The sequence below is a fragment of the Hemitrygon akajei genome, chromosome 7, assembly GCF_048418815.1.
Source record: "Hemitrygon akajei chromosome 7, sHemAka1.3, whole genome shotgun sequence".
Lineage (NCBI taxonomy): Eukaryota > Metazoa > Chordata > Chondrichthyes > Myliobatiformes > Dasyatidae > Hemitrygon > Hemitrygon akajei.
Genome location: NC_133130.1, coordinates 34,449,883 through 35,544,766, shown reverse-complemented (window position 1 = coordinate 35,544,766; position 1,094,884 = coordinate 34,449,883). Strand labels below are relative to the sequence as shown.

The 1,094,884-nt window shown below is 40.7% G+C and overlaps 7 protein-coding genes and 1 long non-coding RNA gene across 22 annotated transcripts; 5 read left to right on the top strand and 3 right to left on the bottom strand.

Moving 5' to 3' along the window:
- The first annotated feature begins 15,806 nt into the window (after positions 1-15,806).
- On the top strand, positions 15,807-32,554 carry msh6 (mutS homolog 6 (E. coli)). The gene is made up of 10 exons (XM_073050629.1): positions 15,807-16,125; positions 17,158-17,360; positions 21,446-21,639; positions 23,571-26,100; positions 28,294-28,574; positions 29,197-29,314; positions 29,937-30,026; positions 31,386-31,540; positions 32,128-32,327; positions 32,413-32,554. The coding sequence occupies exons 1-10, from the start codon at positions 15,857-15,859 to the stop codon at positions 32,492-32,494; spliced, it is 4,122 nt and encodes a 1,373-aa protein (XP_072906730.1). The 5' UTR covers positions 15,807-15,856; the 3' UTR covers positions 32,495-32,554.
- An 11-nt stretch (positions 32,555-32,565) lies between these two features.
- Positions 32,566-161,977, bottom strand: fbxo11b (F-box protein 11b). 5 transcript variants are annotated; one of them, XM_073050630.1, is made up of 23 exons: positions 161,449-161,977; positions 115,552-115,676; positions 98,751-98,832; positions 90,415-90,559; positions 85,213-85,342; positions 81,441-81,524; positions 81,228-81,360; positions 79,582-79,688; positions 79,375-79,486; positions 74,433-74,539; positions 74,208-74,345; positions 64,566-64,783; positions 64,393-64,478; positions 64,206-64,300; positions 63,323-63,445; positions 63,150-63,235; positions 60,831-60,907; positions 60,579-60,722; positions 39,389-39,499; positions 38,530-38,637; positions 36,316-36,424; positions 36,122-36,244; positions 32,566-33,751 (listed from the first exon to the last, which is right to left on the bottom strand). In XM_073050630.1, the coding sequence occupies exons 1-23, from the start codon at positions 161,528-161,530 to the stop codon at positions 33,622-33,624; spliced, it is 2,655 nt and encodes an 884-aa protein (XP_072906731.1). In that variant the 5' UTR covers positions 161,531-161,977; the 3' UTR covers positions 32,566-33,621. The 5 variants fall into 5 exon arrangements, with proteins under 5 accessions (XP_072906731.1, XP_072906732.1, XP_072906733.1 ...); XM_073050631.1 differs by having other exon boundaries at positions 36,122-36,220; XM_073050632.1 differs by lacking the exon at positions 161,449-161,977 and adding an exon at positions 123,874-123,969.
- A 76,079-nt stretch (positions 161,978-238,056) lies between these two features.
- LOC140730341 (uncharacterized) lies at positions 238,057-375,598 on the bottom strand. 4 transcript variants are annotated; one of them, XR_012099564.1, is made up of 7 exons: positions 375,477-375,598; positions 331,650-331,817; positions 294,389-294,552; positions 279,524-279,723; positions 242,596-242,691; positions 239,091-239,193; positions 238,057-238,638 (listed from the first exon to the last, which is right to left on the bottom strand). It is a non-coding gene; the product is annotated as an uncharacterized lncRNA (long non-coding RNA). The 4 variants fall into 4 exon arrangements; XR_012099561.1 differs by lacking the exons at positions 331,650-331,817; positions 375,477-375,598 and adding an exon at positions 295,458-295,698; XR_012099562.1 differs by lacking the exons at positions 239,091-239,193; positions 331,650-331,817; positions 375,477-375,598 and adding an exon at positions 295,458-295,698.
- On the top strand, positions 296,024-359,207 carry LOC140730340 (forkhead box protein N2-like). 6 transcript variants are annotated; one of them, XM_073050622.1, is made up of 9 exons: positions 296,024-296,180; positions 297,370-297,514; positions 299,459-299,500; positions 313,064-313,616; positions 328,087-328,214; positions 333,976-334,040; positions 353,420-353,485; positions 354,653-354,767; positions 356,204-359,207. In XM_073050622.1, exons 4-9 carry the CDS (start codon positions 313,077-313,079, stop codon positions 356,610-356,612), a joined length of 1,323 nt encoding a protein of 440 aa, XP_072906723.1. In that variant the 5' UTR covers positions 296,024-296,180; positions 297,370-297,514; positions 299,459-299,500; positions 313,064-313,076; the 3' UTR covers positions 356,613-359,207. The 6 variants fall into 6 exon arrangements, with proteins under 6 accessions (XP_072906723.1, XP_072906725.1, XP_072906726.1 ...); XM_073050624.1 differs by having other exon boundaries at positions 299,459-299,534; XM_073050625.1 differs by having other exon boundaries at positions 297,370-297,519; positions 299,459-299,534.
- Positions 375,599-375,751: 153 nt separating the features above from the next.
- Positions 375,752-476,909, top strand: ppp1r21 (protein phosphatase 1, regulatory subunit 21). 3 transcript variants are annotated; one of them, XM_073050620.1, is made up of 22 exons: positions 375,752-376,322; positions 378,302-378,370; positions 382,321-382,467; positions 390,614-390,715; positions 416,038-416,202; positions 418,967-419,025; positions 419,126-419,220; positions 419,713-419,765; positions 428,563-428,712; positions 430,382-430,483; positions 430,593-430,681; positions 437,377-437,513; positions 441,847-441,939; positions 450,868-450,995; positions 457,856-458,008; positions 459,421-459,513; positions 459,935-460,189; positions 460,867-460,902; positions 461,212-461,328; positions 465,771-465,869; positions 469,191-469,319; positions 476,232-476,909. In XM_073050620.1, exons 1-22 carry the CDS (start codon positions 376,269-376,271, stop codon positions 476,259-476,261), a joined length of 2,355 nt encoding a protein of 784 aa, XP_072906721.1. In that variant the 5' UTR covers positions 375,752-376,268; the 3' UTR covers positions 476,262-476,909. The 3 variants fall into 3 exon arrangements, with proteins under 3 accessions (XP_072906721.1, XP_072906720.1, XP_072906722.1); XM_073050619.1 differs by having other exon boundaries at positions 390,611-390,715; XM_073050621.1 differs by lacking the exons at positions 375,752-376,322; positions 378,302-378,370; positions 382,321-382,467; positions 390,614-390,715 and adding an exon at positions 399,937-400,029.
- A 21,717-nt stretch (positions 476,910-498,626) lies between these two features.
- LOC140730121 (stonin-1-like) lies at positions 498,627-648,389 on the top strand. Its single transcript, XM_073050257.1, has 11 exons — positions 498,627-499,249; positions 519,627-521,457; positions 523,552-523,754; positions 606,850-606,955; positions 614,363-614,482; positions 623,754-623,800; positions 627,752-627,845; positions 632,697-633,322; positions 634,901-635,173; positions 638,558-638,647; positions 648,282-648,389. Exons 2-11 carry the CDS (start codon positions 519,702-519,704, stop codon positions 648,387-648,389), a joined length of 3,423 nt encoding a protein of 1,140 aa, XP_072906358.1. The 5' UTR covers positions 498,627-499,249; positions 519,627-519,701.
- A 15,020-nt stretch (positions 648,390-663,409) lies between these two features.
- LOC140730338 (lutropin-choriogonadotropic hormone receptor-like) lies at positions 663,410-790,130 on the bottom strand. Its single transcript, XM_073050617.1, has 10 exons — positions 789,893-790,130; positions 742,856-742,927; positions 722,749-722,823; positions 701,247-701,321; positions 696,792-696,866; positions 689,929-690,006; positions 678,306-678,374; positions 675,194-675,268; positions 670,747-670,935; positions 663,410-664,682 (listed from the first exon to the last, which is right to left on the bottom strand). Exons 1-10 carry the CDS (start codon positions 790,066-790,068, stop codon positions 663,410-663,412), a joined length of 2,157 nt encoding a protein of 718 aa, XP_072906718.1. The 5' UTR covers positions 790,069-790,130.
- A 141,669-nt stretch (positions 790,131-931,799) lies between these two features.
- On the top strand, positions 931,800-1,049,763 carry LOC140730120 (calpain-2 catalytic subunit-like). The gene is made up of 14 exons (XM_073050256.1): positions 931,800-932,021; positions 970,393-970,526; positions 978,340-978,420; positions 987,935-988,197; positions 993,414-993,488; positions 1,001,329-1,001,498; positions 1,007,513-1,007,524; positions 1,008,639-1,008,850; positions 1,010,697-1,010,739; positions 1,011,820-1,011,879; positions 1,020,654-1,020,732; positions 1,023,060-1,023,176; positions 1,033,245-1,033,303; positions 1,049,443-1,049,763. Exons 1-14 carry the CDS (start codon positions 931,800-931,802, stop codon positions 1,049,761-1,049,763), a joined length of 1,848 nt encoding a protein of 615 aa, XP_072906357.1.
- Positions 1,049,764-1,094,884: the final 45,121 nt, after the last annotated feature.

The following is a 1,094,884-nucleotide window of genomic DNA, read 5'->3' as shown; positions in this document are numbered from 1 at the left end:
AATGAAGAGGTTTCACCTCCCGTTCTATGGGATACTCTGAAGGCTGTCTTAAGAGGGGAAATTATAGTGATATCTTCAAATCAGAAAAAAATAAGGAATAAAACATTAGAGGAATTACAAAATAAGCTGAAGGAACTAGAAAAAAATACAAATTGAGTTTGGCACAGGATATACTAGAGGAAATTTTAAAAAATTGGGAATGAAATTAATAGTTTGGCTACACAGGAAATTAGAAAAAATGTAATGTTTCTGAAACAGAGACACTATGAAAGTGGATCTAAATCTATGAAAATACTAGCGTGGAAACTGAAAAAAAAGATAGCAGAAAATACAATTCATAGAATTAGGGATCCAAGAACAAAAGTGATAAAAAAAATAAGCTAAGTGAAATTCAAGAAGCATTTGAAATGTTTTACAAAACTCTATATTCCAAAGTTCCAGGGGGAAGCATAACCCAGACTGACACCTTCCTGAATTCTTTAGAGTTACCCACTTTAAGCAAAGAACAAAATAGAATGATGACTGCTGACATAACTGAAGCTGAACTAAAAACTGCAATTAGTAGGCTTAAATTAAGCAAGTCACCAGGATCAGATGGATATATGGCAGAGTGGTATAAATAATTTAGAAATGAGTTAATTCCTGTTCTACTCCCCACACTGAACTGGGCTCTAAAAAAGGCGCAAATGCCACCCAGCTGGAAGGAGGCGATAATCTCAGCTATTACTGAAAGAAGGCAAAGATAAAATGGAATGTGGGTTATTTAGACCGATATCTGTTCTTAATGTGGATTATAGAATATTTACCTCCATCGTGGCTAAACGATTAGAAGAGTTTCTACCCACACTGATACATAATGATCAGACAGGTTTTATACAACAACACCAAACACAAGACAACATACGAAGGACACCACATTATGGATCATATAAAAAAATGAAATTGAAGCAATAGTGATAAGCGTGGATGCTGAAAAGGCATTTGATTCGGTTAATTGGAATTTTCTTTACAGAGTTTTACATAGATTTGGTCTACATGACACAATTATTAAAACTGTACTGGCACTATATGACAATCCTTCTGCTAGGATTAAAATCAATGGATATTTATCTAATAGTTTTACCCTAGAAAGGGGCACGAGACAGGGTTGTGCATGGTCACCACTACTCTTTGCATTATATCTGGAACCATTAGCTCAATACATCAGACAAAATGAAGATATCAGGGGGATTACTATTAAAGGGACAGAGTATAAATTGGCCTGTTATGCGGATGACATTTTGATCTATCTAGGGCAACCAACATACTCTTTACCTAAATTGATGCAATCCTTTGAACAATATGGCCAATTATCAGGATACAAGATCAACATAGATAAAACCCAATTACTTTCATATAACTATAGCCCACCAAGAGAAATTGGAAGTAGATACCCTTAGGCATGGCAAACAGAGTCTGTCAAATATTTGGGCAACATTATGCCAAAACATTTGGCAAAATGATCAGAATGCAATTATCAGCCTATATATAAAAAAATTAAGGAAGATATAACAAGATGGAACCTAATTCCTTTTCTTTGTCTCAGTTCAAGGTTTGAATCTATTAAAATGAATATACTGCCCAGACTACTGTATCTCTTTCAGACCCTACCAATAGAGATTAACCAAAATCAATTTAATGAATGGAACAAGATGCTATCAAGCTATATACGGGCAAGGTAAAAGGCGTAGAGTTCGGCTCAAAACTTTGCAATTAGCCAAGTAAAAGGGGGGATGGGGCCTACCTTCTCTTAGAGATTATTATTTTGCAGTACAGTTGAGAGCTGTGATATGCTGGTATCACCCATCATATGACGCTCAATGGAAAAACATTGAGGAGAGGATACTTTCCATCCCCATACAGGCAATTTTGGCTGATAACAACCTACAAAGTTACATAAATACTATTGATAACCCATGGGTGAAATGGACTCTTAAAATATGAAAAACTATTATAAAAGAATATAAACTAGAGAGAGACATTGCAATTCTTAAATGATGTGCATATGACTCAGATTTTACGCCAAATAAACTGGATGCTAGACTTAAGGACTGGACAGCTAAAGGAATAACAGCTATTTGCAATATAATGAAAGAAGGAACACTGTTCAGTTTTGAAATGCTCAAAGAGAAACACTTGTTAGAAAAACAAGACTTTTATCGGTACAGGTATTTACAAATACGACAGTATGTTAATAGGACGGTTAAAAATGTAATCGAGGCAAGTATATGTCTGATAGAGCTATTTAGAAAAGCATATAATTCAGATAATGGTAGTAGAATAATTTCAAGCGTGTATAAGGGTTTGTCAAATCTTAAAACACATTCAACTTCATACATTAAAACAAAATGGGAGAAGGAAGGAGGGATAATTATATCTGAGGAAGAATGGACAATAATATGGAGGTATCAATGGAAGTGTACCAGTTCACAGAAATGGAGGGAGTTTGGGTGGAAGAACTTGATAAGATATTTTATTACACCCTCTCAGAAATCCTGTTATGATAGTAACATCCCTGTTTGCTGGAGAAGTTGTAGAAATCAAAATGCGAACTATTATCATATTTTCTGGGAATGCCACGTTATCAAAGACTGTTGGAGTGGGATACACAATGCCCTACAAGACATCTTTAAATGTGAAATACCCTTAGAGAGTAAGACCATATATTTTGGGTATATACCTCAAGAATGGTTGAAAAGAGATAAATATTTAATGAATATACTGTTGGTGGCTGGTAAGAAGGCCCTTACCAGGAAATGGTTATCACAGGAGAGCCCAACTTTAAATGCATAGATGGAAATTACAATGGACATTTACAAAATGGAGAAGATAACAGCATCTGTTAATCATAAGTTGGAACAATTTGATTCATTCTAGGAAAAATGGTTTAACTACAGAACACCCCATAGGCCTGATTTTATTCTCACAAGTCAATGAATATGTTGTAAAAAAAAAGATCACTCCCTACTTTGTACATAGTTTTCTTATTTTGCTTGTTCTTTCTCTCCGCTCCTTTCTATGAGTGTATACCTCAGATAATTATTATGTGGAGATTTGTGACAAATATGATTATATGATCTATATGTACAGTATCTGAAATACATCTTATGGAAATGTTTGTTTGATGACGAACTTCAATAAAAAATAAATTACAAAAAAAAAATCAGCAAAATTGGCCCTCGCTTCTTGTCAGCTATTCCATTTGCTTTAAGATACTCTTTAATTCACTCAATATGTATGAGCCAGTTAATCTGTTGTGCAATCAAACACAACAACCTTTTCAATATAGTCTGCCATTTCTGCTTTTTTTTAATGATTATTATCACCCGGTACTTATTTATGAACCCACAAATTCTTCTGTTTTCTGCACTAATTTTTAAAAAAACTTGATCGTGTCTTCCCTTCCAAAGAAGATGTGCTGTGTTGCTTCCTTTTTAAACGCAAACATCATGCTGTGCTTACATTGTTTGGTAGTTGTCTCGGGTTCATTTCAAAAATACCTCATCACCACCATTATGTTTTGAAATTTCAAAACATTAAGCTAATTGCAAAAAAAAATTGAGCTGGGAATGCAAGTCTAACTTTGAGTGTTACTTTACAACATATCACATGGTAGCATCATGAAGTATGCCATTCACTGTTTTTACATATAGCCTGTAATTCTAAGTTCAAAGTAAATTTATTATCAAAGTACATATATGTCACCATGTACAACCCTGAGATATATTTTCTTGCGGGCATACTCAATAAATCCTTAAGACCATAAGATATAGGAGCAGAAGTAGGCCATTTGGCCCATCGAGTCTGCTCCGCCATCCAGTCATGGGCTGATCCAATTCTTCCAGTCATCCCCACTCCTCTGCCTTCTCCCCATACCCTTTGATGCCCTGGCTAATCAAGAACTTATCTATCTCTGACTTAAATACACACAATGACTTGGCAGGCCGACAGGATTTTCCTTTCAGGAAACCATGCTGGCTTTGGCCTATCTTGTCATATGCCTCCAGGTACTCCATAATTCAGTGGTTAAAACTTGCAGCCTGAATGGGACAATATAAATTTATTATGCTGTGGATGTGTATATTGCAGTTGTATAATATAGTATACTGTGTATGTAGTTGAGATGCATTCTATATTGAGATTGAGTTTATAGCTATGCAGGGAAGTGTGCTAAGATTTCAGTAATATTTAAGTAAAATTGTAAATGTATCATTTGATTAAGCATTCTTGTTCATTTAAATAATTCATTACGGATTATTTGTTAGAATGTGTGAATTGCCCCATACGTCATCATGTTATCATTTGATATGTATGTGTCTTGCTTAAAGGAAAAGCAAAGGACACAACTTATTTCCCAACTCTTTTGTTTTCATTGCAATTAGTTTTTATGTTTTGGAATTACAAAACATAACAGATGTGACTATCTAAGAATCCCTTAAATGTCCCTGATGTATCTGCCCCCTGGTAGGGTGTTCCATGCACCCACCACTCTCTGTGTATAAAAAAAACCCTACTTCTGACATCTCAACCCTACTTCTGACATCTCAATCACTTTTAAAAATATCACACACAAAATGCTGGAGGAACTCAGGAAGTCAGGCAGCATCCATGGAAATGAACAAACAGTCAACAATTCAGGACTAGGAGAGGTGCCTAAATAAATAGGTGAGGGCAGCCCTCTTGTATTAGCCACTTCTGCCCTGGGGAAAAAGACACCGGTTGTCCTCTCTGTCTATACCTCTTATCATTTTCTACACCTCTCTCAAGTCACCTCTCATCCTTCTTCATTACAAAGAGAAAAGCCTAAGCTTGCTCAACCTCTCCTCATAGACATGCTGTCCAATCCTGGTAAATCTCCTCTGCACCTTCTCTAAGTGTAGGGTGAATGTTCCCCACTATAAACTCCAGAAACATTACCACATCATCTTCTGTAGCTGAGAGTGAGTTCAACAATTTCAGGTATGTGGTCTTCCTGATGAAGGGTCTCGGCCCGAAACATTGGCTACTCTTTTCTCACGGATGCTGCCTGACCTGCTGAGTTCTTCCAGCGTTGTGTACATATTCTTTGATCCACAGCACCTGCAGTTGTATTTTTGTGTTTTGGTCTTCTAGTCAAGTGGACAGTTTTGTACTGAATGTGTATCAAGCTTCTTCAGAGTTGATGGAGCTGTACTCATCCATGCAAATGGAGAGTACCCCATGATGTGCAAATCTGGATGGCATAGTGGACAGCTGTAGAATTGAAGATGTCTAGATTGTTGCTAGGATACCAATCTCTGAACTGGAGCTGTTGTTGCTGGAGTGAAACTTGATTTAGTTGTGGAGCAGAACTGATGTTTTGTGCCTGGAAAGCACACCTAGCGATAGACTGCTGCTTGAAGGGGTCCTCACTCTCCCTGCTGCTCTTTGAGAATGCAGTCAGCTGGCTGTGATTAGAAAGCTTCAGTGATCTCCCTTATGCAAAAGTAGGCAGTACTCTGCAGCAACACACACAAATCGCTGGAAGAATGCTGCAATTTAGGCAGCATCTATGCAGGGAAATAAACCATTGATGTACCAGGCCAAGATGTTTCATCAAGACACTGGTCTTCTTGCCTCACTCTGAGGTTGCTATGAGACAGACTTCAGGTGAGGTCACCGTGACTGAGGTTCACATAGTCCACGCTGTTCCTCACTGAACTCCCTGCAAGGATAAGATTTCCTACAAGAGAGCCCTCCCACCCCACCCCACCCCACACCTTCTCCCAGCAACTTGCCTTAATGAATGTGCCCTTTTGCTCTTTCTCCCTCTTGTGCTGTTTACCGTGCAGTCTGTCATTCAAACTGGTGAGGGTTCTGTATTTAAGAAACAGTTTGCAGAAGCAGCCTGCGTACCTTAAAACTCATTCGTCCACGCAGATGTCTTCTGCAGCTTCTTCCACTAGAACACCGTTGCAGTGTGGAGTTAATCACAGGTTGCAACACTTAAAGGGATGACTGACTGAAAGCGAGAGCTATTGCTCACAACCAATATTACGTATGTGCAGCGTACATGTCAACAACAAAACATGTTACTGCTACTTACTACAGACGTTTTATAGCATGAAAACTTTTCAAACTTAGTAAATGTTAGGATAAATCAATTAACCAGAGAATTGCTGATGAATAGTCTAAGCAGAAAATGCTGGAAACACCAAGCAGACCAGGTAGTGGAAAGAGACACGGAGTTAACATTTGACGTCTGAGGCCTGTCCTCAGATTGCTGTGATGGAGGGCAGTGATTTTCGGCCATACAAGGTTAAGATGGGGGCTAGCTGAAGGGCTGCGCTCAGCGTTGCAGGCTGACACTGTATGTTTTGATGTACATGTGACAATTAAAGCTCATCTTTAATTGTGACTCTGCGTTCTCTCAATTCTTTTGGATGCTTTAATGCCTCCACCAGTAAGGCTTCTGGCACCGTTTGTAAGATCCACTATTTTGGAATCTTCGTCTGCCTGTATTGCCAAAAATTGCAAGCTGTCAAACCAAATATGCTGCTTTTGATTCTGCCATCTTCAAACAGAGCTTGTAACTTTCCTCAGTGATTTTGATGTCAGCGAACTATAATAATCTTAAATACAGTGATTTATAGGAAATACTGTTTCAAAACAGATTAAATTTTCACAAAATCTCGCAAAACAGAAAAAAAATTGCTTTGACTCCCTTGATAAAAACATAGTTTCATGGAAGCACTGTTCAACTGGAAAAATTATTAGTATTTGATAGAGTCTAATAAGGTACTTGTGAAGTCTGTATTAACCTGTTTCAGGAAGATGTCACAGACTACGCAGCATGACTCCAATCTTAAAAACAGCAGAGATAGAAGCAAGGTGTTTTAAGTATCTTTGAACCAAGGTTTAAACTAATTAGATGAATAAAGCAGTCGGCATTGAGAAAGGTCCTTGTCGGAATTATGTGCAAAGCATCATAACATGTTTCTAGTGAAATTAGTTACTTGGAATTATTAAATAGACAGTGGCAGTCATTTTATTTTCAGAAATTTCCTGCATAATTAAAGATACATAACAAAATAAGGAACATTTTGTGATCATTTATCATTGGTTAATGGAAATGAAGTGATATTGATCAGAAGAATTTTGAAAGATCCATTAATTCTGGTTACAGTCTACTTAGGTCTCCATCCAGTTACCTGATCAGATTAACCAAAGAAGTGTAACACTAATGTAATGGTCTTTCTGTAGCAGCAGTGCTTGGTTTATGGTTAGAGATTTGGAATGTGAGCCGTCCCATGAGGGGAGTGTTTTTTCTGGCTGTGAGCCTGTCACCGAGGTGATCTGGGACTTTTGTTCGGTGGAAGATGGAGAGAGAAGATGCCAGGAAGGAGAGGTGGTAGACATCAGAAAGGAGTGGACTTGGAGTGGGGCTGGGAGTCGACGAAGCTCGAGGAAATTGATGGAGGACCAGGAGAAGGGAAACCGTGAGCTTCAACTTGTGCACATTAGACTGTTCCATTAAAATGGACCCTTTTCCTTTTGTTTTACTTTACTAACCCTTTAGTCAAATTATAAATTTAAATCGTTTAATTGCATATGATGTACTGTCTGTTATTTGGCGGTACTGATTTGTAAATATCAGGCAGCATCCACACAAATAGGAGGCTTTGCACTTCAATCTCATATGTTTGGTGGGGCCAGAGATTGCCTTCCCTAGACTCACACAGCCGACAGAATCGGAGGGTTACAGAACTAAGGCCAATGAGAAAGAGGCCTCAGTTGGTGTCATTTATGGATTGGCAACGATATCACACTGAAGGCATTGACGTGCTCACAATGAATTTGCACTGGACAGGAACATTGGCATATCAGTCATAAGAAGCAGATGTAGGGGTGGGCCTTTTGCCTCATCGTCCCCGAAGCACCATCAATAACTCTCTCTCTGAGACGTAAAGGTGAGATATCGGCTTTTATTGACTGGAAGAAGGAACAAGCAGTGGTTGACCACCATACTACATCCTGGAGACAGAGAGGCCAGGCTCAGGCCTCAATCGCCTTTATACAGGGGTCTGTGGGAGGAGCCACAGGAGCAGCCAGCAGGGGGCGTGTCCAGACAGGTATGTGTAGTTCACCACAGTCCCTGCTCTGCCATTCATCCTTTTAGCTCGGCCATTTTCTGGCACTAATCCCACTTCTCACAGGCCCCTTAATATCTAAAAATCTTATCAGTTTTTCTTCTGAATATATTCAGCCTTCTTAGCCTCCTTAGGTTAAAAATTCAAAAGATTCATTGCTCTCTAACAGAAGAAATCTCATCTCTGTCCAAATGCTTGCCCTTTATTTTGAAATTGTACTAGACAACTCGTGCCAAGGAGATACAATTCCACCCTGAACCCGTAGGAATATTGTGCATGTTTCAGTATGATTAACATGCAGTAAGTGTGTGGGTCTAATTTAACACTAGCACTTCAGTTTGCTTCTCAGCTCTCTCTCTCTCTCTCTCTGCTGCTCTCTCCTATCAGAATTACGCATATAGGATGAAGACATTCACCATTAGTGCGAGAGAGAGAGAGAGAGAGAGAGAGAGAGAGAGGGAGGATCCATTAATTGCTGGTTTGTTCCTTCTGGCTGACAAGTGTGTGGTGCTCCCCCATGACATTTGAGAACCTACGGTGACACAGGAGGTGCTGATCAACTTTCTGATGACTTTATTCTCAGTCACTGGTGTTTGAGTCAGCATTCCCCTTGCGTCTGGCAAAATCAGTGGAGACAGAGAGAGAGAGGTGGACAGACACAGACAGTGAGACAGAGAGAGAGGGATTTCACCAGGCAGCCATATAAGGTAATTCAGTCCTTCGAGTCTGCTCTGCCATTTGATCAAGTCTGAACTTTCTTACCCCATTTTCCTGCCTTCCTCCAATAACTCTTAACCCCCTTACCAATCAATCTCTGCCATTAATACACTCAATGACGTGGTTTCCAGAGCTCCCCGTGGCAATGAAATCCACAGATTTGCTAGCCTATGGTTGAAGAAATTCCTCCTCCTCTCAACTTTAAAGGAACAATTCTTTATTATGAGGCTAAGCCCGTGGATCCTAGACTCTCCTGCTAATGGAAATATCCTCCCCACATCCACTCTGAGTAAGCCTTTCAGTATCTGGTAGGTTTCAATGAGTTCCTGCCTCATCTTCTAAACTTCATTAAGCACACTTCCAGAGACATCGTATGTTCTTCATACGTTAAGCCCTGCCCTAGATGTACAGGCAGCAATTCCCCTAAAACCTTAACGCAGTGTTCACTGTTGTGGAAGAGACTTCAATGAGGCTCTCAGTTCACAGGTTCAAGTTCAAGTTACAATGTAAAAACCAAAAGCTACCACTAACTAAGCATACCTAATGAACAAGACATGCTGTAAAAGATAGGTCCAGGAGGTCCACCTCTAGCATTCCTCTGGACACCTCATCGTAGTGTAGGCAGCCCAACTTGGGCTGGCTCAACAGAGGGAGTGAAAGGATGAATTGCTGAGAGATGACATGGTCCACAGCTGTGCTCCTGGCTTGCTGCCTCACCAATCCCAGTAAAACGATGGCAGCTAGATTGCTGGGTACTGTGACAATCTGCAGGTTCTTTGCCACACTGTATTTCATAGCTGTACGAGCGTGACTCAGATATAGACTGGCTACTTCTGTGTGTGTTGTAATGGATGCCACAGCTCTGGTGCCACATCATGCCGGGCACTGCAGATGCACCAAACAGGCTGACCATCTCTTCTATGCTGGAAAGTTGTGTTAAAATAGATATATAAATATGGTAATGTGGGCATTAGATACCACTGCCGCTGCTCACTGGGGTCTGCCAATGTACCTAGAATGCAGTCTTCTGTGGCCTTCTCTGACTGTGTCTTCAACAGAGCAGAACTCTGACCTCTTGGAGTCTGATCTTTCCATGTTCCATCTCTGCTGGAAGATTGCTCATACCAATGCCCCACCAGATGTGGAATTCGCCTCTTAAGTTACATCCCGGCTGGTGGCTGCGTGTGCAAAAAGGAGTGATGGGTTGCCTTCATCTCCTCAATGAGCCTCCATCCCTTGGTCATGTGTACCCGAAAGACAAGAATCAATGGTGTTAGATTGTGGCGAGGAAAGACTTGGAGGTGCATGGTTGTTTGTTAATCAAAGAAGATTGTAGGTTGATGGTATTTGGGATTTGAAGGAGAGTTTCTTATCCGAGGATGTCCTAAAATTGTGCCACACCACAGTTGTCCACATCATCAGCAATGGATGGTTTCCACCTTACAGTTGGGCATGCAAGATCGCATGTACCTACTGCTTAACTCTTGCCTCCTCCGGTGACAGATACTATGGTGCGTTGGGTGAAATGTGGCACCTGAAAATGCATTCACTGGCCTTGACCCTTCTTGGGAGTTGTTGGGTGGGTAAGAAGAATGAAAGGTAATCTCACTGAAGCATTCCAGACAGAATTCCTGGGATTTCTAGAATCGGTGGTCACGGTCTCAAAATGAGTGGTCAGCCACTCATCACCGAGGAGGGAAATAATTTCTTCACCCACAGGGCAGTAAATCTATGGAATTATTTATCCAAGAAGATTGTGTGGATTCAATTCCTGAATACATACAAGAATTATTGACTGAATGCTGTATGATATAGGAATCTAGGGATATGGGGTCAGTGAAGATTTGGTGGAGAAATGTGGGGGCTGAATCACCTACTTCTGCTCCTTTTTTGATGTAATAAAGCACTGCATCCAGGCACTCAAGAATTTGACCTCTGGGACTATTCCCCTCCTCCAGTGGACAAACCTCCTGGTTCCATGTCAATGCTTCTACTTCAATGGTTGTACTCTCCCACAGGTTCCGAGGTTCAGCATTCTGGAACATCTGAGTTCGCCCATTCCTATGTTATGTCATTATTCAAAGGTTCGTTTATTATCAAAGTATACAACTCTGAAATATTTCTTCTCCAGATAGGCACAACCACAAGAAAGAAAAGAATGGCAGCGCTATCCCCCTCCCCCCGCACAGAAAAAAGAAACGAGAAAGAGCAGGCGAAAAACACAGAATACAAAAAAAACATAAGACTGAGAAAAGGTCCACAGTCCAATTCCACATCCAAAATGTAGAGAACCTGGGCAATGTACTCCCTCTCCATAGCAGAGCAATCTCACCAGCGGGAAAAAAAAGCAGTCTCCCCTCTGGCAGCAGAGCGATCCCCGGTGATAAAAAGGCAGGCAGCTGGCATTTTAATTTTTTTTGTCATTTTAATTGTGAACAATGGAAGTTGTAATTTGTGAAATAGAGTCAAACATCAGTTTGCAGCCTGCTCACCGCGAAGTTCCCACTCCCTGCCTCTGCCTCCCGAAACCCTCTCAGTGTCTGCAAAGCACTGAAACATCCAAACGATCTCCAACCTGCAAATCCCAGGCTCCAACAGTTCCAGAATCACATTCCAGATGGAAAACAAATGTAAAAGACATTAAAGAGGTGAAATATATATTTCATGATCTATCCAGAAGATGTCGACTGAAGGAGAATTGTAAGCAGGTGCCACCTTGACCAGAAGTCCAGATTCACTTGCAGAATGGCTGCCAACGTCCACTGCAGCCACAATGCACCTCCTGTTTAAGAGGTACAAAATGACTTTCACCAAATTAGTTTTAACTGGAGCTAGCCACTCATGATATTGGTAGTGAGCATTGGCTGGATTTGATCTCCTCAAAATCAGCAGGCAATGTGCAAATCTTGGGGGCTGTTAAACTTCACTCCCTATTTTCTTGGATAAAATCTACAATGCCCTGAATTCATTTTCTATACATGCAGACTACTAACGACTCTCCCTGAATCAGAATCTCCAAGCAGTTAGGTACTCCTAGAAAATTGGCATTGCTTTAAAATGCATCACTGGGAAATTTGATTTCTTGTAATTAAATCTCCTTCATTCAACTCATGCAGTTCAAGGAGAGCACTCAATGGGATTTGCAGCCCCTCAAAGTTATTGACCTTCAACTTATGCCCAGCATCAGTATTAAGCAAGACTTTAGGAAGCTGATTTTGAGTAAACTGCATTCAGAAACATGGAGGAAGGTCCAGATGGTTAGTAAACAGATCACAAAATATTCAGAGCCAAAGCACTATAATCACTACCCAGGAGAAAGCACCCCACATGACTGGCATCTTAACCACACGAAACGTTCATTCCCTCCACAAGTGTGTTTGCAGCAGGTATCATTGACAAAAATGGTGGTTACTCCATTGAGTTAGTTCAGCTTCAACTCCCAACAACAAGACCTGAACTAAGATATTTGCTTTAAGCATTACAGAACATTCAACCCTGTGGAGCAATTGTGTGTCCGTTTTATTTTTAAGAACTGTAACCCATTGGATTCTCATCACAGAACTGAGATTCAAGACTATTAGTCTTCTAAATTTAACATCTAATATGTAATTCAGAGGCTGGGCAGGGCTGGGCTGGGCTAGCCACCAGATGGAGGATGATGGCAATGGTGTTGTCTGTTGAGCGGTTGGGACAGTAAGCAAACTGCAGGGGGTCCAGTGAGGGGGCAGCAGGGTCTTGATATGCCTCATGACGAGCTTCTCGTTGTGTAGGTCTGTAGTCTAGTGTACTTTTCTCTGTGTTGTTTTTTACGTAGTTCAGTCTAGTTTTTGTACTGTGTCATGTAACACCATGGTCCTGAAAAACGTTGTCTCATTTTTACTATGTACTGTACCAGCAGTTATGGTTGAAATGACAATAAAAGTGACTTGACTTGACTTGTTCAGACTAGCGTAGTTAGACCAGAGGTCTTTCTTCCGGTCAGTTACAGGATCACTGGGAAAAGTGTGGAAGCTGGTCTTACTCCACCATTTTTCTAGGGAATCCACATTTGTGATATCTAGCAAGTCCTCATGGTGGCAAAAAGATCTTAAAAATAGATCAGAAAAAAAACAAGTTTGTTTTCTTTTCCTGCCAAGATCTCCCCAGGTATATTTGAGTTGGGCATTCATGCATCTTCTGAAGGCCAATAATCACATTGATCTGAAAGAAGATTGCCTGCTTTTGGTGAAAATGTGAACCCATGCTGAAGAGCGGCTCAAGAAATTAACTGTATGAATTTCACATTTTACAGTAGGCAATGCACCGGCAGATAGTGCCAGGCAATTTCCTGAGTCACAGCACCCTCTACAGAGAACTGACATCAAAATCTATTGATATTGAAGAATGGTTTTTCAAGAAGAACTATTCAACTTCTGTTGACATTTCAATTACAATTAAAATGCTAGATGCAAGCAATTTTTTATTTCATAGCACTTCAATTCAAGAAGTGAAATCACAGCTAACTAGCCCGTCACAGTACCGGATTCCTACAGAAATATCGCCAACTGTGCTTCAAAGCCAAGCAATTTGGGTTGTCCCAAGGTCACAAAAAGCACCATAAAGTCAATTAACTAGTAGAACTGTTGATAACTTCGCTAATTCCATTGAACACAATTTTTTTTTTTGTCTTTAAATGCAAGTATGACTTTTAATAGAACAAGAAGTGTGAAGATAATGAACTGTTTCCATGGAAACAAATAATTGTATATTTCTAAGCAAGATCCTGAGCACATTAGCACAGACCTGGGTGGAGAAATTGAATATTATATACCACATTGACCAAGTTTTCTATCATTTACAATTAGATATGTAACTATAAATACTCCATAGGCTTAATGCATCATTCTGCATTAATAATATAGAAAACTCACTAGTATGCTTTTTAATGCCATCACTGTACTTCATCGTGCCCCCCCCCCCCATCAAGTTTGACCGGACAAAGTCAAACTCTGCCAGGATGTGTTCACTAGCAACCACATGCTAGAAGCATCATGGACAACAAGATAACCCAGGGCTTTTTTTTCCGTCCCATCACTCTCCCCTGCCCTTTTGACTGCTGCCACCCTGTTCTTCAGCAAATTCAGGAAGCTCATGGATAGCTGTAGAAGATGTTGTTCAATGTAAGGAGAGCTGTGGGGGCAGAGAATGGGTAAGATCTGAAATGGTCCACAGACCATCCTAGTTCGAGATAGAGCTTACAGAGATTACAAGTCCATGATGTAGATTTGCTGGTAGAAGCCAGATTAAGTGGAAACAGTTGAAGTGGTGGAGAGGATTAGAAGTGCCATGGATGTAAATGGGAAAGGGTTGCACAGGAGGGAAAAAAGTGAAGTTAAGGTCAGAAAAGGTTAAGGTCCTGCTGAAAGGTTTCGGCCCGATACGTCGACTGTACTCTTTTCCATAGATGCTGCCTGGCCTGCTGAGTTCCTCCAGCATCTTGTGTGTGTTGCTTGGATTTTCAGCGTCTGCAGATTTTCTCCTGTTTGTCAAGAAGATTATGTTCTGTGGGATTTGACTTTTAGAGTTCCTTGAGCATGTTGCTTCTACCGCAGATGGGGGAGAAGCAGTAGTGGTGGTACTTTTAGATTTTCCGAAGTAGAAGGTTGGTGAACAAGAGCCCCCGGGGTTGGGGTGGGGTAACGTACCAGCATTGACTGAAACTTGGTTAATGGATGGAAAGGAAACAATAGGTTGGCAGGCTGGACTACCTGTAGTGGGGCTCCACCAGCTGGCAGTCCATTCCACCCTGTATGATCCAGTCTTTGATGAGGCCACAAAGTACATGTTGGTCACCCTGTTATAGGAAAGGCGTGGTTAAAAGTGCAAAAAAAATTATAAGGATGCTGCCAGGACTAGACCTGAGTTTTAGGGAGAGGTTGGCCAGGCCTGATCTTTATTCCTTGGAACATAGCAGAATGGGGGCAACCTAATAGAAATGTTTAAGTTATCAGGAGCATAGAGAAGAAACCAGAACTAGAGGGCATTAATTTTGGGTAAGAGGGGAAAAATTTAAAAGGAACACTGGGGGCAACTTTTCCACACAGAGGGTGGTGAGTATGTGGTACAAACTGCCAGAAGCATGCTTGAGGCAGGTAGGTGGTATTATTTAGGAAGCGCTTGAATAGATAGGAGGAGTGGAGCTTAGAGGAATATGGGCTGAATGCCGGAAATTGGGCCTAGCTGGGTGGGCACCGTGGTCGACATGGACCTCTCAGGTTGAAGGGCCCCTCTGCAGATGTCTCAATGAAATAGTCGATGCAGATGATAAATTATTTGTAAAAGGTTAACATAGGATATGAGAATTCTTTGGCATCCAAAAGGTGGCAAAATCCTTCATCAGATATACAAAAAGAAACCAAGGCACAGCTAGTGGAGTCGCCGTCTCGCAGCGCCTAAAACAGCGGGTTCAATCCTGATCCTGGGTGCTATCCGCACGGAAGTTGCAGCTACCGATGACCACCTCTCTCCCCAACTACTAAGATATACAGATTGGTAATTAAAACTGCTACTGTAAATTGTAGTAGTGTAAAATCTGGTGGAAAACAATTGGAAGGTGGCAGAATAAAAATAAGAAATGAAGGGTTAAAATGAAGCAGGCTGTTTCCGTGCGCAGTATATTTCTCTATGGTTAGTGTGAGAAGGTGGGATTAGGCTGAGCGCCTCTTTTTCGATTGGCACATGATTAATAGTTTCCTTCCCTTCATAACTCTGATGTGATTCTATGATATTAAAGCATTTCAAAATGAAATATAAACGAACGTCTTCCGTTCTTAAACCTCTTCAGTGGGGCATTGGTTAGTCAGGTTGCGCGGGAACATAGGGCAGCCCGACCCACCGGTCCCAAGAAAAGGGGGCGGTGCTAATCGCTGATTGGCTGGGGCAACATTCGGCGTTCCTTCCTCTGATGCTACGTTCCTTTTTCCCGCCAGCACTGGGGACCGGACCGGGTGGCCATGGCCAAGCAGCGGACCTTGTTCAGCTTCTTTACCAAGTCTCCGCCACTCAGCACCCGGAGCGGGTCGGGACCCGACATCATCACAGCGCCCACAAAGAAGGCCGGTAATGACCGGGAAGTGGTCAAGCACAGTGACAGCGAAGCGGGCAAGACCCGCCGGAGCCCGCCCAAGAAGCTCCGGACTACTGCCTCCTCCAGCCCTTTCTTCACTAGGGAAGCGAAAGCAGCCCACAAACAGGCGGCGAGTCCCCGGACGACCACCCTGAGGTAAGGCCTGGAGTTCCGGTTTGGGCAGTAGGCATAGAGCTTTCTATGGGAATTTGGGAGGGAGGGAGGTGGTTGGTCTGTGACCGGCTCAGTAGCAGGGAACAGACGGAGGCCTAGGAGGCCGCTGGCAGCCTTGAGCGGCTTGGCGAGCTTTGCAAAACATGGGCTGGTTGTGATTTTATTTTCCATGCGTGCGTTTATTATTGGTCCAGGAAACGGCTACAAACTTCATGTCACCCAGTGGTATTGTAGGCTACCTGGTATGGTAATAAGCCTTTGGAGAAGGGGATAACTGGGAGAGCCATCTCATTTTGTTTGTAAAGCCATGTGGATGGCAGTATTGACACGTTTTGGAAGATAGCAGAAATAGAAAGTCCTTGTATTTTTGCGTTTACCTCGTGGCTCGTGATGTTTATGATGTGCTCTGTACGGTCACCGTCTTGTGCAAAGTACGTGAATGCAATGAAAAGATTATTTACAGCAACAGCGAAAGCGCGTTCCACTAAACAGCATCCTCAAGAATAACATAAATCGTAGACTTTTTTTTTACAATAACGGACACTATTAGAGCAAAACCAACAAAGTCTAATTTTCCAGTGTAAAATAACCGAAGTGGTCAGTGTTGTTAATCTGCCGTGATGAAGGTTTGGCCGTTTAGTTCAAGAACCAGTAGCTGAAATGAAGTACCTGTTCTTGAACCTGGTGTTGTGGGACTAATGTACCTCCAATTGTGAGCGGATAAGGTGACCTGCATTTGGGGGGGGGGGGGGGGATCTTTGGATGTTGCCTTCTTGAGGTTTTGGTGCCCGGAGACCTGAAACCTATTGGTGTAGTAACTGGGGTATTGAGATTGTGAGTCTCGTGTTGTATAAAATGTAATCTGGGGTAGTGTTTTGGTGCAGCAACTTTGACTAGAGTTCGGCAATGTGGACAAATTTACAGCCCGCAGCTGCGGTTTGAAAATATTGGCAAAAGAAAAGCCAGTTGTACAAAGGGTAATTAATGTCTGTCTATCGTCCTGTTAACTTGCAGTCAAACATGTGATTTTACACCTGGCGATCTAGTGTGGGCCAAGATGGAAGGCTATCCATGGTGGCCAAGTCTAGTTTATAATCATCCCACTACCAAGGAGCACCTCAGAGGAAAAGGGAAGTCTCTTCGTATTCATGTCCAGTTCTTCGATCAACCTCCAACAAGAGGCTGGGTCAGTGTGAAGTACGTAAAGATGTACACAGGTAAGAGCCAGGACACACAATGCCTACTTCTCTGGAGGTTTCATTGCTGGGACATGACGTCAGACACAGCCCAAACTGCAAGGTAGAACTGTCCTTTGATAAATGAGTTTGAGGTATTTCAGTTTGGATGTTGATGCACCATCAATAACTCTCAGAGACGGGAGGCGAACGATAGGCTTTTATTAGCAGCAAAACGGAGCACAGCATCTCGGAGACTGAGGGGGGAGCAGTGCCTCCAATTGCCTTTATACAGGGGTCTGTGGGAGGAGCCACAGGAGCAGTCAGCAGAGGGGCGTGTCCAGACAGGTATACATAGTTTACCACAGATGTTAATAAGGGTTTATATGCGCTGGGTTCTTTGAAAGTATCAGCTTGCTGTTTTGTGATATTTTCTTCTATTCTCGACTTTAAATAGTCAATTGCTGAGAACTTCCCAGGGTATGGATTACCTGCCAATTCGTGTAGAGTAATGTAGGATCTTTGCTACGCTGCAAGATCTGAAGTTCACATTTCCACTGGCATTTGTTTATCATGTTTGAGCGCCTTCTGGTAATGTGTCCGTGTGTAGGATTGTTGAGTTACTTGTTCAAGCTTGTGTACACATACTGTGTGATCATGTTCAAAGTAAGATTTATTGTCAGAGCGCATATCTACGACCCGGAGATTCTTTATGAGCATTCAACTGTTTGGATTTTGTAGACTGTTTAAATCTATAGTCTTTGTCTTAACCCAGAATCTTCCTTTGAACTGACTGATAGTAGCATCCATATTGTTTTGAAAAATTGGTGCTAGTTTCTGGTTGCATTAACCCCTTGGTAGTTTAGCCATGACAGAACTACTTTTTAATTGGAGTAGTTTGCAGTTGAAAATTTCCTAAACAGTGAGTTCAGAGGTTCCTCAACCCTTAATGCATGCTTTGATCTGACTGCTCATTTAGTACCCTTTGATAGAAATGAGTTACCAGTATGCAGTTATGAATATTATGCCAACAGTGCCCTGTTTGCACATTGTTTCCCTCCTGCATGTTCTCAGGATGTGGGTAATGTAGGCAAAATTGCCTTAATTGTTTATCCTAGTTGATGGTTTTTTTTTGAAAATAGCTTTTACAAGAGATTGGTGCAAATCATTTTGCTAACTTGATTCGACAGCTGTTCCTGCACCATGGTTCAACTGCTGATGATGTAGAACTGCCAGCTTAGCATCAGACCTCTGATCCCATTCTCCAGTGTCCAGACAGTGCAGTCTGTGCTGTGCTTTGAATTCCAAATATCCAATGCTGTCCAACTGGTGTAAAGCTGCACGACGGTCAAAGCAGGCTTGGTGATCTTGTGCTGAAATGGATTTGAGGTTAATGAAGTGCTGACTTGTGTCTAGGGGAGTGGAAGTGTGGTAAAAGATCCAGTTGGATCACACCTGTGCATTTCTTGGCATTATCTAAAGGGTGTATTGGCCTTGGAGAGAGTGCTGAGTAGGTAATTTTGTTAATATCACTACGAATTTGTAGAATTTAATACCAAAGGCAGATGTTGAGTCTATTTAATGCAGAGATTGACAGGTTCTTGATTGGCCAAGGCATCAAAGCCAATGGGGAGAAGGCCAAGGAGGGGAAAGAAAAGATCAGCCATGATGAATGGCTGATCAGACTCAATGGACCAGATTCTGCTGCTGTGTCTCATGGTCTAAAAGGAGGCCATTTGCTTCATTGGGCTCATGTAATTCCCCCTTATTTCCCTGTAAAGATACTCTCCATGCCCAAAAACATGCCCTGGTGTTTTTGTTGCCCCACACAGTACCGTGCAAAAGTCTTCGACGCATAGGGTGCTTAAGACTTTTCTTCAGTACTGTATTTGTTAACGTTGAGCGGAGAGCATGTTTGTAAATCTGGCAGGAGCAAAAATGTTGGGGATAGTGAGAGTGGAGGGGTGTGGGACAGGTGGCAGAGGAGGAGTGCCGGGTGGGTTTGGCACTGGTTCAGACACACCCAGCCCTGAGACGCCAGGCAAGGTCATTTGATTCCAAGCAATTGATCATTGCAGAATATCTCTCTGGTGCTCCACACTTCCTCCCCTCTCCTTTCCCCTTTTCCCAACCACGATTCCCCTCTCCCGGTCCCCTTCCTACTCTCAGTCCACAATTCAGGATCAGGCTTATCATCACTCACATATGTGAGCGATGAGATTTGTTTTTGTGGGAGCAGTACAGTAAGATTACTGCAGTACTCTGCTGAAGTCTTGAGTACCCTGGCTATGTATACGTGACTGAGACTTCTGCTCAGATCTCTACCTCGTCCAAAGCTTGGGATATGGGAGGAACTGGAAAAGCCACACAGTCACGGGGTGAACGTGCAGACTCCACAGGGAGAGCGCCAGAGTGTGCATCAAACCTGAGCTGTGAGCTGAAGTTCAAGTGCACCCTGAGCTGTGCTGTTGGTAACTTCGGAGGTGAAGCTTGTGATTCTGTGATTAACAGCTGATGTTGTGTTAATTAATCTAGAACATAGAAAGTACAGCACAGGAATAGGCTATTTGGCTGACGAGGTTGTGTAAAACCAGCTAAAAAGCGAATCAAAAACACCCAAACACTTATCCTTCCTACCTACACCATGTCCATATCTCTCTTCTTCCTTGCATCCATATCCCTATCCACTTCTACCACCATACCAGGCAGCGCATTCCAGGCATCCATGATTCTCAGTTTTAAAAAAGAACTTGCCCCTCTTAATCCCCTTTGAACCTACCCCCTCTCTCGTTCAGTGCAAGCCCTCTGGTATTAGACATCTAAGTTGGATAACTAGGGGTGTTAAGGGATATATATTGGCTATGAGAGGTGGTGGGGGATTAGGGTCATGAGTCAATTAAAATTTTATCAAGAAGCCCCATGGCCTTGTCTTGTTTGTGGCCAATTAACAACACTATCCACTTTCACCTGTTTTTCCACACTGCTGTTCTTGAACTCCTCCCCACAACATTGCCATAACTGACTGATTCAGAAATCCACACATTGCACCTTGCCTCACCTGCCTCTTTCTCTGGCGTTTCTGGTCTTTGCTTCTCCTCCTGTAGTACAGGTGGCCCCCGCTTTTCAAATGTTCGCTTTATGACAACTCGCTGTTACGAAAGACTTGCATTAGTACCTGTTTTCACGAACCAAAGAGGAGTTTCACTTTCACGAAAAAAGACGCCCGCTTCATATGTGTGTTTACCCCAAGAAAGACTACAATGACCATGAAACCTTGTGCGGGCAGTTGTTTGCGTATGCGTGTATGTGCTGATTTTTTTCTTCTCCAAATCGATTCTGGCTCGCTGCCTTCCCAAGTTTGATAAGTGAAACTATAACGTACCTACAATATTTCTACTTTATATAGGGTGTAAAGTTATCATATCATTCCTGCTTTGACTATATGTTAGTGTAATTTTAGGTTTTATGTGTTATTTGATATGATTTGGTAGGTTTTTTTTGGATCTGGGAATGCTCTAAAAATTTTTCCCATATAAATTAATAGTAATTGCTTCTTCACTTTACGACATTTTGGATTACAAACAGTTTCATAGGAATGCTCTACCTTCGGATAGTGGGGGAAACCTGTATGTTGCTTTCAAAACATTTGTCTGCAAGATCTATCGTGGTACGGTTAACCCTGCTTACTTTGAAAACTTGTTGAATTATCAAGCACAGCGACCTTGTTCCTGTGTGACATTTTCCCTGACTAGTAATGCCACACCCCGCCCTTAATCCCTCCAATCTATCACATCTAAAACAGTGGAACGCTGGAACATTGAGCTGCCAGTCCATTTAGAATGAAGATGAGGAATTTCTTTAGCTGGAGGGTGGTTTATCTGGAATTCACTGCCACAGGTGGCTGTGGAGGCCAAGTCATTTGGTACATTTGAAGCAGAGGTTGATAGGTTCTTGATTAGTCAAGGCATGGAAGGAAGGTTGGAGAATGGGGTTGGGAGAGAATGTAGATCAGCCTTGATGAAATGACGGAGAAGACTCGATGGGCCAAGTGGCCTAATTCTGCTCCCATCTCTCATGGCCGACAAGTTGCTGGACGGTTTACTGTGAAAGATCTTTTGAACTTGCAGGTTCTGATTGTAAAGAGGCTCAGAGAGGTGGTGTCTACTTTAGTGGAAAGCCTGAAATCCGCAGGGCAATTGTTGATGCAGATAACGCCCTTCGGAAACCGAGAGAGAAGCGTTTAGAATTGGCAGTGTGCACTGAACCTTCTGAGCCAGAAGATGAAGACAGTGATGATGACGATGAAGGTGAAAAAATGGAGGTAGGTGAATGAGCCATTCACAAGTGTGTGAACAATGGTTCCTATGGGGGCTGCGTTTGTTTTAATGCAGGGAGTCATTCAGGTAAGAGCGATCTCGGAGCATTAGTCAGCAGGTGGGTTTGCAATACTGTGCAAGCACGGAAGTTGCTGCGGGAAACTCGGTGCTCCTGGGTGATGGGACTTTTGGGTGGGGGTGTGAAGGAGTGTTGCACCACTGAAAAAGAGCATAAGAGTGGAATTGGGGTTGGGTGGAGAGGGTCTGCTGGAGGACCATCGAAGTTTACAGTAAAAGGAAGAGTATGATCACTCTGGGATTAGATAGCCTTCTAAATAGTCGGTAGGATTTGGAAGAGCAGGTATGTAGGCAAATAACAATAGGGTGTAAAAGTAATAAAATTATAATACTGTCAGGTTTTCCAGTATTAATGAGAAGGGTCCAGGTGGGGTTTCTTTTTGGTTATTTAGTGATACACAGTGGAGTGGGCCCCTCCAGTTCTTCAAGCCATGCCACCCTGGCAATCCCCCGATAAACATGATGACCCCTAGACTAATCGTGGGTAAATTTCCAATGACCTATTAACTGGTACACCTTTGGACCGAGGGGGGAGATTCCAGGGAAAACCCACGCATTCCGCAGGGAAACGCGCAGACTGGCTGCAGAATGGCACCGGAATTGAGCTCTGAATTCCAGAATCCCTGGCTCCGTTGTCGTCGTGCTAACTGCTACACTACCGTGGTGCCCTGCTGTATTTATTAAATGTACCTAGGAAGTGTTTTTAAACCTAGAGCCCTGCGAGAGTGGGAACCTTGGTGATGGGCAGCTACTGAATGGCTGGAAATATCTGTGGAGGAACCCTTGCAAACTGGAGGGGTGAACCATGTGGTATAAGACCATGAGGCATAGGTGCAGGATCAGGCCATTCAGCCCATCGAGTCTGCTCCATCATGGCTGATCCCAGATCCCATTCAACCCCATACACTTGCCTTCTCGCCATATCCTCTGTTACCCTGACCAATCAGGAAACAACCAACTTCCACCTTAAATATACCCACAGACTTGGCCACTGCCTCAGTCTGTGGCACAGCATTGCACAGATTCACTACTCTCTGGATTAAAAAAAATCCTCTTACCTCTGTTCTAAAGGGTCGCCCCTCAATTTTGAGGCTGCCCTTTGGTTCTGGATACCCCCACCACAGGAAAATTCCACCCTATCTAGTCCTTTCTACATTTGGTAGGTTTCAATGAGATCCCCACACTCTTCTAAATTCCAGTGATTACAGGCACAAAGCTGCCAAACGCTCCTCATATGTTAACCCCTTCATTCCCAGAATCATCCTTGTGACCCTCCTGTGGACTCTCTCCAATGACAACACATACTTTCTAAAATATGGGGCCTGACTAGTCTTATAAGGGCTCAGTATTATCTCCTTGCTTTTATATTCTGTTCCCCTTGAACTCATGCCAACATTGCATTTGCCTTCTGTACCACAGACTCAGCCTGTAAATTAACCTTCTGGGAGTCTTGCACGAGGACTCCTCTTTGGCAAGGGTTTTGATGTACCCACTTGTCCAGACAGTGGAGCGCATGGGATTCCAGGGAGGGGAATCTAAAACCAGGGAACGTAGGTTTAAGGTGAGAGGGGAACTATTTAAAGGACAGCAAATTTTTTTTCCCTCCACAGAGTGGGTATATGAAATAAGCTACCAGAGAAGGTGGTAGACTTGGGTATAATCACAGTGCTTTTCAAAATTAAAATATTTAGATGCGGATAGGAAAAGAGTGGAAGGCTATGGGATTCATACAGATGGGCGTCTCAGTTGACACAGCTGATCGAGCCTAAGGGACTTTTGGCAGCAGTAGACAAATCCCAGCTTTTTGTCTGTTTGGGATAGTCAGAAGATCAAGTAAATTTGTAGTCTTGCTTTCTAGGTCGATGGTCCGTCCATAGCAAGCGAGGAGGACAAAGAGAATAACAGCGAAGATGAGAATAAAGCAAATAAACGGCCGTCACGGGCGACACGTTTGGCCTGTGTCAAGGCCAAAAGGAGGCGGATTGTGGTTGAGTCGGACAGTGATGTTGAAAGCTCAGAGGAAGAGTTTAAACCGGACCAGCAGGAGGGGAGCAGCGATGAGTGCAGCAGTGGCGTCGATGAGAACGACATCAGTGAGCCCGAAACGGACACCGATCCTGAGAGTCCAGTAAAGACTCCCTTCAAGCGCAAATGCAGCACGACTTCAGCCGCCGTGAAGACTCCGTCTCGTTCTCCCCCGGAAGCTCCAAAGAGACCGGCCGCGGTGTCCTCGGGCACCAAGTCCAAGCTGTCGGCGTTCTCTGCTCCAGAGACCTTCGAGTGCCAGTCCAGTGGAGGTGGCCTGGGCGGTGCCTCTACCGCGACCGTGTGGGACCACGAGAAGCTCGAGTGGCTGAAAGCGGGCAAGAGGAAGGACGCGGCGAGGCGAAGGGAAGACCACCCTGATTACGACCCCTCCTCGCTGTACGTGCCAGACGACTTCGTGAGCAAGTGCACGCCCGGCATGCGGAGGTGGTGGGAGCTCAAGTCCCAGATGCTGGACACTGTGATCTTCTACAAGGTCGGCAAGTTTTACGAGCTCTACCATATGGATGCCGTCACAGCCGTCAACGAGCTGGGCCTGATGTACATGAAGGGCACTTGGGCTCACTCCGGTTTCCCCGAAATCGCTTTTGGCCGCTTCTCCGACGCGATGGTCCAGAAGGGGTACAAGGTGGCGCGGGTGGAGCAGACGGAGACGCCCGAGATGATGGAGGCGCGTTGCAGGTCGATGGCGCACCCCACCAAGTTCGACCGTGTGGTGCGGCGGGAGGTGTGCCGGGTTATCACGCAGGGGACGCAGACGTACAGTGTCCTGGACGGCAGCCCCTCGGAGGGCAGCAGCAAGTACCTCCTGTGCCTGCGGGAGGCGGCGAACGCCGACTCACCGGGCCACCCCCGCTCCTACGGCGTCTGCTTCGTCGACACCTCTGTCGGCAGGTTCCGGCTGGGTCAGTTCCAGGACGACCGCCATTGCTCCAGGCTGCGGATGCTGGTGGCCCACCACGCCCCGGTGCAGGTGCTGACCGAGAGGGGCAACCCCTCGATGGAGACCAGGAGGGTGCTGAAAGGCTGCCTCCTCTCTGCCGCGCAGGAGACGCTGCAGGCCGGCTCCCAGTTCTGGGATGCCGCCAAGACCCTGAAGGTGCTGGCGGAGGAGGGCTACTTCAGCGAGGAGCCGGGCGCCACCTTGCCGTCGGCCATCCGGGGGATGGTGGCGGAGTCAGACGCACTGGGCCTGACCCCGGCAGAAGGGCGGGAGCTGGCCTTGTCGGCTCTCGGCGCCTGCGTGTTCTACCTGAAGAAGTGCTTGGTCGACCAGGAGCTCCTGTCCATGGGCAACTTCGAGGAGTACGTGCCAGTGGACGTGGGGGCCCAGGGGCCGCCGGGGCAGGCCTGGAGCGGACGGCGGCTGGTCCTGGACGGGGTCACCCTCACCAACCTGGAGGTCCTGCGCAACAGCACCACAGGCACGAGGGAGGGCACCCTGCTCGAGCAGCTGGACGGCTGCTGCACCTACTTTGGCAAGCGCCTCCTGAAGCAGTGGCTCTGTGCCCCCCTCTGCCACCCCCCGGCCATTGATGACCGCCTGAACGCCATCGAGGACCTGATGGCAGTGCCAGACAAGGTGACTGAGGTGCTGGAGCTGCTGAGAAAGGTGCCCGACCTGGAACGGCTCCTGAGCCGGATTCACAGCATCGGCTCGCCTCTGAAGAGCAAGGACCATCCCGACAGCCGGGCGGTGTTGTATGAGGAGACTACGTACAGCAAGAAGAAGATTACTGACTTCCTCTCTGCCTTGGAGGGTTTCAAAATCTTCCAGGAGGTGCTGCAGGTCATGGAATCGTCCGTGGACGGCTTCAAATCCAAGCTATTGAGGCAGGTGCTGAGCCTGAAGGGTAGTGGCTCCGAAGGCCTCTTCCCGGACTTGTCGGCCGAGCTGAAGAGGTGGGACACGGCCTTTGATCACCAGAAGGCGAAAAACACTGGAGTGATTACGCCCAAGTCTGGCTTTGATCCGGACTACGATCAGGCACTGGCTGATATCAAGGAGACTGACGCTAGCCTCCGGGAGTACCTGGAAAAGCAGCGCAAGAGGCTGGGGTGCCGCGCCGTGGTGTACTGGGGCACGGGCAGGAACCGCTACCAGCTGGAGGTTCCAGAAGCCGTGGCCGACCGCCACGTGCCCGAGGAGTACGAGCTGAAATCCACCAAGAAGGGCTTCAAGCGTTACTGGACCAAAGCCATCGAGAAGCTGTTGGACACAATGAGCAATGCCGAGGACAGGCGGGATGCTGCCCTCCAGGACTGCATGAGGAGGCTCTTCTACAACTTTGACAGAAACTACAAAGACTGGCAGGCAGCCGTGGACTGCGTCGCCGTTCTTGGTGAGTCGAGTGTTGGCTGGGGCGTTTGAATATTGCCTTTACAAACTCTCCTTGGGATGAGCGTGGGAGGCCTAAGGTGTGAGAGCTGTAGGAGGAAACATCTTTTGTCCTCTCCCATCTGAAGTGGGGGTGCGGGGTGCGTCACCAGTTGTTGTTATTGGGTACCACTCTCTCTTGCTTCTGATTAAACCGGCTGGCAGACTGCCTCAGCAGCAGCTTCTTACCCCTCATTGTGGGCTGTTCCACCAGCTGAGGCAGATCTGTTGGAACGGCTCTTTAATACAAGCTCTTTTTAAAATTTATAAATCCGTGAGTGCCAGTTGGCTCATTAGGAGAGGAGAATTGTCTTTGAAGGTCCAAGCCTCATAGATTTAACATTTCTGGAACCATTCATCAGAACTGTAGAGAGTTGGAGATGGAGCAGGTTTTAAGCCAGTTCAGGGGGCAGCGGGAAGGGAGGAGGACAGTATTGTTGTTTGTTATATCTACCAAGATTCAGTAAAAAGTTTGTCTTGCATACTGTTCATGCAAATCAAACATTACACGAACATTGAGATAGAACAAGGTAACACAGTAACAATGCAGAATAAAGATAACAGCTACAGAGAGTAAACCTGAAAGGCAAGATCACGACAAGATGGATTGTGAGGTCAAGAATCCATTTTATTTTACTCGAGGACCATCCGTTGGCTGGATAACAACAGGATAGAAGCTATCCTTGTACGTGCCTCCATGCTTTTGAATCTTCCTCCTGGTGGGAGAGTGGAGAAGGAAGAATGTCTGGGACGGGTGAGGTCTTTGATTATGGTTAATACCAAAGATTGGTAAGGTGCTAGAAGATAGAAGAGATTAAATGACAAAGGATTACACAGGAGGTGGTGTAAATAACATCATTTTATTGCTAACACCTGCCATCCAAAAATGTAGAAGCCTTGGAGATTCCAGTGCTGAGCCCTAGACTACATATTGGCTAACCAGGGAAGTAGTTATCATGCCTCGATTTTCATCACTTGAATTAAGATACAAAAGTAACTACAGTTGGTTATTTGTCTTTCGTATTATATTAATTGAAAATCTTTGTTTTGAAACAGGAAGTTATTCTATTACAGTTTGATTGATTTACAATCTCCCATCAGTGCAGTGGTACCCTGTCTATCAGTCACATTTTTAGGGTAACTGTGATAATGTTTTCCGATGCTCTGCCATCCTGTCTGCACCGAGTATTTCATTAGCCAAACTTCTCCAAACCCAATTTGTTTCAGCTCCTTGAATGGTTTGAAGAGTTTTCAAATTGCTTGGGAACAGGAAGCTGTGGGTTGGATAGGCAAGGTAAAGGCTCATCAAAATATGGGGGCGTCTCTTTGTAAGATGAGTGACAGCTCCACCAGATGACTTGCCGTGATTCTGTTGGTGTACGGTCCAGTTATTGTTGATATCTGGCTGTGAATCAGTGAAGTTAATCCAAATTGCCGAACCATAGTTGTTCTGGGTCAAGATATATTCTCTAATGATGGCCACCGCAAATAACCACCCTGCTTGTTTTCAGACCACAACAGTGCCCGAGCTTTTGCAAGGGACCTGGCTGCAGAGCCTTCAGAACATTTTTTTTTGTACTTGTCCCAACCTTTGCATGTCAACCTACCAGCTGGTGATAATACAATGGCCGGGAATGTGTTGCATGCACCACATAGTCCTGAACTTGCAAAGAGATGCCCATATTATGGTGAGTCTTTTTGTTACCTATCCAAGCTACAGCTTCCTGCTCAAAACCTCAAACCGCCTCTGCTGTAAACTCTTTTGGTGAGACCACCTTGTTGCTTCCTCTGCCCAGGGTATTTGCCCCAGAGCTCAAGTAATGGGCCTCTTGCAAACCGCTTGTGAGAATCATCAGTTTTGAGGTTGGCTCACATTTGCATTACTCTAAGGTGGGACTTATGATGTGAGTTACTACCCTCACTGAACTTGAGGTGGGTGAGGGAGGAGTTCAAAGAATTGCTCAGTCATTTGAATGGTATCGCAATCCATTTTCTCCTGTCTGATGCAACTTAAGTCGCATATTCAAAATTTCTACCAACCCTTGACTAAAATACTTCTCAAAAATGATTTGCCAAATACTGGAAGATTCAAACCTCTTCTGCAGCTGGTGCATTTCATAGACCTTTGAACTGCTAACTCTCCTCATTCCTCTTGCAGATGTCTTGCTCAGTCTAACACACTACAGTCAGAGTGGCGAGGGGCCCATGTGCAGACCCGTCGTAACGTTCGTCAGCAGCGAAGCCCGGCCATTCCTGGAGCTTAGAGGCTCGCGACATCCATGCATCTTAAAAACCTTCCTGGGCGATTTCATCCCGAACGATGTGGTGATTGGCTGTGAGGATGTTGAAGGTTTAGAAAATGGTCGCAGTAACCAACAGGCTTCCTGCTTGCTTGTGACAGGGCCAAATATGGGTGGTAAATCCACACTCATGAGACAGGTAAGAGGGAGATTTGGCAGCAGAATACTACGCTGAATGCTGGAGAAACTCAGCCAGTCAGGCAGCATCTATGGAGAGAAATAATCAGTTGATGTTTCAGACTGGGACCCTTCAGAATGTGGTGCTATTTACATAGTTTGTGTAGCACCATTCACATCCCTTTTGCACAGTATCTTCTCAAAGTATGCCGCTACCATGCAGGAAATCTAAAGTGCACAATAAACAGCAAGATATATGCCTGGGCATTCCCAAAGCAAATCACTGCAGAGGCTGCTTAATCTAACTTGCTGAAAATACTTGCGAGGGCAGACAGCTACTTTGTAGAGCCAAGCAGTGTTAATGTTTTGGGTTGATAATCTTTGCGTGGATTTGGTTAAGGAAGCAAATACTGACAATGGGACTGCTTCCGCACTCTCTGTAATCATGGGATGTCACACATCCATAAACAGCACCTCCCGTAATCCGGTACTGCACTGCACTATCCAGGGAATACCAGGATTGCAGTGAGCATGGAAGGATGCAGTAGGAGGGTGTTGGGTTGAATGATTGAATGCAACATGAACTGGAGGTATGAGTGGAGCCTGTGAAACTACACATAGAAACCTGTGGTTGGTTTTGTCAGGTTGGCTTATTGGTGATCATGGCTCAACTGGGGTGCTACGTACCTGCTGAAAGCTGCAAATTTAACCCAGTGGACAGAGTCTTCACTCGCCTTGGAGCCTCAGATAGAATTATGTCGGGTAAGAAAAGAATATTATTAACAAAGCATGGATGTTTCTTCCCACTTAATGACATTTATTATTTTTTTAAAATGCAGAGCTTTTCCAGTCAGAGTTTCCATCAGGTTCAGTGGAATTCTGCACCATCAAACATTTATTGCAATGCTCCTGGTTTGTGGAGCTCTGTGTACAAGCAGCAGTGGATAAGGAAGATTGGAGCTGCTGCTTTGGCCAATAAACTATTTAAGCAACTTAAACACATGAGCTCTTATTCATAGAGCTTAAGTGGTGAGAGCTTTGGTGGCAAGTTCCTCTCTGGGTGTCAAAGACGTTGAGGTCTATGAACCTCAGGTCCAGAATATTCAGTTAGTGACAAGAATGTATTGCTAGCTCACAATGATTTTCTTGTAGAGGCAACATGGTTGTGACTCATATTTAGAGAAAATATATAAGGATTACTTCAATTTGAGTTTGAGTAGTTTGTGCATTTGCTGGGATGGAGTTCTTGTATCTTTTGCCAGCTGATGTGGGTCTATTTAACTATCCCCATCACAATTTACTAAGGAATGAAGGGAAATGCATTGATCTACAACAGATGCCTTGAGGTTGGGTGTTGAAATGTTTTGAACTGTCTCTTTTGCAGGTGAAAGCACCTTCTTTGTGGAGCTCAGTGAAACGTCCAGCATCCTCCAACATGCAACTCGGCATTCCCTCGTGCTTTTGGACGAATTGGGTAATGCCTAGATTGGCTGCTGTGTGTGTCTTACTGGGGCTTTGTGCGTGTTTGTCAGTAGTTGATGTACGTTGTGAGCAATGTATGTACTTTGAGCTGGATGGTGTTGAGCTCCTGCGGGCAAGTGTGTGCATTTCAGAGACTGTTCCATGGCACTGCTGACTCACTGGCCACAGGATACCCAACCTTTGACCTAGTGTTGCAGCCACATTACTTGCATGGCTGCTCCAGTTTAGTTCCCGGTCATGGTGACACCCAGGATTTTGATACTGGGATGAATTTGGTGTCAGTGATTCCATTGACTGCTCAGGTCCCCCCTCAGCAGTCTCTGCTCCATGGATCATAGATTCACTGCTCTGATGTAGATAACGTGCTCATGAATCTCCTTTTGTGGGATTTTCTTGTATAATTTGGCTGCCATTTATTCAGTATTAGTTGGGATTTGCTTTTAGAACATGTTGAATTTGTCAAAGGTGTTGGATATTCATTCCATTCCTCATTCTACACAGAAGGGTATGCAAATTTCAGAAATCATTGATGGGCAGTTTTTGTCATGGAGCTGTTTGCATATCTGTGAGATGCACTTCAAATGTGTAATTTCACTATTTTCCCTTGACCTTTCTAAAGTACTCTCTAAAACTGATCCTGTGTTTGTAGGTGAAAAGGTCAAAGTAACAAGTTGCTTTTGAACTGTCTTTAGTTATGAGTGTACGATCCTGAGTAATTCAATTTGTGGATGTACCTCTTCCTGCACTCCCTGTAAAATTGTACCATTTAAAGTTAATTGGTGGTTGTGTGTCCATACATTTCACCAAACTGTCCTCTTGAAGTCAGATTTACTTCCAAGTTTTGTAAGATCTGATAGAGCTGTGTTATTGGGGAATGTCATGATTTTTTTTAAAAATCCAGCCTGAGGACACTTCGTTTTCTGTGCCTAAGTTAAATTCATATCTCTTGACATTGTTCATTTCATCATGTGAACCTTTATTATACATGTCAGCTGTATTTTCTTTGGTAAGCCTCTATCTTACAAAAGATGTGCAGAAGTTATCTTGATTTGTAGTTTTTCTTAAGTTGTCCAAGATTTTTACGGGTTTATTTGTAGATTGCTTACATTAGGGTTTAAAGTATCTGAAATAGATACCTTCAGCCCACCCTTGCAAAATCCTTGCCTCACTAGAAACACATTTTTCTAAGACAAGATTGTATTGCTGTACAGGCACCTTACTTCATCTTATATTAACTTGGCAAATTAAAATTGCCTAAACTTTGTTGATTTATACACGCTGGTTTGGCTGTAAAACTTGAAGTCTTATTTTCCTTTCATTTTTGTTTGAGTTGTCTTTTTTTCCTTCCCAGGCCGTGGTACAGCAACATATGATGGCACTGCAATAGCTAGTGCAGTGGTAAAAGAGCTTGCTGAAAATACCAAGTGCCGCACTCTATTCTCAACACACTACCATTCCCTTGTGGAAGATTTCTCTCATTCCTCCGCAGTCAGTTTAGGACATATGGTAAGTGTATCACTCTGCAAAGATGGCAGAAGCTTTGATCTTGTAAATTTCATGTACACAAAATAGGATGCCATCTAGTCTAAATCGTGGCTCTGATAAATCTTATTTGCCTGTAACATAATTTCTCAAGCTTTCATCACTTGCACAAACAATTCTGAAAGACTACAAGTATTTTCAATTTTGCTGCCCAAATAGCACAAGTGTTGCAAACCTATTGGTGTGTCTCATAACTGCCTTGTTTCATAAGGATTAGATTATAGAAATGATGTTATTGCATCTTTGTTCACTTGGGAGATGTGGATCTCACTAGCAAGGCCAATTTTTATTGCTTGCTTCAAATTGACCTGTTTGGGTGTAGGGGACTCAACCATTGTGCTTGCTTTGAATTTGGAATTACATACACAGTAGTTCAGACCATGGATGACAGATTTCCTTTCCTCAAGGAGATTAATGATGTGGCAGGTCCTAAAAATCTGGGTAGCCCACCGAGCAAGTTGAGTGGAATCTTATGTAACAAGGTGTGTTGTGTATCAAATGTTTTATAAATGTGAAAGGATCTAATGTACCCTATTGTGAACTCTTTGTAGGCTTGTATGGTTGAGAATGAGTGTGAAGATCCAAGCCAGGAAACTATCACATTCCTCTACAAGTTTATTGAAGGAGCCTGTCCAAAAAGTTATGGATTTAATGCAGCAAGACTAGCAGATATTCCTGAGGAAATAATTCAGAAAGGACACAAGAAAGCTGAAGAATTTGAGAAGACTACTATTTCCTTGCGACTCTTCAAGTAAGTATATGGGTGATAACAGGTTATGGAAGCTGGTTTTAAAAACTTCGTACTTTTCAATGTTAATCTTTCTTTGCTTCTACAGGGAAATATGCTTTTTGGTGGAAGACCCAAATGTTAATCATCTCAAGCTACAGAGAGTATTGAAGATGATTGCTGAACTCTGAACCCAGATAAATTCAGGCATGATTTAAAATTGTTCTAATAAAAGCTTATTTTAAAAATAAGACTCTGCTCCTAGGAAATTAAACCCTTTTATTGTTGCCTAGCATCTACATAATGGTTATTGAATACTCCACAATATATTAAGTCTAGGATGTTATGGTACATGCATACACTTTCAAGCTGTTGATTTTACCCACTGTCACCAATACGCATTAATGAATAGCTATTGAGGAGAGACTGAGTATATGTACATATATACTTAAATGCTTCATTACAGGGAGAAGCATTGCCAAAATGGCACTGGAAGTTACATTTTGTAACAGTATTTACATGGTAATGAAACATTTAATTTCTTTAACTGGGGTGAAAATACTGATACTATTTCAGATGTTTTATTTTTTATGCTGAGCCCCATCAGTCTCCAAAGTATAAGTTTGACATGGAAATAACTTTAAAAAGAACATATCCATGTTCTGTAATTAATCAATAGCTCAGGGATACAATTGATTAGTGTTTCTTCTCTTTCATAGAAAGAACTTAAGATACTGGGACATGAGTATAGTTACAGCAAGTCTAGTTCTGCTAACAAAACAGGACACATTCAAGTACAATGTTTTGCTTGAACTTACAAAAAAAGCTACATGAGAAAAGCATTAAAATCAGTTGTCTCAGTTGAATATTTTTTAAAAATCAAAACATAGAAGTGCTAGATCACAATTTCATACATACACCAACCCAATCGGTACCCCTTTGCCATAGGTGCTGTAGCATATTCCTGTAGTTCTGTATACGGTCAGCAGTCATTTTCCTGCATATTGTAATGCAGTTGCACAAGATGGCAATTAGGGTACAAAAACCAGTGTTAGCCTTTTGTCCCTTGGATAGTACACTGCTGTTTAGTCCATAGTAATGCTATTTATACCCAGCCTTCTCTTAATCCTGAGTTAGCAGATTGCTCCTTTTCTTCACTGCCCGAACACCAGACTGGGCTCCCGTGTCATCCACATGTACATGACTGCTGTACAAATGACATTCTTCCTGAAGATCTGAGCAAATGATATTTCTTCCCCCAGAGTTTTTTTTTGTACAATTGGAGTTACTTTTGATTAGAATGGCAGGATGAACAAACTCAATTGTGTTGCAATGTATTGGATTCTATTGGTGGGGCAGAATCATACAAAGTGTCTGTATCATGCGTAGGTTCTCCAGCTAATGTGCAAGGGTTTGAAAGTGTTCCAGCACCACAATCACAGAAAAATCTGTAAGGAGAGGGAAAACAAAAATAAGTATTTCTTTATATTGCAGTGTTCTATTTAAATACATTGCCAATAGAGCTAATATTGTATTGTTTTTGCTGCTCTATTTTATAGATATTCATTGTCCAAATGAGGGATAGGGACAGGAAGTTGGTTTTTCAAGACCTAACTCAAAGGAAAAGGCCCTGAATTTGTTTTCCATTATGATAGCCTTAACTACATTTTTAAATGCACCTACACACCATTGAAATCTGGCCTCTACAATATTTCATGCCTACCCCATTAAGCACTCAGGAAATTGACTTAATACTTGCCTGAGTGTAAATTTTAATAACAGGCCTGAACTTTATTTGTATATAATATTTAAAATTAGATTTATGATTACAGATGGGAATGTCAGTGGTCAATTTAAAATTGCCAAAGAAAGAATGTAGGCAAAAGGTGGGTAACTGGGGTCAGGAAAATGCTTGAAGCATAAAGGAAGAATGATTCTACTATACTCTAAAAATTAACAAGACATAATAGAAATGGTTCCATTAAGCAGACTCAGTGAGGATTCAGGAAGGGCAGGTCCTGTTTGACAAACTTACTGAATGGTGCTGGGCCTGCAACTGTTTATTAATGATTTGGAAGAAGGGACTTAGTCTAGCATAAAGTTTGTTAATAACACCAAATTGAGCAGAGGGTACCGTATCTGCAGAGAGATAGTTACGTGAGTGGGTGAGGGTCTAGCAGATGAAAGATTGCAGCAGGTGTTATGAAAAGGGTCTTGGGAAGAATTGCAAAAGGTTAATTTGCAGATTAAGGAAAATGGTATGTTGATTTTCATTGCTAGGGGATTGGAGTTAAGAACAGGGAGGTTACAAGGTAGTGGTGAGACAGGCTGCTGGAATGGGTTTTTGCTTTGCATCAACTAGCATCTGCCAAGTATTTTTGGTAGAAAGGGTCAAGAAAGTCTTAAAAATTGAGAAAAGGAGTAGAAGAAGAGGGTAATTCACTGAAAATAGCAAGGTAGTTTGAAAAAGTGGTTAACAAAAATGGTACTTGTATTCTGGAATTTCTAATTTTCAGAGTACAAAAGTATTTCATGAATCAACTTTATTAAGTGGAGCATAGCTGGAGTATGAATCTGTAAAGACCTTAAAGGAAGATCGGTAGATTTGGAGGAGGGCTCAGAAGGGACAGAGGGAGAATAACCAAGCAGAAGTTTGCCCTGTAACAAAACTTCCATGAATATTTTCTATTTATAAAACAATAGGATTTACTTGTATATTGGATATTTACTAGAGCACTTAAATGGACAGTAGATTACTGTCACTTAATTGGGACGGGAGACTCGCTGAACACTTTCTAATTAGTGCCTGTCACTTGCATGTTTGTGGTTGAGGAGCTGTGATTTTTGTCATTGGTAGTTGGCAAGTAACAAACAGGCAAGTTAGAATTGTTTTCCTCTTGGTGGTGTCAAGAATTCAGGCTTGGAGATGCCAAAAATGGCTGGGAGAAAATGAAAGGATTTCACTACTTCAACAGATTAGGAACTCCAAACAATTGGAAGGTATTGACAATCATCTTCAATGTTACAATTAAAATGAAGATTTGGAGGATGCAATTGTGAAACGCACTGCTTGAAGGCAGTTCTCTATCAGCACTAGGAGTCTGCACTGATTGTGTTCTTTTACAGTAAATTAAAATAACAGTGTAGGCTGAATGAATTCCTCTTTCAATAACTATGAAGAACTAATATACGGTTTTATAGTACTGCAGTAGTTGCTGTGGTTCCTTAACATTGATATAGCTGGAGGAGGTAGAGGACTACCCTGGGCCTCAGAAATTTTGGTAGTGTTCTAATTTATTCTATACTTCATTGAAATACACAATTTGTTACTTAGGTACACAGTAGTTTGCCTTATTTTATACCTTTTTAAACTATTTCTGCAAAACTGTGGCTAATTGGGCCAGAATGTACTGGTTTTAGTGTCACCAGAACATTTCCAAAAACAAAAGTCTCCCCTCCTCACTTATTCAAGCAACCGTTTCTTAATACTACCTGAGCTTTTGCAGAACACCACAGGAATGATGGAATCAAGCTACTGAGAAAGAATTATGAACAAATTTGTGGCTATTGTATCAAGTTTCATTCCTAACAAAAGCAAGAAATTTCAGGCATTGGATTATTACTATACTAATTCTGTAAAACAGCACAATACCACACAAGCTTTTATTTTTGTTGCATTTAGAACAAAGGAACAATAGCTGAATGTAGTAAACAGAACATTAGACAAATAACCTGGCTGTCTTAGAAATCCCAAACAAAGTCATTGCTCCAAACATTTATGATAAGTAAATAGTGAATGTTTTCTATACAATACTGACCTATCATGTCTAATAAATTCCACATCATGTCCTTGATGGCACTTTTTAATGCAGTTTACACAGATTGCATTTCGGTCCGTTGTATTGCAGGTGTGACACCTGATACAATTAAAAAAGAGAGAACTGGCATTAAATGTTAAATTCAAAACAGGATATTTAACCCAAAGACAAATTTGAGATACCATGAAATTTACCTGTAAAAATCGTGCATGGGGTAGCTGGTGTAACTGGATATCTTATACAAACATTGGCCTCTGTTAACAGCCTTCTCAATGGCATCTTGATTATTCATAATTTTGTTGTCTTAAGAGAGGAAAGAGCCATCATGTTACAGATAATAACTTCTAATTTAGTTCCTTTATCTGCTAAGTCAATTTATTACTTCAACCCCTTTCTCAGCTTGGTGTACTTCTCTCTTCGAAGTATTCTATCATTAAATTCACAGAATTTTATTTCAAAGCTAAAATTGAACTCGCTATGCTTGCACAATTGTAAATATAACAGTTTTAATGAGTAATCTGATTTAGAATTCCAGCCTACCTCAAAATCATCCATGGCTTAATAAACCTTCCACTGACCAGCGGAAATAGTTTCAGCTTCTGCCAACACAATCCACCTCTCTCCACTATCCTATCTCACCATGACACAGCTCAACACTGAAACCAAAAATCAATGCTGGTGTTCAGGCATATATAAAGCACTAGTACTGAAAGCTGACAAATGCTGTTGACTAGAACAACTATCTACAGATAGGTATAGTTAGGATATTAGGTCTTGCATAAAACCCAACCAAAATAACCTTGCTGAGGCAAGAATGTGAAGCATTCATGAAATATGCATTTAGCCACCAACTTAATAGGTTCAAAGTTTAGGGGATTTAGGCCAGAATTGCTTCCACTGTGAGCACTCCCAGATGGGGCAATTTATTTTATGGATTGCAATGTCAAACAATCTCTGTTCAATGAATAATTAGATGAATTATTTTTCCAATGTTGGCAAGCCAGGAGGCTAAGAGAATATCCAGTTTATTTTAAATTATCAATGACAATCGTGTATACTGCACACTTGAATACATTCCAATGTTTGATGTCATTAAACATATTGCAGGTGTTGTTTGAGGAATACAATTCAAAAAGTAGAATTTATACACACTTTCTTCATATTTCTTATCAGAATTGGCACCCAAGGAACTAGGTGCAACTTAATGAAAATTTCAATGCAGGACAGCAGGCAAATGGGATCTGCTGCTTGCAGTTTAGGCACTGGAACTTCACATGTTATTACAGGGTTAACTAATGTGTCTATTTGTTCTAAATACTAAAAATGAAGGGAACAAAGATAGAGGAAAAACATGTTTTCAAAAATAGACTTTCAAATAATTATTAAGATAAAATGTAGACAGGTTGATAATTCTGATCTGGATAGTAAATATTTGGCTATATCATCAAATATGTTCTGTCATTGAATAAAATCACAGCATTATTTTTCCACAACCCTGGGTTCCCCCAATGTTTGGACAAAAATTGATCTTACTCTTGAATATACATAACAACCAATTATACTGAAAGCCTTTCAGTCCATCGAATCCTTAATGATTCTCAAAACTACCCTTCCACCTTATCCCAGTCCTCTAACTCAGCTGTTAATATCCCCTCAACCCCTATCTGAACAGGCCATTAAATATTACCTAGTTATTCCTTTCTGCATTATTTATTTTCTTTGCACTGTACTGCTGCTGCAAAACTACCAATTTCACAGCACACATCAGTGATAATTAAGCTGATTAAGTAATAATTTAAAATGGCCAATCAACTTAACAAGCAGTATGCATTAGGAATGTGAGAGGAAAGACACAGACACAAAGTGAATGTGCAAACTTAATACAAATAGTGCCAGAGATCACAATCAAGACTGGACTGCTGTATCTATGAGGCAGTTGCATTAACTGAAGCAACATTAAATGTAAAAAGTTCACAAACTTCTGAATGACATCTCATTCCTGAACAACTTAACTCTAAATCAATGTCCCCTGGTCAGTCCTAGTTTCCTCAGTCAAGAGAAATGTTCATCCTGCATTAACATAAAATCTCCACAAGAATGTTTTAAGTTTTAATGAGATCTCTCATTCTTTTAAATTGAAGAATCTAGTCTATTTGACTTTTTTCCAAACAAAAAAATCCACCATCCTTGGAACTAATCCAGTGAATCTTGGCTACATTCCTTCTATTCCACCCTTTCATTAGAATGAAACTGTACATAATAATTTGTGTATATTCTCACCAAGGCCATGTACAATTGCCATAAGAATTACATACATCCGTATAGGACATACTTCCTTATTCCTATATCCAACATATCTCACTTTTATCAGTAAGGAAAAGATATCATTTAGTGTAAAAGTTTTATACCTTTCATTGAAACATTTACACCAGATGCCAGAAACAACCCTCCAAACCGGTTATTAAAAATCTGATTGTTTTCTAAAGTAGCTGTAGCATGATTTGTTATTTCAATACCTGCAAAACAAGATGAATGATTATCTATAACTGGAATTGTAATTTACAATGAACAGTGGACTTTCTGGTTACCTCATTATTTACTAATTCAGTTGATTAGCACAAGATAATTCAACCACAAGTCAGAGCTCAAAAAATTGATAAAGGTAACATGTGGAAGGAAATCAATTACATTTAAAATTAGCCCTATTTGAATTTCCCTAGTAATATAGAAATTCAAGGTACTAAAGTAACATATAAGCTTCCTTCAAAATCACAAACACTTCACACAGAACAACTTTCCAGCAAATTTCTACAAAGAAGATCACAAAAGGCATGGGATTATGAATCTATTCCATAAATTCCATTAGACAGCGGTAAGTCACAATTTTATTAAAATCTAGTCTTTGTACCAGGTGTCCCCTCCTTTACAAAGGTAGAGTGTTCCTATGAAACCTTTCTTTAGCCGAAATGGCGTAAAGCAAAGAACCATTAATTTATATGGGAAAAATTTTCTTAAAAGCAAAAATCCTCTGTCATGTGAAAACAGGTTACTAATGTAGGTCTTTTGTAAAAGCGAAGTGGCGTAAAGCGAACATTCATAAAGCGGGGGACACCTGTACCAGAAAGCACATATATGGCGATAGTATTGCTATTTCCTATCCAAGGCCAACTGATACTTTGTAATTCAATACATTTGCTCACGTTAAACAATGTCACTCAGCAATCAAGAGAACTTGACCCCAAAGTCTACAAATTAAAAGTTACAAACCTGCTGCAAATCCATCGAATATCCTGTTCTTTCGCAACACAGGATGACTATTTGTGCTAATAAGAACACCAGCTTGAGCATTTCTGAAGATATCATTTTCTTCAAGTAGTCCTACAAATGGAAGTAGTACAGCATAGTAGTGTAATATAAATCATAGCATCTTAACAACCCTCAACTATCTAGCAAACACAATCCTTGACTTTTTGAGCCATAGAGTACAACAGCACATAAACAGGCCCTTTGACCCATTTAGACCTGCCAAGCCAATTCTGCCTAATGCCAATGATCCACACTTAATATTCATAGCTCTCCAGACCTACCCCTCTCATTCATGCACCTATCCAAACTTCTCTTAAATATCGCAATTGAACCTGCATCCACCACTTCTGCTGGCAGTTCGTTCCACACTTGCACTGCCTTCTGAGTGAAGAAGCTCCCACTCAGGTTCCCCTTAAATATTTAACCTTTCACTCTCAACATACGACCTTTAGTTTTGGTCTCACTCAACCTAGTGGAGATAGCCTGGTTGCATTTATTCTGTCTATAACTCAATTTGTATACCTCCATCAAATCTCTCTTTATTCACCTGTGCTCCACAGAATAAAGTCCTAACCAATTCAACCTTTGCCTATAACTCAGGCCCTATAGTCCTGGCAACATGCATGTAAGTTTCCTCTGTACCTTTCATTATTGATATCTTTCCTACAGGTAGGTGACCAGAACTGCAAATTTGGCTTCACCAATGTCTTAAGATAAATATCCCAACTCCTGTACTCAATCAAGCAGCATCTATGGAAAGGGAAAAAGAGTCAGCATTTTGGGCCAGGACCTTCATCAGAACTGGAAAGGGGGAGAAACCAGAATAAGGTGGTGGGGGGAGAGGAAGGAGTCAGAAAGTGTTAAGTGAAGCCAGGTGGATGACTTGAATTGACTATTTCTTACATCCTTCACATACATGAGGAGTAAAAATCTTTATGTAATCAGTTTGATGGCCTGGTGGAAGAATCTGTCCCGGAGGCTTTTATGCTGTGGTACAGTTTCCTGTATGGTAGCAGCTGGAACAGTTTGTGGTTGGGGTGACTTGGGCCCTTTTTACACACCCGTCTCTGTAAATGTCCTGAATAGTGGGAAGTTCACATCTACAGATGCACTGGACTGTCTGCACCACAAAGTCCTGCAATTTGGGAAAATACAGTTCCCATACCAGGCAGTGATGCAGCCAGTCCGGTATGCTCTCAATTGTGCCCCTGTAGAAACTCCTTAAGATTTGGGGATTGATGCCAAACTACTTCCGCCATCTGAGGTGAAAGAGGTGTCGCTGGGCTTTTTTCACCACTAAGCCAGCCAGTATGTACAAACGTGTGAGGCCTTCGGTGATGTGGATGCCGAGGAACTTAAAGCTGTTCACCCTCAAACCCAGGTCCACTGATGTCAATAGGGGTTAGTCTGTCTCCATTTCTCCTGTAGTCCACAACCAGCTCCTTTGTTCTTCTGACATTGAGGGAGAGGTTTTTCTCATGACACCACTGTGTCAGGGTGATGACTTCTCCGTAGCCTGCCTCATTATTATTTGAGATAATGTAGTTATGTAAGCAAATTTAAATTGCAGATTGGAGCTATGGGTGGTGACACAGTCATGAGTATACAGTGAGTAAAGGAGGGGGATTAGGACACAGCCCTGAGGAGTTCCTGTGCTGAGGGTCAGAAGTGAGGGAGCCCACTCTTACTACCTGCCGGTGATCTAACAGGAAGTCCAGGATCCAGCAGCACAAGCCAGGGTGAAGGCTGAGGTCTCTAAGCTTCTCGTCAAGCCTGGAGGAAATTATGGTGTTAAATACTGAACTGTAGCCCAAGAACATTCTCACATAAGCATTCTTCTCCAGATGTGTAAGGATGGTGTGTAGAGCTGTGGCTATTGCGTCATCTGTCGATTGGTTAAGGGGGGAATGAAGTAAGAAGCTGGGATGTGATAGGTGGAAAGGTAAAGGGCTGAAGAAGGAATTTGATAGTAGAGGAGAGTGGACCATGGGAGAAAAGGAAGGGGGAAGGGGCACCAGATGGATGTGACAGGCATGTGAGAAGTAGTAAGAGGACAGCCAGACTGGGGAATGGAAGAAGATAGAAGTGGAAGGGGCAAAAATTACCATAAGTTAGAGAAATCAATTATCATACCAACACCTTATATTCCTTCTCAGTATAGGAGGCAATGGACCAACAATTGAATAGGAATGGGGTTTGGAACTGGAATAAAAATGGTCTTTCACTAGGAAATCCTGCTTGCTGTGGATGGAGTTAAGGTGCTCGACAAAGCTGTCCCCAGTCTTCGTTGGGTCTCACTGATGTAGAGGATGCCATATCAGGAGTACCAATGTAAAAGACAAGTAGAAAAAAATAGCTTGCATATAATTTGTGCACTTATGTACATGCTTTCTAAACCTGTGACCATTAGACTATAATTTTACCGTGCGTAACACACTAGAAATCCATGATTATTATAAGCGCGCCAAGTCAATGGGACGTTTGCATCTTTATTCAACTGTGAGACTAATCATGTAATACCATAAACAAGGGTGATAAAAGAAACAGGAAAAAAGTAAAATAATTAACTAAAGACAAATTGGGTATAAAGAAATAAAATGAAGGAATGAGGAAAAAAAGTAACAGGAGGAAAGAATTAGAAAGTAACTCTTAATAACTTCTGTGTTTATGATTTGAATGAAAATGTACGTGGGATGATTAGCAAGTTTACAGACAACACAAAAATTGGCAAAGTTATGGATAGTGAGAAAAGGTCAAAGGATACAACAGGATCTAGAACTTGGTTCTGCGAAGATGGTGAGACACAGCAACACTTTGCAGGCAGCAAAAAAAACTAACGATTCTAAATATATATTTTCAGGACTATGATTACTGCAATCTACAGCCTGTAATTTCCCACTGGGTGATGTGCTTTTAAACCAAAGCACACTTTTGACCTGCTGTTTTTTGTGGTATGCTGAAATATTCAGCAAACTGGACTTTTGAGAATACAGGTACGGTTGTGGTGGCCATTGCTGGAATGGACTGAACTGAACTCAGGCTGGACTGAAGTGGTGGGGCCTGAGAGCAGATAATGAACTGATGCTTAGCTGAATTGAGCCATAAACCAGATTAAAAGATTAAGATGTCGAGGCCTTGGGTGGAGGACAAACCAGTGTTCAGCTCACTACTCCAGGAGGCTTTACGCACCTCAGTGCCAAACTAACTCTGCAGTTGCAGCCATCGGCACTCGCCTCAGCGCTGAACCTAGCTCCACTGTTGTGGCCATCTGTAGTGCTGAACTGGCTGCATGGCTGCGGAATGACTTTTGGGGACTCTGCGGTTCACGTTCTGTGGACTGTTTTCACATTTTGGGTTATTTTTTGTGAAGTCTGATGTGTTTCTTTGTTTTGTGGCTGCCTGCAAGATGAAGAATCCCAAGGTTGTACTTGGTATACATACTATGATAATAATGTACTTTGAACTAGATCAGTTGAAAATATGGGCAGGAAAAAGGCAGATGGAGTTTTAAGCAGATACATATGAGGTACAGCATTTTGGGATATCAAATGCAAGAGGAAAATAAATGGCAGGACTTTTGGGAACATTGTTGTACAGAGAGATAGATCTTGGGTTGCGAGTCCATTCCTCCCTGAAAGTGACACACAATTGGATGGGGTGCTAAAGGATGTGTCTGGCATGCTTGCCTTCATTAGGCATTGAGAACAAATCTGCACAGAATAAGAATTTCAGGTTGTAAACTGTATACATTCTCTGATAATAAACTGAACCATGTAAAAAGAAGTCATGTTGCAAGCTATATAAAACTTTGGTTAGGCCACATTTGGAGTTTTTAGGTTCACAAGGTTGTTGCCTGGATTTGAAAAAGGAAACGTTGGGCAAACTTGGGATTGTTTTCTCTGGAACAGGGCTCACCAGCCTTTTTTGCACCGCAGACCAGTTTAATATTGACAATATTCTTGCGGACCGGCCAACCAGATGGGGGTGTTAATCACGACCAGAATATAGGTGTGAGTCACTTATAAGTGGCTAATACACTCAATTTTGTTTCTAAAAGGGTTTATCTGACAAATTTAATATTAAACACACAGCACATATTTTCCTCGCATGAATATAGTGATGTCAATTATAACTCACTTAAAAGTCAAAAGCATCATAACATTTTAAGTAACGTTTGGATATTAAACACACAGCGCATATTATCCTCGTAGGAACATATAAAATAATTGCACCAGTGAGAGGACAAGGTAAGGGCCGGAGGTCCCCATACCGGGGCCGCGGCTGTCGCAGTCCGGAGAGAGCAGCCGACAAAAGTTTGGCTCGAGGGATGACTTTTAGTAGATTGCAGCGAGGTAGCCGCTCTGCTACTTACAAAACCCTGAGCCCGAATTAGGTCGTCTGCAAATACTTTAGCACTGGGTTCCCCACGAACATTCAGTGTGCTAAACAGGCTTAGAGGCGGCACCCATCTGTCCATGCTCCAGGCCAGTATCAACGGCACTTCTCACTGACCGCTCAAGGCAGCTGGTTACCCGAGGTCAACCAGTGATCCCTGGCGCGAGGGTATCACTGCGATTAGGCAACTGATGACCTCGCGTGCGTAATGACCTCCCGTGCATTCAAGTTCAACAGTGGGCATGACGGAATGAGGAAAGGTGCAGCTGAATCGTATCATTTCATATCGCCAAGCCGGTGGTTGGGGACCACTGCTCTGGAACATCGGAGGCCAAGGAGCAACCAGATCACTAAGTTTTAAGAAGCACAAATAGGGTATATAGTCAATCATTTTCCAATACCAGAGAGCTTTAAAGTGAGATGGGGAAAGCTTAAAAGGAGATTTACAAGGTAAACATTATTTTAAAACACAGTGTAGGAACTTGTAACACACTACTGGTGAGGTGGTAGAAGCAGATAAGATAGTATATGTTTAAGAGGCATTTTGGATGGGCACATGAATAGGCAGGAAATGGAGGGATGTAGACCATTAGTTTTAATTTGGCAATGTGATCAGAATAGATATTGTGGGCAGAAGGGCATATTCCCGTCCTTACTGTTCAATGTTCTATAGGAAGAAAAAGAGTCTACCAGTGATTTTGAGATGCAATGTGTTTTCCACAAGATCTAGATTCTTTTGCCACTGCTGGAGCAGTACCATTATTGGTTCTACTAAATCATCCAGATCAACGGTATTAGCAAATCAATTAAATGCTCTTTCCTAGGGTAACACCATCAAAAATGAGGCACTCAACCAGTTCCAGTGGTTTTGGATCAGCATGTCCAAAATAAACTCAAGCTACATCACAGCAAGAGACTTCCAGAAGGACAATGAAGAACATTCAAAAATGTTCAAAAGCTTCTGTGTGTGTGTGTGTGTGTGTGGGGGGGGGGGGGGGGGGGAGGGAATGTAATATCCTCACCAACTCATGATCACCCTGATCCATCACCACTTAAAAAAGAGAGGCATTCAAGGAAGGCACAGCAGCAAGTTCCTACAAGAGCCCACAGAAGCAAGAAACATCCCAAATAATTCACCCACTTATGGTAGACTCTGAATCATGAACAGAACTCCACAGCAATCTCCCATACAGAAAAGTGGAATGGAGTGGAGTAAGTCATCATCAACACAAAGGACTATAGAAAATTTGCAATGTGAAGTATTTCAGAATAAAATCCACCTAAATAGATTTTAAAAATATACACTTCCTATGGTCTTTTTACATTAAAAAGGCCACAGAAAATGTTGAAATATGTACAAAATTATGTTTTTCATTTTCACCGGACTTCAATCCATTAGTTTTTTTAACGAAATGAAATGGATGGATAACAATAAATTGTGCAAAGTAAACAGTAAATGACATAGAAAAGGAGGCAAGGCCCAAGGCAGGATTAGCCAGGATCACACTGAGTGGTGAGGTAGGCTTGAGGGCCGAAGGAGTCTACAGCTCCAATCTTCTCATGATTTTATGAAAGGCTAGGCTTGATGGGTTAAATTGTCTTTCACACTTACATTTTCATTTGAGTTTTTAAGTTCCAACCAATATTTATATGGATCAAATATATTCATATTTGAAATACTATACATTTCTACCAGCTCCATGGTACATAATGAAAACATATTTGAAGTTTATACCTGTTTCAAAGAGTAGATGGGAAGAACAGTTTCAACAGTTAAACTATGTCGCATGCCTAACAATCTAAGTTGGAAAAGCAGTTTTTGTCAATAACATTTACCTCACATTTCCTACAACATAGAAGACTGCTAGCACAGGAAGCCATGCTCCAGAGCATAACCCATCAGTCCTAAACCCTGCCCACATTTCCTGTAACCTATTCCCCTCTTATGTGCCACACAGAACTTAGTGATCAAAAGTTAATTTATTGCAAAGTATTCTTCAAATGATAACTTCACCACTTTTTCTACAGACCAGCAACTTCCATCACACAATAATGCAATTAAATGTGAAAATCTAGTCAGCTCCATCTTGGGTACTAACCTACAAAGTACCCAGGACATCTTCAAGGAGTGGTGTCTCAGAAAGGCCGTGTCCATTATTAAGGACCTCAGGCACCCAGGGCATGCCTTTTTCTCACTGTTAGCATCAGGTAGGAGGTATAGAAGCCTGAAGGCACACACTCAGTGATTCAGGAACAGTTTCTTCCCCTCTGCTATCAAATTCCTAAGTGGACATTGAACCCTTGGACACTACCTCACTTTTAAAAAAAATATAGTATTTCTGTTTTTTTGCACAATTTTCAATCTACATATACTGTATAAAGTATACTGAATAAGATTTATTTATTTATTTATTATTTTTCCTCTATATAATGTATTGCATTAAACTGCTGCAGCTAAGTTAACAGATTTCACATCACATGCTGGTGATAATAAACCTGATTCTGATTCTGAGATGTACCACTCATTTGCAGAATGAATGACATCTTGATCAAACATACAAACAGAAAAACCATGTATATTCATAACCCAGAATTAGGAAATGCTCAGCATGTCAGAATTAAGTACGGACTGCTATGTTTAAATTCAAAAATCAAGTAATCCTTATTCTACTTAAATGAAGTATGGAATCTAATCCCAACTGATTTTTTCCAACCTTTTAATCATCTCCCTTGATCTAACTTTCTCACAATGTTGACGTACCTGCATAGGCTTGACAAACCCCCCCGATACCCAATTTGGGTCTTACCATCAGGCTCTAGATGACATCATGGCAGTGGCATAAAACAAGGGTAAAAAAATAGCTGAATTCTACATACAAGGCACGATGAGGGTGAGTGGCTCAAACATCGACACATTTTAACCACACACAGCAAAGAACCTTGAAAACCCAGTCTCCAGAAAAGACGGGTACCGTGTAGCAGTCTGAGTCAGGGTGGTAAGGCTTTAGCTCAACAGGGCTTTGGTGAGAACAGATAGATGCAAGGTAAGTAGGTAAGTTCATTCCTTATTTCTTCTTTCTTATTTAACTCTTGAGAGAATAGGGGGTATGTCTACAGGGACAGTGTTCTGGGTTTCAATTGTGGGGTTCCCAGACTACCAGACTCCCCGATGACCACATCTGCACCAGATGCATCAAGATGCAGCTTCTTAGAAACCATTTAAAGAACTTGAGCTGTGGCTCGATGATCTTCGGCTTGTTAGGGAAAGTGAAGAGGTGATAGAAGCTACAGGCAAGTTATCACCCCAAAGTTACAGGGGACAGATAAATGAGTGACTGTCAGGAGAAGGAAAAATATCAGATACTGAAGAGCACCCCTGTGGTCGTCCCCCTCAACAATAATAGGGGCAGCAGTAATAGGAGACCCTATAGTTAGGGGGACAGATAAGCGATTCTGTGGATGCGAAATAGAAACACAGATGGTACTTTGCGTCCCAGATGCCAGGCTCCATGCTGTTTCTGAACACGTCCACAAAATCCTGGGAAGGAGGGTGAACAGCCAGAAGTTGTGGTACATTTTGGAACCAACAACATAGGAAGAAAAAGGGAGGAGGTCCCGAAAAAAGAATGCAGTGAGTTAGGAAGAAAGCTGAGCAGCAGGACTTCAAGGTAGTTATCTTCAGATTGCTGCATGTGCCATGTGACAGTGAGGACAGAAATAGAAAGAGGTGGCAGATATATGCACAGCAGAAGCAGGTGTGACCTGCACAAAAAGGACTGGTTACATTTGAATCTCAGGGGGGCCAATAGTCTTGCGGGCAGGTTTACTAGAGCTGTTGAGAATGGTTTAAACTAGTGGTCACCAACCCGTCAATCGCGATCGACTGGTCAATCTTTGAGACTTTCCCAGTAGATCCCCCCAAAAAAATAAAAATAAATACACAAATACCGTTGAGAGACGGTTTCCGGGTTGTGGGGTTTTAGTTCCGTTCTTTCTGCCCAGCATGCATGCGTATAGCTCCCCCGCACTACACAGTGTACTTCAGTGGTCCCCAACCACTGGGCCGCAAGGAAACAATATGAGTCAGTTAACACACACAAAATGCTGGTGGAACACAGCAGGCCAGGCAGCATCTATAAGGAGAAGCACTGTCGACGTTTCGGGCCGAGACCCTTCGTCAGGAGTAACTGAAAGGAAAGATAGTAAGAGATTTGAAAGTAGTGGGGGGAGGAGAAAATGCGAAATGATAGGAGAAGACCGGAGGGGGTGGGATGAAGCTAAGAGCTGGAAAGGCGATTGGCGAAAGTGATACAGAGCTGGAGAAGGGAAAGGATCATGGGACAGGAGGCCTCGGGAGAAAGAAAGGGGGAGGGGGGAGGGGGGGAAGCACCAGAGGGAGATGGAGAACAGGCAAACAACAAAATATGTCAGGGATGGGGTAAGAAGGGGAGGAGGAGCATTAACAGAAGTTAGAGAAGTCAATGTTCATGCCATCAGGTTGGAGGCTACCTAGCCGGTATAGAAGGTGTTGTTCCTCCAACCTGAGTGTGGCTTCATCTTGACAGTAGAGGCCATGGACAGACATATCAGAATGGGAATGGGACATGGAATTAAAATGTGTGGCCACTGGGAGATCCTGCTTTCTCTGGCGGACTGAGCATAGGTGTTCAGCGAAACGGTCTCCCAGTCTGCGTTGGGCCTCACCAATATATAAAAGGTCACATCGGGAGCACCGGACGCAGTATACCACACCAGCCGATTCACAGGTGAAGTGTCGCCTCACCTGGAAGGACTGTCTGGGGCCCTGAATGGTGGTGAGGGAGGAAGTGTAAGGACAGGTGTAGCACTTGTTCCGCTTACAAGGATAAGTGCCAGGAGGGAGATGGTGGGAAGGGATGGGGGGGAACGAATGGACAAGGGAGTCGCGTAGGGAGCGATCCCTGTGGAAAGCAGAAAGAGTGGGGGAGGGAAAGATGTGCTTGGTAGTGGGATCCCGTTGGAGGTGGCGGAAGTTACGGAGAATTATACGTTGGACCTGGAGGCTGGTGGGGTGGTAGGTGAGGACAAGGGGAACCCTATCCCGAGTGGGGTAGCGGGCGGATGGGGTGAGGGCAGATGTGCGGGAAATGGGAGAGATGCGTTTGAGAGCAGAGTTGATGGTGGAAGAAGGGAAGCCCCTTTGTTTAAAAAAGGAAGACATCTCCTTCGTCCTGGAATGAAAAGCCTTATCCTGAGAGCAGATACGGCGGAGACATAGGAATTGTGAGAAGGGGTTAGCATTTTTGCAAGAGACAAGGTGGGAAGAGGAATAGTCCAGGTAGCTGTGAGAGTCTGTAGGCTTATAGTAGGTATCAGTAAATAAGCCGTCTCCAGAGATGGAGACAGAAAGATCAAGAAAGGGGAGGGAGGTGTCGGAAATGGACCAGGTAAATTTGACGGCAGGGTGAAAGTTGGAGGCAAAGTTAATGAAGTCGACGAGCTCAGCATGCGTGCAGGGGGCAGCGCCAATGCCGTCGTCGATGTAGCGAAGGAAAAGAGGGAGGCGGATACCCGTATAGACTTGGAACATAGACTGTTCCACAAAGCCAACAAAAAGGCAGGCATAACTGGGACCCATACGGGTGCCCATGGCTACACCCTTGGTTTGGAGGAAGTGGGAGGAGCCAAAGGAGAAATTATTGAGAGTAAGAACTAATTCCGCTAGGGGGAGGAGAGTGGTAGTAGAGGGGGATTGGTTAGGTCTGTAATCCGAAAAGAAGCGAAGAGCTTTGAAACCGTCCGGGTGAGAGATGGAGGTATATAGGGACTGGACGTCCATGGTGAAAATAAGGCAGTGGGGGCCAGGGAACTTAAAATCATTGAAAAAATTCAAAGCGTGAGAAGTGTCACGAACATAGGTGGGAAGAGATTGAACAAAGGGGGATAAGACAGTGTCAAGGTATGCAGAAATTAGTTCGGTGGGGCAGGAGCAAGCTGAGACAATAGGTCTACCTGGACAGGCAGGTTTGTGGATCTTGGGTAGGAGGTAGAAACGGGAAGTGCGGGGTGTGGGAACTACGAGGTTGGTGGCAGTGGATGGGTGATCCCCAGAGCTGATAAGGTTGGTGATGGTATAGGAGACAATGGCTTGGTGCTCCTTAGTGGGGTCATGATCAAGGGGTAAATACGAGGGGTATCAGAGAGTTGTCGCTGTGCCTCGGCCAGGTAGAGGTCAATACGCCAGACAACAGCTCCCCCTTATCAGCAGGTTTTATAGTGAGGTTGGGATTGGTGCGGAGGGAGCGGAGAGCAGAGCGTTCGGAAGGAGTGAGGTTGGAATTGGAACAGGGTGTGGTGAAGTCGAGACGGTTGATGTCCCGTCGGCAATTAGCAATAAAGAGATCCAGAGCAGGCACCTTTATGAGTCAGTTACACCTTTCCTCATTCTCTGTCTCGGCCACTGTTGAACTTGAACACACGTGAGGTCAAGAGTCACGTAAACGCAGTGATACTCTCGCGCGGCCAGCAGGAAATGCCGTTGCTACTGGCCTGGAGCGCAGTCAGATGGGCACCGCCTCGGAACCTGTTTAGCACACCGAATGTTCATGGGGAACCTGGTGCTAAAATATTCGCAGACAACCTAATCCAGGCTCAGGGTTTCATAAGCAGCAGAACAGCTACCTCGCTGCAATCTACTGAAACAAACTTTTGTCGGCCAATAGATCCTGCAAGGGGGGCAGGCGCAGGCCTGTCGCTCTCGTCTTTCACTAAGGCTGAGGTAGGAGATCTTGGGCTTAAAAAGGTTGGTGACCACTAGTTTAAACTAATATGGCAAGGGGTTCGGAACCAGTATAACAGAGCTGAGGATGAGCCAGCAGGTTTACAAGTAGATGATGGATGTAATATGAATGCAAGGATGGACAAGCTAATGAAGGTGCCACATTTAAATGCGGGTAGCATTCGGATTAAGGTGGACAAACTCAGTGCAATTAGAGATTGGTCTATATGACGTTGTGGGCGTCATTGAATCGTGGCTGAAAGGCGGCCATAATTGGGAGCCTAACATCAAAAGATATACCTTGTATTGAAAGAACAAGCAGGAAGTCATAGGCGATTGTGTGGCTCTGTTGATAAGAGATGGAATTACATCTTTAGAAAGAGGTGACACAGAGTCAGAGAATGTTGAAACTTTGTGGGTGTAGTTAAGAAACTGCAAGGGTAAAAAACCATTATAGGAATCGTATACAGGCCTCCAGATAGTAGCCAGGTTGTGCGACTGAGATTCAAAGGGAGTTGGAAAAGATATGTAATAAGGATAATATCACAATTGTAATCGGGGACTCCAATATGCAAAGGGACTAGGAAAATCAAGTTGGAGTCAGATCGCAAGAGAGGGAATTTGTTGAATGCCTACGATATGGCTTTTTAGAGCAGCTTGTGCTTGAGCCTATTCGGGGAAAGGCTATCTTAGATTGGGTGTTGTGTAATAACCCAGATCTTATTAGTCTGCCTAATGCAAAGTGACCCCTAGGAGGCAATGATCATAATAGCATTGAATTTATGTTGCAATTTGAAAAGGAGAAGCTCAAGTCAGATGTACCAGCATCACAATGGAATAAAAGAAATTAAGAGGCATGAGAGAGGAGCCTGCTCAGGTGGACTGGAGGAGGATACTGATGGGAATGATGGCAGAGCAGAGGTGGCTGAGGTTTCTGGGAATAGAAGGCGAAAGTAAATATGCCCCACAGAGGAAGAAATTCTTAAATGGCATAGCTAGGCAACTGTGGCTGACAAAGGAAGTTAAGGACTGCATAAAAACCAAGGAAAGAGCATATAAAGTAGCAAAAGTGAGTGGGAAGTTGGATGATTGGGAAGCTTTTAAATTCCAACAAAAGGCAATTTAAAAAAAGTGGTAAGAAATGAAAAGATGAAATATGAGGACAAACTAGCCAATAATATAAAGCAGGGTACTAAAAGTTTTTCCAGTTATATAAAGAGTAAAAGCGAGGTGAGTATTGATATTTGACCACTGGAAAATGATGCTGGTGTGGTAGTAATGGGGGGATAAGGAAATGGCAGATGAACTTAATGGGTACTTTGCATCAGTCTTCACAGGGGCACACTAGCAGTGTGCCAGTGATCTGTGAGTGGCAAGGAGCAGGAGTGAGTGCCATTGTTGTTACAAAGGAAAAAGTGCTAGGCAAACTCAACAGTCTTAAGGTGGATAAGTCATCTGGGCCAGGTGGACCATATCCCAGAGTCCTGAAAGAGGTTGCTGAAGAGATAATGTATGCATTGGTCATGATCTTTCAAGAATCACTTGATTTTGGCATGGTCCCAGAGGGTAGGAAGATTTCAAAAGTCACTCCACTATTTAAGAAGGGAGGAAGGTAAAAGAAAGGAAATTATAGGCTAGCTAGTCTAACTTCAGTGTTGGGGAAGTGTTTGGGTCTATTATTAAGGATGAAGTTTTGGGGTAATGATAAAATAAGTCAAAATCAGCATGGCTTCTGTAAAGAGAAATCTTGCCTGAAACTCATTAGAGTTCTTCAAGGAAGTAACAAGCAGGGAGGAGAACGGATGCCATTTACTTGGATTTTCAGAAGGCATTTGTTAAGATGCCACACATGAGGCTGTTTAACAAAAGTCCTATGGTGTTACAGGAAAGATACTGGCACGGATAGAGGAATGGCTGACAGGCAGGAGGCAGTGAGTGGGAACAAAGGGGACCATTTCTGGTTGGCTGCCAGTGACTAGTGGTGTTCCTCAGGAGTCAGTACTGGGAATGCTACTTTTCATATTGTTTGTCAATAATTTGGAAAATGGAATTGATAGCCTTGTGGCAAAGTTTGTAGATGATACAAAGATAGGTGGGGGGGGTAGGTAGTGCTGAGGAAGCAATGTGATTGCAGCATAGACAAATTGGAAGAATGGGCAAAGAAGTGGCAGATGGAAGATGTATCATAATGCATTTTGGTAAAAGGAACAATAGTGCAGACTATTATCTAAATGGGCAGAAAGTTTCAAACATCAGAGGTGCAAAAGGACTTAGACGTCCTTGTGCAAGACTCCCAGAAGGTTAATTTACAGGTTGAGTCTTTGGTAAAGATGGCAAATGCAATGTTGGCATTTATTTTCAAGGAGAATTTATTTTCAAGAGATAATGCTGAGCCTTCAGTTTGCACTCGAAGTACTGTCAACAGTTTTGGGCCCCGTATCTCAGAAAGGATGTGTTGTCATTGCAGAGTTCAAAGGAGGTTCACTAGGATGTTTCTGGAATGAAGGGGTTAACATACGAGGAGCGTTTGGCAGCTTTGGGGTTGTAATCACTGGAATTTAGAAGAATGCAGGGGCATCTCATTGAAATCTACCAAATGTTGAAAGGACTAGATAGGGTGGATGTGGAGAGAATGTTCTCTACAGTGAGGGGGGTATCCAGAACCAGAGGACACAGCCTCAAAATTGAGGGGGGGCCTTTTAGAACAGAGTTAAAGAGGAATTTTTTCTCCCCCAGAGAGTAGTGAACCTGTGGAATGCTCTGCCACAGTCTGCAGTGGAGGCCAAGTCCATGGGTATATTTAAGGCGGAAGTTAATCGATTCCTGATGAGTCAGGGAATCAAAGGATATGGTGAGAAAGCAGGTGTAGGAGGTTGAGTGGGATCCGGGACCAGCCATGATGGACTGTAGAGCAGACTCGATGGGCTGAATGGACCAATTCTGCTCCTACGTCTTATGTCCTTAACCCTTTCAAAACTGATGAGGTGGATGGAAAGCAAGGGGAAAAATCTTTCACTAGATAAAATTATCTTATCAAACAGTATCATTTGTTGTTCAGCCACCTCAGCCCTCAGCCCCACCACACTACCTTGAGAGCCTAGTCAGTAACCCTAAGCCTAACCATTCATTCTTTCCACCACTCACACAATCTGGGAAATGAAGTGCAATTCCTTGCCAAAGGCAAGCTGGCAATACCTCCCAGTCTGTCAACCTCTATCACCTGTAAGATAATGACTGCAAGCACATGGGAGCACATGAGAGAATGGGGTTAAGAGGGATAACAAATCAGCCATAATGCAATGACAGAACGGGCTCAATGGGCTGAATGGCCTAAATCTCCTCCTACATCTTATGGTTTAATACTAATACACAAGTGCTTGGAAATTCTAATACATCAATGAGTATGCTCATAGGCAGGCTTAAAGTAAGGAAAAACGCAGGTACGGTATAAGGCTATGTAAACCCAGAATCACAGTATGATGAGTATATTCTGTTTAACAAGATCAAAGTTCTTTCTCTGTGCTCAAAAAGGAGTATTGGGAAATTGTGTTACTCTGTGTGACAAAGCAGAAATCAGATTCTGAATACAGGGCTGATTTGTGAAAAACAAACCTGGTCATTTGCCAAATTATGAGAATCAATTAGGAAATAGCAGCATTGTCCTTCATGAGAAGTGAGTGCATGCTATTAAAAAAACAGTATTCTGTGCAAATAAACTTCTTGGCAACTGAATTCAAAAATGATTGGAAAAAGCTCAGTTTATCAGTATCAACATTGCTGCTCTCAATTTATAAAATGAATGAGAGTAGATTGATTATTAGTTGCATCTGACATTTGTGACATGCAATGCAAGATGCAAACAAATGAGCAAGCACAACTTGTTCTGTCTGAAACAATTTAAGATGTTATAGCTGACAACTTTGAAATTCATGAAGGGAAACCATTTTTTGGCTAGGGAATGGGAATTGTTTCTTCAAACCAGCTTTTATATCTAAAACGTATACAATGTATAACAATGTACATTTTTAGAGTTTTTGTATTTCTTGCTCTATGTGTGATTGTTTAAATGCAGTCATGTATTTTAGTGGTCATGCTTGTTAGAGGCAGAGTCTTACAAAAGGTAAATAAATGAACACACAAGTATTGCCCAGATTTTGTGCCTACAAATACGGCAAATTTAACCGTTTGTTATTACATCTTGAATCTCAAAGTCATTTTGGAATTTCCACTCAGAGGGTTATTTCACATGGAAATCCCACAGATGATGTCAATGATGGAGCACTCCTGCACAGGCTGTGTTGTTTTATTCCCTCCTTTAACACTCTACTAGAAAACCAATGAGATGCCAGAAATTCCTGATATTTAAAAATTATTTTCATGTGACCTACCCAAAAAATAATGCACCTTGCATTAAACTATACACATTTTAAATGACAATTATTGTTTAGAAATCTCTCTGGACCTTAAAAGCGAAATGAAATACAGGTGTCCCGTTTTTCGAATGTTCGCTTTACGACACCTCACTGTTACGAAATATCTACATTAGTTACCTGTTTTCGTTAACAGAAGGTGTTTTCATTGTTATGAAAAAAGGCAGTGTGTGCCGCAAGCAGCCAAGCTCCTCCCCCGGAACTGCATTCTAGCCACCATTGTTTAAACACGTGCTTGTGAGCATCTGTGCTTTATGTTGATTTATTTTGTGCATCCGTTAGCAAGATGGGTTCTAAGATATCGGAAAAGCCTAAGAGAGCTCGTAAGGGTGTTATTCTTAGTATAAACTAGAGATAATTCAACATTTCGATTGTGGTGAACGAAGTAAGGGCATTGTCCACGCTATTTATACGCTGAGAAAGAAGACTCTTGAAAGCTGCCGATGTTACTGTTGGTTCTGCTCATAGCAAAGTGGTCTCTCCTAGTCGCCATCCAATAGTGGATAAAATGGGAAGTCTATTCCTTGAGTGGATTGATGGGTGTACAAAGTGTGGTGTTCCATTAAGTTATATCAGTCAGTCTTTTTAATAAGCTGAAACAGAAAGCGCTGGATGATGGTGATGAAAGTGTTGTGAAAATGGAATTTAAAGGTAGCCATGGGCGGTTTGATCGGTTTCTGGGGCGAGGGTAGCTTCGTAGTTTAACGGTTACTGGAGAGAGGGCTTCAGTTGATGCTGAAGCTGCCGAAAAGTTCCGAGCTAAAATTGCCGAGCAAGACATTTATTTCAATAGGAGAAAAGCAGGCTAAGGGACACAAGGCATCGAAGGCCCCATTTACCCTAATGCCTATGATTAACGCCACTGGTGATGCTGTCCTTAAGCCTCTACTAGCGTACCATTCAGAAAATCCGAGGCCACTTAAAGGCATTGATAAGAAAACACTTCCCATTGTGTTCCGTGCACCCCAACCTCCGATGAGCCAGTCTAACACACCATCATCAGTGTGTTTGCTGTCTTCCTGATTCCGGTAAGTGAAACTACACGGTACAGTACATACATTATTTCTACTTTATATTGGCTATGTATTTTTATGCGGTATTTGGTATGATTTGTTATTTGGTATGAGAGTGCTTCCGCTAACACTGCTTCCACTATGCTAGTAGCGCTAAGTAGTGAGATTATCGCTACGCTAGACAGTGCTGCAATGATTGCAGGGAAGTATTTCTACTTTATAGAGGCTGTGTATTTATCATATCATTCCTGCTTTTACTATATGTTACTGTTATTTTAGGTTTTATCTGTTATTTGGCACAACTTTGTAGGTTATTTTTTGGGTCTGGGAACGCTCACAAATTTTAATGTGACAGGATCTTCAACACCGACTTGACTATGAATTAACATTTCATGTAACAAACCTCTTGCACTATGGCAGAACACCCACTATTTGGAGTAGAACTAAATAAAATAAATAGACCCAGGACAGACAGACATTTTAAAATGAGAAAATCAACTAGACTTGGAGGGAATGATCTCAAAAATGAAACAAAGATGAGATTTAGACAGGAAACTTTCAGACAGGAAAGCTTTCAGTGTAGCAGTATTTCAGTGGAGTAAAGGAGATTACAGTGGTATGAGAGAGGAGATGGCTAAAGTAAATTGGAAGGAGCTGCTGGCAGGGATGTCAGCAGAGCAGCAATAGTGCGCGTTTCTGGGAAAAATGAGGAAGGTGCAGGACCTGTATATTCCAAAAATGAAGAAATACTCAAATGTAAATTAGTACAACTGTGGCGCGTGGCCTAGTGGGCAAGGCATCAGACTATTAACCTGAAGGTCACTGGTTCGAACCTCAGCTGAGGCAGCGTGTTTGTGTCCTTGAGCAAGGCACTTAACAACACATTGCTCTGTGATGTCACTGGTGCCAAGCTGCATGGGTCCTAGTGCCCTTCCATTGGACAACATGGACAGGGGAAGGCCTGCAGCTTGGGCAACTGCCGGTCTCCCATACAACCCTGCCCAGGCCTGCGCAGGCACAGGCACAGATCCATGGTCTCTCGAGATCGACGGATGCCACCACCACAACTGTGGCTGACAAGGGAAGTCAAAGCTATTGTAAAAGCAAAAGAAAGGGCAAACAAAGCAAAAATTAGTGGATAGAGGATTGGGAAGTTTTTAAAAACCTAAAGAGAGCAACTAAAACAATTAGAGGGGAAAAAATGAAATATGAAAACAAGCTAGCAAATAATATCAAAGTGGATAGAGTTTTTTTTCCCCCAAGTATGTTAGGAATAAAAGAGAAATGAGAGTGGACATAGGACCACTAGAAAATGAGGCAGAAGAAATAATAATGGGGGACAAGAAGATGGCTGATGAACTAAATGAGTATTTTGCATCAGTCCTCACTGTGGAAGACCCTAGCAGTATGCCTGATGTTGTAGTGTGTGAAGGAAGAGAAGTGGGTGAAGTTACTGTTACGAGGGAGAAGGTACTCAAAAAGCTGAAAGACCTAAAGGTATACAAGTCACCCAGACCAGAGAAACTGCACACCCTAGGGTTCTGAAAGAGGTAGCGTTAGAGATTGTGGTGGCATTAGAAATGATTATTCAAAAAAATCACTGGACTCCAGCATGGTGAAAGAGGACTGAAAAATTGCAATAGCTACTCTACTATTTTAAGAAAGGAGGAAGGCAGCAGAAAGGAAATTATAGACCAGTCAGCCTGACCTCAGTGGTTGGGAAGATGTTAGAGTCAATTGTTAAGGATGAGGCGATGGAGTACTTGCTGACACAGGGCAAGATAGGACAAAGTCAGTATGGTTTCCTTCAGGGAAAATCCTGCCTGATGAACCTGTTGGAGTTCTTTGGGAGATTAAAAGTAGGATAGATAAAGGGGGTGCATGGATGTTGTATATTTGGACTTTCAGAAGGCCTTTGACAAGGTGCCACACATGAGGCTGCTTACTAAGTTAAGAGCCCATGGTATTACAGGAAAGTTACTAAGATGGTTAGAGCATTGGCTGATTGGTTGGAGGCAGCGAGTGGGGTAAAAAGGATCCTTTTCTGGTTGGCTAGTGGTGTTCCACAGGGGTCAGTGTTGGGACCACTTCTTTTTATGCTATATATAAATGATTTAGATGATGGAATAGATGGCTTTTTTGCTAAGTTTGCAGATGATATGAAGATTGATGGAGGGGCAGGTAGTGTTGAGGAAACAGGTAGGATGCAGAAGGACTTAGATTAGGAGAATGGGCAAGAAAGTGGCAAATGAAATACAATGGTGGAAAATGCACAGTCATGCACTTTGGTAGTAGAAATAAATGTGTGGACTATTTTCTAAATGGGGAGAAAATACAGGAATCTGAGATGCAGAGGGACTTGGGAGTCCTTGTGCAGGACACCCTGAAGGTTAACTTGCAGGTTGAGACGGGGGTGAGGAAGGCAAATGCCATGTTAGCATTCATTTCAAGGCGGCCAGAATACAAGAGCATATGTGATGCTAAGACTTTACAAGGCACTGGTGAGGCCTGACTTTGAGTATAGTGAACTGTTTTGGGCTCCTCTTCTTAGAAAAGATGTGCTGGCGTTGGAGAGGGTTCAGAGGGGGTTCACAAGGATGATTCCAGGAATGAATGGGTTTTCATATGAGGAACGTTTGATGGTTCTGGGCCTGTACTTGCTGGAATTCAGAAGGATTGGTGGGGGGGGGGGGGGGGGGAGTATCTCATTGAAACCTTTCGAAGGTTGAAAGGCCTAGACAGAGTAGATGTGGAAAGGATGTTTCCCATGGTGGGAGAGTCTAGGACAAAAGGGCACAGCCTCAGGATAGAGGGTGCCTTTTCAAAACAGAGATGTGGAGAAATTTATTTAGCCAAAGGGTGGTGAATTTGTGGAATTTGCTGCCACAGGCAGTTGTGGAGACCAGGTTATTGGGTGTATTTAAGGCAAAGATTGATAGGTTCTTGATTGGACATGACATCAAAGGTTACAGGGAGAAGGCCAGGAACTGGGGTTGAAGAGATCGAAAAAAATTATCGGACACCATCTAATTCTGCTCCTATGGTCTTATGGTCTAATAAATATCTACTTCTGAAATCCTGATCACAAAAACCAACTCATATTTCAGACTACAATTATAACAGCCCCACATGAAACAAAGCTGGATTATGTCAACTGGAGGAACAAAGTGCAGATGTCTTACTTTACTGAGCATACATTGTTAGCCCAAGCTATCAAAATCAGCAATCAAATTGACGACTTTTCCAAGAAAAAACTGGAAAAATCACTTTCCTTGACTCAGAATACTTCATTCAGTTTTAAGCTCAGTACAAAATAGTTCTATTCATTAGTGCCAAAATCCGACCTTTCAGTGATACCTCAATAAAATGTTGTCAGAGAATTGCATTAAATTCTGATCTTAACAGTTTTCAGTTAAGATTTATTCTGTTACAACAATAAAATGTGCAAGCTACTTGCTCTTGGAATTTTCTCTCAAAAGGTGCTGACTAACTGATTCGATTTGAGGTGTTCTTATTTCTGTACTTCTGTAAATAACACAAAGTTTCAGGTGAACTACATTGTTGTTGAATGCCTTTGAGTCGTTGTCGACTCATGGCAACCCTATGAATAGTGCGGTTGTCCATAGGGTTTTCATGGCAAGATATGAAAGTAGATTGCCAGGCCTTTCTTCCACCCAGATACTGCTGCTGCCCAGGTTGGGACCCGGCCGGATTCGAACTCAGGACCATCTGCCTCAAAGTCCAAAGCTGATGCCACTACACCACCAGCTGGCACAACACTGTATTACTATGGAATAGATGATTATTAATATAGACACAAAACTATAGCTAAATAGATATAACATTTTAAAATGCAACAATCTGTCAATGGTAAGAAACTATTTATCTTGCTCTCAAATAACCAATGACTGCAATAATTCTGCTGACTTCTAATTTGTAAACTTACTGCACTGGCAGTTAATAGGTTATTCCTATGTTGACCTGGTGTATTCTGCACTCTTCTTCATTATCAAATACAACACTTACAATCCTTCAAACCAGTATTTCTCAATTTATACAACTGACAACTGGAGATTTGCCAAACTTCATACAAAAAAAGTGTTTTACAACAGCAAGGACCCCAAGACATAACCATGTACCTTTCAGAATGCAACTAAAATAGCTTTACTTCAAATATGCAAATATGAAAAGATACAATTCAGAAATATAATAATAGTGGTAGAAGGCTCTCTGTATGAAATAATCCTCAGGCTTCAAGAGAATTAAGCATACCAAATAGGAAGTAAGGAACTCAGCTGTTAAGGACACGAGAGCTCATTCTTGTTCTAATCTGTTTTTTTTTAAACGGATGGTGACCAGCAGGACTCCTAAGTGATTTCCCCCTTCCGCTCCAAGAAAACTGAAGTAACTTTTAGAAACGTTCTATTTGCCTCACTGACTGAAGTTAACACACCACAAGCCATGGATCATGACAGAACCACAGGCTTGGTAGCAGACAGTCCTATGGGAAGCTAAACTGTGCAATTTTATTTTAAATCTTAAGCTATAAATCTTACCCCTGCCTCCGTTAAATATGCAGATACCCCCGTCTCGGCCATCATGGATTTTGTTCCGTCTGAGTGTGGGATTACTGTCTGTTTTAATCCAAACACCGGCCATTGCATTGTCAAATATTTCATTATCTTCTATAAACCCAAGACCTGTATTAATTGACATCAAGAAATATTTTCACTTGGATCTGAAATTAAGGTGGAATATAAAACAACAGAAAAGCAATGAAACAACCTGTAACTACATTGGACTCTTACCAGAATTATACACAAGAATGCCGCCATTCTGTCCTCCCCATATTTTGTTGCGCCGAATCTTAGGGTTGCTTCCAGTTCTGTGAATCACAAGTTTTAAACCATGCTAAGACTGATATCTTATTACTGCGCTCTAAAGAAATATTTCCAAATCATAATCTTTAAAACTGTGGCCATTTTCCAATAAAAGTGCAATATAAAACTTCAAGTATAATATAAAAATAAGGAAAAAATGTACTACAGTACAATACATTTTAATTATTTACAGTGCATTTAGTAAAACTGGCATACTATTTATAAAGAACTAGAAGGTAAAATTATTTATAGTAAATCTTCAATAACCTACAAATCTGCCAACCTGAGAAGCTTATTTTCTTATACAGAATTAATTCAATACAAAGCCTTTTGCCACTCCAGGTATACCACTTGAATTGACCTACCATGATGCAGAATGAAGGGGAAAATCCTCTGGAAGATAAAGTACACAAACCACTATAACCGCTAATACAATTAATGTACTACTAATAAAAAATAATAAATTAAAATTCTGTATTTTTCTGCAATACAATTAGCATTTTAATACGTATAAGACAAATTAAGGCGTCCACAAGCGCAAAGGGAAAAAGCATAGATATGCGTTGATCTGCTCTGTAAAATAAGATGTACAGATTTGGCTTTAAGAACATCTTGTGCTCACCACAATTATAAGTTGGCAAATCCTAGACCTTCCAGAAAAAGCAGAAAGCAGCAACGTTTGATCAAAAGCAGCACAAAATAAATACATGTTTTAGGGATGTACAAAAGAAGTATTGTTATTTTATGGTAGTGGCATTCTAAGAACAGAATTGTTGGTTTTCAAATACCAAACAAAATCATGTTCCAATGAACAGAAAGAAAATTTCACAGCAAAGTGAAATCCCCCACAAAAGTCCTCCTCAAGATCCCGTATGCCTTCGAGAGCGCGAATCAAGAATAAACAGGGGAATGTTCCTAATAATTCTGATTAACATCAGCAACTGTTCTTCATTCATGATTTCTAAACTGCCTCTTGATTGCTCTGCTTGGTTTTTTTATAAAAATGTTTCCATTTATAAAACTTGTGGATTGTAATTGGGCATAAGAGTCACCCAACCACCAAACCATGGGGCACCTCACAGTAGGTGTTCGCAACCACAATAGCATTTGCCCAAAACAGATCCACATTGTGTAATCAAACTGCAAGGACAGCAGTTCAAAAATTGCACAAGAAGCAAGTATAATGAGAAGGTGTCTTTGCTGTTCCAAATTACATTTCTCAATGGAATCACTACTGAAGTACTTCATTAGAAATAAAGGGACTAGATTAGTGTTATATAAAAGTGCAAAAGTAGCCAGGGATTCTCGTTATCATCACATATCTACTTATCATTATGCTCCTTTCAATAAACAACAGAATTACCATGATCTGACTAAACATTTTGTTTCAGAGCTTTACCATGAGCCCAGCAACACAAGTTTAAAAAAATACTGACATTAGAAAACATTTCCACAGCATGTAATCGAAAAGGTGTTTCACATCTCTAACCTGGAACTTCTCACTTTTTAAAAAAAATTTCCATACAGTTTGCACATTACCACCTTACCTTCCAGTTTGTATAGCAGATGCTTTCACAGATTTTTCTAACAAACAGCTTTGCCACTTTTAGCACAATATCATGGCTGCTGTATGTGGAATCTTCTTGATCTGGTCTGATGCTTACCATTACAGATAAGCCACAAATTTATGTCGTAGTTACAATATAAAAATACAAATTGCCTTCCAAGTTTATACATCCAGTGGATGGCCAAACATTCCTGGTTTGCAAATACACTATAAAATGTGACAGATTTAAATTTTTATCCAAATCATTTTCAGCTATTTAATATTACACATTTACACATGTAGGAAGAAAACCCTGTCTTTGCACTGTCACATTACAAAAATTCCTTCAAACATTAAAATACTAAATGGAGTAGCATTACGGCTAGGTTGAAGGAAAATTGTGGTCACACCAGTAAAACTTAGCAAACCAAAAAAAGTCATAACATAAGTGATGTGCAATACTCTTCAATGTTTTCGCCGTTTGTATAAAATCAGTCAACAGCATACTTAATGGCAAACAGGCAATCTGACTGTGCCATTCACTTTTTGTCTCCTCAAAAAAAAACTCTACTGATTTAATATCTACATGATAAACTACTGCCTTATTGTACAGTTTCTTCCTATCTGTGCTAAAAGCTGAAGGGACAAGATAATTGGAAGTTAAAAATTAGAACAGTGACTAATATGAACATGCATCTTACCTGATCTGAACCCCTGAGTACATATGGTTGTAGATATCATTATCTTCAAGCACTCCATGGCCATTGTCATAGAAGTAAACACCCACCTTACAAAACAAACACTCTTGTCATGGATACTGTAGCACTGGTGACCCACAAGATTTATGAAAGTATCTAATTGAAGTGGACTGTACCTGTTTGCCGCTATGTATTCTGTTCCGCCGTAGCACCGGTGTACTTCCTGTTGTTACCCACACACCTGCCAGGGTATTACTGTACACTTCATTTTCTTCAATTACACCTTGCCCTTTCTCGTGCTTAAGAAACAAAAGTCAATAAACTGAAATTTAGTGCAGACTGACAAGCTACATTACCCACCAATTGTAATATTGCATATTATGAATGCAATTCATGCTGAAAATGTTAAAATCGTATCAATTTGTATAGTTTTTACAATCATCCCCTATAGTCCACCTCCCTTAAACAGATTAGTTTGGTGTGCACTTTGCTTTTGTTGATTCTGATTATTAATTCTTAATTTTGATTTCCTTACAAGAATTAAGGAATTACGGCAAAAAGAATCAATCACTTTACTGAAATAGCGATTGTAATTATCTAAATTAAAAAGACAGGTACTAAGGGGAAAATAAACATTGTTTATATGTAGGTAATCCAAACGTTATGGATCGCATTCATAGACAAAGTCCAAACAGGAAATTCTGAAAATATAGATATCTGTTAGAACAGACAGAGAGCCAAAAAAGCTGAAATTCCAATTAACAATTTCACAATCATTATTTTTATTATTTCTGCTTCCCCGATTATATTTTTGTCAGTCTATTTAACAATTAATTCAGCAACAATTATAAGAGTAGCAAAAGAAATACAGTAGTCTGAAATTTTCATATTTTAAAATGTTAAGTAGCTATTACAAATTTAACTTCCAATTTAAATTTTAAGTTGTCTCTTAAAGCAAGGTTATGACAATTTCATTTTCTTTTCCTGTTCATTTTAGTCTTTCCCATCCCCATGCCTATACAAGCATAAACACAAACATGTCCCTTTTTACAGACTTACCACATAAATACCTCCATGCTGGCCATCATGAATTTTATTTTGACGGACAATTGGACAACTATTTGTTCGAATCTGAATTCCGGCTAATGCATTTCCTAGTATAAAAATATCACATTTTTTAGCAATATAGACTTAAAAACTAAAGATCTAAAAACTTGAATTAAGGTAATTATATTCCACAACTTACCATAAATGTCATTCGCCTCTATAAGGCCCCTACCATCTCCAAAGATGTAAACCCCGCCCTGATTTCCATTAAAAATAGCATTTCCCCTAGGGAGTGAAAAACAAGGGCAAAAAACATTAATCTATCCAGAAAAATATTTATTTCACTGAGTATAGTGATAGTAAAAGCCTTACCTAATTGTTGGATCACTGTTTGATGTAATCCACACACCAGCAAAATTGTTTGCATAGATTTTGTTTTCTAAGAACTGGCCTCGACCTTTCTCATGTACATAAATTCCACCCGTTTGGCCATGATGAATTTCACATTTAACCACTGTGGGGTTGGCATAGGCTTTCACCTCAAAACCAGCTATTCGATTACGATGAATATTACAGCTTTCAAAGTAACCCTGAAACAAATAAAATAAGTATTTTTTTTATCATTTATTGTGAATATATAAAAATGAAGTACACTGATTGGAAATCTGAGCATTTTGTAATTGACAAAAGACATTAAGAACATAAGAAATAGGAGCAGGAGTAGGCCATCTGGCCTGGCAAGCCTGCTCCACCATTCAAAAAGTCCATGGCAGAACTGGCCATGGACTCATCTTCACCAACCTGCCTTTTCCCCATAACCCTCAATTTTCCCTACTTTGCAAAAAAATCTATCCAACCTTGTCTTAAATACACTTACTGATGTAGCCTCCACTGCTTCATTGGGCAGACAATTCCACAGATACACCACTCTCTGGGAAAAGCAGTTCCTCCTCATCTCCGTCCTAATTCTACTCCCCCAAGTCTTGAGGCTATGTCAGACTAATAGATTCTAACTAAAAATATTCCCTCTCTGCATTTGTTAGGTCTAGATTTAAAGGAAACACAAAGAAAAGATTAAAGATTTTAATTATTAGCTTTTAAGAAAGGTACTCTCATGGAGTCATAGAAGACTACAGCATAGAAAATATTCCTTCGGCCCATCTAGTCTGCGCCAAACCATTAATCTGCCTTGTTCCTTCAACCTGCGCCTAGAACATACCCTCCATACCTTCATCCCTTACCTATCCAAATTTCTCTTAAATGTTGAGATGCATGCTGCATCCTCCAGTTGTGCTGCATGAATTACCCCTATTTAATTTTACATAACTCTATCAGATTTCCCCTCAGCCTTCTTGGTTCCAAGGAATAAAGACCTAACCTATTCAACTTTTCCTAATAACTCCCGTCATCCCAGCAATATCCTTCTATATTTTCTCTGCACTCTTTCAATCTTATTTGCATCGTTCCTGCAGGTAGGTGACCAAACTGCACACAATGCTCCAAATTAGGCCTCACCAACACCTCGTATCGCAGAGTCTGTGCAGCACTTGATGGATGAATGGCCAAATTCTGCTCCTACATCTTACAGTCTTATACAATTTCAACACAACATTCCAACTCCTGTACTCAAAACATTTGATTTATAAAGCTTTCTTTATAATACGATCTATTTGTGGAGCCACTTTCAAGAAATTTTGGATTTGTACTCCCAGACCCCTGCTCTACCACACACCTCATTGTGTAAAACCTATCCTGGTTGGCCCTTCTAAAGTACAACACCTTACAGTTGTTGCATTAAATTCCATCTGCCATTTTTCAGCCAACTCAGATCCCTCTGCAAGCTGTGACAGTTTTTCTCACTATCCACTACACCCCCAATCTTGGTGTTACAACAAATTTGCTAATCCAGTTCATTACATTATTATCCAGATTTTGTTTTATATAGAGCACTATGCAAAAGTCTTAGGCACCATAGATTTTTATTACAAGTTTTGTTTTAGATGTTTATTTTTTGCCTTGAGCATTAGTTGTGTCAATAGTAAAGAACAAATTTAAGATTTCCAAAGATTAATTTTCCAAAAAATTAAATGTTATAGGATTTTTTTAAGACTATTCCAAGATGGCGGTGTGACGCAGCTTGCAGCAGCCTCTCTGGAGTTGATATCTGTTATTTGTTAAGCGGGGGTGCCGTGCACAATCCTAATCTGATGAAAAACAGACATGGGAGCACGAAGGAACATCTGGAAATCTCCAGGAAGGCCTTCTTCATTGCTACTGCTTTTGTGAGGTCCGAGTCTCTACTGGGAAGAACAGGCCCCCAGTCCTCGGGATTGCGTTGCCAGTGGTGTCTTAATGCGCTTGGCAGAGGATGGTGCTCGGAGAGGCTATGCTGGAGGGGATGGTCGGAGGTTCGACGGACTCAGAGTCCACTGCGGTCGGGGAGCTTTTCATTGTGTGCTGCGTCTGCGAGCTGAGTCCGGCGGCACCTTGGAAATCCACAGCGAGGTATTCCCTTCTGTCGCCTGCATGGGATGACGAGTCTATCAGGACCCTGAGGACTTGTGGAAACTGTGTGGTGGTTTCTTTCAAACTTATAGTCTTTTAACGTCCTTGGACTATTTTTTTACTCTGCCCATGGTCTTTTTTTTAATCAATTATGGTACTGTTTGCACTGTTGTAACTATATGTTAACTATAACTATATGTAACTATGTGGTTTTGTGTAGGTCTTGTAGCTTTAGTTTTTGGTTTGTTGGGTGGTAGAGTTGGTCTCCTGACTTGGTGTGTCTGGGTAGTCTTGTTTAGTCTGGTGGGTTTGGAGCTCCTTTCCGGGAACGTGCTAAGATGGTAGCGCGGTATTAATACGCAGCAGCCTCTCCCGACTCTGGATTGGGGATTGCCAAACGTTATGTGGATTTTCTGGTGTAGTCTGTTTTGTCATGTGCTTTTGTGATATCATTCTGGAGGTATGTTGTCTCATTTTTTAACTGCATTGCATTTGTGGTTTCTAAATGACAATAAACTGAAATCCAATTCAATTCAATTCATTAGAGAAAGTAACATATTAAGATCACTTTTCAAATGAATCCTTGATTACTTCGTAGGTACAAAGCCCAGTGCATGATTAAACAAAGATAACAATCAGATGTTATGATCAATGACATATTGAGTTGAATGAATTTCAAATGATGAACTGAAACTGAAACGGGTATACAAAGAAATCAACTGAGTGAAGGACAGCCAAACTAAAGCTGTCAAGAGAGTGTGGCATCTGCTAAGTCTCCCAAGCACAAATTACACAGTAAACAAAAGTTTCAAGATGTGCTATCAAAGCTCTTCTGAAGAAGCACAATGAAACAGGCAAAGCCAAGAACCAGAAATGCAGTGGTCAGTCACAGAAACTGAGTGCAGCAAAAGAAAGACACATCAAACTGACATTTTTTTTCCAAATCGGAAGAAGTTCACCACTGTCATCAGCTCTGAACTCACAGGAACCACTGGAACCCAAGTACACCCCTCTACAGTCCAGAGAAGTTTTGTCAGAAGTGGTCTTCATAGCAGAGTTGCTGCCAAAAAGCCATTCCTCTGAAGTGGAAGCAAAGCCAAAAGACTAACCTATGCACAAAAACACAGGAACTGGAGTGCTGAACAATGGCAGCAAGTGCTCTGGAATGAAGAGTCAAAATTTGAAATTTCTGGCTCAAAAGGAGGCAGTTTGTCCATAGAAGAGCAGGAGAAAGCTACATGGATGAATGTCTGCAAAATTAATGGAACCTCAATGCTGAGAAGTACAAGCAGATTCTCATCCATCAAGCAATACCACCAGGGGGTATCTGATCGGTTCCAACTTCATTCTGCAGCAGGACAATGACCACAAACACATGTCCAAGCTGATAAACAACTATCTTCAGCAAAAAGAACAAGGAGTTCTGCAACAGATAGTATGGCCTTCACAGAGCCTTGATCTCAACAATATCAATGCTGTCTGGGATTACCCGGAGAGGCAAAAATAAGGAGAAAGCCGAAGTCTACAGAAGAACTGTGGCAAGTTCTCCAAGATGCTTAGAACAACCTACCTGTTGCTTTCAAATTGCACGCCAGTGTAACCAAGAGAACTGATGCAGTTTTAAAGACAAAGGGTGAACACACCAAATATTGATTTTGTGTTTTTTTTTTACTGATTATTGCTCTTTATAGTACATTTTTTGGTACTTGGAAATTTTTCATTATTTTTGGAAGGAACTTTGCTTTACAGAACCTTTTTTTTACGTGCCTAAGACTTTCAGGCAGTACTGTTGGTGACAAACAACAATGGACCCAACACCAATCCCAGTGACACACCACCAGTCACAGCCTCCAGTCAAAGAGGAAACCATCTACAACCACTCTCTGGCTTCTTCCACAAAGCCAATGTCTAACTCAATTTATTACCTCATCTTGATTGCCAACCAACTAAACCTTCCTGACCAACACCCCCCCACCCCACCATGTGGGATCTTGTCAAAGGGCTTCTAAAGTCCATGTAGACAACATCCACTGCCTTGCCTTCATCCTTCTTTAGCTAAATCAGTAAATTAGTTTACATCTTATGGAAATGTTTGCTTGATGATGAACTTCAATAACCTATTAGGTTAGTACTGACTGCCAACTTTACCTATCATTACTCTTATTGTTATAACCACAACAAAACCAGCAATCACCAGCTCAGTTTTTTCCCACCTGAATAATAAGAATTTTACCCATAATTACTTCTGTATCATCTCACCTGCAACAGTTAAGTTAACATGTAATTTGAATTTTTTTGTTCCACCCAGAACCAAATCCTGTATGGCTACTATTCCCAGGAGTGTCTAACTCCAAATTCACACCCAGAAATGCTTTATTACTTTAAATTTTGATTTCTCCGATGCCATCTTCAAATACATAATACGCGTAAATACAGCAAAAGTGCTTTTGGAACATGCCAGCCCTCTACAAGCCTTCTTCGATTTACTTCAAATGTCAACCTCATCTAGAATTTCATATTAGCCTACAGCATACAATATTTCCATTCCACTATTCAGGGTCTTAAAATTCCTAGTTCTCAGTCCTCTTCTAATAATATTAGTGACTTAATTGCTACTAATCATCAATAAATCATGATTGCATGGCCAGATTCTGCTCCAATTCCATCTACAAGGTTTGCTGATCGGAAATAAAGACCAACATGACAACCTTCCCTCAATGTCAGAAAAAACAAGAGCTGGTCATCGAGATGAGGACGTTGACAGCTTCAGTTCCAAAGAGTGAACATCGGCAATAACCTGCGCTGGTCCAACAGAGAACACCACAACAAAGAAAGCTCACCAATACCTCTACATCCTCAACGGGCTGCAGACATTTGGCATCATAAAACGCATCCCATCTGAATGCATCGTGGCTTGGTAAGGCAATGCTTTGCATGTGAATGCAAAAATCTGCAGAGCCGTGGAAACAGTTCAGCACATCACCAAAACCAGCCTCCCCACTGTAGATTCTGTTTAAACTTAGTCCTTCCGAGAAGCAGCCTGCATAATCAAAGGCTCCACGACCCGTAACATTCTCTTTGCCTCTCTCCACTGAGCAGAAAATACAAAAGCACATACCACACAAACTCAAGGACACCTTTTGCCCTGCTGTTACAGCACTATTGAATAGTTCCCTAGAACAGTAGCTCTCAAACAACTTCTGCTCATGGCCTACTTGTAACTTTTAATTACCTCTGTGGACCCCACACTCCATAGTCTCTGTCAGCTGTAAATTTTTTTGGACCACTCTATTAAGTATTCTAATATACAGTTAATATTTATGCTTCATTTGCTTCATCTAGCATTATTTTCCCATTCATTTCATTCAGGGTTCCAATTAAATTATATATATTAATTTATTTTTTATTTATTTTTAAAAAATATTTCATTAAAACAATAAACTTATCATGGTCCATTCAGAAAGTCATATGTTCCCCAGTTTCTTGCTATTTACGTGCGGTCCCTACAAAATCCAGCCATGTCCCCCTGGAAAAGATGGACTCTTAATGTCACATTCTACCTTATTGTGATCTTGCACCTTGTTGTCTACCCTCCTGTATTTTTGCTGTAGCTATTATACTTTATTCTGCATTTTGTTATTTTTACCTTGTATTACTACCTCAATGCACTGTGTAATGATTTGATTTGTATGAACAATATGCAAGCAAGGATTTCCATTATATATTGTGAAAATATTGAACCAATATAACAATTCTTCCAAACTTACAACCATGTCATCTCAAATTACTACTTTTTTATATAACTAAATTCCACTGACTTGTTCAACCCTATTGAACTTGATTGAACAAAAATCCTTTAAATGCATTCTGAGCCCAAGTCACTTTTACTAATTATTCCCGGACGTTTGACTTGCCCTTCTGGTACAGAATCATGTTCTGTGTCAAGCACATTCAAAGAGAAAGCTCCATGATGCCAGGCAGCACAGGAATCCTCAACCTATCCATATTTCTTCCAGATGCAAACTAAATTAGTCTTTAAGTCCTCTTACCTGCACTGCAGTTGCTGTACCAGCCTGTTTAAATCTGGGGGAATAAAAAGTACAAAAAAGTTTTAAAAAAAGGTGCATGCACAGTTTTTTTAAAAACTTTTTTTCATACTTTTCATTTACCCCCAGGAACTATGGTGCCCATAAACCTGTTACAATTTTGGCAGAGAGAGAAAAAGCCTGAATTGACAAAAAGACTGATATCTATTGTTTCTTATCTCTTGCTTGGGGAATGGAAATAAACAGTAACTAACTGTTTTCAAAAGCAACCAAGTGCACCACACATTCACTCAGCAAGAACAACATAGAACAGAATTTTATAAAGCTGCTTCATGGATAAAACCATTGGGCAAAGCCTTTAAGTCAATGAAGCAGACAAGGCTTCTAGTCTAACAATACCATCAACTAACGCTAGTTCAGTTTCCAAAACTCTGAAAAATAACAAGCAAACCAACTTTACTTTATTGTAATAATATGGTATGATGACAATACTAATTTCTTTTAAAAATATACACTACATATGTTCACTGGAGTAAAAATCTCATACAAGCAAAAAATGGCATTTACAGAGCGCCTCCACTGGAATGCTATTGCAAATCAATATTATCTCAAGGTTGTATATGGTTTACCTATTTTACTAAAAAAATTTACTTTGAAACTTTGAAATTTATAAGGGTAAGGATGCTGTCAAAATATGCTTTTAGCAGGAAGGAACAGTTGAATAAAATTAATTTAATGACATTAATTTTGTTAGATTAGTGCACCTTTTGTATAAAATTTCCAAAAAATAAATGCAGGCAAAAATTGATATTTTTCTTCAAGTTACTTAATTTCTACAAAATCTTCATAGCGCTCTCCTAATTTGGCTTAGCAAAGTTTAAAACGAAAGGAGAGATAAAAAGAAATACAAATTTAGACAGTCACTGGGTTCTGAAACTATGTAACTGGACGTTTTAAAAAAAGATAAACATTGGCAAAATAAGCAGAGTATGTTACAATTGGTCTCCGTATATGCTTTTCCTTTCAATGTTCAGATCACAAATATCAACTGTGAAATGTACTTCATGAATGCTGATTCAATATAGTCTTATGCAAATCTTAATAGCAAAGGAAGATGTATCTTGAGAATTTGAACCACAAGAGTCAAAGTCTATGAAAATGCATTCAGAAAATAAAATTTGGATTATTGACAAATTAATAATTACATCATAAAACCATAAGATATAGGAGTAAAATTAGGCCATTCGACCTATTATGTCTGCTTGCCATTCAATCAAGGCTTATTTTTTTCCCTCAATCCCAATTTCCTGCCTTCTGCTGATAAACTTCAAACCCCTTACCAGTCAAGTACCTGTCCCTTAAATATAACAGAGAACGTTGCCTCCACAGTTCTCCATGGAAATGAATTCCACAGATTCACTTCGCACCTGCTGAAAAAAATTCTGCCTCATCTCAGTTTTAAAGGAACATCTATCCCTTTATTCTAAGGCTATGCCCTCGAATCATCGAACACGGCAGCAAAAACAGCACAAAAAGTGCACTTTTCTACATTGCTTCCATTTTCTGCACAAAACAATGCAGAAAAGTGGCTGTGGCTGAGAAATCTACTTAGTAAGTCAGTCAATGACTTGTTTCAAAACTGTCAAAAATTTGACAGTCACATAACACAGATGTCTTCTGATTTATGAAAACTCAAAATTGGAAAACTATGAGAAATATGATAAAAAATATCAGTGCAACAATATACCTTAGGAAATGCATTTTAAAATAAACTTTGCAAATGAAAAAAAGTTTCAAGTAAAACTATCTTCATGTTACAACTTTTCATTCATTCAAAACGCAAGCACAGAACAGTAGTTAGCACAATCATTGATCATAATTTAGTTTAGTTCAGGAACATGCTACCTTCAAGAACTGTAGTTTATCAAGTATTTTGTTAATAACAAATATGTTCATTGTGAATCAAGAGACCAGTGAAATTGAACAAGGTAGTTATAATATGTTCAAGGTAAAACTGTAACAGAAAGATGTTTTTTTCTCGGGTAGGTAACATGCCAATCTACCAGCAGCTTAAAAATTGGTCACGATTGTACGAGTAGGAAAATTTATGGGAAATGTTGGAAGACTATACATCTTAAAGGCATAATTGGAGATCTTGAAGAGCTATAAAAGCTTTTTTTAAAAAATATATATAGGTCAGGCTCTGCACTACTCCAGAAATAACTAAACAGTAATACCCCAAGCATCATGCTCAATCACACTTAGTTCTGGAAAATTATTTTACACATCCAAAATAAAGTGTGAATCATTCCAATGAAATAAAAACAGCATTAATATCACTAATTAAACAAACTTATGATCACCTCAGGGGATTCTGAAGGAATTGATGTTCTTCTAGTGAGTATATATGAAATAACTAATCAATACTAGTAAAGCTTAAAAGAAATTGTAAACTGACAGAATAAAGAGCAGAGTTATTTGAAATCATATCTAGCTTTTGACAACCATAGAGCTACACAGCAAAGAAACTGGCAAAATCATGTACACTACTTCTGATTTTATCCCCCTCCCCCCCACCATTACCCCTGATACACTACCTATTCACCTATACACCAATGACAACATGTAGTGGCCAATTAACCAACATTTCCACGTCTTCAGGGTGTGGGAGAAAACCCAAGAAAACACAGGGAAAAGATACAAATTCTACACTAACAGCACTTGAAGTCAGGATTGAACAAGGGTCACTGGAGCTGTTAAAGATCAAAGTTCAAGTAAATTTACTATCAAAGTGCATACATGTCATCATATACTACCCTGAGATACATTAGGCAGTTTCTCTACCATTTCCACCATTGTACAGCTCCTCAAAGACAGCACAATGAAATACAAGCCCTGACACTACTTGCTGTAAAAAAAAAGTTTTCAGGACATTGCAGTACTGAAAAATGCCAAAATCATTTTGTTGAGCAAGCACAAGAATAAAAGCAATCTAGACAAGACTTTATTCACTATCGACAGAGCTTACTTAGTTTTAACAAGATGTCAGTAACAGCCTCATTTTTCTCAAGATAAATAATTAGCTTCTAATATCTTGACCTCTATCCCAATAACAAAGTACAATAACTTTTTTTCAAGTAACAAAATCACAACTCCTAAAAGTAATGTGCCAGGAATTCATCTACGAGCTGAAACATTTTGGCTGCAGTAGCATAAGAATTTGCAAGTTTGTGAAGTTTCAGTATACAATTTCAAGTTAGATTGCACGAAATTGAATTTCTAACAAAAGGCATATTACCATGAGGAAACCTAATTGACCGTGGTCAACATCAACAGTAACAAATGAGAGCAAATTCTTCTAGTACAAATTGTGATGAATTGCTACATTCCAGCCCAGACACTCACTCTGTTGACTAATTCAGTAATCAGCTATCAAATTCTTATTGAAAGTATTAAGAGTTACCATGCCATGATCAAATGTGAAGACCCCAACATCACGCCCATGGTGAATTTGATTTCTCCTGATGATAGGATTTCCATGGTTTTTTACCCAGATTCCAGCAAGAGCATTGTTTGAAATTTCATTGTCCTCATAAATTCCCTATGAAATTAAAAAAAATTATACTGAGCTATGGACAGGAAACAAAACAGTTTAATAAAAAGTTACCTTCATTATGTACCAACATACCTGTGCATGATCTGTTATATACAACCCAACATTTTCACAGTCACTAATATTGCAGTGCTTGATTGTTGGAGATGCTCCCTGGCCACTGACACACACAGCAGAGCCAACTGTAACAATAATAAATCTTTTTTTAAAATCATTTCATTAACAATGTATGTCTGGGAGTGAAAACTAACTTTAGTCACATGATAAAATTCAAAATTAGGTTAATGTACATCATTTGATTCTGTCTTTTCAAAAGTCCAGAAATATTTTTATAAAAGACAACTTGCATTTATATTTCTTTGACATCAAAAAAAACATCCAAATAGATTTTAAAGAAGCTTGATACAGAAGCAGATATTAAACAAGAAGCTATGAGATGGCATTAAAAGCTAGATCACAGAAGTGGATTGAAATGATCAATAGGGAGTGGAACATAAACCTAGGATAGGCTTTACCTTGCCTTGAGCAACTGGATTCTGGACTTCCTGTCAGATCGCCAGCAGCTGGTAAGAGTGGGATCCCTCACCTCTGCCCCTCCGACCCTCAACACCGGTGCCCCTCAGGGCTGTGTCCTAAGCTGCCTCCTTTACTCTCTGTATACCCATGACTATGTCGCCACCCACAGCTCCAATCTGCTAATTAAATTTGTTGACAATACTACACTGATTGGCCTAATCTCAAATAATAATGAGGCAACCTACAAAGAAGTCATCACCCTGACACAGTGGTGCCAATAGAACAACCTCTCCTTCAATGTCGCAAAAACAAAGGAGCTGGTTGTGGATTACAGGAGGAACGGAGACAGGCTAACCCCCATTGACATCAAAGGATCTGAGGTTGAGAGGGTGAACAGCTTTAAGTTCCTTGGCATAAACATCACCGAGGATCTCACATGGTCTGTACATAGCAGCTGTGTGGTGAAATAAGCACAATAGTACCTCTTTCACCTCAGACAGTTGAAGTTTGGTAAAGGCCCCCAAATCCTAAGGACTTTCTACAGGGGCACAACTGAGAGCATCCTGACTGGCTGCATCATTGCCTGATATGGGAACTGTACTTCCCCAAATTGCATGGCTCTGCAGAGAGTGGTTCAGACAACCCAGCGCATCTGTAGATGTGAACTTCCCACTATTCAGGACATTTACAAAGACAGGTGTGTAAAAAGGGCCCGAAGGATCAATGGGGATCCGAATCACCCAACCACAAACTGTTGCAACTGCTACCTTCTGGGAAATGGTACCACAGCATAAAAGCCAGGACCAAAAGGCTCCAGGACAGTTTCTTCCACAGGCCATCAGACTGATTAATTTGTGCTGATATAACTGTATTTCTATGTTGCATTGATTATCCTGTTGTATATACTATTTATTATAAGTTACTATAAATTGCATATTGCACATTTAGACAGAGATGCAATGTAAAGATTTTTACTCCTCATGTATATGAAGGTTGTAAGTAAAGTGAATTCAATTCAATTACGTGTGGCTCTAAGTGAGCACGGGTGAAAGAAAATTTAAGTTGGGAGAATTAATCTCCTTGAGAGGTGGAGATAAGGCTATTGGATGGGCATGAATGAAGGAAGAGCAAACTCATAAAGGAATTTAAAATGCAGAACAAGAGTTTTTTAAAAATGAGGCTTGGGGGTACCCAAAACCAAAATGAGTTAGTATTGAAAGAGTCAATAAGCAAGTTGAATGAATAGAGCATGTTTAAATTCATGAAAGGAGTGGGATAACGACCAGGATCTTTTATTAAAACGATCATTTATCATTTGATAAATGTTCAAGTTTAATTGTCATTCAACCATATATAAAGACCCATGAATACAGCCAAATTAAACAGTGTTACTCCAAGGTCAAGGTGCAAAACATAGTACTAAAAGTCATAAACAGCACAAGGCATATATAGCACATACTGTATAAGACAGCAGTAAAAAAAAGTCATACAAAAAAAAATCCAAGACCCTGAGTCCATGAATTTTGCAGCAGTCTGCAGTAGAACACAATACATCTTGTCTTCTACTGAGCAAACACTAGAGGACAACATCAACTCAAGCACGAACGCCACACTACACGGCCTCCTGCAAGTCCAGTGGAGCACACCGACTCCGCCACTTTTCTCCTGGGTGGCTGTAAACCACACCACAGCTTGAGGCATAGTTGCCACTACAACTGAGGCCACTCAGCTTCCCCGCCACTCATCAATAAATCAGTGAATCGGATGTGAAGCATTCCACGTTAACAATGTCCAAAGGGGTCTTGTGATCGTAAGAAAAAATGACTAAAACTATCATTCGCTGTTAAGAATGCACACCTCCTTTGCTCACCAACTCTGACTCTCCGATACAGGCAACAGCATCATCTGCACTGTCCAGCTCCTTCAGTTTCTCCACCTACGAGAAATTTGCTGATGGGGTAGACCTGCAATACTTCAAGTTCTTAAATGTCCAGCAGGGTCTTGATATCATAAAAAATACATTTAAAAAGACACCACCACCTTTGTTGGCCCTGTAGAAGCCAATGCATCTGAATACTACACCATCTTACTGGAAATATACTCAATGACTCAAATGTGTGCAGATGACAGTTTCAGTGGCAGATGGGGTAAGCTGAGGAAGGGATAAGTGATGTTACAGGAATGGAAGTGGCCTTTATGATGGAACATAACCTATTTAAATAATTTCATTGCTACAAATGATCCAGTTATCAATTTTAAAGATCTGTGAGGAACCAGAAGTATGTTTCTGAAAGCAAATGAAGCAAACAAATTTTGAAGTTAATCTTATTGAGATGATACACTTTTCTTATCGAATGGCGGACGGAGCGGGCTCGATGGGCCAGATAGCCTACTCCTATTTCTTATGCTCTAATTCCACATATTTAAAGTACACCAAAGCTACAATTATACCCATAAAAAGGTAGCAAAAACATAGACACTGATAACAAGACCTAGAACTCCAATTTGCTTTCTTGGCCTACTGACACCACCTCTTGCCCCCCACATCCGCAACACACACGATCACAAGTGTAATGGGGGTTGGAGGTTGGGTATAGGAGAGAAAATGAGTAAGAGGGAAAAACGCATACAAATGCTACATCCTGGTAACAGTTTTACTGCTAATGTTGTCAGATATTTCATGTGATGGTCTTTCTGTAAAAGTAATGTGTTCTGCTGGGAGTGTCTGAGTTACTGTTAATAGTAAGGGATGTTAGGAATGTGTGCCATCCAATCAGGAGAGTAGAACTAGGAGAAGGTTCTAGAGAATGCTGGGGGAGGAGTTGTTGTGATGAACACTGAGGTGGGTTGAGTTCTTTTTCAGCGGGAGATGGAGAGAAAAGGAGTTCGAGAAAACAGGCAGTTGGATTCAATCCAGCGGAGACATGCAATCCAATGGAGTCCAAGAGGGGAACATTTACCAGCAAGTGATGAATAGGAGTTGGTACATTGTGTACAGCGAAAACCACAGCTTCTGGAAGATTTGAGATCCACCGCGCACTGTTTGTATAATAGGCTTTTCTTTAAACTTTCTTTCCTTTTATAACCATTGACATTCTTAAACATACTTCAGTACACTGCATACAATTGTAAAATCTGTTACTTCTTGCTGATGGGCGATTGCTCAGGGCAGTAAATCACACAGCATTCACACAAACCAGGGTTTGGGTGGGCGAGACATCCCAACCTCATGGCTAATGAGCCACATTTCCAGAGACACACAGTAAAAAGGGATTCATAAACAATATGCTGGACTGAATTGTCATGAATAGATCACTTTCACTATTTTTTTCAGCTCATGTTTTAATGGACCTTGTGGAAAATGGATCACAGCCAAAAGAAAATGAAAACAAGGGAGAACTAAAGTAGGTCGGGTGAGTGGTGGTGGAGAAGAAACAGGCTGGGGAAATGTACAACATATTTAGCTTCATTACTGCTTCATTTTTTGCCAAGATATTTTGTGTAATAACAAACAAGTTTCATAAACTTTCAGTTTTGCCAGTGCACAGTCACAAATACAAGAATCAAAAATTGAGAAAGAATCTTTTGCCCATTTCCATTCTTCTACAATGTACAGGAAAAGGACAAGACAGAAGAGAATAGTGGAATACTATGGGAATGATAAAGCAGCTTAGATTTTTCTCCATACTTACCCCAAGAACACGAAACTAGCAAGACATGCTATTTAAAATTTAAATAATGGCAGTACTGGTAACACAAAATGCTGGAGGAACTCAGCAGGCCAGGAAGCATCCATGGAAAAGAGTAGTGTTGACGTTTCAGGCCGAGACCCTTCATCAGGAAGCTGTCTGGCCTGCTGAGTTCCTGCAGCATTTTGTGTGTTGCTTGGATTTCCAGCATCTGCAGATTTGTGACAATACAGGAAACACTCAGCAGATTAGGCCGCAGCTGTGTAAGGAGAAATGGTTAATGTTTCAGGTCCTTTATAGGAACTGGGAAAGAGTGTAAACATTTTATTAAGAGGAGGGAAGGGGAAGGAGAGAATGTACCTGAGTGGAATGAAAAAGCAGACAAAACAGCACATGGTGTTGGCGAATGGAATCGGGAACAAAGGGAAAAGACAAAACCAGAGGATGACAAAAATAAGAAAAAAAGTTATAAATGGGCAAACAGACATATTCATCATTTTGACCTGGAACCTCGCTGTCTCTCTTTCTACAAACGTTGTTTGATCAGCTGAGTGTTTTCATTTCAGATTTGATTTCAGTTTTATTAATTTATTCATAATTTATTGACATATTAATATTCACTGACTTATCTAATGTTAACAACACACATGGCGAAAATAAAATTAAATCTGTTTTGACTTAGTTTATGCTACATCAAAACTGTATAATACACGTCATTGTGTAAATCCCAAGTCCAATGTTGGCTTCTTAAAAATACTAACCATTCAGCATGTTTTCAAATAAATTAAGACAGGGAAAAAAGTGATACTGACCTGTACAAGTACTGCGAATTATGCAGTGATCTATTATTGGACTACAATTCACTGTTATCTCCAAACAGTGGTGTGCATTATGGTGCTGTGCTGATTTATCATCAGGATTAAACTAGAATGAAGAAGTGCATATTTTAAAAATTTGTCCATAGTCAGTTAGGTCTGATTATCAAATTATTTCAAGCCCACTGATTTCATAGAACTTACCCGAATTGTCATATATCCAACATAGGCATCCTCGGAACCTTCCATAAATACAAAGGTAGAATCCCTCGTGTTTTCAATGATGACTTTATCAGCAACTTTGCCCGGTGCTGAAAGTGTATTGAAACAAACCATATGAGCACAACCATACTGTTCACATAAGTCACTATCTTTTATGTAGTGTGTACCCCCGTATTTCAGAAGGACTGTATGCCTAGCAAACTGTCCATAATGTGATTTTCCATAGCACAAACCCTTTCTTCCTCCCCCACCACCTTTGAATGCCATCTTATAGTGGAGATGGGTTCTGATGGGAATTTGTTTCTCAACAGTAATGCTCCTGAAGCTCCGAAGATAAAATAATTGGTTATTTGGGGAAATAAATAAATATATATACTAAAGTTATTACGAACTCCGTGGAGCATGTGGGGATCTTCCGATATCCAGGCACTCTTTCTTTCTTTTTCTTTTTTTCTATAGGGATGTTAGGGGGGAGGGGCTAAGGGGAGGGGGGAAGGGTAAATATTTTTTTCTTTCTGTAATCATTTGAAAACTCAATAAAAAAAGTTTTTTAAAAAAAGTAATGCTCCTGAAGATGCATGGTCTATAAAAAACAAAATTCAGATTGTATTGTAGGCAGAAGGAAAAAGGGTGCTGCTTTAAATAATAGGAAATGTAAGTTACACTGTTTGATAGGGTATTCTTATACAAATATCAATAGAAGAGCTTGCCTTGTTTGTTTCAAAGCAAATCTCTGAAGTGACCTCCTACTGTGAGCCTGCAATCATTGTCTTTGATAAACTAATTCAGTTCTCTGTGTATATTTTATTTTCCCACATAAATTCACAGTAAAGCAAATTTTTATCCCACATCTCGAATTTTTTTTTGCCAGAGGTTTATGAATTCTTGAGAAGCAAATTTCTGTTACGACAATTCAGATAACACAGGGAGGAGGCAAGACCTTAAGATGTAGGTGCAGAAGTAGGTCATTCAGCCCACTGAGTCTGCCCCACCATTCAATCATGGGCTGATCCAATTCTTCCAGTCATCCCCACTTTTGTCTTCTCCCCATACCCTTTGATGCCCTGGCTATTCAAGAACCTATCTCTGCCTTAAATACACCCAATGACTTGGCCTCCACAGCCGCTCGTGGCAACAAATTCCACAGATTTACCACTCTCTGACTAAAGTAATTTCTCTGCATCTCTCTTCACATCCTTCAGTCCTGAAGTCCTAGAGTCCCCTACCATGGGAAAAAACTTTAATCTGTTCAGGCCTTTTAACATTTGGAATGTACAGACTGTACAGACCATTTAGATTTACTTATTCTAAATATGTTCAAATAAAACTGCTTCTAAATTTATTTGAAATTGTCATTATTTCACAATGACTGAACATTTCAGTCTTGAAATCTTCTCACAAAATTGCACAAGTCTTTCGTTTTCCTCTGCTCTAGTCTTCCATCTTTTTTCTCCTTTACCTTGGTTAAAACTGATTAGGAACTCAGCAGTATTTCACTTTAAACATAAAACTGTATAACATGAAGAAGAAACTCAACCTAACTTGCAAATTAGATTGAGTTTCCCCTCCATGTTGCCAATAACACAACTACTATATTTGATGCTATTTTTCTGTTTTGCCATATTTACCTGCACCAATCATAGTTATAGGGGATTCGATATAGATCCACTCATCAGTGTATGTACCAGAGTGTACAAAGATAAGGCCGTCAAAGTGTGCTTCCTGAACACCTCCCAAGGCATCTTCAATTGTATCATAATACTATAAAGAAAAAAATATTACTTAGCTCAAATATTACATTTTTTTAATGGTGAAAATTCCTAGAAAGAGACAATTCTTACCAACATATTTTCTCTTCCTTTATATCTTGCAGGGCTACTGTAAAAGTGTTCTGCAAATCCAGGCTTTACATGAGCGCCTTTGTACTAAAATGCAAAGTGAAATTACAGCAAAATGTGGAAGTATGACATTATTTAAGTATTAAATGAAATAGAAATTCAGTTAAAAGTCAGAACTCTGCTCAAAACAAATACTTCCTATGATGGTATCTATTATACTGCTAAATATCTACAAAGAAAGCAAACCAATAAACAACTGAAGGTGTTCAATACTTTAGCAAAAACTTCTAAGTAAGTGTTAGCAGTATGTGCAGGAATTTGCTACAAATTTACATCTGTGCTCATTATGATGAATATATTAGAACAGTTTTGCTGCTATCCCCATATCTTAATGCATACCAGAGCTCTCCAGCAGACTAAAAATCTAGGGCATCAAATGACATTCAAAGAGCAGGATGAATAAAGCAAATGACATAATAAATGACAATTAGTAAAATATGGTATCAAAAGTGGCATAGAAATATCTTCATCAAACCCACATAGCAACAACCCACACAGCTGTGACCAGAGACCAATCCAGACATCAGAAGGAGGAAATTTCACGCAGGTCCACTGCCCGAGTAGAAAAGCCAGCAGCGGGTCACTACAGTGAAAAAGAACTTTGAGCAGCAACCAATCTGGACATCGGAAGTTTTAGGAGGAGGGGATTTCACTCAGGTCCATTGACTGAGTAAAAATGGCAGTAGTAGGTCACTATAGCAAAAAAGAGTTTTGACCAGTGCCCAATTAGCATTTGGGATTGATTAACAGGAAAACATTAAAGGAAGGCGGGGCAAGCACAGCGGCCATCATCTAAGTGGACAGAGTCAGAGTGGTGATCTTGAGGCTTTAGCTCTTTGAGGCTTCTGGGAAGAGAGGCTTCAGTCAGAGAAAGCAAACCAAAGAAAAGCTCTAAGTTGTTTTTTTTCCCCCTTCCTTCTTTATTTCTGCTCAGCTGGGACAGTAGAGATGCCAGGCAAGATTGTGGAATGCGGAAAGGCAAGGAGACCTCCAGTATCCCTGACAAATACAAATGCCAAAAGTGCATCCAGCTGCAGCTTCTAACAAACCACTTTTAGCAGTTAGAGCTAGAACTGGATGAACTCCAGATCATTCAGGAGGCTGAAGAAGTGAAAGACAGAGAAAAGTAGTTACACCCAAGATGCAGGACATAGACGACTGTGTGACAGTCAAGAAGGGGAAAGGGGTTAAGGAACCAGTGCAGAGTACCCCTGTGGCCATCAACATTTATATCACTTTGGATACTGCTGGAAGGGAGTTGACCTAATAGTCACGGTGGTCGGGTTTCTGGCATTGAGCCTGGTTCCACAACTCAGAAGGGAAGAAGAGGTGCGCTGTGGTAACTGGGGGTTCATTCGTTAGGGGAATAGACAGTAGATTCAATGGAAGAGAACAAGATTCCTGTAAAAGATTGAGTCCTCAGCATTCTTAAGTGGGAGGGTGAACAGCCAGAAGTCATGGTCCACATAGGTACCAATCACATGGGTAGGACAAGTGACGAGGTTCTGCACAGGGAGTTCAGGGTGTTAGGAGCCAAGTTAAAGGACAAGGCCTCCAGGGTTGTGATCTCAGGATTGCTACCTGTGCCATATGCTAGTGAGGACAGAACTAGGAAGATTGTGCAGTTTAATACAATGGCCAAGGAATTAGTGTAGGAGGGAGGGCTTAAGATCTTTGGATCATTGGCCTCTCTTTCCAGGGAAGATGCAATCTGTACAGGCGGGATGATTTGCACCTGAACTGGGTGGGGTGGGGGAGGAACTAATACCCTAGCATGAACAACATTTGTTAAACTAGAGTTGCAGGGGTTGGGAAACAGAGTGCCAGAACAGTCAGCAGAGAGGTTATGGAGGCAGATGTCGGTAAGACATCAAAGTTAGAAATCAAAAGGTTGAGCATTGTGCGACTCATGTCCTAAGTTGCATATATTTCAATGTAAGAAATATTGCAGGAAAGGTAGATAGTGGTGCTGAAGATGAAGTAGCTTGCTTACAAAACAGAGGCAATGTGTAGTGAGGAGAGGCTGTTGATGCAAGCAAAATTGCAGTCAAGATGAAGAGTTGCAACATAAAAGGCAGACAAAATTGAAAGGGGTAAATACAGGACAAAGTATTACTGAATGCGCACAGTATATGGAATAAGGTAGATGACATTGTAGAAGAGTTACAGATTGGCATGTATGATGTTGTAGGCATCATTGAACCATGACCGAAAGAAGATTATAGCTGGGAGCTGAAAGTTCAAGGATACAAATTGTATCTAAAGGACAGACAGAAAGGCAGAGAGCTTTCTCTGCTGGTAAAAAATGAAATTAGAAAGAGGTGACATAGGGTTCAACCACTGTAGATAGAACTAGGGAACTGCAAAGGTAAAAACACCCTGATGGGAGTTGTATACAGACCCCCAAACAGTAGTAAGGACGTGGGCTACAAATTATAACAAGAGATAGAAAACGCATGCCAAAAGGGCAATGTTACAATAGTCATTAGTAGATTGGGAAAATCAAGTTGGAACTGGACTCCAAGAGGGGGATTTTCTAGAACGCCTACAGGATGGGTTTTTAGAGCAGCTTGTGGTTGAGCCCACTAGGGAATCAGCTATTGTGGATTGGGTGTTGTGCAATAAATCAGAATTGATTAGAGAGCTTAAGGTAAAAATACTCTTAGGGGCAGGAGATCATAATATGATCAAATTCCCCCTGAAATTTGAGAAGGAGAAGTTAAAGTCAGATGCACCAGATCCTTTTTCCCTTACTTTGAGTATTGTGAGCAGTTTTGGGCCCCTTATCTTAGGGAGGATGTGTTGAAACTGAAAAGGGTTCAAAGGGGGTTCACAAAAATTATTCTAGGATCGAATGGTTTGTCACGTGAAGAATGTTTGATGGCTCTGGGCCTGTATTCACTGGAATTAAAAAGAATGAGCGGTGACACCATTGAAACATATTGAATGGTGAAAGGCCTTGATTGTGGATGTGGAGATAATATTTCCAATGGTGGGAGAGTAAGACCAGAGGACATGGCCTCACAATGGAGGGGCATCCTTTTATAATGGAGATGAGGAGGAATTTCTTTAGCCAGAGAGTTGTGAATCTGTGGAATTCTTTGCCACAGGCAGCTGTGGAGGTCAAGTCTTATGTATATTTAAGGCAGAGGGTGATATATTCTTGATTGGTCAAGCCATGAAGGGATACAGAGAGAAGGCATGAGATTGGGGCTGAGAGGAAAATTGGATCAGCCATGATGAAATGGTGGAGCAAACTCGATAAGCCAAATGGCCCAATTCTCCTCCTACATCTTATGGTCTGATGCCAAGCTACTTTAGTGAAGATTGAATAAAAACAGTAATTCTTGAATTACTCAGCTAGTCAAAGTATAGATAATATTTCAAGACATAGTCAACAATTAAGAAAGTGAACTTATTTTCTTGTGTCCTTACTCTTTCACTTTACTGTAGTAGACTCACAATTATGTGGGAGATGGAAGTTGATCCCTGTTTACCTAGTAAATATTTTTCATTAACTTAAGGAAAAATTAAGGCACGTCTCCCCTCGCAAAATCACTCACAGCATAAACTGAATAATTATAAATGCTGAGATGTCAACTTGGAGCCCACACAGTCCAACTCTTTAGCCCGCAGAAAGTAAATTTCAACTATCATTTAAAAATAGCTCTCATTTCAAAATAAAGATTCAGAAAAGAATTAATAATTATTTTACCAATTGCTGAAAGCTCTCCTTCCATGGATTTGGGTGTTCACATTCTTCAGGATTAATTTGATAAAATTTGCCTGGCTCTGGATGCATCATTGGTCGGCTGTATTCAAACACCTCCATATATAACCGTTTCCTGGAAACAGAATTATGCTATAATTTAAGCTTTATGTATGACATCATTGAAAATGTGAAATATACCCCAAAACAAAGCCAAGGAATAAAAGAAACATGGAATTTCCTGCAAACTGGATGATTTTCCAATTACTTTCAGACCCAAAGTCAATAAAAAAGGATGTACAACATATATTGAAGTATTTCTGCAGTAATGCAAGATAAGCCTAGCTACATTTTCTTCTGATATGCACACTTTTTCCACATTTTTTAAAATGCAGAATTATTCAACTTAAGATGGTACAATTACACTTCAGAGTAAAATGTAAAAGACCAGATACTGGTCTCTTAAATGATACCCCAAGCAAAACAAAATGTGCCCAGATACTAAAACGTCATCACTGACCTAAGGTTTTGACCATAAGAGATTTAAAAAAGACCAATCAGCAAAGAAAAACTGACAGCATGGAAACCAAAACACTTGGCAGTCGAAATTTCTCCCACTACAGAGATAAATGAAATGCCTTCGCCAAGAAGGGAGGAAGACAAAAGAGAGGAAATTACAGGCCAGTTAGCCCAACCTCAGTGGTTGGGAAAGTGTTGCCCGAGTCCATTATTAAGGATACAGTTTAGAGATACTTGAAGACTTAAAAGAAGTCACAGTTGGCACTGTAAAGGGAAATTTTGCCTGACAAATCTGTTAGAATTCTTCAAGGAAGCAACAAGCAGGGTGGACAAAGGAGAGGTAGTGAAAGTCATTTACTTGGATTTTCAGAAGGCATTTAATCAGGTGCCTCACATGAGTCTGCTTAACAAGATAAAAACCTATGGTGTTACAGGAAATATAGGGAAACGGCAGGAGGCAGCAAGTGGGAATAAAGGAGGCCTTTTTCTGGTTGACTGCCTATGACTAGTGATGTTCCTTGGGGATCAGTATTGGGGCCACTACTTTGCCAAACAATGTGAAATGATTTAGATAGTGGAATTGATGGCTTTGTGGCAAAGTTTGCAAATGATATGAAGTTAGGTGGAAGCATAGGGAATGCTGAGGAAGCAATACAACTGCAGCAGGACTTTGACAAATTGGAAGCGTGGTGTTAAGTATACGCAACCCTGTAAAAGTATCAGCAGCAATAGAACACACCTGGAGTCTGGTTTTGATGTTAACAAAACACTATTTTATTAGTAACTACATCATATAGTAACTTAAACCAGGTAAATCAAGAGTTAACAGTGTTATGCATATATAGGTGTAAATATATATGAATCCCCAAACTTCTTCAAACTTAGGTGGTAAATGATACAGTCTTACGATGGTATATAAGAAAAGTTCAGTTAAAATGCACAGGTTAATTAATGTGAGGTAGTTGTAATCCAAAGGCAAATGTTGTGAGAAGGCAATTACGTCGACATTCCACAGATTCTACGACAGCAATACAAAATAACAATAGCAGTAGGCTTTATCTCTGAAGTTGTTCCACTCCACACACTAAGTATAACCGACAGTGATCTTCAATGAATATCTTTTCAACACAAATGGTACCACACCCCAATTCAGTTACAGGACATCCCAAAGTGATGGTCACAGGATACTCAAAAAAGAATCCACATATGGATAATCACCAACAGTAGCTTATCACAAAGGGGACCCTCTTTCAGGGAAAACTATCACCCAGTCAAGAGTCGACACATCAGTACATTCCACAAGGTTACCCCAATCACACACAATGTGATAGCCATTTATCCAGTTCCATGACATACAAAATAACTCCAACAGTGATTTGCCACAGGGGTGCCTTTCTTCAGTGAACTACCACACCCAGACAAAAAGGGTAAACACACACGTGGTATTCACAAAGGTTTCCCCTCACCAGAGAACCCACTCCTGCGGATTAACTAAGTGACAATCACACTTTTGTAGCCGAATGGAACCAAACTCACCCTCGCAGGCTACTCAGAGAGAGAGTCCAAACAGTGATCTCTTTGTCACTAGGTTTCTTCTGTTTTAAACCTTCCTCTCCTCTCTTTTCTCTGCAAACTTTTTCTAGTTGCAGCACTTGTGAGAGTCATTTATCAATACTCTGGATCGATCTCAACTCACCCCTTTGGGCTACTGAAAGTTTAAACCAGAGACCGACTCACTGGTGTCTTCCATTGACTGAATCCATCTTGACTCTAACTGTGTGTGTCTGTGTGTCCTTGTATATTCAAAACAAGCCGTGAGAAACCATAAACATTCATTGTCTGTCAAATAACTCCACCTCTCTCACCATAGGAACCAAGCAACTCTGCAGTCATCAGAAATCCAAGTGTCCAAAAGTCAGTCTCATTCTCAGCATTTTAAAGTGACAGTCCACAGAAAAAATTATCCCTGGGGTATATAACAATTGGCAAAAAAAATGACAGATGGAATAGAGTGTTGGGAAATGCAGGATAACCCATTTTGGTAAAAGGGACAATAGTGCAAGCTATTATCTAAATTAGGAGAAAATTCAAACATCAGAGGACTTGGGAGTCCTCATGCAAGATTCCCAGAAGGTTAATTCACAGATTGAGTCTGTGGTAAAGGAGGCAAATCCACTGTTGGCATTTGTTTCAAAGGGAATAAAGGAGATAATGCTGAGGTTTTACAAGTCAGGCTGCACTTGGAGTATTGTCAGCAATTCTGGGCCCCTTATCTCAGAAAGGATGGCTAGTCATTGGTGAGAATCCAGAAGAGGTTCACAAGGATGATTCCAGGAATGAAGGGGTTAACATATGAGAAGTGTCTGGCAGCTTTGGCCCTGTAGTCACTGGATATTAGAAGAATGTGTGGGGATCTAATTGAAACCTACCGAATGTTGAAAGGACTAGATAAAGTGGATGTGGAGAGGATATTTCCTCTGGTGAGGGTATGCAGAATTAGAGGGTATGCAGAATTAGGGGGCACAGCCTCAAAATTGAGGGACAACCTTTTAGAACAGAAACAAGGGGAATTTTTTTTAAGCCAAAGAGTAGTGAATCTGCGGAATGCTCTCCCAGAGACTTCGGTGGAGGCCAAGTCCGTGGGTTTATTTAAAACAAAAGTTGATAAGATTCCTGATTGGTCAGGGCATCAAGGACATGGTGAGAGAGCAGGTGTATGGGAATGAAAAGGGTCTGGGATCAACCATGGTGAAATGGCAGAATGGACTCAAATGGGCTGAATGGCCTAATTATGCTCCCATGTCTTATGGCCAAAATCTACATCTTCAAAATTCAGCATTCCCTACTACATATGTATCCCCACTTCCCAACTGTTTTTAAGAGTAATCTAAACACCCATAGGCCATTCACAAGTAGAAATCTTCAATCCCCTAATATGCTGAAAACCCTTTGGATCATCCCCACCTTCCATTTGCAAGACAAAGCTCTATCAGTATTAACCACTAAATGCTAAGTATTGGAGTTAGATTACTAAAAAAAAAACACCAAGGTTAGTGAGAGAAATGGCAGATGGAGTTTAACCTGGACAGTGTGAAGTAAAATCAAATGTAAAAAGACAGTACACTGTTAATTACAGTGAGGAACTGAGTTCAAGAGTCAGTAAGTTCTGTTACATCTTTATAAAACTTGAGTTCAGCTGCATCTGGAGGACTGTATTCAATATTGGTTATCACATTATAGGAAGGAAGTTGAGCCTTTGAAGAGGGTGCAGAGGAGGTTTATCAGGATGCTGTGTCGATTAGAGGGCATCTGTTACAAGGACAGGTTGGACAAACTTGAGTTGCTTTCACTGGAGTAGTGGAGGCTGAGGAGAGATCTGATAGCAGTTTAAAAGATTATGAGAGGCATAAATACAGTAGATAGCTGGTACCTTTTACCTGGTTGAACTGTATACCACTAGAGGGCATACATTTAAGGTGAGAGGGCATAAATTCAAAGGAGCAGCGACGGTCAAGCTTTTTTAAAGTATGGTGAGCAGTGGGTGCCTGGAGTGCACTGCTGAGGTGGTGGTGCAGACAAACATGATAGCGGCATTCAAGAGACTCTGACAGGCACATGAACGTATAGGGAATGGAAGGATATGGACATTGTCTAAGCAGAATGGAATAGTTTAATTGGGCATGTTGATTACTAACTTAATTACCTCAGTACAACATTGTGGGCAAAAAAGTCTGTTCCTGTGCAGTACTCTATGTTCGGAGTCCAAATCCTACCATAGCAACTAGGAAATTTAAATCTGTTATTTAAACAATCTAGTATCATAACTTATCAGTTACAATCTACAAATTTAAACCCACATTTTGGTTTACATAGTTCTTTTGTCCCCTTCTGTATAGAAAACAAACCAATTTCATAAAACTCTTATTTTGCACTAATGCTTCAAATCACCAAATCTTTAAAAAAAACTTGAGTTACTCTAACTTTGAAAAGAATCTAACAAAGTAAAAAATTTCAATAAACACTGACCAAATTATGCAAACATTAATAACATTATAATAATAAATTTAGCTTGTGAAGGTGACTTCTCCAAGTGATAAAGCTAGGACCCAAATCCAAATTAGTGAAATAGCAGAAATTGAAAGTGACCGTTTATGTCGCAAATATATTTTACTGTGGATAAAATCAACACTGAAAATTTTTGCTCTGTCAACTGCAATGAATAGAAGTAGAGTTCAAAGGCAGTGGAGAATAAAATGGATTTTAAAAGGCTGAACCAAAACAAAATATTTGGACAATTTTCATTAAACAAAGTTCTGAATTCTATTGTTGCTAAAAACAAATGAAAATCTACTTTCACTTTGTAGATTAATACACAATTTTAGGTAAGCACTGTAAAACTTGCCTATAAGCAATTTAAAGTAAACTTTACAAAGATTGCAAAATCCACTCATTTCAAACTTCACTAGCTGTGGTCTACGTACAGTAGTTTTCTTGGAAACCATTAACAATAGACTTGCTGCTCACGTAACATGACATATTGTCTAAGAAAATTTACAACATTATCTGCCAGATATGCAATAACAAAAATGTCTCTGTCAATAATTAAGACTTATTCTTTAAAATTTACAGAAAGGACTGAATTTTTTTTTTTAAAAGAGTTCAGCAGATATATCATCAAGACTTACTCACCACAAAATTGGATCGTTAGCAAGTTCACTAAAGCGTTTACACACACAAGCTGCTCTACAAAGGTCCTGTTCAAGAAGGTATGAGAAGATCTTCATTACCACTTCATCTGGTAATTTTACTTGAAGGTATTGTTCTGCTGGCGATGCTATTAAAAGATGAAGTTTAGAACAGAAAACATAATTAGACACAATATTCACTTCAAAACTGGCTGACTTATATATTCAGATGAACCATATTTCTATTTTTAAACAACTTTTTAATCTTCATTTTCTATTTACCTTCAAGGATAAGCCCATAAGTTTTACTTACAAGATTTACTCAAGTTTATAGCAGGTACATGAGACATTATCTTTAAAAAATCTGAGAAAAAACACATACAGCTTTGTATTAGAGATTACTGATTTCTGAGAAATATTTGATGAAAACACCAAAGCTGGCTTAAACACATACACCATCCTATTTCTCTAACATTTTCTGAATACTTTTTAAAATCTATGGTGAGTTAGTGAGTGAATATTTTTTTAAAATATATTTATAGCACTTTCTAATGACTGGTTGACAGTGGTGTTTCTACAGGGAAAATACTACTTTCTGTATGACTAAAGTACAATCTAATGAAAGGATAAATATCTCTCCAGCAGTTTCTTTCAAAGTTAGCCAGTAGTATAATGAACCGAAGGACAGAGAAAAATCAGCATCTCCATTGTCTACCCATAAGAACAAGTGTTTTTATTCAACTAATCCAAAATCAAAAATCCCAATTCATTTTTATTGATGTCAAGCCAGAGAATTAGTACTTGAATTTTCATATTTCCATCTGGGAGCACTTAGAGCCTTAATTTGACATTTCATAAAGAGTAAGGCAAAATAAGCTTTGGATTCATTTTTGACGGCTATTCTAGAGGTCTAGAACAGCATTTTTCAAAAATGCAAAAAAACAGAACTGCCTAAAAATAATGGGAAAATGAAATTCAGGTAACAGTAACATTTTCAAATTCAATTTTTGTAAAATTCTGTACTTTACAAATTGCTAAGACAGTTACTCGCCCTCAACTCAAAAAGGGAATCTGATAGTGTGCGAGAGAAAATAAATTGCAGGGAAGGGAAAATAAAAAGCAGGAGAATGCAGGATTGCACTCTTGGAAGACTGCATGAGCTAATAGGCTGAACGGTGAGCTCCCGTGTTATCAGAAGGACTCTTACAAATAAATCAATTGCTCTATCAAAAACAAGTGTAAACATGCATAACCTTACAAGTCCAGAATAAAAGGCATGCTTCAGGATGCTAGTTAAAGAAAAACCCAAAATTGGCAAAAGTTAAAGAGACATCATTCAGTCCCTTCACTCAGTAACAAGGTAAAGTACCGTAAATTCCTGTGTATAAGCCGAGAATTTGGCCCTAAATTTTGGTCCTAAAATTAGGGGGTCAGCTTATACAGAGGGTGCTAACTTTGGAAAAACGAATACACAGAAGACAGGTTGTATTTATTGGCTGTTTTTGAGTCAAATTCGTTCCACTCTTGACACATGAATTCTTTGAATGATTTGTTTAAACACACATCAAGTGGCTGGAGCACGGAGATCAAACCACCGGGGATGACTGCAATGTCCGTATTTTCAGCGTTCAACAGTGCTTTTGTCTCACCTGACAAGTGCGCTTTGAACACATCCCAGACAAGTAGCGACTTTTCCTTCCCGAAATCTTCGGGACGTCGACACCACACCTCTTCAACCCACTTCAAGCAACCTGCTTTGTCCATCCAGCAGCGTTCTTGAACGTAACCAACACCCCGCAGGAATTTTCTGAGCAATCTCTGTTTTTTGTCTCAACACAAGATCAAATCGGGTGCACCAACTTCACGTAGCTTTGAAATTTTCGCTGACCTCATGGTGTTTTTCGGTCCATTTCAATGCTTGAACTCGAATCATTTCACTGGTAACAATGTATCCGGATGATCGCTGGTGATTCACCTAGTCTAAAACTTTTTCTTCCAGTTCTGGCCACTGGCATGTTTTCCTGCAGTTTGCGCATTTCGTCTTTGGCATTTCCCTCAGCGTGTCCTCTGCCTTTCTCCACTCTCTCACTTGTTTCTCATTTACACTAAACTTCTTAGCAGCTGCAGAATTATTCGTTCCTTTAGCAAAAGCAACAACCTTCAGCTTGAAGCCAGCATTATATCGCATTCGTTTTAATCTTTTGTATATGACGGTCGCAAACTCAACACTGAGTACACGTACTGATCTCGCCAACCCGTGTCATGTTTTAACGAGATTACGATGGTTTCACGAGGGTTACATTTCAAAGGATTCTTTACTATTGGAGACCTAATCCAAAATTTCCCTCCCTGATTTATTTATTAAGAATTCGCCTATCAATGCGTAGGCCTGTTTTCTTAGCAGGTACTGGTTCACAAAATTTCCTGGTTCCGCATCTGGCAAAGCTGAGTACCGACGTGTGAGATCTTGTGATCTTTTCTGGTTAAATCAAAAACCTCTACAAAAGAGGTCGGCTTATACAAAGGTAACATGAAAAAGTCACTTTTTTAACCTTGAAAATGGGGGTTTGTCTTATATTCCGGGTCAGCTTATACTCCGGAATATACGGTATGACATAGCAACGTCAGGGGGTGTGGCGGGAAATATTTTTCCGTGCCCACGGGTTTCGTTCACTGTAAGTGTCACTTTAAGAGACGCCTGGATGAGGCAGGACTATGATATCAGTATAACAAGCTGCAACGGACTGCTGGGATTTTCAGTAGTGTGTGGGAGGAGAGGGGGGTGAGTGGGGGGAGGGGGGAAGAGAGAGAGAGAAAAACCTGGATTCGGGTGTGTTATGTGCTAACCACTTGGAAGAAAGGATATTTCGTGACTGTCAGTCACCTGGCAGCATTTCGATGTGGATTTCGGAACAACACGACGGATAACGTCTTTGGCAACTGTTATTTTGTTTGCCCAGCGTGGAATCTGTGGAATTCTTCATAATTGCCTTCTCTCTACATTTTAACGTGGATTTACAAATCTCTCCCATCATTTATTCTGTGTATTACTGGACCTTTCTACTTTGCCATCTGAATCTTAAGGCTTAAACAATTGTTCCTAAGCTTGACTGTTTGGGAGCCACATACACATATATACGCATAACACTGTTAACTTCTGTTTATTTCGTTTAATTCTCTATATTTTGAGTAGATACTAATAGATACTAATAAATATAGTGGTTTTTAACATTGAAACCTGAGTCAATGTGTGATCTATTGCTGCTGGTATGTAACATTGTTTAATTTTTAAAAGCCTCCAAAGAACAAAAAAATTCCAAGAAAAAAGTAAGCACCACAAGAAAAATATATGGATCAGTTACTTCTATTACTTTTCTGGAGAAACATCAATGGATTTAAAAACTTAACCTCAGTGTCCTGTGGAAAAATTATCATTGTGAAATAGGTTGCAAAAAAAAGTTAATAACAATTGATATAAAAAAAAGTACAGTACAAACTTAAAAAGACATGAAGTAGCACCTGGGATTGAGAAACTTGAAATCAGATCATTCCAATTGAATAAGAAAAACAAAATCTGAGATGAAGAGGAGAATTTGCTCTGAGATGCTCAGAAATTAACATCAAGAGCCAACAAAAAGTGATGCGAAATTCAGCCACTAAATAAAAGATTTAATGAAATATTTGTAGTTTTAGAAACTAAGGTAGATATTATAAATGTTGTAGATTATCACTAGTTAAGATAAATATGGCCATGTAGCATCAGATGTCCAGGGTAAACAATGAACAGAAAGAAAGAAACCAGTGATAAATAGGACCAATGTCACCGTAACAATTGCCAGAAGAGCTTGTTTCAGACAGATTATGCTTAACAAAAGATAATTTAGCAAAATACTTGAGAATAATGTACAAATAAATAGATGACATCAGGCCAACAAATAATAGAGGCATTAAAATTGAGATGGGAGAATTGGCTTAGATACAAAGACAGAAGAGTGAAATAATTTAGTTTAACATTCATGTTAACCAAAGGGAAAAGGGAAGTGGTAGACTCAGGCTCAGTTTGATAGTTAAGAGATGTTTCGATAGGTACATGGATGGCTATGGTCCGGGTGCAAGTAGACAGGACTAGGCAGAAGACCAGGTCAGCATAGACAAATTGGGCCAAAGGGTTTGCTCCTGTGCTGTAGTACTTGACAACTGCTAAAACATAGTTCTTATTCCTTGGAAGATATGAAATGAAGCAATATAGAAGAGCCAAGGTTAGAGATAAAACTAGAGAAATAACTAGACAAGTTCATATGGACATAAAAAGGCCTTCATCAATCGTGGAATTGAATTTAGGAGCAGCTATGTAGTAATGTTACAATATAGTAATGTTGCAGCTATATAGGACCCTGGTCAGACCCCACTTGGAGTACTGTGCTTAGTTCTGGTCACCTCACTACAGGAAGGATGTGGAGCCATAGAAAGGGTGCAGAGGAGATTTACAAGGATGTTGCCTGGATTGGGGAGCATGACTTATGAGAATAGGTTGAGTGAACTTGGCCTTTTATCCTTGGAGCGAAGGAGGATGAGAGGTGACCTGATAGAGGTGTACAAGAAGATAAGAGGCATTGATCGTGTGGATACTCAGAGGCTTTTTCCCAGGGCTGAAATGGTTGCCACAAGAGGACGAAGGTTTAAAGTGCTGGGGAGTAGGTACAGCGGAGATGTCAGGGGTAAGTTTTTTACTCAGAGAGTGATGAGTACATGGAATGGGCTGCCAGCAATGGTGGCGGAGGCGGATATGATAGGGTCTTTTAAGAAGCTTTTAGATAAGTACATGGAGCTTAGTAAAATAGAGGGCTATAGGTAAGTCTAGTAATTTCTGTGGTGGGGACATGTTCGGCATAACTTTGTGGGCCGAAGGGCCTGTATTGTGCTGTAGGTTTTCTATCTTTCTAAATACCACGAACTTGATAATGTGATGCATTTCCAAAGCAAATAAATGGAAAATTTGTAAGGCTGAGTTAATACATAGAACCTTGGTTAAACCAAGACAACTGTATAATTCTAGCAGCCAAAAGATATTGAAGAAACATAGGGAATGAACATTTACAAGGACATAAGTGTATTCAAACACAAATATCAATATTTATCTACCATCAATGGGGGGAGGGTCAGAAACCTGAAGAAACACACTCAGCATTTTAGGAGCAGCTTCTTCCCCTCTGCCATCAGATTTCTGAACAGTCCATTAATCCATGAACACTACCTTGCTATTCCTCTTGTGCACTTTTTATTTATATTTTAAGTGTCTTTTTTTTTAAAAAACAGTTTTACACTGTACTATTGCACAAAACGGCAAATTTATCAATAAATGTCAAAACCAGATAAAGACTAAAGTTATGGAGTAATGATACTTTCATTGTTAATGGATCCAGACAGCATGGATATACTGTACATTAAACACCTTGTCGGTGTGGTGGTAGAGGCAGATACATTAGGAGGATTTAAGAAACTTTTAAGAAGTGGATGATAGAAAAATGGAAGGCTATGTAGGACAAAAGCATTAGATTGATCTTTGAGTAGGTAACACACAGTTGAAAGAAAATGTCTGTGTACCCTTTGCAATTACCTAACTTTCTGCACTAATTACTCATAAAATGTGTTCTGATCTTCATCTAAGTCACAATAATAGACAAGCATAATGTGCCTAAACTAGTAACACACAATTGTACTTTACATGTCTTTACTGAACACATTGTTTAATCATTCACAGACCAAGCTGGAAAAAGTATGTGAACCCTTGTATTTAATAACTGGTAGAACTTCCTTTAGCAGCAATAACCTCCACCAAACGTTTCCTGTAGCTGCTGATCAGACTTGCACAACGGGGAGAAGGAATTTTAGACCATTCCTCCAACAAAACTGTCCCAGTTCAACAGTATTTCTGGGATACCTTGCATGAACATGGCAAGCTGTTTTGGCCCTAAGCACCAAGGCAGCCCCAACCATGATGCCCCTTCCACCAGGCTTCACAGTTGTGATGAAGTTTTGGTGCTGGTGTGCAATGCCCTTTTTCCTTCAAACATAGTGGTGTGCATTTCTGCCAAAAAGTTCAACATTTGCCTCATCTGTCCACAGACCATTGCCCCAGAAGTGTTGTGGAACATCCAGGTGGTCTTTTGCAAACTTCATTATGTGCAGCATGGTTTTTTTTTTTCAGAGCAGTGGAGTCCTCGGTGATGACCTTCCATGAACACTATTCTTGTTTTATAATGGACACAAACAGATGTTAGTAAGTTCCAGAGAATTCTACAGGTCTTTTTCACCTCTTTAAGCATAGCATGTTGTGCTCTTGATGTGATCTTTGCAGAATGCCCACTCCTAGGGAAAGTAGTAACAGTACTGAATTTCCTCCATTTGTAGACAATTTATCTTACTGTGGACTGATGAACACTCAGGTCTTTAGAAATGCTTTGTAGCCTTTTCCAGCTTCATGCATCTCTACAATTCTCTTCTAATGTCCTCTAAAAGTTGTTTTGATCGAGGCATGGTGCACATAAACAGATCTTTCTTGAGAAGAGCAGGCTCTGTCGTAGTTTGATTTTGTGTCTTTTTTTTTGGGGGGGGGGAAGCACCTCTAATCTCATCTCATTGATTGGAAGACCTGACTCCAAATAGCTTTTGTAGAAGGCATTACCCCAGAGGTTCATATACTTTTTTGAACCTAGATTGTGATTGTTTAAATGGTGTACTGAATATTGATGAGAATACTTACAATTGCTTGTGTTATTAGTTTATGCAGATTGTATTTGTACTGTGTATGTTAATCAAAATGGCTTCTTTGTTTGTTAAAAGTAAAACTGCTTCTTTGTTATGCTAACTGGTGAGAGAATGCTGTCTTGCAGAGCATTCTCCAAGCTTCTCGCAGCCTGTTTGGGTTCAGAGTTGCTGATAACGGGAATTGTATTCATTTGTTAACCAATGGGGTTGGATGTTATTTTTTTCTTGTGGGTCTGGGAGCTGGAATTTCGCGGTCTTTTCGAGAGTCAGGAAGAAGACGCCTAAAGAAGGTGGACGTGTGCCGCACTGCTCAGTTGACCACTTCCGGTGGTCCCAGGTGCGAGGTTGTGGAGGTCGGAGGAGAGTGAAGAGGGGTCGAACGGTTCAATGGTTGAGCTCCAACGATGCGCACTAAATTGACTGAACTCTGATCAGTTTTGGCACCTTTTCCTTTATTTTCTTTTCCTTCATATATACTGTATCATTAGTAATCACTTAGTTCTAGTAAAATCCTTAAAGTATATTCTATAACTGTATCTGGTGTGAGCTTGATATCGTGTGTGCGACGCTGCGTTAACTTGTTTTCCACAGCATCTGCATATACGGGAGGCGGGGTTGGTGAGTGGCTGGAATTTTCCCCCCTAGACATATACTAGTCTGTTGTGTAAGCGTTACATATTAGTCTATTGTGACTTAGATGAAGATCAGACCACATTTTGAGTAATTAATGTAGAAAACTAGGTAATTGAAAAGGGCTCACAAACTTTTTCTTGCAACTGTGTATATATAAATAAATCACCACAGATATGGTACAGTTCATTTAAAATCTGCTTTTGAAATTCAACCTAAAGATAAAAATAATGAGGTCTGAAATAACTTGGCTACTAAGAAATGCAACTCAAAATTAGAAAATTGTAGAGGCCAGTCCATTTACTCTTCCTCCATGCAGTATTTGGAAATAATAAAAGAACTGTTGGATACCAAACATAAGCTTACTTTTAAGCCATGTTTTATATGTGCAACATAAAATACAAGAGCATTTTACAGCGTTGACTGATGCAAATTAAATATCCATTTTTCTAACAGTCTTTAGTCATGGACTACAAGATGCTAATCTGACCTGCCGAGTTTCTCCATACCTTTTTATCCTCCAGATTACTGCATCTGCAGTCTCTAGTGTCTCCAAGAATCAATGGCACTGAGCTAATTAATTAACTTTCAGAAAGCTTGATAACTGCAGCTGTTTTTGATAAATTCACCATTAATCCTTCCTTATTCAGCCAGCTTTAGAAGACCAATTCGCCAAGCGGCACTTCAAAATTTATGCTCCAAATTCTGGATTTCACGACACGTTAGTGATAATAAACCCAATTCTGATGATGCATCAAATGATGATTCTTCAGTATTTTCCCCACCAATTAGGTTCAATGTCAATCAAATCATTCAACAGGATTGAGTTCAGAATTCATACAACTTGACATTATACATGTCTACCTTCTGATGCTTAGAAGACAAAATAGCTATATCAAAATGTAGACACTTATGCAATTTTCAGGTTTTGCATTTACTTACCTGGAAGATCCTGCAACTTTCCCGAGACTCTTGCACGTTTTGCTCTATGACCAAAATTGTCTGAGGTTGATGTGGAAGCACCCTACAAGACAAAAAATACACACAAAATAATTTTCCTAATTCAAAAGAAATTGCCACTGCAATCATACAAGGAAATTATTTTTAAGATACAGTAGATTCAAGAAATTGGGACACATTGGGACCAGTACATTTTGGCCCAATTAAGCAGTTGCCCCAATTAGCTGAGGTTTCATGGAAATAGCTATAAAAAAGACAAATTACCATTTAACTGAATAATAAATTTTGTATTTAAGTGCAATACAAAACAAATTAGAACACTACCAAAATTATTACAGTATTACAAAACTGGATTAGTTCCTAATCCAGTGTATACTGCTGTTTTGATTGACTGAAAATGAACAAAATTAAAGCAGAAATCTAGTGCACATGATGGACTGCCTTCAAACAATGCTCTCAACGACTGCATCCTCCAAATCTTCATTTTCATTGTAACATTCAAGATAATTGTCAATACCTTACCCTAAAATTCTTCACAGTTCTTAACTTGTTGAGTAGTGAAATCATTTCATTTTCACTCCCAGCCATTTCTGGGATCTCCAATCCTGAATGCTTAAAACTACACTGAGCAAAACAGTTCTGAAATGTCTTACTACTTATTACTCGCCAACTATCAGTGACAAAAATCACTGTTTTTTTTTGGAACACTCACACCTGAGTTTAAAACAAAGCCGTTTGCAGATGAAAATGAAGTAGTGTATATAGTACAATCAAACCTGATTTTTAAAAATTCTTTAACTGAACAAAGAGAAGGCAAAACAATTTCAATGTGTGACAGCTGTATTCTTAGTTACATTTCTTACCTGTTAATTTTTTTAGAAAATATATTTTAAGTAAAATGTTTTGATTTTATTTCCACCTTACAACACCAACTAACAGCATCCTATTGCAGCCTTACAAGTCTTGTCTCAGGCTTCCCCTGGGGGATGCATATTGATTATTTCTATATTGAATTTTCTTTTCCATAAAATATAAAATTCCATAAATGTATTTTAGCTACATTTGTAAATAAATAACAGTGCATTTAAAGTCAAGGTTATAACTCTTCATAACCATATATTATCTTCTGGCTTCTGTTGGGAACAATGGTCCCTCGGGGATGTGCAGATAGAGACAGGGAGAAGGCACCACTAGAAGGAAAGAAGAATGACGACAGGGAATTCAATTATCATTGAGACATGGAGGATTGTCTTTTGCCATATATGCAATTACAGGGTAACAATAGTTTCTCCCTGGAATCAAAGTCAAACATGTCACCAAACGACTGAAAACCAATCTAACAGAGCAGGATAAAGCTGTGTGCAACGTCAATACTAATAATGTTGGTACAAAAAGGGATAGAATATTGTTCACATATTTTAGGGAGCTAGGAACAAGATTAAAAAGCAGGAATTTAAATGTGGCTATCTCTTTGAGATAAAAAGGGCAAAGGAGCAAATGAACAGGGAAGATGCTACACAGTGAAGGACTTCAGATTTTTCTGAAGCGAGTGGGAGCTGTACCAATCTGTCAGGTTACTTCTCAGCTAGATAGGGACTAATATCCTCACAAGAGATGTCACAGGTATAGAGGATGAAGAGTGACATGAAGAAAAAGCATTAATTTTCACATAGCTTCTAGTAGGAATCTGAAATGCACTCCTGCAGATATGGTGAAGGCAGGGCCCATTTTGGCTTCTAAGAACGAACTGTATAAACAGATGGTAAAGAAATTATTTGCAAGATCACAGAACGGGTAGAGGTATGCAGCTTGGGTGACTCACTCTGGCCTTCTACTGAACTGAAAAGCTCAAAGATATTTCAAGTTTAGCAAGGACAGAAAAAGGGAAAAGGAGGCAGTTAAGGCTATAAATAAAGGACGAGGTCAGTAGTCAGAAACAAACTTGATGAGCAGATGACATGTATATTTGGAAACCATAAAAGGGCAGAAAATGTTTGTGATAATTAGAGACGACCAATTATAACAGAGCATAAAAAAACTAGAGCAGCACATAATGGAAAATTTGGCAATTATGAGAGGCTTTAATTCACATCCCCTTCAACAACGGGTATACCACTTTAGATACTGTTGGGGGAGTGGTGACCTTAGGGGAAAGTCTCAGTGGTCAGGTCTCTGCACTGAGTCTGGTTCTGTGACTCAGAAGGGAAGGGGGGAAGAAGAAGCAATCTGTGGTGACTGAGCTTGGAGAACAGACAGAAGGTTTTGTGGACAAGGATGACATTTCCTGATGGTATGTTTTTTCCAGGGTGCCAAGATCCGAAACATCTCATATCGCATCCTCAGCATTCTTAACTGGTAGGATGAGCAGCCAGAAGATGTTGGTACCTATGACATAGGTAGGAAGAGTGACGAGATTCTACAAAGTGAGTTCAGAGGTGCTAAATTAATGAGCAGTACCTCCAGCGTTGTTATCTTAGGATTACTGTCTGTGTCACGTGCTAGTGAGCTAGTGTAGGAGGGAGGGAGGACATCAGATTTTTCAATCATTGGTCCCTTTTCCAGGGAAGGTGGGACCTGTACAGAAGAGATGGAGACTGTTTGCATCTGAACTGGAGGGAGACTAATATCCCAGTGGGAAGGTTTGCTAGTGCTGCATGAGGTGGGGTGGGGTGAGGTAGGACATTTAAACTAGAGATGCAAGCAGATGGCGACCAGAACAGATAGTGGAGATGTTGTAGAAACAGATGTTATTAAGACCACAAAGTCATAATCAAAAGCTTCAACATGTTGCGACTAATGTCCTGAGCTCCATATACTTCAATGCAAGTAGTAATGCAGGAAAGACAGATGAGCTCAGGGTATGGATCAACACATGGAATTATGATATTGTAGCCATTAGTGAGACTTGGTTGCAGGATGGGCAGGACCGGCAGCTCAATATTCCAGGATTCCATTGTTTTAAATGCGTCAGAGCAGGATAGGCGTTACTAGACAGGGAAACTGTCATGCCAGTACTCGGCTGACTGGAGAACTCGTCTAGTGAGGCATTATGGGTGAAACTGAGCAATAAGCAAAGTATGACCACATTAATTGGGTTATATTACATACCACCCAACAGTCTGTGAAATTTAGAGTCAGGATATAGTCATAGAAAAGTACAGAACAGAAACAGGCCCATTGAAACTGCCTACTTCCATTGACCTGCACCAGGACCATAGCCTCCACATCCCTATGATCAATGTAGCTATCTGAACTTCTCTTACATGTTGAAATTGAGCTCGCATGCCCCACTTGTGCTGGCAGCTTGTTCTACATTCTCACAACCTTCTAAGTGAAAAAGTTTCCCCTCATGTTCTGCTTAAACTTTTCACCCTTAACCTATGACCTCCAGTTGTCCTACCCACCATTCCCCACTTTGACATTTTACCTTTTCTCAACTGCCTACAACTTTTCCCTAAATCCCCTTCTCCTTTCCTTTCTCCTATTGTCCACTCTCCTCTCCAATCAGATTCTTTCTTCTCCAGCCCTTCATCTTTCCCACCCATGTGTCTTCACCTATTACCTTCCAGCTAGCCTCTTTCCCCTCCCCCCCATATCAACTTTTAATTCGGGCATCTTGCCCTTCCTTCTCAGTCCTAAAGAAAGGTCTCGGCATAAAACATCAACTATTTACTCTTATCCATTGATGCTGCCTTACCTTCTGAGTTCCACCAGCATTTTGTGCGTGTTGCTTTGGATTTCCCAGCATCTGCTGATCTTTTTGCCCCAAAAGAAAATACCTGCTTGTATTTATCCTATCTATACCCCTCATCCATCTTTCCTAACAACTCAGGTCTTCCAGTCCTGACAACATCCTTGTAAATTTTCTCTGTACTCTTTCAACCTTCTTGCATCTTTTCTGTAGGTGGGCAACCAAAATTACACACAGCACTCCAAATTCAGCCTCACCAATGCCTTATACAACTTCAACATAACAGCCCATCTTCTGGACTCAGTATTTTTATTTATAAAGGCCAAGGTGCCAAAAGCTTTTTTTATGGTTCCACCTTTCCTAAACACATCTGACAAAATCTATCCCATCTGGTCCTTTTTGTAGTATGGAATTCCCGGTCAGTATGTGGAAAACCAAAATCACCTACTAAATCAACATTATGTTGATTATTATGTAATTATGTAACAAGATCTCAAGATAAAGGAGTAGAAGTAGGCCATTCGGCCCATCTAGTCTGCTCCACCACTCCACCATGAGCTAAACTATTCTCCCATCTAGTTCCAATTTCCGGCTTTTTTCCCATATCCCTTGATACCCTAACTTATCAGATACCTGTCAATCTCCTCCTTAAAACCTTCAATGATTGGGCCTCCACAGCTGTATGTGACAACAAATTCCATAAATCCACAACCCTTTGGCTAAAAAAAATTCTCCTCATCTCTGTTTTAAATGGGTACCCTCTAATTCTAAGACTGTGACCTTTTGTCCTGGACTCACCCACCAAGGGAAACAGCTTTTCCACATCTACTAAGTCCAACCCTTTCAACATTTGAAATGTTTCTGAGATTCCCTCTCATTCTTCTATACTCTAATGAATACAATCCAAGAGCCGATAAACGCTCCTCATATGTTAGTCCCTGCATTCCAGGAATCATCCTAGTGAATCTTCTCTGAACTCTCTCCAACATCAGCACACCCTGTCTAAGATATGAGGCCCAAAACTGCACACAGTATTCCAAATGGGGTCTCACCAGTGCCCCATAGAGCCTCATCAACACCTCCTTACTCTTGTACACTATTCCTCTTGAAATGAATGCCAACATAGCATTCGCTTTCCTTACTGCCGATCCAACCTGGTGGTTAACCTTTAGGGTATCCTGCACTAGGACCCCCAAGTCCCTTTGCACTTCCGATTTTTGAATTTTCTCCCCATCTAAATAATAATCTGCCCAATTGGTTCTTCTTCCAAAATGTACAGCCGTACATTTCTCAACATTGTATCTCATCTGCCATTTCTGTGCCCACTCTCCTAAACTGACCAAGTCTCTCTGCACCCTTTCCGTTTCTTCAACACTTCCTGCTCCTCCACCTTGGTGTCATCCGCAAACTTAGCCACAAAACCATTTAATCCATAATCTAAATTATCGATATAGTGTAAAAAGAAGAGGCCCCAACACTGACCCCTGCGGAACAGCACTAGTAACCAGCAACCAACCAGAATAGGGTCCCTGTATTCCCACTCTTTGCTTTCTGCCTATCAGCCAATGCTCCACCCATTCCAATATCCTTTCCGTAATTCCTTGGGCCCTCATCTTATTAAGCAGCTTTTTATGTGGCATCTTATCAAAGGCCTTTTGAAAATCCAAATACACAACATCCACAGCCTCTCCCTTGTCAATCTTATTTGAGATTACCTCAAAAAATTCCAATAGGTTAGTGAGGCAGGATCTTCCCTTCATGAAACCATGCTGGCTTGGGCCTATTTTGTCATGCACCTCAAGGTAATTCATAACCTAATTCTTAATTGTCTGCTTTAACTCTACAAATTGTCAGGGAAGGGAAGGAAACAGCTCATATAGTGGAGAGCACCCCTGTGGCCATCCCCCTCAGTAACCGTTATCTCATTTTGGATGCTGTTGAGGGGGGTGACCTGACAGAGGATGACCACGAAGATTGGGTCTCTGGCACTGAGCCTGGTTCCACAGTGCAGAAGGAAAAGAGGAAGATGAGGAATGCAGTAGTCACAGGGGATTCTATAATGAGGGGAACAGACAGAAGGTTCTGTCAGCCAGATAGAGATAACAGCATGGTGTGCTGTCTCCCAGGTGCTAGGGTACAAGATGTCTCGGATTGTGTGCAGAGTATTCTGAAGGGAGAGGCTGAACAGCCAGAAGTCTTGGTATACATTGGTACCAATGACATAGGTAGAAAAAGGGAGGAGGTCCTGAAGAGAGAATTCAGGGAGCTGGGTAGGAAGCTGAAAAGCAGAACCTCCAGGGTAGTAATATCAGGATTGCTGCCTATGCCACGTGCTAACGAGTACAAGAATAGCATGATCAGGCATATTAATGCGTGGCTGAGAGACTGGTGTAGGGGATAGGGCTTCGGATTCTTGGATCATTGGGGCCTTTTCTGGGGGAGGTATGACCTGTACAAAAAGGTCAGGCTACACCTGGAGGTGTAGGGGTCTGATATCCTAGCAGGCAGCTTTAATAAAGCTGTTAGGGAGCGGTTAAGCTAATTTGGCAGGGGGATGGGAACTGGAGTGAGAAAGGGGAAAATAGAAATAAATCAAAGGTAGCGTGCAACAGAGATGATAGAAAGGACAGGGAGGAGATGAGGCTTAATCACAGCCAGTGGGATGAGTTGCAGGGCAATAGAGGTGTGGTGAAGTTAAAAAAGAAAGCAACAAATACTGGACTGAAAGTGTAATATTTGAATGCACGCAGCACAAGAAATAAAATGGACGATCTTGAAATTCAGCTAGAGTGGCAAGTATGATATGGTCATCTCTGAAATTTGGCTAAAGGATGACTGCCATTGGGAACTGTACATCCAAGAATATTCAGTGTATCGGAAAGATAGGTTAGTAGGCAGAGGGGTTGGTGTGACCCTGTGTATAAGAAATAATATTAAATCATTAGAAAGGGAGGACATAGGATTGGAAGGTGCAGTCTCTAAGGGTTGAGTTAAGAAATGGCAATGGTAAAAGGACTCTAATAGCAGTTGTATACAGGCCTCCATATATCAGCTGGGATGTGGATTACAAATTACAACAGGAGACAGAAAAGGCATGTCAGAAGGGCAATATCATGATAATAACTGGGGATTTTAACATGAAAGTGGATTGGGAAAACCAGGCCAATACTGGACCTCAAGAGAGAATTAGAAGAATGTCTAAGGGATGGCTTTTTAGAACAGCTTGTTGTTGAGCCCACTAGGGGATCAGCTATACTGGACTGGGTGTTGTGCAATGATCCAGAGGTGATAAGAGGACTTAAGGTTAAGGAACTCTGAGGGATTACAATAAGATCAAATTCACTTTGAAATTTGAGGAGAAACTAAATTCCACTACGTCAGTATTTCAGTGGAATAAAGGAAATTACAGTGGCATGAGAGGGGAACTGGCCAAAGTTAACTGGAAAGGGACACTAGCAGGATGGCAAAGCAAGAATGGCTGGAGTTTCTGCGAAAAATGAGGGAAGTGCAAGACAGATATATATTCAAAATAAGAAGAAATTTTCGAATGAAAGAAGGACACTACCGTGGCTGACAAGTGCAGTCAGAGCCAAAGTAAAAGCAAAAGCAAAAGAGAGGGTACAAGGAAGCCAAAGCTAATGGAAAGGTAGAGGACTGGGAAGAATCAATAGATTCTGGCATTGTACCGGATGACTGGAAAATTTAAGAAGGATGGGAAGCAGCAGAAAGGAAACTACAGTTGGCCTTCTTTATCCGCAAGGGATTGGTTCCCGGACCTCTCACGGATACCAAAAAACACGGATGTTCAATTCCCTTATTGAATCTGTCTCAATGCACTGGACCTTAGGACCCAGTGGAACCCCAGACCTTATTTAACCTGTCTCAGTGCGGTGGACATTAGGACCCAGTGGTGGAGCTCTGAATCCGCAGTGTTTCAGTTCACGAAAATAACCACCATCACGATTGAAAATAAAGTGGAAATAATAAAGCGATCGGAAAGATGTGAAATGCCATCGGTCATTGTAAAAGAGTTAGGCTACGTCGGTCAACGATCGGAACAATTTTAAAGGATAAAGTGAGAAAGGCCCTGCCCCGATGAAAGTTACAATTATTACTAAGCAACGCAGTGGTTTAATTATTGGGTTTTGGGGTTTTGAGTTTTTGATCCTCCACATCAACCCAGCACAAATGGAGAGCGCACTCGATATCAGTCTGTCGCTGGATCGAACTCGGGAACTTCCGTTCCCGAGCCTGGCGCTGAAACATATGTTCTTAAGTGTTTTATATGCATAGAAAGGTAAAATATAATCTATATACTAACACAAATGTTTGACTAACTGATGCTAAATAATACCGGATGTACCTGTTCCGACTTAGTAAGAGAACTTCAGATTTTTTTTGATCCTGGTCCACAATAATCCATGCACATTCTCCCGTATACTTTAAATCATCTCTAGATTACTTATAATACCTAATACAATGTAAATGCTATGTAAAATAGTTGTTATACTGCATTGTTCAGAAAGGATCTGGCAAGTATGAATTGAGACAGGCTTTGTGAAGGGAAGATCGTGCCTCATGAGCCTGATTGAGTTTTTTCAAGAGGTAACAAAAGAAATTGATGAGGATAGGGCAGTGGATGTGGTCTACATGGACTTTAGCAAATCATCTGACAAGGTCCCTCATGAGAGACTCATCCAGAAAGTCATGAGGCATGGGATCAGTGGAACCTTGGCTGTTTGGATAAAAAATTGGCTTAAATGAAGAAAGCAGAGGGTAGTTGTGGAAGGAAAGTATTCTGCCTGGAGGTCGGTGACTAGTGGAGTGCCGCAGGGATCTGTCCTGGGACCCCTGCTATTTGTGATTTTTATAAATGACCTGGATGCAGAGGCAGAAGGATGGGTAAGTTTGCGGATGACACTAAGATTGGAGGAGTTGTGCACGGAGCTGCAGGTTGTCGAAGGTTACAAGAGGATATAGACAGGCTGCAGAGTTGGGCAGAAAAATGGCAGATGAAGTTCAATCCAGATTAAGTGTGAGGTGATGCATTTTGGAAGGACAAACCAGAAGACTGAGTAAGGATTAATTGCCAGTTACTTAAGAGTGTGGATGAACAAAGGGACCTTGGGGTTCAAATCCATACATCCCTCAAGGTCACTGTGCAGGTTGATAGGGCAGTTAAGAAGGCCTTTGGGATGCAAGGCTTCATTAACAGGGGGATTGAGTTCAAGAGTAGAGAGGTCATGTTGCAACTTTACAAATCTCTGGTGAGACCGCACTTAAGGGTATTGTGTTCAATTCTGGTCACCTCATTATAGGAAGGATGTGGAAACTATGGAGAGGGTGCAGAGGAGGTATACCAGGATGTTGCCTGGTTTGGAGAACAAGTCATATGAAGCAAAGTTAGCAGAACTGGGACTTCTCTTTGGAGTGTAGAAGAATGAGGGGGGACTTGATAGAGGTCTACAAGATTATGAGAGGCATAGATATAGGGTGGATAGTCAGTATCTGTTTCCCAGGGCACCAATAGCAAACACCAGAGGGCATATGTACAAAATAAGTTTAGGGGAGACATCAGGGGTAAGTGTTGTTGTTTTTTTTTTACAGAGGGTTGTGAGTGCCTAGAATGACTTGCCAGTGATGGTGGTGGAGGCTAAAACATTAGGGGTATTTAAGAGCCTCTTGGACAGGCACCTGGATGAAAGAAAAATGGAGGGTTAAGGGGTAGTGTGGGTTTAGTACTTTTTTTTAAAGGATTATACGGGTCGGCACAACATAGCGGGCTGCAGGGCCTGTACTGTGCTGTATTGTTCTATGGTTTTCTGGCAAAGATGTACTTAGTAAGTGGAAGGACTTCAAAAGTGAAATTTTGAAACAGAAAGCTTGTATGTGCCTGTCAGAATAAAAGATAAAGCTAACAGGCTTAGGGAACCTTGGTTTTCAAGAGATATTCAGACCCTGGTTAAGAAAAAAAAGGGAGTTGCCTAGTAGGTATAGACAGGTAGGAACAAATGAGGTACTTAATCAAGTATATGAAATGCAAGAGAACACAAAGAAATCAGGTAAGTGTTCCGCATACACATACTCACCCTGTGTCATTTTCCAGTAGCAGATCAAGCATCACATACTCTCTCATTGGGAATTCTACATACTGATTAAGGAAATTTTCCTGAACATAAGACCATAGGATATGTGTTAATAAACTTGCCACAGTTCTTCTGCAGACTGTCTCGCTTGCTTGTCTTTCCCAGACAGCCTCAGTGAAGTTGAGATCAGGGCTCCGTGAAGGCCAAACCATTTGTTCCAGAACTCCTTGTTCTTCTTTTTTGCTGAAGATAGTTCTTAATGTTTGGGGTCATTGTCCTGAATGAAGTTGGGACTGAGCAGATGCCTCCCTGATGGATGAGAATCTGCTTCTACTTCTCAGCATTGATGATTTCATTAATTCCGATCAGATCACCAAATCCATTTGCAGAAATGCAGACCCAAATCTGCACATCCACTGTGGTTCACTATTGGCTGCAGACACAGATCCATGGAGCATTCTCCAGTTCTTCTAAAGACAAATTGCCTCCTGTTTGAGGCAAAAATTTCACATTTTGACTCGTCAGCCCAGAGCATTTGCCGCCATTGTGTAGCACCCCAATCCTTGTGTTTTTGTGCGTAGTTGAGCCTCTTGGTCTTGTTTCCACTTCAAAGGAATGGCTTTTTGGCAGCAACTCTTCCACGAGGACCACTTCTGACAAGAATTCTCCGGACTGTAGAGGGGTGTATTTGGGTTCCAGTGGTTTTTGAGTGTTCAGAGCTGATAGCAGTGGTAGACTTCTTCAAATTTAGAAGGGACGTCAATCTGATGTATCTCTCCTCTGCTGTACTCAGTTTCACTGTAATCACTGCTCCATTATTACACCCAGCATTCCTGTACATTCTTTGCTACCCAAATTTAGTTTGATTTCTATTCTCAGTTCGGTGAAGGGGTAGGGTATAATCTGCTGTGTGGGTCATGTAGACATTCTATTTTATTATAAATCTTTATAGAGTTTTTGTATATAATTAGAAAAGCCTATGATATTTTTCAATTAAATATTTAGCATAGCCAAGTCACTACCACTTATATTATCAATCCTAACAAAGATATCTTTGACCAACAACATTTTACTGTTAAAATTTTTATCCTTCTGTTTCATTCTCTCAGTACCATTACCATTTTTCATCTTTGTAACTACCTCAAGTCTTGCATAGATTTAAAAAAAATACAAATTTTGGATACAAAATGATTTGTGGAAAAGGCACAAAGAAGCCAAAGTTGGCATTAATACAACTTAATTAACTTTTAAAATCCATGTTACCACTAAATTTAATCTGGTTTCACAAAATTTTCATGTTAAAGTCTGGGTCTTACTGCAGTGCCCATTACAACTTACAAGGCACTCAAACTTCAAACATTTTTCTTTTCACAAACACTGTCTAAACAGTATTTCCAGCATTTGTAGTTTTAAAATTTAAAATAGCAATGTTTAACAATAAAATTTTTAAAAGAAAAAAAAGACCTAGGATTAGTTTTACTTTAAACAGTTTAGAAGTGCAAAATCGAGTATTTGTGCCAAACTCATTTCTGGGCTGAGTACAGTTCTGGTCACTGCCATTATAGAAGTACGGAGGCAATTCAGTGGATGCAAAATGAACTGTCAAGGAAAACAAAACAAATGCATCAGGATATGATTAAAAGGCTGAAAAATATGTAGATGGATAACTTCAGATGTCTTCCAAATCTTGAAAGGCTTTGATAGCATAGAATGTCTATTTATTTTAGGAAGAAAAAAATTAGATGCCTTCAAAATCATATAGTTAACAAAAGGAAAGTAAAATATGTAAAGCAGAACAAATAATATCACTACATAGAAAAGTTACAAGGACATGAGAGAAGGCAAAGACAGTTAGCCTCTAAGTTTAGAATAGAAGCTCAGCATAATCAGAGAATGATTGGGTTAAATGGCCTGTTTCTCTGCAAACTATCATAATATCAGAAAGATTAGTTACCCATAAGCAGAAAATTTGTGCTGTTAACAAACTCCTACCACTCAAGCAAAACATCATATTGCTCCCATAGCAAATATCCTGAAATACATTAACCTGCCAATTTTGTGCATTGAAGTGATAGACTTTATAATAAAACTCCTACAAAGATATTAGATTGCGTTAGAATCCTTGTGTATATTAGAATTCCATTGAGAAATTTAATATTAGTGCTTTTTAATCTGCTTTTAAGATTCACTAACCATCTCAGACAGGCTACACAAATGTGTACACTGACCATGAACTCTTGACAGAACATGTGAAGAACAAACTGCAGAGATGCATCACTTTATCAAGAATATCTGAGTTTAAAAGACCAGAGGTCAGGTACAAAACTTTAGAAACTATGGAACTACTTTAAAGCCAAGATTCAGAAACAAAAACAGTAACAATATCCATATTATTATTCCTATTTTTTCTTTCCCATGATCTTATTGGAGTACATATACTTATCATGTTTTATAGTCGCTATCACCACTATACATGTGAGAGAAAAAATTGGGAGAAGTATTTCAACGGCTAAAGTATTTGACACAAGTTTCGAAAAGACTATTTTGTCTTCAACCTTTTGATTCTTAAGAATTAAACAACTATGTAAGAAAAAAATTAGAACACCTAAAACAGATGGTTTCAGAACACCCCATTTCAAAATAAATGCTCAGGAAACCCAAGTATTAAACTACATTTAAAATTGCACATTTAAAACCCTCTGCCATCTGATTCCTAAATGGACATTGAAGCTTTGGACACTACCTCACTTTTTAAAAAATACACAGCATTTCTGTTTGTTGCCCATTTTTAGAAATTTATTCAATACATGTAAATGATTTACTTGTTTATTTATTAGATAGATAGATAGATACTTTATTCATCCCCATGGGGGATCTCTGATAGATTGTGTATTGGATTGAATTACTGCTGCTAAATTAACAAATTTCTTATCACATGCCAGGGATAATAAACCTAATTCTGAAATTGTTCGAAGGTTAGAAACACCCAAGATATGGCTCAAAACAATTAACATATCATCTGATGGTAAGCCTTTCTACCATTCACTGCAGTCTACAAAATTCATCAGATAAAAATTGAATTTCAGTTACCTCAATCAGTTACCACAGTTCTTGTTGAGCTATTCTATTAAAATATAACCTCCAAAATGGATAGATGGTGCCTTTTCACATTTTGCTCTTTCTAAATATACTGACACCACAAATTGTAAGTTATAATTAACATATTTAAAAATCACATCTTAATTATTTCCTTGGCAATAAAATTGTGACTGGAACAAAATCTACCTCACTTAATCTATGAAATGGGTTATCACGCCTTATTTTTAAATGTTTTCTTTATAGCTGTTGGTAAAGATGCAGGATGTTTCATTATACTACTTCCTCTCTGATCTATAGATTAACAATTGTCAACCAAAGAAGCAAGTCCTTAAGCCCACCAAATTTGGCTTAGCAATTCCAGTACTCGTCTAGGTGTTTCTTAGATAGTCTAAGCATATTCACCTCCAATATCAATTCAGGCTGCATAATCTAGACCATTCAGCTTCTATATTAAAGAATGCCATCGTGGACACTCCCCTATTCAACTCGAAATTTGTAGACTCTCATATAAAATGCACTCCCTCATCATAAACAGTGGGAAAAAAATTATCTACTATATTTATCCCCCTCAAATGTATACACCTCTGCCAGGTCATTCCTCATCTCGTGCTCTAGGGAAAATAAAACCAGTCTTTGCAGTCATTCCATACAGGCATAATTTCCTTTGCACCTTCTCTAGTGCAATCACATCCATCCTATAATGTGGCAACAAGAGCAGCACATAAATCTCCAGACATAATATGATACCCTGGTATGTTCTATCCCATGGTCAGCAAAGGATGGATCAGTCTTCTTCACCAACTTATCCGTCCATGCTAACATTTCTGGGATATATGAACTTGGTCCCTTTGTTCATATATCTCCAGAACTTGGTCCCTTTGAGTACTACTATTTATTGGATACATCCTACTTTGTTTATCTTCCCAAAAATCATTTTGCATTTGACAAGATTAAATTGCACTTACCATTAGTCTATCAAATTTTCCAGCTGACTAGCATCACACTATAGCCTTTATATCTACACCACTAGCAATTTTTGTGGTACTTACAAATTTATTTATCTTACGTCATATATTCATTCCCAAGTTGTTAATGTACATCACAAACATACCAACTGCTGAGGTACATCACTGGTAACAGACTTCTAATTGAGAAAACAACCCTCTAGCACAGCCCTGACTATTACCAATCTGTCCTGGATCCCATGGGCTCCAACTTCTGGACCAGTTTACCAAGCAAATTAAAGATTTTATTAAAGACCTTGCACACAGCATCGACCACACTCTCCTGAAAATGTTTAGTTACTTCTTCAAATATCAAATTTCCCAGAAACAAACCCATGCTGAATATCCCTAACAAATCCTAACTTTCCTAATAAAATAAAATCCTCTCCTAAAAAACAATTACCAATAAATTCCCTGTCACTGCTGCAGGATCCACTATCCTTCAGTAATCCAGTAAATCCATGCTTGTCATCTTAAGTACTACAGCAACAGTCATTAGCTAATAAGGATACAAAAATATCTGCAAAGGCCCCCACAAACTAGTTGCCTCGCATAGCAGCTGGGATTTCTTCACATCGGGCTCTGGATATTTACCCACCTTCATGCTTCCCAAGACATCCTGTCTTCCCAAATGTCAATTATGCACAAAATATCAGCCTACCTCACCCTGAACTCTCCCTTCATCTTCTTGCGGTGAATACAAACAAGAAATACTCATTTAAATCTTCACCCACATCTCTACGCTCCAAGCATAATTTATCCCATTATCTAGAGGTTACCATCTTCCTCTTAGTATACTTTGATTGCTAGGAGATTCATCTTAAATTTTGTTTGCCACTGATGGCCCCCTTTACCCCTCCCAATTTCCTTTATATGTACACTCTCACATCTTCCATACCTCTTAAGGGATTCCACCATTTTGCCTATTCCTTTTGTTTTCTTCAACTCAACATAATTTTTGATTCATATTTCATAAACCTTGCCATCCTTACCTTTCACACTCCATACAATCTTCTTTTTAAAAGGCTCCCATTTGTGCTACCACAGCATGCCTGCTTTTATTTTCCAAGTCCAGTAGAACCCCGTTTTATGTATAATTATCAAAGTATTGGCTCAAAAAAGAACTTCCCTGACACATTTTGCTCCCAGGATGAGTCTTACCTCCAAGACACTCCCAGATATTATTGGAAAAGTTGAAATCTGTTCCCCTGTACTCCCACCATAGAACCATAGAACATTACAGCACAGAAACAGGCCTTTTGGCCCTTCTTGGCTGTGCCGAACCATTTTACTGCCTCGTCCCACTGACCTGCACCTGGCCCATATCCCTCCATACACCTCTCATCCATGTACCTCTCCAAGTTTTTCTTAAATGTTAAAAGTGAGCCACATTTACCACTTCATCTGGCAGCTCATTCCACACTCCCACCACTCTGTGTGAAGAAGACCCCCCTAATGTTCCCTTTAAACTTTTCCCCCTTCACCCTTAACCCATGTCCTCTGGTTTTTTTCTCCCCTAGCCTCAGTGGAAAAAGCCTGCTTGCATTCACTCTATCTATACCCATCATAATTTTATATATCTCTATCAAATCTCCCCTCATTCTTCTACGCTCCAGGGAATAAAGTCCTAACCTATTCAACCTTTCTCAGTAACTCAGTTTCTCAAGTCCCGGCATCATCCTCGTAAACATTCTCTGCACTCTTTCAACCTTATTAATAACCTTCCTGTAATTCGGTGACCAAAACTGCACATAATACTCCAAATTCGGCCTCACCAATGCCTTATATAACTTCACCATAACATTCCAACTCTTATATTTAATACCTTGATTTATAAAGGCCAGTGTGCCAAAAGCTGTCTTTATCTACCTGTGATGCCACTTTTAGGGAATTTTGTATCTGTATTCCTAGATTCCCCTGTTCTACCGCACTCCTCAGTACCCTACCATTTACCTTGTATGTTCTACTTTGGTTTTTCCTTCCAAAGTGCAATACCTCACACTTGGCTGTATTAAACTCCATCTGCCATTTTTCAGCCCATTTTGCCAGCTGGTCCAGATCCCTCTGCAAGCTTTGAAAACCTTCCTCAGTGTCCACTACACCTCCAATCTTTGTATCATCAGCAAATATGCTGATCCAATTTACCACATTATCATCCAGATCATTGAAATAGATGACAAATAATAATGGACCACTATGGTGCCTTTGCCCTAGCATCCTTCTGTCAATTGTCTACACAACTGCTTATCTTTTTCTTGCTAACTGCTAGCAAACCTGCAATATATAATACCAAAGTGATTGTCCCTGTTTCTTCTAACACGTCATCATTGGAAGAGCCTTTCAAAATATCTTCCTTGAATACTGATATGATGCTCTTCCTAATAAACACTGAAGCAACTCTCTTCTTTTACCTATCTGCTATGACTGAGTGCACTGAGCTGTCAGTCTTGTTCTTTTGTTTCCCCCAACTTCATTTTTGATATACAATATCACATTTCCATTTGCTTATGAACCAAAGCCTAATCCATCAGGTTCAATGCATTAAAATAAAAACTAGTTAATTTAAATCTGCTTTATCATGCCCTATCTACTCTTCCAAATTAAGATGCTTAGTTTATACTCTAAATATGACTTCAATTCCCCACCTGCCATGCCACCATTGAGTCCTATTTTCTCTGAAAATTAAAGCCTCTGCATATCAGCATCCAACATTCAAACCCAGCTTCATTGTGCAAAACTAAAGTAAATGGGCTCATGGTTGACAACAAGATAACAATAGTTTATACAATCGTTGTCTCAGCCACGTTTTCATAAATTAAATCTGCACCTGGGCAAAGATGAATTTTGGATGGTGGGGTTAACACCAAAAAATACAGTGTTCTGCATTTAGCAGTGCAACTCACCTCCATATTATTTTTTGTAGGATATTGTCTTTTAGACAATAGAGACTTCCTCCGTAGCTGGTATGGGCTGTTTTGTGGACCAGGTCCTGATTCTTCCACAATCATGTCTGCAGGGACATCCTCATCTACAACAAAAGAGAGAAATATATAAATAAATATATATATTAATATATTAATCCGATATCTCATTCCTGTACACCTTCTCCTCACCATCTTCAATGGTTATAGCATCACCAATTTTACAGGGGGCATTTGAGCTGTGCCCAACAACACAGCCATGAGAGTACAGAGAGTAGAGCAGTGGGCTAAGCACACATCCTTGAGGTGCACCAGTGTTGATTATCAGTGAGGTGGAGATATTATTTCAGATCCACACACACTGTGGTCTTCTGGTGAGAAAGTCGAAGATCCAGTTTGCAGAGGGAGGTACAAAAGTACTATCCTAAACTTAATCTATTATTTGGATAACATTTTCAGATTCAAAGTATGCACAACAATAGAAAGGGGTTAAACTGGCATGGTCAGTTAAAAGAGTTGTGCCTCAGTCATAAAACAACATGCAGACAGAAAATACTAGAAAATGCTAAAACCTAATTGCAAGGAACTAAAATTGGATGGTGTCAATATGAAGAGTGATAATTCTATGAGTATTTAAGAGCAAATCCCCAATTTTGCAGCTCTGAGATTGGAATGGTTCCAGGAGACATTCAAAGGTGTGAAAGTTCATTTGGCCAAAATACGATAAATCATAAGGAGATATGGAGTTGTTCAATATGCCTGTTGTTGGAATTTCACTGTCCTGTAAGCATCAAGAGTACTTGAAGTCCCTTGAGTCTTTCTTCCACAAGTAGTCACTGAATAATATCATACCTTACTATTTTATTCATGCTGAAATCTGAACCAGTTTATCACAAAATGCAGAACGTTTAATAGAAATTTCTAAGTATATTAAACCTTAAGTATAATAAAACTCCCTAGACACAGTATTAAAAACAAAAGCATATTAGCATTAGTGCTTTGACCAGCAGCCCATCCAGACATCGGAAGTTTGGAGAACTTCAATCAGGGGACAGATGATGATTTAACAGAGGAAAGTCTCTGGCACTGAGTCTGGCTCTGTGACTCAAAAGGGAAGAGGCACACTGTAGTGATAGGGGATTTGTTAGGGGAACAGACAGGAGGTTCTGCGGGCAAGAATGAGATTCCCAGAAGTTAGGTTGCCTCCCAGGTGCCAGGGTTTGGGATATCTGGGATCGAGTCCTCACCATTCTTAAGTGGGAGGGTGAGCAGCCAGAAGACATGGTCCACATTGGTACCAATGACATGGGTAGGACGAGTGATGAGGTTCCGCATTGGGGTGGGGAACCATAGTGCTTGAACAGTTAGTGGAGAGTTTGTGGAGGAAGACGCTGGTAAAACCCCAGACAAAATTAAAATCAAAAGTTTGAGCTTGGTGCGACTAGTGTCCTATATTTCAATGCAGGAAGCATCGTAGGAAAAGGTGGATAACAGTGCTGAAGATAAGTAGCTGGTTTACAGATAGAGGCAATTTGTAGTAAGGAGAGGCTGCTGGTAGCACAAAACTGCAGTCAAAAGGATGAGTAGCAACTTAAAAGGAGGACAAAATCAAAAAGGGTGAATACAGGACTGAAGGTGTTGTATCCGAATGCATGTTGCATCTCAATATATGGAATAAGGTAGATGAACTTGCAGATTGGCAGGTATGATCACTGAATCATGACTGGAAGACTAGAGCCAAGAGCTTAACATCCAAGGATACACAGTGTATCGAAAGGATAGACAGGAAGGCAGAGGGGCAGTGTTGCAATGTTGGTAAAAAAAAATGAAATCAAAATCATTAGAAAGAGGTAACATAGGGTCAGAAGGTGGATAAAGCAAGGGTAAAAAGACCCTAATGGGGGTTGTATACAGACCCTCAAAAAGTAGTAAGGACGTTGCCTACAAATTACAATGGGAGATAAAAAATGCATGCCAAAAGGAGAATATTACAACAGTCATGGGCAGATTGCAAAAATCTGGTTGTTGCTGGATTCCAAGAGGGAATTTGTAGAATGCCTATGAGATGGCTTTTTCCCTAGCGGTTGAGCCCACAAGAGAATCAGCTATTCTGGATTGGGTGTTATGAAATAAACAAGAATTGATTTGAGAGCTTAAGGTAAGAGAACCTTTAGGGACAAGTGATCACTGTATGATCGAATTCACCCTGCAATTTGAGAAAGAGAAGCCAAAGTCAGGTGTATCAGTATTACAGTGAAGTAAAGGGAATTACAGAGGCACAAGAGTGGAGTTGGCCAGAAATGATTGGAAAAGAACACTGGCAGTGATGATGGCAGAGCAGCAATGGCTGGAATTTCTGGAAGCATTTCAGACTGCACAGGATAGATACATCACAAATAGGAAGAAGTATTCTAAAGGAAAGATGACATAACCATGGCTAACAAGAAAAGTCAAAGCCAAAGAGAGGGCTTAAAATAGAGCAAAAATTAGCAGTTGTTAGAGGGTTAGAAAGCTTTTAAAAACCAACACAAAGCAACTAAAAAGTCATCCATAAGGTAAAGATAGAATACAAAAGTAAGCAAGCCAATAATATTAAAGAGGATACCAAAAGTTTCCTCAGATTCATAAAATGTAAAAGAGAGATGAAAATAGATATTGGACTACTGGAAAAAGGACACTGGAGAGGTAATAATGGGGCTCAACAAAACAATGGACAAATTGAATCAGTATTTTGCATCAGTCTTCAATCTGGAAGTTCTTGGTGTCAGGGGGCATTAAGTGTGTCAAGTTACCATAACTAGAGAGAAGGTTATGAGACTACTGTGGGAGGCGATGGAGAAGTGGCAGATGGAGTTCAACCCAGATAAGTGTGAGGTGGTTCATTTTGGTAGGTCAAATATGATGACAGAATATAGTATTAATGGTAAGACTCTTGGCAGTGTGGAGGATCAGAGGGATCTTGGGGTCCAAGTCCATAGAACACTCAAGGCTGCTACACAGGTTGACTGCGGTTAAGAAAGCATACGGTGCATTGGCCTTCATCAATCATGGGATTGAGTTTAACAGCCAAGAGGTAATGTTGCAGCTACACAGGACCCTGGTCAGACCCCACGGAGTATTGTGCTCAGTTCTGTTCACCTCACTACAGGAAGGACGTGGAAGCCATAGAAAGGATGCAGAGGAGATTTACAAGGATGTTGTCTGTATTGGGGAGCATGCCTTATGAGAATAGGTTGAGTGAACTTGGCCTCTTTTCCTTGGAGCTAAGGAGGATGAGAGGTGACCTGATGAGAGGCATTGATCGTGTGGATAGTCAGAGGCTTTTTCTCAGGGCTGAAATGGCTAGCACAAGAGAGCACCGTTTTAAGGTGCTTGGAAGTAAGTACAGAGGAGATACCAGGGCTAAGTTGTCTCATTGTTGTTGTTGTTGTTGTTTTTAAAACGCAGAGAGCGGTGAGTGCGTGGAATGGGCTGCCAGCGACGGTGGTGGAGAATACAATAGGGTCTTTTAAGAGACTCCTGGACAGGTATATGGAGCTCAGAAGAATGGAGGGCTATGGGTAACCCTGGGTAATTTCTCAGGTAAGGACATGTTCGGCACAGCTTTGTGGGCTGAAGGATCTGTATTGTGCTGTAGGTTTCCTATGTTTCTAAGGTTCTTGGGAAATGGAAAGATCTGAAAGTGGGCAAGTCACTTGGACCAGATGTTATACACACCAGAGTTCAGAAAGAGGTGGCAGAAGAGATTGTGGAGGCATTAGCAATCTTTCAAGAACCACTGGATTCTAGAATGGTTCCAGAAGGCTGGAAAATTGCAACTATCACTCCACTCTTCAAGAAGGGAGAGAGGCAGAAGAAAGGAAACTATAGGCCAGTTAGTCTGACCTCAGTGGTTGGGAAGATGTTGGAGTTGATTATTAAGATTGAGGTCTCAGGGCACCTGGAGACACATGATAAAATAGGAGTAGTCAACATGGTTTCCTCAAGAGAAAACCTTGCCTGACAAATCCGTTGGAATTCTTTGAAGAAATAACAAGCAGGATAGACAAAGGAGAATCAGTTGATGTTGTACACTTGGATTTTCAGAAAGCCTCTGATAAGGTACCACACGAGGCTTTTTAACAAGCTACAAGGCCATGGCACTACAGGAAAGATACTAGCATGGATAAAGCTGTGGCTGATTGACAGGAGGCAAAGAGTGGAAATAATGGGAGCCTTTTCTTGCTGGCTGCCAGTGACTAGTGGTGTTCCAGAGGGGTCTGTTTTGGGATCGTTTATTTTTAGGTTGTCAGTGGATGATGGAATTGATGGTTTGTAGATGATATGAAGATAGGTGGAAAGGCAGGTAAGTTTAGAAGAAGCAGAGAGGCTACAGAAGGTCTCAAGACAGATTAGGAAAATGGGCAAAGAAATGGCAGATGGAATACAGTGTTGGGAAGTATATGGTCAGGTATCTTGGTAGAAGAATTGAAAGGGTACAAAACACTGAGATGTAAAGGGACTTGGGTGTCCTTGTGCAGGATTTCCCAAAGGTTAATTTGTTGGTTGAGTCTATGGTGAGAAGGGCACATACAATATTAGCATTCATTTCAAGAGGACTAGAATACGAAAGCAAGGATGTAATGTTGACACTTTATAAAGCACGTGGGTATTGTAAGCAGGTTTGGGCCCCTTATTTTAGAAATGATATGCTGAAACTGGAGAGGGTTCAAAGGAAATTCACAAGAATGATTCCAGGATTGAATGGCTTGTTATATGAAGAGCGTTTAATGGCTCTGGGCCTGTATTCACTGGAATGAAGAAAGAGGGGTGACTTCAAAAAAACCTATCGAATGGTGTAAAGCCTTGATAGAGTGGATGTGGAGAGAATGTCTCCTAAGGTGGCAGAGACTAAGACCAGAGGACACAGCCTTAGAATAGATGGGACGTCATTTTAGAATGGAGATGAGGAAGAATTTCTTTAGCCAGAGAGTGGTGAATGTGGTGGAAATCTTTGCCATAGGCAACTGTGGTGGACAAGTCTTTAGGTATATTTAAGACAGAGCTTGATAGATTCTTGATTGGTCAGGGCATGAAGAGATACAGGGAGAAGGCAGGAGATTGCGGCTGAGAGGAAAATTAGATCAGCCATGATGAAATGGTAGAGCAGACTTGATGTGCCAAATGGACTAAATTCTGCCCCTATATCTTATGGTCTCACATGACGTTCATATTAAAAAACCAAAAGTTTGGACAAAAATATATTTTACAAGTTTCTTAAAATAGAAGAACAGTTTAGTAGGAAAATTTCTTATGATTAATGCACAATTAACTGTTAGAATAAAAATGGGAATACAAGATACCAGAATTATTGGAACTCAGAAAACAGGATTTTAGAGTTACAGGCAAAGCAGGGATGGAGCTATTAGAAACAAGGATTAGAATTAAGGAGTAATTCTAGGGGCAATACAAATCATTAAGCATATGGATGAGGAGCAAACAGGTCTTATTCAATTTATTGAAAGGATCAGAATTAACATGCAAACAGCCAGATGGTGAAATGGCATCAGGTGGAAAAATATACAAATGATCATAGCAATTAAAACATCAAAAGTATCATGAATAAACAGAGTTATGAGCTAGAAGTTATAAAAATAAATATCAGCTCTTTAACGATGACAAATTTTTTACCCTCCCCACAAAAAATAAAACAATGATTTGGGGCAAATTATCTTTCACTGAAGGAATGATGACAGCTTTAGAATAGTGGGAGTAGTCAAAGAGAGAAGACTTAACATAATTAACAGAAGGTATATGTATGCAGGGTTGCACATTTAGTTAGGCAGGAATCAAGCAGCAGGTGATGAAACAGAAATCTAAGATACAATAATAAGATTAAAATGAAATGAGTATTTAAAAATTGAACACATGGCAAAGAAAGGAAGTGTAGAGACAACAAAGATGAGGGCTGTACTGAAAAGAGTGAATCATGGTTTTAGTAGTGAGTATGACATCAAATATCAAATGTGTGAAGAAAAATAAATCACCCTACAATCAGACTGACCAGTGTCTGTAAGATAACCTGCTTGTTTCCAAATCATTCAACGTATCCTCACCAACAAAACTCTGGTATACTGCACATTAATTACAAAATCCTTGCTTCACTACTTCTCTCCCATTCCCTCTCTTAAAACCACCTGTTAATTTGTCAGATTCTTCAGCAACTTCACTCTTCCATAAGAATTCACTTCCCAGGATCTGTCACATTTCAATGTCTGCCCCCCACTTTCTAAAGCCTATTAAAATTTATCATTTTATAAACACTTCTGCAATCTTCTTAATAATCTTATCCATCTTTTATGAAACAGCTTAAAACTGCAGGATGAGTTTTTGTTTTCGTAAATTGTTTGATTTTAACCAGTACTCTAATTAAAATTCCTCCATTGTGGATGTAAGTGCACCTAACAAAGCAATACCACCAAAATCAATTAAAATCAATACTTAAAATCAATGATCAGGGTTGTTAATTTTCTGATTTAATTGAATAATTTAAAAATTATTTTGTAACAAAATTCTCCTAAAATAGTTACATGAATAAAGGTGTTCCCCGCTTTATGAATGTTCCCTTTACGCCACTTCGCTTTTACAAAAGACCTACATTAATAACCTGTTTTTGCATTACAAAGAGGATTTTTGCTTTTACGAAAAATTTTCCCATATAAATTAATGGTTCTTCGCTTTATGCCATTTCAGCTTAAAGGTTTCATAGCAATGCTCTACCTTTGTAAAGGGGAGGGGGGACATCTGTAGTTTTCATTTTGGTGAGTTTAAAAAAAATATTGATCCAGAACCTCAGAATGTAATTTAGCAACCAAATTATTTTGGGTGTACCATACAACTGTGGTAAAGAACTTCACTACAACTAATCAGTCAACAAAATTCAGTATGGAGTGCAGCTATGGTGATACTGACTACATTTTAAGCAAATTATCAAAATTGAGGACACCTTTCCAAACTAATTGTGTGGATTTTGAGATGGCTTCTGAAGCCAATGTAGGACCCTCAACTTTATGGGGCAGGATATGATTGATGGGGCAAGCTGCAGGGTTGTAAAATATAGACAGATGGTATGTTCTTTCTGATGTTTTTAGAATAGTGATCCAGTTCCAACAAAGAGATTCAAAGGACCTATCCAAAGGTCTATCCACTCTAAATGGCCATGGGGCAGCAATCCCAATGAGTCTGTTAAGATGTCACATTTTGCCATGAAGACTTTGAAAACATCTTTGAGTTGGCTTTCAAGTGAGGCGACCCACTGATTGGAGCTGGGTGAGTGTAATTGGAGCTTCATATTCAGCCTTAGTAGTCCCCAACCTGACAGCATCAATATTGATTTAAAAGTTCAAAGTAAAATTTATTATCAAAGTGTACATCACCATATAAAACCTTAAAGACCACACCTAACAGGAATGACAAACAACCTATGTGCAAGAGGAGTGTGCATGGCATGTACAAAAAGAAAAAAATGAAATAATAATAAATAAGCAATAAATATTGAGAACATGAACAACTTCCCTCTGTTCCCCATCCCCTTTGATCTCCCTCATTCCTCCAGCCCCTTTACCCCTTCTATGTCCACACTTGTGACTTGCTCATCATCCACACCTTCCTCCCTTGGGTTCCCCCATCTGCTTCCCTTTATTACATGGTCTACTGTCCTTTCCCATCAGATTCCTTCTTCTACCTATCACTTCCCAGCTTCTCACATTATTCCCACTTCTTATTCTTGCCCACCAACCAACCTACTCATCTCATCTGAATTCACCTATCACCCACTTGTTTGTGATCCCCACAACCTCTTCATTCTGATTGCTGCTCTTCCCCCCCACCCCCCCAACCCTGATAAAGTGCCTCTGCCTGAGACATCAACTATTCATTTCCTTCTACAGACCTATGAGTGTTGCTGCTGATTTCCAACATTTGCAGTCCCTGGTGTCACCATCAACTAATTTTCCTTTTTGGCATTTTGCTTGTAAGCATTGAGTTTGTTTATTGAGCAGATGGATGTGCACTAGAATTTGATGCAGAGTAAATGTGACATTTAGAGAACAAGACCAAAGAGAGGAAATAAATGCATGGTAAAACGTTAAATGGAACACAAAAAATAGACTAAGGCGAAAATCAGATTCAGATAGCCAGCAAATTCTCGAAGTGTCAAAAGCCTTGAATGCTCATATATAAAATTTGTATTTTCCAGACTGCATCCAGGACAAATTAATTCAAAGATATAGAATAAAACAATGTAGATCCTCCCTCTAAACTCACCTTGGCAAATTTTATGACATTTTCACCCACAGAACTGCTGCTTACTGGATTCTTTTCAGTTTTTCCACACCATTCTCAGGAAACTCTAGAGACTGTTGTGCGTGAAAATTCCAAATCAGCAATTTCTGAAATATCAAACAACCCCATCTGGCACCAATAATCATTCCACAGTCAAAGTAATTTAGATCACAGTTCTGCTCCATTTTGATGTTTGGTCTGAACAACAATTGAACCTTTTGACCATGTCTGCATGCTTTTATGCACTGAGTTGCTGCCACATGATTGGCTGATTAGATATTTGCTTTAATGAGGTGCACACGTCTAATGAAGTGGCCACTAAGTGTACATGGTGATAAGTGGATTTGAATGCAGTGAACAGAATCATAATGTGAATGAGTAAGGCAAACAGTGAACAAGATTTTTGAAAGATAAACTAACAGAATGGACAAAGACAGAAGATGCCAAATCAACAATATTATTTTTTCCAAGTACTGCAGAAAAGGGAAAATATGAAAAGTAGACGATGGAAATAGCCAGCAGATCATGCAGGATCTCTGATCGGAATGAAAAGATTGAGGTTGATCACCATCAGATCATTAAAAAAAATAATTTATGAGAACTGGGCATAACTGGCAAAGTCAATACTGATTACCCATCTTAAAATGTCCTCAAGAAAGTCCTCATAATGCCAATGGATTTGGGATTTCAAGAGCTAGTGCCCAAAGTAAGACATTATACAACATCTGATGGTGGCACTGAATTTGTACTTGTTTTCTTTACAGACCAAAAAAAATGAGTAGCAAGGGCGGTGCAGAGCTCAAGAATGGCAATAAACAAAAAGAGCAAAGCCCCAGAGAAGAAAGCAAGCCACTCATATTTATCTCTCCATTGAAATTGTGTTTGCTCTCATTTTGCAGCAACTTGTGTCAGTTGCTGACATAAAAGTGGGTCTGGAAATTTCATTTTAGTTAATGAAATCAACATCCATATTAAAGCAGACAGAATTTCAGCTCAAGTGGTTTCTAGGCTATGCTAACATAACAAACATTCAATTCATCTCCTTTTAAATGAACTTTCTAAATAATTACTTGTATTATTAAAGCCTCTATATATACACACACACAGACATATATACACACACTCGTGTACACATATATACATCTGTGACCAAAAATTATCTGCACAAGCTATTGCCTTAGAATTCAACCACAATTAACAAACAGCCTTGCACATATTTCCTTTTCTGTAAGAAATTGTATATATAAATAATGGTGAAATCTTGAGGGCCCTCCATGTCATTAAAACTTGAACTGTTTTTGAAAGGCACTGATACTGCGAAAGTTACAATCAAACATGAGTATGTAAAAAATCATTTCTTAAAACTACTGAGATTTTATTTCTTGACTGCATTTGAAAAATACAATCACTGAATAATTATATGCTTAATGGCAGATAAATTTTTGAATTGTTTTAAAATTCTGGAAATAAGCAGCATCAGTAGTAATAATGATTTTGAACTATTAGGATTCAGTTATGGACCATAATTCAGCTTTACACCTAATGAGTCCACACCAAACACCCATTTACACTAATACCATTTCATTCTCCCTACATTCCAACCCCCAAGATTATACAGCTCCCCTCCATACATGGTATGATTTACTGTGACAATTTATCTATTCACCCAATGTCTTCAGAACCTGGAAGAATCCAGGGCACCCGGGGGAAGTCACAAGGAAATTCTAGCCAGATAGCACCAGAAGTCAGGAGTAAGCTTGGTCAGTGGAGCTGTGAGACAGCACACTTACTAGCTGTGCCACACGTAAAAAGTCACTAAAAGCCAATCTTGTAAAGTAATAAAGCATATATGAGATCTCAATGCCATGACTGTTATATGTTAAAAAATGCTTTGTCAAGCACCTCTGCTGCATCCACCAAAAGCAGAATTTCCGGTTGCTAACCATTTTAATTCCTATTCCCATTCCAACACAACAATCCACTGCCTCCTCTTCTGCCATGATGAGGCTGCTCTCAGGGTGAAGGAGCAACACCTCATTCTGTCTAGGCTGCCTCCAACCTGATGGTTTGAACATCTGGTTTTTCCTTCTACCATTTTTTTCCCCTCGCTCTTTTTCTATTCCCCACTCTGACATCCCAGTTCTTCCACCTATCACCTTCCCCCAGTATCCTCCTTCTCCCTTTCTCCCATGGTCCACTCTTCTCTCCTATCGGATTCCTTCTTCTCCAGCCCTTTACTTTTCCCACCCATTAGGCTTCATCTATCACCTTATAGCTAGTCCCCCCAAAAATGACAACTGTTTATTCATTTCCATAGATGTTGCCTGACCTGCTAAGTTCCTCCAGCATTTTGTGTGTGTGCACTGTTAAACCTTGACTGCCCTCTAAAGCAGCCCAAACTACAGAGGTTTCCCAGGTTACAGATGACCTGAATTGGGAAATGTGACTTTATAAAATTCTCCCACACGTTTTAAAAATACTTTTCAAGTTGGTTATTAACGCTTCATTGTTTCCTTAATTGCTGGATACAATGGTTTCAATAGTGTAGTTATAGGTAGTATTAAAATTATTCAATGAAATGATAATTACAGCAAGTGTATACATGGTAATACAACATGGTAGCGATAGGAAACAGATGTTTCTGACTAAAAGAAATTGGTTCATGGATAGTTCTCTGGAACTGAATCCTTCTGTACCTTGGGACTGACTGCCTATATTCAGCTGTATCAAATTGTTTAAAAGGTAAGCCAGAGCAGAGTAACAATGGATGACAGGCAATAATTGTGGCTTTGCTAATAACATATATTTTATATTGTAAGTACACAGTACATGCACACACATATTTTTACTTTAAACAACTTCTTCTGATTTTAGTCAGATTCCTTTGTGATTCCTTTTCACAAAGTAACTTCCCAGACTTATTTTGCTTAAATCATGACGTTATAGGATACCAATATTTAAAAAAGACTATTCCAAGCACTTGATAGTGTAGTTTAGGTTGGCCAGCATGAGGGCTCCAAAGGGGAAAATTATGAAGCTATAAATTAGAAGCCTCCACATTCACAAAGAAAGACAATTCAAATGAGATTCAAGCACAATTTGTCTTACAAAATCCACACAGTTTTTACATCATTCCAATGCTACAATACAATGCCTGCTCTGAGAAAGGACTACTGAATCTTGAAGCTTCTCTTTTTGGGGGCCCCAAAGGGTGCTGGCCTGTCCAATTCCCCTCCCCCTGCTTTCAATTTGCATACTCAGCCTGTAGTCTGGCAGCCCAAACAGCTTGAATGAAGTGAAAATACATGTGTGAACTTTGACTCAGCCTGGCATCCACCCCTATGAACACCAAAAGCAAGAGGCCTGTCAGTCAGTGAGAGGTTATTGCATCTGGAATTTTAAATTTGAAGAAACATCTGCAGAGCCTCTTGAATGCCATCTGATTGAAGAGGCCAAGTTTACAATTTGGCTAATCCCTTAATACACATCATGACTAAAATATTATCATCCAGAAAATGGGAATCTGCTTTGTGCACTATGTTGATGATTTATTCTTTACCTCTTATTAATGTTATATTTAAACTTAGCACTGTAGTGCAAGATCTGACAGAATATTTACATTCATGAAACTGCACAATCCCTTGAAGCCCAAACACAGTAAATATAAAGGAATCACAAATAACATCTACAGATTCAAAGTTATTAGGAAGCTGCTTCAGCAAATTAATTTCTTGTGCCTACTGTCCTTGACAAAGCAATCTGGTCATTTTCTACAATGTGCTATGCTTTAACGAGTGGGCAGTTGCAAGGCTGCAGGGCGGCAACCCAGGGCGGGTACTAAGGATGAGCGCTTCACAACTGGCAGGTGTGTTTACATTTTTAATCTCTCCCTCTCCCTATGTAGAGTGCCCTGCTGCTTCAAAACATCTACCATTATTCCTGTACCTAAACAGACCAAGGTAACATGTCTGAATGACTGTTGTCCTGTCCCACTCACCTCAATAATAAGCAAATACTTTGAGAGGCTGGTCAAGGACTACAACTGCAGCATGCTACCACCCACACTGGATCCCCTACAATTCGCCTACTGACATAACCAACTGACAGACACAATAGCCACAGCTCTACACACCATCCTTGCACATCTGGAGAAGAGAGATTCTTATGTGAGAATGCTGTTCTTGGACTACAATTCAGCATTCAACACAATAATTCCCTCAAGGCTTGACAAGAAACTCAGAGACCTTGGCCTTCTCCCTGCCTTGTGCAGCTGGATCCTGGACTTCCTGTCAGATCACCGGCAGGTGGTAAGAGTGGGCCCCCTCACCTCTGTCTCTTGACCCTCAAACAGGAGCCCCCAGGGCTATGTCCTTCTTTACTCTGTGTATACACAACTATGTCACCCACCCACAGCTCCAATTTGTTAATTAAATTTGCTGACAACACTATACTGATTGGCCTAATCTCAAATAATAATGAGGCAGCCTGCAGAGAAGTCATCAGCCTGATACAGTGGTGTCAAGAAAACAATCTCTCCCTCAATGTCCCAAAAACAAAGGAGCTGGTTGTGGACTACAGGAGGAATGGAGACAGGCTAGCCCCTATTGACATCAATGCATCTGGGGTTGAGAGGGTGAACAGCTTTAAGTTCCTCGGCATAAACATCACCGAGGATCTCACGTGGTCTGTACATACCAGTTGTGTGGTGAAATAGGCACAACAGTGCCTCTTTCACCTCAGATGGTTGAAGTTTGGTATGGGCCCCCAAATCCCAAGAACTTTCTAAAAGGGCACGAATGAGAGCATCCTGACTGGCTGCATCACTGGTTGGTATGGGAACTGTACTTCCCTCAATTGCAGGACTCTGCAGAGTGGTATGGACAGCCCAGTGCATCCCTAGATATGAACTTCCTACTATTCAGGACATCTACAAAGACAGATGTGTAAAAAGGGCCTGAAGGATCATTGGGGACTCAAGTCACCCCAACTGCAAACTGTTCCAGCTGTTACCATCCGGGAAACGGTACCACAGCATAAAAGCCAGGACCAACAGGCTCTAGGACAACTTCTTCCACCAGGCCATCAGACTGCTTAACTCATGTTGACAGAATTGTATTTGGGTTATAGTGACTACCTTGTACATACTATTTACTATAAATTGCATATTTAGATGGAGGTGTAATGTAAAGATTTTTACTCCTCATGTATATGAAGGTTGTAAGTAATAAAGTCAATTCAAATTTAATGGTTTTTGACAGATCGTGCAAAAATAAGTGTATTGCAGTTCAACAGATTTTCCCACATGAAATACACAAATGAGAGGCTTCAAAGCTATACATTTCAAAGCCATTCACTCTAAATTTTATAAAAAGCAGGTTTATGAAGCAAATATCAAAGTTACTAACACTATGCAAATGCTTGTCCTAAAATGAACTGAATCCATTTCTCCATATTATCAGAATACTCGAAATTGGTCTTACAACCAACCAGGTAGCCTCCAATCTGACGGCATCATTTCTCGAACTTCCGGTAATTGCCCCCCCCCCCCAACATTCCTGTTTCCCCCTCTCACCTAACCATCCCATCACCTCTCTGGTGCCCCTTTCTTCCATGGTCTTCTACCCCCTTCTCCAGCCTTTTATCCTTTTCACCCAACAACCTCCAAATCTTTCACCTATCACGTACCACTTTGTACTTCTTCCCCTCCCCCCCACCTTCTGGCTCTGACTGCTCATCCTTTTTACCAGTCCTGATAAAAGGTCTCGTCCCGAAACATCAACTCGATCCACTTGTCTATAAATGTTGCCTGGCCCGTTGAGTTCCTCCAACATTTTGTGTGTTAATTGGATTTCCAGCATCTACAGTCTTTCTCGTGCTTATAACCAACGAGTTCATTTATGAAATCTAGTCACTTGCATTGGCTAACATGGCAAATGAATCCGGTGCATTTTAAGAAAATTAAAGATTCCTCTGAAATTTCCACTAGTGAATTTCAAACAACCTTATAATTCAAGGGCGAACAACAGAACATGAAAATTCTAGAGACTGTGCTATAAATCAAACTGATTCACCAACAACCTTTTGGGAAAGAAATTCTTGACACCCCACACAATGAATTTAAACAACTCTAATTTTACATTTTAATGACTGACTAAACACTTTCAAGGGACATAAAAATAAACAGAATCCTCCTAAACACAGTAAGATTAACTACAGAAAATCAACACCAAAAAAGCATAAGAAAATCAAAAATAGTACGCCATTAGACCACAATGCTATTTGCAGCCTTCTTTTTGTTTTGCCATCAGTAAATTTGTTCTTCTTGACTCATCCAAATTTATGTTATACTGATAAGCATAAATATTAGACACATTTGCTGGCAAAAAAAAATTATATGAAGGAATAAGCAATGTTCACATTCAGCCAATGTTGTACAAAGCAGCCATTTAATAGAACACTTCCTGTGAGAAAAAGTCAGGCATCGACAGATTATAATGAAGGTTCTCCATCTGTCTGCCCTTGGCCATTTTCTGGTGGTGTTCTGGGCTTCCTTCATTGTGCCAGTAGCTTCCTCTTGGTTTTTACTATTGTCAGCCATGCAAGTCCTGAGTGAAAACTCAGGAATACCATTACACACAAATGTAGGATTCCTCATTGCTGTTTCTGTAACAGTTTTGTTTGACTAGTCAGGAATGTTTGCCCTGACTAAAGTCCTGAACCTGGAGGACCAGTGGACCATTCTTAGTCTGGCCTCTACCCTTTGACCTGTTTACCAAGAGCCAAAGCACAAGGTCTTTACTCCAGCCCACACACCTCTCCAGATCACTGAGGCACACAGGCCTCCAGACCACAAATGGTTGTGGTCTTATTGACAGCTCAAATGGAGAGGATCAATTCCCAACTGGCCAGAACTGATTTTCCCTCCAGTTTTTAAGGAATTGTCATTTACTCAATGCACTTTGTTGATGAAATCTCTCTTACTTCATCAGGAGATGAGTGAGGTATTTTGCTTGTAGTAATTCATAGATTCCTACAACAGGCTTTCGGAATTATTTAGTCAGCAAGATGTTTAAACAGACAGAGTACCTATACTTGGAAAAGTGTTATCAACACGCACCCTGACTACAGCCACCACTGGGAGCTCACTTTGTAGTGAATGATAATGATAGATCTATATTTCATCATTTAAAAATGAACCATACTGCAATATTACCAAGAAATGTGCTTGAAAGAGGCATCATGCTTCTTAACAAAATACTAATAAAGTTGCTTTAGAGAGAATCATTATTTGAAGGAAACCTTGAAATTAGCACAGCAAACAGATGGATTTTGTTGAAATATGTGGTACAACAGTGCATCGTACTATTCTATTCTTGGTAAGTGCTGCAATTTTGAGTTTTAACTTAATAAATTCTCCAAAGCAATGGCCCAGATTTAGCTGACAGAAAAACATTTCAATTTTTATTCATCATCCTTCATTTGTTCCCTGCTTTTGGGTGCACAAGCTGACAGCTGCATAGCAAGGAAAACTGGGCATCTAAAACCTTGGTGAATGGGAGGAGTAATGTATTCCTTCATAAATATTATTTAAGAATGGAAAAAGAAAAATAAGTGAAGACAGAGATAAAATGAATTATAGATTGGGCAATGGATGGAGTGTATGAGTAATCCCCACGTCAATGCCTAGCATTGGTAATGACAAGATCACAGACCTTTGATTTAATCATTTGAGGTAGAATTGACTATCTGGCTTCTTGTATCTGCTCTGCTATTCAATATGATCTTGACTGATCTATTGCCTCCATGTCAACCTTCTGGTACTAATCCCAAATCCCTTGATTACCATTATATCTCAAAATCCATTTGTCTTGTCCATCACCTGCTTGGGGAAAGACTGTGACTAGTTTCTAGATATCCCAAGCAGAGAAAACATCAGCGCTTCATTTAAGCTGTCAAGCCCCATTAAAAAATTTGCATGTTTCAATGTGATCACCTCTTATTCTTATAAACTTGATTACAAAGACCAGATTGCTCAATCTTTCCTCAAAGGTCAAGACACCATCTTAGCAATCTCCTTTGCTACAAAATTTTTCCATAAGCAGGAAGTTCAAACATGGTTATCATATTCCAGATGCACTTTGTTTTCACTGCAACCCTCTAACTGCAGTAGATCACTCACCTCTGTAACAGGATATTGCTTTTGCTGTTCAGCATAATTGTAGGTTTGTGTCTTGCATCATCCTGATTCTGGCATGTTAAACCAGAGTCAACCACCATGCTTGATGATGATGGCAAAAATGAGGACTATGCCATGGCATGTGATTATTGAATGTGAAAAAGTAGAAATCTTGCTGCAATATTATCTCATAAAAACCCCAGTATAGTAACCTGATACAGTAGAACCGCAATGTAAAGGGTCCTTAGTGTGAATATGAGAATGATCACAAATAATAAAATATACCATTACAAATAGATCATAATGGTAGGTCCAGGTAGACTGGAAGGGAGAAGTCACACAGAATTTTCCTTAATGGTGATTCTTGGCTCAATCTAGTAACCATGTCCTTGAAGATGTTAGAGCCATATTTGTTGAAAATTAAAGTTCCAGATCTGTGTAAACAGCGCTAATGTTGTTTAACATTCATCAGGTGTGGGAGCCTTATACATGGCAACCAACAAAATCCTTGATTATAATTCAATGCCGAGGACCTGAGAAGTATTGAGTATAAACAGTATTGCTGTTCATTTTATATGCAGCTCATTTTGTACACTCACTTCCTGTTTGTAAGCCTCTTCCTTTTAAAGATCATTTCCTGCACAGATTAATTTGAATTTCGACTTGAACCACACACGATGGAAAGACATCCACTTCCATCCACTCTTTATTTGCCCTTGAAACAGCAATATCTGTGAGACTTGAGCTTCTTAGTATTGGTAAACATTTAGTAGATGCACCTTGAAGGAAGTATTATGTTTATTTTCATCACTACTAAGCAATCGGTGCACCACAAGCTCACTCTAGTCCATGGCTTAGCTACAAAATGTTGCATGTGTGTATCACCTTGTTTAACTCCGATTGTAAAAATAATCAATATTGTTAGCATATTCAGAAACGATGACTCTACTGAATCTAATATAAGCTTTACTTAAAGCTTCTGCAGTTTCACAAAGTTTTCTCATTTAAAAACCCTGAAGAAAGTTTCTGGTTTGGGGGATTTTTGAGGTGTTTAACTCCCTGCCTAGCTTTGTATTCAACGTACCGCAAGGACAGTAGAATCGCCATCTGCTGACTGTGTACCACTGTGCCTTTGGAGGGATGATTACTATATCAGCTATCATAATGCAGAAGTCCGGAGCATTTACTGAAAATTATAACTGTGAGACGGTCTAGTTGAGTGAGAGCTTCATGAGGAACAACAAATCCACATACTTTCATTAAAATTTACAATCATGACTGGACAAAATGCATAACATATGTCAAGTTCAAGTCTCAGCTTGTTAGGTCCCCAATTTTATTTTTAAAGTTTTATGGCAATTTGCAATGAGTGGCTTCTTCAGGCACTTTAGGGCAGCTAAGAGCCAACCACTTAGATGTCTAGAGTCACATGAAAATCAATTTAATGACAATTCAACAGTTCCATCAACACCAATAGTTAATTATATTTTTTATTCAGTGTAATTAATCAAACTTAAATTGTCCCTTGTCAAGGGATTTGAACTTGCTACTCTCTCTCCTCTTCCCATGGAACTAAAAATTTAATCAGAATATAAATTATTATTAGGGATACTCCAGGTATCTTGGTTCTAACATATTTTGACTATTAATGACTTCAAATAATGCTTGATAGCTACAATCTACCTTCAGCAGACAGGTTTTGCTATCTGGGAAGCATGATATCTCAGAGCAAGCTGCTGAAGATATAAATGCATACTTTGCCAAACCTCACGAGAGACTGAAGCAGGTGTCATGTTAAATTGATGCTGGGTTAAGAAATTCCAAACATTCTAATACACCTTCAACCACAGCCAGCAAAAACATTTAAATGAAAGCACAAAGTGTTTGGAATTAGTCTAGCAACATTGACAGTGGAACATGAGGAGAAACTGGTAAGGATGAAGACATGTGATGTACAACACCAGTAAGATTATAGTCAGTCTACAAGGAGCCTTCTGAACATTGACAATGCCGAATCAGTTAATAATTGGAGTTTCTGAAAAAATTTTTTTAATCTTTTAAAAAAATACAAACAATTAATTGATATTGCCATGTAGGAACAAACTCAAATAACTCCCATATAACTATTAAGTATAGCTGCTTTAAAAAATGTATTAATTCTCATAACCCAAGTACCATTAACTTGCATATGATAAAGCTGCTGTTGTTCTTAGGGTGGGGGTTTCTTTGTACATTATCACAATCTATAATCTCATACCCTTTATTCCATCATTACAATCAACTAAAGGGATCAAAGGTAGTCCATTGAGAGCTAAAGGGCATACCAAGAAATGAATTATAGGACATGGTTTTCAGGTGTATGAGACTGTCACCATCTGTAAATTTCTCTTTAAGGATTCCAAGATGGCAGCGTGACGCAGCTTGCAGCGGCCACTCCAGAGCTGATTATCTGTTATTTGTGAAGTGGGGTGCCGTGCGCAATCATAATCGATTGAAAACGGACGTGGGAGCATGGAAGAACATTGGGAAATCTCCAGGAAGACCTTCTTCATTGCTGCTGCTGCTGTGAGGTCCGGGACTCTGCTAGGAAGAATAGGCCCCCAGTCCTCGGGGTCGCGCTGCCGATGGCCGTTGGCAGGGCCGTCTTAATACGCTCGGCAGAGGATGGTGCTCGGAGAAGCTGTGCCGGAGGGGATGGTCGGAGGCTCGGAGGTTCGACGGACTCGGAGTCTGCTGCGGTCAGGTCGCTTTTGGTGTGTGCTGCGTCTGCGAGGCTGGGTTTGATGGAGCTTTCATTGTGTGCTGCGTCTGCAAGGCTGAGTCGGGCGGCACCGTGGAAGTCCATAGCAGGGGTATTCCCTTCTGCCGCCGGTGTGGGATGGCGAGTCTGTCGGGACCCTGGGGACTTGTGGAAATTGTGTGGTGATTTCTTTTGAACTTATAGTCCTTTAACATCTTTGGATTATTTTTACTGTGCCCATGGTCTCTTATCAATTATGCTATTGTTTGCACTGTTGTAACTATGTGGTTTTTTGCAGGCCTTGTAGCTTTAGTTTTTGGTCTTGTTTTGTCTGGTGGATTTGGAGCTCCTTTCCGGGGAACACGCTAAGACGGTAGCGCGATATTAATACGCAGCAGCCTCTCCAGACTCTGGACTGGGGATTGCCAAACGTTATGTGGATTTTCTGGTGTAGTCTGTTTTGTCATATGCTTTTGTGATATCATTCTGGAGGAACATTGCCTCATTTTTTAACTGCATTGCATTTGTGGTTTCTAAATGACAATAAACTGAATCTGAATCCGAAGTTGTCGTTCCTTCATTACAACAAAGCCTAAATCCTGGAATTCTCTCCTCAACAGCACTGTGGGGGTACTTTCACTAGAACTGCAATAGTTTATGGCAGCAGCTTTCCACTCCCTTTGTAGAAATATTTATAAATGGACAATAAATACCAGTCATGCCAGCAAAGACCAGCCTCTCAAAGACGTATTTAAAATTGTGCCCAACTCTCTTCTCTCAGTTCAGTTCATTCAATAATTATCCATTTACTTTGGAAAATTGTACAGATAGGACAATTAAGAAAAAAAAGGAAATATATCAGAAAATTATAGAACTGCTAAATTACAGGTTATCAGTAAATTCGTACAAGTAACCTGGTACACATCCATCAATACTTAAAAGCTGATCAAAGAAATTCATAATGCATTTTAAAGACTTAGATATTTTTAAAGACATTTCAAAAGCAGTGTAGAGAAAAATAACTAAGGATATCATTTATTTAACAAAAATTCTCATATGTGACTGACAAATTAAGTTTGGAGAGCTGGAGATAAATTATTGACCTGGTAAGGTAATTTGCGAAGTGACAGGAGACATGCAGTTACTTAGTCTGGCAAGACATGAAAGACTGCTCAGTACTAATACGTTTTAGTACTTTAACCTTTTACTCAATAAATGACTCAGATGGTAGGAGAGAAAACCACATTTCCATGTTTGTCAAATACAATGATGGGAGCCGTGTTTCATTTATACTGCTGTCAATGAATTTTTAAAAATATTAATAAGTTAACAGTAAAGTGGTTATAATGTTTGCAAATGAGAGAAGAATTGAGTACAGGTAATTTCTAAATAAAGCCAGAAGCAATTAAGTTCATGTGCATACATTAGCATATAATAGACTATAAATAAAGAAAATAATCAGAAAATCCAACAGAATGCTAGCACTAAACGTAGTGAATCAGAATACAAGGTGAAGGAGGGAGAAATAAACCAGTTATACAAAGAACTGAAAACTAATGTACTCTGGCTGATCTAGGCTACAAACCTTAGCAAGGGTTTCAAGAATCTTGAAATCAGTTCATCAGAATATTACAGGATTGATAACAAATTCAAGTGTAAAATTACAAAGCAGATAACACAAAGATAGGTGACATTGTGGATCGTGTGGAAGATCACCAGGGTAGAGAACATTGTAGATATAGGTCGAGAAGCATCAGAGTTTCCCTCTGATCAGAAAATATCAGCAATTGTAAGGTATCGTACATTGGGAAATTAAATATAAAGGGAAGGTATACACAGTTAATGGCAGAACACTTAACTATCTTGATGCACAGAGGGATCTTGGGGTCCAAGTCCATAGCTCCCAGAAAGAGGATGCACAAGAATGGTACAGGAAGAGTATGACAAGCTTGCCTTTATTAGTTGAGGAACTGAGTTCAAGAGTCAAGTTATACTATAACTTTATAAAACTCTGGTTAGTACACACCTGGAGGATTGCATTCAATTTTGATCACCCATTATAGGAAGGATTGGAGGCTTTGCTGAGAATGCAAAAATTTACCAAGATCCTGTTTGGATTAGGTACTTTAAGGAGAAGTTGGATAAACAAGGGTTGTCTTCCTTGGCATGGTGAGACTAAGGAGAGACCCGATAGAAGTTACTAAAATTATGAGAGGCAAAGATGGACAACTGCTATCTTTCACCCAGGGTTAAGATGTCTCATACTAGAGACAATGCCATTAAGGTGAGAGGGAGCAAGTTTAAAGGAGATGTGCAGGGTATGTTTTTTTTCACATGGAAAGTCATATGCACTGCCAGGGGTGCTAGTGGAGTCAGATAAAATAAAGGTATTTATAAGGTTCATAAATAGGCATTTGAATATGCAGAGAATGGAGGAAACATGCAAAAGAAAGTGATTAGTTCAATTATCTTAATTAGTTCACAATACCGTGGGTCAAAGTGCCTTTTCCTATGCTGTACCATTCCACGTTCCATGGAATTATTAAAAACTAGCTTTGTATTCCCCAAATTATAGGTTTGGGTGATTTGTTTGAAATGTTTTAATATATTCCGCGAAAGTAATGGGATAAACACAAAAGCTATTTCTACTGGGTGTAGAGACAACTACAGGGTCACAATCTCAAATCAGGTCTTAGAGGTCATCCCTACGAAATCGAGAAATACTTGTACGTTCATTTATAGAGTATGAGCAATATTCATAAATTTACTTAGTACAACTAATCTAAACAAATAATTAAGATAAAAATTGGAATTGACAGTAGAAATGTCATGGCATTGTTATGTAAGAAATTTTAAAAAGTGAGTTTTAGAAATTTGTACCAAGTTATATAACCATTCATATGTATTTCAAAGTGCATTAACTGCTAGGTTCATCAAGGTTATTTTTGCTGGTTTTTTGGGGAGGGGTATTGTGGAGATAAGCTCTTACTACTTATTAAATGATCCCAATGATGTGTGTCTGAAATAATCTCTAACAACCAAGTCCAGTTTCTGGCTTCTGGCTTAGCTTTTGAGCCAGGAGGAACCGTTTCTGGCTGTAAGAGAGGGGGCAAAGGCAGGTTACTGGCGCCTTAAAACTGGCCACTTTGAGCAGATGGGAGCTCATCAAAGCAAAGAAAAAATAAAATTTCAAACTGGCCACTCCCGCGATGCCACTGGTGCGAAGCTGCATCAGACTCTGACATTCCTTTGTAATCATCAGCTGCGTGGGGAGGAGCAGCCTGCTGCACAGGCACCAGCTTGCTCTCTATATCATACCGCCCTGGCACCTACATCACAAAGACAGCTAGGATGCAACGTCCATGGCCTCATAACTGCTAAACTCCAATATTGGTAAAACTTGAGTCTGAGTAAACTAATGAATTACTGACAAGATATTCTAAGTTCCCTTTAGGTACCTGGACTAAATGTCAAATCAAAAGTTTGATGTAATTAGTCTAAGTCAGAAGGACGGAACTTGGGACGATGGTGCCTAACAGCAACTCCTTTGCTTGCATCTTCAGAAACAGCTCTATTTCTCTTTGATATCCCTTTCAAGGTGCTTTCGAAGACCCTGTCCTGGAGTTACACACTGACTTCAGTTCTTTGCGGAAATTGGACCTGCTCTCAGGGCCTCACGACCAGCTACTTTTCAATATGCCGAGGATGTGACCTAGAAGACTAGGGTGCCTTCAGGGTGCCGGATTTTCATTGCTCTAGAGGCGGGCAGATTCAAGGCTGGTGCCACCGTCGCTGACTAATGTGTCGTAGGAGATGGAAGGTTGGAAGCAGCAAGCTTGCTGCTGGCTATGTGCCCAGAGACTTGAGTTATTTGGGCACAGGGCTCAGAAAAAGCGATGCAACAGACTTATCATAAATCAGTGAGTTGTTTTGTTATGTCTACCCTCTCGCTGTGAAACGGGACGATTTTTTTCCCGGGGAAGGAGGAGGGAAAGTGCTCTTCCCCCTTTTCTTTCTTCATGGTCTTCTGTCCTTTCTTACTAGATTCCCCTTCTCCAGTCAAGTATCTCTTTCACCAATCAACTTCCCAGCCCTTTACTTCACCATTTCCCTCCTCCAGGTTTCACCTTGTGTTTCTTCCTCCCCTCCCCCAGCCTTCTAACTCTGATTCCTCATCTTTTTTTCTCCAGTCCGGAGAACTGAGTAACTCTGAGTGTTTTGAATAAATGGTTCCAAACATTACTCCTTTATCTCAATCTGGATATAGCACTATTCTGGATTCACCAAATCCAAATGCTTTGTCAGCAAATACAATGGAACCAAATCCAAAAGAAAGCCCACTCAACTCAAGATTCCAATGATGCAACCAAGCCAAACTGACCTTTAAATAGAGAAGATTGGAAACCAAATTTAACTTATGAGGGTCACAGCAGAGCCAGAAGGTAACTAGAGATGGGAAATACCATTTAGCCCTTTTGTTCAGAAAGGCCATACAATTTCCAATGCACCATCTAACTATAAAATGATGCAGACTTTAAGTTACTAAGAATCTACTCCAATGGATTTCACATTTTGATATTAGTTGGCTTTTTTGCTATTGTGTACGGCATGTAACTCAATAATTAATAGGACTAAGGAATTTTGAATTAAAAAGTCACATCTGTCAAATGAGATACCTTCCTTCCCATGTTCTATAGACCATTCCTCAAGCCCTATATTCCTCAGAATAATCAAAATGTGCCTTGAAAGAAAGCAAAATATAAATATTGAGGGCCAATTACCTCAATTCCAGGATTACCTCAACTTCTGAACTGTGGAGCCTGAGCTCCACTGGGCAATTTAAGAAACCCAATAACTTATAGCTGTTTCTCTAGATCAAAAGGTCAGAAAGTAAAGCTATTTGCTGAATACTGCCTGAAAGACTGATGCATTTGTTATTCTTTAAACATCCCATGCCGCTGTGCATCAATACTTAAATTGTGGCAGTCAGTCACAAGTAGCATTCAAAGGAAACACACATCAAAGAATGCAGTATTCCCAACAATTTGTTGCAATGTCCTGGAGATAAGGATTTTCATCAGTGTCACAAAGTAGGGCGTGCGTTCGTTATTACGAACCATTGTATTTAACTCTAATTTTTAATATATTAGGCTTTATGGCAGTCCGTTCCCAAGTACGAGTTGTCCGTAAGTTGGATGTTCGTAACTCTGGGACTGCCTGTACAGTCGACATTTCAGGCTGAAACCCTTCGGCAAAACTGGAGAAAAAAAAGCTGAGTAGTAGATTTGAAAGGTGGGGGTAGAGAAGAGAGAAACACCAGGCGATAGGTGAAACTTGGACGGGGAGGGAGCTAGGAAGTTGATTGCTTAAAGAGACATAATGCTATGTAGAAAGGGGGGGTGGGGAGGAGCACCAGAGGAAGGTGATGGGCAGGCAAGGAGATAACATAGAGGGACAAGGGGATGGGAAATAGTTGGGGTGGGGGAAGTGGAGATACTGGAAGTTGGAAAAATCAATCTTCATCCCACCATTGGTTGGAGGCTACCCAAACAGAATATAAGGTGTTGTTCCTCCAACCTAAGTGTGGCATTATCCTGGCAGTGGAGGAGGCCATGAATGGACATATCGGAATGGGAAGTAGAATTAAAATGGGTGGCCACTGGGAGATCCCACTTGTTCTGGTGGACAGAGCATAGATGCTCAGTGAAGCAATCTCCCAATCTACGTTTGGTCTCACCGATATACAAGATGCCACACCAGGAGCACCAAACACAGTATATGATCCCCAACAGTGAAGTGTCGCCTCACCTGGAAGGGCTATTTAGGGCCTTGAATGGTAGTGGGGAATGTGGCATAGGGGCAGGAGAAGTACTTGCTCCGCTTGCAAGGATAAGTGCCAGGAGGGAGATCAGTGAGGATGGACAAATCAACATTTGTGGGGTGATAGGTGAGGACAAGAGGAACCCTATCCCTGGTAGTGTGACAGGAGGATGGGGTAACAGCAGACATGTGTGAAATGGAAGAGATGTGGTTGAGGGCTGCGTTGATACCTGTGCTGGTACCTGATGGTGAGAATGCCAGAGGCTGGAAGAATGTTGTTGCAGGAATACCAACCGTTCTATAGTTGGACCCTATTTCAGAAATCTGATCATCTGGCTGATCTCCTCCTACCTACAAACATGCAGAGGCTAAAGAGCAAGGCTCCAGAAGTAAGGACAACAAAGAGGTGGTCACGGGAGACAGAGGAGTGGCCACAAAATTGCTTTGAGGCAGTGGACTGGTCCATGTTCAAGGACACAGAGGATCTTAAATGAGTACTCCACAGTTGTCACGGACTTTATAAAGTCAGTGATGGACAAGTGTGCCCCACAAAATCATTCAGTCTTCCCAAATCAAAAGCTCAAGATGAATCAAGAGATCCACAATCTGCTCAGGACTAGATTATGGCATTCAGGTCTGACAACCATGCAAGATACAAGAGGTCCAGGTACGACCTCTAGAAAACCATCTCATATGTGAATTAGCAATTCCAGACCAAACTTGAATCACAGAAGAATGCTCAACAACTGTGGCAGAGTTTGAATGCTGTCACCTCTTACAAAGTAAAACCATGAGACATATGACACAAGGTTTCCCTCCCAAATGAGCTCAATGCCCTTTTATGCATGCTTTGATGGACAAAACATGGAGTCACCTTCACAATATCCCACGGGTCCTGATGACCCTGAGATTTCAGTCTCTGAGACTGACATGCAAGCATGCCCTGGAGGATGAACGACAGAAAGCATCTGGCCCAGAAGGGGTTTCTGGCTAAGTAATAAAGACTCATGCTAATCAACTAGCTGGAATATTCAATTATATATATCAGTGAAACCTCTCGCTCTGGCCATCTGCTTCAAGTAGGCTTCAATTGTACTGGTGCCTAATAAGTATGTGGTAACCTACCTCAAAGACTATCATTCAAGTAGCACATACATCCACGTCGATGAAGTGCTTACAGAAGTTGGTCAAATTCTACCTAAGGAGTGACTTAGATCCACTCCAATTTGCCTGTCACAGCAGGTCAACAGCAGATGACATTTCTTTGGCTCTTCATTCAACCCTGAGACATCTGCACAGTGAAGATGCATACATCAGGATGCTCTTCTTTCAACGCTATCATCCCCTCAAAACTAATCAATAAGCTCCAAGACCTAGGACTCAATACCTCCCTGTCTCCCTGTTGAACTGGATCCTCTATTTACTCACTACAAACCCCAGTCAGTTTGGATTGGTAACAACATCTCCTTAATCACCATCAGCACAAATGCACCAGGGGCTGTGTGCTTCGCCCTCTGCTCTACTCACTTAATACTCATGATTTTGTCGCTAAATACTGCTCCAATGCCATTGATAATTCAAAGGCATATGATTGGAGACTGAAAATTTGGTTGGATGGTTACACAACAACCTTTCACTCAACATCAGCAAAACCAAAGAGCTGATTAGCAACAGGAGGAGGAAGTCAGAGGTCCAAAAGCCAGTCCCCATTAGGGGATCAGAGGTTGGGGGTGTCAGTAACTTTAAATTTGTCAGCGTTATCATTTCAGAGGATCTGCCCCAGGTCCAGCACATATCTGGCACGAGAAAGCCATGGCAGCACCTCTACTTTCTTAGAAGTTTGCAAAGATTCAGCATGTCATCTAAAACTCCTGATAAATTTCTATAGATGCTCAGTGGAGGGTATAATGACTGGTTGCATCAATGCTCTTGAATGGAAAAGCCCACAAAAAGATCCCAGTCCATCACGGGTATAGCCCTCTCCACCATTGAGCAATCTACAAGACGCACTATCGCAGGAAAGCAGCATATAAGGACCCTCATCATCAAGGGCATGCTCTCTTCTCACTGCTACCATCAGGAAGGAGATACAAGAGCCTCAGGTAACACATCACTAGGTTTATGAACAGTTATTACCCCTCAATCATCAGGCTCTTCAATCTGAGGGGATAACTTCACTTAGATTCACTAACCCCAATGCAGAACTGATTCCACAACTTATAGACTTACTTTCAAGGATACTTCATCTAATGTTCCTAATACTTCTTGCTTATTTATTATTCTTTTTCCTTTTGTATTTGCATAGTTCGTTGCCTCTTGCACATCGTTTCTCTTTCTTTGTTGTATGCAGTTTTACATTGACTCTACTGTGTTTCTTTATAGTTACAGCAAATACCCTAAAGAAAGTGAATCTCTGAAGAATATGGTGACATATCAAAGCTCAAAATGAACTTATTATCAAAGTACATATATGTCACCATATCCAAATCTGAGGTTCATTTTCTTGTGAGCATACTCAATAAATCCAATAACCATATAATGCCATTGGATCTATAAGTACCGTAGATGCCGGATTATAAGCCGCTACTTTTTTCCCACGCTTTGAACAGCTTTGAACACTGCGGCCTTTACTACGGTGCGGCTAATGCATGGTTTTTTTTCATGCCGCCAAAAACATTTTGCCTCGTAACAGTAGACCAATAAAATTGATGAGTAGTTCACAGAGGTCCAATGAAATTGTACGATAAATCAAGCGCACTTTCACAATTAAATTATTGTAAATCAGTCATTTGTACTCACCCTCATCAACATGGAAAACACTCGAAGAAAAGCATTGTGCTGCCTTTATGGCAGTTATTTAGTTTATAATATTTTCGCTTAGTAATTCATTTGTTAGTATTTTCTAGTTAAAGTTAGAAGTGTTTTAACTATATTTGTTTTCTGTACTACAACCCGGGATGCTATGACGTCACATCCGGTTTCGCCGTGTCTTGTGGGGAATACCGGTTTGCGATAAATGGAAAGGAGGGGGCAAGCGCATTAGACCCGCGCGAGAACGCTGCAAACATATGATGCAGCTTTTAAGTTAAAGGCGATCAATAACTTTTCCTGGTAGGCTGCAGTATATATTTTTTTACCAGTCGTTAGGAGATATTGGAATGTTGTTCGTGCACTGTTCAGTAAAAAAGTATACGCAACGTAATTTGTGTGTTACCGATACGTATGTATATTTAAAAGTAGCCGTGTTACAGGCACGGTTCGAAAAAAAGCATTTGCAATATGTATTTGTTTATGTTACCATACGGATTTAATTAAAAGTTAAAAAATCCTCACGTGTAATATCTTTCTGTGTAAGTATCTCATATTACAACGTGGGACACCTGCGGCTTAAAATCCGGTGCGGCTTGTACAAGTACAAAATTGATTTTCTTTCTAAAATTAGAGTCTGCGGCTTTTAATCAGGTGCGCTCTGTAGTACGGAATCTACGGTATTTTGATAATAAATTTACTTTGAACAATTTAAGATGCTGAAGACTAATTAAATGTTTATATGGAATTCCTACAGTATTATAAGCAACAAGTAGCTGTTAGTGTTAGCTCCAGGTTAGTCGGATGCACTCTTGCCTTAGACTAAAGATTACAACTTCAGATCCCACTCTTTAGCAAAACATTAGATTGATACTTCAGTGCAGTACTGAGGGAACATTAAACTATTGGGAATTCTGACGTTTGAAATGAGACACAAAACAAGGAACAGCTGCCCTGTAATATAAACTTAAAATGTAAACCCGACCATAAATGCCCTGACCAATGAATATTCTAAAACAAATGCCCAAAAAGAGGTTACCTGGCCATTATCACAATGCAGTTTGAGAGTGTTTATTGAGCACAAATTTGCTCCTGTATATCCCATAAGTATGTCAGTGACCTGACTTCAGAATTAATCACCTGTTAATGCACTTTGGGATGCTCCATCTTGTGAAGGATAATAATAATCCAATTCTACTTTTAGAATATATTTAAAAAATCAGAAAAATATTTAAGTTAAGATAAATCTGATTTGGCTGAGACACAAGTTTAGAGCTACAAAGCAACTAAAATTCAAGTAAACTGAAGTCTAGAATTAAAAGTGTAATTACCATGAAGATACATCATTCTAAAACTTAACTGATGTCCTTCAGGACTAAAACGTGAATTTTTCTCTTTGCAAATGTCTCTGGCTACAAATTACTTCATGTGATTCTGTCCCTTGGCCAACATTAGCTTTTTTCTTTGTTATCAGTCTTTTTTTCTTTTCTCCAAATCTGCTATGTAAAATGTTTAATCTCTAACCTTCTCCATTTCTGGATGAATGTTCACAGTTCCAAAACAATTTTTTTTCCTCCAGAACTGCTGAGAATCTTTAGAATTTTCTGATTTTACTTCAGGTTTCAAGTACATATTTGTTTTTTTTGCTTTTTAATACTTCATATCTAATATAAGATAGCATGGTTCTTGTTGGTCAATCATACCCAACCCATGATCACATTGAACAAGTTCCTCGGGACAATGTTCTGACCAAACTATCATCACCTGCTTCATCAATACTCATCTTTCCTTCTTCATAGCATCAAATATTTTGATGTCCACCAACGATTGCACATGGTTCAATTCCATTCACAATAAAGAGTAGTCCATGCCTCTGTGGTTTGCAGATTCTTTCAGTCCAGAAGAGAGCAGTTGCCAGACAGGGCTGAGATACAACCTTTCTGGTTAACTTCTGTGGCACATATGTAGAAATCAAGATAATCCTCGTGGATATGGCGAATCTTCTCAGATGCCAAAGAAGATAAACATACCGATATGTTCTATTGATCACCACGTCAATGAGAAGGGATCAGGTGAGGTTACTGTTGATATGGATGCCAAAAACTTAACTGTCAACGATCTCCACAGCAGCTCTGATGATGAGCATAAGGTTGTGTTCACCACCCTCTACTGACTTCCTTAGGTCAACAGCCAGATCCTTTATCTTGCTAACATTATGGACAAGGTTTTGTTCTGATAGCATAGCATTACCTTTCCTGTACTCCACCGAATCACTGTCAATTATCCAATCAGTAACAGTGTCATCATCAGCAAACTTAAAAGATCAAGTTGGTACACTGTCTCACCACAGAGTCATGATAATACAGGGAGTGGAGAAGTGAACAATGCACCCAACACAAATAACGACCACGAAATTTCATCAATTTTAACCACTTGAGGTCTGCCAGTCAAGAAAACAGTTGCAGATGCCCCTCTCCTCCCCCTCCCAAAGGGCAAGGTCAAGGTCCAGGAGCCTAGAGACGAGCTTATTTGGAAATATGCCAATTAAGGCTGAGCCTCAGTCTATGAATAACATTCTATATTATTATTGTCAAGGTGATCCACAGCTGAATGTAGTGCAAATGGGCAAGGAAGAAAAATAGGCCTATTTTCCTGTTTGCAAATTATAAGGGGCCTAAACTGTTTATGAGGCTAGGCCACTAAAATCTTTCAAAGCAATTTATCATCATTGATGTTACAACCACCAGTTGGTAGTAATTGAGAAAGGACTCATTTGGTGGAGGTTTCCTTGAAGCAGACCGTTGACTAGGGCACAGATTCAGAATCCTTAATTTATTAAATGACCATTGTTACTAGATTACAAAAGTAAAGCCTTTCATATTTAAGTTTATATACCTGCTTTGTTTAGTACCAATTCATGCTATTGTAAGCTTTCTACCATAGGTTTCCTATAGCAATTCAGTCCAGTTAATTGAGACCAAATCAGTTTTCACTCCTTTAAAGTTTGCCCTCAACTTGAAATATGGCTCAAAACTGAGTTACGAACATCCATCTTACGGACAACTCGTACTTACGAACGGAGGGAGGAGAACGCCGTCTGCCATTTTAGGTCGGATTATGACGCTGTCTGCCATTTTAAGTCGTTGCCGTTAACACTGTGTTGAGTGTGTACTTTGTATTTGGCTTAAATATTTCTTAGCAAGATTCACCCTGACCCTCCCCCCCTTTTCCAATCAGCACTGCCCCCACCTGTCCCATTTAACCTTTCTCAGTGTGGGTGGAGTTTAGGAGCCAGAGCAGCACAAGACCCGCTGCCTGCGGCTGCTGCTGTATTTTTTTCATTAAGTGCGATCGTGAACAATAGCCAGATCAGAAATGCTGATCAAGGCAACTAGTTCCTAAAGAGAACTCTGATAGGCCAATCAGATGGTTCACTGCTGCTCAGCGATAGAACATAAAATCAGCAGTTTTCTGTTCCGTTGACGGAAAATGATCGCAATTGAAAATAAAGTGGAAATAATAAAGCCATTGGAAAGAGGTGAAATGCCATCGGTCATTGGAAAAGCTTCAGGCTGTAGTTGGTCAACGATCGGAACAACTTTAAAGGATACAGGTAAAGGATAAAGTAAGAATAATGGAGCATGTGAAAGGCCCCGCCCCGATGAAAGCTAAGATTATTACTAAGCAACGGTGGTTTAATTATTGCAATATATACATTTCTTAAGTGTTTTAAATGCATAGAAAGGTAAAATATATACTATATGCTAAAACAAACGTTTGACTAACTGACGCTAAATAATACCGGATGTACTTATTCCGACTTACGTACAAATCCGACTTAAAGATGGACTTGGGAAAATAACCTGGGGACTGCCTGTATGCAATTCACCAATTACAAGATAGTCTGTTTTCAAATTAGATAGATAGATAGATAGATAGATACTTTATTCATCCCCATGGGGAAATTCAACATTTTTTCCAATGTCCCATACACTTGTTGTAGCAAAAACTCATTACATACAATACTTAACTCAGTAATAATATGATATGCATCTAAATCACTAACTCAAAAAGCATTAATAATAGCTTTAAAAAAAAAGTTCTTAAGTCCTGGCAGTTGAATTGTAAAGCCTAATGGCATTGGGGAGTATTGACCTCTTCATCCTGTCTGAGGAGCATTGCATCGACAGTAACCTGTCGCTGAAACTGCTTCTCTGTCTCTGGATGGTGCTATGTAGAGGATGTTCAGGGTTTTCCATAATTGACCGTAGCCTACTCAGCGCCCTTCGCTCAGCTACCGATGTTAAACTCTCCAGTACTTTGCCCACGACAGAGCACGACAGAGTTAGACAAATTATTGACTAACTGAAGGAGTTACATGACTTACTGCATAATGTGGCTTTTTGATCAATTCTAAAACCCTGTCCTGGAAACCACCTCAAATACATTGCTGAAATTTATCTGCATTGGTCAAGCTATCTAATTCTCAATCTGTAAATTAAAAACCTTTGATTTTTAACAATTTTCCCAATCTCCCCCTTATTAAAAACCTCTCTCTCACCTAGTGCCCAGTAATCAAGAGACTTTAGAGAATTTCTATCATACAATTGCATCTCCTGCTATTTCAAAATTCTAATCATGAATTTCTGAGAGATCATCCAGAACAAACAATGGATTAACACAAGCTCATGTCATGTATATTGCAATACAATATTTAACAAGGTATCATTATCAACCTCCTAAAGTATCAGATTTAAAAGCAGCTGATAAGCTTACACAATAGAATGTGCACCAATATCTTAGATAATCACATTTAGTCTATCCTATTTTTGTTTTTAAAAAAGTTACAGAATAAACATCTAATGAAGTTCTCACTTGTACAAACACCCAAAATAGATATCAAAATCAATGTTGCTGGCAGTAGTGACATCCCACGGCATTTATGCACTCTACACTTACAAGCATATTGTTTACTTAATCTGAAACTAGAAAACACAAGTCAAAAACCTCAGATGACAACTTGTGTGTTCAAGTTCTATGTGTCATTATACTTGTTAACTATCTACTGGAATTTTCCTGGAACATCACATATCAACTACAGTCTTTTCAATGTTCAGGAATTTCTAATATACAAGTGTAAATGGATTCTTTAGAATATCGTACAGTTTACTTCTTAGACTGATTTGAGGATAACTTGCTTCCACTCTGCTTTTGTGGCTAATGAAGATGCTAAATAAGTCAATGTTGAAACTGCAAACTCTTCCATAGAAATTGCAGTTGGTGGGTGAAGGTACAGGCTATTTGTATAGTGGTCCACTCCTTTTGCCACGACTTGGTGTCTGTGCTTCTGAAATGCACCCTCATGATTTTCAGTGCTGTACTGAAGGCTATTTCTCCACTTTAAGCAATCATAAGCCAGGCATTTCCAGCAGTGAAAATGAGCTTTTCAACACACATTTGAACGTTTTCCTCTGATTGTATGATATTTTTTCCCTAGAATGTATAAGCGTTAATTTGTCAAATGTTTTACAGCAATATACACGAAACCAGTATATCCTGAAGCATCCTCTGATCAAGCATAGAAGCTTACCAATGTTCAATTTTCCAAGGTCTTCTTCAAAGTGTACTCAGTTTGGTTTTCATCCTGTTTTCAGGCAATCTGAGAGAATGCTCCTATTCTGAGCTTTGTACTGCTCCCCTGCTCTTCAATCACGTTATCTGCCAGCTGCTGCTCACCATCCTCTTGCCCTCTTTATACTGGCAGTCTCCCCTCTATTCTTTCTTATTGAATGTCCATTTCCCTTTACAGGTGCTGCTTGAACAGCTGAGTTTCTCCAGCAGCTGGTTTAGATCATGACAATAAACACAGTGCAGGCCTACCTATACCTACTCTAAGATTAATCTAACCGTTCCATCCCACTTAGCCCTCCACATTTTTTTATCCATGTGCTTACTGAAGAGCCTCTTAAAATGTCCTTAGTGTATCTGCCTCTACCACCGCACCATTCTGTGTAAAACAACTAGCTCTAACATCCCTTTATACTTTTTGCCAATCACCTTAAAATTATGCCCTTTTGTATGTCATTTCAGCCTTGCAGAAAAGTCTCTAGTTATGCACCCTGTGCCTCTTATCATCTTCACTCCGAAGACCTAACTCACTCGACCTATCCTCACAAAGAATGTTCATTAAATCCATTCATTCTGCACCCTCTTTAAAGCTTCCACATCCTTCGTTTAATGAAGCCATCTGATTTTCCAGCATTGGCAATATCTTGTATCATTAACAAACATTACTTTCTAAATATAATTATATCAGATAAGTAGCACAAAGCCAGAATGTTTGACCCAACTAGCCCACGTCTACACTTATGCTCTGTTCAAGTCTCCTCCAATCTCTCTTAATTTATCATTATAACCCATTCTTCCCCTTCACCATCATGTGAACAGATTGCCTTAAATTACAGTTGTGCCATTCTCTTGATCATCTCAAGTTATGTAAAAATAATTACTTGATTTTTTATTATTTCAAGTTATTTCAGGTTAACTCTCTTCAGTTCTTTTATTGAAAACTAGCACAATTCTGAGGGATGCAAACACGAGGAAATCTGCAGATGCTGGAAATTCAAGCAACACTCAAAAAAAAAATGCTTGTGGAATGCAGCAGGCCAGGCAGCATCTATAGGAAGAAGTACAGTCGACGTTTTGGGCCGAGACTCTTCGTCAGGACTAACTGAAAGAAGAGATAGTAAGAGATTTGAAAGTTGGGGGGGGGGGGGGAAAGAGGGGAGATCCAAAATGATAGAAGACAGGAGGGGAAGGGATGAAGCAAAGAGCTCGAAAGGTGATTGGTAAAAGGGATACATAGCTGGAGAAGGGAAAGGATCATGGGATGGGAGGCCTAGGGAGAAAGAAAGGGGGACGGGAGCACCAGAGGGAGATGGAGAGCAGGCAAGGAGTGATTGTGAGAGGGGCAGAGTGGAAAAAAAAGAGAAAAGAAAAAGGGAAGGGATGGGGTAAGAAGGGGATGAGGGGCATTAACAGAAGTCAGAGAAATCAATGTTCATGCCATCAGGTTGGAGACTACCCAGACGGAATATAGGGTGCTGTTCCTCTAACCTGAGCGTGGCTTCACCTTGACAGTAGAGGCGGCCATGGATAGACACATCAGAATGGGAATGGGACGTGGAATTAAAATGTGTGACCACTGGGAGATCCTGCTTTCTCTGGCGGACGGAGTGTAGGTGTTCATCAAAACCGTCTCCCAGTCTGCGTCGGGTCTCACCGGGAGCACCGGACGCAGTATTTCTGAGGGCCTTTATTAGGTGGGGGATTTTGTTAACTACTTCAAGGCCCATTTCCATCTTACATGTATACTTAAACGTAGACTTCAAGCACTTTACCCTCAAAGCTAATGGTACATGCTTGCATATTAACAGTAACTGGGCTCAGCATTTTATGAAAAAGTACATCACTCAGTAATTTCATATTGTTAAGCCAATCTTGTTAATTTGACAATTTATTAAATATTTGAACACAGGATTTACCTGGACTCAATACTTCAATGCAATTACAAAGAAGGCAAGCCAGCAGCTATACTTCATTAGTAGTTTGAGGAAATTTAGTACATCACCAAAGACTAGAAAATTTCTCCAGCCATACTGCAGAGAACATTATAACTGGATGCATCACCGCTTGGTATGGAAATAGGCTGCAGATGGTTGTCAACTCAGCCAGCTCCATGACGAGCACATCTCTCCATAGCATTGAGGACATCTTCAAAGGGCAATGACTCAAGGAAGCAGCATCCATTATTAACAATCCTCACCATCCTGGATATGCCCTAGTTTCAATACTGCCATCAAGGAGGTGGTACATGAACCTGAAGACCCACACTCAACATTTTAAGAACAGCATTTTCCCCCATCATCAGATTTCTGAACAGTCCATGAATCCATGAACACTACCCCACTATTCTTCTTTTTCTCTATTTACTTTTTATTGTAACTTATAGCAATTTTGTTTTGTTTTGCGCTGTACTGCTGCCACACAAATTTCACGTCAGTAATAATAAACCTGAATCTGATTCACTGATGTGAGGAATAATCAAAAAATAGATTTTTCTTTAAAGTACATTCACCTAGATTAACAACAGACAAATTGATATGAAGACACAAGAGACTGCAGATGCTAGAATTCAAAGCAATACACAAAGTACTGGAGGAGCTCAGCAGATCAGGCAGCATCAATGCAGGAAAATGGACTGTCAATGTTTTGAGTCAAGATCCTTCATGCAGACTGAAAGAAAGAGAGGAGCTAAGCGAGTCTAAAAAGTTGGAGCAAGAACTCACAGATGTGAAAGAGGTGGAGATATCAGAGGGGGAAAGAGTGGGATTAATGTCAAAAGCTGGAAGTGACAAAGGCCTGAAAATAATGGAATCTGCTGAAATTATGGATTGTTGATATACATCTTTTTTGTTTTTATAGAAGTGCACACTTCATGCCTGTTTTGTTATTTAATCAGTTGCCCTGTGACTTTTCATCATACCCCTAGCAAGACTGGATTTAAAGTTAACAACAGATTTAACATTAATTGCAAATGTAATTTCAAGTTTTTAACACACGTACACAATGTTATACAGACGCACAATGTTAAAAAAGCACTGCAATAACTGTACCCGAGTTCAGAGATGAATTCAGCATTATGGCTTTAAATACCAAAACAAGAGAAAAGATGAAAGAGAAATGAACATTTTATGCCATAAAAATCCCACAAATCATTAACACTCTATGAATATTCCACACCTAAATATCCAGGAAAAGTGCTTATTTCTAAACAACTTGCACAACTCAATCACAGTTATGCTGAAATAAATCATTGTTAATTGAATGTAAATCCTACAGAATTACATTTTATAAAGTTCAATTGATTTTACCTGATCAGTATTAATTTCCTGTATATACTACCTCTAGTTTAACATTACTTTCCTCATCCAATTCACCATTTCCATCCATTCTGTTCCCACCTATCCTATCAGCATTCAAAATTCCATTAGATTATAAATTCTATACATCTCTTTCTTCTCATAGTAAGATTTTCTTACAAAAGTTACTTTTAAAGCAGATTTCAAAGTGCAAAGTTCAAAGTAATCTTATTATCAAAACATATTTATGTTGTTATATACCACTTTAAAATTCATTTGCTTGCAGGCATATACAGGGAAGTTAGTTCCTACAAGGTAGAAGCCGAAGTATCAGGACTGATTTCTTCCACTTATTAAAAATTGGAAGAAACTATGGGCAAGGAAGCAAATTACCAACTGTCATTGAAGAAATAACAGCAAACAACAAAAATTATAGAGTATAAATTTGTCCAAATCATTAAGATAATAAGTGGGACAGTAAGTTTTCACAAATAAAATGGTGAGAGGCATTTTTTGTTTAAGAAAACCATAACAACACACTTATTGTAATCCAAGCACTGAACACAGTGCGTAACAGTAATTAACATAATTACATAATCACGTCAGACCAGCTTCTTAAAGTGAACCCCAACTCAAAGCAGGTGGTTGTGAATTTTGTACATTTCCAATTACACTACCCTACAGGGCCACTTTTAACTTTCACAAATAAATGCAAAACTTTACTTATATCTAATCTGTAAACTGCAGTTTTAGGTAATTTTCACTTATTATGTTATTAATTTATCTTTGACTTGATTTACTTGCCTCTTTTGAGATCAACTTTCGAATGCACACATTATAATAACATCTGTATTACAATCATGATTCTCTAGGGTAAGACGGGAGCGCCAATTTTCATGATTTAGAAGATAATGCAAAACACATTAAAACATGTTGAAAGGCATCCAACATGTGACAGTGTACTTAGTTCTTTATAAAACTACCCAGTCACATTTAGTTGAGAGCTGTTTTACACCAGTTCCTTATTCTAGCTTTTAGTTCAGCTTTATGTTACACTGCAATGGTCAAAATCAGTTGTGTAGGAGTTTGTAGACCATGCACAATCAGTACTACTGTCTAAATGAGTTTCAATAAAGTTTAAAGGCTTAATCAATATTCAAATATTCTTACAGCATTCTTAATGTAGTTGATGTGTTTAATGGTGAACCTATTCATTATCGTATTTAATGTATCATGATCCTATTCCTACTATATTGGTTGGAGTTTGCCTTTTGAAACAGGTAGTGCATACCCTTCAGCCAATAGTACTCCTCTTCGAGGAATTATGTAATTAGTCTTAGCACTTTGCTCTTTTCCTCGTACTACCAATTCTCTTTAAAGTACAGTCGGCCTTCCTTATCTATGGGGGATTGGTTCCGGGACCCCCCGCGGATACCAAAAAACGTGGCTGCTCAAGTCCCTTATTTAACCTGTCACAATGCAGTGGTCTTTAGGACCCAGCGGTACCCCCGACCTTATTTAACCTGTCTTAGTGCGGTGGACTTTAGAACCCAGCACAGCTCTAAATCCGCAGTGTTACAGTTCACGAAAATAATCATGATCACGATTGAAAATAAAGTGGAAGTAATAAAGTGATCGGAAAGAGGTGAAATGCCATCGGTCTTTGGAAAAGCGTTAGACTACAGTCGGTCAACGATAGGAACAATTTTAATGGAGCATTTGAAAGGCCCTGCCCCGATGAAAACTACAATTATTACTAAGCAAGGCAGTGGTTTAATTATTGAAATACGTATGTTTCAAGTGTTTATATGCATAGAAAGGTAAAATATATACTAAGACAAACGTTTTACTGAGGCTACATATTACCGGATGTACCTGTTCCGACTTCAAATCCGACTTAAAGATGGACTCAGGAACGGAACTCGTTCATAACCCAGGGACTGCCTGTACTTTTAAATCATCTCTAGATTACTTACAATACCTAATACAAAGTAAATGCTATGTAAATAGTTGTTATACTGTATTGTTTAGGGAAAAATGACAAGAAAAAAAAGTGTGTACATGCTCAAACAACGAGTGCTAGAGAGAGAACTTCCAGGTTTTCCCGATCCGCAGTTTGTTGAATCCGCGCATGCGGAACCCGCGGATAAGGAGGGCCGACTGTAAATACCCAATAGATTTTTGAAAATCACTTGACTCTACTTCATCTCTGTATCCAAAGAATTCTTGGTACTTCAGTTAATTTTCAGTTGCATCTAATCTGCATCTTCTGGAAACCAAACCCTCAAATCACTCTCGGTATTTTTCCCAATTTGCCACATCTTCCAATACCTTTTGTGTATATATTTGACCAGACCACACATGAAATTGGATTTTCAATTACCTGCTTTGATAGGCAGAGATTAAATGGCAATGGGCCTCAGTCTCTTCTGTCACAACCACTGTTCCTTCAACATCAGCATTATGCAAGGACATTATTACTTTCCTACTGGAATCTACTTTAGATCTCTCCTTTTATCAAATGCGGAGAGCTCTAAGACAACATTGCTTTTGAAACCAAGGACATCCAATCAGTTGCTTTAATCTACTTCCCATTATCAGCAAGACAAACATTTTCTTATTTTGGGTAGGTTGGACTTCGCTGCAAGGATATCAAACAGCTTCAGCCACCTCCATGTGTATTAACACACACAGAATGCTGGAGGAACTCAGCAGGACAGGCAGCATCTATGGAAATGAAGAGATAATTGACATTTTGGGCCAAGACTCTTCTTTAGGATTTCTGATTTCCAGCATCTGCAGACTTCTTGCATCTCTGTATATTAATATATTTCAAGTATATTAATATATACCTGTATTCACCTCCCTGCATCCATAAAAGTCTACTGAATTTACTCCACTTTCACAGATGTCAACAAGGAAACAATATAGAACATCAACTTCATCCCACAAATTTTGATGCTAATTTCTTGTTTCTTTTTCATGCCCATACTTTACTCCAACACTTCTCTCTTGAAATCATTACCCAAGTCAATGTTTATTACTCAATCTCTCCACTCTCCTCTCAATCTCAACACCAAGGAAATCCTCATTCCTGATGACTTCAACAGTAACCCAGCTCCTCTCCATAATTCTCTTAATTGTTGTTAAATATCTCCTTCCATTAGAATTCGTCTATTCACATTCAAAACTATCCTCTCTAAACGCCATCTCTTTCATTAATCACAAACACATTCCAACCCTTATACCCCTCACAATTAGCATTTATTTATCCTCAGCCCATGAGGTAAATCAGCATATACCCACCCTCCTACATCTGTGTATCCGTTTTAGACTCCCGTACCTAGGAAAAGGGCTATTCACCTTTTCTATGCCTTTAGTGGTATTATATACATCCATAAGGTCACCAGTAAACCTGCCAAGCTCTAAAGAAAAAAGTCAAAGCTATCAGTTTCTCCTTACAATAACTCAAGCCCTCTAACTACTGCTACATCCTTAGGGATTTTTTCTGAAACCTTTTGTGCTTCATAGCCTCTCACAGCTAGGAAACCAAACCTGAACATAATATTCCAAATACGGTCCCACCAATGTCTTGTAACAGCATCACAACTCCTGCACTCCGTTCCTTAACCTATTTATGCCTTCTTCACCAGCCTGTCTACCTGTATTGCCACTTTCAGTGAATTATATGCCTGTCTTCCTAGGTCTCCATGTTCTACAACATTCCCCATAGCCCTGACATTTAACCTGCAAGGCCTGCCCTGATTTTAATTGACCAAATTACAACACTTCACACTTGTCCAAGTTAAATTCCAGCTGCCTTGGATCTAAATTTCTCAATTTCCCAGTGGATCTAAATCCTGTTGTAATCTTAGGTTACCCTCTTCACTGTTCACTAAACCGTCAATTTAGATGTCATCCACAAACTTGTTAACCATTGCTAACTATACTCAGTAGCCACTTTATGAGATACAGGAGTGGTACCGTGTGATCTTCAGCTGGTGTTTCCCATCCACTCTAAGGTTCAACATGTACATTCAGAGACACTCTTCTGCACACTACTGTTGTAACACATAGTTATCTGAGTAACTGTCACCTTCCGGTCAGCTTGAACCAGTCAATCCATTCTCCTCTGACCTCTCTCATTAAGAAGGCATTTTCACCAACAGACCTGCCACTCACCAGATTTTTTTGTTTTTTGCACCACTCTCTGTAAACTTTAGAGACTGTTGTACATGAAGTTTCTGAGATACTCAAACCACCCTATCTGGCACCATCAATCATTCCACAGTCCAAATCATTTTGATCACATTTCTTCCCCATTCTAATGTTTGGTCTGAACAACAACTGAACCACTTGAGCATGTCTGCATGTTTTTATTCACGGAGTTGCTGATTAGATATTTGCATTAATGAACTATACAAGTGTAACTAAAAGTGGACATTGAATGCATATTCTCATCCAAATCATTAGTGCAGATGACAGACAACAGTGGACACAGCAGCACACCACTAGCCACGTGTCTCCAATAAGGAAACCAGCCTCCACCACCACCAAGCTAATTTTGTATCCAATTGTCTAGCTCACTCTGAACCCACATAATCTAATCTTCCAGACCAGTCTACCATGCAGAATCTTGAAGTCCACACAGACAATAACTATTGTCCTGCCCTTTATCACTTCTTCAAAAAACTCAGATGGAATTCATAGTACACGATTTCTCCTGTGCAAAGCCATGCTGAAAATCCCCAAACAGTTCTTGTCGTTCCAAATGCAGGGAAATATCTCTTAGAATCTCTTCCTGCAACATTTCCACCAAGATGTTAGGTTCACTGGCCTGTAATTCCCTGGCTTGTCTTTGTAGTCCTTGATTAAAGGCATAATATTAACCAACCCCTCCCCACAACTCTTCCAGTACTTTAATAATGGTACAACTACCTCTGCCAAGGCCCCAGCATTTCTCCCTTGGTTTTTCCAATGGGATAGCTCTCCAGGAATTAATCTAGTAAACTTTTGTTGCACTGTTTCCAAGGCCTGCAGGTTTTTAAGGCAAGGTTAACTTTCAAAACAACACTCCAGATATGTTCTGAACTTGGTCTATGCCGTATATAACTGCACAAGACTCCTGCTATATTCCAATCCCTTCACAATAAAGACAAAGTTGCCCTTTGCTATCCTATCTTCATGCTAACAATGTGATGCACATACAAGAACACTCGAATCTCTTATGAATACCAACACTTAGTGGCTACATCACATTTAAAAATATATTTTTATTGTTCCCACTAAAGTGAAAACCTTATATTACAGCCCATTACTCATTCTTCAAAGTAACATTAATTATTAAAATTCATATACAATACCATGTACAGTGGAGAGTATTCTAAATGGTTGCATCACCATCTGGTATGGAGGGGCCTCTCCACAAAATAAGAAAAAGCTGTAAACTCTGCCAGCTAAATAATGGGCACTAGCCTCTCCATCATCCAGGACACCTTCAAAAGGCTGCATCCATTATTAAGGATCTGCATCACCCAGGACATGCCCTCTTCTTACTGCTACCATCAAGCCTGAGCACAAACTCAACATTTCAGGAATAACTTCTTCCCTTCCGCCATCAGAGTTCTGCACAGACAATGAATCCATGAATACCACCTCAGTACTTTTTCCTCTATTTTAGCTCCACTTAACTTTCTTTTTTATATGTTTATTGTAATCTATAGCTTTCACTATGTATTGCAATGTACTGCGAAACTACAAATTTCACGACATACACTAGTAATATTAAACCTAATTCTGATCAATCATGTTGTTTTTTTCCCCTGTAAATCCCTGCAAGAAAGTTAACCTCAAAGTAGGATACAGTGGCATATATCTACGTTGATAGTAAATTTACTTGGCACTTTGAACCACTTTCCGATGGTTTAGCTTTTTCTTAAATAAAAGCACTCCAAAATTGTTCACAACAGTCTACTTGAAGTTTAACTTATGTCTTGTAGAACAAGGTTTCCCTAAGTTATACTCCAAAATGACTGAGATAAGTACCAATATTCCATTCTCCTTGACTGCTGAACATGTGCAAGCCTTCCCTTTTTAATGCGCAAGGATCCCCAAATCTCTGCATTGCACTTTTCGGCAATTTTTCTTCATTCAAGTTCTTTCATCTAAAATGTACTTTACATTTTCCCATCTCACATGCACTTTGCTAAGTTTATGCCTGCTCACATCAGCTACCAATATCTCTCTGTAAACTTGTATCCACCTCACAACTTGCTTCTGCACCTTTGTGTCATTCATTAATCTGGCCATTATTGATTTGCTTCCTTCCAAATCAGTCATGAAACACTTAATGGCCACTTTGGCACACCTGCTCATTAATGTAAATATCTAATCAGCAAATCCTACAGCAGCAACATAAAGCATGTAGAGATAGACAAGAAGTTCAGTTGTTGTTCAGACCAAACATGAGAATGGAGAAAATATGTGATCTAAGTGACTTTGACCGTGGAGCAATTGCCAGTGCCTAACGGGGTGATTTCATAACTCAGAAACTGCTGATCTCCTGGGTTTTTCATGCACAACAGTCACTATAGTTTACAAAGAATGGGGTGAAAAACAAAAAAAAATCCAATGAATGGCAGTTCTGTAGGCCTCATTAACGAGAGAACCCAAAGGAGATTGGCCAGACTGATTCAAATAACTACATGTTACAATAGTAACTCAATTAACTAGGTGTGCTGAAGAGCATCTCTGAACGCACATGTCAAACCTTAAAGTGCACGGACTACAGCAGAAGACAGCACCAAGTTCCACCCCTGTAACTAAAAGTGGTCACTGAATATATGTTATTAATAGTTGGTCCTACCGTGGATATCAGCTGGACCATACCAGTTACAGTGCTACAATAAAAATGACCAATCCCTGGTCACCAATTATCTATTCATGGTAATGTACTACCTCCAACACCATGACCTTTTGTGACTTAACCTTTTGGTAGGCACCTTCTCAAAGGCCCTCTGGAAACACCTCCACTGGTTCCATTCTGTTTTCTGTCAAGGCTTCTTCCAAAAACAAATATGATGTACACTTTTAATAAATTTTTCAGATGTTGCTTCAAATTTGTCAGCTATATGATGAAGACTACCTTTATAAATTTCAAATGTCTGCATGTGTTCCACTGTATGTTAAATACTTAATTTGAACATACCATATTACAATATTATTAATGGAACAATCTGTCAATTAACTACACCAGTAGAAATAAATGTGGGAAAGTGTTAACGATATTAAGGATGCTCGTGAAATTCCCTCCAAAGTTATCACCTTCTAATTTCCCCCCCCCCCCCTTTGCTGAGATACTGTCCACTATTGGTGCTTCCAACTACTGTAACTCATTATCCAACAAGAATCTTTATTCAAAGTCAGTAGGCTACTGATCCAGAGAAAGCATTACAGCCAAGACCAAACTTATCACTGAGTTCTGCAGTGCAATCGTTATTTAGTGAAGTAGAAAAGCCAGTAAAAATTCCCACAAAAAAAAAATCACACAAATCCCATTTCAGCTCCAGTTGAGGTCAAATAACTCAGAGCAAGTCCAGGTCAACTTGTGCTGCTGAGATCTCAGTACAGCTCACTGAATAAATCTCCTGAGCCCAGCATTCAGCATCATTCCCATCTTTTACCTCCGACATACCAGGTAAATCTCACACAGTTACCTGTAGATATAAACAAGCTTTCTTTGTCACAGTGCCTTTACATAATTCATTAATATACCATCTGTACACATATTAATTGCTCGACAGCAGAGGAATGCAAACCCTGAACAATGTCTGCCCAACTAACTCGCTCGTGTGGTAAACAAAATACCAGTTTTCCAATAATAGTCAGATTTTGAAAACAAAATCAAGTCCGTTACTTATGTTTGAAAAAATATTTTAAAAAAGCATGACATTTGTACATACTAAAATGCAGATACACTGCTCATACTAATCTTTTGAAATATTAAATCAGACAACAAATTGTAAAAATTAAAACAGAATTTGCTTAATTAAATATTTAACCAATTTGCATATTTTAGCATTTTGCACATAGATGAAGTGACATCATTTGGTATAATTAATATTATGCATACATGTTGCAACTTCTAATCTGACACCATTTTGAGATCTGATGAGTAACACCATATGAACAGCCTTTAGTGGCCATTACAGCAGTTACTCAATGGACAGACCTAGTTAAGGTGCCTACATTCCTCCCACACTATGACACAAGCATATTCCTAATCTGACAAAACAATCCTTATCATATTAACCACAACAAAATAACAACCTTTTTTGATAGATGTGAATGCTAACAAACACAAAGTGATTTTTCTCTAAACACAAGCACATCTGTGAAAAATAACACGCATATAATAGCCCTAGGGTTAATATCGAAACACCACAATTCTTGTTTTTGGTCTGCAAATAAGGCCTGTCAAAATGCAAAACTTTATATAAAAAAACAAACTTCAAGCCACTTGCTTTGGAGAAATAAAAAACACAAGATCAGATTAAAGAAAGCCTCTTCAAATACAGACAGACTTTGAGTAGCACAGGGTAGATAGAATGATCCCGTGGACTCGACATGAGGATACGATCACTTTAAGGCAACTACGCAGCAAACATTCAGACACCATTTAAAGAGAAAGGGGGACGGCAGAAAAGAGTGCAGACAAAGTAAACCTATAATATACGGGAAGTGTGATTTCATGCGTAATTTTTAGCAGTATATATATTTTAAATAGTTAATGGGTATCTTAAATACCAACGTTGCATTCTCCTTGAAAAAGGTGTCTCTCCAATGGGCTCCATTTTATGTGAAATTTACACACCAGAGGGAAGGTGATGAGGGGTGTTCAAACATGCTGCCACCACAGGATTGTGCCAAGGCACAAACAAAGCGCGGCCTAAACTGTGGGAGGACAGCCTCGGTCTCTCCAGTCCGTCTATAACCTGTAGGCGCAGGGACAGCCGGCGGAAGGTTGTTCCAGTGCGCTCACTTAGGATCTAGCCTCTCTTGCACACCCCTTCTCCCGGCGCCCGTTCTCTTACCCGCTGCGTTGTTTCTCTCCTGTACGGGGCGCGGCCTCGATATTCGCCTCGGTCGCCTGCTGGCTGCCCTGACCGAGTTCATCCTGAGGAAGGCAGTACGGGGATCCTGGGCCTTTGCTGTTGCAGCTCCTGGGGCTACGGTTATTTTTTCACAGCTCCCTGCCTCCTCCCTCTGTTGGTGCCAGTCCGTGGAGTAATATCTATTGGATCACTTGTTTGAAGCGCCCGCCGGCGCCGCTTCCCTCTGCCTCCCTCACTGCGCCAATACCGAGCCACCACTCAGGCCCGGAGGCCAGCGGAGAACCTCCACTCAACAGTCACTCTCCTTCTGCTTCCAGTGATCTCAGGCGCCGTTCCCGTCCTGTCCTTCCCCGCCTCGCCTCGTCCGCGCGCTTGCTCTCGATTTCTCCAGCTCCGCGGCCTTCCTCGCCTCCTTCCGCCGACAGATTTCACACACGCCCCACACAGTCGCCCTCACGTCGGCCCGCTGCCATCTCCGTCTCTCGCTTCCCCCCATCCCCCCTCCCCTCTCGAGAGTTGAGTCAGCCACCAGGCGAGTAGCTTAGGAACGAGGCTCGGGCATCACCCCGGCAGCCAATCGCAACCCGCTATAAAAAACCTTCTCTCGCAGCCGTCCAATAGAGCGGCGTCTCTCATCCGGACTGCGGACGGTAGGGACCGTAGTGAGGGGGATGCGCCAGGCTTCTGGGTGAAAGAGGAGCTTCTCTCTGTCAAAAGACATTCTCTGCCCCGGATTACTGGGTTGCCATCGGTATGTTGAAGTGATCTTCGGAGTGCTTATGACCACGTTCCCAAGAACTCGCTTTAATAACGTCTTTATTTAACGATATTAAAATTGTCACAATGGGACGATTGCTGTTTGAAATCTCATTTAGAATAGTAACTCATCGAAAATTGAGAGTGAGGCAACATTTGCACATTACTTTGAAGAGAAAATACGAGTTTTTGATGACAAGGTAACAGAAGTTTATAAAGTTTTTTTTATTGATTTCAAGCACTTCATTCGGAAGAGTATGGAGGATGTTCTTACACATCATACATACTGCAATTGTGAAAAATACATACAAGCTACCATGCCCAATTTAACAGAAGTTCTGAAGGGTTCTGCAACTTTTCGACATCGGGTCAAACATAAAATGAGTTAAACTGATTATTATTTTCGATTATAATTGAGTATGGGAACTAGTTTTCCCTTGTTTGTTTAGATTATAGTTAGTTTTAATATGCGAGTCGAGTCGCCTTCATCTGCTTTGTAATTAATGGTTGATTCCTCGATGACTTTGTTGGTCCTTGGATAAATAATGGATTGTGCAGCTAATATTAAATGATTGGACTTTAGATTTATAACTGCCCATTATAAGCACAGTTTTGTGACTTTTGCCAAAATCAGCTTAGGCATTGAAAAAATTGCAGTCCTAATGACAAAGCAGTTCTATCTGTAATGGATAGTTATTTGTGAACCATTACAGTCAATGAGTGTAAGAAATACTCTGTTCTTCGTGATTTAAAAGAAATGATGATTTCCCGAAGTTCCCATGTTGCCGAACTTGTATGTGACTATATAAAACAAAAATAATATGCACGAATTTAAAGAGATTATCAAGAGGCAGGGAAGCTGAAAAAAATAATCAGAGTGCAGATAATGGGTCTCCACTGTAGTTCTGCAGGTTACGAGGTTACTTTTAAAAAGTGAACCAAGTTCATTTGTAAAGGGATAAAATTGACAAACAGAGATGTCATGTTAAACCCTGGCTAGATCATGCTTAGAATCATGAACATAGTTCTGATCTTTTGTTATTTAAGTGATATAAAGCAATGGAGAAAGTTAAAAGAAGGATGCATAACTATTATAGTAAAACTAAAACGTTGTACCTTAGGACAAACTGAGTGTAAACCTCATGAAGTATTTAAATAATGAGAGGGTATATTGGGATAGACATTGAGGAAATATTTCTACTACTGGAGGAGACTGTAACTAAGGAAAAATGTCACATAATCAGTAAGTCCAGTATGGCACATAATCAGTAAGTCCAGTATGGAATTCAGAAAAAAAACTTTTTCACACAATATGTAAAACATGTGACTATGGAAATAGCAAATTAAATTGATGAAAGAGAAGATAATGAATAAACAGATTAGGATGAAAAGAACTGAATGGTATGCTAATAGGTTAGCATAAAGAGTGACAGAAAGAGATCTGTTTGATCTACAAACACCAACATGCGTCATCTTGCTTGTTTCTGTTCAATATAAAACTTTACAGATGTAAAGGATTTCAACAACAAAAGGACAGAGATCCTGGGTGTGACTGGTGGGAGCTTTTTGTTTCCCTTTTCCATCACCTTCCCTCATTACCTCATCACCCTCCTCCATCTAGTTCCATCTGTCCAACATCCACGCACCTATCTACTTGCATTTCTTCTCACTTGCTTCACCTTTTCTATGCCCTTCATCTGCCAATTGTCCCCCCTCATCTGGTTCCTCCTATCTTCACTATCCTCTGTATCACATAAGAAATAGGAGCAGGAGTAGGCCATCTTGCCTGTCGAGCCTGCCCCACCATTCAATGAGATCATGTCTGATCTGGCCATGGACTCTTCTCCAGCTACCTGCCTTTTCCCAATAACCCTTAATTCCCCTACTATGCAAAAATCTATCCAAACTTGTCTTAAATATATTTACTGAGGTAGCCTCCACTGCTTCATTGGGCAGAGAATTCCACAGATTCACCACTCTCTGAGAAAAGCAGTTCCTCCTCATCTTCATCCTAAATCTACTCCCCCAAATCTTGAGGCTATGTCCCCTAGTTCTAGTCTCACCTACCAGTGGAAACAACTTTCCTGCCTCTTATCTATCCCTTTCTATAAGATCTCCTCTCATTCTTCTGAATTCCAGTGAGTACAGTCCCAGGCAACTCAATCTCTCCTCATGGTCTAACTCCCTCATCTCTGGAATCAACTTGGTGAGCCTCCTCTACACCGCCTTCCAAGCCAATATATCCTTCCTCAAGTAAGTAGACAAGAAGTGCATGCTGTACTCCAGGTGCAGCCTCACCAGTACCCTGTATTGTTGCAGCATAACCTCCCTGCTCTTAAATTCAATCCTTCTAGCAATGAAGGCCAACATTCCATTTGTCTTGATAGCCTGCTGTGTTGTAAACCAACTTTTGTGATGCATGCACAAGCACTCCCAAGTCCCTCTGCACAGCGGCATGCTGCAATTTTTTTTACCACTTAAGTAATAATCTGCTCTTTCATTTTTCCTTCCAAAGTGGATGACCTTGCATTTACCAACATTGCACTCCATCTGCTAGACCCTTGCCCACTTATTTAACCTATCTATGTCTCTCTATAGACTCTCTGTGTCTTCTGCACAGTTTGCTTTTCCACTCAATTTAGTATCATCCACGCAACGTAGATATACTACACTCAGCCACCCCCCCCCCTTCCAGATTGCTAATGTATATCGTGAACAATTGTGAGCCCAGCACCAACCCCTGCGGCACTCCGCTCACAACGGATTGCCAACCAGAGTAACACCCATGTATCCCAACTCTCTGCCATCTAATAGTTAACCAGTCCTCTATCAATGCTAATACATCACCCCTAACTCTATGCATCCTTATCTTATGGATAAGTCTTTTATGCAGTACCTCATCGACTGCCTTCTGGAAATCCAAGTGAGTAACACCCATCTGTTCCTCAAAGAACTCCAGTAAGTCTGTCAAACAAGACCTACCTTTGCCGAATCCATGCTGCACCTGTCTGATGGATGCATTTCTTTCCTGATGCCTTGCTATTTCTTCTTTAATGATAGCTTCAAGCATTTCCCAACAACAGACGTCAAACCAACTGGCCAATAGTTACCTGTCTTTACCTACATCCTTTTTTGAACAGTGGCGTGATATTCACTGTCTTCCAGTCTGCCAGGATCTGCATAGAGTCCAGAGCATTTTGATAAGTTATCACCAAAGCCTCTACTGTAACTTCTGCCATTTCTTTCAGTACCCTGGGATACATTCCATCAGGACCAGGGGACTTATCTATCTGCAGGCCCATAAGTTTGCTCAGCACTACTTCTTTAGTGATAGCTACTGTATCGAGTCCTCACCTCCCATCACATCCATAACATCTCTCTTTGGCATGTTAGATATGTCCCCCAGCATGAAGACCAACACAAAATAATAATTCAAACCCTCGGCCATTTCCTCATTGCCCAATATTACTTCCTTACTGTTCACTTTAGTTACTCTTTTCCGTTTTATATAATTATAAAAACTTTTACTATCTGTTTTTATATTTTGTGCTAGTTTACTTTCATAACCTATCTTCCCTTTCTTTATTGCTCATTCAGTGGTTCTTTGTTGCTTTTTACAGTTGTCTGAATCTTCCAGTTTCCCACCACTCTTGGCAACTCTATATGCATGAACTTTTAGTTTGATGTCTTCTTTTATTTCCTTAGTTATCTAAGCTGGCTCTCTCCACCTTACTGTCCTTGTTTTTAACTGGAATATACTTTTGTTGAGCACTGTGAAAAATCTCTTTGAAAGTCTTCCACTGTTCTTCAGCCATATAGCTTGTGCTCCCAGTCTACACTAGCCAAATCTTCCCTCAACCCATTGTAGTCTCCATTCTTTAGGCATAATAGACAATAGACGCAGAAGTAGACCATTCGGCCCTTCGAGCCTGCACCGCCATTCTGAGATCATGGCTGATCATCTACTATCAATACCCGGTTCCTGCCTTGTCCCCATATCTGTTGATTCCCCTATCCATAAGATACCTATCTAGCTCCTATAATACAGTGGTTTTAGATCAAACTATTGCACCTCCATGTGTATGAGAAATTCAATCATACTGTGATCACTCATTTTACCTGTCTCATTGCACAGGACCAAATCTAAGATGGCATGTTCCCTTGTAAGCTCAGTAACATGCTTGTCAAGAAAGCCATCACGGATGCGTTCTATGAAGTTCTTCTCAAGACTGCCTCATCCAACTTGATTCACCCAATCTATGCGCAAGTTAAAGTCCATAATAATTGCTGTTCCATTCTTACATGCCTCAGATATTTCTGTTTTTTTGCCTGTGCCACTGTAATGTTATTATTTGGGGGCTAAAAGACAATTCCCACCAGTGATTTTTTTTTCTTTTCCGTTTACTATACCTAATCTCTATCCTGATGGATTCAACATTCTGCTCCATAGATTTTATATGGTCTCTCACGATTGCCCTGATCTCATCTTTAATTAAGAGTGCTACCTCACCTCTCTTACCTTCCTGCCTATCCTTCCATATTACCTGATATCTTTGAATACTCAATTCCCAATCCTGTCCACTCTGCAATCACGTCTCTGTCACGGTCTCTAAATCATACCTCTTTGTACTGATTTGTGCCACAAGTTCATTGTTTTGAATGCTACGGGTATTCGCCCTTACCATCATGGTGCTTTTAAAATCTGGTAAACCTTTACTGTTTTGCTCTTGACTTTTCTTCACTCCACTCTTACTTTTCTCTTTTTTATCTTTTGCTTTTACTTTGTCTTTATTCATACTTTGCTTTTTCACTTCATCCATACTTCTCCAATCTGTTGAATCCACCCCATACTATTTAGTTTAAAGTCCTAATCATAGCCCTAGTTATGCAATTTGCTAGGATCCAGGTCCCATCACAGTTCGGGTGGAACCCATCCTATTGGTACAGCTCCCTCCTTCCCCAATACTGGTGCCGATTTCCCATGAATTCAAACCCATTTCTCCCACACCAATCCTTGAGCCATGCATTTAACTCTAATTTTCTTGACCCTATGCCAATTTGCATGTGGCTCAGGTAGTACTCCAGAGATTACTACCTTTTTGGTTCTCTTTAATTTAGTCCCTAGCTGCTCAAATTCCCTCAGCAGAATCTCTTTACTCATTCTATCTATGTCATTGGTACCCACATGGATCACAACAACTGGATCTTTTTCCTCCCCTGCAAAATCTTCTGCAGGTCAGGTAAGATGTCCCGAACCCAGGGCACGAGACAGGCAACACAGCCTTCGGGACACTCTATTCTTGCGACAGAGAACTCTGTCTATTCCCGACTATACTATCACTATAATTACCACTACATTTCTCTTCTTTCCCCCCTCTTGAACGGCTCCCTGAACTACAGTGGCACAGTTAGGTTGCTCACCCTTCTGACAGCCCCCACTCTCATCCACACAGGGAGCAAGAATCTCAGACCTGTTGGACAAGCTCAAGGTCTGAGGCTCCTCCAGCACTGTCTCTTGGATCCCACTATCTGCCTCAGTCACAGTCACACCCTCTTCTCCCTGACCACAGACCAAATTTGAGGCAGCTAATGTAATGAGTGTGACTACCTCCTGAAACAGAGAATTCAAGTAACTCTCACACTCCTAATGTGCCCCCTGGGTTTAAGCTCAGATTCCAGGTCATCATCTTTGAGCCTGGAATGAATGAATGAGTGAGTGAGTAAGTAAGTAAGAAAGATACAAATAATATTAAGATTGGGTTAGTTCTCCAACCCAATCTTATTCTGGTCCCTGTGTCATTGGCTTCTTCCAATAAGGCCAAATGTAAGCTTGCAGAACAACATCTCATCTTCTATCTAAACACATTAAAGCTCTTGAGACTCAACACTGAACAACAAAGTCAGGTAACTGAAGGATCTTCAGAACCTTGGAATCTGTAAGTATATCTGGTGACTTGAACGAAGTACCGACTTGTTGCCGCTACACATTGAACGATTGTTTGGATCCTTAGGTGATGGGAAGAGAAAAAATAAAAGGGCAGATATTACATCTCCTCTTGAGGAGTGGAGTGAGTGTTGATGAAGTTTAAGAGTGAACTAGGTGTTCTACCAGGAGTTTGTCTTTTTAGTATTCCAATATCTGCAGTTCCTTGTATTTCCAAGAATAAAATTAACATCAGCAGTTTTGACTTAAAAAATTAATGTGCTAACATCACTAGGACAGCAAACTGTTTACCTGTGCTGCATGCATTTTTGAATTATATTTTGTTTTGTTTTATGTGCTGTGGGTGATATAAGTTTAGGGAGTGCACCATGGCACATTAGAGGCATTATCAGTCCAAATCTGACTCAATACCACAAAGGATATTAGGGCAAATGACCAGAAACTTAATTGAAGAGATTGATTTTAAGGAGTAAATTAAAGAAGCTAATAGAAGCAGAGAGGCAGAGAAGTTGAGGGAGGGATTTTCAGAGCCTTGGGCATTGGCATCTGAAAACATATCCACCAAATTGGAAGAAGTTTATTGCTGCTTAAGATAACACTGGTGAATCTCAGCGCATTCTGGCTGGTGGCAAATGAAATGAGGAAAACAACTAAATACTTTGTTAATCACTCTTTTTCTGGTAAATGATCATCCCAAGCAATAATCTGTTACTTCCCTCTGGACTTGGGGATAATTCGATGTGGCAGAACTGAGGCGAGGAAGACACAAGGTTCGATTGATTTATATGCCAGGCCAAATCAGAAAGTTTGGGTACAGACCGAAACAAGGCAGCAGGATCCAGGCCCCAGAGTGTACTGAAGTGACTGAACCCGATATTTGGACGATGATTTAGATGCCGGTTGAGATTGAAAAGGTCAGAGTGCCGGGGCCCGAGGCGAGGGACAGGCCTGTTCAGCTCACTGCTCTGCAATGTTTACTTGGCTCCATGCTGGACTATGGTCTCAGACTCTCTGTGGATTTCTGTTCAGATGCTATTTCCTTGTGGTTATTTGCGTGATTTGTTTTCCTTTTACGGATTCTTTTTGGTTTCCTTGTGTTGTGGTTGCCTGTTAGGAGGTGAATCTCAAGCTTTTATAATGTATACATACTATGATAATAAATGTACTTTGAACTTTTGAGCTTGGAATGGTTGTTTGGATCCCCAGATAGTGGGAAGGGAAAGCATAAAAGGGCAGATTTTGCAACTCCTCATGAGGAGGGTAGTGAGTTTTGATGAAGTGGAAGAGTGAATCAGGTGGTTGTGGAGGGAATGGTTCCTGAAAGGGGAGAGAAATATGTGTCTGTTTGCAGCACCTTATTGAAAATGGCAGAAATTAGGAATGTGATCCATTGACTGTAGAGGCTGAAAGAATGGAATGTAAAGCAAGGGAAGTCCTATCCTTGCTTTCGATGGACGGTAAAAGAGGTCCACTTGCATTTCTTCTAGATAAGTGTGTTGTATTCAATGCTCACAATGTTGTAGTGTCGACAGTGGAGAATCTAAATGTAGGTTAGAACCATAGAACCACAGAACACTACAGCACAGTACAGGCCCTTCAGCCCTCCATGTTGTGCCGACCCATATAATCCTTTTAAAAAAAGTACTAAACCCACACTACCCCATAACTCTCTATTTTTCTTTCATCCATGTGCCTGTCCAAGAGGCTCTTAAATACCCCTAATGTTTTAGCCTCCACTACCATCCCTGGCAAGCCATTCCAGGCACTCACAACCCTCTGTGTAAAAACTTACCCCTGATGTCTCCCCTAAACTTCCCTCGCTTAATTTTGTACATATGCTCTCTGGTGTTTGCTATTGGTGCCCTGGAAACAGGTACTGACTATCCACCCTATCTATGCCTCTCATAATCTCATAGACCTCTATCAAGTCCCCTCTCATTCTTCTATGCTCCAAAAAGAAAAGTCCCAGCTCTGCTAACCTTGTTTGTTCTCCAAACCAGGCAACATCCTGGTAAATCTCCTCTGCACCCTCTCCATAGCTTCCACATCCTTCCTATAATGAGGTGACCAGAATTGAACACAATACTCTAAGTGCAGTCTCACCAGAGATTTGTAGAGTTGTAACATGACCTCTCTACTCTTGAACTCAGTCCCCCTGTTAATGAAGCCTAGCATCCTATAAGCCTTCTTAAGTACCCTACCAACCTGCACAGCGGCCTTGAGGGATGTATGGATTTGAACCCCAAGGTCCCTTTGTTCATCCACACTCTTAAGTAACTGACCATTAATCCTGTACTCAGTCTTCTGGTTTGTCCTTCCAAAATGCATCACCTCACACTTATCTGGATTGAACTTCATCTGCCATTTTTCTGCCCAACTCTGCAGCCTGTCTATATCCTCTTGTAACCTTCGACTACCTGCAGCTCCATCCACAACTCCTCCAATCTTTGTGTCATCTGCAAACTTACTCACCCATCCTTCTGCCTCTATATCCAGGTCATTTATAAAAATCACAAATAGCAGGGGTCCCAGGACAGATCCCTGCCCCACTAGTCACCGACCTTCAGGCAGAATACTTTCCTTCCACAACTACCCTCTGCTTTCTTCCTTTAAGCCAATTTTTTTATCCAAACAGCCAAGGTTCCACTTATCCCATGCCTCATGACTTTCTGGATGAGTCTCTTGTGAGGGACCTTGTCAAATGCCTTGCTAAGGTCCACGTAGACCACATCCACTGCCCTACCCTCATCAATTTCTTTTGTTACCTCTTGAAAAAACTCAATCAGGCTCATGAGGCACAATCTTTCCTTCACAAAGCCATGTTGACTGTCCATGAGTAGACTGTACTTCTCCAAATGCTCGTAGATCCTATCCTTAAGAATCCTTTCCAGTAGTTTGCAGACCACCGACGTAAGACTCACCGGTCTATAGTTCCCAGATTTCTCCCTATTACCTTTTTTAAACAAGGGAACTACAAATGAACAATTTGCCATTCTCCAGTCCTCCGGCACTTCCCCTGTAGCCAAAGAGGATTCAAAGATCATAGCTAATGCTCCTGCGATCTCTTCTCTCACTTCCCACAGTAACCTGGGGTGTATCATATCCGGCCCTGGGGATTTATCAATCTTGATGTTTTTAAGAAGATCCAGCACTTCTTCCGTAATCTCCACATTGTCCAGCACACAGGCCTGTTCTATTTCAACCTCACCCTGATCAAGATCCTTTTCACTTATGAATACTGAAACAAAGTATTCAGTTAGGACCTCCCCAACCTCCGCCTCCAGGCAGATGTTGCCCTCTTTATCCTTTAGCAGTCCCGCCTTCATTCTCGTCATCCTTCTGTTCTTCACATACACATAGAACACCTTGGGGTTCTCCTTAATCCTACATGCCAAGGCCTTCTCATGCCCCCTTCGAGCTCTCCTAAGTCCTTTCTTTAGCTCCTTCCTGGCTACCTTATATTTCTCCTGAGCCCCTCCTGCTTCCTGCTTCTTATATCTAACATATGCTTCCTTTTCTTCTTGACGAGTTGCCTCACATGTTTCGTCAGCCACGATTCCCTTTTCCTACCATTTTTTCCTTGCTTCAGTGAGACAAACCTATCCTGAACCCAGCTCAAGTGGTCCCTAAACTTCTCCCACATTACTTCTGTGCTTTCCCTTTTGAACATCTGTTTCCAATTTACTCTCGCTAGTTCCTGCCTCATCCCTTCAAAGTTAGCCCTTCCACAGTTAAGCACTTTACCATTTTGTCTGATTTTATCCCTTTCCATCACTATGCTGAAGCTAAGGGAGTTGTGGTCACTCTCACCAAAATGCTCCCACACCAAGAGGTCTGTCACCTGACCAGGTTCATTACCCAGAACTAGATCCAGTATAGCCTTTCCTCTCATCGGCCGGTCCACATACTGTGTCAGGAATCCTTCTTGAACACACCTGACAAATTCAGCCCCATCTATCCCCCTTGCACTCAGGAGGTGCCAGTCAATATGAGGGAAGTTGAAATAACTCATAACTACTACACTTTATTTTGTGCACCATTCTAAAATCTTCCTGCTTATCTGCTCTTCGGTGTCCCGAGGGCTATTTGGGGGCCTGTAGACTACTCCCAGCACAGTGATTGATCCCTTCCTATTTCTGACTTCCACCCAGACTGACTCAGTGGACACTCCCTCTGCAGTGTCCTCCCTTTCTATAGCCGTAATATTATCCCTGACCAGCAATGCCACTTCCCCCTCCCTTTTCTACCTCCCATCCTATTCCTTTTAAAACACCTGAACCCCGGGGCTTGTATCATCCAATCCTGTCCTTCCTCCAACCAAGTTTCAGTAATGGCCACAACATCGTAGTTCCAAGTACTAATCCATGCTCTAAATTCATCCTCCTTGTTCATAATACTCCTAGCATTGAAATAGACACATTTCAACCCCTTTAACTGGTTACAGTTATGTTTTGTCTCCTGCCTGTCCTTCCTCATCAACTCAGAACTCTTAGCATCATGCCCTTGTCCTTCTACCTTAATCCCTGCACTCACATTCTGATTCCCACCCCCCCTGCCAAACTAGTTTAAACCCTCCCCAACAGCTCTATCAAACCTGCCCGCCAGGATATTGGTCCCCCGGGATTCAAGTGCAACCTGTCCTTTTTGTACAGGTCACACCCACCCCAAAAGAGGTCCCAATGATCCAGAAATCTGAATCCCTGCCCCCTACTCCATTTCCTCAGCCACACATTTATCCTCCACCTCATTCTATTCCTATTCTCACTGTTGCGTGGCACAGGCAGTAATCCCGAGATTACTAACTTTGAGGTCCTGCTTTTCAGCTTCGTTCCTGTAGTCTTCTTTCAGGACCTCTTCCCTTTTCCTACCTATGTTATTGGTACCAACATGTACCACGACCCCTGGCTGTTCTAATATGTACCATGACCTCTCGCTGTTCTAATATGTACCTCGACCTCTGGCTGTTCTAATATGTACCTCGACCTCTGGCTGTTCTAATATGTACCTCGACCTCTGGCTGTTCTAATATGTACCACGACCTCTCGCTGTTCTAATATGTACCACGACCTCTCGCTGTTCTAATATGTACCACGACCCCTGGCTGTTCTGGTTACAGGATAATACAACATAATTACATATCTGTGTACAGTCTACAAGGATAACACAGAATTTCCAAATCCCTGTCACTTTAGTTCTCTAACCCACTCCTATTCTGGTCTCTGTGTCATTGATTGCTTCCAATAAAGCCAAATGTAAACATGAGAAACAACATCTCACCTTCTATCTAAACACATTGAAGCTCTTGAAACCCAACACTGAATTGAACAATTTCAGACAACTGACATTTCCAGTTTGTTTCAGAATTCACTGCCCATTCTGGTTGAGAATATTAGGGATGGTATGCAAGTCAGGAGGAAGGTGATTTGGCGTATCAGGTTGATGACTTTGCATGTTATCAGACTTCAACTCAGTATTAATTGCAAATTAGTCAAAATGGTCTCCTCATCCGAAGGAGATGGTCACCTTGTAATAAACATCTTGCCTGAGGTAGCATATATCAAGAAAATATGATTACCTCAACACAGTTTTTTTTCTAAATGGTTAAAGTTGAATGCAGTTGAGGAAGATGCCTCTAATCCATATAAGGTTGATAAAAAGATCATTTGTACTTTGCGTTTTACTCCATCATAGTAGAATAATTTATTAAACATAGTAAAATAGAAACATAGGAAATCTACAGCACAGTACAGGCCCTTCAGCCCACAATACTGTGCCGAACATGTATTTACTTTAGAAATGACCCAAGGTTACCCATAGCCCTCTATTTTTCTAAGCTCCATGTACCAACCTTGTCAGCTGCTAATTAGTGAATGCTTGTGTTCATTTTTTTTCTTTTCACCGTGCCACGTTACTAAAATATTGGGATGAATGTGTTGGCTAATAATGAGAAACTGCATCATTTGTAATACTAATGGAAGATTCCTTTCAGCTCCCCATTCACACATTCATTCAAGGTGACTTGTGTTCTTGGCACTGGTGAATTAGTCTGATGCCAACCCTTCTTCTGATGTACTGTATTTCTCTTTAGTATACAAGACCAAGATAAATGTGCTTCCAAAAGAATAACTCCAGGTGCTTTCTGAAGCACAGCCATGTGCATAAAAAATAAGATAGGAATTTGGCAAAGGAATTTCAAAACACTTTCTCAAGTGCATGATAAGTGACTCATTCATGTATTTTCAATAGGGTAGCTGGTCATATTTGTTCTGTATGATATGAACCGTCAACCTCTGCTTGGTAATCCAATATCATGGTCCCTCAATATTTGTACCCTTGGGTTACAATCTTGTGGGAAGCCTTTATTCAAAGCTTCTGCAGTCTCAAAGCCAACCTGTCTGATGTCATCAGAAGGAATCAGTGCAGGTGTTGGAAAGATCTCTTAAGGCTTATCCTAGGATCTAATCTAAGATGTCATCCAAACCTTCCTGCCCTCCACTTAAATAGCAATTCTAGAGTGCATGCAGCCATTTCATCAGAGATGTAACAGACTGCAGGTGCTTGAATTGGAATCAACTGAGCAGAGGCATCACAGATTTATGACAGGGAAATTATTCTGAGGATAAGTCTAGTGAAATAGCTGAGGGGAAAACCAGTGGATGTGGTTGTTTGGATTTTCAGAAGACATGCTTCCTTTGTTCCCCAGTATTTCTGGGAGTTTTATTGAATCTTATTCATAAAGAAAGTCATCACATATTGTTTAAATTCTCTGCCAATGTGTTACTCTATCAGAAATTCCCCTGCTTGAGGTTTCTTTTTACATGCCTCTTGCAATTTTTTTTTTAATTTCCTGGTAATTTACTCTCAGATTTTATTTCCCTTCCTTATTCAATCTGTTGGTCATCCTTTGCTGAATTCTAAAACACTTCTAATACTCAAGCTTTTTTGGTAACCAGAAGTCCATGAGTCAGTCCTCATCCAAGGATCAGAGGCGGAGAAGGTCAGCAACTTTAAATTCCTCGGTGGTATTATTATAGAGGACCTGTCCTGGGCCCAGCTCTTAAGAGCAATTATGAAGAAAGAATGGTAGAGCCTGTACTTCCTTAGAAGTTTGCAAATATTCAGCATGACATCTAAAACATTAACAAGCTTCTATAGATGCATAGTGGAGTGTACATTGACTTCTGGTAAGATGGCGGCACTTTCGGTCACAGCAGCTTCTACAGGGTCAACAAAATGTGCTGCTGTACTATTTAAGCATATTTTTAATGATTACAAGATACTGCTATACACTAAGAACTTAAAACACTGCAGGTCTATACCATCAGCGAGTCGCTCGATGCTGGAGAAAATGAAGGAGCTGCTGCTGAGTCAAAGAAGGCATATGAGTGACCATCTTGGTCACTTTTCTTCTGATTGCTGACATTATTAATGTGATATACCACAAGTTCAATTCACTGATTTATTGAAAGAGAGCAGGGGCAGATGGAGGTGGAGCTGCGTAGTCTCAGACATAGCGAGGACTGTGTCTCAAGCCACAGTGTCACCTGTTTACAGCCACCAGAAGAGAGGTGACGGAGTTAGTGCGAGGTGTGGCATGGCATCTAGGCTGGAGACGGTGCTCCCCCCTCCCCGTGTTCCCTCAGCAGAAGACAAGTGCTGTTGTGGTTGTCTACAGATTCCTGTGGCGATGGATGGCTCAAATTTGTACTCTTATTACGTGGCTGTATCTTACTATCTTATATGTGTTATGTGTGCTTTGTGCTGTGAATGACAGTGGGTATTGTATTTTGAACCTTGACTCTGGAGTAACACTGTCTCATTTGGCTGTGTTCATGAGTATTCATGTACAGTTGAATGACAATTAAACTTGACTTGAATTGAATTGTATCACTCCTGATATAGGAACATCAACACCCTTGAACAGACAACCCTACAGAAAGAAGTAGATATGGCCAGTCCAACGTGGGTAAAGCCCTTCCCACCATTGAGCAAATCTACACAACATGCTGTCAAAGGAAAGCAGTATCCATCATCAGGGCCCTCTAGCACACAGAGCATGCTCCCTTGCTGCTGTCATCAGAAAGAAGGTAAAGGAGCCTCAGAACTTACACAACCAGGTTCAGGAACAGTTATTACCCCTCAACCATTACTCTCCTGAACCAAAGGAGATAGCTTCACTCAACTTCACTTGCCCCGTCATTGAAATGTTCTCGCGACCTATGGACTCACTTTCAAGGACTCTTCATCTCATGTTGTTGATATTTATTGCTTATTTATTTATTATAATTACTTATTTCTTTTTGTATTTGCACAGTTTATTGACTTTTGCACACTGGTTGAACACCCGATTTGTGCTGCCTTTCATTGATTCTGCTATGGTTATTAATCAATGGATTTATTGAGTATGCCCGCAAGATAATTAATCTCAAGGTTGTATATGGGGACATATATGTACTTTGATAATAACTTTACTTTGAATTTTGAACTTCTACAGTCTTTTTCTCAGTTTTAATATTATCTTTAATTTCTCCTATTATCCATGTTTGGATTATTTTCCTTTGTTTTTTTTTGTGCCTGCAAATCATGTATTATTTCTTGGGACGTTAGTTATTGCCTATCCACTTTCATACCCTTCCCAGTCTCCAACAGCTAACATTCCCTCTCAATGGTATTGCAGCCATTTTACCATTAACCACTGTACCTTTGCTTGGAGTCTTATCTGCAGAATCAGTGTCTGGGTCAGCTCCCCTTAAAGGCGTGCAAATAATGAAATAAAGCCAGGAAATTCTGGAAATTCTTAGTAGATCAGGCAGCAACTTTGGAGATTTGGGTGAGATAGAGTGAGTTAACATTTTAGATCAATGCCCTTTCATTAGGGATTTCATCACACTGATGAAAGATCATTGATAAAGAGGTTTAATTCTGTTTCTCTCTGATGGATGCCAACTGACCTCTTGAGTATTTTTAATGTTCCCTGATTTTATTTCCTATTTCTAACTGCTGATATTTTTTCTTTAAGACAATGCACAGTACAACTGGCAGCTGTGTTTACAGACATTTTTAATCTCTCCCTCTCCTGGTGTAGGCTGCCCTCCTGTTTCAAAACATTCACCATTGTCCCTGTACCTAAAAAGACCAAAGTAACATGGCCGAACGATTTGCATCCTGTCACACTCACCTCAATAATAAGCAAATGCTTTGAGAGGCTGGTCAAGGACTAGATCTGCAGCATGCTACCATCCAAACTGGACCCCCTACAATTCACCTACCGACACAATCGATCGACAGATGACACAATAGCCACTGCTCTGCATACTCTCTTTGCACGTCTGGAGAAGAAGGATGCTTATGTGAGAATGTTGTTCTTGGACTATACAATTCAGCATTCAACACCATAATTCCCTCCAGGCTTGACAAGAAGCTCAAGAGATTTTGGCTTTCTCCCTGCCTTGTGCAGCTGGATCCTGGACTTCCTGTCAGATTGCCAGCAGGTGGTAAGAGTGGGCTCCCTCACCTCTGTCCCTCTGACCCTCAACACAGGAGCTTCTCAGGGCTGTGTACTAAGCCCCCTCCTTATTTCTCAGTATACCCATGACTGTGTCGCCACCCACAGTTTCAATCTGCTAATTAAATTTGCTGATGATAATCCATTGATTGGCCTAATCTGAAATAATAATGAGGCAACCTGATTTTCCCAATCTACCTGCATATTGAAAGTGCCCATGACTATCATAAAGTTCTCTATTTCCTTCTCTATTTCTCTTTGTAATTTATATCTCACATCCTGGCTACAGCTCAGAGGCCTGCATATAACTCCCATCAGTTTTTTTTAACTTTTGCAGTTTCTTAACTCTACCCACAAGAACTCTACATCTTCTGATCCTGTGTCAGCTCTTTCTAAGGATTTTATTTAATTTTTTTTTTCACCAAGGTAGCCACCCTACCGCCTCTGCCTACCTCCTTGTCCTTTCAATACAATGTGTATCCTTGGATGTTAAGCTCCTATGATTTTCTTTCAGCCATGACTTAGTGATGCCCACAATGTCATACCTACCAATCTCTGACTGCACTACAAAATCATCTACCTTATTCCGTATGCTACATGCATTCAAATATAACACCTTCAGATTTTATTCATCATCCTTTTTAACTTTGCCACTGTGTTACACTTTAACTCCTCCCACTAACTACAAATTTGCCCTATCATCTGCCCGTCCTTCCAAACAGTCTCATTGCACACTGTGTCTACATGTTTATAAGCCACCCAATCCTCAGCCCTATCATGCTTTTCCCAAGGATCTGTCCTTGCAAATGTTGGTCCTAGGATCCTCAACAACCCCTAGCTCTTTTGCTATTCTAGGATTTGGTGAGGAGCCAAATCCTATTTCCGAAACCCATCTCCCTTCGATTTCTACTTTTCTCCTCAAATGAGACAGATCTCATCTATAGTCTAGTCCAAGTCTGATCCATTTTGTCCATCTTCATTCTCCAGTAGCTGAACTATTGTTTTCTAGGGCATCCCCTCCATTTTTAACCTCACCAACTGTACAGTATCCTGGTTATTAGTCCTGAGCCAGTCAGTTGCAGAGAAGCAGAAAATTAATTGCTCTTTACATTTTGTACAGAGATCTCACTTTCCATGTAGATCTTATGGCCAAGCCTCTTATTTGCTTAGAAACATTCCTGTTTTAACCTTAGCCTGTAGTTATCCCTTATTACCATTGTAATGACTAGTTTTCTGCCAGGCATAAAGGATCTGGATATCTTTGAAAATGTCTTAGAGTGGTCCCATTGATTGTTATCTCAATACAACCGGACTTCCAGTCTGCTAAACTTTTGAGATGATGCTTCTCTTTTCACTAAGGCAAGCTAACTTCACAATTTATGGCTACTACTCAGTGAAGCTGAGAAAATGTCGTTGTAGGGATTGTCAAGCAGGTTTTGTTCATTTTTGTAATCAATCCTTCTCGGAAATGCACTCCTTTGTTATCAATCTCCTTGCTGAATTTTCCTGAAAGCGTAATTATTTTAATTTGGCATCATGGGCTGCTCAGAGAGAGCGGGCTGAATTGCCTGTTCCTGTGCTGTAATGTTCTATGTTCTTATCATTCTCAAAGTCATTCTTGCATGTAGAAATCTCCAAATGTTTGATAATACTGTACATACTGTTCATTGTTCTGTAACAGCTGCTTTAACCCTTGGACTATTGCAGTGCAGTAGAGGAGAAATGGTTCCAAGGGTACAGATTTGTCAATCACTAAAAGTCAGAAAGCAGTTTGATAGGTCCAATATATAATTTTTAAAAACAGGTTTTTTTCTAAGACAATATAGAACATAGAACTGTACAGCACAGGAACAGGTCCTTCTGCCTATATTTTGTTGTGCCAAACTAATTACGAGTCCACTAAACTAATCCCTTCTGCCTAAACAATGTTGATACCCTTACATTTCATGCACATTTATGTGCATAAGAGCATCTTAAACAGTTTGCTTCCCGCACCATTCCTGGCGGTGCTTTCCAGGCACCCACCGCTCTGTGGAAACAAAAAAACTTGCTCGCACATCTCCTTTGAACTTGCTCCTTCTCAACTTAAATGCATGCCCTCTGGTACTAGAATTGCAACCCAGGGGAAAAGATACTGGCTGTCTACTCTATCTTGACCTCTCTTGATCTTATAAACTTCTAACCGATCTCCCCTCAACTTCTGTTGCTCCAGCAAAAACAACCCAGGCTTGTCCAACTTCTGCTTATCACAAGTGCCTTCTAATCCAGACAGCATCCTGATATATCTCTTCTGCACCCTCTCTAAAGCTGACACATCCTTCCTATAATTGGGAGATCAGAACTGAAGACAATGCTCCAGATGCAGCCTAACTAGAATTTTATAAACACTTATAAAGCTGTGGTGGGGTGGAAATACAAAAGAAGGTACAAGGTGTTCCTTCCTCTACTAACTTGTAGGTCATCTTTGGAAAGGCCCCCCCCCCCAAATGAATCAGGGTCACATGAAGCCATGGGATCAGGTGATGGATGGTCTTATGAGTAGCCGGTGCATATCACAAGTCCTGGTTATGTGAAAACTGATGCCAGACAGACAGCCTCTGAAGATTATTGATAATAGCTGGGGTCACCTGGCTTATAAATTCATGGCTCAGAAAAATGCAATGGCACACTACTTCTGGAGAAAAATTTGCCAAGAACTGTCATGGTCATGAAAAGACCATGATCGCCCACATCATAGACGTGGCACATAACAGACAAAATAAAGTTTATGGTTGTCATAGCTGGGAGTGGGTGGGACAGTGAGGATTAGCTCCCACTACCTAATAAATGTTCCCAGGCTCTGACAACCAAGCCCAGCCCCTGACCTTCACTGTGGCTTAACTACTAAGCCTGCTGGAACCATTTCTACTGACAGGAGAAGGGGAAAAGGTGGGTTGCTGGATCCTTAAAACCAGTTACTTTGGGCAGATAGGGCTTGTCAGCAATGGTTGGTAGCTCATCTAGGAGAAGGTAAACTCTGATGTCAAACCTATGCTGCCTTGGAGGCTATACCTACTTATAGGGAAGGCTTCAGGAGTAAACCCCAAGGAAAAATCAAGAGCTGGAGTCCCTAAGGCAGTCCCACGTTGAGTTCAACGCTGATTGGCAGCTCCTACGATGCTGTTGGTGCCAAACTATCAGTCTCTGGCATTCCTTTGGATTCATCAGCTGCATGGAAAGGAGAGCCTGCTCCTTGCGCAACAGCTTGCTCTCTATGTTCCACTGCCCTGGCTTCCATGCTGGCTTGTGTATCGATTTCGAAAGCTAGGGTGCAACGTCCATGATTGACCTCGACCAAAAGAGGCCTACATCATATAAAGCTGAAACTTAACTCAGTCTTGAACACATTTCCTTGATCAATAGCCTCCTTCTGAATGAACAAGGTGTGAATTTTACTTTTAGAACTAATCTTAATTGATCTGGAAATCAAGTGCAACAAAAAAAGTTATTGGTTTTATATCCTGCTTGGTGATTTTTTTTTACCAAGCTCACCACAGTCTTTCTTTACCGCCCTATTAATATGTGGAGCTATTTTTAGGGAGCTGTGAATTTGGATCCTAAGATCCCTCTGTTCATCAGTACTGTTAACTGTCCTGCCATTAACATTGTACTGTCTCTTTAAAGCTCAACCAGTACGGATCCCTACAGAGCACCACTAGTCATTGACTCCAGACAGAATAAGTCTCATCGACCACTATCCTCTGACTTCCAAGGACAACAGTGAATTCAAATGGCCAATTCACTATGGATTCCATGCATCTTAAACTTCTGGATAAACCTCCCATGAGGGCCTTGGCAAACACCTACTAAAATCCACACCGCCAACATCATCAGCTCGACCTTCATCAATCACGTTCATCACCCGCTTGATAAGCTCAACCAAGTTTTAAGACACTACTTGCCGCACACAGAGCCACATCTACTGTCCATAATTAGGTCATTGTTTTCCAATAGTCAAGTCAATTTTATTGTCATTTAACTATATACGTTTACACTGTCAACCAAGACAACATTTTTCTGAACCAGGGAGTACACATAACACATGGCAACTTGTGAAAGTAAGGATGAAATCTACAGATGGATTACACATAAATAAACTGGTGCACAAATTAAATATTGTAAGGTATAGAACAGATTAACCAGTGACACTTTGAATGTGATGTGGCAGGGAGTTTAGAAGCCTAATGGTCTGAGGGAAGAAACTGTTTCCCATCCTGACTGATCTTGTTTTCATGCATTGAAGTCTCCTGCCTGATGGTAGAAAGTCAAAGAAGATGCTGAATGGATGGATGGGATCCTTAATAATACTAAGAGCTCTGTGTACACAGTGCTCCTGATAAATGTCTCTGATATATGGTAGGGAGACCCATATAATCCTCACAGTCCTTTGCAGGGACTTCCAGTCCAATGCTTGGCTGCTCCCATATCAGATGGAGCAGCAGGACATTTTCAATGGTGCTCCTATAAATGGCAATTAAGATGGATGGAGGAGCCTGGCTTGCCTCAGTCTCCTTAGGAAGTGGAGGTGCTGCTGTGCCTCTTGTTCTGGGAGGTGATTTTAAGGGACTAGGTGAGGTCATCAGTGATGTGAACTCCCAGGAATTTGGTGCACTTAACTATGTCTACGGAGGAGCCATGCATTCACAGAGAGGGGTGGTTCATCTACACCTTCCTGGTCCACAATGATTTCCTTGCTTCCCAGAAATCCTATCCTTAAGAATCCTCTCCAACAACTTCCCAACTACTGATGCAAGGCTCAAGTCTATAGTTTCCAGGGTTATCCCTGTTTCCCTTCTTGAATAATGAAACAACATGAACTCCTTGCCATTTCTCTGGGATCTCGTCTGTGGCTAGAGAGGACACAAAGATATTGGACATGGTCCTAGCAAACTCATCCCAATCTCAAAATATTGACGAACATATCTTAGATTTGAATATAATTATTTTAAGACATACTTAAAGGGGTACAAGAGTGAGATAGATCAGCTAGATAGATCACTAAATTGCAGTAAGACCAAGGAATTGCTGTGGACTTCAAGAAAGATAAATCAAATGAACACACTCCAGTCCTCATCAAGGGATCAGAAGTGGAAAAGAGGAGCAGTTTCAAGTTCCTGGCAGTTAACCTCTCTGAGAATCCATCCTGGGCCCAACATATTGATGTGATTACAAAGAAGGTATGACAGTGGCTATATTTCATTAGGAGATTGAGAAGAATTGGTATGTCACCAAAGACACCACAAATTTCTATAGATGTACCATGGAGAGCTTTCTAACTGGTTGTATCTGTCTGGTATCTGTTGGTGAAAGCTGCAGAAAGTTTTGACATCCATCATGGGCACTAACCTCCCCAGTATCCAGGACACCTTCAAACATTTATGTCTCAAAAAGATAGCTTCCTTCATTAAAGACACCCTTTGCCCAGACCATGCCATCTTCTCATTGCTACCATCAAGGAGGAGGTACAGGGGCCTTAAGACACATACTCAACATTTCTGGAAGAGCTTTTTCCCCTCCACCATCAGATTTCTGAATGGACAATGAACTCATGAACACTACCTCACTACTTTCCCCCTTTCTTTTTACACTACTTAATTAATTTTCTATTTTATATATACTTATAATTTATAGTTATTATGTACTGCTGCTGCAAACAGCAAAGTTCATAACGTATGCAAGTGTTATTAAATCTGATTCTGAGTATTATGAACAGTTTATTGTTCCTTTTATAGAGGAATTAAAGACACAGGCGAAGCTTACAAAAACATTTATAAGAATGATAGCATGCAGTAACTGAAAGAGTTCTGTAGAAAGCTTTTGAACTGATCGTGGTTTTAACAAGTGTTGGCAAGGTGGATGAAGGGAAAATGTTTCCACTTGTGAGGAGATCAGAATTAGACTATAAATACAAGAGAATCCAATAGTGAATTAAAAAAAAAACATTGTTACCCTGATATCAGAGCTTACTGCAATATAAAGAGATGATCTGCGTTAATGTACTTGATAGGAAACTAGAGAAACAGATGAAGAACAAAGAAACAAGACTTGGCAAATAGTCAGATAAAGGTAGCTGTAAGAAGCTTGTACAGAGGATAATTATTGGTATTGTTTAGTTTGGTTCAAATTATCTTAATCATTACAGTACATATTGAACAATGGATTTAAAAGGAAGTTGCTCTGTTATAATATGCTGAAATCATAACACATTTTAAATAATTAAATACCTACCAATTAATGGACATATGCTGTGAATTCCAATTTATAGCTCTCAATTATCCTTCCCAAAGCTGATAAAAGACCGAGTCACCATAAGCCTCATTAAACCTAATGACAATTGTAATATTTTTGAATTTATGATCATGCAAAGTATTTCTGCTGCAGCCATTTAAGGCCAGTAACCTATATTAGTGGTGACCCTGTTAATGTCGTGATGTATGGTCTTGTCATCAAGTCAAGTCAAGTCACTTTTTATTGTCATTTCGACCATAACTGCTAGGTACAGTACACAGTAAAAACGAGACAACGTTTTTCAGGACCATGGTGTTACATGACACAGTACAAAAACTAGACTGAACTACGTAAAAAAAAACACAGATAAAAAAACTATACTAGACTACAGACCTACCCAGGACTGCGTAAAGTGCACAAAACAGTGCAGGCATTACAATAAATAATAAACAAGACAATAGGGTGGTAAGGTGTTAGTCCAGGCTCTGGGTATTGAGGAGTCTGATAGCTTGGGGGAAGAAACTGTTACACAGTCTGGTTGTGAGAGCCCGAATGCTTTGGTGCCTTTTCCCAGATGGCAGGAGGGAGAAGAGTTTGTATGAGGGGTGTGTGGGGTCCTTCATAATGCTGTTTGCTTTGCGGATACAGTGTGTAGTTGAGACGTAATCTTGGAGCTCTTGAAAAGATTGAAAAAGCTGTGAAGTCTCACTTCATCAGGTAGTAAGCTATTGTTTGCAATTTATGTACTTCTTATCGGACAAAATTACTAACCGAAGTTAGTGCTGAAGGCCATGATTTTGAAAGTACAAAACTCTTTTGCTAGAAATAAAATTAAAATAGAATTCTTCAAGAATATTATATTTTGTGATTTGTGTTTGAGCAATTTGTCACATAATTAGGTGGGGGAGAAAAGTCTTAGGATCTAAGGAGTTTTTTAGTTGACCTTCCTTCATTAGATTGATGAAAACCCCTGAACAACTGTGATAGAGCTTTATCTCTATCACAACAATATGCTATTCAGATCAATGAAAACACAAGTAGTAAGACTAGGCATCATTGTCCAGTAATATTGATATATGACATCAATTTTATTTTGATTTTCCCATTCATTGAGTTATTTCTCCTTGTTTAGATCACATCTGTTTTTGGTTGGTCTTCATCCTTGGATGGTTACAAGTTGTAGTGATATGTCCAAGAGTGACACCATTGACAAGTTGGAGAACTGCAACAAAGTGCCTTGTTTAAAAATGGGCTGCCTGGAAATTTGATTGAATATTGTAGGCAGGGGCTCAGCAGTTACAGATGCTGGAATCTGGAGAAACAAACACTATTATGGAGAAATTCAGCAGTTCAAGCTGCATCTGTGGGGTGGGGGAGTAGAGGAACTGATGATGTTTTGGGCTTTCCTTTGGCATATTAAAAGAAGTTATATATATAAAAGAAGTATGAGACTCAGGACCTGAATGTCAGGACTTCAAGCACGGGCCAGTAATGACAGACATGAACATCACTCTGTTGTCACAGCTTATTGCTTTAACATTGATATTCCCAACCTGAGTGAGACGAGAGATGGCCAGTTCAAAGAAAAAGGTGGGAGGGTAAACTGGAAGAGAAACACAAAATTCTTGAGTGAACGTTTCATCAAGACCAAGGTAATCTTGTGTCTTTGTGACCCCACCCCTTGTGGGATAGGTGAATGCCTCATGACCCCTGCCTCACTTTAATGTGGAACTGCTCAGTTCTAGATTTCACAGTATGCTATGATTGGTGTACGTACCCTGTCCTTGGAAACTATGTGTGAGGTCAAGGAGAACCTTGAAAAATCCCTGGCCCATATCCCAGAAAGAGACAAATTGATCACCTTAGGTGATTTCAAGGCCAGATTTGGAAAATACATAATTCTGTAGAAAGATGGGATTCGCAAAGAAGATGTAGAGAAAGCTACTCCATGGAATTCTACACCTACAAGATGTTTTGAGCCTACTCTTCTCATAACCATCATCCTATTTGATCAAATAAATGACCACAAAACCTCACTTCCCAGCCAATGACACATGTTAGATTAACTCTTTAAGCAATGTATTGTAAGGAAGTCCATATCACTGACACCATGACAGGTACTGATGCCTTTTGGACTGACCACTGCTGAATCTACTATTATTTCCAATAGCCTAGCCCCCAAGCAATCACTGAAAAAGTAATATTGCTATTAGAAACTCAATGTGTCAAGGTCTCAAGGTCCAATATTGGGTTTTACCAGAACTGCTCAGCTCCTGACCTTTTCACAGCCATGGTCTAAAGATGAACTAAAGAACTGAATTCCAGTGATGAGGTTAAGTGTAACAGGTGGACAGTATCTGATTGTCATTCATCAAGGTGTCATGGAAAACTGATGTCAATGGGCATTGAGGGGAAAGCACATCAATGTTTAGAGTCATACCTGCATAAAGAAAAGCTGTTATGATTGTTGAAAGTCAAGTAACAAGCTCCAAAACATCATTGTTGCAGTTCCTCAGGGGAATTTTCTAGGCATAACCATCTTCAGCTGCTTCATTAATGATCTACCTTCCATCATAAGGTCAGAACTGAGAGTGTTTGTTTATGATTGCACAATGTTTAATTCCTTTTGTAAGTCCTCAGCAAAAGAATCAAGCTGTGTCTGCATGCAGTAAGATCGAAACAGCATTCAGGATGGGCTGGCAAGAGGCAAGTAACAAGGCAATAATCGTCGCCAACAAGAGGACCCATCATTGACCAGAAACTCAACTAGGGGTGTGTGCTTAGCCCACTACTCTACTCTCTCTATACCCATGACTGTGTGGCTAGGCATAGCTCAAATACCATCTATAAATTTGCTAATGATAGAATCTCAGATGGTGACAAGCGGGCATACAGGAGCGAGATATGCCAACTAGTAGAATGGTGTTGCAGCAACAACCTGGCAATCAACATCAGTAAGACGAAAGAGCTGATTGTGGACTTCAGGAAGGGTAAGACGAAGGAACACATACCAATCCTCGTAGATGGATCAGAAGTGGAGAGAGCAAACAGTTTCAAGTACCTGGGTGTCAAGATCTCAGAGGATCTACCGTGGTCCCAACATATTGGTGCAGCTATAAAGAAGGCAGGTCTGCAACTATATTTCATTAGAAGTTTGAAGAGATTTGGTATGTCAACAAATACACTCAAAAACTTATACAGATATACCGTGGAGAGCATTCTGACAGGCTGCATCACTCTCTGGTATGGGGAGGATACTGCAAAGGACTGAAAGGATCTACAGAGGGTTGTAAATTTAGTTGGCTCTATCTTGGGTACTAGCCTGCAAAGTATCCAGGACATCTTCAAGGAGTAGTGACTCAGAAAGGCAGCTTCCAGTATTAAGGACTTCCAGCACCCAGGGCATGCCCTTTTCTCACTGCTAGCATCAGATAGGAGGTACAGAAGCCTGAAGGCACACACTCAGCGATTCAGAAACAGCTTCTTCCCCTCTGCCATCTGATTCCTAAATGGACATTAAACCCTTGAACACTACCTCACTTTTAATATGTATTATTTTTGTTTTTTGCACATTCTTAAATTTATCCAATATACGTATACTGTAATTGATTTCTTATTTATTTATTATTATTTTTCTTATTGTGTATTGCATTGAAGCGCTGCTGCTAAGTTAACAAATTTCACAACACATGCCAGTAATAATAAACCTGATTCTGTTTCTGATCTAGATCAAGCATATACAGTATATATTATGGCTACACAGACATACAAAAATCTTGGTACCATGCAATCTGTGATTCACTTCCTTAACATCTCTATAACTCTTGTCAGAAGCTACAATGGATGAGAACAACTACAACACTTTCTAAGAAATGGTAGCTGTTTGAATTATACTTCACCAGCCATCAAAATGAGTACCATCTGCAAAATGCACTGCAGTAATTTCTCTACGCTACCTTTGCCAGCTGGAATTGTGTCTCTACCAAAGGAGGTGTAAGGCACTCTTCCCTCCTTCCCTCCTTTACCCTGCAGCCCACCCTTGGGCAATGTGTAACACCTGCTTTAGCCTGCACCACCCCCCCCCCCCACCAGATCCAGGTTACACGAAACCATGGGAGCAGGTGGTGGATGATCATATAAGCAGCTGGTGCATATCACAAGTTGTGGTTATGCAACCACTGACACCAGACAGGCAAATCTCTTAAGAGTATTAATAATGGCTAGGGTCACCTGTCAGAGACCATGATTGCCCACGTCATTATAACATGGCACATGATGATGATGACCTTTACCAGTAAGCATATGGGAAGATGACCACCAGCACATTACCTTCTGAGTCCCTTACCATCCTGTCTTGGAAATGTATATATCTGATTCTCTGCAGTCATTCTCAAAAATCCTAGAGCTCCCTAATGAACAGCAATAAATTAAGGATCCCCCTCTTGCATCTCAATCTACCACTCTTCTATCAAGATCATCAAATTTGTACTCTGGTGTCTAGCAATTGTTCAGGGAGGAATGAGTACTTCACTTTAAAGACCTGCAAACACTGACAGTTGGATCCAGAGATTCTGGTGATTCTTAAAATTATACCCACCAAGCATGTACAAAACTTCTACAATCAGATAGTACTACCATGTTAATGAAGTGTGTGCAAGAATTTCAAAGATGGACTGCACCAAATATAGCATGGCTTCCTTGTATAGCATTCCAGAATATTTAAATTGTTAGGTTTAACTGTAAACTCATTTATGGCAGGGTGATGTCATACTCTGCATTAAGCCCCTTCTGCATCCCAAATGATTGAAAAGAGATATGTGTATTTAAGCCTGATATTTAAAATTATGTTATGTTTCATACTGCTAGAGCATTAATAACAGCAATTCAAATCATCAACAAGATACCAGCCACTAGCAGGCAGGCACCTACAAAAGAGTCATGATCCAGTCATCGACAGTGTATAATCTAATTTTATCAGATGGCAGTATTGTACAACAGAGGATCATAAGTGCCCAAAAGAAGCCAATATAAGTCTTAAACTTTGACACATAAGTTTATTATTTCCTCCATCCCCTTGTCAAAATCCACTTGTTTCCTCCATCACGGCGAGTTGATTTCAAGATTTGTGTTTGTTTCCAGATCCTACCAAGGATTTTTATTTTGAACAATTCCTCAACAAATTCCTGCAGCCGTTCAGTGCCTCCACATGTGGTCTAGCATCTAGCCCATTCCTCATTCCCTGTCTCAACACTGGAAGCAAAGCCTTCAGACACTATGGTCCAGTATTTTATCTAAATGTTTTTTTTACACTAATGTTTTGTTTCCAGCTGTGATTTTGCACTAATGCCATTTTTTTGCATTCTGTATCTTCACTGTTGTATAATTTATGCTCTGTTTGTTGTCTAAATCTACCTGCCTGTGATTCAGCTGCAGGCAAGTTTTACATTGTATGATAATATTGCATATGGCAATAAACTCTTTTGGAACATCCTTCCATAACATTTTTTGTCATGTCATTTTCCTCAAGTTTTAAAAGTCAGCTAAATAGCTTACTTTTTTCAGCAAATATTTATTGCCCCTTTCCATTTCTGTTTACAGAATTAGCTCTCTGATTATTGCTCATGAATATATTTCATGACAAGTGCCAGTGATATTAAACCTGATTCTGATTCTGAATTTCTTTGAATATGTGAAGTCAAGTTCAATGTCAATCTACTGTCAAAGTAAGTACGTGTATGCTACCATGAACTACCTTAAGTTCAAAGTAAATTTATTATCAAAGTACATGTACGGTATGTCACCATATACTACCCTGAGATTCATTTTCTTGTGGGCATTCATAATAAATGCAAAGAAACACAATAGAATCAATACGAAACTACACACATAGATGGACAAACAACCAATGTATGGAAGACAACTAATTGTGCAAATATATATTTCAAAAAAACTAAATAATAATTAATAAATAAATATTGAGAAATAAGTAATAAACAATTTTGAGAACATAATATGAAGAGTCCTTGAAAGTAAGTCCACGGGTTGCAGGATCAGTTCTGTGTTGGGGTGTTCAGTTTCTTGCATTTATAGGAAAAAAGAAAAAGAAATAGAATAGAATTTTACAAAAAGCTACACGTGGACAAGGCCTGACAAACATCAATGTGGAAAAGATACCAAACTGCAAATAAAATAATACTGAGAACATGAATATAAAAAATTCATTGAAAGTGAGTCTTTAAGTCATAGAATTGGTTTGAACTAGTGGTGAATGAAGTTATTCACGCCAGTTCAGGAGCCTGATGGTTGTAGGGTAATGACTATCCCTGAACCTGGTGGTGTGGGACCTAAGGCTTCTGTACCTTCTGCCCGATGGTAGTAGCAAGAAAAGGGCAAGGCCTGACTGGTATAGGTACTTTCGTATGGCAGCACTCCATAAAAATGTGCTCAATGGTGGGAGGGCTTTGCCTGTGATTGACTGGGCTGCATCCACCATTTTTTGTAGCTTTTCCGTTCCAGGGTATTGGTGTTTCTACAACATCAATATGTAAACTCTTCTCTCAGACAAAGCTTGGAAATACTTGTTGTGTTAGTGGGATACAAGAATCAATCACACTCTATTCATCAGCATTTCCCAGCCAGGTGTTCATAGGCCCCTTGCTTAATGGCATTGGTTCATGGCATAAAAAAGTTTTGGAACCCTTGAATTAGATGAACTTTTTAACTTGATAGCACTTAACCATGGCTTAACCTCTCTATTGATTAAATTTCCAGGATATCCTTAGCACCTAGGCTAGTTCACGTCTTTGATTGATATGTTGTGGGATGAAACCCAAAAATTCTGTGCAGAACCTAAGATAGGTCTGCAGCTTATTCTAATACATAGTAGGTTCAAAGAGAATCATGGCTTTCAAACTACCTGACTACTAATCAGCCCTTGAATCCTTCCTCTACATATCATTCTCTAACTAATTCTTGATAAATGGGAGACAAGCGATTGCAGATGCTAGAATCATGGTTTGTCCATTTCCCTCTACAAATACTGTTTGACACGCTGCATTCCTCCAGCAGTTTGTTTTTTGTTCTTGATAACTGGGGCATTGTAGATGGCCAACATTTATTGCCTTAATGGTATCATAAAGTATTTTCCCATTATTTTCTACAATCACAGTGGATGTTAATAATGCTCACCTGATTGCTAAAATAAAAGGATAAAGTTGATCTTAAAGCTGCAACAGTATCTTACAAATTATTCACTCTAGACCATTAGTTCTTTTTATTTTACCAGGAAGCTTCCACTCCCACGTCTTTTAATTAAAAATAGCTCAATTAGCTTTTAGCTGCAAAGTTCAAAATAAAATTGATGTTATATTAAGGTAGAAGTGATAGAGCAACAGAGAATAGAAAGCGTTTGCAAGAAATGGCAGCAGGAAATCCAGACCAGAGTTAAATGCAGGTAGTATGGTTAGCTTAAGGACTAATTACTGCAGAGGCAATTTTTCTTAAAGAAAGACATCTTTAACAACCTCTAAGTTGACCTAAACTATGCTTTCACCAGTGGCACCACATTGCCAAGTGATGTAAAGTGACAAGCATCTTTAATATTTATTGCCCATTCCCACGCCCTTAAAAAGGGTCAGTGGGTACAATTCTTTGACCTTCTGTTGATCAGGTGATGGAGTAACACCTATAATGTTGACAGGGAACCAAATTCCAAAGGCATTAATCCAACCCCTTCAGGATGATCTATTACTTTATCAAAGGCAGTTAAGCCTCACTGGTTTGATGGCAGTGTAGGATGTTTGAAATGAGTATAACAGGCCTTTTCCTGGTTGTTACCTTTGCATCAGTCCATACATATATTCCCTAATGGAACTCTTGGGCTGTCAAGTCCTTTGTTTTGTGGCAAGCAAGGCCAGAGAGATCTTCAGGAGAATGCAACTCTTAATCTGCTCTACTGGAACTTTATTTCACTGAAGATTTGCTGACTGTAAGTAGCAGTGTATTCTTCGAATATTTGACTAACTTTTGCCTTCTCAGTTGAGATTTGTTATTTACCAATTAATACTACTGAATCTCCATGTAGTTGCAACTTTGTACGAGGGGTGATTGATAAGTTTGTGGCCTAAGAGATGAGTTATACAGCTCTCGTTACATGCACATGCAGGTCAACTCTTTGAGTGATTATACAGAAAGTTTGAAGTTAATAACTCATCGGGGTGATTGATAAGTTCGTGGCCTAAGGTAGAAGGAGATGAGTTATACAGCTCTCGTTACATGCACATGCAGGTCAACTCTTTGAGTGATTATGCAGAAAGTTTGAAGTTAATAACTCATCGGGGTGATTGATAAGTTTGTGGCCTAAGGTAGAAGGAGATGAATTATTAACTTCAAACTTTTTGCATAATCACTCAAAGAGTTGACCTGCATGTGCATGTAACAAGAGCTGTATAACTCGTCTCCTTCTACCTTTGGCCACGAAGTTATCAATCACCCATCTGCGGACACTTTCTGGAGGTCCAAGATCCTCCATGACCTCTGGACTAAGTGTGTAAATGTAGGAGCGGACTATGTTGAAAAATAAATGTGGTAGGTTTTCTTAAATTGACCCCTACCTTAGGCCACAAACTTTTCAATCAACCCCCATACTTATGCCTGAACCTGAGCCCGTGTCAGCTTTACAAAGCAACCACAAATAGAACCTTTATTTTCTACTTTACTTAATACAGCCACATTCTCCAGAACAAGGAGTAATCTGCTCTACACAGATCGACCTGACACTTTCCATAGAACTAAATAAGTAACTTGACAAATCTATTGGAATTCTTTGAGGAAATAACAAGCAGGACTGACAAAGGATAATTGATGGATGTTGTGAACTTGGGTTTTCTGAGGGCCTTTGACAAAGTGCCTCATATGAGACTGTTTAACACCATGAGACCATAATATAGAAAAGCAGAATTAGGCTATTTGGCCCATCGAGTCTGGTCCACCATTTCATTATGGCTGATCCAATTTTCCTCTCAGGCCCAGTCGCCTGCCTTCTCCCTGTATCCCTTCATGCCCCAACCAATCTAGAATCTATCAACCTCTGTCTTAAATGTACATAAAGAATTGGCCTCTGCAGCTCAAAAGAATTCCACAGATTCACCACTCTCTGGCTAAAGAAATCCCTTCCCATCTCTGTTCTAAAATGATGCTCATCTATTCTGAGGCTGTGTCATCTGGTCTTAAACTCTCCCACCATAGGAAACATCCTCTCCACATCCACACTATCAAGGCCTTTCACCATTCGATAGATCTCCCTTCAGTCTTCTGAATTTTATTGCATACAGGCCCTGAGCCATTAAATGCTCTTCATATGACAAGCCATTCAACCCTGGAATCATTTTCATGGACCTCCTTTGAACCATCTCCAGTTTCAGCACATCCTTTCTAAGATAAGGGGCCCAAAACTGCTCACAATGCTCCAAGGGAGGCCTCACCAGTGCTCAAAGACTCTGAAGTCCTTTTGTGCCTCAGTTTTTTGTATTTTCTCTCCAGTTAGAAAATAGTCAATCCTTCATTTCTTCTACCAAAGTGCATGACAATACATTGTATTCCATCTGCCATTTCTTTGTCCATTCTCCTAATCTGTCTAAGTTCCTCTGTACCTTCTCTAATTCCTCAAAACTACTTGACCCTCCACCTATCTTCGTATTATCTGCAAACTTTGGGAAAAAAAGCCATCAGTTCCATCATCCAAATCTTTGACATAAAATGTAAAAAGAATCAGACCCAATACAGACCCCTGTGGAACACCATTAGTCACTGGCAGCCAACCAGAAAAGTCTCCCTTTATTCCCACTCTTTGCGTCCTGCCAATCAGCCACTGCTTTATCATGCTAGAATCTTTCCTGTAATACGATGGGCGTGTAGCTTGTTAAGCAGCCTCATGTGAGGCACCTTGTCAAAGACTTATGAAAATCCAAGTTCACAACAACAACCAATTCTCTTTTGTCTATCCCACTTGTTATTTCTTCAGAGAATTCCAACAAATTTGTCAGGTAAGATTTTCCCTTGAGGAAGCCATACTATGTTCTATTTTATCATGTGCCTCCAAATGCCCTGAGACCTCATCCTTAATAATTGACTTCAACATCTTCCCAACCACTGAGGTCAGACTAATTGGGCTATAGTTTCCTTTTTTCTGCCTCCCTACCTTCTTGAAGAGTGGAGTGACATTTGTAATTTTCCAGTCTTATGGAACCATTCCAGAATCTAGTGATTCTTGAAAGATCATTACTAATGCCTCCAGAATCTCTTCAGCCACCTCTTTCAGAACCCTGGCATTTACACCATTTGCTCCAGGTGACTTATCTACCTTCAGACCTTTCAGTTTCCCAAGAACCTTCTCTCTAGTAATTGTAATGTCACAGACTTTGACCCCTGGAACTTACACCATACAGCTAGTGTCTTCCACAGTGAAGGCTGATGCCAAATACTTACTTCAGTTCATCCGCCATTTCCTTGATCCCTTTATTACCTCTTCAGCATCATTTTCCAGGAGTCTGATATCCACTCTCACCTCTCTTTACACTTTCTGTATCTGAAGGAACTTTTGGTATCCTCTTTAATATTATTGAGTAACTTACTTTCATATTCCATCTTTACCTTCTTCATTTCTTTTTCAGTTGCCTTTTGTTTGTTTTTAAAATCTTCCCAATCCCCTAACTTCCCACTAATTTTGCTCTATTATATGCCTTCTCTTTTGCTTTTATGGTGGATTTGACTTCCCTTCTTAGACATGGTATATCATCCAGCCTTTGGAATACTTCTTCCTCTTTGGGATGTATATATCCTGTGCTTTCTGAATTGCTTCCAGAAATTCCAGCCATTGCTGCTCTGCCGTCATCCCCGCCAGTGTTCTTTACCAATCAATTCTGGCCAACTCCTCTCTCATGCCTCTGTAATTCACTGTAATACTGATACATTTGACCTTAGCTTCTCCTTTTCAAATTTCAGGGTGAATTTGATCATAGTATGATCACTTGCTCTGAAAGGTTCTTTTTATCTTAAATGCTCTAAGTAATTCTGGTCCATTGCACAACAACCAATCCAGAATAGCTCATCCCCTACTGTGCTCAATCATGATCTGTTCTAAAAAGCAATCTTGTATGCATTCTAGAAGTTCCCCTTCTTGGAATCCAGCACCAACTTGATTTTCCCAATTTTCCTGCATATTGAAATCCCCCTTGACTATGGTAACATTGCCCTTTTGGCATGCATTTTCTATCTCCTTGGCCTCACTTGGAGTATTATGAGCAGTTTTGGGCACATCATCTAGGAAAGGATGTACTGACATTGGAAAGGGTTCAAAGGAGGTTCATGAAAATGATTCTGGGAATAAATGTTTATCATATGAGGAGCATTTGATCATTCTGGGCCTTAATTTGCTAGAATTTAGAAGAATGAGAGGGGAATCCCATTGAAACCTATTGAATGTTGAAAGGCCGAGATAGAATGGATGTGAAGGTGATGTTTCCTATTCCTATTATTCCACAACCTCAGAATAGAGGGATGTCCATTCAGAATGGAGATGAGGATGGTGCATCTGTGGAATTCGTTGCCACATGCGGCTGTGGAGGCCAGGTCTTTGGGTGTATTTAGGGTGGAGATTGATAGGTTCTTGATTAGTCAGGGTGTGAATGGTTACAGGGAGAAGGCAGGAGAATAAAGTTGAGAGGGAAATGGATCAGCCATTATCAAGTGGTGGAGAAGACTTGGTAGGCCAAATGGTCTAATTTTGCTCCTGTATCTTATTGTCTTATGGCCTATACAGCTGGGATTGAAAATCCTTAGCTTCAACAAAAAATGACATTTGTTCATGATGCTCCAAGCACACATTTCTGGGAATGCAAGCAAAATGAATTTGATACCAAGGCAATATTAAGGTAGATGATTAGACCTGTAAATTTAATGGTTTCATCTTGGAATTCTGTAAATTCAAGCAAACTATTGGAAGTTCACCCATTTGTGGACAAACTCCAGGTCCTAAAATCTGACTTTGGTGTCCTGCCAAAGGGTCTTGGCCTGGAACATTGACTGTACTTTTTGCCATAGATGCTGCCAGGCCTGTTGAGTTCCTCCAGCATTTTGTGTGTGTTACCTGATCTCTTTTTCTCTTTTGATATCTCTTTTTCACTCACAGAAAACCTAAAGGCAGTACATAAACTATCATCATTTTGTGAGGACCCTTGGAAAGGCTGGGAAACTAAAGGAAAGAAAATCTTACACTTATTGTTTCGAAGTATTCGGCAAGGCTGAAAAGATCATTTTGTTTAATATTTGCCTTTTGAGTCAATTGTACTTAACGTTCAACAGTTACATTTAAAATACGGTATAATTATACTCAAAAATATATTGATTGTGTTAGTTTTTGGACTAAAGTACATTATTAAGTTTTGCTTAAAAGATAACAAAATAGAATACTGGTTCAGCAGAATGCTGACAGCCAATGTTCTCACACAGGTGACTGAAGTCAAATTTATCCTCCATTCGCTCTTGGCTCTCAAGTTCCCATTGCATTGTAGGATTTAACATGAGGTTGTGGAAGCTGCGGGAAGACGAAGATACCCTGGGGCAGATGTAGTCGAGAGATGTCTTTGAAGTGAGGTCACTGGGGACTCCTTTGGTTACTATAGATGAGGTGGGCAGGGAAGACTGCAGCACTGTGTACTCAAGCCAAACCAGGGAGGCCTCTGTAGTGAGTCTTTTCCAAAAAGGTATCCCTGAAACATAGCACCCCTTTACAAAATAGGAGATGCCGGAGACAGATGAGCTGTAAGTTTTCTGTTCAGGGTTCAGAACAATGAAGGTGACAGGGGCCCATGCCATCCTCCAAGTGAAAATAAAAAGAATGCTTGGGTCGTAAGAGTGTGTGTGTCCTGGACCCAGTTATTTTAGTTCTTTTATTATCAGCAAGGGCAGTTACTTCGGCAAGGGTGTACGTGGTTCACCAGCTTCATCGTGCAGCTGAATGGCTCCCTGGGCCGTGCGGCTGTCACACAGTTCCAATGATCCGAGTTTGCTCCTGACCTCCAGAACTCTCTGTGTAAATTTGCATGTTCTCCCTCTGACTACAGAATCAGAATCAGATTTGTTATCACTGACATAAAATTTGTGTTTTTGCAGCAGCAGTACATTACAATTAATTTTCTTATCAAACCCTGCTGTATCAGTGCACCATCTTATACAATGCATCAATTCATTTAGCTCCTTTTCAGGTTATAAAATTAACTTTACTAAATCAGAGGCTATGCCTCTGGGGAATCTGCAGCAGGTACCTGACACCCAGGGTGTTTTCCCCTTTAAATGGTCGCAGACAGGTTTTGATTACTTAGGCATATTTATCACACCTACGTTTGATCAATTGTTCAAAGCTAACTTTACACAGTTATTTGACAAAATCACACAGGATCTTGAGCAATGGAGCACTCTTCCCATTTTTTGGCTTGGCCGAATATCCTTGCTCAAAATGAACATTCGTCCTCGTCTGCTCTACCCAATACAAATGATTCCAGTCATTTTTACCCAACAAATACTTTAAAAAATAAATGGCTGGTTTGTTTCTTTCATCAGGAACAAAAAAAGACCCTATATTAAAATGTCTAAGTTACAGCTTCCCAGTAGTCCAGGGGGTCTGCATTTTCCAGACATCAGTTGACTGGGTTTGCAGGGACCCCTCCTCAATTTGGCTAGACATTGAAGCTTCACAAGCAAAATGCCCTCTTATTAATTTGGTTTTCCTCAATAAGATGAAACTAGTTAAGGAAAATTGTCGCAATCCAATAACAATTAATACAGTCAGGGCTTGGAGGGCGGTGCAACAAATTGAGGGCAACGCAGCGAAAATATCACTCTTCACTCCAATAACTGGCAGTCCAGATTTTCAGCATGGCATAATAGATTCTGGATTTAAACTTTGGGTTTCTAAGGAGTATTTTTCATCTCGGAGATTAATTTGATGAAGGAACGATGATGTCTTTTAGTCAAATAGTACAGAAATTTAACATACCCAGCAAGGATCTTTTTCGTTTCTTTCAGGTAAGAGATTATATACAGAAAAAAAACATAATTGTTAGTTGATTTCTATAGGTCTGACATAGAAAAGAGGGTGTTTTGTTCCAAGGGTGAAGTCTCCATTACTTTTTACAGCATCCTAAGGGAATGTTCTTGTGGAAAGGCTGAGCAGCTGGGAAGGGTCTGGGATGAAGAGCTGTGAGTAGAAATTACAGCTGAAACATGGGAAGACATCTGTGATAATGCAAAGAAATTTTCAGTTTATAATAGAACTAAAGCATTTCAACTCAAAATTCTACATAGAGCCCATCTGACTCCAGATCATCTCTCGAAATTTAAGATGGGGGTTTCTCCAATTTAAATGTAAAGTAAATTTTGCAACTTTCACCCACTGTTTTTGGACTTGTCTCAAACTTCAGGCATACTGGAGTGATATTTCGGGTGAAATGGAAAAGATTCTGAACATGGAGCTTGAACTGGACCCAGTGGTCCTCTTAGGCTTACTCAGCAGTTGTATTATTAATGCACATCAGAAAAAAACTTTTTAACATCCTGACTTTTTGTGCGAGGAAGAACATTTTACTTTGTTAGATATCCGATAAGGCCCCTGGACTTTTTGGTTGGTGTAAATTATTCATGGAATACATTCCTTTGGACTTTTTGACATGCATGGTACACTCAAAAACAAATAGTTTTCATAAAACATGGCAACCTTTTCGGCAGTATATAGATGTAAACCTATCTGCTATACTAATAAGGGCTTTTGTATGGGATGTTGTGATGATGAAAAAATTATAAGCTATAAACATAAATAAATGGTGCTTTTTAAAAAAAGGAGTAATGAGGTAGTGTTCATGGGTTCATGGACCATTCAGAAATCCAATGATGGAGGGGAAAAGCTGTTCCTAATTTGCTGAGTGGAGACTTAAGGCTCCTGTACTTCCTCCCTAATGGTAGTAACCAGATGGTAAAGGTTCTTAATGATGGATGCGTCTTCTTGAGGCTCTGTCTCTTGAAGATGTCCTCAGTCCTGTTATGGAACTGGCTGAGTATAAAAACCTCTGCAGCTTCTTGCGATCTTATGCATTAGATCCTCCATAGCAGGTTGCGATGCAACAATTCTGAATACATCCAGATTCATAAAGATCTGCAAGAATCTTTGGTGACGTACCTAATCTCCTCAAACTCCTAACAAAGTAAAACCATTGGTGTTGCCTTCTTCATGAATGCATCAGTGCTTTGGCTAGGATCTTCTGAGGTCTTGACAGTCCAGCCAGGAACTTAAAACTGTTCACCCTTTCCACCACAGACCCATCAGTGAGAACACATTGCATGTTTCACCTTTCTGAAGTTCACAATTACTTCCTTGTTCTTGCTGATGTTGAGTGTAATGGTGTTGTTGGACAGCACTTAATCATCCAATCTATCTCACTTCAGTATGTCTCTTCAGCACCATCTGAGATCTTACCAACAACAGTGGTGACATCTGCAAATTTAGTGTTTAGGCTGTGCTTAGCAACATGGCCACGTGTAGAGAGTAGGGCACTGGGCTAGGCACACGTCCTTGAGGTGCACTTGTGTTGATTGTCAGCAAGGAGATCTTGTCACTGTTCCATTCTGACTGTGAGCTCCCATTGAGGAAGTCTAGTATCCACTTGCAGAACGAGTTGACTGATGAGACAGTGTACAGATAAGAGGTAGAGCAGCTGGTGGAATGGTATGAGCACAACAATTTGAGTCTGAACGTGGACGAGACCAAAGAGATGATTGTGAATTTTGGGAACATGCAGGTTGACCACTCCTCACTGCACATACACAACTCCTCCTTGGACAGAGTTAGGAGCACCAAGTTTCTGCGAGTGCACATTACGGACGATCTCACCTGGTCCCTCAACACCACTTCTTTGGTCAAAAAAGCACAGCAGCATCTCCACTTCCTGAGGAGATTGAGGCAACTGACGCTCCCCCCTCCACCCCATTTTAATCATTTTTTACAGGAGCACCATTGAGAGTGTCCTGAGCAGCTGCATCACCATTTGGTGTGGGAATTGCAAGGCATCTGACCACAAGTCCCTTCGAAGGATTGTGAGGACTGCTGAGAGGATCATCCTCTTTTCCACCCAACAAGTGCAGAGAGACAGAGGGATGTAAAATGAGGGTAGAAGCAAAAAGTAAGGTGAAAAGTAAAAATGGCAGGCAGGCAAATCCAGGGCAAAAAGCAAAAAGAGCCACTTTTCAACATAATTGTATAAGGGCTAAGAGTGTTGTAAAAACAAGCCTGAAGGCTTTGTGTATCAATGCGAGGAGCATTCATAACAAGGTGGATGAATTGAATGTGCAGATAGTTATTAATGAATATGATATAGTTGGGATCACAGAGACATGGCTCCAGGGTGACCAAGGATGGGAGCTCAACATCCAGGGATATTCAATATTCAGGAGGGATAGACAGGAAAGAAAAGGAGGTGGGGTAGCATTGCTGGTTAGAGAGGAGATTAACGCAATAGAAAGGAAGGACATTAGCCTGGAGGATGTGGAATCGATATGGGTAGAGCTGCATAACACTAAGGGGCAGAAAACGCTGGTGGGAATTGTGTACAGGCCACCTAACAGTAATAGTGAGGTTGGGGATGGCATTAAACAGGAAATTAGAAATGCGTGCAATAAAGGAACAGTAGTTATAATGGGTGACTTCAATCTACATATAGATTGGGTGAACAAAATTGGTAAGGGTGCTGAGGAAGAGGATTTCTTGGAATGTATGCGGGATGGTTTTCTGAACCAACATGTCGAGGAACCAACTAGAGAGCAGGCCATTCTAGATTGGGTATTGAGCATTGAGGAAGGGTTAGTTAGCATTCTTGTCGTGCGAGGCCCCTTGGGTAAGAGTGACCATAATATGGTGGAATTCTTCATTACGATGGAGAGTGACATGGTTAATTCAGAAACAAAGGTTCTGAACTTAAAGAAGGGTAACTTTGAAGGTATGAGACGTGAATTAGCTAAGATAGACTGGCAAATGATAATTAAAGGGTTGACGGTGGATATGCATTGGCAAGCATTTAAAGATCGCATGGATGAACTACAACAATTGTTCATCCCAGTTTAGCAAAAGAATAAACCAGGGAAGGTAGTGCACCCGTGGCTGACAAGGGAAATTAGGGATAGTATCAAGTCCAAAGAAGAAACATATAAATTAGCAAAAAAAAGCAGCACACCTGAGGACTGGGAGAAATTCAGAGACCAGCAGAGGAAGACAAAGGGCTTAATTAGGAAAGGGAAAAAAAGATTATGAGAGAAAGCTGGCAGGGAACATAAAAACTGACTGTAAAAGCTTTTATAGATATGTGTAAAGAAAAAGATTGGTCAAGACAAATGTAGGTCCTTTACAGTCAGAAACAGGTGAATTGATCATAGGGAACAAAGACGTGGCAGACCAATTGAATAACTACTTTGGTTCTGTCTTCACTAAGGAGGACATAAATAATCTTCCGGAAATAGTAAGGGACCGAGGGTCTAGTGAGATGGAGGAACTGAGGGAAATACATGTTAGTAGGGAAGTGGTGTTAGGTAAATTGAAGGGATTAAAGGCAGATAAATCCCCAAGGCCAGATGGTCTGCATCCCAGAGTGCTTAAGGAAGTAGCCCAAGAAATAGTGGATGCATTAGTGATCATTTTTCAAAACTCCTTAGATTCTGGATTAGTTCCTGAGGATTGGAGGGTGGCTAATGTAACCCCACTTTTTAAAAAAGGAGGGAGAGAGAAATCAGGGAATTATAGACCGGTTAGTCTGACATCGGTAGTGGGGAAAATGCTAGAGTCGGTTATCAAAGATGTGATAACAGCAGATTTGGAAAGAGGTGAAATCATTGGACAAAGTCAGCATGGATTTGTGAAAGGAAAATCATGTCTGATGAATCTTATAGAAATTTTTGAAGATGTATCTAGTAGAGTGGATGGGGAAAGCCAGTGGATGTGGTATATTTAGATTTTCAAAAGGCTTTTGACAAGGTCCCACACAGGAGATTAGTGTGCAAACTTAAAGCAGATGGTATTGGGGGTATGGTATTGATGTGGATAGAGAATTGGTTGGCAGACAGGAAGCAAAGAGTGGGAGTAAACGGGACCTTTTCAGAATGGCAGGCAGTGACTAGTGGGGTACCGCAAGGCTCGGTGCTGGGACCCCAGTTGTTTACAATATATATTAATGATTTAGACAAGGGAATTAAATGCAGCATCTCCAAGTTTGCGGATGACACGAAGCTGGGCGGTGGTGTTAGCTGTGAGGAGGATGCTAAGAGGATGCAGGGTGACTTGGATAGGTTAGGTGAGTGGGCAAATTCATGGCAGATGCAATTTAATGTGGATAAATGTGAGGTTATCCACTTTGGTTGCAAGAACAGGAAAGCAGATTATTATCTGAACGGTGGCCGATTAGGAAAAGAGGAGATGCAACGAGACCTGGGTGTCATTGTACACCAGTCATTGAAGGTGGGCATGCAGGTACAGCAGGCGGTGAAAAAGGCAAATGGTATGTTGGCATTCATAGCAAAAGGATTTGAGTACAGGAGCAGGGAGGTTCTACTGCAGTTGTACAAGGCCTTGGTGAGACCGCACCTAGAATATTGTGTGCAGTTTTGGTCCCCTAATCTGAGGAAAGACATTCTTGCCATAGAGGGAGTACAGAGAAGGTTCACCAGATTGATTCCTGGGATGGCAGGACTTTCATATGAAGAAAGACTGGATCGACTAGGCTTATACTCACTGGAATTTAGAAGGTTGAGGGGGATCTTATTGAAACGTATAAAATTCTAAAGGGATTGGACAGGCTAGATGCAGGAAGATTGTTTCCGATGTTGGGGAAGTCCAGAACGAGGGGTCACAGTTTAAGGATAAAGGGGATGCCTTTTAGGACCGAGATGAGGAAAAACTTCTTCACACAGAGAGTGGTGAATCTGTGGAATTCTCTGCCACAGGAAACAGTTGAGGCTGGTTCATTGGCTATATTTAAGAGGAAGTTAGATATGGTCCTTGTGGCTAAAGGGATCGGGGGTATGGAGAGAAAGCAGGTACAGGGTTCTGAGTTGGATGATCAGCCATGATCATACTGAATGGTGGTGCAGGCTTGAAGGGCCGAATGGCCTACTCCTGCACCTATTTTCTATGTTTCTATGTTTCTACTTATCAGGAGCACTGCATATGCAGGGCCCTTAGCATTGTCAATGATCCCTCCCTTCCATCCAACAATCTCTTTGACCTCTACCATCAGGCAGTAGATACCATAGCATTAGGACAAAAGCTGTTAGGATGGGAAGCAGCTTCTCCCCTCAGGCTGTAAGACAACTGAATTCCCTGCCACCACCCATGTCTCATCACACATGAAGTGCTGGTAACATTACACTGTTTACTTTTTAACTTGCATGTGCACCTTTTTACTTGTAAATTTATTAGTTGTAATATTACCTTCATGTGGTCTATGTACTTTGTGGTGCCCCTTGGTCCAGAGGAACACTGTCTCATTTGGCAGCATACGTGTGTAAGATTGAATGACAATAAACTTGAAGTTGAAATTGGAATTGAGTTACAGAGGCCCAGATTGAGAAGCTTGGTGATTAATGCTTGGGGGAGGAGGGGGTTGATGGTATTGAATGCTAAGCTGTAATCGATAAACAGCATTATGATGTATGTTTTGCTGTTACCTTAGTGCTCTAAAGCACTTAGTGCTCTGAGAGCCAGTGAGATTGTGTCTGCTATAGACCTGTTGCAGCAATAGGTGAATTGCAGCAGTCCAGGTCTTTGCACAGGCAGGAGTTAGTTCTAGCCATGGCCAACCTCTCAAAGCACTCATTATGGTAGATGTGAATGCTATTGGTCAATAATCATTGAGATACTACTACTGTTATTGTCATTTTGGTATTAAATTTACATATAAATCAACAGTTCAAGCATAAAAGTTGTTTGGAATAGGCTGAGATTTGATATGTACTGCTTTGTTGCCTATGCTTTTTGTTTGCCAGATTTGTTTCAGTCTGTAGAATCCCTTAAAGAGTGAAGATGACAAGATATCTTTACTGTAAAGTGGTAAAAAAACAAGATGTTAAGTGTTCAAACACACCATTGTATAAAAATCATCTTGAAAAGAAAATGTTGGGAATACTCAGCTGCTCAGGAACTGGGTTTACATTTTGGACCAGTAACCTCTTATCAGGACTGAGGGAATTCAGCATCAAGTATGTTTTGAACTTCAGAGAAGAGGGGAGAGGTCTGAGAGAACAAAATAAATGTTGCTGACAAGGTGGATGGTGAGAGGCTGAATGACACAGCTGGTGGTGGTGATGCCAGCTGAGAAGGGGTGGTGAAGGCTTGTCAATCACAGGTGATCCTGCAGGAGGAAATGTAAACATGAAATAATGTGAACAATCACTACAGTCCTTCACGTGATAATCAGACTGAAGGCATGAACCCTGTTGTGCAGATCCAACTGAAGCGAATATTGCACATCTGTGAAGATCTCTGTGGCTGTAAAAACATTAAGTGAATATCACCTTGATATATTTTGTGACTTTATGACATTACTTTCAGCAATGTATAACACAGGACCTTTCTCCTGACATGTAACCTGTAAACCTGTTATGCATATCCCTTTGCATAAATGTGACAGATGTTTCCTCTCATCTGCATTCTCTGTCTTTTCTTTGGCAGCCAAGGTCTGTGCCATTTCTGCATGGCTGCCATGCAAGTTATGTCCTTCAAGATGTGTAAAAGTGGGTGAGGTTCTGGTTGCAAACCACGGGAGAGTTCAAGTTCAAGATTCAAAGTACATTTATTATCAAAATACATTTACATCACTTCATACAACCCTGAGATTCATTTCTAGCAGGCATACTCAACAAATCCATAAAATAATAACATTAACAGAATCAATGAAAGACCACACCAACTTGGCCGTTCAACCAGTGTGCAAAAGACAACAAACTGTGCAAATACAAAAAAAAGAAATATTAATAATAAATATCAAGAATATGAGATGAGGAGTGTTTGAAAGTGAGTCCATTGGTTCTGGGAACATTTCAGTGATTGGTCAACTGTAGTTGAGTGAAGTTATCCCCTTTGGTTCAAGAGCCTGTTGGTTGAGGGGCAGTAACTGTTCCTGAACATGGTGGGTTGAGTCCTGAGGCTCCTGTACCTTCTTCCTGATGGCAGCAGTGAGAAGAGAGCATGTCCTAGGTTGTGGGGATCCCTGATGATGGATACTGCATCTTTTCATGCAAATGTGCTCAGTGGTGGTGTATGATTGACTGGATCGTATCCACTACTTGTTGTATGATTTTCTGTTCAAGGGCATTGGTGTTTCAATACCAGGTTACGATGCACTACACATCTATAGAAGCTTGAAAGTTTTGGATGTCATGCTGAATCTTCACAAACTCCTATTGAAGTAGATGCACTGCTGTGCTTTCTTCATAATTGCTCTTTCCAGACAGGTCCTCTGAAATAATTACACTGAGAAATTTAAATTTCAAGTCAAGTCGCTTTTTATTGTCATTTCAACCATAACTGCTGGTACAGTACACAGTAAAAACAAACCAACGTTCCTCTAGGACCATAGTGCTATGTGAAACAAAACTACACTAGACTACCTGAAACAACACTAAACTACATTAGACTTCAGAACTACAAGGGACTACATGAAGTGCACAGAACAGTGCAAGACAGTACAATAATTAATAAACAAGACAGTAGGCACAGTAAAGGGCAAATTACAATATAATAATAAATTATGTAAATGTAAACAATGTTTTAGCAGGAATTGAGAAAGAATAGATTCTGGGAATTGAGGAATCGAATGCCTTGGGGGAAGAAACTGGAAGAAACTGTTACATAGTCTGATCGTGAGAGCCCGAATGCTTCGGTACCTTTTGCCAGATGGCAGGAGGGAGAAGAGTTTGTGTGAGGGGTGCGTGGAGTCCTTCACAATGCTGTTAGCTTTGCAGATGCAGCTTGTGGTGTAAACGTCTGCAGTAGCGGGAAGAGAGACCCCGATGATCCCTTCAGCTGACCTCACTATCTGCTGCAGGGTCTTACGATCCGAGACGGTGCAGTTTCCAAACCAGGCAGTGATGCAGCTGCTCCGGATGCTTTCAATACAACCCCTGTAGAATGTGATGAGGATGGGGGTGGTGGGAGATGGACTTCCCTCAGCCTTAGCAGAAAGTAGAGACGCTTCTGAGCTCTCTTTGCTATGGAGCTGGTGTTGACGGACCAGGTGAGATTCTCCGCCAGGTGAACACCAAGAAATTTGGTGTTCTTAATGATCTCTACGGAGAAGCCGTCGATGTTCAGCGGAGAGTGGTCACTCCGTGCTCTCCTGAAGTTGCTGACTCTCTCCAGCATTGATCCACCTCTTGTTTCAGAGTGAATTTTCCAGGCTCAAACATAGCTTCTAGCCCACTGTTATAAGACTATTAAGTAGTTCCCTAATATGAGAAATTGGACTCTTGACTTCACAATCTACCTCATTATGATCTTGCACTTTATTTTTCTCTGCACTGCACCTTCTCTGTAGCTGTTATGCTTTGTTCTGCGATGTTACTGTTTTATCTTGTTCTACCTCAATGCTCTGATCTGGTCTTTATGAGCAGTTTGAAAAGAAAGATTTTCACTGTACCTTGGTACATGTGACAATAATAAATCAATTACATTTTGGTCAGTTTTGCAATTTTTTATTTCTCTTATGTGTAACTCAATTTGCCATCAACACTGTAAACAGCAAAAATGAATTCAATTCAATGTCAAGGCAGGAATGGTCATCTTGTGATTTTATAAGATGAAATGTTAGCTTTCCATCTTAGTTTGAAAACTAGAAGGACAAGATATTACGGAAATTGCATCAGCTCGGATGGCAAGACCCTGCAGCGGATAGTGAGATCAGCTGAGAAGATCATCGGGGTCTCTGTTCCCGCCATTACAGACACTTACACTACACGCTGCATCCACAAAGCAAACAGCATTATGAAGGACCCCACGCACCCCTCATACAAACTCTTCTCCCTCCTGCCATCTGGGAAAAGGCACCAGAGCATTCGGGCTCTCATGACCAGACTATGTAACGGTTTCTTCCCCCAAGCTATCAGACTCCTCAATACCCAGAGCCTGGACTGACACCAATGTACTACCCTCTACTGTGCCTATTGTCTTGTTATTTATTGTAATGCCTGCACTGATCTGTGCACTTCATGCAGTCCTGGGTAGGTCTGTAGTCTGGTGCAGTTTTTTTTTTCTGTGTTGTTTTCACGTAGTTCAGTGTAGTTTTTGTACTGTTTCATGTAGCACCATAGTCCTGAAAAACGTTGTCTTGTTTTTACTGTACCAGCAGTTATGGTCGAAATGACAATAAAAAGTGATTTGACTTGACTTGACTTGAATGATCATAGATTGTGAAATATTGATCTGGGTATCCTGAGGACACGAGTCAATGAAAGCAAATACTGTACATAGGTGCAGCAAGCATCTGAGAAGGCAAATGGTATTTTAGGTTTCATTGCAGCAGCTATAAAAGGAGTGTTGTGTACAGTTTTGATAACTTATCGTTATTAATGATCTATTTGAAAAATATTCCCCTGACCTTCCTTTGATGCAACAATTGATAACCTCTTGGCTCGCTGTTAGTGCACTCACAAGTCCATTGTCAAAAGCCATTTAGATCAGGTTATTAATACATTTTTGTATGATTACCAGTTATGCTGATTTTTGACACCAGTCTATGGAATTTGGAATGATTCTGTTGTATACCTCAGTCAATTCACTGTTTAATTTCTATGTACTGAGAAAGGATTTTCATTTTATTGTACATTAATACTGAAGGAAACTTACTATCCAATAAACCCTCTATCTCACAGTGTGGTCCGCTATAATCAAAACTTTAACTTAGTTTATTCAACTCTTCTCAAACCTCCTTAAAATTTAATATGTGCCTGATGCTACAGCTCCATTCAGTCACGTTCATATTTGTGAGTGTGGAGCTAGTGTTTTGTAATGATAGATCGAGGGTCCTCTGCAGGGACTGACTGGCTGCTATATTCTTCTATTACCTTTGCAACTGGAAATATCTCTGATTGGCATTGCTGAGTTGGGAACATCTGAATGTATGAACAACAGAGATAGGAAAGTGTACAATTGATTTTGTAGGTAATAGCAGTGTTCCCCCTCTGAAACAAGAGAGAAGTCACAAAATGGAACTGGTTTATTATTACCTCATGTACTGAGATACAGTGAAGAGCTTGTCTTGCATACTGTTCATACAGATCAAATCATTACACAGTGCATTGAGGTAGTGCGAGGTAAAAAAACAATAACAATGCGTAATGATGTGTAACAACTACAGAAAAAGTACAGCGCAAGTAGACAATAAGCTGCAAGGTCACTGTGAGGTCAAGAGTCCATCTTATTGTTGTTGGGAACCATTTACTAATCTTATAACAGCAGGGTAAAAGCATGTATCTGACATCTCAGGCTGAAAGGGTGTCCTATTAAGAGAGAATAACCTTGGAGTTTAGAAGAACGAACCTTATTTAAACACATAAGATTCTAAAATGACTTGACAGGATAGATTTTGAGACATTTTCACCAATAAGAGAATCTCAAACAAGTTGACAAGACAAGAGGCCAATCATTTAAAATTAAGGTACATAGAAATTTCTTCTCTCAGAGTGTGGTGAATTCTCAGCCCTGGAGTGTAGTGGAAGCCAGACCATCGGGTATAATTAAGGTAGAGAGAGATAAGGGTGATTCTTCGATTAGGGGCACTTTTTGACCAGTTGAAATTCTGAAAAATGAAATTTCTTGAAATGCTGTTTTGTTTATGAAAATGAAATGACAAAGATTTCAAAGTCAATCCTGCAAATAAAAAACATGCCCTTTAATAAATATGTTTTAACTCATTTTTAAGTACGTTCAGAATATATTTTTGAGAGATATTTTCTTAAGCACGTCAATATTTTCCTTGGCTAAGCAACAAAACATTTGTTCACTATTGGAATTGTAACCCTTTTTGACAGAATGCTGATTTTAGCATCAAAGCACTTAACTCCAGCAAGAGTTCAGACCAATATTACTGAACAAAATTTTATTTCCCATGATGGTAATGACTAAATACTTCAGACATTGACAAATACTGGTTTTAGTTCAACATTAACTCTGACAAAACATCTGTCCAACTAGAAGAAGCAATGCTTACAATTTAAAACCTATCCTTACAGTCTGTACTATTTATCAAAATTCAATAAGAGATCACAGTTTTTAAGGCAGGCGGCCAGTGAACCTTGTTAGAAGTATCCACGTGAAACATGAACATAAACAGCCCAGCTAAACTAGACATTGTCTAGTCTTGTTAAAAAATACAATGATGCTTACAATCTGCCTAACCCTCCTCAACTCTGGAATAAGCAGCAATTCAAATTTCAAACAGATTATAGAGATCATTATTTTTCAACGATTCATAAGAAAGAACACTTATTAATATTGACAACACATTTACTCAACTCTCTACACAGTTTTTTTTATCAGTAAGACTTTTGAAACATTCACAGAAATCTCAACAACTCTGGAAAAAAACAACACATGAAATTTAAAACACCTTCTTGTAGTCTCCATTAGTGCACAGCTGAAGCCTAAGGAGGATGAATAGACAATAGACAGTAGATGCAGGAGTAGGCCATTCGGCCCTTCTAGCCAGCACCGCCTTTCACTGTGATCATGGCCGATCATACACTATCAGTACCCCGTTCCTGCCCTCTCCCCATATTCCTTGACCCCGCTATCTATAAGAGCTCTAATTCTCTCTTGAATGCATCCAGAGACTTGGCCTCCACTGCCTTCTGGGGCAGAGCATTCCACATATCTACCACTCTCTGGGTGAAAAAGTTTTTCTGCATCTCTGTTCTAAATGGCCTACCCCTTATTCTTAAACTGTGGCCTCTAGTTCTGGACTCACCCATCAGTGGGAACATGCTTCCTGCCTCCAATGTGTCCAATCCCTTAATAATCTTATATGTTTCAATCAGATCCCCTCGCATCCTTCCAAATTCCAGTGTATACAAGCCCAGTTGCTCCAATCTTTCAATATATGACAGTCCCACCATTCCAGGAATTAACCTTGTGAACCTACGCTGCACTCCCTCAATAGCAAGAATGTCCTTCCTCAAATTTGGAGACCAAAACTGCACACAATACTCCAGGTGGGGTCTCACCAGGGCCCTGTACAGCTGCAGAAGGACCTCTTTACTCCTATACTCAATTCCTCTTGTTATAAAAGCCAGCATGCCATTAGCTTTCTTCACTGCCTGCTGTACCTGCATGCTTGCTTTCATTGACTGATGTACAAGAACACCTAGATCTCGTTGTACTTCCCCTTTTCCTAACTTGACTCCATTTAGATAGTAATCTGCCTTCCTGTTCTTGCCACCAAAGTGGATAACCTCACATTTATCCACATTAAACTGCATCTGCCATACATTTGCCCACTCACCCAACCTGTCCAAGTTACCCTGCATACTCATAACATCCTCTTCACATTTCACAGTACCACCCAGCTTTGTGTCATCAGCAAATTTGCTAATGTTACTTTTAATCCCTTCATCTAAATCATTAATGTATATTGTAAATAGCTGCGGTCCCAGCACCGAACCTTGTGGTACCCCACTGGTCACAGCCTGCCATTCCAAAAGGGACCCGTTAATCACTACTCTTTGTTTCCTGTCAGCCAGCCAATTTTCAATCCATGTCAGTACTCTGCCCCCAATACCATGTGCCCTAATTTTGCCCACTAATCTCCTATGTGGGACTTTATCAAAAGCTTTCTGGAAGTCCAGGTACACTACATCCACTGGCTCTCCCTTGTCCATTTTCATAGTTACATCCTCAAAAAACTCCAGAAGATTAGTCAAGCATGATTTTCCCTTCATAAATCCATGCTGACTCGGACTGATCCTTCTACTGCTATCCAAATGTGTCGTAATTTCCTCTTTTATAATTGACTCCAGCATCTTTCCCACCACTGACGTCAGGCTAACCGGTCTATAATTCCCTGTTTTCTTTCTCCCTCCTTTCTTGAAAAGTGGGACAACATTAGCCACCCTCCAATCAGCAGGAACTGTTCCTGAATCTATAGAACATTGGAAAATGATTACCAATGCGTCCACGATTTCTAGAGCCACCTCTTTAAGTACCCTGGGATGCAGACCATCAGGTCCCCGGGATTTATAAGCCTTCAGACTCAACAGTCTATCCAGCACCATTTCTTGTCTAATATAAATTTCCTTCAGTTCATCCTTTACCCTAGTTCCTTTGGTCACTATTACATCTGGGAGATTGTTTGTGTCTTCCCTAGTGAAGACAGATCCAAAGTACCTGTTCAACTCATCTGCCATTTCCTTGTTCCCCATAATAAATTCACCCGTTTCTGTCTTCAAAGGCCCAATTTTGGTCTTAACTATTTTTTTGTTATTCACATACCTAAAGAAGCTTTTACTATCCTCCTTTATATTCTTGGCTAGTTTACCTTCGTACCTCATTTTTTCTTGGTGTATTGCCTTTTTTGTTATCTTCTGTTGCTCTTTAAAAGCTTCCCAGTCCTCCAGTTTCCCGCTCATCTTTGCTATGTTATACTTCTCTTTTATTTTTATACTGCCCTTTACTTCCCTCGTCAGCCACGGCCGCCCCTTACTCCCCTTAGGATCTTTCTTCCTCTTTGGAATGAACCGATCCTGCACCTTCTGCATTATTCCCAGAAATACCTGCCATTTTTGTTCCACTGTCTTCCCTGCTAGGGTATTGTTCCATTGAACTTTGGCCAGCTCCTCCCTCATAGCTCCATAGTTCCCTTTGTTCAACTGTAATACTGACACATCCGATTTTCCCTTCTCCTTCTCAAATTGTAGGTTAAAACATATCATATTATGGTCACTACCTCCTAATGGTTCCTTTACCTCGAGGTCCCTGATCAAATCCAGTTCATTGCACAACACTAAATCTAGAATTGCCTTCTCCCTGGTAGGCTCCAGTACAAGCTGTTCTAAGAATCCATCTCGGAGACACTCCACAAACTCCGTTTCTTGGGGTCCAGTACCATTCTGATTCTCCCAGTCTGCCTGCATGTTGAAATCCCCCGTGACAACTGTATCATTACCTTTGCGACATGCCAATTTTAACTCTTCATTCCACTTACACCCTACCTCCAGACTGCTGTTTGGGGGCCTGTAGATAACTCCCATTAGGGTCTTTCTACCCTTAGAATTTCTCAGTTCTATCCATACTGACTCTACATCCCCAGATTCTATGTCCCCCCTCACAAGGGACTGAATATCATTCCTCACCAACAGAGCCACCCCACCCCCTCTTCCAGTCAGTCTGTCCTTTCGATAAGATGAAAATCCTTGAATATTCATTTCCCAGGCCCTGTCCTCTTGAAGCCATGTCTCAGTTATTCCCACAACATCGTATTTACCAATTTCCAACTGAGCCTCAAGCTCATCTACTTTATTCCTTATACTTCATGCATTCATATATAATACTTTTAATTCGGTACTCCCCTCTCCTTTCATATCAATTCCTATTTCACTTGGCCATACTGTATGATCTCTTCTTGAGCTTTCTACTCCATTGATTCTGTTGTCCTTTTTAACTTTTCTTATTTTCACTTTCCCTTTAACTCCATCCTTATATTTCCAGTTCATCCCCTCCCCCCCACTACTTAGTTTAAACACATCCGTGTTGCAGTGGCAAACCTGTCTGCCAGAATGCTGGTCCCCCGCCTATTAAGGTGCAACCCGTCCCTTTTGTACAATTCATCCCTACCCCAAAACAGTTCCCAGTGGCCCAAGAATGTAAATCCTTGCTTCCTGCACCAGTTCCTCAGCCACACATTCAGATCCATTATCTCCCTGTTCCTGCCCTCTCCAGCATGAGGAACTGGAAGCAAACCAGAGATAACCACCCTGGAAGTCCTGTTTTTCAGTCTTCTTCCGAGTTCTCTGAAGTCCCGCTGCAGAATGTCCTTCCTCTTCTTCCCGATGTCATTTGTGCCGACATGCACTACCACTTCCGGCTGTTCACCTTCACCCTTGAGGATTCCCTGCAATCGGTCCGTGATGTCCTGGACCCTAGCACCAGGGAGGCAACACACCACCCTTAAATCTCGCCTGTTGCCACAGAAACCCCTTTCCGTACCTCTTACTATGGAGTCCCCTACTACCACGGCTCTTCCTGATGTCTGACTCCTCGGCTCTGTTTCTGCCCAATTTTCGGCTCGCAGACCTGTCCGCCTCTCAGACTGGCAGTATCTTCTGTCCCGACAGCTTCCAAGAAGGTGAATCTGTTTACGAGAGGTACATCCCCTGGGGTCTCCTGTACTTCAAGCATCCTTTTCTTCCTCATCGTCACCCCCTTTCTCTCTTCCGGTATCCTCGGTGTAACGACCTCACTGTAGGTCCTGTCCAGAAAACCCTCGTTTTCGCAGATAAACCTGAGGTCATCCAGTTTTTTCTTCAGTGCTGCAACATGCTTCTTCAGAAGCAGAATCTGGACTCACTTTCCACAGCTGTAGCAGCCAGGGGCACCATCAGTGTCCCTGACCTCCCACATCATGCACGTAGCACACTGAATCAGCTTAGCAGTCATGTCTTCAGCCTCTCCAACTGTGCCTGGCATAGTCTCCTCCCTCAGTCTCCTCGCCAAAGACTCTCGAGCCAAAGACTGGCGCTTCTCACACCAGGCACTTCCCTCGACCAGGCCTTTCTGTTCTTGTTGCTGGTCTACTGGAGATCCTTGCAGGGTATTCTCGGCTATCAAACTTTGTACTGCCTTTCCCTTTCTCATCAGCAGTCCACTTGGTTCTTTGATTAACTCTTCACTGTCGCCTCTTCAGAATCTGTTTTGCACTTTGGTACTTGTGAGATGATCTTAACTTTTCCTGTCACCCTTCTTTCTTTGTGTCTCTTCCTCTTTCAAAGTACTGCTGATATTTCACTGGATCTTCTTTAATTGTGTTTCTCTATTTTTTTGATCGGTCTGCTGACATTTTCGGGGACGTCTTGACAACTTTACTGCCAGTTGTGTAATTTTAAAGATGCGTGATGGTAATGACATTTCTCAGTTTTTAATGAAAAAATTGGCTAAGTTTCACACTTGCTAACTCGACCGGATAGCTAGCTTGTAAATGTAATTTAAATATACAGAAATAAAGTCGAGTTATTTATTTCTCAGTTAAAACACTTAAATAGTAACTCATTTGGTAGTGATACGTAATAAACATACTCCCACATCAGGAGTATAAATCTTTAAATTACTCACATTTCTGGGCATCAGAATGCCAGTCTTCTGCCATAACAACCACATGCTGCCCTGTTACTTCTCAATTCCATGGCAACCACATAAGCAGGTGTTTGAAAAAACTTGATTGGTCTCTAAAATGTGTTGCATGTTGGTAATGACAAAAGTGTTGGGGACAGCAGTTCTTTGACGTAAAAAATGTACAAATTGAATTTAAAAAAAACCCACATGAATTTGACATCTGTTTTAAAAGTTCCTGAGAGAAAATACTAACTAATCATTTCATTAATTTAATACTTATTATTACTTTATTTTGAAGACAAAGTTACAGAGTCTGGGTAGGGGGGAAAAGCCCAAAATAATGAAATTCTGGCACATTCAGGTTTTTAATACATTGAAAAATTAAGAAAACATTATTTATGAAGCATACTGAAAGAAAAGTTACTATTACCTAACTTATAAAACTACAGTACTTGTTTTTGTAAAACCTACTTTTTTCTTGAAAGTCTACCCCAGGGACAGAAAAGTTACCCTAATTTAAGAACCACCCATAAATATTTGAAAATAGAGTAACTGAAGACTATGGAGGACTGGTAGAGGAAAGGGATTGAGGACAGTATAGGTCAGCCATGAGTAGTAGGGCATGCTTGAAGGGCCTGGTGACTCACTTCTCATGGAGATGGAGAGACCTTTATGAATATTTGACAAAGAGAGGTACAAGGCCAATCTTGTAGTAACAGATGAAATGTATGAGATAGTGTGCAGAAGAAGCATAGTAGAAGTGTAAGTTTTAAAAGGTCGACCACATTGAAAATGGATAAATCATCAGGCAAGGGTGGAATATATACCAACTTGTAAGGGAAGCAAAGAAGGAAATTGGCAAGACTCTGATCATCCTTTTTCAGTTATCCCTGACCAAGGAAGTGGTGCTGGAGGAGTTGGGGTCTGTGGTGCTGTAGTTTAAAGAGCGAGAAAGAAACAAGTTAGGCCAGTTAGTTTAATTTGAGCAGCGAAAAAATTATTATAATCAATTCTGAGGGGCAAAGTAACCTTCATTTAGAGTGACATAGATTAATTGAGAAAATCAGCATGGCTTCATTAAGAGAAGGACAGAGCTGACAAACAGGATAGATTTTTTTGAAGCGATAACAAGGAGAATCAATGAGGATGGAACATACAATGGAATTCTGCCAGGCTTTTGACATATTTCCAGTGCGCCAGCTGGTCAAAAATGTAAACGTGCTTGAGATTCAAGAGTGATGAATTATATCCAAAACTGAGTTGTTCGCAAGAAATAAAGAGTAATGATTGACATTTGTTTTAATGCTTGAAACACTACTATTGGTTTGGTTGCAAGAGGCTCAGTACTAGGTCCTGTGGTTTCCCTGTTTTTTCTGACTTCGGGTGAATATTGAAAATCAATTGGCAAGCTAAATTTAATCCAGAAAAGTGTGAGATGATGCATTTGGGCAGATACAAAAAAGGAACTTAGATAGATGGGAGAATTTTGAAAATGATGACAGATGGAGCTACTTTGGACTGTATGACCATAGATCCCAACAAACAGCAGGATGGAAGAAGACATGCTTGAAGGTATAATAGCCACTTGGAGGTACAGTGGAAATGAATTTTAACCACGCAACAACTGCACGAGAAAGGCAGGGGGCAGCAAGAACCACAATAACATCAACTTCTTCAATCCCACTAAAGGCTTTGTCTCCACTACGTTTCTCAATTTTAACTGCCACACACGTTTGTCTCCATATTTGATTCAAATGGGGCTGTGTCTAATAAAGCTGCATCATTGCTTTATCCTTGATTCCTTCTTTCTCATCTCATGCTGCACCTCACTTCAAGTAACCTTTTTTCAGAAGTGCAGCTAATTCAGAACTAAGGAGGAATTATTCAGCCTGTGGTGGCTGCACTCTCAAATCCAGTTCAAAAAAACTTCAGTGGTCAAGCTGATGAGGCAATATGTGTATGACTTATACACGAGTCCTCGTTGAGGGGTCGGCAATGGAAAGAGTGAGTAGCTTCAAGTTCCTGGACCTCAACATCTCAGATGATCTATCATAAGCCCAACATACTGATGCAATCACAAAGAAAGCAAGCCAACAGCTATATTTCATTAACAGTTTGAGGAGATTTGGTATGTCAACAAAGATTCTTCCAAATTTCTACAGATGAGAGATGGAGAGCATTCTGAATGGTTAGTAAACACAAAGTACACTGCAGATGCTGTGGTCAAATCAACACGTACAAACAAGCTGGAGGAAATCAGCAGGTTGGGCAGCATCCGTGGAAACGAGCAGTCAACGTTTCGGGCCGAGACCCTTCTTCAGTCCTGCCCGACATGCTGAGTTCCTCCAGCTTGTTTGTACGTGTTGATTCTGACTGGTTGTAGCCTGGTTTGGAGCCTCCAATGACAAGGATTCTAAAGGCTGCAGAGGATTCTAAGCTCAGTTAGCTCCATCACTTGCATAAGCCTCCTCACGATCGGGGACATCGTCAAAAGGCGGTGAGTCCTCACCAGCCAGGACATGCCCTCTTCTCATTACTACCATCAGGGAGGAGTGCATGAGCATGAAGACCAACACTCAACATTTTGGGAATATCTTCTCCTCCGCCATGAGATTTCTGAATGGTCCATGGATGTTACCTCTTGGGCTATCTGTTTATTTTTGTAATCTGTAGTCATTTTTATGTCTTTGCATTGTATCTATACCACAAAACAACACACTTCACATCATACGTCAGTAGTAATAAACCTGATTCTGTCTCAGTAAAGTTGTAGTATGGAGAAGAGTTACAGCACACTCAGAGGTCACAACTGAAACCATCAATGACTCATTTAATAAATCATTTGAGAGGATTGGTCTTTCACTCATCAAGGGCAAGACCAAGGTCCTCGAGCAAACTGCCCCACTGCACCATACACCATTGCCTTTACTTCACCCAGCACAGCCTTTGGTCAATTGAGGACAAGGGTGGTTGAAAATGATCATCTCAAATTTGGTGCAAAACACACCATCCACTTGAGGTGAACTATACCTTCCTGTATGTGACAGGACTACAGCAGCATCTCAATGCAGTTGAATGACATTACCAAAGCTGTCTGCACAAAATCTTCCCTATCCAAGTAAACAGAATAGGTTTCTTGTCTACGGTCAACACTCCAGACATTGAGATTCTAGTTACGCTATTGGGCAGGCCACATTGTTGGCATACCCAACACCCAAGTTCCCAACATGGACTGTCAAGGTAAGTTACCAGACAGGTGGAAATGGTTGAAGGACATGCTCACAAAGCCCTTGAAGTAATGCACCATCCCCTCACTACTGGAAACTTCTGACCGTGGCACTGAAAGTGGAGAAGAAATTTAGGGGCAGCACAGTGGTGTAGCAGTGAGCGTAATGCTATTACTGTGCCAGTGACCTGAGTTCAGTTCCATCTTTGTAAGAAGTTTGAATGTTCTCCCCATGACCACATAATTTTTCTCTGGGTGCCTCAGTTTCCACCCACATTCCAAAGGTGTAAGGGTTAACTGGTTCACAAACTCTGCAGATGCTGGAAATCCAGGCAACACACACAAAATGCTGGAGGAACTCAGCAGGCCAGTCAGCATGTATGGAAAACATTTTGAGCTGAGACCCTTCGGCAGGACTGGAGAGAAAAAAAGATGAGAAGTAGATTTAAAAGGTGGGAGGAGGGGAAAGAGAAAGACAAGGTGATAGGTGAAACCTGAAGGGGGAGGGATGAAGTAAAGAGCTGGGAAGTTGATTGGTGAAACAGACACAGGGCTGGAGAAGGGGGAATCTGATAGAAGAGGACAGAAGGCCATGGAAGAAAGAAAAGAAGAAAGGAGCATCAGAGGGAAGTGATGGGCAGGCAAGGAGATAAGGGAGAGAGGGAAAAGGCGATAGGGAATGGTGAAGGTGGGGGGACATTACCAGAAGGTTGAGAAATCGATGTTCATGCCATCAGGTTGGAGGCTACCCAGACGGAATATAAGGTGTCGTTCCTCCAAACCTGAGTGTGGCCTCATTGTGACAGTGAAGGAAGCCATGGATAGACATATCAGAATGGAAATGGCAAGTGGAATTAAAATGGGTGGCCACTGGGAGATCCCGCTTTCTCTGGTGGATGGAGTGTAGATGCTCAGTGAAGCGGACTCCCAATCTATGTCAGGTCTCACCGATTTACAGGAGGCCACACCGGGAGCACCGGACACAGTATATGACTCCAACAAACTCTCAGGTGAAGTGTTGCCTCACCTGGAAGGACTGTTTAGGGCCCTGAATGGTAGTGAGGGAGGAGGTGTAGGTGTAGGTGTAGCACTTGCTCCGCTTACAAGGTTAAGTGTATGGAGGGAGATCAGTGGGAGGGACGAGTGGACAAGGGAGTGGCATAGAGAGCGATCTCTATGGAAAGCAGAAACTGAGGGGGGGAGTGAAAGATGAGCTTGGTGCTAGGATCCCATTGGAGATCACCTCCCTCTGATGCTCCTCAATCCTTTTCTTTTCTTTCTTCCATGGCCTTCTGTCCTCTTCTATCAGATTCCCCCTTCTCCAGCCCTGTATCTCTTTCACCAATCATTTTCCCAGCTCTTTACTTCACCCCTCCCCTTTCAGGTTTCACCTATCACCTTGTGTTTCTCTCTCCCTCCCCCCACCTTTTAAATCTACTCCTTAGTTTTTTCTCTCCAGTCCTGCCGGACACGTCGACTGTACATTTTCCATACATGCTGCCTGGCCTGCTGAGTTCCTCCAGCATTTTGTGTGGATTAGTTGGTCACATGGGTGTGATTTGGCCGAGTGCTATCGCTGGGTTGGAAGAGCCTGTTACCATTCTGTATCTCTAACTCAGTGGTTCCCAACCTTTTTTGGCCATGCCCCACCTAATCACCTCTAAAATCCTGATGCCCCCTGTGGTGATATATAATTCTTATTATTCAAAAAGTGAACTCCTATTCACCTGGAGGAAGCCTAAAAGACCATTAGCTTGGTTTAAACAAGCTTCCAAAGAACATGGCATTCATAAAAGAGAAAAATAAAAGAACCAAAGGACTGTTAAAGTTCTGAGGAAGAAATTACTAAGAAACTGTAAAAAAAAAAGAACATTAAGTGATATTAAAATAATAATAATAATAATAATAAATAAATAAAACAATGCCGATTCGTTTCTACAGCATACAAAGACAGATACACCGTTTAAAAGAGATGACGCGATGTACACACCTTCACACCACCAAGAACCGAAAGCTACTGCAAAAAGCAGCATTGGCGCGACCTCGTACGAGTTTCTTACGCGTTTGGACTTGTTCATTCGTTCCTTCCTACATCAGTCAATTCATTAATTTAATTATGAAAGCCATTTGATGGTTGTAATGATGGTGATACACTATATATACAGTACATACGCAATTACACATGTACATACACACAAGTATTTTTATGTATGCATATTGTATATACACATATGTATTAACTCGCACACACACTCATACTCACACAGACTTACTAGAAAAAATTCACTGTTAATAACTCATTCTCGAATTGCCCCCCTTAAAAATCAAATTACCCCCCTGTGGGGCGTACGCCCCACGTTGGGAACCACTGCTCTAACTAAACAAAATATCACAAGTGGTATTGAGAACCTAAAGGCCAGGCGTTGACAGCTCTTCTTAAGGAGCAAATCACCATAGAAAAAATATTCACTTTCCTGACCTTTCAAATAACTTCTGCTTCGTCTGTGCAAGAATCTGTGGTTCCCACATTGGTCTCATCAGTCACTTCGAAATCTGGCCAGCCAAAGTGGAAGCAACGTGATTGGTATAGATTGTTCTGTGGCTGCAATTGTTCTCAATCCCCTGGGGCTGCCTAAGAAAAAGGAATGTTCACAAAATCAAAAAACCGCAGTTGCTAGAAATCTGAAATAAAAACAAAAAATCCTGGAAACACTCTGCAGGCCAGGACGAGAAATACTGCAGTTAATGTTTCCAGTCAGGGAACCTTCATCAGAACTGGGTAAGAGAAAATCAGTTTTAGGTAGCAGTGGGAGGGGGAGGGATAAATAATAATGTTTCAAATCTTTTGTTCGCTTTAATGTTATTTTTCATTGTAAACATCAGATCGCAAGTCAGAGTCAGAATCACGTTTAATATCGGTGTCATATCATGAGAGTGGTGATCATGTGGTAGAAGTCATTGCAATGTGTAATAATAAAAACTAAATTACAGTAAGTGTATATATATATATATATTTAAAAATTAAATTAATTAAGTAGTGCAAAAAGAGGGGAATGAAAGCAGTGAAGTCGTGTTCATGGGTTCAGAAATCTGATAGCAGAAGGGAAGAAGCTGTTCCTGAATCATTGAGTGTGCCTTTAGGCTCCAGTACCTCCTTCCCGATGGTAGCAATGAGAAGAGGGCATGTCCTGGGTGAAGGGAGTCCTTAATGATGGATGCGGCCTTGTTGAGGCATTGCTTCTTGAAGCTGTCCTGGATGTTAGACAGGCTAGTGCCGCTGACGGAGTTTTCTGAGTTCACCACTTCCTGCAGCTTATTTATATCCTGTGCAGTGCCCTCTCCTCCATACCAACGGTGATGCAGCCAGTTAGAATAAGGGGCAGAATTAGGCCATTTGGGCTATCAAGTCTGCTCTGCCATTTCATCATGGCTCATCCAATTTCCCTCTCAAACCCAATTTTCTTCCTTCTCCCCGTATCCCTTCATGCCCTGACCAATCCTGAATCTAGCAACCTCTGTCTTAAATGTACATAAAGACTTGGCCTCCACAGCTCAAAAGAATTCCACAGATTCACCACTCTCTGGCTAAAGAAATTCTTCCCCATCTCTGTTCTAAAATGATGCCCCTCTATTCTGCGGCAGTGTCCTCTAGTCTTAGAATCTCCCACCAAAGGAAACATCCTGTCTACATCCACCCTATCAAGGCCTTTCACCAGTCGATACGTTTCAATGAGGTCACCCCTCATCCTTCTAAATTCCAGTAAATACAGGCCCAGAGCCACCGGACACGCTTTGTATAGCAAGCCATTCAATCCTGGAATCATTTTAGTGAACTTCCTTTGAAACCTCTCCAGTTTCAGCACATCCTTTCTAAGGGGCCCAAACCTGCTTACAATAGTGAGGCCTCACCTTAGAATGCTCTCCATGGTACATCTGTGAAAATTACGAGTGTCCTTGGTGACATGCCAGATCGCCTCAAACTCCTAATGAAGTATATCCTCTGTTGTGCCTCCTTTGTAACTGCATTGATATGTTGGGCCCAGGATAGATTCTCAGAGAAGCTGACACCCAGGAACTTGAAATTACTCTCCATTTCCACTTCTGATGTCTCTATGAAAGCTATTCTGTGTCCCCTCATCTTACCCTTTCTGAAGTCGACAACCAATTCTCAGTCTTACTGATGTTGAGTGGAAGGTTGTTACTGTGAGACCACTCAACTAGCTGATATATCTTGCTCCTGTACATTTTCTCGTCATCCTCTGAGCTTATGCTAACAATAGTTGTATCGTTATCAAAGTTGTAGACGGCATTTGAGCTGTGCCGAATCACAAAGTCAGGGGTATATAGAGAGTAGAGCAGTGGGCTAAGCACACATCCTTATGCTGCACCAGTGTTGATTATCAGTGAGGCAGAGATGTTATTTCCAACCTCGCAGACTGTGGTCTTCCAGTGAGGAAGTTGAGGATCCAGTTACAGATGGAGGTACAGAGACCCAGGTTTTGGAGCATTTTGATCAGACCTGTAGGAACGATTGAGTTAATTGCTGTGCTGTAGACAATAAACAGCAGCCTGACATAAGTATTAGTATTGTCCAGGTGAACCAAAGCCACACGAAGAGCCAATGAGATCACATCCACTGTAGACCTATTGTGGTGATAGGCAATTTGCAGTGGGTCAAAGTTCTAGCTGAGGCAGGAATTGATTCTAGCTATAACCAACCTCTCAAAGCACTTCATCACCGTAGATGTGAATGCCACTAGACGATATCCATTAAGGCAGCTCACCCTGCTCTTCTTGGACACTGGTACACTGTTGCCTTTTTGAAGCAGGTGGGAACTTTTGACTGTAGCCATCAGAGATTGAAAATGTGTTTGAACACACCTGCCAATTGGTTGGTACAGGTTCTCAGAGCCCCAGTAGATACCCCATGGGGTCCTGCCACCTTGCAAGGTTTCACCGTCTTGAAAGACAATCTGACGTCGGCCTCTGAGACAGAGATAACAGGGTCACTGAGTACTGCAGGAATCCTCATAGGTGTAGTTTTATTCTCCGTTTCAAAATGTGCATAAAAGGCATTGAGCTCAAGAATAGTTTAATTTAGATGAAGAATAATTTCTATATTGTTAAGTTTTGTAACTCCATAAACTAGTCAAAAGTAAAACACCGAGCCGGGATGGTGTCTACTTAGTTTTACTTTCCTTCTCTTCAGAGGTGTTCGCAAGTGATGTGGTGGTGTAATGATATATGCCATTTACGTACTTCTTACAAATAACCCACAAGGAATTATATAAGCAGACAAAGAATGCTCAATCAAACAACATATTTACAATATTACATAAATATGACTTAAATATTAAATACACAACATATATCTGTTGATCTGGTCGGAGTGGTGCCTTGCAAACCAATGCAGTTTGTTCCCCTGCCACTGGATGGCGCCATTGTACAATCATAAATCTAAAATCTGGTGGCAGGGTTGTTTTGAGGAAAAAGTAGATTGCTAGTGACTGAGGAATGGAAGAGGGATCTTGCTGCACAGTTCATGAAACATGACAGAATAAATGGAGATACAGCTATCAAATAGGAAGGCGTTTGGCAATTTGGCTGTTGATGTGGGACTCTTCCTCCAATTGTGGAGGGCTTTGGAGAAAGTTGCTTTAGAACTGTTTCGTCTTCATACCTGAAGAATACACTTGAGAAAAAAAACTGCAGATGGTGCATCTCCTTAAGGGAAAGTGCTCATTACCAGAAGCCTTTGTTCACTGTAGGCAGTTCTGTGTAGAAGGATGGAGCACACCCAACTCCTCTCAGGTACTGATGTTCTTGCACAAGAGGAACCCTGAACCACCTCCCACATCTGTGCTGCCAATGCACTGGTGAGTGTTTCCTTGGCTACGTTGCTTTCAGAGTGGTAAATTGGTTTCTTATTGTCACATGTACCAAGCTGCAGTGTACAACTTTGTTTTACATGCCACCCATCCAGATCATTTCATTACAACAGTTCAAGGGAAAACAATTACAGAGTGCAAAACAAAAAAGTGCAGAAAAGATGCAGTGCAGGCAGGCAAGGACATAGTGAGTTAGATTGTGAGGTCAAGATTCCATTTTATTGTACCATTCTATAATAATAAGCCTTGCATGGGGTACCTTATCAAATGCCTTGCTGAAATCCATATACACTACATCTACTGCTCTACCATCATCAATGTGTTCAGTCACATCAGGCTCAGAAGGCATGACCTGCCTTATATAAAGCCATGCTGACTATTCCGAGTCATATTATGCCTCTCCAAATGTTCATAAATCCTGCTACTCAGGATCTTCTCCATCAACTTACCAACCACTGAAGACTCACTGGTCTATAGTTTCCTGGGCTAACTCTACTCCCTTTTTTGAATAATGGAACAACATCCACAACCCTCCAATCCTCCGGAACCTCTCCCATCCCCATTGATGATGCAAAGATCATTGCCAGAGGCTCAGCAATCTCCTCCCTCACCTCCCACAGTAGCATGGGGTACATCTTGTCTGGTCCCGGTGACTTATCCAACTTGATGCTTTCCAAAAGCTCCTGCACATTCTCTTTCTTAATATCTACATGCTCAAGCTTTTTAGTCTGCAGCAAGACATCCCTACAATTGCCAGGATCCTTTTCTGTAGTGAATATTGAAGCAGAGTACTCATTAAGTACCTCTGCTATCTCCTCCGATTCCATTAAAAATTTTTCCACTGTCACACGTGATTGGTCCTATTCTCTCACATCTTATCCTCTTGCTCTGAACATACTTGTAGAATGCCTTGGGGTTTTCCCTAATCCTGTCCACCAAGCCTTCTCATGGCCCCTCCTGGCTCTCTTAATTTCTTTCTTGAGCTCCTTCCTGCTAGCCTTATAATCTTCAAGCTCTCCATCATTACCTAGCTTTTTGAACCTTTCATAAGCTCTTCTTTTCTTCTTGACTAGATTTACAACAGCCTTTGTACACCATGGTTCCTATACCCTACCATCCTTTCCCTGTCTCATTGGAACGTACCTATGTAGATCTCCACACAAATATCCCCAGAACATTTGCCAGATTTCTGCCGTACATTTCCCTGAGAACATCTGTTTCCAATTTATGCTTCCAAGTTCCTGCCTGATAGCCTCATATTTCCCCTTACTCCAATTAAACACTTTTCTAACTTGTCTGTTCCTAACCCTCTCCAATGCTATGGTAAAGGAAGTAGAATTGTGATCACTATCTCCAAAATGCTCTCCCACTGAGAGATCTGACACCTGACCAGTTTCATTTCCCAATACCAGATCAAGTACAGCTTCTCCTCTTGTAGGCTTATCTATATATTGTGTCAAGAAACATTCTTGAACACACCTAACAAACTCCACCCCATCTAAACACCCCGCTCTAGGGACATGCCAATCGATATTAGGGAAATTAAAATCTCCCACCACCACAACCCTGTTATTATACCTTTCCAGAATCTGTCTCCCTATCTGATCCTTGATGTCCCTGTTACTATTGGGTGGTCTATAAAAAACACCCAGTAGAGTTATTGACCCCCTTCCTGTTCTTAACTTCCACCCACAGAGACTACGTAGACAATCACTCCTTTTCTGCAGCCGTGACAATATATCTGATCAACAGTACCATGCCCCCACCTCTTCTGCCTCCCTCCCTGTCCTTTCTGAAACATCTAAAGCCTGGCACTCTAAGTAACCATTCCTACCCCTGAGCTATCCAAGTCTCTCTAAGTCTCAGAGATATCAAGGATACGTTTTTTACGCAAAGAGTGGTGAGTGCGTGGAATGGGCTGCCAGTGATGGTGATGGAGGCGGATACGATAGGGTCTTTTAAGAGACTCCTGGACAGGTATATGGAGCTCAGAAAAATAGAGGGCTATGGGTAACCCTAGGTAATTTCTCAGGTAAGAACAAGTTCGGCCCGAAGTGCCCGTCGGTTCTCTATGTTTCTCTATAATCTCTAAACAATAATTTAGCACAGGCGTCTTTTCTGTCCAGATGCTCCAGGAATGTGTGTAGGGCCAGGGAATTGGAGTCCACCATGAACCTTTCTCATAGTTAGGCAAATTGCAGCCAGTCGAGGTTGTCATTGGGTGTATTTAAAGTGGAGATTGCTAGGTTATTGATTAATAAAGGCACAAAGGTTATAGTGAGAAGGCAGGAGATGGAGCTCAAAGGAAAAATAAATCAACCTTGATTGAATGGCAGAGCAAAGTCACTGGGCTGAATTGGCGACTTCTGCTCCTTTCTCTTATGGTCTGGGAAGCTGGAGTTGATGTGTGCCATAACCAGCCCCTTGAGCCACTTCATTGATGGTGTATGTCAGGGCCACTCAGCGTAGCCATAAAAGTGCATTATCTTGTTTTTCTTAGCGACCAGGATGATATTTCTTAAAGCAAGTTGGAACCTCACATTGAAGTGGAGGAGGTTAAAAATGTCTTCATTTAACTCCGCCAGCTGATCAGCACAGGAGCTAAGGACGTGGACGAGACTCTATCTGGCCTGATGCTTTCTGCAGTTCACTCTCTGGAAGACTGTTCTTACATCTGCAACAGTAGATTCCATTGCACTGTTGAGGTGGGAGGTAACTTTCCAATCCCCTCTTGTTTAAAATGTGCATTGAATGCATGACACACATCAAGAAGGCATGCACTGTTGTTGGCAATGCTGCCTGAATTTGTTTTGTACTCAGTTACAGTATGCAAGCCCTGCCACATCTGAAGATTGGTCTGGAATTTGATTTTGCCCTTATATTGCATCTTGGTATCTCTGATAGCTTAATAGATGATGTATCTCAATCGCTCATATAGGTCAGTCTTACCTGGTTTGAACATCACAATTCTTATATTTCAGGTGTTGGTGGGACGACCTGAATGGACCCCTTCGGTACACACATGCTTGTCCATATGACGGTAGTAGCATTCTCATCCACTTTGGCTGCTGAGTCTTTGAACTGTGGTAGGATGTAGATTCAGTGATCTCCTGTTTCAGAGTACGGGGATGATACTTCAGCTGGCATGCAAGACTCAGGAAGTGATTTATGGTGAAATGAAGTAAACATGCCAATTGGCACTTCCTCAGCAAACAAGTCCTTTCACCTGATGACACAAAGCAGCATTGGGACAATTTGATCCACTTTCTGCCCACTGTCAATTTTGAACATCTTTTAATGGGCAAATGAAATTCAGGAGCTGAATCTAATCACCACTGACCCAACTATAAAAGAAAGTTATATTGAACCTCATGTAAGTATTGATTGAACCAGAGCTAGAATTTTATTTGCAAGTTTGAGCATTCATTTAAGGAAGGATGTGAAGACCTTAGAGATGGCATAGAGTAGGAGCACAGAGAGAAGGGTTTCACTTATTTGGGGAGATTGGAGAAGTTGGGGTTCTCCTTGAAAGATTTTAGATTAGATAGACTACCTGTCAGACCCACTGTCTGTAAGGAGCTTGTATGTTCTCCCTTTAACTGCATGGGTTTCCTCTGGGTGCTCCACTTTCCTCTCACATTCCAAAATTGTTAATAATGGACATGTTATATTGGCGTTGGAAGCATGGTGACACTTACCATCTGCCTCCCAGACCAAGCACATCCTTGGACAATAGACAATAGACAGTAGGTGCAGGAGTAGGCCATTTGGCCCTTCTAGCCAGCACCGCCATTCACTGTGATCATGGCTGATCATACACAATCAGTACCCCATTCTTGCCCTCTCCCCATATCCCTCGACCCCGCTATCTATAAGAGCTCTATCTAACTCTCTCTTGAATGCATCCAGAGACTTGGCCTCCACTGCCTTCTGGGGCAGAGCATTCCACATATCCACCACTCCCTGGGTGAAAAAGTTTTTCCACATCTCTGTTCTAAATGGCCTACCCCTTATTCTTAAACTGTGGCCTCTAGTTCTGGACTCACCCATCAGCGGGAACATGCTTCCTGCCTCCAGCGTGTCCAATCCCTTAATAATCTTATATGTTTCAATCAGATCCCCTCGTATCCTTCTAAATTCCAGTGTATACAAGCCCAGTCGCTCCAATCTTTCAACATATGACAGTCCCACCATTCCGGGAATTAACCTTGTGAACCTACGCTGCACTCCCTCAATAGCAAGAATGTCCTTCCTCAAATTTGGAGACCAAAACTGCACACAATACTCCAGGTGGGGTCTCACCAGGGCCCTGTACAGCTGCAGAAGGACCTCTTTACTCCTATACTCAATTCCTCTTGTTATAAAAGCCAGCATGCCATTAGCTTTCTTCACTGCCTGCTGTGCCTGCATGCTTGCTTTCATTGACTGATGTACAAGAACACCTAGATCTCGTTGTACTTCCCCTTTTCCTAACTTGACTCCATTTAGATAGTAATCTGCCTTCCTGTTCTTGCCACCAAAGTGGATAACCTCACATTTATCCACATTAAACTGCATCTGCCATACATTTGCCCACTCACCCAACCTGTCCAAGTCACCCTGCATTCTCATAACATCCTCCTGACACTTCACACTGCCACCCAGCTTTGTGTCATCGGCAAATTTGCTAATGTTACTTTTAATTTTTACTTTTGGACTGTGCTAGTTGCTGCCACAAACAATTCATTTCACTGTATGTCTCAATATTTCCATGTACATGTGACAAATAAGCTAGTCTAATCTAAAATCTAAAATTTAAAGTGCATAAACAGGATAATTTTGATTTTATTTAATCTCTAACTCATTACTAACTTCATTACGGAAACCTTCACTGATTACATTACAAAGGAATACCCTAACAGAAACTGATTATATCAGCCACAGTAATGATGTTCCCCCAGCAGCTTCCTGGTTTAGATAATTATCACGTGTCAGGAGTCTTGCTCCTATCCAGAAATTCCTGTTGGAAAATTAACAGGTTGAATAAAGTAACCATGATGTGTTCCATTAAGCACATTGCACAGATTCCCTCTGTGTTCTGTCAGGATTCGGGCAGCTGCAGTTACCTCTTTGTCAGCAGAGTGAGCTTCTCGGAGGAGACCAGAGAAAGAATTATCTGTTTTAGAGTATTGCTTTGGTGCTCAAAGCAGTCCTAAACAATGAAAACATCCAAAATACTAACTTTCCTTTTTAAATTAATTGTATTGAGGCATGATTAGCATTTTATTTAACCTACTTCCTGGTTACAGTGCAAAACACAACCGTATTTCTGTAGGTGCTGCTTATAGTGGCTCAGTGTAAACATTATGGGACAGAACATGTGTCAACTTTTCCTTGAGTCTATTTTCTAAATATATAAAGACACATGAATAGATTTGAACTGTCCAGCAGATAAGGAAGCATCTGTGGAGAGAGAAATAGAATTAATGTTTGCATTGCAAGAAACATATACCTTATCATCTTTGTCTACCTCCTCACCTCAATGTATTATAATAATGTCAGGAATCTCTCATGCTTATTATTCAATATTTTAATGTATTTTTTATAATGTATGTTATTCTAGGTATTATTTCCTCTTTTTATGACTATTAAACATTGGCAACTTTATTAAGTACATCTGTACACCTGCTCGTTAATGCAAATATCTAATCAACCAAACATGTGGCAGCAACTCAATGCACAAAAGCGTGCAGATATGTCAAGAGGTTCAGTTGTTGTTCAGGCCAAACATCAGAATGGGGAAGAAATGTGATCTAAGTGGCTTTGACCATTGAGTGATTGTTGGTACCAGACAGGGTGGTTTGAGTATCTTAAAAACTGCTAATTTCCTTGATTTTCATGCAGAACAGTCTCCATAGTTTACAGAAAATGATGCAAAAAAAAATCCAAAAAGTGGCAGTTCTGAGGGCTAAAGCCCTTGTGAATGAGAAAGGTCAGAGGAGAATGGCCAGACTGGCTCGAGCTGACAGTACTTAAGTAACCATGCACTACAACAGGAGTGTGCAGAACAGCATCTGTGAATGCACAGATCATTGAACCTTGAAGTGGATGGGCTACAGCAGCAGAAGACCACGGACATTTATTCAGTAGCCACTTTATTAGCTCCACAAGGTACCTATTAAAGTGGCCACTGAGAGTATACTAGTGTGATTGATCATCAGTTGTCATTATCCTTATGCATTCTATTTTACTGTTTTCAATTCCCTAAAACCTCCGCGACCTGGATCAACATGTTGACATTGCATGGAGGCTTGCGTGCTTCAAGGATTCCATCAGGCGATGCCAGCTCAGGGCCACCCATGTTGGAACGGCTGTGGGCGAGATGCCAAACGAAGATTGGTCCAAACCCGGGCCCCCAAACAGACAGACTCGCACCTGCTCCTCCCGGGCCACACTTCATCGTGAATCAAGCCAACCAATTAGAAGTGTGAAGAGGAAACAGCTACCATACCAAACAGCAACATTCCTGAAAAAACAGACTGTTCAGCAATTGTTCACAATTCTTTCTTCCATGGTACTAAAAGCAAACAGCAGAGTCTTTCAGTAATGAAAATGTTTAAATCCATAAAGCATCCATGCTTAGAGGGAAAGGCAAATCATACTCAGAAAGAAACCTGAGAGACATAACTCCGACAGATGTGTCCTAAACCTAGGCCAGCTGCAACTAAAGGTCCCCTGGGGAAGTGCTGGCGCTATAGTGGGAAGGTCCCCAGTGAGGTCCTGGGACAAGATGATTCAAAGTTAATTCTGGCAATGAATTGATAACCAAACAGAGGCATGTTGCTAGGTAACTGGAAGAACTGTTTTAATTAATGCAAGGAAAGTTATAAATGTACACAATTTCTAATGTTCAGTACAGAATCAGGTCATCAGACTGGTGCTTGTGCTGCATATGAGCCTCTTCTCATAATTCCTTCATCTAACCCCAGTAACATTTCCTTTCTTTCTCCTTCATGTGTTTAATGAGCTTCTCCTTAAGGACATCTGTTCTCTTCACCTCAGCTCCGCCTTGTGACAAGTGCCTCATTTTGAGCATCTTGTCTATTGAGAAGTTTTAACAACTACAGAAAGCTCTAGTGAAGTAGAAACAGCCTTGTTATACCCGTTCTATCAAACCTTTCAGTAATGTTAAAGGCCTCTGACAGGTCACCTCACAGTCTTATGTTTTCCAGGAAAATTAGCCCAGTTCCAGCAACACACAAAAATGTGGAAGGAACTCAGAGGGTGGGACAGCATTAACGGAAGGGAATAAACAGTCTTTGTTTCAGGCAGAAACCCCTTATCAGTCTGGAAGATCCTCAAGATTTCCAGCATCTTCACAATCTCTTGTTCCGATTTCCAGCAGCCACTATGAGTGGGAATCTATCAGCTCCTAGAAATGGGTCAAAATCCTGGGACTCCCTACGCATTCATATAATGGGAGTACTTTCATTATATGGACTGCAGCAGCTAATTAAGTTGGCCCACTTTTGCTTTCTCAAGGGCAATTAGACACAAGAGAAAAGATGCCAGCTTTGCGAACACTGCCCAAATCATGTCAACAGAGGGGAAAAATGCTCTTTTTTAGTTTACTGAAGCTAGCTTGAGCTGGTAACCAGAGGAGAAGGGACCAGAATCCATTGCTATTTGTCACTTAACCTTACTAATGAGTTCCCCTTTACTGGTATCATTTTATTACTTGGACATAGATCTGAATCGTATCGTATTGATTGAAGGGATATGGCAAGTGCGCATGTGGCCAGCCAATTGATTGTTGCTTGAACCAACAGGGCCTCTCTTTTTACACAGGCTTTCGAGTGTGCATGTTTCAGCTTTGTGGTCTGGTTCATGACTTTTGCACTGTAAGCAGCCCAGCGTGTGCAGTGATTAGTATGACTCATTTAAAAAGTTTAATCCAACTGTCCTGTCGTCGTTCTTGCTCTGCGTATACGTAACTACGAGATGGCTTTCCAAAGTAATTTGTCATTGAGCCTACTAGTGGATCAGCTATACTGGATTGGGTGTTATGTAATGAACTGGAGGTGACTGGGGAGCTTAAGGTAAAAGAACCCTTAGGAGACAGTGATCACAATATGATTGAGTTCAACTTAAAACTTGATAGGGAAAAAGTAAAGTCTGACATAGTAGTATTTCAGTGGAGTAAAGGAAGTTACTCCATGAGAGAGGAGTTGGCCTAAGTAAATTGGAAGGAGATGCTGGCAGGGATGACAGCAGAGCAGCAATGGTGTGAGTTTCTGGGAAAAATGAGGAAGGTACAGGACAGATGCATTCCATAAACAAAGAAATACTCAAATGGCAAAATAGTACCACTGAGGGAAAATAAAGCTGATGTAAAAGCAAAAGAGAGGGCATACAACAAAGCAAAAACCAGTGGGAAGATGGAGGATTAGGAAGCTTTTAAAAACTTACAAAGAATCTTTAGGATAGAAAAGATGACATATGAAAGCAAGCTAACAAACAATATCAAAGTGGGTAGTAAAACTTTTTTCAAGTATGTAAAAAATAAAAGTGAGATGAGAGTGGATATAGGATTGCTAGAAAATGAAGCCAGAGAAATAATAATGGGGACAAGGAGATGGCAGCTGAACTAAGTACCGGTAAGTATTTTGCAACTGTGATACTGTGGTGGACACTAGCAGTGTGCCAGATATTGAAGGGTGTGATGGAAGAAAAGTGCAGTTACTATCACAAAGGAGAAGGTGCTCAAGAAGATGAAAGACCTAAGGGTACATAAGTCACCTGGACCAGCCACAAACCCATGGTATTAAAGTAAAGATTCTAGCATGGTTAGAGCATTGAATGATTGGTAGAGGGCACAGAGTGGGAATAAAAAGATCCTTTTCTGGTTGGCTGCCAGTGACTAGTGGTTTTCTGCAGGGGTCGGTGTTGGGACTGCTTCTTTTCATGTTGTATATCAAGGATTTAGATTATGGAATAGATGGCTTTGTAGCCAAATTTGCAGATGATAACGAAGATTGGCAGGGGGGCAGGTAGTGTTGAGGAAACAGGTAGGCTACAAGAAGGACTTAAGACAGATTAGGAGAATGGGCAAGAAAGTAGCAAGTGAAATACAATGTTGGAAAAAAAATTGTCATGCACTTTGGTAGTAGAAATAAATATGCAGACTATTTTCTAAACGGAGAAAATCCAAAAGTCTGAGATGCAAGGGGACTTGGGAGTCCTTGTGCAGAACACCCTAAAGGTTAACTTGCAGGTTAAGTCAGTAGTGAGGAAGGCAAATGCAATGTTAGCATTCATTTCAAGAGGTCTAGAATACAAGAGCAGGGAGGTGATGCTGAGGCTTTATAAGGCACTGGTGAGGACTCACCTTCAATATTGTGAACAGTTTTGAGCTCCTCGTCTAAGAAAAGATGTGCTGGCATTGGAGAGAGTTCAGAGGAGGTTCAGAAGGATGATTCTGGGAATAAAAGGGTTATTGAACAAGGGAAGTTTGATGGCTCTGAGTCTGCACTCACTGGAATTTAGAAGGATGAGGGGGAATCTCATTGAAACCTTTCCAAATGTTGAAAGGCCGAGATAGAGCAGATGTGTAAAGGATGTTTCCCATGGTGGGGGAGTCTAAAACAAGAGGGCACAGCCTCAGGATAGAGAGAAATCCATTTAAAACAGAGATAAAGAGAAATTTATTTAGCCAGAAGGTGGTGAATTTGTGGAATTTATTACCACAGGGTGCTGTGGAGGTCAGGTCTCTGGATGCACACAGCATCAAAGGTTATGGGAGAAGGCCAGGGAGTAGGCTGAGGAGGGGAGGAAGGATCAGTCGTGATTGAATGGGGGAGTATACTGCTGGGCCAAATGGCCTAATTCTGCTCCTATATCTTATGGTCTCATGATAACAAGATCCATTTCCATTTTATTGGACATCTGCACTCAACAGGTTAGCTCTGATCAATTTCTATAAACGACCAAAATTTTGGCGTTTAGTACAGCCATTTAGTACATTATCATCTGAAGCTCCTTTTGGCCTTTACCAAGGAGTAATATTGGACTTCAGGAAATAGACTATGTTGTCAGTTCTTAGTTTCAAGGTCAATCTGTTTTTTTTTTGGCTTCGAACAGTATCAGAGTATCTGCAGTGAACAGAGAGGAAGTGGAGCAGCTGGTAGGTTGGTGTGAGAAGAACAATCTAAGTCTGAATGAGGATCCCACCCATCCATCCAGCATCCTCTTTGATTTTCTGTCATCAGGCAGGAGACTCTAATGCATAAAAACAGTTTCTCCCTCAGGCCATTGGGCTTCTGAACTCCCTGCCACATCGTATTTGAAGTGTCACTGGTTAATCTGTTACGTACTTTACAGGATTTAATTTATGCACTTTAGTTTGTTACTTATGCATGATTCATCTGTAGATATTATCCCTACCTTCATAAGTTATTGCATGTAATGTGTATTACTGTACTTTACACCCTGGTTCAGAGAAACATTGTCACATTTCTATATGCATTATAGAACCATAACCATATAACAATCACAGCACGGAAACAGGCCATCTCGGCCCTCCTAATCCGTGCTGAACTCTTAATCTCACCTAGTCCCACCTACCCGCACTCAGCCCATAACCCTCCACTCCTTTCCTGTCCATATACCTATCCAATTTTACCTTAAATGACACAACTGAACTGGCCTTTACTACTTCTACAGGAAGCTCATTCCACACAGCTATAACTCTCTGAGTAAAGAAATACCCCCTCGTGTTTCCCTTAAACTTTTGCCCCCTAACTCTCAAATCATGTCCTCTCGTTTGAATCTCCCCTACTCTCAATGGAAACAGCCTATTCACGTCAACTCTATCTATCCCTCTCAAAATTTTAAATACCTCGATCAAATCCCCCCTCAACCTTCTACGCTCCAATGAATAGAGACCTAACTTGTTCAACCTTTCTCTGTAACTTAAGTGCTGAAACCCAGGTAACATCCTAGTAAATCGTCTCTGCACTCTCTCTAATTTATTGATATCTTTCCTATAATTCGGTGACCAGAACTGTACACAATATTCCAAATTTGGCCTTGTACAATTTTAACATTACATGATTACATGATTATGTACATTCAATAAATGTATATAGTTAAATGACAATAAACTTGACTTGTATGGAGTATATTGATTTGCTTATCTTGGTCACCTTCAGCCTTCAAAATGATTCCCAAATGGTGTGGATGGTATTTACATACCACTCACACCATTAGTTTAAGATTGAGGGGCTGGGCTCAGGTGCAGTATTTTAGTCCAGTTTACAGCTCTGTATCAAGCGCAGTTGTCAAAAGTTGCTGAAATAGATTGTTGTAAATCACCATCAAGGCTCACACGTGACGAATGACTGTACAGCTAGGCTACCTACATTTCAGAGCAGGAGTCATATTTCCTTACCTTTGATGATGCCCATGCCCATTTGTCTTAAGAGTGTAAGAAACTAGAGAGGAGAGTTGAAATAAGAGAGAACTGTGATCCCAAAAGCAGCAATGAAGATACTACTATTAATTGCCTAATATCTTATTTTGCAACATTCGTTTAAAAATCTGTACTCAGCAACCGAGCTCTCCGTATGATATAGCAGCAATACAGACATATTTTGGGTTCAAACTGCAGCTGATCTAACAATTGGCATGAAGTATTCATTACCTGTCCAGTGCTCTTAAGGTGAAAAGAGTACAGAATTAAAAATTATCACAAACCTTGCACAGTACACAAAACTGGTAAAGCTACAGCTCATGTTTATAGTTTTGATTTGTGTCATTTGTCCTGAGACCTACCAAGTCAGTGCTCTGTGTTGCCATTGTCCCTTGTGGATGCACTAAATTATTTGATGTTGAAAGACTAATGTGCCTTTCAGAGGGCAGGAATATATGCTTGGTTACAGATGCAATTTGCTTAGTTACATTTCTGTCTACACACAGTCAACTTTATATAGTCCAGGGTAATTAACCACCTGCCACTGATTTGTCTTGTAGAGTCAAGCCAAACTCACTGGCCAAATTCGTAAGTCCTTAGTAATTAGGAGTGACTACTTGTGATGTTTTTGGAATTGTAATATAGATCTTGTGCTGCATCATTTCACCTTGAATTTCATAATCATACGGCATAGAAACAGGCCATTCAGCCCAACTCATTCTCAGAGACCATCATTTTTAATTATCCATGCCCCATCTTGTTTACAATTAAATTTTAGAATCAAATTTAAGCAAGAACTGGAAATCGATTGTAAACAAGGTGGGACAGCGAAAATCTGATTGGATGAGGATTAACCAATCAGGCAGGATGGATGACGGGTGTATAAATACCACCGGACTAGACATGCCCAGCATCATCCCTGATGAAGATGGTAGAGTTTGTCATCAAAATGTTGGTTAAGAATGAAACCTGTACCCAGCTGGAATCCCAAGAAGAGTTTATTCATGATCTCGTTGCTCTTTAGCAACTTGCCATTGATCAGTTGCTTCTGTATTTCCCAATCTTACAAAACATACTATCATACATTACAGAAGGAGATCCTTTGACTCAACCAATCCATGCCAGCCAAGGTATCTACCAAAGCTAGACCCATTTGCCACATTGGGACTGTAACCCTCTAAGCCTTTCCTATCTACCAACCAAGCCAATTGCCTTTTAAATGTTTTTAACATTCCTGCTTCAGTTCATTCCATAGATCGACCACCTTCAGCGTGAAAAACTTGCTCCTCAGATTGCTATTAACTCTTTTCCTTCTCACAGTAAACCTACATCTTCTAGTTGTTGATTTCCCAACCTTAGGGAAAAGACTTTGTGCATTGATGCTATTTATGGCCCTTGTGATCCTGACTCTCCAGGTGACACAAATTCTGGGAATGAACCCACGATTCTTAAGCCTAGTCGACAGACATAGTTCATTGGAGAGGAGTTTAAGATTAATTTAACGGACTAATATCTAAAACTTTGAATCACTGATCTTGGGAGATGTATTCAATCCGCACATTGGTTAATAAAATTAAATTTGGGTAAATAAATAAATCATAAATTTAAAAAAATCTTATATCAGTAATGATAATTATGTTAATAAATGTACTTAATTCACATACCTAAATCTATTATCCTTGCTGGGATTGGACAAAATGTTACACCAGACCCCCACCAATGTGGTTGATTCTTAATTTACTTACCGCCCATTTCCACTGGCATGCAGGGACACAATGAAGGGCCTCCATTTCTAGTGCTGTTCACGGCTTCCTTCATCATGTCAGTAGCTTCTTCTCGATTTTCACTACTGTCAGTCATACAAGTCCTGGGTGAAGACTTGGGAATACCGTCGCACTCATTGCTGTTACTGTCACAATGTTGTTTTATCAGTCAGGGTTGTTAGCCCTGGGCTGAACCCCACAACCTGGAGGACTGGCGGACATCCTAAGCCTGTTCTCTACCCTTTGATCTGCTTGACATAATTTTAAGATGATAGGAGGAAAGTACGTGTGAGGGAGTGGGGAATATCAGAGGTAAGTTTTATTTTGCACAGAGAGTGGTGGGTGTGTACCACTCTGTCAGAGATGGTGGTAGAGACAAATACATTAGGGGCTGATAAGAAATTCTTACATAGCCACATAGATGGTAGAAAAATGGAGTGCTATGCAGGAGGGAAGGGTTAGTGTGATCTTATAATGTCAATGCAACATCATGGGCCAAAGGGCTTATTCTCAGCTGTGGTGTTCAATTTTCAAAAATGTTGCATACATCACATTAGTGACCTCTAACTCTAGATGTTCATCTTTTAAACTTCAAAGTTCAAAGTAAGTTTACTATCAAGGTAGGCGTGTCACCACATGCTACCCTGAGATTCATTTTTCTTGCAGACTTTCATAGTAGAATAAAGCAATACTATGGAATACATGAAAAATTACACAAACAACCAATGTGCAAAGATAAATTGTGCAAATCCAAAAAAAAACAAATAACAACAATAAATAAATACATAATACCCAAAACAGTAGTTGTAGAGTTCTTGAAAGTGAGTCCATACGTTGTGGAATCTGTTCAGTGTGGGATTGAGTGAAGTTATTCGAGTTCAGAAGCCAGATTGTTGAAAGATAGTGGCTGTTACTGAACCTGGTGGTGTAGAACCTAAGGCTCCAGTACCACCTTCCTGAGAGTAGTAGTGAGAACATGGCCTGAATGGTGGGGGTCCTTAATGATGGATGCTGCTTTCTTGTGGCAGTGTTCTTTATCATCCTGTTTCTCCAACATAGCTCATTGATGCACTCAAGCTTCCAAACCCAATGATAAGATTGTAGTCCTCTTGGAGCATTGATTCTTAAATGCTCTCTTGTGGCCTAGCAACCCTAAATTCACAGGCAGGCAGGGATAGATGATCAATTGCCAGTTTCAGCAACAACTTTCCCTCCTCCAGAATGAGTGAATGTAAAAAAATCAGAAATCTTCTATTAAATGTATTAGTTTGCTTAATTAGACGTGAGGTGTGAAAGGTACATTGTAACAAAGTAAGTCCCCTTTCTTCATCCATTACATAGAACATTTATCCTTAAATTATTGATAATGAAGTGAATGCTTTATTGTTTATTTCTCCTTGTTCAGGCAGCCAGAAAGTACAGAACATATATTGTGTTTCAGCTCTCTGCTGATTACAATATGAGGCAGGAGCCAACCAGCTTCAGTGGGATACAACATGTTGACTGTCTTTAAACAAAAGTGCATTGACGACAAAATAGCTGGCGCATGGGGTGAGAAACAAAAATGAAATATAAATGGTACAAAACACTTCCTATTTGTACCAGTTGCTCAAAAGGAGTTGTATTTATAGCTTCACAGCCAAAGGTTTTTCAACAGCCATGCCTGCATTTCTTTAATTACTAGTCCACAAGACTTCTGCTCCTCCTGCAGTTATAACACGGATCTCCAGGAAGGTTTCAGTGTGTCCTCTCTTTCAAGTGTATTAACTTTAAACATTTATTTTAAAACTTTGAGCTCTGCAGTAAACCTCTCTCCTTGCCTTAGATAGAAAGGAGAATATAATTATCATGGTTTACTGCTTAAAACAACACTTGGTACCCTTTGTTAAGATAAGATTTTATCAAAGGTAAAAGGGTTTACTTCTCAGGAGTCTTTAAAGTATTTCTTTGTTTTCCTGTAAATGCCTGCAAGAAAATGAAACACAAGGTCATTTATAGGGACATATACTGTATGGACTTTGATGATGTATTTTAATTTACTTTGAATTTTGAACTTTGAAGAACACCATTCTTCTGTAACAATATGGTGTATTATAGTTCATTTTACGTATTTCAGTACAAGGTAAAATTTGCTTAATTTATTATGATAAGGCCTTAACATATATCATATTTACAGCAAACACTTATAGTCCACCACAATAATTTATTCTACAAACACACAAATGCAGATAATCTACACATCTAATGCAGCTAATTCTACAAAAAGTAGTGGACTTGGCCCATTACACTACAGGTAAATCTTACAAAAGGTAGTGGATTCCACTCAGTATATCACGGGTAAAACCCTCCCAACCATTGAGCACATCTACATGAAACACTGCCGCAGAAAAGCAGCATCCATCATCAAAGATCCTCACCACCCAGGCCACGCTCTTTTCTTGCTGCTGTCTTCAGGTACAGGTGCCTCAGGACTCACACTATCAGGTTCAAGAACAGTTACCACCCTTCAGCCAACGGTCTCTTGAATAAAAGGGGATAACTACATTAATTTAAGGACTTTGTTATATTGTTATTTTATGCTCGTTATTTATTGCTATTTATTTATATCTGCACTTGCAGTTTGTTTACAGTTAACATTTACTGTTCTACAGATTTGCTAAGTATGCCCACAGAAAGAGAATCTCAGGGTTGTATGTGGTGACGTGTATGTGCACTAATAAAAATTTTACTCTGAACATCTGAGGAATATGTATGTGATTGTGAATTGGCATACAACATGTCCATTCAAACATCAGGTTGGTGGCCTGGATACCTGGTTTGAATCTCTGCCAAGTTTAGTCCCGTGCTAGGATTTTGGCAGTCTTCATTCATTGGTGGCCTCGGCAAAGATTTGGATCAGTATGCTTCTGGCCTAATGAAGAAAACAATACCGCTAGGCTTGGATTTGAAAAAAACAGCCAGACCACATTGAACAAGAATCAGTAGGGGATGTCTAGGAAATGCCAATCATAAAATCTTAAAGAACAGGATATAGAAAATACCCAAATAAAAGTAGTTAATTGGGCCAATTTCAAAACGATGAGAACATGTCTGGATTTGGTATAAACTGTAATTGAACTGTGGTGGTCTTTAAAATGCAAATGTTTCAGCTACAGTCTAGGTACATTCCAATATGGAAAAAAGAAGTTAGAAATTTAAAAAAGGAAGACAATGCAACCAGCTCCTCAGCAAAGGAATATGCACAAGAGATTCTGCAGATGCTGGAAATCTGGAGTAACACATACACAAAGCTGGAGGAACTCAGCAATTCAGGCAGCATCTGGGAAACGAATATGCAGTCAACATGTTTGGTCGAGACCTGCTGAGTTCCTCCAGCATTTTGTATGTGTTTCAAAGGAATATGCAACTGAGATTCTGCAATAGAAATGGTGATTTCTCATTTGAACAGAAATCACCAAGTCTGCTTGGGATGCTGAGGGAAGTAATCAGTATCTGAAGTGATCTGTATCTATAGATGTGACTGGGACCTCGCCTGTATGTGATGTATAAAGAAATATACATAGAAAACATGCAGCCTTCTGCCGACAAAGTGGTGCCGAACGTATCCCTACCTTAGAACTACCCAGGATTTACCCACAGCCCTCTATTTTTCTAAGCTCTATGTACCTATCCAGCAGTCCCATGAGAGACCCTATCGTTTCCGCCTCCACCACCACCACCGGAAATTTCAGAGGGCCTGACCTTCGTCCTTCATTGGTTCTAGATGGTGCTTAGGACCTGGAAAACTGTATGTGTTACACTTTTCTTCAAACAAAAGGTGAGGAGATCTCAGGAACAACAGACCAGGCAGTTTAACCACAATAGTGGGGGAATTTTTAGAAATACTAATCAGGGGCAAAATTTTTGGATTGTAGATTGAACAGAGAAAACCAGCTCGGATTTACTAAGTGCAAGTCGTATCTATCTAAAATTGGTAGTTTTCTGATGATGTAACAGAGAGTTGACCTAGACTGCCAGCTGACTCTTGATATAGCACCAAATCAAGTACTTATCATTTACACTGAAGGTAGTGGAATAAAAAGTTTTAAAGCTGCATGGATAGAAAATGAGCCCAAGAGATCAATGCTTTTATATATATAAATAATTGGACCATCGAATATCTGGGCACAATTGCTACAATTGTTTGGTGAAGTGAAAGAGCATAGATTTCATGAAGAAAGTATATTGACAAGGGAAGTGTGAATGATGTAGCCTATTTTGACTTCTGTAAAATCGACATAGGAGACTTGTACAAAAGGTCAGAAGCCACGTGACTCATGCAAACAGGCAATCGGACTAAAATTGGCATATTAATAGGAAGCAAAGACTGATGATGGAGGGTTGATTTTGTGATTGGAACCCTATGACTAACAGTGTATCAAAGGAATTCTGTCAGAACAAAAAGGTAACCAGGGAGAGAATAGGTCCCCTTTAAAGTTCAGTATGGCTGTCAATGTGTGGAACCCCAGGAGATGTGAAAGGCCTTAAATGAACGCTTCTGATCAGTATTTACTGTGATCAAGGATTGGAATTCAAGGATGAAAACAGTAATGTCCTGAAATATAATGACATTAGGAAAGGAGAGGTAGAGCTGGTCAACTGGGAAAGTGGGTAAAGGAACTGGCAGATGAATTTAACTCAGACAAGAGCAAAATGATGCATTTTGGGAAGTTAAACCAGGTCACACTGACATAATAAATGACAGGACCATGGGGAGTGTTGCATAACAGAGAGATCTAGAAGTAGATAATTCCCTGATAGTTGCGAAACTATCAGGCTGTCAGGATGTACAACCGCTCCTCCCTCTGCATCATCCTCAACACTGGTGACCCCCAGAGCTATGTACTGAGCCCTCTGCTGTACACTCTGCTCACACATGACTGCAAGGTCAAACACCCATAATCACATTGTCAAGTTTGCCAATGACACGACAGTGGTCGGTTTGATCACCAACGATGAGACAGCCTACAGAGAGGAGGTGGAACAGCTCGAGCCCTGGTGCCAGGCAAATAAACTCTTCTGCAATATCAAGAAGACAAAGGAGATGGTTATCAACTTCAGGAGAATGTGCACCACTCACACCCCTATTTATATCATAGGACAGCAGTGGAAACTGCGAGCAGTTTCAAACTCCTGAGAGTGCACATCTCGCACAACCTCACATGGTCCAAGAACAGAGTTCTATACAATGAGGGAAGCTCTATTTTATGAGGAGGCTGAGGAGAGCTAGACTATGCACATTTACATTCACATCATTTTGTAGATGGGCATCCTAACAAGCTGTATCACTACATGGTATGGAAACTGCACTGCAGTGAACAGGGAGGCTCTACATTAGGTAGTCAAAACTGCCATCATCACTGGCACCAGACTACCCGTCTGGTATATATATCAAGGATATATATACAGAAAGGTGCCAGAGAAGGGCCAGTAACATCATAAAGGATCCTACCTACCCTGCTCATGGGTAGTTTGTTCCACTTCCATCAGAAAGGAGGCTACACAGCATGAACACCAGTACCAACAGACTCAAAAACAGGTACTTTCCCCAAGCAGTGTCTAATCAACACCTTCACCTGCTAACCCACCCTTCCACGCCCCCAACCACCAGAACTTTGTAATTTTCTGTCAGCCACTTTATATACAGACACTCCTGTGCCAAGTGTTACTTTAAGGACATACAATCAGTCTATGTATATAAATAATCTTATGTGTTTTTATTGTGTTTTTTAAAATTATTATTGTGTTCGTTATCTTATTGTGTTTTTTTTTGTGCTTCATCAGATCCAGAATAACAATTATTTTGTTCTCTTTTACACTTGTGTACTGGAAATGACATTAAACAATCTTGAATTTTGCTAATATATATATATGAACTCCTACCTCAGCAAAGACCTGGACCCATTGCAATTTGCCTATCATCACAATAGGTCAACGGCAGATGCAATCTCAATGGCTCTTCATGCGGCTTTAGACCACCTAGACAACACAAGTGCTTATGTTAGGATGCTGTTCGACTATAGCTCAGCATTCTCCCAATCCTGATTGAGAAGTTGCAGAACCTGGGCCTCTGTACCTCCCTCTTCAATTGGATCCTCAACTTCATAACCAAGAGACCACAGTCTGTGCGGATTGGTGATAATATATCCTCCTTGTTGATGATCAACACTGGTGCACCTCAGGGGTGTGTGCTTAGCCCACTGCTCTACTCTCTGTATACACATGACTGTGTGGCGAGGCATAGCTCAAATACCATCTACAAATTTGTTGACGATACAACCATTGTTGGTAGAATCTCAGCTGGTGACAAGAGGGCGTACAGGAGTGAGATATGCCAACTAGTTGAATGGTGCCACAGCAACAACCTGGCACTCAATGTCAGTAAGTCAAAAGAGCTGATTGTGGGCTTCAGGAAGGGTAAGACGAAGGAGCACATACCAATCCTCATCAAGGGACCAGAAGTGGAGAGAGTGAGCAGCTTCAAGTTCCTTGGTGTCAAGATCTCTGAGGATTTAACCTGGTCCCAACATATCAATGTAGATATAAAGAAAGCAAGCCAGCAGCTATAGTTTATTACAAGTTTGAAGAGATTTGGCATGTCAACAAATACACTCAAAACCTTCTATAGTTGTACCATGGACAGCATTCTGACAGGCTGCATCACTGTCTGGTATGGAGGGGCTACTGCACAGGACCGAAAGAAGCTGCAGAAGGTTGTAAATCTAGTCGGCTCCATCTTGGGCACTAGCCTACCCAGAACATCTTCAAGGAGCGGTGTCTCAGAAAGGCAGCGTCCATTATTAAGGACCTCCAGCACCCAGGGCATGCCCTTTTCTCACTGTTACCATCAGGTAGGAGGTACAGAAGCCTGAAGGCACATGCACAGCGACTCGGGAACCGATTCCTAAATGGACATTGAAGCTTTGGACACTACCTCACTTTTTTTAATATACAGTATTTCAGTTTTTTGCACATTTTAAAAAATCTATTCAATATACATAATTGATTGACTTGTTTATTTATTATTATATTTTTATTTTATTTATTTTTCTCTCTCTCTGCTACATTATGTATTGCATTGAACTGTTGCTGCTAAGTTAACAAATTTCATGTCACATGCTGGTGATGATAAACCTGATTCTGATCTAGTATTTCGTCTGTGTCCACCAAAGATTTTAAAATCTCAGCCAGAGCCCGAGCAACCTCTTCCTTTACTACTCAAGCAGCATGCAATGAATCCCATCTGGTCCTGGGGGAATTTATAACACCATAAGATATAAGAGCAGAATTAGGCCATTCAGCCCTTCAAGTCTGCTCCAAATATGAACATGGCTGATCTATTCTCCCTCTCAACCCCATTCTCTTGCCTTCTTTCTGTAACCTTTGATGCCTAATCAACAACTTCTGCTTCAAATATACCCAATGACTTGGTATTCACAGCTGTCTGTGGCAATGAATTTCATGGATTCACTACCTTCTGGCAAAATAAATTCCTCCTCCAGAGAAGGTTCTCAAGGATGATTCAAGGAATGAAAGGGTTATCATATGAGGAACGTTTGATAGCTTTGGGTCTGTATTTGCTGGAATTCAGAAGGATGAGAGGGAATCTCACTGAAACCTTTTGAATGTTGAAAGGCCTAGACAGAGTAAATATGAAAAGTATGTTTCCCATGGTGGGAGAGTCTAGGACAAGAGGGCACAGCCTCAGGATAGAGGGGTGCCCTTTCAAAACAGAGATGCGGATAAATTTCTTTAGCCAAAGGGTGGTGAGTTTGTGGAATTTGTTGCCACATGCAGCTGTGGAGGCCAGGTTGCTGGGTGTATTTAAGGCAGAGATTGATAGGTTCTTGATTGGACACAGCATCAAAGGTTACAGGGAGAAGGCCAGGAACTGGGGTTGATGAGGAGAGAAAAAAAGGATCAGCCATGATTGAATGGCAGAGCAGACTTGATGGGCTAGATGGCCTAATTCTGCTCCTATGTCTTATGGTCTTATATGGAGGAACTTAAAACAGTTTCCCCCTCTCAACCCCAGATCCACTGATGTCAATAAGGATGAGCCTGTCTCTGTTCCTCCTATAGTCCACGACCAGCTCCTTTGTTGTTGCGGTCTTTTATTGATTGTATTATGTTTCTTGGATTTTCTGTCTATGCTCATAAGAAAATGAATGTCAGGGCTGCATATGGTGACATATATGTAATTTGATAATAAACTTACCTTGCACTTTGAAAATGATTCATTTAAGATCTTACTTGTACCTTCTGGTATTGTCCTGGTTGTTGCTAATGGGCCATATTATTTCCCTGGTTATTCTTTTGCCTTTACTATGCTATGCCTTCAGATTTACCTTAATTTTGTCTGCCAGTGACTTGTCATGACCCCTCTTTCTTAGCCTTCCTAATTTCATTTTGCAGGGACATTATAGTACAACTTTTACGAAAAATTGGTTAGACCACAACTGGAGTAAGTACTCAGAATCAGAATCAGGTTTAATATCACTGGCATATGTCATGAAATTTGTTAATTTTGCTGCAGCAGTACAATGTAATACATGATAATAGAAAGAAAAACCTGTGAATTACAGTAAGTATATATAATAGTTAAATTAAACAAGTAGTACAAAACAATAGAAATAATTCTTTTTCAACTCTCTTTGTACAATTTTCTTTCAACAGATTATAAAGTGGAATTGATTGCATCAGGGAGGATGCAGAGGAGATTATACAGCACAATAACAGGCCTTTCCGGCCAAATGAGCCCCCACAACACAATTGCACCAATTAATCAACTAACCTATTGTGTCTTTGGAATGTGTGAGGAAACTGGAGTACCTAGAATAAAACCATGCTGTCATGGGAGAACGTACAAACTTCTTACAGACTGTGCAGGAATTGAACCCTGGTCAATTGTTCAAGTGCTGTAAACATGCCCTGAATGGAATGAGGGAGAGAGGATAGGCTGAACTTGGTTCAACTCAGTTGATGAAGCTGAGGGGGAACTTAATGGAGGAATACAAAATTATGAGGAGCACATATAGGGAAGATAATAGGAAACCTTTCCCACAGCAGAAGTAGGTCAGCATGGTAACACAGTGGATAGCACAATGCTTTATCATACCAGCAACCCAGGTTCAATTCCCACCACCTTAAGGATTTGTACATTCTCCCCGTGACCACGTGGGTTTCCTCTGGGTGTTCTGCTTTCCTTCCACAGTCAAAAGACCTATTGGTTGGTAAGTTAATTAGTTATTGTAAATGGTCCCGTGATTAAGCTAGGATTAATTTGGGGGATTGCTGGACAGCATAGTTCCAAAGGCCAGAAAGGCTGGTTCCATGCTGTATCTCAATAAATAGATAAATAAAAGTAAGTATGTTAAACTGGAAAGCATTGGTTTAGGGTAAAGGGCAAGAGGTTTAAAAGGGATCTAACAAAGAACTATTTCACTCAGTGGCTGGTTGGAATCTCCTTGAATAAATGTGGATGCAAGTACTCTCAGAACATTTTGATAATGATTTGAATCACCAGTGTACTGAAGGCTACAGACCAAGTGGTGGTAAACAGGATTAATGTGGAGAAGCAGTTAATGGTAGACATGGACGTGGTGGACTACAGCACCCTTATGATTCTGCGACTTTAAGAGGATCCTTGTTTATTATAACTCAGCAATGATTTAAAGAACCAGAAGAACAAACCATAATGGAAAACATGATAATTACTACTCCAGATGAGTCAGCATGTTTCATCTGTGAGTAACTGCACCTTAAAATACGTTAGATCAACAGAACAAATACCTTTGTATCATGGAATTCCATTCCATGTTGCTAAGATAATTTTTCCTTTGATATTGCACATGAACCTTGACTGAGTGTGTAGGATAAACAGCCAAAAATCAATTTGTTTAGACTAAACAAACAGGACACTAACTGGATTAACAAACAAATTACAGTAGGATAAAGGGAAAATGACCTCTCTGAACTCTGCAGGGAAAATGGAGGAGTTCGGTGGAATGAATACAAGAGAGTGAGACAAATGTTAGAAGGCTACATACTCCACTATTAGCATGTGCAACTGTAAAGAAAAAAACAAAGAGGAAGGGATACTGAACTCACAGCAGTCTGATCACTAAGGGCCAATCTCAACATTGTTACCAAGCCTGTTCAGGCAGCTCCTGTGGAGACTGAACAGAGGTGATTTTACAGGTCAATGGTCTTTAATTAGAACTAAGAACAAAATAGAAAATAGACATGAGCAAATCCGGGGTCAGTCCCATTTCTGAAGAATCATGTCTGCTCTATATCCTTTAGTCGTGGAATTCAGACTCAGGCTTTTCGGGGCCAGACATGAGCAGACTTGCAGAAAACTGAAAGGGAGGCTGAGAACAAGGGATATGCTGTGATCGGGTGGGGACAAAGAGATCAGGTTGTAAAGGCATGGTAATGTCACTAGAGGAAGTGTATCCACAGCTTCTGCCCTTCAGGGTTTTTTTGGAGGCATGTATCAGCCAAAACCCTTTCCCCTTCCCTCCAGCACCTTGAGCATTTTAAGCTTATTTAGACAACCTGCCCCTGCACACTACCCTCCCAGCCCTGGAAAGCAAGGGACATAGGATTTAGAAAGAAACTCTAGTGGCTTCAATCCCGGCATGGTGTAATCTGTGTTAAGCGCAATACTGGACTGGATGAAAATCACTTAGTGTCTTCAGAAGCCACAGTTTGAATCCCACCAGTCAGAGCTCTCCTGTTATGGGTGTGCAGTCTGAACAAACAAATGTTATTCAGTGCTCAGCAATCACCTTGGGTTATGGGTTGTTTGGACTCAAGATCAAAAAGTGCACATGTCCTTAACCAAATAATTGCCTACTTTAATGCCATATACACAATTACACTGGTTACCTGTTGCAAATCGATAAGGTGGAGATAGATTTTTTCTTTTTATTTCAGACCCACATTAAAAAGGCAGTAACCACACTTAGAATAATACTCACACTGTTTTGACAACAAGCACCCAAACTAAAAGCATGTTTTTCAGTTTCGTAACTGGTGGTGCTTACTTACGAAAGAAAGGTGTTAAAGTCCAAAGCAGCCAAATTCCCCTTATCTGCACATTGTGCACAAACATTGTCTGTGGACATGCAAAGGACATTTTATGCCAGAGTGTAAAGTTCCTTGTGATAAGTTGTTGCTTGCCACTCCTGTTTCCAACTTCAGCTTGCACTTTTGACCAAGACCATCACCCTAATTTTTAACATGTACACAGTTACTTTAAAAAAATCAAATGCCAAAACAAACGTACAAAAGATACAATGAGAATGTGATTGCAATTTGGATATTTAAGGAGGAGTTGAGAGCTACTAATAGAGAAATTAAGCAACTTCTCTTCTTTCCACACGTTTCACACAGTCATACTTTACCAGCATTCTGCCTTCAGCTTTCTCAGTTACATTCCCGTGATTTATTGGACATTGGCTTGAAACAATATATACTGATGTCATGGAGCAAGTCAGCCATTTATATTTCCTAGAACAGGTGAGAGTTGTTCTTTACCAAAAATTTTCTTCAACCCAAATTGTAATGCATGAATACTGAACAGTTTTTCTAAAACTCAGTATCAAATGTAGTTAGTTTCGAGGTCAGGGCTTTTTTCCTATGCAGAGGAGTCTAGATCTAAAGGACACAGATTTAACAATAGGGAAGAAATTTAAAGAAGATTTGAGGTGCAAGTTTTTCCACATGGAGGATGGTGGTTACCTGGAACAAGATGCCATAGTTAGTGTTGGGACAGATATAATTACCTGGTTGAAAAGACATTTGGACAGGTACTTGAAACAGAAAATGTTAGTATCTAAGTAGGCTGGTGGGATGAGTGTAGATAAGCATCACAATGGGCATGGATTTCTGTGTTCTATGATTCTAATTATTAATCCATCTGTGTAAATATGGATAGGGGTGAATGATTTTACCATAGAAAGCCTGACCAAAACAGGATCCTATCTTTCTCATTTATTTTAAGGAGATCCCAACAGATTAAACCTACCAGTCCCATGCCCACTATAGTACTTATTTCCCTGTAGCCCAGCAACGTGTTCTTCTCTCACATGCTCAGCAACACTTCTTCAATCCTGTTGTCATTAGGGTTCATTTATGATAACCATTCAGCTTATCGGTGCATGTTTGGGATATGGGTGCAAAAAAACCATGGGTCTCCTGAAAAAGTTGCTATCTTTTTTTTAAAAAACAAATAAACTTTATTCATAATAAAAAATATACAAGAATAAACTGTGTTATTTTTTACATTCAAAGTCAGTGCTTTCAGTACTGTTCCATTACGTTCCTACATATCAATCAATAGCACTGCTGCCACTCATGTGGACCCTGGGGTGGTATCCTATTACAATCATTGATGGACTTCCTCCTCCAACCTGACCCCTCTGTTTCCAATAGGAGAAACAACCTACATTGTGGTCCTCTCCACCGAGCCCTTGAGGAGGCATTCTACCAATCTAGACTCCCCACTGTGTCTATCAAATCCTTCTCCTGCAGTGTCTGCAGGACATTCTGTGCTGAATACTGCCTGATGGACCTGTGGTCAAAGGCGATAGTCAGGAAGAACTATTTCACAAAGGGCAGGTAATGCGACAACATCCAGCTGACTGACACATTGCATGGCAACAGCGCCAGAACCATCCTTGGCAACACTCGGGACAGATACAACCTCAGCATGAAATGGTACCTGGTGCCCACATAAGTAACCTGTTGCAGCCACACACAAAGGTGGTCACCAGGGTGAGGATGACATTGGGCTATGTTTTAACCCATTGTACATTGTGACTTTCTGACACATTTCATCTTGGATCCCCAGATGAACCTGAAGATAGCTCGAGTGACTCCCAAGCTGAAAGAGCAGAGAATGGGCCACATTTGAAGTACGTACAGAAGCCCTGAGAGCACCTCACACCTGATAACCAGGTTCTTCCTCATAGTCCCAGTTTCTATTTTGCGTTCCCAATCCATTCCAACCACTTGTTGGTACACGCCTTGGCCCCTTCAAACCAGTTCCCTAAAGGTTTCATGTAATCAAACCTGATGATCAAGGGAACACTGGATTGGTTGGGCCAGTTGGCGAAAAACATGGCCTCATCTTGGTGTAGTTAACTCTGTCCCAGGATGCTAACTCAAACTGTTTGCAGATGCTGATAAATCTTCAAACTGACCTCAGATTCAAACAGAAGAGAATGATGTTGTCTATGTACAGGGAGGTTTTCACTTGAGTCCCTCTAGTGTCACTGGTCTTATGTTCTCATGCTTCCTGATGGCTTTGGCAATGGGCTCTATACAGCGCACAAACAAGACTGAAGAGTGGGCAATCTATTCCAGCCACTTCTTGGTGCACACCTTGGCTCCTCCGAACCTTACTCCAGACCTGGTGGGTAAGCTATCTGTTTCCCACCCATTGGTTTGGACTGCACTACAGTTGTTTGTGCAGAGCAGTTGGATCCAATTCCTGATTCCCTCCTCAAAGCCCATTTTGGAAAGTATGTTCATCACAATTGTGCGTTATATCCTTGTCCAAGCTGATCCAGCAGGCATCCACCCCCTTGTTTTGCACATAGGCAATGGTGTCTCTGAGCAGCATAAGGCTGTCAAAGATCTTCCTGTCAGATACAGCTCAGGTTTGGCCAGGGCAGATCACCTATCCTAGAACAGACATGCCCCGTTGGCAAAGGCCTTGGGCAGGACCTTATAGTGTACATTCAACAGCAGAATGGGGCACCAGTTCTCAATGTCATCTCTCTCCCCTTTCTGCTTTTAGAAGGGGGAAATGACACCCATCCTCATGGAGTCTAACATGTCAGCAGAAGCATACACTTCCAGCAGGTCTAGGCCATCCAGTCCCACAGAGCCAAGTACAACTCAGTCAGTAAGCTGCCATTCTGGGAGCTTTATTCAATTCAAAGGAATGGATGGAGCAAGCCAGTTCTTCCAGGGTCAGTGGCTGGCCCAGATACTCATGCATCTTTTTCTTAATACATCTCTGCAATCAGCACCCGAGATTACGATCAATCCCAGGTCCTAGAAGTTGTCTTCAGAAATCTCCACTGTTGTGTATTTAATATTTCAGTAATATTGTAAATACATTGTTTGATTAGGCATTCTTGTTCACCTAAATAATGCATTGCGGGTTATATGTAAAAGTACGTAAATGACATGCGTCATCATGTCACCACGTGATATGTGCACACCTCACTTAAGATATAAAATGAAGTTAGGACTTTCTGTGTTTTCCCTTTAAACTAATTTTATGTTTTGGACTCTACAAAACAGAACAGTGGTGATGAGAAAGTTTTAAGTGAACCTGAGACAACTACCTATCTGATGAAGCACAGTAAGACAGTTGAATTTTAAAAAAGTGCAGCATATGTCTCTTCAGAGGAGGAAGAGAGAAATGGTCAAGTTAAAAAAAAGGCAGAAAATGGACAAATTTACAAGTTCATAAACAGTAGGTACTGGTGATAATAATCACAAATAAATTTTAAAAAGCAGAAACAGCTGGCTACATTGGAAGGATTGACACATTTGATTACACAAAAGATAACAGGCTGCTGTACATGGAATGATCTGAGCAGTAGTTTAAAACAAATGGAATAGCCAATAAAAAGCAAGTTCCAATTTTGCAGAAGGGTCTCGACCTGAAACGTCAACTATACTCTTTTCCATAGATGCTGCCTGGCCTGCTGGGTTCCTCCAGCATTTTGTGTGAGTTGTTTGGATTTCCAGCATCTGCAGATTTTGTCATTTTCAATTTTGCTGAGTGCATTAGATTTAAAGGCATGCAGTTTGCTTAGCTGACTGCTCTAACTAAACCAGCCGAAATTAGCTTTGCTGATATCGTGAAAGTAATGCAGGGATGTGGAAAGGGTTCACAAGGATGATTCCAGGAATGAAAGGGTTATTATACAAGGAACTTTTGATAGCTCTGGGTCTGTACTCACTAGAATTTTTAAGGATGACGGGGATCTCGTTGAAACCTTTCAAATGTTGAAAGGCCTAGACAGAGTAGATGTGGAAAGGATGTTTCCCATGGTGGGAGAGTCTAGGACAAGAGGACACAGCCTCAGGATAGAGGGGTACCCATTTAAAACAGAGATGTGGAAAAATTTCTTTAGCCAGGGGGTGGTAAATTTTTGGAATTTGTTACCATGGTCTTCTGTGGAGGCCAGATTGTTGGGTGTATTTAAGACATAGATTGATCAGTTCTTGTTTGGATACGGCATCAAAGGTTATACGGAGAAGGCCAGGAATGCGGCTGAGGAGGAGAAAAAAGGATTCAGTGTGATTGAATGGCGGATCAGACTCGATAGGCCAAATAGCTTAATTCTGTTCCTATATCTTAAGGTCTTATGGTCTTAATGGAACAGAAACCATTGTTGATGATAGAACGATTTAGGTTCCAAAAAGCAGTTGGAAACACTATGAATGGAAACAGCAGAAAGAGAAGCAATTGAGTTGCTGTCAGGAATGAAAGTGAGCAAGAACAAATTTGCAACATTCTGAAACCAGCCTCTCTGAACAAATTGCATTACTGTTGAGGCAGGGGCTCATATACACCAAAGAAATGCAGATTTAAAGCTGAAATTTGCAGAAAATATAACAAAGTAGGACATATATTAAGAGCAAGTAGGGCAAAAATAAATAGAGAAAAATCTAAGAAGTCAAGTTGCAGAGATTTCTAATGTGAAACTAACAACAGACAAGCATTATGGCTTACACCAGAACTGAACGGCAAATTAATTAAAAGGAAATTGGACACTGGGTCAGCTGTTTCAGTCATTCCACAAAATGAGTTTGAACTGCATTTCAAAGATATTGAACTGAAGCCTGCAAATATCCAACTAAGAACATACACCAGAAAAAGGAAAATTCCTTTGGGAATGACATTTGTAACAGTGGAATACACCAACAAGCCACACTGGGCTTGCTTGTGGTAAAAACAGGAGGGCCAGCATTGCTGGGGCCATAATTGCCTGAGACAACTACAACTTGATTGGAGATCCATCCACCATTTGCATGCCACATCTCCCTACAACAGAGTCAACTGAAAATGAATTAAGAAAGGTACAGGATGATACTACAGCAGTGTTCAAGGATGGCATTGGATAACTCAAACATATCAAGGGTAAAATTCTGTTAAATGAAAATGCCACACACAAGTTTTGCAAAGTCTCTCTAGTTCCTTATACCATCCGTGATAAAGTAGCTAGTGAGCTAAATCACATGGAGGCAGAAGGAATTCTTTCCAAGGTTGAATGGAACACATGGGCAACACCAGTGGTCCCAGTAGCCAAGAAGAATGGGTTGGTCAGGCTTTGTGGTGATTTTAAGGTAACCATCAACCCAATACTGAGAGTAGATCCAAGATAAAGGATATCTTTGCAAACCTTTCTGGAAGAAAACCCTTCAGCAAAAGTGGACTTAGCTGAGGCCTACTTACAAATGGAGATGGATGAAGAGTCCAAAGTGTTTCTCACTTGAACACTCATTGCTCTACAAGGCTTATTTCTGGAGTAGCATCTGCACCTGCACTCTGGCAGAAAACGATGGACTAGGTGCTGAAAGGCTCCCCAGGCACTCAGTGTTACCTGGATGACATCATTGTTGCCGGTAATGATGACAAGGACCATCTCCAAAAACTCAAAGTGTTAAAAAGATGAGAAGATTGTGGGCTTAGAGCACAATGCAACAAGTGTAAATTCTTTAAACCAAGCATTACTTATTATGGTCACACCATCAATGCACAAGGATCACACAAGTGTGCTGAGAAAATTTAAGCATTGATGAATGCCACAAAGCCAAAGGACATGTTGCAGTTGTGGTCCTTTTTAGGATTTGTCAATTAGTACAACAGGTTCCTGCCAAACCCGGCTACTGTGCTCCACCCTTTGAACTCAATACTGCCGACCGGGAGGAAATGGCAGTGGCAGTGGACCAAGCAATGTGAGGTGGCTTTCAAAAAATGTAAAGGAAGTACTGTCATCATACACTGTACACACTATGATCCTCATTGTCCAGTGAAGCTTGCCATGCATTATAGTAGAGGTGCAGTCATGCCACATATTATGAGTGATGGAAGTGAATGCCCCATAGACTTCACATCATGTTCCCTTACCTCTGCAGAGAAAAATTACACATAGATGGACAGAGAGGCCTTGAGTCTGGTTTAGGAAGTAAAACATTTCAACTTGTATGGGAGAGACTTAACTATCATTACTGTTCATCAACCACTAGCGTCCATTTTCAATCTACAGAAAGGTGTTCAACTAACAGCAGCAATATGAATGCAGAGATGGGTTCTGTTTCTTGGTGAATGCATTACAAGACTGAATTCAAGAGGATGACTAATCATGGAAATGCTGATGGAGTACCCTGTTTAACCTTGCAACAGGAAATACCAGAAAAATTTACAAAAAAGGACACTCTTGACATATTCTCTTGAATGCAAATCAAAAGTCTCCCTAATATGGCAGAGATGATCCAAAAGGAAACCAGAGAAGTCCCCACTCTGTCTCAGGTCTACATGGCCACCCAAAATGGCTGGAATGTGCAGCAGAAACTCCAGTACTCCTATTTTTACCAGTGCAGGGATGAACTTGCCTTTGATGGAGGTTGCCTTATGGGGGATTTGATCCAAGCTGAGAGCTAAAGTGTTGGAAGAACAGCATGCTGGTTATTTGGGTGTGGTTAAAACTAAAGCATTGACTCAAAACTTTGTCTGGTGGCCTGGGATAAATCAGCAGATCGAGCAGCTTGCCATGCACTGTTCGGGACGACAACATGTCCAGGAGATGCCAGAAGAAGTGCCTCTCCATCCCTGGGAATGGCCTGCTTTGCCCTGGCAGAGGATTCACCAAGATTTTTCCAGACCACTCATGGGCACAAATTTCTTGGTAGTAGTGGATGTAACTACAAAATAGCCAGAAGCCTCCACTACAGCCTTGATGCGTTGAGAAGCCTCTTCAAAAAGATGATTGCTACAGATCACTTAGTCAGTAACAATGGACCACAGTTTGTTGCGGAACAATTTCAGTCATTCTTAAAAATGAATGTAATAAGACATATTACATCTGCACCTTACCACCCAGCTGCATACGGCTTGGGGAAAAGGTTTATCAAGAGTCTATGGAACACACTGTAAGTAATGTCAGCAGAACATAATACACTAACACTGAATCAGATGCTCACCAATTTCCAACTTAGCGCACTCCACAACTAACAACTCACCAGCTAAACTGTTCCTGGGTTGTTGCTTTGTTCATGCTTGTATTTCCTCAAACCCAATCTCAGAAGAAATATGCAGGACAAACAGTCCTGGCGAGGGACTACAGAGGTGATCAAAAGTGGGCATTTCGAAAGAGTAAGGCCAGAATTGGACCACTCTCCTACACAGCAGAGATTGCACTAATATCATTTGGGCAATATTCCCTTTAATTTGTAAAGACCAGTGCAGTGTGTGCAAAAATCTTCGGCTGTGCAAATTTCCACCCAGTGACAACAACATGCATGCACTGAATAATCTCTTCAATGAAAACAGTATAAATAATCCAGTTCTAAAATCTGCAGGCAAATCATCACAAACTCCATGTTGTCAACTCTGTCCGGATCAGGAACTGGAAAAGGAAAAGTGATAGTGTATGATTGTGAAATATACTTAACATGCCAATGAGATAGAGGGTGACAACCTTTTTGTGTGCAGTTTAAATTCCTTTGTGCTAGTGGCAAAAGATGCATGCATGTGTGCACACATGCACACACCTTAGAGGGAACATTGATCTTGAGATGACACATTGAGTAGTTGGGGACAGCAGGGGCAATTGTTAGAGAAGAACGTTGTCAGAGCCACTTCCTGCAATCCCAGAGTCAAATCCTACAGCCACCACAGCACAGGCCTCAGAACCTGAGATTGTTTCACAGCCACAAGTCTCACCTGTCAAGTAGAGTGATCACCTTGGTCAGGAAAGACATCATCCCACAAGGGTAAGAAATCCTCTACAGCGATTAAATTATGAAATCTTTAAGCCTGAATGGACAATTTAAAATTTACCGTTGAAATACATACATCCATTTGTAATGCCCTGGTTCACGTCTTTACTGTTATGCTGCAGGTATTTCATTTAGCAGCTCTGTAAGAGCCGCTGTTCTGCTTTCAGCCTCTTTGGGTTATTGTTGAAGATAAGGGATGATGTGGAATGCGTGCCATCCAATTAGCGGGAGGTTTTCTTGATGAGGGACAATAAGGTTGGGCTTGAGGTTTTCTTTTGTTCGAGCGGAGGTGAAGAGAGAAGATGCTGGGGAGAACCTGTCGTAGCATATGATCCGGTGGGAGACCCATTTGATCAAGATGGATTGCGAGCGATGTTCGGAAGGTGGTGTGTGCTTTCACGTGGACCAAGGGCCCAGCGTGTGAGTGACAGAGAAGTTCAAGAACTTCAAGAACAATGTTAAAACACAGCGGATTTAATTCTTTTTTTTTGACACTGATCAAGAGAAAAAGACTCTCGTGTCAAAATGAAAACAGATCTCTCTATAAAGTGATCTAAATTAATTACTCATATAAAACACAAAATAATTGATTGCATGTATTCACACCCTTTAATATGACACACCAAATCATCACTGGTGCAGCCAATTGGTTTTAGAAGTCACATAATTAGTTAAATGGAGATCACTGTGTGTAGTCAAGGTGTTTCAATTGATTGTAGTAAAAATACACCTGTATCTAGTAGGTCCAACTGTTGGTGAGTCCGAGTCCTGGTAAAAACAACACCACGAAGACAAAAGAACATTCCAAGCAGCTCTGTAAAAAGGTTATTGAAAAGCACAAGTCAGAAGGTGGATTCAAGAAAATTTCCAAGTCACTGAATATCCCTTGAAGTACAGTTAAATCAACCATCAAATGGAAAGATTATGGCACAGCTGTAAATCTGCCTAGAGCGGGCTGTCGTCAAAAACTGAGTGACCATGCAAGAAGGGGACTAGTGAGGGAGGCCACCAAGAGGCCTATGGCAACTCTGGAAGAGTTACAAGCTTCGGTGGCAAAGAGAAAGCCACTGTTGAAAAAAAACGCAAATTAAATCTTCACTAGAGCTTGCCAGAAGACATGTGGGAGACTCTGAAGTCAACTGGAAGAAGATTCTTTGGTCTAATGAAACCGAAATTCTGCTTCTTGGCCATCAGTCTAAATGCTATGTTTGGCATAAGCTTCACTGCAGCAGGCCCTGGAAGGCTTGTGAAGGTAGAAGGTAAAATGAATGCAGCAAAATGCAGGGAAATCCTGTAAGAAAACTTGATGTAGTCTGCAGGAGAACTGCGACTTGAGAGAAGATTTGTTTTCCAGCAAGACAATGACCCCAAGCATAAAGCCAAAGCTACAAAGGAATAGCTTAAAAGCAACAAAGTTAATGTCCTGAAGTGGGCCAGTCAGAGTCCAGACCTCAATCCAATTGAGAATTTGTGACTGGAATTGAAAAGGGCTGTTTACTCACAATCCCCATGCGATCTGACAGAACTTGAGCAGTTTTGTAAATAATAATGGGGGAAAAATTGCTGTGTCCAGATGTGCAAAGCTGATAAAGACCTATCCACACAGACTCAAAGCTGTAATTGCAGCCAAAGGTGCATCTACTAAATACTGACTTAAAGGGGGAGAATACTTATGCAATCAATTATTTTGTGTTTTATATTTGTAATTTACATCACTTTGTAGAGATCTGTTTCCACTTTGACATGAAAGAGTCTTTTTCTGTTGATCAGTGTCAAAAAATTCAAATTAAATCCATTGTGATTCAATGTTTCAAAACATGAAAAGTTTCAAGGGGGAAGAATACTTTATATAGGCACTGTATAAAATAAAAGTTGAGATGTAGTTTATAGCTAAGCAGGGAGGAGTGTTGTGTATTTAATACTTCAGTGATATTTGACTAATATAGTACATATATAATTTGATTAAGCAGTTCTTGTTTGTTTATATAATGCATTGCAAGTTATATGTAAAAGTACATAAATGATACATGTCATTGTGCCACCACATGACTCACGGGCATAAAAACGGTTAGACTTGTATTCTGGGTTCTTTTTGTTTTTTTAAAATTAGTTTTGTGTTTTGGAGTTTATAAAACATAACATCCACACCTATGCTATTTGCATCATATGTCAATCTTTTTATTGCATACAACCTTTCCAGGTTATATTTAGTGTTCCAGAAATTCAAGTAAGCATTTCGGGTGACAAATCAACCCTGCATGAGACCCACTGAATGAGATCATTCCCTGTGCATGTTTTGGAGTTTTACAGTGGAAATTAATGGGCATTAATCAGAGGAGTGACCATCATTGTTTTTAATAATGCATACTGTATCTCCACTGTGACTCCATGTAGGGAAAAGTCATTACTTCCTTTTGGGCCACCCCCAGTGTTGTATCAATCCACACCCAACGCTCACTGATCTGTCTCCAATGGCCCAGGCTTCGACCCTGAACTTGTGCACTTTACTCATTTGCTACCAGAACCACCTTGCATGGCCCACCTGGAAACAGCCAGCATCCCAGACTTCATGTATTAAGTGTATAGCAGAGGACTGCTGGTGCCTGACGTGTTCAGCCTTGAGCAGTAGCAAAGTTTTCTTCTGTGGAATCATGATGGAAACTCCCACGGCACAAAGTAGAACGATTCTGTCATGCACTTTTCATTGTGCATATAAATGTCTTTGCCGTGCACCATACTGATCAGAAACAGGAATTGACATTCTCCCATCGACTAGTGAACTGGGTTGGAGTATAGCTGTTAGGAGGAAAAGGGAATGCATTTGTGGAATATGATGATGGGATACTGGGAGGGATAGGGTGGTGTTAAGTGAAAAATAGTGGTAGAGAAATATTTATTACCGTAATCAATTTCCTGTCTCCACTTCCAAACTTATTGGCCCCTCCAAAGTTCCACAAGTATTTGCTATGTTAACCATCAAGTTTGTTGAATTACATTTCTGAAATTCACCTTGGAACATTATGTGTTCTATTTATTTATAATATGTAATTAATTCGTGGTTACAGGATGTATGATGTCATCATGAAAATGACATAAGCATCACATGTTGTTGCAAAAGAAAGCCTGAATAAAATACATAATCTTTTGTGCCCTGTGGATAATATTTTTGTTAGAATTTCTTACCAACTTTCTTAATACAAGTCTTCCCAAAGCATATTTTATATTTTTCTATTTTTAAAAAAGACTGAGTAAATACAAGTCATTAAGTGCACATAGGTAAAGTTTGTACATTGTACATTTGACATTACCTGTTCAACCATCATATATTAGGCTGACATCCAAGGATGTACATTAATTGCAGCAGATAACAATAAGCAGCAGGAACCTTAGCCACTTACAAGTCTGTAATCATGGGTTCCTAAGGCCAATTGCTGCATTCCAACCACCACCCAAACCGAGATCAATGAACAGTGCAGAAAATGCCTCAAACCTTTAATGTTCCTGGCGTGTACAGCTCAATCATTCATAAATGCCATCAAAGGAGCTGAATCATTTCAATTCCAGGTCCACCTTAGTAACATATAACCATATAACAATCACAGCACGGAAACAGGCCATTCTGGCCCTCCTAGTCCGTGCCGAACTCTTAATCTCACCTAGTCCCACCTACCCGCACTCAGCCCATAATCCTCCACTCCTTTCCTGTCCATATACCTATCCAATTTTACCTTAAATGACACAACTGAACTGGCCTCTACTACTTCTACAGGAAGCTCATTCCACACAGCTAGCACTCTCTGAGTAAAGAAATACCCCCTTGTGTTTCCCTTAAACTTTTGCCCCCTAACTCTCAAATCATGTCCTCTCGTTTGAATCTCCCCTACTCTCAATGGAAACAGCCTATTCACGTCAACTCTATCTATCCCTCTCAACATTTTAAATACCTCGATCAAATCCCCCCTCAACCTTCTACGCTCCAATGAATAGAGACCTAACTTGTTCAACCTTTCTCTGTAACTTAAGTGCTGAAACCCAGGTAACATCCTAGTAAATCGTCTCTGCACTCTCTCTAATTTATTGATATCTTTCCTATAATTCGGTGACCAGAACTGTACACAATATTCCAAATTTGGCCTTACCAATGCCTTGTACAATTTTAACATTACATTCCAACTTCTGTACTCAATGCTCTGATTTATAAAGGCCAGTGTTCCAAAAGCCTTCTTCACCACCCTATCTACATGAGACTCCACCTTCAGGGAACTATGCACTGTTATTCCTAGATCTCTCTGTTCCACTGCATTCCTCAATGCCCTACCATTTACCCTGTATGTTCTATTTGGATTATTCCTGCCAAAATGTAGAACCTCACACTTCTCAGCATTAAACTCCATCTGCCAATGTTCAGCCCATTCTTCTAACCGGCATAAATCTCCCTGCAAGCTTTGAAAACCCACCTCATTATCCACAACACCTCCTACCTTAGTATCATCAGCATACTTACTAATCCAATTTACCACCCCATCATCCAGATCATTTATGTATATTACAAACAACATTGGGCCCAAAACAGATCCCTGAGGCACCCCGCTAGTCACCGGCCTCCATCCCGATAAACAATTATCCACCACTACTCTCTGGCATCTCCCATCTAGCCACTGTTGAATCCATTTTATTACTCCAGCATTAATACCTAACGACTGAACCTTCTTAACTAACCTTCCATGTGGAACTTTGTCAAAGGCCTTGCTGAAGTCCATATAGACTACATCCACTGCCTTACCCTCGTCAACATTCCTCGTAACTACTTCAAAAAATTCAATAAGGTTTGTCAAACATGACCTTCCACGCACAAATCCATGCTGGCTACTCCTAATCAGATCCTGTCTATCCAGATAATTATAAATACTATCTCTAAGAATACTTTCCATTAATTTACCCACCACTGATGTCAAACTGACAGGTCTATAATTGCCAGGCTTACTTCTAGAACCCTTTTTAAACAATGGAACCACATGAGCAATACGCCAATCCTCCGGCACAATCCCCGTTTCTAATGACATCTAAAAGATCTCCGTCAGAGCTCCTGCTATCTCTACACAAACTTCCCTCAAGGTCCTGGGGAATATCCGGTCAGGACCCGGAGATTTATCCACTTTTAAATTTCTTAAAAGCGCCAGTACTTCCACCTCTTTAATTGTCATAGGTTCCATAACTTCCTTACTTGTTTCCCACACCTTACACCATTCAATATCCTTCTCCTTAGTGAATACCGAAGAGAAGAAATCGTTCAAAATCTCTCCCATCTCCCTCGGCTCCACACATAGCTGACCACCCTGATTCTCTAAGGGACCAATTTTATCCCTCACTATCCTCTTGCTTTTAATATAACTGTAGAAGCCTTTCGGATTTACTTCCACCTTATTTGCCAAACCAAACTCGTAACTTCTTTTAGCTTTTCTAATCTCTTTCTTAAGTTTCCTTTTACATTCTTTATATTCCTCGAGCAATTCCTTTACTCCATGCTGCCTATATCTATTGTAGACATCCCTCTTTTTTCGAACCAAGTTTCTAATATCCCTTGAAAACCATGGCGCTTTCAAACCTTTAACCTTTCCTTTCAACCGAACAGGAACATAAAGATTCTGTACCCTCATAATTTCACCCTTAAATGACCTCCATTTCTCTATTACATCCTTCCCATAAAACAACTTGACCCAATCCACTCTCTCTAAATCCCTGCGCATCTCCTCAAAGTTAGCCTTTCTCCAATCAAAAATCTCAACTCTAGGTCCAGTCCTGTCCTTCTCCATAATTATATTGAAGCTAATGCTATTGTGATCACTGGACCCGAAGTGCTCCCCAACACATACATCTGTCAGCTGACCTATCGCATTCCCTAACAGGAGATCCAACACTGCCCCATCTCTAGTCGGTACTTCTATGTATTGTTGCAAAAAGCTATCCTGCACACATTTCACAAACTCTAAACCATCCAGCCCTTTTACAGAATGAGCTTCCCAATCTATGTGTGGAAAATTAAAATCTCCCACAATCACCACCTTGTGTTTACTACAAATATCTGCTATCTCCTTACACATTTGCTCTTCCAACTCACGCTCCCCATTAGGTGGCCTATAATACACTCCTATCAGTGTTACTACACCTTTCCCATTCCTCAATTCCACCCAAATAGCCTCCCTAGAGGAGCTCTGTAATCTATCCTTCCAAAGCACCGCCATAAGATTTTCTCGGACAAGCAATGCAACACCTCCTCCTCTGGCCCCTCCTACTCTATCACACCTGAAGCAACTAAATCCAGGAATATTTAGTTGCCAATCACACCCTTCCTGCAACCATGTTTCACTAATAGCTACAACATCATAATTCCAGGTATCAATCCACACTTTAAGCTCATCCACATTTCTTACAATGCTCGTAGCATTAAAATAGATACATTTAAGATACTCTCCACCTCCTCCTCTCTTTTCATCAAATCATAAGTTTCATAAGTAAACAATAGTTTTAATTTGAAACAAAGCACCTATATATTTGAGATGTGTATAACAGAGGAAAGAGTTCATTTACTGTGACACACTTGGTTCAGATGCTAAGATTTACATCCAAGTATTTGGTATTGGGTGTTGAAGGGAGTTTGAATATCTTTATGAATGACAATCAGTGATTTTTAGCATGAATATAATTGCTTAAATTAGTGTAGGAATATAAATATGAAAGTGTAGAAAGTGTAAGTCTACAATTTAATATTACTTTTGATGAAATATACTCATATATTTAATAACTTAGAGGATTAATATGAAAATAAATCAGAATAAATGCCTCCACAGCCATATAACAATGACTTATCAACATGTAAGATCCCAGTGTTTAGGGGAGACTTGATGAGACTCTTCAAGTTTGGACAGAGATATCTTGAAAGGGAACTTTGAGATTAACTTAACTAGGTTAAAGAAGTAGTTCTAGAAGACTCTCAGTTCAAGTAAGAGGTCACATGGTCATGCCATTAAGGACAGTTTTGCCATAGATATTAGAAAGATTTCATCTACTCAGCGGGAGATCAGCAGAAAGAGCTGATGCTTTGAAGGGACAATGTTCCAAACTAATGCCAAGTTCCCAGTCACAACTATAATTATCCAGAACGATCTTGGAAACAAGATGAATAATTATATAAAATTTGTTTTATGACATTTTTCATCTGTTTTACATGATGATTTGTGATTTCATATGGTCAATGAAGTACTTTTTGAAGTGTAGTACCAATGTTATAATGAAAGGAATGTGAGGACCATTCTAAGCACAGCAAACTGCAACATCAGCTAATCATAATCATAAAAAGTCTGGTTTTGAAATACCTGTCTAGAAAAACATACAAGGTTCAATTCCACTGTTTTTGATACTACAGTGCTTTTTACATTGATGAGAGAAAAGGCTTGGTCAATCAAGTGTCAGTAGCTGTAAACCACAATCTTCACTTTGTAATATGTAGACTATTAGCCTAGGATTTGTCATAATGTAGGACTTGAATACACAACTTTCTGACTCAGAGGCCAAGAGTACTACCAACTGAGTCGTAGCTGACATCGGCCAAAAGAAAAGCTCACCTTTTGAATTCTGATTGGTTAATTGATTCAGGGTGTTTCATTCAAATGCAATAGATCAAAGATCTAAGAATCCCCCCCCCCCCCCGCCGCCCCCAAGACTTCATTTACATTTCAGTGCAGAGTATAAGAAATTCCTGACACCATCAAAGGACCTGTTTAGTCCTGTGTCCTGTTGGTGGTATCCTGGTTTAAATTAGGACAGATTTAATGTCTGGGTTAAAAGAAAGCAATTATAATACCCCTGAGGGCAGCAGCACAGGTAGACCTGGTTGAGAAGTTACAAGAACTAGTTAGGCTACATTGCTAGTGTTGTCTGCAGTTGCAATGGGTTGCATCACCACCTGGTATGTAGGTTCTACTGCACAGGATCAACAAAGGCTGCAGAGAGTTGTAGATTTAGCCAGCTCCAGCATGGGTACTAGCCTCCCTACCATCTAGTACATCTTTAAAAGGCAGTGCCTCAAGAAGGTGGTATCCATTATTAAGGGCCTTCACCACCCGACGTGCTCTCTTCTCATTACTACCTTCAGTGGGGAGGTACAGGAACCTTCAGGAACAGCTTCTTCCCTTCCTCCATCAGATTTCTGAATAGTTCATGATCATATGAACACTACTTCACTATATTGCTCTCTTTTTGCACTACTGTATTTATTGTTTATATTTCTTATTTTAACAGTAATTTTATGTCTTGCACTACTGCACAGCTGCTGCTGCAAAAAAATAATTTCACAACATGTGTGACAATAAACCTGATTGCCACATTTCATAAAATATTTCATTGGAGAGGATGCAGAGGAGATTCAGCACGATGTTGCCAAGTCACTTATAAGGACAAACTGCTAAACCTGGTGGGAGAGGTGGAGGGGAGAAACTTTTGCACTTAGCAGAGATGTCTACACCAAAGGAAATGGTTTTAAAGTTGAAGTTTAAAGTTGGGGATTTGAGAAATAATTTTTTTCACCCAGAGGGTCATTGAAATCTGTAAAGCACCAGCTGAGTAGGTGGCAAAGAAAGGTAGTCTCACAACATTGAAAGAGCATTTGAAACACCTAAGACAGTACTGCAAATGAGTACACCAAAGTGAGTACTTCCACTGCCTCCATCTCTGAGCCTATTTCTTTGGCAATGACCCCTTCCCCAGTCTTCAACCCTCCTCCTCTTCTGCTTGCTCTAGACCTTTTCATGCTAACTGCTGATGGGACATCTACCACCTTCACTTCAACACTCCTCTCTTCAATTCCAACCTCACTCCTTCTGAAAGCTCCACTCTCCACACCAATCCAAACCTCATGACCTCTATCTTGCTGAAGCCCAACAACAGCTCTCAGACACCTCCTCTTACTTATCGCTTGGACAGGATCCCACTAAGGAGCACCAGGCCATTATCTCCCACACCATCACTGACGTTATTAGTTCTTGGAATCTCCCATCGGCTGCTACTAACCTCATAGTTCCTGCACTCCCATTTATACCTCCTACCCAAGATCCATAAACCCACTTATCCAGGTAGACCCCTTGTTTCAGCTTGTTCCTGCCTAACTGAACTTATGTCTGCATACCTTGACTCTGTCTTATTCCCCACCCCCCCAGTTCAGTCCCTTCCTACCTACATCCGTGACACTTCACACACTCTGGATCTTTTCAATGATTTCAAGTCCTCTGCCCTCCATCAACTTATGGAAGTCCAGTCCCTATACACCTCTACCCCCCACCAGGAAGGCCTCAAAGCTCACTGTTTCTTCTGAACACTAGACCCAACCAGTTCTCCTCCAACACCACTCTCCTCCATCTACCAGAACTCATCCTCACTCTAAATAATTTCTCCTTTGGCTCCTCCCACTTCCTTCAAACAAAAGGTGTAGCCACGGCTACTCACATGGGTCCCAGCTATGCCTGCCTTTTTGTCAGCTATGTGGAAGCCTACACTGGTGTCCATCCCCCATTCTCCCTGTGCTACATCGATGACTGCATTGGTGCTGGTTCCTGCATGCATGACGAGCTTGTCAACTTCATCCAACTTCCACCCTGCCTTCAAACTTACATGGTCCATTTCTGACACCTCTCTCCCCTTTCTCGATCTCACTGCCTTTCTTTCTGGAGACTGATGTCTATTACAAACCCAGGGACTCTCACAGCTACCTGGACTATACCTCTTCCCACCTTGCTACTTGTAATACGCCATCCCCTTCTCTCAATTCCTCTGTCTCCACCACATCTGCTCTCAGGATGAGGCTTTTCATTCTAGAATGAAGGACATGTCCTCCTTTTTCAAAGAAAGGGGCTTCCTTTCCTGCACCATTAATGCTGCCCTCAACCACATCTCTTCCATTTCATGCACTTCTGCTCTTACCCCATCCTCCCACCATCCTACCAGGGTTAGGGTTCCTCTTGCCCTTACCTACCACCCCCACTAGACTTTGTGTCCAGCACATAATTCTCTGGGACTTCTGCAAACTCCAACGGAATCCCACCACCAAGCACCTCTTTCCCTCCCCCCCCCCACTTTCTGATTTCCACAGGGATCACTCTCTATGCGACTCCCTTGTCCATTCATCCCTCCCCTGATCTCCCTCCTGGCATTTATCCTTGCAAGCAGAACAATTGCTTCACTGCCCTTACACCTCCTCCTTCACTACCATTCAGGGTCCCAGACAGTCCTTCCAGGTGAGGTGTCACTTCATCTGTGAGTCTGTTAAGGTCATATACTGTGTTCAGTGCTCTTGGTGTGGCCTGCTGTATATCGGTGAGACCCGACGTAGATTGGGAGTCCGCTTCACTGAGAACCTATGCTCTGGCCACCAGAAAAAGTGGGATCACCCAGTGGGCACCCATTTTAATTCCACTTCCCATTCCCATTCTGATATGTCTATCCATGGCCTCCTCCACTGTTGTGATGAGGCCACACTCAGGTTGGAGGAAAAGCACCTTATATTCCATCTGGGTAGATTTCTCGATTTCAATTTCAACATCAATTTCTCAAACTTCCGGTAATGCCACCCCCCACCCTCCTTCGCCATTCCCCACAAACAAGAGAAAATCTGAGCAACACACACAAAATGCTGGAGGAACTCGGCAGGCCAGAGAGCATCTAGGAAGAGTAGAGTCAACGTTTCAGGCCAAAACCCTTTGGCAGGACTGGATAAAAAATGCTGAGTAGAGTTAAAAAGTGGGCAGTAGGGAGAAAGAAACAAGGTAATAGGTGCAACCTAAAGATAGGTGATGCCTGACCTGCTGAATTGCTCCAGCATTTTGTGTGTGTTGGGTACCGCAAAATGGAATCAGAGTGAGGTTTAATATCACTAGCATATATCATGAAATTTGTTGTTTTGCAGCAGCAGTACATTGCAGAACATAATAATAAAATCTATAAATTAGAATAAGTACTGTGGATTTTGGTTAACTGGAACACATCAAGACCAGTATATTTTGGCCCAATTAAGTGGTTGCCCCAATTAGCCAAAGTTTCATAGAAATAGTTAAAAAGGTATAAAAACCAACAAACCACCACTTAACTGAGGAACAGTTTATGTATTTAAATGAAATACAGAACAAATGAGAACACCACAAGTACCACTGGTGGTTGTCCATCATATCTGATGATGATAGGAAACTTGTGTAGGACAGTTTTTAAAGTGGAAAATACTTTCCACTGGGGAAGTTCCACTTTCTTGACCTTTGTTTAAAGTAAAAAACAAACACAATGCTTCTTCATAAACCTGCAAGAAACAATAATGCCTTCTAACAAAGATATTTACATTAACTTCAATTGTAATGAGCAAATACGGTCCCTTATTCACTCAGCAACTCTCAATAAATCTTTTTGGTCTGCTGTTTGTTTCCACAGATGTATTGCTTTCACTTCCTGTCTTAGTGTCTTTCTGAAAACTCTGAAGAACAGGCTTATTTTTCACATCTGCTGACCCCTTTGGTGTACTGACAGGTGACATGTCACAACTATGGAGCTTGTTGTTGTAAATTCACATGGTTCTTTCCCAATGTCTGAATCTGGTAGGAATGTGGAACAACTTCCTCTTACACTTCTCCTTGCAGGTATCATGTGCCAGAATCTTGATCTTGGATCGCACTTGATCTCCAGGCTTCAGGACTGGTAGGCTTTTCACAGTCGTGACACTGTTTCTGTTTTTTTTCCCCTTTCTCCTTAGCTCTTTTCGTGCATTGGAAGATTGGTGCATATGCGTCAACCTGCCAGCATTTGGGCTGGTGAAAGGCTATTCTACAGTGGTGCACTTCTGTAAATAATCAGACTTTTGCGGAAGTCCTCTCAGCCATCTTGTGCCTTCTTCATGAAGCCCATCACCACCTTGACTGAACTCTCTGCTAGGCCATTAGATTTTGAGTGATGTGGGCTTGAAGTTAAATGTCGAAACCCCCAATCATTGGCAAAGGACTCAAATTCACTGCTAAAAATTGTGGACTATTGAAAAAGGATTTAATGCTTTCCTGGCGTATATGAGGAATAAACTCTTCTCAGGCTTCCAGCCGGGTACAAATTTTGATTTTAACCTATGTTTCGATGACAAACTCTACTACCTTCATCAGGGATGATGCCTCATCCGGTGGTATGCGTACTCCATTGTCTGTCCCTCCTGATTGGATGAGGACTAACCAATCAGGAGGGATGGACGATGGGAGTATAAGTAACACTGGACTAGTAATGTCCAGGCATCATTCCTAATAAAGATCACAGTTTGTCATCAAAACTTCAGTTAAATTGATAACTATACCCAGCTGGAAGCCTGATAAGAGCTTATTCATTATGGACCATTGTCTGATACCACTTCACATGGAACTCCTTTGCCTCGCAAACATAGCTTTCAGGAAAGTGATGACCACTTGGTTGGATGTTGATTGTAGTGTTGCAACCTCTGAGTAATTGGAAAAGTAGTCTATAACAACAATATGACTCTGCCTATTACATTCAAATAGAATCCACTCCAACTTTGAAGTACAGCCAGTCTGGTACACAGTGTGGTGTAAATGGTTCTGCTTGCTGCTTTGGTCTGTAAGGAAGACATATTTCACATGAAGCAGAGGGAGGTCTGGCTGATGTTCTGGTACACTTTTGGCAGAGTATGCGGGCAGTGGGCGAATCATCTCTCTTGTGCATCTTGATCTCATCACTCAAGATTCAGAGTCACACAACTCTGCCACTTTGATCTGGCCCATGCCTTCATTAATCAGGTCCAACATTTGCCTTTATTGGATCATGCTCCTCCTTACACAAGTCATCGAGTTTGTGGTGGTGTGGCCAGGGTTAGTCGGGGTGTGCCTTGGGTTAGTGGGGGTGTGTGCCCTTTGGACCTTAGGTTTAGGTTTGAGGGTAGGACTGGTGGATGTACATGTATATGTGCAGTTGTTAACGACTTCATTAAAACCTTTGTTGATGAGTGTGTGCCAACAAAGACTTACTGTAAATTCCCAAACCAAAAGCTGTGGATGAACCAGGAGGTATGTCGTCTGCTGAAGGCTAGATCTGTGACATTCAAGTCTGGCAACCCAGGCCTATACCAGAAAACCAGGTATGATTTGCGGAGGGCTATTTCAAGGCCGAAGAGACAATTTCGAACGAGGTTAGAGGCGACATCGGATGCACAGCAACTCTGGCAGGGTCTACAAGAGATTAGTTCCTAACAAAGCGGAACCCAATAGCATGAATGGCAGCGATGCCTCACTATCAGATGAACCCAATGCCTTCTACATCTGCTTTGAAAAGGGAGAATATAAGTACAGCTGTGCAGATCCCTAGTGCACCTAATGACCCTGATATCGCTGTCTCAGAGGATGGTGTTCGGCTGTCTTTAAAGAGAGTGAACCCTCGCAAGGCGGAAGGTCCCAATGGAGTATCTGGTAAGGCTCTGCAAACCTGTGCCAACCAACTTGCGGGAGTATTCAAGGATGTTCCCATTTGCTTTAAAAAGGCAACAATTATACCAGTGCCTAAGAAGAATAATGTGGGCTGCCTTAATGACTATTGCTCAGTAGCACTCACATCTACAGTGAAGAAATGTTTTGAGAGTTTGGTCATGACTAGATTGAACTCCTGCCTCAGCAAGGACCTGGACCCATTGCAATTTGCCTATCGCCACAATAGGTCAACGGCAGATGCAATCTCAATGGCTCTCCACACAGCTTTAGACCACCTGGACAACACAAAGACCTATGTCAGGATGCTGTTCATTGACTATAGCTCAGCATTTAATACCAACATTCCCACAATACTGATCGACAAGTTGCAGAACCTGAGGCTCTGTACCTCCCTCTGCAATTGGATCCTCATCTTCCTAACCGGAAGACCACAAGCTGTGCAGATCGGTGATAACATATCCTCCTCCCTGACGATCAACACTGGTGCACCTCAGTGGTGTGTGCTTAGCCCACTGCTCTACTCTCTATATATCCATGACTGTGCGGCTAGGCATAGCTAAAATACCACCTATAAATTTGTTGACGATACAACCATTGTTGGTAGAATCTCAGGTGGTGACGAGAGGGCCTACAGGAGTGAGATATGCCAACTAATGAAGTGGTGCCGCAGCAACAACCTGGCACTCAACGTCAGTAAGATGAAAGAGCTGATTGTGGAATTCAGGAAGGGTAAGATGAAGGAACACATACCAATCCTCATAGAGGGATCAGAAGTGGAGAGAGTAAGCAGTTTCAAGTTCCTGGGTGTCAAGATCTCTGAGGATCTAACCTGGGCCCAACATATCGATGTAATTATAAAGAAGGCAAGACAGCTGTTATACTTCATTAGGAGTTTGAAGAGATTAGGCATGTCAACGAATACACTCAAAAACTTCTATAGTTGTATCATAGAGAGCATTCTGACAGTCTGCATCACTGTCTGGTATGGAGGGGCTACTATACAGGACTGAAAGTTATAAATCTAGTCAGCTCCATCTTGGGTACTAGCCTACAAAGTACCCAGAACATCTTCAGGGAGTGGTATCTTAGAAAGGCAGCATCCATTATTAAGGACCTCCAGCACCAAGGTATGCCCTTTTCTCACTGTTACCATCAGGTAGGAGATACAGAAGCCTGAAGGCACACACTCAAGTGTTTCAGAAACAGCTTCTGCCCCTCTGCCGTCTGATTCCTAAATGGACATTGAATCTTTCGACACTACCTCACTTTTTAAAAAATATACAGTATTTCTGTTTTTGCATGTTTTTATAAGTATATTCAATATATGTATACTGTAATTGATTTACTTGTTTTTTTTAAATTATTTATTATTATTTTTTTCTCTGTTAGATTATGTATTGTATTGAACTGCTGTTGTTAAGTTAACTTTCATGTCACATGCTGGTGATAATAAACCTGATTCTGATATATCACTTCATGAGCTCTTCACTTACAATTTCCTCAGCGAGATGCCCTTCATGTATTTTTGGAGCATTTCCTTGTATATCAACAGTGGAATCATAAATCTGTTCTCTTTTAAGACTATATCTTCCACTATTAATAGTCCAGCTCTGCATGCCCAGTAATCACAACTACACATGGGACAGTCATTCTTAGTTACCGGCCATCCTTACTGTATTGTCTTTTTGAATACTTTCATTGTTTCATCTGTCCCTTCTGCTGCCCTAATCTTCCATGTTCTATTGGGAGATACTGGAATGATGGTGACAATCATTTCAACATAGGCCTCTGTATCAGCATTACTCTCTTGGTCACTCTTTTCTTTCCTGTTTACTGCTCAAGACAGTGTATCAGCAGCAAACATATATTTCTCTGGTGTGTAGATCATCTTCACATCATATTTCTGCAGCCTTATCAACATACACAGTATCCTCATGGGACAGTCATTCAGTGGTTTGGACATAATTGAGATCAGTGGCTTATGGTCTGTCTTCACTTCAAAAGCTTGTCCATAGATGTACTGATGGAACCTTTCACATGCATATGTGCTGGTAAGAAGCTCCTTCTCTATCTGTGCATAGAGGTTGCCACGTGTCATCATGCTGCTGCAGTAGTACTGCTCCAAGGCTGTACTGGGACGCATCATCTGAGATTCTCGTACACCTTTCTGGATCATAAAACTTCAGCACTGGCTCTTCAGTTAGGATTCTTTTCAGCCTCTGGAAACACTCTTCTTGCTCGTGAGACCAAATCCACTCATTTCACTGCTCAAGGAGTGAACTATGTGCTGATACTGTAGACAGTCAAGAGATGAACTTAGCCAAGAAAGTCACTATCCCCAGGAAACATCTCACCTCCTCATGTTCTCAATGGCTGAATCTTTCCTGGGTCAGGCTTCACTTCCTCTTCCGCTATGACATTTCCTATGAAAGCAATGTTTTAACATCAAACTCACATTTCTCTTTATTTAATTTCAAATTGACACTTCGTGTCACATCTAGCTACTCAGTCATGCACCATGTTCAACCTTGGTGGACCCCCAAATGATAATGTCATCCATCATGGTCTTGACACCAGGTATACCCTCAAAGATCACGTGGATGGTTTTATGATAGACTTCTGCTACGGACAGGATCCCATATGGTAACCGAAGAAAGCCATATCTTCCCTCTGGTGTGTTAAAAGTACCCAGTCTCGAACTTGGCTCATCCAGATTTACCTGCCAAAACCCAGACAACATGTGGAGTTTGCTAAACACTTGGCACCTGCAAACTGGGACATGATCTCCTTCTGTGTTGGCAATTTAAAATACTCTCTCATAATGGCTTTATTGAGATCACTTGGTCTAGACGTATCCACAATGCTCCATTTTTTTTGCACAATGACCTGTGAACTCACCCAATCTGTTGGTTCTTCAATTTTCTGCATGACATTTTCCAATTCCAATCATGCTAGTTCTTATTTGAGTTTGTCTCAAAGTGCTAACAGCGACTTTTGTGCATGCATGGACCACAGGAGCCAGTGTCTAATGTATATGAATTTTGTGTACACCAGGGAAGCATCCAAGCTCATCAAAGACATCTGTATATTCTTCCATAAGTCAAGCGTAGTCATCTTTGGACTGTGAAGCCACTACCTCTCCGGCCTATCCCCTCCCCGCTTCCCCTCCCCCACCCCTTGATCTTTCCTCTGATTGGTTTTTCACCTGTACCTTCCCCCCCCCCCACCTTCTTTATAGGGCCCCTGCCCCCTCCTTCTTCAGTCCTGAAGAAAGGTCTCGGCCCGAAACGTTGACTGCTCATTTCAATGGATGCTGTCTGACCTGCTGAGTTCATCCAGCTTGCTTGTACAAAAATCTTTTCACCAGTTTGAGCTTTTCCCATGCACTCAGACCTAATATTGGCTGTACTTTTTTTTTACAATCAGTAGCTTTGACTTTAGCTGCTGTCCCTCATGCTTGAAGGTCCTTTTACTGTAACGTTCTTTCCAGTACAGCTTGCCACTTTTTAACTTTACTGAGTAAATCTTACTCTTTATTGGGAGGGTCTTGTCATCATCCATGGAAAACAGATTCGCCTGGGCTCCGGTCTTAAGCTTGAATGGAATTTACATTCACATCTGTCCCTGCTGCTGCCCTAGTCTTCCATTCTCATTCACATTCACTGGAACGATCTATTCTGTTTTATCAGCACACAGTCTGTAGAAAATCTACAAAGACTTCCTCCACTTCCTCAGCAACAGTGTGCACCTTTCTCTTGGTCGTACCTCCCCAACTTTGCAGCACTTTACAAAATGGTTCTTCTTCCCACAATTATTGCAGAACTTTCCATAAGCAGGACACATCTTTGGAATGTGCCTACTTCCACATTTGCTGTTTAATCCTAACTTTTTGCTTTGTTGTTGCTTTGGGAAACACCATGTGCTCTGCCCATTTTCACAGTTTGCACTGGTGCTTCTGCCCTGTGCAGCTCCTTAGCTTGATGGTCTCTGCTGTCCAACACACAACACTTTCTCAGCATTATATCTTTTACAAGGGATATTCTTTCTCTGAGCCCATTATTTGAAGTTCCACAAACTATTTTGTCTCTAATTAGTGAATCTCTCAAATCTCCAAACTCACAACACTTACTCAGTCTGTGAAGCTCAGTTAAGTACTGGTCAAAGCTAACACCTTGTTTCTGGTCACAGGAAAAGAACTTGTACCTCTCAGATGTGAGGTTTTTACTTGGGACTAAAATACTTTCCAAATTTTGTCATCAGTGTCCAATGAACAGGCTGTCTCATCAATTTGAAAGCTGTTGTAGTTACCCAAAGCACCTTCGCCAATTACATGTAGAGAGATTCTTTCAGATGTTCATCAGTTCCTCCTGCTCTACTCACTGCTGAATCACTGTTTGAAGCGTTTCCAGCTCTCAGCTCGATTGCTGGTAAACTATATAGGTGTGAGCAGGCTTAGGTTATCCATTTTGAGTTCTTACCTGAATCCCTATCGGTTAATTCGGGAACAACGTGGTCTGTCACCTTGCTGGCCAACTTCTCCATCACTACTGTCTCTTTCTTAGTCACTTGCAGTATTCATTTATGCTCCGTATTTAGACTTCGTGCTGACTTTCGTCACCATGTTATGTTTGTTTTAATAAGTACAAATAGCGTGGGTAAAAACTAAAACATTTATTAACAGTAATGGCTCCAGCTCGACCTCTGCTCATGTGACTAGCTCACCAATGTCCTTACAGTTCTGGCTGAACTGCCCACACTGCACACTGGGGACTGAATTTCTTTATTATGCACGCACCTAACAACACAGTGCCTTCTTTGTAATTGCATCAATATGTTGGGTACAGGATAGATCCTCAGAGATGTTGACACCCAGCAACCTGAAACTGCTCGCCCTTTCCACTTCTGATAATATAAGTATTTGATGGCTGGCAGGGATGTGGTGGACTTGTTTCCCATGCTCAATAACACAAACACGGTCACCAGTGCACCAAGAAGTTCAATTGTAAGAAAATTACTTCTGAAAATGAAGAAAACTGGAGATGAAGATGGGCTGCAAGTTGCAATAAAGGAATGAGATCTGAGACAACAAAATCAAAATAAACTGTGAAGTTTCTCACTTGAGTGTCTACATCTCCCTAATTTGCATAAAGCACCTCTTTTTCAGTTTGCTGTTAGCAAGAACCAGATCATTAGCCTGGTCTGGAATGTAAAATATCACTCGCTGAATTGTTTCCTGTACCACTCCTGCTGACTTCCCTTGTTTGCACTCCAGCTGTGGTCCACTAAATCATTTGAGTAGATGTTTGTTCTCTTGCTCTTTATTCCTTTGTTTCCTGATCTGGCAGATGGTCTATTAAACTCTCTAACTCATTCACATTTAAAGATCTTGATCTGAAGAAGGAAAAGTATTTGAATGCTCCATCAATAACTCAATGTAAACACAGCCCCTAGGACATTGTGAAACATTCCAACTTTTTTTCTCCTTGTTTTTCTTCCTTATACGGAGATGTAACCTATAATACACCTTACTTTGCAAGACCACTAAGGGTTCAGTGTTCTTGAATCAATGGATTAAGGTAGAAGCTGTTCCCAATACAACTTATATTGTAAAAAAAAATGAATAATCAAGAAAGGGAAACAGTGGATCTCTCATCCTCTCCTTGAATCAGTGTTGGCCAAGGAGAAAAAAATCAAATGAACTAGGTATTCATTCAATCCTAACCCCAATGAACAGGACTGTGATTGGTTGAGGACCACAGTACAGGGTGCTTCTGTTACTGGACAAGGAGGGTTTGGATTGAGTGAGGAAGCCCCTCAATTGTTCTAGTAGTGTATGAGCCCAGGGGGCCACAGGAGTAATGCAATGGAACACTACTTATTCATAATCAGTGTGTTGTTAGAATGAAAAGGCATTACACTGTTTATTCCTATAAATAATTATATTATGAATAAAGACTATTTTGATATAAAAAATATTGGGATCGGTTGTGTGAAAGTTCCAGTAAGGCAAATGTTAAAGACAACAACTAGGTGAGAATGACTGTGGCAGTATCTAGTCAAACCCACAAAAGGCAGACCTTTGAAGTGAGTTAACTTTGCTCTTGTAAGATGTGTTATTCGTTTACAGCTGTCCAGGAGAGGCTGTAGAGTTGGTGTGCTCTACTGGAATGCTGAGGGCAGTGTGGCCTGGTGTCCAAGCTGGAACTGGTGCTGCCCCCCAGCCATATTGTGTTCAACTGCAGACTGCTGCAACATAACATGGACTCAAGCATCTCGGACTATATTTTTAGTGTGACAGTATGTGACTGATTTTTATAACAAAATGTACTTTATTCATAATAAAATTATTTACAATAAACCATTCAATAACTCTGAATACTTTACAGACATTACCATTACGTTCCATATAATTTACCAATTTCAGCCACTCACATGGCACTCTGCTGGTTCATATTGTACCACCATTGTTGAAGGGTATACACCCCGCCACCCAGCCCCTCCCACTCCCACGGGTGAAGAACCCTATATCATGGTCCTTCCCCTCCAAGCCCTTGCGATGGCCGCACCAACTTTCAGTGCATCCCTTAGAACGTGCTTCTGCAGCTGAGAATGTGCCAGTCAGCAGCATTCTGCCACGGACATCTCAATGTGCTGGTAGACCATCAAGTTTCAGGCTGCCCAAAGAGCATCTTTCTCTGAGTTGATGATCTGCCAGTAGCACCGGATGTTTGCCTCTATGTGCGCCCCCCAGGAACAGCCCATAGATCAGAGAATCCTCTGTTATGCAGCTGCTGGGGATTCATCGTGACACCAGCCCTTTCATCTGGCTCCACACCTTCTCCGTGAACCCACAGTGTGAAAAGAGTTAGGTTACTGATTCCTCTCCACTGCAGTCCTTCCATGGGCAATGGGATGTGAAGACGATGTTCCGGGCATACAGGAGGGATCTGACTGGGAGGCCCCTCTCACAGCCAGCTCGGCGAGGTCTTGGTGCCTGTTGGTGAGGTCTGGCGATGAGGCATTTTCCCAGATGACCTGGACAGTCTGCTCAGGGAACCACCCCACTGTGTCCATCACATCCTTCTCCTGCAGTGTCTGCAGGACATTCCGTGTTGACCAGTGCCTGATGGCCCTGTGGTCAAGGGCGTTGTTCTGGAAGAACTTCACCTCGAAGGACAGGTGGTGCGGCAACGTCCAGCTGACTGGTGTATTGCGCAGAAATGGGGCCAGACCCATCCTTCGTAACCAGGGAGACAGGGGCACATAGTGGTAACTTGGTGCCCACATATTTGGGTTCCACACACAACCTGATGCAGCCACAGACGAAGCTGGACATCAGATTGAGGGCAATGTTTTTGCCCCCATTGTCCAGGGACTTGTGCATGGTGACCTGTCTGATCCGCTCCATCTTTGATCCTCAGATGAACCTGAAGACAGCTCAGGTGATTTCTGAACTGCAGGAGCAGGGGATGGGCCACACTTGCGCCAAGTACAGCAGCACTGAAAGCACCTCACACCTGATGACCAGGTTCTTGTCTGTTATCGATAGGGAGCCCAGTTTCTGCTTTACCTTGGCAGTCTGCTCCAGCCAGTTCTCATTGCTTGCCAGAACCAGATCCCCAACACCTTCACGTAATCAGACCTGATGGTAAAGGGGACACTGGATCGGTCAGGCCAGTAGCCGAAGAGCATGGCTTCGCTCTTCGTGCAGTTGACCCTGGCCCCTGATGCCAGTTCAAACAGGTCGCAGATGCTAATCAAACTGTGAACTGACCTTGGATCAGAGCAGAAGATGGTGACGTCGTCCATGTACAGGGAGGTTTTCACTTGGGACCCTCCAGTGCTTGGCAGCGTCACCCTCTTATGCCCTCATCCTTCTTGATGGCTTCAGCAAAGGGTTCTATGCAACATACAAACAAGACAAGGGAGAGAAGGCAGCCTGACTCCAGACTTGATAGGGAAGCTATCTGTTTCCCACCCATTGACCTGGACTGCACTACACATGTCTGTGTAGAGCAGTTTGATCCAATTCCTGATTCCCTCTCCAAATCCCATCCTTCATTCTAGCAAGCAAGCAGCATTATTGTAGACTCATCACACCCTGGATATCACCTGTTCCAATTCCTTCCTTCTGGTAGGCGCTTTAGATCACTGTATGCCAGGACAAATAGGTACAAGAACAGTTTCTTTCCGTATGCCATCAGTCTTACGAACACTTGAATTTTAGTCCATTATAAATCAAGTCCACCTGTACATTCAATGAGGTGGACCTCATTGTATATAGTTTATGATTATTTGCACTATTGTTTTTGTTTGCTTTTAATTCTGTACAGAGAGAGCTCAGGGAAACCGGCATCAAATTCCCTGTATGTGTCCTCATACTTGGCTATTATAAAGGATTCTGATTCTGATTCTTCATGTATGTGTGTGATAACCTGTTGAAGGCTTTCTCCTGATCCAATCTGACCAGGCAGGCGTCCACCCCTGTCCTGCACGTAGGTGATAGTGTCCCTCAGCAGCGCAAGGCTGTCCGAGATCTTCCGGCCCAGTACAGCACAGGTTTGGTCCTGGTGGATCAGCTGTCCTAGAGCAGACTTGATCCTGTTGGCGATAGCCTTGGACATGATCTTGTAGTCCACATTCAGGAGTAATATGGGCCTCCAATTTTTAATGTCATCCCTTTCGCCCTTCTGCTTGTAGATGAGGGTGATGATGCCCTTCCTCATGGATTCCGACATGCTGCCGGCTAGAAGCATAGTGTTGTACATTTCCAGCAGGTCTGGACCCATCTAGTTCCACAGAGCCGAATTCAACTCAACCAGTAAGCCGTCACTTCCGGGAGTCTTACTCAATTGAAAGGAACAGATGGAGCCTGTCAGCTCGTCCAGGGTCAGTGGCTGGTCCAGACTCTCCTGCTTGATGTCGTCTAAGTCCTGCGTGATAGACGACAGAAAGTTGTGGGAGGCTGTGGTGCCTGTGGCCTTTGTCATACTGACTGGCATAGAAGGACCTACAGATCCTCAATATGTCTGTCTGCGAGGACATGACTGAGCCGTTCTCTTCCTTAACCTTGTGGATCACAGAGCTCCCTCTGTGGACCTTTTGGAAGAAGCAGCGTGAGCTCGTCTCGTCCTGTTCCACTGTTTGGACCCTTGATCGGAAGATGATCTTGGAGGATTCGGTGGCAAAGTGCTGGGCTTGCCGGCTCTTCACCTCTCGTAATTCCTCCCTGACATCCACCCCCTTCAACTGCAGAAGCAGAAATCGCTGCAACTCTGTCTGGAGTTTACACAGTTCCCTCTGCCCCTGCTTTGGTTTCAGAATCCCCTTGAAGATGAGGAACCTCTTTATGTTACTGATATCTTATATGGGCTATATGGGCTACTGTATATGACTGTTGGTAGAGTGTTTTGCACCTTGGCCCCAGAGTAACACTGTTCGTTTGTGGCAGCACTTCATCAACCTAGAAACTTTCCTTTACACAGTAGTGGGTGCTAGAGACAAATGAAATAGAAATAACAGGAAGATGTGAAACACACCCAACAACTAAGAGTCAAAGCCCCATCCTCTTCACCTTTGATCATCCAGTAAGTGAGGGGTGGGGCAGGAAGAGAGGAGGATATCCTAGTTAACCTGCTTCTGGGGCTGGCTAAGGTTGCCAACCTAGGGTCCAGGAGACTGGCAGCAAACGGTCCTGACTGCCTAGCAATGTTAAGGAGGTATGTTATGTGCCCAGTTAGCTGTCAAAAAAGAACAAGCGACATCCTCGGCTAACACGGAAGTGTTGTGGGACCATTGGACACCATGGGAGTTGAATACCATGAGGAGGATGGGAATGTGTTAGTTTAGTATATATTAGTTATAATTTGCCTGGTCTTTTGATTTGTAAAATGATTGTACATTAGTATAGTGATTGGAATTTCATAAAAAAAACTAAGAGACAATTGCTATACTAACTTCAAAGTATCATTAGTCGTCAGCTTGTAGTTTTAATTGACATTTAACACCTCTATTGTAAATGCGATTGATCTTGAAAGTAAGGAATTCAAACATACAATTTACCAAATTGTCAATATCCGTAACTGACAACCAAATTCTGTACAAAAATATCAGGCTATGCTGACAGGGACCATGCTGTTCTCCTTGTGCATATGTAAATGATATGTATTTGAGTAGTAAGAATGCATATGCTCCTTGCCCAGTTATTTTATTATCAGTGACAACAGTTGTGATGCTCTACACAAATGCATGTGAGAAATGGCACTTACAGAAACTTGTAGTGGAGTTCACTTTCTTTGTACAAACCGGTGATTCATTAGTGCAGAAGAAGCAAGAATTATATAGATCCATAAAATTCACTGCCGCATCACACTGAGATAAACAGCACCCACAGCTTTCAGCACTTATTTTGCACTTTCTGTGAAATATAGTCATTGGGCAAATTTTCAGCTCTCATCCAAAATTGTACCTGCAGAAAAGAAAAGCACCTATCATTAGAACATAGAACAGTACAACTGTCCACTTTATCTGTGCCACATTTCATCTTGTACGCCACTACCAAGTCACCTCTCAACCTCCATCCCTCCAAAGAGAGAAGTCCTAGCTTATTCACCCTATCCTTACAAGACATGCTTTCTAATTCAGGCATCAGCCTGGTGAATATCCTCTGCACCCTCTTAGATCCTTTCTGTAATGAGGTGGCCAGAACTGAAATTCATCTAAGGTAGCAACTGTATGCTTATGACAATTGAATAACTATGATACAAATTCAATGCTTTTAAAACCTCCAACCACAAAATAAACAGAATTGATACCCTCATTCTTGTTTGGATGACTTTCTATTTCTACTTCCCTTGGTTTCTGCTGCATATTGCCTGTGCCCGAGATGCATGTTCATGTTCCAATGATGCTGCAGTACTGGCCATCACAAGGCTTCTGGCAGCAGCAGAGTGCAAGTCTTCTCAATTTCTCCAAAGGGCTCTTCTCGATTGCATAGCTAAGATTCAGAACACTGCACTGCAAACACAGTCATGGAGCTTACAGCTCAGAAACAGGAGAAGCAGGGCACTAAGGAATGTTATGGAACTGAGGAACCTGGGAGTACAAATGCACAGTTTGATGTAAGTGACCAGGCAAGTAGACAGGGTGGTGAAGAAGGCATTTAACATGCTGGTCTTCTTTGGTCAGGTCACCGAGATTGGGAGTAGGGACATTATGTTGCAGTTATACAAATTGTTGCAGTGTTGATTATCCTGTTAGAAAAAAGACATTGTCAAACTGAAGAGGGTGTAGAAAAGATTTACGAGGGTGCTGCCTGGACAAGAGGGACTAAGTTATAGGAAGGTGTCAGTCATGCTGGATTTTTATTCCTTGGAGCACAGGACAATGAGGGGTGATCTCATAGAAGTTATAAAATCATTAGTGCTATGGATATGGTGGATGGTCATAGCCTTTCCCCCAAGGTTGGGGAGTCCAAAAACTAGAGGGCACAGATACAAGATATGAAGGGAGAGATTTAAGAGACCTGATAAGTAACTTCTTTAGACAGAGAGTAATGAGTATTTGGAATGAGCTGCCTGCCAGAGGAATTAGTTAAGGCAGGTATAATCGAAACATTCAAGAAGTTTTTGGATAGGTACAGTACTTAAGATTCAAAAGCTTTGGAGGGTTATGGGCTGAGTGCAGGCAACTGGGACTTTCAGGGAGGATGTCATGACCAGCATGGGTCGGTTGGGTTAAAGGAACTTTTTCTCTACTGTGCAGCTTTATGACCATAGCAGCACACATAACTCAGTAAGAGTTACTCAGCAGGCCACACGACATCTATGTAAAAGAGTAAACAGTTGACATTTTGGGCTGAGAGCCTTCATCAGGACTGGAAAGAAAGCTGAGAAATCAGTGTAACAAGGTGGGGTAGGTTAGGAAGAAGTACAAGGTGGTAGGTGATAAGTGAAACAGGGAGAAGGGGAGGGGATGAAGTAAAGAGCTGGGAAGTTGATTGGTAAAAAAGATAAAGAGATGGAGGAGGGGGAATCTGATAGGAGAGGATCTGACAAGCTCAATGACCATGGTGCCCATCTATACTAAACCCACTTGCTTACATTAATTCCATCCTCCTTTGTACCTTGCTTATTCATGACCTGTCCAGATTGCTCTTAACTGTTCCTACCATCTCCTCTGACAGCTCAATCCAGTTATCTACAGTATATCCATATAATGGGAACCAGACACCAGCTATCTATGCCCCTCATTATTTTATGTCTTCTCAGCCTCCTTTGTTTCAGCAAAAACAGTCCCAGCCTATCCAATCTCTCCTTCTAATTCAAGCCTGCAGCATCCTTGTGGATCTTTGCTACACCCTCTCCAGCTTAATCACATCTTTCCTACAGTACAGTGACCAGAACTGTACACAACACTCCAAAGTGTGGCTTAACAACAACATAAGGTTCAAATCTTGCACTAAATGAATTGATCAATGAAAGCAGGTCAATCATATGCCTTCCTCACCATTTCCAGGGAACCAAACCTCCCTGCTCAACAACTTTCCTCAGGACCCTGCTATTTATCGTGTATATTCTGCCATTGATTTAACTTTCCAAATCCATATGAAAGGTCTGACTCGAAACATCAATGGTATGTTTCCCTCCAGGGATAATCAGATCCACTGAGTTCCTCCAGCTTCTTGTTTGTTGCTTCAGATTCTTGCATCTGCAGACTCTTATTTCTCCATTTCTACATTGAGAATGAATTAATTGTTTTCTTCAGAAAGATGGTTGCTTCCAATTTACAAAGAAGGATTTACATTACAAAGAAGAGATTGAGTTGTTTGGGACTGTACTAGCTGGAATTCAGAAGAATGAGAGGAGATCTTATAGAATCATATGTAATTATGAAAAGGTTAGATACGATAGAAAGTTGTTTCCACTGGTAGGTGAGACTAGAACTAGGGGACATAGCCTCAAGATTCGTTGGAGTAGATTTAGGATGGAGGTGAGGAGGAACTGCTTTTCCCCAGAGAATGATGAATCTGTGGAATTCTCTGCCCAATGAAGCAGTGGAGGCTACCTCAGTAAATATATTTAGAACAGGATTGGATAGATTTTTGCATAGTAGGAGAATTAAGGTTTATGGGGAAAAGGCAGGTAGGTGGAGATGAGTCCATGGTCAGATCAGCCATGATTTTGTTGAATGGTGGAGCAGGCTCGATGGGCCAGATGGTCTACTCCTCCTCCTATTTCTTATGTAAAATTAAAAAAGGGATTTTAAAAGATCTGTACAACTCGTGTACAGAATTTAATGTTCATAATAAGAAAGTAAGTGAGTTGAATGTTACAATGTTCCATAAACAACTGCAGATTTTTATGCTACCAGTTCGCTTGTCATGTCCTCAGTCATCAAGACTGATAAAATCCAGGCGATATACTGTACTTGCAGCTTGTATATCAACTGGGCAGTATTTCTAACACATTATGAAATTATTGGACTGCAGTGGTTTATGGGTAAATACATAACCTATGGAACAATAGAGGTAGTTTAGTACTTGGTTTAGTCCAAGACCTGTGCTGAACTAACTGAGAACAAGAGTGATTTGATGTGGAATTCAAGCCTTTAAAGGTGGTGGATGAAACAAAATCAGTGCCTCATAAAAGTAGTGGAAATAGGGAATGACCAGGATAACAAATCAGAAATCCTTGCTCTACTGACAGCGGATATGCCTCATAACAGACTTTTGCATTTTAAAAACTAACATTTTTTCCAATCCTTACTTAAAAAAATAATTTTATACCTTAATTTTGTACTGGTTAAATCTCAAAAATTTAGATTGGAAGTCAGAACCCAACTTTCCCAGTTTGTGTGGCTCACACAGGTAGAGATAAAGTCAGAATCAGTATTAGAATCAGGTTTATTATCACTGGCATGTGACGTGAAATTTGTTAACTTAGCAGCAGCAGTTCAATGCAATACATAATATAGAAGAAAAAAACAAAATAAAATAATAAATAAATTACAGTATACGTATATTGAATAGATTAAAAATCATGCAAAAAACATAAATTATATTTAAAAAAAACTGAGGTAGTGTTCAAGGGTTCAATGTCCATTTATCTGATGGCAGAGGGGAAGAAGCCTTTCCTGATTCACTGAGTGTGTGCCTTCAGGCTTCTGTACCTCCTACCTGATGATAACAGTGAGAAAAGGGCATGCCCTGGGTACTGGAGGTCCTTAATAACGGATGCTGCCTTTAGTCATAAAACATTACAGCATAGAAACAAGCCCTTCAGCCCATCTATTCAGTGCCAAACCATTAATCAGCCTCAACCCATTGACCTGCACCTGTGCCATAGCCCTCCATACCCCTACCATCTGTGTACCTATCTAAGTTTTTCTTAAATGGCAAAATTTACCCTGCATCCACCACTTCCACTGGCAGCTCATTCCATACACTCACTACCCTCAGAACAAAGAAGTTTCCCCTCATGTTTCCCTTTAAACATTTCACCTTTCATCCTTAACCCATTACCTCTAGTTGTAGTCACACCCAACCTCAGTTGGAAAGGCCTGCATGCATTTACCCTATCTATACCCCTTATAATTGTGTATACAGTACCTCTATTAAATCTTCCCTTAATCTTCTACGTTCTAAGGAATAAAGATCCAAGCTATTCAACCTCTCCCTATAACTCAGGTCCTCAAATCCCAGCAACATCATTATAAGTTTTCTCTGCACTCTCTCAATCTTATTTATATCTTTTCTGTAGGGAGGTGACCAAAACTACACACAATACTTCAAATTAGGCCTCACCAACATCTTATACAATTTCAACACAGCATCCCAACTCCAAAACTCAATACATTGATTTATGAAGGCCAATATGCCAAATATACCCTACCCTGGTCAGTCCTCCTAAAGTGCAACAAGTTTGCATTAAATTCCATCTGCCATTTTTCAGCCCATTTTCCAACTAATAAAACATTATGATCACTAGATCCAAAGTGTTACCCCACACAAACTTCTGTCACCTGCCCTGCCTCACTCCCTAATAGGAGATCTGGTATCACACTTTTACCATCCAACCCTTTTATTGCACGGGAGTCCCAGGCAATATGTGGAACACATATGTGGAATATGTAACACTGAGCGTCATAGGAAGTCATTCCTACCTGTGGCCATCAAACTTTACAACTCCTCCCTCAGAGTGTCAGACACCCTGAGCCAATAGGCTGGCCCTGGACTTATTTTCACTTGGCAAGATTAACTTATTATTATTTAATTATTTATGGTTTTATATTGCTATATTTCTTCACTATTCTTGGTTGGTGCGGCTGTAACGAAACCCAATTTCCCCCGGGATCAATAAAGTATGTCTGTCTGTCTGTCTGTCTGAAAGTTAAAATCACCTACTTGTAACGGAATGTGATCTCGCTACAAATTTCCTCCTCTAAATCTCGCAGACTTCTGGGTGGTCTATAATATCCCATTAACATGGTCGTACCTTTCTTATTCCTCATTTCTACCCAGACAGCCTCACCAGACGAGCTCTCCAGTCTGTCCTGACTGAGCACTGCCTTGACATATTCCCTGCCTAGTAATGCCATTCCTCCCCCTTTAGCCCCTCCCACTCTATCACATTTAAACAATTAAACCCCGGAACACTGAGTTGCCAATCCTGCCTCTTCTACAACCAAATCTCAGTAAAGACTACAATATCATAATTCCATGAGCTGATCCATGCCCTAACCTCATACACCTTTCCACAATACTCCTTGAATTGAAATATATGCAGTTCAGAACATTAGTCGCACCATGCTCAACCATTTGATTGCAGACCTTGTATGTAAGGCTTAAGAACACCTTTCTCCACAACCACTCCATTACCTGTTCTGACACTCTGGTTTCCATCTCCCTGCCACTCTAGTTTACCCCTCTCCCCACCCCTGCAGTGCAGCACAGCAAACCTTCCTGCTGGGATATTAGTCCCACTCTTGTTCAGGTGCAAACTATCTCTTGTGTACAGGTTCCATCTTCCCTGATTCAATGATCCAAAAATCTGATGCATCTCCCCCTCCCCTTCCAGTACCAACTCCTTAGCCATGTTTTGACTGCATGATCTTCATATTTCTGGCCTCACTAGCACGTGGCATGGGTCCCAATCCTGAGATCACAGCCCTGGACATCATGGCCTTTAACTTAGCACCCAATTCCCTGAATTCATTTTACAGGAACTTGTTATTCATCCTATCCATGTCATTGGTACTGACATGGAACACGATCTCTGCATGCTCAATCTCCAATTTAAGAATACCATGGACGTGATCCAAGATGTCCTTGACCCTGGCACCCAGGAGACAACAAGCCATCTGGGAATCTCACTGTCATCAACAGAATCTCCTTTCTGTCCTCCAAAGCAACAAATCCCCTATCACTACAGTTCATGTTTTTCTCCCCCTCCCTGCTAAGCTGCAGATCCAGACTCAGTGCCAGAGACCTACTTACTGCTGTTGCTCCTTGGTAGGTCGTTCCTTGCCAGAGGAATACAAAGTGATTGAGGGGAACAGCCACAGGAGTATTGTGTACTGGCTGTCTATTCCCTTTCCCTCTCCTGACAGTCACCCAGGCACCTGCCTCCTAAAATGTAGGGGTGACTAGCTCCCTGAAAGCTCCTATCTGTTATCTCTTCATTCTCCCGTATGAGTTATCAGAGAGACTGGAGGTCTCCCAAAGTTCCCACATCTCACACAAGGAACATACCAGTAACTCTGGACCTATTCTCAGAATACTAGCTATGTATTAACATGTTTTTTTTAAAAACTTACTGGAATCTTACCTGGAGCTTGCCCAAGCCTGTTCTCACTTAAGCCTGCTGAGCCAAAATGTCAGACCACTCTAACACTGCCCCACTCACACAATGGCTGCTCCACTTATACCTCCTTTCTTTTTATTGGCTTGAATAATGACTCACTCCTGACCAGACATGCAGTTTTCAAATGGCTCCCACCCTGCAAGATGTTGCTCTATCACTTGCTACTTCAAACAGTGACTCAATTCCGATGAGACTTGCAGTTTTCAAATGGCTCCCACCCTGCAAGGTGTTGCTCTCACTCGCCCCTAGTTATTATTTATTTATCAACACAGTGCGGAGTAGGCTCTTCAGGCCATGCTGCCCCAGCAACCCAACGAGCACGATTAACCCGAACCTAATCATGGGACAATTTTCAATAACCAATTAACCCCCCGGTACGTCTTTGGACTGTGGGAGGAAACCAGAGAGCTCAGAGAAAATCCATGCAGAGACTCCTTACAGAACAGTGTCAGAATTGAACTCTTGAACGCCCTGAGCTGTAATAGCACCACAATAACCGCTATGCTACTGTGGCACTCATGATTAGCTGAGAGCCAAAACACACAGTTTATTTACTAGCTATTTATCATTCTTTATGATGCACTACAGGCTGCAGTTGCTCAAGTTGCCAAGGCTGCAAGGGCTTTCAGGTTAATGGTCGGTCTGAAGAAAACAATGATCCTCCATCAGAAGCCGCCTTGTGGCTAACCCACCTCGGATCGCCATTGACAACCACCCTCTCACCACGGTGGAGCAATTCACAAACCTGGACAGCGTCATCTCCAACACTAAGATAGTAAGGGACTTTGACAATCGAATTGCCAGAGTCAGCAGTGCCTCCAGAAATGTGTGCGGAAGAACCACCAGCAGCATCTGTCCACAAAAAGCCAGATGTACAGGGCTGTCGTCATCACAACACGGGTCCAAAGTGAAACTGGGTCTTGTAGCGAAAGCAAATCCGGTTGTTTGAGCGTTTCCATCAGCTCTCCCTCTGCTCCACATTGGTATCGGCTGGCAGGTGTCTTGTGTTCATGTCGACAACAACAAAGCCCTGGAGAAGCTCAAGCAGCTCTGCAGGTCAGGCCATGTGTCTCACACGGACAACTCCAGGTTACTGAAAGCCCTATTCTACAGAGAACTCTTGCAGGGCAAGAGAGATCATGGTGCCCCGTGCAAGAGGTACAAAGACCAACCTAAGCAGCAGCTCTCTCGGACAAATATCAACAAGTGGCAGCAGTTGGCTTGTCACAGAGACTGCTGGAGAATGCTGATCCATAGAGCAGCTAAGAATTTTGGGGAATCCAGAAGAGCAAATGCTGAAGAGAGGAGGAGGTGCAGGAAGGATCCAAGCACCTGCATCCCAGCTGTTCCCGTGCCCCTACTGCTCCAGAGTCTGCAGATCCAGAATTGGCCTCTGCAGTTACCAATGATCGTGCCATCGCTTCTGAGGACTCTTCTTCCCTCCTGATGTTCACAAGCGAAGAACCAGTCACCATGATACGATTAATTACCTCCAACAACTGTAAGCACTACCCAAAGCTATTCATCATTTTGCCAAGAGATTTCCAAATTGCTACGTAATTAAAACTTACTGCAATGTCTACGCAGTTATGTTTTTGCTTTTGTAAATTAATTCACCCCTTAAGTGTTTTTATTTTTGTTGCTGGTAAATATGAAAAAAAGTGAACCTGACAATGAAGCTTACCCTCATGAAGTAAGCCACATATGTTGTGAGGAAAAAGTTTTAACAAGACAAATTTATCAGATGGTAATGTGTTTTTCACTAGCTTCTAGGCAACTTGATATTGTTAACTTTTTGTCTAATGGATATTTTGTATGTGTAGGTTTATCTCAAAGATGGAGCACCTCTGCCTAGAAGATAGGAAAATGATTGCATGAAAAACACGATTATTAATATCCCATTTAACTGCAAAGACATCTGATTAAAGTTGCATAATTTAGTTGTTGCTACATTGGGCACCTGAAGACACTAGTGTAGTGATTACATAAATTCAGCCACACAAATGCTTTGAGTATTATCACCTATTTTAGAACAAAGAACAGTACAGAATGGGAACAGGCCCTCAGGCCTATCACACCACTGCTGATCAAAATGCTAACCCATCTAATCCCACCTGTCTGTACATGGTCTTTATCACTCTGTTATCTGTTGTTGCATTCCAGGCATTAACATGGTTAAAAAAAAACTTCCCTTGTAAATCTCTTTCAAACGTTCTCCCTCTCAAAACTGTTTTACATTTCTATTCTTGAAGAAGGACTCTTATCTACTCTCTCTTCTTCTCATGCTTCTATTATATCCCCACTCAATCACTGACACTCCAGCAAAAATGTCCAAGTTTGTTCCATCTCCCCTTATACACTTCAATCCAGGCACCATCCCGGTGAACATGCTCTGCATCCTTTCCAAAGCCTCAGTGTCCTTCCTGTATTGCAGATGATACACCAAATCAGCCAAACCAAAGTTTAATTAAACTACAACATGACTTCAAATTTTATACTCAATGATCCAACCAATGAAGTAAAGCAGACCATACACCTTCTTAACTAACCTATCCGTTTATGTTACCAATTTCAGGGGGTTATGTATTTGCACCCAAAATCCCTCTTTACATCAAAGCTTCTCAAGGGTCCTGCCATTTACTGTATTCTTGCCTTTTCCACTAAACCCCCAAAATGCAATATCTTACATTTGTTTGGATTAAACTCCATCTGCCATTTCTTCACCTAAATTTCAAATTAATTTATATTCTGCTGTATCCTTTGACAACATTCTTTGCTGTATTCAACTTCACCAATTTTTGTGCCATTCTAAACTTACTAATCAGACGACTTACATTTTCACCCAGAACCAGAAATCACGAATAGTAGAAGTCTGCGCATTGATCCCTGCAGAATACCATAGGTCACAGACCTCCAATCAGAGAAAAAACCCTCCCCGTCTTCTATAACCAGGCTTATTTTGTATCCAATTTACTAACTTGCCACGTGACTTCATCTTCTGGACCAATCTATTGTCCAATGCTTTACCATGTTGTCCACATAGACAATATCCATAACCCTACCATCAATGATATTTGTGACCTTCTCAAAAAAATCAGTCTCAGTTGTGAAACAGAACCTGCCCCATACAAAGCTGATTTTCACTGAGAAATTCACGCTTTTCCAAATGCGACTACTGTAAACCCTGTCCCTAAGAAACTACACCAATTTCTGTATCACTGACGTTAAGTTTAATTTCCTAGGTTTGTCCCTGTTGTCCGTAAGCAAGGGAACAACATTTGCTATTCTCCAGTCTTCAAACAAATCAAAATCTAACTAGATTACTACTTTCAAATGTATTCAAATAGTAAATAGTCAAAAATCTCATCAACCTACTGATAAATAACAAAGCAGTTAGATCTGTGCTGTTATTTGTGTGCCTGGCTGGCTAATCTGTGGGTTTAAGGCCATCAAAAAGCAGATTCCACTAGCTTTTGTGGTGCTTGGACAATGTGTGTCTCACAAAGCTGCTTTCACTGATCTTACCATGAACTTGTCAGATAATCTTCAAAAGAAGATACTGAAAATTAAAATTACAGGTTGCACTTCATTTTGGTAATTGATTTAAAATTTGTCTAACCTATGTATTTATAACAAACAGGTGAGTGATAACTGGACCTTCAGCTCAAGGGTATCATTTTCAGGTCAGTTCATAATTTTGCTCAAGTAACAAGCAAAATAAATCTCATCCTTGCTACAAAGAGCTGTTTAATAACAGTTGTCTTGTCAATAAATACTAAATTTGGAAACATCAAAACACATAAATTATGTTGAATAAGTACTCAAACCCAGTTGCTCTGGATTAATCCCATTTCTGTGGTAGGGAGCATTTAAATTAAACAAATATGTGCATTACAATACGTTTCCACTCGATTAAAAATTATATCATTAGCTATAGTGTAAATTGTTAACATAAGGAGGTTCAGCATTTCTTGTAGAATTGGTAAACACACTACCCTTCCACCTTTGCTAAATGGTTCGGCTTAATGGAAGAAATGCTCTTCTTCTCTGTCATTAAAAAATGTGACTTCATACAAATTTGAATTTAGAAAGTGCCCACTACAAGATACTGTAGCAACATCATGCACAGGGAATTTAAAAACCATTTTCTGGAGATTACAGTTAAATCATAGTATATGTGAACTGATTCCACAACCTACAGACCACTTTCAAAGACTCTTTACAATACATGCTCTGGGCAATTTTTTTTGTTTGCAGTTAGTCTTGTATAGTACCTTGTAAAATTTAATTTATTTATTTTTTCCCCATAAACATCTGCTAGAAAGTAAATCTCAAGTTGATATATGGTAACATATACATACTTTGATAATACATATAATTTGAATTTTGATGCGTAGAATTCTTTTGCATCAGGCTAATTCACACTGATCCTGACAATGGCGAAAATAAATAAAAGCAAGAAATGCAAAGCAGGTCAAGTGGCATTGATGAAAAGAGAAACAGTTAAAGTTGTAGGTCCAGGATCCTTTTCTCAGACCAGTTTAAGACTGAAAACAAGTTGGCTTTAGATAGCAGAAATGATGGGGTAGAGATGGGTAAGACCAGATAGCCCAGTATTAAATAGCAGTTAAAATCAGATTAAACTTCCTTGTCCGTGTAATGTATTGGAAATGGTTAAGGCTGTGGGACTTGCCCAGCAAGCACACTATACTAAAAAAAAGACCCAATATAATGAATGGCAAAAACATCCACTTCCAATATAGACAAAGAAGCAAGTTACCTGAAGTTAGAGAATTTGATTAAAGCCTTCCTGAACTATGACTTGCCCTTTACCTGTTGGATTAGATCCCTTGATCGCATCCCATCTATTTCCATACCTCCACTCTCAAGTCTCTGCTGTACCAAGCACAACTTCCGGTCCTTTCCTTTCATCCCACCTGCCTCCACATTCAATACATCATCCTTTGCAATTTCTACCAACTTCTGTAAGGTTCCACCACAAGACATGGTGGAGGGATCATTCCCTTCACAATTTCCTGATTGCCATTCTATCAGTCTCCTACTCCCTGTAGAGTGGTGACTAGAGTTGTACATAATACTCCAAGTGTGGCTTGGAACCAATATTTCATATAACTACAACACAATGTCCCAATTCTCACACTGAGTGCCTCAGCCTATGAGGGCAAGCATCAAAATGCCTTCTTCATCGCCCTATCCACTTGTGTTGCCACTTTCAGGGAAGAATGAACTAGCATCATAACGTCTCTCTGTATATCAACACTCCTAAGGTCTCTGCATTTATTGTCTACTTCCTGCTAGAATTTGACACCCTAAAATGCATTTCCTCACAATTGAATGGATTTACTTTCATCTGCCACCACTGCCCAACTTTACCGCTGAAATTGTACTGTACCCTTAGATCACCTTCTTTTCTGTTTATGACTTCATCACTATGACAAACCATCTTCCCCTTCCACCCAAGTAAAAGTCCTAACATCTATCCCTGTGCTGCAGTCAGAAAGACAATCCTCACCGACTGCCCTCAGTTTCCTATCACCAAGCAAAATATTATGCAAAGAAATTTAATCTGATTTTAACTGCAGCTTAACTGTCACATTGTCAAGTCTCAGCCTATCAGAAACATTCACCGTGTTCTAAGCATTCCTCCTCATTCTTCTCTACTCCCTAATACTAATTTTTCTCTCCCTCTTCCACAGTTTTGTTAACAACATGTTAACAATTTCCATTTGCACAGATGCTGCTAGACTTGAAGAGTTTCCAGTATAATCTGTTTTTATTTCAGATTTTCAAAATCTGTAACTTTCCTTTAGTGATAAAAGATGTTTTTGTTAACATTTCCCCTGATGTTTTCCCTTAGGATATCCATAAGAAACTGTGCAAATACCTAAAAATAAAATTACTAATTAAATACCAGTATCACTAATTAAATTTGTTTTAAATTGACAATTGTTAGGAAGGGGGGGGTTAATAATAGTGGTCATGACTCTAAAACCAGCCATTGAAATAATATCAAATTTATAGAGCCACAGAGCCAGAGCATGGAAATGTGGTTCTTTGGCCCACAGAGCATAACCTGACCATCAAACACCTACTTACATTAATCCCATTTTTATTTTCCCTCATTCCCATTCACTCACCTAAACACTTGACACACTTATAATGGCCAGTTAACCACCCACATCTTTTGGATGTGGAAGAAAATGGGACCATCTGGGGAAACCTATGCAGTCACAGTAAGGATATGGTGTATAAGTTCTTCGTAGATAGCACCAAAGATTAATTGGACCCAGGTGGCTGGAGCTGTGGAGGTGCAGTGCTACAAGGTGTGCCACCCCTAAATTATTTGTCTGTGCCTATATGCTTGTCTGTAGAACCCCGCAGCATAAGAGGAGTTTAAAAAATTAGTGTGGATTCCAGGCAGCTTTTCAATGGAACCTAGGGAGGAAAATGCTAATATGCTTTGGCATGATTGAAAGATTTCACCAGTTAGTTAGATTCTTGAAATGGCATAGTACCCACAGACCCTGGTTCATCTGCAAGTCTCCACATTTAAAGTCAAAAGAAATTTATTTTATATTTTGCTGAAATTATGTTCAATGGTACAAAGAACAATGTGAAAATGACTCTAGAACTCAGAATAAAAAAGAAAAAACACAACTCTGGCAGCACTGGAGCCCTTTTTTCAAAGGCATGGAATATAACCTATTAAATCATTTTCTCAAGTTCTTTTTAACGATGATGAGATTATCTACCTATAACATCCTTTCAGATAATGAATACCATCTCTCTCCCAAAGACGTTAATTCCTTCCACTTTATTTAAGTCTGTCACAATTTTACACACCTCAGCCTCCTCTGTTCCAGTTACAACAGACCAAGCTGATACAAATTTAAATGTCTGAAAGTTATTTATATTCCGGTGAGATCCTTAAGAACCTCCTTTCCAGTATTATTACATTTCTCCTACAATGTTTCATCAGGCATAGTGAATTTCATTTGCTATACCATGGAATTCAACAAATCACTTAAAATCATATAAATATAATTGCAAAGGAAGCACGACAGTGCCTCTACATCTTCAGTAGTCTGCCGAGATTCAACATGTCATCAAAAACCTTGGGAAACTTCTATAGATGCGTGGCCGAATGTGTGCTGACCGGCTGCGTTACGGCCAGGTATTTGAACACCAATTCCTTTGAGTGGAAAATCCTATAGGAGGTAATGGATTTGGTCCAGTACATAATGGGTAAAACCTTCCTATCTATTGAGCACATCCACATGAAATGTTGTCGTAGAAAAGCAGCATCCATTATCAAAGATCTTCACCACCCAGGCCATGCTCTTTTCTCTCAGGTGCCATCAGGTAGAAGGTACAGGTGCCTCATGATTCATGCCACCAGGTTCAAGAACCTCAACCATCAGGCTCTTGAACAAAAAGGGATAACTACACTTTCTCCTTCTGATGTTACCATAACCGATGGTCTCATTTTAAGGACTCTTTATCTTGTTATTTCATGCTCCTTTTTATTGGTATTTATTTATGTTTGCATTTGCACAGATTGTTGTCTATTAATCCTGCTTACAGTTACTGTTATATAGTATGCCCACAGATAAAGAATCTCAGGGTTGTATGTGATGACACGTATGCACTCTGATAATAAATTGAACTTTGAAATCTGAACAGAAAAATGGAAGTGAAATTAACTACAAGAGTGAAAAAGTAAAGTGGTTTCATTTTTGGAGCACCATTTTATTAACAAGCTGACTCTTAAATGAACTAGACTATATATACTACTAGTGTCTGACTTCAGCCTGACTGCAAACATTGTAAAATAAAGCTCATTCTATTTCTGTTTAGAGATGTGCATTGTATCAGGCTGTCAGTGAAATGAGAATGAAGCAGATTTATAAGCAATTAAAGCTACAGGCCTTCTGCACTCCTTGTAAAATACAGAATCCCACACACTAAGCAGCTCAATAGATCATGATCAGAATTTGAAATAACTGACCACAGAATGTGCATTCATTCAGCATTGTATAGGACATAAAAATAAATCAATACAATTTTATTAAAACACTTAAGCAAATTCTAAACCTCATGTGGAATGAGATTATGAGAGTAATTGCAGCATTTTTCACTTATAGTGCTCTTTGGGAAGACTTGAGGTTCACACGCTGGTGGGGCAAATCTCAATTCCTGATGGCCATCTTATGAATACATAGTTCAGCAGTTTGACCGTCTGAGGCTCACCTCCAATGTTACCATAAAATGATGGCAGAGATGGAAACTGCTCATCCTGCATCTGTGCAATCTGAAAGCACTTTCCAATTAGTCCCATTCTCCTCCTTTCTCCAGAACATTGTCATTTTCTTGTCTGTGGTTAGCTCCTGGGATTCAGCTATGAAAAATGATACCTGCATGACAGAACAGAGAGCTATCAATATATCAGTATAACTCTGTTAATTTCAAACAAAGATGAAATATACAACAAAAAGCAGGAAAAATTAAAGCGAGTTTGCATTTATAAATGCTATTATTTTGAAATTTGAATACTTTAGTACTATTTGAAAACTTGCAATCATGATCATAAACTAAATTATAAATTCAATGTAAGGTGTGTTTAAACCATGGGGGTATAAAGCAGATGGCAGCATAAATACCACCTGTTATACATCCAAGCCTATTTTTTCTTTTAATCAACACAGATATAACAGGACAAGGATAAATTGCGGCCCAGTCTGTTATCTTAAGTTATCAAAAATTGAGCTGTGGTAAAAGTTATCAAAATTAATGCATTATTTAATCATTATCATTTTGCTAGCAATGTGCAGAAATTGGTTGCCATTTTTCCTGGATTACAAAGTTCAAATTGAAAAACACTACGGAACATCCATAAATCTAAACATTGATGCATAAGTGCAAGACTTCTCCTTCCTGTTGGAAAATAAGCTGCAAATGTTTGAAATCTGAAATAAACTCAGAAAATGTTGGGGATACCAAGATCTTTCTACATTTACATTGTGATTTTATTAATAATGATGGAAAGGGAACTGTCAATTTGTGCCACTTCATAATTCACATTTATACGATGTAATTATAAATACACATATGCGTTTGTAGTATTTCGTTCTGATCAATTTTGCTGTTTCACAGGTCCTCCAACTCTGATCTTTCACACTTTCAAATATTAATCACTGGACATGTTAACAGGAATTGGTTCCCTACCCCTCCAAAATGACTCGGAGATTTATTATGTCTATTAGCAAGACCAGTTAACTTAGCTACATGGTACTTGCTGTCTCTATAAACACGTACTCACATGGCAATATCCCCAGGGAGCAATCTTCCCGTGTGCCTTAAACCGTTGAGATGCATGAAAATACACCCTGATAGATTTTAAGTGATATTAATCGATAGGAACTCCCATTACACTCGATGCCTGTCGTAAAATGTAAAATTGAATATGCCACCCTATCCCAAATTACACAAGTCTCTTTAAAAGCCCTTAAGCGCATTACAGTTTCTGAATAACCAATTCGTCATCATCATTTCCACACAAAAAAAACCTTCAGGCTTTACCGCCAAAATGACGCGGAGGAACCCCGAGGCTACGTTATCATTGGTTGGCCTATCCTGCCAACTGCATTTCGGCTGATTACATTACCCTATTTCCACCAGTCGCTTTTTACATAGAAAAAAAAACTAAAAGATAATTGATGTTGAAAATGTTATTATTTATTGGTCAATACAAAATCGCACGCCTGCATCCCGCACGCCCCGTGCCTGAGGAGAAGGAACTGCCTTATTGGGATACAAAGCGACGGGTGCGGGGCCATCTGCCGCTGTCAGGGGAGGGGTTCCAGGCGGCGGCACGTTACCATGGCAACACCAGGGGATTTCGTGGCGTTCTTTGGAGTTTCTCTCGCTTTTTGGTTCGGATGAGAGGCAGCTGTTAGCGGAACACTCGGAAAACAAATAAAAATAAATTACTGGAAATACAAGTAGCAGTTCCCCGGGCTGCAGTGTTACATGCCGGAAGATCGTGAGTATACTTGTTGTTTTTTTCAGAATGTGGTTTTAAGTCTGTAATGAGCGAATGGAAGAGCAGTTAGCTTGTGAATATAATGAGAGCTGTGTCAGTCACCGGGGTTCCCTCGTGCTTCGAATGGTTTCTTTTTCTTTCGTTCGAAGAGAACGTTTCCCGGGAATCATGGATCGTAAGTTTTGCGACCGGGGCGCCTGCGTTCACACGTTTCACGTCGCGAGGCTGAGCTTGCACTTTGTATTCACATCGAAAATCTTCCTTATTTTTATGTAAATTATTATTAAAACGTGTGTGGTGGGTGGATTTTTGACTTCTTTCACCAGTCCCCATTTTACATTGCTTTCGTGTTTTTTTTAAAATTCGGGAATTATTTGCGTGTGAAGTTATTTGTAACGTAGCAAGCCTTTATAAAGAAAAACAATACAAACTTTAATATTTTTGTTTATATGAGAACGTCGTAAGCGTGCAAAAATTCGTTGCGTTTAGAAGCACGTAGCATTTTCCACTTTAGGGTTTCTGAGGTTTCAACTTTTAATCAGAAATCATTTTGTGCATATATTTAGAATATATGTTTTATGAATTAATTTGGTAGGGCAAGCGTTTTCATTAGTTGGAAACAAAAAGTAGATTTCACCATTTTAAAAATTGAGTTCAATAACGGGGGCCCAGAATTGTAGGCCTTGCCGAGAACGATAAGCCAACAACTGAGTTCTCGATCGTGTCAGTTTCCTGAATGAGATGTTGCAGCTTGTCGAGAGAGAGTGCTGAAAACTGACAGGTCCACGTGGTCGGATTGAGGAGACAGGAAGCGCCACCGCCCGGTCTCTCTGAGATGGCCCTCTTTTTCTCCCCTAAAAATACCCTAGGCTGGATCTTCGTCATTTCCGCGTATCTCGCCATCCAAAATCTATTGTGCCCAATCACAAACAGCTTGGCCAAACATCTACCGTGTGATCAATTCCTTTGCGGAGATTGTTTTGAACACTCTTGTTCTTTAGTACTTAGTAAATCTGTGAAACGTTCTCGTTCTGTGAAACACCGAATCATAAATAAGAAACAGAACAAAAAGAGGCACACAGCTCACCATGTCCTCACCATCAATTACCCATTTACATTAATCCCATTTTATTCTCCATATGTCCCCATCAATTTCCAATATTTACAAGATTTTCTGTTTTTATTTTAGATTTCCAGCACCTACAGATTTTTTTTGTTTTGATTTTCATTATCTACCAACCTGCACGTCTTTGGGATGTGGGAAGAAAGGAGAGCACCTGGAGGAAACCCAGTTACATGGAGAACATGCAAACTCCACACAGACAACACCCGAGGTCAGGTCTGAACCCGGGTCTTTTAGCGCTGCGAGGCAGCGATTTTACTAGCAGAGTCACAGTGCTGTCCCAAATATTAAAACTGTTATCACCCTGCCATCAATTTAATAAAATGATTGGTAAAATTGCATACACGCACAGGATTGACAACATAAAGTTTACATGCTAAAGTCAGTGTTATGATCATTAGGATTTTTCCACACTTTATTACTCCCAATTACAATAAATTAGGTCCTTGAGCAATGACTGCACTTCATTGTTTTTCAAATGATCTTTATGATAGGTGCTGGGAATCTGAAATATAAACAGTAACTGATGTTACACCTAACAAGTCAAAAACATATGAAACAAATAGAATTGGCATTTTCAGTCAATAGTTCACTTTCTTCTTTCCCTGACACTGGTTGAACTGCTGATAGTTTGTAGTACTTCCTGTTTTTATTTCTAGTGCTCACAATTAGTGTAAGATTTTATGGTAGTTAACAGTAGTACAAAGTTGGTTCTAAAAGTGCATCAGTGCCATGCTAGATCTAAGTATTTGCAGACATTTCAAAGTTCAAAATAAAATTGATTACCAGAGTACAAACATGTCACCACATTCCGTCCTGAAATTCTTTTTCTTGCGGGTATACTAAGCAAATCCATAGAACAGTAATTGTAAACAGGATTAATGACCAACAAACTATGCAAATATAAATACCAATAAATAAAAACGTGGAATAACAAGATAGAGTCCTTAACATGAGACCATTGATAATGGGAATGAGTGTAGTTCCAGTCATTTGGAATGGCTGGTCAGAGAGGCCAGTTGGATGTCCCTCAGCAGCCTGTTTAAGCACACATCAACACATGTAAAACACTGTATGCTAAGTCAGTAAATATGAGCACATGTTGCTGAGCCTTGACACTGGGGAAAGTGTGACAATATGCTGATTCCCAAATCCTGTTGCAAGAGATGTCATATAATCCCTTATATTCAATGGGAGAGATGGTATGGTAGTTCTGTGTTTCTGGGCTTTACAATTTGTATGAGTAAAATACTATAACGAATTTGCTTGAAGTTAATTTAGTGTCATTCAACACAAAAAGAACTCCATTTGGCTCACCATGCTTATGCTAAACATTTATTCCCCCCCATCTGCACTGGACCCATATGCTGTATTATTTAATGATTTGTCTAAATGCTTCTTAAAAACAGTACTTGTATCTAATTCCACCATCTCCTGTGGCAGTGCATTCAAGATGGTCAATGACCACTTTTTTTTTTAAGGAAAGACCCTCAACTCTTTAAAACTCCTTCCTGTCACATTAAACTGATACCTCTACCCTAGGGAGAAGGAGCTTGACTATCTACTCTATCTATGTATTGAATGATCTTATTTATTTCTATTAAATCTTACCTTGGCCTCCTTTGCCCAGCATTTCCAATCTCCCTAAAGTCCTCTTCCAAACAATATCTTGGCACATTTCTTACATGTTTTTAGAGGATGGAACCAAATTTCTTGGTGCAGGACATTCAGTAGTCTGAGAACAACTTCCCACATACTACACGTTTTTTTTAAACACCATGTCAAAAAAGCAATACAATCAGAAGAGTTCCAGGTTTTATTGTTCTCCCAAGTAATGTTGTTTAAGTTGCAATTTTGGTCACAATTAGCCCCTAACAAGGGAGGAGAAACACTATGTTCACAATGATAATCACTATTGAGAGGCTCCAGGAAACTACAGATAAGTGTTAGGTATAGCTGTTATGTTCCTTAGTCAGGTAGTCCTGGCTTATATTTCGTGCAAGGTGCTTGAAAGCAACCAGGCAAGAGAGATAATTACTTTAGAACAGAGAAAATTTATAACTATTCCAATGTTACATTGTAGACATGAAGCATTACACTTTAAAAAAAAATAAAACCACAATGTCTGATTTTTTTTTTCTTATTTTCATTATAGGTCCTGGATTGAAATGACTACCTTGTGCTGACATTGATCAAGTTAAGTTATATTGAATCAATTAGAATACATTTAGGTGAGTTTCAGAGGAATGCTGTTCTCGGCAGCTGTTTTGCTGCTCTGCCACTGTACCAACCTTGCAGCTGTTGTCACCATTGCTGGCTCCTCTGTGGTCAATGGTGTATGCTAGTTCATTGTTAGATTCCCGATACTCTAATAAAGTTCTTTACAGTAGTATGGATGTTTAACCAATTTCTCCTTAAAGGCAAAATGCGCATGGTGAGTAGTAGCAGCAAGATTGAAATTTGTGATGCCCAGTGGCTTATTGGTCACTAAATTGTACAGCTGTGGACTGCTGACCGATTCAGAGATCTGTGAAATTACAGTGCAGTTCTGTTTCATCAGGAAAAACAGATTTCTTAATATTCCTCGCAGGTGCATGTAAAACATCCCATGACACTTTTCAGTGAGAGGAATGGTTTTAATATTCTGACCAATACTTTGATATCAACTAACAAGGCAAAAAACCCCCAGCTATTTATCTTGCTGTGTTCAAAATGGCTGCTGCTTTTCCCATGTATCATAATGACTATGTTTTACAAGTACTGCTCGGCTATGAAGTGATTTTACAACAGCTGAGGTTGTGAAATGCTTTAAAGAATTTGTTTACTCCTTTGAATCACTTCTGTTACAGACAGAAAAAAATCAAGTAGTCTGTTGGCCTACGAAAGGATACAATGGTTGATCTGTTTGTCCTGACTGTGAACTTGGAGTATTTGGTAGAGATGACATTGGTGATATCTTTTCAGTGCCTTGAAATGCTTACTGTAAGTTGATTGGAACACAGAAATGCAGGGATTACTTCTACCTGGTGGACCACAACCTTAGTGCCCGGTCTGAGTTTGATCTTTTACTCAATGGATAATATCTGTGCTAATACTTTGAAGGCAATAGTGAATTTCAACTTGCGAATATGAGGTGTTTTTCCACCTTTTCAGGATCTAATGGTGAATTTTTATTGTTGAACAGCGATGTTGTTTTATTGGAATCAAAATCAGAATCGGGTTTAATATCACTGGTGGGTGTCATGGATTTATTATTTTGCACCCAGCAGTACATTTCAATATGTAATAATTAAAGTACTACAAATTATAATTTTTAAAAATAACGTAAATAAGTAGTCTGTTTACTGAAGTACCCATGGCAGTGACTGGATTTCAGCTGTAGTAGTCCCAAATTTTTGGTGATTTCCCATTGCAGCTGCAGGCAAAAGGGTCACCGCCTAGCGGCACCATTTTAGTCAAATTGGTTTGCGACCATTGTGTTGTAGATGTTGAGGGCAAGGCCCATCCAATCATATTCTTTGATGGCATGAAACTACAGTATGCACCTGTTTGGAATGCACATGGAAATAGGAAAACCCAGAGGAAACTTACGCAGTCACAGGGAAAGTGCGAAAACTCTACATGGCACCTGAGGTTGCAATTGATTGATATTTGTCCAATGGGAATTTTGTAGGGTTTGTGGATTTTGTGTTTTTGTGGTTCATACTATTAGTAGAAAATGTTTACAATTAAGTTCCCCACTTTTTCCAACTACCAGTAAGCAGACAGGTAAAAAGTGTATTTTATGTTCATAATAATTGGAATTTGTTTATTGTTGACATGAGGTACTGTGAAAAGGTCATCTTGCAAACTTTTCAAATTATTACACAGTGCACTGAGGTAGTACAAGGTAAATCAATAGAATGCAGAAAAAGTGTAGCAGATGCAGAGAAAGTATAGTACAGGCCAACAATGTAGTGCTATTTCATATAACAAGCTAGATGGTGACATCAAGAGTTCGTCTTTCAATTAAGAAGCCATCTATAATTTTTTATTGAATTACCCCTGTATAGAATACAGTTGATCTATTATTTGCCTTGTTCAAAAAGTGATCTGTTTTAAATTGAGTATCTCCTATGCAAAAAGTCATTCATACCTTCCTTCCAGGACCATTTTTGACGTGTTATTTAAGCATTATGGTTGGTGCTTAAATAATACCTGTTCTATCAGAGAAGGACGTCTTCCACTGTGCATTCTGTAATGTAAAACAGATTGCACTTTCTTAGACTTTAATATCATAGATCTTTTGAGTTTTTTTTAAACAGTTCTTCATTTTAAGATGAGAGAATTGATTTTAGTAAGTTTGCCATCTAGGGCAAAATGTGGTTGATTAGTCATAGGGATATATGGACCCCAAGACTGGGAATGTTTGGGGCCTATCTTGCACCACAGTGAACAATAATTGAAGGAATTATTCCCAGAAACTGCCCAGCTAACTCCTGGGATCACAAATCTTGAAATGAATCCAGGATTCTGGGGCCTAGTTGAGCGACCAGGGAACACAGATCCTGAGATTATTTCCAGCTTTTGGGCCAGACTAACCCAAACCAAAACTGAAGCGAAGTAAAGGAAATGGCTAAGAACCAAATTTTTTTTTTTAAAAAAGCTTATTAGCATTATGGAATTGCTAGCAGCTTTTATTTTTCCCTTGTTCATGTCAAGATACAAAATATGTGATAAAGAGAAGAACCAGAGGCTCTTTCCCATCAATTCCTACACTTGTTAATCAATTTTGCTGTCTTTCTCCCAACTCTGGCCAATTTCTAGGGAAGGATCATCAGCACTACCATTTTAGCAGCACACCATTCTACCCCAACATGCCTTGCCCATTTAAATGAGCGGTCACAGGTGAGGCCCATTTAAGTGAGCTGAAAGACTGTGGGGAAAATTGGAAAACCTTCTCTAATTCTACCACAGTGGCTGCAGAAACAATCATTGGCTCCTTAAGGGGAAAATCAAAAATGGGATGAGGTATGGCATTTACTGTTTTACTACAGGACAGCTAATTTTTCATTTACATATGGACATGAGGAATTTTTGAATTATGGCCTTGTTTAGGATTATTTCAGTGACAAAGATAAAGCCCTGATTGGCGAGATTTAAAATTAAATTTTTGTGCAGATTTGGAAGGTGACAATCTGCCCATGAATGTAGCACAAATGGGAATTTGGAACCAGAGCTGGTAATTAAGACAGGCAATACTAAAGGAGAAGAATGCTGTTACAGTGTCAGCTGATTTGGCGTCAGAGGGGTAGTCAGTACTTATTTGGGAGTGGGAGAATTGGGGAGCATGTAAATACCATATAGAAGAATAGGACGGTAACTAAGAGGGGACAAGAATTGGTGCTCAGACAGAGTGGATCCAAGGAGGGCACTTGTTTCCATGGGTTTGGCACAACAAAATAACAATAGAAAGGATGTTGATACAACTTGTGACCATAATACAAACAGGAAGTGGGTAGCTAGGCAGATGGATCTGCAGGGAAAATTGTAAGTGGAGAAGACAAACACATGAAGCATTTAAACTCCAGGTTGATGTTGGAACAATAAGTCATTTTTGTCATGAGAAAGTAAAGCCATTTGATAATGAATGGTTAAACTGATAATGGACCAGACATGCTTAAGTGTCTCCCATTTGGATGAAAGTGTAAGATAAAGATCCCACTGAAGGCATAACCAGCAAGTATTAAAATGTGCTGAAAGAAATTGATTTGAAATTGGATGGAGGGATCAATATAGTGAGTATAATAATGAAAATAAAATCAACGTAGCTCTATCTATGATCTTGAAAATGGGATGCCATAGCTGCAGTTATAAATTTTGAGAGTTTATATGGAAAGAGTTCATATGAATAATGAAGCAAAATCCAAGGAGGAAACAGATTTGGATAGATTCAGCTTGCCCATAGAAGGCAGAGGGTGGTAGGGTGGTAGTTGGTGGAGATTATTCTGTCTGGATGTTGGTGACCAGGGGTGTTCTACAGGTATCTGTACAGGTTCTACAGGTGGGTTAGTAAGTTTGTAGATAACATGAAGGTTGGAGTTGTGGTTAGGGGTTGTTGTAGGTTATAACGAGACATTGACAGGATGTACAGCTGTGCGGAGAAGTGGCAGATGTTCAACCCAGAAAAGTGTGAAATAATTCAATTTCAAAGTTTGAATTTGAAGGCAGAATACAGGGTTAATGGCAGGATTCTTGGCAGTGGAGAAAGAGAGAGATCTTGGCTCCACATCCATAGATCCTGAAAGCACCTACGCAAGTTCATAAGGTTGTTAAGGCATGTGCTGTGTTGGCCTTCTTTAGGAAGGGAATTGAGGTCAAGAACTTCAAGGTAATGTCTCCAAAACCCTGGTTACGCTACATGGAATATTGTGTTCAGTTCTTCGTTATCGGGAGTTCTTTGTTATAGGGTGGATGTGGAAGCTTTAGAGAGGGTGCAAAGGAGATTTACCAGGATGCTGCCTGGACTAAAGGGTATATTTTATGAAGATAGGTTGGGCAAGCTAGGACTTTTCTCTTTGGAGCAGGGGAAATATGATAGAGGAGTACAAGATGATAAGAGGCATAGATAGAGTGGATAGCCAGAGACTTTTTCCCAGGGCAGAAATGGCTAATACAAAGGGGCATAATTTTAAGGTGATTAGAGGAAAGTATGTGGAGGATGTTGGAAGTAGGTTCTTTACACAGAGTGGCCAGGGGTGGAGATAGAAGCAGATACATTAAGGGCATTTAAGAAACTACTAGGTAGGGTATGGATGTTAGAAAAAATGTAGGGGTGATCTAGGAGGGATTGGTTAGATTGATCTTAGAGTAGGTTAAAAGGTTGGCACATAGTGGATCAAAGGGCATGTACTGTGCAAGAGTGTTTTATGTTCTCTCCCTCTCTCTCTCCCATCTTGTTTTACAGCGGTTGGCACCCAGCTTATTGGTGCATTACTGCCACCTTCTGCTCCAGAGTGTGCGATAGACTCACATTCTAAACCCTTCACCCAATCGCACACACACACATACCCTAACCTACACTTTATCCTCCTATCTTTGGCCATCCTAGTACCCTATTCCTGTTTAACCATCATATCCTATAAAAAAAAACCCTGTACCCCTTAAGAAAGCTAAAAATACCCTAACTTGTGCTCTCTCACCCATGCCCAGAAACCCTTTTAATGTGAATTCCTGCACCCCCCAGTTTTATGTTCTGTGAAAGGGGTGTTGAGATGGAAATTCAATTTTCTGAAGTTGAGTGTGTGTGTGTGTGAGAAAAATTTTTATATATAAAAAAATCAGTGGGGAGGAGTATTGAATAGGAGTAATCTTTCTGGCCTTTTCAGCTTGGTCTATTCATTTCTATATAAGATTTTTGGATATAGGAATCATGGGATATTGAGATGGTACAGGAAAATCTAGCAGAGGTGGTAGATCAGTTACTATATATGATCACTGCTAGGTTTTGCTGGACTGTCTCCATATCCCATGATTCCTGTAACATCTAAAAATCTTATCTAGAATCTTAACTGAAAATATCTTGTAATTCATAAGATTATCGAATGGACTCTTGACCTTACAATTGACCTCATTGTGGCCTTGCACCTCATTGCCTGTCTGCATTCCACCTTTTCTGTGAAGTAGAAACATAGAAAACCTGCAGCACAATACAGGCCCTTCGGCCCACAATGCTGTGCTGAACATGTACTTACTTTAGAATTACCTATAGGGTTAACCATAGCCCTCTATTTTTCTAAGCTCCATGTACCTATCCAGGAATCTCTTAAAAGATCCTATTGTATCCGCCTCCACTATGGTCACTGGCAGCACATTCCACACTCACCACTCTGCGTAAAAAAAAAACAAAAAAACACAACAACAACAATAATAATAACTTATCCCTCTGTACCTACTTCCAAGCATCTTAAAACTGTGCCCTCTCGTGTTAGCCTTTTCAGCCCTGGGAAAAAGCCTCTGACTATCCACACGGTCAATGTCTCTGATCATTATACACCTCTATCAGGTCATCTCTCATCCTCCGTCGCTCCAAGGAGAAAAAGCCAAGTTCACTCAAACTATTCTTGTAAGGCATGCTCCCCAATCCAGGTAACATCCTTGTAAATCTCCTCTGCACTCTTTCTATAGTTTCCCCATTCTTCCTGTAGTGAAGTGACCAGAACTGAGCACAGTACTCCAAGTGGGGTCAGACCAGGGTTCTAAACAGCTGTAACAGAAGTGTTTTAGAATATTTCACTCCATAAATGCAAATTGTTATCATCCATCTCAAATGGCTCCACCTTTTCCACATTTGTGTCTGGCTTTCCCCTGGAGGTTGTGTCTGCTGCTGTTATGCTCCAGGCCTTTTGCAACCAGTGGGCACTACAGGGACTCAAATCGTACTACAGAACACACGCATATAAAGGAAATGAAAAACAGTGGGAGAATAAGAATAAATGTTAGAACAGTCTAATAGATAGACATCAAAATCAAGTTCCATGTCCAAGTGATGAAGGTGTGGAAAAATGATGTTTAGGCTTTGGATTTGTTTTTGTATGTTCTTATTTGAAATGAAATGGGTGGGGCATAACTTAATGGTTGGCTGTTGAATTGCAGAAGCAGGTGAGCATTGTGTTGCTAATTAGGTATTTAACTAAATAGCCACTCAACAGCATGGCTGATGTCTTTAATAGAAAAGCTCTTGGGTAAAGGACAGAGCAGTAAATAAGACGCTTTTACATATGGTGTTGTCTTGATTAAATATATTGTTCAGTTGTGCATCATATAAAAGATTGAATATTTTTCAACTGCTCAGTTATCAGTTTCATAGAAAACAAAAGAAAGTTACGCTATTTACTCTATGGTTTAAGAGACTATTTTTGAATTGGTGTCAAGTATGCATTTAACTTAAGTGATGGGAGCTTTTGGCTCCAAATAAGACTATTTAAATGAGGTAGTTCTTTGTTTTTTTCCCCTTCCCCCAGTTTAAATTGCCATTGGTTTCTGGTGCTTAATAAACAGTTGAATTAAGTTAATTTTATTCACGATAGTGAGCTGACTAGGTTAAATATAAACTGAGTCCAGTCTGTACACTGAATTAATTCACTATTTCTGGAAAATTTCAATGTGCATTTATATGTACAGGATAAATAGGTAAGAGACTACTGAATTTAAGAATTCTGGAGCACTGTAAATGATATTAAAACCTCAAAGAAGACTGAAACTTCAACTCACTAATTATTAAGAAAAAATAAATGTGCACAAAGCACTATATTTTCTGTGTGTGTATCTATATATTTTTTTGTCAGTCTTGACAAAACCCAGGACACCTAAATATTTAAGTTTTTTTTATCTTCTTTCAATTTTTATTTCTAAAGATTATGTTAACAATGGAAACACGAGTGAAGCTGCGGATGCTGGAAATTAAAAAAAAAATACAAAATGCTGGCAGAACTCAGCAGGCCAGACAGCATCTATGGGAGGAGGTAGTGATGACGTTTCGGGCCGAAACCCTTCCATCAGGAGTGAAGTAACATGGGATGGTCAAGGGGGTATAAGAAGTGGGGGGAGGGATAAAGTAGAGACCTAGGAAGTGAGAGGCTGGAGGGAAATGGGCTAGGGGGAAGGTGGAGAATTATGGGAACTAAAAGAGAAAGAAAGGTAGGGCTGGGGGGAGATTATAGTGAGGGGGGAAAAAAGAGAGAAAGAGAACCAGACTGAAATAATAGATAGGGATGGGGGTAAGGGGGGGGGGGGCAGGGGTATCAACGGAGGTCTGTGAGTTGGATGTTCCCCTCACATCTTCCCCTCCCCCCACTCTCGGCTTTCCGCAGGGATCGCTCCCTACGCGACTCCCTTGTCCATTCACCCCCCCCCCCCCATCCCTCCCCACCGACCTCCCTCTGGGCACTCGTCCCTGCAAACGGAAGAAGTGCTACACCTGCCCCCACACTTCTTCCCTCACCACCATCCCAGGCCCCCGACAGTCCTTTCAGGTGAGGCACCACTTCACCTGCGAGTCAACTGGGGTGATATACTGTATCCGGTGCTCCCGATGTGGCCATTTATACATTGGGGAGACCCGCCGCAGACTGCGAGACCGTTTCGCTGAACACCGGCGCTCAGTCCTCCAGCAGTGGCGACACACTTCAATTCCACAGACCACTCCCACTCCGACATGTCTGTCCATGGCCTCCTCTACCGTCAAGATGAGGCCACACGCAGGTCGATGGAGCAATACCTTATCTTCCGCCTGGGTAGCCTCCTACCTGCCGGCATGAAAATCCAACTCACAGACCTCCGTTGATACCCCTGCCCCCCCTACCCCCATCCTTCACTGGATACATCATTGTGCAACCTGCTGCATGACACAAATTCTATCATGCTTTAAAGAACAGTAAATCTCATCTGATGTCCCCCCGTGCCCTCACTAATTATTTTCTCAATCAGGTTTGCATTCGTGGTAATACCATTCAGTGTCCTCATCCAATTGGGTTTTGAAATGAATTTTGCAGGAAATAGTGTAAAAAGGCAACATAATGGCAAGGATAAAAGATTGGCTGGCTAATAGGAAATGAGAGGCTAAAAGCTTTTTCTTGTTGGCACACAGATTGATGCTGGGGCCTAACCCTTTTACAATTTATATTAACAAAAGGATCAAATGTTTAGCTGCTGAATTTGCTAAATGACTGTGGCTAAGCACCATCTATAAACTGTTGTTGATGATACCTCAGGTGGTGGTGAGGTATATAGGGATGAGATGGAACAGTTGTTTGAATAAGTGTCACAACAACAAGCTCTCACTCAGCATCAGCAAAACAAATTGTGGACTTCAGGAAGGGGAAGTCAGGAAAACACACGAGTTCTCATTGAGGGGTGTCACTATCTTGGACATGCCCTCTTCTGGTTATGAGGTGGTGATACAAGAGCCAGAAGACCCACATTCAACAATCCAGGAATAATTTCTTCCCCTCTGCATCACATTTCTGAATAATCCACAAACATTACCCACTACCTCATTATTTTAGTTTTGCACTATTTTTGTAATTTATAGATTTTTATGTCTTTGCATTGTACTACTACCACAAACAAAAGATTTTACAACATTAGTCAATGATAATAAATCTGATTCTGATTAAGAAACTCAGATAAGAATGTAAGTTATGAAAAAGGCATAACAAGGTCTTGTAAAGTGCTATAGATGGGTTCCATGAGAGAACAAAGATTGACCAAATGGACTAGGGAGGGAAATGTGAAACTATATTGCTTTCCACATAAATTAAGAACATATCTAAACAATGAGAGATTTCTGAGCTCTCAAATACAGGATCTAATTGTCAGCACACATTCACAAAGGCTGGTTATACACATACTGCATGCAATGAAGTTAACACAGTATTATTTAGTTTGAATGGAATGAAATATTAGAGAGATTATACATCAGTTATGTAGGGCATTAGTAAGACCACATCTGGAGTACTGTGTGAAGTATTAGTCTTCTCTTACAAGGAATGATGTAGGATTGTGGGAAGCAGATCAGAGAAAGCTTATTAGACTATTACCTAGAAAAGGTGGGTTGCCATTGGGAGGAAGGCTTGAGCAAGCTATGCTGGAGTTTTAAAGAACAGGCAGAGACTTCAATGATCATGCAAGCTCTGGGGATGCCTTATTAGGGAGAATACAAAGAAGAGGTTTCCTTTTGTGGGATGAAATATAGCAATACTTTAGTGGTGTCCATTTAAATCACAGTGATGGTGAATATTTTTCGCTCATGAATAGAGAGTCTTGAGAACTCTCTTCCTTAAAGGATGTTGAAGGTAGAACCTTTGAATGTTTTAAGGGGAAAATGAATAGATTCTTGTTGAGTTACAGGGTGAAAGGTTACCAGGAATAGGTAGGAATACACAGATGAACAATGAGCTTATTAGTTGGCAGAGCATGCTCAAAGGTCTGCTTCTAATTTTTGTTCACACCTCTGCCATTTCATTATACCCTGTACCATTCTGCCCACCAGCAAATCTCCCAATCTCCTTCTTTTCACAACTGTATAAGCACAAACCATCTGTTTTTATTTTAAGTATACACAAATTTAGCAGAAGAAATAAGAGCCAAAAAAAGTCTTTAAAGATGCTGAGAACCTGGATGCAAACTGGAAACGGTTAGCAGATCAGGCAGTGTATATTAAGAGGAACAAAGTTAATATTCCAGATTAAAGTTTGAAGTACAAAATACATATATGTAACCATATACAACCCTGATTACAGGCATACCCAATAAGTCCAATAACGATAATAGAATTAATGAAAGACTGTACTAACTGGGCCTAAAACCAGTTTGCAAAAGACAATAAACTGTGCAAATATAAACAGAATAAATAAATAAACAAACAAACAATCAAGCAAGCAATAAATATCTAGAACATGAGATGAGGAGTCCTTGAAAGTGAGTCCATAGGTTGTGGGAATATTTCAGTGATGGGGCAAGTGAAGTTATCCTCTTTAGGTTCAAGAGTCTGATGGCAGCAGTGAGAAGAGAGCACGTCTTGGGTGGTAGGGTCCTGAATGATAGATGCTGCTTTCCTGTGACAACACTCTGTGTAGGTGTGTTAAAAGGGGGGGGGGGGTCTTTACCCATGATGGAACTTGGGCTTGTATTAATAATTAAAATAATGAATAGACACAAGGCATAGTCAACCTCAGTGTCTAAATTTCAGAAGTAATTAATAGTATAAAGGTACCCTGCACATTCAGATGTCATGCAGAGTATTGTGTAAATGTGCAGTTTTCTTCTCACAACCTCACCATTGTGTTTTTGTTTGAGACACAAATTTAAAATGAGGGGTATGAAAATTAAAACTGGGGTTCTCCAGAGCATGGTGCTGGAACCACTCATTAGTCTAATTTATGTCAATAATATCAAAAGCGCCAAATTTATGCATAATGATAAAATCAGTAGGATCAGTGGAAATGAGATTTGACTCAGAAATTCTGGAATAAATAGGACAGAATAAGTACCCAAGTCCAACAGTGTCAGATAAAATTACTCCATAGGTACTTGTTAAGAAAGAAAGCTTATTCCAAGATCCAAAGAGTCCATGGAGTCTTGGTGGTTCAAACGTACAGAGCACAAACTAAGTACTAGTCGTAGGCAGTAGACCCAAACTCTAGGAGTGAGGAAAATATAGTTACTAGTCTGATATCAATATCAATACTTTAATTACTGAGAACAGGTATTTTTCAGCCTGAGGAAAACAGGAGTCTGTGAAGTGATTTCATGGAAATGAGTGCAGTAGTTAAGTAAATGAAATATTTCATTCTGGAATATTAATAATGAAAATCAGAAAAGAGAATGAACCCTTTAAGTAGATAAATTTAATGGGAACCAAAACAAAACTGCAGATGCTAGATATCTAATACAAATACGGAATTTAGAACCCACTTTAACTACACAACTTCCAAGAGGACCACAAGCTTGCCATTGGTTTTGGAGGCTTGCGTGCCTCAATAAGCCAGAGAGCCATGTTGGCTGGAGTCAGGGCTTTATGCTTTGGCTCTAGGTAGGGTCACCTATGCCAATCAGGTCAATGAGTAGAGGCCAGACTAAGAATGGTCCACCAGTCCTCCAGTTCAAGGTACAACTCAGGACTAACAACCCTGCTTGGTCAAAGAAAATTGTTATGGAAACAGCAATGAAGAATTCTTCTACATCTGAGTGCAATGGTACTCCTGTGTCTCAACTGGGACTTGCATGGCTGACAGTAGTGAAAACAAAAAGGAAGCTATTGACACAATGAAGGAAGCCCTGAAAACCAGCACAGATGGAGGACCTTCATTGCTGCCCTGAACACCAGTGGCATAATAGGCAGTAGTTAACTACACAAAAATAATCAGTGTACAGAGCAGATAAAAACTTTAAAATTATGAAATGTTATCTCAGAGATGGGGGGATGTTCAGAATCTCACTGGAATTCTGAACCAACACCTTCCTCATCAGTACCTTCCAGTCCATGTGGCAAGAGAGCAAAACTGGGAGAACTCCATGCAATTCCTGCTGAGTTGACAATCCTGGAAACTCGGTACGCACAGAGGATTCCAGTTACTTGGGATACATCAGGACCAGTACACATTGGCCCATTCAGCCAAAGTAGTTAAAATTGAAATAGTTAAAAAAGTATTAAAAAAATGAACTACTGTTTAACTGAGTAACAAATTATGTATTTAAATGAAATACAGAACAAATTAGAATACTACAACTAAAACTGTGTGTGGTTCCTAATAGTTATTGATGAAGAAATTCATTCAGCATATGCCGCATTTTTCTTTTGAGTCCTGTGTTCTGTGGAATTTGTTGCTACAGACAGCCGTGAAGGCCAAGGCAATGAGTATATTTAAAGTGGTGTTTGTTAGTTTCTTGATTAGTCAGGGGATCAAAGGTTACAGTGAAAAGGTAGGAGAATGGGGATGAGGGATAATAAATCAGCCTTGATGGTGTGGCAGAGCAGATTCAAATGGGCCAAGTAGCCTAATGTGGCTCCTTTGTCTTATGGTCTTAAATGAACAAAATTAGTGCAGACAATGGACTGCCTTCATACAATGCTTTCGAAGATTGCAACTTCCAAATCTTCATTTTCATTGTAACATTCCAGGTGATTGTCAATACCTTCAAATTCTTCATAGTTCCTAACGCTGAAGTGGTGAAATCATATCATTTTCATTCCCAGGCATTTCTGGCATTTCCAGAATGTTTGAACCCTCAGTGAGCAAAATAGCTCTGAATTGTCTTTTTGCTCATTTCTTGCCAACTATCAGTGATTTAAAAAAATACTGCTTTATGAACACAAACACATGCAGTTAATGATATACAAAAACTATTTCCTCTAAGCACAGTGTAGGGTCTAACAGCCACACAAGTGCAGGTGGCCGATGCTAGTTAGAAACTGTTCAGCAACAGTCACTTGTCCAATTAAGTAGCATAGTGTCCCAAATAAACAAAGGGAATCCTGCCTATTTTCTCAATTAATTTTTCTTTAAAAGGCATCCCATATAATTGGCCGCCTCAATAAATTGATGACCAAGTTAATCAGAATCCACTATACATGTTAAAACAAAGTGACAAAAATAGACATTCATTGTTTGTTCTTTTATTGTAAACCATATCCATTGTTAACATAAAAAAAATAAAAACAGAAAATGCTGGCAGAACTCAGCAGGCCAGTCAGCATCTATGGGAGGAGGTAGTCACGATGTTTCAGCCTGAAACCCTTCATCAGGAGTGAAGTAACATGGGATGGTCAAGGGGGGATAAGTGATATTGATAAGCTATTGATATCCAATGAAATACAGTTTGAGAGATTTTCTTACTTTATAGTATGTATTTGTGTGGTTTGAGTTTGAGTGAAAACACACTCCTGAGTTGTGAGTGTCAATTAATCACTAATCTCTCACATAGACATTCACAGGTGACTTGGAAGATTAAGCTTGGTAACCCTTGTTCATTAGGGAAAATAGTAGTAATGGTTTTCTACAAACACAATTCCTCCACAACGCAAAGATGGACATATTGTCCAGTCTAAACAGTTTAATATGGAAAATTTGCCCTGGGAGAAGTTATGGCTACCACAACAGGTCCAGTTGTTCCACATGAACTCTTAGATTGGTGTTGTCACAGGTTTCTTGATGTCCTGCTTCTACATGAGAACAACAGGCACCATCTTTGACTATATTTATTTTTCTTTGCCTTACAGATGTGAAAGTTAAATGGGTCCAATTAACAGCATGTCTCCAATGAAGAAAGCAGAGATCTCAGGCACAGGGGAGCCTTGCATCTCGAATTCAAATTGTTCCGTAGAAGTTCTTTCAGAGGTAACAGCTGGTTCCAAGCCAGGGGTGATTTTTGGAGAAAAGGAAATGACAGATGATGAGGAACTTACTAATCTGAACTGGCTTCATGAGAATAAAAACCTGTTGAAAAACTTCAGCCTTGGCAGTGAGATGCTACGTAGTGTTAGTCCTACACGTGATGTCATTGAAGAAGACACTCCAACTTTGCCACTTTCTGATTCGCTGAATAATGACAAGCGTGGATTGAATTCTAAACCTCCCTATTCATTTAGCTGCCTTATATTTATGGCGATTGATCATTCAGCCAGAAAATGTCTGCCAGTCAAGGATATCTACAATTGGATATTGGAGCGTTTTCCATATTTTACCAATGCGCCCACTGGCTGGAAGAACTCTGTAAGGCATAATCTTTCCTTGAACAAATGTTTCCGGAAAGTGGAGAAGGGTCATGGCAAGGTTAGTGCATACTATTCAATGTCTCAATTGGACCATTAGGACAGACTGTTAGTTGCTCAGCTGGTAAATCAAGTGAGTCATAAACATCAAGGTTTTATTCCTGGTCTGTGTAAACTAGTTGATCTGAACTGGTACTGAAGGGCATTTCAACAAACAAAAACAAAGACTTGTGAAAATGAAGTTGATGACAAAAGAGTTTTCTTATGGTACATTTTCTGAATCCTTGCCCAAGTGCAAAATTTCGTAATGGAGGAATTGAAGGAGTGGGCTGGAGGAATTTCCCATTTGTTGAACTGAATTCCAGCTGAAGTGTCAGGAGATCTCTTACAATTTTATCTCAAGTGTTCCTTTAAATGTGACCTCTGAAGTATTAAATATGTGTAATTAAGTGAATCATTTCCCCATATTTTAATTTAGTATTTTAGAATTACAAGTATCAGATTTTTTTTTGCAACAGTCAAATTACACATTTCAAAATATTTCTCTTATCATCCTTATTGTGTTTACAAAATATTTACAGTAGTAAAGACAGGATTGATAAAACTGGTTAGACCCCACTTAGATTTCTGATGTGACAGACTGCAAGAAGAATGTGATTGTGCTGGATGGAATGCAAAGGAGATTCCTCAAGATGGTGCCCTGGGTTGGAGGACTTAAGCAATGTAAGGAAATTGGATAGGCTAGACTTGTGTTCCTGGAGTGACTGAGGTTGAGAGGTAACCTAGTAGAAATATGAAAGATTATGAGGGGCATAGAATAGGTTAGATAATCAAATCTATTTTCTATAGTAGAGGAAGCAAAAGCAGGAGAGCAGAGATTTAAGGTGAGAATGAGGAGAGCTCATTTCAATGGCATATAACTGAATCTGAAACTAGAAGTGGTGGAATCAGATACAATTTCTATATTTAAAAGGCATTTAGATGATTAATAAGCATGGCAGAAGGATACAGTCTTAATGTAACATGAAATTAACATGCATGAAGAAAAAGGTTGGCATGGATGTGATGAACTAAAGTGTCTTTCTGCGCTATACGATACTTCAGGATCGGTTCACCTTTGGAGAAAACGTATGCAGATGATGGAATACATCAATAAGATGGGTAATTCTGTCCAGCTTCTATAAATGGAAGTAGATGTACTTTCTATCCACAGACAGAACCCTAATGAGACTTACAATACTGCAAATTGATTTAGTACAAGTACTAAATGTTTATGGAAAATCAAAAAGCAACAGGATAGATCATCTTCTTGCAATAAACATGTCAAGTAGAGAAAATGAAGCTGAGACTTGAGAGGGACAGGATAAAACATATATACTTCATCTTGCAGAAAGCTTTTGACTCATGTGTTACATGTGAAGAGGCTTTTAAGTTATGGGAGAAGTAGACTATTATTGTTAGAGACATGAGACTACAGATGCCATCAGGCAATCTGCTGATTACAGAGCAACAAACTGAAAAAACTTGGTGGGTTGATCAGTATCTGTGGTGGGGGGAGGGAAGGGGAAGAATTGTCAGTGTTTCAGCTTAAGATATTAAATTGGGACTGACAGTGGAGCCAGAGGATGATGATTGGTAGATTGAGGAGGGATGAAGGATGCCTGGCAGATTGAGTCAGGTGGGGAGGAGGAGGGTTGGAGTTCAGAGACAGAGACAAGTGACTGATAGGTGGAGACAGATAAGATCTTAAAAAAAATAGTTGAAACCAGGACTGATTCTATTTTGTGGGAGAAAGTCTGTGTGTGCGTGGTTGAGTGGGAAATGATCTTTCAGTTTATGTATAACAAGAGTAATTTTCATTGACTCAAGGACAAATATCTGTCTTCAACTCCCTATGTGAGAATTGGATGATATCACATTAAGTCCCAAGACCAAATGGAAAGAATGCCTTGGCTAAACAATCAAGCTGCTCTGTGGAAATGTACCTAAATATTTGGGATTTGTTATGAGGATCTGACCCTATGGTTGGGGAGGATGGTGAGGTGGTTAGAAGAGAGGAGAGAAAATACATGATGATTCATGTAAAACCAAAAGCTGAGATTGCAATTCTCAGTAAATTTGTAGGATGAACAGAAACAGATTTCCATTATATGCTGGATAATGCTGGAAAATGATGCAAAGAGTTAGCAATGGGGGGACAAAGAAATGGTGGATGAACTTAAGTATTTTGCATCAGACTTCACTGTAGAAGACATTGGCAGTATGCCAGAAATTTGAGAGTGTCGAGGCAGAAGTGAATATGGGCTTCTGAAAGATGGCTAAAGTGTTGTGGAGGCAAGTGAGGAAGCAGGGAGTCTGCAAAAAGATTAGACAGATCAGGAGAATGGGCAAAGGAGTGTCAGATAGAACATTGTCTAGGGATGTGCATGTAGGTCATGCACGCTGGCAGAAGGAGTAAAGGCGTAGTCTATTTTCTAAACGGGAAGAAAATTCAAAAATCCAAGGTGCAAAGGGACTTGGGAGTCATCATGCAGGAGTACTTAAAGGTTAACTTGCAGGTTGAGGTGGTGGTAAAGAAGGTAAATGCAATGTTAGCATGATTTTCAAGAGGACTAGAATATAAAAGGAAAGATGTAATGCTGAGACTTTATGGGGCATTGGTCAGATTGCACTTGGAATGCTGTGAGCCGGTTTGGGTCCCTTGTTTACGAAAAGATGTGCTGCCAGCACATTGGAGAAGGTACAGAGGAGTTTCATGCAAATTATTCTGGTAATGGAAAGGTTAACGTATCAGGGGCATTTTATGGCTTTGGGCCTGTACTCACTGGAGTTTAGAAAAATGAGGGGTAACCTCTGAAACCTATTAAATATTGAAAGGCCGAGATATATAGTGGATGTGAAGAGAATGTTTCCTATAGTGGAGGAGTCTAGGGCCAGAGGGTGCAGCATCAGAATAGAGTGATGTTCATTTAGAACAGAGATGAGGATGTATTTCTTTAGGCAGAGGGTGGTAAATCTGTTGGCATTTATTGCCACAGATGGCTGTGGAGACCAAGTCATTGGATATACTTATAGTGGAGGTTAATGTGTTCTTGGTTTGACATGGTGTCAAATGTTACAGAGGGAAGGCAGGAGAATGAGGAATGATTGAATGGTAGAGCAGACTTGATGTACCAAATGGCCGAATTCTACTGCCATACCATGCTGCCATTATGTTCAAATATTATTTTCTGCAATGTTCCCTTTGACAGTCAGTCCAAACACAATATTCCTTGATCCTTCTACTTGTCCATCATCATTTACTTGCTTCTGGCCCTGCTGTCTATTTATTTAGCTATATTCTATAAAACACCTTGATGTTTTTCAACATTAAATACCATTATTTATTGACATGCTTTCATTTTACCATTCAGTACGGATAATATGGTCAGCTGATTAACATCATTATCTTGATCTGGCATGCATCTTTTTATTTTGTTTCTGAGGTAGTGTAAAGAAAGGGGAAAAATACTCAAATCTCAAATATTAACTCACTGTAATAGGGTTCAGTGGACAGAAGCAATAATTCTGGATGATTTAAGTTAATAATGAAACCTCGATTATCTGCTGGAGTTTAATGTTTGTAAGCTTGTGGTACATCCAATTCCACTGCTTAGTTTGCTGGCAGTAACAAATACAGTTAAGCTGACTTAACCTCGTTACGATGGTTATTGGGCAGGTAGACTGGAAAGCTTCTGTAGGTCTTTGATAGATCTGAGGAATTGGGTACATACACAGCAGAAGGCTACTCTGTACTACTATGGAAATTGTAGAATTGTTTAAATTAGTAAGAATTTTGTGTTTCTGTTGATAAATATTTCCTGACTTTAATTGCTAGAATCTCAGCGTTATTTCATTTTATTTGTAAATGAAAACTTTTAAGATTGGATTCATTTGCAGTCAGGAAGTTGCTTACAGGGTGTGGGTTTCATTTTGTGGCCTGGTTTTGTGTTGCTATGGCAACATTTCCTTCAGCTCTATCAGTTTGTGACCTGTCAGTAACATAATACACAACTGATCTGGCTTAACTGGATAAGAGTATTAACGCTCTTACCCAAACCATGTGCTTCCTGTTTGTTAAAATTTGTTCCTTAAGGCCATTTAACGAACGGTTCCATGTAAATGTAGTGATAAGTAATGCAAATTTACATGCTGCTATACACAGTTTTTGATTACCTCTTCTCCAGCTAAGCTAAACGACTTCATCCCTCATTTCCGAATTGTGTAGATTTCTCTCCTGGTTCACAAATACAGTATACCTGATATTTATTTCAGTTCTTTTGACAAGAATGCAGCCCTTTGCAGTGTGACTTCATGTCGAGTACATATTTTGTAGTGCTAGTCAATGGCTAAATTTGCACAAAATAAGGATATTGCTGTGAAACACACTCATTCGCTGTATGCCAGTCAATAATTAGGTCAATGGTCAAAGTTCTTCTGTGCAACTTGTTTATAATTCTGCCTACCAATTTATTAGCTGAAATTAAAATGGAGATAAATCCACTGCCTAAAACATGATAGTGATTAGTTTAAAATAGTGGGAACTATTACCAGTAGCAACATTTTAACTTGCTAATTAAAAAAAAAACAGAAACTGTTACATCAGGTCTCATCCATCAAGAAAGAACAGAATTAATGTGTGGGAACTGGAAAAACTCAATAAAATTTCTGTTAGATGCATGAAAAGGAGGAAGAGCAAACAATCTTAATTTGGCACTGTATCACAATATGAATTTGTTTCCTGATTAATCCCAATACTGTACAATTTAAGAGGTTGTGTGAATTGTTTTGGGACTGTTTACTGTTTTGAATACTGTGGAACATATTTTTTATGCAAGCTGCAGTGAAGTGTGGTGTTTCCACAAAGCATAAGTGCCTGCTTCCACACTTTAAAAGAAATATCTGTTTACAGAATTCCATGTTAAAAGAGACTAGATTACTGGACTAGGAAAGAATGCAAAACTATTCCAGTCCTAGCACCAACACTTTCAATACTGTACCCTGATCCAAGTCTTTAATCTGATGCTGCCTGACTGGCTGAGTTGTTCTCAGATTTTCTGTTTTCGTTCCAGATTCCAGCATCTGCAGTTTCATTTGCTTTCCAGAGGGCTAGATTTTAAATCTGACCAAGGAGGCTGGGCAATTTAAATTTTGTTACAGAATTAAATCTGGACATCAAAGCAAACGTAATTAAAGAAGACCATGAACATAGTGTATTCTAGTAAAATCTCAACTGGTTCAATAACGTATTTCTGGGAAGGAATCTGCTGTTCTTAGTGTGACTTAAATGTGATTTCACATTCACCAGAGTAATAGATCTGTCTGAAATGGCTGATGGAGCAACAACTATATAGAAGAGCATTTTGGGATAGACAGTAGATGCTGACCTTGTTGTGACCTTCCTTTTTCTCCCCCTCCAACTATTTTCAGTAAATTAAAATTTTAAAACTCTTCTTCCCTATGTAAATTAAAAAAATAGTTTGGTGGTTTAAAACTAGAATGTGTAAGAACTGAGGTAATACTACTTTCAGGGATTTTTCTGTATCAGTAGGGTATGATAATTTCAGTTCTCAGGCTGTCACCAGGAGCTGGAAATCAAGGAAATAACTAAGGTATGAAGAGTACCTTACCTTTGTTATGTTTTCCCTGACAGGCTTTTATGTGCCATATGCCCTAGATGAGACAGCTGAGGGCAAGTATATTAAATTACACCCAACAAACGTGCTACATTATAGTTGTGAGAAAAGCTGAATTTAGAAATTGATGAGCTAAAACTGGTTACCACAAGTCAAATCATGGATATTTTTTATTCCTCCAGTTATGTGATGGAATCATTGATTTGAAACATAAAAATTGTTTTACTCCCCACAGAAGTTGCCTGACGTGCTGAGTATTTCTAGTACTTCCTCTTTTCATTTCTGACAATAGAAGTGTGTTCTCTTTATTTTTGAACAACTTCTATAAAATTTACCAAGAAACAAAGATTATAGTGGTTCCAAGAGAAGAAAAATGTAACTGGAGATTGAAAAATAAATGGGAAACTGTTGGGCAACCATGAAAGTCTGGGTAGGCTGTGAAATGACTTGTGATGGATGGGAGAAAGATGGTGAAGGAATGAGGAAATCTCAATTAGCTGAAGCTCTGCAGACAATAATAGAGCAAAGGGGTTACAACAGGAAGTGGAAAGTAATGCAGAAGAAACTGGATTTGTTGATGAATATAGGAATTAAAGAATAATTTTTGACACACCAAGGAGTCAGTAAAGTGGTTATTTTCAGAGCCAATAAGGATTTTTAAAAATGTGAACTTTTGAGATAGCTTTCTTTGGCACAATGAGAACTTTTTAAAAACTGTTTTACAATGTAGGGACTATCCCAATTCCTACTGAATGAGTTAATTCCAGCTGGTGCTTCCTATTTGGCTCAATGCCCACTTGTGAATTCCAATCTTGGAGGCAGCTCCTACCTTCTACTTTACTGGGAAGCACATATTTATGACCCTTGGATTGAAACGAGCTTGGTCTTGACTATAAATGTGAAATTAAAAACACTTGGATTTTTACAGTATCTTTTATATCCCCTTATACAGTACCTATAAAAAGTAATCATCCTCCTTGGGATTTTTCAAGTTTTATTGTTTTACAACATTGAATCACAGTGGATTTAATTTGGCTTTTTTAGACACCGATCAACAGGAAAAGACTCTTTCATGTCAAAGTGAAAAAGATCTCTACAAAGTGAACTAAATTAATTACAAATATAAAATATATAATCAAGAGAAAATATGCAGATGCTGGAAATCTGAGCAACACTCATAAAATGCTGGAGGAACTCAGTAAGCCAGGCAGCATCTATGGGGGAGAAAAAGTAGTTGACATTTTGGGCTGAAATGTCGTCTACTGTTTTTCCATAGATGCTGCTTGGTCTGCTGAGTTCCTCCAGCATTTTGTGTGTATAATTGATTTCACAAGTATTTACCCCCTTCAAGTCAGTATTAAGTAGGTACGTGATCCAATAATATACAGCAGGACACCAGAAGTTTTTTCAGTTATATAAAGCATAAAAGGGAGGTGAGAGTTGATATTGGACCACTGGAAAATGATGCTGGTGAGGTAATAATAGGGGACAAAGAAATGGCAGATGACCTTACTGGATACTTTTGCATCTGTCTTCACTGTGGAAGACACTAGCAGTGTGCCAGCGGTCCGTGAGTGTCAGGGAGCAGGAGTGAGTGCCATTGTTATTACAAAGGAAGAAGTGCGAGGCAAACTCAAGGTGGATAAGCCTTCTGGACCAGATGGACTACATCCTAGAGTCCTGAGAGAAGTTGCTGAAGAGATAACAGATGCATTGGTCATGATCTTTCAAGAATCACTTGATTCTGGCATGGTCCCGGAGGACTGGGAGATTGCAACTGTCTCTCCACTCTTTAAGAAGGGAGGAAGGCAAAAGAAAGGGTTATAGGCCAGTTAGCCTAACCTCAGTGGTTGGGAAGGTGTTGGAGTCTATTATTAAGGATGAGGTTTCGAGGTACTTGAAGACTAATGATAAAATAAGTCAAAGTCAGCATGGTTTCTGTAAAGGGAAATCTCGCCTGACAAATCTGTTAGTTCTCTGAAGAAGTAACAAGCAGGGTGGACAAAGGAGATGCAGTGCATGTCATTTGCTTGGATTTTCAGAAGGTGTCTGATAAGGTGCTACACATGAGGCTGCTTAACAAGAAAATCTTATGGTGTTACAGGAAAGATATTGGCATGGATAAAGGAATGGCTGACAGGCAGGAAGCAATGTGTGGGAATAAAGGGAGCCTTTTCTGTTTGGCTGTCAGTGACTAGTGGAGTTCCTCAGGAGCCAGTTTTGAGACTGCTACTTTTCACATTGTTTGCCAGTGATTTAGATAATGGAATTGATGGCTTTGTGGCAGAGTTTGCAGATTATACAAAGGTAGGTGGGGGGGGGGGGGTAGGTAGTGCTGAGGAAGCATTGCAGCAGGACTTGGACAAATTGGAAGAATGGACAAAAAAGTGGCAGATGGAATACAGTGTTGGGAAATGTATGATAATGTATTTTGGTAAAAGGAACTATAGTGTGGTCTATTATCAACCATCAGAGGTACAGAGTGACTTGGGAGTCCACGTGCAAGACTCCCAGAAGATTAATTTGCGGATTGAGTCTGTGGTAAAGAAGGGAAATGCAATGTTGGCATTTATTTCAAAGGGAATAGAATATAAAAGCAAGAAGATAATGGTGAAGCTTTATCAGACACTAGTCAAGCTGCACTTGGAGTACTGTCAACAGTTTTGAGCCCCATATCTCAGAAAGGATGTGTTGTCATTAGAGAGAGGCCAGAGGAGGTTCACAAGTATGATTCCAGGAATGAAAGGGTTAAAATATAAGGAGCGTTTGGCTGCTTTGGGCCTGGACTCACTGGAGTTTAGAAGAATGCAGGGGGAATCTCATTGAAAAGCACTGAATGTTGAAAGGACTAGATGGTGGATGTGGAGAGGATGTTTCCCATGGTGGGTGTATCCAGAACTAGAGGGCACAGCCTCAAAATTGAGGGATGACCTTTTAGAACAGGGTAAGGAGGAATTTTTTTAGCTGGAGAGTAGCAATCTGTGGAATACTCTGTCACAGACTGCTGTGGAGGCCAAGTCTGTGGGTATATTTAAGGCAGAAGTTAATTGTTACCTGATCGGTCAGGGCATCAAAGGATATGGTGAGAAGGCAGGTGTATGTGGTTGAGTGGGATCCAGATTAGCCGTGATGGAATGGCAGAGCAAACTTTGATAGGTCAAATGGCCTAATTCCGCTCCTATGTATTATGGTCTTTTGCACCTTTGCCAGCAATTTCAGCTCTTTTATTGGCTTTGCATATCTGGACAGACACTACTTTTTCCCCCATTCTTCTTTACAAAACTGCTCAAGCTCTGTCAGATTGCATGGGAATCGTGTGTGAACAGCCCTTTTCAAGTCTAGCCACAAATTATCAGTAGGATTGAGGTCTGGACTCTGACTTGGCCACTCCGGGACATTAACTTTATTGTTTTTAAGCCATTCTTGTGTAGCTTTGGCTTTTGTTTGAGGTCATTGTCTTGCTAGAAAACAAATGTTCTCCCTAGTTGCAGTTTTCTTTCAGACTGCATCAAGTTTTCCTCCAGGATTTCCCTGTATTTTACTGCATTCACTTTACCCTCTGTCTTCACAAGCCTTCCAGGGCCTGCTGCAGTGAAGAATTCACACAGCATGATGCAGCCACCACCATGCTTCACAGTAGGGATGGTGTATTTTTGATGATGTGCGGTGTTTGGCATTTAGTCTGATGGCCAAAAAGGCCAATTTTGATTTCATCAGCCCAGAGAACCTTCTAACAACTGATTTCAGTGTCTCCCACGTGCCTTCAGACAAACTCCAGCTGAGAATTCATGAGGTTTTTCTCAACAGTGTCTTTCTCTTTGCCACTCTTATAGCTGCGACAGGTGAAGCACCTGTTCAACAGTTGTTGCATGCATAGTCTTTCCCATCTTGGCCACAGAAGCTTGTAAGTCTTCCAGTTGTCATAGGCCTCTTGGTGGCCTCCTTCACTGGTCCCCTTGCATGGTTAATCAGGTTTTGAGGATGGCCTTCTCTAAGCAGATTTACAGCTGTGCCATATTCTTTCTATTTCTTGATCATTTACTTAACCAAAGGATATTCAGTGACTTGGAAATTTTCTTGTATCCATCTCCTAACTTGTGCTTTTCAATAACCCTTTTGCGGAGTTGCTTGGAGTGTTCTTTTGTCTTTGTGGTGTAGTTTTTGCCAGGATACTGACTTATCAGCAGTTGGACCGTCCAGGTACAGGTGTATTTTTACTACCATCCATTGAAACAGCTTGACTGTACACAGGTCTCAGGTCTCAAAAAACAGATCTCCATTTAACTAATTATGTGACTAATAAGACCAATTGATTGCTCCAGTGATGATTTGCTGTGTCATATTAAAGGAGGTGAATACTTGTTCGATCAATTATTTTGTGTTTTTATATTTGTAATTAATTTAGATCACTTTGTAGTAGAGATCACTTTGACATAAAAGAGTCATTTTCTATTGATCAGTGACAACAAAAATCAAATTAAACTGTGATTCAGTGTTGTAAAACATGAAAACTTCCAAGGTGGGTGAATACTTCTTATAGGTACTGTAGACCAAAGTATTCTATGACCTATTAAGTATCTTTAAAGCATATGTACACTACAGGTAGTCCCCGAGTTACGAACGTCCGACTTATGGACAACTCGTACTTATGAACCAAGGAAGGAGAATGCCATTCGCCATTTTAAGTCAGATCGCGATGCCGTCCGAAATTTCAAATCGTTGCCATTGACACTGTGTTGAGTGTGTAACTTTGTATTTGGCTTAAAATTTTCCTAGCAAGATTCACCCTGACTCTGTGCCCCCCCCCCCCCCCCCCTCGGTTCCGGTTGGCTGGTGGCACAGTGAGATCAGCACCGGGCTCGAGAATGGAGGTTCCCGAGTTCGATCCAGTGACAGACTGCTCCCGAGCATGCGGGGTTGATATTGATCCAGTGATTCCCGTATCATCTGTGCTGGGTTGATATCGAGCTCACAACTCGACCTCGGTTAAAAAAAAAACACTGCCACCTCCAGTTTAAATTCCCACGCAAAGTATTGTGGAGGATCAAATACCCAAACCCAGCACAGCCCCACTTGTCCCATTTAGCCTGTCTCAGTGCGTTGGTCCTTAGGACCCAGCAGAACTCAGCAGCCGGCGGAGGTCAGGACCCACCGCCTGCCATGTTTCTGTTCCATTGACGGGAAGCGATTGCAATTGAAAATAAAGTGGAAATAATAAAGCGTTTGGAAAGAGGTGAAACGCCATCGGTCATTGGAAAAGCGTTAGGCTACAGTCGGTCAACGATCAGAACAATTTTAAAGGATAAAAGATAAAGTGAGAATAATGGAGCATGTGAAAGGCCTGCCCTGATGACAGCTACAATTATTACTAAGCAACGCAGTGGTTTAATTGGAATACATACGTTTCTTAAGTGCTTTATATGCATAAAAAGGTAAAATATATACTATATACCAAGACAAATGTTTGACTAACTGACGCTAAATAATACCGGATGTACTTGTTCTGACTTACGTACAAATCCGACTTAAAGACGGACTCAGGAACAGAACTGAGTCCCGTTCCCGGGGACTGCCTGTATTTCAGTATTAAGGCAGCTCAAGCATGAGAATAACATTATTTTCCAGTTCTGCTCCAAGTCACAGGTTTGATATACAGCAACTCCCTACCCAATGACAATGTGGGCATACTGTACTTACACCAGAAAAACTACAATTATTTTGGATAATTAGACAATTTCATTTTATGGCATCATTTAAGAGACAGATTGTCCAGGATACTGAGGATGATCATCTTCGCCCCCCCCCCCCCCCCCCCAACCTACCTCTATATCCTCTTCAAAATAATGCTATTAGATATTCAACACCCACCTGAGAGGGCAAGCAAGACTTGAATTTAATGTCTCATCTGAAAGATGATACTTCAAACCTGCAACAGTTTAATAGCCGGTTTTAACATCTGTAAGCAATATTAATCATGGTGATTGTGACATCTTCAGGAGTATGCTAGAGCAAGTCGTGTCTGAAATTGCCCATGTCTTAAATACTTTGCAATAAAGCTACTCTTGAAACAGTAGTCTTTAATACTAAACTGGAATCTGGCTAAATTTGAAGTCCTATTTTAGGGATCAGAACTTGAACTATTATTTCTTTATTTAGACATAAAAGAATTATAACTGATGCAAAGCTGAAAATGAAATTTCACTTGTTTATAGGCGTGTAGAAGTTATGAACATTCTCTATCTTGGTTACACTTGAGGAATAGACATTTGCGTAAATATTTTTATTATTTACAGCACGGAGCAGGCCCTTCTGGCCCTTTGACCCCACAACCCTGATTCACCGTAACCTAATTACTGGACAATTTACATTGACCAATAAAGCTTTGGACTGTTTGAAGAAAACAGAGCACCTGGGGAAAATTCATGCAATCCATGAGGAGGATGTACAGAGACTATTTATAGAATGGAGCAGAATTGAACTCTGAATTCTCTGCACAGTAATAGCGTTGAGCTAACCGCTACACTACCATGACACCCAAAGTACCAGAAAATATCAAGCCATTGCATGCTTCAGATATCAAAATGACAAACAAGTAGAATTTTACTTCACCAAAATGTTTACTATATTTTTATTTCAATAATCTTGGGGGAGAAAAGCTATTCATCAGAAGAGTACTCCATTTAGACTAAATTCCAGTTATTTCCCTTTTACGGTACTGTGCTGTTTCCTAAAGTGGTTCACACATGCCTTTCACATTTTGCGTAAATTCTGTTATTTCTGAATCATTGGATTTGCTTGAATCATCATGAGCAGTTTGTCACAATTCTGACTTCACACCTAATTTGAGGATCATGCCTGCCAATGATCAGATCACAAAGTACATCTGTGTAATTAACGTATTATTTATATTTTCCAGAGTGATAGCTTGGGAATAAAACAGAAAATATTCGAAGCACTCAGAAGGTCAGGCTGTGAAGAGTTAGATGTTTTAGGTCTTCAATTTAGTTCCAACGAAGAGTCTTTACCTTGAAAGAGTTTTTAAATTTTCGGGCACTATATTCTATCTATCATTGGAGCATTTCTGGAATTAGTTTCATTTAAAAAATTTTTAATAACTGGAACCACTATTAAACTAAGATAAATTTTCTCTTACACAGTATGTGAGAATCTCAAGAAGAGGAAGTGTTGCCTACATGTGGGAAGTAAGTATGAGGTAACAGATCTTACTTCCCACATCTAAGAGATCATAACACAGCTTGAAATATCAATTGGGAAACATGCCAGTAAGAGAACAACTAAACTAATAGATGGAAATTAAGTTAATTTGATGGGGATGAGAATGGAATTAAAAAGGCAAGGTGGAAAACTTTTGTTTTAACTGGTGAAGAGTGATGATAATAGAATATCCAAAATGATAAAACTTGGGTGTAAGATACCTGCCTTTCTCTTTATAACGGCACCATTTGGCTAATAAAGATAACTCCTGAATAATGAGCCAAAAGTAAATCTAACTCTACGTAAAATGAATCAGAATAAATGTAGATGGACTAACTATGGATGTAAGACATTTGGATTTCCAAACACCTTTTGATATGACCATAGAGCACTTGGAGTCAAGGGAATGGGCAGCTCTCTATAAAGCAGAAAAGTGATTAACAATTAGGGCAGCCCATTAGATTGGCATAAGGTGGGAAGCAGTGTTGCTCAGGGATGGTTGCTAAAGCCACTGTTATTCAAATTTTAAATTGAATAATCTGGATTTGAAAATCAGAAATTTTCAGATGACACCAGATAGTTCAATGAGAATTTGAAAAATCCGAGACATTAAAACTTAGAAAACGGGAATATAACTCACAAATAATACAGGTGACCCTTGCATTTGGGGAAAGGGGTGAAGACGTTATCTCTTAGAAAATGGTCCATATCATGATTTCCCACAATGCAAAGCCCTGTCATTTGCATGTATGAAGAAATGCAAGATGAAAAGAAAAGTTGTTTATTTGCTCTTTTTTTCCTCATTAATTTCCTCAGCAATTTTTATTTAGCATTCCATATTTTTGGTCGTAAGCTCTGAATTCTATAAGAGCAGTTTTCCATTACACGAACTGCAGAAGTTGCCTGTATGGGTAAGGGACTTGTGGGGCATTTAGCTAGGAAGAATAAAGAGGCCACATAGTATTTGGACTGCAGGAATATGGAAGAGGGAGTGCAGCAAAAAAAGTGTATGCTCACAAATCATAAAGAAAATGGCTTATTTGAAACCTCTGAATGACTAGAAAGTAGAACATGGAGTAGCATAACATGAACATATTTAAGGGACAATGAAATGATGCTGGTGAGAAAGAGATGCATGATTAAATAAGCAGAGCTGGGAGAAGCTCTTTGAGCATAAGTGCTATTTGAGCCAAATGGCGTGGTCCAGAGTGTTTGTAACTTGATTTATGAGTATATAAGGCAATTACTTTTTAATATTTCAGACTATATTTCTTTTTTAAACTATCTCTAACACCAAGTTTGTTGAGGGGAAAATATCCTACTTCTTTACTCAAAGGTTTATTGTTACTTATTGAAGCTAGTTTGGGACTTTTTGAATATATGGGAATATCATATGTTTATCTGGATTGTCTTCCACTTTTTTTTTTCTTTGGAGAAGTCCATAACTTCAATAGATGAATATAGATAATACAGGTATTATTGGCAAGGAAATAAACTGGCTTAATGACTGAAATAATATCCAATAGGCAATGTTGAAATTTGTTCTATTAACTTATCAACTTGTTCTCAACCACTAACAGGCATGTGACTGATGTATACTCAATGAAATAATCTGCTCTTTGGCATTGATCTCTTTTCCAGACTGTTGGAAAAGGTTCACTGTGGTGTGTCGACCCACAGTACAGGCCCAACCTCATACAGGCTCTCATGAAGACTCCATATTATTCAACAATGCAAATCTTCTATACACCACCAGCCTCTCCTCCAAGGTAGGAATAATCTCCCACAACCTACTGAAGGAGGTTTTATAATCTACACAGCAACAAGAATAATTATTTTAAAACAATCATTGCAATTTCTCTTTGAAGAGGAGTAAGTTAACTGAGGTGTCCCCCCCGCGTTATGAATGTTCGCTTTACGCCACTTTGCTTTTACAAAAGACCTGCATTGGTAACCTGTTTTCTCATTACAAAGAGGATTTCTGTGTTTATGAAAATTTTTCCCATATAAATTAATGGTTTTTCGCTTTACGCCATTTTGGCTTAAGAAAGGTTTCATAGGAATGCTCTACCTTTGTAATGGGGGGGGGAGCACCTGTACACCCATGGATAGAACTGAATTATATACCCCATGAGTCTATACAGACATGTCCAACTTCTGGATTCTCCAGAATTTGATACCTGGTTTGTACCATCAGATGATTGTTATTTTTATAGTAGTCTCGTACTAATTCAAAGCCTATTGTTGGGTATTTAAAATCATTTTGCCAGGTGGGGAAGAGGACACATATCCATATAACAGCAATATGGGAAGGGTGGCATTTATTTGTCTATTTCTTCAATGTAATATTCTACAAGGTGGGCTTAATCATGCAATTTAAATTTGCTATGAAATGACTTGCTGCACAACTTCAATGTAAACCCTGTATTACTACTGATACTGTGTATGTGGGCATCATTTAACCATTGTGAAAAGGACCTGGAGAAAGGAGTACAGCGATCCATCATGGTTCATCAAGACACAGAAATGATAATAAATGAGCCAGTTGTAATGTTACTATGGCAACACATTTTGGGGAAATAAGTATATCAATATAAATGTGTTTTGCTGCTTGGTAACTAGCATAATTGCATTTTTACATTTCTCATCTGAAAGATGAGATTTATGTGATTGCAATTAACAAATTTGGAAATTGTACAGGATTTTCTTTTCAACTAAGAAGCTTGGGTCATTTCCTTTAAAATAGTGTTAACAACATTACCAATCTCTTGTGCCTGCTGTTGGATGTGTACAGTACTAAGAATGTGGTATTTAGGTGTGGTGATGTTGCTGCATGAGGATGACATTACACCACTGACAGATTCACTCACAAATGCTGTGACTGAATTCATGCATACTTTCTCACCTTGCCCATGAAATCTAGGATTGTAGATAACTAGAGGTAATCTAAAGCCTACTTCAATTATACATCGGTTCAGGAGGAATCATATTCATCTTAAGATATTCTGATCTATTTAGATGCTCCAGTGCACTGCTGAACCCTGTCAAACTGGGAACTGTGCTGAGTTGGCCAGTGACAGCTTCCACTGTCATTGAAGTGCAATATTAGATCTCAGTATTGGCTTGATTTTAGAGCATAGAACATTGACCATACATTACAAAAACAAGCACTGTGATCCACAATGTCTGTGCTAAACTTGATGTCAAATTAAGCTAAGCTCTTCTGTCTGCACGTGATCGATCTCACTCCATTCTGTGCACTTACTAAGAGCTGCTTATGTGCCAATATCCTATCTGCTTCCACCACTGCTTCTAGGCAGTTACAGTGATGTTTAAAAAAAAAGTGTCCTGCACATCACTTTGCACTTTTTCTTCTCTCATCTTAAAACTATGCTTGCTAGCATTTGACATTTCCACCCTGAAGAAAAAAAAGTTTGACTATCTATGCCTCTCAATTTTATAAACTTCGATCAGGTCTTCCCTCAGCCTTTGAAGTTCCGGAGAAAACAATCCAAGTTTGTCCAACCTCTCCTTTAACTAACACTCTCTAATCGAGGTAGCATTTTGTACTGTTTCTAAAGCTTACACATCCTTCCTATCATACAGAACTACCAGAACTGCATACATTACTCCAAATGAAGCTTTATAGAGCTGCAATGTGACTTCCTTACACTTATATTCATTGCCCTGACCAGAGAAGGCCAGCATGCTATGTGCTGCCTTTACCTCATTTTATATATCCCATTACACCTCTCTAATTCCTTAAGAAGTAAGAGCAGGAGTAGGCTATCTGGCCTGTCATGACTGCTCAGCCATTCAATGAGATCACGGCTGACCTGGCCATGGACTCATCTCCACCTACCTGCCTTTTCCCGATAAACTCTTAATTACGCTACTATGCAAAAATCTATCCAACTTTGTCTTTAAATATATTTACTGAGGTAGCCTCCACTGCTTTATTTCATGACACTTTCAAGGAGCTAAGGACTTGGATTCCAAGTCTCATCTTTATACTTAAACTACTTTTGAGCAGCATCTAGATATCTCTCAAAGGTCTAAATGATGGATTTGAGGAAGATAGCTGTGACAACAGTGAAGTAGGGGACCAAAAATTAGGATTAATAAAAATACAAGTGTTTAAAATCACCAGGGATAAATCTTTGAGCACTCACTTGTGTTTAAACGTCCTTACGTTAAGGACATGAGGCCAAGTTATGACCAAACTAAATAAGACCATAAGACATAGGAGCAGAATAAGGCCACTCAGCCCATTGAGTCTTATCTGCTATTCCATAATGGCTAATTTATTTCCCCCCACCCCATTCACCTGCCTTCCCCATAACCTTTGACCCCCTCATGAACCAGGAACCTGTCAAACTTTGCTTTAAATATATTCAATGATTTGGTTCCTATAGCAGTCCTTGGCAATGAATTCTACAGATACACCCCATCTGGCTACAGAAATTCCTGTCATCTCTGTTGTAAATGGACAACCCACAACTCTTGAGACTATGCCCACTGGTCCTAGACGCACCACTCATTATATCTCCACATTCACTCTATCTTGGCCTTTCAATATTTGATGGGTTTTAATGAGATCCTTCAACCACCCCCACAACTGAACTCCAGGGAGTACAGGCCTTAAGCCATCAAATGTTCCTCATATGTTAACCCATTCATCCCTGGAGTTATTCTCGTGAACCTTCTCAGGACCCTCTTGAATTCCAGCACATCTTTTCTTAGGGGGCCCCAAACTGTTTACAGTATTTCAAGTGTGGTCTGATCAATGCCTTATAAAGTCTTGGCATCACATTCTTGCTCTTATATTCTAGCCCTCTTGAAATGCGTGCTAACATTGTACTTGCCTTCCTTACCACCGACTCAACCTGCAAGTTAACCTTTAGGACATTCTGCACAAGGACCCCCAAATCCCTTTGTACCTCTGATTTTGGAATTTTCTCCCTTTTAAGGAAAATAGTCTACTCCTTTATTCCTTCCAACAAATTGCATGGCGATATACTTCCCTACACTATATTCCATCTGCCACTTCTTTGCCCATTCCCTCAATATGTCCAAGTCTTCCCGCAGATTCTCTGCTTCCTCAACATGACCTGCCCCTCCACTTATCTTTGTATTTGCAAACTTAGTCACAAAGCCATCAATTGCTGACATATAACGTGAAAAGAGGTGGTCCCAATACTCACCATTGCAAAACACCACTAGTCACTGGCAGCCAACCAGAGTAGAGCCCCTTTGTTTCGATTGTTTGCCTCCTGCCAGTCAGCCAACCTTCTATCCATGCAAGTATCGTTCCTTTAATACCTTGGGCTCTTGTTAAGCAGGCTCATGTGTGGCACCTTGTCAAAGGCCTTCTGAAAATCCAAGTACATAACATCCACTTACTCTCCTTTGTTTATCCATTTCCTCAAAGAATTCCAACAGATTTGTCAGACAAGATTTCCCCTTATGAAAACCATCCTGACATTTGGCCTGCTTTATCATATGCCTCAAAGTACCCGTAAACCTCATCCTTAATGATGGACTAACATCTTGCCAACTAATGTAGGACAGGCCAAATGGCCTATAATTTCCTTTCTTCTGTCTCCATCAAGAGTAGAGTGATGTTTTCAATTCTCTGGTCCTCCAGAACCATTCACGAATCTATTGGTTCTTGAAAGATCATTACTGATGCCTCCACACTCTACTCAGCTACATCTTTCAGAACCCTGGGATGTAGTCCATCTGGTCCAGGTGATTTATCGACCTTTAGACATCTCAGCTTCCTAAACGGCTTCTCCTTAGTAATATCAACTACACTTACTTCTGACCCCTGACACTCTCAAAATATGGCATAGAGCTAGTGTTTTCCACAATGAAGACTGTTCCAAAGTACTTATTCAGTTCATCCACCATTTCCTTGCCCCCCATTATTATCTCTCCAGTGTCATTTTCCAGCGGTCCATTATCAACTCTCGCCTCTCTTTTACTCTTTATATATCTGAAAAAACTTTTGATATCCTTTTTGATTATATTGGCTAGCTTATCTCCATATTTCATTTTTTCTTTTATGTTTTTTAAGTAGCCTTCTGTTTGTTTTTAAAAACTTCTCCACTCTTTAACTTCTCACTAATTTTTGCTATATTGTATACTCTCTCTTTTGCTTTTATACTGTTTCTGTCAGCCATGGTTGCCTCATCCTCCCTTTAGAATACTTCTTCATCTTTGGATTGAATCTATCCTGTGGCTTCCAAATTGCCCCCAGAAACTCCAGCTATTACTGTTCTGCCAAAATGCCTGCTCCTGTCCCCTTCCAATCAACTCTGGCCAGCTCCCCTGTCATGCTTCTGTAATTCACTTTACTGTACTACTGATACATCTGACTTCATTTTCTCCCTCTCTAACTGCAGAGTGAATTCTATCATGTTGTGATCATTGCCTAACTGCTCTTTTACCTTAAGCTTCCTAATCAAATCTGGTTTATTACATAACACCAGAATTGCTTTTCCCCTAGTGGGCTCAACCACAAGCTACTCTAAAAAGCCATATCGTAGACATTCTACAAATTCCCTCTCTTGGGATCCAGTACCAACCTGATTTTCCCAATCTACCTGCATTTCAAAATCCCCCATACCAATCTATAAAAAGGCCCTTATTATATGCCTTTTCTATTTCCATTAGAATTTATATCCCATATCCTGGCTACCGTTTGGGGCCTATGTATAATTCCCATCAGGGTTTTTTACCCTTATAGAATCCTTATTGATAGGAACTACATCTTCCATTCCCATGTCACATCTTCCTAGGTATTTGATTTCATTTGTTACCAACAGTGTGACCCCCCCCCCCCCCCAAACCCCTCTTCCTCTGTCCATTTGAACCAGTGTGTATCCTTGGATGTTAAGCTCCCAACCATGATCTTTCTTTCAGCCACAACATAGTGATGCCCACAACATCATAACTGCCAATCTATAAGTGCATTACAAGATCTAACTTATTCTTTATAGTGTGCATGCAAATATAATACCTTCAGTCCAGTATTTATCACCGTTTTTGAGTTTGCCCCCATGTTATATCTGAGCTCATATCACTGACTGCAATTTTGCCTTATCATCTGCTTATCCTTCCTCACAGTCTCACTACACACTGCGTCGACTTAAATACTACCCCATTCTCAGCTCTATCACTCTGGTTCCCATTCCATTTAAAGGCACAAGTGACATGACCCTGTACTTTTTTTTCCCCCCCAGACAAGCATTTAGACAAGTTTGATTTTTTTTTTGTCACTGCTCGCTCCATTTATCCTGTATGCATAGTTCCATGGGTATGTTGTTTCTTGTAAGCATGGTGGTCTTTGGCTATTAATGGATGTCAGATGAGCAATGATTGAACTTGAGATTTTCTTCTAAGTAGCCTGACAATTTATAGTCTTGATTTGTACATAGAAAGTATCACTTTTGGAAGGGTATCAATGTGAACCAGCATCTTTAGCACTTGGTGATTATTTTAAATGTATGATTATGTTTCTTTTAGTGCATCACCACCTCCTCACCACCTCACATCAACATCACCACAGCTCCAAGATAGCCTACAGAAAAGTGAGTTAAGTTTTCCTTTTTAAGTGTTACTTTTAGAAAATGTGCATATTTGGATAAACTGATAACACATAAATTCAAGAACTAATGTATTCATTTCTTGGCAATAACATTTTGACCATTTTTAAAGAAGTCATACTAAAATATGAATGACATTACTGTTTTCAAAATAAAACCAATTTGCACCTATTCTGACACATGCTGTACTGTTAACTAAATTAATTCTAATCAGAATGTAACAATTAGGAGCCACTCCAGCCAGCTCAATGTAAAAGTGACTGATATTTATCTTCACATTGTTTAAATATTCCAGGATTCTTGTTTCAATGTGTAAGAAACCCAGCTGTCAGTTTACTGCTTCATGGTTTAAGGCAACTTGAGTGCTTATTTTCAAGGGTGTAGAAGCTTTAAAACTCTGTAATTCAGTGTATTTCAGATCTCCCCCCCCCCCCCCTTTCTCCCCATCGCTCTTCCGGTGAAAATACAGTGGATTCCAATTAATTGGAACACATCAGGACCAGTACATTTTGGTCCAATAAGTGACTTACCCATTTAGCCAAATGTTTCATGGAAATAGTTAAAAACGTAGAAAAAAGACAAATTACTGTTTAACTGAGTAAAGAATTATGTATTTAAATTAAATATAGAACAAATTAGAACACTATTGCAATACTTAAAACTGTGGGTTTGTTCCTGATAGTTACCGATGAAGAATTCGTCCAGTGTGCACTGCCATGTTCTTTTGATTGACAGTAAATGAACAAAATCAATGCAGACACCTAGTGCACATAATGGACTGTGCTCAAGCAATGCTGTCAATGATCCAAATCTTCATGTTTATTGTAACATTCAAGATGACTGTTGATACCTACTACTCATTTGTGATTCCTAACTTGAAATGGTGAAATCATTTTATTTTCACTCTGGGCCATTTCTCACTTCTCCAAGCCTGAATGCTTAAAACCACAGTGAGCAAAACTGTTCTGAATTGTCTTGCTGCTTATTTTTCATTAACTATCAGTGAAAAATCACTGCTTTTTGAACACTGTTAAGGTTGCACACTGCCAAGTGTGTTTTTAAATGTTGCTCCTGTAAAAGAATTTCCCACTCAGGATCAATAAAGTTCTTCTTCTTCATCTTCATAATTATTGTAATTTGTTTCAGAGAATTGTCTTTTTCATTAAAAATAATATTTTCACCCAAAGAATGATTGGGCTGGGGGTCGGAAAAGCATTGACTGAAAGAGTGATGAAGGCTACACATTTGAAGTGAAGTATTTGTTAACAGAAAGTAATGGTCAAATGTTGTTCATGCATCCTTGGAAGAAACACTGTCAGTGCAGCTAAGTTTAAAGTAATTTCCGATCTTCTCTACCCACTGCTTCACATTATTGGTTATATTCACTGCACTCAAAGTTCTGTGGGGATAGGCTATACACTAAGGATTTTCTAAATCTAACAACTCCACATTATTAATGCTTAAAGGATTGTTAAAGCTTTGTTTTTTAAACGGAGAAGACTACTATTATCATATTCTGTGCTTTGTCATCAACTCTTGCAGAGTATACTAAGATTTCATTACACTTATCCAGGTTATAAGTGCCATAATAGTGCCGTGGTTAGAGTGACGCTATTACAGCTTGAGGGAGTTCAGATCTGGCGCCATCTGTAAGGAGTTTTTATGTTCTCCCTGTGACGAGGTGTGTTTCCTCCGGGTGCTCCAGTTTCTTCTCTCAGTCCAAAGACGGATCAGTTTGTAGGTTAATTGGCCATTGTAAATTGTCCTGTGATTAGGTTAGGGTTTAACATTCTCATCCCTTTTCCTTCACTCACCTTATCTCCTTAAGACATACAGACAAGCTGGATGAACTCAGCAGGTCGGGCAGCATCCGTTGAAACGAGCAGTCAGCGTTTCAATGGATGCTGCCCAACCTGCTGAGTTCATCCAGCTTGTTTGTACGCCTTGATTTGAACACAGCATCTGCAGTATACTATACTTTGTGTTTACCTTATCTCCTTACCTGCCCATCACTTCCCTCTGGTGCTCCTCCCACTTCCCTTTCTTCCATGGTCTTCTACTCTCTCCTATCAGATTCCCCCTTCTCCCCTTCCCCCCTTACCTCTTTCACCTATCAGCTTCCCAGCTCTTTACTTCATCACTCCTCCTCTCCCAATTTCACCTATCACCTACCACCTCATACAGTAGTGCTAGAAAGTTTGTGAACCCTGTAGAATTTTCTCTACTTCTGCATATGACCCAAAATGTGATCAGATCTTCATGTAAGTCCTAAAACTAGATAAAGAGAACTCAGTTAAATAAATAACACAAAAAACATTATACTTGTTAATATATTTATTGAGAAAAATGATCCATTACAATATGTATTTGTTGGGAAAGTATGTGAACCTGTGGGTAACGTCTTATACACAAGCGATTTGGAGTCAAGTCACTTTTATTTTCATTTCGACCATAACTGCTGTGTACAGTACAAATGAGACAATGTTTTTCAGGACCATGATGTTACCTGACATAGTACAAAAACTAGACTGAACTACATAAAAAACAACACAGAGAAAAAAAACCACACACAAAAACTACACTAGATTACAGACCTACCCAGGACTGCATAAAGTGCATAAAACAGTGCAGGCATTACAATAGATAATAAACACAACAATAGGGCAGTAAGGTGTCAGTCCAGACTCTGGGTTTTGAGGAGTCTGATAGCTTGGGGGAAGAAACTGTTACGTTGTCTGCTTGTGAGAGCCCGAATGCTTTGGTGCCTTTTCCCAGACGGCAAGAGGGAGAAGAGATTGTATGAGGGGTGCGTGGGGTCCTTCATAATGCAGTTTGCTTTGTGGATGCAGCATGTAGTGTGAATGTCCGTGATGGTGGGAAGAGAGACCTTGATGATCTTCTCAGCTGACCTCACTATCCAAGTGTTCCAATCAGTGAGATGAGATTGGAGGTGTGGGTTGTAGAGTTGCTCTGACACATAAAAAAGACACACAAAATCAGCTTACTGACAGAGCCTGCTCTTATCAAGAAGGAAGATGTACACCATGCCTTAATCAAAAGAACTTTCAGAGGTTCTTAGATGAATTGTAGAGATGTATAAAGCTGGAAAAGGCTACAAAAGCATTTCTAAAGACCTGATTGTTCCTCAGTCCACAGTATGAGAAATTGTTTACAAATGGAGGAAACTCAGTACTGTTGCTACTCTCCCTAGGAGTGGGCATCCTGCAAAGATCAAACCAAGAGCACAAGATGCAATGTCGAAGGAGGTGAAGAAGAACCCAAGGGTAACAGTAAAAGACCTGCAGAAATCTCTAGAATTTGCTATAGTCTCTGTTCAAATGTCCACTATAAGAAAAACACTAAACAAGAATCAAGTCTTGACGAAGGGTCTCAGCCCAAAACATCGACAGTGCTTCTCCCTATAGATGCTGCCTGGCCTGCTGTGTTCCACCAGCATTTTGTGTGTGTTGTTTGAATTTCCAGCATCTGCAGGTTTCCTCGTGTTTGAACAAGAATCATGTTCGTGGAAGGACATCAAAGAGGAAACCACAACTCTCCAAAAAAAAAAATTACTGCACATCTCAAGTTTGCAAAAGACCACCTGGATGTTCTACAATTCTTCTGAGACAATGTTCTGTGGACAGATGAGACAAAAGTTGACCTTAATCCTATAGAACTGTTGTGAAAGGATCTGAAGCAAGCAGTTCATACAAGGAAACCTCACCAACATCCCAAAGTCGAAGCAATTTTGGAAGGATGAATGGTCTAAAATTCCTCAGTTGATGTGCAGGACTGAGCAACAGTTACCGAAAATGTTTGGTTGAAGTTATTGCTGTACAAGGGGGTCACACCAGTTACTGAAAGCAAAGGTTCACATACTTTTTCAATAGATACATAGAGAAAATTCTTCAAGGTTCACAAACGTTCTAGCATCACTGTATTCTTCCTCCCCTCCCCCAGCTTCTTGCTCTAACGGCTCATCTTTTTTTCCCAGACTTAATGAAGGGCCTCGGCCTGAAACATCGATTGTTTACTCGCTTCCATAGATGCTGCCTGGCCTGCTAAGTTCCTACAGCATTTTGTGTGAGCTCTTTAGAAAGTTGTCTTTCAGCCCAGATGGAACTTTACCATTCAGCTTAATCCATGTCAAGATTTATTTTAACAACCATTGAATCACAAAATGTCCCCTTCACAGTTTGGAAGCATTATCAGAGATGATGCAAGGACAATGATTTTTCTGACTCTGCTCCCTTTATAATTTATTTATGAGAATCAATCAGATTATTATCAGTCTTTTGATGGAAGATTCCATTCCACAGAAGGAAACAGAAGTGAGTTATGTCCATAATTAAAAATTTGCAGTCTGTGATCAATGAAGATTACTTAAGTTCACCAATAACAAAAGAGGGACATCCTTAGTAAATGAAGCAATCCAAGAAAATATGCCGTATGATTACTGGATTGCACAGGCATGGGCTGGAAAGTGCCTGGCAATGATCATCTTCAAGATATGTGTCTAACAAACTAGCACATATTTAACATTAATGTCATTGAAATAGAACTTAAGACAGCTGTATATACAGTGGCATGCAAAAGTTTGGGCACCCCTGGTCAAAATTTCTGTTACTGTGAATAGTTAAGTGAGTAGAAGATGAACTGATCTCCAAAAGTCATAAAGTTAAAGATGTAACATTCTCTTCACCAGTTTAAGCAAGATTAGTATATTATTTATGTTTTGTAAAATTTCAGAGTGAAAAACAAGGAAAGGGGCACCATGCAAAAGTTTGGCCACCCCAAGAGATTTGAGCTCTCAGATAATTTTACCAAAGTCTCAGACCTTAATTAGCTTGTTAGGGCTATGGGTTGTTCATAGCCATTGTTAGGAAAGGCCAGGTGATGCAAATTTCAAAGCTCTATAAATACCCTGACTCCTCAAACCTTGTCCTAACAATCAGCAGCCATGGGCTCCTCTAAGCAGCTGCCTAGCACTCTGAAAATTAAAATAAACGATGCCCACAAAGCAGGAGAACAGACAGACAGACATACTTTATTGATCCCAAGAGAAATTGGGTTTTGTTACAGTCGCACCAACCAAGAATAGTGTAGAAATATAGCAATATAAAACCATAAATAATTAAATAATAAGTAAATTATGCCAAGTGGAAATAAGTCTTTCTTTCTTTTTCTTTCTTTCTTTTTAAATCTTTTTATTGATTTTAAGAACATAACATAAGTAAAATATAAGTACAAAAAACATTTGAGAGTACACAATAGATTCATTAATAATCAATTATATATTATCAATGTAAAAAGTCTCCCAAACTTATAATATTAATATGAAGGATTTAAGACAAAAAGCACAAAAAACCCCAAAAAAAAGAAGAAAAAAAAACAATATATAAAAAAAAACTAACATGGGCAATTGTATAATGTTAAGTACACACAGTAGTGCCAATGACTCCGAACCTCCATTTATACAATTCAGGATGGTAACTATAAGGTTCAGGATCAGACCATTTAACTCACATGAAAATGTTGAATAAATGGTCTCCAAGTTTCCTCAAATTTAACTGAGGAGTTAAAGACCACACTTCTAATTTTTTCTAAACTCAAACAGGAAATGGTTTGAGAGAGCCACTGAAATACAGTTGGAGGATTAATTTCTTTCCAGTTCAATAAAATAGATCTTCTAGCCAATAGTGTAGCAAATGCAATCATTCGTTGAGAAGAAGCAGATAAACACATATTATCTATCATAGGTAGACCAAAAATTGCAGTAAAAGGATGTGGTTGAAGATTAATATTTAAAACTCTTGAAATGATATTAAAAATATCCTTCCAATAGCTTTGTAAACAAGGACAAGACCAAAACATATGAGTCAATGTAGCAATATCAGAATGACATCTATCACAGGTTGGATTAACATAAGAATAAAATCGAGCAATTTTATTTTTAGACATATGGGCTCTGTGTACAACCTTGAATTGTATTAGAGCATGTTTAGCACAAATAGAGGATGAGTTTACCAATAATAAAATTTTTTCCCATTGCTCAGTAGATATAGGGCAATGCAATTCTTCCTGCCATTCCTTCTTAATTTTTTCTGATATATCCGGCTGTATCTTCATAATCATATTGTAAATGATAGCTACTAAACCCTTTTGATAAGGATTAAGAGTTAGAATTCTCTCTGTAATGTCCAGTGGACATTCTTTCGAAAAAGACTTTAATTCATTATATAAAAAATTTCTAATTTGTAAGTATCTAAAAAAATGGGTTTTAGGTAAATTGTATTTGTTAGATAACTGTTCAAAGGACATAATGTTATCATCCAAATACAGGTCACGAAAACATTTTATACCTTTTGTTTTCCATAGGAAAAAAGCCTGATCTATAGATGATGGCCGAAAGAAGTAATTAGATATTATAGGACTTGACAGTATAAACTTATTCAAGCCAAAAGATTTACGAAATTGAAACCAGATTCGTAATGTATACTTAACTATGGGATTAGTTATCTGTTTATTAATTTTGAGTAACGAAAAAGGAAGTGAAGATCCTAAAATTGAGATCAATGAGAAATCTTGCACAGATTTACATTCTAAATTTACCCATTGTGGGCCAGCTACTGTAGTCAATTCTTGTGTCCAAAATATCAAATACCGTATATTAACTGCCCAGTAGTAAAATCTTAGGTTTGGTAAAGCCAAGCCGCCTTCTTTCTTTGACTTCTGTAAATATTTTTTACCTAATCTAGGATTTTTGTTCTGCCACAAATAGGAAGATATTTTAGAGTCAACCATATCAAAAAAAGATTTAGGAATAAAAATTGGTAATGCTTGAAATAAATATAGAAATTTAGGTAATATCATCATCTTAATGGCATTAATTCTGCCTACCAAAGACAAAGAAAGTGGGGACCATCTATTAGCAAGTTGCTTAATTTGATCTATTAAGGGGAAAAAATTAGTTTTAAACAAATCTTTATGTTTTTTAGTAATTTTAATACCTAAATAGGTAAAATAATCTGTAACGATTCTATATGGTACATGATTATAAATTGGAATATACATATTTAATGGAAAAAGTTCACTCTTATTAAAATTCAATTTATAACCAGAAAAATTACTAAATTGAGCAAGTAAAGAAGAAATAGCAGGAATAGATTTTTCAGGATCAGATATATATAATAATAAATCGTCCGCATATAATGATACCTTATACATCGTCTCTCCACGGGTAATGCCTAAAATATTGGGTGATTCACGAATAGCTATAGCCAAAGGTTCTAAAGCAATATCAAATAATAAAGGGCTCAAAGGACAACCTTGTCTTGTACCGCGAAATAATTGAAAGAAAGGAGATTTTTGATTATTGGTAAAAACCGAAGCTAAAGGTTTATGATATATTAACTTAATCCATGATATAAATTTTGATCCAAAATTAAAATGTTGCAATGTATTGAATAAATATGACCATTCGACTCTATCAAATGCTTTTTCGGCATCCAAAGAGATAATACATTCAGGGATTTTAGATGTAGAGGTATAAGCAATGTTAATTAATTTTCTAATGTTAAAAGATGAATAGCGATTTTTAATAAATCCGGTCTGATCCTCAGAAATAATCCGAGGTAATATATTTTCTAATCTAATAGCTAAAATTTTACTAAAAATCTTAAAATCCGTATTCAGCAAAGATATAGGACGATAGGATGCACATTCAGTCGGGTCTTTATCTTTTTTAAGAATTAAAGAAATAGAAGCTTCATAAAAAGATTGTGGTAGTTTACCTATACTTAATGCATCTTTAAAAATTTTACAAAGCCAAGAAGAAAGTATAGAAGAAAAGGATTTAAAAAATTCTACGGAAAAACCATCTGGACCTGAAGCTTTACCCGAGTTCATTGAAAAAATAGCCTTTTCTATTTCAGACTCGGTAATAGGTGTATCCAAAAATACGTTATCTTCAACAGTTACTTTTGGAATATTCAATTTCCCTAAAAATTCATTCATAATAGAAGAGTCCTTAGTACATTCTGATTGATATAAGGAATTATAAAAATCTTGGAAGGCTTTATTTATCTCTTTATGGTCAATCGTCAAAGTACCATCTTGTTTACGAATCCTAGTAATTTGTCGCTTATCTGAAGCAATTTTCAATTGATTAGCTAGTAGTTTACCTGACTTATCTCCATATGTATAAAATTGAGCCTTCGATTTAATTAACTGACTTTCAATCGAGGAGGTTAATAGTAAACTATGTTCCATTTGGAGTTCCACTCTTTCTTTATAAAGTTCTTTACTAGGAGTTGATGAGTAGATCTTATCAATTGCCTTAATTTTATCAACTAATGTTAATATTTTGGAATTAGTTCGTTTCCTAACTCCAGCAGAATATGAAATAATCTGTCCACGAATATATGCCTTAAAAGTATCCCATAAAATTCCACTAGAGATCTCTGCTGTAGAATTTATTGAGAAAAACAAATCAATTTGCTGTTTAATAAAGCTAATAAAGTCAGAGTCCTGCAAAAGAACAGGATTAAGCCTCCAACTTTTCGTACTAGTATATGAATCCGTCACCTTAATAGATAACTTCAAAGGTGCATGATCAGATATGGTAATTGAGTCATATTTACAATCCATGACATCTGTGAGTAAATGCTGATCAATGAAAAAGTAATCAATTCTTGAATAACTATGATAGACATGGGAAAAGTATGAGAACTCTTTGTCATTAGGGTGTAAAAAACGCCAAATCTCACAAATAGCTGAATCAACCATAAAGGAATTAATAAGAGAAGCCGATTTGTTCGGCAAAATTTGAATGGGCTTGGACCTATCCATCACAGGGTTTAAGCAACAATTAAAATCTCCGCCCATTATCAATCTATATTGATTCAGATTGGGAAAGGATGTAAATAGACATTTAAAAAACTCAGGACAATCAGTATTTGGAGCATAAACATTAACTAGAAGAACTTTTTGATTACAAAGTAAACCAGTAATAAGCAAAAATCTACCGTGCGGATCTGAAATTGTTTCATGATGTATAAAAGCAGTAGATGAGTCTATAAAAATAGACACACCTCTCACTTTAGCTTGCACATTTGAGTGGTACTGTTGGCCCTTCCAGAACCTAAACAAGCGCTGACTATCCATCTTCCTTACATGAGTCTCTTGTATAAAGATAACATTAGCATTCATTCTATGGAATACATTGAATACTTTTTTCCGTTTGATCGGATGATTTAAACCATTAGTATTCCAAGAAACGAAATTAATAGTCTTAACCATCATGACAGTATATATTATAGTTAATACATAAGTTCGAAAGAAAAGTGAACTCATGAACCCGGAAGAAGGAAGTAAGTTCAAAAGGAAACCGGAAGTCATAGCACTGCAGCCATTTTTGTAGTTTCATATACGCCCAAAAAATAAAACTAAGCAAAAAGCAAGCAAAAAACAAAAAAAGAAAGAAAAATCCCCCTCCCACCACCCTTGAAACCCCAAGAAAAAAGCCAAAAAAGGCAAGCGAGCAAGCTAATACTAAAACTACCCCCATGTCTCAAGACGGCAACTCGAACGTAATAGAGTTAAGAAAATACACACAACCCACATTATAAAAAGGGTAATACTACAAAAGTTAAGATATAAAATTAGTGTTATAAATGTATATAAACAAAAAAGTTAAAAGAAAAGAATTAAAACAATAAATAAAAGTTTCAAACTTTCAAATACATCAAAACAGTTATGACGCTCCAAACACTGGAGTCAGTCGGGAAGAAGAAACGCCATTTTTTTTTCCCAGTTTTAATATTCAGATGTTAAAAGTATAAAGGAAAGCGTATATCGTTTTTTATTTTAAAAAAAAGAAAAACAAAAGAGAAACCCTAATCGGTCATTTTCAACGCAAATAGATTAATAATATGAAAAACTATAAAATCGGCATAAACCTAGCAGGGAAAAAAAGCTTTAATCGTATATAAAAAGTATATGCAAGCCATATAAAAAAAAAGGACCCATATATCAAACCATAATAGATCCAAATTTATAGGCTAAATTACATTGATCAGCCCAATAGTATGTCATTGATCCAGGAAACCTTGAGCATCCGCAGGCGATTTAAACAGCCGAACAGTTCCATCATCCAGGGCGACTCTCAGATGTGCTGGGAATAACAGCGCTTGCTTGTAGCCTTTCTGGTGAAAATTCGACATAACCGATCTGAAAGCCAGCCTAGCCCGTAATACTTCTGGGCTATAGTCTTCCAAGATACGAAACTTGAAATTTTGATGGATAATCATACCTTTTTTACGAGCCAGACGGATCAAGCGATCTTTGATATGAGGATAGTGAATCCTCAAAATTATGTGCCGCGGTTTCGAACTTGAACTTGCATAAAATCTTGTTACCCGATGTGCTCGATCGATTATTGGGGGGGGATCCAGGACCTCTTTGCCCAGGACATCCACTAGAAATTTAGAGAAGAAAACGGTAAGATCACCGCTTTCAAATCCTTCCGGGATCCCAATTAACCGGAGATTTTGCCTTCGAGAGCGATTTTCCAAATCCGTAATTTTAACTTTATAACGATCCATCTGTTGAGAAGTCGAGGTTTGCTCTTCTTGTATCTTTTCAATCATACGATCTTTCTTACGAGCGGCTTCTTCAAGAGCCAAAATGCTTGCCTGTTGTTTTTGTGATTCCAGTGAAAGTTCCAAAAACTTTTCTTCGAGTGATTTCAAACGATCGTCATACTTCGAAAGCCTTAGGAATAATTTTTCCTGCATCTCTTCAAATTTAGTTTCCACAATCTTCGCAACTGCTTCTAAAGGTACCAAATCTTTCGACTGTTTCGGTTCTTTTACTTTAGACATTTCAGCAAGTTGAGAATAATTCAAATAGTTTAAAAAGAAGAATTCAGTATATTTAAACCCCTTTAGAATAAGTTTAAGGGGTGTTTATAGGCTAAAAAACGTAAAAGTTTTGGAGCAAAGCCTAAGTGCGGTTTACTCCATGAGCGCCATCTTGAGACCTCTGGCCAAGTGGAAATAAGTCCAGGACCAGCCTATTGGCTCAGGGTGTCTGACACTCCGAGGGAGGAGTTGTAAAGTTTGATGGCCACAGGCAAGAATGACTTCCTATGACGCTCAATGGAATGAGTCTCTGGCTGAATGAACTCCTGTGCCTAACCATTTAATTATGGAGTGGATGGGAGACATTGTCCAAGATGGCATGCAACTTGGACAGCATCCTCTTTTCAGACACCACCATCAGAGAGTCCAGTTCCACCCCCACAACATCACTGGCGTTACGAATGAGTTTGTTTATTCTGTTGGTGTCTGCTACCCTCAGCCTGCTGCCCCAGCACACAACAGCAAACATGATAACACTGGCCACTACAGACTCGTAGAAGGCTATAAGAAGATAGCAAAGCGTTTTCAGGTAGCTGTTTCCTCAGTTCGTAATATACTTAAGAAATGGCAGTTAACAGGAATGGTGGAGGTCAAGTTGAGGTCTGGAAGACCAAGAAAACTTTCCAAGAAGACTGCTTGTAGGATTGCTAGAAAGGCAAATCAAAACCCTGTTTGACTGCAAAAGACCTTCAGGAAGATTTAGCAGACTCCGTGCACTGGTGGTGCACTGTTCTACTGTGCAGTAACACCTGCACAAATATGACCTTGATGGAAGAGTCATCAGAAGAAAACCTTTCCTGGGGACGTCACGTGATGACATAGGATCGAGACGTAGAAATCCAGCTCTCCCGTTAAAAAACCAGTAAAATAATGTTTAAGTGAAGAAAAGTTAGTAAATACCTTTTAAAAACTACTTATAAACTACTCAGGATTGTCTTAAGATATGCCTCCTAAACAGAAGCAGAAGAAAACTACTACTTTGAAGATAACACAAGTTGGAAAAGAATCAAGGCCGGCCGCCATGAAAGAGCCTCGGGCTCAAGTGCAATTTACCTCCGGCGATACAGAACAGGAAACTGTGGCAACATCAACCGTTTCCAAAAAAAAAAGAGCAACAGGAATTGCGTATGCGTGAAGGAAGGGGCATGCGCAAACACGAGCAACCCAAACTACAAATCCCAGCTATGATCGGAACTGAAAGTGAAAGTGAATATGAGGTGGAATCAGATTCTCTGGATAAATCAGACAAAGATGAAGAGACAAAGAAGAGCAACAGGAAGAGATTGGAGGTGATATTGGAGACATAAAAAAAACTTTGGTGCAAATAATGCATAAATTAAAAGCATTAAAAGTAATAAAAAAAGATATTAACAATATGAAGATTATGTTTGATAAAATGATGAAAAGACAGGACAAAATGGACAAGAAAATTAAAAACTTGGAAGAAACAACCGGAGACACCATTGATAGAGTGAATAAAATGGAAGATAATATTTCTGCCTGGACATCAGAAAGAAAATGGTTGTTGGAAAAAGTGGATGTACTTGAAAATTTTAGCAGACGAAATAATATTAAGATTGTTGGACTTGAAGATATAGAGGGAGAGGATCCAATAAATTTTTTTCAAAAATGGATTCCGGAAATTTTGGAAATGGAAGAAGGAACCCAGTTAATTGAAATTGAAAGGGCTCACAGAGCCTTAAGACCAAGACCTCAAGTTGATCAAAACCCACGATCAATCTTGATAAAATGCTTAAGATATCAAGATAAAGAAAAGATCCTGAAGACGGCTGCCCAATGTGCCAAAAAGAGAAACGGGCCATTGATGATAGAAGGGAAAGCAGTTCTTTTCTATCCTGATATAAGTTATGACCTTTTGAAGAGAAAGAAGGAATTTAACCCAGCGAAAAAAGTTTTATGGGAAAAAGGTTATAAATTTATGTTGCGCCACCCGGCAACCCTGATAATTTTTTTAGATGACGGAAAAAGAAGATTTTTTTTACTGATTATCGGGATGCGGAAGAATTTGCACAAGAACTCCCAAATATTCGCTAACCACAGCCAAAGATTTAAAAGTGAAACGGATTAAAGATGAAGACAGGGACAGTGAATGGAGTTGATGGATGTTTAAGGACAGAAGAATATTTAAATATATTCTTAATTATATGATACAGGGGGAGAAAGGTAAAAATTTGCGAAATATTAATCGAGAGTAGTGATATTTTTTCCTTTCTTATATATACTTTTTTATGTTACGGGGAGCTGGGGGAACTTCGGATCGATTGCTGCGGGACTCACGTGTGTAATCATGGCGATTGCGATGACCCACACAACGGAGGGGGGGGGGTAATGTGTTTTTTTTATTCACAACATTAGTAGGGTGGTATTTTGTTATTTTTTTCTTTATAATCTATTTTTCTTTTATCTTTCTTTGGAGAATCGGGGGGGGGGGTGAGACACATAGCAACATGGAGAATTTTAAAAAGATTCCCCAAGGTACTACAAAAATTGAAAGGTTAGGTATTACTATAGATTGGAGTAACCCTGTTAAAAATAATGACTAATTTACTGAATTTTTAAAGTTTTAATGTTAATAGGCTTAATGGACCGGTAAAAAGAAAAAGAATTTTAACATACATTAAGAAAATGAAAATAGATATAGCTTTTTTTTTACAAGAAACACACTTAACAGATATAGAACATCAGAAATTAAAAAGAGATTGGGTCGGAAATGTTATTGCAGTTTCATTTAATTCAAAGGTGAGGGGAGTTGCAATTTTGATTAATAAAACTTTACCAATTAAAATACAAAATGTATTAATTGCTTCTGCGGGGAGATATGTAATTATACATTGTCAAATTTTTTCAGAACTATGGACTCTTATAAATATTTATGCACCAAATGAAAATGATGTAAAATTTATACAAGAGGCCTTTTTGAATTTGGCTGACGCACATGACAAAATATTAATAGGTGGATACTTTAATTTTTGTCTAGACCCAGTTTTAGATAGATCAACAAAGGTTGTTACAAAATCAAAAGTAGCAAAATTAACTTTATCATTGATGAAAGATTTAAATTTGATTGATATATGGAGAAGAATTAATCCAAAAGAAAGAGATTACTCATTTTATTCAAATAGACATAAAACTTATTCAAGAATAGATTTTTTCCTATTATCAATGAATATTCAAGACAGAGTGGAAAATATGGAATATAAAGCAAGAATATTGTCAGATCATTCCCCCTTGACAATGACAATGATAATGATGGATAAAGAGGAATTGATTTACAGATGGAGATTTAATTCAATATTATTAAAACGTCAAGATTTTTGTGATTTCATGAAAAAGCAGATTCAGTTTTTTTTAGATACAAACTCGCATTCAGTTGATGATAAATTTATATTATGGGAAGCGATAAAGACATATTTGAGAGGCCAGATAATAAGTTATACTTCTAAAATTAAGAAGGAATATATGGTAGAAATAGATCAATTGGAAAAAGAGATTACAAAATTAGAAAAAGAATCTCAAAGATATATGACAGAAGAAAAACAAAGACAACTTGTTAACAAGAAGTTACAATATAATACACTTCAGACATATCGAACAGAAAAAGCAATTATGAGAACTAAACAGAGATATTATGAACTAGGTGAAAGATCACACAAGATTCTTGCTTGGCAGTTAAAAACAGACCAGATTTCCAAAACAATAAATGCAATTAGAACAAGTGAAAATAAAATTACTTATAAACCTTTAGAAATTAATGAAACTTTTAAGAATTTTTATTCTGAACTGTATCAATCAGAATCACAGAATGATAATGTCGAGATAGAAAGGTTTTTATCACAAATAACTCTTCCAAAATTGAATTCGGAAGAACAGAAGGGATTAGATATGCCTTTTACATTAAAAGAGGTCGAAGAAGCTCTAGGATCACTTCAGAGTAATAAATCCCCAGCAGAAGATGGTTTTCCGCCTGAATTTTATAAAAAGTTTAAAGATTTACTAATTCCTCCTTTTATGGAGTTAATATACCAAGCGGAAAGAACGCATAAACTTCCAGAATCTTTTTCGACAGCTATTTTAATAGTATTGCCAAAAAAAGATAGAGATCTTTTAAAACCAACGTCATATAGACCTATTTCGTTGTTGAATACTGACTATAAAATAGCAAAAATTTTATCTAATAGATTATCTAAATACTTACCAAAATTAATACATATGGATCAAACAGGATTTATCAAAAATGGACAATCGGCAGATAATGTAATTCAGTTACTTAGCGTAATTCCTTTGGCACAAAAGAGGGAGGAAATGAGTGTGGCAGTTGCCTTAGATGCAGAAAAAGCATTTGATAGATTGGAATGGGATTTTTTATTTAAGGTATTGGAAAAATATGGATTCGGAGTATCTTTTATAAAATGGATTAAAACTTTAAATACTAATCCCAAAGCTAAAGTAGTGACAAATGGTCAAATTTCAACATCATTTCAGTTAACAGGGTCAACTAGACAAGGTTGTCCATTATCACCTGCTTTATTTGCGTTGGCGATAGAACCATTAGCTGAATTAATTAGAACGGATCCAGATACTATGGGTTTCAGAGTTAACCAGGAAGAATAAGATTAATTTATTTGCTGACGATGTTTTGCTTTATTTAACAAACCCATTGTATTCGCTGCATAAATTATCTTCTACATTGGAAGAATATGGGAAAATATCAGGCTACAAAATAAATTGGGATAAAAGTGAAATTCTACCCCTTACTAAAGGAGATTATAGTCAATGTCGACTAATAACTCCATTTAGATGGCTGATAAATGGTATAAAATATTTAGGTATAAGAGTTGATAATTATATAAGTTAAATTATTTACCATTATTGAAAAAAATTCAAGATGATCTTGATAAATGGATGACGTTACCAATAACATTAGTAGGCAGAGTAAATGCTGTAAAAATGAATATATTCCCTAGATTACAACATTTATTCCAAACACTACCAATACAATTACTGCAGAAGTTTTTTCAAGCGTTAAATAAATGTGTGAGGAAGTTCCTTTGGAAAGGTAAGATGTCAAGAATATCGTTGGAAAAATTGACATGGAAATTTGACCTAGGAGGGTTACAACTTCCAAACTTTAAGAATTATTATAAAGCAGATCAACTTAGATTTATTGCATCTTTTTTTGATGAAGTTAAACCGGCATGGATTAGAATAGAATTAGATAAATTAGGAGAAAATATACCAGAAGATTTTGTTGATTTATGGGATAAGATAAATGTTGATGATGAGATAAAGAAATCTTTATTAGCAAAGAGACCTTTAATTCAAAATAAACTTATTCCTTTAACAATGGATAACCAACTTTTATACAATTGGTTTCAAAAAGGGATTAGATATATAGGAGATTGTTTTGAAGGAGGTATATTAATGTCATTTGATCAATTAAAGAATGAATACAAAATATCAAACAACACTCTTTTTTGTTATTTCCAATTAAGGGCTTATTTAAGAGATAAATTGGGTCAAACAATGTTACTGCCGAAACCTAATGAAATAGAAACTTTAATTCAAAAAGGAAAAATTAAAAAAATTATTTCTTGTATGTATAGTTTGATTCAAAAACAGGCAATTAAACAAGGAATTCTTAAGTCAAGACAAAAATGGGAAACTGATTTGAATATTAAAATTGAAGAAACAAGTTGGTCAAGACTATGTCTTGACGGTATGACAAATACAACAAATGTCCGGTTAAGATTAGTGCAATATAATTTTTTACATCAATTATATATTACACCACAAAAAAATAAATAAATTAAACCCAAATTTATCTGATCAATGTTTCCGATGTAATCAAGAAATTGGTACTTTTTTACACTCTACTTGGTCTTGTTTTAAAATTCAACCTTTTTGGACAAATTTAAGAATTTTATTGGAACAAATTATTGGAACACAACTTCCACATATCCAACATTATTTTTACTAGGCGATATTGAAGGGATAAAACCGAAATCCTAACTGAATAAATATCAGAAAGAATTCATAAAAATTGCATTGGCAGTAGCCAAAAAGGCTATTGCAGTTACTTGGAAATCGGATTCATACTTAAGTATAGATCGTTGGAAGAATGAAATTTTTAGCTGCATTCCACTTGAAAAAATTACTTATAATTTAAGAGAGAAATATGAAATATTTCTGAAAATTTGGTGCCCTTATTTACAAAAGACAGGATTAAATATATAGGTGCTCCGAAGGTAAAATTATTGGTTATCTGGGGAAAGAAATAAATATATATACTAAAGCTATTATGAACTCCATGGAGCGTGTGGGGATCTTCCGACATCCAGGCATTCTTCCTTTCTTTCTTTTTTCTTCTTTTTTTTCTCTTTCTACAGGGATATGTTAGGGGGGAGGGGGGAAGGGTTGATAATTTTTTTAACTATTTTTTTTCCCTTCTGTAACCTATTTGAAAATTCAATAAGAAAAATTTAAAAAAAAAAGAAAACCTTTCCTGCGTCCTCACCACAAAATTCAGCATCAGAAGTTTGTAAAAGAGCATCTAAACAAGCCTGATGCATTTTGGAAACAAGTCCTGTGGACTGATGAAGTTAAAATAGAACTGTTTGGCCACAATGAGCAAAGGTATGTTTGGAGAAAAAAGGGTGCAGAATTTCATGAAAAGAACACCTCTCCAACTGTTAAGCGTGGGGGTGGATTGATCATGCTTTGGGCTTGTGTTGCAGCCAGTGGCACAGGGAACATTTCACTGGTAGAGGGAAGAATGAATTCAATTAAATACCAGGAAATTCTGGAAGCAAACATCACACCGTCTGTATAAAAAAAAAAGCTGAAGATGAAAAGTGGATGGTTTCTACAACAGGATAATGATCCTAAACACACCTCAAAATCCACAATGGACAACCTCAAGAGGCGCAAGCTGAAGGTTTTGCCGTGGCCCTTACAGTCCCCCGACCTAAATATCATCGAAAATCTGTGGATAGACCTTAGAAGAGCAGTGCATGCAAGATGGCCAAGAATCTCACAGAACTAGCTTTTTGCAAGGAAGAATGGGCGAAAATCCCCCAAACAAGAATTGAAAGACTCTTAGCTGGCTACAGAAAGCACTTACAAGCTGTGATACTTGCCAAAGTGGGTGTTACTAAATACTGACCATGCGGGGTGCCCAAACTTTTGCTTTGGGCCCTTTTCCTTTTTTGTTATTTTGAAATTGTAAAAGATGGAAATAAAAAAGTAATCTTGCTTAAAATATTAAAGAAATGTGTCAATTTTAACTTTATGCCTTTCGGAAATCAGGTCATCTTTTACTCGCTTAGCTATTCACAGTAACAGAAATTTTGACCAGGGGTGCCCAAACTTTTGCATGCCACTGTATCTTGCAGAGAAAAATGTCTAATTCACAGCAGCCCATTTCAAATTTCCTTCCCTAAGTCAATCAGACAATGTTTACTGTTACTACTTCCTGATTTAGAAGTTCTGTTTGGGTACACTTGTAAGCATTCAGTTGCTCTTCAATTATTCATGTGACTTTTAATGTTGTGTTAGTAGGCTTATCAACAATAGTGCCATGACCAAATCACTTATAAAACAGACTGTCCAAGAATAAAAGGGACTCCAACAATAAGATGGATTCTTGAACTCTCAATCCACCTCATTATGATCTTGCACGTTATTGCTTACCTGCACCACACTTTCTCTGTTACCCTCTATTCTGCATTCTGTTATTGTTTTATCTTGTTCTGCTTCAGTGCACTGTGTAATGATTTGATCTGTATGAACGACATACAACGCAAGCTTTTGTGGAATGGGAATTTCACTTTGGAAATTCAACTTTGAAGAACAGTTTTAAGCTGCTTTCACCAATTAATCCAATGAAGAAAATTACTTAAGCCTTTTAATAAGCAAAGTAAATTGATAATCCCATATGTTTGAGGAATGAATTTTCATTTCCATAGCTGAAAACCATTGCAGTTAATTGATCATGAGATTCGCCAAAGCAAACATCATCATGTGCACAGATATGCACATGTGTAAAAGATAGAAAGTTCCTATTCTGAAGTCTCAGGTTAGATTCTGTACTTCATGAAGAAGTTTGAATTTGGATTTTTTTCTAATTGTTGGCAGTACAGCTACTGTTGTGTCTAGAATTTCTATGCCTATACTTGTAACCGTAACTACTAAAACCTAACACTACAATTGGCTGTTGGTAGCTGACTGAAAATTTGGCTAGTTACAGTAGGTTGTTCATAATTTACATCATTGCTGTCAGGCGAATAGAACTTATAAGTGTTTGACTTAACATTGAAGAGGCAAGATACTGTCTCAGTCAGTTTTGTATGCTTCTGCCAAAATAGAGTGGCTGTGTAACTGATGACTAATCTCAATTTATTTGTTCACAATTACATTTTTTAGGTTCTGATATTGATGCTGCCACTGCTATGATGTTGCTGAATTCTCCAGAACAAAGATTTCCTCAGTGTAAGCCACCTTTTATTTCTCTTTCCTTCATGGCTAGATTAGGTTAATATTGCCTGTCACATTTATTCCTACAGTCAGATTGAGGACATTTATTTGAAAATGTATAAAATTGAGTTGCTATCACTACAAAATAAATGAAGGCATCTAGGCATCTATTTCAAAATGTGTTCTTTTTCCTTCTACCAAAATAATCAGAAACTCCAACTCTCGGGTAATTGACTCCAAAGAAGTTTAAAATATCTAGCTTTGTCCACTAGGTATTGCTGATTAGCCATAGATTTGGTTACCCCAAGAGAATGCCATTATCAGAACCAAGCAAAAGAAAATTTGCACGGACATTGACAGCATGGGCAAATGAATTTCATGTAAATATTCAGTTAAAGAAATAGCACCATTTAGTAAATAAAGCACCCACAAAGATTGCAATAAAATATTCTACGTTTGGTTTCATTTTTACTAAGAAATGCACATTAATTCAGGTATTTTGAGAAATAACAAACCCACTATCTTGTTTCTGCCCTTGTATATCTTTAGATTGAATCCTAGTTAATGAGTTATCAGTGAAGGTCTACAAATGTTTTTGGTAACTGTGATTTCAAAAGAACCAGCAGCCCAAGTGCGAGATGTTCAGGTGAAAGCCTGGGCAGTGATTATAGTCCTTATTAATCTTAAATAACTGGCAGAAGGATTAGAGAGCAGTTGAGAATATTTTTGTGCTGAGGGTTGGGTGGTTTGCCAGGTATTTCTGTACATCCCTAATTTTGTGGCAAAACATGCATTTCTTTTCTCCTGGATGATCACAGAGTACATCTAGTCACCATTCCAACCTCATGCATGATGATTCCAGTTTATAGAGATTGAAGATTACCTTTGGAAATTTGGCAAACTAAGGACCAACTAAGAAATGATGCATCAATGGTTTATTTTCTGGTATTGCAGCTACAATGATTGGAAGATTTTAGATAATACAATAATGTAATTTTTCTTATGTGAACTTGTGATCTAGTTTTCCATCAATAAATCCAGTGTTCCTCATTACTCTTAAAATAATTTCTTTAAGTTAAAGGAAAAGGCATTATTCAAATAATTCAATGTATAAAACTAAATTGTTCCCTTCTTATCAGCTTCACTAGTTGGAATCAAAATTTTCATTATTTATTTTGACAGGTAATTCATCTCAGCAACACAATCCAGTGCTAAGCAGAAAACGTAGTCACAAACGTGCATTTTCAAAGCATGCCCCTATTACAGTCAAAATGACTGAAACCACACACAAGACAAGGTAAGACAAAATGTACTGTTACACAGTGGCTGATTTCAATAATTGGGTGTGAACATTCTGGGTTTTTATCTTGCTTGGAAAAATTATGAAAGTAAAATTCATCTACAAGAATCAGTCATAACAAGCAAGAAGTTCTTTGATCTCATTGTTAGGCTGGGTATATTTAGATGAGCTCAGCCAGTCCCTATGCAACTACATATGACATGGGTATTTATAGGGAGGAGTACAATTAGTTAGGTTGACTGCAGATTATATCCTATTTAACAGAGTGAATTGCTTCATAGAGTAATTTAGAAATTAGGTTATTGAGCATTTTTGGTTTTATTTGAGTTAATTTGTGGTAATATTATTAAGATGTTTTTTAACTTTCTGGTTTACAAGTTTCCATCAAAAATACTGGGAAATCATTGGGCAAAATAATTTATGCATTTCCATGCATCTTCCTCTCTCTGTCATGAAGATCACTTCCATCACTTGGCATTAAGGATGAAGTAGTAAATTAGATTCAACATTGGCTTCATGGGAGGAGCTAGAGAACGGTAGTAGATGGTTGCCCCTTTGACTGAAAGCCTGTGATTAGTGCTATGAAACATAGAAAAGTAGAAATCTGCAGCATATTACAGGCCCTTCCGCCTACAATGCTGTGCCGACCATGTAACCTACTCTAGAAATTGCCTAGAATTTCCCTACTGCATAGCCCTCTATTTTTCTATGCTCCATGTACTCAATGGTATATACCATGTATGCTGCAAGGTCCATTGTTGTTTGTCATCTACTGTATATTAATGATGTGGTAAACTGGGTCAGCAAATATGTGGATGACACAAAGATTTGGGATATAGTGGACAGTGAGGAAGGCTATGAAAGCTGGAGCAGGATCTGAACCAGCTGGAAAAATGGGCTGAAAAACAGCAGATGGAATTTAATGCAGACAAGTGTGAGGTGTTGCAGTTTGGGAGGACAACCCTCCCAACCATAACAAATGGTCTGTGCTGTAGTGCTGTGTGGCTCTATAAGATTAAAAAGTGTCAGAAATTTAAATAAGAGCAAAGTGGGTTATTTTATCTATCAACTTCTCAAAGATTAAATCTATATCCTTGAAAAAACACAATACTTAGAACATGAGGAATAAAAAGTAGGAGTAGGCCATGTGGCCCCTTGTTGTTTCTCTATCATTTAATCAGATCATGGATGATTCAGCTGATGTACCATTTTCTTACCTATCCCTGTCTAACTTGATTCCTATATTATCAGTCATTCATGTAAGATGCTAATTATTTAAAAACTATATAATATTTTTACCTCTGAAATGGCATTGATTGTTGTGCAGATAACCCTCACATTTACTCTTAATGGATTCTAGGAAGAGTTTTGGGTTATTTGTGCTGTGCTGAAGATGAATCACTTCATTGATATTTTATATTTGTGCATTTTAGAGAGAATGTGGAAACTTCTCCGTTACAGAAAGATGGCAAGAGTCTATCTGGCTTACCAATTATCAACAATGATCCAAAGGAAGATCACAATTACAGTGCAAATGGAACCGTCTCTCTTCGCAGTGAATCGAGGTCTAGTGTCTCATCTTTCTCCTCGGTGGATGAAGTCTATGAATTTATTCCAAAAACTAGCCGGCAGGGAAGTGATGGAAGTGAAGGTTTCCATAGTGATGAAGAGTCTGAAGCAGATGATTGTGAGAATGAGTCAAATAACTTGCTAGGTGCCAGTGCCTCTAATGTGTTACATTCAGCTGGAAATAGCTGCAGAACAATGCAGCATGAAGTTGATGAAGAACTGAAGGAAGCTGCTGGTTCACTTCTGCATCTTGCTGGGCTCTTCAGTCAGTAAACCAGTAAAAAGTGGACATGAAAGATGTTGAGCAAAATAGCTGGTCTCCTTACTTGTCTCCCATTGTGTGTCAATGTGGCAATATTCTTCAATGGAATCCTCGAATGGAAGATAAAAGCCATACAAAGACAGAGGTGTTTGTTCTTCTGCAAAAACTGCCATATGTTTGCACCTTTTCTGAAAACAAGCCGCTTTCTTTAGTTGTATCAATTCTTTAAATGTGGACTTTTAAAGCACCCACTGATTGCTGCAAGTCCACAGCACATGCGATGAATCAATCTGCATGTCACAGTAAGAGGTCAAACTTTTATTGGTTAAAACTGCATCTGGGTGCAAACTAAGAAGATTTTTAATGAAAAATTGAATAGGGTTGTAAAGGGGTGATGGGGCTTTGCAATATTTTAGACATCTTGGAGATTGTAAACAGTATTTTCTAAAACTAGCATGTTGGTAAAGATACTTAAAGTTAACCATCTCTCACTCTATTTTTTCCTTTTTTCCCCCAAATGTGCTTATCTTGGTTCTTAGTGAACAAAATTGTTGCCAGTGGCACAGCACAATTAAATAACCCTTGACTTCAATGAGAAATTATACTAACCCTTCTAAGGTGCTGACTTCACTGACATGAGCAGCCATCATTAAATACAGTTCTTCATACATAGATGAACTCAGCTAACCATACGACTGTGGAATATCACAGCAATTCAGTTCTCATAAATATATAAAATACTTAACATTTTACAACATGCAGCGCTATATGTGTTGGAAAGTGGTTTAATTTTCCTCCATATGCAGCAATTTATGATATCTCTTAACTGCTGTCCAGGCCATTTGAATAAATTCATGAAGATTGTGATGTTGCTGCACTTTACAATGGAACAAAGTTGAGAATGCTATGCAGTTTCTTATTTTTTAAATATGTCATCACTTAGTCACGCTTCCATGATTCTGTTAGACTGTGTTGGATATTTGCAAAAAAATATTGGTGGGAGAAGATTGGTTGTATATTTTAAATTGTTCAAACAAAAATCTCAGTTGGCTATATTAAACTGAAAATGCACACATCGGAGTTGTATGATAGCACAGCCCTGTGGTGACTGTATTGAAAGACATTACTATATCGATCATAACAAAGGGTAGATTATCTTCACATATTAAGCAAGCTAAACCTCTCAACATGGTATGTAATTTAGGATTTAAATCAGTATGCAAAACAAAAGCATCTTACTACCACTTTTTTTATATTAAAAAGTTACTAAAAATGTTGAGATACATCCTACTGAATCGTAAAATTCTAACGCTTATGGCAATGATTTATGACCTCCTAAATCCACTGACCAGAATTGAGACTTGTAATTCATTCAAATGTGTTTATTAATTTTGTTTTTTAATTATGATGCTCCTTAAAAATGTTTTTTTTTGTTCTGCACCACACCGTAACAGATGCAGAGTTGGTCAGCTGTATATTAACCTTTACCAATAACTGAAATGAATATTGTTTTTCATCTTCACCACAATAAGAAACCACTAATGAAAGATCAATTTGCTGCAAAGCATTTATACTATGTTAGGACTGTACTATTTTGTGCATATTTTAACATCCTTTATTTGGATTGTTGATTATGCCTCAAGTTATGCAACCCTGTTCAGATATGGTCTGCTGTTTATCTTGTCTAAATATTTCTCAATATTCAGTCCTACTTACAGTTGCAGAACTTTTTTTGTGGTTGATTGTTATTGGGAGATAACTAGGAACTGCTGACACTTTCTCTGGAAGCTCACTTGGCAATGTACATTGGGATAATTTTATAGTATTCCATTCTTGTTTTTAAAAAAAAATTGCACTGTTATGCATTGTTAATGTGCTATTGCTGAAGCAGGACCTTTAGAAAAATATAATAATGTAAATCCATACTTTCTGATATGCTTAATTGGGCAGTACTAAATCCAAGGGTTAGGATTTAAATTTAGTTACTGGCTTTTGTGGAACAAATGGGTGAAAGGAAAGGGGAAAGAGGAGAATCATATTATAGCCTGTTTCAACATACTGTTCACTTAGAATCCTACTTACTTGCATTTCCACTGTGCACTGCAACTTAATGTGTGCTCATTGAGGATCACATAAATCTGTGCTTATCTACACAAACTTGGGTATGATTAAAGAATGTACTTCTTAACCTTGAGATTCAGATCAACAGTTGTCAGGTGGAACAGGAGACCTTTCAAGATCAGTCAGAGTCCGTGTGACAAAGAGCAGCAGTAGTTATTGTATGGAATATGTTGATATTTGTTGCCCTGTATTCCATTCCCAAACTTTGCCAGAGCTCGTTTCCTTGATTTGCCCTTTGACAACAAACCTACCTTTGCTGCCCACACTGGCGTTGTTGAATGAAGCTCTACTGTATCTGCCAAATAACTTTTAACGTTTGCCCATGTCAGATGAGCAACCAAGAAGTACCAAGCAGATGAGGCACAAGAGATTTTACACAGATCTGAAATTTGAGCCAGTGAGTGTATTCTGTAACCTCTTTTACCTTGAAGTTGGATGGAAATTAAAAATCCATTTTAAAGTGACATTAAATTCACATTATAGAATCTCTTTGTGGATATGGAAGTTAATATTTTTAAAAGAGGACATAAAATGAGAGAGAACATAAGCATGCAGCAAATCAGATAGCATTTGCGGGCAGTCACTAGAAGTAAATAGTTAATTTTGTTTTATCCCGGATTAAAATTCCATTATGTGCCTCTTTTAATGAGTTAACAATTCAAACCTTTGATTTTCCAATCAGCATATGAAAGATCATCGACCAGAGACATTAACTCAGTGAGTTTCTGTACAATACAAGAAATGCTGAGCATTCCCAGCATTTTTTGTTATTTGAGATTTCAGTCACAGAATTTTCTCTCTCCACACTCAGGAGTTCACTGTCATTGTTTTACCTTTTTATTATCAATTAATGTGTTTGGGCTATCACATCAGGCCCTCTTAGGAGGAATTGAGTTGAAAATGATAAACATGGATATTTTTTGAAATTGCAGCATTTAATCCTGGAAATAAATGCTTATTTAATAGTGTGCTATTTTATGTAAATATCCTTTGTCGGAACATTTTCTAATCCCGTGCATTTTGGAGATTTGAAGAGAAATTCTTTTTGGGGAGGTGTCAATGGAGGTTGTATAAATATAATCCAAAAGGTTCCTTCACTTAAAAGAGCAAAAGGCAACTGCCACAAAATTTAATCTGCAGTTGGTCTTACAGCAATATGTAATATATAGTACAGAGAACTATTTGTTAATACTGAAGAACAGTTGCCTTTCTATTATTTTTATTTTTTAAAAATTCTCTTATCACTATCCAATCTGGAAGATCTTCAGTAGTTTCTGTAAGGTTCTGAGATCCTGTAAGACTAGCAAAAATACATGTCCTTTGCAAAGAAGGTGATAGATAGCTGCATGTTGCATTGTATGGATGATGACCATGTATTCGGGGTGCTCAGCAATAGGCAATTCCTGTTGGTAAACTGGCATATCATAATTAGTCTCTAGTTTTCACAAAGAAATCAAATTGTACGTGTGAAAAATTCATTCTTGGTTAGTAGAGCTAAGCCTGGGCAAGAGTAGCAGCCTCCAGTTATGCACTCCCCTGCATACTCAGTTCCTTGTATGGAATACAGTTAAGTACTATGACCAATGACTTTCCTTCTACAGATAATACAGTAGGGTACGTCCATTATACTACTACAAATGCTATTAAGGTGTACTGGAGTTTAATTTGCTTGGTTTTAATTTCCATATTTTCTCCTGAAGCAAGTTGAGGTCTCTCAGCAACTTTTGCTACAGAACAGAGATTAAGTGCCCTGATAGTTAGTTCATTCAATTATTTTCTCCTAAGTAAGAAAATTGTAACACATACAGAGAAAATGTGGCATTATATCATTTACTATGTTAACATTAATTAAATAATTTGCTAAATGCTCCATTTCCACAGTGTCGAAAAATGCAATTTATTATCAAGAAACTAAATTTGAACGACTATTGTTTTCACATTTTCCTCTTTTTTTCCTCAATCCATTTTTAATTTGGAATTAAATACTTATCAACTGTAATTATTACCTGGGCAAGGAAGCATTTCTATTATGCTTCTCAAATATATATTTTTTAAATGTTGGAATACCTAGGATAGGCAGCTGCAAAACAAAATGAGCTATAGTTTCAAGACGATGACCTTTCAATAGAACTCAGTAAAGTTAGAAATGAAATAAATGAAATGGTTTCCTTTCTAACTTTTCAAAAATGTAAATGTGGCAGTGCTAATTGTACCAGCACAACTCCCCTGCGGTCTTCCCCCTTTTCTGATGTGTTGGCAGTAGTTTAGTGTCAATACAAATAGCACCTACTTAATCAGCTGGTTTATTAATGCAGCATTTTCCTGTGAGTGCCTCCTTGCCAAAGGTTGAAAAATTATTATCTTTATTTTCTTTTGGTTGCTTATAGAATGCACATGGAGTAGACTATCTTACTAAGAACCTTGTAAGTATTTTGTTGCCAAGATTTGGGCTACATTGAAATTTAATCAGATAACTGAATACAATTCTTCACATGTTTATTAGGTGTGGAACCTATTTATAGCTTATCTGGCAATACACAACTATGTATATAATGACTATTGCACACCATAATGTGGCCTCCTGCATGAATTTTCTTATATCATCCTACCCTTCCCAGCACCCCACCATTGCATTCTTTAATGTACAATGGTTATACAGAGCTACAAAATAAATACTGTTCATAAACAAAACATCAGATCAATAATTATTGATTAAAATGGCTGCCATAGCAGGTAAAATGGCTGTCAGTACAACAAGAGTAAAGATGATGTTTGTTTACATGTGCCTTTGTTACCCGCTGAACAATTTGAAATCTTCTAAACTAGTTATTTATCAATTAAAAAGAACTATTATTTGATTTGTTGTCTCAATGTTTACTTTCTGTATATGTTTATTGGCACGAATGTTTTGGTGCTGGGCAAATGCACGTTTCCCTCATCAGAATGGATTTTTTACATCGTATGACATTGGCTGGCCATGCCAAGTACTTTGTCTAGGCATACATTCGTATCTGAAGAGATACTTTGACAATTGAAACTAAGGCCATAATTTCTGGATGGTTACAATGAACAGTGACTACATTAATGGCTTCAGAGGAAATGGTAGGAGCAGAAATTTTGTTTTGACAATTTTCTCCCTAGCACTCTCCAAAGCTGTTAATACAGTTTCACAGGTATTATCAAATTGATGCTGACAGCACCTAACATGTACATTGCTGTAGCATAATACTTCTTAGAACTAGGAAAGTGAATTATAGCCGATTTCTTTTTCTTCAATAGACCAGTCATGCTGAGCCTAGCGCAGCACTCCTTCAGTGATTTCCCCCCCCCCCACTGAAATCAGTTCATTTAGCACTGACTAGCTGCATTCTAGCCATCTGAGCAACAACTAAAGAATGTCTTCACAAAAACTGGCAACATTTACACCTAATCTCAAGAACAATACAAAAGATTTTAAACTTGATTCTTCCACAGTGTAGGAGTGCATAATCAGCATGTCTACATTGCATCACTGGACTGGGACAGCATGCAGTTCAGAATGCAATCTGGTAGGGAATTTACAGACATGCTTGCATATGCAGGGTAGAGCTAGTTTGCTCCCAAACCAGCACTGTGATTACCGTTGGCCTTCAATTTGCTGTAGCAAATAGATCTCTGTTCAGATGCCTGCAATGGCCAAAAACAAAAATCATCCACAGTGAATATAGCAGCTGTCATGTAAAACAGAGGACTGCCAAAAATTCTTTCCTGATCCTAAATGTGTTTATTTTAATTGGCAGTGAAGCCAAAGGTGATTCTCTCACTTGAGTGAATCTCTTTTTCATTATTTGTGCTTTTGATTGCTATATACTTCTGTGGGAATTAACAGCAAATGCCATTTCTCTTTAAGGAGATGGTATCAAGTTTGAGACTGTTAGAAATAACACAACAGGTCACTAATAGGGTAGGATCATGAATAGCTATCATGATGTCTCTTTTCAGTCCAACCATTCTAGCTTGAGTTGCGGTGTATGGTATTAAATATGGAGCCCTTTTTCTCCCCTTTGAAATGATTCAGAGTTTTAAATTTTCCATCCAAGGTTTTCAAAATTTAAAACTCGTTGCCCATTAAAGTGAGAAGCCATGTCTGGGATGTGTCTCTAAGAATTAATTGCTTGAATGTGCATGTTTTTATGATCTGAGATTTGTTCCAACACCTCTATTGATGTTTTGTAATGGTGAAAACCCTTCTCAACATATTGCCAACGGAACAAATGCAATGGGACAAAGTTAGTATATTTTGCATTCTGTGATTTCAGTGAACAAAATTGGCAAAGCTGATGTTTACCACGGTTTCTTACTGCCAGAACTGTAAATCTGAAAACAGTTGGCTTTGTTAAACATTGATATTTTATTCATCAAACTAGCATTGGCTTGACCTGACATTATGTGAGTTATATCTTTCTTCTATTTTGTTGAATGTTACATGCAGTAAACCTGAATGGTGCTCGGGTTGGTATAGGAAAATAAAACACTTTTAAGCTAAACTAGTAGTTAAATGGATTGAGAACTTGAAACTCAAGAGATAAAGCAATTGTAAGGATGTAAAATGTTTTTTCAATACTTCCTGTAATTATACTTTCTAACCAAAAATACCTGCTGAAAATTTAATATGCCAACATAACTGGTTTGTTTCTTTGATTAATCAGCAAATAATTGCTTTTAGCATAATGGGGGAAGGGAAAGAAATGTGCGACTTCCTGTGTTAGAAAATGTGCTGATTGCCTTGTGCCTACAGTGTAATTTTTTTCAACAAAACCTTTTGCCAATTTGATTCTTTCCAACAAAGGTTGTTGGATTTTATGTTTTAAAAGTTTAATTTTACCACACAAAACATGTATGTTACCCTTTGTTATTAAAAATGCTTATTTTCACCAAAGATGCACAACTTGCATTCATATGGAATTACTGAATAAACCTTTTTAGTTTGCAAGTTTCTGGCTATGTTCCTGTATTCCTAAATTTATTCATGAGTTGTATACTTTGGTAAATATATTAAATTGGTTTATTGCTATCACATGTACCGATGTACAGTGGGAAAAACTTGTATTGCACACTATTCATACAGATCAGTTTATTACAACAGTGTATTGAGGGAGTAGAAAATAAAACAATAACAGAATGAAGTGTTATAGTTACAGAGAAAGTGCACTGCAGGTAGACAATAAGGAACAAGGTCATAACAAGATAGATTGTGAAGTCAAGAACCCATCTTATACAAGAGAACTATTCAGTTAGTCTAGAAGCTGTCCTTGAGCCTGGTGGTGCATGCTTTTAGGCTTCTGTATTCTGCTTGATGGTAAGGGGTAGAATAGAGAATATCAGGTGGGAGAGGTCTTTGATTATAGTGGTGGTTTTCCTGAGGCAGCAAAAAAGTTTAGATGGAATCTGTGGAGGGGAGGGTGATTTCCATGATGGGCTGAGCTGTTTCCATTAGTCTCTGTAGCTTCTTGCAGTCATGGGCATAACAAGCTGTGATACATCTAAATAGGATGCTTTCAATGTGCATTGATTAAAAATTGGTCAGGGACATGTCAAATTTATTCAGCCTGAGGAATGAGGAAATAGAGGCACTGGTGAGCTTTCTTGGCTGTGGTTTCTATGAGGTTGAATCAGGTCATGCTGTTGTTGATGTTCACTCCAAGGAACTTGAAGCTCTGAATCCTATTCACCTCAGCATTGTTAATGCAAACAGGAAAATGAGGACTGACCCCTTTTCTGAAGCCAATAACCAACTCTCTTGTTTTGATGACATTGAGGGAAAGGTTGTTATGACACCATGTTGCTAGATTGCCTATCTCCTTCCCGTACTCTGACACCATTATTTGCGATATAGCCCACCGCAGTGATAACATCTGCAAACATGAATCTGTTTTGCAGTCATAAGTATATAGGGAGTATGGGGCTGAGGATGCAGCATTATGAAGCACCAGTGTTGAGAATAATCATGGTAGAATTGTTACCTGTCCTTACTGACTTTTTTGTTAGGAAGTCAAGGATCCACTTTCAAAGTGAGGTGTTCAATCCCAGTTTCTTTGAAATTATAGTAGTGAAGTATAGTAGTCAATGAACAGTAGTCTAATGCTGGTTTCTTTACTATCCAGATTGTCAGAAACGCACATCTTAATTTTGAATTCTGAAGGGGCCCAGCTCTGCAGAACTGTTAATAAACTTTGTTTCCTTGAATTTGTCTTGAAGCCATTATTCGGGAGCATGGCTCGTTTCTGACAACTTGGGGCGCTCGTCCGGGATCCACACTCCAGCCGTGAGGGGGGCAAGGAAGGACATCGGAGAAGGTGCACCCTGCCGAGTTCGGCAGTCCCTGATTCCTTGCTCGTCGCCCCGCGCGGCTTGAGCGAGTGATATCCGGCGGACTCAAGGAAACAAAGAGGGGTTGTCGAGGCAGTTGAGACAGTGAGCGATCGAGTAATTTCTGTGCACAGGACCCAGGTAAGAAATTGAATTCCTGTAGAGACGTAGTACACAAGAATCGTGGAACTGCGGGGTTCCTGCAGGTGATTTCTCCTGTAGAGACGTAGTACACGAGAATTGTGGAACTGCGGGGTTCCTGCAGGTGATTTCTGCTGTAGAGACGTAGTACACGAGAATTGTGGAACTGCGGGGTGCCTGCAGGTGATTCTTCCTGTAGAGACGTAGTACACGAGAATTGTGGAACTGCGGGGTGCCTGCAGGTGAATTCCTGGGCGATCGCGGGAATACAGGTTCCGGAATTGGACAGGAGTGACCGAGCTAGGTGGGTCACATTCAAATTAAATTCCTGCAGAGACGTAGTGCACGAGAATTGTGGAATTACGGGTTGCCTGCGGGTGGATTGGAACCGAGCAAGTCCTCGAGAAGGGGAATAAGGGGTCTAAGAGAGACAATGGTAAAGGAAATCCAGGCGCCAATGATGAAAAATACCCCGGGGTACCCCCTGATAGTCCGTTGGGACGGATGTTAGAAAATTGGGATTATGGGAGGCGAAAAGGGAAGTCAAAGAAAAAATGATACAGTACTGTGAATTCTGGTCCCGCCAGCCGATCCAAGGGTCGGCTGTGTGATGGCCTAAGTTCGGGTCTAGCGAGGATTGGGTACAACAAGCCCTTAATCTGTACGTAAATTCAAAACCTAACGTTAAACCCGAAGAAAGTGATTATGCCCTATGCTGGTTACCAACGACAAATAGTTATAAATTGAAAATGATAAATGAAGGGGGACAGAAAAAGAATACATGGGAGGTGCTCGACCACCTGCCGCCCCATATGTGCCCCCTACCGCTCCGCAAATCGAAGACCCTGAGACAGAGGTTGGCCAACAGCTGATTCGTGTTGAATTTGTATCGAAAGCATGGCCAGATATAAGAAAAAACTGGAAAAACTAGAAGATTGGAATACTAAACCCTTAAGTGAACTACTTAGGGAGGCACAGAAAGTGTTTGTAAGAAGGGATGAAGAGAAGCAGAAGACTGCAAGGATAATGGTCCAGACAGTGCGACAAGTAACCGCAGATAGTAGAGAGAGAGACGGGGACCATGGTTGGATCGAGGTAGTAGCCAGGAGCAAGGAGGAGGGCTAAGGAAGGCTTTAAGATGTTTTCACTGCAACGAAGAAGGACACTTCAGGCGCGAGTGCCCCAGATACCGACGGGAAGTGCGCTCGTACGCTATGATGGAAGATGAAGACTAGGGAGGTCGGGGGTTCCACCCCTTGGGGATGAATTATCGGCAGGAACTCCTGGTAAATTTAAAAGTAGGTCCCCAAGGGTCAGATACAACCTTTATGGTAGATTCGGGTGCCGAAAGATCTAGCGTAATCCAGATACCTCCCGGCGCCCGAACCGGAACAAAGGTAATGGGAGTATCCGGTATTGGAGGCAAAATAATACAAGTACCTGTTATAGAAAACGTGAAAATTGAACATGAGGATAGGGTAACGGGACAGGACCTACTTTTGTTACCCTCTGCGAGATTCAACCTGCTCGGGTGGGATCTGCAAGTCAGGCTAGGCATCGGGACTGTGCCCAGGAACGGGAAGATAATGGTGCAGCTGTTTGCCCTCAGGGAAGAAGACAATAGGAAAATAAGCCCGGAGGTATGGTACCAGGAAGGGAACTGGGGGGGTTTGAACGTCCCCCCTTGCAAATCTCACTATTACCTAACAGTTCGCCAGTACGGAGAAAACAGTACCCTATTTCAATGGAAGGAAGAAAAGGGCTGCAGCCGGTGATTGAAGGACTGATCGCTGACGGACTACTGGAGGAATGTATGTCACCGTATAATACCCCAATACTCCCGGTGCGAAAGCCAGATGGGACTTATCGGATGGTACAAGACCAGCGGGCCCTAAATGCAGTAGTCCAAACCCGATACCCGGTAGTGCCCAACCCTTACACACTGATGAGTAAGATCTCCCCTGACCATGAATGGTTCAGTGTAATAGATCTAAAAGACGCCTTCTGGAGTTGCCCGCTAGAAGAGAGCAGTCGTGACATGTTTGCGTTCGAATGGGAAAATCCTACGACGGGGCGGAAAAGACAACTCCGGTGGACGGTCCTGCCACAGGGGTTCACCAAATCACCTAACCTATTTGGGCAGGTGCTAGCAGAATTCCAATGTGCTCCAGAGAGCCAACTGCTACAGTATGTGGACGATCTATTACTATCCGGGCCAACATAGGAAGGGGTGCAGGAAGACACCATCAGACTACTGAACTTCCTGGGGAAGCAGGGGCTACGGGTCTCAAAGAAAAAGTTACAATTTGTAGAAAAGGAAGTAAGGTATCTGGGACACCGGGTCAGTAAAGGACAGCGATGCATTACCCCAGAAAGGATAGCTGGAATAACGGGAATGTCACTACCACGTACCAAGAAGGAGATACGCACCAGTTAATTTGCGATGCACTTGATATCGAATGGAAGTACCATACCCCGTGGCATCCCCAGAGTTCGGGAAGAGTAGAACGAATGAACAGCACCCTAAAGGCACAACTGACCAAGTTGATGTTAGAAACCAAACTACCATGGACTAAGTGTCTCCCTATTGCCCTTTTAAGAATACGAACAGCGCCCCGCGAGGATATAGGAATATCTCCTTGTGAGATGCTCTTTGGACTGCCATATTGGAATAAAATAGAGGGGTATCCCACACTACAGGGGGGTGATTTATTTGTAAAGAACAATTTACTGGCCTTGTCCCGTTCCTTTGCAGAACTACGGAAAAAGGGTCTCTTGGCCCAGACTCCGCCGCTCGACTTTGCTTTACATCAGATCGTGCCTGGAGATTGGGTTCTGGTAAGGACCTGGAAGCCGGAGAAGTTACAGCCACAGTGGGAAGGCCCTTTCCAGGTCCTGCTAACAACAGAGGCGGCTGTACGGACAAAAGAAAAAGGGTGGACACACGCATCCAGGGTAAAAGGACCGGTGAAGCCCGAAAGCCACACTGAGTGGACCTGTGTTCCCGGTGAAGAACCGTTGGTGGTGAGGCTGAAAAGGCAGCAAAAATGAACTCTATGTGGACTGTAACATTATTGACTGTAATATATTTGATTCTATATGTCGGGGAAATTGAAGGGAAATGTGACAAGTGCAGAACCGTGGTACGAGTGGGGCAGAGGGTGTTCCCAGGATCATTTGTGTCCCACTCGCATGTGAATGATCAATGCTATGATCTAAGCAAGAGAGAAACATGTTGGGAGAATAGTAAACCTTATTACCAAGTCTATAATAAAGGATACATGGGACAGGGGGGGACCATGAGAAGTCTCAGCTGTCCCAGGAAAGACCGGAGTTCTTCCTCCTGCATCAGGAGGGTGACCGGAAGCTGGGAATTAAGCTGTTTGATTCATTAAGGAGAGAAACACGGGAGATAAAGGTGGGCGAGTGGGGTGATGAGTGGCCACCGGCTCGCATCATTGAATACTATGGGCCAGCGACCTGGGCCCAGGATGGGTCGTGGGGGTATCGCACTCCTGTCTACATGTTAAACCGAATTATTAGACTGCAGGCGGTGGTGGAAGTGATAACCAATCAAACGGCACTGGCATTGGAGCTGTTGGCAAAACAGCAGAGTCAGATGTGAACAGCAATATACCAGAACAGGCTGGCTGTGGATTACCTATTGGCCTCTGAAGGCGGGGTATGTGGGAAGTTCAATCTTACAAACTGTTGCCTTAAGATAGATGACAGTGGAAAGGCCGTGTTAAAAATATCCGACAAAATTCGGAAACTGGCCCACATGCCAGTACAAACCTGGAGATCCCTGGGGAACATGAGTTGGCTAGACGGGCTACTGGGAGGTAGTTGGTGGCGCACCGCTCTCCTAGTAGCAGGCGGGGGTCTAATGATTCTCTTACTTTTGCCGTGTTTGATTCCTTGTATACGAACACTGATCAGGCGCAGTATATTCCAGCTCCAGGCAGTAGCGATATCCCATCATGGGACAAACGAGCTAAAACTTGTGCTATTAAAGAAGAAGGTGGGCCCCCTGGGAGTGAGAGAAATGCTAGCTGAAACGCACATCTTAAAAAGAAAAAGGGTGGTATTTATTGTAAGATTCAAAATTAAGATGTGCGTTTCTGACAGGTCCGGGTTAAAGTCAAAGGACAAATGTGATTTAATTATGTCTGGGTTAAAGTCTGTAAACAAGTGTGATCTAATTATGAATGCAGAAGCCTTGACAAAATTAACTGTTTGTGGAATCATTGAAGTCCTGAGATATGGACTATTGTTTTACAGAAACGTGTAAAAAAACAACTCCAAATATGGAATGGGAAAACAATGTGTACCTCCCGAGTCAGGGAGGAGGGGTGGTAAGGAAGAAGGATAAAACCTGCCACCCTGTAAGGTTCAGGGTTCCCTTCTCTGAAGGGGCCCAGCTCTGCAGAACTGTTAATAAACTTTGTTTCCTTGAATTTGTCTTGAAGCCATTATTCGGGAGCGTGGCACGTTTCTGACACAGATGTTCCAGAGATGAGTGTAGGGCCAGCGAAATAGCGAATGGTGTGAACATTTTTTCAGCAGCAGGCAAATTGTACGATTGTCAGGTAATGTGTTTAATTGTGTTCTGTGTTTACTTAAACTTCTGCCAGCACATTAGCATTGGATCAGTTTCAGGACCTGCTGTTGCACCACTATGACCAATTGATGTGATCTTGTATTAGTGACTTCCTCCAATTATGGTCCGATATTCTTGTGTAGCAGGATCACGACTGATGTTTTTTTGCAATTTTCACACCCAGAAATGGAGATTTTCATTTCTCCTGATCTTGAAAGCCTTTTGAATCAGACATTCATCATGCATAATTGAGAAAAGGCCAGAGAGCCACCCCTACATCTCACTCCAGCAACACTTAATCTGAAGAGTGTGTGTGTGAAAATTATGAATTCTGTTATGTTAAATTTTAGATGTTTTTCCATCATTGAAGCATATGATATACTCTATGTCAAGAGCTCACGATATTTTCACTGGTGAAACTAACTGAGCAACAATTTAGTTTTTGAATTACCCCAACTAAAATCGAGGAATCTCTTAACTTCCTGACAAAATGTAAACAAATTACACCTTCTGGGACCCCGGGAGGGGAGGGGAAATATGGTCAGATTATTAATCATAAATATTGATGATTTTTCTTTATCCGTTAATAATTTGATATTTATTGATATGTTTGGCTGTTTTCAGTAAAGTGGTAAACCAGCTTAAAAATGACTTTGTTTCTTGACTTTTGTTAAGCTTTTAAGTGTTGATTAATCCTCAATTTTGCACACCAATTTACAGATTGGCAACACATTTAAACACAATTAGTTCTAATGAAAGATGCACAAAATGTTGATTTTTTTAAAAACCAAAATTCTGGTCAATCTGCTGATTTTCAGCAATTCCTAATTTTTTTAAAAAATTCTGATTTTGAGCAATTGCAGTATTTTGCTTCTGAGTATAAACATGGGGGACCTCCTAAACTATGTTACTCTGGAATAGATAACTAGCCTGTCAATCTGGCTGACTGATGCAAAATCTACAGTGGGAAAGAATAAACATGAGGTTAATTTCTACAAGATATTCAGTAAACTTATGTGTAAATATCAAGATTGTTTAATGTCATTTCCAGTATACAAGTGTAAAGGAGAATACAATAATAAATGGTAAAGGAATTCTGTTTACTAATCCACCCCCATAATTTTTCACTCTACTGGGCATGAGTGAATTTTAGCAACAATTAGTTTAATCCTTATGATTGCTGGGACTTCAAATTACATGCATCATTAAACCTGCACCTTCCTACTCCACTCCACCACATGGAAGTCACTGTTGCAATTAGGATGCCATCTAGTGGTTTATCTTTTATAATACAGTACTGTATACTGGTAGATCATTAAGAAAGAATGAACCCCCAATTAAATAGCACCTTTCAGCACATCAAGATAACTCAAGGCAATGAAATAATTTTCTTTTTCAAGTATACTTGCAGATTAGTTGATGATCTACCAGATTATGGGTATGCACAGTATGATGTCAATAACAATCAGATAAATGATTGTGTAAATTGTATTTATTCAAGACAATTTGGTATGGAGTCCCCTACTCTTTTTGCAGTGGTGCTAAGGATCCATTGGGGTCAGATGGAGCTTCAGTTTAATGTCTCAAACGTAAAATAACACTTTATATACTTTTTCATTACAGTACGGTGTTAACTGTCACCTTTAAATTTGCACTCAAGGATCTGAAATGATGCTCAGAATCACCACTAGCTGATTCCAAAGTGTGGGTTCTAATATTGAACCAAACCTAATGTGCAATTAACTCAGCAGTTAAGCTGAAAACCATATTAAGTTGCCAAAAATAATGACAGATCATCTAATGTATTGCACATTATTCGCCTAAGCTAAATATGCCAATACCAATTTTAAAACAAGAATTTGTCATCTGTATAACATACAATTTACCCTGTTCACCCTCAGGAATTAAGGGTATATTTATCACCACACCATGTATTGTTTGAGTTTGCTCAATTTATGAGCCAATCTTCCTAGTCATATTGGTTCCATGCCACAGAGAAAATTTATCATTAAAGCACAAATGTGTCTCAGGAAGATGATGACAAAAACCAACCTAGGATGGCCAATTGACAATTATGGCACATCTAAACCCAAAAGAACATACTATGAGATTACTGGTACTTTTTGAGATGTGAAATGGCCTTAATTTCAAGTTTTTAAACTTTATAAAGCTGCTCTGTGGATTGCAATGTTCCACTGTAAAATGCACTAAAAACTCATATGTAAGGCTCCATCAACGGTAGAATGTTTAAAAGTGCTAACATTTATCTGCATCATGTCTAACCAGATTTTTTACAGCACATGACATGTAGGACGTGTGCCATAATAGTGAATAAATATGAAAATGATAGTCTAAATACAGTTACAGGTTATGACCAGTGAGTGTCATTATGCAGCAAAGTACATTTTGACCCTCTACTTTTCAACCTGCAGCCATATTGGTACAATTAAGTAAAGGAGTCCCCATTGCTACTTTTTCAACCTGCAACCAAATTGATACAGGTAAGTAGAGAAATCCCCCTTAACTACAGGTAAGTAAAGAACCATAAGACCAAGGAGCAGAAGTCGGCCATTCGGCCCATCGAGTCTGCTCCGCCATTTTATCATGAGCTGATCCATTCTCCCATTCAATCCCGCTCCTCCACTGTCTCACCATAACCTTTGATGCCCTGGCTACTCAGATACCTATCAATCTCTGCCCTAAATACACCCTACGACCTGACCTCCACTGCAACCTGTGGCAACAGATTCATCACCCTCTGGCTAAAAAAATTTCCTCGCATCTCTGTTCTGAATGGGTGCCCTTCAATCCTTAAGTCATGCCCTCTCATACTGGACTCCCCCACCATGGGAAACAACTTTGCCACATCCACTCTGTCCATGCCTTTCAACATTCGAAATGTTTCTATGATGTCCCCTCCTCATTCTTCTAAACTCCAAAGAGTACAGCGGTCAAACGTTCCTCATATGTTAACCCTCTCATTCCCAGAATCATCCCCATTATTACTCTCTAAGATGTTATTTGAAAATAACAAAGTTTGGAACAAAATGTTGTATGTATTGCCATATAACTCGCACCAATAATGCAGCTGTGCATCAGCCATTTAAGCTGCCAACCCAACCCCCTGTTAATATTATTAAAGCAAAAAATAATGGAAACACTCAAGCAGGTCAAACAGCAGCTGTGGAAATGAGAAGTAATGTTTCAGTCTTCAACTTGAAACTTTAACCCTGCTTATATATCCACAGATGGTGTGTAACCTGCTGAGTATTTCCAACATTTTCTGTTTTTAATCTGAGATGATCAGTACCTGCAGTGTTTTTTTTCACTAGCTCATGACAACTCCTTTTGCCTTCTGCATAAATAATCTAAGATTCATCACCATCTCACCAGGCTAGTCACAATTCCAGTTAATTAGCATATTCCTCCCTCCGACTGAAACAATCTTCAATAAGGAACGGCAATCCCTCCTTAAGAGGAATATTTTCCCTAGTATAATGATTCCAATTCATTTTCTATCCCAATAAAAAACAATATTTTACTTAAAAATACTGTACTAAACCAGTTCTTTTCATGAAGGAGCTGAATTTTTCTATTGGCTGTCTCCCCATTAATCAGGCCAGATTCATAAACATGAAAGTCTGTAGATGCTAGAAATCCAAAGCAACATGCACAAAATGCTGAAGGAACTCAGCAAGTGAGGCAGCATCTATGGAAATGAATAAACAGTTGACAGTTCAGACGTGACCTTTTGTCAGATTCATGTTCCTTTTATTTCTCAGTCACAGGAAAAATATTAACGGACTTCTGCTCCTTACTTCAATGAACACCAAAAATGACTCTGAGAAACTGTTCATAATGCAAATAACCTCCTTGTCCCATTTTATTCCCGTTTCCCATCCAACTCCCTCCTACAAAATCATAGAATTTCTTCAATATAATAAAATGTACTAATGTTGATTCTCACGAGGAAATCTGCAGATGCTGGAAATTCAAGCAACACACACAAAATGCTGGTGGAACGCAGCAGGCCAGGCAGCATCTATAGGGAGAAGCGCTGTCAACGTTTCGGGCTGAGACCCGTCGTCAGGACCCTCGTCCAATGTGTTCCACCAGCATTTTGTGTGTATTGCTTAATGTTGATTCTATTATTTTTCTCCAGAAAATCCATTGCACTCAGCTTATCTTCTGTACATCATTAATGTATCCTTTTCCAAAACATCTTTCTTTCACCCACCCTTCTCTCCATCTCCTCCAATTTATAATCATTCTACTGTACACCAGATGAAATCATTTAGATGATAAATAATTTATTAAGGCAAAAAGTATGAATAATGCATCATTACTTGGGGTTTCCATCCATTAGTCTAAAACTCCAGTTATCAATCGTACAATGCAGAGTACTCAGTCAAGTTAATAGTCAGAATGATGCTTTAGCATCCTGACTGACTGTGTCATCACCTGGTATGGGAACTGCAGAGAGAGGTGTGGACAGCCCTGTGCATCTGTGGATGTGAACTTTTCTCTATTCAGGACATTAGTAGTGTAAAAAGAGCCCAGAAGATCATCAGGGACACAAGCCACTCCAACTACAAACTGTTTCAGCTGCTACCATCTGGGAAATGGTACTGGCCAGGACCAACAAGGCTCTGGGACAGCATCTTTCACCAGACCATCAGATTTATCAATACACATTGATCTGACTGCATATTGATCTGTATACTGTACATATGTATACAAAATAATTATGTATGCAATCTAATGCATTTTCCCTTTTTATTGCTTGTAGATTGCAATGGAGACACAACATAAGGATTTTCTACTTCCATGACTACAATAATTAAATGCAAATACAAGTACAATTCTTCTGCCGCTTTCCGCTCATCTTTTTTATTGATTCATGGTTTGAGATGTGGGTATATCCAGCAATTTTTGCCCAAAACCATTTTCCTTTAAAGCGATGGTGGTAAGACACCTTCCTGAATCACTGCCACCATTGTGATCACAATATTCCTACAATTCTTTTGGTTGGTGAGAATCAGGATTTAATCCAGTGTTGATACAGTGGTTATACATTTCCTAATCAGGATATTGTATGACATACAATGGATCCCACAGATAGTGGTATTTACATTCACTTGCTTCCCTTATCCACTTCGGTGGTAGAGCTTATGGGTTTTGGAAGTTGTCAGATTAATTGCAAAGCATTTTGTTGATTCCTTCCACCACCAACACTCCCCAGCTCTCACATCAAGTTTTATTTTTTTGTTAGGTAACTTTTTATTTAGGTAACTATTTAGATAACTTAGACAATATAAAAACAACCCAATTACTTTCAAAACTATAAGGAGGCCCTTGTCAACGATTTGAATTTAGCGTTATTAAAAAGTTCATCAGGGATGTATATTTCGAGGCCTTGTATATTAAAATGTCACTGACTCCCTGATGCAACGCCAGGCAAAGTAATAAACAACATAAACTGCAAAGAAGTTGTGATTTAAGTATATCAATATTCATTATAACGAGCTAGCAATAAATGTTGAGTTATTTTTTTAAATTATAGAACGAAGCAACAGATACATGCAATCCAAATGGTCACAATAAAACACAACTCTTATAATCCTGAATAGTACTGTATTTCTTTTTTTTTCACAATTTAACCTACCTGATTTTTATTTCGAGCTCCTCTCAGACTTGCACTATTGGCGATCTTTACAACCGTTCTGCGATTAATACTTTATCTGGAGTTTCGCTGTGTTTATCCTGAAGCAATCTACCGAATACAAGCTCGTTGCCATGACAATGTGGAGCTCCAGCGTCCTAGTCACGTGGGGTGCAGTGCAATGCCGCGACACACGTGACCGAATTCCGGGCACGCGGACTCGTTGCTGTGGCGACGCCGTCCGACGAATCGCGTGGTTACGTCAACGTGTTTTGCGCCTTGCCGTTCGAACCAGCTCGCGGAGCCGGAAATTGTTAATCCTGTGGTGCGTGCATTGAGCTGGGCCCTGGCACTACCTGAGGAAACCTGTCGGATCTGAGTTACACCTGACGGCGAATCAAAGGAAACAAAACCAGTTGAAGTATTGGTTGGTTGGGGCGGGGGGTAAAAGGCCTCAACGTCAAAAGAAATCAAGAATTGTTCTGAGAGTGCGATTGAGTCGAGGGCGCAGTTCTATCAAAAAGTGGAGTGGACGGGCCAGAGGGATAGTGGCCACGAACAGAGTGAACGGGCCGAAGGGGCAGTGGAAGCGAACAAGTGGAGGAAGCTGAGAAACATCATTTTGTTGAATCTCTGTTGGTCGGCTACCACTATCTCGTCCTCTCTCAAAAGATGCTTTGATGCCATTCACGCTATCTGAGTGAGTGGGGAGAGAGCCTCCCCGGTACTCCCGACCCAGCTCTGCTGGGTGATGAGCCAGGTTGTGACCGCCCGTTTTACAATAATCCTTCAACCATGGCCGCAGATTTGCAAGCCAAGTATCAGAAACTGGCTCAGGAGTATTCCAAGGTTGGTGGATTGGCTTCATTGTTCTTTCCTGTGTTGATTTTCATGATGCTCATTTTTTTTTCTGATCCACTTTGGAGTAAATTAACCACTGTTATCCATTTAAAGAATTATGGGCTTGCATTTTAGTTGGATTGATTTGTTAATCGTCAATAAAATTTTGAAAAATAATTGGGAATTAAGACATTTTCTTAATGAAGTTGAATTGCATTTTAGCTGTGACTTAACCTTGGATATATTGAGAAGTACGTATGTGAAAATATACACATTACAAAAGTTAGAAGCGTAAAATTTCTAAAAGTGAACGATTCCTTTTCGTGAACAATTTTTGTTAGAATTAAGATTTTGATCGGCATGGTGTTTTAGTGTGTTTTTTTTGCAGTATGTGGTGGTGGTGGTGGGGGGGGGAGATATATAGTAAGGCAACCTTGCATTCTAACTTAATGAAGTAAAGCAGATGGAAGACTTTATGTTCCACAATGTTAATAGAATAATTGGAAGTAGAGTAAAAAACCTAAAAATTGTCCCCAAATTTAGAATGTTTTAAGAAAGTTCACTGATACTAACTACAGTCTATAGGCAGTGTGTATTGATTTGACTGCTGTTTAGATTCTTAAAATGAATTTATAATTAATTGTATTGATTTGGTTAATTCAGATACATCTGATTTATAATTTGGGTATTTAGAAATGTATTTGACATCATTAATTAAAAGTTAAAGATTGTGTGGGTATAGATAAGTAATGTAATTTTAGTCACAACTGTCGAAGCATCTGTAAGCGTAAATGCTGCTTGGGGGAGTATGGGAGGAGAGCATTACATCCTTCTGACTGTTTCAGACAGTTATTAAATGACCAGTTGAAGATTAAACAAAAAGAAAATTCTAGAATGTCATTGAGAAAGTGGTGTAATATATTGAAAGAAAGAAGGAAATCTAAACAATACATATTTTGAATATCTGAGATAAAAGTGAATACTCAGCAAGTCAGATGTGGAGGGAAATAGTAAATGCTTTCGATCATTAATTTTTATTGTAAAGTACTGAAATTATTGTAAAATAATGTTTTGTTTGCTTTTTGATAAAATTTGTAACTCTAGAATCACTTGCACTCAATTGGTACCCACATCCCATCGGCAGTGGTTCCCACATGTAAACTGATGATACCCAGCTCTACATCACCAGCATCTCTCTTGACTTTGTTTCTAAAGTGCCTGAATCAAATACTAGATGATAGTTGAATAATTTAAGTATTAGGAATAATAAAGCCGAGGCATTTGGTGCTTCTTAAAAACTCAGTTTCCTTAATGTTTCTTGTTAGTTAGAACAATGGTATCTTATTTAATTTTAGCAAGTGCTTCAGAACACATGTCACTCATTCATCTGCTGTAAGAATTTGTGACTTCCCCAGCAATGACTGAATCTTTGGAATTCTACCCAAGAGAGCAAAAGAGGCTCAAATCACTCAGTGTGTTCAAGATCTTAAGAGAATCCAGGTTTGTGGAATAATTGAATAGCAGGTCAGATGTTTTTGCAACTCAAATCTTAGTGAAGATAATTGCTTATTCTTGTCTTTGTTGTCCCTACAGTTGACTATTGTAGTAAACTCTTTCCTTTATTCTACTAAAACTCAAGATTGCTGAAAACTTGCTCTTGTGTTGATTTCAACCAGGTCCTGTTCACCTATTTCTTCCACTAGCACAAATTTGGTTCCTGAATAAACAACTCCACACTGAAGATTCATATCTTTGTTTTTTTTTTCATTAAACCTTCCACAACCTCCCTAGTATTTACAGATTTGTTTCTCTTCCTCAGTTCCAAAGAAGGGTTTTGAACTCAAAGCTTGACTGCCTCTCTTTCCACATTTGTTGCCTGGCATGTTGAATGTTTCCTACACAATTTGTTGTTTTAAAATTATGGCTGTTCAGTATTTAGTGATATTTTTGCTAATATTCAGATTATTTCACTGTTGGAAATGTTTCAGCTTCGGGCTCAGAACCAAGTTCTGAAGAAAGCAGTTGTGGACGAACAGGGTCATTGCACTTCTTTAAAGGTACAGTCCAGAAATTGCGTATGAGTGATAAAAATGTAGTTGGCTAGATCTTGCTGCCTTATGCCACAGATTCCCAATTGAATGTCTAGATTTTAACTTTTTTATGGGGCAGCAAGTGTGGAAGTTCCACAAATGTGCTGTCAGGTATTTGTCTCAAACCTTTGATGGTTTGGAGCCCTCTTAGATTCTGAAAATTTGCTTTTCAATGCCTATATCACATTAGCTCAGATGGTGACCTGAGACCTATTGATTTTATTGTGCAGATTTGGTGGCAATGAGGAAGGAAAATTCTTTTTCTAATTATTTTTCTTTAATTTAAAATTTTTTAATTACATATTTTTACTTGTAAGAAGTTTGTATTGAAATATTTTCAACTGTCTCTGGTGGAGGTATTTAAAAGTTATTAATTATTACCCATAACCTTTATAGCTGCAAAAGCTCAGGAAATGACTTCACCAGTATCAGAACTTTCAGGAAGCTGACAGAAAACTATATCCACTGTTCAGTCCAAGTCACTGGAGTTCAGGATGATTTAGGCAGGAGAGTGAGCCTTCTCATCTTGACCTTGTAGTTGTAATATGAAGAGACAACTAATTGTAATTCTGGATAGCACAATCTGACTTTTTATTTCATTTTCTTGTGTTTTTGTCTTTATTTTCTACTAATCATATATTTAAGATTGAGAATTTGCATTTAGAGCATCATGGATGCACAATTCACTTCCTGAGCATAGTCACTGATATTGAAAACAGCAGTTAAATTGCTTTAGTTCCTTCTCTTCTCACAACTCAGCGAGCCAAATGTTTTCTAAGATTGTTCTCTTGTCCGTTAGTTTTCCTCTTATCTCTCCTTATTTTTGTGTAAGCTCACCTGTCCTAGAGACCAGCTTCCTGCTTCTGACACTTATTCTCATGCAATTATTGACACCCAGCTTTTCATCCCTTAACATAACTGCATTGTTACTTGTATTGGGTCTCCTTTAGAAATTCTGTCCTTTCAATCAAGTATCCAATTAAATCTCCCTCAAAACCTGCTGTCACTAAACACCCTCCATCTTTTTTATTGTGATAGAACGAAGGTGATGGGGCATTCTTATTCTTGCCATCACTTGCATGGTCTCTTTCATATCTTAACCAGATGTGACTACAGAATCACTTGTAACAGTACAGCTCCTCCATCCCTAAGTTCTCTGCTTATTGCGTATCACTCAGCTGCCCTTGGACAGTGTAAGCTTCTTCATAAACACTAAGTCACTTGTACCCCTTCCACTAAATTCTTTTATCAGCTTGGCTAAAATGTAGTACTAGACATTCAACTGGAAGCTGTTGATTTCCTTCCCTAAATGCAAACTCTACCTTGCTACCATCCCCTTCCCAAGCAACTGTCTAAAACTGTTTCCAACCGAGAGTTCTTCATGATCCTAAGAGCAGCTTCCATTATTTATCTGTGCAATCGTTCAAGCGATTATTTTCACTCTGCTGTATTGGGATACTTGCTATCATCTGTTATTTGTTACTGAATACGACTTGTTATTGAATATTACCTCTTGACCCGTGTATTCTAACAACTTCCTGGCTGTTCACTTGTTTCTGAATTGAGTTAGGCAACAGAATTTGATATGATTTTAAAGCAATCCTTAGTCATATAAAATCTTTTTATCTATTACCCTATTGCTTGCTGACTAATATTAGCACAGGATTGAAAATTGCTTCAGTTTTCTCATCCACATTGTTTTCTTCATTATTATTTCATGTAATGCCATTGCTTTGAGATTTGTGAAGATTTAGCATGTCATCTAAACCTTTGAAAATTTTTATAGATGTGCAGTGGAGAGTATACAGATTGGTTGCATCACTGCCTGGTATGGAGCCACCAATGCCCTTGAACAGAAAAGCCAACAAAAAGTAGTAGGTACAGCCCAGCCCATCATGGATAAAGCCCTCCCTGCCGTTGAGCACATCTACAAGGAGTACTGTCAGAGAACAGCAAAATTCACTATCTAGGTCAAACTTCCTTCTCGCTGCTGCCATCGGGAAGTAGTTAGAGGAGCCTCAAGACCCACACAACCAGGTTCAGGAACAGTTATTACCACTCAGTTATCAGACTCATAAATGAAAAGTTCAAAGTTTAAAGCAAACTTATTACCAAAGTATATATACATCATCATACACAATCCTGGCATTTGTTTCCTTGTGGCCATACTCAGTAAATCCAAGAACCTTGATAAAGTCAGTGGAAGACTGCACCCAGCAAATAAGCAACCAGTGTGCAAAAGATAAACTGAGTAAATACAAAAGGGGAAAAATAAATAATAATACATAAGCAATAAATATCAAGAACATGAGAAGAAGAGTCTTTGAAGGTGAGTCCATAAGTTCTGGGAACAAATCAGTGATGGGGCACATGAAGTTGTCCTACTGGTTCAATAGCCTGATGGTTGAGGGGTAATAACTGTTCCTGCACATGGTGGTATAAATCCTGAGGCTCTTGTACCACCTTTGTGATGGCAGCAGTGAGAAGAGAGCATGACCTGGATGGTGGGTGTCCCTGATGATGAATGCTGCTTTCCTGTGACAGCACTCAATTTAGATGTGCTCAATGGTAGGGAGTACTTTACCCTAGATGGACCGGACCATATCAACTACTTTTTGTAGGTTTTTCCATTCAAGGGAATTGGTATTCCATGCCAGGCCATGATGCAGTCAGGTAATATACTCTCATCACACATCTACATAAGTTAGATGTCATGCCGAATCTTCACAAACTAAGGAAGTGCTGGATGTGGAAGGGATAACTTCACTCATTACAGCACTGAACTATTCACAGCCTATGGACTCACTTTCAAGGACTTCTCTCATATTCTTGATATTTAATGCTTATTATTGATTATTAATTTGTTTTTGTATTTGTACAGTTGTCTTTTGCACATTGGTTGTTTGCCTCCTTTGTATTCAGTTTTTCATTGATTCTAATGTGTTTCTTTGTATTTACTACAAGAAAATGAATCTCAGTATATGGTGACATATATCTTTGAAATTTTGAATTATGAACATCCCACAGTCTCTTCAAGCACTTCAGTTCTCTTTAATAGGTTTCTGTAGCCAAAGTAGTTGATGTTAAAGTCTGTCCCGGTGAAGAGACTGAGAATATGAGGCTCCCCCACCTCCCACCACCCCGGATTGGACTCCAATCTATCATGAGGTTAACCCCCACCATTTTGCCGGTACCCATTTTCAGCTGGGTGGACTGGAGCAATGTGTGGTTAAGTACCTTGCTCACAACACGCTGCCTTGGCTGGGGCTTGAACTCACGACCGTCAGATTGCTAGTCCAGCGCCTTAACCACTTGGCCACATGCCACAAGTTAGTTAATGTCCCTGGTATTAATACACCAAGCACTGGAATCAACATCTATCTTATTACAACTTGCATTACCGTTTGTGGAAGACTGTTTTGCGCAAATTTTCCCTGACACATTTTTAGCTGGGCAACAGTGACAGCATCATTGGTTGTAAAGCATTTTGATAACCATGTTTTCAGAGGTGGTATATGGAATGCAAGCCTCTTTATGCTTTCTCTCTTTGAAGATTTTTTTTAAAGAAAAGCTAATTTTCTACAAGTTTTTGGTTAACTTCCTAAATACTCCTCTTGTTCAACCTCAGTTTTTACTAATGTTCCTGTAAAGTGTCTGGTGATGTTTTTACAGTGGTAAAGCTGCTCAATAAATGTTAAGTTATCGCCACCGTTGTTAGGGTGACTTTCTTAGTTTGAGCTAATTTAGAAAAGCCTTCTGCTGAAAATGCCCTCTCTAGGCATTATTTAATTAAATCTTTATTTCAATAATTCTAAGTTTCGTCTAGGAGTAGCTGGATGAGAACAAAATGTTTTTTTTTCCTCCAATGTTTTTGTGTTATAGAAATTAATTTAAAATGAAGATTTTCCCTGTAACAGGAGGAGCTGAAAATGAAGGATCAAAGTGTTAGGAAGTTGCAGCAGGAAATGGACAGTCTGACATTCCGAAATCAGCAGCTGGCAAAGCGTGTTGAGCTACTTCAAGAGGAACTGGTGACCTCTGAGGCCAAAGGGAAGAAGAGCAAGGTAAAAACTATGAAATATGCAAAGATCCTGTCTTTAAAGATGATTGATTTTTTGAACCCAGAAGGTAAATGCATAAGCATATTGTTATCTTTTGTTCCCACATTTATTTTCCGTACATTAGTTGAGATTTTTATCTTGCTGTATACTTTTGGAAAGTTTTTCAAGTTTGTGAATAAAATGTGGTTAGTCAAAGCAGTTGAATTGAGCAGACAGTTGAATTGAATTGACATGAGGATTAATGGAAATGAGACTAACTATAAACCATGAATCCATAGAATTTAACAGCTTGAAAATAAAGATAGTTTTCTCAAACGTGTAATATTGAATGTATTGCCCTACCCTCTTCACATCATGTATCTCTGATTTTAAAATAATTTGAATCTTCCCTTGAAAGAATCTTCTCCTAAGTTTATCTACTCTTTCTGCTGAAATATTCCATGTTCCACAATCCTCCTACATAAAAAAACATTTTTCCCATCTCTTCTTGCCTACTTGTATTGCAAGAACTCTTTATTGCTCAACTATATTAAATCTCGGCATTCTTATGCCCCGTGAAACTAATCGCAGTATCTGAAGAGTCATTATTTTAGTTTCCTAAAACTGGAATTATCTTGGTGAATATGTGTAGAATATATCTGCTTTTGTTAAGTGATTTCATGTTAACGTGCAAGCATCACACTAAGATGATCTATGAGATCTGCCTTGTTCTGTGTGATATTTTGTTCTTCAACCAAAAACTATAATCTTTGCAGGATAATATTGTAAGTCTGAAATTATAGACAAGTACTGGAAATGCTCAACAGTTCAAATTGTGCCTGTAGAGAAAGAAATGTTAAATGTTTCCAGTCAGTGGCTTTCTGAATCAAGATCATTTCCTGAAATACAGGTTTGCCCCACTGTCCGAAGGTAGAACGTACAGCAATTACCATTAATTTATATGGGAAAAATTTTTGAGCGTTCCCAGACCCAAAAGATAACCTACCAAATAACACGTAAAACCTGAAGTAACAGTAGCATATAGTAAAAGCAAGAATGATATGATAAATATACAGCCTATATAAAGTAGAAATATTGTATAATCCTCTTTGGTTAGCGAAAAAAGGTACAAATGTAGGTCTTTCGTAACAGTGAGCTGTCATAAAATGAACATTCGAAAAACGGGGGCCACCTGTATTGTGTGTGTGTGTGTGTCTCTCTCTCTCTCTCTCCCTCTCTCCTCCCTCCTCCCTCTCTCCCTCCCTCAATCTGTTGAGTATACCCAGCATTTGATGATATTCTTTGTACCAAATTATCTGTTTGCTGTGTGTAATCTTGCTGTTGGCAAAATTGTTGTATTACTTTGTTTCAATGTGGTTCGGTGTTTTGGGGTTGTGAATGAAACTATAGATGGGGTTCTAGCTCATTAGGTTAGTTGTCTCAATCCCTTTAATTAGCAGGTCCTAACTCGGGTCATAGCATAGAGATTTTCAGAGTGCTTGGTGGGTAGCAGATGCTTCCCAGGGGCCATCAGGTGGGAACCCCTCTTAGATGTTCCATCAATTCCATCACTACATCTCCATAGGGCTCAACAGTGAGATCCAGCATCCCAGGTTCACCCCCCTTCATATCTGGCCACAATGGGACATTTCAGGGCCCAGCTGCCGTCACTCCTCTTCATCCATAACCAGTGGTTGCTTTCCTTGGCTACTTCTGAGAATTCTTTTATAGCTTGCTGCTGTCCTGGCCTCAGACACCCAAGCCCTTCAGCATTCCGACCATGGAAGTAGCCACAGATATTTCCACCCTCTACTGGGAATATCTTTCATCTCTGCAGCTTAGCCCCTGTGGGCAGCTCAGCATATCTTGCATGTTTCCACTCATACACCTTGCAGACTGCATCTTCTCAGGGTACTATGAGCTCTGAACTTACTACAGCCTTCAGACTGCTGGACCACAAAACCAAATCTGGTTTCAGGGCAGTAGTAGCTATCTCTGGGAGAAATATTAACCTTTTGTCAAGGTCAACAGCCATGTTCCCAGTCATGAGCAGGCTCCAGTATTCCTGACACCAACCACGTTGCTGAGGGTGGAACTGTTTGTCCTTGCCGGAGAAAGGGGATGGTGGTTGTTCCAGTCGTATGAGGCTTAGCATTGTTATTCAGCCTTTGCTTCTCCACAATGGATGCCAAATGTCTGAGGACCCGTTTGTGCTTCCATGTGCATCGTCCTTGAGTGAGGCTTACTTTGCAAGATGAGCGGATGTGCTGATCTTCCACAGAGTGGACAAGCTGGTTCTTCACTGAACCACTGGTTCAGATTTTTGGGAGTTGGGAGAACATCATTAACAGCTCTTGTAAACTAATCTTTCTTCCTTTCTCTTCCCACAAATCTTTCCAGCTGAATTTTTTCCTCAATGTTTTTCCACCTTGTCCACTGTCTGTTTTGCCTGAGACACTGTTCTGATTTACCTGAGATTCCTCATCTGCTGCTCCTGTTGCTGTACTTTTTCCACCACCATAGCTCGCCTTTGCTTTTGTGTTGTTGGCTTTTGCCAAATGCGCCTATTTGAGCCTGTGCCAAGGCTCCCTCTTCCAGATTGCACTTGGCCCACCATGTCTGAAAACCTGAGTGCTCTTTTTACATGCATTACTGACTTTGCTGGACACTGCTTTCTCCCTGTTAAGGTCCCGGGTGCAGTGTCCTGGACAACACTGTCACAAGATTCCAAGAGAGTCATCTCAAGCCTCATCTTGACACATTTGAACTCTTCAGTCAGCCCTGTGACAGGCAACTCGAGGGCTCCTTTGCCATACAGTTAGATGTTCTTTAGCAATCTTCGTAGGCCCATCCACTTCTTAATAAAGGAACTAACTGTCCTCTCTAGCTTTCCAACATGAGTGACGGGGACTTCATATAGAATCAGTGGCTACAACACCCGAGGAGCAATCCAAACTGAAGGCACCAGAGCTTAATGTTTCCTGGCAGCAAGGTCTTATCGATGTCTTTAAGCCCTTTGATTTCTTCTGTTAGCAATTTCACTTGTTTTGTATCACTGAGTTTTACATTGTATCAATGTCCCAAGCTTTTAACTGGCATTTCTGACACACTAAGAGTTACTTTCCTATCCACATGGAACTTGTAGTTGACCAGCCTTCCCTTGACTACAGAAATGCTCCGAGACTACTTTGTTTTAATTGTCATTTGGGCCTATTTGATGTTTGAATGGAGCTTCTCAAGCAACCATTTGGTGCATGAGATGGCAGTTGTCAGGATGGTTAAATCCTCCATAAATGCCTGGATTGATGGTAGGCGTAGTCCTGACTTTTACTTGCAAATTTTGAGACTATTTTATCTAAATATATAACAAATAAAATTGGCTCAAGCGGTGACCTTCAAATTATTTTGAAATGTCACCTGCAAATAAGTTCCCTCTATCATGCTCAAGTGTAGCCCCCTGGCACACCTCAGGCTCGCTCAGCTCGCTTCCGTCTAGGGGGGGAGCAGCCTTCGGCCCCGCCAAACTGGGTAATCAGCTTGTGTGGATGCTGTGTGATGTCCCCCACACTGCCAACTAACAGACAGTACACCATATGTGATTAAATGATTACACTTTATAGCGAGTACTAGAACTAAGTGATTAATAACGATACAGTATATATGAAGGAAAAGAAAATAAAGAAAAGGCGCCAAAACTTAGCGAAGTCCAAACCACTTCGTGCAGAGCTGTTGGAGCTCAATTAATGAAGTCTTCCGGCCATCATTCGATCCCCTCAGACCTCTACTCGCAGCTCAGGACCACCTGAAGTGATCAACCAAGCACCCCCGGCACGTCTGTCTTCGTCTCCTCTCCTCACCGAAAATCCTGGCCTCGGACCCCCGCTTGCGGTCCGTTCCGTCGCCAGTTTACAGCATTGCATCCTCTCTCTCTCACCCCCTCGCGCCAAGAGAGAGAATAACATTAATCCCCATTGGTTAACAAACGAATACAATTCTCGTTATCAGTAATTCTAAACCCAAACAAACTGCGAGAGAAGGCATATATCACAACAAAGGATCTTTCCTACTTTTAACAAAACAAAGAAGCCATTTTGATTAACATAAGCAGTGATAAAGAAAAAAACCCTTACACCAATAAGAAACCCCCTTACACAAGTATCAGCTTTTTTGTGTTGAAGTTGAATATTAACCCATTCTGCTTAATCTTTCCTAACCAAATTAATTCCCTGTTTATTCTTCTCCTCCCCTCCCCCCCCACCTTCCTGCATGGGCTTTTGGTTTCCAGTCGTCTTGAGATCTGACTTGGTTATCATTGCATTGGCTTATTTGTGAGGTTCTACCTTGTCATTTTGTATTGTGGCAAAAACTATTCCCCAGAGGACAGTTTTTTCAAACTTCAATAAATTATGCTTGGAAATAAAATCTATATAATCTTCAGGTGCCTCAAAATGTTGTTTCTGTTCTTATGGCTTTCTGTACTGAAACAAGGAAATGAAATGGGTCACAAACAGGAGAAAATCTGCAGATGCTGGAAATCTTAAGCAACACACACAAAATGCTGGAGGAACTCAGCAGGCCAGATAGCATCTATGGGGAAAAGAAAAGTACATTGAACGTTTCGGGCTGAGACCCTTAGGCAGGACTAGGTCAATCAGAAATGTATGCTGGAGATAAATGATATATAAAGTTTCAGCTACCAAGGCTGCCCTGGAACATTGGACTCCTTTTGGTACTTTTTTTATGGATAGAACCATAGAACACTACAGCACAGTACAGGCCCTTCAGCCCTCCATGTTGTGCCGACCCATCTAATCCTTAAAAAAAGTACTGAACCCACACTACTGTGTAACCCTCCATTTTTCTTTCATTCATGTGCCTGTCCAAGAGGTTCTTAAATACCCTTAATATTTTAGCCTCCACCACCATCCCTGGCAAGTCATTCCAAGCACTTACAATTCTTTGTGTAAAAAAACTTACCCCTGATGTCTCCCCTAAACTTCCCTCCCTTAATTTTGTACATATGCCCTCTTGTGCTTGCTCTTGGTGCCCTGGGAAACAGTACTGACTATCCACCCTATCTATGCCTCTCATAATCTTGTAGACCTCTATCAAGTCCCCTCTCATTCTTCTACGCTTCAAAGAGAAAAGTCCCAGCTCTGATAACTTTGCTTCATATGACTTGTTCTCCAAACCTGGCAACATCCTGGTAAATCTCCTCTGCACCCTCTCCATAACTTCCACATCCTTCCTATAATGAAACGACCAGAATTGAACACAATTCTGCGCACAATGGTGCGGTCTCACCAGAGAGTTGTAGAATCAACATTACTCAACAAACATAGAAAAATATTTTCAGATGTATGCTTGCAATTGATTTTGAATAAGGTAACTGAAGTCATAAAGTCATGTTTGAACGTTCAAATATTATGCATTGAATTGGGGATCATAATTCCAAGACATTTCAAGTAAATCCAATGCTTACTGCATCCTTTTCTCAATGCCAGAGTGCTTTTATTTCTTGGTGGCGACATGATAAAGTGAAAAGCGAAATAAAAGGAATTGACAGAATTCAATGTGGGTTGCTGAACCATTATCTAAATTTTTAATTTGTTGAGAGCTTGATCTAGGTCCTGGAATTGTACCACAGTGCTCAAATAATGCTAAAACATGTAATGTGTTTCCAATCTGCAGGCATGTGGCAAAAGCTGCTTACAATAGACAGTAGGTGCAGGAGTAGGCCATTTGGCCCTTCTAGTCAGCACCACCATTCACTGTGATCATGGCTGATCATACACAATCAGTACTCTGTTCCTGCCCTCTCCCCATATCCCTTGACCCCGCTATCTATAAGAGCTCTATCTAACTCTCTCTTGAATGCATCCAGAGACTTGGCCTCCACTGCCTTCTGGGGCACAGCATTCCACATATCCACCACTCTCTGGGTGAAAAAGTTTTTCCGCATCTCTGTTCGAAATGGCCTACTCCTTATTCTTAAACTGTGGCCTCCAGTTCTGGACTCACCCATCAGCAGGAACATGCTTCCTGCCTCCAGCGTGTCCAATCCCTTAATAATCTTAAATGTTTCAATCAGATCCCCTCACATCCTTCTAAATTCCAGTGTATACAAGCCCAGTCACTCCAATCTTTCAACATATGACAATCCCGCCATTCCGGGAATTAACCTTGTGAACCTACGCTGCACTCCCTCAATAGCAAGGATGTCCTTCCTCAAATTTGGAGACCAAAACTGCACACAATACTCCAGATGGGGTCTCACCAGGGCCCTGTACAGCTGCAGGAGGACATCTTTACTCCTATACTCAATTCCTCTTGTTATAAAGGCCAGCATGCCATTAGCTTTCTTCACTGCCTGCTGTGCCTACATGCTTGCTTTCATTGATTGATGTACAAGAACACCTAGATCTCGTTGTACTTCCCCTTTTCCTAACTTGACTCCATTTAGATAGTAATCTACCTTCCTGTTCTTGCCACCAAAGTGGATAACCTCACATTTATCCGCATTAAACTGCATCTGCCATACATTTGCCCACTCACCCAACCTGTCCAAGTCACCCTGCATTCTCATAACATTCTCCTGACATTTCACACTGCCACCCAGCTTTGTGTCATCAGCAAATTTGCTAATGTTACTTTTAATCCCTTCATCTAAATCATTAATGTATATTATAAACAGCTGCGGTCCCAGTACCGAACCTTGCGGTACCCCACTGGTCACAGCCTGCCATTCCGAAAGGGACCCGTTAATCGCTACTCTTTGTTTCCTGTCAGCCAGCCAATTTTCAATCCATGTCAGTACTCTGCCCCCAATATCATGTGCCCTAATTTTGCCCACTAATCTCCTATGTGGGACTTTATCAAAAGCTTTCTGGAAGTCCAGGTACACTACATCCACTGGCTCTCCCTTGTCCATTTTCATAGTTACATCCTCAAAAAACTCCAGAAGATTAATCAAGCATGATTTTCCCTTCATAAATCCATGCTGACTTGGACTGATCCTTCTACTGCTCTCCAAATGTGTCGTAATTTCCTCTTTTATAATTGACTCCATCATCTTTCCCACCACTGACGTCAGGCTAACCGGTCTATAATTCCCTGTTTTCTCTCTCCCTCCTTTCTTGAAAAGTGGGACAACATTAGCCACCCTTCAATTAGCAGGAACTGTTCCTGAATCTATAGAACATTGGAAAATGATTACCTACTAGTGGAGCAGAATTGATCGGCTAAATGGCCTAATTGTGGTTTTCTGTCTTACGGTCCATTGTACAGTATCGTTGCTTCTGAACTTGTTTTTATTCATTTAACTTTACAGTTTAAAAAAATCACCGCTATCAAATTCAGTTTGTCTTTGATCAATTATTGGATTAACCAGGCTATTATCGTAGAATGATGCAACATAGAGGCAATTTGGACTGTTTATTATACATGTTAATGTACTAAAATTTTATTATCAGCATATATTTGCTGGGTTAGGTAAGTTTAGATTGTATTCGGATGTTGGACACGTTATTGCTAGGAGTCTAAGGGGAGTAGGGTTGCATTCAATATCCAGAGATATTGGAGATGGAAGATCCAGAGTTTGTCTGAATTGAGTTTGGAAGAAGTATTCCCAGCAGTTTTACACAGACTAATTGGGCAAAGTTTGTATTTGTTGGTACAGTTTGCCAGTTGATGTTCTTTTGGTAAGGTCAAGGTGCACTTGGTCTGTGTTTCTATCACATATGGCCATGATTTGTCTAGATTGACAGCATTAAGTTGGAGTATGTTAACTATTTTGTGAGAGGAATGAACAGCATGACTGGGAGAAAGTTTAGATAACATGAATTTTCCTAGCTGTTCTTAAAATCCAACTCCCTGTCAACCCTTTTTGGCTATATTTCCATAGAATTATTTATGGATAGAATTTTTTTTTTGATTGGTCATGATTAGAGTTAGTTTTACTCTGTTAAAAGTGATGTAAATGCGAATTCTGTTCAGTTCAGCATGGTTTCAGCATCACCCAGTGGTGAATAATAATAATTGCATTGATGTTCATGTATGCAGATGCTTGTCACTTATACTTTTATATTATTTCTGCCTTATAGAATATACAAGTGTGTAGTGATGTAATACCTTCTGTTGTAAATAGGATCTGACTGTTTTTTTACAGCAGAAGAGTGCTGATTCTCCATCTCAGCTAAACCAGCAACGACAGAGTGTTTTTGATGAAGATCTGCAGAACAAGATAGAAGAAAATGAACGATTGCACAAGCAAGTGAGTTAATTCCATAGTATCCAAGTTTTCTATTGGCAACTACATGAAGAGCTAGTAGAATAATAAACACTGTATGAGAAATTGAAAACATTGATAACTGCAATAGTAAGCAGTATTCTCAGGATCCTCATTTTTGAATGAGTTCTTGGCCCAGAACTCTAACTATGAAAATGGACAAGGGAGAGCTAGTGGATGTAGTGTACCTGGACTTCCAGAAAGCTTTTGATAAAGTCCCAATTAGGAGATTATTGGGCAAAATTAGGGCACATGGTATTGGGGGCAGAGTACTGACATGGATTGAAAATTGGCTGGCTAACAGGAAACAAAGAGTAGCGATTAATGGGTCCCTTTCGGAATGGCAGGCTGTGACCAGTGGGGTACCGCAAGGTTCGGTGTTGGGACCGCAGCTGTTTACAATATACATTAATGATTTAGATGAAGGGATTAAAAGTAACATTAGCAAATTTGCTGATGACACAAAGCTGGGTGGCAGTGTGAAATGTCAGGAGAATGTTATGAGAATGCAGGGTGACTTGGACAGGTTGGGTGAGTGGGCAAATGTATGGCAGATGCAGTTTAATGTGGATAAATGAGAGGGGTGTCACGTGATGAAGTAGGCTCGAGACGTTGGGAATCCAGCTCCCTCGTAAAAAGTAATGAAATAGGGTTTAAGTGAAGAAGAGTTAACAAATACCTACTAGAAACTATTTATAAGCAACTCAGGATTATTTTTAGATATGGCTCCTAAACTGAAACAGAAGAAAGCTACTACTTTGAAGACTGCGCAAGTCGGCGGGGAAAAAGGCCTAACCATTTCGGCGAAGCCTCGTACTCAAGTTGGATCTCCTCCCGGCGAAGTGCATGGCACTTCTGATGGTGTGGGACAGGAAGTTGCGGCATTGTCTGTGGTCTCTAAGAAGAAACGGCAAGAACAACGCATGCGCGAAGAAACAAGTATGCATGATGTTACGGATTCAAGCAACAATAAATATATGAGTTAGGCAGCGGTTTTTATAACAAATAACACGTTTATTAAACACTGAAAACAAACCCCCCAAAAGTAAACAAATCACTAACGTAACCGGAAATCAGCTGCGGTGCGGCAGCTTAAACAGTTCTTAAAGCGATGTTGCAAAAACAGTTCTTCAAAGTAGTATTGCAAAAGTTCAAAATGCTCACAGTCCATTTAAGGGAGAGACTTTTTAAGACGATTTAAATTCTCTTTCACGTCGCGTTGTTGCAGTTCCCAGTCGAACTACTTTTCCCACGAAGAATTTTACGAAGATGAAATGTAACGGCTTAAAGGCACTGACCTTTCCTTTACAAAACTGTTCCCAATCCTTTCTGCTATTTCACAGGGTTTAACACGAGAACAGTCAACGAATTCCTTCCGAATAAGGATCAAACAAGGTCGAACCTGTTTCACCGTCGAAATCGATTCTCCTCGATCTTTTAACTCTCGAACTCCGATCTTCACTCTCCACTGATTCTCAACTAGCAGTATTATAAAGAAACTGCTGGCAATGACCGTTTAAACTTTGGGCATTAGATAAAACTTCATCTTTCAACTAAACTGCGTCATAACATTAAATCATGCAGTGGCATGAAGTCAGCATGGCAAATCCAGCCACGAACTGCCCCTCCTCACAGGGAGGGGTCCTCCTTTTATACCCTGTTTAAAAAAAAACCTGTCACATGACCTCTACTGGCGGGAAAATGACGTCACTCCACCATCACAAGACCATTACCTCAAGTCCAGTACAGCTTCAACACCTGTTACGTGACAAGTACACCACTGTCACGTATCACGGGTACGTAACACCTCCCTCCAAAAAACATCTTTGGTCTGACAAGAACAAAAATTTTAACAATTATTTACAAGAAAAACAAATGTATAAATTTTATAACATACATAATATACAATACAGTATCATCATATAACATCTTACAACTCACAATACAGTAGGAGTGTTACAATTGTAAAAAAAACCACTCCATAAAAAAAATTACATTGTACATTCAACATCGAGATAGACAATCAGCAACCACATTATCTTTACCTTTAATATGAGTTATCACAATATTGTACTCTTGTAACATCAAACTCCAATTTAATAATCTTCTGTTTTTGTTTTTCATCTTACTCAGAAAAACTAACGGATTATGATCAGTGTAAACAATAAGTGGTTTTTGAGTTGTACCAACATATACCTCAAAATATTCTAAAGCTAAAACAAGAGATAACAATTCCTTCTCTATTGTCGAATAGTTTCTTTGATGCTTATTAAATTTCTTAGAAAAGTAAGCTACTGGATGATCAACCTCATCACCCTCATTCCTTTGCATTAATACTGCTCCTGCAGCCTCATCACTAGCATCTACAGCTAATGAAAAAGGTTTTTCAAAGTCAGGTGCCTTAAGCACAGGATGTTGACATATCATTGTTTTCAACTTTTCAAATGCTTCTTGACAAGGCACTGTCCACACAAACTTCACATTCTTCTGCAAAAGGTTAGTTAATGGAAGGGCAACATTAGCAAAATTCTTACAAAATTTTCGATAATATCCTACCATTCCCAAGAATCTTCTGAGAGGTTTTTTCCCCGTTGAGTGGGAATCTCTAAAATTGCCTGAACTTTTGCCTGAACAGGAGCTACCTCACCTTGATCCACAACATAACCAAGGTAAGTCACAGTGGCATGTCCAAATTCACTCTTAGCTAAATTAATAGTTAAGTTAGCTTTTGAAAGCCTTTCAAGCAATTTCTCCACCGCAATAATGTGTGCTTCCCAAGTATCATTTCCTGTCACTAAATCATCAATATAAGCATCAGTATCTTTCAATCCCTGAATCACAGAGTTAATCATCCTCTGAAAAGTACCTGGGGCATTCTTCATCCCAAATGGAAGAACATTATATTCATATAGCCCAGATGGAGTTACAAATGCAGAAATCTCTCTACCTCTGTCCGTTAATGGAACACACCAATACCCTTTCAATAAATCAATCTTTTTAAGGAACTTTGCTTTTCCAACTTTATCTACACAATCATCTACTCTAGGAATTGGATATGCATCTGATTTCGTTACAGCATTCACCTTCCTATAGTCCATACAAAACCTAATACTACCATCTGGTTTTGGCACCATAACACAGGGTGAACTCCAATTCGAGTTAGAATGTCTAATAATATTATTCTCTAACATATATTTAATTTCTTTCTCAGCAAGTTCACATTTTTCTACGTTCATCCTATATGGGTGTTGTTTAATAGGTTTGGCATCTCCAACATCTACATCATGTGAAGCTATAGTAGTCCTTCTCGGAACATCTGGAAACAAATCCTTATATTTAAAAATTAATTCCTTCATCTGCTGTTTCTGCTCTAGCTGTAAATGTGCTAATTTCTCATCAATATTTTCCAGAATGGTTGAATTTGGTAACCTGACAGAAACAATGTTGGATTTAGAATGAAATTCAGATGAATCATCTATCATGTTCCTAGTTAAATCAAACTCATTATCATTAACCACAACAGTCAGAGTATCAGATTGTTTCCCAAAATATGGTTTAATCATATTTATATGGCAAAGTTGTGTTGACCTTCTACGATCTGGAGTTTTTATCACGTAATCCACATCATTGATTTTTGACACAATTTAATAAGGACCATGAAATCTAGCTTGTAAAGGATTCGTTTGCACTGGGAAAAGAACCAACACCTTATCTCCAGGCTTAAACATCCTCATCCTAACTTCTTTATCATACCAAGGTTTCATTTTCTCCTGAGCCAATTTTAAATTTTCCTTGGCTAAGCTACAAGCTTTATGGAACCTGTCCTTAAATTTCAAAACATAGTCCCACAAGTTAGTGTGTATTTCCTTACTAATCCACTGTTCTTTTAATAAAACTAAAGGTCCTCTAACTCTATGCCCAAATACAAGTTCAAATGGACTAAAACCTAAAGATTCTTGTACCAATTCCCTTACTGCAAATAAAAGTAAGTTTATACCCTCATCCCAATCACTTTCATTTTCCACACAATATGTCCTAATCATATTCTTGAGGGTAGAATGAAACCTCTCCAAGGCACCTTGCGACTCTGGATGGTATACAGACAAAGTGATTTGCTTAGCTCCCAATTTATAAACTATCTGTTGAAACAATCCAGACATAAAATTACTGCCTTGATGTCCACCTAAAGGCACACTATGAGCTAAAGTCAAAATCTCATTTCGATAAACTTTAGGGACAACTAACTGGTAAACAATATTCCATTCCTCACTTGCAGGAATTGTAAGTGAGCTCCACTTCCTCATCAACACCCCTTTTTCCAAGTAATATCCTACTGGCACCTTCTCAATTTCATTATCTAGTAGAGCTTGTTCCCTTAATTTTATAATCTCAGGGTCTCTATTCTGCTCTGCTATCATCTCCTTCCGAAACAGAGATAAATCTTCATAGTCAGACTTACTCCAAGAATCTTGTTCAAACAACGAAGGTATGAAAGTCTCTGACACATCCTCAAAACTCAAATCCTGAGTTGAACAGTCATGAGTAACAACCTCATTCTGCGCATCAATCTTTTTAGCCATAGCTCTAGTCACAACACAGGAAGAATCTGTGTTAGAATTCATCTCTGGGTCCTCTGACTCCATTGTCAAATGTACTTCAGGAAAAACTTGTCCACCTGCCAAGTCATTACCTAACAATAAAGAAATACCCTTCACAGGTAAGCTAGGTTGTAATCCTACTTTAACAAATCCTGTAACTAACCCTGACTTTAAATTTATGCAAATGTACAGGCATAAAATCACTCCCAACACCTCTTATGTAATTTACCTCACCAGAATCAGACTCTTCATTAAACTTCAATACACTGTCTAACATCAGTGATTGAGAAGCTCCAGTATCCCTAAGGATTTTTATTGGCACCAGAGTAGATCCTTCTTTCAAGGATACAAACCCTTCAGTTACAAAATAATCATATCCCTTTTTAACTTGGTCAGACTCTAACAAAACCTCATTTGTGTTTATCGAACCCTGTAATTTTACAGGTGCTTCAGTGTGTTGCACACAAGCATCTGGAACTGCTTCCTTCTCTTTCTTTTTCAATCTGAAACAGTTAGCTATTACATGGCCAGGCTTCCTACAATAGTTACAAATAAGACCAAACTGTCTTTCCTTCACAGGTTTTCCTTCGTTCTTACCTTTCTCATTAACTTCTGATTTAATTTCTGATTTACCTGGAGTCTCCGTGTTATTTTTCCTCTTAAAAATTCTGCCCTGAGGAAATTTATTCTTATGGATTAAAACATACTCATCAGCTAATCTTGCACAGTCCTGCAATGTATCAGTATCCCTCTCATTTAAGTAGGTCCTTACTTCAACAGGAATGCTTCTTTTAAATTCCTCCATTAAAATCAGCTCTTTCAATGTATCATAGTCCTCATTTACATTTTTAGAAGAAACCCATCTCTCAAAACACACAGCTTTATCATAGGCAAATTCCACAAGTTTTTTCCACAGACTTCTTCAAACTTCTGAATCTTTCTCTATACGCTTCTGGGACTAATTCATATGCTTTTTCACAATATCATAATCAAGTGCTTGCGTAGCAGTTAAAGCTGTATAAACTTGTTGTGCTTTGTCTTTAATTACACTTTGTAACAACACTGACCATTTATCTTTCGGCCACTCTGAAATCTGAGCAATCGTTTCAAAATGTTAGAAATATCTTTCCACTTCTGTTTCACTAAATGGAGGGACCAATTTAATTTCTTGACTAGCAACAAACGGTTTTCTAGAACCAGAAGACTGATTCCCAGACCTTAATTCCGTCATTGCATATTCAAAATCCCTTTGTTTCTGATCAGCTTCTAACCTACAATGCTCCAACTTCATTTGTTCGATTTGCAACTGCATCTCCAGATTACTTATTGGAAACTACCGTAGATTCCGTACTACAGAGCGCACCTGATTAAAAGCCGCAGGCTCTAATTTTAGAAAGAAAATCAATTTTGTACTTGTACAAGCCGCACCGGATTTTAAGCCGCAGGTGTCTCACGTTGTAATATGAGATATTTACACAGAAAGATATTACACGTGAGGATTTTTTAAACTTTTAATTAAATCCGTATGGTAACATAAACAAATACATATTGCAAATGCTTTTTTTCGAACCGTGCCTGTAACACGGCTACTTTTAAATATACATACGTATCGGTAACACACAAATTACGTTGCGTATACTTTTTTACTGAACAGTGCACGAACAACATTCCAATATCTCCTAACGACTGGTAAAAAAATATATACTGCAGCCTACCAGGAAAAGTTATTGATCGCCTTTAACTTAAAAGCAGCGTTTTCGCTCGGGTCTAATATGCTCGCCCCCTCCTTCCCGTTTATCGCAAGCCGGTATTTCCCCACAAGACGCGGCGAAACCGGATGTGACGTCATAGCATCCCGGGATGTAGTACAGAAAACAAATATAGTTAAAACACTTCTAACTTTAACTAGAAAATACTAACAAATGAATTACTAAGCGAAAATATTATAAACTAAATAACTGCCATAAAGGCAGCACAATGCTTTTCTTCGAGTGTTTTCCATGTTGATGAGGGTGAGTACAAATGACTGATTTACAATAATTTAATTGTGAAAGTGCGCTTGATTTATCGTACAATTTCATTGGACCTCTGTGAACTACTCATCAATTTTATTGGTCTACTGTTACGAGGCAAAATGTTTTTGGCGGCATGAAAAAAAACCATGCATTAGCCGCACCGTAGTAAAGGCCGCAGTGTTCAAAGCTGTTCAAAGCGTGGGAAAAAAGTAGCGGCTTATAATCCGGTATCTACGGTACTCTAAAGTTGATTCATCAAAATCACCCGAATCCACATAGTGCGACGCGATTTTTCTCAGTATTACAGCCTTTATGTAGTCTTCAAAATACCTTTAAGTTGCAATCTACTAGCTATCTCAGACACCTCAGTTTTTTCGCCTTTGCTAACAACTCCGCGTCTGGCGAAGCCTGAAACTCATCAATATTCATTGTTGCCGAATACCACTCACAAACCAATCAAACAAAAGAATCAAGTATTCCTCTTGTCCAAAATACCGATTCAAAATTTAACAAGCATTTAAACGCAAATGATCCAATCCGGACGCAGCCCCCATATTTATGTTACGGATTCAAGCCACAATAAATATATGAGTTAGGCAGGGGTTTTTATAACAAATAACACGTTTATTAAACACTGAAAACAAACCCCCCCAAAAGTAAACAAATCACTAACGTAACCGGAAATCAGCTGCGGTGCGGCAGCTTAAACAGTTCTTAAAGCGATGTTGCAAAAACAGTTCTTCAAAGTAGTATTGCAAAAGTTCAAAATGCTCACAGGCCATTTAAGGGAGAGACTTTTTAAGACGATTTAAATTCTCTTTCACGTCGCGTTGTTGCAGTTCCCAGTCGAACTATTTTTCCCACGAAGAATTTTACGAAGATGAAATGTAACGGCTTAAAGGCACTGACCTTTCCTTTACAAAACTGTTCCCAATCCTTTCTGCTATTTCACAGGGATTAACACGAGAACAGTCAACAAATTCCTTCCGAATAAGGATCAAACAAGGTCGAACCTGTTTCACCGTCGAAATCGATTCTCCTCGATCTTTTAACTCCCGAACTCCGACCTTCACTCTCCACTGATTCTCAACTAGCAGTATTATAAAGAAACTGCTGGCAATGACCTTTTAAACTTTAGGCATTAGATAAAACTTCATCTTTCAACTAAACTGCGTCATAACATTAAATCATGCAGTGGCATGAAGTCAGCATGGCAAATCCAGCCACGAAGTGCCCCTCCTCACAGGGAGGGGTCCTCCTTTTATACCCTGTAAAAAAAAAACCTGTCACCTGACCTCTACTGGTGGGAAAATGACGTCACTCCACCATCACAAGACCATTACCTCAAGTCCAGTACAGCTTCAACACCTGTCACGTGACAAGTACACCAATGTCACGTGTCACGGGGACGTAACAATGAACAGATACTAACAAAACTACAAATCCCAACTACGGCTGGAAGTGAATCGGAAGTGGAATCAGATTCTTTGGGAAACAGATGAAGAGGAAAAGTAAGAGATTAAAGGAGACATAAGAGATATCCTGATATATATGATGAATGAATTAAAAGCTATAAGAACAGATATAAGAAGGATGCAGATTACACTCGATAATGTGATGGAAAATCAAAAGAAGATGGATAATAAAGTTAAAGAGATGGAAGTAAAAATGGAAGAAAACACTGAAAGAATAGATAAGATAGAAGACAATAATCTTGCCTGGACAACAGAAAGAAAACGGATGTTGGAAAAGATAGATGTGCTTGAAAACTCTAGTAGATGAAATAATATTAAAATTGTTGGTCTTATAGAAGGTACAGAGGGAGAAAATCCAATAAAATTCTTCCAAGAATGGATTCTGAAAATTTTGGAAATGAAAGAAGGAAGTCAAGTAATTGAAATTGAAAGAGCACACAGAGCTTTAAGACCAAAACCTCAACAAGATCAAAATCCAAGATCAATTTTGATAAAATGCTTAAGGTACCAAGATAAAGAAATGATCTTGAAGGCAGCTACTCAAGGTGCTAAAAAGAGAAATGGGCCATTGATGATAGAAGGGAAAAGAGTTTTTTTTAATCCAGACATAAGTTACGATCTTCTGAAGAGGCGGAAGGAATTTAATCCAGTGAAAAAATCTTTATGGGAAAAGGGCTATAAATTTTTATTGAGCTACCCAGCAAAATTGATAATTTTCCTGGATAACGAAGAAAGAAGATTTTTCGTTGACTACCGGAAAGCGGAGAAATTTGTACAAGAACTACCTGATATCCATGAGGGGGAGTAAAGAATTATAGAAATGAAGTGGACTAATGATGAAGACTGAAATAAGGTTGGACTTGACGGACATTTATAAGGAATAAGAAGAAAAAAAATAGTTGAGTATTAACTGGGAGTAGAGACATTATTTTCTTTTTTGTTTCTTCACTAATATATTTTCTTTTTTTTTGCGGGGGAGCTGGAGGAGCTCCTGATCGATGGCTGCGAGTTTCACGTGTACAATCATGGCGATTGCCATGACCCGTAAAATGGGGGGGGGGTTAATGTTGTGTTCTTTTTATTCGCAACATTAGTGGGGGGGTATTTTGTTTTTTTTAAATTTATTATCTTTCTTCTATTTTTCTTCTTTTTTGCCTGGATGGTTGGGGAGAGACTCATAGCAACATGGAGAATTTTAAAGAGTTCCCAAGGTATTATGAATGATTAATTTACTTAATTTTTAAAAAGTTGTAATGTTAATGGACTTAATGGACCTGTGAAAAGAAAAAGAGTTTTAACATATATTAAGAAAATGAAGGGAGATATAGCTTTTCTACAAGAAACACATTTAACAGAAACAGAACATAAGAAATTAAAGAGAGATTGGGTTGGAAATGTCATTGCAGCTTCATTTAATTCAAAATTGAGAGGAGTTGCAATTTTGGTTAATAAAACTTTATCAATTAATATACAAAATGTAGTAATTGATTCTGTGGGGAGATATGTGATTATACATTGTCAAATTTTTTCAGAATTATGGACTCCTATGAACATTTATGCACCAAATGAAAATGATGCAAAATTCATACAAGAAGTTTTTTTGAACTTGGCTGATGCACATGATAAAATATTAATAGGTGGAGACTTTAATTTTTGTTTAGATCCAGTTTTGGATAGGTCAACTAAAGTTGTTATAAAATCAAAAGTAATAAAACTAACTTTATCATTAATGAAAGAGTTAAACCTGATTGATATATGGAGAAAAATTAATCCAAGAGGAAGAGACTATTCATTTTATTCAAATAGACATAAAACTTATTCAAGGATTGATTTTTTTATTATCAAAAAATATTCAGGATAGAGTGAAAAGTGTGGAATATAAAGCAAGAATACTGTCAGATCATTCCCCCTTGATAATGACAATGATAATGATGGATAAGGAGGAATCGATCTATAGATGGAGATTTAATTCAATTTTATTAAAATGTCAAGATTTTTGTGATTTTATGAAAAAACAGATTCAATTTTTTTGGATACGAATTTACATTCAGTTGAGGATAAAATTGTATTATGGGAAGTGATGAAAGCATATTTAAGGGGTCAGATTATAAGTTATACATCTAAAATTAAGAAGGAATACATGGCAGAAATAGATCAATTGGAAAAAGATATCATAAAGTTAGAAAAAGAATCTCAAAGATATATGACAGAAGAAAAACAAAGACAACTTGTTAATAAAAAATTACAATATAATACACTCCAGACATATCATACAGAAAAAGTAATTATGAGAACTAAACAGAAATATTATGAATTAGGTGAAAGATCACATAAGATTCTTGCTTGGCAGCTGAAAACAGAACAGGCTTCTAAAACAATAAATGCAATTAGAACAAGTGCAAATAAGGTTACTTATAAACCTTTGGAAATTAATGAAACTTTAAAAAATTTTTATACTGAACTATATCAATCAGAATTACAAAATAAGATTGATGAGATAGATAAATTTTTATCACAGATAACCCTTCCAAAATTAAATTTGGAAGAACAGAAAGGATTAGATATGCCCTTTCCATTAAGAGGTTGAAGAAGCTTTAGGATCACTTCAGAGTAATAAATCCCCAGGAGAAGATGGTTTTCCTCCTGAATTTTATAAAAAAAAATTAAAGATTTATTAATTCCTCCTTTTATGGAATTAATAAAGAATGCATAAACTCCCACAATCTTTTTTAACAGCAATCATAACTGTGTTGCCAAAAAAAGATAGAGATCCTTTAAAACCAACATCATATAGGCCTATTTCTTTGTTGAATGCAGATTATAAAATAATAGCAAAAGTTTTATCTAATAGAATATCTAAATATTTACCAAAGTTAATACATATGGATCAAACAGGTTTTATTAAAAACAGACAATCAATGGATAATATAACTCGGTTACTTAGTATAATTCATTTGGCACAAAAAAAAGAGAGGAAATGAGTGTGGCAGTTGCTTTGGATGCAGAGAAAGCATTTGATAGATTGGAATGGGATTTTTTATTTAAGATATTGGAAAAATATAAGTTAGGAAAATCTTTTATACAATGGATTAAAACCTTAAATACTAATCCTCAAGCTAAAGTAGTTACAAATGATCAGATTTCAACACCATTTTGCTTAACGAGGTTAACTAGACAAGGCTGCCCATTATCACCTGCTTTATTTGTATTGGCAATAGAACCATTAGCTGAATTAATTAGAACAGATTCAGACATTGGGGGCTTTAGAGTTAATTAAGAAGAATATAAGATTAATTTATTTGCTGATGTTTTGATTTATTTAACAAACCCATTGCAATCTTTGCAAAGACTATCTTTTAGATTGGAAGAATATAGGAAAGTATCAGGGTATAAAGTAAATTGGGATAAAAGTGAAATTTTACCCCTTACCAAAGGAAATTATAGTCAATGTCGATTAGTAACTCAATTTCGATGGTCAATAAATGGGATAAAATATTTAGGTATTAGAGTTGATAATGATGTAAAAAATTTATATAAACAAAATTATTTGCCATTATTAAAAAAATAAGAGGATTTTGATAAATGGATGACGTTACCAATAACATTAATAGGTAGAGTTAATGCTGTAAAAATGAATATATTTCCTAGATTGCAATATTTATTCCAAACTTTACCAATACAATTGCCTCAGAAGTTTTTTCAAGAACTGAATAAATATGTAAGGAAATTTCTTTGGAAAGGAAAGATGTCAAGAATATCATTGGAAAAATTGACATATAAATTTGATTTAGGAGGGTTACAACTTTCAAATTTTAAGAATTATTATAAAGCAAGTCAACTTAGATTTATTGCGTCTTTTTTTGATAAAGAAAAACCGGCATGGATTAGAATAGAATTAGATAAGATAAGAGAAAACATACCAGAAGATTTTATATATAAATGGGAATCCAAATGGATACGGGAAAAAAAAGAATCTCCTATATTAAGACACTTGATTGATTTATGGAATAAGGTAAATATGGACGATGAGATAAATCTTTATTAGCTAAAAGAACTTTAATTCAAAATAGGCTTATTCCTTTTACAATGGATAATAAACTTTTACATAATTGGTTCCAAAAGGGGATTAAATATATAGGTGATTGTTTTGAAGGAGGTATATTGATGTTGTTTGATCAATTAAAAAATAAATATAAAATATCAAACAACACTCTTTTCTGTTATTTTCAGTTAAAGGCTTATTTACGAGAAAAGCTGGGTCAAACAATGTTGATGCCAAAACCTAGTGAAATAGAAATATTAATTCAAAAAGGAAAAATTAAAAAATTTACATCCTGTATGTACAATTTGATTCAAAATCAGACAATTAAATCAGGAATTCATAAATCAAGACAAAAATGGGAATCTGATTTGAATATTAAATTTGATGGAAAAAGCTGGTCAAGTTTATGTTCTGATAGTATGATAAATACAATAAATGTTCGACTTAGATTAGTACAATATAATTTTTTACATCAATTATATATAACGCCACAGAAAATAAATAGATTAAATTCAAATATGTCTGACCAATGTTTTCGATGTAATCAAGAAATTGGTACTTTTTTACATTCTACTTGGTCTTGTTTTAAAATTCAATCATTTTGGATAAATCTAAGACTTTTATTGGAACAAATTACTGGAGTACAACTCCCACATAGTCCAATTATTTTTATTAGGAGACATTGAAGGGACAATACCGAAACTTAAATTGAATAAGTATCGGAAAAAATTTATAAAAATTGCATTGGCAGTAGCCAAAAAAGTTATCGCAGTTACTTGGAAATCTGATTTATATTTAACTATGGATCGTTGGAATAATGAAATATATAGTTGTATTCCACTTGAAAAAATTACATACAATCTAAGAATTGAATATGATATATTTTTGAAAATGTGGCTCCCATACCTACAAAAGATAGGATTAAATACATAGGTCCTTTGAAGATAAAATTATGAAGTAATTGGGGAAAATTAAAAATAAAAATTAAAATTATTTTGAACTCCATGGAGCATGTGGGGATCCTCCAATATCCAGGCAATCTTTCTCTTCTTTCTTTTTTTTTTCTTTCTTAGATAAGGGTTAAGGGGAGGGGGGAGGGTTAATATTATTTTTTCTCTTTCATACTATTTTATCATTACATTTATTCTTTGTAATTTTCTAAAAATTTAATAAATAATTTTTTTAAAAAAATCTGGATAAATGTGAGGTTATCCACTTTGGTGGCAAGAACAGGAAGGCAGATTACTATCTAAATGGAGTCAAGTTAGGAAAAGGGGAAGTACAACGAGATCTAGGTGTTCTTCTACATCAGTCAATGAAAGCAAGCATACAGGTACAGCAGGCAGTGAAGAAAGCTAATGGCATGCTGGCCTTTATAACAAGAGGAATTGAGTATAGGAGTAAAGAGGTCCTTCTGCAGCTGTACAGGGCTCTGGTGAGACCCCACCTGGAGTATTGTGTGCAGTTTTGGTCTCCAAATTTGAGGAAGGACATTCTTGCTATTGAGGGAGTGCAGCATAGGTTCACAAGTTAATTCCTGGAATGGCGGGACTGTCATATGTTGAAAGATTGGAGTGACTGGGCTTGTATACACTGGAATTTAGAAGGATGAGAGGGGATCTGATTGATACATATAAGATTATTAAGGGATTGGACACACTGGAGGCAGGAAGCATGTTCCTGCTGATGGGTGAGTCCAGAACTAGAGGCCACAGTTTAAAAATAAGGGTTAGGCCATTTAGAACAGAGATGCGGAAAAACTTTTTCACCCAGAGAGTGGTGGATATGTGGAATGCTCTGCCCCAGAAGGCAGTGGAGGCCAAGTCTCTGGATGCATTCAAGAGAGAGTTAGATAGGGCTCTTATAGATAGCGGGGTCAAGGGATAAGGGGAGAGGGCAGGAACGGGGTACTGACTGTGTATGATCAGCCATGACCACAGTGAATGGCAGTGCTGGCTAGAAGGGCGGAATGGCCTACTCCTGCACCTACTGTCTATTGTCTTGTTTAAGTCTATTTAACAAAGCAAGTAGGAATCAATCAGCACAGTGGCACAGACAGCAGAGCTGTTGTTGGAGATCTGGGGAGAATAAAATAAATGTAATTGGGAGTTTCTGTGTTGATCAGCTGAAGAATCTATTTTCATTCAGCAAGTATAATATAATTTTTCAAGAAAAGGGGGGACAAAAAAGACATGAGAAAACTGACTGTATTGTGTAGATCAGTCATTCCACACAGGAAACAGGCTCTTCAGTTGAGTTTAAGCTGACAATCAGGTACCCATTCCATATCCCATAACTTGAAGATAGTACCACTCACTCAGTGCTCAGGACATTCCACGCACCAACCACTCTCTGAGTGAAAAACCTTCCTCTAATATCCCCCTTGAACTTCCCTCTCCTTAACTTAAAGCCATGTCCTCTTGTACTGAGCAGTGGTGCCCTGGGGAAGAGGCGCTGGCTGTCCACTGTGTCTATTCCTCTTAATATCTTGTACACCTCTATCATGTCTCTTCTCATCATCCTCCTCTCCAAAGTGAAAGCCCTAGCTCCCTTAATCTCTGATCATAATCCATACTCTCTAAACCAGGCAGCATCCTGGTAAACGTCCTCTGTACCCTTTCCAATGCTTCCACATCCTTCCTATAGTGAGGTGACCAGAACTGGACACAGTACTCCGTGTGGCCTAACTAGAGTTTTATAGAGCTGCATCATTACATCGCGTCTCTTAAACTCTATCCCTCGACTTATGAAAGCTAACACCCCATAAGCTTCCTTAACTACCCTATCTACCTGTGAGGCAACTTTCAGGGATCCGTGGACATGTACCCCCAGATCCCTCTGCTCCTCCACACTACCAAGTATCCTGCCATTTACTTTGTACTCTGCCTTGGAGTTTGTCCTTCCAAAGTGTACCACCTCACACTTCTCCGGGTTGAACTCCATCTGCCACTGCTCAGCCCACTTCTGCATCCTATCAATGTCTCTGCAATCTTTGACAATCCTCTACACTATCTACAACACCACCAATCTTTATGTTGTTTGCAAACTTGCCAACCGACCCTTCTACCCCCACATCCAGGTCGTTAATAAAAATCACAAAAAGTAGAGGTCCCAGAACAGATCCTTGTGGGACACCACTAGTCACAACCCTCCAATCTGAATGTACTCCCTCCACCACAACCCTCTGCCTTCTGCAGGCAAGCCAATTCTGAATCCACCTGGTCAAACTTCCCTGGATCCCATGCCTTCTGACTTTCTGAATTAAGCCTACCATGTGGAATCTTGTCAAATGCCTTACTAAAATCCACGTAGATCACATCCACTGCACTACCCTCATCTATATGCCTGGTCACCTCCTCAAAGAACTATCAGGCTTGTTAGGCATGATCTGCCCTTCACAAAGCCATGCTGACTGTCCCTGATCAGACCATGATATTCTAAATGCCCATAGATCCTATCTCTAAGAATCTTTTCCAACAGCTTTCCCACCACAGACGTAAGGCTCACTGGTCTATAATTACCCAGACAATCCCTACTACCTTTTTTGAACAAGGGGACAACATTTGCCTCCCTCCAATCCTCCGGTACCATTCCCGTGGACAACGAGGACATAAAGATCCTAGCCAGAGGCTCAGCAATCTCTTCCCTTGCCTCGTGGAGCAGCCTGGGGAATATTCCGTCAGGCCCCGGGGACTTATCCATCCTAATGTATTTTAACAATTCCAACACCTCCTCTCCCTTAATATCAACATGCTCCAGAAGATCAACCTCACTCATATTGTCCTCACCATCATCAAGTTCCCTCTCATTGCTGAATACTGAAGAGAAGTATTCATTGAGGACCTCGCTCACTTCCACAGCCTCCAGGCACATCTTCCCACTTTTATCTCTAATCGGTCCTACCTTTACTCCTGTCATCATTTTGTTCTTCACATAATTGAAGAATGCCTTGGGGTTTTCCTTTACCCTACTCGCCATGGCCTTCTCATGACCCCTTCTTGCTCTTCTCAGCCCCTTCTTAAGCTCCTTTCTTGCTACCCTATATTTCTCAATAGACCCATCTGATCCTTGCTTCCTAAACCTCATGTATGCTGCCTTCTTCCACCTGACTAGATTTTCCACTTCACTTGTCACTGGTTCCTTCACCCTACCATTCTTTATCTTCCTCACCGGGACAAATTTATCCCTAACATCCTGCAAGATAACCCTAAACATCGACCACATGTCCATAGTACATTTCCCTGCAAAAACATCATCCCAATTCACACCCGCAAGTTCTAGCCTTATAGCCTCATAATTTGCCCTTCCCCAATTAAAAATTTTTCTGTCCTCTCTGATTCTATCCTTTTCCATGATAATGCTAAAGGTCAGGGAGCGGTGATCATTGTCCCCCAGATGCTCACCCACAGACACATCTGTGACCTGACCCCGGTTCATTACCTAATTCTAGATCTAGTATGGCATTCCCCCTTGTCGGCCTGTCAACATACTGTGATAGGAATCCATCCTGGACACACTTAACAAATTCTGCCCCATCTAAACCCTTGGAACTAATCAAGTGCCAATCAATATTAGGGAAATTAAAGTCACCCATGATAACAACCCTGTTATTTTTATACCTTTCCAAGATCTGCCTCCCAATTTGCTCCTTGGTATCTCTGCTGCTACCAGGGGGCCTATAGAATATTCCCAGTAGAGTAACTGCTCCTTTCCTGTTCCTGACTTCCACCCATACTGACTCAAAAGAGGATCCTGCTACATTACCCACTGTTTCTGCAGCTGTAATAGTATCCCTGACCAGTAATGCCACACCTCCTCCCCTCCCCCCCCCCCCATCCCTTTTAAAGCACTGAAATCCAGGAATATTGAGAATCCATTCCTGCCCTGGTGCCAGCCAAGTCTCCGTAATGGCCACTACATCATAATTCCATGTATGTATCCAAGCTCTCAGTTCATCACCTTTGTTCCTGATGCTTCTTGCATTGAAGTACACACACTTTAGCCCTTCTACCTTACTATCTTTATACCCTTTATTCTGCTGCTCTTTCCTCAAAGCCTCTCTATATGTTAGATCTGGCTTTACTCCATGCACTTCTTTCACTGCTCTATCGCTCCGGGTCCCATCCCCCTTGCAAATTAGTTTAAACCCTCCCGAACCATGCTAGCAAACCTACCAGCAAGGATATTGCTCCCCCTCGAGTTCAGGTGCAACCCATCCAATCTGTACAGGTCCCACCTTGCCCAGAAGAGATCACAATGGTCCAAAAATCTAAAACCCTGCCCCCTGCACCAACTCCTCAGCCACGCATTCAACTGCCATCTCCTCCAATTCTTACCATCACTATCATGTAGTACTGGCAGCATTCCTGAGAACGCCACCCTTGAGGCACCCGTACACCTGCCTTCTCACCATATCCTCTGAGGTCCTGACCGATCAGGAAATGATCAACTTAAATATGCCCACGGACCTAGCCTCTACCACTGTCTGTGACAGAGCATTCCATAGATTTACTACTCTCTGGCTAAAAAAGAAAATCCTCCTTGCCTCTGTTCTAAAGGGTTGCCCCTCAATTTTGAGGTTGTGCCCTCGGACTCCAGATAACCCCACCATAGGAAACATCCTCTCTGCATCTACCCTTTCCAGTTCTTTCAGCCTTCGGCAGGTTTCAATGTGATTTCCCCCTGCGTTCTTCTAAATTCCAGTGAGTACAAGCCCAAAGCTCCCTAATGCTCCTCATATGTTAACCCCTTTATTCCCAGAATCATCCTCATGAACCTCCCCTGGACTCTCTCCAATGACAACACATCCTTTCTGAGACATGGGGCTCAAAATTGTTGACAATACTCCAAGTGCAGCCTGACTTGTCTTACAAAGGCTCAGCATTATCTCCTTGCTTTTATATTCTGTTCCCCTTGAAATAAATGTCTTCTTTACCACAGACTTACCCTCTAAATTCTTCTGAGAGTCTTGCATGAGGACTTCTAATTCCTCTAATGTTTGAATTTTTTCCCCATTTAGATAATAGTCTGCAGTATTGTTCCTTTTACCAAAATGAATTTTGGTAACATTAATTATAACATTTCCCAACACTGTTTTCCATCTGCCACTTTTTTGCCCATTTTTACCCAGTCCTTCTGCAATCACATTGCTTCCTCAGCACAACCTACCCATCCACCTCTCTTTGTATCATCTGCACACTTTGCCACAAAACCGTCAATTCCATTATCTAAATCATTGACAAACAATGTGAAAAGTAGCAGTCCAAATACTGACCCCTGAGGGACACTACTAGTCACTGACAGCCAACCAGAAAAGACCCCTTTGATTCCCACTCACTACCTCCAGCCTGTCAGCCATTCCTCTATTCATACCAGTATCTTTCCTGTAATGCCACAGAATTTTATCTTGTTAAGCAGCCTCATGTGTGGCACCTTATCAAATGCCTTCTGAAAATCCAAGTAAGTGACATCCGCTGCCTCTCCTTTGTCAACCCTGCTTGTTACTTCCTTGAAGAACTCTTAACAAGTTTGTCAGGCAAGATTTCCCTTCATAGAAAGGAAATATATCTTCAAATAAAGGAAATACCCCTTCATTTTTATTATTTATTTAGTAATGTTGGGTGGAGTTGGCCCTTCTGACCCTTCGAACCATGCTGCCCCAGCAACCCGCAACAACTCCAGTTTAACCCTGGACTATGGGAGGAATCCAGAGGACCCAGAAAAAGCCCATGCATTCCACGGGGAGGACATACCGAGACTCTTTACAGAATGGTGCCAGAATTGAATTCCAAACTCTGGAGCACCTCGAGCTGTAATAGCGTTGTGCTAGTTGCTACTCTACTACAGAAAAGCTGTGTTTGGTCATTATGATTCTTCTGTGTGTCCTCCAGGTCATTGATATAGTTCACTCTTTTTAGGTGAGAAATTGATTTTTATCCTGCTGGGCTGGGGAAAACAGCATTATGTAATTTTGTTTCCGTAGTCTCTACCACCAGTCGGGCAGCAGATGTTTAATGAGGTGAGTAAGTTGAAAGGTGTTATGCACGCTGCAGTTTTTCTGAGATTGTGTGCTGTCCATTTTGACTGGTCGTGGGCCTTGGATTTACAGCAGTGGGGTTGTGGCAATTTTTATAAGAAAATACTGAGCAAATCCTAATTGTTCCCTGTTTTAATCAATGTCTTGTGGGATTCTGTTGAAGGTATTTTAATAATATGGCTGCCCACCAAAGCCAGATGAATGGAGCAGAGGAAAAAGGAATGTAGTGATGTTGTTATCCTATTAGTAGAGGATAACAAAGTTTTTGAGGTGGTGGAAGAGGAAGGAGGGGACAATCGAAAGCAAAAAAAAATTCTTATCTATATCATTTGATTTATGTTGCCAGATATTGTAGTTTTTTCACTGTGTTACCGAAATTCCCAGTTCAAAATAGAAACATCTGGCTAATATTTTGCAGCAATAGTAAATGAAAATCAAAGAATTGACTGCAGTTGTTCAGTTAGCTGAGTGAATACAGTGGAGTTCTTTCTTGCCCATTTGTTCTCTCTCTAGCAGCACTAACTGGAAAATTCTCATGCTGGTGCACAAGATATTTTTGTGCTTTAATGTATTTTAGTTTGGGATAGTCACTTAATTCTAAATTACTCATCCATACATAATATACCTACTGAACTAAAATTCTGAGGAGCATGAAAAATAAATGAGAAACTAGGTTGGTATATGGTAAAGAAATGTTTAAATTGAAAATGGAAATGAGTAAAATAAATTTTATATAAACCATTGGTTTTAAATAAGATATCTGAACTTTGTTAGAGGAAGCAGGTTGAGAATTTCAAGGCAAGGAGCAAAGATAGTAGGATGAAAAAAAAGTTAAAAGCGGTTAACTATAGGTTATCTACTATAACACGTGGTTCCTTGAGACCAATTGGCTGTAATGCAATGGATGAATTTGGGAACACTGTTACACAGATGAATTGGCTTTAAGGTGATTTCAATCAGGAATGAGGGAACTAAGAGTCAATTTCCGAAGCAGCAAGCAAGAGAAGAATGCTGTCTTACTGGGTGAGGGAGATGCTGTAGTTTTGGGGAGTTGAGGTTGAAGAAGAACAGTTTACATGTAACCTCCCTCAGTAATTAGGCACCATTTGGCTCTGAAGTACATAGGCTGCCAGTTTTACCATAGGAGGCCATTAAAAATTGACTAGCAATTGTGTCTATTAACACTTGTGCTGCCATACTCTTATTAAACATTGTATTATGCAACCTTTAGTATTTTTAGCAGTAACAAAATAAACTTACCGATATTTAGATCTTCATTTTCATGCATGGCTTTTACTTAAGTTGTTTGCAATGAAAGTTTGTTTTAGGCTGTACCATTGAGCGATTTGCTGATGCTTGCATTTGGCAAGGTGTCAGGAATTGAAAACCAGATGTTTTTTCTGAGCTGTTGGAGGTTTTCAGTTTGAATATTTAAAAAAAACATTGTGTGCAAATGTAGTGTTAGAACATGTTATCTGAGAAGTTAGCATAAAATAGTTTGAGCCATACTTCAATCTTAGCAGCTTTTTAACTCATCAGTTGCTTGCCTTTGAGTCTGCCTTTCAGAAAACAATTGATCAGACTGTGTTGATAATTGCATTTTGTATTAATTTGTCAGTGTTTTAGGGAAGATAGTTTCAGATTTCCAAAAACTTTTGTTTGGAAAAAGTGCCTTTTGTTTTCTTCATGATTTAATTAACTGCAAGGTTAAGCTTTCTTCCAGATTACATCATCAGAGGAAATTGCATTCACCCAAAATAACTTTAACACTTCAAATTTATTAAACATTTGTAGATTAGTTTTGTCACATCTACATCAAAACATACGGTGAAATGTTAATGTTGTTTACTTCAATCGTCAACATGATCTGAGGATGTGATGAAGCCAGTACATAAGTGTTGCCATGCCTCCAGCACCAACATAGTATGCCCACAACTTACTAACCGTAAACCCATGTGGCTTTGGAATATCTAAGATCATAGAAGCTAAAAAGAAAGAGCAGAGGCCAAATTTATACCTATATTAAACCCATTGTGTACTCCTACCATTCAAAGGCAACCATCCCTTCCTGAAGCTGAATCTCAGACTTAAATGTTACCTTCTCAATGTAGTCTTGCCGTTCTTCCTTGGACCTAGTATGTACTACTTGGGTAAAAACACCAAGCCATGGCACAATACTCCCAAGTGTGGTCTTGCAAAAATGCTATATAAATACTGGAAGCCAACTTTATCCTGTGCTTTCCCTTTTGTAATAGAGGTTATTGTATCATTTATCACCAACTACTCGTAGCACTCGATTGCTTAATTTTATGACTCAAGTAAGAGGACACCCATGTCCCTTTGACTATTAACATTACCCTTTTAATTGCTCACCTTTTAAACATTTTACATAATAAAACAGATTATTTTGAGAAATAGTCTATGCTTCTGTGCTAATTTACTTTATTTGCTTCAAATTGTGGAATAGTGTTTGGCAGCCATTATGTATATGAACAAATTTTTTCACTTGCCATATTTTTGGCTCTATATTTAGATTACTTAACTCTAGTTCCACACTGAATCAAGAAATTGATTTCTTAAATAAAGATCTTGGCTTAAATTAAATTGATGCAGATCTTTTGGGCCAAGAGTCATTACATATAAGCATCCTGTTTATGTACACTTGCCAGCATTCCATGACCAACTCCAGAAACTGCTTTTTATTTTGATGATTGTTAGGAGCAAATTTAGATGTTTTGGCACTCAATACAATTTGTTCAGAGCCAGGTAACAAGTAATACATGAGCAGTTTATGCGTGATATGGTGAGGATGTAAACCAAGATCCCTTTCCATTTCAGGACCCCATTCACTGTTTGACAAGTATTTATGGTTTGCAGAATATAGTGGTTATCCATAAACAAAGTTTTTCTAGGTATTCTTCCCAAATAGGTCTCTTGAGAGCTATTAGATTGATATTTTGTTTGACTGCGATGTTTTCCACAGCCCTGGTTGAAGGGGAGAAGTTGATGAATGTTCTGGTGGTTATTTTTCATTCAGTTTAAAAAAAAAACGTTTTTTCGGTCAACCTCAAATGTATTTAACATTTAATTTACTTGTTAAGAAAGTACTAAACTGACTGCTTTTCTCTATTAGGAATGTGATAAAAGGTCTGTTTCTGTGCTGTAAATTCTATGTATGCTACTTCCTTGAGTTAATGTTAATTGTAGCACAGGCTTTTCAAAGGATGCTGTTGTTTGGAAACAATGTCATCCTTGCTATTTATTTGTGTATTCTAATATCTGTTGCATACAGATGTTGTAAACTCCTGGCTAATACAATATTGATTTATTGGAATATGCTGTGGCCGAACTGGTCCTCTCATTTCCTACAAAATAAATTTGGGTTTGTGGGGAATTTTAAGCAATCTCTACTTCAGGTTGTGAAAGACATCATTTTAATAAAATTTCTTCCCTCACCGAGGGATTCCTAGTCATATGCTTCTTTCTCTTTGGATCAGACTTTTTCCTTTCTTCATTTTTTTACTACATTGTGTTACGAACCCCGTAACTGGGTCACTTACCAGCAAAGATAGAGAGGTCCGTTGAAGTCTGATGGTACTATTTTTAACGGTATTGATAAAAATACACAAAAATAATATCAATGCAAACATACATATAATACACGTCGTCAATACTAAATCTAAAAGCGCGGGTATAATAATAATAATCAATAAGAAATAGCTCTATCGTTGTCTAGGGGATAATGTATTGTCCGATGGAAATATAAAAGTCACTCAAGTTCATTCAAGCTGCAGCTTTTTTGGTTGGAGAGAGAGAGACGGAGGTTTAACTTGCCCGTTCCTTTTATGATGTCAATCTTTCGAGTCGTTGGGGGCTGATTTCCCCTTTTGTGGTTAGCTAAAGCCGGACTTCCGTGGTAAAGACCCCAACAATTCCGAGGCAAATGGAAAAGTACGCACGTGGGCTTTTTCCACCGGCTTTCGCTAGTACGCTGTTACAGGAGTTCTAGCATTTCTTCTGGTGCGTCTGAGGGGCTGTGCCCACAGACCCTCTTTTATCCTGACTCACAGGGTCTCAGATGTCAATCAGGGTGGGATGATGCAATCCCTCCACCAACCCCCCCCCTCGGTTCATTGCCTGGGGGGGGGGGGCTTCGATGAATCGTACAGCATTCAATACACAATTCCGTCTCCAAAAGACAATGACCTGTTCCGTGGCTTTGTATCTCGGAGGCCCAGGAAACATTCCAACCATTGAGGAATCTGTGTGTCTCTCTCTCATTTCCTGGGTCACCTGACTCAAAGCAATAGCAATCCTACGATTCTCAAAAAGGAGGGGGCCACAGGCGTAACAATTGGATCTTCCTTCCTTTAGAATTGTTTGGCTTTTTATTCTATCCTGTTAACTCATTGATTTAAATGAGCAGTTAACTTGAAATCATAAGTTGCTTATCTTTTGACTGTGTAGCATGACTGAAAAATATTGACACACAGTATTACTTCTCTGAGGCTTTCATAATCAACTTCAAATATACTGCCGTAGTAATTGGGAAGCTTGTATGTAGCCAAAGGCTGTGGTCCATGTTGGTACTAGCAGATTGTGCAGAAGAAGGGTTGTAGCCCAAATTTCATATGTATGTCAAAGGATAGGCGAAAGATTTGGAAGCTGTTTTTCAAGCAACTTTATAAGAGCCAGTAACATTTGATAGTCTTTATGAGAATGTTAATAGGAGTTGTCTGTTGGATAAACACTTCAAAATGGCAGGAGAAAATCTGTAAGCATCCGAGCAGTTCTGTCCGCCAACAAAAGTGATTGAATGAGCTGTGTTTCAGCTTGTCAAAAGAAACACTGTTTGCTTTGATTTACTGTATCCTTACAGGAAAGCAATTGACTAGTTTATGCCATTTTTCCATGATAGCAACTATGAAAGTTGAGTTTTCTGGACCTGTCACAATATGGACTTTTGCACAATGAAGAGCCTTCTGAACCAAGCTCCTTCATTAACTGGACAGTACAGAATTAAGTGGTTGCATTGATTGTCATTTTATAAAATTCTTTACATATGCAACAGTTCATGCAGATTGGAGGTTGGAGAGACAACTGGGAACTTGAGACCAGTTAATCCAACATCAATAGTAGAGAAATCGCAGAATCTATTATGTGATAAAGACTTCTGAAAGAAGTATGTATGTATGTATGTATCTATCTATCTTTATTTATTAGGTTTAGGCAAAGTTAAGTGTATTAACTAAGGGGACTCATATTTGACAATTCAATTACATTTTTATTTGAACATCTAACTGATAGAATATACGATGGAGGATCAATGGATATAATATATTTATATTTTAAGGCTTTTAAATTTAAAAATGAAGAGGTTTTTAGCAAATCTATATCACATGAATTTGGAATAATATACTAGCATAGACTAAAAGTTAGTTTACAGTTGGAATAAATGGGTCTTGACATCTGGTGACTAAAACAGAGATCATAGCTTGGGACCCAAGGTATTAGCAATATTTATCCATGACTGACATGAGGAAACCAAACTTAATATTTATAAATTTGCTGAAGACAGAAAGCTTTACAAAATTATATGTTGTTATGAGAGGGATGCAAAGAGTTTTCAAGGTGATTCACATAATTTAAGTGAGTGCACAAAAACTTGACGGATACAGGATCATCAGGATAAATATTACTCATTTTGGTACAAATAAACAAAATGCCAATATTTAATTATAGATTGAAAAATGTTGATTTATATTAAAGGGATCTATAGGTCCTGTTTAGTTAGTGAAAGTAAATGGTTAATAATGCCAAGTGTATGAGGAATATGCAAGAGGTTTTGAATACAAGAACAAGGATATCATGCTACCATTATACAAGGCCTTTGTGAGAACACACCTGGATCATTGTATTATTCTATAGTTCAATCCCTAGGTAATAGTATTTTCATTTATTACTACAATGTGTTTGTTTTAATAATTAATCTTTACTTTTAAACGATGCCTTTGGTTGTTTTTATTTCCCCTCAGTTTTGAGGCCAACTATGTTTATTATATTAATAAACTGGTTTATATTAAACTAATCCACAAGTCTAACAGTAGTGATTCTCCATTTTGTATTTCCTTGAATATATAGGTTCAAGAAGCTCAAGAAAGACATAAGCAAATTGAAACTGAGCTCAGGGAACGATTAATGGTGCTGGAGAGAGATGCCATGCAACATCATGATGTGGTTGATGGCTTAAAGCAAAAATACATGGACACCATAGCAAAGCTTCAAAATGACAAAGCAAATTTAGAGGTTAGACCTTTCATTTTTTTTTTGCACATAAGGTTTTGTCCTAAATTATCTTTCCTTTATTTTAAACTCTGCAATATTCTGACAGGGAGGGAATTTGTTAAAGAAATCAAAGACAACAAGTTGAGGATTTTTGTTCTCGAGAGAAATACAGAATCTTCTGTATTGTTGCAAAGATAGACTCTCGAGACCTGTACTTCATAGTGGCCTCCTGCATTTTTCAGTTAATGATCTTCTGTTCTCAGCATTGCATTGCTTTGCAGTAAATGAGAAAGGAAATATATAATTTGCAGGATGTTCTGGTGATATGGGCCAAGAGATATAGTAAGAATTATTTTAATATGCAAAGGAGACAAATAATGAAGGATCTCGGCCCAAAATGTTGACTGTTAATTCATTTCCATAGTACTAAGTTCCTACAGCATTTTGTGTGTGTTGCTGCAAATAATTCACTTTTGTGTATTGCTTGGCAGTTATAAAAAAGTTATAAATGTGATCCAAAAGTTATACATGGTAAATGGTAGGGCATTGAGGAATGCCGTAGAACAGAGTGATCTAGGAATAATGGTGCATAGTTCCCTGAAGGTGGAATCTCATGTGAATAGGGTGGTGAAGAAAGCTTTTGGTATGCTGGCCTTTATAAATCAGAGCATAGAATATAGGAGTTGGGATGTAATGTTAAAATTGTACATGGCATTGGTGAGGCCAGATTTGGAGTATTGTGTACAGTTCTGATTACCGAATTATAGGAAAGATGTCAACAAATTAGAGAGAGTATGGAGGAGATTTACTAGAATGTTACCTGGGTTTCAGCACCTAAGTTACAGGGAAAGGTTGAACAAGTTAGGTCTTTATTCTTTGGAGTGTAGAAGGTTGAGTGGGGACTTGATAGAGGTATTTAAAATTATGAGGGGGATAGATAGAGTTGACGTGGATAGGCTTTTTCCATTGAGAGTAGTGGAGATTCAAACAAGAGGACATGAGTTGAGAGTTAAGGGGCAAAAGTTTAGGGATAACACGAGGGGGAACTTCTTCACTCAGAGAGTGGTAGCTGTGTGGAACGAGCTTCCGGTAGAAGTGGTAGAGGCAGGTTCGATATTGTCATTTAAAAAAAATTGGATAGGTATATGGACAGGAAAGGAATGCAGGGTTATGGGCTGAGTGCAGGTTGGTGGGACTAGGTGAGAATAAGTGCTCGGCATGGACTAGAAGGACCGAGATGGCCTGTTTCCATGCTATAATTGTTAGATGGTTTTATCAGACAAACCATTAACATTACAGGTTGAATCACTCCAGTGTATTACACTTTCAATAACACTTGCAAAATTATTTGGCTTGGTTTTTTTTAAGTAAAGTTTTTGCAAATGATCCATGAAATTTCAATGATGTGCTAAATACTAATCTGAAGTTTGAAAATTGTAAACAAATTAGATATTAAAATATTTGCAAGACCATGAATACTTTTGTTTATAAAAGGCTAAGGAAAGGACAAGTCCAATGATTGAAGACATTTAAAAATTCTTCCTGACACCAAGCCATCACCTTGTTTGTGAATTTTGTATGAATAACTTTCTAGTTCTACCATCTCCATCCTTCTCTGACAAACCCCAAATTAGTCAAATTCTTACCCTACCCTTTTTAAAGAGCTTGTACTTTAAGAACAAGTTTGTTCTCTGAGAGTTACTAATGCTGGAAACTACCAATAAATTGGAGAATTGTCTCTTTCACAAAAACAGGACATATTCAAATCAGCTAATTATTACCGAACAATCTGCAGTCACATTGTCAGCAAAATGAAGAAAGGTGTCAAGTAGACTTGCTTGTCCACTAAAACCCATGATCCAGTCATCATAATCTTCTGATGATTATTAATTTCAGATTTACTTAATTAATGGAGTTTAATTTGCCCAGCTGCAGTACAACTAAAACTTGTCTCCAGGTATGTAATTAGAAAAATCATCAGGATTACTAGTCCACAAACATAACTGGAGTGTAAGCAGTAGATAAAAGTGAAGGGTTTTTGTAGTGAAGTTAGCTGTTGAATGTGGAGCTGAATAAGTTGCATAGATGCAGAAAAACTGGAGATAATGGTTATGAAAATGTTTCAATAAGATGAAAAACGTTTCGTGCAGTTGAATACAGAGGTTGTTGTCTTCCTGTTGCTTGACTGGAGGAGATTTCAACTCATCCAAGTCTAGTTGTTTGCCAGCAATTTTTCAGCATCCGTGTTGTGGAGGGCTTGGGTGATGTGCTAGAAAGAGATTTTGGTACTATTGGGGTCAAATCTGATGGTTTTGTTCTTCCACACCCCCAACCACAAATGAGCTGCACATAGATGAAAAGAAAACATTTTGAGGGAAGGAAAGGAAGTAGTCACTGGAAATTTTAGCTAAGATTAGAACTTGCTTGAATTGTCACCAGTGGAGTTTTCAAAACAGGTTGAAAAAATGGTTATAGTCCATAGAGGAGAGACAATTAGATAAAAATCACCAGTCTGGGAAGGTTGTAAATGTGACCTGTGATATTCAAATATGGAGTTCCAGGAAAGAATTTTTTTGCCAATGTGATAACACTTTCAAGGATATGGGGGTAACAAAGTCAGGTTAAAGATGTGAAAATTTATAGCACTAAGATGAGACTCTGTGAAAACACTAAGCCGTTTGCTTGACAAAAGTAAATTTACAGTGGCATTGAGTAAGGAATTTGGATGACCGTTGGTATGTGCATGTATAGAATTCAAAAGATTTGTCTTGGAATAATTTGTCAGGTCAAGTCGCACTCATTGGAAAGAGAAGCTAAAGACTGTAGACTCCGAGCAGAAGAATGGTAAGACAAGTGATTATTTGTTTTTGTTTTGTTAATGCTTAAATCTTTGTGGTAGAGCACATCAGTTGAACCATGTTAATTTCTTTGTTTTTAAATGTAGCCAACAACAACTAAAAAATGTGCATGCTGACCTAAGCAGGCGATTAGACCGGTCAACAAACATCATTCAAGAGAAGTTACCTTTCAATGATACAAGTATGTCTCTATCCTGTGATTGCAGTCTTAATGCACATTATTTCAGCAATGAAATTTCATTTGTACACTTGGGTCTCAATCACACACAAATAACAGTGAATATTACATCTATTCTGCTAAGTTGTTTTATTGGGACCAGAAGGTGGGGTGGAGGGGGGAAATAAATGGAATCATTCTAACTTATAAGATTCTACCAGTTTTTAAGCACCAAGTGATTTTGCATAATCTATTAAGAGCACATGAATATACTAAAACTATATTCTGGGAGCACCAGAAATGTATTGGACATTTTGTGAAGATTTGCATGAGGGCAATGGGTTTTGCTTCATTATCTCTCATAATGGATGAATTCAGTTTTGTTAGCTGTTCTAACTTCAAATTGCTCATTTAGATTACAAGGCATGAAGACAGAAATTGGTATTGCATGCACATTTTTTTCAAAGCATTTCTAATTGCTTGAAATGTATTCATTTTAATATAATTCTTAAATAGGGCTTGCAGAGTACTACACATTGGATGTACCCATTCATGACAGGAGGCATCAGGTATGTTATCAAGAAGTTGATATTGGGAAATAATTCATAGACCTTAACCTTTTGAATATAGGAACAATCTTTTGGTGTGGACATTACAACTGTTCTTTAGTACTGTTCAATTTTAGAACCTAGAACAGAACAGTACAGCTCGGAAACAGGCCCTTTGGCCCAAGTTGTGCTAAAGTAATTAAGCTAATAATACGTAATTACATTAATCTTTGTCTGCACATGGACAATATCCTATCCATTCTCTGCATATTCATGTGCCTGTTGTTAAGAGCATGTTAAGCACCTTTGTCATATCTTTCTCCACCATTGCCCTCTGACAGTGCATTCTAGGCACCTACTACTCTCTTTTTTTAATTAACCTGCACGTCTCTTTGAATACCCTATAGTTTTAAACATTTTGACCTTGGGAGAAAGTTACTGACTGTCTACTCTATTTAAGCCTCTGATAATTTCTGAAACTTCTCAGAGGTCTCTCCTCGGCTTCCACTATTCCAGAAAAACAACTCTAGTTTGGCCTTATAGAATCTGCCGTCTAATCCAGGCAGGATTTTGAAAAACCTCCTCAGCAACTTCTCAGAGCTTCCATACCCTTCCTGCAGTGGGGCAACCAGAATGTTAGTCTTGAACTCAATTCCTTGATTATCAGCTTATCAACTCTTTTGCAGTCACTTTCAGGAAGCTTTAGACTTTTATCCCTCAGTGTCAGTGCTGTTAAAGGATCCTGCCTGTAGATCTGTACTTTCCCTTTACATTTGATCTTATAAAGTGCAACACTACACACTTGCCTGGAAGTAAACCTCACCTGCTATTTCTCTGCCCGTGACAGCATCTGATCTAAATCTCACGGTATCCTTGGCAAGTTTCTACATTATTCACAATACTACCAGTCTTTGTGTCATCTGTAAACTTACTAACCAACCAGCCATATGTTTCACCCAAGTCACTTATATCACAAATGGTACAGATCCCAATATAGAATCCTGCCAAATGGCACTCATCATGGACTTCCAACCAGTGAAAGCTAGTAATTACATTCAGTTCTGTAAATAAATATAATACAGCCGTCTCAAATTCATTTCTGATACAATCTGATTAATTGCGATCAAAGTTTTGAAGTTATCCTAGTTTTAAGTTCAGTGCATGAATATGCTGTTCTGCTCTTTTGGTTGTTCCAAATTTAATTAGGAGGTTGATGTTACAAACATGTAATTACTTTTCATTCTTGAATAATGGTATAGTTCATGTGGTTGCACACTCAAGTTTAAATGAGAAATCAGAAGTACTTTGCTTACCTCTCAGGATGCATTTTGTGGATTAAGAATGCTAAGAAATTCAGCACTAAAAGGGGTCATAATAAGATAGGAATCTATTTCTATTAGGACTGTTGTGTATTTCTTCTGGCCCCACTGCTGAGCTGGAAACTTTGTGTGAGCCCCTGTCCTTGCATTGCTATGAGCTAATGTACTGGGAATCTGGTGTGAGTCAAGCAGTAAATCATTCCATAGCTCTGTGGCGAGGCTGCCTCTGAGGTGTTGTACTATGGCCAGTAAGATGAGTGAAGCCATTGTTATGAATTACCGCACCTGTTAGATGTGTTAATCAGTCTTGTTCATCGCCATATGTTCCATACTGTGGAAGCGGCTCTTTCTCTCACATCAGCTGTGTCATATGGGTGATCTACTTACACGTGGAGCAGATGGTGCTAGTGCTTAGCAATGAGCTGCCTGTACCAAGTAGCCACACTGTTTGCCATGGCCTGTAACATCAGTGAGTTGTGGGACACTCATTGCTGGCAGCACATCAACAGAAGACAGGCAGTTGTGCATAAAGGGAAGGAACTAACACAAAATTCACATCATAACAGCACACAGCTTCAGATGTTCATTTAAAATATCAACAGAGTTGTAATAAATTGGCACTCTGAGTATACTGCAAAGCAAGGTAATAGTATAATTATTCATCCCTTAGCTTTGAGGCGAGGTAGGAAGTATGTGTGTGAGGCCAGTTTTCTGTGCTCGGTGTCAGATGTGGGGGGTCCTGGAGTCTCCCAGCCTCCCGGACGGCCATATCTGCACCAGGTGTGTCGAGCTGCAGCTCCTGAGGGACCGAGATAGGGAACTGGAAATGCAGCTCGATGACCTTCGCCTAGTCAGGGAGAGCGAGGAGGTGATAGAGAGGAGTCACAGGCAGGTGGTCACACTGGGGCCACGAGACAGACGAGTGGGTCACAGTCAGGAGGGGGAAGGGGAAGAGTCAGGTACTAAAGAGTATACCTGTGGCTGTACCCCTTGACAATAAGTACTCCTGTTTGAGTACTGTTTGGGGAGGGGGGCAGCTTATCTAGCGGAAGTGGCAGCGGCCGTGCCTCTGGCATAGAGTCTGGCCCTGTGGCTCAGAAGGGAAGGGAAGAGGAAGGCAGTAGTGATAGGGGACTCGATCGTTAAGGGTTAGACAGGCGATTATGTGGACACAGGAAAGAAACTTGGATGATAGTTGCCTCCGGGTCCGGGATGTTTCAGATTGTGTCCAAGATATCCTGTGGTGAGAGGGAGAACAGCCAGAGGTCATGGTACATATTGATACCAATGACATAGGTAGAAAAAGGGAAGAGGTCCTAAAAAAGACTACAGGGAGTTAGGAAGGAAGTTGAGAAGCAGTACCGCAAAGGTAGTAATCTCGGGATTACTGCCTGTGCCACGCGACAGTGAGAATAGGAATAGGATGAGGTGGAGGATAGATGCATGGCTGAGGGATTGGAGCAGGGGGCAGGGATTCAGATTTCTGGATCATTGGGACCTCTTTTGGGGCAGGTGTGACCTGTACAAAAAGGACGGGTTGCACTTGAATCCCAGGGGGACCAATATCCTGGCGGGGAGGTTTGCTAAGGCTACTGGGGAGAGCTTAAACTAGAATTGTTGCGGGGTGGGAACTGAACTGAAGAGACTGTGGAAGAGGAGGTTGGCTCACAAATAGAGAAAGTTTGTAGACAGTGCGAGAGGGAGGATAGGCAGGTGATAGAGAAGGGATGCGCTCAGACTGAAGGCTTGACATGTGTCTTATTTTAATGCAAGGAGTGTTGTGAACAAAGCGGATGAGCTTAGAGCGTGGATCAGTACTTGGAGATATGATGTGGAGGCCATTACTGAGACTTGGATGGCTCAGGGACAAGATTGGTTACTTCAAGTGCTAGGTTTTAGATATTTCTGAAAGGACAGGGAGGGAGGCAAAAGAGGTGAGGGTGTGGCACTGTTGATCAGAGGTAGTGTCACAGCTGCAGAAAAGGTGAACATCATGGAGGGATTGTCCATGGAATCTCTGTGGGTGGAGGTTAGGAACAGGAAGGGGTCAATAACTTTACTGGGTGTTTTTTATAGGTCACCTAAATAGTAACAGGGATATCGAGGAGCAGATAGGGAAATAGATCCTGGAAAGGTGTAATAATAACGGAGTTGTTGTGATGGGAGATTTTAATTTCCCAAATATCGATTGGCATCTCCCTAGAGCAAGGGGTTTAGATGGGGTGGCATTTGTTAGGTGTGTTCAGGAAGGTTTCTTGACACAGTATGTAGATAAGCCTATAAGAGGAGAGGCTGTACTTGATTTGGTATTGGGAAATGAACCTGATCAGATGTCAGATCTCTCAGTGGGAGAGCATTTTGGAGATAGAATTATGATCACTATTTCCTTTACAATAGCATTGGAGAGAGATAGGAATAGACAAGTTAGAAAAGCATTTAATTGGAGTAAGGGGAATTATGAAGCTACCAGGCAGGAAATTGGAGGCTTAAATTGGAAACAGATGTTCTCAGGGAAAAGTACAGAAGAAATGTGGCAAATATTCAGGGGATATTTGTGTGGAGTTCTGTATAGGTACGTTCCAATGAGATAAGGAAGTTATAGTAAGGTACAGGAACCGTGATGTACGAAGGCTGTAATAAATCTAGTCAAGAAGTAAATAAAAGCTTACAAAAGGTTCATAGAGCTTAGGTAATGTTAGAGATCTAGAAGATTTATAAGGCTACTAGGAAGGAGCTTAAGAAGGAAATTAGGAGAGCCAGAAGGGGCCATGAGAAGGCCTTGGTGGGCAGAATTAAGGAAAATCCCAAGGCATTCTACAAGTATGTGAAGAGCAGGAGGATAAGACGTGAAAGAATAGGACCTCTCAAGTGTAACAGTGGGAAAGTGTGTATGGAATTGGAGGAAATAGCAGAGGTACCTAATGAATACTTCAGTATTCACTATGGAAAAGGATCTTGGTGATTGTAGTGATGACTTGCAGCAGACTGATGAGCTTGAACAAGTAGGTATTAAGGAAGAGGATGTGCTGGAGCTTTTGGAAAGCATCAAGTTGGGTAAGTCCCTGGGACCGGACAAAATGTACCCCAGGCTACTGTGGGAGGTGAGGGAGGAGATTGCTGAGCCTCTGGCGATGATCTTTGCATCATCAATGGTGATGGGAAAGGTTCTGGAGGATTGGAGGGTTGCGGATGTTGTTCCTTTATTCAAGAAAGGGAGTAGAGATAGCCCAGAAAATTATCGACCAGTGAGTCTTACCTCAGTGGTTGGTAAGCTGATGGAGAAGATCCTGAGAGGCAGGATTTCTGAACATTTGGAGAGGTATAATATGATTAGGAGTAGTCAGCCTGGCTTTGTAAAGGGCAGGTCATGCCTTACGAGCCTGATTGAATTTTTTGAGGATGTGACTAAACACATTGATGAAGGAAGAGTAGTAGATGTAGTGTATATGAATTTCAGCAAGGCATTTGATAAGGTACCCCATGCAAGGCTTACTGAGAAAGTGAGGAGGCATGGGATCCAAGAGGACATTGTTTTGTGGATCCAGAACTGGCTTGCCCACAGAAGGCAAAGAGCGGTTGTAGTCGGGTCATGTTCTGCGTGGAGGTTGGTCACCAATGGAATGCCTCAAGGATCTGTTGGACCCTTACTCTTTGTGATTTTTATAAATGACCTGGATGAGGAAGTGGAAGGATGGGTTAGTAAGTTTGCTGATGATACAAAGGTTGGAGGTGTTGTGGATAGTGTGCAGGGCTGTCAGAGGTTACAGTGGGACATTGATAGGACGCAAAACTGGGCTGAGAAGTGGCAGATGGAGTTCAACCCAGATAAGTGTGAAGTGGTTCATTTTGGTAGGTCAAATATGATGGCAGAATATAGTATTAATGGTAAGACTCTTCACAGTGTGGAGGATCAGAGGGATCTTTGGGTCTGAGTCCATAGGACGCTCAAAGCAGCTGCGCAGGTTGACTCTGTGGTTAAGAAGGCGTATGGTGTATTGAGCTTCATCAATCGTGGAATTGAATTTAGGACCTGAGAGCTAATGTTGCAGCTATTTTGGACCCTGGTCGAACCCCACTTGGAGTACTGTGCTCAGTTCTGGTCACCTCACTACAGGAAGGATGTGGAAGCCATAGAAAGGGTGCAGAGGAGATTAGCAAGGATGTTGCCTGGATTGGGGAGCATGCCTTATGAGAATAGGTTGAGTGAACTTGGCCTTTTCTCCTTGGAGCAAAGGAGGATGAGAGGTGATCTGATAGAGGTGTACAAGATGATGAGAGGTATTGATCATGTGGATAGTCAGAGGCTTTTTCCCAGGGCTGAAATGGTTGCCACAAGAGGACATAGGTTTAAGGTGCTGGGGAATAGGTAGAGAGGAGATGTCGGGGGCAAGTTTTTTACTCAGAGAGTGGTGAGTAGGTCGAATGGGCTGCTGATAACGGTGGTGGAGGCAGATACGATAGGGTCTTTTAAGAGGCTTTTGGATAGGTACATGGAGCTTAGTAAAATAGAGGGCTATAGGTAAACCTAGTAATTTCTAAGGTAGGGACATGTTCAGCACAATTTTGTGGGCTGAAGGGCCTGTATTATGCTGTAGGTTTTCTGTGTTTCTATGTTAAACTATGAAATAGAACTCTAAAGCATGTTTCTTGACCAGTATTTGAATTGGTATGTTATATTTAACCATTGCTGTTCAGAAAGTTCCCATTTTAGTGTTAAAATAAATGTATTATTTCATGACTGTCAATGTTATGCACTGATAACATAAAACTTACATTTCAGTCCAGTGGGCTAGAGCTAAATTGGTAATCCCAGTCAATGTGGTTTTAAACATCTGTTTCCTTTTGCTTAGCCAAAAAAATATGCTTCATTGAAATCAGATGTGCAGAATAAAACCAATGAGTGTTTTGCACGTACTTGGAAATAACTGTATTAATTTCATAAGTGATGTGTAAAGGAAGTTTATAAAGGTAAACCATAATACGTTTCCCCCCGCTATTCAAAGGTAGTGCGTTCCTATGAAACGGTTCGTAAGCCGGAATGTCGTAAAGTGAAGAAGCAATTGCCATCTATTCATATGGGAAAAATTTGAGCTTTCGCAGACCCAAAAGTAACCTACCAAATCATGCCAAATAACACATAAAACCTAAAATAACAGTAACATATAGTAAAAGCAGGAATAATCTGATAAATACACAGCCTATATAATGTAGGAATACTTCTCTGCAATTATTGCAGCACTGTCCACTGCAGCGAAAATCTCACACAAGTGCTCTCGGCAGCACTCACGGCAGAAACACACAACGCAAAGCGTTCCCAGCAGAAATACACGGCGCAAACACTCTCGGCAAAAACACTCTTTCCAGTAACCTTTAAGCTATGAAGCTACCAAATAACACATAAAAATACACAGCCTATATAAAGTAGAAATAATGTAAGCCCAGTGTAGTATCACTTAACGGAATTGGGAAGACAGTGAGCACACTGATGATGGTGTGTTAGGCTGAGTCGTCGAAGGTTGAGGTGGTGGGAGGTAGAGGAGACTGGGGTATCATCTCATTGTTGTTTGTTTCCATTAGGGCAGACAGGTCACCTTCTTCTATGCCTGCCTGCCTCATTGTCGAAGGTCGAGTTTCGTTGGCTGATGTGGAAAGCTTGAAAAACGACAGTATGCTTGACTGCTTAGCCTCACGCATCTTTCTATCATACAGTTCTTTGTAAGCACTCAAACCATCCTGCAAATATGCCCTAAACCTACGTACCCTTTCAAATTAAAGTCATACTTTTCTGCAATCATTGCAGTGTTGTCAATTGCAGCAAAAATCTCACGCAATTGCTTCACGTTCAGTTCCTGGACATCTTCACTAGCAACTGCGTTCGGCTTCCATTGTTATCCTTTCCTCTTCAATAGCTCTTCATCTCTGTTTTTGGTCATGGGATGCCTAAACCTCTTCAACATAATCTTTGTCAACTTCCACAAACCCTTAGCCTAACTCACTATATCCTTACTTTGTTCACCACGTTCTAAATGCTTTATTATGTCTAGTTTTACACTAAGTGTAACACCCTTACGCACTCTTTTAGGCTTTTCCGATACCTTAGAACTCATCTTGCTAATGGATGCACAAAATAAATCGACATAAAGCACAGATGCTCACAGGCACGTGTTTAAGCAATGCAGGCTAGTATGCAGTTCCGGGGGAGGAACGTGGCTACTCGGTGCGCGTGCTGCCTTTTTTCGTAACAGTGAAGACACCTTCTGTTAGCGAAAACAGGTAATTAATGTAGGTCTTTCGTAACAGCGAGTTGACGTAAAGTGAACATTCGAAAAATGGGGGACACCTGTATTCAGGTTATTCTTCAGAGATTTTAAAAACAAAACACAAGCTTTCAGAATTGTGACACATTCACAAATTGTTATAACTTGATTGTTTGGGTGTAGCAATATCCTTGAGTTCATGAGCTCTCGTTTCCCAGAGGTATGAAAGGTTGGTAGGGTGATTGGTCAGTGTGGATTGTCCCTTGATTAAGCTTGGGTTAGGTAGGGGGTTTGTGGGCGGCATGGCTTGAGGGGCTGGAAGGACCTACTCTGCTGTATGCCAATAAATAAATAAATAAATTAGTTAAATATCACATTGCTTGGTGTTTGAACTTGCCTTTTTTCATATTTGTGCTTTGCGCAAGTTGGTTGTTGCATTTCTGTGAATCTGAAATACAGTGTATAAAGTGCTATACTGAGTATTAAGTGTTTTAGTTAACTCAAGGCTGTGATATTTCTCATTTCAGATTGATATTAATTTGTTGGTTCTGGAATCATTGTTAAGATGTGAAAATAAATCTTTTCGTGACTTCTGTTGTTATGGGTGTGAAGTTTAAAATTTAAACTTGAGGTTTACCTAATGCTTGTACAGCAACACATATTGTAACATAGCAACCAGAAATATTTTGTCTACATTTTTACATGGATGATGCATGTGAAGGAAGCTATCATATTACTGAAGACTAGGCCTCCATGTTCAGGAGAAACATATTTGTCTAGCTTTTCTTTTACTTGAGAAAATGAACTTGTTTAGTTCCTAAGTATGGAGAAATTAAAGATGTATTCAACAGTATTTGCATATGTGCCTGTTTTTTTTGGTTGATGTTATCATTATGTTGTTACATTTTGAAGTTTCATTTTGACTTGATCCCAAATTAATGTAGTAGTTCTAATAGTTTTAAATGTTTTTTGTCAAGTTTCTCAAAGTATCTCACATCAAATTACTTAATTATTAGTGCGGAGTTTAACTATGCACAAACCAGATGCATATTGAAACATCATGTGTCTCCAACCAGATGGAATTGATAACTCTAAATTTCAATACATCTTTGTATTCATATCAGTTCTGTGATGAGTTAACTTGTGAAATGTGGTTAGATTGGATAATGGTGGAAGCAGTAAAATAGAAAAATCTGCTGAAATATAAAACTATTTGGCATGTAAAACTGACTTGTATTTCAGTTAAAAGCTCGTGACGTGAGTGGGCAAGCACTAGCTTATTGTCAAGATTTGGTGGGAGCACTGCTGAACTTTCATACCTATACAGAACAAAGAATTCAGATCTACCCCATAGATTCTGCAATGGATACCATTTCGCCTTTGAACCAAAAGGTACACTTCTTGTGTGGCAACAGAGGGTAATTGCAAATGCTTTTTTAAAATGTAATATAACATTTGATAGAAACAAAATGAAATGGAAATTGCCACTGATCTAAATAAGGAGGAGACATCAGAGATTTTCAGAAGAGGAAAATAAAGGCATGGAGGGAGCCTTAAGGCCTTTTGAATTTATGACACAGCCACCAACGACACAGCAGTTAAAACTGCAGATACTTAAGTGGCTGAAAGTGAACACAGACACATGTAAAGTTACATAGAAATGGAGAGACAAGACCATAGGATGATTTCTAAACCAAGTAAATAATTTTAAAATTGATGGTTTATGTGTTGGTTATCCATAGTTTCTGACGATGATAGGAAACCTGTGTGGGAGAGTTATTGAAATGGAAAAGCTATTGCTTTGGGGCAGTTCTACTCCCTTTACCTTGGAAGTATAGGCCCAATGGTATGAACAAGTGTCGCACACTGGGATCTTCCTTGGTTGCAGTGGATGATCATGATGTCTTCTATGCCTTGTCATGCCCTTTGCTCTCCGGTGTGTTGCAATGCCACGTTCCTGGCCATTGGATCTCACTGTAGATCTCATCCACCCAGTCTGCCAGAGCTGACTTTGTATGCTGAGGCAGGCATATCCCTATCTCACTGGGGTATGAAGCCATCGGTCAGCCTCTCCTGGTTTAGCTCACCTGTCAAAGTGGTGCCTGGGATGAGGCTACCATCACATACAGACAGCTACTTGGAGCCACAGGTGAAAGCTGAGTGTCCATTGGGGACCAAAGTTGAGTCAGTTTTCCTGGGTTGGACATGACAAACCCCTTCACCAGAGATCCCATCCCTTCCTGGACACCCCATACACCCTGAAACTGTTTTAAATCCCATGTTTGTGGGCCAGCCCTGAGGATAAATAGGAGAGAACCTAAAGAAGTCTGTAAGTTGCCAAATAAATCAAATAAATTCACCCTGGCAATTTAGAGAAAAGGAGGGAAGCTGTCTATCCTTCTCTATTACCTTTGGCTTTTTGCAAAAGTTCTAAACTTCTAGATGGTCATGATTGTGGAGGGGGAGAGGTGAGCTGAATAAAAATTTGTATCTTGTATCTCTTGAAATCTTAGCTCCACAAATAAAATTCAAGTATAAATAAATAGATTTAACTGGATATGCTGTGACTATTACTTTCCCTAGCAAATTTATGAAAATAGAATCTGAATTTGTTTGCAGTTATATTGACATGAATACCATTAATAATGAGATCTACAGGTAGTTTTACTTATGCTGTCATGATAATGCAAAAGTGGAGCCGTTGATGAACTAAACCAGTCATGCTCTACTAACTGCTCTTTAATGAGCCAGGCCTACGACACAAACCCCCGTGAAGGAAAATGTTTTTTCTAGGGACCAAGGATCCAAATTTACTTAATCTCTGTATTCCTAAATTCTTCAAGAAAATCAAGAATGAGCAGAATGGTCCATTTAACCCGAATGTTCAATTAGTACTGCAGTTAGCAAACTAGTAAGTCCTGGTATTTGGATTTCTGTTTCAGTAATCTGATAATAAAAACTGTATCTGCTTTTTCTATGGAGCTTTAGAATGTTTTGAAGCATTCCAAATAAAATGGTACCTTTTTTAAAAGAATCATTTACAAACTATTATTTTTTTTAGTTTTCTGAATACCTGCATGAAAATGCCTCATATGTTCGTCCGCTAGAGGAAGGAATGTTGCACTTATTTGAAAGTATTACTGAAGAAAGTGTTACTACACTGGTAAGTTTATTAAAGTTGGCTTTTATATAGATATTAATCCTTAAAATTCATTACTGTGCATTGTATATACCACTGCGAATACTCCTTTTCCCTAATTTTTTTATTGTAGGAAACTGCTGTGAAACTTAAACCATTTTCAGACATCTTTACTACTTATGTTTGTTTTCTAAAGAAAATTCTACCGTATCAATTAAAAAGGTGAGCTCAGTTGGTTCTTGTAGTTTGTAACTAACAGAATGAAAGGCTTTCTGTGCAAGCTAATACAGTTTTTCTGATGTGCAAGTTATACTGACTTTTTCTTCAGTTACCCATGGACGTGATTGTAGGACAGCCAGACAGCCAAATTGATTTTTTTTTTGGTTTAGGACTGTTCTATGTGAATACCTACTTCTATTTATTTATTAAATGACATGCTTGGCTAATGAATTCCAGTGAGTTTCTGGTGGATGATCGTCTCCAGCCAAGTGTGTGTATGTGTATTAGATACTATTATTTTTTCCCTTTTCTGAATCAAATTTCACAAAAAGTTGTACTGTTCATGATTTACTTTTGAAATTTATATGTCCAAATTATCTATTCATATTTGATTTATACATTTCACATGGACAGTTAATAACTTTCTGTAAAAACTTACACCTTTTTTCTCCACAAGCTTGATAGTCTCCGATTTATTTGAATGGGGAAGATAATTGAACTTGGTATTGACTGACAATGTCATTGTTAGTTGTCCATCTTCAGTTGTTCTTAAACTTTGGAGCCAGTTGTGTATCAATCATATAAGTAAGTGGCTTTGGAGTCACTTGGGGATAAAATGTAAGAAGTTACGAACTTAATCGGGTCTTTTTGAGGAGGTAATAAAGGAGCTTGATGAGGGTAAGGCACTGGATATTATCTACATGGACTTTACTAAGATGTTTTAAAAGACCCCTCATGGCAGGTTGACTCAGAAGATAAATATGCATGGGATTCAGGGTGAACTGTAAGTTTGGATTCAGATTTGGCTTGTCCACAGAAAATCAAGTAAGAATGGAAAGTTGTTATTCTGGTTAGAAGTCTTTAACCAGTTGTGTTCCACAGGATTGGTAAGATTTGGATAAAAATAGGTGTGTTAGCAGATGACATCAAGAATGATGGAGTTGTGGATGGTGTAAGGAGCCATCAAAGTGTACATTAGAATTTAGATCAGTTCAGACATGAGTAGAGAATTGGCAGACGGCGTTTAATCTGGGCAATTGAAGTGTTTTATTTTGGCAGGTCAAATGAAAGGAAAAAGTATACAATTAATGGTAGACATCTTAGTGGCATTGAGATGCAGTTGAATCTTGGAGTCCAGGTTTATAGTTTACTGCATGTGGCTGTACAAGTAGATAATGTGGCAAAGAGGAACGCGCCACTCACTAGCATACTCCTGGCTAATGTTCAGTCCCTGGACAACAAGCTGTGTGAACTAAGCCAGAATCTCCCACTAGCGGGAAACAAAGGAACTTTTTGTGGAGACCTGGTTGATGAAGGAGATACTGGATCACACCATCAAGCCCTCAGGGTTCTCCCTGTTCTGGGCAGACATGTCTTAAAAACCTCTCTGGGAGGAGTAAAGGAGGTGAGGTATTCTTTATGGTCAATAATGCTTGGTGCATCAAGAATGTGCATGTCCTCAAATCCTTTTGTCCCCCAGATCTGGTGTACCTTGTGCTACTGTGTAGACCTTTCTGGCTGCCTAGAGATTTTGCAGCTGTTATTATTATAGCTGTATATATTTGGCCACAGGCTGAAACTGATCTGGCTCTCAAGGAACTGTACAAGACCATGAGCACCCTGGAGACTGTACACCCGGAGGCTGTTTTCATCATTGTCGGAGACTTTAATCAAGTGTCTCACATCCAAGTGAGTACACAGGAAAATGGCATTCTCTACTACTGCTACTCTCCCTTCTGCAAGGCTTGCAAAGCGCTGCTCTGTCCACTGTTTGAGAAGTCCATCCTGCTTCTGCCTGTGTACAAGCAGAAGGTGAAACAAGAGGCGGCCATTGTTAAAATTGTCCACTGTTGGTCTGACCAATCAGTCTTCATCTACAGGACTGCTCTGATGATGTCAACTAGAATGTCTTTCGTGATGAGGATGTCTCAGAGTTCATGGAAGGGGTCACGAGCTTCATCTGGAAATGCATCAAGAACGTTGTCCCCCAAAAATTGGTCAGGGTCTATCCAAACCAGAAACACTAGATCAACAGTTCCATTCACACTGCACTCGGCGCGCGAGACAGAGCTTTTGCCACGAGTAACCACCAGGAACTCAAGAAATGGAACTATGATCTACACAAAGTCATCAAGGCAGTGAAACAACAATATAGGGACAAAATCCAGACACAACTCTCCACCAACAGCACACGCAGCTTATGGCAAGGTCTGCACACTATTGCAGCCTTCATAGCTAAATGCAGTGGTAATGCCAACACCACTGCCTCTCTCCCAGATGAGCTAAATCTCTTTTTATGCTTGGTTCGATGTCGCCAACACTGAGCCCACAAGGAGAGCCGCTGATGCGACCTGCATCTTGGTCATCTCTGAGGCTGAAGTACGCAGGTGTTTCCAACAAGTGAACAGCCGCAAGGCGGCGGGGCTGGACAGCGTCCCAGGGTGGGTACTTAGAGTGTGCACGGCACAACTGACTGGTGTGTTTACAGACATTTTTAATCTCTCCCTCTCCCAGTGCTTCAAAATATCCACCATTGACCCTGTACCTTAAAAGACCAAGGTAACATGCCTGAAAGACTAGCATTGTGTCACACTCACCTCAATAATAAGCAAATGCTTTGAGAGGCTGGTCAAGGACTAGATCTGCAGCATGCTGCCACCCACACTGGACCCTCTACAATTCACCTACCAACAGAACCGATCAACAGATGACGCAATAACTGCAAATCTACACACCATCTACACACCTGGAGAAGAGGGATGCTTATGTGAGAATGTTGTTCTTGGATTACAGTTAAGCATTCAACATCATAATTCCGTCCAGGCTTGACAAGACGCTCAGAGACCTTTGCTTCACCCTGCCTTGTGCAGCTGGATCCTGGACGTTCTGTGAGATTGTCAGCAGGTGGTAAGAGTGGGCTCCCTCACCTCTGCCCCTCTGACCCTCAACACAGGAGCATGTTGAGTAAGAGAGTAGGGCTGTGTCATAAGTCCTCTCCTTTACTCTCTGTATAATTAAATTTGCAGATTATACTACATTGGTTGGCCTTTTCTCAAATAATAACGAGGCAGCTTACAGAGAAGTCATCACCCTGAAACAGTGGTGTCAAGTAAGCAACCTCTTCCTCAATGTTGCAAAAACAAAGGAGCTGGTTGTGGACTGCAGGAGGAATGGAGACAGGCTAGCCCCTATTGACATCAATGGATCTGTTGTTGAGAGGGTGAACATCTTCAAGCTCCTCAGTATATACATCACTGAGGACCTCACTTGGTCTGTGCATACTGTCTATGTGGTGAAAAAAGCACAACAGTGCCTCTTTCACATTAGACCAGGGGTGTCAAACTCATTTTAGGTCACGGACCAGATTGAGCAAAATGCAGCTTCATGTGGGCCGGATCAGTCGGACGCGTGCGAACGCAGCTTTCGTTGCCTCCGTTTTTTCAGCCTGCTCTCATGTGTCTCAGCCTCTGCTATAACTACAAAGTGTTTCACTTTACAAATTCCGTTTCTTATGAAGAAGACTGCCGAATAAACACTAAAAACCCTGAAAACCTGCTACCTGAATAAACTCAGCATTAGCCATATCATATGCCATAGGCACTTCGATTACTGGGGCCAGCTTTAATAATAATTAGATATTATCTCGCGGGCCTTGAGTTTGACATATATGCATTAGACGGTTGAAAAAGTTTGGCATGAGTCGCCAAATCCAAAGGACTTTAGAGAGCACAATTGAGAGCATCCTGACTGGCTTAATTATCACTGCCTGGTATGGGAACTGTCCTTCCCTCATTTGCAGGGCTCTGCAGAGAGTGGTGCAGATAGCCCAGCGCATCTGTGGATGTGAACTTCCCAATATTCAGGACATTTACAGCCACAGATGCATAAAAAAGGCCCGAAAGATCATTGGGGACCAGAGACACCCCAGCCACAAACTGTTCCAGCCGCTACCATCTGGGAAACAGTATCGCAGCATTAAAGCCAGGACCAACAGGATTTAGGACAACTTCTTCCATCCCAGGCCATCAGACTGATTAATTCACGCCGACACACTTGTATTTCTAAGCTATATTGACTGTGCTATTGTATATCTTACTGTACATACTATTTATTGCAAATTACTATAATTTGCACATCGCACATTCAGACAGAGACGTAATGTAAAAATTTTTACTCCTCACGTATGTGAAGGATGTAAGGAATAAAGTCAATTCAATTCATGTTGAGTATGAGAGTAGGAAATCATAATCAGAATCAGGTTTATTATCACTGGTATATGTCATGAGATTTGTTGTTTTGCCACAGCAGTATATCACAATACATAGTAATAAAAACGATAAATTGCAAAATGTATACATAAAAATAAATAAATTGTACAAATAAGAATAAAATAAAGAGGGTGTGTTCGTGGGTTCATTGTCCATTTGGAAATCTGATGGCAGGGGGAAGTAGCTGTTCCTGAAATGTGAGTGTGTGTCTTGAGGCTCCTTTACCATGTCCTTGATGGCAGCAATGAGAAGAGGGCATGTTTTGGGTGATGGAGGTCCTTAATGATGAATGCTGTTACTTTGAGGTATCGCCTTTTGTAGGGGTTCTGGATGCTGGGGATGCTAGTGCTCATGACAGAGCTAACTGAGTTTACAACTTTCTGCAGCTTATTCCAATCTTGTGCAGTGGTCCCTCCATACCGGATGGTGATACAACCAGTTGGAAGCTCTCCATGGTACATCTGTAGAAATTTGCTAGTGTCTTTGGTGACGTACCAATTCTCCTCAAACTCCTTATGAAATATAGCTGCTATCAAGTTATATAAAACTTTAGTCAGATCATATTGCATGGAGCATTGCATGCAGTTCTGTTTGCCCCCTTATAGGAAGGATGTCGAGACAGCAGAGGAGGCAGAAAGGTTTACCAGGATACTGTGTAGATTAGAAGGCAGGTGCTTTAAGGAGAGGTTTGACCAACTTGGGTTGTTCTCCCTAGAGCACTGGAGGCTGAGCAGAGACCTGAAAGAGGCTTTGAAAATTGAGAGGCATGGATAAGGTAGACGTCAGAATCTTTTCCTCAGGGTAGAAATATCAAACACTAAAGGATGTGATTTGAAGGTTAGATGGAGAAATTTAAAGACAATGTGAAAAGCTTTTTTTTAACACCGGTAAGTGTCAGGCATAGTATTGAAACAGGAAGATTGGTCTTGAGGTTTTTAGATAGGCGGACGCATGAATATGAATGAAATGAAGGGATATGGATGATACATAAGAGAAAGACATTTAGTATAAATTAGCATCAAGGCTGGCACAATATTGTGGGCGCAATGGCCTGTCCAGTGTTAAACTGTTCTATACTGCTGTTTTCATGATACTCTTGTAGTTTTATTTCTCAGTTTCTGACATTAGTTTATTGCGGTTTCGAAAACTTAGAGTTGCTTAGTTACTCAGGGTTTAGAACTTGTGCTTGATGAATGGTCCAGTAGCACCATCCAGCAGCCCCCCCCCCCCCCCCACCATTGAACTTGAAAGGTGACTTGTTATTGAAAGAGGTTCACTGGAGACCAGAGCTATATATAGGTTTAAAATAGGCAGGTGACTTTGATTAACAGATAGTAACTTTGTCAGAAAGATTTTTAATCAGAATCATTTGTACACCTGTAGAAGCTGAAATGTTTTAATTCTGATCCTATCTTTATTCATCAAATGAAAATTTGGATGCTGCAGATATATACCCAGAATTTAGGATAAGTACAGCACGATCAAGCTAATTAAAATTTATAATTTGCAATAGATTTTTCTGAGTGAATTCCTTCTGAGTTATTTTTAGAATCCCCATTCTACCTTTCACCATGGGATTTGTGAACCTTGTTCACTTCAATTTACAAATACCATATGTTCTATTGCTAAAGCACTTTAATTGTACTTGATTTTTCATCTGCATACACATACTCCTTCCATTGTGTCAGTGAAATTATCTAAAGAGAAAATCTTAGTTTTATAGAAATATATCAAATGAAGTCTATTCAGAAATGTTTTATGAAATAGATGTAATAGATGTAAATCTGAGAACAGTAACTTGTCACATTCATTCTGGTCATGTTGTAAGCTTTATGCATACTGGAAAAGTATTTTTCACTGTTTCTCTGAGGCTTTTGGGAAGCGGTGGGAACCGGACCCGCTCATAGCCATCCTTGGAGCAACAAGCTCCTTGTCTTCAGCCAATAAGTGTGAAAAATGGCTGTATTGTTTGGAATGGTGAGTGCTAAGAAGTTAATCCTGCAAATGTGGAAAATGGACTCTGTGCCTACGTACGATCTGTGGTTGAGAGAACTGGCAAGCACTTTACATTTGGAGAGACTGAGACTATGTAATGAGGGCAGAGGGGACATCTTTGAAAGGATATGGGGCCCTGTATTGGACTTTCTTATGGGGTGAGGACTGAGGTTTTTTGGTGCGGTGCACCTCTGCTGTGTATGTTTACTTTTTGCCTTTATATTTTTTTCTCTTTTGCTGCTCAATATTTAATCTGATATTTTCTATGGTTGTGGTTTTTGTGGATGTGCTGTATTTTTTTCATTTTTTTTGTTAGTCTTTTCCAAGTCTGTTCACATAAAACAATAAAATATATTATAAAAAATGTTTTATGAAATAAGTAATTTGACTTGGATGCTGATAAACATTAATTATTTTGCTTTTCTGAACTGGTAGTTTGGAAGAGGAATGTGAGTACTCGCTCTGCACTACTAGTTTACAAGAACGGAACACTGAACTGCGGTGTGACATGCAAAAGATTACTGCTATCTTTGAAAAGCTGCAAATTTACATAAGCCTTCTTGCCTTGCCGAGTAAGTTCACAAAACAGCATCCTTGTTTTGTCGTTTAAGCTCAACACAAAAGTTGCCATGTATATTTCTGAAAAGATCTATCCTACAATTTGCTTTAATGGCTGGTTAGGTGTACCTCTATGTATTTATTTATTTATTTTGGTACAGCAAGCCAAGAGGTTTGACAGAGTATGTACATGTGGAATGCAAGGGAGTAATAAGAGCAATGAGTTAATTATCTAATCTCTGGCCTGAGTCATTAGAAGGGAAATTTAGCTGTAAATAGAATATTTAATAGTGTAGAAATTAAACACAGAAAATGATTTGAAATATATTGTGTGGCAAAGCAGTAATTCATAGTCTAATGATGATAGAATTCTTGATTTTGTTCCACCATTCAATAAAACCCTTCGCTCATCTGATCTTTGGTTGGACTTTACTTTCCTGTTGGATCTGTAATCTCTTAATAGCCAAAAATCTCTTGCTTTTGAATATATTACTTGATTCAGCATCCATGCTCTCTCTGGTAGAGAATTCTAAAGATTTTCAAATTAAAAGGAATCCTCTCTTCAATCTTCTTTGACAGATTCCCTTGGTCTCTGAGCCTGTCTAATTCTAGATTCCAATAAAAATTTCCACATCTACCTAGTCAAACCCCTTTTGAATAAATAACCTTTCATTTCTAAACACCAGAGAACATAGGCTCACTCTGCTCATACTTCCTTGGGATAGCTTTTTTATCTGAGTAACTGACAGTGAACTTACATTCTATCACTGCTGAGGTCAGATAAACATTTTTTTAAATGAGACCCGAATTGTATTTTTACCACAGGTTTTCCCATTTCTACCCTGTTTAGTTGATGTGCTGGAAAATTACATTTTGGGGATGGAGTCTATTTACCTACTATTGATATAAAGTGGCATTATCATCGGCAAGTTGCGAAATGTTAACTGATATAAGGATATTGAGGCAACTTTATAAACATTAGTTTGCCTATTTTCAGAGTAATCTGTGTAGTTCTCATCACCAAATTAATGGAAGGATGTAATTGAATTGCCGAAGGTGTAGAACAGGAGTTCCCAACCTGGGATGCATGTACTCCTTGCATAATAGTGTTGGTCCATGGCATAAAGAACTGCTGGTGTGTTATGGACATTGACCATTATATTCTGTTATAAGGAAGTATTCCCTTAATAATAATGATCAGAGAGGCATGGAGAGAATCTGTATTTACCAACAAGTAACCTTTGTTGTCGTAAATAAAAAGCTTGTGTGTTCACAAACTAGCTACCTGTGTACACACCTATGAAGTTTTCCTGACCCTCCGTGAACAGTCAAAGAATAGAAAATGTAAATATTGGGAAAGGAGTTTATGCTGGCCATGTTTTCTTCATAGTCCCGGTCCGATGACCAAGTATCTGTGGGGCACACCACATCTGGGATGGTTGGTCTCTGGAGAGTTGTCATTCTTTTGCATTTGAAGATCCGAACTCTTGTTGTGTGCCTTAATGATTCAAATGATGCATCACTATCCCACTGGCTCAGGGTCACCTGACTGACGGGTCACCTTATCGGCTCTGGTCTAGAGCTACAAACAGGATTGTTCTAGATAGATAGATAGATAGATAGATACTTTATTCATCCCCATGGGGAAATTCAACATTTTTTCCAATGTCCCATACACTTGTTGTAGCAAAAACTCATTACATACAATACTTAACTCAGTAATAATATGATATGCAAAAACTCATTAATAACGCAGGTTCAAACTAGGTTACCCACACACTGCCACTTTACATGATACATAGTTACTTGTCTGAGAATAGTCTCAGGTTTAGTAGGTTATTAGCTGAAACTTCTTGTGTCCACATTCACTTGCTCCGATCAAGTTATCCCAGAGCAAAAATCAGTTCATCAGAGTTCACAAAATGAGGGGCTGTGAGGATAATCTCACAAAATCCAACTCCTTTAAGCACATGGCGAGAACAAGGACAATTGGTTTGTCTACTTTGACTATCCTTGATTAATTCAAATTCACTGATTTGTAGACTGTAGTTCTCTCTAGCCAACAGCTGCCTGCAAGCACTTTAGTTATTGACAAATGTTTTTCTTCTGTGGTGGCTAAAGGGGAATTTGATATAGATGTACAAAATTGAGGGAAGCAGATAGTGAAAGCTTCACAGTTGCAGCTAAGTCTAAAACTAAAGACCGTGAACAGGAGCAGGAATTCTAGAGGGAAACTTTTCACTCTCTCCCATGGAGAATGGTTCATATCTGGAATGCATTGCCTGTGTGGTTGGGTGGAGTCAGAGATATTACAGCATTTGAGTAATATCTTGAATATTTATTTATTAAGGCACAGTGGGATTAGTATTGCTGGGATCTTGATGGCCAAATTTATATGGTAGACTGAAGGGCTTGATGCAGTGCTTATGACTATGAACCAAAGAGCTGATTGTAGACCAGGAAGGGAAAGTTGGGAGTATATGCCAGTTCTTCACTGAGGGGTCATTGTTGGAAATGGTGAGCAGCTTCAAGTTCAAGGGCATCACATCTCAGAGGATCTATGCTGGACCCAAACATTTTATGCAATCACAAAGAAGGCATGCCAGGAGCAATACTTCATCAGGAGTTTGAGAAGATTTGGTATGTTACCAAAGCCTCCAGATTTTCATAAATGTATGGTGGAGATCTATCTGATCAGTTGCATCACAGCCTGGTATGGAGGCTTAAATGCACAGGATCAAAAAAAAGTTGCAGAGGGTTGTTGACTCAGCTAGCTTTATCATGGACATAATCCTGCCTACCATCGAAAATGTCTTCAAGAGGTATTGAAGAAAAGCTCTTTTCTGAACGTCAGTTTTGTAGCCTTGCAATATTAAATAATTTTCTGTTGTTCTCAGCAAAGCAAATATGCTCAAACTCAAAGTTTTTCCCACAGTATACTATCTGCCACCTTCACCCAACGAATTTATATTTGTTAGCAGACTTAATGTGCCATGAATCTATTGTTTTGCGACAGCAGGACAGTGCAAGACAGATTACTGTAAGTTACAGAAATAAGTAAATATTACAAAAGACAAATAACAAGAATGATGTTCATGGGTTCATGAATCATTTAGTAATCTGGTGGCAGAGCAGAAGAATCCGTTCCTAAAACGTTGAGTGAGGCTTTTCAGGATCTTCCCCAATGGTAGTAACATGAAGAGGATATGTCTTTAATGATGGATGCCACCTTTTTGAGGCATCGCCTCTTGAAGATGTCCTCGATGGTTGTATCCATGATGGAACTGGTTGATCCTACAATCCTCAACTGTCTTTTGTGATGAAGCATGGTGAGCATTCTATGTTGATGCTGGAATGTGTGGTGCCACTCATGTGATGTCCCCAGCACATCCTTGGGTGTATTAGTTAAGACCAACATTTTGGTGTACACCTGATAAATAAATCTGAATCATATCCGATGCTTTGGCACCTCCAAAGCTTGCTGAGTTGCAACCAGTACATCTGCAAAAATTGCAAGTGTCTTTAACATATCAAATCTTATCAAACTGCTAATGAGGTAGAGCCACTGGCGTGTTTTCTTCATGATTGCATCAATGGGTTAGGCTCAGGATGGATCCTCTGAGATGTTGACAGCCAGGAACTTGAAGCTGCAGACTCCTCAATGAGGATTGGTGTGTGTTCACCTGACTTCCACTTCAATTCCTTGAAATCCAGAACCAATTCCTTGCTCTTGCAGATGTTGATTGTGTGGTTGTTGATGGGATACTACTCAACCAGCCAAACTATCTCACTCCTGTATGCTTCCTTATTGCCATCTGAGATTCTGTCAACAACAGTGATACCATGAGCAAACTTAAGTTTGTGTTATGCCTAGCTGCATACACACACTCTGCTCTTTATTTTCTTTACCACCTTTTTGATTTACCATCACACACTTGGATAAATCGTTTTTGACTAGCCCCTGCACTAATTCCTGAGATGCTTAGGTTGGGGAATTTTATGCCCACATAGTGGATGGAAAATCAGGAAGAGAAATCATAAGAATGGTCTCACTAATGAATTGCCTGTTTATTGTAGTGTGAGTCAGAGCAGCTGTCATCTAAATCCATCTACCCATATTGAATTATTTCATACCTGAAGTTGGGAAGCGTGAAATAATTCAGTGTATGTCACGTAGATGGTGAAGTGAGATTATTGTTTCCCTATAGCCCACGTGATAGCTATATAAATAACAAGCTAATACTGATCAAGTTTTATACTTTTGGCTGTAGGAAGATTACCATTTAACATAAAAGGAAGTTACGAAAATTAATGGTATTAAACACAGCATCTTTTCTTTCCTTTCAGGTACCAATCCTGAAATGCTGCTTCAGACAAACTACAATGTAGTTTTCACACAGCTTGCTGCTTGTCTTCATTCCTTGCATGATGTTATGAAAGGCAAGTCTAAAAGTGATGGAATGAAAGCTTTATGGTGACCTTGTTTGGCCTAGACAACTTGTAAAGAACATTTGTGCTGAATTTCTTTTACCTCTGCTTATGTAGAGGTTTTGCTATGGGAATAGAATATTGAACTAAATGACCATAATACTAGATTAGAAACTGGAGTACTAAAGTTATGATATTTCTGTTCAGTCAAGCACAATTACAATGTACCCTGCATTACTACAGTTGGGATAAGGCTAATTCGTCATTATAGATTTCACAAATTATTATTGAAACATTTGAGATGTGTAATAAAAATTTGCATGTATGGAACTTGTGGGAGGTGGAAAATGGGAAATGACAAATGTGTTTACCAAGGTCATGATTGCAAGCTAGCAGTTCCCAGCAGGAAGCCACCCAAGGGATTTGCTTAGGAAACTGACAAGGCAATCGGTTCTATTTATAGTTGTACAATATTACTTTTTTCAAACAATGTAACATCTATTTAACATCCATAATTAAAACAACCTTTTCTCATGCCTACAATGCAGTCAGAATTTCAATGCATATAGACTGTATCCCTGCATCAACGTCACTGCTAAGAGGAAAACTGCAAGTTGGGACACATCTCCAATTATAATATGAGGGTCAGTTGGGGAAGAATAATTTGTGTTTTGGGAAATTGTAGTAAGGACAGCTTTCTAAGAACACAATCCCTACATGGTGATAGTATTTTGAGTTCATCATGATAAAATTGAAAACAACACACTGATGAATTGAGCTTTAGTGTTACAAACACTTAGGGAAAATATCTGTAGAATTAAGAGCTAAGGAAGGGAAATCATGTTTAACAACCTTCTGGAGACTTTTGAAGGTGAAACTATAGGTTGAACATCCCATGTCCGAAATGCTTGGGACCAGAAGTGTTTCTGTTTTGATTTTGGAATATTTGCATTAACAGTGCCTCTAAAAAGTATTTATCTCCCCTTGGAAGTTTTCATGTTTTACTGTTTAACAACATTGAATCACAGTGGATTTAATTTAGCTTTTTTAACACTGATCAACAGAAAAGACACTTTCGTATCAAAGTGAAAACAAGTTTCTACAAATTGGTTTAAATTTATTTCAGTTATCAAACAAAATAATTGATTGCATTGTTACGCCTGTGCCCAACTCTGAGGGGTCGAAGGGTCCCAAAGTAGCCCCCTCCTTTTTGAGAATCGCAAGATCGCTATTAATTCAGGTCAGGAGACCCAGGAAATGAGAGAGAGACGTTTGGAATGTCTTGGCCCCTCGGCGATACAAAGCTACAGGAAACGGCCATTGTCTTTTGGAGACGGAATTGTGTATTGAGTACTGTGCTTCGTGGAAGCCCTCAGGCAACGTGGGCTGGTTGGGGGATGGCATCATTCCACCCTGATTGACATCTGAGACCCCGTGAGTGGGGATAAAAGAGGGTCTGTGGGAACAGCCCCTCAGACGCACCAGAAGAAACGCTAGAAATCCTGTAACAGCGTAATAGCAAAAGCCGGTGAAAAGCCCACGTGCGTCCTTTTCCATTTGCCTCGGAATTGGTGGGCCCTGCCACGGAAGAACGGCTTTAGCTAAACAAAGGAGAAATCAGCCCCCAACGACTCTCGAAGGATTGACATCATAAAAAGAACGGGCAAGTTTAAACTCTCTCTCTTGACCCCAACCAAAGGCTGTAGCCTGCAGCTTGAATGAACTTGAGTGACTTTTATATTTCCATCGGACAATACATTATCCCCTAGACAACGACAGAGTTATTTCTGATTGATTATTATTATACCCGCGCTTTTAGATTTAGTATTGACGACGTATATTATCTGTATGATTGCATTGATATTTTTGTGTATTTTTATCAATAAATACTGTTAAAAATAGGACCATCAGACTTCAATGGACCTCTCTATCTTTGCTGGTAAGTGACCCAGTTACGGGGTACGTAACAGCATAATTATTCACCCCCTTCATGTCAGTATTTAGTAGATGCACCTTTGGCAGCAATTACAGCCTTCGGTCTGTGTGGATGGGTCTCTGTCAGCTTTGCACATCTGGACACTAATTTTTCCCCATTCTTCTGTACAAAGCTGCTCAAGCTCTGTCAGATTGCACGGAGATTGTGAATGGACAGCCCTTTTCAAGTCCAGCCACAAATTCTCAGTTGGATTGAGGTCTGGTCTCTGACTTGGCCACTCCAGGACATTAATTTTGTTTTTAAGCCACTCTGGTATAGCTTTGGCTTTATACTTTGGGTCATTGTCTTACTGGAAAACAAATCTCTTCCCAAGTTGCAGTTCTCATGCGGACTGAATCAGGTTTTCCTCTAGGATTTCCCTGTATTTTGCTTCAATTTACCCTCTACCTTGACAAGCCTTCCAGGGCCTGCTGCAGTGAAGCATCCTCACAGCATGATGCAGCCACCACCATGCTTCACAGTAGGAATGGTGTGTTTTTGATGTACAGTGTTTGCTTACACCAAAATAGCATTTAGTCTGATGGCCAAAAATCTCAGTTTTGGTTTCATCAGACCATAGAACCTTTTCAGCTGTCTTCAGTGTCTCCCACATGCCTTCTGGCAAGCTCCAGCCAAGATTTCATGTGAGTTTATCTTCAACAGTAGCTTTCTCTTTGCCAATCTCCATTAAAGCTGTGACTGGTGATTTAACACACACACAATGCTGGTGGAACACAGCAGGCCAGGCAGCATCTATAGGAAGAAGCACTGTAGATGTTTCAGGCCAAGACTCTTCGTACCCGGGCAGCAGTTGTTGTATGGCAGTCTTCCTTATCTCAGCCACTAAAGCTTGTAACTCCTCTGGAGTTGCCATAGGTCTTTTGGTGGCTGCCCTTACTAGTTCCCTTCTTGCGGAGTCACTCAGTTTTTGAGGACAATCTGCTCTTGGCAGATTTACGGCTGTGCCATATCCTTTCCATTTCTTGATGATTGACTTCATGTACTCCAAGGGATATTCAGTGACTTGGAAATTTTCTTGTATCCATCTCCTGACCGGTGCTCTTCAATAACCTTTTTGAATAGTTACTTAGAGTGTTCTTTTGTGTTTATGGTGTTGTTTTTGCCAGGATACTGACTCGCCTGCAGTTGGACCTTCCAGTACAGATGTATTTTTACTACAATCAATTGAAACACCTTGACTACACACAGTGATCTCCGTTTAACTAATTATGTGACTTGTAAAACAAATTGGCTGCACCAGTAATGATTTGGCTTGCCATATTAAAAGAGGTGAATACTTAGGCAATTAATTATTTTGTGCTTTATATTTGTAATTAATTTAATCACTTTGTAGAGATCAGTTTTCACTTTGATACAAAAGAATCTTTTTCTGTCGATCAGTGTCAAAAAAAAGCAAATCAAATCCATTGTGATTCAATGTTGTAAATCCATAAAACATGAAAACTTCCAAGGAGGGTGATTTACTTTTGATAGGCATTGTATATAATGAGATACCTTGGGGATGAATGGGACTCAAGTCTAACACAATCCATTTACATGATTTGTACAACTTGTGTATAACTGGTGGAAGCTCATGGTGAGTAGTCTACGGTTGGAACACAGTCTGATGTGATTGAGTTGGGTCCGCCACAAACTGTCGGAGTTGAATAACAGTATCTATTACAGTCGGCCCTCCTTATCCGTGAATTCCGCATGTGCGAATTCAACCAACCGCGAATCGAGAAAACCCGGAAGTGCTCTTCCTGCACTTGTTGTTCGAGCATGTACAGACTTTTTTTCTTGTCATTATTCCCTAAACAATGCAGTATAACAAATATTTTACATAACATTTACATTGTATTAGGTATTATAAGCAATCTAGAGATGATTTAAAGTATACGGGAGGATGTGCGTGGGTTATCGTGGATCGGGATCAAAAAAAATCTTGAGTTCTCTTACTAAGTAAGTTGGAACAGGTACATCCAGTATTATTTAGTGTCAGTCAAACATTTGCATTCGTATATAGTATATATTTTACCTTTCTATGCATATAAAACACTTAAGAATGTATGTTTCAGCGCCAGGCTCGGGAATGGAAGTTTCCGAGTTCGATCTAGTGACAGATCGCTATCGAGTATGCTCTCCACCGTGCCGGGTTGATGTGGAGGATCAAAAACCCAATAATTAAACCACTGCGTTGCTTAGTAATAATTGTAGCTTTCATCGGGGTACAGCCTTTCTCACTTTATCCTTTAAAATTGTTCTGATCGTTGACCAACGTGGCCTAGCGCTTTTCCAATGACCGATGGCGTTTCATCTCTTTCTGATCACTTTATTATTTCCACTTTATTTTCAATCGTTATCGTGATTATTTTCGTGAACAGAAACACTGCGGATTCAGATCTCTGCCGCTGGGTCCTAATGTCCACTGCACTGAGACAGGTTGAATAAGGGACTTGAGAATCCGCGAATTTTGGTATCCGCGAGGGGTCCCGGAACCAATCCCTTACGGATAAGGAGGGCCAACTGTACTGGGTTCCAGAGCTGCAATTAGCTTTCAAACAGCTGCCTGTTCCACAAGAACTACAATGGGAGGAGGGGTATTTTTATATAAAATTTTTAATAATTTTGTGCATGAAACAATTACCTTCAGTATTTTAGTTTGTAGTAATAGATGTTTGCTTGTTTCATGATCAGCGTACTGTTAAGCAACATGTGTTCACTACAACACTGATAAATCCATTCTTTCAGTACATAATTGAGATCTTCATTCTTCAATTGATGCAATGTTTTTCTATTTGTCCATTAACTTCTGTTCATTACATATGTGAGGTCACTTCTCAGATCTGTCTGGTGCGCAGAGACCTGTGCATTGCCTGGTAACTTCCCAGCGCCTTATGGAATTTTCCATTTTGATGTTATGTCAGTTTTGGATTTCTGAGTTTTTCAGATCTTGGAATTTCAAAGGGGTACTCAACCTGTAGTAGAGAAGATGGGGGAAAGGTAATGGATGAGGTGTTCTTGAATTTTCAGAAAGCTTTTGCAGTCCACATAAGAGGTCAGTATATAAAATTTAGCTGTATGATATGGAAGGAATGCTTTGGCATGGGTTCAAAACTCCTTTTCCAAAAGACGAAAGGAATAAGTGGGTCTTTGTAAAGTGGCAGGAGGTAATTAGTTGGGTATCACAGGGATCAGGGATCAGTGATCAGCGCCCTAGCAATTGAAAATGCATTTTAATGCTTTGCCCAAGGGAAGAAAATATAATTGGGTAGCTTTTTAATAGTGTCAAAGGCCCAGGAGGCCCCAAGCAGTCTGAATGAATGGACACAAATTTGGCAGATGCAATATAATATGTATAAATGTGGTTATCCATTTTTATAGGAAATACAGAAATGAGGCATATTATTCAATTAATAGTAGATTGAAAGGCATTGAAGTATTAAGAGCCTTGGTTGTTCTTGTATACTTCCCAGATATACAAGTACAGAGAGCATTTAAGAAGGCAAATAACACGTGGACCTAATAGTAAGAGGATTTGAGTACAGGAGCTGGGCCATCTTGCTTTAATTAGTTAGGGCCATTGTGAGACCACACCAGGAGTATTGCCTACTTTTGGTCTCCCTATCCAAATTCCTCTTCTACTTGGGGAAGATTGGTGTGACAGAGTGGATCTGCCACAGGTGATTTCTTCTCCCCTTGCTTAACCCCCACTCCACCCCCCATCCAGTAGCTCCGTAATTCTTGTTATCCCTGTATGGCAGTGTTGATGTTATGCTTATTGGGTGCACACACTAGGCTGGCATGCAGCATGGACACTTTTGTTTGTACTTGCACACTCCAGGACAGGACCATTCTTTGCATCCTGTTTGTTGTTGCTTCCAGTTTCAGAGAGGGGACCCAATTGATGAGTGTTTTTATTTTAAAAAAGTGCCTGTTTGTGGTGGCACATGCTCTGTGCTAACTCAGTGAAAGTGCTCATTTTGAAGGATGAAGAGAGTGCGGCTCCTGGAAAATGTTTTATTGTTGATTGATTTTGTTGCACAGTGCCACTGTGATCTTATTGTGACGAATGTATTTGTGGACATTTGTGATTGTGAAGAAGGATGTGAATTCCTGGGTTTGGTTTTGTGTAACTGTTCTGGCTCACGGTAACAACTCCCTGAATTCCAAAGTATAGACTATCCTTTTTCTCCTCAAGTAAGTAGATCCCTACTTAAAGGTTCATTTTGGTGTAAGTGAGGGGAGAGAGGGTGTGGTAAGGTGAGGTGTATATTACTTCTGATGGATGTTTTGGAGCTGTAGTCCTAATCTGTGTGATCTGGCATATACCTGCATTTTCTCTTTTTGTCACGTTTGTTATTTTCCCATTTTATGCACTATAAATATTTTTTAGCACTTTCTCTAAAAGTTTTTCACCTCTAGCACTAAATGTGCCATTGTGGCCCGCCGTCTGATTTTTCAAGTCCACACCTTCATGAGTACATGCAACCCTCACATGGTGTGACAGTGGTCAGGGTGTTATTGAAGTAATCAAGTTTTGGGTAAAATGTAATCTTGCTCATAGTTTTAAATAATGTGTATGCATGTTTAGATATCTGATCTTTTAGAGTCTGTTTTCTTTTTTCTTGTTGGGGAATTTTTTTTTAGTTTTCAGTTCTAATCACATATCTCTTGATATCATTTGTATTCAAAAACTGATTGTTCTCACCACTCTGGGAGAAATTCCAAAGATTCACTTTTTTCTGTGTGGAAATTTTTCTTCTCAACTTCGGCCTAAATGGCTGCTTTCTTATTTTCAGACTGTGGCTCCCAGAGCTAAGTGTTCTAAGCAATAATCTCTAATTAAAATTGATTTTGAAATGGAGAGTGTTCCCTTTAAAACTTGAATTTTATCCAGGTTGTTTTAGATTACAGTGCTGTTGTTTGGGCCCTTAGATTTTTCCTATCACTATGTATTTTAACAGCAAATGATACCACCACTAGCAGATTCCAGTGAACTGCAGCAATGTATAAACAGTTTGTTATGAACATTTCAGTCATTTAAAATTGAGCCAGATCTTTTGAAAACAAAACTGCACTCTTGCGATATATCATTTAAATTGCATTCTTAGCCACTTTTTAATTTAATTTTGGGATCTGGGTGCTGCAGGCAAGAGTAGCAGCCCTAATCGCCCTTGAAAGATTAGTAAAGGTTAGCCAAGCAGCTTAACTGAAAGGACTTTTCATGATTATAAGCCACTGGAGGTATGTGTGAGAATCATCAATTTATTAAGTTGCATTTAGTACAAAAAAGCAATATTTGACAAAGGCAGCAGTCATTGTCCATTTGTCAAATCCTCAGAGGCTTTCCCTCTGAGCAACTGTGTTGCAAATCTTTTCTCTTTATACATTGTTCTGTTGACTATAGATTCCCTTCTTTCTATTTATATTTGCATGCTCTCAGAACTCATATTTTTTGTTTTTTCTTTGATCTTATTTGCTATCTACCAATTCCCAAAATAATCTTAACCCTCCTTTCAAAAATATACTTTGTTTCATGTATTACTTCCCTGCATGCTGAGCTATTTGTTGCCATCATTTGAGGATGGAATAGGACTCTGACATAAATTCCATGACTGACTCTTTTAAATATTTTATCCCTCCTTTGTTCTGTGTCCTGGCTCCATTTGGACTATACTTCGTTAGCATGTTCCTGGTTGATTTTCTGTCCGAAATATTGTCAAACTTGAAAACGTTGTCCCACAGTCCAAATTTGTTCTGTTGCAAATTGGTTAATTGTCAAATATTGTTTTTTTTGTACTAAATACAACTGAATAAATTGGTGATTCTCACACATACCTCCAGTGGCTTGTAATCATGAAAACTCCCTTCAGTTAAGCGGCTTGGCTAACTTTACACTACTAATTGATACTTTGCCTCTCTATTTTCACAGTATTAATGCAGGATTATAACATCTGATTTTGTTTTGGTAGTCTTTGTTCCATTGCAGTAACAATATTGAATCACTCAGAAATCCATGTCAGGAATATTTCAGAATTTGCTTAAGCACTTAATATTTTGCTATTTGATTAATTTGCTTCCTGGTGGTGAGCATATACCTTGCAGTCATTTCATTAAAGTTTCCCACAGTGCTGTTGGCTCACAAGCTCTAGGGTTTAAGTCCAATGACAAGGAACAGTGTTACACATTTTGATGCCAGGAAGGTGTTGGAGTTGGTGGGGAATCCGCAGGTGATGGTACTTCCATGCACTGCTGCCTTTGTCCTTGCTTGTTTGGTGATGGTGGTTATAGATTTGGGAAGTACAGCTGGAGTCTCTTGGGTGTGTAACTGCAGTGCTTTTTGTAGATTATGTACATTGATGTAAGATGATGTAGAATAAATGAATGTTTTGGGTCGGTAATGAGGTGTTGGATAAGCTGTCTTTGTTCTGGATGCTGTTGAGCTTCTGAGTTGTTGGCTGTGCAGATATCCAGAAAAGTGGTGAGTATCTCATCATACCCTTGAGAAATCTTGCTCAAGGTTCACATTAATGGATCATAATTTCAATTTGAGGAGCTAGAACCAACATGAAGAAATTTTAACATCTGGACAGTCATGAATCTTTTGGAATTCCCCATGTAGAGTGTTCAAGAAATGAACTACTTTAGTATATTCAAGGATAAGGTCACTGCATCTTTGGCTACCAAGAGTGACTCTAACTCTGCAAAAAGATGGGAGCATTTTTAGTGGACATAAGATCTGATTTCCAAAGGGGTGCCTATTGGATAGAATGACCCTCCTTTTTCCTTGTTGAAGTGATAATACTATCAGTATGATACTCATCATGGAATGCATATATCATAAATTTTAATGTTAATCATTGAAGCCTACATAATATTTTGTTTTAAAATGCAAAAAAAATTGGTTACTGTCTTTTGATAAATGTATTTCTAGAGTTGATCTGTTTTTTCTTAATCCTTAGATATTTCCAAACATTACAATCAGAAGGTTTCATTGGAACAAGAACTACCCACCATTACACAGAAGCTTAAAACTACCAATGACTGCATTTTATCTTCTATTGTAGCATTGTCAAATGTCACAGGAAAGGTAACTATTCATGACCACAAAATGCTGCAAAATTGGGCAAATGCTATACATTTTTCTCTGCAAACATGTTATTATTTGAATTATAACTTGCAAGACCAACTTAAAGCCAGTTGAAGTGTGTAATCTGCTCAAATAGCTTCCCAGCCGTATGGGTTCAGAACAGAATATGGTTGTTTAGTTTATTGTCTGTGTACACCTTCATACAATTAGAGTAGAAAAAAAGCAGTACAGAATTCAAAACTGAAAATACCTTTTTGAAATGTTAATGCGCCTTTCATTTTTCTTATCTTTATTTGTGAAAATGTTCCTAACAATTTTCTGTGTGTGTGCTTGGCTAACCACTTGCAACAGAGACATGTAGGAAAACTATGAAAATGCAACTTGAGAGTGTGAAGGTCACTTTTCTCTTTGAATCTGTTCCCTCGTTGAATAAGATCATAGGACAGATGCTGGTAATTTGAACTCCACATTCTTTTTTCCTTATTGAAACTGTCCCCATTTGCTTACACGTCTATCTATTCCAGCCTTAAATATTGAAAAACTGGACATTCACTGACACTTTGAAGAGAAAAATTCCAAAAATACCTAAGAGCCGGAAAAAAATTGCCTCAGTTGTCTTAAATAGGCAACTCCATGTTTTCAACAGTGATCCCTTGTTTTAGAGTTTTCCAGAAGGGAAAACATCCTCTCAGCAGCCACCAAATCAGGACCACTTAGGCTTTTGTACCTTTCAGTCAGGCTTCCTATAACTTGTCTTTTCTCCACGGCATACAGACTTGCTCTGTTCAACCTTCTGTCATATGCCAAAACTGCCAGTTCCAGATAGCAGTCTGAACCTACCTGAACTGCTCACTATGCATTTAATGTATTTGCATAATTTTTTAAGGAAACTGCTTTACTTGAGATTTGCTCACGTTAAACCCTATTTATTTGAAGCTTACTAAAGCCCTCCCCCTAATGTCCTATTAATTTTATGTAGCAGTAATTGGTAATAACCATGGAACAATTACAGCATGGAAACAGCCATCTCGACCATTCTAGTCCATGCCGAATGCTTACTCTCACCTAGTCCCACTGGCCTGCACTCAACCCATAACCCTACATTCCTTTCCTGTCCATATATCTATCCAATTTTGCTTTAAATGACAGTACCAAACCTGCTTCTACCACTTCTACTGGAAGCTCATTCCACACAGCTACCTCTCTCGGAGTAAAGAAATTCCCCCTCATGTTACCCTTAAACTTTTGCCCCCTAAGTCTCAACTCATGTCCTCTTGTTTGAATCTCCCCTACTCTCAATGGAAAAAGCCTATCCACGTCAACTCTGTCTATCCCCCTCATAATTTTAAATACCCCCCTCAAACTTCTACGCTCCAAAGAATAAAGACCTAACTTGTTCAACCATTCCCTGTAACTTAGGTGCTGAAACCCAGGTAACATTCTAGTAAATCTTCTCTGTACTCTCTCTATTTTGTTGACATCTTTCCTATAACTCGGTGACCAGAACTGTACACAATACTCCAAAGTTTGCCTTACCAATGCCTTGTACAATTTTAACATTACATCCCAACTCCTATACTCAATGCTCTGATTTATAAAGGCCAACATACTAAAAGCTTTCTTCACCACCCTATCCACATGAGATTCCACCTTCAGGGAACTATGCACCATTATTCCTAGATCACTCTGTTCTACTGCATTCTTCAATGCCCTACTATTTACCATGTATGTCCTATTTGGATTATTCCTACCAAAATGTAGCACCTCACACTTATCAGCATTAAACTCCAGCTGCCATCGCTCAGCCCACTCTTCTAACTGGCCTAAATCTCTCTGCAAACTTTGAAAACCTACTTCATTATCCACAATGCCACCTACCTTAGTATCATCTGCATACTTACTAATCCAATTTACCACCCCATCATCCAGATCATTAATGTATATGACAAACAACATTGGACCCAGTACAGATCCCTGAGGCACACCACTAGTCACTGGCCTCCAACCTGACAAACAGTTACCCACCACTACTTTCTGGCATCTCCCATCCAGCCACTGTTGAATCCATTTTACTACTTCAATATTAATACCTAACGATTGAACCTTCCTAACTAACGTTCCGTACGGAACCTTATCAAAGGCCTTACTGAAGTCCATATAGACAACATCCACTGCTTTACCCTCGTCAACTTTCCTAGTAACCTCTTCAAAAAATTCAATAAGATTTGTCAAACATGACCTTCCACGCACAAATCCATGTTGACTATTCCTAATCAGACCCTGTCTATCTAGATAATTACATATACCATCTCTAAGAATACTTTCCATTAATTTACCCACCACTGACTTCAAACTGACAGGCCTATAATTGCTAGGTTTACTCTTAGAACCCTTTTTAAACAATGGAACCACATGAGCAATACGTCAATCCTCCAGCACCATCCCTGTTTCTAATGACATTTGAAATATTTCTGTCAGAGCCCCTGATATTTCTACACTAACTTCCCTCAAGGTCCTAGGGAATATTCTATCAGGACCCAGAGATTTATCCACTTTTATATTCCTTAAAAGCGCCAGTATTTCCTCCTCTTTAATCGTCATAGTTTCCATAACTTCCCTACTTGTTTCCCTTACCTTACACAATTCAATATCCTTCTCCTTAGTGAATACCGAAGAAAAGAAATTGTTCAAAATCTCCCCCATCTCTTTCGGCTCCAGACATAGCTGTCCACTCTGATTCTCTAAGGGACCAATTTTATCCCTCCCTATCCTTTTGCTGTTAATATAACTGTAGAAACCCTTTGGATTTATTTTCACCTTACTTGCCAAAGCAACCTCGTATCTTCTTTTAGCTTTTCTAATTTCTTTCTTCAGATTCTTCTTACATTCTTTATATTCCTCAAACACCTCATTTACTCCATGCTGCCTATATTTATTGTAGATATCTCTCTTTTTCCTAAGCAAGTTTCCAATATCCCTTGAAAACCATGGCTCTCTCAAACTTTTAACCTTTCCTTTCAACCTACAGGAACATAAAAGATTCTGTACCCTCAAAATTTCACCTTTATATGACCACCATTTCTCTGTTACATCCTTCCCATAAAAGAAATTGTCCCAATCCACTCTTTCTAAATCCTTTCGCATCGCCTCAAAGTTAGCCTTTCTCCAATCAAAAATCTCAACCCTGGGTCCAGTTCTATCCTTCTCCATAATTATATTGAAACTAATGGCATTGTGATCACTGGACCTGAAGTGCTCCCCAACACATACCTCCGTCATCTGACCTACTTCATTCCCTAACAGAAGATCCAGCACTGCCCCTTCTCTAGTTGGTACCTCTATGTATTTGCTGCAAAAAACTATCCTGCACACATTTTATAAACTCCAAACCATCCATCCCTTTTATTGTATGGGCTTCCCAGTGTATGTGTGGAAAATTAAGATCTCCCACAATCACAACCCTGTGCTTACTACAAATATCTGCTATCTCCTTGCAAATTTGCTCCTCCAATTCTCGCTCCCCATTAGGTGGTCTATAATACACCCCTATAAGTGTTACTACACCTTTCCCATTCCTCAATTCCACCCAAATAGTCTCCCTAGACGAGCCCTTTAATCTATCCTGCCAGAGCACCACTGTAATATTTTCTCTGACAAGCAACACAACACCTCCCCCTTGTCCCTCTGATTCTATCACACCTGAACCAATGAAAACCAGGAATATTTAGTTGCCAATCACACCCCTCCTGCAACCATGTTTCACTAATAGCTACAACATCATATTTTCAGGTATCAATCCATGCTCTAAGCTCATCCACCTTTCTTACAATGCTCCTAGCATTAAAATAAATGCATTTAAGAAATTCTCCACCTCTTCCTCTCTGTTTATCTCTAACAGTACAAGGAACTTTACTGTCTTCTTTTTCCTCCTTCTCCCATACATCTGTTCCTACACTCTGGTTTCCCTCCCCCTTCATATCTAGTTTAAATCCACTGGAGCCTCTCTAGCAAACCCATCTGCAAGAATACTTGTTCCCCTCTAGTTCAGATGCAAACCGTCCCACCGGAACAGGTCCCACCTTCCCTGGAAAACTGCCCAATTATCTATAAATCTGAAGCCCTCCCTCCTGCACCATGTCTTCAGCCACGTGTTGATCTGCACTATCTTACTATTTCTAAACCCACCTGCACGTGGCACTGGTAGCAATCCTGAGATTGCTATCCTGGAGGTCCTGTCCTTTAACTTGGCACCTAGCTCCCTAAATAATGTTCTATTAGCTTTCCTAATTGCTTGCACTTCTTATACTGGCTTTTTGTGCATTACCCAGCTATATCTCAGCTCTGCGTTTTAGATATTATTTTCCCTACCAAAATATACAGTTTCAAATTTATCCACATTGTACTCCATTTGCCAGATCTTTACCTACTCACATAACCTATCAATAGTCTTTTGTAGCATTCCTATCTTCTTTGCAACTTGCTTTTTTATGTAAGTTTGTGCCATCAGAAAATGTTATCATACTTTCAATACCTTCATCCAAATCACTCAAGTTGGTTGTAAAAAATAAGTTCAAGACAATAATTCCTGTGGTAAATACATCTTGCCAACCAAAAAGACCCATTCATATCTCTTCTTTCCTGTTAGGCAGCCAGTCTTCTGTTCATACTAGTTGGCTAATTGTAGCTAGAGAATTTCCAATGCAGTATGTTCATTTTTATTATGAGTAGTTGAATACTGTCACTATAATTACGTTTATATATAAAGTAACACTAGCTATCAGTGAGCTACTTAAATCTGCTTTGGGCATCATTCTGTTCATGACATAAGTAAAATTGTATTAGGATGAAGGGTCACTTTCAAACAAAATCAGATCTATTCAGTTGCAAAGAGGAAGTAAGGGTCATTAAACCAGCCAGTTAGTTAGAGTTTGCAATTTACTGATCATAAATCAGTTTACTTGCAAGCCGCATTTTATAAATGTGATCATTCTATTCCACTTCCATCCACTGTCTCACGCATACTTTTATTAATAGTTAAGTATATGGAATTAATTGGAAGTATGTGAGTATAAGCAGCTATTCAGCACAATACTGCAGTGTCATTTTTTTTCAACACTGCAAAATTCAGTCCCATTGAGAAATGATGTCTACAGTGTTTGCACCCTTTGGGTAAATGAATTGATTAAATGACTTGCTGTTCATTTGTATTTATGATTTGAATTTAATTATACAGTGCTAATTAAACACATGTTGCTGATAACAAACATAAAGAACCGTGAAACCTGAAGAAACAGTTCTTTGCCTTGTGGACAGAATTACACAGATCAATTATACAATAATTTGTAGGCAAATGAAACATAATACAGACAAAATCTAAGTCTTCTGTAGTGAAAGTAAACAATGTGTGTATTCCACAAATGGCATTATTGATGAAATTGGTAAGACCTCTGACTGTTAAACTAAGAATGACCAACTGTTGCAGAGAATCAATCAGTAAAACTAATAGAATATTGAACTTCAATGTCAAAAAAGTAGATTCTAAGATGGAAGATGCACCAGTACTGGCAGATTATGCTTCAAGTGCTACATCCATTTCAGAATGACGTGTTGAAGCTGCTGATGAAAAGAATATCAAAACTTGACTCTTCACATTAGAGATGTGAGTTATGGGGAGAGCCTGAATTTTGATCTGTTAGAAATTGGCTAAATCTTTGAAAGAATTCAACTTGGCTTCTACTAAGCAAACAGCTAGCCTGTTCCAGAGGCCTCTTGTTCACTTGAGAGAGAGGCTTTCAGCTTAGCTGGTATTCATCAATTTTGTAAATTCCTTTTGAGAATGACTAACACTAACTAATCTGCTTTGTAACTGTAATTTTGCATTGTGGAGATTGCCAAAAATTCCCAAGCAATGGTAACCTTTTGAAGTTTTCTTAGAAAAGGAAGAGTTTCTCAATACGCAGAAATTTTTGATTGCATTTTACCATTCAAAAAAATCAAATTGCCCTTCAATAAAATGATGGCTACTTTGGCACTGTTTTCTGAGAGTAACCTTTCTTTCATTTATTCTCTTGTATCTAAACATCTGTGATCTTTGACTTGAACATATTTGGCAACTAAGTCCACACAGACCCATTGAGTAGGCACTTCTTTAAAAACTCACTACTTCCCGTGGACCCTGATTTTGTATTTTCTGCAATGGGAATCATCAACTCTGTGTTGACTTCCCTTGCTCATTTTAAAACTTTGTATGGTACAGTCTCTATTCGCAGTCAGTCTTGCTTCTCAGGAATCAATAAGGTGAACCTTTGGCTGTGCTTCTTTAGTTGAAAACACATGCTGCCACAGTTAAGATATCTGTACACAATATTCCAGGGCCCTTTATAATTGAAGTAAGGCATCTCTTCTTACATTAGCATTTATATTGCAACAAAATATTGTTTGCCTTGATGGTTGAAATATTAATTGAAGGGAAAAATCTATATTTTCAAATCAGATGTATTATCAGATGATTGGAAAAACTAAACAGGGTTGTATAAACTTTTATGACATTGGAGTAAACTGTTTTCACTGTGTATTTTGGTCAAGAAGATTATATATCAATGAATTTATTAATTGGATGACTGGTTAAAGAATGGTGGGTAGATGACTCTGTCTATTTCATTATGATTTTCTGTGTCAGTACTGTTAAATTTGGACGGGTGTTCATTCTAAAGAGCTTGGGCAGGTCATTCCAATAGACACTGGCAATACAGCACTGATTAGAGCATGTTTTACTATTACAGAAAATTATTGTGCTTGATGAATCTCAGTAGTATTTCTTTGCATTAATTTATAGTTTTGGTCCATATTTTTATCTCCAGATTTGTACATTCTTCAGCAACAACTTAGACTTCTTTACGGCTCCTTCAGTGTATGGCTCAAAGAGAGGAATGGGTGTAATAGATCCTCTTTCAGCAGAGTGTATGTTGGAGAATAAGAAGAAAGCAGCTGCATACATTAAGTCTCTAAAGAAGGTTCTTAAATATATAAATGTTAAACTTATTCATGTAATTTTATGATACACTTATCGGTGGGTATGGGGAAGGAAACAGCACAGAATAGAGCAAGTGTTTTCTGTTGCTCTTGTTATGAGAATTCTGTTTAATAGTTAGATATTTTGAAATATAAGTGAAAAGATAAAGTTGCAGAAATACCCAGCAGGGTGGGCAACATATGCAGAGAAGATAACTGTTTCCCTGCAGGTGCTACCTGTCTTGAATATTTCCAGCACTTTTCTGTTCTTTCAAATTTGCAGCAACTGTAATTTTTTCTAATCTGTAACAGGTTCATTTATGTATGTCAGTATAGATTTGATGTTTTGTATTTAGGAGCTACAGATTAGCTGATACTTAACACCACGTAGTGATCAACTGGATTATGAAGGCCTTGACATACATTATCCTCTATTTCTCTGTCACCTCTGTTAATAAATTGCTAAAATTTTCTAATGGCTGATGCATATAATTTAGTGAATTTTAAAAGCGATGCATGAATAACGCACTTAATACGTGAACTGTTTTGTATGTACCCCTTCTTCACCCCCCCCCCATTCCTGATGAAAGGTCTTGGCCTAAAACATATATGTCAAACTCAAGGCCCGCGGGCCAAATCCGGCCTGCGGTGGAATTATCTTTGGCCCGTGGGATAATATCTAATTACTATTAAAGCTGACCCCAGTAATCGAAGCGCCTATGGCGTATGATATGGCTAATGCTGAGTTTATTCAGGTAGCAGGTTTTTTAGTGTTTATTCGGCAGTCTTCTTCATAAGAAACGGAATTTGTAAAGTGAAACACTTTGTAGTTATAGCAGAGGCTGAGACACATGAGAGCAGGCTGAAAAAACGGAGGCAACGAAAGCTGCGTTCGCACGCGTCCGACTGATCCGGCCCGCATGAAGCTGCATTTTGCTCAATCCGGCCCGTGACCTAAAATGAGTTTGACACCCCTGGCCTAAAACATCGACTGTTTATCAATTTCTGTAAATGCTGCCTGACCTGCTGAGTTCTTGCAGCATTTTGGGTGTTGTATGTACAAATGCTGACATTAGTTTTGCTGGGGTAACAGGCAAACAATGATAGTTGCATTATATTCATTAGTAAGTTCTTGATGTGGAGTAAATTTGGAGGCACAATGGGAATTGTAGAAATTGATCAAATAATTTTTGGGTAACATCAGTGGGTGAAGCCATGGTCAGCTTGAATATTCAGAACTTTTTTATTAGAAGAGCTTTAAGTGACAAAGGGCATGACCAATGAGTTTCTTATAGGATACAGTTGGTAGAAGTTATGTTTTGAAGAGTTTGGAATGTTCATTAAATACTATTTGCTTTGTATTGTAGAGTTGTTAAATTATTGGAAGTAATACAATTGGATTTTCTTGTTACAGTCTTGTCCAGAATCAGTACCATACGCTGAAGCTCTAGCAAATCGCAAGATCATTTTAAGTTCCACTGAGAGTCGGGAGGGACTTTCACAACAGGTAGAGATGCATCAATTGATCCTGTTGAAATCATAAAATAACCTTTGATAAAATTGTGTAGTTAAAGACAATGTGACATCAGTTAAACTGAAATATCAAGACAGTATTTTTAGTTTCTTCATATTTTGCTTTTTGATTATAAATGAACTAATCACAGAGTGATTTCTTGTGTCAGAATTAATGCATAGAAAAGTTTTATTTAAAGGGAGTGACTTAATAGATGCTCCCATATGGTGCTTCTTAAATGTAGTGGGGCAATGAATAAAAGCAGAGAAGCTTTCTGTATGTCCCAGATAGTAGATCGTACTAAATAGTAGCACATGAACAGTTCAGCCTCGTTCCATTAGCTTTGGTCTGAAGGATGGCATGGTTACCTTAAGAAGAAACTTATAACCATGCATTTTTTTTCCAATTTCTGCAGGTGCTACAAAGCCAAGAGAAGATAACAAAACTGGAGCAGGAGAAAGAGCATTGGATGTTGGAGGCTCAGTTAGCCAAAATAAAACTGGAGAAGGAGAGTCAGCGTATAAATGACTTAGAAAATCAATACAGATTAACACTTTCTGGACAGTTGCCTTCAGTTGATTCTCTACAAACAAATGGCGCTATCTCCAAAATTGAAGATTTGGAGCATGTTGAAAAGGACTGTAAAGAACCAATCCAAAGTACTAGTCAAGTGAGTGATTTTTTTTTCCCATTTAAATTCAGTGGGACTTTGAATTGAGTTTTATTTTAAAAGAAGAGATATTTCAGACTCTTCCTGAAAATGACCTTAGATATGCAGTTTCATAGGAATTTGTTACACTCCAAAAGCTTACCCCATGGATATTCTTGATAAATATGCCAACCCAAGATTCATTGATTTATTTATTTTTTACTGACGTGATATAACAATCAAACCAAATGTCTATATTTGATCTCATAATGGAGAGGGAACTACCGGTAGTTGGTTTTTACCATCCCATCTATCATTACCACATCAATCCCCTGCAATCTATACAAATTGTCCAAAGGCTGAAATCACTTCTAGCTCATTGTGTATATTGGGTGAGAGTATTGAATCCTATGGCATAGTTTTATATTGAGCAATAATTTATTAGCAAGTTATTAAGGAATCACATCTGAATGTCTTAAATGCTGACAGTTTAGAAATTTGTGAGATTACAATCTAAGTTGTGTTTCATGATGTATTTAATTGCTCATGGACAAAAAGGATTATTTTAAAGATGATCCCTTCCAAAACAACTACATATTCAAGCTAGATATTTCATTTGCCATGTAATAATCTATTTAACATTTTTTGTAGCTTCAATTTGAGCTTTGTTGTGAATTGAATGTGTTTTTTGTTGTTAGGTTGGAATGTTGACCACTTACACAAGTAACAATGAGGTACAGTGATGCCATTCAAACTCTTAGAAGTTAATTGAATTAAATGTACCAGGAATGCTTGTAGTTTCTTATGTGAATGCACTAATAAGGAACTTTAAAAGAATTTGTGTGTGTGTGTGTGGGGGGGGGGGGGGGTCAAATTTAAGATTTATGTGTCAAATCAAGAGGTTTATGTATAAAAGGGCATGAAATTTTAGTTTTGACATTGTATGGACTAATGATCAATACATAAAGTATTTTTAATGTTGAAATGAAACAACAGGTCTTAAAGTTTCTCTAAGAAAGAATATTCCACGCTTGTACTCTTAGATTCCAGATGAGGACTCACGAGAACACTTGATCAAAAATCACTACATGATGAGAGTGGCAGAGCTGACATCACAGCTTCAGATAGCAGATAGCAAGTCGGTGCATTTTCATGCAGAGGTAAAATTAATGTAATAGGTTCTTGGTGTTGAACATTTAATCAATTTTGTTCGAAGTGAAAGATTTTATTTCAGCTAGTGGAAAAAAATGTGAACATGTTGCACAAGAATTCAGATTCAATGAGTTTGCATTTTGTACTTTTACAATAAAGAAAGAACCTATATTTGTATAAAGCAATTCAAGACTTCATTTTTTCCACTCTTTATCTTATTGCTATAGTTTGTTCTCCCACTCATTCTATTATCTCCTTTTATTATCACATCCAAGATGTAAGCCTTGAGCTTACACACTTGTTTGTTGTTTTCTCTAGTTTGTCTCCTTCTCATGCCCACTCCAGTACCAAAGCATGCGCTGAACAATCTTGTTTTCTGACCTTGCTTCCACAACTAGCCAGCTGGTGGTGGTGTGGCATCAGCGCTGGACTTCGGAGCAAAGTTCGAATCCAGCCAGCTCCCATGCACGCTTTCTATCCGTGCTGGGTTGAGCGTCGAACTAGCAACTCGGCCTCGTAAAAATAAGAAAGCCTGCTAAAAAAAATGCTGTCATGACGGCGTCCCGATGGCTCTACTTGGAGTTAAGGGCTTTCTTCTCCCACAACTATCATTTCTTTTCCTGCCTTCTCCCTGCATCCTTTCTTGCCCTGATTAATCAAAAATATATCATCCTCTGCCTTAAATATACCCAATGACTTGGCCTCCACAGCTGCCTATGGAAATGAATTCAACAGATTCAGCACTATCTGGCTAAAGAAATTACTCTTCAATTCCATTCTGAAAGGACACGCCTCTACTCTGAGGCAGTGTTCTCTGGTCTGAAACTCTCCCACCATAGGGAACACCCTCTCCACATTCACTCTTTTGAGGCCTTTCAACATTTGATAAGCTTCAAAGAGACAATTAATTCTGTCTCATTGCTTCTCTAGTTTTTGTTCATTGGGAATTATTTCATTTGGTTTTCTTAGCTAGTTAACCATACTCACTATCTTTGCATTCCCCAAAAATATATTCTGATCTCCTTTCTATTCTCTTCAACAAAATCATACAAAAATACTCTGTCATTCCACTAATTACAGCCACACCTGCTCATATCCAACTTGTTTCCTCAATCATCGAATACACTAATGACACCCACTTTGCCTCACACCCGATATCCTTAACTGTTCCATTGCCTTGGAAATATTAAAATTGCTTATCTGTCATTCAGCACTGGATAAGTAAAGATTGTCTACAACAAATAGTTTAAAAGATCAAAGTTGATGTCTTAATTACCTGTTGCAATCTATTCCCTAACTCCTGACTTCATTCTTGTTAGAAATAATTCAAAACAGATCCACAAACTTTGAAGCCTTGATATCATGTTCATCCCTGAGATGTTCAATAACACCCACCACACTCTCATTTTCAATACCTTAATGCCACCCTTGGCCAGCTCCACCTTCATCTGAAGTGCTCTTCCCTGCCTTTGTTAGATCATGCCTCACTATTCCAATAAGCTACCAGTTATCTTGTCCAATTCTGCCCTCTGTAGACTGGGTAATTCAAAATTGTGTTCCAACATGCACAAGGTCCCATGTAACTGTTCTTGCTGACCTACATTCTATCCCAGTTACACAACCACTTGATATAAAGATTCTTACCTTGTTTTCAACAATATTCATGGCTTTACCCCCCTTCTCTCACCTCTTCCAGCATTAGTTTTCTGTTCTTCCAGCTTTGGTGTCTTGATCTTCCAAATCTAATAGTTCCGTCATTTGAGATCGTGCTTTAAGTTGCCAGTTGCTTGAGTGCTGTTGTTCTATTTCCATTTTTCAGCTTTTGATTACATGGCTTGATATTTCCTTATTTATCAGTGTCAAGTTTTGTCTCAGCAGTGGCTTAATTGGTAGCAATGCCATTTGAAACTAAAGAGCTTGGGTTTGAGTCAAATCAGAGAAAACTATTACACCAACATGAGACACTCACCTGCAAGGCTGAACATATACTTGAATCCTTTCCTCTGTTTTCCTGATAATCTCTTCCCATGATAAAGTCTCTTTGATCATCTCCGCTGACACCTCTTGAGAAACTCTGGTTCCTGACCACTGTAAGTGGGTGAGTAGTATTTTGGTTCATGATGAGGCCCTGTATCAGTAGCACACTGTAGTGAAAGGAGTGCATAACCTAATAATAATAATAATCTACCCCGCTCTACTTGCCACAATCTGTCCTATCTGTGGAAGACTCTGAATTTTGTTCATTGGCTTCATTATACACTTTCGTGGCATAGAAATTCCAGAAATTGACCATATACAACAATAGGTTTAACCATCTACTCCTTGTATTTAATGGCATTACTATTGCCAATTTTCCAGTATCAAAATCCTAGGTTCAGCAGTGACCAGATTCAGCATGACCAGAAGTTCAACTGGGCCGCTGCATAAGTACACTGGATTTGAAGACATTTCTGTGATTTGCCTAGTAGCACTCCAGACCTCTTTCATCATTTGTAAAATGCAAGTCCAGAGTGATAAAATACTTGTTCTTTGCCTGTATAAGTCCAGCTCTGACAATTCTCGTAAAGCTCATAAAATCTCATCCAGGACCAAACAGCTCCCTTGAATGGAACTACAGTGTGTATCCACTATAAGGTGCAGTGACCTTACTCACTATGGCAACATTTGCCAAACCCATGACTTCTACCACCAAGAAGGACAAGGGTTTAAACTCATTTATTTTCCACCATGTATATTCCAACATGAAGTCACACACTATCCTGACTTGGAAATACCTCTTTATTTTTTCAATGCTATATGCTCTAAATTATGGAACTCTATCAAATAACCCTTTACCAGCAGTCCAACTCTCAACAACAATTTGAGAGTAATTAACAGTGTTTAATAAATGCTGTTATTGACAGCGACACCCAGTATCTGAAAAATGAATGAAATAGTTCCGTTTTTTGGGCATGATGTTAAACTGGAGTGTCACCTGAAGATCTAGTAAGTTTCAAAGAAGCTGCTAATTTAAGAGAGCAAGTGTGTTGTTCTGCGTGTTCTAAATAATGTTTATCTCTTCGTTTACATCATAAACAGAATACCAATTTATAATTCTATGATTGCTGTGATTTGTACATCATAATGGAGTGACTTCAGAGCTCTGAAAGATACTCCAGGTTGTGTACCCCTTATCCCAAATTCCAAAATCCAAAAGCCTCCAAAATCTTTTTTTGAGCACTGGCATGATGTTACAATTTGAATATTCCACAAGGCGTTGGGAAGGCTCCAGGCAATTTGTAGGTCTCTGCATCACAAGCATTTTGGAGAAGTTACCTCATATGTAATGAAAATAAATTAATAAAAAATAGAAAAACATAGCATAAAGCGAAAGATAAAGGTTTTGTTGATGTATTGAAAGAAAGGATTCGCTAGCGTCCGAATGAACATATACCGCTTAATGGCATGTTGATTATGAAATAAGCAAAGATCTATCACGATGAACTGAAAATTGAAAGTGATTGTGAATATTCAGCAGGCTGGTTGCAAAAATTTAAGACACGGCACTCAATTTTTAAAGATTTAAAAATTTTAAAGATTGTCACTGATGAAAATCTAGCACCAGAACAAGTCTACAATGCTGATTGTTTTTATTCCTTACCAAAAAATATAAAGTAAAATACAAATACAGTGCACTGTAACCGTTTAATCAAAACACAACATTATAGGCGGAGTCTGAAAGCCTGCTGTTGGTTGCTGTTGTTCATTGGCAGATTCAAGTATTCTCCCAGTGCTTATGTGCTGCTTTTGTTACCCTGCACACATCACATTTTTGTTATATTAATGGGTTGTAATAGTTCTTACTGTTCAGTACATATGTGTGATGAACAAGTATAAGACAAAGACTGCTGACTGGTAGCTCATAAATTCTGAGTTGCAAATGATGGCAATCACAGACTGTCTCATTATATATTCCAAAATCTGAAAAAGTCTGAAATCTGAAACACTTCCAGCTACAAGCATTTTGGGTAAGGGATACTCAACCTGTACGTAAATTTTTATATAATACTTTCCAGATGTGTTATGAGATACCTTAACTCCATTGTGCTCTAGCAAATGCGACAGTTTGCAAAGTATACATGCTTTCTGGTTACACAGGTACCATGGTGATGCTAATTCCCTGGAATGAGAGCACCAATGGAATCAGCAACTGAAGCAAAAAATTATGTCGACATTTTACCGTAGATGCTGCTGTACTGGACACTTATCACAAACCTCTGCTTTCTATGCTGTTGCACTGGGAACCTGGTTGAGAACAGAGTCCTCTGCCATCACTCTTGCAGCTGTAAGATGGTGTTGCAGACTTCCTTTTGGACTTCTCAACACAGAATCCTACCTATAACAGATCCACAGATTTACTGTGTGAGATTGGAAGCACTGATACAGAATTATTGTTGTCTTAAATTTGTAGTGCCGAGCCCTTGCTAAACGCTTAGCACTTGCAGAGAAGTCCAGAGAAGCCCTCTCAGAAGAAGTAAAAGTTGCCAATCAGAACATTGTGCGATTGCAGGTAAGAAAGAAATAGAAGCCTCTGTAAATTTTATGGCTAACTACAACAGCAAGTGATCTTTGTGTGCGTTTTGTTACCTGGATGTGTGTATTTGTGGATTAAACTGTGGAGTATTATTTCTAATAGTCCTGACGAAGGGTCTCGGCCCGAAACGTCAACAGCACTTCTCCCTATAGATGCTGCCTGGCCTTCTGTGTTCTACCAGCATTTTGTGTGTGTTGTTGTTTGAATTTCCAGCATCTGCAGATTTTCTTGTGTTTGCTGGAGTATTATTTCTAAATAGTATTATTTCTAAATAGTTACAGTGGAGGAGGTGGTTTGTCACATCATTGAATCTGTGCCAAATCCTTGCTGTGCAATCCAACAGCCACATTTCCCTACTCATCATACTAATTGCCAGTAAAAAGAAACCACTCTGCCCATCATCTTTGCTCCCCCATAAATGAGAGTGTAGCTGATTTGATTATAAACTCATTCTGTATTCCTGTCTAGTCTTGGACCTATCCTCCCCCAACCTCTCCACTCCCCCCACCCCCCATCAAGGATCTATCTAATTCTGCTTTTAAAATTTTCAAAGGCTCTGCTTCTACTGCCCTTTAAGGAAAATTATTCCCTTGATTTTGGTATCCTCTGACAGGAAACTAACATCTCAACTCTTTAAGTGGAAGATCCTTGTATTAAAATGACCCCTTTCCCCAGATTCTCCCACAAGTGAAAACATCTTTGTATTCACCCTGTCAGGGCCACACAGAAATTTGTTTCAATTCGAGTTGTTGTTCACTGCTCTAAACTGCAGCAGATATAAACTGTAGCAAATACATAAGATGTTATAATCTGGAGTAAAAAAAATACAAACTGCCAGAGGAACTCATCAGGTCAGTTTGTATCTGTGGAGGCAGAGGGATGGTTGACATTTTGGGTTGAGATCCTGAAACAAATTGTTCTACATCTTTCTGTCAAAGTATCTCTTTTACCAGTCTGGAACTATATATGAGGCACGCATTAACAATAATAAGGTTATTTTCCAGTCTTGTTTTAACTTCATTCTGAAAAAATTGCATGTTTATTTATTCCCAACCTTCTATTTTATCACAATATTTATATTTACAAATTTGCTAAATAAACTCTGTGTATCTAATCTTGAATAAAATATTTACACACTACTGGGGCACTGCTCCAAGGACTGGAACTCACTGGAAATTATCATCTGTCCATACTTGCGTAATGGTCTTGCTTAATTTACATTCTCTCTCACCATTGGGCAAATTTCATATATTGTCCCTTTTTATCTTGGTATCAAAAAAAGGATATGGAGTTCTAAACAAACCTTGTTTAACCTGCAGTTTCATATAATATACTATTTTTAGATCTAGTCCATGTGCATGCTCATATATGCACACATTTGCATAACTAACTTATTTTTAAGATGAGGTGAAACATCTCCAGTAACTTAAATTGTCTGGATGCATGTGCTCTTAAGCATTCAAATTTCCATCCAGCTTTTACAGTCAGCTGCATTTTTAAAATAAAAAAAATGACAGCTTCCATTTGAAATGCTAACCTAATTGAGTTCAACATTCAAAAACTAACTCATTGTGTTAGTGCAACTAACACAACTTTATATGGAATGGTGAAAGAAACAGGATTATTCCCCAATGTTTTGTAAGGAATCTCACACTTAAGTCCATGATTATATTGAAAAATTGTAGGTGTGGGAAGTACTCAGCAGGCCCGGCAGTATTTCTGAGTGAAAAGAACAAATACCCTCGACTTACGATGTTTTTGTCTTTGGTCTGGGGTGTTGAATCTGTTTCCCTCTCTGACTGGGTGCTGCCTAGTTTGCTGAGTGTTTTCATCATCTTCTGTTTTTGTTTCATTCTGTTTTAGATATTGAAAGCTTGATTGGAAACATCCATAGATGAATAGAGAATTTGTGATAATTAACAATGAAACTCTGCAAAAACAGAAATTGTCATTAAATAGAAATAAATCACAGAAACTAAAGCATTGGTGCATTAAGTTAGAATGATATTGATCATTTCATTCTTTTATGATGTATACAGTGTTGATTGATATCTAGTATTTTGGATGGGGCATTAGTTAAGTACGAAGTAGAACCTTCCAACCTATCAAAAATTTGATATTTTTAAAATGATATTAACAGCAATTATTAAGATTTTTTCCAATTATGGACGAATAAATGTAGTTTTTAGTTATGTCAGGGTATTTTTCAAATATCAATGGTGGCACCTTTGAGAAAATATTTTGAAGCTAAAATAGCCGATAAATTAGAGTTTACATAAATGCTAGCATACATTCTTATATACCAAAGCTGCCAACATAAACTTGAGTTGTGCCAGATATGTACTCGTTCTTAAATCTCAGTTTATTTTATCCACATTCTGATCAGTTCTCCACATAGATTGGAGTTTAAAGATCAGAGTACCCATTGGGAAAATGTCCAGGTAGAAAGTGGGGATGACTTCAGGGTGAAGGCAGAATGCCATTTGAAATGGGGTTGGGGAGTAGTGGACCTTGTTGGGTAGTATTGAAAATGTGGTGAGTGGAGGGATGCAAAGGATGAAAAGTTTTTATTAATGATGTTTCTGATAAAGGGTCCGTGTGATAGCCAGTTTCTCAGAAGTACCTAACAACAGTTACTTTAGGAACAACTTAGTCTCCTGTGTGCTCCAGAAGATATTTTTATATGGAGTGACATCATCCCATGTGTTCCTGAGTTGGAAATCACAGAAGTAGAAGGATGCCTGGTTGAATTTCTAGATTAGAAAATTGCCTGAGAATGGTCATTATTGCATTTCCTCCAGGAAGAAAATCAAACTATTTCTATTTTATGATTCAAATTTATGTGATTTGTAGTTGTAAATATCTGCTGAGCCTCCTTATTAACAAAGTAGGTGTCTACAACTGAATAGGGCCACAAGTTTCAGTCCTATTAGTATTTGTTATAGTAGTGCAACTTTCTGCATTTATGCACAGACCCAGAACAAAGACACAATGAAGGAAGACAGAAGTATACACAAAAATCAGAGTGCAAAATTCACTCCTCATGGCAGTTTATGCAATTCACCCAGCCACAGTTTTTGTTGTGTTAATTTTCTGGAAATGTATCGAGTGTTTATAAACAATTAATTAATGTTTTTGAACAATATATTTTCAAGGAATACTTTCTGAATGTTCTGATATAATCTCTATGCAACATAGAATGAATTTAATAGGATCCATTTGTTACATGTGACTTTGGCTTCAGGAGAGGTGATTTTGAGGCAGGACAATATTTAATATGTCTGCCTTTTGATGTAGGATGAGCTGACTACAACAAAAAGAAGTTATGAAGATCAATTGAGTATGATGAGTGATCACCTCTGCAGCATAAATGAGACTTTATCAAAACAAAAGGAAGAAATTGACTCTCTTCGAATGGGCAGCAAGGTAAACCAGTGCATGATGGCTTGTTGGTTTCCTTTATTGTGTCTTTTGATCATAGAAGTTATTTTTCAGTTAGCTTGCTCAATGAACTGATAAACCACTACAAAATTGCAAATTTGATCCCAATATTAATGAATATAATACAGGTTGGCTTTAAGCCCTCATTGGGTAAACCTTGAATGTAATTCTGTACAAGGGTTTTACTGGGTTCTATTCTAGGGACTTCACTTCCCTTTGCTCTTTTTAAATTGCATAAACAATTAGATAACCCAATAGTTAAATATACTTTACGAATATGGTTTCAATTTCAGAATTTTTTTGGCTTAAATCAATGAATTCTAGCAAGTCCTATTATATCTAACTATTTTTTATCCCTCTATTATGTATCGAGCCTATTTGATTTGGAAAACTAAAGGTATTTCACGATTTTGTGATTTATTTTTGGATAATTGTTTCATGTCATTTGAGCAATTATCTAACAAATATAATTTACCTGGATCGTCATTTTTTTTTTAGATATTTACAGGTTAGAAACTTTTTAAATACCCTCCTTCTTACTTCCCCGAACTTATACTCTACAGATAGTTTGGAAAAATTTTTAGATTTAAATCCCTTTCAGAAAGGTGCAATAGCATCTATCTACAACAAAATTATGAAAATTCATTCAGACGCATCTAATAAAATTAAAAACAATTGGGAAAGGGAACTTAAGCTTACCTTACCTATCAAAAAATTTCTTTTTCAATTACGTAGTTAACTCATCCTCTATATGTGCTAAACATTTGTTGATACAGTTCAAAGTATGAATCAGCTCGCTATTATTCTCATATAAGTCCAGTATGTGACAGATGTCATTCTGAGACTGCTTCTTTAACTCATATGTTCTGGTCATGTTCCACTCTGAAAAAATATTGGGAAGATATTTTTGATATTTTCTCAACTGTTTTGAATATTGATTTACAACCTCATCTTATTACGGCAATTTTTGGTTTACCAGTGATGGAACCACACCATTTAACCTCTTCAGCGTGTCGGATGATTGCATTTCTCACATTAATGGCTAAGAGATTGATTTTGCTGAATTGGAAGGAGATTAATCCTCCCACAACATTTCATTGGTTTTCTCAAACTATGTTATGTTTAAACTTAGGAGAAATCAGAAGTGTTAAATACGACCCTTCTATTAAATTTGATCAGACTTGGAGGCCTTTTATTCAACACTTTTATATGATGTGATTTGACCTCTTTCCAAACCTATTCTTGTGTAAATATATGTAGGGAAGTTCGGAGCTGGTGACACTAATGGTCCTGTTTTTTTTTGATGCTATAAACAGCCCATGTTCTGTTCTTTTCTTAGATTTTTCTGTATTGGTTAGTTTAGTTTTTTTGGGGGTATATATTTTTTTCTTTTTTCTCTTTTTGGATATGTTAATCCTTTTTTGTGAACTCTATATTTGTATTTGAACATTTTTGGGAGGTTTATTATCTTTGTATTAACTGAATGTATAATTATATACATTATCTATTAACAATGTAATCTCAATAATTGTGTAGCAATACTATGTATATCCACTATTTTGATATTAATAAAAAGATGGAAAAAGAAAGGTTAGATACTGAATTCGGCAACATCGGAGTGAACGTGTGTCACTTAACGGCACGCTGATCATGAAACAAGCAAAGATCTATCATGATGAACTGAAAATTGATGTTAGAAACTTTATTGATCTCAAAGGGAATTACAGTGTCACAGTAGCATTACAAGTGCACAGATATACAAGTATTAGAAGAGAAGTAAGAAAGAATTTTTAAAAAATCAGTCACCTCAAACAGTCTGACAAGAGGGTCATCACTTCTCCCGGCTATAGGTCGACTCATTATAGAGCCTAATGGTAGAGACCAAGAATGATCTCATATAGTGCTCTTTGGAGCATCGTAGTTGTCTTAGTTTATTACTAAAAGTGCTCCTCTGTTGAGCCAAGGTGGCAGGCAGAGGGTGAGAAACATTGTCCAGATTTTCTGTAGGGTCCTTTGTTCTACCACAGTCTCCAGTGTAATCACTTTGACTCCTATAACAGAGCCAGCTTTTCTAATCAGTTTATTGAGCCTGTTGGCATCATCTGTGTTGATGCCATTGCCCCAGCACACCACCACATAGAAGATTGTACTGGCAACAATAGACTGGTAGAACATGTGAAGGAGAGACCTGCATACTCCAAAGAACCTCTGTCTCCTCAGGAAGTAGCCCTTCTTATACACAGCCTCTGTGTTGGTGCTCCACTCAAGTCTGTCATACAGGTGCACCCCCAGCTACTTGTAGCTCCTCACCATCCATAGTTACAGGGAGCAGTGCAGGCTTAGTCTTCCTAAAGTCCACCACCATCTCCTTTGTCTTACTAATGCTGAGCTGCAGATGATTCAGCTTGCATCATTTGACAAAGCCCTCCAACAGGGCCCTGTAGTCATCCTCCCATCCTCTCTTTATACTATTGCTGGGTCATCGGAGAATTTCTACAGATGACCTGACTCGGTATTGTATCTAGAGTCTGAGGAATACATGGTAAGCGAGAAGGGAGCCAATACAGTCCCCTGTTGGGGCCCCAGTCCTGCTTATAGCTAAATCTGACACACTTCTCTGAAACTGCACTAACTGGTCTGCCAGTCAGGTAGTCCATTATCCAGCATAAATACCAACCTGCATTGAACGGAGCGTTCCCCAGCAATGAGGGCTCTACCGTATTGAAGACACATGAGAAATCAAAAAACATGGTCTTCTCAGTGCTGCTCTGCTTATCTAAATAAAAGTAGGCTCTGTTCAGCAGCTAGATGACAGCACCATCGACTCCAATGTGCTCCTGGTAGGCAAACTGCAGGGGATCGAGGGCTGATCTGACCGGAGGTTGGATGTGAGCCAGGACCAGTTTCTCTAGGGTCTTCATGATGCGTGAGGTCAGGAGTACTGAACGGTAGTTATTGAAGACTTTTGATTGGCCCTTCTTGTGTACCTGAAGCACAAAGGATATTTTCCACACAGGCAGGACCCTTTCTAGGCTGAGACACAGATTGGAGAACTCCACACAGTTGCTGAACACACTCCTTCAGGGCCTTCAGGTTCACACCATTTGGTCCCAATGCTTTGCCATGTCTTGGTTTCCCCAGAGCCTTTCTCACCTGCTCAGTAGTGAACTTTCTACAAGGGCATGATTGAGAGCATCCTGATTGGCTGCATCACTGCTTGGTATGGGAACTGTACTTCCTTCAATTTCAGGACTCTGCAGAGAGTGGTGTGGAAACCCAGCGCATCTGTAGATGTGAACTTCATACTATTCAGGATATTTACAAAGACAGGTGTGTAAAAGGGGGCCTGAAGGATCATGGGGGACCCAAGTCACCCCAACCACAAACTGTTCCAGCTGCTACCATCCAGGAAACGGTAGTGCAACACTAAAGCCAGGACTAACAGGCTCCAGGACAACTTCTTCCACCAGGCCATCAGACTGATTAATTCATACTGATACAATTGTATTTCTGTGTTATATTGACTGTCCTGTTATACATACTATTCAGTATAAATCACTATAAATTGCACATTTAGATGGAGATGTAATGTAGATTTTTACTCATGTATATGAAGGACGCAAGTAATGAAGTCAATTCAATATTCAGCAGGCTGGTTGCAGAAATTTAAGAAAAAATATGGCATTAGATTTTTAAAGATTTAAAAAATTTTAAAGGTAAAGTTGGCCCTCCTTATCCGCGGGGGGATTGGTTCCAGGACCCCCTGCGGATACCAAAAAACGCGGATGCTCAAGTCCCCTATTTAACCTGTGTCAGTGCAGTGGTCTTTAGGGCCCAGCAGAACCCTGGACCTTATTTAACCTGTCTCAGTGCGGTGACTTTAGGACCCAGTGCAGCTCTGAATCCAGTGTTTCTGTTCACAAAAATAATAACAATCACGATTGAAAATAAAGTGGAAGTAATAAAGCGATTGGAAGGAGGTGAAACGCCATCGGTCATTGGAAAAGCGTTAGGTTACAGTCGGTCAACGATCGGAACAATTTTAATGGAGCATGTGAAAGGCCCTGCCCCAATGAAAGCTACAATTATTACTAAGCAACGCAGTGGTTAAATTATTGAAATACATATGTTTCTTAAGTGTTTTATATGCGTAGAAAGGTAAAATATATACTATATATTAAGACAAACGTTTGACTAACTGACGCTAAATAATACCGTATGTACCTGTTCCGACTTCAAATCCAATTTAAAGACGGACTCAGGAACAGAATTCATTCATTACCCGGGGACTGCCTGTACTTTTAAATTATCTCTAGATGATTTATAATACCTAATACAATGTAAATGCTATGTAAATAGTTGTTATACTGTATTGTTTAGGGAATAATGACAAGAAAAAATAGTCTGTACATGCTCAAACAATGAGTGCTGGACGGAGATCTTACAGGTTTTCCTGATCCGCAGTTGGTTGAATCAGCGCATGTGGAACCCACGGATAAAGAGGGCTGACTGTAAAGCATTTGCTGATCACAAAGCAGCAGAGAAATTAATTGAAGTTTGCGAAGATCGCCACTGATGAAAATCTAACACCAGAATAAGTTTACAATGCTGATTGCTTTATATTTTACCTAAAACTCAAAAAAAAGTAAAATACAAATAATGTACTGTAACCTTTTAATCAAATCACGGCATTGATGGTGGAGACTGAAAGCTTGCTGTTGTTTGTTGTTATTCAGCAGCTGATTCGGGTATTCTTCTAATACTGCTCTGCTGGTTTTGTTACCCTGCACACATTATATTTTCATTATATTAATGGTATGTAATAATTTTTATTGTTAAGTACATATGTGTGATGAACAAGTTGAAGACAAAGACTGCTTACCAGTTGCACCTAAATTGAGTCGGAAATGATGCTGATCCCAAGCTGTCTCATTCTATATTTAAAAATCTGAAACACTTCCGGCCCCAAGCGTTTCAGATAAGGGGTCCTCAGTCTGTACTTGCAAATTTAATACAACATTCTGCAGTAATGCATAGAGGTTTGTACTTGATCAAATAAGATGAGACTTTTTGCAGACTGATTTGGCCATATTATTATGGTCCCATTCCTTTTGAGTTTCTTAGAAATTCTTCTACCAGCACCAGTCTAATTATGCATTTTCTGTTTCAAATCTGATCTTATTTCTCATCTACAAATTGCTTGGCATTCTTCATTCTTGAGGAATAATGACAATGATAGAGTGGTGCTTAACATTTGAAAAGCTTACATGCTGGGAGAGTTTCTGGTCTAAGAGCCGATAAGAATCTGTTTTGATTTAGTGCAGTTTTTAACATGGTAAATCCACAGAAAATATTAGTGCACGGGTAGAGGAGAATGGCTTCTGCCATGCATATGAGTAGACTAGGAAAAAGCTGGAAAAGTAGATAAATAGGAACCTTGACAGTTTCTTGGAGCAGCATCAACTTCATACAAACCAGTGACAAATTGCTGAGGGACTGGAGATAAATTTGTAGAGCAGTATCTGGGTTGCACAAGTCACCCTGTTTCTATAGTTCTATAGTTTTCAAAAATTATTGTAGCACAGAAGGGGGTCCAAATATGCCATTGGGTCTCTGGCTTTTTGCATATTGGATCCAGTTAGACTTTTAAAAAATGGTGCAGGTTCTGGAGATACAACCATCAACTGGGCTCTTTTTTTTGTAATCTGATTAAGAAAATGTGTGCAAGGGATATTAAATATTTTTAGCTTGAATGTTGAAAATTTACAGATAAAGCAGCTAAACAATGAATAAACTCTTCTTGGGCTTCCAGCTGAGTGTGGGTATTGATTTTAATTGTCATTTCAATGACAAACTCTGCCATCTTCATCAGCTATGATGCCTGCATTTTGCATCATGCGGCATCATCCCTGACAAAGATGGCAGAGTTTGTTATCGAAACGTTGGTTATAATTGCTATCTGTACCTGGCTGGAAGCCTGAGAAGAGTTTATTTGTCATATACACCTGGAAAGTACTGGATAATTTTTCAGCTAAACAATGTTTATACAAACTGATGTTAATCAGAAGCAACTTTTGATTTCATTCATTTGGCTTTTAGCTTGTATTTTTTCTTCCAGTTGGCTAAAATGTCTTTTTTTTTGAGTGGCTTTGCATTAATTTTTACCTGGCATTGCACCTTTCAACTTAATTGCAGGTTGTGAAATCTTGACAAAAGCACTAGAAACTAGAGCATGCGTAGGCCAAGAGGCTCCTCAAGCCTACTCTGCCATTCAGTATGATCATGGCGAATCCATGCTGGCCTCAAACCATCTTCTGTGCCATTTCCCATAACCTCCAGTTCCTTGACCCTTAATGTTCATCTATCCCTACTTTAAAAATATTAAATGATTTGACTTCCACCAACCTCGGCAGAGAATTGAATAAATTCATTACCCTCTGATGACAGAAATTTCTGCACAGCTCAGTTGTAAATAACCAGCTTCTTATTTTGTTGCTGTTACTCTCCCGCAAGTGAAAGCATTTCAATGACTGCCTGGTCAAACAGAATTGTGTATATTTAAGTAAGGTTGCCCATCATTAACCCTCAGGGAATCTAGACCCATTCTGTCTATCCTGTTTTGATAAGGTATAAACATGTAAATTGTAGCTTACTGTACCTTCTGTAGCGAGTCAGCACCTGTCTGATATTTCCACTTGAATTGGGAATTGTTGGATGTGACATATTTCTGTAAAAAGGAAGTAAAGAAAATGCACAATTAATGTGCATAGCTTTGTTCTCAGCATTGAGCAGATTGACATGTTCTAAAATTCTCAACTGACATTTGAAAAATATTTACTTTGTTATTACTAACACTCTTCATTGATCAACCATTTGTATTTTTGTTCTGTCCTTCAGGGTAATGCTAAGAAAAACAGAAATCGATAATGTCTGAAGCATCATTCAACTGGAAGATTTATGCACAAAAGATGCAACCATTGTTTTCCACAGGAAAGTTTGATGCCAAGTGAAGAATTGTAATGATTTCATTCTGGGAGTAAAGGTGTGTAATGATAGTGGAATTGTAGAGCTGAGAAATCAAAAAATTCTATCCACAGGATTTTTTTTAATATACCATTCCCTAAAATTTTAGGAACATATTCTGGCACTTAAGACCTATCCAAAAATGTACCTGTGAAATTTCCACCTACTATGTAATTTGTAATGGTAGCTTTTAAGTCATTTTATTTGTGTAAATCCATAAAGATGGTTTTGTACATTGAATTACGTGACAAACTGTGCGGTAATTATGTAACTATTTCTGAAATGAAAAGTATCCAGCATATTGTGCCTGGCAGATGTTTTGTTTTCTTGAAATGTGGAGCACAACTATAACCTTTGCGGTTTACCTTGCTTTTCTTCTTGAGTGTCTATAGACTGCTCATCCTGCAATTTTGTCCAATGACCCACAATGTTCTCCTGCTGTTTCCTCCCATTAACCCCCCCCCCCCCCCCCAAGAACATCTGACTGCAAAAATCTATTCACGGAATAATGTTAATGGGAACGTAGTCAATAAAAAAGAACACTGTACTGCACATTTAGAGTTTTGCATTATTATACAACTGAAACACCAGCTTGTTCTGCATTTCTCAGCACTATTTAGATGAAAAGTGCATCCATGCAGCACCTTTTCACAACCTCTGACTAAAAAGCACTTTGGGACCTTTAATGAAATACCTTTTTGAAGTATAATTACTTACAGAATCTCAACCAATCTGAACACATTCCAAGAATGAGATATAGTGACTAGATATTTTTATTGTCGAATGATACAATATTTGACCAAAACAATATCTTAATATTTATGCAGACTTTCACAGACAATATTTATTATCATAAAGTCATGTAGCATGTAAAAACACCCTTTGGTACATCCATATGCACCAGTCCTGCACAAATCCCATTTTATTCTTCCTGTCAGCTTCCTTTGATAGTTTGGATTTTCATTTTCTACAACAGAAATTTATTCAAACAGAAGTATTGTTCCCTAGTCATTCATTAAGTACACATGCTGTGTAAAATAATTCACCCTGGAGTTATTTTAAAATTGCTTTTGTGTTTTAAATTGGTTAGTAATATATTTTCATTAAGTTAAATGTTTCTAATGATACATTTTAAAACCTAAATTAATTACTCTAGCAGTTTTATCTGCCTTGCTCCTCAATCTATTCCACTTTCTTCCTTCACGTAGCTAATTTGCTCATTCACTGAGTTACCTTGGATATGTCTAGTATGTCTAATATGTCACTGATTATAATTGGAAAAATTAATGTGATTTGGTCATCAGTGTATTTTCATTATTTCATATTGAATGAACACTGAATAGTAAGAATATTCAGTATGTTGTTGCATGCAGTAAAGACCTTTCAGGACCTAGGATAAGATCTTTTGAAACTAAACTGAAAAGGCCTAAAAGCATTAAGTTCATATAAAACTTTGTGCGATGAATCCAGAAAGAACTCTTTTTATAGAACAGAACAGCACAGTGCAGTACAGGCCCTTTGGCCCACAATGTTGTGCTGACCTTTTAACTTAGTCCAAGATCAATCTAACCCTTTTCTCCTATATATCCTTCCATTTTCTTTATTCATCCATACTATGGATATTCCTTGCTAGTATGATAAGTTTTATAATTGCAATGTATTTCCATTTCTGCTTGGGTACAGCATTATGAGAGGTGAAAAAACAAAATGCAAGATGATTGCAAATATTAAAATTTCCCATTTATCATTTCTGATTGCTATAGGGTAGAGATGTTTCAATTGGCTAATTAAGGAAAGAGAAGAAAGGATAAATCACAATATTAAGTACAGGAGTTGGGATGCTATGATATAGTTGTATAAGAAGTTGGTGAGACCAAAGTTGGCATTTTGCAAGCTGTTCTGGTCACCAGCCTACCAGAAAGACATCAATAAGTTTCACTGAGTACAGTAAAAAATTACAAGGATTTTGCCAGGACCTGAGTTATAAGTAAACATTCAATAGGTTAGACTTCGTTCCCTGGAACATAGGAGAATGAAGGGAGATTTGATAGACGTATACAAAATGATGGATTTTAGGATTAATGCAAGGAAGCTTTTTCCACTGAAGGTGGGTTAAACATGAACTAGAGGTTATTGGTTTAAGGATGAAAGGTGAAATATTTAAATGGAGGGATTGCTCTGGGTATGACTTTAAACTGCAACCGGTGATGAGGCTCTGACTGGGGGCTTTCAGAGCTTTGGGGAAAGTGGAGTTAACCCTTAGTCATTCATTGCTCCCGCTGCCGCTCTGACCTAGAACAGTAGCACCTCCAAGGGTTCCTGCTCAGGATACGAGTGAAAGCCAATGGCAGATCCAGCAGGTTCAGTAACTGAACTTATGATGGAGAATGCGGATGAGCTAGGACCTCAAATGACAACGGCTATAATACAGGCGGATGAACATTTGGGAAGAGAAATGGTGATTTCTTCATTTCGCCCAACAGAAGGCAACAGCAAACCACTGTTGCTAGATACTAGGTTTCCTAGAATCTATTTGCTAAGAAAACCATGGTCAAACTCAAAAACTGTATCGCACAATAACAGCGTCAAGAGGATTTTCAAGACAATTTTGAAGATGCTTCACTTGGTAGGGTTGATTCTGGGCAGCAGGGGATCCCCAACCGTCATCAAGCTATTGCTCATAAAATTCAAGTAACACAAAAGAAAATTATTACCACTTGGAATGTAAGAACGCTATATCAAGCAGGAAGATTGGGCAATGTGATAAATGAAATGGATAGACTAATGATTAATATCATGGGAATTAGCAAAGTTCATTGGACAGGTGCTGGAACATGTCAGAATAGAAATAAAACACTCATTTATTCTCGTGGAACATCCTATACTAATGGAGTAGGAATTCTTATGGATGAAAACATGGCAAAAAGTGTTTTAGGACATTGGGCAATATCAGAAAGAGTGCTCCTTGTTAGATTCAGAGGACAACCATTTGATTTAGTAATTATACAGGTATATGCACCAGCAACAGTTGGAACAAATGAGGATATAGATAAATTCTATGAAGAGCTTGAACAAGCAAAGAATGGATGCAAATCTGAAGATGTTGCTATTGTCATGGGAGATCTGAATGCTAAAGTAGGACAAGGTGCTGATGGAAATACCATAGGAAAATTTGGACTGGGGAAAGAAATGAAAGAAGTGAGAAAGAGGTAGAATGGTGCAAGATGAATAATCAGGTAATTATGAATACCTACTTTTAAAAACCATCCAAGATGTTTGTGGACCTGGAAAAGTCCAAGTGATAACACCAGAAATCAAATTGACTTTATTACTGTAAACCAAAGATTTAGAAACTCAGTGACTCAATGCAAAACATATCCAGGTGCAGACTCTAATAGTGACCATAACCCAGTAATATGTCATGTAAAAGTAAAACCTAAAAAACTAAAGAAGCAAAAACCTGAACAATGCCTTGACTACTTGCAATTAATTAAAGAAAACTTAAGACAAAAATTTACAATTGAAGTAAGTAATAGATTTCAAAGTCTAAAAATAGAATCTGTTGAAGATGATAGCAATCATGTGGAAATGAAGTTTAACTCTCTAAAGGATGCCTTGGTAGAATCAGCAAAGTCAGTGATTCCTAAAAAAGAAAAAAAGTACAAAGAATAAATGGATGACAGATGAAATCAAAAATCTAATGGAAGAAAGGAGACAGAAGAAAGCAAATCCTATAGAATATAAGTTCTTAGATAAAAAAAGATAAAAAAGCTTATGTCAAAAGGCCAAAGAAGAAAGGTTAAACCAGGAATGTGAGCAACTAGAAAGAATCCATATTACTGATCCAAAAAGGTTGCATCAACAAATCAAGAATATCACTGGTAAAAAGCTCCTCTGTTCTTCAGGTGGATGTTTGAAAGCAAAGGACGGTACCATTATCATGGAAAAAGATAAAATTATGAACAGATGGACTGAGTATATTCAGGAATTGTTTGAAGACGATCAAAGCGAAAAACCAGAAATTAAGAACATGGAAGGTCCAAGTATTTTAAAATCTGAAGTTCGTAATACAATAAAAAATGAAGAAAGGAAAAGCAGCAGGTCCTGATGAATTAGTAATGGAATAAATTATCGCCCTTGAAGATTAAGGAATTGAAAACCTTACTGATTTAATCAATGACATTTATGAGACTGGAATAATACCAGAAGAGATGAAAAAATCAGTATTTATCACTCTTCCTAAGAAACCTGGAGCAATAGAATGTGAATTACATAGGACCATAAGTTTAATGAGTCATATCACCAAGATACTTCAAAGAATTTTGATGACAAGAGCTAAAAGTAAGATACAAGCTGAGATAGGTAAAGAACAATGTGGTTTTGTGAAAGGTAAAGGTACAAGAAACGTGATACTGATGTTAAGGATACTATCAGAACGAGCTACTCAAGTGCAAAAAGATTTTTGTTTTATCAACTATACAAAAACATTTGATAAAATGAAGCACAATAAGTTATTTGAATTATTACAGGAAACTCTAGATCAAGTTTCTAAAGACCTCCGCCTAATCAGAAATCTGTACTGGGAACAAACTGCCACTGTAAGAATAGATGGAAAAGTGAGTCAGTTTACGAAAATCAAGAGAGATGTTAAACAAGGGTGTGTTTCCTCCCCTGATTTGTTTAATGTGTACAGTGAAATAATATTACAAAAAACACGAGAAATCTTGGGAATCAAAGTTAGCGGTGAAAACATCAATTATTTCAGATATGCAGATGACACTGTGTTAATTGCAAGTACGGAGGAAGAACTACAAAACTTAATTGGTTACAGTTGTTGAAGAAAGTGCAAAAATGGGTCTATCTATCAGTTGCAAAAAGACAACGTATAGTGATATCCAGAAAGTAGGAGAATCCTATCTGCAGGCTGAGAATAAACGGGGAAGACATAAAACAAGTACAGAACTTTTGCTACTTAGGAAGCTGGGTGACATCAGATGGCAGGTGCGACATGGACATCAAAAGAAGAATAGGGATGACAAAAGACACCTTTACGAGAATGAAGAGTATACTGACCAACACTAAACTAGGCATGACAACCTGTCTCAAAAGACTGAAATGTTACGTTTATCCAATTATGTTATATGGCTCAGAATGTTGGACAATATCTAGTAACATGAGGAAATGAATTGAAGCAGCAGAGATGTGATTTTTGAGGAGGATGCAAAGAATATCATGGACGAAACGAATATCTAACGAGGATGTCATGAACAGAGCAAGCACAAAAAGAGAAATAATGTATGAAATCATGAAAAGGCAACGTAACTTCATTGGACATGTGATTAGGAAGAGGAGTTAGAATGCACGGTAATTATGGGAAAGATTGAAGGGAAGAAAGCAAGAGGAAGGCAAAGACAAATGATGATGGAGACAGCAGCCAGTGAACTGGAAATGAATACCAATGAATTGATCCACTTGACCCGAAACAGGAGTGTGTGGGCCATGGCAGTCAAAGCTCAAACTGGGCGTGGCACCTGATGATGATGATGATGATGGAGGGACTTGGTCCATCTGCAAGTCAATGCAAGTCCATCTGCAAGTCAATGAACTAGATGGTCTGAATGGCCTTTTTCTGTGCTGTAGAGCTCTGTGAATCTATGAAGCTTTCTCATAAAAATTGAGGGGTTTGCACCATCTACAGACCGTTGGAGCAGAAGGTTTTTTTTAACATAATTAACATAATTTTTAAATGTAATTTTATTGAATAAAATTTTGTATTCTCTAGCATCTAATCACTTGCGGCAGAATTATCAAAACCAAATTAAACCCCTCTGTAACTGGATGAATGGCAGAGTTGCAAGTAGACTGATGTTAACAAACCAGAATGGATGTAGCTGATTAAGATTAAAGAATGAAACTTCTTTACCCAGAAAATTCGGGTAAAATAGCATCCAAAAGTCTCTATGCCCCCCCCCCCCCCCCCAAAGAGTAAGTATATCACTATTTGCATTATATTAGTTTTACAATAGTATGTCAACACAAATAGAAATGTAGTCAACTGTACTCATGAAAAGCAGGTTACAAAAGCTTTGTTAATCATTTGATATTTTGATAATAACTAATTGTCAGTTATCTAAGAAGTTACTTGAATAATTTTACCAATGTGACCACTATAATGTATACTCAGTTCATTAATGCTGGCTTATGGTATTAAGTTGCTTATAAGCTTGCTTCAATAAATTGCTGGATCACAATTATAACATCTATTATTTGTGCCTAATTCTAATATTGTATTTTTATATTTTGGTTTATAACTTAATGACTTTCTTAGAAATCATGTAATTTTTTTACCTAACAGCCTTTAACCATTCCAATAATGAATTTTAAACTCAATCCCATATTTAATGAAAGTAGGGGTTACTATAAATTTGTTTCAATAAGCAGACTCTGTCATCAGTCATATTTTTAACTTGTTGATCCATTAACTCCAGAAAATTCTATCAATAGAAAGGACAGGATTCAGCTGTGGTTTTTTTTACTTGCATGCCCTAGAAAATGTTACAATACATTCTGGCAAAAATATGATATATTTAGGATTCTATACAATAAATCCATTAGAATTAATGAGATTTAAACTCTGGAGTGACTCAGTAATGTATCTGCTGGGTTCAATGCTGGCATTGAAGTTTCCTTAAAGAAGATATCTTTCCTGCTATGTTCTGATGTGCTTATTTTAATATGTTGAGGGAAAAACAATGGAGGCCAGTTGTGTGCCCCCCCCCCCCCCCCCCACAAAGAGAACAAGCATTTCTTTTGGCTGCTGTATAAAATTGCCAAGCAGCACCCGGTAAAGCTGAACAAAAAGTAATGGGCATTCCATCTGGTTCTTTCTGCAGCAGTAAATAAATCAGCAGATGTGAAGTATGGAGCAGTAGAAAGGAAAGGGCGTCTTCAGATTCTGGGATCTGGAGCAAAACACAAGCTGCTAAAAGAGCTCAGCAGATCTGTGGAGACAAAGTGGTATTTTTATTTCAAAGATCAACTTAAAAGTGAAATAAACTGCGGTGCAATATCTTTATACTGTACATTCTTAGTGTAGCAGGGTTTAGGATGGTGCTGATGTTGGGGCCAGAGGCTAGCGCAGGTACTGCTCGCTGCTTCGAGATGCTTTCTTAGCTCTGCACTGAACTGAATTGATGCCTGGCTTCGTGTTTGCGGTCTTGCAACATTTACTCAGGTTTGTTATGAACTGTGGCTGTCGCAGTGATGTCTGACTTTGTGTTTTTCATAAAACGCTAGTTCTGAATGCTATTTGTTTACTTTTATTGTTTGCATGATATTTTTCTCTCAGCGTATTGTCTTTGACAGTCTTTTTTTATAAATGTGTTATTTTGAGGTTTCTTTGTTTTGTGGCTGCCTGTAAGGAGACCAATCTCAAGGTTGTATATAGTATACATACTTTGATAATGTACTTGGTACTTTCAAGTCTGGTCAATACATTTAGTGTTAACTTTTTTAAACCATTGCCGCCCAAGTGACTCCTGAAGATAATATACCCTTTCAATGTTTGAGGGGCTTCCCCTCCCAACTGACCCTTCCTGTATCTGGTAGCAGAAGGACTCAAGACTATGGTTCTTTATTTTGGGTTGAGATCCAGCATCAGGACTAGATGAAAGTGAAGAAGGATGCTGGCCAATGTCAAAGGGAGGGGGAAGGGGTGTGAGATGGGAGCTGGCTAATAATAGATAAGTCCAGGTAAAGAGGGGTTGATGGGCAGGTGGAGAGGCTGACAGGTGGTTAATGGAGACAACAAATGACTGCACATTGTGAATATAAGAACAGACAATGAATTAAACTAGATGAAGCAGGAATGCTGGGCAGATGGAAACAACAAGGAAAAGAGAACAGTTGGACTGAGTGAAAACTAACCTATGTCATAGTGCCTTTGTAATTCTATGTTTGTATGTTATTCATAGAATATTTTTCTTCAAACTGCACCAATACATATCCTTAATGACTGCTTAGGATCTGAAATTTGATTAGGTAACCCAAATTTGCTCCCTGAGAGCAAACACGAGGAAATCTGCAGATGCTGGAAATTCAAGCAACAACACACACAAAATGCTGGTAGAACACAGCAGGCTAGGCAGCATCTATAGGGAGAAGAACTGTCGACGTTTCGGGCCGAGACCCTTCGTCAGGACTTGCTCCCTGAGACTGTTTTGGTATTGGTTTATTATTGTCACATGTACCAAGATATACTGAAAAATGGAGTTTTGCAAACTGTGCATATAGATATTTAAAAAATAAGTACTTTGAGGTTGTACAAGAGAAACTCAATAACAGAATGCTGAATGTAGTTTTCCCATAGAGTGCAGTGTAGTAAGGTACACGGGAGTGATGAGGTAGACTGAGGTCAAGAGTTCTTTATACCATACAAGAAGTTCCGTAAAGAGTCTTATAACAGCGGAATAGAAGCTGTATTGAATCTATGGTGTGCTTTTAAGCCTTTGTATCTTCTGTCTGGTGGCAGGGGAGAGGAGAAAGAATAACTGGGGTGAGAGAGGCCACTGGCTTGTTTTCTGAGGCACTGGAATCATTGAATTATGTACATCAATACATTATGTATACGACATTTCTATTTTATCTTCCATATTTTAAATACTTTTATGACAATTTTAAATATGCAAATCGTCTCAAGAATAAGTCCAGAAGAGTCAGTTAGACCGACTAATTAGTTTATTTCCACCAAAGTATTTAATCATAGACGAAAGTATCATGATTTTACTTGTTATATCCTGGGTGAAAGGTTTCAAATGTTATCAGCTGTCTTCAGTACAATAATTCGGACCAATTCATTGTTGTACCCATTGGAATCTTTCAATGCTATTTGTCAAATAAACAACTTGTGAGTTTTAGATTCCCTGTGTCACCATATTAGATATCATACCTTGATTTACAAGGTACTATGAGGAGAGAAAAACAGAAATTGTAAATGATGTCTCCCAATTAAAAACAAAAGGGTGGAATGTACATCTTGTGAATCAGCAACTGATGAGAATGCGGGCTGACAAGATTTGTGGAGTAATATTTCATTAGTTTAAATTGCAGTTTTGCACCACAAGCCTTTATTAATGCAATTGTAACTAGTTGGAATTGTACTTGATTTGTTGCTGCGCTGTTATTTCAGCTAAATTATTGGGAAATATTGCATAGCGGAAAAAAAAGAGTGCCAATTCTTTTGATTTCCAGGTCCACTCTGCCATCACATGTATTGATCTGTATGGTCACATACTACAGGACTGTCCAAGAGTCTTGAGCCTGTAAAAATTATTCAACTCCTCCCCAGAAGTTTTCATGTTTTATTGTGAGTGGACAGCCTTTTCAAGTCCAGCCACGAATTCTCAGTTGGTTTGAGGTCTGGACTCTGACTTGACCAGTCCAGGACATTAACTTGCAACACGAGGAAATATACAGATGCTGGAAATTCAAGCAACACATACAAAATGCTGGTGGAACGCAGCAGGCCAGGCAGCATCTATAGGAAGAAGCACTGTCGACGTTTCGGGCCGAGACGTCGACAGTGCTTCTTCCTATAGATGCTGCCTGGCCTGCTGTGTTCCACCAGCATTTTGTGTGTGTGTCAGGACATTAACTTTGTTTTTTTTCTTTAAGCCATTCCTGTGTAGCTTTGGCTTGTTGCTTGGGGTGATTGTCTTGCTCGAAAACAAATTTCACAAGTCGTAGTGCCCTTGCAGATGGCATCAGGTTTTCCTCCAGGATTTCCCTGTATTTTGCTGCATTAATTTTGTCCTCTACCTTCACAAGCCTTCCAGGGCCTGCTGGAGTGAAGCATTCACACGGCATGATGCAGCCACCAACATGGTTCACAGTAGGGATGGTGTGTTTTTGATGATGTGCACTGTTCTGCTTATACCAAATATAGCATTTAGTCTGTCCAAAAAGGTCATTTTTGGTTTAATCAGACCATAAGAACCTTCTTCCAGCTGATTTCAGAGTAACCCATATGCCTTCTGGCAAGCTTTAGCCAAGATTTCATTTGAGTTTTTTTCAATGGCTTTCTCTGTGCCACTCTCCCATAAAACTGTGACAGGTGAAGCCACACGGTCAACAGTTGTATGCACAGTCTCTCCTATGTCAGCCACCCTGGGGGTGGGGGTGGGAGTGAATACTTTTTATAAGCACTGTATATAGCAAGGGTGCCTAAGACTTTTGCACAGTATGTTAATGTGGAGTGGAGAGTGAGTTTATAAATCTGGCAGGAGGGAAGGATGTTGGGAATGGCGAGAGTTGGACAGGTAGCAGAGAAGGAGTGCCAGGGTGGGGGGGGGGGGGGTGTGAGGTTGCTGCAGCTGCAGACACATCCAGCCCTGAGACACCAGGCAAGATTACTTGATTCTAAACAATAGATTTATTGCTTATTACAGAATGATTCTCCGGTGTTTCTCATTCCCTCCCCATTTTTCCCCCTTTCCCCAACCATAATTCCTCTCTCCCTATACTTTTCCTACTTAAGAGACTCATATCAGAATCATGTTTATCATTACTCACGTGTTATGAATTTTTTTGCAGCAGTACAGTGTAAAACATAAAATTACTAAATTCAAAGTACATTTATTATCAATGTATACATTATATAACTTTGAGATTTGTCTCTTTACAGGCAGCCACAAAGAAAGAAACCAAAAAGAACACATTTTAAAAAAAGACTATCAAACACCCAATGTACAGAAAGAAAAAAAAAACAAATTGTGCAAACAATAAAAGTAAGGAAGTAGCATTCAGATCTGAAGTGAGTCCATAGACATGAAGTCCAGAGCAGGCCACATCCTCAGCCTCAGTTCAGTGCAGAGCTGAATAATCGTCACAGAGCAGCAGGCAGAACTGGCCCAACCTTTGCTTCTTGACCCAAAAACTTGCCTTTTCAATCCATCTGTCCTGGCGCTTAAATTGTCCAGGCATCAGGTCATTCCTTGAACTAGAACCTAGGCCCAGTCACATTGATACACTCTGGGCCACAATTCTTTCCAAATTGGCCTGGTGCTTAGATCGATCAAATCGCTCTATCGAGGCCTTTCACCATTTGATAGATTTCAATGAGATTGCCCTCATTCTTCTGATGTTGAGTGAATACAAGTCCAGAGCCATCAAACACTTCTTATATAAGCCTTTCAATCCCAGAATCATTTCTGTGAACATCCTTTGTGCCTTCTCCAACATGAGCACATCCTTTCTTAGATAAGGGGTTCAAAAGTGCTTACAATACTCCAAGTAAAACTTCACCAATGCCTTGTAAGGCACATTACATCCTTGCTTTTATATTCAAGACCTTTTGAAATGAGTGCCAATACTGCATTTGCCTTCCTCACCACAGACTCAATCTTCATATCTTCATACCTCCACCTATCTCCATATAGTCCACAAAGTTGGCCACAAAACCATCAATACAATCATCCAGATCATTGACATATAATGTAAAAAGATCCCAGTGGAACACCATAAGTCACCAGCAAATAATCCAAAAAGGATTCCTTTATTCCCACTTTTGCCTCCAGCAAATGCTCTATCCATGCTAGTATCTTTCCTGTAATAATATTGGCTCTCGTTAAGTAGTCTCGTGTGGCACCTTTCAAAGGCCTTCTGAAAATCCAAATACACATCAACTGATTGTCATTTGTCCATCCTGCTTGTTATTTCTTGAAAGAATTCCAACAGATTTGATGAGCAAGGTTTTCCCTTGAGGAATCATGCTGACTTCAGCTGATTTTATCTTATGCCTACCAGTACCCCCAAAATCCCATCCTTAACAATTGACTCCAACATCTTCCTGCCCACTGAGGTCAGACTAATGGCCTTTAATTTCCTTTCTTCTGCCTCTCACTCTTCTTGAAGAGTGGAGTGACATTTGCAAATTTCCAGTCCTCTGGAATCATGCCAGAATCTATTGATTGTTGAAAGATCATTACTTACGCCTTCACAATCTCCTATTTTAGAACCCCGGGCAAATAAATTTAATTCAGCCACTAATCTTCAAATATGAATATGCATTGAAGATTACATTTAAAATGCAGCTCAGAACAGTAAAATGCATACCAGACAAACCAGGAAACAGGCACTTAACTAAATGTCTACATGTGCATGAACCCAATCAACATTCCATTGCCTGGACACAGCAGTAATTAACACTTATTTTTTGTGTGACAGTGGGAAAATCCAGGCATTTGAAACTGTTACATGAAGTTCAAAGGAAGAATTGTAAATATGGATTTGTTTGAATTGTCCCAAATTTTTCTTTGATCTTTAGCATATAAAACGTCTAGTAGTTTTGGGTGAAGCAGATCTTCTTCTATTGAAAGAGGTTCCAATATGATGCCTGGTGTACCTTATTTTGTAAAATAAAGTGACCAGTACTTTTTTCCGGTTACTTCATTCATGCAACAACATTCTACCTTCAGACCTTTCAGTTTCCCAGGAACTCTTTTCCCTAGTAATAGCAACTTCACTCACTTCTGCCCCGACACTCTCAAACTTCCAGCATGCTGCTAGTGTCTTCCACAAAATACTTATTCAGTTTGTCTACCATTTCCTTGTCCTTATTACTACTTCTCCAGCAGTCTGATCTCTGCTCTCACCTCTCCTTTACATCTTAGATATCTGAAGAAACTTTTGGTATACTCATTAATATTATTGGCTAGCTTACCTTCCTATTCCATATTTTCCTCCTTTCTGAGTTTTTTGGTTGTCTTATGTTTTTTTAAAAAGCTTACCAATCTGTTAACTTCCATTAATCTTTGCTCTATTATATGTCCTCTCTTTGGCTTTTATGCACAGTTGTGTCATGCTGCCTTTAGAATACTGCTACTTTGGGATGTATCTATCTTGTGCCTTCCGAATTGCTCCCAGAAACTCTAGCCATTGCTGCACTGCTGTCATCCCTGCTAGTGTGCCCTAACAATCAATTTTGGCTGTCTTCTCTCTCATGCCTCTGTAATTCCTTTTACTCCACTGTAATATTGATACATTTGACTTTAGCTTCTCCTTCTCAAATTGCAGGGTTATTATGATAACTGTTTCCTAAGGGCTCCTTTACCTTAAGCTCTCTGATCAATTCTGGTTAACTGCACAAATGTCAGTCCAGAATAGTAGATTTCTAAGTGGGCTCAACCACAAGATGCTCTAAAAAGTCATCTTGTAGGCATTTTGCAAATTCTCTCTCTTGGAATCTAGCACCAAGCTGATTTTCACAATCTACCTGCATATTGAAATACCCCTTGACTATTGTAACGTTGCCCTTTTGACTTGTGTTTTCTATTTTCCATTGTAATTTGTAGACCACATCTTTGCTACTATTCAGAGGTCTGTATATAACTCCCATCAGCGTCTTTTTACCCTTGCAATTTCTTAGCTCTACCCACAACGGACCTTAGACCTTCCAATCCTATGTCATCTCTTTCTAATGATTTGATCTCATGTTTTACCAACAAAGCCACCTCAACCCTCTGCCTACCTGCCTTTCCTTTCGATACTTGGATGTTAAGCTCCCAGCTATAATCTTTCAGCCAAGATTTAGTGATGCCCCACAATGTCATATGGGCCAACCTAAAACAGTGCTACAAGTTGTTCTTCCTTATTGCGTTTACTGCACGCATTCAAATATATGCTTTATGCCATAGAATGAGTTCACCTCCCTGAACAGCTGAGACCACTGCACTCAGCTGCTTTATTAACCTTCCTTCACCCTTAGCTCTTATTCTGGATCTCCTGGGCCATGTGTTCTGGACCTGAATACTTATAACTCTCCACCTTGCTTTCCTTTTTGACTTTTGGCCACCTATACAAAATCTTGTGTTCACTATCCATCTATTTTTTCTATTTTTTATTATAAAATGTGATATCTATGCAAGTTGTTGACTTGAATCTTTGTTTTGTCACAACCTAAAATATTTTTAAAATGTCTGTGTATACGAGACATGTTTGATTTACTTTTCTTTGCTAAATACAAAATTGGCAAGATCCCAGCATACTACTTAATATGACTGAAATGGACAAAATTCCTTCTCACTCATGCTGGGGCAATAGTTTTGCCATCTGTTTTACATCAGATGTATAAACTGCAACATTATCATTACAGTCCATAGTTTTCATAAATTTGTACAGTATTATTTAGTACTATTTAAGGTGATACACTACCATGCATTGAATCTGACATGAACCCACATAGATCATTTAACATTATTTGACTTCCTAACCACTGATCTGTTGCTGTTTTCCTGGATGCTACATATGTTATAATTGGCCTCCATGTCATTTGCTATGTAATTGGAAAATGTTAGACTTGCTTCCCATGACCACTAGCTGTGGTAATAAGAGTACAGTTATTGGCAATGTTTCAGATTTTTCTTCAATTAACCAAAACATTCTAAATTTAATGCTGCAGCATTATGTTGTAAAACACCAAGATATTCAAATAGCGTATTAAGTTGTGAATTTCAGGGGTTTTTTTGCCTGGTAGGTTACCGCATCATAGAGCAATACAGATGGACACAGGCCCTTCAACCCATTGAGTCCTTCTGACCATGGTACCCAGCCAGCGAGTCCCAAATCCCTAAGTTCAGCTCATCTCCCTTTAAGCCCCACCCCTCCATGCACCTATCCACGTAGTTTTTGTGTCACTACTGTACCTGCCTCAACCACCTCCTCTGACAGCTCATTCCATATATTCAAAGATTCAAAGTACATGTATTGTCAAAGTACTTATGCAGTATACAAGCCTGAGATTTGTTTTCCACTGACAGCCACGAAACAAAGAAAACATTGGAACCTGTTCAGAGTAAACAGTCAAACCTCTAACATGCAAAAAAAATCATGTAAATGGTAAAAAAAAAAGTGAAAAACAGAGTACAAAACAACCAAATCACAAAAACATTAAAAGAGTCCAGGCATATTCAGTTCAGTTCAATCCAGTTCCTCGCTATCTGCAAGCTGGAGCGCCAGTCCACCCCGATCAAAATCACACAAAACTGCAACAAAAGAAAGAGCGACCAGAAACAAATCATAATGTGAACTACAGAATCCAATTCACAAACTGCATCAATTAAACCTTGCCCAAGTCCTATGGACTCTGGCAGCATTGAGTGAGTGTGAGAGAGAGAGACCGTTCATATGTAAGCACCATTCTCTGGGAGCAGTGAGTAAAAGGGAGAGAGAGAAACCATTTACATGCAGGTAGATGGTGATGAACACCACCAGCTTTCCGCTCTCATCCTTGTTGATTTCAGTCTTCTGCAACACTTTAATCGGCAAGAAATGGAGTCAATCACGGGCTTGTGCCCGATTTCCAGGCTTCTTGGCCACCTTCACTCAAACGTCTCCGAACTCCCTCACAGACAGCAAAGCACCAGACTGCTCATTCTGCCCAAAGACACATAACCCAATGTAGATCACAGGCTCCAGCAGTAGCAGAACCACTTTTGAAAGAAAAAGTTGAAGTAAAAGAAGAAAGTTGAAGAAGTTTTGTGAACTGTCTGAAGGATGTTGCCTTTGGTCGCATTGCTTGCTGGCACTATCTTGGTCACCACCCTTTGTGTAAAACATTTACCCCTCAGGTCCCTTTTAAATCTTGCCCCTCTCATTCTAAATCTCTATTGCCTATCCTGGGGAAAAGACTGTTACTATCCACCTTATCTATGCCTCTCATAATTTTACATATTTCTATAGGTCACCTCTTATGCTCCTTTGTTCCAAGGGATAAAGACCCAGCCTGGCCAACCTCTCCCTTTGACTCAGGTCCCCTAGTCCTAGCAACATCCTTGTAAATCTTTTCTGCACTTTTTACAGTTAAATTACTTCTTTCTTACAACAGTAACCAAACTATACATTTATAAAGTTATGGTGAAAAAGTTGTCTATTATGCCACCATCATACTTATCAATAGTCAATATCTCACTATTGATAGATATGATGGTGACATAATAACCAAATTATAATTTGAATTTGAATGTGGTTAACAATTTGTAAGGATAAAAAGCATCAACTAATCTTTATAACAAAAACATGCAAATTGTTAGATTGGCATAAAGACCAATAATATGTTGTATATACTATTTATTATAAATTGCACATTGGACATTTAAATAGAGATGTAATGTAAATATTTTTACTCCTCATGAATATGAAGGATGTAAGTAATAAAGCCAATTTAATTCAATAAAGACCAATCTGATTTGCTAATATCCAGTAAGAATAAATTTGTCCTCTTTTCCCAGTCTAGTTTGCATTTGACTCCAGACCCACCCCATGTAGTTGGCTTAAGTACACTTTGAGGTAGCCTGGCAAATCACTCAGTTCTACCATTCTTACTCCTGTTCAAACAAAGGAGTAAAACTGGACAGATCATCAGATCTCAATGTTGGTGCCAAATATGGATATGGAAAAATTTCTCCCTGCCATTAGACTTAGCAAAATCCTCCTCGCAAACATAGGATTAGTTAAACTGACAGAACTGTTAACATAGTCTACATTCCCTCCACCATTGCCCCTAAGCCTGCATCCTCTACCCGCCAATTAAGAAAAAGGCAATAAATGTACCTGCAGATTCCCTTAAGGTTGTATATGTTAACTCTGAAATATTTTGCAAGACCTTCATTATTGCTGGAAATGAAGCCCAGAGTCACTTGCCAAATGGCACTGTGGAAGTAGAAGGCCTACAGCCCTTCTAAAAGGCAGCTCACTACTAAGTGCAATTAAGGCTTAGCTTTGACAGCAGCTCCCAGGTCCTTTTTTAAAAAAATCCTATTTCCGTTAACCTGCCCTTCAGCTACATAAGGTGTGTCAGAGTTGTGTAAGAGTTCAGTTCCTTTTCCTGTCATTCTTTAGCTCCCAAACTAAGGCCATTCTTGCTTGTAAGTATATACCAAAGGAATTTTGTGGAAAATGATGTTGGGTCCAACTTGAAAACTCATGGCCAAGTGCTTTGTATTGCTTCCTTGTCTAACAGATGATTTGCATTTTTAGAAATCTACAAAAGATTAACAAGTATCCTTGACAATTCTGAAGGAACAGAGAGCTTCAGAGCAATGGGAGAGAAAATTAATGTCTGTACTAACCTTTTCTACATGAATGTCTGAAGCCAGCAAATTGGCAGATCATATGGAAATGGAAGGAAATGAGCAGGCCGTAGAAAACAAAATTCCTGAAATATTTCAATTTTTTTTCCCAGAAATTCGGCCTCATGATTTGGTAAGGATCCAGGATCCTTAATATTAAATTCTATCATCAAGAAAATTGAATCCTAGTACCAGGAAATATGGAAAATTATTTATAAATTATTACCTCGAGCTGAAAGCCACATATTTGAAAAGATCTAGATAATTCAACCAGAAATTATATTGAGGCAAACCCCAGCTGGCCATTGGAATGAGGTTAAGTTGTCTGATGACCGTGGAAGAAAACATGGACATAGATTGTGAGGTATTCTTTCAATGATCCTTATGTGACTATTAACAATTTACTGACCAAAAACTATCAATGATCCTTATGTGACTATTAACAATTTACTGACCAAAAACTATGAAAGTAATATAGGCAAAATATAAGCTAGATGATCAAGAAATTGTTCAGTATTTCCCCCCCAAAAAAAACCTCATTCTGTCACAAGTACTTGGTGCTCTATAAAACAAGTACTCTATAAAACTCTAGTTAGGCCACACTTGGAGTACTGTGTCCAGCATTGGAAAGGGTACAGAGGAGATTTACCAGGATGCTGCCTGGTTTAGAGAGTATGGATTATGATCGGAGATTAAGGGAGCTAGGGCTTTACTCTTTAGAGAGAAGGAGGATGAGAGGAGACATGATAGAGGTGTACAAGATATTAAAAGGAATAGACAGAGTGGCCAGCCAGCACCTCTTCCCCAGGGCACCACTGCTCAGTACAAGAAGACATGGCTTTAAGGTAAGGGGAGGGAAGTTCAAGGGGGATATTAGAGGAAGGTTTTTCACTCAGAAAGTGGTTGGTGCGTGGAATGCACTGCCTGAGTCAGTGGTGGAGGCAGATACACTAGTGAAGTTTTAGAGACTACTAGACAGGTATATGGAGGAATTTAAGGTGGGGGGTTATATGGGAGGCAGGGTTTGAGGGTTGGCACAACATTGTGGGCCAAAGGGCCTGTAATGTGCTGTACTATTCTATGTTCTATGTATCATGTGATATTTTGCCATTTCCTTGCACTTACTTATCTCAGTACCTTACTGATTCTGCTTACAATTATTATAATAAAACCACCAATGAGGAAATGAATAGCTCCTTCCCTCCCTCTCTTGACAGATGAGGTATGTCTCAAGCTATAAATTGTGACTGGGTCAACACAAGTACATTAGGTTCCAGTTTGTGATGGGAAGAATTGTGGGTCTGCTCTGGCAGAACTGGGGTAAGTGGGGAGACCACAGAGCTGGAACAGAGAGGGGGAGAGAGAGTAATAGATGTTTACATGGAAAAACAAACACTTTCACAAGGTTGACCCCCCTTCCACAATATGTTTCTTCACCCTTTCTCTGCCATGGATCCCACTACACTCCACCGCACACACCTATTATCCCATACCCTACTCACAGTCTCACCATCCTTTACCCTTCTCCCTCCCCTCTTTCCTCTGAATTCCCCCCTGAGCCCTCTTTCCTATTGCCCCTTTCTGATCTGTTCCCTCACCCCAGCTTCAAACCCTGTGTTGTCTTCACCGTTCCTCCTCTCCTATCTCCCTCTCCAAACACCCCTCTCTGACACTGAGCAGTCTTTCCTCTGCAGAAGTCTCATCTTTTTCCCCCATGCCTATAGCTGCAACTCAACAAGTTTTGTCTCTGACTTGATGTTGAGCTCTTTCTTCCATTGCCTCCACTTCTGAAGTTATTTCTTTAGCAAGGATACCCCCACATTGACAACCCTTTCTTGCATCTCCACAGTCTCCCTCATGGAAACCCTCCTCTGGCCTTTTATCCTCTCTTCAACTTTTCATTTCCAATTGCTAATGTGACATCAACCAAGTTGACTTCTCCAAACCCCTTCCCCACTCCAACCTAGCCCACTCTGAATATGTGGCAATCCAGTCACTTGATGTCAATCCCATCATCATCATCATCAAACCCACAGAAAAGAACTGTGCCATTGTAGTCTGGTAGACTGACCACCTCCTTGCAGAGCCAGGTAATAACTCTCAGATACCTTGTACCTTCCATGGACCATGAACTATCAATGATTATCATGCCACTGTCTCGTACAAAGTTAGAGATCTCGTCACATCAGGAGTCCCCTCCATAGTCTGACGGTACCCAAACCATTCATTCCCTGTTTCCCCTACACAAGATCCACTAACAGGACTATCTTAACAGACCCTTTGTTTCAACCTATTTTTACCTCATCAAACTTATCATGTCATGTCTCCCTTTATCCAATCCCTTCCCACCAATAGCTAGGACACCTCTTAAGCTCAAGAGCATTTTAACCACTTCTAAATCCCTAGCCTCCACTGCCACATCTTAGCCATGGATGTCCAGTCTTCATAACATCTCTATCCTCCTATCAAGAATGTTTTAGTTCTCTTTTTCTTTATCTGGACCGACGAAAGTTCCCTTTTAGCAGCAGTTTCAACTAACTGGCAAAACTTATTCTCATCTGCAACAGTTTCTCTTTCAATTACTTCCACTTTCAACTAGTCAAAGATATAGCCAAATGCACTCACTTGGGACCTAACTATGCCTGTCTTTTTTTTTAACCATGTGAAACAATCCATATACCAAACTAATCTGGTAACCCGCCCCTAATTCTATTTCAGCTATATTGATGGCCATATTGGGGTTACTGCTTAAATTTGTGTGGGACTTGTTACTTTTATCACATTATGTCACCAACTTCCACTCTACCTTTAAATTCATTTGGATCATTTCTGACACTTCTCTGGTGTGAATGGGACCTGAGTCACTGGAGATACTGAAACTATTGACATAAATGGTCTTCATTCATTGTGACAAACAGGCATCCTCTTGGAGGAAGACTCAAAGTTATCAAGATTTTACATTCTTAAGAACAAAGGCAACAGCAGGCGATTCCTTACAATTTCAAAAGCTAAAATGACATTGTTTCCTTCAATATTTTGAGTCTGACAGTGCTGCCATTGAGATATATATCTACAAAGGGCGACACTTCCTAATGTTCAAACATTTCTGCTGGGACAAAATAATTCACATCAATGATCTAAAAGCTTCTGAAGACCAAGAACTGGTCTTCAGAGGACTGGTTCTCTGAATACATAAATATTTCAATTATTGTAAGAGCAAATATGCCCATGACTACGTTTGATGCACTAGGTAACAAAATCAGTTCAGTCTGAAAGCTTCCTTGATCTCAATTATAATCATGCAAGTAACTTAGCCAGTGCTGTCTCTTTGATGTACTGTAGATCAATTAACATACCTCCAATGTCTTCTGATTGACTGATGTATATGTCTCACGGTCATATCACATTGCAAACCATATCTCTTGAGCGGCCAATCAGTTTATATATATTTATTTAAAGATATGGTATGGTAGCAGGCCCTTCCAGCCCAATGAGGCCACGCTGCCCTTCCCCACCCCGCACCGTGTTCATTTGTTCAATTAATTTACTGACTCATACATCTTTGGAATGTGGGGGGAAATCAAGGCACACAGAGGAAACCCACGTGGTTATAGGGAGAACATGCAAACTCCTTACAGACAGTGGCAGAGCTAAACCTGATCAATGGCACTGTAATAGTGTTATGCTGGAGTCACAGAGTGAAACTGCATGTAAACAGCCCAACCTGTCTATGTGTTGGCCCCAGCAAGTGACCACTCTCCACTTGACTACCTGAACCACTCATGCCATCCAATCCCCTTACCCTGGCATCACCTCAAACTTCCCTGGATAAAATCCATCTGCAATTTTTGTTTCCTAGTTTTCCACCTGATCTATATCCTGCTCTATCCTTTGACAACCTTCATCATCATCCACAATCCCTCCAACATTAGTGACATCTGCACACTTATTAATCAGACTGCATACTTTTTCATCTGAATCACATTCGTCATGAAAAAAACATGCCTATACCTGTATGACCATGCTATTTTTTCATCCAGCTAACACCTTAATCTTTTAGACCAATCTACTTTGAGGGACCTTGTCAATAGCTTTAGTGATATTTAGACAACATCCACTACCCAGTCTTCTTCAATCACTTCCTCAAAAAACTCAGTGGAATTTCTTTGACAGGACCTCCCCTGAATAAAACTAATCTTAGTATCCCCAATAGGTCCATGTTTTTTTCCAAGGTATAAGTACATCCAGTCCCTAAGAACGTTAGAACATAGAAGATTACAATGCAGTACAGGCCTTTCAACCTATGAACGTGCCAACTGTTTAACCTACTCTAACCCTTCCCTCCCACATAGCCCTTCATTCTTTCATCCACCTGCCTATTGAGCCCTTTGAATGGACCTAATGTATTTGCCCTTACCATTACCCCTGACAAGTGGACTTGGTGGGTCAAAGGGCCTGATTCTGTGCTTTATCTCACTGTGAGTCTCTGACGTTTATTGCCCACTTCCAATTGTCTGGAATTGAGGATTAATCTGTTGACAGTTAATTTCAATAGTGGGTGAGATGTCGCAAATGGGTCAGACCAGGTAAGGAAACACAGCATAAGAATCAAGTGGGCTTCTACATCAATAAAATTGTAACAAGGTCACCATTCCTGAGTCTAGCTCTTTTTAGATAAAATATAACGTCCATATTTATCTTAGCTGTTAAATTTACATTCCTCATCGGTGTAATTCGTGCTTAAACTACTGGGAGTCCAGAAATCTGTTTATCTGACAACCAGATTACCGCCTCTTCCCATTGCAGAATTAATAAAGACCGAGAAAGGTAAGTTACACCGCTCATTTTACAACTGATTTTAAAGAACGCTGTTGGTATTTAAGATCAGATTTTCAGTGGAGGAGTGTATGACAGATCAATAAGCTCATTAATGTACTCGTCCGCTTCAGTGAATACACCGGCTAGCTTCGGAGGACAGATTGTGCTGATGCTTTAGCTACAAAACAGAATAAAACAAGCTCCAGACAAGAGCGCCAAATTAAACCTCCCCATTGCTCTACACGGCCTGGACTCTCAGGAGACCTCACAGTGCCTAACTTTTTTTTTGGGAGGCTGTTAACTTCCTTTATTGTGCGCTTCCCACAATCCAGCACCGTGTCTTTTCAGCCAGCAGTTTTCCCCCAGTTTCAGATGAAAGTAGCAAACCCCTGACAGCGAACTCTTCAACTTATTTCTTTGTTAAACTGTCTGGCTAAGCAACCAACCGTATTTCTCACCGTTGCAAATCAATGTGCCCCGTGGACTGTCAGTCACTTTCGGAAAGTGCCTGCACCGTCACCGTGAAGAACAAGCCAAAAAACTAAGCGTTCACTGTTATGATGTTTTGATTAAACACGGGGTATTTCAAATGAAGGACTGGAACTCGAGAAAACAGGAAGAGAGAACATAACTGAGTTAATTGAATGTTTTTAGATTTGCCTGCGGGAAGATAATACCCCCGCAATTAAATATATGTTTTGTTAAAGGATGTGTTTTTCCTTCAGACATTTCGTTGGAAGCCTGTCTGCCTGCCACCGCTGTCTGTAATGTGCGGTCTGCCTCAGTCGCTGTAGCCCGGAGCAGAGTGATGACCTCTGTGTCAGCTCGGGCAGAAGCGTAGAGCTTTCGCGTGCCATTTTGAGAAGTTCCTGGGGTTTTATCCACTGTGATTCGCAGTTTATTTTTCTCTCCATTAAAGAGCAGCGCCTGGAAGAAGTAATGGCACTGTTGGTAATGTAAATCAAATTTAAAGTCTAATTGCTGTTCCAAGTTTGATAACTGACATTGCTGTGTAAGTACCTCTGCTGTGTTCCATATGTTTCATTAATTTCACATTCAGAAAACAGCTCCGCGGAATTTAGGAACTTGCTCTGTAGTTGAAGGCCAAGCATATTACAGGCTCACAGTTTCTGTTATTCAGCGGATAAAAATAGATGTAAACGTAAATTGGAAAGGTTGAAAAACTGAAAAAAAGAATTATTGAGAAGTTTACAGAAGTTTGCAGGTGGAATTCTTCATCCAGTATCCAGAATAATTTTGCAATTTTTAATCGATTTCCTTTCATGAATACCAAGCTTCAATGGGTCCACGCAGCCGCTTCATCCTTCGTGGTCTCATTCACAGACAGCAGTTACCTTGTGTAAGGCAATGCATTTGGACGCTTTCTTGGGAAGGTGCCTAAAAATCAGTCGCCATAACCGATTAAGTCCTGGATGGTAGAATCCATCTCTGGTTCAGCTCGGAACCAAACTCCGGGCCATCTGATGTGTCGAGCTCAGTTACACGCTATTTTTAACCTGTGGATCTGTCGAGGGTATAGACGCAGCATTTTCTCTTTAAAATTAGGAATAAATTGTTGTCAAGTGGCGTGTAATAAATGTCAGGCTTTTACTGTTAGTATAATGGCAGAATTTAGTTTTGTCAAATGACGTTTAAGGCGCGTTCTGAATAACTTACGAATAGTATGAAAGTCGGAGTCATAAGGTGCAGAAAAGGGTTCTTCAGTTGCCTGTGTTGACCATTATGTACAATCCTAAATAACCCCACTTACCAGCACTACGGCTAAATAGTTAAAAGCATAACTGGAGGTCACTAATAGGGTCGATCTTCAAATAGCTTGGATCATTTTTATTGCAATAACATTTAACATGAAAAATGTCACCTCTGTGAAATACTGTTCCTTTGTGTGCCCAAGACACGATTGGATGCAATAATGCTCATTGCATGTTGGCGAAGGGGTTTGGAGAACGAAAGCCTGCTGCAGTTGCGCAAAAAATGGTATTTCCTGTCCCATTCTTGAACCTGATATCACACATGATTCTAATCAAATAGCAGAGATTTTAACATGGTAAGGGAGCCTGATGCGAGTAGTTACAGAGCCCTGAGAACAGTAAGCATATTGTTCGATTGAGGGAAGAATAAAAACATTTTTGTGGGTGTGATATGAAAGCTAAGGATGGCTCTTTAATTTCAGTGCCATGTCTGAGTTCCAAGCTATAATTACTTTAAACATCTCTGTCTGTAATGGTGTTTAGAGACGGCAGTCACAGCAGAGACAGAAGTTATAATTGAGTACAAGTCAGGAAAGAATGTTAATGTCAGGTAAAGAACACTGGAAAATTTGACTGTTGTCTGCAATGAGATGATTTTATCTGAAACAGTGATTATTCAGTACCCAATAAAAATGCTGGAGGGTCTTGGTTGAATCGTCGATTGTACTTTTTATCCATAGATGCTGCCTGGCTTGCTAAATTCCTCCAGCATTTTGTGTGTGTTGCTTGGATTTTCAGCATCTGCAGAATTTCTCTATTATTCTGTACCCTTTGAGTTAGGGAGTGTGTAATCAACCAAACCACTGGTTATTGACAGTCATTGCTGCGGGGCTGAGAACAGCGTCAGATTTGGTTATGACCACATCCACAGTACCAGTAGGTGAGTGATATGGTCTGTGAAGGGTAATCACTGAAACACAACCATCTGTACAGGGTGTAGAGTCTCATTTCGAAATAAATGGTTGATTTGTTCTCACTGGAGAAAATCAAAGCTTCGGGAGTGTAATTGGTGGGCATAAATGTTCAAATGAACAACTAGATAATTCATGATTTTTGATACTACCATCTCAGATGAAGGGTCAAGACCAGAAATGTTCAGTTTCACTAAATTTCACGGATGCTGTCCGACCCATTCAGTTCCTACAGCAAACAAAAGAAACCGTAGATACTAAAAAATCCAAGCAACACACACAAAATGCAGGAGGAACTCAGCAGGCCAGGAAGCATCTATGGAAAAGAGTACTGTCGATATTTCGGGCCGAGACCCTTCATTGGGACATGATCAGGACAAATCGTCCTGATGAAGGGTCTCAGTCCGACAAGTCAACTGTTTTCTCTTTTCCATAGGTACTGCCTGGCCTACTGAGTTCAGACAGACAGACATACTTTATTGATCCCGAGGGAAACTGGGTTTCATTACAGTTGCACCAACCAAGAACAGAGTAGAAATATAGCAAAATAAAACCAGAAATAATTAAATAATAGTAAGTAAATTATGCCAAGTGGAAATAAGTCCAGGACCAGCCTATTGGCTCAGGGTGTCTGACACTCCGAGGGAGGAGTTGTAAAGTTTGATGCCCACAGGCAGGAATGACTTCCTATGATGCTCACAGTGTTGCATCTTGGTGGAATGAGTCTCTGGCTGAATGTACTCCTGTGCCTAACCAGTACATTATGGAGTGGATGGGAGTCATTGTCCGAGATGGCATGCAACTTGGACAGCATCCTCTTTTCAGACACCACCATCAGAGAGTCCAGTTCCACCCCCACAACATCACTGGTCTTGCGAATGAGTTTGTTAATTCTGTTGGTGTCTGCTACCCTCAGCCTGTTGCCCCAGCACACAACAGCAAACATGATAGCACTGGCCACCACAGACTCGTAGAACATCCTCAGCATCATCCAGCAGATGTTAAAGGATCTCAGTCTCCTCAGGAAATGGAGATGACTCTGACCCTTCTTGTAGACAGCCTCAGTGTTCTTTGACCAGTCCAGTTTATTGTCGATTCATATCCCCAGATATTTGTAATCCTCCACCATATCCACACTGACCCCTTGGATGGAAACAGGGGTCACCAGTGCCTTAGCCCTCCTCAGGTCCACCACCAGCTCCTTAGTCTTTTTCACATTAAGCTGCAGATGATTCTGCTCACACCATGTGACAAAGGTTCCCACCGTAGCCCTGTACTCAGCCTCATCTCCCTTGCTGATGCAGAGTCATCAGAAAACTTCTGAAGATGGCAAGACTCTGTGATGTAGCTGAAGTCCGAGGTGTAGATGGTGAAGAGAAAGGGAGACAGGACAGTCCCCTGTGGAGCCCCAGTGCTGCTCCAGCATTTTGTGTGTGTTGCTTGAGTTCCTACAGCTGATCAATTTTTGCTCCACATTTCAGCATCTGTAGCCTCTTGTGTCTCCAACCTAATACTTATCTTGTTTTACCCTTTGTTGGTCTAATTGCTGTAATTCTAGTCTTTCTTTCTTTGTGCCTGTCTTTCTCTTCTCATTATTTTATTTGGGTAAGTAGCAATTTGCTTGCAGCAGTTACTGCTATAATGATATTTTATAGTTTCTTAGATCTCCAAGGCCTACTTCAGCAAGTGCTTTACCTTTAAACATATTTCCTATCTTTGAATGGACATTGTCTCAGTCAGCCTTCTAAACAGTAAGAAAAAAAATCTTTTCAAGGCTCAGGATTGTTTAATGTAATTTCTTGTACACAAGAGTAAAGAATGAAATACTTGTTAATCCTGATCAGAGGAGGCACAATTATAATAAAACACAATAAATATAAAAACATAAGATAGTGTGTGTCTGTGTGTGTGTATATATATATGAGACAGAGAGAGAGAGAGAGAGAGAGAGAGAGAGAGAATGAAGCATAAGGTGACTGACAGGGAATAATATAGTAGTAGTGGAATTAGAGGTGTTGATCAATCTTATGCCTTGGAAAAAGTAACTATTTTTAAGTCTGTCAGTTTGGTGTTCCTGGTTTGGATGCTATGCCTCTTCCCTGATGGGAGTGGGATAAACAGACCATGAGCAGAGTGGGTGGGATCTTTCATGATATTACTGGTCCTTTTCCAGCACCTTACTATATATATGTCCTTGATGGCGGGCAGGCTGGTGCTGGTGATGCATTGGGCAATTTTGACTAGGTGTTGTAGAGCTTTTCTGTCCACCATAGTGCAGTTTCCATACCATGCAGTGATGTTCTCTAGAAGGGCATGCATATGGATGTGCAAAGTCCGGCTACCTTCAGCCTCCTCAGAAAGTAGAGACGGTGATGAGCTTTCTTAACTGTGCTCTGAGACCATGAGAGGTTGTACACACTCCCTGGAATCTGAAGCTGCTTGCAGTTTCCACTGCCATGTCACCCATGTAGAGTGTGGTATGAGTTCTTCTGAAGTCAGTTTTGAATTTTGTTAAGAGTTTTAGCCTTCCCTAAATAGCAAAGATACAATGTTCTAAACAGTACTTGGAGAAACTCAGCAATGTGGAGGCAGAGGGATAGTCAATATTTTAGGTCAAGACCCTGTATTAGAATACTGCATCTCCATGTTCTAAACAGTGATGGTTCATTGTTAATATTTTTAAACAAGTTATTTGCTTTGAGAAAGTCTGGGTGCTTACCCCATCCTCATAACTTCTCAAAGTTTAAAATCCTTCCCATGATTTCCCAATCACGTAATGGAAAAGCAAGAACTGCAGATCCTGAAAACCTGCAATGAAAACAGAAATAATAGATCAATTTTACTTAACCTAATCCCAAAAAAGTAGTTTCAGAGAAGTCTTTGTATTTTTGCAGTAGCAGTGAGATTAGGGGCTTGAAAATGAATATACTCAAACTGTTAACATTGTAGTAATCTGAATGATGAGGTAATAAATTGGTTAGCTGCCCTGTTCATCAGTAACATTATTTTCTTTTATAAAGGCAAGATCCAGCATTTTACTGATTTTATTCAAGCAGAAAAATTAAAGCTATCTTTAATGTATGTTTACAGCATTAGGTAAAATTAGATGCAAGGGCTGTTTCCTGGATAGGTGGTATCTTAATCTCTTTTACAGTGCTTATTGAATTGAATAATGTCAACCGTATCAACAGAAACTGTTCACAGACCAAACATTGCATTAGCTCAATGCAAAGCAAAGGGGCAGAATTTCTGAATGTGTGTATTGGTTGGCAGCTTCACTGAGTTTAATGTAAACCTAACAATTACAGTTTCCTGTCCATTTGTTGTTGTTTCACTAGATGGAAAATTGTGGGTAGGCCTGCTGTGAATTCCCAAAATACTTGACTGGTGGTAGAGGCTTCCTGTCAGTCATGCATATTTTTATAAATGTCCATAAAAATTCCTGAACCTCTCTTTAAACAGTTTGTCTTAAATATAGCTTAAGCAGAGCAGCCAGTTCTGAAATTTTACTGTTTTCTTTTCCTAGTCTCTGCTATGATCTCACCACAAGGATCATTAGATATTTGGATGAGATTATCCAAATTCATTTATCTAGAGAGAAAACAATCACCCCATCCATCAACTTAGTTCCTAAAGATGTTGGAATATGGTATTAGTTCACAGGACTGAGCGTCCTTCTTGTTTTGTATGTATGCATGTTTTCAATATATCTCATTGCTGGAGAACTTGTACTCCTTGGAGACTTGCACGTTCTGCATTGCTTCAGCTTGTTGCCAGAGAGAGAAAAACAGAAAAGCATTTGGCTTATCATCATTCTGAAACCAGGAAAATAGCTTTAACAGCAGGGGCAAAAGTCAAACCTGCTCCAAGCTAGTAGTGAAACAAAATAGATTCAGAAATCCAAAATAGAAACAGAGCTGGTCAAAGAAAGTTAAGGACCTTCATTAGAGCTCTAAATGGAGATTTTTTTTCACTGAGAATATTAAGATTATTATTCATTTCCTCTCCTTGGTATTTCTGCGCTGCTATTGTAAATTGAAATTTGACACAAAAAAGAGTGGTTGCTATTTAATTACCTGCAAACATGGAAGAGCAATGCTTTCATTAATTTGCAAGAAAGGGTCCAGCCTGTTGCACCATGATGTAATGTGGCTTTACATCTGTAATATTTGGACTGATTTTCTTTGATCCATTATCATGAGTCTCCTCTCCTGACCATAATGCTTCCACCTCACACCCAGCACTTTGGCAGGACCTAGAGCAGCAAAGGCGTCGTGTTAGTTCAGGCAGCTGCATGAACTCACAACAAAGCTTTGATTGCCAGTCAGACCCAAGCACCTGGCTCTCCAGCTGTCAAGCCTGTCACTGCTCTCTGAGACATTGAACATTAGTAAATGTCAAGACATCTGCAAACTTTGAACACTTGGAATCTGTTAAAAACAGCATTATCATAAACTACAGAACATTACAGCACAGTACAGCCCCTTCGGCCATGATGTTGTGCCGACCGTATAACCTATTCTAGGGTTCAATCCAACCTTTTCCTTCGGCGTAGTCCATTTTTCTATTATCCATGTGCCTATCTAAGTGATTTTTATATGTCCCTGATGTATCTAGCTCGACTTGTAAGACATGCTCTCTATTTCAGACAGCATCCTGGTAAATATCCCCTGCACCCTCTTTAAAGCTTCCAAATCCTAAAAAAAGTTTACGTGATAAATATTTTGAAATTCATGTTTAGAATAATTGATGATGTTAAATAGATAATAAGTAACAAGGTAGACTGGTACAGTGGAGCATCTTGTGGAATGGCTGCTGCACAGTGCAGGAAACTCAGGCTCAGACCTGATCTCTGGGACTGCTCAGGGGAGTTTGCATGTTTTCTCTGTCATCATGTGGGTTTCCCCTGCGTGCGCTGGTTTCCTCCTACATTCAAATTTCATGCCAGTTTGTAGGTTAATTTGCCACTGTAAATTGCCCCTGCTTTGCAGGGGAGCAGCAGAACTTAACGATGATAATGTGGGGAAAATTTAAAAAAATAAGATTAATGTAGGGTAACATAAACACGTGCTTAATGGTCAGCATAGTCTCGGTGGGCTTATGGGTCTGTTTCTGTGCTGTATGTGTCCATGATTCTACATTCTTCCAACATCCAATTGCAGTGGTGCTAGAAAGTTTGTGAACCCTATAGAATTTTCTCTATTTCTGCATAAATATGACCTGAAATGTGATTAGATCTTCACACGTCCTAAAACTAGATAAAGATAATGATCTAATATTATATGTATTTGTTAGAAAAAGTATGTGAACCTTTGCTCTCAGTAACTGGTGTGACCCCCTTTGTATAGCAATAAATTCAACCAGACCTTTCTAGTAACTGTTGATCAGTTCTGCACATGGGCTTGGAGGAATTTCAGGCCATTCCTCCTTTCAAAACTGCTTCAACCCTGGGATGTTGGTGGGCTTCCTTGCATGAACTGCTTGCTTCAGGCCCCTCCACAATATTTCTATAGGATTAAGGTCAGGACTTTGACTCAGCCATTCCAAAACACAGATTTTCTTCTTTTTCAACCATTCTGTTGTTAATTTACTCTTATCTTTCGGATCATTTCTTGTTTCATTATCCAGCTTCAATTAAGCATCAGGTGAAGGACTGCTACCCTGACATTCTCCTGTAAAATGTCTTGATACAATTTTGAATTCAGTGTTCCAACAATTGCAAGCTATCCAGACCCTGAGGCAGCAAAGATGTTTCTTCCACCATGCTTCACAGTTGGGATGAGGTTTTGTTGCTGGTATGCAGTGCCCTATTTCCTCCAAGACATAGCAATATGCATTTCTGCCAAAAAGTTCAACTTCTGGCTCATCTGTCCACAGAACATTCTCCCAAAAGCATTGTAGAGCATCCCAGTGGTCTTTTGCAAACTTGAGACATACAGCAATGTTTTTCTTTTAGAGAGAAGTGGTTTCCTCCACGGTGTCCTTTGATGAACTCCATTCTTGTTCAGTGTTTTTCTTATAGTGGACACATGAAAAGAGACTTTAGCAAGTTCTAGAGATCTCTGCAGGTCTTTTACTGTTACCCTTGGGTTCTTTTTCACCTCCTTCAGCATTGCACCTTGTGCTGTTGGTGTGATCTTTGCAGGATGCCCACTCCTACGGAGAGTATCAACATTACTGAGTTTCCTCTACTTGTAGACAATTTTTGAAACTGTGGACTGAGGAACAATCAAGTCTTTAGAAATGCTTTAATAGCCTTTTCCAGCTTCATGCATCTCTACAATTTGTCTTCTAAGGTCCTCTGAAAGTTCTTTTGATTGTGGCATGGTGTACATAAACAGATCTTTCTGGAGAAGAGCAGGCTGTCAGTAACCTGACTTTGTATGTCTTTTTTATGTAGCAGGGCACCTCTACAACCCACACCTCCAATCTCATCTTATTGATTGGAACACCCAAATCCAAATAGCTTTTGAAGAAGGCATTACCCCAGAGGTTCACATACCTTTTCCCAACAAATATATGTAATAATGGATCATTTTTCTCAATAACTAAACAAACAAGTATAATGTTTTGTGTTATTTAATTGGGTTTTCTTTATCCAGTTTGAGGAGTTATGTGAAGATCTGATTTGCATTTACCCTATCTATATCCATTCATAATTTTGTATATCTCTATTAAATCTTCTCTCAATTTTCTATGTTCTAAGGGATAAAGTTCCTAACTATTCAATCTTTCCATATAACTCAGGTCCTCCATATATGGCAATATCCTTGTAAATCTTCTCTGTAGTCTTTCAACCATATTTCCTTCGCTCCTGTAGGTAGGTGACCAAAACTGCACACAATACTCCAAATTAGGCCTCAACAATCTCTTGCACAACTTCAACATAACATCCTAACTACTGTACTCAATACTTTGATTTATAAAGGCTAATGTACCAAAAGCTTTCTTTCCAACCCTATCAACCTGTGACACCACTTTCAATGAATTATGGACCTGTATTCCCAGATCCCTGTGTTCTACTGCACTCCTCAATATCCTACCGTTCGCTGCGTAAGACCTACCCTGGTTGATCCTACTGAAGTGCAACACTTCGCATTAAATTCCACCTGCCATTTTATAGCCCATCTTTCCAGTTGATCTAGACCCTGCTGCAGCCATGATAGCCTTCTTTTCCATCCACCACACCACCAATCTTGATGTCATCTGCAAATTTTCGGATCCAGAGACTTCCGGTAAGATGGCGATTGCTTAGCTGCTCCGAACTTTTGTTCCGTTACTGTCGCTACCTTTGCACTAAATGTCTCCACTTTATAAAGCTTAGATAGGAATTATTTCGGTATCTCTTACTTGCCTGTGAATATATCTAACCTACAATGTCTAGCAAGAGTTCTAAATCCGGGAGAAAAGAAACTACGACCTCGTCGGACGTGACGATGGAGGCGCTTGCAAATCTCCGAGACGAAATCTTAAAGGAAATTAAAACCGCTTTCAAACAGTTAGAAGAGAAACTGGATCGGATCAACGATAAAGTGGACAAACATGCTGAACACTTATCTCGCATCGATTCGACTTCTGAAGCTTTAGAAAGTCGGGTTCGATACTTGGAGACTCTCTGTTCCAGCTTAGAGGAAAAATCTAATAAACTTCTTTCCAAAATGGTGGATCTCGAAAATCGCAGCAGACGCTGCAACATCAGAATTCTGGGATTACCAGAGGCAACTGAGAAGGGGTCAACCGTGAAGTTTTTCGCCGAGTTTCTCTGTGAGATATTCGGGAAGGATCTGCTTCCAAACCCGCCCGAGCTCGAACGGGCACACAGAGTTAACGTCCCCCCCCGGAATTCTGGGCACCCGTCCATGACCAGTAATCTTGTGTTTCCATCAATACCAGGTAAAACACAGTCTGATTGTGGAGGCACGTCGCAGAGGCTCTTTTTCTTTCCAGGATACAACCATTCGCTTTGTGGAAGATTTTGCACCCCAGACCTTAAAGATGCGCGCTGAGTATAAAGGCGTAATGAAAGTGCTTTTTGATCGTGGTTTCAAACCTTCCTTTCGTAATCTTGCTGACCTAAGAATCAAGTTTAATACCGGGGAATTCAAGTGGTTCAAATTAGCGAGGGAAGCTGAAGCGTTTGTGGCAAGTCTTCCGGCTATCCAGTCATCTTCGGAATCTGATCGGACTTCCTAAAATGGTGGATAAGTACTCCTCGTAGTAAAATTACTTTCTCTGGACTCGGAATTCACTTGAATCACTCAGACATTATTCACTGAAACTCTAAAGGCTGTTGACAATCTCTCCCGGGATTTGGTGTGTGTGTAATCTATTTTCACCTCTGTATAACTTTACCTACAGAGTTCTACAACTAAATCTAACTTGTTTTGGAGGTTTGAAGTCTTTAGTGAAGGCCTCCCTGTTTGTCGGTTCACAGTTCAACTGCTGATTTATTTTTCCTCTGTTTTAAATACTTATTTATTTTATCTTTTTCTTTTCTTCACCCCCTTTTTTTTCCATTCTCTGAATGTTTTTTTCTCCCTTCTCGGTAAACGGTTGATAAATACTCGTCTTGAATCTATAATTTTCCCCTTCCTCTTTTTTTCTTTTTCGTTCTTACCTTTTTTTTCCCCCTTTCTCTTAATTTATCCTTCTATAATATTTTGCGGGTAGGTTAGTTTTGGTTTTCTTCCAATTTTCTCTGTATTAAGTTGTATATCTCGGCAGAAGGTGTTCTAATCTGTAGTTATGTTTTCTAGTGCATAAACTAGTTACTGTTTGTTATAGCATTTATACGGAACTGCTGTCAATGACACAGATCTGGAAGTTGTATTTGGGTTAATTTTTTTGGTAGAGCTAGCTACTTGTTTTGGTAGCCATCTAGTTTTGGGTTGTGTTGATGGGGTGGGTTTTCCAGTTCCAACATTTCTTTATTGTTTAGGACATGTTTATATTTTGACCTTACGAATCTATGTTTACATCTCTGCTCCCAGACTGCTATTGTACCGCTTGATTTTTTATATGCCTGCTGCCTTTTATGCATTAGTAATTGATAATGGCTAGTGCACTCAAATTTGTGAGCTGGAATGTAAAGGGACTGAACCACCCTGTTAAAAGGAGGAAGGTATTCTCACATATTAAACAACTCAAAGCTGACATTGCTTTCCTCCAAGAAACTTATATTCGTTGTTTCGATAACTCCCGGCTTCTGTCCAAGTGGGCGGGTCAGCATTTTCATTCATCCTTTGCCGCTAAAGCTAGGGGAGTCTCCATTCTTATTAACTCAAATATTCCTTTTGAACTCCATAATAAAATATCGGACACAAATGGCCGTTTTATTATTGTTTCTGGTAAACTATATAACACTAAAGTTGCACTAGCAAACCTGTATGCCCCCAACTTTGATGATGTTAACTTTTTTGAACGGTTTTTTTCCTCACTACCAGACTTAAACTCATACTCTCTTATATTGGGTGGTGACTTTAACTGTTGGTTGGATCCTAAACTGGACCGATCGTCCTCTGTTACCAGATCACCTACCAAATCTGCCTTAGCTATTCAGTCGTTTCTCTCTAATTTTGGTATCTCTGATATATGGCGTTTCCTCCATCCTACGGAGAGAGATTATTCCTTTTTCTCACATGTTCACCATACCTTCACTAGAATTGACTATTTCCTACTCGATAACCAACTTATCCCATTTGCCCACACTTGTGACTATCAGAGTATACTGATTTCTGACCATGCCCCAATTACCCTCTCTCTGAACTTTCCCGGTCTCCCTCAGAGGAACAAACACTGGCGGTTCGATCCAACTTTATTATCGGATGATGATTTCGTAAAATTTATTAAAGACCAGATAACCTTCTATTTTAACACTAATACATCACCTGAAGTGCCATCCCAGATTGTCTGGGATGCCATGAAAGCATATTTGAGGGGTCAAATAATCTCTTACACAGCAAATCTCAATAGAAGATCCCGTGCAGATCGAGCAGACCTCATTAACCAGATTAAAGATGTGGATCAATTATATGCCCAAACTAAGAACCCTGAATTATACAAGAAGCGCGTTGAACTCCAAACTAAATTTAACCTTCTGTCCACTCAACCTGTCGAACGTCAACTTCTCGAAAGCAAGAGCCGTTTTTACATTCATGGGGATAAGTCTGGTAAATTCCTAGCCAATCAGCTGAGGCGTTCTAAAGCCAAACAACATATTACAAAGATCCGGAAGGAGAACGGAGACTTTACATCGGATCATTTAGAAATTAATGACGCATTTAAAAATTTTTATTCTCGGCTTTATTCCTCTGAATCCCTGAATGACAATATCTCTGTGGATCAATTTTTACAGAATCTGAATATCCCCTCACTTTCATCTGATTTCAAAGCTAAACTTAATGCGCCTATATCACTAGAAGAAATATCTTTTGCAATTTCTGCACTGTCCTCAGGGAAATCTCCTGGACCTGATGGGTTCCCTGTGGAATTTTATAAATCATTCTCCTCACTTCTTTCTCCTCAGTTACTTTCAGTATTATCTGACTCATTTAACTACGGCAAATTGCCACCCTCTTTCAATGAGGCATTTATTATTCTTCTTTTAAAAAAGGGCAAAGACCCAACAGAGTGTTCCTCATACAGGCCGATCTCTCTGCTCAATGTTGATGTAAAGATCTTAGCTAAAGTGTTGGCTCATAGATTAGAAACCGTTATTCCCTCCATTATCTCTGATGACCAAACAGGCTTTATTAAAAACCGTCTCCCTTTTTTTAACATTCAGCGTCTATTTAATATTTTATACTCAGTTCCAACTGGGACTCCTGAATGTGTTATCTCCCTTGATGCGGAGAAAGCATTTGATTGTATAGAGTGGAACTACCTTTTTGCAGTCTTAGAAAAATTTGACCTCGGCCAAAGTTTCATCTCTTGGATCCAATTGCTGTACCTGTGTCCTACTGCTTCTGTTCTAACTAACTTTCAGAAATCCCAAGTATTCAATCTCAAACGTGGCACCCGTCAGGGATGCCCCTTAAGTCCCTTTCTCTTTGATTTGGCTATAGAACCTCTGGCGATAGCATTTCAAAAATGTCCTGAACTGACCGGGATTTGGAGAGGGGGTGTTGAGCATAAAGTCTCTCTCTATGCTGATGACCTACTACTCTTTCTCTCATATCCGTCTACATCCTTCCTCTAATGTTTTCACTTCTTGACCAGTTTAGCCAGATCTCTGGCTATAAACTCAACTTACATAAGAGTGAACTTTTCCCAATTAATAAAGAAGCACAAGAACTAATATTTCATGATCTCCCTTTTAAAGTAGTCCATAATCAATTTACTTATCTTGGAATTACAGTCACAAGGAAGTTTAAAGATCTCTTTCGTGAAAACTTTGTCAATCTTTCATATGCTACAAAACAGAGTCTGGTACAATGGTCACCTCTATCTATGTCCTTGGTAGGTCGTATCAATGTTGTCAAAATGTATGTTCTCCCCAAGTTCTTATACTTATTTCAATCTATCCCAATTTTTATTCCTAAATCTTTTTTTGATTCCTTAGACTCTATTATTTTGTCATATCTGTGGCAGAATAAGCGCTCTAGAATTAATAAAATCCACCTCCAAAAATCTAAAAAAGAGGGTGGCATGGCTTTACCTAACTTTCGCTTATATTACTGGGCAGCTAATATACGTTGTGCTGCCTTCTGGTCTTTCTTCCACGGTCAACCTGAGTGCCCTAACTGGGTGGCAATGGAGTTGAGCTCCACTAAAGAATTATCTATATCTGCACTTCTTGGCTCTGCACTCCCTAGCAGTCTGCCCAGATCAATAGCTAATCCTCTGGTTAGACACACTTTGCGTATATGGGCTCAGTTCAGGAAATGCTATGGTTTCCAGGGGTTTTCCATTTCTAGCCCTGTCGCACATAATCACCTTTTTTTACCTACCACGTTCGATTCAGCATTCCATGTTTGGTACAGGAAGGGCATTAGACATTTTGAAGATCTCTTCATTGATAACCGCTTCGCTTCTTTTCAACAGCTCTCTGTTAAGTTCAACCTGCCTAACGCTCACTTTTTCAGATATCTCCAAATCCGACACTTTACTGCTCCTTTAATTCCTAACTTTCCTGAAATGCCTGCGAAAAATGCTATGGACCTATTTCTCTCCATTAATCCACTAGGTAAAGGTTTAATTTCAATTATCCAAGATAAACTAGCAGCCTTACGATGGGCCCCTGTGGATAAAATTAAAATGGCCTGGGAGCAGGATTTAAATATCTCCTTATCCGAGGAGAGCTGGGACTCAGTTCTCAAATCGGTTAACTCAACCTCTCTTTGTGCTCGCCATTGTCTCTTACAGTTTAAGATTGTTCATAGAGCCCATATGTCTAAATCTAAACTATCTCGATTCTACCCTGGCATTAGTCCGCTCTGTGATAAATGCAAGAGGGGCGTGGCCTCTCTCATCCATATGTACTGGCTCTGTCCTAGCTTGGAGAAATTCTGGAAAGATGTCTTCACTACACTATCGGGTATTCTGAATCAGCACCTAGAACCTAACCCCTTAATTGCTCTGTTCGGTTTTTGGGGCGAGACAGATTTATGTCTGGGTCCGACCAAATGCCGAATACTATCCTTTGCCTCTCTCCTGGCGAGACACTTGATCCTCCTTAGATGGAGAGATGTTGCCCCGCCCACTCATGCGCAATGGCTTAACGACATTATGGCCTGCTTGGACCTCGAAAAAATTCATTATTCAGTTCTCAATTTGGATTTAAAGTTCCATAAGATCTGGGGGCCTTTTATCGAGTACTTTCATAACCTTCCTCTTGACTAGGGTTTTTTTTTCTTTTCGGTCCCTTGCTTTCAGCTCCCTTTTTTCTGGTAGTAGGCATTATTATCCTCTGTTGCTAAGTGTATACACAGTCTGGGAGTTTGACTGTCTGGACTTATACTCTCTATATTGTGTGGTGGTTGGTCTGGAATTGTTGTTTTTTTTTCTTGTGTTGTGGGGTTTGGGGAGGACACTAAGCTCACTTGTCTTTAATTTAGGTGCTTTTTTGTTAAATTCTCTTCCTCTGTAGCATATTGTTATTGTATGCTTAACTTTGCTCTGTATTAATGCTCCTCATTGGGATTTGGGGTTTTTAATTTTGTAAAATGTTTTGAAAAACTAATAAAATAAATAAATGAATTAATTAAAAAAAAATTTCGGATCCAGTTCACGTTATCATCCAGATCATTGATATAGATGACAAACAACAACAGACCCAGCACCAATCCCTGTGGCACTCAACTAGTCACAGGCCTCCAGTCAGAGAGGCAGCCATCTGCTACCACTCTCTGGCTACTCTTACAAAGCCAATTTACCACCTCATTTTGAATGCTGAGTATTGAACCTTCTTGACCAATGTCAAATGCCTTAAAGTCCATGTAGGCAACATCTACTGCCTTGCCTTCATCAACTTTCTTGGTAACTTCTTTGAAAATCTCTATAAGATTAGTTAGACGTGATCTACCATGCACAAAGCCATGCTGACTATCTTTAATCATTCCATGTCTAGCCAAATACTTACATATCCAGTCCATCAGAACACCTTCCAATAACGTTCCCACTACTAATGTCCGCCTCACCAGTCTATAATTTCCTGGTTTATTTTTAGAACTGTTCTTTAACAGCAGACCAACAAATGGTTCAAATGGTTCTGTTAATTATGATAGAATGTATACAGTATATTTAGGCTACGCAGGCATCCACAAAAACAGAAGAACCCCAAAAGAATGAACGACAGATAAACATTAGAACACCAAAGCCCCCTCTTCCCATCCCTGTGCAAGCAGCAGCAAGCATCAATATATCAAAATAACCCCTTTCCATCCACTTCAGCAAAAAAGGGTCAGCACTAACCACCCACCAAACAATAGCAAAACACTATTGTTTATCCCACAGGCTCTCCCTCTTACTATCACACATTCCACAGTGAAAGGGGAAATTGACAGTTACCGTTATGGTGTCATTCTGCCACGTCACTTTTTATTCTGAGATTCTCCGACTTGAGAAATAGCAGCAAATTTTCCGCACCATCAAACGAGAGAGAGAGAGAGAGAAAGCAACACTGATGTTCCTTCTCCCACGAGGCCTCAGTAGGCAGCACTGATGTGGAATCGGTCATCCATAGGGCCACACCCCAGAGGCTCTGCCTTCCAAGCTGTGCCTGGAGAATGCCCACATCAGCTATCCTCCAATCCTCTGGTACCTCACCTGTCACTAAGGATGATTTAAATATCTTTGAGAGGGCGCCATCAACTTCTGCACTTGCCTCCCACAGGGTCCAAGGGACCACCTTGTTTATTATCATTGACATGTTATGAAATGTGTTGTTTTGTGGCAACATTACCGTGCAAGACATAAAGTTATTTAAATTACAATAAAAATAAAAATAAACAGTGCAAAAGAGGGATAGTGAGCCAGTGTTCATGGGTTCATGGGCTGTTCAGAAATCTGATGGTGGAGGCGAAGAAGCTGTTCCTAATACATTGAGTTTGGGTCTTCAGGCTCCCATGCATGCAGTGGTCCGAAGAGGACATGTCTCAGATAGTGAGGCTCCTTAATGATGGATGGGACGTTATTGAAGCACTAACTTTTGAAGATGTCCTTGATGATGGGGTAATCACTGTTGATGGTCAGACCTAGAAATGGGGAAAGTTTTGAGAGGAATTACTTATGGAACTCACTCATGCATTAACTGCTAATTGGTAGCAGACAACACTGGAAGAGGCCCATCCTAGCCTCTGAACTGGTCTTGCTGCATTGCAATAAGGCTTAAATGTGAAATAATTAATTATCTATATTAAAACAACTCAATATTTCATTTGATACCTAAAACAAGAACTTCAGATTGTGCACTACAATCAGAACAATTTTAATCGAAGGTAAACAATCCTTTTCGTTTCTAGAGAAGTAAGTATAGTCTAAGATATCTGGTCAAATTTGCTTTTAGAAAGGCATAATTCTGGAGCCGATAATGGTTCAAATAGGAGAGACTGCAAAATTCCTTAGTGCTTAGGTAGAATATCTTATTTTCTGGGATTTTCTCTTTCTCTTGAACGATATAAACGTTACTGTATCTGGAGTTGATTCCAGAGGTGATTCTTCTGGACAATCACCCTATCACACCATCTTAATCAGTTTTCTTGAAGCTTCTGACAAATAGTTTATAATTTATGTTTAATTTATATTTTTCTTGTGAATGCTGATTATCTGATGCTATGTACCAGTGATGTTGCTGCAAGTAAGTTTTTCATTGCACTTGTGTAAACATACTTATGCATATGACAATAAACTTATTTTGACCCTTGTCTTGAAATGACAGAAATGAGCAAATGACTTGATATCAGCCCTGCACTAATGTGGTGAACTACATATACCTGTCTGAGATATACATATACCGTCTCCGAGAGTTATTGATGGTGCATCAACTAATAGTCATGTTTGAATACTCGAACTGTGCTAAAGACTGAGTATTCATAGTTTTCACAAAAATGAAAACACCCAATTGCAGACTATTGATTTCTAGTAACACAATATTAAATTCCTATAACAGACTATGGCCAAACCTGAATCGTTGGCCTTTCAATATGAGCATTACACATGTGGCATTACATAAATGCCTACTGCAAATATGACATCCCAATTTAGCTCAATTGCTCTCATCTCCTCAAAGAAATTACTCTTTTCTAATCTTTTTTATTTTCTATATAGAAAATAAAACTAAAATTAAAGAATTTGTAACATGCAATACTGAAATATGAACTTAAGAGTAGGAGAGGATAATATGATAGGTGAAAGATTGAATTTTAGACAGATAAGATGAACTTTGCCTTCCTTGAAGTTTCTGATGAATGAAATTGAATTCTTGAGACAAAATCAGATTGTTACAATTCACTAAAAAATTGTAGGTCCAGACTACAGGAGAGCAAATTGTTTTGATATATTTTATAGAGCTTTGGATAGGGTTTAGAGGTGATCTTTGATACATTATTGCAGAGCTGGTGAACAATCCATTAAATGAAATCCTGGAAAAATTCAAGGTCTTCAGAACATGAGCCTTTGTTGAAGATGTTCTCATTTGCATTATAGATATCGTTTGTTGTTCATTTCCGCGCCTTTCAGAGCATCGGGCGACAACCTTGCCATTTCTTTAGCGTTTTTTTCTGTCTGCTTTTTCGAGGCTGAGTTGCTAGCTCGATGCTCAACCCAACATGGATGGAAAGTGTACATGGAGCAGCTGGATTTGAGCCCGGAACCACTTGCCTCGAAAGCCGGTGCAGATGCCACTACACCACCGGCCAGCTGGTTATAGATAGATCACACTGCTTTTCCCCCTTGAAAGGCTATTTCACATGTATATAGGAATTACATCTGTTTTTTTCCATCAGATGCTTGGAGATTTTCGACTGTGTTTGAGACTCTGGTCCTGCAATGATTTCTTGATCTAAAGAATGTATGACATCCTGACTGTTTTTTTTTCTCCATTTGAACAAGATATAATTTTGTACTGCAGTATTATCATTACTTCCCACTTCATGTGTATTCATTGGTTTTTGTACATTCACTTTCATACCTTGTTTTTACTGCTTCTCTTGGTCTCTTCCCAATGAGTTGTTAGCATGTCAATCATAATTTTGCTTTTATTGTTCAAACTATTATGCTGCCACTCTTTCCTTTAAGCTGGGTTGCAGTCAACCCATCTGCACTCAGAGTCTGCGATATATCAACAGCTCCACCATGCTGTTATCCTGTGGCATTGTATGGTGCTAGAGTTGGAAATGAACAAAGATAGCTTATAGTCAGTGCCAAATAACTGTAAGATGCTTTTCTTCTCACATGTTCCATGATAATGGATACTGACCTTGAAGCTGCATTATTTGAAGCTGAGTAATGTGAGAGAAAAATGTATCTTTGATACCATTGCTTTGTACAGAAACCCAAACAAATATGTACATTTGACATCAATTTTCTCAAGAATATCTCATGTGACAAAATATTAGCTGTTGTACAAGAATTCTGTTTCTGTGGGGCTGCCAGATTAGTAAACTAGTGAGATTGGAGTCAATCTATGTAAATAAACCAACCTTCCCCTACTCTTTTTTTTAAACTTTCTTAAAGAAATATTCTACACCTGCTTATATCCAATGAACTCAAGTGACTGAACGTAAGGTCCTAGGCTTTCTATGCTTGTATCCTGTCTGCACTTAAGCCACATTTTATCTTGGTTTTTTTTCCTGAATAGTGACAATGCTACAAGGCACCTCTGCACTATGTTTAAATCTCTTGTGGTTACTCCTGTTATTGGCCAGTGTTTGTTGCTAATTGTGGTGAACTACATATACCTTTCTGAACACGCCCCCCCGCTGACTGCTCCTGTGGCTCCTCCCACGGACCCCGGTATAAAGGCAATTGGAGGCACAGCCCCTTCCTCAGTCTCCAGGATGTTGTGTGGTGGTCACTTGCTGCTTGTTCTTTCTTCCAGCCAATAAAAGCCTATATCTCGCCTCACGTCTCCGAGAGTTATTGATGGTGCATCACTAATGTTGCCTTTTTAATGGCTGCTGCTTGATGAATGGTCATGGCTTTACTATGCACCTGTGATTTTCAAATCTTCAATGTCATGATTGTTTTCTCTCCCACCTTTTGTCCCTGACTTGGGATGGCTTGGATGTTTCAGTTGTCTGGTCAGCTCCATTACACAGCAATCATTTACAAAAACTTCATTCTTTTTCTTGCACCAATGCATGTTGTTAGCTTTTGGCTCTCCTCATTAAAAATAGTAGTATATTCAGAGGAGGGGTATTATTGTAGGGCTGGGAAGCATCATCTTAAATAATCATGAGGAAACATCAGAAACTCCAGAATATGTGCTCACACTTTTAGTAAAGATTAAAAACTGCCACATATGCTTACATCACACATGCAATTATATCATTGCGTCATAAGCATATGTAACTCATGAACAAACTTCCAAACAGAAATAATAGTCACCAGACAGCACCATTACTCAAAGGATAATATGTGTTTGACATAATTTCACATAGAATGAAAAGTTATTGGAGCTCTTCCACAGAAAGTTTGGTATGTTATTTTGAGGAATTCCACTTTGTGTATAGTAGTATTTTCCATCCATTTATCCAGCAGTATATTTTTGGTAATGTTTCCTGAGTGGCAGTTTTTGGAATATTATCATGGATCTCAATTACTAAATGAATTCAACTTTTAAAGATAAAAATAGATACTACTAAACAATTTTAGATGATTTTAGAGACTGTTTACAGAGATAATTGCATTTTCAATGCTGTTCCTGAAGAATGTTTTTCAGTAGTAGCGTATCTATTTTTAATAGTCATGAAAAGTGTTTATTTAGGCCTGAGAGCCATCTAATGGTTAGCTGAATATTGAATAAGCACAACAGCAATAACCTAGGAAAAGCATCTTGTGATATTCTGCTATTAGACATTTAAGGCCACTAAAATTCAAGAAAGGATCATTATTTTTCTGTTTCTGTGTAATTTAGTATTTGTTATCATTTAGAACTATTGGATTACCGACTGAAACTTAAAATCTTTTTTTGGTTGTTTTTTTCAGCGAGGCAAGTTGCAATCCATCTTCTAGAACTGTGAAAAGAGGAGATTCTTATGAATTAAGCACATCAGATTAACCATGTGTTCTGCCAGTTATCCAAATTGGGTTACTTTTGATGATGATTGTGCTTTCCAATCACCAAAAGGGTCCTTCGAATCAGATAGTGGGCTCAAAGGATTCAGATCCAATGGTTTGGTGTTAAGTCTTTCCTCTCAACATGAAACAGCCTGGCGATCTGCCTCCGAAAGTAGCACACCTCTTTCTCCACATTGCTCAAGCTTTCCTTGCACCCCAACCTATGGGCCTCAGACTCCGATTACACCGACTTCACCCAAGGATAATCACTTTTTTAAGATAGAGGAACAATCAAAAGCCAATCACTTCAAGTCACACAATAGCGAGAATGGATACACCAACCCTTTTTGGAATCAGAGATGTGTTTTACAGACTGATGCTGTTCAGTGTGAACAGGAGGGTAACCACCTTAATAAAATGTCAGGCATTAATGCAGCAAACATATTTCACCATGAAAACCATCCACCCAAAATAAGAGGACACCAGCAAGTTCAGAACAATTCCTCTCTGATGGCCCTTTGCCAAAAGCTTGAGAAAATACAAGCAGAGGAGTTCCATTTGTCTCAGGGTTTAGCATCAGGAAGCAAGCTGTTAATTACACAAATTCCATCATCTATTGGTAGAGATCTCTTCAAACGTGAATGCAAAGATGGGTGGCCTTTAATGATGAGGATTCCTGAAAAGAAAAACATGATGTCTTCTCGTCAATGGGGTCCAATCTATCTCAAGCTCCTGGATGGTGGTATTTTACAATTATATTATGAGCAGGGCCTTGAGAAACCCTTCAAAGAATTCCAGTTGCAACCTTACTGCAGGCTTTCAGAAGCCAAGTTGGAGAACTACAAAGAATCAGGTAAAATCCACACAGTGAAGATTGAACACGTGTCATTCACAGAAAAACGCAAGTATCATCCGAAACCTGAAGTCCTGCATGAGGCAGAGATTGAGCAGGTATTGAAGTTTGGAACAACTGACTACAGGGACATCACAGACTTCATTGCCGCAGTTGAGGAGGAACTAATGAAGCTACCTCTCCCAACACAGCGAAGGAAGATTTACGAAGAGCAAGAAATGATACTTGAGATAACAGATCATTTCTGGGGTACATTTACAAAGGAAGGAAAACTCTTTGAAAATTTAGTGATGACTCACATTCATTGTTTGTGCTTCATTAATGGCAATGTTGAATGTTTCTTAACTCTTAATGACTTGCAGCTTCAAACTAAAGACCATAGTTACTTCAAAAATGATATGGATAGCACATGGATTCAGATCTGTGATTACCGTGTCCATAAGTGTGTGAAAGAAAATGAGTTTGAGAAATCCAGAATCCTTCGATTTACTCCTCCTGATGCCTGTAGAGTGGAACTGATGCGCTTTAAAACAGTCAATGATAATCCTGAGCTTCCCTTTGTGCTAAAGGGTGTGGTCACAGTTCATGGTGCCTACACAGAATTGCAGGCATTTCTAGTCATGTCCTCTGCTTATTCCAATCTACACAACATGCTGCCTTCTAAGTACTGTGAAAATGTGATGATTCGCTTTCCTGTTCCTTTGGCTTGGTCCAAAATATTTCGCACTGTGCATCTCTTCAGACAGAAGTCCTTGAAGGCTAAAATGAATCGCAATGCTCGACTTGGTTCTGTTAGCACGTCGGGTGGTGAACCAGTTATGCAAGTTACAATTGGAACTGCTAAGTATGAACATGCTTTCAGGGCAATTGTCTGGAGGATTGATGGTCTACCCGACAAGAATGCAGGTATTTTTGCAAAGTATAATTGTGCTAAGTTAGTGTATAGAAATCGGAACTACTGGTGAATATTAACCAGTAACGTACACATAGATACTGATTTCCAATCATAATATAACATTTTACACATGCCACATGCTATCAAATTAACAGACTAAAATATTGAACACTCAAACTTAATTTTAAATTGTGTCTGCTAAACTGAAAAGTATTGATTATATTGGAGAAGAGGGACTAATATCCTTTATTTACCTTTGCAGAGAAAGATTATAATTACTGAAGCATTTCTTTTAATAATTTAGTGAATATAACACTTTATGATTATAATCTTCCAATGCAAAGCAGCAAAGGACTAAACTATACCTACTGAATAATTGAGGTTTTGTCCTGCCTAGTGCTCCTTTTTGTAAATTCTATCTTTCTAATTGAAAGTATATTTCTGTATTTAAAAAGTACTTTTCATACTTGTCTTGAAGTGAAAACATGAGTCTGATCATGCTCTAACCACATAATGCAGACTCTGCAAGTTTGAACAATAGGGATTGATTGGACCCTCAGACACAGATGGCATCTAAAACTAAAATTACAGTAATGGGAGGCCTAAATTTTTACCATTTCATTGTGGAACTCATGGACATAGACAAGGAATTTAAAAGATGGAATTCCTCTTTGCTGCTTTTAATTTAATAGCATATTGTATTTAAATTATGTCTTTATTGTAACAAAACAAAGGTTTCCCAGAGGATTATCAAATCAGATTGATACTGAGGCACAAGTGGCACAGTAACTAAAGATATCTCTTAAGATCATTTTAAAGAAGGAAACAACAGTAAAGAGATGGTAATATTTGGGAGGGAGGGATTTGCAAAGTTTGTGGACTGGATAGCTAAATTCATAAATATCACTGGTGGAGCATTTAGATTTGGAAATGATCAAGAGATCAGAATTGGAGGAACAATTAGAAAGTAAAATCAAAGTGACTCACTACTTGTATCATGGAAAACAGAATGCACCATAGATGTGGCAATTAATAAAATATTGATCAATGTACAGTGAATTCCGGTTAATTGGGACACACTGGGACCAGCTCATTTTGGCCCAATTAAGCGGCTCCTGAAATTAGCTGAAATTTCATGGAAATAGTTAAAGGGGTATAAAAACACAAACTAATTTTAACAGTAACAAATTATGTATTTAAAAGAAATACATAAAAAATAGAACACTGTCCATACTTTACAATGCTATAAAACTGTGAATTAGTTCCTAATAGTTATCAATGAAGGAATTCAGTGTACATTGCCGTGATCTTTTGATTGACTGTAAAGGAACAAAATCAGTGCACATACCTAGTAGTACAGAACATGGACTGCCTTCATACAATCCTTTTGATAACTGCATCCTCCAAATCCTCATTTTCATGGTAACATTCAAGGTGATTGTTGATACCATCAAATTCTTTGTAGTTCCTAACTCATTGTAGTGGAATTATCTCATTTGTCTCACTTCTCCATGTCTGAATATTTGAAAACACAGTAAGCAAAACCATGCCTGAATTGTCTTACTGCTTATTTCCCACCAATTATCAGTGACAAAAATCACTGCTTTGAACATAAACACAAATGAATGATGCTATTTAAAAACTGTTCAATCTAAGCACAATGTAGTGTCTAACGGCCATGTAAGTACACACGACTGACACTAGTTAGAAGTTGTTCGGTAACAGCCTCCTGCCCCAATTAAGCAGCATGTTATCCCAAATAAGCAAAGGGATTTATCTGATTATATTTTGTTCTTTAAGACATCTCCCAAGCTAGTAGTTGCTTCGATTAACCGATGGCCCAATTAACCAGAATCTACTGTACACTTTCAACAAGGAAGTATTAGCATAAAATAATGAGTAAAATTGGATTTTTACTTTATTATTTTAATAGAAGGCATTTTGTTTGAATGTTTATGTAATTACAATATATAATCATATTAGCTGACAATTGTCATGCAGATGGACATTTTTTGTATTTAAACATTAAGGTCAACTCAATCCTTCTCATTTTTACAAAACAAGATTGATGGTGTAATAATGAATTCTCTCATCTTACTCTACAGCGTCTGACTATCCACATTGTTTTTCTTGCAAACTTGAGCTGGGTTCAGATCAGGAAATACCTTCAGAATGGGAGCCATTTGTTGCTGTAGAATTTGAGGTGCCTGACTCATCAGCTTCTAAAGCGAAAGTGAAGTCATTTGGCACAGAGAGTGATATTCAGCCAGAGAAACACATTCACCTAAAAGCTCGATACCACTACCAGGTCAGTTGTATTACCATCTTCTTTGAAATTTGTCTGTTTGGTAAATTGTCAATATATTTTTACAAAACAAGGTTGACCATTTATAAATCAAATTGTTCCACTAATAGTGGCCATACTCACAGTTCCCAAGCACCTAAAGTTTACAATTCTGTCCCTGGAAACCCCACTGCTTCCCAACCCTTCTTTTCTTATTTAAAACTGTTGACTTGCTAGTTATAGCACTCGCTAAAGTGAAATGAGGGATCCTGAAGTGTTGACGAAATGATGGAACTCTCTACTCCATCATTTTCAGATATAATTTATTAGCTGAAAATACAATATGAAAAGTTATATTTTATTTTATTGTTTTTTTCCTTGATATCTTTATTCTGTTTTGATCTATTTACTGAAAAGCAATAAGGGTTTATGATTCCCTTACATTGGCTCAGGTGTTCTTGTGCTCTAAGTCTCAGATTTGCACCTTAGTTTTCATCATAGCTAACTGATTGTGATGGCACATTACCTCTAGCTTCCACATGAGCATCTCCAGATTTTTCATTATTATCTTTTAGTATTGACCTTGTATTCTTGTTGCTCCAAACTTATAGCATCAAAGAATTTTGTGATATAGAATGAGGCCTTGCCTTTTTAAAAGTTTTTGTAGGATCTGCTTCAAATAGTAATTTAATTGCCAGGTACAATTTTGCAGAGATTTGTTGCAAATGGCCCCTTTTTGGTTATTTTGTATATTGAAGTCATAATGATACTGATGAAAGGTCTTCAACCTGAAAAATTGTTTGAAAATTATCCCCTCAGACCCCTTCTACATCTCTTACTCCTTACTTTATGTCCTCTAGTTGTACCTCTCTTTGATAGGAAAACATTTCCTGCAGTCTAACCTATCTATACACCTCAATTTTATATAGCTCAATCTTGTCCCCAGTTGACCTCTTCTGTTCCAGGGAAAAAAGACCCAGTCCCTCCATTCTCACGTCATACTGAGCTGTTCCATCCCAAACAACAATATGGTTGTTGTTTGCACCTTCAGCATATCCTTCCTGCAGAGAAATACCCTTACAGAGAAAAGCTAAACTTCTACTTTAAAGGATAACATAGTATTTATTATCCAGTTTATTTTCATTACCATGTCCATGGTTAAACTCTTAGCATATTTTAAACTGAGAGGATGTGAACCATGAAATTAAAATTATTTATGTAAATGAAAATTATTGATCATATCTGGAATGTAGAAATCTATCACTGGAAGACCAATGTTCCTTGCAAAAGTTCTTCCTGTTGATATCTGTAAATCAAGTGGTCTGAGTTGGCATAATGATCATAAAAGATGCAAGATTAAGGTTATAGTTTTTTACCTTTACTTTTATTTTGTAAGTGGGTTTAGTCTCATTAAAAGGAGGCTATCAGTTAGTCAGTATCAGCCATGGATGTTACATCCTAGCTTTCAGATGATACACGCCAAGGCAGTATGATATGGAGAGTAAGGCTCTCCCTCTTCACGCAGCTGATTAATCCAAAGGAACAGCTGAGACTGATAAAGTTTGGCACCAGCTGTGTTGCAGTAGTTGCTAGTCAGTGTTGAACTCAACATAGGACTGCCTCAGGGACTCCAGCTCCGGATTTTCCCCTTGAGGTTTACTCTCAAAGCCTTTCCTGTGGGTGGGTATAGTTGCAACACAGTGGAGGTTTGATAACAAGGTTTTCCTTCTCCTCTTATTTTTTTTTCCTCATTAAAAACAACTCATTATACAGGCCAGCATTCTGGTGAAAGTTCCTTGACTCTTAATGTTAATTCAATGTTCCTTCGTGGATATGGAGTATTTCCAGCAGTTTTAAATTTCTATTTATAGTTCTTAATAAATGATTTATAATTCTTGATAAATATTCTTATTAAGCCAAATCAAATTAAACCCCTAAACCATAGTTTATTTCCTGGAGAGGACACACACACAAGGCAGATGGTGGAGTCTACAGCAAAAAACAAGCTGCTAGAGGACTCAGGGGATTAGGCAGCATCTGTGGAGGGAAACAGTCAGGATTTTGGGTCAAGACCCTCCATCTAGACTGAAGGGTTTTGACATGAAGCATTTCTTTCATAAATGCTGCTTGACCCCCTGAATTCTTCCAGAAACTCATCTTTGCTTCAGTTTATTTCTATAGTGTTTGTGAATTTAGCCAGTACTTTAGCTCCTGCATTCTGAAAGATAAATCCTGCCTATTTATGATAAATTTCTTGTATGGGTTTTATGTTAAGAGGAAGGTCATGAATGCCAAGATTGAAGAAAGTGCATTCATTCCATCAGTCTGAATTATCCAAATTTATCTGCATATTAACGATAGCTATAGGTGTTATATTTGATGCACGCAGTAAACAAAATAAGGTAGATGATCTTGTAGCACAAGTATGATGTTGTGGGTATCAGACAATCATGGCTGTAAGACGACTGTAGTTGGGAGGTTAATATTCAAGGATACACAGTCTATTGAAAGGACAAGTAGGTAAGCAGAGGAGAAGTGGCTCTGCTGGTAAAAAGTGAAATCAAATCTTTAGAAAGAAGTCCGAGGATCGGAAGAAGACCCTGATGGGAGTTATTTACAGGCCTTCGAACAGTAGCCAAACTGCAAACTAAAGCAGGAGATAGAAAAAGCACCTTAAAAAGGCAATGCTACTTTAGTCATGGGGGATTTTGATATGCAGATAAATTTGAAAAATCAAGTTGTTGCTGGATTCCAAGAGAGAGAATTTGTGGAATGTCTCCAAAATGGCTTGTTGAAGCAGCTTGTGGTTGAGCCGACGATGTTGGAGTTGATTGTTAGGGATGTGTTTTTGGGATACTTGTGGCACATGACAAAATTGGCTAAAGTCAGTATGGTTTCCTTAAGGGAAAATTTTGCCTGACAAATCTGTTGGAATTCTTTGAAGAAATAACAAACAGGATAGACAAAGGAGAATTGGTGGATGTTTTGTACTTGAATTTTCAGAATGCCTTTGGCAAGGTGCTCTACATGATGCTGCCGAACAAGATGAGAGTCCAGGGTATTACAGGAAAGATATTGGCATAGATAGAGCATTGGCTGGTTGGCAGAAGACAAAGAGTGGGAATAAAAAGATCCTTTTTGGATTGGCTGTTGGTGATTAATGGTATTCCACAAGAATCTGTGTGAGGACTGCTTCTTTTTACATTGTATGTCAATGACTTGGATGATTTGGCCAAGTTTGCGGTTGATATGAAGATAGGTGGAGGTTCAGGTAGGGTTGAGGAAGCAGAGAGTGTAGAAGGACTTAAGCACATTAGGAGAATGGGCAACGAGGTGGGAGATGGAATACAGTGTCATGTAGTGTATGGTCATGCACTTCGGCAGAAGGAATAAAGCATAGACTATTTTTTACATCCTATCAAATACTGAAAAGCCTAGATAGAGTGGATGTGAAGAGAATGTTTCTTTTGTTGGGGGAGTCTAGGATCAGAGACTGTCAATCAAAATGTCCATTTAAAACAGACATGAAGAGTAATTTCTTTAGCCAGAGAAGGGTGTATCTGTGGAATTTATTGCCACAGGCAGCTGAGGAGACCAGGTCACTGGGTACATTTAAGGTTCATGATAAGTCAGGGCATAAAAGATAATGGGGAGAAGGGAGGAGAATGGCGTTGAGAGGGAAATAATGGAGCGGACTTGGTGGGCCAAATGGCCTAACTCTGCTCCTATGCGTTATGGTCTTAATTTGGTAGTATGCAGGAGTTGAAGAGAAACAATGTCTTTGATAGAGTAAAACCAAGATGGGGTAAGAATAAACAAGGTTATTTAGTCAATGAGAGCAGTTAAGGGAGTGACAACATAGACAAGTGAATAAGAGTTGCGAAATGTAGAGCAAGAAGACTGAACACTTGTTTCACTCCACGAGAGAGAAAAGCAACAACCAAGTTGAGTCAGTATCACAGATGAACAACTGATACAGACAGAAATCAAGTTACAATATTAAGTACAGAAGGCTGCAACATGCCAACACTGAAGATAAGATGCAGTTCCTCAAGTCTTTGTTGGGTCACATTGTAACAGTGCAGGAAGCCATAAATTGATCGGTCAGAGTGGAAATGCCATGGAAAATTTAAATGGCAGGCAGCGGGAAGCTTAGGGTCAGCCCGGCAAACTGAGTGCAGATGCTCCATGAAGCGATCAGCAAATCTACATCTAGTTTCACCAATGTAGGGGAGATCACACTGAACACTGAATGAAGTATAGTAGACTTAAAGAAGTGCAAGGGAATTGCTGCTTCACCTCCACCTGGGTTCTGTGTGTTGGGAAGAAGTGAAAGGATAAGTGATGCATTGCCTGTGTTTGCAATCTACACCCAATCAGAGTCCTTCCTTTTGTTCTCCCCACTTGTCTCCTGGCTGCAACTACTGTTTGTTTTCAGTCTTCTAGTTCTGATGGGCTCTTGACAAAGAAGGTTAGCTTTCTTTCTCTTACCATTGATGCTGCTGAGCGTTTTTAGCATTTTCTGTTTTTGGTTTGGTATCCAAAATCCACAGTATTTTGCTCCAAAAATACCACTGTGCCCATTTTCTCAGAAATTTCCTGATTTTGCCAGATTTTATTTTGTCACTTGGTTAATTTTCAGGTAAAATTCAGACTCTATGTCATTAAGAGTAGTTAAAGTGTTTTGATAACTTCACTTGTATGAGGTAGACTCTGACTAATAGAAGGCAAAATAAGAATTAAAAAGAAATTAAAAATAACAATATTACTTGGCTATTTCCCACTGCACTTCCGTATTGTTTTAATTGTTCATGAAGTTGACAAAGTTGAAATGTTGTGTAATATTTGAAACAAAGCATTAAATGTAAATGTCCATACTTTAGCTGTGTAAACATTTCAAATAATGAATTAGTACATTGAACATTATTTTCCATGTTAATAGCCCAAAGAAAACGTGTGGTATGGTATCACGTGTCCATTATTTGAATTAGTTTCTCCAAGACCATGATTTTGAGCAGTTTCATTAAACATCAGAGTAACAAATTTATTTATTATTTGCTTATGAGCATTTTATTTTCATTTGAACCACAGACTGCAAAATGAAATAGATGTATCTAGCTCAATGAATTACTATCACACGAAGTATTGCAATTCTACCAAAATAATGCTAACCATGGTGTTTGATGGAACTTTTAAAAAAACAATTGAATTAGTAAAATTATTGAATTAGTGCTCATAATGGCCTACAATTTCCAGCAAAGCTATCCAATATTTCCGATGCGATTTGTGCATTTTATCCAAATTTAGACCATCGCGAACTATCTTCAGTTGACTTCATTCAAAAAAGCATATTTTTATTTTTCAGCTAGATATTAACATTGTATATTAGCAAAAGTTTCACTATGATGTCTCACAATCAACACATTTTGATTTGTGTTTAATGTTACATCATTGGACCTCTCGATTATTGATAATATTGGGGAAAAAATTGAATACAGGTCTTAGCAATACGCACATAGGCTTGTGATTTAACCCAACTTGAAATGGATGGTTTACTTATAGCTCTATTGTTGATTCTTTATATGTGATGAAACAAAGGTGCTTCTATCTGAAGTTAAACCATACTGGTTTGGTCACTAATTTATCTTCCAACCTGTTCCAATCCACCCCAAACCCATGAAAGGATTCAACAAATGAAGCAGATGCAGGCTAGCTTTCTCTTTTTATCATTCTATGAGTTATTGTAATTCCCCCTTATTTATTCTGGAATGTATTTCACTACAGGTTGAAATTGAAAAGAAGTGGATTAGAATCGAGGGAGAAGATCCGGAGAAACCTGGAGACTGTGTGACCCAATGAACATTATAGATGGCACAATCTCCAGCACAATGTTGTCACAAAAATAGTCTATAGTCTTAAAATTATGGTAGTATCTTGGTTACTTGAATGTTCGAGAAGTTAAACAGAATTAGTAAAACTGAGCACACTATTCTGTAGGAACATCTGGCCCTTCCTGCACAGTAATAGCACCTGTCTCCACCCCAACTCCTCAATGGGTAGCTGCCCCAAATATAAATCCTCTGCATCTGGAAGGACAGAACTGAGAATAGTGAACTGGTGGAGATTCTCTTTTTGATATTTCCTATTTTATTGTATTTCTCATTCAACCTGGTGTCAGGGTCCATGAATATGCAGTGATTAGGATCTCACCACAGCCCACAGTTCTTTTTTTTTCAAGTTTTTTTTCATCAATAGTTGAGGAGGGTAATTATGGTAGTAACCCTTGAGGGAATAATTTTACTTCATAAATTACTTTTTTGATATTTAATGAATTCCAGTTTATGATCATGAAATTTAAAACTGTAATAAATGGTAAGGGGTTTGAAATTGACAGACATCTGGTGATTTAAAGAGGAAAAATATGATGGTTTCTCAAAGAGAGTCATAGAATTACACAGCAGGGAAACAGGCTATTTGGCCTACCAAATCCACCCCATCCCATTTACACTAATCATATTTTATTATACACATATTCTCTTCATCTTCCTGTACGCTATGTGCAATTTACAAACGTCAATTAGTTCATTGACCTGAATTTCTTTGGGAGTTGGGTGGAAAGCAGAGTACTTGGCTGAAATCCATGCAGTTTGACAAGAGAATATGTAAGCTCCACATAGACAGTATTGGAGGACAGGATTGAATCAAGGTTCCTGTAAATATAACAAACCAGCTGCTCTTTTAAAGTATCATTCAGGTTATTTATCTCTCATTTTATTGAGTAAATGAGGAGAGATAAGTAAATGCCACTTTAAAGGATTAACAACAGAGAGACTCAGGGTGTCTATTGGTGAGCCTCAGGTAGTTGTAGAGGCCAGTTAGGATCCATATATTCTGGTGCAGTGTAGGCAAGAGTAAGTGGTGGTTGTGGTTAATGGTTGGGAATTTTGGTTGTTCATTGCCTCCTTTCACAGCTGCCACTTGCTCTCTGCAGCACAGTGGAGGTTGTTCTCATGTACCACTCCCTCTTGAACAGATTTCCTCCAGGTGTATCTGTTGTGTGCAATCTCTTCCCTGTTTTTAGATGTAATGTTGAATTTCTTCAGACTGATTTTGATGTTATCTTTGAAACATCTCATTTGCCCACCAGGGCCTCACTGACCTTCCTTCAAATGGGAGTAAAGGATTTGTTTGGGGAGATGCGAGTTAAGCAGCCGGACGACGTGCCCTATGCATTGGAATTGGCATTGTTTTATCATGGTGGAGACACTGTTCATGGTAGCCTAAATTGATGTTAGTGTGTCTGTTCTTCCAGCTGATCCTCAAAACTCTTTAGACGCTGCCTGGCCTGCTGCGTTCCACCAGCATTTTGTATGTGTCGTTAGTTTCTTTGGTGGTATCATTCCAGGGATTTCAGATGCCTGCTGTAGGTGGTCTATGATTAAGCTCCGACAGTAATGTAGTAAGTATGACAGCTCTATAGATCAAAAGTTTTGTTTAGACCTGTAGGTAGTGGTCTTCAAAGACTCTGTTCCTTAATCCTGCATAGGCTCCACTAGCATTACTCAGGTGGTGGTTCATCTCTGAGTTGATATCTGCTTTTGAGAAGAGAATGCTGCCAAGGCAGTGCAAGGCTGGATAAATGGCTGGTTGGGCAGTGGTGGCTGATATAGGATTTCTCTCGTTTTTTTTAAAATCAAGACAAGACCAAGAGCACTATCTGCTTTGACAAAGGTATTCAGGATACATCGGAAATCCTCTTCAGAGTTGGTGTGATGGCGTGTCATCCACATACTGAAGTTCAGATCGGGGGACAGGATGACTCTAAAGTCAGCAAGGGCTATGCTCTCTTGTACCATCAGGAAGGCAAAGTGTGAGTGCTCACTGAAAGCTTATAGACACCTTTGTGGCACCAGGGACAAGTGACACTTGTGGCGAGGTATCCAAGCCATAACTGATTACAAATCCACCTTGGGCATCAATGACAGTGATTCCTCCCTTCCTGATAGGCTGAATGCCCTCAATGCATGATTTGACACATTTGAATGATGTGACATTGAAGAAAGCTTCCCTTTCCCTCTGTGGAACAGGCACACTAATGGGTGCAGCTGAGTTGAGGAGGATCCTAGCCAGGGCAAACCAACACAAAGCTGCAGGGCTGGGCAACATACCCGGTCAAGTGCTGAGGGACTGTGTGGCCTAGATAATAGAGGTCTTAACAGACATCTTAAATATCCAGTGTCTCTGCAGGCTTCAAGACAGCCACTATTGTTCTGGCGCTCAATATCCACAACACCTCCTCACTAATCAAGAAGTTACAGCAACATACACATTTTCTGAGGAGACTGAGATGGCTGAGTTTACAACTTTCTGCAGCTTCTGGCAATCCTGTTCGATGGCCCCTCCAATAACAGCTGGTGTTGCAACCAGTTAGAATGCTACCAATGGCACATTTATAGAAATTTTCGAGTATCTTTGGCAACATGCCAATTCTCTTCAAACTCCTAAAGAAATATAACCTCTGTCGTGCCTTCTTTGTAGTAGCATCAATGTGTTGGGCCCAGGATACATCCTCAGAGATGTTGACTTGAACTTGAAACTACTCACCCTTTCCACTTCTGATTCCTCGATGAGGACTGTGATACATGTTCCTTCGACTTCCTTTTCCTGAAAACCACTATTAATTCCTGGTTTTATTGAGTGAAGATTGTTGCTGCGACCTTCCCTCAGGCTGTGAGACTAATGAACGCTCTGTCACCAGTGAGTTCTCATCACTCGGATAGTGAGCTGATTACTGTTTACCTGTGCTGAAAACTCCATGCATTTCTGAAATATATTTTTATCTATTTATGGTAATATTTTGTTTTATGTACTGTGTGCAATATATATTTTGTAGGTGCACTGTGGTCCAGAGGAAGATTGTTTTGTTTGGTTGTATACATTTACAGTCAGATGACTGTTCAATGGACTTGAATTTGAACTTGAGGGAAAGTAGAGAATGATATTGAATACTGACTGCAAAAGATATAACAGTAACTTGCAAAAGGAAAATTCTGTGCTGCACTATTCAATACTATTAAACTGAGCTGCAAAATCATTACCTTACAGCTTAATGTGACAGGCAAAGGCCTTTGCAATACATCAAAGACACCAATAACTTATTTTAGACCTAAGCAAATACAACATTCAAAGTTCAAAGTAAATTTAGTTTCAAAGTACATATATGTCACCATATAAAACACTGAGATTAATTTTCTGTGCCCATTCACAGTAAATACAAGAAGCAGAATAGAATTAATGAAAGACTACACCCAATAGGATGGACAACCAATATGCAGAAGACAACAAACTGTACAAATACAAAAGGATATCACAATAATAATAATTAATAAATATTGAGAAAATGAGATGAAGAGTCCTTGAAAGTGAGTCCATAGGTTGTGGGATCAGTTCAGTGATCGAGTGAGTAAAGTTGAGTGAAACTATTCTCTCAGTTGAAGAGCCTGATGGTTGAGGAGCAATAACTGTTCCTTTCCTGGTGGTGTGAGTCCTGAGGCTCCTGCACCTTCCTGATGACTGCAGCGAGAAGAGAGCATGGCCTGGATGGTAGAGGTCCTGGACGATGGTTGCTGTTTTCCTGCAACAGTGCTCCATGTAGGAGTGCTCAATAGTGGGAAGGGCTTTACCTGTGATGGACTGGGCTGTATCCACTTCCTTTTTGTAGGCTGTTGGTGTTGGTATTTCTTTACCAGGCCATGATGCAACCAGTTAATATACTCTCCACTGCACAACCATAGAGGTTTGTCAAAGTCAAACTTCTAAGACAGTAGAGACACTGTTTTGTTTTTTTGGTAATGCCACTTACGCACTGGACTCACTGATCCTCTGAAATGATAACTCCGAGGAAGTTAAACTTGCTAACTCTCTCCACTTCTGATCCCGTGAAGAGGACCAGCTCATGGAACCCCAGTTTCCTCCTCCTAGAGTCAATAATCAGCTTGTACATCGGTCTCAGTCACTGAAATCACAGGGTTGTCAGGGGCTGTGTGAGTTCTGAGGGAGCCCTGTGACAGCTGTTGAGTATCATTCAGTGATTCAAGTTTGGTCCAGAGTTGCCACTTCATATATGAGATGGCTTTCCAGAGATCGTATCTGGACCTCCTGTATTTTACTTGATTGCCAGACCTGATCTGGCCCTCGCAACACTCACAAAACGCTGGAGGAACTCAGCAGGCCAGGCAGCATCTATGGAAAAAAGTACAGTCGATGTTTCAGGTCAAAATCTTTCGGCAGGACCCCAATCTCCACTGATCTGGCCCTCAGCTGATTGTGGATCTCATATTTCATCCAGGGCTTCTGGTTGGGGAAGACTGAATGATTTTGTGAGAACACACTCATCTGAGACTGTTTTTATAAATTACATGACAACCGTGGTGTATTTGTTCAGATCCTCCGAGGAGTCCTTGAATACAGCCAGTCTACCAACTTGAAACAATCCCATAGCCACTCCTCTGCCTCCCATTGTCCTTACTTCTGGAGCCTTGCTCTTTATCCTTTACCTGTATGCAGGTAGGAGGAGGACAGACAAGTGATCAGAAATACCCAAAATGCATTCTTGGGATCAAACAGTAGGCATTCCTTATGGTAGTATAGCAGTGGTTGAATGTGTTGGGACTGCAGGTGATACATTGATGATAACTGAGCAGGTTATTCAAACAAACCTGATTGAAGCCTTGGGGTAGGCAGATCACGGCACTTAGTAGCTCAAGTGCCTGCTTAACATCAGTCTTTGGTGGCATGTAAACTGCAGTCAGAACCACAGAGGTGAACTCTCTTGTTAAGTAGAACATTAAATGTTCCAGGTTGAGAGAACAAGAGTGGGACAAAACAGCTGCATCTAAGCACCAAGAAGATTTTATCGCGAAACACAGACTCCCACTTTTTGCCTTCTCTGAATCAGCCGTCTGTTCCATCCTGTGGATCAACAAGCTCTCAGGTCTGATCTGTCAAATATGGGGTACCTTGAATTAGCCGTGTCTCCATAAAACACAAAACACAGTAATCCCTCATTCCCCTCTGATACAGGAATCTTGCCCTTAGGTCCTCAATGTTATCCTGCAGTGAATGTATCTAAAAGATGTGTTAAATTGTCTCTCCTGAGCTCAGTTAAATAGTGCAGGAGTGATAAATTCCCACTATTTTGACATGTGCCACATAAGCCTCATCTCTTTATGTGTTGACACTGGCCAATATTCATCAGTCAACAATGTTTCTTCACATGTGGCATTTCCCCTTTGGACTTTAATTACAATTTGTTGAAATAATCATCCCTTTCTTAACCTTTGTTGAAACAACTAGCAGTCCTAACAGTTCATGATATAACCTCATAGCACCAATGACACCGGTACAATTCTGACCTTCCAACTGTCTGTGTGCAGTTTGCATGCTCTCTTCATGAACTCATGGGTTTCTTCTGGGTACTCTGGTTTCCTCCTAGATCCAAAATGTGCTGGTAAGTGAACTGGGTACTGTAAATTACCCCTACTATAAATAAATTGAAAAAGAATCAATGGAATTGAAGGGTATGAGAGAATAGATTAGCAAGGTTAAAGAAAAATAATAGGGGGAAGCAGATGATTGTATTACTCTGAGAGCCAGCAGAGACCTGATAGATGAACTGGCCTCCTATATTGTAGTAGAAAAGGGACACAATGATTATTAAAGTTTGGGGGAAATTGCAATAAATGATTGAAGAAATTAGCGTTTTGCAGTCCACTCTTAGTTCATTAACATTGTAAAGGACCTACAAATATTTACTCGGATGTGTGTAATATTTGAAAATGGGGTTAAGCCGATGCTTCCATGCAATACAATCGTAAAAACATAGAAAATTAAAATAATTAAATATTAGAAGAAAATTTCGCTGTAATAGATAAGAGAACATTAATTATAAAGTATTAAATGTGTTACTTACTGAACTGCTTCATAATTTTATCTTTTGGGAAAGGAGTATGCTGAGCTATTTTATAAACAGGGATGAATGCATATTCATTTAGTGTTACTAGTGACTTCTGTTTAGCTCTATATTGAAAGGTCAGCCTGGGATGAATTTTTTTCTTTGGAACTTCTGTTTGTGTGATGAGATATTTTGAATCATAAAGGAATTGAGAATATGGGGAACTAAAGCAGTAGTTAAGGCGAGTTATGATAATAAATACCAGTTGAGATGTTCAATTATCCACTTTTCGACTGACTGGTCAACAATTTTAAGCATTAAACATTATAAGCTTGGATTACTTGGTGACATTAGCTGGTATGCAGTTATCTCCTAAGGTTATGGATTAATTCTATAGCATGCATTATTCATCTGAAGCTTAACATTAACTGTATTCATTTTTAATATTGGTAGCATTAACCTAATGATTTCAGTAATTCTTAGATGATGCTATTTTTAAAAATGCTTTTCTCTGTTCTTTTGTTGGCAACATTTAAAATCAGCAAACTATTGAATGTACTGTATTAGTTTGTAGATAAGTTATTAAATCATTAATTCTTTCCTACATAAGACAGTGGTCTAATCTGTAATCAAAACTGATCTTTTCTTAAGTAAATGTGAAATATTAAATGCAGAATTTTATGAAAGGAAAGTAATATTAGTTTCATTAAGTACTCAAAATTATCACTATACTGAGAACAGTGCAATATTTGTATGCAACAGCACAAATAACAAATGATATCTTTTGCTCTATACAAGTCCTAACTCAGCAATAGATTTTCATGCTTTTAGTTATCAATACCTGTAAATATTAATGTTGCTATGGAGCCTTTAATCTGTCTGCTGCAATGAATGTGGGAAGTGTCTGCTGATAACTCTAGTTCTCCAGCACTAATATACTATATGTATCATCCCCATTACTGCAATAACATACAAGAAATATCATATTTGAAAAAAATCAATAGGAATACAACTGAATAACTTAAGATTTAAGATATTAATTATAAACAATGCATAAAACACAAATATAACACACAAATACAAAAATTTACAATACTGTGCAAAAGTCTTAGCTACATATATATAGTTAGGGTGCTGTAGCTAACAAGTATAGTACTGTATTTCTCATTCTCAGCTCCACATTGACAAGTACAGTACTGTATTTGTCAACGTGGAGCTGAGAACGCGTTTGCAAATCTGGCAGGAGCAAAGGATGTTGGGAATATCAAGGGTGGAGCTCTGCAGGAGGGGTGTGGGGCAGGTGGCAGAGAAGGAATGCCAGGCTGGGGGGCAGCGCAGGTGCAGACACACCTAGCCCTGAAACACCAGGCAAGGTCATTTGATTACAATTAGTTCATTGATCATTATAGAATGACTCTCTGGTGCTTCCTCCTCCCTTCCCCTTTCCCCAACCATGATTTCCCCTCTCCCTGCCCCCTTCCCACTCTCGGTCCACAATAGAGACCCTTATCAGAATCAGGTTTATCATCACTCATCATGAATTTTTTATGCAGCAGCATAGTGCAGTACATAAAATTACTACAGTACCATACTGTGCAAACGCCTTAAGCACCCTAGCTATATACATGCACCTAAGACTTTTGCATAGTACTGTAAATATTTTCTGAAACTAGGGTGATGTGGATTTAACAGGCTGTGGAGAAAAAATGTTTTTAAAGGATTCTTTGTAAAAGAAAAAGATAATTGCCTTTTAGGTACAAGGAGTGAAAAGAGGTACAAGTAAAGAAATAAAAGACAAAAAGTGAGTGGTCCATTCACATGTGATTTATTTGGAAAATGTGTGCTTTTAAAGAAAAACCAAAACACAACATTTTCAGAGCAGCAGCTCAGGTAAAGAGAATGAAGGGAATGATTGGTTGGATGGAAAGGAGTGATTGATTGACACAACTTATAATAGTGCCAGCTGTAATATGACAGTGAAGGGTTATTAATCACAGCTGAGGAAGTATTGGAGATACTCAGCAATCTGACCTCCTGAATACTTAACAGCATTCTTTGTTTTATTGCAGATTTCGAACAACTACACAGCTTCAGCATTTTTGTTCAATGTTTTATTTATCTCCTTTCATTTACACTTCCTCCAAGCAGCTGAACATTGTTAGCAAATCTTTCACCAACCTCTCAGCTAACACCAGATACCTTTCTCTTCGACTTCTCTTAAACATTTAGCAGATATGTCCTTTATTCTTCCAACTCTTAACTCACTTCTGCAATTCTAATCCTTTTATTTCTAACCTTTCCTAATTCTAATGAAAGGTCATCAGCCTAAAATGTGAACTGTATCACTCTCCAAAAATGGCACCTGACTTGAGCATTTTCAGAATTCTCGATATTAATTTTATATTCCCAAGCATTTCCAGTACTTTTGTGCTTCAAATACCTAAATTGATACATGTCATAATGAAATTTGGATTTAAAGAAATGTGCCCATTAATGGGAGATTGCTCATGTTTCCTTCAGAGAAGAACCCCTTCTACATATTTTTAGATCCACTTTTCAGCTTTTTTACCTTAAAATCACAAACCTCCGATGTATCACCAAGAGACAGCTTCAAGCTCAGAACAATAACCAACAGCATGTTGCTTCTTTCATGCTCTTCCTTACTGCCAATTCAAAATGAAATTTTCTGTAGGTTCAAGACAATAGTCAACCAAATGTAAAATTAAGCTATCCTTGAAATGCCAGTTGTATGCAAAGAAATGAAAAAATGTGTTCTTATATTGAAAATTCCTAGTTGTTTATAATTAAGCTTAGTATATTGTACTAAAGAAATGACAATGACATGATATACAACCTTAGAATAGCATTTTCTATTCATTATACATGACTTTGTGTTCATAAAATAGTATGACTGGATCATTAATGGTTTGCTTTTATAAATGTTTAAAATGTAGAAAAGCATTATTATACTGTGCTCCTCTCCTTTTATCTGCCAACGTGAAATAAAGGTGTTATGCAATTGGCTGACTTTAGTGAAATGAACTGAATACTTCATTTTTTTGGAATTGAATTTTAAAAGCTAAGTATAATATTTATGTTGTCTCTGATTAGACTTTTCATGTATTCTCTCATGAATGCTTTGGCTCAAAAGTATTTCATTTATTGTTCCATGGATGACTTCTGGGATGTGGTATATGCTCACAATCAAAACAAGGCAGGCTCCATCCATAATCTGAGGCATTTTAATGTAAACCAAACTTAAAGAACAGAAAAGATTTACAGCATTTCTCAAGGGCTTCTTCTGTAGTGGGTTGGTGCTGGAGAAGATCCTGTTAATATTAGAAAAGAAATCTTTAACAGCAAGTCAGCCTCTTGTACAAAGATATTTGCTACATGTTATAGGTACTGTGTGTGTGTGTGCATGCAAATCATGATAAAGTGTTGCATCCTTAACACTAAAGAGGAGGTACAAGATTAACCATGATCCTCATGATTGCTGGAACAGGCACTAAAGACCATATAGCCCATTCCTCCCCTATTTCTTAGGTTCGCTTTGAAGAACATTGTGTATTGTGAAGGCAATTCTAAACTCATCAAATTAATGAACTGTTAAAGGCTGAAGAAATAGAGTTAGAATAATAAATTCAATGTCAAATCAAGTGTTGAAAGTGAAATAAATGAAAAGTGAAAGATAATGGACAAGTTATTATTTTTAAATCTTAAACAAAGAAAATGTGAAAACACTCAGAGTGGCTTACTATTTGTGAATATATAAGATTCACCAAGGTATTGTTTTGTATAGAAAAGTCATAATTTTTTGGTTGAGTTCGGTTTGTATCCACAAACATTGTGCTGCTGACTTCATGTCAATCAGCGTACTTCACTAGCACAAGGGATTCTGCAGATACTGGAAATCCAGAATAACACATACAAAATGGTGGAGGAATTCAGAAAGTCAGGCAGCATGGGCCGAAACCCTTCATCAGGATTGTGAAGGATGGGTGAGAAAGCCAGAATAAGGGAGTGGTTGAAAGGGGGAATAGGAAGGAGTACAAGCTAGAAGGTGATAAGTGAAGGAAGGCAGGTGGGGTGTATGAAGTGAGAAGCCAGGAGATGATAGATAGAAATGATAAAATGCTAAATAAGAAGGAATCATGAATGAATAAGGGAGGACCATGGGAGAAAAAAGGAGGACAGGCATCTCTAGAAGTGGGAAGTGACAAGTGGATGAGGAGAAGAGAAGAGGGAAGAAGGAAGCAAGAGTGGGGAATGGAAGAGGGAAGGAGATGGGGGAATTACTGGAAGTTAGAGAAATCAATGTTTATACCATCAGGTTGGAGGCTACTCAGATGGAATATGAAATGTTCCTCCAACCTGAGAGCAGCGTCAAAATAGCAGTACAGGATGCCACAGACTGACTTGGCGGGCAGAAATCAGCATGGGAGGTTATTCATTGGTGATGCAGTGGGAGGTTTAAAAAGAGCTACGATGCTTACAGCTCGTTTTGGTGGGGTGAAATTAGCACAAAAGGTCATATGCAGTGCAAGGTTTAAAAAGAGCTCCAGTGCTTTTGTCTCTTTTTAGTGGGCTGAAATCAGAGTGGGGCTAATAAAAAGGGGTGTTTAAGCGGAGTGGCTTTTCTGTGAATGGGCCAATATTAGAGTGGTCAGGCTTTTGCTCAACAAGCTTAGGGGAGAGCAGGCTTATGCAGGCACTGGTAGAGGTTCTAAGTAAGTAAATAATAAAGTTTCTATTAAGATTTTTTTTCTGTTAATACATAGCCAGTGTGCTAAGAATGGGTCTGAAGTAATGGTATATTCTTTGTACGAAATGTGGGAACTCTAGACCTCTAATCTCAGTGATAACTGCATCTGTATGAAGTGCACTGAACTGCAGCTCCTTAGAGACCATGTTAAGGAACTAGAGCTACAGCTGGACCACTTTCTGCTCATATGGGAAAATGACGAGGTGACAGACAGGAACTACAGTGAGGTAGTCACCCCAAAGTTTTAGGAGACAGGTACATGGGTGGCTGTCAGGAGAAGGAAAGTGAATGGGCAGACAATACAGAGTTTCCCTGTGGCTGTTCCACTCAATAATAAATATACCACTTTGGATACTGTTGCGGGGGGACTACTGGGGGGGGGGGGAGAGGGGTGCTGCAGGGACTGGGTTTATGGCACTGAGCTTGGCTCTATGGCTCAGAAGGAAAGTGGGGAGAAAGGGAGTGCAGTAGTGATAGGGGATTTCATAATAAGAGGATAAGAAAGCAGATTGTGTGGATGTAAAAGAGACACCTGGATGGTATGTTGCCTCCCATGTTCCATGGTCAGGGATGTCTCGGAATGGGTCCATGGCATTCTAAATAGAAGGGTGGTCAGCCAGAATTTGTGGTTCATATTGGTAACAGCATAGATAGGAAAAGGGAGAGGGTCCTGAAGAGAGAATATAGAGAGTTAGGCAGAAAGTTGAAAAGCAGGATTTCCAGGTTAGTAATCTCTGGCATGCTTCCTCTGACACACGCCAGTGAGGGTAAGAATAGGATGATTTGACAGATGAATTGATGAACAGGGCAGGGTTTCAGATTTGCAGATCACTGGGATTTCTTCTGGGGAAGGTATGATCTGTACAAAAAGGATTTGTTACATCTGAACCTGATGAGGACCAATATCCTTGTAGGCAGGTTTGCTAGAGCTTTTGGGGAAGATTTAAATTAATTTGGCAGGGGAATGGGAACCATAGTGATACAATGAGGATGGGTAAATTAGAATACAAGAAGATGCAGTGTGTAGTGAGACTATGAGGAAGGACAAGCAGATGATAGGGTAAAATTGCAGTCAGTGGGATGAGTTAAAGTGTAACAGTAGGCCAAAATCAAAAAGACTCAAGGTGTTACATTTGAATCAACACAGTACATGGAATAAGGTAGATGATTTTGTAGTGCAATCAGAGATTGACAGGTATGATGTTGTGGACATCTTTGAGTCATGGCTAAAAAATCATAGTTGGGAGCTTAACATCTAAGGATACCCATTGTATCAACAGGACAGGCAAGTAGGCAGAGGGGCTGGTGTGGCTATGTTGGTAAAACATGAAATCAAATCCTTAGAAAGAGGTGACTTACAGGAAGATGTAGAATCCTTTTGTGTAGATTCAAGAAACTGCAAGAGTAAAAAAGGACACTGATGGAATTTATATCTAGGCCTTTGAACAGCAGCAGGATGTAGACTACAAATTACAAAGGAGAATGGGATAATCATGGGGGATTTCAATATGCAGTTAGATTGTGAAAATTAGGTCGATGGATCCTTGGGGGGGGGGGTGGGGAATGCCTATGAGATAGCTTTTTAGAACATCTTGTGTTTCAGCCCACTAGAGGAATGGAAATTCTGGATTGGGTGTAACTTAATGACCCAGATTTGATTAGGGAGCTTAAGGTGAAAGAACTCTTAGGAGACAGTGATCATAATAGGATAGAATTGAACCTACAGTTTGAGAAGGAGAGCTAAAATTGGATGTATCAGTATTACAGTGGAGGAAAAGGAATTACATAGGCAAATCGAAGCAAGAGGCGGAGAGGGAAGAGGTAAAAGAAGCTCAGAGAGAAGCTGTTTTTCTTAACTGATCAGGGCAAAGAGGCTAGACTGCGCAGGCGTGTGACATAGCGCGCCAAAGGTTTAAAAGAAAGACCGCCATATACAGCGGCCATTATCGGAGTGGACTGATGCAGAGTGGGACGGTTTTGGCTCAGTCAGGCTTTGGCGAGAAACAGGCAGAGGCGAGATTTGAACGGGGCATGACTGCACAAGTGCGTGAAAGTCAGCCTCTGAGATCAGCAGGGGAATTTAAAAAGCGAGCAGAGGCTGAGTACAAGCTTCACTCCAGGTGAGGTAAGGCCGGGTAAGCTCCTTTAATTAATCTAATTAGCTTAGGAGTAGGTAATGGAGGTAGCAGTTAGGGCAATTAAGTGCTCCATTTGCAGTATGTGGGAAGTCAGGGTGAGCACTGTTGTCCCTGATGACACCACCTGCAAAAGGAGCATCCAGCTGCAGCTCCTGACAAACCCTGTTAGGGAACTGGATGAACTTCGGATCATTTGGGAGGCAGAGGCAGAAATAGACAGGAGTTTCAGGGAGATAGTCACCCTTAGGAGTCAGGAGACTGGTAGTTGGGTGACTGTCAGGAGAGGGAAGGGGAATAGACAGGAAGAGCAGAGCACCCCTGTGGCCGTTCCCATCAACAATAAGTATACCGTTTTGGATACTGTTGGTGGGGATGACCTACCAGGGACAAGTTGCAGTTGTTGCATCTCTGAAACCAAGACTGGACCCTCAGCTCAGAAGGGAAGGAGGGAAAAGAGGAGAGCAGTAGTGATAGGGGATTCAACAGTTAGGGGGACAGATAGGAGGTTCTGTGGAAGAGATTGAGAATCCCGGATGGTCTGTTGCCTCCCTGGTGCCAGAGTCCGAGATATCTCAGATCGAGTTCTCAGTATTCTCAAGAGGGAGGGTGAGCAGCCGGATGTCGTGGTCCATGTAGGGACCAATAACGTGGGTAGGAAGAGTGAGGAGGTCCTGAAAGGTCAGTTTAGGGAGCTAGATGCCAAGTTAAAGGGCAGGACCTCCAAGATAGCAATCTCAGGATTGCTACCAGTGCCACGTGCAGGTGGGGTTAGAAATAGTAAGATAGTGCAGATCAACACATGGCTGAAGACATGGTGCAGGAGGGAGGGCTTCAGATTTATAGATAAATGGGCAGTTTTCCAGGGAAGGTGGGACCTGTTCCAGCAGGAAGGTTTACATCTGAATTGGAGGGGGTTATGTGGCGACCCACTTCCCAGCGCACTCAAACCAGCTCACAAAGCAGCGCGCGCCGGCATAGAGGCCGGTCCCAAAAAGGGCACCAAGCCTGCTTCACCAGCAAGGGACTGTGAATATGCGCCCCCTACGGCATTCCCGCCCGGGGAGGGCGGGATCAGGAAGGCTTTAAAGCGAGGCCGTGAAGTTTGAATAAATTTCTTTTGCAACTGCAGCTCACTGACTCCATGTTGTTATTGCAGCGCTGCGTGTAGCACACCGCTACAATTAGTGACCCCGACGGCCCAAACGATATTTGGGCTGAAGATGAACGACGCCGCATCTGTTCATGCAGTTTCGTTAAAACTGCCAAGCTTCTGGACGCTGCGACCTCACCTATGGTTCCAGCAAGCAGAAGCCCAATTCCACATTCGGCAGATAACCTCGGATGACACACGTTACTACTACATGGTGAGCTCCCTCGACCAGGAAACAGCGGCCCAGGTTGAGGAGTTCATACAGTCGCCCCCAGCGGACGGCAAATACACAGAATTCAAAGCCTTGCTCATAAGGACTTTTGGACTCTCACGGCGCGAGCGAGCTGCTAGCTTACTGCACCTGGATGGTTGGGGAGACAAGCCGCCGTCGGCTTTGATGAACGAGATGCTCTCCCTGGCCGGAGGTCACAAGCCCTTTCTCATGTTTGACCAGGCATTCCTGGAGCAGCTGCCCGAGGACATATGCCTGCTGCTGTCCGACACGGATTTCAGCGACCCCTGGAGGGTGGCGGCCCGGGCGGACGTGCTGTGGAAAGCCAAGAAGGAGAGTGGGGCGTCCGTCGCACAGATCACCAGGACACGCTCCCAGCAGCAAACCAGACCAGGCCCGGCCGCAGAGCCCGCTAACCCCAGAGGCAGGGGTGAGGAGGCCAATGAACAATGGTGCTTCTACCACCAGCGGTGGGGCGCAGAAGCCCGCCGCTGTAGCCCGCCCTGCAAGTTCCCGGGAAATGCCAGGGCCAGCCGCCGCTGATGGCTACGGTGGCTGGCCATCGGGATAGCTTCCTGTATGTCTGGGACAAGCAGTCGGGACGCCGCTTTTTGGTTGACACCGGAGCCGAGATCAGCATCTTACCTCTGATGAGTTACGACACCTGCAACAGGGCACCGGGTCCCACCCTGAGGGCCACGAACGGCAGCACAGTAAGGACTTATGGCACCCGTACAGTGCGGCTACAGTTCTGCTCCAGCGAGTTCACGTGGGACTTCACACTGGCCGCCGTAGCCCAACCGCTCCTGGGCGCGGATTTTTTGCGGGCTCACAGCCTACTGGTCAACCTGCAAGGGAAGAGACTGGTCCACACCGAGACCTTTCAAACGTTCTCCCTGGGTGAAGCCCAGTTGCCGCCCCACACCTAGACTCCATCACGCTGTCCGACAACGACTTCACCAGAGTCCTGGCGGATTTCCCATCGGTTCTGGCACCGCAGTTCACGGCAGCCATGCCCAGACACGGCATACAGCACCACATCCCAACACAGGGACCACCCCTCCACGCCCGTGCTCGAAGGCTTCCCCCGGACAAGCTCCAACTGGTGAAGGAGGAGTTCAAGAGGATGGAGGAATTGGGGATCATACAACGGGCCGACAGCCCATGGGCCTCCCCCCTGCACATGGTGCCCAAAGCGACAGGGGGCTGGAGACCATGCGGTGACTACCGCAGGCTGAACGAGGCTACAACACCGGACCGCTACCCTGTGCCGCACATTCAGGACTTTGCAGCAAACCTGTGTACAATGTCCTGTGTATGTTACTAAAAAGGGCTTCTTTGGTTTGTTACAAGTAGGAATGCTTCTTTGTTAAAAGTTTCTCTTGCCGTTGTTTCGCTTTAGAATGGCTGATATGGTAATTGTATTCATTTGTTAATCAATGGGGAATGTTATTGTGTTTTGTGAGGCTGGGAACTTGGGGGAGGGGTTGCGCGGACTTGGGGTGTGAGGAGAGTCGGGAGGAGAGACGGATGAGGAAGGTGGACGGGTGCTGGATGGCTCGTAGGACCACCGCGACTGGCGCTGGACCACCGGGTGGTCTCAAGGGTGACGACGTGGCTGTCGGATGATTCGTTGATTGAGCTCCTACGATGTGCACTACACTGACTGAACTTTGATAAGTTGGCGCCTTTTGTTTTTTTCTTTCCTTGTATATATATATTGTATTGCCTAGTACTTCTTTAGTTAATGTTAGTAAATTCTATAAAGTGTATTTCATAACGGTATTTGGTGTGAAGTTGATACGGTGAGCGGCGCGAGGCATAAACTCGATTCTCACAGCACCTGCGTGTACGGGAGGTGGGTTGGTGTGTGGCTGGATCTCCTTTTCCCCTAGACATATACCAGCCTGTTGGGTAAGTGTTACACCTGCATGGCGCACGGTTCTTCTCCAAGGTAGACTTCGTCCGGGGATACCATCAAATCCCGATGCATCCGGACGACGTCCCCAAAGTGGCACTCATCACCGCTTTCGGCCTTTTCGAGTTCCTCCGCATGCCGTTCGGCCTAAAGAATGCCGCACAGACGTTTCAGCGGTTAATGGACGTGGTGGGACGCAAACCTGGACTTCGCTTTCATCTATTTGGACGACATCCTCATAGCCAGCAGCAGTCGTCAGGAGCATCTGTCCCACCTCCGTCAACTCTGCGCCCGACTGAGTGAATACGGCCTGACAATCAACCCGGCCAAATGCCAGTTCGGGCACGACACCATCGACTTCCTAGGCCACAGGATTACTAAAGACGGGGCAACCCCTCTGCCCGCTAAGGTAGACGCGGTCCGCCATTTCCCCCGACCCAACACAATCAAAGGCCTTCAGGAATTCATGGGTATGGTAAATTTCTACCACCGCTTCCTCCCTTCAGCTTCCCGAATCATGCGCCCCCTGTTCGCCCTGATGTCGGGTAAGGGCAAGGACATTACCTGGGATGAGGAGTCCGCCGCCGCTTTCATTAAAACCAAAGAAGCCTAAGCAAATGTCGTGATGCTAGTGCACCCCAGAACGGACATCCCTACCGCCCTCACAGTGGACGCATCTAACACGGTAGTCGGTGGGGTGCTGGAACAACTCATCGAGGGTCGCTGGCAACCCCTGGCATTTTTCAGCAAACTTCTACGACCACCCGAGCTCAAATACAGTGCTTTCGACCGGGAACTGTTGGCGCGATACCTGGCAATCCGGCATTTCAGGTACTTCTTGGAAGGTAGGCCCTTCACCGCGTTCACGGACAACAATCCGCTTACCTTTGCGTACACAAAGGCATCTGACCCCTGGTCGTCCCGCCAACAGTGACATCTGTCCTACATCTCCGAATACACGACGGATGTCCGGCATGTCTCGGGAAAGGACAATGTTGTGGCGGACGCTCTCTCTCGCCCTACCATTCTGGCCCTGTCCCAGGGGGTAGACTATGAAGCACTGGCAGAGGCGGAGCAGGCAGACGAGGAGATCCCTAGTTACAGAACCACAGTCTCCGATTTGCAGCTCCAGGACCTCCCCGTAGGCCCAGGTGAGAGGACCCTACTCTGTGACGTCACCACCGGCCAACCCCGTCCCGTCGTCCTGGCAGCCTGGCGGCGGCGCATTTTCGACTCCATTCACAACTTAGCACACCTCTCCATCAGGACAACCATCTGGATGGTAGCCAACAGGTTCGTTTGGCACGGACTCTGCAAGCAGGTCAGTGAATGGGCCAAAACGTGCATGCACTGCCAAACAGCCAAGGTGCAGCGGCACACCAAAGCTCTGCCGCAGCAGTTCCACCCCACCCGCCGGCGTTTCGACCACATTCATGTAGATATCGTGGGCCCCCTGCCAGTGTCGCAAGGAACGCGGCACCTCCTGACTATCGTGGACCGGTTCACAAGATGGCCAGATGCGGTCCCGCTCACCGACACCACCTCCGAATCTTGCGCCTGGGCACTGATTGCCACCTGGGTATCTCGCTTTGGTGTACCGGCCCACATTACCTCCAACAGAGGCACCCAGTTCACCTCCAGCCTGCGGTCAGCTATGGCCAGCCTTTTGGGGACACAGCTGCACCATACAACTGCCTACCACCCACAGTTGAACGGACTAGTGGAGCGTTTCCACCGTCACCTGAAGTCGGCTCTCATGGCCTGCCTCAAAGGGCCTAACTGGGTGGACGAGCTCCCCTGGGTCCTGCTCGGAATCCGCACGGTGCCCAAAGAAGATCTGCACACCTCGTTGGCCGAGTTGGTGTACGGCGCACCCCTGGTCATCCCAGGGGAGTTCATACCAGCCCCAAGGGGGCAAGAGGAAGAACCCGCAGCAGTTCTGGGCAGACAAAGCGAGAAGCTCGGTAACCTGGCCCCCATACCCACTTCGCAGCATGGGCAGAACCCAACCTGCGTACCCAAAGACCTGCAAAACTGTAAGTTTGTTTTTGTACGACGGGGCAGACATCGGGTACCGCTACAGCGGCACTACAAGGGGCCGTTTACGGTGATTAGAAACAACGGGTCCACATTCGTACTGGACATTGGGGGGAAAGAGGAGGTTTTCATGGTGGACCGACTCAAACCGGCCCATGTGGACGTGGCGCAGCCGGTTGAGATTCCGGCACCGTAGCGCAGAGGCAGACCTCCCAAACAGAGTCCGACCCAGACTGTGGACATTGGGGGGTGCATCGCCGGTTCTGGGGGGGGGAGGGGGGTTATGTGGCGACCCACTTCCCAGCGCACTCGAACCGGCTCACAAAGTGGCGCACGCCGGCATTGAGGCTGGTCCCAAAAAGGGCGCCAAACCTGCTTCACCAGCAAGGGGAAAAGCCCGCGTGCGGGACGGGACTGTGAATATGCGCCCCCTACAGCATTCCCGCCCAGGGAGGGCGGGATCAGGAAGGCTTTAAAGTGAGACCGTGAAGTTTGAATAAATCTCTTTTGCATCTGCAGCTCACCGACTCCATGTTGTTATTGCAGCGCTGCGTGTAGCACACCGCTACAGGGGACAAATATTCTTGCACGTAGGTTTGCTAGAGAGGCTCCAGTGGATTTAAACTAGATATGAGGGGGGAGGGGAACCAGAGTGTAAGAACAGATGTATGGGAGAAGAAAGAAAAAGAAGATAGTAAAGTTCTTTGTACTGTTAGAGATAAACAGGGAGGAAGAGGTGGAGAATTTCTTAAATGCATTTATTTTAATGCTAGAAGCATTGTAAGAAAGGTGGATGAGCTCACAGCATGGATTGATACCTGGAAATCTGACGTTGTTGCTATTAGTGAAACATGGTTGCAGGAGGGGTGTGATTGGCAACTAAATATTCCTAGATTTCGTTGCTTCAGGTGTGATAGAATCAGAGGGACAAGAGGGGGAGGTGTTGCATTGCTTGTCAGAGAAAATATTACAGCGGTGCTCTGGCAGGATAGATTACAGGGCTCATTTAGGGAGACTATTTGGGTGGAATTGAGGAATGGGAAAGGTGTAGTAACACTTAATGGGGTGTATTATAGACCACCTAAAGGGGAGCGAGAATTGGAGGAGCAAATTTGCAAGGAGATAGCAGATATTTGTAGTAAGCACAGGGTTATGATTATGGGAGATTTTAATTTTCCGCACATATACTGGAAAGCCCATACTGTAAAAGGGCTGGATGGTTTGGAGTTTGTAAAATGTGTGCAGGATAGTTTTCTGCAGCAATACATAGAGGTACCAGCTAGAGAAGGGGCAGTGTTGGATCTTCTGTTAGGGAATGAAATAGGTCAGGTGACGGAGGTATGTGTTGGGGAGCACTTTGGGTCCAGTGATCACAATGCCATTAGTTTCAATATAATTATGGAGAAGGATAGAACTGGACCCAGGGTTGAGATTTTTGACTGGAGAAAGGCTAACTTTGAGGAGATGCGAAAGGATTTAGAAGGAGTGGATTGAGACAATTTGTTTTATGGGAAGGATGTAATAGAGAAATGGAGGTCATTTAAAGGTGAAATTTTGAGAGTACAGAATCTTTATGTTTAGGTTGAATCTTTAGGTTGAAAGGAAAGGTTAAAAGTTTGAGAGAGCCATGGTTTTCAAGGGATATTGGAAACTTGATTAGGAAAAAGAGAGAGATCTACAATAATTATAGGCAACATGGAGTAAATGAGGTGCTTGAGGAATATAAAGAATGTAAGAAGAAACTTAAAAAAGAAATTAGAAAAGCTAAAAGAAGATATGAGGTTGCTTTGGCAAGTAAGGTGAAAATAAATCTGAAGGGTTTCTACAGTTATATTAATAGCAAAAGGATAGTGAGAGATAAAATTAGTCCCTTAGAGAATCAGAGTGGACAGCTATGTGTGGAGCCGAAAGAGATGGGGGAAATTTTGAACAATTTCTTTTCTTCGGTATTCATTAAGGAGAAGGATATTGAATTGTGTAAGGTAAGGGAAACAAGTAGGGAAGTTATGGAAACTAGGACGATTAAAGAGGAGGAAGTACTGGCGCTTTTAAGGAATATAAAAGTGGATAAATCTCTGGGTCCTGACAGGATATTCCCTAGGACCTTGAGGGAAGTTAGTGTAGAAATATCAGGGGCTCTGTCAGAAATATTCCAAATGTCATTAGAAACTGGGCTGGTGCTGGAGGATTGGCATATTGCTCATGTGGTTCCATTGTTTAAAAAGGGTTCTAAGAGTAAACCTAGCAATTATAGGCCTGTCAGTTTGAAGTCAGTGGTGGGTAAATTAATGGAAAGTATTCTTAGAGATGGTATATATAATTATCTGGATAGACAGGGTCTGATTAGGAACAGTCAGCATGGATTTGTGCGTGGAAGGTCATGTTTGACAAATCTTATTGAATTTTTTGAAGAGGTTATGAGAAAAGTTGACGAGGGTAAAGCCGTGGATGTTGTCTATATGGACTTCAGTAAGGCCTTTCACAAGGTTCCGCATGGAAGGTTAGTTAGGAAGGTTCAATCGTTAGGTATTAATATTGAAGTAGTAAAATGGATTCAACAGTGGCTAGATGGGAGATGCCAGAGAGTAGTGGTGGATAACTGTTTGTCAGGTTGGAGGCTGGTGACTAGTGGTGTGCCTCAGGGATCTGTAATGGGTCCAATGTTGTTTGTCATATACATTAATGATCTGGATGATGGGGTGGTAAATTGGATTAGTAAGTATGCAGATGATACTAAGGTAGGTGGCGTTGTGGATAATGAAGTATGTTTTCAAAGCTTGCAGAGAGATTTAGGCCAGTTCGAAGAGTGGGCTGAACGATGGCAGATGGAGTTTAATGCTAAGTGTGCGGTGCTACATTTTGGTAAGAATAATCCAAATAGGACATAAATGGTAAATGGTCGGGCATAGAAGAATGCAGTAGAACAGAGTGATCTAGGAATAATGGTGTATAGTTCCCTGAAAGTGGAATCTCATGTGGATAGGGTGGTGAAGAAAGCTTTTGGTATGCTGGTCTTTATAAATCAGAGCATTGTGTATAGGAGTTGGGATGTAATGTTAAAATTGTACAAGGCATTGGTAAGGCCGAATTTGGAGTATTTTGTACAGTTCTGTTCACTGAATTATAGGAAAGATGTCAACAAAACAGAGATAGTACAGAGAAGAGTTACTTGAATGTTACTGGGTTTCAGCATCTAAGTTACAGGGAAAGGTTGAACAAGTTAGGCCTTTATTCTTTGGAGCGTAGAAGGTTGAGAGGGGACTTGATAGAGGTATTTAAAATTATGAGAGGGATAGACAGAGTTGACGTGAATAAGCTTTTTCCATTGAGATTAGGGGAGATTCAAACAAGAGGACATGAGTTGAGAGTTAGGAGGCAAAAGTTTAGGGGTAACACGAGGGGGAATTTCTTTACTCAGAGAGTGGTAGCTGTGTGGAACGATCTTCCAATAGAAGTGGTAGAGGCAGGTTCGGTATTGTCATTTAAAGTAAAATTGGATAGGTATATGGACAGGAAAGGAATGGAGGGTTATGGGCTGAGTGTGGGTCAGTGGGACTAGGGGAGAGTAAGCATTCGGTACAGACTAGAATGGCCAAGATGGCCTGTTTCTGTACTGCAATTGTTAAATGGTTATATTAGAGAGGAGCTGGTCAAAATTGTCTGGAAGGGGAAACCAGCAAGGATGACAGCAGGTCAGCAATGGCTGGAGTTTCTGGGAACAATTCAGAAGGTGAAAGATGAATAAGTGTTCCAAAGGGAGAATGAGGCTGCCATGGCTAACAAGTCAAATAAGCATTAAAGCAAAGGAGAGGGCATATAATATTGCAAAAAATTAGTGGGAACATGGAGGATTGAAAAGCTTTTAAAAACCAACAGAATCCAACTAAAAAGCAAAAGGAGAGAAAAGATGAAATACAATGGTAAACTAGCCAATAATTTAAAAGAGGATCCAAAAAGTTTTCCCAGATACTGTATATAAAGAGTAAGAGAGATGAGAGTAGACATTGTACTACTGGAAAAAGATGCTGGAGAAGCAGTAATGGTAACAAAGAAATGGTGGACAAACTTAACAAGTATTTTGCATCAGTTTTCACTGTGGAAGACACTAGCAGTATGCTAGAAATGCGAGAGCAACAGGGAGCAGAAGTGAGTGTCATTGCTGTTACTAAGGAGAAGGTACTTGGGAAGCTGATAAGTCTGAAGAGACAGTAGATAAGTCACCTGGGCCAGATAAACTATACCCCAGAGTTCTGAAAGAGGTAGCTGAAGAGAATATGGAGGTATTAGTAATGATATTTCAAGAATCACTAGATTCTGGATGGTTCCATAGGACTGGAAAATTGTAAATAACACTCCACTCTTTAAGAAGGGAGGGAGGCAACAAAAAAGGAAATTATAGACCAGTTAGCCTGACCTCAGTGATAGGGAAGATTTTGGAGTCAACTGCTAAGGATCAGGTTCCAGGGTTTTTGGAGGCACATGATAGAATAGGCCAAAATCAGCATGGTTTCCTTAAGGGTAATCTTTGTCTGACAAATCTGGTGGAATTCTTTGATGAAATAACAGGCAGGGCAGTCCAAGGAGATCAGTGGATGTTGTTTATTTGGATTTTCAGAAGGCGTTTGACAAGGTTGCACACATGAGGGTACTTAACAAGAACCCATGCTATTACAGGAAAGATACCAGCATGAATAGGAGATTGGTTGACTGGCAGGAGGCAAAGAGTGGGAATAAAGGGGGTGTTTTCTGGTTTGCTGCTGGTGGCCAGTGGCGTGCTACAAGGGTTGGTGTTGCAGACGCTTCTTTTCACCTTTTATGTCTGGATGACGGAATTGATGGCTTTATGATCAAATTTGTAGATGATACAAAGATAGGTGGAGAGACAAGTAGTGCTGAGGAAACAGGGTGTCTGCAGAAGAACTTAGACAGTTTGGTGGAATGGGAAAAGAGATGGCAGATGGAATATAGTGTAAAGAAGTGCATAATCATGTATATTGGCAGAAGGAATAAAAGTGTGGACTATCTTCTAACTGAGGAGAAAATTCAAAACCTGGAGGTGCAAAGAGACCAAGGAATCTTCATGAAGGATTCTCTATAGGTTAACTTGCAGGCTGGGTTGGTGGTATGGAAGGCAAATGCAATGTTAGCATTCATTTTGAGAGGACTAGAATACAGAAGAAAGTATATAAAGCAGAGGCTTTATATGGCATTGGTCAGACTGCACTTGGAATATTGTGAGCAGTTTTGGGCCCTTTATTTAAGAAATGATGTGCTGGCATTGGAGAAAGTCCAGAGAAATTCACAAGAATGATCCCAGGAATGAAAGGGTTAACATATGAGAGGTGTTTGTTGGCTCTGGGCTTGCAGTTGCTGGAGTTTAGAAGAATGGGTGTGCGGGGGGGGGGGGGGGGTGGTTCTCATTGAAATCTACTGAATACTGAAAGGATTAGATAGAGTGGATGTTTAGAGGACGTTTCCTATAGTGGATGAGTCCAGAACCAGAGGGCACAGTGTCAGAATAGAGGGACATGCATTTGGAACAGATATGAGGAGGAATTTCTATATTCATACAACACAAGGAAGGCTTGATAGCAGCTGTATCTTAATAGGAGTTTGAGGAGAATTGGCATGTCACCATAGACACTCACAAATTTTTACAGACAGTAAGCATTCTAACTGGTTGCATCACTGTCTAGTATGGAGGGGCCACTGCACAGATCAGAAAAAGCTGCATAAGGTTGTAAACTCAGCCAGATCCATCATGTGCACTAGCTCCCCTAGCATCCAGAACAACTTCAAAACGTGATGCCTCAAAAGGCGGCATCCATCATTAAGAACCCGCACCACCCAGGACTTCCCATTGCTACTATCAAGGAGGAAGTACAGGAACCTGAAGACACACACTCAATGTTTCAAGAACAGTTCCTTTCCCTCAGCCATCAGATTTCTAAATAGACAATGAACCCATGAAAACTTCCTCAGTATTTTTTCCTTGTCTTTTTGCACTAATTTTTTAATATATATGTACTTTATCCAGATGAGTCCTGGCCTGGACGTCCTACTCACTTAAGGAAGGTGAAGCGTCTTCCACAGCCTCTCCTTTTCAGGCATAGTGATCACTGCAGGATCACGGTTTGGCTGGCTATGCAGGAGGTCAGTTGTAAATGGCCTCTCCTACACTACTGCACCCATAGCAATGACTTCACATAGCATTCCTGTTCTTACTGAGTTTGCTATGTTATGGTGCAACCAATTGTTCAGCAGTATAACTGGGCAGGCAGGCAGTGCTCATCAGCCTTGGTTGGCAGCCAGCCTAGGAGAAGGACAACTCCAATTCCAAACCTGGGTAGATGAGACTCATTATCCTTACCAGGCAGTTTGTATAGGAGGAGGAAAACTCCAATACTCAACCTACAGCCTTGTGATTGCTGCAGTTGTCGCAGCTTGCTGTCCCTTTGTGGAATGTGCCCACAGCTTAAAGAGTTGAATTGGACCACACGCACCAACCCTTACTCAGTGCAGGCAGGAAGAAAAAAAGTCCTACTGCAATGGAGAAGGGGCACCTCTATAGTCACCAACGATTGTGCCATTGCTCCTGAGGACTTTACTTCCTTCCTGATCTTCGCAAGCAAAGAACTAGCCATCACTATTGTAATTTATCATTTTTATCAATATGTATTGCACTGTACTGTTGCTGCAAAACTACAAATTTCATGACATATGCCACTGATATCAACCTTGATTCTGATTCTGAGGGCACCATTAATGGTGGAGGAAGGGAAGTTCTATACTGCATTGTTGGGGTGTGAGAATACATGTGGGAGGCCATTGCTCTGCAGATCTTTACAGAACAATTGGAGAAAGGCAGAGGAGGGCTTGCTAGCATTTTATTTGAAGAAAACAATTTAAATAAAGTCATTCTAATGCTGTATCATCGGAATCCTTATGATCATTCTAACGATACTGTACTTCACACTGAATGTAATGCAGGACAAATCCAATTCAGCTAGTCACTGTTCTGTCAAGCTACTCTCACAGCAGCAAGTTGATGGAAGTACTCATTGATTGTGCTACAAGACAGCACCTGTTCATCAATGTTCATTTTGGATTTTGATACTATCTTTCATCTCCACAACTTAACAGCTTTAGACCAGACAGGGGCTAAAGAGCTGAATTCTAAATGATGTGAGAGTGATTCCCCTGGCATTAAGGCAGGATTCAAGTATGGTATCAAGGTGCCCTGGTGAAAGTGAAGTCAATGGAAATCAAAAGAAAAAAAAAATCCCGACAGTTGAACCTATACCTCTATAAAGGAAAACGGTTGTGTTTGTTCAAGGTGAGTCATCCCAGCCTCAGTAACATCGCTGCAGGAATTCAGCAGGGTTGTAATTTGTCCAAAAGCCTCATAAAATTCAACAATGACTTTGCTCCATCACAAGGTCAGAAGTGGAGAAGTTAATTGATGATTGCATAATGCATTTGTAAATAAAGCAGTCTATGCCCAAATGTAACAAGATGTAGACAACATTCAGGCCAGGGTTAATAGGTGGCAAGTTGTACCACAACAGCATATCGTCGCCAATAAGGAAGAATCTATCAAATTCTTCCTGATATTCAATGGCATCAATACTAAGCAATATCCTGGAGGTTACCATTGACCAGATACCTCAATTGGACCAGCTGGATAAATAATCTGCCCACAAAAAAAGGGCATATGCTGATCATCCCGTGATAATTGACTCATTTCCTGACACCCCAAAGACATCAACAAGACAGGAGTATATTGGAATATCCTCCATTTACATAGAAGAGCGAGATTCCAGCTCAGTAACGTTTAAGGCAAAGAGGCCCACTTTATGGGCGCAACAGTAGTGTAGCTGTTAGCGTGACACTATTATAGCTTGGGGTATCATTGTTATGTTCAATCTGGGCATCATCTATAAGAAGTCTGTCTTTACATCTTCTCTGTGGAATGTGTGGGTTTTCTCTGGGTCCTCTTGTTTCCTCTCACAGTCCAAAGATGTACTGAGTAGGTTAATTGGTCATTGTAAATTGTCCCATGATTAGGTGAGGGTTAAACTGGGGTTGGCAGGGGTTGCTGGATGGTGCGGTTCCAAGGGCCAAAAGGGCCTATTCTTTACCATATCTCCAAATAAATAAATAAATTCACAGACATTTCATTAGTGTAGATATTCTACTGCACATCAACAAAATGCACTGAAGGGTCATCTTGAAAGCACCTTGCAAACTCAGTTGCTCCACAATTAGGAAGGACAGTGCAGCATGTTCATTGTAAAACACAAATCTACAGAATTTCTTCCAGGTCATACACTATCTTGACTTGGAAATACATTACCATTCATTTACTACTATCTCCACTTCCGAGCATTTAAATTTTTAACTGCTGATTTTTTCAAAATTGTTAATCTTGTTTGAATAGCTGTTGAATGGATCTGACTTTAAATGACAATTTATTAAAAGCATTAGTCCATGCAGGGGAAGATGATGCACTTGCAGTCTGAAATCCTTTTTGCCTTGCAAGATGTTTCTTAGGCACAGAAGATCAGTTGAACTGGAACTTTGTATCAGAAACAGATAAAAAGGGGCATGAGGCTAGATGTTGCAATCTACAAGTTCATGCGATGGACTAGGTCTAGGATAAATGGCAAAATCTCACCCTCATCAAATTTCACTGTTAAATTGAAGGACTGAATGATGAGTTAAACAGTTTCCCTTTATCATACTGTGATAAATGTCATTTATAAGCCTAAGCTTTTTCCAATGCTACTTAATTTTCTCCAAAGTTATTACTGTGTACAATTTTCTGCAAAAAAAAATCATTGGGGCTGAGAGGCAGCAGCTAAACTATCTGCACCACTATGCTGCCTATGTCTGGTCAGGTGGTGAAGAAAAGGCATGGATAATGATTTCAGCAGCTGATGAGCAGAGGCTAGAGTGGAGCTGGGAATGTTCTGGATGTGGAAATGTGTCATATTGTGGTCCAAATCACACAGCAGGAGTTCCCAAACATTTTAATGCTATGGACCCTTACCATTAACCAAGAGGTCCATGAACACAGGTTGAGAACCCCTGGCACAGAGGATACCACACAAGACATCAAGCTTGCAGATAATTCAGTTCCATTAGGTATTTTATTAGTCTCTGCACACAATGCATTATGAAGGATGACGTGGCCTCGGGGACAAGAACATAACAGATATAACAGCATAAGAATTAGGAACAGAAATGGGCCAAATTGACTACTGAAGCTTCTCCCCCATTCAGTAAGGTCCTGGTTGATCTAAATTTGGCCTCCATACCAGCTTCCTGTTTTCTTCCCACAGTCCTTGATTCCCATGTAGTCAAACGATAATCAAAAAAATTATATTTATTTCAAGAATACCAGTGTGGAGAAATAGCAGTTATGCAGGAAACCTTTTTTCAAGCAAAATAGAACAAGTGGGAAAAATGATAGATGTTCAGAGGCAGAATATTTGGTCACCATGAATTTTAATTTTTTGGCAAAATAACCCAAAATGACAAAAGGTTCTATTTTTCCAAACACAGGAGGATGTTGTTATCTGGAAATAAGAGCAGATAGATTTAATAGAAGCATTCAGTAGAGGATTGTATAAATACTTGACTAGAACAAAAAATGTATACAGGGTACGCATAAAGAGCAGCTGGCCGGAATTAACTGGATAATTTTGTGGAAGACTGGCATGACGGAATGGCCTCCTGTGCTGCATTGTTTTGTTTGTTGTGATTCCAAACAACTCCATTTCTCTTCATATTTGATCATTACTGTGCTTGTTGGTAAATTAGTAATTAATTAACTGGTGATTTGTTGTATTAAATTATTTCTACAAGCAAGAAAATGATTCATTACACCATCATTACTTTCATGTTATCAGCCTGAAAAACATCTGTATTAATTTGCTATTGCTGCTGCTACAATAATTTGGCAATATTATTCAGGTTATTTTACTGAATAACTGAACTGATCACATATCATAGACCATATATTTTCTTACTTTTTTCTGATCTGTCCCCATAGTTTTCCATGACATACTGAATCCACAAATAAAGCTTATACACAAACAAATGAAAAGTCTGTCTCATTTTTCATGAAGTCACAGTGACATTTGGAGACAACTCTGAAATAATTCCCAGCCAAAATGGTCATTATTAATAAAGTAACTTATTCAAAAGTGCAATGACTAAAACAAATCTAATATCTGTTCTTCACATATGTTTTCACATTCAACAATTCGATAGTGACCTATAGCTATTGTAGCGGTTACTTTAAAACAAACAAAAACCGCTCATAGACTAAGCATGGGGCATTGACACTGTATGACATGCTCCACAAATAACAAAGTTCTAAGTCAAAGAAAGTACATCCAATTATTTATTAAGAAAACCAACAGAGAGGAACAATCTTGTAACAATAAAAAAACTAACGAAACTAAAAATAACAATATAGCAAAATAAGCAGGCTAAGCATATTTAAACGTACTTAAGTATTGGCAATCTTAGCGTATTTAAATGTTAACGTTAAACAATTAACAAAAAACACAAATCATTCCTCCAGCCCACCTCTGCACTAACCAGACTAAAACTGAACTGAAAACAAAGCATAAATACATAATTATACTCTTCAGTTATACCATGCCCACTCACGTGAAAAATTACCCATAATAAAAGCTCAATACAAAATACAATAAGACAGACAGAAAATAGATGCAGTGCCTATAAAAATTATTTACCCCTCTTGGAAGTTTTCATGTTTTATTGTTTTTAACATTAAATCACATTGTATTTAATTTGGCTTTTTTTTACTCTGTTCAACAGAAAAGACTCTAGAGTCAAGTGTAAACAAATTTCCACAAATTTGTCTAAATTTATTATAAATATTAACACAAATTAATTGATTACATAATTACTCAACACTTTCAAGTCCGTATTTAGTAGATTTACCTTTGGCAGCAATTACAGCCTCAAGTCTGTGTGGACAGGTCTCCGCCAGCTTTGCAAAGTACAGAGTGATCTTTACCACCACTCTCTGTTGAGACAATCACGAAGTTTCTAGAGCTGTAGCTCCACAAACCTCTGCTTCCTATAAAAGGCAGATCTTGGTTATAGGCTGATTCAGACAGCTGGTCTTTGTCTTGATGTGCACCTGCCACACAAATCCTCTTCTATCTGGAAAGACATAAATGACTCTTCCCACAGTCCATGAGCTTTGAAGTGCTATGTTGTCAACTATAAGCACAATATCTCCAGGAGAAAATTGCGCCTTAGACCTGTGTTTAGCTGTGTTTCCTAAACAAGTCTGACATGTATTGAACTTGCTTCCATCTACGACGAGCATAAATGTCTTCCTTTGAACTCTCCTGGTGGTAAGCATGCTGAGGTCTTCAGAAGCAATGGGTGTTTATGCTTCCAAATCATAGGGATCGGATGATGCTTTAGTAATTGGATGACCATTGATAATAGCCTCTACTTCACAAAGCACTATGTGGAAATCCTCTTCGTCAAGATTCTGTATCTTTGTGGTGGAATTGAGGGCACTTCACACAGACCTGATCAATCTCTTCCATGGTCCTTGAAGACATGAGCCAGTCAGGGAGTAAAAATCCAGCTAATATCTTTCTGAAGGATATCACTGATACGTAAATGATTCCACTTCTCAATGGCTTCTCTCAACCCATGTTCAGCTCCAATTAAGTTTGTTGCATTATCAGTGCATTCCACGGACCTGTCGTCAATTGGCCATAAAGCGTTGAAGTGTATTAACAAAGGAATCTGTGTCTGAAGAAGGCAGCACTTTAATGTGAACAGCTTGAATAGCTAGACAGGTAAATATGATCCCATACCTCTTCAATGTTCCCCTTCTGCTTTTCACCTCAAAAGGTCCAAAGTAGCCCACTTCTGCACACGTAAACTGAGGTTCATCTGGAGAGACACTGTCCAGAGGTAGATCCACTATGTGCTGGCTTCCAGGAGCAGCTTGCAACCATTGACAAACAACACACTTAGACAGGATTCGTCTTATGGCTATACTAGCACTGGGACCCCAGTAATTTTGGTGCAACTTGGATGACTTGGTTATGGCCACCATGTCCCATCTCTTGATGTACATGCCTCAGAATTAGGTCTGAGATATGAAGATCCTGTATACCAGGATGTTTAGGCTTATCAGGCAATGTTGTGTATATGAATGTGTACCTATGAGAACACACTGTACATACCCAAATCAAAAGCCACAGATGAACAAGGTGATTCACAGTCTGATGAGTGCCAGATTTGTGGCATTCAAGTGTAGTGATTCAGGATTATAAAAGGCAGCCAGGTATGACTTGCGGAGGGTGATCTCAAGAGCAAAAGAACAATTCCAACTGGGGTTTAAGGTGGAATCAGGTACATATCAACTCTGGCAGGGTTTGCAGGCCATTATTTCCTCCAAAGCGAAACCTAACATCATGAATGGCAGTGATAATTCACTCCCAGATGAGCTCAACACCTTTTATGCACGCTTTGAAAGGGAAAATAAAACTACAGTTATAAAGTCATCTGTAGCCTTGGTGACCCAGTGATAGTGTATGTGTTGGAGGCTAACGTCAGATCGTTTTCCAAGAGGGCGAACCCTTGTAAAGAGACAGCCCCCAATGGGGGACCTGATAGAGCTCTGAAATCTTGTGCAAAACAATTGATTGGTGTATTCAAAGACATTTACAATCTCTCATTGCTACAGCCATAAGTTTCTACCTGCTTCAAAAGGGCAACGATCATACCAGTAATAGTGCATTAATGACTATTGTCCAGTAGCACTCACATCTACAGTGATGAAGTCAATCAAGTCAAGTCACTTTATTCTGTCATTTTGACCATAACTGCTGGTACAGTACACAGTAAAAATGAGAATGTTTTTCAGGACCGTGGTGCTACATGAAACAGTACAAAAACTACACTGAACTACATTAAAACATCACAGAAAAAACTACACTAGACTACAGACCTACCCAGGACTGCATAAAGTGCACAAAACAGTGCAGGCATTACAATAAATAACAAGACAATAGGCACAGTAGAGGGCAGTACATTGGTGTCAGTCCAGGCTCTGGGTATTGAGGAGTCTGATGGCTTGGGGAAGTAACTTTTACATAGTCTGGTCGTGAGAGCCCGAATGCTTCAGTGCCTTTTCCCAGATGGCAGGAGGGAGAAGAGTTTGTATGAGGGGTGCACGGGTCCTTTGCGCATACAGCATGTGGTGTAAATGTTTGTAATGGCAGGAAGAGAGACCCCGATGATCTTCTCAGCTGACCTCACTTTCCACTGCAGGGTCTTGCGATCCAAGATGGTGCAATTTCTGAACCAGGCAGTGATGCAGCTGCTCAGGATGCTCTCAATACAACCTCTGTAGAATGTGATAAGGATGGGGGGGTGGGTGGGAGATGGACTTTCCTCAGCCTTCGCAGGAAGTAGAGATGCTGCTGGGCTTTCTTTCCTATGGAGCTGGTGTTGAGGGACCAGGTGAGATTCTCTGCCAGGTGAACACCAAGAAATATGGTGCTCTTAATGATCTCTACCAAGGAGCCGTTGATGTTCAGCGGGGAGTGGTCGCTCTGTGCCCTCCTGAAGTCAACAACCATCTCTTTTGTTCTGTTCACATTAAGAGACAGGTTGTTGGCTCTGCACCAGTCCGCTAGCCGCTGCACCTCCTCTCTGTATGCTGACTCGTCATTCTTGCTGATGAGACCCACCACGGTCGTGTCATCGGCGAACTTGATGATGTGGTTCGAGCTGTGTGTTACACAATTGAAACGTCACCCTTCTCAGCCAGGACCGGACAAACCAGCCCTAATGTATCAAGAACCTCAAACACTCTCACATCGGCCTCCGAGAACTCCAGTTTCACTTACAATTAACAGTCGTATGGATAATCACCAGCACTGAGACCCTGAATCTCCAGTGCACTCAATGGTGTCAAGGGAAAATGCTTCAGATACCGGTTGTAAAACGAATGGTACAGAAACGTGACCTGCAACCCAGTGTCGAGAATGGCTTTAGTGTAAATACCCTCTATCTGGAGCGACACACTGGAGCATGGTCCCACTAAGCCTTCAGGAATAGGGTCTTTTGCTATCGGGAGCTCCTTTGGACATTGCTGGGAACGTGTTCCCCCAGAGACACCAGGCCATTCCCTCACTGGGTCTCCTCTAAGTTTCCCGACACCTCTCCCTGCTTAGGTACCCGGGGGCTCGCTCTCCGAGGGGCTTCCTGCCGCTCACATTCCCGCCAGAAGTGTCCCTATTCCCCACAGTTATAGCAGAAGCTACTGACCGCCCCTCTTCTCAAGGAACCCTGGCCATATGCAGCCCTCTGCGTAGTCCGTCCCCTTGGTGGGTGGGCCCTCTCTACCTGTCCTATCATACAGAGGGTCCACACCTGCTGTTAACAACCGGGACAACTCAGTTCTCAGCTCTGCCACAATCGCCTTTATCATTCCTTGGGTTGGACTAGCCCCGGTCACTTCACCACAAGGGGCTACAACCGAGGACTGTACCCTGCTGACCGAGTCCTCTTGCACCTTCCATACATTCTCCTCCTCCCACACCTCCCTGATCAGCTGAACAAGTAAGGGGGGGTGGCACATTCTATGGAACTGTCAGAGTCGCCATGCAATCATGTCCTGGGACTGGGCGCCCTTGGCTATCTGGTCCATCCTTAACTTATCCACCTCGGCCGCATGAATGACCCCCCCCCAGTGCCGCGAACAGTTTAGCTGCCTCTCGAGCCACAAAATGTAAGTGGAAAGCTTCTCCCCCTTCTCCTGACGCATCTTTTGAAAACCTGCCATGAGCTCCAGTGGGCTCCCTGTCATACCAAAAGCTCTCTCTAATGTGTTTGATACTCAGCAAGGGTAGCCGAGGTTTGGCTAGTTTTCACAGCTCTCACTACATCAGCGGCCAACCCCTTTAAACTTTCAACCAATCTCTGTCACTTTACGTCATCAGAGCGCTGCCATTTATCTAACTACTGAGAGGTCTGCTCTGCCCAGGTCTCTTACTCCTGTTCCCCCTGGGGGATGGGCGTTATTCCAGAGAATATTCTTAGCTTCCGGTGGGGACCCGCTGCCTGTGCACTGGGCCACTTATTCATCAGGGAGGTAAGGGCTGATGCCAACTCAGAACTCTCACCCTTCACTGGGGGACAGGGCCTAACTAAACTTTCCAAATCAGACCACCGTTTCCCCCCACTCTGCAGAAACGATAGAACCCTGTCTCTAAAGTCTCCACCCCTCAGCTTGTGACCCAGTCTGCTCAGCTCCCTTCTCCTCCTCCCTGACAGTATGGACAAGCCATGGGGCATCGCCGTTATGTCAGCACTAGTCTGAACTAGAACAAGGTCTGAGCCTGCCATTTTATCAAACCTTCGCGCTACAATTTCAACTTTGCCAACAGCTTTAACCATATTCAAAAATCGAACTAACAATTCATCCAGGGTATGAATATCAACCCCACTCAACATGCACTCATTAATTACCTGTAACCCCACGGAGGCACACCACCGCTCCATCCCAGCAGCATCCATACCACCACAGATTTAAACAGGGCAATCATACAGCATCTAATGGAATCAATCCTGATGGTAGTGGTCACCAACCTTTTTAAGCCCAACATCCCCTACCTCGGCCTTAGTGAAAGGCGAGATCGACCCCAGATCGATTAGTTACATGCATGCGCACTGGGGCAGAAAAGACCGGAAGTAAAACCCCGCAACCCGGAAGTAGAAATAATGCATAAACACCAGGGGTACCCACCCTTTTTTTTGCACCGTGGTCCAGTTTAATATTGACAATATTCTTGCAGACCCACTGACGGTGGAGGGGAGGGTGTTAAACATGACAGGAATACAGTGATACTCGAAGCATGTTCCTTATGTCCGGTCTATTCCACAATTTAGTTTTTGCGACTCTCGGCACTTAGCTGCTCATGTTTTTTCCGCCAGCTCAGCGAGTTCGTCTTTAAGTGCAGGGTGCTTGGACTCAGGGTACCGAAGCAGTTTTGAGGGCTTCATTGCCTCATTAGACAGCCTCCCAGCCCGAACTCCAGCCTCTGCCCGCCCGCCACCAGACGCCCTGGCCAGGTGCGGCTGGTCGTGGGTGGGGTGAGAGGACAAGGTCAGGGCCGGAGGTTCCCATATTGGGGCTGCGGTGGTCGCAGTCCGGAGAGAATGACCGACCAAGCGAGGAGTGCGACAGGCCCGCAGCCGCCCCCCTTGTAGGATCTATCAGCCGACAAAAGTTTGGCTGGAGGCATGACTTTCAGTATATCGCAGCAAGGTAGCTGCTCTGCTACTTACGAAACCTTGAGCCCAAATTAGGTCGTCTGCAAATATTTTAGTACCGGGTTCCCCACGAACATTTGGTGTGCTAAACAGGTTTAGAGGTAGCGCCCATCTGTCCGTGCTCCCAGCCAGTAGCATCGGCACTTCCCGCTGGCCGCGCTCCAGGCCAGTAGCATCGGCACTTCCCGCTGGCCACGCTCCAGGCCAGTAGCATCGGCAGTTCTCGCCGGCTGCGCGAGGCAAACACTGGTGCGAGGGTATCACTGCATTTAGGTGACTGATGACCTCACTTGGGTTCAAGTTCAACAGTGGCTGTGACAGGGAATGAGGAAAGGTGCAGCTGACTGACATCATTTCCTCGTGGCCCAGTGGTTGGGGACCACTGAAGAACACTGTGTAGTGCGGGGGAGCTATGCGCATGCACACTGGGCAGAAAGAATGGAACTAAAACTCCGCAACCCAGAAACAATCTCTCAACAGTATTTGTGTATTTTTTTTTAATTTTTTTTTCAGGATCTACTGGGAAAGTCTCAAAGATCGACCAGTCGATTGCGATTGACGGGTTGGTGACCCAAATCTGGGAGAAAAGAGCCTCTGGCTCGGCCAACTGCGAAATCACATTTGTGTGGGTGCTGTGTAATGTACTGCCCAGCTACAAACCTACAATGCAAAATATCAGACAGTACACCATATGCAATTAAATGATTGAACTTTATGAATCTTAATCTGAATATAGGATTAGTAATGAAAGTAAAAAAGGGCCCATTTCAAGGAAAAGTCAAAAGTGCACGTTGGAGCTCACTCATTTGCCATTCTTCCACCATCGATCTCCTCTGAGTGTCGCCGATCTTCCAGTCCACTCGGTCCGGTGCTCTACAAGCTCTCTCCACATGTGTCTTCCCTCTTCATCTCTCCTCGACCAAAGACCGCAAACAATCTACTTCCAGATTCACAATACAGAGCAACAATCTCTTATCGGCTAACATGCATACCACAATCCTGTTATCTCCAGCCATAACCTAAACATGGCTGCAACAGGGAAACCGTTACCTCAGCAGTAAACATTACGAGAAGCCATTCCATTAGTCTTAGCAGTGAAACATTACAAAGAAACTATTGCATTAGCAGTGAATCCTTACAGCGCATTACACTCTCCCCCTACCAAATTTAGTCATGTCCTCATGACGTTGAGATAATTCACCAATCCTTCCTGCAAAACACAAAACCCAATCCAGGTGCAAAAGGCAGTGATATAGCTCCCCAAAACGGTAGAGATCACACCCTGTTTCCCAGGCTCTACACAGGCCAACCTACCCAGTCATCTCCTAATTCTGAGACCTCCATACATTCTCATTAACACTTCAAGCTCAGACGTGAGTCCTCCCCCGACCTATCACTTGTGCCCCACTGCAATTCAGAGCCCTCTGTCCCGTGTCCAGGCTCTGCTTCCTCACTTCAGAGTCCTGTTGTAACCCAGGCTGTCAACAGATAGATCCCACCCACTTCACCTGACTCAGTGGGAGAAGGGCTGGGAATCTCTTCCTCAATCAATGGGGAGTTAGCGAAAGGCAGCATATACCACACATCCAGATTCTCATCCTCCGAATCAGTATTCCTCTCATGAGCAGGGGCTGGCCCAGCCTCTCCTGCTGTGGGCCCTGCAGTCGCCCCGCACTTTCGCAGAGTCCTCTTACTAGGTGTAGGGTCCAAGTCGGGCTCTGGATCTATCTGCACCTTTTGTCCAGGGGCAGCATGTGGTTCTGATGGAGAATCTTGGCAGGCCATTCTCATCCTCTGGTTTCACCTGAAAAACCGGTAGGTTTGGCATCTGACTCTCCACCACATAGAGTGTGGTCACCCAGGGGTCAGCCAACTTGTGCTTTCCAAGTAGCCCCAAATTCCTTATGAGGACTCGGTCTCCTGGCAGGAGAACCTCACTTTTTGAACATACCTCCTCTTATTTCCTCAATTCCACTTGGCAGCCACAACCCCAGCCCTTTCCAACTCTCTCCTCATATCAGATACAGGTATCCCACGCTATCTGAAGGTACAGTGTTCCTATGAAACCTTTCGTAAGCCGAAATGGCGTAATGCCAAGAAACAACAACCATTAATTTATAAGGGAAAATTTTTTGGGCATTCCCGTACCCAAAAATAACCTACCAAATCATACCAAATAGCACATAAAATCTAAAATCATGCTAACATATAGTAAAAGCAGGAATGATCTGATAAATACACAGCCTATATAATGTAGAAATAATGTATGTATAGTGTAGTTTCACTTACCAGAATCAGGAAGATTTAGCCAAAACCGATTTGTAGAGAGAAAAAAATCAGTGTCATGGTCCAGTTTGTTAAGTCCACGTTCTGGTTCACAGTCCGGTCCGTTGACTCCGGGTCGTTTGGCTGTGCTTTGTTTCAGTTGGGCTTAATTGTCTTGGGGCTGGGAGTATAATTGGTCCTGGGTTTGAGTGTGGCTGCTGGTTCATCTTATCAGTATCCCACCCTCACCTCGGTGGGGTAAGTCAGGCCGCCTTTGCCATTACCCTGCAGTTGAATCTGTCCATTCCTGTCCTTACCTATGCTGGTTAAGCCATGCTGTCTTTGCCGTTACCCTGAGGCTGGACTGTTCCCTTCCCTTCCCCGTCTTTAAGTAGCCCTTGGCTGAGGCCTTGCCTGCTACCTTTCGCCTGGAGCCTCGCCTGCTACCTTTCGCCTATCCTCGCTGTCAAGTTCTACTGCCAGAGCAAGACCGAAGACATGCTGTGTCCAGATAAGGAACCGTCTTTCGTTGTTTGGAACTGTCTCTTTGTGTCCTCGCCTTTGCTAGGTACATCCGGCCGTTTGCCTCCAGCTAGTGCTGAGAACTCTCTCGTCGTGTTCAGCTTTCTGTGTATGAGTCCCGGCTCTACGTCCTGTTCCGAAGGAGCAGTCCTGGCTCAGTGTTCTGCACTCCTGTCTCCCAAGACCAAGGCTCTGTGTTGTGCGTTCCTGTCTCCCAAGACCAAGGATCTATGTTCCATTTTCCCAAGTCCAATTCTGAGCTTCATATCCTCATCCAGCACAGGACTCACGCATACTGCCCCCACTTCCAGTCCTGTTGCCTTGCCACGTCGTGTCCTCGCCAAGATCCAGAGTCCGAGCCCGAGTCAAGACCCAGGTTCCGGGTCCCTGTCCAGTCTCTGGCTCACAGTCGTTGTCCAGGTTACACGTTCCTATTTCCAAGTTCCAAGGTCCTCGTCCAAGTCCCACTTTCCTAGTCTAGTCCTAGCCCAGGCACAGTATCCTGGTTTCATCCAGGGCCTGTGTCTTGTCCAGCGTCATTTCTTCCCCACTTCCCTTGCTTGCTTGACACACCTAGTCCTGTTCCTAGTACTTCAGTGTCTGTCTCTTGCATTTGGGTCCGCTCTCAACGCCCACCTTATGACAATCGGCACGTACACGCATGCGCACACACCTGTCCGTGCAAAGCTTCACGGTCATGGTAGTTTTCTCGCGGTAAGCACAAATTTAAAGCTGGCGCTTTTTTTTGTAAAAGCGAATATCTTATTTGGAATTCTTTCCGTTAGCAACAACAGGTACTAATGTAAGTATTTCATAAAAAGAAAGTGGCGTAAAGCGAACATTCGTAAACGGGGCACACCTCTACATATTTCAGATAAGTCTTCAAAGGTAAGTCACCCCCGTCAGTCACAAAACAAAGCTCAAAGGGCAACCTTGCCTCGTGCCTAAACATCAGGTATTGTAGCGAGTACCCAGTAGCTTCATTTTGTGTACGGTTGTAACAGTGAACCAGATGCCTAATTAGTCCCTGAGCCAGTAGGGTTGGTCGGTACCATGTGAGGGAAATAAAGCTCATAGTGATTTTTGGCAAGCTATACGTCTCTGGAGTTAGAAAATATGTGTTGCATTGCACCAGTGGTAGCTTCATGTGTGCTATTATTCATTTTATAACATTACCCTAAAATAAGCATTTCTGAAAAGTGGCCAATATAAAGTACAACACATATATTCAACCTAGTGGTATTTTGTCATCAGTGATCCTTCAACATTGAAATATTGTCACAATGATAGCTGAGTTCAAGCACTTTTCATCAAATGTTGTTATAAAATTCTACAATGAAAATTTGGTCATTGGTGGCACTCGCGGTACAGTGCCCAATTTCAGTAGAGTGAATTATTTCATTTTAAGAAAAAATCTTTGTCTGTTGCTTATTTTGGAAAAGTCAGTAAAATCTCTAGGATACATATAATCACATGGATTTGTAGAGAATATAATCAGGAATATATTCAGGAATCCTTCTGGTGTGGAGAGGGCCCAGGGCAATGGTCCTAAGGGGTGACAATGGTCTGTTGACTCCAGACTCTGGGTCTTCTGGGAATCCCTTGCTTTAGATGGGCTTAATCATAGGGATCTGTTGCTCGCCTTGGGGCTGATAGTATAGTTGGTCCTGGGTTCGAGTGTAGGTGCTGGTTTGTCTTGTCAGTATCCCGTCCTCGCACTCAGTGGGGTAAACCAGGTCATCTTTGCCTTTACCCTGAGGCTGGACTGTACCCTTCCCTTCCCCTTCTTTCTCTAACCCTTGGCTGAAGCCTCGCCTGCTACCTTTCGCCTATTCTTGCCATCAGGTTCTACTGCCAGAGCAAGAGCAGAGACGTGCTGTGTCCAGATAAGGAACCATTGTGTTGCCTTTAAGGTATTTGCTTAGTTTATTATATTTTCGCTTTAGTAATTTGTTTGTAATCGTTTTCTAGTTAAAGTTAAGGTTGTTTAAAGTAAATTCGTTGTCTGTGATATATCGCGGCATGCGATGACGTCACATCCGGTTTCTCCGCGTCTTGTGGGAAAATACCGGTTTGGAGAAACAGGAAGGAGGGGGTTGTGTGTGTGCAGGATCAGCGCGAGAAAAGTTTTCTTTCTACGCACTAGAAACATTAGAGAAGCTACGCCGTAAGTTCATAAGATAATCGATATGTTGAATTAAAAATGTTAACGCTGATTCTGTTAGAAGTAATGACGGTTGATAAAGTTTATGTTTTTTGTTATTTAAAGAGTTGCAGATAGTTTGTGTTGATGTATTTAAAGCCAGTCGATGGCGTAGGTAGATTCTGACTGTATGTTGCACTTTAATGTAATATAGTTGTTGTAGTTTTACTTTTGCAAGTATTTATGATGTAAATGTGTTGTCAAGAAGGAAACAAATACTGTATATATTTTGTATTGTTTTATCAACCGTTTTCACCATACGTTAATGTGGAAGAGTGAACAGTAAACGGTTAATCTTACTGGGACCGCCTCATTGACTGGTTTATGCCTGGTGTTTAGTTCAGAGTTCTTTTACACCTGTGCGAGAACACTACAACCATCTTTCATTGTTTGGAACTGTCTCTTTGTGTACTCGCCTTCGCTAGATAGGTCCGGCCGTTTGCCTCCAGCTAGTGTTGAGAACTGTCTCGTCGTGTTCAGCTTTCTGTGTATGAATCCTGGCCGTACGTCCTGTTCCTGTGTTCTGCACTCCTGTCTCCCAAGACCAAGGCTCTGTGTTGTGCATTCCTGTCTCCCAAGATCAAGGCTCTGTGTTCCAGTCTCCCAAGTCCAAGTCTGAGCTTCATATCCTCATCTAGCACACGAGTCCTACGTCCTGCTCCCACTTCCAGTCCTGTTACCTTGCCATGTCGTGTCCTCACCAAGATCCAGAGTCCGAGCCCGAGTCAAGACCCAGGTTCCGGGTCCCTGTCCAGTCTCTGGCTCGGAGTCCTTGTCCAGGTTCCACGTTCCTGTTCCAAGTTCCTAGTCCAAGTCCCACTTTCCTAGTCTAGTCCTAGCCCAGGCACAGTATCCTGGTTTCGTCCAGGGCCTGTGTCTTGTCCAGTGTCGTTTCTTCCCCACTTCCCTTGCTTTCTTGACACACCTAGTCCTGTTCCTAGTACTTCAGTGTCTGTCTCTTGCATTTGGGTCCGCTCTCAACGCCCACCTTATGACAAACGGCATGTACACGCATGCGCACACACCTGCCCGTGCAAGGCTTCACAGTCATTGTAGTTTTCTCGGGGTAAGCACAAATTTAAAGCTGGCGCTTTTTTTTGTAAAAGCGAATATCTTATTTGGAATTCTTTCCATTAGCAATAACAGGTACTAATGTAAGTATTTTGAAAAAACAAAGTGGCGTACAGCGAACATTCGTAAACGGGGCACACCTCTACATATTTCAGATAAGTCTTCAAAGGTAAGTCACCCCCATCAGTCACAAAACAAAGCTCAATGGGCAACCTTGCCTCGTGCCTAAACATCAGGTAATGTAGCGAGTACCCAGTAGCTTCATTTTGTGTACGGTTGTAACAGTGAACCAGATGCCTAATTAGTCCCTGAGCCAGTAGGGTTGGTCGGTACCATGTGAGGGAAATAAAGCTCATAGTGATTTTTAGCAAGCTATATGTCTCTGGAGTTAGAAAATATGTGATAGCATTGCACCAGTGGTAGCTTCATATGTGCTATTATTCATTTTATAACACTACCCTAAAATAAGCATTTCTGAAAAGTGGCCAATATAAAGTACAACACATATATTCAACCTAGTGGTATTTTGTCATCAGTGATCCCTGAACATTGAAATATTGTCACAATGATAGCTGAGTTCAAGCACTTTTCATCAAATGTTGTTATAAAATTCTACAATGAAAATTTGGTCATTGGTGGCACTCGCGGTACAGTGCCCAATTTCAGTAGAGTGAATTATTTCATTTTAAGAAAAAATCTTTGTCTGTTGTTTATTTTGGAAAAGTCAGTAAAATCCCCAGGATACATATAATCACATGGATTTGTAGAGAATATATTCAGGAATTCAAATCAATAATCACATTTTGTATATATTCCATATTAACATCAGCACAGCAGAAAATGTAAAAAGCCTCATTTGGAGAGATTTCTGCGAGTTTTAGCAATGTCATGATGTTTTCCATATTGTTGTATCAAATCAAGACAATCTTAAGCTTTCATCATAGCATATAGAATTACAGTATAATAATTCAAATGTGGGGTGCCACAGTGCCATAACCTAGGCCCCACTTGGTTATAAAATGAATATGTTTAATCAAAGACTGCTTTCCATACTTTCATAACCTATTAATAATCATAATAATTTTCCAACTCTTCAACATCTTCCACAACTTCATCTGAACTTTCCACACTCTCTCAGGCGGATGCCTGCTTCTCACGGTCTGTCAGTCTACACACGTCAGTACAGCTGAGGCCATTTGCAACACACATACATCTTGGGAGTGAACCTTTTTTTGGATAGTTACAGGCCAGTAGATCCAGGATGGCATCGGGTGCTGGCTGGCCTTTCATCCAGTGCACCACCATCTGTTCAGCTTCCTCTTCTCTCTCCATCTTCCAACCTCGGCCAACAGGGCTTGGCACTTGTGTGTCCTTCGCCAAACATCTTCTCCAATATAAAAGCCTGGTAGCTGGCTCGCTGTGCATGGTTTGGTAAGAACTCCTTGCATAGTGGGAGTTGATGACTTTCCATTTCACCTTTTTTGGCACAGAAAAGGTGATACCAGAGCTCATTGACCTTGGTGGTCAATGCTTTTGGGGCAGACAGGAGACAGCTAAATGCCTCCAGTTTATCCATCAGTTCTGAGGCCAGGTTTCATTGCTGACCCAACTCGAAGAATGTGTCTTGAGTTTCCCTGTTGCTGGTCAGAAGTGTTAGGGCACTTGTCTTCCCTTTGCCTGCAAAAGTGCTTACAGTGTCACATCCGGTATATGCGTGCAACCTAATGAGAGCTCTACAGATCTCTATGCCAGCAGTGGCTGCAACCTCGCTGATGTCTACAAGCCTTCTACGGGTTTTAGTGCCACACCTCTGGAACAATGGGGCTACAATCTTGTCACAAAATGCTAAAGAAATGATAAAGACATCTGTGTCTTCTGAGCAGATCACTAGAGATTGGTATCCCTCTCTTGTGGCACGGGCATCGTGGAGAAGTAGGCGGCCATCTGCTTCTTCTTGTTGACACTGAAGAGCTGACAGCTTGCAGCTCATGACCAGTCTCTTCACTCGTAGATATCTTTCACTATTCTTGATAGAGTTCTCCTTGTATGTGTCGAACACAACATCTATTTTGCTACTCTGACTGCTTTTCCTCCGAGCCATACCCATAATTGTGGCAACATCTCTGAAAGTAACTTGATCACCTTTCGCTCTTTGGACCAAGTTCATTCCATCAATCACTGTAGCAGATTTTCCTGAGAGTTGCTCTTCTACTGCTACATTTTCCTGCAAGGTGGTGGCTAAAGTAGCTTCATTTGTCTTTCTCAGCAACCCTTTTGGTGTGGAGAGGGCCCAGGGCAATGGTCCTAAGGGGTGACAATGGTCTGTTGACTCCAGACTCTGGGTCTTCTGGGAATCCCTTGCTTCAGTTGGGCTTAATCATAGGGACCTTTTGCTCGCCTTGGGGCTGATAGTATAGTTGGTCCTGGGTTCGAGTGTAGGTGCTGGTTTGTCTTGTCAGTATCCCGTCCTCGCACTCAGTGGGGTAAACCAGGTCATCTTTGCCTTTACCCTGAGGCTGGACTGTACCCTTCCCTTCCCCTTCTTTCTCTAACCCTTGGCTGAAGCCTCGCCTGCTACCTTTCGCCTATTCTTGCCATCAGGTTCTACTGCCAGAGCAAGAGCAGAGACGTGCTTTGTCCAGATAAGGAACCATCTTTCATTGTTTGGAACTGTCTCTTTGTGTACTCGCCTTCGCTAGGTAGGTCCGGCCATTTGCCTCCAGCTAGTGTTGAGAACTGTCTCATCGTGTTCAGCTTTCTGTGTATGAATCCTGGCCATACGTCCTGTTCCGAAGGAACAGTCCTGGCTCCGTGTTCTGTGTATGAGCCCCGGTCCTACGTCCTATTCCCAAGAAGGGGTCCCAGCTCTGTGTTCTGCACTCCTGTCTCCCAAGACCAAGGCTCTGTGTTGTGCGTTCCTGTCTCCCAAGACCAAGGCTCTGTGTTCCAGTTTCCCAAGTTCAATTCTGAGCTTCATGTCCTCGTCCAAGTCTGAACTTCATTTCCTCATCCAGCACACGAGTCCTGCGTTCTGCTCCCACTTCCAGTCCTGTTGCCTTGCCACGTCGTGTCCTCACCAAGATCCAGAGTCCGAGCCTGAGTCAAGACCCAGGTTCCGGGTCCCTGTGCAGTCTCTGGCTCACAGTCGTTGTCCAGGTTACAAGTTCCTATTTCCAAGTTCCAAGGTCCTCGTCCAAGTCCCACTTTCCTACTCTAGTCCTAGCCCAGGCACAGTATCCTGGTTTCGTCCAGGGCCTGTGTCTTGTCCAGCGTCATTTCTTCCCCAATTCCCTTGCTTTCTTGACACACCTAGTCCTGTTCCTAGTACTTCAGTGTCTGTCTCTTGCATTTGGGTCTGCTCTCAATGCCCACCTTATGACAAACTTCACGTGCAAAGCTTCACGGTCATGGTAGTTTTCTCGCAGTAAGCACAAATTTAAAGCTGGCGCTTTTTTTTGTAAAAGCGAATATCTTATTTGGAATTCTTTCCATTAGCAACAACAGGTACTAATGTGAGTATTTCGTAAAAACAAAGTGGCGTAAAGTGAACTTTCGTAAACAGGGCACACTTCTACATATTTCAGATAAGTCTTCAAAGGTAAGTCACCCCTGTCAGTCACAAAACAAAGCTCAGTGGGCAACCTTGCCTCGTGCCCAAACATCAGGTAATGTAGCGAGTACCCAGTAGCTTCATTTCGTGTACGGTTGTAACAGTGAACCAGATGCCTAATTAGTCCCTGAGCCAGTAGGGTTGGTCGGTACCATGTGAGGGAAATAAAGCTCATAGTGATTTTTGGCAAGCTATATGTCTCTGGAGTTAGAAAATATGTGATAGCATTGCACCAGTGGTAGCTTCATGTGTGCTATTATTCATTTTTCAACACTATTATTCAACAGTGTTATTCAACACTACCCTAAAATAAGCATTTCTGAAAAGTGGCCAATATAAAGTACAACACATATATTCAACCTAGTGGTATTTTGTCATCAGTGATCCCTGAACATTGAAATATTGTCACAATGATAGCTGAGTTCAAGCACTTTTCATCAAATGTTGTTATAAAAGTCTACATCGAAAATTTGGTCATTGGTGGCACTCGCAGTATCCCTCATGCACTCGTTGGGTTAAAGCATCAGCATCAATGCTTCTGGCTTCCCAGCCTGTACCTCAGGCTGAAATCATAGGCAGACAATGCCACCAACCACTGATGTCCTCTGGCATCCAGTTTCGCCGAGATTAGGATAAAAGTTAGGAGGTTGTTGTCCATTCTCACCTCAAACTTGTCCCCGTCGAGATAGTCACTCAGCTTATCCACTACTGCTCATTCCAACGCCAGGAATTCCAACTTGTGCATGGGATAGTTTCTCTCGGAGGGCAAGACTCTGGCTGAAAAATGCCACGGGCCTCAACCCAGTGCCTTGATCCTGATATCGGACACCCCCAATCCCTCTCTGGCATTTGTGTGCAGTACATACAGCAATCGGGGTTCTGCAAAAGCCAGCACCGGCACCTGGGTCTGCAGCTCCTTCAGCCACTGAAGGGCCTCCTCACATTTTACATCCCACCTCCGTCCAAAGTGCTCCGACAAGTTAAGATACTCCACCCTCCTGTCCTTTTTTCCCCAAGGGAGGTTAACCATATAGAAGGTGATCAATGGGTGACTCACTTTGGCATAGCCCTTCATGAATCTCCGATACTAACCACAACCCGAGGAACGAGTGCATAGCGCTCATAGTCTGGAGCCTTGGCCAAATGGTCACAGCCTCAATCTTAGCTGGGTCTGTAGCTACTCCAACCCGTGAGATGATGTGTCCGACATAGCTAACAGATGTTTTGCAGAACTGGAACTTGTCCAGGGAAAGTTTTAACCCTTCAGCTTTCAATCAGCCGAGCACCTTCAGTAGCCTTGCTTCCTGTTCTTCCATGGTGGATCCAAATACTATGAGGTCATCCAAATACATCAACACCTCAAGTAAGTTCATATCCCTCACTATCTTCTACGTGACCTGTTGGAAGATTGCAGTTGCTCCCGATATGCCCTGGGGCATCCTTTCGAACTGGAAGAATCCCAGGGGACACAAAGTTCATCTTTTCTCTGTTGGCCTCACTCCTAGGGATCTAGTAATATTCATTCCTCAAATCCAGCACACTGAACCACTTCACACCACTCAAACAGGCCAGTGCGTCTTCGCCCTCAGGACTGTATACTGGTCAGGGATGGTGCGCCTGTTCAGAGTCCTATAGTCCACACACATGCGTTGTTCTACCGGGTTACCACTATTGGGGATGCACAGGGGCTTCAGGACTCAGTGATGATCCCAGCTTCCTTCAACTTACATAAATGCTGCTGCACATCTTCCATATCTGCAGGGGCCAGTCGCCACGACCTCTCTCTAAACGGGGTGTCCTCAGTCACCCAGATAGTGCGATGAATGCTCTTGGAACAACCTACATCAAACTAACCAATGGAAAATACACCTTCCAGCTTCAACATCTTCTCTACCAGCCTCCTTTTCCAACCTGGTGGCACCAGGGATTCCCCAAAGTTGAACGACTCAGCAGCCAACTTCCCCCCTTCTTCCAATCCTTTCTCCATGGCTTGTCTCACAGGGACACTAGACATTACCATCACCAGGAACAGATGCACCAGGGGCATTCCCTGCTTGAAGGAGACCTCTCTCTTCGTAGTGTTCCTGATAATTACAGCCATCCGGCTCGCTTGTACAATGAGGGCTTCTGCAATTCAGGCCTCACCAGTACCCCAACAGGAAACCCCGACTCCCTCTCATGGTCTTCCACTAAGAAGGCCTCGCCCTAAGGCTCTCCGGGAAATTTGGGGGGTCCCCATCACTCTCACTACTTCCCCGGGCCATACCACACAGTCCCTCATTTAAATTCGGTATCTGGCCTTATGCTGCCACATGCTTCCTCAAAAGCAGCCCAAAACACCGGGTGCATGGACAATGTCCCCAGGAAACTCTCATCAGCCTTCTCCTTGCAGTGCCCCATGAGCCTCCTCACAAGAGTTGAAACGCTGCCCCTCTCAGCGGGGTCTGGACAAACCAGCCCTAATGTATCAAGAACCTTAGACACTCCCACATCGGCCTCCAAGAACTCCAGTTTCTCTGACAGTTAATAGTCATATGGATAATCACCAGCACTAAGACCCCAAATCTCCAGTGCACTGAATGGTGTAAAGGGTAAATGCTTCAGATACTGGTTGTAAAACAAATGGTACAGTAATGTGACCTGCAACCCGGTGTCGAGTATGGCTTTAGAGTAAATACCCTCTATCTGGAGCAACACACTGGAGCATGGTCCCACTAAGCCTTCAGGAATAGGGTCCTTATTGGCTAACATGCATACCAGTCTTGTAATCTCCAGCCATAACCTAAACATTGCTGCTACAGAGGAACTGCTACCTCAGCAGTGAACATTACAGAGAAGCCATTACATTAGCCTTAGCAGTGAAACATTACAAAGAAGCCATTACATTAGCAGTGAATCCTTAAAGCGCATTACACTAGGCATAGATCAAATACCATCTATAAATTTGCTGACAACACTACTATTGTTGGTAGAATTTCAGATGGAGATGAGAAAGCATACAGGGGCAACAGCTAGTTGAATGTTGTCATAGCAACAACCTTGCACCCAAAGTCAGTAAGACTTTTGACAGAACAGGTTGTCAATGCTCATTCTCTTGCTAACCTTGCCCCTTTGCCCGGTTAGTCAGTCCTCTCATTCTGTCCCTGGTCTAGTTTCCCCAGTAGTTCACACATTTTGCCCTCTCATTCTGTAGTTCTTGGGAGTTCACCATTTACACACCCCAAATGTAAAACAATCACGAGCTTGGCTGTTCAAACAATCCCTTCAGTTAACATGCTCTACTGGTTTATAATTGAAAAATAAGAATCGTAAACACAGGAATTTCAAACAGTTTCACTTAACTTTCACTCACACCATTACATCCCAAGACCCGAGGGACAGTTTGGAGCATCTTAAAATAATGCCTGAGTTAATGGGAACAGGTGCACTACACCCCACACAGGCAGATTTAAACACCCTGTCTGGCTTTGCTAGAGGGTGAAGAGGTTGAATTTGACATTTGGTGAATAGTTACATTGGAAAATTAATGACAAAGTGTGTCGTGGAGAAAGCCTCTGCACATATTGTAATTTTTTGTACGTACATGTTTGTTTTCATTTGTCTCTTCGTAAATACTATTTTTCTTCACAACTTAGGGCAGCTTTTTTCCACCCGGCACTAAATAAAACCTCTTGCACTAAGGTGTTGTTCCATCTTACCATCTGTTTATTTTTTCCTCAACTGGTGACCCTCACCGAGCACACTTGATAGTGAGGTGTGACAAAGACCAAAGGATTGATTGTGGACTTCAGAAAGGGCAAGTCAAGGGACAACACACAAATCCTTAGTGGGATCAGATTTGGAAAGAGAGAGTAATTTCAAGTTCCGCTGTGTCAACATTTCTAATTATCTATCCTGAGCCCAACAGATCAATGCAGTTACAAAGGCGGCACAACAGCAGCTATATTTCATTAAGAATTTGAGGAGATTTGGTATGTCACCAAAGAAACTCACAAATTTCTACAGATGTACAATGGAGAGCATTTTAACTGGCTGTATCACCAACTGGTTTGTGGGAGACTGCTGCAAAGGATCGAAATAAGTTGTAGAAAGTTGTAAACTCAGTCAGCTCCATCATGGACACTAACTACCCGAGCATCCAGCACGTCTTCAAAAAAGTGGCACCCATCATTAAGGACCTCTATCAGCCAGATCATGCCCTCTTCTCATTGCTACCATCAGGGTAGAGTTACAGGAACCTGAAGACACACTCAATGATTCAGGAACCCTTCCCTTCTGCCATCAGATTTCTGAATGGACATTGAACCCATGAATGCTACCTCATTACTTTTTTTTAAAAAACATATACTTCTTACTGTAGTTCAGTTTTTATTATGTATTGCAATGTACCGCCACTGCATAAAAACAAATTTCACAACATCTGATGATATGAAACCTGATTTGACTCTGAGCCATCCACCAACTCTCAAGACACCATTTTCAAGTACTGAATTGAGCTTGAAAAGATGACTCTTCCTTTTCATACTTTCTACCCTTTGCAAACTCAAGAATTCATCTGTAAACCTTTCTTTGGCAAAAACCAACCATCTCCATTTCAGTCCCACTGAGAAACAATCTTGTCAAATCTGACCTTTGGCTTTCTCAATCTCACTCCCCAAAGAATACCCTTATTGCTCTTCATCTAAGTCAGACTGAGCGAGAACAATATTCAAGTGTTTCCTCTTTTAAGAAACAAGAACAGGTTCTTAAATCCAAGAATCCAGGCCACTGTCTTCCTCAAACAGGTCCAAGACAATAAGTGTGGGTTATATGCATTACTGTGAACACCTCCTCTTCTATCTGCATTATATTCATAATACTCTTGTGATTTACTGCCTTATTTTGAAAGCTGAGCGACTGAACTTTCTTGATCAAATTCCCATGTGGAACCTTGTCAAATGCCTTGCTGTTGTCCATGTAGACAACATCACCTGTCTTGCCTTTGTCAACTTTCTTTGTAACTTCCTTGAAAAACACTATCTGGTTACACATAAGCTACCATGCACAAACCATGCTGACTATCCTTAATCAGTCAATGTCTATCCAAATATTTATATATCTGGTCCCTTAGAATATCTTCCAATAAATTTCCCATAACTGATGTCAGACTCACCGGCCTATAACTTTCTGATTTATGTTTAGAACCTTTCTTAAGCAGGGGAACAACATTGGCTATCCTTGGTACCCCTCCTGTCACCAAGGATAATTTAAATATCTCCGCTAGGGCCCCGGCAATTTCTGCACTTACCTCCTGTACGGTCCGAGGGAACCCCTTGTCTGGCCCTGGGGATCTGTCCACTTTGATTTGCTTCAGGATAGCAAATATCTCCTCCTCTGTAATCTCCACAAGGTCCATGGAGTTGATGCTGCTTTGCCCCACTTCTATAGACTCTGTGTCTATCTCCTGAATAAATACAGATGCAAAACATATTTAAGATCTGCCCCATCTCTTTTGGCTCCATACATGGATTACCATTCTGATCTTGCAGAAGACCAATTTGTCCCTTGCAATCCTTTCGCTCTTAACATATCTGTAGAATCCCCTTAGGATTCTCCTTCATCTCAGTGAACTACTAAGATCTGGTCCCTGTATTAGCTGAGAATTAACTGATATTCCCTGAGAAGTCACTCCACAATCAAACATAACATGAAGTTTCCCCTTTTCTGGGGTAGTTATCACCATGAAGTGGAATATACCAGGCCTTCTTATCACTGCGTTTCAGATCCTTCACAAGCACCCTTTTGGCATTACCTTTGGAGCTGACATTCTTCAAGAAAGCTGTGTAGTCAGTGTGAAATGACAAATCCTTCTTAAACCTCTTCCTTAGGTTTCGAGCATGCTGTTCTTCTTTATGTTACGTACCAGCAGCAATAGATCACAATGAGTCAGGTTTTAATGTTAAAACCATTATATTTATTAGTATCTACTCAAAAATATAGAAAATTAAACAAAATAAACATTAGTTAACAGTGTTATGTGTGTGGCTCCCAAACTGTCAAGCTTCGGAACAGTTCTAAAAGTCTTAAGATGACAAACTAGAAAGGTCCAGTAATCCACGGAATAAGTGAGGGGAGGGACTGGTAAATCCACATTAAAATGTAGAGAGGAGGTGGCGATCACGTAGAATTCCACAGGTTCCTCGCTGGGAAAACAAAGTTAACATTTGATGAAAATCTTATCCATCGAGTCATCCTGAAATTCACATAGAAATATCACAAAGTGACAGTCACGGAATATACCCTAGCACAAGTGGTTACCACAGGATCTGTGTACTACTAAAACTCTCATGCTCTGTCTCTTTGTGACCTCCAATTAGCACAAATGGTGCACTACAGCGACACTACTTTTGGCTAAATCGACTTAAAATGTGCTAACTTACAGAATGCAGGCAAAGTTCAGGGTTATATATTTGTATAAAATTGTTCACTCGCCAAAATCAACTGCCCCATTTTCACCCGAGAGCCGATCCACCGTCATGGAAATCGGGACGCGGCACCAAGACACAGGCACACAGCCAGCCTCAGCAGCGACATCAACCGGAGCAAAAGGGCAGGGCAGTTAAATTTTAAAATCAATTAAAAAATTGATGTTGAAGCTGCATGATAGAAATGGATCTATGGTTGAAAAGCAGATTGCAGTCGGAGCTAGGGACGAAACATGGAAAAACTGAACAATTTTTCCAAAAGTTTAAACTGGGAAACGCTCAACTTCTCCAAACATATCACTTGATAACCCGTCAACACCACCCACCCCTACCAGCAGAAAGGGACTGCATCTGCGTTTGGTCCATCGCTCCCGATGTGCATTGTGGGAACTGTTGAAACCCGGGTTAGATGGTACATAGGGACGGCTGATAGCAGATCTACTGAGGGACGGGGAGTTGGGATGAGCTGTCAGCCGAGTCTCCGATCTGTCAGAGGAAAACTAGAAATGTTGCTATCAGAAGTGTCTGTTATTAAACCAGGAGGAGCTATATTTGCCTTGCTATGCATCTTTCTTCTTTAATAAACTGAGTTTTTCTTCTTCAATTTCCAAAGCAAAGCAATACCAATAGCATTCTTGAAAATTTAATGTTCATTCTGGTCACATCAGACTGCACTACCTTTCTCTCAAAGGGTGCCCCATTGTCTGGTACTCCAACTAAATCCACATATGGATCATACGAAGTGACAGGCACACATCTAATGTGCACTGTGTGTCATTGATCAACCCAATCCTTTGGGTATGGGAAAGTACCAGACTTTACCCATGGTTACATCAAGCTTCTGCCTGCAGCTTGCAGTCCAAAACTTCCACTCTCTCTCTCTCTCCGAAAGTCCCAGTAGTCTATCACAGCTTGTTATACTGATGTCATAGTCCCGCCTCATCCAGGTGTTTTAAAGTGACACCCACAGTAAACAAAACCGTGGACACATAACACCTCCCCCTAAAAGGGAAAATTTTGATCTGTAAGAGCAAAATTTTACCTGCAAATTACAATACGTGAAACAATACATTTACAGCTACCATATAGCATACTACAGACTAATATAACATATTGCAGAAGTATATACAAATAATAATCCCACTCCACTATTAAAAGTACATCGCAAACTTAACATCTAGAAAGACAATCTGCAATTATAGTATCCTTGCCTTTAATGTGAGTCATCATGAGATCATATTCCTGCAAAATCAAACTCCAATTCAACAACGGTCTATTTTTGTTTTTTTACCTTACTCAAAAACACCAATGGATTATGATCTGTATAAACCACAATAAGTGGTTTCTGAGCTGGACAAACATACACATCAAAATGCTGCAAAGCCAGAATAAGTGATAATAATTCCTTCTCGATGGTGGAATAATTTATTTGATGCTCATTGAATTTCTTTGAAAAGTAAGCCACAGGATGGTCAACATCATCATAATCATCCCTTTGTAGTAACACTGCTCCTGCAGCTTCATCACTGGCATCCACAGCTGTGGAAAATGGCTTTGCAAAGTCAGGTGACCTGAGCACAGGTTGGCCTTCAATTTATTAAATGCCTCCTGACAAGGCTCTGTCCAAACAAACTTTTCACCCTTCTTCAGGAGGTTAGTCAATGGGAGAGCAACATCTGCAAAGTTCTTACAGAACTTGTGATAATATCCAACCATTTCCAGGAATCTTCTAAGAGCTTTTTTAGCAGTTGGAATGGGAATCTCAGAAATTGCCTGAACAGGAGTCAACCTGCCCTGACCTACAACATAACCAAGATAGGTCACAGTGGCATGGCCCAATTCACTCTTAGCAGAGTCAACTGTAAGGTTGGCCTTTGAGAGCCTTTTAAACAACTTTTCCACCACAGAGATATGGGCTTCCCATGTGTCATTCCCTGTGACCAAATCATCAATATAGGCATCTGTGTGTTCTAACCCTTGAATTACAGAATTAATTGTTCTCTGGAATGTTCCTGAAGGATTTTTCATTCCAAACGGCAGAACATTATATTCATACAACCCAGAAGGCATTACAAATGCAGAAATTTCCCTACTTCTATCTGTTAATGGGTCACACTAATACCCATTTAACAGATTGATCTTTGTAAGAAACATAGCTTTTCCAACCTTGTCTACACAATCATCCACTCTAGGGATAGGATAAGCATCTGTTTTTGTTATAGCATTCACCTTTCTGTAATCAGTGCAAAACCTGGATACTACCATCTGGTTTAGGTACCATAACACAAGGTGAGCTCCAATATGAAGTAGAATGCATAATAATACTATTTTCCAACATATACTCAATCTCTTGTTCAGCAAGTCTACATTTTTCAATATTCTTGCGATACAGACATCATGTGAGGCTACTGTGGTTCTTTTTGGAACATTAGGGAACAAATCCCTAAATATCATTATCAACTGCTTCATTTGCTGCCACTGCTGTGGCTGTAAATGGGCCAGTTTCTCATCAAGATTTTCCAAAATAGTCGAATTTGTCAATCTGGTTGAAATAATGTTTGATTTAAAATGGGCCTCATAAGGTTCAGTCAGTAAATTTCCAGAGTTCAGATTCATTGTTATTGACAACAACCATCATAGCTGCTGTCTGTTTCTCATGATACAACTTAAGCATGTTTACGTGACAAAGCTGAGTAGGCCTTCCTCTATCTGGTATTTTGACTACATAATCCACATCACTGACTTCAGACACAATTTTGTAGGGACCATGAAACTTAGCTTGCAAAGGGTTTGTTTGCACAGAGAACAAAACAAGTATCTTATCTCCCAGCTTGAATGACATCATTCAGGCTTCCTTATCATACCAAGTTTTCATTCTTTCCTGGGCTGATTTTAAATTTTCCCTTGCTAAGTTGCAAGCCCTTTGCAATCTGCCTTTGAATTTTAAAACATAGTCCAGCATATGCAGGTCAGTATTAATCCACTGCTCTTTTAACAATGCCAAAGATCCTCAGACCTGGTGCCCAAACACAAGTTCGAAGGGGCTAAAGCCTAGGGACTCTTGCACTGACTCCCTTACTGAAAATAGAAGCAAGTGAACTCCCTAATCCCAATTCTTTTCATTGTTACGTACCCCATAACTGGGTTAACAGACCAGCAGAAATGGAAGGATACAGTGGAGTCTGGTGGTACTGTAACTAAAGGTGTTTATTAGTAAACTAAGCAATACAAAATCAAAAATGCAAATATACATATAAAACAGGTTAGCAATAATAAAAACAGAAGTATAGGAATAATAATCAACAATAAGAAACAAGCTCTATCAATGTCTATGGGTAAATGAATTGTCATAGAAGAATATAAAGTTCAGTTCAATTCGTGCTGAGGTAGTTGTTATTGTAGAGAGAGAGAAATAGAGAGAGAGAGAGAGAAAGCGAGAGAGAGAGAGAGAGAGAGATAGATAGAGAGAGCTGCAGCAGGCAAACCTTCCGTTGTCTTCTTGTTCCGTTGTACTAATGTGGTCATTCAGTTAGGACCCCTCCGTTCTCGGCTAGACCGTTCTTCCGTGGTGGGCTCGTCACTCTGGCATGAGTGGACACACACACAAACCCCCACCGGCCCTGCCATCACACTGTGAGCTTTGTGACTGATCTCCTGATTCGGTCCTCTAAGCCCCCATTGTCCTGTGGGTGCACAACACTCTTTCAGTGTCCACTGGTGTGTCAGAGTGTGCCTCCCCAGACCTGTCTTTTATCCCCACTGACGGGGTATCCGCCATCCATCAACTCAATATGTCCATGTCCATCAAACTAGGCCACTCCTGCTGTCTCCTCAGGAATGTTAACGAGCAAAGAAACGTCCTTGTAGCGAAAGGTAAATAATCAGTGAAGAGCCATAATACATAAATCAACCGTCTCTCTCTCTCTCTCTTATCTGTAGCAGATGTCTCCACCTCTGTTCTTCATCTCTCTCTCTCATTAGCAGCATAGTTCCCGGGGGGGGGGGGGGTTAACTCTGGACCCCATTTCCATCAGGTCTGTTCAGCACTCATAACACCCCCATCCTTCAAAGAATTTTCACCAGGGTGAAAATTAAGTAGTAAAGCTCATTATGGAGTCTAATATAATACAGAAGTGGTCATTTACTACAAGAGTAACACAGACATACTTTCAAATTAACACCTGGATAAACAATCAGCAATTACATTGTCAGTCCCCTTTACATGCTGTATTTTAATATTGAATTCTTGTAACAACAGACTCCAACTTAATAACCGCCTATTTTTATTCTTCATGTTAGTCAAAAATACCAAGGGGTTGTGATCAGTGTAAACTATCAATGGTCTCTGTGCCGAACAAATGTAGACCTCAAAATGCTGTAATGCCAGGATAAGTGCCAGTAATTCTTTTTCTACAGTAGAGTAATTTCTCTGGTGCACATTGAACTTCCTAGAAAAATACGCCACTGGGTGTTCAATTTCATCCCTAGCTTTCTGCAATAGGACTGCCCCTGCAGCCTCGTCACTTGCGTCGGTTGCCAGGGAGAAGGGTTTCGAAAAGTCAGGTGCTTTTAACACAGGGTGGTTTTCAACCTCTCAAAGGCTTCTTGGCAAGAATTGCTCCACACAAACTTTTCATCCTTCTGCAGGAGCTTTGTAAGCGGGAGGGCAATATCTGCAAAGTTCTTACAAAACTTCCGATAGTACCCCACCATTCCCAAAAACCTTCTCAGTGCTCTATTTGTTGGGACAGGAACCTCGGAAATAGCCTGTACTTTGGCCTGCACAGGAGCCAGCTGCCCCTGTCCTACCACATACCCCAGGTACCTGATCGCGGCATGGCCAAACTCACTCTTTGCAAGGTTCACTGTGAGATTGGCTGCAGACATTTGTTTAAACAGTTCCTCCACAGCCGCAATGTGCTCATCCCACGTATCACTCCAAACCACTAAATCATCAATATAAGCCCCTGTGTTCGTTAACCCTTTAATCACTGAGTCAATCATTCTCTGAAATGTCCCTGGAGCATTTTTCATTCCAAAATGCAGAACATTGTATTCATAGAGCCCTGATGGTGTGACAAATGCTGAAATTTCTCGAGCCCTGTCAGTCAAAGGAACACACCAGTATCCCTTTAGCAAGTCAATCTTGGTGATGTATCTAGCCTTACTCACTTTATCAATGCAATCACCCACCCTGGGGATAGGGTAGGCATCGGTTTGTGTGATGGCATTCACCTTTCTGTAATCCATACAGAACCTTATACTACCATCAGGCTTCGGAACAGCCACGCATGGAAATGTCCATGCCAACGAAGATTCCCGGATAATACCAGCAGCTAGCATATGCTCAATTTCTTTTTCCACTAGCTTGCTCTTTTCCAAACTCATCCAATAAGGGGGCTGCTTAATAGGCTGGGCTGGGGTAACAATAACATCATGCACTGTTTTCTTACACCTCCTTGGAACATCTGGACATAAATCTGTATGCCGGTTAATTAGCTTTGTCAGCTGCTCTCTTTGTCCAGGCTCCAAATGACTAACTTCATCAGCAGAGTTGGCCAAAATAACAGAGTTCTCTAGTCTGGTGGGCACTATGTTTATCTTTTCAAAACGTTCGGGCCCCTCCTGATCAATCCTTACAGCTTAATTTGTTTTCATGACAGCCCGACTGGCGCGGGTTCAGCGTCATGATAACCCTTCAGCATATTAACGTGTACCAACTGGCTCGGCTTTTGTCAATCAGGAATTTTGATCACATAATTCAGTGAGTCTATTTTCTTGATCACTTTGTACGGCCTTCGGAATCTCGCCTGTAGGGGGTTGGTAACTACAGGGAACAGGACCAAAACCTTATCGCCCACCTGAAATTCTTGTTCTTGGGCTCGTTTATCATACCATTGTTTCATTTTAGTTTGGGAGTCTTTAAGATTTTTCTTTGCAAGGTCGCAAACCTTGCGGAGCTTTTCACGGAACTTCAAAACATAGTCAATCACATTGACTTGCACGGTCGAGCTAGACCATTTCTCTCTGAGTAAGGTTAGGGGTCCTCTGGGCCTATGACCAAAAACAAGCTTGAATGGACTGAACCCCAGAGATTCCTGAACCGTATCCTTCACTGCAAATAACAGAAGTGGTAATGCAGCATCCCAGTCTCGGTCTCAGCACCGAAGTCTAACACCTTCCTTAAAATCAATGACTGACCAGCCTCAGTATCTCTCCAGATCCGCATGGGAACTGGGGCTTCTCCTTCCTTCACCGATACCATCCCCTCCAAAATAAACTTCTTACGCCCCTCTTGGGCTCTATGTAACCTCGCCTTCCTCATCGGTCTGTTGACCGGCTCAATGCAACCAGTCGGAGTTGTCGTCTTTCCTTTTCCTGTCTCCTTCTTCAGAGCAAAGCACTTAGAAGCTACGTGACCAGCTTTCCCACAATTATAACATGTAAAGCTGGGAACCTTCTTGCCAGCCTGCTTTTCCTCCTCCTTGCCTTTTCCGGTAGTCCCCGGCTTATTCTCTACCTTAGCCAGTGGGCTTTCTCTACCGTCCCTATTACCTCTCTGGTAGCTCTTACTTGGGGGAAATTTTGTCTTGTGGGTTAAAGCATACTCGTCTGCTAACTTGTCAGTCGCAGACAGAGTCTCTGCCTCCCTCTCGTCTAAGTATGTCCTCATACCCTCAGGGACACAACTTTTAAACTGCTCGATGAGCATCAGCTGTCGCAGTCTATCAAAATTTCTATTGACCCCTTTTGAGGCACACCACCGATCCCAATACATTTGCATCTCACGGGCAAACTCTAAATATGCGCGGTCCCACAGCCTTCTCAAATTCCGGAACTTCTGCCGGTATGCCTCCAGAACCAATTCGTAACTCCTCAGTACAGCCCTTTTTACTTCATCATAATCTTTAGCCTCCTCCATAAACAATGCCGAATAAGCTTGCTGAGCCTTCCCCTTAAGTACACTCTGTAACAGAACAACCCACTTCTCCTTAGGCCAGTCCTGATTCATAGCAACTTTCTCAAAATGGAGGAAGTACCTATCAACATCCATCTGCTCGAATGGGGGTACCAACTTAATCTCCTGATGAATCTTGAACCCCTTGTTTGGGTCCGCTTCCTGGACCCCTCCCTTCGATGCCTTTAACCTTTCTTTTTCCAGCTCAAACTGCCTCTCTCTCTCCCTTTCCTCCCTCTGCTTTTCAGCCTCTTCCCACTCCAGCTTCCTTATCCAGAGCTCATGCTCCCTATTCTTATCCTCCTCAGCCAACCTTAATTTTTCCAACCGCAGCTGAAGCTCACTCTCGGCTGGTTTACTCTCAGGGAACAGCTCCAATACCTCTAACTGGAACACCTCCTGGGATACATAATACGCAGCTATTGCTCTCTGTATCTCCGACTTTCTCATTGCCGGTTTCACCACCGAGAGATCCAACCATCTTGCAATACTCAACAATTCCACCTTTCTGACATCCTCTAATGCCCCCGAAGTTGGTTCCTTTAAAAATTTGTCAATCTCCATCTCTGCTGGTTTCCTTTCTGGTTTTCCATGCAACCAGATCAGATAAGAGAATTCTATCCCGATTCACCGACCCCTCAATTTGATAGTCAGATCCTGGACGAGCCCCCAACTTTTGCCGTACCCCGTAACTGGGTTAACAGACCAGCAGAAATGGAAGGATACAGTGGAGTCTGGTGGTACTGTAACTAAAGGTGTTTATTAGTAAACTAAGCAATACAAAACCAAAAATGCAAATATACATATAAAACAGGTTAGCAATAATAAAAACAGAAGTGTAGGAATAATAATCAACAATAAGAAACAAGCTCTATCAATGTCTAGGGGTAAATAAATTGTCATAGAAGAATATAAAGTTCAGTTCAGTTCGTGCTGAGGTAGTTGTTGTTGTGTTGCAATTGTTGGAGAGAGAGAGAGAGCGAACGAGCGAGCTGTAAGCAGCTGCAGCAGGCAAACCTTCCGTTGTCTTCTTGTTCCGTTGTACTGATGTGGTCATTCGGTTAGGATCCCTCCGTTCTCGGCTAGACCGTTCTTCCGTGGTGGGCTCGTCACTCTGGCATGAGTGGACACACACACAAGTCCCCACCGGCCCTGCCGTCACACTGTGAGCTTTGTGACCAATCTCCTGATTCGGTCCTCTAAGCCCCCACCGTCCTGTGGGTGCACAACACTCTTTCAGTGTCCACTGGTGTGTCAGAGTGTGCCTCCCCAGACCTGTCTTTTAGCCCCACTGACGGGGTATCCGCCATCCATCAACTCAATATGTCCATGTCCATCAAACTAGGCCACTCCTGCTGTCTCCTCAGGAATGTTAACGAGCAAAGAAACGTCCTTGTAGCGAAAGGTAAATAATCAGTGAAGAGCCATAATACATAAATCAACCGTCTCTCTCTCTCTCTCTTATCTGTAGCAGATGTCTCCACCTCTGTTCTTCATCTCTCTCTCTCATTAGCAGCATAGTTCCCGGGGGGGGGGAGGGGTTAACTCTGGACCCCATTTCCATCAGGTCTGTTCAGCACTCATAACATCATTTTCAATACAGAATGTCCTAATCATGGCTTTGGGGGTAGAATGAATCTTTCTAAGGTCCCTTGGGATTCTGGATGGTACATAGACGACATAATTTGTTTGGCTCCCAGTTTGTAAACTATCCTGAATAATCCTGACATAAAATTACTTCACTGATCAGACTGAATTTCTTTAGGCAAACCAAATAGGGTGAAAAACTTTGAGAACCTTCGACACAGTTGGAGACAGTTCCTGAGAGGTATTGCTTCTGGAGATCTAAATGCTGTACACATAATGATTCGCAAATACTGATGGCCAACTTTAGTCTTGGGCAATGGGCCAACACAATCCACAATAACTTTAGAAAAAGGTTCACCAAATGCAGGAATAGGCTGCAGTGGGGCCACTGGAGTGACCTGATTAGGTTTACCCACAACCTGACAAGTCCAGCAAAATATCGCAACATCTTTTCTCAAACCAGGCCAGAAGAATTGTTTCAAAACCTTGTCCACAGTTTTATTCACACCAAGATGGCCACCCAAGGACATACTATGGGCCAAAGTTAAAATCTCATTCCTATAAACTTTAGGAACTACAACCTGGTGAACAATTGCCCATTCCTCACTTGCTGGAATATCTGATGGTCTCAACTTCCTCATTAACACTCCATCTTTGAAATAGTACCCAACTGGCACTTTCTCAATCTCATCACCTGAGACAGCTCTTTCTTTCAAGGCAATCTCAGGATCTCTGGTCTGTTCCACTATAAACTCCTTCCTGGACAATGACAAATCTTTATAGTCAGACCTAATACAAGGATCCTGTTCCAATAATGAAGGAAGGAAAGTCACTGACAAGTCAACAAAATCTGAATCCCAATTTGGGCTATCATAGATAGCTGAACCACTCTACACAGGACCATCTGCATTTTTAAATTCTAGGGGTATGATTCTCGCTTGGGGTACCAGAGGTCCAGGGTTCAAATACTGGATGAGCCCCCAATTTATGTTACATATCAGCAGCAATAGATCATAAATGAGACAGTTTTAATGTTAAAACCACTATATTATTAGTATATACTCAAAAATATAGAAAATTAAAAAAAATAAACAGAAGTTAACAGTTTTATGTGTGTGTGGCTCCCAAACTGTCAAGCTTAGGAGCAGTTCTTAAAGTCTTAAGATGGCAAACTAGAAAGGTCCAGTAATCCACAGAATAAGTGAGGGGAGGGACTGGTAAATCCACGTTAAAATGTAGAGAGGTGGCGATCACATAGAATTCCACAGGTTTCTCACTGGGAAAACGAAGTAGCAGTTGCCGAAGATCTTATCCGTTGAGTCGTCCCAAAATCCATGTAGAAATATCACAAGGTGACAGTCACAGAATATACCCTAGCACAAGTGGTTACCACAGGATACTCCAACAAAATCCACATATAGATCATACGAAGTGACAATCACACATGCAATGTGCACTGTGTGCCATTAATCAACCCAATCCTTTGGGCATGGGAAAATACCAGACTTTACCCATTGTTACAGCAAGCTTCTGCCAGCAGCTTGTGGTCCAAAACTTCCATCCTCTCTCCCTCTCTCTCTCCTTTTCAAAAGTCCCAGCGGTCTATCGCAGCTTGTTATACTGATGTCATAGTCCCACCTCATCCAGGCATTTTAAAGTGACACCCATAGTAAACGAAACCGTAGTCATGAAACACTATTATCAGGCATGTTAAATTCCTTCTTCTCAAAGGTATACTAATCCAGTAATGACCATTCAACAGTTTTGCAGAATTCACAACCAGCTCCATGAACTTGTGGTCTTTTCTTGACAAACCAAGTTGTTAATCCTGACTGCGTTAACTGTCAGCTCTGGCTGAGCCCATTTTCTGACTAGGAATGTTCCCTTTATGGACAGGCATACTTCCATGCATATAGATGTTAGGTAATTCATAACAGCTTTTACTATAAGACCATAAGATATAGGAGCAGAACTAGGCCACATGACCCAGAGTCTGCTCTGCCATTTCATCATGGCTAATCCAATTTTCCTCTGAGCCCCAATCACACCTTCTCCCTGTATCCCTTCACGCCCTGACTAACCAGGGATCTAATCAACCTCTACCTTAAATTTACATAAAGACTTGGCCTCCACAGATGCCTGTGGCATAGAATTCCAGAGATTCACTACTTTGGCTAAAGAAATTCCTCGTCATCTCCATTCTAAAAGGATGCCCCTCTATTTGGAGAGCATGTCCTCTGGTCTTAGAATCTCCCATCATAGGAAACATCCTCTCCACATCTACTCTATCAAGGCCTTTCACCATTTGATAGGCTTCAATGAGGTCACCCCTCATTCTTCTGTATTCTAGTGAATACAGGCCCAGAGCCATCAAGCACTCTTCATATGACAAGTCCTTCAATCCTGGAATCATTTTTGTGAACCTCCTTTGAACCCTTTCCAGTTTCAGCACATCTTTTCTAAGATAAGAGGTCCAAAACTGCTCACAGTCTTCAAGTGAGGCCTCACCAGTGCTTTATAAAGTCTCAACATTACATTCTTGTTCTATATTCTAGTCCTCTTGAAATGAATGCTAACATCACATTTGCCTTCCTCACCAGACTTAACCTGCAAATTAACCTTTAGGGAATCCTGCAAGAGGACTGCAAATCCCTTTGCACCTCAGTTTTTTGTACCTTCTCTCCACTTAGAAAACAGTCCGCCCTTTTGTTTCTTCTCCAAAATTGCATGACCATACTGACACAGTATTCCATCTGCTATTTCTTTACCCATTCTCCTAATCTGTCCAAGTCCTTCTGTAGCTTACTTCCTCCAAAATACCTACTCCTCCATCTATCTGCATATGGTCTGCAAACTTTGCAACAAAGTTATTAATTCCATCATCCAAATCATTGACATATAACGTAAAACAAATCGGTCCCTGCCACTTCTAATCTATCTCAGCCAGCCATTCACGACCTTCTCTTGACCCGTGATTTATAAGAGAACATGTACCCCATTTCTTTTTAGGTGAGCTTATTCATTAGGCCCACGGTGCAGAAGATTGCTGTACTTCCTTGATCTAGGAAGCACAAGTAACCACTATCTTGTTACCCTTCTTAGACTTCACCTGTGTTGTCATTAGATACCAAGACATTACGCACTCCTGTGTCTAATTCTTTCGTGGCTTCTTTCAATTCTGCACCTTTTTTGCCAGAGTGAATATGAAAGTATGCTGGGATACTTGCTACTGCATACTTTGCATGAAAAATGCTTCCTGCAATCCTTGCTGATGTGCCCTGTACAGAAGCAACCAATGCAGGCAGCATTTTCTTTTCATTACTTCCAGGTTCAGTTTTAATTTTACTTCTCAGTGGCCTCAGTGGTGGCAAAGCTACTTCATTTAGCCTTAGAATGAAATTGTGACCTAGTTTTGTTCACACCTTTGATTATTGTAGGTGCTATAGCATCCTATATATTCCCAAATACCAGTTATGTACTAATTTTTACTTGCCTTTCAATAAGATCAACAATGTCAGTGAAAGCTGTCCTTTGGTTGTGCTTTTCTTGCAGCTTAGAGAGCACCCCTTCTCTTTTATCCCAAAGTAGATTGGACAACTTCTTTATAACAATTGACATATTGGCAGGCATGTCCAGTTCTCGCCTGTACTGCACTTCTCCCTTGGCATTACAACAATCTCTAACAGAAAGAGCACAGACTTGACGAGCTTTCACATCTTCAGATTTGATAAGTATTTTGCATGTACGTTGATGCAATTTTCTGTTCAATACCAAAATGTTCCTCTAGTAAAGCCTTGGGCTTTAGCTATCCTTCCTTAGGGTTAACGTGACAAGCTCTCTAGCATGACTTCCAGTGTACTGTTGAAGGAAATAGAGGCAGTCACCATAATTATCAGTCTTGTCTTCAAAACTATTCTTAAAAGCCCTCATTAATGCACGATACTGCAATGGATCAGCATCAAAGATTTGAATCTCTCTTTTACGTAGAGACGAAATGCACTGTTATTGTACCAATAAGTTTGTTATTTCATTTTAGCTCCTCATGGCTTCCACAGTACTATTTTTACCTCTATCATCTAAAACAAGAGTGTTTCCATGCTGTAAGTTAATGTCCCCATGAGCACTTAAGCTGTTAGAATTGACACAAGTTCAGACTGCCTTCTTGATCAGGCTGAGAGTGAACACCCTAAACTAGTGGTCACCAACCTTTTTAAGCCCAAGATCCACTACCTCAGCCTTAGTGAAAGGCGAAAATGACTCCAAATTGATTAGTCACACGCACCCGCACTGGGGCAGAAAAGACCGGAAGTAAAACCCTGCAACCCAGAGGTAGAAATATTGCATAAGCACCAGGGCTACCCACCCTTTTTTGCACCATGGACCGGTTTAATATTTAATATTGACAATATTCTTGCAGACTGGCTGACGGTGGGGGGTGTGACCTTCGCGACTTTCGGCATTTAGCTGCTGTCCCGCCCTGCTCACGTTTTTTCCGCGGAGAAAACTCAACGGGTTCGTCTTTAAGTGCAGGGTGCTTGAACTCAAAGTACCGAAGCAGTTTTGAGGGCTTCATTGCCGCATTAGACAGCCCCCAGGCCCGAACTCCATCCTCTGCCCGCCAGACGCCCTGTCCAGGTGTGGCTGGTCATGGGTGGGGTGAGAGGACAAGGTCAGGGCCGGAGGTCCCCATGCCAGGGCCGCGGCGGTTGCAGTCCGGACAGAGCGACCAACCGAACGAGAAGAGTGAGAAGTCCGTGCCCGCCCCACCTTGTAGGATCTATCGGCCGACAGAAGTTTGTTTCAGCAGATTGCAGCGAGGTAGCTGCTCTGATACTTACGAAACCTTGAGCCCGAATTAGGTTGTCTGCGAGTATTTTAGCACCAGATTCCCCACGAACATTCGGTGTGCTAATCAGGTTCAAAGGCAGCGCCCATCCGTCTGTGCTCCGGGCCAGTAGCATCTGCACTTCCCGCTGGCCGTGCTCTGGGACAGCAGCATTGGCTCTTCCCACCGGCCGCGCGTGTAGGCGACTGATGACCTCGCATGGGTTCAAGTTCAACAGCGGCTGTGATAGGGAATGAGGAAAGGTGCAACTGACTCATATTGTTTCCTCGCGGCCCGGTGGTTGGGGACCACTGAATTACACTGTGTGGGGGACCTATGCGCATGCACACTGGGCAGAAAGAATGGAATGAAAACCCCACAATCCGGAAACAATCTCTCAACAGTATTTGTGTATTTATTTTTCATTTTTTTTCCTCCCGGGATCTACTGGGAAAGTGTCAAAGATTGACTAGTCAATCGAGATCGACGGGTTGGTGACCACTACCCTAAACTAACTTGTTTCAGACATTTGGGGAACAAATGAATCAATATTGACATAAAGTGTGTTGGCTTTTATCTATGCCTTATCAATATAGGGCCTCACATCATAGGACTGTCCCACTGAAACACTTCTAGTGCCCTCTGCAGTTAAAATCCTTAGCACATTAATTTTGGCCATCGATACATCAATTTCTTCCTGCAACCTAGACTGCTCCTTCTCAGTAGTTGCTCCCTTCTTTTCAGTAGCTAATCTCTGATCTGCTGTTCTTGTCCTTACAGCTGTTTGTCCTTTAATAATTGTTACTGTGTGGCTAACGCAGCTAAATTAGCCTCCATTTTAATGCATGATACAGAAGATGCCCTGCTTGCAGAACTTGCAGCATGGACATTTGATGCACTGTCGTTCAGGTTTAGATCATTCTGTGGGTCCTCCACTTTCTGCATAGTCAAAACATGCCTTGGAATTTGAGAAACATTTTCACTTGTTTGGACAAGATGACCTTTGTTACGAATGTGCCACAACTCTGAGGGGCCGAAGGGTACAAAGTAGTCCCCTCCTTTTTGAGAATCGCAAGATCACTATTAATTTGGGTCTGGGACCCAGGAAATGAGAGAGAGACACGCAGAATCCACAAGGGTTTGGAATGTGTCCTGGCCTCAGCAAGGCGGAACCATTGATAACAGCTATTGTCTCTTGGAGACGGAATTGTGTATTGAGTACTGTACTATTCATTGAAGCCCTCAGGGGGTGAACAGAGTGGGCTGGTTGAGGGATTGCATCATCCCAACCTGATTGACATCTGAGACCCCGTGAGTAAGGATAAAAGAGGGTCTGGGGAACAACCCCTTTAGACGCACCAGGAGAAACGTATGAGACCGGTGGGGACTTGTATGTGTGTCCATCCTTGCCTGGATGACAAGTCTTCCACGGAATGGCCTCGCTAAAGGACGAATACGGATCAAGATCGGATAAAGGAAAGCCGGCAAGTTTCAAAAATCTGTCTCTCTCCAACCAAAAGGCTGCAGCCTGCATGAACTGAGTGACTTTTATATTTCCATCGGACAATACATTATCCCCTAGACAACGATAGAGCTTATTTCTTATTGATTATTATTATACCCGCACTTTTAGATTTAGTATTGACAACGTATATTATCTGTATGTTTGCATTGATATTATTTTCGTGTATTTTTACCAATAAATACTGTTAAAGATAGTACCATCAGACTTCAACGGACCTCTCTATCTTTGCTGGTAAGTGACCCAGTTATGGGGTTCGTTACACCTTCAACATCACATGTTTAGTTCAGCCATTGTACAGCATCCTCTATGACTGCACTACTAAGGGATTCAATATATAGAAAACTTTAATTTTGTTTTACTTTTTCTAGCTCTGAAATTAAGGACAACAGCATAAGATGTTGCTTAGCTACAGCTTCATGAAGAGTGGGCAAGTCCTTTGTCTATTGTCTAAGATTGTACTTGTAAGGCATTTTCCAATATCTCCCTTAAGATTTTTAATTGATTGTTAAACCTTTAATTTTCAAACATTTTTCTTATATTCATTTTGAAAACTTCAATTCTTTTCACTAAAGCTTTCACAGTAAATTTAATTTATCTTTTAGTCCTGACTGTAAGGTCACTTATGTCAGTTCTAAACTTTGATTCACTCATGTTACTTCTCCTCGCTTCACCACTTGCAGTTAACTCTTTTGTTTGCCTGGAGTAGCAGCTATATTCCAATTCAATAAACACAATCAGATTATCCGGCATTCACAGTAGTCACACCAGACCAAACAGTATTCGATTCAAATGTCAGCAACCAAAATATTTCAGCACTTCTAAAGAACAAACCCTCAGGGAAGCACCACCCTATTGAGCAAACAATTCCCAATTGATGGGCAGCGATGACCATTCCAAACTGTGTTCAAACCACAAACACACAACATGAATCAATAAAAGGTCATACTTGCTGCAAGCTGATCAGGCTTTTCAGTGTTGTGATTTCAATTTCGCCAAAGGTCCGAGGCAATCCTTAGCTGTATACTGATATTTGTTTGGTATAGCTAACTTTTTTTTGTTGACAAAATGTAGCAGTTACTTTAAAACAAACCAAAACAACTCAGAGACTAAACACAGTATGATGCACTCCACAAATAAAGAAATTTTTAGTCGAAGAAAGTACGTTTAATCCTTTATTAAGAAATTTATAAAGATGTACAATCTTGTAATGATAGAAAGGAGCTGGTTGTGGATTACAGGAGGAATGGAAACGGGCTAACTCCTATGAACATCAATGGATCTAGGGTTGAGAGGGTAAACAGATTTAAGTTCCTTGGCATCCACATCACTGAGGACCTCACATATTCTGTACACACCAGCTGTGTGGTGTAAAGGGCATGACAGCACCTCTTTCACCTCAGACGGTTGAGGAAGTTTGGTATGGGCCCCCAAATCCCAAGAACTTTCTACAGGGGCACAATTAAGAGCATCCTGACTGGCTACATCACTGCCTGGTATAGGAACTGTACTTCCCTCAATCACAGGACTCTGCAGAGAGTGGTGTGGGTAGTCCAGCGCATCTGCAGTTGTGAACTTCCCATGATTCAGAACATTTTACAAAGATAGGTGTGTAAAAAGAACTCAAAGGATCATTGGGGACCCCAACCACAATCCAGGAAATGGTACCACAGCATAAAAGCCAGGACCAACAGGCTTCGGGACAGCTTCTTCCACCAGGCCATTAGACTGATTAATTCACACTGATTTGATTGTATTTCTCTGTTACATTGACTGCTCTATTTATTATAAGTCAAGTCACTTTTTATTGTCATTTCGACCATAACTGCGGGTACAGTACACAGTAAATATGAGACAACGTTTTTCAGGACCACAGTGCTACATGAAACAGTACAAAAACTACACTGAACTATGTAAAACACAAAAAAAACTACACTAGACTACAGACCTACCCAGGACTGCACAAAGTGCACAAAACAGTGCAGGCATTACAATAAATAATAAACAAAACAATAGGCACAACAGAAGGCACTAAGTTGGTGTCAGTCCAGACTCTGGGTATTGAGGAGTCTGATGGCTTGGGGAAAGAAACTGTTACATAGTCTGGTCATGAGAGCCCGAATGCTTCGGTGCCTTTTCCCAGATGGCAGGAGGAAGAAGAGTCTGTAAGAGGAGTGCGTGAGGTGCTTCATAATGCTGTTTGCATTGTGCATGCAGCATGTGGTGTAAATATTTGTAATGGCGGGAAGAGAGACCCCTATGATCCCTGCAGTTGACCTCACTATCTGCTGCAGGGTCTTGCGATCCAAGATGGTGTAATTTCTGAACCAGGCAGTGATGCAGCTGCTCAGGATGCTCTCAATACAACCTCTGTAGAATGTGATGAGGATTGGGGGGGGGGGGGGTGGGAGAAGGACTTTCCTCAGCCTTCGCAGAAAGTAGAGATGCTGCTGGGCTTTCTTTGCTATGGAGCTGGTGTTGAGGGACCAGGTTAGATTCTCCACCAGGTGAACACCAAGAAATTTGGTGCTCTTAATGATCTCTACCGAGAAGCCGTCGATGTTCAGCAGGGAGTAGTTGCTCTGTGCCCTCCTGAAGTCGACAACCATCTCTTTTGTTTTGTTCACATTCAGAGACAGGTTGTTGGCTCTGCACCAGTCCGTTAGCCACTGCACCTCCTCTTTGTTTGCTGACTCGTCGTTCTTGCTGATGAGACCCACCATGGTCGTGTCATCGGCGAACTTGATGATGTGGTTCGAGTTGTGTTGCAGCACAGTGAACAGCAGTGGACTGAGCACACAGCCCTGGGAAGCCCCCGTGCTCAGTGTGATGGTGTTGGGAGATGCTGCTTCTGATCCAGACTGACTGAGGTCTCCCAGTCAGGAAGTCTATGATCCAGTTGCAGAGGGAGGTGTTCGGGCCCAGTAGGCTCAGCTTTCCAATCAGTTTCTGATTACTATGATTGCACATTGCACATTTAGACGGAGATGTTACAAAGATTTTTACTCCACATGTATTTGATGGATGTAAGAAATAAAAGTCAACTCAAACTAATAAATCTAAAACTAATGATATAACAAGATAAGCAACCCAAGTGTATTCAAACTTACTTAAGCGTTAGTGATCTTAGCATATCTAAACATTAGTGTTAACTGGTCAACAAAATGTTACGATTTCGTAACGTACCAGCAGCAAGAGATGACAAATTGAGTCAGGTTTTAACAATAAAACCACTATATTTATTTACATCTACTCAAAAATATAGAAAATTAAATAAACTAATTTCTTAAACAGAAGTTAACAGTGTTATGCGTCTATAGCTCCCAAATAGTCAAACTTAGAACCCGTTCTTAACAAATCTTATTCAAGCAGTCTTAAAGTGGCAGTTCAGAGAGGGCATGTAATAGAGAAACAATTAGTGGGAAATTAGAGATTTGGGAAGTTTTTAAAAGCCAACAAAAGGCAACTAAAGGCTGATTTTCACTTTTGCGTTGCTCTATGCCATAGCGAGCATGAGTTGGTGTGCATCAAAACGCTAGTTGACAGTGCGGTTTCTATGCCACTGCGCTGAGTTTCTTCGTGAGGGACATGGACGAGGAAATTCATTTCAAACATTTTTGCATGTCAGCAGGTACATTTGACAATTTGGTTCATCTATTTTGCATCGGTGTACGCACAACCTACAGACATGGTGGAGAAGAAGCAACCGGAAATACATAGGAGGAAATGCTATGCTGCCAAGCAGACCTATCAGTTGTTGCGGTCTGCGTCACTGCAACGCATGAGTAACTGGAGAGGTGCACATCACCCTACAGCATAGGGTACAACGTAGGTATGGCATAGGGTATGCGTTACCTACGGCATCGATGTGATGCACAAGTATATATCAGCCTTAAGAAGTCATAAGGAGGTAAAAGATGAAATATGAAGGTAAGCTAGCCAATAATATCAACCAGGATACCAAGATTTTTCAGATATCTAGGGTTAAAAAAAGTGGTGAGAGTGGATAATGGACCACTGGAAAATGACGTTGGAGAGGTAGTAATGGAGGACAAGAAAATGCTGACAGACTAAATAAGTACTTTGTATCCATCTTCACTGTGGAAGACACTGGCAGTATAACAAAAGTTCAAGAGTGTCAGGGGGCAGAAGTAAATGCAGTTGCTATTCCTTGGGAAGCTGAAAGGTCTGAAGGTGTACAAGTCTCCTGCACCAGATGGACTATGCTTCAGGGTTCTGAAAGAGGTGGTTGGGGAGATTGTGGAAGCATTGGTAATGATCTTTCAAGAATCACTAGATTCTGTCATGGTTCTGGAGGACTGGACAAACTGCAAATGTCACTCTATTCTTCAAGAAGGGAGGGAGGCAGAAGCAAGGAAATTATAGGCCAGAGAGCCTGACCTCAGTGGTTGGGAAGATTTTGGAATTGATTGTTAAGGATGAGATCCAGGGTACTTGGAAGCACAGGATAAAATTGGCCAAATTTAGCATGGTTTCCTCAAGGGAAAACCTTGTCTGACAAATCTGTTGGAATTCTTTGAGGAACTAACAAGCAGGATAAACAAAGAATAATTGGTGGATGTTGTGTACAGATGGCCTTCCTTATCCGCGAGGGATTGGCTCCAGGATCCCTTGCGGATGCTCAAGTCCCGTACTTAACCTGTCTCAGTGCGGTGGTCTTTAGGACCTGACGGAGCTCTGAATCCGCAGTGTTTCAGTTCACGAAAATATTCATGAATCGCGATTGAAAATAAAGTGGAAATAATAAAGCAATCGGAAAGAGGTAAAACGCCATCGGTCATTGGAAAAGCGTTATGCTATAGTCAGTCAACAATTGGAACAATTTTAAAGAATAAAGTGAGAAAGGCCCTGCCCTGATGAAAGCTACAATTATCACTAAGCAACGCAGTGGTTTAATTATTGAAATAAATACGTTTAAGTGCTTTATATGCATAGAAAGGTAAAATATATACTAAGACAAACGTTTGACTAACTGATGTTAAATAATACTGGATGTACCTGTTCCGACTTACTTAGTAAGAGAACTTATGGTTTTTTTCAATCCAGATCCACGATAACCTACGCACATCCTCCCATATACTTTAAATCATCTCTAGATTACTTACAATACCTAATACAAAATAAATGCTCTGCATTGTTTAGGGAATAACGACAAGAAAAAAAATTCTGTACATGCTCGAACAAGTGCTGGAAGAGCACTTCTGGGTTTTCTTGATTCACGGTTGGTTGAATTCGCGCATGCGAACTCACAGACTGTACTTGGATATTCAGAAGGTAAGTGACAATGTGCCACACATGAGGCTGCTTAACAAGAGCCCATGGTATTACAGGAGAGATACTAGCATGGATAGAGCATGGATTAAAAATGCTATTCCCTATTCCCAGTTCCTCCATCTCCGTTGCATCTGCTCCTAGGATGAGGCTTTCTGTTCCAGGACATCTCAAATGTCCTCTTTCTTTAAGAATTGTGGTTTCCCTTCTGCTGTCATCAATGATGCCCTCACCCGCATCTCCTCCATTTCCCGCACTTCGGCCCTCACCCCATCCTCCCTTCACCACAACAGGGACCGTGTTCCCCTTGTCCTCACCTACCACCCCACCAGCCTCCGGATCCAGCATATTATCCTCCGCAACTTCCGCTACCTTCAACAGGACCCCACCATTAAGCACATCTTTCCCTCTCTACCCCTCTCTGCTTTTCACAGGGATCGTTCCCTCCACGACTGCCTGGTCCACACGTCCCTCCCCACAGATCTCCCACCTGGCACTTAACCATGGAAGCGTAAGTGCTACACCTGTCCCTACACCTCCTCTCTTACCACCATTCAGGGCCCCAAACAGTCCTTCCAGGTGAGGCAACACTTCACTTGTGAGTCTGTTGGGGTAATCTATTGCATCTGGTGCTCCCGGTGCAGTCTCCTCTACATCGGTGAGACACGACGCAGATTGGGGGACCACTTCGTCGAGCACCTCCGCTCCGTCCGCCACAACAGACAGGATCTCCCAGTTGCCACCCACTTCAACTCTCCTTCACATTCCCATTTGGATATGTCCATACATGGCCCCCTCTACTGCCATGATGAGGCCAAACCCAGGTTGGAAGAGCAACACCTCATATGCCATCTGCATAGTCTCCAGCCCCTTGATATGAACATCGAATTCTCCAACTTCTGGTAATTCACTCTCTCTCCCTTTCCCCATCCCACTTTCACTCTGCCTCCTCTTCTACCTGCCTATAACCTCTCATGATTCTGCCTTCTTCTACTACCCATAGTGCTTTCCCCTTATATTCCTTCTTCATCTCTCCTGCCTATCCCCTCCCCCACCCCTTGAGCTTTCCTCTGATTGGTTTTTCACCTGCACCTTCCCCCTCCCCCACCTTCTTTATAGGGCCTCTGCCTTCTTCTCCTTCAGTCCTGACAAAGGGTCTCGGCCCGAAACATTGACTGCTTATTTCAACGGATGCTGCCCAACCCACTGAGTTCATCCAGCTTGTTTATAAGTGTTGATTTGACCACAGCATCTGGAGTGTACTTTGTGTTAGTATGGATAGAGGATCGGCTGATTTGCAGAAGGCAAAGAGTGGGAATAAAGGGTATTTTTGTGGTTGGCTGCCATGACTATTTGTGTTCCACAGAGGTTAGTGTTGGGACCTATGTTCCCTCTCCAGCACACAAAGGAAATTAATGTGCACACAAAAGGTTAGTTACCTAAAACAATGTAGTAATTAGTAATTATACTCATTAAAAATAATCTTTTAGCTAAACGTTTCTGTTAACTAGTTAGTCGGTTTTTCCAAATACAGGAGTCCCTGGCTTTTCGAACATTTGCTTTACAACAACTTGCTGTTAAGAAAGACCTACGTTAGTTACCTGTTTTTGCTAACAGAAGGTGTTTTTACTGTCATGAAAAAAGGCAGCGCGCGCGCTGAGCAGCCAAGCTCCTCCCCCAGAAATGCATTCTATGCTTAAATGCTTAAACATGTGCCTGTGAGCATCTGTGGTTTATGTCAATTTATTTTGTGCATCTGTTAGCAAGATGAGTTTTAAGGTATCGGAAAAGCCTCAAAGAGCGCTAAGGGTGTTACACTTACTGTGAAACTAGGCATAATAAATCATTTAGAACGTGGTGAACAAAGTACATAGTGAGTTTGGCTAAGGGTTTATGGAAGTTGACGAAGATGATGTTGAAGAGGTTTTGGCATCCCATGACCAAGAACTGACAGATGAAGAGCTGATGAAGAGGAAAGGATAACTGAAGCCGAACACAGTAGTGAACGGCCTGAAAGCGAAGTCGTCCAGGAACTGAACGGGAAGCAATTACGTGAGATTTTCCCTGCGATTGACAACGCTGCAATGATTGCAGAAAATTATGACTTTAATTTTGAAAGGGTACATAGGTTTATGGCAGGATTGCAGGATGGTTTGAGTGCTTACAAAGAACTATGATAGATAAATGCGCGAGGCTAAGCAGTCAAGCATACTGTCATTTTTCAAGCCTTCCACATCAGCCAACAAAACTCGACCTTCGACATTGGGGCAGGCAGGTATAGAAGAAGGTGACCTGTCTGCCCTGATGGAAACAGACAACGATGAGTTGACACCCCAGTGTCCCACCACCCCAACCTCCGACGACTCAGCCTAACACACCATCATCAGTGTGCTCACTGTCTTCCCGATTCCATTAAGTGAAACTACACTGTACATACATTATTTCTACTTTATATAGGCTGTGTTATTTGGTAGCTTCTTAGCTTAAAGGTTACTGGAAAGAGTGCTTCTGCCGGGAGCACTTGCGCTGTGTGTTTCTGCCGGGAGCACTTGCGCTGTGTGTTTCTGCCCGGAAGTACTTGCGCCGTGTTTTTGCCGCAAGTGCTGCCGAGAGTGCTTGCGTGAGATTTTCGCTGCGGTGGACAGTGCTGCAATAATTGCAGGAAAGTATTCCTACATTATATAGGCTGTGTATTTATCAGATCATTCCTGCTTTTACTATATGTTACTGTTATTTTAGGATTTATGTGTTATTTGGCATGATTTGGTAGGTTATTTTTTGGGTCTGCGAACGCTCACAAATTTTCCCATATAAATAAATAAATAGTTGCTTCTTCACTTTACGACATTCCGGCTTATGAACCATTTCATAGGAATGCTCTACCTTTGAATAGCAGGGGGGGGGGGGACCTTTACCACAATGCACATCACTAATTTACGTCATCTTACCTTTCCTATTCAGGTTTGTACAGCTGCATCATGGCGGCAGCCATGTTTGGCTGACAGTGTTCATATTGTAAAGTTTACAAAGATCTGTTTCAAATCCTGTAGATAGCTTAACAAGTTTTTATTGAAAAAATATTCATAAGAAGCGAAGAGCATGTAGTGCAAAAGAACTGCAAATTTGTTTAAAGTTGAATGGCTTAACAAAATAGTAGAAACTGCTACACTGAAAGCTCATGAGGTTTTAGCCTAATGAATCAACTCAAAAGCAAGCTGAGAAACTGTTTAGGTGAATGTCATTTGGTTATGTTAATGAGAATCAAAAGCTATCAATTGGATGGAAGTTCTATTAGTCTAGATAGTTTACAAAGAATGGGTAAATGCCAAAGACAGGAGAGAGAAAAAATAACTGAGTGACTTAAATATGTATGTTACTTTGTTGTTATCCTGTGCAGTTTTATGTCAAATATTTTGTAAACATACATAAACTGTGTCATGTGTGCATTCAGTGTGCACATATTTTGTCACAGGAAAAAAAATTGCACAACATAAGATTTTTGTGTACACTGACTACTAAAAATTAGAGGGAACATTGGTTGGGACCAATTCTTTTTACGCTATAAGTCAATGATTTCAATGACAAAATTGATGGCTTTGTGGATGACATGAAAATAGTTGGAGGGGCAGATCGTGTTGAGGAAGCAAGAAGGCCGCAGTAGGACTTAGACAGATTAGGAGATTGGACAAAGAAGTAGTGGATGGAATACCGTGCCAGGAAGTGTACGCCTATATAGTGTGGTAGGAGGAATAAAGCCGTAGACAATTTTCTATATGAGCAGAAAAAACCAATGCGAGACTGGTGGGAGTGAGATTGTGAGGCGTTTGCCCGACTTGTACCGACGGGAAAGCGAAGCTCCTCGTCCCGACTCTGAGCGGATTTGCACTGGCGCGAAAGCAGAGCGCCTCACATAGTTTTGGACGCACATAAGGAGACGTTGGTCGAAATAGGTTCCTCGCATAACTGTGAATCCGCATAGTCTGAAGAGGCACATAACGAGGATACGGGTGTATTTAAGGCAGAGGCTTATAGATTCTTGATTAGTGAAAGGATACGGGGAAAAGGCCAGAGAATGGGGTTGGGATGGGAAATGGACCAGCCATGATGAAATGGTAGAGGAGACTCAATTGGCCAAAAGGTCTAATTCTGATCTTAGGCTTTACAGCCCAATGTAACAGCATGTTTGCACTATGCATGATCTACAAAACATATCAATCCCTTAAGGCTTCTTGCAGCATCTCTGAAACCCCTGTCGCACACACTGTCTCAAGATGAGAAGGGCAGCGCAGCAAACTTTCGCTGTTTAATGTCAGCACCTGAATGCTCCTCTCCACCCCCTCCCCAAGTAGCCCTCAAACTCTACTTGAGTTCCTTCATTATCATTGGGTCAGAATCCTTTAAGTCCCTTAATAAGTAATTAATTAAACTTTCAAGTAATATAATTAAACTTTTATAATTAAAATGTGAAAATATCTTCATGTTGCCAAAATTGCCTATTTCCCTCAATGCAGATGGCATCGGATGGATCTATTCCTATTTTGAACTAGGGCACAGATTTCTAATCTATTGGCACAGCCTACAATGGGAACAGAATTTTAACAGTCATCAGCATCCTCCAAATAATGAAGGCGCTTTTACTCCTTCATCCTATGGATTTTGCCGCGACTACTATTATGATGAGGTGGGCAATATAGTCTTCTTCACTACCATCCCATCCATCATCTTGCACAATCCCTGATGGGTCCTTTGCCCCTCTTGGGTCACTCTTTTTAATCGGTAATCGTACCTTGTTCTTGCGGGCAGCAGCTGAACCCCGTCCCCTCACGGCGTGGACCCAGGTTTCCCGCCCACCCTGCAGTCAACGTCACGGCTTCAGGTGATATGACCTCACGAGCCTAGTTACCCGGCCCTGCGCGGCCCGGCGGTTCAGGCGGGGCCGAGAGGTGAGGACATGGCCTATTTGGCGAATGCTAATCTGGTGGTAAGTACGCAGTGTTTATAGTCGAGACCCTCATTTGCGGGTTGCCGATTTTTCTTTCAGACTGAAGTTCAAACGTTCTTTTATTAAAGCAAGGGTGTGGTTTAAAAATAACATGTGGACATGGGACAAAATTTAGGAAATTTCACATCGTATGTGTCTTTGGTTTTGAGGTAATGCAGAATTGTTATACAGTGTACTTATTTTGTGTTTTCAAAGCCTGACAATTACATTGTAACCCTGCTTCTCATCTGATAGGCATTAAAAAGGCCATGTCAATTTTGTGTTATATTCCTTGTACTGCCGTTGTTTAACAACACGAGATTTATTCTACAGAAGTCGTGTCGAACAATCAAAGACAAAACTATCTTCGACTGTGAAGTGCTCTTTATAAGTTTAGAGATTGCGTTATTGAAAGTACGGCAACATAAGGGAGATGTATTAAACTTTAAATTGAGCTCTTTAAAACGTGCCGTAAGATTTTCAAATCAGCTTTGCGCCTTTGAGCAAGTACATATCAAGATTTTGACGAACTTCTGTGATTTTTAATATTTTTTCGAGAGGAAGGAATGTACAGAGGTAAATACACAATTAAAGGGTCGGTGTCTTGCGCTGTGTTTACATTTGTCATGTCAGGTGCCCAATATTAAGACAAAAGAGAAGAATTTATGAGGAGCAATGAAATAAATGAGCAATTTTACTCTATTGAAGGAATTTTAATAAATCTGATGCAAGATTCCACAACAGCAAAGTGATAATATCTACATAATCCATTTGTAATGTTGGATAAAATAGAGAACATATGAGGAATGTCTAAGAATTTATTATTTGCACTTGTACTTCCTCCAACTATATACAATCTACAGAAAGCACAAATGTAGCTAGTACATGGGCTATTGCATCTCCACCTAAATGTTCAGAGAAAAGAAAACTTGCTTTGGAGTATTATACACTGTTCATGTATATGAGGTCTCAGTTGCAAAATTTTGACAGGCTGATTGATAATGCTGTTTGAGCAAATGGTTAGATACAGTAGTAATATGCCTAGATCAACAGTGTGCTGGAGGAACTCTGTGGTCAACCAGCATTTTTTTGGGGGGGGTGAGAGGAATTGTTAATGTTTTGGGTTGAAGCCCTTCATCAGAACTGAAGACATTTTACCCTGTTGTAATTATGTTGTGCTGCCTTATTATGCAGTCTTCTGGGAGAGAAAGGAATGAATACCAATGTAAAAGCCTTGCGTGCTAATGAAATTGTCTTATTTTTTTCCTTTTAGCCAAAACTTTATAAATCTGTTATTGAGGATGTCATCAACAATGTGCATGACTTTTTTCTTGAAGAAGGCATTGATGATCGCGTTCTCAAGGATTTAAAGCAGGTAAGTGTTTTGTTTTACTTACCAAAGCATATCTTTTTAAAATGTTTAACTTTTATATTTTAAAACTACTTGTGTCTTGTAATAAAGTTGTGTGTAAATTCTAATGAATGAAAGAAACTTTGGTTAGAATCTAAAATTGTAAGCTAATATCGCCAGTGACCATATCTTAAATTTCATGGAACATCTCTGTGAATGCAAGAATAACTTCAAAGTAACAGTTGTATTAATTGATGAGCGTAAAGCGGTAGTGAATTTCTCAAATGTAATCTTTGAGTGGACGGAGGATAAAATCTTTAATAACTTCAGTGGCTCACAGATGTTTTCACATACATGTTTAATAGACTAAGAAAATCAAGTGATAAAGAAAATTAATTTTTGGGTATGCTGTTTTCAGTGTTTTTTTTATATAAAGCAGATAATCTTTGTTTTCCTATTCTATTAGGAAATACTGGCATCTTGAGTAAAAACTGAGAATCATAATTTAAAATAGTCAATTACATTTTGAAGTTATTTAAAGTTGAGGAAGACAATAGTATGCTGTACATTAAGAATACTTAATTAATAACAAATTCAGGATTTAGTTTCATTGAAATTAATGGAAGCAAAAAAAAAAGAAAGAATGAAGATCCTACAAAATCTCCCCCATCTGTTATTAGCTCCACACATGGATTACCATTCTGATTTTCCAGAGGACCAATTTTGTTCCTTGCAATCCTTTTGCTCTCTACATATCTGTAGAATCCCTTAGGATTCTCCTTCACCTTGTCTGCTAGAGCAACTTTATGCCTTCTATTAACCATCTGATTTCTTTCTTTAGTGTTCTCTTGCATTTCTTATACTTAATAAGCACCTCATTTGTTCCTACCTGCTATGCACCTTTTTTTTGTCTTTTGGAAACCAAGGTTCCTTATACATGTTAACTTTATCTTTTGTTCTGACAGGGACCTATGAGGTTTATACTCTCAAAGCTTCACTTTTGAAGGCCTCCCACTTGTCAAGTTCACCTTTGCTAGAAAAAAGCTTGACCCAGTCCATACTTACCAATTTGGAATGTCAACCTGCTGACCAAGAATATCTTTTTGCATATTTACTTTGAAACTAATCGCATTGTGATCACCGGATGAAAGATGTTTCCCTACTCAAACTTCTGTCACCTGCCCTGTTCCAGAATTGCACGCTATCTCATTGGGACTTCTCCGCACTGATGAAGGAAACCTTCCTGAACACATTTGATAAATTCTATCCCATCTAGTCCTTTTACAGTATGGAATTCCCAGTCAATTTTGTCACGTACCCCGTGACTGGGTTAAAGAACCAGCAGAAATGGAAAACACTCTGGAGTCTGGTATTGCTATAAATTAATAGTGTTTATTAGTAACTAAGCAATACAGTAATATAAATGCAAATATGTTGAATGGGTTAGCAATGATATATATGGAAATAGGAACAAAACTAGGCTTTTTCAAACCTAGGGGTAAATGGATAGAGTCTTACGATGATGAAGAGAGTTCAGTTCAGTTTGTGGTATGTAGTTGAGTAGCGTGAAAGAGAGAGAGAGAGAGAGATGGATGAGCTGGTGCAGTCAATCTTCCCGTTGTCTTCTGAAGTCCTGTTGATCACCGACTATGACCATGATACGTACGACCATTCTTCAGTGGGGGAATTGTCACCCAGCAAGGATAGACACACAAGTAATTCCCCACTGTTTGCACCTTTTCACACTGTGAGCCACTGATCGATTCCACGAATTGATCCTCCAAAACCCCACCTCCTTGTGGGTGCATCAAAGCTTGTTCAGTGTCCGCACTGTGTGTCTCGTGGTGTGTCTGTGTAACAGCAGACCTGGTTTTTAATCTTCATATGTTGAACACCAGCTGTCCATCAACCTGCTCTGCCCTCCACTTTCTGCAGGAACCTTACAAGCAGGCAAGTGACCTCGGGAAAAGGTAAACAAGCTGGCAGTGAAACCATAACATCAATCTTTCAAGCAGTTTTCCTCCTCCCCCTCATTCTCATTGTGCTGGACATCTCTCTCCCTCTCCCTCTCCCTCTCCCTCTCCCTCTCCCTCTCCCTCTCCCTCTCCCTCTCCCTCTCCCTCTCCCTCTCCCTCTCCCTCTCCCTCTCCCTCTCCCTCTCCCTCTCCCTCTCCCTCTCCCTCTCCCTCTCCCTCTCCCTCTCCCTCTCCCTCTCCCTCTCCCTCTCCCTCTCCCTCTCCCTCTCCCTCTCCCTCTCCCTCTCCCTCTCCCTCTCCCTCTCCCTCTCCCTCTCCCTCTCCCTCTCCCTCTCCCTCTCCCTCCTCTGCACCCTGTTACAAACTAGGGTTACCCATGCCAATGTGTGGGACGTTAAAGCCACCTATTATAACAACCACAAACAAGAGAAAATCTGCAGATGCTGGAAATCCAAGTAACACATACAAAATGTTGGAGGAACTTAACACACCAGGCAGCATCTATGCAAAGGAATACATTTGACATTTCAGGCTGAGACCCTTTATCAGAACTAATGGCAACAGTGATAACAACCTTATGATTTTGCAACAGTCTGTGATCTCTTTACAAATTTGCTAGTCTAAATCCCTAGGATTTAGGGATGTTGCATGGTCTGTAATATAGCCCCATTAACGTAGTCATACCTTTCTTGCTTCTCAATTCCATTCAAACACCTCACGAGTTGAGTTCTCCTGTCTGTTCTGACAGAGCACTGCTGTGTTATTTTCCTTGACTAATAACACCACCCCTCCTCCATTAATCCCTTCTGCTTTATCACATTTAAAACAACGGAACCCCAGAATGTAGAACTGCCTGTCCCATCCCTCCTGCAACCAAGTCTCATTAATGGCTGCAATGTCATAATTTCAGGTGTTGATTCATAGAACCATAGAACATTACAGCACAGAAACAGGCCCTTTGGCCCTTCTTGGCTCTGCCGAACTATTTTTCTGCCTAGTCCCACTGACCTGCACCTGGACCATATCCTGCCATACACATCTCATCCGTGTACCTGTCCAAGTTTTTCTTAAATGTTGAATGTGAACCTGCACTTACCACTTCATCTGGCAGCTCATTCCACACTCCCATCACTCTCTGTGTGAAGAAGCCCCCCCCCTTTTCCCCCCTTCACCCTTAACCCATGTCCTCTGGGTTTTTTTCCCCCTAACCTCAGTGGAAAAAGCCTGCTTGCATTCACTCTATCTATACCCATCATAATTTTATATACCTCTATCAAATCTCCCCTCATTCTTCTATGCTCCAGGGAATAAAGTCCTAACCTCTTCAACCTTCCTCTGTACTCATTTTCTCAGGTCCAGGCAACATCCTTGTAAACCTTCTCTGCACTCTTTCAACCTTATTAATATCCTTCCTGTAATTCGGTGACCAAAACTGCACATGATACTCCAAATTTGGCCTCAGCAGTGCCTTATACAATCTCACCATAACATTCCAACTATTATACTCAGTACTTTGATTTATAAAGGCCAATGTACTAGAAGCTCTCTTTACTATCCTATCTACCTGCGACACCACTTTTCAGGAATTTTGGATCTGTATTCCCAGATCCCTCTGTTCTACTGCACTCCTCAGTGACCTACCATTTACCTTGTATGTTCTACCTTAGTTTTTCCTTCCAAGATGCAATACCTCACACTTGTCTGTATTAAACTCCATCTGCCATTTTTCAGCCCATTTTTCTAGCTGGTCCAAATCCTTCTGCAAGCTTTGAAAACCTTCCTCAGTGTCCACTACACCTCCAATCTTTGTATCATCAGCAAATTTGCTGATCCAATTTACCACATTATTATCCAGATCATTGATATAGATGACAAGTAACAATGGACCCAGCGCTGATCCCTGTGGCACACCACTAGTCACAGGCCTCCACTCAGAGAAGCAATCCTCCACTATCACTCTCTGGCTTCTCCCATTGAGCCAATGTCTAATCCAATTTACTGCCTCACCATGTATACCTAGCGACTGATTCTTCCTAACTAAACTCCTATGTGAGACCTTGTCAAAGGCCTTACTGAAGTCCATGTATACAACATCCACTGCCTTCCCTTCATCCACTTTCCTTGTAACCTCCTCGAAAAACTCCTAATAGGTTTGTTAAACATGACCTACCACGCACAAAGCCGTGTTGACTCTCCCTATTAAGTCCCTGCTTACCTAAATACTTGTAGATCCGAAATACTTGTAGATCATGCTCTGAGCTTATCTGCCTTTCCTATGATACTACTTTCCTTGTTATAATTACTATACTATAGATTTGCTGAGTATGCCCACAGGAAAATGAAATGAATCTCAGGGTTGTATGTGGTGACATCTATGTGTGCTGATAATAAAATTTACTTCGAACTTTGAAGTGTGTCATGTCCCCATGATTGGATAGTTTCCCTTTTTCAATGTTTTTAAGGAAATGTGAAAACATTGCAGATGGTGTTGAATTTGAGTGCGAAGTTGCAATTTTTCTTGCAGTTTAACATTTCCTATTTTCTTTGTTATTTAATCACATATAAAATTGTTTCATCAATTTTTTGGTTTTTGTAGTACAGGTTTCCCCTGCTATCTGAAGGTAGAGCGTTCCTATGAAACCATTTGTAAGCCGAAATTTCATAAAGTGAAGAAGCAATTACCATTAATTTATATGGGGAAAATGTTTGAGCGTTCCCAGACCCAAAAAATAACCTACCAAATGACACATAAAACCTAAAATAACACTAACATACAGTAAAAGCAGGAATGACATGATAAATATATAGCATATATAAAGTAGAAATATTGTATGTACAGTGTAGTTTTACTTATCAAAATCAGGAAGACTGCTTCAGGAGAAAAAAATCGGCATGTACACGCCTACGCACGTACACGCATGTGCACACAACTGCCCACGCAAGGCTTCACGGTCATGGTAGTCTTTCTTGGGGTAAACACGTATAAAGCGGGCGTCTTTTTTCGTAAAAGCGAAAATCCTCTTTGGTTAGTGAAAACAGGTACTAATGTAGGTTTCTTGTAACAGCGAGCTGTCGTAAAGAGAACATTCAAAAAACGGGGGCCAGCTGTATAGCTGATTCCATATTTTTCTGGAAGTTTCTCTTCAGCAAGAGTCGCATAACTGAATCTGGCTATTTCATAGCCTATTCTTACCACTGGAGTAGTTTTATTTTAGTGTGAGTTAGCTTTTAGTATAAGACGATTACAGCTTTTCATTCTTCATTCTTATAACATTATTAAACTTTAAACAATAAGTTTCATGCCTCATTCTCGACTTCCAAAGAACCCTTTTGGATCACAAAATCACCAGATTCAACAATGGTCAATGATTCTTTGACTGCCAGTTAGATTGGAAAGTTGTGTATCACAGCTTTACAAAGTACTGTGCCCAAAGTTACTATTTAAAACATTAGAGCTAGTGATTTATAGATCTATGACCAAAATATTGTTGGAAAGTTAAGGAGAAAGTGACTAATTGCCTTAAAGAATTCAACTGATCAGGTAATTTCAGTTTGAGTTATTGAAGTGTAGATTATGCCTGAGGAACCTGATAGAAATGTTTGAAAAGGGCAATTAAAGTAGTAGCTTGGAGAATTGGATTTCATATGAATTCCCAGAAATATTTGGAAAAAGCCCCTCTCAAGTGACTGTTAAAGTTCATGAAATCTGCCAAAGCAATTCATGTCTGCATGCAGCGAGTTCTAGACATTTAATGGTTGTTAATTTTACAAAGAGCTAATGAGAGAATCTAACCACCTACTTTTAACCTTTAGTATCATTATCTCAATGAGTCACCCAACTTCACTCTTCAAGGGATGATAGAAACTTAACTGGACCACCTAATAATTGCTGTGGTTATAAGAGCGGGTCAGGGTCTGGGTATCTTGGAGTTAGCAATTAGATTCCAGATGCCTAAAGCCTTTCCATTCTACTGGGTGCAAGTCTGTAACATTATGATGGACTCTGCACTTGCCTAGATGAATGTGCACAAGTTTTAAAAATGAAATGGACATGATCCAGGACAAAGTAGCTGGTTTGATTGGCACCATTCACTACTCTAAGCATTCTTTCTATCCATCACTAATGCACTGTCAATGCAGTATACATTATACATACAATGCATTGCAGTTTCTTGGCAAAGTATCTCTCTAGTTATAAGCAATATTAGCAAGATGAACAAGGGTGGAAGGTAAATGAGAACACCACCACCTACAGCTGTTTGCTAGCACATGATTGCAAAGAAAGCATGGCATGCCTGTACTTCTTGAAAGTTTGCAAAGATTCGGCCTGGCATCTAAAACTTTGACAAATTTCTGTGGATGTGTGTGGAGAATATATTGTCTGGCTGCATCACAGCTTGGTAAGGAAACACCAATGCTATTGAGTAGGAAAATCCCACAAAAAGTAGGGGCGACTGCCCAGTCCATCATGGGTAAAGGCCCCCCACAATAGAAAACATCTACATAGGAATGCTGTTGTAGGAAGGCAGTATCCATCATCAGGGACCTCTGCTACCCAGGATATGCTCACTTCTCATTGCTGCCATCAGGAAGAAGGTACAGGAGCCTCAGGACAATTATTAACCCTCAACCACTGAGGCTCTTTAGCCAGAGGGGATAATGTCACTCAGCTTCATGTGCCCCATCACTGAACTGTTCCTACAACCTATGGATTCACTTTCCAGTCTGTTCATCCTATATTCTTGATATTTCTTGCTCATTTCTTTCTTTTCTTTTGTATTTGCAGTTGTATTTTGCACACTGGTTGTCCACCCTGTTGGTGCAGTCTTTCATTGATTCTGTTATGGTTATTGGATTTATTGAATATGCCTGCAAGAAAATGAAAATGAAATCTCATTTTGATGACATATGTACTTCAATAATAAATTAACTTTGTAATTAATGTACTTGGGCAGAGAAATGTTCGTAAATATGTCCTTTAGCTTTTTTCCATTGTTCAGTAAATCAAAGGTTATTTGCAAACCAACTTGTATTGGCTTCATCTTCTATCCTTGTATATTTAGTTAACAATATACAGCAATCTCAGATTAGTGTTTAATAATTATCAACTGCTGTTTGTAGAAGGTTTGAAAGTTAGTTTTTTTCAAAATGCTTTCAACCTTTCCATCAGTCATTCTGTTTTTTCATCAGATTTTAACGGTTCCATAACCTATCTCTATGCACCTTGGTTCACTGTTTCTAGATATTCTGTAATTTAACAATATTACAGTTTGGCTTATTAATGGGTAATTACTTCTTTTAGTAATTCATGATTAAGGTGAGACAATCATAGACTATTGAGTAGCTACTTGTATATTCAGTAGCTTATTAAATGTTCCTTAATTTTGTAAACTATTTTAAATCAAATGAACTTTTATCCTGTTTTAATCAATTTTAATACTTTTCTTCATGTAATGAAGCTTGGGAGAGCAAGCTTCTCCAATCCAGAGCTGTGGAAGGCTTGTTCAGAGAGAATAATCACCAGCCAATCATGCTGGAACTTCATCAAAAAACTCATCAAGCTTTACACCCGTCCTCAGGTGAGTTTCAATTAATTTTGATTTAAATGATAAATATTAGCCAGAATATAATGTAATTTGACTGTTCTGCTTTAAGGTGAAAAATGTGAATTTGGTTACTATCTCATCCAAAATAGGTTACATGGTCCAAAAGGACTTCACAAAGGGGGCCCGCAGTAAACAAAATACAGGGATCATTATTATATTTGACCATGGTGAAATTATATTAATGTATTTGCTGAATTTAAGAGCACATTTTGGTGTATGAGGACTGAAGCTTCTCATCCAGGCTGCAAACTTCATTAGGTACATTTGATTACCTCAGTCTATCTCTGTTCAAGTTGATCATATTGGAGGAAAACCTGAACTAAAAAGAATGGCTCATTTGAACTGAGACCCTGTGCTCCCAATATTATCACGAAAACGGGCTGTTAAAAAAGAAATAAACAATATATTTGCTCCTGGGTTTGAATGAGTGTTTAATACGTATATGTGCCAGTGGAGAAGTAATCAAATCATATATCATGAAAACTGTTCCTCTGACTGACCAAGTCTGTGCTAGTCCTCAAGCACTCAGTTAGAAATATCCTTTATTAATCTCAGTTTATATTCTCCACATTCCAATTAGATCTCTTCTACCCCACATAACCCCAATGTAATCTGCAAAATTTTCCTCTCTCATAGTCATTAGGGCACCTTTTCCGTTGCCAATTAATCTACTAAGCTATTCACCTTTGTGTACTAGTTTATTGCTATATTCCAATGTAAATACATGTCTCGAAGAATATGCAAACTGTATGCAACAGTACCAAGTTCAGGATTGAACCTCGGTTGCTGAACACTGAGAAGTGACTCTACTGCTCGCATTAATCTGCTGTTCTAGAGCAAAAGGCCTAATATCTGGAGACAAGTTGGGATTGAGAACAGGTGAGAGTATAGATTGTGAGCTGTATCAACTGCCAGATGCAAGAGAGTTTTTTAATCTTCCCCTCCCCCCCCAATTTAATTCTGGCTTCTTTCCTCTTTCCTTTCTAGCCCTAATGAAGGGTCTTTGCCCTTGTTGACTGTTTGTTCCTCTAGTTAGATGCTGCCTGACCTTCTGAGTTCGTCCAGCATTTTGTGATTGTTCCTCTGGATTTGGATCTGGTATCTGTAGAATCTCTTCTGTGTTTTAAGCTCAATAATTGGATAGCTAACCAAATCTGTAGCTTTATGCTGCAGAGGCATCTAGGTTATAATAATAATGGAAGCATAGTTTCTGTGATTTATATTGAATATTTGATTATTAAACAGTAACTTGAACTCGAGGTATCAATCGGTTAGCCAAAAGAGGTAAATATAGTTTATTAATGTTCTTGCCATTTATGAGGGGCGGCTGCTTTTTTTTTGCTATTAGCATGCTGCCTGCAACACATTATCATATTATTTATACTCTTTCGGAAATAATGTTTTCCTGAGTAAAAATATTTTAAGTTTGTATTTGGATCTTGCGGTTTTTCAGTAAATTAAACACAGACTTCATTAGGGGTATCAGTAAGATATAATACCTTGTATAGGTTCTTGAGGATCATAATTTTTTTTTAAAAAGGGACAAATACCTTTCCATTCACTACAATGTATCCTTTCTGGAGGTCAATTTATTTCCAATCCTGAACGATCTTGTTAGATAGATAGATAGATACTTTATTCATCCCCATGGGGAAATTCAACTTTTTTCCAATGTCCCATACACTTGTTGTAGCAAAACTAATTACATACAATACTTAACTCAGTAAAAAAAAATGATATGCATCTAAATCACCATTTCAAAAAGCATTAATAATAGCTTTAAAAAGTTCTTAAGTCCTGGTGGTAGAATTGTAAAGCCTAATGGCATTGGGGAGTATTGACCTCTTCATCCTGTCTGAGGAGCATTGCATCGATAGCAACCTGTCGCTGAAACTGCTTCTCTGTCTCTGGATGGTGCTATGTAGAGGATGTTCAGAGTTATCCATAATTGACCGTAGCCTACTCAGCGCCCTTCGCTCAGCTACCGATGTTAAACTCTCCAGTACTTTGCCCACGACAGAGCCCGCCTTCCTTACCAGCTTATTAAGACGTGAGGCGTCCCTCTTCTTAATGCTTCCTCCCCAACACGCCACCACAAAGAAGAGGGCGCTCTCCACAACTGACCTATAGAACATCTTCAGCATCTCACTACAGACATTGAATGACGCCAACCTTCTTAGGAAGTACATTCGACTCTGTGCCTTCCTGCACAAGGCATCTGTGTTGGCAGTCCAGTCAAGCTTCTCGTCTAACTGTACTCCCAGATACTTGTAGGTCTTAACCTGCTCCACACGTTCTCCATTAATGATCACTGGCTCCATATGGGGCCTAGATCTCCTAAAGTCCACCACCATCTCCTTGGTCTTGGTGATATTGAGACGCAGGTAGTTTGAGTTGCACCATATCACAAAGTCCTGTATCAGTTTCCTATACTCCTCCTCCTGTCCATTCCTGACACACCCCACTATGGCCGTGTCATCAGCGAACTCGTATACTGACTTCTTGAAATGAAAACCACCATTTAATTTTTGCCATCAACGTAATCACTGTGAATAGATGTATCTCACAGATTAATTGCTTTCAATTTGAATTATAAGATGGTATTTTTTACATAATTACAATTATAACTTGATGCACAATTGTAATAGAATAAAAATTATGACTGATTAAGGATAATATTTCAGCAGTGCTGTTTGGTTGGCAAGGAGGAAATATAGAGAAACTGCAGAAAAAGGATTGCTTCTATCTGTAGATGGCAGCAAGCACAAACAATAGTAATTCAGTCTGTGTGATTCATTCGAATGCAAGCTTTACACAAAAACTTGTGTCACTAAAAGTTATTCGTAACGGGTAAGGTAGTTGATTTGCTGTCATTATGGAATTTTTCCTTTTGGTTTCCATTGGTGCTGAAATATTTAGGAACAGCTTATTCCCCTCTGCTTTGCAAACAGATTTCTGAATGGACACTACCTCTTTTTTTTGTAGTCTATAGATCTTGGTCTACTGCCCCAAAAGTCAAAATTTCATGTCATAAACTCATGATTCTGCAGATGCTAGAAATCCAGAGCAACACATCCTGGGGGAAATTGGGGGAATAAACTGAGGTGAAGACCCAACCGATCTGACTCCAATGGTAGACACAGTTCTGTGCCTGCTGCCATGTTCCATAATCTGTTCGTGTGTGATAATTCAAGGTCTCATCCTCACCCTTGGTCTATGAAGGGTGTCTGATCCTGTCCTTGTCCTGCTCAATGGATGTGATCTGGGCTATTCCATGCCCAGACCGCATTACAGGAAATATGATCACTTGGCTGTCCTTCTCCTAGCTGCATATAGGCAGAGGCTAAAAAGCAAGGCTCCACAAATAATGAGAACAAAGAGGGCATCACAGGTGGCAGAGGAGTGGCTACTGATTGTTTCAAGTCGGTGGACTGGGCCGTGTTCTAGGACTCAACAGAGGATCTGAATGAGTACACAATAGTTGTCACAGACTTTATAAAGTATGAGTGTGACCTCACAAGATCATTTAGAGTCTTCCCCAAACAGAAACCCTGGATGAACCATGAGATCTGCAGTCTTCTGAGGGCCAGGTCAGTGGCGTTCAAGTCTGGTGACCAAGCAAGATTCAAGAGGTCCTGGTATGAGCTCTGGAAAGACCACTTCATGGATGAAGTGGTAATTCTAAATGAAACTTAATCACTGAAGGTTGCTCAACAGCTGTGGCAGAACTTGAATGCTATTACCTCGTAGAAAGTGAAACCAATCAACATAGCTGACAACAAGGCTTTGCTCCCACATGAGTTCAATGCCTTCTTTGTTCACTCGGACTGTCAGAACATGGAGAGCTTCACAAAGTCCCACAGCCACCGACAACACTGTGAAATCACATGAGCATCCTTTAAGAGGATGAACCCACAGAAAACATCCAGCTCAGATGGAATACCTGGCCAAGCACTAAAGACCTGTGCTGATTAACTGGTTGGAGTGTTCACCAATATTTTTAATCTCTTGCTTTGGCAGTCTTAGGTACCCATAGACTTTAAGCAGGCTTCAGTTATACTGGTGCCTGAGAAGAACGTGCCAACTGTCTCAATGATTGTTATCCAGTAGCACTTCCATCCTCTTTGAAGTGTTGAGAGGTTGCTGATGAAACATCAACTACTGCCAGAGAAGCTACTTGGATCCCTACTGGCACAACAGATTAGCAGCAGACACCATTTCATTGTTTCTTCTCTCAGGCTGTACTAACACCATACACTGGAACACCTGGACATCAAAGATGCATACATCAGGATGCTCTTTATCGACCACAGTTCGGCATTTCATATCATCATTCCCTCAAAGCTAATCAATAAGCTTCAAGATCTTGGCCTTAATACCTCCTTAGGCAAATGGATCCTGAATTTCCTTACTTGTAGACTCTAGTCACTTCCGATTGGCAAGAACATCTCCACAATTTCCATCAACACAGGTGGACCACAAGGCTGTGTGTCCAGCCCTCTGCTCTACTTGCTTTATACTTATGACTGTATGGTTAAGAACAAGGTTGGTTAGATTTTTGCCATAGTAGGGAAATTTAAGGGTTATAGGGAAAAGGCAGGTAGGTGGAGATGAGTCCACTGCCAGATCAGCCAAGACCTTATTGAATGGTGGAGCAGGCTTGACAGGCAGAAGGCTTACTCCTGCTCCTATTTCTTATGTTCTTATAATAATTCCAACACCATATTTAAGTTTACTGGTGACCCCACTGTCATTGGCTGAATCAAGGGTGGTGACAAATCAGCATATAGGAGTGAGATTGAAAATCTGGCTGAGTGGTGCCACAGCGACAACCTCTCACTCAATATCGGCAAGGCTAAGGAGCTGATTATTGACTTGAGGAGAAAACTGGAGGTTTATAAACCAGTCCACATTGGGGGATCAGAGCTAGAGATGGCCACAACTTTAAATTGCTCAGTGTTAGCATTGCAGAGGGATGTGCCCAAGGCCCAGCACGCAAGACTTCTGGGGAGCCTTGATGACAGTGTCCCGTGCAGCACAGCACGATGGATGCAATTAAATATTCCTGTTTCAGTCTAATACTACTGAAATTAGAACTGCTTCCAAGATCTGTACAATTAATAAAGATGTCTTAATGCAATTGAATAATCTATTGCTGCTTAAAAACTGATGGAAACAATGCCAATTGTGGCCGTATTTCTCACTGGACTCCTCGAAGGAAATGTGGCCGCCAATCAGGGATACAGGTATGCTTAAGAAAATGGGGTTTTCCACTCCCAATACCAACTATCTTGCTGTCAGATGTAATCTCTAGTAAATAAAATTGAAGATCTCAGAGCTAGGGTGCTGTTATCAGAAGGACATTAGGACCGCTTGCATCCTTTGTTTCACAAAGTCCTGGTTAACCCCTTCCATACAGGATACAGTGATTCAGATTGACAAGTTCACTGTCAGGATAGGACTGTTGAATCTCTCAAAAGCAGAGGTGGAGGTGTATGCCTTATGATCAACTCTGCTTGGTGCACAAATATCTCAGTTTTGTCCCAATTCTGCTCACCAGACTTGGAATATCTCGCAATTAAGTGGCGTCCATTTTACATGCTGCGGGAGATTTCTGAATTCATTTAGGTAGCATTGTACATTCCACCTCAGGCCAATGTCAAACAGGCTCTTGATCTGAGCAATGTGATCAAAGTTAATGAAACAACACACCCTGGGTGTGGTTGGGGATTTTAACCAGGTCAACTTGAAAAAGTCACTAAATAATTACTGTCAACAAATCACTTGTACTACCAGAGGAAACAACACACTGGACCACTATTGGACCACTGTTAGATCACCATTGAGAGTGCCTACCGTGCTATTCCACGCACGCATTTCGGAAAGTCTGATCACCTGGCTGTACTTCTACTCCCTGAGTATAGGCAGAGACTGAAGACCGTGGCACTAGAAGTGAGGACCAAGAAAGTATGGACAAGGGAAACACAGGAATGCTTACAGGACTGCTTTGAATTGGTGGACTGGACTGTACAGGCAGTCCCCGGGTTACAAACGAGTTCCGTTCCTGAGTCCATCTTTAAGTCGGATTTGTACATAAGTCGGAACAGGTACATGCGGTATTATTTAGCATCAGTTAGTCAAACGTTTGTCTTAGTATATATTTTACCTTTCTATGCATATAAAACACTTAATTATTGAAATACATACATTTCTTAAACCACTGCGTTGCTTACTAATAATTGTAGCTTTCATCGGGGCAGGGCATTTCACATGCTCCATTATTCTCACTTTATCCTTTACCTGTATCCTTTAAAGTTGTTCTGATCATTGACCGACTGTAGCCTAAAGCTTTTCCAATGACCGATGGCGTTTCACCTCTTTCCAGTCGTTTTATTATTACCACTTTATTTTCAATCACGATCGTTTTCCATCAATGGAACAGAAAACTGCGGATTTTATGTTCTGTCGCTGAGCAGCAGTGAACCGTCTGATTGGCCTATCAGTTTCCTTTAGGAGCTAGTTGACTTAATCAGCATTTCTGATCTGGATATTGTTCACAGTTGCATTTAATTTAAAAAAAAATACAGCAGCAGCTGCAGGCGGCGGGTCTTGTGCTGCTCTGGGTCCTAAAGTCCACCCACACTGAGACAAGTTAAATGGGACAAATGGGGGTGGTGCTGACTGGAAAAGGTGGGGTCAGGGTGAATCTTGCTAAGAAATATTTAAGCCAAATGCAAAGTTACACACTCAACACAGTGTTAACGGCAAAGACTTAAAATGGCGGACAGCATCGTGATCCAACTTAAAATGGTGGACAGTGTTGTGATCTGACTTAAAATGGCAGACAGCGTTCTCCTCCCTCCGTTCGTAAGTACAAGTTGTCCGTAAGACGGACATTCGTAACTCGGGGACTGCCTGTATTCCAGGATTCATCTTTGACTCTGTTGTTACTGACTTCATTAAAACCTGTGTAGATGAGTGTGTGCTTATGAAAATTTGCTGTACATTTCCAACCCCAAAGCCATGGATGAACCAGGAGGTTCATTATTTACTGAGGGTAAGGGCTAGATCTGTGGCAGTTATGTCTGGTGACCCAGGTCTGTACAAGAAAGCCAAATATGACTTGCGGAGGACTATTTCAAGAGTGAAGAAACAATTCTGAGTGAGGTTGGAGACAACATTGGATGCACATCAATTCTGGCGGGGTTTGCAGTACATTACTTCCTACAAAATAGCATGAATGTCAGCGATGCTTCACTACCAGATGAATTCAATGCCTTCTATGCCCACTTCGAAAGGGAAAACATAACTACAGCAGTGAAGATCCCTGCTGCACCCGGTGACCCTGTGATCTCTGTCTTGGAGGCTGATGTCAGGCTGTCTTTCAGGAGAGTGAACCCTTGTAAGGCAGCAGGCCCAATGGAGTACCTGATAAGGCTCTGAAAACTTGTGCCAACCAACTGGTGAGACTATTCAAACATTTTCAACATCTGACTGCTACAGTCGGAAGTCCCTTCCTGCTTCAAAAAGGCATTAATTATACACGTGCCTAAGAAGAGTAGTATGAGCTGCCTTAATGATTGTTTCCAGTCAATCAAAAGAACATAGTAGCATACATTGGATATCTCCAATAGTAACTATTATAAATTAATACATGGTTTTATAGTACTGTAGTACTATTTCATTTAAGTACATAATTTGTAACTCAGTTAAATGGTAGTTTGTCTTTTTTATACCTTTTTAAACTAGTTCCGCAAAACTTCGACTAATTGGGACAGCCCTGTAATTGGGCCAAATGCACTGGTCCCGTTATATCCAAATTAATTGCAATCCATTGTGTCTGTATATGACAGAGCAGCATTTTCAGTGTCTGTGATTTGTGCTAACTTATCTCATAAAGGCCTGAACTGGACTTCTAAATTGCTGCTTGGAATTGGAATGGGTTTGTTTTTGTCACATGTACTGAAGTATAGTGGAAAATATTGTCCTGCATGCTGTTGAAACAGATCAAATCATCACACAGTACAAGGTAAAACAATAATAGAATGCAGAATAAAGTGCTACTGAATAAGTGCTAACAGGTAGACAATAAGGTACAATATCATAATGTGGTTGATTTGTGCAGTTTAGACTCCATCTTGTTGTACTATAGAACCATTTGATAATCTTATAACAGTGAAATAGAAGCTGTCCTTGAGCCTAATGGTATGTGCTTTCAGGCTTTTATATCTTCTGTCTAATGGGAATGGGGAGAAAAACTCTCTGGGGTGGGTGAGTGGGATCCTTCACTGCTTTACTGAGGCAGTGAGAAGTATAGACAGAGTCCATGGAGAGAAGAGCCACAGCTTTCTGTAGTTTCTTGTGGTCACAGGCAGAGCAGTTACCATACCAAACTGTGATGCATACATTTAGGATGCTTTCTCTGGTGCATTGATTAAAAAAAGGTAAGTGTCGACAAGGATAGACATTTTTTTTCCTTTAGTCTCCTGAGGAAGAAGAGGTGAATTTTCTTGTCCATGGCATCTACGTAGTTGGACCAGATCAGGCTAATGGTGATGTTTGTTTTTAGGAAATTTTAATTCTAAACTTCAGCACCATTGATGAAGAGTGAATCATGTGCACTGTACCTCCTATGTCAAGTCAATGACCAGCTCTCTTGCTGCTTACAATTTTCTCAAGATTTTTGTCATTATTGTGTTGTTGGCCTGTCTACAGCCAACTTGTCTTATAGGATATCTTATCAGCCATGTCTATTTTTCCAAGGATTCTATGTCACTTGGAATGAATCTTGGACATCTCTCTCTTTCCTTCTTTTCCACCCCCCCCCCCCCCCTTGCAATTCATCCTTTCTTCTGCAGCAGCTATATTGCATGTATCTGCTATCTGGTTAGCATCAGGTTGTCAAATAGGACTTCCTTTTATGATTGTTGCCCTAAAAAGTGCAGGCAGCTGTGTTCAAGTGTGGCCCTATTGTAGGGCATCACATTTGGTGTGAAACATCCCAAATCTGTTTGTTCTTTTTAGTAGCTTCCACTATTTCAATTAAAGGGAAATCTTTTTGATTCCAGGTTATTAATTGTACAAAAAAGACTGATATTGTATTTTATTCTAAGAACATCTCCAGGATATAACCTTCAGCAACATATTCCTATTTAAATTTCTTTGTCAATGTCAATTACAATTTGTGTATTAAGCTGTATAGGTTGCAAAATTATGTAGTAAAATCTTGTGTTTCTTTTCAAAGCTTCTGTTGTGATTCCTGCTGGTGGAAGTGTTCAGAATTTTACATCTGTAGAACCGGTAAGTGCTATATTAATTTGAATTCTTTCTATTGCTCTTTTAAATTTGAGACCATGAGATATAGGAGCAGAAGTAGACCATTCGGCCCATCGAGTCTGCTCCACTATTCAGTCATGGGCTGATCCAATCCTTCTAGTCATCCCCACTCCCTTGCCTTCACCCCATACCCTTTGATGCCCTGGCTAATCAAAAACCTAACTATTTCTGTCTTAGATACGCCCAATAACTTGGTCTCCACAGCCGCTCATGACAACAAATTCCACAGATTTTCCACTTCTGACTAAAGTAATTTCTCCACATCTCAGTTCTAAATAGACGTCCTTCAATCGTAAAGTTGTGCCCTGTTGTACTAGACTCCGCTACTATGGGGAATAACTTTGCCATATCTAATCTGTTCAAGGCTTTTAACATTCGGAATGTTTCTATGAGATCTCCCCCCTGCCCCCCCCCCCCCAATTCTCCTGAACTCCAGAGAATACAGCCCAAGAGCTGCCCGACATTCCTCATACAATAACCCTTACATTCCTGGAATCATTCTTGTGAATTTTCTCTGAGCCCTCACCAATGTCAGTATATACTTTCTAAAATAAGGAGCCCAAAACTGCACACAATACTCCAAGTGTGGTCTCAGGAGTGCCTTATAGAGCCTCAACATCACATCCCTGCTCCTATATTCTGTACCTCTAGAAATGAATGCCAACATTGTAATCACCTTCTTCACAATTGACTCAACCTGGAGGTTAACCTTTAGGGTATCTTGCACAAGGACTCCCAAGTCCCTTTGCACCTCTATATTTTGAATTCTCTCCCCATCTAAATAGTAGTCTGCCCATTTATTTCTTCCACCAAAGTGCATGACCATACACTTTCCAACATTGTATTTCATTTGCTACTTCTTTGCCCATTTCCCTAAACTATCTAAGTCTCTCTGCAGGCTCTCTGTTTCCTCAAACACTACCCGCTCCTCCACCTATCTTTGTGGCTAAATTTGCCAATGATACAAATCCATGAATTCTGTAGACCAAATCACTGACATACATTGTGGAAAAAAAAAAGTGGTCCCAACACAGACTCCTGTGGAACTCCACTGTTAACCGGCAGCCAACCAGAATAGGATCCCTTTATTCCCACTCTGCTTTCTGCCAACCAGCCAATGCTCCACCCATGCTAGTAACATACAGTGTATTTGGGGAGGATTGGGAATGAAGTTATCTACAGTAATTTTGTCCATGTGTGCCATGTTATCGAACTGAGACCCGAGGGCACAAATTTTCCATGTTATTTCTATTTGTACTCAGTCTGAAAGTATAACAGCTTATGATAAGCCTAGTATTTGGTTGGCAGTTACAAACACATTTAAACAGTTGTACAAAATTAAAGAATAACCTTCATGTGCTACAACATGTTAATTTTGTCAAATCCAAGGGGAGGACAGGATGGAAGTGAAGGTGGTAGCATGTGGAACAAGAGGATGGAGGTGAAATTTGTTGGAGGAGAGAAGATCAGCTGTGAATTAATTGGGGTGTGGTCTGCAGTGATATTAGGATAGTGGTACTGGGCCTACAATAATGTTATGTGAGTGTGATTAATACGGTGATGAGAGTGGTTGACAATTGGGATGTATGTTGACAAAACATACAGTGGTATGCAAAAGTTTGGGCACCCTAGTCAAAGTTTCTGTTACTGTTGTTATGAACCCAGTAACTGGGTCACTTACCAGCAAAGATAGAGAGGTCCGCTGAAATCTGATGGTACTATTTTTAAACATTTTTATTTATAAAGGGGCACAAAAGTAAGGTTAATACAAACATTCAGATAATATACGTCGTCAATACTCAATCTAAAGCGCGGGTATAGTAATAATCAACAATAAGAAATAGCTCTATCATTTGTCTAGGGGTAAAAATATTGTCCGATGGAAATATCAAAGTCTCTGGAGTTCATGCAGGCTTTTAGCCTTTTGGGGACCGCTGGGTTTCACGTGTTAGAGAGAGAGAGAATTTTTGGTGAGAAAATAAACTTGCCAGCCTTTTGGACTCAAATCGTTGAATCGGGAACGTGGGTTCCCCATTGTCAGTTCAAAGTCCTTTTCAGGGTTATCAGCCACTCGTTCCCCAGGCTAGGGGAACCGAACCACACGTGGCTCCCGAATAGCTTCCCGTCATCACGGGAGCGATGAGCGATGGTGTCTCCTTCTGGTGCGTCGCTAGGGTACTGCCTCCTGCAGCCCCCTTTTTATCTTGCCTTGCAGAGTTGTAGATGTCAATCAAGGTGGGGTGATACAATCCCCACCCCACATTGCCTGAGGGTGTGCACGCAGCCCTGATCGCTGGCACGTAGCATAGAGTCACAATCCACACAGGTGTCTCTAAGAACAATGGTCAAAATCCGTTGCTTTGTATTTCTGAGGATTCTCTCTCATTTCCTGGGTCCCAGACCTGAATTAATAGCGATCTTGTGATTCTCAGGAAGGAGGGGGCTGGGTTCATAACACTGTGAATAGCTAAGTGAGTAAAAGATGACCTGATTTCCACAAGGCATAAAGTTAAAGATGACACATTTCTTTAATATTTTAAGCAAGATTACTTTTTTATTTCTATCTTTTTACAGTTTCAAAATAACAAAAAAGGAAAAGGGCCCGAAGCAAAAGTTTGAGCACCCTGCATGGTCAGTACTTAGTAACACCCCCTTTGGCAAGTAAAGGTTATCTGAGAGCTCAAATCTCTTGGGGTCCCCAAACTTTTGCATGGTGCTCCTTTCCTTTTTTTCCCACTCTAAAATTATACAAAACAAAAATAATGCACTAATCTTGCTTAAAATGTTGAAAAGAATATTTCATCTTAACTTTATGACTTTTGGAGATCAGTTCATCTTCTACTCAACTATTCACAGTGACAGAAATTTTGACCGGGGTGCCCATACTTTTGCATGCCACTGTATGATCACTGGATAATAAAAATCAGATAAAGGAACATTAGAGGATGATGTGTTGGATGGTAGATAGGTATGTGTTTTAGGAGTAAGGAGTTGGGGGAAGGCTGCAAACTTGAGAAATGATGAGCTGGGTCATAGCCATTTTGGGAGAGGGGTGGTGTGCAGGGGCATTAGTGGATTGAATGTCAACCTGGAACTTTAGTGAAATGGACTTTATTAAAGATGAGATGATGTAGCTTCACAGACACTTTCATAACCTGCTGATGGTTCAGGTCATAAGCAACTGAAAATCCATTATAAATAGCAAAGGTGTGTGTTGCATGTGAAAGCATACCACTGCTTGGAATCGTCCTTGCATTACTACATTTCACACATGGAAAAATGTAAACAAAAAAAAACTTGCAACTTTCATTGATGTTTTATTTAATTTAGAAATGGTCTAGTCCACATATAGACGTACAGCGCAGAATAGGCCATTACAACCCTTTGAGCCATGCTGCCCAGTAACTGCCAATTTAATCCTAATCAGGACAATTTAGAATGACCAATTAACCTACCAACCTGTATGTTTTTGGTCTGTTGGAGGAAGCTGAGTCACCTGGAGGAAAATCACATAGTCACAGGGAGAACTTACAAACTCCTTGCAGGCAGCTGCTGGAATTGAACCAGGGTTGTTGCAACTGTAAAGCATTGTGCTAATCACCTACACTACCGTGGCACCCCATGTATCCCTTAAAAGTAGAACAGGCTTTCTGGAATGTTCATTTCCATGGTTCATTTCCATTTTCTTCATGAAATTCCTCACTCTAACCCTGTTTAGATTTGGAGCTATTGTACTGACTTAGTTTATGAAAGTGTATGTTATTTGTATGAAGTGATTATCATTAATATAAAATCACAGCTTCAGTCTGATCTGAAGACTGTTCATCAAGACCCAAGTAATTTGTTTTACATACTGGTGGAATATAACAACCTTTTGTTGTAAGGATCTGCACTCTGTTTGCTTAGAACTCTTCAGGAACCTCAAGTGCTCTTGCACTATCCTCAGCCATAAGTCTTCCAATCCAGGTCCCTGCTGGCGTTACCTTGCAGACTGCTTCAGGCAAGTACTTATTGTTCTATAAAATCTATTTATATAGACTGATCTTTCTGCTTTCAAGCAATGTTTTCTTTCTTAGTTTTATGAGTCAGAATTACTCTTTTATTTCCACTGTGTGAAAGAGAAGGAACATCTCAGATTAGATAGAATTTTAATTACTGATTCATTCATACCTGCAGTATGTGCAATAATATAGACTGAGAAGTAAACTTTGAAATGTGTTCTATTTAAATTTAGGTGACTGAAATTAGAAAGGTTGACATTTCTTGTAATCACAGTTAGATATAAAGTCATCCTCAACCAAACAGTTCAACTGAAGAGCATTTAAAATGAATTAACTTCAGCATTAGCAGCAGACCAATCGATTTGAAGAGGGAGATAGCTTCGCACAGGTTGGAGAGCAGAGTTTTAAAAATGAGCTTTTTGTGAGGCTTGGCGCATTAGCGGCATACCAATCTATTTGCGATTCACTGGGGAAGGAGGGACTTGTACCAACGGAACTGGCTCCACCTGAACCGTGATGGGACCTGAATCCTAGCGAATTGCATAACCAGGGCTGTGGATAGGGCTGTAAACTAAATAGTGGGGGGGTAGGTTCAACAGATTAGAGAAGTATGGATAAAGTAAGAAAAGCGTGGATAAAGATAAAGAAAAAGCAAAAGATAAAAAAGAGAAAAGAGTGAAGAAAAGTCAAATGCAAACAAGTAAATGATTACTGGATCTTAAAAACACAATGAGTGTAAGGGCACTTTATTTGAATGACTGTAGTATTCAAAAAAAGGTCAGTGAACTTGTGGCACAAATCAGTACCTGATGTTGCCTGACCTCAATAGGTGCCATCCTGACAGATATATCTGGGTAAAACCTCTTCCCTGGAATATCTCCACACTAATTCTCATACTAGGCAAAATATAAGAAACTGATACCAGTTAAACAGCACATATTTGAAACTGCAGAATGTGTACTCTACGAACTGCCACTTTTGAGCACCTGAACTCATGATGCCTGCTGTATTACTTTGCATCACTCGCAAAATGTGTGCACTAAAATGCAGCTCCCCGAATGAGTATACACACCCCCACTCTGGGGTCTTACATAAACACGCATGCACAGGCACACACTACTTTTATATCTACCAGTTCCGTTTTCCACATTCATGATACCTTGTGTACCACCGATCCGAACAGATGCAAGTGTGAGTGCTAATTTTTAAGAATACTCACCCACTTAGATCTCTGGCCACATGATGGGTCACAAAGGTATCCCACTCCTGACACCAAATATTGTTGCTTGAATGAAATCACCAGAGAAAATTACTGGTAGATACAAAGCAGGTTCTTTATTTGACAAAACAAGGAAAAGCAGGCATTATATGGAGACCCTTTCGGTGGAAAGGTCTCGCTGGCCCAACGTGGGGCTTGATATTTTATGTGCCAAACATCAAAGGACAACTCCATATTTACAACGTACGGACAATGTTTTCTTTGAAATTACATACAACCTTCACACTTCCTGATTCACATCCACACCACAGACATCAAAATGAATCTTAATCAGTATTTCTGGACTGGGATTCATAGCTTTTAAGAACCCATTGTTCAGAGCTGCACTCCATATTAAATGCACAATACATTTTCAGACATGGAGACTGGTAGCCAAACTCAATTGTTAAATATATATGTCCTAAACCCAAAAATCATTCTTAATAAATGCAGGCCCAGAGCTATCAGACATTCTTCAGAAAACAAGCTATTCAATCCTGAAATTATTTTTGTTAACCTCATTTGAACCCCCTCCAGTTTCAGCACATACTCTGTAAGATAAATGGTCCAAACCTGCTCATCATATTCCAAATGAGGCCTCATCAATGCTTTATAAAGTTTCAACATTACATCCTTCATTTTATATTCTAGTCCTGTTGAAATGAATGCTAATATTGCATTTGTCTTCCTCACCACAGACTCAACCTACAAAGTAACATTTAGGGAATCCTGAATAAGGACTCCCAAGTCCTTTTGTACATCAGTTTTTTGTATTTTCTTTCCATTTAGAAAATAGTCAACCCTTTCACTTCTCCTCCCAAAGTGCATGACCTTGTACTTTACTGTATTCTGTCTTTTCCCTCTCTCACACCACCTCATCTCACCAATCAACTTCCCAGCTCTTTACTTTTTCCCTCTCCCTCCAAGTTTCACTTTATTACCTGGTGGTTCTCTCTTCCCTCACCCCCTCCTTTTAAGTCTACTCCTCCACTTTTTTTTCTCCAGTCGTGCTAAAGGGCTTTGGTCGACTCTACTTTCTTTCCATAGATGCTGCCTGGCCTGTTGAGTTCCTCCAGCATTTAGTGTGTGTTGCGTGGACCTGCAGATTTTCTCGTGACTGTATTCTGTCTGCCACTTCTTTGCCCATTCTCCTAATCTAACTCCTTCTCTAGCCTCCTTCCTCAAAACTACCTGCACCTCCACCCATTTTCATATCCTGTGCAAACTTTGCAACAAAGCCATCAATATCATCATCCAAATCATTGACATATTGTGGTGAACTACATATACCTGTCTGGACACGCCCCTCTGCTAACTGCTCCTGTGGCTCCTCCCACAGACCCCTGTATCAAGGCGATTGGAGGCACTGCTCCTTCCTCAGTCTCCAGGATGTTGTGTGGTGGTCTCTTGCTGCTAATCGTGGTCTCTTTCAGCTAATAAAAGCCTATCATTCACCTCCCGTCTCCGAGAGTTATTGATGGTGCATCACATATAACGTAAAAAGAATCAGTCCCCACACAGACCCCTGTGGAACACCACTAGTCACCGGCAGCCAATCAGAGAAAGCTCTTTTTATTCCCACTCTGCCTCCTGCCTATCTCCTACTGCTTTATCCATGCTAGAATTTTTTCTGTAGTACCATAGGCTCATGTGGTGTCGTGTGTGGCACCTTGTCAGTGGTCTTCTGAAAGTCAAATACACAACATCAGCTGATTCTTCTTTGTCGATCCTGCTTGTTATTTCTTCAAAGAATTCCAACAGATTTGGCAGGCAAGATTTTCCCTCAAGGAAACTATGCTGCATATGGCCTATTTTATCTTTTGCATCCAAGTACCCTGGGACCTCATCCTTAATACTTATGTATTCAACACAACAAAAACTACCAAGAAAGGACAAGAAAATAAGAGAGGGTTGTGAAGAAAACAAATTGGCTGAAGAAATGAATGAGCAATGGCAAACTTGCATAGCCATAGAAGTGTCAAAGGTTTGAGATGCTTTAAATGAAACAAATTTAAATTTAAGGAACCAGCTTTGTTATAACAATAAATCTTCATTTAGTTTTCAAAAAGAGAGAGTGCTATCAATGCTTAATGCTAATATCGTATTCATCAAACATTTATGCTTCTGGAAGTTTAATCCTGGTGCATGTGACCAAATATTGAAATCTGAAGTGTCCTGAAGCTCAATGTATCTCACTGTCTGATCTGCTGCTAACTAGTCTTTTGAGGCCCACTGGCAAAACAGTGACTTTCTGAGGATTAATGAGAATTGGCAGAGGAAGGACAATACTGTTGAATTAATTTGTTTTTATATTTTAATATTCATTATGACACAAGGCTATTCAGCCCATCAATACAATACTGGCTATTAAGAGTAATCCAATGTCCCAACTTATTTCCTTTGTAACATACTCCCTCTCACATTATCTTGAACAACACCTAATCCTCCAAACCAGTCACCTATACTAAGGATAATTTATATTATCCAGTTAAACAGCTGGTCTTTGGGATGTGGAAGGAAACCTGAGTATATTGGGGGGGGGGGGGGGGAATCTGCATGAACCACACAGAGACTAGGTCACTGAAGCTAAGAGACAGCTTTGTTATCCGCAGTGCTGCTCATCAGTGGGTAGTGAATTGGGTGATTAAGTGTTTTAATTTTTATTTTAGTATTTTGAATTGCTGTTTAATGTTTTAATTATATTTGGAATCTACTTGTTTTAAATTTTACTGACTATCTGAAATACTTAACTGTTAGAATTGTTTTACAGCCATTGACAGCTAGTATACAGTACTTTAGAATATAGTTTTAGTTACTGGCCATCATTTTTTAAATTCATCTATTCTATGGATGATATTAAACTTTTAAGTTCTGTTTTTGTTTGCAATAATTAGAGGTGATAATGCTTGTTTTTCACTGGTTTTATAACTGTGTAATGTTTGTACTTTATTTAATTATGAATAATATTTTTTGATATTTCAGAAACCTGCCGCAATGAGCAGTATGGTGCTCATGGATCAGTACATTAACTTGCATGGAGGCAAAATATTCCCTCTCCATTCTTGTTACCCTCTTACACCTTCTCTAAGATGCTTATCACCTTCCTTTGGTGCTCTTTCCCCTTCCTCTTCTTCTATGGTCTTCTGTCCTCTCCTATCAGATACCCCCTTCTCCAGTCCTTTATTTTGTCCACCAATCAACTTCCCAGCTGTTTACTTCACCCCTCCACACCTTATTCTGACTTCTTTCCCTCTTACTTTCCAGCCCTGATGAAGGGTCTCAGTCCAAAATATCAACTGTTTATTCCCATCCTTAGATGCTGCCTGACCAGCTGAACTCCTCTGGTACATTGTTGCTCCATATTTCCAATATCTGTTGTACCTCTTGTGTCCAAAATCCCAGCTAGTTGTTCTTCTATTTTGTGTATTTTAGAAATCCCTGTTGTCCTTAGTCATGGAAGATGCTATTTAGAATGGTGCTATTTAGTCTGCTAAGGTGTTTTTGGGACTGTTCTTTCTAGTACTATCTTCCTCTTTATTATTCTTAATATTCCCTCAGATTTTTAATTTGTTTTAATCTTTCTATTTTTCAGGTCATATGTATAAAGTCAATGTACCAGTTATGGTAACCCAAGGTCCTGCTGGTCAGAAGTATTTTCAGCAGCCTGTTCACCACATCATTCGCCAAGTTAACACAGTTACAGGACAGACGGCACTCATCCAGCAAAACTCTGGACGAACACATGTCATTCAACAGACCTCTCAAGATCAAACATCTGTGATACAGCACTCCAATTCAGATCAAGTTTCCTCACATCAGCGGTTGTTGGCAAACCAGCCTTTTGAGGTTGCTGGCCAGTCCATTCTGCAACAACCTGGCATGTCACGAAATGTGTATGTTCAACAACAGGTTGCAATGAAGCAAGTTGTTTTACAGCAGTCTGGGATGGCAGTCCAAACAGGGCCTCACTTAATTATTCAGAGGCAACCCATTGCAAATACAGGATCAATAACTCAACATCAATTTGTATCCACACAACCAGCAAAGTTACAGCAGTCTTTGGAAGAACAAACAGCCTCAAGCCAGATTGAACATTCAGAGAGAATTCCTATAGCACATACACTCTTATTTCAAAATCATTCATCTGTGCAAAATGAAGGAAAGAATACATCGCAGTGTGTTTCTGATCAGTATGCGGTTCAGCAGTTTGCACCCCAGGTACGAGTACTAAGACAATTGTTTAGTAAAATTTAAAAATTAATACATAATGTTGTACACTTCTTTCAAATTATCAGGTGTTGAGGCATTAGAAATGCCATTGTGTATCATTGCACTACATTTCAATGCTCAGTAAGGAGAGGTGAATATAGATGCTTACGAAGGACTAAAATAAAGATTTTTTCCCCCCACGTTTCTAACCAAAAGGCAAACATTGACCTTTTTGGATTAAGGGAGAAGTAAAAAAAAAATTGTGTACTATTCTGCCACATAGGAAATGGTTGTGTTGAATGATCACTAAACTGCATTCCCTATTCAAGAATTATTTTCTTCAAGATTGCAGTGTTCAAAGACAGGATATCCCGGGTGAAAAAGTTGTGCATATAGTTGGAGTAAAAAATGACATGGAGCTAATGATGGGAGAAAATCTCCCCCAGAGAAGAAGATGGTGCACAGTGAAATGGTGGCTTAGTGTACAGTGGTGGGGTCATTGGTCTGGAGAAGGTAAGATGTGACAGTTAGTGTGTTGCCTTGAATTGACGCAGATGGAGTGAACCATTCGGAGAGGAGAAGTCGAGACAGAGGAGTTCCAATGCCCGTAGAACTGGCCCGGATGCAAGGTTGGATCACTCGGGGCGCTGAGTTGATTTGGAAAAATTAAGGGTGGCTTCAGGCTGGGCAGCAAAATCTGGGCCTGAAGCAAGTCATTGGGCAGCGGGGTCCAGGCCTGGAGACTTTTGCTGCAGCAGTGCCCAGGTCCTAGTGTGCGGTATGATTTGATGTTTGGACAATTTAAATGTCTGTCCAGATAAACTGGAAGATGGGGTCAGGATCAGAGGTGAGAGCCAATTTTGCTTGCTCTCCTGTGATGTTCAATCCTCTCTCTACGGGGCTGAGGCTATGAACACTGCCCTGACTACTGTGTTTCATACCTGCTAATATAAACTGATACCAAGGCTTTGGGCCTACTCTGGGCTACTCTGGGGTTCAAATCTAAGGACTCACTGTGATTCAGACAGTTGTTGTTCACTTCTGTTTGCATGATTTGTGTTTTTTTTCATTCTCTGTGCATTGGGTGTTGGTCTTTTTTTTAAATTGGGTTCTTTCGGATTTCTTGCATTGTGGCTGTCTGTCAGCAAACAAATCTCAAGGTTATATAATTTATACATTCTTTGATAATAAATTTACTTTGTAACTTTGAAATTAAAGACTATTTTGTTAAATGACAAATAAAGCCATACTTGTTAGCAACTTTAATGCTGAATGGTTGTATTCTACAGTTGCTGCATGTTCCTATTTCCTACTATTTTGCTAGTTTGCCTCAGTGATTTTGTTTCTTCTTAAAAGTTCCTCAAATATATAACTTCAACCAAAATTAATAAAAATGCTCAAAGTTTCTCTGTTTTCCACGAAGAATACAAATGATTGAATCAGGCAACTTAATAATTTTCTACAATGTAATTGTCTTTAAGCACTAATCTTTAACACATTAATCTAGTAGGAGATTTAACATTACTGTCACATTATTAATTTTGTTATTATGTTTTAGTTGATGAAATGTTGCTGTTTTTTATTAAGGTTAATGAGGCAATGTTAATGGTTACAGCAGCCTCAGAGGAGCCACATGTCATGGGTGAAACATTATCTGTCCCACAGTTGGATGGGACCAATGACACTTCTTCTGATGAAGAAATTGGTAATCTACGAGAAGTGGAAGAAAATGATATTCTTGGGATTATTGATGCGGAAGACCTGAAAGCCCTTGAAGGTTATAATGAAAATAATAGTTCTAGTGATGAGTCTTCCAGTGATGACAGTGATGAACAACCAAATGAAGAAACCAGAGAAGAAGTAAATATGTCAAATATTCTGACTTTACTTGCTGGTAAATTAGTTATACTCCTGATCTGCAGCTCTAAATGAATGTCTGTCTTTATCCAGATTTATCAGCAACTGTTACATATTCAGTTTAACTTTCAATATCTTCCCTGAGATCCCTGGCATTGTAAGAATTGACTTGCTCTAACCTACATTTCTGTGTGTTGGTAACAACATTTATATCGATCTTTGATAAGACTCTTGTTTTATTAATTCTAAAATGCTTAGATGTTTTATTTAATAATACTTCAACATACTGCAGCTTTTAATGGTTTGAGGTTTTTTTTGGGTAGCCTAATATCAGGTAGCAATACAAATAGCCCATCACACTAATGAATTCTTATTTGTCTTGAACCGTGTACCTTCTGATTCTTACAGCAGTTCTTCTCCTGAATGGAATTCTCCAGTTTTTAAAAATATTTTGTAGTCTTCCTGTTTGGAAATCCTCTGGTTCTTTTCTCTTTTTACTACTACTATCAATCTCCCATCGTACACTTTCAAAATTCTTTGCTAATGTGGTGTTGACAATGAATGGTGACCTATCTATATATTTAGTGTAGTTTTTACATTATGTTATGAAATGAGGTAATCTCAATCTGAAAATCCAGACCCGAATCTGCAAGAGCAACACAATGGACTATTATTATTCTCATGTATTTTTCCTGCCTTTTGATCTTAAACCTGTTGTCTGTATAGTTAGTGCTTTTGCTTGGAGTATTTCCATCCTGTGTGGTCCCCCAGACATTTTTTTTATTTATAGACCTCAACATCCGCTATGCACATGAGTGATTTTTTTTTTCTCCCATTCAGTTATAACTTTGTTCAGAACAAAAAATTGTCCTGTTTAATAACTGTAGGCAGTGAAAGGTTGCTGCCTGTGATATAATTGTATTATTTTTAGCCCAGTAGTACTTTTCAAACATTTCTATTGAAAATGGAAGCCAAGTTTTTGACAGCACTCTTTTAAGAAGTTAAAGGTAGAAAATCGTTTTATATTTTTGTTCATTCAGTTTGCTTTAGATGTTTGTAAATTTGAAACTTTAGTATTCTTGATATTTTGAGGTATGTTGGGACACATTAGAACCTTTATATTTAAAGATGATCTTTCCTTTAAAACCCCTCTGCTTTGGACCGAATAATGCAAACATGGAAAAATATGGAAAATAATGGAAAAATATAATTAGTTACTTTTTTGTTTTTGTGATAATTATATTGGGAATGGTTTTAAAAAAAGCTTGATACAAATAGCTCTTTTGACATTTTAGTCTTATGTTCAGTTTTGCTTTTGTACAAAATAGAGATAAATTGGAGCCTTTCACCAAAATTTTTTTTACCATTGACTACTGAGGTGCATTCGAAAGTGAACAGGTTTTGCAGGTGTTTTGGATACCAGTGGATTGTCTATAATGTATTAGATAGATTTAATTTTTAAGAGAGTTAGTTGGATTCCTTTACATTATCAAATACTTCAAGTTTAATGCATGGATTTATGAATCCATTTCTTTAGTTTGCAGTCATACGGGTTGTAGCTTTTAATAATGTATCAGTGATGAGAGTTTGGAAGAATTTGTTGTTTAGGCAGGGAGTTTTAAAAGAAAAACATTCTTTGCTAAAAAGTAATATTTCACAGGCATTTTACTGATTTCTGGTAATCATCCAGGCCATCTTGACTTCAGTGCGTGTTCTTCTGCAATGAAAGGTTTTAATGTGTGTGCAACTATTTCGCTATCTATACAAGATCTTTTAGTTGATTTAAAAATAAATGTGTTATGCTTTTCCTTCCTCCTGTGTTTTATGATTGTGATGCAGACTGCTGAAGGCATTCCATTGTGTTTTCAGATAGTATGATATACTATGTAGGTCACATGGGTGACTGAGTTGAGAAATGAAAATGACCTGGAGCTTCAGTGTTGGCCTGAGGTGAAGACCTACAAAAGGGTTCATTTGAAGATTGTTGGAAATGGTGATCTACAATCATTTTGTTACTACGGCTCAGAATGTTATGTTAGTTCTTTACAATTTTCTTCTAGAATACATCACACATACACCAGAGTGCTGAAATAGTCTTAGCTGCCCTAAAATTTTAGTTGAATGTAATAATTTTTAATTCATGCAGATAGCAATTTCAAGAAATATTAGAATCTACTTCAGGGAATTAATTTAAAGTCTGAAAAAACCTAATGCTTTTGGTTAGCAAAATTGCCTCTGATCATTATCATACTGTTTGATTGTCAACAATTCTGCAGTTGTTATGCAAACAGATTTTCTCAATACATTGCTGCTCTACTCCTGCTTTCCTCCCCCTCTTCCCAAAAAAGTTTAGTACAAGTTATCTTCATGAAATGTAATGTTTTTATGCCTTCTTGAGACTTGTATTACAGTAAAAAAAAACTGACCTCTTGTCAGTCTCAGCCAGAACTTAAAAGGTTTTCATTTTCCCCAACTCCACTGGAATATGCCTTAGCAATAGGCAGCAACTGTACATGGAACCATCAGTTTAATGTGATGCAAATAACAGTTAGTTCTACTTCCACAAGTATAAGCCTGAACTTGGGGACTGTAAGAGTGGTAAAATTGTAAGTTTTCTGATTGCAGCTTCCAGAGATGCATATGTGTAGTTTAATGTGAAATCCTGAAATTGTCAATAATTACTTTATTCATAATAGGGAAGGTGCCCATATGTCTTTGTTTGTCTTACTCCTGCACTGAAATCTTTGTAAATGCCCTGCCATAGAATTGAATTTCTTGTTAATTAATCACATTAACATGTGAATCTTGTATCATCCACTGCCTACCCTAGAGATGGATGAAGCAACAATTTTTCTTTCACATTGCTGACTTTGGAGACTTTTTTTGTGTAACATTGTGATCTTATTTATGACGGGAGGAAGGTCTTCCTAATTGAGATATCAATTAGCAAGAATTTGTGAATACTCTTGCATTTTCTTTGCTGTTTCTTTTGGGTTAGTGCCTGAGGTTATGATTTGCTGTCTTAATTTGTAAGGACTTGCTGCTTTTCATATGAAAAATATGAAATAATCAGTCATTAAAGATTGCTGGCTGCTAAGCAGTATTCATGTCTAAGACAGCTAAATAACTTGTTTTTCCCTTTGTATTGCACAGTGATTATATTTAAAGTATTGTTTAAAATTTTGGGAAGGACTGTTCACCTCAGGCTCCAAATAATGTAGTCCTCTTACTTTTTACTCTCCAATCTTGATTATAAGCTGGAGACCTTGATCTAAGCATACTCCATTTCTTAAAAATAGCTCTCGGAAATTTAATTTGTGATTAATCTTTGAGAACCAATGGAGGATGGATTAATTTTTGTACTTTTATTTCCCCCCGCCCCCAAAGGATCCTTTAAATTCAGGAGATGATGTGAGTGAACAGGAAGTGCCTGATCTATTTGATACAGAAAATGTAATGGTTTGCCAGTACGATAAGGTAAGTGCTTCTGCTTCATTTAAATACTACATTTTATTTCAGTTTTCATATTTGCTTCAAAGTTTGCATTTTAATTTAAAAATAATGGTCAGTGGCTGAGTGTTTTTTTTTAAAAAAGGTGTCATTTTATGACCCAATGTTTGTTAACAAATTCCCAATTTTATCACTTTTGCTAGTCAAGGTGGAAAAAGAAACCAGGCATTTATTCATTGGGAAGTAAGGAAAAAGAACTTAAAAGGAAACCTAAGCACAAGAGATTTTGCAGAACTGGCTGCCCTTCAACTTGTATGGGCGGATGAAATCAGAATGCATGTTTGGTTCTCTATTTAATCTCTAAACTATTTATTGGGTCAGGAAAGAAAAAGTAACATGGGGGGGAATAGAATAATTGGAATATTTATGACAGTATAACTGCATCAGTGAAATATTTCCAGTTTTTATAGCACCCATCAAACATTGATTCTGCTTTATTTAATAACAACCATAACAATGATAAATTATCCAGTTCATTTGGAAGGTAGCAGAAAATATTGGCAGTTCAGATTCTTGTATGTTAATTCTGTTTTTAGTGCCAGTTTTTGTGCAAAGATTTGAAGCTATCTGTTTCAAAATAAATATATCCTCAATTTGCTTAAAGGGCTTACATTTGTCTTTCAAATTGGCCACCATCGTACCTCTCCCTTTTAAATAAAGGAAATACATGCAACTACTGCAGTATGGTCTTTTGGACTACAGAATTTACAATGCAGCCACCGCCTCCTCCAAATAACATGGGTCACCTGTACTTTACTACTGCCTCTTTTCAATCTCACTTTCTTGACCAGAATCGTTGAATGTTTTTGCCTCAATGTTTGAATTATCCAGCATACTCTTGGTCAACCTCCTTTGTTTTACCATTGAAGATTTGAGGTGAACCAAATTTTTTTTTATCAAACCACAATTTAGGATATATGAGGAAATCTGCAGATGTTGGAAATTCAAGCAATACACACAAAATGCTGGTGGACCACAGCAGGTCAGGCAGCATCTATAAGGAGAAACATTGTCGACATTTTGGGCCAAGACCCTTCATCAGGACTAACTGAAAGGAAAGATAGTTGGAATAGGATATATTGGTTTGTTTACCGTAGTACATTAATTTTAAGTTTCTCCTTTTTAAATCCATTTTGTGCAATCTTCTTTAACTGTACAACTCTCAGATACCAACAATTTCTACTTCTGACCTGTCAAGTTTCCCCGATTTGCTAGCTGTGTTTTGGATGTCAAGGCTGTAAGCTCTGATACTTCCTTTCAGAACCTCTGCCACACTGTTTATTTCTTTGAGGCACCTTACTATGCAGCTTTCTGATCATCTTCCCCAATATTTGCTTTTCTAATCTGTCAACAAACATAATTTGATTATGGTTTTGTGGAACACCTTTTGACCAGGCAAGTTAAATAGGTCACTTGCTCAATAATATAAGTCACTGACTATATCAACACAACATAAAATAGCATTGTTGGCGTCACACATTATTAGTATTTCTAATAGATGTAATAGAATAATAAATTAAATATAATTTAATAGAGGGGCTGTATAAATTTTCTAGTCAGCTTCTTTGTAGATTAGTGATTCAGAATGTTGAGGTCATGTTGACTTTCCAACATCTGGTTGACATGGAAAGTCGTGGTAAATATTTAGAAGAAGCATGAGGAAATGGTAGGTTTGATCTGCAACAGATGGAAGAAGTATCTAGTCAACATTTTCTAATTTGTGACATTACTTTTAAGCCAATTCTTTAAGACCTGAGCTTGTAGTATATTAGCTAATTTCTAGCAGTCTCTTCGTGTGCATTCTCTCTCCTTTCTCGTGTTCTTTCTTTGTCCTCTAAACATCAAGCCATGCTCTCAGCCTCAGATCTTCTTCCACAGCCTCATTGTTCACTGTCTTCATATTGCTTGCTTTTACCTTTACAGATGTTGTATGCTACCATTTTACTAATCTAATCTCCATTGTAACTTCATCCTCTGTTTTCTATTCTATTTCTATCCACATGTAACTAACTTACCAAACTTCTTGGAACATTTTGATTTTCTATATCCCATTTGATTTCCCTTCAACACCACTTTTTAATTTTACTTTGGGTTTGTTCCTTGTGGATGCTATCCCAAACAACTTGTAAGCATCTTGTTTTACTTTTTTAACTTGGATATGTGGAATCCATAGTTGCATCCTTTCTATGCAATACCTATGTTTCCATCTAATGTTCTCCTTGCTCAGTGCTGCTGCTCTTTTCATTTCCCCATCAATATTATTCCAAATATTATTTCCAAATGGTAACACATTAATGTGGAGCGATATGAACTCTCTCCATGTTTCTGATGGGGTTGTCCACTCCTGAAAGGGCTGGAAAAGATGCCTGAATTTAGGTGGAGTGGGAGGTATTTGAGGATGGTGGGAGAAATGTGGTAAGGGTCATGGAAGTTTGCTGAAGGGAAGCAAACTGATAGGATGGTTAGAAAGTGAGAAAAGAGGAGGAAATGAATGTAATTTGAAAATTTGAATGTGCCCCTATTAGGCTATATATGTTTTTGTATCCCATTTAAGTATGCATTCTTAAACTTTTATGTTGGGATTAAAAATAATGGCTGACTGCTTCCTCAGGACCCAACACATGTTTGACAATAATAGTCTGACAATTGATGATATATAACAGATAATGATTCTTCCAATATGTCAGTAAATCAGCATTCAATATACGGTTAAGGCAGAAAAATCTATCCAACCCCTGCACCCACACTTCAGTGAGTTCTGTGCCCACCATGACACTGAGCTCTTTTTCCACCACCTCCATCTCTGTGCCTACTTTGGCAAGGACTCTCCACCCTGCACTGATGACCCCTCCTTCAACCCTCCTATTCCTGGACATCCTGCTCTGGTCTTCTGTCTGCTCTGGACCTTTTCATTGCCAATGGGACATTAACCATCACGACTTCACCACTCCGCTCTCCAGTTCCAACCTCACTCCTTCTGAATGCTTGGCTCTCCACTCTCTCTGTACAAATCCTAACCTCACCATCAAACCGGCAGGTAAGTGGGGTTCTGTAGTAGTCTGATGGACTGACCTCTACCTTGCTGAGGCCCAGCAGCAACTGTCAGACACCACCTCTTACTTGTCCTTCAAACAGGGCTCTACTAAAGAGCACCAGGCCATTGCCTCCCACACTGCCACCAACCTCTTAGTTCCCTCAACCCACACCTCCTATTTCTACCTCCTGTCCAAGATCCATAAACCTGCCTGTCCAGGTAGACACATTGTTTCTGCTTGTTCCTACCCCACTGAACTCTTATTTGCATACGTCAACTCAGTTTTATGCCCCCCCCCCCCCCCGTTCAGTCCCTTCCTACCTACAACCATGACACTTAACACGCTCTTGATCAGTTTTTCACCCTATGAGTCTGTGTTGGGATCATCTACTGCATCTGGTTCTCCCAGTGTGGCCTTGTGAGATTTGTGGATCTGTGGAATTTGTTGCTATTCAGAGCTTTATCACAGTCAGCCAATTTTCTGTCTGAGGACCCTGAAAAAAAACCTGTTGACATTGAGTATCATGAGGCACAATATTGGTGAAACCTTGAACTATATTAAATGGGAAATTATGTTATAGGAAAAATCAGCCATTATGTCAATCTATATGTGTTCCAGCTTCTAGATGTAGTGTAGTCACATGTAGTCAGTTTGATACATGTACACATGCAGTTGTCCATACGTTCTTCAGCACTTTTATACTTGCTCCCTCTACTATATCCATCTTGCAACATCATTCCTTTCTTACCATTCCCATTCTCCATTGCCTTTCTTTGTCTCCAATCCCCTCAACTTGCCACCAGGGAAAGAAAAGCTCAAAATTTTTTTCTTCTCTTCTTTGTATCTGCTCAGCTAGGTAGAGGTGACAGGCAGGATAGTGCATGTGGGAAGGCAGGGAGACCCCCAGTGTCCCTGACCACTGCAACAGTGAGAAATGCATCCAGCTGCAGCTTCTAACAAACCGCATTAGGCAGTTGGAGCTGGAACTGGATGAACTCCGAATCATTCTGGAGACAGAAGGAGTGATAGATACAACATATAGAGAGATAGTTGCACCCAAGGTGAAGGGGAAAGGGGTTAAGGGGGCAGTGGCTGCCATCTCAATGTCAGATATTTCACTTTGGATATTGTCGGGTGGGGTGCGGGTGTGGAAGGGAATGACCAAACAGAGGAAAGTCACAGTGGTAGGGTCTGAGTCTGCCTCTGTGAATCACAGTAAGGGGGTGGGGGAAGAGACGCGCTGTGGTGATGGGGGATTAATTAGCCAGGGGAACAAACAGGAGGTTCTGTGAATGAGAATGAGATTCCCAAATGGTATGTTGCCTCCTGGGTGCCAACGTCTGAGATATCTTGGATTGAGTCCTCAATATTCTTAAATGGGAGGATGAACAGCCAGAAGTTATGGTCCGTGTAGGTACCAAAGACATGGGTAGGATGAGTGACAAGGTTCTGCATCAGGAGTTCAGTGAGTTGGGTGCTAAGTTAAGGCAGGACCTCCAAGGTTGTGATCTCAGGATTGTTACTTGTGCCAAATGCTAATGAGGCCAGAGCTAGGAAGATTATTCAGTTTAGTTTGTGGCTAAAGAGTTGGTGTAAGGGGGAGGGCCCAAGATTTTTAGATCATTGTACTCTCTTCCAGGGAAGAAGAGACCTGTACAGAAGGGATGGTTGGCACCTGAACTGGAGTGAGACTAATATCCTAGTGGAAAGGTTTGTTGCATGGCGGGGTTTAAACTAGAGTTGTAGGGGGATGGGAACCAGAGTGCCAGAGTAGTTACCGGAGAGGTTGTGGAGGCAGACGTTGGTAAGACCTCAGACAAAGTTAAGTTTCAAAAGGTTGAGCGTGGTGCAACAAAGTCAAAAAGGGTGAATGTAGGACTGAAGGTGCTGTATGTGAATGCACGCATTCTACAGAATAAGATAGATGAACTTGCAGTACAGTTGTAGATTGTCAGGTGTGATGTTGTAAGCATCATGGAATCATGGCTGAAAGATTATAACTGGGAGCTTAATGTCCAAGGATAAGCATTGTATCAAAAAGATAGTCAAGAAGGCAGAGGGGGCAGTGTTGCTCTGTTAGTAAAAATTGAAATCAAATCGTTAGAAAGAGGTGACATAGGGTTAGAAGTATTGAATCATTGTGGATAGAGCTAAGAAAATGCAAAGGTAAAAAGACCCTGACTGGAGTTGTATACAGACCCCCAAACAGTGGTAAGGATATTGCCTACAATTTACAATGCGAGATGGAATCCATGCCAAAAGGGCAATGCTGCAATAATCATGGGAGACTTCAATGTACAAGTTGATTGTGTTACGTTTTCGTGGGTATCTTGTACCTGTCACGTGACCATGATGTAATTGAAGCTAAGCTGGAGATGAGGTAATGGTCTTGTGATGGGGGAGTGATGTCATTTTCCCGCCAGTGAGAGGTCATGTGATAGTTTTTTCAACCGGGTATAAAAGGAGAACCCCACCCTGTGACATGGGCAGTCCGTAGTCGAATTTGGTAGTGACTCCATGCTGCTGCATATTCCGATGTTATGACGCAGTTTCATTTAAAAGTGGAGTTTTACTTTCTGCCTTAAGTCAAAGGTGATTGCCGGCAGTTTTGCTACCGTACTACCAGTTTAAAATCAAGTTGGAGAGTGAAGATTTGTCGAAGTTCGGGAAGCTGAAAGATTGAAGAGAGTTAATGTCGACGGTGAAACAGATTCGACCTTTGCTTAATCTTCACATGAGGAATTAGTAACCTATGTCCGTGTTAACTTCTGCTTTGCCAAAAGAGCAGTGAGTTGGATGCAAAGTTTCGTCAAAGAAAGGTCAGTGCCTTTAAGCCATTTTATTTCCTTCGATCATAAATCCTCCGGGGAATAGCATACTTCGACTGGGAACAGCAGTAACTCCACGAAAGAGAATTTATTATCAAAGAAAGCCTCTCCTTTAACGAACTGTAAATCATTTTGGACTTTTGCATTACTACTTCTAAGAACTGTTTTCGCATTCTCGCTTTAAGAACTGTTCGAGCTGCCGTATCGCAGTTGACTTCCAGTTGTTAGTCGTTTATTTACTTTTTGGGTTTTTTTTTAGCAGTGTTTAATAAATGTTTTATTTGTTATAAAAACCCTGTTTGAATCATATATTCATTGTTGCTGGATTGTAACAATTGGGAAAATCTGGTTGATGCTAGATTACAGGAGGGAGAATTTCTAGAGTACCTACAAGATGGCGCATGGTTGAGCCCACTAGAGGATTAGCTATTGTGGACTGGGTGTTGTGCAATGAACTAGAATTGAAATGTTAAAGAACTCTTGAAAATGAAAGACAACCCATGAAAGTGATCGTAATATGATTGAATTCATCCTGAAATTTGAGAAGACTGGGAAATTGCAAATGTCACTCCACTCTTTAAGAAGGGACCGGGGCAGAAGAAAGGAAGCTATAGGCCAGTTAGTCTGACTTCAGTGGTTGAGAAGATGTTGGAGTCAATTATTAAGGATGAGGTCTTGGGGTACTTGGAGGCATATGATAAAATAGGCCATAGTCAGCATGGTTTCCTCAAGGAAATATCTTGCCTGACAAATCAGTTGGAATCCTTTCAAGAAATAACAAGCAGGATAGACAAAGGAGAATCTGTCGATGTTGTGGATTTGAATTTTCAGAAGGCCTCTGACAAAGTGCCAGACATGACGCTCTTTAACCAGCTACGAGCCTATGGCTTTACAGGAAAGATACTAGCGTGGATAAAGCAATGCCTGATTGGCAGGAAGCAAAGAGTGGGAATAAAGGGAGCCTTTTCTGACTGGCTGCCAGTGACCAGTGGTGTTCCATGGGGTTCTGTGTTGGGACTATTTTTACATTATAGGTCAATGATTTCAATGATGGAATTGATGGTTTTATTGCAAAGTTTGCAGATGATATGAAGATGGGTGGAAGGGCAGAGAGTTTAGAGGAAGTAGAGTGGCTACAGAAGGACTTGGGCAGAATAGGGGAATGGACAAAGAAATGGCAAATGGAATACAGTGTCAGGAAGTGTATGGTCATGCACTTTGGTAGAAGGAATGGAAGGATTGACTATTTTCTAAATGGTGAGAAAATGCAAAAGAAAAGTGAGGTGCAAAGGGACTTTGAAGTCCTTATTCAGGATTCCCAAAAGGTTTACTTCACAGGTTGAGTCTGCAGTGAGGAAGGCAAATGCAATATTAGTGTTCATCTCAAGAGGACTAGAGTATAAAACTAAGGATGTAATATTGAAAATTTATAAAGCACTGGTGAGGCCTCACTTGAAATATTGTGAGCAGGTTTGGACCCCTTATCTTAGAAAGGATGTGCTGAAACCGAAGAGGGTTCAAAGGAAGCTCATGAAAATAACTCCAGGATTGAATTGCTTGTCATGAAGAGCATCTGGCTCTGGGCCTGTATTCACTAGAATTTAGAAGAATGAGGAGTGATCTCATTGAAACCTATGAAATGGTGAAAGGCCTTGACGGAATGGATTTGGAGTGGATGTTTCCTATGGTGGGAGAGTCTAAGACCAGAGGTCACAGTCCCCGTATAGAGGGGTGTCCTTTTAGAACAAAGATGAGGAATCTCTTTAGCCGGAGGTTGGTGAATCTGTGGAATTCTTTGCCACAGGCATCTGTGGGGACCAAGTCTTTAGGTATATTTAAGGCAGAGGCAAGAAGGGAGGAGATGGGGGCTGAGAGGAAAATTTGATCAGCCATGATGGAATGGCAGGGCAGACTTGATGGGCCAAATGGCCTAATTCTGCTCCTATATCTTATGGCCTATTCACCCATGTCTGTTCTCCAACTCCTTTCTCTCTTATCTTGCTCTCCCTCTTCACTCCTTCACTCTGTTCACATCCCAGTGCCTGCCTCTGATATCCTTTAATGCAGATTTACAACTGTCACCATGTGAGCTGAAAAGGGGAATTCCAGTCCTAGCCACTGAAAATGAAATGAATGGAGAATAGTCCATCATTAGTTTTGTTTGAGTAGAAGTATTACCTTAGAATGAATCCATTCACCGAGTAATATGGTAGTCTTCTCAATGTCAGGTAAACTGAGTTTCGGTTTCAATTTTGGATTTTATTATAAGTAATGATGTTGATAGTTTGGCACCTCGCCATAATTGAACTGAGAATGTCTGCCATCGTTGGAGCTTATTTGAAGTTCATGCCAACATTGAACCCACCAGCATATGAATTATGCATTTTAGTTTACAGCTTCTGAGAGGTTAATTTACACAGACTGGCTGTCACATTTACTAACCAAACCACAGCTACCACTTCAAATAAAATTAGTTATCTTTTATACACTTGGGGACATTGAGGCTATGAAAAATGATATGTACATTTGTGAGCTTGCTTATACTTCTGTTACAGGTTTTTTGATGTTGTCCTTTGATTGAACACCCAATTCTGCCAAAAGATATGAAGTAGCAAATGTGTATTTTCAGATTTTGCAGAATTTACTATCCATTGCATTATTCAAGACAAAACTTATAAATAATTTCTGCTGCACCAATGTTTTCTGTATGAATTTGCTATGTTTTTATTACCGTAGATTCCGGATTATAAGCCGCTACTTTTTTCCCACGCTTTGAACAGCTTTGAACACTGCGGCCTTTACTACGGTGCGGCTAATGCATGATTTTTTTTCATGCCGCCAAAAACATTTTGCCTCGTAACAGTAGACCAATAAAATTGATGAGTAGTTCACAGAGGTCCAATGAAATTGTACGATAAATCAAGCGCACTTTCACAATTAAATTATTGTAAATCAGTCATTTGTACTCACCCTCATCAACATGGAAAACACTCGAAGAAAAGCATTGTGCTGCCTTTATGGCAGTTATTTAGTTTATAATATTTTCGCTTAGTAATTCATTTGTTAGTATTTTCTAGTTAAAGTTAGAAGTGTTTTAAGTATATTTGTTTTCTGTACTACAACCCGGGATGCTATGACGTCACATCCGGTTTCGCCGTGTCTTGTGGGGAATACCGGTTTGCGATAAATGGAAAGGAGGGGGCAAGCGCATTAGACCCGCGCGAGAACGCTGCAAACATATGATGCAGCTTTTAAGTTAAAGGCGATCAATAACTTTTCCTGGTAGGCTGCAGTATATATTTTTTTACCAGTCGTTAGGAGATATTGGAATGTTGTTCGTGCACTGTTCAGTAAAAAAGTATATGCAACTTAATTTGTGTGTTACCGATACGTATGTATATTAAAAGTAGCCGTGTTACAGGCACGGTTCGAAAAAAAGCATTTGCAATATGTATTTGTTTATGTTACCATACGGATTTAATTAAAAGTTTAAAAATCCTCACGTGTAATATCTTTCTGTGTAAATATCTCATATTACAACGTGGGATACCTGCGGCTTAAAATCCGGTGCGGCTTGTACAAGTACAAAATTGATTTTCTTTCTAAAATTAGAGCCTGCGGCTTTTAATCAGGTGCGCTCTGTAGTCCGGAATCTACGGTACTTGAAGGCAATTTTTTGGAATGATAATGATATATTGTTTCTGACTAACAGATAACATTGTTTTCTTTTATATCAAGATTCATAGGAGTAAAAACAAATGGAAATTCTATCTTAAGGATGGAATAATGACCTACAATGGGAGAGATTATGTGTTCTCTAAAGCCTTTGGGGATGCAGAATGGTAGGAGTAAGAAAGTTCAATGAAGCAGCTTGACATTCATTGTGAGAGACATTTACAAATGATTTGAATAGGTGGTGGCTTTCAACTTCCCATTCGCATTGTTTAGTTTGAAAGATGTTTCTTAATGTTATTCTTTTGATTTAATGGATATTTTACATACGGCACAATTGATTACACCTGCTATAATGCATGTTCCTTCAAAATAGAAGTCACTTAACTGGCAAACTATAATGGAACCTTTTGTTAAAAAAAACACAAACACATATTTGGGTGTAAGAAAACAGATGGATTATATTGTGCCGCATACATTGAGTTGAAAGAAGATTTCTATAAGTAGAAGGAAATGAGTGTTATGTAAAATTTTATATCTTGTGGGTAAATAAAATTTTTAAAATGTATAGGATGCCAGTACACAGTCTTTTGAAGAATTACTAGCTACTGAGTAAGAATAGGGTGCAAATTGAGAGATGACTTTTTGAGTAGGTACTTTCGAACCTGTTTTCACCTGTTAAAATTAGCATGTGCTTTTATTTATATGTAATCTGTCAATTTCACAAGCATTCTTTAATATTAGAGTACTTTCTTCAAAGGACCACTGGCAGGGATTTGGTCTTCATACATTTGGAAGATTTATTTAATGCCCATAAAGTATATGATGGTTTTCTTATTAGGGAGCTCTTTTTACGATCAGACATGTTTTATGGATGGACTATGAAGGAATACTACTTGCTGCAAGTCCAGACTGATCAGTTTTTTTTCATCCGTACTATTCCATCCATACTACTACATTAGTTGTTCCATAGCTGACATCAGTTTTTGAATTAAATATGCTGAATATTTATTAAATACTTTGTGTAATGCTATACTGAACATCTTTCAAAGTCGAGTCCCTAAGAAATTCTGTAACATTGATCTTTGTCAGAGGATGTAATCTTTCGTTCAAACTAGTTTTTTTTTCCTTTTTGTCTTCCCCTAACTTATCCTCTGATTTTAGTGTGCCATGCTGCCAAGAGGGCATATTGCCCACCTTCTGTGCTAGATCAAAGAAGCAGAAATCTAATAGTTAAGGAGTCCCAATACTTTTTTTTGTTATAGTGCCAGGAATTAATTTCCTATGAAGGTGTGGCATACTTTGATATTTTGCTTATTTTACTGATTTGTTTTTGATTGCTCTTGACATAAAATGATGAGCATATTTGCGATTTTCTTTTTGTCCATTTAGAAGCAGTAGTGCTGGGATCTTGCATTGAAGATGTCATTAGAGTTGTGATGCATGTTGATTGTTTGCCATTCCTCCATAATTTGCTGTTTTTGTCCCCCCCCCCCCCAATAAATACTATTGTTAGGATCATTTTGGTTTTGATTCATTTCTTGAGGATCATTTGTAAATCATTAACCTTAGGAAATATTTAAAATAAAGTTATATTTGTGTTTTATTTTAGTGAATAAAGTACTCAAAAGCAAAATAAAAATGCAAATTTCTTCACTTGATATTGTGGCGTTCCATTGTTTTCTTTTTGCTTAATTCTGTGAAAAAGCAAATGATAACAGATAGCAAAGTAGATTCACCCTCTTGGTTCTGCGGCTGGGATTTGGGTGCAAATCCAGATCATGAGAGAACATGTATTTGGAGCACAATTGCAAACTGAGAAATGGCTGCTTTGCTTATTTAAGTTGATCCAGTTCTTTCATAAAAAGGTCCATTTGCAAGGTATGGAACTTTCAAGAAGAAAATGTTTGAATCTTACCAATATGCTGTAGTGTATTTAAATGAACTGCTTTAGTGCAACATGTAACTTCATTCAAAATCCCCATTAAAATTGGAGCCATTTGCAAATTTATTTGAAATCTTTTATTAATCAGATTTTTTTAAAAAAACAGATCTAAATTTAAAATGTATCCTTGTATCTACTCCACTGAGCATGATATTTACTGTATTTCATTCTTGGACCTGGCTGAGGTCTATTAATTTTATTATCTATCTTTCATTTGGGCTATTTTATTTTAATGTTAAATAGACTATCCCTTATTAATACCCTTACTCAATTTTCAAAGTTAGTTTGATTAAATCCTATTGCAAACTGATTCTTATACACTGAAGGCTGATGTAATTGTATTTTCCAATTTGATCTTTCTTTCCATTGTTTAATCTTCTCTGCCCCTGAGCCTTTGATACTGTTTGGATGTGGATAGGGTTGGCTGCTGTGGGTAAATCCTTGAGATAACCCTACATGAATGCATGAATTATGTTATCTTCAATATTTCTGATGTGGTTTGGGAATTCTGCTCTGTCCATTTCAAAATGTATATCATGTTTCATGCATGATCTTTGGGGACCCGAGTCACCCCAACCACAAACTGTTCCAGCTGCTACCATCCAGGAAACGGTACCGCAGCATAAAAGCCAGGACCAACAGGCTCCAGGACAGCTTCTTCCAACAAGCCAACAGACTGCTTAATTCATGCTGATACAATTGTATTTCTATGTTATATTGACTGTTCTGTTGTACATAGTATTTATAAATTATTATACATTGCACATTTAGATGGAGCTGTAACAAAGATTTTTACTTGTATATGAAGGATGTAAGTAACAAAGTCAAGTCAATTCAGTATTTATTAACAGGTTTACAAAATGGCAATAATATTTTATAAGAGTTATACTGAAGCTTAAAAATTTTTTAGACTAGTGTATTTGTTTAGTTCAGATTTCTTTGACAGTTCTCCACTTCAGTAAGAAAATTGTAGAACGGTACCACAGGACTTGAAGTTCTCAGATGTAACACAGTCATTCAAGAAGAGTGTAGCGGAAAGCCAGATATCAAGGGGTATTTAATCCAACAACAGGTTTAAATTTAATAACAGGACATTTCAAAAATGATCATTCGAGTAGGATCAACATGATCTTATTGTGCTAAACAGTTCCTTGTGGATGAAATAAAAACAAGATATAAATATTAGATGTAATATATTTGTACTTCAAAGATGATATTACAAAAGGAGCTGGGCAAGAAAGGTGGATCGAGCACAGGATAAGACTATAGCATTTGGGGGGCAATGTAGTCATCTGGATAGAGATTTAGCTAAATAAAAAAATGGAATATTATGATACATGGTTTATTATCGGAGAAAGAAAATGTAGTAGTCGCTTAGCACTTTTGTGCAAGGCTGTTTATTTGCTGCATCAAAAAATGAAACTTACAAAAATTAGGACAATAAGCAAAAAGAAAACTACCAATATTTACAAAAAGATCTACCAGAAAACATTTTTACAGAGAAGTATTATTTTTAATTACCCACAAAGTTAACTTGAAACTACACATGCATTAGAATATTATATACCCCACAATGTAGTTACAATCATATTACAAGATAAGCAGTAGTATCTACCTTAAATACAGTATGTAAACAATATATACATTTACACATCCCCATTACCAAGGAAGTGGAATATTTGAAGTGTATGGTGGGAAAGGTATCATAAAGCCTTTAGGATTAGGATATACTGGGGAAGACATTGAAGTGTTCATACTTAGTGCAATGACAGCAGAATGACGTGTGTGTGTGTACGTGTACATTTATATGTCACAGAATAAATAGGCAATTTTTGGATTCGTAAGCAGTTGCTGGTAGGACCTCAGCTATTTATTTATAATTTGGGTGAAAATACTGATTGTACTGTCACCAAATTTGATGATGGTACATAAAGGTGGTTTTAGCAAGAGGAGCACATCCTACAAAAGGATGTGAGTAAATGGATAAGCAGTTTGGAAATTAAATGTGAGAACATGTTATGTTATTCCTGTTGGAAGGAAGAATGAAAAAACAAATTATTTAAATGAAGTCATATGATTTTAAAAAATGCAGTATAAAGTGGTCTGCAAGTCTAGTGAAATACTGAGTAACCTAGCAACTATTAAAAATAATTGGGAAGAATCATATGATATTGGCTATGACTCTATTGTACTCTATTACAAGCTGCATGGATTATGTATTTTAAAAAAAAAAGCTGAATCCTGACACACCCTTACAGGGCAAAGCTGAGACCACTAATATACAGGTTGTCTCCAAAAGTAGCATAGCGAAGGTTCACTTGGTTAATGCTGAGATAAAGGGATTTACATATGAACAGGTTAAGGGGAAGAGCTTAGAAAAATGAAAGTTAATTGAAACCTAAGAATCTTAGGGCTATTCATGTGGATGTTGAGAGGATATTTATCTCGTGACTGTATCTGGAAATGGGATACATGATTTCAGAATAAAGAATTGCCTGTTTAAGACAGAAGTAAAAAAATTTCTTCCCGAGAGGATTGTGACTCTTTGGAATTCTACATTCTAGAGAGCTGGTGAAGCTGAATTATTGAATATAATCAGGGGGGAAAATGGACAGATATTTGAACTATAAGATAGTTGATGGGTATATGAAGAGGTGTGGAAAATGGTGATAAGGCCAAGACTAGATGAGTCATAATGAACGATGGTGCATGTTTGAGGTGCTGATTGATATTCCTATTTCTTGTATTCCAAGGCCAAATAGATGATACTATGAGTCATTTTTTATATCAGGCACAAGTTAAAGCAGAAAGTATGTTTTAAACCTGCACCAAAACATGTATCCTGTGTGACTGTAGACAAATTCTTTCTTACCGTCTTATGCATTTTTCTCCTTTTTTGTTTCCCTCAAAAGCAGCAGTGCATGTTAGGGTACAGTCTTGTAAATCTTTGCGATCACTTTATTTCATGTCAATTAAAATTGCAATAGTTATTAACATATGTTTTTGTTTAAGCAACAAGATGTGCTATAAATGAGTGTCTCTGAAAGGCAGAATTTCTCATTAAAATATCAATCACATTTTTTATAGACAGTGTATATTGCCAATTAGTTTTTTTGTTCCCCTGGCAGGATTTAATAGTGGACTTTTTTTTTCCTGAGTATATGAAAATTTTTAAACTTAATACACTTGAGTTGAAACAAAAAAGTGCAAAATTTAAAAAGTATATGCTTTGTAAAGTGAAAGTGCTAAATGTGTTAAATTGCATCCATTTAAGGCGTAATCAAATTGTGAACATGTTTTTTGTGCCCTTGGGAACCTCTTCTCATGAATTCTTTAACCAGATCATAAAATAATTTCTGATTATGATATTCTATAAATTGTTTGGATTTAAAAAATGACTAATTGTTTCATTAACAAATTCACACTTTAATGTACAAGTCTGCCACTTTATCACATTTGCAAAATTATTTTGCTTTTTTAAAAAAACATACAAGCTTTTAAAAAAATCTTCTCACAATGGCCAGGAAAAAGCAACAAATTTCAACAAATGAACTAGATAAAATTTGTTAGGTGTTACACACACACTGTGGTCAACAGTAATGATAAAATACAATATATACAGTTTTCATATCAAAAATATCACATTCTGCACAATCAAAATTAATGTTGCTCCAAAGGCAATTGCAAAGTTCATTAGTTATAATTTGTTAACATGACAAGCTCAGTATTTTACCCTGATATTGTTAATTATTTTGGGGATTTCTGTTTTCTTTTGCAAATTTGTGTTTGTCACTTGGTGGGGGGAAAAGTTTATTAATCATATATGAAATGAATGAAAGACACAGGAATAGCTGTAACTACTGTTTCATATTGATCACTCTATCAAGTTGGAATGTTCCAGCTTGTCATGAAATACCATAAATAGTAATACCATGTAATATGGAATGGATAATGTCACTTCCATGGTATTTATTCTATTTTTTATTGACATTCTTGCATTAATGCTTAATTTTTAGTATGTATATAGTTAGGAATTGGGAAACTGTGACTAATTTATTAGTCTTTGATACAATTTCTACATGTATTTTAAAGGCATTCTCCATGATCTCAAATAAAAGTCAATGGGGGTATGCAACACAGTCACTGACTGATTCTAGGAGTAAAACTCTACAAGCTGCCCTTATATTGGCATAGTCACTGCTCCTGATATCCAGAATTCATGTACACAGTCATATCTAATTAGGTGGAGCTGATAGCTCAGAAAAACTGAACTTTACATTGGTTCTCATCTGGCACTTTAATGACTGTGAAATTATCCTTTGGATACCAGCTGCACCAGCACAGCACTTCATAAGATTTCTAACTCCTAGATGATCAATGCTTATGATAATTCCAATAACGGCAATTTTAAAAAATACTGCAATCTAAACAAGGAGGGTTTACTGCCAAAATTAAGCTGTCTGCTGTGACTCTTAAGATTTAAATCTGTGCCTGCTAATTATGTTTGGATATAAAGAGACATGTAACATTAAGCAATCTCAAATTCAAATTACACTAGAGGTTATGGAGCTGTATATATGCAGAAACCTAGACTATTATGAATGTAAATATAGATGTAACTATAAGCCATTTGCACCTTCTGGCTGATTTACCATTCAGCAGAGTCATGGCTGATCTTCCCCCAACTCCATTTACTTAAGACGAGAAAATCTGTAGATATTGGAAACACACACAAAATGCTGGAGGAACTCAGCAAGTTGGGTGACATTTATAGAAATTAATAAACAGTCAATGTTTCAGGCCAAGACCCTTCTTCATGACTGAAGTTCCTCAAGTATTTTGTGTTCCATTTACTTAATTCCATTTATTCCACTAATATTCAAAGATCTATTGACAGCTGACTGGAATGTACTCAACAAATAGGCCTCCACTGTCCTCTTGGGTAGACAAACCCAAAGATTACCTACCCTATAGGTCAGGAAAAATTATTTCATCTCATTATTGAATAACCGACCTCTTATTTTGAAACTGTAACCCTTGGTTGTAATCATACATTGCTGAGTGCTATAACAATTTTGTACATTTCTTCCAAAATTCAGAGATGGTAGACTCAGTCTGCTTACTCTCATAGAATAACCTCCCTATTAATAGGTTATCAGACTGAAAAACCTTTACAAGCTTGTCTTTCCTTAGATAAGGTGCCCAGGCCTGTACATGTGGTCTACCAGAGCTGTAAGTAACTCTGCTATAAAATTTTACTCTTTTATTCAAATCCTCTTAAAATAAAGGTTAACATATCACTTGCCTAATTGCTTGATTAATGTGCATGTTAATTTTAGTTTCTTCATGGATAAAGATGAGCAGGTCCCTATGAATACCGACACCTTTAAATTTCACTCTTTTTAAATATATCTTGCTTTTCTGTCCAAGGGAATAATATTGTTCATATTTTCATCAGCTGTGATGTTTTCATCTAAACACTTCAGCCTATCTATGTCTCTACATACTACCCAGAACACACACTGCCATCTGGCTTTGTACTAACACAATGATTAAGTTTCACCAGTGAACTACCAGAACCCTGAAATAAACAAACTGACAAGCATCATAATATTCAAACTTAACTCTGGGGAAATAGAATTATGCATTGCAATAATTTTTTGCAAAAACAATCTGAAATAATTTCAGAATAATTGACTTTGGATCTAAAAGGCATGAGACAGACACACGAAATAGAGGGATACAGGGTATAGTGGCATCTTGGTAGACACTGGCATAGTGGGCCATAGGGCCTGTTCCTATGTTTGCTGTTCAGTGTCTATTTTGAAAATAGAGATCACATTTTTCAAGCAACTTTTGTATTCCTACTTGAAAGCATCTACTAAATTTGTAAAAATAGTATTTCTGTTGTACAAAGTTAGTAAATACTTTCTAGTGAGTAAGTAGAAAGTGTAATAGTCACTTTAGTAATTTGAAAATCCTTACATGAGCGACTGTCATCAACATTTTTCTCTTGAGCCCCTTTCCATATTTAGCTTAGCATTATTGTTAATATCTTGCCAGTGTATCAAAAAGCCCAAAACGAACATATAGTGTGAAAATCTTGTGCAATTGCTAAGGAGTGTTGCCTTGTTACAGTTGTTAGTCTCAGATAAGATGTTAATATAGTACCCTGTTTGGCTATTCCAGCTAGTTCAAGTGACTGTCAAAGAATTTGACTCAAGGGTAGCACAGAATGCTCCATGTATCCTGGATAACATTCCTTCTTCAAACAGCATTAAGCAGGCTTCAATTATATTGGTGCCCGAGAAGTGTGTGGTAACCTTCCTCAATGACTGTCGCCCAGTGGCACTTACATCCACAGTGATGAAGTCTTTTGAGAGGTTGGTGTTGAAGCACATCAGCTCCTGAGTGGTGACTTGGTTCTGCTCCAATTTGCCTACTGAAGCAACAAGTCTACAGCAGATGCCATCTCACTGGCTCTTCCCACAATCCTGGAATATCTGGATAGCCAAGATGCATGCATCAGGATGCTCTTTATTGATTACAGCTCAGCATTTAAAACCATCGTCCCCTCAAAACCATTCAGTAAACTCCAAGACCTGGGACTCTACCCCTTGTACAATTAGATCCTGGATTTTCTCACTTGCAAACCCCAGTCAGTTTGGATTGGCAAAAAATCTCCTCCAGTCTCCATCAGCACAGGAGCACCACAAAGATATATGCTTAGCCCCCTGCTCTACTCACTTTACAACTATGACTGTGTGGGTAAGTACAGCTCCAACACCATATACAAGTTTGCTGATGACACCACTGTTGTGGGCTGTATTAAAGGTGGTGATGAATCAGCATACAGGAGGGAGACTGAAAATTTGTTTGAGAAGTGTCGTAACAACAACCTCTCGCTCAATGTCAATAAGACCAAGGAACTGATTGTAAACTTCAGGAGAGGGAACCCAGAGGACCATGATCCAGAAATTATTGGAGGATCAGAGGTGGAGAGGGTCAGTAACTTTAAATTCAGGATGTCACTGCAAACTTCCATAGATATGTAGTGTAATGTGTGCTGACAGGCTGCATTACAGCCTGGTTTGGGAACACCAATGCCTTTAAAGCAGAAGATCCTAGAAAAGGAAGTGGATTTAGTCTAGTACATCACGGGTAAAGCCCTTCCAACCATTGAACACATCTACATGAAACATTGCCATAGAAAAACAGCATCTACCATCAAAGATCCTCACCAGCCAGGCCATGCTTTTTTTCTCGCTGTTGCTATCGGGTAGAAGGTACAGCTTCAGGTCTCACCCCACCAGGTTCAAGAACTGTTATCCCCCCTCAATCATTAGGCTCTTGAACAAAAACAGGGGGATAACTTCACTCATTTTATTTCCGGTGTTCTCACAACTGATGGTCTCACTTTAAGGACTCTTTATCCTGTTATTTCATACTTGTTATTTATTTATATTTGCATTTGCGCACTTTGTTATTCAATGATCCTGTTTACAGTTACTGTTCTATAGATTTGCCAAGTATGCCCATATGAAAAAAGAATCTCAGGATTGAATGGGGTGATATGTATGCACCCTGGTAATAAAGTTTACTTTGAATTTTGAACAAACAATGGATATGGCTCAAAGATGTGACTTTTCACCATTACGGTCCCTCACGATCTGGGTCATGCCTCCCTAATTAATACAATCAGGAACTAGGTACAGGCGCCTGAAGACCCACACTCAGATTCAGAAGCAGCTTCTTCCTCTCTGCCTGCAGATTTCTGAATGATCTATGAATAATTCCTCACTATTACATTCTAGCTCTATTTATTTATTTGTTTGTTTATTTATTTATTTTATGAGTTTTTACTAATTTTACATCTTTGGACTATACTGCAGCTGAAAATAAATTTAAATTCATATAAGATGATAATAAACTTGATTCTTATATAAGTTGGCATTCAATTGCATGGTGCCTTCAGTTTCTTGGTCTATTCTAAGCAAAATTTCTTTCATATTCTGTTTGAAATGTCACACTGTCTTCAAGTTTCAGCATTCCAAAACTACTGCCTGTACCCTCCATGGGACAAGCCCACCCCTCATCATCCTGCCTCCAGACTCAACACATTCCAGCATTTATCTTTACATTTCATATTTACATCATGTATGTTTTTTTTTGGAATTTCAATGATTATTCTGGTGGTTCTAATTTAGATTGATCTTTTCCTCATCTAGTTCTGCAACCATTCAATTTCTCACTTAATCTCAAATGTAACCAATCCATTTGTTTCATGTTCTTATGCCCCATTTCTGTTGTTAAAATCTGAATCTTAATTTTACCCTCAGCATGATGAAATGTCATTGATCCAAACTATTAAGTTAATTTCTTCTTCCACAGATCTTTGTTTTTATTTCAGATTTCCAGATCCATATTATTTTGCTTTTGCATCACCTCACTTTTTCCAGCCTATAATTCTTCATGCACCTAATTTAAACTACTTAACAAAATAAAGGTATTTTGTTATTTGCATAAACTCTTTCAAGCTTCTTGAACTTATTTTCTCTAATTCTGATTTTGTGTTGAACATCTTGAAATTATTTCTTCTTTTGTCTAAACTTGTGCAAAATGATTGGTACATTTGTCTACCAACCTGTCAAAACACTTCAAGACTAGTTACTTCCTTTTCGATCATTTCTTAAGTGCAGAATCCAGACCCCTGTGAGTATCATTATTGTGTACTGTAAACTGCTTCCACAAAATTAACATTTCTGCCAAAGGTAAATAGACTGAAGAATTGTTTCTAAATATATTTAAATCTAAATAAGTTACCTATTTGTATTTAATCTGAAAGTTATTGATTATAGTAAATTCTACCAGTAACATTATAGTTGTCAATGTTGGAAATCTCAAATAGTCAGTCTAGCTTTGGGGCAGGACTTCCAGCTGCCTGTTTGCTATTGAATGTTCCGTGCTGGGACCTCTGCTGTTTCCGATGTATATAAATGACCTCGATGAAAATATAGGTGTGGATGATAAGTTTGTGGATAATTCCAAGATTGGTGGAATTGTGAATAGTGTAGAAGACTGAGAAAGAATACAGCGTGATATAGATCAATTGCAGGTATGGACAGAGAAATGGCAAGTGAAAATTAACTCAGGTAAAAATGATGTACATTTGTCACCTTGGTAGGGCAAATGCAAGGAGATGGTACACTGTTAAAGGCAAGATCCTTAACAGTGCTGCTGAGCAGAGACATTTTAGGATCCAAGTTCATAGCTCCCAGAAAGTGGTTACACAGGTCACTAAGGTGGTTAAGAAGGCTTAAGGAATGCTTGCTTTTATTAGTTGAGACATTGAGTTCAAAAGTCAAAGGTTATGTTCCAACTTCATAAAACTCTGGTTAGGCTACATGTATTGTTTACAGTTTTGGTTGCTCCACAATAAGAATGATGTTGAGGCTTTGGAGAAGGAATTTACCAGGATGTTGCCTGGTTTAGAGGGCATATGCTATCATGAGAGGCTGGATAAACTTGGGTTATTTTTTTCTGGAGTGGCAGAGGATGAGGTGAGATCTGATAAAGCTTTATAAGAGGCATAGATAGAGCAGACAGGGAATATCTGTTTACCAGGGTTGAAATGTCTAATACCAGAGAGCATGCATTGAAGGTGAGAGGGGGTAGGTTCAGGGGGGATGTGAAGGCAAATATTTTTACCCAGTCGTGGATGCCTGGAATGCACTGCCTGGTATGGTGGTGAAGGCAAATGTATTGGAGGCTTTTAAGAGATGTTTGGATAGGCACATGGATAAGAGGAAGATGTAGGGATATGGACATTCTGTAAGTAGGAGGGATAGTGTTTGGGTGTTTTTGATTTGCTTCTTAGCTAGTTCAGCACAACAATGTGGGCCGAATGCCCTGTTCCTGTGCTGTATTGTTCTATGAGTCCTACCCAAAACTTGGGAAAAGTGTCATTTATGTAGTTATGCCAGCATTCCATGCCATTTATGATATTCCTCATGGTTCTGCTCTGTAGACTGAGCAATATCTGAGTAATCCAACATTCCCATTTGTTACTCTTAGTACCTGCTACTCTTACAGTATTGAGGGACTACACTGTTCATAAACATAACTTGGTGGACGTGTTTGCAAGTTTCCATGTTGATGTCTTGGTTGTGCACTCTGGAGGAGTGGGTTGCTCACCAGGAGGTTCTTGACTGGGGTGTAGTAAATTATCAGCTCAGAGGGAGTTAGTATGTTTTATGGTATCCTTGATGGCCCAGGAAGAAAACTTGTGTTTCTTCTGGCTTATAAGGAAACATTCCAAACTTGTAAAAATAAACATCACCTTATCTCAGTGGCCTGAGCCATGCTACTGCCAGCTTTTGACAGATTGAAGCCTATGTATTCCTTAATTGGATCTGGATTAAAATGCATCAGGACTTACAAAAATGGAATTTTAAAGTGTCGCTAATTAATCAAAATCTGTAGTATTTTGGTTCAACTGTATCATGTTCTGTTAGTCAATTAACTAGAATAGATCAATTTCTAGAGATTATCATAAAAATATTGCAGAATCTGGAATTTGGAAATAAAAATAGAAATTTATTGGAACCACAGCAGGTCAGGCAGCATCCATGGAAAGAGAAATAGAGTTGATGTTCAAGTCAGCATTTTCTGTTTTTATGTTAGTTAAAACACCTAGACTAGAACCAAGAGGCACCCTGTAAAGCAAGTCAAAGTATTAGTACTTATGTCAGGAAATTCCACACACAGAATATCAATATGCAGAGTAGATTCGTTGGAATAATAATTAGTAATTATGTTAAATTAGGTTCATCTGAATGAAATAACTAAACTATTGGAAAAAAGATGTCTATCATGATTGTCTTGTGAGTGGTGCCTCAAAAAGGTGGTGTCCATTATTAAGGACCCCCATGCCCTCTTTTCATTGTTACGGTCAGGAAGGAGGTACTGAAGCCTGAAAGCACACGCTCAGTGATTCAGGAACAGCTTCTTCCCTCTGCCATCTGATTTCTAAATGGACATTGGAACCCATAAACACTAACTTGCTTTTAAAATTTCTGTTGTTGCACTACTATTCCCAATTTAACTATTTAATATCATGCTGTTATTTATTTATTTTTCTATATTATCACATATTGCATTTACTGCTACTGCTAAGTTAACAGATTTGATGACGTGCTGGTTATATTAAACCTGATTCTGATTCTGACCTTGTTATTTTTAGGTGAACTTGCTATTCCAAGAACAACTATCTTCAACAGCAATGTCAGAATTAATATGTAAATACTATTTTAGTTAATTAATCAGTTGTTGAATCCAATTCAAATTCCTGCCTCTTCATTCCCACTGTAAGTAAATTACGCCTCTTAAAATTCCAGAATTTGGTGGTGCGTATATGTTTAACCAAAAGGATTCCATGGACCTCCCTTTAGAGCACTAATTCCCATATTATGTTAGAGTGTAGTTATATGAGTAAAACTATATTAAATCTAATATGATCAGGTCTTTTGATTTCTTAATATACAACATCCATTAAAACTGGAAGCTTTCTCAATCCAAAAGTGGAAAATACTGTTCCTTCAAAAACTTTCACTGTGGTTATATTGACTGTAGCAAATAGGCTGTAGTTCTGAGGTTTTTTTGGTTAATATTCACAGAACTATGACCTTAAAATTGTGGCAATGTCAATGATGCACTTAATTAAAAGATGCAATTATGGTATCCAATTAAATCTATGTACACTAGTCAAAGTTATGCAAATTATATCAGAGGATGGAGAAAACCCAATTCTAATAAAGGGACATTGACCAAAAATATTAACTGTTTCCTCATTGATGCTATCTGATCAGTTAAGTACTACCAGGATGTTTTTTTCAAACCATACTGAAGCAACAGTATTAGTATTAGTGTGGAACTAATACTAATACTAAAATTAAGATGCTGTGTGGTTTGGATTTCTCATCCATTCTGGCACATTTCGAGTTGGAATGAAAATAGACATTCTACAGTAGTATGCCATTTGTCCCTTTGAACCTACTGTCTTTCATTGTGATCACATTGTCTCATCCAAATTCATTAACCTCTTCCTGGTTTCTTTCCACCAATCTAAGGTTAATCCCAATTTCCCTTTTAGTGTTCACAGAAATAGATAGGAAGGTAATCATAGCAACTGTATTGCCATTTATATTACGGTAATTACATTTAACTCACGCTGAACAAGGAATTTGCAACACCCCACAAGGCTCATTTACTCCCTTACTAATATATCTACTGCAGAAAATTATTTTATCACTTCTGGTATTGAAAACCATTGAAAAATCTCTTTGTGCCAATTAAAAACCTCTTCTTGCAGCTTTAGTGTTCCTAAAAACAGAAATTTAATTTAATCTTTATCAAGTAGCTACCAGATCAATAGAAATGCAAAGCTGTTCCACACTACAGGAATTGTAGTATCTTTCATTTCCCCCACTCCCTTGTTTCTTTCAGTATTTTTTAATATGTCCCATTTGTTACATGTCATTGCTAGGACAGTCAGAATCATGTGTAATCATGAGGCCATATAAGAGCAGGTAAGATCTTTTGTTCAAGGGATTAGAAAGAGCAAGAGTACTTCTCATGTGCCTAGAAGGGAAGTGTCAACTTAAGTTTGTACTGAAGGTACAAACCCCACTCAGTAACTTACCATTGACGTAACTGCCCAACTCCTTTCCTGTTACAGGCATAGTTCTATCAGGAGATGATAATGAGGTTCAGTTAGGCATTCCACCTTACCCTGCAGGAGAGGGTAGCCTACCTGCTAAACTGCTTTAACAACCAAAGGTGAACATTTCTCCCTTGAGTGTAAAGTGCATTAAAATAGTATTAATGAAAAAATATTTCCTTATTTTTGTTCTTTCAGTAAAAATATGCTTTTTTTGTAAATTATTCTGATATTCAATTGGGAACGGATCTATTAGTGATTTCAGACTTGAATGTTTTATAATCTTCACTCACTCTACCATCTGGCAAATTGCTATCCCGGGTTAGGAACTGGAAAATCAACCAGCATTCCTTTTTCTCTTTGCTACATCAGTTTTCAGTTCTGGAACCCTTAACTAGTGTACCAAGGCTCACATTGATAAAATGGACACCTAGGAGAGGTACCAGATTGTTGCTGATACCTGTGGATACAGCCCACATGAGATAGCACCTACAGTGGTGAAGGAAAGAGACTGTAAAATATTAAATGTTACTAACATTCTTTGCAACAATATTTAGCAGTTGTGTTGGCTGGCAAATCTTGCTCATTAAATTTTGCTAGCTTGATTACTGCACCTAAACTTTCTTTAGTGCCACTCCTTGAATTTGAGTTGTCAGTTTTATAAACCTGAGCTTTTATTTCACAATAGCCAAACTTGCTCAACAAAATGAAGAAATCCCTTCTGAATGCTTTTGTGAAGATGGCATAGAGAAATGGATTAGCACACGAATTCAGTGGGTAAAACAATACCAGCAGAATTTTAGCATTAGTAACTGTAATAAGTGGAGACTTAAAAGCTGCTGAAATAGCAAAAACTGATATGGGAGCCATACAGACGAAGTCTGTAAAGATTAGTATCGCCATTCGTTTGGCAATCTTTGTGTCACTATTTTTAGAAACAAAATCAGGATTTTTCACAGCTATGTATATTTTGATATAGCATATACAAATGATAATAAAGGCTATAACATTCAGTACTAATAGGAATATAACATAGCCCTGGGAAACTGGAGTTTCTATATCCATTGGCAAGCAGATGCTAACTTTCATGTAATTGCTGATACCAACAAGTGGCAATATTGCTACAACTAGAGAGAATACCCAGCCTCCAAACATAAGCATAACAGCATGCCTCAGACGTATTTTTCTGTCCAATTGCATAGCATGGGTAATTGTATGCCATCTCTCAATAGTGATCACCATTAGTGTATACACAGAGAGCTCACTTGCAAAAACAGTGAAGAAACCAGCACTGGCGCATCCCGCACCAGTCTGCCAGTCTATTGCGTAGTTGTAATACTGACTCTTGGTGCTCAGGTCAACAGATGCAATGAGTAGCAAATAGAGACCCATACAGAGGTCTGCGAAAGCAAGATTGCACATAAGGAATCGTGGAACTGTAAGCTTATTCTGACTAACCACCAAAACAGTAAAAACGACAAAGTTACCCACAATGGCAAGAATGTTAATGAACCATATCAGAACTCTTAAAAAATTGTATCCCATTATATCTTCACAGGGATTGAAGGCATCCGGTTCTGGAGTGCAGACAACGTCTACCTTGGCATGGCAAAATCCATAATCAAATGATACTGCATTTTCATAGATTTCTTCTGACTGTTGACGTCCATCGTCAAGATTGTCAGGGAAATATGAATAGTTCTGTGAGGAAGAGTATTTCTTCATGCCAGCAGAAAAATTCTGTATGCTCCATTGTCCCATTTTCTGTGACGGTGGATTAGAATGAGAATAGTCATCCCCAAAACTATAAGCAGATAAGAAGAGGTAGTTTATTACTAAGTAAATTTTACTTAAAGAATGGAAAGCCACAGTAAAATAAATACATCTTGCAGTTCCATATTAACATGTCACTGAATTACAGAACTACAAATAATTTCATACCTTTCTCCATCCACCATAAGCTAATTGGAAGACTTAACATTTTGCTCACCATGCAATGAAGGGACAGAAAAGGCCATAAATTATATGTTCTTCCAAAGATAGCCTCAATATAACAAAACCAGAGCAAATGCTTTTGCTATCCATTAGCCTCTTTGGTTGCTCGTTTACTTCTTCAAGTCTTCCTCTCTATAATTCCATATTTGCTTTGTTTAACTTATCATTAAAAGGTAATTATTATTCTAATACAACAACTGATCTAATCACACATACTGCCATTGTTACTGTGTCTGTAATACAGTATAATGTTGGAAATCTAAAGCTGTTTTGATTTTCAGCTGCATAAAGTTAATGCAAGTTTCTTTGCACTTCTCAACCTTTTTTTAATAGATCTAGGAAAAATTAGAGTAATGTTAAAAGCAATAAAACTATAAATGCCGGGCTCAAGCAATGACTTTTTTAATGATTCTTCTCTTTAGCTACAGGTTAAAGCTGGACTAACCACAGAGAGAAATAGTCCCTGTGCAAAATTCTGACATTGCTGTCCTCCATTGTGCCATAGGGTCCCAGAGCACAGAATCAGACCCTTCAGCCCAACTAGTCCTTGCCATCTAAGGTTCCCATCTAAGCTAGTTCCATTTGCCAACATTTGGCTTGCTAAACTATTCCCATCCATGTAGCTGTCCAAGTGGTTTTTAAATGTCAGTGTAACTTCTGGCAGCTCATTCCATTAACTGTCCACTCCCTGGGTTAAAAACATTGCCCATCAAGCGCCTATTAAATCTCTCCCCTCTCACTTTAAACCTATGCCCTCAAGTTCTTGATTCCCTTACCTTGAGAAAAAGGTTGTGCACATTCACCCTATCTGTAGCCCTCATGTTTTTGTTATGGGAGGTGTTTGTCCAAGTGTAAATTTAGTACTGAAGTCTAGGCCATTCTAGGTACTTGCTTAGAAATAACTTGCTGAGAGGAACTCAATTTGGATTCCACTCAACTTCTGACTTTCTTACTTCCTTGGTACAAAATGTGGACAAAAGAGCTGAACTCGAAGTGAGAATAACAGTCCATTACATCAAGGCAGTGTTTAACTGTGTTTGGCATCAAGAAGCACTGGCTAAACTGGAGTCAATAGAAATCAGGGAAAACACTCAACTGATTGGAATCACTTCACACAAAGGAAGATGGTGGTAGTGGTTGGAGGTCAATCATCACAGCCACAGGACATCTCTGTAGGAGTTCCACAGGACAGAGTCCCCAATCATCTTCAGCTTCAATCATAAAGTCAGAAGTAGCGATGGTCACTCATGATTGTACAATGTTCAGCACCTTTCAAGACCCCTCAGGTAACAAAACAGTCCATTCAAATGCAGCAGGACCCAGACTGACAGGTGGTAAGTAACATTCATGTCACACAAGTACCAGGCAATGACAATATCCAACAAGAGAAAATCCAGCTAATACCCGGAGAGTCAATGGTAATACCATTGCTGAATTGTCCATTATTAATATCCTGGGGGGTTACTATTGACCTGAAACTGAATGGAGTGGCCACATACACTACGTGGCTTAAAAAGCAAGTCAGAGGCTAGAAGTCCAGTGGAGAATAACTCACTTACAAACTCCTGTCCATCATCTACAAGGCTGATGAAATACTCTCTACTTGCCTGGGTGAGTGCAGTTTCAACAACACTCAATAAACGCAAAACCATACAGGACATGGCAGCCTGCTTGATAGGCACCCTAATTACAGCCGTTCACTCACTCCACCACTGATTATGTAGCAGCAGCAATTTGTGCTCATTGGACAACACCTTCCAAATCCACAAACTGTACGTATTATAAGGACAATTGCATGGGAACATCATCACCAGTAAGGCACACTCTGAGCCAAATGCCAGCCTGACTTAGAAATGTAGCACTTCACTATAGCTGGGTCAAAACCTGGAACTGCTCCCGAGCAGCATTGTGGGAATATGTACCTACACGTCAGGGACTGCCGCAGCTCACTAACACCTTCTCAGGGATGATTAAATGGTAGCTCAACCTCGAGTGCTCATCCCTTGAATGAATAAGAAAAAATGAATACAAATGAACTGATTATGCAAAATAATTTCACATCACAGGGACACAAACTTCTCACTCATGAGTGTTTTCACTAAGACACCCAGGATGAACTTTACACTATTCCGTTTCTTCAGCTAAATACTGTGAAGCGTGGACACATCTGTGATCTGTGTCATAAATTCAGTTCCCTAGTCATCAATTTAAGTGATGTCAGAATAACCATCTGATGACTGTCTGGCTCGTGAACTGGATAATTCAGACTTTCAAGCCATATTTCACTGCAGGATCAGATATCCATGTTGTTCCCAAGATAACAATTTTCTTTGACTTATAGAACATCACCTAACTTGATCCCTGCCTCAGCTCACTTGTGGCTGAAGCCCTCATCAATGTGAAATGTGGTAGAATCTGATCATAATGAAAAGATGCTTCTAATATGTGGGGCACTCCAGAGACATCCTGTAGTATTTTGCAGACTGGATGCCCAAAATGGTAGTCTGATGCATATAGCAGTAAGTCACTGATGTCAGGTCATACTTGGCAATTGCTATAGTGTGAGTAACAGCAGAGTCTGAGGTGGTGAAAGAGGAAGAAGGAGAGGAAGACAACTCAAGCAGCTCCTCTCTGTTTGGATTATGCTGGAAGGCATCCAAGTGTACAAGCAGTTACCTAAACCAAATTTACCAAAGGTTCATTTTCTTCCCTTTCCATCTGTCACTTAACATCATAGTGTCTACTTGTAAAAGTTAGCAAAAAAAAAAAAATTCAAACCAGGTGTCACCCCAAACTGCTTTACACCCACTAATGCCATATTGGAGCTATGGGCGTAAAGAGTTCAATGATAAAGAGTACCTTCAAAGTAAGGGTGGCCATTGCTTTTCCAGGGGACCTCAGCCAACTCTGTAAGCTGTAGGTAGACGATTATGGGACCAGTGTGGTGCCCAGAATCATACATTGTGTATGTTAATCAGATATAATGGCAGTAAACTAAGCTTGAAAGACAGACTCTGAGGTTCTATTGTTTTAGGGCAGATGTTATTGTTTTTTTATTTATTGATTTACTGACATACAGTGTGGAATAGGCCCTTTTGCCCTTCAAGCCACACCACCTCACAATTCCCTGATTTAAACCTAGCCCAATCATGGAACAATTTACAAAGACCAATTAACCCAGCAACCAGGCCAACACAAACAAAATGCTGGAGGAGCTGAGCAGGTCAGGCAGCATCTATGCAGAGGAATCGATGGTTGATATTTTGGGCTGAGTCCCTTCTTCTGGACTGAGAAGGAAGGGGAAGATGCCAGAATAAAAAGGTGGGGGGAGGGGAAAGAGCCTAGCTGGAAGGTGATGGGTGAAGCCAGGTGAATGGAAAAGGTCAAGGGCTGGAGAAGAAAGAATCTGATAGGAGAGGTGAGTGGACCCAGGGGGAAGTAATAGGCAGCTGAGGAGAACTAAAAGGTCAGAGTGGGGAAATAGAAGGAAGGGGGGTGGGATTTGTTCACCAGAAGAAGCCAATATTCATGTTGTCAGGTTGGAGGGTACCCAGATGGAAAATAACATTTTGTTCCTCCACCTGAGGGTGTCCTCATCTTGGCACAAGAGGAGGCCACGGACTGTCACAACAGAACCTACCAACCAGTCTATCTTTTGACTGTGTGTGAAATCGGAGCACCCAGCGGAAACTTATGCGGTCACAGGTAGAATGTACAAACTCCTTACAGGCAGCAATGGGAACTGAACTCGGGTCTCTGGTATTGTAAATCATTGTGCTAACTACTATGCTACTGTGCAGCTTCAGTATAAAGCAAGTAGAGAGAAAATTATCAAAAATAAGAGGATTTCATGCAATGTATTATGTTTTTGGGTTTACAAAGAGTCAAACTGGTACCCATTTTGTTGTCCCCACATTTGGAACTGGCAAGTGTGCTTTCCATAGGTGGTACCTTGATAACAGACACTCACATCTGGTGTCTTATTTATCCTACCACCTCTTGCCATCCTCTAAATTACTCATGGAGTTCTTCATTTCTGAAAGTAGATGATACAATTTGCATATTTAAAAAGTGTCATCTGGCATTCTTGATAGTAATCTAGGCAACCTTTTGATTAACATGCAAAAAGAAGTTTATGAAGTTGAAGATGACTGGAAGGCGAATGTAAATTCTGCCTGAAAAGTACTGTGAAAGAAAAAACCATACAGATAGCAGTGGCACCATACCGCTTTTGCTTCATACATGCAGCTGCAGTATGAAGCAAAAAAAAAAGGAAAATTAACAAAAATTAGAAGGATGTCATGCTTGTATTATGTTTGTGTGCCTACAAAGAATATCATTGGGGGTCAGAATGATCTAATTAAATATGTTTAGAACAATACTTACTATATTTTATTTTGTTCTTGGCTGGCAAGGAAGTCATAATCTGTAGTTACTTTTCTTGTTGGAGCTTCACATGCCTTCAAAAAGTTGTATAAAAATATGGGTATGGAATTCTGTCTGAAGGGAAAGTAACAATCAACTATGTTCAGAGTGATTTTCTTTCCCCCTATCACTTCCTCACTGGTAGATATCAGGTTTTTAACAGATTATGTTTCTGTTCCTGACCACATTATTGAATCAATCCACCTGCAAGAAACTTTAGTGATGGCACTCTGTCCAATGGTACCACAGCCAAATTCATCCAAATTCTTCCCATCTCCACACATGGACTTTTTGTGGAGAATGAAGTACAATGACTTACAATGTAAATTTTAGTCAGCCTTTCTTCTTAGAGATGTATTCTGAAGCTCTGCTTCTTCACTGGCTAAGGCTATCAATTCAGATTGAATTTAATTTCATCAGAACACATGAGTCAGCTGTTTAGCACCTAAAATCTCTTAGTACCTGGAGGTTTGTCAAGGATTATTTGTTTAGACTTCACAACAGAACTTCCTTTTGCAACAGAATAAAATAGGAAAAGCTAAAACAAATATCATCTTTAATTACTCTTTACCTCTGTGGATGACTCAATGCAGGTACTCATATTTTAAGATTGTAGGTGGGAATTTGGAACAGATTAAAAGAAAAATCTCCGAAACTCTTCTCTCCAATTTGATCCAGTAAAATCACAGGATTCTAAGTTAACTACAAACCACATCCACAGGGCAACTTGTATTTCCTTGATTAGATCATTTAGGAGGATAAAAATAATTTAAATGCCTCTCCCTTGAATGCCAGAAAACTCTAGTTAATATACCTAGGTAATTAGATCCAAGTTAGTTGTTTACACTACCTAAGGCTTGCATTTTATTAATTATAATTAAACTTACTATATATTTAATTACTTTGAAAAGCAGCCAGTGCATGATTCAAAACAAGACTACATGACATATCAGAGTATGTTCCTTTGAAGAGAAAACAGAAACATATGCTGGATAGAAGAAAGGCACTGTATTTGGTGTACTTGGACTTTTCAAAGACCTTAAGTTATTTTGCAAGAATTTTTTGAAGAAAGGTAATTTTAATTTTAAGGATGGAGAATAAGATGCATGGCTGATGGAACAGGGACTTTCTAAAGGATTTACGGTACTCCTACCTTAAATAATTCTACAATGTATGGCACTATACAATTAGTCACTCATTAAGAAAAAACAACTAAAAGGAGAAAGGTTTGAAGGTTTGAGAAAAATTATTTAAACTGGATGAATGCCTGAGTTTGTAAAAACTGAATATGGAATTAGACCTGTGATAACATCCATGGGACTCCTGATCTGGTAAATGTTTTATTTGATATGCCCTTTCTCTGAAAGATGGTTAGTTTTTTATCATCATAAGAGACACATGGTGAGGGATTGATGAGGGGTAGGTGATAGACAGACACAAAAACTTACCCGTTTGATTTTCCCCAGTTTTTGAATGCACAGCAATGGCTGGGGTACGTCAAATTTGCTTCCATCAAATTGACAAACTTTTCCAGAGCTGGGAATCTTTTCAGCGAGTACGTAAAGCGCGCAGTAAGTTTTTGAATAAACTCCAACCCATTAGATGGAAGATACTCAAGTGCAGTTGAAGAAACATCTCTGTGGCAACAAAAATAGTTAAATGCTTTACTTTCATTTATCTGGGCCCATGTACTGTTCATAAAAAATAATCTAATATTTGCTGTCTTGGTCTCCTGCATCTCCTTGTAACATTTTTGTTCTTATTTAATAACATGGGACTGTTGCCTATGTAAATTTACTCCTTATTTCTCCTCTATGACAGCTATGGTTTCTAAACAGCCAGGAACTTCCTTGTGACTTTCTACTTGTGCAATACTCCCTTCATTTTTATCCCAAGTGTGCAGTGTAATTGTAATGTCGTGTGCTATACATGTCATTATCCACCATAATTTGTATTAGAGTCATTGGCTTGTTTACTGCCTGGAGATTTTTTTGGAACAGCATTTAGAACAGGAAAGAGGACACAGAGCATGGGATGTGACCTTAAGTTAGAATATCCTAAATACAAACATATCCAGAAAGTAGTACCCATTATTCTTCTCTACATCTGCAAATTATGAAAAAATCATTAGTGTTGTACTACTGATTATTTTTTCCAGAAGAGTTTCAATGTTCATTTCACTCCAGTTAATAATGAAAGGCTTTAAAAAATAGTTTGGTGTAACCTTGCCAATATTTACTTTTTATCTTTTGCTTTTCCTTTCAGAAACTGACTATGTCTATTTACCCAGATTTCTCAATGCACATGTCCAGAAAAGCTCCAGTGAGCTATTTCATAGATGAGAACAATGATATGTGCTATGACTTTATATACCCGAGAGTTTTAAAAATACTAAAATTTGCAACATAGCAAATTCAGAACAATGTAATTCTATTTTAACTGGATAGTAAACCAGCCCAAAAACTTGGCAAAAGCAAAAGAAAATAATGTCAATCATTCTCTACTTTCAGTCCTAATCACTTGGTCACAAAAGGGAAGCAAGCATACTCTATGTGAGTATAACTAGCAGCTGATACTTCAATACTTGTTTAGTCCTGTCAAAGACAAACTTCTCCCCCAACGTGAGCATTATCTTGTATCCAACAGCTACTAGTCTCTTCAACTAAGCTGAAGATGCAAGGAAGCAAAGGCCTATTTCTTGGTTTCATCTATATAGTATGATGCTATTGATAGGAAAATTTCTGGAAGGATCCAAATTCTACTAGTGGAGTCAAAAATTATTCTGCATGCCTTTCCTGATTAATGTAACTGTACTTGGAACCACTAGCATTAAGTGCAAGAGTCCTTCTGCCCTCTTAGTTATTATTAGATTAGATAGGTAATAGTTATAGATCTTTTTTATTTGCTTAAAGTGGGTTAGGACTCAACTCAGGATTTTTGGATTTGGTCCAGGAAACTCATACCTTAACAGCATCCCTCAGCTCCATGTTAAAATTTTCAATTTAATGACTCAGGGGAGAGTTTCAGTTTACAATCATTCTGTTGGAAGATTACTTTCTGGATATATTTGTATTTAGAATATTCAAATTTCAAGGTCACGTCCCATGCTCTGTGTTCTCTTCCCTGTTCTAATTTCTGTTCCAAACAATCTCCAGGCAGTAAACAGACCAATGAATATAATAAAAATTATTACGAACAATGACATCTCTAGCACAAAACATCTTAATTACACTCACACTTGGGATTAAAAAACAGCATTGCACAAATAGTACAGATAGTCACAACGCAGTAGCCACAGTATGTGTATCAAGTCATGACTGTGCAGAAACCAGAGCTGTTATCTCTCTGATAGTAAATGTATATAGCCATTGAAAGTGTTGGTGGAGGCTAACTCCTTTGGTGGGTGTCAGATATTTGTGAGGTAGCACCGATGCCTCATTGACTGAATCACCGTCATGACAAGTTTACTATTTTAAGGCATTAGAATTAATTTATTAAGCGAGAAACCATACCACCTTCATTAAATTGGGGATGATAACTATTCCCCACTATACTAACATTGATGCACGCAGGTAGTCTTTATTAGGTTTATTTAAATGTTTTATGAAATATTTTTATAAGTATAAAATTAAATGTGGAATCTCACTGGGTCAGAACATACACACTCAGGTCTGCCACCCACACCTGGTTCTTGCAGTCCTGATAGAGCTGCATACCTAGATTGTGTGGCCATTACGTGAGTGAAGGCTACCTGCAAGTTGTGTCAAAAGCCTTTGAAATATTTTTACATTTCTCTGAAAAGTAGATTTATATAATCAAAATAACCAGAAATATATAACTTAAACCCTGAGAAAATAATTAACAATATAAATCCACTTGGAGTACTGTGCTCAGTTCTGGTCGCCTCACTATAGGAAGGATGTATAAACCATAGAGAGGGTGCAGAGGAGATTTACAAGGATGTTGCCTGGATTGGGGAGCATGCCTTATGAGAATTGCTTGAGCGAACTTGGCCTCTTTTCCTTGGAGCGCCGGAGGATGAGAGGTGACCTGGTAGAGGTGTATTAAGATGATGAGAGGCATTGATCATTTGGATAGTCAGAGGCTTTTTCCCGGGGCTGAAATAGCTAGCACAAGAGGGCACATTTTTAAGGTGCTTGGAAGTAGGTACAGAGGAGATATCAGGGGTAAGTTTTTTATGCAGAGAGTGGTGAGTGCGTGGAATGGGCTGCCAGCAACGGTGGTGGAGGCGGATAAGATAGGGTCTTTTAAGAGTCTCCTGGACAGGTATATGGAGCTGAGAAAAATAGAGGGCTATGGGTAATCCTAGGTAATTTCCCAGGTCAGGACACGTTCGGCACAGCTTTGTGGGCCGAAGGGCCTGTATTGTGCTGTCGGTTTTCTATGTTTCTATGTTACTATAAAGGAAAATAAACAAAACACATCCTCCTTTCAATCAAATCTGGCAACACCATACAAATGAATTAAGTCATGCTGAACAAGCCAGACATCCCTGACTTAAACTGAAGGGCTAAAATGTGAAATTCTGTCACTGATGAGTCCAGTCATCAAGCAAAAGTTCAGTTACGTCTACATCTGGCCTCCAGCAAATTTCTGAGCTCTGTGTTGCAAGGCACACATGTTGAATTTGGAGATAAAAATTATCTATGCAGAGGACTTTGCTGGCAAAATGCACATACATATAAGTCCAATAGGTTTAATCCCTGGATGCTGAATCTTAATCAAGATTAGGAAAATGAAGCAAAGACAAAGGAGACAATTCACCCCTTTCAGAAGAGCCATAAGGTTTGGCTAACTTTAAAAATGTTGCGAAGCTAAACGGAAGCAAAAGTACACGGTGATATACCTAGCTCGAGAAATACTTATTATAATGTGGATTTTATATTACTTAGTTGTTATTCTTTATTTGCTCACTTACTCCTTTTTCCCCACCAAAATGAGAATATATATATATGTAATATGTGTGTGTGTGTGTGTGTGTGTGTGTGTGTAGTATATATATATGTATATATATAGATATAGCAGGAGTACATAGGGTAATATTTTCTGTATAATGGATTTGTTCACTGACTTTTATGAATACTGCAATGGGGGCCTTCAACTCAAAAGTAGGAGGGGTTATTTCCCACAGCTAGACATTTCCTCTAGCTCAACGCAGGGTCACCTACTAGAGACCTCAGCCTTGGAATCACACGTTCGTTTCCATTTTTGTTATTATTTGCGTTTCTTGGTTCTTATTTGTTCAGGGAGAAGATTGATTAAGTTTTATTCTAATTTCAATGATACATTGACAGATAAATACAGATGGCTAAGGACAAGGTAAAATTCATTTCTTTTAATGTCAATGGGCTATTAAATCCAATCAAACTTGAGAATTTTATCCAATTTGGAACAATTTGATTCATACTGGGAAAAATGGTTTAACTACATAATGCCTCATAGGCCTGATTTTATTCTCACAATGAATCTGTTGTAAAAAAAAGATCACTCCCTACTTGTACGTAGTTCTTTCCTTTTGCTTGTTTTTTCTTTCCACTCTTTTCTATAAGTGTGTACCTCAGATAAATACTTTGTAGAGATTTGTGATATATATGATTATATGATATATATGTACAATGTCTGAAATACATCTTATGGAAATGTTTGTTTGATGATGAACATCAATAAAAAAATAAATTACAAAAAAATAAAATAAAATAAAGATGTACAAGTGTTAAAATTAGGGACATATGCAGTTCAAAAATGTTAATTAGCAATTTTAATGTAATTTACTTTGCAAATAATAATTAAAAATATGATTAATAGAGTTAAATCTGTTGTTTAAAACTAATGTTGTGTGTATCCCATATGTAATGAAAACTTGCTATAACTTACAATACATCTGGTCCAATAGCTCCCTTGAAAGCATCATTGTGTATTATTCTTAGATTTTTATTATCATTAAGTTCTCTGGGGAAAAAATAACATGATTAAGACAATAATAAATGTTCAAGAAAATAAATACATTTGTTATGAAATGTAGAAATATGTTTGATAGAGTGTTTTTCTTATTCTGACATTAGGTCCTAAGCAAAATATATAACTCATACATAATCCTTGGGAAATCAAATATACTGGATATAAAAGGAGTAAAATTTGGATACATTCTGCAGGCAGGGAAAGGAATGGCCTTTGCTGATCATTTCCAACATACTTGATCTTTATTTGACAACAATTATTTATGGGAACAGAGCACTTCCTGTTCTTAATAATCAAGCATTCCTGAGTCAGGTAAATACAATTATGTCTGGACTTTCCATTCTCCTTCAACAGTATTCCTGACCTCACTTTAGAAGAACATCTTCATTACCTTTAGGTAATGTTTTCAGATCAACCATACCTGTAAACCATATCTACCAGATATGGACTCTAAATTTTCAGGAGGCTGATCCAGCATTTTTTCAGTGATTGTGCACAGGCTTTCTCAGCCGGATACTGGGAGACAGAAGCTATTTTCTTCACTTGGTGGCATAAACTTTGTTTGATAGGCACAGTACCATCTCTCTTCCTGATTATCATTGAGACTAAACCTACTGTTAACAACTTTCATATACATTCAACAATGCCTCCCCCAAGATGAATAACAAATATTATTGACACATGACAAACTCTCCACCCCAGCATCAATCCTGTTACATTCCCTTACTGAAAATCTTCCTCCAGTAGTGAGGCTAGATTTGTATACAATATTCCAGATTCCAGACTCAATGGTGCTCTGTATTATTGGAGGAAAGTATTTTCACTTGTGTTCTCAAACCATATCAAAATATATGTTAACATAGTGCTTGCTTTCTTAATTTACCGGTATTTCTGAATCTGTCTATTATATTTCAGTGATACATATGTGAATTCACGCACATCACTCTGAACGTCAGCACCTTTCAATTTCCCACCATTTAAAAGTACTCTACATTTCCTAACAGTTTTACTTTTTTCTTAGATTGTTTTCCATCTGCCATTTCCTTCCCCAGTCACTTAGCCCTCCTGGAGCCCCTTAAAGCCTCACTGTATCATTCTCACTTCCAAACTGTCACCTAGCTTTGTATTATCAGGAAACTTAGACATGTGATACCTGATCCCATCATCAAAGTTATTCCTCTATTTTCTGAACTGCTGGGAGTTCCGTACTGATCTCCATGGCAGCCCACCAGCCACAATCTCCCAGCCCGAGAGTGACCTGCTTATTTGAGTATTTTAACCTCCAATAGCATATGCATTAATTTTAAAATCTCTTGGGTGGCAGTGTATCTGCGTTTAATTGCATCCATCATTGATTAACTTTATCCATTCCATTAGCTACAAAGTGAAAAAATGTTCATTTTCCATATCAATTCTGTCCAGTCTTTCCAAGTGCCCTGATACCACTTCCTTCATAATAGATTCCATTTTCCCCCTTCCTCTGATGATAGGAGAATATTGGAATCACTCCAGGAGTTGAACCTGGGTCTCAAATGTGGAAGGCAAGAATTCAGCGCTCTGCTCCCCAGTGTTCATGCCTGCAGCCTCCATGCATCAGTACGTCATAGGCATAGTACTGCTGCAACCCCTGCAAGAGCATGTTGTATGCAGTAAGTTCACAATCACATTTAACACTTGATTTTTAGATTAAATCCCTTCTACACATAATATTTCTAGAGCATTATCTCTTGACAATGTAAAACAGCATTGACAGTTAAGACTAGGATTTATTTTCCAAACTGTTTGTTGATTTTGGATACCTGGTTAAGAAGTCATTTGAAGACAGAATTTAACTGGATTTTCTACTGGATGGCTACCAATAAGAAAGGACCTGAACTAATTAATTCAGAATGCCTTTGAAGTTGCTTTTCAGGAAAGGATGATGATTGCTTGCTTAAGCAGGAAGGTCATTTGAGACTCCAAGGAGAGGGAACTTCTTTTAACTTTGAAATGTTGGAATGACCGCATTCACTTATAAAGTAACCTGAAAGATCCATGAGGTTATGTGTTTCAATATTCATGTTGCTGAACCAGATTGAATGCCAGCTGATTTTGCTAAAAAATAGGTGTTGAGTTTGATTGCACAAATCTCCTAACACCGATGGATAGACTGGACAGTACTTTCCTTATCGTCTTTCCAACCCTTCGTTCATTGTACATTGTAGCTTCTTAGGGGTTTCGGTAGCAGGAAACAAACACTAGACCAAACCTTTGTTGATCTGTGATCAGAAAGTGTGACTCAGTAGAACGAGTACATTTGATTAAGAATGCCCTTTCTCACGTACTGGCCTCCATTATTGGAGATTTTTTTGATACAAGTAAGCAAAATAGAAAGTGCATTTTTAATAGTACAGTGAGATTTCCTGTTTGATAAGTGTGACAAAATTGAAAACCCTTTTATAAATAAGATCTTCACAAATTTTGCATAAGCAGAATCTTCACCTGGTGTAGTCTATAATTCTGTAACCAGATAATAATATTAGCCGAGGCTAGTTTTATTTTGGAAAGTTCATAAGATATGATACTTGTTTTTCACAAACTATCATAACCTTTTCCAAATACTTATTGATTGCAAGACACTAGTTTTTTTTCCTTGCATCTTTTCAAATGATAAATTTGTAACTTAACACTAGTACTTTCTCAGATCATGGCATCAATGATTGTATTAAATTCAAAATAAGAATGGTTACAGTTAGAATTCAGAAAATGAGTAATTTTGTAATGGAATTTAATGTATAACACTTTTTTCATTTTAATTATCTATGATTAAGAACCTTGGAGTTATCTTGTGTTTTACAAACTCCATGGATTTAGGCTCTGTTTTTCTGTATTGTCCTTCAACGACGCCAAAATGAAATGCTAGATGTGTGCAACAAACTAAAAGTATTACTGTTTTTGATATTAGTTATTTGAACCAGTATTTTAAACTATTCCATATATGGCATAGATCAGATCAACATTGCATAATGATGTAGTAAACAAATCGTACAACTTATCCAGTTTTGTTGCATTGAATGCATGGCTCCGCACATCTTCAAATCCATTTTTATACAGCTTCCTGAAAAGGCAACATCATTGGAATAAATTACTTTATTAACTAAATTCAAAATGAAGAGAAAACCTATAAAGTCAGGATGTGCTTGTTTAGATTATACAAGGCAACATTGACGGTATGACAATATCACATAACAGTTGTCTTATCGACTGGTTCATGTTATTTTGAAAGCTAGTGAATGGATACAATGAGAATTGTAAGATAATTGTAAAACTTCATCAACAAGTTTAAACTACTATAAGCTAGTTAATATTTTGTTTTCTATGCTCATTTTAAGTCAACTTTTCATTTGTTTCTAAATTTTCTGTCATGCTGCATATATTCTTCAATTGTTTTCCGAGGAACTTCTGGCAATGAAGACATTTTACTAAAGGTTCTTAGGTGGACAACTGTTTTATCGGTCATGAGTCCAGAAGAGTTTTAAGAATGTCAACAGCATCACACTGAAATTGTAATATTCCATGTAAAGTGGTACAGCAACACAACATTTTGGTCTGCTTTTCTACAACTCCTGTTACTCATGTCACAACATGGTTTCCTTCAGGGGAAATCCTGCCTGACGAACCTTTTAGAAATCTTTGAGGAGATTACAAGTGGGATTGATAAAGGGGATGCAATGCATGTTGTATATTTGGATTTTCAGGAGACCTTTGACAAGGTGTCACACATGAGGATGCCCATGGCATTACAGGGAAGTTACTAAGATGGTTAGAGCATTGGCTGATTGGTAGGAGGCAGCAAGTGGGAGTAAAAGGATCCTTTTCTGGTTGGCTGCCAGTGACTAGTGGTGTTCCAACAGGGGTTGTTGTTGGGACCACTTCTTTTTATACTGTATATAAATGAATTAGATGATGGAATAGATGGATTTGTTGCCAAGTTTGCAGATGATATGAAGATTGGTGGAGGGGCAGATAGTGTTGAGGAAAGGGGTAGGGTGCAAAAGGGCTTAGACAGATTAGGAGAATGGGCAAGAAAATGGCAAATGAAATACAAGGTTGGAAAATGCATGGTTATGCACTTTGGTAGTCGAAATAGAAGTGCGGACTATTTTCTAAATGGGGAGAAAATCCAAAAATCTGAGATACAAAGGGACTTGAGAGTCCTTGTACACAACACCCTAAAGGTTAACTTGCAGGTTGAGTCAGTGGTGAGGAAGGCAAATGTCATGTTAGCATTCATTTCAAGAGGTCTAGAATACAAGAGAAAGGATGTGATGCTGAGGCTTTATAAGACACTGGTGAGGCCGCACCTTGAGTATTGTGAATAGTTTTGGGCCCCTCATCTTAGAAAAGATGTGCTGGCATTGGAGAGAGTCCAGAGGAGGTTCACAAAGATGATTCCAGGAATGAAAGGGCTATCATATGAGGAATGTTTGATGGCTCTGGGTCTGTATTCACTGGAATTCAGAAGGATGAGGGGCAATTTCATTGAAACCTTTTGGATGTTGAAAGGCCTAGACAGAGTAGATGTGGAAAGGATGTTTCTCATGGTGGGAGAGTATTAAGTGAGAGGGCACAGCCTCAGGACAGAGAGGTGCCCTTTCAATACAGAGATGCAGAGAAATTTTTTTAGCCAGAGAGTGGTGAATTTGTTGCCACATGCAGCTGTAGAGGCCAGGTTGTCGGGTGTATTTAAGGAGAGATTGACAGGTTCTTGATTGGACATGGCATCAAAGGTTACAGGGAGAAGGCTTGAACTGGGGTTGAGGAGGAGAAGAAAAAAGGATCAGCCATGATTGAATGGTGGAGCAGACTCGACCGGCCAGATGGCCTAATTCTGCTCCTATGTCTTATGTTTAATCCTGACCTGGTGTGCTGTCTGCCTGGAGTTTGCACATTTCTCCGTGCTTTCCCACACATTCCCTGATTTCCTCTTACATCCTAAAAGAGCTGCGGGTAGATTAAATGATCTCCAATGTAGGTAACTGGCAGAAGAATAGATGCATGGGATAGAATAGACTACAAGGAAATAAGAAGGAGAATAAAATCAATGGAGATATTCTAACAGTCAATCCAGATTTGAAGTTTTAAGCAGCCTCAACCTATGTCACGAGGAACTATGATATTACTAGTACTAGTTATTGGAAAACAGTATTGTATAGATGAGCCTGACAAACCAAGAAACAAACTTCAGCCATTGTTAATGGACTAATACTAATATGTACGTGCAAGCTAACCTACGGAAGCACTTGACTGACAGCTTGCACTCAATTTCCAAAGACATGGATGTTTTCTTGAAGTCTCAGAGTTGTTTACCTATATGAGTGATTTCCCTTATTGTACCTGGAATGTCACTGAAGAATTCTGAACACAAAGCAGAAAACATAAACACAACAAAGTTCAGTGGAAAATAGTTAAGAATCGTCAGACTTTTTATCATTGATTTAAAAGCTTTTTCCATATTTTTTCTTGCCATTAACATCTAGGAGAAAAATGAAAAGAGCACAAAACACATGAAAAGTCAGTTTTCATTTGTAATCTTGCCAAATACTTAGGAAAACATAGTGATCTTGCCCCTTGATAGTGGGTCCCTCTTGCCTTCAAATCGTCTACTGTTCAAAGGAACAGCAACAAGTTGTCACACTAACAATTAATAGGTGTGTCATTTATCAGTATCTGAAATGTTTCAGTATTGATAATGATATAAATGAGGTGTTTTCTGGTACCTGGCTAATAGGTTTTGAAGGCTTATTATATCCTCTTCTCCTTTGGGTAGCAGAAAAATAACCTAATTACAGTAGCTGGTCCATGTGCCAGCTTGCATCTGTTGCTTCAACTTGCTTCACATTCCCATTCGGATATGTCCATACATTGCCTCCTACTGCCATGATGAGGCCAAACTCAGGTTGGAGGAGCAACACTTCATATGCCATCTGGGTAGTCTCCAGCCCCTTGGTATGAACATAGAGTTCTCCAACTTATGGCAATTCCCTCCCTCTCCCTTACCCCATCCCACTTTCACTCTGTCTCCTCTTCTAGCTGCCTATCACCTCTCTCATGATTCTGCCTTCTTCTACTACCCATAGAGTTTTCCCCTCAGATTCCTTCTTCACCTCTCCTGCCTATCCCCTCCCTGCTTCCCCTCCCCACCCCTTGAGCTTTTCTCTGATTGGTTTTCCACCCTCCCCCCACCTTCTTTATGGGGACCCTGCCCCCTCCTTCTTCAGTCCTGCCGAAGGGTCTCAGCCCGAAACATTGACTGCTCATTTCAACGGATGTTGCCCGACCTGCTGAGTTCATCCAGCTTGTTTGTATGTGTTGATTTCACCACAGCATCTGCAGTATACTTCGTGTTTATTATCTGTTGGGATGTGTAGGCCCTGTGTCCCAAGCCCTATGAGCTGGAAAATCCCAAGGCAGTTGTGTAAAATCTTCCATCCCTTGTAATTGTTAGCAACTCTTCCTTATCACAATGCAAACCCTATAGAGTTCTGTCAAATTAATCATTCCTTTACCCCAGCCTTTGTGTGATTAATGGAAGGATATGTACACAAGCCAGGCTCCAGCTTAATGAAACTTGGTCATTTAACTCATTTCTTTGCATTATTCATTTTTCATGCATTGGACACAGGTGACACTAAATGAGCATTCTCAAAAAATTTCAAAGCATTAATATTTTTGATATTATAGACTGAAAAATTGGTGATTTTGCAGTGGAACACAGTAAGATTATTTTTTCATGAGGAATCACATCGCTCTGGATCTTCATCCAGCCAATTCCTATTCTAAAATGACATGCAGAAATAGCTCATAAGTGCTCACTTATGACATATTTATTTGTACAATGTTCATTTGGACAGCTGCAGGGGAAATTAGGTCAATAGGCTCCAAACCACACCAATCACTAGTCATTCATGAGATAACCATTTGTTGGCCAGATGTTTTCTCAATCTATCTATGCATGGTCTCTGTGTGAATGCATGGCTTTCCACTGGATGCTGCAGTTTTCTCACATGAACCAAAGATGTGCTGATAGGTTAACCAGCCCTAGTAGGATCCAGAGTAGGTTAATGGCAAAAAAAAATCAAAGGGGAACTGATAAACTTATGTGAAAGAACATACAGGAATGCAGGGGAGAAAGGAGCGGGGAAACTGGACCAATTGAATTAATCACTTGTGAGTTGGCACAGACCTGAGGAATCAAATGGCCTCCTCTGGTCAATTGGAATTGGTTTATTATTCTCACATGCACCAAAATAGTAAAAAGTTTATGTTGCATACTGTTTGTACAGATAAAATCATTACACAGTGCTTTGAGGTAGGGCAAAGTAAAACAATAACAGAATGCAGAATTAAATGCAATGGCTACAGGTAGACAATAAGGTGCAAGATCATAATGAGGTAGATTTTAAGGTCAAGTGCCCATTTTATTATACTATGGAAGCATTCAATAATCTTTTAACAGTGGGATAGAAACCATCTTTTATCTTGGTGGTGCATGCTTTCAGGCTATTAAATCTTCTACTTGATGGGAGAGGGGAGAAAAGAGAGTATCCAGATTGGATGGCTGCTTTCAAAGTTCAAGTGAAATTTATTATATATTGACATAGGTGTAATCTGATAATACCCTAAGATTTATTATCTTGCGAGCATTCATAGTAAGTACAAAGAAACACAATAGAATCAATGAAGAACTGCATACAGCAAGATGGACAATCAACCAATGTGCAAAAAACAAACAAACTATAACAAACTATATAAATAACATGAGACAATGCGATAAAGAGTCCTTGAAAGTGAGATCATTGGGCATGGGAACATTTCAATGATGGAGCAAGTGAAGATTATTGTTACTATCCCCTTTTATTCAAGAGCCTGATAGTGGAGGGGTAGTAACTGTTCTTGAACCTGGTCCTGTGAGCCTTGAGGCTCTTCTACCTTCTACCTGATGGCAGCGGTGAGAAGAGAGCATGACCTGGGAGGTGGAGATCACTGATGATGCATGCTGAGTTTCGTGTAGGTGTGCTCAATGGTTAGGAGGGCTTTACTTATGATGTACTGGGCCGAATCCACTACTTTTGCATGATTTTCTTTTCAAAGATATTGTTGTTTCCATACCAGGCTGTGATGCAGCCAGTCAATATACTCTTCACTCCACATCTACAGAAGTTTGTCAGTGTTTTAGATGCCATCCTGAATTTCACAAACTCCTAAGAAAATAGAGGTGCTACAGTGCTCTCTTCATGATTGCACTTTTGTGCTGGGTCCAGGGCAGGTCCTCTGAAATCAGGAATTTAAAGTTGCTAACCCTTTCCATCTTTGATCCTCCAATGAGGACTGGCTCATAGACCTCTGGTTTCCCTCTCCTGATGTCTTTAATCGGTTCCTTGGTCTTGCTGATATTGAGTGAGAGGTGGTTGTTATGACACCACTCTGGCAGATTTTCAATCTCCCTCCTATATGGTGATTCATCACCATCTTTGATCTGGTCAATGACTATGGTGTCATCAGCAAACTTGAATATGGCAGTGGAGTTGTGCTTAGACACACAGTCATAAGTGCAAAGTGAGTAGAACAAGGGACTAAGCACACAGCTTTGTGGTGCACCTGTGCTGATGGAGATTGTGGAGGAAATGTTGTTGCTAATTTGAACTGTCTGGGGTCTACAAGTGAGGAAATGCAGGATCCAATTGCAAAAGGTGATATTGAGGGGATGACGGTATCGATTGTTGAGTGGTAGTCAATAAGATGTATGCATCTTTGCTGTCCAGATATTCCAGGTTTGAGTGAAGACAAGGCAACTGCTGTGGATTTGCTGCTCCGGTTGGCAAATTGGAGTGAATCCATTTCACCTCTCATGCAGGAGCATGTATGTTTCATCAACAACCTCTCAAAACACTTCATCACTGTGTATGTAAATGCAACTGGGTGATTGTCACTGAGGCAGGTCACCATGCTCTTCTTGGGCACCGGCATAATTAAACCCTGCTTGAAGTAGGTAGGTACTATTTCTTCTTAACAAACATCAACATTGCACTGAGCTTTCAAGTTTTGTTAAAATTTGTTTTATTTAAGATTCAAAATTGCTTAATGTCATTTCCAGTACACAAGTATAAAGGAGAATGAAATAATTATTACTCCAGATCTGAAGCAGCACAAAAAACACAATAAAACAAATAACACAATAATTAAAAAAATAATAAATAGAAATACATAAGATAACTTATTGATAGATTGATTGCATGTCCATAAAGTAACGTTAGGCACAGGAGTGGCTATACATAAGGTGCCTGAAGGAAATAATATAGTAGTGGTAGTTGGGGATGTGGAGGGCTAGGTTAGTGGTTGGAGGTGTTGATCAGCCTTACTATTCAGGGAATCTAACTGTTTTTGAATCTAGCAGTCCTGACGTGGATGCTATGTAGCCTCCTCCCTGATGGGAGTGGAATAAACAGTCCATGAGCAGGGTGGATGGTATGCTTCATGATGTTACTGGCCCTTTTCCAGCACCTTTCTGTATATACAGTATGTCCTTGATGATGGGTAGGCTGGTACTGTCATCAGCAACAAAATGACAATAGTTTAGCCTTGTACTTGGCATCCCCATCACACATGAGAATGCCACACCTCGCACATGCTTCACTTGAATCTGACTGACTTCACAAATAGCTACTTATCGCATGGGCAAAATGATGGCAATAAATCAGACATTTTCCATCTGATCCATTGAAATTTGTTGGTGTTTGGTAAATATCACACCCGTCCAAACACTTCAAGTCCAGTGGTAGCACTTGGCAAGATTATTGACTCATTCGCTTCTAAAATAAAAAAGCATTATGTAAAGACACCTTGATAGTGTATCATATTTCGTGCATTGCACTTCCTGAGTCACAGGGGCTCTCCGTTGGTCAGGATTGACCATGGACGTTGTATTCTCACTGCCTACTCGATACACAAGGCAGTATGCAAGCCAGGGCAGTATGATACAGAGAGCAAGCTGTTGCTCAGGTAGCAGGCCCACCCCCCTCCACATAGCTGATGAATCCAAAAGAACAACAGAGATTGATTCAGCTTGGCACCAGTGGCAATGCAGGAGTTGCCAGTCAGCAACATAGGACTGCCTTAGGGCTCCAGCTCTGTACTTTCCTCCCGAAGCCTCCCCCATGAGTGGGTTTAGCCACAAGGCAGCGGAGGTTTGAGATCAGAGTTTTAATTCTCCTAATTGAGCTGCCAATCATAGCCGATGAGCCCCGTATGCCTGAAGCTACTAGTTTTACGGCACCAGTAACCTGCCTTTGCCCCTTCTCTTGTCAGTAGAAACAGTTCTGCCGGGCTTAGCAGCTAAGTCACACGCAAAGGCCAGGAAGTGGACTTGGTTGTCAGAGGCTATCTGAGGCGCACACCACTGGGAGCATTTAGTTGGTAACGAGAGCTAATCCCCACTACAACCACCGGTTACGACAACCTTAAAGAACCACAACCTGAGTCACCCTTTAGGTACTAAATTGGTTACCAAGAAATTATGTGATACTTGTAACTGATTAAATTCAAATTTTGTACCCTTAAACCAACAAGCCACAACTAAGTTAGTAAATGCTAATTAATCAAATGTATGAGGATGGATTGATATGAAGGTGGACCATGTTTCGTTTACGTTCTAAAATGCTCACAATATCTCCTTCATAAGGGGCAGCCTGAGTCATTCACCCTGCTTCATGTTTCACCTTCTCCCTGAATCTTTTTAGTCATTCTGCTTTGCTCTGCCTCATGGCATAAGCTGCACCATTTCATTATTTATAGCTAGTATTTATTTGGTATTTGTTTTTAAACAATTTTCAAATACCTAGTGAGACCAGAGATTGAGAAATATTTTGCAATAAAATAAATGCATAAATTACTCAGGACCTGGAGCAAGAGTTTAAGGAGGTGAGTCTTGGTGCTTGAAGGCAAGATTTACTTTCCAGCATTTAGAGCAGATGAGCTTAAAAGAGATCAAGTCTCAGTGCCTGCAGGTGAGTTTCACTTTACAGGTCTTCAAAAAAGGTAAGTCACCTAACTGTTATTTAATAGGTAATTGGCTAATTAACTAATTCTCAGCAGCCAATAGAAAGAAGGCTGCTTCAAGCAGAGCAGCTATTGCAACAGTGAGCTAGTGTAGTACAGAAGGTTTCAAGAAGTTCCAATGTGATGTTGGGGAGTAGGAGGCCTAGGTGGTTTGCTTATAGTGCGAGCAGGAACTTCAATTGCAAGACAGCTTATTCAATTAAAAAAAGGTAAGATTAAGTAATGGCCTTTTGGAGTAGAATTTGTGAGATATGAGGAGTTGAGACTTTAGTGAAGGGCAAAGGTAAGAAGTAAAGTTTTATTTTTGCTGTTTGTATTTAGTACTTGATTCAGTATAGGCAGGATGGTAGTTAAGATAGTGGAGTACTCCTGTAGAATGTGGGAAGTCAGGGAACCTCACAGTCTACCTCAAAGCCTCCCTGATGGCTACATCGATGGCAGATGGAACACTGTGTTGGGAAAGGTATGATAATGCATTTTGGTAAAAGGAACAATAGTGCGGACTATTATCTAAATGGGGAAAATGTTCAAACATCAGAAGTGCAAAGGGACTTGGGAGTCCTTGTGCAAGACTCCTGAAAGGTTCACTTACTGGATAAGTCTGTGGTAAAGAAGACAAATACAATGTTGGCATTTATTTCAAGGGGAACAGAATATAAAAGCAAGGAGATAATGCTGAGCCTTTATACGACACTACTCAGGCCACACTTGGAAATAGTGTCAGCAGTTTTGGGCCCCATATCTCAAAAAGGAGGAGTTATCATCCCTTCCATTTCACAAACATCTGTGCTCATCCATCTTCATACTGCCTTAACTGTGATAGAGTTCCTCCAGTCCTTACCTACCACCCCATGAGCCTTCACATTCAACATATCCTCCACCTTCTCCCATCTCCAAAGGGATCCTACCACTAAATATATCTTTGCCTCTTCCCTTCCGCCCCCCCCCCACCCACCCGAGCAGGGATCACTCCCTCAATGACTCCCTTGTCCATTCATCCCTCCCTAGCATGTATCCCTGCAAGCAGCCTAAGTGCTACACTCACTTCCATTCCCCTCCTCACTCACCTCCATTCAGAGCCCAAACTGTCCTTCCAGGTGAGGCAACACTTCACCTGCGAACCTGCTTGCTTCATCTATTGTGCCCAGTACTCCTGATGCAGCCTACTCTACAATGGTGAGGCCTGTCGAAAACTGGAGGGAGGAACTGCTTCATCGAGCACCTCTACTCCATCCACCAAAAGTGGAACTTTCTAATGGCCAAGCACTTAAATTCTTATTCCCATTCCAACATGTTGGTCCAAGGCCTTCTCTTGTGCCAAGATGAGGCCACCCTCAGAGTGGAGGAGCAACACCTTGTATTCCATCTGGGAGGTCTCCAATCTGATGGCATGAATATTGATTTCTCCTTCCGGTTTAAGAAAAAAATCCCTTCCCTCCCCCCCCCCCCCCCCCTTCTATTCCCCACTCAGGCCTCTTATTTCTTCTTACCTACCTATCACCTCCCCCAGTGCCCAGCCTACTTCTCTTTCTCCACTCTCCTCCCCTGTCAGATTCCTTCTTCTCCAGTACTTTATCTTTCCAACCCATTTGGCTTCAACTATCACCTTCTAGCTTGTACTCCTTCCCCTCCTTCCACATTCTTATTCTGGCATCTTCCTCCTTTCTTTTTAGCCCTGAAGAAGGATCTCTGAAACGTCAACTGTTAGTTCACTTCCATGGGTGCTGCCTGACCCCCTGAGTTCCTCCCGCAATTTGTGTGTGTTGCTTTGGGGGTTCCAGCATGTGCTGACTTTGTTGTGTACTTGATAAGGGGCATTGCCTTTTTGATGTGCAGATGTAACACCACTACTTGGAGATGACATTCTTGGGGGATTTTTCTAGTGAGGCCATGTGGGTTGTACATAGAAAAAAAGATGGTTACTCTCGTGTGGCTCGATTATAGACCACACCCACATAGTCAGTGGGAACTTGAGCAGGTGTGCACAGCACTCCCATGAAGGGTTTCAGCCGGAAACATCAACTACTGATTCCTCGTAAGATGCTGCCTGACCCACTAAGTCCCTCCAGTACTTTGTGTGTGGATGTAGGTCCCACAATAATATTGAGTGCAAAACAAAGGTGGCAATGGAGAATTGGTCCCCTTGGAGATCTGTAGGGCTGCCCATGCCTTGAGCTGCAGGGGATGAGTGAAGTTTTTAATAAGTATTTATCTTTGGTTTTTGTGGAGGAGAAAATCATGGCTGCCCAAAGATAAGGGAAACAAATTGGGATGTTTTGGAGGACCAATCACATCACCAAGGAGGAGGGGCTATTTGTGGCCTTGCAGCATATTAAGGTAGATAAATCCAGAGCTGGGCAGAGTGCATTTTCAGACTTTGTGGGAGGCAGCATGAACAGCATAATTCTTCCTCAGTGTTGCAGTGTTTAGTCTAGACTTTGCATTCCAGTCTTGGGATTTGAACCCAAATCCTGATTAAGAAGCAAGAGGGTGATGTGTCAGTGCATGGCAGACACATCAGGTTGTTAGACAATTGAATTAAACAAGTATTAAACTCAGGAAAATCTAAAGGCAAAGACAGTGAAAAACATTTGCTCCAGAATATCAATCTGTGCATAAGGCAATTGTTAGGGAATTTTGTAAACAAATTCATAATGTTGATAAATGGACCTCATTTCAATAGTTATTGAATTCAATTACTACAAATTATATTATTGAAGGAACAAGATAATTTCATGGCGAAAAAGAAAAATATTAATATAATTTAAGTTCACATTTCAAAAGTAGCAAATATTAAGCTGAGGACCTGACTGGAAGGAATACTCCAAAGAAGCTCATTTGATTCCAGTTCTAAAGTTCACAGTAATTTTATTATCAGAGCATGGGTAACCATATATTCATAGATTCATAGATTCATTTTCTTGTGGGTATTCACAGTAGAACAAAGAAGAGCTCCACACAAAGACTGACAAGCAACCAATCCCTAAAAGATGACAAACTGCGCAAATAAGAATAATAATGATTAAATAAGTAAATACCATTGAGAACATGTAGAGTCCTTGAAAGTGAGTCTATAGGTTGTGGAATCAGATCAGTGTTGAGAAGGAAACAACTGCAAAAGGTCAAAGTTATAGAGGAAAGTCTTTGAGAAATGATGGTAGGATTTCTTGTAATACCCATGTCTGAATCCACAATCTTTGTTGTCCCAATCTAAAGGGAATTGTTTCAGGATTTTGAAAATAAGATCATAATTTTTCTTAATGAATCTACTGATCTGTTTCAGTGTTTATTGAATTCAGTTTCTGAGTAGTATGGCATTGAAGAGGCAGATTGTAATTGTACTTTACTTCAACACTGGAAAATATTAACATCTCCATTTCTTCATCATTTAATTAGCCTACCCCCTAGTAAATGAAATGCCACAAGGTCAAATTCCCAACCTCAACTCTCTAACAAGACACATTAACATAACATTGCATCATGCAATTTAAACTTCAACTTATTGTCAATGATACTGGCAGATAACACCTTGCATGTGGAAAAGTTATACTTACAGTGTCAAGGATTCATTGTTCATTCCCTGAAATGCATTTTCTGGGATTGATAAAAGATGTAAGTTATCACATATTTCCCTGAAAATAAATGAAAAGGAGAGTGAAGGACACCATCTATAATGTCTTATTAATCTGTGAATGTTAGGATTAATATTTATAGATGAATATATATATTATAATTTAAAAGAATGCAACCTCTAATATCTGCTGGTATGATTTTTTTTTCATTTTCTACTCCTGTCTGAATCTAGTTGAAGCAGATTTTCACCAATGTCACAATGGTAGGAATTGATGTTTTTGTGTTAATTTTACAAGGAAATCTGAAAATCAAGTAAAAATGTGTATTATTGGAGATAGGAGACCTCATTTTTCACGTTGCTGCCAAAGTAAATAAATTTTTCCTGAACAAGTCAATTAAATCCTTTTCAGCCTTTGTTTCCCTAAAATTTGCCAGCGCAGGCAATATCTTTAAGTCTCTTCTGCAACCCCTCTAATGCTGTCACATTTTTTATGTGAGATAGTGACTCAATGTCACACAAATATTTTACTTAGTCATAGCACAGCCTCCCTATTTTTGCATTCTGTGCCTTAGTCAATATAGGCAAGTATTTCATGGCTTTTTAGCAGCCTTCTGATTTAACGGCTAACAACAGTACATTCTGTTGCCTTATTCCCTGTCCTCAAATATTTCATTTATTTTTCTATCAACCCAATAGTGGATGCAGACATGTTTCCTCGAATTTCACTTTTCTGAAGTCAAATATGCTGGCTGAGTGCCTTTACTTTGTTAATGGAAGTTTTATTTTAAAATCCACATGTTGATGTTTTTATTAGCAAACTGATTTTTTTGACTATATGATTCATTCACTAAGCACTTTATAAGGGAAACTGTGGTTCAGTTTCCTTCCACAGCAGCTTTCACAACCATTGTGTCCCTTTGTCATTAGTTGACTGATGAAATTTGCAAAATATTTGAATTAAAATTTAATATTAGATGCCATACATGATATTTAACATGCATGCCATTTAATATATAGTTTTGTCCTTTGGTTTTTCAGGATTTCATATTGTTCATCATTCTTTAGTACAAGAGGGCAAAATAAATACAATAAATATAAATGTAAAAGAAATCCTATAAAATAAATGTACAAATAATTGATATACAAGGACTGATTGTATGTACATATGGTGATGGTATGTGATGTGAAAATAGTGGTGGTTGGGGTAGGTTAATAAGTAGAGGTGTTGATCATCCTGATGGCTTGGGGGGTAGTAACTGCTTTTGAATCTGGTGGTCCTGGCATGGATGCGACATAGCCTCCTTCCTAATGGGAATGAGACAAACAGACCATGAGCAGGGTGAGTAGGATCCTTCATGATATTGCTGCCCTTTTCCCAGCACCTTTCTATATGCAAGTCCTTGATGGTTTGTGGACTGGTGCTTATACTAAGGTATGTGAGATTCCTGTGAGATAAATTAGTCTCTTGTGGTACAGACCTACAGGTTCTCTTCAATCTTCATAATATTTAACATATTTAGTTCAATAACTTGATGAAATTCATTAACCTTGCCATCTGTCACTTCAATTGCTATTTGTAATTGCACTATTTTGTCTTGTAATATATTGGCATGAATAGAGTGCTCTAGGGTCTTCTAAGCAACATTCCAACACTTAGTTCTACTTTCACTCTTTAATGCAACTCCTGAAAGCAGATGTTCACACAACCCTCTGCCTTTAACTCCATCTATTCCCAGCACCAAAGAAAATAGTTCTGTCTCAAGGGAAAGATTTAGGAATTGAGGAAGGAATAAATCTAGAGGCCCATTGAGAGGCTTCTGTCCAAAGATTATCTTCAATTCCATGGTTTTAGACTTCACAAGACATATGGTATATAACATAGAAACATAGAAAACCTATAGCACAATACAGTCCTTTTGGCCCACAAAGTTGTGCCGAACATCTCCCTACCTTAGAAATTACTAGGTTTACCCATAGCCCTCTAGTTTTCTAAGCTCCATGCACCTATCCAAAAGTCTTTTATAAGACCCTATAGTAGCTGCTTCCACCACCATTGCCAGTAGCCCATTCCATGCACTCACCACTCTCTGCATAAAAAACTTACCCCTGATATCTCCTCTGTACCTATTCCCAAGCACGTTTAACCTGTGTCCTCTTGTGGCAGCCATTTCAGGTCTGGGGGGAAAAGCCTCTGACTATTCACACGATCAATGCCTCTCATCATCTTATACACCTCTATCAGGTCACCTCTCATCCTCTTCCGCTCCAAGGAGAAAAGGCCGAATTCACTCAACCTGTCTTCATAAGGCATGCCCCCAGTCCACGTAACATCCTTATAAATCTCCTCTGCAGCCTTTCTATGGCTTCCATATACTTCCTGTAGTGAGGTGACTAGAACTGAGCACAGTACTCCAAGTGGGGTCTGACCAGGGTCCTATATAACTGCAACATTACCTCTCGGCTCCTAAATTCAATTCCACGACTGATGGAGGCCAATACACCATATGCCTTCTTAACCACAGAGTCAACCTGCGCAGCTGCTTTGACGATAAATAAAATAATTCTTTGCACTGAATTATTTCCCAGAAAAAAATTAAACCTGGATAATTTGGTTACAAGAATGGAAGAATCCTGTAGCCATATCTGTGTACCAGTTAAGAAAGTTTTAAGGAAGTTTCTTGCCTTTGTAGGTCATCAAGGACTATGCAGCAGCCTCTAGCCATCAGTAATAGAACACCCAGTAGCAAATGTTCCAGTTGCAGTACTACTTGTGAATGTTCAAATTGCTGTGAAAAAAAAACTTGAGATCTAATTTTCTTAAGGTCACCCTACCGACATTTGAGATGCTAGGAGATGGGATTGACAGAACATTAAAACAAGACTTCATTAAGGTTGTGCCTTTCCAAAGAATACAGAGCACATTAAAGTCATATCATCTGTCTTCCAAGATGTTGCAACATTCTATAAAACTCTTCTTGATTTTACTTTGCTCAGACATTATACAGGGAGCAGAAGTGGAGGGAGTGAGCAATTTCAAGTTCCTAATAATATCTCTGAGGACCTAATCTGGTCCCAGTATATTGATGCAGTTCTTTAGGAGGCAAGACAGTGGTTATATTTCATTAGGTGTTTGAGAAGATTTGGAATATCACCTAAAATACTCAAATTTCTATGGATGTACCATGGAGAGCATTCTGACTGGCTGTGTCGTCTGGTATGGCGAGGAGGGGGGAGGGAACTACTGTACAGGATCAAAGTAAGCTGGAGAGAGTGGTAAAATTAGTCAGCTCCATTATGGGTACTAAACATGTTGTATTCAAGACATCTTTAAGGAGAGGTGGCACCCATCATTAAGGACCCCACCATCTAAGACATGCCTCCTTCATCAGGAAGGAGGCACAGAAACCTGAAGGGACACCCTCAGCAACTTAGGAATAGCTTCTTTCCCTCTGCCATCTGAATCTGAATGGACATTGAAACCATGAACACTACGTCACTACTTTTGTTTTTATTTAGGTTTCAAAAGGTTTCAATAGGTGCATTTAATGTCAGAGAAATGAATACAATATACATCCTGAAATTCGTTTTCTTCACAGACATCCACAAAAACAGAGGTGTGCCCCAAAGAATGAATGACAGTTAGAACATTAGAACCCCAAAGCCTCCCAACCCCAACTTGGCCTCTCATGCAATGCCATAGCAATGACCCCACCCCCACCAGCACAAAAGCATCAGCACCCTCCACCGAGCACTTGTGTGCAGCAGAGCATCAATAAAGACACAAACTTGCAGTAACCTAAAAACTACTCATTCACCCAATAACTCAACATACCACAGGCTCGCTCTCCCTTCCCAATAAGGGAAAACGAGGTGTCCCCGTTTCACAGCAAGAGGGGAGGCATAACAAACAACTTGCTGATTTACAATGCTAAAAGTCTGTTGTGTCGCTTTTTTCTGAGCTCTTCACACACAGAGTCACACTAAATAGGTGCAGCTCTCCGGGCACACAACCCCCGGCAGCTAACCCACAGTTCCCAATGTTCCGTGTTCTCCTGCAATGCTTCAGTCAGGGGCACCGGCCTAGAATTAGCACATCCTCAGAGCGACGAAATCCTGGAACTCTGAAGGTGTGCTCATTTATGTTTTTCACTACTTATTTAATTTAACCATTTGATATACGAGGGGTGATTGATAAGTTCGTGGCCTAAGGTAGAAGGAGTCAATTTTAGAAAACCTAGCACATCTATTTTTCAACATAGTCCTCTCCTACAGTTACACACTTAGTCCAACGGTTGTGAAGCATACAGATCTTGGACCTCTAGAAAGCGTCCACGGCATGGGTAATTGATAAGTTCGTGGCCCAAGGTAGAAGCAGATGAATTATACAGCTCTCATTACGTGTACATGCAGTTCAACTCCTTGAGTGATTATGCAGAAAGTTTGAAGTTAATAACTGATCTCCTTCTACCTTAGGCCACGAACTTATCAAGCACCCCTGATGAGTTATTAACTTCAAACTTTCTGCATAATCACTCAGAGTAGACCTGCATGTGCATGTATTATTATTAGGCATCCGTTAGTCTCGTGAGACCATGGATTTGTGCCTTGGAAGGTTTACAATGCGCAGGCCTGGGCAGGGTTATATGGGAGACTGGCAGTTGCCCAAGCTGCAAGCTTTCCCCTCTCCACGCCACCGATGTTGTCCAAGGGAAGGGCACTAGGACCCAAGCAGCTTGGCACCGGTGACGTCGCAGAGCAATGTGTTGTTAAGTGTCTTGCTCAAGGACACAAACACGCTGCCTCAGCTGAGGCGCGAACCAGTGACCTTCAGGTTACTAGTTTGATGCCTTATCCACTAGGCCATGTGTATGTAACGAGAGCTGTATAACTCATCTTCTCCTACTTTAGGCCACAAACTTATCAATTGCTTCTCGTATGTGTGTAATTCAGTTTTTTCCCCATATTATGTATTGCATTGTACTGCAGTCACAAAGTTCACAACACATGCCACAAGACTATAAGACAAAGGAGCAGAATTAGGCCATTCAGCCCATCGAGTCTGCTCCATCATGGCTGATCCTGGATCCCACTCAACCCCAAATATCTGCCTTCTCACTATATCCTTTGATGCCCTGACCAATCAGGAAACTATCAACTTCTGCCTTAAATATATGCACAGACTTGGCCTCTACCATAATCTGTGATGCCAGTGATATTAAACCTGATTCTGATTCTGCTGTTTAGCAAAATATGGTATTAATAATAATAGCAAAAACAATGTGGTGAAAGTAAATGAATGCATATGGTGTAGTGATATTAAAAGGGAAGATCAGTCTCCTAAATAATTAATTTTCTTACATCCAGATCTGGTGCAATATTCTTTACTGCCTGGATTCTCTTCATGAAATATATGTTACGAAGCCCTTGACTGTGAGGTTCCTTTTAATTCTTCAGACCAGTTCAAGTTTCTTTGAAAAGCAAAATGAACAATAACCTTGGAGTAACACACACATAAAATGGTGGAGGACCTCAGCAGGTCAAGCAGCATCTATAAAAATGAATAAATAGTCAATATTTCAGGCTGAGACCAACCTTGGAGATTAGGTTATGATGCAAAATACATCTAATTTATTAAAGCATCTGAAATATTGCTCCAAGTTTCTTGAATATTTTGGATCTTTCTTAAGTATGGCAGCTTGATTCAGCAGTATAGTTTGCTTAGTCTGGCCTATATTTAACACCAGAACTGCATCAATCTTACCTGGCTCTGAAATGGACATGACATTCAGTTTAAGGGTAATTAGAGATTGGCGATAAATTCTTAAATATTCTCATTTCCACCTTGGTTTTCTCCACAAGTAACTCTCCCTCCTTGCCTTCGCAGACTGTTCACTCGATGCTTAACTCACCTTGCTGTTGTCTTCTGATATTTTTGGAGCTTCCTTCATCATTTTTCTTGTGGTCTAGTTTAGCTACGATAATTGTTTATAACTGTCAATTTGTAATCATCCTTCCATTCACAATTCACACATTTTTTTCTTTTGTACGCTTGATTTATTTCAGACTAACAATTTCCCAATCATCCTCAATTCCTTCTGAATAATTTGCAGAAACAGCAGGCTATCTCTCCTGTCAGCAACTTAACGCATGAGATAACTGAACTAATGGAGGAATTTCTAGCCACTGCAACTAATATATTTTCCAATACTTCTTTTGGTACTAGGATCTTGATCGTAATACTGCCCACTTTCTCCAACTATGAGAAAAGCTCAAGTGAAATGAATCTGCTTAATTTCAGTAGTCTTGTATTTTCAACACAAAACTTGCTTTTAATTTGACAATTTCACTGAAGGCAGCCAGAAAAAAGATGGTGCAGAAATTGCACGGACATGGGGAACAATTTTCAATATGGTACATAGCTTGGATCACCTCCCTCCAGTGCTTCCCCCCCCCTTTCCTTTCTTCCATGGCCTTCTGTCCTCTCCTATCTGCTTTCCTGTTCGCCAACCCTGTATCCCTTTCACAAATCAACTTCCCAGCTCTTTTACTTCACCCTTCCCTCCTCCTGGTTTCACCTATCACCTTGTGTTTCTCCCTCCCCAACCCCCCCCCCACAACTTTTTTAGTTTGACTCCTCATCATTTTTTCTCAGTCCTGATGTCTTGGCCCGAAACATCAAATATACTCTTTTCCATAGATGTTGCCTGGCTTGCTGAGTTTCTCAGCGTTTTGTGTATGTGGCTATTTACATTCTCAGCTGGATAATAAAAGCAAACACTCTTTCCCTCCCTTCCCCCATCAAATACATTTCAATTATACTGATAAGGTTGTAAGGATACTTACAGAATAAAACTGGATGCAATAGAGTGGATATGGGTCACGTCAGGAAAGAATCCTACCCCAGTGTTGCAAATGCTCCTGGTTTAAAAAAACAATTATGAATTGATCATTAAGTCAATTAGTAGGACAATTATTTCTTTTTAACTTGCAGGTGACTATGTCGAAGTTTAACAAATTTATGAGTCTATTATAGCATCAAACAGGTACATTTAGTAGGAAGTATTTTCAAACAAAGTCCTAAATCAGGGGAATATCAAACATTGTTTAATCAGAAATCATACGCACATTCAACAGCATTTTCCCTTTCTTTGATAATGTTCATAATCTGAGGGAATTAGCACTAGTCAACTGATTCTATGTATAGAAACTCCAAGGGGAAGTTTCATAAGAGATGCCTAGAGTAGAAAATACCTGCATGATAATGCATCTGGTAAAGAGTACAAGGCATGGATATTTTCCATGAAATTACTTACTAATATTGCAGAGGAAGTGCAGATAGAATGCTACATACACAAGGTTTACTAACACTTTATGCTTTTAATATAAATATACCTGTGTGCAATCTGTCCCTCTATAATTTTCTACGCTTTTACATTATTGAGGTTTACATTCATGATTCTCATTTGCTTTCAGCACATACAACTTTGTCCTGGAATACAGGGAAAAATACATCAGCCTAGAAATGTATACTTCTCATAGAGAAGTATAACACAGAAACAGACCCTTTGGCCCACCTAGTCTGTGCTGAATTATTAAACTGCCTAGTCCCATTGACCTGCACCAGGCCATAGCCCTCCATACCCCTACCATCCATCAATCCAAATTTTTCTTAAACATTGAAATCGAGCTCCCATGCTTTACTTGTGCTGTCAACTCCTTCCACACGCTCATGACCCACTGAATGAAGAAGTTTCCCCTCATGTTCCCCTTGAACTTTTCACCTTTTACCCTTAGCCCATGATCACTGGTTGTAGTCCCACACAATCTAGTGGAAAAGCATGATTACATTTAGCCTATCTATAGAAGTATAATTTTGTAACCCTCCATCAAATTTCCTCTCAATCTTCCACATTCCAAGGCATGAAGTCCTAACCTATTCAATCATTGCTTTACAACTTGGGTCCTCCAAACCTGACAACATCCTTGCCAATTTTCTCTGCACTCTTTCAACCTTATTTACATCTTTCCTGTAGGTACAGTAGGTAACCAAAACTGCACACAATTTACCAAATTGGGCTTACCAATCTCTTAAACAACTTCAACATAATATCCCGCATCCTGCACTCAGCACTTTGGTTTATGAAAGCCAATATGCCAGAAGGTTTCAAAGGTTCATTTTGTCAGTACAACTCGGATACTTGTCTTCTCCAGATAGCCACAAAATACAGAGAGACCATTGGAGCTGATGAAAGAAAGGACATCAACTCCCCCCACCCCGGTACAAAAAGCAAAGAAACAAAACTCGCAGACCCCAACCTACCCCACAACCTCAGAAACAAAACAGCAACAATACAATCCCCAACTCCCTCACTCACAGAAAAAAACAGCAACAATCCCTGACCCCATCACCTGCAGAAAAAAAGTGACGAGAACAATCCCCAGCTCCCTCACTCAATAACAAAAGCTTTCTTTACAACTCTATCTACCTTCTAGTTGGTAAGGTAAGGATGGAGATGATTTTAACAAAATTACTAAATATATGCAGTAGATTCTGTGTGCAGGTACATTATTTTCAAAAAGCAATTTATTACATGGTATATTGAAAACTTGTTGCTAATATTAACATGCCTAAAATTACCAAGAGCTTGGAGCAAGTTAGTTATAGGAAGAAAACTGAATGTACTTCTTTCTAGACTGGTTGTTTTCCCATAACAATCACACATGAATCAGACTTGGGTATAGGAGGTATAATGGCAAGATCTGATGAAATATCTAAATGGTGCAACTTTAAAAAGAGTTGTAATTCAGATACTCAAAGGAAATTGGATAGATTTCAAAAGGCATCAATTGGATGCATTTTTTAAAGTGACTCCTCTGTGTCTGTAAATTTCTAAAAGAATTCAGAATTTGGGATTAAGTAGCTGATGGAAAAATTGCTTATTGCAAGGGTTTAAATTCAATAATGCAGAAGAGAGCATAATTGGAAGATTGTAGGGAAATTTTAAAAAGTGACTGTAAAATTATAGAAAGTTACAAAGAGAGGGACTTAGGTCATGTCAGATCTGAAACATAAGGACTTTAAAAGCAATTTAAAATCTCAGGGTCTATACAGATGAGCAAATATAGAGAATGGGTTAATTGCATGGTGCAAGTTGGGATACTGGAAACCAAGGACATCACTTAAGAGAAAGAGGTTGAGATCATATTTAAATTGCTGTTTAGATCACCTTGGATGTGGAGAGCTTTGCTAGAAAAATTTGTGCAAGAAGAATGCACAATTTTCATTTGTGGTTAAATATGTTAGTTTATGAAATCTGCCAAATCGCTAATTCTTTGAGAGGGTGTGAAGGAACACTTGGTAAAATAATCACACTCTCTGATGCAGAATTTTAACTTTTTGTATCTTAAAGGCAGAAACAAAAAGCAGATTTTTAGGCCATGAATTAGATACTTTTGACACTAGTTATTTCAGTCGATAAGAAATCAAAGTGAAGACCCAAGTGCAGGAACACCATCAAGGTGATGGCAGATAATCTGAGACATTAGCATTTAAGAGATGACAAGGCCCAAGTTTTAAAAGCCTATAACTGTTTGGGGGCCAGCCATGCTATAATTTTGAGATCTTGGGAAACATTACTGGATCATGCTACAAAGAAGGTTTTATGCTTTCCGCAGGGATCGCTCCCTACGCGACTCCCTTGTCCATTCAACCCCCCCATCCCTCCACACCGACCTCCCTCCAGGCACTCATCCCTGCAAACGGAAGAAGTGCTACACCTGCCCCCACACTTCTTCCCTCACCACCATCCCAGGCCCCCAACAGTCCTTTCAGGTGAGGCACCACTTCACCTGCGAGTCAACTGGGGTGATATACTGTATCCGGTGCTCCCGATGTGGCCATTTATACATTGGGGAGACCCGCCGCAGACTGGGAGATCGTTTCGCCGAACACCGGCGCTCAGTCCTCCAGCAGTGGCGGGATCTCCCTGTGGCCACACATTTCAATTCCACAGACCACTCCCACTCCGACATGTCTGTCCATGGCCTCCTCTACCATCAAGATGAGGCCGCGCGCAGGTCGATGGAGCAATACCTTATCTCCCGCCTGGGTAGCCTCCTACCTGCCGGCATGAACATCCAACTCACAGACCTCCGTTGATACCCCTGCCCCCCCTTACCCCCATCCCTATCTATTATTTCAGTCTGGTTCTCTTTCTCTCTTTTTTCCCCCTCACTATAATCTCTCCCCAGCCCTGCCTTTCTTTCTCTTTTATTTCCCATAATTCTCCACCTTCCCCCAGCCCATTTTCCTCCAACCTATCACTTCCTAGCTCTCTACTTTATCCCTCCCCCCACTTCTTATCCCCCCCTTGACCATCCCATGTTACTTCGCTCCTGATGAAGGGTTTCAGCCCGAAACGTCGTCACTACCTCCTCCCACAGATGCTGTCCGGCCTGCTGAGTTCTGCCAGCATTTTGTGTTTTTATTTATGTTTTTCTTGTCTTTTTACTGCTACTACTATTAACATCTTATAAGGATCTGTGTTCTGCATGGAATTCTCTCTACCTCATTACAAGGCAGCTTTGGATAAATTTCTGTACTAATACAGTATTCAAATAAGAACCCAATGCTTATTTTGTTCCAATTGCTTACTTTGTTCCAACTTCCTTTTTATGAAAGATCAAGCAGCATAAAATAGTTAGTTCCAAATCTTACAGCTTATACTATTTAACTGCAAAGGTAGATTGGAAACCATTTGAAAAGCCAAGATAGAGTCGACATGGAGAGAATGTTTCCAATAGTGGGAGAGTCTAGGACCAGAGGGGTACAGCCTCCGAATACAAGATTTGGAACCCATAAAAAGAATAAAGAAAGAGCATCTTTCTTTAAATTTGGCAATGATTTTCAGAAAAATGGTTTTGAAGAAAATTAATCTTCCAGGTATATTATTAGAGGGAGAATTGTGAAATATCTGCAGAGATCCTGCAGTAGGAGAATGGGAGAACCATTTCCCTGGGAATTCTGAACATACTCCTAATTTATAGATGAAAGGAAGCCTTATAACCATCTGCTGGAGTACAGGGGCTCTATTTCTGTGAAAAGATGAAACAGCTGGATTAGATTATATTTCTTATCTACATTTACTTTTACAATCTTTAGGAACCAATACATAAATTGTAATAAAGATTGAATAAAAGATAATTAATGCTGCAGAAACCACACTCAAAACATTAAATATAAACAGGGCTGTATAAATCCTTCATTTCAAACTCTATTGCAAATTAAGGTCCCCTCACAAGTATCTCAGCTGTGGTAGGTTCCTGAAAGCTTCTTGGTCAATTTTCACCAGATGTTTTGTATTCTGAATTGAACTGGAAAGAGAAAGATGGAATAAATTTGAATTAATAGAGCAATAAGTGATAGAATGGATATTATTCAAAGAAGCATACAAGAATCTGATTAATTAATAGCTTAATTATTCATAAGTGATCTTTGGTTTGAAAATGCAGTCAATTTGGACAAAATAAGAACTTACTGAATACTTCTCCCACTTTTCACATTAACCAACTGTAGCCCTATCCTCAGCTACAAGTATTGACATTTTGTTTGATTTGCAGACACGTCCAACTGTCCATGCTTTAGATGTGAGGCTAATCTCTGGGCATGAGTCAAGCTTCATTCCACCACAAAAAATTCCACATATGTATACTTTTCATCTCAAGATGGTGAGTTGCTGTCAAGAGCAGAAATATGGGCTGATATGAATTTTTAACCTTGTTTAATTAAGGAACTAAGTCAATTATAGAATCCCTACAAGTTGGTCCAATGATTCACTGCAGGTCTGGAATCAAACCTGAACCACATGAGGACACTACTCAAAGCTTTAGGGAACTAAGTAACTCAGATAACTACTTCTGATTAGTTAATTGTGATTTACTTGTCTCAAGGCCATTACTTTCTTCTTGATCACTTCAAACTTCAAAGCCTTCAGGGTATTTGTTTGTCAAGCCTTGTGCGTGTGCCAGACATCTTCTGTTGATTCCAAAAGATGTTGCAATGATTCAAGCAAGCAAATCTAATTTATACAAAAATTGAAAGATTAAGGGTTTTGTTGATCTTCTGCAGTATTCCTTTGAGAGATCATCAAAATACACCAGAAAATGGCAGAGACCCAGTTGAGATAGATTTCAGCCATTTCTGTAAACCACGTCTATACCAATTTTCTTTTAGGTAAATAACACCAAACAACCATGAGACATAGTAGCAGAATTAGGCCATACGGCCCATCGAGTCTGCTCCACCATTCAATCGTGGCTGATTTATTATCCTTCTCAACCCCATTCTCCTGACTTTTCTCTGTAACCTTTAACACCCTGACTAATGAAGAAGCTATCAACCTCCACTTTAAATATTCCCAACAATTTGGCCTCCACAGTCTCTGTGGCAATAAATTCCACAGATTCACTACCTTCTGCTAAAGAAACTCTTCCTCACCTCTGTTCAAAATGGACATCCCTCTATTCTAAGGCTGTGCACTCTGGTCCTAGACTCTATCACTACTGGAAATTCTAGGCCTTTTGCTACACCTTCCCTTACACTTCCTCCCTCACCACCATCTAGGGCCCCAGACAGTCCTTCCAGGTGAGGCGACACTTCACCTGTGAGTCGGCTGGTGTGGTATACTGTGTCCGGTGCTCCCGGTGTTGCCTTTTATATATTGGTGAGACCCGACGCAGACTGGGAGACCGTTTCACTGAATACCTACGCTCGGTCTCGGATATAATCATATATATCACAAAATCTCCACAAATTATTTATCTGGGGTATACACTTATAGAAAAGAGTGGAAAGAAAAAGCAAGCAAAAGGAAAGAACTATGTACAAGTAGGGAGTGATCTTTTTTTACAACAGATTCATTGATTTGTGAGAATAAGATCAGGCCTATGAGGTATTATGTAGTTAAACCATTTTTCCCAGTATGAATCAAATTGTTCCAGCTTATGATGAACAGATGCTGTTATCTTCTCCATTTTGTAAATGTCCATTGTAGTTTCCATCCATGTATTTAAAGTTGGGCTCTCCTGTGATTACCATTTCCTAGTAAGAGTCTTTTTACCAGCCACCAACAGTATATTCAGTAAATATTTAACTCTTTTCAACCATTCTTGAGGTATATATCCAAAATATATGGTCCCATTCCCATTCTGATATGTCTATCCATGGCCGCCTCTACTGTCAAAATGAATCCACACTCAGGTTGGAGGAACAACACCTTATGTATCGGCTGGGTAGCCTCCAACCTGACGGCATGAACATTGACTTCTCTAACTTCCGTTAATGCCCCTCCTCCCCTTCTTACCCCATCCCTGACATATTTAGTTGTTTGTTTTTTCTCTCTCTGCCCATCACCCTGCCTGTTCTCCATCTCCCTCTGGAGCTCCCCCCTTCCTTTCTTTCTCCCGAGGCCTCCCATCCCATGATCCTTTCCCATTCTCCAGCTCTGTATCACTTTTGCCAATCACCTTTCCAGCTCTTAGCTTCATCCCACCCCCTCCAGTCTTCTCCTATCATTTTGCATTTCCCCCTCCCCCCACTACTTTCAAATCTTTTACTATCTTTTCTTGTATATGGCATATAACATAAAAAGAAGCAGTTCCAATACCGGCCCCTGTGGAACACCATTAGTCACTGGCAGCCAAGCAGAAAAGGCCCCCATTATTCCCTCTCTTTGCCTTTTGCCAAAGAGCAAATCAGCCTGGATGGGCATTCATGCCCAGAGTTCCTACTCTATTGGCTAAATTGGAGCCATGTCTATCAACAGTGGTGGGAAACCTAGTACATAGAGTAAACCTCATGGGCAATTATCTGAATCCTCAAAAACATTATTTTATTTAAACACAAAATTCAAACTCAGGTGAGCAGATGGAAGAAGTTACACATTTTGCAGCAGGCTTAAGGATACAAACTAGTTTGTCGACTTTCTTCTTGCTGGAGAAATGCATTGCCACTAATCCTATTAATTGGCTGATCACCTCAGGCAGGCACCAGGTAAACATTTGGGATTAGCCGAGGATCAACACTGGAAATTGGGCTAATTGTTCCGAAAAACAAAATTGCTTTTACTTTGCCTTCTAGCCCTTTTTGTGTTCCTCATTACAGAGTTATGGAAGCAAAATCTCCCTTGCATGCTGCAAGATTCGGTAGAACATGCAATATAATATGGAATGGCCAAGAATTTAGACACCAACAGCATGCTAATGAAAAATGCTCTTTCAATTCAGTTCAGTCCAGTGGAGATAGTAGTTTAATTACCAGACGATGTACCCTTGCCTGTATAAGTGTTGTACAGTAGCATAGCAGTTAGCCCTGATTTATACTTCTGCATCGCATCTATGCCATAGGCACCATGTACCCTACACCGTAGGATGATGTGCACCTCCCCAAAAAAGTAACTCGCACGTTGCGGCAACGCAGTCCGCAACAACTGTGATTGGTCCGCTTGGTAGCATCACATTTCCTCCTACGCACTTCCGGTTGCTGCTGCTCCGCCATGTCTGTACACCGATGCGAAACAGATGAACCAAATTGTCAAATCTACCTGCGGACATGCGAAAATGATTGAAATGCATTTCCTCGTCCATGTCTCTCACGAAGAAACTCAGCACAGTGGCATAGAAACCCGACCGCCTAGCGTTTTGGCGCACACCAACGCATGCTCACTACGGCATAGAGCCTATGCAGAAGTGAAAACGGCGTAGGCTACAGCAAAGCCCATACACACAAGTATAAGTCAGCCTTTAGCATGAAGCCATTATAAGCGCCCACAATCACCAACTGGAGTTCAATTCCTGCTGCTCCCTGTAAGGAATTTATATGTCCTCCTGTGACTGTGTGGTTTCTTCTGGGTGCTCCAGTTTCTTCCCACATTCCAAAGATGTACAGTTTAGGTTAATGAGCTGTGGGCATGATATGTTGCTGCCTAAAGCCTAGTCCTGATTTGATTTGACATAAATGGCAGATTTCACTGTATATTTTGATGTGCATGTGACAAATAATGCTAATCTAACCTAATCCCACCATTTGCACTAGATTAATATATTCCACCATTCACCTCGATTACTGCCATGGTATATATAGTCCCAATTTGCCTTTCATGGAAAATGCTCAAGACCCATTGAAATTATATTTTTATCACTGTGCAAATAACCTGGAATTCAACACTAACTTATGTGGTTAGTTCACAAGGACCATAAATTTCTAACAGAAGAATACAGTTATACCATCAGAGCAATTAAATTCGGGCTCGTAGGTCTCCATGCAAAAAGGTCTACAAGCCTCACTGCATCCTCATGGCTGAAATAAATAGGTTGAGAAGGGAGCTACCTATGAATATTTTGAAAAAGGAATTGAAGTGACCCTCAGAGGTCATACAACATAAATGTAGTCCATGTACTTCACAAGAGGTGGGTGGTACTAAAGATGGTGCCAGTAGACGCCTTCCCCCAGCTCATTCTAGGAGCTCGCCAATCGGCCTTCTTTCGATATGTCCAGGTTCGGCCTGGTCAGGTGACTTTGGGGCCTGGCTGGCCTTGTAGACACGAATTCTTGCTGGTGTTGCGAACTGAAGTGTAGTGGGAGTTGGAAGATCGTTGACAGTGAGAGTGGCTGTCAGAGGGCTCTGCACTTGATAATTGATTGATCGATCTCTCAATGGTGAGGGAGAGTTTGCTGCTGATTCTCAAGTCGGGGAACTCAAAATAAAAAGCAATGTTTCAGACTGCAACATCGAAATAGCGACTATTGTCTCCCCTGTCGCTGTGAAAGGAGCGATATCTGTCTCCCCTTGTATGTGAGAGAGAGTGCCTGTGGGATGTCAAGGATGTTGGAATGAATAGCTAGTTTTTGATGTACTGTGGACCACAGTCTCTCTTTGGGGACTTAGCTGTTGCTTGCACAGTGGGTGGCAGGAATGTTGATGCTTTATGCTAGACACTGGCCCAGAAATACTGGAAGGCAGGGTGTCAAGAGTTGGACAAGGTTGGATCACTCTGGGTCAAGAACTGCTTCTCCAGCAGTGAAATGTAGGCCCAGAGTGAATTGTCGTGGAAAGTTTCGGACAATTTAAGTGCCAATCCAGATGAACTGGGAGCTCTTCTCTCTGCGACGCTAAGGCCACGAGACCACCCCCAGCTGCTTTGCGCTGATTTGCTCCACTAATATGATGAACTGAATACCAAGGATTTAGGCCTACTCTGGGCTGCTTCAGGGAGTTTGCATCAAAGGACTCAATTTGGTTTGGAACGCTGTTGCTTCCGTTATTTGGATCATTAGTTTAGTTTTTTTTCCTCTTTCTTTGCACATTGGGGGTTGGTTATATATTGTTAAACTGGGTTCTTTCAGGTTCCTTGCTTTGCGACTGCCTTTAAGCAAACAAATCTCAAGGTTGTATAAGTTATACATTCTTTGATAATAAATGCACTTTGAATCTTTGAATAAGTAGGGGAGGGGGAGTGTGGAGGATAGATATAGCTCATTGCTGTTGTGTGTGCGAGGGGGATGGGGGCTTACAGTTTTTCTGGGGTTTTGCGGGTTCTGGGGTTACTTGTTTTTCTACAGATAGGGGTTCTTACAGTTTTTCTGTCACTCATCCTTTGCGGTGTTTCTTCTGTTTCAAGGATGTCTGCAGAGAATGAGAATTTAGGGTTCAATATTGTATACATTCTGATATTAAATAGAACTATTGAACAGGATTCGCACCTGTCATAATTACAGGGTCAGATGGGATTCTTGCGTGAAAGTAATTGTTTACCTTTCACTTTGCAGAAGAGCAAAATAAGGATCTGTAACGGAAACTTTGCACGCAGAGGTTGCACTTCAAGAGGTACTGAAGAAGATACTTCTGAAGCAGCATGCATGCCTGTGGAGTGATGGGAGTTACCTGTATTGAGCAAGGTGGCATGCTGTTGTACAAACTATGACAGTATCTTTGAACACAGAGATATAGGCCATCTGCATAGAGCACTCATGGTAGCAGGTACAACCTTATGCAGGCCTTGCCTATCTGTTGGTTCTCTCTCTCCTGTGCAGCTGTACAGCTGCAGACACCTACCCTATGGAGTTTGAGATATTAACAGATGTTGATCAGCCAGAGGGAGGAGAGGTTGAACAGGTTAGGACTTTATTCCTTAGAATATAGGAGACTGAGACATGATTTCAAAGATGTGAATAAAATTATGAGGGACATAAAACATAGGAGTAGAATTAGGCCATTCTGCCCATCAAGTCTGCTTCACCATTCCATCATGGCTGATCCTGGATCCCACTCAACCCCATGTACCCACCTTCTCACTATATCCTTTGATGCCCTGACTGATCAGGGAACTATCAACTTCCACATCAAATATACGCACGGACTTGGCCTCCACCGCAGTCTGTGACAGAGCATTCCACAGATTCACCACCCTCTGGCTAAAAATATTCCTCCTTACCTCTGTTCTAACAGGTCACCCCTCAAGCCTGAGGCTGTGCCCTTTGATACCCCCACCATAGTAAACATCCTCTCCACATCTGCCCTATCTAGTCCTTTCAACATTCAGTAGGTTTCAATGAGATTCCCCCTCCCCACATTCTTCTAAATTCCTGTGAATACAGGCCCAAAACTGCCAAATGCTTCTCATATATTAACCCCTTCATACCTGAAATCATACTCGTGAACCTCCTCTGGACTCTCTCCAATGATAACACATCCTTTCTGAGATATGGAGCCCAAAACTGTTGACAATTCTCCAAGTGTGGCCTGACTAATGCCTTATAAAGGCTCAGCATTATCTCCTTGCTTTTATATTATATTCCCTCCTGAAATAAATGCCAGTATTGCATTTGGTTTCTTTACCACAAACTCAACCTGTAACTTAACCTTCTGGGAGTCTTGAACAAGGACTCTGCACCTCTGATGTTTGTACAGTCAGCACTTTTGTTCCTATTACCAAAATGCATTATCATAATGCTATATTCCATCTGCACTTTTTTGCCTATTCTTCCAATTTGTTTAAGTCCTGCTGCAATCATATTGCTTCCTCAGCACTACCTACCTCTCCAGCTATCTTTGTATCATCCACAAATTTGCCACAAAGCCATCAATTCCATTATCTAAATCTTTGACAATGTGAAAAGCAGCGGTCCCAATACTGACTTCTGAAGAACACCACTAGTCACCAGCAGTCAACCAGAAAAGTCCTCTTTTATTCCCACTTACTGCCTCCTGCCTGTCAGCCATTCTGCTATCCATCTCAGTATCTTTCCTGTAACACCAAAGGATTTTATCTTGTTAAGCAGCCTCATGTGTGGAAGCTTACCAAACGCCTTCTGAAAATCCATGTAAATGACATCCACTGCCTCTCTTTTGTCCACCCTGTTTGGTACTTCCTCGAAGAATTCTAGCACATTTGTCAGGCAAGATTTCCTTTTATAGAAACCAAGCTAACTTTGATATTTTATCATTAGTCTCCAAGTACCTTGAAACCTCATCATTAACAATAAACTCCAAGACTTCCCCAAACACTGAGGGTAACTGGCCTATAGTTTCCTTTCTTTTGCTTTCCTCCCTTCTTAAAGAATGGAGTGATATTTACAAACTTCTAATCCTCTGAGACCACGCCAAAATCAGGTGATTCTTGAAAGATCATGACCGATCTGTTATCTCTTCAGCAAATTCTCTCAGGACCCTGGGATGTAGTCCATCTATCCCAAGTGACTTATCTACCTTAAGACATTTGAGTTTGCCTAGCACTTCTTTCTTTGTAATAACAATGGCATTCACTCATACTCACCGTCCTTCATGGACCACTGACACACTGCTAGTGTCTTTCACAGTGAAGACAGATGCCAAGTACCCATTAAGTTCATCTGCCATTTCTTTGTCCCCATTACTACTACTTCACCAGTATCATTTTCCAGTGGTCCAAATTCAACTCCCTTTTACTCCTTATATAACTGAAAAAGCTTGTAGTATCCTGGTTTATATTATCGGCTAGACTGCCATCATATTTCATCTTTTCTCTTCTTATAGCATTTTTAGTTGCCCTTTGTTGGATTTTGAAATATTCACAATTATCCAACTTCCACTCACTTTTGCTACCTTATATGCTCTTTCCTTAGCTTTTATGCACTCCTTAACTTCCTTTGTCAGCCACGATTGCCTTCCCCTGCCATTTGAGAACTTCTCCCTCTGTGGGACATATCTATCCTGTGCCTTGTGAACTATTCCCAGAAACCTCAGCCCCCCCTGATCTGCTGTCATCCCTGCCAGTATCCTTCTCCAATCCACCTGGGCAGCTCCTCTCTCATGCCTCTGTAATTCCCTTTATTCTATTGCAATACTGACATTTGTGAGTTATGCTTCTCCCTCTCAATTTGCAATATGAATTCAATCATATTATGATCACTGCCTCCTAAGGGTTCCTTCACGATAAGCTCCCTAATAAGATCTGGATTCTTACACAACACCAAATCTAAGATAGTGTTTCCCCAAGTTGGCTCAAGCACAAGCTGGTCCAAAAAGCCATGTTGTAGGCATTCTACAAATTCCCTCCCTTGTGATCCAACACCAACCTGATTAAGTCCCCCATTACAATTGTGTCATTACCCTCATTTACATGCTTTTCCAGCTCCCTTTGCCATCTCAACCCCACATCTTGGCTACTACTTGAGGAACTATATATGATTCACACTTTTTTTTACCCTTGCAATTTCTTAACTCCACCCACAAAGATTCATCACACTCTGACCGAATTCACCTCTTTCTAAAGGTGTAATTCCATCTCTTACCAACAAAGCCACGCCACTGCCTATGCCTTTCTGCCTGTCCTTTTGATACGAAGTGTATCCTTTGATGTTAAGCTCCCAACTATGGCCTTCTTTCAGCCATGACTCAGTGATGCCCACAATGTCATGCCAACCAATCTTGAATTGTGCCACAAGTTCGTCTGATATATTCAAATGTTACGCACATTTAAATGCAGCACCTTCAGTCCTGCATCCTCACCCTTTTGAATTTTGCCTATGTGATACAATTTAAATCTTTGTGCTTTTTGCATTTGTACCCAGTCACTGGCATATCCTTCCTTACATTCATGTTACACCCATCATCTACTTGTAAACCTGCTGGCTCAATCTCAGCTCTATCATCCTGCCTCCCATCCCCTTGCCATATCCATTAACCACAGATCAGATGAATGCACTTTGTCTATTTCCCTGAATTATGAAGTCTAGAACTAGAGGGCGTAGGTTTAAAATAAGAGGGGAAAGGTTTAAGAGAAACATGAAGAGCAATTTGTTTTACACAAAGGGTAGCACCTCTGTGGAATCAGCTACCAGAGGAAGTGGTTGAGGTAGGGACAGTAACAATCTTCAAAAGACAGTCGAACAAAAGATAGAAAGTTTAGAAGGTTATGGGCCAAATACTAACAAAGTAACTTGGATGGGGCATCTTGGATAGCATGGACCAGTTGGGTTGAAGGACCTGTTTCCCTACTGTAAAACTCTATGATGTTATGGTTCTCTTTAGCAGCACCTTTGCTGATGAGGTGACAGACCAATCTACAAAGTTTAGAAATTGAACTGCAAGTTCACAAACCTAGCTCCAATACTTAAAAAGTTAGATCTTCTCTGAAAATTTTTTGAACAAAGATTTATGTGAGAAAGCAACTGCAAAGTTGCAGTAAACATTAATGGTTTTGCTTGTCACATCTTCAGCCCTCTTTACTACCTTTGCTTTCACTGCTAAGCTAAGGAAACAAACTGGTATCATATTGAGGAAGAACTCAGCATGTCAGGCAGCATTTATGGAAAACAGTAAACAGCTGACATTTTAGACCAAGACCCTTCTTCAGTCCCAAAGGGTCTTGGTCCAAAATGTTAACTGTTTACTCTTTTCCATAGATGCTGCCTGACCTGCAGAGCTTCTCCAGAATTTTATGTGTGGCATTGGATTTTCAGTATATGTAGATTTATTCGTGTTTGTAGTACAGGTACCCCTCAGGCTATGTTCCCTCTACGCTGCGCGCTTGTGCGCGCACACGTTTTTCAACCAGTGCACAAAGGAAATTAACGTGCGCACGAAAGGTTAGTTACCTAAAATAATGTAGTAATTAATAATTATACTTATTGAAAATAATCTTTTAGCTAAATGTTTCTGTTAACTAGTTAGTCAGTTTTTCAAACACCACAATGCACATCACTAATTTACGTCACCTCACCTTTCCTGTTCCGGTTTGTACAGCCGCATCAGGGCGGCAGCCATCTTTGGCGGACAGTGTTCATATTGTAAAGTTTACAAAGATCTGTTTCAAATCCTGCAGACAGCTTACAAGTTTTTATTGAAAAAAATATTGACTCACTATGTTGAATTGGAGCAAGAAGGCTGCGAGTGAACAGCTGATTTTTCGGAGCAAAGGGGGATTTTTACTACTCGGGGTAAAAGAGGCGAGACTGTGCAGGCGCATGATGTCAGCCAGTAGCGGTCAAAAGGCTTAAAAAATAGACCACCATATCCAGCGGGCAGCAGAGTGACAGGACTTTGGCTCAACGAGCTTAAGCAGTAACGGGACGAGGAGAGGTAGGTTTAACTGTTTTAATTGCGGAAGGAGGTACTATGCGTGTGAGGCCAGTTTTCTGTGCTCAGTGTCAGATGTGGGGGGTCCCAGATGGCCATATCTGCACCAGGTGTGTCGAGCTGCAGCTCCTGAGGGACCAAGTTAGGGAACTGGAGATGCAGCTCGATGACCTTCGCTTGGTCAGGGAGAGCGAGGTGACAGAAAGGAGTTATAGGCATGTGGTCACACCGGGGCCATGGGAGACAGACAGGTGGGTGACATGTGGTCAAGAGGGGAAAGGGGAAAGAGTCAGGTACCTCTTGACAATAAGTACTCTTGTATGAGTACTGTTGGAGGAGACAGCCCACATGGGGGAAGTAGCAGTAGCCGTGCCTCTAGCACAGAGTCTGGCCCTGTAGCTCAGAAAGGTAGGGAAGGGAAGGCAGTAGTGATAGGGGACTCTATAGTTAGGGGGTCAGACAGGCAATTCTGTGGACGCAGGAAAGAAACTCAGATGGTAGTTTGCCTCCCAGGTGCCAGGGTTTGGGATGTTTCAGATCGTGTCCAAGATATCCTGCGGTGGGAGGGAGAACAGCCAGAGGTTGTGGTACATATTGGTACCAATGACATGGGTAGGAAAAGGGAAGAGGTCCTGAAAAAAGACTACAGGGAGTTAGGAAGGAAGTTGAGAAACAGGACCGCAAAGTTAGTAATCTCGGGATTACTGCCTGTGCCACGCGACTGTGAGAATAGGAATAGGATGAGGTGGAGGATAAATGCGTGGCTGAGGGATTGGAGCAGGGGGCAGGGATTCAGATTTCTGTTTCATTGGCTCATCTTTTGGGGCAGGTGTGACCTGTACAAAAAAGACGGGTTGCACTTGAATCCTGGGGGACCAATATCCTGGCGGGGAGGTTTGCTAATGCTACTGGGGAAAGTTTAAACTAGAATTGTTGGAGGGTGGGAACCAAACTGAAGAGACTGGGGAAGAGGAGGTTGGCTCACAAATAGAGAAAGCTTGTAGACAGTGCAAGAGGGAGGATAGGCAGGTGATAGAGAAGGGGCGCACTCAGACCGAAAGTTCAAGATGTGTCTATTTTAATGCAAGGAGTGTTGTGAACAAAACGGATGAGCTTAGAGCATGGATCAGTACTTGGAGATATGATGTGGTGGCCATTACAGAGACTTGGATGGCTCAGGGACAGGAATGGTTACTTCAAGTGCAGGGTTTTAGATGTTTCAGAAAGGACAGGAGGGAGGCAAAAGAGGTGGGGGCATGGCACTATTGATCAGAGATAGTATCATGGCTGCAGAAAAAGTGGACACCACGGAGGGATTGTCTACAGAGTCTCTGTGGGTGGAGGTTAGGAACAAGAAGAGGACAATAACTTTACTGGGTGTTTTTTATAGGCTGCCCAATAGTAACATGAATATCGAGGAGCAGATAGGGAAACAAATCCTGGAAAGGTGCAATAATAAGAGAGTTGTCGTGATGGGAGATTTTAATTTCCCAAGTATCAATTGGCATCTCCCTAGAGCAAGGGGTTTAGATGGGATGGAGTTTGTTAGGTGTGTTCAGGAAGGTTTCTTGACACAATATGTAGATAAGCCTACAAGAGGAGAGGCTGTACTTGATTTAGTATTGGGAAATGAACCTGGTAAGGTGTCAGATCTCTGTGGGAGAGCATTTTAGAGATAGTGATCATAATTCTGTCTCCTTTACAATAGCCTTGGAGAGAGATAGGAACAGACAAGTTAGAAAAGTGCTTAATTGGAGTAAGGGGAATTATGAGGTTATCAGGCAGGAAATTGGAGGCTTAAATTGGAAACCAAAGTTCTCAGGGAAAAGTACAGAAGAAATGTGGCAAATATTCAGGGGATATTTGTGTGGAGTTCTGTATAGGTACATTCCAACGAGACAGGAAAGTTATGATAGAGTACAGGCTGTAATAAATCTAGTCAAGAAGAAAAGAAAAGCTAGGTAATGTTAGAGATCTAGAAGATTATAAGGTTAATAGAAAGGAGCTTAAGAAGGAAATTACGAGAGCTAGAAGGGACCTTGAGAAGGCCTTGGTGGACAGGATTAAGGAAAACCCCAAGGCATTCTACAAGTATGTGAAGAGCAGGAGGATAAGACGTGAAAGAATAGGACCTATCAAGTGTGACATTGGGAAAGTGTGTATGGAACCAGAGGAAAGAGCAGAGGTACTGAATGAATACTTCAGTATTCCCTATGGAAAAGGATCTTGGTGATTGTAGTGATGACTTGCAGCAGACTGAAAAGCTTGAGCATACAGATATTAAGAAAGAGGATGTGCTGGAGCTTTTGGAGAGCATCAAGTCGTCAGGACCAGGCTACTGTGGGAGGTGAGGGAGGAGATTGCTGAGCCTCTGGTGATGATCTTTGCATCATCAATGGCGAGAGGTTCTGGAAAATTGGAGGGTTGCGAATGTTGTTCCTTTATTTAAGAAAGGGAGTAGAGATAACCCAGGAAATTATAGATCAGAGAGTCTTATCTCAGCGGTTAGTAAGTTGATGGAGAAGATCCTGAGAGGCAGGATTTATGAATATTTGGAGAGGTGTAATATGATTAGAAGTAGTCAGCGTGGCTTTGTCAAGGGCAGTTCGTGCCTTACAAGCCTGATTTGAATTTTTTTGAGGATGTGACTAAACACATTGATGAAAGAAGAGCAGTAGATGTAGTGTATATGGATTTCAGCAAGGCATCTGATAAGGTACCCTATGCAAGGCTTATTGAGAAAGTAAAGAGGCATGAGATCCAAGGGGTCATTGCTTTGTGGATCCAGAACTGGCTTGCCTACAGAAGGCAAAGAGTGGTTGTAGACGGGTCATATTCTACATGGAGGTTGGTCACCAGTGGGTGTCTCAAGGATCTGTCTGGGACCCTTACTCTTCATGATTTTTATAAATGACCTGGATGAGGAAGTGGAGGGATAGGTTAGTAAGTTTGCTGATGACACAAAGGTTGGAGGTGTTGTGGATAGTGTGAAGGGCTGTCAGAGGTTACAGCGGGACATCGATAAGATGCAAAACTGGGCTGAGAAGTGGCAGATGGAGCTCAAGCCAGATAAGAGGTGGTTCATTTTGGTAGGTCAAATATGATAGCAGAATATAGTATTAATGGTAAGACTCTTGGCAGTGTGGGCAATCAGAGGGATCTTGGGGTCTGAGTCCAGAGGATACCCAAAGCAGCTGCGCAGGTTAACTCTGTGGTTAAGAAGGTGTATGGTGTCTTGGCCTTCGTCAATCGTGGAAATGAATTTAGGAGCTGAGAGGTAATGTTGCAGCTATATAGGACCCTGGTCAGACCCCAATTGGAGTACTGTGCTCAGTTCTGGTCGCCTCACTGCAGGAAGAATGTGGAAGCCATAGAAAGGGTGCAGAGGAGATTTACAAGGATATTGCCTGGATTGGGGAGCATGTCTTATGAGAATAGGTTGAGTGAAATTGGCCTTTTCTTTTTGGAGCAACAGAGCATGAGAGGTGAACGGATAGAGGTGTATAAGATGATGAGAGACACTGATCATGTGGACAGTCAAAGGCTTTTTCCCAGGGCTGAAATGGTTGCCACAAGAGGACACAGGTTTAGGGTGCTGGGGAGTAGGTACAGAGGAGATGTCAAGTGTAAGTCTTTTACTCAGAGAGTGGTGAGTGCGTGGAATGGGCTGCCGGCAATGGTGGTGGAGGCGGATATGATAGGGTCTTTTAAGAGACTTTTAGATAAGTACATAGGGCTTAGTAAAATGGAGGGCTATAGGTAAGCCTAGTAATTTCTAAGGTAGGGACATGTTCGGCACAACTTTGTGGACTGAAGGGCCTGTGTTGTGCTGTAGGTTTTCTATGAATTCAAAAGAAGCGAAGGGCATGAAGTGCAAAAGCACAAATTTGTTTAAAGTTGAATGGCTTAACAAAATAAAAGAAACTGCTGCACCAAAAGCTCATGAGGTCATGAACATTCAGCTACGATAAATATTTGTGTGATTCAGAAATTGGAATTATCTGTTTGTATTGTCATGATGCAAAAGTTGCTGGAGAATTTGCTAGTGGAAAGAAGTGGAATGATCTTTGGAAACTTGACTTTTTGAAGCATCATTTGGCAAGTAAATCGCATTTGGATGGTGTACAAAAGCTCAGGCAACAGAACCCTTCATTACCCATTACAGGAGTGCTACACGTGTTACAGTTGAGTCCAGATGAGCGAGAGCGAACACGATCAAACCCAGAGGAGATGAAAGTTCTTATCGACAGTGTGTTGTTAGCACGGCGCCAAGAGATTTTTTTCTTGCTGGTGCTACAGTGGGGTTGAATTACTCACTGATGGTGCTGAGATATTTACTGTATGGTAATATGTGTTCACAAGGCCAGATGCATGGCATTCAAAAGTCAGTTTCAAGCATTATGTGCCTACTATAAATGCCTCTGTTGATTCACAAGCAACTGCAATTGATAGATCTAATATGACTGTGACAGTGTCAATAGCATCGGAGACAACCCGGGCTACACAGAGCATAAACAAACAAACCAACAGAGCATCCGATGCACAGCGCACAACATGAATCCCACAATCAGCATCAAATGCGTGCTTTTCAACTGAAAAACACAACACTAACCCACAATGTCCACTGCTATTCGCATTACATGGACAGACAATGCCAAAAGCGGGCTCTGTTGTGGGCAAAGTACTGGAGAGTTTAACATCGGTAGCTGAGCGAAGGGCGCTGAGTAGGCTACGGTCAATTATGGATAACTCTGAACATCCTCTACATAGCACCATCCAGAGACAGAGAAGCAGTTTCAGCGACAGGTTACTATCGATGCAATGCTCCTCAGACAGGATGAAGAGGTCAATACTCCCCAATGCCATTAGGCTTTACAATTCTACCGCCAGGACTTAAGAACTTTTTAAAAGCTATTATTAATGCTTTTTGAGATAGTGATTTAGATGCATATCATGTTTTTTACTGAGTTAAGTATTGTATATAATTAGTTTTGCTACAACAAGTGTATGGGACATTGGAAAAAAAGTTGAATTTCCCCATGGGGATGAATAAAGTATCTATCTATCTATCTATCTATCTAAAAGATATACCGTTATTAAATTCAAATAAGGCAAACAATGGATGCAAGGCTTTACCAGGGGTTGTACAAATCGTACTCTGACCATGCAATACCTCAATTAATTTGGCTACTGAACTTAAAACAAAAATCAACAATCACCGCAACAGAAACAAAACCAGTACGCTTAATAGCAATAAATGTAATACTTTAGGATTTGCAGGAAACATAAGGACTATGGGGTATCCACCACAAAATAATAATTATAATTAGCATTTGTCTAGGCCCAAATTAAAAAAAAATCAACTGCACTCACCATTAGGCAACATGAGTGAATCTGCAAATGCTGGAAATAAATTAAAAAAAATCAAAATGCTGGCAGAACTCAGCAGGCCAGACAGCATCTATGGGAGGAGGTAATAATGACGCTTTGGGCCGAAACCCTTCATCAGTACTCACCATTGATGCTTTCAGAGAAGCACAAACCATCTGTTGTTGTGACTGGTGGCGAAAGCATCAATGATTTTCTGGATGTCAAGTGCCTTGGTCCTCCGGCTGTTCATGACCAATAGGGCCAAGTTGCTGTTCCAAGCATCCCCACTGCTATTCCTTAGGTAGTTTTTGAGGAGTCTGAGGCAAGAGAAACTCCATTTGCATGAGGCAGTGATATGCAGATTAGTTTGTATAAATCTATAAATGCATCGCAGTAGGGTCTCATTAGAGTTAGAAATTCCACTGTGTCATTCACTGTCTGTCCTTGATTTTGCTTTGTTTCCAGCAGACGCCGAACCTGATGTAGCTCTGCAGTCAGGTTCACTTCAGTCACTCCATAGTATTGGGCCATTGGCCAAAGACAGTTCTTGTCTAGGAAGAGCTTGTGTTCAGGACTCAATGCTGAGATTCCAGTCAGAACACCCCCAGTCACAATTGAGAACCGTCTTTTCATTTCAGTCAGAAGTCTGTCTATAACCAGATAGAAACAGTGCTTGCGAAGGTCATCAGAGAATGTGACAGGTGTGCATTTCGTTTGGGCCTCAACAACAAAATCACGTAGGCGGCGGGGTGGCTGGGCCTGTCTCCTTTCATGTGCTCTGCTCTGTATACCAGCCTTAATGCAGATCCCTAGCTCTTGCCTGAATTTCACTCCGTGATTCCTCTCCCCGTTTTGCTGAGAGTGCATCGATAACAGACTGAGCCAAGTCCACAGCAGATGCAAGCTCCTGACTGGGAGATCGTAGCTGGTCTGACATGAAATTGGTGACTCAGAATAAATCCTCAAACAGAGTGATAAGTAAAGCAAACTGCTTGTCAATCAGTCCAATTACAGCTCTGTTTTCCTCTGTGCATTTGGTTGACCCATAATATCCTGTAGTATAGCTAGAAGGGCAGGGAGTGATTTCCTTATAGCCCACAACGCTGTATACTGCCATGCCTAATGTGTATCTGACAATTTCTTCAACTCCACGGGCTGTGCAGTTGATTCCATGTTTCTTCATGAAAAGATCGTGGGCAAAAGAATTTGAAAAGAAGTTGTAAAGCAGCTGCACAGTTTCAAAACACTCACCTGCTTGTTGTACATTGCTCACAACATCCACTAAAACAGGGTTAAGTCTGTGAGCATAGCAGTGTATATATAATGCCTGCGGGACCTCTTGTACCCTGTTATTGCACCTGGACATCACTGCTGCCCCATCAGAACACTGACCTATACACGCATTCTTATCAATAACACACTGGGTGAGTTTCTGTTCAATGCTTTTAAGAAGCAACTCTGCATCCAACCCTTCTGCTGGAGTGAAGTGCAAGAATTCTTCAAGCACTGTTTCATTATTCAAATACCACACCACCACTGATATTTGCTCCTTTTTGCTCGTCTTTATTTTCATCCACATGATGTCAAAATGTCCAGCCTCCTTGATTTCTGCACTTATTTGACATCTGATCATATCTGGCATAATACCCATAATTTCATTTTGGATATCGTGATGGGTGTTGTTTGCCTTTCCAGAAATGTCCTCTTTTTTTTTTTAGCTACAGACTTATCAAACTGTCCAATTACACTAAGCAACTCAACAAAGTTTCCATTATTGCCAGATCCATCATCCTCCTGGGGTCCTCGCTGGGCAAAGCCTTGGCACGCAGTAGAGTGTAGAGTCTCAACCACCGCTCTCATATACTCATGATTTTCTTGGACAATCTTTGCATGTCCTTTATCAAACATATTTCCCAATCTTGAACCGTCTTGTTTTCTCAACCTGAATTCGGCCCATGCCTCCATAGCAAACTTGTGAGCTGCATTTACATGGTGGGTTTTGAAAGCTGTTGTAGCTTTCCGCCAGTTGCGGTAACCGGTAACCGGTGACAGTGAAGGTAGACTCAGAATGGAACCCATGTCCTCCTCACAGGAAATGCCTGCATGCAAAGCAGAACGTAGTATCTTTTCTGATTGAATATTCCAGGCAGGAGTACAGGTCAAACCAGCCATGAATAAAACTCCTTTGCTGAGTGTCAAATGGTTGCGAAGGGTACTTTCTCAGTGCTGGCCGACGGGGTCCCTCCTCAGGCTGCTGGCTAACATCACTAACAGTATTCCCACTAGCACTAAGAGCAGCTTCATCCACATTCTCTTCCAAATCCCACTCCATTTCTTGTTTCTCTACTTCGCCCTCACATTCCTTCGATGAACTGCTGTTGTCCTCATCCCCACTTACTTCTTTCTGCATGTCACTTTCAATTAAGACAGGTTCAGGCTGCGACAGCACTGATTCCTCTGGATGAGGTCGTTTTCTTGCTAAAAATCGATCCATTTTTCACGCCGGCCAAAATAATGCACGTACCAGGCCCACGCTAGCTTGTAAAAGCACAATGTGTGTGTGTGGCATCTGTTAGTCTCGTGAGACAATCGATCTGCGCCTGGATCCTGCACAATGTATGTGTACTATCAATCTCTCGCGTGAGTGAGAGTGAGTGACATCATCACCTTAAGTGATCTTAGATCAGCTTAACTGATATAAGTGAGGACAGCGACAGCAAGACATTGACAATGAACGAATAAGCAAAAGTGTAGAGTGGATCTGACCTTAGACCAGCACAGAGTTTATAACTTTATTGCTGCATGAGTGCTATGGTAATTGGGGGGGGGGGAACTGTTTCACTAGATCAACTGGAGAAACAAGCTGTATTCAAAACTGTACAGAGAAAGCAGCTGCAATTTGTATGTCAAATTTCAGTTAATTTCTTGGTGGTGCTATTGTAATTTCTGCTGGTGGTATAGCATCAGCAAGCACCACCTCAGTGCCGCCTCTGGTTGTTAGGTGTTAAAATGAATAACTCTTTACATTCAGTTCAACACATTAATGAACATATGGAAAAGTATGTTCAACTCCCAGGCAGCTGGCGAAGCAAAAATTATGCGTTCGAATTTCCGGAGACTATCAACTATATTGTTCAGAAAAACCTGTCTGAAGAAATAGCATCAGGAAATTTTCACACGTTAGCAGTTGATGAAACCACAAACATATCTGTCAACAAATGTCTCATTCTGTACTTCAAATTCAGATTTAAAGATTGTACCATTTATAAAATGTTTTTTGGCGGAATAGTTCAGCTGCAGGCCTGTGATGCTGCTTCTATTGTTTCAGCAATCAAGCAGTTTTATGAAGAGAAGAAACTTGACCTCCATAAAATGTTGATGTTTACATCTGATGGAGTGTCAGTAATGTTGGGCAGAGTTAATGGTGTTGCAGCAAGACTTGAACAGGACATTCCACACTTAAGTTCAGCAACATTGTGTAGTCCACCGTGAAGATCTGGGGATTTGTGTTGCATGGAAAGAATTCAAGTTATCAGAGACATTGAAACTTTGATGAAAACAATCTATACAAAGTTTTCTCCATCTTCAGTTAATGTAGGCGAATTTAAAGAAATTGCAGAGGCCTCTGAAAATGAAGCTGTTACTTTCAGACCACTTAATGAAGTCAGATGGTTATCTAGACACTTTGCATTGCAGGCAATAAAAAAAAATTATGAGGCACTGATGACATACTTTGAAGAAGATCAGTCAAATGACCCTGTGGCTAAATACTGTCACAAGAAATTGATAAACATCACATACAAAGTAGCTTTACAGATTTTAAGTGATGTCTTTGGTGAACTAGCTGCACTGTGCAAGATTCTGCAAAAGAGTGGCCTGACACCGATTGATTCACTTCATTTTGCGAGAGGCTAAGTTAACAAGAAAGCAGTATCTGGGAGACAATATTTCGTGGCATGACAAATTTAAAGTTTTCTAAGCCAACAACGTGAAGAAAACGTCACAGTAGATACAAGTTCGCTGTTGACTTTTATAAATAGTCTTTGTGTTCATTTAGAAGGAAGGTTTTCTGAAGATGAGGGACAAGAATGGTCAGCTTTTGATTTCTCCACAATTGCAGATTGTGACTTCACATTTGTTGATGAACAAGTTAATGCCTTATGTCTAAAATATCATGATTTTCTAGCTGAAAATACTGTAATAGTAATACAGTTTAATGATTTCAAATTTTCTGTGCAAGAAAAAATAAATCCAAACTGATTTCAAACTTTGCTCAAATGGTGGCATTTATACTTCAAAATGAAGAGTTTTGTGATCTTGCACAGTTGATGGACATTGGGAGAACCTTTCTTGCATCTAGTGCAGACTGTGAGCGAGGTTTTAGCCTAATGAATCAACTCAAAAACAAGCTGAGAAACTGTTTAGGTGAATGTCATTTGGATATGTTAATGAGAATCAAAAGCTATCAATTGGATGGAAGTTCTATTAGCCTAGATAGAGTTTACAAAGAATGGGTAAATGCCAAAGACAGGAGAGAGAAAAACTAACTGTGACTTATATATATGTATGTTATTTTGATAATATTCTATGCAGTTTTATGTCAAATATTTTGTAAACCTACATAAACTGTGCCATGTGTGCATTCAGTGTGCACATCCTTTTGTCACAGGAAAAAAATTTGCACAACATAAGATTTTTGTGCACACTGACTACTAAAAATTAGAGGGAACATTGCCCTCAGGGCTGTGTTCTAAGCCCACTCCTTTACTCTCTGTATACCCATGACTGTGTCGCCACCCACAGCTCCAATCTGCTAATTAAATTTGCTGACACTACACTGATTGGCCTAATCTCAAATAATAATGAGAGCCTACAGGGAGGAAGTCATCACCCTGACACAGTGGTGTCAAGAAAACAACCTCTCCCTCAACACCGCAGAACAAAGGAGCTGGTTGTGGACTACAGGAGGAATGGAGATGGGCTAACCCCTATTGACATCAATGGATCTGGGGTTGAGAGGGTGAACAGCTTTAAGTTCCTTGGCATAAACATCACCGAGGACCTCACGTTGTCTGTACATACCATCTGTGTGGTGAAAAAGGCAGAGCAGCGCCTCTTTCACCTCAGATGGTTGAAGAAGTCTGGCCCCCCAAATTCTAAGAACTTTCTACAGGGGCATGATTGAGAGCATCCTGACTGGCTGCATCACTGCCTGGTATGGGAACTGTACCTTCCTTCAATCGCAGGACTCTGCAGAGAGCGCAGCATATCTGTAGATGTGAACTTCCCACTACTCAGGACATTTACAAAGACAGGTGCGTAAAAAGGGTCCGAAGGATCATTGGAGACCCAAGTCACCCCAACCACAAACTATTTCAGTTGCTACCATCCGGGAAACAGTACTGCAGCATAAAAGCCAGGACCAACAGCTTCTTCCACCAGGCCATAAAACTGCTTAATTCAAGCTGATGCATTTGTATTTTTATGTTATATTGACTATCCTGTTGTACATAATATTTATTATGTACATTTGAACGGAGACGTAACAAAGATTTTTACCCCCCATGTATTTGAAGAATGTAAGTAATAAAGTCAATTCAATTCAATTACCATAATAAAATTATAAGTCCTTCTCTCGAGAGGGAGAGGTGTCCTTGCACATTAGTTAGATGTGCGCCCCTTCATTTCAAATATTTTTTAACTCACGTGCCCAAGGAGTTAAAATTTAATTCTTACATCTTGACTCCTTTAATCACATTAGTTTCAAGGTTCTATTAGACTGGCATTTGCAAAGTGATAATATTTACACCACTTACAGTTCTACTAAGTCCTGAAGATTGACAAACGCTTGAGTTTCAATTCTCTCCAAGGAATCACTCTGCGAAATATCACTGAAATACAAGAAAAAATAAGTGAAATCAATCATTCCATGGATTAGGGAGTTTTAAAACAATAACTTTCTTGTTATACTTCCAGCAGAGTGAAACTAGGTCTATGAATTGAGATTTGTACCAGTACCCTTTTATATGAGGTTAACATTGACATCAACATAGGGGTCACATTTCAATCTCATCCTTTCCTTTTTACTTCCTTATTGCTACCTTCCAGTACATCTATCACATCCAGAACTGTGTGGGAATTTCCTTAACTGAATATTGGGAAGACCAAAACTGTAGTCTTTGTAATCATCACAAATTCTGTACCACAGCCACTTGCCATATCCCTGTCAACAATATCTAAACCTGATCCTGTTTAAGATTGCATTGCTGGGTTTAACATTACCCACAAAGTAATCTTCCAAAATTGGCATTTGTAAGTCTGCCAAATAACCTCCATAACAATGCCTAATCCTATTCCTGATTTGCGTGATCTGCTGCTCATGCTCTGTAACCTTGAAGCTATCCAAAATTCTGCTGCCAAAATCCTGACTTTTGATGAAGTTACATTCACCTTTAACCACCTTAGTGACTTCAAACCTAAATTGGTATCTGATTAATTAGCAAACCAATTTAAAAATTCTCACCTGTAAACTAGACAGTTTAATGCTTTCATTTATCATTTAATCAGGTTTATCCACTTCACCACAGCCACATGGCAGGCAACTTGTGATTTTGTAATACATGAAACTTTAGTAGATTCACAATAGCAATTGTGAAGCCATCACTATTGAAAGCTGGTCTCTTCTTTGAACCTCAGTTGATCATGCTGCATTTGTGGGAAGTGAAATGGAGTTAGTGTTTCTAGTCAAAGGCCCTTTATCACAAAGGTTTCTCTTTCCACTGATAATGCCTGATCTGCTGTATTATTGAATGTTATTTTAGATTTCCATAATCTGCAGTTTTAATTTTTTGTTTGCTTATCATCCCTCTGTGTAACACCAAGCAGTGGAAAGTTAAGATCAAGTTTTAGAACTTCCATGGACAGATAATTGACAATTTTTACTTTGGAGGAACTACTATAATTGTCATTAATTACAGACCATAGAGTTGCAAACTCAAAACCAATATTGAACCATACCCTTTTGGTAATTCAGATATTTCAAAGTCAAAGTAAAATGTATTATCAAAATATGCATATGTTACCATATACTACCTTGAATTTTATTTCTTGCAGGCATTTCCTGGTAAATAAAGAAATACTATACAATTTATGAAAAAATATACAGAAACAAAGATAGAAAAACAACCAATGTGCAGAAGACAAATAGAACAAATAAAAAAATACAGGGAACATGAGCTGTAAAGAGTCCTTGACAGTGAGTCTGTAAGTTGTAGAATTAGTTCAGAGTAGTGGCGAGCAAAGTTATCCACACTATTTCAGCAGCTAGATGGTTGTAGAGTAATAACTTGTATTGGTCATTACAGGTTTAATGTCATAATTGTTTGAAAAGATAGGTGTTATTGACTCATACATACAATTAAACAATCTATTCCTGGAACATGTCCTTTTCCTGTGATAATTAGTTTTTAAGATTTCATGATGACCCCTTCATGAGCAATATTCATAATTCCCATATAACATAAAACCTAAGGATGCAATTACAAGATTCATGCAAGTCCGACAATTTATGTGCAATCTCATGAGAAAATGTCATTCCCATCTTTGTAACTGAACTGACATGCACAATGAAAGAACCATATCTTACTTTACTGCAGCTTTGATTTTGCTTAATGTCATAGTTTTGAGCACCATTTCAGGCTTACACAATATACATCCAATTTCACAACCATTTCTTCATGACAGATAGGTTCATGTGTAGGCAAGGGATGGCAAAAAGGGATAAAACTTCTTAAATTGAGATCATGCTCTTGGGGGTCTAAGTAATAATTACATGATGTGACCAAGCAGATTAATTATGGCTTGTTAAAAAATAAAAATCTTAATTTTTAATGTTACAATGGTAGCATAGTGGTTAGCACAATGCTTTACAATATTGGTGTTCCAGTACAATTCTCACTGCCAATAAGGAGTTCGTACATTCTTCCTGTGACCGTGTGGGTTTCCTCCGGGTGTTCCAATTTCCTCCCACAGTCCAAAGATGCACTGGTTGGCAGGTTAATTGGTCATTGTAAATTGTCCCATGATTAGGCTTGAATTAAATTGGGGGATTGTTGGGTGGCATGGTTCGAAGGTCAGAAAGGACCTATACTGCACTGCATCTCAATAAAAGAAAAAACTTCCAAAGCATGGGGTCAATTCCAGAAACTGTGAGATTTTAGAAGATGATAGGCAGCACATCCATCATTTCAGAAGCCACCCTACATCCCTTAGGATTGATCAGTTTTTATCTCACCAATTATCTGATACATTTTTCCTAAGCAATACTTATTCATTTGCTCTGCATCTTATTTCTGAGTTCCACCCATAACGCCTCACCAGACAATTCTCCAGTCAATCCTGATGGAGCACTACCACGACATTTTCCCTGACTAGTAAGGCCACCCCTTCTCATTTAATCCCTCCCAACCTGTCACATCTAAAACAACAGAACCCCAGAATACTGAGCTCCCAGTCCTATCACTCCTGCAGCCGAGTCTCACTAATGGTTATAATATCATTATTCCAGGTGTTGATCCATGCCCTGACTCATCCAGGCTCAGCTGCCTTTCCTATGATATTTCTTGCTTTGAAACATATGTATCCCAGGACATTAGTCGTACCATGCTCAACCTCTTGATTCCTGACTTTGTCTAAGGTCTTATGAACATCAGTCTCCAAAACTTCTCCATGAACTGTTCTGGCACTCTGGTTCCCATCTCCCTGCAGCTCTAGTTTAAACCCCACCGTGCAGCATTAACAAACCTTCCCACTAAGATATTAGTCCCCTCCAGTTCAGGTGCAAACCGTCCCTTCTATACAGGTCTCACCTTCCTTGGAAGAGAGCCCAATGACTAAAAATCTTATACCCTCCCTTCTACAACAACTCCTTAGCCACATGTAAAACTATAATTTCCTAGTTCTGGCCTCAGTAGCACATGGCATAGGTAGCAAACCTGAGATCACAACCCTGGGGTCCTGCCGATTTACATAGCACCCAATTCCCTATGAAGAACCTTGTTTTCTTTTTACATACCTATTAAAGCTTTTGCAGTCTGTTTTTATGTTTCTTCCTAGCTTACTGTTACATTCTGCCTTCCTTGTGTTTTCAATTCCTTGGTCCTCTAAACTCTAAAATGCTCATGACCCTCAGGCCTATTGTCAACTTTTAAGCCTCCTCATTGCATATACTATCATCTATCATTTCTGCTGTCAGCCAGTTATGCACCATTTTCCTTAAAGGAATATAATTTCTTTGTGAATTATGCATTGTTTCCATAGCTGCTAGTCATTTCTTTGCCCTTCAATGTATCTTCTCAGTCACTGTAAAATGTTGGTCACTTCATGCTGAAGACCCATTTACACCATGAATATCAATTTAATCCTATTTTGTTGCTCAGTAAGATTTCCAAAATATCTTACCAGTTGTTTCTTTCTCAAAGCACAGAATGCATCTGTCACATGCACGTATTCTGCTGCGGAGTGAAATGTGCAGTCTGTGCAGAGTTTGCCACAGTCATCAGAAGTAAGTGATACTGTTCCATAAATACCTTGGAATTCTTCACCACCATAACATAATAAGAGAACTTCTTTTCTCTTTCAGTGTAGATAATCAGCTTATATGCATTCCATGAATTTGACTCCTCTGCTAATTGGACGTATGTAAAGTTCCCCATGACTATCGGTACAGTCCTAAAGTGAATTAAATCATATTTTCAGGTTGTACTAGTTTGTATCAGTTGGTAGCTGCATAACTGACCAAACAAAAATGAAATGCAGAGTGCCTAAAGGGTTGATACTAGGGCCTCCTCTGTTTAACATATACATACTCACTCTAGCTCAAATCATGGGGTAAGCAACAAAATATTTTACCTTAATAATGCAGATGACATTCAGATTTATGTAACAGTGTCATCAAGTGACTATAGAATCACTAAAAAAGAGGTACTGAAAGATTAGTGATTGGATGAGCCAAAATTTCCTCCAGTTAAACAATGAGAAAACTGAAATAATTGTTTTTGGTGCCAAAGAAGAATGATTAAAAGTCAGTGCTCACTTAGAATCCATGTCATTACTGACCACAAACAAAGCCTGAATCCTTGGTGTTGTGATAGACTCCAACATAAATTTTCACTGTCACATTAAGACAATTTCAAAGACAGCCTGCTAACATCTTAAAATATAGTGAGACTTAAAGAACTTATGTCTCAGCACGATCTAGTAAAAAACATTCATGGATTTTTTTTAGTTGTCTTGACAACTGTAATGCCGTTTTCACAAGTCTCTGTTAAAGATCCCTCAGACAGCTGCAGCTCATTCAGAACGCTGCTGCTAGAGTCTTCACTAGGACCATGAAAGCAGAACATATCACTCCAGTTCTCAGATCACTAAACTGACTTCCTGTCCATCAGAGAAATGACTTTAAAATATTACTGCTGGTTTATAAGGCACTGAATGGTCTACAGCCAAAATACACCTCCAATCTCTTGCTGCATTATGAACCTTCCCGAGCTCTCAGGTTATCGGGGTGAGGTCTGCTTACTGTCCCCAGGGTCAAAACTAAATATGGCGAAGCAGCTTTTAGTTACTATGCTCCACATTTCTGGAATAAGCTTCCAGAGGATCTGAAGTCAGTCCCAAATTTAAGCTCTTTTAAAGCTTTTCTTTTCACTGTAGCTTTTAATTAGAATCTCCTACGCTGTATTTATTATATCTATTTGTGTGATTTTTTTCCCTTATACATTGTCTGAAATTAGATGTTTGATTTTTATATCTTGTTCTATGTTGAACTGCGTCATATTTGAAAAGTGCTAAACAAATAAACTTGTTTTTTTGACTACCCAATTATATTCACCTCCAGTCAACTGAGAAGCCAGTGGTGAGAAGCTACAATTTGTAGGATGATGCCTCTAAATCAAAATTCAGCCTGTAGGTAGTCAATATCACAACTCCAATTTGGTAGCCTAAAAATAACACTTACAAATGTTTTCAGGTTCTTCTCACAGTTCTACCTTGTGGACTTTCATCATCTGGACACACAATCAACTGGAAGTGACAATGATCTGGTAGAGGTAGATAAGATAATGAGAGGCATTGATCGTGTGGATAGTCAAAGGCTTTTTCCCAGGGCTGAAATATCTAGCATGAGAGGGCACAGTTTTAAGGTGCTTGGAAGTAGGTACAGAGGTGGGGTCAGGGTTAAGTTTTTTTAAAAAAACACGGAGTAGTGAGTATGTGGAATGGGCTGCCTGCGACGGTGGTGGAGGCGGATACGATAGGGTCTTTTAAGAGATTCCTTGACAGGTACACGGAGCTCAGAAAAACAGAGGGCTATGGATAGCCCTAGGTAAGTTCCAAGGTAAGGACATGTTCAGTACAGCTTTGTGGGCTGAAGGGCCTGTATTGTGCTGTAGGTTTTCTATGTTTCTGTGATCTTAATTCAAGCAACTCAGGCAATTTTAAATCCTTTTTGTGGGCTTTCCAGCCAACCATATGCATGGTGACCTTTTTTTTAAAAAAATATTCGATCTACACTAATCTCCTTTGATATCATTAGGATTGTATTCTTCCTTGCCTTGCCAAATCCAGCATTCGCTAGCAAAGCTGAGGCACTGGCATGTCTTCTTCATGGCTGCATCAATATATTTGCCCTAGGACAGAACCTCTTGAGATGTTGATGTCCAGGAACTTGAAACTGGTCACCCTTTCCACTAGTGACCCTTCAATGAGGACTGGTGTGAAGTTCACAAGTTCCTTGGTCTTGTTGATATTGAGTGTGAAGTTGTTGTTGTGACAACACTGAATCAGCTGACCTATCTCACTTTTGTATGCCTCATCATTCCTCCTTAAACCTCTACACCTTTTGTCTCTTCTTACATATAAATGCCTCTATTGGACCAATCTTTAGTTCATTTGATCTATTGTGTGTGGCCTCTCAGATCGCCAGCTGTAGTGCATGTATCAGAATATTCTGGATCCCCATGCCTATCCACTATTGCAGAGGAGTACCAAATGTGCTGGAGACAAATGGCAGTATTTTTTACCTCGTGCCTCTGCTCTTAGTTGTAAACCTTGACAAGGCTTATGCATCTACTGCAGAGTCACATATCTGCACAGAGAAAATGACCCTAATTAAACTGCATGTGAAATTATTTATTTAATACATAATATTAAGTTGAATACAGTTCTTAATCATTTAAAACATTAAACTATTTATTTTCTTTGATTGTTTCTATGCACCTCTAAGAGGCTTGGAAGCATTCTAAGTTTCTTAGCACAAACTGCCTCAAGTCAAGACTATCACAAGCCTCAGCATCTATTACCTACTCTTCTCGTAGTGACCACTGCAGAGGCACATGCAAGGCATTATAAGCTGTGGCCACTGAAAATTGTTTTGCTGTGGACATTCCAAAAGGCAAATACTAGGCATAGGCTTAGTCAAGCATAAACATCCCAAATTACACCCTTTTTTGGTTAGATGTTAACTTTTGTTTGATAATTTTCCTTGAAACACTTGAGGCATTCTATTGAGTAAATGGAGCTTTATTAAGTTTTGTGAATTATTTGCCTCGGCCACTATTCTTCGGAAGGCATTTAACATTATATACAGATGAATGTTGAATAAAAATGCCTGAAATAAATGTTTTATTATAATAATTATTTTATTTATGTAAAATACTGAAAAGATATACTTTGGCACTGAAGGAACAAAAATTTGTAACAAAAATGTGAAATTAACATCAAATCCTAATCTAATGAAAAACGGACGTGGGAGCACGGAGGAACATCTGGAAATCTCCAGGAAGGCCCTCTTCGTTGCTGCTGCTGCTGCTGTGAGGTCCGGGTCTCTGCTGAGAAGAACAGGCCCCCAGTCCTCGGGGTCACGTTGCCGATGGCCATTGGCGGGGCTGTCTTAATACGCTCAGCAGAGGATGGTGCTCGGAGAAGCTGTGCCGGAGGAGATGGCTGGAGGCTCGGAGGTTCAACGGACTTTGAGTCTGCTGCAGTCAGGTCACTTTCACTGTGTGCTGTGTCTGCGAGGCTGGGTTCGACGGAGCTTTCATTGTCTGCTGCATCTGCGAGGCTGAGTCGGGTGGCGCCGTGGAAGTCCATAGCGGGGTAATTCCCTTCTGCCGCCGGCGTGGGATGATGAGTCTATCAGGACCCTGAGGACTTGTGGAAACTGTGTGGTGGTTTCTTTCAAAACTTATAGTCTTTTAACACCTTTGGACTATTTTTACTGTGCCCATGGTCTGGTTTTTAATCAAATTATGGTATTGTTTGCACTGTTGTAACTATATGTTGTAACTATGTGGTTTTGTGCAAGTCTTGTAGCTTTAGTTTTTGGTCTTGTTTTGTCTGGTGGATTTGGAGCTCCCTTCCGGGGAACGCGCTAAGATGGTAGCGCGATATTAATATGCAGCAGCCTCTCCGGACTCTGGACTGGGGATTGCCAAACGTTATGTGGATTTTCTGGCGTAATCTATTTTGTCATGTGCTTTGTTGATATCATACTGGAGGAATGTTGTCTCATTTTTTAACTGCATTGCATTTGTGGTTTTTAAATGACAATAAACTGAATCTCATCTGATGTAAATAGGCTCTATAAGCTTAAGCAAAATTTTCAGTATTTGATTTCACTGAAACTGCTGCCACAGGGAGTATTTCAATAAAGAGAAAGTACTGGTGAGAAGGAGGAGCAGTAATAAATAAAAAGCTTCAATCTACAGATGCTGCCTGGCCTGCTGAGTTCCTCCAGCATTTTATGTGTTTTACTCTGGATTTGAAGCATCTGCAGAATCTCGTGCTTATGTTTTCAAATGGCCATTAGACATAGTATGCCCATTATGTCCATCTGAAATTTTAGGAGAAAATTTATAGCTTTTGAAATGTGGTAAATTTGAGGAAATTTGTAAACTCTTCCTTTGGAGCACCTTGTCATGTTAATGACAGGTAACGATCTCAGCAGAAGTTCTGCTAATAAACAACTAGCACAAAAGATCAATTAAACTTTGGTATACTTGCTTAAATCATTACTTACATGAAAATCAACTGATCTTCTAAGCTGAATTTAACACTACATTGCAATTTCAATCTTTTCTGCTGAAGAATTTTCAGGCTGCTCCAAAACATTTAATTTTATATTTTTGATAGACAGTATCGTGCTTGCTTATCTGACTCAATGTGTTCTGGTCTCATTTGCAGCAGTACGTGGTGTTCAAAACGAGTGGTGACATATCTATTTGAATATAATAATCTACATGAAAGTAAGATAAATCTTTTACTATATTAAGCCTTCTCCAGTCATGGACACAGCTGGTTTGAAGATAGTTCAGATCTAACCACAGAATTCCAGTCACTCAAAACCACACAGTGAAACAGGATTGGAGAGGGTCAGGAATTTAAAATTCTTTGGCATTAACAAATCAGAAGATCAGTCCTGGGACCAGCACATAAGTGTCATCATAAAGAAGGCACAACTTCCCCTTTCTCATAAGTTTGCTTAGATTCAGTATGTCACCAAAAGATGCACAGGTGCAGAGTATCAAAGTTGAAAGTACATTTATTATCAAAGTATGCATACTTTGAGAATCATCTCCTTACAAACCAAAGAAACCAAATAGACCCATTAAAAAAAAGACTGTCAAACACCTAATGTGCAGGAAAGAAACAAAATCGTACAAACAATAAAAGTAAGGAAACAACATTCAGAACTGAAGTTCATGAAAGTGAGCCCACAGCCCCAAAACCAGTCATCATTGTAACTGATCCAGGATAGATGCAGGTCACAGCCTCAGTTCAGTGCAGAGATGTGTAAACCTCTCGGAACACTGGACTGCCCCTCTCCTCTGGCCCTGATACCCTGACCTTTTGGCCAAACCTCAGGTGGTTTCTCACTCTTGGACTCGGGCCCTGCTGTTTTGATACACTCTCAGGCCCGAGTCCTGCCACCTTGATTCGGCCTAAACACAACCTTTCCACTCTGGCCTGGCACTTAAATCATCAAATTAAAACAGGTCGAGCCTCATGCTCAGACCCGGGCTCGGGCCCCACTGCCTCAACTCTGCCTTACCTCGTTTCTGCTGCATGTCTGCTCCAGCAATGTCCAAACACTGGCTCATTCCTGATTCTTGAGCCTGGGCCCTGCTGCCTTGACTCTGTCGCATCAAATTGCCTCCAAGTCTACTCCAGCAATGGCCAAACACTGGCTCATTGCTTGCTCTCAGACCTGGGCCCCGCTGCCTCGATTTGGTTTGTACCCACCCTACTACAACCATCCTGCACCTTTGAGATTTCAGTTCACACTGTAAAAATGCCATATAGATGGTTCAAAAGCTCAACTCCATTAGGAAAGTTACTGGCTATTGATTGTAATGATCGTATCTGAGAAAAATTGTGTTTAATACAGTAATTTCTAGCTTGTTTGCTGCCAGTATAAGTCAGCACTGCACTTCACCAGCGCAATCCTCCACTATGGAGTTAGGATACTGGTTGCATTATAGTCTGGTATAGAACCACCAATGCCTGGGAATGGGGAAAGCCACAGAAAGTGGTGGATACAACCCAGTCCATCACAGGCAAAGCCCTCCCCACTATTTACATGGAGCACTGCCACAAGAGAGCAACAAAGACCACCACCATCTAGGCCATGTCCTCGTCCTGCTTCTATCGGGAAGGAGGTACAGAGGCATCAGGTCCCACAGCATCAGGTTTAGGAACCCTATAACGATCAGACTCCTGAACCAGTGCAGATAACATTATTCTGCACTACTCTGAAGCTACCGATTCTATGACCTTTACAACTCATGTTCTCAGTATTATTTTAATTTACATTGTGTGTTTTCTTTTGTAGCATTGGTTATCAGTCTTTGTCCCTTTATGTGTAGCTTTTTCATGAAATTCTATTGCATTTCCTTTTTTATCCTGCAAATGCCAGCAAGAAAATTAATCTCAAGGTAACATATGGTATCAAATTCATCCTTTGATAATAAATTTATTTTGAACTTTGAATATTCAGTAATCCCAAGCATAGAATTCTGATTATACTAAGTACATTCTAATCCTTCTGAATGAATAGACAGAACTAATTCTTATTTAAGCCCTGAACATAAAATTCCAATTGATTGTATTTTCCATTCTATTTCAGTATACTGAATTAAAATGTACTACGAACCTTGTTATTTTTCCTTCAATATATCAATAATATCCCAGTTTTTCACATCAATCAAAAGGTGGTGATCAATCAGCATATAGGAAGGAAATTGAAGATATGGCTGAGTGGTGCCAAAACAGCAACCTCTCACTCAATGTCAGAAAAACCAAGGAGCTGATTATTGACTTCAGGAGAAGGAAACCATAGGTCCATGAGTGTGGTAAACTATGTGTATACCTGTCTGGACACGCCCCTCTGCTGACTGCTCCTGTGGCTCCTCCCACAGACCCCTGTATAAAGGCGATTGGAGGCACTGCCCCTCCCTCAGTCTCCAAGATGTTGTGGTCACGTTTGCAGCTAATATACTGGCCTGGAAGGCTCAATGAGCCCCTGATGCCCTATCACGGGGAGCGTGTGCCAGTGCGCAGCTCGACCGGCTATACGCCCTCCATGCAGATCTTTGTCACCCGGGGGTCACCCGACTCTACCATTTCGTGAAAGCCCGGAACCTGCCTTACTCCCTTGAGGAAATCAGGGCAATGACCAGGGACTGTCAAGTCTGCGCTGAGTGCAAACCGCACTTCTAGCGTCCTGAAAAGGCACACCTTATCAAGGCCACCCGCCCCTTTGAGCGACTGAGTGTCGACTTTAAGGGCCCCCTTCCCTCCACTGACCGCAATGTCTACTTTCTCAACGTCATCGACGAGTACTCGCGGTTCCCCTTTGCCATCCCCTGCCCCAATACCACTGCCACGTCTGTCATAAAAGCCCTGTGCCAGCTCTTCACTCTGTTCGGATATCCCTGCTATATCCACAGTGATAGAGGGTCCTCGTTTATGAGTAACGAGCTGCGCCAGTACCTGCTGGCTAGGGGTATTGCTACTAGTAGGACCACGAGCTATAATCCCCGGGGGAATGGACAGGTGGAGAGGGAGAATGCCACTGTGTGGAAGGCCACACTCTTAGCCCTTAGGTCAAAGGGACTGCCGGTCTCTCGCTGGCAGGAGGTCCTCCCAGAGGCACTCCACTCCATCCGCTCCCTGTTACGCACGTCCACCAATGCCACCCCTCATGAGCGACTCTTCTTTTCCCAGGAAATCTGCCACTGGGACCACCCTACCGGCTTGGCTGATGTCCCCAGGGCCAGTGCTGCTCCGGAAACATGCGAGGAGCAATAAATACTCCCCGATGGTCGAGAGGGTTCACCTACTTCATGTGAACCCCCAGTATGCCTACATGGTCTTACCTGATGGGCAGTAGGACATGGTCTCCATCCACGACCTGACACCCGCAGGAGCACCAGACCCCTACTCTGAACGCTCCACGGTGACTATGAACCCCGTACCCACCGATCTATACATATACCCACAAGACCCCGCGCACACTCCCCTCTCAGCCGAGGCCCACACGCACACCAAGCCCTACGCAGACTCCTCACACTCCCATACCGGGTGCCAGGCACACGCATGAGGGATTACTGATGCCTAAAGGGCTGGCACCTCAAGTCAGGCCGGAGCCAGCACAACCACCGTCACCGGTGCAATCACCACCGGTGCTACGTAGATCACAGCGACAGACTCAACCACCTGATAGACTTAACCTGTAAATATACTTGTGAGAAACTTTGCCTGTGGGGACTCTCTTTTAAAACAAAAGGGGGGGGGTGAATGTGGTAAACTATGTGTATACCTGTCTGGACACGCCCCTCTGCTGACTGCTCCTGTGGCTCCTCCCACAGACCCCTGTATAAAGGCGATTGGAGGCACTGCTCCTTCCTCAGTCTCCAAGATGTCGTGGTCACGTTTGCAGCTAATAAAAGCCTAATCTCCTGTCTCCGAGAGTTATTGATGGTGCATCAATGAGACAGACTTCATCGGAGTATCAGGGGTGGAGAGGGTTAGAAACTATGTGTTATTGTGTTGGAGGACCTATCCTGGGCCCAGCATGTGAGTGCAGTTATGAAGAAAGCATTTAAGCTTTCCTGGTTGCTTCTATACTGGATATTACTTTTCATTCCACAGTAATTGTCAGAGAGCAGTTCTCCTTTGGAAGGCCAACTGCCACTCATCAATGCTGCATATTGTTTAGGGCTTCTTCCATTGCAACTGGATGGCTGCAGCATCCGAATAACTTTGACAACCGATAAGGCCCAACTTAACGATTTCCAAAGCTGAGAATTAAAATGAGTGTTTTTAATATTCACAAATGTTCCAAGTCACTCAAGCCCCATTAAAAATGAAAATATCAAAAAAGTAAAATATTATTTTTTAAAAATTGAAAGTACATTTGAATTGTCAAAGACAATTAAGAACATTTACCATCAAACTAAAATCAGAATCAGGTTTATTATCACTGGCATGTGACGTGAAATTTGTTAATTTAACAGCAGCAGTTCAATGCAATACATAATCTAGCAGAGAGAAAAAATAATAAAATAAAACATAATAATAATAAATAAACAAGTAAATCAATTATGTATATTGAACAGATTTTAAAACTGTGCAAAAACAGAAATACTGTATATTAAAAAAAGTGAGGTAGTGTTCAAGGGTTTAATGTCCATTTAGGAATCAGATGGCAGAGGAGAAGAAGCTGTTCTTGAATCACTGAATGTGTGCCTTCAGGCTTCTGTACTTCCTACCTGATGGTAACAGTGAGAAAAAGGCATGCTCTGGGTGCTGGAGGTCCTTAATAATGGACGCTGCCTTTCTAAGACACCACTCCCTGAAGATGTCCTGGGTACTTTGTAGGCTAGTGCCCAAGATGGAGCTGACTAAATTTACAACCTTCTTTTGGTCCTGTGCAGTAGCCCCTCCATACCAGACAGTGATGCAGTCTGTCAGAATGCTCTCCACAGTACAATTATAGAAGTTTTTGAGTGTATTTGTTGACATGCCAATTCTCTTCAAACTCCTAATAAAGTGTAGCTGCTGTCTTGCCTTCTTTATAACTACATCAATATGTTGGGACCAGGTTAGATCCTCAGAGATCTTGACACCCAGGAACTTGAAACTGCTCACTCTCTCCACTTCCGATCCCTATGAGGATTGTTACGTGTTCCTTCGTCTTACCCTTTCTGAATTCCACAATCAGCTCTTTTGTCTTACTGATGCTGAGTGCTAGGTTGGCTCAGTATTAGCTCTTTCTCCCTCACAGGTGTTTCTGACTAGTTAAGTGTTTGTAATTTTATTTCAATTCAGTAGAATGGTACAGATAATAAACAAATTTTTCTTTTAGAGATAAAGCACAGTAACAGGCCCTTCTGGCCCAATGAGCCTGTACACCAAATTATACCCATGTGAACGATTAACCTACTGATGTGTACGTCTTCGGGATATGGGAGGAAACCCATGCAGTCACAGGGAGAACATACAAACTCCTCACAGACAGTGGCAGGACTTGACCCTAGGATGCTGGCGCTGTAATAGCGGGACGCCATCCACTAAGCGACCACACCACTCCTATTGAAATATTAATGAGGGAAGTTTAATTAAAGTAAATCTGTCTATCAGATGAATGCAATCAGAATACACAAATACTGACTAAAATGTTTACTTTGAAAAACATTTCAATTGATTTAATTAAACGTAGTCAAAAGCTTTACTTAACTCTTCTTGGCAGCTGATTTCACCTGCACATTTCAATTGGCCAGTGGATGAATTCAATGGGCTCTATAAAGAGTCCACCAGCACAGTACAAGTGGGTAGTGCCCTGACTGAGAGTTGCCAGTTATGGGCGAATGAACAAACCTATCACACAGGAGTTGCCTCTCAGCCCTTCAAGCCTTTTCTACCATATCATAGATGATTTGAATTTAAGCTCAATTCCACTTCCCAGTCTCCACGGTAAAATTCTATTCCCGATAAATTGATAACGTGGCTACACTGCCTTTAAAACACTTCACAATTCTGCTTCTATTGCCCTTTTAGGAAGAATCATGATCCTTAGAGAGGAAAAACTCTCACGTTAAACAGCCTACCACATTTTTTTTACTATTCCTATGTCCAAAGTTATTTTAATATTGACAATTGCTCTATGTTTAAGGTAATTTGGAATTTTGACAGGATGAACTGCCTGTAACGGAGAGGGAAAGATTTTTGCTGAGATGTCTGCATATTTGTATTTTTTAAGTTCATATACATACACACACACACACACACACACACATGCAGAAATTTTCTCTTAAAATTGAATTGTCTGAGTAAATGATATTTATGAACCATCCATGAAAAAGCATCAAGTGATAATTAATTATACATTCAATACATACAGTGGCATGCAAAAGTTTGGGCACCCTTGGTCAAAATTTCTGTTACTGTGAATAGCTAAGCAAGTAAAAGATGACCTGATTTCCAAAAGGCATAAAGTTAAAGATGACACATTTCTTTAATAACTTAAGCAAGATTACTTTTTTTTATTTCCATCTTTTACAGTTTTAAAATAACAAAAAAGGAAAAGGGCCCGAAGCAAAAGTTAGGGCACCCTGCATGGTCGGTACAGGCAGTCCCCGGGTTACGTACGAGTTCCGATCCTGAGTCCGTCTTTAAGTCGGATTTGTATGTAAGTCAGAACAGATACATCCGGTATTATTTAGCGTCAGTTAGTCAAACGTTTGTCTTAGTATATAGTATATATTTTACTTTTCTATGCATATAAAACACTTAAGAAACATATGTATTCCAATTATTAAACCACTGCGTTGCTTAGTAATAATTGTAGCTTTCATTGGGGCAGGGCCTTTCACATGCTCCATTATTCTCATTTTATCCGTTATCCTTTAAAATTGTTCCGATCGTTGACCGACTGTAGCCTAACGCTTTTCCAATGACTGATGGCGTTTCACCTCTTTCCAAACGCTTTATTATTTCCACTTTATTTTCAATCGCAATCGCTTCCCATCAATGGAACAGAAACACTGCGTGCAGTGGGTCCCAAGCTCCGCCGGCTCCCGAGGTCCGCTGGGTCCTAAGGACCACCGGCACTGAAATCCCCAGTTCCTAAAGTCCACCGCACTGAGACAGGCTAAATGGGACAAGTGGGGGCTGTGCTGGGTTTGGGTATTTGATCATCCACAATATTCCGCGTGGGAATTCAAACTGGAGGTGGCAGTGTTTTGTTTTTACGAGGTTGAGTTCTGAGCTCGACATCAACCCGGCACGGATGGTATGGGAGTCACTGGATCGACATCAACCCAGCACGGGCACAGTCTGTCACTGGATCGAACTGGGGAACCTCCGTTCTTGAGCCTGGTACTGATCTCACTGCACCACCAGCCGACCGGAACGGTGGCGGGGGGGGGGGGGGGGTGGGGAGATCAGGGTGAATCTTACTAAGAAAAATTTAAGCCAAGTACAAAGTTAAACACTCAACACAATGTCAATGGCAATGACTTAAAATGGCAGACGGCGTCACGATCTAACTTAAAATGGCAGATGGCATTCTCCTTCCTCGGTTCACAAGTACGAGTTGTCCGTAAGTTGTACGTTCGTAACTCGGGGACTACCTGTACTTAGTAACACCCCCTTTGGCAAGTATCACTACTTGTAAATGCTTTCTGTAGCCAGCTAAGAGTCTTTCAATTCTTGTTTGGGGGGATTTTCGCCCATTCTTCCTTGCAAAAGGCTTCTAGGCTTCAATGCTCCTCAGACAGGATGAAGAGGTCAATACTCCCCAATGCCATTAGGCTTTACAATTCAACCGCCAGGACTTAAGAACTTTTTAAAAGCTATTATTAATGCTTTTTGAGATAGTGATTTAGATGCATATCATATTTTTTTACTGAGTTAAGTATTGTATGTTATTAGTTTTGCTACAACAAGTGTATGGGACATTGGAAAAAAAAAAGTTGAATTTCCCCATGGGGATGAATAAAGTATCTATCTATCTATCTATCTATCTATCTAGTTCTGTGAGAAATTCCGTAACAGAAATTTTGATCTAGGGTTGCCCAAACTTTTGCATGCCACTGTATATTAATTACTGATACAGAGAATAACAACCACCTAAATGAACCTAAATTATTAAGTGAGTTTATTTTAATGCCTTAATAATAGCACATTTAATAGCTCCAATGCAGAAAACATCCCAAAATATGGAATTAGAAGCTCTGAAATGATAACACTGAGGAATTTAAAGTTGCTGACTCTCTCCACCTCTGATCCCCTGATGAGGACTGGCTCATAGACAAAATTTATCCTCTTAAAGATCAGCAAAGTCATCTATGCATAGAATAACAACCATCTAAATTTAATGCCTGAATAATGGCACAATTAAAAGCTTCAATGTAGAAAGCATTCTAAAAATTGGACAAAGAGCTATATCAAGTAAAGACAAGAATGTTAAGAAACTAAACTTGTAGTGTTTTAGTGATGGACAGAATATAGACTTAGAAGCTCAGCTCTGGGAGGAAGCAGGATATTGATGTATGCAGCTGTGGTAACTTCTACTTTACAAAAAGACCACTCGACAACTTGATGGCCAAAAGAGCATCTTTATCTGGGACGGCAAACGATATTTACAATACAGAGGCTTCCAGGTACCTCGTGCGGCATGGGTGGAGGAACTATATACAATGCATACTGGGAGTAAAAAGAGCAGAAGTAAAGACCCCGCCAACCCCGGATCCCTCTTCTTGCTACCACAGCTTCCCAATTAGTATTAACTTGCTTTTAATAATACTCACATCACAACAACAGTAATTAGTGAATGATCAGATACACAGTAACAGGGTAGGCAGTATAATCATAGGGAACAATGCGTGTCATTAAAATCAATGATTTTAGTCCTCCCAGTGTTCATCTGTAGCCAAGTACAAACCATCTGGAATTTGATTTTTGACAAATCTAAATTGACAAATGCCAATTAAGAGATGTGATTAGTATGTAGAATCATTAAGTCAATTGTCTGACTGGAGGCCTGTGACAAGAGGGGACTCCAGGGGTCAGTGTTAGGAGCTCTGTTATTCAATATTTATCTAAATAATTTGAATACAAATGCACATGGTAAGATTAGCAAGTTTGCTGATTATACTAAATGAGTGTGTTAATTGTGAAGCAGGTTACAATGAAAGCTTAGAAAGAGAATTTGATCAGTTAGGGAGAGGGCTGAGGAATGGCAAATGGATTTCAACTTAATGTGAGGGGATGTATTTTGGATTGTCAAACCAGGGGTAAGACCAGTGACAACTGTTGTGAAGTACAGGAACCTGGGAGTACAAGTGCACAGTTCACTGAAAATTGCTGTCCAATTAGACAGAGTGGTGAAGGTGGCTTTTTGTATACTGATTTTCATCAGTCAGGACTAAGAACATTGTGTTGCAGTTCTATGTGTCATTGGTGAGGCTACACTTGGAGTATTGTGTACAATTTTGGTCACCCTGTTATAGAAAAGACATTGTCAGGCTGAAGGGGGGTGCAGAAGAGACTTAAGAAGATGTTGCTTGGACTAAAGTGCCTTTTATAAAATCATGAGGAGTACAGATAAGGTGGATGACCTTAGTCTTTTCACCAAGGTTGGACAGTCCAAAACTAGAGAACACAGATACAAGATAAGAGGGGAGAGATTAAAGAGACCGGAGAGGTAACTTCTTTATGCAGAGAGTAGTGAGTACCTGGAACGAGGTGCCAAAACAAATGGTCGAAGCAGGTACAAATTAGATTATTAGATTATGAGGACACTCAGTCCTCATTTATTGTCATTTAGAAATGCATGCATGCATTAAGAAATGATACAATGTTCCTCCAGAGTGATATCACAAAATAAAAAAAGGACAAACCAAGACTCACACTGACAAAACCACATAATTATAGCATATAGTTACAGCAGTGCAAAGCAATACTGTAATTTGATAAACGCAGACCATGGACGTGGTTTAAAAAAAAGTCTCAAAGTCCCAATCGACTCCAATAATTCCATCGATATCAGGCAGCAAAAGGGAGAAACTCTCCCTGCCATAAACTTCCAGGCACTGACAATTAATGTCTCGGAAGCACCCAACGACAGCAGACTCTGAGTCCGTCCGAAAACTTCGAGCCTCCGACCAGCCCCTCCGATACAGCCTCCCGAGCGCCATCCTCTGCCGAGCGCCTTCGATCTCATCCCGGCCACCAAAACAAGCAAAGCTGAGGTCTCGGAGGCCTTCTCCTCCGGAGATTCGGGACCGCACAGTAACAGCAGCAGCAAAGTGGGCATTTCAGAAGTTTCTCCAGATGTTCCTCCACGCTCTCACGTTTGCCTCCATCAAATCAGGATTGTGCATGGATCCCTACTTAACACGAAATAGATATCCATTCTCCAGAGAGGCCGCGTGCACTATGTGCACCGCCATTAGGAGGCTTTTAGATAGGTAACTAAAATAACTGACATGCAGAACATAAATGAAGAATACAGGGCATGAATGGATTACAGGAGTAGAAGGACAGTGTGGTAAAAGAAATCACTAGAGATGTAAAAATGCAACCAGGAGAATTTAATTCATGAAATCCCACACGAAGTTTAGGTATTTCTTGAAATGCATGTACATTTGATATCTAAACACAAAATGATTCAAGATTCATTTATTTATTATCAAAGAATGTATAAATTATACAACCTTGAGATTTGCTTACTCACAGGTAGCCACAAATTTAAAAACTGAAAAGAACCCAACTAAAGAAAAAAAGAACAAAAATAAAAATAAAAGACCAACCCTCGAGGTACAAGAGAAAAAAAATAACAATTATGCAAACAATTGAAGGAAACAACAGCATTCTGAACCAAAATTGAGTCCTCAGATCTAGATCCCAGAGCAGCCTGGAGTAGGCCCAAAGCCTCTCTGATCAGTTTACCATATTAGCAGGCACAGAGCACAGCAGCCAGGTCAATCTTCACAGTCTCAGGGCTATGGCAATGACCACCATGGAGAATGAGCAAAATCTGTTTTCACCTCTGATCCTGACACCCTGTCTTTTCAGTCTGTCTGGGCCAGCACTTAAATTGTCCCAAAAATGGAACAGCAAAAGGCTCCACGCCTTGGAGAGAGGAGTGAAGTTTGTGGCAACCGAGTGAAATCAGCTCTTGCCTCCGAATTCTGGGCCAGCATTTACAAAGTTTGTAAATTGTCTAAACAGCACATTGTACCTCATACCAGGATCCAGGCACTACTGCTATGAAAAGCTCTGGGCCTAAACCACACTGTCCAGCAACGCACTCCAAGCCCAGATTTTGCCACCTAGCCCAAAGCCACTCCCAAGCTCTTCAAATTAGCTCGGTGCCCTGATGCCCCATCAATAACTCTCGGAGACGTGAGTCGAGATAGGCTTTTATTAGCTGGAAGAAAGCACCGTCAGCAGCAAGAGACCATCACACAACATCCTGGAGACTGAGGGAGGAGCAGTGCCTCCAATCGCCTTTATACAGGGGTCTGTGGGAGGAGCCACAGGAGCAGTCAGCAGGGGGGCCGTGTCCAGACAGGTATATGTAGTTCACCACATGCCCAAAGCGATTCAACCTCGCATCCGGGCCAGTTCAACATGCATTGTAATTTCTCTGCCCAGGCCCCAAATTCAGTGATGCCCAGAGTGACCCAACCTCATTCCTGGGCCAGTTCAGTGGGCATTGTAACTTCTCTGCCTGGGATACCGCAACACACTATCTCGGCTCATCCCCTGAACTCGCCTCACTTTCGTTCGCCCCTTCTCTGTTTGCATCAATAACTTATCACAATTTCAGACCCAGAATTAAACTTTTAAACTTACATTCTTATGATATCTCTAAGTCCTTCAAAAGAATGTCTTTGGATCTTTTTCAAGGGCAGGTGGGTAAACTTCCTGGAAAAAAAAAGAGAAAACATCAATGTTAGTTATGTAACTGAGCAGACTGAAGAAAACAAACGTGTGAAGATATTTGGCACCTGGCATAATGCCCTCACTCTTTGTTCCAACATCATTTAAGGTAGCCTGGAAAACCACAGGTGTAACTTTGTGTCATGCACAATCCACTTTAATTATTCACACCATTAGTTAACCCAAGCACAAGGTGGCACAGCGGTTAGCGCAATTGCTTTACAGTGCCACAGATCATCGATCAGGGTTCAATTGCCGCCACTATTAGTGAGAAGTTTGTGTGCTCTCCCTATGACTGCGTGAGTATCGCCGGGTGCTCCTACATTCCAAGTACGTATGGTTAGGGTTAGCCAGGCATGCCACGTTGATACCAAACACTTGCAGCTGCCCCCAACACAAAACAATGCATTTTATTGTATGTACACATGATAAATAAAGCTGATTTTTAAAACATTTTAGCAGATGATAAAAGCAACTAATACAAGCGGAATCAAGATAAATCAGGTCATCGGTTATGCTGAAATAAACTTGTGATGTCAGGATCATTCTGAAGCAATCATAAATATCATAATTTGCAGTAGTTACTTGCATGTTGCACAAATTTATCCATAAGCTGAATACGATGAGTACATGGAAGAAGATAGGAGCAGGGCAAGGGTAATGAGGAAAAGAGAGGAGAAAGAGATATGAAGGAAGCAACTTAGAAAAACTGACTAGCTAGGGCCAGGTCTGTAAACAACTCAACTGATTGCAATAGTAAGAATATTGTATTTATACAGTATAACATGACAATATTAGTCCCAGTAAAATCTGCAAAAACAGTTTTCCTAAGTGAAAGATTGATTTGACTTTAGAAATAGAACAAACTTAGAATCAAGCGATTCAAGTTAAATAAAAGAATGCTGTCCTCTTCTTTTGTTGAACTGAAGTTTCAATGGCACAAAATAATTCAATTTTATTGCAATTGGCATTTTATTTTTAATATTTGAAAACAAATTCTATAGGAAGAGAAAGAATGCATCAGATAAACAAGAGATTAAAATCCCCATCTGATTAATGGATTTTAGCTGCCTTATTGGTTGTTACAAAATGCTACCAAATCATTTGAAATGTTAATGCTATTGATAGCACAATTTTACCACAACCAAAGTTCAAAAGATTCAGAGTACATTTATTATCAAAGTATGTCTATAAGAAATGTCTCTGAGATCCATCCTCCTACAGGTAGCCACGAAACAAAGAAACGTGGAGTCCGTTCAAAGAAAATATTAAACACACAATGCGTGAAAGAAAGAACAAATTGTGCAAACGATGGAAAGTGGGCGAATAACACACAGAATATCAAACCAGGAGTCCAGGGGCATTTAGTTTCGTCCTTACTGTCCATTACGCCACTGGCATTTAGGGCAGTAATGAAGGTCCATATAGAAGTTCTTCTTCATTGCTGTTTCTGAAACAATTGTTTTTTGACCAGTCAGGTTTGTTAGCCCTGAGCTGAACCCTCAAATCTGGAGGACTGGTGGGCCACTCTTAGCATGGCCTCTACCCTTTGGCCTGTTTGTCATGGGTGACTCTACCAAGAGCCAAAGCACAAAGTATTGAATTCAGCCAGCATAGCTCTCCAGGTCATTTGAAGCATGCAAGCCTTCAAACCCCACAACAAGGTTGTGGTCCTCTTGTTGATCAGTTTAGTTCATCTCAATTCAGTGTTGCATCACTAGCCAACTGCAGGCCGCAGAACCACCATCTCAAAGAGCTGGCAAATTAGGCTTAATCCAGACCTTAAGTACTAATCGTGTGAAGCTCGCATGTTCTTCCCATGGCTATCTGTGTTTCCCCTAGGCATTCTGGTAAACCTCCAGTTCTAAAGATGTAATGGTTGGTATATCAATTCAGCTGCTGCAAGTTGCTCCAAACGCAGATGAGTATCTGCATTCTGGGAGAAAGGGCAATGCAAGAGGAAGAAGTGAGATCAGTGTAGTTGATAGTTGCTGCTGATCTGATGGGCTGAAAGACAGGTTGCCATGTCTCTAGTCCAAGACTAAACAGCTGCCAGTACTTATTTTTCAAAACTCTGGGCAAGATATTTAATTCCCAAATATGCAGCAATAATTTCTCCAGATCTATAACTGAACCTGTTCATTCATGTTTATGCCCTGTCACAGTTTATGCCCTGCCTATTCATATCATTCAACACTTGCCTAGCATGCCATGTTCCTCCAGTTCCTTTCCTCCATCACCCATCTAACTGGGACAACTCCCTGGATTCATTTCCCTTCATCCTGTTATCCCAGAGGATCACCTGCAATGACATCTTTTCCCTTTCCTGTAAAGCCAATTATTTGTGTACAACCCTTCCCCCCACCACTATTTTTAATGGACATACCATGCTTGGTGGCATCAATTGAAAACACAGATTGAACATGAATAAACTGCTGGAAGAAAGCAGATGGAACGAGGTGGGAGAGGGTGATGAGTTTTGGTAATGAGAGGGTGAGGGAAGGGACAGAAAAGGTGAACAAAGAGAGAGAGAACCAGGCTGAACTGGTAGGAGAGGGATAGAAACATGGGGAAGTGGGTTACCTGAATCCGGAAAAGTCAAAGTTCTGCCATTGGGCTATAGGTGGAATATCAGGTCCTGTTCTTCAAGTTTCTTCAAGTGGCAATAGAGAAGGCCAAGGTCAAGTAGGTTGATGTAGGAATGGAAAGGAGAGTGGGAATGGAAAGGGAAGATGAAATGACATGCAACCAGGCATGTCCGTCTATGTCTTGGTTTCAGCTGTGGTGACCAATTAACTGTGTCTGTTATTTCAACAATAGCAATTCCAATTCACTTCAAAAGAAAAGTACTACAGATACTGGAAATGTGAAAGCTGGAAGTGCAGGAATTACTCAGCAGGTCAGACAAGACCACTGGAGGGAGTCATGAAAGAAACATTCCCGGTGGATAACTTTGTGAACTGGAAAAAAACAGGAGAAGGGTTTGAAATGAAAAATTTTAATTTGCAGAAAGATAGGGGAGGGGCAGAGGAAATAAAACAGAATACCTGCAACCTGGTGGGGATGAGGAGTCTGAATAACATGCAAGGTGGTGCTACCTACTGAGTCAATGGTTGGAGTACATTTGCAGGAGGCACACATGTATAGCTGAAATGTAAAATAGCTGAAAAGAAGAGAGAAAGTATATAAACTGAATATTGGAAATGTAAAATGCTATCTGATCTGGTGAGTGTTACAAGCATTTTCTATTTTAGTTTCAGATTTCCAGCATCTGCAGCTTTATTGAATCTTCTTAAAAACTCCCTGCTCTATTAAGACCATAGACCATAAGACATAGTAACAGAATTAGGCTCCACCAATCACGGCTGATCCCTTTTTACCATTTTTTGCCCTCCTCAACTCCAGTTCCTGGCCTTCTATCCATAACCTTGATGTTGTGGCCAATCAAAAACCTATCAATCTCTGCCTTAACTACACCCAACGATGCAAATTCCACAAATCCACCACCCTCTGGCTAAAGAAATTTCTCAACATCTCTGTTTTGAATGGATATCCCTCTATCCTGAGGCTGTGCCCTCTTGTCCTAGACTCCTGACCGTAGGAAACATCCTTTCCACATCTACTCTGTCTTGGCCTTTCAATATTCGAAAGGTTTCAATGATATCCTCCCATCATTCTAAATTCCAGTGAGTACAGGCCCAGACCATCAAACGTTCCTCATATGATAAACCTTTCATTCTTAGAATCATCATTGTGAACCTCCTCTGAATCCTCTCAAATGCCAAAACATCTTTTCTTACATAAGGAGCCCAAAACTTTTCACAATACTCAAGGTGGGGCCTCACCAGTGCCTTATAAAGCCTCAGCATCACATCCCTGCTCTTGTATTCTAGATCTCTTAAAATTAACGCTAACATTGCATTTGCCTTCCTCACCACTGACTCAACCTGCAAGTTAACCTTCAGGGTGTTCTGCACAAGGACTTCCAAATCCCTTTGCATCTCAGATTTTTGGATTTTCTTCCCGTTTAGAAAGCAGTTTGCATATGTATTTCTTTTACCAAAGTGCATGATCATGCATTTTCCAACATTGTATTTCATTTGCCACTTTCTTACCCATTCTCCTAATCTGCCTAAGTTCTTCTGCAGCCTTCCTGTTCCCTCAACACTACCTGCCCCTCCACTAATCTTCATATTATCTACAAACTTGGCAACAAAGTAATCTATTCCATCATCTAAATTATTTATATACGATATAAAAAGAGCAGTCCCAACACCAACCCCTGTGAAACACCACTACTTTTATTCCATTTTCTTCCCACTCGTCGCCTCCTACCAATCAGCCAATACTCTAACCATGCCAGTAACTATCCTGTAATACCATGGGCTCTTAACTTGGTAAGCAGCCTTATGTGTGGTACCCTGTCAAAGGCCTTCTGAAAGTCCATACATATAACATCCACTACATCCCCTTTATCTATCCTACTTGTAATTTCCTCAAAGAATTCCAACAGGTTCATCAGGCAGGATTTTCCCTGAAGGAAACCATGCTGACTTTGTACTATCTTGTCCTGTGTCATCAAGTACTCCATCACCTCATCCTTAACAATTTACTCTAACATCTTCCCAACCACTGAGGTCAGGCTAACTGGTCTATAATTTCCTTTCTGCTGCCTCCCTCCTTCCTTAAAGAGTGGAGTGACATTTGCAATTTTCTAGTCTTCTGGAATCATGCCAGAGTCCAATGATTTTTGAAAGATCACTACTAATGCCTCCACAATCTCTACCGCTACCTGTTTCAGAGCTTTCAGTCATTGATTCCAACAAACTGGTTTGGAGTAAAACTTTGCTTTGACAACACTCTAAAGGGTCTTGTAAATTTTACAAACCAAAAGTAACAATATGAGAACAACTTGACACAAAAAGTAGTGGAAGGAATGAGAACAGCCAGGTAATACAAATCTAAAGTGAGTGTGGACACAAAGAAAAACAGATACGTACATGCACGACTCCTTGAATTGGGATGTGTATTTCCACAGCCTAATTAAGGTAACAAACAGAAGTAGACCTTTTAACAAAATATTCTTTTGAGTCAGTATGGGTGGAAGTCAGGAACAGGAAGGGAGCAGTTACTCTACTGGGGGTATTCTATAGGCCCCCTGGTAGCAGCAGAAATACCGAGGAGCAGATTGGGAGGCAGATTTTGGAAAGGTGCAAAAATAACAGGGTTGTTATCATGGGTGGCTTTAACTTCTCTAATATTGATTGGCACTTGATTAGTTCCAAGGGTTTAGATGGGGCAGAATTTGTTAAGTGTGTCCAGGATGGATTCCTGTCACAGTATGTTGACAGGCCGACTAGGGGGAATGCCATACTAGATCTAGTATTAGGTAATGAACCAGGTCAGGTCACAGATGTGTCAGTGGGTGAGCATCTGGGGGACAGTGATCACCGCTCCCTGACCTTTAGCATTATCATGGAAAAGGATAGAATCAGAGAGGACAGGCAAATTTTTAATTGGGGAAGGGCAAATTATGAGGCTATAAGGCTAGAACTTGCGGGTGTGAAATGGGATGATGTTTTTGCAGGGAAATGTACTATGGACATGTGGTCGATGTTTAGGGATATCTTGCAAGATGTTAAGGATAAATTTGTCCCGGTGAGGAAGATAAAGAATGGTAGGGTGAAGGAACCATGGGTGACAAGTGAAGTGGAAAATCTAGTCAGGTGGAAGAAGGCAGCATACATGAGGTTTAGGAAGCAAGGATCAGATGGGTCTATTGAGGAATATAGGGTAGCAAGAAAGGAGCTTAAGAAGGGGCTGAGAAGAGCAAGAAGGGGTCATGAGAAGGCTTTGGTGAGTAGGGTAAAGGAAAACCCCAAGGCATTCTTCAATTATGTGAAGAACAAAAGGATGACAGGAGTAAAGGTAGGATTGATTAGTGATAAAAGTGGGAAGATGTGCCTGGAGGCTGTGGAAGTGAGTGAGGTCCTCAATGAATACTTCTCTTCAGTATTCAGCAATGAGAGGGAACTTGATGATGGTGAGGACAATATGAGTGAGGTTGATGTTCTGGAGCATGTTGATATTAAGGGAGAGGAGGTGTTGAGGAGTTGTTAAAATACATTAGAACGTTTAAGTCCCCGGGGCCTGATGGAATATTCCCCAGGCTGCTCCACAAGGCGAGGGAAGAGATTGCTGAGCCTCTGGCTAGGATCTTTATGTCCTCGTAATCCACAGGAATGGTACCAGAGGATTGGAGGGAGGCGAATGTTGTCCCCTTGTTCAAAAAAGGTAGTAGGGATAGTCCGGGTAATTATAGACCAGTGAGCCTTACGTCTGTGGTGGGAAAGCTGCTGGAAAAGATTCTTAGAGATAGGATCTATGGGCATTTAGAGAATCATGGTCTGATCAGGGACAGTCAGCATGGCTTTGTGAAGGGCAGATCATGCCTAACAAGCCTAATAGAGTTCTTTGAGGAGGTGACCAAGCATATAGATGAGGGTAGTGCAGTGGATGTGATCTACATAGATTTTAGTAAGGCATTTGACAAGGTTCCACACGGTAGGCTTATTCAGAAAGTCAGAAGGCATGGGATCCAGGGAAGTTTGGCCAGGTGGATTCAGAATTGGCTTGCCTGCAGAAGGCAGAGGGTTGTGGTGGAGCGAGTACATTCAGATTGGAGGGTTGTGACTAGTGGTGTCCCACAAGGATCAGTTCTGGGACCTCTACTTTTCGTGATTTTTATTAATGACCTGGATGTGGGGGTAGAAGGGTGGTTTGGCAAGTTTGCAGACAACACAAAGATTGGTGGTGTTGTAGGTAGTGTAGAGGATTGTCAAAGATTGCAGAGAGACATTGATAGGATGCAGAAGTGGGCTGAGAAGCGGCAGATGGAGTTCAACCTGGAGAAGTGTGAGGTGGTACACTTTGGAAGGACAAACTCCAAGGCAGAGTACAAAGTAAATGGCAGGATACTTGGTAGTGTAGAGGAGCATAGGGATCTGGGGGTACATGTCCACGGATCCCTGAAAGTTACCCCACAGGTAGATAGGGTAGTTAAGAAAGCGTATGGGGTGTTAGCTTTCATAAGTCGAGGGATAGAGTTTAAGAGATGCGATGTGATGATGCAGCTCTATAAAACTCTAGATAGGCCACACTTGGAGTACTGTGTCCAGTTCTGGTCACCTCACTATAGGAAGGATGTGGAAGCATTGGAAAGGGTACAGAGGAGATTTACCAGGATGCTGCCTGGTTTTGAGAGTATAGATTATGATCAGAGTTTAAGGGAGCTAGGGCTTTACTCTTTGGAGAGAAGGAGGATGAGAGGAGACATGATAGAGGTGTACAAGATATTAAGAGGAATAGACAGAGTGGACAGCCAGCACCTCTTCCCCAGGCCACCACTGCTCAGTACAAGAGGACATGGCTTTAAGTTAAAGGGAGGGAAGTTCAAGGGGGATATTAGAGGAAGGTTTTTCACTCAGAGAGTGGTTGGTGTGTGGAATGCACTGCCTGAGTCAGTGGTGGAGGCAGACACACTAGTGAAGTTTAAGAGACTACTAGACAAGTATATGGAGGAATTTAAGGTGGGGGGTTATATGGGAGGCAGGGTTTGAGGGTCGGCACAACATTGTGGGCCGAAGGGCCTGTAATGTGCTGTACTATTCTATGTTCTATTCTTGATTGAAGATTGTTAACTTCCAACTAACTGCAGTGACTATTACAACATAACAAACTACATGGTATACTCAATTCTCGGTACATACTGTACATACATACAGTATATAGACCTCAACAGGACAGATTGAGAATAAAGTATCTGGGATTGTGGGCTTTGTAAATAGAGGTATTATTATACCAAATCTGAATAAAACAATAGTTTGACTGCAACTTAAGCATTATCATTTAATTCTTGTGACTGGACGGAGAAAGGTGCAAAAATAGAATGTAAAATAAAATAATAGAATGTTTCTGGAGGTGAGGTCAGAGCAGAAAAGATTGGAGATGATTTGTAAGCAGTGTTCAGTAATGGAAAGAGGTAGACAAAGTGAATAAAATCATTTTCCATTGACAGCATACCACTAATAAGAAATGATTAATAAAGAGCCAGAATTAATGACAGACTGTTACAAACAGCAAGAGGGCATAGTCCAGAATTCACTGCCCGAAATACAACACAGAAACAGGCCCTTCTAGTCCATGCCAAACTATTATTCTGTCTAGTTGCATCAACCACAGATTCACCACCCTTTACTTAATCAATTACTCCTGTTCTCTCTTCTAAATGGACGTCCCTCTATTTTGAGGCTGTGCCTCTGGTCCTAGACTCCCCCACCATATAAAACATCTTCTATCTCGGTCTTTTAATATTCAATAATTTTCAATGAGAACACCCCCCTTCTAAACTCTAGCAAGTGCAGGCCCAGAGCCGTCTAACACTCCTTATGTAATCGTTTTACTCAGATTATTACCAAGTAAAGTTCCGCACTAATGGGAGTGCCAGCTCTTTTTGCATTGTTTCCAAACCTCAGTCATTATCAATTGCTCGTGTGTCCCTCAGGGAAGCAAGCACATTTGTAGCTTGATAAAATTTGGTGGAAAACATCTGATAAAGATAAAAAGGTACAGGGTTTTTCCTGAATAAAAGCATCAGAGATGTTGACTGCTATTTTATGGATAACTAGGCTGATGCTGATGCTGTTCCATACTCTAGAATGGGAGAAACAGGAACTTCAGGGATTTGAGGAACTTGATGACCACTCACAACTAACATCGGGAAGTGCAAAGTTGGCTGCTAGGTTTCATGTGACAACACTCTAACTGCAATGAACTTAGTTTAAGCAGGAATAAAATTAATATACAGCGTATCTGCTGATATCTTTTATAACAGCTTATCTCCTGATACCTTTTGTAACAGCTTTATCTACTGATATCTTTTATAAACCCACTGATTCTCACAGCTACCCAGACTATACCTCTTCCCACCCTGTTACTTGTAAAAAGGCCATCCCTTTCTCTCAATTTCTTCATCCCCACTGCATATGCTCTCAGGATGAGGCATTTAATTCCAGAACAAAGGAGATTTCCTCCTTCTTCAAAGAAAGGGGCTTCCCTTCCTCCACCATCAATGATGCCCTCACCCGCATCTCTTCCATTTCTCACAATCTGCCTTCACCCCATCATCCTGCCACCCCACCAGGGATGGGGTTCCTCTTGTACTCACCTACCACCCCACCAGCCTCTGCACCCAGCACATAATTCTCCATAACTTCTGCCATCTCCATTGGATCCCACCACCAAGCACATCTTTCCCTCCCGCCCACTTTCTGCTTTCCCCAGGGATCGCTCCCTATGTGACTCCCCTGTCTATCTGTCTCTCCCCACTGATGTCCCTCCTGGCACTTATCTTTGCACGTGGAACAAGTGCTACATGTGCCCCTACACTTACTACCTCACTACCATTCAGGGCCGCAAACAGTTCTTCCAGGAGAGGTGACACTTCACCTGCAAGTCTGCTGGGGTCACCTACTGTATCCAGTGCTCCTGGTGTGGCCTCCTGTAAATCAGTCAGACCTGATGTAGATTGGGAGACTGCTTCACCGAGTACCTACACTCCATCTGCTAGAAAAAGCAGGATCTCCCAGTGGCCACCTATTTTAATTCTACTTTCCATTCACATTCTGACATGTCAATCCACAGCCTCATCTACTACCACAATGTGGCAATACTCAGGTTTGAGGAGCAGCACCTTTTATTCCATCTGGGTAGCCTCCAACCTGATTGTATGAACATCGATTTCTGGTAATGGCCCACCCCCACTTTCCTTCACCATTCCCATATCCCTCTCTCACCTTATCTCTTTACCTACCCATCACCTCCCTCTGGTGCTCCACCTCTTCCCTTTCTTCCATGGCCTTCTGTCCTCTTCAATCAGATTTCCCCTTCACCAACTCTTTATCTCCTTCACCAATCAACTTCCCAGCTCCTTACTTCACCCCTCCCCCTCTCCTGGTTTCACCTATCATCTACTACCTTGCACGTCTTCCTCCACTCCCCCCACCTTCTTACTCTCATCCTTTTCCTCCAGTCTCATAGAAGGGTCTCGGCCTGATACATCGACTGTTCAATCTTTTCCATAGATGCTGCCTGGCTTGCTGAGCTCCTCCAGCATTTTGTGCGTGTTGCTCGTATTTCCAGCATCTGCAGACTTTCTCTTGTTGGTGATAAAATTGAAAACTAATCGTTTCCAGGATCTCAAGCAGAAGGAAGCATGAAGGAAGAAAAATCAGCCATAATGCTTGATTTTCTCAAATGATCACAAGTCACTTGTGGTTTGCTGGTTTCCCCAAAAGCAGTGAATCCATGATATTCATAATAAAGTGAACAAAGTTCATACAGAAATGGATGTCTTAATGCTGCCTTGTGCATTTACAGAAACCATACAGGAAATCTGAACTCAGCAAACAACTTTTAGGTTTGGCTGCTGGTATAACAACAATTTTGAGGATCATTATATCTGCAAAGCTGATTATTCAATTCCCATCTCGTGTCTCAGGTGCCTGAGGCAGATTCTCAACCTTTAACAAGCCAAGAACAGAATTTGTTTTGTGAGCTTCAAAGTTGAGTTATTGAGCTACAACTTCTCAATCTAACTTCTGAAAAAGAACTCAGAGGAATATATGCTGATCAAAATCTGATCCCGCAGTTGTGTTTTGTTCTGTCTGACAGTGTTTTGTATACCACATGGCATATTTAGACAATACAAAATGTCATAACATAAATGACAGCTTCAGCAGTTGTTAAAATAGTCCATGCTCTCCATTTCTTTTCCAAACACATGGCTGCCTTTCAAAGAAGTCTCAATGCCATTCTGTTAGACTATTTCCATTCAGTTTTTTTCAGCATGAGAACGTGCTCGGAGCAGAAATTGGCCATTTCAACATTCATATGGATCATAGTTATCACCTTAAAATTATTTTCCATCCTCACTATCCCAAATTCAGTGATTCCCTTAATATCTAGAAATCTATCAGTATTGGTTCTGAATGAACTCAACAAACACTGACTTCCAGAATAGAGCATTCCTAAATTTATCACCCTCTGTGTCAAGTTCATCTTTATCTCAGTACTATATAGACTACCACTTATTCTCAGGACGTGACCCTAGGTTCATATTCTTCAATAGAGAGAACCATCCTCCCTGCATCAAGCCATTTAAGTGCTTTATACGTTTCAATAAGATCTCCCACATATTCTCCTAACCCCTAGAGAATACAAACTAATCTATTCAATCTTTACCCCTACAGCATACCCTTCGAATCTCCACTGCACTTCCTTTATGGAAAGCATATCCTGGGATATCCCATGGTCACACAAACAAAATCTGGTGCATCATGTTTCAATTGATTTACAACTTAAACATCTTTTTAGGTCATCGCTCAGGAGAAAGGAACAGGATGTGCCACCCTTAACAACCATCCTCCTTCATTTCACAACAAAAATGGCATATACTGTACCTCTGTAACATTATGTTTCAACACAAAAATACAATTGCCACAAAGTATGAAAGAAACAACCATGACTTGAAGTCATGGTCAAGAATTTTGGTAGTTGGAAATGTGCTTGTTAAAAAAAACCAAGATGCTTTATAAATCTATTTCTATGTTACTAATAAATGGAACATAGAAAAATAATGGATTAAAAATGATTTGGTAAATGATAGACTTCAGATGTATGGAATGGAGCACCAAGATTTTATTCTGCAATGTCTCTCAGTTACCAGAATTGATGCTGTTACAACAAACGAGAGAAATCATAGAGCCATAGAGCAACAGAATAGACGCAGGCCATTCAGTCCAATGACTCTATGCCTATCATGGTGCCTACTCATCCAGTCCCAACTTCCACTGTTTGGCCCATATCCCTCTAAGCCTTGCCCCAATTACCTGTCCAAATGCTTCTTAAATTATATTATTCCATGTATTCACCACCTCCTGCATGAAAAAGTCGCTGCCCAGTACCTTTTAAATCGTTCTGTTTCACCCTAAATCTACACCACCTCATTTTGGACTCCTCTACACTAAGGTACAGACTGTTATCATCCACCAGAAGTAGGACACTCATCAATTTATAAACGTAAAATCACCCCTCATTCTCCTATGCTTTAGGGAATAAAGAATTAGTTTGGCCAACCTTTCCTCTAACTCAGGCCCTCCTGCTAGCAACACTCTTTCTAGAATCTAGTTTAACCACATATTTCCTATAACAGAGTGACCTAAGCTGTACACAGTACTCCAAAATGGCCTCACCAACAACTTGTACAACTGCAACAGAATGTCTCAACGTCTGTACTCAGTGCCCTGGCCAATGAAAGCCAGCTTACTAAATGCATTGTTCACCACCCTGTCTACCTGTGATGCTGCCTTTGTGAACTATACACTTGAACCCCTATATCCCTTTGTTCTATTACAGTCACCAATGCTCAACCATTCACAATACTAGTCCCACTCTGGTTCTACTTTCCAAAATGCATTACCTCACACTTATCTGTATTGAAATCCATTTGTCAAATCTCAGCCCATTTCCCTAACTGATCAAGATCCTCCTGAAATCTATGATACTTTCTTTACAATCAACAGAACCTCCTTGTTTCGTATCATCCACAAAATTACTGATCGAGCCTTATGCATTCATATCCCAATCATTTAATATAAATAATGAATAACAAGGATCCCAACACTGACCCCTGTGGAGCACCATGTCATTGGCCTAGGTTCTGATAAATAACCTTCAAGCAACACCCTCCACTTCCTATCTGTAAGCCACTTTTGAATCCAACTAACTCACCCTGTATTCCATGGGATGTAATGTCCCAGACCAGCCAAAAATGAAGGTCTTGCTAGAGTCCAAATAGACAACATCCATTACCCTACTCTCACCTACATTTTTGAAAACATCTTCAAAAACTAAGATTCATCAAGCCCATCTTCCCATGCAAGAAGCTATGCTGACTCCTCCTAATTCAACTCTATCTGTCCAAATGCTGGTAGACCAAGTCCTTTGGAATTCTTTCCAGTAACTTCCCCTGTACTGATGTCAGACTGACAGGCCTGTAGTTCCCTGCCTCGTCCTTGCTACACTTCTTAAACAATGGAACAACATTCAACCATTTCCAGTCTTTGGGTACTTCATTGAAGGCTAACGATGAAGGAAATATCTCCGCAAGGACCTCGGAAATTTCTCCTCAAGCCTCATACAAAGTCCAAGGATGTACTCAATCAGGGCCTACAAATTTATTCACCTTCATGTGCTGTAATCCTGCAGATCACTCCTCCCTAATAATATCAATGCTCTCCAAAATATGTGTCTCTATTTGCTTCCTTTATCGCTTCAGCAACAATGATTTTCTCCCCCATAAACACCAAGGAGCTGCAGGTGATGGGTGGAATTTTTAATGAATATTAATGAATATTCATTAAAAATCCCACCCATCATCTGCAGCTCAAGACACAAGTGGTACTGCTAAGGAGGCCTACTCTTTTCCTAACCAGCATTTTACTCTTAATAAAACTATAGTATCTAGAACAGCACTGAACAGGTCATATGGCTCATAACATTGTGGCAATCTTGATGCCAGTTTTTACCAAACTTCCTGTTGTCATCATTATCGCTCCATTCCCTTCACCTTCATGTGTCTATCTAAAAGTCTCTTAAACTCCACCAAGCTGCCAGCTCCCACTACTACCCCCAATATCCTATTCTAGGCACCTATCATTCTACATTAAAAAGTATCTCATCATCTTTAAAATCTCCCCTCTGACCTTAAAAGCACATTATAGAACATAGAACAGTACAGCACATTACAGGCCCTTCGGCCCACAATGTTGTGCCGACCCTTAATCCCTGCCTCACATATAACACCCCCCCACCTTAAATTCCTCCATATACCTGTCTAGTAGTCTCTTAAACTTCACACATTCTCTAGTCCTTGAAATTCCTACCCTGGGGAAAAGATTCTGAATGTCAACCCTATCCATGCCTTTTCCAATTTTAAAAACCCTCTATCAGGTCGCACTATCTCTCGTTAGCCAAGTTCCCCTAAACTTTCCAGGTTTAATTTTCACTCTAACAGGAACATGCTGCTCTTGGACTCTTGCTATCACACTCTTAAAAGTTTATCACTTGCCATTCACTCCTTTCCCTTCAAACTGGCTCAACCAACTAAACTTTGCTAGATCCTGCTTAACTCCCTCCAAATTAGCCCTGCTCCTGTTTGGGACCCCATCATGTGTATCCTTTTCCATCGCTATCTTAAATCAATAGAATTATGATCACTAGAGCCAAAATGCTCCCTGACTACCACTTCAGTTACCTCCTGCACTTTTCCTTAACAGAAGGTCAAGAATTGCACCTTGCTGCATGGGCCCTCTATATATTGGGCTCAGCAAAGCTTCCTGGATATATAATCACATAATTCCACTTCAATCCATGCTCTTAACACCCTCAGCGAGGCCTCCCTTGGTCTGGGTCAACCATGGATGTTGCACCCTAGCTGTCTAGATATGCAAGTCAAGGCAATACAATATGGAGAGCAAGCAGTTGCCTACGTAGCAAGCTCAGCCTCTCCATGCATCTGATGAAACCAAAGGAACAGCAGAGACCAATATAGTTTGGCACCAACAGCATCGCAGGAGTTGTCAGTCAATATTGAACTCAATGTAGGACTGCCTTGGGATTCCAACTCCTGATATTTCCCCGCGGGGTTTACTCCCAAAGCCTTCCCCATGAGTGGGTATAGCCGCAAGGCAGCGTAAGTTTGAGATCACAGTTTTTCTTCTCCTACAAGAGCTGCCAACCATGGCTGATTAGCCCTACCTGCCTGAAGTGATTGGTTTTAAGGTGACAGTAACCTGGCTTTGATTCCTGTCAGTAGATACTGTTCTGCTGGGCTTAGTAGCTAAGCCACATGTAAAGGCCAGGTGCTGGACTTGGTTGTCAGAGTCTGTTTGAGGTGCATGCCATTGCAAGCATTTAATTGTCCCCTTTACTACTCCTTTACAACCTAAAGGAACCAACACCCTGAGTAATCCAGTCAATAATGGAGAAATTAAACTCTCCCACTAAATACAACACTATTATTCTTACAACTATGAACAATTTCTTTACATCTGCTCAAGTTCCCACTTACTGGAAATTCTACAATGCAGCTCCACTGGAGTGACCCTCCCTACTTCTACTCATATGGCCTCACTGGATGATCCCTCAAGAATGTCATCGCTAAGTACTGCTGTTATGTCCTCCCTTATCAAAAAGGCAACAAGCACCCCCTCCTTGCCTACCTGAACTTCTGTCATGCCTGTAGTATCTGTATCCTGGATATTGAGCTACCAATCCTGCCCTGTTCTTAGCCATGTTTCTGTTATTCCAGTTTGCAGAACCAACCCACACTCTGCAAGTTTGTCTGTCTTTGCCTGTCAAACCTCATGCATTGAAATAAATGCAATTTATCTGGCATTCCTTTCCCTTCCTTTACTGTGCCCCTGGCTATTCTGATTACTAAATTTGCTCTTGCTGTTGACTGCTTTGTCCTATGACTTGCTCCTGCTCAGAATCCCATCCCACTGCCAGTTACTGGATTTTTATGCTGAATTACGAAACAAAACTTCTAACTACTATTATTTTCAACTGAAGGTAATTCTATGGAGGAATGGGAACAGAGTACTTTGTATTATGCACGGTACTTTTCCAAAGACTGGACAACCCATGAGGATTCAATCATCCACAAAATCAAGAGATCCCGCAGATGCTGAAAATCCAGAGTGACACTTACAAGTCTTTGTGATTTAAGATGGCACTCATAAAGCACAGTGTTGACTTGTTGTCAGCGATCAAAACTACTGATGACTTTATTAATCACACATTTCCTCAAAAACGATCGCTATAATCAATAGCCCACAACTTCCCTTTCTGAGTTGAGCTTTTCAACTGCCTGCACAACCTGGCATTTTTGCGGTGTGAATTGAAGTCTAGAGGACGCAAGACAGTTGCGGCATGGCGTGTACAGGCTGAATCGAGGTGGCAGGGCCTGGGCCTGAGAGCGGGGAGTGAGCCAATGTTCTGGCTGCTGGTGCAGACATGGAAGCGATTCAAAGCGGCAGGACTGGGGTGAGGCAGATCGAGATGGCAGGGCCCGGGCCCAAGAGAGAGGAACAAGCTGATGTTTGAGTGATTTAAGCACTGGGCCAGATTGGAAAGTTTGGGGATGGGCTGAATCGAGTCGGTGGGTCCTGGGCCCAAGTGCGTATCAAATCAGCAGGGCTTGGGTCCAAGAGCGAGGAATGACCCTATAGTTGGTTAATTTAAATGCTGGGCAAGACCGAAAAGATCAGGGTGTCAGGGCCAGAGGCGAGGGTCAGGCCGGTGTTCTGCTTGCTGCTCAATAAGGTCTTCTTCTCTCTGTGCTGAACTGAGGCTGAGGCCTGCAACTAATGGGCTCCTAGACTGGTTTCACGGCTGTGGACTCACTTTTGTGAACTTCAGTCCTGAATGTTATTTGCTTGCTTTTATTGTTTGCACAATTTGATTTTTTTCTGCACATTGTATGTATGAAGTCTTCTTTATTTTAAATGAGTTCAATTGGGTTTCTTTGTTTTGTGGCTGTCTGTAAGGAGACAAATCTCAAGGTTGTATATAGTATACATACTTTGATAATAAATGTACTTTGAACAAAACATTGGAGTAACTCAGCAGGTCAGGCAGTAGCTATAGAAAGGAATAAACAGTTGATATTTCATCAGGACTGGAAAGGAAGGGAAAGATGCCAGAACAAGAATGTGGGAAAAGAGGAAGTGATAGGTGAAGCCAGACGAAGGGGAAGATAGGTGGATGGGAGAGGAGGAATAAAGCAGAAGCTGGGAGTGGATAGATGGAAAAGGTAAACTTAATGTTCTAACATATTTCCATTGCTCCATTCATGGAATAAAACAATTTTTCCATAGTGGCACAAATTTACCTTCAGGCCTGTTGAATAAAGTTGTGGGGTGTGGGTGCTGCAATGTGATCTTTCTCTACTCAACGTACCAGAACCAACATGAAACACTGACACATGTTTAACACGGGTAGATAAAAAGTGAAGAAAACCCCTGCTCTGCTCAGCAGCATGGCTGAATCCCAAAATTAGATGGGCAGTTTTCATACATCATTCTATCACTTCTTCCCCATTCAACCACAAAGCTATCCTGTGATGAGTTGGACTGCAAGGTTGTGCTGAATTAGCACATTTTGTGCTCCAGAACCACGCTAAAATTGTTATGTAGAATTCAAGATAATCTCTTTCCCAATATCAACTATTACATTAACACCACAAATCTATTTCCCATTATTAGTACTTTATTGCACTGATTTCACATTAGGGGTCAATTTTTTAATCACTGAACTAAATCTACAGGGATCTGATCTAAGCAAACTTTGAACTGGTTCAATTCCCAGATGTTTAACTTTGCAGGTCCCTTGGATCAGCAAATTTAAATATGAATGTTGTTTTATCATTTTGACTGAAACCTGCCTCCAGGAGCTCACGATGAAAGTACACACACTCCTAATCACTTCTCAACACTCTAACTGGTAATTGCCCTTGGACAATGCTAATTCCCTCTGAAATACTTCTACATGCATGTGGCAGGACATACACATTCTCGCTCAAAAGTTATTATGAAGTCAATAACTATCAAGGCAGATTGCTCACAACACAAGACTACACCACAATATTATTGCATATAGAATCAGATTTAACATATGTCAGGAAATTTATTGCTATAAATTGCAGTACATTGCAATACATAATAATAAAAACCATAAATTAAAATATATATACTTTAAAAGTTATAATAATAATAATAATAATAATAGGCATCCATTAGTCTTGTCAGACCATGGATTTGCGCTTTGGAAGGTTTCCAGGGCGCAGGCCTGGGCAGGGTTGTATGAGAGACTGGCAGTTGCCCAAGCTGCAAGCCTTCCCCTCTCCACGCCACCGATGTTGTCCAAGGGAAGGGCACTAGGACCCAAGCAGCTTGGCACTAGTGTCGTCACAGAGCAATGTGTTGTTAAGTGCCTTGCTCAAGGATACAACATGCTGCTCAGCTGAGGCTCGAACCAGTGACTTTCAGATCACTAGACCGATGCCTTACCCACCAGGCCAACACTTTTAAAAGTTAAACTAAATAAGTACAAAAGAGGGGAAAAAAACAGAGTGAAGTAGTGTTCATGGGTTCAATGCCCATTCAGAAATCTGATGGCAGAGGGGAAGAAGACTCCAAATTAATTACAAATGACAGAAATTATTTAGGCCTAATTACAAGCCATTCCCAGTTTTCCCCATTTTTCAGACGTCTGTAAGTCAACTTTGCACGCAAATTTAAAAATACACAAAACTCAGTTTGGTAACCATACCTTACTGTAAAAATGACAAACAAAACACATAAGACTGATAAAAAAGAAACAATTGCTAAGTGTGGAAATAGCACGGAATAAGTTCTGCTGTTTGTAGTAACAAATGCCAGATTTTTGAATATAATAACATTATTAGAGCCCACTCATATGTAGAGGCTTCCATAAATTTAGTGATCTTAAGTCAAAGGCTGTCCTCTCCACCTTCAGCAATATCTCTGCTTGCAGAATAAGATACTGTCTTATAATTGAGACGTCCAAGAAGACCTTGTTGTAGGGTTTGGAGGCTTGTGTATCTCAATGACCCAGAGAGCTATGTTGGCTGGAGTCAGGGCCTTATGCTTTGACTCTTGGTCGGGTCATCCATGCCAAAAAGGTCAAAGGGTAGAGGCCAACTAAGAGTGGTCTACCAGTCCTCCAGATTTGGGGGTTCACTCAGGGCTAACAACCCTGACTAGTTAAACAAAATTGTTTCAGATACAGCAATGAAAAATCCTTCTACATCTGTGCGCGACGGTATTCCTGAGTCTCCACCTGGGACTAACATGACTGATGGTAGCGAAAACAGAGAGGAAGCTACTGGCACAATGAAGGAAGCCACTGGCACAATGAAGGAAGCCCTGAGCACAACCAAGACCGAGACCAAAATTGATTTTGATGGTCAAGGACAGATAGAGATGGAGGACCTTCACTGCTGCTCTAAATGCCAGTGGCATAATGAACAGAAAGGTAAGTTAAAATTCAGAAATAATCTTCTTGGAAAAGACCACAATAGATCTCTAGGTGCAAAAGAATATAGAGTGAAGCCAGACATCTCTGCAAAACTAAAAGCTATTATCATTCTTTCTGGCTATTTGTCTCTACTCATTGTCTATTTCACATGTACCCACTCCGTCATAAATTAGGTAAAACACAGAAACACAGAAATCTACAGCACAGTAAGCTCCATGTACCTATTTAACAGTCTCTTAAAAGACCCTATTGTATCCACCTCTACCACCATCACTGGCAATCCATCCACCACTCTGTGTGGAAAAACTTACCTCTGACATCCCCCTCGTACCTACTTCCAAACACCTTAAAACTATACCCCTTGTGTTAGTCAATTCAGCCCTGGGAAAAAGCCTCTGACTATCCACACAAACAATGCCTCTCATCATCTTATACACCTCTATCAGGTCACCTCATATCCTCCATCGCTCCAGGGAGAAAAGGCCAAATTCACTCAACGTATTCTCATAAGGTGTGCTCACCAATCCAGACAATATCCTTGTAATTCTCCTCTGCACTCTATCTATCCATATCCTTCCTGTAGTGAGGTGGCCAGAACTGAACACAGTACGCCAAGTGGGATCTAACTAAGATCTTAATGAGCTGTAACATTACCTCACAGGTCTTGAATACAATCCCACGGTTGATGAAGGCCACCACACCATACGCCTTCTTAACAACAATGTCAACCTATGCAGCAGCTTTTAGTGTCCTATGGACACGGACCCCAAGAGCTCACTGATGCTCCCCACTGCCAAGGGTCTTACTATTAATATTATATTCTGTCTTCAAATTTGACATACTGAAATGAACCTCTTCCCACTTAACTAGGCTGAACTCCATCTGCCACTTCTCGGTCCAGTTCTGCAACCTATTAATGTCCTGCTGTAACATCAGACAACCCTCCACACTATCCACAACACTCCCAACCTTTGTGTCATCAGCAAACTTACTAACCCACCCTTCTACTTCCTCATCCAGGTTATTTATAAATATCACAAAGAGGAGGGGTCCCAGAACAGATCCCTGTAGAACTCCACTGGCCACCATCCTCCATGCAGAATATGAACCATCTACAACCACCCTTTGCCTTCTGTGGGCAAGCCAATTCTGGATCTACAGAGCACGGTCTCCATGCCTCAATACTTTCTTTCTGAGCCACGCATGGGGAACCTTATCAAATGTCTTACTGAAATCCATATACACTACATCCACTGCTCTACCTTCATCAATGTGTTTTGTTACATCCTTAAAGAATTCAATCAGGTTCGTAAGACATGACCTGCCCTTGACAAAGCCATGCTGACCATCCCTTTTCAGATTTTGGGAAGGGCCATCAGAATGCTCAGTACAATGGAATTCTAATGGAAGAAGTAAATCTTCCTGGCCATTGTGCAGTCTTAGGAAAACACCGCAAGAGCAAGACTACAGTACCAGAAGGATATCAAGGACTGTTGTGTACATTGGATCACAGAGACATGGCTCATCCCCTGCACTCATGATACAGCACTCTACCCAAGGGCTTCACCTTCCACCACAGAGACCAGAGAGACACGGTTCCCCCACCCCCCCCGCCCCCCAGCGCTCAAGACACAGCACTCCAGCCAAGAGTTTCACCTTCCACCCTATGGGCAAAACAGCAACATCAAATCAAGGCAGAAGTAGTGATATTTGCTTCACTATTAATTCCATCATGATGCAAAAATAAGGCAGTTCTATCTCAGTTCTGTTTCCCTGTCCTGGAACATCTGGTGGTCAAGTGTCATCTATTCTATTTGCCAAGGGAGATTCCTGCCATCATCCTGATAGTGGTGTACAATCCACACCAGGCCTATGTCAAGCTGGCACTAGAGGAGCTGAGGAATGTGGGCTATTACAAGAATCCCAAATATGACTTGTGGATGGCCAGCAAAGAGCAAATGAACAATTCCATGTGAAGTTACTGATACAATTGGATGTACAACAACTGTGGCAAGGTCTGCATGCCATTACTTCCTATAAGGTGAAACCTAACAGAAAAATAGAAATAATGCTTCATTTCCCAATGAGCTCAACACCTTCTATTCACACTTAGAAAAGGAGATTAACATAATGCTTTTGCAAATCCCCATGGCGTGTGCAACTCCGTATTAAACATCCTTCAAGACGATGAACCCTCACAAGGCATCAGGCCCCAATGGTGTAGCTTGTAGGGTACTGAAAATCTGTACTGACCAACAAGCTGAAGAGTTCAAGAACATCATCAACTTTCACTGTTGCCATTACCCCCGCTTCAAAAGGGCATCAATCATACCAAGAAGAAGAGGGTGAGCTGCTTCAAGGACTATCGTCTAGCAGCATTTACCTCTACTGTGATGAAGTGCTTTGAGAGGTTGGTCATGGCTAGCATTAACTCCTACTTGAGCAAGAACCTGGACCCACTGAAATTTGCTTACCACCACAATAGGTCTACAGCAGGTGCAATCTCACTGAATAACACACACAAAATGCTGGAGAAACTCAGCAGGCCAGGCAGCATATATGGAAAAGAGTGTCCTAATTAAAGTCTCTGCCTGAAATGTCAACTGTTTGGTCTTTTCCACTGATGCTGCCTGGCCTGCCAAGTTACTCCAGCATTGTCTATGTGTGTTGCTTTGGATTTCCAGCATTGGCAGATTTTCTTGTGTTTGCAATGTCACTGACTTTCCACTCAGCTTTGAAACACTCAGAGAACAACAAATCATAGATCAAGCTGCTGTTTATCAATTATAGTTTAGCATTCTACACCATCAACCCTCAATGCTAACCAACAAGCTCGAAAACCTGTGCTTCTGTACTTTCCTCTGCTAAGGGCTCCTCGACTTCCTTATTAGAAGAGTACAGTCAGTATGAATTGTTGATAACATCTCCTCCTCAATGATAATCAACATGGGCTTGATTCTCCCTACACTCAGGGTTGTTTTGCTATGCATAGCTCAAAGGCTGTCCATGATTCACCCATGTCACTGCTGTTATTGGTAGAATCTCAGATAGAGATAGATCAGCTGATTGAATGGTGTTACAACAACACTCACGTGCAGCATTAGCACAACCAAGGAATTGATTATGGACTTCAGGAAAGGAAAATTAGGAGAAAACAAACCAGTACTCATTGAAGGGTCACCAGCCATAAATTTTTAAATGCTGGAGAGCACTCTGATCAGTTACATTTCAACCTGGTATCGATTCTCCAGTTCACAGGATTGCAAGAGGCTGCAGAGGGTTGTCTAGCTCTACACGCCATCCTTACACATCTGGAGAAGAAGGATGCTTATATGAGAATGCTGTTCTTGGACTGCAGTTCAGTATTCAACACCATAATTCCCTCCAGGCTTGACAAGAAGCTCAGAGACCTTGGCCTTGACCCTGCCTATGCAGCTGGATCCTGGACTTCCTGTCAGATCACCGGTAGGTGGTAAGAGTGGGCTCCCTCACCTCTACCCCTTCAACCCTCAACACAGGTACCCTTCAGGGCTGTGTACTAAGCCCCCTCCTTTAATCTCTATATACCCAAGACTATGTCACCACCCACAGCACCAATCTGTTAATTAAATTTGCTGATGACACTATACTGATTGGCCTAATCTCAAATAATAACGAGGCAACTGACAGAGAGGAAGTCATCACCCTAACACAATAGTGTTTTGAAAGCAATCTCTCCCTCAAAGTTGCAAAAGAAAGGAGCTGGTTGTGGATGACAGGAGGAATGGAGACAGGCTAACCCCTGTAGACATCAGTGGATCTGGGGTTGAGAGGGAGAACAGCTTTAAGTTCCTCGGTATAAACATCACCAAGGATCTCACTTGGTCTGTACATGCTGGCTGTGTGGTGAAAATCTCAGATAGTTGAAGAAGTTTGGTATGGCCCCCCAAATTCTAAGAACTTTCTATAGGGGTGTGATTGAGAGCATCCTGACTGGCTGCATCACTGCCTGGTATGGGAACTGTACTTCCCTCAGTCACAGGACTCTGCAGGGAGAGGTGTGGACAGCGTAGCACATCTGTAGAAGTGAACTTCCCACTACTCAGGACATTTACAAAGACAGGTGCGTAAAAAGGGTCTGAAGGATCATTGGAGACCCGAGTTAGCCCAACCACAAACTGTTCCAGCTACTACCATCTGGGAAACTATGCCACAGCATAAAAGCCACGACCAACAGTCTCTGGGACAGCTTCTTCCACCAGGTCATCAGAATGCCTAATTCATGCTGACCCTATTGTATTTCTATGTTATATTGACTCTCTTATTATACATAATATTTATTATGAAGTACTATAATTGCACATTTGGACAGAGACGAAATGCACAGATTTTTACTCCTCGTGTATTCGAAGGATGCAAATAATAAAGTCATTTCAATTCAATTATACTCAGTCAGTTTCATCATGGTCACAATGCTCCTTACCATTGAGAACATTCTCAAGGCGGCAGCATCCATAATTAAAGCCCATCACTAGCTGGGACATGTTAGAAGACCCACACTCAATGTTTTAGGAACAGATTCTTCCCTTCCACCATCAGACAAACCCATGAACTTTACCTGGAGTTTCTCTTTTGCACAATTTATTTATTTTTGTAACTTGTAATTTTTATGTCTTACACTGTACTCCTAATGCACAACAATTCATGACATGTCTCAATGATAATGAATCTGATTTTGGATTCTGAGAACATTGCTAATGCAAGCAGTTTAATATCACTCTTCCTTTCTTCCTTGCCTGGACATAGACTGATCTGTTCCAAATTATCACTGACCCAACAGTTAAACCACAGCAAGATTCAGCAGAAGGTCAAGATTCCCCAGAAATGAGACAGTCTACAATGAAGGTGAAATAGGAGAATGTTTGCTGTCAGAAGAACAGCAGTCACTGGCTGATTGAAGACTTGGTCCATGTCATCCCTCACCAGAATGCCTGAGCTCACAGGTACTGTAGAATAAAGAGTAGTGAGCATCAAAGAAAGTATTATTACCATTGGAGATATGACAACCATTAAAGTGAATCTGCTTCTACATTTTTCCAGTGCCCTTGTCCAGTATGCACCTCAAACTAAGTCTTTATCAACTAAGAATGCCTACTTAAAAATGTTAATCCATTGCAGGGATGTTCCTGTCCCCTGATAAAGTTAGACTAAAATATTGATCAGTATGATTGTGTGTGGCCCTACATGCTGGTTATTGATGCTGCACCTAGTCATAGTCAAAATTCAACTAGTTATCAAGACCAGTGTATTACATTTGGTGGCTAGAATAGTCACACTAGTGCTAACAATAACGTCTACGATCATAAAGGATCCTGAAAAGCAAAATATCTCTTTGTAGCTTTTCTGGATAGGAGAAGTGCCAAAAGTGTCACCATCCAAACTAATGACATTTACAGTTAAGTTTTTGCCAATTTATTGATTTTTATTTAGAGATATAGCACTGCAACAGATCCATCCAGCCGAATGAGCCTGCGTTGCCCAATTACATCCATATGACCAATTAATTTACTAACACACGTTCTTAGGACGTGGGAGGAAACTGCAGGACCCATGTATGAAACCCATGCAGTCATGGGGAGAACGTACAGACTCCTTACAGACAGCGGCCGAATTGAACCCGGAGTGCTGGCCCTTTAATAGTGTTATGCTAACCACTGTGCTACCATGCACCCAAATATCATTAATATTCGAGATAGTGTTGAGAACCATCAGCCGACAAATCAATAGTCCTACACAAGAGGCAGAATGAGTACACCACCTCAGAAACTACCCAGCTGCCTGTCCTATCAGGCAGTTCCTGCCCCTCTGTAGCAAACTCTGCAAGTCTCACACTGGCCTCAACAATCACTTCAAAAACTGGAATGGTAGCAAGTCAACATTAATCCCCAAGGGACTGTCTGTAATGAAGTTAACATTAATCCCCAAGGGACTGCCTATAATGAAGTTACCAACATGGCTAATATTTTTATTTGCTTCTTCAAGTACTCGCTTAAAAATCACTAATTGTTGCTCTATTGAAATACACTGCTTATCGCTCTCTTAAAAGTCACCATGAGCAAACTAATTCTCTGGTATATGGTTAGGAAATCTCAAAAAAGTGACAAGATCATTGAGTGTCTTATGCATCACCTGTACTAGTTACAGCTTAAATGAGACACTCATCTTAGTATGGAATGGTTTCACCATGACACCTTCATTAATAGACCCAAGCCAAAAGGTCTTGGGTGGACTGCCACTTTTTTTAAAATTTATGTTCTATTATGTTGACTTCAGCTGTGTAACTCATGTCTATCAAAGGATTTCTCCCTTTTTGTTCTGTTGAACTTCATTAACTTTGTTCCAAGTGATTTAGAATCCCGTTGTACATTTCGTGCTCATGGTATCGACTTAGACCCTCAGCTTTTCTTCAGGTTCAATTCAGAAAGATGGGGTGAGTCAGTCATTTACTTGAGAGTGTCTGGTTGATAATGCAATTTGCTCAATATTGTTGCGTCCATGAAGAAGACAGCAGAATTTTAAACTCAAATAATGTCAGCACAAATTGTGTTACCTAATCTTTTGCATTGATTTTCAATTCTCTGTGTTCAAAGCAGGTTATGTTGACTGAATTACCAAAATCACAGCATGAATCATTTCAGCTAATTCTGCTTTTTGAGAGTCCTGAAAATTAAGCTAGAATTTTCAAAAAGCACAGCACTAATGAGTAGGCCTCCAAAGGTTTTGAATGTTTATAAGGTACATACCTTGAAACTGACTACTCTACTATACTACCGTCTAGTTGAATAGCTCTGGGTTTGTTTAAAAGTAATTTTTAGCCATTTAAAATCATGTGGAGGTGGGGACTATATTTGAGATTTAAAATACTATACCAATTTTTTTGTAGAAAACATGCTTATATACAATCAGTGGCCACTTTATGAGGTAATTGTAGCTAACAAAGTATACTGACGTATATTTGTATTCCACTGTTGCTATACTCTAACCTCTTCAAGGTTTGACATGCTGTGCATCCAGAAATGCTCTCCTGCACACCACCTGTTGCCTTCCAGTGAGTTTAAACCATTCTCCTCTAACGTTACTCATTAGCAAAGCATTCTTACCCACAGAACTGCTGATCACTGATGTTCTTTCATTTCTCACACCATTCTCTATAAACTCTGGAGAATGTTATGCATAAAAATCCCAGGAGATCAGCAGTTTCTAAGAGATTAGAATGACCCCGTCTGGCAGCAACAATGGTCAAAACCACTGAGATGTAATTTCTTCCTCATTCTGACGTTTGGACTGAATGACAACTGAACCTACTGACCATGTCTACGTGCTTTTATGGATTGAATTGCTGCTACATGATTGACTGATTAGACATTTCCAATAACAGGTGTGCCTAACAAACTGGCCAAGCTCTTTAACTACAGCTCTCCTAATTACTCTACTGTCCCCACCCCCCCCCAAATATCTGATATGCAGAACTAAATAAGCAAAATTACCTCTCACTAAACATTGGAAACCCCACTGTGATAACCTTCACAGCCTGCGTAAAATACATACAACAAACATCAGGAATATATATAGAGGTCCTGCTAAAGCTGTTGCAGCAAATGTAAAGATTTCAAACAGATAGGGGTTGAGCAGAAAAGCTGTGAATTAATAAAACTATCCAGTCAGGACACATCAGAAAATTTGCACTCCACAAAACTTTCATTCATTGACATTGTGATATTCACTGTAAGAAAAATGTTGCTTAAGAAGGACTGAAGACTTAAATCTGGATCTTAAGCTTTGTTTAAGATTCTACAATGGGTACAGAATGTGGAACTGTATAGTCACAACATTTTTTTAAAACAGGTAAGATACATTACCTATAAGAAGAATACATTATTTTTCCAAACCATTCAATATCAGTCTGAAATAACTTACATTTTATTTCTCCTCCAAGGGAAAACCTAACCTTGAATCATTAAGTATCGTTGGAATTGGACTACATACGAATGGCTGCAGAATTCTACTTCTATGTGAGTTTGTAAATGTATCATAAATTACAACTTTAACACTGAATTATTTAATTTATCCCCTCAATCTCAGATATCTGAAGCCTGCGTGAAAAGGAAAATAATAACATTGCATGTCTGAGTCAATCACAGTCAGGAAGTATAAATCACTTCAGATCCAGAGAGGCACTGAGTACAAAGGGCAAAAGCAAGGAGCATATGAATGGAAAAAGTGCCACATTAAAGGTTGGTTCTTAAGATGCTAAACGCAAAGCCAAAAGTGGTCACAGTCTTTTAAAATTTATTTTTATTTAGAAATCCAGTTCGGAACAGGTCCTTCTGGTTCACTGAGCCATACCACCTAGCAACCCACCAATTTAACGCTAGTTTGATCACAAGACAATTTACAGTGACCAATTAACTTATTAACTGGTACGTCTTTGGATGTGGGAGGAAACTGAAGCTCCCAGAGGAACATTTCTCACACAGAATTGAACTCTGATGCCCCAAGCTATAACATTGCACTAACTGATACACTGTTGTGGTACATTTCATCTGAGTGCTTCACACATTATGACCCACTGTAGAGGAATTATGGGATCTTGAAATCGTTATTACTTTTTTTTTAAAGATGGCAGTAGGCAAGTAGACTGAAATTGTAGGTATCACAACTCTATAATGATCTCTTTTCTGAAGTGCTGGGACAAAAATCAAGACTTAAATTTATCAACAATTGCACTTGTCTAGACCTGATGTTGAAGGCCTGAATCTGGATCAGGATATAGTACACGATGCCAAAAGATTCACAGATGAAGTGTCACCTCACTTAGAAACATAGAAACCCTACAGCACAATACAGCCCTTCGTCCCACAAAGTTGTGCCGAACATGTTCCCACCTTAGAAATTACTAGGCTTACCTATAGCCCTCTACTTTTCAGAGCTCCATGTACCTATCCAAAAGTCTCTTAAAAGACACTATCGTATCCGCCTCCACCACTGTTGACGGCAGCCCATTCCACACACTCACCACTCTCTGAGTAAAAAAACTTACCCCTGACATCTCCTCTGTACCTACTCCCCAGCACCTTAAACCTGTGTCCTCTTGTGGCAACCATTTCAGCCCTGGGAAAAAGCCTCTGACTATCCACATGATCAATGCCTCTCATCATCTTATACACCTCTATCAGGTCACCTCTCCTTCTCCGTCACTCCAAGGAGAAAAGGCCGACTTCACTCAACCTATTCTCAGAAGGCATGCTCCCCAATCCAGTCAACATCCTTGTAAATCTCCTCTGCACCCTTTCTATGGCTTCCACATCCTTCCTGTAGTGAGGTGACTAGAACTGAGCACAGTACTCCAAGTGGGGTCTGACCAGGGTCCTATATAGCTGCAACATTGCCTGCACCATTACTTGGAAGGACTGTTGGAACCCTGGTGGTTAGGGAGAAGGTGTAGGGGCAATCACAAACACAAGGAAGTCTGCAGGTGCTGGAAATCCAAAACAGCACACACAAAACACTGGAGGAACTCAGCAGGCCAGGCAGCATCTATTGAAAAGAGTAAACATTTTGGGCCAAGACCCTTCTTCAGGACAGGGGCAGATGTAGCACTGCAGTGATAAGTGCCAAGAGGGAGATCAGGAGGGAGAGACAAGTGGACAAGAGGATCACATAGACAGCAGTCCCTGTGGAGAGTGGTGTGGGGAGAAAGATAGGTTTAGTGGTAGGATCCAACTGTAGATGGCAGAAGTTATGGAGAATGATGTGCAGTTCAGGAGACCCCTGAGGCCATCTTACTCTGCATTCAGAGAGAATTTCATTCAGTGTACTAATATAGGAGACATTTCCCCTGTGCAGAGGGGGAGTGGAAGACAACCAGCAGTTGACAAATGTAAAAGTGAATCCAAAAAATTCTACTGGCACAAGAACTTGAAAAAGATTGCAAGAGGAATTGCGGGGTCAATCAGAAAATTTACTCAGATGGCAGAAGGAATGGGTAAGGCATTAATGTTCTTAATTAGTCTTCACCAAGCAAGAAGCTGTTGCTGAAATCTCAGTAAAAAGTATAAATTGAGCGACTAGACCAGTCAAGAAAGAGGTACCAAAAGTGCTACTTGCACTAAGAATATGAAGACAGTCACATAACACAGTAACTGTTCCTATGGCCCATGATGTCCATGCTGACTGTTGTGTATTTAATATTTCAGTACTATTTGAGTAATATTGTATTGTTTGATTAATCATTCTTTGTTCTTTAAGTCATTCATTACAGGCTGTATGTAAAAGTATGAGTGGCATACATTACGCCACCAAGTCATATGTGCACATCTCACTAAATTAAAAACGAACCTAAGACGTGCATTCCCGGCTCTGTGTTTTTGCTTTCAATTAGTTTTGTGTTTTGGAGTTATAAAACATAACACTCCAATTTCCTGGCTCAGCTAGATTGCATTAAAATGATGGAGGGAAGTTAGAGAGGAAATTGCAGGGTCCCTAACCTTGACTTCCCAAACATCTTTAGATTCAGAGGTAGTGCCTGGAAATAGAAAAAATGCAAATATTATACCCTTGTTAACTGAATAAACCCTGTAACTTCAGAACAAATTGTCTAACGTATGCAGTGAGGTATTTCTAGAAACTTTAATTATAAATAGTCACTTAGACAAGTTGGTTTGATTAGAAAAATCTAGCATGAATTTGGTAAAGGCAAATTGCTTCTAATGAATTTGACATGAGTTCCTGATGATCTAACAGAGAGGGCTAATGTACCAAAGTTGTTGATGTGCTTTGAACAGGTGTTGATGAGCTGTCACATTGGTCATCTGGAAGTCTGGATCTAATTGTATTCCTGAGGGATCCATATTTGTTTCTCTACTAGTTGGTAGCATGGAATGAAAATTAGCTAAGTAACATGAAACAAAAGTACTAATGAAATCTTGTATCCCAGAGGTGTGCACAGAGACCAGAATACTAATGCTTAGACTTAGATTTGGAACAATTTGCAGGTGACATGAACTTGAGGTGTAGCAAACTAGCAGGCAAATAGCAATGGGCATTAAAGACAGACAGAATGACTAATAGAGATGGTAGATGCAAGTTAAAGCAGAGAAATGTGAATGAAATAATAGATTGGAGAAGCAATATAAACTATAAGGCACAATACTAAAAGCAGTAAAAGAACAACAAAATCTGGGGCATAATCCATTGAAAGTGTCAGGATGATATGGGAAAGTGGTCAATTGCATATTTGGGATACAGGGTTTTACAAATACGACAGCATGGATGTCATGAAAAACCGTTATAAAATAGAGGTCCATCCACAACAGGATGAGTGAACAATTCTGGGCACCAAACTTCAAGAAAGATATGAAAACTTAACAGAGTATGTAGAAGAGACTTACTTGAATGACTCTGGAGTTGAAGGACTTCGATCATACATGTAGACCAATAAGCTGAGATTACTCTCATTGAAAGGGGTTAGCTGATAAGATGATCTGAGAGATAATTATGAAAATCATGGAATATCTACAGCGAAACTGTTTCCATCAGCAAAAGGGGTCAAGAGAGAAAGGTTGTAGGATGAAGGTGACTGGCAAAGCACCAGAAGTGATATGTTTTCTTTTAATTCAGTGAGTGGTTAGGGTGTGGAATACAGAGTAGTTTGTGACTGTGACAGAGGAGAGAGAGAATTATCCTCAATGTAATGAAGATAAGAGCAATACTGATTCAAACAATACTGAAAAATTACAATTCCTGCAGCAGGCAGGACTCCAAGGGAACACCAACATCATAAACAAAACAAAGATCTGTCTGAAACAAAGGAAAAATGATGTAGCCAAAACATCACAGTGGTCATTACATCTGCACATGCTCTTTTCAATGATGCAGTGTTTATTGAACCTCTTTCTCCTTCCTGGGCTTCAAGCCACCAGCAACAAAGAAAACAAAAATTTGAAACTGTAGTGGTGTGCTACACACAGCGCTGGAATAATGACACGCAGACAGTGAGTTGCAGTTGCGTAAAAGATTTATTCAAACTTCGCGGCCTTGCTTTTAAGCCTTCCCGTTTCCACACTCCCCGGGCGGGAATGCTGTAGGGGGCGCATATTCACAGTTCCTTCCCGCGCGCGGGCTTTCCCCCTTGCTGGTGAAGAAGGCCTGGCGAAGGATTCGGAGGTGGTGTCGGTGTGCAGGACTGCCTCTGGCCATCTTGTGAACCGGTCTACTATAGTTAGGAGGTGCCGCGCTCCTCGCGACACAGGCAGGGGGCCCACGATATCCACATGAATGTGGTCGAAACGCCGGCGGGTGGGGTGGAACTGCTGCAGCAGGGCTTTGGTGTGCCGCTGCACCTTGATTGTTTGGCACTGCATGCACATTTTGGCCCAGTCACTGACCTGTTTGCGGAGTCCGTGCCAAACGAACCTGTTGGGAGACCATCCAGACGGTTGTCCTGATGGAGGGGTGCGCTAAGTTGTGAATGGAGTTGAAAACTCGCCGCCACCAGGTTGCTGGGACGATGAGGCGAGGTTGGCCGGTAGCTATGTCACACAGTAGGGTCCTCTCACCTGGGCCTATGGGGAAGTCTTGGAGCTGCAAACTGGAGACTGCAGTTCTGTAACTAGGGATCTCATCGTCTGCCTGCTGCGCCTCCACCAGCGCCTCAAAGTCTACCCCCGGGACAGGGCCTGGATGGTAGGTCTGGATAGTGCGTCCGCCACGACGTTGTCCTTTCCCGAGACATGCCGGATGTCCATCGTGTATTGGGAGATGTAGGGCAGATGTCGCTGCTGGCAGGACGACCAGGGATCGGATGCCTTCGTGAACCCAAAGGTAAGCGGTCTGTGGTCCGTGAACGCTGTGAAGGGCTTACCTTCTAAGAAGTACCTGAAATGCCGGATTGCCAGATATAGTGCCAATAGCTCCCAGTCGAAAGCACTGTATTTGAGTTCGGGTGGTCATAGGTGTTTGCTGAAGAATGCCAGAGGTTGCCAGTGACCCTCGATGAGTTGTTCCAACACTCCACCGATTGCTGTGTTGGATGCGTCCACTGTGAGGGCGGTAGGGACGCCTGTTCTGGGGTGCACGAGCATCGCGGCATTTGCCAAGACTTCTTTGGTTTTAACGAAAGCAGCTGCGGCCTCTTCGTCCCAGGCAATGTCCTTACCCTTACCCGACATCAGGGTGAACAGGGGGCGCATGATCCGGGCTGCTGAGGGGAGTAAATGGTGGTAGAAATTCACCATACCCATGAATTCCTGCAGGCCTTTGATTGTGTTGGGTTGGGGGAAGTGACAGACTGCGTCTACCTTGGCAGGCAGAGGGGTTGCCCTGTCTTTAGTAATCCTGTGGCCCAGGAAGTCGATGGTGTCGAGTCCGAACTGGCATTTAGCTGGGTTGATTGTTAGGCCATATTCACTCAGTCGGGCATAGAGTTGACGGAGGTGGGACAGATGCTCCTGACGACTACTGCTGGCTATGAGGATGTCATCCAAATAGATGAATGCAAAGTCCAGGTTGCGTCCCACCACGTCCATGAGCCGCTGGAACATCTGTGCGGCATTCTTTAGGCCAAACGGCATTCAGAGGAATTCAAAAAGGTTGAACGGAGTGATGAGTGCTGTTTTGGGGATGTCATCCAGATGCATCAGGATTTGATGGTATCCCCGGACAAGGTCTACCTTGGAAAAGATCCTTGCACCGTGCAGGTTTGCTGCAAAGTCCTTAATGTGCAGCACAGGGTAGCAGTCCGGTGTTGTAGCCTCGTTCAGTCTGCGGTAGTTGCTGCATGGTCTCCAGTCCCCTGTTGCTTTGGACACCATGTGCAGGGGGAAGTCCCATGGGCTGTCGGACTGCCGTATGATCCCCAATTCCTCCATCCTCTTGAACTCCTCCTTCGCCAGTCGGAGCTTGTCCAGGGGAAGGCTTCGAGCATGGGCGTGGAGGGGTGGTCCCTGGGTTGGGATGTGGTGCTGTACACCGTGTCTGGGCATGGCTGCCGTGAACTGCGGTGCAGGAACTGATGGGAAGTCCGCCAGGACTCTGGTGAATTCGTTGTCAGACAGCGTGATGGAGTCCAGGTGTGGGGCCAGCAACTGGGCTTCACCCAGGGAGAACGTTTGAAAAGTCTTGGCGTGGACTAGTCTCTTCCCTTGCAGGTCGACCAGCAGGCTGTGAGCTCACAAAAAATCCGCCCCCAGGAGTGGTTGGGCCACGGCGGCCAGTGTGAAGTCCCACGTGAACTGGCTGGAGCCGAACTGTAGCCAAGATGGGTGCCGTAGGTCCGTATTGTGCTGCCATTTGCGGCCCTCAGGGTGGGTCCCGGTTCTCTGTTGCGGGTGTCGTAACTCGTCGGACGTAAGACGCTGATCTCGGCTCCGGTGTCGACCAAAAAGCGGTGTCCCGACTGTTTGTCCCAGACATACAGGAGGCTATCCTGATGGCCAGCCACCATAACCATCAGCGGCGGCTGGCCCTGGCGTGTCCCGGGAAGTTGCAGGGCGAGCTACAGCACCGAGCTTCTGTGCCCCACCGCTGGTGGTAGAAGCACCATTGTTCGTTAGCCTCTGCACTCCTGCCTCTGGGTTTTGTGGGCTCTGCTGCCGGGCCTGGTCTGGTCTGCTGTTGGGCGCGTGGCTTGGTGATCTGTGCGACGGATGCCCCACTCTCTTTCTTGGCTTTCCACAGCACATCTGCCTGGGCCACCACCTTCCGGGGATCGCTGAAATCCGCGTCGGACAGCAGCAGGCGTATGTCCTCGGGCAGCTGCTCTAGGAACGCCTGCTCAAACATGAGGCAGGGCTTGTGTCCTTCAGCCAGGGCCAGCACCTCGTTCATTAATGCCGACGGCGGCCTGTCTCCCAAACCATCCAGGTGCAGTAAGCGGGCAGTTTGCTCGCGCCATGAGAGTCCAAAAGTCCTTATGAGCAGGGCTTTGCATACTGTGTATTTGCTGTCCTCCGGGGGCGACTGTATGAACTCCTCAACCTGGGCGGCTGTTTCCTGGTCGAGGGAGCTCACCACGTAGTAATAACGTGTGGAATCTGAGGTTATCTGCCGAATGTGGAATTGGGCATCTGCTTGTTGGAACCATAGGTGAGGTTGCAGCGTCCAGAAGCTTGGCAGTTTTAACGAAACTGCATGAACAGATGCGGCGTCGTTCATCTTTGGTCCAAATATCGTTTGAGCCGTCGGGGTCACTAATTGTAGCGGTGTGCTACACACAGCGCTGGAATAATGACACGTAGTCGGTGAGCTGCAGTTGCATAAAAGATTTATTCAAAATTCGCGGCCTCGCTTTTAAGCCTTCCTGTTTCCGCCCTCCCCGGGCGGGAATGCTGTAGAGGGGGCATATTCACAGTCCCTTCCCATGCACGGGCTTTCCCCCTTGCTGATGAAGAAGGCCTGGCGCCCCTTTTGGGGCCAGCCTCTCTGCCGGCGCGCGCCATTTTGTGAGCCGGTTCGAGTGCGCTGGAAAGTGGGTCACCACAAAACCTCCGTTCTACAAAGTCATCCAGATTTTGCATTTCCCTGTACTTGGTGCAGGTCTCGAAATTGATTTCTATGCCTGGTCAAATTCTGAATGCCCAATTTTTGAGCTAAAATATGACATAAAGTTCACCTCAAGATGCTTCAGTAATGCAAAGGAGTGGGGAATTGATCAAAGAGCTTTGGGAAGAGTACAGAATGTGTCCATAAAACTGGGTTAAAAGGTGACTCTTTAGAATTGAGAGGAAGCCTCTAGGTAAACAGATGCATAGTGAGCAATGGTGGGACAAAAAGAAGTCAACTGCAGAAAAGTCTGGTGTCAAAAGGGGTGTTGGTGGTGTAGGTTTTTGCAAGTAAAATGGCATTAGGCATGTTTTGGAAAACCCATAACAACTCACTTATTATACTGCAAACACTGAGCACAGAGCGCTGTAATTGAATTTCACATAATTATGTCATCATACCAGACCAGCTCTTTCCTTGATGCTGGTGGTTGTGGATAATGTACACATCCACCAATTACATTACCCAACACAGGCTGCCTCCTGCCGCCCCCCACCAGAATTCACTAAAACCGACATTGTGAGCCTATCTGGAGCTCAGAGAAGCTGCCCAGTTCAGGTCTTGTGTTCCATGGGTGGAAGATCAGTTCGGCCAGAGCTGGGCTGACACAACCGTGGTCATGTCGTGACACCAGGGGCATGGTGCCAGAATCCTCTGAAACTTGATGAGCTGGCTTAAGGTGATCTACCAAAATACATTCAAGTTTACCCCTCTTATCTGTAATAAAAGTCTTTTCTCTGTTCCAAAATGTAGAACAGGCCATCGTCAGGAACCTAAGGGGGTGTTGGTGTGCATCATGTCAGATAAAACAAACGAGACAGAGTGTAGGCCAACAGGAACCCAAGAGTGCTGTACGCCATGATGGGAAGTAGGAATAGTTGCAATGGAATTGAATTTACTGGGGGGGGGGTAGAACACTATTGAGAGGCTGACCAGGCAGTCATAGCATCAGGAATAAAACCACCCGGCACTTGTAACAGCTGCCCATATACCAACTCAGTCATGGACGACTGCAAGTCCTCTTTTGCAGCTGTTTTGCTAGTAGGACCTACAGCATATGATCATGCCAACACACATCTGTCAGGGAAACCGTCAGAGCAGCCTTTAAGGAGCGGTGAAGCCACTCACATAGGCCACTGGACTGTGGGTGATACACTGTGGTGTAATGCAGCCTAACAGCAAGGATCCAGGCCATTGTATCTCAGAGGTCTGAAATGATTTGGGGACCGTGGCCAGAGGAGACATCAGATGGGGTGCCAAACTGAGCAACCCAAGTGTTGATGAACGCCCAAGCCGCTTCAGCAGCCATCATTGAGGCTAGAGGGATGACCTCTGGCCACCCGGTGCTATGGTCCACCATGGTAAGAAGGTGTGTGAAACCATGGGGAGGGAGAAGAGGACAAAAAAAGTCCACATTGACATGGTCAAATCATCACCCAGGGACCTCAAAAGGTGCCAGTGGCCCCTGAACATGATGGTTAATTTTTGTCTGCTGGCACTCCACACAGACTGCAGTCCAATCATATACTTTCAAAGGCCAGGCCACACAAACTTTACTGCAACCTGTTTCTGTGAGGCCTTCCAGCCTAGATGCGAGAGACGATGCATAGAGTCAAAAACAGTCCGTCTCCAGTATACGGGCACTATGAGGTGAGGGTAACCAGTTGAGACCGCTGGGTCGTAGTTTGATCGGCTGCCATGCAGGCATAGTCAATCCCTATGTGTACGGCCTCAACGGCTGGCCACAAGAGACAATCAGCCACGGCATTATTTTTCCCTTGATATGTTGTATATCAGTGAGAACACGGATATGTAGGCCAGGAGGCGATGCTGCCATGCAGACCAAGAGTCTGATATTTTGGCCATTGCTTACATGAGGGGGTTGTGGGTTGCATGCTGTGAAATGGTGACCCTCCAGAAGAAAATGAAAATGGCAGACAGCCAGATGTGGACCGAGAAAATCACAGTCAAACATGCTGTACTTCCCTTGGAGGGATGGAGCTGCTGGCTGAAGAAGGCAAGAGACTGCTACATGTTTCCAACCAACTGTTCGTCTGAACAGCATAGTCTGAAGCATCAGTAGTAATGGCTATAGGTGTGTTGGGATCGGATACACCAGTATGATCACATTGGAAAGAGCTTGTTTGGTATCAACAAATGCCCTGGTCATAGCTACTGACCAGTCAAGCATGTGATTAGGGGTATTGCCTTTAAGCGCACTATACAGGGGGAGCTTAAGTTCACCAGCTCGGTAAATGAAGTGGTGATAGAAATTCACCATACCTAAAAATTCCTGTAGTTTTTTTTAGTAGTGCAGGGTGGTGAATAGTCCATAATAGCAGCTACCTTTGATGCAAGGGGCTTCCCACCTTCTGTGGGGATGCGATGGCCGAGAAAGTCAAAGGTTGACAACACAAACAGGCATTTGGCATGGTTAATAATAAACCCGTGTTGGCTTGAGTGCTTGAAAGTGTGCGGAGATGAGATAAGTATTCAGATTTGGCTGTACTGGTGACAAATATGTTATCCAGGTAAACAAAAAGGAAGTCTAAGTCTTTTAATACAGAGTCCGTCAGATGTTGGAAAGACTGTGCTGCATTTTTCAGCCCCAATGGCATGTGCAACAACTCAAAGAGGCCAAATGGAATATCAGAACTGTTTGGGAATGTCCTCCGAGCATACAGGCATCTGATAGTAGTTCCTAACTAAGTCAACTTTAGAAAAAATTAACTTTCCAGCTAAACATGTCTTGGATGTGTGGGACTGGGTAATAATAATTGAAAATGATGAGCTCGTTGAGATGTCGGTAATCACCAGGTGGGCAGCAACCACCATCAGACTTAGGAACCATATGGGGGGCTGAAGACCAGCAGCAATTAAACAGGCATACAATGGCATGTCTTTCCATGTTTGCAAATTCATCCTTCACAGTTGCCAGCTTTTCTGGGTCCGGTCTATGTGTGTGGGCATAGACTGGTGGGCCAGTTGTGGAAATGTGGTGCCCAACCCTATGTTAGATAACTAATGGAAAATTTGGGTTTGGTGAGTTTTTGGAAGTTGCCCGGCAGCCAAGTAGGCATCCCTGGCAGCTGAAACCCACAGTGTTCACAGACTTCTGATGTCCTGATGCACTGGCACTGTTAAAGCTGTAAGGCAGTCAGCATTTCCTAGTGTTCATACCAAAGTGAGCGTAGTAAAAGCACAGACTTGAGATTATCCGTTTTGCTGCCACGAATGTGCTTATGTTGGAGGCCTTGCTGACTGGGCCTACTGAAGCAAGAAAAGGAGGAGGAATGATGCACGGTTGCTTAGCTGAGTGTAGACTATCAGACATTTTAACAAGCTCCCTCTTGTCCTTCATGGGTGCATTAGCAAGGGCAATGTGAACTTAATCATGCATTTGCTGCATGAAGAATTCTTTAAAAATAAAACAAGGATGGTGATTTCCCAGGAGAAACAGTATGTGGTCCATTACCTCCGATGACCTAACATCCTCGAGGCCGGGCCAGGAGAGTAACTGATGGGGTGCTCAGAGTCCGCTAGTCCAAAAGTCTGTAAAAAGCAAGTTTTCAGTGAACGGTATTTATCGTGTTCAGTCAGACACTCTAGTAGACGCTGCACTCTTGCAGCATGGAGTTGCTGAGTGATGCTACCACATAGTAAAATTTGGTGTTGTCGACAAAGATTTCTTGCAGTGCAATTTGGGCCTTGGCTTGTACAAACAAAGCGATGGCATTTTGCTCCCAAGGGTCTGTGTTGGCCGACATCTCCAATAACTCTGCAATTATCCTACAGCATTGGGGTCACCAAGGCAGTTTTTTGCAAATAAAATGGCAAAAACTGGCATGAGCCATTTTATGTTTAAGAAAAACAATAACAGCTCATTTACTGTACTCCAAACCCTGAACACAACACATGGTAACCAAGCTCCACGTAAGTACGTCATCATGTCAGACCAACCTGTAAAAGTGAACCTCAATCCAATATCAGTGGTTAGCAATTATATACGTTTCTACCAATTACATTACCCTGCAGGGAAATAAGAATAGAAGAGGATACGAAGATAGAATTGGGAGTTAAAATTAACAATGTGAGAAAGTTATACTAGTTTTTGCCTGGTCAGACCACTTAGGAATTGGAATTAATAGTGGCAAAGTGAAATTATATTGAAATGGATTGTAACTCATTTATGACTAATGGCAGTCTAATACAATGGAGATGGTTGTGGAATAATGTTATGAATACAAGGTCAGAACAACAGAATAATTCTGTAAAACAAAAGGACATCAAATTTCCAACTTTCAGGTTCCTTTGATCTTTCTTGGCAAGCTTTAATTTTTATCTGGCATGGTGCTATAGGGTTAAATTGTGAGGCCTGGATAACAATCAACAAACGCAAAAGCTCCACTGATCTGGATTCATTCCTGACTTCTGGTGCTGGCTGTATGGGGTTTGCACACTTTTCCTGGAATTGTTTGTGTGTCCTGGATGTGCTGGTTTCCTCACATATCCCATAATCGTCCATGTTTTTAGGTAACTTACCATTCTAATTGTTCCTGACACGTAGGCATCTGGTTACACAAATGGAGGGGTTGGAGGGAAGAGAATTGACTGGAATGTGGCAAAAATAGACTGTATAAAAAATAAATGGGAGAATGAGACAGATGGGATTGCTCTGTGAGTTGACATGGACACAATGGGCCAAATGGCTTCAATTTATTTAGAAGTATGGAAATATAGATGTAGTTTTTTCCTCACAGATATTACCGTAGATTCCGTACTACAGAGCGCACCTGATTAAAAGCCGCAGGCTCTAATTTTAGAAAGAAAATCAATTTTGTACTTGTACAAGCTGCACCAGATTTTAAGCCGCAGGTGTCCCACGTTGTAATATGAGATATTTACACAGAAAGATATTACACGTGAGGATTTTTTAACTTTTAATTAAATCCGTATGGTAACATAAACAAATACATATTGCAAATGCTTTTTTTCGAACCGTGCCTGTAACACGGCTACTTTTAAATATACATACGTATCGGTAACACACAAATTACGTTGCGTATACTTTTTTACTGAACAGTGCACGAACAACATTCCAATATCTCCTAACGACTGGTAAAAAAATATATACTGCAGCCTACCAGGAAAAGTTATTGATCGCCTTTAACTTAAAAGCAGCGTTCTCGCGCGGGTCTAATGCGCTCGACCCCACCTTTCCGTTTATCGCAAACCGGTATTTTCCCCACAAGACGCGGCGAAACCGGATGTGACGTCATAGCATCCCGGGATGTAGTACAGAAAACAAATATACTTAAAACACTTCTAACTTTAACTAGAAAATACTAACAAATGAATTACTAAGTGAAAATATTATAAACTAAATAACTGCCATAAAGGCAGCACAATGCTTTTCTTCGAGTTTTTTCCATGTTGATGAGGGTGAGTACAAATGACTGATTTACAATAATTTAATTGTGAAAGTGCGCTTGATTTATCGTACAATTTCATTGGACCTCTGTGAACTACTCATCAATTTTATTGGTCTACTGTTACGAGGCAAAATGTTTTTGGCGGCATGAAAAAAAACCATGCATTAGCCGCACCGTAGTAAAGGCCGCAGTGTTCAAAGCTGTTCAAAGCGTGGGAAAAAAGTAGCAGCTTATAATCCGGAATTTACGGTAATCTAGATGAAAGAGTCACTGAAATGCTAGGGGAACATAATCCTCTCCAAAAACAAAATCACTTCTCCCCATGTACAGCTCTGACTATACAAGGTTTGGAAGTAACCAAAATGAAGAATCTTTATTTTCCAGATGTAATTCTCTCTGATTAGCATAAAACTTGCTAAGTAGAACAAACAAAATTATATTTGGTACTGGCTTACTAATCTCAACAATATATACTCGTAATCAGATCTAAACTGACCACTTCCACTCTGGGGACAAGTTTGTCATTTATGTAACAGAATCTTCCCTCCAAAGTTTGTTATTTTAGGTGGAACTGAAATAATTGCAAATGTGATCTGCATTCATCAATCACACACAACCATACAACAAAAGTCATTACACTGACCCTGTATCAGAAATTACAAGGTCTTTGCAGTTCTGTTAGAAAAGCAGGATATCCTCGTTTCTGGAACAGTTACCATTCCCTGAATTCCTAAACAGTTCTTCACACTGTTAGAGAAATCACAGCAGTAGACAAATGAAAAAAAATTCCACATGAAGCTAATAAACTTAGAGCTTATAATTCTGTTAATTTCCGTGTTTAAAAAAAAAATCAGACTTAGTTTAAAAGCAATAACCCCAAAAAGTAATTTCAAGCAAGCACAGACCAGGTCCAAAGACCCATCCACTGGAAGCACAGGATAGAAATGTGGACATATATTAAGCATATATTGAATGGTATAATGGTGATGCATCATAAAAATGGGGTTCAATTTATTCCTTCTAATTAAAGGCTTGACTGCTGCGAGAGTTAGACATGAAATATTGTAAATAATGCTGACAATGTAAGATTAGAGAAAAAGCAAAAGGTATGATACATTTCTGACACTCATCAATATGTGAAAGATCCGTTTCTTAAGTAGGTACAATATATTGAATGGTCATTCACGGCCCAAGTAAAGATGAACCTGTCTCATCAAGTCTATTACTTGCTCAGCCCATGTATAACATTGAACAAACATAAAAAGAATATAGATCTGTCATATATGTTTTAATCAGGATAATCAGAGAAAACCCAAGATCAGTGTAACAAAAGGGAAACTGCTAGGAACACCCAGCACATCAAGTAGCATCTGTGGGGAGAGAAACAGAGTTAACATTTGAGGTCAAAGACTTTCTATCAAATTAAAGTTAAAGTCTGTCCTGAGCCTTATAGGCTCATCAGGTCTATGCTTATCTCCGGTCTCCATGGCGTGAAGCAACTGAGAGTACAAGACTCCACCCCGCCCCCCCCCCCCCCACCGGATAGGACGCCAGTCTATCACAAGGTACTTTCTTTCAAAATGGACAGAAATACAAAATGAAATAAACTGACAGAGAGACAGAAAAAACGTATCAGAAAGACACAGTGAACTGAGTAGTAGCATTGTTGACAAGGAGCTGAAAGGGTTTGTCTGGAGGAAATGTAAATAGAAGGAGATAAATCAAATCTTGAGATAGCAGGAAGAAAGCAAACAAATTGAAGGCTGGATGTGAGACTGGAATTTCTGAAACAGTTGGAAAAAAATCATGTTTAGCCCTTAAGACTATAGCATGCCAAGTTAAAAGTTCTCAGACTTGTAATTCTTTGCTCAGTCTTTGAGCAGTGTGGAGGAGAAAGAGATAAGTCAACATGAGAATGGTTTGTATGACTATACTGACAGACAACTAAAAGTTCAGGATCATCCTGACATTCAAACAGATGTTCTCAGAGTGGCCACCATTTGCCTTCTCCACCACACAGAAACATAATAAACAGGAATAAATACAAATTGCTGCTTCTCTGGGACCAATGGAAGGAATATAAAACAGCATATTTACATCACCTGTGAGTCTGTTGGGGTCATATACTGTAACCAGTACTCTCAGTGTGGCCGCTGTATATTGGTGAGACCTGACGTAAATTGGGAGACCGCTTCACCAAGCACCTAAGCTCTGTCCACCAGTAAAAGCAGAATCTCACAGTGGTCACCCAATTCCACTTCCCATTCCCATTCCAATACATCTACCCATGGTCATGAGGAGGCCACACTCAGGTTGGAGGAACAACACCTTATATTCCATCTGGGTAGCCTCCAATCTGATGGCATGAACATCAATTGCTCGAACTTCTGGTAATGCCACCGCCCTTCACCATTCCCCACCCCTTCTCCCTCTCTCACCTTATCTCCTTGCCTGCCCATTGCCTCCCTCTGGTGCTCCTCCCACTTTTCTTTCTTCCATGGCCTTCACTCCTCTCCTATCTGACTCTCCCTTCTCCAGCCCTGTATCTCTTTCACCAATCAACCTCCCAGCTGCTTTCTTCACCCCTTCCTCTCCCAGTTTCACCAGTCACCTTGTGTTTCTCCCCCACTTTTAACTCTATGCTTCATCTTTTTCTTCATCAGTCCTGCTGAAGGGCCTCAGCCTGAAAGATCAACTGTACTCCTTTCCATAGATGCTGCCTGTCTTGCTGAGTTCCTTCAGCATTTTATGTCTGTTATTTACATCACCTGCTATTGCATGGAATGGTAGCAGGAGAAAATGGAAGATTGTGTTAGGAAAAGGTGATTTGGAATGCTGAAGGGGATGGAATGGGTAATGTATGGCTGTTTGGCTTCAGGATCAAGTGTGATTGGCAACCTGTTATTTTTATCACTTGTCTGTTCCCAGCAGCACACTATCAGATTAATTTTTATTTCCCAGTTTAGGTGGCTAAACAATAGCAGAAGAGCAAGTTATTATTGGATGAGGTGCAATGCAAAGTGGACAGGGAAGAAGGTTATCTAAGATTGCAATGGGAGCTAGATCACCAGGAAAGGAATATAAGATGGAATTTAACTCTGACAATTACAAAACAATGCATTTTGGGAAATTAAATCCAGGCCAAGATGTACAGTGAATGGGAGATTGTTATTGAACAGAAAGATCTTGAGGTACAAGTACGCTATTCCCCAAAAGTAGGGTAGACAAGGTAATGGCATTAAGTTCAAGAATTAGAACCTTATAGTTATAGAAAACTGTGAATGGTGTATTTGTGTATTGAACGAAGTCGGCCAATGGAATTAAAGATATATGTTACATAGGCTAGAGAGAAGTGTGTTGCCCAGAATGGAAGGTTCCAGTTATAAGGAGAGGATGAATAGGCTGGATCTGTTTACTGAGGGGTGACTTATATACCGGCTTATAAAAGTATGAGAAACATAGATATTCACAGACTTTTTCGCCGTGGTAAAGTCTGAAGTGAGAGGGCATAAGTTTAATATGAGAAGGGAAAGATTTAAAGGATATGTGAGGGACAGGTTTTCCACACAATGACAGTGGGTATATGGAATGAGCTGCCAGAGGTGGTAGTTTAAAAAAATATTTTGACAGGTACGATGAGAGTAAAAATGAACGGCAACAATGGCAAGCATGTGGAATGAACTGCCAGCAGAATTTCAACATTTAAGAGAAGTTTGGGTAAGTACATTGATGGCAGGAATGGAGAGGACTATGGCCCAGGTGCAGGCTGATGGGACAAGGCGGAATAATAGCTAGAAACATAGAAATCTACAGCAATTTACAGGCCCTTCAACCCACAATGTTGTGTCGACCATGCAACCTACTCCAGAAACTGCCTAGAATTTCCCTACTGCATAGTCCTCTATTTTTCTAAGTTCCATGTACCTATCAAAGAGTCTCTTAAAAGACCCTGTTGTATCTGCCTCTATCATCTTCACTGGCAGTGCATTCCACACACCCACCACTCGCTGTGTGGAAAAAATTACCTCTGACATCCCCGTTGTACCTACTTCCAAGCACCTTAAAGCTATGCCCCCTCGTGTTAGCCATTTCAGGACTGGGAAAAAGCCTCTGGCTATCCACACATTCGATGCCTCTTATCATCTTATACACCATTATCAGGTCACATCTCATCCTCCGTCACTCCAAGGAGAAAAGGCCAAGTTCACTCAATGTATTCTCATAAGGCATGCTCTTCAATCCAATCAACATCCTTGTAATTCTCCTCTGCACTCTATCTATAGTATCTTCATCCTCCCTGTAATGTGACCAGAGCTGAACACAGTACTCCAAGTGCGATCTAACTAAGGTCTTATATAGCTGTAACATTATCTCATAGTTCTTGAACTCAATCCTACAGCTGATGAAGGCCACCACACCATACGCCTTCTTAGCAATACTGTCAACCTGAATAGCAGCTTTGAGTGTCCTAAGGACACAGACCCCAAGATTTCACTGATCCTTCCCACTGCTAAGGGTTTTACCGTTAATATTATATTCTGTCTTCAAATTTGACCTCCTGAAATGAACCACTTCACACTTATCTGGGCTGAACTCCACCTGACATTTCTCAGCCTAGTTCTGCATCCTATCAATGTCCCAACTATAACCTCTGACAACCCTCCAGACTAACCTCAACACCCCCAACTTTTGTGTCATCAGCAAACTTACTAACCCTCCCTTCTACTTCCTCATCCAGGTCATTTATAAAAATCGCAAAGTAGTGGGGTCCCAGAACAGATGCCTGCAAAACACCACTGGTCACCGTCCTCTGTGAAGAATACATACCATCAACCACCCTTTGCTTTCTGTGGGCAAGCCAATTCTGGATCCACGAAGCAAGGTCTCCTTGGATCCCATGTCTCAATACTTTCTGAATAAGCCTTGCACTGTGCTTACTGAAATCCATAAACACTAATCCACTGCTCAGCCTTCATCAACGTGTTTTGTTATATCCTCAAAGAATTCAATCAGTTCTTAAGGCATGCCCGCCCTTGACAAAGCCACGCTGACTATTCCTAATCAGATTATGTCTCTCCAAATGCTCATAAATCCTGCCTCTCAGGATCTTTCCTAACAACTTGCCCACCACTGATGTAAGACTCATTGGTCTATAATTTCCTGGGTTATCTCTACTCCCTTTCTTGAATAAGGGAACAACATTTGCAATCTTCCAATCCTCTGGTATTTCTCCCGTCCCTACTGATGATGCAAAGATCATTGCCAGAGGCTCAGCAATCTCCTCCCTTGCTTCCCACAGTGGCTTGGGTATATCTCATCCGGTCCCAGCAACTTATCAAACTTAACACCTTTCAAAAACTCCAACACATACTCTTTCTTAATGTCTATACACTCAAGCATTTCAGTCCACTGTAAGTCACCCCCACAATTGCCAAGGTCCTTTTCACTGGTGAATACTGAAGCAAGATATTCATTAAGTACCTCCACTACCTCCTCCAGCTCCATGCACACATTTCCACTATCACTCCTGATTGATCCTATTCTCACACGGCTCATCCTCTTGCTCTTCACATACTTGTAGAGTGCCTTGGGGTTTTCCTTAATCCTGCTTGCTAAATCCTTCTCATGGCCCCTTCTAGCTCTCCTAATTTCATTCTTGAGCTCCTTCCTGGTTCCCTTGTAATTTTCTAGAGCTCTAACAGTACCTAGTTTCTTGAGTTCAGCACAAACTAGATGAACCGCAGGGCCTGTTGCTGTACTGTAGAAAGATAAAGATTTAGGATGGATATGAGCCAAATGCAGACAAAGGGGACTTGCTAAGGTAAGCAACTAGTTGGCATAGATGAATTGGGCTGAAGGGCTGTTTCTGTGCTGTATACCTCTATGAATCTCCACGAATCAACCAAAAATCAGAAAGAGTTTCAGAAGAAGGATACACAGTATGCAATAGGAAACTGATTAATCTAGGGTCAGATACACAAATCTTGAGATGTGCAAAAGAAAATTTGCTGCTGTGCTTTTTTCTGGAAGGCAGAAAGTGGAAAATTAGTTATGTTAATGCAGCACAAAATAATAATTAAATTATTATGGTGTCCTTGTTGGCTACATTGAAGCGTGATCTGCTGAGACAAGGTTAGAAATTTGGAGTCAGTCTAACTAGAAGATTAAGAAAAAAATAATAAAGGATACATGAAATTAAGGTTTCTAGCTCTATAACAATCGCAGAAGTTTTTAGTGCTCTTGTAGTACATGACTGACAAGTATGTGGTGATGCTTTTGGGAAAAAAAGGGGATGAGAAGCAGAAGATATTTTCTAAAGCAGGAGGTTTCGACGTTTTTGATTAAGTGACTGACAACACGGAGGACTGCTGCGAGATTTACAAATAGCACATCTCTGCACTGATTCAGAATTTAACAATAGAAAGACTCCTTCCAAAAAGCCCCAGCCTGGACCAATATTGTAAGCAGGCAATAATGCACCATTGTTCAGAACACACTTTGTGTGGTTATGATTCCACGATTTTAGTTTACGAAATAAGTTTTGGCCTCTTAAATAATCCTTCGAAAGTAAAAATAAACAGTTGTGAACTGACTTTATTTGGTATTACACTTATACAATAGGAAATTAGGCATTTAGTAAATCTAAATTTTGGATAGTATACTTCTCATTCATAATTATCAATTAAACCCACGAAAAATTAGCCCTTATAAGCAATTCCGTTTAAAGAAAACAAGAAGTAAGAAAGCAATTACTTACAGACTAGAACAGCTGCGTACAACCGCAGCTGGAACACCGGCTGCTGTTTCTTTGGTGCATTTTACAAACTGAGTGGAACAGCGACAGATCTTGGGGCAGTGATAAGTTTGCAGGCAGGAGTGATGGAAAATATTCCAACTTATCAAGAAGGCCAGTCGAATGGCTGAAGGGGCCATCTGGGACTTGAATTAACTGTGTTGGTTTGTTTGCACTTCCACCTGACGTGCGGCTGTGTGCTTCCTTGAATCAGGAATGCCCTGCAGTGCTTAGTCCCCGCTTACTGCTAAGGCGCGCGCTCGGAGCGGGTCGGCCAGGCGCCGCTTCGATTACCTGGCGCTGCTGCTTGCTCGCGCGGGGCCCGTCGCTCACGCGCGCTCGGAGTGCGTCGTCCAGGCGCCGCTTCGATTACCTGGCGCTGCTGCTTGCTCGCGCGGGGCCCGTCGCTCACGCGCGCAGCACCCGCTCACGTTCCGCTGAACAACGATGTCGACCTGCTCAGTGTGTGAATGGAAAGGGGTTGCACGCGTCTTCACTCTTGCACTATTGAAACTTGTTTTTTTTTAAAAAAATAAACAAGTCTTCAGGAGTCCTGAAGAACTGTCTCGGCCCGAAACGTCTACTCATTTTCTATAGATGCTGCCTGTCCTGCTTAGTTCCTAAAACATTTTGCTTGCGTTGATTTTTTTTTAATATAGGTCGGCACTTTGTCCAGAGACAACAATGAATATTTGTCGTTCAAGGCAGTTAACTATTGACATTTTAACATTAATTTGGAGCAAAGCAAGCATGAAGGGATTCAAACAAGTTCCATTGAATTTAGAATGAAACTCAGTGTTGAATCAAAATTTTATTTTTAAACCTTTTTAAAATCATTTCCAAGATGCTCTGGTTTCTTCAACTGCATCACCTTGTAGAGGCTCTGAAGTCGAAGTGAATCCCACAGCTTTTGATTGTGAAGTTCGAAGGTTTAAAACCAGTAACCAAGAAGTAAGAAAAGAGATACTTTTAAACTTAAGTGTTTTGCTCAGCGGAGAACGCGGAGTCCCATTGTGTGGAGTAGAGATAGAAAACCTGCATCCTTAGGCGGGAGAATGCTATTGGGACTGAATCCAGGAAGCCCATTTTAGTAAGAATGCCATGAAAATAAGAATTCAAAGGCTTCAGTTGAAATTATATATAAATATGAGTGGAATGGATCTTTGGAGTGGAGATTGTTAATGGACATGAAGATGTAGGTTAATTTTACTACCTTGGATTGGATTAGATGGTGAATTACCACCAACTTTAGGAGTCCGACAGGAATGCACTGACGACGTTTTATCAGGCTCTAACAATAGATTTTTATTTTATCGTTCCCACCCACAGTGGGTAAATTTGCTGAAATGGGACAGCTAGGAAATTAGCCTGGTGAGTTCATTTGAAGGGAAAATAATGGCTGTGAAGGAGGAAAGTAAATTCAAGATTGTTTAATGTCATTTCCAGTACACAAGAGTAGAAGAAAACAAAATAATTGTTACACCAGATTCAGTACAGCACAAAAGAAAACACAATAAGATAAAGAACACAAATCTAAATAGATAAGATAGCTTGTATGTATGATTGTATGTCCATAAATTGATTAAACTTAATTAATTTTTTGTGTGTTGGGGATGGTTGGGGATTTGGTGCTACTACCACTGTCCTTTTCTGTGAGTGAGGGGTTTGGGGATTATTAAGAGGATCATTGATTGTTTTTATGGCTTTTTTTTTTGCTGCAACAAGGGGTTTATTTTCTGATCTATGAATTTTGTTTATTTTTTTCATGTCAGTTGGGGGGGGGTAGTTAATGTCTTTTTTTTTTCATCAACACCCAAGGTCTTTTTGTATTTCATGGCTATGTGGAGGAGACAAATATCAGAATTGTATACTTTGACAATAAAATGAACCTCTGAATTGACACTAGGCATGAGAGTGTCTGTATATATGGTGACTCTGACAGGAAATGATTAAGTAGTGGTGGTGGGCCCTTGGGTGGATCAGCCTTACAGCTTAGGGATAGTTTTTGAGTTTGATGGTCCTGTAATAGATGCTACATGGGATCTGATGGGAGTGACGGGATACATCCGGACGGGAGGAGCAAACAGTCCATGAGCAGGGTGGGTGGGATCCTTCATGACATTGCTGGCCCTTTTCCAGCACCTTTCTGCGCCAGTCCTCGATGGCGGGTCCTTGACTACCTGTTGCAGAACCTTCCTGTCTGCCATGATGCAGGTCAGAAATATTAAGTTAATTGAGATTGTTTTGAATGTAGTTAAATATATTCCATTCCTTACCTATTCTCAAGTATTACACAGGGAGGGAGAAAAGAGAATATTTGAGTAGGGGTTTGCTATTGGCAAACAGACAAACTTGAGAGTTCAGGTTGACAACAGCATGGATATCATTTTTAATGCCAACTGTTTTTTTCCATTTGTTCACTCCTTCATTCTCAGCCCTGTTTTGCAACCTACCAGATCCCAGTCCTTTAGGAACCAGTATCCTGAGTGCATTCATCATGGGAGAAACAGCGAGCTGACAGACATTACCCGAACCTAACCGTGAATATTCTGATGAAATCTGCATTAGACTATTCAAGATTCTAGATTGTTTTCTGCCATTTGTAAATATACAGGTATAAAGGAGAGTGAAATTATTTTTACTCCACAATACGCCCAAAGAATACAATAAGAACACATAAGATTTTATATATAATATATAGATTTATTGTACATAAAGTGACACTAGGTACAGGAGTATCTGTACATAAGGTGATTGGCAGGAAATGATAACGTAGTGATGGTGGGTAGGTTAATAGGGTGGAGGTGTTGATCAGCCTGATGGCTTGAAGGAAGGACCTGTTTTTGAGTCTGGTAATCCTGGCTTACACTCTTCCTTGATGGGAGTAGGACAAGCAGTGCGTTAGCAGGGTGGGTGGTTAAAGTCATATATACTGACGCATAGTGCATTTAGATTGGCAGAACTGGGCAATGGACCTTTAGTTTCAACTTTATAGATTTCTCCCTGAAATTAATGTTGCAAGGTTGATTCAAAGCACCTTTAAAACATACTGGTTTGAGGGTAGGAACATGCACAGACAACTTTCTGGAAGTTTTCATGAAGCATCCCCGGAAAGAGATCAAAATATTTTAGAAGCAACCATTACTTCTGATTTTCTGCTGATTCATTTTCAGGTGACTTGAAGGAACCCAAGTTAGTTTGGACACAATTTAACAATTTATGACTTAATCATGAGAAAGCAACATGTCAAATAATTTTGATTTGCTATTAACTTTTGTATAGATCTAGGAACTGTTAGTATAGATCAATTAGGAAATAATCTGTTCCTATGTTGTTAGTTTATTTCATAAACCAGAAAGATTATGTAATTTTCTTCAGTTAGAAGAGTCCATTATATTGCATTATTGATTCTGACCGTAATGCAGTAGAGGAGCAAAATTTAAGTACCATACAAAGTAGAAGTTAACTTTAGGAATTTATTGAAGAGAAGCTTTACATGAACAATGTATTAATAATAATCAATCTGTTCTTTTGAGGCACTTTGGAGGAGGAGCATCAGGAATGTCTGCCTGAGAGATTAAAGGTACAAAAGGAATAATTTTACTGCTTCTTGAAACTTAGTCATTAATGGAGATTAGAAGAAAAGTAGAGCTTTTTTTCAATGGTAATGGATTAACACATGTTGGTGCTCTAAGGGACTTGGATGTACAGTACTTGTACACAACCACTGAAAGTTGAAATGCAATTAGGAAGGTAGTATGTTGGCTTTCAGTACAAGGTTTTTTGAGCACAAGATAAAAGATATTGAACTATACATAGAAACATTAAACAGACTGGAGCTGTGCTCTCAGGAATAAAAAGATTATTTAATTTTGTCACAAAACTTGGCAGCAGGGGTGTATCTACGGAAAATAGTGCCTATGGCAAGACCTGTCCAAACATCTGACACTCATCTTTTAGATAACTTTACCATAAAATCAGCTCAAAAATACAAGTCAAGCCCCTTAATATTTTAATTAACAAATTATGGCACTACATGAAAATTATAACTGCACCTTCCTTGTTTTCACAGATTCAAGTTGGTCTATGATGTGATCAAAGTCAGTTTTTTGAGTTTCTTCTCTTTTTACACTCAGCAGAGCAAGATCAGAGTCTGCCTTGACCCATGGAGGCTCTCAAATATGAAAGTATTAGTTTTAACTTGCTGAATGATCTCTCACAGCTGGCGATGGAAACTGCGATGGTTAGCATTATCTGAATAGCAATGTGAAGATTGGGGAAGACGCTCTCATCTCTATACTGAACAATAAATTCAAGAAGCTCTTCAGGTCTTGATATTTTCATGTTGACCTGCCTTGATAGCAACATTCTGCAATCCAAAATTTCTTCATATAGCTGCTATCCATCAACATCAGAGCTGTTCAATTCGCCCAAATTTTCACACCACTTCTTTAGGTCGTTACTGTCGGCGCCGTAACACAGTCCCTCAACATCAAGAAGGAACCCAAACTTGGCATCAGTGTTGTGCAAACGAGAGAACCTTTCATCCATTTCTCTGTGAAGATGGTCGAGTGTTTCCTTCATGACTCTTTCCATTTCCTCCTTAGCTGTTAACCCAGCGTCTCTCAAGTTCTCATCAGCCATTCGTTTCTTTCGTCACTGACATCTTTCAACTTCAATATTCCATTCTTGACAGAGACAGACTCCTTCTTTGAGTGACTCACTGACCAACACTTCTCTTTCATCATAAAAATGATCTCGGAGGGCTTTCAAATCCAGGGCAGCATCGTGGAAGTTCATGCTAGGATCCTGCAGCCTCTTTTGAATACGGTCAATGCAAATGACTACTTTGTTCCAAAATCCTAGCAAAATCAGAAAATTGTAACTCAACATGTGGTTGTACAACTGCCTTGCGTCACCTCTTGTTTCACTGGTCTCATTTTCATTGTCTATCATGTCCTGGAGAACTTGAAGTATTTCTTCAAGATACTTGTTGATGGGCTTCACTGCTTCTGTCCTTGCACTCTACCTGGTTTTGGACTCTGACTTAACAACCACAGGCACGGCGTTTTTGAGTTTTTCCCAGCGCTGTGTTGAATGAGAGGAAAACATGTAGAGAGCTTCAATGGTTCAAAAAAACATGACCATCACATCATTGTATCCTGCTTGGCTGCATGTACACCCACAAAGTTGAGTGAGTGATTGTTGCAATTCACAAACACTGCCAGGTTGTTTTTCTCACTTCTTCTTTGATGAACACCACTTCTGTGTCCAGCCTGACAACATTGTAGCTCCATTTCGTCCTTCTCTAGCTGTTTCAAGATGTCTTCAACCAAGCTCTCAGCATCCTTCTGGCTTATCTGGATAAAACCAAGGAAGGACTCTCTAACATGGACTGTTTTCCTCTCAAAATCAACTTCCACATACCTTACTACTTCTGACATCTGCTCATGGTGTGCCTGACCAGGAGTTGAGTCGAGCATGAGACCATAGTACTTGGCTTTACAAATGCTTCTCAGTAAACTCTGGTGAACAGTGGATGCCATCATGTAGATGATTTTGTTCTAGACACCCAGTGAAAGATAAAATGTGGATCTGGGATGATTTTACAAATGAGTGAGGTGTTCTTTTATGACAGGGTCAAAGATGGCCAGTAGTTTCAGTAAGTCAAGGAAATATCCCACATTGGAGTCATCGCCTAGCTCAAGTGACTCCCTGTGTCCTTGCAAAGACAGGTTCTGAGTCACAAGGAATTTTATGCAGTGAAGGATTCTGGTTGATATCATGCCACTTCTACTTTTCCGTCTCAATCTGTGACTGAAATACCGTGTCAGTAACTCCTCTGTTTCGAGCTAAATTTCTTTCCACTGTATGAAGCATTCCCAATGTTTCTTGGCATTTTCATGAATACTAATCCTTTCAGGTGCTTTCCACTAGTTGAATCCACTTTCCTGCTCCAATGAGGATTGATGGTCTGACCGGGAACAGAGAAGACAACAGATACAAAATGCAGACTTTTTAGAAGGGGAATAGACCAGCCATGAGCGAGTCACTTCCTCATCACAACCATTTCCTAGTTTCCTCTTGAACCAAGTTTTGTTCATTGAGCAGTTATTTGTTGGTAAGAAAGGCCCCTCACTGTTCTGGAAATACTTTGAACCCAGCTTTATTATTTCTGTTCTCAATGCGTCAGGCAGAATTGCTTTTCCAGTATCCTTGTCAAACTTCAGAAGTCCAATGTCATTTTGTTCAATCACGTCTGGTATGACAGTTCGAGGGTCTTTGACACCATCCAGTTCGCTTGGTTCAATGTCGTCAGGTTCAATCTCGTCAGGTAAAATCTCGTCAATAAACTCAACGTCACCGCTACCACCATCGTCTTCCCCTTCTGTCATGTCCACATTCTCTGTAGCAGCCTCACTCTTAATCTCATCATACTCAGATTTATCTGACTTGACTTCCTCCTTGGCTTGTGACACATTTGTACTTGATCCACCTTCGGATTCTAACAAATTTGTAGCAGGTGCAGGTGACTTCATGGAAAGTGTTGAACTACTTGATCCAGGCTTTTCAAAGAAGGGCATGAAGAACTTGCTCAACTTCTTGGCTTCCTCCGCCTCCAACTTTCGTCTCTTCCATCCTTCAGCTCCACTTTCCTTCTTCTTTGTGAAGAAACGTTTCATGGTCATCTTATACAATGCTTTGAAATAAGGCCATCCTAGTGCTTCTCACCCATGATAATCAAAGACAGATCATACATCTGAAGAAAATTCTTTTTTTGCTATCCGAGGATGGCTTGTCTGACTTTAATAGAAACTGCTCCATGGCGCCCCCTTTCAAGTGGCACGCAGGGCACGTGCCATACCTTAGATATCCCACTGCTTGGCAGGTCAATGCATGGTTGCTGTTTCCCTTAGCTGTGGTATCCATAGTCTTAAAATATGAAGTTGGTCACACAGGACTGAGTAGAGAAGTAGTTTCTTGAGCCATATAGCTGGGAATCCTTGTAATGTCCTCCCTGTGGAGGGTCAGATTGTGAGATATTAAAGGAATCAATGGTCATGAGGTAAGCTCAGGGGAATTAAGTAAAAAATTAGTTATAGTAGAGCTCAAAGGGCCAAATAGCCTACCTAGAAAAATGATCAGTACAGCACAGGAACAGGCCGTTAATCCCACTGTATCTTTGCTGTTCATAATGCCAATTTAACTAATCCTTTCTGCTTGCGCTGGCTCCAAATCCCTCTAGTCCCTGCCTGTTTATCTGTCTGTTCAAATGCCCTCTAAATGTTTCTATCACATATTTTCTATCACTGGAAGCATGTTCCAGATATCTACCATTTGAGTGAAAAACAAAAATTGCCCTGCACATGTCTTCTCTCTCACTTATTTTCAACCTATGTCCTCTGATATTTGTTATTTCGATTTTGGCAAAAAGACTATCTACTATAACAATGCCTCTGATAATTTTACATACTTCTATTATGTCACCCCTTAGCCTTGGGTGTTCCAGAGTAAACAATCAATATTTGTCCAACATCACCTTTCAGCTAATAAACTTCAGAATAAGCTATATCCTGATTACATGATTAAACCTCAATACTGTGTACTTGACCCATTTTAGAATTGATCCATTCTAGCTTTGTAATTATTGCTTTTTTTTAACTGTAGGACCTTTTTAATGTGTAGTTATGTGTACTAACAATAATTTTAAATTGTATTGCTTACATTCAATACATGCTACTCCATTTTTCTGTATGCTGTGCTCCTGTTAAAAAAAAAATTGAAGATGTTATCTCTTGAGATAAGTGATTCTGGTAGTCTGGTGCCCAACTGCTTCCAAGTCTTGAATAGTCACAAAGTATTAACTTTGGTTCAGTTGCTGCATTTTCACATCTGTGCCAAATGGTCATACATTAAAACATATAACATATAACAATTACAGCACGGAAACAGGCCACCTCGGCCCTTTTAGTCTGTGCTGAACGCTTACTCTCACCTAGTCCTACCGACCCGCACTCAGCCCATAACCCTCCATTCCCTTCCTGTCCATATACCTATCCAATTTTACTTTAAATGACAATATCAAATCTGCTTCTACCACATCTACTGGAAACTCATTTCACACAGCTACCACTCTCTGAGTAAAGAAATTCCCCCTCGTGTTACCCCTAAACTTTTGCCCCCTAACTCTCAACTCATGTCTTCTTTTAATTTACTTTAATGATTTAAGGACAGAGCCTGGTCTGGTATTTTGGTGCAATACCTAACAATAAAACCTTGGATGACATTGTTTGCATACTGCTGAGGTGCTACACTTTCAGAGGTTTTATCTTTTGAATGAGGTATTAAGCCAGGCCTCCAATGACCTTAGGAGGATGTAAAATACCTTATGACAATACTTTGAAAATAGCTAATATCCTGGCTAATACTTCTACTAAATTAACATCACCAGAATAGTCTATCTGGTCATATTCACACTCCATTTCAGGGAACTTTGTTATGAACAAGTGGGTTGCCATTATACTGTATTATTACAAAAGTTGTGCTTCAGAAATACTTATTTAGCTGCAAAGGGCTTTGGTATATTTACAACAAAGCAACCGATTACAAGTTACTTTTTTGAAGATTAAGGTGAATAGAATTCATGGGGAATTAATTATCTGGATTTAGAACTGGCTTGATAGTGAAAACCAGAGGGCAGTGGTCGAAGAGACTTATTCTGGCTGGAGGTCTGTGATTAGTGGTGTTCTGCAGTGTTCTATAGTGGGACCTCTGCTGTTTGTGATGTACTGTATAAAAGTGACCTAGATGGATGGGTTAGAGAGTTTGCAGATGATACGAAGATTGATGGTGTTCTGGATAACATAGAAGACTGGCAAAAAATACAACGGGATACAGATCAGTTGCAGATATGGGCTGAGAAATAGCAGATGGAGTTTAACCCAGCCAAATCTATTTATTTTCATGCACCCTAGTTTCCCCTGGATATTTTTATACCGTGGGGTGCCACAGTATGTTGGCAGTTGGCATGATGCTGTTTCAGCTTGGGCATTGGAGTTTAGAGTATAATTTCAGTGCCATCTGTAAGGAGTTTGTACATTCCTCTTGTGACGACATGGATTTCCTGCAGATGCTCTGGTTTCCTCCCACAGTCCAAAGATGTACTGGTTAGTATATTAATTGGTCATAATACATAGGAGCAGAATTAGGCCATTCAGCCCATCAAGTATGCTCCGCCATTTGGTCATGGCTGATCGCGAGCCCACTCAACCCCATACACCTGCCTTCTTGCCAAATCTTTTGATGCACTGACTGATCAGGAAACTATCAACTTTCACCTTAGGTATACCCACAGACTTGGCCTCCACCACAGTCTGTGTCCCATCTGCCCCTTTTTTTGCTCGTTCTTCCAATTTGTCTAAGTCCTGCTGCAATCACATTGCTTCCTCAGCACAACCTACCCCTGCACCTATCTTCATATCATCCACAAACTTTGCCACAAAGCCATCAGTTCCATTATCCAAATAATTGACAAACAATGTGAAAAGTAGCGGTCCCATTGCTGACCCCAGAGGAACACCACTAGTTACTGGCAGCCGATCAGAAAAGGCCCCCTTTATTCCTCCTTGCAGCCTCCTGTCTGTCAGCCATTTCTCTATCCATGCCAATGTCTTTCCTGTAACACCATAGGGTTTTATGGTAAATTGTTCTGTGATTAAACTGGTGTTAATACCATAAGATATAGGAGTAGAATTAAGCCCTTTGGCCCATTGAGACTGTTCCGTCAATTCAATATGGATGATCAATTTTCTATCTTAGCCCAAATCTCTCGCCCTCAACAGTGTTGATGAGTAGAGGGATCTTCTGGTCCAAGTTCATTGCTCCCTAAAAGTGGCTGCACGGGTTGATAGAGTGGTTAAAAAGGCATATGGTGTGCTTTCCTATTTTAGTCCAGGCACTGAGTTCAAAAGTCAGAAAGTTATGTTGCAGGTTTATAAAACTCTAGTTGGGCTGTATCCAGAGTATTGCTGGTCATGCTAGTCACACCATTATAGGAAGGATGTCGAGGCTTTGGAAAGGATGCAAAAGAGATTTACCAGTTTGTTGCCTTGGATAGAGGGCATGTGCTATAATGAGAGGTTGGACAAACTTGGGTTGTTTTTTCTGGAGTGGTGGAGGCTGAGGGGAGATCGGATAGGGGTTTATAACATACGAGAGGCATAGATAGACAATAACTTTTTCCATTTAAGGTGAGAGGGAGCCATTGCAAATACGCTGTGCGGGGCAAGTTTTTTACACAGAGATTGGCGAGTGCCTGGAATATGCTGCCTGGGGTGGTGGTAGAGGCAGGAACATTAGAGACTTTTAAGAGCTGTTTAGATGAATGTGAGGAAAATGGAACAATATGGGCATTGTGCAGGCTGAAGAAATTAGCTTAGTTAATCATTTGTTTACGTATTTAATTGGTTCAGCACAACAATATGTCCCTCAGAGCCTGTTCTTGTGCTGTCCTGTTCTTTGTTCTATGTTTGTACATAAAGACTATTAGAGGTTGAAAAGAAGGCATACCATTATCTCTTTGGGAGAACAATATTGCTTCAAATATGTAGCCAAATCCCTCAATGAAGGAGAAGGATACATAAAATAAACATTTTAGACTTTTTTGAATGCTGGCCATAACAGCAAAAAATCCTTCTGAGAGAAGCTGCATTTTTGCTCTCTTCCTGTAATTCCTTACATCTGCCAAGCTTTTAATTGTAGACCACTGATGAGCCGCTATATCCTTATGTGGGAAACCTGGCTTATTTCAAGGGTTAGAAATTATTATAATGCTGCAATGGTCTGTGGGCCTTAAATGCCAACACCATTATGGCACACCAGCCAATACAATATTGAAACATAGAACATAGAAACATAGAAAACCTACAGCACAATACAGACCCATAGGCCCACAAAGCTATGCCTAAAATGTCCTTACCTTAGAAATTACCATAACCATAGCCCTCTATTTTTCTGAGATCCATGTACCTGTACAGGAGTCTCTTAAAAGACCCTATTGATTCCGCCTCCACCACCGTCACTGGCAGCCCATTCCACGCACTCACCACTCTCTGCATAAAAAACTTACCCCTGACATCTCCTCTATACCTACTTCCAAGCACCTTAAAACTGTGCCCTCTCGTGCTAGCCATTTCAGTCCTGGGAAAAAGCCTGACCACCCACACGATCAATGCCTCTCATCATCTTATACCTCTATCAGGTCACCTCTCATCCCCTGTTTCTCCAAGGAGAAAAGGCCGAGTTCACTCAAGCTATTCTCATAAGGCATGCTCCCCAATCCAGGCAACATCCTTGTAAATCTCCTCTGCACCCTTTCTATAGTTTCCTCATCCTTCCTGTAGTGAGGTGACCAGAACTGAGCACAGTACTCCAAGTGGGGTCTGACCAGGGTTCCTATATAGCTGCAACATTACCTCTTGGCTCCTAAACTCAATCCAATGATTGGTGAAGGCCAATGCACCGTATGCTTTCTTAACTACAGAGTCAACCTGCACAGCAGCCTTGAGTGTCCTATGGACTTGGACCCCAAGATCCCTCTGATCACACTGCCAAGAATCTTATCATTAATACTATATTCTGTCATCATATTTGACCTACCAAAATGAACCACCTCACACTTATCTGGGTTGAACTCCATCTGCCACTTCTTAGCCCAGTTTTGCATCCTATCAATATCCTGCTGTAACCTCTGACAGCCCTCTATACTATCCACAACACACCCAACCTTTGTGTCATCAGCAAATTTACTAACTCATCCCTCCACTTCTTCATCCAGGTCATTTATAAAAATCACGAAGAGTAGGGGTCCCAAAACAGACCCCTGAGGCACACCACTGGTCATTGACCTCCATGCAGAATATGACCCATCTACAACCACTCTTTGCCTTCTGTGGGCAAGCCATTTCTGGATCCACAAAGCAATGTCCCCTTGGATCCCATGTTTCCTTACTTTCTCAATAAGCCTTGCATGGGGTACCTTGTTAAGTGCCTTGCTGAAGTCCATATGCACTACATCTACTGCTCTACCTTTATCAATGTGTTTAGTCACATCCTCAAAAAATTCAATCAGGCTCGTAAGGCACAACCTGCCCTTGACAGAGCCATGCTGACTATTCCTAATCATATTATGCATCCCCAAATGTTCATAAATCCAGCCTCTCAGGATCTTCTCCATCAACTTACCAACAACTAGTGAGTAAGACTCACTGGTCTATAATTTTCTGGGCTCTCTCTACTCCCTTTCTTGAATAATGGAACAACATCTGCAACTCTCCAGTCCTCCGGAACCTCTCCCATCCCCATTGATGATGCAAAGATCATTGCCAGAGGCTCAGTAATCTCCACCCTTGCCTCCCACAGTAACATCTCGTCTATTCCTGGCTGAGCACCTGCCTGCAAAGTATTTTTATAAATTGCTACTGTAATTGAACAAATTAGTACTCTATAAGTAAAGCAAATGAGAGTTTCTGTTTGTTACATCAAGCCAAGTTTTGGTAAGAAAGATCACAGGAAGACAAGCCTGTGGCACTAGGTCCCCACCTTATTTCCCTGAATCTTGTAAGAATATTTCTCCTCTTTGGTTATATCATTAGGTGGAAAGAAACACTTCATCACTTGAATCCCAGGGGACCAATATCCTAGCGGGGAGGTTTGCTAAGGCTACTGAGGAGAGTTTAAACTAGAATTGTTGGGGGATGGGAACCAAACTGAAGAGACTGAGGAAGAGGTGGCTGGCTCACAAGTAGAGAAAGCTAGGAGACAGTGTGTGAGGGAGGATAGGCAGGTGATAGAGAAGGGACGCGCTCAGACCAAAGGTTTGAGATATGTCTATTTTAACGCAAGGAGTGTTGTGAACAAAGCGGATGTGGTGAACTACATATACCTGTCTGGACTGCTCCTGTGGCTCCTCCCACAGACCCCTGTATAAAGGCGACTGAGGCCTGTTGCCCAGCCTCATTCCCCAGGATGTAGTGTTGTTCATTCTTCCAGTCAATAAAAGCCGATATCTCGCTTCTTATGTCTCAGAGTGAGTTATTGATGGTGCATCAATTTTATTGACTGGAAGTTAAAGCATGGAAACCGTTTTACGTCCGGAACGGTTGGATTTGGACCCCCAAGACCCTGAAGCAGCTCTTGTCTTTGAACTCTGGCTTGCATGCTTCCAATCATACTTGGAGGAGGTTCGTGCAACTGACCCCGCTGTTAGACACAGAATTCTCCTCTCGAGAGTCGCCCCAAAAGTTTATTCATTCATCAGGGACCTCTCGACCTACGAAGGGGCGCTTGACGCCCTCAAACAACAGTACCTGCGGCTGGTGAACGCCGTCTACGCAGGCATCGCTTGGCCACATGCAAACAGCGGCCTACGGAGTCGACCGCTGAATTTCTCCGAGCTCTACAGGCACTCGTGCGGACTTGTGACTGCAAAACGCTCACAGCGGAACAGCATGCGGAACTCTTGGTCCGAGACGCCTTTGTGACTGGAATCAGGTCAGTGTATGTGCGCCAGCGGCTGCTGGAAAAAGCTGATCTGACCTTACGCTCAGCGATCGAGACGGCTGATACGCTGGAGGCTGCTCTGCTCTACGCTGACGCTGTCCAGCCGCGCGATTCCCCGCCGGGTCCGTGGACGTCTCCGGCCCCGCTGCCACCGGTTCCCGCAAGCGAATTCACCAATGCCGCTGCCAGTCGCGGTTCCACGAACTCCCCGAACTCGTCAGACAGAAAACTTTGTTACTTTTGTGGGCTCCTGAAACATTCCCGAAACAGTTGCCCAGCTCGAGAAGCTACCTGCTCCAGCTGCGGGAAAAAGGGCCATTTTGCCAGAGCCTGTAAGTCTAAACCGCGCGCGGGGTCGAGCAGCGCTGCGTCTGAGACCTGGGGGCCGCCATCTTGCATGCCCGGATGTGAATAACCATCTTTGCCGGCGTCACCATGCCCCGCCCCTACCTACCTGTGTGAGACCTGGGGGCCGCCATCTTGCATGCCCCGATGTGAGCGGCCATCTTTGCCGGCGTCACCATGCCCCGCCCCCAACTCGCCGGAGTTTACTGGGTACCAGGACGGCTCAACTCTGGCCACCGTAACCCTCGCCGGGATCAGGGCCAATGACCCCGTTCTCCACTCTATCCGCTCCCTGTTGTGTACGTCCACCAATGCCACCCCTCACGAACGCCTATTTTCTTTTCCCAGGAAGTCTGTCACTGGGACCACCCTACCAGTTTGGCTGACGTCCCCGGGGCCAGTGCTGCTACGTAAACATGTGAGGAGTAATAAATACTCCCCGCTGGTCAAGAGGGTTCACCTTCTGCATGCTAACCCCCAGTATGCCTACGTGGTCTTGCCTGATGGGCGGGAGGACACGGTCTCTGTCCACGACCTGGCGCCCGCTGGAGCAGCAGACCACTACCCCGTACACTCCACGGTAACTATGAACCCTGTACCCGAGGTGACACCGCGCACACCGTGCCCCACCCAGACTCCTCACGACGCTCATGTACTGGGCATCTCGTACGCGTCTATTCCGGGGGCCTCGCACACACGTGAGGGATCCCTGACACCTCCAGTTGGGCCAGAACCAGCACAATCTCCGTCTCCGGTGCAATCACCACCTCCGGCACCTGTGCAATTGCAGCCAGAGCTACGTAGATCGCAGCGAAAGATTCGACCACCTGATAGACTTAACCTGTAAATATACTTGTAAGAAACTTTGCCACCTGGGGACTCTTTTAAAACAAAGGGGGGGGGGGGGTGAATGTGGTGAACTACATATACCTGTCTGGACTGCTCCTGCGGCTCCTCCCACAGGCCCCTGCTGACTGCTCCTGTGGCTCCTGCCACAGACCCCTGTATAAAGGCGACTGAGGCCTGTTGCCCAGCCTCATTCCCCAGGATATAGTGTTGTTCATTCTTCCAGTCAATAAAAGCCGATACCTCGCTTCTTACGTCTCAGAGTGAGTTATTGATGGTGCATCAGCGGATGAGCTTAGAGCATGGATCAACACTTGGAGATATGATGTGGTGGCCATTACAGAGACCTGGATGGCTCAGGGACAGGAATGCTTACTTCAAGTGGCAGGTTTTAGATGTTTCAGAAAGGACAGGGAGGGAGGCAAAAGAGGTGAGGGTGTGGCACTGTTGATCAGAGATAGTGTCACAGCTGCAGAAAAGGTGGACGCCATGGAGGGATTGTCTACGGAGTCTCTGTGGGTGGAGATTAGGAAGAGGAAGGGGTCAATATCTTTACTGGGTGCTTTCTATAGGCCACCCAATAGTAACATCTGCCAGCTGGTGGCATAGTGGCATCAGCGCTGGACTCCGGGGCGAGAGGCTCCAACTTCGAATCGGCTGGCTCCCTTGCACGCACTCAACCTAGCAACTCGACCTCTTGAAAAAAGTCCTGGAGAGGGACGGGCTCCGCCAGGTTTCAGATGCCCAAGACATGCCGCACGATGAGCAATCACCAAAAAAAGATCGATGCAAAAAGCTTGTCATGAAGGCACCCCAACGACTCTACCAGGAGTTAAGGGCGCAGACACACACACACAATAGTAACAGAGATATCGAAGAGCAGATAGGGAAACAGATCCTGGAAAGGTGTAATAATAACAGAGTTGCCGTGGTAGGAGATATTAATTTCCCAAATATCGATTGGCATCTCCCTAGAGCAAGGGGTTTAGATGGTGTGGAGTTCGTTAGGAGTGTTCAGGAAGGTTTCTTGACACAATATGTAGATAAGCCTACAAGAGGAGAGGCTGTACTTAATTTGGTATTGGGAAATGAACCTGGTCAGGTGTCAGATCTCTCAGTGGGAGATCATTTTGGAGATAGTGATCATAAATCTATCTCCTTTACAATAGCTTTTCCTTTTTTTTGACAGTTTCAAACCCAGGCTTAGTGCCGATTTTTTTTTACTTCTTTTAAATAAGGTGGCAGGCTATTCTGGTATCTTCCCCCTTTCTTCTCAGTCTTGAAGAAGGGTCTCAGCCCAAAGCGCTAACTGTGTACTCTTTTCCATAGATGCTCCTTGACTTTCTAAGACCCTCCAGCATTTTGCCTGTGTTGCTTTGGATTTCTAGCATCTGGACTTTCTTGCGTTTGTGATTGAATGCATTTTATTTCTTTGTTTATGATTTACATGACACTCCAACCCTATTCTATTGAATTATCTTGAGTGGAGTTATGCTAATCTGTCAGAATGTGCTAAAATAGAAGCATGAGTGCAACAAAGTAATTTCACAGTGCAATTTAAAGCTACAATTTAACAGGTTACACACAATAGGTAAAGCAAATTGAATTTCGGTGTTTCTGTTTCTTTGTTGTGGCATTAAGAAAAAGAGATTAAACAACATCATAGTTAACTTTTTCTCAAATACATTTAACCTAAGGCTACGTCCACACTAGACCGGATAATTTTGAAAACGCTGGTTTCATGTAAAAACAATAGGCATCCACACCAGCGTTTTTTAAAATACCAATGTCCACATTAAAACGGATATTTGTGGGCGAATCTGCTCCTACTGGGCATGTGCAGGACACATCTACAGAAAACAAGCAACATGTTTGGTTTCGAATCTCGCCGTGAAAGACTTAGTGTGCATTTGTCCAGTTACAGACTGGAAAAACTTAAAAGGAAATTGCCAAACAACGGACAGCTGTTGGCTCTCGTGCAGGAGGACTTAAAACTAAAAAAACCAAATACTTGAGCGTGTAGAGGTAACCGACAAGGAGTTCACGGACAGTATGATCTGGCTGACGATGAACATTGAAAAACTGACTAACTCTGTTGCAGAGGGATTTGCAATGATGAGGAATATGATGGTTCCCCCCAGTACTTTTACCGCCACAATACCAGCCTCACAGCTACTACAATAGCTACACATATGGACACACAGACCCCCGGGTGGCCCCACCAACATCTTCCCCACTCCCACAGAGGAATCACCCTGGAATCATTTCCTACAGCCATAGTCTCTTCACTGATGAAAGGGACGACAGCTACAACTAAATGCAATAAGGCTTGTTACTGGGCAAAAGATGAATTTTCTGTTACCTCATTTGTTTGCCTTTACTTTTGCCATGTCTTTCTGTATTATTTTGCTGTATTTAACATGTGCAATAAAATGAGTTACTGGGCAAAGTGATTTTATTTTTACCTGAGTAAAAGTGAAACTTACAATTATTCCTTTTTGGCCTTAACATTTTCATGTCTATGCCAAACATAAGCTACTAAAAAATGACAGTTTGGAAGTAGTGACAATTGCATCAGTTGAATATTTGCACAAGCAATACATTAATAGAGCATTTTGTAAAGTGTATAAAACATGTCTGCATCGGTGTTATCTTGTATTTCCATACAATGTTACATTAAGCTGTTACACATCTATTGTCAAAGAATTACTTGCATAAATAGGTAAACCGCCTTCATACAAGCAAGGACAGAAAACAGAGCAAAGTGTGTATACTTATTTATTCAGTAAGTTATGGGTCAAAGTATTTGGTGAGTACATTTCTAACTCTTCTGACTTCAGTCTTGTTGCCGTCTGTTCTGAAATTGTTAGGTTGTGTGGGTGATTGAAACTCTCTGTCATACTGCAGTAACATTCTGCTCAGGGACAGTCTCCTGAAGCCGTCCGCCATTGTTGTTGTTGTGTTGGAGGATGCGTTCAAGAAAACAATGAAATTCTGCACTGCTGCCACCATCTGGTCGGGCATGTCATGACAGTGTTTTTAAAAAGCTTTGGTTACCCCGTGCACACTAAACTGCTCAATCGGCGTTTTCAGATTTACGCACTCTGGAGAGCATTTTAGAAAAGCTCTGTTTTCATGGGAGGAAAACACCGTTTCAGTGTGGACAGAGGGTCAAAATGAAGAGAAAAGGCTTCGGTTATGGATTTATCCTTTCTAGTGTGGACGTAGCCTAAGTTTCTATTTGGAAGCAAATTAACATGCCCTCTTCAGCTGCTGCCTTGGTTTAGTTGCTGCTGAAATATTCCTTTATGTATTTGTTACATACAGAATATATTCTTATTCATTTCTGGCCAGCCTCTCTCATTCTATGCTCTCAATTTGTGAGCATTCAAATTCTGATGCCCATATCCATGTTCACTCAGCCACAATGGATCCCCAATAAGCAATGTCTCAGTTTTAAAGTTCTCACCTTTGTTTCCAAATTCATGTGTTTTTTCACACGTTTCTATCTCTGTAATCCATTCACATTCTGCATCACTCAGTGTTATTGGTGTTCTTCCTTTTTTGATCATCCTTTAATTTAAGCATTTCACCATTGGCAAACATTTCAGCCATCAAAGGGTATGAGCCCTGAAACTTGTTTCACAAAAGAGAAGCAAGAAGATCTAACAAGACCAACCAAGGGAAAACCTACCTTCTGGAGACACAAAACATTATGGATGGGGGGAGTATGCAGGAACAAATTATCTGCTTGAGGAACTCGGTGGACTGAGCAGGGTCAGGAGGTGAGGAAGGGTTGTGTTATGGAAAGTAATTGTCAATGTTTCAGGTGAGGACTCTGTATCAGGACATCCTTGAAATGAATTGCTTCCACACTGGTTTTGTGGATTCTGAGGTCTATATGATGTGATCAAGTGATGGGGCCATTGGGTGGGTATTTGTGAGGTGCTTTGCTTCCTCTACTGCTTGCATCTGTTGCATGAACTCAAGCTTTTCAATACCTTCCCAAATGCTACTCTTCATTTTCAGTAGGCATTACCCACAGATTATCCTTGGCCAATGTCTGCTCAAAATGAAGAAGAACATTTTAGGAAGGTATTGAAAACTTTTAGTAATGTTTAATTTCTTCGAGGGGTGTTTGAGTGCACCTTCGAACCTTGGTAACCTTAATAATCTGATTATCCCATGGCAGAGGCCAGTACAGATTTTTTCTTGGGAGCCTGGTGTTGAGAGTGTTAATGTTGTAACTTGCTTAATAGAACTGATTGAATGTAACTAGGGCTTCATCATCAGGGATGCTGGCCTTGGAGAGGGTGCTGACGTTGGTTCATTTATTCTTCTATTGAATTGGGGGGACTTTGCAGAGAGAACGTCCATAGAATCTTTATCATGCCCTATGGTATCTGTTGTGAGCAGTTCAGTCTGAAGAGCATATATGAGAGCAAGGGTCATAACCCATGAATTTTTGTGTCAGTTCCTGATTTTCTAACACTTGGCTCTTCAATCAGCCAGAGTCTGTGTCGGTTCATTAAAGGTGATGATAACTATCTCCCTCATTGTCTGCCTTCTCTGAGAGGTGCCTCTTCAGATATGAGAAGTAATCAATATTTTCCAGGATCTTGTGCACCATCAATTACTGTTGAAACTCACACCTGTACTGTGGAATAGGTGACATGTATGCCCATTCTGAAGCTGGGCACAACTTGCAGTTGGAAATTTAAGTGAAATTTTTGGCACAGTGAATATTTAAAAAGGCTACATGGAATGTAAAGTCTTTGAAATCTAGTTGTTTAATGTATGCACGTGTATTTAAAACTGCAGTGATAAACTCTCAACAGGCCCTCCTCAGTTAGCCCAGGGATCCAAGTTTGGAAACTGTTCATAACCCAGACAGTTCTCAAGTTAGAAATGCAGCTGCAAATGGAATTCTCAGGTGTCAGTCAATACTTGTAGCCCCATAGCAGCTGGCAAATCCATCCAACTGGCTTCCCAAATGAAGGTGATAGATAACATAGAGGGAGGAAAGTTGTTTCCACTGTTAGGTGAAACTAGAACCAGGGGACATAGACTCAAGATTCGGGGGAGTAGACTTAGGATGGAGATGAGGAGAAACTGCTTTCCCCAGTGGAATTCTCTGCCTAATAAATCAGTGGAGGCTACTTCAGTAAATATATTTAAGACAAAGTTGGATAGATTTTTGTATAGTAGGAGAATTGAGGATTATGGGGAAAAGGTAGATGGGTGGAGATGAGCCCATGGCCCAGATCAGCCATGATCTTACTGAATGCGGAGCAGGCTCAAAGGGCTAGGTGGCCTACACCTGCTCCTATTTCTTACATTCTTATACTCTCTTTATTGTTGGTTTCTGCAAGATATGAAACACTTGCATTATCCTAACACATTCCTTCACCCAAAGACAGCTCAAAAAACTTTACAGCAAATTGAATATTTTAACGTCAAGTTACTTTTTTAATATTAGACAATGATGGGCTGCAAGCCATCTCATTGTGAATCCACAACAGCTTAGTTATGAAAGCACCTCAGTCACGCTCTTCATATTGGTCCATAAGTGCAGGAAAAATGCACAGAGTCCCTCTGTTAAGACCCTACAACAGATTCATTATGTTGCTGCAAATGCTGCAGCACATTTTTGCTCAAACTTTGAATTGCTGGTCTCTGAGGTGGTACTGTAGGGTGTCAGTTTCAAAAATACTCTATGATATTCATCATTATTCCCATCCTCTCCCTCTCATTCCAGTCTTTCCCACTGGTCTGTCTCCTCAATTTCTCAGGAGGGATCCTATCTCAACACCCTCCAGAACATAAGGGTTGTATTTTAATCTGCAGCTAAAAATATAACATGAGGATGTGTCAGGTTTTAGTACGACTTTTTTGGAGTTGTACTAATAAATTGTTAGGCCTCAGATTTACCAATATAGAACGAGCCAGGTGTACTGGAAATGCCTACCACAAAGGCTCTTTGATGATCGAGAACTTTAATTATTTACTAGGGGACAGAAGAGACTGCAGATGCTGGAATCCGGAGCAACAAAAATCTTCTGGAGGAATTCAGTAGGTCAAGCAGCATCTGTGGTTGGGAGAGGAAATGCTGATGTTTCAGGTCAAATTACTGGTTTGCACAGGTGAATGATAACACTGTGTGGGAATCTGCTCCGCCATTTCATCATGGCTGATCCACTTCTCTTTCAGCCCCAATCTCCTGCCATCTCCCCATAAAAGTATCCAAATTAGTATACTTATTATTGAAGGGAATGGCCACTGGTGTACTCTGCACCAGCTGCCATTTCCCTTCCTCCTTCTGACAGCCACCTTATTACCTGCCTCCTACAACCTTGGGGTGACTACCTTCCTGTAGCTCCTATCTGTCAGTTGCTCAATATTCTGTATGAATTGAAGCTCATCGAGTTGCGCTCTAGTTCCTTGGCATGTTCTCTAAGGAGCAGCAGCTCAGTGCACCTGGTGTAGATGTGGTTCTCTGGGAGGCTGGAGTACTCCCAGGATTCCCACATCTCACACACAGAACAAAACACAATCTCTGGAGCCTTTCTCACTGCACTAACTATGCACTAAAAGATGAGGAATGAAGAATAATGAAGAAGAAAAAACTTACCAGATACTTGCCTCGCCCAACCCTGATCTCGCTGAAGCCTATGAGCCAAAATCACTCACACAATGACCGCTTTGTTTACGCCTGCTGATTATTTATTTGCCCTTTTTAATTAATCCCATTCACTGATTGGGGCCAGTCCAACTCCAAAAACTGCCGAGAAGCACTGCCTTTTTTTAATCTTCAACCATGGACGTAAGTGAAATTGCCACTTCTTCTCATGCTCCAATTCACTGATTGGGTGCAGCCCAGCTCTACAGAAAGTGGTGAATGCAGCCCAGTCTATTACAGGGAAAGCCCTCCACACCAGTGAGCACATCTACAAGGAGCACTGTCACAAGAAAGCAGCATCCATCATCAAGGACCCCCACCATCCAAGCCATCCTCTCTTCTCAGTACAACCATCAGGCAGAAGATATGGCCTTTTGTTTCACACCTCCAGGATCAGGAACAGTTTTTGCCCTTCAACCATCAGGTGCCTGAACCAGTATGAATAATGTCAGTCATTTGAACTAAGTCCACAACCTACAGACTCACTTTCAATGACTCTACCAATCATGTTCTCAGCATTATTTATTTATTTGCACAATTTGTCTTCTTTTCCACTTAGGTTATTTGTGTGTGTGTGTGTGTGTGTGTGTGTGTGTGTGTGTGTGTGTGTGTGTGTGTGTGTGTGTGTGTGTGTGTGTGTGTGTGTGTGTGTGTGTGTGTGTGTGTGTGTGTGTGTGTGTGTGTGTATATATTTTTTTTGTACAAACTTTGTACTTTGACATTGACTTGGATGGGTTGAAATGTGTCTATTTTAATGCAAGAAATGTCAGGGACAAGGGTGACAAACTTAGAGCATGGATCAGTACATGCAACCATGATGTAGCTAATGCAGAGACTTGGGTGTCACAATGGCTGCTGGATGTTCCAGGCTTTAGACATTTCAAAAGCGTCAGGGAGGGAGGTAGAAGAGGTGGGGGAGTGGCATTGCTGATCAAGAGTAGAATGACAGCTTCAGAAAGGGAGAACAGCATGGGGATTTTATCTACTAAGTCAGTATGGGTGGAAGGCAGAAACGGAAAGGGAGCAATCACTCTGTTGAGCATATTTTATAGACAAATAGAAAGTATCTAACTGGAAGAGGGAAAGTTATGATGTTATTAGGCAAGGACTTGGGAGTGCGTAATTGGGAACTGATGCACTCAGGGAAATGCACAATGGAAAAGTGAAGGTTGATTAGGGAGCACTTGCATGTGGTTCTGGATAAGTTCGCCCATTGAAGCAGGAAAAGGATGACAGGGTGAAGGATCGATGGTTGAAAAGAGATGTGGAACATCTATTTAAGAGCTGCCCCTACACCAACTCCCTCACTACCTTTCAGAGCCCCGAACATTCCTTCCAATGAGGTGACACTTCACCTGTGAGTCTGTTGGGGTCCTATACTGTATTGGGTGCTCCCAGTGTGGCCTCCTCTATCTCTGTGAGACCCAATGTAGATTGGGAGACCGCTTCGTTGAGCACCTTCGCTCCATCCACCACAAAAAGAAGGGTTTCCTAGTGGTCAGTCATTTCAATTCTACTTCCTATTCACATTCCAGCATGACAGTCCATGGCCTCCTCTACTGCCACAATGAGATCACACTCAGGTCAGAGGAGTAACTTCTTATGTTCTGTCTGGGTAGCCTCCGACCTGATGGCATGAACATTGACTTCTTGAACTTCGGGTAATTGCCCCCCCCCCCCATCACAATTCCCCATTCTTGTTTCCCTCTCACACCTTTTCTTCTTACCTGCTCATCACCTCCCTCTCATGCTCCTCCCCCTTCTAAGACTAAGACGGCTGAGCTGCTCCAAAGAGCGCTTATGAGTTTATTCTTACCCTCAGCCATAAGGCTCTATAAAGAATCAACCTATAGGCAGGGAAGAAAGACCCCCCCCCCCAATTAGACGGTTTAAGGTAAAATATTTATTTATTTATTCTTCTTACTTCTATTATTGTATATCTGTGCACTTGTAATGTAACTGTGACACTGTAATTTCCTTTGGGGTCAATGAAGTATCTGTATCTATCTTCCCTTTCTTCCATGGTCTCCTGTCCTGTCCTATCAGATTCCCCTTCTACGGCCCTTTTTCTCTTTACCCAAAGAACTTCCCAACTCTTTACTTCACCCCTCACCATTTCCTGGTTTCACTTATCATCTGCCACCTTGTACTTCTGCCTCCCGTCCTTCCACTTTCTTATTCTAACTTCTCCCCTTCTTTCCCATTCCTAAAGAAGGGTCTCAGCCAGAAGCATTGACAGTTTACTCTTTTCCATAGATGCTGCTTGCTCTGCTGAGCTCCACTAGCATTTTGTGTGTGTTGCTAGTGATGAGCTGTACTGTTCTATGTTTGGACTTGGAGCACAGCACATCCCAGGAGAATTTGAGAAGGGAAGATGAAGCAGTTAAATGTTGTGCTGAATGTAGCACTTACTGCTGACCAGAATGCCCTCATTATTAACTAAACAAATATACTCATTTCGCAAACACATGCAAAGGCCAACTTCCTCCCTCCAATCCCTTTACAATATTTACAAAACAAAGCAATCCTGCAAATCATTAAGACTCTTTTCTTGAACTCACTTATTTCTGGGGTCAATTCATGCTGTCCTGTTTATCATCACATGCCAGAAAAGGCCACTAAATAGCTGGTGAGTCAAGCCATAAGTGTGGTGCAAAGCAATTACTTTAATTTGGCATATATTGATAATAATGTTGTCAGCTTTTTTTTTGGAGTTTGGAATCTGTAGATTTTTGCTCCATTTACTATTCATTCAGTTGTTCCACTTCTTTTCCAGGACAGATGAGAGGTCATTAAACACTGTAGTCTTTACTTGGGACAGGAGTCCTTGATGAGCATGAATTGGACCCAAATGCAGGGATATCCGTAGGCAGGTTCGAGGCACAGTATTACATTGGATCTGAGCTCAAAGCAAACACTAGATGATATCACAAGTAGCATTACGATTGAGCACTGACTACAGTTCAGGTGTCCCTTAAGTGCTCTTGGCACTCAAAACATGATTACCAATTAGCGGGACGATCCTAAACCCTTAAAGGGGCTGAGTCAGCTATCCATTCTCCAGAGAGTTTGAGTGTCAAAATCCCGGACGCTGGTGTGATTGGAGGTGTCTTGTAACAGGGCCCCCTCCCCTATGGCCATCTCCTGGTGGCTCTGGCTGCTGGGAGAGGCGATGATGGTAATCGTGGTTGAGAGCTGGATCCAAGAGGTCTCTTTTGGACAGCCAGCACTTCTCCTGAGGTTCAAATCCTTCCCAGTCCACAAAGTATTCTGATCCCTCGAACAGTACACAAGTCCAAAAGCCTTTTCACAGTGAAAATCTTTTCCCCTCGATAAACCTGGGTGGTAGTGGAGCTGATGGTGGTACGGCTAAGGGGTTGGTGCAGATAGGTTTTAATTTAGAGATGTGGAAGGTCGGATTGATCTTTTGGGTCTTGGGGAGCTTCAAAGTGTAAGCCACTGGGTTTACTCTCCTCAGGACTCTGAAGGGTCTAATGAACTTGCGCACCAACTTAGTTGATTCCACTTGGAGAGGCAAATCATGAGTGGACAGCCAGACCTGTTGCCAAGGCTGCAAAGCAGGTCTCTGACTTCTCTTTCGGCCCACCTTGGTCTCTGCTTTCTGGGTAGAATCCAACAAAATCTCTCTTGCCCTAACCCATCTTTGTTTGCAGTGTTGGATGAGATCTTCAGCTGCAGGGACCCCAACCTCGGCCTCTTGTTCCAGAAAGTGAGGCAGAGAATAACCAAACTGGCACTCAAAAGGTAACATCCTGAGTGCCAAATGCTGTAAGGTATTGTGGGTGACCTCTGCCCACATCAAATAGTCACACCACTCATTCAGTCTTTCCGAGGTTGAGCATGTTAGGGTACATTCTAAATCCTGGTTGGTCTGCTCTGCCAGGCTGTTGAACTGCGGGTGAAACCCAGAGGAAAGGCTTACTGTTGCCCCTATCAGTTTACAGAATGCTCTCCAGAAATGTGATGTGAATGATGGACCACGATCCAACTTCTGCTTGAATGGCAGGAAACCCTTGACAAAGTACGTGGATTTGGAAATAAAAAGAAAAACTAAAATGCTGGAAGCATCTGGTTTCTGGTTTTTCGACCCCCAGTCAGTAGGTCAGGATGAACTCAAAGCAGTTAAAGAACAAAGGCCACCTGGCCTGACTGGAATTCAGCCTCTTGGCTTGCTGAGTATAAGCCAGGTTCTTGTGGTCAGTCCAAATGATAAAAGGGCTCCTAGCCCTCTCAAATCAGTGATCCCATTACTCCAAATCTAACTCAACCACAAGAAGCTCCCGATTCCTTATATCGTAGTTCCTCTCTGCTGGGGATAGAAGAGTGCATATGGGTGCAGTTTTCCATCTGTAAGTGGTCGTTGGGACAAGATGGCACCAACTCCTACGTCTGAGGCATCCGCTTCCACAATGAAGAGAAGTTAGGGCAAACCGAGGTGGGAGCTGTCAGGAGCTGTCTGGCACTGCCACTTAAGCTCTGCAAAAGCAGCCTCCACTTCAATCGTCAAGACAAAAGGGCCCATAGATTTCTTAGTTAGCACCGTCAGCAGAGCTGCCACCAAGCTGATGAACTTCCTGTAGAAGTTAGCAAACCCCAGGAATCACTGGACTTGTTTAATACTGGATAGTGGTCTCTGACTGCTTGGGTCTTGGTAGAGTTCATTTTGAGATTGGTAATGGAGATGATGAAACCCAAAAATGAAACAGTTGTCACATGAAACTCTGACTTCTCCAACTTGACATAAAGTCCATTGTCTAGGAGCCTCTTTAAAATGTCCCTGACATGAGCAACGTGCTCTTCAATGGACTAAAAGAAGATTAAGATATCATCCAAGTAGACAAAGGCATACTTATGGAGAGTATCTTGGAGCACATAATTTATTATGGCTTGGAAAATGACTGGAGCATTTGTGTGGCTGAAGGGAATAACCAGGTATTGATAGTGCCCTATTGTTGTATTGAATGCAGTCTTCCACTCATCGCCCTCCCTTATACAGACCAGATTGTATGTACTCCGTCAGTCTAGTTTTGTGAATACCCACTCTCCATGGAGTATCTAAAAAACCATATTCATGCATGGAAGGGGCTAGTGATTTTTGATTGTTATGCTTGTTATGCTGTTTAATTCCCTATAATCACTGTACAGCTGTGGGCTCCCATCTTTCTTTAGTATAAAGAAGAAGCCTGCACCGGGGGATGAGGTAGAGGGCCAAATGAAGCTCATGGCAAGAGTCTACTTTTTATACTATTCCATTGTGCTTCTCTCTGGGCCTGAGAGTGTGCACAATTGACCCTGCAGGGGACAAGTACTGGGCAGCAGGTCTATGACACAGTCGTAGGATCAGTGCAGTGGAAGAATGGAGGCCTTTCCCTTGCTGAAGCCCTCTTCCAATTCCTTGTAGATGGAAGAGATATCAACTGGTTCGAGTGTTGCATTCTCCTCTGGACCTTCCTTTGACGATGACTCCTGAGGCTTCTTAGATGACGGGGTGATTTGACAGACCTCGGAGACCTCCTCCCTAGACTCATAAAGTTCATTCGTGGGAACAGTGGCCAAATCAGAATCCAAGTCCCTTTCTTTATCAACAGGCAACAGCAGCAAGGCGTTTCCAAGTGTCCTTGCTCCACCCCCACCCCCGGGATAGGCGTACAGGAATCTCTCTCTTTCTTGAGTCCTGGCGGCTGGAAGCCTTAAGCTTAGCGGTGAGATTCCCAGACTGCTTGGGTCTCTCCTTGGACCTTTCCTGAACTTGAGATTCATTCTCTCTGGTTCCTGTTGGGTCACGACTAGACAGTGTCAGAACTCCTACAGTCCCGTTGGCTGGAACTGGCTTGTCTGCTCTTGAGGACAGGATTAGGTCTCCAGAAGGTCTTTTCCCTCGCACTGATGGCTGCCCCCTTTTTGGTCATTAGTTATGGGAGGGTCTGGGTGTCAGAACACAACACCCAAACAAACCATCATACAATGACTGGACCAAGTGATGATTCTCTGCTCCCTCCAGTCCACAGATGGGTTATACTGGGACACAGCAGTATGTCGAGCTGATGTGCAGTTTCTAACTCTGGAAAATTACCCGCTGCCTCTGAGTCCACAAAAGTCCTCACCTGCCTCAAGTTCTCACCCCAGGAGAGTTCTGCCTTCAGCATGAAAGCAGAATCTGTGGGATTGGGAATAACTACTGCCACCATTACAGTCCCCCTGATACTGGATGGTCTTAGCCATTTCCTGATTGTTGCAGCCTGGGACATTCAGCCCGTAGGTGACCTGCTTCCCTAAAGTAAAAGCAGCAACCTTCACTCCAGCTCTGGGACCTCTCATCGGTGGAGCGTCTGGTGCAAACGACTAGCATGGGTTCAGGTGACAGGCTGGTTATGGTCCGAGTCTGGGGAGTGGAAATGCGATGCATAGGGATTGGGTTTGGACTGGCGCTCTCCAACCTCCTGAAGTGGTCCCACTTGCACTCTGCCAGACGATTATCGAGATGAATGGACTGGTCGATTAAAACCTCTAAATTCTCTGTGGGCTCTCCCAAGGCAAGAGCACCGTTCAGTTCATCTTGGATTCTGTGACAGTATAGCATAGCCAAAGTCTCCCCATTCGAGCCACTTTCCCGGGCCAAGGTCAGAAGTTCATTCACATGTTCGGCCGCTGACCATTCCTTTTGTTGAATTTTTATCAGGTGGTCCAAGGCTCTACTGGCTCGGGCGGGGTGATAAAACACCTTTACGGCGGCCATGAATTCCTCCTAATGCCAACAAATCTCTGACTTACTTTTCCAACACGCGGTGGCCCAGGCCACGGCTCTTCCGGTTGGGAGAGAGATAACGAAGGTCACTTTTCCGTGCTCTGAAGGGAACAGGGTGGCTGGAGTTCAAACACTAATGAGCATTGGGTGAGGAAGCTGCAGCAGGAACCCAAATCAGGATAAGTCTCTCTTGGGTTGGAAAATCTACTGACTCCGCAGAATGACAGACTGGCTCTCCTGAGCAACCCTGGCTTCCTCCTTGCAAATGTTGATGAACTGGAGGTTGTGAACCTCTAGGCCTTGTCTGGAAATAATTTCACTGTGGCTGGCCACAGTGGACAATAGATTCTGAAATCCCACTGGATTCATGTTGGTGCATTGATATTCTGATGAGAGTCCTTGATGAGGATGAGTTGGACACAAATGCAGGGGTATCCAAAGCAAGGTTCGAGACATGGTATTACATTGGATCTGAGCTCCAAACAAACACTAGATTATATCACGAGTAGGCTTACGGTTGAGCACCAAACCACAGTTTGGGTGTTCCTTAAATACTCAATTCTTGGCTCTCAAAACATGATTACCAATTAGCGGGACCATCCTGAACCCTTAAAAGGCTATATCAGATGTCCATCCTCTGAGAAGTCGGCATGTCTAAATCCCAGAAGCTGGTGCAGTTGGGGGCATCTGGTGGCCTTGCTCTTCCTTTTCCTTCCCTTAAATTTCTAGTAAATGCCATTCTATGCTCTCAGCAGAGATGAAGGCAAGATACTCAGATCCCTGTTCTGATATTTGGGATGGTCTGAGGTAATAGTTTTCAGGATGTGGTCCACTCAGACGCGTGCACTTGCATCATGCAGATTGCCATCACTGTTGCTGAAAATGCAAGAATCCTAGATCTGACCTTGTCATTTTCTGGCCGGGTTTAAAAGAGAAAATCACAAATGCATTCTTGTACACTGGGTTTCCCATGTGCTCTCGAGCAGCCCAGCTACCAGTTTTCTTGCTCAAATGTGTTGACAGTTAATTTACTATTGTCATATGTACTGCAGTACAGTGGGAAGATTTGGTTTATCATGCAAACCATTCAGCTTATTTCACAGTATCAGTGCATTGAGGCAGTCCAAGAGAAAATCAGTAGTAATGCAGAATATATTCACATGCAGAGAAAGAACAGTGCAGGCAGACAGTGAAGTGTAAGGCCATGATGAAATAGGTTGAGGTCAAGAGTCTACCTTACCATATAAGAGGTCGAGTCAATAGTCTTATAACAGTGGGATATAAACTGTCCTTGAGCTTGTTGGCATGTGCATTCAGAGTTTTGTATCTTCTGTCCGATGAAAAGGGGTAAAGGATAGAATGCCTTATGATTGCAAGACCATGTTGGACATTGGTAATGTAGAATGCTACAAATCCAGCTCATTGGTTTATTGGAAGGACTAACGGCAGGGGAGCTGTGTGGCCTCTGTTGTAGCGTGGACTAGACCTCATGCTGCAGTGTCACCTGTTGCAGCCGCCCAGGAGAGGTGATGCCAGAGGCAATATGACATGGCATCCATGCTGGAGATAGCGCTACCATCCAGTGTTCACTCAGTGGAAGACGACCTGGAATGCATTCGTCTACAGACTGCTGAGAGCTTGTTCTTCATGAATTCAGGGACTTGAGCTATGTTACTTTTTCGTGTGACTGTTTGTTTGCTGCTGTCTTACATGTGTTATGTGAGCCTTATGTTGTGATGACTGTTGATACTGTATTTTTCACCTTGGCCACGGAGGAACACTATTGTTTGGCTGTATTCATGGGTTCATGGGCATTCTTGAATGGTTGAATGACAGTTAAACTTGAATTTGAATGGGTGGGGTCTTTGGTTACGTTGGCTGCCTTTCCGAGGCAGACAGAGTCCATGGAGGGGTGTCCACAATTGAGCTGTGTCTACAATTCTGCAATGTCTTGCAGTCAAGTGCTGAACAGTTCTATACAAAGCTATGATACATCTGGATTGGATCCTTTCTAAGGCGCATTTTAAAAAATTCATGTGAGGGTGAACAAGGACATTCCAAATTCCATTAGCCTCCCAAGGAAGCAGAGGTGCTGGTGCATTTTCTTCGCTGTGATGTCTATGTGGTTGGACCAGGACAAACTGTTGATGATGTTTACACGTACATATGAACATGAATCTCTTGCCCATCTCCACCTCAGCACCATTTATGTAAATAGGAGCGTGTGCACTGCCCTGCTTCCTGAATGACCAGGTTTTGCGGACTTTGAGAGGAATGTTGATGTCCTAACACCATGCCACTAGGTTCTCTATCTCCTTTCTGTCCTGAACTTGCTATTGTTTGTAATTCAGCCCATGACAGTGGTGTAATCTGAAAACTTGTAAATGGAGTTAGAGCAGAGTCTGGCTATGCACTTGAGTGCATGAGGAGTTAGTGGGGGCTGAGGACACAGACTTGTATGGCACTAGTGTTGAGGATAATCATGGTGAAGGTGTTGCTGTCTATCCTTACTGATTACAGTCTCTTGGTCAGGAAGTCAAGGATCCAGTTGCAAAGGGAGGTTTTGAGTCCTAAGTCCAGGAGCTGGGGATGAGTTTACTTGATATTATGGGAATAAGGGCTCATCTGTAGTCAATAAATATTAGTCTGATATACTGTATCCTGTTATCCTGGTTCTCCTGAGATGAATATAGAACCAGGGAGGTAGCGTCCACTGTGAACCTGCTTTTCTTGGTAGGTGTATTGCATTGAGTCAAGGTTGCACTGGAGGGTGAAATTCATGAGTGCAATGGCCAGTCTCTGAATCCAGGCCAATATCAATGCAACTTGTCTTAGGAGTGTGAGGATTAAATTTTCCTTCGTAAAATGATGAGACACTTTAGAAAGCATCTGAGATAGATAGTAACGCAGTCAGTGTAATGAGCTCTTTGGGTTTGTGCGGAGAGTGTTGGGGTCCAAGGTTTTTAGAGCACCTGAATTGGTTCATTGTTATTAACATTGTTACAAGAGTTATTAATCATTTAGAGTTCCTTGTGATCTATTTTTTTCTTGATCAATTTGCTCTTTGTAATGTGGTCTCCCAGTGCTTTCTGTTTAAACTTGTTAAGTTTATTTTGATAGGCTTGGGGATTCTGTGTTACTTTTATTATTTAGGCGAATGCCTGATTATCACTAATCGCAGGGTCCTTGTTTTTGAGAACGTTATATCTCATTGTGTTGCTCAGCCGAACCACTGATGTTCCTTGGAATTCTTTAACATAAACTCTGGTCACTGTCTCTAAATTGGACTCTGACTTTCCTCCACACTTGGGTTCCAATATTGCCAGCACACATCATATAATGGACCCATCAGAAGATGATCACCATTTTGCCATCAGTCAGCTTTAAGTGAGAATATCATCTATTCTCAAGTCCATCTTCTGAGTAACACGAGGGGGAACTTCTTTACTCAGAGAGTGGTAGCTGTGTGGAACGAGCTTCCAGCAGAAGTGATAGAGGCAGGTTCGATTTTATTATTTAAAAGAAAATTGGACAGGTATATGTACAGGTAAAGAATGGAGGGTTATGGCTGAGTGCAGGTAGGTGGGACTAAGTGAGAGTAAGTGTTCGGCATGGACAAGAAGGGCCAAGATGGCCTGTTTCCGTGCTGTAATTGTTATATGGTTATATGGTTAAATTCTGAGTGTCTTTAGTGTACATTTAAAGTTTCTCAAGTAAAACGTTCTAGGTTTCTCAAGACAACGTTCTGAGTTTCTCTAATTTACATCCAAGACTTTTAATGGTTCTCAAAGCTTTTTCTGGATCAAGGCATCCATGGTATTTGGATTCACCAAGGTTCTCAAGGTTTGGCAAGGTTCTCAAGGTCACCAAAGTTCTCAAAGTTTGGCAAGGTTCTCAAGCTTTCAAGGTTCCCAGGTTTTCCTGGGCTATCAAGAGTCAGCCATAGGGAGGGGAGTAAAAAACTCTTCAGGCTTGTCAGGGGAATCATAGACTATTGGGCTGTGAGATTTTTAGAGCACCTGAATTGGTTAATTGTTATTTAATAGGAGTTGTTAATTGTTTAGAGTATCTTGTATTTTTTTCTTGAGCGACTCACTCTTTGTAATATGGTCTCCTGGTGCTTTCTGTTTAAACACGTTGGGTTTATTTTGATAGGCTCGGGGATTCTGTGTTACTTGTATTATTAAAGCAGATGTCCAATTAGCACTAATCACAGGGTCTTAGTTTTGAGAATGTTACGTTTTGCAGTATCGCTCGGCTGAGCCACCAGTGCTCTGTTGGAATTCTTATAAATAAACTCTGCTCGCCATCTCTGCATTGGACTCTGACTTTCCTCCACACTTGGGTTCCAACATTGCCAGCGCATATTGTCACAGTCAATGTTTTGGGCTAAGCCCTTCATTAGGACACTACTGATGAGTCAATGAAAGGTCTTGGCCTGGATTGCCAACTGTTTATTTCCATCTGTAGACACTGCCTGACTTGCTTAGTTCCTTCAGCATTTTATGTATTTTACTCTAAATTTCCAGCGTCTGTAGAGTCTCTTGTTTTTATGAGACAGATGGGAAATCTAGTGCTCAGTTTTAGTCTCAGGAAATTGGAATTAGAAATTGGAATTGAAATTGGAATTAAGGAGGCTCGAGGAGTCAAGTTTTCAGAATGTGTCTATCAACCAGGATACTGTTTTCATTGAATATTTGAGAGATTGTTAAGAAATACTTTGGGAAGGGAAACCTGAGTTTTAGGAGAAACTGAAAGTGAAGATGCATAGAGATAGGATCAAGATCAGAGAAAATTTACAAAGAGGACATTAAGTAATAAGTTAGCATCAAGATCGGCACCTCATTGTGGCTTGTCCAGTGCTATGCCACTCTATGTAATTTATATAACTTTACTACAAATTCTTTCACATCACAGAGTATGTCATTGTCTGTTTACTGTAGGAGTGTGATTATAGTTACGGGACAGTAATCCAGCTAGACTTATTGTGATAACTAACTGCATAAGGTACTGGTTTAGTACTTTATGAAATTTAGCCAATTAACTTATTACATGAATTGATAGTTTAAAATAATCTTTGACATTGGTTTCTCTAAAATATTTTTGTTTGGTTGAGAATAGTGAATTTGGTAGTTCAAATATGATAGAACTAGTCAACTAACATCCTTTTCAATACATAATTAGTACTTCAGCTGTAAAATAGTTTTCAAGAGTGGATCATTGAGAAATAACATTTTCAAGTGGCATTTACAGAGACGATGTAATAAGAATTTAATGTTATTTCTCCATTCAGGTATGGTAGTTTGAGCAGTTTACTGTCATCTGATCTTGACTGCATTTGTCAGCATGAGTTAATACTTTTGTATATGTGGTTTTAGCTCCAACAACCTTAGCAGAAGCTGACAATTGAATTTTTATTTTTTCTTACAAGCTAATAAATTTATTCATAAAATAAATTGTTCTTGAACAACTTCAAGAATAGATTGCACTGGAGATCATTACTGGGGCACATTGCACCAGTTGGGAAATTGGGCCAGGTACTTGTAAACACTATTCACATTTGTACACCAAACTACATCATTCTGCCTGCCTATACTCTGATAAATTGGAGCATGAAGATGCAGTCCATGATCATAGGAACCAGAAACACATTCTGTTATTTAGCTGTTTTTGTTAGCTATTTAATGAGACACCATGACATAACTGGGAATCTTGACTGTGCAGCTTTTAAACTATAACCTGCTCAAACTCCGTCAAGGTGCATAGCGTGTGGTTAACATAACTTACTTACTCCACCATGAAGCTGCTGAGATGCTCACTTAATGGACAAACTGGCAACACTTTGCTCCTGGAAGCATTGAGATAACAATGACAGGTCACTCATGTTATGTTAGGGATCTCAGCACAAGAGGTAATTAACTAGTTAAACCTAACATTTCAGATAGTACATATAATAAAATATCAAATAAAACAGAAAAAGATTATTATATAATGTCAACATAGGGTTTTGATCAATTTGTAATACTGTACTGCAATTCTTTGCTTAGCACTATATTGTAGCTTGTTCTTACCAAGCACCAAGGTCAGTATGCTCAGTAAATGGTGAAAACAGGATCATTAATCATATACCAAAAATATTATTTTAATCAGGTTTAATTTTCCAATCTTCCAAAGAAGCTTTCTTCTTTTTGTATTCATAACCTGCTGACCCTTTGCACGTAACTTGGTAACAGAGACTATGTTGAATGACCACCCGTGAATGTAAAAGTGATAGTGCCAAATTTAGACTTATTGATCTCAAATTTATTCCAAGATACAAAAGATGAGGTCTTTAGATGTATGCTATAAATATCTGAAATACTTTGGGGTAAAGACAAAATGGAGAACCCTTCAGTGTTTATTTCTATGGGGAGACTAGGTAGATTTCTCCATTATATGTTCCTTGGTCATCTGGTAAGACTGACTCTTGAACTCACACAGTCTACCGTGTTATATTTTTGCAACTCATTGTTCACTGTAGTGCACTTTCTCTGTAGCTGTGACACTTTGCACTACATTTATTTTTTACCTTGTTCAAGTTTATGCACTGTGTAATGCTTTGGTCCGTATGAACAGTATGCAAGGCAAGCTTTTTCCTGTATCTCGGTACAGGTGACAAATATTCCAATTTCAGATAGTGAAGAAAATATCAAAGAAAGTTTAATGAGAATCTATGTCACTTAATTGGCTTCTTTATGGAGGAATTAGTTGCATGATTTCTATGGATGAAAATGAACCATTAGGTGATCCTCAAACTTATTAATGTTAAATTGTATGTCTTTGGAAGGAAACCAGAGCACCCAGAGGAAACCAATGTGATCATGAGGAGAACATACAAATGCCTTAGAGACTGCAGAGGGAATAAAATTGTCCTTATAGATGTGCTATAAAGCATTACGCTATCTATAGTGTTCTACTGTGTCACCCCTAGTTAATTGTCATGTTGCTTTGCTTCAGCTTGGCTTTGTGGATTACCACCACTCACATCGAAGCCCATTTGACGTTATTTGACATTTTTTGGGTAAAGTAGTGACATCAACAATTTCATCAATAATTTGAGACACATTACTAGTTTCTAAATAATCATGCAGTGACTGCCACTCATATTTATTGTCATAGGGACACATTGAAAACACAAGCGACTGCAGATGCTGGAATCTTGACCAAAAGCAAATGCTGGAAGAACTCGGTAGGTCAGGCAGCTTCTGTGGGAGGAAATAGACAGTAAACATTTTGGGTCAAGACCCTTCATCTGCATTGAAAGTCTGGAAGGGAGATAAACCCTAACCCACCTGGACAAAAAAGACACATACGTTCGAATGCTGTTCATAGACTTCAGTTCAGCATTCAACACAATCATCCCTCAGAAACTGATTGGAAAACTGAGCCTACTGGGCCTGAACACCTCCCTCTGCAACTGGATTCTAGACTTCCTGTCTGGGAGACCTCAGTCAGTCTGGATCGGAGGCAGCATCTCCAACACCATCACACTGAGCATGGGGGCTCCCCAGGGCTGTGTGCTCAGTCCACTGCTGTTCACTCTGCTGACCCATGACTGTGCTGCAACACACAGCTCGAACCACATCATCAAGTTCGCCGATGACACAACCGTGGTGGGTCTCATCAGCAAGAATGACGAGTCAGCATACAGAGAGGAGGTGCAGCGGCTAATGGACTGGTGCAGAGCCAACAACCTGTCTCTGAATGTGAACAAAACAAAAGAGATGGTTGTTGATTTCAGGAGGGCATGGAGCGACCACTCGGTAGAGATTGTTAAGAGCACCAAATTTCTTGGTGTTCACCTGGCCTAGAATCTCACCTGGTCCCTCAACACCAGCTCCATAGCAAAGGAAGCCCAGCAGCATCCCTACTTTCTGCGAAGGCTGAGGAAAGTCCATCTCCCACCCCCCCCATCCTCATCACAGGGGTTGTATTGAGAGCATCCTGAGCAGCTGCATTACTGCCTGGTTCAGAAATTGCACCATCTCGGATCGCAAGACCCTGCAGCGGATAGTGAGGTCAGCTGCAGGGATCATGGGGGTCTCTCTTCCCACCATTACAGACATTTACACTACATGCTACATCTGCAAAGCAAACAGCATTATGAAGGACCCTACACACCCCTCATACAAACTCTTCTCCCTCCTGCTGTCTGGGAAAAGGCACCAAAGCATTCGGGCTCTCACGACCAGACTATGTAACAGTTTCTTCCCCCAAGCTATCAGACTCCTCAATACCCAGAGCCTGAACTGACACCTTACTGCCTTATTGTCTTGTTTATTATTTATTGTAATGCCTGCACTGTTTTGTGCACTTTATGCAGTCCTGGGTAAGTCTGTAGTCTAGTGTAGTTTTTTTCTGTGTTTTTTATGTAGTTCAGTGTAGTTTTTGTACTGTGTGATGTAACACCATAGTCCTGAAAAACGTTGTCTCGTTTTTACTATGTACTGTACCAGCAGTTATGGCGAAAATGACAATAAAAAGTGACTTGACTTGACTAATAGCCAGTTTAAAGAGGTGAAGGGAAGGGATAGAGCAAGAGAAAGCAAACAATAGATGAATCCAGTTGAGGAAAAGTGATAAGCAGGTAGAAGAGAAAGGAGTGGAAATCGTGACCAAGCCTGGGAGGGAATGGGAAGTGGTAATAAATAGCTGCAGATGATGAAATCAGATAAGAAAGGTGTAGCTCTGATTTTAATCCCAGATGGATATTGAGCAGATAAGTAGTAGGAAAAATTGGAAACTCAACCATTGCACGAAAATAAAGTCCAGCAATATTTTTCTTCAATCCTCATGTAAACCCCTTCCCTTCTACACATCAAGGCAGTGAGCAGTTGTGTGTGTTCCAGGGACCATCACTTTGATAACTCAATGACTATTGTCCAATAACACTTACATCCACTGTGATGAAGTGCTTTGAGAGGCTGGTCACCAAGCATATCAACTCTTGCCAAAGGAGTGACCTGGACCTGTTTCAGTTTGCTTACCATCAACAGCATGCCATTTCATTGGCCCTTCACTCATTTCTGGAACACCTGGACAATGAAGATGCATGCATCAGGATTCTCTTTATTGACTGCAGCTCAGCATTCAACACTGTCATCCCCTCAAAACCAATCACTTCAAGTCTGAGGCTTTAATATCTTCCTGCATAACTGGATCCTCGATTGCCTCACTTGCAAATTCATCAGTATGGATTGGCAACAACATCTTATCCACAATCCCATTGGCACAGGTGAGCTACCAGGCCGTGTGCTTAGCCCCATGCTCTACTCATTATATACCTATGTTTGTGTGGCCAAGTGCAACCTCAATGCCAAATTTTAGTTTGCTGATGACACCACTGTTGTTGGCCAAATCAAAGAAGATAATGAATTGGCATATCAGAGGGAGATTGAAAATCTGGTTGAATGGTGCCATAAGAACAAACCCTCACTCAACATCAGCAAAACCAAAGAGTTGATTATCGATTACAGGTATGGAAACATTTCTCATTTGGTATAACCACACTAGTGGCTCTTTGACCAATGTGTAAATTGGATGGTTTTAACAGGCCAACTTCCTGTACAAGTATTCAGTTCATTCACTGGGAGTACACTTAAGAATACCATTGTTCATTGGAGCATGAAGTTTAGTAGTTCCCATTCCCCAGTGACCTTGTCAACCAGCATTCTTCTGACATTGACAAACTGGACATATTATAGTCACAACAGAAATCACAACAGTATAAAGATGAAATATAGAATGGTTAGTTTTCCAATCAATATGTGGGGAAAGTACAGAAAGATAGAAAAAAATAGTTTTCTAATCTTAACCCCGCTCAATGTTTATGGAAAGGAGTGACAAGAAAAGTAGAGGATCTCAGAATCACAGAAATGTTTCAGATTTAATATGAGATCATTCAGACTTGGAAAGTTACTGGAGTCCAAACTGACCCCTGGGAATTCTTATCTATTCCAGTTGCACATTTTGTTTTCAAAGCTTGCCTGAGCTTCTGATCATATTTTTTTCTAGTTTGTGGGCTCTGAACTCAAACTGTCTAAAGGGCAATGATTATGGTCAAATACAGGTACAGCAATGACCTTGTGGATAGTTACAATGCTACTAATCCAAAGACTTTAGTCTTTAGTTCACCTCTCCGTATGGCAACTTAAGCTAATGATTGAGAACAACAGCTGGTTTTAGTAATGATGGCAATAAAATCGACCAGACTGCTGTAAAAACTCATCTGGGTCACTCATATCCTTCGGGGGTGGGAGATGGGAGAATTTGCCAGTCTTATCCATCTTATGTGTCCATAAAGACTGACCCCATGGGTTAACTCTAAAAGTAAAACAATGGGTTATAAATGTTTGCCTTGCCAATAACATTCATGTGGATCCTGAATAATGGATAAATAATATGTTTTCACATTTGTAGTTTGCTCTGATTTCATTTTTTCCCCATTTCATAAAGGCCTCACACCAAAATGTTATATATCCCTCTAATTACTGCCAGAAAATATCTTCATTCTTAACTCCTTCATTTTAACCCTTGCTCAGTTATACAAAGGCATTTATAGTGAAAGACCAGAAATGTATCAAATCCCAAAGCGATTTAAGATTCATCTCCAAAATATTTTGCAAACAAGAAGTTTAGGAAAGTTGGAGTGAATTCAGGTGGTGTGGTTACTGCTTGAACATCAAATTACATCCAGTATGAGCAGTGTTGTGTTGTGAATTACAACATGCACTACCTCAATAAAGTCTTTACTCCGGTGCACCTAACATCCCTCAATATTACACCAAATAGTCAGATCAAAACATCCTTTGGCATGCAATGCTAATAATATCCCAGTTCTCCAAAGACGAGTCTCAATATGTCTGACATAGCTCCTAGAGTTCATTTCAGCTGCCAGTATGGCTGAAATTACAGCAAAAGGGAAGCATCCCCATCCATGCTATTTAAAGAAATAGTCAAATTTTGACTATTGATAGGATTCAATAATAATTTTCTGTTTTCCATGCTTGTTTCAGATGCTAGAAACCTCCAGTTGGAGTATCTAGTTAAGGATAAGCCCTTAAGTCAGTAAAAAGACCTACACTGCAGATCCAACACTAATTCCTGCAGATTTCTGCAATCTGAAGCAAACATGGAGAAAAACAAAAATATATGTAATGTTCTCAATGGAATGCAACAGAGGTAGCAAAATGAACAGATGGCATGCAGAACCTGAAGAGTTCCTGAAAGAGAAAGCAGGAGGAGAACATACAGAAGTCATATTTCTCCAGAATAATCAAGAAGTTAAAAGCCAGTTACATTAGTACTCTAGTAACCATCAACATCAATGGCATGCTTTGAAACACACCAGATGTCAGATTTCACTGAGGTCTTTCTTATTGAGGGAGAGATTTTTCATATTTTGTTCCTGAACAACACTGGCTCAAGTTGACCATCTCAGGACTTTCACTCAATCCTCATCACATAACACACAACTACTTTGTCCTTTTGTTTCAAGCAATCAAGACTTGTAGTTAGCTAGCACCTTAGATAGCAAAATGATGCAGTACAATCAAATGAAGAGCTATTATACAAACTTTGACACAGTGATGAGAAAGTTTTATGGGAAATGCAGGGTATCAAGATACATCTTTAAGAATGAAGTAGGAGTTTGGGACGTTCAGAAATTAGGGGTTTTGCTATTGACAGTATGGCTGCTGAGAGTAAAAAATTTCTGAGAAATATCAGAAGACCAGTATAGGAAGAACACTATCTTTTCTGTATCCATTTCACCAGTGACCCTGCAATTCTTTGTTTTCTTTCCCTAATTGACTTATCTTAGAAAATTGCTACATAAATTAACTGCAGGGAGATTAAAAGTAATAGACTTGCCTCGTTGCAATACTTCAAAGCTGAAATTTGCTCTGAAATATGTGTATGAAATGGGAATCATCAGTTCAATTAGGTTATGAGTGTGACTCCATTGACCCAATCATACGGTTTATTTAACAAACAGAGATTCATATTGAAAAAGAAATAAACTGCTGTGAATTCTAGAAATCTGAAATGTGGACTGAGATGTAGAGTGAAACTTTTAGATAGATGGCACATTATCACAACTGGAAGTTGGAGCAAGGGCAATATGTTGCAAGGCAGAAGAGATATAATTACATGAGGGCTGGCGGTGGTGGGAGCTTCAAACTGTAGCCTAATAATGAGTGGCGTTGTCCAATGGTTCAAACTGGAGTCACTTTTTTTTCATTGGTATATTAATGTTTCATGCTTAGAGTCATGTTTTGGTGCATTGCCCGAAAACTCTACTAAAATTTACCCTCTTTAATTTCAACACCACATGCTTTTGGTGGAAATTCTCACAAATTCTAGATAAAAATGAAGTGGGGGCTGCAAGGAGGAGAGAAAAGTAGTGGAAACTCAAGGGTGAAATCAATGGTTCTGTAGGTGATTGAGCTGGTTACCATACAAATGACTCGCAACCATTCTCTTGTGATTTAAAGCAGCACATGAAGCTCTTAATGAGTATTTTTCAGCAGAGATTAAATAGATGTGGATGAATGTATTGCTGTTTATTCTGTGACAAACAGTACCAAAACAATTGAACTTGCAGAACAAGAAGTGCTCTTGTTTAGCAGTGCGGGTTACTAATGGCAAATAAAATCACTGTGAAAATTACTGCATTGTAGTGAAAATGCAGTTGGCTCATAAGTGGTCTTCAGAAACAGCAACCTCCTTCCATTGACTAATCTTATGTTATCCTGTTCACTCATAAGCTTTCTGAAACGGTCTAACACCCACTTGATCAGATAGGAAATAGAATTATTTTTGAAGTTACTCACTTTTAAAGATATCTGCATTCTCAGTTGAATTCCTCAATGACATCTGACTTTCCCTAGGCATATTCTGCCGCCCTTTACATGTCAGTTATTTATGTCAATGACTTGTTATTAACTTATGGAGTGTGTGGAAGAGCTCTAGAAGGGGAGCCCAGTAACCTGTACTGAGGAAGCTAGCAAGGCTTAAGAAAGTCCTAATGATCATTAGAAAGAAATCTTCCTTTGCAGTAATCACCTTTACACCTGGTAGATGGCTAAATAGACTATCAGTCCAGACATAAGTTGTTTTGATTGTGTAGGTAGATGGTAGAATCTTGGAATGTCAGAAGAACAAAATGTGATTAGTATAGAATTGACTTTAAATGGTACATATGAACTTGGTGGCCTGAAGGGTCTGATTAGAGGAAAATGCAGGTGACACAGAGATATACTGTAGTTACTGGATCTGCTGCCTCATAACCCCAGTGGACCTGGGCTCACATCTAACCTCATGTTCTATCCATGTGGAGTTTGCAATGTGGTTACATGTGTTCCAAGTATATGCAGGTGGGTAGGTTAATGGGCCAGTGCCAAATGTTCCCTGGTTTGTATATAGGTGACAGAATCTGGAGTTAGTTACAGGTAAAATTAGTGGAGTAATGGGATAACTCTGTGAGTCAGCATAACTTTGATGGATTTATGCTACAAGCAAGAATGGGTCAAAAGTTTAAAAATCAAAACAGGTGAGTAGAGTGTATGAGTCCTGAAGATAGTTCAGTGTTCGATGAGGTCAAAGTTTAGGATTCACCTGTAAATGTTTATAATGTATTAAAGCTAGGGTTCCCAATTTTTTTTATGCATGGACCAATACTAGGTTGGGAACCTCTGTATTAAAGGAATGTTTAACTCTCCATTGCAATCATCACAGAATTATCCTTCAATAAGAAAGCTAGACATTGGAAGTTGAATACAGTAAATACTAGTAACTGAAACTATGTTAATTCTATAGTGCCCAGCAGATAAGCTAATGAGAGAAAAGTTATAATTTCAAAAGCAGAATGAAGATCACTATGCTGATCATAATTGGGGCTGGAATGATCCTTGAGAGGGTACCTCCTTAAACATCTTGAGAATGCATTAATCTTTGAATAATGGCAAACTATGGCTGTGTGTGTTAAGCCAAATATTGTCCGATTCAACTTATGCATGCAAGTATTGAATTATTTGTAAAGTATCCTTGACATATAATTAACGAAGCCTAGAATCAATTGTATGCCCATAACTTATAAGTTTTTAGTATGGCATTGGAATTCTTAGCTCTATAGTATGGAGTATGTGTCAAACATCTTTGAAGGCTATGAGCATCCAAATTTCCATGTTCAGTTGCAATCTGGACATCTGAAGGTTGTTATGACCACCTAGGTTTTGATACACAAAGAAATATGTTGTTGTTGTCAAATCTAACAGAAATGAGAGGGCATTTGATCTTGTATGAAAGTTCAAAGTAAATTTACAATTAAAGTACATACTATATATGTCACCGTATACAATCCTGAGATTCATTTTCTTGCGGACGTTCACAATAAATACAAGAAACACAACAAAATAAATAAAGGCCTGTCCTGCACCCAGCAGACAGACAAACAGCCAATGTGCAAATGATAACAAGGTGTGCCAATACAGAAAGAAAGAGAAAAAAATAATTAATAAATAAGCATAAATATCGAAACCATGAGATGAAGAGTCTTTGAAAGTGAGTCCATAGGTTGTGGGAACAGTTCAGTGATGGGTTGAGTGAAGTTGAGTGATGTTATCCCTTCTGGCTCCTGTACCATCTTCCTGATGGCAGTAGTGAGAAGAGAGCGTGGGCTGAATGGTGGGGGTCTTTGATGATGGATGCTACTTTCCTGCAAGAGTGCTCCACTATTATTAAAGCTATTATTAATGCTTTTTGAGATAATGATTTAGATGCATATCATATTTTTTTTTACTGAGTTAAGTATTGTATGTTATTAGTTTTGCTACAACAAGTGTATGGGACATTGGAAAAAAGTTGAATTTCCCCATGGGGATGAATAAAGTATCTATCTATCTATCTATCTATCTATCTGTAGATGTGCTTAATGTGGGTGGAGGGCTCATGATGGACTAGGCCGTATGCACTAGTTTTTGTAGTCTTTTCCATTCAAGGGCATTGGTATTTCCATGTTAGGCTGTGACGCAACCAGTCCATATAGTTTCAACCACACATCTATAGACGTTTGTTAAAGTTTTAGATGACAAGACGAATCTTTGCAGACTTCGAAGAAAGTAAAGGTACTGTTGTACTTTCTTCATAATGGCACTTACTTTCTGGACCCAGAACAGATCCTCTGAAATGATAACACCAAGGAAATTAAAGTTGCTGATCCGCTCCACCTTTGATCCCACAATGAGTACTGGATCATGCACCTCCAGGTTTCTGCTCCTGAGGCAAATAATCATCTCTTCGGTCTTGGCTGACATTGAGTGACACTTTGTTGTGGCAGCAATCAGCCAGATTTTCAGTCTCCCTCCAATATGCTGATTTGTCGGTGCCTTTGATTCAGCCAATGACAGTGGGGTCATCAGCAGACTTAAATATGCCATTGGAGCTGTCCTTATCCACACAGTCATAGATGTGAAGTGAGTAGAGCAGGGGGCTAAGCACATAGCCTTGTGGTGCACCTGTGTTCATGGAGATTGTGGAGATGTTATTGCCAATATGAACTGAATAAGGTCTGCAAGTGAGGAAATCAAAGATCCAGTTGCACAAGGAGGTATCAAGGCCAGGGTCTTGAAGCTTATTGATTAGTCTTGAGGAGATGATACCATTGAATGCCAAGCTGTAGTCGATAAAGAGCATCCTGATGTATGCGTCTTTGCTGTCCAGATGATCCAGGATTGAGTGAAAGACCAATGAAATGGTACCTGCTCTGGGGGTAGGGGTACTGAGCGAATTCAAGTCACACAGTGTCTGAATTTTTCCCAGGTATTCCAAGTAAGAAGTCTATCATTAGTATATTTTTGAGCATGTATGAAATCCTAATGTAAGAAAGTGGAAGTTTAAGTGAGTCATTTGACCATTGTTGTTTGAAAACAAGGATTCAGTTGCACAAGGAGGTATGCAAATTTTACTCAACTCTTTAAGAAAGGAGGGAGACAGCAGAAAGGAAATTACAGACCAGTCAGTCTGACCTCAATGCTTGGGAAGATGTTGGAGTCAGTTGTTAAGGATGAGGTTATGGAATATATGGTGACACAGGATTAGATAGGACCAAGTCAGTGTAGTTTCCTCAAGGGAAAATCTTGCCTGACGAACCAGTTGGAATTCTTTGAGGGGATTACAAGTAGGATAGATAAAGGGGATGTAGTGGATGTTGTATATTTGGATTTTCTGAAGGCCTTTGACAAGGTGCCATATATGAGGCTGCTTACCAAGTTAAGAGCCCATGGTGTTACAGGAAAGTTATTAGCATGGTTAGAGCATTGGCTGATTGGTAGGAGGCAGAGAGTGGGAATAAAAGGATCCCTTTCTGGTTTGCTGCCAGTGACTGGTGGTGTTCTGCAGGGCTTGGTGTTGGGACCACTTCCTTTTATGCTGTACATCAACAATTTAGATGATGAAATAAATGGCTTTGTTACCAAGTTTGCAGATGATATAAAAATGGGTGGAGGGGCAGTAGTTTTGAGGAAACAGGAAGGCTGCAGAAGGACTTGACAGATTAAGAGGATGGACAAGACAGTGGCATATGAAATACAATGTTGGAAAATGCATGGTCATGCATTTTGGTAGAATAAATAAATGTGCAGGCTATTTTGTAAACGGGGAGAAAATCCAAAAATCTGAAAAGCAAAGGGACTTGGGAGTCCTTGTGCAAAACACCCTAAAGGTTAACTTGCAGATTGAGTTGGTGATGAGGAAGACAAATGCAATGTTAGCATTCATTTCAAGATGTTTAGAATATAAGAGTAGGGATGTGTGCTGAGGGTTTATAAGGCACTGGTGAGGCCTCACCTCGAGTATTGTGAACAGTTTTGGGCTCCTTATCTAAGAAAAGAAGTGTTGGCACTGGAGACATAGAAAATAGGTGCAGGAGTAGGCCCTTCGAGCCTGCACCACCATTCAGTATGATCACTCAAAACCCTGTATCTGCTTTCTCTCCATACCCCCTGATCCCTTTAGCCACAAGGGCCATATCTAACTTCCTCTTAAATATAGCCAATGAACCGACCTCAAATGTTTCCTGTGGCAGAGAATTCCACAGATTCACCACTCTCTGTGTGAAGAAGTCTTTCCTCATCTCGGTCCTAAAAGGCTTCCCTTTTATCCTTAAACTGTGACCCCTCGTTCTGGACTTCCCCAACATCGGAAACAATCTTCCTGCATCTAGCCTGTCCAATCCCTTTAGAATTTTATACGTTTCAATAAGACCCCCCCTCAATCTTCTAAATTCCAGTGAGTATAAGCCTAGATGATCCAGTCTTTCTTCATATGAAAGTCCTGCCTTCCCAGGAATCAATCTGGTGAACCTTCTTTGTACTCCCTCTATGGCAAGAATGTCTTTCCTCAGATTAGGGGACCAAAACTGCACACAATACTCTAGGTGTGGTCTCACCAAGGCCTTGTACAACTGCAGTAGAACCTCCCTGCTCCTGTACTCAAATCCTTTTGCTATGAATGCCAACATACCATTTGCCTTTTTCACCGCCTGCTGTACCTGCATGCCCACCTTCAATGACTGGTGTACAATGACACCCAGGTCTCATTGCACCTCCCCTTTTCCTAATCAGCCACCGTTCAGATAATAATCTATTTTCCTGTTCTTGCAACCAAAGTGGATAACCTCACATTTATCCACATTAAATTGCATCTGCCATGAATTTGCCCACTCACCTAACCTATCCAAGTCACCCTGCATCCTCTTAGCATCCTCCTCACAGCTAACACTGCCGCCCAGTTTCGTGTCATCCGCAAACTTGGAGAAGCTGCATTTAATTCCCTCATCTAAATCATTAATATATATTGTAAACAACTGGGGTCCCAGCACTGAGCCTTGCGGTACCCCACTAGTCACTGCCTGCCATTCTGAAAAGGTCCGGTTTACTCCCACTCTTTGCTTCCTGTCTGCCAACCAATTCTCTATCCACATCAATACCATATCCCCAATATCGTGTGCTTTAAGTTTGCACACTAATCTCCTGTGTGGGACTTTGTCAAAAGCCTTTTGAAAATCTAAATATATCACATCCACTGGCTCTACCCTATCCACTCTACTAGTCACATCTTCAAAAAATTCTATAAGATTCGTCAGACATGATTTTCCTTTCACAAATCCATGCTGACTTTGTCTGATGATTTCACCTCTTTCCAAATGTGCTGTTATCACATTTGGTGAAAAATGTCACTAATGCATCCATAATGTTACTAATTTTTGGTGAAAAATTATCACTAATGCATCCACTATTTCTTGGGCTACTTCCTTAAGCACTCTGGGATGCAGACCATCTGGCCTTGGGGATTTATCTGCCTTTAATCCCTTCAATTTACCTAACACCACTTCCCTACTAACATGTATTTCCCTCAGTTCCTCCATCTCACTAGACCCTCGGTCCCTTACTATTTCCGGAAGATTATTTATGTCCTCCTTAGTGAAGACAGAACCAAAGTAGTTATTCAATTGGTCTGCCATGTCTTTGTTCCCTATGATCAATTCACCTGTTTCTGACTGTAAAGGACCTATATTTGTCTTGACCAATCTTTTTCTTTTCACGTATCTATAAAAGCTTTTACAGTCAGTTTTTATGTTCCCTGCCAGCTTTCTCTCATAATCTTTTTTCCCTTTCCTAATTAAGCCCTTTGTCTTCCTCTGCTGGTCTCTGAATTTCTCCCAGTCCTCAGGTGTGCCACTTTTTTTTGCTATTTTATATGTTTCTTCTTTGGACTTGATACTATCCCTAATTTCCCTTGTCAGCCATGGGTACACTACCTTCCCTGGTTTATTCTTTTGCCAAACTGGGATGAACAATTGTTGTAGTTCATCCATGCGATCATTAAATGCTTGCCATTGCATATCTACCGTCAACCCTTTAAGTATCATTTGCCAGTCTATCTTAGCTAATTCACATCTCATACCTTCAAAGTTACTCTTCTTTATGTTCAGAACCTTTGTTTCTGAATTAACTATGTCACTCTCCATCTTAATGAAGAATTCCACCATATTATGGTCACTCTTACCCAAGGGGCCTCGCACGACAAGTTTACTAACTAACCCTTCCTCATTGCTCAATACCCAATCTAGAATGGCCTGCTCTCTAGTTGGTTCCTCGACATGTTGGTTCAGAAAACTATCCCGCATACATTCCAAGAAATCCTCTTCCTCAGCACCCTTCCCAATTTGGTTCACCCAATCTATATGTAGATTGAAGTCACCCATTATAACTACTGTTCCTTTATTGCACGCATTTCTAATTTCCTGTTTAATGCCATCCCCAACCTCACTACTACTGTTAGGTGGCCTGTACACAACTCCCACCAGAGTTTTCTGCCCCTTAGTGTTATGCAGCTCTACCCATATCGATTCCACATCCTCCAGGCTAATGTCCTTCCTTTCTATTGTGTTAATCTCCTCTCTAACCAGCAATGCTACCCCACCTCCTTTTTTTTCCTGTCTATCCCTCCTGAATATTGAATATCCCTGGATGTTGAGCTCCCATCCTTAGTCACCCTGGAGCCATGTCTCTGTGATCCCAACTATATCATATTCATTAATAACTATCTGCACATTCAATTCATCCACCTTGTTACGAATGCTCTTCGCATTGACACACAAAGCCTTCAGGCTTGTTTTTACAACACTCTTAGCCCTTATACAATTATGTTGAAAAGTGGCCCTTTTTGCTTTTTGCCCTGGATTTGTCTGCCTGCCACTTTTACTTTTCAACTTACTACTTTTTGCTTCTACCCTCATTTTACACCCCTCTGTCTCTCTGCACTTGTTCCCATCCCCCTGCCACATTAGTTTAAATCCTCCTGAACAGCAGTAGCAAATGCTCCCCCTAGGACATTGGTTCCAGTCCAGCCCAGGTGCAGACCGACCTGTTTATACCGGTCTCACCTCGCCCAGAACTGGTTCCAATGCCCCAGAAACTTGAATCCCTCCCCCTTGCACCATTTTTCAAGCCACGTATTCATCTGAAATATCTTCCTATTTCTACTCTGACTAGCATGTGGCACTGGTAGTAATCCAGAGATTATTACCTTTGTGGTCCTACTTTTTAGTTTATTTCCTAACTCCCTAAATTCACCTTGTAGGACCTCATCCTGTTTTTTACCTATATCGTTGGTACCTATCTGCACCACGACCACTGGCTGTTCACCCTCCCATTCCAGAATATCCTGCAGCCGCTCAGAGACATCCTTGACCCTTGCACCAGGGAGGCAACATACCATTCTGGAGTCTTGTTTGCGGCCACAGAAACGCCTACCTATTCCCCTTACAATCGAATCCTCTATCACTATAGCTCTCCCACTCCTTTTCCTTCCCTCTTGTGCCGCAGAGCCACCCATGGTGCAATGAACTCGGCTGCTGCTGACTTCCCCTGACGAGACATCTCCCCCAACAGTATCCAAAACAGTATATCTGTTTAGGAGGCAGATGACCTCAGGGGACTCCTGCACTACCTGCCCACAGCTACGCTGTCTAGTGGCCACCCCTTCCCTTTCTGCCTGTGTAGCCTTTACCTGCGGTGTGGCCAACTCACTAAACGTGCTATTCACGACTTTCTCAGCATGCGGATGCTCCAGTATGAATCCAATTGCAGCTCCAGACGCTCAATGCGGTCTGCCAGAAGCTGCAGCTGGACATACTTCCTGCACACATAGTCATCAGGGACACTGGAAGTATCCCTGATTTCCCACATGCTGCAGGATGAACAAACCACACGGCCGATCTCAGCTGCCATGACCTACCCAATACTTGCCTCAACTTTTGAAACTTTCTCCTTTGAAAGGAACTTACCCAGCCTTACCTCACTTGGAGTGAAGCTCGTCCTCAGCCTCTGCTCACCGAAGCCACTCGAGACAAAGCCTTCCTACTCTGTCCCCCTCTACTCCGTCACCCGCTCCGTCTACTGTTCTCTTTAAATACTCCCGCTGCCTCACTGTCCGACTTACACGCGCTTGCGCAGTAGTGCCCCCATTAAACTGCCGAAGAAAACTGCTGGTTCAGAGGAGATTCACAAGGATGATTCCAGGAATGAAAGGATATCATATGTTTGATAGCTCAGGGTCTGTACTTGCTGGAATTTAGAAGGATGAAGGGGTATCCCATTGAAACCTTTCGAATAGTGAAAGGCCTAGACAAAGTAGATGCGGAAAGGATCTTTCCCATGGCAGGAGAGTCTAGGACAAGAGGGCACAACCTCAGGATAGAGGAGCGTCTATTTACAACAGAGATACGGAGAAATTCCTATAACCAGAAGGTGGTGAAGTTGTGGAATTTGTTACCTCAGGCAGGTGCGGAGACCAGGTCTTTGAGTGTATTTAAGATGGAGGTTGATATGCTCTTGATTGTCCACAGCATCAAAGGTTATGGGGAGAAGGCTGGGGAGTGGGGCTGAGGAGAGGGAAGAAAAGGATGAGCCATGATTGAATAGTGGAGCAGACTCAATGGGCCTAATGGCCTAATTCTGCTCCTATGTCTTATGATCTTATGGTATTATAGCAATATTCTCAGAGATTCCTAAGACCTAAATTTAAACAACTCCCTGGAGGAGGAGGCTCTATGCAAAGAATAAGGCATTGGCAACAATCTTTAGTCAGAAGTGCCGAGTAAATGATGCAGCTCGGCCTCCTCCTGAAGTCCCCAGCATCCCAGATGTCAGTCTGTAGCCAATCTGATTCACTCCACATGGTATCAAGAAACGGCTGAAAGCACTGGGTACTGTGAAGCCCAGACAAAATCCTGGCAATAGTCCTGAAGACTTGTGCTCCAGAACTTGCCACACCATTAGTCAAGCTGTTCCAGTACAGCTACAACACTGGCATCTAACTGGCAATGTGGAAAATTGCCCAGGTATGTCCTGTACACGAGAGAGAGGACAAGTCCAACCCTGCCATTTACTGCCTACTTTCAATAATCAGCAAAGTAACGGAGGGGTCATCAACCATGCTATCATGCAGCACCTACTCAGCATTAACCTACTTACAGATACCCAGTTTGGGTTCCGTCAAGGCCACTCAGCTCCTGACTTCATCACCCAAACGTGGATTCAAAGAGCTAAATACCATAGGTGAGGTGAGAGTGATAGCCCTCAACATCAAGGCAGCATTTGACTAAGTATAGCATCAAGATGCCCTGGCTAAAATGGAGTCAATAGATAATAGGGGAAAACCCTCTGCTGAGTGGAATCATACCTGACACAAAAGAAGATGGTTGTGGTGGTTGGAGGACAATCATCTCATCCTCAGGACATTACTGCAGGAGTTCTTCAGGGAAGTGTCCTAGGACCTAATATCTTCAGCTGCTTCATCAATGACCTATCTTCCAACATAAGGCCAGAAGTGGGGATGTTCGCAGATGATTGCACAATGTTCTGCACCGTTCATGACTCCTCAGATAGTGAAGTAATTCATTCCCAAATGCAGCAGGACATGGACAATATCCAGGCTTGGGCTGACAAGTGGCAAATAACATTTGAGCCACACAAGTGCCAGGCAATGACCATCTCCAACAATACAGTTTCTAACCATCATCCCTTGACATTTGGTGGCATCACCATTACGAAATCCCCTACTATGAACATCCTGGGAGTTACCATTGACAAGAAACTGAACTGGGTCTAGCCATATAAACACCATGGCTACCAGAGCAGGTCAAAGGCTGGGAATCCTGTGGCATGTAACACACCTCCTGACTCCCCAAAGCCTGTCCACCACCTACAAGACTCAGGTCAGGAGTGTAATGGAATACTCACCACTCACCTGGATAACTGCAGCTCCATCAACACTCAAAAAGCTTGACACCATCCAGTACAAGGCAGTCCACTTGAATGGGCTGCCTTCCACAAGCATCCAATCCCTCCACCATCAATGAACAGTTGTAGCAGTGTGTTCTATCCACAAGATGCATTGCAACAACACACCAAACTTCCTAAGGCAGCACCTTCCAGACCCATGATCACTACCATCTAGAAGGATGAGAACAGCAGATACCCGAGAACACTACCACTTGGAAATTCCCCTCCAAGCCACTCACCAACCTGACTTGGAAACATATCACCATTCATTCATTGTCACTGGGTCAAAATCAAGGAATTTCCTCCCTAACAGCATTGGGGGTGTACCTACACCTCAGGGACTGCAGTAGTTCAAAAAGGCAGCTCATCGCCACCTTCTCAAGGGCAATTAGGGGTGGGCAATAAATGCTGGCTTAGCTGGGAACGCTCACACCCCATAAGTGAATAAATATAAAACATTGCGTTATAGTAAAGTTCTATTTCTCTTATCAGTGAGGATATCTGAATTTCATTCAACAGATTCTAATGGCCAAACTGTATTCCAATTATAATTCTTTCAGTAGGAAGAGCTTCAATTAAGAAGCATTGCATGGGATGAGGATCCAGCAAGAATACAATATGTCCTCTCTCTCTCTCTCTGTTCTCTTAGACCTTTGAGAAAGGGACTCCCATAATGTGATCACGATTTGTTAGACCATAATTTTGAAACCTAAAAACATAGAAAACCTACAGCACAATACAGGCCCTTCGGCCCACAAAGTTGTGTCGAACATATCCCTACCTTAGAAATTACTAGGGTTACCTATAGCCCTCTATTTTACTAAGCTCCATGTACCTATCTAAAAGGCTCTTAAAAGACCCTATGGTATCCACCTCCGCCACCATTGCTGGCAGCCCATTCCACGCACTCACCACTCTCTGAGTAAAAAACCTACCCCTGACATCTCCTCTGTACTTAATCCCCAGCACCTTAAACCTGTGTCCTCTTATGGCAACCATTTCAGCCCTGGGAAAAAGCATCTGACTGTCCACACAATCAATGCCTCTCATCACCTTATACACCTCTATCAGGTCACCTCTCATCCTCTCATCCTATTCAAGTGATACTTGAATAGTTGTCATAACATTACATGATGATGTACGCTATTTGAGAAAAAATGGTTTTATGGTTGTTGAGAGCTTTTATTGATCATCTTGTTGTAGTGCTTTTGTTGATGTTAATGGTATGGGCTAGTTTGAAGGAGATATGAGTCCTAATTAGATGGCGGACTGGACAGCAGTCACTCATATCTGTCATAACATTTGACTCAGACGCATTTGTGGTCCCTCACTCAGATGATAATATAATCAATACTTGGATCAGGAGGTGCTGTTATGGGGCTTGTGGTTATTCCCATTAGGTTCATTATGACATGATCATGCTCCAAACATTTATCAGGAGTGGGACTATTGAGTTAGCTTTATCCACTCCATCAATGTTTTCCACACCTTGCCAGAGAGTTGCAATTCCTCTCCTGACATTAAAGTCACCTGAGAAGATCAGCTTCCTTCACCCTGGAATGTAGACCAGAATTCTTCCAAATTTAGAGTAGAAGTCCTTATTGGCCCCAACTTCAACTTCTGGAGTGGGGTAAATGCATTAACGACTTCCATGAATTCATAATATGCATATACATTAATGACTTTCATGAGTTCATTCTCAAAGTCTGCCTAAAAGTGATATCAATAGTTTCCAAGTGTTCTTGTAGATCATTGACTGAAACAAATGTCATTGTTCTACAGGAAACAGAGCTTTAATTCTATATAGAGCTGTATAATTGGCTTTAGCGTGCACCTCTCATCTTTGTTGGGAATACTAAACAATAATAAATAGCTTGAATCACATTTTCATTAAAACACTTAATTCTTCTGGTACTTTAAGGAGTTCAAAGGCAATCTAATTTTTCTTTGTGGGCTTAAAAATGTTTCTGGGGTTTGTACCAACCTGCATGAAGTGACTGAGGTGCAATTTTTCCTTTGTTACATTGATTTTAATTTTGGTAGCAAAAAGAGGCCACACAACTCCCTCACCATTATTCTCCCTAATGAACAAATGAACCAGGCTTCTTGGATCCCACAAGATGGCAACAGTACGAATGTCCAACAGGGTCTTGCAATCACAATCAAAATATCCAAAGCAATTATTGTACAAGTTTAATGGAGGAAACAAATGCAAAATGTTGAATTATTTGCAGTAGTTACTTTAGATTCTAATCATTCCAACCCTGACATTATGTTTGTAACTTATCTAGGTTACTTAAAGTTTTGTTAATCTTTTCATGGTCAATGCATCCAAGTTTACACCTGTAGATGAAAGCTTTTGCCAGGGTCTATCAGAGCTGGCTGCTATACAGCTGGCTCACAGCCTTGCTCTTCTTATGATTTTAAGATGTGCTGTACTTGGCATGTAGTTTTTCTCCTATTTTGTTCCAAATTAGCACATGAAGCTCTTACATGTGCCTGTTTTAACAATACTTAAATACTGTACATGTCAATGCATTTACAACTGTTTGTTCCTCTTCAAACAGTGCCAAAGTAATTGAACTACTAGAACATAATGTGCTCTGGTTTGGCAAAGCTGGTGTTCGACTGCAAGTAAAGTCACCATGAAAATTTCTGGATTTTAGTGAAAGTTAAGGCCTTTAAAGATGGCATTGTGACCATCTAACCTCCGCTGACCATTCTGCCTTATGTATGATAAGAGTATTGTACTACCTCATACTCCTGAAATAAACCATTTTGGGAGTGTAAAAAATATTTTCAGAATTACACAGGCTATTTGCATTCTTGCTAGAGTTCCTCAGCAGCTTTTGCTTTCCACAAACATACCCCATCACAGAGCTGGATTAAGTGGTCAGGATGCCATCTGGATTTTTGTAATTTAATGAAAAGGAGTTATTATAGAATTACTGTAACATGGATGCATGACAGTTAGCACCAATCCAGTGGGTAGAAAGTATAACCAACAGTTATTACCCCTCAACCATCAGGCTCTTGAAGAAAGGGAGATAGCTACACTCATTTAAGGACTCTGTTATATTGTTATTTCATGCTTGTTACTTATTGCTTTTTATTTATATCTGCATCAGCAGTTTGTTTACAGTTTACAGTTACTGTTCCGTAGATTTGCTAAGTATGTCCGCAGAAAAAGAATCTCAGGGTTGTATGTGGTAACATGTATGTACTCTGATAATAAATCTTACTTTGAACTTGGTTGTCAATTAAATCCAGGATCTGAAAAAAAATCTTTCTCACTGCTCTTTCTTTTCTGCAGGAGAGAAACTATTTAACTACTTGGCCATGTTTAAGCATTGTTTCATTTTAACTGACTATAATCCTCTGTCAAGCTGGAAAGAACACAAGGATATTGAAACCTTTATGGCCAAAGAAAGCTGTGGGCTATAGCATGGAGTTGTCATTGACTCTGATGCTCTGCATTCATTGATGACCCTTAAAACTGTAATAATTCTGCCACAATCAATATTTTGCTGTTCCCAGAGATTGTATGCCACAGGAAATGATGGATGAAGAGTAGTAGGGGGAAAGAGATCTAAGGTCTTAATTTTGCATTAACATCTAAAAACATTGCAGAGATTGTCAGCTCTAACAATTACTTCATTTATAATTTATGGACACTGAGTGACAGGAAGCTGGGTAGTCTTGACACCAGACAGTTCAAAATCTGGTACATGCTGCCCAAGGAGGTGGTGGAACCAGATACAATATCTACATTTAGGAAGCATTCATTTGGATACTATTAAATAACCAATGTATAGTCCAAATGTGGGTGAATTAAGGTGGCACAGAGGTATAGTAGAAAGCATAGCATAACTAAAGCAAGAGTGACATAGGTTCAGTTCCACCGCTGTTTGTACGGACCCCCACTAACCACATGGGGTTCCTCTGGGTGCTCGAGTTTCCTCCCGCATTCAAAGGATATACGCATTTGTAGGTTAAGTGGTCACATGGGTGTAATTGGGTGGCACGGCTTGTTGGACCAGAAGGGCTGTAACCATGCTGCCATCTTTAAATGCTGTACCTATAATTAAATAAATAAATGGGTTTAGTTTACATGAGTAAAGGGTTGGCATGAAGGTGGAAGGCAGAAGGGCCTGTTTTGTGTGCCATACAACTCTATGACTCTAACCAGCCAGTGCTTCTGGGTCACCATATTGAAGCCAAGAAAATGGAGCAGTACAGTGAAAACTCAATGATAAGTTTATATGCAAAAATTCAACTCTGAAAAATAAATTATCAGCATCCTTCAGCACCTGATAAGACTGGGATCATCTATAGGGTCATGTTGACATCAACTGTTGCAGCGTGCCTTTGTGCAAGATAGGTAAACAAAAGCTATTGCATTGAAACAGAAATCGACAGCTCATGGGAGGGTTGCGTACTGCCTGTCAAGGAAATTAAATAATGCTGAGCATAAATAATCTCTCCATAAATTCACTTGAATCTTAATTTAATGTACAAAGAAAATGCTATCAATTCGTTGTCATTTTGAAACATTTTTGTGTAACAGAGAGGCTGCTGATTGAGATAAGAAAACGTTTTAAAAGAAGTTCTCAAAGAACTTTTGCCTTATTTGTTGCAACTAAAGACAGTTCTACTTGAATGAAAAACAACCCCAAAACAAAGCTGCAATTAAATATGTTTGTAGTGTAATTACTCTGGCAACATGGAAAGATGCAGTGGCATTTATGTATGACATTTACTCTGTAAATAATCTTGTAATTCAAGAGTTAAAAGAAACTAAGACTAATTTAATAAGTGAACTACACTTCATCCAACTTTAATAGGCTGCTGCCTTGTAGTACAATTTGTCAAGAAAGATTAACTGGTTAGCACGTATGGTAACAAATTTCAAGAAACAATTGAGAAGTGACTACAAATTGCTGGGACTGTTCTGAGGGAAGTATATTGAAAATAAGTTTGCAGAGCAGTAGTAGGCCTCCGTTAGTCTCGATAGACCATGGATTTGCACCTTGGAAACTTTCCAAGGCGCAAGCCTGGGCAAGGGTTTTTTTTGTGGAAGACCGGCAGTTGCCCAAGTCTCCCCTCTCCATGCCACCAATGTTGTCCAAGAGAAGGGCATTAGGACCCATACAGCTTGACACCGGTGTCATTGCAGAGCAATGTGTGGTTAAGTGCCTTGCTCAAGGACACACACGCAAGCCTCAGCCAAGGCTCGGAACAGTGATAATGGTCAGCATCAGTAATCCAACAATAATGAGATATCAATATCATCAGTAGCAAAAAGAGAGAGATATTTCAGAAGAGAGTTCAAGAGAGGGTTCTTGATGAGGTCATTTCTGACTCATTGACAGAGGCAGTTTTGCTCAACTTGTTTCTGGGAAGTGAGCCAGGCCAAATAGAAAGATTATCAGTGGGGGAACACTTAGTGATCGTAATGCCATAATGCTTCAACTAACTATTGAAAAAGATAGGAGCAAATTTCAAATGCTCTGGAGGGTTATAGGGAGCCAAGTAAGAGTTTATGAGAGTTAGAATGAAACATGAGAAGGCAAGTATGATTGAGGAAAATTCCAAGGAGTTTTACATGTACATGAAGAACAGGAGGCTGACTAGATTCAGGGTAGGTCTGATCAGAGATAAAAGAAGAAACATGTTTTTGGAGTCGGAGGAAGTAGGGGAGGTCCTTAATCAATACGTTGGTTCAGTATTCACCAGTGAGAGGGACATAAAGCAGGCCGATATGTGAACATGTCGACATTATGAAAGATGATGTCCAGAAAAACTTGAAGAACATTAGGATGAATAAATCCCCAGGACCAGATGGATATACCCTAGGTTGCAATGGGAAGTGAGGGCAGAGGCTCCTGTGCCTTTGGCGATGATGCTTGCATCCTCAGTGGCCACAAGAATAGTACCAAAAGATTGCAAGGTGGCAAACGTTATTCCTTTGTTGAAGAAAGGTAATAGAGATAATCCCAGGCATTATAGAACAGTGAGTTTTACGTCAGTGGTGGGCAAACTATTGGAAAGGATTCTAAGAGACAGGATTATTGGAGAAATATAGTCTGATTTATCCGAGAATGATTCCCAGAATGAAAGGGTTACCGTATGAGGAACATCTAGCAGTTCTTGGGCTGTATTCCCTGGAGTTCAGGAGAATGAGGGGGATCTTATAGAAACACTTCGAATGTTAAAAGGCCTGAACAGATTAGATATGGCAAAGTTATTTTCCATAGTAGAGGAGTCCAGGACAAGAGGGCACAGAAGAATGTGCCACAAAATGGACTGAAGAATGTCCATTTAGAACAGAGATGCAGAGAAATTACTTTAATCAGAGAGTGGTAAATCTGAGGAATTTGTTGCCATAAGAGACTGTGGAGGCCAAGTCATTGGGTGTATTTAAGGCAGAGATACATAGGTTCTTGATTAGCCAGGGCATCAAAGGGTATGAGAAGAAGGCAGGGGAGTGGGGATGACTAGAAGAATTGGATCAGCCCATGATTGAATGGCGGAGCAGATTTGATGGCCGAATAGCCTACTTCTGTTCCCATGGTCTTATGATTAGGGATAGTCAGCATGGTTTAGTGAGGGGTAGGCCATGCCTCACAAGCCTGAATGAATTTTTTGCAAAAGTGACAAAACAAATTGATGAAGGTAGAGCAATGGTTGTGGTATACATGGATTTTAGTTAAAGTGTTTGACAAAGTTCCTCATTCAGAAAGGCAGGAGGCATAGGGTCAAGGGAAACTTGGCTGTGTGGATTCATAGAAGTTCATAGCCCATAGAAGTTAGAGGGCAGTATTAGATAGAGCACATTTTGCCTGAATATCCATGACCAATGGTGTCTGTTCTAATATCCCTGCTCTTTGTGATTTTTATAAATGACTTGGATGAGTAAATGGAAGAGTTGGCTCATAAGTTTGCAGATGACACAATGGGTGATTTTGAGTAGATAGCGTAGAAGATTGTTGTAGGTTACAATAGGTCATTGATAGAATGCAAAACTGGGCTGAGAAGTGCCAGATGGTGTTCAGTCTGGAAAACTGTGAAGACATTCACTTTGGAAGATTGAACTTGAAGGCAGAGCTTAATCTGAGGATTCTTTGCAGTCTGGAGGAACAGAAGGATCTTGGGGTCTATACCCATAGATCCTTCAGTTGCTCACAAGTTGATATGGTGGTTTACAGGGCATATATTGTGTTGAACTTCATTAGACCATGAGGCCATAAGACACAGGAGCTAAATTAAGCCATTCAGCCCATTGAGATTTCTCTGCCATTCGATCATGGCTGATTTATTATTCCCCTCAACCCCATTCTCCTGCATTCTCCTCATAACCTTTGATCTCATAACTAATCAAGAACCTATCAACCTCCGTTTAAAATATACCCAATGACTTGGCCTCCACAGCTGTCTGTGGCAATGAATTCCACAGATTCACCACTTCTGGCTAAAGAACTTCCTTCTCATCTATGTTCTAAAGGGACATCCTCCTTTTCTGAGACTGTATCCTCTGGTCTTAGATGTCCCCCCAGTGGGAAACATCCTCTCCTCATCCACTCTATCTCGGCCTTTCAATATTCAATAGGTTTCAATGAAATCGGCCCTTATTCTTTTAAACTTGAGCAAGTACAGGCCCAGAACCATCAAATACTCCTCGTATGTTAACTCCTTCATTCCTGAGATCATTCTCATGAACCTCCTCTGGACCCCCTCCAAAGCCAGCACATCATGCTTTAGATAAGGAGCCCAAAACTATTCTCAATACTCCAAGTGCGGCCTGACTAATGCCTTATAAAGCCTTATATAATCTCAGATTGAACTCAGGCACTGAGAGGTATTGTTGCATCTCTATAAAAATCTGGTTAGACTACACTGGAAGCATTGTGCTCAGATCTGGCTGCCACATTATAGGAAGTATGGGGAAACTTTAGAGAGGATGCAGCGGAGATTTACCAGGATGCTGCCTGGATTAGAGAGCTTGTCTTATGAGGAAGTTTGAGTAAGGAAGGGCTTTTCTCTTTGTAGTGAAGGAGGATGAGTGGTGAATTGTTGGAGATGTATAAGGTGATAAAAGGCACAGACAGGGAGGACAGCCAGAGACTTTTTCCTAGGCTGGAAATGACTAATAAAAGAGGGCATAATTTTAAAGTGATTGGAGGAAATTATAGTGGGGGAATGTTAGTGGTAGATTTTGTACAGAGTGATACCAGGCAGGTCTATTAGGGTAATTTAAGATACTTTTAGATAGGCACTTCAATGAAATAAAAATGGAGGGCAATGTAGGAGGAAAGGGTTATATTGATCTTGAAGTAGGTTAAAATATCATGGGCTGAGGCTTGTACAGTGCTATACTATTCTAGGTTCGATATTCTATGTAAGAGTAGTTAATTGGAGAAGGGCCAGCTTCAATAGAATGAGAACCAGTTTGGCCTGGATCAAATGGATTCAGACATGACAGTAATGAAGAAGTGTGAATCCACTAAGATAGAGATAGTACATTTAGAGTCTAGATGCATTCCCATCAAGTAAAAGGGAATGAAAATTAAAATTTGAGCTTTCTGGATAGCCAAAATATAGAGAAGAATATGATGGCATATTATTGATTACAGAAAATGAATAAACTAAGTGGTAAAGAAATAAACAAGAAAGTAAAGGGCAGGCACAAAAAAAAACACTAAAGTGCTCCAAGAATATTCTCTAGGTTAGTAAACTGGATGTATTTTAATAGACAATAGACAGTAGGTGCAGGAGTAGGCCATTTGGCCCTTCTAGCCAGCACCGCCATTCACTGTGATCATGGCTGATCAAACACAATCAGTACCCCATTCCTGCCCTCTCCCCATATCCCTTGACCCCGCTATCTATTAAGAGGTGGGACAAATCAAGTAGCAAATACTTGTTCACCAATGGAAATGGAAGAGGCCCTAAATGATTACAAGCAGCTTCTTCTTCCTCTTTAAGATTCATATACAAACTCAGCAAAGGCTAGTGTAGTTGAGATTCTGGATGGGGTAAAAATTGATAGCAAGGATGACAGAGTGACAGTCTGTGCTTAGAATGAATTACCTAGTCCAGATGGAATGCACCATACTTTGTTGAGGGGAAGGAGTAAATAGTAGATGTCTTGGCAATAATGTTCTGAATATCTACAGATTTGGCAACTGTACTAGAGGACTAGAAAAGTTTCATCCTTATTCAAATAAAAGTGTAGGGATTGATTCAGAGGAATCAATTATCTTCAGTGCACCAGAATGGTTCCTGGGGGCTGTTGAGTCTGTTGTTTAGAGAGAGATTGGTCTTTATTTACTTGAGTTTGGAAGAATAAAAGAAGACCTCATTAAATGAACAAAATTCTGATAGATTTGACTTGCTGGATGCAGGGAAAAATTTCCTCCTGGCTTTAAGGTCTAGAACCAGGGAGTTACAGTCATAGCGTACAATGTAAGGTATTTAAGGCTGAGATGTGGTGCATAATTTTCACCCGGGATGATGAACCTGCAGGTTCTCTGCTATGGAAAGCTATAAAAGGGAGATTTCTAACTAGATTTAGTTTTTTGATGAGGTAACAAAGCTCAGTGAGGAAATTGCAGTTGAAGTGCTATGTATGGACCTGCAACAGAAGTTTGATAAGATGAAACAAAGCAGACTTATCATTAATAGTGAAAAAGATTTGAAGTTCATTGCATATTTATTATCAAAATATCCAAAGTTTTGCAGGATGGATAGAAAACTAGTAGGAAATATAGAATAATTACAAAATGATATTTTTCTAAGTCATGTTTATTATCATATTGGTAAGTACATATATGCACAGGTGCAAAGAAAAACTTGCTTACAACAGCGTCACAGTTACATACAATAGCATTATATAAGCAACATTCACAAGAAAAACATTAATTATGCACTATCTTTACAAAAAGGAACACAGAACAAAAAAAAAGTCAATTTTAGTACAACAATCAAAGTGGTCATATTGTTGCTAAATTGTAATGATTAGGGTTGTGCTGGTTAATTCAATAACTGAATGGTTGAAAGGAAGTAGCTGTTATTGAACCTACGATGTTGGACTTCTGGCTTCTGTACCTCCTACCCAATGATAGCTGTGACTCAGCTGGTGGAGATGTTTGATTGTTTTCCTGAGGCAGTATTGTCAGTGGTGGAAAGGAATATATCTGGTTTATTGGGCAGAGTCCACTGCTCTCTGCAGCTCTTTATGTTCCTCCACATTGAAGTTGTCATATCAGACCATGATGCAATCGGTTGGGATACCATCAACAGTACATTTGTAGAATTTCATTAGAGTGTTCAGTGACAATCTTAACCTCAGAAGGAAGTAAACACTCTGAAACACTTTTCTAGTGATTGAATCTATTAGTATTAGTTTATTACTGACATTAATCAGGATACAGTAGAAGCTTGTCTGGCATACTGTTACAGATCAAGTCTTTACAAAGAGTATTGAGGTAGAGCAATGGCAATGCCAAATCAAGTGTAAAAGCTATTAAGGAAATGCAATGCAGGCAAACAATAAAGTGCAAGATCATAATGAGGTATACTGTGAGGTGAAGCGTCTATCATAAAGAACACAAGACATGGAACAGTACTTCACAGTATGGGTCCTTAAGTTGACAATGCTGTGCCAACTTTGTGACGTACTCTAAGATTATTCTAAACGTTCCCACATAGCTCTCCATTTTTTTTCAGTTAAGAGTCTCTTGTATGTCCCTTAATATATTTAATGGCTGCCTCTACCACCACTCATGGCAGTGTGATCCTTGCTCCTAGCACTCTCTGACAACTCCCCCTATACTTCCCTCCAATCACCTTAAAATTATGTCCCCTCACATTAGCCATTTCTGCCCTGCAAAAAGTCTCTGGATATCCACTCGATCTATGCCTCTTATCATCTTTGCAACTCTATCAAGTTAACTCTCGTTCTTCTCATTCCAAAGAGAATCACCCTTGTTCCTTCAACCTGACCTCATAAGACATGCTCTCTAATTCTGGTAAATCTCCAGTGCACCCACATCCTTTCTATAATGAAGCAACCAGAACTGAACACAATATCTTGAGTGTGGTCTAACACAAGTTTTTTTAGAGCTGCAAAATTACCTCACAGCTCTTGAACTTAACTCTCTTACTAATGAATACCAAAACACTATACGTACACTTTCTTAACTGCCTTATCAACTTGTGTGGCAATATTGAGAGATCTATTGATGTAGACCTCAAGATCTCTCTGTTCCTCCAGACTAACCCTGTATTCTGCCTAAATATTCGGTCTTCCAAAGTGTCTGGATTGAATTCCATCTGCCACTTCTTAGTTCACCTCTATTATCCTATTGTAGGCTATGACAAGAAATCCTATCATACAAGAGGGCCATTCAAGAATCTGATAACAATGGTATAAGAATTGTCCTTGTCCCTGGTGATAGGTGTTTTCAAGCTTTTGTACCTTCTGCTTGAATGCAGTTCTGATCATTAGCAAGGAATTTAAAACAAACAAGATGAGAAAGGGGCACAAAATCAATAAAAGGAAATGATGAAACAGTAGTCTACTTGAAATTGAAGAATTCAGTGCTCATTCAAGAAGGTACCTGAAGTTCGGGAAGTCAAAGTTCACCCTCCCCCTGGTTCTGATGAATGTTGCTGACACAAAATAATGACTAATGTCCCTTTCCTCAAATGCTGCTTTACTGGCTAGGTTCTTTCAGCATTTCTGTTTTAGTTTCAGATTCCAACTTCTACAGTTTTATTTGTTTCCATTAGTGAGGACAAAGAAGCTTATTACTTGAAAGGGCATCAGACGATCACGTGGGCAGCACTGCTTCCATTGGTGCTGAGGGGTTGAAGGTTCTGTGGCAAGAATGTGCCATACAGGGAGACAGTTGCTACATAAAATATAATGGGAAGTTCCTTATATCCTCTTACAAATCAAGTTCTGATTCAAAGGCTCCAGCTCAGCATTGTCTTCTAGTTATATTCTGTTGACTATTCAAGAAAGCAACATTTCTTGTCCATTGGGAATTACCTTTGAACTTATTGGATCTGGGCAACTTCAGAAAGCAGTTGAGCCGCCTGGAGATACAAATAGGCCAGACCAGGTCAACGTAATTTTCTGCAAGACTATTAGTAAGGTAATTTTTTTATGGCAATCCTTTTAGGTCCATGGCCTTAGTTTTAGTGCAAATATATTTAGTTGTTGGAATTTGTCTTCTCCAACTGCTATGGAAGAACTCAAAGACGCATCACTAGATCAGTAAAATTTTAAAGGGAACAACATTATTCAAAAATATTGAAAGTAAATATGTCTTGCAGAGAAGAATTTTAAGGTCAAATTTTATTTGTCTTATTTAGTAATTTGTGGCCTATCTATTTTAAATTTCTCTCTCATTGTTTATATTGTACTGAAAAACATTGCAGGAAAATACTATCTACATAAAAATAATGAAATACCAAGCATCATCAAGACAAAACCAATATCAAAGTAAATGGAAAAAAACAAACCCTCTCAAAATAAAACATTAGATTTAATGTCAGGGGAAAGTTGGAAATAAGTAGACTGCCACCTAGAGGACATTCCTCAGAGTGCAACTAGACCTTTTAAAGAAGGTTTATACACAATGTTAATGAACCTGTCCTGACTGAATCATTGATGCCTGCCTTCACTGAGAGGTGGCTTCCCAGCCACAATAAGTGGTGTATATTCTCCTTGTGAACATTCATTGTTAGTGGGCAGTGTGGTGAAGTGGGTACAGTTTGGTACCTGACACTGGTTTTGCAGTTGTTGAATCTAAATACCTTCCTTTCTTAAGCTTCAGTGAATGACTCACTAATGTCTTGAAACTCAGGTGTCAGATCATGCAGAACTACATTATCTACAAAACTGCAGCAACTTACTGAAATGCAATCTAACAACATTGCAGACAGCCCACTGAGAGCCAAGAACAAGGGTGAACAGAGTGACAGCTATCAGTGACCGAGTGGCAGATACCACTTGGGGATGAAATATTTCAGAAACCTTTTCAGCCATCACTTAGTCGTTGATGTGTGAACTTGATGCTGCAACAATCTATCTGGAGCACCTTTGCTGTTACTTCTCCAAAATACAAACCCCATTTCCAGAAAAGTTAGGATGTTTTCCAAAATGCAATAAAAACAAAAATCTGTGATATGTTAATTCACGTGAACCTTTATTTAACTGACAAAAGTACAAAGAAAAGATTTTCAATAGTTTTACTGACCAACTTAATTGTGTTTTGTAAATATACACAAATTTAGAATTTGATGGCTGCAACACACTCAACAAAAGTTGGGACAGAGTTAAAATAAGATTGAAAAGTGCACAGAATATTCAAGTAACACCGGTTTGGAAGACTCCACATTAAGCAGACTCATTGGTAGCAGGTGAGGTATCATGACTGGGTATAAAAGTAGCGTCCATCAAAGGCTCAGTCTTTGCAGGCAAGGATGGGTCATGGCTCACCCCCTTGTGCCAAAATTCGTGAGAGAATTGTTAGTCAGTTCAAAAGGAACATTTCCCAATGCAAGATTGCAGAGAATTTAGGTCTTTCAACATCTACAGTACATAATATTGTGAAAAGATTCAGAGAATTCAGAGACATCTCAGTGCGTAAAGGGCAAGGTCGGAAACCACTGTTGAATGAACGTGATCTTCGAGCCCTCAGGCGGCACTGCCTAAGAAACTGTCATGCTACTGTGACAATTATAGCCACCTGGGTTCGGGAGTATTTCAGAAAACCATTGTCACTTAACACAGTCCGTCGCTGCATCCAGAAATGCAACTTGAAACTGTATTACACAAGGAGGAAGCCATACATCAACTCTATGCAGAAATGCCGGCGAGTTCTCTGGGCCCGAGCTCATCTCAGATGGACTGAAAGACCGTGGAACCGTGTGCTGTGGTCAGATGAGTCCACATTTCAGCTAGTTTTCGGAAAAAACGGGCGTCGAGTTCTCCGTGCCAAAGATGAAAACGACCATCCTGATTGTTATCAGCAAAAGGTGCAAAAGCCAGCATCTGTGATGGTATGGGGGTGCATCAGTGCCCATGGCATGGATGAGTTGCATGTATGTGAAGGTACCATTGACTCTGAGGTGTATATTAGGATTTAGAGAGACATATGTTGCCATCAAGGCGACGTCTCTTCCTGGGACGTCCATGCTTATTTCAGCAGGACAATGCCAGACCACATTCTGCACGGGCTACAACAGCGTGGCTTTGTAGACACAGAGTGCGTGTGCTTGACTGGCCTGCTGCCAGTCCAGATCTATCTCCTATTGAAAATGTATGACGCATCATGAAGAGGAGAATCAGACAACGGAGACCACGGACTGTTGAGCAGCTGAAGTCTTATATCAAGCAAGAATGGACAAAATTTCCAATTGCAAATCTACTACAATTAGTATCCTCAGTTCCAAAACGATTAAAAAGTGTTATTAAAAGGAAAGGTGATGTAACACAATGGTAAACATGCCTCTGTCCCAACTTTTGTTGAGTGTGTTGCAGCCATCAAATTCTAAATTTGTGTATATTTACAAAACACAATTAAGTTGGTCAGTAAAACTATTGAAAATCTTTTCTTTGTACTTTTGTCAGTTAAATAAAGGTTCACGTGAATTAACAGATCACAGATTTTTGTTTTTATTGCATTTTGGAAAATATCCCAACTTTTCTGGAAATGGGGTTTGTAAAAGTCCTTGGGAGCAGATAGCATCCCAGCTGAGATTCACTAACAAAGAATTTCAGTCCTAGTTCCATAATCTCACTTGGGAAGAGAGAGATATACAGGGGACCTCAGACATTCCTTAATCGTGACCAAGTTCAAAACTGGTCATGTCCAATTCTGGTAATTCATGATTCATGATTCTCCCTGTTGTATGTCACAGGGAAAATAATCACTAATATCCTCCATCTGGTGGCCAAACAGCTGCTCTGCAAACCAGGATGTGCATTCCATTCAGAGAAATTTCAAAATGTTACAAATCACACATAACTTCAGGAGACTGCAAAGCTGGATGGAGAACTTTGTCAGAATTGGTTGGTGCTGCAAATGCCATTTTCAAGGACATGGAATAATAGTATTGTAAAACCAAGCTGAGCAGCAGGAAATCCTTTGGTCTGTTGTGCTTGGTAGGGGGCTGTCCAATTATTCTCATTTAAACTCTTCTTTCCTCATGGCCCTTTCTTCTCAAGTATTTCTCATTCCTTTTTAAATGTTTTTATGTATTCATTTTTATGATGTTGCCACTACTGGTAAAGTTATCGATTACTGTCTATCCCTAAATGTTCTTGAGAAGGTGGTCGTGAGCCACCTTCTCAAACCACTGCAGTGCTCCTGTCAGAATGTTCCAGGATTTAGAACGAGTGACAATGAAGGGAAACCTGCAAATGATGGTATTCTAAAACACTTGCTGCCCACGTACTTCTTGGTGGTAAAATTCATGGGTTTGGAAGGTTCTTAGACAATTTTATAGATAGTAAAAATTGCATCCAGTGTGACATAGTGGTCAAGGGAATGAATGTTAAGCATGGTGGATGGGGCTACCAATCAAATGGGTTGCTTTATCCCTAAAGGTGTTGTTATATTGAACTGGCTGAGTTCAACTTCAACAATATTCATAGGGAGGTTATTCCAATTCATTCCAGACATATGTTTTCGATGGAGGAAAGGTTTTAGGAGCTGGAATGTCATCCATTACTGGATACCATACCTTGCACCTGCTCTGGTAACCATAGCAACAATATAGCCTGTTAACTGAATAGTGATTCCAGGATGTTGATCATAGCATTCTCATTTTGAACTCATGGTGATGCAATGGAACTCTTTTGGGACTCCCTCTGTCAATGAAGGTGTTCATTGTCGGTTTTTTGTGGCATGATTGCTACTAGTTGTTTCTCTGCCCATGACAGAGAGTTATCATCAACTTGCTGGACAGATGGATAAATTCAATTGAATTAAGAAGGGGCTGAGAAGAGCAAGGAGGGGGCATGAGAAGGCTTTGGCGAGTAGGGTAAAGGAAAACCCCAAGGCATTCTTCAATTATGTGACGAACAAAGGAATGACAGGAGTGAAGGTAGGACTGATTAGAGATAAAGGTGGGAAGATGTGCCTGGAGGCTGTGCAAGTGAGTGAGGTCCTCAGTGAATACTTCTGTTCAGTATTCACCAATGAGAGGGAACTTGATGACAGTGAGGACAATATGAGTGAGGTTGATCTTCTGGAGCATGTTGAAATTAAGGGAGAGGAGATGTTGGAGTTGTTAAAATACATTAGGACAGATAAGTCTCCGGGGCCTGACAAAATATTCCCCAGGCTGCTCCACGAGGCGAGGGAAGAGATTGCTGAGCCTCTGGCTAGGATCTTTATGTCCTCGTTGTACATGGGAATGGTACCGGAGGATTGGAGGGAGGCGAATGTTGTCCCCTTGTTCAAAAAAGGTAGTAGGGATTGTCTGGGTAATTATAGATCAGTGAGCCTTACATCTGTGGTGGGAAAGCTGTTGGAAAAGATTCTTAGAGATAGGATCTATGGGCATTTAGAGAATCATGGTCTGATCAGGGACAGTCAGCATGGCTTTGTGAAGGGCAGATCATGCCTAACAAGCCTGATAGAGTTCTTTGAGGAGGTGACCAGGCATATAGATGAGGGTAGTGCAGTGGATGCAGTGGATCTACATGGATTTTAGTAAGGCATTTGACAAGGTTCCCAGGTCACCAGGAGACGCTCATGGAGTGAGTACTGTTTCAGATTCGCTCCATAACCTTTACTTTTCTTAACCTATGATCACCCTTATTTAACTTACTTTTACCTACACCAAAAGATTGAAAAAGAAAAAAGACAAGGTTCCACGCGGTAGACTTATTCGGAAAGTCAGAAGGCGTGGGATCCAGGGAAGTTTGGCCAGGTGGATTCAGAATTGGCTTGCCTGCAGAAGGCAGAGGGTTGTGGTGGAGGGAGTACATTCAGATTGGAGGGTTGTGACTAGTGGTGTCCCACAAGGACCTGTTCTGGGACCTCTACTTTTCGTGATTTTTATTAGCGACCTGGATGTGGGGGTAGAAGGGTGGGTTGGCAAGTTTGCAGACAACGTAAAAGTTGGTGGTGTTGTAGATAGTGTAGAGGATTGTCAAAGATTGCAGAGAGATATTGATAGGATGCAGAAGTGGGCTGAGAAGTGGCAGATGGAGTTCAATCCAGAGAAGTGTGAGGTGGTACACTTTGGAAGGACAAACTCCAAGGCAGAGCACACAGTAAATGGCAGGATACTTGGTAGTGTGGAGGAGCAGAGGGATCTGAGGCTACATGTCCACAGATCCCTGAAAGTTGCCTCACAGGTAGATAGGGTAGTTAAGAAAGCTTATGGGGTGTTAGCTTTCATAATTTGAGGGATAGAGTTTAAGAGTCGCGATGTAGTGATGCAGCTCTATAAAACTCTGGTTAGGCCACACTTGGAGTACTGTGTCCAGTTCTGGTCACCTCACTATAGGAAGGATGTGGAAGCATTGGAAAGGGTACAGAGGAGATTTACCAGGATGCTGCCTGGTTTAGAGAGTATGGATTATGATCAGAGATTAAGAGAGCTAGGGCTTTACTCTTTGGAGAGAAGGAGGATGAGAGGAGACATGATAGAGGTGTACAAGATATTAAGAGGAATAGATAGAGTGGATAGCCAGCGCCTCTTCCCCCAGGCACCACTGCTCAGTACAAGAGGACATGGCGAGGGAAGTTTAAGGGGGATATTAGAGAAAGGTTTTTTACTCAGAGAGTGGTTGGTGCGTGGAATGCACTGCCTGAGTCAGTGGTGGAGGCAGATTCACTAGTGAAGTTTAAGAGACTACTAGACAGGTATATGGAGGAATTTAAGGTGGGGTTTAAATGGGAGGTAGGTTTTGAGTGTTGGCACAACATTGCGGTCCAAAGGGCCTGTAATGTGCTGTACTATTCTACGTTCTAATTCATCCATCTGTCTAGTGTAACACTCTCTTCTTCTAGTGACTTAATCTAGGAGGTGATAACCCCCCTGTCTGGCCAAACTTAAGAAATCTCGTTTGGGTGGATGCTGTGCGATGTGTCCCCTGTTACAAATCAGTACCCTAAATTAACAAACAGTACACAATATGCGATTAAACAATTACACTTTATAACTCTTACTTTGACTGTATGGTTAGTAGAGAAACAAAATATAAAAGAAAAAGGGCGCCAATCTTATTAAACATTCTGTGCACGGTAGTTGGAGCTCACGCAGTTTCAGTAGTCCATCTTCCCCCATCGATCTGCTCCTTCAGACCCCTGCTTGGAGTCCACCCTATCCGGCGATCTACCACATTTTTCCATTCGCATCTTCTCTCTTCATATCTCCCTCTCCTTCTCACAAAAGCCCACAAAAACAACTGCTTCCAGAATCACAAGACAGGGCAACAAAATCCTGATTGGCTAACATGCATCAACATTCCAATTATCTCTGCCCATAACCCAAACATTGCTGCTACAGAGGAACCATTACTTCAGCAGCGAACATTACAAAAAAACCATTACATAGCAGTGAACCCTTACATCACGCTACACTAGCAAGTCCATGATAACATCAGTTAATATTGCAATTTCTAATCTTATGAAGGAAAAATTGTCATTGATGAGGTATGAATGAGGTTAGGACACTCCAAGGAACCTTTGTATTAATGTTCTGAGGCCAAGATGTTTGATCTGGATCTTTCTCTATGCAGAGTATGGCTCCAGCCTTTGGAGTGTTTCCTCCTTGTTGCCCACGAGCTTAACCATATAACCATATAACCATATAACAATCACAGCACGGAAACAGGCCATTCCGGCCCTCCTAGTCCGTGCCGAACTCTTAATCTCACCTAGTCCCACCTACCCGCACTCAGCCCATAACCCTCCACTCCTTTCCTATCCATATACCTATCCAATTTTACCTTAAATGACACAACTGATCTGGCCTCTACTACTCCTACAGGAAGCTCATTCCACACAGCTATCACTCTCTGAGTAAAGAAATACCCCCTCGTGTTTCCCTTAAACTTTTGCCCCCTAACTCTCAAATCATGTCCTCTCGTTTGAATCTCCCCTACTCTCAATGGAAACAGCCTATTCACGTCAACTCTATCTATCCCTCTCAACATTTTAAATACCTCGATCAAATCCCCCCTCAACCTTCTACGCTCCAATGAATAGAGACCTAACTTGTTCAACCTTTCTCTGTAACTTAAGTGCTGAAACCCTGGTAACATCCTAGTAAATCGTCTCTGCACTCTCTCTAATTTATTGATATCTTTCCTATAATTCGGTGACCAGAACTGTACACAATATTCCAAATTTGGCCTTACCAATGCCTTGTACAATTTTAACATTACATCCCAACTTCTGTACTCAATGCTCTGATTTATAAAGGCCAGCGTTCCAAAAGCCTTCTTCACCACCCTATCTACATGAGACTCCACCTTCAGGGAACTATGCACTGTTATTCCTAGATCTCTCTGTTCCACTGCATTCCTCAATGCCCTACCATTTACCCTGTATGTTCTATTTGGATTATTCCTGCCAAAATGTAGAACCTCACACTTCTCAGCATTAAACTCCATCTGCCAACGTTCAGCCCATTCTTCTAACCGGCATAAATCTCCCTGCAAGCTTTGAAAACCCACCTCATTATCCACAACACCTCCTACCTTAGTATCATCAGCATACTTACTAATCCAATTTACCACCCCATCATCCAGATCATTTATGTATATTACAAACAACATTGGGCCCAAAACAGATCCCTGAGGCACCCCGCTAGTCACCGGCCTCCATCCCGATAAACAATTATCCACCACTACTCTCTGGCATCTCCCATCTAGCCACTGTTGAATCCATTTTATTACTCCAGCACTAATACCTAACGACTGAACCTTCTTAACTAACCTTCCATGTGGAACTTTGTCAAAGGCCTTGCTGAAGTCCATATAGACTACATCCACTGCCTTACCCTCGTCAACATTCCTCGTAACTACTTCAAAAAATTCAATAAGGTTTGTCAAACATGACCTTCCACGCACAAATCCATGCTGGCTACTCCTAATCAGATCCTGTCTATCCAGATAATTATAAATACTATCTCTAAGAATACTTTCCATTAATTTACCCACCACTGATGTCAAACTGACAGGTCTATAATTGCCAGGCTTACTTCTAGAACCCTTTTTAAACAATGGAACCACATGAGCAATACGCCAATCCTCCGGCACAATCCCTGTTTCTAATGACATCTGAAAGATCTCCGTCAGAGCTCCTGCTATCTCTACACAAACTTCCCTCAAGGTCCTGGGGAATATCCGGTCAGGACCCGGAGATTTATCCACTTTTAAATTTCTTAAAAGCGCCAGTACTTCCACCTCTTTACAAAGAGATTTACAAAGGCTCTTTGATGGCATATTTGGTCAGATGTTTTCTTGGGGCTACTCTCAAGTTCAGCTCTGGAATTCAGTCATATCAACATCCATGTTTGGACCAAGGTTGTGCTGAGATCTGGAACTGTGGTCCTGTTGAAGTTCAAAATGCTCTTCAGGGACAGGTTATTGGCAAGTTCCTGTCTAGCAACAATGTCTTTTAAAATGTGACTCTCTTCCTGGGGAGTTGACAGGTGATATAGGGCAACAAGCTCTGCCTACAAAAAGACTGAAAAAAAAATTGAAGTCAGCTAAGCTATTTTCCTAGTTTGGGTTAACTGGCGATAAAAGCCCAAAACCTTGAATGTTTTTGACAATCAGAACATTCAAATGATAGTACAGTCAAAGATTTGGACTGCTTATCCAGTTCTTCATTACCGACATCACCTTTCACTGAAGGGTTGGGCACTGCAGCAAAACACAATAACAGTGCGAATCATAAAAATGACTTTCGCAATGAGGCATCTGGCAAATGTACCTGGAAAATAATGTGCAAAGGCAAGGGTACAAGAGAGACTGCAGATATTGGAAATCTGGAACACACAAAATGATGGAAGAACTTAGCAGGTCAGGCAGGATCCATGGAGAGAACTGAACAGCTGATGTTTCAGGCCAAAGCTCATGTTTCAGGACCTTTTCATCAGGTCTTTGGCCCAAAATATCCACTGTTCATCTCCCTCTACTGATGCTGCCTGATCTGTTGTTGTTTTTTTTTTGTGTTGCTGTATAAATGAGGGAAATGTATAGATCAGAAAGGAGAAATGGTGGTGCCTCTTCCTCAACCCACTTTTCCTATTAGACCTCTAGAGCAATTCCTCAAAATTCCCAACGACTTGCAGTGCAAAAGTTTAATGTCCTGATGAGGGTAGAAAAGTCAATGTAGCCAAGTTTCTCACTAAGCAATCTGATCATCTGAGAAGTTCATCTTCTGTTGTCTAACAAGCTGCTGAAGTTTAAGTAGACAATTCATAACTTACAGGCAGCACCAATCTTCAACATACCAGCAGAAAAAGATGTTAATTCAGTACTAATAGAGAGCTGAAGGACTGGGGAAAATAGACATGGTGAGCCATTTTCAACTTAGCCTCTCAATGCCACAAACATTCTTCCATGAATGTGTACATTCCAAGCAGCAGAGGTAAAAATCTAAGAGATGAATAGGGTTAAGACTATTCTTTAGAATGTAAAAAAGTGAGAGGAGATTTGATAGAGGTATACAAAATTATGAAAGGTGTATATAGGGTAAATGCAAGCCAGCATTTTTCTCTGAGGTTATGTGGGACTACAACCAAAAGTCATGGGTTAAGGGTGAAAGTTGAGAAGTTTAAGGCAAATATGAGGGGAAACATGTTCACTCAAGAGGGTTGTGAGAGTGTGGAACGAGCTGCCAGAGTGCATTTGGTGCATGTGACTCGATTTCAATGATTAAGAGAAGTTTTGATAGGTACATGGATGGTAGGGATATGGAGGGCTATGGTCGTGGTAAGGTTTATAGGAGTAGGCAGTTTAAATGGTTTTGACATGGAACCGAGGAAAAAAAGGTCTAAGTGGACACTGTGATAAAGGGAATCTGGAATTGATTGTACTTTGTGACAGAAGATACAGAACCAGATGTAAACATCTGCTTCCTCCTGACAAAGAGCTTGGGTGAATATGGAATTAGTGGCAACAGCTGTAAGGAAAACAATTCAAAATAATGTTAATGGTTGTTTATTACAAAGACTTAGCAGCAAGTCTTTATCATTTTCAGATGAATCTCATCACCAGTATCACCTCACTGGAGTTTCTGATGCACTCTTTGCCAAGGAACTGTGCTGAAGCAGGAATTGCTTGGAGGAATTGGAGGGTGGCTAATGTAACCCCACTTTTTAAAAAAGGAGGGAGAGAGAAACCGGGGAATTATAGACCGGTTAGTCAGACATCGGTGGTGGGGAAAATGCTAGAGTCGGTTATCAAAGATGTGATAACAGCACATTTGGAAAGAGGTGAAATCATCGGACAAAGTCAGCATGGATTTGTGAAAGGAAAATCATGTCTGACGAATCTTATAGAATTTTTTGAAGATGTAACAAGTAGAGTAGATGGGGAGAGCCAGTAGATGTGGTATATTTAGATTTTCAAAAGGCTTTTGACAAGGTCCCACACAGGAGATTAGTGTGCAAACTTAAGGCACACGGTATTAGGGGTATGGTATTGATATGGATAGAGAATTGGTTGGCAGACAGGAAGCAAAGAGTGGGAGTAAACGGGACCTTTTCAGAATGGCAGGCAGTGACGAGTGGGGTACCGCAAGGTTCAGTGCTGGGACCCCAGTTGTTTACAATATTTATTAATGATTTAGACGAGGGAATTAAATGCAGCATCTCCAAGTTTGCGGATGATACGAAGCTGGGCGGCAGTGTTAGCAGTGAGGAGGATGCTAAGAGGATGCGGGGTGACTTGGATAGGTTAGGTGAGTGGGCAAATTCATGGCAAATGCAATTTAATGTGGATAAATGTGAGGTTATCCACTTTGGTTGCAAGAACAGGAAAACAGATTATTATCTAAATGGTGGCCGATTAGGAAAAGGGGAGGTGCAACGAGACCTGGGTATCATTGTACACCAGTCATTGAAGGTGGGCATGCAGGTACAGCAGGCGGTGAAAAAGGCAAATGGTATGTTGGCATTCATAGCAAAAGGATTTGAGTACAGGAGCAGGGAGGTTCTACTGCAGTTGTACAAGGCCTTGGTGAGACCGCACCTAGAATATTGTGTGCAGTTTTGGTCCCCTAATCTGAGGAAAGACATTCTTGCCATAAAGGGAGTACAGAGAAGGTTCACCAGTTTGATTCCTGGGATGGAGGACTTTCATATGAAGAAAGACTGGATTGTCTAGGCTTATACTCACTGGAATTTAGAAGATTGAGGGGGGATCTTATTGAAAAGTATAAAATTCTAAAGGGATTGGACAGGCTAGATGCAGGAAGATTTTTTCCAATGTTGGGGAAGTCCAGAACGAGGGGTCACAGTTTAAGGATAAAGGGGAAGCCTTTTAGGACCGAGATGAGGAAAAACTTCTTCACACAGAGAGTGGTGAATCTGTGGAATTCTCTGCCACAGGAAACAGTTGAGGCCGGTTCATTGGCTATATTTAAGAGGAAGTTAGATATGGCCCTTGTGGCTAAAGGGATCAGGGGTATGGAGAGAAAGCAGGTACAGGGTTCTGAGTTGGATGAACAGCCATGATCATACTGAATGGCGGTGCAGGCTTGAAGGGCTGTATGGCCTACTCCTGCACCTATTTTCTATGTTTCTATGTTTCTTTGAATTTCTCAAAGATACCTTCTTAGCAAGGAACATGAGAGCAAAGAAGTGAAGAAATGAGGGTCAGAATTCTCTGCCAATGGTGATCAATGAAATTTTTTTGCTGACCTACAGACTGAATGCAGACCAAAATTTTCCAGACCTGTCAGTGTCAACTTTCTACAAGTTCCAGATGACTAATCAGTTAAAAGCCCCTATTTGTAAAAGTCTTTGCAAGATATGGAAACAACAAGCTTTGTCCATAAAATCCATGAAATAGTGCTGAAAGCTAGTTAAATAAACTTCCCCATTTTGGCCACTACCAAACATGTCAAGATAAGTCTGGATGGCTCTAACAGTCTATAGTTGAAAAACAATAAATAGAAATTATCCCTTAAAAATAAACTAAAGCTAAACTGCAATGCCAAAAGGTGCCTAATACAATTAAAATGCAATTATTTACAAAATATGTGAATTACTTAGTACTTCTATTGATACCTTAAGTGCTATGTCACTGCTGCAGATGTGCACTGTAGAGTTCCATGAAACGTCTAGCCTTGGAGCAGAGTTAGGAAAAGGCTGGCAAAAAGTGGGCCAGAAGTACATATACAAGAATCCTGAACTTGGTGGCACTTACGTGGGAAGTATGGTTAATTCTGTTCAAATTGCTGAATTTTTTTCCACAAAATCTGAGCCCATATCTGCAGTGTTTCTCTACTGGTCATAAATTCCTAATGAGGTCAGTTTACCATTTTACATGGAATGAAATGCTGGAAGAAAGCACAGAGGAAGTTGTAAACTGGATAACAAACCAGCCACATAATGAGAAACAGGAAGAGATTCTATTTGAAGGAACCATTTCAGTTGGGCAATTACATTCAGGAAGGCTCTCTGAGCATCAGCTGTGGAATGCCTGATAGACAATGTGATTTGTCATTCATCACAATTGATATATCTACAAGGATCGCTGCCATAAGAAAGTAACTTCCATGACCAAGGACCTCCCCACCATCCAGGCCATGCTCTCTTCTTGTTGCTGCCATTGGTAAGTACGTAGGTATAGGAGCCTTAAATCCCACACCATCAGTTTCAGGAAGAGTTATTAACCTTCAAACATCAGGCTCCTGAACCAGCATTGATAACATACTGCAACTCTATAACCTATGGACCCTCTTTCAAGGACTCAGGTTCTCACTATTATTTATTTATTCATCTAAATAGCTATTTGTTTGTTTATTTATTTTTGTATTTGCACAGTTTGTCTTCTTTTGAACACTGGTTGTTCGTCAATTTTTGTGTGTCATTTTTCATGATTCTGTTGCATTTTTTGTTCCTGTGAATGCCTACAAGAAAATGAATCTCTGAATAGAGTATGGTGACATACACACTTTGATAATAAATTTGCTTTGAATGTCAAACATTGGAAGTGGACTGTTGAGTTATGAGGAGTAAATTAACCTGGTGAATAATTAAGAATGCAGAACCAATTTCATCTCTGAAGAGAGCATTTTTAATTACAACATTGTTAAATTGTAAAGGATAAGATGTAACTTTGACAGACAAGTAAACTGACACAACTTCAGTTGCACATCCTGCCTGATTTTCCTTTCACTTGACTTTCTATCCAACTCTTATGACCTCTTCTGGTAGATTCTGGTAATTTTCTGGTTCAATTTTACACAAATCTAACACATGAAACACCCTCAATAATTCTTCCTTTATTTATTTTGATTTCCTGAAGGTGTTTTTTTGTCAGCACATTATTCTCATTATTCTGAGTAAGGACAGCCAGCTGAGGTCATGTGTCCTAAAGAAGATTGCCAATGAATAGAGTTCAAATCCAATGTCAAGAATCTGAAGTATTAGTTTTGTTTGAATCGCTCTGCAGATGGAGTTTGTTGCAATGGGGACTTCTACTTCTGAAGATAAATCTTACTCTATCAACTCCTAAACTGATAATTGACCTGGATGAGGCATGATGAGACATTTTGTGGTCACCAAATTATTGAAGAGGATTCTTAGAGATACAAGCATTTGGCAAGCATAGTCTTATTAGGGATAGTTAACCTGGCTTTGTGAAGGGCAGGCCCTTCCTCACAGACTGTGTGGATTCAAAATTAGCTTGCCCGTATAAGGCAAAGGGTGGTAGTAGATGGAGTATATACTACCTGGAGGTCAGTGACTAGTAGTGATCTGTCCTGGGATCCTTACTCTTTGTGATTTCTATAAATGATTGCATGAGGAAATAAGAGGGTGGGTTAGTGAATTTGCAGATGATTCAAAGGTTGGTGATATTGTGGATAAAACATGGAGCATGGAACAGTCCAGACCCTTTGACCTATGATGTTATGCCAGCCTTTTAACCTACTCCTAGATCAATCTAACCCTTCCTTCTCCCGTAACCTGCCATTTTTCTTTCATCCATTAGATATATTAGGGATATTCAAAATTCCCTAATGTATCTTTACCACTACCCTGGAAGTGCATTTCTCTGTGTAAAGAAACTTATCTCTGATATCCCCCTATCCTTTACTTCCAATCACATTAAAATTGTGCCCTCTTGTTTTAGATATCTCTGGGGAAAAGGCACTGGCTGTCCACGCTACCTATGCCTCTTAACATCTTATACACGTCTATCAAGTCAACTCTCATCCTTCTTTGCTCTAAAGAGAAAAACCCTAACTTGCTCAACCTTTCCACATAAGATATGCTCTCTCATCCTGGTAAATCTCCTCTGCACCCTTTTCAAAGCTTCTAAATCCTTCTACACTGGGGAGACTAGAACTGAGCATAAGATCATTAAAAAGTAGGAGCAGAGTTAAGCCATTCAGTCCATTGAGTCTGTGCCTTCTCATCATGGCTGATTTATTATCCCTCTCAACCCCATTCTCCTGCCTTTTCCCTGTAGCCTTTGATGCCCTTACTTATCAAGAACCTATCAACCTCCTCTTTAAATATACCCTACTGACTTTGCCACCAGAGCCATCTTTGGGAATAAATTCCCCAGATTCACCACACTCTGGCTAAAAAAATTCTTCTTATCTCTGTTCTAAAGGGATATTCTGAGTCTGTGCCCTCTGGTCCTACACTCCCCCACTATGCTTAGGCTACATGTGGGTAACATGGCAACATAGTGGCTAGCACAACGCCATTACAGCTCGGGGCGTTCCGGAGTTCAGAGCCACATTCTGTACCATACTGTAAGGAGTCTCTGTATGTCCTCCCTGTGGAATGCAGGTCCACCAGTTTCCTCCACGTCCAAAGATGTGGCTTGAAGGGTTGAAAAGGCCTAATTCACACTGTATTGCTAAAATGAAAATAAAATGAAAAATGTAGGAAACATCCTCTCCACATCCACTCTGTCTAGGTCTGATAATATTTGATAGGTTGCAATTAAATCCACCCCTCCCCCTCATTCTTCTACACACCAGTGAGTACAGGCCCAGAGCCAACAGATTGTTCTCATATATTCAACTTCACATTTCCAGGATCAATCTCGTGAACCTCCTCCAGGACCCTCTCCAGTTCCAGCATATCTTTTCTTAGATATGAAAGACAATACTTACAGTGTGGTCTAACCAGAGTTTTATAGAACTGCAACTTTACTTCATGGCTTTTGAACTCAATCCCCTGACTAATGAAGATCAACATACCATATGCCTTCTTAACCACCCTGTTAATATGCTTGACAACTTTGAGGGATTTGTAGATGTGAACCTCAAGATTCCTCTATGTCCAATCTACATCCTATTAAAATCTGACAACCTTCTACACTATCCACTATTATAGACCTATGAGCCCTACATCACTGGTGGGCAAACTATTGGAGAGAATTCTTAAAGATAGGATTTTAGAACATTTAGTGAGGCATATTCTGATTAAGGATAGTCAGCATGGCAGGTTATGTCTCACAAACCTGATTGAATTCTTTGAGAAAGCGATAAAACAAATTGATGAAGGTCGGTCGGTGCATGTGGTGTATATGGATTTTAATAAAGTGTTTGACAAGACTCCTCATGCTAGGCTCATTCAGAAAGTTAGGAGGAATGGGATCCAGGGTAACTTGACTGCATAGATTCAGAACTGACAGGTGCACAGAAGGCAGAGGGTGGCAAAAGAGCAAATTGTGCTTGGAGGTCTTTGACTAGTGGTGTTGCACAAGGATCTGTTCTGAGACCCTGGCTCTTCGTAATTTTTATAAATTACTTAGAAAGGAAGAGAAAGTGTGGGATAGACAGTTTGCACTTGACATGAATGGTGGTGGTGTGGTAGATAGTGCAGAAGGTTGACATAGGTTATGGAAGGACGTTAATAGGATGCAGAACTGGGATGAAAATTGGCAGATGGAGTTCAATCTGGAAAGTGTGAAGTGATACGCTTTGGAAGATCAAATTTCAAGGCAGAGTCCAAGGTTATTGGCAAGATTCTCAGCAGTGTGGAGGAACAGAAGGATCTTGGGGTTCAAATCATTAGATTCTTCAAAGTTGATAGAGTAGCTTTGAAGGTGGATGGTGCATTGGCTTTAAATAATTCAGGCATTGAGTTCAAGAGCTACAAGGTAATGTTGCAGCTTTATAAAACTGATTAGACTACAGTTCAGGTCACCTCATTATAGGAAGGATGTGAAAATTTTAGAGAGGGTGCAAAGGAGATTTACAAGGATGATGTCTGGGTTAGAGAGCATATCTTATAAGGACAGTTTCAGCAAGCTTGGGCATTTCTCTTTGGAGCAATTATGAGAGACATTGATGGCGGGGGGGTATAAGGTTATGAGAGGCATTGATTGAGAGGACGTTGTGTACTTTTTTCCGAGGGCAGCAATGGCCTTTACTGGAGGTCATCCATTTAATGTAATGTGTGGAGGGTCTTTTAGGCATTATGTCAAGAGATAAATTTTTTTTACAGAGTGTGGTGGGTACCTTGTATGCACAGCTGGGGTTTGTGGTGGAGGCTAATACAATAGGAACATTTAAAACACTTTGATAGGCACATGGATGTAGAAAAATGGGGAGTTATGGGCTGTGTAGGAGGGAAGGGTCGGATTGATTGAGGAGTATGTTTATTTACATAGATCTGCACAACATTGTGGACCAAAGGGCCCATACTGTGCTGTACTATGTACTGTGTTCCTTCTATATCTTTCCTTCTTTATCTGTGATCTTATATATAAATTTCTCTGTACCAATGAAGTACTGTATTAACTTCTTTCAGCTGGAGAGTTATTCACTTGTCCTGTAAGGAGATGACCAGATTCTTTTGAAAAATGTCAAACAAATAAAGTTGATAGAGAAATGACATTTTTTTTGCTCTACTGCCCATGGATGCCAGGAATCATGTTGTCTATATAAACGTCTAACCTTCAAATAAATGCATTTCCAAGGCCTTTTTGAAATAAGAACAAGGTGCAACTCTAAAATTACAATTATAATATCTTAGTTATTCATTTATTTATGACTTCTACAGCTCTATTAATATAACAAATTTTAAATGGAAAACAGAATGCTTACCTATTAGTGCTGGAATGTAAGATTTGGATTGAGATTGAATTTAGTTTAAGTAGTAAATGGTATTATTAAATGCTTATGTTATTTGCATTGTGAAGTGATTTTTTAAGATAAATTTGTTAATTTTGTTTCCTTTTGGTAAATTGTCCTGTTTCAATGATGGGTTCAGGCCAAAAATTCCTTAGTGTGTTAGCATTGGAGGGGACTTGATTGATGCAGTGACATTGTCATCTAAAAAAGTTAACATTTTCAACATCTCAATGCTGCCCATTTGTGTTGAGTAAGGAATAGCAATAGAAAATGTTGGTGATATTCATCAAGTCAGATTACAACTGTAGAGAGTCCTGGTGAAAGAGCTTTGACCTGAAATATTAACTCTGTCTAGTTACCTGTACCCTCGAGCTTTCTGAAGTTCTTTTTGGAAACAAATATGATTAGAAGGTGTGTATTTCTGTTTTAGATAGTCAACTCAATAGGGAATGGAATTTTCAACAAGGGTTGACTTCAATTTGGTCAGTTCTATATATCAGTGCCATCTGCTAGACAAGCAATCTGATAATATAGAGATAGTGTAAATGTCAAGAAAGTTGGCAGGAAGCTATTCGTGCACGTGGAAAATCCTACTTTTTTGAATGAGTAGCATGTAGTAGATAAATTGGAGAGGGTTAGGGATAGACCTTAGAAGGACATCAGAGTTAGTAGAGCAGACACATAAAGAGCAATTATTGCATAGAGTCCTCAGTTGGATGACAGAATGGAATTGATTGAATAAAATCCTGCTGTGCTGCTTGTTGGTGGAGCTGCACTGGTGAAAAATGTAGTTAACCTAGTTAAAGGCTGCTTAGTACACCATAAGACTAGAAGATCATAAGATATAGGAGCAGAATTAAGCCATTTGGCCCATCGAGTCAGCTCCACCATTTCATCATGGCTTATCCATTTTCCATCTTCAGCCCAAATGTTCTGCATTTTCCCTATATCCCTTCATGCCCTGACTAATCAAGAATCTATTAATCTTTGAAATAAAGCCAATGACTTGGCCTCCACAGCTACCTGTAGCAATGCATTCCAGAGATTCACCACTCTCTGACAAAAGAAAGTCTTCCTCATCTCCATTCTAAAAGAACACCCCTCTAATCTAATGTACAGGAAAAATCCTCTCTACATCCTCTCTATTGTAGTCTTTCAACACTTGATAGGTTTCAAAGAAATCACCCCTCTTTCTACTGAATTCCAGTGAGTGGAGGCCCATAGCTATCAAACGCTCCTTATATGACAAGCCTTTCAATCCTGGAATCTTTCTTGTGAACCTCATTTCAGCCCTATCCAATGTTAGCACATCCTTTCTTAGATAAGGGGCCCAAAACTCCTCACAATACTCCAGATGAGGCCTCACCAGTACTTTATAAGGCATCAACATTCAGCTTTGCTTTTATATTCTGGTAATGAATGCTAACATCACATTTGCTTTCATCACCACTGACTCAACCTGCAAATGAATTTTAGGGAATTCTACATGAGGACTCCTGAGTCCTTTTGCACTTCAGATTTTCTCTCCATTTAGGAAATAATCTACACTTTTATTTCTTCTACCAAAGTGCGTTATCATACAATTCCCATCACTGTATTCCATCTGCCATTTCTTTGCTAATTTTCCTAATCCGTCTAAATCCTTCTACAGCCTCTCTGCTTCCTTAAAACTACCTGCCCCTCCACCTATTTTTGTATTGTCTGCAAACCTGGCCTCAAAGCCATCAAATCCATCATCCAAATCATTGACATATAACGTGAAGTGATCCCATCACAGACCCCTGTGTAACACTACTAGTCACTGGCAGCCAAACAGAAAAGGCCCTCTTTATTCCCACTCTTTGCTTCCTGCCCATCAGCCCATGCTCCATCTATGCTAGTATCTTTCCTGTAATACCATAGTTTCTTGTCTTGTTGAGCAGCCTCACGTGTGGCAACTTGACAAGGGCCTTCTGAAAATCCAATTCTCCTTTGTCTATCCTGCTCATTTTTTTTTTCAAAAAAACTCCAGCAGATTTGTAAGGCAAGATTTTGCCTTAAGGAAACCATGCTGACTTCGCCTATTTTATCATGTGCTTCCAAGTACCCTGAAACCACATCCTTAGTAATTGACTCCAACGTCTTCCCAACTACTGAGGTCAGACTAGCTGCCTATAATTTGTTCTCTTGCTTCTTGAAAAGTGGATTGACAGTTGCAATTTTTCATTCCTCTGAAACTATGCCAGAATCAATTGATTCTTGAAAGATCATTACTAATGCCTCCACAATCTCTTCAGCCATGTCTTTCAGAACCCTGGCAGGTATAGCATCTGGTCCATTTTATTTATCTACCTTCAGACCTTTCAGTTTCCCAAGAACCTTCTCTCTAGTAATGACCTCTGACACCTGGAACTTCCACCATACTGCTAGTGTCTTTCATAGTGAAGACTGAAGCAAAGCACTTACTCAGTTCATCATTCCCTTGTCCCCAATTATACTTCTCCAGCAGTCTGATATCTACTCTCACATCTCTTTTATACTTAATGTATCTGAAGAAACTTTAGTGTCCTTTTTAATATTATTGGCCAGCTTGCCTTTGTATTCCATATTTTCGTTCTTTGTGATTTTCATTGTTATTTTCTGTTGGTTTTTAAAAGCTTCACAATCCTCTAACTTCCCACTAATTTTTACTCTATTGTATGTCTTGTCTTTGGCTTTGACTTGTAGCCATGATTCATCCATGATCATGTCATCATGCCTTAAGAATACTTTTTCTACTTTGGGATGTATATATCCTGTGCCTTCTGAATTGCTGCCAGAAATTCTAACCATTGCTGCTCTGCCATCATCCCTGTCAGTGTTCTTTTCCAATCAATTTGACCAGCTTCACCCTTATGCCTCTGTAATTCCCTTTGCTCCATTTTTATACTTATACATTTGACCTTAACTTCTCCTTCTCAAATTGGAGGATGAATTAGGTCATATTATAATCACTTGTCCCCTCAGGGCTCCTTTTCCTTAAGCTCGCCAATCAATTCCAGTTCATTGCACAGCACCCAATTCAGAATAGTGAACTGAATACTCAATATACTCAACTGTGAACTGTTCTGTAAAGCCATTTTGTAGGCATTCTGGAAAATCTCCCACTTCAGATGCAGGCCAACCTAATTTTCCCAAACTACCTGCATATTGAAATCCTCCATGACTATTGTAACATCGCCTCGTGACATGGATTTTCTATCTCCCATTGTAATTTGTAGACTACAATTTTACTACTGTTTGGGGGTCTGTATATAACTTCCATCAGGGTTCTTTGATCCTTGGAGTTCCTTAGCTCTATCTACAATGATTTAATAACTTTTTACCAACAGAGCCACTCACCCTCTCTGCCTGTCCTTTCAATATAATCTGTATTCTTGGACATTAAGCTTTCAGCTATAGTCTTCTTTCAGCCACGATTCAGTGATGCCCTCAACATCATACATTCCAATCTGAAACTGTATTTATAAATTCATCTACCTTATTCCATTTACTTAATGCATTTAAATAGAACACCTTCAGTGCTGTATTAACCCTTTTCAATTTTTTTTCCCCCTTTTACATTGCAATTCATCCTGTTGACTACAATTTTGCCCTGGCATTATCCTCTCCTTGCTAGCATTCTCATTACTCACTGCCTCTGTTTATAAAATGACTACCTCATCCTCAGCACTATCACTCCAGTTCCCACCCCCCTGCCAAATTAGTTTAAACCCGCCTGAACAACTCTAGCCAACCTGTCCACAAGGATATTGGTCCACCTCTGGTTCAGGTGTAACCTATCCTTTTTGTATAGACCGTACCTTCCCTGGAAGAGATCCCAATGATTCAAATATCTGAACCCCTGCCCCTGTACCAGTTCTTCAGTCATGCATTCATTTGCTAAATCATCCAATTTTTACCCTTATTGTCATGTGCCAAAAGCAGCAATCCAGAGATTACTACCCTTGAGGACCTCTTTTTCAGCTTTCTAACCTAACTCCCTAAAATTTCTCTTCACGACTTTTCCTACTTATGTCATTGGTGTCAATATATACCAAGACTTCTGGCTACCGACCCTCCACCTTTAGAATGCCATGGACACAATCCAAGACATCCCTGACCCTGGCACATGGGAGGCAACACACCATCCGGGTGTCTCTATTACACCCACAGAATCTCTGACTATGGAATCTCTCATCACCAGTGCAGTCCTCTTCACCTCTCTTCTCTTCGGAGCCACAGTGCCAGATTCCATGCCAGAGACTGGGTCACTGTAGCTCCCCTCCTTGTAGGTCATCCCCCTCAACAGTATCCAAAGAGGTATACTTATAATTGAGGGGAGTGGCTGCAGGGGTTCTCTGCACTGGCTGTCCATTTCCTTTCTTTCTCCTGACACTGGAATGCATTAGTGATTTACCGATAAGTGTTCTTATGAAAGCTTATTTATCCAAAATATTGATATTGTTTCTCTCTCCGCCCACAGAATTTCTAGCAACTCCTGGTTTTACTTTGGAGGGAATCTAAACAAAGAGTTTTGGTAAAGATGTTTCTCAAATTGGGATGCAATAGAAATTTCAAAGAGAAGCTGGGAGATGAGGCAGAAATTTTGATTATTGCAGTGTAGGTTTTTTAGAAGAGTTTGATAGCTGTTTTGAGCAAGGTTCTCTAAGAGATGGGATCACTAATAGCATTAGGTAATGTGGGCACTAGCAAGTAAAATGTGGATGTCAGCAGTTTATTTAAGATATAGCGACCATTGAATCCTGGGATTTGGCCATTACTGCCCAAATTAAGATGTAACATGTGAGATAACATTAAGTACCTCATGGACATGTATCAAGAACACAGAGAGACCTTGCTTAAGGAGTGAAAGGATTATATCTCTCAAACCTAACCCCTGCCTGCCCTGCTGGCTGCCACTTGCCCCATCTGTGGAAAAGTCTGCAAATCCCACATCAACCACCACAGATTCCATAAAACAGGAGTGAAAGTTAGTTAACTGAGATTCTTTGCAACTGCTGAAGGAAAAAATAGAGAAAACAGCAGCAGTACATGTCTTTCACAAGATGACCTTGAAAAGAGCATGTGGGGCATTAAAAAGAAAGTCAGTTTATGCTAAGGCAATGAGAATCATTAGAAGTTTGTTGGTAGACCAAGGGAGTGGGAGGGTGGGACACTGAGGGAACTGGCTAGATGCCCACAAGGTCAGTAACAAAGATATCTGTGAGCTCCCCACACTCATTATTAGAGGTAAAGGCAGTGGAATTAGCAGAGAGAATATTTAGGAAAGGTTTTTAGAACAGTAAAGGTATGAGCATATATCATTTAATTTCATTTGCATATCCTCAGCAGTTGTGGTAGAGAGTGGTTTATGTAATTCTATCTGCTCTGGGAGTGAACAGCTAAATATTTATTGCTTATTTATTTATTATTACTATTTCTTTCTTTTTGTATTTGTAGTTTATTGTCTTTTGCACATTGGTTGAATGCCTACATTGGTCTAGTCTTTCAATGATTCTATTGTGTTTATTATTCTATTCTGGATTTATTGAGTACATCTGTAAGGAAATGAATCTCAGGGTTATATGGTGACATTCATGTACTTTGATAGTGAACTTACTTTGAACTTTTGAAACTTAAACTAGATGTTGACATTCTGTAATATCATTCAAAGATTATCTTCTGATGACTTTATTGGCAGGACCCTTGCTTCTAACTACAATATTTCCCTATATGAGAACAATGTGTTAACATCAATAATATGCTTAATTTGTTGCAAGAATTTTTGGCAAAAGATAAAAGCAGGAGGTTGACATCAGACAAAAGTTTGGCCCTGATAATTAAATCCATTATTTTGTAGTAATTGAAGTTTTTTGTTGAGTAATGCAGTGTAGACATAATGGAATGCCAAACCACAAATCCATCACAATTTTAGATAATATCAGCTGCAATACAATAGTTTAGTGGCCAGACACCATCTGGATCTTTTATTTATCAGGTCCTGACAAAGGGTCTCAGCCCAAAATGTCAACAGTGCTTCTCCTTATAGATGCTGCCTGGCCTGCTGTGTTCCACTAGCATTCAGAATATTCTCCTGTCTAAAATCTCATGCATTTAACCACATACAGTCACAAGGGAACATGGGACTGGACCCAAATATAGGACCCAGGTACTGAAGTATTAGGGGCAGGACAGGAACAACTAAAGAATAGAACAAGATGGGGAGACCATGGCATGCATGAGGGATGGCATTCAAGGTGATCCTGGGGTTAAGAAATAGTTCAGGTAAGGCAGGATCCTGGAGTTCATGGCTAGGCCAGATCTCAGCTAGGCTAGAGGATGGGTCTATAAGGACAAGGAATACTGGGAGGATAGCCCCCTGAGTAGGCCACATAACTCCTGGGCAGGTGCAGGGTACAACCCATCAGAAACAAGGGGTAGGGAAGGGTAGAGTCCCCCATCAATCAACAGCAGTCCAGTCAGGCTCACCCAGCAGAATCAAGAGATCAGAAGGGAGCTTAGTCCAGGGTGACTACAATAGACTTACAGAACTAGTTGATTAACAGTAGGAACTCCAAGCCAGGGCAAACAGAACAAAACCAGGCAAACATGATGAACAGCTCAGAACAGGATAACTAGGTCAACCAACACAAGAGCAGAAACAACAACCCCCAACTAGACTCAATCCCAGAGCCCCTTATATACACCTGCCAGCCAATCGGCATCAGGTGTGCCTCCTTAAGCCAAGATGATCCTATTTGGGCTTCAGGGTGAAAGGAGGGATGGCTACAAGACCCGGAGTCCGGAGTCCGCGGAGCAGATCAAGACCCGGAATGCAGGCTCCAGACTGGACCATAACACATACCCATACTCTAACTGTGTACCTCTATTTATTCCAAACACTGCTTGATACTATTTTGTAAAATCACCCAAATAAAAACAGTTGCAGGCTTTCAAGTCAATTTTCATGTTTAATTTTCATCATTACACGCTCAGTGGAGGTTCCCTCTTTTCTGAGTCTGAAAGTTGGTGGGAGCTTAATGTTAAATTCAACAGCACCAGTTATGGGTCAGCATGAACAATTAACCTGCTGCACCTGTTCAATCTGGTGCAGGCAACACAACAAATTCAAACAACCCACTGATTATTATAAGTTCAGTGTCTAGCCACAGCTGACAGTCCAGAAACATATCACTAATCTTCAGGCCCAGGGCCATGATATTTCCCTGTGTAACATGATCCTCAGTTTCCTCTCTTTAGTCATAATATCACTTCCCCACTCACCATCAGCATGGATGCACCACGAGTAAAGGATCAGGCATGATTGAATGGCAGAGCAGACTCAATGGGCCAAATGGCCTTATTCTGCTCCTATGTCTCATAATCTTTGGTGTGCTTAGATCCTTGCTCTACTAACTTGATACTTACTGTGGCGGAATACAGCTCAAATGCAGTATTTAAGTTTGCTGATGACACCACTGTTGTTGGCCAAATTAAAGATGGTGGCAAGTCGGAAAATAGGAGGAAGATTGAACATTTGGTTGAATGATGCCACAGCAATAACCTCTCACTGAACATTAGCAATACCAAAGAGCTGATTATTGGCTACAGGAAGAAGAAGCCAGATGTCCATGAACCAGTCATCATCAGGGGATCAGAAGGGTGAGAGTCAGTAGCTTTAAAATCCTTGGCTTTATCAGAGGATCTATTCTGAGACTAACAGGTAGGTGACATTACTAAGAAGGTAAGATGGTGCCTCTTCTTCCGTAGAAGTTTGTGTAAACTTGGCATGTTACCAGAAACTTTGACAAACTTCTGCATAGTGGAGAGCATCACAGCCTGGTAGGGAAACACCAATGCGTAAGATTGGAAAAATTTTCAGAAAGTTTGCATACAGCCCAATCTTCACCAGTGAGCACATTTACATTGAACACTGTCTCAACCTTCATCAAGGACCTTCACCATCCAGGCCATGCTCACTTCTTGCCAGTACCATCGAGAAGGTGGTACAGTAACCTTAGATCCCACACCACCAGGCTCAGGACCAGTTATTACCCAACAATCATCAAGCTCCTGAACCGGCATGGATGACTTCACTCACCACAACTCTGTCTGAACTGATTCTACAACCTACAGTGTCTATAAAAAGTATTCACCCTCCTTGGAAGCTTTCATGTTTTATTGTTTTACAACATTGAATCACAGTGGATTTAATTTGGCTTTCATTGACACTGATCAACAGAAAAATACTCTTTCGTGTCCAGGTGAAAACAAATCTCTACAAAGTGATTTAAATTAATTACAAATATAAAACACAAAATCATTATTGCGAAAGTATTCACTCCCTTCAAGTCAGTATTTAGTAAATGTGCCTTTGGCAGCAATTACAGCCTTGAGTCTGTGTGGATCAGTTTCTATCAGCTTTGCACATCCAGACACTATTATTTTTTAAGGTTTTGGTAGCAAGCTATAATGCAGCCAAGAGGCAGATTGTCATTATGGTTGTGAGACAGCTACAACATACACGTAAATTTGTAAACTAAATAATCAGAATAAAGTACTGAAAACATATTAGGCAATTTATTTTCCAAATGCATAGCCCCCAAAATAAAGTGAAATTTTAAAGCATTGAACCATTTTGGGGGTTAAGAAGTAGTTAATTAAACAATGCTGAAGTAGCATCATTTTCTGCTTCAAAGCAAAAAGCTTAGAGAACTTTATAATCACTAACTGGCTCTCCAGAACTGGTGCAATCTATATCTGGCCCATCTCAGCACAAGGCTGAATTCACCTTGATTAAAAAAAAAACTCATAAGGCAAACAACCAATTCATCAGGTCTTACCTCAAGAGTGAGTTTAGGCAAAGCATTAGGTTTGGACAACAATCTGGTCTTGCTCTCCTTGCCTCATCAGTGATGACAAATGGAACAAAACTGGTGGAGAGAGAATCCAGAACAAGGAACACATTTGAAATATATTGTCAAGCCTGTTTGGATCCCAGCAGCATGAAAGGACATGTGTGGTTCTAAATGGGATCTGAACGGAACTGTAATTCATTGTAATTTTTTGTCTTTGAACTGTATGCTGCTTAAGACAACATATTTCCTGTCATATAACTCAGCAATAATATATCGTATTCTGGTTGACTGAAGAGTCTGTTTCTGTGCTGTATATAAGACTCCATGATAAGAAATGTGGTGGCTCCAAGTGAGCCAAAGCCTCTGCATATAACATAAAGTATTATATTTCTAAATTGAAACCTCTCCATGTGGTGTGTAGTGTGCTTTTTCAACAGACATTCAACATATGCTCAGATATTACAGTGGGAAAATGTTTGAAATTTGTAATATTCAGCATAGAGCAATCAGTTTGGATGTTCTAGTTGGTTAGTTGGTGCATATTTTAAACCTATCCCTCAGTTGATCTAAGCATCAAAATGTTTGCTTCACTAGCCCATGTTTGTATGTGTTCAGCTGCATTGTCAAAAATTACATTGAACTATCTTTCTGTATCTTAATCTTGAATAATGGATGTATTGTTTATTCCCACAAAGCTTAGTTACATATTAACATAGAATGATTACAAAATCATATTCCAAGAATGAGCTATGAATGGAACCATAGTTCTCCATGGAGGTAAAGCTAGAATCAAGCCACACATTAACCTTTTATAGATCTGAAGCACATACATGAGATCTGGGTTGAAACAAAAGTTCTGATAGAGATTTGAAGATAAAAAGAAAAGTTTGGAGTCCTTTAAGAAACAGTTGAATATTGTAAAATTGAAATAGTATACTTGTGTATTAAAAGAATAGATTGATTTATGATAAACTTTCATCAAAAATTCCACTTTCCTTTCTTTACATTATCAAAGATTCTACAAGAGTTCATTACAAACAAATGTTTAATCTGTTAAATTCCACAATGCTTGTGCAAATGCAAGTTCAAGTTTTAACTGAGCTTTATGCATTGGGATTGGTTCATGAACAAAAGAGTTTGAAAGCTGTTTAATAAGTTAAGAGCCCATGATATTTTAGAAAAGATATTAGCATGAATAGAGCACTGGCTGATTGACAGGAGGCAAAGTGTAGGAATAAAGGGATCTTTTTTGGATTGGCTGCCAGTGACTACTGGTATTTCACATGGGTCTGTGTTGGAATGCTTCTTTTTATGTTAAATGTCAATGATTTTGATGACGGAATTGATGGCTTTATGGCCAAATTTGCAGATAATACAAAGGTAGGTGGAGGGACATGTAGCATTGAAGAAATAAAGAGGCTACAGAAAGACTTAGACAGATTAGGAGAATGGGAAAAGAAGTGCCAGATGGAATATAGTGTTGAGAAGTGTATGATCATGCACTTTGCTAGAAGAAGTAAAAGCATAATTTGTTTTCTAAATGGAGAGAAAATTCAAAATCTGAAGTGCAAATGGACTTAAAAGTCCTCGTGCAGGATTTCCTGAAGGTTAATTTGCAGCTTGAATCTGTGGTGAGGTAGGCAATGCAATGTTAGCATTGATTTGCACTGCAACCATTCACTGAGCTAGAGTATGTAAAGAGAGCTACATTTTCAATCAGGTCCACAATCAAGATTGAAAAGTCAGAGCTTCACAGCAGTTTCTCTGTGAAAAAATGTTTGGAGTTGACTCAATGGGCTAAATGGCCTAGTTCTGCTCCTATGTCTTTGTTAGGGTCCAGTCCAGAGCCCGCCTTCTGGGTCCTGCTCCGGTCCGCGGACTCCGGACTCCAGGCCTTGCAGCCAGCCCTCCTGTCACCCGGAGCCATTGGATCATCTTGGCTTAAGGAGGTACACCTGTCGCTTATTAGGGGGCAGGTGTTTATAAGGGGCTCAGGGACTGAGCTTAGTTGGGTGTTGGTATCATGATCATGCTTTGAAGCTGGTTTAACCAGCTCTGAATCCTGCTTGGCACCTGGTCTGCTGGCTCTGAATCCTGCTCCAGATCTGGTTCTGCCCTGGTTGATGGCCTGCTCTGCATTTGTTATGTCCAGTTGGTCTTGTTCCCTGCTTCTCTTGTGTGCACTGATCCTGCTGGTCTGCCTTATTCACCTTGCCCATACTGTCATGCTGTTGGTTGCCTTTCCCAATTTACCAGTGTATCATGGTAGTCCTGCTACTCACCCTGGACCTAGCTCCCTTCTGTTCCCTTGTCTCTGTTGGGTAAGCCAGGCTGTCACTGTCACCCCCCTTGGGTGGTTCTGTCTCTTCCTGTTCCTGGCCTCTGTTGGGTAAGCCAGGCCATCGCTGTTACCTCTCAGGTGGTTCTGTCCCTTCCTGTCCCTTGCCCGTCAGGTAAGCCAGGCTGTTTGCCGTTGCCTGGTGGAGGGACTCTGTTCCCTCCCTACCCCTCACCTCAGATGGGTTGTGCCCTGCACCTGCCCAGGCCTCCGTGCTTCTGCCTGGGAGGCAGCCCTGCCTGGGATCCACGTGGCCCACCCTGAGGACTCTGACCCTTTCCATCCATTGCTCCCTATGGGTTGTGCCCACATCTGCCCAGGGTTCTGTGTCTTGCCTGGGCCTCCGTGTTCCTGCCTGGGAGGTGGCCCTGCTCAGTAGTTATGCGCCTGACCTCTGGGGTCCTCCTGCCTTGCCTGCATTACCCCTTGCATGCCATGGCATCTCCATCCTGTCCTACCCCTAGTACTTCAGTGCCTGTGTCCAGCATTTGGGTCCATTCCATGTCGGCTCCTGACAGTTTTGTAGTCTTGTGGCAGTGGCACTGCACCAATCAATGAGTAAGATTCAATAGAAAGGGAGAATAAAAATAATGCAAATGGAGTGGCCATTATGTGAATGTCCCAGTGTTTAGAGAGGCTTTAGCTCATCAGGTTTAGGTGAAAGGAGGCTGGGGAAGGTAAAGTGTCTTGTAAGTTGTAGTTTTGTTCTTATTTGTTCATTCCTCATCCATTAGGCATTATAGTGCAGTGAGAATGGCAGGAACAGTTTTTAAGCTGTGTATGAGGTTTGGGAACTCTGGGAGACCTCCAGCCTCCTGGAAAACCATGTCAGCACCAGGTGTTAAGAAAATGGAGCTGCAGCTCAATGACTTTCAGCTCAAATGGGAGGAATAAGAAGGTGATAGATAGGGGCTACAGGGAGGTAGTCACCCCTAGGCTGCAGGAGACAGGCAACATGTGTGACTTTCAGAAGGAAGGGAAATGTACAGCCGGTGCAGAGTACAGATGTAGCCGTTCCCCTCACTAATAAGTATATAACTTTAGATACTGTTGACGGGGATGACCTACCAGGGAAGAGCCACAGTGACTAGGTCTGTGGCACTGAGTCTGGTCCTATGGCTCAGAAGAGCAGAGAGGTGAAGAGGTCTGCAGTGGTGATAGGAGATTCCATAGAGATGCAATTCTGTCGGCGTGATAGAGACATGTGGGTGAGATGTTGCCACTTGGGTGCCAGGGTCAGGGATGTCTTCGATTGGGTCCATGGCACTCTCAAAGGGGTGGGTGAGCAGCTAGAAGTCTTTGTACATATTGGCACCAATGACATAGGTAGGAGAGGTGAGGAGGTCCTGAAGAGAGATTTTAGGAAGCTAGGTAGAAAGCTGAAAAACAGGACCTCTAAGGGAGTAATCTCTGGATTGCTGCCCTTGCCATATGTCAGTGAGGGTAAGAATAGGATGATCTGGCGGGTGAATGTGTGGTTGAAGAACTGGTGCAGGGGAACAGGGGTTCAGATTTCTGGATTGTTGGAATCTCTTCTAGGGAAGGTACAATCTGTACAAAAGGGACAGGTTACACCTGAACCCAAGGGGAACCAATATCCTCGAGGGAGAGCTTGCTGGAGTTGTTTCAGAGGTTTTAAACTAATTTGGCAGGGGGGTGGGAACCAGAGTGATAGTGCTGAGGATGAGATAGTTTACAAGCAGAGGCAGTGTGTCATGAGACTCCTAACAAGGAGAGGATGAGGAATCCATGATAGGGAATGCCTATTATTCCTTCCCCAAAACTGCATTTTGGCAAGTCAGGTCATTTGGCTGTACTCCGACTACCTGCATACAGACAAAGCCTAAGGAGCAAGGCTCCAGAGTTCAAGACAACTAAGAGTTGGTTTCGTGTGGCAGAAGAACAGTTACAGGATTGCTTTGAGGTAGTGGACTGGGCCATGTTCAAGAACTCATCTGAGGACCTGAGTGAGTACACCAGGTTCATTACAGACTTCATTAAAACAGCTATGGATGGGTGTGCTCCCCACAAAATAATTCAGGGTTTTTCCCAGTCAGAAGCCCTGGATGAACAAGATCCCAGGATCTGCTGAGAGCCAGATCAGACACATTCAAGTCTAGATATCAAGAATGCTACAGGTATGATCTTCAGAAAACCATCTCTAGGGCAAAGTGAAGATTCCAGACTAGACTGGAATCAATGAGGGATGCTCAACAGCTGTGGGAGGGTTAGTGTACAATAACCTCCTATAAAGCTAAATCATGAACATAGGGGACAGCAGAGCTTGGATTCCAGATGAGCTCAAATCCTTCTATGTTCACTTTGATCACCAGAACGGGGTGGAACCATCACACACTCCCATGTCTCCTGATGATCATTTGGTCTCAGAATCTGAAGATGACGTGTGGGCAGTCTTCAACAGAGTGAATCCAAGGTAAGCATCTGATCCAGATAGAGGATTCAGAACAAGAAGGCAGTGGGAGAGCAGCTAAGGATTTCCAGCTGGAAGGCCTTTATGAGTTCTTGGGGGAAGAGAGAGGCCATACTGCGCAGGCGTGTGACGTCAGCCAGTTGAGCATGAACAGTTTAAAAAGAAGGCAGCCATATCCAGTGGGCAGCATCAGAGCGAGCAGCGGAGTGAAAGGGCTTTGGCTCAACGGGCTTCAGTGGTAACGGGACGAGGTGAGTCAGTTGTTGATTGCAAAAGGAAGTAGTATGTGTGTGAGGCCGGTTTTCTGTGGTCAGTGTCAGATGTGGGTGGTCCTGGAGTCTCCCAGCATCCCAGATGGCCATACCTACACCTGGTGCATCAAGATGCAACTCCTAAGGGACCATGTTAGGGAACTGGAGATGCAGCTCAATGACCTTTGTCTGGTCAGGGAGAGTGAGGAGGTGATAGAGAGGAGTTACAGGCAGGTGGTCACTCCGGGGCCATGGGGGAGAGAGAAATGGGTCACAGTCAGGAGAGGGAAGGGGAAGTGTCAGGTTCTAGAGAGTACCCTTGTGGCTGTACCCCTTGACAATAAGTACTCCTGTTTGAGTACTGTTGGGGGGGGCGGGGAGACAGCCTACATGGGGGAAGTGACAGTGGCCGTGCCTCTGGCACAGAGTCTGGCCCTCTGACTCAGAAGGGTAGTGAAAGGAAGAGGAAGGCAGTAGTAAAAGGGGATTCTTTAGTCAAGGAGTCAGACAGGTGATTCTGTGGATGCAGGAAAGAAACTTGGATGGCAGTTTGCCTCCCAGGTGCAAGGGTCTGGGATATTTCTGATGGCATCCAAGATATCCTGTGGTGGGAGGGAAAACAGCCAGAGGTCGTGGTACATATTGGTACCAATGATATAGGTAGGAAAAGGGAAGAGGCCCTGAAAGAAGACTACAGGGAGTTAGGGAGGAAGTTGAAAAGCAGGACCTCAAAGGTAGTAATCTCAGGATTACTGCCTGTGCCACGCGACAGTGAAAATAGGAACAGAATGAGGTGGAGGATAAATGCGTGTCTGAGGGAATGGAGCAGGGGGCAAGGATTCAGATTTCTGGATCATTGGGACCTCTTTTGGGGCGGGTGTGACCTGTACAAAAAGGACAGGTTGCACTTGAATCCCAGGGGGACCAATATCCTGGTGGGCAGGTTTGATAGAGCTGTTGGGGAGGGTTTAAACTAGTTTGGCAGGGGGGTGGGAATCAGAATGTGAGAGCAGGAATTAAGGTAGAAGGACAAGGTCATGATGCTAAGAGTTCTGAGTTGATGAGGAAGGACAGGCAGGGGACAGAACATAATTGTAGCCAGTTAAAGGGGTTGAAATGTGTCTATTTCATTGCTAGGAGTATTAGGAACAAGGAGGACAAACTTAGAGCATGGATTAGTACGTGGAACTACGGTGTTGTGGCCATTACTGAAACTTGGTTGGAGGAAGGGCAGGATTGGATGATGCAGGTCCCGGGGTGCAGGTGTTTTAAAAGGAATGGGATGGGAGGCAGAAAAGGGGGTGAGTGGCATTGCTGGTCAGGGATAGTATCACGGCTATAGAAAGGGAAGACGCTGCAGAGGGAGTGTCCACTGAGTCGGTCTGGGTGGAAGTCTGAAATAGGAAGGGATCAATCACTCTGCTGAGAGCAGTCTGTAGGCCCCCAAATAGCCCTCAGGACACCGAGGAACAGATAAGCAGGAAGATTTTAGAATGGTGCACAAAATACAGGGTAGTAGTTATGGGTGATTTCAACTTCCCTCATATTGCCTGGCACCATCCTGAGTACAAGGGGGGTAGATGGGGCTGAATTTGTCAAGTGTGTTCAAGAAGGATTCCTGACACAGTATGTGGACTGGCCAACGAGAGGAGAGGCTATACTGAATGTGGTTCTGGGTAATGAACCTGGTCAGGTGACTGACCTCTTGGTGGGGGAGCATTTTGGTCAGAGTGACCACAACTCTTAGCTTCAGCATAGCTATGGAAAGGGATAAAATCAGACGAAATGGTAAAGTGCTTAACTGAGGAAGGGCTAACTACAAAGGGATGAAGCAAGATCTAGAGAGAGTAAATTGGAAACAGATGTTCAAAGGGGAAAGCACAGAAGTAATGTGGGAGAAGTTTAGGGACCACTTGAGCTGGGTTCAGGATAGGTTTGTCCCACTGAGGTAAAGAAAAAATGGTAGGAAAAGGGAACCGTGGCTGACGAAACACGAGGCAACTTGTCAAGAGGAAAAAGGAAGCATATGTTTAAATATATGAAGCAGGAAGTAGGAGGGGCTTATGAGAAATATAGGGTAGCCAGGAAGGAGCTAAAGAAAGGACTTAGGTGAGCTCGAAGGGGGCATGAGAAGGCCTTGGCATGTAGGATTAAGGAGAACCCCAAGGTGTTCTATGTGTATGTGAAGAACAGGAGGATAACAAGAATGAAGGTGGAACCGCTAAAGGATAAAGAGGGCAACATGTGCTTGGAGGCGGAGGAGATTGGGGAGGTTCTAAATGAATACTTTGCTTCAGTATTCATAAGCGAAAAGGATCTTGATCAGGGTGAGGTCGAAATAGAGCAGGCCTGTGTGCTGGACAATGTAGAGATTAAGGAAGAAGTAGTGCTGGATCTTCTTAAAGACATCAAGATTGATAAATCCCAAGGGCCGGATATGATACACCCCAGGTTGTTGTGGGAATTGAGAGAAGAGATTGCTGGAGCATTAGCCATGATCTTTGAATCCTCTTTGGCTACAGGGGAAGTGCCGGAGGACTGGAGAATAGCAAATATTTTGTAGTTCCTTCGTTTAAAAAAGATAATAGGGAGAAACCTGGGAACTATAGACCAGTGAGTCTTACGTCGGTGGTCTGCAAGCTACTGGAAAGGATTCTTAAGGATAGGATCTACGAGCATTAGAGAAGTACAGTCTAGTCATGGATAGTCAACATGGCTTTGTGAAGGGAAGATCGTGTTTCATGAGCCTGATTGAGTTTTTTGAAGAGGTAACAAAAGAAATTGATGAGGGTAGGGCAGTGGATGTGGTCTACATGGACTTTAGCAAAGCATTTGACAAGGTCCCTCGCGAGAGACTCATCGAGAAAGTCATGAGGCATGGGATAAGTGGAACCTTGGCTGTTTGGATTTAAAAAAAATTGGCTTAAAGGAAGAAAGTAGAGGGTAGTTGTGGAAGGGAAGTATTCTGCTTGGAGGTCGGTGACTAGTGGAGTGCCTCAGGGATCTGTCCTGGGACCGCTGCTATTTTGTGATTTTTATAAATGACCTGGATGTAGAGGTGGAAGGATGGGTGAGTAAGTTTGTGGATGACATGTAGATTGGATGAGTTGTGGATGGAGCTGCAGGTTGTTGAAGGTTACAAGAGGATATAAACAGGCTGTAGAGTTGGGCAGATAAATGGCGGATGGAGTTCAATCCGGACAAGTGTGAGGTGATGCATTTAGGAAAGACAAACCAGAATACTGAGTACAGGATTAATGGTCAGTTACTTAAGAGTGTGGATGAACAAAGGGACCTTGGGGTTCAAATCCATACATCCCTCAAGGTCGCTGCGCAGGTTGATAGGGTAGTTAAGAAGGCCTTTGGGATGCAAGGCTTCATTAACGGGGATTGAGTTCAGGAGTAGACAGGTCATGTTGCAACTCTACAAATCTCTGGTGAGACTGCACTTAGAGTATTGTGTTCAATTCTGGTCACCTCATTATAGGAAGGATGTGGAAGCTATGGAGAGGGTGCAGAGGAGATTTACCAGGATGTTGCCTGGTTTGGAGAACAAGTCATATGAAGCAAGGATAGCAGAGCTGGGATTTTTCTCTTTGGAGCATAGAAGAATGAGAGGGGACTTGATAGAGATCTACAAGATTGAGAGGCATAGATAGGGTGGATAGTCAGTACCTGTTTCCCAGGTCACCAATAGCAAACACCAGAAGGCATATGTACAAAATTATGGGAGGGAAGTTTAGCGGAGACATTGGGTTAGTTTTTTACACAGAGGGTTGTGAGTGCTAGGAATGACTTGCCAGAGATGGTGGTGGAGGCTAAAACAGGGTATTTAAGAGCCTCTTGGACAGGCACGTGGATGAAAGAAAAATAGAGGGTTAAGGGGCAGTGTGGGTTTAGTACTTTTTTTTAAAGGATTATATAGGTCTGCACAACATGGAGGGCTGAAGGGCCTGTACTGTGCTGTCATGTTCTATGGTTCTACCTGGCCGAGTACTGAAGATCTGTGTCAACCAACTGCTGAGTGTATTCACAGATACCTTCAACTTCTAGCTCTAGCAGTGTGTGGTACCCACCTGCTACAAGCAGGCTTCAATCATATCAGTGCCCAAGAAGATCGTGGTAACCTCTCTCAATGACTATTGCCCAGTGGCAATTGCATCCACAGTGAAGAAGCATTTGAGAGGCTGCTGTTGAAGCATATCAGCTCCTGCCTGAGTAGCAACTTGGATCTGCTCCAATTCACCTACCAAAGCAACAGGTCTACAGCAGATGTTATTTCATTGGCTCTTTCAACCCTGAAACATGGACAGCAAAGAATGGTCTTTATCGATCACAGCTCAGCATTTTAACACCATCATCCACTCTAAACTAAACTGTAAAATCAAGACCCAGGCCTCAATACTCTCTTGTGCAATTGGATCCTGGATTTCCTCATTTGTAGAACCCAGTCAATTCCGATTGGCAAAAACATCTCCACAATCCCCATCAGCACAGGAGTACTGCAGAGATGTGTGCTTAGCACTCTGCTCTACTCGCTTTACACCTATGTCTGTGTGACTAAATACAGCTCCGACTCAATATACAAGTTTGCTGATGACGCCACTGTTGTGGGCTATATTAAAGGTGGTGATGAATCAGTATACAGGAGGGAGACTGAAAATTTGTCTGAGTAGTGTAGTAACAACAACCTCTCACTCAATGTCAATAAGACCAAGGAACTGATAGTAAACTTCAGGAGAGGGAACCCAGAGGACCATGAGCCAGCAATTATTGGAGGATCAGAGATGGAGAGGGTCAGTAACTTTAAATTCTGGATGTCACCATCTCAGAGGAACTGCCCTGGATCCATCAAGAAATATAATTGCAAAGAAAGCAGAACAGTGCCTCTACTTCCTCAGGAGTCTGTGGAGATTTGGCACATCATCAAAAACCTTTGCAAACTTCCATGGATATGTGGTGGAATGTGTGCTGACAGGCTGCATTACAGCCTGGTTTGGGAATAGCAATGCCTTTAAAGCAGAAGATCCTACAAAAGGTAGTGGATTTGGCCTAGTACATCACAGGTAAATCCCTTCCAACCATTGAACACATCTACATGAAACATTGCCATAGAAAAATAGAATCTCTACCATCAATGATCCTCACCAGCCAGGCCATGCCCTTTTCTCACTTCTGCTGTCAGGTAGAAGGTACAGGTGCCACAGCACTGCACAAGCAGGTTCAAGTACAGTTACTACCCCTCAACCATCAGGCTCTTAAACAAAAAGAGATAATTACACTCATTTAAGGACTCTTTTATCTTGTTATTTCATGTTTATTATTTATTGCTATTTATTTATTAACTGCATTTGTAGTTTGTTTATAGTTTACAGATCCTGTTTACAGTTACTGTTCTATGGATTTGCTAAGTACGCCTACAGAAAAAGAATCTCAGGGCTGTATGTGGTGACAGTTATGTACTCAGATAATAAATTTTACTTTGACTTTGATACGGCAAAATTACAGTCAACAGGATAGGTTGCAGTGTGAAAGGCAGACAAAACTGAAAAGGGTGAATGCAGGACTGAAGGTTTTGTATTTGAATGCATGCTGTACACTGAATAAAGTAGATGAACTTGTAGCACAGTTACGGATTGGCATGTATGATGCCATGGGCATCACTGAAGCATGGCTGAAAGATTACAGTGGGGTGCTTAATGTCCAAGGATACACAGTGTATAGAAAGGATAGGCAAGAAGGCAGAGGAAGCAACGTGGCACTGATGGTAAAAAATGAAATCAAATTATTAGAAAGAAATGACCTGCATTGGAAGATGTTGAATCATTGTGGGTGGAATTAAGGAACTGCAAGGGTAAAAAGATGCTGATGTGATTTATATATGGACCCCCAATGTGTAGTAAGGATGTGGTCTGCAAATTACAATGGGAGCTAGAAAATGTATGCCTATTGGGCAACGTTACAATAGTCATCGGGGTTTCAATATGCTGGTAGTTTGGGAAAATCAGGTTGGTGCTGTCCCAAGAGGGGAAATTTCCAGAATGACTATGAATGGCTTTTTAGAGCAGTTCATGTTTGAATCCACTGGGGACAGCTATTCTGGGTAGGGTGTAGTGCAATGACCCAGATTTGATTAGAGAGCTTAAGGGAAAAAAAACACTTATAAGTAAATGATCATAATCTGATCGAATTCACCTTGAAATTTGAGGAGAGGCTGAAATCAGACATATCTGTTTTACAATGGAATAAAGAGAATTACAGAGGCTTAAGAGAGGAGTTGGCCTAAATAGATTGGAAAAGAACACTGGCAGGGATGATGACAACACAGCAATGGCTGGAATTTCTGGAAGCAGTTCAGAAGGCACAGGATATATACATCTCAAAGAGGAATAGGTATTCTAAAGGCAAGATGACACAACCATGGCTAACAAGGGAAGTCAATGTCAATATAAAAGACAAAGAGGACATAAAATAAAGCAAAAATTACTCGGAGGTTAGAGGATTGGGAAGCTTTTAAAAACCAAAAGAAGGTAAGTAAAAAAGACATGAGGAAGGAAAAGATAGAATACACAAGTAAGCTGGCCAATAATATTAAAGAGGATACCAAAAGTTTCATCAGATACATAAATTGTAAAAGAGAGGTAAGAGTGGATATCAGACTGCTGAAAAATGATGCTGGAGAAGTTGCATTGAGGGATAGGAAAGATATTACCATGTATAAAGCAGTAGCTGATGAGCAAGAGGCAAAGAGTTGGAATAAAGGCAGTCTTTTGAGGTTGGCTGCCTCCTCACCTCCATTCTAAATGGACATACCTCTATTCTGAGGCTGCATCCTCTGGTCCTGGACTCACCCACCATAAGAAACATCCTCTCCACATTTACCCTATTGAGGCCTTTCTCTTTTCAATAGTTTCAGTGAGATTCCCCACCACACCACCTGCCCCCCATTCTTCAGAATTCCATTGAGCTCAGATCCAGAGCTCCTCATATGAAAATCCCAGAATTATACTCCTTTGAACCCTTTCTTGTGTCAACACATCTTTTCTTAGATCAGGGGCCCAAACCTGCTTACAGTACTTCAACTGAGGCCTCACCAGTGCCTAAAAAAGCCAGCCTTGTTTTTATATTCAAGTCCTGTCAACCAAACATCAGAATGAGCAAGAAATGTGATCAAAGTGACTTTGAAGATGGCCGTTGTTAGAAGTCTTGTTGATGCATATTTTAAACCTCTTCACTTAAGCATCAAAATGTTTGCTTCACTAGCCAATGTTTGTATGTGTTCAGCTGCATTATCAAAAATTATATTGAACTATATTGCTGTAACTTTATCTTTAATAATGTTGATTTGATTCATATTGTTGATTCTCATAAATTGTAGTTAAATATTAACATAGAATGATCACAAAATCAGATTCCAAGACTGAGTTATGAACCCTAAAGCATACATAAACTTTGGTTTAAATTTAGAATAAAACCATAGCAGAGGATCTCCATGGGCAGGAAGCTAGGATCAAATCACATTTTACAAATCTGAAGCACATACATGAAATCTGGTTTGAAACAGACTTCTGATGAAGGCTTTGAAGAATAAAGGTTTGGAATTCTTTAATGAACAGTTGAATATTGCAAAATTGAAATATTATACTCGTCAAAAGTTCCACTATCCATTCCTCATGTTTTCAAAGATTTTACAAGGATTCATCACAAATAAGTTTTTAATCTGCAAATTTCCACAATGTTTGTTCAAATGCAAATTCAATTTAAACTGTGGTTTTACACTTTGGGATTATTTCATGAGAAACCACAGAGTTCCAAGCAAGGGTGGGAACCAGAGTGATAGAACATAGAGCATAGAAATTTACAGCACATTACAGGCCCTTCAGCCCACAATGTTGTGCTGACCATGAAACTGCCTAGAATATCTCTAGTGCATAAGCCCTCCATTTTTCTAAGCTCCATGTACCTAGGAGGGTCTTAAAGGACCCTATTGTATCCACTTCCACCACTGCCATCAGCAGTGCATTCCACATGCCCACCACGCTCTGTGTGAAAAACTTACCCCTGATATCCCTTCTTTACCTATTTCCAAACACCTTAAAATTATGCCCCCTCATGTTAGCCATTTCATCTCTGGGAAAAAGCCTCTGGCTATCCCCATGATCAATGCACCTCATCATATACACCTCTATCAGTTCACCTTTCATCCTTCATCACTCCAAAGAGAAAAGATCAAGTTCCCTCAACATATTCTCAGAAGTTTTCCAATCCAGGCAACATCCTTGTAAATCTCCTATGCACTGTCTCTATAGTTTCCACATCCTTCCTGTAGTGAGGTGACCAGAACTAAACACAGTATTCCAAGTGGTGTCTGAACAAGGTCTTATATGGCTGTAACATTACCTCACGGCTCTTCAGCTCAATCCTACAGTTGATGAATGCCTACACGCCATACGCCTTCTTAACAACACTGTCAACCTGCGCAGCAGCTTTGAATGTCCTTTGGACGCAGACCCCAAGATTTATCAGATCCTCCACACAGCCAAAAGTCTTATCATTAATATTATATTCTGTTTTCAACTTTGACCTACTAAAATGAACCACTTCACTCACTTAATGGGTTGAACTCCATCTGTCGCTTCTCAGCCCAGTTTTGCATCCTATTAATGTCCCGCTCTAACCTCTGACAACCTTCCAGACTATCCACAACACCCCCCACATTTGTGTCATCAACAAACTTACTAACCCACCTTTCTACTTCTTCATCCAGGTCATTTGTAAAAATCACAGAGGAGGGGGTCCCAGAACAGATCCCTGAGGAACACCACTGATCACTGACCTTCATGCAGAATACAAACCATCTACAACCACCCTTTGCCTTCTGTGAGCAAGCCAGTTCTGGATCCACAAAGCAAGGTCTCCCTGGATCCCATGCCTCCTTACTTTCTGAAAGAGCCTTGCATTGGGAACCTTATCAAATGCCTTAATGAAATCCATATACACTACATCCACTGCTCTACCTTCATCAATGTGTTTTGTTACAGAGGGCTGATAATGGACTAGTTGGTTCACAAAGGCAGTGTGTTGTCAGATGCTAGCAAGGAGAGGCTGATAATAGGGCAATATTGCACTTAGCAGGATGTTGCGATGTAAAAGGGGGACAAAATCAAAAAGGGTGATGAATACAGGACTGAAGGTGTTATATCTAAATGTGTGCAGTACATTGAATAAGGTAATTGAACCTGTAGCACAGTTACTGATTGGCATGTATGTTGTGGGCATCACTGAATCGTGGCTGAAAGAAGATTATAGCTAGAAGCTTAATGTCCAAGGATACATATGTATCAAAAGGATAGGCTGGTAGGCAGATGGGGTGGGGTGGCTCTGTTGGTAAAAATTAATTCAAATCTTTTGAAAATGCTGACATATGATAAGAAGGTGTAGAATCATTGTAGGTAGAGTGAAAGGACTACAATGATAACGGCCTTTTGGACCAGTGATAATTATATAAGATAAGAGCAGTGAAAACCAGATGTATCAGTATTACGGTGGAGTAGAGGGGCTTACAGAGGACCAAAGAGAGGGCATGTAATAGAGCAATAAGTCAGAGGATTGAAAAGCTTTTAAGAATCAACAGAAGTCAACCAAAAAAGTCATAATAAAGGAAAATATGGAATACGAAAGTAAGCCAACCAATAATATTAAAGAGGATACCAGAAGTTTCTTCAGATACATAAAGTGTAAAAGAGAGGTGACAGTAGATATTAGACAGCTGGAAAATGATGCTGGAAAAGGAGTAATGGGGGACAAGGAAATGACCGAGAAACTGAATAAGTATTTTGTGTCAGTCATCACTGTGGAGGACACTAGCTGTATGCCAGAAGGTCAAAATTGTCAGAGGGGCAGAAGTGAGTGCTTACTAGGGAGAACGTGCTTGAGAAACTGAAGAGTCTGAAGGTAGATAAGCAAACTGGACCAGATGGTTGACACTACAGGGTTCTGAAAGAGATAGCCGATGAAACTGTGGAGGGATTAGTCGTGTTATCTCAAGAATCAATGGATTCTGACATGTTTCTGGAGGACAGGAAAATTGCAAATGTCACTCCACTTTTCAAGAAGGGTGAGAGGCAAAGAAAGGAAATTATAGGCCAGTTAGTCTGACCACAGTGACTGGGAAGATGTTGGAGTTGATTGATAAGAATATGGTTTTGAGATATTTGCAGGCACATGATAAAATAGGCCAAAGTCAGCATGGTTTCCTTAAAGGAAAATCTGGCCTGGCAAATCTTGCTGGAATATTTTGAAGAAATAACATGTAGGAAACACTAAGGAGAGTAGGTGGATGTTGTGTACTTAGATTTTCAGAAGGCTTTTGACAAGGTGCCACTCATGAGGCAGCTTAACAAGTTAAGAGCATTACAGGAAACATGCAAGCATGGATAGAGCATTTGCTGATTGGCAGGAGGCAAAGTATGGGAATAAAGGGATCCTTTTTGGATTGGCTACCAGTGATTGTGGTGTTCCTCAGGGGTCTGTGTTTGAACCATTTCTTTTCACATTATCTGCCAATGATCTGAATGATGGAATCGATGGCTTTGTGCCAGGTTTGCAGACAATTCGAAGATAGGTGAAGGGGCAGGTCATTTTGATGAAGCAGAAAGGCTACAGAAGGACTTAGAGAGATTAGGAGAATAAGGAAAGAAGTGGCACGTGGAATATAGTGTTGGGAGGTGTATGGTCATGCACTTCGGTTGAAGAAATAAAATTAAAGACTATTTTCCAAATGGAGAGATAATTCAAAAATCTAAGGTACAAAGAGACTTAGGAGTTCTCATGCAGGATTCCCTGAAGTTTAATTACCCATTGAATTGGTGGTGAGGAAGACAAATGCAATGTTAGCATTAATCTGCTCCATCTGGTGGAATTAGTGTTCATTCTCAATAATTTCACCTTTGGCTTCCCAACTTCTTTCAAATCCATGGGCACTTGCATGGGTCCCAGCTCTGCCTGTCTTTTTGGTAGCTGTGTGGAACAGTCTGTGTTCCAAGTCCACATCGGTGTCACTCCTCAGATTTTCCTACGCTACATCAACGACTGCATTGGTGCTGCTTTCTGCCCCCATGCCGAGCTCATCAACTTTGCCTTCAACTTCCACCCTGCCCTCAAATTTACCTGGTCCATTTCTAACATATCCCTCCCTTTTCTCGATCTCTCTGTCTCTATCTCTGGAGAAAGTTTATCCACTGATATCTTTTGTACACCCACTGATTCTCACAGCTACCTGAACTATATCTCTTCCCTCTCTGTTACTTGTAAAAATGCCATCTTCTCAGTTTCTCTACCTCCACTGCATCTGCTCTCCAGATAAGGCTTTTTATTTCAGAACTAATGAGATGTCCTCCTTCTTCAAAGAAAGGGACTTTCCTCCCTTCACCATCAACACTGCTGTCAACAACATCTCTTCCATTTCATGCATGTCTGCTCTCACCCCATCCACCCACCACCCCACCAGGGATAGGGTTCTTCTTGTCCTCACTTACCACCCCACCAGCCTCTACATCCTGCACATAATTCTTTGAATCTTCCGCCATCACCAATGGGATCCCACCACCAAGCACGTCTATACCTCCCCCACTTCCTGCTTTCCACAGGGATTGCTCCCTACACATTGAGTGAACTCGGTCTTTTCTCCTTGGAGTGATGGAGGATGAGAGGTGAGCTGATAGAGGTGTACAAGATAATGAGAAACATTGATGGTGTGGATAGTCAGAGGCTTTTTCCCAGGGCTGAAATGGCTAACACGAGAGGGCATAGTTTTAAGGTGCTTGGAAGTAGGTACAGAGGAGATGTCAGGGGTAAGTTTTTTTACGCAGAGAGTGGTGAGTGCATGGAATGGGCTTCCGGCGGCAGCGGTGGAGGTGGAAACGATAGGGTCTTTTAAGAGACTCCTGGATGGATGCATACAGCATAGAAAAATAGAGGGCTATGAGAAAGCCTAGGTAGTTCTAAGGTAAGGACATGTTCAGCACAGCTTTGTGGGCCGAAGGGCCTGTATTGCACTGTGGGTTTTCTATGTTTCTGTATGACTCCTTTGTCCGCTTGTCCCTCCCCACTGATCTTCCTCCTGGTACTTTTCCTTGCAAGTGGAATGTGCCACATTGCCCCTATACCTCCTCTCTCACTGCTATTCAGGGCCCTAAACAGACCTTCTAGGTGAGATGACACTTCACCTGTGAGTCTGTTGGGGTCATCTACTGTATCCAGTGCTCTGGGTGTGGCCTCCATGTATCGGTGAGACCCAATTTAGATTGGGAGACTGCTTTGCCGAGCACCTCTGCCAGAAAAATCTCCCAGTGGCCACCCATTTCAATTTTACTTCCCATTTCCATTCCAGCATGTCAGTCCATGGCCTCCCCTACTGCGCAATGAGGCCACACTGAGGAACAACACTTTATATTCTGTCTGGGAGTCTCCAACTTGATGGCAGGGACATCGATTACTCAAACTTCCAGTAATTCCCCCCCACTCCACCCTCCCTGTTTTCTTTCTTCCGTGGCCTTCTGTCCTCTTCTATCAGATTTCCCCTTTCTCTTTATCTCTTTCACCTTTATCTCTTTAACCAACTGAATTCCCAGCTCTTTTCTTCACCCCTCCTCTCTCTCGGTTTCACCTATCACCTAATATCTTGTACTTCTTCCTCTCCTCTCCCCCACCTTCTTACCCTGACTTCTCATCCCTTTCTTTCCCAGTCCTGATGAAGCATCTTGGCCCAAAACATCAACTGTTTACTCTTTTCCATAGATGCTGCCTGGCCTGCTGAGTTCCTCCTGCTATTTTGTGAATATTACTTTGATTTCCAGCTTCTGCTGATTTTGTCTTGTATATTACGCAACCCCCTCATCAGGGCTCATGTACAAACCTGGCTCATTAGCTCACTCTGCTAACAGCCCCATGATTCAGTGGTGAGAAGGCCACCTTCCATACGCAACACACATTTAGGGTTGGTAGGATTTAGGTTTGACCAAACAAGAAAGTTGGAACGTCCTGGGGAGGAACATTGATTGTCACGAATGTTGTGTAAATACTGCCCCAGGCAAAGTTATCATTCACTCGAAAAATAACAAATTGTACACCGGCATAAAATTACAAAGGAAATATATTTACCAATACTTCCAACTTTAACGAACAGCTAACAATAAAGAAAACTAAGATGGCCCATTACAATTAAACCAGTCCATATGTTCACATAAACATTGGACCTCATTTCTTAAGTAGTCAGGATGCTTTGCTTTGATTATTCACATGCTGAACTCACTTTCTGCATGAAGGACAATGGCCACAGTTAGAGTTTCCCTGGAAGACCATTTCGGACAAACTGGCTAACTCAGGATCATTGGCACTTCTCCTCTGAACCATCTATTTATACTTCGCTCTTCTTACAATGTTGTCTCTCCTTTGAGCAGCATTTTGCAGGCAACTTCCCTTGTGCTCTGCTCTGCAGCCTTTGCCAACAGACCCCAAATCACACTACTGTTCTTCAGAAATCTGATCCCATCCAGCTCTCTCGAATGTTCCCTTCCATAGCTTCTCACTGGGCAAAACATTACAACATTCCCAAGTTGGACAAAATGGCTCCTTTAGCCGAAGCTAAAACACTCTTACTAACGGGACACACTGCTTTTGCAGAAAACTGTTAAAGTAAAAATAGCTCACAGCATAGCAGTAAAATCTTAACTAGGGCATTACAGTTATAAATATTGGTCTTACCACTTACAGCTTTCATATATGTTCCTCATTCTACAGTCAAATGGTTTGATACGCAATAAGAACATAAGAACAAGGAAATAATAATGTGGTACACCAAACTGACCCAAGAGCCTGTTCAGCTGTTTGGTAGGAGCATAGCATATCAGATATTAGCAAATTCTATTTCCCTCCCTGTTTCCTTGACTCAATAGTTGGAAAATCATACGTTCTCAGAATATACTCAATGACTGGATGTCTGGGTGGCCAATCTTGTGCCTTTATTAAAGCAGGGCTGTAAAGAGCTATTAGAGTTAATCTTATGGAGAAGTTTAAAGTAAAGGGAAGCAAAGGTAAGTTGGACAATGGGTCTTTTCCTCAGGAAAGAGGAGTCCAAAACAAGAAGGCATAGTTTTAGGGTGAGAGGGGAAACATTTAAGAGGGGCCTGAGGGGCAATTTTTCATGTAGACATGGTGAGCATATGGAATGATCTGCCGGGGTAATGGTTGAGGCAGGTACAATAGAATCATGAAGAGACTCTTGGAAGGATGTATGGAGGGAGGGTTTGAGAGATATTTGGCAGACACAGGGAATTTGGACCAGTTGAGTGGACCACATGTTCAGCTTGGACCTGTTGGACATGTGCTGATATCTCCATGACTATGAGAAATCTGGGAACTGTAAACCAATATGCTTTAACATTGGTAAGTTACTAGCAGGCATTTTGAGGGATAAGTTATACAGACATATAGAAAGACAGGTTGATTAAGGATAGTCAGCACAGCTTTGTGTATGGGAGACCATGCCTCAGAAATTTAATGGAGTTTTTGAAGAAATAACTAAGAAGATCGATGAGGGCAGTGTGGTAAACATAATCTATATGGATTTCAGGAAGGCCTTTAATAAGGTTCTGCAGGGGAGCTGGCTAATTAGATACAGCATTTGCTTAATTGTCGAAGCAGAGTGTGATGCTGGAAGGTTATTCCTTAGACTGAGGGCTTTGACTTATGGTGTTACCCAGGGCTCAATACTAGACTCATTCTTACCCATCATCTACACTCAGTGGCCACTTTATTAAGTACACCTTTACACCTGCATGGTAATGCAATTATCTAAATAACCAATTACATGACAGAAACTCAATACAAAAAACATGCAGACGTAAGACCATAAGACATAAGAGCAGATTTAGGCCATTTGGCCCATCAAATCTGCTCTGCCATTCAATCATGACTGATCCTTTTTTTTGTGGTGCACCTGTGCTGATGGTTACGAGGTTCAGTTGTTGTTCAGACCAAACATCAGTATGTGCAAGAAATGTGATCAAAGCTACCTTGACCATGAAAGCTGGAAGAAGTCCATTTGGTGCACATTTTAAATCTTTTCCTCAGATGATGTCGGCATCAAAATGTTTGCTTCACTAGCCTATGTTTCTACATGTTCAGCTGTGTTATCAAAAATTACTTTGAGTTTAATTCTGTGCCTCAATCTTTAACAATGAGTACATTATTTAGTCACATCAATTTTAGTTACATATTAACATAGAATGTTTACAAAATCATATTCCAAGAATGAGTTATAATCCCTGAAGCATACATAAACTTGGGTTTAAATTTAGAAGAGAATCAAGCCACCAATCACATTTTACAGATCTGAAACACATACATGAGACCTGGTTTTGAAATAGACTTCTGATTAAGGCTTTGAGGAATAAATGTTTGGAGTTTTTTAAGAAACAGTTGAATATTCTAAAATTGAAATAGTATACTTGTACATTTTAAGGATGGATTGACTTATTAAGAACCTTAGTAAAAATATCCATTCTCCAGTCCTCAACATTTTCAAAGTTTTTGCAAGGATTCATTACAAATAAATTTTAATTTGCTAATTTCCACAATGCTTGTTCAAATACAAATCCAATTTGAACTGTGGGTTTATGCGTTGACATTGATTCATGATCAATAGAGTACAAAAGCAAGGATATTATGCTGAACTTTTTATGACCCTTCCAATAGCATATACATTTCTGTTACCTGAAAGAGTGATATCTAAATTATAGATGAGATATAGAACTGGACTTTGCCTAGGAGGGAAAATACTATTTATTTTTAAAATTTGAATATTTAAGAATATTGCTGCAAACATAAATAGTGTTAAAACTATTGATTTTTATTTCTGCCTTTTTCCAGAACAGTTTAAAAATCTCCACTAGAATAAGTGGCTTTGTAGTTCTTTTACTGGGTTCAACATCAGATATACTGTCAAAGTTCGTCATTAAGTTGGAGACTTCCATGTTCAGATATTTGTGTGACTGGCTCTCTTTTGCTTCCATTTACCTGTGTAAATTCAGGCTGGTTACTGCCAAACTGCTTGCATTTACCAGGAAGAATCAGCCCATAAATGTACTTGACAATTTAGAGAACAGATATCTAAGAATGAAACCAGACTTGAGAGAGAAGAATTATCATGCAGGATTTAACACGCTATCCTTGTTTTTCCATGGTAAATGTGACCTGATAAAAATCTTTAAAATTATGAAGCATTTCAGTTGTGTAGGTTTGGAAAGGAAGAAGCCGTTTGCAGGAAGGAAACAAACTCAAACTCTTACAATAAGATAGTCACTTATAACTACTTATAAATGAACTCCTTCAGCATATTGTTGCTCTGGATTCCACTGTCTGACATCTCTGTGTCATGTGCCCGTTGTACAACATCTGTGTCTTCACACAACTTATACTTTGCTCAACAAGGATTTAACTGCCTCCACCTTAAAAATATTCAAACACACTACTTCTGCTCTCCTAAGCGGAAAGGAGTTCCAAAGTTCCATGACACTCAGAGAGAAAAAATGGGCAATTTCTTGAATCAAGCCACCAATCACATTTTACAGATCTGAAGCACATACATGAGACCTGGTTTGAAATAAACTTCTGATTAAGGCTTTGAGGAATAAGTGTTTGGAATTTTTTAAGAAACAGTTGAATATTGTAAAACTGAAATAGTTTACTTGTGCATTAAAATGATGAATTGATTTGTGATGAACCTTAGCCAAAAGTTCTACTCTCTATTCTTCACATTTTCAAAGATTTAACAAAAGTTCATTACAAATAAACTTCGAGTCTGCTAATTCCTACAATGCCTGTTTGATTGCAAAATCAATTTAAACTGCAGTTTTATACATTGGGGTTGATTCATGAATGATAGAGTTCAAAAGCAAGGATGTTCTGTTGATCTTTTACTGCCCCTTGGGATTGATTCATGAAGAATAGAATTCAAAGCAAGGATTGGAACCAGAGAGATAGGGCTGATGATGGGCTAGTTGGTTTACACACAAAGACAGTGTGTAGTGAGACTGCTAGCAAGGAGAGACTGCTGATAGGGCAAAATTGCATTCAACAGGATGAGTTGCAATGTAAACAGGGAGACAAAAATTGAAAAGGGTGATGCCTACAGGACTCTGTGTTATATTTGAATGCACACAGTATACAGACTAAGTAGATTAATTTGTAAGCACAGTTACTGATTGGCATGTATGCTGTGGGCATCACTGAATTGTGACTGAGAAAAGATTATAGCTCTGAGCTTAACGTCCAAGGATGCAGTTTTTATCAAAAGAACAGGCAGGTAGGTAGCTGGGGTGTGGTGGCTCTTTTGGTAAAAAATGAAATCAAATTGTGGACAGAGCTAAGAAACTGCAAGGGTAAAAAGACACAGATGGGAGTTAAAACGGAAAATAGAAAATGCATGTCAAAAGGGCAATGATGTCATGGGGGATTTCAGTATGCAGATAGATTGGGAAGATCAGATTGGTGCTGGATTCCAAGAGGGAGAATTGGTAGAAGACATATGGGATAGTTTAGTCCACTTGAGGATCAACTATTCTGTATCAGGTGTTGTGCAATGAGTTGGAATTAATTAGAGAGCTTAAGATAAAGAAATGCTTATGGCCAGTGTTAATATTATGATAGACACCTTGTAATTTGAGAAGAAGAAGCTGAAGTCAAATGTATGGGTATTACAGTGGAGTAAAGAAAATTACAGAGGCCTGAGAGAGGAGCTGGCCAAAAATAATTGTAAGGGAACACTAGAAGGGATGATGGCAGAACAGCAATTGCAAGAGATTCTGGGATCACTGGATAGATACATCCCAAAGAAGAAGAATTATTCAAAAGGCAGGGTTAACGAGAGAACTCAAAGCCAAAGAAAGGGCATATAATCGAACAAAAATTAGTGGGAAGTTAGAGGATTGGGAAGCTTTTAAAAAATAACAGAACAAAAAAAGTCATTAAGAAGGAAAAGATGAAATAGGAAGGTAAGCAAGCCAATAATATTAAATAGGATACCAAAAGTTTCTTCAAATAAATAAAGTATAAAAGAGAGGCCAGAGTAGATAGCAAACCACTTGAAAATTATGCTGGAGAGTTAGAAAGTTAGGGAACCAGAAATGGCGGACAAATTCACTAAGTATTTTGTGTTAGCCATCACTGCAGTGGACACTAGCTGTATGCCAGAAGTTTGAGAGAGTCAGAGTGCAGAATTGAGTATAATTGCTCATACTAGGGAGTATATGCTTAGGAAACAGTAGGTTCGGTAGGTCGATAAGTCACCTGGATCAGATGGCTTTTTTCAGAACACGGTTCTGAAAAAGAAGGCTGAAGAGACTGTGGAGCCTTTAGTGGTGATCTCTCAAGAAAATAGGCTGAAGTCAGCATAGTTTCCTTAAGGGAAAATCTTGCCTGGCAAATCTGTTGGAATATTTTGAAGAAATATCAAGCAGGAAACACGGAAGAGACTAGATGGATGTTGTGTACTTGGGTTTTCAGAAAACCTTTGACTAGGTGCCACACATGAGGCTGCCTAACAGTTTAAGAATCCATGGTATTACAATAAAGATACCAGCATATATAGAGCATTGGCTATTTGGCAGGAGGAAAAATGTGGGAATAAAGGGATCCTTTTTGGATTGGCTGTCAGTGACTTGAGTTGTTCCACAGGTGTATGTTTATAGGCAATATGAGGATAGGTAGAGGGGCAAGTAGATTTGTAGAAGCAGAGAGGCTGCAGAAGAACAGATTAGGAGAATGGGCAAAGAAGTGGCAAATGGAATATAGTGTTGGGAAGTATATAGTCATGCACTTCAGTAGAAGAAATAAAAGTGAAAATTATTTTCTAAATGGAGAGATGATTTAAACATCTGATGTACAAAGGGACTTAGGAATCCTCATGCAGGATACCCTGAAGGTTAATTTGTACATTGAATCGCTGGAGAGGAAGACAAATGCATATATTCATTAATATCAGGAGGACTAGAATATAAAAGCAAGAATATCATTTTCAGGCTTTTTAAGGCACTGGTGAGGCCTCAAGTGGAATATTGTGAGTAACTTTGGGCCTCTTCTCTGAGAAAGGATGTGTAGACATTGGATAGGGTGCAAAGGAGGTTCACGAAAATGACTCCAAGATTGAAAGGCTCATCATATGTAAAGCCTTTGATGGCTCTCAGCCTGTACTCACTGGAATTCAGGAGAATGAGGGATGATCTAATTGAAACCTATTGAATAGTGAAAAGGTTTGATAAAGTGTATGTTGAGAAGATGTTTCCTATGGTGGGGGAGTCAGAGACCAGACAGCACAGCTGCAGAAGAGAGGGACGTCCATTTAGAATGGAGTTAAGGAGGAATTTCATTAGCCAGAGTGTTGTGAATCTGTGGGATTCATTGCCACATGCATCTGTGGAGACCGAGACACTGAGAATATTTAAGGTAGAAGTTGATAGACTCTTGATTAGTCTTGGCATAAAGGTTTACAGTTAGAGGGCAAGAGATTAGAAGAAAATGGATCAACCATCAACCATGATGGAATGGCAGAGCAGTCCCAAAGGTCCCAAATGGCCTAATTCTGCTCCTGTATCTTATAGTGGTCTTATGGAAATTATATTGAATTTTTACAGACCCTTAGAATAGCATATAGACTTTATCTATCTGAAAATTTGAAATCTATACTATAGAGGAGGTGTTGAACTGGATTTTACCAAGGAATGTAAACACAACTTGAAATTTTTAAATTTTGAATATTTAAGAACAATGCTACAAATATAAATAATTTTCAAAAAGTATTTTTAGTCTTTTTCCAGAATAGCTATAAAATCTCCATTGAAATGAAAATATTTGTAGTTCTTTTACTGGGTCCAATATCAGATATACCATCAAAGTTTGTCATTAAGTTGGAGAACTCCCATCTTCAGATTTCTGTGCGACTGTCTCACTTTTGATCCCAATTACCTGCGTAAATTCAGACTGGTTACTGCCAAACTGCTTGCATTTACCAACAAGATTCAGCCCATAGATGCACTGGACAAACTGGAAAACTGAAAGAAACCAGACTTGAGAAAAAAGAATTATCATGGAGGATTTAACAGACCTACCTTATTTTTTTCTATGACAAACGTGACCTGAAAGGATCTTTAAAAAATGAAGAATTTCAATTGAGTAGATAGGAAAGGATGAAGCCATTTGTGGGAAAGAAAGTAACTCAGAGTCTATACTATAAGATGATCACCTATAATGCCTCCAGCAGATTGTTTTTTGCTCTGGGTCCACCATCTGTAGTCTCTTGTGTCTTGTCTCTATTGTGTAACATCTGTGTCTTCACACAACAAAATACTTTGCTCATCAAGGATTCACCTCCTTTACAGTATTATATGTTCAAAGTCCATGCACTTCCAATAAGATGTAAAGACTCATCAGGGTTTATCTGTTAGCATCTCCGAAACCAGCAAACTCTGCTACGAGAAAGCAGGTGCATGGAGATCCCTCTCCATGTTACGCATTATTCTCTTGGAAATAACGACAGGTGTTTTGTCTCTGTGTCAAAAATGTCCTGAGATTGCTTACCTAATGGGTGCTCCATCTTCACAGCATGTTTAGCATTTTAAGTCAACACCACCTTCTCAAGAATAGTCGTGAGTGTGTTGCATGGATTTCCAGCATCTGCAGATTTTCTCTTGTTTGTGATTTGATAGATAGATAGATAGATACTTTATTCATCCCCATGGGGAAATTCAACTTTTTTTTTCCAATGTCCCATACACTTGTTGTAGCAAAACTAATTACATACAATACTTAACTCAGTAAAAAATATGATATGCATCTAAATCACTATCTCAAAAAGCATTAATAATAGCTTTTAAAAAGTTCTTAAGTCCTGGCGGTTGAATTGTAAAGCCTAATGGCATTGGGGAGTATTGACCTCTTCATCCTGTCTGAGGAGCATTGCATCGATAGTAACCTGTCGCTGAAACTGCTTCTCTGTCTCTGGATGGTGCTATGTAGAGGATGTTCAGAGTTTTCCATAATTGACCGTAGCCTACTCAGCGCCCTTTGCTCAGCTACCGATGTTAAACTCTCCAGTACTTTGCCCACGACAGAGCCCGCCTTCCTTACCAGCTTATTAAGACGTGAGGCGTCCCTCTTCTTAATGCTTCCTCCCCAACACGCCACCACAAAGAAGAGGGCGCTCTCCACAACTGACCTATAGAACATCTTCAGCATCTCACTACAGACATTGAATGACGCCAACCTTCTAAGTAAGTACAGTCGACTCTGTGCCTTCCTGCACAAGGCATCTGTGTTGGCAGTCCAGTCTAGCTTCTCGTCTAACTGTACTCCCAGATACTTACACTGTAAGTATCTGTAAGTGTAGATTACTACACTGCAAAGTCTCTTCCAGGGATGCCTACCCTTAAGAAGTTTAAATCTTCCCTTTGACAGGAGTTCAGTGAAACCCTCTCTCTCTGTGATTCCTGCTGCTCTCTGACTCTTCAACCATGTGCTTACTCAGACCCCCTACCAATCAACTTCTCAGCTGTTTACTTCATCTCTCCCCCTCCAGGTTTCAAATATCTCCTTGTGTTTCTCTCTCCTCCCCCATCTTTTAAATCTACTCTTCATCTTATTTTCTCCAGTTCTGCCATTGGGGTCTCAGCACAAAACGTCAACTGTACTTTTTTCCATAGATGCTGCATGGCCTGCTGAGTTCCTCCAGCATTTTGTGTGTGTTATGTAGGTTACAATAATTGGTTTTACCACTAACAGCTTTCTTACATGGTCCTCATTCTTCATTCATTCTTCATTATGTTTGATGTGTAATAAGAACCTAAGAACAAGAGAAATAATAGTGGGGTACAGCAAAAAGTTCTAAGAGCTGTTCAGTTGTTTGGTAGGAACATAGCAGATCAAACAATGGCAAAACCCATTTTTGTACCCCATTTCCCATTTCCCCTTCCAGATCAGAACTGGACAAATATTCTTGCAGGTAGGTTTGCTAGAGAGGCTGCAGTGGATTTAAACTAGTTATGAGGGGAGAGGGGAACCAAAGTGTAGGAACAGATGTATGGGAGAAGGAAGAAAAAGAAGACAATAAAGTTCTTTGTACTGTTAGAGATAAACAGAGAGGAATAGGTGGAGAATTTCTTAAATGCACTTAATTTAATGCTAAGAGCATTGTAAGAAAGGTGGATGAGCTTAGAGCATGGATTGATACTGCGTCATTGTGGGCAGTGGAGTGAGCCGGGAGTAGAGTGGAGGCCCAAGGGCTTTGGCTCAATGGGCTTCGGCAGAACCGGGTGAGGCGAGGAAGACCGGAGCTGCAGAGCTCTCACAGCTAGTTGCTTGGTAAGTATTGGTAAGTAGTCCTGCTTCCTTTTACACTTATAACTTTAAAAGTATTGTTAAATAGTGTGATAGTTAGCTGTATTGGGGCAAAGGGTTCTTGCATAACTAATACTAGTACATTAAATTAACTATATAGCATGGAGCAGGTGATGTGTTACTGCTGCGAGATGTGAGAACCGGTAGACCCCATTGAGGGACATGGCGACTACATTTGCAGCAAGTGTTTGTTGCTCGAGGAACTCCAGCTTCATATTGATGAGCTGCAGTCCAAGCTTCAGACACTGTGACACATCAGGGAGGGGGAGGGTTACCTGGACTCTGTGTACCAGGAGATAGCCACACCTAATAGATTAACTAATGTAGATTGCAGTCAAGCACAGGATGGTGTGGCTATGAGTGAGGCAAGTAGGGGAATCCAGGAGGTAGGGCTGGAGGAGATGCAGGCCTTGCTCTTGTCCAACAGATTCGAGGCTTTAACTCCCTGTGAGGGCAGGAGCGGGGACTGTGGGGAGGATGAGCAACCTGCCCATAGCACCGTGGAGTGGAGAGCCATTCCAGAGGGTGGAGTCAATAGAAATGTTGTAGTAATAGGGGACAGTATCGTCAGGGGGATAGATAGGGTTCTCTGCAACCGAGAGCGAGAGTCCCGAAGGCTATGTTGCCTGCCTGGTGCCAGGGTTAAGGACATCTCTTCTGGGCTGGAGAGAAACTTGCAGTGGGAGGGGGAGGATCCAGTTGTCTTAGTACACGTCAGTACTAATGACATAGATAGGACAAGGAAGAAGGTTCTGTTACAGGAATATGAGCAGCTAGGGGTCAAATTAAAAAACAGAACCTCAAGGGTAATAATCTCTGGATTATTACCTGAGCCACGAGCAAATTTGGCTAGGTTAAATAAAATTAGGAAGTTAAACGCGTGGCACAAAGACTGGTGTGGGAGAAGTGGGTTTTGCTTCTTGGGACACTGGCACCAGTACTGGGACAGGAGAGAACTGTTCCGGAGGGACGGGCTTCACCTGAACCGGGCTGGGATTAGTGTCCTGGCGAATCATATAACTAGGGCTGCAGAGAGGTCTTTAAACTAACTAGTGGGGGGGAGGATCCTAGAGAGCAAATAATTAAAAAGACAATGGAGAAGGTAATGGATGTAGGTAAAAGTGGAGGAATAAAAAGACAGAGTGTGTCAGGAGGGGAAAGAATGTACGGAGATAAGCGTAAAGTTATACAAAAGGAAAAGGTAGGAAATAAGTGTCAAACATATTTGAAAGTCCTTTATTTGAATGCACGTAGTATTAGGAATAAAATTGATGAGTTAACGGTACAAATAATTACTTATGGTTATGATATTGTGGCAATTACGGAAACATGGCTGCAGGGTGACCAGGACTGGGAATTAAACATACAAGGGTATTGGACAATTAGGAGAGACAGGCAAGAAGGAAAAGGAGGTGGGGTGGCTATGTTAATAAAGCAAGAAATCACTGCAATAAAGCGAAATGATATTGGCTCAAAGGATCAGGATAACGAAACAATTTGGGTAGAAATAAGAAATAGTAAAGGGAAAAAAGCAGTGGTGGAAGTAGTCTATAGGCCTCCAAACAGCTGTAACTCAGTTGGTCGGAGCATAAATCAGGAAATAGTTGGGGCTTGTAATAAGGGAACAGCTATAATTATGGGGGATTTTAACTTTCATATTGACTGGACTAATCAAGTCGGACACGGCAGCCTTGAAGAAGAGTTTATTGAGTGTATTCGGGATGGGTTCCTTGAACAATACGTTACTGAGCCGACAAGGGGGCAAGCAGTCTTAGATCTGGTCCTGTGTAATGAGACAGGACTAATAAAAAATGTCCTAGTAAAGGATCCCCTTGGAATGAGTGACCATAACATGGTCGAATTCCATATTCAATTAGAGGATGAGAGGGTTGGATCTCAAACAAGCGTACTGAGCTTAAATAAAGGAGACTATGATGGTATGAGAGCGGAATTGCTTAAGATGGATTGGGAAAATAGATTAAAGGGTAGATCGGTACTTGATCAGTGGTGTATATTTAAGGAGTTATTTTACAACTATCAAGAAAAATATATTCCACTGAAGAAAAAAGGGTGTAAAAGAAAAAATAGTTATCCGTGGCTAAGTAAAGAAATAAAGCAAAGTATACGACTAAAAAGAAAGTTATATAAGGTAGCTAAATCTAGTGGGAATATTGAAGATTGAGAAGCTTTTAAAGATCAGCAGCAAATAACAAAAAGATTGATTAAGAAGGGGAAGATAGATTATGAAAGTAAATTGGCGAAAAACATAAAAGCAGATAGTAAGAGTTTTTATAGTTACATAAAAAGAAAAATGGTGGCTAAAGTAAATGTTGGTCCCCTAGAAGATGAGACCGGGAAATTAATGGTAGGGGACATGGAGATGGCGGAAACGCTGAACAAATATTTTGTATCAGTTTTTACAGTAGAGGACACTCAAAATATCCCAACACTGGATAAACAGGGGGCTCTAGGGGGAGAGAAGCTAACTACGATTCAAATCACCAAGGAAATGGTACTTGATAAATTAATGGGACTGAAGGTGGATAAATCCCCTGGACTGGATAGCTTGCATCCTAGGGTCTTAAGGGAAGTGGCGGTCGGGATTGTGGATGCATTAGTGATAATTTTTCAAAACTCGCTGGACTCGGCAATGGTCCCGGCAGATTGGAAAAATGCTAATGTAACTCCTTTATTTAAAAAGGGTAATAGACAGAAGGCTGGGAATTATAGGCCAGTTAGCCTAACATCTGTGGTTGGCAAAATGTTGGAATCGATAATTAAGGAAACAGTAACAGGGCATTTGGATAAACATAGCTTAATAGGACAAAGTCAGCATGGCTTTACAAAAGGGAAGTCATGTTTGACAAATTTGTTGGAGTTCTTTGAGGACATAACATATAGGGTAGATAAAGGGGAACCAGTGGATGTGGTGTATTTGGACTTCCAAAAGGCATTTGACAAGGTGCCACACCAAAGATTATTACTTAAAGTAAAAAATCATGGGATTGGGGATAATATTCTGGCATGGGTGGAGGATTGGCTTTCTAACAGAAAACAGAGAGTTGGGATAAATGGTTTATTCTCAGACTGGCAGTTGGTGACTAGTGGTGTTCCACAGGGGTCGGTGTTGGGACCCCAACTCTTTACAATCTATATTAATGATTTGGAGAAAGGGACTAAGTGCAATGTATCGAAGTTTGCTGATGACACAAAGATGGGAGGGAGTGTAATGAGTGCGGAGGACATTGAAACCCTGCAGGGGGACATAGATAGGCTGAGTGATTGGGCAGACATTTGGCAGATGAAATATAATACTGACAAGTGTGAGGTCTTGCACTTTGGCAGGAAAAATAATAGAGCAAGTTATTATCTAAATGGAGAGAAACTGGAAAGTGTTTCTGTGCAAAGGGATCTGGGGGTCCTGGTGCAGGAAACACAAAAAGTTAGTATGCAAGTGCAGCAGGTGGTCAAGAAGGCCAATGGAATGCTGGCTTTTATTGCTAGGGGGCTGGAGTATAAGAACAGGGAGGTCTTACTGCAGTTGTACCGGGTATTGGTGAGACCACACCTGGAGTACTGCGTGCAGTTCTGGTGTCCATATTTAAGAAAGGACATACTGGCTCTAGAGGCAGTGCAGAGAAGGTTCACTAGGTTAATTCCGGGGATGGGTGGGTTGATGTATGATGAGAGGTTGAGTAGATTGGGACTCTACTCATTGGAGTTCCGAAGAATGAGAGGCGATCTTATTGAAACATATAAGATTGTGAAGGGGCTTGATTGGGTGGATGTGGGAAGAATGTTCCCAATGATGGGTGAAACTAGGACTAGGGGGCATAATCTTAAAATAAGGGGATGCCGTTCCAGGACTGAGATGCGGAGAAATTTCTTCACTCAGAGGGTAGTGGGGCTGTGGAATTTACTGCCCCAGAGAGCTGTGGAAGCTACTACACTCAATAAATTCAAAACGGAGATAGACATTTTCCTGGATAAAAATGGCATTAGGGGATACGGTGAGCAAGCAGGTAAGTGGACATGAGGCTAGGTTTAGATCAGCCATGTGATCTCCTGGACCAGTTTTCGATAGCCTGGATGGGTCGGAGAGGAATTTTCCAGATTTTTTCTCCTCAATTGGCAACTCGGTTTTTTTTCCCCGGGTGATCACATGGGTTTGGGCGGGATGAATAATAAAATAAAATGGGCGGCATGGTGCCCTGTTGGTTGGCACTGTTGCCTTGTGGGATTCGGTGAAAACTAGAGTTAAGATTGGATCAGCCATGATCTTGTTGAATGGCGGAGCAGGCTTGAGGGGCCGATTGGCCTACTCCTGCTCCTATCTCTTATGTTCTTATGTTCTTATGATACCTGGAAATATGATGTTGTAGCTATTAGTAAAACATGGTTGTAGGAGGGGTGAGATTGGCAACTAAATATTCCTGGATTTCGTTGCTTCAGGTGTGATAGAATCGGAGGGACAAGAGGGGAAGGTGTTGCGTTGCTTGTCAGAGAAAATATTACAGCGGTGCTCTGGCAGGATAGATTAGAGGGCTCGTCTACGGAGACTATTTGGGTGGAACTGAGGAATAGGAAAGGTGTAGTAACACTTATAGGGGTGTATTATAGACCACCTAATGTGGAGTGAGAATTGGAGGAGCAAATTTGCAAGGAGATAGCAGATATTTGTAGTAAGCACAGGGTTGTGATTGTGGGAGATTTTAATTTTCCACACATAGACTGGGAAGCTCATATTGTAAAAGGCATGGATGGTTTGGAGTTTGTAAAATGTGTGCAGGATAGTTTTTTGCAGCAATATATAGAGGTACCAACTAGAGAAGGGGCAGTGTTGGCTCTTCTTTTAGGGAATGAAATAGGTCAGGTGACAGACGTATGTGTCCGGGAGCACTTTGGGTCCAGTGATCACAATGCCATTAGTTTCAATATAATTATGGAGAAGGATAGGACTGGACCCGGGGTTGAGATTTTTGATTGGAGAAAGGCTAACTTTGAGGCGATGCGAAAGGATTTTAGAAGGAGTGGATTGGGACAATTTGTTTGATGAGAAGGATGTAACAGAGAAATGGCAGTCATATAAAGGTGAAATTTTGAGGGTACAGAAACTTTATGTTCCTGTTAAATTGAAAGGAAAGGTTAAAAGTTTGAGAAAGCCACGGTTTTCAAGGGATATTGGAAACTTGGTTCGGAAAAAGAGAGATATCTACAATAAATATAGGCAGCATGGAGTAAATGAGGTGCTCGAGGAATATAAAGAATGTCAGATGAATCTTAAGAAAGAAATTAGAAAAGCTAAAAGAAGATACGAGGTTGCTTTGGCAAATAAAGTGAAAATAAATCCAAAGGGTTTCTACAGTTATATTAATAGAAAAAGGATAGTGAGGGATAAAATTGGTCCCTTAGAGGATCTGAGTGAACAGCTATGTGTGGAGCCGAAAGAGATGGGGGAGATTTTGAACGATTTCTTTTCTTTGATATTCACTAAAGTGAAGGATATTGAATTGTGTAAGGTAAGGGAAACAAGTAGGGAAGTTATGGAAACTATGACAATTAAAGAGGAGGAAGTACTGGCGCTTTTAAGGAATATAAAAGTGGATTTAAAAAATCTCTGGGTCCTGACAGGATATTCCCTAGGACCTTGAAGGAAGTTAGTGTAGAAGTAGCAGGGGCTCTGACAGAAATATTTCAAATGTCATTAGAAACAGGGATGGTACCAGAGGATTGGCGTATTGCTCATGTGGTTCCATTGTTTAAAAAGGGTTCTAAGAGTAAACCTAGCAACTACAGGCCTGTCAGTTTGACGTCAGTGGTGGGTAAATTAATGGAAAGTATTCTTAGATATGGTATATATAATTATCTGGATAGACAGGGTCTGATTAGGAACAGTCAACATGGATTTGTGCGTGGAAGGTCATGTTTGACAAATCGTATTGAACTTTTTGAAGAGGTTATGAGGAAAGTTGTCGAGGGTAAAGCAGTGAATGTTGTCTATATGGACTTCAGTAAGGCCTTTGACAAGGTTCCGCACGGAAGTTTAGTTAGGAAGGTTCAATCGTTAGGTATTAATATTAAAGTAGTAAAATGGATTCAACAGTGGCTGAATGGGAGATGCCAGAGAGTAGTGGTGGATAACTGTTTGTCAGGTTGGAGGCCGTAGACTAGTGGTGTGCCTCAGGGATCTGTACTGGGTCCAATGTTGTTTGTCATATACATTAATGATCTGGATGATGGGTTGGTAAATTGGATTAGTAAGTATGCAGATGATACTAAGGTAGGTGGCGTTGTGGATAATGAAGTAGGTTTTCAAAGTTTGCAGAGAGATTTAGGCCAGTTAGAAGAGTGGGCTGAACGATGGCAGATGGAGTTTAATGCTGATAAGTGTGAGGTGCTACATTTTGGTAGGAATAATCCAAATAGGACATACATGGTAAATGGTAGGGCATTGAAGAATGCAGTAGAACAGAGTGATCTAGGAATAATGGTGCATAAGTTCCCTGAAGGTGGAATCTCATGTGGATAGGATGGTGAAGAAAGCTTTTGGTATGTTGGCCTTTATAAATCAGAGCATTGAGTATAGGAGTTGTGATGTAATGTTAAAATTGTACAATGAATTGGTAAGGCCAAATTTGGAGTATTGTGTACAGTTCTGGTCACTGAATTATAGGAAAGATGACAACAAAATAGAGAGAGTACAGAGAAGATTTACCAGAATGTTACCTGGGTACCTATGTTACGGGAAAGATTGAACAAGTTAGGTCTTTATTCTTTGGAGCGTAGAAGGTTGAGGGGGGACTTGATAGAGGTATTTAAAATTATGAGGGGGATAGATAGAGTTGACATGTATAGGCTTTTTCCATTGAGAGTAGGAGAGATTCAAACAAGAGGACATGAGTTGTGACTTAGGGGGCAAAAGTTTAAGGGTAACATGAGGGAGAGTTTCTTTACTCAGAGAGTTGTAGCTTTGTGGAATGAGCTTCCAGTAGAAGTGGTAGAGGCAGGTTCGGTATTGTTATTTAAAGCAAAATTGGATAGGTATATGGATAGGAAAGGAATGGAGGGTTACGGGCTGAGTGCGGGTCTGTGGGACTAGGTGAGAGTAAGTGTTTGGCACGGACTAGAAGGGCCGAGATGGCCTGTTTCTGTGCTGTAATTGTTATATAGTTATATGGTACCTTTTGCCATGTAGCTTGACTCCTCAATAGTCCAAAATCTTATAATCTCAGAATATATTCAATATATTATAATCGTATAACTGTATAACAATTACAGCACAGAAACAGGCCATCTCAGCCCTTCTAGTCCATGCCGAATGCTTACCCTCACCTAGTCCCACCTACCTGCACTCAGTCCGTAACCCTCCATTTCTTTCCTGTCCATATATCTTGTCAAACGCCTTACTGAAATCCATATAGACAACATTCACTGCTTTACCCTCGTCAACTTTCCTTGTAACCTCTTCAAAAAATTCAATAAGATTTGTCAAACATGACCTTCCACACACAAATCCACATTGACTATTCCTAAGCAGACCCTGTCTATCCAGATGATTATATATGCCATCTCTAAGAATACTTTCCATTAATTTACCCACCAATGACGTCAAACCGACAGGCCTGTAGTTGCTAGGTTTACTCTTAGAACCCTTTTTAAACAATGGAACAACATGAGAAATATGCCAATTCTCTGGTACCATCCCTGTTTCTAATGACATTTGAAATATTTCTGTCAGAGCTCCTGCTAATTCTATACTAACTTCCCTCAAGGTCCTAGGGAATATCCTGTCAGGACCCAGAGATTTTTTTATCCACTTTTATGTTCCTTAAAAACGCCAGTTCTTCCTCCTCTTTAATCGTCACAGTTTCCATAACTTCCCTACTTGTTTCCCTTACCTTACACAATTCAATATTATTCTCCTTAGTGAATACCGAAGAAAAGAAATTGTTCAAAATCTCCCCCATCTCTTTTGGCTCCACACATAGCTGTCCACTCTGATTCTCTGAGGGATCGATTTTATCCCTCACTATCCTTTTGTTAGTAATATAACTGTAGAAACCCTTTGCATTTATTTTCACCTTACTTGCCAAAGCAACCTCGTATCTTCTTTTAGCTTTTCTAATTACTTTTTTAAGATTGTTTTTACGTTCTTTATATTCCTTGAGCACCTCATTTACTCCATGCTGCCTATTTTTATTGTAGATCTCTCTCTTTTTCCAAACCAAGTTTCCAATATCCCTTGAAAACCATGGCTCTCTCAAACTTTTAACCTTTCTTTTCAATCTAACAGGAACATAAAGATTCTGTACCCTCAAAATTTCAGCTTTAAATGACCTCCATTTCTCTATTACATCCTTTCCATAAAACAAATTGTCCCAATCCACTCCTTCTAAATCCTTTCTCTTCGCCTCAAAGTTAACCTTTCTCCAATCAAAAATCTCAATCCTGGGTCCAGTCCTATCCTTCTCCATAACTATATTGAAATTAATGGCATTGTGATCACTGGACCCGAAATGCTCCCCAACACATACCTCCGTCACCTGACCTGTCTCATTCCCTAACCAACACTGCTCCTTCTCTAGTTGGTACATCTATGTATTGCTGCAAAAAACTACCCAGCACACATTTTACAAACTCCAAACCATCCATGCCTTTTACAATATGAGCTTCCCAGTCTGTGTGGAAAATTAAAATCTCCCACAATCACAACCCTGTGCTTACTACAAATATCTGCTATCTCCTTACAAATTTGCTCCTCCAATTCTCACTCTCCATTAGGTGCTCTATAATACACCCCTATAAGTGTTACTACACCTTTCCCATTCCTCAATTCCACCCAAATAGCCTCCCTATACAAGCCCTCTAATCCATCCTGCCAGAGCACTGCTGTAATATTTTCTCTGATAAGCAACGCAACATCTCCCCCTCTTGTCCCTCCATTTCTAGCACACCTGAAGCAACGAAATCCAGGAATATTTAGTTGCCAATCACACCCCTCCTGCAACCATGTTTCACTAATAGCTACAACATCATATTTCCAGGTATCAATCCATGCTCTAAGCTCATCCACCTTTCTTACAATGCTCCTAGCATTAAAATAAATGCATTTAAGAAATTCTCCACCTCTTCCTCTCTGTTTATCTCAAACCATGCAAACAACTTTACTATCTTCTTTTTCTTCCTTCTTCCATACATCTGTTCCTACAGTTTGGTTCTCCTCCCCCCTTGTATCTAGTTTAAATCCACTGGAGCTTCTCTAGCAAACCTATCTGCAAGAATATTTGTCCCCCTCCAGTTCAGATGTAAACCTTCCCACCGGAACTGGTCTCACCATCCCTGGAAAACTGCCCAATTATCTATAAATCTGAAGCTCTCCCTCCTGCAACATGTCTTCAGCCACGTGTTGATCTGCGCTATCTTACTATTTCTAAACCCACCTGCACGTGGCACTGGTAGCAATCCTGAGATTGCTATCCTGGAGGTCCTGTCCTTTAACCTGGATGCCTAATTCCCTAAACTCATCTTTCAGGACGTCCCCATTCTTCCTACCCATGTCATTGGTCCATACATGGACCATGTCATCCGGCTGCTCACCCTTCCTCTTGCAAACAGAGCACTTGACTGCCCTAACTGCTGCCTCCATTACCTACTCCTAAGCTAAGTGGATTAATTAAAGAAATTTACCCCGCCTGACCTCACGTGGAGTGAAGCTTGTCCTCAGCCTCTGCTCGCTTTTAAAATTCTCCCGCTGCCTCACGGGATGAATTTCACGCGCTTGCGCAGTCATGCCCCATTCAAACCTCGCCACTGCCTGTTCTCACCGAAGCCTGTTGAGCCAAAGCCGTCCCACTCTGCCTCAGTCAATTCCGACGATGGCCACTACAACAATGGCCGTTGTAAATGGCGGTCTTTTTCTTAAACCTTTAGCGCACTATGTCACGTGCCTGCGCAGTCTTGCCAGTTTTCCCTGATCAGTTAAAAAAAACAGCTTCTCTGCAAGATGCCTTTACTTCTTCTATCTCCGCCTCTTGCTTTGATTTAAAAGACCATTGAAAAATTCCTCTCCTTTTTAAACCATTGGTGTGCAATGCCATTATGCATATTATGTATTGCATTGAACTGCTGCTGCTAAGTTAACAACTTTCATGACACATGCCGGTGATAATAAACCTGATTCTGATTCTGACTATATGTCTTGGAGCGTGGCCAATCTTGAGTCTCTATGAAAGCCGAGCTGTGAAATACTATAAGGGTTAACCTTATGGAAAAGTTTAAAATTATGAGAGGTAAATATAAGTCTTTTTCCCAGGAAAGGGAACAACAAAGCAAGGGGGCATGAGGGGAAAGATTTAAAAGGTGAGGCAACACTTCACCTGCAAATTTGCTGGGGCCGTCTATTGTGTCTGGTGCTCCCTATGCGGCCTCATCTACACTGGTGTGATCCATCGTAAACTGGGTGACTGCATCGTCAAGTACCTCTCCACCATCTGTCCAAACAGGACTTCCCTGTGGCCAAACATTTTAATTCTTATTCCCATTCCCATTGCAATATGTCAGTTCTTGGCCTTTTCTTGGCACAGGGTGGGGGAACCATACTTTATATTCTGTCTGGATAGCCTCCAAACTGAAGACATCAATATTGATTTTTTCTTCCGATAAAAAAAATTCCACCCCTCCCACCTCTATTCCCCACTCTAACCTTTTACCTCTTCTCACCTCCCTATGATTCCCCCTGCTCACGTCTCCACCCCGGGTTCCCCCCTCCTCTCTTTTCTCCTATGGTCCATTCTCCTCTCCTATTAGATAACTTCTTCTCCAGTTCTTGACCTTTCTCACCAACCTGGCTTCACCTGTTGCCTTCCAGTTACCTTCCTTCCCCTCCCCACACCTTTTTATTCTGGCATCTTCACCTTTCCTTCTCAGTCCTAAAAGGTGGTTCTTGGCCCAAAACATCGCCTATCTATTAATTTCCATAAGTGCTGCCTGATCTGCTGGGTTCCTCCAGCATTCTGTGTGTAAAACTGTTCTAAGAGCCTGTTTAGCTGTTTGGTAGGAGCAAACTCCGTTTCCCTACTTGTTCCCATGTATCTTGACTCCACAATAGTACAACCATCTCACAATCTCAGAGTATATTCAATGACTAGATGTCTGGGAGTGTGGCCAATGTTGGGCCTTTAGTAAAGCAGAACTGCAAACACTTATAGAAATGTTTCAAATTATGAGAAGCAAAGGTAAGTTGGACAATAAGTCCTTTCCCCAGGATAGAGGACCCAGCATAGCTTTAGGGTAAGAGGGGAAAGATTTAAAAGGGTCATGAGGGGCATTTTTCATGTGGATGTGGTGAGCATATGGAATGGGCTGCCTAGGGAAATAATTGAAGCAGGTTCAGTAGTACCATTTGCAAAGCATTTAGGGCAGGACTTAAGAGGGATATGGGACAAACACAGGGAATTTTGACCAGCTTAGTAGACACCGTGGTTGGCATGGACTCGTTGGACATGTGCTGATATCTCTGTGACTCTACAAAAAAGATGGGAACTATATACCAGTAATCTGTGATTGGGAAGTTACTGGTAGGCATTTTGAGAGATAAGATATAAAAGCATTTGGAAAGATGGATTGATTAGGACTAGTCAGCACAGGTTTGTGTGTGGAAGATCATATCTTGTGAATTTGATGGGAGTTTTTGAAGAAAAAATTAAGTAAGTTGATGAGGGCATGTGATCTATGTGCACTTTAGTATGGCATTTGATAAGGTTCTGCATGGTAGGGAATTATGGAAGTTAGATCACATGGAATCCAGGGACAGCTAACTAATTAGATACAGAATTGGCTTAATAGTAGAAAGCAGAATGTGATTCTAGAAGGTTATTCTTTAGATTGCAGACCTGTGACTGGTGGTGTTACCCAGGGCTCAGTACTGGACCCATTGCTATTTATCATCTACACTCCGTGGCCACTTTATTAGGCATACCACTATACCTGCTTGTTAATGAAAGTATCTAATCAACTAATCATGTGGCAGCAACTCAACACTAATCATGTGGCAACTAAACTCAACACAGCATTTAGACATGGTCAAATGGTTCGGTTGTTGTTTAGATCAAACATAAGAATAAGGAAAAAATGTGATGAAAGTGACTTAGATGATAGAAACTGGTGGAAGTCCAGTTTGTGCCTATTTCAACTTTCTTCCTCAGGTAATTTAAACATCCAAATGTTTGCTTCACTGGCCTGCATTTATATTTGTTCAGCTGCTTTTTCAACAATTACTTTGAGTTGTAATTCTCTATCTCAATCCTTAACAATGGGCATATTGTTCTTAGTTACATATTAACATAGAATGATGACAGAATCCTATTCCAAGAATGAGCGATAAAACCAAAAGCATACTTAGAATTTGGTTTAGATTTAGAATCAAACCATATCAGTCAGAGGGTTTCCATGGAATGGAAGCTAAAATTAAGCCACACAATCACATTTTACAGATCAGAAGCATATACATGAGATTTGGTTTGAAATAGATTTCTGATTAAGGCTTTGAAGAATAAAAGTTTGGAGTTCTTTAAGAAACAGTTGAATATTGTAAAATCAAAATAGTATAATTGTACATAAAAAGGATAGATTGATTTATGATTAACCTAGTCAAATTACAGCAGGAGATACAATGGCAATCTCATGATAATCATTGGGGATTTTAACATGAAAGTGGATTGGGAAAACCAGGCCACTACTGGACCTCAAAAGAGCGAATTTGTAAAATGTTGAAGGGATGGTTTTTGAAACAACTTGTTGTTGACCCCCATTAGGGAATCAGCTGTGGTGGATTGGGTGTGCGCAATGATCCGGTAGTGATAAGAGAGCTTAAGGCTAAGGAACCCTTAGGGAACAGTAATCAAAATATGATCGAGATCACTTTGAAATTTGAGAAGCAGAAACTAAATTCCAATGTGTTGCTATTTCAATGGAATAAAGGAAATTACAATGGCACGAGAGGAGAACTGGCCAAGTTGTCTGGAAAGAGACACTAGCAGGAAGGACAGCAGAGCAGCAATGACTGGAGTTTCTGTGAAAACTGAGGGAAGTGCAAGACAGATATATTCCAATTAAGAAGAAATTTTCGAATGGAAGAAGGACACCACCGTGGCTGACAAGAGAAGTCAGATCCAAAGTAAAAGCAAAAGGAAGGGCATACAAGGAAGTCAAAGCTAGTGGGAAGATAGAGGATTGGGAAGCTTTTAAAATCTTGCAGAAGGAAACTATGAAGGTTATTAGGAAGGAAAAGATTAATTATGAAAGGAAGCTGGCAACTAATATCAAAGAACATACTAAAACATTTTTTAAGTATATCAAGGATAAAAGAGAGTTGAGGGTAGATATAGGACCAGTAGAAAATGATGCTGGAGATATTGTAATGAGACACGGAGATGGCACAGGAACTGAATGCGTATTTTGCATCAGTCTTCACAGTGGAAGACATCTGCAGTATGCTGGACATTCAAGAGTGTCAGGGAAGTGAATTGTGTGCAGTGAAAATTATGACTGAGAAGGTGCTCAAGAAGCTTAATGGTCTGAGGGTGGATAAATCTCCTGGACCTGATGGAATGCACCCTTGGGTTCTGAAGGAAGTAACTGAAGAGATTGCGGAGGCATTTACAATGATCTTTCAAGAATCGATAGATTCTGACATTGTACCGGATGACTGGAAAATTGCAAATGTTACTCTGCTGTTTAAGAAGGGTGGGAGGCAGCAGAAAGGAAACTATAGACCTGTTAGTCTGACATCAGTGGTTGGCAGTTTGTTGGAATCGATTGTTAGGGATGAGATTACGGAGTACCTGGAGGCACATAACAAGCTGGGTCAAAGCCAGCATGGTTTCCTGAAAGGAAAATCCTGCCTGACTAACCTACTGCAATTTTTTGAGAAAATTACAAGCAGGGTAGACAAAGGAGATGTAGTAGATGTGGTGTACTTGGATTTTCAGAAGGCCTTTGACAAGGTGCTGCAGATAAGGCTGCTTAGCAAGATAAGATCCCATGGAATTACAGGGGTGTTACTAGCATGGGTGGAGCATTGGCTGATTGGCAGAAAATGGAGAGTGGGAATAAAGGGATCCTATTCTGGCTGGCTGCTGGTTACCAGTGGAGTTCCACTGGGGTCAGTGGTGGGACCGCTGCTTTTTACGATGTATGTCAATGATTTGGACTATGGGATTAATGGGTTTGTGGCTAAACTTGCCGATGATACAAAGATAGGTGGAGGAGCGGGTATTGTTGGGGAAATAGAGAGCCTGCAGAGAGACTTAGATAGTTTAGGGGAATTGGCAAAGAAATGGCAAATAAAATACAATGTTGGAAAGTGTATGGTTATACACTTTGGTGGAAGAAATATATGGGCAGACTATTATTTAAATGGGAAGAGAATTCAAAATGCAGAGATGCAAAGGGACTTGGGAGTCCATGTGCAGGATACCCTAAAAGTTAACCTTCAGGTTGAGTTGGTGGTGAAGAAGGCAAATGCAATGTTGGCATTCATTGCTAGAGGTATAGAATATAAGTGCAGGGATGTGATGTTCAAAGGTTCAAAAGTACAATTTAATGACAGAGAAATGTATACAATCTACATCTTGAAATGCTTTTTATTCACAACCATCCACAAAAACAGAGGAGTGCCCCAAAGAATGAACTATAGTTAAATGTTAGAACCCCAAAGTCCCCCCCCCAGCTCCCCCTCCCAATCAAAAGTGGCAGCGAGCAACAATCCCACCTCCCCCCCCCCCCACTGACAAAAATAAGCATTGGCACCACCACCAAGCACTCAAGCATGAGCAAAGCAACAGCAAGGACACAGACCTGCAGTTACCCCAAGGATTTGGTGTTTCACCTGGTATTCGACATACCGCAGATTCACTCTCTCCCTCATAAGGGAGAAAAAGATGTCTCTAATTTACCAGCGAGCAGGAAGACATAATAAACTCGCTGGTTTATGATGTTAAAAGTCTGTCAGGTCGCATTTTTCGAGCTCTTCACCTGAAGATTCTGTTACGAACCCCGTAACTGGGTTACTTACCAGCAAAGATAGAGACATCCATTGAAGTCTGATGATACTATTTTTAACAGTATTTATTAGCAAAAATACACAAAAATAATATCAATGCAAATATACAGATAATATACGTCGTCAATACTAAACCTAAAAGTGCGGGTATAATAATAATCAATAAGAAATAAGCTCTATTGTTGTCTAGGGGATAATGAATTGTCCGATGGAACTATAAAGTTCGCTGCAGTTCACACAGGCTGCCGCCCTTTTGGGTGTCGCTGGGTTGCAATTGTTGGAGAGAGAGAGAGAATAGGAGAATGGGAACAGTTACTGCTACGGGTTTTTCCAACCTTCCTTTATGATTTCGATCCGTCAGGTGTCTCGTTGTCGTGGCCGTTCAAGTGTGACCTCTCCTTTAGCTAAACCGTTCTTCCGTGATGAGCCCGCCACCCAGGCAAGGGAGGACGCACACGAGCTCCCACTGGCTTTCGCTATAAAAACGCTGTCACTGGATTTCTAGCGTTTCTCCTGGTGCGTCTAAAGGGGTTGTTCCCCAGACCCCTCTTTTATCCTTACTCACGGGGTCTCAGATGTCAATCAGGTTGGGATGATGCAATCCCTCAATCAGACCACTCTGGTTGTCCCCTGAGGGGTTTCAATGAATAGTACAGCACTCAATACACAATTCCTTCTCCAAGAGACAATGGCAGTAATCAGTGGTTCCGTTCCGCTTATGTCAGGAGACATTCCAAACCTTGTGTATTCTGCATCTCTCTCTCTCATGATGTGTATCTCTCTCATTTCCTGGGTCTCAGACCCGAAATAATAGTGACCTTGCGATTCTCAAAAAGGAGGGGGGGCAGGTATTGGCAATTCGGGACCCTTCTGCCCATCAGAGTTGCTTCACCTTCATAACAATTGAAAAAGACTGGGTCTCTAGGCACACAGTTGCAAATATCCCGACTCCCCCAATGACACTCAGATCTCCTGTCATGACACCAACCCTCGATCTGCCCGTCTCCAAAGCCCTGAGATCCTAGGTTTTGAATCGGAGCTGGACTCTTAGGCCGAACAGCAGCCAATTATGGAACCCCGAGAGCAGGTCCATTCCCGCAAAGAACCATAGTATAACTCCAGGTCAGGGTCTTCAAAAGAACCCTGAAATGGAAAAATAGATATTAAGGATGGAAATAGAGCTGCTTCTAAAGATGCAAGCAAAGGAGTCGCCGTTAGGCGCCATTAATCTCCTGAGCTCTGCCTCAGATGACTGTATAAAGCACTTGTGAGACGACACTTGGAGTATTGTGTGCAGTTTTGTGCTCCTTATTTTAGAAAGGATATACTGACATTGGAGATGGTTCAGGGAAGATTCACATGGATGATTCCAAGAATGAAATGGTTACCGTATGGGGAATGCCTGGCAGCTCTTGGGCTGTATTCCCTGGAATTCAGGAGAATGAGGGGGGATCTCATAGAAACATTCTGAATGTTATAAGGCCTGAACGGATTAGATATGGCAAAGTTATTTCCCATGGTAGGGGATTCTAGGACAAGAGGGCACGACTTCAGGATTGAAAGATGTCCATTTAGAACTGAGATATGGAGAAATTACTTTAGTCAGAGGGTGGTGAATATGTGGAATTTGTTGACTCGAGCGGCTGTGGAGGTCAAGTCACTGGGTGTATTTAAGGCAGAGATAGATAGGTTCTTGATTAGCCAGGGCATCAAAGGGTATGGGGAGAAGGCAGGGGAGTGGGGATGACTGGAAGAGTTGGATCAGCCAATAATTGAATGGCAGAGCAGACTTGGTGGGTGAAAGGCCTACTTCTGCTCCTATATCTTATGGTCTTGAAAGTTGCACTCACTATTCCTCAACATTCTCAAATATTTTACAAGGTTTCATCACAAGTAAATTTGAATCTGCTAATTTCCACAATGCTTGTTCAAATACAAATTTAATTTAAACTGTAGTTTTAAGCATTGTGATTGGCTCTATAAACTATCTGATAGATAGTTAACGTTGAAATTATGTTGAACTTTTACTGACCCCGAAAATAGCATATACACTTTAGCAATCTGAAAGTTTGATATCTGTACTATCAAGGAGATGTAGAATTGGATGTTGCCAAGGAGGCCAAGTAGTGTAAACACTATTTAAATATTCAAAGAGCATCTCTGAATGCACAACACTTTGAATCTTGAAGTAGATGGGCTGCAGCAGCGTATGACCATGAACAAACACTCAGTGACCAATTTATTAGATACAGGGGATACCTGGTAATGTGGCCATTCAGTGTCTATCAACGATATGGATGAGAATATCCAATACATGGTCAGTAAATTTTCAAATAATGCTAAAATAGATAGTGTAGAAGGTTATGGAAAATTACATGAGGATCTTGGTCAGAAAGGTAAGTGGGCTAAGAACTTGCAAATGGTTCCCTGAAAGTGGTGCAAGTAGACAGGATGGTGAAGACTGCTCTTTATCGTTTACGGCATTGAATATATATATAAGTTGGGATATCATGATGCAGGTGCACAAGATGCCGGTGAGGCTGCATTTGGAATATTGTGTTCAGTTTTAAAGAAAAGATTGACAATTAGCTTTATTTGTCACACATTCATCTAAATATTGAAACATACAGTGAAATGTGGAGTTTGTGTCAAATCAAATCAGCATTGGTATGAGCCACCAAAGGAAGTGGTTGATACAGGTGAATTAACATTTAAAAGGTACTTAGGTAGATAGATAAGAAAGATTTTGAGGGATATGGTCCAATCACAGTCAAGTGGGACAAGCCAAACTGGGAATCTTGGCTGGCAAGGACCTGTTGGGCCCAATGGCCTGTTTCCATGCTGTATGACTCAGCCTTTGTAGCTCCTTATTGTAAAGAACTCCAAATATTAATGAATTTCTGACAGAAGAAATTCACCCTCATCTCTATCTTGAATGAAAGACTCTTAGCCGGAAACTATGCCCCCACTCCATCAATTAACTCAGAATTCTTGTGCCTCAGGAAGATCGCCTCTCTTTCTTCCAAACTCTAAATATTAAAGGCTTAATCTTCAATTGAGTAATTCCTGAAGGAAGATATGTTTTTGTAGTATTCCACATACTAGCCCATTTAGAATGTCAAATGTTTGTCTTAGTGTGAAGATTGTAAAAGATCAATTGGGAGCCTTGTAAATCACAAATACTGAAACTAAATTTAGCAACTATGGTCTAATTGTTCATCATTTTGGGATAACTTTTATCTATTGTTTATTAGGCATTTAAGGAAACATCCTACATTACATGAGTCATTGGATAATTATTGTCTTGAAAAAGGATATAGTGCTTTCCTGGTGTATATGATGCATAAACTCTTCTCATGCTTCCAGCTGGGTCCAGGTGTTGATTTTAACTGATGTTTCAATGACAGACTCTGCCACCTTCATCAGAATGTTGCCTAGGCCTGTCTAATATGGTGGTATATATACGGAACTCCTGTTGTCCATCCTTCCTGATTGGTTAGTCCTCAGGTTTCCGCTGTCTCACCTTGTTTGAAATAGTATTTCAGTTCTTACTTAGAGTGAGACCTTTGTCTTTGTTCAAGAACCCTCTCCGATAGTTTTTCAATCACTGATGTGAGGTTCAGCAGCCTATAATTTCACGAATTATCCCTATTTTTCTTTTTCCACAAAGGAATAACATTGGCTGCTCTTTAGTCTTTCAGCACTTCACATTTGGCTAGAGAGGATGCAAAGATCTTTGCCAAAGGCCTAGCAATCACCTCTCCCAGCTTTCTCAATAACCTGTACAGATCCTATCAGACCCTCAGAATTTATCCACCTTAATGTGTTTCAAGAGACCCAAAATCATCACCTTCTAGGTTTCAAAATGCCCTAGCACAGGGGTGGTGAACCTTTTTGAGAGCATGTACCCAAATTGGTTTTAAACTTCTAAGAAAAACCTCTCATAATGATAAATATGAGCAAAGATTATCATAGTCAATTAATTATAAACAGTAAATATGGCCTATTTTAAGAAAAAAAACTTAAATCCTTTTGCTTATTTATGTATTTTTGTTGTTTTAAAATATAATAGGGAGATTAAGATGAATGAAGCATTTTAGAAAGCCTTTTCAAAATGTATTAATATTAATCTTTTAAAAAGGCAATTCAAAAATTATATCATTTCTAAATAGTATTGTTATCGTAACTGTTTACTAACCAAATATTGCTGTGTATATCAGGTCTGTGAGTATTTCAAAGCTCATTACCCAATGTCATATGTTTTCCTAACTGTCTACCTGGTGCCAAGCTGGTATGAGACATTTCCTGTGAAAATACCTCACTGCTCTCAAGTTGTAAAAAAATCATTCTCTGCTTCATTCTGTATGTATCTTTTTACTATGGGTGGGCTTTAAAGAATTGAGGGACAGCACTGTATGTCATGTGCCAACAACATTTTTGCACATGCTATAGGTTTTCCACCCTTGCTCTAGCATATTAGAATTCCCCACCTTAATCTCATTATGCTCTATGTCCTTCTCCCAAGTGAATACTGACACAAAATGCTCATTTAGTCCTTTGCCAATATCTTCTGACTCCAAGCATAAAGTATGTCCTTGATCTTTGGGTGAGCCTACCCTCTCCCCAGTTACTCACTTGTTTTTAATGTATGCAATTACATGAGGATCTTGGTCAGAAAGGAAAGTGGCTAAGAACTTGCAAATGGTTCCTTGAAAGTGGTGCAAGTAGACAGGACTGTGAAGACTGCTTTTGGCAGGCTGCCCTTTATCGTTTAGGGCATTGAATATATATATAAGTTGGGCATTCATGATGCAGGTGTACAAGATGCTGGTGAAGCTGCATTTGAAATACTGTGTTCAGTTTTAAAGAAAAGATTAACAATTAACTTTATTTGTCTCACATTCATCTAAATATTGAAACATACAGTAAAATGTGGAGTTTGTGTCAAATCAAATCAGCAAGGATATGGTATGAGCCACCAAAGGAAGTGGTTGATACAGGTGAATTAACATTTAAAAGGTACTTAGGTAGATAAATAAGAAAGATTTTGTGGGATATGGTCCAATCACAGTCAAGTGGGACAAGCCAAACTGGGACTCTTGGCTGGCAAAGACCTGTTGGGCCCAATGGCCTGTTTCCATGCTGTATGACTCAGCCTTTGTAGCTCCTTATTGTAAAGAACTCCAAATATTAATGAATTTCTGACAGAAGAAATTCATCCTCATCTCTATCTTGAATGAAAGACTCTTAGCTGGAAACTATGCCCCCACTCCATCAATTACCTCAGAATTCTTCCGCCTCAGGAAGATCACCTCTCTTTCTTCCAAACTCTAAATATTAAAGTCTTAATCTTCAATTGAGTAATTCCTGAAGGAAGTTATGTTTTTGTAGTATTCCACATATTAGCCCATTTAGAACGTCAAATGCTTGTCTTAGTGTGAAGATTGTAAAAGATCAATTGGGAGCCTTGTAAATCACAAATACTGAAAATAAGTTTAACAACTATAGTCTAATAGTTCATCATTTTGGGATAACTTTTATCTAATGTTTATTAGACATTTAAGGAAACATTCTACGTTACATGATTCACTAGATAATTATCCACTCTATTCAGGCCTTTCAACATTTGTTAGGTTTCAATGGGATCACCCCTCATTCTTCTAAATTCCAGTGAGCAAAGGTTCAAAAGTCCAATTTAATGTCAGAGAAATGTATACAATATACATCATGAAATGCTTTTTCTTTCCAAACATCCAGAAAAACAGAGAAGTGCCCCAAAGAATGAACGACAGATAAATGTAAGAACCCCAAAGTATCTCCCCCAGCTCCTCCCTCCCGTGCATAAGCGGCAGCGAGCAACAATCCTCCCTCTCCCCACCGGCAAAAAAAAGCAAGCATTGGCACTGCCTCCGAGTACGCAAGCGTGAGCAAAGCAATAACAAAGAAACAGACTTGCAGTTACTCCAAAGACTTCACGTTACACCAGACATTTGACCGGATTCTTTCTCTCCCTAATAAGGGAGAAAAAGGTGTCTCCATTTTCCCAGTGAGTGGGGAGACATAACAAACAACTCACTGGTTTACGATGTTAAAGGTCCATTACGTCGCTTTTTTCGAGCTCTGATAGATAGATAGATAGATAGATACTTTATTCATCCCCATGGGGAAATTCAACTTTTTTCCAATGTCCCATACACTTCTTGTAGCAAAACTAATTACATACAATACTTAACTCAGTAAAACAAAAAATATGATATGCATCTAAATCACTATCTCAAAAAGCATTAATAATAGCTTTTAAAAAGTTCTTAAGTCCTGGCGGTAGAATTGTAAAGCCTAATGGCATTGGGGAGTATTGACCTCTTCATCCTGTCTGAGGAGCATTGCATCGATAGTAACCTGTCGCTGAAACTGCTTCTCTGTCTCTGGATGGTGCTATGTAGAGGATGTTCAGAGTTATCCATAATTGACCGTAGTCTACTCAGCGCCCTTCGCTCAGCTACCAATGTTAAACTCTCCAGTACTTTGCCCACGACAGAGCCCGCCTTCCTTACCAGCTTATTAAGACGTGAGGCGTCCCTCTTCTTAGTACTTCCTCCCCAACACACCACCACAAAGAAGAGGGCGCTCTCCACAACTGACCTATAGAACATCTTCAGCATCTCACTACAGACATTGAATGACGCCAACCTTCTTAGGAAGTACAGTCGACTCTGTGCCTTCCTGCACAAGGCATCTGTGTTGGCAGTCCAGTCTAGCTTCTCGTCTAACTCTTCGGGCTCACAGCAGGTATCCCGACTCCCCTGATGACACATGGGTCTCCTGCTGTGACACCGACCCTCAATCCGCCAGTCTCCAGAGCCCCGAGATCTTAGGTTTCTGAATTTGATCCGGATTCTCAGGCCGAACCCTTGACGTGTTGAACAACGGCCAGATGAAACTCCAAGAATGGGCTCCATTCCCGCAAAGAACCGAAGTCAGCGGGTAACTCCAGGACATGGTCTTCAAAAGAACCCTGAAAGGGAAAAATAACGATATTAAAGATGGAGATAGAGCTGTTTCCAAAAATGCAAACAAAGGAGTCGCTGTTTAGCAACAACTTAACTTACAGGCCCAGATCCTTCAATGATAACCCTTTCATTCCCAGAATCAATCTTCTGATCCTCTTCTGAACCCTCTCCAATGTCAGCACATCCTTTCTTAAGTAAGGAGACCAAAAATGCTACAATACTCCAAGTGAGGCCTCACCAGGGCCTTATACAGCCTCAGCATTACATGCTTGCTTTTATATTCTAGTCCTTTTGAAATGAATGCTAACATTGCTCTTGCCTTATTCACCACCAATTCAACCTGCAACTTAACATCTATGGAATCCTGCATGAGGACTCTCAAATCCCTTTGCACCTCATTTGTTTTGATTTTCTCCCCATTTAGAAAATAGACTATGCTTTTATTTCTTCTACCAAAGTGCATGACCATGTACGTCTTGACTCTGTTTTTCATCTGCCATCTCTTAGGCCATTCTCCAAGGTGTCTCATGTGCAGCACCTTGTCAAAGACCCTCTGAAAATCCAAGTACACAACATCCACTGATTCCCCTTTGTTTATCCTGCTTGTTTCTTCAAAGAATTCCAACTAATTTGTTAGGAAAGATTTTCCCTTAAGGAAACCATCCTGACTTCGGCCTGTCTTATCATGTGCCTCCAAATATCCCGCATCCTTAACAATCAACTCCAACATCTTCCCAACCACTGAAGTCAGACTAATTGGCTTCCCTCCTTTCTTGAAGACTGGAGTGACATGTGCAATGTTCCTGTCCTCTGGAACCAGGCCAGAATCTATAGATTCTTGAAAGATCATTACTAATGCCTACACAGTCTCTTCAGCCACATTGTTCAGAACCCTAGGGTGTAGACCATCTGGTCCAGGTGACTCATTTACCTTCAGACCTTTCAGTTTCCCAAGCACTATTTTCCTAGTAATTACAACTATATTCACTTCTACTCCCAACACACAAATTTCCAGCATACTGCTAGTGTCTTCCACAGTGAAGACTGATGCAAAATACTTCTTCAGTCTGTCTGCCATTTCCTTCTCCCCCATTACTATCCCTTCAGTGTCAATTTCCAGGTTGTCCAATATCTACTCTTGCCTCTTTTTATCTATCTGAAAAAAAACTATTGGTATAATTTTTGAAATTATTGGCTAGCTTGCTTTCATATTTCATCCTGCCCCTTTCTGGTTTTTTAGTTGACTTCTGTTGGTTTTTAAAAATTTACCAAACCACAAACTTCCCACTAATTTTTGTTACATTATACGCCCTCTCTTTTGCTTTTATGTTGGCTTTGACTTACCTTGTCAGTATGGTTGCTTCATCCTGCTTTAAATTACTGCACCTTCTTAAGGCTGTATCTATCCTGCACCTTCTGAAATTGCTCCCAGAACTCCAATCATTGTCATCATCCTTGCTAGTGTTCCTGTCCAACCAACTTTAGTCAGCTCCTCTCTCATGCCTCTGTAATTCCCTTTACTCCATAGGAATACTGATACATTGGATATGTGGAATGCTCTGCCCCAGAAGGCAGTGGAGGTGGATATGTGGAATGCTCTGCCCCAGAAGGCAGTGGAGGTGGATATGTGAAATGCTCTGCCCCAGAAGGCAGTGGAGGCCAAGTCTCTGGATGCATTCAAGAGAGAGTTAGATAGAGCTCTTATAGATAGTGGGGTCAAGGGATATGGGGAGAGGGCAGGAACGGGGTACTGATTGTGTATGATCAGCCATGATCACAGTGAATGGTGGTGCTGGCTAGAAGGGCCGAATGGCATACTCCTGCACCTACTGTCTACTGTCTATTGACTTCAGATTTACTCTCTGAAAATGCAGGATTAAGACTATCATATTATAATCACGTCTCTAAGGATTCCTCTACCTTGAGCTCTCTAATCAATTCCACTTCATTACACAACACCCAACCCAGAATTGCTGAGCCTCTAGTGGACTCAACCACAAGCTGCTGCATAAAGCCATCTCAAAGGCATTCCACTAACTCTTTCTCTTGGGATCCAGCATTAACTTCATTTTCCCGATCTATCTGCATATTGAAATCCCCCATGACTAACATTACATTTCTGACATGCTTTTTCTATCCCCTGCTGTAATTTGTAGACCACATCCTGGGTACATACTGGCCTGTAAATAACTCCCGCCAAGGTCTTCTTACCTTTGCAGTTTACCTCCAACCATGAGGATTCAACACCTTCCAATCCTATGTCACCTCTTTTGAAGGATTTGATTTCATTCTTTTACCAGCAGAACCACTCCTCCTCCTCTGCCTACCTGCCTGGCCTTTCAATAGGTTGTGTATCCTTGGATATTAAGCTCCCACCCGTAATCATCTTTCAGCCATGATTGTATGATACCCACAACATCGTACCTGCCCATTTCTAATTGCACTACAACATCATTTGCCTTATTTTGTATGCTGCATGCATTCAGATGTAAAACCCTCAACCCTACATTTGTCACCTTTTTCAATTTTGTTCCTGTTTTTGTTTTACACTGCAAACTGTCCCTTTGTATTGGTCATATCTTCCCCAGAAGAGATCAGAATGACCCATAAATCTGAAACCCTGCCCCCTGCACCAATTCCTCAGCCTTTGCCAGATCATCCTATTCTTACCCTAGATGGCATGGCATGTGTCGCAGGCAGCAATATTCTTGTTGTGATTTCCACAATTGTTTTAGTCTCTGTTATTAGACTTTAATCTCTTTTACAAGACAATGTGGTGGGTGAAATGAATTCATCCTGTCAATTGAATTCTTCCTGTTGGCCAAGCTTTAATTCCATCTCTCTTTCCACATTCTGACTGGGTTGAGATTATATTTGGCAATGGGCGGTAGGTTGGTTTATGAAAATCAGATATGCAGGGACCTGTTTTATTACTGCAGGTACTGCCGCGGATATTGCAAAATCGTGCATCAGCTGTCTCTTTAAAAGCTTCACTTTCCTTCCAGTGAAGGCAGATTTCTACGCACTTCCCAATTGAGTAGTGTGTCTTCTGAGACTGGTTCTCATAATGTCAGGAATGGCGTCTCGTATCAACAAATGCAGGGAGCGTGCGGCCGGAACCGGCTCCTGGGAGCAACCTGTGAAATTTCTCAAACAGGATTATGAAGCGCTCCGACAGCAGTGCTTGGAAACGGGAAATCTGTTTTGTGATGAGTCTTTCCCCGCGTGTCCTTCATCCCTTGGCTACAACAAATTCGGACCTGACAAAACTAAAGACGTGGAATGGAAACGCCCGGGAGTATGAATTTTCCTTTAAAATATATTATTGCTCTTAAATGTCTTAATTTGTTTCAGTTATCTTTTCTGCTGTTTCCAATCTAATACGAGAGAACTACTTACTAACTTCAACTTATTTGCCTCATTTAAGTAGAAATTATGCGCAACTGGTGTACCCGTGGAGTTTGCTTCTAGGATATGGCGGAGATTCGGAGAATTTCCCGTTGCGCTAAGTACTGCGACAATGCTGTACCTGCAGAACTTTTTAAGACTATAAGATATAGGAGCAGAATTAGGCCATTTGGTCCCTCGAGTCCGCTTTGAATGGTGGCTGAACAATTTCCCTCTCAATGCCAATCTCCTGCTTTCTCCCCGTAACCCTTCATGCCCTGAATAATCAAGAATCTGTCACCTCTGTCTTGTGCCTCCACAACCACCTGTGGCAATGAATTCAACAGATTCACCACTCTCTTGCTGAAGAAATTCCTTTTCAAATCTGTCTTTAATGAGCGTCCCACAAATCTGAGGCTCTGTCCTCTGGTCTTGGACTCCTCCACCATTGGAAAAACATTCTCTCCACATCTTCTGAGACCTTTCAACATTCAACAGGTTTCAATAAGATCACCCCCCCCCCCACCCCATTCTTCTGAATTCCAGTGAGTACAGGCGCAGAGGCAACAAACGCTCCTCAAATGATAAGCCTTGCAATCCCAGAATAATTTTTGTGAACCTCCTTTGAAACCTCTCCAATGGCAGCACATCCTTTCTTGGATAAAGGGGCTATAACTGCTCACTCCAAGTGAGGCCTCACCAATGCCTTATAAAGCCTCAGCATTACATCATTGCTTTTATATTCTGGTCCTCCTGAAATAAATGCTAACATTGCATTTACCTTCCTCACCACCTATTCAACCCTTAAATTAACCTTTAGCAAATCCTGTGTGAGAACCTCCAATTCTCACTGAACCTCATTTTTAAAATTTTCTCTCCATTTATTTCTTCTAGCAAAGTACATGACCATACACTTCCCAACACTATATTCCATGTGCCTCTTCTTTGCCTGTTCTCCTAATCTAAGTCCTTCTGCAGCCTCTCTGCTTCTTCAGCACCACTGCCCCTCCACCTATCTTGATATCATCTGCAAACTTGGCCACAAAGCTATCAATTTCATCATCCAAATCATTGATATATAATGTAAAAAAAGGAATTGTCCTGACGCAGTCCTCTATCAAACACCACTAGTCAGCAGCAGCTAATCAGAAAAGCTTTCCTTTATTCCTCTTTGCTTCCTGCCAGTCAGCCCATGCTCTATCCATGCTGGTATCTTTACTGTAATACCATGGGCTCTTAATTTGTTGAACAGCCTCGTGTGCAGCATTTTGTCAAAGGCTTTCTGAAAATTCAAGTACACAAGATTCACTGATTCTCCTTTGTCTATCCTGATTTTTGTTTTTTCAAAGAATTCCAACAGATCTGTCAGGGAAGAATTTTCTTTAAGGAAACCATGCTGACTTCAGCTTTTTTTATCATGTGTTTCCAGGTAACCCAAAACCACATTCTTATCAATCAACTCTCACATCTTCCCAACCACTGAGGTCAGGCTAACTGGCTGTAATTTCCTTTTTTCTGCCTATCTCCCTTCTTGAAGATTGGAGTGACATGTGCAAATTTCCATTCCTCTAGAACCATGGCAGAATCTATTGATTCTGGAGAGATCATTTCTAATGCCTACACAAACTCATCAGTGCCCTCTTTCAGAACCCCAGGTTGTAAGCCATCAGGTCTAGGTGAGTTATTTACCTTCAGACCTTTCAGTTTCCCAAGCACCTTCTCCCTAGTAATGGTAATTTCACTCACTTCTGCTCCTAATGCTCTTGAACTTCCATCATATTTTCAGTGTCTTCCGCAGTGAAAACTGATGCAAAATATTTATTCAGATTGTTTGCCAACTCCTTGTCCCTCATTACTATCTCTCCAGCATAATCCAATATTTATTCTCACCTTTCTTTTACTCTTTAGCTATCAGAATAATCTTTGGGTATCCTCTTTAATATTATTGGCTAGTTTATCTTCGTATTCCATCTTTATGACTTTTTCAGTTGTCTTCTGTTGGTTTTTAAAAGCTTCCCAATCCTCTAACTTACCACTAATCTTTGCTCTATTATAGGCCCTCTCTTTGGCCTTTATATTGGCTTTGATTTTGCCTTGTCAGCCATGTTTGCATCATTCTGTCTTTAGAATACTTCTTTGGGAAGTATCTATCCTGTGCCTTCCAACTTACTCCCAGAAACTCCAATCATTGCTGCTCTGCCATCATCCCTGCTAGTGTTCCCTTCCAATCAACTTCCAGCTCCTCCCTCATGACTCTGTAATTCCCTTTACTCCACTGGAATACTGGTGCATCTGACTTTAGCTTCACCCTTTGAAATTGTATAACACCTGCAGTCCTACATTCATAACCCTTTTTGAATTTGTCCCCATTCTATATTGCAGCTCATCCAGTTGACTGCAATTTTGCCCAACCCTTGCTAGCAACCTCACTGCACTGTTTGTAAACCAACTGCCCTATCCTCAGCTCTATCGCTCCGATTCCAATCCCCAAACCAAGTTACTTTTTTATTTATGTTTGTTAAAAAACTTGATATCTTCTAAATGCCAGTAAAAGGTTTTAATATAAAATCTCAAGGCATATGTCAAAGTATGCTTTGTGAATTCGTGCGAGCAAGAGTTTTAATTTCACCTTGGTGTGTGTGATAAACTAATCTGAATGTATTTATAACATGAACAATTGAATGTACATTTAGGTACAGGCGACTTCTTCGCAGGACCGTGTTCCTGGAAACTCAACTTTTATCCTTACTGCAATCCCACTATCAAATGAATGGAGCCGCTCCCTGCTCTAAATTCTTTAAGGGGGGGGGGGATGATAACTACAAAATTCTCTGCTTTAGCTGTTCCGTCATGGGTCATGTTAAACACCAGCCCAGCTAAACTGAAAAGACAAGGTGTTGGTCAGTTCAAGAGCTGATTTCCTTCGTTCTCCATGATGGTCATCTCCATGGCACTGAGGCCACAAAGACTGCCCCGGCTGCTGTTTCATTTTCAGTTCAGAATGCTGTTGGTCACTTCAATTGTTTGAATAACTTGTATTTTTTTCCCTTTCTCTTGGGCATCGAGTATTAGTCTTTAGTTTCTAATTTTTTCTTTTCTTTAAAATTCGGCCTCTTGTTTTGTGATTATCTGTGAGCAAGCAAATCTCAAGGTTGTATAATTTATTCTTTGATAATGAATGTACATGAATCTTGAACTACTTCAGGGGAAGGCTGAACTTAGGGGAGATTGATGCAAGGTACAACAGCAATTTATATTGCAATAAAACAATTGGCAGTTCATCCGTAAAACTGGAAAAAAAATAGAATTTCACTTTTTGTGTCAAGTTTTCTGTGCCTATACACTCTCCATTCCATTCCCATTTTACTTTTATATGATATAGTTATCTTTGTATCTCATTGGCGATCTTAAAAGCATGGTAAAATATTATTTTACTGTATATATTTGGTACCTTTTTCCTTGGGATGACTTGTGCTTGAAGAATTCTTGAGCGACACCCCAAGTTTGTACCCAGACCACTGCAGTAACTTTTCCTCTTGCCAGTTATAGCCAACAGTCTTTTCAGAGATGCGGGAAGCTCGGGCCTTGGTCTAATATTGGACAATTCCGTCAAGTCACACGGAAACGAGCTCTTCAACCCATCAAGTCAACGCTAACCACCAAGTGCCTATATAACGAATAGCACTTTATTCTCCCCAAATATATCACTTCCTGCACATGATAGTTAACTAACCTGCTGGATTTTGCGAAATGGAGAGTGGGAGAAGAAGGACCACTTGGTAATAAGAGCATGTAAACTCCACTCTGATCAGAATCAGATTTCTTATCATTGATTTATGTGTCGAGAAATTTGTTTTGCTGCCGCAGTACAGCACAAAAACATACAATTAGTTTCAATATGATTATGGAGAAGGATAGGACTGGACCCAGGGTTGAGATTTTTGATTGGAGAAAGGCTAACTTTGAGGAGATGCGGAAGGATTTAGAAGGAGTGGATTGGGACAATTTGTTTTATGGGACGAATGTAATAGAGAAATGGAGATCATTTAAAGGTGAAATTTTGAGGGTACAGAATCTTTATGTTCCTGTTAGGTTGAAAGGAAAGGTTATAAGTTTGAGAGAGCCATGGTTTTCAAGGGATATTGGAAACTTGGTTTGGAAAAAGAGAGATATCTACAATAAATATAGGCAGCATGGAGTAAATGAGGTGCTCGAGGAATATAAAGAATGTAAAAAGAATCTTAAAAAAGAAAATTAGAAAAGCTAAAAGAAGATACAAGGTTGCTTAAGCGAGTAAGGTGAAAATAAATCCAAAGGGTTTCTACAGTTATATTAATAGCAAAAGGATAGTGAGGGATAAAATTGGTCCCTTAGAGAATCAGAGTGGACAGCTATGTGTAGAGCCAAAAGAGATGGGGCAGATTTTGAACAATTTCTTTGGTATTCACTAAGGAGAAGGATATTGAATTGTGTAAGGTAAGGGAAACAAGTAAGGAAGTTATGTAAACTATGACGATTAAAGAGGAGGAAGTACTGGTGCTTTTAAGGAATATAAAAGTGGACAAGTCTCCGGATCCTGACAGGATATTACCTAGGACCTTGAGGGAAGTTAGTGTAGAAATAGGAGGGGCTCTGACAGAAACATTTCAAGTGTCATTAGAAACGGGGCTGGTGCTGTAGGATTGGCGTATTGCTCATGTTGTCCCATTGTTTAAAAAGGGTTCTAAGAGTAAACCTAGCAGTTATAGGCCTGTCAGTTTGACGTCAGTGGTGGGTAAATTAATGGAAAGTATTCTTAGAGATGGTATATATAATTATCTAGATAGACAGGGTCTGATTAGAAACAGTCAACATGGATTTGTGTGTGGAAAGTCATGTTTGACAAATCTTACTGAATTTTTTGAAGAGGTTACTAGGAAAGTTGACTAGGGTAAAGCAGTGGATGTTGTCTATGTGGACTTCAGTAAAGCCTTTGACAGGTTCTGCACGGAAGGTTAGTTAGGAAGGTTCAATCTTTAGGTATTAATATTGAAGTAGTAAAATGGATTCAACAATGGCTGGATGGGAGATCCCAGAAAGTAGTGGTGCATAATTGTTTGTCAGGTTGGAGGCTGGTGTCTAGTGGTGTGCCTCAGAGATCTGTACTGTGTCCAGTGTTGTTTGTCATATACATTAATGATCTGGATGATGAGGTGGTAAATTGGATTAGTAAGTATGCAGATGATACTAAGGTAGGTGGTGTTGTGGATAATGAAGTAGGTTTTCAAAGCTTGCAGAGAGATTTAGGCCAGTTAGAAGAGTGGGCTGAAAGATGGCAGATGGAGTTTAATGCTGATAAGTGTGAGGTGCTACATTTTGGTAGGACTAATCAAAATAGGACATACATGGCAAATGGTAGGGCATTGAAGAATGCAGTAGAACAGAGTGATCTAGGAATAATGGTGCATAGTTTCCTGAAGGTGGAATCTCATGTGGATAGGGTGGTGAAGAAAGCTTCTGGTATGCTGGCCTTTATAAATCAGAGCATTGAGTATAGGATGTAATGTTAAAATTGTACAAGGCATTGGTGAGGCCAAATTTGGAGTATTGTGTACAGTTCTGGTCACCGAATTATAGGAAAGATGTCAACAAAATAGAGAGAGTACAGAGAAGAATGTTACCTTGGTTTCAGCACCTAATTTACAGAGAAAGGTTGAATAAGTTAGGTCTTTATTCTTTGGAGCATAGAAGGTTGAGGGGGGACTTGATAAAGGTATTTAAAATTATGAGGGGGGTAGATAGAGTTGATGTGGATAGGCTTTTTCCATTGAGAGTAGGGGAGATTCAAACAAGAGGACATGAGTTGCGAGTTAGGGGGCAAAAGTTTAGGGGTAACATGAGGGGGAATTTCTTTACTCAGAGAGTGGTAGCTGTGTGGAATGAGCTTCCAGTAGAAGTGGTAGAGGCAGATTCGATATTGTCATTTAAAATTAAATTGGATATGTATATGGACAGGAAAAGAATGGGCTGAATGCAGGATGGTGGGACTAGGTGAAATTAAGTATTCGGCATGGACTAGAAGGGCCGAGATGGCCCGTTTCTGTTCTATAATTATTATATGGTTATATAGTTATAATTACCAAAAATAATATAAAAGTGAATATAGAAGTAGTATTCTTGGATTGTTCAGAAAACTGATGGTGTAGGGTAAGAAACAGTTCTGAATCATTTGAGTGTGGGTCCTCGGGCTTGTGTACCACCCTCTCCCTGATAAGAAAGGAGACAATACACTGAATGATGAAGGTTCTCAGTGACGTTGCTGTCTCTCCAGGATGTGCTGAGTGGTGGGGAGTATTGTGGCCAAGATGGATTTGGCTGATGTGACAGCTCTCTGCAACCTCTTGTCATTCTGTGCATCCGGGCTCTCCACCGGGCTGTGATGCAACCTGTCAGAAAGCTCTTCACCATACTTCTGTAGTAATGTGAAAGAGTCTTTGGTGACATACCAAATCTCCTTAAACTACTAAAAAAAAGAGAGTGAAGACAGAGTTGAAGTAACTGATAACACCAGAGATCATGATAGAACCCCAGGCACTAGAACTGAGAGGCAGATGTGCCACTGCATTCTCTTGGCATGATGGTGGAAATATCAGACAAGGCATCTAAAAAGTACATTTTAAAAAAGAACTGGCAGTTTTGTAGCCTTTTTGTTTTGGGCAGATGCAGCAGAGGAATTTCCATATGCAATTTCACCTTCACAAGAGGTCCTGACTACTTTTTTAATGAAGTTAGCTGATGGTGTAGTGGCATCAGCACTGAACTTTGAGATTGAATGGTCCCAGTTTTGAATCTGGCCAGCCCCCTGCACATTTCCCATTTGTGCTGGGTTGAGTGTCGATTTGGCCACTCAACCTCGTTTTTAAAAAAAACAAATATTAAGGAAGGGGCAAAAATGTCGCCCAATGTGCCACAAGGAGCAAAAAGGAACAACAATTTTTTTTAATGAAGACTGGTGATGCTAATACCAAGGGGTGTGAATTGATTGGATGATGTCCATTTAACTCTTTATAAGTTATTTGCACAAATCAGACTTTTGTACCATGCAACTCACCGTCTGTTTCTGGAGTTCTTTGTTTAATTTTGAAATTGCAGTCATAATAAAATATAATGATTAACATATCCCTGATTCAAGGTCAGAAAAAATATAGCTTCATTGTTTTCAATAAAATCAGGAGTTTTTATTTCAAAATATTTTAACTAAGAACTGAACTTGTAAGCACACAGTACTATCCACTCTGAGCATTAATTGGATTTTAAGGGACTTCACTTGCACAGCTTTTAGACTTTACCCATGTGTATGACTGAAATTAGTTATGCATTTTGGTGGTGTACTGGGCAAATGATGGGATTTTTTTTCTTTTTCCATTTTGCAGGTGTGCCAGCAAGGACAGCATTCTTGATGAGCTTCCTGAGTTGTATAAGTTTCTGAAAATTGTTGTGTTCAAGAGCACATTAACCACCTTGATTACATTGAAATTGCCCCATCCAGAATTGATCTTTGTGGATGTGTTAAAGGTTGATTAAGCTGACCTGCTGCCACACTGAAACATGGTGCTTGTCTGAGGACCAGTTCCTGGAATGCCCTGAGGGATTTTGATTGAGTAATGGGCCTTATCTCCTCACTAAAGCCACTGAGTCTTTCTTACAACTTTTAGACATTGGCAGTGTTATGAAACATTTTAAAAATCTTGATATAATTAACCACATTCTAAAAGATTTACATCAAAGCTAAACAAACTATTTTAAACAAAAATGGCTTTGCCTATTCCTTGGGCAAATAATATGATTTAAATGAATGAGACATAGAACATAGAACATTACAGTACAGAAACCAGCCTTTTGGCCCTTCTTCGCCGTGCTGAACCATTTTTCTGCCTAGTCCCACTGACCTGCACCTGGACCATATCCCTCCATACCCCTCTCATCCATGTACCTGTCCAAGTTTTTCTTAATTGTTAAAAGTGAGCCCACATTTACCACTTCATCTGGCAGCTCATTCCACACTCCCACCACTCTCTGTGTGAAGAATGTTCCCTTTAAACTTTTCCCCCTTCACCCTTAACTCAAGTCCTCTGGGTTTTTTTCTCCGCTAACCTCAGTGGAAAAAGCCTGCTTGCATTCACTCTATCTATACCCATCATAATTTTATATACCTCTATCAAATCTCCCCTCATTCTTCTACACTCCAAGGAATAAAGTCTTAACCTATTCAACCTTTCTCTGTAACTCAGTTTCACAAGTCCCGGTAACATCCTTGTAAACCTTCTCTGCACTCTTTTAACCTTATTAATATGCTTCCTGTAATTTGGTGCACACAATACTACAAATTCGGCCTCACCAATGCCTTATACAACCTCACCATAACATTCCAACTCCTATCCTTAATACGTTGATTTATAAAGGCCAGTGTACCAAAAGCTGTCTTCACGACCGTATCTACCCGTGACACCACTTTTAGGGGAATTTTGTATCTGTATTCCCAGATCCCTCTGTTCTACTGCACTCCTCAGTGCCCTACCATTTATCTTGTATGTCCTACCTTAGATTGTCCTTCCAAAGTGCAATACCTCACACTTGTCTGCATTAAACTCCATCTGCCATTTGTCAGCCCATTTTTCCAGCTGGTCCAAATCCCCCTGCAAGCTTTGAAAACATTCCTCTCTGTCCACTGCACCTCCAATCTTTGTATCATTAGCAAATTTGTTGATCCAATTTACCACATTATCATCCAGATCATTGATATAGATGGCAAATAACAATGGACCCAGCACTGATCCCTGTGGGACACAACTATTCACAGGCCTCCACTCAGAGAAGCAATCCTCCACTACCACTCTCTGGTTCTCCCATTGAGCCAATGTCTAATCCAATTTACTGCCTCACCATGTATACCTAGCGACTGAATCTTCCTAGCTAACCTCCCACGCGGGATCTTGTCAAAGGCCTTACATGTGTCTGTATTATACAATTTGTTTGCAAGTAAATGTGAAGAGTCATCAAACAATATACAAGCATGAAGAACTGATTTGCATGAGAATCTGTCAGAAGAGTGGTCAGAAGCTTGTTCCTTAGTTCAAACCCAATCAGTGAATACTCATTCTAAATTACTACAATACAAATGGATAACCAGACAGTACATTACTCCAGTCAGGTTGCATCATTTTAATCCCAACATTCCATACACATGCATTAAATATAATCACCAAAAGGGGTCTCTGTTTCATTGTATGTGGGAGTGCCCCCAGATAATCTGGTTCTGGAAGAAGGTGCTGTATTTGATTAGTCAGATTATTGGAAAAAAGGTGCCCCTTGATCCTAAATTATGTATTCTGAACATTTATCCAAAGGACTTTGTAACCTCCAAAAATGTTAGGTCTCTGCTTAATATTTGTTTTTTGGAAGCCAAATGCTGCATAGCCTATTCATGGAAGAAACCAACAACCACTGGACTTTCACAATGGCTGAAAGGAATGACTTCTTATCTTGCTCTAGAAAAGATGAGCTACATTACAAAAAACAAACTTAGCAAATTTTGGGAAATTTGGGACATCTACAAGTTTTTGGAGAACGATATTCAAGATGATGAAAGTAACAAACTGAATTGACTGCTTTTTTTAAATGACGGGGTGTTTGCTTTTTTTGTGTGTTTTTTTCTTTTGATTTCTTCTGTATTTTATTTTTCCCTTTTCTTTAACTTCGTTGCACTTTCAAACCTATGGATGATTTAATGTGTTTTCATTCTGAAAAAGCAATAAAGAGATGTTTTTAAAAAAGTAAGGTTTGGTTCCTTTTCATATGATCTTTCTGATGTGATATAATAACCCAGAATCCAAATTTGATGGCCAGAAGATTCCCATTTAAAATTGGGCTGTCACTTACTTCAAAAATGTCAATTGTAGAATTGACAGCATGGATACACAGGGTCACTAATGTTGAAAGTAGGTTGCTTTTTATTGTTAATGTGGAATGCTCAAGTGTTGGCATTGTGTACATTAGATAGTAATGCTCAATAAATTTGATATACTGAAATTATTGGAAAATTCTAATTGATAAAATTTTATACATGTGCATATGCAAGGATCAAGCATGGATTACAGGTGTCCCCCCCCCCCGCTTTACAAATGTTCGCTTTACGCCACTTTGCTTTTACAAAAGACCTACATCACTAACCTGTTTTTGCATTACAAAGAGGATTTTTGCTTTTACTAAAATTTTTCCCATATGAATTAATGGTTCTTCGTTTTATGCCATTTCGGCTTAAGAAAGGTTTCTTAGGAATGCTCTTCCTTTGTAAAGTGGGGGACACCTGTATCAGCATGGCTCTGTGTAGGTAATATTCAGCCTCATCAATCTGAGTAATTTTAAGGAGGTAACTAAGAGGATTGATTGAAGGCAAGATGGTAACGTTGTCTACATGGACTTCAGTAAGGTCCCACATGAAGTCCTCCCCAGAAGATTAAAGCACCTGGGATCCAAATTGAGCTAACTGATTAAATCCAAAATTGGCTTGGTGGAAGGATGTTTTTCATTGGAAGTCAGAGACCAATGGTGCACTGCAGGAATTAATGTTGGATCCCTGTTTTGTAATTTTGTATATTAATTATGTGAAATTGCAAAATTGTTTAAGGCTATAGTTGAATGTGGATCAGCTGAAAAGCTGTGTGGAAGATTAGTAAATAGAATTTAATTGTGACAAATGTGAGGTGATGCAATCAAATGGGAGGAGACGGAAATGGTAAGGTACAGCTACGAAATGCTAATGAACTTCAAGGTCCCTCTATTTGGGTTGATAGTTCCCTGAAAGTATCAGCTCCGGTGTAGAAGCCATATAGCATGCCTCCATCATAGATGAGGCATAGAATGAAAGCTGGGATGCTATGTTGTAACATTACCAAACACCAGCTTGGTTGTACTTGGAGTATTCCGTGTGGGTCTGGTTGCCACACTAGAGGAACAGAATTGATTAGCTGGAGAGAGTACAGAAGTTCACCAGGATTGGTGTTCTTTAGTTATGTTGTGAAGGACACTGACGAGAACTTGACAGAGGTTTATAAAATTGATAAGAGGCATAGAGGTTGAGTTGGTCTAGAATCCTTTCCCCACAGCAGGCATATCAGAAAAAAAAGGGTTTGAGTTTAATGTGTGGAAGAAATTTTAAATGGGATTTGAAAGGAAAGTTGTTTTTAAATATAGCGGTGGATATGTGGAACTTGCTGTCAGAGGAGGTGATGAAGTCAGATACAATCATGTTGCATAGGTGACATTTATACAGGTATTTGAATAGGCAAAGGTTGTATAGATATGAATCCAAAGAGGGCAAATGCGCAACAAGATCAGTGTGATTGCGGTGGGTTGAAAGGTCTGTCTCTGTGCAGTTTCACTGACTATATAATCAATAATCTGCTATTTTGTGCTGTCAGTTTGCTTTGCTCAAGAAATGTGGTCTTTTCTCCACTTTTCTACATCTCCTTTTTATTATTTTTAGGATCTGTGTGCAAACCCTGAATTTATAATTAAAGGAGCATCACGTACAGATATCTGCCAGGGAGAGCTTGGTAAGTTACATTTACAAATGATTATTTGAGATGCATATTTGATACAATAATATGCAATGTAAAGTTCAGAACTGAGCTATTTGGTCCACGTTGTGTGTCATTGCTTGCACCCTAGCCCACCCTTCATCTATCCTCAATAACTTAAGTATCTTTTTTATTTTTATCTTGCTCTGCATTATATTTAGACCATGTAATTACTGTGTGGCAGCCTGTCATAGTGTAGGATAATGTAATTGGGCAAAATGTACGTAATTCACAACTGCTGACCTGGAGTTGGGGTTTCACTTTAAGAGACTGGTCTGGTGCAATGACGTTTTTACATAAAGATTTTTGATGTGCTTTTGAGATCAGTTTTTTTGGTGTTCAATAAATGAGTTGCTAAGGCTTTTCTGAAACATAAAACACCTCCACTGTTTTATTTGCGAAAACCTACATTGATGACCTGATGCTCTAGGGCGATTCCAAAGTTATTTTGCACATTGGCCAACGTAGTTGCTTTGAAAATGCCAGAGTTTTGGGAACAAAATGTCATTACTGATTCACGCTTTGAGAAATCTCTGCCAAAAGCACCAAATATCTCTATGTAGTAGCATGACTCAACAATTCCATGGCTGTGAGAGTGATGAGTCTAAGAACTGCTGGTCTGTGGATGTCAAGGACTTTCAGTCATTACTACTACCTCAGTAATTTCCCCACAATGACTCTGTCAAGCACATGCCCCACCACATGTGAGTTTACTTGACTGCTGGGTGGACTTCCAAACCTCAACAAGCCCACATTTCCATGACAGTCACAAAGCATGGGGTCTAGCACCACATTTCCACAACTGGCCCACCAGTTCATGCCTGCACTCACAGACTGGACCCAGAAAAGCTGGCAACTGTGAAGGCTGAGTTTGCCAACATGGAAAGACTTAGCATTGTATGCTGATCAAATTGGCCCAGGGCTTCGCCTCTCAATATAGTCCCTAAGTCTGTTAGTGAATGCCCCCTTGTGGTGATTAACAACACCTTAATGAGATCACCAGCACTGAGCGCCCCCTTATTCCACACATCCTAGAGTTTTCAGCATGTTTAGCTGGAAAGTCAATTCTTTCCAAAGTCGATCTAGTTAGGGGCTACCATCAGGTGCCTGTGTGTTCGGAGGATATTCCCAAAATGGCTGTGGTAACCCCATTTGGCCTCTTGGAGTTTCTGTGCATGTCGTTTGGGCTAAAAAATGCAGCACAGACTTTTTAACATATGAGAGACTTGGGTGTTCATCAGCACCTGGGTTACCGGGTGCGGCAGCCCATCTGATATTTCCACTGACCTCCTTACAATGGCCCTTTCCATGTTTTGGATTGGGGAGAAAAGACTTATCATAGGTAAGATAGGTAAACCTGAACGTTTTTTGGTAGATCACCTTAAATTGGCCCACCAAGATTTGGCGTATTCCACTGTCATACCCCTGGCATCCCAACCTGAGCATGAGCATGTCAATGTACCTCAGATGAGCCAGAGACACCTGTGGTTCCTCCACCCATGGAACATAGAGCCCGAGTCGGATGGCTTGTCTGAGCTCCAGACAGGATTACAAAACAATTTTTTTAGTGAATTTTGTGTGTGTAGGGGGGGGGGGTGCTGTGTAGGGAACATAATTGAGAGAAATGTACATCATTCACAACCACCAACATTGAGTTGGGGTTTCACTTTAAGAGGGTGGTCTGAAATAATGATGTTGTTACATGAAGTTTTTTGGTGTGCTTTTGAGTTCAGTTTTTTGGTGTTCAATAAATGAGTTGCTATGGCTTTCCTGAAACATAAAACACTTTTGCCATTTTATTTGTGAAAATCTACAGCAGTACATGAATGGTGCTGATCAAAGCCATTCTGTGAATGTGATAAAAGTAGTCTGTCCCTCCTTGTTCAGCTTGCAGGTGTTGAAGTGATTGAATGCAGCAATTACCTTTGTGTCAAGATGATAGGTGGGACTGATCTTGCCTGTTCTATTCTTGTTTGCATTCATAACCAGTGAATCACCATCAATAACTCTTCTCTCTTTACCTGATGGGTCTTGGGTCTTGACCCAGAGTTCAGCCTTCCTTTGCCTCTACTAATGTTGTTTGTCTTGCTGAGTCCTTTCAAGCTTATTTCTTGCCCCTCTCACATTTCTCCTCTGGAATTTTCCCTCTATGACAAAATATGGAAAAAGTCCATTCTGTAATGTTGGGATGATTGGAGTTTTTGTTTTTGGTCCCTTTCACATTTTGCCTTTAAACTTCACAATTCAAATACACTCTTGAGTAGCCTCCATTTTTTATATTATTCTCTGGAAACCATGGAATTACCCAAAATTCTTTTGCCCATCTTCAAACTCTCGTCCTGTTCAGCCATTTCCTCTGGACTTATCTACTCCAGTTAAGCCTTGTGACAAATTCCACATTCTCACTGTTCCCAAAGTTTCTCCAGAGTTCACCATAGATTCTATATGTCATGGTTCCGTGTTCCCTGAAAAATTTTTTGGTAAAATGTGAGCAATTTCAAGATTGCTGTATTCATACACAATGGGTATATGATTGGACTGGGTTTCTGATTGTACTACATCTTTGGATCTGCTGCTCACACTAACCAATATTATACAACTGGGGAAAAGGTTCTCTGAAGACCTGTAATGATAAATCTACTGTCCTAAACTGCTCAGTGCTATTTTTCTCCTACTGGTATTTCTTCACTTTTATTAATCCAAGCATTGGAAGCAAGGAAATACACTCTAGGGTAGATGTGCTTTAACATGTGGAGATCATGGTAAAAAGTGTTATTTTTATTCCTTTTTCCAAATGTCAATGTTTATTTTCTTTAGCCTTTCAAAACTGTCCATATAATGTTGCAAACAAGAGAAAATCCTGCAGATGCTGGAAATCCAAGCAACACATACAAAATGCTGGAGGAACTCAGCAGGCTAAGCAAAGTCTATAGAAAAGAGTGCGGATGACATTCTGGGCTGAGACCCTTCAGCAGGACTGGAGGAAAAAAATGAGGAGTTGAGTTAAAAGGTGGGGGGAGGGGAGGGAGAAAACTGATGGGTGAAACCTGAGTGGGGGGAGATGGGTGAAGTGAAGAGATGGAAAGTAGATTGGTGAAAGAGATACAGGGCTGGAGAAGGGGGAGTCTAACAGGAGAGGACAGAAGGCCATGGAAGGAAAAAAAGGGTGAGGAGCACGAGAGGGAGACGATGAGCAGGCAAGGAGATAAGGTGAGAGAAGAAAAGGGGGTTGGGGAATGGTGAAGAGGGGGCATTACTGGAAGCTCGAGAAATTGATGTTCATGCCTTCAGGTTGGAGGCCACCCAGATGGAATATAAGATGTTGCTCCTCCAACCTGAGTGTGGCAGTAGAGGAGGCCATGGACTGACATGTTGGAATAGGAATTTGAAGTGGAATTAAAATGGGTGGCCACTGGGAGTTCCTACTTTTTCTGTCATGTGTTTGGCAAAGTGGTCTCCCAATCTACATTAGATCTCACTGATATACAGGAGACCATACTGGGAGCACCAGATACAGCAGATAACCCCAACAGACTCATAGGGTGAAGTGCCGCCTCAACTGGAAGGACTGCTTGGAGCCCTGAATGGTAGTGAAGGCGGATGTGTAGGGCAGGGGTAGCATTTGTTCAGCTTGCAAAATTAAGTGTCAGAAGGGAGGTCAGTGGGGAGGGAAGAATAGAGAAGGGAGTTGCATAGGGAGCGATCCCTATGGAAAGCAGAAAGTGGGGGGAGATGTGCTTGGTGGGATCCCATTGGAGATGGCAGAAATTACTGAGAATTACGTGTTGGATGCAGAGGCTGGTGAGGACAAGAAGAACCATATCCCTGGTAGGGTAGCAGGAGGATGGCGTGAGAGCAGGCATGCATGAAATGGAAGAAATGCAGTTGATGGTGGATGAAGGGAACCTCCTTTCTTTGAAGAAGGAAGACATCTCCTTCATTCTGGAATGAAAAGCTTTATCCTGAGATAGATATGGCAGACACAGAAGAACTGAGAGAAGGGGCTGGCGTTTTTACAAGTAGCACGGTGGGAAGAGGTATATCCAGGTAGCTGTGAGAGCCTGTGGGTTTATAATAGACATCAGTAGATAAGCTGTCTCCAGAGGTAGAGACAGAGAGGTTGAGAAAGGAGAGGGAGAACTTCTCAGCCCTGTATCTCTTTCACCAATCAACTTCCCAGCTTTTTAATTCACTCCGTTTCTACCCCCCCCCCCACTGGTTTCATCTATCACCTTGTATTTCTCCCTCCCCTCTCCCCACCTTTTAACTCTGACTCTTCATCTTTTTTTCTCCAGTTCTGCTGAACATTCTTGGCCCAAAAAGTTGACTGTGCTCTTTTCAATGGATGCTTCCTGGCCTTCTGAGTTCCTCCAGCATTTTCTGTGTGTTGCATCAAAGTAGTACCACTATAACTCACTGGTCACTTTCTTTTGGCCCACCCCATTACACTAAAGTGGTACTTTACCAATCCAGTGTTATTTTGGCAAAATTTCATTTAAAAATGTCAAATATTTATTAGAACACTACTGTAAATCTGTAGTGAATGTGGCATTAATTTTGCCATTTTGTTCTCTAACTGAAGGTCTCCAATTTCTGTAATTGCAAAAATCCACGTTCATTACAAAAACACAGTCCAGTGGAGTAGTAGGTTTAGTCATTGATTCCTTAATGATAACCTTTATTCAATTTTTGTATACCTAAAATTATTCCATTCATTGTGTTTTTCTTCTAAATTAACATGGGAGTTGCATGTTTACAGAATCCAGATTTTTTAGTGAGTAACTAAAGTGCTGGGGTGATCTAGCAGAGGAAAGCCACAGAGGCTGGGTCTTTGGCCCTGAGTCTGGCTCCGTGACTCAGAAGGGAAGGGGGAAAAAGAGTGATTTATGTTGGCTAGGTGAATGGAAAGGAGGTTCTGTGTTTGAAAATGAGATTCCCGGCTGATATGTTGCCTCCCTATTGCCAGGGTCCGGGACATCTCTGATGGAGTCCAGAGCATTATTAAGTGCGAGAGTCAGCAGCCAGAGATTGTGGTCTACATTGGTACCAATGACATATGGTTAGGAAAGGTGAAGAGATCCTGCAAAGTGAATTCAGTGAATTAGGTGCTAAGTTAAAGGACAGGATCTCCAGGATTGTGACCTCGAGACTCCTATGTGAGAGAAACCAGAAATAGGAAGATCATACAATTTAACATGTGACTGAGGAGATGGTGGAGGAGGGAGGGCTTCAGAGTTTTGGATCATGGGGCTCTCTTCCAGGGAAGGTGGGACCTGTACAGAAGGGACTGTTTGCACTTGAACTGGAAGGTGGGGGTGTGTGTGTGTGTATGTGGTGTTATGTAGACTAGAATTGCAGGGGGTTGTGGAGAAAAATTCTATTAAGCCTACATACAAAATCAGGAATCAAAAGATTGAGCATGGTATTCTAATGTTCTGAGCTGCATATATTTCAATGAAGGGATTATTGTAGGGAAGTCGAATGAGCTTAAGGCATGTATCAGCATGTGTAATTATGGCATTGTAGCTATTAGTGAGACTTGATTGCAGGAGGGGCAGGACTGGCAGCTTAAAGTTCTAGGGCTCTGTTGTCTTAAACGCCATATCGTGGGAGTGATTAAAGGGGGAATATTATTCATGAGGGAAAATGTCATAGCACTGCTCAGTCAGGACTGGAGAGCTCATCCAGTGAGCTTTTATGGTTAGTAATGAGGAATAAGAAATGTTTGATCACGTTAATAGGATTATACTACGAACCACCCAACAGTCCGCAGGATTTAGAGGAGCAACTGTGCAGAAAAATTGCAGACTGGTGTAAGAAACTTAAGATTGTGATCGTAGGTGATTTTAAATTTCCACATATTGACTCAGGCTCCCAGGGCTGGAGGGGAAAAAATTTGTTAAATGTGTTCAAGAAAGTTTCCTTAAGCAGTACCTAGAAATACAAAGGGGCACAGCCTTTGTACTTCTGATTCATCACCACCTTTGTACCCTGGGATCGGAGGTGAAAAGTGTCAGCAACTTTAAATTCCTTGGCATTATTTCGGACAACCTATTGTGAGCCCAGCATGTAAGTGGAATTACGAAGAAAGCACAGCAATGCCTCTACGAGGGGTGATTGATAAGTTTGTGGCCTAAGGTAGGAGTCAATTTTAGAAAACCTATCACATTTATTTTTCAACATAGTCCCCTCCTACGTTTGCAAACTTAGTCCAGCGGTCGTAGAGCATACGGATCTTGGACCTCCAGAAAGTGTCCACAGCAGGGGTGATTGATATTTTCGTGGCCTAAGGTAGAAGGAGATGAGTTATTAACTTCAAACTTTCTGCATAATCATTCAAAGAGTTGATCTGCGTGTGCATGTAACGAGAGCTGTATAACTCATCTCCTTCTACCTTAGGCCATGAACTTATCAATCACCCCTGCTGTGGACACTTTCTGGAGATCCAAGATCCGTATGCTCCATGACCGCTGGACTAAGTGTGCAAAAGTAGGAGGGGACTATGGTGAAAAATAAATGTGATAGGTTTTCCAAAATTGACTCCTTCTATCTTAAGCCACAGATATATCAATCACCCCTTGTATTTAGGAGTTGGCGAAAATTTGGCATTCCATCAAAAACTTTGACAAACTTCTATAGATGTGTAGTGGAGAGTATATTGACTGGCTGCATCAGAGCCTAATATGGAAACATCAATGCCCTTGAACAGAAAATCCTACAAAAAGTAGTGAACACATTCTAGTCCATTAATGAGCACAACTACAGAAAACAATGTTACAGGAAAGCAGCATCCATCATCAGGGACCCCAAATCCCAGGACTTGCTCTCTTCTGCCATCAGAAAGTAGGTACAGGAGCCTCTGGACTCACACCAGCAGGTTCAGGAACAGTTATTACCCCTCAACCATCAGGCTCTTGAAAGGGGATAACTTCACTCGTCCCACCACTGAATTGTTCCCAGAAACCACTGACTCACTTTCAAGCACTTTTCGTTTCATGTTCTTGATATTTATTGTCTTTTTATTTATTATTACTATTTATTTATTTTTGTATTTGCAATATGTTGTCATTTGCACACTGGATGAATGTCCAAGTTGATGTGGCTTTTCATTGATTCTGTTATGGTTATTATTCTATAATGGATTTATTGAGTATGCCCACAAGAAAATGAATCTCGGGCTTGTATATGGTGAAATATATGTACTTTGATAATAAATTTATGTTGAACTTGGAATCTTTTAGAAGTCCCAATTAGAGAGAGAATCCAAAACTAGATACTTCATTAGGGAATGAGACAGGGCAGGTAGGCAGGTAACAGATATTTGTCGGGGTAAACTCTGCATCTGGTAATCATAATTCCATTAGTTTCAAGGTAATTGTGGAAGAAGATAGATCTGATCCTTGGGTTGAGATTGTTAATTGGAGAAAGGCCAATTTTGATGGTATCAGAAAGGACCTGGCAAGTGTGGATTGGGCCAGTTTTTTTCTGGCAAAGGGGTACTTGGTAAGTGGGAGGACTTTAAAAGTGAAATCTTGAGAGTATAGAGTTAATAAAAAGGAGGAGTTGCATAGCAGGTACAGGGAGGTAGGAGCAAATGAGATTCTTGAGTATAAAGAATGCAAGAGGGGGCTAAAAGATGGGATGAGGTTGCTCAAGCAGAAAAGGTGAAGGAGAATCTCAAGGGCTTCTGCAGATATTTTAAGAGCAAAATGTTAGAAAAGGACAAAATTGATCCTCTGAAAGATCAGAGTGGTAATCTATGCATGGAGCTGAAAGACATGGGGGAGATCTTTAATGGATTTATTTTGCATCTGTATTTGCTTGGGAGATGGACATAGTCTATAGAAGTGAGGCAAAGCAGCCCTATACAGATTATAGAGAAGGAGGTGTTTGCTGTCTGGAGGAAAATTAAGATTAATAAATCCCCACAACCTGACAAGGTCTTCCCTCTGACCCTATGGGTAGCAAGTGCAGAAATTGCAGAGGCCCTAGTAGAAATATTTTAAACATCCTTAGCTGTGGTTGAAGTGCCAGAGGACTGTTGATCCGTTACTTAAGAAGAGCTTCTAAGAAAGGCGAGGTATTCTAAGGGACTGGATATATAAATATTTGGATAGACAGAGGTTGATTAGGGATTGTCAACGTGGCTTTCTGCATGATAGGTTTTGTCTAACCAATCTTATAGAATTTTTGAGAAAGTTACCAGGAAAGTTGATGAAGGTAACACAGTAGATGTTGTCTACGTGGACTCTAGCAAAGCCTTTAACAAGGTCTTTGTTATGTGGAAGCAGGTTCATAGATTTGGCAAGTGAGAAAGAAGAAAAATAAATACATTAGCCATTTATTTACAGACAAACAGTATTTTCTAACAAACTGTACTTTCAACCAAACATCTAAGTCACCCTAACTTATAGAAACTACAACATTCAGTAACACTTGAAATTCAGCTGGTACTTCATTAAGTTTCCCCAAGTTACAAAACTACAAAACTAAACGTTCAACAGATACTTAGCTAAGTGTGCAGGTGGGCCCTTCTATATCTGCAGCATACATTCCCGATGGTTCTTCAGCCCTGGTTGCAACCTGAGTGTGAAGATGGGCTGCTCGAGACAAAGCAATGCCAACCAGTCTCTTGCCTGTGCTATTCTTCTACCCCTGAGGTGCCTGGAACCAGACACCATTGCCATGGTACACAAGGCAACCAATGGAAGAGAGGTACTGCATCCTTCGAACAGGCCAGTCAACAAGTGGCATGGTAGAAGTGGCTTTCAACTAACATCCAGAGCACTGAAGTGGTGTATGTTTGGCATATGCCAGATAGCAGCAGCTGTACCTCTCCATGCGGAGCCACAGGTAGATCCGGGAGCCGCATATCCTATAAGTACCATTCAGTGTTCAGGCAGTGCCCACCTTCAAGGCATAGACACAGTTGTCCCAGGACAATGCTCCTGCTCACATTCACAGTATCCCATTGACTGGTTGGAAATGTGTTCATCATATCACCTACACCAACATTCCTTTCCCTTCCCTGTCAGCTGGCAAATCATTTTCAGAGTTTAGGCCTTTGAACGAAACAAATCATACCTGGGGAAATCCTAGCCCTTTTGGCACTTCCTCCACCAGGGATCACTAATGCTTAAGTTCCTTAGGAGGTTACTATACTATGGAGTGAGGGTGCCTGAAATAGATTATTCCCTCCTGCCTTCCCACAAAACAGAATGCCAAAACCCAAGAACCTGGACAATTTCTCCCAGTAGTCTTTTTCCTTGTCATCAAAAGGGATAGATATTAATAGCATCCCTTCTGCAGTGCAGTTAGGAGTCGTCATACAAATCCAGCAATCTGATATATTGTTCCTGTTGTATATTCGAACTCTATGTACAGGTAGGTACTATAGGACCTCGCACCACAATTTACTGTCATCATCACCACAGTAAGCATCCACTATTTGCCATTCTTTAATATAGGGAGACACAAACTCACTTGCTCCTGATTAGTCACTGGGTACTTGGGCATAAATAACAACTTTTAGGATTTTAGGATTGGACCCCGATCACCAGCAGCTCCAGGCCAAGACTTTCCTCGCTGCCACTGGGGCCCCAGGCTTCCCTTCCCCCACCACCACTCTCCAACCCTGTGTCACTCAGGATCCACCGGCACCTTTTGAGTTCTTGGAGCCTCCATCTTCTTCACACCCCACCTTCAGTGAACACCCCATCCCTTCTCTAGCCTCTGGCACCCCCTCTTTCCCCCCCCCCCTCTGCTCCCATCTCAAATCCTTGTCCTGTCTTCATCATTCCCTCCAGGCTTTCTCTCTCTGATGCAGAACATTCTGTCCTCAGCCTTACCTTTGTCCCCCTCCAGCCACATCTCAGTGAACTTCGCACACACCACAATGTCAATTTCTTCTTCCGTTTGCTCTGTCTCCAAGCCCAATTCTTTGGCACACTGATGACCCCGTCTCCTGTCTCCAACCCTCCTCTTCTTGGATGCCCCAATCTGGTTTTCTGTCTGCTCTGGGCTTTTTCATCTCGAATTGCTGACAAGACATCAACTGCCTCAACTTAAGCACTTCTCTCTCCTTGGACCCTACCCCCTCTCCGCAGCAATCCCAACCTTACCATCAGACTCACAGTCACTCTCAGACACCTCCTTATACTTACCTCTTGAAGAGGACTGCACTCCAGATCATCAGAAAACTGTCTTCAACACCATCATTAACTGCATCAACTTAGGAGAACTTGCATCCACTGGCACCAAACTCACAGTTCTCTTAACCCGCATTGTTTGCCTCTACCTCCAAGCAAATCTGACTGACTGTAGGTCTATTGTTTCTGCCGGCTTCTGCCTGACTGAACTTATGTCCTCTTATCTCGATTCCATTCTATCCCCCTTAGTTCAGTCTCTTCCCACCTACATCTGCAATACTTCTCATGGTCTCTATCTCCTCAGTAACTTTCAATTCTCTGGCCCAGACTGCCTCATTTTTACCATGGACATTCAGTCCCTATGTACTTCTATCAAGAAGGCCTTAAAGCTCTCTATTCCTTTCTCAATTAAAGAACCAACCAGTTTCCCTCCACCACCACTCTCCTCTGTCTGGCAGAACTTGTCCTCGCCCTCATCAATTTTCCCTTTGGGTCTCCCCCCCCCCCCCCCCCCACTTTCTCCAGACATGAGGGATAGCCATGGGCACTTGCATGGGCTCCAGCTATGCCTGCCTATTCATTGGCTTTGCTGGCAACTGGCCATGTTCCAAGCCTTCCCCGGTAATGCTCCCTAGCTGTTCTTCTGCTCCGTTGATGTCTGCTTCAGTGCTGAATCACGCACCCATGCGAAGCTCGCCAATTTCATCAACTTTGCCTCTAACTTCCACCCTGCCCTTAAATTCACATAGTCCATTTCTGACAACACCCTCCCCTTTCGTGATCTCTCGGTCTCCATCTATGTCCACATCTGTTCACAGGATGTGGCTTTCCTTTCCAGGACATCAAAGATATCGTCCTCCTTCAAAGAAAGCACCTCCACCGTAGATGCTGTTCTTGCCCATATCGCCTTCATTTCCGAAATATCCATACTCACCCTATCTTTCCACTGTCTTAACAGGGATAGAGTTTGTCTTGTCCTTACCTACTGCCCCATGAGCCTCTGCACCCAAAACATCATCCTCAGCAGCTTCCACCATAAGACATAGTAGAAGAATTAGACCATACAGCCATTGAGTCTGCTCTGCCATTCCATCATGGCTGATCTCAGATCCCACTTAAACTCATACACCTGCCTTCTCACCATATCCTTTGATGTCCTGACCGATCAGGAAATGATCAATTTCCTCCTTAAATATACGCACAGACTTGGCCTCCACTGCAATCTGTGGCAGAGCATTCCACAGATTTACTACTCTCTGGCTAAACAAATCCCTACTTACCTCTGTTCTAAAGGGATGCCCCTCAGTTTTGAGCCTGTGCCCTTTAGTTCTGGATACCCCCACCATAGGAAACATCCTCTTCACACACACCCTATCTAATCCATTCAACATTCGGTAGGTTTCAGTGAGATCCCCCCTGCATTCTTTTCAGTTCCTGTGAGTACAGGCCCAAAGCTGCCAATTGTTCCTCATGCGTTAACACCTTCATTCCAGAAACATCTTCATGAATCTCCTCTGGACCCTCTCCAAGGACAACACATCCTTTCTGAGATATGGGGGCCAAAACTGTTGAAAATACTCCAAGTGCAGCTTGACTAGTGTCTTATAAAAGTTCTGTATTATCTCCTTGCTTTTATATTCTATTCTCCTTGAAATAAATTGCATTTGCTTTCTTTACCACAGCCTCAACCTGTAAATTAACCTTCTGGGTGTCTTGCACGAGAACTCCTAAGTCCCTCTGCACTTCTGATATTTGAGCCTTCTCTCCATTTAGATAATAGTCCACACTATTGTTCCTTTTACCAAAATGCATTATCATACACTATATTCCATCTGCCACTTTTTTTGCCCATTCTTCCAATTTGTCTAAGTCCTGCTGCAATCGCATTGCTTCCTCAGTACTATCTACCCCTTCACCAATCTTCATATCATCCACAAATTCTGCCACAAAGCCATCTATTGCATTATCTAAATCATTGACAAACAATATGAAAAGCAGCAGTCCCAATATTGACCCCTGAGGAACACCACTAGTCACTGGCAGCCAACCAGAAAAGGCCCCTTTTATTCCCATTTGCTGCCTCTGGCCTGTCAGCCATTCCACTACCCATGCCAGTATCTTTCCTGTATTGCAGTAGGATTTTATCTTGTTAAGCAGCCTTATGTGTGGCAGCTAATCAAATGCCTTCTGAAAATCCAAGTAAATGACATCCTCTGCCCCTCCTTTGCCCACCCTGCTTGTTATTTCCTTGAAGAACAGATTTGTCAGGCAAGATTTCCCTTTACAGAAACCATGCTAACTTAGACTTATTTTTATCATTAGTCTCCAGGTACCTCGAAACGTCATCCTTAATAATAGACTCCAACACTTTCCCAGCCACTGAGGTTAGGCTAACTGGCCTATAGTTTCCTACCTTTTGCCTTCCTCCCTTAAAGAGTTGAGTGACACTTACAATCTTCTGGTCCTCCAGGACCATGTCAGAATCAACTGATTCTTGAAAGATCATGACCAACACATCAGTTATCTCTTCAGCAACCTCTCTCAGGACTCTGGGATGTAGTCCATCTGGCCCAGGTGTCTTATCCACCTTAAGACCTTTGAGTTTGCCTAGCACGCAAAGGCACTCACTCCTGCTCCTTGACACTCATGGACCACTGGCACACTGCTAGAGTCTTCCACAGTGAAGACAGGTGCAAAGTACCCATTAAATTCATCTGCCACTTCTTTGCCCCCATTGCTACCTCACCAGTATCATTGTCCAGTGGTTCAATATCAACTCTCACCTCCCTTTTACTCTTTATATAACTGAACAAAGCTTTTGGTATGCTGCTATATATTATTGCCTCATCTACCCTCACATACTATCTTTTCCCTTCTTATAGATTGTGAGTTGCCTTTTGTTGGATTTTTAAAGCTCCCAAATCATCCAACTTCCCACTCACTTTTGCTACCTTATATGTCCTTTTCCTTGGCTTTTAAGCAATTCTTAACTTCCTTTGTCAACCACAGTTGCCTATCCCTGCCTTTTTTAAGAACAACTTCTTCATATTTATCCTGTGCCTTGTGAACTATTTCTGAAAACCTCAGCCATCTCTGCTCTGACATCATCCCTGTCAGTATCGTCCTCCAATCGATCCATCTCCAAAGGGATCCTACTACCAAACATATCTTTACTTCTGCCCTTCCTCTGCTTTCAGCAGGGATCACTCACTTTGTGATTCCCTTGTCCATTCAGCCTTCCCAACTAATCTCCCTCCAGGTACATCCCTGTAAGAGGCCATCTCCTCCTTCACCTCCACTTAGGGGCCCCAAGCAGTTCTTCCAGGTGAGGTAGTACTTCACCTGTGAACCTGCTAGGGTGGTCGATTGGTGTCTGGTGCCCCTTATGTGGCCTCCTACATTGGTGAGACCCATCGTAAATTGGGCGACCCCATCGTTGAGCATCTCAACTTCCTGGTGGCCAAATATTTTAATTTCAGTTCTCATTCTGACATGTCGATCCATGGCGTCCTCTTGTGCCACAATGAAGCCACACTCAGGGTGGAAGATTAACAATTTGTACTACTTCTGGGTAGCCTCCAACCTGATGGCATGAATATCGATTTCTTCTTCTTTTAAAAATATCCCTCCCCCTCTCCTCTTCTATTCCCCACTCTGGCCTCTGGCCTATCAGATTCTCCTGGATCCTCTCCTCCTTCCCTTTCTCCTATTATCCACTCTCCTCTCCTATCAGAATCCTTCCTCTCCAGCTCTTTATCTTTCCTACCCAGCTGGCTTCACCTGTCACCTTCTAGCTATCCTCTTTCCCCTCCCCTCACCTTTTTATTCTGGTATCTTCCCCCTTTCATTTCAGTCCTGAAGAAGGATTTTGGCCTGAAAAGTCGACAGTTTATTTGTTTCCATAGATGTTGCCTGACTTGCTGAGCTCTTCCAGCACTTTGTGTGTGTTGGTTTGGATCTCCAGCATCTACTGACTTTCTCATGTTTATGATTTGCTGCTCTCCTGTGAAGTTTCTTTGAGGGAGGCCTACCCAGAAGAAATTTAAATCTTCTCTTTGATAGGAGTTCAGTGAGACCCTCTCTCACTGCTCCCCCTCTACAATCACTGCCGCCTTCCATCACCCATATTTGCTACCACAGCCACAAATCCTTCCTGGGAATTCTTCTTCCACATGGCTTCCAGATCTGTTTTCAGGTCTATCGGTTTGGACCCACCAAGAATCCCAGGTACTTATGTCCAATTCACTGCATCTCCTTCTAAATTCTATGCACCATCCTCTCTGCTCTCCGGAAATACCTGGTGCCATTATTTCAGTCTCTGCGACAGTTCCAGACCTCTCACTTTTCCATCTGTCATGGACCTCCTCGACACTTCATCCTCCACCAGACCCATGCCTTCAAATGCTGGTTCTTCATCTTCCTCACTTCCAGGAAAGATCTAAAGATCTACTGTGCCTAGACCATGGATCCCACTATCTCCAGCTCTGGCCTTGGACACCACCAGACCATAGTTCCTGCTGCCTCCCACTAGAAGCTTGATTCAATTGGACGTCCCCAGAGCACAGATCCTTCCAATTCTGATGGCCCTGGACCCCTCTGGACCAGTGATATAATTGTTGCCAACCTGAATTCTATTGACGCCGAGCAGATCGAAACCCCAGATTTCACCTTCGTGAATGAAGGTTCCTGTGACCCCAGATGCCTTCAGACTGCAAACTGCACAGCCTCTAGCTCTGGCTCCAGCCTAGACCTCGAGCCAGCACCTACAAGCCAAGATTTTCCTCTCTGCTTTGGGCCCCCCGAATCCCCTCTACGCCCCCACCACCACCACTCAGGCTCCACCATCATTTCTTGGGTCTTCCTCCCACCCCACTTTCCCTGAACAGCACAACCCTCCTCTCTCCTCTGATGCCACAAACTCTCTGATCCATATACCATCATAGAAACATGGGAAGAAAACCTACAGCACAATACAGGCCCTTCAGTCCACACAGTTGTGCCGAACATGTCCCTACCTCAGAAATTACTAGGTTTACCTATAGCCCTCTATTTTACTAAGCTCCATGTGCCTAACTAAAAGCCTCTTAAAAGACCCTATCGTATCTGCTTCCACCACCGTTGCTGGCAACCCGTTCCATGCACTCACCACTCTCTGAGTAAAGAAAACTTACCCCTGACATCTCCTCTGTACCTACTCCCCAGCACCTTAAACCTGTGTCCTCTTGTGGCAACCACTTCAGCCCTGGGAAAAAGTCTCTGACTATCCACATGATCAATGCCTCTCATCATCTTATACACCTCTATCAGGTCACCTCTCATCCTCTTTCGCTCCAAGAAGAAAAGGCTGAACTCACTCAACCTGTCTTCATAAGGCATGCCCCCAATCTAGGTAACATCCTTGTAAATCTCCTCTGCACCCTTTCTATGGCTTCCATATCCTTCCTGTAGTGAGGCGACCAGAACTGAGCACAGAACTCCCAAGTCGGGTCTGACCAGGGTCCTATATAGCTGCAACATTACCCCTCGGCTCCTAAGTTCAATTCCACAATTGATGAAGGCCAATACACCATACGCCTCTTAACCACAGAATCAACCTGTGCAGCTGCTTTGAGCGTCCTATGGACTCTGACCCCAAGATCCCTCTGATCCTCCACACTGCCAAGAGTCTTACCATTAAAACTATATTCTGCCATTATATTTGACCTACCTAAATGAACCACTTCACACTTAACTGGGTTGAACTCCATCTGCCACTTCTCAACCCAGTTTTGCATCCTATCAGTGTCCTGCTGTAGCCTCTGACAGCCCTGCACACTATCCACAACACCTCCAACCTTTGTGTCATCAGCAAACTTACTAAACCATTCCTCCACTTCCTCATCCAGGTCACTTATAAAAATCACGAAGAGTAAGGGTCCCAGAACAGATCCCTGAGGCACTCCACTGGTGATCGACCTCCATGCAGAATATGGCCCGTCTACCACCACTCTTTGCCTTCTGTGGGCAAGGCAGTTCTTGATTCATAAAGCAATGTCCCCTTGGATCCCATGCCTCCTTACTTTCTCAATAAGCCTTGCATGAGGTACCTTATCAAATGCCTTGCTAAAATCCATATACACTACATCTACTACTCTTCCTTAATCAATGTGTTTAGTCACATCCTGAAAAAATTCAATCAAGCTCATAAGGCACGACCTGCCCTTGACCAAGCCATGCTGGCTACTCCCAATCATATTATACCTCTCCAAATGTTCATAAATCCTTCCATAGTCCAGTATTGATCTGATTGACTTATATAAATTGTTCTCAAGGATTCCCTATTAGCTCCTCATTCATTTCCTTCCTATTAATCCCCTCATAACATTTAGCACTTTCATACTTTTGACTACTATTTCCTTAATATGTGTTGATCATGGAGTCTTTTATCAAACCAACTTCCTAAAAACTAATGATAAGCCAGCAAGTGCTATTCTTACATGCCTGAGGCACCAGGAATTGGACACCAGTGCTGCGACACACAAAGCAGCCAATAGGAAAGAGTTGCTTTGTCCTTCAAATGGGCCAATTAATGATCGGCACAGTGGAAGCAGTTTTCAAATGACAAGTAAACCTGTCCTGCATTACAGTCCTGCATGGGAGTTTAGTCAAGAAGGTTCAATCCCCTTCCATTCAAGATGTAATACTAAATGGGATTAGACATTGGCTTTGTGGGAGAATTGTAGTAAATGGTTGCCTCTCTGACTGGAGCTTGTGACGAGTGGTGTGCTGCAGGGATGGGTGGTGAGTCTATTGTTGTTTGTCATATATAAAAACGATCTGGATGATAATATGGTAAACTGGATCAGCAAATTTGCAGATGACACCAAGATTGTTGCTGTAGTGGACAGCAAGAAAGACTGGCAAAACTTGTAGTGGGATCTGGACCAGCTAGAAAAGTGGGCTGAAAATGGCAGATGGAATTTAGTGCAGACAAGTGTGATGCGTTGCATTTTGGGAGGACTATCCAGGGTATGTCTTAGATGGTAGGCAGTAGGACACTGAGGAGTCTGTAGAAGAGAGGTATCTGTGAATACAGATCCATAATTCCTTAAAAGTGGTGTCCCAGGTAGATAGGGTTATAAAGAAAGCTTTTGGCACATTGGCCTCATAAGTCAATGTATTGAGTTGGGATGTAATGTTGAAGTTGCAGACATTGATAAGGCCTAATTTGGAGCATTGTGTGTAGTACTGGTCACTTACCTACAGGAAAGATGTAAATAAGATTGAAAGAGTGCAGAGAAATTTTATAAGGGCGTTGCTGGGAGTTGAACTGAGTTATAGGGAAAGGTTGAATACATTAGGACTTTATTCTGTAGAACATAGAAGATTGAGGGGAGATTTAATTGAGATATACAAAATTATGAGGGGTATACATAGGGTAAATGCAAGCAGGCTCTTTCCACCAAGGTTGGGCAAGACTACAACGAGAGTTCAAAGGTGAAATGTTCTAGAGGAACATGAAGGGGGAGCTTTTTCAGTCAAAGGGTGGTGAGGGAGTGCAACTAGCCGTCTGTGTAAATTCTGGATCTGTGTTCGATTTCAACATTTAAGATTAAGATGGGTTAATGGATGAGAGGGGTATGGAGAGCTATGATCTGGATGCAGATCGATGGGACTAGGCAGATTATTGGTTCGGCATGGACTAGAGGGCTGTAGGGTCTACTTCTAAGCTGTAGTCTCTATGACTCTAGGTATGTTAATACGAAATGTTTGAAGCATTATCATTTAATTAGACTGCATTGCTACACATACCTCTAATACAAAGTGATGTCTCACTACCAGCTTAAATCTTTTTTAATGGTAGGTTAAAAGAATATTAACTTTACAGAATAACTGGAAGAATTGAAATATCTTGTATCAATAGAGAATCTATTATTCTGTTTCGTTCTGGAATAACATCTGGTGTGGAATATGAGGGCAGTTCAGTCAATTTTCTTTGAACAATAGTTAAATTTGAGGAGTTGGCTTATATTGGATGATGCCACATATGCTGAACATTACACTGCTTTAATTTATAAAAACAGCTATTTTTTCATTTTAAATTTCACTAAACCTCATTTCTATCACTAGTGATACAGACCTGTCTGGAATTCTATCCATAAATGTCACATACACCCATATATCCTCAAAGTACAGTAATTCTGTCAGCTAGACTTTCATCTCTTTAATTTCTCCATTTTTCATATCTCCATTTTTATCTGCATATACAGTACTCTAATACCCTGGTTTAAGACCATGCTTTATTTTATTAATACAGTTCAGCTGTTGGGCATTTTACTTATTTTTCTTGCAGACTATCTCAAAATGCAAATCTAAAAAAGTACTCTTTTAATTGCATTTTACACTTGATAATATACAGTTTCACTTTTCATTTTGCTGCTTAAAATAAAAAAATCATTTGATTAAGTTAGGCTTGTTGAATTAACCTATAGGATTTGTCTTGTTAACATTTTGACCAAAAAAACATTTGAGAAAAGGGGTAGACATTTTCTAGAGAGCACAGGATTGAAGAAATTTCCAAAAACAAGGCCAAAGGAAAAAAACAGACAGCAAACAGGGAGGAAGAAGATGATGAAACACTCACAGAACCCAGTTTGGAAGGACAGATACAGATGTCCAAAAATCCTCATGCAGACTAGGGGTTTCATGGAGAATGTGCAGACAACTTGCAGTTAGCCAGCAAGCACACAACATCGGACAAAGCTCAACACATTTTTCCTAGATATTGCATGGATTTTTTTTTCTTGTGCTTGGACTGGTTCTTCAGGACAGATCCATTTTGGTACTGTGAGTAAAAGAACTGAGTAGCCTCCGTAGTATCCAAGATATCTTCAAGGAACAGTGCCTCAGAAAAGTAGCTTCCATCATCAAGGACCCACATCACCCACCTAGAACATGCCTTCTTCACATTGTTACTGTTAGGAAGGAGGTACAGTAGCCTGAAGGCACACATTCAGCGATACAGGAACAGCTTCTTCCCTTCTACCATCTGATTCCTAAATGGACATTGAACCTATAAGCACTACCTCACTACATTTTTTAAAAAATTCTGCTTATGCACCACCTATCTTAATTTAATGATTTAATATACAGGTGGCCCCTGTTTTTCAAACGTTCACTTTACAACAGCTCACTGTTACAAAAGATCTATAGTAGTACCTGTTTTCGCTAACCAAAGAGGATTTTCACTTTTACGAAAAAAAGACACCCGTTTTATACATGTGTTTACCCCGAGAAAGACTACCATGACTGTGAAGCCTTGTGCGGGCAGTTGGGTGCACAAGCGTACATGTGCGTATGCGTGCACGTGCGCATGTGTGTATGTGCCAATTTTTTTTCTCCAAATTGATTTTGGCTTATCATGTATTGCATTGTACTGCTGCTGCAAAGTTAACAAATTTCATGACATATGCCAGTGATATTAAACAAGATTCTGAAGCAAACTGGATTAATTACACAACAATGAGATCCAATGAGTGAGTGTGTGTGTGTGTGTGTATAATATCTTTATTTTGTTTGTAATACTTTAAAATATTTTGGCAATAAAATTTCAATCTGTGTTCCTACTGGAGTGAGCTTTATTATTGCTTCTTGCTGAACAGTAAATTTGCATGGGTGTGTTAGTATTCATACAGGTAATTGTCTTATTTTCCCTCAGAAGAAGCATTCAATAGACAATAGGTGCAGGAGTAGGCCTTTCGGCCCTTCTAGCCAGCACCGCCATTCACTGTGATCATGGCTGATCATACACAATCAGTACCCCGTTCCTGCCCTCTCCCCATATCCCTTGACCCCGCTATCTATAAGAGCTCTATCTAACTCTCTCTTGAATGCATCCAGAGACTTGGCCTCCACTGCCTTCTGGGGCAGAGCATTCCACATATCCACCACTCGCTGGGTGAAAAAGTTTTTCCGCATCTCTGTTCTAAATGGCCTACCCCTTATTCTTAAACTGTGGCCTCTAGTTCTGGACTCACCCATCAGCGGGAACATGCTTCCTGCCTCCAGTGTGTCCAATCCCTTAATAATCTTATATGTTTAAATCAGATCCCCTCTCATCCTTCTAAATTCCAGTGTATACAAGCCCAGTCGCTTCAATCTTTCAACATATGACAGTCCCGCCATTCCGGGAATTAACCTTGTGAACCTACGCTGCACTCCCTCAATAGCAAGAATGTCCTTCCTCAAATTTGGAGACCAAAACTGCACACAATACTCCAGGTGGGGTCTCACCAGGGCCCTGTACAGCTGTAGAAGGACCTCTTTACTCCTATACTCAATTCCTCTTGTTATAAAAGCTAGCATGCCATTAGCTTTCTTCACTGCCTGCTGTACCTGTATGCTTGCTTTCATTGACTGATGTACAAGAACACCTAGAACACATTCAAACTTCAATGCTTTGTGTTCACCCAAATTATATCCATCATAGACATTGTTTATTTACTGGTAATGGTATTTACATCATTACTTCTAGGCAGTAAGGAATTATGTTCCTGTTAGTTGTATTCACAGTAATAGCTAATGCATTATGAGCCTCTGGTAAGAGAGTTACATGTCCACTTAGATTGACACTTAGTAAATCTAGAAAAGAATGGCACTTAATAGTGCAGTCTATGTCTCTCTGTCTCTGACATTAGTACGCACACACACATTTATGTAATGACTTGAATTTAAATAAAAGGAAAGGAGATAATGGTAACCATGATGATAATGGTGACCATAAATATACTGCATTTTGTAAAACCTCCTATGGTTGACTAATGCCCTGCAGGGTAGAATATCTGCCATACTTACCTGGCGTGGCTCAAATGTGGCACCAGAAATACCAATATAGTTGATACTTAACTGCTTCCTGTGTGGATAGACAACAAACGCTGGCATTGCTAATGTCTACAGCCTGAGTTAATAATAAGAATAAAATCTCTGCTTCTGATGGCAGCTCAGAGTTCATTTAATAAAACCATGAGCTACAGAGCAGATAGAAATCTATCCTTTGTTCTCGTTTCAGAAACCTGGCCATCTAATTAGCCTGTGATCTTTTGCTTGGAAAGTGTAAGAACAGTTGTTGACACTGAAAGCACAGAAAGAGAAATCAGAAATAGAATTGTGTCAAAAATCACGCTGTGCAAGAACAGAATTATGGATTAGGTTTCACAATTAATTGAAGTTAGTTATTGCTTTTGCTATGTAAGTATCTGAAAGGAAGAATTGTTCAAATACTGATTGCTCTCTATGGTTGATATAAGAAAGTTTAAGAATATAAGCACACCTATGGACAAAGTGTGAACAGAATACATTTTCCACCATGCTGGTTACCCACGTAATGGTAAAATCTCCTGCACTAGGATGAGCATGATAGAAACACAAATGTGAAAGTTGATCACATTTAACTTAACTGGATAAGGCTGGATCACTGTCTGAAGACAGTCAAAGATTGATCTATTTAAAACAGAGAAAGATTTTTTGATATTAAGGATTTTGGAGGAAATGTGATCAATGTAGGAGGGTGATACTCAGAAAATGATTTTATTGAATGGTAAAGCAGGTACAAGCAATGGATAAACCTACTTGTTCTATCACATATGTTCTTATGAATGTTATTTTCTCATGTTCTTATTAGGAGAATGTCCACAAAGTCTTTAAATGCCTTTTTCTGCCTTGTAAACACTTCCATCCATTCTCGATCCTCACCCTCACCTCACCCAAAGGTTCTCCCACCTCAGTCAATTGTGTATAAGCCAATGCCGAAACTCTATTCTTTTACACAGGGGCGCTTCTGGAACTTTGAAATAAATAAAACTGATATCTGAAAAAGTGGAATTGCATAGATTATGGAATATGATGTTGTCTATTGTTTACTATATAGGTGACTGCTGGCTTTTATCCGCTATTGCATCACTGACCCTGAACAATGAGCTTTTAAGCAGAGTAGTGCCTGAAGGACAAGATTTTGGCGCTGATTATAAAGGAATTTTCCATTTCAGGGTAAATCAAATGACTTCTACTTTAAAATTTTATTGTAATGGAGCAGGTTGAATTGAAGAATTCTTCTTTACAAGGAGAAAAGAGTTAGAAAAGCTACAGCACAATACAGGCCCTTCAGCCCGCAAAGCTGTGCCAAACATGTTCTTACCAGAGAAATTACCTAGTGTTACCCATAGACCTCAATTTTTCTGAGCTCCATGTATCTGTCCAGTAGTCTCTTAAAAGACTGTATCGTATCTGCCTCCACCACTGTTGCCAGCAGTCCATACCACACACTCACCACTCTCTGCGTAAAAGAACTTACCCCTGACATCTCCTCTGTACCTGTTTCCAAGTACCTTAAAACTGTGCCCTCTCGTTCTTGCCATTACAGCCCTGGGGGGAAAAACCTCTGACTATCCACACAATCAATGCCTCTCATCATCTTATACACCTCTATCAGGTCACTTCTCACTGTCTGTTGCTCCAAAGAGAAAAGGCTGAGTTCACTCAACCTATTCTCATAAGGCATGCTCCCCAATCCAGGCAACATCTTTGTAAATTTCCTCTGAATCCTTTCTATAGTTTCCACATCCTTCCTGTAGTGAGGCGACCAGAACTGAACACAGTACTCCAAGTGGGGTCCGACCAGGCTCCTATATAGCTGTAACATTACCTCTCGGATCTTAAACTCAATTCCTCTCATCTTTCTAAATTCCCAGTAAGTACAGACCCAGAACTATCAAACATTCCTTGTATGATAACCCTTTCATTCCCAGAATCATCCTTGTGAACCTTCTCTGAAACCTCTACAATGCCAGCACAACTTTTCTTAGATGAGGAACCCAAAACTGATCACAACACTTAAGGTGAGGCCTCATCAACACCTTATAAAACCTTAGCATCACATCCCTGCTCTTGTATTCCAGAACACTTGAAATGAATGTTAACATTGCATTTGTGTTCCTCACCACCAACTCTACGTGCAAGTTAACCTTTAGGGTGTTCTGCACAAGTACTCCCAAGTCCCTTTGCATCTCAATTTTTTGGATTTTCTCCCATTTAGGAAATTGTCTGCATGTTTATTACTACAAAAGTGCACAACCATGCATTGTCCAACATTGTATTACATTTGCCATTTTCTTGTCCATTCTCCAAATCTATCCAAGTCTTTTTGCAGCCTACCTGTTTCCTCAACATTACTTTCCCCTCTACCAATCTTCATATCATCTGCAAACATGGCAACAAAACCATCTATTCCACCATCTAAACCATTGATATTCCAGCATAAAAGGAAGTCGTTCTAACGCTGACCCCTGTAGAACACCACTAGTCACTGGCAGCCAACCAGAAAAGGATCCTTTTATTCCCACTTGCTGCCTCCTACAATCAGCCAATGCTCTAATCATGCCAGTAATGTTTCTGTAATACCATGGGTTCCTAACTTGGCAAGCAGCCTCATGTGTGGCACCTTGTCAAAGGCCTTCTGAAAGTCTAAATATAAAACAGCTACTGCTTCCCCTTTATCTATCCTGCTTGTATTCTCCTCAGAGAATTCCAAGAGGTTCGTCAAGCAAGATTTTCCATTAAGGAAACCATGCTGACTTTGTCCTATCTTATTCTGTGTCTCCAAGTACTCCATCACCTCATCCTTAACAATGGACTCCAACATCTTCCCAACCAATGAGGTCAGGCAAACTGGTCTATTATTTCTTTTCTGCTGCCTTCCTCCTTTCTTAAAGAGTAGAGTAACATCTTCAATTTTCCAGTTCTCTGGCACCATGCCAGAGTCCAATGATTTTTGAAAGATCATTACTAATGCCTCCACAATCTCTACTGCTACCTCTTTCAGAACCCTAGGATGCAGTTCATCTGGTCCGGATGGCTTCCAGCTTTTTGAGCCCCTTCTCCCTTGTAATAATAACTGCACTCACTTCTCTTCCCTTGCACCACTCAACATCTGGGACACTGCTAGTGCCTGGCACAGTGAAGACTGATGCAAAATACACATTTAGTTCATCTGCCATCTCCTTGTCCCCCATTATTATTTCTCTGGCCTCATTTTCTAGCAGTCCTATATCCACTCTCATCTCTCTTTTATTTTTTACATACTTGAAAAAAGTTTTACTCTCCACTTTGATGTTTGCTAGCTTGCTTTCATATTTCCCTGCTAATGATTCTTTTAGTTGCTTACTGTAGGTTTTTAAAAGCTTCCCAATCCTGTCTTACTACTTATTTTTGCCTTGTTGTATGCCCTCTCCTTTGCTTTTACATTAGCTTTGACTTCCCTTGTCAGCCACGGTTGTACTATTTTGACATTTGAGTATTTCATTGTTTTTAGAATACACCTGTCCTGCACCTTCCTCATTCTTCCCAGAAACTTATACTATTGCTGTTCTGTTGTCATCCCTGGTAGCAGCTCCTTCCAATTTACTTTGACCAACTCCTCTCTCGTGCCACTGTAATTTCCTTTACTCCACTGAAACACTGCTATGTCACTTGACTTTCTTTCTATCAGATTTCAAGTTGACCTCAGTCATATTGTGATCACTGCCTTCTGGGTGTTCTTTTCACCTATTCACCTCCAGTTCATTAGATAACATCCAATCCAGTATAGCTGATCCCTAGTCGGCTCAATGACAAACTGATCTAAAAAGCCTTCTTGTAGGCATTCAACAAACACATTCTCTTGAGATCAATTACCAACTTGACTTTCCCAATTGACCTGCATGTAGATATCTCCCATGACTCTCATAACATTGCCCTTTTCATACACCTTTTTTATATCCCATTGTAATCTGTGGTCTACATCTCAGCTGCTGTTGAGAGGCCTGTATATAACTGCCAGCAGGGTCCTTTTACCCTTGCAGTTTCTTAACTTAGCTCACAAGGATTCAACATCTTCCAATGCTACATCATATCTTTCTATTGATTTGATGCCATTCTTTACCAGTAAAGCCATGCCTCCCACTCTGCCTACCTTCCTATCCCTCCAATACAATATGTTACCTTGGACATTCAGCTCCCAACTATAACCATCCTTCAATCACAACTCAGTGATGGCTACAACATCACACCTGACAATCTGTAATAGTGCAACAAGTTTATCCAACATGCATGGAGATATGACACTTTGAGTGCTGCATTTGTTACTCTTTTTTGATTCTGCATCCCTAATGCACTGATACTCACCCTGCTGGTATCATCCACCTGGCCTTCCTGACAGTCTGACTGCATGCTATCTTTGTTTGTTTTTTTTACTAACCATCCTCTCCTGAGTCCCTTCACTCTGGTTCCCACCACCCCACCCCACCCCACCCCACCAAATTAGCTTAAATCCTCCTCAACAACTCTTAAAAAACTACCATTGGGTAGTTGATCCCACTGGATCAACTATTGATCCTATTGATCCCCCTTGGGTTCAAGAGCAACCCATCACTTTTGAACAGGTCATACATCACCCAGAAGTGATCCTAAAGATCCAAGAAAATGAAACCCTGCCCCCTGCACCAGCTTCTCAGCCATGCGTTAATCTGTGAAACCATCCTATTTCTACCCACACTAGTGTGTGGCACAGGCAACAATCCAGAAATTACTACCCTGGAGTTCCTGCTTCTCAGCTTTCTACCATCTCTCTAAATTCTCTTTTCATACCTCTTTGCTTTTCCTTCCTATGTCATTGGTACCAATATATACCAAGACATCTGGCTGCTTCCCTCCTCGCTCCAAAATACTGTGGACGTGATCTGAGACACTCTCTGACCCTGACACCTGAGAGGCAATGTACTGTCCACATGTCCTGTTCACATCCACAGAATCTCCTGTCTGTTCCCCTGACTATTGAGTCCCCTATCACTACCGTTCCCCTCTTCTCCCTCTTTCCCTTCTGCACCATGGACCTATGCTCAGTGCCCATATCCAAGTCTCTGTGGCATTTTCTGGGAGGTCAGATCTCTAACATGGTTTTGAATTAGCTGCACCAGATTAACTTCATGCAGATGTAGTTCCCTGGGAGACTCTGGGTCTCACAGGAATCCAACATTGAGCATGAAGAACACACAACAGCCATTTATTACACTAGGAATCTTAACAAAAGCTTACCCAGAGCCAATGCCTCTTTCAAGATGAAGCCTCTTTTGAGCCAAAGCCTGACACTCCTACTCCCACCGCTGGCCTACTCCCAACAATGGCTTAAGTGTGCTTGCCTCAATTAGAGTTAAGATGAAGCTATGACAGGCTTTCCCAACTCTGTATTTCCTTTCAATTTGTTTTGTTTTAGAGTTACTAAACATAACAGCTTGTGTCTATTCTGTTCATCCCGTGATAGTTTTACACACTGAAAATTCTTCCAACAAATCTTTCTCCAAGGTGTGCATAGCAAGTAGAGTGTTGCTAAAGTAAGTTATAATCAGTGGCCTGATTTTTTAAAATCTGTATTTATTTTATATTTGAGGCTTTTTGTCATTGTTGAAATTGTGGCAAGCCATTAGTAATCTCTGATGTTCCGGTGTAGTTCTGGCAGTACGGAGAATGGGTGGATGTGGTGATTGATGACAGGCTTCCCACGAAGAAAAATAAGCTGATATTTGTGAAGTCAGCTACAACGAACGAATTCTGGAGTGCTCTTCTGGAGAAAGCCTATTCAAAGTAAGTACTGTAAAAAGAGCAGCAAGATCCCTCAAGGTTGCTGCGCAGGTTGATAGGTTAGTTCAGAAGGCCTATGGGATGCTAGGCTTCATTAACAGGGGGATTGAGTTCAAGAGTAGAGAGGTCATGTTGCAACTCTACAAATCTCTGGTGAGACTGCACTTAGAGTATTGTGTTCAATTCTGGTCACCTCATTATAGGAAGGATGTGGAGGCTATAGAGAGGGTGCAGAGGAGATTTACTAGGATGTTGCCTGGTTTGGAGAACAAGTCATATGAAGCAAGGTTAGCAGAGTTGGGACTTTTCTCTTTGGAGCGTAGAAGAATGAGAGGGGACTTGATAGAGGTCTATAAGATTATGAGAGGCATAGATAGGGTGGATAGTCATTACTTGTTTCCCAGGACACCAATAGCAAACACCAGAGGGCATACGTACAAAATTAAGGGAGGGAAGTTTAGGGGAGACATCAGGGGTAAGTTTTTACACAGAGGGTTGTGAGTGCCTGGAATGACTTACCAGGGATGGTGGTGGAGGCTAAAACATTAAGGGTATTTAAGAACCTCTTGGACAGGCACATGAATGAAAGTAAAATAGAGGGTTATGGGGTAGTGTGGGTTTAGTACTTTTTTTTAAGCATTATATGGGTCGGCACAACATAGAGGGCTGAAGGGCCTGTACTGTGCTGTAGTGTTCTACGGTTCTAAGAGAAAGTTGCATTTTCACCCATAACTTTTTTGCTTTATTTGATTCATTTTTAATATTTGTATAGCTCAGTTGTTCAGGGATTCTACTGGCTGAATTGGGGAGTTATGGATTAAATTCTCAGTGAGCTGATCTCAAGACTGATTTGACATGCCAGGTGGAACTGGGGTGGTGCTGCATTATCAGAGGTAGTATTTAAAGAAATGTTAACACAAAGCTATAATTGCTCTCATAAGTGGCTGGTAACATAGAGAACTATTTCTAAGATCAACATTGCCTTGTCAAATATTTAGCCTATAACTAAAACAGACTATCTAAGTATGTGTGGAAGCTCTAAGTGCACAAATTGCCTCCTGCATTTCCTGAATTGTAACACTTGCAAAATGCAAAATTCAGTCACAAAAATCACTGAATAAATCATAAGCACAATAAATTCTGCAGATGTTGGAAATCTAGCGTAACACACACAAAATGCTGGAAGAACTCAGCAGATCAAGGAGCAACTTTGAAGCAGAATAAAGACTTGACGTTTCGGGCCAACACTCTTCCTCAGGACTGGAAGGGGTCAGAAACAAGAACAAGAAGTTGGGGCAAGGGGGGAGTACAAACTGGAAGGTGAGAGGGAAGGTAGGTGAGTGGAGAGGGTGGATGAGGGGAAAAGCATGGAGATGATTGCTGAAGAAGAAAGAATCTGATAGGAGAGGAGAGTCGACCATGGGAGAAAAGAAAGGAGCAGGGGCTCCAGAGGGGGAATGATCGGTACATGAGGAGAAAGGAAGGGAAATGGAAGAGGAGAAAGGAAGGGAAATGGAAAAGAAGAGAAGGGGGAAGGTTGAAAAATTACCAGAAGTTAGAGCGATCAATGTCTGGATAGAGGATACCCAAAAGGAATGTGAGGTGTTGCTCCTCCAACCTGAGAATGGTCTCATCATGGGTGTAGAGGAGACCATGGACTGACATGTAAAAATGGGAATGGGAAATGGTTGGCCACTGGGGATTCCTCCTTATTGTGGGGAAAGGGGCTCAACAAAGGGATTCCTCAATCTATGTTGGGTCTCACTGATGTAGAGGAGGCCGCACTAAGCACAGATATGTAGGTGACCCTGACAGACAAGCATGTGAACCGTTGCCTTACCTTGAAGCACTCTTTGGGGCCCTAAATGGTGTTGAAGGACAAAAGAATGGGCAGGTGTGAGACTTGTTCCGCTTGTAGTGATAAGTGCCAAGAGGGAGATCAGTGGGCAGGGACAGATGGACAAGGGAATCATGAAAAGAGTGATCTCCATAGCTATTTATCAATAGCTTTGTCTATTCTACTAAATCAAATCCAAGAATGCCTACTCTTGTTGCTAGCACAGTTAATAGCATTATTTTATATAGGAGAGCAAATTACTGTCCTGTATCGCAAAAGTTGTTCAAAATACACTGAGGTATTATCATCATGTAGTGTTCAGTTCCATGCACGGCTTTTTGGTGAACCAAAGAAGTTACGGTTGTATGAACAATGACCTGGATAAGAGCCAGGCCTTGTTTGATGGATGACAAATAATACTCAAGCGTGCCAAAGTGCTTGGCATTGACAGTATCCAGTCAGAAAGAATCTGGCTATCTTACTTTGATATCCAGTGGCAATCTCTTTCACATTGAACAGCAATACCAAATTCCACTTCCAAGATATCCTGCAGGTCGCTATTGCAAAACCCTTAACTGTACTACGGGTAAAAAAGGAGAAGACAAATTGAATATTCTGTATTAAATGATTTTTAATAGCTCCCCAAAACCTTTTCATTACTCAGGATACCAATTACATTGCCCATCAAATTTTATTGAATATTTGCAGCAGGACTTGGGCAAATTGAAAGAATGGGCAAAAAAGTGGTAGGTGGAATACAGTGTATGATAATGCATTTTGGTAAAAGGAAAAATAATGCAGACTATTATCTAAATAGAGAGAAAATTCAAGCATCAGAGGTAAAGAGGGACTTAGTTCTTGTTCAAGATTCCCAGAAGATTAATTTACAGGTTGAGTCTGTGGCAAAGAAGGAAAATGCAATGTTGGCATTTATTTCAAGGGGAATAGAATATAAAAGCAAGGAAAAAATGCTGAGGCTTTATAAGACACAGTCAGGCCGCACTTGGAGTATTGCCAATAGTTTTGAGCCCCATATCTCAGAAAAGATGTGTTGTCATTGGAGAATCCAGAGGAGATTCACAAGGGTGATTCTTATTTCAACATGACATAGAAGGAGGCCATGTATCCTGTGCCACTTTAATAGAGCAATCTTATTCTCCACTAACTTTTACTTTTCCATCCATCTGCTCACCTTCCTATTACCACTTCTCTTCATCACTGCCCCTTCACACCACACCCTTCCAAACTCTTTGCTCCCAACCCAATTTTTTGGCAATCAGCAATTCATTAGAGCCATTTAAACCATCAGCTCACATGTCTTTGGGATTTGGGAGGAATCCAGAGGACTTGGTGGAAAACCAGGTGATCACAGGGAGATAATGAAAACTCTACAGAAGCAGTGCCAGATACTGGGATTGAACCTGGGGCTCTGGAGCTGAGAGGCAACAGCTCTACTGATTATAGAGTCATAGAATACTACAGGTAGAAACAGGCACATCAGCCCTTCTAGTCCATGTCAGACTATTAATCTGCCTTAAATATTTCATCTTTCACCCTTAACCCATGAACTCCAGGTAAATCTCACCCAACCTCAGTGCTTGCATTTACCCAATCTATACTATTCATAATTTTGTACAGCTCTATCAAATCTCACCTCATTCTCCAATGGATTAAGTCCTAGCCTATTCAATCTTTCCCTATAACTCAGATTCTCATGTCTTTGTAAATTTTCTCTGCACGCTTTTAATTTTATTGACATCTTTCCTGTAGATGAACAATACTTCACACAATATTCCAAATTAGGTCTCTTCTCATTGTTACCATCAGGAAGGAGGTAGAGAAGCCTGAAGGCTCACACAGATTGATTCAAGAATAGCTTCTTCCCCTCTGCCATCTGATTTCTAAATGGACATTGAACCCATGACAAAATACCTATTTATTCATCTGCTATTTCCTTAATCCCCCATTACTACCCCTCCAACATCATTTTCCAGTGGTCTAATATCTATACTCGCCTCCCTTTTACTCTTTATATATCTGAAAAAACACTTTTGGTATCTTCTTTGATATTATTGGTTGGCATACCTTCATACTCCATCTTTTCCTTCTTTTTGTCTTTTTTAGTTGTCTTCTGTTGGTTTTTAAAAGCTTCCCAATCCTCTGACTTCCCACTAATTTTGCTCTACAAAAAAAAACTTTGGCTTTTATGTTGGCTTTGTTTTCCCTTGTCAGCCACGGTTGCATCATGCTGCCTTTAAAATACTACTTCTTCTTTGGAATGTATCTATCCTGCACCTTCCAAATTTCTCCTAGAAACTCCAGTTATGGCTAAAGTTGATTGTCCCCTTCTAATCAATTTTGGCCAGCTGATCTCTCTATAATTCCATTTACTCCACCATAATACAGAAGCATCAGACTTTAGATTCTCTCTCTCAAATTGCAGGGTGAAGTCTATCATATTGTGATCACTGTCTCCTAAGGGTTTCTTTACCTTCACGTCCCTAACTTAATCCGGTTGATTATACAGCACTGAATCCTGAATAGTCATTTACCTAGGGAGCTCAACCACCATCTGCTTTAAAAAACAATCTCATACTCATTCTAAAATTCTCTCTTGGGATCTAAAACTAATCTTATTTTCCCAATCTACCTGCATATTGAAATCCCCCATAACTATTATAGCATTACCCTTTTGATATGCATTTTCTACCTCCCATTGTAATTTGTAGTCCACATCCTGGCTACTGTTCAGAGGCCTGTGTATAACTTCAATCATGGCCTTTTAATTGTGCAGTTTCTTAACCCTAACCCCAAGAATTCTACATCCTCTGATCCTATGTCATTTTTCTCAGGATTAAATTTCAGCCATGACTCAGTGATGCCCACAAAATTTTACCTACTATGTTTCTAGCTGTGCTACAAGATCATCTACTAATACCTTATTCTCTGTACTGCATACACTCAGATATAACATCTTAAGTCCTGTATTTATCAGCTTTTTTGATTTTATTGCCACGTTACAATGTTTCTTATATTCTGAAATTCATGCGACTATTGAACTGTGCTGTATATTGGTTTCCTTCGGTTTTTCGTTGTATTCTTTCTTGTGGACGATTGGCGGTTGGGTGATGTGTTAATTTTTGTGTGGGGGGCTGGTGGAGTTGGGGGTTTGGTGCTACTGTCTTTTCTGCATGTGAGGGGGTTGGGGATTGTTACTGTCACATTTCTGCGAGTGAGGAGGTTGGGGACTATTACTGTTGCTGTTTTTGCTGTGTGGGGGTGGTTTTTGGGGTCTGTGAGTTCTGTTTCTTTTCTTTTTTTGTGCTAGTTGGAGGGGATGGGGATTTGATGTATTTTCTTTCATCAGCACCTATGGTCTTTGTGTATTTCATGGCTATCTGGAGTAGACAAATATCAGAGTTGTATTTACATGCATACTTTTAATGAACCTTTCAAGCTTTTTGAACTCATCCCACTGACCACAATTTTGCCCTATCATCTGCTTGCCCTTCCTGACAGTCTCACTGCACACTCCTGGTAGTTGTATACCAACTGCCCCATCCTTAGGCCTATCACACTGGTTCCCATCCCCTTGTCAAATTAGTTTAAACCCTCCCCAAAAGCTGTAGCAAGCCTGCCCATAAGGATAATGGTCTTCCTTGGGTTTAGCTCTGACCTATACCTCTTGTACAGGTCACACCTTCCCCAAAAGAGATCCCAATGATCCAGAAATCTGAAGCCCTGCCCCCTGCACCAGTTCATCAGCCACACATTTATCTGCCAAATCTCCCTATTCTGATCCTTACTGACTTGTGGCAAAGGCAGGAATCCAGAGATTACAAACCTAGCAGTTCTGCTTATTAGCTTTCTACCAACTCCCTATATTCTCTCTTCAGTTCCTCATTCCTTTTTCTACCTATGTCATTAGTGCCAATATGTATTAAGACTTCTGGCTACTCACCCTCCCCCTTTAGAATGCCATGGACCCAATCCAAGACAACACTGATCCAGATAACTGGGAAGCAACATACCATCCATCTCTTTCACATCCACAGAATCCTGTGCCTACTCCTCTAACTGCGAATCCTCTATAGCTACTGCAGACCTTTTCTTACCCCCCCCCCCCCCACCACCCTTACCTTCAGAGCCACAACACCAGACTCACTGCCAGAGACCCATGCACTGCGGCTTCCTCTGGTAGATTGCCTCGCTGAACAGTGTCCAAAATGATATTCTTATTATTGAGGGGAACACCCACAGGGGTATTTCCGTACTGGCTGCCTATTTCCCTCTCCTGATAGTCACCCAGGTACTTGCTTTGTGTTGAAACCCTTGGGATTCTCCTTCACCTTAGCTGCTAGAGCAACTTATGTCTTCTTTTAGTGCTCCTGATTTCCTCTTTAAGTATCGTCTTGGATTTCTTAAACCTTAAGTACCTTATTTGCTCCTTCCTGCCCATACCTGTGAGACATCTCCTTCTTTTTCTTAACCAGGGCCTCAATATCAGTTGAAAACCAAGGCTCCCTAAACCTGTTACCTTTGCCTTTTATTCTGACCAGAACATTCAAAATTGGTGCTCCCAAAGTTTCACTTTTCAAGTCCTTCCACTTACTAAGTACACCTTTGCCAAAAATAACCTGCCCAATCCACACTTGGACCTCTATGTACAGATTAAAGAAATTTTCCTGAACACATTTGACAAATTCTTTCCCATTCTGCCCTTTTACAGTGTTGGAGACCCAGTCAATATATGGAAAGTTAAAATCACTCATTATCACAAACTTATGTTTCTTACAACGGTCTGTGATCTCTCTATAAATTTGCTCTTCTAAATCATTCACATTTCCACCCATGTAGCCTCAGTAGATGAGCTCTCCAGTCTGTCCTGTCTGACGCCTGCTGTTGACATTTTCCCTGACTAATGATGCCACCCTCCCCTTGTAATCCCACCCACTCTATTGTGTCTAAAGTAGTGGAACCTTGGAACATTGAGCTGCCTGTCCTGCCCCTCCTGCAATCAAGTGTTACTAATGACTTACTTACTTGCTGCCCATTATGCCGTTGACATTTAGGGCAGCAGTGAAGTTCCTCCATCTCTGTCTGTCTTTGGCCATTTGATCTTTGACTTGGTGGTGTTCAGTGCTTCTTTCATTGTGCCAATAGCTTCCCTTGGTTTTCACTACTGTTAGCCATGCACATCTTGGGAGGAAACTTGGGAATAGCATCACCCACAGATATAACAGGATTCGTCATTGCTGTTTCCATAAGGTTTGTTTGACCAGTCAGGGTTGTTAACTCTGAGCTGAACCCCTGAGCCTGGAGGACCAGTGGACCACTCTTTGCCTGAACTCTACCTTTTGACCCAAAGCATAAAGCCCTCAATCCAGCCAACATAGCTCTCCTGGTCATCGTCCCACACCAGCTTCCAAATCATGATAATGTTGTGATCTTCTTGGGGGTTACTAATGACTACAATATCATAATTCTACGTGCTGATCCATGCCCTAAGCTCATCTTCCTTTCCCATAACATTTCTTGCATTGTAGCGTTAATGTTCAGTGAGGTAATGTTCATTGGTTGGTTCATTGTCTGTTCAGAAATATAATGGTGGAGGGTAGAAGCTGTGGCTAAAACTTTGAACATGTGTCTTCAGGCTCCAGAATTGCCTGTTTGCAGACTGATCCACACCTCCCATCCCTAACCACCACCACCAGCACCAAGTCTGAATGTTTTTTTTTCTACTATTTCTCACCAGCTTTCACTTCCTCAATAAGGAATTTGTTTCTCCTGCTGGATTGAGCTTTGCAAGTGAAATACTGTCTTAATTATTCAATTGGCAGAGAAGAAGAGATGGACCAGATTAGTCACGATCATGTCAAACGGTGGGACAGGATTGTGGGCTGAGGAGCCTACTCCTGCACCAGTTTTCTTGTCGACTTATGTTATCACAAAGGATTAATTGTAATTTTCATTTTCCAGGTTAAATGGGTCCTATGAAGCACTAAAAGGGGGAGTTATGTCTGAGGGGTTTGAAGATTTTACAGGAGGAATTTCAGAGTGGTATGAACTAAATGAAGCACCAAGCAATCTCTTTAAGATCATACAAAAGGCATTAAGAAGTGGGTCACTACTTGGCTGTTCTATTAATGTGAGTATCATCTTAATCCAGAGCACATCATCCTTGGTTTATATTTTGGTTTAAAGTTTTTGCCAACTCCATATTATCATAAGACATAAGAGCAGAATTAAGCTATTAGGTCCATCAATTCTGCTTTGCAGTTCGGGCATGACTGATTTATTGTCCCTCTCAACCCCATTCTTCTGCCTTCTCCCTGTAACCAGATGCCTTTACTACTGAATAACCTGTCAACCTCCATTTTAAGTACAGTTGGTCCTCCTTATCTGCGAGGGTAACTGGGACCCCTCACGGATCTGTGAGGGTTCTGGGACCCCTCACGGATACCAAAATTTGTGGATACTCAAGTCCCTTGTTCAACCTGTTTAATGCAGTGGATCTTAGGACCCAGTGGAACCCCAGACCTTATTTAACCTGTCTCAATGCAGTGGACATTAGGACCTGGCGGCAGAACTCTGAATCCGCAGTGTTTCTGTTCACGAAAATAATCACGATCACGATTGAAAATAAAGTGGAAATAATAAAGCGATCAGAAAGAGGTGAAATGCCATCGGTCATTGTAAAAGCGTTAGGCTACAGTTGGTCAACGATTGGAACAATTTTAAAGGATAAAGTGAGAAAGGCTCTGCCCCGATGAAAGCTACAATTATTACTAAGCATCGCAGTGGTTTAATTATTAGGTTTTGGGGTTTGATCCTCCACATCAACCCGGCACAAATGGAGAGCGCACTCGATAGCGGTCTGTCACTAGATTGAACTCAGGAACTTCTGTTCCTTAGCCCGGCACCGAAACATACGTTCTTAAGTGTTTTATATGCATAGAAAGGTAAAATATATACTATATTCTAAGACAAACGTTTGACTAACTGACGCTAAATAATACCGGATGTACCTGTTCCGACTTACTTAGTAAGAGAACTTACAATTTGTTTCGATCCCGATCCACGATAACCCACGCACATCCTCCCTTATACTTTAAATCATCTCTAAATTACTTATAATACCTAATACAATGTAAATGCTATGTAAAATAGTTGTTATACTACATTGTTTAGGGAATAATGACAAGAAAAAAAGTCTGTACATGCTCGAACAACAAGTGCTGGAAGAGCACTTCCAGGTTTTCGCGATTCGTGGTTTCTTGAATTTGCGTATGTGGAATTTACAGATAAGGAGGGCCGAGTGTATACCCATTGACTTAGCCTCTATAGCAGTCTGTGGCAATGTATTCCAGAGATTCACCAACCTCTAGTTAAAGAAATTCTGTCTCATCTTTGCGGTTAAGGGAGACGAAGGAGTGCTTACAGGACTGCTTTGAGTCAAAGGACTGGGCAATATTCAGGGCTTCATCTTTGAGTCTGAATGAACATACCACAGTTGTCATTGACTTCACCAAGACCTGTGTGAATTAGTGTGTGCCTTCAACATAAGACCAGACCTACCCAAAACAGAAGCCATGCATGAACCAGGAAATTTGTAGTCTGCTGAGGGCTAGATCTGCAGCAATCAAGATCGGCGATCCAGACCTATACAAGAAGTCTAGGTACAACCTACAGAAGTCTATTTTAAGGGCAAAAATGCAATTCCAATTCCTGTTAGAGACAGATTAGGAATTTGTGGAGAATTAGTATGTTACCAAAACACTCGCACATTTCTACAGATGTATCATGGAGGGCATTCTAACTGGCTGCAACACCATCTGGTATGGAGGGGCCACTGCGCAGGCTTGGAAAAGGCTACAGAAAGTTGTAAACTCAGTCAGCTCCATCGTAGCCACAAGCCTCCCAACATCCAGGACAGCTTCAAAGGTGATGCCTCAAAAAAGTGGCTTCCATCACTAAGGACCCCATCACCCAGGACATGCCCTCTTCTTATTGTTACCATTGAGGAAGTGGTACAGGAGCCTGAAGACTCATACTCAATGATTTTGGAACAGCTTGTTTCCCTCCAATGTCGGATTTCTGAATGGACAATGAACCCATGAACACTTTCTCAGTCTTTTTTACCCTCTCTTTTTGCACTACTTATTTACTTTAATTTTCTTTTTAATATATACTTTATTGTAATTTATAGTTTGTATTATAATGTATTTCAATGTACCACTGCCACAAAACAGCAATTTACATGGCATAGGTCAGTGATATTAAACCTGATTCTGAATCTGATCCTAAAGGGTCATCCTATTCTGAGGCTGTACCCACTGGTTCTAGACTCCCCCACCATAGGAAACATACTCTTCATATCCACTCTATCTAGGCCTTTCAAGATCCAATAAGTTTCAGTGAGAACCCCCTCAGTTTTTGAAACTACAGCATGTACAGGCCCAAAGCAATCAAATGCTCCTCATACTTAAACCCTTACATTCCCAGAATCATTCTTGTGAACCTCCTTTGGACCCTCTTCATTTCCAGCACCTCCTTTCTTAGATAAGGGGTCCAAAACTACTCACAATATTCAAAGTGTGGTCTGTCCAATGCCTTATAAAATCTCAGCGTTACATCTTTGCATTTTTATTCTAATACTCTCAAAATGAATGCAAACATTGCATTTGCCTTTCTCAACCTACAGATTGACCTTCAGGGAATCCTGCATGAGAACTTTCCAGTTCCTTTGCACCTCTGATTTCTGAATTTTCTCCCTGTTTAGAAAATGGTTTATGGCTTTATTCCTTCTAGCAAAGTGCATGACCATACACTTCCTTTTTCATTTTTAGAATCTTTATATTGGTACATAATCTTCTACAGCTGTAGAATGATACAAAACTTCAACAAATTAATATGTATACAATTAATAGAGCTGAAGAACAAAAAAGCTGATCATAATATATAAAAATGGAAAAAAAAATATTTTATATATAGGAAAAAGAAGGAAAAAAAGAACCCCATTTAACAAGGAAAACAACCCACTAACTACAAAAAAAAAGAAAAAAGAAAACCATGAGGAATCAACCACCCCGGAGCAATATGTTTAACCATCATCTAAATATATAAAGAAAAAGAGTCATCAACTGCCAATTCATATTAAAAAAAAATAAAATTGGAAGGAAACCATATAAAGTAATTCAAATTAAATGGTAATATTTGGTAAAAGAACACAATCTTCTCTCAAAATCGAATCGGGGTTTAAAAGTTCTACTTCTGATTTTTTTGAAGCTGAGACATAACATTACTTGAGAACACCATTCAATTAATGTAGGGGAAGAGATATCTTTCCATTTTAATAGAATAGCCCTTCTTGCCAATAATGTAACAAATGCAATTACATGTTGATCTGAAAATGAAATACCCTGAATATGATGTGGAACTATTCCAAATAGAACAGTCAGTCTATTAGGTTGTAAATTAATTTTCAGAGCTTTAGAAATTGTAGAAAATAAAGATTTCCAAAAACAATTTTAATGAAGAACATGACCAGAACATATGTGACAAAGTAGCTACTTCAGTTTTGCATCTATCACAGTAGTTGTCTATATTAGGAAATATTTTAGATAGTCTCTCCTTTGTTAAATAATAATGATGAACCATTTTAAATTGAATTAAACAGTGGTTGGCACATATAGAAGAAGGATTTATGTTTTTCAAAATTTGAACCCAATCTTCATTAACAAAGGTCTTATTAAGTTATTTCTCCCAATCTTGTTTAATCTTTAGTGGTAGGTTCTCTTTTTGTAACAAAAATAAATTATAGATTCTGCTAATGGAACCTCTCACTGAAGGATTCAACTTCAAAATGGTATCCAACAAATCAGATTCTTGTAAATATGGAAACTTAGGTAAATATTGTTGTAAAAAATGTCTAACCTGAAAATATGGCAAAAATTGTGTATGAGCGAGAGAATATTTGTTAATTAACTCTTCAAAAGACATCAATCAACCATCACAAAATAAACCTGTAAAAGAATGAATCCCTTTATTTATCCATTGGAGAAAAATGGGGTTGGTTATTGAAGGTTTAAATGAAAAGTTTTGACATAAAAAAACTAGACAACTTAAATTGTTTAAAATTTTAAAAATTGCGAAACTGAACCCAAATCCGTAGTGATTGTTTAATAACCAGGTAAAGATTTAAATTTGGAATTTTAGAGAGTTGTAAAGGTAATGGAGCTCCTAATATTGAAGTTAAATGAAATTGTTTAACAGCTTTTAATTCCAAATCAACCCATAGTGGTTTTTGGCTCTTATCAAGCCAGTATAACCAAAAACATAATTGTCTAATATTCACAGCTCAATAATACAGTCTTAAATTAGGAAGTGCAAGTCCACCATCTTTTTTGGATTTTTGTAAATGATACTTGGTAATTCTTGGTCTCTTATTCTTCCAAATAAAGGAAGAAATAAGAGAGTCAATTTGATCGAAAAATTTTTTAGTTAAAAATACAGGTATATTTTGGAAAATATATAAAAATCTAGGTAAAATCATTTTCACAGAATGGATACGACCTATTAAAGAAAGAGTAAGTGGATTCCATCTAGAAAATAGTTGTTTCATGGAGTCTATTAAAGGAACTATATTAGCTTTATAAAGATCTTTTTTTTTAGTAATTATAATACCTAAATATCTAAACATATTAACAATTCTAAAAGGAATATCATTATATATACTAACAGGAGCATTTAATGGAAACAATTCACTTTTATTCAAGTTAAGTTTATATCCTGAAAATTTACCAAAATCTTTAAGTGTTTCCAAAAGATTAGGAATTGATTCCTCAAGATTCAAAATAAAAATCAAAAGATCATCTGCATAAAGAGAAATCTTATGTATGGTTCCATTTATAGAAATATCATGAATGTTTTTAGCTTCACGTAATGTTATAGCTAAAGGCTCCAATACAAGATTAAATAATAAATGGCTTAATGGACATCCCTGTCTAGTACCACGAGAAAGTGAAAAAAAAGACCTATAATTATTAGTTATGACCATGGGAATAGGGTTCTTATAAATCATTTAAATCCACCTATTAAAATTATTACCAAAACCAAATTTTTCTAATACTTTAAACAAATATGGCCATTCAACTCTATCAAATGTCTTTTCTGCATCGAGAGAGATAACACATTGAGGTTGTTTAGATAATGGTGAATATATAATGTTCATCAATCTACAAACATTAGAGAAAGAGTAATGGCCTTTAATAAAGCCTGATTGATCCATAGAGATGATTTTAGTTAAAATATTTTCCAAACGATTAGCCATTATTTTAGAAAGAATTTTTGCATTCATATTTTATAGCGAAATAGGTCTATATGATGAGCATTCAACAGGATCTTTTTTTTTTAAGGATTAAGGAAATAGATGCTTCATAAAAAAAGAAGTTAAGTTGCCCTTCTCAAAGGATTCATGAAATATTTCCAAAAGATACGGAGAAAGTAATCTTTCAATTTTTTTGTAAACTCCCACCGAATAACCATCAAGTCCAGGAGTTTTACCTGATTGAATTGATAAAATAGCTTTCTGAATTTCATGCTCAGTAATTGGAGCATCAAGCATCTGTTGATCTTCATCAGAAATTTGTGGAAATTTAATCTTATGTAAAAAAAAAGCCTTCATTTTGGAGGAATCTGCAGGGAATTGAGATCTATAAAGATCAGAGTAAAAATCTTAAAACGTATTATTAATATCCTCGTGGTTACTTACTATATCTCCATTATTTTTACGAATCTTTAAAATTTGTCTTTTAGCTCTAGCTGCTCTTAATTGAGAAACTAAGAGCTTATTATTTTTATCCCCAAAAATATAAAATTGACTTTTCAATTTAAGCAAATATCCGTCAATAGGATATGTTAGTAATAAGTTATACTGTGATTGTAATTCTACTCTTCTTTTAAATGAAACAACATTTGGAGAGATTGCATTGATGTTATCTAATTCTTTAATTTGTTTAGAGATTTTATTTAATTCCATTCTTGTTTGTTTCTTCAATTTAGCTATATATTATATAATTTGACCCCATAATTAAGCTTTTAATGTATTCCAAATTACTAACTTTGAGACGTTTCCTATATTATTAAAGAGAAAAAAACTCTTATCTGAGTTTCAATAAACTCAACAAATTCTGAACTTTGTAATAAATGTTCTGGAAAACACCAAAATGGTCTGGTAGAAACAACATCTTTCAATTCAAATATTAAGTTTAAAGGAGCATGATCAGAAATAGCAATTGCATCATACTCACATTTCTGAACACTAAATAAAAGTTGAGGATCAACTGTAAAATAGTCGATTCTCGAATATTTATTATGAACATGTGAGAAAAAAGAGTATTCTCTATCACTAGGGTGCATATGCCTCCAGATCTCAATTAAACCATAATTGATTAAAAGGGAATTAATAAGTGATGCAGAACGATTAGGGAGTTGATGTTTGGATGATGACTTATGCATTAAAGGATTTAAACAAGTATTAAAATCACCACCCATTAATAACATATATTCATTTAAGTCAGGTAATAGAGCAAAAACGGCTTTAAAAAATGAGGGATCATCAACATTTGGTCCATAAATATTAACCAAAACCATTTTCTTATTACAAATTATTCCTTTAACAATCAAAAATCTGCCATTAATATTGGCTATAATATCCTCCTGATTTAAAGGAATATTGGAATCAATAAAAATAGAGACACCTCTAGTTTTACTCTGGGAGTTTGCATGAAACGGAGGACCCTTCCAAAATTTTAAAAATCGATTTTTATCACATAACCTGATATGCATCACTTGAGCAAAGATTATATCAGGCTGGAATCGGTTTATAACTTTAAATATTTTCTTACGCTTAATAGGATGATTCCAGCTGCGTACATTCCAAGTTAAAACATTTAACTGTTTGGATATCATCATGAAACTTTGTATCTAAAAAGAGTAGTTAGATGCATGTCAGGATAAGGTGGTCAAAAATGACAGAGATGAACAACAATAAAAATAATTAGCAAATGCTCCGGGATTCCATAATGGGGAGAAAAAAAAGGAAAAAAAACCCACCCAAACCCACACAAAGCCCAGAAACAAGTCGATATCAATCGACACAAGCCCCAAGAAAAGCATAGATGCAGATACAGGCTCCGCCTACCTAAGTAATAAAAAGATTTTAAAAAAGTAATCTCTGTCTCCCTCTACCGCACATAAATCTCATTACAGTCGGCATAAATCTCAATATAATTAGCTTGGAAGGATAGTGTTTTTCTTGTAAAACAAAATGACCTTCAATTTGAGAGTAACCTTCATAATATTAGATAAGGGAAGAAAAACACATCCAAAACAATTATTGAAATATTTGCACAAAAGAAAAACAATTGCCATCTTTAAATTGTCCAATCTATCTTTAAAACATAAGAAAATCCAAATAATTACTTAGATCTTTACTAAAGCATACAGAATATTTTTAAAAAACAATTAATTCATTGAAATGCTGCAGAGAAAAAGAATTCTAGATGGTTCAAACTTAACTACAATCTATCAGCAGTTCTCCCATTATATCTTCTGAGGTTAAAACCATCCAAACCAGTCTTTTTCAGACCTAAAATGCATTTTAAGGTAAAGACTTTCTGTAACCATCAAATCTTCCAATCTCATCAGTCTTTACACTGTGAGACCCTCAAGCCATTATAAGTCATTCAAACTTCAGGCTTCAGACTCGTTGTCATTGAAATATTTGCACAAAAGAAAAACAATCGCCATCTTTAAATTATCCAATCTGTCTTTAAAATGTAAAAAAATCCAAGTAATTCTTAAAAAAAACTTTACAAAAGCATACGAAACAAAAAAAAAACAGTTAGTTCATTTAAATGCTGCAGAAAAAGAATTCTAGATGGTTCAGAATTATCTACAGTCTTTCAACAGTTCTCCCGTTATATCTTCGGAGGTTAAAACCATCCAAACCAGTCTTTTTCAGAGATAAAAATACATTTTAAGGTAAAGACTTTTTATAACCATCAAATCTTCCAATTTCATCACTTTACACTACAAGACAATCAAACTATTGTAGATCATTCAAACTTCAGGCTTCAGACTCGTCATCGGACTCGTCAGACAAAGAGTTAATAAAATGCAGTGCTTTGGCTGGATCATCAAAAATACGAACTCCAGAATTTTGAACAAAAAGCCTTAATTTAGCTGGATAATGTAACGATGGAAAGAGCTTTTTTTGATATGCTAGTTTCATAGAAGAAGCAAATGCAGCACATTTCTTAATTTCACATGGAAAATCTTCAAAAAAATCCACTTCTGAATTTTGAAATTGAAATAATCTTTGTTTTCTTGCAAGCTTAATAATGCGATCCTTGTCTCTAAAATGGAGAAAACGCACAACAATATGGCTGTTTTTACCTTCATCCAAAGATTTTAAAGCACCGGTTCTGTGAGCCGATTCAATCTCCAGGAGTTGCGAACAAACCTCCGGAAATAAAGACTGAAACATTTTAGCAAAATAATCCAGTGTGTCGGCAGATTCTGATTTCTCTTTTAATCCAACAATTCGAATATTATTCTGACGTGATCGAGCTTCCAAATCCACGATTCGTTGTTGAGCCTTATCCAAATGAAAAGAAAGGTCAGCTGCATTTCGACTAACTTCTTTAAGATCGAGGCTCAAAGAGTCAAATTTTTCTTCAAATTTCTCTTTTAGTTGAGTTATTTCAATGCCGATACTGCTGATTCGAGACTCTAATCTCTTAACCCAAGAGGGTTCTTCTGAGAACTCGTCAGATTTTTTAGACTTTCCATTAGTTGGGTCCGGATTTCGCCTGGTGGTCTTCAAAGTAGCCATAATTATAACTATTGCTGTACAGATTCAACTGAATAAAGCTGAAATTTCTAAGTTTAAATCGGAAAAGGGAGAAATTAAAGGTGGACAAGAAGCAACTAAGTCTTACATGTCCGAAGCGGGCGGAGTCCCCCATACACTTCCTGACACTGTATTCCATCAGCCACTTCTCTGCCCACTCTCCTATTCAGTTTAAGCCCTTCTGTTGCCTCTCTACCTCCCCAAAACTACCTGCCCATCCACTTCTTTTCATATCATCTACAAACTTTGCAACAAGCCATCAATCTGTTATTCAAATCATTGACATATAACGTAAAAGGAAGTGGTCCCAACACAGACTGCTGTGGAACACCCCTAGCCTCTGGCAGCTAACCGAAGAAAACACCCTTTATTCAAACACTTTGCCTCTTGCCAACTATCCACTGCTTTATCCATGCTAGCATCTTTCCTGTATACCATGGACTCATAGCTCATTAAGCAGCCTCATGTATGGCACCTAGTCAAGGACTTTCTGAAAACCCACGTACACAGTACATCCTCTCTTAGATTGTTGTTGTTGTTGTTGTTCCTCTCCACACCGCCCTGTTCTACAAAAAAACTACAAGAGTTTTTAAGTATGATTAACTTCTATCACTACTTCATTCCACAAGCTGCTGAACTTGTGTTTCCCCTGTATAGTGCACTTAAAGACAATACCCCTAATCACATACTTGACTGGTCAGCAGAGATGACCAGGGCATTTGATGATGCCAAAAGAGCTCTTTCTAACACAACCCTGTTGGTGCACCTGCTTCACAACATGCCTCTAGCCATTACTAAAGATGCCTCAGACCATGCTATGGTTGCTGTGTATGAACGGTTGGTCGGAGCTGTGTGGCAGCTGCTTGCCTTCTTCAGTGAGCAGCTCCATCACACTGAATGGAAGTATGGCATGTTTGACTGTGAGCTTCTCTAATTTTTACCTGGCTGTCTGACATTTTCATTTTCTTCTGGAGGGTTACCATTTCACAGTGTCTGTTGACCACAACCCTCTTGTGTACATGATGGCCAAAATACCCTTGGTCTGCACAGCAGCAACTCCACTTGGCCCACATATCAGGGGTCACAACTGATGTACAACATATCAAGGAGAAGTAGAGCTATGGCTGATTGCCTCTCATGGCCAGCCTTTAAGGCTGTATGCACAGGGGTTGACTTAGCCGGCAAGACAGCCAACCAAGCTACTGACCCAGAGGTCCAGGCTTACTGTAGAGCTATTGTGGGTCTGCAGTTGGCTGATGTTAAGTTTGGGGAAGCTGGGGTTTCTTTCCTGTGCAAAGCTTCAACTGATCACCATCGCCCTATAGTGCCCGTAAACTGGAATGGACTGTTCCATGCATGGCCTCTCCTATCCGGGCTGGAAGGCCTCACAGAAGCTGGTTGCACTAATATTTGTGTGGCATAGCCTTCATGAAGATGTGTGTGATTGGAGTGCAGCCTTTGTGGAGTGGCAGCAGGCAAAAATTAACCCTCATGACATTGGCACCTTTTGAGGTCCCAGAGCAACAGTTTGACCATGTCAATGTGGAACTTGTTGGTCCCCTTCTCTTCCAACTGTGCCCCCCATATGCTTTCATGCATCTCCTTACCATGGTGAACCATACCACCAGGATGCCAGAGGTTGTCCCTGTAGCATCGATAATGGCCTCAAAAGTGGCTCGGGTGTTCATCAGCTCTTGGGTTGCTTTGTTTGGCACCCCATCTGATATTTCCTCTGATTGTGGTCCCCAATTCATATCGACCTCTGGGCTGTGATGGCCCAGAACCTCCATGTTGGACTATATCACACCACGGTGTATCACCCACAGTCCAATGGCCAATGCAAGCAGTTTCACCACTCCTTAAAGGCTGCTCTGGGGGCTTCCCTGACAGATGACTGCTCGAGCTCAGAATAGCTCCAAAAGAGGACCTGCAGTCTTACACAGCTGAATTGGTAGAAAGGCAGCCATTACAAGTGCCAGGTGATTTTATTCCTGATGCTACGACCACCTATCAATGGAGTTCCACCCTCCTCAATAAACTGAATTGCTTTGCACCTGTCCTTACCTCTCACCATGGTGTACAGAACTCCTGGGTTCTCGTTCACTTGCATTCTGCCTTATTTGTTTCCATCCACCATGATGCACACCAGCATCCCCTTAGGCCCCCTTACAATGGCCCATCCTGTGTTTCAGAACAGAGTTAAGATTTTTATGATAGATAAGAGCTGTGAACCTGAATGTGTTTTGGTAGATCGCCTTAAACTAGCACATCAAGATTTGGAGTATTCCACTATCATGCTATCACAGCATGACCATGAGCCTGTCAACATGACCATGACCCTTCTGGATGGGCCTGTGTAGAGAAATGTAACTGGTGGAAACCACGGACATTGAGTTGGGATTCACTTTAAGAGATTGGTCTGATGAGATGACCTAATTACATGAGGTTCTGTTACTGCACTTCATGTTCAGTTTTTGAGGTACAATAAATGAGTTGTTGTGGTTTTTCTTAAACATAAAATGCCTCATGTAATTTAATTTGCAAAAACCTACGGTACTACTCATGGAAAAATAAAGTAGCGCAAGATATTGTGCATTATATAATCAATAAATTCAGTTAACTGACTTGTGTATTAAATGAATGTTGATTAATTAATACTGACTTATTTGACTGTTTACTGTTGTTTTATGCATTACACTAAGAAATCAGCAGGAAAGGAGACAGATACTTCGCAGAATCTGGTCAAAAGACATGCTTACTCTGTAACTGGAGCAGAAACAGTAAGTCTGAAACCAAGGGTTTTATTAACTTGTACTCCTAAATCTCATGTTTCCTGAAAGGGTGAGGCAGTATTTCTCTGCAGTTCCCCAGTGGAATCAATGTTTTGTCTTCCTCTCCCTTTTAAGTCGTGCTGATTGAAGCAAGCTGCTACACAAGTACAGCATGCCTATGACATTCTATTTGTTGCCAAAACAGTCAGGTTACAGCTCTCCTTGCAAACTCTCTCATCTATCTAGCACTTTTACTCATATATTCCTTCATATATGACTTGCAAATTCCTCTCTCCAGAAAGACCCTTACAGTGCTGCATCATATCATTGGGTCCACCTGTCACAAACTTGAATGTACTTATTGCTTGATCTGGCTAGACCACGTCCTGGCACTACCCTGGAATGAAATTGCAGCTGCCTCATCTCTGATATCAGGTGTATCCTTAAAGTATAAATTCCAGACTAATACTTCTTTGCAATACCAAGGGAACACTACACCATCAGAGTGCCATCTTTAAGATACTTATTCCAGTCTGTGTGCTTCCCAAAAGGAGAATAAATTACTTTGTGTTGAAAGCAAGCAGTGGAGTTATCATAGGTGTCCCAGACAATGTGTATCATTTAATCAGCATCACTAGTCACTGAGGAAATTTGGTGGGAATGTGAATTGCCATCAGAACTACACACCAAAATGTATTTCATTAGTAATAAAGTGTATTGGGATATAGTTCCCTGAAAGTGACATCACAAGTAGGAAAGGCGATAAAGCATGGCATATGGCATTCTTGCCTTCATCAGTCAGGGCCTTGAATATAGAGTCGGAAAGTCATGCTGCAGCTGTATAAAACATTAATATTCATGTACCTGTCCAAATGTTTTTTCAATGTTATAATTATATCCACCCCCACTATTTCCTCTGACAGCATTTTTCATATACCCACCACCCTCTGGGTGGATAAACCTGCCTCTCAAATCCCCTTTACTCTCTACTTTTAAATTTTAAAAAACTCTAAGGTCAGTCCTCACCCTCCTCATATGAAGAGCGTTTGATGGCTCTGGGCCTGTGCTCATTGGAACTTAAAAGAATGAGGGAGGAATCTCATTGAAACCTATTTAATGTTGTAAGGTCTAGATAGAGTGGCTATGGAGAAGATTTTCCAGTAGAGGGGAAGTCTAGGATTACAGGGCACAATCTCAGAACAGATAGACATCCATTTAGAACGGAAATGAGGAATTTCTTTAATCGAAGGGTGATGAATCTGTGGAATTCATTGCCAGTGAGGGCTCTAGAAGCCAGGTGAATGGGTGTAAAGTGCAGTTTGATGGATTCTTGAAAAGTCTAGATATGAAACGTTATGAGGAGAAGGTAGGAGAAGATGGTTGAGAGGGAAATGGAAATGGTAGAGCAGACTTGATGGATCGAATGGCCTTGTTCTGCTCCTAGGTGCTATTTCTAGTATAGGGAGCATGTTAAATTTCATTCTCAATATCACACTATCACTCACTGCCACTCTAAATTGTCAGCCTATTTGTTCAGCAGTAAATACAGTATGTAGATCAAAAATTTCATCTAACTGTATAGTGTGAATCCACTGTCTTTAATTCCTGCAACAAACACTTCCCCACTTCCCCTTAAACTTTTTTTTCCAATTTTTTTCACTGACATGCCCTTCCCCATTCCCAAATTGCTTTTCTGCTTCTTGTTCTTTATTTTCTGACTTAAAGGCAGGGGTTCACAACCTTTTTTATGTCTTGGACCAATACCATTAAGCAGAGGGTCCATGGTTTCAAACCCCTGCTTTAAGGGATTCATAAACATTTCCTCTTTGTACATGTTTTGCATGAATGTTGTAACATCTGCTTTGTCCATGCCAAGTTTTATTCTTTGAAATTCTAAAAAATTGTTTGAAACAATTTCCTGTATTAAAGATACTTAATGAATGCAGATTTTTGCTGTAGATGCACTGAATAACTGTAACCTTGGAGATGAATAATGTAGAAACAAATTGAGGATGTAGTTTTAATCTTGTAGGTGAGCTATCAAGGTGATAAAGAAAAATTGATCCGGATCAGGAATCCGTGGGGCAAAAGAGAGTGGACCGGAAGATGGTCTGACAAGTAAGTTATTTTGTGGAATTATATGGTTATAGGTCAAATGTTCATGATTCTTAATGCATTTTTCAGAATCCTTCTGTCCTATGTTAATAGATAGTTATTTATTTAACAAGCCAAGACCTCTCTTCCCAAAAGCCATGACATCATTCAACCATAAATGAGCTGGGCAATGTACCTGCCTCTAATTAGTTATCAAGAGGAGCTTTGGCATCCTGGAGTGAATATTGCCACATCCAACACATCATCCTCTGCACTATGGATCCCACCACTAAACATATCTTTACCTCCCAACTTCTCTCCACTTTCCACAAGAACCGCTCCCTCCATTCATTCCTTCTGTTTCATCTGCCTCTTGGCACTTATCCTAAGTGCTCCACCTGCCCATGCACCTCCTCCTTCACTTGCATTCAAGGCCACTAACAGTCCTTCCAGGTGAGGCAGCACTTCTACCTGTGAATCCTCTGGGGTTGTCTATTGTGTCTGGTGCTCCTGATTCAGCCTCCTCTTCAATGATGAGACTCATTGTAAACTGGAGGACCCCTTTGTTGAGCACCTCCGCACCATCCACCATAAGCAGGAATTCCTGGTGGCCAAACATTTTAATTCCCATTCCCAATAACATTCTGACATGTTAGTCCGTGGTCTCTTCATGTGCTAAGATGAGGCCACCTTCATGGTTGGAGGAGCAACACCTCATATTCCATCTGGGTAGCCTCCTACCTGATAACATGAATGTTGATTTCTGCTTCTAGTAAATAAAATATCCGCCCCCACCCTTCCACTATTCACCTAGCTTCAGGTATGACCTTCCACCTAGCTTCTTTCCCCTCCCTGCACCTTTTTAATTCTGGCATCTTCCCCCTTCCTTCTCAGTCCTGAAGAAAAATCTTGGCCCAAGATGTCAACTGATAATTCATTTCCCCAGATACTACCTGACCTGCTGAGTTCCTCCGGCATTTTGTGTGGCTTCAAATAATTTTTAAGCCATTTTTGAAATTCCAGTTACACATTGCAACCAGACTAAACTCTGAGTTTTGGCTTTTAAGGGAACTAAGTGCATTACTGAAAATATGGCAAGATTGGTTAAGTTGTTCCTAAGTATTTAAATTGTCATGCATATAAATAGATAATTTTGAGATCTTGGAAAATAATGCAGCTCCCATTGAGAAAGGATGATGTTTCTGTTCATGTGCCATTCCTGTAAATAGTGACAAAATAATTACCCTTTTACATTTTTCATCTAATTCCAGTGCACCAGAGTGGAAAGAGATCCCCGATGAAGAAAGAAAACGCCTCCATGTTGACTCGGAAAATGGCGAATTTTGGTAAAAATGAAATTCTTCCTCTGCCTGTCTTGATTTTATAGCTTGCTTAGTGGCTATCAAAGCAAACGGGTATGTAGCTGGAAGCCTAAATTAAAACTGGAAATGTTAAGTACTCAGTATGATAGTTTGTGGAGATGGAAGTAAGGCTAATTGTTTAGATCAATGTACCTCATGTTGGAATTGGAAGATGTTACAGTTGAACAGACTATAATGGGGAAGATAACAAGACAATGCAACAATGTAAAATATACTGCCCACAGAGAGAGAAACCACTGTGTCAGTTTGTCTCCACGTGATTAGTATAAAAATAAAATTAGTGCATAGTAGTTACACGCTATAGGTACTATAGCTTGCATTGATTTTACTGTTTTTAATATAGAAAGATAATGTAGAAAGTGTTCAATAGAATGGTAATTGAAAAGTAAATGGTGAGTCAAAGAAAGAAACACAAGTGGGGGGGTGATAAATTGTGAGAAGTAGATTGTAAATTGGGTCTTAAAGAACAAAAAAAGTAAAGTAGAAGAGCTTTGTGAAATGAATTTCAGAAAATGGAGCTGAGTACCTGAAGGGAGTATCACAAATAGAATCATGGAGAAGTAGAGCACGGAAACAGACCCTTTCATCCTTCTAGTCCATGCCAAAACCATTTAAGCTGCCAACTCCTGTCGACCTGCACCAGGAGCATAGCCTTCAATAGCTCTACCATCCATCCATCTATCTAAACTTCACTTAAATGTTGAAATCGAGCTTACATGCACCACTTATGGTGGCATCTCATTCCACACTCTTACAACGCTCTTAGTGAAGATGTTTCCCCTCATGTTCCACTTAAATTTTTCACCTTTCACCCTTCACCAATGACCTCTGGTCATAGTCCCACCCAACATCAGTGGGAAAAGGCCTGTTTGCATTAATCTTATTTATACACCTCATAATTTTGTATACCTCTATCAAATTTTCTCTCAATTTTCAACGATCTAAGGAATAAAGTCCTAACCTATTCAATCTTTCCTATTAACTCAGGTCCTCATCTTTATAAACTTTTTCAACATTATTTCCATCTTTCCTGTAGGTAGGTAACCAAAACTATGCATAATATTCCAAATTAGGTCTCACCAATGCCTTAAACAACTTCAATATAACTTTCCATCTCCTGTACTCAGTGCTTTAATTTATGAAAGCCAATATGTGCCAAAAGCTTTCTTTATGACTCAATCTGCCTGTAACTCCACTTTCAAGGAATTATAGACCTGTATTCCCAGATCCCTTTGTTCAACCATGCTCCCACCCTTGAAAGCTTTGATATTCTTCCTCACTCTCCGCTCCCTAGTCTTCATGTAATCCATAAATTTGCTGATCCACTTAACCACATTATCATCCAGATTGTTAATATAGATGACAAACACAATGGACCAGCACCGATCCCTGCGGCACTCCACTAGTCACAGACCTCTAGTCAGAGAGGCAATCATCTACGACCACTCTGTGGCTTCTACTACAAAGCCAACATCCAATCGAATTTCCTACCTCATATTGAATGCTGAGCGACTGAACCTTCTTGACCACTTCCCATGTGGGACCTTGTCAAATGCCTTGCTAAAGTTCATCTAGACAACAAGCTCTGCCTTGCTTTCATCCATTTTCCTAGTACCTTCCTCAAATCTCTATAAGATTGGTTAAACATGACTTACCATGCATAAAGCCATGCTGACTATCCTTAATCAGTCCATGTCTATCCAAATATGTCAATATCCGGTCTCAATACCAGTAAAAGATAGAAGGCCACCCAGTACAAATTTGAATCTAGACTGAATGTGTGGAAGGGGATGATTGTAACAAGACTAGAAGTCACTGTTCCTTGTGTTGAGTGGGTGTAGCACTAGAATAAGATGCAGAAGCAGAAATTGCAAATTTTAAAAGACATTTAGACAGGGATGTGGATTGCAAAGATTTTGAGCAGGGGTTCCCAACCATTGCTTAATGGCATTGATCCATGGAGAAAAAGAGATTGGAAACCCCTGGTTTAGAGGGATATGGGTCAAATGCAGGCAATTGGAACTAGCTCAAGTAGACAACCAGGTCGGCATGGGCAATTTTGGCTGAAGAGCCTATTTCCCTGTTGTATAATTATATAACTTTAAGACTGAAGTTTGGTGGTGGCTGTGTATGTGGTTGGAATTGGTGAGGATAGTAACTCAGGATTCTCAATCAAGAAGCTATAAGTACTTAGTTCTCTGGCACTTTACAAATAGCAACACTGAGGTAACTGATAGTGAAGGGAAGGCAGTTGGTGAATCATGGAGGCAATATTGGATTACAAATATGCTAGATTATCTGAGACCCATGAAATCCAGCATGTGAGTTTTTATAGTTTAAGGTTAAATGTGAATGCTTATAAAGCTCTGATCCAAAGAAACCTTTTTAGGAAGCATGGGAAAGGGTTTGGAATTGAAATCTTGGCATTCACATTGATATAGTAGCTGGAACAAAGAGCTGCAGATGATAGAGAAATAAAAGAAAAGCAGAATGCTGAAAGACTTCTGAAGGTCACGTGGTATCCCTTGCTTTGGGTCAAGGAATCTTAATTATAGCTGACTAGTCCCATATGGTAGGATGTTCCAGAAGGTTAAGGCACATTGGATGCAACTTAAGTTGGCTCATTAGATCTAAAATTGGACTGGTGAAAGGGAACAGAGGATCATTGTGGAAAGATGGTTTTCTTGTTGAGAGCCTGCAGCCAATTATACAGCACAGGGACCAGTGTTGGAACTCTTGGTATTTGGCATTTTTTTAAAAATGACAACTTGGCTGGAAGTCTAGAATTGAATTTTATAATTATTATAACTAAGGCTCTGGATGAAATGAAAGTTGCTGGTGGTGTGAATAGCTGGAAAGTTTGTCTAAGGCTGCAGAAGGGAGTGGCTGAGATGAAAAGTTGAGTGAAATGTGGGCAGATGGAATTTATTCCCAACAAGTGCGATGTGAAGTAAAATAGAAATAGATTATATACAGTAAATGCTAAAGACACTAAGTAATAGTGACTAACAGAGTGTCCTTCTGGTTCAGGTTCATAGTTCGTTGAAAGTGGAATCTTGGGTAGATAGAGTGGAGATGAAAGACAATTGCTTTCATAGGTTGGATCATAAAATATAAAAGTTGGGAGGTTAAAACACTGGTTAGGATGTTCTAGTTCTGCTTGCCACATTATCAGAAGGATGTGGTTTGTACTGGAGAGTGTGTAGAACAGATTCACCAGGATGATGCCTAGACATAAATTATGACGAGAAGTTGGATAGGGTGGGCTTTTTTTCTGTTGATCCAAGGAGATTGAGGGGTAACCTGATAGAGCGGTATCAGATTATGAGAGGTGTAGAATCCCTGAATCTGTTTTCCTATAGTTAGGGCATGAAAAGTAAAAGGGCATTGGCTCAAAGTGAAAGGAAGGAGCTGTAAAGGAGATTTGATAATAATGTCTTTTGTATAGTTTATATTTGGAGTTTACTGCTGCTGATGGTATCAGATGAAATCACTATCTTAATAGAAATTTAGACAGGCACTCATATAGGTCAGAAATAGAATGAAACAGATCTAATGCGAGTAGAAAAGTTAATGTCATGGATGTATAGTATTGTACAGACTGGAGAAAGGCCCTCTGGCCCAATGTGTTCATGCCAATTGAGATGTACATTAGTGGCTACTTTATTAGGTACACCTGTACACCTCATTAATGCGAATATCTAATCAGCCAATCATGTGGCAACAACTCAATGCATAAAAGCATGGTGAAGAGGTTCAGTTGTTGTTCAGACCAAACATCAGCATGGGGAAGAAATGTAATCTATGGTGACTTTGACCATGGAATGAATGTTGGTGCCAGACGGGGTAGTTTGTCTTTCTCAGAAACTGCTGACCTTCTGGAATTTTCATGCATGGCACTCTCTAGAGTTTATAGACAATGGTGTGAAAAACAAAAAAAAATCCAGTAAGCAGCAGTTCTCTGGGAGAAAACTGGGAGTATGAAACATAGAAACATGGGAAACCTACAGCACAATACAGGCCCTTTGGCCCACAAAGCTGTGTCGAACATGTCCTTACCTTAGAAATTACCTCAGGTTACCCATAGCCCTCTATTTTTCTAAGCTCCATGTACATATCCCGGAATCTCTTAAAAGACCCTATTGAATCTGTCTCCACCACTGCCGCCGGCAGCCCATTCCACGCACTCACCACTCTCTGCGTTTTTTTAAAAAAAAACTTACCTCTAACATCTCCTCTGTACCTGCTTCTAAACACCTTAAAACTGTACCCTCTTGTGCTAATCATTTCAGTCCTGGGAGCTGTCTTTGCAGACTGTTGGAGCTGACAGAAATTATGGAGGGTGATCCATTGAATGTGAAGGCTGACGGGGTGAAGGCAAAATCAAAATATTCTGATCCTTGTTCTGGCTGAGAAGGGGTGAGGGCAGAAGTACAGGAAGTATAGATGAGGTTGATAGCCCTACCAACAGTGGTAGAGGGTTAAGCATGAAAAAAAAGGCATCCTGAAAAAAGTGATGGGAAAATTCTTGTCATTAGAGTGGACACAGTGGAGATAGACAAACTAAGAGATGTATTGCAGGGTGGGAATTGGTGGGTTTGAAGAGCATCATGTAGATGATTAATAGATAAGTGACAGAGTGGGAAATGGGGCAAAATCTATTGCCCATATGGAAAACATGCACCAGAACAGATGGGTGGAATAACTATTCCCATATTGTAGTTTATGTATATCAATTCACCTTGTTCAATGTATAAGGAACAAGTCAATTCACAAATGTCTGCTATTCTTTGACAACACTGCAAATTATTCATCCTGAGAGGGCTTCAATTTTGTTTTGTTATGTCTCCACATTTCAGGATGGCATTTTCCGAATTTCTAAGGAATTTCTCTCGAGTGGAAATCTGTACTCTCACCCCTGACACACTAGCCAGCGATGAAGTTCATAAGTGGAGCATGGTTATTCACAATGGGTCCTGGAGAACTGGATCTTCTGCAGGGGGATGTCTAAACTACCCAAGTATAAAATTACAATTTTCCTCATCATTGTAATTCTGTCTATAGAATCCAGTGTATTCCTTGGTAACACTGTCCTGGAACCAAATTGTTGCAAAGACTTCAGCTCTGCTAATATCTTCTTTATGCTTCAGCCAAAGATAATTTAGTGACAAGACGGCTATTTTTTTGGTGTGGTTTCTGTTTCAAGACTCTGTTTATTTATGAATGCTTTTTTTTAGTTGGCTTTATTAAATGTTTATCCTATTTTCTCATTAGTAAGACAGTAATTTTATTCTCCCATTACTTAGATTCGGAGTATTAAAATAGGCCCTTTTAAATCAGGCTTATTACCATAGTTTTATATGATGTTAAGTTTATTGTTTGGCCCAGCTGGTCCACGCCAACCAAGATTCCCATCCAAGAAGCATTTGCCTGCATTTGGCCCATATCTCTCAAAATCTAATACAGAAACAGGCCCTTTGCTAAGCTATTAATATGAACAATTATTTAAAACACAATCATACAGCACAGAAACAGGCTGTTTGACCCACTGTGTCTGTTCTGGTCATCAAGTACCTGTCTAGACTCATCCCAATTTATAAAGTCATAGAGCACTATAATATAGAAACAAGCCCTTTGACCCACTTAGTTTTTCATTGACCTGATCTTGTGTCAAGTCCCATTAACTGGAACCCAGATCATCGCCCCTCCAGACCTTGCTTATCCATGTCCCTGTCCAATCTTCTCTTAAATGTTACAATTGAACTTGCATTTACCTTCTGCTGACAGCTTATTCCATACTGTCAACACTCAAATCCTGGCAACGTCCTTGCAATTTTTTACTACCAAGTTATTGATATCTTTCCAGCAGGTAGGTGACCAGAACACCACACAGTACTCTAAATTTTGCTTCACCTGCTCTTGCACATAACATCCCAACTCCGTGTCTAGATTTATGAAGTCAATGTACTAAAAACTTTCTTTATGACCCTGTCTACATATGTTACCTGTAATTCAATTTCTAGCATACTGCCTATGATCTTTCATGTCATAATGTCTCAAAATGCTTACCTAAGTAGTTTCTAAATATTGTCAGAGTACCTCATCCCCTCAGGCAGTTTGTTCTGGCTTTTAACCACCTGCTAGGTGAAAATATTCTTCAAATCCACTTGAAATTTGTCCTTACATTTATTTCCATGTTCTCTAAAGATGTTTCTCCCAAGAGTAAAACTTCTCATTATCTACCCAACATTATTTCTCATAATTTTGTACACCCACTCCCTCCCCCAGGAAAACAAACCCAGGCTATCCAATCCTCTTCATATCTGAAGAGTTCTGATCCAGGCAATATCCAAATGAATCTTCTCTGATCTTTCTTCATTGCAGTTACATCCTTCCTACTGTGGTGGCTTGAACTGCACCCAAGATTCCAGCTATTGCTTATGTTTTATACAGGTGTATGATAACCTCCATGCTCTAAAATTCTGAACTTAGCATTAAAAGTGAGTTACATCAATTGGTCTGGAGTTGCACATAGGCCAGACTAAGAACAATTAATAGTTCTATCGGCCCTATCACTTAGACCAGATTTTTATTCTAGTTTATTTAATTTAATTCAAATTACCATTCACCAGTCAGGACCCAAAACAGTCTTACAGGTGAGGCAACACTTTATCTTATAGTTGATCGGGGTCATCTACAGCTGCACTCAGTGCGGCTTCTACATTAGTGAAGCCCAACGTAGGTTGGGGCACCACTTTGTTCGGCACAATCCGCCACAAGCAGGATTTTGCTTTGGCCAATCATTTTAATTCCAATCCACATTCCAATTCCAACATGTCAGTCCATGGCCTCTTCGACTGCCACAACGATGTTGGAGGAGCAAGAACTCATTCCATCTGGGTAGTCTCCAATCTGATGGCATTAACATTGATTTCTCTAACTTCTGGTAATTTCTCCCGCCCCCCCCCCCCGCCTCACTTCTTCCATTCCCCATACGAACGCCCCTCTAACTTTTCTCTTCTCCTCACCTACCATTCACCTTCCTTTGGTGCCCCTCCTCCTTCCCTTTCTCCCATAGTTCATTCTCTCCTATCAGATTCCATCTTCTTCAGCCCTTTACCTTTTCCACCTATCACCTCCAAGCTTCTCACTTCATCCCCCTCTCCCTTTCTGACCTATCTGCTCCCTAATCTGTCTTCACCTGTCACCTTCTACCTTGTACTCCTTCCCTCTCCCACGTTCTTATTCTAGTTTTTTCCCCTTCCTTTCCAGTCCTGATGAAGAGACTTGGCCTGAAACATCGAGTCTTTATTCCTTTCCATGGAGGCTGCCTCACCTGCTGAGTTCCTCCAGGAGAGGGAGGGAGGGAGGGAGGGAGAGAGAGAGAGAGAGAGAGAGACACACACACACACACACACACACACACACACACACACACACACACACACACACACACACACACACACACACACACACACACACACACACACACACACACACACACACACACACACACACACACACACACACACACACACACACACACACTCTGGACTTCCAGCATCTACAGAAATGTTTCCCTTTTTCCATGGCAAAATTTGAACTTGTGGCTCCAGATGGATAGTCCAGTCCTCTGGATTGTCAGTCTATCCCAGTCCTTAATAATCATGTCTTCATATCCCACATTACCCAGACATTTTCAGATCAAAGTAGGAAAGTGAAACCAATTTGCATTGTTCTGTTATGTATACATTCATCAGTTGTTGCAGATCTTAACATCAATGCTCTTGGTTTCCATTCACAGGGTCATTTTGGACAAATCCTAAGTTTAAAATTGTTCTGAATGAAGCAGATGAAGATCCTGATGATGAAGATCAGTTGTGCAGTTTTCTAATTGGGGTGATTCAGAAGAATCGTAGACGGCAAAGGAAAATGGGAGAGGGCATGCATATTATAGGCTTTGCTATCTATGAGGCAAGTTTCAACATTTTGCCTGTTATTGCTGTATAAACTAAAAGGTGAAGGAAGTCCAATAAAATGTCTTTTTGGGATTTACAAATTCAACACAAAAAATTACCAAAGATATTGCTAGTGCTGCTAATATAACCATATAACAATTATAGCATGGAAGCAGGCCATCTCGGCCCTTCTAGTCCATGCTGAACACTTACTCTCACCTAGTCCCAACGACCTGCACTCAGCCCATAACCCTCCATTCCTTTCCTGTCTATATACCTATCCAGTTTTACTTTAAATGACAATGTCGAACCTGCCTCTACCACTTCTACTGGAAGCTCGTTCCACACAGCTACCACTCTCTGAGTAAAGAAATTCCCCCTTGTGTTACCCCTAAACTTTTGCCCCTTAACTCTCAACTCATGCCCTCTTGTTTGAATCTCCCCTACTCTCAGTAGAAAAAGCCTATCCACGTCAACTCTATCTATCCCCCTCATAATTTTAAATACCTCTATCAAGTCCCCCCTCAACCTTCCATGCTCCAAAGAATAAAGACCTAACTTGTTCAACCTTTCTCTGTAACTTAGGTGCTGAAACCCAGGTAACATTCTAATAAATCTTCTCTGTACTCTCTCTATTTTGTTGACATCTTTCCTATAATTCGGTTACCAGTACTGCACACAATACTCCAAAGTTTGCCTTACCAATGCCTTGTACAATTTTAACGTTACATCCCAACTCCTATACTCAATGCTCTGATTTATAAAGGGCAGCATACCAAAAGCTTTCTTCACCACCCTATCCACATGAGATTCCACCTTCAGGGAACTATGCACCATTATTCCTAGATCACTCTGTTCTACTGCATTCTTCAATGCCCGACCATTTATCATGTATGTCCTATTTTGATTATTCCTACCAAAATGTAGCACCTCACACCTATCAGCATTAAACTCCATCTGCCATCTTTCAGCCCACTCTTCTAACTGGCCTAAATCTTTCTGCAAGCTTTGAAAACCTACTTCATTATCCACAATGCCACCTATCTTAGTATCATCTGCATACTTACTAATCCAATTTACCACCCCATGATTCCAGATCATTAGTGTATATGACAAACAACATTGGACCCAGTACAGATTCCTTGTCAAAGGCCTTACTGAAGTCCATATAGACAACATCCACTGCTTTACCTGCGTCAACTTTCCTAGTAACCTCTTCAAATAATTCAATAAGATTTGTCAAATGTAACCTTCCATGCACAAATCCACGTTGACTGTTCCTAATCAGAACCTGTCTATCTAGATAATTATATATACCATCTCTAAGAATACTTTCCATTAATTTACCCACCACTGACATCAAACTGACAGGCCTATAATTGCTAGGTTTACTCTTAGAACCCTTTCTAAACAATGGAACCACAAGAGCAATACGCCAATCCTCCGGCACCATCCCCGTTTCTAATGACATTTGAAATATTTCTGTCAGAGCCCCTGCTATTTCTACACTAACCTCCCTCAAGGTCCTAGTGAATATCCTGTCAGGATCCAGAGATTTATCCACTTTTATATTCCTTAAAAGCGCCAGTACTTCCTCCTCTTTAATCTTCATAGTTTCCATAACTTCCCTACTTGTTTCCCTTACCTTACACAATTCAGTATCCTTCTTGGTGAATACTGAAGAAAAGAAATTGTTCAAAATCTCCCCATCTCTTTCGGCTCCACACATAGCTGTCCACTCTGATTCGCTAAGGGACCAATTTTATCCCTCACTATCCTTTTGCTATTAATATAACTGTAGAAACCCTTTGGATTTATTTTCACCTTACTTGCCAAAGCAACCTATTATCTTCTTTTAGCTTTTCTAATTTCTTTCTTAAGATTATTTTTACATTCTTTATATTCCTCGAGCACCTCATTTAATCCATGCTGCCTATATTTATTGTAGATCTCTCTCTTTTTCCAAACCAAGTTTCCAATATCCCTTGAAAACCATGGCTCTCTCAAACTTTTAACCTTTCCTTTCAACCTGACAGGAACATAAAGATTCTGTACCCTCAAAATTTCACCTTTAAATGACCTCCATTTCTCTGTTACATCCTTCCCATAAAACAAATTGTTCCAATCCACTCCTTCTAAATCCTTTTGCATCTCCTCAAAGTTAGCCTTTTTCCAATCAAAAATCTCAACCCTGGGTCCAGTCCTATCCTTCTCCATAATTATATTAAAACTAATGACATTGTGATCACTGGACCCAAAGTGCTCCCCAGCACATACCTCCGTCACCTGACCTAACTCATTCCCTAACAGCAGATCCAACACTGCCCCTTCTCTAGTTGGTACCTCTATGCATTGCTGCAAAAAACTATCCTGCACACATTTTACAAACTCCAAACCATCCAGCCCTTTTACAGTATGGGCTTCCCAGTCTATGTGTGGAAAATTAAAATCTCCCATAATCACAACCCTGTGCTTACTACAAATATCTGCTATCTCCTTAGAAATTTGCTCCTCCAATTCTCACTCCCCATTAGGTGGTCTATAATACACCCTATAAGTGTTACTACACCTTTCCCATTCCTCATTTCCACCCAAATAGCCTCCCTAGATGAGCCCACTAATCTATCCTGCCAGAGCACCGCTGTAATATTTTCTCTGACAAGCAGTGCAACACCTCCCCCTCTTGTCCCTCTGATTTTATCACACCTCAAGCAACAAAATCCAAGAATATTTAGTTGCAACCATGTTTCACTAATAGCTACAACATCATATTTCCAGGTATCAATCCATGCTCTAAGCTCATCCACCTTTCTTACAGTGCTCCTAACATTAAATTAAATGCATTTAAGAATTTCTCCACCTCTTCCTCTCTGTTTATCTCTAATGGTGCAAACAACTTTATTATCTTCTTTTTCTTCCTTCTCCCATACATCTGTTCCTACACTTAGGTTCCCCTCCCCCCCCCCCCCCCCCCCGTATCTAGTTTAAATCCACTGGAGCCTCTCTAGCAAACCTACCTGCAAGAATATTTGTCCGCCTCCCCTCTGTCGGAACAGGTCCCCACCTTCCCTGGAAAACTGCCCAATTATCTATAAATCTGAAGCCCTCCCTCCTGCACCATATCTTCAGCCACGTGTTGAACTGCGCTATCTTACTATTTCTAAACCTGCCTGCACGTGGCACTGGTAGCAATCCTAAGATTGCTATCCTGGTGGTCCTGTCCTTTAACTTGGCGCCTAACTCCCTAAACTCACCTTTCAGTACCTCCTCACTCTTCCTACCCATGTCATTGGTCCCTACATGGACCACAACATCAGGCTGCTCACCCTCCCTCTTGAGAATACTGAGAACTCCAAGATATCGCAGACCCTGGCACCAGAGAGGCAACAGACCATCTGGGATCTCGATCTTTTCCACAGAACCTCCTATCTGTCCCCCTAACTATCGAATCCCCTATCACTACTGCTCTCCTCTTTTTCCTCCTTCCCTTCTGAGCTGAGGGTCCAATCTCGGTGCCAGAGATGCAACCACTGCAACTTGTCCCTGGTAGGTCATCCCCACCAACAGTATCCAAAATGGTATGCTTATTATTGATGGGAATGTTCACCAGGGTGCACTGCTCATTCTTTCTAATCCCCTTCCCTCTCCTGACAGTCACTCGGCTACCTGTCTTCTGACTCTTAAGGGTAACTATCTCCCTGTAACTCCTGTTTATTTCTGCCTCTGCCTCCCGAATGAATCAAAGTTCATCCAGCTCCAGCTCCAGTTCCCTAACACGGTTTGTCAGGAGCTGCAGCTGGGTACACCTTTTACAGGTGTAGTCATCAGGGACAATTGTGCTCATCCTGCAAACGGAGCACTCAACTGCCCTAACTGCTGCCTCCATTACCTACTCCTAAGGTAATTAAATCAATTAAAGAGGTTACCTGGCCTTACCTCACTTGGAGTGAAGCTTGTCCTCAGCCTCTGCTCGCTTTTTAAATTCTCCCGCTGCCTCACAGGCTGACTTTCACGCGCTTGCGCAGTCGTGCCCCGTTTAAACCTTGCCTCTGCCTGTTGAGCCAAAGCCATCCCACTCCGCCTCAGTCCACTCTGGTGATGGCCACTGTATATGGTGGTCTTTTTTTTAAACTTTTGGTGCGCTATGTCACGCGTCTGTGCAGTCTACCCTCTTTTCCGCCATCAGTTTAAAAAAACGGCTTCTCTCCGATATGCCTTTACTTCTTCCCTCTCCGCCTCTTGCATCGATTTAAAAGAAAGATAATGGAAGACTGAATTTTCAAATGGGCTTAAATGTTTACTCCTGCACTTAATTTGTATGTTTGTAAGTTGTACAGTGAAGAACTATATTCAAAACACAAAATACTCTGCAGATGCTGGGGTCAAAGCAGCACGTGCAACACGCTGGAGGAACTCAGCAGGTCGGGCAGCATCCGTGGAAATGAACAGTCAATATTTCGGGCTGAGACCCTTCGTCAGGACTGGAACGAACAGTCAAAGTTTTGGGCTGAGACCCTTCAAACGTTGACTGTTCATTTCCACGGATGCTGCCCGACCTGCTGAGAACTATATTCAAAAAGTTTTAAGACTGAAATTCAATTTTAATTGGACCTATCATTACACTGGTCTGTACCTAATTATTTTATTATTACCTTGCCTCCATCATTTAAAGAAATGTACTTTAATTTTATTGGTTCCTTTATTCAATGATGCAGCAGGAAGTGTCTGGGATCTGTTGTTGTCTCTAACCATTATGCCATGGTATATTTTTGGTACAGTTGTATCTGGCACTCAAAATTCCAGAATGAGGTTTGGAGACATATAGCACAGAAACGGGGTTGCCTGAGTGCATTGCCTGAGTACCTATCTATACTAACCCCATTTAGAACGAAGACATAGGAGCAGAATTAGGCCATTCAGCCCATTGTGTCTGCTCTGTCATTCAATCATGGCTGATTTAGATTCCCTCTTAACCCCATTCTCCTGCCTTCTTCCCTGTAACCTTTGAAGCCATCACTAACTTTTCCAAACCTCCAAGCACATGGCCTACAGCCACCTATGGAATTTGCTTTCAAGTTTGCATCTGGTGTTGCCAGAGTACCTCCCTCCACCACCCTCAGAATCAGATTTATTAACACTTTCATATGTGCTGAAATGTTTTGCTTTGCGACGGCAGTGCAGTGCAAGACAGCAAAGTGATAATAAGTTACCAAAAATAAATTAATAGTATAAAGGACGAGGTAGTGTTCATAGACTGTTCAGAAATCTGATAGTGGAGAGAAACAAGATGTTCCTAAAACATTCAGCAGAGGTCTTCAGGCTCCTGTAGCTCCTCTCTGATGGTATTAATGTGAAGACAGCATGTTCCAAATGGTGAGGGTATTTAATGATGGATGCCACCTTCTTGAGGCACTGCCTCTTGAGGATTTCCCGAGTGATCGAAGTACCAATAAACCATTGCTGGCAAGACAGTAGGCTATCTCTGGCCACAATACCACATGATGGTGTGGTGTCGGTAATACACTAGTCTTGAGATTAAATCCATTCATCCCTAGACCAGCCGCCAAGTATGTTTACAATGCTAAAATCTACCAGAGCTAGTAAAGAGAATCTCTACCTGGTCTAGACACTGACCAGCTGTAATACAAGTGTCAGTTTTGTTCATTTTAATGATAGAACAAAATATGTGGGTCTGTTCTGTGAAATGACTTGGAAGATTTTTGAGACAGTTTTGTATATCGAGGTTACTCTCAGTGTATACAAATCAAAACAGCAACTCGTGGGGACAGATTGTGACAGACAATCCCATTTGCTCCTAGTGTAAATGTGTTTGCATCATTTGGTGCAGTGTAAAATGACATCTTAGTATGAAAAACATGTTCTGATGTTATTAAGATGCCTCTATGGATTTCATGTTAATTCTGTACTTGAAAAGATTACCTTAATCATGCTCAATTTATATGGTTCATGCAGTTTTTATAGCCTTTTTTATGAAGGTCTTTAGACTCATTTACCCTTTTTATTTTGCAGATCCCTGATAAGGTACGTTGGATTATGTTCCGGAGATACACATTTAACCACATTTTTACATGTAGGCACCATTCAGTTAGTTTATAATAACTCATTGAATATTGCACAATTGATATTCAAACCAATCTTGAGAGGGCTACTAAAGAATTATTAGTATATTCCCTTTCATATGATACTCTGGATGGAGCATCAGGTAAGTGGCCTTCTTCCAGTAACACTCCTTGTGTCACCAGCCAGACAGTGCATGAGGGTGGATCTGATAGTCTCTATTTCTGTAACTGTTGGTGTGGGTGGAGTAAAAGTGTGGTCTATTGTGTCCATGAACTTGCTGTTATATCTTTGGGTGAGAAGAAACCAATAACTTTGAGGTTTTTTTGTTAAGCATCTACTTTTATCTTTTAATTCTAAAGTTAATGCTAATTAGTTCAGAAATCACTGAGGACTAGAATTCTGTTTTGTTCAATGGAATCATGCATCAGACAAGTTGTATCATTGACAGCTGAGATACCAGCTTTTTGCATGACAATCCAACATTACATTCTACATTTAATGATTTTACTTAATAGTCTTTTAATTAAAAAAAATAGAATTCCCAGTACTGTGATTTATTGAAGCATTATTTAATTCAGAATTTACTGTGATTGTTTTTTTTTGTCTCTTCCTTGTGTTAAAAGAATTAATACAGTTCAAAAGTATGTTGTAGACTGTGTAAAGTACTATGGGATGTTCTGATTAAATAAAGTTTGCACTATAAATGCCATGTTTGTTTCTTTTAATCCAGTATTCTGCAATAAAATTCAACTCTGTAGATGCTATGTAGTTGCTTGCTAAGACAGTCAATTGCATGCATTTGTAACACAAATTGGATGAAAATTGGCATTTTCTTGTCCATCTCTAATTAAACTTTCCAATGCGACAGAAGACAAGTTTGAACAATGAGAAGGACAAGTCTTCTGTACTGTTCTGTTTGTCTGTTGGTAATGCTGTCATTGTAGATTGATGTATTATACTGATGACTTGCAGATTGTAGCCCGTATCTTAAATGTGAGATATTTTGCATACTGTGCTGAAATAGTATTTCAAAAACATAGCCAAATCACTTTTTTCTTTCATTTATATGAATTAGTATATAGACCAAATCAATACTCAGCTGAAGGAAGAATTTTTCAAAAACCACCAGCCCTGTGCTATTTCAAAAAACTTCGTGAACACGCGAGAGGTTGTGATCCGACATGCTCTTCCACCTGGACAGTACCTCGTTGTACCATCCACTTTTGAACCAAATAAAGATGGAGACTTTGCAGTCCGTGTATTTACAATGAAACATGCTGAAGTACAGTAAGTAAAAGCACAAGTCAAGGAATTTTAAATTAGCAGGTGCTGTAAATTGTGTGACTAATGATGGTAATTTACCTTTCAAAGGGCAGGTTTGGGAAGTGATGCTGCCGTTCTGTTTTTTATTATGACAGCTTTATCTGTCCCTCTACCAGTCCACTCTCAATGGATGGAAATGTCCTCTGAGCTGTTATAACAACTGGAACAGTTACATAATCAAGAATATGTAGAACAGGATCTTCAGAATCAGAATTTATATCATCAAGATACCTGGGATCAATAAATACCATAGATAACAATAAGCAGTGCTTTAAAAAAAAACAGAAATAAAAATTAGTGAGGTGGTGTTCATGAGTTCAATGTCCATTTCAGAATCAGATGGCAGAGGGAAAGAAGCTGATCCTGAATCATTGACTGTGTGCCTTCACGATTCTGTACCTCCTTCCTGAAGGTAACAATGAGAAGTGCTCATGTCCTGGGTGATAGGGATCTTTAATGATGGATGCTCCTTGAAGATGTCTTTAATACTATGGAAGCTAGTACTCAAGATGGAGCTGACTAATTTTATAAGTTTCTGCAGCTTACTTTGACCCTGTGCAGTAGCTACCCCCTCTCCCTTTGCAGAAGTTTTTGAGTGCTTTTGTTGACAAAACCATTTTCCTCAAACTCCAAATGAAATATAACCAGTCTTTTTTATAGCTGCATCAATATGTTGCAACCAAGTTAGCTCCTCAAAGATATTGAAACCCAGGAACTTGAAATTGCTCACTTTCTCCACTACTGATCCCTCTATGACGATTGGTTTGTGTTCCCTAGTCTTACCCTTTCTGAAGTCCACAATCAGCTCTTTGGTCTTACTGACATTGAGTGCAAGGTTGTTTCTGTGACACCACTCAACTAGCTGGCATATCTTACCCCTGTACACTCTCTTGTCTCAATTCTAAGATTCTGCCAGCAGTGCTTGTATCATCAGTAAATTTATAGATAGCATTTGAGCTATGCCTAGCCACACAGTCATGGGTGTAGAGAGTATAGAGCAGTGGACTAAGAACTCATCCCTGTGCTGCAACATTGTTGATTGTCTCTGAGGTGGATATGTTATTTCCAATTCTCACAGATTCTGGTCTGGCAGTTAGGAAGTCAAGGATCCAGTTGCAGAAGGAAAGAATTATTTTAAAATGTGCAGGATAGAATTAAATTGCATTTCATGAATGTATTTGGTCAAGCTTCCTCACACTTCAGTTTCAAAATGGAGTGCACATAATACATGCTCTTCACAGTTGAGGATTTTCCATTAATTGCTGAAGTAATCAATCTCTGCAGCTGTAGGGAAGCAAAGATTGCCATACACTTCTTTTTTGACTAACCTCCACCTATTGGCTGAATGTAGAACTTGGCTCGCCTGAAGTGCTACCAGATTGAAGTAGTCTGCAGCAACAGACACAAAATGCTGGAGACATGCTGCAAAAGAGTAAACAGTCGACATTTCAGGCTGAAGAAGCTACATCAGGACTCAGCAGGAAACATCGACTGTACTCTTTTGCATAGATGCTGCCTGGCCTGCTGAGTTCCTCCAGCATTTGGTGCGTGTTGCTTGGATTTCCAGCATCTGCAGATTTTCTCTTGTTTGTGAAGTAGTCTGTAGACAGTTTCTAACAGAGAACTATTTTTGAATGGAATACTAAAGAGTCGCTAGGGCCTGTGAAACCAAATCCCACTAATTATTTGTTAGTGCATAGCTTCAAAACATGGAAATGGGAGAAAGTTGGAGTAAACAAAATAAAAATTAATTATGACTGAGGTGCTTCTGGGTGGTCAACTGAAATGATCTTCATGTTTCTTATTACAGGGCAATAGATGTTGAAGTTGGTGCAGTTCTGGAGGATGAGGTGGTAGGTGACCTATCTCCTGTTTGTTGCCAAGTTTTATAACCACTTAGTCACTTTGCTTGTCTCTCCATGTCACAAAGGTTATTGTTGTCACAATTCCCAATTTCTGGCATTCACTAGGAAGATTAGGAATGACCTTGAGGACTAGGTGCTTGCTTCTCCAATGTGGTACCCTGTTTTTAGGGGATTTTCAAACTCTTTCAATGTTTGGTACTCTTTAGCTGCTGCCGGGCTAAGTAGTAAAATTCCTGCCAAGTATGTTATGGTTGGGGCAAAATTGAATGGAATTCTTCCATGAGAGAGTATTAATCCCTGATGAAACAATAGTTATTCTAGTCTGCTTGTGGCTTGGGTAATCTCTGCTGTCATGGCTACTGATGCATTCAACCATAAGAGTGTAAATGTGAGCCAGCAAAAAGCTCCCGCGTGATTGAGTGTTCTAGGTCATGATGAACACAAAAACACGAGGTTTACAGTCTTGAAAGGAATGGGGTCAGGCGATTTAATATTGTTGTAAACATGATAATGTGTTAACTTAATGTGAAATCCAAAGAACTTCTAAGCTAAGTTACAGGTGTGGGGCATAAAGCTATTGTTTTAAAAGGGAATATGGATTAAATTCCATTGAAGTGAGGGTGAAAATTTATGAATAATACAAGGACCAGGTAGATGGTGTGATGGAACTGTGGACTCTGCAAAGGTGATCTTTCAACCTCATTGTGGATGAAGAAAGATGAAGCAACCAGTGATTTTTAACTTGATCCTCCAAAAAATTGTAAAAACTCACCCAGAAGTACCAATAAAGGTGACAGGCCTTTACCCCTCACATGGAGGTTTCATTGAGGATGGTCCCGGGGTACCAGACGTAACTAGGTATCTTTCAGCAGTGTGCAATTATTTTGTGCATTTAACACCGTGAATGATGTTACTTAAGTTTTTGCAATGGAAATAATAAATTCCCAGATCTGCTGCACTGTAATGTATACGTGTTAATTTCTGTCTGTCTGTCTCTCTCTATTTCTTTGCTATATTTACTTAAAAGTGCTCTTAATTATTTTCTTCTCTGAAAAAAAAATTCCAAAGGTTGATGAAGATGATATTAGTAGGAACTTCGAGAATTTGCTTGATTATTTACTGGGAAAGGTAAGATAAAACACTTTACCACCAAGATTATCTTTTGTGACTCGAATCTTACTGATTATTAGAGAAACATTCCATGAGTATGATCTGAAATAGGCAGAGGCAAAATGGGTTTGACAAAGACACAAGGGATTTTCATTATTTAATTGAGTCCCTTGTTGAATTACAAAGTGTTCAGATACAGTGAAGATGCAGAGCAGTTTCAGATTCTGCAACTTTATGAACAGCTGATTTGAGATCCAGGAGAATATTTAGGACATAATGACAATAACCCACTGTGGTTTATAGTCAAACTTATAAAGATGATTCAATTGCCAATGATTTTTTTCCAATAGGTTAACCAATATTCCACCAGAAAACAATTTAAATATGAGAAAAGGCAGTAAAATACATTCAAATTGCTAGTAAAATTGGGACTTCTACACAATAATTAGAGCAACTTAGGCTATCTGCCCTTTGAGTCTTTTGTGAAGTTCACTCCTGCTCCATTTTCCTGTACTACCCTTTTTTTCTTTCAATTCCCTTAATATGCAATCAGTGTAGCAAGTTCTGTTGGTCTATCTCTAAATGGTCTATCTCTTCTTCTGTGAATTCGACTCCCAGTAGAGAGAACAGATACAAGAGAGGAGAGATTTGAAAGACCCTACAGGTAACTTCTTTACAGAGAAGCTACTGAATACCTAGGTGCACAGTCATTGTAAGTGGTCAAGGCAGGTACAATTGCAACTTTTAAGAAGTACTGTATTAGAGGCAAAAGAATGATTGTGACGTTTAGATAGGGACAGGTTTCTACAGATGATGTGGCAGTTGTTTGAACTCTGTTTCTCTTTGCTTTTTTTAAATTCAGGATGTGGAGATTTCTGCCTTTGAGCTGCAAAGAATACTGAACAGAATTGTATCCAACCGTGAGTAAAGGAACCCATTCATTATGTAGGCTTGTCCACTGATGGTACTGATGCTCCAATTTGAATTTGTTACCTGCATGCTGAATGAATGAATAAACTGATGGTACATTTGCACGTGACACCAAGATTGGGGGTGTAGTGGACAACGAGGAGGGCCATCAAAGTTTGCAGCAGGATCTGGACCAGCTAAAAAAATGGATTGGAAAATGGCAGATGGAATTTAATGCAGACAAGTGTGAGGGTTGCACTTTGTGAGGCTAAACCAGTGTAGGCTTACATAGTGATTGGTAGGGCACTGAGGAGTACAGTAGAACAGAGGGATCTGGGAATGCAGATCCATAGTTCTTTGAAAGTGGTGTCATAGGTGAGTATGGCGCATTGGCTTTCATAAGTGAAAGTATTGTTACAGGAGTTGGGATGTTACGTTGAAGTTGTATAAGACATTGGTGAGGCTTAATTTGGAGTATTGTGTGCAGTTTTGGTCACCTACCTACAGGAAAGATGTTGATTTAGATTGAAAGAGTGCAGAGAAAATGTACACACGTTTCCAGGACTTGAGGACCTCAGTTACAGGGAAAAGTTGAATAGTTAGAATATTATTTCCTGAAGTGTAGAAGAAAGAAAGGAGATTTGATAGAGGTATACAAAATTATGGGAGGTATAGATAGGGTAAATGCAAGCAGGCTTTTTCTACAAAGGTTGAGCAAGACTAGAACTAGAGGTTATAGGTTAAGGATGAAAGGTGAACATGAGTATGGTGAGAGTGTGGAATGAAGTAGTAGTTGTGGTGGTGAGTGCAGGTTCAATTTCAGCATTTAAAAGAAATTTGGATCAGTACATGAACAGGTTTCTTCACCTAAGTGGAATAAGTAAATTTTCCTTTTTCATTCCAAAGGGAAGAAAACAAAATTTCCTATAGATTATGACTCCAAACTCTACCCTTTCCTTGAATTTGCTTAGACCTATAGATGAGTGTAATTCAACATGAATCTTAGAACCCAGCTTACAGATGGGTTTCAAACAATTTCATAATGGTCAATAGAGAAATAAACAAACCAGAATTTCAGCTTCCTCTACTATATGAAATAGTTGACTTGGAAGAAATGAGTGTCTCTATCTGACTGTAACAAAAAGCTATAAGTACTACCTCAGGTCTTGCTGGACATTCTACTGAAAGAAAGGCTTAAAGACTGTGTGCCTATATACTCTTTTCCCAAACACTTCTATTCTCATTCAAGAATGCCTTGAAGTTCTCTGTTTCTTTCTCAGTAAGTGAACCAGCCAGATCCCCTCCACCAGCGCCCTCCTTTCTGACAGAACCAATTCTCATCCTTACCTTCGGCTCCTCCCACTTTCTCCAGACTTGAGAGGTAGCCATGAACACCCGCATGGGCCCCAGCTGTGCCTGCTTTTGCCAGGCCCATGTGCAAAAAAGATCAGGCTTATGGCAACAAGAACATCAAACCCTCCCCCTCACCCCCCCCCCCCCAACCAGCTGTGCAAAAATCAAACCAATCAGGCAAACAGCAGCAAGAAAGAAGCGGTGAAGACACAAAATATTAAGAAGTAAAATTGAAAGGGCCCAATTGAAAGACAGTCCATCATCCAATAGCAAAAGGAGAGAGAGAGATCATTCAAATGCAGGAGCCTTCCCTCGAGAACTGCGGGCGAGAGTCTGTCACACACAGACACCTTCCTCCTCCAGCAGCTGCAAGTGAGAAGTGGATGGAGCTGAACATCACTTATCTCGACGCTTCAATCTTCCTTGATGCTTTAATCAGCAAAAAAATTGAGTCATTCATGGGCCTGTGCCCTGTCTCCAAGCCTCAAGTCTGCTCGCCTTCTGGAATCTTCTCAGAGACAGCTAAGTCCCAGATCGCTCAGCCAGCCCAAAAACACACCTTCAAACTGTAGATCACAGGCTCCAACAGTACCAGAGTCACATTTAAGAGAAAAAGAAGTGGAAGAAACAATGTCGTGGACTATCAGGAGGACGTCACCTGAGGTGGTTAGTTACATAGAAGAGTCCATGTTCCAAGCCTTCCCCGGTAATGCTCGCCGACACTTCCTGCACTACATTGATGACTGTTTTGGTGCTGCTTCATGCACCCATGCTGAGCTCATCAATTTCATTAACCTTGCTTCTCACTTCTACCCTGTCATTAAATTCACTTGATCCATTTCTGATATCTCCCTCCATTTTCTCAATCTCTTTGTCTCCATCTATCGACAGACATCTTTTATAAACCTACCAATTCCCATACTTGTCTTGACTATTCTTGTTTCCACCCTGTATTCTGCAAAAGGCTCTTCACTTTGCTCAGTTCTTTCATTTCCGCCGCATCCATTTCCAGGATGAGGCTTTCCTTTCTAAGTCATTAGCGATGTTCTCCTCCTTCAAACAACAGTGTTTCCCTTCCTCCACCATTGAAGCTGCTTTCATCCATATCTCTTCCATTTCCCAAACATCTGCACTCACCCCATTTTCCCATGCCTTAACAACCACCACGTCTCCACATCAAACACATTATCCTCCACAACTTCCACCATCTCCAAAGGGATCCTACCACCAAACATAACCTTGCCTCTCCTGTGAATATGCTGGAGGTCATCTCTTGTGTCCAGTGCTCCTGAGGCAGACTCCTCTACGTTAGTGAGACCCGTAATAAATTGGGGTACCGCTTTGTCCAGCGCCTCCATTCCATTCACCAAAGCAGAAACTCCCGGTGTCCAAACATTTTAATTCCAATGCCCACTCTTGTTCTGGCATGTCAGTCTGTGGCCTCCTCTTGTGCCAAGATGAAGCCACCCTCAGGGTGGATGAGCAACACCTTATTTACCACCAGGGTGGCCTCCACCCTGAAGGCATGAATATCAATTTCTCTTTCCGATTTAAAAAAAAATTCTGTCCCCCCCCCCCCCCCCACTTCTGTTTCCTAATTTGGCCTGTTACCTTTCTCACCTGCCTGTCACCTCCCCTTGGATCCCTTTCTCCTTCCCTTTCTCCTATGGTCAACTCTCCTCTCCTATCAGATTCCTTCATCTTTCCTACCCACCTGACTTCAGCTCTCACATTCTAGCTCTCCTCATTTCCTGCTCCTCACCTTTTTATTCTTCATCTTTTTTCTTTCTTCTTTAATTCTTCCTTCCAGTCCTGAAGAATGATCTCGGCCCGAAACATTGATGGTTTAATCATTTTCATAGATACTGCCTGGCCTGCTGAGTTTCTCCAGCATTGTGTGTGTGTTGCTTTATATTCCCAGCATCCACAGACTTTCTCATGTTTAAAGACCAAGTGTGCTGATACTGAAAGAAAGAATGGGTCTTTCCAAATCATTTGCATGGGAGGAGAAAAGGATTGCATCTGTATTGTTGTGTAAATACTGTTCCTTTAAATATATTCTCTCAGCCTCTTACTGGAATATGTTTTCTCTTCAAGGTGAAGACATTAAAACTGATGGCTTTAGTTTGCAGACTTGTCGAAATGTAATCAGTCTAATGGATGTATCCTTTTAATAACTATAGTTCACTCTATCGAACACAAAACTTTTCAATTGATAGAAAAATCACAATGCATACATTATTAATGTCCTCTTACCAAGCAGGCATTCTGCATCTAGATCTCTGATCAGCAGTCATACAGCTTTTTATAGGAACAATTAATTGTCTTTTTTGTTTTGTTTCCTTGGAGAAGTTCTTCTCTCTTTTTTTCTGAGATGACCAGACAGAGATTGAAGAGATTGCAACAGGAATTTTATTTACCATTATGCCATGCGCTCCTGAATCAATACGCTGGGGTATCTCTCTTTTTCTAAATGCCAAATAGCCTCACCAAAAGCTGGTTTTGACCCAGTCGATCTGGATAGGCATTCACCCCGAATTATCATTTGCTCTGAGGATTGGTGGGATTCAAAGGAATAAAAAATACCTTGTTAGAATCTCTGATGTTTGTTTACATTATAAATAATTTGGACAAAAGCATGTTAGGTTTGCAGATGATGTAAAGATTAGTGACATTTTGGATAGTGTAGATTTCCAAAAGATACAGTGGGATAGAGATTCAATTGACATATGGTCAGAGAAATGGCAGATAGAGTTTAGTCTGGATAAGTTTGAGGTTTTGCAGCTGATCTCCCAAAGTGCAAGAGGACAATACGCCATTGATGGCAAAACCCTTAACAGTGGTGTAGTGCAGATGGATCTCAGGATCCTAGTCCATAGCTCCCTGGAAGTGACCACACAAGTTGATAGGGTAGCAAAGAAGGCATATGACATTTGCTTTTATTATTCGAGGTATTGAATGCAGGAGTAGGAAGTTGCTGCAGCTTTATAAAACTCCAGTTAGACTGTATCTGGAGTATTGCATCTAGTTTGGGTCACATTATAGGGAGGATGTCAAAGTTTTGAACTGGGTGCAGAAGAGGTTTAGTAGGTTGTTGCCTGGAGTAAGAGCAAGTGCTATGAAGAGAACTTGGACAAACTTCAGCTCTTCTTCGTGAGTAGCAGAGGCTGAGGGAAGCTCTAATGAAGTTTATAAGCAATACACACAAAATGCTTGGGGAACTCAGCAGGCCAGGCAGCCTCTATGCAAAAGAGTAAGTAGTCAACGTTTCAGGGCGAGACCCTTCGGCAGGACAGGAGGAAAAAAAAGCAGAGGAGTAGATTAAAAGGTGGGAGGAGGGGAAAGAGAAACACAAGGTGATAGGTGAAACTGGGAGGAGGAGGGCTGAAGTAATTAGCTGGGAAGTTGATTGGTGAAAGAGATACAGGGCTGGATAAAGGGGAGTCTGATAGGAGAGGACAGGAGGTCACAGAAGAAAGAAAAGGGAGGAGCACCAGAGGGAGGTGATGGAGATAAGGTGAGAGAGGGAAAAGGGATAGAGAGTGGTGACTGGGGGGTGGGGGGCATGGTGCATTACCAGAAGTTTGAGAAATCAATGTTCATGACATCAGGTTGGAGGTTACCCTGATGGAATATAAGCTGTTGTTCCTGCAGCTTGAGTGTGGCCGCATCATGACAGTACAGGAGGCCATGGATGGACATATTGGAATAAGAATGGGAAGTGGAATTAAAATAGGTAGCCACTGGGAGATCCCACTTTTTCTGGCGGACAGAACGTAGGTGCTCAACGAAGCGGTCTCTCAGTTTATGGCGGGTCTCACCGACGTGCAGGAGGCCACACCGGGAGCACTGCACACAGTTCACGACCCCAACAGACTCACAGGTGAAGTGTCGCCTTACCTGGAAGGACTGTTTGGGGCCCTGAATGGTAGTGAGGGGCAGGTGTAGCACTTGTTCCGCTTGCGAGGATAAATTCCAGGAGGGATGAATGGACATGGGAATCATATAGGAGTGATTCCCCACGGAAAGCAGAAAGTGGGAGGGGGAGAAATGTGCTTAGTGGTGGGATCCCATCGGAGGTGGCGGAAGTTTCGAAGACTCGTGTGCTGAATGCGGAGGCTGGTGGGGTGGCAGGTGAGGACAAGAGGAACCCTATCCCTGGTAGGGTGGCAGGATGAGGGGGTAAGAGCAGATGTGCATGAAATGGAAGAGATGTGGTTGAGAGTAGTGTTGATGGTAGAGGAAGGGAAGCCCCTTTCTTTGAAAAGGAGGACATCTCTTTTGTTCTGGAATGAAAAACCTCATCCTCATACAGAAAAGGCTCTTTCATGTCAAAGTGAAAACAAATTTTTACAAATTGGTCTTAATTTATTACAATTATTAAACACAAAATAATTGATTGACTAATTACTCATCCCTTTCAAGTCAGTATTTAGTAGATGCACCTTTGGCAGCAATTACAGCCTCGAGTCTATGTTGATAGGTCTCTGTCAGCTTTACACATCTGGATTCTGCAACTTTTCCCCATTCTTCTTTATAAAACTGTTCAAACTCTGTCAGATTGCATGGGGATCATGAGTGAACATACCTTTGAGTCCAGCCACAAATTCGCAATTGGATTGAGGTCTGGACTCTGACTTGGCCACTCCAGGACATTAACTTAGTTGTATTTAAGCCATTCATGTGTAGCTTTGGCTTTATGCTTCGGATCATTGTCTTGCTGGACAACAAATCTTCTCCCAAGTCAGTTCTCTTACAGACTGAATCAGGATTGCTCTGTATTTTGCTGCATTCATTTTACCTTCTACTTTCACAAGCCTTCCAGGGCCTGCCATAGTGAAGCATCCCCACAACATGATGCTGTCACTACCATGATTCATGGTAGGGATTGTATGTTTTTGATGATGTGTGGACTTTAGCTTTTGCCAAACATAATGTTTAGTCTGGCCAAAAATCTTAATTTTGGTTTCATCAGACCATAAGAACCTTCTTCCAGCTGACTTCAGAGTCTCCCACATGCCTTCTGACAAACTCTAGTCAAGATTTCATGTGAGGTTTTTTTCCAACAGTGGCTTTCTCTTTGCCACTCTCCCATAAAGTTACAATTGGTGAAGCACCCAGGCAACAGTTGTTGTATGTGCAGTCTCTCCTATCTCAGCCACTGAAGCTTTTAACTCCTCCAGAGCTGTCATAGGTCTCTTGGTGGCCTTCTTCACTACTCCTCTTCTTGCACGGTCACTCAGTTTTTCAGAATGGTCTGCTCTAGGCAGATTTACAGCTGTGCCATATTCTTTTCATTGCTTGATGATTGACTTAACTATACTCCAAGAAATATTCAGTGACTTGGAAGTTTTTATGTATCCATCTCTTGACTTGTGCTTTTCAATAGCCTTTTCATGGAGTTGCTTGGAGTGTTCTTTTGTCTTTTTGGTGGAGTTTTTTCCAAGATACTGACGCACCAGCAGTTAGATCTTCCAGATACAGGTGTATTTTTACTATAATCATTTGAAACACTTTTGACTGGACACGGTGATCCCCATTTAACTAATTATGTGACTTCTAAAACCAATTGGCTGCACCAGTGATGATTTGGTGTGTCATATTAAAGGGGTTAATAGTTATACAAATTATTTTGTGTTTTATATTTATAATTGTAGAGTTCGCTTTGACATGAAAGAGTCTTTTTCAGTTGATCAGTGTCAAAAAATGCCAAATTAAATCCACTGTGATTCAATGTTATAAAACGTGAAAATTTCCAAGGGGGTGAATACTTTTTATAAGCACCGTTTAGTCTAATACCTTCTCTAAGTAGTTTTCCTCAATAAAATGGTAAAACAGAAAGATGCATCAGGAAAAATTGGACAAGTGGAATTGAAGCTGTTTTTGAACAAGTTACAGAAGATGCTGGTAATTATTTTTTCTCTATAGACTTGTTTCCTCATTGAAATCTTCTAGTGCTCTCATATTAGCTGCTTTGAAGAAAACACACCCACAGACGCTTCATTTATCAGGACCCTCTCTGACACCATTTGGTTGAGATGACCTTTGACAGGTGTTTGAGTAGATGTCCATTTGTTTAATTCTGTCAATGAAAATTAGCCCCAAGACTCTGCATTATAGTGGTGGTGATTACATGCATCATTTCCTAATTGAATAACTAATTTAGAAAGATTCATAGAACAAATGAATATGCAATTGTAAATAGAGAGAAGTATGGCAAATGTGACACATAGGAGGTGACTCTAATTTAGACATAAGTGGGAGGTACATGAGTTGCATTGTATTATAAAAGCTCAATTTGTGCAATTGCTTACTTTGTGACTTCTGCATGCCTGATCTTCCCTGCCTCATGAAACTGTGCTCAGCCAATGCACATTCAAGTAAGCTGTTCATTATACCTACATATGACCATACAACAATAAACTCAACTTTGACTTCAGCATACAAGGGATCTGGAATCTGGTTTCATTTTAAACTTTTGTTATGTAACTTAGATTAGAAAAGCCAATGTTCATCTTTTCTTCATTTAGAAAATCTTCAAGAAGATGGATGCTGATGAATCTGGTACCATGAATTCACATGAAATGCGACTGGCACTTGAAGAAGCAGGTAATTTCAGAATAGTCCACTAGTGCAAGCAAATATACTTTTCCACGACCGACTGGCAGAATTACTTATTTCCCATATCTAAGAGCATGCTCAGTATTTGCTTAGCTGTCATTAACTGAAGGTTTTAAGAAACAGTATTTTCTTTACTGGAAATGTCTAGTAAGAAAATCCTACATTTGACTCAACCATTGCAATCCGTATAACCTATTCCCTTCATGTGCTCATTTAGCTTCACCTTAAATATGACAATACCACTGGCCACAATCTGGGGTAAATATTTTTTTTCTGAGTTCCCCAACTTGATTTCTTGGTGACAGTTTACATCTTGCAAGCCTTTAGATCCTCCCCAGTGCCTCTATTTTCAATACAACATGATGATAAGAACTATACACAGTAGAAATATCTGGTTTAACCCAGATTCATTGCAAGTGCACCTTTTATATTTTTGAATGGAACCTATCCAATTATAAATTTGCTTGTGACTTCATTACTCTTGAGTTTATTACTAGAAATAGACTAGAAATCTGTTTCTTTAACTCCTCTAATCTGCTTTCAAAGAAATGTTATGGTTCACTAATGTAGATTAAAATTTACTGGTCAATTATCAATTATGCCAGATTATTGTTGTCCTCGACATTAACTATCCCACCAAATCCCCCTAAAAGATGGAATCTACTGCAAATTTTAAAAGTCTCTCATTCTCATTAGTAATGAGCAAATGGTCATGCTCCTTAAGGGAAACTACTTTACAACTTGGGCAATGCTCCCTGACTTTTCATGAGTTTATTATCTGGTACACCACTGAAAAGTTCAATGAGATTAGTCAAGCAGCTTTTCATTATATTTCATTGCCTTATTTGTTTCTGCTGCTTTTCTTAATACTGAAGATAACTAGTATACTAAATACAGTATAAGTAATCAATATTCTGCAAGTCATTTGGTAGTGGATTTTTTCCAATGATAATACATAAATTTTGCCTCTTCTATTTTCTGTCCAGGCTCTATGAAGCTGCATGAATGCAATCCAACTAGATCCACCACTTCTTACTTCTAAGTTCTATTCATATAGCCTTACTAGATGATCCCCAAGAACATCTGCTTTTATGTCCTCCCTCATCAAAAAACGCTATACCCCCTTTTTGGCTGCCTGTAGCATCTGTAACACAAGATGTTGGAAATTGAGTAACACACACAAAATGCTGGAGAAGCTCAACAGGTCAGGCAGCATCTATGGAGAGGAATAACGAGTCAATGTTTTGGGCTGACACCCTTCATCAGGACTCTAATATCCACTCCAGAAATGCTTCCTGATCTGCTGAGTTTCTCTAGCATTGTGTGTGTGCTACTCAGTAGCATCTGTATCCTATATAAAAATAAACTAAATTGTGTACCATTTTTCTAAACATAATGGGGTTCTCATGGACATTTCCTTTATCTTTCTTGGAAAAAGATCTTTACCATTCAATTCCATTAATTTAAGGCATAAGTAATATGTATTTAATTACACTTGCCCAGCTTGAATCCATCTCTCCAGTTTAGCAAGGATATGTTTGAGTCCACTATGCTTACACTTCAAAGTTATAAGTAAATTTATTATCAAAGTCACCATATACTACTCAGAGATTCATTTTCTTAGAGGTGTTCACAGCAGAACAAAGAAATACAACGCTCCACTGGTCTCAGTGCCCTCAATAGTCAAACACAATGTAGTATCTCCACAAGCACATTTATCCCTTACCTTTCTTCAATACATAATCTTTAGAAACATAGAAAATGTACAGCACAATACAGGCCCTTGGGCCCACAAAGCTGTGCCGAACATGTCCGTACCTTAGAATTACCTAGGCTTACCCATAGCCCTCTATTTTTCTAAGCTCCATATATCCATCCAGGAGTCTATTAAAAGACCCTATTGCTTATGCCTCCACCACCACTGCCAGCAGCCCATTCCACGCACTCACCACCCTCTGCGTAAAAAAACTTACCCCTGACATCTCCTCTGTACCTACTTCCAAGTACTCTAAAACTATGCCCTCTCGTGCTAGCCATTTCAGCTCTGGGAAAAAGCCTCTGACTAGCCACACAATCAATGCCTCTCATTATCTTGTACACCTTTATCAGGTCACCTCTCATCCTCCATCGCTCCAAGGAGAAAAGGGATTCACTCAACCTGTTCTATAAGGCATGCTCTCCAATCCAGGCAACATCTTTGTTTCCATGATTATCAGCTGCAGCCCTTGACAAAACAACGCTTATATACTGATGTAATAAACAGATATCACAGAAATAAAATTACCATTAATGTAAATTTATGTTTTCCTCCTCAGGTTACACTCTGAACAATACAGTGATTGAGAACATCGTTGCACGTTATGCAAACTCTGACCTGGTCATTGACTTTGATGACTTTGTTGGCTGTTTGATCCGATTGGAAACCATGCTCAGTGAGTTGATTTTTTGAACTTTATTTTAACAGCATATATTGAAATCGAGATTTATTCAAACATGGGCTACTGATTAAAATCAAACCAAGCACAATTGTTATCCTCTCCTGGCTGGATATTAATCAATACCCTCAGCAAATTATTGTATGGGATGATTCAAACTCTCATGGCAAGTAACCTTCGCCTGCTCGTCCCAACAATTTAAAGACAATTAGAGCAGAAATGTTACAGTGGCCTGTGGTGGACTAACAATTAAAAAGTGATTTTTCTTTGAACACACATATGACCATATTTACTTCCTGCCCATTTAAGTTCTGATGAGACTTCGTACAGAAATAGTCAAAGAAATTCCTTCCAATGTGCCCCAAATTAGGCTCATATATTTTTGCTCTGGTTGTGCAACCTCAAGGTATACACCCGAGTCAAAATTTCCAGGGCAATATTTCAGGAGCCAAAGTTCTACATCCAAGATAGGGATTTGGCCCTCCCAGATCTGCAGTTTTGTGATCAGTTCAAAACATTCGAGAAGTGCTAAGAAAATGATCTCAGTTAAAGAAAATATTGATGGAAAGCGGAATAAGCTGCTGGGTTATACTAATGGCTTTATTCACATTCCAAATCGTGGTGTTCCACATGCAGTAATGCAGAGAATGGTCACCTGATGTGATTTAATACAATAGGTACTAATCCTTGTGAACAATAAAATCAGAATTAGGTTTATTATCACCAGCATGTGTCGTGAAATTTGTTAACTTAGCAGCTGCAGTTCAATGCGATACATAATGTCGAAGAAGAAGAAATAAATAAATTGCAGTACACATATTGAATAGATTAAAAATCATGCAAAAAACACAAATAATCCATTTTAAAAGTGAGGTAGAGTATGCATTATGATCAGAGATTAAGGGAGCTAGGGCTTGACTCTTTGATGAGAGGAGACATGATAGAGGAATACAAGATATTAAGAGGAATAGATAGAGTGGACAGCCAGTGCCTCTTCCCCAGGGCACCACTGCTCAGTAGAAGAGGACATGGCTTTAAGGTAAGGGGTGGAAAGTTCAAGGGGGATATTAGAGGAAGGTTTTTTACTCAGAGAGTGGTTGGTGCGTGGAATGCACTGCCTGAGTCAGTGGTTGAGGCAGATACACTAGTGAAATTTAAGAGATTACTAGACGGGTATATGGAGGAATTTAAGGTGGGAAGTTATATGGGAAGCAGGGTTTAAGGGTTGGTAAAACATTGTGGGATGAAGGGCCTGTACTGTGCTGTTTTATTCTATGTTCTATGTAGTGTTCACAGGTTCAATGTCCATTTAGGATTCAGATGGCGGAGGGGAAGAAGCTGTTCCTGAATCACTGAGTGTGTGCCTTTAGGCTTCTGTACCTCCTACCTGATGGTAACAGTGAGGAAAAAGGCATGCCCTGGGTGCTGGAGGTCCTTAATAGTGAACTCTGCCTTTCTGAGACACCACTCCTTGTAGGCTAGTACCCACGATGGAACTGACTAAATTTACTACCCTCTGCAGCTTCTTTCAGTCCTGTGCAGTAGCCCCTGCCCACGACCATACCAGACCAGGTGCAGCCTGTCAGAATGCTCTCCATGGTATATATATAGAAGTTTTTGAGTGTATTTGTTGACATACCAAATCTCTTCACACTCCTAATGAAGTATAGTCACTATCTTGCCTTCTTTATAATTGCATTGTTATGTTGGGTCCAGGTTAGGTCCTCAGACATCTTGAAAAAGCTCACTCTCTCCACTTCTGATCCCTCTATGAGGATTGGTATGTGCTCCTTCATCTTACCCTTCCTGAAGCCCACAATCAGCTCTTTCATCTTACTGACATTGAGTGCCAGGTTGTTGCTGTGGCACCACTCCACTAGGTGGCATATCACGCTCCTGTATGCCCTCTCGTGTCTATCTGAGATTCTACCAACAATGGTTGTATCGATAGCAAATTTATAGATGGTATTTGAGCTATGCCTAGTCACACAGTCATGGGTATAGAGAGAGTAGAGCAGTGGGCTAAGTGAAGAGGAGGTGTTATCACCAATCCACAAAGATTGTGGTTTTCCAGTTAGGAAGTCAAGGATCCAATTGCAGAGGGAGGTACAAAGGCCCAGGTTCTCAATCAGGATTATGGGAATAGGTTTCGATAAGTACATTTAATTTCAGAGAAATGTATACAATATACATCCTGAAATTCTTTTTCTTAGCAAACATCCATAAAAGCAGAGGACTGCCTTAAAAGAATGAATGGCAGTTAAATGTTAGAACCCCAAAGCCCCACCAGCCTCCCCCTCCCACACAAGGCACGACCGCTCCCCTTTCCCCACCAGCAAAATAAGCATAGGTGCCCCCCCACCACCCCGAACACTCAAGCATGCAGCAAAGTGTCAATAAGACACAGACTTGCAGTACCCCAAAGACTATTTGTTCACCTGGGATTCGACATACCACAGGCTCTCTTTCACCCTAATAAGGGAAAAAGAAGTGTCCCCGTTTCACAGCGAGAGGGGAGACATAAAAAACAACTCACTGAATTATGATGTTACAAGTCCATTGCGTTGCTTTATTCGAGCTCTAGAAACATAGAAAACCTACAGCACAATACAGGCCCTTCAGGCCACAATGTTGTGCCAAGCATGTACCTACTTAGAAATGACTTAGGGTTACCCATAGTCTTCTATTTTTCTAACCCTCATGTACCTATCCAGGAGTCTCTAAAAAGACCCTATCATATCCACCTCCACCACTGTCGACAGCAGCCCATTCCATGCACTCACCACTCTCTGTGTAAAAAAAACTTAACACTGACATCTCCTCTGTAACTACTCCCAAGCACCTTAAAACTGTGCCCTCTCATGCTAGCCATTTCAGCCCTGGGAAAAAGTCTCCGACTATCCACATGCTCAATGCCTCTCATCATCTTACACACCTCTATCAGGGCACCTCTCATCCTCCACCATGCCAAGGAGAAAAGGCCGAGTTCACTCAACCTATTCTCATAAGGCATGTTCCCCAATCCAGGTAATATCCTTGTAAATCTCCTCAGCACCCTTTCTAAGTGGGACCTGTCCAGGGTCCTATATAGCTGTAACATTACCTCTCAGCTCTTGAACTCAATTGCACAGTTGATGAAGGCCAATGCACCGTATGCCCTCTTAACCTCAGAATCAACCTGCACAACAGCCTTGAGTGTCCTATGGACTCAGACTCCAAGATCCCTCTGATCCTCCACACTGCCAAGAGTCTTACCATTAATATTATATTCTGCCATCATATTTGACCTACTAAAATGAACCACCTCACACTTATCTGGGTTGAACTCCATCTGCCACCTTTCAGCCCAGTTTTACATCCTATTGCTGTCTCGCTGTAACCTCTGACAGCCCTCCACACTATCTACAATACCCCCAACCTTTGTGTCATCAGCAAATTTACTAACCCATCCCTCCACTTCTTCATCCAGATCATTTATAAAAATCACAAAGAGAAGGGGTCCCAGAACATATCCCTGAGGCACACCACTGGTCAACGACCTCCATGCAGAATATGACCCGTCTACAACCAATCTTTGCCTTTTGTGAGCAAGCCAATTTTGGATCCCCAAAACAAGGTCCCCTTGGATCCCATGCCTCCTTATTTTCTCAATAAGGCTTGCATGGGGTACCTTATCAAATGCCTTGCTGAAATCCATATATACTACATCTACTGCTTTACCTTCATCAATGTGTTTAGTCACATCCTGAAGAAATTCAATCAGCCTCATAAGGCATGACCTGCCTTTGACAAAGCAATGCTGACTATTCCTAAACATATTATGCCTCTCCAAATGTTCATAAATCCTGCTGCTCAGGATCTTTTCCATCAACTTACCAACCACTGAAGTAAGACTCACTGGTCTATAATTTCTTGGGCTATCTCTACTCCCTTTCTTGAATATGGGAACAACATCTGCAATCCTCCGGAACCTCTCTTGCCCCATTGATGATGCAAAGATCATCGTCAGAGGCTCAACAATCTGCTCCCTCGCCTCCCACAGTAGCCTAGGGTGTATCTCATCCGGTCCCAGAGATTTATCCAACTTGATGCTTTCCAAAAGCTTCAGCACATCCTCTTTCTTAATGTCTATATGCCCAATCTTTTCAATCCTCTGTAAGTCATCCCTACAATGACCAAGATCCTTTTCTGTAGTGATTACTGGAGCAAAGTATTTATTAAGTACCTCTGCTATCTCCTCCGGTTCCATACACATTTTTCCACTGTCACACTTCATTGGTCCTATTCTCTCACATCTTATCCTCTTGCTTTTCACATACCTGTAGAATGCCTTGGAGTTTTCCCTAATCCTGCATGCCGAGGCCTTCTCATGGCACCTGCTGGCTCCTAATTTCATTTTTAAACTCCTTCCTGCTAGCCTTATAATCTTCTAGATCTCTATCTTTACCTAGTTTTTTGAATCTTTCGTAAGCTTTTCTTTTCTTCTTGACTAGATTTTCAACAGCCTTTGTACACCACGGTTCCTGTATCCTACCATCATTTCCCTGTCTCATTGGAACATACCTATGCAGAACGCCACACAAATATCCCCGAACATTTGCCACATTACTGCCATACATTTCCCTGAGGACATCTGTTCCCAATTTATGCTTCCAAGTTCCTGCCTGATAGCTTCATATTTCTTCTTACTCCAATTAAACACTTTCCTAACTTGTCTGTTCCTATCCCTCTCCAACGCTATGGTAAAAGAGATAGAATTGTGATCACTATCTCCAAAATGCTCTCCCACTGAGAGACCTGATACCTGACCAGTTCATTTCCCAATACCAGATCAAGTACAGCCTCTCCTCTTGTAGGCTTATCTACATATTAAGCCAGGAAACCTTCCTGAACACACCTAACAAACTCACCACCCCATTTAAACCACTTGCTCTAGGGAGATGCCAATCAATATTTGGGAAATTTAAAATCTCCCACCATGACAATCCTGTTACTATTACACCTTTCCAGAATCTGTCTCCCTATCTGCTCCTCGATATCTCTGTTACTATTGGGTGGTCTATAAAAACACCCAGTAGAGTTATTGACCTCTTCCTGTTTCTAACTTCCACCCACAGAGACTCAGTAGACAATCCCTCCATGACTTCCACCTTTTCTGCAGCCGTGACACTATCTCTGATCAGCAGTGCCATGCCCCCACCTCCTTTGCTTACCACCCTGTCCTTTCTGAAACATCTAAAGCCTGCCACTCGAAGTAACCATTCCTGCCCCTGAGCCATCCAAGTCTCTGTAACGGCCACAATATCATAGCTCCAAGTACTGATCCACGCTCTAAGCTCATCCGCTTTGTTCATGATGCTTCTTGCATTAAAATAGGCACATCTCAAACCATTGATCTGAGCACATCCCTTCTCTGTCACCTGCCTATCCTCCCTCTCGCACTGTCTCCAAGTTTTCTCTATTTGTGAGCCAACCGCCCTTCCTCACTCTTCAGTTCAGTTCCCACCCCCCAGTAATTCTAGTTTAAACTCTTCCCAGTAGCCTTAGCAAACCTCCCTGCCAGGTTGTTGGTCCCCCTCAGATTCAAGTGCAACCTGTCCTTTTTGACAGATCACATCTGCCCCAAAAGATGTCCCAATGATTCAGACATCTGAATCCCCGTCCCCTGTTCCAGTCCCTCAGCCATGCATTATCCTCCACCTCACTCTATTCCTATACTCATGGTCACTTGGCACAGGCAATAATCCCGAGATTACTACCTTTGAGGTCCTGCTTCTCAACTTCATTTCTAACTCCTTGTAGTTTTGTTTACAGGACCTTCTCTCGTTTCCTAACTAAGTTGTTGGTACCAATATGTACCACGACCTCTGGCTGTTCTCTTTCCCACTTCAGGATATCATGGACATGATCAGAAACATCTAGGATCCCAGCACCTGGGAGGCAAACTACCATCCGCATTAAAAAAAAGAAAAGAAAGATTGGGCAGTCTATTTGAGGATAAAATTTACAAAAAAGAGAAGGGAAAAAACATCCTTCCAGTCACCTCTGAACCTTCACGGATAAGGATTTTCCCCAAAGAGAATAAAGAAAAATAAATAAATAAAAAATAAATTAAATCATATGAAAATATTGAATAAAGGATCTCCAGACTTGCTCAGAATTAAAAGATGTATCAAACGTCCGGCTTCTAATTTTCTCCAAGCTTAAACATGACATAATGGAGGAGAGCCAATAGAAAACAGTAGGCAGATTAGATTCTTTCCAGTATAACAAGATAGCTCTCCTAGCCAGTAAAGTTAAAAAGGCTATCACATGTTGAGCGGAAGCAGATACTCTACCTACTTCCTCTGGAATAATCCCAAAAATTGCCGTAAGTGAATTGGGTTGAACATCCACATCTATAACTTTAGGTAGTGTTCTAAATACATCTCTCCAAAAATTATTTAAGCTTACACAGGACCAAAACATATGAGTTAGAGTAGCCACCTCTATGTTACATCTGTCACAAATAGGGCTTATATTAGGAAATATATGCGCCAATTTATCTTTAGACATATGGGCCCTATGTACTATCTTAAACTGAATTAAGGAATGGCGTGCACAGATAGATGAATTATTAACTAGATAATAAATTTTACTCCATTGATCATCTGAAAGTGAATGCTGAAGTTCTATTTCCCAAGTGCGTTGAACCTTATCATTAGGTGACATGCGAGCATTCATTAACTGTTTATAAATGATAGTCATTAATCGTTTTTGAAATGGTTTAAGCTGAAAGATAGCATAAGCCAAATTTGAAGAATAGGCCAAGGGATAATTCGGTAAAAAAATCACGTAAAAAATTCCTAACCTGTAAGTATCTAAAAAAATGTGTTAGAGATATTATATTTATCCATTAACTGCAAAAAAGACATTAAACAATCCTGTAAGAACAAATCTAAAAAAAAATTTATTCCCTTAGTTTTCCATATTAAAAAAGCCTTATCCAGAGTTGATGGTTTAAAAAAATAAGAATAAATATTACTAGAGAGTAAAAAATTATTTAATTCAAAAAATCTACGAAACTTAAACCAGATTTTTAAAGTATGTTTAATGATAGGGTTGAGAGCTTGTCTACCTATTCTGAAGAACGAAAAAGGAAGGGGAGCTCCTAATAAAGAAGCATCCCAGGCCAAAATTAAACCTCTTCAAAATCTGAAACCTGAAATAAATAAGGCCACTTGACCCTATCAAAGGCTTTCTCTGCAAGGGGAATCAATGATATTTAACAATCTTCGAATATTAAAATGTGAGTACCTATTTTTAATAAATCCTGCTTGATCATTTGAGATAACATTAGGCAAAATATTCTCAAGTCTATTAGCTGGAATCTTGGAGAAAATTTTAAAATCTACATTCAATAAAGAAATAGGTCTATAGGATACACATTCCAGTGGGTCTTTTCCTTTTTTAAGAATCAATGAAATTAATGCCTCATAAAAAGTTTTTGGGAGGTTCCCAGAGGATATAGAATCGGTAAATGTTTGATGAAGTTGTGGTATAAGCATTTCATGAAAAGTCTTGTAAAATTTTACTGTATAACCATCAGGTCCTGGAGCTTTCCCTAACTGCATAGAGGATATAGCCTTGGCTATCTCCTCTTGTTTAATGGGTGCATCTAATATATCAACATCTTGAGTCGAAATTTGAGGTATATTTAACTTTTGCAAAAATCTATTCATAGTAATTGTATTATCAGAGAATTCAGATTTATAAAGATTAGAAGTCCATAAATATCTTATTAATTTCAAAAGGATCTAAAGTTTCAATTCTATCTGGTCTACGAATTTTTTAAATCTGTCTTCTGACCATCTCAGCCTTTAACTGACCCGCCAAAAGCTTAGCAGATTTTTCCCCATGTATATAAAATAAACTTTTGGATTTAAAAATTTACTGTTCAATGGGAAAGGTCAGAAGCAAATCATACTGTGATTGAAGTTCAACCCTTTCTTTGTATAGGTCCTCAGTAGGTTTAACTGAATACGCTTTATCTATCTCTTTAATTTTATTAATAAGCACTGACAATTCTGCTTTAGTTTTCTTTCTCAAAGCTGCTGAATATGAGATTATCTGTCCCCTAAGAAAATATTTCAATGTGTCCCATATAACCAGGTTTGACATTCCTTCAGTTGTATTAAATTTAAAAAATATCAAAATTAGCTCCTTAATAAAACTAACAAAAGCTGGATCATGTAACAGTACGGGATTCAGTCTCCACTGTGACATTTTCAAGAGGCTATCCGAAAGCTTCAGGGTTAACTTTAAAGGCGCGTGATCTGAGAGCGCAATGTCATACGCACAGTCAACAACGGAATATAACAAACTTGTATCTAAAAAAAGTAATCAATTCGAGAATACTTATGATGAACATGTGAGAAAAAATAGAAATCTTTATCATTGGGGTATTTATCTCTCTAGATATCGACCAGGCCATACTCTAATAAAAAAGAATTAATACAGGCCGCCACTTTATTAGGAAGCAATGGATTGGTTGGTGACCTGTCAATCGCCGGATTTAAACAACAATTGAAGTCACCACCCCTGATCAACTTATATTCATTCAAATTCGGTAGCTCAGAAAAAAGTTTCTTAAAAAAATCAGAATTATCTACATTGGGTGCGTATACACACACCAGAGCTACCTTTTGCTCACAAGATAAACCAGTAACAATTAAATATCTTCCAGTCGAATCAGTAGTAGTATTAAAGTGTACGAAAGGGATTTTGGGGCTAAGAAATATAGAAACGCCTCTTATCTTACTATCCGCCAGCGAATGGTACAAAGGTCCTTTCCAAAATTGGAAAGTTATTGTTCAGGAGGGCAGCCACAGGGATACTCCCTAGTATCTGACTCTTGCCCTTCCCTTTCCTGACTGTTACCCACTTATCTGTCTCCCGAGGCCTCGGTGTGATTACTTGCCTATAGCTCCTCTCTATCACCTCCTTACTTTCTCTGACCAGACGAAGGTCATTGAGCTGCATCTCCAGTTCCCTAACATGGTCCCTAAGGAGCTGCCGTTGGTGCAGATGTGGCCGACCGGGAGGCTGGGAAATTTCTGGACTTCCCACATCTGTCACGCAGCACAGAACACCAGTCTCACAGACATACTTCCTGTTTCTATTCTTCACAGTAACCCACCTCGCCTTGACCCATTTGTGGTAAACTATGTATACCTGTCTGGACACGCCCCTCTGCTGGCTGCTCCTGCGGCTCCTCCCACAGGCCCCTGCATAAAGGCGATTGGGGCACTGCTCCTCCCTCAGTCTTCGAGATGTCGTGCTCCCTTTTGCTGTTAATAAAAGCCTATCTTTCACTTCCAGTCTCTGAGAGTTATTGATGGTGCATCACCATTATCACCGAAGCCCCATTGAGCCAAAGCCCTCCTAATCTGTCTGCCTCTACTCCATTGCCCACTCCTCTCGCGCACACTCTGTCTCCTTTTAAACGCTTCGCGCTGGTCCACGTGCTTGCGCAGTCATCCCTCAAACAAACCGCTGAAGAAAAATCTCCAGAGCCACGAAAGTCCAGCACCCTGAAGGCCACGTCCCTGGGATATCGAAAAGCAGCTGATCGTGAGGCCCTGAGAGCGGGTCCCATTCCCGCTAAGAACCAAAGACAGTGTAACTCCAGGTCAGGGACTTCAAAAGAACCTTGAAAGGGGAAAAAAGGGACATCAAAGATAGAAATAGAGCTGTTTCTGAAGATGCAAGCAAAGGAGTTGCTGTTTAGCACCATCATCCCAAGCTCTGCCCTTCGAGCAATAGCTGCATTCCTTCATTATTCAAGTGGTTACAAGTAAACTACATCGAATCTCCTAAACTAAAATTAATCATGTTCAATCTGAATACAGCTTTAGGTAAAAGTTTTCATTCCAAAGTAATTTCCTAATAGTGATCTTATCCTCTTTAGTTGGTATATTCATTTACACTGTTGTGGACGGCAAATATTTAAGATCCACATTCTATGAAACAAAAAATGAGATAAAAGGCAATACTTAAACTGTTACATTCCTGTTTTTTTTTCAGAAATGTTTAAACAATTAGACCCGGATGATAAAAGAGAAACAGGGCTTGATATAAATCAGGTTAGTATCCAATACTACATATTACGACAGTGCCAACTCTCCATGAATATCCTGTACTATCCGAATGCAGCATGTTTTGAATATTCCATATAGAATTTCTGGAGCAGTGTGTGGAGATGAAGTAGCCACCAACACTATACGTTAGAAATTCTGTAACAGCATATTTTAAATACTCTGAGTATTGCATTTATCCATTTCTAGCACTATTCAATGCTTTCCCTATTTTCCGGAGGATATTGAAACAGAATTAAAGTTAATGAAACAAGATCAACTACTTTTGTGATTGTTAACTGAGATTCAAGTTCTTGATCCCTGAACTTCCCTGTGAAATCTGCAAACTATGGGAGTGTGTATTTGAAAAACCTTTCATTATGAACATTTCACTATCATCTATCAAACGAGGGATAGGAGTTATGGAGACTTTGTTAGGCAGTAAAGGAGGTGCAATCGTCCCAAATTCCCGTTCATCCTGGAGGGCCATTTCTCTGAACTTGCATCCACAACCACGAGGGCTTCCTGCAGCAACAAGGGTAAAGCTAGAGAATAATTAATAAGGTATGAATCAGTTTAAAGAAAGACATCCAGTGAGATTTTACAGGCTAAACAAGAAATGTTCATCCCTCAAGGTAAACAATGGATTTTCACTTAATGTAGAGTCTCTACCAAACAGAGATGTTATATTTTAATATACACTCCAGGATTAGCAGTCAAAGTTGATAAATGGATAATACCCCACAGATAAGGAGGTCAAGAACTGAAGTAAAATGTTCAGCATTCCCAAAAGATTGAAACTAATTAATATAAATGAGTGTTACCCCACCAATACTTGCATCTGTGTGTTCAATTACAAATTTCCTGTTAATCCTGGAAGGCGAAAACACAAAAGATCTGCGATATCTGTTATCTGAAAAAAATATTCAGCTGACACTCATTATACACACTTATCTACAAAGGGCAACAGTTAGCCTCTGATCTGAGGCAAAATGCCAATTCTACTACAATAAATGGAACAATGCCAACATGATTTTTTCAATGTCATTCAGCAAAATCTCTCAGCCATATCTGGTAGAAAACTTGTTTTTACCTGGCTGAAGGGATATGACCACCTGAACTTCATGTTTCTCTTTTATTTACTATTTTCCTTGTGCTGTTGCTCCCAAATAAATTGCCTTCATCTCTTTAAATTTTGGCACTTATTTTCCACAGAGGTTAATAAATTATAAAGCCATAAGACATAGGAGCAGAATTAGGCCATTAGGCCTATCAAGTCTGGTCAACTGTTTTATCAATTCTGACCACTTCCCTCTCGGCCCCATTCTCTTGCCTTCTCTCCATAGTACTTTATCTCCTGACTATTCAAGAACCTATTAACCTCTGCCTAAAATATATCCAAAGACTTGGCCTCCATAGCCACCTCTGGCAACAAATTCCACAGATTCAGCACTTTCTGGCTTAAGAAATTCCTCCTCATCTCCATTCTAAATGAACATCCCTCTAATCTGAGGGATGAACTCCCTCACTATGGGAAGCATCCTCTATCGATCGACAATTGATAGGTTTCAATGAGATCTCCCCTTTCTTCTGAATTCCAGTGAGTACAGGCCCAGAGACATCAAATGCTCCTCTGATAAGTCTTTTATCCTGAAATCATTTTTGTGATCCTCCTTTGAATCCTCTCTAATGTCAGCACATCCTTCCTAAGATACTAGATCCAAAACTGTTCATAATACTCCGTGAGGCGCGTGGCCTAGTGGGCAAGGCATCAGACTAGTAACCTGAAGGTCACTGGTTTGAGCCTCAGCTGAGGCAGTGTGTTTGTGTCCTTGAGCAAGACACTTAACAACACATTGCTCTGCGAAGTCACCGGTGCCAAGCTGCATGGGTCCTAGTGCCCTTCCATTGGACGACATCGGTGGCGTGGAGAGGGGAAGGCCTGCAGCTTGGGCAACTGCCAGTCTCCCATACAACCCTGCCCAGGCCTGCGCCCTGGAAACTCCAGGCGCAGATCCATGGTCTCTCGAGACCGACAGATGCCACCATTCACTCCGTGAGGTCACAACAGTGCCTTATAAAGCCTCAACATTACAGTTTTGCTTTTATATTCTAGTCCTCTCCAAGTAAATGCTAACATCACATTTGCCTTCCTCATCACAGAGTCAACCTGCAAACTTCATGATTCCTTTGCACCTCAGATTTTTGACTTTTTTTCTTTCCATTAAGAAAATAGTCTCCGCTTTTATCTCTGCTACTGAAGTGCATGACCATACACTTCCTAACACTGTATTCCATCAGCCACTTCTTTGCCTGCTCTCCCAATCTGTCTACGTCCATCTGTAGCCTCTCTGCCTACTCAACATTACCTGACTCCTCCCCAAACCCACCTATCTACATATTGTCCACAAACTTGGCCACAAAGCTATCAATTCCATCATCCAGATTATTGACATATAATAGAAAAGGAAGGAGTCCCAACACAGGCCCCTGTGAAACACCACAAGTCACTGGCAGCCAACCCAAAAAGACTCCCTTTATTCCCATTCTTTGCCTCCTGCCAATCAGCCAATGCTCTATCCATGATAGTATCTTTCCTGTAATACCATGGGCTTTTAACTTGTTAAGCAGCCTCCAAGTACACAACATCCACCAATTTTCCTTTGTCTCCTTCCCAACCACTGAGGTCAAACAAACTGGCCTATAATTTCCTTCCTTCTGCCTCTCTCCCTTCTTGAAGAGTGGAGTAACATATGCAATTTTTCTGTCCTCTGGAACATTACAGAATCTATTGATTTTTGAAAGATCATTTCAGATGCCTCTGCAATCTCTTCAGCTATCTCTTTCAGAACCCTGGAGTGTAGAACATCTGGTCCAGGAGATTTATCTACCATTAGACCTTTTAATTTCTTAAGCACCATCTCCCGAGAAATAGCAACTACACTTGCTTCTGCCCCCAACACTCTCAAACTGCAGGCTTACTGTTATTGCTTCTACCATGAAGGTTGATGCGAAATACTTGCTCAGTTTGTCCATCATTTCCTTGTCCCCAATTACTACCTCTCCAGTATCATTTTCCAGAGGTCCAATATCTACTCTCACCTCTCTTTTACTCTTTAAATATCTGAAGAAACTTCTGGTATCCTCTTTAATATTATTGTCTAGCTTACCTTTGTATTCCATCTTTTCCTTCTTTGTGACTTTTTAGTTTCCTTTTGTTGGTTTTTAAAAGCTTCCCAGTCCTCTAACATCCCACTGTTTTTTCTCTATTATATGCCCTCTCTTTGGCTTTTATGTTGGCAATGACTTCCCTTGTCAGCCACAGTTGTATCACCCTGATTTTAGACTACCACTTCTTTGTTGGGATGTATCTATCCTGACGCTTCCAAATTGCTCACTAAAACTCCAGCCATTGGTGGTCTGCCATCGTGCCTGCTAGTGTCCCCTTCCAATCAATTTAGGCCAGCTCCGCTGTCATGCCTCTGTAACTCCCTTTAGTCTACTGTAATACCAATACATCTGATTTTAGCTACTCCTTCTCAGATTGAAAGGTTAATTCTATCATATTATGATCACAGTTCCATGTGGGTTCTTTTACCATAAACTCTCTAATCAATTCCTGATTATTGTATAATACCCAATCTAGAACAGCTGATCCCCTAGTGTGCTCAACCATGAGTCATTCTAAAAGTTATCTTCTAGGCATTCTACAAAATCCCCCTCTTGGAACCCAGCAACAACCTGATTTTCCCAATCTAGCTGCATATTGAAATCCCCTATAACTATTGTAATATTGCCTATTTAGCATACATTTCTTATCTCCCATTGTAATTTGCAGCCCACATCTTTGCCACTGTTCGGAGGCCTGTGTACTGTATAACTCCCATCAGAGTCGTTTTACCCTTGCAGTTTCTGAACTCTATCCATAATGATTCTACACCTTTTAATTCTGTCACCTCTTTCTAATGAATTGATTTCATTTTTTTACCACCAGATCCACCCCACCCACTCTGCCTACTATGTGTTCTTTAGATACAATGTATATCCTTGGATATGAAGCTACCAGCTATAATCTTCTTTCCGCCTCAATTCAGTGATGCCCACAACGTCATGCGCCAATCTGTAACTGCTACAAGTTCATCAGTCTTATTCTGTATACTGTGTGCTTTCAAATATAACACCTTCAGACCTGTATTCATCACCCTTTTCAGTTTTGACCCTTTTTACATTGCAATTCATCCTGTTGACTGCAATTTTGCCCTATCATCAGCCAGACCTTGCTAGCAGTCTCACCGCACACTGCCTCTGTTTGTAAACCAACAACCCCATTCTCAGCCACATCATTTTGGTTCCATTTTGGTTCCAAATTAGTTAATACCCTTCCAAACAGTTCTAGCAAACATGCCCACAAGGATATTAGTCCCCCTTGTATTCAGGTGTAACCTCTCCCTTTTGTACAGGTCATACATTCCCCAGAAGAGGTCCCAATGATCTGTAAAGCTGGGCCATACCCCCTGCTCCAGTTCCTCAGCCACGCATTTATCTGCCAGAAGCTCCCAATCTTGCCCTCACTGGCACGTGACACAAGGATCAATCCAGGCATTACCACCATGCTTTTAGCTTTCTACCTATCATCCTAAAATCTCTCTTCAGGATCTCCTCACCTTTCCTACCCATGTCATTGGTGCCAATATGTACCAAGACTTCTGGCTGCTCACCCTCCCCCTTTAGAATGCCACAGACCTGATCGGAAACATCCCTGACTCTGGTAGCTGGGAGCCAACATACCGTCTGGGTGTCTCTATGGCATCCACAGAATCTTGTCTCTATTTCCCTTATTTTGGAATCTCCTATCACCACTGCAGTCCTCTTCACCTCTCTTCAGAGCCTCAGCACCAGACTTAATGCTAAAGACCCAGTCAGTGTGGCTCCCCCCAGTCAGTTGTCCTCCTCAATAGTATCCAAAATTGTATACTTATTATTGAGGGGAATGGCCACAGGGTACGCTGTACTGACTGCCCATTTCTCTTTCTTCCCCTATCAGTCACCTGGTTATCTGGTCCCTGCAACCTAGGGGTGACTACCCCTCCGTGGCTTCTATCAGTTCCTCCATCTCCTGTATGAGTCAAAAGTTGCTAAGCTAGAGCTCTAGTTCCTTAACATGTTTCTGAGGAGCTGCAACTCTGTTCACCTGGTGCAGATATGGTTATCTAGGAGGCTGCAGGTCTCCCAGAATTCTCACATCTCACACACAGAACAAAACACAGCCCCTGGAGTCATTCTCACTGCACTGTGCCCTAACCGATGAGAAATGAAGAATAAAGGAGAAGAGGAAGAAGAAACTTACTTAATACTTTCTTCGCCCAACCCTGATTTCACCAAAGCCTGATCAGTCAAAGCCTCTCTAACACTGGGCCACTCACACAATGGCCACTCCTCTTCCCCCTGCCTTATTTTTATTCACCCTTTCTAATTAATCCTGTTCACTGATTTGGTACAGTCCAAACAAATTATTTTAATTTCTCTTTCCACAGTGGCTGTGTCTGATACTGACCTAAGATGCTGCTACGTTACAAGAAGGCAGTCTTCAATCAATCACCAGATACTACAGTGGACATCTCTGAACTTTAAAGGAATAACATGAGAACTAAAATAATTACATTAATTGGATATCATGAATGGGCATAGAATGAAGGGAATAGGGGTCTGATTTTGTTAGTGTATTGCTATCCTGTCTATTATTTTAAGGTGAATTGCTACACAGCAATGTGGGAATCAAAACTATTTCAATCCAGATCATATTTAGCATCAATATTCCTGAAAGACATCTTAAATTAGTTACACATCTTATATTTACAGCAGCCACATTGTATCAGTGATTTACTAATGATTATTACCTTTTTTAAGAATGTCCAAATATTCAAAAATCAGCAAATCCTTTCTTTAAGTCTATAAATGTGGCACAAGTAGATCACAACCACGGTAATCAGAGAATTGTGTTTTGGAATCTTAGTTTATGAAACAAATATAATATTCAAATGGAACTGGCCTTTTACATTTAGAAGCTGTTTGTTTTGTGCTATACTGCAATAGAAATGTTTTCCCAATTGATTATTGAAAAAAATGCAGAAAACTAATTTAATTTCCATTAAATTGCTGGATGCTTTTGGTACAGGCATTTAATACAAATCAAAATATGCTTCAAATTTTAAAAACTGCTTTTATCTGCACAATTGTATCTGAAATTAAATACAGAATATGGGTAACTTTGATTCCTTTGTTTGACTTGAGTCTTCTGTAAAAAATTACCAAATACTCTCCGCCAATAGTGGTCAATCAACACAATACACCAATATCATTAAAACTGTTACTATGTCCACACAGCTCCAGATAAGTTTATTTTAAGGAATATTATGTACATCTCAATGGAACGGGATAGAAATCCTGTTCACATTATATAAACAGGAGCATGTGGAGACCATCTGGCTGCTCCAACCCAGCCTGTACCCATATCCAGATGTCTAACTACATTTACCTTTATTTTTTGACCAGACCTGGTGACTACCCTAGAGAGCTGTGGAGGCTCTGAGAATCTAAACAGTCTTTATCCTCCAAGCAAAACAGGTTCTTCTCAGCTCAGTCCTAGATGCCCTAATCCTTATAGTGAGAATGTGATCTTTGGCCCTACATTCCTCAGTCAGAGGGCGATCTCAATTTCTAAACTCTAGAAGCACGATCTCCTCAGTCCTTGTTCAAACAACACATGCAACCTGGAATCAAACCATGGTGAGTACATCCTTAAAACTGTACACAATGCTTAAAATTAGAGTCTCACCACCTGTTACACCTGCATGTTGGCCTTTATTGATGTATGTACAACCATTATACAGGTGACTTTGAACATCAGGAGTACACAATTCAATGAATATTCTACATTACAGAACACTAAAACAGATAAATCTTCACATTTTCACATATTCCATCTGCCAAGTTCTGTCCAGTCATTCATTTTTTTCTCCATCGCTGGCAAAGCTGTTCACAGCTTCTGTACTCACTATCCCAACTAGTTTAGCAATGCCAGCAAGGTTGAACGTGTGACGTTTGTTCCCTTCAGCCAAATTGCTGATCTAGATTATGAATCGAGCCTATTTGTTGTGTATACATTATCAACCTGCTGCTTCTCCATTCACACCACCTACAATTACTTCAATCAATATAACAAGCCAAGAGCAGTTCCAATGAAACCATGTTTCTCTCTACATCTAACATGTCAAGGCCCCTCAGAAATGTGTATCTATTATGTTACCTTTTATTCTAAACTGAGCATAGGCCCAAATCCTTTGAGGTTTTCCCTGTAATCCAAGGAATTAGCCTTATTTAAACTGCTTTAAATATAAGCATATTCCTCTTTAAACTAAGCCTGAATCTACATTCAGTACTCCAGATGTGGTCTCAATGACTTCCCCACTTTCGTAATTAAGGGCATCTTTCCATTAACCTTCATCATTATTTGTAGCAACCACATGCTAACTTAGTTTGAAGAATGATAGCACTGTACAACATTCTGTATGGTCTTAATTTTTAAACAATATTCTGCTTTTCTATTGTCTCAGAAAATCAGAACTTCATATCACATCACACTCCACCTGTTATTAGTTTTCCCTTCAGGTTTAATCTCTGTGTTCTTTTAAAGACTTACCCTTGTCCCTATTTCATTAGCATACCTATTCACAATACACTCTGCTCCTGTCAATCATAAATGGAAATCTATTCCTGTACCAAGTGGCTAGTTACTGTTTATAAACCTGAAAATGACCTGCTTTCTTTGAGTTATTCAATGAACTGCCCATGCTGTTAGATTACCTCCATTTCCATGAGCTCTTTCCTTGAATAGCAAGCCAAGCTTCAAATGCAGTTTAAGAGTCAAATTGTATGGAGTACCTGCTGCATGTACACATCTGCAAGTACCCAGCTGCCAGCCTACACCATTAGTTAATTCACAGCAAGACAACATGAACTGCATTTTTGATGAGCTGCTGACTGCCTTGTTGTAAATGAAGACTAACACCAAAAACAGTAGGCATTGAGGTAATGGCTCTAAGGATTAGAGAGGTTGCAGATGCTGGAATCTAGAATGAAAAATAGAATGCTGAAAGAACATAGCAGTTCAAGCAAAATCTATAGACGTAAAAGGTGTAAATCAACATTTTGGGTCGAGTGTGTGGGATCTGGTGATTTTCTGATCCATGGGTTCTTTTAGGAGTCCATGAAAGAGTGAAAATTTGTTTCATCACAATTGTTTAAACAAAGACACAGGTACAGAACACATGAAACTAAAGAGAAGAAACCCAAGGCAAAGACAAAGTCAAGATGCTGATTTGCATAGGGTCCGACATTTTTATACTGAGAGAAGGCAAACTCCTCAGATAAACCAAGGGCCAATTGAAGGATACACAGTTACAGCATGTGTGTCATGTGCCAATACTTGGACAATGAAAAATGAAATGGTGATAACTCATAATGTGATTGCTATACTGCTTTGCCATCAGTAAATGGAAACAAACACCATATATTGTGAAAAATATATGTTAAAAATATGTAAGTGAAACTACAATTGCATTACTAAAAAAAACATCAATTCAACTCCTACCTTATTAAAAGTACATTTTAAGAAAACAACCAATTCTAACCCCCTTTGATTCTAAATGAGTAGGAGAAATGGGTAAACATACAGCACAACAAACATCAAAATAAAAGCCATAATGTCCAAAATTATATTTGTGCTTGAAGTCTTCTCACAGCACTTGTCTTAATCTGGTGTCACTTTAGATCACTTGCAGTGGCTGGTGTGTATCCACTAACTTTTACCTTCTACCTTCATTGCTGAATTGGTAATTAAAAGGGGGTCCATTATGTGGTTTCGTACCAGGACCCACTCACCAAGAATCAGGGTGTGTTGTCCTTCCAATGGACCACTCGAAGCAGTCAAAACCTGGTGGGAAGCAGACTGAACAGCTTGGATTAATCTCAAACAATAATCAATTAAACTATCTGCCATTATGTGTATATCAACATCTCTGATATTTCCCATTCAGGACCACTTCTCTTGATCTAAAGAACAAAGAATAATACAGCAGAGTACAGGCCATTCGGCCCACAATTTTGTGCCGACCCTTAAAGCCTGCCTCCCATGTAACCCTCCACCTTAAATTCCTCCATATACCTCTCTAGTAGTCTCTTAAATTTCACTAGTGTATCTGCCTCCACCACTGATTCAGGCAGTGTATTCCACGCACCAACCACTCTGAGTGAAAAACCTTCCTCTAATATCCCCCTTGAACTTCCCTCCCCTTACCTTAAAGCCATGTCCTCTTGTATTGAGCAGTGGTGCCCTGGGGAAGAGGCGCTGGCTGTCCACTCTGTCTATTCCTCTTAATATATTGTACACCTCTATCATGTCTCCTCTCATCCTCCTTCTCTCCGGAGAATAAAGCCCTAGCTCCCTTAATCTCTGATCATAATCCATACTCTCTAAACCAGGCAGCATCCTGGTAAATCTCCTCTGTACCCTTTCCGGTGCTTACACATCCTTCCTATAGTGAGGCAACCAGAACTGGACACAGTACTCCCAAGTGTGGCCTAACCAGAGTTTTATAGAGCTGCATCATTACCCCATCACTCTAAACTCTATCCGTCGACTTATGAAAGCTGACACTCCATAAGCTTACTTAACTACTCTATCTACCTGTGAGACAACTTTCAGGGATCTGTGGACATGTACCCCTAAATCCCTCTGCTCGGCCACACTCCCAAGTATCCTGTCATTTACTTTGTACTCTGCCTTGGAGTTTGTCCTTCCAAAGTGTACCACCTCACACTTCTCCGGATTGAACTCCATCTGCCACTTCTCAGCCCATTTCCTCATCCCATCAATGTCTGTCTGCAATCTTCAACAATCCTCTACACTATCCACAACACCACCAACCTTTGTGTCGTCTGCAAATTTGCCAACCCACCCTTCTACCCCCTCATCCAGGTCGTTAATAAAAATCACAAAAAGTAGAGATCCGAGAACCAATCCTTGTGGGACACCACTAGTCACAACCCTCCAATCCAAATGTACTCCCTCCACCATGACCCTCTGCTTTCTACAGGCAAGCCAATTCTGAATCCACCTGGCCAAACTTCCCTGGATCCCATGCCTTCTGACTTTCTGAATGAGCCTACCGTGTGGTTCTCTGTCTTACTAAAATCCATGTAAATCACATCCACTGCACTACCCTCATCTGTGTGCCTGGTCACCTCCTCAAAGAACTCTATCAGGCTTGTTAGACACGATCTGCCCTTCACAACGCCATGCTGACTGTCCCTGATCAGACCATGATTCTCTAAATACCCATAGATTCTATCTCTAAGAATCTTTTCCAACAGCTTTCTCATCACAGATGTAAGGCTCACTGGTCTATAATTACCTGGACAATCCTTACTGCCTTTTTTGAACAAGAGGACAACATTCACCTCCCTCCAATCCTCCGGTACCATTCCCGTGGACAACAAGGACATAAAGATCCTAGCCAGAGGCTCAACAATCTCTTCCTTCACCTCGTGGAGCAGCCTGGGGAATATTCCGTCAGGCCTTGGGGTCTTATCCATCCTAATGTATTTTAACAACTCCAACACCTCCTCTCCCTTAATATCAACATGCTCCAGAACATCAAACTCACTCAAATTGTCCTCACCATCATCAAGTTCCCTCTCACTGGTGAATACTGAAGAGAAATATTCATTGAGGACCTCGCTCACTTCCACAGCCTCCAGGCACATCTTCCCACCCTTATCTCTAATCAGTCCTATCTTCACTCCTGTCAACCTTTTGTTCTTCACATGATTGAAGAATGGCTTTGGGTTTTCCTTTACCCTACTCGCCAAGGCCTTCTCATGCCCCCTTCTTGCTCTCCTCAGCCCCTTCTTAAGCTCCTTTCTTGATACCCTATATTCCTCAATAGACCCATCTGATCCTTGCTTCCTAAACCTTACGTATGCTGCCTTCTTCCATCTGACTAGATTCTCCACCTCATTTGTCACCCATGGTTCCTTCACCCTACCATTCTTTATCTTCCTCACCAGGACAAATTTATCCCTAACATCCTGCAAGAGATCCCTAAACATCGACCACATGTCCATAGTACATTTCCCTGCAAAGACATCATCCCAATTCACACCCGCAAGTTCTAGCCTTATAGCCTCATAATTTGCCCTTCCCCAATTAAAAGTTTTCCTGTCCTCTCTGATTCTATCCTTTTCCATGATAATGCTAAAGGCAAGGGAGCGGTGGTCACTGTCCCCCAGATACTCACCCACTGACACATCTGTGACCTGACCCAGTTTATTACCTAATACTAGATCTAGTATGGCATTCCCCCTAGTTGGCCTGTCAACATACTGTGACAGGAATCCGTCCTGGACGCACTTGACAAACTCTACCCCGTCTAAACCATTGGAACTAATCAGGTGCCAATCAATATTAGGGAAGTTAAAGTCACCCATGATAACAACCCTGTTATTTTTGCACCTTTCCAAAATCTGCCTCCCAATCTGCTCCTCAGTATCCTTACTGCTACCAGGGGGCCTATAGAATACTCCCAATAGAGTAACTGCTCCCTTCCTGTTCCTGACTTCCACTCATACTGACTCAAAAGAGGATCCTGTTACATTACGCACCCTTTCTGTAACTATAATAGTATCCCTGACCAGTAATGCCACCCCTCCTCCCCTTTTCCCCCCTCTCTATCCCTTTTAAAACACTGAAATCCAGGAATATTGAGAATCCATTCCTGCCCTGGTGCCAGCCAAGTCTCCGTAATGGCCACTACATCATAACTCCAAGTATGTATCCAAGCTCTCAGTTCATCACCTTTGTTTCTGATGCTTCTTGCATTGAAGTACACGCATTTTAGCCCTTCTACCATACTACCTTTACATCCTTTATTCTGTTTCTCTTTCCTCAAATTCTCTTTATATGCTAGATCTGGCTTTGCTCCATGCACTATACTTGCAGCTCTCGCATGACCTTTATCCTCTTCCACCTCACTATCTGCTCTGACACTCTGGTTCCTCCCACCCTGAAAATCTAGTTTAACCCCCCCCGGAGCAGCACTAGCAAACCTTCCCTCAAGAATATTAGTCCCCCTCCAGTTCAGGTGCAACCCATCCCATCGGAACAGGTCTCACCTTCCCTGGAACAAGGCCCAATTGTCCAGAGACATGAAGCCCTCCCTCCTGCACCAACTCCTTAGCCACGTATTTAGCTGCATTATCTTCCTATTTCTGGCCTCACTAGCACGTGGCACAGGTAGCAATCCTGAGATTGCAATCCTGGAGGTCCTGTCCTTCAACTTTGCACCAATTTAACTTCCTAAATTCTCTTTGAAGGACCTCCTCCTTCTTCCTATCCACATCATTGGTCCCTACATGAACCATGACATCTGGCTGCTCACCCTCTCTCTTGAGAATACTGAGAACTCGATCCAAGATATCGCGGACCCTGGCACCAGGGAGGCAACAGACCATCTGGGATTCTCGATCTCTTCCACAGAACCTCTTATCTGTCCCCCTAACTATCGAATCCCCTATCACTACTGCTCTCCTCTTTTCCCTCCTTCCCTTCTGAGCTGAGGGTCCAGTCTCGGTGCCAGAGATGCAACTGCTGCAACTTGTCCCTGGTAGGTTGTTCCCACCAACAGTATCCAAAACGGTATACTTATTATTGATGGGAACGGCCACAGGGGTGCTCTGCTCATTCTGTCTATTCCCCTTCCCTCTCCTGATCTGAGCATTGATTTTGTATTTCTCAAATATCTTTCATGTTTGTCCATGATGCAGAGTTCAACTTGGTTTCCGTACTTACATTGATCAAGTTTCCTTCTATTTCTTCCATTTTCTTATTCCTTTTCATGCTACCTTTTTTTCAGTTTCATCTGTGAATGCACTTCCATGGCTTTCTATTGTGGTCATTTTGGAGTGACCTTTATATTTCAGGACAGAAACTTCTGATAGCAGTTGTATGACTTCCATAAGTTCTTGTGTTGGTTGGCCATTCTTAAGAACATAAGAAGTAGGAGCAGGAGTTGGCCATCTGGCCTGGCAAGCCTGCTCCACCATTCAATAAGATCATGGCTGATCTGGCCATGGACTCATCTCCACCTACCTGCCTTTTCCCCATAACCTTTAATTCCCCTACTGTGCAAAAATTTATCCAACCTTATCTTAAATATATTTACTGAGGTAGCCTCCACTGCTTTACTGGGCAGAGAATTCCACAGATTCACCACTCTCTGGGAAAAGCAGTTTCTCCTCATCTCCATCCCAAATCTACTCCCGTGAATCTTAAGGCTATATCCCCTAGTTCTATTCTCACCTACCAGTGGAAACAACTTTCCTGCTTCTATCTTATCTATCTGTTTCATAATTTTATATGTTTCTGAAGATCTCCTCTCATCCTTCTGAATTCAATGAGTACAGTCCCAGTCCCAATCTCTCCTCATAGTCGAAACCCCCCTCATTTCTGGAATCAACCTGGTGAACCTCCTCTCACCACCTCCAAAGCCAGTATTTGCTTTAAGTAAGGAGACCAGAACTGCACACAGTACTCCAGGTGTGGCCTCACCAGTACCCTGTGCAGTTGCAGTAGAACCTCCCTGCTCTGAAATTCAATCCCTCTAGCAATGAAGCCCAACATCCCATTTGCCTTCTTGATAGCCTGCTCCACCTGCAAACCAACCTTTTGTGATTCATGCACAAGCACTCCCAAGCCCCTCTGCACAGCAGCATGCTGTAACTTTTTACCATTTAAATAATAACCTGATCTTCCAGTTTTCCTTCCAAAGTGGATGACGTTGCATATACCAACATTGTACTCCATCTGCCAGACCTTTGCCCACTTACTTAACCCATCTGTATCTCTCACTGCAAACTCTCTATATCTTCTGCACTATTTGCTTTTCCACTCAATTTAGTGTCATCAGCCCCCTCTTCCAGATCGTTAATGTATATCGTGAATAGTTGAGGGCGCCACACTGACCCCTGCAGCACTGCTCACCACTGATTGCCACCCAGAGTAACACCCATGTATCTCAACTTTCTGCTTTTTCTATTAGTTAACCAACCCTCTGTCCATACTAATACATCACCCCAACTCCATGCATCCTTATCTTATGGATAAGTCTTTTATGCCGCATCTTATCGAATGCCTTCTGGAAATCCAAGTAAATAACATCCATCTGTTCTTCAAAGAACTCCAGTAAGTTTGTCAAACAGGACTTGCCTTTGCTGAATCCATGCTGCATCTGCCTGATGGATCCATTTTTTTCCAGATGCCTCACTATTTCTTCTTTAATAATAGCTTCAAGTATTTTCCCAACTTCAGATGTTAAACTAACTGACCTATAATTACTTGCCTTTGCCTACATCCTTCTCTGAACAGTGGCATGACATTTGCGATCTTCCAATCTGCTTGCACAGAGTCCAAAGAATTTTGGTAAATTATTGCCAATGCCTGTGCTATAACTTCTGCCATTTCTTTGAGTACCCTGGGATGCATTTCATTAGGACCAGGGGACTGATCTAACTTCAGGCCCACAATTTTTTCAGCACTACCTCTCAAGTGCTTGCTATTGTATAAAGGTCCATTGCACCCATAACATTTCTCTTTGGCATATTAGATGTGTCCTCCACTGTGAAAACCGATACAAAATAGTTCATTCAAAGCCTTGGCCATTTCCTCATTACCCAATATCATTTCCCCCTTCTTGTCCTCCAAGGGACCTACATTCACTTTAGCCACCCTTTTCTGCTTTATACAATTATGAAAACTTTTACTACCCATTTTTATATTTTGTGCTAGTTTATTTTCATAATCTATCTTCCCTTTCTTTATTTTATCGCTTAGTGGTTCTTTGTTGCTTTTTAAAATTTTCCCTATCTTCTAATTTCCCATTACTTTGTCTGCATGAGCTTTTAGTTTGATGCCTTCTTTTATTTCATTAGTTATCAAAAGCTGGTTCTCCCCGCCCTCATTGTCCTTGCTTTTAAATGGAATATACCTGAGCACCATTAAAAATCTCATTGAAATACCCCCACATCCAGGTCATTAATTATTTATTAATGACCTGGATGTGGGGGTAGAAGGCTGGGTTGGCAAGTTTGCAGGCGACACAAAGGTTGGTGGTGTTGTGGATAGTGTTGAGGATTGTCGAAGATTGCAGGGAGACATTGATAAGATGCAGAAGTGGGCTGGAAAATGGCAGATGGAGTTCAACCCGGAGAAGTGTGAGGTGGTATGCTTTGGAAGGACAAACTCCAAGGGGAGTGTGGAGGAGCAGAGGGATCTGGGGCTACATGTCCACAGATCCCTGAAAGTTGCCTCACAGGTGGATAGGTTAGTTAAGAAAGCTTATGGAGTGTTAGCTTTCATAAGTCGAGGGATAGGGTTTAAGAGTCATGGGGTAATGATGCAGCTCTATAAAACTCTGGTTAGGCCACACTTGGAGTACTGTGTCCAGTTCTGGTCACTTCACTATAGGAAGGAAGTGGAAGCATTGAAAAGGGTACAGAGGAGATTTACCAGGATGCTGCCTGGTTTAGAGAGTATGCATTATGATCAGGTGAAGGGAGCTAGGGCTTTACTCTCTGGATAGAAGGAGGATGAGAGGAGACATAATAGAGGTATACAAGATGTTAAGAGGAATTGATGGAGTGGACAGCCAGCACCTCGTACTCAGGGCATCACTGCTTAACACAAGAGGACATGGCTTTAAGGTAAGGGGTGGGAAGTTCAAGGGAGATATTAGAGGAAGGTTATTTACTCAGAGAGTGGTCCGTGCATGGAATGCACTACCTGAGTCAGTGGTGGAGGCAGATACACTAGTGAAATTTAAGCGACTACTAGACAGGTATATGGGGGAATTTAAGGTGGAGGGTTATATGGGAGGCAGGGTTTAAGGGTCAGCACAACATTGTGTGCCGAAGGGCCTGTACTGTGCTGTATTGTTCTTTATTCTTTGAAAATCTTCCACTGTTCCTCAACCGTCCCACCATAAAGCCTGTGTTCCCAATCTACATGAGCCAAATCGTCCCTCATCCCATTGTAGTCTCCATTGTTTAGTCCTGAAACAGATGTCATGAATATTATTCAAAAGTCTCTGGCTGCAGGCATCATCCAGCCGTCTTCCTCCCCTGCTGATGCCAGTTTTTTCTTTTTTGAAAAGGACGGCTCCTTGCGTCCTTGCATTGATTACCGGGGACTGAATGAAATCACTGATAAGAACCGTTACCCTCTTCCGCTCATGACTTTGGCATTTGAACTACTACAAGGAGCCTCAGTTTTCACCAAGCTTGATCTCATTAATACCTATCATCTTGTCCACATCCGCGAAGGGGACGAGTGGAAGACAGCCTTCAATACCACCTAAGGCCATTATGAGTATCTGGTCATGCCATTTGGTCTCACCAATGCCCCCGCTGTCTTCTAAGCCCTGGTAAATGACATTCTCCGGGACATGTTGAACCAATTTGTTTTTGTGTATCTTGATGACATTTTGATTTTCTCTAATTCCCTTACTGAACACACAGGTCATGTCCACAGAGTTCTCCAGCACTTTCTGGAGAACCAGCTCTTTGTGAAGGCAGAAAAATGTGAGTTTCATCACACTACAGTCTCCTTCCTGGGGAATGTAATTTCAGGCGGTTCCATTCAGATGAACCAATAGAGAGTCAAGGTGGTTGTCAATTGGCCTCGACCCTCGACTCGTCGGGAGTTGCAATGCTTCTTGGGCTTCACTAACTTCTATCGCTGCTTCATCAGAAATTACAATACACTTGTTGCACCACTGCTCTTACCTCATCAGCTGTCAGATTCTCCTGGTCCCCTGCTGCTGAAAAAGCATTCTCTGACCTAACGGAATATTTCACCTCTGCCCCCATCCTGATTCAACCTGACACCGACCGGCAATTCATTGTGAAGGTGGATATATCTGACATCTCTCAAGATTCAGTTTTACTCTGTCCTTCCACCTGGTTCCAAGAATGGAAAACCTCATGCCCTCTCCCAAAGATTTCCTTCCTCTAAGACTCCTGAGGTACCCGATGTCATCCTCCCTGCCCACTGTCTCGTGGGTGCAGCGCAATGGGACATTGAATCCATGGTACAAGCTGCTTAACAGAGGCAAGGTAGTCCCTAGTCAATGTCCCACTAACTGTGTTTATGCACCCAGCTCTGTCCACAGTGAGGTCATTCTTCCTGTTATCCTGTCACCCTACAGCCAAGCATACTCAGGCCTTCATCAGTTGGTGGTTCTGGTGGCCCTCCATGGGAGATGACATCCACAACTTTGCCTCAGCCTGCTCAGTCTGTGCTCAAGGCAAGAACTCTAACCAGTCACTTGCTGGTCTGTTACAACCCCTGTCTATTCCTAAGAGACTCTGGTCCCACATTGCCCTGGATTTTGTCACTGGTCTTCATCAGATGGTAATACCACCATTCTCACAGTAGTTGATCATTCCTCCAAGTCATTTGTAACATTCGCTTCGCCTAGCAGCTTGATCTCGGGGGTGATAACCCCCTTGCCCGGCCAAATTTAAGAAATCTTGTTTGGGTGGATGCTGCGCGATGTGTCCCCTGTTACAAATCAGTACCCTAAAATAACAAACAGTACACAATCTGTGATTAAATTATTAAACTTTATAACTCTTACTTTGACTATGTGGTTAGTAGAGAAATAAAATATAAAAGAAAAAGGGCGCCAATCTTATTAAACGGTCTGTGCACAATCGTTGAAGATCTCTCAGTAGTCTTCCCTCCACCATTCGATCTCCATCGAGCGTCGCCGACCTTTGGACTCCCGCTCGTGTTCCACTCCGTCTGGTGGCCTACCGAATCTTTCCATTCGTGTCTTCTCTCTTCATCCTTCTCTCACCCTCTGGCAAAAGCCCACGAAACGAACCGCTTCCAGAATCATCAAACAGGGCGACAAAATCCTGATTGGCTAACATGCATAATTATCTCCAGCCATAACCCAAACATTTCTGCTACAGAGAAACCATTACCTCAGCATTTAACATCACAGAGAAGCCATTACATTCTCTCCACCAAATTTAGTCATGTCCTCATGACGTTGAGGTAATTCACCAACTCTTCCTGCAAAACGCAAAGCCCAATGCAGGTGCAAAAGGCAGTGACATAGCTCCCCAAAACAGTAGAGATCACACCCTGTTCCCCAGGCGCTACATAGGCCAACCTATCCGGTGGTTTCCTAATTCTCTGAGACTTCCGTACCCCCTCACCTAACTCTTCAGGTACAGGTGTTACTGGCGATACTTCGGGCCTGCTTGGCAAATCCTCTCTCATGCCCCCCCTGCAACTTGGAGCCATGTCCAGGTCCCGCTTCCTGTCCTTCAGGGCCCTGCTGTAACCCAGGCTGCCCACAGATATCCCCCTCTACCTCACCTGACTCAGTGGGAGAATGGTCAGTAGTCTCTTCGTCAATCAATGGGGAGCTAGCAAAAGGCAGCAAATAGCACACATCCAGATCCTCATCCTCCAAATTAGTATCCCTCTCATGGGTGGGGCCCGGCATTGCCTTTCCCACTGTAGGCCCTTCACTCTGCAAGTGGGACAAAGGAGCTGCCCACGTAGGCAGTATCTTCCACCGTATTCAGCAAATGCACAACTTGCAGATTAGAACATAGAACAGAGAAAACCTACAGCACAATACAGGCTCTTCAGCCCACATAATTGTGCCAAACCTGTCCCTACCTTAGAAATTACTAGGCTTACCCATCGCCCTCTATTTTTCTAAGCTCCATGTACCTATCCAAAAGTCTCTTAAAAGACTCTATCATATCCACCTCCAACACCGTTACCGGCAGCCCATTCCATCCACTCACCACTCTCTGAGTAAAAAATCTATCCCTGGCATCTCCTCTGTACCTACTCCCCAGCACCTTAAATCCTCTTGTGGCAACCATTTCAGCACTGGAGAAAGCCTCTGACTATCCATACGATCAATGCCTCTCCTCATCTTATACACCTCTATCAGGTCACCTCTCATCCTCCATCACTCCAAGAAGAAAAGGCCAAGTTCACTCAACCTGTTTTCATAAGGCATGCCCCCCAATCCAGTCAACATCCTTGTAAATCTCCTCTGCACCCTTTCTATGGTTTGCAAATCCTCCTGTAGTGAAGGCAACCGGAACTGAGCACAGTACTCCAAGTGGGATCTGCCCAGGGTCCTATATAGCTGCAACATTATATCTCAGCTCCTAAATTCAATTCCACGATTGATGAAGGACAATACACCATATGCCTTCTTAAGCACAGAGTCAATCTGCGCAGCTGTTTGAGCGTCCTATGGACTCGGACCCCAAGATCCCTCTGATCCTCCACACTGCCAAGAGTCTTACCATTAATACAATATTCTGCCATCTTATTTGACCTACCAAAATGAACCATTTCACACTTATCTGGGGTGAACTCCATCTGCCACTTCTCAGCCCAGTTTTGCATCCTATCAATGTCCCACTGTAACCCCTGAAAGCCCTCCACACCATCCACCACATCCCCAACCTTTGCGTCATCAGCAAACTTACCAACCCATCCCTCCACTTCCTCATCCGGGTAACTTACAAAAATCATGAAGAGTAAGGTTCCCAGAACAGATCCCTGAAGCACACCACTGGTCACTGACCTCCATGCAGAATATGACCTGTCCACAACCACTCTTTGCATTCTGTGGGCAAGGCAGTTCTGGATCCACAAAACAATGTCCCCTTGGATCCCATGCCTCCTTACATTCTCAATAAGCCTTGCATGGGGTACCTTATCAAATGCCTTGCTGAAATCCATATACACTACATCCACTGCTCTTCCTCCGACTTCATTTGAGGCCAGTAAAATTGGTCTCTGAGCAACCCATCCTTTCCACCCCTGAATGTCCAGAGTCATCATGAAGTAACTTCAACGCAATCCTCCAATATTTCTTGGGCAGAACCAGCTGGCAACGCTGAGGTTGATCTGGGGGTGACATGACCCAGTATAAGATCTGGTTCTTCAACTCCAACCAAGGCTATTCTTTCAGTAATGGAGGCACCGAAGTGTGTTTCATCTTCTCCGCCTGAGCCTTGTCTCCCTTTTCGACCGCTGACCAAACAGTGCCAATGCCCAGACCACCTCGCTGAGCAGCTGGCACTTCCCCAGAACTCAATTCCGGCAGCTGATTTGCCTTCTGGCAGCTGAGTAGTCAGGTTACAGTAAACTTGGGGTATGGCATCATCAGAAGACCCCATTTGATCCACTGCTCGATCCAGCCTCTCCTTGTCCTCTGCCTTCACAGTGATGGCAAATTGACACATGGACTTCAACCCAGGGGCAGGAATGCTCTCCCACTCCTCGTCCCTGTCCAGTTCCTTATGCACCCATCGGGGCACACTGGAGTGTGGTCCCACTAAGCCTTCAGGAACAGGGTCTTTCGCTTTTGGGAGTTCCTTGGGACATTGCTGGGAACGTGCTCCCCCAGAGACACCAGACCATTCCCTCACTGGGTCTCCTGTAAGTTTCCCGACACTTCTCCCTGCTTAGATACCCGTGGGCTCACTCTCTGAGAGGCTTCCTGCTGCTCACATTCCCGCCAGAAGTGTCCCTCTTCCCCACAGTTATAGCACACCCTACCAGCCACCCCTCTTCTCACGGAATCCCCGCCACCCGCCCTCTGCATAGTCTGTCCCCTTGGGGTGGGGCCCCGTCTCTACAGGTCCTATCGTACGGAGGGTCCACACCTGCTGTTAATACCCAGAACATCTCAGTTCTCAACTCTGTCACTACCTCCTTCATCATTTCCCGGGTTGGGCTGGTCCCGGTCACTTCACAACAAGGGGCTACTACCGAGGACTGTACCCTGCTGACTGAGTCCTCCCACGCCTCTGCCGCGTTCTCCTCTTCCCATACCTCTCTGATCAGCTCAACAAAAGATGGAGGGGGGCACATTTTACAAGACTGTCGGAGACCCCACGCAATCAGGTCATGGGACTGGCGTCCCTGGCTGTCTGGTCTATTCTTAACCGATCCACCTTAGCCACCTGAATGACTCCTTTGCGGCACAAGCAATTTAGCTGCCTCTCTAGCTGAAAAATGAAGGTAGAAAGCTTCTCCCCCTTCTCCTGACGCACATTTTGAACGCCCACCAGGAACTCCATTGGGCTTCCAGTTGGACCAAACGCATTGTCCAGTGCTTGCAGATAACTGACAGCTGTTGCTACAGGATAATCTAGCCTGACAGTTCTGACCACGTCAGCGGCCTGCCCATTCAAACTTCCAACCAATCTCTGTTGCTTTTCCTCATCCGAGCACTGCCACTCATCTAACAACTGAGAGGTCCATTCCGCCCACGTCTCATACTCCTCCTCCCCTTTAGGGGTGAGCGTTATTCCAGAGAATCGGCGGAGCCTGCCATAGTTGGGACTTTGAATCTGATTTTTCCATTCATTCGCTAGAGAAGTAAGGACGGATACTACCTCAGAATTCTCACTCTTCACTGGGGGACGTTGACTAATTAGACATTCCAAATCCGACCACTCTTTCCCCTCATTCCTCAGAAATGATAGATCCCTGTCTTTGAAATCTCTGCCCCCAACTGTGGGCAAATCAGCTAATGACCCAGCCTGCTGGGCACCTGTCTCCTCCCTCCTGACAGTATGGACAGGCCATGGCCCCACCTCACCTGGGGCACCAATAGATGCTGGCAGTCCCACCGCCATAACGTCAGCGCTAATCTTAACTAAAACAAGGTCTGAGCCTGCCATTTTATCAAAGCTTCACGCTACAATTTCAACTTTGCCAACAGCCTTAACCATACTCAAAAATTGAATTCATCCAGGGTACGAATATCCACCCACTCAACACGCACGCATTATTAACCACAATCCCACAGAGGTACACCAGCACTGATTTAAACAGGGCAATCACACAGCAGCCAACAGAATCAATGCAGGACGTAACCCCCAACATTGTAACACTCGCTTCGCCTACCGGCTTGATCTCGGGGGTGATAACCCCCTTGCCCGGCCAAACTTAAGAAATCTCGTTAGGGTGGATGCTGCGCAATGTGTCCCCTGTTACAAATCAGTACCCCGAAATAACAAACAGTACACAATATGCGATTAAACGATTAAGCTGTATAACTCTTACTTTGACTATATGGTTAGTAGCGAAACAAAATTTTTTAAAAAGGGCGCCAATCTTATTAAACGGTCTGTGCACAATAGTTGGAGCTCACTCAGTAGCCTTCCCTCCACCATTTGATCTCCTCCGAGCATCGCTGACCTTCGGACCCCCGCTCATATCCCACTCTGTCTGGCGGCCTACCGAATCTCTCCATTCACATCTTCTCTCTTCATCCCTCTCTCACCCTCTGGCAAAAGCACACAAAACCAACCGCTTCCGGAATCACCAGACAGGGCAACAGAATCCTGATTAGTTAACATGCATAATTATCTCCAGCCATAACCCAAACATTTCTGCTACAGAGAAACCATTACCTCAGCATTTAACATTACACCGAAGTTGTTACATTAGCCTTAACAGTGAAACATTACAAAGAAGCCATTACATTTCTTTAATGAAGCCATTTCATTCCTTTACCTAAACTCCCCTCAGCCAAAGAAACAGGCAAATTACTAGTACTGCACGTCTTTAAATTACATGGTTTACCTGTAGATGTTGTGCCAGACAGGGGCTCTCAATTCACATCCAACTTCTGGAGGGCATTCTGTATTCTTCTGGGTGCCTCTGTGAGTCTACCTTCAGGATTCCACCCACAGACCAATGGACAAACCAAGCAGGCCAACCAACAGCTACAAACAGTATTGCGGTATCTGGTCTACCAGAACCCCTCCACGTGGAGTCAGCAGCTACCCTGGGCCAAGTACGACATAAACTCTCATCCGCCCTCATCCACCGGTCTGTCCCCTTTCAAGTGCTGCCTTGGCTACCAACCTCCACTGTTTCCTGCTCAGGAGTAGGAGGTTGGCATTCCATCAGCCGAGGCATTCATCCGCCATTGTCAACGGATATGGAGGTGCACTTGCTCTGCCCTTCTCCGTGCCTCTGCTAGGATCAAGCGTCAAGCTGACCACCATCGGTCCAAGGCCCCACATTACCGCCAGGAACAGTGTGTGTGGCTTTCAAACCGATACCTGCCCTTCAAGGTGGATTCCTGCAAACTTGCCCCTCGCTTCATCGGCCCCTTTCCCATTGCTAAAGTCATTAGTTCTGCTGCCGCCCGTCTCAAGCTCCCCTCCACTCTCCGCCACATTCATCCCACCATCCATGTGTCCCGCATCAAGCCTTTCACGTGCCACCCCTGTGCCCTGTCCCCAAACCATCCCCTCCCACCCCCCGCAGCTCATCGATGGGTCAGAAACCTTCAAGATGCGTCGACTGCTGGACGTTCGTCGCCGGGGCCGTGGCCTCCAGTACCTTGTGGACTGGGAGGGCTACGGTCCTGAGGAGAGGTGCTTGGTCCCTGCCCGTAACATCCTGGACCCGTCTCTCATCAGGGACTTTCATCGCCAACACCCAGCTGTACCTGCCATGACGCCAAGAGTCGTCCATGGTGGGGAGGGGGGGCTGTCAGTACCTGCAGTTGAACGCTGTCTTTTTGTGTGTTTCCCCCTAGCTGTCAGCCTGTGGTTTTGTATTGCCACGTGCTCCTGTCCCCGCTCCTGGTCTACTCCGGCCCCTGTATTACTGAGTACTCTGTCTCTCATCTGCTTCTCATTATTACCTGTATTGCTGCTGCCTGTGTCTCATTGTGCTCCACCTATCATCTGCCTCTCTGTTTATTGCTCAGTGCATTTCAGTCCTGTGTTTTCACCTGCTTGTTACCAGATTGTGCCAGTGAATTTTCCTGAGCCTTTCCAGCATTCATGTCTATACTCTGTCTGAATATTGACTCCTCCTGTTTCCCAATTCTGGTTTTTGGATTTCCCTGGATGTTTTGGTCTCTGCCTGAACTTTGACACTGACTTTGTTTGAACCTCGGGATTTGTTATTCAATTAATATCACTGTGTGCAGAGTACCGGGTCTGCGATTGGATCCCTGCTCCAGTGTCCTGACAGGATGGCATTGGGTACATCTGGAAGTGAAGCCCTGGATGTTATTCCATCTACACTCAATGAAAAAGGCCAAGGTCCTGGATGTTGTGCACATTTATTGCCAGTAAGATTTACTTATCATCTTTACAGAAAGCTCCTTAGTGTAAATGGTTCTATCATAATATTGTGAAAAGTTTACTTTTAAGATTCTTATTTATACTGTTAATTACTTCAAAATACTAAGAAAAAAGGTGAAGAATTTAAGGAATATATTAAAAATTTCCAGTGCATGGTTATTATGTTCCTACCTCATTTAGACAGCCTTGAGGGGATAGATTATTTAAAATTAAATACCATGGTTTGTTAAATATGCTGTGATACTGCAGCAAATACCACAAACAATTTGAAGTCAATGGATCTGAATTTTTGACAGTGGAGTGCCATGTTTAGGTGTTGTGACTGATGTAATTAATGTCTATTGAATTATATCACTGGCCACACTATTGAAGTATGGTTGAAGAGGTAGATGCTACTGTAAGGACATCACAATAACATTCATTGAAATTGATTCCAAAACTGGACTTTTGTGCCTGTTTGTTTGTAAGCAACTTGGAAAGATCCAAAAAGTAACATATCCAGCAGAAGCACAAATAATCTTTTGCCAAGTTTTTTGCATAATGCATACAGTACATATCACTTTGTAAAGAATAGTCCAATCTGTTTATTTCCTATATGGCTAAAGTACAAGATTCAAGATAAAGTAGAGAACTACCAGCCTGAAAACTCAGAACTCTGTTTTCCTTAGTTGCTTTATTTAATTTGTTCTGAACATTTAATTTCAATCTACCTGGATAGGAAAAAAATACATTGTGTTTTAGGAATCAAAGGCTTTAATGTTTATAAAAAAAAAAACACCCAAGTAGTGCAATTTAGTAAATGGCTAATAACCTAATACCTGAAATTTTCAAAGTATATGGTGGGAGGGATCTCATAGAAACATTATCAATCACCCCTTGTGGAGGGGAGACAGGAGGGGGAGGGATGAAGCTAAGAGCTGGAAAGATGATTGGCAAAAGGGCCTGAGGCCAACTGGAGTAAGTTTTAAAAAGGCCTGAACAGATTACGAGGTGTGATTGATAAATTTGTGGCCTAAGGTAGAAGGAGTCAATTAAATCTTCTCTTTGACAGGAGCTTAGTGAAACCCTCTCTCACTGCTCCCTATCCGGAATTTCTTTGGCCATTCAACTTTTCAACCACATCCTGACCCAGACCCATTACTACAGCCATATAGCCTTCCTTGGAATGTGTCTCCATAGCCAATGTATTCCAATTGGCCTCGGGCCCTTTTGCCAATCAACTTTCCTGCTCTTGGCTTCACCCCTCCCCCTCCTGTCTTCTATCATTTTGGATCTCCCCTCCCCCTCCCACTTTCAAATCTCTTACTATCTTTCCTTTCAGTTAGTCCTGATGAAGGGTCTCGGCCCAAAACGTCGACTGTACTTCTTCCTATAGATGCTGCCCGGCCTGCTGCGTTCCGCCAGCATTTTGTGTGTGGTGCTTGAATTTCCAGCATCTGCAGATTTCCTCATGTTTGCGTTTAGAAAACCTTGCACATTTTTCAACATCATCCCCTCCTACATTTACACACTTAGTCCAGCAGTTGAGGAGCATACGGATCTTGGACCTCCAGAAAGTGCCACCAGATGGGTGATTGATCAGTTTATGGCCTAAGGTAGAAGGAGATGAGTTATTCAGCTCTTATTACAGGCACATGCAGTTCAACTCTTTGATTAGGCAGAAAGTTTGAAGTTAATAACTCATCTCCTTCTACCTTAGGCCATGAACTTATCAATCACCCCTGCTGTGGACACTTTCTGGAGGTCCAAGATGCGTATGCTCCATGACCACTGGACTGAGTGTTTAAAGGTGGGGGGGTGGACTACTGTATGTTGAAAAATAAATGTGCTAGGTTTTCTAAAATTGAATCCTTAGGCCATGAACTTATTAATCACCCCATGGTAGAGTAGGGGAGTCCAGAACAAGAGGGCACAACTTCAGGATTGAAGGATGTCCATTCAGAACAGAGATGCAGAGAAATTACTTTAGTCAGATCATGGTAAATCTGTGGAATTTGTTGCTATGAGCAGCTGTGGAGACCAAGTCATCAGGTGCATTTATGCAGAGAAAAATAGGTTCTTGATTAGATAGGTATGGGGAGAAGGCAGGGGAATGGGGATGACTGGAAGAATTGGATCAGACCATGATTGAATGGTGGAATAGACTCGATGGGCCAAATGGCCTACTGCTCCTATATCTTAAGCTCTTATATATGCAGTATACAACCCTGAGATTCCTCTTCTCTATGGCCAGACATGAAACAAAGAAATGTATTGAACCTGTTTAAAGAAAGTCATCAACTTCCCCCCCCCACCTCCCAACACATGCAGAAAAATCAAACCACACAAACTTCAAGAATTTCAACCCCACCTCCACGCACAAAAAAAATAATCATGTAAGCAGAAACAATAACATCAACTGCACCCACCCCACAACATACACACAAAAAATCAGACAAACGGCAGCAAGAAAGAACAAGTGAATATAAATACACAAAGTTGAAGAAGTCCAATTGAGCTACAGACTCAGAACTTTGGTACCATCCTCCGATAGCATCAGGCGGGAGAGAGAGAGGGAGACCATTTGAATGCTGGGACCATCCCTTGGGCAGAGGGAGAGAAAGAGAGACCATCATACACAGACACCTTCCTCCAGCAGCAGCAAGCAAAAGCCCAGTACACGTTGCTGAACACTCATTTGCCTTCCTTGCCTTGAAGTTTTCAATCCTCCTTGATGCTTGAATCAGCCAGAAATGGAGTCGATCATGGGCTTGGTACCCCGTCTCTGAGCTTCTTGACCTTGAGCCTGTTTGCCTCCCAGATGCTTCTCAGAGACAGCAAAGCGCCAGATTGTTTAATTGGCATGCAAACACATTTTCAAGCTGCAGATCACGGGCTCCAACAGAACCAAAACCACATTTAAAAGGAAAGCAAAATTAAAGAAGTGTAAGAAACTGTTTTAGATAGATAGATAGATACTTTATTCATCCCCATGGGGAAATTCAACTTTTTTCCAATGTCCCATACACTTGTTGTAGCAAAACTAATTACATACAATACTTAACTCAGTAAAAAATATGATATGCATCTAAATCACTATCCCAAAAAGCATTAATAATAGCTTTTAAAAAGTTCTTAAGTCCTGGCGGTAGAATTGTAAAGCCTAATGGCATTGGGGAGTATTGACCTCTTCATCCTGTCTGAGGAGCATTGCATCGATAGTAACCTGTCGCTGAAACTGCTTCTCTGTCTCTGGATGGTGCTATGTAGAGGATGTTCAGAGTTTTCCATAATTGACCGTAGCCTACTCAGCGCCCTTCGCTCAGCTACCGATGTTAAACTCTCCAGCACTTTGCCCACGACAGAGCCCGCCTTCCTTACCAGCTTATTAAGACGTGAGGCGTCCCTCTTCTTAATGCTTCCTCCCCAACACGCCACCACAAAGAAGAGGGCGCTCTCCACAACTGACCTATAGAACATCTTCAGCATCTCACTACAGACATTGAATGACGCCAACCTTCTAAGGAAGTACAGTCGACTCTGTGCCTTCCTGCACAAGGCATCTGTGTTGGCAGTCCAGTCTAGCTTCTCGTCTAACTGTACTCCCAGATACTTGTAGGTCTTAACCTGCTCCACACATTCTCCATTAATGATCACTGGCTCCATATGAGGCCTAGATCTCCTAAAGTCCACCACCATCTCCTTGGTCTTGGTGATATTGAGACGCAGGTAGTTTGAGTTGCACCATATCACAAAGTCCTGTATCAGTTTCCTATACTCCTCCTCCTGTCCATTCCTGACACACCCCACTATGGCCGTGTCATCAGCGAACTTCTGCACATGGCAGGACTCCGAGTTATATTGGAAGTCTGATGTGTACAGGGTGAACAGGACCGGAGAGAGTACGGTTCCCTGCGGCGCTCCTGTGCTGCTGACCACCGTGTCAGACCTATAGTCTCCCAACCGCACATACTGAGGTCTATCTGTCAAGTAGTCCACTATCCAATCCACCATGTGAGAGTCTACTCCCATCTCCGTTAGTTTGTGCCTTAAGATCTTGGGCTGGATGGTGTTAAAGGCACTAGAGAAGTCAAGGAATGTAATCCTCACAGCACAACTGACCCCATCTAGGTGAGAGAGTGATTTGTGCAGCAAATACGTGATAGCATCCTCCACTCCCACCTTCTCCTTATACGCAAACTGAAGAGGATCCTGGGCGTGCCTGGTTTGTGGCCTCAGATTCTGTATTATCAGCCGCTCCATGGTCTTCATCACGTGCGACGTCAAGGCAACAGGTCTGAAGTCATTCAACTCCTTTGGTTGTGGTTTCTTCGGTACCGGGACAATACAAGATGTTTTCCACTGTCTGGGTACTCTTCTCTGCTCCAGGCTCATGTTGAAGATGCGCTGTAGTGGTTCTCCCAGCTCAGTCGCACAGGCCCTCAGTAATCGTGGGGAAACTCCATCCGGTCCAGCCGCCTTGCTGGTACAGATCTTCCTCAGTTGACCTTCCACCTGTGCAGCCGTAATCCTGGGCGTGGGCAAGGTCTCCTGTGAGTGACTATTTTCCTGTGAGGGAAGTAAGCCTGGTGTGGATTTCTGCAGTGAGGATGAGATTGAGCTGTCGAACCTGTTGAAGAAGTTGTTCAGCTGGTTCGCTTTCTCCACATCTCCACTTATGTTCGCCCCCCGCTTTGCACCGCATCCGGTGATGATCTTCATCCCATCCCACACCTCCTTCATGCTTTTTTTCTGCAGCTTTTGTTCTAGCTTCCTCCTATACTGCTCCTTTGCCCCCCTTACCTGTACTCTGAGTTCCTTCTGAACTCTTTTAAGCTCCAACCGATCACAATCTTTAAAGATGTTGTGTTTGAAGGTTTTGTGGACCTTCTGAAAGATGTTGCCTAAAGTAGCATTGTTTGCTGGCACCATCTTGACCGGAAGGTGCACTCACTGCTCATTATATTTTTTTAGCCCTTCCTAATTCCTATAGCATAAATTTCAACAATGTACCAAGTAAATACACATGGCTCCTGCAACACTCACGATATTTATCTATAGTCTTTGTGGTTTTGTTAAACTTTGCTAGGTAACATCTTAACAACAGGAAAAAGATGTTTGAAAATTGCAGAATTTGATAAAACAGAATATACAAATACTCTTTACAAACATGTATTGTTCTAAAGACCTGTCACAAACTCTGTGTAAATTCTCTATTGACCCAACAGTGTAAACAATTTTAATTATACATGATTACTCATGCATGCTTTATGATGCCAATTTTCTCATAAATTGTATTGTTTAATAGAATGTTACTTTTGGACAGAGTATAGCATGAAGGGGTAAATAGGTCACCATCTTTGCTGAGATTACATTTTTAAATTGCTTGAGTGGAAGAGATAAGATTTACAGAGAGCAATACACAGAATGGAAAGCAGCATTTCTCAAATACTTTAACCCACCAGAACATTGCTCCAACAACTATCAGTTCATGGAGTATCCAATAATGCACATTTTCAAACGACAATAATATTAACAACTTATTTTCAACTCTGCATTCGATTGCACCCTCCTCTTATCACTGTAAAATTTAGCTTTGTGATAAAGTTTAAGAATGTCAAACTGGTTGTGCTCATTCGGCAAGGACTTTGAAAGCATCCAGAAAGTTCTAAGACAACAATTCTAAAAGGCATTCTTACCACAAATCAGTTGAAACTGTCAGGTCACAAATATCAAAGGTAGCACAGCTTGCTCCGTTTCCCCAGAGGGTTCACAGTTCTGTTTAACAATACAACAAAATATACCACAAAGCAAATAGAAATGATTATCATATTAATGAAGATTACAGCTGTGGATTATTTTTACATACTGCAGGTATGGCCTAGATGATGTGTTGAATGTTAACAATAGCACATTAAAAATCATACAGCTGTCTATCTTAGATTTGGGCTGTTTTGTCTAGGAAAATTAGTTTTTGCAAACGTAAATGATCAAACTAGCATCCTAAAGCTGGAGACAATCAACAGAAAGGAAGGGAGAACTAGATATTTGAATAAATGATAATTAAAGAAATAATATTGGACACAGATATAAAATAAATAGCTAATGGAATCTGAGCCCTTGATCTTAAAGAGGGCTTGCAGGTTATACTACAAGGTTAAACTGCATTAGGAAGACAGTAAGTTCTGGGTTCTGCATCTCTAAGTATATGCTAGTGTCAGAAGGATTCATCAGAATGATACACACAAAATGCTGGAGGGACTCAGCAGGTCAGGCATCATGTATGGAACTGAATGAACAGTTGACCCTTTATCAGAACTTGAAAGGAAGGAGAAAGAAGCCAGAACAAGAAGGTGAGGAGAGGAGAAAAAATACAAGCTAGAAGCTTTGACAAATAGCTGCCAGTCCCTATCGTCTGCACTGATGACCGACGGAACTACACTACAGTGTTGTTAGGGTGACAGCAATGAAATATGTTAGTGGTCACAGGAGCATCAGTATCAATAACTGGCCTACTCTTACCAACAACTGGGAAGGCTGTGATATTACTGATGTATGGGGGATAAACAATAAGGGAAGAAAAGTGTGAGCTTCAGGTGCTTGAAAACAGGGAGAGCATCTCACTTCATTTCTGGGTCTGCCCAAACAATGAGGGTACCCTACTGGAAATCAATGTATTAAGGGAGACAGCAGCCCCAACGAACGGATTGGAGCAAGGAAGGTATGTATGGGTTACTCTGTCAGCAGTTCCCAGGGATCTGGGCCAAACACAAACAAGACTTTGGGCCGATTAGAAAAGATCAAATTAAAATAGAAAGGGAATTGAACAAACCCCACAAACAATTGGAGATTGGAAGTGTGAGAAGACGTCGCTCACTCAGCTTTGCCAGTTGACTACTTAAGGCATCGACTTGCAGAAGTTTGGTGTTTTGAGCAGCAGCCATTTGGAGATTCGAAATGGGAGGGTGAACAGCTAGAGGTCGTCGTTCACGTAGGTACGAATGACATAGGTAGAAAGAATGGCAAGGGTCTGCAAAGAGTTCAGGGAGTTCAGTGCTAAGTTAAAGGCAGGACATCCAAGGTTGTGAGTTCAGGATTGCTACCCATGCCATGTACTAGTAAAGCCAGAAATGGGTTGAGTATACAATTTAATATGTGGCTCCGGAGTTGGTGTAAGAGCAAGTGTGCTTTTGGATTATTTGGTCCATCTTCCATGGAAGGTGGGACCTGAACTGGAGAGGGACTAAAATCCTCTTAGGGAGGTTTGCTAGTGCTGCACAGAGTTGGGGGAGGGGGGTGGTTAAACAAGAGTTGAAGGAAGATGGGAACCAGAGACCCAGAGCAGATAGTGACAGAAGTTGTGGAAAAAGATATTAAGATTTCAAAATCATGGATCAAAAGGTTGAGCACAGTGCAACTAATGTCTTGAGCTGCATATATTTCAATGCAAGAAGTATCGGAGGAAAGGCAGGTGAACTCAGGCATGGATCAGCACATGGAATTATTATTCTGTAGTTATTAGTGAGACTGGGTTGCAGGAGGGGCAGGACAGGCTGCTCAGTATTTATTCCAGGGTTCCATTGTTTAGACGTGGCAGAGTGGAGGGATTAAAGGAGAAGGTTGGCATTACTGGTCAATGAAAATGTCCTGGCAGTGCTCAGTAAGGACAGAATAGTGAAGCAATATGGGTGGAACTAAGAAATAGGAAAGGTATGATCACATTAATGGGGCTATTTTATAGACCACTGAACAGTCTGAGGGATTTAGAGAAACACATTTCCAGAGAGACTGCAGCAAGAAACATAAGGTTGTTATAGTAGGTGATTTTAACTTCCACATGCTGACTGGGAATCCCATACTGCAAAAGGATTAGACGGGATAGAGATTGTCAAATATGTTAAAGAAAGTTTTCTTAATCAGTACATAGGAGTCTTAATGAGAGAGTGTATGATACTTGTTCTCCTATTACAGAATGACAGTGCAGGTGACAGAATTTTGCCAAATATTACATTTAATTTGAATTAAGTTATATGGTATCCTTCCAATTTTATTTTTTTTATAAATATGAAATGGCGGTTGATGACTTTTATATATTTATATGATGGTCAAATGTATTGCTCTGGGGGGGGGGGTTTGATTCCTAATGGGTTTGTTTTTGTAGTTAGTGGGGGTTTTTTTCCCTTTTTCCTATATATAAATTTTTTTTCCATTTTTATATTTTAAGATCAGTTTTTTTTCTTCAGCTTTATTAATTGTATACATATCTGTTGAAGTTTTGTATCATTTTATAGCTGTTCAAGATTATATATCAATAAAAAAAGATTCTAAAATGACAGAAGTTTGTATAGGGGAACACTTTGCATATAATGATCATAATGCCTTTAGTTTCAAAGTAAATGTGGAAAGAGACAGATCTGGTCCATTGGATCCGATTCTAAACTGGAGAAAGGCCAGTTTCGATGGTATCAGAAAGGATCTGGCAAGCGTGAATTGGGACAGGTAAAGGTGTACTTAGTAAATGGGAGGCCTTCAAAAGTAAAATTTAGAGAGCACGAAGTTTATATGCACCTGTCAGAATAAAAGGCAAAGATAACAAGTGTTGGGAACCTTGGTATCTCAAGAGATATTGAAGCCCTGGTTAAGAAAATAAAAGAGCTATAGGCTGGTAGGAACAATTGAGGTACTTATGGAGTATATGCAATGCAAGAGAATCAGAAGGGTGAAAAGGAAGCATGAAGTTGCTCTGGCAGACATGGTGAAGGAGAACCCTAAAGGATTCTACAGATATGTTAAGAGCAAAAGGATTCCTTGTCTGGAAGATCAGAATGGTAATCAATGCATAGAGCCAAAAGAGATGGGAGAGATCCTAAACGGATTTTTTTGCATCTATATTTACTCAGGAGACAGACACCATGCCTATAGAAGTGAAACAAAGCTGCATTGACTTCAGGAACCAGGAAATTCTAGGTCAGTGAGCCTGACATCAGTAGTAGGAAGGTTATTGGAAGGTATTCTTAGGGACTAGATACGTGAGTATTTGAATAGAGGTGGACTGATTAGGGACAGTCAGCATAGCTTTGTGCATGATAGGTCGTGTCTAACCAATCTTACAGGTTTTCGAAGAAGTTACCAGGAAAGTGGATGAAGGCAAGGCAGTGGATGTTGTCTACATGGACTTTAGCAAGGTATTTGACAAGGTCCTACATGGGAGGTTGGTCAAGGTTCACTTGCTCAGCAGTCAAGATGAAATAGTAATTGGATTAGACATTGTCTTTATGGGAGAAGCTGGAGGGCGGTAATAGATGGTTGCCTCTGACTGGAGATCTATGACTAGTAGAGTGCGCAGGGATCAGTGCTGGGTCCATTGTTTGTCATCTATATCAATGATCTGGATGATAATTAAGTTAACTGAATCAACAAATTTGCAGGGGGTGTAGTGGACAGTGAGGAAGACAATGAGAGCTTGCAGCAAGATCTGAACCAGCTGGAAAAATGGGTTTAAAAATGAAAAATAGAATTTAATGCAGACAAGTGTAAGGGTTGCACTCCAATAGGATGTAGGTCTTACATGATAAGTGGAAGGGCACTGAAGAGTGCTGTAGAACAAAAGGATCTGAGAATACAGGTCCATGATTCATTTAAAATGGCATCACAGGTAGATAGGGTCATAAAGAGAGTTTGGTACATTGGCCTTCATAAATCACAGTACTGAGTACAGGAGATGGGATACTATGTTGAAGTTGCATAAGATGTTGATGAGGCCTAATTAGGAGTATTGTGCGTAGTTTTGATTACCTATAGGAAAGATGTAAAGAAGGTTGAAAGAGTACAGAGAAAATTTACAAGGATGTTGCTGGGTCTGGAAGGCCTGAGTTATAAGGAAAGATTGAATAGGTTAGGAGTTAGAAACATAGAAAACCTACAGCACAATACAGGCCCTTCGGCCCACAAAGCTGTGCCGAACATGTCCTTACCTTAGAAATTACCGAGGGTTACCCATAGCCCTCGATTTTTCTGGCTTCATATACTTGCCAGGAGTCTCTTAAAAGACCCTATCGTATCTGCCTCCACCACCATCGCCGACAGCCCATTCCACGCACTCACCACTCTCTGCATAAAAAAACTTACCCCTGGTATCTCCTCTGTACCTACTTCAATTCATTATTTGGAATGTATGAGATTGAGGGAAAATTTGATAGAGGTATATAAGATAATAAGTGGTATATTATGTTGTGGGCATCACTATATCATGGATGAATGAAGACTATAGCTGGGAGCTTAAGATTCAAGTATCGGGTCAAAGAACACTGAGGCTGCCTACAAGAAGGGTCAGAGCTGTCTCTAGTTCCTGAGGAGACTGAGGTCCTTTAACATCTGCCGGATGATGCTGAGGGTGTTCTACGAGTCTGTGTTGGCCAGTGCTATCATGTTTGCTGTTGTGTGCTGGGGCAGCAGGCTGAGGGTAGCAGACACCAACAGAATCAACAAACTCATTCGCAAGGCCAGTGATGTTGTGAGGGTGGAACTGGACTCTCTGATGGTGGTGTCTGAAAAGAGGATGCTGTCCAAGTTGCATGCCATCTTGGACAGTGTCTCCCATCCACTCCATAATGTACTGGTTAGGCACAGGAGTGCATTCAGCCAGAGACTCATTCCACCGAGATGCAACACTGAGCGTCATAGGAAGTCATTCCTGCCTGTGGCCATCAAACTTTACAACTCCTCCCTCGGAGTGACTGACACCCTGAGCCAATAGGCTGGTCCTGGACTTATTTCCACTTGCATAATTTACTTATTATTATTTAATTTATGGTTTTATATTGCTATATTTCTACACTATTCTTGGTTGGTGCGACTGTAACAAAATCCAATTTCCCTCGGGATCAATAAAGTATGTCTGTCTGTCTGAAAAGAAAGACAGGTAGGCAGCAAGGTGGGATGGTTCTGCTGGCAAAACATGAAATCAAATCATTAGAAAGAGATGACATAGGATCAGAATGTGTCTATCCATTGTGCATAGAGTTAAGAAACTGCAAGGGTAAAAGGACCTTGATGGGAAGTATAGAAAAAGAGCAATGTTATAACAGTCATTGGGGTTTTCAATATGGAGGTAGATTGGAAAATTGGGTTGGTGCAGGATTCCAAGATGGGGCATTTCTAGAATGCCTATGAGATGGCATTTTAGAGCAGCTCATGGTTGAACCCACTGGGGGATCAGTTATTCTGGATTGGGTCTTGTGCAATTAACTGGAATTGATCTAGAAAGCTTAAGATAAAAGGACCCGGTGGGGGGGGGGGGGGGGTACTGATAATAATATGATCAAATGCATCCTGAAATTTAATAAGGGGGAAAGTCTGATGTATCAGCATTACAGTGGAGTAAAGGAAATTACAGAGGCATGAGAGAGGAGTTGGCCAGAATAGATGGGAAAACAACACGGCAGGAATGACAGAAAGGCAGCAATGGCTGGAATTGCCAGAAGGAATTCAGAAGGCAAAGGATATATACAACCCAAAAAGGAAATGTATTCTAAAGGCAAGATGACACAACCAGGGCTAACATGAAAAGTCAAAGCCAACATAAAAGCCAAAGAGAGGGCATATAATAGAGCAAAGATTAGAAAAGCAATGACGCTAGAGGATTGGGAAGCTTTTAAAAAGGAACTGAAGGCAACTAATAAAGTCATTAAGAAAGTACAAATGGAATACAAAAATAAGATAGCTAATAATATTAAAGGGGATACCCAAAGTTTCTTCAGATACATTAAGTGTAAAAGAGAAGGAAGAGTGGATATCAGACTGTTGGAGAGGTAGTAATGGGAGACAAGGAAATGGCGGATGAACTGGATAAGTATTTTGCATCAGTGTTCACTGTGGAAGACTCTAGCAGTATAATGGAAGCTCCAGGTGTTTGAGTCATGAAGTGCGTGTAGTTACCATTATTAGAGAGAAAGTTCTTGGGAAACTGAAAAGTCTGAAGGTGAGTAAGTCACCTGGACATGATGGTGTATGTTCCAGGGTTCTGAAAGAGGTGGCAGAAGAGATTGTGGAGGAATTATTAATGATCTTTCAAGAAACACTAGATTCTGGAATGGTTCCAGAAGACCGGAAAATTGCAAATGTCACTCCACTCTTCGAGAAGTGAGAGAGGCAGAAAAAAGTAAATTGTAGGCCAGTTAGTCTTTTCTGTTTGGCTGCCAATGCTTAGTGGTGTTCCACAGCGGTCTGTGTTGGGACTGATTCTTTTTACGTTATATGTCAATGATTTGGATGATGCAATTGATGGTTTTGTTGCAAATTTTTTAGACAATGTGAAGATAGGGGGAGTGACAGGTAGTTTTGAGGAAGTAGAGAGGCTACAGGAAGACTTAGATGAGGAGAATGGGCAAAGGAGTGACAGATGGAATACAGTGTCGGGAAATGTACGGTCATGCATCAGAAGAAGAAATGAAAGGGTGACTATTTTCTAAGTGGGGAGAAAATACTAAAAAACTGAGGCACAAAGGGACTTGGGAGTCCTCATGCAGGATTCCCTAAAGGTTAATTTGCAGGTTGAGTCTGTGGTGAGGAAGGTAAATGCGACTTAGCATTCATTTTAAGACGGACTGGAATATAAAAGTAAGGATGTAATATTGAGACTTTATAAAGCACTGGCGAGGTCTCACTTGGAGTATTGTGTGCAGTTTTGGGCCCTTTATCTTAGAAAGGTGAAGGGAGAGGGTTCAAAGGAAGTTCCCAAAAATGATTCCACAATTAAACAGCTTGTCATATGAAGAGCGTTTGATGGCTCTGGGTCTGTACTCACTGGCATTTAGCAGAATGAGGTGAGACCTCATTGAAACCTATCGAATGGTGAAAGACCTTGATAGAGTGGATGTGGAGAGAAGAGGTGTTTCCTATGGTGGGAGAGTCTAAGACCAGAGGGCACCGCCTCAGGATAGAGGGACGCCCATTTAGAACAGAAATGAGGAGGAATTGCTTTAGCCAGAGAGTGGTGAATCTGTGGAATTCTTTGCCACAAGCACGTGTGGAGGGCAAGTCTTTATGTATTTTTAAGGCAGAAGTTGATAGATTCTTGATTTTTCAGGGCATGAAGGGTTATGGCGAGATGGCAGGAGACTGAGGCTGAGAGGAAAAATGGATCAGCCATGATGAAATGACAGAGCAGACTTGATGGGCCAAATGGACTAATTCTGCTAATGTATCTTCTGGTCTTATGACCTAAATGCAAGCAGGCTTTTTCCACTGAGGTTGGGTGGGACTACGACTAGAGGTCATGGGTTAAGTGTGAAAGGTGAGAGGTTTAAGGGGAACATAAAGGGAAAATTCTTCACTCAGAGGGTTGTGAGAGTGCGGAGTGAGTTGCTGGCTCAAGTGGTGCATGCAAGCTTGATTTCAATGTTTAAGAGATGTTTGGATAGGTACATGGATGATTGGGATATGGAGGTCTATGGTCCTGGCACAAGTTGATGGGTGTAGGCAGTTTAGATAGTTCAGAAAGGACTAGATGGGCCAAAGGGCCTGTTTCTGTGCTGTACTTTTCGATGATGATGATGACAACATCGACTCAGGCCTGAGAGGCCAGCGTCGGGTATTTTCATGCCTTACAAGGCGCGGAATGAAAGACTGTGTGGCACGCCACTCCTCACACAGACATTTCCCAGTATTTTTCTTTATTTTCCAAGTCGAGTTGCAAGCTCAACACTCAACCTGGCACGGATGGAAAGCGTACTCGGGAACAGCCCGACTGGATTCGAACCTGGGAACCTCCATTCCGGAGTCCGATGCTGATGTCACTGCACCACCAACCAACCCCATGACTCTATCCTATAAAAGCTGACGCATTGATAGCTATTCGAAGTATAGTAACAGAATTGAAACATCAGGATATACTAAAGGAGACTTCTTTGATAACCAAAGTTTAAAGTAAATTTATCTTCAAAATATATATATCACCGTATACAATCTTCAGACTCATTTTCTTGCAGGCATACTCAGTAAATACATAGAATAATAACTATAAGTGAATCAAATGTCATTTGAAACAGGGATGGTGCTGGAGGATTAGCATATTGCTCATGTTGTTCCATTGTTTATAAAGGGTTCTAAGAGTAAACCTAGCAATTATAGGCCTGTAAGTTTGACATCAGTGGTGGGTAAATTAATGGAAATTATTCTTAGAGATGGTATATATAATTATCTGGATAGACAGGGTCTGATTAGGAACAGTCAGCATGGATTTGTGCACAGAAGGTTATGTTTGACAGATCTTATTGAATTTTTTGAAGAGGTTGCTAGGAAAGTTGACGAGGGTAAAGCAGTGGATGTTGTCTTCAGTAAGGACTTTGACAAGGTTCCACACGGAAGGTTAGTTAGGAAGGTTAAGTTGTTAGGTATTAATATTGAAGTAGTAAAATGGATTTAACAGTGGCTGGATGGGAGATGCCAGAGAGTAGTGGTGGATAACTGTTTGTCAGGTTGGAGGCCAGTGACTAGTGGTGTGCCTCAGGGATCTGTACTGGGTCCAATGTTGTTTGTCATATACATTAATGATCTGGAATCATGGGGTGGTAAATTGGATTAGTAAGAATGCAGATGATACAAAGACAGGTGGCATTGTGGTAATGAAGTAGGTTTTCAAAGCTTGCAGAGAGATTTAGGCCAGTTAGAAGAGCGGGCTGAAAGATGGCAGATGGAGCTTAATGCTGATAAGTGTGAGGTGCTACATTTTGATAGGAATAATCAAAATAGGACATACATGACAAATGGTAGGGCATTAAAAAATGCAGTAGAACAGAGTGATCTAGGAATAATGGTGCATAGTTCCCCGAAGGTGGAATCTCATGTGGATAGGGTGGTGAAGAAAGCTTTTGGTATGCTGGCCTTTATAAATCAGAGCATTGAGTATAGGAGTTGGGATGTAATGTTAAAATTGTACAAGGCATTGGTAAGACCAAATTTGGAGTATTGTGTACAGTTCTGGTCACTGAATTATAGGAAAGATGTCAACAAAATAGAGAGAGTACAGAGATTTACTAGAATGTTACCTGGGTTTCAGCACCTAAGTTACAGAGAAAGGTTGAACAAGTTAAGTCTTTATTCTTTGAAGTGTAGAAGGTTGAGGGGGGACTTGATAGAGGTATTTAAAATTATGAGGGGGTTAGATAGAGTTGACGTGGATAGGCTTTTTTCATTGAGAGTAGGGGAGATTCAAACAAGAGGACATGAGTTGAGAGTTAAGGGGCAAAAGTTTAGGGGTAACATGAGGGGGAGCTTCTTTACTCAGAGAGTGGTAGCTGTGTGGAACGAGCTTCTAGTAGAATTGGTAGAGGCAGGTTCGATATTGTCATTTAAAGTAAAATTGGATAGGTATATGGACAGGAAAGGAATGGAGGGTTATGGGCTGAGCGCAGTTCGGTGGGACTAGGTGAGAGTAAGTGTTCGGCATGGACTAGAAGGGCCGAGATGGCCTGTTTCCGTGCTATAACTGTTATATGGTTATAATTTAACACTGCACCATATTGGGCGATCACCTAGTGAGCAAAAGACTACAAACTGCAAATAGAAAAATAAATAAATAATGATACTAAATAAGTAACAATAAATATTGAGAACTTGAGAGGAAGAGTCCTTGAAAGTGAGTCATTAGCTTGGGGAACATTTCAATGATGGGTCAAGTGAAGTATTGCGAAGTTATTTCCTTTGGTTCATGAGCCTGATGGTTGAAAGGTAATAACGGTTCTTGAACCTGGTGGTGTGATTCCTGAGGCTCTTGGACCTTCTTCCTGATGGCAGCAGGACAAAGAAAAAATGACTTGGGTGGTGGGGGTCCCTGATGATAGATGCTTCTTTCCTGCAACAGCATTTCATGTAGATATGCTCAATGGACATACCCATAATGGACTACTTTTTATCCGATTTTCTGTTCAAGAGCATGGTGTTTTCATACGAGGCTGTGTTGCATTCAGTCCATATACTCTCCAGTACACATTTATAGAAGCTACTCTAAGTTTTAGATATCATGCTGAATCTCTGTAAACTCCCAAGGAAGTAGAGGCACTGCTGTGGCTTTTTAGTAATTGCACATGTGTTGGGCCCAGGACAGTTCCTCTGAAATAATAACACCAAGGAATTTAAAGTTACTGACCATCTTCACCTCTGATCCTTCAGTGACAACTGGCTCATGGACCTTTGGTTTCCTCCTCGTGAAGTCAATAATCAGCTCCTTGGTCATGCTGATATTGTTATGACACCACTCAGCGAGATTTTCGATCTCCCTCCTGGGTGCTGATTCATCACCACCTTTGATTCGGCCTACAACAGTGGTATCAGCAGCAAACTTGAACATGGCTTTGGAGCTGTGCTTGGCCACACAGTCACGAGTGTAAAGCGAGTAGAGCAGGGGGCTAAATGCTCCCGTACACCTGTGCTGGTGGAGACTGTGGAGGAGATGTCCAAACCGATTGGGGTCTGTCTGCAAGTGGAAAAATTCAAGGATCCAATTGCACAAGGAGGTATTGAGGCTAAGCCTAGGAGCTTATTGATTAGCTTTGATCAGCTCACCAACAGTAAAGTAGCCGGGTGGATCTACTGGTTGACAATAGATTACACTGCACTCAGTAAGACTACACTGCAATGGCATTCCATTGCAGACAGACCAGCCACAATCCTCAGCATATAGAATATTCACCAACCCAGATATTGCTAATCGATTCTAGGGGTGGTCATTTTCTCCTGAGCCTCAGGACCAATTTTCCTACACCTTAGAAAGACAACAGAATCCATCAGTGTTTCCACAGTAGCCTGCAGTTTTCCATAAAGTCACGACACAGACCGTGGGCAAGGTTCCCTTTGACACCAAAGAGTAGTACAATTCTACATTTTGTAGGTGATTTGTTAATTGCCTCAAATAATGAAGTAGGGCACTGCGGAGCAATAGTGTTTCTGAAGTATTACAGCACCCGGGATTTAAATCAGCCCACACAGAGCCCAAGTAGAAAAGCAAACAGGTCAACACCTGGGGCACATTATCTCACCTACATGTCTGATGACTGAAGGACTGCAATTAGATCCTTGCCCCATCCAGTTAATGTGAGGCAAATGAGGAAGGTAATGGGACTGCTCAATTACAGCCAAAACCATACTGGGATTTGCTGCACTGGTGATCCCAGTACAGGCTTAAGTGAGAGAAGAGAAGCCCCCTCTGGTGGAAGTAAAGTGGGGGGGAGGGGCAGTAGAAGAGAAGGCCTTCAGGGATATTAAGAAAGATCTAGTTTCTTCAGCTGCTTTAGGATGTCCAGATGTGACTTGCCCCTGTCACCTTTACTGCAGCAATGAGGGAAGGTACTGCTATGTCGTGGCGGCTCAGAACAACGGGAAGACGAAAAGACCAGCAGCATATTATTCAACAAAACAGACTTCTGGTGTAGCCAGACTTCCCCGGTGTGTTACAGCCTTGGACTGGGTGGGTTTGTGAGCTGGCAGTGTTGGTGGGGCAGCTCACATTACACACCCCACCCACCATTGTAGAGCTCCTGAATACAGGGAGACTGACTGTCAGAGAGCAGTTTGGGAGGGAGCTCTACATCCCCAAGACACTGGAGTGAACCTCTCAAATGATAGAGAGGGTGAGGCACAAGCATGTCAACAGAAAATAGAGCAGGAGGAAGATACTGGTGTAAAGGAAACACCGCTGGAAGGGGAAGTAAAGGAGATTTTATAGATGGGAATTGAAGGTACATACTGTAGATGGGAAGCCACAGACTGGATGGGCCATGGTGACATTGATGGAACAGAAATTACCTGTGGGAGCATATACACAGACAGCAAGTATGCTTTTAGGGTGGTGCAGGATCACCTGATGGCATAGTGCATGAGCACCTCAACGGGCACAAGTATTCAGTGTGCACACCTAAAACTGTTGGAGGCAGTGAAGTTGTCTGCAGAGGTAGTAGTGATTAAAGTAAAGGCTCACCAGAGAGTGGAAACTGGGCAGACCTCAGGGCAAAAAGAGCAGCAGAAGAACACCAGCCAACAGAAATTGCCAGCGTAGAAGGAAAACCTTTCAAAGTCAATCTAGTAAAACAATATGGGGATGTGGAGGCAGAGGAGAAGGACAAGTGGGGAAGAGAAGGAGCAAAGGAGGGACCAGCTGGATGCAGGGCGAAGGATTAGCTGCAGCACCAGCATATTTTAGGTAGGTACCGCTATCATGGGATGATGCATCAGGGAAGGTATGGTCATGACCCTCGAGTGCACTTGGTGATGGCCTGGGATGGGAAGAGGCATTGAGAAATTTTGTCATACGTTTATCGTTTGTGCCCAATATAACCCTGATGGGGAATGAAGGGACAACTAACAAACCAGCCATGGCAGAGGGGCCCTGAGAAAACAACCTGGTGGAGTTCATGGGGCCCCTGCCAAAAAGCAGGATGTTGTGTTCTTATTCAAGAAAGGGAGTAGAGATAGCCCAGGAACTTATAGCCCAGTGAGTCTTACTTCAGTGGTTGGTAAATTGATGGAAAACATCCTGAGAGGCAGGATTTAAGAACATTTGGAGAGGCATAATATGATTAGGAATAGTCAGCATGGCTTTGTCAAAGGCAGCTCGTGCCTTATGAGCCTGATTGAATTTTTCGAGGATGTGACTAAACATACTGATGAAGGTAGAGCAGTGGATGTAGTGTATATGGATTTCAGTAAGGCATTTGACAAGGTTCCCCATGCACAGCTTATTGACAAAGTAAGGAGGCATGGGAGCCAAGGGGATAATGCTTTGTGAATCTCGAACTGGCTTGCTCACACAAGGTAAAGAGTGGTTGTAGACGGGTCATATTCTGCATGGAGGTCAGTGACCAGTGGTGTGCCACAGGGATCTGTTCTGGGACCCCTTCTCTTCATGATTTTATAAATAACCTGGATTAGGAAGTGGAGGGGTGGGTTAGTAAATTTGCTGATGACACAAAGCTTGGGGGTGTTGTGGATAGTGTGTGTTGTGGTTTCTCGTGCCGCACAAATGACCAGGAGACACAGAAGATTCTTCAAGAAGTATTAAACTTTAATTTGCAAATCAAAGCTGAGACAGTCATTGAGCTAGTCGCTGATTGCCCACCAATCCTTTGGACATAGCATTTTTTATAGCAATCTCCTGGTCCAGTTGCATTAGCATATCTATAGTCTATAGTTGCGTATCACACGTACATCCTGCCACTATTGTTTCTACCCATTGATTTAATCATGTTCTAATCTACATCTCTTAGCTACCTCTCATTAACACACCATTGTCTTCTACATTCTTAAGATTTCGTGACTTAATCATGCATAGCAAATAGCAAGTTTTGGTTACACAGCAAAATTTATACTCCAATATATCCCCCCTTTGCCCAGAGGGTCTCACACAGAGAAAAGACTAAGAGTCTGCGCACAAAAACCCCAATAAACTCAAGCACTTATTCCCAAATCTCAGGTTAAACTATAATTTTCTGCACCAAGACCTCAAAGTATTCTCTCCCTGTTACCCTGGGCCGCTGAGCCAAGAACCTGTCCCTCTGTATCTGAGACAGGGAAAAAGACTCAGAAGCCCTTACAATCTACTCCCACACTGTCGTTTTGCTCTTGTTCATCCTGCAGGTGTTGTAGACTGTAACGATACATTTTCGGTGTTTCTTTCTCCTCTAAGCTTGCTTCAGTAATTGCCACGAGCATCGGAAATTGTTTGGTTGCAGCACGCACTACAAGAGACTTGAGACAAGGAAGAAAACAGCACAGCACAAGCGCACAGCTCAACAATATAATACTGACAGTTATTGCTATTTTAGTCATCCATGCTCCCCATCCTCCGAGTCTACTTTCCAACCAATCAAAGAACTGATGTTCAAATCCTGCATTCTGTTTGACCTCCATCTGCAGATTCTTTAATTTATTCATTGCTCTGGTGAAAGACCCTTCTGGGCTAGTATTGTTCGGTATGAAAGTGCAGCATTGTTCTCCAAACATTACACACACACCCTTTTTCTGCCAAAAGCCAATCCAGTACCTGTCTGTTTTGCCACGCCATCCTGCTAGTTGCATCCAGCTGTTGCCCTAAGGCCTCCAGTGCATCATCAGTGTAGTTGATGAATCTCTGTTGATTGTAGTATATATAGTTTATCCATTCAACATTTTTGTTTACCCCTATCACAGGTATGATAGCTTCCCAGTGAGCATCTCATGCAGTGTCAGGCATGTCATTCGATTAGTTTGCATGCGGTAACTCATCAATGCTAACGGTAAAGCATCGACCCAATTAAGTTTAGTGTCTGCACAAATTTTGTTTAGTTTGGCTTTCAGGGTTCCATTAATTCTCTCTACCATGCCCTGCGACTGAGGGCGGTATACACATCCAAATCTTTGCTTTATCCTCAGCGCCTGTAGTACCAGTTTGACCACTTTCTGGATGAAAGCTGAACCATTGTCTGAGCTAACTTCTGTAGGTATTCCAAACCTTGGGATCACTTCATTTGTCAGAAATTTTACCACTGTCTTTGCCCCTTGATCTCTTGAAGGTACCGCCTCCACCCATCTGCTAAATCGATCAATTACTACCAGCATGTATCTTTTCCCTCTCACTGCCTTTATCATGTCTACGTAATCGATCACTAGATGTTTAAATGGTCCTTCAGGTACAGGAATGTGACCTATTGGGGTTGTAATTCCTTTCCGAACATTATTCTGTGCGCATACCTCGCACTGTGACAAGACAAAGTCCACTGAAGCCTGTAAATAAGGGGACCAAAAACCATCCTTTATTTTCTTTTATCACTTCCCCCCTTGCACAATGGTCCATCCCATGCACTTCTGAAATCAGAATCGTCAGTAGAGGGGTGGGCGCTACCAACAAACCGTCTTCCATGCTCCACAAGCCTTCCGGGTTCTGCTTGGCCCCCCTTCGTCTCCACATTGTCTGTTATGCCAAAGTTGCCTTACCTTGTATTTCAATTAGGTCCTCTACATCAGGTTCTGGAGTTAGGCTTACCTGGGGGACAATGACAGCTGATGTACATCCAGACGCTTTTCTGGCTGCCTCGTCCGCAGCTTGATTTCCCTTTGTTATTACATCATTTCCCTTTTTGTGTGCCTGGCATTTTACTATAGCCAATGCTTTAGGTTTCATTATGGCTTTTATTAAGTCTAGAATTTGCTGACAATGTTGTATGGGATCTCCATTACCTTTTTTAAAACCTCTCTGCTTCCACACTGCCCCGAACAAATGGCATACTCCATGAGCATATGCCGAATCAGTATAGATGTCTACTTTCTCACCTTCCATCATTTCACACGCAGCTGTCAGGGCTTTGATTTCTGCTAGTTGGGCGGAACACAGTTGGGGACAGGACTCCATCCTAATAATCTTATAGCTCGACTGATCCTGCTGCACTACTGAGAACCCTGCATGATTTCCATCATAATCCCTATAACAAGAGCCATCTACGAACAGAACCTTTTTATCTGCATCCTCTAATGGTTCTGACCGTAAATCTGCTCTCAATTTGGCAAATGCCATCGTCTTCCCTACACAATCATGGGGTTCTCCTTCATAGTCCAAAGGGACAAGATCGACTATATTACTGGTAGTGCATCTCTGTATAGTTATGTCTGGAAATGTCAATAGCATCTGATATGCTGCTATCCTGGCTGGCGTCAGCACAAATTTCCCTCTTTCCAGCAATTCTGCTACTTTGTGGTGTGTGTACAGAGTCACAGGATAGCCCAGGATTACAGATGATGCCTTTCCATATGCATAGTACAGCGCCGCCAATCCCTGATAACAGGGTGGATACCCGTGAGCCACCTCATCTAGTCTCGTACTGTAGTATGCTATCGGCTGCTTTGCTTTTCCTGTGCCTGTCTCCTGTGTTAGAACCGCTGTGACATAACCCTCCTGTCGGTTGGATACATACAAATGAAAAACCTTCTCGTAGTCAGGCAAAGCTAATGCTGGTGCTGACTGCAATTCCTGCTTAATAGTATTGAAAGCTATCTCCGCCTCTCCATTCCACTGTAAGCCGTTCTTCAAATTTGTATGTCCTTCTTTCATTATCTTTCTTAAAGGTGCCACAATCTCAGCATATTCTCCTATCCAATCTGAGCTGTACCCTGCCATTCCCAAAAACATCATCATCTGCCCTACAGTCTGGGGTTTGGGGGCCTTAGTTATTGCCTCAATCTGATCTGGTGCTATCACCTTCACTCCCTTGGATATTACCCTGCCTAAGTATTCCACTTGCTGCGTGCAAAATTGCAGTTTCTTTTTGGATACTTTATGTCCTCCGTGCGCTAGCTTCTCTAACAGAGTTATAGTGTCCTGCTTACACTGTTCCTCGCTGTGGGAGCAAATCAACAGGTCATTCACATCAGAATCAGAATCAGAATCAGACTTTAATCGCCAAGTACCTATGCACATACAAGGAATTTACTTCCAGCAGATGTTGTCTCTCTGCTCATAACAATAATAATGATAAATATAAATGAAAATATAGATTATACATACAGGTAGTGCAATCCAAGTAATAGTTAGCCGACAGTTAACCGGCAGTTAACTGTTCAGCAAAGTGACCGCAGTAGGGAAAAAACTTCTCCAATGCCTATTAGTCTTAGTCTGGAGGGATCTGAAGCTCCTACCAGACGGAAGCAGATCAAACAGTCCGTGCGCAGGATGGGAGGAGTCCTTTATGATGTTCCCCGCCCTCTTCTTCAACCTGGAAGAGTACAGGTCCACAATAGAGGGAGGGAGGCTCCAATGATGCGCTCGGCAGTCCTCACTGTGCGCTGTAGTCTGGTTCTATCCTGCTTGGTGGCGGCTCCAAACCACACAATGATGGTACATACTGTACCAATGTACTTTCCAATGGCATACCCTCTAGGTCTGCCTTCAATACCTGATTAAAAATGTGTGGTGAATGTTTAAATCCTTGCGGCATTCTGGTATAGGTATACTGAGCACCTCTGTAAGTAAATGCAAACAAATACTGACACTGATCGGCTAGAGGAATGCTGAAGAAAGCCGAACACAAATCAATCACTGAAAAGTAACTTGCTTCTGGTGGAACATTAGTCAAAAGCGAGTGTGGGTTGGGGACTACCGCTGGCCAGTCCTCTACCACATCATTTACCGCTCGCAAATCATGCACCAATCTCCACTTAGATTTATCTGCTTTTAAGACCGGCAGCAACGGGGTATTGCATGGACTGTTTGTTCTTTTAAGCACTCCTATTTCAAGCAACCCCTGCACTGTCGATGCTAATCCCTCTTCTGCTTCTGGTCTTAGAGGGTATTGTGGTCTCCTGGGTGGAATTGCTCCCCTTTTCAGCCTTATTTCCATCGGACTAGCTGTTTTTATTTTTCCTACGTCGTGTCATGCTGTGACCACAGAATAGACGGCAACTCATCTAACCTTTTATCTTTCTGCTGGCCTCTTTCCTTTCCCAGCAAGGGCAGGTGTGGGTGGGGAGTTATTTCGACCTCTCTCACTGTCCCTACCATATCTACACTTACCATTATTTTAATGCAATTGTTGTCTTCTGATATCCACACCTCTGGCGTGATTTTCCTCCACACTGTTACGGTTTCAGCACTCTTAACTGAAGGTCCTAAGTCTTTAGGCTGATATCCCTTATTTACCAACAACGTTACGTGGGGTGCAGCCTCCAGTATCCTGTACCATTTTTCTAAAAAGGTGTTCCACTTAACTTGTAAAGCTGCCCCTTGCTTTCCAATTATCACAGCCTCCCCTTCCAGGTGCTGTTGGGTACATACCTCCAGGTGCCATTTCTCCTCTAACTCCCTGTTCTGAGTCTCGTCAAAAATCGCTGTACAATGTAGCTCAGATTTGGGCATTACAGCCCTGGGTAATATAACCTGCACGCCCTTTTTCCATTTTTCCCAGGTTTCCTGAATCTGACCTGCGATGTCTCCTATCCAAAAGACATTAGCCTTCTTGTCTTCTTGCACTATCAATTGAGCCCCTGCTCTTTCCACACTCAGCCCATTTCTGGTGCATTCTAATTTTAATTCCAGTTTCAATAAGGCATCTCTGCCTAACAAATTAATCGGAGTTCCTTTAAATACTAGCACCGGCAAAACAATTCCTTTATTTCCCATTCTCAACCGCACTGGAGCCGTGCACTGTGTCAACTGTGTTTTCCCCGAGAACCCTACCGTCTTAATAAACTTTCCTGACATGGGAAGGTGAAGGGCATACTGTGGCTGTACACAAGTGTACGTGGCTCCAGTATCTATCATCATTGGTGTCAGTTGCCCTTCTAACATAACCTGAACAATGGGTTCCTCATCTGCCTCCCTTGTTATCATTGGGTAATGTCCCTTCCCACTCAAGTTCTCGGGGCACCCCTAATACCTTGCATAGGGGTTCACAGGTCTGCTTTGGCCTGTGGGGGCTGGTCCTTGGCTAAACTTTGGTTCCCTTCTTATCGGTTCCTGCTGGTGTGTGACAGGCCATGGTGTAAACAGACAATCTCTTCTCATGTGACCTGGCTGATTACATTCCCAGCACAATCTCTCTACCTCTCTTTCCCCCTGTTTCCTCACTGGTCCCCTCTGCCCATAGCTCCTCTGTCCCCCTCCTTGGGACTTCCAGTCCTGTCTGGGCTGTTTGAATTTAGTCTGTTCCTGATAGGGCATTTGTGGGAATGTTCCCCCAAAGACTATTATTGGCATGGGGTTTTCCAGCCCTTGTCTTACAGTATGATCGGTCCCTCCATATAGCAGTGCTTTATCCAGTTCGATGGCTGTACTCGAACTGGTGGTTGCTGGCAGCATCTTTTTGTTTTTCTCTTTTTCCTTCTTTTTGAGTTCTTCGAGCTGCATTTGTATTAACTTTCTTTGCACCTCTTCCTGCTGCTCAGCCAACCTTCGTTTGTCTTTCCAGTATTTCTCAACTGCATGGACTACGTGGTCTCTAAATTCTTGTGGGGTCATTGACGTCAGCCCAACCACTTCCTCCAGTTTGGATTTTACTTGTGGAGGCATTGCATCCAAAATGCTATGTTGGAACAGTGAGGTCATAAATAAGCTATTCTCCACCTCTTCCTCAGTCTCCAGTCTCCACCTTTTCAACTGGTTTTCTACGTAGGCTGCTGGGTTTTCAGTGTCTCCCAGTGGATCCCCTTTTAAGGCTTTGGGGTCCACTTTGGGTGGATAAAGCTTTCTGAGGGCCTGCCATACCCTCTGCCTCACTCTGTCAAACCCGTCTCCATCAGTTCTTGGGTCGTTCGAGTTTACTATGCCAGCCATTTCCATTAGTTCATTAAATTTGGAGGTTCCCATCAACCTTATCAATAGTGCCTTCAAATCTCCCATTGCCAATAATCATCCCGCCGTTTCTTCTTCAAAGGCTCTAATCCATTTCCCTGCTCCTTCATGTAGATTGGGCAGAGTGTTTTTCAGCCCTTCTAGGTCCTGGGATCCCCAAGGGATATACTGCACTTGTCATGATCCTTTAACTAACAACGGCATCATTCTTCCTCCTTCTTCCCACCTGCCCTGGCTCTCCTCCTCACCTGACTCCCCATCTGTCTCAGGGTATGTCTTTACTGCCTCCCACACAAATGTCTCTGGGGTCCTCTTCTTCCCTCGGTCTCCCTGTGGAGTCCTTCCTTTCTGTCTTGATTCAATACTTGGTTGGCCCCTAGAGTATTTTTCACATCTCCTCTGGCAATCCCCTCTCAGTAACTTATCTAGCTCTCTCTCTACTTCCGCAAGTCGCTCCCCTACCGCCTCCTTCTGCTCTTCTAGGCTTCTGCCTCCTACCTCTTCCCTACTATTACATTCCCCAGTAACCGGGTGACTTACCAGCAAAGATAGAGAGGTCCGCTGAAGCCTGATGATACTATTTTCAAACGTTTTATTTATAAAGGGGCACAAACGTATGGTTAATACAAAACATTCAGATCATATACATCGTCAAAACTCAATCTAAAGCACAGGTATAGTAATAATCAATCAAAAATAAGCTCTATCGTTGTCTAGGGGATACTGAGTCCAATGGAATATAAGAGTCACTCAAAGTCTGCAGGCTTCCCCGTTTCGGGAACTGCTGGCATTTCACGTGTTGGAGAGAGAGAAAAGGTACACTTGCCCGTTGTCCTTGCGAAGCAAATCCCTGCTGTTAGTTAAAGCGGTTTTTCCTTTTTGGTCCAGCCACAGACTCCCGATCCGGAATCTAACACACGTGGCTTCCTTCAGAATGGCTTCCCGCTCCGACGGGAAGCACTATCGTGTCTTCTTCGTGTGTCTCCTTGGTGCGTCTGAGGCCCCGCCTCGGCAGCCCACCTTTTATCTGGACTGGCAGGGTTGTAGATGTCAATCAGGGTGGGGGCGAGGCAATCTTTTCCCCCATCACCCATCTCACATTGCCCTGAGGGTTTGCACGTAGTCCAGTTCCTTATTCCACAAAGGTGTCTCCCAAGACAATGGCTATGTCCAAGGCTTTTGTCTTGCTGAGCGGCCAGCCCACATTCCAAACCGTAAGGCTCTCTCTCTCTCTCTTGCGATTCTCACAAAGGAGGGGGCTGAGGTCATGACACCTCCCCTCTTAAAAGTTTTTTTACCAGCGGTTAAAAACAAGTTGGTACAGGATTTTTTTTTGGACTCTAACATACTACACAAGCTTTTCTCTTCACAGAGTACTACCATTATACATTCCAGTCAGTATCTAAACAGGTAACAATTACAGTGCCCCTTTCTTTAATATCGTAACATCACGTACCGTACTAAAGTCTGGTAGCATCAAACTTCAGCTCAATAACCACCTATTTTTATTTATTTTCTTCAGCAACACAACTAAGGAGGTGTGATCTTAGCTTAGGTGCATCTACAAAAGTTTATACAAATACTAATCGTTTCGGTCGTGTTATTTCACCGGCAGGTCTCCAAAGGGGTTGTCTTTATTATTCACAGGCTTTGGCGCAAACTCGTACAACCGGCGTCGCTGTTTAAAAGTGACCATTTCTATTAACCATCGCCTCTTTCCCGGGGAGTCCCCCCGTGGGGAACTTGAGTAATTTGGCGAGGTACTCTCCCGCCTTTCCTTTCCACGAGGGTTATTCTCTTAACTCTGTGTCCCCAACCTAGTCCAACATGGGAATTTCCGCCCAATTCTTTAATGCTACACAGGTAGTTAACCCTTTTGTCAAGACCATACAGGCTGATGTGTTTTAGTTCGAACCTTTTTCTCCGGCCGCATTTAAATTTCGGCTTCCTCACAGCGCTTTCTTGAATAACAATAGCGTGTGAGGCCTCTTTACATTCCAAATCAACCTGTAATCGATGCGCAGGCATCAATCTAGACTTTAACTTTTTTCCATTCGATTTGGGAACTACAGATTTACCGTTCTCCTCCACAACAACAGTTATCTCCCCATTCGTAAACTCCACCTTAACTCTGAACACCCCCTTCAGCACAGACACCTTCTTCCCTGAACCAAGTCTATCTGATCCAAAAGGACGGCTGTCTCGTCCAGCCGAGTCAAATTCCTCAGACTTTTTCTGAGCTCCGTGACTAGGTTTAGGACCACGGGCCTCCACATCTTGGACACACTCAAACGGGGCATTGGCCTCTTCCAGGCTTTCAATACCAATACCCTTTTCAAATTCTAACTTCCCCTGATCCTCCCAGTTACTCTCTGGGCAACTCACTTCCGAAGTAAACTCAACCCCTTGGGCTGAAACAACCTCATCTGCCAACCCAGCAGACTTCAAGGTAATGGCATCCTTTTCATCGAGGACTGCCCTCATTTCATTATCGGGAACACCTTTAGACTCATCCATGTCCAACCCTGGACCTTTTAACAGCTTTATCTGTTTCTCATCTTTATTTCCTACCTCTAGGACCTTTTTCTTCGCTAAGAGAGGATCTACCTTCTCTCCCTTACCCCCTTTTACATTACTATTCCTTGCTTTACCACCCTCGAAACCCTCGTGGTACGGGGTCGGTAAAGACGTCTGGGCCAATTTTAAACTGCTTGCTTTCTCAGCTGCCGCTCTCGACAGGTTGCGAGTGTCCGCGCATGCGGGATAGCTCGGGGACTCTATGGGTGGGGCCTCAACTCTCACGGGCTGGGTTGTCAGCTTCACGACTGCTCCCATCTTCCCACCCGCTAGGTCGTTACCCAGAAGGACGTCCACGCCTTCCCCTGGCAACTCCGGCAGGACCCCCAGTTCCACTGGTCCCGACACCAACTCACAATCTAGAAGGACCCTATGCAAAGGCACTACCTCGGTCCGGTTTCCTATGCCTCTCAGGGCTACCTCGCCCGTCGGAGGTCCGAATGGTAATACGTTACGGCTAATTAATGATAGCTCCGCCCCCGAGTCTCTCCAAATCCGTACGAGGATTGGCGGGTCCCCCTTCCTCACAGACACGGTTCCGGGTGACAGATAAATCTCTGACCCCTCGCGCTCTCTGCTCCCCTGGGACCCTCTTGCCGATTTTCTGATTACCACTGCACGCCTGATAGGGATCGCTGCTCTCTCTCTCTCTGGCTCCTTTCTCGGAGCAAAGCATTTAGATGCAATATGACCCACCTTTCCACAATTAAAACAGGTCAAGCCAGGACCTCTCCTGCCGTCTTGCCTCTCCTCCTCAATTTTACCACTAGCTCCCAGCGGGATCTCCGCCTCAGCCGGCAGGCTTTCCCTACCATTCCGACGGTCTCTCGGGTAACTTTTTGGCGAGGAAAACTTTGTCTTGTGGGTTAGGGCATATTCATCTGCGAACCTAGCAATTTCTGAGATGGACTGATTCGTCCTCTCATTTAAATACATCCGGATCTCTTCCGGAACACAACCTTTAAATTCCTCAATCAAAAATAACTCCCTGAGACGCCCATAATTCTCGGCCACCTTTTCCGCGGTGCACCAACGGTCCAAGAGCACACCCTTCTCATGGGCTAGCTCGGTATACGTTTGATTCCACCCTTTCCTTAAATTTCGGAACCTTTGTCTATATGCCTCAGGTACTAACTCGTAACCTCGGAGAATGGCCTCCTTTACTTGGTCATAATTCCCTTCCCCTTCTGGGGGCAACGCTGCATATGCCCGCTGTGCTTTCCCTCGTAACACACTTTGTAACAACGCCACCCACTGCTCTCTGGGCCACTTCTGATTCACTGCCACCTTTTCAAAAAGCAAGAAATAACTATCAACATCCGTCTCCTCGAACGGGGGGACCAACCTCAACGCCCGACTAACATCAAACCCCTCCTCTCTCTCTACCCCTTGAGCTCTTCGCTCTTGCCTTCGCCTGTCCAGCTCCAATTCATGGCTCCTTTGTTTCTCTTTCTCTTCTGCTTCCAGCTGCTTTAGCTGAAACTCATGACCCCGTTTCACCTCTAATTCCTTTAGTTTGAATGCCTGCTCCCTTTCCTTTTCTTTCTCAGCCCATTCCTCAGCCCGTTCCTTTTCCTTTGCAGCCCGTTCCTCAGCCTTTGCAGCTGCTTCTAGCTGCTTTACTTTCAGATCATGTTCCAACCTTACTTTCTCCAACTCTAACTGATCTGTCCCACTCGCTAATCTCTTTTCGGGGATATTTTCCAAATCCTCAGCTGCAAACACCTTCTTCCCAATGTAATACTGATTTATGACCCTTCGCACTTCCTGCTTTTTCATTGATGACCTCACCTCTGCGAGGTCTAACCCCTTTGCCAGATTTACCAAGTCTAATTTGGTAGCCGCCCCTAGCGCCTCTACAGTCGGGTTTCTCATAAATTCATCCACATCCATCTTTGCTGGTTTCCTGTCTAGCTACCTGCATAACCAGATTTAAGTTTGGACTTACAGCCCGATTCACTGACCCTCCCCTTTGGTTTCAAATCCCGGGACGAGGCCCCACTTGTTACGTTCCCCAGTAACCGGGTGACTTACCAGCAAAGATAGAGAGGTCCGCTGAAGCCTGATGATACTATTTTCAAACGTTTTATTTATAAAGGGGCACAAACGTATGGTTAATACAAAACATTCAGATCATATACATCGTCAAAACTCAATCTAAAGCACAGGTATAGTAATAATCAATCAAAAATAAGCTCTATCGTTGTCTAGGGGATACTGAGTCCAATGGAATATAAGAGTCACTCAAAGTCTGCAGGCTTCCCCGTTTCGGGAACTGCTGGCATTTCACGTGTTGGAGAAAGAGAAAAGGTACACTTGCCCATCGTCCTTGCGAAGCAAATCCCTGCTGTTAGTTAAAGCGGTTTTTCCTTTTTGGTCCAGCCACAGACTCCCAATCCGGAATCTAACGCACGTGGCTTCCTTCAGAATGGCTTCCCGCTCCGACGGGAAGCACTATTGTGCCTTCTTCGTGTGTCTCCTTGGTGCGTCTGAGGCCCTGCCTCGGCAGCCCACCTTTTATCTGGACTGGCAGGGTTGTAGATGTCAATCAGGGTGGGGGCGAGGCAATCTTTTCCCCATCACCCATCTCACATTGCCCTGAGGGTTTGCACGTAGTCCAGTTCCTTATTCCACAAAGGTGTCTCCCAAGACAATGGCTATGTCCAAGGCTTTTGTCTTGCTGAGTGGCCAGCCCACATTCCAAACCGTAAGGCTCTCTCTCTTGCGATTCTCACAAAGGAGGGGGCTAAGGTCATGACACGCACAAATTCTCACATCCTCTCTCTCTCTCCACTTAACTCTTGCTCCTCCAATGAGTCACCTTCTTTTTCTTCCTGTCCGTGTCTGTACACCTGTGGCAGGGACTCCTCATGATCCTTACTCGTGCTTGATTCCCTTCTCTCTTGTGTTTCTCCAAGACTCTCATCTCCTATCTTTTTTCCACTTCTTCTTGAATGCCTCATCTCTTCCTGCCCTGATGAGCCACTTTCTTCTCTAGTCTGTTTATTTCTATAGTATAACCGATACTCCTCATACTCCTTTTCCTCTCTCAAGTATTTCATCCGTTCAATCCCTTCTTCCATTTCTCTCTGTACCTGTTCCATCTTTATCCTTTCTGCCTGTATCTCCTTCCATATCGCCGCTTTTTCCCTCTCGTATTGTTTTTTCTCCTCCTCATTATCCCAAACTTGTACTTCTCCCTGCATGTTTACTGTTCCCATCAGCAGGGGGCACTGCTTAGGGGTTCCTTCCTCATTATAGGGAGGGGGTCTTTCTGCTTCTTTCACATCCGGGTATGGAGCTGAAGCCAGCTTCTCACTGTACCTTCCTCTCTCTCTAACAGGCAGTTTCTCCAGCACCTTAGTGTCTTCCTCGCTTGTAATCGATATTCTACCTGTCCTCCTCAGCCTTTCTCCCTCTGTTCTGAAGAGTTTTAGCACTTCCATTTCTCGTTCTCTTTTTTGCCCTCTTTTCTTAGATTTATCTTTTGGTTTGTAATTTTTAATTAGTCCCTCCATTTCTTCGCACAAACTTACATCAAACGTTCCTTCTCTTGGCCACTTTGTGACCAGGTTTTTGGTTCTTTTTTCCCATTTTTCTGAAGTTTTTGTGATCTCATATTTATTTATCGGGATTTCTTTGCTCAGAATCTCTGCTGCCGTTCCTTTACCTGTCACGTTGTTCTCTCTTTTAAGGTATTTCAGAGATTCATAGTTCGTTTACTGGATAATATTATTTACTCTAATTCTATGCCTAGTCTATCGTCTATCTACCAGCGCTTTAAACTATATATTGGACTGTCCTTGTTTCCTATTCTGTTCTGCCCCTACAGACCTCTATTCAGAGCGGTACCCACAGAACTTGCTCTTTGCACCTCGTCTGTTCAGACCCTTATCTCTTAAGGCGGTATCCACGAGGATTTTCTCTATTTTCCTTTCCCTGCCCGTTCAGACCTTCGTTTCATACAAAGTGGTATCCACAGGGACTTACCAACACCACGTGGAATTTTTCTTAACTTAACTTCTTATTAACTTATTTGTACTTGCCCTCACTGCAGTGCTCTTGATCAATCCTCTGAGCCTCCTGTTAACCCCCAATTCTGCCAGATTCTTTGGACCGGAGAGACACTTCGGCAGTGGTTCCACACTTCTGAGACTCCAAGACCTCCCCAAAGCCAACAGAATTTTTAGTCCAAATTCTCGCAAAAAGTGCTTACCTTTTGTTTGGGTGCACCCTTAATTCTGTTAGCCTTGTGGGGGTCCCTAGAGGACTGGGAAGCGTCCCCAATCTGCCGTTTCCTTTCCGCGGGTCTCTTTCCGGTCCTGCCGCGGTCGCCAATTTTGTCGTGGTTTCTCGTGCCCCACAAATGACCAGGAGACGCAGAAGATGCTTCAAGAAGTATTAAACTTTAATTTAATTTAATTTAAAGCTGAGACAGTCATTGAGCTAGTCACTGATTGCCCACCGATCTTTTGAACACAGCATTCTTTATAGCAATCTCCTGGTCCAGTTGCATTAGCATATCTATAGTCTATAGTTGCGTCACACGTATATCCTGCCACTATTGTTTCTACCCATTGACTTAATCATGTTCTAATCTACATCTCTTAGTTACCTCTCATTAACACACCATTGTCTTCTACATTCTTAAGATTTCGTGACTTAATCATGCATAACAAATAGCAAGTTTTGGTTACACGCAAAATTTATACTCCAATATGTGGAGGGCTGTCAGAGATTACAGTGGGACATTGATTGAATGCAAATCTGGGCTGAGAAGTGGCAGATGGAGTTCAACCCAGATAAGTGTGAGGTGCTTCATTTTGGTAGGTCAAATATGATGACAGAATATAGTATTAATGGTAAGACCCTTGGCAGTGTGGAGGATCAGAGGGACCTTGGGGTCGGAGTCCACAGGACACTCAGAGCAGCTTTGCAGATTGACTCTGTGGTTAAGAAGGCGTACAGTGTATTGGCCTTCATCAACAGTGGGATTTAGGAGCCAAGAGGTAATGTTGCAGCTATATAGGACCCTGGTCAAGACCCCACTTGGAGTACTGTGCTCAGTTCTGGTTGCCTCAGTACAGGAAGGATGTGGAAAAGATAGAAAGGGTGCAGAGGAGATTTACAAGGATGTTGCCTGGATTGGAGAGCATGCTTTGTGAGAATAGGTTGAATGAACAGCCTTTTTTCCTTGGAGCGACAGAGGATAAGAGGTGACCTGATAGAGGTGTAAGATGATGCGAGGCATTGATCATGTGGATAGTCAGAGGCTTTTTCCCAGGGCTGAAAGGGCTAACATGAGAGGACACAGTTTTAAGGTGCTTGGGAGTAGGTATAGAGGAGATGTCAGGGGTAAGTTTTTTTTATGCAGAGAGTGGTGAGTGCATGGAATGGGCCGCCGGTGACTGCGGGGTTCCTGCAGGTGATTCTTCCTGTAGAGACGTAGTACACGAGAATTGTGGAATTACGGGGTGCCTGCGGGTGGATTGGAACTGAGCAAGTCCTCGAGATGGGGAATAAGGGGTCTAAGAGAGAAAAGGGTAAAGGAAATCCAGGCGCCAATGATGAAAAATACCCCGGGGTACCCCCTGATAGTCCGTTGGGACGTATGTTAGAAAATTGGGATTATGGGAGGCGAAAAGGGAAGTCAAAGAAAAAATGATACAGTACTGTGAATTCTGGTCCCGCCAGCCGATCCAAGGGTCAGCTGTGTGATGGCCTAAGTTCGGGTCTAGCGAGGATTGGGTACAACAAGCCCTTAATCTGTACGTGAATTCAAAACCTAACGTTAAACCCGAAGAAAGTGATTATGCCCTATGCTGGTTACCAACGACAAATAGTTATAAATTGAAAACGATAAATGAAGGGGGACAGAAAAAGAATACATGGGAGGTGCTCGACCACCTGCCGCCCCATATGTGCCCCCTACCGCTCCGCAAATCGAAGACCCTGAGGCGGAGGTTGGCCAACAGCTGATTCGTGTTGAATTTGTATTGAAAGCATGGCCAGAAAAAAAAACTGGAAAAACTAGAAGATTGGAATACTAAAACCTTAAGTGAACTACTTAGGGAGGCACAGAAAGTGTTTGTAAGAAGGGATGAAGAGAAACAAAAGAAGACGGCAAGGATAATGGTCCAGACAGTGCGACAAGTAACCGCAGATAGTAGAGAGAGAGACAGGGACCATGGTTGGATCGAGGTAGTAGCCAGGAGCAAGGAGGAGGGCTAAGGAAGGCTTTAAGATGTTTTCACTGCAACGAAGAGGGACACTTCAGGCGCGAGTGCCCCAGATACCGACGGGAAGTGCGCTCGTACGCTATGATGGAAGATGAAGACTAGGGAGGTCGGGGGTTCCACCCCTTGGGGATGAATTATTGGCAGGAACCCCTGGTAAATTTAAAAGTAGGTCCCCAAGGGTCAGATACAACCTTTATGGTAGATTCGGGTGCCGAAAGATCTAGCGTAATCCAGATACCTCCCGGCGCCCGAACCGGAACAAAGGTAATGGGAGTATCCGGTATTGGAGGCAAAATAATACAAGTACCTGTTATAGAAAACGTGAAAATTGAACATGAGGATAGGGTAACGGGACAGGACCTACTTTTGTTACCCTCTGCGAGATTCAACCTGCTCGGGTGGGATCTGCAAGTCAGGCTAGGCATCGGGACTGTGCCCAGGAACGGGAAGATAATGGTACAGCTGTTTGCCCTCAGGGAAGAAGACGATAGGAAAATAAGCCCGGAGGTATGGTACCAGGAAGGGAACCGGGGGGGGGGGGGGGGGGGCTTGAACGTCCCCCCTTGCAAATCTCACTATTACCTAACAGTTCGCCAGTACGGAGAAAACAGTACCCTATTTCAATGGAAGGAAGAAAAGGGCTGCAGCCGGTGATTGAAGGACTGATTGCTGACGGACTACTGGAGGAATGTATGTCACCGTATAATACCCCAATACTCCCGGTGCGAAAGCCAGATGGGACTTATCGGATGGTACAAGACCTGTGGGGCCTAAATGCAGTAGTCCAAACCCGATACCCGGTAGTGCCCAACCCTTACACACTGATGAGTAAGATCTCCCCTGACCATGAATGGTTCAGTGTAATAGATCTAAAAGATGCCTTCTGGAGTTGCCCGCTAGAAGAGAGCAGTCGTGACATGTTTGCGTTCGAATGGGAAAATCCTACGACGGGGCGGAAAAGACAACTCCGGTGGACGGTCCTGCCACAGGGGTTCACCGAATCACCTAACCTATTTGGGCAGGTCTTGGAGCAAGTACTAGTAGAATTCCAATGTGCTCCAGAGAGCCAACTGCTACAGTATGTGGACGATCTATTACTATCCGGGCCAACACAGGAAGGAGTGCAGGAAGACACCATCAGACTACTGAACTTCCTGGGGAAGCAGGGGCTACGGGTCTCAAAGAAAAAGTTACAATTTGTAGAAAAGGAAGTAAGGTATCTGGGACACCGGGTCAGTAAAGGACAGCGATGCATTACCCCAGAAAGGATAGCTGGAATAACGGGAATGTCACTACCACGTACCAAGAAGGAGATACGCACCAGTTAATTTGCGATGCACTTGATATCGAATGGAAGTACCATACCCCGTGGCATCCCCAGAGTTCGGGAAGAGTAGAACGAATGAACAGCACCCTAAAGGCACAACTGACCAAGTTGATGTTAGAAACCAAACTACCATGGACTAAGTGTCTCCCTATTGCCCTTTTAAGAATACGAACAGCGCCCCGCAAGGACATAGGAATATCCCCATATGAGATGTTGTTCGGACTCCCGTATTGGAATAAGGTGGAAGGGTACCCCACGCTACAAGGGGGTGATATCTTTGTAAGGGACTATTTACTGGCACTGTCCCGTTCCTTTGCAGAACTGCGGAAAAAGGGTCTCTTGGCCCAGACTCCGCTGCTCGATTTTGCTTTACATCAGATCGTGCCTGGAGATTGGGTTCTGGTAAGGACCTGGAAGCCGGAGAAGTTACAGCCACAGTGGGAAGGCCCTTTCCAGGTCCTGCTAACAACAGAGGCGACTGTACGGACAAAAGAAAAAGGGTGGACACACGCATCCAGGGTAAAAGGACCAGTGAAGCCCGAAAGCCGCACTGAGTGGACCTGTGTTCCCGGTGAAGAACCGATGGTGGTGAGGCTAAAAAGGCAGCAAAAATGAACTCTTTGTGGACTGTAACATTATTGACTGTAATATATTTGATTCTATATGGCGGGGAAATTGAAGGGAAATGTGACAAGTGCAGAACCGTGGTACGAGTGGGGCAGAGGGTGTTCCCAGGATCATTTGTGTCCCACTCGCATGTGAATGATCGATGCTATGATCTAAGCAAGAGAGAAACATGTTGGGAGAATAGTAAACCTTATTACCAAGTCTATAATAAAGGATACATGGGACAGGGGGGGACCATGAGAAGTCTCAGCTGTCCCAGGAAAGACCGGAGTTCTTCCTCCTGCATTAGGAGGGTGACCGGAAGCTGAGAATTAAGCTGTTTGATTCATTAAGGAGAGAAACACGGGAGATAAAGGTGGGCGAGTGGGGTGATGAGTGGCCACCGGCTCGCATCATTGAATACTATGGGCCAGCGACCTGGGCCCAGGATGGGTCGTGAGGGTATCACACTCCTGTCTACATGTTAAACCGAATTATTAGACTGCAGGCGGTGGTGGAAGTGATAACCAATCAAACGGCACTGGCATTGGAGCTGTTGGCAAAACAGCAGAGTCAGATGCGAACAGCAATATACCAGAACAGGCTGGCTGTGGATTACCTATTGGCCTCTGAAGGCGGGGTATGTGGGAAGTTCAATCTTACAAACTGTTGCCTTAAGATAGACGACAGTGGAAAGGCCGTGTTAAAAATATCCGACAAAATTCGGAAACTGGCCCACATGCCAGTACAAACCTGGAGATCCCTGGGGAACATGAGTTGGCTAGACAGGCTACTGGGAGGTAGTTGGTGGCGCACCGCTCTCCTAGTAGCAGGCAGGGGTCTAATGATTCTCTTACTTTTGCCGTGTTTGATTCCTTGTATACAAACTCTGATCAGGCGCAGTATATTCCAGCTCCAGGCAGTAGCGATACCCCATCATGGGACAAATGAGCTAAAACTTATGCTATTAAAGAAAAAGGGTGGTGGGCCCCCTGGGAGTGAGAGAAATGCTAGCTGAAACACACATCTTGAAAAGAAAAAGGGTGGTATTGTAAGATTCAAAATTAAGATGTGCGTTTCTGACAGGTCCGGGTTAAAGTCAAAGGACAAATGTGATTTAATTATGTCTAGGGACAACTGTGATTTAATTATGTCTGGGTTAAAGTCTGTAAACAAGTGTGATCTAATTATGAATGCAGAAGCCTTGACAAAATTAACTGTTTGTGGAATCATTGAAGTCCTGAGATATGGACTATTGTTTTACAGAAACG

Coding starts and splice junctions, on each gene's coding strand:
- fbxo11b (XM_073050630.1), bottom strand. CDS start 161,530: ATGAACTCGGTCAGGGCAGCCAGCAGGCGACCGAGGCGAATATCGAGG. Junction 98,833..115,551: donor CTACAAAAAATAATATGGAG/GTGAGTTGCACT, acceptor TTTGTCTTGTAG/GGTGCTTCCACATCAACCTC. Junction 64,301..64,392: donor AGAGGCGAATGACATTTATG/GTAAGTTGTGGA, acceptor TTTTTATACTAG/GAAATGCATTAGCCGGAATT.
- ppp1r21 (XM_073050619.1), top strand. CDS start 376,269: ATGGCCGCAGATTTGCAAGCCAAGTATCAGAAACTGGCTCAGGAGTAT. Junction 428,713..430,381: donor TTTCGCCTTTGAACCAAAAG/GTACACTTCTTG, acceptor TATTTTTTTTAG/TTTTCTGAATACCTGCATGA. Junction 469,320..476,231: donor CTCTTCGAATGGGCAGCAAG/GTAAACCAGTGC, acceptor TCTGTCCTTCAG/GGTAATGCTAAGAAAAACAG.
- LOC140730338 (XM_073050617.1), bottom strand. CDS start 790,068: ATGGCCCCTTCAGCCATTCGACTGGCCTTCTTGATAAGTTGGAATATT. Junction 678,375..689,928: donor AACAATGAATCCTTGACACT/GTAAGTATAACT, acceptor TTGCCTTTTCAG/GAAGCTGTATAAAAATGGAT. Junction 675,269..678,305: donor GCAACAAAACTGGATAAGTT/GTACGATTTGTT, acceptor TTTTTTCCCCAG/AGAACTTAATGATAATAAAA.
- LOC140730340 (XM_073050627.1), top strand. CDS start 313,077: ATGGGTCCAATTAACAGCATGTCTCCAATGAAGAAAGCAGAGATCTCA. Junction 313,617..328,086: donor TGGAGAAGGGTCATGGCAAG/GTTAGTGCATAC, acceptor TCTCTTTTCCAG/ACTGTTGGAAAAGGTTCACT. Junction 353,486..354,652: donor AGAACAAAGATTTCCTCAGT/GTAAGCCACCTT, acceptor TTATTTTGACAG/GTAATTCATCTCAGCAACAC.
- LOC140730121 (XM_073050257.1), top strand. CDS start 519,702: ATGTGTTCTGCCAGTTATCCAAATTGGGTTACTTTTGATGATGATTGT. Junction 614,483..623,753: donor AGCTTTACACCCGTCCTCAG/GTGAGTTTCAAT, acceptor TTCTTTTCAAAG/CTTCTGTTGTGATTCCTGCT. Junction 627,846..632,696: donor TACCTTGCAGACTGCTTCAG/GCAAGTACTTAT, acceptor TCTATTTTTCAG/GTCATATGTATAAAGTCAAT.
- LOC140730120 (XM_073050256.1), top strand. CDS start 931,800: ATGGCGTCTCGTATCAACAAATGCAGGGAGCGTGCGGCCGGAACCGGC. Junction 932,022..970,392: donor TGGAATGGAAACGCCCGGGA/GTATGAATTTTC, acceptor GTTCCGGTGTAG/TTCTGGCAGTACGGAGAATG. Junction 1,011,880..1,020,653: donor TTGATTATTTACTGGGAAAG/GTAAGATAAAAC, acceptor TTCTTCATTTAG/AAAATCTTCAAGAAGATGGA.
- msh6 (XM_073050629.1), top strand. CDS start 15,857: ATGGCCAAGCAGCGGACCTTGTTCAGCTTCTTTACCAAGTCTCCGCCA. Junction 16,126..17,157: donor CCCCGGACGACCACCCTGAG/GTAAGGCCTGGA, acceptor GTTAACTTGCAG/TCAAACATGTGATTTTACAC. Junction 29,315..29,936: donor CTCAGATAGAATTATGTCGG/GTAAGAAAAGAA, acceptor TCTCTTTTGCAG/GTGAAAGCACCTTCTTTGTG.